This window comes from Nycticebus coucang, chromosome 12, assembly GCF_027406575.1.
Source record: "Nycticebus coucang isolate mNycCou1 chromosome 12, mNycCou1.pri, whole genome shotgun sequence".
Classification (NCBI taxonomy): domain Eukaryota; kingdom Metazoa; phylum Chordata; class Mammalia; order Primates; family Lorisidae; genus Nycticebus; species Nycticebus coucang.
The window spans coordinates 62,815,328-63,956,044 of NC_069791.1; the positions used below are offsets into that span (position 1 = coordinate 62,815,328).

Consider the following 1,140,717-nt stretch of genomic DNA (forward strand, 5'->3'; position numbering starts at 1 on the left):
GTTTGAGACCAGCCTGAGCAAGGGTGAGGCCCTGTCTCTAAAAAATAGTTGTGGTGGGCACCTGTAGTTCTAGCTACTTGGGAGGCTGAGCCAAGAGAATCACTTGAGCCCAAAAGTTTGAGGTTGCTGTGAGCTATGATGCCAGGGGACTCAACCCCAGGGTGACTGAGTGAGACTCTTGTCTCCAAAAAAGGAATAAAATAGTCATGGTGTCAATAATGAGACAAAGAATTTGATTAAAGTCTTATTTATTTATTTATTTATTTTTGAGACAGAGTCTCACTATGTCACCCTCCATAGAGTTCTGTGGCGTCACAGCTCACAGCAACCTCAAACTCTTGGGCTTAAGCAATTCTCTTGCGTTAGCCTCCCAAGCAGCTGGGACTGCAGGCGCCCGCCACAACGCCCGGCATTTTTTTGTTGTAGTTGTCCTTGTTTAGTAGGCCTGGGCCGGTTCCAACCCACCAGCCCTGGTGTTTGTAGCCAGCTCCCTAACCACTGAGATATGGGCACTGAGCCTGAAGTAATATTTAAAAATTAAAAAAATAGGAAAGTATTGGGCGGCGCCTGTGGCTCAGTGAGTAGGGCGCCGGCCCCATATGCCGAGGGTGGCGGGTTCAAACCCAGCCCCGGCCAAACTGCAACAAAAAAATAGCCGGATGCCGTGGCGGGCACCTGTAGTCCCAGCTACTCAGGAGGCTGAGGCAAGAGAATCGCTTAAGCCCAGGAGCTGGAGGTTGCTGTGAGCTGTGTGACGCCACGGCACTCTACCGAGGGCCATAAAGTGAGACTCTGTCTCTACAAAAAAAAAAAAAAAAAAAAAATAGGAAAGTATCTTTACTGTGTCTTATATCCAAGAAATTTTAGGTTATGAATACAATTAATTTGTAGAACCAACAAAGAATTAATCAAGTGCTGGTTTGGTAGGGTCCTAATTTTTCCAACAAATTCTATGAGAGCTCAACACATTACCCTTTCCATTGTATGTGATTTTCCCAGCTCCATTATGAAGAGGATTGGTTTTACAAAAATTGCAAGGGCATCATCAATTTTCCCAAGAGCCTCTCTTAATCATTTGATATGCAAATCATTTCTTCTTGAAGTGCCATCCAGTTGTTAGCCTTGGCAGTTTCCTTGTTCTCAGATGCCTGCCTGTCTAGCTTTGCCAGCACCCTGCCCCCTGTCCCCGGCCTGCACTTGGCCAACCACTTTGATCCCTTTCAGAGAATTCCCAAACATAATGTTTCTGAGGTTCCAGAAACTTTACATCTTTTGAAAAATTTACAGTTTGGATTTGTGGTTGATTTGCTCTGCACTTCCACAGCTTCACAACATGATCTCTAGGCCAGTCCATGTGAGGCAAGTGGGAGAAGATTCTGGAGATAAGCAGGAGGAATGTTTGAGTGGAGACCAATTATGCACATGGTAATTTTATCAGTGGAACTTTTTGTGTTGTGATTTCTATTTTCCTGTGCAGCCCCATAACAGCAGGGACTTAGATAACCCAATCTTCAGACAACAAGGACTTTTTGGGTATGACAAGTGTTGGATTGGGTAAAACTTTGGGCTTTAGAATAAACCTCTTTGGCCCTTACCAACTCCTCTTTTGGACAGCATGCCTCAATTTCTTGGCTCAAAAGTGAAAATAACAATTATGTCTGTCTCATAGAATTTAGTCTGATGATCCATGTACAGTGATTCACCAGAATATTGTAAATTTAGGTATTGGATTTATTATTAGCCAACTCTCTTCCCCATTCTTAGGTAAATAAAACTTTTTTGCTGTGTACCAGATGAGGAGCAGCTTGAGTACAAACCAACCACTGGAACTCAGAGGCACTCATACTCAAGGTGCTCTTGACTGTGTGGTCAGAATGTTCTAGGCCTGGCAGGAAGCTCTGTGCAAGTTGCTGGGAGGGTGATTATCAGGCCCTTGGTAGGGGCCTCCAGTGGCGGTCTTGTAGACACAACATTGCCTCTTAAGTTTTTGTGTGGCCAAAATTTGTGGTACCATCTTATTTATACAAACTGTAATCATTCACACTTCTCTCAGCCAGCCTTTTAAGAGGAGTTGGTTGGCAGACAGTTGGAGTTTACATTTGTGATGTACATTTGAGACATGGGCGCTAGATATATTTTATTGTATTGAGATAATAGAGATTTTGGAATGTATGAGGGAAGATATATCCATTAGGATTTTTTTTTTTTTTTTTTTTTTGTAGAGACAGAGTCTCACCTTATGGCCCTCGGTAGAGTGCCGTGGCCTCACACAGCTCACAGCAACCTCCAACTCCTGGGCTTAAGCGATTCTCTTGCCTCAGCCTCCCGAGTAGCTGGGACTACAGACGCCCGCCACAACGCCCGGCTATTTTTTGGTTGCAGTTCAGCCGGGGCCGGGTTTGAACCTGCCACCCTCGGTATATGGGGCCGGTGCCTTACCAACTGAGCCACAGGCGCCGCCCAATTAGGATTTTTTTTTTAGAGACAGAGTCTAACTTCGTCACACTCCGTAGAGTACTATGGTGTCACAGCTCACAGCAACCTTCAACTCTTGGGCTTAGGCAGTTCTCTTGCCTCAGCCTCCCGAGTAGCTGGGACTATAGGCGCCCGCCACAACGCCTGGCTATTTTTTGTTGCAGTTTGGCTGGGGCCAGGTTTGAACCTGCCGCCCTGGGTATATGGGGCCAGTGCCCTACTCACTGAGCCACAGGCACCGCCCGCCATTAGGAGTTTTTTAAGTGTTCGACAGAAACCCATGTTACATTGTCTTATGCCCCTGGTGGAGATCAGATGGGCTCACGTGAGTGACAGAGGATTTCTAAGAGGATTTCTCTGTGTATGTCTTAACTCCACAATTATTGTATTAGCTTCATTCTCAGATGTGCTGTCCCTGTGTTATGGTAAAATTACCACCACTGTCTCACACCTTAGTAGTTTTTCTTGTTCAGTAATTCTAGTAAAAGTCCGAAGATTGAATCTCCTTCGACTAATCTGGCTCACACACCCAGATTAGTCTCTGAACCAATCATTATTTAAAAAATAAAGCAACATGAAAGCAATGTACCATCCAATTGGGAGTTTAAAAAATACATCTAAATTATGCGTGTCAAAGAAGCAATCAGACTGGAAATTACATAATATTTAGAACTCTCCATTCTTACCTTCCACCATCCCCTGGAAACTACCATTCTACTTTTTGTCTCTATGGATTTGTCTATTCCTGATATTTTATATAAATAGAATTATGCATTATGTGGCCTTTTGTGTTTGGCTACTTTCTCTTAGAATAATGTTTTTGAGGTTCATTCACATCATAGTGTGTATCTCTACTTCATTCCTTTTGGAGAAATCAATCCTTGCTTGCTGAGAGGCTTCAGTGACTCCACACTTGCGGAAGGGCCTACTTTAGGACCTGACACATAAGAGGTGCTTAATAAATTTTCCTTCTCATCATGTGTTCTTGGAATCTCCTAATGAGAGCAAAGACAGAGCCCCTCACCCCACACTGTGACCAATCTCCTAAGCTCTCTTCACTCCCAGGACTTTATAAGAAGTGGAAAGGAGGCTCCACGTCCGTACTCAGTAGTTAGGGTGCCAGCCACATACACCAGAGCTGGTGGGTTCGAACCCAGCCCTGGACTGCCAAACAGCGATGACAACAACAACCAAAAAATAGCCCCGTGTTGTGGTGGGCACCTATAGTCCCAGCTACTTGGGAGGCTGAGGCAAGAGAATCGCTTAAGCCCAAGAGTTGGAGGTTGCTATGAGCTGTGATGACACAGCACTCAAGGGCAACAGCTTGAGACTGTCTCAAAAAAAAAAAAAAGAAGTGGAAAGGATAGGAATGGCAATGCAACCAATCTACACATTGCCCTGATTCCCCTTAATGGGCCTAGTAAATGTCAGGACAGTTTCCATGTCACAGGAGACAGGCAGTGGCAGGATGGGAGCTGGACTTGGAAGCAGGCACAAAACACAGCTGTGGGAGAGCAGAGCTGGGAAGGGTGGTCCCTGCTGGCCCCCTGCTGGTCTATCGGTCTTTCTCTCCCTGGCAACCCTGTAGCTGAGATCTGGTAGACTCTGCGCTCCAAGGATTCTGGGTTTTACACTGGCCTTATCACTGCCGTTGTTTTGCCCTCAGCTGGTGTGACCTAGTCTTGTGGCTTTGCTATGTGCCTGCAAACCTGCCGTGTAGTAGTGTCCCTGCACATAACTGTTGCAAAGACCCTTGCTTAAGTAGCAGCAAAGAAATATAAATAATTCGAATAGGGTGCTCCACAAGATAGAAGATTACCTTTAGCAGTACCCAGTTATCCAGAAAAACATAATGAACAATTTATTATTATTTTTATTATTATTTTGCAGTTTTTGGCTGGGGCTGGGTTTGAACCCACCACCTCCAGCATATGGGGCTGGCGCCCTACTCCTTTGAGCCACAGGTGCTGCCCATGAACAATTTATTTTTTTCCAAACTCTGATAATCCAGGTTGGAGGGCAGGATTTGAGGTCAGGTGTCATAGCTCAAACCTGTAATCCTAACACTCTGGGAGGCCAAGAGGGAAGATTGCCTCGGTCCCGGAGTTTGGGGAGCTATGAGCTATGATGATACACCTGTACTCCAGCCTCGGTGACAGAGCAAGACTTTGTCTAAAAAAATAAAAACAAAGACGAACATTTTTGCCACTAAGGCTCTTGGAGGAAAAAAAAAAGGATTTAAAACAACCAATTTAAAATTACCCATATTTTATCACCAAAACAAAACCCAGGTTGTCTATATAAAATTAAAAATTTTCCCAGAGGAAATTAATGAATACTATTAAAACTAAATCTAGTTTACAAGGTTCCAGGAGGAGGTTTATCCAGAAAGGGAGTAAAACCTCCTCCAGGGAGCGTTTAAAGATCATTTCTGAGGAGCCCCAGCACCGGGTGGGGTGAGCATGTCACTCCCTGCCAGGCACAGGCTCGCCTCATCCAGGGGAGCTGGCACCCTGTGGCCTTGCCATGCCCTGAGCTTGGGAGTTTTATGTCGATTGGAGTATTTTTCTCTAGCCATGCAATAAAGTCCACTGCTGATGGGCCCAGTTCCATCGTGGTACAGAACTGAGAGTTTAGCATGTCACCATTTTCCTCCGAACTCTGTCAAGCTCTACTCTTAACAATCTTTTGTGTTCCTAGCATTCAGTTCTCTGCCCTTGTTACAAATATTAAAAACTGCCACCTCTCATCTTGCACTGTTTGTTTAATTCTTGGAGAAATGAAACCTTAATCCATGTACAATTTCTGAAAGCCTTTATTTCAATATTTTAAGAAGTTATTTCCCCTGGCAAAGAAACCAACTTGTTGCCCCGTGTCACACCAAAGGACAAGGCTTGTCAACTTAAATGGAAACCCCTTTCTTATTGTTCATGCTTTTTTCTCTTCAAGGGGAGAACTAAGCTGGCGTGTTGCAGGTCACAGTGCCTAGGAAAACATCTGTCGAACTGGATCGGATTAAATTGAGTGGTTCAGAGTGATTGGGGGCAGTGGCATGGGAAAGGGAGGAGGATGGACCTGGAGGCAGGACAAGCCAACCCCTGCCTAACTTGCTGACAGCCTTGGACAACTTCCTTCCCCTCTTTGGGTCTCTGTGTATTCATCTGTAAAATGGACAGACTGACCAGTTGGCCGCCAGGTCTCTGCTTCTGTGATCGGCATGTTTCCTAGGTGCCTCCTTTCTGCTCCTACAAACTCTAGGCTGGAGCAGGGATGGGGCCTGGGAGGAAGAAGTGGCCCTGTGATCCTGCTTCAGGAAAACTGGAGATGGACCTGACGTTGATATTGTCCAAGGAGGAGGGGGTGCTGTGTTTGGGCAGGTAAAGGCAGCCTCACCTTCCAGAGGCCTGAACCAAAGAGGTTCTAAGAAGGCACAGCATAAGGGCTTTCTGACTGCCAGAACTTTCCAAGGCTTTCCATGAGAGGCAGCGGGAGCCCTGCCTTTGGAAGAATTGAGGTTAGGTGGTCATGTTCAGGTGAGGACTTGTATCAGTAACAGGGATTTCCAAATTTGGGAGGTTGGACTCAGTTTAGATGGCTTTTCCACATTCAAATGCCTATAGGTCTATAAGTTAAGGTAGAACTGATCTTGTGATAACCACAAGAAGATACTGTAATTCCTACTATAATGTCTAATACACACCAAAAACATACAACTAAATGAAAGACAAACTGACAATGCCAAGTGCAGACAAGGATGCGGAGCACCTGCATCACTCCATTGTCATGTTGCCAGTGGGAATGCAAAATGGTGCAGATGCTTCAGGAAGTAGTTTGTCAGTTTCTAACAGAATTAAACATGGGCCTACCAAATGACTCACAAGTGGCTGGTGCGGTGGTTAACACCTGTAACCCCAACACTCTGGGAGGACAAGGCAGGAGGATTGCTTGAGCTCAGGAGTTCCAGACCAGTCTGAGCAAGGGTGAAACCCCGTCTCTACTAAAAATAGAAAAACTAGCCAGGTGATGTGGTGGGCACCTGTAGTCCCAGCTACTTGGGAGCCTGAGGCAGGAGGATCACTTGAGTCCAGGAGTTTGAGGTTGCCGTGAGGCATGATGCCACGGCACTCTACCCAGGGCAACAGAGGGAGACTCTGTCTCAAAAAAAAAAAAAAGTTAAAAAAGAAGAAAAAATGACTCAGCAGTCCCATTTCTAGTTATTTACCCAAAAGAAATGAAAATTTATGTTCACGCAAAAAACTTATGCATGGATGTTTACAGTGGCTTCATTCATAGTAGCGCAAATATCAGTAGCTGGGACTATGTGCCGGCCCGCCACAATGCCCAGCTGTATACAGCCCAAATATCTTCAATAGGTGAATGCATAAAGAAATTGTGGTGCATCCATACGATGGGATACTACTCCACAACAAAAGGAAATGGATTACCGATGTGTGCAACGACATGGTAGTGTTCCAAAACCAGTATGAGTATGGTAAGTGGAAGAAGCCAGTCAAAAGAGACTGTACTCTGTGATATGATTCCATTCACACCACATTCTGGGAAAGGCAAGATTATAGGGAAAGAAAATTGATCAGTATTTGCGAGGGTTAATGGGGGGGGGTAGGCTGACTACAAACAGCAGCTTTAGGGAACTTTCCAGGGTGATGGAACTTCTGTATCTTGATTGTGGTGTTTATATAACTGTATGCATGTTTGCACTCATGGAACTGAGCTTCATGAATTGTAGGGTTTGTAAGAGTGAATAAATAAGGATAGCATACAAACAACAGACAGAACTGTTAGAAAAATTCTAGCTCCAACCCAGAGCAGGGCCTCACTCACTTTAATTAAAGCCCATGACATTCACCAGGATGGCCACTACCAAAAATGCCAGATATATGTACCAGATATTGATGAGGATGCAGAGAAAATGGAACCCTTGTGCACTGCTGGGGGGAATGTAAGATGATGCAGCTGCTTTGGAGAACAGTCTGGCTATTCCTTAAAAAAAGAAAAATTAAATGAACATTTAACATGTGATCCAGCATTTCCACCAAAATAGTTGAAAACAGGGACTTGAAGGGGCAGCACCTGCGGCTCAGTGAGTAGGGTGCCAGCCTCATGTACCAAGGGTGGTGGGTTTGAACCCGGCCCCACCTGAACTGCAACAAAAAAATAACCGGACGTTGTGGTGGACACGTGTAGTCCCAGCTACTCAAGAGGCTGAAGTAAGAGAATCGCCTAAGCCCAGGAGCTGGAGGTTGCTGTGAGCTGTGATGCCACGGCACTCTACCGAGGGCGACAAAGTAAGACTCTGTCTCTCTAAAAAAAAAAAGAAAGAAAAGAACCAGGGACTTGAAGAGTTTTTTGTACACTTATGTCCATAGCCATATTATTCACAATAGACACAAGGTGGAAACAACCCAAGTGTCCATGAACAGATAAATAGAAAAACAAAATATGGTTATCCATACAATGGAGAATCATTTGGCTGTAAAAAGGGAGAAAATTCATGCACCTGCTGCCAGTTGAATGAACCTTGAGGACATTATGCTGAGGGAGATAAGCCAGTTACAGAAGGACAAACACTGTGTGATTCCACTGAACATGAGACACCTGGAGTTGTCAATCCCAGAGACAGAGAGTAGAAAGGTGGTTGCCAGGAGCTGGGGAGATGGATGGTGGTGATGGTTGAAGAATAATGTGAATGTACTTATCACTACTGAACTATACACTTAAAAATGGTTCAGATGGTAAATTTTACGTTAAAAGAAGGAAATAGCTCCTTGAAGAAGCTACTACTGGCCAAATGTGGGACAATTTGAGCACTAAAAAAATGATTATTGTAACAGCGGGAAAATAAATTCAGGGTGATCAATCCTAGGCCCTCCCTCGTCCCAAGCCCAGCTGTGTGGCCATCCATTTTGCCCTTCCACATGGCCTCATAAGCCCTGAACACACAGATGAGTTCTTTTTTTTTTTTTGAGACAGAGCCTCAAGGTGTCACCCTGGGTACAGTGCTGTGGCATCACAGCTCATAGCAACCTCCAACTCCTGGGCTCAAGCGAGTTTCCTGCCTCCGCCTCCCAAGTAGCTGGGACTACAGGTGCCTACCACAACGCTCGGCTATTTTTTGGTTGCAGCCGTCATTGTTTGGCAGGCCAGGGCTGAAGTTGAACCTGCCGGCTCAGGTGTATGTGGTTGGCGCCTTAGCCGCTTGAGCCATAGGTGCTGAGCCCAGATGACTTCTTAAATCTAGTTTTTATTTCTCCTTAAATCTGGTTTATATTTCCTGCCACCAAGAAAATGCATACCTTCCCCTCCTCTTTTCTGTGGGGAGTCTTGGAGAAGGGTGAACAAATATCCAATCTTTATTCGCTTTCTCATCCATCCACCCATCCACTCACCCATCTATCCATCCACTATCCCTCCATCCACCCATCCAGGAGAGATATGTTTGTTTGGCCATTCACTAGATTGACCTGCTCAGAGATGGTCCAAGGGGCCCTGCAGATGTCAGGAACTCACTGAAAAGGCAAGACAGGTCATGATCTAAGAGCTTCAGGTCAAGGCAGAGTCAGATAAAACAGGAATAACCCACCCCTAACAAGTGGGATAGGCAATAATTTCAAAGGGAGTTGAAAGGAAGAAGAAAATACTTCTCAGGAGGACAAACTGCGGGAAGGATGATGGGTTTGTGAGCAAAGAGGTTCTAGAAACACAGACCTCCTACCCACAGTGACCCATGCCATGGAGGTCGTCAGGGGTGGGGGGTGGGGTAGTTTTAGGTGAGACTTCCAGGTTCCATGCCCACACTTTGTGTACTATTTCAATCTTCTATAGCTAACATTTTACTCTTGAAATTTTAGAAAAGAAATAAAGAGGGAAAAACATTTGCAGTTGTAGACAGGGAGTTCAGTGCCCCAGGTTTATCCAGGAGGATTGAGTGCTGGGTAGAAGCCAGGGAAGGTGGGAAGGCTGAGCTCTGCCTGTCTCTGCTCCTGGAAGCTGGCAGGGAGGGCTGTTACCAGCAAACACCTGTGGGAGGCAGCAGAGGCCATAGAACGCTCTTGCCATCAACCCTGGGACCCGGCTGAGGCTGAGGCTGAGGCAGGTGTGAGCTGAGGGAGGGAGCGTCATCTTCACTTACTGCCAAAGAGGACATGTCTCCTCCTCTTTCTCCCAGTGTTCCCACCGCAGCCTTGGGCAGGGCTGACCCCACTGCCACCAAGAAATTCTGCACCTTGTCTGGAGCCAAGGGCCCTTGCCCTGACTTTGTTTCTTTTTCTCTGTTTCTCTGTCTCCCTCTCCCTGTTCCTCTCTCTCTCTGTCTCCCTTTTTCCCAGTCTGTCTACCTCTCTCTCTTATCCCTCTCCCCCTCCCCAGTCATCTAATACCTGCTAAGCCTGTCATGAGGCCAGACTTTGTGCTGCTGCACTGCAGAGGTGGTGAGCAGACACAGGCCTGGCCCACAGCCCTCTGGGCAGACAGTCCGTGCGGGAAGGGAGTAGGATTATAAATCAGACCACGGTGTGCGTGTTCAAAGTCAGGACTGGGGAAATACAACTTGCAATAGATTGTAAAGATCATTGGTGAAAACACAAAGTGTGCATGTGCTGGCCACTAGGTCCTCTACAGTTGCTGTTATTAGTCTTCAGTCTTAGCTTTGACATTCCTGGTAGCCATAGAGAAAAGGGGAACAAGATCAGGCAACCCAATTCCTATCTCATTGTCCCTCCTCACACCTGGTTCTCTCCAGGCTTTCAAAGGCACTGTGATGCATCAGGACAATGCCAGGGCACCCTGTCTGGCATGTGTGGTGTTAGGCTTACCTTGCTCACCCCCCAGCAACATAGACCCAAAAGACACGCCTATAGGTTGGTGGTGCCCCAGGGACCCTGCTAGCTCAGGGTTCAGTCTAGGATGCTAAAGAGCAGGGCTCTTGGACCAGCTAGTGTTTGGTTTGGCTAGGTTTTGAACTTGAAAAATGGAGGTATAATTTACATATAGTGAAACATACCCTTTTGGCATCCAGTTCTGTGAGTTCTGACAAACACATACAGGCCATCTCCAGGCCCATCTCTGCACTCAGCCCAACCCTGTGCTCTTTTCTGCACTCATTCCCAGCCCTGCCAACTTCCCTGTACTCAGCCCCAGAACTGGACTCCTCCTCTGCTCTCAGCCCCAGCCCTGTGCCCGCTCTGCACTCAGCCCCAGACCGGTACTCCTCCTCTGCTCTCAGCCCCAGCCCTGTGCCCGCTCTGTACTCAGCCCCAGCCCTGGCCTCCTCCTCTGCTCTCAGCCTCAGCCCTGTGCCCGCTCTGTACTCAGCCCCAGCCATGTGCCCGCTCTGTACTCAGCCTCAGCCCTGTGCCTGCTCTGTACTCAGCCTCAGCCCTGGACTCCTCCTCTGCTCTCAGCCTCAGCCCTGTGCCCGCTCTGTACTCAGCCTCAGCCCTGTGCCCGCTCTGTACTCAGCCTCAGCCCTGTGCCTGCTCTGTACTCAGCCTCAGCCCTGGACTCCTCTTCTGCTCTCAGCCTCAGCCCTGTGCCCGCTCTGTACTCAGCCTCAGCCCTGTGCCTGCTCTGTACTCAGCCTCAGCCCTGTGCCTGCTCTGTACTCAGCCTCAGCCCTGGACTCGTCTTCTGCTCTCAGCCTCAGCCCTGTGCCCGCTCTGTACTCAGCCCCAACCCTGTGCCCGCTCTGTACTCAGCCCCAGCCCTGGACTCCTCCTCTGCTCTCAGCCTCAGTCCTGTGTCCGCTCTGTACTCAGCCCCAGCCCTGTGCCCGCTCTGTACTCAGCCTCAGCCCTGGACTCCTCCTCTGCTCTCAGCCTCAGCCCTGTGCCCGCTCTGTACTCAGCCTCAGCCCTGGACTCCTCCTCTGCTCTCAGCCTCAACCCTGTGCCCGCTCTGTACTCAGCCCCAGCCCTGGACTCCTCCTCTGCTCTCAGCGTCAGCCCTGTGCCCGCTCTGTACTCAGCCCCAGCCCTGTGCCTGCTCTGTACTCAGCTTCAGCCCTGTGCCCGCTCTGTACTCAGCCTCAGCCCTGGACTCCTCCTCTGCTCTCAGCCTCAGCCCTGTGCCCGCTCTGTACGCAGCCCCGGCCCTGTGCCCGCTCTGTACGCAGCCCTGGCCGTGTGCCCGCTCTGTACTCAACCCCGGCCCTGTGCCCGCTCTGTACTCAGCCCTGGCCCTGTGCCCGCTCTGTACTCAGCCTCAGCCCTCGACTCCTCATCTGCTCTCAGCCTCAGCCCTGTGCCCACTCTGTACTCAGCCCCAGCCCTGTGCCCGCTCTGTACTCAGCCCCAGCCCTGGACTCCTCTGCTCTCAGCCTCAGCCCTGTGCCTGCTCTGTACTCAGCCCCAGCCCTGGACTCCTCCTCTGCTCTCAGCCTCAGCCCTGTGCCTGCTCTGTACTCAGCCCCAGTCCACATGGTCACTGCATTCATCTCCTTGCCAACCCCAACCTCAGCTTCTCCCTGGGCCCTCCTGACGGAGGTGGGGATATCTCATCATGGTTTGAGCCATACTCTTTAACCACTGGGATTTTTTTTTTTTTGGGACAGAGTATCCCTATGTCACCCTTGGTAAAGTGCAGTGATATCACGGCTCACAGCAACCTCAAGCTCTTGGGCTTAATAGTTTCTTTTGCCTCAGCCTCCCAAGTATTTGGGAACGACAAGTACCTGCCACAAAGCCCGGCTATGTTTTTGTTGTAGTTGCCCATTGTTGTTTGGCAGGCCCAGGCTGGGTTCGAACCCACCAGCCCTGGTGCTTTAGCTACTGAGCTGGCTGGTGTGGCTGGTGCCCTAGCTGCTAAGCTACAGACCCCGAGCCCGCTGGAAATTTTTCGGCCTGGACATCAGCTCCTCCACCTCAACCAGGCAAGTCCATTCAACTGTTCGAATTCATTAAGTCTACGAAAATTTATGGAGCATCTGCAAATGCCAGATGCTGGGGACCCACCAATGGACAAGAGGGTGGTGCCCACCCTTCTAGGAGGACACACTGAATAACCAGGGAGATGCGCTGTTAGAAGTTGTTAGGATGACCCCAGAATGCAGTGACATGATAGGTGGGGTTTACTTCTGTCCTGCCTTGGATTTCATCCTACCTGAAAAGACCTCCCAGGTCCCCTTGGCTGGCTCTGGGTTCCATTTAAGCCTCCTCCTCCAGGAAGCCTTTCTCAGCCTCAGCATCAGTAGGCAACTAGGTACTGTAGGGCCCATGACATCTCCCTTTCTGACCTGTTATCTTTGGGTTTTACTTTTTTTTCTGGCGTTTGGTCCCTCTTGTGTTCAGGCACAAGGTGGGGAGCATCCTTACACACTCACAGCACCCAGACTGGACTGGGCTCTCATGCCTATCAGGCACCCAGTGAGGTCATGGCAATTCATGGCTGTGCTGCTGTTTCTCGGGCCTCCGGGCTCTCTGCCTCTGCTGGTGACCTCGTCCCTCCCACATCCATCATTCTGTCCTTCGCACTGCCACAGTAGACATGAGTTCCTTGGGAGCTGTTGGCTTACAGTTTCCACTATCTCCTACCAAGCACAGCCATTCACGATTGACACTTTAAGGGACCCTCTCCCCATCCCACCTTGTCTTCCAGTGGCTCCTATGGGCACCACTTAACAGCAACCCCTAAAACAAGAGAACAGGTATGCCTCTCCCCTCCGTGCCACCCCTGGAGAGCTGTGAGTGCATTGAGGAACACCTGGAAATTCGGCTCTGACATTAGTACCCGCAGCTTACTCACAGTGGCCCCTGCTCTGTGGCATCTGTGTTTCTGCTTCATTGTTTGTCACACACTGATGTGGCTCCCATGGTGATCTGCCTCTCACCTCTCTCCTGACTCTCAGCATGTGGAATTTCATTGTGAATCTCTTCAACATGTTGGAAGTTAGGTCTCTAGAATGCTTTCTTTGGCCACCAGCTCACTGGGGACACATGTACAGGGGCTTTTTAATTTGATGAGGTTAAGGCTCTGCTGGACTCTCCTGCCCGGTTAACTGCTACTAGCAGATCCCTCGGAAGCGAGATGTCCCTGCAGACAGAGCCTCTGCCTACATGCCTGAGGACACGTTGCTTAGCTCTAGACAGGTTTCCAAGGAGCACTGTCGTCAGAGTCCTCTCTTCTTGTGTAAAGTTCCAGGGAAGCACCTCAGTTGGCCTAGGTCAGCCTGGGTAGACATCTGCTGCTGTCCCCTGCTAGGCCTCTCACTGGGAGCCAACCCTGGTGGGCGGCCATCTCTGGCCTGCCTGGAGTGCTCTGCCGCAGCCCAGTCGGGAGGCCTGTATGATCCTGGGCAGCACCTTGTGAGGGTCAGCCATTGTGGGTCCTTTGCCTTCCTCTGGGGCTCAGCTTCCTCAGCTGCCTGTCCAGACAGGCAAGGGCAGGGGACACATTTTGTGAGCTAAAGGGGGAAGGCCAGCAGAGACACCCCCCAAGTGCTCTCTGTTCTTCTAAAAGTGGCATTGACCCATGAGTCACAGGAAGCTGGCAGGGTGGTGGCTCCATCCATTGTTATGCCTTGCATCACAGCGCTGCCCACCAAGGGGTTGTCTTTGTCCACCATTTTTCTGGAGGGAGACCTGGAATCCCTCTGCAGGCGCTGGAGGCAGAGGTGGGGGCGGAGAGAGAAGGGTGACCATGGAACCGGATCTTGCAGAGCAAGGGGGTCAGGCTCCTCCTCCAGTCAACCTGGGTCTAAATGTAGTGGGGGGGAGTGAGAGTGGCACTGCTGGGCGTCCAGGGGTCAGCAAGCAGCACACGACTTCTGATCCAGCACCTGCGTGTCTCCTTGGAAACAGGCTGGGCCTCAGCACCCAGAAGGCAGCCTAAAGCCTCTCTGGTCTCTCTCTCCTCCACCTCCCATGCTCTCCTGCCTCTCTCAGCCAGTGTCTGGTTTCCTTGTGTGGCCCCCCAGGGGCTATGGCCCCCCAAAAGACTGCACTCTGGGACCAAAGTGGCCTGAAACCAGAGGAAAGAACGCCAGGGGATTTGGCTTAAACTTGTTAAACCCAATGAACCCTCTTGCCGAACGATCCCAGTCTGCGCTGGGCCTTTTAATCTCGTTCAGGCCTTGGGATAATTCATTTAGCTGTGCTGATCAGTTGAAGGTTAATTCAATTGGACTTGGGTTATTTATTTGTGCCCGGATTTGCTAAGTGTCATTGGAGGTACATGAGGTCTTCATTATGGTGGCGAGATGGCTTCATTAGGGTGACGGCCACTCTTGCTGGACCCTCTGCCCCCCCGCCTGCTCTAGACTGAGGAGGGGCTGGCAGCCTTGGGGGCACCAGGAGGTGGCATGTGATGGCTCCAACTCTCCATGCAGCCTGACACATGCTGGGCAGTATGCTGGGAGTCTGGCTCCCTCCCTTCAGCCTGCGGTTCTCCTTGTTGAGTGACTGACCCTAAATAAATCTGGGAGATATGCATCCCTGGACTCATCCCCTCAGGGGGCCCTGGAGGGATTTACCTCCTGACCCTCGGTGTTCCATCCACACCGTGGGAACAATGATCTTCCCAGGGTGGGCTTTGTAGCAGGGCAGGCTGAGGAGGGTGCAGCCCCCACTGTGCCCTGTGACTCATGTGCATGAATGCTGAGGTCACAGAGGGCCAGCTGCCTGGGCAGGCAGGCAGAGCTCACCTCCCAGAGCCAGGATCTTACCCAGGGCAGCTGTAGATGATAGATGGCGCTTGGATGCTAAGGATGCTGAGCAGGACTTGGCAGTTTGCCCCTTTCCTGTCCCAGGATCATAGACGCCTTGGCTGGTCTCCTTCTCCCATTGTCCCATGTGTTTCCAGCCTAGATGGGAGCACAGGCAGGAGAAGGCCATTCTTTAGAAGCCTGGGGGCTAGTTAAGTCAGCATTTTGGATTGGGCTCTCTAGAAGCACGGCCTGAATGCAGGGTCTGAGTATGTGAGCTTTCTTTGGGGATGATCTCAGGAAACTGTAGTGGAAAGTGGGGGGTGTATATTAGGGATCTTGAGGGAAACAACTAATGTACAAAAGGAGATTTAATATGAGGAACTAGCTCATGTGATTATGGAGGCTGAGAAGTTCTACGATCTGAGTTTGCAAGGTGGAGAGCTGGGAAGCTGGTGGTGTGGGTTAGTCCATGTCTGGAGGCCCGAGAACCAGGCCTAGCCCAGGGCAAGAGACCATAGAAGGTATGTCCCAGCTCTAGCAAAGAGGCAGAAGTGGGGCTACAGTCCACTCTCCTGAGTGCACCAATCCCAATGCTAGTGTCATCAGAAACACCCTCACAGACACACCCAGACATGACATCTATTTGGGTACCCCATGGTGCAATCAAGTGGACAGACAACAAGAACCATGCTAGGGAACGAGGCAGGCAGGGAAGACAGCCGCAAGGGCGCAAGGGTGTGTCTTCATGGTCCACTGATGTGGACAACTGTAGCTTCCCCAGAACATGCCACAGTCATCCCTGGTGAGAGGGGTCTCTGCACACCAGCTCTGTCAGGCATTGGTTGAATGTCCGTGCTCCTGGGTCCCCTCCCCTTATCCTCATGACATCCATGGGCCATATTTCACAAATGGAGAAACTGAGGCCCGAAGAGTCTGGGTAGGGCCAAGGCCAAAAATCCTCTACAAGGAAGCCCACCTGTTTTCTCCAGCTAGGTGGGGCCCTCCATGGCTCCTGCACTGCCCTGGGTCTCCACCATTGTTGCCCAGTGACCTTGTACAATAGTTGCTTGGTGACTGCTATGTCCCCACCACAGCTCCACAGTGGCAGGGCATGTTCCTGGACTCACCTGAACCTCCCCATTGCCCAGCATACTCTGGGTACTCGAGGAGTATCTGTCACTCCCTGGGCCAGTGCCTCAACTGTCTCACATGGGGGTCCAGGTGTCTGTGCTGCACAGAGAACCATCCCAACAACGGTTTCATTATGGATCATGACTTTGCCGGTAGAGAATATGAATGTGGGCTGGGTGCAGTGGCTCATGCCTATAATCCCAGCACTCTTGAAGGTCAGGAGTTCAACACCAGCTTGATTAAGAGCAAGACTTCGTCTCTACAAAAAATAGCCTTGTATGGTGGCTTATACCTGTAACCCTGGCACTTTGGGAGGCTGAGGCAGGAGAATCGCTTGAGCCCAGGAAATGGCGGTTGCAGTGAGCTGTGATGATGCCAACACACTCTACCTAGGGTGATGGACAAACTGTCTCAAAACAACAAAACAAAACAGAAGAAAAATCAGAATGTGGATCCTGGGGCAGTTCTTCTGATCTAGGTGGCTTTGATGAGAGGCCACTGGCTGTACCTAACTGGTGGGTGGGCTGGTCTGGAGGATCCAAGAGAGCTTCACTCAGATGTATGGTGCCTTGGAGAGATGGCTGGAAGGTGGGGTTCAGCCGAGATGTCTGCTGGAGTTCCCAGCTGTGGCCTCTCCAGCATAATGTTTTTGGGTTGGCTGGACTTCTGACTTGACAGCTCAGGGCTCCCAGAGTCAGTGTCCCAGGGGAGAGGAGATGGAACCTGATGGTCTTAGGCTGGTCCAGGAACCAGCACCACTGCATCTCACCATTTTGATTGTGGTAAAATATATACAACACAATATCCATCATGTTTGTCATTTGTAAGTGGCATTAGATACATCCACAACAGTGTATAACTGTCACCACCATCTATACCTAAAACTCTTCATCTTCTGCAACAAAAACTCAGCATCCGTCAAACCATAAGTCCCTATCCTCCCTCCCTGCAGCCCTGGGAACTACCATTCTACTTTCTGTCTCTGTGGATATGACGACTTCGTGTAAGGGGAATCATACAGTATCTGTCCTTTCGTGACTGGTTTATTTCACTTCATACAATGCCCTTGAGGTTCTGTGTTGCACATTTTGTTTATGGATCACTGAGCCACAGATGCTCAGGTTGCTTCCATCTTTGGAACACAGGGGAACACATACCTGTTCAAGTGACCTCATGCTCTTGGTCAAGCACAGAGTCCAAAGATTTGATGGGAAGAGGACAAAGAATTTGCAGTCATCTTTAATCCACCATACCATGCTGTTCCCAGGCCACAGAGCAAGGAGGAGGTGGCAGCAGAGATGGCCAAATGTGGGGGAGGACTTTAGGTACTGGGGAGGGTGGGTCAGAAGCAATGCAGCTGGCAGGAGTGACCGGAAGATTCAGAAGAGAGGGTATGGTAGAGCACTCTAGAGAAGGGCCTGTCATCCACAGCTGGAGGATAGGGGTTGGGTTCAGAAGAAGCTTGAGGAGATTTGAGAGCTCAGGCAGGGAGGCTGGAGACTTACAGGAGAGTCTGGCCCCACCACCTGTGAGCTATAGGACCAGGAGCTTCACTTAACTCTCACCTGGCTCCCGACATAAGAGGGGACAACAGGCCCCCCACAGGGTGTCAAGGGAATTGAGTGGGCAAGTCTGTGCAAACCTCATGCATGGTTGTGGTGGTGAATTCTATGTCAACTTGATTGGGGTAAGGGATGCCCAGATAGCTGGCAAAGCGTTATTTCTGTGTGAGTCTGTGAGGGTATTTCCAGAAGAGGTGAGCATTGACTCAGTGGACTGGGAGGGAAGGCCCACCCTTCCTAGTGTGGGTAGCAGCATTCCCATCCACTGATGTCCTGGATAGAACAAAAAGGAGGAGAAGTTCGAACCTCTCTCTCTTCCTGAGATGGGCACCCGTCTTCTCTTGTCCTCGGATGGCTAAGCTCCTGGTTCTCAGGCCTTTGAACTCCAGCACCTGCCTGAGTGCTGCCCCACCCTCCCCATGCCCATTCTCAGGCCATCAGACTTGGGTTGAACTATATCCCTGGCTTTCCTGGGTCACCCCAGCTTCAATGAGCAGATGGTGGGACACATCAGCCTCCGTAATTGCCAGAGCCAATTCCCATATTAGGTCATTATATATGAAATGTTCGATTTTGGATCAAAAGTTTGTTATCTCTCAAACAAGAAGCAGTACAATTAATCAAAATGTGCACCTAAATTGACACAATTTTGCCATCTTGATGGTAGCTTGCTTATGTCAGCATTGAAGAAGGCTGGAGAGCAAGTGGCAATAAAATTGCAAAAGGTATTTTCCACAGCTTGTTGAGAATGGAATATTTTTCCTTGAAAGAAGTGGTCCTCTGGGAGGCTGAGGCAGGTGGATCTTGAGCTCAGGAGTTTCAGACCAGCCTGAGCAAGAGCAAGACCCCCATCTCTAAAAATAGCTGGGCGTTGTGGCGGGTGCCTGTAGTCCCAGCTACTAGGGAGGCTGAGGCATGAGAATCACTTGAGCCCAAGAGTTTGAGGTGAGCTGTGAGCTGTGATGCCATGACACTTTGCTGAAGGTGACAAAGTGAGACTTTGTCTCAAAAAAAAAAAAAATACAAAAGAAGAAGTGGTCCAAGCCTGGGAGGAGTGGTAGTCGGTACAAGGTCTGGTGAATACAGAGGATGACACAGTTTCCAATTTCAGCTTCTCTAGTGGAACAGTGTTTGTGTGACACGTGGTCAAGTGTTGTCTTGCAAAAGGATTGTCCTCTACTGACCAATCTCAGCTGCTTAATCACAAGCGTCCTCATCATGTCAACCATTTGGTTGCAGTAGACATCCGCTGTAATTGATGGACCAGGTTCCAGGAAGCTGCGGTGGATAAAGCCAGCGCCGGACACCAAACAGACACCATTAGCTTTTGGGGACGAATGTTCAATTTTGTACTGCGTTTCAGCACTTTACCTTTATCCAGTCATTCTGCTGAATGATTGTGATTGTTTTTTGGGGGTTTTTTTTGCAGTTTTTGGCCGGAGCTGGGCTTGAACCCACCACCTCTGGCATATGGGGCCGGCGCCGTACTCCTTTGAGCCACAGGCGCCACGCAATGATTGTGATTGTTAAAAAGAATCCATTTCCCATCACACATAACAATATAGTATAGAAATGGTTCACTCTTATGTTGTGATAGCAAAAAACGGCAAGCTTTGAGATGATTTATCTTTTTTTTTTTTTTTTTTTGAGACAGAGTCTCACTTTGTTGCCCTCGTTAGAGTGCTGTGGCGTCACACCTCACAGTAACCTCCAGCTCTTAGGCTTAGGCAATTCTCTTGCCTCAGCCTCCCGAGTAGCTGGGGCTACAGGCGCCCACCACAATGCCTGGCTATTTTTTGTTGCAGTTTTGCTGGGGCCAGGTTTGAACCTGCCACCCTTGGTTTATGGGGCCTGCTCACTGAGCCATAGGTGCTGCCTGCCTGGCTATTTTTTAGAGAGAGGATCTTGCTCTTGCTCAGGCTGGTCTTGAACTCATGAACTCAAGCAATCCACCCGCCTTGGCCTCCCTGTTGGGATTACAGGCGTGAGCCACCACTCCCAGACTTTCCACTATAAGTTTTAGCTCATCATTATCCACCTTGGTTTCAGGTCACCCATTTGGCTCATTTTCAAGATTAAAAGCACCAGAACAGAACTTCTCAAACCATCAACATATTGTGTGCTCATTAGCCACATCTTTCCTAAACATTTTGTTGATATTTCATGCTGTCTGCTCTGCTTTTGTTCCACAATGGGACTCTGATTCAAAAATAACACAAATTTTTTACTTACTCATGATTTCACAAAATGCACTAAAAATTTTGAAAGATAAGCATAAGCCAAAACATGCATTTGAAAGAATGAGGATGTACCTTCAAAATAATAATTAAACAAGAAGTGTCAAAGTAAAATGTCAGAAATATCAACTGTCAAACTTAGTACTTAAAGAGATTGGATGTTTCATACTTAATAACATCATAGGTACACACACACACACACACACACATCCTATTGGTTCTGCTTCTCTGGAGAGCACTAACAGTCTGGTACACACTGAGTGCCCAGCTCTTGTTATATCCACATGTAAGGCACATGCAAGTGTCAGCTGAAAGTGATGAGAGAGGTTGGGCCCTGCAGACTTGCTGTCTTGGTCCAAGGCCAGTGGGAGGTCATGGTCTTAGAGCAGTGATATTCACTCACTGAACCTCTTCCCAGGGGACCAAATGAGGAAGGACCCAGGAGGCAGGTCTGGGCTGAGCTGTCAGGGAGGCTGGCTGCTCTCCAAGGTCCAGGGTCAGGAGCCCTTGGCGACACAGATGGCTGCATGGTCAGCTGTGGGTTTTTCCAGGGTCGCTGGGCCCTTCTTGGCAGCATCTGAGAGTGGTCCAAGGTCCCAGGGGCCCTCACTCTCTTCATAGGAGTGGCCCACCCTGCAGGCACAGAATGTGAGGCCGAGGGCAGGCTTTGGAGGTGCCCAGAGCACTGCGGTGGCTCAGGACATGGTGGGGACCTCCGGTAGGAGATGCCCACCATGTAATGGGTGGCACTGTCACTCTGTGGTCTTCCCCAGGCCAGCTGGCAGGCAGTAGGGTTCTGTGGTCCCCGTGAGGGCCTGAGGCCTTGGGGGTCACCCTGTTGTGCCACCCACACCGGCCCAGGTCCAAGCTCCCCTCCATTCCTCCCCAAGGGGCCACTTGGCCTTCATCATGTCCTTCCTTGCCTGCCTTTCCCTGCACATCAGCCAGAATCTGATCCCCCCAGGACTCTGCCTCATCAAACAACCCTCTCTCATCACCATAATTTTCCATTTGTAGGTTAAGCTACACCTGGGGTTCTCAGAATCTGCTGACTCTATTGCAACTCACTGAGCCCCTCACAGTGCCCGCCCACCTCCTGCCATTGTTCTGAGCAGGTAGCAGGTGGGAGTGGGGGATGCTGTCTAGGTATGACATCTGAGACCACTGAGGGGGAAGGGATTCAGGCTCCTCAAATGAGTCCACAGAGCTGTTTATCTGGAAACAGGACAACGAAGCTACTCTGTCAGCTGGAGGGGAACAATGGTTGCCTGCTGCCTACATGTCCACCTGTCCATCCTTTCTAGGCCCTGGGAATAGGCAAACTCAGGGACTTCCCTATGGGAAGAAGCAGCAACACCTCCTAGCCCCTCCATGCTCTCTCATGCCTCAAGGATGCTCAGTGATACAATAAATGCTGAGACTCTGAATGCCACTGTAGCCCCCATTTTGCCCCCAGGGACAGAAAGCAAGGTCAGAAGGCATGGTACTGGCCAGGTCACCCAGACAGGTCTTGGGGATTTCAGTTTGGTTTGGAAGATGCCATGTGCGAACAGGAGCTATACCACAACCTGGAATATACCACGTCTTGGATTAGGCTCCCACGATTTGCTGTGGTCATTCAGAGGAGAAAGAGACGCCTGTCCATGGGGTCAGCCTGGGCTGTGGCTTGGGGATGGCTCCCCTTGCAGGGCACAGCATGAACAGAGGCAAGAGCAGGGCAGTTTGAGTGGGCAGACTGAGTGGATGCTGTGTGTGTGTGTGTGTGTGTGAGAGAGAGAGAGAGAGAGAGAGTCACAAGTATCCCAGTGTGCCTGGGCTCAGGAGGTCGGGAAAGAACTAGAGCCCAGTCCAGCCCACCCCTGCACAGTGGGCAGGACACCCAAACCTGAGCACTTTTGCTGGTATTTTCCTGAGGTTTCCTGCCTTTCTGAGGCAGTCCCAGGGCCCACTCCCTATGGGGAGATAGGAGTCCCAGGCTGAGAGTGCTGCTCTCCCTTCTCCTTCCCCAGTGTCCTTGCTTGCTCCACATAGCACAGCTGTGTCAGGCTTTGGGGACACAGTGGTGAACAAGACTGGAGAGGTCCCCACATCTAGTAGAACAGAGAAAACAGGCAGCAAGCAACGCACATGCCCATATTCCAGTGTGCAGTGAATGCTGAGCACCAGAAGAGAATAACAGGGGACAGGGCCTGACCGGGGGGCTGAGGAAGTCTCTGACAAGAGGCAGGTGGAGGCAACATCCAGGCAGCGGCCAAGCCAGGGAGGGTGGAATGATCACACACCATTCATCTGGAGCCATCTGATAAGCACCTGCCTGTGTCCTGGCACTGCTCTGGGGGAAGGCCAGGGGTGGGCACGACCCAGGGAGCTTCCTCTGCTGCTCTGCCTTTTGCCCCTAGCTACTTCTTCAAACCGGTTGAAGTGGCATGGTGAAAAGATGAAGATAACCATTATCCTACATTATTTTAAAATTTCTCAGACAGTTTCACCTCATTACTTGAGAGGGGGCTGCTTCTCTGTTTTCCAGGCAAACCCTTAGGTTTTAAAACACACTGTACAGATTATTATTCCTTTTTTTTTTTTTTTTTTTAAGAGACAGAGTCTTACTTTGTCGCCCTCAGTAGAGTGCTGTGGTGTCACATCTCACAGCAACCTCCAGCTCTTGGGCTTAGGCGATTCACTTGCCTCAGCCTCCCGAGTAGCTGGGACTACAGGTGCCTGCTACAACGCCTGGCTATTTTTTGTTGCAGTTTGACCAGGGCCAGGTTTGAACCCGCCACCCTCAGTATATGGGGCTGGCACCCTACTCCCTGAGACACAGGCGCCGCTCCAGATTATTATTTGATTAGTGAAGTCACGCCATGGGGACTAAGGGGCCTTTCATCTGTAAAAGGCTGTGCAAATATGGATCACTAAAAATTAATTAAACGTTTCAATCTCTCAATGCCTTGCAGCTGCAACTCTCCCTGCTGGCGTCAGCTGAGGACAGCCTGTTTATCTGCCGCCTCCTGCAGGGGTGTAGGGTACTGTGAGGCCCAGATCGTATCTTAGGTGCTGCCTCCTGGGGATGATTGACAATGTATCACGGCAGAAATCAGGTATTTGGGGATATGGGGTGATGGCCCAGGATTAGATGGGTCCAGGGTGTTCCAAGCTCTCTGCTCTGTCCCTAGGGCTTGGATGGTGGCAAGGAGGACATGTGCTGACTGTGAGGAGTTGGGAGCCAGAGGCATCTGTCAGCTTCCTGGAGATTTGAAACTCAGTGTCTCTCTCCTTGTGACAAAGGGAGAGGACTTGGAGAGACAGTCCTGCAAGTAAGCAAAGCTGTGGCTCCTGGGCATGGACACCACACTTTTCCCCAGAGCTTACCACCATCCTCCTTCTACTGAAGCCACTGACTCCACACCTACCTGTCCAGCAGGTGGCCTGTGCCAGGTACCATGTGGGCTTGGGGTGCCCTCAGGGCCTTGGCAGGTTCCTATTTAGTGGGGGTGGACAGGCAAAGGGACGCCTTATTGGTAAGTGAGCCCCTCTTGGACAGTGGTCAGTGTTGCACAGGGGCCGACATGGGCAGGCAGTCATGTGGGGCTAGCCTGTGGAGGAGCAGCCTGGATGGGACGTTTCCATTGACCCTGAATGCTGAGCATAGATCTGGCAGGTGCAGGTCGGGGAAAGCCCATGCAGAAAAGAACTCGGAAGTTTACAGGGCACCAAGAGAGGCAGTGGCTGAGCTTCTCAGGGCTGCTGTAACAAGTCACCACAACCTGGGGGGCTTAAAACCACAAAAAGTCATTGTCTGTCAGTCAGGAGACCCCTCTGAAATCAAGGGGCTGGCAGGTGGTTCCTCCTTGTATTCCGGGCCTCTTTGCTGCTTCAGGCGCTGCCAGCAGCCCATGGCTCCCTTGGCTTCACTGCAATCTCTGCCTCTATCATCACATGGATGCGTGTCTCTGTGCCCTTTCCTGTTCTCATAAGGATGTCTGAGGCTGGGTAAGTCCAGGATGACCTTATGCTGATGTCCTAAGATGCTATTCACAGGTGGAAGGTCCCAGCCACAGGTTCCAGGTCTTGGGGCTTGGATATATGTTTTTTTTTTTGGTTTTGTTTTTTTTTTGTGGGGGGTGCACCATTCAACCCACGATAGGCAGTGCGTGGCTGGTGGTGGAGAGGAGGTGGTACGAGGGGAATGGGTTGAGGTGGGCAGGGGCCGGGTTGTGCACAATTCCTGGGTCCTGGCAAGGAGTTTGCTGTGTTCTAGGCGCATCTGGTGGCCTCCAGGGATTTGCTAGGGATTGGATGTGGACACAGGCGAAGAAAGGCTTGTTCTTCCATGCAGTCCATTGGGGGCTGTGGCCTCTCCCACTACTGATGTGAAAATGGAGGAATCAGAATTCCTGTGGCCTTTGAAGAAATAGAGCAGTGATGAAAGAAGACGGGAAATAGCACAGGAGGCCTGTGGGACAAGCAGACATGACTGCCTATGACAAGCCCCTCTCAAGGGATGGCCCCAGGTGAGTGTGGGCAGAGGAGGCACAAGTGTTCCCTGAGGCCCGTGCCAGACAGGATGTTATACTAAGGTTTTACATTACAGTCATTTAAAAAATAAAACTATTTGCCAATCCTGAGGGGCTGTACTAGTCTTGCTCTGATACACCCCTGGAGGGCTTCAAGGAGGCGGAGGCCAGTGTGGGGGTTGGGGGCGCTTGCTATGTGGTTTGGGACTGGCTCCTGCCCTGTCTGGGCCACCCTTTCTCGTGATCACATGCTCCAGACCCAGGACTTTCCTGGTGTGTTGCCTCGTGGGCTTGTTCCCTGGGATAAACACTGCCTCAGCTGAAAGGTTGAACTGGTAATGAAGGTTCTCTGCATTCATTATGTTTGCTAATTTCTCTTCCCAGTGGGACCCATGGATGTCAGATAAGTAGCCTTTGAAGGCTGGTGGCTGGGCCTTGACCCTCCTTGGACTGGCCAGGGCAGGCTCAGTGGGTGTTGGCTGCCAGCAGCGGGTCATCTGTGGGTCAGTGGCAGGCATGTTGGAGGGAGGCAGCTGGGAGACATGGGCATGGTGTGTGCACGGGGGTGTGCACAGGGGTGTGCTGCCTCCACAGCCAAGACTCAGGAAGCCCGTGCTGCCCAGGCCTCTGGGGTCAGGTGGGCATGTGGGGACTGGCTTGTGCTAACCACACACTCCAAACATGAGTGTAGTCCAGAAGGCCTCTTTGGTAATTTACATGGAGAAATATTGGTACCTGGAATGACCCTGGGGCCTCGGTAGTGTGTTATGTTACATAGCCCTTGTTTTGTGCTGCACCAGGTTGCAGAGGACCCTCCTGGCTAGGCTTGACCGAGCAGAAGTGCAGGGGGAGGCGGTTGCCAGGGTTTCTGCATCTGGGCTGACAGCAGACAGAAGTGCCCAGAGCTGAGCCAAGCAGGAAACTAGGTCAAAACATGCTGATGGACGGGAGGGGCTCTGATGGGCATTGCTCACTGCCCTGACCCAGCCAGGGTTTGTGGGTAGGTGGGGCTGGGTTTCTGGGGAGTATCAATCAGAAGAGGGGCTGTTGTGAGGTCTCAGGCCAGTCCCTGGGGCAACGCTGTGGTGGGCGGTGGGGAAGACTAGACAGTTGCCAGTCAGGAGGCTGTTTGTGGAGGCCCCCTATGGGTGACGTGGTGCAGTACGAGGGCGCAGCAAGGACTGCAGAGTTGGCTCTGTGGAGCTCTCCGTGAGGGGTAAAGTGGGAAGAGCCAGGCCTTCAGCATTCTCAGGCACGCTGATGGCATCCCTGAGTCTCACTGGACATGTGGATCTGAAAGAACTTGGTAGGGGCCGTGGAAAGGGGAGGCAGGTAGGTGGGATAGAAGTGGAGCCTCTTCCCTGGTGAAACAGGGGAGACTGAGGCCCAGGATGAGGAAAGATGGAGGGTCTTGGGAAGAATAAGGAAGATGAGCCCCCAGGGTCCTAGGTGTTCAGGGCATTTGGAGGCCCAAGAGCCCTGGAGAGAGGAAAGAAGCCCCTGAAAGGGTGGGGAAGAAGAGGCCACAGCCTGGGGACATGGTGACCAGGGCAGATGGCCTTGAGAGGGGACTCTGGGGAGCCATCCTCATGAACAGGGCAGTGGGGCGGATGCATCTGATGTCCCCACATAACCACTCTGCTCATGAGCGTGCAAGCATTGCCCAGATTTTAATTTGTGGGAGAAGTGACCTTTTATATTTCAGATCACATGAAGTTAATTTGCACTCCAAGTTCGAGAGCCCTGAGAAAGTACAAATGTGATTTCTTAACAGCTGTTACTGTAGGGCTCAACATGACAGGAGTGATGAGAGGCAGAAGGCAGCACACGTTCTCTCCCTGGAGCCATCCTAGGTCAGCAGCCATTGAGGGGGAGCCACAGGGGAGAGGGCCAAGCACTCCCCTCATCCGGTGTCCTTGGCCCATAGCTGTCCTGCTTATGTTTGATACCTCCAGTGACGGAGAGCTCACTATCTTGAGGAACGGCTAAGCCTAACATTGGTCAGGTTTGGCTGGGAGAAGATCCTTCTAGTGTTAGGTAAAATCTCCTTTTATGGATTCTTCTTTGCCCTCTGAAGATACATAAAATAATCCCTGCTCCTTGTCCTAATGCCAGCCTTCACACATCTGGAACACCCATCTCATCTGCTGCTTCTGCTGAGCACCTCTGATTCCTTAACTGTGCGTCCCTAGATCCCTGGGACCACCCTGGTTCACCAATGTCCTGGAAGTGAGGCACTGGGGCCAGACACGGGTTCCTTTTCAAACTGACTGGCCAAGGTTCCCCCTGTCACTTTCCTGCTTTTGGATGCTTGGCCTCTAGCAGCATGGCCGAAGATCACGTCACACTCATCTTCCAAGGCACTGCCTGCTGACCTGGGGTCTCCAGACACCCTGCCGCTCTCTGCTGGGTGCTCGTTCATTGATTGCTATTGGAGGACAGGGTAGGAGTGGCAGTCTGTAGGAGGGTGAGTAGTTTGGAGCAGTGTGTTGACAACATTGGGGGCCAGTGGTTTTAGGGTAAACCTGACAGCTCTCAGTAGTCCACCTGCTGCCCAGAGGGACCACATGCGCCCTTACCTACTTGACTGGACCTGGGCTGCCACCCAACTGAAGTGGGAACAATCAGACCTTCTTTTTTGTCTCAGCAGGTGGTAGGGGGTCAGCTTTGTGATGTGTGGGAAATTCAAAGCCTGGTTTACACAGAGAGGAGGTGTGATGGGGTCAGTTGTGGGTGGGGTGATGAGGGTAAAGGAAGAGGCAGGTGTAGAGGGGATTGAAGGTACATCGGGCCCACCATGATACTGGCCTCTGCCAGCCACACAGAACCATCAGGGTTCTTGGAGAGTGAAAGGCCTGGGGTCTGGCCCTGAGGTCCAGCTCCATTCCCAACTCCCAGCCCCTTGGTGCAAGGCCCTTGGGACCCACCTCAGTGCTGTGGGCTGAGCCCGGCCAAGTCCGGTGCCCAGCCTCTGCTAAGTGAGGTAGGTCAGCTGACTATGTGAAGCCTGGGCCTCCTCTTGTCCATGTCTGTCTGAGTACTTTGGTAACTGCATCTGGCCACTCCTCAGGCAAGTTTGTTGCTGGTGCAATCTCCACCAGCTGCAGGGCCACCAAGCAGGGCCAGGTAAAGTTGCCAGTTGGGGCTTTGACTAGAGAGTGTCCTAAAGAGCGAGTGATCTGCCCTCCCTCAACCTCCATTACCTTTTCTGTAGAGCGGGGACGATAATGTCCCCCCCCACCACCACTGCCCGAAGGACTGCTGCAAAGGCCAGTGGCTGTTGGCTGGGAACTAGTTGACATCAAGGACTAGAGGCCTTGGTTCCTCTCCACCTGACCTGTGCCCCCTCACAGCATGGTGCATAGCCTCCAGGAGCAAGTGCCTTTTTATGATCTTGCCTGACAAGTCAGGTGGCATCCAGGATGGGCTGAACTATGTCCCTAAATCTCCTAGGCTGAAGACATAACCCCTGGGCCTTCAGTGGCTGTATTTGAAGATGGTGTCTTTAAAAAGTAATCAAGTTGGTGGCGGCGCCTGTGGCTCAGTCGGTAAGGCGCCGGCTCCATATACCGAGGGTGGCGGGTTCAAACCCGGCCCCGGCCAAACTGCAACAAAAAATAGCTGGGCGTTGTGGCGGGCGCCTGTAGTCCCAGCTACTCGGGAGGCTGAGGCAAGAGAATCGCTAAGCCTGGGAGTTGGAGGTTGCTGTGAGCTGTGTGATGCCACGGCACTCTACTGAGGGCCATCGGATGAGACTCTGTCTCTACAAAAAAAAAAAAAAAAAGTAATCAAGTTGGGCGGCGCCTGTGGCTCAGTAGATAGGGCGCCAGCCCCATATGCCGAGGGTGGCGGGTTCAAACCCGGCCCCGGCCAAACTGCAAAAAAAACAAAAAATAGCGGGCGCCTGTAGTCCCAGCTACTTGGGAGGCTGAGGCGAGAGAATCGCTTAAGCCCAGGAGTTGGAGGTTGCTGTGAGCTGTGTGAGGCCACGGCACTCTACCGAGGGCCATAAAGTGAGACTCTGTCTCTACAAAAAAAAAAATAAAATAAAAAGTAATCAAGTTAGAAAGAGGTCACGAGTGTTGGCCCTAATCCAATAGGACAGATGTCTTATAAGAAGAGGAAATTGGGGCTCAGCGCCTGTAGCTCAAGTAGCTAAGGTGCCAGCCACAAACACCAGAGCTGGTAGGTTCGAATCCAGCCCGGGCCTGCCAAACAACAATGACAACTACAACCAAAAAAATAGCCGGGTGTTGTGGTGGGGCACCTGTGATCCCAGCTACTTGGGAGGCTGAGGCAAGAGAATTGCTTAAGCCCAAGGGTTGGAGGTTTCTATGAGTTCGATGCCACAGCACTCTACCCAGGGTTACAGCTTGAGATTCTGTCTAAAAAAAAAAAAAAAAAGAAGAAGAAAAAGAAATTGGGGCACAACACAGACAGATGACCATGACATAGGGCGGGGATGGTCATCTGCAAGCTAAGGAGAGAGGTGTCACGAGGTACCAGCCCTGCTGATACCTTGGTCTCAGGCTTTAGCCTCTAGGACTGTGAGAGAGTAAGTGTCTGTTGTTGAAGCTGCCCGCTCTGTGGGATGTGGATTTTTTTTTTTATCCTTAGCTTCTAATTCTTTTTTTTTTTTCATGGGGCCTGAGTTTTTTGAACTCGCCACCTCTGGCATATGGGGCTGGTGCCCTACTCCTTTGAGCCACAGGCGCCACCCTTTTTTCTTTTTATTGTTAAATCATACCTGTGTACATTTGTGCAATCAAGGGGTACAATGTGCTGGTTTCGTATACAATCTGAAATATTCTCATCAAACTGTTCAACATAGCCTTCATGACATTTTCTTAGTTATTGTAAGTAGACATTTGTATTCTGCATTTAGTAGGTTTCGCCTGTACCCATTCTAAGATGCACTGTAGGTGCGGCCCCCCACATTACCCTCCCTCCACCCTAACCTCCCCCCTCCCTTCCCCTCTCTTGGCCCTTTCCCCATATTCTTGTGCTATAGTTGGGTTATAGCCTTCATATGAAAGCTATAAATTAGCTTCATAGTAGGGCTGAGTACATTGGATACTTTTTCTTCCGTTCTTGAGATACTTTGCTAAGAAGAATATGTTCCAGCTCCATCCATCTAAGCATGAAAGAGGTAAAGTCTCCATCTTTTTTTAAGGCTGCATAATATTCCATGGTATACATGTACCACAATTTGCTAGTCCATTCGTGGGTCGATGGGCACTCGGGCTTCTTCCATGACTTAGCTATTATGAATTGGGCTACAATAAACATTCTGGTACAGATGTCTTTGTGATATTGTGATTTTTGGTCTTCTGGGTATATACCTAGTAAAGGAATTATAGGATCGAACGGCAGGTCTATTTTTAGATCTCTAAGTATTCTCCAAACATCCTTCCAGAAGGAACATATTAGTGTGCATTCCCACCAGCAGTGTAGAAGTGTGCCCTTTTCTCCACATCCATGCCAACATCTCTGGTTTTGGGATTTTGTTATGTGGGCTACTCTTAATGAGGTTAGGTTATATCTTAAAGTAGTTTAATTTGCATTTCTCTGATGATTAAGGATGATGAGCTTTTTTTCATGTGTCTGTAGATCATGCGTCTGTCTTCTTTAGAGAAGTTTCTCTTCAAGTCCTTTGCCCACCCTGAGATGGGATCACTTGTTCTTTTCTTGCTAATACGTTTGAGTTCTCTGTGGATTCTGGTTATTAAACCTTTATCGGAGATATAACCTGCAAATATTTTCTCCCATTCTGAGGGCTGTCTGCTTGCTTTACTTACTATGTTCTTGGCTGTGCAGAAGCTTTTTAGTTTGATCAGGTCCCAGTAATGTATTTTTGATACTGTTTCAATTGCCTGGGGAGTTGTCCTCATAAAATATTCACCCAGGCCGATTCCTTCAAGAGTTTTCCCTGCACTTTCTTCAAGTATTTTTATAGTTTCATGTCTTAAGTTTAAATCTTTTATCCAGTGAGAGTCTATCTTAGTTGATAGTGAAAGGTGTGGGTCCAGTTTCAGTCTTTTACAGATCGCCAGCCAGTTCACCCAGCACCATTTGTTAAATAGGGAATCTTTTCCCCACTGAATGTTTTTAAGAGGCTTGTCAAAGATCAAATGACGGTAAGTAGCTAGATTCATCTCTTGGTTCTCTATTCTGTTCCAGACATCTACTTCTCTGTTTTTGTGCCAGTACCATACTGTTTTGATCACTATTGATTTATAGTACAGTCTCAGGTCTGGTAGCATGATTCCCTCTGCTTTGTTTTTATTTCTGAGTAATGTTTGGCTATTCGAGGTTTTTTCTGATTCCATATAAAATGAAGTATTATTTTTTTTTTCTTTTTTTTTTATTGTTGGGGATTCATTGAGGGTACAATAAGCCAGTTACACTGATTGCAATTAAAATGAAGTATTATTTTTTCAAGATCTTTAAAATATGACAATGGAGCTTTGACAGGAATTGCGTTAAAATTGTATATTGCTTTGTGTAGTATAGACATTTTAACGATGTTGATTCTTCCCAGCCATGAGCATGGTATGTTTTTCCATTTGTTAACATCTTCAGCTATTTCTTTTCTTAAAGTTTCATAGTTCTCTTTATAGAGATCTTTCACGTCCTTTGTTAGATAAACTCCCAAATATTTCATCTTCTTTGGCACTACTGTGAAAGGAATAGAGTCCTTGACTATTTTTTCAGCTTGGCTATTATTGGTATATATAAAGGCTACAGATTTATGGGTGTTAATTTTGTAGCCTGAGACATTGCTGTATTCCTGGATCACTTCTATAAGTTTTGTAAGTCCAGATGTTGAACGGTTAAGTTTAAATCTAAGATTTCTTTGCTTAGCTTTTTTTTGGAGGATCTATCTAGCACTGCTAAAGGGGTGTTAAAATCTCCAACTACTATGGAACTGGAGGAAATCAAGTTGCTCATGTCTGTTAGAGTTTCTCTTATAAATTTTGAGGTGCATTCTGGTTGGGTGCATAAATATTAATAATTGAAATCTCATCATATTGAGTATTACCTTTAACAAATATGAAGTGTCCATCCTTATCCTTCCTTATTTTGGTTGGTTTAAAGCCGATTGCATCTGTGAATAGGATTGCAATGCCTGCTTTTTTCTGCTTTCCATTTGCCTGGAGTATAGATGACCATTCTTTCACCTTCAGTCTATATTTGTCTTTTAATGTAAGATGAGATTCTTGTATGCAGCTGATATCTGGCTTGAGTTTTTGCATCCAGTCAGCCAACCTGTGCCTCTTTAGAGGACAATTTAAACCATTCACATTAATTGAGAATATTGATAAGCCCTTTGAGAGTCTGGTGGACATTTTTAATCCTTTTGCAACTGTGGAAGTTGGAATTTGATCAAAATTTTCTGGGTGGGTTTACTTTTGTGGTGGAGGATTATGCTGGTCTTTATGGAGGATAGCTCTGAGAATGTCCTGGAGAGCTGGTTTAGTTGTGGCAAATTTCTTCAACATGTGAATGTTGTTAAAGTATTTAATTTCTCCATCATAAATGAAACTCAGTTTAGCTGGGTACAGGATCCTGGGTTGAAAGTTATTTTGTTTTAGGAGATTAAAAGTCGATGATCATCCTCTTCTAGCTTGAAAGGTTTCAGCAGAGAGATCTGCAGTTATTCTAATATTCTTCCCCTTGTAGGTGATGGTTTTCTTTCGTTTGGCTACTTTCAGAATTTTCTCCTTCATATTAACTTTAGTGAAATTGATTATGATGTGTCTGAGAGATGTCTTATTTGGGTTGAGTCGTGCTGGAGTTCTGAAACTGTCTGCTGTCTGAATTTCAGAATCTCTTGGCATGTCTGGAAAGTTCTCCTTCATAATCTCATGGAGAAGAGACTCTGTGCCTTGTGAAGCCACTTCATCACTTTCGGGATCCCTATAAGATGAATATTGGTTTTCTTTGAATTATCTCAGAGCTCTCTGAGAGAGTGATCTGTTTTTGCCCTCCATTTCTCTTCCTCTCTGAGAGTTTGGGAGTGTTCAAAAGCTTTGTCTTCAATGTCAGAAATCCTTCCTTCTGCTTGCTCCATTCTGTTACTGAGGGATTGTACTGTGTTTCTCAGATCTTTGAGGGCTGCAACTTCTTGTCTCAATGTGTCAAAATCTTTGGTCATTTGGTCTTTGAATTTGTTGAATTCTTGAGACATCTTTTGGGTTACTGCTTGGAATTCTAATTTGATCTTATTTGCTATCCAGATTCTGAATTCGATTTCTGACATCTCAGCTATTTGTTTGTGCATGGGATCTTGTGCTGTGGCTGCCCTGTTGATCGTTGGGGGAGTTGATCTATTTTGATTATTCATATTGCCAGAGTATTTCCTTTGATTTTGTCTCATGATTGTTTTTCACCATTGCCTCTGGCTGTCCTCAGAGTTTGGGTGGTGTCTCTCCAAGATTAGACCCAGGGGGATCACTCTATTGTTGCTGGATCTTTGTAGCGAGTGACCCTGTGTAGCTCTTCTGGGGCTGCCCCAGCCAGGGAGTTCTGGTTGTGGGAGCAGCTCCAGAGTGTGACACCCCCGATCCAGCAACAGGGTGGGGGGTGGTGCACACAGTTCTTGGAGTGCCTGGGGCCCAGTGACTTTGGCACAGAGGGCCCAAGGCTCCATCAGTCTCTGGGCAGGGAGAAGGACTCCGCTCAGAGGCAGGGAGGGCTCCCAAGGGTGACTACCAGAGTCCCTGGCCAGACCAGTGGGCGGCATGGAGGCAGGGAGGGGACAGGAGGGAGGACATAGGGTTGCGCGGCTCCTGGAGTTCCTGGTCAGGGCGTGGGGAGGCCCAGCGGGCAGGGTAGCGGGTCTCTGAGTGGCTCTTACCGGGGTCCAGAAGGGCGCAGCTCTTCTGGAGGTCCGGAGGGTCCCAGTGCAGCTCTTACCAGGGTCCGGGAGGGTGCCCATCACGGGTCCCGGCGCAGCTCTTCCAGAGGTGGGAGGGTGCTGATCGCGGGTTCTGGTGCAGCTCTTCTGGAGGTCCGGGCGCAGCCCGATCTGTGGGATTTGAGGCACCTGTAGCAGCCATAGGAAGGTAATATGGCATCTCTTTGGTCTTACTGTCTCCATAAAACCCTCATAAAGTCCTGCCCAGGTTGAGGAAGAAGGTTCCCGTCCATTGATAGGGAAGGTTCTGGGGATCACATGGCGTGGGGACAATGCCACTGCTGCTTGTGGAGAAAACTGCTCCACCACCCCACAGGGACTGTGAGCCAGCCCAGGGGAGGTGAGAGGAGAGGGTGGGAGCCTGGCTGGGGGCTGTGGGAATACCCAGGGGCCCAGGATACAGGGCAGAATGGCAGCTCCACTGGGACAAGGAGTTTGGGAAGCCTGGCCTAGGGTGGAGAGAGCCATAGGCCTGACCTGCCCCAAGCAGGTGCAGCAGGCAGAGCCCCAGATGGCAACAAGCACAGCTGTAAGGCGCCAAGGAGCACCCGTGGCTCAGAGGTGGACAGCAGTCCTCATCATGGCCATAGCAGGTTCTGTGGAGACACTCTTTGAAGCTCCTTGGCCACAGGGACAGGGCCACCCTGGGGCCATCTGCTTGCCTGGCCTGGACATTTCCCGTCTCCCACCTCAAATTTGATCCACACTGAAGCCTCCAGAATCCAGGCTGGCAACCTCAAGATGTGTGCTGTGGTGGCCTCCAAGTCCCACATCTCTACAGGTTTTATTCCTCCCATTATTTTACTTAACAGGCTGTTGCCACTGCCTCAGATAGCACAGAGGGAAAAATTACACTTTTAGGGAGATGTTGTTAAGGAGAGAGATGGGAAAAGAATGACTTAGTGGTGGAGGAGGGAGGGCTGAGCTCCAACTCCCTGGGCAGTGCTGCAGCCCCAACAAGGGCGAGAAAGCCATGCAGGCCGAGGAGCCCGTGGTGCTGACAACTTCCCCAGCCCAAGCCAGTGCTCAGCTTCTAGACCATAAAAGAAACAACTTCTTTCTCTTTTCTGTTTCCTCTTCTCCCATGTCTGTCAGATCACCTCATTCATTCATCCATTGACAGTCTCTTCAGTGCCTGAGGACACAGAAGTGAATAAGAAGCAATTTTAATTCTCCTGGGACCAACACACATGGAGAGTGCCCTACACTGCTGCTCTCTGTCTTCCTTACTTTTGTCTTTATTTTATTTTATTTTAGTTTTTTGAGACAGAGTCTCAGTCGCCCTGAGGTAGAGTGCCATGGGGCATCATAGCTCACAGCAACCTCAAACTCCTGGGCTCAAGCGATCCTCTTGCCTCAGCCTCCCAAATAGCTGGGACTATTATAGGCTCCCACCATAAGGCCCGGCTAGTGTTTAGAGATGGGGTCTCACTCTTGCTCAGGCTGGTCTCAAACTCCTGAGCTCAGGCTCCCAGAATGCTGGGATCACAGGTGTGAGCCACTCCGCTGGGCCTTTTTACTTTGTCTTTAAACTAAATTCAAACGGTTAAAGTGAGTTACCATATGACCCAGCAATTCTACTCCTAGGTACTTACCCAAGAGAATTGTGAACTTTTGTCCACACAAAACCTCATACAGGAATGTTCACAGCATCATCATTCACAACAGCTGGAAAGTGGACACCACACAAATGCCCATCAGCTTATAAGTGGACAAACTGAAGAGATCTCTGCCTACAATGTAATGTCATTCAGTGATAAAAAGGAATGATGTTCTGATGCGTCCTACAACACAGATGGACCTTAAAAATATTACATGCTAAGTTTAAAAAACTAGACACAAAAGGCCTCATTTGTATGATTCCACTTACATGAAATGCCCAGTGTAGGCAGATCCACAGAAAAGGAAATTAGATTAGTGATGGCCAGGGCGGGGGGCAGAAGGTTGGGGACATGGCCAAGAAATGCAGGGTTTCTTTTTAGAGTGATGAAAAATGTTCCAAAATGGATTCTGGTGAACGTTGCACAACTCTTTGAATACGCTAAAAATATTGAATTGTGCACTTAAAGTGGATAAGTTACATGGCATACAAATTATATCTCTCTTTTTTTTTGAGACAGAGCCTCAAGCTGTCGTCCTGGGTAGAGTGCTGTGGCATCACAGCTCACAGCAACCTCCAACTCCTGGGCTCAAGTGAGTCTCCTGTCTTTGCCTCCCAAGTAGCTGGGACTACAGGCGCCCGCCACAACACCCGGCTATTTTTTTTTTTTTTTAGTTGCAGCTGTCATTGTTGTTTGGCGGGCCCAGCCTGGATTCGAACCCACCAGTTCAGGTGTATGTGGCTGGCACTGTAGCCGCTTGAGCCACAGAGCCTCAAGCTGTCACCCTGGGTAGAGTACTGTGACATCACAGCTCACAGTAACCTCCAACTCCTGGGCTCAAGCGATTCTCCTGCCTCTGCCTCCCAAGTAGCTGGGACCACAGGTGCCCACCACAACGCCTGGCTATTTTGTTGTTGTTTGGTGGGCCCGGGCTGTCATTGTTGTTTGGCGGGCCCGGGCTGTCATTGTTGTTTGGCGGGCCCGGGCTGGATTCGAACCCACCAGTTCAGGTGTATGTGGCTGGCGCCTTAGCCGCTTGAGCCACAGGCACTGAGCCTACAAATTATATCTGAATAAAGCTGTTAAGAAATAACAGTGCCTGCCTTCATGGGGTTGTTAAGAGTCTTGGTTATTTTCTGTAAAATATTAAAAATATTGCCTGGCACATGCTGGATGCTCAATAAATATTCACTATTGACTCGGCACCCGTGGTACAGTGGTTATAGCGTACCACATACACCAAGGCTTGCTGGTTTGAGCCCAGCCTGGGCCAGCTAAACAATGACAACTGTGACAAAAAATAGCCGGGTGTTGTGGAGGGTGCCTCTAATCCCAGATACTTGGGAGGCTGAGGCAAGAGAATCGCTCAAGCCCAAGAGTTTGAGGTTGCTGTGAGCTGTGACGCCATAGCACTCTAAGGGTGACATAGTGATACTCTGTCTCAAAAAAAAAAAATTCACTATTAAAAAATAATAAATTCCTTTTAAGCACCTGAAGCTGTGGGCCTGGATAGGGTGGGCCACCACAGGGGCACATTCAAGATCCCTATCCAGCTGTCATTAGCACTCTTTAACCATCATTTACCATGGCCACACACCTCTCTGCCTTCTTTCTTTCTTTCTTTCTTTTTCTTTTTTTTTAACAACTCATAACAGGTAACCTTATTTCTTTTAACGTCTGAGGTTCAGACACAGACACCTCCCCACAGTTCTAATGGTCACCCTGGAGGGGACCCAGCAGTGGCCTCCTCCTCCTCCCCCTCCTGTCCTCATCTTCCCCCTTAATATCCAGCATAGCCCAGACAGTCAGTCTCTCTCTTTCTGGCTGCTGCTTGCTCCCAGCAACAGGGGACCTGGAGGAACAGGCATTGTAGATGGTTGACAGGCTCCTGCCCCCTGGATGGAGGCTGCCTCGATAGCACATGTTGGTTTCAGAGCTGGAGGACAGGATGGCATGTCCATCTGTGAAAATTTGCAGTTAACATTAAACTGACAGAATGGCTAATAATTCAGACGATATTAAAACTGTCCAACTTGTTCTGAGTAAATTAGAAGAATAAAAGGAGATTTATTAAGGGCAAAGCCAGAGCAATCTAACAAAGGAGATAGAATCAGAAATAGAAAAGGAAGAAATTTGGAACAACAGCCACATGGAGAAGAACCAGGAGATGACCTCTGATGAAGAATTAAATGTTAATCATAGTAACAAGCCTTTGGATTCTGCCCTGGGAGCTCGAGGCACCTGATAGGGTTACCTGAACCAGCCTGCTCGAGGCCCTCTTCTGTAGGAGCCTTACCCATTTTGTATGTGAAGCGAGTGAGGCTTACAGCATGGTCTGTATGCTCTGGACATCCCCTGCTTCCTGTACACTTACAATGGCTCAGGCAAGTGCTGGTAATGAGGGAGAGGGAGCTCCGCTGGTGCCCAAGAATTTGGCCAGCCTCTCAAGGTGGGGGGTCTTCATGGGGACATGCCTAGGGACTCTGTTGTGGACCTTCCGGCAGACAGGATCCAGAAAGGTGGGGTCTGGGAGGAAGGGAAGGGGTGGCTGGGCCCTTCCCTTGTAGAGCTGCCTGAAGAGTGCTAATAACAGCTGGAATCAGAGCTGCCCTGCATCCTGCCCGCCCTGGCATCTCTAGTGGCACCGTGCCAATTAGAGATGAGTTGAGCATATCATTAGTTTCCAAATCATCAAGAATCCAATTAGAGGCTTCTTAGATCCATTGGAGCAACACTCTGCCGACCATTGGCGCTGGTGGGGTGGGGCTGCGGGCTGCTGTGCACAGAGGAGCTGCAATGGGGCTTTGCCGGCCCGGGGGCGGCTAGATTGGCACCACTGTGCTGGGTGCCTCTATCTCCTGGCCCGTGGGGTCCCTGCATGGTATTGGGCTAGACTGGTCAGAAGTCTGTGGGAGGACAGCATCAAGAGTCATGTTTCCATCAGGCTCTGCCCTGTCATTTCACAGTGGGAGAAGAGGAGGCTTGTGGAGGGGATGGGCCTGTGTCACAGCCCTGGAGGTTGGTCCAACCCAAACCCTAAAACAGGACTGAGTCCTTGCTTGTCTCAGCCAATTGGCCATTTAAATGAGGCCCCTTTAAGACAAAGAGGGCACTGTCGTCCCTGGTATTCCATCTGTATTCATCAAGGTTCTCTGCACACAAGTAACAGAGACCTGGTGCAAATTAGCTGAGGCAAGAAAGAAATTTAGCAGAAGGCAGGATTATGGGGTTTTACACATAAGAGGAAGGCTCAGATACCCTACTTCCCCAACCTCTCCCTTCCCATCCCTGGGAAGATGCGCCCCAGCACATTTGTCTCCTTCAGAGCAACCTCATCTACCTGGGGTGGGGGGGTCGCTGGGGGATGGACATGGCAACTGCCAGACAGGATCTGTGTGACTGTCTACCTGTGTTTGTGAGTGTCCCAGGGATGATGGGGATGGCAGGTGGGGATTGGTTGGGAGCTCACCCTGAGTCTGCAGGAGGTGGGCAGCCTCCAGCAGAACTGTATGGTTGGGGGCTATTTATTCATTTATCTCATGTTCACCAAGTCTATGACATGCACCAGGCATTGGCCTTTATCAAGCCAGGGGAGGCAGACCATGACCAAGGAAGGTGAAAGCAGAGAATCTTGGATGGTAACAGGCGCTCTGCAAACACAACATGGTGCTGCTATAGGGGACTTTAGCCAGAGCAGACTCCATGAAGGCTATGTGCAGTTCTGGAGGAAGAGGTGGTAACAAGTGCAAAGTAGATTAGAAAGGATGCCCGACTGGCCGCTGGGGTGAGACAGGGAGGAGCAGGAGGCCAGACCAGGGCATTAGCACTGACTGCTGGGGGACCGTGGAAGCTCGTGGCCCTGAGACATACAGGGTGGACACAGGGTGGCTGCAGAGTTGGAGAGGAAGAGTGGATGGGGGTTATTGTGGAGGCAGAGCAGGTTGGGCATGCTCTTGGATTGGGTGGGAGTAAGGAAGGGTCTGGGGCAAGGAAAGATCTGGGCCAAGCTCAGCCCTTCCTCTGCTGAGTATGACCTTGTGTGAGCCTGGACGTGCGGACCCCTCTCAGGATGGGGCTGCTCCCCTGGCTTCCCATCCACTGGCTGGACAATGCCTGTCTCTCACTTCAGATGGACATGAGGCCCAGGGTAGGGAGGGCAGCTCATGTTTATTTTAAACATTTCTGCTGCCTGGAGATAAGGACACTAGGAAATCCACTGTGGGAATTTCCTGGGCTGTCAGGACACCCCCATGGGTCTTGGCTTTGGGAAGGAGGATCGTGCTAGCTTGTGAGGGCATCTGCATACCATGTCAAGTATTATGGGGCAAATCAAGTCCCCCAAGCTCTCAGAATGGAGCTGTGTTTGTAAACAGGGTCTTTAAGGGGGGGAAGAAGACAATATGAGGTCATGCGACTGGGGTGTGAGAAAGACAGAAGGTTAGGACAAAGACAAGCACAGAGGGATGACCACGTGAGGACACAGAGAAAAGTCACCATCTGCAAGCCAAGGAGAGAGGCCCTGGGAGGGACCAGCCCTGCCACACCTTGACTTTCGACTTGAGCCTCAGGACTGTGGGAAAACATACTTCTGTAGTGGAAGCTGCCCTCTGTGGGCCTTTGTTGTGGCAGCCCAAGCAGATGAATATGCTTCAAATTTAGGTTTCGATCTTGGGGTGGTGGGAGTTGGCAGGTTTTGAAGGCAATCTATTTGTATCAACTGCGGGTCATATTCACAAGATACCAAGTTATTCATTTCCCTTGAAGGCACATAGATGTTCTATCTGGTTTTCCACTATTACCAACGGTGCTGCACATTTCCTGAGGTACCTGGAGGATGTCTTTAAGTGCCTGGAAGAAGGGTGGGTCTGGAACAGGTGTGTGCTCACCTGAAGGACAGGTCACCCAGAGGTTTTGCGACCTGATCAGCGCACTGTCTTCAGCAACACCGGCTTCCGTCAGACTGCCCTGTTGGCCCATCTGGAGTTTGAGAACTGTGGCTGTGGCAGCTCTCTGGGGTTTCAATTATTACTGCAGCAAGGCTCCTCTTACCAGCGGCCACCTGGCACCCTCCTCTGGGACTCACAAAGGGTTTCCCTCCCTGCCTGCTCTCTGCCTGGCTGTCCATCTCTTCATACTGGTTTGTAGGGTCCAATTGGTGCGATTCTGCTTCTGAGTCTTGGTTGGTCCGCTCAACAATTCCATGTGACAAATGGGGAGATTTGAGTTTCTGGAACCCAAGGACACTCAGGATTGCAGAGGCAGAGATGGGTGAGGAGGGCCTTGGGATGAAAGGAGGTCTAGGTGGCTGGACCTGGGGAGCTCCTGGGAGTGGGGAGTGGGAATACCAAACAATAGGCAAAATAAATGAAAAGTGGAGGCACTCAGGAGGGACGTGCAATGCTGAGGTCCTACTGTCTGTGTTCTGTGATGACATAGGAGTCCTTCACCCCCCACCAAGGCTTCCCTTAAGTCTACCCTGCACACAAAAGCCTCCTCTCCCTCCTCCTTTCACTCACCTCTCTCCTGTCCCTCCTCCTCCCCATCCTCCTCACCTCCCTGTTCCCGCTCATCCTCCCCATCTTCCTTACCTTCCCTGTCTCTTCCTCCTCATTTCCTCCTCACTTACCTCTTCACTCATCTCCTTTTCCCCCTCACTCACCTCTTCCCCCTCCTCCCCCTCACTCACCTCCTCCTCATCCTCTTCCCCTTCCTTCCCTACACTCTCCTCCCATTCACTCATTCACCTCTTCCTCCCTCTCCTCCTCTTCCTCCATGTCCTCCCCTTCCTCCTCCTCTTCCTCCCCTCCTCTCCCTCCTTCCCCTCCCCCCTTTCCCCTCCTCCCCCTCATTCATAATCTGGGCTCTGGGTCCTCACCCCACAGGGACTCGGGGCCCAGGGCTCTGGCTGGCTTGAGTTAGAGCCTGAGCCTCAGGAAATGGGAAGGCCAAAGTCGTGACTTTGTCGGGAGCCCTGGGGTAAGGCTGCAGTGCTAGGACTGCCATGAATGATGCTGCAGAGTGGGGGCTTCAACAGCAACTTTCTTCTCTATTTCTGGAGGCTGGAAATCTGAGATGGAAGTGGCTTCTCCCCGTGTCCTCACATGGTCGTCCCTCTGTGCATGTCCGTGTCCTGATCTCATGAGGACCCCAGTTAGATAGGATCAGGGCCACCCTCATGACCTTGTTTTTACCTTAATCACCTATACCTCTTTAAGATCCTGTCTTCAAATACAGTCCCATTCTGAGGCTTGGGGGCTCAGGCTTCAACATAGGAATTTGGGGCAGAGAATTGTGGGGGCACCACAATATGGAGGTGGGAAGAGAGGAACGTGAGGGTGATGTGTGGGTGGTGGGACCTTGAACAGAGGGGACCCTCTGTGCTGGTCCACTCTGTTCAAGGTACCACCACCCAGCACAGCACCAAGCTTGAGAGAGGAGACAGGAACTGGTGGAGGATGCTGAGGTGAGGTGTCTGTGCAGGGGATGACAATGTGTAGGACATGGGACCACCAGGACTAGGAGAACTAGGGACATACTCTGCCATCAGCAGGGTGCCGCATAGCAAATGACACTGAGAACACACTCAGGAGCTTAAACCCAACCCTGTAGGGGGCCCAGACTGACTGAGGCCATTTCTGTCACCTTGGAGAAACAGAGGCAGAACTTCAGTTAAGTTACAGAGAATCATAAACTGTCCCTTTGCTCGCACACCTTGGCCTGGAGCCGGAGCCAGCCCTGCAAAGCATCTGTGTCTTACTGCTGATCTTGGGGTCCACACATCTCCCCCAGAGTCTAGGGCAAAGTCACCAAGGAAGGCCAGTTCCCTACAGCCAGTAAATGGAACACCTCAAGCTATAGTAGTTGAATCCTCTCATCCAGGGGTCAGCCAACAGGCTCAGTATTAGGGCCCATGGGTGCCCAGGACAGGCCACTCCCCACCTGCTCTCTCCTGCGCCTGTAATTGAATCCCAAGCCTGGAAGCTTTGGTGGGAAGTGGTGGGAGGCAGAGGGGAGAATGAGATGGCTGGTCTCAGGGCTGCAGGGCTAAGCCTCAGGTGAGGGAGGGGGAAGCCTCAGGATGCAGCTGGGTAGGGACACAGGGAGAAAGCTCCTCAGTATGGCCCAGCCAGTGTCCTTGCTTTTGGCTCCCACCTTCTCCAGCTCCATGGCCCTGGCCGTCCTGTGGGCAGGATTAGGCTAAGGCCAGCTGAGCCCCTGGGTATTAAGCAACTCCTGACCTTGAAGGACCCACCAGGTGTCCAGGGGAGCAGCAGAGGGAGGGGCCCAGCGTGGCAGGGGTCCCTACTTTGTCACACTTTATTTCCACCTCCATTCAGGGCTCTACTCTCATGTCACCTTAGATTTTTTTTTTTTTAATTGTGGTAAATTTCATGTAACATAAAATTTTTTAATTTTTTAAAATTGACTTCACAGTGGCATTAAGTTCATTCACATTATTCTACAACCACCACCAGCAGCTCTATCTCATTCCCAAGAAACCCCACCTCCACCAGCAGTCACTTCCCTCCCCTCCCCCAGGCCCTGGCTGCCACTAATCTGCTTTTGTCTGTGTGGATTTGTTCCTTCTGGATATTTCTTTTATTTTCTTTTTCTTTTTTTTCCTTCTGGATATTTCTTAGAAGTGGAATCCCATTCAATGTGCGGGTTTTTGTGATGTGACCGACTTCTTTCACTTACCATAATGTCCTCAAAGTTCATCTGTGCTATAGCATTTGTCAGTGTTTCATTCCCTTTTATGGGTGAGCGACATCCCATTGTGTGGACCACCCACAATTTGTTTATCCATTATCCACTAATAAGTGGGCATCTGGGTTGTTTCCACATTTTGACTCGTGTGAATAACGTTGCTATGAACCTTGTGTACAAATTTTTGTTTGAACATCTGTTTTCAATTCTTTGAGGTGTACACCTGGCAGCGGCATCCTGGGTCACGTGAGATAATTCTAGGTTGAGCTTTTTGAGGACCTGCCAAACTGTGGTCCATGGTGCTTGTACTTGTATTTTCCATGCCCACCAGCTTGTATGAGGGTTCCACTTTCTCCACACCCTTCCAACACCTGTTGTTTTCCTTTTTTTTTTTTTTTTTTTTAATTATGGCAAACCTAATGGATATGAGATGGTGTCTCATTGTGGTTTTGATTTTCATTTTCCTAACGATTAGCAATGTTGAACGCCTTTTTATACGCTTTTTAGTAATTTGCTTATCCTCTTTGAAGAAATATCTATTGAGATACTTTGTTCATTTTCTAATTGGGTGGTACGTCTTTTTTTCTTGAGTCGTAAGAGTCCTTTATACATTCTGGATACTAGATCCTTACCAGATATGTAAAATATATGATTTGTAAATATTTTATCCCATAAATATTTATGTCATGTAGGGGTTCAACTTCACTCTGCACGTGGCTATCCAGTTGCCCAACATCATTTGTGGAGAAGACTATTATTCACCACTAAATGGTCTTGACATCTTTCTTGAAAGCCAATTGTGCATAGATGAATAAGTTTATTTATGGATTGTCACTAATCAGTGTCTTTCCTTTTATCGATACTGCATGGTTCGATTATTGTAGTTTTGCAGTAAGTTTTGAAATTAGGAAGTGAGTTGAGTCTTCTACATTTGTTCCACTTTTTCAAGATTGTTTTAGCTATTCAGGAACCCATGCAATTCCATATGCATTTTAGGATTAGTTTGTCCATTTCTGCAAAAAAGGCAGTTGAAGTTTTTTGATAGGAATTGCATTGACTCTTAGATCAACTGGGGAGTATTGTCATCTTAGCGTTATTAAGTCTCCCAGTCCATGAACACAGGGTGAATTTCTATTTATTAAGGTCATCTTTAATTTCTTTCAGGATTGTTTTACATTTTTTTATTTATTTATTTTTTTGTTTTACATTTTTTAGTGTATAAGTCTTGGACTTCCTTGAAGAAATTTATTGCTCAGTTTTTTATTCTTTGCTATGGTAAAAGAAACTATTTTGTTAACTTCCTATCCAGATTGTTCATTGCTAGTGTGTAGAAATACAACTGATTTTTGTGTGTTGATCTTGTGTCCTAAAACTGCTCAATTTATTAGCATTTTTGGTATATTTGTAAGGATGTTCTATATATAAGATCATGCCATCTGTGAACAGAGATAATTTTACTTATGATTTTTCGAAGATTCTTCTGTGATATTGTATGTATCAATAGTTTGCTCCTTATTGCTGAGTGTTTCATTGAATGGACATGTGAGTTGTTTCTAGTTTAGCTATTACAAATAAAGCTGCTATGAAGATTATTATCCCAGTCTTTGTATGGACATGGTTTTCTTTCTCCCAAATAACTATCTAGCAGTGGAAGGGATCCTGGACAAATATCTAAATGTTAAGTATATATGGCAGATGTATATTAACCTCTAACTTTTAAGAAACTTCCAAACTATGAATATTTTCCAAAGTGATTACACAATTTTATATTTCCATTAACAGTGTGTAAGAGTGCCAATGTCTCCAAGTATCTACCAACACTCGATATGGCCAGTCTTTGAAATCTTAGCCATTCTCACAGGTGTTCAGAGATCTCTCATTGTTTTTTTTTTTTGTTGTTGTTGTTATTGTTAAATTTGCATGTCTTTTATTTATTTAATTACTTATTTTTATTAAACCATAAACACAGAGATCATGTATCCATTAATGCATTTATGGGGTACAATGTGCTGATTTCATATAGAATTAGGAACGCTTGCATCACACTGGTTAACACATACCTCATCTCGTTTACTTAATTATTGTGTCAAGACATTTATACCCTATACTAATAGATCCGACATGTACTTTTGCATTATGCACCATAGGTGTGATCCCACCATTCACCCTCCCTTGATCTGACCTCCTCCCTCCCCTCCCATCCCCCCTCCTCCCCCCTTCATCTTGGGCCATAGTTGTGATCTATTCTTCATATGAAAGTGTGAGTGATTGTAAATTGGTTTCATAGTAGGGCTGAGTACATAGGATAGTTTTTCTTCCATTCTTGAGATACTTCACTAAGTAGGATAAGTTCCAACTCCATCCATGTAAACGTAAAAGAGGTAAAGCCCCCATCTTTTTTAAGGCTGCATAATATTTTATGGTATACATATACCACAATTTATTAATCCATTCATAGGCCGATGGGCACTTGGGCTTCTTCCATGACTTGGCTATTATGAATTGAGCTGCAATAAACAATCTGGTGCAAATATCTTTGTTATAAAGTGATTTTTGGTCTTTTGGATATACACCTAGTAGAGGAATTGCAGGATTAAACAGCAGGTCTACTTTTAGATCCCTGAGTAATCTCCATACTTCTTTCCAAAAGGGATGTATTAGCTTGCACTCCCACCAGCAGTGCAGAAGTGTTCCCTTTTCTCCACATCCATGCCAACATCTGTAGTTTTGGGATTTTGTTATGTGAGCCACTCTTACTCATTGGGGTTTTAATTATTTGCATTTTCCTAATAACTAATGATGCTGAACATTTTTTTGGGTACTTATTTGCCATTTCTATTTCTTTTTGATAAAGTACGTGTCAAAATATTTTGTCCATTTTAAAGTTGTTTTCTTAATATTACATTTTGAGAATTCTTTATATATTCTGGATTCTTTGTTGCATATACGGCTTACAAATAGTCTCTCCCAGTCTGTAAGATGTCCTTTCATTCTTCTTACAGTGACTTTTAAAGAGCAAAAGATTTTTAATTTTGATGATATCCAGTTTATTTTTCTCTTATGGATTATGCTTTCGATGTTATACCTAAAAAATCTCTACCTAAACAAAGATTTTCTCTGATGTTTTCTCATACATGTAGAAGTTTTGTTAAGTCTAGGTTTTACATTTAGGTCTATGATCCATTTTGGGTTTAATTTTGTATACAATGAGAACTATGGATAAAAGTTTGTTTTTGTACATAAACACATTTCTTTTCTCCATTTGCCTTTGCTCTTTAGTCAAAAGTTAGTTGCCCATGCACATTAGGTATTCTTGGGCTTTCTCTCTGTTTCTTTCTTTCTTTCTTTTTTTGTACATACAGAGTCTCATTTTATCGCCCTCGGTAGAGTGCCATGGCATCACACAGCTCACAGCAACCTCCAACTCCTGGGCTTAGGCAATTCTCTTGCCTCAGCTTCCTGAGTAGCTGGGACTACAGGCGCCCGCCACAACGCCCGGCTATTTTTTTGTTGCAATTTGGCCGGGGTGGGTTTGAACCTACCACCCTCAGTATATGGGGCTGGCGCCCTACCCACTGAGACACAGGCTCTGCCCATGGGTTTTCTGTTTCGTTGATCTATTTGTCTATGTTTATACCAATTCCACACTGTTTTGATTACTATAGTTTTACAATATGTCTTGAAATCCAGCAGTGTTAGTGCTCCAACTTTGCTCTTCTTCAAAGTCATTTTGCATCTTCTAAGTCCTCTGCATTCCTATGAATTTTACAACTGGTATGTTAATTTCTAAAAAAAAACCCCAAACTGGCAGGGCTTGCCTCAATCTCTGAATGCTGTAAGCACCCTGGTTCCTCCCTCTTCCCTCCTGCAGGTGGACTGTGCTGGGAGCTTGCCCATGACCAGACATGCACCACATGTACATACCAGTACAGTAGGCATTGTTCCTCATGTTGACCACTTCTGAATGTTGACCGATTTGTTACAGTCTGTTAGGTGTTCAACTTATGCAAGTTCTACTTTATTTCCAGACTAATTCTTTATATTATGGAAGAAAATCAGGATGTCAGTGGTGATGTCTTAATGCTGTGAGTTCTTAGCCTCCCACCCATCCATCCACCCATTCACCTACCCATCCATCCACCCACCCATTCTTTACCTATTCACCCACCCACCCATCCTTCTATCTTCTTCCACCTACCAATCCCACAGTTCCTGGTCACAGTTGTTCTGGACACTGGGGTATAGATGTGCCTTCTGAGACCTATGTTTCCCTGTCTTTAAATGAGAGTTGAGTGAACTGGTGTTCCAGAGCTCTTCACCCTCCTGCATTCTGTGGTGTCTATGCAGGTGTAGCTAAAACCTGAGGCTGAAGGGTTACACTGTTTCTGTAGGAAGGGTGAGGAGCTGGGCAGAGGCAGAGGGAAGGTCTGATGGGGACAGACCCAGATTAAGCCACCCCTCTCCCTTTCCACTATCAGAGCCAGAGCCACAGGAACTGAGATTCCACCACAGACGCAAGCCCTGCAAGCACCCCAACGATGGCCCCTATTGTCTGCAGCTGTTTCACTGGGCACCCAGAGTTGTCTTTCACTATCCGCATCCAGAGGAAGCCTCCTGCCACCCCAGAATCCATGGTACCCTGAGGAAGCAGCCCTTGAGCACGGAGGACTGAGAGATGAGAAGCAGTGGGGGCTTGGAGGCCTGAGTGTTCAGGCCCATAGTGTCACCGTCTGAAGCCCGAGTCACAGACGTGAGCTTTGAACTGACATGATTATCGGACTTGGAAGCCCTTCCCCTACCCCACCTGCCTCACCTGTGCACATCCCATTTCACCTGTGCATTCTTCACCTCACCCGTGCACACCTCCTCACCTTTGCACACCTATGGTTACTCTCTCAACTATGCCTATTTCCTCACTTGTGCACACCTCCTCCCTCACCTGTGCTACCTCACCTGACCTGTGATCATCCCACCACACCTGTGCTCACCCCATCTCAGCTGTGCACACCAAAGGCTCTTGCAACTGAGACCTGTGTCCCTGGCCAGGCCTGAGCATCTCCATTGTGCACAGGGCATGTGGAGCAGATGAAGCAAACATTCAGGGATGGTTCTGTGGGGTGGAGGGAAGGCAGGGCCCTGGGGAGCAGTGGGCCCCTTCCCATCTGTCCCTGCCTCCCACTACAACTGGGACTCCTGGGGCTGTCCTGCCTCCAAGAGGTCCAGGTCCAGGTATGACACAACACAGTTTGGAGCAGTAATGGAGGCTTTTATCTTTTCCACGGTTGTCTCTGTTCCTCTGTTCTGTGGCCTCTGCTGCCTGGGGGGAGGTGAACAGAGCTGAGTACAAAGAAATCAATTGACTTTCTGGATGAATTTTTTAAAACTAGCAGCAGAGGCAATATTCTGAAAGCACAGACGATTTCTTTTGCAAGAATAGGGCTTTTTGAGAAAGAGAAATGTTTCAAGTGAGAACATGGACTTTCTTGGCTTGAGCCATTGAGTGGGGGAGCTTAAGAGGGAGTCTGTGGGAGCCCCTTGTCTGCCTGAGAGGGGCCAATTGTGGGGCTTCAGCAGGTGGGGAAAGGACCCTGTCCCTTAAGGCCCAGCCTAAGGGAAGCCACATGAGGGAGGCTGCTGGGAAATTCAGGTGAGCTGCAGGATGTCAGCTCAGGAGACCTGTGCTTAATTGCCTCCAAAGAGAAGCCCCACCTCACACCAGCGCAGGGGCTCCCAGGAGGTGGAGCCCTCCATGTGGCTCCAGCAAGCCTACGGGCAGCTCAGGTGCAGGTGGTCCCTGAGATGTGGGCTGGGTCCCCTCAGGCAGAAACCCCAGGGTGGCATGCTAGGCCTCATATAAGGCCAGCGGCCAGGGCAGCCAGTTAGGAGCTAAGGACAGGACCCACCCAGGCCTCACACGCTGAGGTGTAGGCAGCCTGAGGGGAGGATGAGGGCGAGGGCACCCTGGAGGCTGAGAAAGCTGGAAGACATGGGATGACCTCTCACTGGCCAGCTGGCACACAGGGGAGTTCCCAGAGAAGCAGAGAGTGCTTCCTGCAGAAGAAGACTCGGTGCTATGAACTCATCATCATAGGGGCTGGTGGGGACTCAGCTCTTCCTTCACTGCTGAAAAGATGTGGGCAGGAGGTCCTGCCCCTGAAATAGGACCCAGGGGCTGGCTCTTACCCTCCCCTACAGTCTGTGGCCTGCTAGTCTGAGACCACGCATAGCTCTCTCTAGCGTCTCTCTACATGTGATCTCTGTGTCTCTCCAGGGTGGCCTCGCAGTGGGGTTGCTGGGTGAGTGGGGCTGAGGCAGGGTCTGGAAGGGTTGGGGTGGCTGCCCTGAGGCTCCTCTGCCCTCCTCAGGCACTGGCGAAGCTTGCAAGAGTCCTGTGCCTCCGACTCTGTGGCAGCCCCTCCCTTGGGAGCACCCAGGCTCCATCCTTGGCCCCCCCCACGCCTTTCCTGTGTGAGGCACCCAAGCGAGTGGCACCCCCTGGACCCACCTCTCTCTCCAGCTTTGTCAGGGGCAACACTGCCCTGGCAGCCACTGAGAGTCAGGTGCAGGGTGTGGGGCTGGGGGCAGGGGTGGTGCAGGTCCCCAGGAGGCTTAGCTCCTCTGTGCCCTATCTCTTCCAGGTTTTGTGGGGCCTGATGATGTAACTATTTGGGGGCCTTCTCTAAGAAAAAGAGTGCATAATGACAAATATCAAATGGCCCTTCTCAGGGCCAGTTAACAGCTCCTGACAGAGCCCAGAGGCTTCCAGAATCACCCAGTTGTTCAGGGGCTTGGCTACAGGCTGCCAATCGGCCTCGTCCCCCTCCCTGGCATGCATGATCTGGCCTTTCAGCTGTTTCAATGCAGATGTGATGAACACAGTGAACTAGACCCATATTTGAAAGAAAGATGATTCCAAGAACGTTACCTATGAGTCGTGTTGGTAACTGTGTAAATTCAGTGAATGTAAGTGGTCACCAAACTGTAAAATGTATAATGAAGTGTAATGAAAAAATTTATATATATACACACACACATACATAGACTTATTTTTTGAGACAGTCTCTCACTCTGTTTCCCCAGCTAGAGTGCAGTTGGTGTCATCATAGCTCACCGCAAGCTCAAACTCCTGGGCTCAAGTATATACTTCTTCAAAATGTTTCTATTGGTTTTCTAGGCTTTGTTATGAAGAGCGCTATTCTAGCAAGTTGTTATATGTAGTGAAGTGTTTGTAGACACATTTCTGAACAATGATTTTAAAAATGTAATTTTAACATTTTTATGTTAAAAATGTTAAACATTTAAACAGTCACCAACATATCCCAAGAAACAACAGTCAGCTGTTACCCAGTTAGAGGGTGCTGCTGTAACAAGCCACCCAACATAATCACTTAGAGCAACAATATTCACTATGTTACTCATAGATGTGTTATTTGGACAGGGTTTAGTGGGGAAGGCTTGTCTTTGCCCCATGTGGCATCAGCCAAAGGGGATGAGTTTGGGTAGCACACCACAGGTAGCACATTTCCAAGGTAGCACATCACAGGGCTGGCAAGTTGGCATGGACTGTCACTGGGAGCTCTTGATGGGGCCAACACCTCGACTGAACCTCCATGGGAGGGGTGGTCATGGTCTCGAGCTCCCCACAGGCCAGCTTAGGGCAGCGTTCAGAGGGGGAATAGGCGGCAGGCAAATGCTCCTCTCTGTACCACCCAGCTGAGAAGTTCACACTAAAATGCCAGTAGGAGCACAGCTGGAGAGGCCTTACTAGGCTAAGCTAAATTAATCCAAAAAGAAGTCATGTGATGCTGAAGGCCATCTCTTCCAGGCAGTACAATCCCAGCTACGCCTCATCTCAAAGTAGCTCAAGCCTGTAGCTGGGGGTGGGAGGTGGGCAGAGCTGGGCCCAGGCTTTGGCAGAGGAGAGTGAGGCTGGGGCTGAGCAGAGGCAGGAGGGGCCTGCACAGCTCCCACAGCATCATACAGGCGTCCCTTGTTTTTGACAGCCTACTGCTGTGGGACAAACCATCTCAAACTCAGTGGCTTACAACAGTAACAGTCACCTACACTGCTCATGTGGTCTGGACTGGGTGAGGCAGGGAAGACTTGTCTCTGCTCCTTACGTTGTGTAGGGCAGCTTGATCCTGGCTGAAGGACCTCATTCAAGACCTGCGCAAGCCATCAGGTGGGTGCTGGGTGCTGGCTGCAGGCCTCTCCCTGGGGACTGTGTGTCCTTGGAGTAGGGAGTCTGGATCCTCAATTGGAGTAGGGAGTCTGGATCCTCAAGGCAGCCATCTCCAAAGAGAGAGCCAGATGGCCGTGGCTTTGCTTTTTGTGACCTAACTCCTAGTCACATAGGGTCACAACCATCACACTGTATTGTCCCAGCCATCCCAAATCCAAATGTCTGTTAAGAGTCAGAGGGTAGGGACAGTGGCTCCACCTGTTGACAGGGAAGTGAAGGGGTTGAAAGGGTGTGTGGAATAGGAAAAGAGTTCACTTTTAGAAAGACCGTCTGCTCCTGGCTTGGAGCACAGGCTCTGAGGGCTGGCTCCAGAGTTCCCAAGGAGACTGGCCCCACAGTGGCACTCTGCCCCAAAGTTCTCTGAGGCCAAATAGGCTGGAGAAACCCAAGTGGGTTTTCCATTTCCTGAGGATTCAAGATGCAAACAGAAAGGCAAAGACTGAGTCTTTGGTACCTTGGCTTGGAAGGTTCAGATGCATCTGAGAGGCCTGTACCCTGGGGAGGGGGCTCTCAGTCTGCAGCACTTTCCTGAGGGTGGAAGGCTTTTCTTTATGGTCTGATTTCCTCTTTGATTAACAAACTCCCTTCCATACCCATGGGCATGAGACGGGGTGCTGCTTCTTATAGAGGAAGCCCAAGGCACAAGGTGGGAATGGACTTGCCCATGGCTGCCAGCAGGACCTGGCACAGCAAAGTCTCCAGCACATCCAGTTTGACCTTTGTCCAGCACAATTTCCCTGTTGTTGAATCGTGGATCTGGGCCTAGGCCTCAAACACCACCCCCATCCCTGCCCTCCCCTGCCCCCAGGCAGGGGTTTCCTCCGCTATCCTGGGGGTTCACAGATTAGGAAAATGTCAGTGGTGGGTCTGCAAGTATCTGCGAGCTATTGGCAGTGGGTGGCTCTCAGGCTTGGTGCTGGGGCAGAGCACAGAGGGGCCAGGCAGGGCCTGGTGGATTTCACAGCAGCCCAACTCCACCTGGGTCAGCCTGGGTCAGGAGCCTTGCTGTGGGAGCCACCCCATGTGACCTGGGCTCCTCCTGCCTCCCAGGGCATAGTGAAGAGGAAAAAGCTGAGAGGGGCACACCTGAGCTGCATCCCCTGGAGCTCCTGGGGAGCCCTGGTGGGGGATGTGGGGGTAGGGGGAAACTCAGGCTGTCTTCTGGGAGGCAGAGAGGGTCTCCTGTGTTCGTAGGCTGAGCCTCTCAGCATCACCCCAGGTTGTCCCCCAGCAGATTCTCTAAGTCAACAAGTTCAGGGCCTGATGATTAAGTAGACTCACAAAGTTGATGAAAAAATCGAGATATAAATAAATATTCCTGGAGATATTCCACCCCCTGCAGGCATGAACTTTGAATAATTGGAGAGAATTATGCTGAGGACTAATCAAAACTTTTTTTCCTTTTGCTAATTACCTCTGGGTTTCATCAGTGTCAGAGTCTAATCAACTCCAGACATCTTAATTGACCCTTGGGAAGAGTTAGTGATGTGGAGGGCTTTGGTGTCCTGTGGCAGGGGCTGGGAGCTGGGGAGCCATGGGTTGGGGGCTGCCCTGGCCTGGGGTGGGCATTGGCAAGTGGGGTGGGCATAGAGCTGGCTCTTTGATCTAGATGAATGCAGCCCTTGCCTGAGCACCCTCCCTGGGCTGCAGTCTCCTCTTGGCCCCGCTGGTGGATCTGGTTAGATGGAGGGGGCCTAAGTGGGGTCTGCCACAAGGGCAGCCCCTGTGGGGCTGACTCTGGGAGATGCAGGGCTTGGGGAGCTCTCTCGTAGAGATCTTGACACCCCCAGATAGAAATAGGATGTGGTCTCTTCTCCTAAAGGAAATAATTTACATTTGATGAAAATTCTTCTTCCAAAATGTAACTGCAGAGAGGAAGGCAGCATCTGGGAACCACGGTGTCCCTGGGGTGCCTGGGGATCCTCTTCCCAGGGGATGCTGCAGCCTGTGACAGTGAGTCTTAGCCTCTGAGCTGGGTGGCCCTTGGTCTCTGACCAAGTTCCAAGAGAAAACTCATCTGAATGACAATCTGCCCTTACACCTGCGTTCCAGAAGCCAGGTGCCCCTGTGACCCTTTGGCTTCTCTGTCCCTAGTCCAGCCCCCAGCACCCCCTTTCTCTACCCTCTTCTTTGCAGAGCTCCTGGGAGATGCTGCCTGCTCTCTATCCCCTACCTGCCAGCCCCCTGCACACCCACGGCTGAGAGGCACTGTGCCCTTCCAGGTCAGCCTCCCACTGGAGCTCTGCTGCTCTCTGATCTGCCCCAGACTCGACCAGCCCCTTCCCTGCCCCTCTATGGGGACTCTGCTACCTCCTCTCCACTCTACCCTTTTCCCAGCCAAGCTTTGCCACCTCCCCCCTGCATTGGCCACTGCCCACCTTCTTCTCCAAGCTCACTGTACCCTCTTTGGCGACCATACTCCCCCATGCACAGCCAGCTCCTGATGGTCTCCACAATCCCCCAGGCCTGAGGCTACCCTGAAGATGTCAGACCCGAATCTGGAAGGGCCTGTCCCTCCACTTGTCCCAGAGGGCCCACAGGTCCACTCCCTTCTGCCCCCTCTGTTTGCCCCCCATATGTGGCCTTCTTTCTGTTCTCATCACCCTCATGTTTACCCAACCACAGGGCATTGGCACCTGCTATCATGCTTGGAACCACTGGCCTCAATTTTTCCTATGACTCAGTCCTCACTCGGGTCTCCACTCAAAGCCCCTCCTCAGAGAGGCCTTTCCAGAGGCCCCAAGCTAGGACAGTGCCACCCTCCTTCACCACCCCAATTGCTTCTGTCTCATTACTGGTTTATGTTCTATATATTCTTTTTCAATGTTTGATCCCATCCTTCCTTTCTGCAGCGTGTGCTATCTGCATGCTGGAACTCAGTGCCATGAGGCCAGGGCCCTGGCGTGAGCAAGCCAGCTACACGGCAGGCACACAGGGAATGCACCATAGGAAAGAAACAGGTGTGATCAGCTTCCTTTCCTTTGCTCTCCCATGAGTGAGGTCACCATCCCTCTCTCAGCTTCAGTTCCCTCATGTGTGAGATGAGAATAACTTTGCAGGGCTGGCAGAGATGATACACTTCCTAGTATCCCAGCCTTAGGAGGGGCCTGCTCTTGGGGGAGGGGGTCCCACACCTGCTAGGGGTTGGTGTGATGCCCTGCCCCTGCTTTTCTCCCCAAATAGACACCTGGCTGGCATGGCACCTGGAGCTCCCCTATTGTCTATGCAGATGGTGGGGCTCCTTCTATGTGAGGTAGTCACTTCCTTTTCATGTCTAGGCAGGAATTGGGGGTGAGGAGACCCTGGTAGGGCTTTGCAGCTGGCAAGTGGTACAGATTGGATCTCCAGTGCCCCTGAAGGATGGGCCTGGCGAGGGGCTCCAATCTGGGGGGTCAGGATGCTGCTCCTTCACCAGTCCCAAGCTAACAAAGGTGGCCTTCCCTTCTTTCAGCCTCAGTTTCCCACAGACATGTGTTGCTCTAGCTGGATGGCTGCCTTGGGCCAGTGTGGGTTACCAGTGTGGTCCCTGTCTCCAGGCAGAGAGCCCACCCACCCTTACAGTACCCAGGCTCTGGCCCTGGGCCCACGGGCTGGCCTGGCCTCCTTGGCCATGGCGGGAACAATCCATCACTGCTCTGCAATAGATTATCTGTCCCTCCTCCTGCCCGCTGCTTTTGCTATTTCGGTTGCAGAATAATGTTTGTCACTGCACACAACAGTGACACCCTCCCTCCCTCCTCTGATGCTGTGGACTCCCAGCAGATATCAGGAGATTTTCTTGGGCTATTTTCATGGTTTTAATTTTCCATTCTCCATTCCTCTCTTCTCCCTTATTACATTTTGGGCTTTTTTGGGCTTCTGGAATGAACATGCATTTTTCTGGTGGTATTTTTTAATAAAAACCATCATTTATGATTATTTTTCTTCTCCACTGTCAGCCTCCTCATTTGATTTCTTATCAATTTGGCTTCCTGCCTGCTTTGTCCCCAACATAGAAAGAGTTTGCTGTGGAATCTCAGGACTCCCTCTGGACCCAGGACCATCCTATGCACTTGTCTTAGTCAGCACTGCTGCCTTCTGCTCCAGGCAACCCGTGGTCTTCTGGCCTTTCTGTCTCCTTCCTCAGGTGAGTCTCACCTGCCTACCTTCCTTGGCTCCTGAGCATAGAAGGAACATTATAGAGAGGACCAAGCAGCCCTGCAGACCTTGTGGAGCCCATACCAGGCCTGCGGGAGCTGCTGGCCTCCACTACAGCTGGAAGTTCCTCAAGGCCATCAGAAGAGTGATTTCCCAACTCTAAGAAGAAAAAAAGACCCTGTCTTCAAACACAACTTAACCTGTGGACATTATGGAATAAATGGAAGCTGGCCCCACCATAATCTATCAGCAAGAATAGGGACAGGTCTCTTTATTTCAGGTTCCCCAACCTCTAAATAGAAATTTAGGGTTATGGGCCATTCATTCAGTCAACAAACACTAATTGAGGGCCTCTATTGCCAGGAACGGCCACATACCTGTCTTTGGATGGGCACCCACTCAGAAGTAACACTACCTACATGCAAGCCACAACACTTACAGAATGGAGCCCTGGGATGTCCCACAATTTTGCTGCATCATCTTAGGCACATCACTTCCCTCTTTGAGCCTTCCTTGCTTTCCATCTCTGTGAAGGAAAATCCACTGGATATCTGCCCTTCCTCACTCTCCCTGAAGGACCCTGTGTTCTGAGCCTCTTGGCTTGTCCAGATCCTTCTTGGGTGCCCACCTGTAGACATAGGAGAAGCTAGACCCACTGGAGGCTCTCCCTCAGCCTGCCATATCTAAGCATGTGACCATCTGCATTCTGGAGACCTTGTCCATGCCAGGGACAGGCCCTGTGTCCCTCCCTGCTCTGGCCTGCCCCTTGCTGGCCCCTGAGTCTGGGTGATCCCTGGGGAAGGAAACCCTGCTTGGTGGTTGGGCTCCAATGCCCTAGGCTACTGCCTTGGTTCTGGCCTTGAGGTGGGCCTGGGAAGCAGCAATCTGTCCTCCCTCACAGCCTGCTTCTCCCTTATCAGTGGATGCTGCATGAATATTCATAATACTCACATGAATATTCATAACTACAATGATACCACCCTTTCTCTCCTCTTGCCCTTGGGTACCCTGTGTGCCAGCCAGTGAAGCAACCTCACCTTCATAGACATAACTGTCCCCACTGCCCTCAGAGCTCCAAGGGTCCAAGGAGATCCTCAGACGGGAAGGACCCCTGGCCTGGGACTTAGGAGATCCAAGCTTTAGTTTCAGCTGCGACCTTGCTTCTGGTGGAAGGGCCCTTCCCTGGCCTCAGTTTGCTTCCCTTCTGACCTCCACAGGCTCTTTTGGCCCCAAGAGGGGTTGGCTGGGCTGACCAGCTCCGGGAACACACTCATCCTCTCCAATTCCACTTTCCAAGTGCTCATCGTTCCAGGGACAAAGCTGGAGCCTCAGGAGGCTCAGGTTTCCTGAGGGTATACCAGGAAAGATGTCAGGTTACCTCGGACAGGGAACCAGAGAGGCCCTGGAACAGGTGTCCCTGTCAGCCTCTGGGCCTTTGGCCAGGGCCTGCTCAGCCAGACACTGCAGTGAGCTGGAGGCACTTGCGGGGCAAGGCAGGGTAGGAGCTATAGGGGGAGTGTCCAGACCTGGGAAGTTCAGGGTGGAGAGGCTTTCACCTTGGGTGTATGTTGGCTGGTCCTTCCTGCTCTGGGGCCACCCTGTCCAGAAGGAATCACATTGCACTGCTCATAGTGGCATGACCTTAGGCAGGTTACTTGCTCTGTCCCTCAGCGTCCCTCTCTGTAGATTTCTCCTCCACTATATTTGAGGCCAGGCTACTTTTCGTATGTATGGTTGCTGTGTGAGGGGGACCCTACTCTGGGGACAGTTGGCCATTTGTCCAGACTGGACCTAGCTCAGAGCACAGTGCCACCAGGAGCCCAAAGCTACAAGGTTCCTGGGAGGCCAATCCACTGCCTGTCCCTAGGTTCTGCCCACTACTGCTCACAGGCAAGGGCTCTGCTGGCTTCATACCACTTGGTTTCTTCTCTGTCCCGGGAGCCCAAAGTCCCTGCTTCTCCCTGTTTGTTTATCTGAATTTCGTTGCAAGCTGTGGGCATTCTGGGTCCCCTTCCCTGCCTGGGCACTTAGTTCTGTCTCTTCATGGAGAGACCCTCTTCTGGGGAAGGGGTCTGTTGGCCTACAGGCCTTATCCAGAGGGGGCTGTAGCCAAGTCAATAGATTGGAGAATAAGCCCTGCTCTGTGCCTTCTGGAGAATTCTAAGACATGTGGGCCCTTTGCACATCTTCTCCTGATGTCTTTCCTGTCTTAAGCACCACTATGTGCTCGGAGCTTAGCTGGAGTCTCTGGACTCTGGGGCCTCAATGTAGAGATGGTCTCTTCCTTCGATGCTGACAAATTAAAGGCTCTGAGAAGTCCTGATCTCTCAACTCCATGCTTCTCAGACACTGACCACTTGGTTCTGACCTCTCTAGGATGGATGTGAAGGCTCAGGGCAGTTCAATGCTTGCCAAGGTCACACAGTGAGTGAGGAGGGGCCAGCCAGGCCTGTCTTGCCTGGGGCTGTGCTTAGCACCACCATCAGGGTGGAGGGTACATGGAGGACCTTGTAAAGCAGTTCTGCATAGGCTGGCCCTGTGTGAGCCCTGTCTCCGAGACCAGCCTGCTCAGGGTCGTCTGCCTAAATGCGTCCAACCTTGCCTTCCCGTGGGACCAACACAGCCACCGCCAACATCTGTGGGGACAATGGCAAAGGAATGCTTAATGAGGACTTGGTGTGGCCCCGCCACAGAGTGCGGCTGGGACAGATGGTCCATCATTACCCATTTTTATTAATCACCAGCAGCCCGTGCAGTGATTGGCTCCCCAGCTCAGGCCTGTGGGATGCGCCGTGGTCTCAGCTATTCTGGAAGGAAGAAACGGCCCTTCATTTAGCACAGCATGCCTTTCCTCCTGGCTTCCTTTGAGGCCACAGACATTTTTGGCTCAGTGAGGTCCCTGGGGGACCAAATGAGGCAAGAGAAAGAGGCAGTTTGCAGCTGCCACTTGCCTAAGGAGACTGGGTGGAGGGGCTGGTGCAGGGAGGGATGGCACAGAGAGCCCCCATCACCCCATCCCAGAAGCAAGTGACAGCTCAGGCCCGTGCTGTTCATCCCACAGGTCCGAGCCTTAGCCTTGGGGGCATTGGGGTCCACAGTCTTCCTTACATTTGCATATACTCAGGAACTCAGGCCCACCTGTCCCTGTGGCTCTCTGAGGCTCTGGAGTCCCTCAGACCCGGGTGTCAAGCCCAGACTGACTCAGCTCTTTCCATCTCTAGGCTCTGCACCCCATCTATAAAATGGGGATCAACAGTCCCTCCTCCCTGAGAGCTTGTGTGGCTTGAGTGAGCCAACGCCCAGGGCCTGCCCCCTAGAGGAGATGCCAGAACCTGGGCAAAAGTTTGTTTTTTGTCAAGTTCTTCACTGTCTGTGCCCTCTGTTTCCTTCTTGAGGAGCAGTCATGTTTTGTCCACTCTCCAGAAAGAGGGGGATGGAAATTCATCAGGCTGAGAGGGACTCACCTGGTCAGATCATGGGTGGGAGCACTGATGCTGCGGGAGGGTGGGGCTTGAGAGCCCAGCTGCCCTGAGACATGGCTGCGTCCACCTGCCAGGCAGGACCCTGAGTTCCCTCCAGCTCTGGTAGGTGCCTGTTAGTCCAGGAGGTAATGGGACATGAAGCACAAGGCTTCTAGTCAATAAAAGGAGCTCAGAAGTTTTTATATCTTGTTTCTGTCACACAGGGTAGGTGTTTTATTTGCTGCCCACTTGACAGCCTGTCATAAAGCTGGGCCCTGCTGGAGTCCCCGCTCTGTTGTCAGGGTCGGGCAGATAGCCCTCAGAGCCCTCAAGAGAGCAGAGCTATCTGTGCAGGGAACTCCTGGCATGGGACCAGTGGAGTCCTGGGCCCTGGCCCCTGGCTCCACACCAGGCTGTGATCCCAGATCCCCCAAGGGGGAGGCAGGAAGACCCCATATGTATGAGTCTTCTTGGGCTGCTGCAACAAAACCCCCCATACCAGACAGTTTAAACAACAGAAATTTATTCTCTCACATTCTGAAGCTGGAAGTCCTAGGTCGAGGTGGCTTTTCCTGAAGTCTCTCCCCTGGGCTTGCAGACAGCGTCTTCTCCCTGTGTCCTCACATGGTTGTTCCTTTGTGCACGTCTGTGCCCTAATCGCCTCTTCTTATAAGGACACCACTTTGATAGGATTAGGGCCCACCTTACCGACCTCATTTTACCATAATCACCCTTTAAAGGCCCTGCCTCCAAATGCATTGTAGGAATTTTAGAGAGGACACAAGTCACCCCATAACACTGTCCTCTTCCTGGGAAGTCCCACTCCTAATGTCACCCTGTCCTTGCTGAGTAACTCTGGGCAGGCCCCTTCTCTTCAAGCCTCCATGGTCTTCAAGGACTATGTGGGGACAGGCTAGGATCAGTTAGGGTCATTGCTGTGCAAGCTGTGACGTGCCACACCACAAAAGCCTTGCAGGAGAGAGGTACAGTAGGGTGATGACTGGGCTGTACAGAGTGCTAGTGGCACATTGGATGCTGGAGCCTGATACCAAGGCTTGGACCCCTGCTCTGCCATTGGCTGGCCATGTGGCCCTTGACAAGTTACCTGACCTCCCTGGGACTCAGTGTCCTTATCTGGCAAGTGGAGGCAATAATAATCCTGCCCACAAGGCCAAAGCTCGGGATGGGTAGATTGATGGATGAATGGATGTGCACAGGTAGAGTGTGTCCAGTGAGTGCCACCTGCACTGAAAGAGTTGGAGAACTTGGCCTCATGAAGTGGGCAGTGCAGGTGGCAGGGAGCCTTGCACCTGGGGAGAGCGTCTGTGTTTAAGTCCATGGGTAGTAAGAAGCTTCAGGGGGTTTGCCCAATAGGGTGACCTGGGGGCTGAGTAACCAGGAGACAGGGAGGGGGAGGGGACCTTTTTAGAGGAGGTGATGAAGTTGAGGGAGGGGACGTGCAGAGATGAGGCCACCTGAGATGGGCTGAAAGCAAAGAGCAGCTGCCCCAGAAGCCACAGTGTCTGAGGCAGTGAGTGGTGGACAGATTCTGGTGGCTACATAAAGATAAGTAAGGCCAGCAGCCCATGGTTGAGTAGTACTGAGCTCCCTGACATTGGAGGAAACCAAGCACAATCCAGTGCTCTCTGGATGGGAAACCTGAATAAGAGAAGCAGAAAGGTGGGTATCTTGGGCAGAAGCAGTCAGGGAGATGGCCTTTGAGGTTTAGGGTGAGATCAGCCCAAAACTGTCCCATTCCCCTACGCTAACAAGTGCTTTCCTGAAGGCCCACGGGCTGACAGGACTGCAGGCCAGGCTGTGGGCTCAGGTGCATGCACGCAGCCCTGGAGGAAGTGGGTCCTGGTGGGCTGTAAGGTTTGCAACTATCAATCTTGGTCCCAGAGTGGGAGCCCTGCCCTGTAGAGGCACCGAATGCAGACTCAGGCACTGAATGCCAGTGTTCCTGGGTCAGGCGGATCAGGGTAGCTGTGAGGGGCACCATCACGGGGCCTCTCATTTATACACTTCTGACCTGCGGGACCAGGCCAGGTCAAAGGTGCTCTGTCAAGGAGAACCGGAGGCACTGGCATCCTTCCGAGAGGAGACCTGATCAATCCCTGCCCAGAGCAGAGTGCACCTGCCTGGCCCTCCTGCCTGTGCCTGGCCCTCCATCAAAATGGGGGCTTGAAGTGAGTGCCCTTGATCAGAGAGGCAGGAAGGGGCCCTTCAGTGAGAAAGAGGAGCTGAAGCAAACCAGCCGGGGGTCCCAGCACACTTGGTAAGGATGCAGCATGTAGGGGTGCACATACAAAGGCTGTGTGCTCGGGCAGCTCCTGTAGCTCAAAGGAGTAGGGTGCCCACCCCATATACCAGAGGTGGCAGGTTCAAACCCAGCCCTGGCCAAAAACTGCAAGAAAAAAAAAAAAAGGCTGTGTGCTCACATACATGCAGGCACACATGGGCAGGCAGGTACACATGCACTTACAAGTGTGTGCTAGGAGATAGGCCTAGATTAGCGATGCATTAGAGATAGGGCCAGCTCTCACCTAGACCCTGCCCTATCTGCCTGTCCCAACTTCTGGGGCCAGGAGGCACCTGCACCCCAGCACTTGGCTTCAGTTGAGTCAGACCTTTTAGAGGAGCCTTAAGCTCAGCTCCAGGAAGGGCCAGGGCATTGCATGTAGAGGATGTTTGCTGAGGGATGCTCAGTTCCAAATCACCTACTGTGAGCACCTCTGTGTGCAAAGGTGATGATGATGAGACCTGGATCACCTGGCTCACAGCGAGGGGTGAGGGATGCTCCTCCTGAAGCCTCCTTCATTATAACAGTAGGAGGACTGTGCCAGGTTCAAGGCCATGTTTACAGGTGGCTGATGACAGCACTTCCTTCTCGGAGTTTCTAGAGGGACATGGGAACCCCACCAGGCCAGGAAGCTGAGGATCCTATGCCATTCATTCCTTCATATTCCTGTACATCAGCGGTTCTCAACCTGTGGGCCACAACCCCTTTGGGGGCGAATGACCCTTTCACAAGGGTCACCTAAGACTATCCTGCATATCAGATATTTACATTACGATTCATGACAGTAGCAAAATTACAGTTATGAAGTAGCAACGAAAATAATTTTATGGTTGGGGGTCACCACAACACGAGGAACTGTATTAAAGGGTTGTGGCATTAGGAAGGTTGAGAACTACTGTGTACATCCTGGGACCTCTCCCTGCATTTCCAACAGTGAAATCCTCTGGTGGTGTAAACTATTTCTAAGAAATAAAATACCTCTGGGCATGGTCCACTAAAAGCTTGCAAAATGTCACTTTTATTATCTTCTCATTAAGCCTCATTTTCATTAGAATCAAGCAGAATGAATCACAGGGGACCAGGTGATCAGAGCCTAAGCACTGGGCCATTTGCCTTCATCATTGAGGACAGCAAAAGCCCCAGCCCTCAGCACACAAGGGGGCATTCAGGGGTGCCTGGGCCAGCCTCCCCCTGCCTCCTCTGCACACCCAGAAGGGCAGGCCTGGGCTCCTGTTATCACTGTGCCAAGCTGTATTCCTCATTACTAATAGTAAATGAGGATAATTCAGAAAAATAAAATAGATCAGAGAAAACAAAAAGTACCCATAATCTTTCCAGAACACACACACACTCTCTCACACACACACAGAGTCATGCTTACTAACAATGAGACACGTCCTGAGAAATGCACTTACGCTAATCTAGATGGCACAGTCCGCTATGCATTGTGGTCTAGTCCAGTGCTTCAGGGCTGCAAACCTATATAACACTGAACACTGGCGTTGTAACACAGTAGCAAGTATCTGTGTATCTAAACATAACTAAGCATGGAAAAGGTAACAGCAAAAAACCAATAAAAACTGTAAAAATACGCTATTATAATCTTATGGGACCACGATTGTATATGCAGTCTATCATTGACCAAAATATTATATGGCCCATGACTGTGTGTATGCGTATGTGTGTTAATACATATATATGTATATACATATTATACACACACAAGTGTACACACATCTTAAGGAAAGAAAATCTGTATTAAAATTATAATACTCACTATATACCGATAATAAAGGATGAATACCATGTTCAAGTTACATTGAGCAGCTCTTGTGATTGCGGAAATCAAACATGAAGTACCCAACTGTGTGTATATATACATATTTTAGCATATGTGCTTGCTACTAAATTGGAACTAACTGAGGTGCACAGAGGGAAGTAAAACTCAGTGGAAATCAATCCCCTCATGGAGTGAGGGGATGAGTGAAAACCTATCTTATAGGTACAGTGAATAATATCTGGGTAATGGGCACATTTATACAAGGTATTCATCAAGGGGCTAGACTTGAGAGTACAGAAATAAACTGTTGTATTTACACTCAATTTACTTTCAATATGGGTGCCAAGGTAGGGGTGAGGAATAGTCTTTTGACAAATGGTGCTGGGACTCTTGACAGCCACACAGAAAGAATTACATTGGACCCCTATTTCACACCATACATAAAAATTAACTCAACATGCATCTAAACTTAAATATAAGAGCTAAAACTCTAAGACTTTTAGAAGAAAATAGGAGTAAATCTTCATCTTAGGTAAAAGCTTCTCAGACATGGCACCAAATCACAAGCAACAGAATAAATGAAACACCATCCAAATGTAAAACTTTTGTGCTACCAACAACACCAACATGAAAGTGAATAAAAAACCCACTGAAATTATACATCTAATTATTAGAGAATGTGTCTAGAATATAAAATAGCTCAAAAATAACACGATAATTTAAATGTAAGCAGAAGATCTGAATAGACATTTATCCAAAGAAGATAGGCAAAAGTCCAATGGCAAGAGAAAAGGTGCTCCACATCCTTAGTCATCAGGGAAATGCAGACCCAAATCCCTATGAAATACCACTTCACGCTCACCCGGATGGCCAGAATAAAAAAGATAGGCAAGAAGTATTAACAAGGATGTGGAGAAATAGGGACCCTCATACGCTGCTGGTGGGAATGTAAAATGTGGCATCCACTTTGGCAAACAGTTTGTGAGTTCTTCAAAATGTTAAAAATAGAGTTACTAACGAAGTGAGTGTATGATGCCCCATTATCATATCATTGTATACAGTTATGATTTAATAAAAAAATTAAAAAAAAAAATAGAGTTACTATATAACCCAACAATTCCACTTCTAGATATTTACTCAAGAGAAATGAAAACACACGTCCCTGCAAAAACTTGTACATGAATGCTTCCAGCAGCATTATTCATAACATCCCCCAAGTGGAAACAACCCAAATGTCCAAAACTGATGACATGGATAATAAATGTAGTTTATCCATTTAATGGAATATTATTTTGCAATAAAAAGGAATAAAATACTGATATATGGTACAACACATATGCACCTCAAAACATAATGCTAAGTGAAAGAAGCCAGTCTGAAGACACCACATATGTATCATTCCATTTATATGAAATATCTATAACAGTCAAATCCACAGGGACAGAAAATGTTTAAGTTTATTATAAAGGAACATGTCTGCACATTGCACAAAATTCTGATGGCATTCATGGGCACACAGTGAAAAGTTAGTCTCTTTTCTGGGGTGATGGAAATATCAATACTGTGATTGAGGTGGTGATTACAACCAATGTATACATTTGTCAAAACTCACATAACGATAATTAAGAACTGTATATAGAACTGCATAAAACTTAAGAACAATGAATTTCGTCATCTGTAAGTAAATACTGTGTAAAAAATATTTTAAAAAGCGAGTCCCCTCCCACCCATCTCTCTTAGCTTCCCCACCCCCAGCTCTCTACGGTAAGCACCTGCTGTTTCTAGTTCCTTTGGGTCTCCTCCCAGAGATCAGTCTATACACATATAAGGAAATAAATTGTTATTTTGTGACTCCCTTTTTGCATACAAGTATTTTAAAAGGTACCATATACATGTTCTGCTCTTTGCTTTTTTCCTTCTAAAGAACATCTGGAGATGTACTCAAATCAGTCCACCTTTATAGCATGTATGGCTGGATGTGCTACGATGATTTAAGCACTCCATTGTCAGCAGGCACTTAGGATGTTTCCAATCTGCTGCTGTTACAAAGAGTGCTCCAGCAAATAACCTTGTACACAGTAATATATCATTTTTCACATTTGTGAGGAGTATCTGGAGGACAGATTCCTAGAAGTAAATGCTGGGCCAAAGGTGTATGCATTTGGAATTCTGACATTGTTTCAGAGGTTCCAAGGGTGTGTGCTTCCCCACACTATTGCAACAGAATGTTATCACTGACCTTTTTTTTAATATATATATATATATTTTTTTTTGTAGAGACAGAGTCTCACTTTACTGCCCTCAGTAGGGTGCCATGATGTCACAGGACTCACAGCAACCCCCAGCTCTTGGGCTTCCGCGATTCTACTGCCTCAGCCTCCCCAGCAGCTGGGACTACAGGCGCCCGCCACAATGCCCGGCTATTTTTTGGTTGCAGTTCAGCCGGGGCTGGGCCTGAACCCGCCACCCTCAGTATATGGGGCCAGCGCCCCACTCACTGAGCCATAGGCGCCATCCATCACTGACCTTTTTAATCATTGTTTATCCAATGAATGAAAAATGATATGTCAGAATAGCTTCAGTTTGCATTTCCGTTGCTAAGAGTGAAGCCAGGCACTTTTTCATTTATTTAAGTATCCTTTAACTTTTGCCCATTTTTTTTTCTCTTGGCTATTTTTCTTATTGATTGGTAAGAGCTCTTTGTATATGGAGACACTGGCTCTTTGCCTGGGATATAAGTTGGACATAGTGTTTATTTTATGGGTTTTGGGTTTTATGGGTTCTTATTGTTGTTCCTGTGAAGTTCTGGACACAAGAAGAGATTGTCACCATTTTTCTCTGGTTGCCATTTCCTTGGTGGTGGTGGTGGGGGTTTCTTCCACATTAATCCCAGCTGGTGTGTCTCTCCTCTCCTTTCCATGGACACCCTCAGGCAAATGTCCTGCCTGGGTAATATACTTCCAGCTAGGGCATTCATGGTGGAGAGAGAACACAGGATCCACTCAAAGAAGTGCAAAGATACTGAAGCCAGGAGGTGAGTCCTCGTTTACTCTGAAAGTGCATGTGATCTTTTGACCTTGACTGGGGCACTGAGACCTGGAGGTGAATCAGATGGTCCTTCTCTCTTGAGCTCACATTCTGTTGGAAGAGCCCAATTTATCAATGTATACCAGTGATCCAACATGGTGAGAACTTGGCCTAGGAATCTCAGGGCACCTGGGATCACAAGCACAGAGAGGGTGGTGTTTCTAACTCCTGGGGAAAGGAGGGGTCCCATAGTCCCAGGTCTCTCTGGTTCTTACTGCCCAGGCTTCCTTTCCCCAAAGTACTTGGAGAAGGTTATGAAAATAGTGATAATTTGTTTTCATGAAAATGAGAATTTATTTATCCAGGTAAAGACCTGGTCCCCCTCCCCAGTGGGGTCTGTGTTTACAATGTTGAGAGGAGCTGCTTGTGTACATCAGAAAGGCAGGTGGAGCTTGCTGAGCCTCAGGTACTGACAGAATGTCCAGGTGGAAGGGGGTGATTCTGCTATCTCCAAGTTTGATCTAGGCCCTGGGTTGGCCAACTAAACTCAGGAAAGACAGCCTGTCTGATTAACAGGGCCTTTTGTTGCTGCATGCATCTCTGGGGCAGCAGCAACACCCTTGAAAAGGACGCCTGAGGATGCAAGTAAATTGGTATGCACAAATGTGTGTGCAGGAGAGCAAATACTAAGTATAATGGTGTTGGAGTTTGTCTACATTTGCACACTGGCTTGGCCATTTACTAGTTTATGGTGATCCTGGCTAAGTTACTTAATCTCCGGACGCCTCAGTTTTGCCATCTGTGAAATGGAAATTTTAATAGTGTTCACTTCTATGGTTACTATGAAGACTGAATGGATTGATACAAGTGAGCGCTGAGTAAGCACGTAACACATGAGAGTGGTTTTTGTAATTCCACACCATCGTGTGTGCATGCACGTGCTCATGGGTTTGTGAGGATTACAGGAGGACACAGGGGTGTGTGTGATTTGGGGTGTATGTGCAGAGTGTCATTACAACTGGCTACAACAGTCTACTACCTGCTGCTGGGTTTCTGTGGGGTAGGAGGGATGCAGAGGTTTTCCAGTTCTTCCTATGCAGATGACTCCACCCTTAGTGTGGGGGGATGGGCTGTGGGGTGAGTTAGGGATGAGTGTAGACGCATGTGTTCTGTGGGTGTGTGGGTATAATGTATCTACAACACAGGCTGCTTTGCCCACATGTGTCTGCTGGGGGGAGGGGTTTCAGGAGGAGACAAATGTCTTAGAGGGAGAAAGAGCTTGAAGGGAGACAGAGGGAGAAAGAAAAGGGGTGGGGGCTGGAGAGAAAGAGGTGCCTCTCTCCCTCCTCCTTCCTTCAGGTCTGCCCCAGGGTCTCCCATTTCCAGCCAAAGGGGTGTTGGGCGCCTTTAGGGCCGGCAGGGTCTTCCCCTCTCTGGGGAAACAAGGGCGTGTTACAACATTTCAAAGTCCTGTAGAGGGAGGTTGGGGGGTGGGGAATACTCAAGTATCCAGGACCGCTCCCCTCTCAGTCCTACAAGCTTTGCCCCTACGGAGCCGGTCTGGGACTGCCAAGGCCGGTGCTTTGGGGAGGGGATGCTTGCTGGCATCAGAGGGCAACCGCCTCCCTGAGGGACATGGCAAGAGAGCCCCCCTCCCACCCCCCCACCCCTCAGTCAGGCTCTGCCCCTCCTGAACGCCCCTGACTCCCAGCCCAGATAGACCACAGGCAGTGGCTCTGTCCTTAGCCATCACCCTTCCGGGCCAAGAGTGCAGAGAAGAGAGGTGGTACTTCCTTCAATCCCGGCCCGCCCCCATTACAGTCCGGAACCACGAGTTTGGCGGAGGCGCGGGATTGAGCGCGAGAGGCTTGAAGGACCGGCTGCGCGTGCCGCAGGCGGCACGCAGTTAACCACCCCAGAAAGGCCGTTGGGCTGGTCTCTGGGAGGGAGCTCCGCACACCCATCCCCGGCCTGGCTAGCCTCTGATGATGCTTCTCGCAGCCTCAGGCGCCCCTCCCAGCGGGTCCTCCGGCCTCCTCTGGGAGAGACACCCCCTGCAGACCGCTACCATGCGCACTCCCGCGCGCGCGCAACCGGGTTGTTCCCTCTCTTGCTGTCGCGGCTAGGGCGCTGCGCTGCGAGCGGTGTTCTGCGGGTCGCGCCAAGAGCCCGCCGGGGTCCGGCTTCGCAGCTCCTCGCGCGGCGGCTCTGGAATCGGAGCGCAGGCAGCAGCCCGGCGAGGGCGCTCTTGAGCCTGGTTTGGAATTTTTACCAAACGCGAAAGCCGCAGGCTGGGGAAGGGGCGGTGGGGAGTGGCAGCCGCCCTGGGAAACGGCTGGCCGTTCAGCCGGGGTTCGGGGTGGCCAGAGCTGCGGAAAGCACCTCGGCTTAGAGCCTGCGGGAGAGATTTCTGATCCCCGGGAGGCGAATGAAGGGGCGAGGGAATCGGTGGGAGGGAAATCCGCTACACCGAACCTTCCGGGAATCCGAGGTGCCGGGCTGATCCCACGCCCCCTCTTCCTCCCAGCTCAAAGAAGGGGCACGAGCCGTGCGAAGGGGAGAGGTACTGGGGGGGTGTCGATGACCTTGGGGGAGGGTAAGTCTCTTTGGACGTTGGGCCCAGAAGGCTCCCTCGCTTCCACTCCTCACCCTTCGCATGTGCCCATTTACCCCTCCCCCCGCAAACTCGCGCCCCCGCGGGCTGTGCCTTGGCACTCGCGGACGCGTGCACCCACACAACGTCTGACTTCGGGTCAACTTCACGCGGTTCCCCAGTTGTATGCACAGCCGTGTCCGCACGCGTGTGCACATCCTGGCCCTGGGTGCCTGCCTCCCATCGCCACCAAGAAGCCCGACTCCTAGACACTTGGGGGCTTCTGCTTCAAACCATAGCCACGAGGCTACTAGGTGGCGTGAGCCACGGACAGGGTCGTGAGGGCGCCCCGGAGGTGCAGGCGAGGCCCGCTCTTGGCTTCCGATGCGGCCCCTCACGGTTCCCTCCAACTTCCCCTCCCGTGTCACCCTTCGGACATCCCACAGTCCACCAACGTGCGGGCAGCGACACCCGACACCCGTCCCTTTGGCCGCCCCCACCCGCGGCCCCCGCCCCCTCTAACCCTCCCCGCGAGGATTCCTACATTGAACCTTCTATCACGCTCAGAAAGAATGCGCTACAACCTCGCCGCTACCGCGGCAGCCGCCACCGCGCCCGCGCTCCAGCCCGAGCCGGAGCGCCCCGGCCCCTCGTCGTCGCCCGCGTCGCGGTTCCCCCGCCTGCCCGGCCGGCCCAGGCCTCGGAGCGCAAGGTCTCCACCGCCGCCGCCCCGCGTTCGCCCGGCGCTTGACGCAGTGAGCGCCGCAGCCCGGCTTCTGGCAGCTCCGCTCCGCTCCCGGTCGCAGGCCGAGCCCAGCCCGGCTGGCTCCGGGAGGGGCTGGCAGGGCGGGAGGGGGAGGAGGTCTGTCTGGAGCCAGCGAGCCTGGAGGAGGAAGAGAAGGAGGAAGGAAGGGAAGCCGCCACCGCTCTCCGGGGAGCAGGGTGCGCGCGCTCTGCTCGCCCGTGACCGTGCCTCCAGCCCGGGGCCCGCACCCTGGCCCAGGTAGGAAGGGGCCTGAGGGGGAGGGAGCTGTCCCGGGGCGGGGGGCGGAAACCCCTCGGCCGCTGCTGTCGGGTCGGTGGGTGTCTGCTCCTGGGAGAGGCGGGGAAGATGCTCGCTCCGGTGGCGGTGGGGGCGGCGCGGGTCCCCGGCGGCTCTGGCAGCCCCGACCGCCCGGGGCCCCGCGCCCTGACCTGGGCGTCCGCTCTGGGACCGAGAAACCCCGCCCGTGGGGTTTAGGATGCTGTGCTTTGGGCCCGCAGCTCCTGGGCGTCCCCCATCCACCCACCCGGCTTTGGGGGCGGGCGTACCCGAAGTTAGCAGTCACGGAGCCCTGGCCAGACAAACTTCCCTCCCCGACGCCGTGGCTGGAAGGGCCAGGACTCCGGACCCCTCAGGCTAAGAGGCGCCGCGGGGACCCCGAAACTTTACTGAGAGCACCGAGAGCAAAAAACAGGCTGGCAGGGTGCAGGGGCGGGGGGTGGTCTTGCCTTTGAGTGCACTAGGGTAGCCCTGGATCCTCAAGTTGGCCCAGAGACTGTCCTCATCTGAAACCCAGGGTCCGAGGCGGAGAGGGAGTAGTCTGTGGGTGCCTCCTCGCCTTTGCTCGTCCGGCTCGCGGAGAGCAGCAACCTCCTGCGCCGTTGAAACCCTGAGAAGGGGTGTTCCAGGACCCCCAACTGCACCCGCGCCGTTTTGCCGGACTCTGCCCGCTACTACCGAGCTCATGGGAAGGCTGAAAGCTATTAACAGGCGCGGGTGACTCGAACCTCTGCAGGCCGGGGAAGCTGGCGCGGCGGGGCTTGGCTGCGGGTTGGGGCGGGACCCCCAGCTCTCATGGACCCTATTCTGTCGCTTTTCCCTCTCTGCTTTCCTCCCACTCTTTCCTCTTCGATTCGGGGTGTCGCCCCCTGGAACTTTTTTCTTTTCCCAAACTGTACGGTGTGAATGTGGCCACCCTGTTCGGGCCCCAGGCCGAGCCCGCGCTATCGGAGCACCATTCCTAACCAAGTCCGACTCCGCGGGTTAAGTGTGAGGTACCCAGGGCTAGACTGCCCAGGGCTGAGCCGGGATTTCCTGCAAGCAGTCTCCCTCCCTCCCAACCCTAGGCGACGCGCGACACATCCTCCCGCCCCGGCGGCCGAGCGCCTCCCCTTCTGAGGGGCGGGGGAGGGGGCTCCCGGGAGAGCCTAAGGGCTTATGGAGAGCAGAGGGAAGCTTCGAAGCTCCAGTATGGTTTCGGGGTGTAGCCACCGTTGCATGTGCAGGAAGAGGCAATGTCCTGGTGCTCCCCCTCATACAGCGTCGCCTTCCCGCGCCCCAAGGGCCCAGGAGGATTCGGTTTCCCCACCTCAGCCCCACGCCAACACTCAGGTCAGAGCTTGAGTGGATTAGAGGATTTGGGGGACAGGGAATACTTCTGCCTCGGAGTCTGTAGAGCCCCTCTACAAGCAGCTTGGGGATCTTTGTCCCCAGGGCCGGCTTTGGGCCCCGCCCCCCTCCGGGTTAACTCTCGGACTCCAACGCCCTCCAGCGCTAGCCTGCGCGACTCCAGCAACCTCCTAGCTTTGGTGTCTACTCCTTCCAAACCCCACCCCAGCTCTGAGTCTGGGGGAGGGGCGGGGGCGTGGAGCGCGGCCTTAGGCCCCTGACAGATGTCCTCGCGGCGGCGGCTCTGGCGGCTCTGGCGTCTCTGTAACAGAATTAATGACTTACAAGCAGGCTGCCGATCACCACGGCCACGGGGGAGGGGCGACCCAGCCGGACTCTGGGGCACTCAGTCAATGCCGGACAGAGCAGCTTCGGCTCGGGGTGGGGGGGCGCGGCGGCGAGGACTCGACCCCACGGTGTTCGGCCCCGCCTCCAATCCTCCCGCCCCCCAGCTCTGCTCTCTGCGCGAGTTCTCTGCTCCTCGGGTTGCGGGCGCTTTACCGCGGGGACTCTTAACGCTTCCCCTCCAGTTGACCTCTGGGCGGATCCCTGACCCTGAGTGGGCACACACTGGCCTTGGGCGTCTGGCAGTATGAATCGAGGGCGGTCTGAGGCCTCGGCCTCAGCTTGCACTCCGCAGAAATGGGCTCATAGGCCGGGTGCCTGGGGAATAGCGAGTGGCTCGCAGTGTGAGTCGGGCCAGGATCATAGCACAGCCCCCAGCACACCGGGCACATCCATGAAAGGCCAGCGAGGGTCCTTTCAGAGCCCCAGCTGCGACTGACCTGCACAGGCCCAGGAAAACCTGCTGCAAAGGGGAAGTCAGTCACCTCTCTCAGTGGTCTGCCTTTGATGGAGTGAACGATGGAGCTGGGCCTCAGGTATTTTCTTTGCAGGGCTGAGGTCATAAGATTGCTTTCTCAGACCTTCCAGGAGTGACCAGAGAGGCTCTGGGGGATGACCAGTTTCTCCCTAGGTGGAGCTGCAGCGGGGCTCCTTTTATTTATTTTTAATTTTTTTGTAGAGACAGAGTCTCACTTTATCACCCTCGGTAGAGTGCTGTGGCGTCACAGCTCACAGCAACCTCCAACTCCTGGGCTTAGGTGATTCTCTTGCCTCAGCCTCCCGAGTAGCTGGGACTACAGGTGTGGGGCTCCTTTTAGACACAGCAGGGAGGAAAGAGGCGCCCCTTTGCCCTGCACATTCCATGAGCCCAGGCTGGGGCGGTCCAGGCTGGCTGTATCTATTTGGTGAAATCTATTTGGCTGTATCTATTTGGTGAATAGATATCTATTTGGCCTGCTGTTGGCCAGCGTACTGGCTCGGACAGAGCTTCAGTTTGGGGCAGCAGAAGGAGAAAGGCCACAGCCCAGACGCCCCAAATGGCCAAACTACCCTTCTTCCTTAGGTCTCATGATCCTGGAGCTGTGATGTATTCCCCGGCAACACTGTTCCCCAGGACTTGCATGTAATCAGGGGGGCACCCTGACTTCTGTCCTGGCGCCCCCCTTAAGGGCTCTGCATCTCCCCTCATTGGAGCCCCACCCAGCAGCGGGAGAAAACCACAAAGGACTAAATTCCTAAATTCCAAAGGTTGCTTTGAAGGCAGGGCAGGGGGAGGCAGCTAAGCCCACTCCCCTCTCCCGGATCCTGGGAACCCTCAGTGCCCAGGCGGTACCAGGTCCCGCCGCCCCGGGCTGTGCCAGTCCATATAGTGCTGGCTGCGCTGTGGGCGTTCATTCACATTCCCTCTCCGGTCCCCACACACTATAGGATTTATCTTGATTTGCTGCTTTTGAATTGAGTCTACTCTTTTGTATGCTCGGTGAATTGCCCAGCTGCTGGCGGCGGGCGGAGAGCGTGCCGGGGGTACTGAGGCCGAGAATCAGGAGGGGGACAGGAAGCCGGGAGGGGCTGGCGGGGACCGGCCGGGCTGCGGAGAGACTAGAGCGGACCCTGAGGCTCCTGCCGGGCCACGAACCCAGGCGGCTCGGTCTGAGCGAGGTATTCTGGGGCTCCCACCAGGGGTCCAGGCTGCTCCTGGAGCTCTGCCTCGGACCGGCCGCGTGGAGCGGAGCAAGGCTCTGCCCCTCTCTTGACTCAGTTTCCTCAAATGTAATACGCGGTCTAGAGGGTTGGGGGTGGCAACTTCAGCACATGCAGGTTGTGAGGGTAAGACTAAACCTGAAGAGTGCTCGAGAAACCCCCAAGGTATCCCAGAGGTTGGGGCGAGTGAAAGAAGGAAGTGGGGTCCAGGGCTGGGGAGAGGGGGGCCAGACCCACGGGAGGACTCGCGTACTGAGAACGCCTGGGCTTTGCTTAGTGTGGTGGGGGTCATTGGTGGCTCATTCAGGCGACATTTCCCCCACCCCCCAGTCATTTAGGTGTGGGTGGCGAGGGACCTCGAGAAAACCCTTCTGCGCTTTCTAGTACCTCCCCCTCCTCCTCTCTTCCCCCGCACCCCTACCCCTGCCCGCGGCGGGGAGAGCCAGCCTAGGCCGCCCTGGAGGGAAGGAGCTGGGCGGGAGGGGAGACTGAAGCAGAGGGGAGGGTGCGAGGCTCAGAGCCGGACTGGAGCCGGCGGAAGGGGGGGGCGGGCGGAGGGAGCGCTCTAGCGAGCGCGGGAGGGAGGAGAAGGGAGAGGAGGGGGCGGAGGGGAGGCAGGGCTAGAACTAGCCCCCCCGGGCCGCGCGGCGAGGGGCGGGGCCGCGCGCGCAGATCGATGGGCGAAGCTGGGGAGGAATTTCAATCCCGAGAGCGAAGTTAGAGCTTGAAGGACGGCGGCGGCGGCGGGTGCAGTCCGGGACCAGCGGCCCGCGGGGCAGGTAAGCCGGAGCCTCGGAACCGAGTCTGAGCGCGGCCGGTCGCGCAGCCTGGGGACGCGGGATCCCGGGCGCTCCCGGGGTCTGTGTAGCCAGCCCCCTCCGCCTCTCACCCCTGCGCGTCCCCTAGTGCTTTGCGTGCGCCCCTGGCCCCGGGTGCGCCCCGGGCCCGGCGCAAGATCTGAGCGCAACCAGCAAACTTGGAGGAACTTGGCGGCGGCTGCGGAGTGGGCGCCGGCTCAGCAGGGCAGAGCTAGGGGCTCGGGCCGGGGTCTTGCCGTCGCCAGCTGGTCACTGCCGCAGCACGGACAACTGCTCCCTCCCTAGGACCTGCCCCTTCTTAGGCGGCTCTTTATCCTTTTGGCCCCTGCGCGGCCCCTCCTGGCTCTGCTCGCACACCGGTAGCCCCTGCCCTTCTGAGCCCCGGTGCTGCCACACCTCCTCCACCCGGGGCCCTGTCCTCTGCCCTCCCTCCGACGTCGTCTCGGGCGTCGTCAATGGGCACCGGGGGCCCTCCAGCTGCCCACCGGGAAGGGTCCACATTCCGGAGTCGCAGCCAGTAGGAAACCTTGGACTGGGGGATGGTGGCTTTGCTCTGAACTTGGTGTTTTCCACCCCTTGCCACACCTTGGCCCTGTCCTGTCTCCGTGAGGAGACTGCTGAGGGTCCTCGTTAGATCCTTTGAAACCACAGGTCACCTGCTTGCTCTCAGGGTGCGGCCTTGGGGCGCTGCGTGCTGGTCTTCCCACCATGCCACCCCAAACACAGAAAAGACAGCGTCTAAGGTCAAAATCTGGCTCTCCCTGGCTTTGGCTGTGTGACCTTGGTGCAGGTGGCATCTCAGTTTCCACATCTGTAAAATGGGGATATAATGATAATGCCTTTTAAAAAATGGAGATTTAGTAGAGAGAATCCAGGTCTCCTTTCTGAGGTGAGGGTGGGCCAGGTGTGCCGCTCCCTGCAAAGCCTCAGGCGATTTCTCATCCTATAATCCAGAGGTAGCCCTTTCAGACTCTGGCTTTCACCCAGTCGTTTGGGCTGGGGACTGTGCAGAAAGTCCTGGAGACAAGTCCTGGAGACTGAAGCTCTGGAAGGATGCAGAGCTAGGAGCAGATATAAAGGGCTAGCCTCCAGCTCTCAGCCTCCAGAAAGGTCTCCAGCCCCCACCCAGCCCTGAGAGGAAGCAGAGCTAACAGAGCTTAGGTCTCTTGAAAACCAAAGACATTCTCATCTTCTCTGCTCACCATCCTCCTGGCCTCCTCTGCTCTGGGTCCTTGCTTTTGTCACCTTTTAATTGAACAAGTACTGAGAAAACAGACTCATAAATCCCACTCCAGGTTTTTGTCCTATTTCATCAAAGGTAGAGCAACAAGCCCTAGATGGCCCAGTGCATGGGAGGGGTCACCCACCTTCACACACACATTGGAGGGATTTAAAGATAGGCCAGGACCCCAAGAAGTAGGTCCCTAGTCTTCCTGGGTGGTTAGGGAAGGGGTCTGAAACCCCCAGCTGGGCAGAAGACCTCAGGGTCTCTGAGTTAGAAGGCTGGGAACCATGTTCCCCCATTTCCTTGGGGTAGCAGCGCAGCCCCTGGCAGGCCTGCTGTGTGCATATAGTTTCAGGATGATAAAGCAGGCTAAGAGCAGGCAGCTCCTGGCTTTCAGAACAGCCAGATGACCACCTTAACCAGAGCCACACTTTAGAGGGGGCAGAGATGTGGGGGCACCTACACCTGGGGCCAGAGGAGGGGAGAACAAAGGTCCCTTTCCCATCATCTTCACAGGACTCCCTCTGGAAAGCACAGGGAGTTCTCAGAGTGACTTTGGGAGTGAGTTCCCTACACTTGGGCTGGGGGAGGCTGCTGCTACCTCCCGACCCCCTCCACCAAAAACAGGTGGCCAAGGCCCCCAGGAGAACCTAGGGCCAGGGCTTGGAGTAGTCACCTCTCTTGGATCCTGGCATTTGAATTTTTACATCCTAAATGTATTCTTGTCAACTTCACTACTCCAAGAAAATTAGTGGGACAAAAATTACAACAGTGACTTGGATCAATGGGGGGTAAAATCGGGGCATCTGCCCGGGTCCTGCGTCATTGTCTGTCTGTCTCCAGCACACATACACACATACCAGTACAGATGTCAATGGAATTTTGTAAGCACTCAGAAAACCCTCTTTCTCAGATCCCCCAAGACCAGAGCCCCATCCCATGATGGTCCCCACACCCTGAAGGTCTCCCAGTCCCTGTTAGTCAGTAGAGGGATCCTCCTTCTGAGTGCACAAACTCAGATACGGTAGCATCAGGAGAAATTTATGAGCAGAAGTGCATGGATTTGGGGTGTTCATATATCTCCACTGGAAGATGCCTGGGTGGGTGGTGTATAAATACACATGTGGGATGCGGCAGGATGAAAGGTGCCAGTGAGTGACAGGCAGGATGCATCTCCAGGGCCAGATGAAGGGCCCATATATTTCTGGGCGTGAACCTGGAGCTAATGGTGGTGTTCTTGTGGACACTGAATACATTTGTCATCTCTCCAGCTCCCTGCTCCCATTTGCCTTTCCCTTTTTGTTTTCTGTCGTGGATTCGTGGATTCCATTTCTTCCAGCAGAAGCTTGGGTGTCAGCTAGCCCTGATTGGGTCTTTATTGGGGTGGCTGGAGTGGAACTGCTATAGTGGATTTTGGGATCACCTGTCCCTGCACCTACTATACAGATGGGGGGACTGACGCCCAGAATGGTGCAGGACATTGTCCAAGGTCAAATAGTGAACAGGGGCAGAGCAGGTGGGAGGGATTCTGTGTCCAGCAGCTGTGTCCTGCTGTTGGGTCAGGTTATTCGAGCAGGGCAGGGGCAGCTCTCACCCCAGAACCTGGTGTCAGCTGGCATCCCCAGAGGTGAACATGAGGTGGGGGGCAGCTGTGGCTGCTTGGATCCTGTATATCCAGTGTACCCCTCCCCAACTACTGCACCTCCATCCTGGCCCTGCCCAAGCCTGGCTGATCAAGACCCAGCTTTACCACGCTCTCTGCCTTCCTTTCCTGTGGATGGAGGTGGAAAGGCTGCCCTGGGACTCCTGGCCATTCAGCTGGAGAGAGATTGAGGGCCTACTGTGTGCTCTGCCTGGAGTTTAGAAGACTGTGACAAATCCTGGCGTCCCTGGAGCTTGTGTTCCCCTAAAAGAAAGGCAATAATCACACAATAGACATGTTTCTTTCCAATGGAGATGGCTGGTCTAGTCCCATTTTCAGAACGGCCCAGCTTTGCCCAAGGTCACACAGCAAGTGAGTATGGAGCAGAGCCTTGGTTAGACTGCTAGGCTTCTGGTAGCCAGGCCCCGGGACCCTTCCTCCTCTCCTGCAGGGCAAGTGAAGCCTAGGCTTTGGAGAGGAGCTTGAACCCAACCAAGCCAAGGGGAGTGAGAGGCCCAGATAGGCCTTTGGGGGGGATGCAGAGTGGGTGAGAAGAAACAGGTGGGAAAACTGAGTCATGGGGGCTGGTTCACTATCTGAACCCTAAGGCCATTTCTTGGCAGCTCTACCTCCACTTATGTGGCTAGGACTCCTGGGATTGTCCCATAGTGGGAGATTCAGAGTCTTTAGGTCTCGTGATTTAGCCTGGTTGCTTCTCTTATGAGACAACCCAAGCTCCTCCTTTGGGGTTGGTCTACTCCATGCATGGGGCTATAAAGGAAGGGGCTGGCTGGCCCTTAAGGGATGGGCAGCATTTGGGTAGCCCAAGAAAGGCTGAGCAGGAGAATCAGTAGGATTCACTCAGCCTTTGGGGAAGGGGAGGAGGCTTGATAGAGTGTGGCCAAGGTGGCTGTCTACCAGTGGTTTTTGTTCTAACGCTTTCCTCTGCCAGCTCCTCAGATGAATAGGACAGGCACAGGAAGAGATTGCTGGAAGAGATAAGATCTGCCCCCCCCCCCCCCATCTGCAAATGCCTTAGTACCACAAAATGGGAAACCATGCTCTTTGGGAGGGATGAGGACAGGGGAGGCATAACCTGGTAGGGATGGTTCAGTAGCCCTACCCCACAGCCCTCCAGCTGTCAGCATAGGTCCACTGGTCTTGATGGAAGCCCCCCCCTCAATCCCTCCATTTAACAGATGGAAAAGCTGAGGCCCAGAGAGGGCAGGTGCAGCCAGCCAGCCATGGGGCAGCAGGAGGCTCTGGGCCACCCCTACCCTGTTTCCCCTGTACTTCCCCTCCTGCCCTGACTGGGAGAGGGCCTGGTGCCTTTTTAGAATCCCTGGCCTTGAGGTGGGGTTTCTGTGGCTCTGCCCCAATGTGGAGTGGAGTGGCCTGGCTCTGAGGCCTCAGTCCCACATCTCAGACGCACAGTCTTCTGCCGTATACCCATCCAGTAGCTTCTTCCTAAAAGGGCGAATTGTACGATATACATCTTCAGAGCTTTTCTCCAGCACTGGGGACCTGCTGGGGTGATAGAGTCTCAGGGGTCTGTCCCTGTGAGAGATGCGCACCACAGCTGGCACCACCTCCACCTGTGGAAGCCATTGACTTCGGTCGGAATCCTGCCTAGGATGGGAACCCCGGGAGATGACTGACAGCCGTGAGGCTCCCCCGTGTTTACCGACAGATCTGAGTTTTATTTTCAGCAGGATCAAACTCAGGCACCTCTTAGTCATTAACTCCCTCCAGTTAATAAACACAGAGATACAAACACAGGCAGCCACGTGCCTGCCCCCCACACAGGATGAGAATGGCTTGGGTGGCATTGGGGGTGGAAACTGTGGCTGGAAAGGGGGCATTGCCCCCTTGCTGAATCCTCTGGACCTTCAACTGGCTGTGGGGCAGGTGCCTCAGGGAGGAGTTGCAGGGCAGCATATGCCCTCCCACCTTGCGCTGTCAAGACAGCCCATAGGAGCTGCTGGGAAGGCCTCAGGCCAGCACCCCAGAAATGGACATGGCACCCACACTCTGCCAGGGCCAGCATGAGAGGGCAACCAGTGCTCCCCACTCCTGCCCATGGGCCCTCTCCACCATCTCTGTCTCCTCAGCCCGAAAGCCCAAGGGGCTGGGGACCCTCAAGATATGTTTCTTGAGCCTGGAACATGGACCTGGAAGGTCAGAGCACTGACTGAGGGAGCAGAAAAGGGCTCAGGACACTTTCTGGACATGCCTACACTCTGCCTGGAGGGTGCTGACAGTGGCCTCAGACACCCTGGCTCCGGTCCCTGGGGTGAATTGTGTTCTCTGGAAATCCTTAACTCACTGGTTTGTTCCAGAAGGGTGACCCCAAGTCTGTTGGCTTCTCTTCTGTGGGGAGCCTGCATGGGGGCCATTGAGGGGCCTCCCTCATGTCTAATAGCCCCATAGACATCTCTGGTAGGGCCCTGCTGCAGATTGGGGTGGCCTAATGACTGCCCTGCCTCTTGACAGCTGTGTGACTGAGAGCAGGTCACCTTCTTCCCCATGTCTTGGTTCTTTCATCTGTCAAATGGGTCGAAAGCAGCAGCCTAGGAGCAAAGTCCGGGAATAGGAGTGACATGGTGGCCAAGCAGAAGGCCCTGGGCAGGGGGCCTGGTTTGTGAGGCCTCTGATGTGCCATGGGACCCAGGGCAGGTCCCTTCCCTAAGCCTTTCCTCTATTCTGCAAGGTGAGGGCTGGGGTGGATGGACGACTGTGGTGAGTTTAAATTGCTGATACAGGTTCCAGAAAAGGCACAGCCGCCGCTGATGCTTGCAGAATCTCCTGTACTTTTGATTTGCTCCCTGGGACCCTCGCTCAGACCTGCAGCCCTGGTCTCCTGGTGGAGCATAGGCTCTGTCCTTGTGTGGAAAGAGGATTCTGGAAAAGGGATGTCAGGTGCAGAGGGCCTGGGGCAGGGACAGGCTTGGCTTGAGGGAGGATATGGCCAGCATGGCCAGTAGTGGCAGAGGCCCCTAGGAGAGGCCAGGGACTTCACTGGTGTGGGGCTTTTGGGGAGCAGCTAGATTCTAAGAGCTTTTGGGGAGTGTGAAGCAGCTGAGAGATAAGGCTGACTCAAGATTCCTGTGGCTGGTTGAACAGAGAAGGGATTTTAGGGGCATAGTGAGATTGAGCCCCTCAGGAGACTGCTGACACTGGGGCGATGGGAGCCAGGGAGGTATGTAACTTCTGTTTTGACATTGCTTAAAAGACTGGAGCTACATTTCAATGGAGAAAAATATTCTAAAAAGCCATTTTCCTATTTATATCCATTGGGAAGTGAGGGATGCAGCCCTGTGGAGAGTGAGATTGTGCAAAGCAGATCATCTATCTCTCTTGATAGCCACCACATTGCAGAGGTGCATTTTTGGGGAGATGGCCCCCACAAATGGGTTAGTCTGAAACAATGGGTTAACTTGGCGTGCAGCCAGGGGTGCCCGTGACTATCCCAGCTTCCCCAGGAGACTCACTAGATTGTGAGTGGGTGTGAGTATAGGTTCGTATCTGGGTGAACATAGGACTGTGCGCAATTGTGTGCATGCATTGAACATGTGTGTGCATGTGCACACCCTCCTGGGGCAGCTGCCCCCTTCCCTCACTAGACACCACCGTGGGTGGCAGATGCAGGTTGCTGAATTGTCGTGGCTCTGATCTGAACTCCTTCAGTTGGAGGATTTAAGTTCTGTAAAATGAATTTGTTGTCTGCATCTTTTTTGCGAATTCAGTGGAGCGGATGAGGTTCTAAGATGAAGGGTGTGTTTGTGTGGAGCTCCCCCAGGCTCCTGGCAGCCCACGCCTGCAAGGCCCCAGGGCCCCACCGCCTGCTGGGTGGGGAGCTGCCCAGCTCCGTCCTTGAGGGAGGCAAGAGGGACGCCAGGAAGAGGCTCCAGCGTCCGAGGTGTTTGCTGTCTGACAGACATCCGGGCTTATTTTCGTTCCCTCATTACAGTGTCCCCACAGAGCAGGAACATGCTAGATCTAAAGGATGTGATTCTCTAGAGACGGCTTTTTAGAAAACAACTCACCAGAAATACAGTTTTGCCACCCGGCCTCATTCACACAACTCAGGGACCAAACGTGAGGGGCTGGAACGGCTGCTGTAGGCAGGAGGCAGGTGCACCTTTGGAGTGGGGACAGGTGTCAGCATGCTCCAACACGCATGCATGCATGGACAGGCACAGGTGCACGCGGATATACATGCTACCTTTGTGTCCTGGAGCACAGCCAAGATGGAGGCCTGGCTCCTGTCTCACCACAGCCACACAGGATACCTGGAGCCCTGGGACCTCACACCTGCCTGGGCCCTCACTCTGCCAGTCCTGGGTAAGGCCCAGCACCCTGTGAATCTTCATACAGCCTGGAGGGAGGTGCTCATTCTCCAGACTGGGAGGCTGAGGCATGGAATGGGGAAGTGACATGGCCTGGACTCACAGCTATACATGCCAGAAGCTGTCAGACTGAACTGTCTGCTGTCAGTCTGCTGTCCCCAGTACTGCCTCACTGCCCCTCCCCCAGTTTCACAGAGTGGGACCTCAGCAGGGGAGGGGAAAACCCCAAGATCTTAGGGTATGGTGGGGGGCATGGCCACCACCAGGCGGTGTCCCCCACACCTGGCCACACTGCCTGCCCTCCCGCCCCCCCACCTCCCGTGTAGGTGGCTTCTGGTCTCTCCCCTGGACACAGCCTGCAGCTAGCTGGGTGAGGCGGGAAACTGAAGCCCAGATGCTGCCTCAGTCCCAGCCTGTGGGAGGTGGGAGGCTGCTCTGAGCCCCATTCTCTCACATGTCCGCTGGGGCAGACACCCTCCCTGGCTGCTGGGGCAGCCTGGGTGCTACATTCCTGCCCAAACTCCCCAATGGTGTCCGCCCTAATGTGACCATATCCTGGCATCATTGCTCTCCTGGGCATGGTGTCCTCCACTCCTCTGAAAGCCCTGTTATGCAGGGCCTTGTCTGTTCTGTCCTGTCCTGTCCATCCTGGGCCCTGGCACTCAGACCTTTGACTACAGGGAGAGGGGAGGGAAAGGGCAGAGTCCAAGGGGGCATGTGCACATGTGCAGGTAATTGACTTTGCTGTCACAATGCAGCATTCATTCACGACAAGAATGGACTTTCGCTCACTCATTCACTTTTTCAGTGGACATTGTCTGATGCTGGGCTTTGTGTTGTGGATGTGAAAGCAAAGCAGATATTGCCCTTGAAGTATTCCCATTGGGAAAGTGTCACCTTGGCTCATCTGAACTGTTTCATGGGCCCAGGGCAGTGCTGGGAACCCTGTTGGACTGCATCCCAAGCAGATCATGATGGGGATAAAATTCTGAGTTAGATTTTTGAGATGGTACCCCAAGGTCATGGGGCATCCTGTTTTGAGTGAAAACCAAAGAGTAACAGGATGGCCAAGTGGCCGATGGCCTTGGGAAGCTGGTGAAGTTATTCTGGTTCTTGCTCTGGTCATCTAGGGGATGACTTTGACAGGAAGGCTGCATGCTCAGGTGGAGGCACCATGGTGCGTTTGTTCCAATTCGTTTGTTCCAATTGCTCTTTCGTGTGTCTCCTTTCTGCATATTGAAGTATAGACATACCATGGCATTGTGAGTGTGCGTACCTCTGGCAAGTGTACAATGCAATGTTTTTTTGTACATTTGTGGAGTTATGCAGCCATGTCTAAAAATAAATTTTAGGACACTTTCATCAGCCCAGAAGGTTCCCTCATGCCCATTTGCAGTCAGCCCGCACCCAACCTCCAAAGACTGATCTTTGTCTCTTTCTAGACTATTCAAGACAGTAGCATATGATATGCAGTCTTTTGTATGTGGCTTCTTCCGTTCCACTCAGTGTAAAATTTTCAAGGTTCGTTCATTTTGTAGAATGTGTTAGGAGCTTATTTATTCTTATTATTGAATAGTTTCCCAGTATATTGCTATACCAAGTTTTGTTTATCCATATGCTAGTTGATGGGCTTTTGGATTGTTCCCAGTTTGGGGCCATTATGAGTCATGCTGCTTTGAAAGTTTTATGTGCAAGTCTTTGTGTGGACATGTGTCTTCATTTCTCTTGGGTAGATTTCTTGCAGTGGAATTTCTGGGTTGTCTGGTAAGTTTATATTTACATTTTTAACAAACTGCCGGTTCCTGCCATGCTCACACCCCTGGTCTTGTCAGTGTTTTTATTCATTTGGGTGTGTAGCAGTATCTTGTGGTTTTTATTTATTTATTTATTTATTTGCAGTTTTTGGCCGGGGCCAGGTTTGAACCTACCACCTCCAGTATATGGGGCCAGCGCCCTACTCCTTGAGCCATAGGAGCTGCCCTCTCATGGTGGTTTTAATCTACATTTTCCAAATAATGAATGAAGTTGAGCATCTTCTCATGCATGCATTCATTAGGCATTCGTAGTTCTCCTTTGATAAAATATCTATTCAAATCTTTTGCCCATTTTCAATGGATTTGTCTTATGATTGAGTTTCAAAATTATTCAGAATTGTTGTGAGATTTGTCTATATATTTTGGATACAAGTCTTTGATCAAAAATAGGATTTGCAGATATCTTATCCCAGTCTGTAGCTTCTTTTATTTTCTTGATGATACCTTTTTGGAGCACAAAAGTTTTTACTTATAGTAAGTCTAATTTATCAATTTTTTTCTTTTATAGATCATGTTTTTGGTGTTGTATTTAAGAATTGTCTGCCTAATACAAGGTTACAAAGATTTTCTTCTGTTCTAGGATTTTTGTACCTTTAGCTCTTGCATTTTCAGACGTCTTCAAACTTTTTAAACAGGGGGCCAGTTCACTGTCCCCAGACCGTTGGAAGGCCAGACTATAGTTAAAAAAAAATATGAACAAATTCCTATGCACACTGCACATATCTTATTTTGAAGTAAAAAAACAAAACGGGAACAAATACAATCACACTGCCTTATGTGGCCCGCGGGCCACAGTTTGAGGACCCCTGAGAGGTTTAATGTGTATGATGTGTAAAGGTCAGAGTTTGTTTCTCTGAATATATTTTTTGAAAAAGACTATCTTTTCTGCAATAAATTTTCTTGGGACCATAAAGGTAAGGGTTTATTTCTTTTCCATTGATGTAAATGCCTCTCCTTGTACTACTACCACACTGTCTTGATTACCATAAATTTGTGTTAAGTTTTAAAATTAGTGTGATTCCAAATTCTTTTTTCCTTTCAAAATTGTTTTGGCTATTCTAGGTTCTTTGCAAATTCATGTGAATTTTAGGATCAGCTTATTGATTTCTACAAAAATGCCTGCTGAGATTTTGATAGGTTTGTGTTTAATTTATAGATCATGTTGGAATAGATCTTCTAATCCGTGAACATGGAATGTCTCTTCATTTATTTAGGTCTTCTTTAATTTCCCTTAGCAAATTGTCATTTTCAATGTACAGGTCTTCCTAATTAATTTTATCCCTACATATATTGGTTTTCAAAATGCTATTGTGAATAAAATTATTTTCTCAACTTCGCTTTCAGATTGTTTGTTGCTAGAACATAGGAATAAAATTGAATTTTGTATGTTGATCCCTTTATCTAATGACCTTGCTAAATTTAGTTGTTATATAGTTCCAGTAGATTTTTTTGGATGACTCAGGATTCTGTATATGTAAGATCACATTGTCTACAAATAATGACAGATTGATATTTTCATTTTCAAACTAGATGTTTTTTATTTGTTTTTCTGGTCTTATTGCACTGACTAGATTAGAACCTTCAGAATGTTCTTGAATAGCAGAGATGCTGTGTTCCTGGTCTTAGAGGAAAAGCATTCAGTCTTTCAACCCTAAGTATGTGTTAGCTGTGGGTTTTTGTCGATGGTCTTTATTAGATTGAAAAGTTCCCTTCTAATTCTAGTTTGTTGAGAGTTCTTCCATGAATGGGCTTTGCATTTTGGCAAATGCTTTTTCTACATCTATTAAGGTAATCGTGCAGTTTTTGTCATTTTATCTATTAGTATATATATCCTACTAGTTCATTTTCAGATGCTAAACCAGCCTTGCATTCCTGGGATAAACCCAACCTATAGGATCCTTTTTCATTTTTTTGCTGGCTTTGGTTTGCTAATATTTTGTTAAGGATTTTTGCATCCATGTTTGTGAGGCATATATGTCTGTTATATTCTATAATGTTTTTGTCTAATTTTGGTATCAGGGAATATACTCATCTCATAGAGTAAGTGGAAAATTTTTTTCCTTCCCGTTTTTCTGTGTTTGTGAAGATTTGATATTATGTAGTATTATTTAAATAATTTACTAGTAAAGCCATCTGGCACTGGGCTTTTATTTTAGGGAACAATTTAAATTAATCACTTTCCAATGATATAATCTTATTAGAAGACTCCAGGGACTCAACCACAAGGATCCTGGAAGTGATCAAGGAATATAGTAATGTCTCGAGATACAAAATCAATGTCCACAAATCATATACATTTATTCCATATATCTATGGAATAGAATAGGGAACCTAGAGATGAAACCAGCTGCATATTGCCATCTGAACTTTGATAAACCAAACAAAAGCATACATTGAGGAAAAGAATTCCTATTTAATAAGTGGTGCTGGGAGAACTTGTTAGCCACAAGTAGAAGACTGAAACTGGACCCGCACCTCTCACCACTTACAAAAATTGACTCTTGCTGGATAAAAGATTTAAATTTAAGACACGAATCGGTAAAAATCCTAGAAGAAAGTATGGGAAAAACTCTTGACAATATTGGCCTGGGAAAAGATTTTATGAAGAAGACCCTATTGGCAATTGGAGCAACACTAAAAATAAATAAGTGGGACATAATCAAGCTAAATATGGGGCCGGCGCCTGTGGCTCAGTCGCGGTAAGGCACCGGCCCCATATACTGAGGGTGGCGGGTTCAAACCCGGCCCCGGCTGAACTGCAACCAAAAAATAGCTGGGTGTTGTGGTGGGTGCCTGTAGTCCCAGCTACTCGGGAGGCTGAGGCAGGAGAATCACTTAAGCCCAGGAGTTGGAGGTTGCTGTGAGCTGTGTGACGCTACGGCACTCTACCGAGGGCCATAAAGTGACACTCTGTCTCTACAAAAAAAAAAAAAAAAAAAAAAAAGCTTCTGCACAGCTAAGCGCATAACAACTAAAACAGACAGCCTTCAGAATGGGAGAAGGTATTTGGATGCTATGAATCTGACAAAAGGGCTGATAATTAGAATCTACAGAGAACTCAAACTAATCAACAAGAAAAGAGCAAACAATTTCATTTTTAAGTGGGCAAGAGACATAAATAAAACTTCTCTGAAGAAGGCAAATAAATGGCCAACAAACACATGAAAAATATGCTCACCTCCCTAATCATCAGAGAAATGCAAATGAAAACTACGTTGAGATATCACCTAACCCCAGTGAGAATAGCCCACATCACAAAGTCCCAAAGTTGCAGATACTGGCACACTTGTGGAAAGAAGGGAACACTTTTACACTGCTGGTGGTATTGCAAACTAATACAGCTTCTTTGGAAAGAAGTATTGAGAATTCTTAAAGAGGTAAAAGTAAACCTTCCATTTGATCCTGCAGTCTACCCAGAATAGAAAAAGTCATTTTACCATAAGGACATTTGTGCTAGAATGTTTATCACAGCTCAGTTCATAATTGCCATGATGTGGAATTAACCCAAGTGCCCATCAACACATGCATGTGGTATATATATATACTGTGGAATATTCAAGCATTAAAAAGATGGAGCCTTTACATCTTTTATATTAATCTGGATGGAGTTGAACATTCTCCTTAGTAAAGTATCACAAGAATGGTAAAGCAAGTATTCAATGTACTCAATACTAATATGAAACCAACAGATAAACAACTACATTCCCATACCAGAGAAAAACACAATTAAATTCAGATTGGAGAAGGGGAGAGAAGAGTGAAGAGAGGGGAGGAGGGTGGGGATTGTTAAGCTGTCAACTAAGGGGCACAAGGTAAAGGTATACAGCACACCCCTGGTTGAAGGGCTCAACTACAATTCGGACATTACCTAATAAACAATGCAACCTAATCATTTGTACCCTCATATTAATCTAAGATAAAAAAATAAAATAATCAGTTTTCTTTTAAACTGGTTATAAGTCTATTCAGAGTTTCTATTCTTAATGTATCCATTAAGACAGGTAATTCCTGTCTTTTTAGGAATTTATCTCCTTCATCTAAATTGTCTAATCATTTGGCACAAAGTTGTTCATAGTATTCCCATGTGCATTGTAGAAGAATGTGTGTGGTCTTCTAGGTGGAATGTTCTGTAAATATCAGCTGGATCCTGTGGGCAGGTGTGTCATTCAGGTATTCTGTGTCCTTGCTGATTTTCGATTCTTGGTGTTCTATCATTTATTGAGAGTGGAGTATTGAAATGTGCAACCATTATTATTGAATTGTCATTTCTCCTTTCAATTCTGTCATCTTTTGTTTCGTATGTTTTGGGGCTTTCTTATTTAGATATATTCATTTATAATTGTTATGTATCCCTGAAGTATTGACATGTTTGGGGGTTTTCTTTTATTTGTTTGTTTTTGAGACAAGAGTCTTGCTTTGTTGCCTTTGGTAGAGTGCTGTGCCACCACAGCTCACAGCAACTTCAAACTCTTGGGCTGAAGTGATTCTCTTGCCTCAGCCTCTCCAGTGGCTGGGATTACAGGTGCCTGCCACAATGCCCAGCTATTTTTTGAGACTGGGTTTCGCTCCTGCTCAGGCTGGAAGTATTGACATGTTTATCATTATAAAATAAATGTTCTTCATTGTCTTTGGTAATATTTCTTGTCTTAAGACAAGAATGCTATTTTATCTGGCATTAATTTACCTACCTCAGATCTGTTACGGTTACTGTTTGCATGTAAGTCTTTTTCTATCCTTTTACTTTCAACACATTTGTACATTTGAACTAAAGTGCCGCTGTGCCCAGCTGAAAGTGTATCTCTTTTAGCCGGTATATATTTGGATCTTGGTTTTTCAATCTATTCTGATAATCTTTGCTTTTTATAGGGCTATTTAGTTCATTCACATTTAATGTAATTTTAATTTCACACAGTTGCTGTTTTCTATGTCTCATGTCTTTTTTCTTCTTTTCTCCTTTGCTGCTTCTTTTGTGTTAGGCAAATACTGTTAGTGTACCATTTGAATCTCTCTGTTAAGTTTTGAACTGTATTTTTTTGATGTGTTTTCTTATTGGTTGCTCTAGGGATATAGTATATATCCTGACTTATTACCGTCTATTTCAGATTAATGCTGACTTAATTGTAGTAAAATACAGAAACTTTACTCCATTAAAGTTCCATTTCCTTCTCTTTTCTTTGCGCTGTTATTATCATGTATATTACATCAATATATGTTTAAAATCTAACAGTGTAGTGTTATAATTATTCCTTCATATAATCTTATATTTTTAAAAGGAGTAGAGAGAAGGAAAGAGAAATTAATACATGTACAGAGTTTTTTATATTCATTCACATATTTGCCATTTCTGGGGTTCTTCATTTCTTTCTGTGAATTAGAATTGCCATCTGACGTTTTTTCCTTTCAGCCTGAAGGGCTTCCTTTGGCACTCTTTTCTAAATAAGCTCTGCCAGTTCCAAATCCTTTCTGTCTTTATTTGTAATTATATTTAGTTTGCCTTCATTTTTCTTCTTTTTTGAGACGGAGTCTCACAATGCTACCCTCAGTAGAGTGCTATGGCGTCACAGCTCACAGCAACCTCCAACTCTTGGGTTTAAGTGATTCTCTTGCCTCAGCCTCCCAAGTAGCTGGGACTACAGGCGCTCGCCACAATACTCAGCTATTTTTTGGTTGCAGTTGTCATTGTTGTTTAGCTGGCTGGAGCTGGGTTTGAACCTGCCAGCCTCGGTGTATGTGGCTGGCATCATAACCACTGTGCTATGGCGCCGAGCCTAGTTTGCTTTCATTTTTAAAGGAATTCTTGGCTAACAGTTTTTCATTTCACCACTTTGCACATGCTATTCCATTGCTTTCTTACCTGTATAGTTTCTGATGACAAATCAGCCGTTAATCATATTCTCACATGTGAATTATGTTTTTTCTTGTGACTTTCTCTTTGTTTTATAGCAGTTTGACTATGATGTGTCTAGGTTTGGATTTTTTTGTGTGTTTATCCTACTTGAGGTTTGTTGATCTTGGATGTGTAGATTAATGCTTTTCATCAAATTTGGGAAGCTTTCAGTCATTATTTCTTCAAATATTATTCCTGCCTATTTCTCCTGTTCTCTTGTTCTTCTTCTCCTGAAACTTCCATCACAGCCTATTGGTGTATTTGATACTGTTCCACAGATGTTAAAGTCTCATTTTATTTAATATTCAAAAAAATTTTTTTTGAGACAGAGCCTCACTTTATCACCCTTGATAGAGTGCTATGGCATCATAGCTCACAGCAACATCAAACTCCTGGGCTCAAGCAATCCTCTTGTCTCAGTTTTTCATTTTTAGCAAAGATGGGGGTCTCATTCTTGCTCATGCTGGTCTCCAACCAGCCTTGGCCTTGCAGAGTGCTAGGATTACAGGCATGAGCCACCGCACTTGGCCTTTAATTTTTTTTTTTTTTTTTTTGTAGAGACAGAATCTCACTTTATCGCCCTCAGTGGAGTGCCATGGTGACACACAGCTCACAGCAACCTCCAACTCTTGGGCTTAGGTCATTCTCTTGCCTCAGCTTCCCGAGTAGCTGGGACTACAGGTGCCCACCACAATGCCTGGCTATTTTTTTGTTGCAATTTGGCCAGGGCAGGGTTTGAACCTGCCACCCTTGGTATATGGGCCAGCACCCTACCCACTGAGCCACAGGTGCCACCCTAATTTTTTTTTTTTTTGAGACAGAATCCTACTCTGATGCCCCAGGCTAGAGTGCTGTGGTGTCAGCCTAGCTCACAGAAACCTCAAACTCTTGCCTCCAAGTAATTCTCCTGCCTCAACCTCCCAAGTAGCTGGGATTACAGGCACCTATCGGCATGCCTGGCTAATTTTTCTGTTTTTAGTAGAAACAGTGTCTCACTCTTGCTCAGGCTGATCTCAAACTCCTGAGCTCAAGTGACCCTCCCACCTTGGCTTCTCAGAGTGCTAGGACTACAGACGTGAGCCACACCATTCCCAGCCCTAGGTTTTATTTTTATTTTCTATTTTTTCCTCTTTGTTCTTTTTTTTTTTTTTAGACAGAGCCTCAAGCTGTCGCCCTGGGTAGAGTGCTGTGGCATCATAGCTCACAGCAACCTCAAACTCCTGGGCTCAAGCGATTCTCCTGCCTCTGCCTCCCAAGTAGCTGGGACTACAGGCACCCGCCACAACGCCCGGCTATTTTTTTGGTTGCAGCTGTCATTGTTGTTTGGCGGGCCTGAGCTGGATTCGAACCCACCAGCTAAGGTGTATGTGGCTGGCGCCTTAGCCGCTTGAGCCATAGGCACCAAGCCTCTCTCTGTTCTTTAGATTGGGTAATTTTTATTGATCTACCTTCAAGTATACTAATTTTTTCTTCTGCTGTCTCAAGTCTTCTGTTGAGTCCTGTTAATGAATTTTTTTCATCTTGGTTATTGAAATTTGCAACTCCAAATTTTCCATTTTTAAAATAATTTGTCTTTTTGTTGAGGTTCTATATTTTTACTTATTATTATTCTTTCTGTTAATTCTTTAAAAACAGTTGTCTTTATTTCTTTGAACATATTTATATTAGCTGCTTTGAAGTTTTGTTAACCTAGCATCTGGGGACATTCAGTGATAATTTCTATTGACTGCTTTTACTCCCAACAATGTGTTACGCTTTCTTGTTTCTTTGCATGCCCTGAAATTTTGTGTTGAGATGGACATTTCAGATAATATATTGCAGCAGTCCTGGATCTGCTTCTTGCCCTGACAGTTGCTAATATTGCTAGGTTTTTTTGTTTGTTTTGTAACTTACCTGGATTATAGCTATGAAATCCATTTCCCCCTGATGTGTGATCACTGATGTATCTGTTAATTTGTTGTTCTTCTCTTTTCTTAAATCTCTGCTTTTAATTTTAATTTTACTTCTGGTTTCCTAGGTATTAACTTTGTGTTTGTATATCTTTGTGTTTAGTCAGTGATTAGTTGGAGGTTGTGTGTATATCACTTGAGCTAGTCAGGCTTCTCTTCTCTGCTACTAGAGCTGCTTGTGGGTCTAAGAGCACATTCAAAGATCAGGTAGTTGTCAGTTCTGTTGTGATTTTTTACTTTCTTCCATACCCTCTGCACCTCCTCTGCATATACCCATAGGTTCTCAATAGGCCAGGGATATGTGAATTGCTTTTGTCCTCACTGCTATTTCCTGTGCACATGTGCTGCCCATTAGCTGGGTGTATGTTGCGGGCTTATTAAGCATCTCTATGACTGTCACCTTTCATGTATCTGTCAGATTTCCAGCTTGTCCACTGGTCTATTGCTTCCCCAGCCAACATCACAATCTCAGCCTAGAGGAATCACTTTCCCCATTCACTTGCCACTGAGGTTGCTGCTTATTACTGACCACACTGTTGCCAAGCATGAGTTTTATGTCTTCTGCTACAAATCACATTAGCCACTGGCAATGAAGCTCCTAGTTTCATGGTCTTCCCTGCCCTATCTTGTTTGACTGCATCAGCTGGGGTGTGGGGAGATGGGAATGGTTCTAGAATGTGGGAACACCACACATTCCCCCATCTTGTCTTAAAGTTGGTCAATTTCAAGGATGTGGAAATGATTATTTTGGGAAATTTGGTGGTAGTTTTATAGCTGTTTTTTGGCAAGAGGATTTAGTGACCTTCTCACCATCTTATGCCATAAGTCCCACCTATATGGTGTTATCTTTTAGAAACACAACTTAAAAACAAATAACATGTGTAGCTCCATGATGTATAACAAAGAAAAACTTGTATTAATTTTATATAAATAAAGGTTCAATAAATAAAACCTTAACTGCATCTCAGAAGTCCTCCATTAGTCTTCTTGTGATCATTGCCCTTCATCACTCCTCAGAGGGGAACACTTTTCTGATCTGTAATCCTGTATCTAATTTTCTTATTTTTATATTTGTTCTATATGGTTTTTTGAAGGCTGGCTTCTTTTGTTCAATATCATAAAGGTGAGATCCATAAATGTTGGTGTTGTGGGTATCATTTATTTTCAATGCTGTGTAGTATTCCATTCATCTATTCTACTATTGATGGAATTTAAGTTCAAGTTTTCAGTGATTCTGGATGGTACTGCTATGAATATTCCTGTACTTTTACCTTTTGGTGGATATGTGCACCCATTCTATTGTGTCTGTGTTCAATATTAGTACATACTGCCTAATGGTTCCAAAGTGGTTGTACCAATTCACACTCCCATGAGCAGTATATATGTGTTCTGGTCGTTCCACATCTTTGTTAGCACGTCATGTTGTCAGTCCTTTTAAATTTAATCCTATTAGTGAGCAACTTGTAATAAGTTTATTGGCCATTTGGGTATGATATTTTTGTGAAGTATCTGTTCAAAACTCTTACCCATTTTTCTATCGAGTTGTCTGCCCTTGTCTTATAATTTGTAAGGATTCTTTATGCCATCTATAAATTCTTCATTTCTTGATTATATATGGTACAGATATCTTCTCTATGGTTTCATTCTTCCAATCATATCATTTAATGAGAAGAAGTTCTTAATTTTGATGTTGTTCAATTATTCTTCATGATTAATGCTTTTGTTAGCATATAAAGGAATCTTTTCTAACCTCAAGTTCTTGAAGATGCTCTTCCATGTAATCTTCTAGAGGTTTTATTTGTTGTTGTTGTTGTTGTTTTGAGAGAGTCTTGTTCTATTGCCCAAGATAGTGGGCCATGGCCTCCACATGGCTCACAGAAACCTCAAATTCCTGGACTTAAGTGAGCCTTTTGCCTTGGCCTCTCAAGTTGCTGGGACTAAAAACACCCATCACGACACCTGGCTAATTTTTCTATTTTTAGTAGATTTTTCCACCTCAGTCTCCCAGAGTGCTAGGATTACAGGTATGACCCACTATACTTGGCCTAGAAGTTTTATTGTTTTACATTTGCAATTTAGACCTTTAATCCACATGGTAAAAAAAATTTTTAATCTATGGTGCGAGGTAGGGATCAAGTTTCAAATCTTCACATAAATGCAAATCCAGTTGATCTTATACCTTTTATTGAAAAATGCCATCTATTTTCAATTGAATATTTGATTAAAATTAATTAATTAATTTTTTTTTGTAGTTTTTGGCTGGGGCTGGGTTTGAACCTGCCACCTCCAGTATATGGGGCCAGTGCCCTACTCCTTTGAGCCATAGGCACAGCCCTTAAATTTTGTTTTGAGATAATTTTACAGTTCATGCAGTTGTGAGAAATAATAGATTCCCTGTACCCTTCATCCAGTTTCTTCCAGAGATAACATCTCACAGAACTATCATAAAATATCCCAACAAGGATATTGATAGTGATTCAGTTGAGATACAGAAAAATTTTATCTCACAAAGATCCTTCTTTTTGCCCTTTTGTAACTACAACCACTGCCCTCACCCTGACCCAATCTGTGACTCCTCGTTACCACTGATCTGTTCCTTTTTTCTGTAATTTTGTCATTTCAAGGGAAAATAAAGTGCCATTTATGATGACACTTATGATGAGGTTATGTCCCCACTTATGATGGGGTTATGTCCTAGTAAACATATCATAAGTCAAAATTATCATAAGTTAAAAGTGCATTTAATACCATGATGAAACTATTATAAATTTGAAAAAATTATAAGTTGAATCATTGTATGTCAGGGATTGTCTGAATTCTATATAAATGGAATCATACAGTATATAACGTTTTGGGATTGGATTTGTTTTCACCCAGAAAAATTCCATGGAGGTACATTCAAGTTGTTATGTTTATCATTAGTTTGTTCTTTTTTAATAACTGAGTAGTGGCATTGTTTTTTTCCTGGGCCTCTCCAGGAAAAAACACTATGTGTGTTACGTGTGCATGTGTGCATGCTTGTGGGTGTGAAGTATAATTTCAGGGTTCTTCAGGTTCTTAGTCACTATTCCAGTCTCCGTGCACTGAGAGCATGGATGGGTAAGTGAGGGGAACAGAAGATGGGTGAGACCTGGGATGAATAGATTCCTGCTCAGTCCCCACAGTCATAGATACTAAGGAACCATGAATATATTTCTGGGATTACATATTGACTCTGTTCCCTGGGATCTGCAGTGGGCTCAGCCCAGCAGCCTTGTCCCACCTTAGCTAAGGGCTTGGGCCTGGTATACCACAAATGCTGAAAAGCTATGGAATTAGTGGCAAGGGCAAAGTGTATCCTGACCCCTTATTGTAATCATTTTGTTGAGTCCTCTGAACACATTGTCCATTTACAGTCCCTGAGCCAGCCAGTTTCCCTGATGTGCCCTGATCTGAAGCCTCTGCAGCCTTATGCCCATTGTAGGAGGAAAGCAGTTCACCAAGATAAGTGTCTTCACAAGGTTTGCACAGTCCTGAAGCAGGGCCAGTGGGGGTTCCTCTGGCCTCTTAGCTTTTGGTTGTCTTCCTGAAATGTAGCGTGGGCACAGGAGCTCTTCCCAGGCAGGTAGGGATCAGAGCCAACAGTGACAGAATGGCTGGAGCCATCTGAACACCTGGCTTGCACTTGGTCACGAGTCAGGAACTGGGTCTTTAGTACTGGTACAGAACTGGCACATTGTATTCTTGACATATATATTATTGAATGAAGGAGTGGATGGATGGGGTGTTGGATGAATAGATGGATGGGTGGAGAGATATTGAATGATGGTTGGGTGGATGATAGAAGGATAGGTGAATGGATAGAAAACAGATGAGTGGCTCGGTGCCCGTAACACAGTGAGTAGGGCACCAGCCACATACACCGAGGCTGGTGGGTTCGAGCCCAGCCCTGGCCTGCTAAACAACAATGACAACTGCAACCAAAAAATAGCCAGGCGTTGTGTTGGGTGCCTGCAGTCCCAGCTACTTGGGAGGCTGAGGCAAGAGAATCACTTAAGTCCAAGATTTTGGGGTTGCTGTGAGCTGTGACACCATGGCACTCTACTGAGGGCAACATAAGACTCTGTCTCAAAAAAAAAAAAAAAAGGAAAAGAAAATAGATGAGTGGATGGGAGAGAATGGGTGGGTGGATGGGTAGATGGTAGGTGGGTTGGTGGATGATGGATGAATGGGTAGATGGATAAATTGATGGAGAGATGATGAATGATGGATGGATGGGTGATGGTGGGTGGATGACAGAAGGATAGGTGGATGGATGGAGAATGGATGAGTGGGTGGGGGTAAATGGATGGGTGGGTGGGCAGATAGGAAGATGTATAAGTAAGTGGATGGATGAGTGGGTGGGTAGGTGGATTGGTGGATGGATGGGAGGATGTGTGGGTAGGTAGATGAATGGGTAGGTGAATTCGTGGGTGGATGAGTGGGTGGGTGAGTGGATGGGAGGATGGATGAGTAGATGGATGGGTGGGTGATGGATGGGATGGGTGGGTAGGTGGAGGATGAGTGGGTGAGTGGGTGGATGGATGGATCAGTGGGTGGATTTGTAGGTAGATGTATGATTGAGTGGGGAGGTGGGTAGATGGGAGGATGGGTAGTTGATAGAAGGATAGATAGATGATGAATTATTAGATGTGTGGATGGCTGAATGATGGAGCACGGAGAATGAATGTGATGGATGATATGTAGCTATTCCTACAAAGGGACTTGAAAAAAAGGAATGTCAGTATTGACAGTCACTTGGAAGAAATGGGAGTGTAAAACCCCCTACCTCAAAAGACTAATGTCACCAAATGGCAGGTGGATACACTGAGGGCAGAGAAGTGGCTTGTCTAGGCTCACAGAGTCAGGCAGTAGAGCTGGGATCCAAAGCCTGAGTCCAGACCCAGGGCTTCTTCCTATCATGTCACAACCACAGAGATCTGGAGTCTGAAGAAGAGTTCAGGTGACCCTGCAGATACTGACACTGATGCCAGCAGACAAGAGGTCAGGTTAAGCTTGCCAGGCTGGTGCAGTGGGTCTAGCAGTGGGCCTGGGGTCTCTACACATGGCTGGCACTGACTGCCTTACAGGTGAGAGTGGGTTACCCAAGCAGCAAGCATGTACTGAGTGCCAACTATGTTCAGCACTAAACATTAGGCCCCATGCTAGACCTTGAGGGATTGTGTAAGGCTGCATGGTCCCTGACATTATAGCATGCTCTCAGTTTCCTTGTCTGTAAAATTGGACAGGATGTTGGAATGGACACTATGAAGAAGTCCAAGCTTCTTGGGCCTGTTCCTGCTGCTCAGGCCTTGCCCCTGCCACCTCTGCACCCCATAGGTTGGCCACCCAGGAGGTCTCTCTTGGTGGCACGGGTGATAAGGGCTCAGGGTTCTGTGGGGGTCCATGTGGATACCACTGCCCGCAGGGACCATCTCGGCTCTGCACCTGGGATGTAACCAGGCTGTGTCCAAGGCTGGGCCTGGGAGCCCGGGAAATGTTTAACTTTGAAAAATGGACCTTCACAGCTCATTAGGCCTCAGCCGCGCGGCCTGGTGCCTCAGGCGGCATAGGGAAGAGATGCCAGGGCATGAAATTGCTGAGGTATTTAAAGGCCAATTCTGCATTCCTGACCAGCAGCGTCTGCCTGCCAGGCTCCAGGCTGGGCCAGCACATCAGTGTCCACGTGCCCAGGATGGTGGGGTAGCTGACGGGGACTCTTGTCCCCTGGGTGCTGTGGCCCTCCCTGCATCTGCCATTTCCTGGCTCTGTGATATTGGACAAGTTTCTTTTTGACTTGGGGCCTCAGTTTCTCCACTTGTACTAAGATCTGTGTGCTAAGGGCACTTCCTTGTTTGGAAGTGGTAGCCAATTATAAACTGCTGACCAGGGGCAGCCAAGGTGCACTGTGGCCTCCTGAGGATATAGGAGGAGCCTGCTCAGGGATTGAGGCAGGGGGGCCACTGGTCCCCACCTGCATCCATGCTTCCACAACACCACAGCTCCCAGGGCTGGTCACTGGGGTCTGGACAGCTCTGCCCACCCTGCCCAGCCACACTGGGCTTCTGGAGGGTTCCATCAGCACCATGGCTGCAGGCACAGGCCAGTCTGCTATGTTGGGCCTGGGGTTGCTTGCCTTCCCAGGTGGGGTAAACCAGGGGGTGGGACTGGGGGCTGGCCAGGGGTCACCTTGAGTGGGGGTGAGTCTGCATGGAGCTGGGGAGAAGACTGCCAAGAGAAACTGGAGTTCACTAGCAGCACAGGCCTTGCCACTGCTCTAAACATGGAAATTGCATTCTATTAGCTTTGCCCTTCTTTGCACGCATTAGATGCAGAATCACAAACAGGAAATGCACTGCCGTGACCCGCTTCCCAGGCTGCAGCTGCTCAGGCTGGGTGGGAGTACAGGGTGGGCCTGGGCCTGGGAGTTTTCCTGGGGCTCCCTCCCCTTGTCCTTTACCAGCTCTGGATCTTTCTGAGGGCTCTGTGGCCCTAGCCAAGTTTTCTTCCATGCCTGAACTTCCATTTCCATTTCCTTAACTGGACCTGGGGAAACTTCCTTGGTTCCTGCCTCACAGAAGTGTGGACTCAAAGAGAGAAAGCGGGAGAATTCAGGAGGAGTTGATGGGTCCGTGGGCAGCAGCGATGATGGGGGAGGGGGGGACAACCCAGGTGTGGGGTCTGGCTCTGCCTCAAGCTGGCCAGGCTGTTGCTCTCTGGCCTTGGTTTCATGATCTATACAGTGGGTGCAGTTGGTTTCTCCATGCTAGCAGATTAGCCTAGCAGGGCAGGCTCCTCTTTGACCTCCCTTGGGGGTATAGGTCCCTTGGAAACAACTGCCCAGGGGAGACCCTTGATGGCCAGGAGCTGGGCTCTTGAGCAGATGTGGCTACCCATTCCTTTCATCCTTGGCTTCCATTATGTTTTTGGTCAGGGGTGGGATAGCCAGGCCCTGGAGACACTGGTGGCTGTATGGGTCCCTTGGAGTCCACAGAACTGGCGTAGGAAAGGAAGCAAGAGGTAGGTGCCCCTGTTTCAGAGAGCCTGGCAGGTGTGTACCTATATCAGTGTTTTTCAACCTTTTTTTATCTTGCAGCACACTTGAACCTATAGTTAAACTTCCGTGGCACACTTAAATTATGTTGATCAAAAAAAAAAAGAGTAAAAAAAGGAATATACTTACTGTGCTTTAAACTTCTTTCAAAAATAATTTAATTAATGATCTTTAATTTTTTGCAGCACATCTAAGATCCTCTCATGGAATACCAGTGTGCCATGCCAGTTGAAAATCACTGACCTGTATGGTGACATGGGCTTGGATGGCTGGTATCCCCTGGGACGTGTGTGCTCTGGTATAGTACGCACATGTGTGCAGCGGGACTAGGGCCCACTTCCTGGTGTGAGATCACATAGAGCTGTGTGTGGACATAGCCACTCACCTCCAGTGGGTCCCAGGCCCCCAGGCCCTCTGTCAACACAGAAGTGACACATGTGTGCATGTCTTCTGTGTGTGTCTACAGACAGCTGTTTGCTCATCCCTATGGCAACCACAGTGGCATGTCCTGGCTAGGCACAGGGGAGACCCCCAAATGGTGCTGATGGTGGGTACATGTGTTGGGGTTCCCCAGGGGAGGCCAGGCCAACCGGGCCCCTGAGCAGAGGTGAAAGTACTTGTTCCTCCTCAGCCAGTGCTCCCAAGCCCCTGTGAACCAGGCTAGGTGGGGAGTGTTCCAGAAGTCCCTGTCTAGCTGTGCGTATGTGGTATGAGCAGCACGCCACTGTCTGGCCTGGCCATATGCCAACATTTAGAGCCGGACAACCCACAAGGTGATAGACACAGCAGGGAGTCTCCAGTCTGTGATCTCGATTCCACCTTCTGGAAAGGGAAACTGAGGCTTGCAGCAGACCCAAGCCTGGCCCTCCCACCCTGCCACCTCAGCCTGGAAGGAGGAAGGAAGCCTCCAGGCCCTGGGCTTGGGGTACCGGTGCCTGTGCGGGGCTGAGGGAAGAGCCATCGCCTTGCAGCCATGCCTTCCCTGCCAGTGCACCCCTCTGTCTTTGCTGTCTGGCAAAGTACCAGAGACCTTTCCTTCAAGACCTGGGCGGACCAGCCCCCCCATCCTCCCCTGAAGTCATCCATGCAGTTGGCAGGGTTCCCATGGCAACGGTGGTGACGTCACAATGGGCTGGAGAAGGACGGCTAGAGGGAGGAGTGGGGTGAGGCCAGAGGAGGGGATTCCTGGCTTCTCCCAGCTCTTTTAGAAAGATAAAGCTTTGGTCCAGCAGTTACCCAGTAGGCGTGAGCTTGTGACACTAGAAGCAGGTGCTGAGCGTTCTGTCTGCTGCTCTGAGATAGGAAACCAGCCCCTAGAAAGAGCAGCTTTCCCAAGATCCAGACCTACCTGCTCAAGTATGGAGCCTCTGGCAGGGGCCAGGACATGAGACCTGAGGCTCAGACGCCAGGACCTGGTCCACACAACTGCTTCTTGTCAATTGGAAACTGCCTTTGAGGGCCACTGACAGTGCACCTCACCTGGGGTAAATGGGGAGCACCCTGCCAGCTGACCTTGCAGGGCAGGAGCAGACAAACTTGCACTTCAGTTTCTTGCCTGGCTGCCTGCTCCACCCTCTCCACCAAAGCCATGTCCTCTCCCAGTGCTGCACCCTCGGATGCCCAGGTAGAGGCCACTCTGAAGCACCAGAGCAAAGCCTGTTGGCTTCCAGGCCTGGCAAATCCTGCTCAGAGGCTGAGGTGCAGATGGCTGCATCCCCAGGACTGTTACTTCCAAAACCTTGCTAGTTTGGGCTTAATGGACTCACACTCATTCATTCACAAACACCCACTCAGTGAATCTTGTTGGGCCTTGTCTGTGCCAGAATCTGGGATTACAAGGCAAAATCTGTGCACTCCTGGAGTGTGTACGTGTGAAATGCCTACTGTGTGCTAAGCCCTGTGCTGGCTCAGGTGTCTCGGCACAGCTGTGACCGGGACAGACATGATTCCTGCTTGTGTTCATTGGCTCTGTCTCTCACAATAGAGCATCACACGCTGGGGGCTTAAACAGCAGATGTTTATTTTCTCACAGTCTGGAGGCTGGAAACCCAAGATCAGGGTGCCAGCAGAATTGCTTCCTGGTCAGCCTATTCTCTGGTTTGCATACGGCTGCCTTTTCCCTGTGTCTCCACATGGCAGAGAGGCAGAGAAACAGAGAGACAGATTGAGTGCCAGCGTGAGCACTGGCTTGTGCAAGTCCTCAGGTATCTCTGCTGCTAAGGGCACTAATCCTCATGGCCTCACCTGCCTCTACTCACGTTCTACAGACCCTATCTCCCAGTACCATCACCTTGAGAGTTAGCACTGCCCTCATAGAGCTGACAGTCAAGCAGAATGACAGCGAAGTTAGGACTTGGGAAAAGGACAGTGTGACCATGTGATGATGTGCCAGCAGAGACCAGGCAGCTCTTTTAGGTGGAGCAGGCTGGGGAGGCTTCTCGGTGGAAGTGACGTTAAGGTGACTTGCCCAGGCCAGTCCTTCTTGTTGGAGCAAGGCAGTGTGTCTGGACTACATTTGAGAAAATCAGTGTTTGCCAGATTTGCACAGTTTCCTATGTGATTTCAGGCCCTTTTCATGGGTGGTCTCCACCTCCCACCCCCAGCCCATCCTCTGAGAGCACATCTATGATTTTTGTTTATCGGTGTTGCCTGCTGGAGAACACGTTACCGCATCGTGCAGCAATTCACCTGGACAGATGTTTCCTGAGCTGGGAACAGGGAACTGCTCCCTGCAGATGCCATAGCTAGTCCCATGGGAAGGCAGGTGAAAGGTGTGGATTGTGGGACAGGGGCTCTGTCCCTCAGCGTCCTCTCCTGTGGAAGGGGTCTAGAGCAAACCCACAGATCCTCAGGGTTGAGTGAGGTCTGTGAGAAGCACATGTGTACAGAGGAAGTGCTCCACAAACACCCCCCTTTTTCAGCGTGGTCAGGGCTGGACCAGAGACGCCTCCAGGCTGCAGGGAGGGAGGAGAGACACTTTTTCTAATGAGTGTTTAAGTTTCCTCTTTCTAACGCGTCTCTTCTGGATACGTATGCTGTGCCTCTCTCTAGATGTCTTTTTTTAATGTTGTACCCACATTTGAACATCTCACCAAATTTTTAGCCAATTAGAGTCCTAGGGAACCTCAGCCTTCATTTCAGGCAAACAAGCAAATTTTAAGCCTCATTTTCATATTTCTAATAAGCACTTATCAAATTTACAGCTCTTACACACAATTCGTCAGGTTAATGCCTTCTGAATATTCCTGCCTCCCGTTTGTGGCAATTTTCTTTTCCTGTGTTGCGCCCTCAGAGCTCTCTCTGACTTTGCCAAGCAAATTAGTGCATCAGCTTCCTGTCAGCTGAGGAATGAGTGGACCATGGCAGTGGGAAGATGGGGCGAGGGGCCCCCTCCATTGTTAGCACTAGCAACGGGTTTTCCATATTGTGGGAAGTGCTGAGCATTCTGGATCACAACATACTGATTAGTGCAAACACTTTTTTGAGGGGCCTGGCATTTAAATATAGGTAATAGCATTTTATTTCTCTTTTTAATTTCAAAAGCAATATACATATGTATATACAAAAGAGAAAATTAGGAAAATGCTGAAAGGAGGAAAAATAAACTATAGTTTCACCATCTAAAGGTAATTGTCAGCATTTTAGGGTATTTCTTTGGGATCTTTTTCTTCTTTTGAGGATCAGAGTTTATTTCAGGGTTAGTATTACCCTTAAAAAATTAAACAAAATTTAAATATAACTTTATACAGAAAAGGTCACAAATCCTAACTGCACAGCTTAACGAACTTTTCACAAGATATAGCCAGTACCCAATTCAAGAAACAGAACGAATTCAGGCCACCCCCTTGCCCCCCATAAAGCCTTTCACAGCCTCCCCATGTCATTCTCTCCCCCACCCCCACCCCGTAGTCACTGTCCTGCCTCCACCAGCGCAGATGAGTTTCACTGGTTTCTGCTCAGTGTATACGTGGAACGACACACACAATGCCAAGTCCTTCCACACCTTTCAGTTCACTCATCCTCGTTAGATGTGCGGTGGGTGGTTCCTTCCTGTTCGGCACTGCATGCTATTCCTGTGTAAGGATTTAATCCAGTTTACCTGCACCTTCTCCCATCACGAGCAGTCAGGTTGTTTCTGGTTGGGGCTGCCATGAGTAGCATTGCTAAGAACACCCTGGTGCGTGTGTTCTGTGGATGTGGGTTCGCGTATTTGTCCATCTTGGGAATGAACTTGTGGGGTATGATTGTTCACTAATCTTGAGCAATTTCCCAGTTACAAAATGTTCATTAACAGTTTAAAATGCTGATGCAATATTCAATGATAATTGATTTAGTCATTCTCCTATTCTGTGGGGGGGACGCAGACCGTCCCCTCCAGTCCCGGGAGCCCTCCCGTGTGTTCTTCCTGACCCCCACCAACCAGCATCCCCAGACAATATATTCTGGATTTGCCCACTTCTGAGCTTTATGTAAGTGCAGTTACTACCTACTTAGTCTCTCCTGGCCTCATTCTTTTGGTCAACATTAACTCAGTAAATGTAGTGTGGGTTCATTTTCAATGGTGAAGAGTGTTCCATTGTAGGAGTTGGTCCTGGGTTGTTTCCAGTTTGGAACTGTGATGAACTTCCTTGAGCATCCCCTATTTTACATATGATAGAAGAGTCTCTCTGGGGCTCATACCCAGGAGGGCAATAGCCAGTCTTAGGTATGTGCACCTTCATGCCAAACTGCTCCCCAAAGTGGGGGTGAAATTTTGTGCCCTCAGAGCAGTGGGTGAGAGTCCCAGCTATTCCACATCTTCCCTTGCAGGAGGTATTAATAGACTTTGGAAGTTTTTCTATCTGGTGGGCATGTACGGCGTCTCACCGAGTTTTAATTTGAATTTCCCTAAGGAGTGATGAAGTTGAGCATCTCGTGTGGGGATCTCTGACCATTTGGATGTCCTCATTCATGAAATGCATTTTTAAAACCTTTGCCCATTTTATTACTGAAGTGTCTGTATTTTCCTTATTAATTTGGAAGAGTTTCTAGATTCTGGATGAGATAGAGTTCTATCACAATATTCAGGAGATAGCTATCTTCCAACATTTTGTGGCTGTGTTTTTATTCTCTGTATAGTGTATTTCTAAGATCAGACATTCTTCACTTTTATGTAGTGATATATATCAATATATTCTTGCATGGGTGGGAAGAAATCCTACCTACCCCTATATTATCTCCTAAAACTTTTAGTTCTTTTCCCATTTAGGTCTATAATTAACCTGGAATTGATTTTATATGTGGTGTGTGGTAGGTGTTCAATTTCATTTCCCCCCATATATATTCAATTTATTAAAAATTTACACTTCCTTTTTGAGTTTTCTGTTTGTTCCATGGGTTTCTGTGTCTAATCTTGTACCACACTGGCTCAATCACCATAGTTTTATAATCAACTACAATCATCTAAGGCCCCTACCCAATATGTTCGTTTTATTTGGGAATATTCTTGGCCCTTTTCCCTTCTGTATAAATTTTAGAATAAGCTTGTCAAGTACCACAAAAGAAAAAAAAAGTCTACTGGGATTTTGATTGGGGTTGTATTGAATCTCTAGATCAACTTGGAGAGTGTTGATTCTCTATTTATTGCAGATATATAGAAAGCCAATGTATATTCATACATAAATTTTGTATCTAGCTCTTACTAATTTCCATAATTTACACATTCTTTTATATTTTTATATACACGATCTTATTATCTGTAAATGAATCTTTCTTTCTGAACCTCATAATTTCTGTTTCTTTTTCTTGCCCTATTGTGATGGCTGAGACTACTAGCACAGTGTTGAGTAGAAGCAGTGGTAGTGAGGATCCTTGTTTTTTTTTTTTTTTTGGCCGGGGCTGGGTTTGAACCCGCCACCTCTGGCATATGGGACCGGCACCCTACTCCTTGAGCCACAGGCGCTGCCCATGAGGATCCTTGTTTTTGTTCTTAATTACAAAGGAAAAGTTCTAGGTTCGCCATCATGTTGTTTGCTATAAGTTACGTATGTTAAGAGCTTTTGCCTTACATTGCCAAATGACTTTCCAAAAGAATTGTGCCAGTCCCACTGTAACCATACCAGTACTGTGCTGCACTGGGCATTAGCTTTAGTTCAGTTTTTCTGCTTTTTTAAGGGCATGGCTCATTTGATGAGCCCAAGGGTGTTTTGTTGTATTTTTTTAAAATGTGCATGTCCCCGATTATGCCAAAGGTTGAACATTGCCCCATACATTTCTTTACGACCTGTATTTTCCCTTTTGTGTTCCTTTATTCATTTGTTTATATGTTTTCAGTATTTTCATCATCAATTTGAATGAGCACTTTACATAATGAAAACAATTATCATTTCTCTGTCACATTTGTCACAAATATTTCCCCCTCTAAGTGTATAGCTTTTAATTTTTGTTATTTTTTATGTTCCTTTCTCTTATTTGGTCAAATATGCCTCTTTTTTCTTTTACAATTTATTCTATTCCTTCTGAGCTTGGAAAGCCTGTCTCTCTCCTGAGGACTGATAAGTATTAAATTCTGTTTTCATCCAGTTTTTCTATGGCTTAATATTTCATATTTAACTGTTTACTCCATCTGGAATTTGTGGGGCTGTGGGGTGTGAAGTGAGGAGTTAATTGCTGCTAGCAGTTTATCAGGGGAAGGGTCCTTATTTGCACTTCCAAGTCTCTGGGCTCCAGCTTCCTCCCAGCTGTACAGGGCAGCCCAGAGATTAAAGGATGAGGGAGGTGGATTGTGGAACCCTAATTACCATCCGGCCAGTCCACCTTGCTGCCTCTGCCTGTTCTAGTCCAAAGCGAAAAACTCTGGGCCCAGCTGGCCAGGAGACCGTGTAACCCTGGGCGAGCGTCTTACTGCATTTGAAACTCAGTTACCCCCCTATAAATGGAGGTATATTGACACCTGAACTGATGAGGGCTGTGGCTGAGAGCATGTGCACTGGGCGGGCCCTGTCCTATAAAGAGCAGGGCCAGGCAGGCTCAGTACAGATGCTGGCCCTTCTTTGTGACCTTGGGCAAATGTGGTCACTTCTCTCTGTTTCTCCATCTGAAAACAGGGGAAATAATGCTGCAGTTCCCACCTCATGGGGCTTGGGAGATGGATGATTCTGCAAGACAACCCATGGCAGTGCGTGCCATTTAGGGGTTCTCCAACAAGGCTACGTCATTGTCATATCATGATCAGCCTTCTGGAAGGGACACTGCATCCGAGTTTGGGGGTCTCTAGGTGGTGAGCCCTGGTAGTGGGGGCAGGGCAGTGGCTTGGTGTTGACTGGAGTTGTGGGGAATGAACACGCAGAGCCCCAGTCTCTTCCCAGAGGAAAGGACCAGCATTGCCTGCAGAACCATACTGTACATGTACCTGCACACACACACATGTCCGGACCCTCTGTATGTTCATGGTCACACACATAGACATACACGTGTGGGTCACTGAGTCTGGACCCTAGGGCCAGCTGGGCACCCTGAGTGTGACCTGGGGATTGGGGCAGACCTGTTCCCCTGCCTCTGCTTGAGGGTCCCCTTTCCCACTGCCCTGGAGCCCAGTGCCCTGCCTGCTGAGGGGCTACTGCGTGCCAAGAGGGTCAGCCCTGTCCACCAGGGCTGCAGGTAAGCTTGGGGTCTGCTGGAGCTCTGGGCTGGGGTGAAGCCAGTGCTGCTTGTCCTGTGGGGATGGTGGGAGTGGTGACACTGGAGCTGGACTATGAAGGGAGGGGGTCTGCTCCCGAGGGGGCACAGCCATAGCAAAGGTCCTGTGGTGGGGACATGCTCGCGACACAGAAAGGACATGTGGTGGCTGTAGGAGGATAGAGCCTGGAGGAACGAGTGCCCAGCCTGAGATTGGCAGGTCCTCTGAGGTTGGTCAGCACCGGGGTCACCCACAGCCTGAGGGGAGTAGGATGGAGGTAGGGGCAGCAGGATCTGGCAGGCAGGACCTCTCAGGGCAGCGCAGCAGCAGCACATGGGAGGCCAGGCTGCTGGCATCAGCAGGCGCCCCTCCTCCCCACCTCGCTAAACAATCATTGCACAAAATATGCAAATGGTATAATTACTGTTATTTGTTTTGCTGATATAAGTGTTTGAAATGCAAATGTCAAGTTTGGGCGCCTTCATTTTTCCAACCCCTCTCACCCGGACATTTGCAAGTTGATGAGTTGTTCCGGTCCTGCAGGGAGGAGGGGGACCTGGGGTGCTTTGAGTTCCACTCATCAAGCTTAGCTCCCTTACTCTCACTTGGCAGCTGCTGCCACTTCCAACCGAGGGGCACTGGGAGGAGCTGGCTTCCCTGTGGCAATTGACTGGCGGGTTTGGGACTCAGTTTCCCATCTCCAAAATTCCTGCACAGCTGTGATCCCCATCCCTAAAATAGGAATTGGATGGTCTTTGGGGAACCCAAATATCATAGACAAAGCTGTGTGTATATTTTGTAGGATGGGTCTTTTGATGGATGGGTCATTGATGCCTCCAGCCCAAGGTCTGTGGTTCCAGACAAGATTGGGCTGTGAGTCCCTTTGGTAAAGGAGGAGTCACTCTAAGGAACGAGGCCCCTGGCCCCTTGGAGGTTTGCTGAAAATCACTGACAGGTTGATTAAAAGGAGAAAAGGCATACACATTTATGTGACATATATACATGGGAGCCTCCCGAATGAAGACTCAAAGATCTAGGGAAAATTGCCCTTTCTTATACTCAGGTTCAACAAAATATGGACAGCTGTGTAGAAATAGGATTGTACAAAAAGGCTGTGATCTACTGCTGCAGACTGAGAGCCCAGCAAGGCTTGTCTGTCTAGAATAGATTCTCCTTGGCCTCTCTGAGGAGGGTCCTTCCTTCTGGGTGCTTCATTCCAGGTGCTCTCTGGAATGGGGGTCTTATGACCTACAGTCAAACAAGGTAGATCAGAGAATTTCTTTCTTTTTTTCTTTTTTTTTTTTTGAGACAGTCTCACTCTGTTGCTGCAGGCTAGAGTTCCATGGTGTCAGTCTAGTGCATAGCAACCTCAAACTCCTAGATTCAAGAGATCCTCCTGCCTCAGCCTCTCCAGTAGCTGGGAGTGCAGGCGCCTGCCACCACACTTGGCTAAGATCTGGCTCTTACTCAGGATGGTTTCAAAATCAAGAGATACTCCCACCTTGGCCTCCCAACTAGCTGGGACTAAAGGCAAGGCAAGGCTGGCTAATTATATTTTTATTTTTAGTAGAGATGGGGGTCTTGTTCTGCTCAGGCTGGTCTCAAACCCCTGCCCAAGGGGTCCTCCCTCCTCAGCCTCCCAGAGTGCAGGGATTATAGGAATAAGCCATTGCACATAGCCCCACAATTTTCTTTATGGCCAGTTTTCATATGAAATAATTTTAGATTTTATGGTTGCTTTCAGGAAAAGGGGTTCTGGTCTTTTTGATTTGCCTGGGAGAGGAGGGATTCTAGTTTCTACAGCCAGTTACGGGGGTGAATGGGACTGAGTTGGGAGGATAGGAGAAGGTCAGAGAAAAACATTTGCTTCTCAGGCCTTCATTTGGGGTACTGTTTTCTGAATATCCACCTCACCATCATCCTCATTCTACAGTGGGGGAAACTGAGGCCTGCTTGTGAAGGCCTCACAGCAGATGGTATTCCTCAGCTGCAGCCCGGCCTGCCTCCCAGGTCCTACATGGTAACTGCCCCCACCCCAAGGCCTACATGGTAACTGCCCCCAGTCCCAGGCCATGTGGGTAGGAAGGAGTTGTCCCTTCTTCAAGCCACACCCCCCAGTCCTACTCCAGATGCTCCCACCCAAGCCTCTAATCCCCATGAAATGCAAATTTGGGCTCACCCTCTGCCCTCCCAGGGCCGTCCTGGGCCAGCAGACCTGTGAGCCCAGAATTCATGCAGGCTGTTCAGATGCGTTTCTGGCAGCAGTGCAAGTGCTGCCACCTTCATTCCTAAAAAGAGCCCAGACCCAGAGAGGCTCCTACAGGTCACAAATGGGCCTCAGAGCTGCACCTTGGCCTCTGCACTCACTGGCCTTGTCATTGGCAGATGCTGGACAGGACATGGGGTTACAGCTCAGATTGTGCCAGAGGGGGCATGTTGGGTGTCCCTGCCTGAGTGCGGCTGGGTGGGCTTCCATGGAGAGCAATGAATGTGAGTGCACATGTGCACTCAGACTGAGCGTGCTCTGATATTGGCACAGCCCACAGCACACAGAATCTGCTCCAGAGGACTCCAGGCCTCTATGCAGGTGTGGTTGTTCTGGGGGCTCCCTGTCTGCCTTCAGGCAGCCTCACTGGAAACTCTGGGAGCAGCTGAAAATTCGTATCCTCCTCCAACCCCTCCATGTGTACCGGCATATGTATCACATGCACCTGTTTTCTTGTTGTGGCGTGGGACTCTGCAGAGCTGGGCTGGATATACAGTAGGCACTCAACAAGCCTGCATTCTGCTTTTCCCCTGAGGCTCCTCGGGCCTTTGGGGGCTGGTAGACAAATGCCCCATGTCCCAGCATCTATCATTTGAGCACTGGAAGCTTGGGCAACCCTGGGGCTGATGTGTGGCAGAGAAGCAGCCTGGAGCAAGACCAAGGAAAGGAGATAGCTCTGGCTGGTTGGGGGGCAGGGGCCCTGCTGGGGGGCCCAGGACAGAGGGAAATGGGGCTGGTCCTGGCTCAGTCTCAGCCTGGAAGCCTCCTATTTTTGTCTCAATTACCTTTTCCAAGACAGGTTCAGCCTTATTAGCATATGCAAATATAGTCCATTATTATTTCAATTAGCTGTTAAGTAATTAGCTCTAATTGATGAGCATTCCCCCCACTTCCCCACATATTTTTTGGTTATTTACATCCGCTTCTAACCAACAATTTTAGGTAATTACATGCCACTCACTCATCTATTTGCACACACACTTCCTCTACCGACAGGTTCCTTCCAATACTCACTCCCCGCCCAGGGAGCTGCAGGGAGGGGGCACAGGCAGGCAGAATGGGGACCCCTCTTGACTCTTCCAGGCCCTCCTACAGCCTCCAGGCTTCCAGAGGTACAGCAGTGGCAGAGTGACTCAACCTAGGTAACTGCACCCCCATGACACATCCCAGACTGCTAGTGTGTTGGGGGAACATGAACAAGCTGGGAGGCAGCAGCCTCATGCATTGGTACTACATCTCAGCCTTGTGATCCTGGAAGATGACTCATCGCTCAGTCTCAGTTTCCCTATCTGCAGAATGGGGATGAAGTGCTTCTCACAGTGAATGTACAATGAGGGTACAATGAGGTGATGAGTGGGGAATCCTTGGCACAAACACTGAAGGTCAGTGCTTAGCACCGATGTGGGGAGTGAATGAATTCCCAAACCCTGTGGGCAGATGGGGAGGCTCAGAGTGGGGCATGGGCCTGAGGCTTCTGTGCCCTGAATTACTTTCCTCCTGAGTCCTTGGCCTAGACTGGCCTGGTATCTGGCATGCTCTGCTCCCAAGAGGCAGAAGCCTGAGGCCTGCTGGGACATAGCAAGTGTGGTGATATCACCTACAGTCTCTGCTTAGCCTGCCCAGCCTCATTGTTTTGTATGCCTTCATCTCATGGAGGAATTTTGGATACAATATGCCTTGAATGTCCCCACTGATCTGCAAACACCAGGGTTGCAGCAGTGTGTTGAGAGCTAGAATTGAAGAGCAGTCTAGCTCCTCCCAGTGCGCTAAGGTTCAGCTGACATGTGGCATCTGCTGGCAGTGACTCCCTCCCTTCACCCTCGCTGGCAGGTGCCTCTGTGTGTCAGCCCACTACATGCACCAAGAAGTTCCTGGCCTCTCTATTTTGTTATTGAGGTGTGATGTATGTCCAGTCAGGTGCATCCATGATCACAGGCCAGTGGAGTCTGCTGGCAGCTGAGATGGCTGTAGGCTACATTGCTTCATCCTTTCTCACCTTGCTCCCCTGTCTGACTCTGCAGGTGCAGTGGCCTTGGAGAGCATTTCTCCTACAGTTTGTCTGGGCCAACGCTGCTCTGTGTGCCACAGTGAGGAGATGTCTATGAGCTCTGCAGGGAGGGATCCACCAGCCTGTACTTCTCAGGAGTGCCAGGTCATTGGCAGACATTGACACACAGGTAAGAGATATTTTTGCTCTTCATGCTTTGAGCAAGGGAGGCAGGGCTAATTCTTAACAACTTGGGAAGCAGGTGTGCTGGGGTCTGGAAGAAAATGGGGTCAGATCTAGGTGTCTTGAAAAGGTAATTCCTTAGGGATTCACTCCTGTTCAGAAGTGCTGTTCAGAGGCATAGAACAGAATAAGGCTGAGGAGGCTACCTCAGGGTTGGACAACAGGAGCCTGGGGCTGTTAGGGGACCCTGAAATTGTCTAAGAAGGTGGTGGCCATACTCAGGGCCTGTGCTCCCTAACCCTAACCCTGAGGGTTAAGAGACTTTATTATCCCTGAACTTACTTGAATCAATGTTGTACAGTGTGTTTGAGTGTAAAAAAATAACTATTTGTATAATATTGTATGTTGTACAGGTTAATAGTGAATTATATATTTGGAACATTTTCCTATATGGAAAAATATACACAAATTGGTAAATTGAATGCCCTAGTTAACAAGGGGGGGCTCCATCCTGTGAGATGACTCTAGTGGCATGCTAGATTTTTCAGTGATTCATTTGTGCTGTGTCTATGGGAAGATAGCTGGACAAGTTCTTTTTCTATAGTATGTTTCAGAAATTGCAGATATGCCCTCTTTGGGCAACTGTACTTTGGATTTTTCCAGGCAGTAGGTATTTAACCCAGTTCTGGGACTCTGACTCTACGTTTTTCAAACTCAGCTCATAATGCAGGTCCTGTTGTACTTTTATTGTCTCATAGAGCTGGGTTGTAATATCTCGTATGACCAGGAGGAGATGCTGTTGTTAAATGACACAGTACTTTGAAATGTTTGGAATTTAGGCTTTGGGTTTTCTCAATACAATGCTTGCCAGCTGTATTGAGTCATTATAATTCTACATACTGAATTTATTTAACATGATTGGATACTGCCAGAGGGAGGTACTTGGAGATTTGTAGGGCTCTGTCTTTTCTCACATGGGGGAACAGAGACTTCTTCTAGAACTCCAAAGACGTACCTTTTTCTGCTGGTGGTTGGAGGCCTCCCTACACATATCTGTGGCTTCAGAGTGAGGCTTCTCAGGAATATAGGGTGGGTAAAGTTCCTACAGGATGACAGAGGACTTTGTCCTAGGCTCTGTCCTTTACCCTTACCCAACCCCATGGCAGTTGTTTAAGTCTTTTACCCTTACCCAACCCCATAGTACTTCCCAGGGCTTGGGAGTGTGGGGTTCATGAGCAGGACTGGCCCTGCCTACCCCCAGGAACCATCTGTGATCTAGGGCCCTCAGGGATCATTTTTGTCTCTGCCTCATGTTATAGGTAGGGAGACTGAGGCCCAGAGGGGCTCACAAAGTGGCCTGGAGTCAGATCTGAGAGTAAGTCTCTTCTAACTTTCAGTTCCATGTTTGTTCTACCACATCTTTCTTCTTTTTCATTAGAAAGGCTGGGAGGCAATGACCCAAGGGAAGACTGCTCCCAGCCCTTAGTCTACTGTCCACTCTGCTGCCTTGGGGGAGGAGCAGGGCTGTCAAACCTTTTCTTTCCTCTGCCTCACACTGGAAGAATAAGTTATCTTGGGCCATATTAAATACACAAACACTAACGAAAGCTGATTAGTGAAATAAAGGTCTGTGCGTACTTTTTGTGATAACTAAAACCACAAATAAGCAAAAATAGTCCTCATAAAATAGGCAAAAACAAATCTTTTTTTTTTTTTTTTGAGACAGAGCCTCGAGCTATCACCCCGGGTAGAGTGCTGTGGCATCACGGTTCACAGCAACCTTCAACTCCTAGGCTTACGCGATTCTCTTGTCTCAGCCTCCCAAGTAGCTGGGACTACAAGCGTCTGCCACAATGCCCGGCTAGTTTTGGTTGTAGTTGTCATTGTTGTTTGGCAGGCCCAGGCTGGATTGGAACCCGCCAGCTCTGGTGTATGTGGCTGGCGCCTTAGCCTCTTGAGCTACAGGTTCTGAGCCCCAAAACAAATCTTCACAAAATAAGCATATAGCCCACAGGCCACAGGTTGGAAACCCCTAGTCTAGAGTATTCAGGCTTGAAGACACCTTTAAGTTCATGAAGTCAACTTTTTTATAGTGTAGATGAGAGACCTGAAGCCCAGAGAAAGGAAGGGACTCCTGAGATCACCCAGCAAAATCTTCACAAGGCTGGGCGCAGAGTGCCCTGTGGCTCGGGTCAACCCATACGGTCCAGGGTCTGCAGGGATGCAGATGTCAGCCTTGCCTCTGCCCAGTTGTGGTCTTCCTCCTCCAATGGTTAGTCCTTCCCATTTAGGGTTTTCCCCAAGCCCTGCCAACTTTGATACCAACTTTGTATTTGGGAAAAGATTTCTGGAGCTACCTACTTTTGTCCCTGCCTCATGTCATAGGTAGGGAGACTGAAGCCCAGAGGGGCTCACAAAGCCCCTGGAATATCTGGACTCGGCCCCTGGGGGACACCATGAGAGACGTGGGCCAGGACTGCATCTTCAGAGCTGTGTGAGTGATGTCCTTCCTGTGTGCAGACGCCATGGCCCATGTGGGTCTGGTCACTTGGCCTAGAAGGTGGACATGCTGGGAACCTGGGCTGGGTCTGCTGCCGAGGGTGGGCAAGGTGGCATGGAGACTGTGCTTTCAGTATCCAGAGGCTACAGGAGGGAAGGAAGGAGGAGAGGAGAGAGGAACAGAGGGAGTCTTGAGAGAGAGAGATTTCAGAAAGAGCAGGAGACAAGCAGACAGGCTCGGAGAGACACAGAAAGAACCCTGGAGAGAAAGAGGATGCTCCAGACAGAAAAAAGAGGTAAAGATCAGAAGCAGAAATCCCAGCTCTCAGTTCTTCATCCACGTGTCCAACCTGTCTGTGCTGATGCCCTCCCAGAGCTGGCCTTGGGGAGTGGAGTGTCCTTCTCTCCCAGGGGACGGGACTCAAATGCCAAATCCACCAGCAAGACACGCTGAAGGGTACAAGGACTGCCCAGGGGGCCAAATCTGGGGCTGCCTTGGGATGATGTCCTTCGGGATGGGTGGTCAGGGAGGCCTCTCAGGGGCCCAAGGATGGAGGGCTGCTACCATGGGAAGGCCCGGTCTCAAGTACTCCAGCAGAGGTTCCAGCCAGAGCAGGAGCACCAAGGAGGGGTGAGGGCAGGGTAGGAGGGGATAAGGTTCTGAACAGGGACAGATGGCATCCAGAGAAGCCACCCAGTTCACTCCACCTTCCATCATTCTTGAGAGTGCCACATGCCAGACCCTTGGTGCTTTGCTCAAGTCCAGAGAAGGGGGAGGCCCTGGAGACACATCCTTTGCAGTGCTGAGGAGATGCAATGTGGAGGAGTCATACCAGCACCTCTCTCTCCAGCTCACTCATCAAGGAAGTCTGGGGTTGGCTGGACTCTGGCTTCATCACCGCTACCCATGCCCTGGGAGAGCGACCAATACCTGCCCCTCCGTGAGCCTGCGTGCCCCTCTCTGAAACATGAAGGTGTCCCCATGGATCTTCTCTCCACAGAGGTCTCCCTAGGTGGGGAGTTGCCAAGAAGACAGGGTAGCTCTGACCAGGCTGGGAGCCTGGGACCTCTGCAGCATCCAGACTGAGACCCACCCTGCAGTGAGATGTGACACCAGAGGCCTAGGGCTGCAGTGGGATGTGGACAGTTAGGACTGAGCTGTGCTGACCTCCAGCCGTGGACATGGGTGGGGTTGCAGGGCAGAGCAAGCAGCCAAAGTCTTGTCCTCCACTGCGCTGTGCCTTTGCTCATGGCCCTCAGCCCTGGAGCACCCTCTCTCCCAGGGCCGTCTGCTTTAGGAGCTGGACCGCCTTGCTGATTTCTGGATGTGGAATCCTGGGGGAGTCATTTCCACCTCTGACCCGGTATTTTTATCTGTGCAGTAATGATAATAAGATCTCTCTCAGGACTGGCGAGATTGCTCCAGCTTCTGGCCCAGGGCCCTCACTAGTTCATATCTCACTTCTCGCCCTGCCTAGGTTGCTGGTTCTGTGCTGTAAGCCTCCGGAGCCTGGCAGGTGGCAGACTGAATAAATGTTTGTTGAGTGAGTGGATGGGATGTTTCTCAGCCCAGCCTACCTAAGAAGGCAGGTGGTAAAACAGATGGCCCCCTGGCTCCCGGGTGGTAGTGGAACATATGGTGGAGTGCAGTTGCGGAGCCTTCTCGGGAACTTGGGGGTTGGACACCTTGTTTCCAAGGTCCTTCCAGAGACATCATTTTGTCACTCAGCGAGTTACAGTTCTTGACTTCTTCTATTCCTGCCCCTTCGTCCTCCACTTCCTGGTACTATGGCCCTGTCTCTAGAAGTGGCTTTTCCAGAAACAATGTTTATGAATCCAGAGGGAGCCTTCTGAGTGCTCAGATGATCAAAGGTAATCTTGGCCAGACACTGTATTCAGCACCAGGGACAGAGCCACCGTGAGCCAGACCCTGATCTGGTGGGTGTAGTGGAAGGCATGTTTGAGAGAGAGGGGTGTGGGAGTGTGCAAGATGGAGCCCACCCTCTCCCCAAAACCCTTTCCCTCAGTAGGTCTTGGTTTCCTTCCTGAGTAGTGGGCTGGTGAGCTGCTAAACTGCAGGGGTATATCCCGGAGACTAGCCTCAGGACACTCAGCCAGTCTCTGTGGCCTGCCCCTCCCCAGCACGGCAGCAGCCTGTCCCCCTCCCCCACTCTTCAGGAGCAGCTCTTTATCTGCCAGAGGGTGACAGGCAGCCGTGGCTGGTGCGTTGAGCTGCTGTCCAGGGAACAACTGGCGGCCACAGAGCAAACAGCCCGAGCTAATCAGCAAAAGGTCACGCCAGCTCCTGGAGCCCCTGCTTTGGAGGTCTCACTTCACACGGGCTCCTGGAAGGAGACTGTACTTTGAGTTAGTGGCATAGTGACCTGGACAGCTTCAAAACACTGCCCACAGCTAATTGCCCAGCTTGTGACTCTGAGTCTTTGCTTCGTAGAGATCTCCAGTCCCAGGGGGATCCATCATAGCCCCTTGCAGTGGTGGTGGTGGCCCTGCCCTACTGCCCCTGCCAAGGCAGACTGTCCTCGCAGCAGAAGTGCAGGGCTGGGAACCAGCTGCTTGGTCTCTCCACTTGCGCCTCCTTTCACTTACCCCCACAGTCCCTCCAACTGTATTCTTACCACTTGTCTTTAAATCAATTCGCTTTTTAAAAACTTAAATACATTTATTTAAAAGGGAAGCTTTATGGCCAGGGAACTACTACAAATGGAAAACAAGCCTCCCTTGCCATAAATAGAATTCATAATCATAAAAATAAATTCAGTGGAAACAAAACAATGTTATTAAATTCTAGTTGGACACTGTATTCCCAGGGGAGGCTCAGAGCCCACAGGCTGCCATTGTTTTATTAGAAAGGAGAATAGTAAGCATACAGAAGTGTTCAAGACTTACCAACCCTGCTTTTTTGATGTAATCTAAAGCACTGAAAAGAATTAAATGGAGAGCAACTTTCTAATAAAATGATTCTGTATCATTTTATGCTATGTGAGCCAGGGGTTGAATTTGGCTGCATGAGATAGAAACCTGACCACTGTGTGGTTAGACCCCATGTGGGGGTTCATTTTTCTCACTCATGTGAAGAGGGAAGAAGTGGAGCAGGTGCATGGCCCCAAGAATATGTCAATGATCCAAGTTCCCTATAGCTTCCTGCTCTGTCATTGCTAATATTGGTTCTCATGGTCTCAACATGGCTGCTGTACCTCTAGTCATTGTATCTGTATCCCAGGCAGGAAAGAAGCATGGTAGAGGAGGGGCAAAGGAGAAAGGAGTATGCCAGCTAAGTCTTTTCATTGTTATGGTAACAGCTGGCACATGAACCCATTCTCTTGATCGCTATGGCCTACTACTGCCTCTAGGTTGGTGTTTATCCATTTGCTGCAAAGTTGTTTGGTGACACTAATTGCCAGGCATAGACTCTTACCCTCAAGGTATTCACAGGACATGTGCTGACATTTGTGAACTGAGTGACAGCCCCATCCCAGGGCATCTTCCCAGGGCCTCTCTCTTCCCCTACCCTTGGTCCTTCTCCTTTCTCCTCTTGACACCTCTTGTTGCCCACAGGGACCCAGCCCCAGGACAGGAGCCCCTGCCTCAGTCCCATTTCCTCTCTGTGTACATCGAGGGCTTCCGGAGCCCCCTGTGGGAGTGTTCAGGTTCAAGTCCCAGCTTAACTTGTACTGAGTTGCCCCCACCTGGGCTGCTCAGATGAGAAGAGAGCAGCACCCTCCCCCTCCAATAGTCCTCACAGCCCTCTGTCCCTACTTCTGCTGCCCACAAAGGCCCTCCCTCCCTGGGGCTCAGCTTCCTCTCTAGCTGTTGTGTCCCTCTGGGGATAGGCAGGCCAGGCTTCAGGGATCAGTTTCTCCTCCTAGAAGTTCATGTGTCTTAATTTCCTCATGTAATTCACATCCCATGATTCCTGTGACTTAATTAGCCAGTGGAAGGGCAGGGCCTCTGGCACCTCTCCCTGCTGGGCAGGCCCAGAAGCCCCCTTCTCCCTCTGGCCAGGGATCCAGGCACTGCCCCTCGCCCCCAATCTGCAGCATGCTTTGTCTTTCATTCTGAACTCTGGCCTCTGACCTTCTCCTTGGCACTCAGGCTGAGGGACCTGTCAGGCCTAGGCTTAATGGTGGGTACTGTTGTTCACCAGCTGTGCACTCAGAGGCCAGTCACTTAACCTCTCTGAGCTCTCCATTAGGTGGGAGTAAGGGCCTCTGATTAAATGAACGAGGAGCACAGGATTCTTCTCAGCCATGCTTCTGTCTCTCCTCCCTCCTCTCCTTCTGCACCATCCCCCTGACCACCCAGAGTCCAGTTGTGGCTCTGGGCCATCTCTAGGATTCCCTGCTGTGGGCTTGCAGCTGAATGGTTAGGGTCATCGCATGTTCTGGGAGGCCCAGAACACCACTCTCTGGGCCAGTGTCTGGTGAGGTGACTGGCCTGGACGATGTCTAAAGCCCTCTGGGCACATACCACCAAGCCTCACCCCTTACCCTCCAGAGCCCTCTGCTGCCTTCTTCCTTCTGTGTGTGCATGCCCCAGGTGTGTGCGTCGCTATGCATGGCGTCCTGGGTGGCCTGAGCGTCTTGTTGCCTTTCTCTCCCCCATACTCTGCCCGTGACTTCAAACTCAGGCTGTGGCTTTGCCCCCCAGCCCCACCGGGCAGACTGCAAATCCAACAGCCAAAGTGGGTCAGGGAGCATGCGGGAGAGCTGGGGAGGCAGGCCGGTGCCAAGGCCTGGCTTGATGGCAGCCTGGGGTGAGGGCAGAGGAGGGGGTTTAGGGAGAAGAGCAGGATTTGGAGTAGGCCAAGGAACAGGCAGCAGGCACAGGGCACAAAAGCCAGAGGGAGATTCGCAGACAGGGTGGTTGTTTTTTCACAGTAATGATTTGATGTGGAGAGATGTGGCCCAGAGCTCAGGGAGCTGCTTTCCTGCTAGGATGTATAGGAGGGAGGGAGGCACGGGGGAAGTAGTGAGGACACATTTAATGAGCACCTACTGTGTGCGGGCCTTCCCACCCCTGCACTTCCCTAGCACCATAGCCCTGAGGGGTGGGTGTCATTGATGCTGTGACACCCAGGAAATGGAGCTGGAGAAGGGCTGTGCCTCTGTCCAGAGCCCAAAACCAGGGCAGACAACCCACGCTCCAGCCTTGCAGCCTTGCTGTTCCCTGTGTGGAGATCATAGGCACGTCAAGCAGCCCATGGGGGTTCTCTGCCAGCTCTGGCCCAGACTTTTCCGGACACTGGAACGTCCCCAGCCTGGCTACTGGTAGCTAAGCCCGGAACTGCCTTCAGCAGCTCAGCAGGCCACAGTCCCAGGCTTGCTCAGCTGATGTCTGGGGAGGGATGAGTGGCAGCAGGGCACTGTGCCCAGTCTGCAAGCATGTCCTAGAGTCCTAGAGTCCTACTGTGTGTTCCACATAGAGGAAGCGTCAGGGAAGCTGGAAACCCAGCCCTGACTCGGGAAGCCCAGGCCTGGGGTGGGGGTGTGTGGCTCATGTGGGCCCTAAGGATAAGCAAACAGATCAGATCGGGCTTCTGGGAGCAGAAGGCAGACAGGATGTGGATAAACAGGAGCCTTTCTAGGTGTGAGAAATGGCAGGAACGGTGGTGTTGCCACAGTATATGGCATATGCAGAGCATGGGGAAAACCTTCCCCATTCCCCCAGAGTATATCCAGATCTTGCTAAGCCCCTTCCTAGTTGTCTGCTCCTCTGAGGGAGCAGCCCTCATCTGCAGTAGTTAGGACAAGCTGTTGAAACAAAGTCCTCAAAAAGTCCAGTAGTTGAAATAAGATAGGAGTTTATTTCTTGTTTACAAATAGCTCAGAGATCAGCAACCCAGGGCTGGTAGGCCAGCTTTTTCACCATCACTTGTATGATCTATGTCTAGGACCAAAGTGGCTGCTTCAGCTCCCACCATCACATCTGCATTCCAACTGGGCACAGAGTGTGCATGCCTATTCCTTCTAAGGAAGTGATTCAACAATGGAACACTTCAAATCCACTCATATCCAATTGGCTAGAATTTCTTCATAGATCATGCCTGACTACAAGGGCAAGAAATGTAGTCTTCAGGCAGGTACAGCTTAAACTTTGGAGTTTAAGTAGTAAAGGAATAAGAGACTAGAAACTGGTGATGGTTATCTTTTGGCAGTTATTCTTCATCCTTGGGCCGTAGAACTTCACAGGAAGAAAGAAGTACAGCCACCCCTTGGCGGGCCTGGCTGGTGAGTGGGAAATGGGGCTGAGGATCTGGTTCATTCTCAGACCCTCACTATGGTTCTGGCAGAAAGCCTTCCCTTGATAGAAGTTATGAAGCAAAGGGAAATCACTAGCACATTTAGAATGGAAATGGCCTCTAGAGAGAGAGGATGACTGTATAATTTAGTCTCCAAACCAGAGTGCAAAGAGGCAGCATTAGTAATTACACTGAAACTGTGGGGCACACCAGGGGGTGTGGCCACCCACTTAGAGATCATTTTGTGTTCTGATTGGGGAAGCTGAAGCCCCAGACCACATTAAAGTAAATAACAGCCACCTGAGGACCCTGGAAAGAGTCCAGAGGGATTCTCTCCCCCTCCATTGGTTTGGGCACCGCAGCTCTAATCTCTGTGTCACCCATCCTGGGTGTAGGCTTCTGGGCCCCTGCCCTCACTTCTCTTCCTGAGCACCCTCACCGTCCAAGCCTGGGATGCTTCAGAAGGTGGCAGCTTGGGCTTTCCCCTTTAGTCCCCAAGAGCATCTAAGGCCAGCCCAGAGCTGTCCAGGGTCCTGACTACCTGTGTAGAGATGGGGGCTGAAGCAGCACCCCACCCACACTCCCGAGGGGCTACCCTCTCCACCAGCAGGGCCAGGCCCCCATTAGGCTCTGCCTTCATTCTCAACCAAAGTCCATGGAGGTGCCTATCTCTCAGACAGACCCCCTTCTCCAATTCCCTGTAGCCTCTGTGGTCCCCCCAGTGTGGTGGACAGAAGCTGCTGGCTTTGCAAGAGGAAGTTGCCCTTTCCAGATCTGTTGGCAGATCTTTGTTTGGAGTTGTCTAAAAAATCAAAGACTCAGCAGAGGAATCACCACAAATGGTGGGATGCTAAGCACTGCAATCAGGCCAGGAGGCAGGGGTTTCCTTCAGCCTCCCTCTAAAGCCCCAGCTCTGGCCACTCCACAATCCACATCCTGGCCTCCTTTTCCTCAGCTCAGAAATAAGGCTCAGCTGGCAGCATCCCTTGTGAACTGAGCACTGCCTGGTGCTGTCCCAGCAGATCCCTCTCTTGCTAAACCCTACTGTCATCTGCTTTCCCCATTCCAGGGAAGCCAATTTCCTTGCAGCCAGGCCACGCCTGCAGAGCCCAGGGCCTCTACGCATTCTCCTGTTGGAAAGAGGAAAGTGGGAAAAGCTTGGAGGGCAGCTCACCTCATCATACTCCAGGAGGATCGGGGACCCTGCCAGCCTTCACCCAGGCATAGCCAAGAACACCCCAAGGCTGTGTGCCAGGGAACCAGCGTTCAGTTTGTGGCATGAATGAATGGGAAGCCATCCTCAGCAACCCGGCCCTAGCTAACTGGGCAGGTGGTAGACCAGATGGCTCTTGCACTGCATTGTGTGCCAAGAGTTTTAGCAGGTGCTGACTGCCTTTCTGAGCTCTTTAAGTTTCCTTCCTATTCCAGGCAGCTCAAGCCCTTGAGACCACCTCTGTCTGTCCTGAGTAGGACTCCTCTTCCCCCAGGCCTCACAGCCCCATCTTAGTACTTGGTTCTCTCTTCCACAGTGTAGAATATTAATTTTATTATATAGGTAGAATGTCGTTTCATTATTATTGCATTATTATCAACTACTAAATACTTTGAGTTAACTCAGACTCGGATTGCACATACTCAGAGGCTGTGTAGCCCAGACGTGCAGAGGGTGGCCCATACCCTGCCCATGTCTGGACCCCAGTGTGGCCACTTCTTTTTTTTTTTTTTTTGAGATAGAGTCTCACAATGTCGCCCTCGGTAGAGTGCCATGGCGTCACAGCTCACAGTAACCTCAAACTCTTTGGTTTAAACGGTTCTCCTGCCTCAGCCTCCCAAGTAGCTGGAACTACAGGCACCCGCCACAATGCCTGGCTATTTTCTGTTGCAATTGCCATTGTTGTTTAGCTGGCCCGGGCTGGCCTCAAACCCGCCAGCCTTGGTGTATGTGGCTGGTGCCAAACCACTGTGCTACAGGCGCCAAGCCTCACTTCTTCATGTGTTTTCTCTATTCTTGGGTTTATTCATCTGTAAAATGAGAAAGAACATAGGATCCTCTACATCTTAGTGTTTCTGTGTATTTAATGGTGTGCTTAAGCACAAGTCAGCACTTGCAGAATTAAACATTTGATAAAAGTGAGCTGGTGTTACTGTAACGATTCTCCCATCCCTGGAGGTAGCTGCTGGCTCTCCTTTAAGGCAGTGGAAGTGGGTATGTTTAGTCACCTACCCAAGGCCTTTCTCTGTAGGTCTGTCGGTCTATAGAGGCCAGCCCTCCACCACTCTGCTGCAGCCCCTGTAACTTACTGGGGGAGGGAGGGTGAAAGGGAACTGCTAATCACTCACTCAGCCTCCTCCTCACCACCCTGCCCGGGGAGCTGTACCCAGGCCTGACATCTTCAGGGAGGTCCCAAGAAGTCATCCTAGAAAGGAAAACAAGGCCTCATCCTCATTCTGCCATGACCTCACGGGGTGACTCAAGGAAAATCCCTATCCCTCTCTGGACCTAAGTGTTTGAGTGTAGCCCTTAGAGGGTAGAGGCCAAATCTGGCAGGTTCTCTTGTGACTCCAGGCAGGCTGGCATGCACAAGGAAGCGCCTTGCTTTGTGGTTTAACCCTGTGAGTCTTCTGCTGCCTCAACTCCCCTGTGATTCTGAGACAGTCCCTTGCCCTCTGGTCCTTGGTATTTTTACCTATGTAAGTACTCCCTGCCATCTGGTACCACAGCAGAGGTGAAGCAGACAGTCTTTTGCCCCAGCCCTGGGAGTGCCCGAGCTGGGCAAGGGGCCAAGTTGCCTGCTCCTGCCCTTGGGGCTCAAGAAAACAACGAACAGACCAGATGGTGCTGTGGCTGGAACAATGGGCACTTCAAACACGGGTATGGGGGCCCTGCCATCACTCACTGAGTCTGGACCCCACAGCTGAATCTCAGAAATCTCTGTTTTTGAGAAGCTTTCGAGTGATTCTGACCATGGTCCCAATTTAGGAGAACCACTTTTTCAGTCTACCTCACCTCCAGTGTTTAAGTGACATCTGCCTCTGTCAACCAGGAGCTCAGTCTTACATGTTACATGTTCTTTTTCAAAACATTTTAAAATTATTATGATTATAAAATATTTAGGTTGTCTCAAACATTTAAGAAATCTCTAATAAATATTTCACTAATTGTGAAATATTTAATACGACCAACAGTTTAAGGAATAATGCAATGAATACTTGAATGCCCAATACTCCCAGCTTCGTCCTTCATATACTGGAAACTTCCTGAGTGCCCCTCTCAGATCCTATATCCCTATTCCTTTTATAAAGTTTTTAATTGTAGTAAAAATATATATAACATAAAATTTGCTGTCTTAACTATTTTAAGGGTATGGTTCAGTGGTGTTAAGTCTATTAAGGGTATTGGTCAGCAGATCTCCAGAAGGTCTTTATCTGGCTCTCCCTCTCTCTTGAGGTAAGCTCTTTACCAAATCCTGTGATTAGGATTCTCTTACTTTTTTTACACTTTACCATAATTCTATGAGCCCCCACATAATACACTATTTGCATGTTGTAAAACTTTAGATACAGGGTGTGACAGGGCAGGTGTTTATGAGTGACATCCATGCCACGTGTGTGCTCCATGGTCCCATCTTTTTCACTGCTGTGTGGTACTCATGGCCCATGCCTGTCAGTGTTCTAATCCACCACCTTAAACAACACTGCGGTGCACATTCTTGGGCATCTTGAGGCTTTTCCGGGATGTATCTTTGACTGAGATTTGGGCTCATGGACTGGGCACATCTTTACCTCTGCACCATGTCATCTAATCATTTTCCAGCACAGTGTGCCGGGCGCGTGCTTGTCAACAGGCTCGAGAAGTCACTGGAAGGCAGAGGCCAGCCAGATGCAGTGTCTACCCTCTGGCCTCTGTCCTGCACATGTTCTGCAGGTGCCTGTGTGCCTGAGACCCCTTCCCTTGACCTTGACTCACTCCGTGCCCTCCCACTTGTCTTCAGATGAGCCAGCTTTGTGTCTCTTCCTCAGAGGTATTCATTCACCCTGAAATACACCCATATTGACCTGTGGGCCATGGGACATATGGTGATTCTGAGGGCCCTGGAGCCAGACTGCTCAGGCTTGAACTCTGGCCCTACCACTTAGTAGCTGTGAGAACTCAGGGAAATTAATGAACGTTTCTAGGCCTCTTCTGTAAAAGGGAAATACTAGCACAACTTCAGAGGGTTATTGTAGGTATTAAACATGTTAACATATGCCAAGTTTTCTGAAGAATGTCTGGTACAGAGCAGGTACAATATGTGTGTGAGAGTGAGCTTTTGTGATTTTGCGTGAGGTCTGGAACCAAACCCTTTGACATGGCTGAACCGTGCCAGGCAGAACCAGATCACCACCTCCTCTGTTCTACCTCATGTATCTCTATTAAATCAGTCTGAGTTCCCTCTCAGGTGGCCTCATTTATCCTTGGTGACTTTCTCTTATTGGAAGATGTGGGGCCCCACTTCCCTGCTCCCCTCCTTTCAGGATAGGGTTTTGCCCCGTAATTCACGGAGGTGGATTTGAACCATGAGTCCAGCTGGAGGGGATGTTGGATCTTGATCCCGACCTTCCTGCAAGCTCCCAAAGTTTGCCCAAACTGCTGCTCACACTGAGAACCGGATGAGGGCAGACCATCCGAGCACCCCCTTTAGGGTACCCCAGCCCTTGGAGGGATGTGGGCTGAGTGATAACTGGTCCCACAAGTGTCAGTCTTCCACTGGGGCCTGTGGGAGGGTGGGTGGGTCCCATCCACAGCCATTACCACTTCCTCCTGAGGCCAGGGTTACCTGCACCTCACCCTGCCTCACCTCTGGCACCTCCTCAGACCCTGAGGCCAGTGTTGGTCTCATTACCTGACAGCTGGATACTGCCTCTGCCCTGGATCTGGCCCAGGCCCCCTCCCTCCACCATGGCCAGCATGACCCAGGGTGTGGCCCCTGAGGGGAGCAGCTCAGCCCCACCAGGCAGAATAAAGGGACGGTCCTGGCTCTGAGGGGAGATTGGGCTGGGAAATCTAAGAGGAGACCCTGGGGTCTCCCCAAAGTGGATCAGGTGCCCTGGCACCCCAAAGTCCGGCAAAGTGCAGGCAGTTTGGCTAGCAGCAGGGACTGGCCAGAAGCAGCCCAGGGAATGGGATAATGACTCCCAGAGGAGAGCTGCCTGGCTTCAGATCCCACCACAGCCCCAGTGGCTGGCGTGGTGAGGAGAGGAGAGAGCCAGATAGGGCAGGGAAGTAGCATGCTCATGCCAGGGTAGTGGGGCCGGTGACAGATGTGTGTCCGCACGGTCAGTTCAGCCTCAGACAGACGGCAGGCAGATGGGGGCAGGCAGAGGTGGTGGGTGTGAGCCAGCCCCAGCCCCCACTCCCGCCCCTCCCGGAAGGATGAGGTCTCATTGACTAAGTCAGCCTCGGGACGCGCAGTCCTGAAAGGGAGCGCTCTCACCCCAGTTGGGTGGTTTCCAGCCTTGTCAACTGCACCGAAAATGGAACGTCCTCCAGCTGCTTGCCTGTCGGACTCCTGCCTGCTGTGAGACGATGATTAGATACTCATGAGTGCAGTGTGTGCGTGCGTGCGTGCGTGCGTGTGTGTGTGTGTGTCTGCATGTCGAGGGGGCGGGGGGGCAGGGCAAGTGGCAGACCCATGCTGGAGGGGCCAGAGGCTGAGGACACACACATGGTTTCACACAACCTCACACAGAGGCATAAACCTTCAGACACACAACTTTATGCACACATGTACACGTTATTCTGTCCTAGGTCACAGCAGGTCTCAGGCTGGAGGATGCTGGGTTCCAGGTCCCCACTCCTGCTATGTTCTGGCCAGCCCACCCAAGCCACCACCCTGAGATAGCAATAGAGCAATATAGGTGTGGTCACCTCTGGGCTATCTCCCACCCCTAGGTGAGCATGTGGCTGCCCCATGTCATGCCAGCTCTTCCAGCTTCTACTGACCTTGGTCCTTTGGAACCCAAATGAGAAGTGCTATTTATAGCAGCTGGCATATGGCCCACACTGCTGTGCTACTCAGATGTGGGGGGCACAGTCCTCCCAAGCGTCAAGCCTACCTATTCTCTTAAGGGCTCACCCTGTGACCCAGACCCCTAGATCTCAGGCTTGGGATACCAGATCCAAGGGACCTAGCCAGTTGATCGATTGCTTCCAGCCCAAGGGCTGTCCTGGGAGAGACTCCAGCTCTCTCCTGTCTCCCTCCTAGATATAGGCAGGAGGTGACAGCAAGAGCAGCAGGGAGTGTATCTCACCTCAAAAGGTTGGAACAGGCTATAAGTCCAGGCCTAGATGGGACATGAGCCCAGCCACACCATTTAGGGCAGTGGTACCTCCTCAGGCATGACCCTTGGGCACAGGACGTGCCTGCATGCTCTTATAGCACCTCTTGAGGCAGGAACCATAGTTGTTTCTTCCCATGTGTCATTTCATTTAGTCTTCCCAGGGTCATTTTACATACACAGAGACCGAATCCCAGCATGGATGAGCCACTTGAGCAGGGGAACACAGCCCAAGGGACAGAAGGTCCAACGTCAGGTTACAGCTGTGAGATCCCATAGTTCACGTTCTCTTCTAAGCTTCTGTGATCCACAAAGTGGCTGTTTTGTCCCCACCCACCCATCTGCTCATCTCACACACTCAGGAAATACTAGTGAGTGAATGAATGAGCGTGTGAAGGAATGAATGCACTGGGTGGCAGGGCTGAGAGGAGGCTGTGCAAATCCAGGATCTGACCAGGGCCTCTCCCCAGGTGCCTTCTTCCCCTCCTCCACAAGGCAGCTAGAAATGATGGTGACAGGCTCTTATTCTGGTGGGGGTATCTTCTGAGGCTCTGGTGCTTCCAGGGGTCAAGAAAGTGGGGTTGCCTCCTCCCTGGGCTCCTTTCCATGAGAGGGGCACTGTCTTGGGACCTCCTAGGGATGGTCTTGGGCTGCTATAGAGGGGCTGTGGGATCTCTAACCCCTTCATTTCCTCCTTTAACTCCCTTCCCAGGTCTGTCCACCTGGACACTTCAGCCTTTTCCACTGAACTCTAGTCTCTTTTTTTTTTTTTGTAGAGACAGGGTCTCACTTTATGGCCCTCGGTAGAGTGCTGTGGCCTCACACAGCTCACAGCAACCTCCAACTCCTGGGCTTAAGCGATTTTCCTGCCTCAGCCTCCCGAGTAGCTGGGACTACAGGCGCCTGCCACAACGCCCAGTTATTTTTTGGTTGCAGTTTGGCCGGGGCCGGGTTTGAACCCGCCACCCTCGGTATATGGGGCCAGCGCCCTACCGACTGAGCCACAGGCGCCGCCCTTGAACTCTATTCTCAATGAGTTGGATGTGTGAGCATGCAGGGAATGGGCCTTCTCACCACCCTGTCTTTAGGGGAGGGATTTGAGAGAGTCCAGAGACATACTTCTTCTTTGGAGCAGTTGGCAAAAGGGCAGAGAGCTCTGCCTCCCCAGCCCAACCTGGGGGGATGGGCTTGCCCTTGGAGGGCTCAGTTCTGTAGCCCTGGAGCAGCCCCTGCAAGCCCCCAACACTGGCTCCTGGTGGGGAGGGGAGCCCAGCCCTGTGAGCCTTCCCCAAAGCAGCTCAGTGACTGAGGAGGAGGACTAGCCTCTTCCAGACCAAGCCAGCCTTCAGCCTTTCAGCTCTAATTAGCGTCTGTTGTGTTAGGTAGATTATGCACTCCAGGACTAGCCAGCCAGCTGGGTGGCCCTGCAGGCTGTCCTCAGCCTAGTCCCAGGCCACATTCCCCATGGAAGGCTGCCATTCTGACTTTTGGGCTCGCTGGTTTGGTGGTCCCTTCTGGGCTTTGCTCAGATCTCCCTTCTCTCTGTGCACCCAGGTCCTCAGGACAGCAAGAGCTGCAGCTGGCCTTGCTAACACTTCCACAGGCTGCGCTCATCATGGCACATGCATTTTCTTGTGTAAACCCCTGAAGATCCATGAGGTGGTATTAGCATTCTCACTGCTTGAATAGAGAAGAAGAGGAGGGAGGTTTGGGATTGGCTGCAAGCAGAGGCCCAGCCCTTCCGGAGTTGGGGGGGGCGTAGAACACAGGCTCGTGCGCCCAGCACCATATGGTTCACACTCTTTCGGGACCTGCCCCACAGAGCTGGCGTTGCTGGCCTTCTATAGCCCCCCAGAACACTTGAGGTCCTCCCCTGGGATTCTTAGGGAAATCGAGGCTAGAGAGGGTATGGGCTGTCCCGAGGGTGGTAACCTACTGCTGCCTGACAGTGCGCCCAGGTCCCAGTGGCTTCTTGCATCCCCTCCTCTGCCCAAGGTTCTGTGATTTGGGAAGGGCTCAGTTAGGCGGTCCCCTCCACTCCCAGGCCAGGGATGCAGGGCCCCTGTGTCTTTTTGTCTAGAAGGTGTCACAGCCTCCAGGCCTCCCATGCAGCCTCAGCCAAGATGGTAGAAAATCTACCTGGAAGCTGCTCCCAGGGCACAGGAGGCGGGGCTGTGGCCTAGCCACAGGCTGTGCCCAGATGGAAGCAGCTTCCCTTCTGCCAGTGCTACTGGTCCAGATCGTTTCAGGGTGGCCCGGGTTCATGGGTGCTGTGTGGGCTGCCATGGTCTCTGCAGACTGACTGTGAGATGTGAGGTGCAGACATCTTTTGGAAAAAGGGTCTACCATATGCCTCATACTTATGTGTGAATTACTTTTCTCTCCCATTAGAACTGCATGTTTTGCTCATTTTGTAGTCCCTGCACCCCACCCTCCCAAACGCCCAATGTGATGTCTACTTGTCCATGCATGGATGAGGCCCTGGGAGGTGGCACAGGGGCAGCCTCACAGTTCTCCCCTTGCAGGCAGGGAGCTGGGCTCTCCCGGCCCTCAGCAGCCCCCTCCCAGCCTGGGGCCAGTCTTTCCCAGTCTCCCACATGTAAACTTGGAATCCGCCAAATAAGATGCCTTCCAAGCTGTTGTAAGCTCTCCCAGAGGAGATTGCTCTGTTGTTTACTCTGCTTTGAGCCAACTCTGAATCACAAAAATCCAGAATGGACGAAAGAAAAATTGAGGTGACGTTTCACTTTAAAAAATGATCTTTCACTTTACAAAGTGGTTCCTGGTGTTTGTCTGCTTTTTTGGAAACATCCACTTGAGGTTGCTCTGAGCCCATAGAGCCGGGGGGATCCTCCATCAATGTCCTGCTTGGATGAGCTGGTGTCCACCACCCCGAGGAGGGAGGGAATGGCCCCAAACCCCAAACTCACAAGGACCATCCAGGAAATGAAACCCCACACTGATCTCACCCATGACTAGTGGATCAAAAATCCTCAATAAGACACAAGCAAATCCAATTCCACAGAATATTGGAGAGATAATAATCTGCCATGATTATGTAGGACTTGCAGAAAGAATTCAAAGATGGCTTAATGTTAGAGAAACCTATTAATATAATACATAGCATTAGCAGGTCAGCCGAAATGCCACATTAATAAATGACAAAAGGCATTTGATAAATCCAATGCCAATTTCTGATTTTAAAGTAACTGCTAAAAATAGAACAAGGACCATACTTTCTAATCACGATAAAGAATCTCTATTCAACAGCCAGTGTCACTCTAAATGATGAGATTTTTAATGATCTCCATTCAAAATTTTTATTAAAAAGCAACAGTGTTTTTTTTTATCTTTGCCCAGAAGTTCTGGACATAGCAATAAGACATGAAATGGAATTAAATGGAATGTCGATAGGAAAGAATTGTAATTATTTTCTACTGGTATGATTCAAGACCTTAGAAACTCAGGGAAATCACTGGAAAAAATAATTTAATATGAGAATTTAATATGATGAAGGTGCTGGGCTGGGATAAAACAAATATATACAAATCAATCATTTTTATCTGTATTAAGAACTGGTTGTAATACGTAATGAAATAAAATGGTTCTCACTCACAGTGGCAGTGGCAACAATAAAACCACCACAACAAAAACTCCATGGGATTTTCGGGAATAAATTTGTAAGAGAAATTTAAGATCATTATGATGTATGAATGTAAACAAGAATGGTTAAATGTCATATATGCCATGTTAGAATATTACCTGAAAGTCATTCTGGAATTACAGTTGAACCTCCATTGTTAACCTCCTCTCTGCACTGATCACCTCCTTAAGCTGACCTAATATTCATAGACCAGACAAGCACCACATGTACGTATCAGTACTGTAGGCCCAATTCCTATGTTGACCAGCTCTGTATTTTAACCACTTTGTTATAGTCCCTCAGGTTGGGTGGGCAATTTATAGAGGTTCTACTGTAATTCACAGGTTTAATGCAATCCTATCAGCATGTCGGTGGCAAGTATTGAAAAGCAAGATAAAATCATTCTGAAAGTTCATCTGAAAGAGACTCCAAACAAAAAAAGTAAAGAAATGGGAAAAGGAAGATGGAAAAAGGATGTCTTTCCTATGTGACATGGAAGCTTATTATAGAATTACAATGATTCAGCTAGTACAATGGCTCACACCTGTAATCTTAGCACTCTAAGAGTCCAAGGCAGCTGGATTGCCTGAGCTCAGGAATTTGAGACCAGCCTGGGCAAGAGTGGTCTTTAGACCCTGTCTCTAAAAATAACTGGATGTTGTAGAGGGTGCCTGTTGTCCCAGCTACTAGGGAGGTTGTGGTAAGGGGATCACTTATGCCCAAGAGTGTGAGGTTACTGAGAGCTCTGATGCCACGGCCCTCTACTGAGGGCAACAAAGTGAGACTCTGTCTCAAAAACACGAAAACTATTACAATAACTGAAATTGTGCTATACTGGTGAAAGAAGGGAAGTGTTACCATTAGAAAAGAAGAAATAGTCCCAAACAGAGGCCTCATGACACCGTGATCATACAACAATTTATTATCCAAACTGGGAAATTTTGCAAGTGAAAGGAGGCTGTATTAATAATTATACTGGGACAACAAGTATAAGTGAGGACCTGCCTAGGGAAACCACGACATACGGTTGGTTGCCTTCCTTTATAGGTGATGATGGATTTACTATTTTCATTAATTCATTCACACTCATTTCATACTTGGTGCCTGCGGGGAAAGAGAATGTCAGACCCTGCCTTGCTTGCCAAGAGCTTTCAGTCCAGATTGTAGAGTCTAGGTGGAGTAAGATAGGAATCAGATCTTTATTGTATAGGGCCATAGTGGGGCAAATACAGGTAGCTCTGAGTTTATAGCAGGGAAACCCCAGCCCTAATCTGGAGTCTGAGCAAAGAAGACCACAGTTGGGGTATTTTGAGGGGTTAGTCGTGTCCCAGGTTGATCACAGCCTTATAGGGTGAGGTGAGGCATGAGAGACTGGCAAGGACCATCACCAAGGCCAATTGGCCCCTTTAAGACTTGTGGATTCTCTTGGCTCGGCACCTGTAGCACAGTGGTTATGGCGCCAGCCACGTATACCGACGGTTCGAACCCGGCCTGTGAAAGGTAAATAACAATGACAACTGCAACAAAAAATAGCCTGCCATTGTGGTGGGCGCCTGTAGTCCAGCTACTTGAGAGGCTGAGGCAAGAAAATCATTTGAGCCCAAGAGTTTGAAGTTGCTGTGAGCTGTGACACCACAGACCTCTACCAAGGGAGACATAGTGAGACTCTGTCTAAAAAAAAAGACATGTGGACTCTCTTGAGGGCACTGGGGAGCCACGCAGGGTTATAGGTGAGAGGAGGAGAGGTTAGAGCATTCTCCCAACTGGGGTGGAGATGGAGCATCACAAATCAGCCAGAAGGAATAGATTATCCAATATAGGGTCAGGACAATTTGTTGCCTATTTGGGGGAAGGGAGAAAATCAATTTTGATCCTCCTTTACACCAGAGAAATGTTTTCCAGGTGGATTGACAGCTAAATGTAAGAACTCAGACTGTAAAGACGTTAGCAGACAAAGGCGATGTCCGGCTCCGGACAGCGTGGGGCTCCTCAACCTGCAAAGCAGTAGAAGCCGCATCAGGGGAAAAACATCCCCATGGTCTGATGACATGTAAGTTAAACCAAGAGACTCTGGGCCAAGGCCAGGCTGTGTTTGCCCTGCCTGCAGGAGCCACTTTAGGCCATCGCAGGACAGGCACTGAATAGATGTCCTCGTAAAAGCCTGCATGATGAAGACTGGCAGTGTTGAATTTTTATTTTCATGGTTCAACCAGACCCAGATGAGGTAACTTAGCAGCCAGGACACTGGTCTTAGGGACACAGCTGCTCCCAACAGATAGCCATGGGCAGTGGAAATGGTGTGGCCATGGAAAAGAGGGCTGGCAGCCAGAGAAAGCCCCCAAGGGACGGGCCTCTTGGGTGCTGATTATAGCAAAAAAATCTCCTAGTGGCCTAGAAGTATAGGGAGCCCTGGGTGCTAGGAAGGTAAGTAATCACCTTGTGGTGTTTTGTCACAATCCCTGGTATTGTGACAGCTCTCTCTTGTAACAGACAGGAGAGAGCCTGTTTCCATCTTTGGAAACACACTGGTCACTGAGGGAGCCATTTGGGGTACTCCCTGCCTGGCCTGGTCTATGCCTTCCCACTCGCACCAGAGCTGCTCTGTGGCTAGCATGGTGGACACATCCAGGTCCCATCCTGGCTGTTTACATTGCTGATACTTCTTAGGCTATATGGTTGAGGTCTAATTGTTCATTTATACCCTCTTCTCAGAACCATTCCCAAATCTTTATAGTACAATCAATGGTGGCCAGGAAATACGCACTGATTTGAACCATCGTAGTGGTGGTGTGAGTTGGGATCTGTGTGACGGGCTTACAAATAGTCAGCATGTCTGTGCACCTGGGCCTGGATAGTGGGGCACAGAGAGAGGGAGCTGGCCTCAGTGTCCCCTAAGGGTCTTTCCAGTGTCTTCTGATGAGGTCCTGCCCTCCTGCCAGGCTGGGATCAAAACTAAGAACAGGGACAGAATCCCCAAGCTCAGGATAGTCAAGAGGGGTTTCCTAGAGTTCAGGGGCTCTCAGAGGTCAGGGTGCTACTAGGAAGAAAAGAAATAGCAAATCTCTGCCTTCAGCCTCAAATAAGCCATCCCTCAAAACAACTGGAGAGATTGAGGTCAGACTAAAGATAGAACTTCCTGGCTGCCAGGGTTATGAGGGTGCGATGGGAAGAGTGCCAGGCATCTTTGGACACCTAGGCCCTTGCCTGGCTTAGGTGACGTGCTTTCTGATGGCAGGGGGTGGCCCAGCATTCTTGGAGAGGGTCACACGTCATCCTTCTTCTCCAGGGGCAGCCAGCCACCCTCACCCCACATCCCTGCCAGTGCCTGAGCAGGGAACCATTGCAAAGTGATTTCTCCCTCCAACGGTGTCATACATCATGTTTTTTAATTTAAAAGATGCCCGGTGGAAGCATAACAGACCATTAAATGTTTGGGTCTCTAATTAACTCCAGAGCAGCCTGGTGCTGTGGGCCAGAGGGAGGAGGGGCAGCATGAGCTCGTGTAAACCCAGGAGGCAGGACTCCATTCTCAGCCTTGGCCCAGAGAGTGCCAGCACCTGGGCAGGGCTGCCCCAAACAGACCTGGCCTAGGGCCCCAGAGCCTGTTTGAGGAATTCTGGGGTGGGGCAGGAGTCTGTATTTTTCACAACAGTGTTTGGGAAAGTCTCGACTTCCTGGCTGGATGTCCCCTTCTGAGCTTGTTTTCCCATCTATCTAATGGGGGTAACACTGAGAAGAGGCTGTGAGTATACCAGGCACTAAACACTGGTGGACTGTGGAGGAATGAAGAGGTGTCCTCTGGTTGCACACTGGCAGAGCATCCCTGGCCCTCCAAGAGTCCTTGAAGACAGCTGGTTCCGCAATGATATGTGGAGCACCCCTGAGGTGTTTGGGGTCACATGAACAGCCCAAGGTCACATGGCAAGGTCATCTGGTGCTCAGCCCCTTCCCAGGTGCCCTTTGACCTTCCCCAGTGTCCTCTGAATCTTCCTGGGTATGGGCATGCAGCAGCCACTGGTTCCCTCTGCCCTACCTCCAAGCCTGGCCTCCCAGAGGCCAAGACCAAGGCCAGCTGAGGTCAGGGGCAGCCAGATCCAACCCTGCAGCCAAGTCCAGAGGAGTAGCCATTAAGTCAGCACACCTGGCTGCCTAGAGCCCAAGTCGGCCCCCCTTGGAGCACAGGAGGGCACAGGAAACAGAGGGGTTACGGACCTGGTGGGTCATGGGAAGGCCAGAGGCTATGCTGAAGTAAAGCCCATCGAGTACATTCAGCATGTGAGCTGGGTCTGCCCACACGGCTTGGCACGGGCCTTCTCTCCCTGGCTGACCAAGGCTCTATAGAGCCCCTCCCCATACCAGGTAACATGCTAGAAATCTCAAGTAACTGGGTCTGTATCCCCACCTGGGCAATCCCACAATTATCTCCACTGGACAAGTGAGGAAACTAAGGCTCAGAGAGATGAAGTGACCTGCCCAGTGTCACACAGTCAGAGCATGGTGGACCCAACACTCCAGTCCTGGCCCAAGATAGTTCTGTGTCCCCTGAAGCAGCAGGTAGACAGGCTGACCACCCGCCCCCCCGCCCACCTGTTCTTGGCTGGGCTAGATCGGCCCTAACACCCTGGCAGCCCTGACGTGCTCACCACACTCTCGGGTGCTGCAGCAGAGCCCAGGGAGAGCTAAGCCACAGAGGCAGATAGATGTTAGCAGTAAACATGATCTACTGGCAAAACATTGGAAAGATGAAAAGTTATCGATCTATAACTTTCCACCCATCTCTCAGCTTCCCCCACGCGCCTGGCCCATGGCCCATGTTTCCCATGAAGGTGGAAAGTGTGCTCCATCAGCAGAATCCTCCCTCTAGCCCTGGCCCAAGCCCCAGACCAGCCGTGGCCTCTGATCTGGGCTAAATGATCAAGAAGAAGAACAATATTTTTAGACAGATGCACTGCCGTCCCAGCATGGCTACTGTGATTATGCAAATCTGGTCATAAGAAGTTTAAAAGCCTGGAACCACCATATTTCTTTATTTCATTAACGGTGCCACAGGCTGCAGAGTTGACATAAGGGAACGAACATGGTGCCAGCCTCATTCCCACTGTCTTCACCATCCCCGGGCGACATGCATGCTCTCTGCGAGGGAAGTGTGTATGGGGTGTGTGTTAGGTGGGCTCCAACCAGGGAGATATGAGGCCTTGCATATCCCATGATCAAAGGAGTTCTTGGAGACAGCTGGCTCAGCGATGTCATGTTACAAGTGGAGAAACTGAGGCCTGGAGGCAGAAATTAGAGAAGGCCTAGGCTCTGCTCAGGCGAAGGGGCCTTTCCCAACAACTGCAGCATCCAGAGGGGAAGGGGTGTCCCAGGTACAGGCCATAATTTCTCCTCCTGCCCCATCAGAGCAGGGAAGCTCAGGGAGGGGAGATGACTACGTCAGAGACCGGGCTTCCCTCCTGGCACTCAGGGCCCTTCCATCCAGCCCCTCCTCCCGCCCAGCATTGCCCAGCACTGCCCACACCCCATACTCTCTTGTAGAGGGTCCATTCTCTGAGTAGAGGTGCATACTTTGTCTGCCTGGGGTACTCATTACCCCTGTTTGCCTGACAAACTCCTATTCATCTGCTAGGACCCTTTGATCAGCGGCTCTTGAAGACTTACTGGTTGTGTGCTACATACCTCCCTAGCTCTGTTCAGGCCCCTCCTTCCCTGCTGGCCTTCCCACTGGTCCCTGAGCCCCAGGAGCCTTGTTGTTCTTGGAAGCCCATCTATGGTGGACAGAGCAAGAGTGTGGGTCAGGATACAAACCCAGGCATTCCTGCTGCCCAGTCTCATAAACGAGGCAGTCAGCCAACTGGCCCTCTGGCTTGTGCTCCAGTAGGTGTTGTGCTCGTGTCTGGGCACTCTCCACAGCCCTGGGGTATTGGCCCCACTCCCAGGTTCTGAGTGACTCACCCTTCACCCACCCAGCCAGAGTGCTTCTTTAGGAAAGTCAAATTTGTATCATAGCCTGGGTCCTTTGGAACATTCCCTTTGCCTTCCAGAGTCCCTGAAATGGCCAGCTTATTCCATCAGGGACATTCCAGTTTGTACCCCCTCTACCCAGGACAACAGCCCCCAGTCCTCAATGCCTGGCCATTTGAACACTCCTGGTGATGGTAGGCTCACCACTGCCTCATTGAACAGAGCTCTTCACCCATAGGCAGCTGTCAGGTCCCCTTCCTCCAGAGACCAGAGACGGCCCACCCAGCCTCCACCCTCGGACAGGCCTAGCACCTGCATTTCCTGGGGGGTCTGGCCTCTAAAATCTGGCCCTGTTCTCTGTTCTTGGGGGTTCCTATAGCTGCACATCTGTCCCTATAGCTGCACACTCTGTGAATGGGAGACCTTGGCCGCCCCTCTTGATACACCCAGATACACAGAGTAACTAACCACTGTCCTTGGGAGGCAAAGCTATCTTAAGAGGGATGCCCAGCAGGCCTCAGGCTGGGCAGAACAGAGGCCACCTGACAGCTGGGGTCTCCATGTGATTAAACTGGGCAGGAGCAGACCTTCAGCAGGTGACTGCTGAGCAAGTTCGTGTGTGTATATGTGTGCTTGTATGTGAGTGTGCACAAAAGTGAGCCTTTCCCAACTGGCCAGCTAGCGTCGTAGCCCACCTGGCCCCCTTAGACCTAATGGTGCTGCCCACTCAGTTGCCCAGGGCCATGCACCTGGAAGCATCTGCCCATCTGGGTGAGCCATGCTAGACATTTGGGTTGGTATATTGCAAAGTGAGAATGTCAAACAGATGTGCATTTCTAATCCCATAGGATGTTTTAGGATTTACAGACCAGGTGAGACTTGGGCAGGGTGTGGCTAAAAGCTAAGATGTGGCAGTAGCCCTAGGTGGGCACTTCATGTCCCTCCTGAGGTGTGACGTTAGCTGTGGGCTTGATCCAGTGCCAGGGGGGAGCTAACATCTGTGAGGAACTCCAGGCTGCTCCAGGGGAGGCATTTCAACACTGAGAGCTGATATGTCCCAGTCTGTGCCCAGCGTGGCCCAAATCTGTTCCATCCCAGGTGTGGGGAGCTTGGCTCGGGACCGTCATGGCAATGACCAGAACACACAGCTCCTGCACACATGGCATCAAGAGGAGACCAAACATGAGTTAAAAAGTAAATTAAAAGGAGCATCTAGGAGAGAGGAGTGCCTGGATTTAGAATGGGTGGGGAGCTGAGAGTGTAACTCGGTGGGGGGGCCAGGAAGGGCTCTCGGGCAAAGCTGTGGGATCTGGGAGTTGAATGGCAGGAGCTTTCTGGGCAGAGGGAATGGCCAGTGCAAGGGCCCCACTGTCAGAGTGAGTGCCTCAGGGAGAGGAGACCCCACTCTTGGGGAGTCTTCAAGGGTGAGACAGGACACCTTGAGGTCCCCCCCACCCAGGGAGGTCCCCTTGGCTGTGGGTGCTGGGAGTGGGGTGGGTGCCTCTGGCTGTCTCAGCAGGAGGTGGTGGCAGCCCCAGCAGGAGTGGAGGGATGTGGTTTTAGACTCCTCAGGGGTGGCACCCTCAATGTTGCTGTTAGTGGGTGTCAGGTAGGGGACCAAAGGGGTTGAGGCGGTCCCTGGTTTGTTTGTTTGTTTGTTTGTTTTTTGAGACGAGTCTCACTATGTCACCCTTGGTAGAGTGCTCTAGCGTCACAGCTCACAGCAACCTCAAACTCCTGGACTCAGTGTATTCTCTTGACTTAGCCCCCCAAGTAGCTGGGACTACAGGCACCTGCCACAACATCCAGCTATTTTTTTTTTTGTTATAGTTGTCATTGTTGTTTTAGCAGGCCCAGGCCGGGTTCAAACCTGCCAGCCCCAGTGTATATGGCTGGTGCCCTAACCACTGCGCTACGGGCTCCGAGCCTGACAGGGAGGCAGGAGGAGCCCTGGGGCTACAACTTCAGAGTACAGAGCCAGGGTGTCCAGACAGATGGGGTTAGTGTATGGAGAAAGGACCACTTGGCAGTGCCAGGGAGAAGAGGGGGGTCAAGGGAGGAGCTAGCCACAGAAAGGCAGGCACTGGGGAGAAGGAGCTGGGATAGGGAGGTGGCAGCTTGGAAACCCAGAGAAGAACCTGATTTAGGAAAGAGCCAGTGACTGCCCAGGCCAAATGCTGCCAGGAGGCAAGCCAGATAAAAATAGGAGCATGCCCTTTGGAGCTGGCAGGACGGAGGTCGCTGGTGACCTTGACGGCCTCAGAGGAGGAATGCTGGATGATGTGCAGCTGAGGGTGAAGTGAGGAGGTGGGCCACCCACTCAGGGGTATTTTCCAGGACAGGGATGGAGAGCTAGGCAGAGGGCATGTATATCAGGTCTGTTTATGGAAGGTTCTAGAACCACACAGTCCACTATAATAGCCACCAGCCACATTCCTGATGCTTAGTAGCCATACATGACTATTGGCTACCCTGGTGGATGGCACACAAGCAGCCTATGCACTCTCCAATTAAGACCCATGGGTGCCCTGCCACAGAATGGCTGTATTTGGGCAGGGTTGATATCACAGAGAGGGAGATGGAATGACCCAGGAGACATCAGGGGATCGAGGGGTAGTGTGGTGGTGGTGGGACTGATGGTGGCACCAGCCTCTGTGTCTCCCTGACAGGTGTGGGTTGAGGAGAATCTCAGACCTGGGGAGCAGACTCTTGGGGAGTGCCTTGGGGGACACACAACCCCCGGGATCCTGTGGCCTCCACCTGTAGGGGCCTTGAGTCTGGGTTGTGGGTAGGCCGATGAAGGGCACGGGTCTGGGGCTCAGTCTGCTGCTGCAGGAGAGCCACCCTCTTGCCCTCCCTACCACTCTGTTCTGGAAAGACGTGACAGGCAGAGGGTGGGGACAGGTGTAAGGATGATTCAGGGAGGGGCAAGGAGGCAAGGAAATTACAGAATATGTGAGTGACTGACCTGGCGAGGGTGTCCAGGGCCTGTCCTTCCTAGGGCATTCACCAGTTCCCTCTGCAACTGTCCCTGCACCAGGCCTGTTCGCTCTGCCCTTAAAGGCTCCCAGAGCCCACCTGACACTGCCCCTCAGGCCTGAAAGGAGCAGGCCTGGCCTGACTCATTCTGTGGCCTTGGACACATCCTTCTCTCTCTGGGCTGCAATTTCCTCCATGAAGTGAGCTGTGAAACAAGAACTTTGGGGTCACCTCGAGGCTAGGGCCCTGAGGGCTATGGAGGGGCCAAGGCAGTAGTCCCCAAGGGGGCAGAGGATCTGTTCTTACTCACTTGAGGTGTGTTGGCCGTGAGGTAGGAGCAGCCACCTGATGCAGACCCCACCCTTGGCTTGCAGGGGTGTCTACTGGGGAATCTGGCAGTGGTGCCAGGCTGTGGGTGGGGAGGGAGCACTTCCAACCTGCAAGCCTGGCTCCTACTCACCCAGGTCAGCCCAGAGGGAGCTGTGGGCTGGGGATGCAGGAGGCCCAGTCTAACAGAGGAGGTCTTAGCATAGGTAGGAGGCTCCCTGCACCACTCACAAGGTACCCAGCATGAGACACGGGGTTCCTAAACTGTCCCATGGGTGCATGTTGCAAAAAAATGGGCCAGGAGGTGGGATGGGGGAAGGATGGAAGGGCAGTGCCCAAGGGTCACTGGAGGTGCTGGCCACTCACCAGCTTCTGCAGGGTGAGTCCCCATAGCATTGACAGAGGCCCTCGTAGATGCGTGTGGAATGTGTAGGGGAAATCCTCCCACACTGGCCCACCCTTCTCTGTTTAGACAGGGCAATCTGCTATGCACAGAGCCATAGCAGCTCTGCCTAATGCCCCAATGGACATGGCCTATGCCCTGGTGCCCACCAGTAAATGCTTGCACACGGACCTGTGCATTAGGCACAGCAGCTGTGACGTATAAGTGTTCACCCAGGCACAGAGTCTAACATGTGTACAAGGACTCGTGTATGCCAAACACATGTGTAGGTGGACATATGTATCCACAAACATGTGTGAACCTCATGTGCACATACAGGCAGCCTGGCAGCGGCTGGGGCCCAGGCCAGCAGCCTGGAGAGTCCCTCCCTGCAGCGCCTGTGATAAGGGCTTTTTAGGCCCTGTAATCCTCCTTACCTTGACTTTGGGTTATTTTGAGCAAGAGATTAAAGGTGATTACTATCTCGGCTGAGGATTCAGGCATCTTACATGCCTCCCGCATTGCTGGCTGGTCCAGGGAACCAGGAAATGCCCTAGGCCCTCCCAGAGGCGGTGCCCACCTCTACCTGAGGCCAGGCGACCTAAGTCACAGTTTGGCACAGGCATACGTGGTCAGTGGCATTTGGAGGGGTAGGTAGGAGGGTATGCCAAGTGGCCTCAGGTGCTTACCAAGGGATTGTGACAGAGATAAGTAGAAGTGCCTCTTAAAAGGCGCCTCACTCCCCTGTGCGTGTGGCATTCACAGCACAACCAGGCTATGTGAGGACCCTCGTGTTCCTTAGGCTCCCACAGGCCCCTTCTTTGGGGGGTGAGACCTAGGCAGGTCCCATCCTGCCTGGAGCCTTCTCTGAGTGGGCCCAGACAGGTGCTGACCCTGACACACATCCCACAGTTAATCTGGGCCAAGTCCCAGGGCAGCTACCAGGACCCCTTGGTAGCCCCCACCCCATCTGACTTCTCTTTTCTCTTTAAATAAGAAATAAACTCTTCTCTGGGAGCCAGATGAAAATTGTTCTTTATGAAGTTTCCAAAGGGGGGAAAAATCCATTTCACATCATTATATTTTTTTCTCCTAATTTAAACCGCCTCAGTGCAGACTAGTTGCAAACGTCAATATCAGTGAAATACACTCAGCTGGCTGCCTGCCAGGCCACAGAGTGGTTACAGAGGCCGCTGTAAATCCAAATATTAACAAGCAAACACACACCCATGTCTCTACCCTGCAGGGGAAACACAGGGGCATGAGGCAAGACCCGCAGCCCCAGCAGCCCTGTCTGTGGTCCTTTTGCCTAGGGGCCACTTCCTTGCAGTCCAGTGGTCACAGCCTCAGGCGTGTGCTCAGCTGGCACTCAGGATGGAGGGAGGAGGCAAACACCTGCTCCAGAGAAGCTCATGGTCCAGTGGGAACCCAGGGATAGAGTGGAAGAAGGTCTTGCAGTTTCTGAAGGTGAAGGGGAGGACCCCGTCCCTGGGGACCATGGAGGTGTCCTTATCCCAGCCAGGAGGATGTGCAGAGCCTGGAAGAAGCTTGGCAAAAGGTCCTTCCCCAGGAGACTACCCGGTTGCACCAAGGTTAGGTGGTGACAACTCCACAGTCCAGGCACAAGGTATATTCCTCAGATACCATCCAGCTGGTTGGTGAGGCCCAGAGGGAGTGTGACATGCCTGGGCCACACAGCAGGAGAGCTCAGTCTCCAGTCAGTCCCTGGGCAGGCTGCAGATCCTCTGGTGTGGGTGAGGACATGTGTGAGGACACTTGTGTGGATGCTCAGATTCCCCCCTGCAGGCTGCTACGAGGGTGCTGTGGCTAGGCCTCAAGGGGGCAGAAATGCCACCCTGACCCTCCCAGCACAGTGCCCGACGAGGTGTTTCACACTAGTGTCCTGGCCAGACTCCCTGTCACCCATTGATCAAGCAACCCTGGGTGGTCTCCTGGCCTCAGTTTCTTCATCTGACTGGGATTGTGTTGAGTGTGAAATGGGCTGCCTGGGTCTTGGTTCCGTGCTGTCACCCTACCTTGAGCCTGGCCAAGCAGGTATGTCACATCCACTTTGCAGATGAGGAAACTGAGGCCAGAGACCTGAAGAGTCCTGCAGCAGAAGGACCTAGCCCTATCTCAGGTCCCTGGAGTGCCTCTGAGGAAGGGGCTCTCAGAGGGTTTGGCCAACAATCCCCTGACCACTCTTTTCTCTTTGTCTTGCAGCAGGAGTGTGGGGGCCGGAGAACCAGTGGAGCCATCAGGACACCAGCCCAGGAGAAGGAGGCCTTGGCCACCTCAGGACTGGGGCGGCAGAAGAGTGGTGGCAGCCGGGGAGGAGGTGCCCTCCCTCCCCACACTCCGGCTTGCAGCCATGCATTTTGGGACAGGACACCCTTGAGAGTGCAGGCACCACCCTCTTCCACACTTCTGTCCCACTGGGGGCTGTCATCGACCTCCCCATCGGTTTCCCCCTACCCCGGGCAGGCTGAGTGGGGTCTCCCTTGGGGGCAGTCCCGATGGCCAGGTGCGGGTGGGGTGCCCTGTGGTTGTGCGTGGCAGCGGCCACCCTGCTGCATGCAGGCGGGCTGGCCCGTGGAGATTGCTGGCTGATCGAGGGCGACAAGGGCTTTGTGTGGCTGGCCATCTGCAGCCAGAACCAGCCGCCCTACGAGGCCATCCCGCAGCAGATCAACAGCACCATCGTGGACCTGCGGCTCAACGAGAACCGCATCCGCAGCGTGCCGTACGCCTCCCTGAGCCGCTTCGGCAACCTCACGTACCTCAACCTCACCAAGAACGAGATTGGCTACATCGAGGACGGGGCCTTCTCTGGCCAGTTCAACCTGCAGGTGCTGCAGCTGGGCTACAACCGGTTGCGAAACCTGACAGAGGGCATGCTGCGCGGCCTGGGCAAGCTGGAGTACCTGTACCTGCAGGCCAACCTCATTGAGGTGGTCATGGCCAGCGCCTTCTGGGAATGCCCCAACATCGTCAACATCGACCTGTCCATGAACCGCATCCAGCAGCTGAGCAGCAGCACCTTTGCCGGCCTGGCCAGGCTGTCTGTGTGCGAGCTGTACAGCAACCCCTTCTACTGCTCCTGCGAGCTGCTTGGCTTTCTGCGCTGGCTGGCAGCCTTCACCAACGCCACGCAGACCTATGACCGCATGCAATGCGAGTCACCTCCCATCTATTCCGGCTACTCCCTGCTGGGCCAGGGCCGCCATGGACAGCGCAGCATCCTCACCAAGCTGCAGTCCGTGTGCACCGAGGACTCCTACACAGCTGAAGTGGTTGGGCCCCGCCCAATACCAGGGCATTCGCAGCCAGGCCGCTCTCCACCCCCTCCCCCACCGCCAGAGCCCAGCGACTTGCCCTGTGCTGATGACGAGTGCTTTTCTGGGGATGGAACTACCCCGTTGGTGGCCCTTCCCACACTGGCCACCCAACCTGAGGTCCGTCCCCTCATTAAGGTCAAGCAGCTGACGCAGAACTCAGCCACCATCACCGTCCAGCTGCCCAGCCCGTTCAACCGCATGTACACACTGGAGCACTTCAACAATAGCAAGTCGTCCACTGTGTCCAGGCTGACCAAGCCCCAGGAGGAGATCCGCCTGACCAATCTGTACACGCTCACCAACTATACCTACTGTGTGGTGTCCAGCAGCTCGGGGCTGCTCCACAACCACACCTGCCTCACCATCTGCCTGCCCAAGCCACCCAGCCCACCGGGCCCCGCTCCCAGCCCCTCCACAGCCACCCACTACATCATGACCATCCTGGGCTGCCTCTTTGGCATGGTGCTGGTGCTGGGCGCTGTCTACCACTGCCTGCGTAGGCGGAGGCGCCAAGAGGAGAAGCACAAGAAGGCGGCCTCCGCAGCCGCGGCCAGCAGCCTGAAGAAGACCATCATTGAGCTCAGGTATGGGCCCGAGATGGAGGCACCTGGCCTGGCACCCTTGTCCCAGGGCCCACTACTGGGCCCCGAGGCTGTGACCCGCATTCCGTACCTGCCAGCAGCCACCAGTGATGTGGAGCCATACAAGCTGGTGGAAGGGGGTGACACACCCAAGGCCACCAAAGGCAACTACATTGAGGTGCGCACTGGGGAGCAGCCAGAACGCAGGGACTGTGAGCTGGGCCGCCCCGGCCCGGACAGCCAGAGCTCAGTGGCTGAAATCTCCACCATCGCCAAGGAGGTGGACAAGGTCAACCAGATCATCAACAACTGCATTGATGCCCTCAAGTCCGAGTCCACGTCCTTCCAGGGTGTCAAGTCTGGGGCCGTGTCCACTGCAGAACCGCAACTCGTGCTGCTGTCCGAGCCTCTGGCCGGCAAGCATGGCTTCCTGTCGCCGCCGTACAAGGACACCTTTGGCCACGGCCTGCAGCGGCACCACAGCGTGGAGGCAGCCGTGCCCCCGCGCCCCAGTGCCTCTGCGGGCGGCTCGGTGCGCAGCCCTCGCGCCTTCCGTGCTGAGGCGACCAGCACGCACAAGGCCGCCGGCGCCGAGGCCAAGTACATCGAGAAGAGCTCTCCTGCAACTGATGCCATCCTCACTGTGACACCCGCGGCCGCCGTGCTGCGGGCCGAGGCCGAGAAGGGCCGCCAGTATGGCGAGCACCGGCACTCGTACCCCGGCTCCCACCCCGCAGAGCCGCCCGCGCCGCCGGCGCCCCCGCCGCCGCTGGAGGGCCTGGGCGGCCGCAAGGCTTCCATCCTGGAGCCGCTCACGCGGCCGCGACCCCGCGACCTGGCCTACTCACAGCTGTCCCCGCAGTACCACAACCTGAGCTACTCCTCCAGCCCCGAGTACACCTGCAGGGCCTCCCAGAGCATCTGGGAGCGCTTCAGACTGAGCCGGCGGCGGCACAAGGATGACGAGGAGTTCATGGCCGCCGGCCACGCCCTGCGCAAGAAGGTTCAGTTCGCCAAAGACGAGGATCTGCACGACATCCTGGACTACTGGAAGGGCGTGTCTGCCCAGCACAAGTCCTGAGCCTCGCATCTGCCCCTCGCCCGCAACTCGTGATGCCCTTGGACCAAAAAGGATACAAGAGCTACAGCAGCTACTTGTAACCCAGAGACTGTCACCAGAAACCCACACGCACACACATGCCACCACTGTTGCCCAGCAGGGCTGTGCAGAGACAGCGGGAGGGGCCGGTTGACAATCACAAGAAACCATCCTTACACTCATGTGACCTGCCCCTAGATGTGCTCCCCGACCGGTGCAAGAGTGTGTACACGCACACACACACGGGACTTGGAAAACTGTGTCTTAGGGATGGGGATGGGGGGTGGGGAATTTTTTTCATTATCTTTCCTTTTTTGATTCTCTGCCTTTTTTGTTTTTGCCTCTTTCTTTATTTTCTTCTTTTTTAAAAAAAATAATAAAAGTCGAGTTCTTTTAAAAAGACATAAACACTCTCAGTGGGGGGTGTGGCCAGCTTAGCCCCCGTGGCCCCACTGTGGTCTCCTCAGTCCGTGTGGTCTTCGTGGTGCCTTCTGAGTCCACCACCAAGGGGCAGAGTGAGTGAGGTGGCAAGTGGCCCAGGATGTGTCCTGACGCCCTGTGGGACTCAGGACTAGGGCAGAGGCTGTGCCCGGGGACAGGTGGGGGTGGCTGGGAAGAGTGGGATTGGGGATATGGCTCCAGCTCAGTCCCCATTGTACATTGTAGTCGTTCTATTGTACAGAAAAAAAATTTCTATATTTGCAATGTTTGCTGTAAAATGAGAAAGAACAAAAGACCACGTCTACTAAAAAAGAAAAAAAACTGCAAAGGAAAATACCCAAATACTTGTTTGGTCCACCTCCTTCCCAGGCGTCAAGATGTGGGTTTTAGGTAGAGATTTGGGGGTTCTCTTATGTCCAGTTTATGGGGTGATTTTATTGATTTGGGGCACATGAGAGGGATTGAAGTGGTGAGTCTGTGCGCGTTATCCTTCATGTGCAGAACCTGAAACCAATACTAATGGCCTGACAGGGCCTGGGGTCTCATTTGAGTGAGGGTGCTGGGTGGGCTATTGATGGCATGGGTTGGCCTGGGAGTAGGTGTGAGCAGAGCAGTTGGAGTGTGTGTCTATGGGGCTGGGTTCCCTGTAATAGGACCCCGATGCCAAATCCCCTTGGGATGCTGGTCCTCTCAGCTCCTTACTTGCATCTCGCTCACCTCCACCTCTAGGCATCCTGCCTTGGTGTGGCTCCAAATTCCTAGTGACTAAGTGGTTAAAATCCATGTAAGAACAGCACCAGGCTGTCCCACTCCATGGCTAGCTGCAGCTGCCTGTTGCCAAGACCATAGCCCACCCCGCATCCTATACCCAGGAGCCAAAGGGAGATTTGGAGGAAGACACCCTATTTCTAGACCCTCAAGCTCACTCCAGGGACCCCTACCCCAGCCCTAGGGCCCATAGCACTGCCTTCTGGGGAAGAGAAGGCAGGCCTTGCTTGGAGCCCCTGCCCAAAGTTAGGGCTGCCAGAGTCAGACCTACCAATTTCCATTCTCTACCTGGCTAGGCAATCCCTCTTCTTCCTAAAGGCCCTGGTTGCTAAGACCCCCTTCCCTAGCCCCTCCATCCAGGGCAAATTCATTCCTAGCCTGAACTGACACAGTTCCCATGAGACATGAAGCTGGAGTCAGTGTGAGCCCCAGGAGACTCGCACAGGACCCAGAGTGATGGAAACAGGTTTGCAGGCTTTGACCGGCCATCCTCCAGCCTGACCTGGGGGCACTGAGGAGGGAGGGAGGAAGGGTGGTAGAGTGGTGGGGGCTGGGAGCAGTCTGCACACCCTCAGCAACAAGAAGCTCACCCCTTCCCTCTGTAGCTGTTTCCAACTTTCAGGACCTCCCTTAGACTGAGTGGAAACTTGCAGTTTGCTCCTGGGCCCCACAGGACAACAGAGCCACAGCCTTCTGGGCTGGCTAGCCCAATCCTGCCATCTGCAATGGGGTGACCCCATCAGGAACCTGGGTAAGCTCCACAGGCACAGGCAAATGAGCCCCCCTGCCACCCCACAGAGTGAGTCATTTCTGAGGGTGTGGCCACGTGCCCTGCTCTTGTGTTTGACCCACAGGCCTCAGACCAGGCCCTCAGCAGCCCCTCCCTGCTCCCTGAGGGGGCCTGGGAAAGTTGTGACATGTAAGTGGACTGTAGGGGCAAGGCCAGGCTCAAGGAAGCAGGGGTAGGGAGGGTCATGGTCCAGGGCTGGCAGGTGGAGGCCCAGAGAGGGTCTTGCCTTGCCCAAGGTCACATAGCAACTCAGTGACAATCTGGTCATGGGATAGGAGGAGGTGGCCAGGCCTTTTCTGCCACTGTTCCCTTTCCCTGAGCAGCTAAAAGGAGCTATTTATAGGAAGTCCAGGGAAGGAAGGGCACGGAGTGGAGGTGCCTGCCCTGGGGAGGCAGGGCAGCCGGCCAGATGGCCAGGTGTGCATAAGGGGCAGGTCACTGCAGAGAGAGCTGCTGCTGAGCAGGGGCCCAGGATGAAGAAACTCAGCAGGAGGAGGGATGTGGGGTCCTCAGCATCCAGGATGCCCAGCCTAGGAGTCCAGACCCTCCCAGGAGCAGCCAAGGTAGGGGGAGGTGGTACTACATAGTGTCTGCCTAATGCCTGGCCAGGCCTGAGACAAAGGCCCTGTGCCCCGACACCCCATCCTGAAGGAGGTCACAGTGGAGTTGACAAGGCATACAAGAGAAGATGCATACATTTATGAAGCACAGTCTGTGTGCAGGGCCCTATGCCAAGTACTGTGTGAGCCCCTGCCATATAGGAACTCACAGGCTACTTCCATACTTTTTTTTTTTTTTTTTTTTGAGACAGAGTTTCACTACATCGCCCTCAGTAGAGTGCCATGGTGTCATAGGTCACAGAAACCTCAAACTCTTGGGCTTAAGCTATTCTCTTGCCTCAGCCTCCCAAGTAGCTGGGACTACAGGCGCCTGCCACAATGCCCAGCTGTCTTTTTTGTTGCAGTTGTCATTGTTGTTTAATAGGCCTGGACCAGGTTTGAACCCGCTAGCTTCCATATAGGCGGCCTAATTACTGAGCTACGGGCGCTGAGCCTGCTACTCCCATACTTGCAGTGGAGGGAGGTGACCCCGGTCAGGGTGGCACAGGAGCTCTGGGAAAGGATGGGAAGACCCGGGAAGGCACCCTGGAAAGGGTGGTGTTTTAAATGAGACAGGAAGAAGGTGAGGCTGCAAAGTTAGGAGAGGTTTGTGTCTGGGGGCTCAGAGCTGCACTCAGGGTGCAGGACAAAGGGGACCTGCAGAGGTGAGCCCTGCCCTGCCCTGCCCCTTCTTGTTTGTCTGCAGGACAGTGGGCTTTGGAAGCTGAAAGCCAGAGCTCACCCCAGGCCCTGCCCCTTACAGCTGCGTGACCTCAGCAAACTACTCGACCTCTCTGAGTCTCAGTCTCCTTATTTGTCTGTCCTATGGGGGATGCTGACACCTGCCCCCTCCTCCACTGCACAGTGCTGCCAATTGTGGCTGGCTTGCTCTCGTGTCTAGGGGTGACTGGGGGGACAAGGTGAGCTTTGCCCCACACATTTCTCATCATCCATCCTTCTACAGGCTGGTGTGGGCATGTCCTCATGGCCATGGCTGAGGGAGCAGGCCCCAGTGTTCACATCTGCTGGCATTCCATAGGCCACAGCAAGTCACAAGGCCAAGGTCGCTCCACCCCAGAGACATGCAGCCAAGGGTACAGACAGGAAGGGGCCAAATACATGGCTGAGCCTCAGGCAGACTGCAGGGCACACATGCCAGAAAACCCAAGATGTCCCTGGGGTTCCAGCCACTCCTTCACTCATTCACCATACAATCACAGAGCACCTACTGCATGCCAGACAGGACAGCAGCATCAGTGAAACTTGTGCCCTGTCCTTGAGAGTGCCCTACCCACAATCCCAACAGGCAGGCAATGGCACCCTAAAGGAAACCATTTCCAGAAGGAAGGTGTAAGGAACCACAAAGCATGCAGCATCTGTGCTGACAGCATGTGGGGAGAAGGAATTAATCCTGGAATCTGAGAGGGGACGTCTCACGCAGAGAGGCCACCAGGGCCCTTGGGAGGGGCCTCAGAGGAAGCTGGCCCAGCACCCTTGCAGGAGGGGCTGGGGATATATGCCCAAACTCACTCTCCTCCCTCTGTCCCTCCCCCCATCTTCTGGACTCCTGCTGGCTGAATGGCCAGGAAACCAGGAGTCAGGGGCCAGAGTGGGGGTGGACCATAAGAGTTAGCCCACGGAGAGCAGGAGCTTGAACGGCCAGGGGAGATGGGGGGTGATGGGAGAGGCCCAGCCTAGGGGCTTGGGGTAAGAGGCCATCACAGAGGACAGAGCTGTTATCACACTGGGGAGGGTGAGGCTTCTTAGGGGAGGGGTTGCTCAAGACCCTGAAGTAGAAACAGGAGCCAGCACGGTAGTGATGGGGAGGTAGGGGACAGGGAAGGGACTTCCTTCCAGAAGGAACGGCAGAGTGCATAGACCCAGTGCCCATCTGGAAGTGGCAGACAGGCACAAGTGGGAATCAGAAGCTGGAGCCGTGGTGGGGTTGGGCCTGCTGAGACCAGGGAGATAGGCTGGAGCCTGCTTTGCTAGTGCAAAGAAATCAGTGTTGGGCTCTGGGCAGTAGGGAGCCATTGACAGTATTTTAAAGAATAATAACTTTTATTGATTTTTTTCCTTATCTCAAAAGTAATCCTTTTATTACATAAACTTTAGAAAACAGTTAAACATAAAGAATAAAATAGGAATCACTTGCTCTCACCATTCTGAGCTAACTATGGTAACATTTTGGTATCTGTCTTTCTAGTCCTTTCTCTCTAAAAATGCAGCAGGCTCGATGTCTCCACATCGCAACCAGATGTGCAAAGACGCATCTCTTTCTTTTCTCTAATAGCACATCATCTTACTCCGGAGCCTCTGTTCCCTCTGATGGGGTATAGGGTGCTGCGCAGAAAGATGGAGGAAATAACTGTATGTTTGCAGGATCCAGTGCAGAAGAAAATGATGACGTATGAAAGAGAGAGAGTTGCTGGGACACGTCTGAGTAGGAAGGGATGAGAGGTGTTGCTTGATGGAAGGGTTGGCTGTGGCTAGTACCATGGACATCTCCTCCACTTTGCCCCAGAGCAGGCAGGCGTCTGGCCCTGACATGGGTGCTGGGGTGAATGCGGGGCAAGAGGGCATACTATTTGGTTACTGCAACTTTCTCAGCACCCTTCCTACTCCATTGCATTGCCTTTTTGTTCTACTTCCTGGGAGTTAAAAAAAATTTTTTTTTAATTCGAAGTAATTATAGAGTCACAGGAAGTTGTAAAAATAGTACAGAGTCACCCAGCTTTCCTCAGTGGTAACATCTTATATAACTGTGGTACAGTATCAAAATCAGGAAGTTGGGTTGTATGTTGGTACAACTCTGTTAACTAGACTATAGCTATTACTCAGTTTTCACTAGCTTTTGCATGCACTCATGTGTGTGTGTGTGTGTGTAGTTCTTTGCAAATTTACCCCACATATACAGATTTGAGTAACCACCTCCACAATCAAGATGCAGAACTGGTCGATCAGTACAGAGATCCTTCTGCTGCACCTTTGTGTTAATGCCCCACCCCAACCTGTCCCAACTGGTAATCACAGATCTCTCCCCCATTTCTGCCGTTTTGAGAATGTTAAAGAAAATGGCATCATACCCTGTGGAACTTTTTGAAGGTTTTCTCTCACCAAGCAAAAGGCCTTTGAGATCCCTCTAAGTTGTTGCATGTGTCAATAGTTTGTTCTTTTTAGTTGCTGAGTAGTATTCCACTGTATAGATAATACACCAGAGTTTGTTTAACCATTCACCTGTTGGAGGACATTTGAGTTGTTTTCAGTTTGAAGCTATTACAAATAAAGCTGCTATGAAAATTCACTTACAGGTTTTTGTGTGAACCTAAATTTTCATTTCTGTGGGATAAATGCACGGGAGTACAATTGCTGGGTTACATGATAAATACACGTTTGGTGTTGAAAGAAATTGCTCAACTGTTTTCTGGGTTGCACCATTTCACGTCCCACGGACAATGTATGCAAGAGGCAATTTCTCCACGCCCTCACCAACATTTGTTGTTATTATTTTTATTTTAGCTGTTTTAGTAGTGTGTAGTGACATCTCATTGTGGTTCTAGTTTATATTTCCCTAGTATCTAACGATGGTGAGCATCTTTTTATGTGTTTGTCATCTGCATCTCTTCTTTGATAAAATGTCTCTCTTTTTTCCCATTTTCTAAATCTTTTGTTTCTATTTTTTTTTTTTTTTACATTTTCCAGATATAATACCTTTGTTGGATATGTGGTTTGCAAAGATTTTTCTCCCAGTCTGTAGTTTGCTTCTTAATGCAAAAGTTTTTTTTTTTTTTTAATGTTTCTTATCCCCTTTATTTATCTATTTATTTATTTGGACAGAGTCTCAAGCTATTACCCTGCGTAGAGTGCCGTGGTGTCACAGCTCACAAACACCTCAAACTCTTGGGCTTAAGCGATTCTTTTGCCTCAGCCTTCCAAGTAGCTGGGACTACAGGTGTCTGCCACAACACCCGGCTATTTTTTAGTTTAGTTGTCACTGTTGTTTGGCAGGCCCAGGCTGGGTTCAAACCCACCAGCTCTGGTGTATGTGGCTGGCGCCCTAGCCGCGGAGCTACAGGTGCTGAGCCAATGCAAAAGTTTTTAATTTTTAAAAGTTCAATGTATTATTATTTTTTATTTCATTAGATCATGCTGTGGTGTCACATTTAAGAACACGTTGCTTAGCCCTAAGTCATGAAGATGTTTTCGCTATTTATGTTATGGCTTCTTTTAGAAGATTATTTGTTACATTTAAGCCCATGGCCTATTTTGAATTAATTTATGTATTTCTGTGCATGTGTGTGGCTTAAGTCAAGGGTTTGTGTTTGTTGTTTTTCTTTTTGTTTGCCTCTGGATGTCAATTACTTTAAAACTATTTGTTGAAAGACCTTCATTCCTCTAGTGAATGGTGTCTGCCTCTTTGCAAAAATCCAGCCAGGTATATTTCTAGGTTCCTTATTCTTTCTTGTTGACCTGTGTGTCTGTCCCTCCACAAGCACCACACTGTCCCGATTACTGAAGCTATAAAGTAAATTTTAACATTCAGCAGAGTGATCCTACCACTTGATTCTTTTTTTCAAATATTTTAAAGCTATTTTTGTTTCATATAAACTTTAGAACAAGCTTGTTTAGATCTATGAAATATCTTTCTGGCATTTTAATAGGAATGGAATTAAACCCTCAGACCAGTGTTTTTCAAACTTTTTACCTCACAACACACTTGGACCTATTGTTAAACTTCAGCAAACTTAAATTATGTGGATCAAAAAAAGATTATACTTACTGTCCTTTGAACTTCTTTTGAAAATTAGTGATTTTTTTGATTAATTAGTGATTTTTTTATTAAATCATAACTCAAGTGCCCATCAACCCATGAATGGATTAACCAACTGTGGTATATGTACACCATGGAATATTATGCAGCCATAAAAAAGATGGAGACCTTACCTCTTTTATGTTTACATGGATGGAGCTGGAACATATTCTTCTTAGTAAAGTATCATGAGAATGGAAGAAACAGTATCCAATGTACTCAATACTATAATAGTGATCTTTAAAAATTTTCATGGAATACCTAAGATCCTCTCATGGCACACTGGTTGAAATCACCTCGATAGATAAATTTTGGGGGAAATTGACATTTTACTATGTCTTTCTATCATGAACATAATGTATTTCTCTAATTATTTGAATATTCTTTCATTTGTAATCAGCATTTTATAATTTTCAGCATACACATTCTATACATGTTTTGTTAGGTTGATAATTATTTGTCTTCTCTTTTAGGGGAAATAAATGATAAATAATGATATGTCTTTTTTAAAATTACTTTTTATTAAATCATAACTTTGTACATTGATGCATTTATGGGGTTCAGGGTACTGCTTCGATATACAATGTGAAATGTTTACATTGAACTAAGTAACACATCCATCACAATTATACTCATTTCTTAATAGTTTTGAAATGTACCATTGCATCACGCACATTAAGTGAGGTCCCCCCAGATACCCCCGAAGTGTCTTTAATTTCAGTTTCCACACATTCATTGTGACTATATAGAAAGGTGATTGATTTTTGTATGTTGATCTTGTTTCCTGCATCCTTGATGAACTTGCTTATTAGTAATATCCCTTTTTGCACCTGATAATTTTCTTTGTTCTGAGGTCTGCATTATCTAGTATTAATATAGGTGTGCCTCTTTTTAAAAATAGTGGTTGCATGGTACATCTTTTATCATTGTTCTACTTTCAACTTATCCATATAATATATAAAAAAGATTATAGTTATATTTGAAGTGTATTTCCTACAGGCAGCATATAATTGGGTAATTCATTTTTTAATCCACTCTATCAGTCTCTTTTAATTAATGCATTTAGACTATTTAAATTAAAAGTAATTACTGATATGTTAGGGCTTAAGGCCGGTATTTTGTTGTTTGTCTTCCATTTGTTCCTTCTGTTTCTTGTTCCTTGATTTCCCTTTTCTTCCCTTCCTGTGGGTTACTTGAACATTTTTACAATTCTATTTTATTGGTATATAGTGTTTTTGAGTACATTTCACTACGTCGGTTTTTCGGGGATAGCTCTAAATATTACAATATGTGCATGTAACTTATCACAATCAACTGGTATCAACATTTCATCACTCCAAATGAATGTAGAAGCTTTCCTTCCATGTAGGTCTATTATCAATCCTCCCCTCTCTTTTAAAAAACAATCATCTTAAACATTTCTTCTATATACATTGGACATCACATAAGATGCAACGGGGAGAATAGTATTGTGTTTATTTCCAGCTTTACCCATTCTACTGTTCCTTCTTCCTTCGCGAAGTTGCAAGTCTCCTGTTACAATTTTCTTTCTGTTTGGAGAATTTGCTTTAGTGATTATTTAAAAGTAAGTCGTATGGTGACAAAGTTCCCTTAGTTTTTCTCCATCTGAGAATGTCTTTATTTCCTCTTCATTGCTGAAGATAATTTTACTTGACATTAAGTTCATAACTAACATTTACCACAATCTAATATCAACATTTTTCCCTCTGGCCTCCATAGCTTTAGATGATAAATCTGCTGTTGTTCAAGTTGTTATTACCCCATGGGTGATATGTTTTTTCTCTCTAGCTGCTTTCAAGATTATTTGTCTTTGGTTTTCAGAAGTTTAATTTTTGTGGCATGGATTTTTTTTATTAAATTTGGAGTCTTCTCAGCTTCTTGAATTTGAAGACTTATGCCTCTCACTAAATTTGAAAAAGTTTGAGCCATTTCCAGCCCTACATTGTTTCTCCTCTCCTTCCAAGGCCCTGCTGACACAAATGTTAGATCTTTTGTTACTGTGCCATAGATTCCTAGGTATCTGTTCATTTATTTTCAGTCTCTTTTCTTTCTATGGTTCAGATTAGGTAATTTCCATAATTTGTCTTTAGGTTTATTGATTCTTTCTTTGGTTATCTCCCATCCACTGCTCAGCTTGTCTGGAGATTTTAAATTTTGGTTATTGTATTTTTCACTTCTATAATTTCCGTTTGCATCTTTTTTATATCTTCCTGTTTCTTAGCTGAGATTTTCTATTTTTTTTATTTGCTTCGAGAATGTTCCTAATTGCTTGCTGAAGCCTTCTTTATGATTGCTGCTTTGGAATGTCTGTCAGATAATTCCAACATCTGAGTCATCTTGGTGTTGGTGTCTGTCAGTCGTCTTTGCTCATTCAAGTTATGATTGTTCTGGTTCTTGGGATGATGAGTGATTTTTTTTTTATGCATGTATCATTTTTATCTTTTGAAAGTTTCTTTTTTTTAACATACAAAAAGTGGTGATAGAGTCCTAATGACTGAAATAGTATGGAATTGGCCAATCAGAAAAACGACAACCCGCTCAGCATAAATGCTGACTGTTAACAACCAGGACTTCTGTAATGGTGGTTACAGCCTAACTAGTAGCACTCAAAGAAAAAAGAAATCTTTCTTAACTCTCTGAAAATATTCATTATAATCATAATTATCATTTAAAATAATTTGTTTTTCCTCTTTGCTTTACCTTGGTATGTGGCTCAGCTATCTTGCGGGTCTTGGCTTTCCATTTGGACTTGACAGTGATGTCTTACTGAGCTTACTGGAATCTTTGGGGGGGGGACATTACATGACCTGATGACCTGGCAGGGCATTTTTGGGGAGACACAACTGTCAGTATACAAATCTCTTACCATTAGCCACTTTCACCAAAAATGATTTCTTTAATCTTCTGAGTGCCCACAACTAGGAGACAAATGGGAAAAGGGACCCAGGAGGCTCCCTGCATGTTAGGAAAACTTCCACTTAATCTCTTTGTTTTCAATACCGCCTCCACCTGTGGCTATGCTTGGCATCTTTAAGTCCAAAGTTTTGGGGTTTCTTTTTTCTTTCCAGGGAGTAAATATCTAAACAAGGACAGTCACCCAGCAGGTTTGCCTCTTAAGGTTACATAATCAATAAATCTTTCTGATCTTTAGCCCTAAAATCCATACTTGTATGTAATTATCTTCTCTCTTGTTCATCTGGAATGGTCCTAAGAACCGTCCATGGAGACTTGAGAAGCCAAGGAGGGTGGATTGCTTGAGCTCACAAGTTCGAGACCAGCCTGAGCAAGTGTGAGACCCCAGCTCTAAAAAAAATAGTCAGGCGTTGTGGTTGGCACCTGTAGTTCCAGCTACTAGGGAGGCCGAGGCAAGAGGATCCTTTGAGCCCAAGAGCTTGAGGTTGCTGTAAGCTCTCCTGTCATGGCACTCTACCCAGGGTGAGAGTGAGACTCTTGTCTCAAAAATAAATAAATAAATAAAATAAAAATCATTTTCTGTAGGACTTGATTCTTTCCCAGGACTTCAACTGACAAAAGGCTGTATGTCATAGAGCCTGTCCTGCCCAAGACAGGGAGGGAGGCTTTTGTATCCCTGTGCTAGTTGATCACTGCCACACCCTGCCTCAGCGTGAGGGACCACAATCCCCAAGGACTTCCATGAGAGGTGGTACAAATCACCCCCCAAGGGTCCTCCAGAGAAGGCTGCGGTGGCAGCCGCTGGGGTGTGAGGACACCAGACAGGTAAGCAAGATCCCACAGCATCTGGGTGGGACACAAGCAGCATCTGCAACTGACTGCCTTTGCACTATTCTAATGCATTTCCTTCTCACATTGAGTTTATTCTATCCCAACAGGGCAGTGGGTGAATGTTAGCGCCCACTCACTGGTGCTGTTCACCTGCGCCATGACTGGTGCTCATCCTCCCCCCCGTCACCTGCTGTGCGTCCCCTTAGCACCCAGCAGCACTCACACCGGTCTGAGCGGTTCACCTGTGGGGTAATTCAGACCCACTTTATCAGGTCCCTGGTGCTGAATTTTCTCATTTGCATTGAAGTGGGATGTGGCTGTACTGAGAGACGCCTCGAGAATCTTGAGTGGCAGCACAGTCCTCCCTGCCTTTACCATGCGGCAGCTGCAACCTTACGTTCTCCCCTGATCACGGTCAGTTACTCTCACCAGTCGGGCGACTGCTTTCCTCACCTTTGGGTGAGGGAGTTGCTGTTTATAGTTTTAAGTTCAGTGGGCTGTCTAGTGGCAGCATCTTGCTCCTGGGACCAGGATCTTTGGACCCTAGGAAGCCCAAGTTGTGGGCTTGAAAAGCAACCCGTCCCCGGGTGGGTGGGAGTCACTGGCTGTGATGCTCAGTGGAGCTGCCTCCTGCCCTCTGTTTACTGGGTGCCGTATGATGCCCACTGTGTTTGCCACGCTCAGGAATCTCCCTGTCCTCACAGCACCACCCCCAAGTGGGTCCCCCAGCTGTCTCCACAAGATCACCCAGCACTGTCAGATGGGGGTTCTTGGATCCCTGGTCATGTGCTGACACTTCTTCTTTGCCATAAAGCAGGTCTTGATTCAAAGTGATGTCATGTGGGTTCTCATACCAGTGAATTAGACATTCCATGAACCCTGGATTTGGTGCAGGTTGAATCACTGCTATAAGAAAGGCAAACCCATCCCAGAATGCAGTCCCAGTCAGGACGGGTCCAGGATGGGTGGAGTCTGGGGCGGTGCACTTGCCCCTGTGTCCTCGGAGGTGGCATCATATCCATGGTCTGCACATATGGTGGCAGCCTCAGCGAAGGGCGTTCTTGCTACTGGGCCCCCTGTGGACCCATCCCTGCTGCCATGGTCTCCTAAGTCCGAGCCCATCAGGCCACCCAGGCGGCTGAGGACAGAGGCTGGCTGACAGCCCCGATGCGTCATCCTATCCACTTGGTTCTTTGGTGCCCTGTGTGCAGGAAATGATCATTGGGTGTTAACATATGACACAGAGATCTTCCTCTTTTGGGCCCAGCCTCTAGGACCACACATGCTTCCTCAAAAATGTTTTAGCCTCCCCCTCCCCCCCGCCCCGTGCGCATTCCTTCCACCTCCCACCCAGCATCTGAGCCATACGCCATTGCTTCTGAGTTCACTCACACTCATCCCGCCTAGGTCCCTTCTCTTGACACCAAGGTGATGACAGAGTCACTGACGATCTGCCACTGTGGGGAGCCGTTCTCCTCACCACGGCCTGTCAGCTCCATCTGGGCTACAGTGCAGCAGCACTAAGTTTTCTGCCCATAGAACATGACTGGCCCATCCCTGAACTGAGCTTTCTCTTTAAGGACCCCCACAAACCTCCAGGCAGGAGCTGACAGGGAGGGACTGGTGTTACCAGTTGCTGAACTCCTATTTCTTCTTGTCTGGCAACTGAAGAATGCAAGCAAGAGACAGGTTTGAAACAGCAAGCAGCAAGGATTGTTAAGAAAGCACCCCTCCCGGTGTGGGGCCGACTGCTGGGAGAGCGGAGCAAGCAACAGTGCTCTCAGACGGGGGCAGGAGCGGCGCGTATCCCAGGGGACGGTGGCGCTGAGGGCTCTGCATCCCTTTTTGTCTTGTCTGGCCTCTCTTCTTTGGTGACGTCTCTATTTTCTTTTTTTGACTAGTGGGGATGCTGTCTCTTTCGTGCTGTCTTGTGGGAGAATTTTCCATCTTATCACAGTTAGGCCCAAATGCGGCGTGATGTCCAAAGCCCATGGGGTGGGGGAGGACAAACTGTGTTGTTTTCCTTACGTTTCTTGTGATAGTTAAGTGGCTACCCTTATCTTGTTACTGTTACGGGTCTTACTCAGTATCCCCTTTGTTTATGTTATTTGTTTTTGTATTTTCTCTGCTCATGTCTCACTTTTCCGACACTAACATTCTGTGACACTCATGTCCGCCCTTATCTTACAGTGTGTTTTTAGTCAGTACCCCATTTGTCACACAGCCTGCTCCGTACCCCTCTGCTCACATCCACGCAAACACTGGGGCAGCGGCGGCTGTGACAGGAAGGCTGGGCCTTCCCTGGCACAGCTCCCTGCACCCGGCGGATCTGCGCAGTCTGGTCCTGGGGGAGCACTGGCGGGCCAGTGTGAGCAGGTGACCTGTCGGGCTCATCACCCTGCTCACGGCAGGCAGGCAGTGCTGCATGCAGCCTGGTCACCTGATGCCCCAGCTAGATGTGGCTTGCTAAGAGCTGCTTTTGTGACTGTGGGTGTCACTCCTTGTTGCGGACAACATGGCCTGTCTCCAGGACTCTGCTCTTTCTCTAGACTGACTCTGCATTGCAGCTGGTCTGACACTCTGCCTGGCACATTTATTTGCCAGAGATGCCTCCAGCACCACAGGACCTGCTGTCACATGTCCCGGCAGCATGGCTCCTAGGACCCCAGTCTGGAGCTATTGCAGACACCAAACCCATGCAGAACTGGGCGCCTTCCAGGGCGCCTGATAGACATGGCACATTGGTTGCACTGAAGGGAGAATATCCTGCTTCTACGCCCAGTGAGAGTGGGGCCTCCTTCTCAGTGTGGTAGGCACGAGGTGCAAAAGACCGTCTTTTACCTTGCAGGGACTATCCCGGTAAACCCTTTACTGCAGCAAGCGCCACGCTCAATCTCTGTAGGATTTCCCGCCTTCTGCAATACGTGCATTTCATCACAGCATCCAGGAATCCTTGCTACTTTTGGCTTCTCCGTTCCTATGACTGTGATGCTATCAGCATGATGCCTACTGATGTGATCTGTAGAGTGTCTGGGCTACCCAAGGGCCTCCCCATGATATCATGACAAAGAGCAGGTTAACATCCACCTGGGACAAAACCATGACGGTGTCCTCCTGTCCAGCCTAGGTGAATGAGAGCTGCTTCTAATCCTGCTTCCTGATGGACACTTACAAGGACATATTGGTCAAATCAACAGCTGCATACCATGAACAAGAGGCATGTTAATGTGCTCTAATAAAGATGGCAACTACATCAGAGTGGTTACAATGGGTGCTTCTGCTCAATTACAGCTGCGGTGACCTATATCATCTGCCACAATTCCTCTGGTTTTGCAGAGGCCAGACTGGTGACTAACATGAGAATCATGGAGCCGCTATCCCTGTGTTCTTTAAGTCTTTGAGAGTAGTATTCACCCCCCCGCCCCCCCCAAACACACAACGTGATATTTGTTTTGATTCCTTCTCTAGTAACTCCTGTTCCACAGGTTGAGGATGAGCTGCACGTCCTCCCAGCCGCTGAGTGAGTCTGTTCCAGTCACACGTCCAGGGAGCTGAGAATTACCCCCTGAACTTATCGGCAGAAAAACCTGGACTAGCATTATGGGCCGAATCATGTCCCTTCCAAATTCACATCTGGAAGTCCTCCCCACCTCTAGGACCTCAGAAAACCTCTGTAGTTAGAGATGTGGTCTTTAAAGAGGGAATTGGGGTAAATAGGGATTTGGGGGGTGGACCTTCATACAATATGACTAGTGTCCTTCTAAGAAGGGGCTGTTAGGACATACCCAGGGGATGACCATGCGAGGACACAGGGGAAAGGTGGCCTACTGCAAAAAAGAGGCCTCAGAGGAGCCTGCCAACACCTTGATCTTGGACTTCTGGACTCCAAAGTGTGGGAAATAAATTTCTGTTGTTTAAGTCAGTGGTATTATGGCTGCAAACAAGTACAGCCAGACCTCTACTCATTCCTGACCTCTCTGCCCACCTCTGATGGGAGACCACAGGCCCTTCGGTGCCCTTGGTTCAATATCAGCTTGGAATCTATGTCCCAAAGCTCTTGAAAGATCAGAGTATGGCCCAATGAACTGCCATTCAGGTAAATGAGCTTTGGGGAAGGGTTGGAGAAATTACTCTCTAATATGCTATAGTACCGTAGGGGCCTCTAGTCTCACATTTGGTAGACCTGGGTCACAGAGCTGGCTCCAGTCTGGGGCTGGGTGAGGGATCATCACCTTCCATCGGGACGCTGACACCAGCCTTCTGCCCCTCCGTTCCTCCTCCATTTCAGTAGTCCAAGGGAAGCAACATGCTGTTGGCTGCCCACCCATCTTGCCCCTAGGAATTGGACATTTAGGTCTTATATCTGCTCTTCAGTCATTTCCTGTCCACAGTCCTCGTGGCTACTACATACGCAACAGCCCTACATGGAAACAGCCCAAATGTCCACCATTTGTCCAACAGGGGAAAGAGCTAATTGTGTTGTTACCATACAACTAAATACTGCTAAGCAATAAAAAGGAGCAGCTTACTGTCCACAGAACAGCATGAATGAAACTCATACCCATCATGCCGTACAAAAGAAACAACATGACTCCCATGGATTCCATTTTTAGTATACTAAGAAACCCAGCCAATTCCTAACATGAAATAATATATTCTTTCTCTTTAGTTCTTACATATCTTTTTATCTTAAATATTTAATACTCTGGAACTTAATTTGGTTTGGCATATCAAATGGGGGCTTGAGAATTTTCTTCCAAATGGTTGGCCAGATGTTCAACATCATTATGGAACAATCCATCCTGTGCACGCTGACTGGAAACGCCGCCCTGCTACACACTAAATCCTCATCTGTGCCCGCTCTCCTCCCGGGTCCTGGGCTTTCACTCATTGATCTGTCTGTCTGTGCCTCTCCAGATTCATGCTGTTTTAGTTAGTTTAGTTAGCGATGCATTTTAGAACCTGATAGGGTAAGCCCTCTTCATTATTCTTTTATATTTTCAAATTTTTCTCAGCTATCCTCACCCATACATTCTTCCAGATGAACATTAGAATCACTATATCACATTCCAGAACTCTTGCTGTGCTTTTGTGTGGAATTGCTTTAAATTTATAGACTAACTTGGAAGAAAATTACATCTTTACAATATTGTCTTCCAATGAAGCAACATCATAACTCTCTCCTTTTATTCAAAGTCTTTTTTTATATGCCCTGAAAAAGAAATGTCTTCATGTTAAAGACATTTCTTTTTCTTTTCTATTTTCCGTGTGTGTGTGTGAGTGTGAATGTGAGAGTGTGTGTTGTATGTATTGTGAATGGAATCTGCCCAGCAACCATTTCCCTGCGCTTTCTTCTGGGCTGAGAGGCTCTTTCCCAGGAGGGCCTTGTATATTACCAGGGGTCCTGCCCCCACCAAAGGTGTGGAGCATGTGGATTGATCTGAGTCAATCTGAGGGCTCCACGGCTGTAGGGACTGGTCACCATTGTGGCCTGACCTGTCACCCCTCCGGGAGAGTGGCTATAGGGATGCTGGGAAATAAGGGTTTCCCTTTTGCTTTAAGGTGAGATGGATCTGGGAGAGTGTCTGTCTGAGAAATGCAATGATAAAATAAATAACATTTTTGAGCATTTAGCCTGGTGACAGGCATTGCTCTCCCTCTCTAAGTTCCAACTCACCATAACCTCTGGGATAGACCAGGGTGATGTTCAAATCATTTAGTAACTGGCAGGACTTGGTACTGCCTCATCAAAGTGACATCCACATCAGTGTGCACCAGCCACATCTCAGCTCTAAAGTCACCCCATTGTCTATAGAAGGAAACTGAGCCATAGAGAAGTTCAATACCTTGCCCATGTCCACTGGGTGGTCAGTAGTGGAGCTGTATTCCCTCCTAAATCTGGGAAGTGATATGTCAAGGAGGGGTGTCACAACAATAGACCTTAACCATGGCCAAGTCGGGAGGTGAGTGGCCCCATTCCCTGCTGGAAGGATAGGGGTCCTCGTCCCACGGTGGGAGGTTGGTTAAACTGGCCCTGCTGCTACCAGGATAGTCATCTGCCTACACAGCCTGGGGTCTGGGGGTAGAAAATGTTTGCCCTGTTGAGGTCTACTGGCTTCTCCTTGTGACCTTTGATACAACCCTATAAGGAAATGCCAACTGGCCCGAGGGCTCCCATGGACCAGAACGTGGCAGGGCTACAGAGGCTGAGTCACAGCCAGTGGGTGTGAGGGCATAGTGACACCCCAGGAGATGAGCAGGGCTATGGGGGAGCCTCTAGATCTTCTTTCTTCCCAGCTACACTGCCTTGGAGGGGAAGACATTCACCCTTGCAATGAAGACCTCTCCCTGGCTGTTCTCCTTGCGTCTAGCACAGAGAGACCCAGGGGCAAACAGGCTGACTGTGAGAATGCCAGGGCTTCTAGCTGAGAACAGAAAATTCCATCAAGATCTCTGACCGAGGGGCAGCGCCTGTGGCTCAGTGAGCAGGGCGCCAGCCCCATATATGGAAGGTGCCAGCCCCATATACGCACACCCATGCACACACATATGTGTGCTGAAATTCAGCAGGGATAGTTGCAGTTGCTTAGAGGTGAGACCAAAGACAGCTCCAAATATGTGTGTGCTCTTTCCCAGAAATAGGAAGGAGCACACACACATATATATCAGCTCTCCGGGGCACGGTGGTAGGAGAAGCATGTGGACTTTGAGTCGGCTTGCTGACTGACTGCACATCCTCCGCACACCCCTCCTCCCCACACCCTGCTGCACCCCGCAGGCCACAGTGCTGTGTCCACAGATGAGCCCAGTGCCCCAGGAGGACCAGCCCAGCCTCCTTGAGATGTTCTGTCTGCAGCTGGGGCTCAGGTGGTGACGTAGTGGACTGAGGCTGCAACGTTTGCTTTGTGGACAGAGCTGGCAGCTCACAAAGCCACACAGAGGCAGGAGGAGCCGAGTCGGGCAGAGACACGGCAGCCCTTCAGGAGACTTGCCTGGGCACCCGCCTCCAGCTGCACCTGAACGGGGCAGCCACCTCTGCTCCTGCTTGTCCTACTTCAGGTTGGGTCCTGTCATTTCCTGCACGAGCACCAAATTGCTCATGAATATTAACTCTAACGTTGTGTCATTTTTTCCAAGACCTCATGAATTTCTAATTTCATACCGGTATTATTTTGAATGGGCTCTTTCCCCGCGTGTTATTCTAATGGTTATTGCTGATAGAAAAATTTACCCATTTTGGAATACATTTTTCTTTTTAAAATTTGTTTTAATTAAAATTCAGCTTTCCTGGTGTACAATTCTAAGAAGGTGACACGCGCACAGTCATGTAACCACCACCAAAATCAAGATAATGGCTTTTCCCCACTAGCACTCCAGGGCTGCCCCTTTGCAGCAAGTCTCCCTTGCCCTGCACCCTGCACCCCTGCACCCCTGCCCGCTCCTCTGGCCCTACAGTTTGCCTTGTCCAGCCAGCTGGGCATCATCATCCCAGATCAGCAGAATCATATGGCGTGGAGCCTAGAGCGTGGCATCTTTCAGTGGCATGACCCATCTGGTCAGTCCACACTGTTGTGTGTGCCTCTTTACTGCTGAGCAGAACATGTATGCCACGGTAGGGAGGCACCACGGTTTTTTAGCCATTCATCAGCTGGAGGTTGTTGTTTTGCTTTCGGCATATGTGAATATAGCTGCTATAAAGTACAGGTTTCTGTGTGAACATAATTTTTCAGTTTTCCTGTGTAGATACCTATGATGGGATTGTCAGCTCGTAAGGTCACTGTATGTCTGAGAAACCGTGAAACTGTTTTCCAAAGTCGAGGTACCATTTGCCAGTTCCTCCAGCAACACAGGAGAATTCCATTTGCTTTAAATTCTCCCCAGCATTTCATTTTGCCAGTTTGCTCTATTTAATCATTCTAATAAATGTGTAGAGCTATCTCACTGTCATTTCAATTTGCATTTCCCTAATGGCTAATGTGCTTACTTTTCATATGTTTATTCATTATCCCTATATCCTCCTTGGTAATGTATCTGTCGAGATATTTTATCCATTTAAATATTTGGTTTGTTGTTTCCTTATTGTTGAATTTTGAAAGTTTTTTGTGTATCCTGGATACAAATTATTTAGCATGTGATTTGCAAGTATTTTCTTCCTGTCTGAGTTACCCTTTTTAGTCTTTTAAACGGTTCTTTCATAGAGCAAAAGTTTTTAGTGTTGATTTAATTCAACTCACAGAAATTTTCTTATATGAATAGTGGGGTTTGTGTTACATCAAAGAACTCTACCTAATTTCAAGGGCACAAAGATTATTCTCTGATGGTTTCCCCTAAAGTTTTACAGTTTTAGGATTGGCATTTGGTTCATTTTGATTTTATTTTTGTATAAGATGGGAGAATAGATTAAGGGGTTTCTTGTATATAAATACCAATTAGTCCAGCATCATTTACTGAAAAGACTACTTTGCCAAATTGAATTGATTTTGCAACTTTAAAAAAATCAAATGACTAGCTTTGTGTGGGTTTATTTATGGACTTTGTTTTTTGTTTCATTGATCTGTATGTCTATGATTTTAGAAATAGTCCATTATCTTAATGAATTTAGATTTTTAGCAAATCTTGAAATCAGCATGAGGCCTCCTATTTTTTCTTTATCAAAATTATTTTGACTATTCTAAGTCCTTTGCCTTTCTATATTAATTTTAAAATAAGCTTGGCAATATCTACAAAAAATCAAACTGTGATTTTGATTGGGATTGCATGGATTCTATAGCTCAATTTGGGGAAAATTTATATCTTTACAATATTGAGTTTTCTCATCCATGAACATAGTATATGTCCCCATTTATTTTGGTTTTTGATTTCTTTCATCAGTGTTTAATAGTTTTAAGCATACAGAGTCTGCGTATAGATTTATGCCTAAGTATTTCTACTTTCTGGTACTATCATGGAAGGCATATTTTAAAATTTCTATTTCCAGTTGTTCATTGCTAATCCATAGATGTATGACTGATTTTTGTATATTGATTTTGTTTCCCATGACCTTGATAAATTTGCTTATTAGCTGTAGGATAGATTATGTAGATTCCATGGGATTTGTTTATTGTAATCTAATCTGACAATCACTCTCTTTCAATTTGCATGCTTAACCAATCTGCATTTAAACATTTTTTTATAGATTTAAGTTTCTAAAATTTTTTTGTTTTTATAATGCTTTAGATTGGCTCAGTGCATACACCAAGGCTGGCAGGTTCGAGCCTGGCCCAGGCCAGCTAAACAACAACGGCAAATGCAACAAAAAATAGCCGAGGGTTGTGGCAGGCACCTATAGTTCCAGCTACTTGGGAGGTTGAGGCAAGAAAATTACTTAAGTCCCCAAGTTTGAGGTTGTTGTGAGCTGTGACGCCATGGCTGTCTAGTAAGGATGACAAAGTAAGACTCCGTCTCAGAAAAAAGAAAAAAATGCTTTATATTGACAAATTATACTTGCATATATTTATGGGGTATAAAGTGATATTGTATGTCTGCATAGTGTGTAATGATTAAATGAAAACATATATCCATTATATCCATTACCTCAAATACTGCTCATGTATTCCTCTTGCCTAGCTGAAACTTTGTATCTTTTGATCAACATCTCCCCATTTTTTCCCATTCCTCTGCCTCTGGTAACTACCATTATACTCTCTGCTTCTAAGAATTCTGTTGCTATAGATTCCACATACATGTGCAAGTGAGAACGTGCAGTATTTTTTTTTCCATGCCTGGCTTATTTCACTAAGCATAACGTCCTCCAGGTCCATCCATGTTGTCAAAAATGACCAAATTTCCTTCTATTTTCATCGTGTGGAATACAATATATTCATGCGCTGGACACTTTGGTTGATTTCACGACTTGGTTTTTGTAAATAATGCTGCAATGAACATGGGAATGCATATATTTCTTTGACATACTGATTTCAAGTCCTTAGGATATACCTTCAGCAGTGGGATTACTGGCTCATATGATTCTATTTGCAGTTTTTTACAGAAACTTCATGCATTTTTCCATAATGGCTATACTCACTTAAGTTCCCATCCACAATGCACGATGGTTCCCTTTTCTCCATCTCCTCACCAGCCCTTTTTAGCTTTCATCTTTTTGATAACAGCCATTCTGGGAGATGTGAGGCGTTATCTCATTGTGGTTGTAATTCGCATTTCCCTAATGATTAGTGATGCTGAGCATTTTTTCATACACTTGCTAGTCCTTTGTATATCTTCTTTAGAGAAATATCTATTTAGGTTCTTTGCCCTTTCTTTAACTGGGTTATTTAGGGTTCTGCTATTGACTTGAGTTCCTTATATATTTTGAGTATTAACTCTTTAACAGATGTATGGTTTGCAAGTATTTTTCCCAATGCATAAGATGTCTCTTTACTCTAGTAATTGTTCCCTTTGCCACACAGAACCATTGTTTTGTTTAATATAATCTCATTTGCCTATTTTTGCTTTTATTGCCTGAGATTTGGGCGTCAAATTCATAAAATCATCCAGACCAATGTTGCATAGTTTTCTCCCTATGTTTTTCTTCTATTAGTTTTACAGTTACCTAGTCTCTAATCCATTTTGAACTGATTTTTTATAATTGGTGTGAGATAAGAGTCAAATTTCATTCTTCTGTGTGTTGATATCCAGTTTTCCCAGCTCCATTTATTGAAGAGTCTGTCCTTTCTCATACGTATTTTTAATATCTCTGTTGAAAATTGATTGATTTTAAATGTATTTTGTTTCATTGATAAATGTGTCTATTTTTATGGCACTATCCTGCTGTTTTGATTACTATGGCTTTGTAATATAGTCTTAGTCATGTAGTGTGATGCCTGCAGCTTTGTTCTTTCTGCTTAAGGTTGCCTTGGCTATTCATTGTTTTTTTTTTTTTTCTTTAATTCTGTTGTTCCATATGAATATTAGGATTTTTTTCTATTTCTGTGAAATATGACATTGGAATTTTGATAGGGATTGCATTGAATCTGTAGAAAAATGTGGGTAGTATGAACAATTTAATAATATTCATTCTTGCAATCCATGGACATAAAAATTTTTCTTTACATATTTTTGTCTTTTTAAATTTCTTTTATCAATGATTTATAGTTTTCAGTATATAGATCTTTCACTTCTTTGGTTAAATTGATGCCTAACTATATTCTTTTTTGTAGCTATAGTAAATAGGATTGTTTGCCTTGATTTCTTTTTTAGGGAGTTTGCTATTAGTGTATAGGAATGCTACTGATTTTTGTTGATTTTGTATCCTGCAATTTTACTGCATTTGTTTATTAATCTTAACAGTTTTTAAAAACATTTTTATTTGATGTAATTATTAATATGGCTGGATTTAGATCATCTGTTTTGTTAATTGTTTTCTGTGTGTCATATCTATTTTTTATTCTTTTGTTAGATTAAGTGGGGATTTTTGCTTTTGTATTCTGCTTATCTATTGGTTTTTGTAATTCTTTTAGTGGTTGCTTTAATATATATGAACAATTTTTTAGTCCACACAGAGCAAATATTTTACCTTTTCAAGAACATTTCATAAATGTAGCATTCTTCCCACCCTTATATTAAAAAATTGCTATATGTATTACATCTACATACATTGGAAACCAAAAATGTTATAATTTTTGCTATCAATTGTTCTTCTATACATATATATATGAACTTAAAAAATAGTCTATTATATTTACCCTGGTATTTATGTTTCTATTGGTTTTCCTTCATTCCTAAGTTCTGTTTCCCTCCGGCATTTCCCTTTAGTCTGAAAAAATTTCCCTTAGTATTTCTTAAGTGCAGTTCTACTGTTAACACATTTTCTCAATTTCCCTTCATCTGAAAATATCTTTATTATACTTTCATTCCTGAAGGATATTTTTGCTGAATATAGAAGGATAGGTTGACAGTTCTTTGTTTTCAGCACCATTTGTTGATTTTTCATGTTTTCTGAAGATAAACCCACAGTTACAGGAATCACTGTTCTTCCTCTGTGTTGTTGCATTTCTCTGACTGCTCTCAGGATTTTGATTATGATGTGCCTGGACATGGTTTTTCTGACATTTATCCTACTTGAGATTGCTGAGCATTTATCCTACTTGAGATTGCTGAGCTTTCTGAGTTGGTAAATTTATGTTTTTCATCAAATTTGATAAGTTTTGTCTGTGGTCTTTTCAAATATTATTTTCTGCACCAATTTCTTCTCTTCTTTTGGGACTTCAGTGATGGGAATGTTGCAGCTTTTGGTATCACCTCATAGGTTCTTGAGAGTCTGTTAATTTCCCTCTCAATCTTTTATTCCCTCTGTCCTTGATAGTATATTATTTTTATTAATCTATTGTCAAGTTTCTTTCTTTTTTTTAGACAGAGTCTTACTATATCACCTTTGGTAGAGTGCTATGGTGCTACAGCTCACAGCAATCTCAAACTTTTGGGCTAAAGTGATTCTCTTGCCTCAGCCTCCCGAGTAGCTGGGACTACAGGTGCCTGTCACAACGCCTGGCTATTTTTTTGTTGCAGTTGTCATTGTTGTTCAGCTGGCCTGGGCTGGGTTTGAACCCGCCACCCTCGGTGCATGTGGCTAGTGCCATAACCACTGTGCTACAGGGTGCTGAGCCTATCCTCAAGTTTCTTAACACCTCCCCCTTCCCCCATCATCTCTGTTCTGTTATTGAACTCATCCTATGAACATTTTTGTTTTTTGAGACAGTCTCACTCTATCACCCTGGGTAGAGGGCTGTGGTGACATAGTCTCACACCAACCTCAAATTTTTGGGCTTATGGGATCCTCTTGCCTCAGCCTCCCCAGTAACTGGGACTAGAGGAGTGTGCCATATGTCTGGCTAATTTTAGAGATGGGATCCTGTTCTTGCTCAGGCTGATTTCGAACCCCTAGTTCAAGCAATCCACCTACCTTGACTCCCCAGAGTGCTAGGATTTCAGGTGTAAGCCACCACGCCCAGTCTACGAAGTTTTTATTTAAGGTTTTTTTCGATTCAAAAATTTCCATTTGGTTATCCATTCTAGTTTTTAATCTCTCTGCAGAGAAACTATCCTTTCATTCATTCCAATATTGTTCATTTTAACCTGAAGAACAATCTTTTAAAATTATCTGATAATAACAGTATCTGGGTCATTTTGGGCTTAGTGTTGATTATTGATTATTTTTTTCCTTGAGTATTGGCCAGCTTTTCTTATTTATTTTGTGAGTTGAGTCATTTTGGATAGTGTCCTGATTTTGAATATTATATTGTGAGGGTTTGGGTTCTATTTAATACATGTACTTTGGAGATTGTTGCTTTAGTAGGCAGTGGTTCGGCCGGTTGGGTCCAGAACATGCTGGCTTTCCTTCTGTGGGGAGTGGTTCTAATACAAGTTCAGTCTTCAAAGTCTTCCCTATGTTGGTTTGCTCTTTATGGCATGTGTGCCCCTGGCCTGGGTGGTGGTGTTGGGGTGGTCCAGTTCATGAGGCCTTTGATGTGCCTCCTTGGAATGTTGCATGAGAAGCTCAGGTAGCTCATTCTTCTCTTGGGTTTCTTTTATACCCTCTGTCTTTCAGGGCCCCCCTTTCTGGTCTTCTGGCTGGAAGTGTTTTTCCTGGAGTTTTCCTGTGGATGCCTCCTGTACAGCACTGGAATTTGGAAATTTGGACAATTTCCCCACCTTGGGTCAACATTGGGCATCAAAGGATGGGAAAATAGTACAAAACTCACCTTGTTTCAGGTTGTTATTCATCTTTCAACATCCCAATCTGCCTGCTGTTATTTACGTTCACAGTCTCAGGTAGTTGATTTTTGTATCAACTTCCCAGAATTTTTTGCTGTAATCAGTGGAAGAGATGGGTCATAGCAGTTTACTCCATCTTGGTTGGCACCAGAATTCAGAATACACATTTTTTTAATTGGCCACTTTATTGGGTTCTTATAAGTGCTGATATCTTTTTCCTTTTTAAATTAAAACAATTAGATACATGCACAATAGCATGGAAAATATATATGTAAATCACAAAGTTTCACAGCAGAACAAACACCTGTGACTGTGATGTCCTTTGTGTCAATTCCTTGATTCTGTCCCCTAGACACCAGAGATGATGATTAGTCTGAATTAATTTTTATTATCCATTGACCCATGAATGGATTAATAAATTGTGGTATATGTACACCATGGAATGTTATGCAGCCTTAAAGAAAGATGGAGACTTTACCTCTTTCATGTTTACATGAATGGAGCTGGAACATCTTCTTCTTAGTAAAGTATCTCAAGAATGGAAGAAAAGTATCCAATATACTCAATCCTCCTATAAAACCAATTTATAGCTTTCATATGAAAGCTATAATCCAATTCTAGCCCAAGAATATGGGGCAAGGGGAGAGGGCGGGGAGGGGAGCGGGGGAGGATGGGTGGAGAGAGGGTAATCAGTAGGACCACACCTATGGTGCATCTTACAAAGATACGTGCAAAATTTACTAAATGTAGAATATAAATGTCTTAACACAATAACTAAGAAAATGCCGTGAAGGCTATGTTAACCAGTTTGATGAAAATATTTCAAATTGTATATAAAACCAGCACATTGTACCCCATGATTGCATTGATGTACACGGCTATGATTTAATAAAAAACTTTTTTTCGGGCGGCGCCTGTGGCTCAAGGAATAGGGCGCTGGTCCCATATGCCGGAGGTGGCGGGTTCAAACCCAGCCCTGGCCAAAAACCACAAAAAAAAAAACAAAAAAACTTTTTTTCATTATCATTACATTACTTTTCCTTATAGCTGTGCTACTAGTGTGCATCCATAACTACAGTGCTTACTTTTAAATTGTTTTAATTAGACATGAAAGTGGTGACACTGTGCATGTGTTCTTTTGCAACTTTCTTTTTCAAAAGTATTTTAAGGCCAGGTGTGGTGGCTCACGTCTGTAATCCCAGCACGTTGGTTGGCTGAGGTGGGAGGATTGCTTGAGCCTAGGAGTTTGAGGCTGCGGTGAGCTATGACTGCACCACTGCACTCCAGCCTGAGCTACTGAGTGAGCTCCTGTCTCTAAAAATATTTACATTTTAAGATTCATCTCTTGGTTGTGTGGCTGTAGCTCATTTATTTCCAATTCTATGCTGTAGTTTGTTGCATGAATATACCTCAGTCTATTTACTTGTTCATCTGTTAAAGGAAATTGAGGTATTTGCAGCAGTTTGCTCTTATGTTTCTTTGAGTAGATGATATCTAATCTAACATGACATCAATACTTTGTTCCTGTACTTACTATTGATTTACAATATGTCTTATTACCTGGGAAACTAATTCTCCCCCACCCACCTCTTTTTCAAGGGTGTTTTGGCTCTTTAAATAGTCTTTGCTCCTTAAATTCCAGAATCGTTTTGTCAAGTTTCATGAGAAGATTCCCCACTCAGTCAAACATTATCACTGAGACTTTGGGTTCAGGAAGTTTTCTTATATTTCACTTTGCTAAGCATCTTTATTGTGGATAGATGTTACCTTTTAAAAATACTTTTCCTTCTGTTGAGATGACCATTTTTGTCCTTTATTCTGTTACTGTGAAGAAATGCATAGATAGATTTTCTAGTGTTAATGCATGCTTTCAAACCAAGGATAAACTCGATTTGGTCCTAATGTGTTTTATATGTGGTGTCTACACTAATACTGTATTATCACATTCTGAACAAATTATATATATATAGCATATTAGAACCAATACATATATGGTAGTATGCCACAGAAGGACATTTTGGTCAAGATGGACCATGTATATGGCAGTGGTCCCAATGATTATAATGGAGCTGAAAATTTCCTACTGAAAAATTCAACATTGTAGCCATTGAAATATCATGGTGCAATGTACTATTCTCGTGTTTGTGCTGATGCTGGTATAAACAAACCCACTGCGCTTCCAGTTGTATGAAAGTACAACACATAGAAGTACATACATAACACTTGATAACAAGTGACTCTGTTACCGGTTTAAGTGTCTCCTACGCTGTATTTTTATTGACATTTTAGAGTGTACTCCTTACACTTGTTTTTTAAAAAGTTAGCTGTAAAAACAGCCTCGGGCAGCTCCTTTAGGAGGAATCCAAAGGAAGGCATTGTTGTCACAGAAGAGGCACCTCCACACATGTTCCTGCTTCTGAAGACCTTCCAGAGGAACGAGATGTGGAAGTGGAGACAGCGAGACTGATGCCTGACTAGGCTAGTGTGTGCATCTTAGTTTTTTTTTGTAGAGACAGATTCTCACTTTATCGCTCTTGGTAGAGTGCCGTGGCGTCACAGCTCACAGCAACCTCCAACTCCTGGCCTTAGGTGATTCTCCTGCCTCAGCCTCCCCAGTAGCTGGGACTACAGGCGCCCGCCACAACGCCCAGCTATTAGTTTTTAACAAAACAGTTTAAAAAATAAAAACTAAAAAAAAATTAGAAATAGAAAAATCTTACAGAATAAAGATATAATGAAAGAAAATATTTTTGTACACTCATTTTGCAAATGTACTGTGTTTAAGTTGAGTGTTATTACAAAAGAGTTAAGAAATTAAAAAAATTAGAAGATTTATAATAAAGTTACCATATAATTTATTATTAAAGAAAGAAAGATTTTTCACAAATTTGGTGCAGAGCATTTATACAGTCTACAGCAATGCTCAGCAATGTCCTGGGTCTTCACATCCGCTCACTGACGCACCCAGAGCAATGCCCAGCCCTGTGAGCTCCATTCATGGTAACTGCCCCATTTATCTTTTATTCCTTACTTTTCCTGTGCCTTTTCTATATTTAGATGTGTTTAGATGCACAAATGCTTACCACTTTGTCTTACCACCAATACTACAACTGCCTGTAGTATTTAGCACAGTAACATGCTATAACAGGCCAGACCACGAAGCCCGGTCTTCACAGCCAATAGATAAACGCGGACAGTAAGAACAAGGAAAATTGGTGGTGCCTGTGGCTCAGTGAGTAGGGCGCCGGCCCCATATACCGAGGGTAGCGGGTTCAAACCCGGCCCCGGCTGAACTGCAACCAAAAAATAGCCGGGCGTTGTGGCGGGCGCCCGTAGTCCCAGCTACTCGGGAGGCTGAGGCAGGAGAATCGCGGAAGCCCAAGAGTTTGAGAGGTTGCTGTGAGTCCTGTGACATCATGGCACTCTACTGAAGGCAGTAAAGTGAGACTCTGTCTCTACAAAAAAAAAAAAAACAAGGAAAATTAACAGAAATCTCTAATAAACATATATACTCCTGCTCAGGCTAGTCTTGAACTCTTGCGCACAAATGATTCTCCTTCCTGCCTTAGCCTCCCAGAGTGCTAGGATTACAGGTGTGAGCCACCATGCCCAGGCCCTGATGGTTTGAGTTTTTAAAAATATTTTGTGTGAACGGTTATTAGAGATAGCCATTAATTTTCCTTTGTCTTAATGTCCTTGTTCATTGGGCAAAAGATTTTCTAATCATCACAGAATTAGCCAGGAGCATTCCCTTTTATGCTCCTCTCTGAGAGACTTTGAATAAGACTGAAATCATCAGTGCCTGGAATGTTTTGCCAGAACATGCCTATAAGACAAGCTGAGCCTAGTTTTTATATTGTGGAAAGATTTTTAAAATACTGATTACGGAGGCTGAGGCAGGTGGATTGCCTGAGCTCACTGGTTCGAGACCAGCCTGAGCAAGAGCGAGACCTTGTCTCTAAAAATAGCAGGGTGTTGTGGTGGGCGCCTGTAGTCCCAGCTACTCGGGAGGCTGAGGCAAGAGGATCGCTTGAGCCCAAGAGTTTGAGGTTGCCGTGAGCTGTGATGCTACAGCACTCTACTCAGGGCAACAAGGTGAGACTCTGTCTCAAATAAAACAAAACAAAACAAAACAAAACAACACTGATTACATTTTCCTTGTACAATTCAGGTTGTTCCTTTTGAATCTGTTTTGGGAATTTGTATTTTCCCACGAATTTTAAAATTTCATCTATATTTTCAAATTTATTTGCAAAAAAGATGTTTATAATATTGTTTTATTAGCTTTTTAATCTCAGCTGTCATTTGTAGTAATGTCCCCTTTTTCACATCTAATAGTTTATTTGTGTTTTCCAGTTTTTAAAAAATTGATCAGTCTTGTCGGCAGCGCCTGTGGTTCAAAGGAGTAGGGCACTGGCTCCATGTACTGGAGGTGGTGGGTTCAAACCTGGCCCCAACCAAAAACTTAAAAAAAAAAAAAATTGATCAGTCTTGCTAAAGGTTTACCAACTATATTAGACTTTTCAAAAAAACAACTTTATCTTGGTCATTCCTGCCTGTTGTATCTTTATTTTTTTTATTTATTTTTTTTGTAGAGACAGAGTTTCACTGTACCACCCTCGGGTAGAGTGCCGTGGCGTCACACGGCTCACAGCAACCTCTAACTCTTGGGCTTACGCGATTCTCTTGCCTCAGCCTCCCGAGCAGCTGGGACTACAGGCGCCCGCCACAACTCCCGGCTATTTTTTTGTTGCAGTTTGGCCGGGGCTGGGTTTGAACCTGCGACCCTCGGCATATGGGGCCGGCGCCCTACTCACTGAGCCACAGGCGCCACCTGTATCTTTATTTTTTATTTCACTAATTTCTGGTTTATCTTTTTGGTCATCCCTTCATTATCCTTGGATTGAGTTGTTCTTCTAAGTTTTTAAGTTAAGATCTTAACTCATTAACTTTTAGTTTTTCATCTAATATATGCATTCATTATTAGAAAGCACCCTCTAATCATCATATGGTATTGTATTCATTATCATGTTTGGGTATTTTCATTATTGTTTAGGCTTAAGTATTTTATTTATTTATTTATTTATATATATTTTTGGAGATAGAGTCTCAAGTTGTCGCCCTCGGTAGAGTGCCATGGTGTTACAGCTCACGGCAACCTCAAACTCTTGGGCTTAACTGATTCTCTTGCCTCAGCCTCCCAAGTAGCTGGAATTACAGGTGCCCACCACAATGCCTGGGCAGCTCCAGTGTACGTGACTGGCGCCCTAGCCACTGAGCTACAGGCGCCAAGCCAGTCTTAAGTATTTTTAAATTTCCATTTACCCATGAGTAATTGAAAAATGTTTTAAATTTTTCACATTTATTAAGACTTTTAGGATATAGTTTTCTTTAATTGTTACTGATTTCTTCTAATCAGTTCTTGTGTTGTGATCAGAGAATGTTGTTTCTATGACACTAATTCTTCCAGGCTTGTGCAGGTTGGATTTATAGCCTAACGTGTAGCCTATGCACTAAGAAATTGCCTTCTGCAGTTATTATGCACAGAATTTTATAAATACCCTACAGATCAAGTGTGTTATTTTGTTACTCAGTTCTAAATTCTTACTGACTTTTCTCTGCTTGTTCTGTCAGTTGCTGGGAGAGGTATGTTAAAATCTCTCAATGTGCTGGTGAATTTCTCAATTTCTTCTTGTAATAATTTCTTTTGTAATTTATTTTCTTCATAAAATTTAAGGTTATCCTAATAGGAATGTACAAGTTCAAAATAATTATATACTTCTCTTATTTTGTATCCTTGTATTGTGACTCTCTTTATCCCCTACATTGCTTTTTGCATTTTGATTAGAATATTCTTTTCCTTCCCTTTATCTTCAACCTACCCCATATAAAGATTTAGGTGTGGCTTTTCAAAACTGTATATAAAAAAACTGTGCACACACGTACATGTGTGCATCTTATCTAATGGTATCTTCTAATTAGAAGGTTACATTTACTTTGAACATTGATATATATATATATTTTTTTTTGGAAAAAATAAATAAAAATTTATTTTTTTGAAATAAATAAATCTCAAGCTGTCACTCTGGGTAGAGTGCTGTGGCATCACAGCTCACAGCAACCTCAAACTCCTGGGCTCAAGTGATCCTCTTGCCTCAGCCTCCCAAGTAGCTTGGTCTACTGGCACCTACCACAACGCCCGGCTAGTTTTTCTATTTTTAGTAGAGATGAAGGTCTCACTTTGCTCAGGCTGGTCTCAAACTCCTGAGCTCAGGTCATCCACTCACCTCAGCCTCCCGGAGTGCTAGGATTACAGGTATGAACCACTATGCCCAGCCTCACTAATTTTCTAATTCTCTATTCAGCTGTGTTTATCTGCTGTCTCATCTTTACAATAATTTTAAATTTTTAAAAAAGATTACATATTAAATATATTAGTTTCAATCATTTAAATTTAAATATATTAGTCCTATTCTGTTCCTTCTCTAGTTGGTTTTCATGTTCTCTTTTGTTTTAGTTCCCCATTTCATGTCTTTAAAAATATGAAATGTGTTTATTTTTTATATCCTGCTTTTGCTAAGTCCACTATCCAAAGTCTTTATTGACCTAGTTCTTTTTGTTACTTGGCCTGATCTTTTGCATGTTGCCTTACTTTCCTATATTATTTTGTGATTAAAAAGTCCATATTATTGGCTCAGCGCTTGTAGCTCAAGTGGCTAAGGTGCCAGCCACATATACCAGAGTTGGCAGGTTCGAATCCAGCCCAGGCCTGCCAAAACAACAATGACAACTACAACCAAAAAAATAGCTTGGCATTGTGGTGGGCGCCTATAGTTCCAGCTACTTGGGAGGCTGAGGCAAGAGAATCACTGGAGCCCAGGAGTTGGAGGTTGCTGTGAGCTGTGATGCCACAGCATTCTACCCAGGGCAACAGCTTGAGGCTCTGTCTCAAAAAAAAAAAAGCCCATATTATTTGCAGCACAATTCACAATTGCAAAGATGTGGATCAGTCTAAGTACCCTTCAATTCGTGAGTGGCTGAAGAAAATGTGATATAAATATATATACCATGGAGCACTATTCAGAACAAGGAATGAAATAATGTCATTTACAGCAACGTGAAGGGAACTGGAGACCATTATCCTAAGTGAAGCATCTCAGGAATTGAAAACCGAACACTGTATGTTCTCACTAATAAGTGGGACCTAATAGATGGCACACAGGAGCACAAAGCAAGATAAAGGACACTGGAAGATAAGAAGGGGAGACGGTGAGAAGGTGGGTGAAGGAGAAAAACTTAACTATTGGGTACAATGAACACGATTCTAGTGAAGGGCACACAAAAAGCCCTGACTTAAGCATTAGATAAGATATCCATGCAAGAAAAACACAGATACCCTCTTAACTAATCTTTAGAATTAAACAAGTAAAAATAAATAATAAATCATCTTATATGTAAATATATATATGATTACATGGAAATATATACTTAAGCTTGACCGTGGAAATGCTCTGAGGCCTGGGTTAAGGTTATTGCTCCTGAGGAAAATGTATATGCTTTGAGAGGGTACTTGGGACATTACAGATCCACTCAAAATGACAATTCTTGCCTCGTCACTTTTGGGATCATGCAAAGAGCATGATATTCAAGTTCCAAACCCCCATCAAGGCTGGCCAGTGCCACAAATTTTCCGGGGATTTAAAAAGTAAACTTTTCATCGTAACTTAATCATATGCATCCTCATATTGACCTGAAATTTTTAAAAAAGAAAAGAAATAAAAACTTTCCTAAAAACTTCCCCCCAAAACAAAAAATCAAAAATCACTTTCCTGGTACTAAGGCAGAAACCATCTCCTCAGTGACTGAGGGTCTAGTTCACTTTTTCATGAAGGGCGTGGTCCTCCCTGAATCCTGGCTTTGGGCTGGTGGTTTCTGATCTGCTCCCAGCTTTGTCCCTGGCTTGGTGGCCACTCCCTTTAGAATAGCCACACCAGAGCCACAGGCTCTCCCTGCACGTTTTCCAGGTTTGGCTCCTCCTATTTCCTTGGCAGACTCACAGAATTTCTTTTACTTAGAAGTTCATTCTGGCACCTTACTTGAGGTACAGTGCAGGGAGCAATCCCAGGTTCTTTGGTCCAGTGCTTTTCAACTTGAGCTCCTGTCAGAATCACCTTCAGAGCTTGTTAACAGGGGTTTGTGGCCTGGCCAGCAGCGTTTCTGACCCGGAGGGGCTGGGCGGGGCCTGAGGATGTGCCTGAGAAGCTTCAGGTGATGCTGCTGGCATACAGGCTGCACTGGGAGAGCATTCACCTTTCACTTCTCTACAACACCTGGGGGACACAGGAGGCCTTTATCAGGAAAGGAGGGTCAGTGTATTGCTGATTTTCTTTTTCTTTTTTCTTTCTTTCTTTTTTTTTTTTTTGCAGTTTCTGGCCGGGGCTGCATTTTAACCCGCCATCTCCGGCATATGGAGCTGGCGCCCCACGCCTTTGAGCCACAGGTGCTGCCCTGTATCCGTGATTTTCAATAATCTGATGTACCTGCCCTAAAAGGCACCGTCACAGTGATTCACAGACTTTATTTAGCATGCATCAGAATCACCTCTACAGCTCCTTAAAGCATATAATAGGCATCGTCCAGTGGCTCACACCTGTAATCCCAGCACTCTGGGAGGCTGAGGAAGGAGGATTCCATGAAGCCAGGAGTTTGAGACCAGCCTGGGCAATATAGTGAGAACCCAGCTCTGAAAAAAGAAAAAAAAGTTATCCGGAGATGGTGGTGGTGCCTGTCTCTAATCACAGCTAGGATCTGTTGAGCCCTGGAGTTTGAGGTTGCTATGAGCTATGATGATGCCACTGCAGTTTAGCCTGGGTGATAAAGCAAAACTCTGCCTTTAAAAAACAAAGAAAAATAAATAAAAAGAAAAAAGAAAGAAAAAAAACAAAAAACGTAATTATACATGCCATCAACATGTTAATGTTGCTTACAAAGAGTTAACTTTAGAGTTTACACATGTCACTAATAAACTGTTTTTAATATAAATTCTGTTTTTTATTTATTCACTCCTCCTACTTTCTTTGGGTATGGCTTAATAGCTTCTAACATCTTGACTTTTATTACTTTTTGTTAAATAATCAAAACATATTTAATCCTATACATTTTTCGTGGTCTTAGCTGAATCTTGTAAGTTGAAATATCAGTCATTCTCTTCATCATTATAGAGTTTAAGTGCAGTTTTTTATTTCCTCTTTGACTCAAGACTTCTTTAGGACAATATTTTTAAATATAATCGAATCATAAAACATTTATTAATTTCAAGTTACAGTGCATTGCAGTTTGAGAATATGGTCCATGTAATTTTTTTTCTTTGCATCTCAATATATTGTCAATCTTCCTAAATGTTACATAGACACTCAAGAGGTATATTCTCTGCATAATTTGAACATATATTTATCTCTTAAGTAAGCATTTTTACAGTGTTTAGATTTTCTTCATTTTTATTATTTTTTCTCCTCCTGAGTAATTTTATGATTTCCCCAGACTGTTGCCTTGAGAGGTTTTCCAGACCATGATTCAGGGCGAGGGAACCCGGCTGAGTCCATGGGATATGTAGAGTTGAGAGACTGGAGCTAAGAGTCCAGGGAGACAAAGAATCCAGAGTCCACAGCACAGAGTCCTCAAGTGCTGGCCGCACAGAGAGCTGGAGATCTGCGGAAGGTCTCCTGAACAACTCTCAAATACCATTCGCAAGCACTAATTCACTTAGAGCTTCAAAATGTATGACAAGAACTTGATAGAACTGTGAGAAGAACTAGATGTCCATGACTATAGTTGCTTACAACCCCTCTTTCTCAATAACTGATAAAACAGTAGACAGAAAATCAGTGAGAGCGCAGATGTTACAACACCATCAACAACTTGCTGTGATTGACACTTAGAGACCGCTCAACGCAGCCACGGGAGAATACACAGCCCTTCTCAAGGCCATGGAACAATCACCAAGGCAGACCACATTAGGGTTATAAACAAGTCTTGATCAATTTGAAAGGATTCTAATTATACAAATACATTCTATGACCTCAGTTGGACTAAATTAAAAACCAGTAACAGAAGATCTCTGGGAAATCCCTGAATATTTGGGAACAAAACAACACATTTCTAAATAAGCCATAGGTCAAAGGAGAAATCAAAAGGGAAATTAGTCAGTAATTTGAATGAAATGAAGATGGAAAACCATCACAATGTTTGCACAGTTATCAGGGAATTTATAGCACTAAATACTTTTTTTAGTTAAAAAGAAAATATATCAAATAAGATATTAGATTCTACCTTAAGAAACTAGAAAAAAGGAGCAAATTAAACATAAACTAATCAAAATTGAGGAAATAATAATGATCAAGGCAAGAACCAATTAAATAGAAAAGAGAAAATAAAATGAATCCAAAATTAAAACCTCTGCTAAATTAATCAGAGTGGGAGGCAGGGAGAGAACACAGATTACCAGTATTAGGAATGACAGAGTTAACGTGACTCTAGAGTAGTGTTTTTCAACCTTCTTTATCTCATGGCACACTTGAACCTATAGTTAAGCTTCTGTAGCACACTTAAATTATGTTGATCAAAAAAGAGGAAAAAAATATATACTTACTGTGCTTTGAACTTCTTTTGAAAATGATTTAATTAATGGTCTTCTTTTTCTTTCTTTCTTTTTTTTTTGCAGACAGTCTCACTTTTTTGCCCTTGGTAGTGTGTCATGACATCGCAGCTCACAGCAACCTCAGACTCTTGGGTGCAAGCAATTCCCTTGCCTCAGCTTCCCGAGTAGCTGGGACTACAGGTGCTCAACACAATGCCCGGGTTAATTTTAGAGATGGAGTCTCACTCTAGCTCAGGCTGGTCTCGAACCTGTGAGCTCAGGTGATCCGCCCACCTTGGCTTCTCAGAGTGCTGGGATTATAGGCATGAGCTACCATGCCCGGCCAATGATCTTGTTTTTCTTTAATAAGAAAGGGTTTTTTTGTTGTTGTTGTTTTTTAAATTTCAGGTTAATGTGAGGGTACAAACAACTAGGTTACAATGTTTGCCTTTGTTAGGTAGAGTCCTTCTTGTAGTTGTGTCCCACACCCAAGAGGTGTGCCATACACCCCTACATTATGCCCATTAAGTGGGAGCACACCAATCTCCCTCTCCTCTCCCCTCTCTCTCATTCCCTTCTCCCCAACTTGAATTGAATTAAGTTTTTCCTCTTATGTGGGCATGATTTAGATCATCTTCTGGCTTCATATTAGTATTGAGTACATTGGATTCTTGCTTCTCCAATTCTTGTGATGCTTTACTACGAAGAATGTGTTTCAACTCCGTCCAAGTTAATGCAAAAGATGTAAAGTCTCCATCTTTTTATGGCTGAATAGTATTCCATGGCATACATACACCACAGTTTGTCTATCCATTTCTGGATTGATGGGCACTTAGGTTGTTTCCACTTCTTGGCAATTGTAAATTGAGCTTCAGTAAACAAACTAGTGCGAATGTCCTTATGATAAAATGATTTTTTTTGGGGGGGTAGATGCCTAGTAATGGGGTTGTGGGATCAAATGGGAGGTCTAATTTGAGATCTTTGAGGATTCTCCATACTTCTTTCCAAAGAGGCTGTATTAGTTTGCAGTCCCACCAGCAGTGTAAAAGTGTTCCCTTCTCTCCACATCCACGCCAGCATCTGCAGCTTTGAGACTTTGTGATGTGGGCCATTCTCACTGGGGTTAGGTGATATCTCAGGGTGGTTTTGATTTGCATTTCTCTGATAATTAGGGATGATGAGCATTTTTTCAAGTGTTTGTCAGCCATTTGTCTGTTTTCAAAGAGAAGGTTCTGTTCATGTCTCTTGCCCAGTAATATATGGGATCGTTTGCTCTTTTTGTGTTGATTAATTTGAGTTCTCTGTATATTCTAGTTATCTACCCTTTGACAGATTTGTAACATGCAAATATCTTTTCCCATTCTAAGGGTTGTCTGTTTGCTTTAATTATTGTGTCTTTAGCTGTGCAGAAGCTTTTCAGCTTAATTAAGTCCCATTTGTTTATTTTTGTTGTTGCAATTGCCACTGAAGTCTTCATAAAATCTTTCCCCAGGCCGACATCATCAAGAGTTACCCCACACTTTCTTCCAAGATTTTTGTCATCTCATGTCATAGATTTAAATCTTTTATTCATCTTGAGTTAATTTTTGTAAGTGGTGAGAGGTGTGGGTCCAGTTTCAATCTTTTACAGGTGTTTATCTAGTTCTCCTAGGACCATTAATTGAATTGGGGTTCTTTTCCCCGGGTATGCTTTTGTTTGGTTTATCAAAGATCAAGTGTCCACTAGAGACTGGTTTCATCTCTTGGTTTTATATTCTGTTCCATTTGTCTATGTCTCTATTTTTGTGTCAATACTATGCTGTTTTGATCACTGTAGACTTGGACTTGTAATATAACCTGAAGTCTGGTAGAATGATGCCTTTGGCTTTGTTTTTATCACTAGGAATTGCCTTGGCTATACAAGTTTTTTCTGATTCCATACAAGATGAAGAACTGTATTTTCCAGTTCTTCAAAGTATGATGTTAGTTTTTTTTGTTCTCACTCTGGCACGCTGAGTAGAATGCCATGCATCATAGCTCACAGCAACCTCAAGCACTTGGGCTCAAGTGATCATCTTGCCTCAGTTTTTCTATTTTTAGTAGAGATGGGGGTCTTGCTTTTGCTCAGGTTGGTCTCAAACTCCTGAGCTCAAGCAATCCACCCACCTCAGCCTCCCAGAGTGCTTGAATTATAAGCATGAGCCACTGCATCTGGTTATGATGTTGTTATTTTAATGGGGATTGCACTGAATCTGTAGATTGCTTTGGGAAGTATAAACATTTTAACAATATTGGTTCTTCCCAGTCAAGAGCATGGTATGTTCTTCTATTTGTTGATGTCTTCTGCTATTTCTTTTCTTAGAGTTTAATATTTCTCTTTGTCAAGATCTTTCACCTCTATTGTTAGGTATATTCCTAGGCATTTCACGTTCTTTGAAGCTACTACTGTGAAGGGAATTGTGTCCTTGATTCGCTTCTCAACTTGGTTGTTACTGACATATACTAAGGCTACTTATTTGTGGACATTGATTTTATACCCTGATGTAATTCTTGATCACTTGATCAGTCTTGTGGTTGAGTCTCTGGGGTTTTCTCAGTATAAGATCATATCATTGGCAAAGAGCCAGAGTTTGACCTCCTCTGCCCCCATTTGAATATCTTTCTCTTGCCTGATTGCATTGACTAGAACTTCTGGAATATGTTGAACAATAATGCCAGTAAAGGACATCTTTGTCTACTTCCATTTCTAAGGGGAAAAGTTTTCAGTTTTACTCCATTCAGTATGATATTAGCTATGGGTTTGTCATAGATGGCTTTAGTTTAAGAAATGTGCCACCTATGCCTATTTTCTTAAGTGTTCTTGTTATAAAACAATGCTGGATTTTGTCAAATGGTTTTTCTGCATCTATTGATAGGATCACATGGTCTTTATTTTTACTTCTATTGATAGGTTGAATTATATTTATAGATTTGCATATGTTAAACCAGCCTTACATCCCTGGGATGAAGCCTACTTGACTGTGGTGTATAATTTTTCTTAATGTATAGCTGTGATCTATTAGCTAAGGTTTTGTTGAGTAGTTTTGCATCTATCTTCATTAGTGATATTGGTCTGTAGTTCTCTTTTTTATTTTTATTTTATTTTTTTGAGACAGAGTCTCACTTTGTCATCCTTGGTAGAGTGCCAAGTGCCATAGCAACCTCAAATTCTTGGGCTCAATTGATTCTTTTGCCTTAGCCTCCCAAGTAGCTGGGACTACAGGTCCCACCACAACGCCCAGCTAATTTTTTAGAGATGAGGTCTCACTCTTGCTCAGGCTCGTCTGGAACTCCTGAGCTCAGGCCATCCACCTGCCTTTGCCTCCTGGAGTGCTAGGATTACAGGCATGAGCCACCACACCCGGATAGTTCTCCTTTTTAGTTGGGTCCTTTTCTGGTTTTGGTATCAGAGTGATGTTTGCTTCATAGAATATGTTAGGAAAGGTTTCTTCCTTCTCAATGTTTTGAAATAGGTTCTGCAGTATAGATACAAGCTCTTCTTTGAAAGTTTGATAGAATTCTGGCATGAAGCCATCTGGTCCAGGACTTTTTTAGTTGTTGGAAGCTTTTTTATTATTTCTTCAATTTCAGTGCTCAATATTGGTCTGTTCAAGAGATCTATTTCTTCCTGGTCAAGACTAGGGAGAGGGTGTGATTCTGAGTATTGGTCCATTTTCTCCACATTCTCAAATTTCTGGGCATACAGTTTCTTGTAGTAGTGAAAATAATCTCTCATATCTCTGTGGTATCTGTTATTATTTCCCCCTTTTCATTTCTGATTAAGGTTATTACAGATTTTACTGTTCTGTTTTTAGTTAATCTAGCCAAAGGTTTATTAATTTTTATCTTTTTGAAGAACCAACTTTTTGTTTCATTAGTTTTCTGAGTGATTCGTTTGTTTTCAATTTCATTTATTTCTAATTTAATTTTGGTTATTTCTTTTCCTCTGCTAGGTTTGGGATTGGATTGCTCTTTCTTTTCCATTTCCTTAAGAAGATTCATTAGTTTGTTGATGTGCTGTCTTTCTGTTTTTCAGATGTAGGCAGCTAATGTGATAAATGTCCCTTTTAGGACTGCTTTTGCAGTATCCCACAGGTTTTCATAGCTTGTGGCTTCATTGTTATTGTGATGTTTTATGTTATGTTATGTTGTTATGTTATGTGGAATTTAATAATTTTCTCTTTCTTGGTCCAACTGTCAATCAGCATAAGATTGTTTAGTTTTCATGCCTTTGTGTGGGGATGAAACTGTTTGTTGGAGTTGAGTTCCACCTTTATTGCCCTTGGCCTGAAAAGATACAAGGTATAATTTCAACTCTTTTGATTTTGTTGAGGTTTGATTTGTGTCCCAGGATATGATCTATTTTGGAGAATGTTCCATGGGCTGATGAGAAGAATGTATATTCCTTAGCTTTGGGATGGTGTGTTCTGTATATGTCTATCAAGCCCATTTGTTCTAGGGTCACATTTAAATCCCTTGTATCTTTGTTTGGTTTCTGTTTAGAGAATCTGTGTTCTGTCAGAGGGGTGTTAAAGTCCTTAGCTATTATAATGTTATAGGATGTTATAGAGCTCAGACCATTTATAAACCTGGGAGCATTTAAGTTGGGTCATAAATGTTTGGAATTGAAATGTCCTCTTGTTGTATTGTTCCCTTGACCAATATGAGTTTGATCTAATTAATGATCTTTAAAAATGTTCTCAGCACACCTAAGATCCTCTCACAGCATACCAGTGTGCCATGGCACACAGATCGAAAATCACTGCTCAAGAGTCTACAGATGATCGCAGGGTAATAGAGGATATTATGAACAACTTTATAGTCATAAATCTGAAAACTTAGATGAAATGAAAAAATTCCTTGAAAGGCATAAACTACCAAAGCTGATCCAAGAAGAAATAGAGAAAGGCCAGGTGTGGTAGCTCACACTTGTAATCCCAGCACTCTGAGAAGCCAAGTCAGGTGGATTGCCTGAGTTCAGGAGTTCCAGACCAGCCTGAGCAAGAGTGAGGCCCTGTCTACAAAAATAGCTGTGTGTTGTGGTGGGCACCTGAAGTCCCAGCTACTTGGGAGGCTGAGGCAAAAGGATCACTTAAGCCCAAGAAGTTTGAGGCTGCTGTGACCTATGATGCCACAGCAATCTACCCAAGGTGACGAAATGAGACTCTGTCTCAAATCCTTCCCCCCCAAAAATAAATAAAAAGAAGAAAAAGAAATAGATAACATGACTAGCCTTATGTTTATTGAAGGAATTGAATTTGTAGTTGAAACATTCCCACAGGCTAAATAAGGTGGCTCACATCTATAATCTTAGCAGTCTGAGGTGGGTGGAGTGCTTGAGCTCAGGAGTTTGAGACCAGCCTGAGCAAGAGGGAGACCCTGTCTCTACCAAAAATAGAAAAACTGAGGCAGGAGGATCACTTGAGCCCTGGATCGTTGCTGTGAGCTATGATGATGCCATGGCACTATATCCTGGGCAACAGAGTGAGACTGTGTCTGAAACAAACAAACAAACAAAAATTTCCACAAAGAAAACTTCAGGCTCAGATAGCTTCACTGGTAAATCCTACGAAACATTCAAGGACCAAATAATACCTATTATAAATAAACTCAGCCAAAGAATTGAAAAAGAGGAAGCACTTCCTAACTCATTCTATGAAATAATAAAACATATAATAAAAATGTTAATAAGAGGAGGCGGAGCAAGATGGCGGCCGAGTAACAGCTTCCTTGCATCTGGGCACCGTGAGTCTGGGGAGATAGGACTCCAGGCATCTCTGGCTCGTGGGATCTGCCTATCATCACTCCTATGAGGATACAGGGAGTCAGCGAGAGACTTCTGGACCCCAAGAGGAGGACTAAAACAGTGGAAAACCGGCAAGTGGTCGCTGTGTTCAATCCATCCAAACCCACCCACAACTGTAAGTTCAGTAGCAGCGAGACTGCAAACCAGAAAGGCCTTACCTGTGAACTGTTTTGATGTCCTTGGACTTGGCACTGAGTTGAACTGCCTTGGGGAAGGCCTGAGCGGGAGTGCGGAGAACTTTGGCCGTTGTCTAGGGCCCCAGTCTGAGCCGCTGCGCCAGACGGAGCTAATAGTGTTTGGCGGTAGGTCACACAGAACCATTGTCAGTGATTTGCCCCGCAAGCTCCGCCCTCAGGGTTGCAGAGCTAGAAACGGGTGGAAGCTGGTAACCCAGCAACCAAGTAGCCTAAGGGTGGGGTCTGAGCCACCTTGCAGCCCTAACCCTCAGGGGCAGAGTGAGACCGGTTTTGGCACACTGGGTAAGTGGATAGCCACTTCAGCAGTGATTCCAGCGAGAAAGCTGGGAAAGCTTCTGCTCAGCAAGTTTACAAATTCAAAGTGCCTTTCAAGTGGGCTGAAGAGAGATTTAGGGTGTCTACCTGCTGGAGTTTGAGAAATCAGCAGCCTCCGGTCGTATCAGAACTGTGATTAACATCTCATACCCCAGAAAACCACGTGTTGCCCAGACAATATTCAATAACATATACAAACTGCTTTGTTTTTGGTTGTGTATTTTTTTCTTTTTTTTTTTTTTGTTTATTTTGACGTTGTTGATGTTCTTTTGTTTTTTAATTTCAATCTTTTCCATACAGATCCCTTTTTCTTTCTCAATTTTTCTAGTTTAATTATAATTTCCCATTGCTGTCTTTTTTAATAACTAGAACTTCATTTTTGCTAGTGTTTCTACCGCTATCATTTGGTTTTTCACCCAATTTTATCCCCGTAAAGTTTTCTGTTTGCTTGTTTTGGTTTGATTTATAGCATTTTTGTCTTTCCTCTCTACTTGGTGAGGTGGGGTACTGTGTCTGATCAGGTTAGCAAAGAGCTGCTGACCTCAAGGGAACCACCCAACTGGGCACCCCCAGAAGGTGGGGTTTTTTAAGGTTGTGTCAAATTACCCTACTGTACACCTATATTGCCCTGTCTCCCTCTTTCTGTGCCTCTCTTCTTTTTGTCAATATTCCTTACACCCACCCCCTCTCCTTTCTCTATCTTTCCTTTTTTTCTTATCACTCGGTCCTCCTTTCTTTCATCCCTTTTTTGCTCTTCAACCTTCTCACCCTTCTGGTCCTGTAACCCTTAGTCCACAGGCACAAGAACTTAAAGAGCAAGAGGAAGTGAAAGGAAAATTAGGGCAAGGAAACAGATAAAAGAAATCACTCATGAGGAAGAACCAGCAGAAAACTCCAGGCAACATGAAGAACCAGTCTAGAACAACCCCACCAAGGGACCATGAGGTAGCTACTGCAGATGATTCCACCCGTAAAGAAATGTTAGGAATGACAGAAAGGGAATTTAGAATACACATGTTGAAAACAATGAAAGAAATGATGAAAACAATGAAGGAAATTGCTAATAAAGTGGAAAATAACCAAAAGGAAATCCAAAAACAGAATCAAATAAGAGACGAATGATATGAAGAATATAAAAAGGATATAGCAGACCTGAAGGAACTGAAACAGTCAATTAGGGAACTTAAAGATGCAATGGAAAGTATCAGCAACAGGTTAGACCATGCAGAAGAAAGAATTTCAGAGGTAGAAGACAAAGTTCTTGAGATAACTCAGACAGTAAAAGAGGCAGGAAAGAAGAGAGAGAAACGTGACAGAACGTTCACTGTCAGAATTATGGGACTTTATGAAGCGTTCCAACATACGAGTTATAGGAATTCCAGAAGGGGAAGAAGAATGCCCCAGAGGAATGGAAGCCATACTAGAGAACATTATAAAAGAAAATTTCCCAAATATCACCAAAGATTCTGACACACTGCTTTCAGAGGGCTATCGGACCCCAGGTCACCTCAACTCTAACCGAGCTCCTCCAAGACACATTGTGATGAACCTGTCCAAAGTCAAGACAAAAGAAAAGATTCTGCAAGCTGCCAGGAGTAAGCGCCAGTTGACCTACAGGGGCAAATCCATCAGAGTGACCGCAGACTTCTCTAATGAAACTTTCCAAGCAAGAAGACAATGGTCATCTACCTTTAATCTACTCAAACAGAACAATTTTCAGCCCAGAATTCTGTATCCTGCTAAGCTAAGCTTCAAAATTGACGGAGAAATCAAATCATTTACGGATATACAAACATTGAGGAAATTCGCCACAACGAGACCAGCTCTACAGGAAATACTTCAACCTGTTCTGCACACTGACCACCACAATGGATCAGCAGCAAAGAACTCAGAAATCAAAGGACAGAACCTAACCTCCACACTGATGCAAAAGATAAAACTAAGCAATGGACTCTCACCAAATAAGACGAATAGAATACTACCACACTTATCAATTATCTCAATAAATGTTAATGGCTTGAATTCCCCACTGAAGAGACATAGATTGGCTGACTGGATTAAAAAACACAAGCCATCCATTTGCTGTCTGCAAGAAACACACCTGGCTTCAAAAGACAAATTAAAGCTCCGAGTCAAGGGTTGGAAGACAATTTTTCAGGCAAATGGAATTCAGAAGAAAAGAGGAGTTGCAATCTTATTTTCAGATACATGTGGATTTAAAGCAACTAAAGTCAAAAAAGACAAAGATGGTCACTTTATATTGGTTAAGGGAAAACTACAACAAGAAGACATTTCAATTCTAAATATTTATGCACCCAATTTAAATGCTCCCAGATTCTTGAAGCAGACCTTACTCAGTCTGAGCAATATGATATCTGATAATACCATCATAACAGGGGACTTTAACACTCCTCTTACAGAGCTGGACAGATCCTCTAAACAGAAATTAAACAAAGATGTAAGAGATTTAAATGAGACCCTAGAACAACTATGCTTGATAGACACATATAGAACACTCCACCCCAAAGATAAAGAATATACATTCTTCTCATCACCCCATGGAACATTCTCCAAAATTGATCATATCCTGGGACACAAAACAAACATCAACAGAATCAAAAGAATTGAAATTTTACCTTGTATCTTTTCAGACCATAAGGCACTAAAGGTGGAACTCAACTCTAACAAAAATGCTCGACCCCACCCAAAGGCATGGAAACTAAACAATCTTCTGTTGAATAACAGATGGGTGCAGGAAGAAATAAAACAGGAAATCATTAACTTCCTTGAGCATAACAACAATGAAGACTCAAGCTACCAAAACCTGTGGGATACTGCAAAAGCAGTTTTGAGAGGAAAATTCATCGCTTTAGATGCCTACATTCGAAAAACAGAAAGAGAGCACATCAACAATCTCACAAGAGATCTTATGGAATTGGAAAAAGAAGAACAATCTAAGCCTAAACTCAGTAGAAGAAAAGAAATATCCAAAATCAAATCAGAGATCAATGAAATTGAAAACAAAAGAATCATTCAGAAAATTAATGAAACAAGGAGTTGGTTTTTTGAAAAAATAAATAAAATAGATAAACCATTGGCCAGACTAACTAGAAATAGAAAAGTAAAATCTCTAGTAACCTCAATCAGAAATGATAAAGGGGAAATAACAACTGATCCCACAGAGATACAAGAGATCATCTCTGAATACTACCAGAAACTCTATGCCCAGAAATTTGACAATGTGAAGGAAATGGATTAATATTTAGAATCCCACCCTTTCCCTAGACTTAGCCAGGAAGAAATAGACCTCCTGAACAGACCAATTTCAAGCACTGAGATCAAAGAAACAATAAAAAAGCTTCCAACTAAAAAATGCCCTGGTCCAGATGGCTTCACTCCAGAATTCTATCAAACCTTCAAGGAAGAGCTGATGCCTGTACTGCAGAAATTATTCCAAAAAACTGAGGAAGAAGGAATCTTCCCCAACACATTCTATGAAGCAAACATCACCCTGATACCAAAACCAGGAAAAGACCCAAACAAAAAGGAGAATTTCAGACCAATCTCACTCATGAATATAGATGGAAAAATTCTCAACAAAATCCTAGCCAATAGATTATAGCTTATCATCAAAAAAGTCATTCATCATGATCAAGTAAGCTTCATCCCAGGGATGCAAGGCTGGTTTAACATACGCAAGTTCATAAACGTTATCCACCATATTAACAGAGGCAAAAATAAAGATCACATGATCCTCTCAATAGATGCAGAAAAAGCATTTGATAAAATCCAGCATCCTTTTCTAATTAGAACACTGAAGAGTATAGGCATAGGTGGCACATTTCTAAAACTGATTGAAGCTATCTATGACAAACCCACAGCCAATATTTTACTGAATGGAGTAAAACTCAAAGCTTTTCCTCTTAGAACTGGAACCAGACAAGGTTGTCCTCTGTCACCATTACTATTCAACGTAGTGCTGGAAGTTCTAGCCAATACAATTAGGCAAGACAAGGAAATAAAGGGAATCCAAATGGGAGCAGAGGAGGTCAAACTCTCCCTCTTTGCTGACGACATGATCTTATACTTAGAGAACCCCAAAGACTCAACCACAAGACTCCTAGAAGTCATCAAAAAATACAGTCATGTTTCAGGATATAAAATCAATGTCCACAAGTCTGTAGCCTTTGTGTACACCAATAACAGTCAAGATGAGAAGGTAATTAAGGACACAACTCCCTTCACCATAGTCCCAAAGAAAATGAAATACCTAGGAATATACCTAACGAAGGAGGTGAAGGACCTCTATAAAGAAAGCTATGAAATCCTCAGAAAGGAAATAGCAGAGGATATTAACAAATGGAAGAACATACCATGCTCATGGATGGGAAGAATCAACATTGTTAAAATGTCTATACTTCCCAAAGCAATCTACCTATTCAATGCCATTCCTATCAAAGTACCTACATCGTACTTTCAAGATTTGAAAAAAATGATTCTGCGTTTTGTATGGAACCGGAAAAAACCCCGTATAACTAAGGCAGTTCTTAGTAACAAAAATAAAGCTGGGGGCATCAGCATACCAGATTTTAGTCTGTACTACAAAGCCATAGTGGTCAAGACAGCATGGTACTGGCACAAAAACAGAGACATAGACACTTGGAATCGAATTGAACACTAAGAAATGAAACTAACATCTTACAACCACCTAATCTTCGATAAACCAAACAAGAACATACACTGGGGGAAAGACTCCCTCTTCAATAAATGGTGTTGGGAGAACTGGATGTCTACATGTAAAAGACTGAAACTGGACCCACACCTTTCCCCACTCACAAAAATTGATTCAAGATGGATAAAAGACTTAAATTTAAGGCATGAAACAATAAAAATCCTCAAAGAAAGCATAGGAAAAACACTGGAAGATATTGGCCTGGGGGAAGACTTTATGAAGAAGACTGCCATGGCAATTGCAACAACAACAAAAATAAACAAATGGGACTTCATTAAACTGAAAAGCTTCTGTACAGCTAAGGAGACAATAACCAAAGCAAAGAGACAACCTACACAATGGGAAAGGATATTTGCATATTTTCAATCAGACAAAAGCTTGATAACTAGGATCTATAGAGAACTCAAATTAATCCACATGAAAAAAGCCAACAATCCCATATATCAATGGGCAAGAGACATGAATAGAACTTTCTCTAAAGACGACAGACGAATGGCTAACAAACACATGAAAAAATGTTCATCATCTCTATATATTAGAGAAATGCAAATCAAAACAACCCTGAGTTATCATCTAACCGCAGTGAGAATGGCCCACATCACAAAATCTCAAAACTGCAGATGCTGGCGTGGATGTGGAGAGAAGGGAACACTTTTACACTGCTGGTGGGACTGCAAACTAGTACAACCTTTCTGGAAGGAAGTATGGAGAAACCTCAAAGCACTCAAGCTAGACCTCCCATTTGATCCTGCAATCCCATTACTGGGCATCTACCCAGAAGGAAAGAAATCCTTTTATCATAAGGACACTTGTACTAGACTGTTTATTGCAGCTCAATTTACAATCGCCAAAATGTGGAAACAGCCTAAATGCCCACCAACCCAGGAATGGATTAACAAGCTGTGGTATATGTATACCATGGAATACTATTCAGCCATTAAAAATAATGGAGACTTCACATCCTTTGTATTAACCTGGATGGACGTGGAAGACATTATTCTTAGTAAAGCATCACAAGAATGGAGAAGCATGAATCCTATGTACTCAATCTTGATATGAGGACAATTAATGACAATTAAGGTTATGGGGGGGGAACAGAAAAGGGAAGGAGGGAGGGGGATGGGGCTTTAGTGTGTGTCACACTTTATGGGGGCAAGACATGATTGCAAGAGGGACTTTACCTAACAATTGTAATCAGTGTAACTGGCTTATTGTACCCCTCAATGAATCCCCAACAATAAAAAAAAAAAAGATGAAATAATCTGAATATCAATAAGATAAAAAATGTTAATAAGAAAATAGAATAAGTAAATTAATATAAATAAATAAGTAATTAATATTAGAAAGCAAGATAGAAGTAAAAACAGAATAGAGAACATAGACACATGTCATAATATGCTCTATTTAAACTTATCTATTTGAAATAATTACATTGAATATCAAGTGACCAAACACATCAAATAAAAGATAGAATGCCCTGATTGGACAAAAAGAAGACCCCAATATAAGGTATTTATAAGATACATATTTAAATATAAAAGTATAGGTAAAATAAAAAGATCCAAAAGCTATGCCTTCCAAAAGAAAGATGGATTAGCTACATTACTATCAGAGTGGATGTTAAGGCAAGAAGTTTTCATTAGAGGTACAAGGGGACAGATTATAGGCCAATTCATCAGGAAGATATAAAATCTTGCAGTTATACTCACCTAATAGCATAAGTTAAAAATGTAGAATTTTAAAAGGGTTAACTCAAGAAGATAAGCAAGAAATAGGAAATCAAATGCACTGAAAGTAGAAAGGAGAAACACAATGATGAGTACAAAATCAATGAAATCGAAAGCACATATAGATACAACAGAGAAATTTAATAAAACTAGAATATGCTTCATCAAAAATTAATGAAATTGATGAATCTCTAGAAAAATTTAAAAAAATGTACCAACATCAGTAATGAAAAACAAAGGATATCACACATAGATAGATCTTAGAGTCAGTAAAAGGATAATAAGAAAGCATTATGAACAACCTCCTGCCTTTGCATTTGACAAGTTAGTGAAAATAAATAATATTCTTGAAAATGCAACTTGCTAAAACTGGCTCAAAAAGAAATGGAAAATCTGAATAGACTTATATTTGTTTAAAAAATTGAATCTAAATTTAAAAACTCCCCTAGAAGTAAATCCCAGATGACTTCACTGATGATTTATTTATTTGTTTAGAGAGAAAGTCTCACTCTGTTTCCAGGCTAGAGTGCTGTGATATCACAGCTCACAGCAACCACAGATTCTTGGGCTTGACCAATCCTCTTGTCCCAGCCTCTGGAGTAGGTGGGGCAACAGATGCCCACCACAACTCTTGGCTAGTTTTTCTATTTCTTTTGGTAGATAAGGGGTCTTGTTCTTGCTTGGGCTGGGGCAATCTATCCTCCTCAGCCTTCCAAAGTGCTAGGAATACAGGCATGAGCCAGTGCCCTCAGCCAATGAATTTTTAAAATATTTAATAAGCAAATAATACCAATCTCATAAAAATTTTCTAAGGAATAGAAAATGGGTAACATTTCCTATCTCATTTTATGAGGTGAGTAAAATAGTCACACAAATCTCAATATGTGATGAAATTGCATAGAACTACATACATTCACATACACAAATGAACATGTGTGAGACTAGTGAAATCTGAATAAGCACTATGAATTGTATCCATGTTGACTTCCTGGTTTTAATATTACACCATAGTTATGTGACATGTTAACATGATTAATCAATAAATAAAATATAAATGGCTGGATGTAGTGCCTCACACCTGTAATCCTAGCACTCTGGGAGGGCAAGGTGGGTGGCTTGCGAGTTTGACACCAACCTGCCCAAGAGTGAAACTCTGTCTCTACTAAAAATAGAAAAAATATTAACCAGGCATTATGGTGGGTGCCCACAATTCCAGCTACTTGGGAGGCTGAGGCAAGAGGATCACTTGAGCCCCAGAGACTAAGGTTGCTGTCAGCTATAATAACATCACTGCACTCTACCCAGGGTGACAGAGTAAGATTGTCTCCAAATAAATAAATAAAATTAAAAGTAATTTAAGGGTACACAGAACTTTGTGTACATTTTCACAACTTGTGAAATTGTGACTATAAGTATTTCAAAATATATAGTTAAAAAATTAATACTTTGAAGCTAATGATCTATAAAAATATAAAATATTATGACCAAGAGGGATTGATTCCAGGAATGCAGGTTGTTGAATATTCAAAAATCAATCAAGAATAAAGTCAGGTTTTCCAAGTTTGTAGAACACTGAAGAAGTCATTGCTCCCATCCTAACAAGAAAGAGCAAATAATGTCCCAAAGCACAGCTTTTCTTGAACATGTTAGAGCTTGTATATATAGAACAACCAAGTAGCCAGAAGTCCAAGACAGGGCAGGCTCTTCCAAAGAGAAATGGGATGGGAGCCCCAGCTCACCCGTGACAGAGCACGCTCAATCCTATGCAGGAAGTCAGATAGGTAAAATTCAGCACAAAATATTAACAAGTTGCTGAAAGCCACATAGGACCTAGCATGAACTGTGGCATCACTGGGAGGCAGAGACATAGGTGCGGACATGCACACACACACACCCCTCCCCCTATAGGAGCACACTAGAAAGAATGGGGCAGGACAGAGACCAGGGAAAGCCCCTTGGTCAGTATAGACCAGGAGGTGTGGGTGACTGCTGCCTCAGGAAAGATAAGAAGCCCCAGCCAGAGCTTCTTTCATAAAAACAAAAGACTTTAGCCACTTGGGAAGTTCTGTGCTCCCAGGACACAAGTAGATGCTGGTGGGGGGGAGCAAAGAAGATAAGCACCCTCTACTTCTCGGTGGGCAGGGACCATTAGAGGTTCCTGTAGTTGGTGAAGGAGCAGCTTCTCTGGAAAGCCTCATTCCTAAAATCTAGCACCTGCCCTAGGCTGGCAAGTACCAAGTAGCAAACAGCAACAGTCTACTGCTGGGAGAGGGACAGGGTATAGAGAGACTAGTTCTGAGGTATAGTCACAGGGGGAGGAAAAGCAGATGGTAGAGCAGGAACATGGAGAAAAACTTTCCAAAAATGCAATCCCCACACTAGAGCAGAAGGTAATACTGGTAGGATTTAAAACCAATGTTATCCATAGCAAAATAAAACCCATACCAGCTCAACTCCTGGCTAGAATAACTCAGTCCTTTACACGAATGGCCTGGCAGCTCAAGAGATAAACCCATCTTCTGGCATAAATACTATTCACCCAAGTCTCTACTGCCCTACACGAAATATTCAGCATCCAACCAAAAATTACAGAGCAAGCAAGCACTCCTCAACCCACCTCCGATATATTGTCAAGAGACAAAACAATCATTGAAGCCAAATTTAGACGATACAGATGTTGATTCTAATGGGCACGATGTAAGGGTATACGCATACCTTCGGTGTGAAGGGCTCAACTACAACTTGGGCTTTACCTAACAAATGCAAACAATGTAACCTAATCATTGTATCCTCATATTAATCTAGAATTTTGGGAACACTATTAAATTCATATCTATGATTAATACGCTATTGTTAATGCATTAACATTTCAGCAGAACAATGGGAACTATAAGTCAAATGAAATGTTAGAAGTAAAACAAAAACAACCACCAATAACAGAGATGAAGAATGTCTGTGAAGGGTCCCCCAGTAGATTTGACACTGCCAAGGAAAGAATCAATGAATTTGAAGACAGATCAATAACAGATACCCCAAGCACACAGAAAAGAGAACAAAAAACAAAAAAAACTAGAACAGAGAACCTAAGAGCTCTGGGACAATACAAAACAATCTACCACATGCTATGGATCTGACAATGAGAAAGCACAGAGTAGAGGAAATATTTGAAGAAATTAATGCTAAGAATTTTTCAAAAATAGTAAGAGGCATCAAGCAACAGATTCAAAAGACTAAGAATCCCCCAAAAGGATAAATTTCCAAAAAAGGAGCCCTGGACACATTATGTGTAAATGGCTGGAAATCAAAGGAAAAGAGGAAATCTTGCAATTAACTATAGTAAAAAGAGTAGGCTGGGTGCAGTGGCTCGCATCTGTAAATCCTAGCACTCTGGGAGGCCAAGGCAGGCGGATTGCCTGGGATTAGGAGTTCCAGGACAGCCTGAGCAAAAGCAAGACTTTGTCTCTACTAAAAATAGAAAAACTAGCTGAGCATTGTGGTGAGAGCCTATAGTCTCAGCTACACGGGAGGCTGAGGCAAGGGAATTGCTTGAGCCCAAAAGTTTGAGGTTTCTGTGAGCTAGGTCGGTGTCATGGCACTCTACCCAGGGCACAGAGTGATACTCTGTCTGAAAATAAATAAATAAGTAAAAAATTAAGACAAAATAATGACTTTTTCAGATAAACAAAAGTAGAGAGACTTTAACAGCAGACCTGCATTGTAAGAAAGCTTCCAGAAAGTTATTTGAGGAAAAGGAATATGATAGTAGACATAAGTGAATATCTATACAAATAAATCATAAATCATCTCTACAAATGATTAAAGATAAATAAGATTTTTTCTTATAGTTTAATCACTCTAAAAGCAAATACCTATATAGTAGCAATGTATTATGGGTCTATAGTATATGTAAAGGTAAAATTTATTAAAACAATAGCACAAAATATGGGAAGAAAAAATGAAAGTATACTTTTGAGCAACCATTAATTTTTTTTAAAGATTTATAGCCAAAAGTGGAGACAAAAAAGATTAGAAAATACTAAGTGTATCCAAAGCAGGCAGAAAAGTGGGGAAAAAAAGAAAAACAAAACACCTAGATGGAACAAATCAGGAGCTAACAAAATGGCAAACTTTAATCAATCATGTCAATAATTGTATTACGTGTAAATGGTCTAAACATGCCAATTAAAAAACGGAGATTGTCAGACTGATGAAATAGTAAGAACCAATTGTCTTCAGTCTACAAGACACTAAATTAAGTATAAAGATATAAACATATTTAAATCAAAAGAATGAATATATATATATTATATAGTCTAATAATCAATGTACTATTTCTCAGCTCCAAGTTCACCTTCAATGCCTAGGAGATTGGCTCTTTATTTGCCTTGCAGCTGTCCCTAAATGGCACTGGAAAGACATTGCAGGAAGAAGGGTCTTCTTGACTATGGTGGCTCATTCACCAGTGTCCTGGGGAGATCATTCACCAACCACTGCTTGTAGTTTTCTCTGGAGCTCCATCTCCGAGGATTCAGCTTTCTCCAGTGTGTGGCTGCCACTTGTTTTTCCTAGATTGCAGCCTGAGTAGGAGTGGTTTACGTGAGAGCCTGAGACAACCCTGTCATTGCTCCCTACAGATTCCTTACCTCCATAAGGTTGCACACAGAGGAGGAAGGTGGCCATCTATTGAGCTGCATGGACCACACAGCCACCCAGAACTGCCTCAGCTCTCTATATCCTCTCCTAAGCCCTAAACACAGGCTTATCAAGGGCTTGTGGGGGTGGCCACCTAGTAAGTCTCAACCTGCTCCACTCTGTTGGCCCAGAGTGTCTCTGGTCCAAGTCACACAGAGAAGTGCACTGGGTCACTGCACAGGGAAGCCTGTACATCTCCCAGTTCCAGCAAAGCCTGCATGGGACATGCCCCTCCCCTGCACACCTGAGTTCCTCTGCAGCCCCATCATCTATAGTTCACTTGTAATTCTTACTGCCCTCCCCAGTGCAGATACCATGTGTGCTAGGCTTCATTCCTGCAGAGCTTCTGCATACTTCTATATGCCTGGCTCCCTCTGTATGCCTGCCTGCCAGCTTCTGCTCACCTATACCCTAGAGGGTTGTTCCCCCTGTCCCAGGGACTGTATGCCAGTCAACCCAGTCTTACCCTGTAATGGCTGCAACCACATATTCTTCAATTAAGTCTGATCCTTCCTCCCAAGTCTATCCTCACTCTCCTCAGCTCTAGAGTATCCTTTAGAGTAATCTTTCCATATTTTATTTTTTTAAAGATTATTTATTTATTTTTATTAAATCATAGCTATGTACCTTAATGCAATCATGGGGTACAATGTGCTGGTTTTATATACAATTTGAAATATTTTCATCAAACTGGTTAACATAGCCTTCACAGCATTTTCTTAGTTATTCCGTTAAGACATTTATATTCTACACTTAGTAAATTTCACAGGTACCCTTCATATTTTATTTTTTTAAAGACAGGAACTCTATCTGTTGCCCAGGCTAGAGTGTAACAGCATCATCATAGCTCACTGCAGCCTCAAACTCCTAGGCTCAAGTGATACTCCTACCTCAGCCTCCCAAGTAGTTAGGAACTATAGGGACTGCCACAATGCCTGGCTAATTTTTAAAAAGTTTCTTGAAGAGATAGGGTGTTGCTATGTTGCCCAGGTTGGTTTTGATTGAATTCCTGGCCTCAAGTGATCCTTCCACTGTGGCCTGCTCAAGTGTGGGATTACAGCTGTGAGCCACCACCCCAGTCCCCACACTGAATGTTCATTTCTATAAAGTTCACAATAGGCAAAACCCTCTGGGATGAGAGGTTAACCCCTATTTGGGGTTGTGGCTATAAGGGGCATATGGTGGTTTCTGAGGTTCAGAAGAAGTTTTATGTTGGGTGCTAAAAAACTGGAAAACTTGCTCAGATAGTTTGCTCACAATTGCATATGTTTATTCCTATTTGCTATACTTCAATTAAAATCTACATGGTAAAACTCTTAGGAAAATATGAATAGATTGGACCTTTCTATCCAGAAGAAAGTATTCTCCTATAAACCATAAAGGTGACATACTTCATATATTTTATTCTCTTTCTAAAAAACAACATTTGCAAGAACCTAGCAGCCCCTCAGAGTTTCCAGTCACTGCCACCACACCCAGGGGTAAAATCCATCCCTTTGTTCATGGAGCTCAGTAATTAAGATTGGCAGGAAAACTAGGATAGATGTCGTGACAGAGGAACAAAAACAAAAGCCCAGAAGCAAATCCACTCGTACATAGAAACCTGATTTATGACAGTGCAGGTGGTGGAGACCACTCAGAGAGGAGGAGGCTATTTAATAAATGCTGCTGAGACAATTTGTTATTCATGTGGAAAAAACAAAATTGAATTTTGGTCTCACATCATAAATAAAAGTCACTTGTAGACGAAAATGGAGGGGATTCTCTGTATGTCCTCTCTGTGTTGGGAAGTCTTGCTTAAACAAGACGCAAAGAGCACCAACTGTAAAATAAAAGATTGATACATTTAACGACCCTAACATTGAGAACTTCATTTATCAAAAAGTAACCTAAAGAGGGTAAAAAAGCAAGCCACAAAGTGGGAGGAGATATTTTCCACATGTGCACCAGGGAAGGAGCAGTATCAGGGTATATAAAGAATCTGTACAGAGAAGGCCCACAGCCGTGGGAAGGGGATGACAGGAACAAGCACTTCCCAACACAGGAAACAGGTAAACCTATGAAAAGGTATTTAGCTTCCTTGGTATTCAGGAAATGCATGTCGAAGTTGCCGTTTGGCACCCAGTAGATTGGCGAAGCCTGGAACCTCAGCTAGGACAAAGTGTTGGTGTTGAGGTCATCAGCAAGGCCTTGTTCCTCATTGGTGGAAATGGAAACTGGTCTGGGCACTTGGGAAAAGAATCAAGCTTTCTCTTGTAAACTGAGCACTTGCAGGTGCTCTGACCCCGTACTTTTATTCCTAATTAAATCTTAAAGAAAGTTTTCGTATGTGAGCCCAAGGAGAGAGATACTGGGATGTTTACAGCACACTTCCTAGTAGCAAAAACTGGAAACAGCCCAAATGTCCATTTGATGGATAAATGGATAAAAACATGTCTGGTGTATTCATGAAATGGAGTTTTACACAGTGGTGAAAATGAATGAAATATGATCTACACAAACAATAGGAATAAATCTTAGAACACTGAGAAAAAGTTAAATTGCACAAGATCACATGAAAACCCCAGAGCTAATCGAGGCGTCATTTGGTGCTACATGTACGGCAGCTATGGAAAAAACCTGAGAAATCATAAACACAGAATTCAGCATCACCCCCCACACCGGGGCGCGGGGGGAGGGTGGCAGCAGGGAATGCCACACACAGGAATTCCAGCTCACTGTGACACCGTCAGAAAGGGGAGGTGGTGGCTCCGGGTATTGGCTGTCCCTCACATCCCAACACGCTCCCTGGGTTCCCTCTTCTCTAGTGCGTATCACACACGACACAACATAATTAATTAAAAACAGCAGTGTCACATTTCATATGCCTGGGCACATGCGCAATTCTTTGCCCGATAAAAACATCCTCTTTCACAAATAGTTATTGTTTCATTCAGCTTCATAAATAAGACTACAAAATTCACTTAGCAGTCTGAACTGACTTCAGAGCCGACTGCGTGGCTTGTTTCTTCCCGAGTTCTCCCTTCCGTTTCGTGTTTCCGTCAGCTGGACGCATCTTTAGGAAGATCGCAGTGAGTGCGTCCCCTGAACTCCCACGGGCCTGGGGATGCCTAGACCTTGGTTTAACATGTGGGATACAGCTCATCCGGGCGTGAGGTCCTTGGCTCATAACTAACTGTCCTTGGCCCTGGTTTGGAAGGGCAGAAGCTGAAGCCAGCCTCACTCCTGCTGCCTCTGTAGCGAACCTGTTCTTTTCTGTCCCGATGCCCAGGAAGCTAAACTCAACCAGAAATCAGCCTTCAGGAGCCCCTTGCTGAGCCAAACCAAGAGATGCTGGCCAGTGTGGCTGGGGGAGTCCATGGGAGAACACCCCATCACGGGGATTTGTTTTGTGACACATTAGTCCCCTTACTGGGCTCCTTACCCCATGTCCCCCTGGCCAGCCTGTACTGACCCTCCATGTCTAGACAAACCCCTGCCTCTCTCCTCTGTATCGGGATCTGTCATTGCTGAGGGGCTCTCGGGCACAGAGAGGGGCCCCGCTCCATCTGTGTTTCCTCTAGTTACCAAGGCACAGGGCCACATGGATCTGTGAAGCTTGTTTCCCTAAATATTTAAACACAATTGCACAATTAATGAATCTCAACTAGAAATAAATCAATGGCTAACGTTTCCCAGATATTTAGATATTGATTGCAGCTTTAATCAAATGCTTCTAAATAGTCAATTAACATCACAAGGCAAATATTAATATATCAAATTTGCTTTAGTTGCTTCAAACACCTTAATAGCTAGATAAAACCCACATGCTATGGCCTGAATTGTGTCTTCCAGAATTCATGTTGAAGCCCCAGCCCCCAAGGTGACCGTATTTGGAGATGGGACCTTTTAGGTGGGGATTGAGGTTAAATGAGGTGGGAGGGTGGGACCTGGCCTTGGAGGACTGTGGTTTTGTAATAGGAGGATGGTGCTTGTGGGGTCAGGGTGCGCTCTGCCCTCCCCTGACTCCCTCCCCTGCTATCCACAAGCCAGGAGAGTCCACCCCAGGACCTGAACCAGTTACATCCTGACCTTGGACTTCCCAGCGCGTGAGGACGGATTTCTGTTGTCTGAAAGCCACCCAGTGTGTGATATTTTGTTATGGCAGCCAGGATGGACCACGGCTCTGCCTCTAAGTTATCACAAGACCTTAAGACCTCAGCATCAGAGGATGGGAGAGTTGGGGGTGGGTGGTTGTGTACTGTGTGCTTTTGTCAAAATGTGCAGAGCTGGGCACTAAAGGGCACATGGCACTGCCTGACCTGCCCCTGAGGACAGAAGGAAGCAGAGCCTTACTTCTGCCTGTGGGTATCAGAGACATGTCCCCTGGTGAGTCTGCAGGGAGCTCTTCCGGATTGATCATTCCTGCTTGTCCCGAGCTGCTTTATGTGACTGCCACGATCTTCTAGGATCAGGGGAGAAGAGACACTCCCTGATGGCCACAGCCACGGGGCCTGTGTCCTCACTCATGGTAGGCAAGCCTTTGTGACCACACCACGGCTTCCCAAGCCTACTTCCTCTGTAGGCAGCATTAGTTTGAAGTCTGGTGTTTTCTGCTGGGGATCTGGTTTCACACGGAACACACTGGACCACGACGGCTGGACATTGGTCTGGACAGTGAGTACCACTGGACACAACTGGGAATGACTAGCAGGCTGTCACGGGGGCAGCATTGCCAGTGAGCAGCATCCACAGCCAGGAGGCAGCTGGATCTGCAGATGGCAGCCCCCCTTTGGGACCTGGGCTCACCCACCCTGGCCTGCACAGATGTCCCATCTTCCCTTGGCTGTTATGGGTGAAACTGGCTGCCCACCTGGTGGCCTGTTCTTACTCGATAGGGGTTCACTCCTATTTGCTCTGGCACCTCATTTTTTCTCTGGCTCCCTTGGCTCCCTGGCAGTGCACCCCCTTCCCAAGGTGCACAGACAGAGGATGGCACAGCACTCCCTTCAGAGACGGACATGCCGCCCAGTCTGAGAATCAATCAAAACAGATAGAGCTAGTCTCTTCACCTTCTTTGTATCACAACTATATTTTTCTCCTAAGTTTTAATAATTTCTCTTTATTTCCTGTAGATACAGAGTCCTGCTATGTTGTTCAGGCCAGTCTCAAATTCCTGGACTCAAGTGATCCTCCTGCCTCAGGCTCCCAAAGTGCTGGGATTATAGGTGTGCGCCACGGTGCCTGGCCCAACTGTGTTTTGATGTACTTTTGGTAACCTTTTCCTTCCCAGTGTCCCTATGGATTTGTGGCTTGTCATAGACTAAAGTTGTCCCATGACTTTTATTTATTACCTGTTTATTTGGGTGCTAATGGTCACAGACTGGGCGATGGGGGGCCCTTACAGGCTGGCCTCTCAGACCCATGGACACAATCCTGGCTTCTCCCACATTTGCTGGTGGCATTGGTGCTCTTTTCCTGGACGCACACGGAGCTAGGATTGCTTTGGGCAAGAGGCACGGGGTGAGCCCCGGTGGGGGGCCATTGGTGCTCTTGGTCCCCATCTAGGGGGCCCTGAGACATCCAGCTTGATTTGACATCGCTGAACCTGATACGTTCGGCACCAACGTGAGAATACACAGAATACCACCTAACACTTTACTCCTTAAGCTGCAGATCCCATGTTCGCCTGTGTGTGGGTCTCGCCCTCACTGACCACCGTCACATAGCTCCTCACCTGCAGCTCTGTGGGACACACCTAGGTGGCACATCTGGGGCAGCAACTTGGCTGGAGAGCCGGGAGCCTCACAGCATCCTCACCCCTGCAGTGACTTCCTGGGGATTCAAGAAGCTTCACTGGCGATTTTTGAAAATTCATCATCACACAGGGAAAAACCGTAACTTCTCAGGAAAGGGGTCTGGTAGGGCACCAGGAGGAACACTCTGCACCATGAGGTCACACTGCTGAAGAGACAGCAGGGCATGGAAGGGCGCTTGATCGCAAGTTTTATTGCAAACAAATGACACAAAACAGCATATGGGCAATATCCTAATCCCCTGCAAAAATCATTGGTGCCTCCTAAATATATGTATATAAAATCTATATAAATGTATATATGGATGTTATCTGTGTGTGTATAAGAACATGTGCGTATATTTATACACCTCTCCATGTATCTATTTAAATATATAGAGTACGTTTCCCTGTACCTTATACGCATATAAATACATGTATGTCTGTTGTATACATATAGACTTCTATGTGTATTGTCAAATAAAATGTCAACCAATGGAGTCTAATAATCTACTTGGCTTTTCTTAGCGACTCATGACTCAGGCCACATCTCATCTATGAAACAAAAGGCGCCCTGGTGAGCTGAGCAAAGGAGGTTGGCTTTATAGGCAGAAAAGGCTGAAGTTCAAGGTCCCTTTCCTGAGAGGGTTAAAGCAGAGGGACGTCCTTATCTTGTTGGCTCAGGAGGCTGAGCCCTTACGACTGTGTGCTGTGATGCTCCTGTTTGTCTCAAAGTTTGCTCACGTGGCACGTGGGACACCATCCTGGCTCGTCTGGTCTGTTGGGACTTAGTGCAGGAGCTCAGTCCAGAGCAACAGCTCCTGGGAATTTATGTTTTATGTATCTATTAGTCTACAGCCATATGTGTACACAGGCCTATTCAACTCTGTGTGTATACAGCATATACAATCACGTGGTCTCTATTACACTATGTGTACAATGACACGTCTATACCTCGATGTGCATATGTGTTGTATGTGCAGCCTAGGTGTGTATCTCCTATGTCTGTGAGCACACATGTGCGTGTTGGATCTGTAACTCCACACGTGTGTATGTATGGCTGTAGTGTGTACCTCAGAGGCTGCCTGGTGATGAGCTCTGAGGACTGTGACAGTGCCTGTCCTTCCTGGATTCAGTCTGGTGAGGAGAGATACCACGCCATTCCTTGCACCAAGTGTCCATGTAAAAGTTGACCGGGGTCCCTGGCTGTGCTAGGATGGGTCGTGCGAGGAGAAGGACACACTGTTTGCCGTAAAGACCCTGCTTGGAGACACGCCCGAGAGCTGTAGGCGCCACGGGAGCAGTTCTGCATGTGCACACACAACACACGCGTGCAACATACACCCACATGCATGTACCCGTATGCACAGGACATGTGCTCACAGGACGCGGCACACACACACGTGCACTTGTGTACACATATGCTCTCCAGGGTCAGGAAGACACGAGACCAGAGTGTACAGTGATTACTCTGCGTGGCGGGAGGTGGTGGTGTCTCAGTGATTTTCATTTTCTTCTCAAGACTTCCCCACATTTCCTAAATAGTTTATAATGCCTGAGTGTGAATGCTACAAGGGGAAAAACAATCCCAGCATATGTTTGTTTTTTAAATCCACCACAGCTACCGCCTGTCCCAGGGCTGCTGGAGAGCGGCTGTGGATGTGCCAGCCCTGGTGCCTCCCTCCGCCCCCTGCGCTACGGCTGCCTGCCGGGCTGGGCTCACAGGTGGCAGGAGCGTCTTTGGCCACCTGCCAGAGGCTCCTTCAGCTTCTCTGGGCCTCAGACTCTTCCCAGTCTCTGGCCAGCCCAGAAGGGGTTAAGATGCTCCACCAATGCAAATAGATTTAATTAATCCTTTCATCAGCCACAAATATACCTTCTGAACTCCATTAAAAACATGAATATGCAAATGTAGACCTTTTTTTAATTCTCATCTTTAAGGATGTGGTGTTGGGGTTTGATTAGTGAATTCCGTTAACAGCCTGTAAACCTGGTGCAAAATTTAATTTCCATTTTAAATTTAAAAAAGAGAAAGGGAAAAAAGGCAGGAGGCTGTTAATTGGAAGGGTACCCGGGAAGAGGCCGCATGCTTTGGCCTGGGGTATTCCTCACCTTAGTGGCTGGCATCGCCAGGTGGGCCCTGCCCAGCATGCTCCATGTCAGTCCATTTTTTGGATGTGGAGACTGAGGCCCGTGGAGGCAGACATCAAACCAAGGCCCCCTGTCTTGCAGGCAGGGTGCACTTGCCTAGGATGCCATGTCCATGGTGGGACCGTTCACAGCTGGCTTCTGCCCTTTAACCCAGGAGGAGGCCTGATCCAGAAAACCTGGGTGAACTCTGGGGCAGTGCCTTCTCTCTGGGTTCCTGTTTCCTTGCTGGTCAACAGAAGGATGTGAGGAGACACACTGTCACTCACTAGCACACAGTGGATTCACCTGTAATGTGCACCCTGTGGTAGCCAGGACCCTTAGGTGCCCGGGACACTGCACAAGGTGAACACGGCAAGGCTCCCCACCCCTTCATGTAGATATCTCAGAGCCACCAGCCATGTGGCTGGTCCACACTGGGATGGTGGGAAGTGGAAAAGACCCGCTGATTTCTAAGATTCAGGACCAAAATAAGAAGGTGAAATGTCTCCCCAATTCTTGATTTTGATTATACATTGAAATGATGCAATTTTGGATATATTGGGTTAAATAAAATATATTTATTAAAATTAATTTCATCAGTTTCTGTTTACTTCTTAATGTGGCTACTTAAATTTAGTTATGTATGTGGTTTGTATAATATATTAGGCAGAACTGTTCTATGGGTGAGGAGACACTAAACTGATTAAATATATTGATGCATATCCCATAATACGTATGCAATACATATATATTATAATATCAATACATTACATATTTAAATGCCAGGTAGTGATAAACCCCTTAAGGAAGAATGAAGCCGGATTGGGGGAAGGCAGGCGTGAGTGAGGCGTGTGCAGGGCACAAGCCAGCCTGGGCCGCCACAACACCCTCCCTCCCCAGACCAGGCCCCTTTGTCTCACAATCCTGGAGGCTTAAATCAGAGATTGGGTGTGGCAGGGATGGATTTTCCTGGAACTTCTCTCCTGGACATGCAGACAGGGAATTTTCCCTACATTCTCATAGGGTTGTTCCTCTGTGTGCGTCTGTGTCCCAACCTCCTCTTCTCATAAGGACACCAGTCATGACTGGTGACTAGGGCCATCTTCATGACCTCATTTAACTCAATCACCTCTTTAAAGACCCTGTCTCCAGGCCGGCACAGTGGCTAATGCCTGTAATCCCAGCACTCTGGGAGGCTGAGGCAAGAGAATCACTTGCCCGAGTCTGAGGTTGCTGTGAGCTATGACGACACTGTACTCTACAGGGGGCGACAAAGAGACTCTGTCTCAAAAAAAAAAAAGACCCTGTCTCCAAATGCAGCCCCATTCTGAGGTCCTGGGGGTTAGGGTTCAACATATAAATTTGGGGACACACCTAAGCCCATCACAGAGCACCAGCCAGGTGAGTATGGAGGCACTCCATGTGGGGAAGGGCCTTTGCAGCCCCAAGGTGGGAATTAATGGGCGTGTTCGGGGCAGCCAAGGAGTCCAGTCCTCAGAAATCTTAACCATTAGAAACAAATGAACATCTTCTGCTGCTCATTCTTAAACAGGTGTGGTATAGAGCTATGCGAGTTCTGGAAACTGCTGTCAGTTCTACTTTAAAATGAGAATCTGGTGTTTCTGTATGCCATTGTTTTCCATAAAACTTCTTAAGTGTTTTGGAAATAACAACAACAATAAATCCAGTGAAATAGATCAGTAGATGCTTTTATGGAAAATTTCCAGAACATACTGTAACGTGAGAAAAACCAAGCTGCGGAATGATACACAGTTATTTTAACAACCACTCTCACCGGCGAATGAAACAGAACCGCGCGTTTCCCCACGTCTGTGTGCCAGGTGTGCACACCCCCACAGGCAGGTAAGTCTGGGACGGCGCCAAGGAGGAGATTTTTTTTACTTTACATTTCTCCTGTATTGTTGGAGGGGTTTTGCTTTGTTTTGGTTAATATTAAAAATCCATTAGAATTGTGCAGTTAAAGAAAATAAAATGTAAAACAATGAGACAGGTGGGTGGGCCAGGTGATACCTGACCAGTCTCTCAGCCCTCTCATTTGTCCTCTATTGCTGTGTGATTTGGAGCAAGGCCCTACCCTTTTCTGGGCCCGAGGCAGAAATTAAAGCATTCTGGTCAAGTCAGCTGTCCGTCTGGTGCAAGCAAGAGTACACACACACACACACACACACACACACACACACACACACACGAGTACAACCTAAGAATATGGGGAAAGGAGAAAGGGAGGGGAGGGGAGGGGGGAGGTGGGCGGAGGGAGGGTGACTGGTGGGATTACACCTGCGGTGCATCTTAGAAGGGTATATGTGAAACTTAGTAAATGTAGACTATAAATGTCTGAACACAATAACTAAGAAAATGCCAGGAAGGCTATGTTAACCAGTGTGATGAAAATGTGTCAAACGGTCTATAAAACCAGTGTATAGGGCGGCGCCTGTGGCTCAGTGAGTAGGGTGCCGGCCCCATATGCCGAGGGTGGCGGGTTCAAACCCAGCCCCGGCCAAACTGCAACAAAAAAATAGCCGGGCGTTGTGGTGGGCGCCTGTAGTCCCAGTTGCTTGGGAGGCTGAGGCAAGAGAATCGCGTAAGCCCAAGAGTTGGAGGTTGCTGTGAGCCGTGTGATGCCACGGCACTCTACCCAAGGGCGGTACAGTGAGACTCTGTCTCTACAAAACAAAACAAAACAAAACAAAACAAAAAAAACCCAGTGTATGGTGCCCCAGATCGCATTAATGTACACAGCTATGATTTAATAATAAATAAATAAAGAGTACATAGTCATGCATGTACACACATGGCCACACATAGATACACACATGCACACATGTGAGCAGTCATACACTCACAGGCATGAATTCACACAATCAGGTTACACACAAAAGCTACATGTACACACATGCTTGCTTGTGTGCACACACAAGTCACAGAGGTATGCACGTGCACACTCCTGTGCGTACACACACGCACACAGGTCAGGTATGCACACAGGCATAGTGCATATACACACGTGCACACACACTCTTTCATGTATGGTTCTAGGTTCTGAGCCCCTGGACCTCTGACCACACCGACATGGTCTTAAAGGCCCATGCCCTCACTTGGCCCTGTCATCCTGGTGATATTTAACAGGAGGGACGTGGGCCAGGTTTGGCTTGGAAGTTGGGCTGGGAAGGGCTGCTGAGCTTGGTTTGGGCCCAGACTTGACACAGATTTGCCTGTGGCTTCAGGTGAGCCCACAGCCCCTACCTTTCTGAACCCCAGTTCCTCCATCATTATAGGATGGAGATGAGTTCCAAATGGGAAAGGGGGATATTCAGTCAGGTGAGCACTTCTGGTGTCTTGTCAACGCAGACTCTGATGCAGTAGCCAGGGCAGGACCTGCAAACCGGCCTTTCTAGGCAGCTCCCAGGGCCACTGCGTCCGGGGACCACACTGAGAGGCGAGAGGAGTGCGGAAATCCCAGGAGAACCCACCCTAGCACAGGCAGAGAGCAAAGAGCCGACTACCTGTGCTGGGGCTCTGGGTGTGGATGTGGGTCCCCTGGAGGCCCTGGCAGGCAGCACAGTCCTCATTGGAGCTGGAGGGAGCCACAAGGCTTACCAAATCCTGTTACATCCTGGCAATAGTCGTTTATCGCTACGGCATTAATCCCTTAAAATTAGTCATTAGCAACTTAAGTATTATTTAACGCCAGGAGCCCACTAGGTGCTAGCAGAAGTGGGGACTGACAGCACCAGAACTTTCCTTGGCTGGGTTTCCAGGAGCTGGGAGGGGTGAGGCCTGCCTCTGCTCCCTACTTCCCATGTGCTGTTTCATTTCAATCCCACCTGGCAGGCGCATAGAGAGGACTTGACAAACTCAAGCTGCAGGTTTATTAAATCTGCCGAGAGGGAGATATGTTACAGGGAACTTTGCTCGCCCTGGCCTGCCTAGACATGTTTCTCGAGAGGTGGTGGCAGCTTCTACCCCTCCCTGCCTCTTCCCAGGGAAAGAAAACCCACAAGGAGCAGAGCCACCTGCCACCAGAAGCTATTGCCTCCGTCAGCTCTAGCTGGGGATGGCTGGGATGGGGCTTGGTACAGACCCTGGGGGGAGCCCAGCAGGGGAGGGGCAGGAATGAGCCAGCCTGGAGATTGACATGGGGCTGTGCCACAGCACGGGGACTTGTTTGTGGCTGGTGGCTGAGGCAGGGCCAAAACACTGGAGGAGTGCATGGCCAGAGGGACATGCCTAGGGCCCCGGGCTGTCCTGGGAGTATTATTAACCACCCCCCGTCCAGGGGTTCAGAAAGGCAGCAGGTGGGACCCTCCCCCAGGTATGACCTCAGTAAGGTCTCTGAGCCTCTGTTTCTCCATCTATAAAATGGCACCTCAGAGAGTTGGCACCAAAGGAGGGAATGTCATGATCTGCCTTGTGACCTGCAGGGCTTGGAATAAGAGGGTGTGTGTAGGGGGTGTGGCCTGGTGGCTAGGGACTCTGGCCTGTGGCCACTGGTGGGCCCCGTACCCACCTGCTGCTTTAGCCTCCTCACTGCCCCAGGCCCTCCTGGTGCTCTGCGGCCTCAGTGCTGCCTGCACTGCCTCTCCTGATGGGTCCTCCAGATGAGAGATGTGCACGAGCACCCCCCCCCCCCACCCCAGACCTGCACTCACATACACACGGTGGGCACACAAGGCGAACATACGCATGCATGCACATACACCCACATGCATACATGTGCATATACACAGGGCCTCCATGTCCACTTCCATGGGCCAGGCTGAACATGGCAGTGCTATTGGGCACACAGGTATAGGCTGATCCAGGCAGACACACCCTCACCTGGCCCGTTGCTATTGGGGTATAGGGGTGCAGCTTACCAAATCCTGTTATATCCTGGCAATAGTCAGGATGTCATTGCCACCGTGTTGATAGCCGAGGGAAAGGTCTGGCCTCCACCTCCCAGCCAGGGCCTAAGGATACCTGTTGAAGTCTATTCTCCTACAAATGGTGGGTTTAAGGTTCCTGAGTGGGGAGAGCAGGGCTGAGCACAGAGATGAGGTTCACAGGGCACCCCTGAGGTTTCAGGGGCCAGGGAACAAGGGAAAGGATATTTGCGTTGTTCCAATATATCCCAGCACTTGAAGAAGAGCCTAGAACACCACAGGTACTTAGTAATTGTCTGAATGGATTGAATGAATGACTCCATTTTGGTGTCTCCAGACATCCTGACTGGGGAAGCAGCTGCCGTGTGGGCAGAGATGGATTCACACAAAGATGCTCATGAGGAGTGTGGCTGTGTCATTGCCACTGTGCTGAGAGCTGAGAGGCTGACGCAGCATAAACAGAGCCCTGGCTCCCACCTTTAGAGGAGCCTTAGAATGGCAAAGAGGACCACAGACTACCCTCCCCACAGGCGGGGACTGCAGGCTCAGAGACAGGGGATCTCCCTAGGGGTGTGCTGAGGCTGGGCCCGAGGCCTGCTCTGACTGGCTGGCAGCCACTGGGCACTGCCTGAGCCGTGGTGCACACACCTGAGAAGTGAAGACTGGGTCTCTGGGGTTTTGACAGGGGAGCCCCTGGATGTGTGGCTGACCTTGCTGATGGCCGCCCAGGTGGTATCTACCTGAGGCACACATATGTCCAGGGCCCCAGCCCTGGGGCACCTGACACTGGGAAAGTCTTATCCCACTTTGCCTTTGTATGGTCTGCAAGCGATGTGTCCAGAGTCCCTAAAAGAACCTCACTGACTGCAACCGCCAGGTCCACAGGCCCCTCCTCTAAGCCTTCTCACCCAGAGACAGAAACCAATGCTGAGGTACAACATGTGTGTGGGGGTGCAGGGCACTTCTGATTGAGGCTAGGATCACCCCATCATCTCTAGGGGGATCACTCAAGGCAGAACCCCAACCTTCCCATCTGAGACATTGAGGGGGAGACCCCAGCCTTCTCATCTGAGATCTGAGGGGAGACCTCAACTTTCCTTTCTGAGGTCTGGAGGCAGCTTTCATGCAGACCAGAGTTTTAGTGGGGTTGCTGGGAGCGGAGAGTAGGGCTGGGAGGTGAAGCCAGAGGCCCCAGCCGAGGCCAGGAGTCCCAACTGGAGGTGGCAATTTCAGGGCTGCCTCTAAGCTGCATTGTTCCAGGCTCCCAAGAATCTGAGGGAGAGGGACAGGCAGGTCCTCCCCATCAATGCAGCAATGCGTCCTCTGTGACAGCAGCTGGCCGGGGCCAGCTCGGTGAGGTCTATTTCCAAGGCTGAGCCCAGCCCCCTCTGCTGTGTCTAGATAGTGGCTCCTGGTGTGCACAGTGACCAGCTGGCATGGGCACTGGTGGATGGAGGCATGAGGGTGGCTAAGTCTTACTTCTGTTCCCCATGGCTGGTGAAGGGGCTGGGGTGCTGAGTTGGCCACGCATGGGCTGTCTATCTGCTGACTGTGCAGGGGCAGGATCAATCCCATGTCCACAGGTTCCCTAAAACTCCCTGAAGCCTGGTGGGCTGGCTTAGATGCTCCCAGCCAGGCCGACCCCTCCCTTGGCCTAAGGCCAAGTCTCACCCTCAGTGTGGGCCCTGGTCTGTGACCGCAACCCCTGTTGCCCCAGTCCCTGGGCCTGAAGCAGAGGGACAGTCTGGGCCAGGCCTGTGGCTACAGGAATGGGAAGGTGTCAGTCCACAGGAGAGGGGGAGCCTGCAGCCAGGGAGAGGCCTTGGCCACCATCTGAGAGCCAGCAGGTGTGCTGTGTAGGGGAGACAGCCTGGGCTCCATGGGGTGACCACACAGCAGTTGGTGATGGAGCTAGGACCAGGGCTTGGGGTGTCTGATCCAGAGCTGAACTCTCAGCCCATCTAACCCCATCCTCCTTTGTCCATTGCACAGCCAGGTCTGGCTCTGTCTTCTGGTCCTGTTTGCACCCCTGGCACCAAGTCTCTGGAGGGACAGCCCCAGCAGCCCCTTCCTTCCAGGGTGGGGATGAAGCCGACTGCTCCCGGGTGTTACCCCTTTTCCCCACACATCTCTGGGCCTGGACCTGAGAAGTAGCTCTCCCTGGCACCCAAGGGACATTGGAATGGAGCAGGAGCTGTCAGCATGGTGCCTTAGACACACACGGTGAGCCAGGAGGGTGGCTGGGGAAGAAAAATTTATTTCATAAGGAACAAAACCTGCCTGCGGCTCCAGGCCTGCCCTCAGGCTGCCAGGGCCTGGGGGTATGGGGAGGTACAGGTTAAGCTCAGTGGCTTGAGGGTGGGGCAAGAGTCTAGCTGGGACACTGCTGGGCAGCATAAGCCCTGCTGCCAGGGCTGCGATAGAGACCAGGTGGTCTGGCGTGGTTTGTGTGTGTCCTTCGTGTCATGCTGTTGCTGGAGAGGTGGACACCCACTGGGGCAGGCGGACACTAGGCCACGGTGGTCTGGCGGCTGAAGAGCTCGAGTGTGAGGGAGCTGAGGAAGGCGGGGATGCTGTCCTGACGCAGCAGGTGCAGCTCGATGAGAGGGCCCACGGTGCGTGAGAATTCCGTGTCCAGCAGCTGCATCTTGGAGCCTGAGGGTCCTGTGGCCTGTGGGTGGGGGGAGAGGGAGAGATAGGACAGGGTCAGGTGAGGTTGGGAGAGTGGACATGGTGGAGGGCTGGCCTAGGGGCCCAACAGCCTCTGGAGGGGATGTGCCCAGCTTAGCTAGGCCAGAGAGGGGTAGACACGTCCCCCTGAAGCCTTGCTCCAAGTCACCTGGTGAAGGGGCTGCAGTTCACAGCAGGCTAGCCCTGGGCACCAAAGCTGTGCTGCTCTGCCACAGATGAGGGCAGGGTGGTCTGGACAGGCAGATGGGGGTGGAAATGGGGTTGCCCGTGAGAAGTCAGCAGACCCAAGTTTAAGTCTGTCTTTTCCAAGCAGGGGCCCAACTCACTGACCAGGCAGTGCAAGGAAAGCCCACTCGAGGGGTGGGAACGGGGCTATCTGCATTCGCAGGACACCAGGATGCCCAGGTCCCACTTGCTGTAAGTCAGGGGCTCCAGGTCCTGTCCCCTGCCCCTGCCCAGCTGTGGTTGGCCATAGCTTCCTATCGAGGCTTGACGACCCCATGCCTCTTGCCCAGGGCTTGCCCTGCAAAACCTTCCAGACCACATAGCGTCATGAGTAACAAGTCCTCAGTTTCCCTAACTGTGCATCAAGGCCCAGAAGTCCCAGTGATGGGAGGCCTGGTCCTGGCCCTGTGGGTCCTGGAGCCCAGGTGTGCCCCTCTGACTGCCCTATATATAAGTGCTGCTGTGACTGGGGAAGTGTAGGCAGAGGGCAGACTTCACCCAGTGGCCAGAGAGCTTCCAGGGAGCATGGTGGCTCCAAAAACAGAGAAAACATGCATACAAACAGGGAGGCTGAGAGCCGACATGGCAGGTCTGAGCCAGCTTCTGTGTCACTGTCCTAGGAGTGGAGGGTGGCCGGCCTGGGCTGGGGTTTGAAGGCACAGGCACTTCTGAGCAGGGACATAGGCCCACCCTTCCCTCCCCACTTGCTTGCCTACCCAACCCAGTTGAGCAGGGACCCGGTGCCTACACTGGCCCTTCTACTGAGACCTGGGGTGGGAGAAGTGAGCCGTGCTCCTGCCTGCCGCTGACACCAGGTGAGAGGGGCTAGGAAGATGAGGTCCGTGGCCCCTGCAGCCCTGCTCAGGGGGAGTTCCAGGGTATTAGGAGAGAAATAGAGTAGTGGCTGCTCATTGTTCTGCATGTGACTTGGTAAGGTCAGCACAGGGGCAGGCAGCTCAGGCTTGGGACACTTCCTACACTAGGGACCACATCTGACACCATGGGAGGTGACCTGGCTGGAAGGAGTCATGCCTCCCAGGGGACATGCCAGTGACACACACACATTCTGGGTTGCAGGGAGGGTATAGCTTTTCTCCACTGGTTCCCAAATCTGCCATGGCCTGCTGGTGGCCTCTACCTCAGTGGCGCCTGAGCCACGAAGTATGCAGAGCGGCGCTGTGACACCAAAGCCTGACCACCAGCAGGCTTTGACAAAGGAACTGTACGCAGAACACACCTAGAACCCTACAACTCCATCATGAGAAGACAAACGGCCCAGTGAGAGAGTGGATGCTTCCCCAAAGGAGACACGCACACCCCCGGGAACCCACTCGAGGTGCCAACCACCAGGGAAACATGCACAGAAACCCCAGCGAGACGCCACCCCTGCACATCAGGATGGCCACGGTTAAAAGGCAGCTGCCCTGGCACCCCTCCTGGTTACCATGTTTGGCCTTGTCATAGTTCAAGTCCAGGTGGGATGAGGAGAAAGTGAAACCCTGTGGACTGCTGGAGGGAGTGGTCTGCAGCTCCTCAGAAATAGCTGCTGCATGGCCCAGTCACCCCCAGGAGCACCCCCAAGAGAACCAGACACACGTGCAGACTGGAGCACAGATACGCTTGGCAGCAGCCAGAAGTGGAAACAGCCATTGGCAGATAAGTTGTTCACCCATCAACAGCCCATTGCTCATCCCTCGAAAGGGACAAAGAGCAACTCACGCCACACCCCAGGTGAGCCTTGAGAGCACGCTCAGCCAGACACAGGACCCTACTTGTGTGATTCCATTTGAGAGAAAGTTCAGGAGAGGCAAATCCAGAGATAGAAGCACATTGGTGGCTGCCAAGCCTGGGGTCTGGGGAAAATGGGGTCACTACTCTGGGTATGGGGTTTCTTTGTGGGGTGACGAAAATGTCCTAAAATTAGACCGTGGTGATGGTGCACTCTGCGAATATGCTAGAAGAACCAAACCGCACGCTTCGTGGAGGAATCACATGGTACGTAAATTATCTCGGTGAAATGTGTGGGTTTTTTTTATTTTTTTTATTTTTATAAAACGCTCCCTTTTGCCCAGGAGCTTGGGGCGGGCACAGGTACTGGGGGCCCCTCTCCCCTGCAGGGCCTAGCTCCCCACTGAGTCCCTTGAGCCCAGCCCTGAGGGTATGGGATCCACATCTAGCACTGACTACACCCCTGGCTGAGAGGACCTGGGGGCACCCGCATGGCTGCAGGCTGCTGTCGGGGCTCCCCTCACCCCACTGGCCTGGCACCCTGAGTCTGTTTGAGTGTCTTCCTCTATTTTCTTACTGGGCTGCCCTGGCATCCCTCCTGGTTAGCACGTTTGGCCTTGTCATAGTTCAACACAAACCGTTTTTAAACAAAAACAAGAGAAACCACTCTGACCTTTTACCAAGAAAATACTTTCATTTCTGCCTTATGCTCTTGATTCTGAATTTTTCCCCTAAATGTCAGAGGGGCCGATTCTGCAGCTGTCGGGAGGAAGCAGGAAGCCAGGCAGAGGCACAGAGCTGGGGCGGGAACAGAGTGGGAAGAAAAGTCTCTCCTTCCTCCCCACCCAGGACTGCCACACCCGGCAGGACCTAGCCACCACAGCCGTGGCTTCATGGGTGGTGATCTCTGGGGACCTGCCCCCCTGGTCCCTCACAGATGCTGCCAGACCTTGGGGGCCTGGTCATTCTAAGGGAACAGGCAGGACCCTCCCTTGCCCACATTGAGATTGCTGCCCTTGCTGGATGGGCAAAGCCTCACACCAACAAGAGTCCCCCCAGCGCCCTTGTCACCCGCTGCAGTTCCCACAGGGAGCTGAGGCCCCTGCTGTCACTGCACACCCCAAAGGAAGGCAGATCCAGGGGAGGGCATCATGCCTGTCCTTCAGGGCCTCTGTCAGCCTACCTTCTGTACCCGCCCCAGGGCTGTCAGTCCTCTTCTCCCCAACTTGGTTTCCCCCCAGAGTGGCCTTGCCCCTGTCCCACTGTGCACTGAAGGGGCCACATCACCACTAGACCCACAGCAGCAGTCACTCAGGCCTATCAGAATATGCTGACTGAATCACTGTGCCGATCTACCTCTGCTCAGCTTCTGCCATGTTCAAATACCACCTGGCCCCCAGGTGCCCTGTAAATCACTATAATTAGGGCTGTTCACTTAAAACCAGAGTGCAATTTTTTAAACAGCAAATTGCCCAGGAAGACACTTTGGCTGTGGCTAGTACTAGTTACTCTGTCTCTGGGAGGCTAAGCAGCCACCTGCCTGGTCTGCCACATACAAGCACTTGAGTGGCTGGCAGGTGCCCTGGGGGTACTGAGACAGTCAACCTTAATGAAGACACTTGTGGCCTGTCAGCTGGCAGCTGCTGAGCTCTGATTAGACCCTGCCTGGCCTGGGCTTGGGAATCCATCTCCCCCTAGGAAGCAGAGCGGCTGTCTCAAAAGCTGCAAGCCCAGCACTAGAGGCCGTGGTCTGTCTGCCATGGTACATGACCACAGGGCAGCTGGAGGAGAAGGGCCAAGTGCAGGCTCACTATCTTGGTCCTGATACTGTAGGTCACTCCAATAGGAATTGTGCGAGACTGCATCTGCGCAGCTTGAAGCTGAGGGGTCATCAAGTGCTGGTCACCCCCAGCCTGCAGTATCCCCATGGCACCTGTAACAGGTGCCTCAGGAGCTCCCTGGCACAGAGGGAGGAGTGAGGAGACAAGCGGTGCTGAGGGACCCCCAAAACAGAGACAAGAGCTCCCTTTTCCTCGAGGTTGCAGGGCTGGGCAGGCCCAGGACCAGGTGAGGGTGCTAAGGAATTCCTGTCCATACCAGGGTCAACTGCTGCCAAGAGCATTAGGGAAGAATCCAGAACTGATGGAGAAGGAATCTAAACCCACTGCAACGTGGAACCCTGAATCTAGACTCAAGTGAATAAAAATGAAATAAGACGATAACATTACATATTCAAGAAATGTGATAGTCTTTCAAGATACTGGGCAGCTATTAAATATTTTAGTGTTGGTTATGTGTTATGGTGGCATTGTAGTTATGTTAATAAAAATGTCTCCTGGGTGGCACCTGTGGCTCAGTGAGTAGGGCGCTGGCCCCATATACTGAGGGTGGTGGGTTAGAACCCGGCTGCAGCCAAACTGCAAAAAAAAAATAGCCGGGCATTGTGGCGGGTGCCTGTGGTCCCAGCTACTCAGGAGCTGAGGCAAGGGAATCACCTAAGCCTAAGAGCTAGAGGTTCCTGTGAGCTGTGACACCACAGCACTCTACCAAAGGTGACAAATTAAAAAAAAAAGTTGACTATTAGCTCCGACGGGCTCAGTGGCTCAGTCTGGGGCTCTAGACAATGCCCAAAATTCTCATTCCTGCCCAAGCTCTCCCAAGGTAGTTCAACTGAGTACCGAGTCCAAAAACACTAAAACAGCTCACAGCATGATGTATCTCAGATTTTACTTAAGGCAACACTGGACAGTGTTGTAGAAGAATGTGTCAGCTTTGTGGGAGTGGATATTAACATCTGTTCAGAAGTTTTGTTAAGGCATATCGCAGGACTTAATGCCAACAGGGCCTAAAGTATCACTGAATGGCAAGAGAGAAATGGGCCCTTCATCAACCGAGAACAGCTGAAGAAAGTGAAAGGGATGGGTCCAAAATCCTTCCAGCAGTGTGCTGGCTTCATCAGAATTAACCAAGATTATATGCGAACATTTTGCAGTAGTGAGCAAACTGAGCCTTCAGACCAAATCCAAGGAGGTGCTGTGACATCTTCAGCAGGTGTTGAGGTCACAAATGAGAAGCAGAGCAAAAAGAAACGCAAAACTACAGTGAATGCTTCACTGAAGCCAAACCTTTACCAAACTTGTATTCATCCAGAATCATGTGACATAGCAATGAGGGACACTGTGTGAGACTGGAAAACCTGAAATGCAACAAAAAAGAAATACATTCCTTGAAAAGGGAGGAATAGAGAAAACTGCAGAAAGATTAAGAACAACAGTACACACCTTACAGGTGATCATAGATGGTCTCAGCCAGCCTGAAAGCTTCGACTTTCAAACAGATTTTGATAAGCCTGATTTTAAGAGAAGCATAGTGTGCTTGGAAGGTCTGTAAGTTGGGACAATTCTTACAGGCAAAGTCGAGAATGCCACTCTGTTTGGAATTTTTGTGGATATAGGAGGAGGAAATCAGGGCTGATTCCCATATGAAATGTAACAGAAGCAAAACTTTCTGAAACAAAGAAGAGAAGGAGCCTCAGACTACCTGGAGAAAAAGTGGAGGTCCAAGTGCTCAATGTTGACATCCCCCGATTAGGATTACTCTGGACCTCATCCGGGTGTTGTGCGTGTCCTGCTGAAAACTGAACACTGTTTCTGTTCCCTCCTTTTATTAAAGGCTGACAAAGATAAGTCAGATTTTTACAACTTTTAGATAGTTGATGAGAAAATATTCACTTAATATCAGAAATATCTTCCAAACATGTTCTTTATTTTTTCCTTCTGAATAAATAGAAAACTAATAGTTTGATTTATTTTCCCCTTAAAGAAAACAACTAATAGACATCCCTAAATGGCTTTATGTGATACTGGTTTTCTGACCAAAATATTATTTTTTGCTTTTTGTAATTTGTCTTTAATCTTGTTTCCATTTTATATAATGGATGGCTTCACTTCTACTTACCAACTTGTGTGGAATTGTCATCTTGGTTTGAATTCCACAGTGTTTGCTGACACAGTAGGGCTAGTAGTGTTTAGTCCTCCCATTTTATAGATGGTTTTTATTAACCAGGCCTTTTGGATTTGATTAATAATTTTGCAATAATCTTTATTTTCTCAAGCAAACCAAAAATATACTAGTAGAACAGATTCTGATTTGTTCGTAACCATTGAGTAAATAGCACAAAACATTTTTCAGAAGGATGTATGTATTGATATCAACAATGAAGTTTCCTGGCTGGTGACAAAAAAAAAAAATGTCTCCACTGGTTTCTGAGGCAGGGGCTGATCCCAGGGCTGGAGTAGAACAGTGCATGCTGTGACTCGAGCACCTGCTGGGAAAGGCTCAGACAGAGGACATCTCAAGGGAACAAAGACAGGGAGGACATCTCCAGGGGACAAGGACAAGAGAGGATATTTCAAGGGGACAAAGACAGGAGAGGATACCTCAAGGAGACAAGGATGGGGGAGGACACCGAAGGGGACAACGATGGGAGAGGACAGGTCAAAGGAGACAAGGATGGGGAAGACACCCCAAGGGGACACAGGAAATGCAAAAAAGACAACAGGAGAATCTTCAAATGCACGGATGTTAAACAGCATACGTCTAAACAACCCATGAACCAAAAAGGAAATCTCAAAGGAAATACAAAATGCCAAGAACCAAATGAAAATGAAAACACAGCATAATAAAATATGTGGGATGCACCCAAGGCAGTGCTGAGAAGGAAAATAAGAGCACCAAATGTTTCTATTAGAAGGAAGATCTCAAATCAGTTATCTAAGTGCCTACTTCAAAAAACTAGAAAAAGGAAGAGTAAAATAAACCTAAAGCAAGCAAAAGGAAGGAAATAATAAAGGCAGGAATAAACAAAATTGAAAACAGGAAAATGAGAGAATTATAAAAGCCAAAAGCTGGCCCTTTGAAAAACAGTATAAAATTGACAAACTTCTAGCAAAATTGACAAAAATAGAGAGGAGAGAAATGACCAGTATTATAAATGAATCAGGGAATATGACAAAAGATCCTGAAGCAACCAAAAGAAAAAGAAAATACTATGAAGAAACATTTTTTTTGAGACAGAGTCTCACTTTGTTCCTCTCAGTAAGTGCTGTGACACCATAGCTCATAGCAACCTCAAACTCTTGGGCTCAAATGGTCCTCTTACCTCAGCTTTCCAAGTAGGTGGGACTACAGGAGCCTGCCATAAAGCCCAGAGATTTTTTTTTTTTTTTTAAGAGACGGGGTCTTGCTGTTGCTCAGGCTGGTCTTGAACTTGTGAGGTCAAGTGATCCACCCTCCTCGGCCTCCCAGAGTGCTAGGATTATATGTGTGAGCCACCCAGCCATAAAAACACTTTCTTGCTCATAAATTTGACAATGGAGAATTAGACCAATTCCTTGAAAACCACGCACTACCAAAACTTAGCCAAGACAAAGCAGATAGCCTCAATAATCGTATAACCATTAAACAAATTACATTTGTAATTAAAAAGCCCTATCTCCAGTCCCAGCTGATTTTAAAGAATAGTATTGTATAATACCAATATTATACAATCCCTTCCAGAAAACAAGAGCAAGAACACTTCTGCACTAATTCACTATGAACCCAGTACCCAAACCAATAAAGGGTGTATGCACACACACAGAAAAATACTATCATTCTCTCATGAACTTAGACATGAAAATCCTCAGCAAATATTAGCAAACTGAATCTAGCAATATACAAAAAAGAATACTATACCATGATCAAATGTGATTTATTTTAGGCATGCAAGGCTAGTTCAGTATCTGAAAACCAGTCAGTGTAATCTACCACATTGACAGGCTAAACAACATAAATCACAATGATCTTATCAACTGACACCCAAAAAAGCATTTGCAAGATACAAACTCTCAGCAAAGTAGGAATCAAGGGAAACTCTCTCAATTTGATAAAAGGCATCCACGAATAACTTACAGCTGGTGTGGGATTTCTGGGAGAGGCTGACCACCTTCCCTCAGGCAGTGATGAAGGGGCACTTGTTCTCCTTACATAGTCAAGGTGGTCCTGGGACTCCCTCAATCAGTTCATGGAGGTAAGAAAAGGATGCACACAGATGGTGAAGGAAGAAATGAAACTTTCTCCTTGCAAATGACGTGATTGTCTATGTAGAAAATCCCAAGAAATCTACAGAGAAACTAGAACCAGTGAGTTCAGCAAGGTTGTAGAAAACAAGATTAACATATGAAAATCTATCGCGTTTCTGTAAAGCAACAGTAAACAAGTGAAAAGCAAAATAAAAAATGGCAATACTACTTACATAAAATTTTAAGTACCTGGGTATAAATCTAACAAAACTTGTGCAGTATCAAAAGTTGATGAAAAAAATCAAAAGAATACTAAATAGAGATACAATGTTCATGGATTGGAAGACTCAATGCAATAAACATGTCAATTTCCCCAAAACTGATCTGTAGGTTTAGCATAATTCCTTTTTTTTTAATAGATATAGACAAAGTTATTCTAAAACTTGCATGAAAAGGGAAGGGTCCTAGAGTAGCCAAAGCAATTTTGAAACAGAAGGACTAAGTGATGGCGGGTGGAGGGGGGGGACAGCAGGGGACTGCTTTTCCTGGTGAGGACATGGGGGGCAGGTACCAGATCAGTGGACAGGACAGAGGAACTTGAATAGACCAACAGAAATATGTCCAGACCACTTTTTTTTTTTTTTTTTTTGCAGTTTTTGGCCAGGTCTGGGTTTGAACCCACCACCTTTGGTACATGGGGCCGGCTGGCGCCCTACTCCTTGAGCCACAGGTGCCACCCCAGAACACTTTTTAACAAAGGTGCCAAAGTGATTCAAGGAGGGGTGGTCTTTTCCACGCACAGTATTGGGAAGAACTTTGATGTAACCTCATACCCTAGATACGATTTAACTCAAAATATATCATGACCTTTAATGTAAAACATAAAACCATAAAACTTAAATAAGAAAGGAGAAAAGCTCCAGGACCTGGGACTAGGCAAAGAGATCTTAAATTTGACGCCAAAATTACAATCCATAAAATAAAAAAGCCTAAGCTGAACCTCACCAAATAAGGTGGGTAGAGGGAGGGGGATTGAAAGGATCACACCTGTGGTGCATCTTACAAGGGTACATGTGAGCCTTGGCAAATGTGGAATGTAAATGTCTTGGCAAAGTAACTAGGAAAATGCCAGGAGGGCTGTGTCAACTAATGAGATGAAAATGTGTCAAATATTCTATGAAACAAGTGTATGGTGCCCCATGATCATATTGATGTACACAGCTATGATTTAATTAAAAAAAAAAAAAGAGGATGAAAAGACAAGCTACAAACTGGGACAGAGTCATACCCCCAACAAAGGACTGGTATTATTCATCTAGCTCTCCTAGAACCGAGGGCTGTGGTGGCACTCCAGCGTCAGGGCCAGAGCTGGCATACAAGGGTGGCGTCTGCTTTTGGGTGCAGCTCTCTGAACACAGGGCAGGCCCCATCCGTCTTACCTTTCCTTTATTCCCGGGACAGACCTCATGGATTGGATGTAACCTGGCATAGAGACCAGGACTACTACATCAGGAGGCTGTCACACAGACAGGGAAGCCTGGGGGCATGCTGACAGTGGGACCCACCTCACCCAGGCATTTGCAGACACCCATCTGTCTGCTCCCACTGGCTTTTGTGAGAGAAGCTTCTCCTGTTCCAGACAAGAAGCCATAGGCCAGGGGAGGCATGAAAACCCTACATTTAGGTCTGTGGGCACCACACCCAGTTGTGACTCTCACCCTATTGGACACAGCTCCAGGTATCCCTGCCTTCAGAATGCATCACTCCCACCTTTGGGGTTCTATGATCCTGGGGTGGAAGCTGAGAGGATGCTGTGTGGGAGGATGGGTGCTGGGGAGAAGCTGTGCTGGCATCCACTCAGGGAGACAGATGGTAGGCAGCAAGGCCAGAGGACAGGGCTGTGCTTGCAGCTGCTTCCTAAGCCAGACACTGAGGGCACAGCAAGTGTAACTGAGCCTTGCTGGGGGCTGCTGCTCCCTGGTACAGCCACCTTGCCCTACTGCACCCACAACAGACCTCCAGGCGACAGTCTGTGCTGACTGTAGTACTGCCTGCCCAGCTCCTCCTGGTGGCCCAGATGCCCAACATCTGGGGTGTTGGGGCCTGTTGGACCTGGCGTGGCCACCCAGAAGCTGCAATCCTATGCTCAGTGACAAACCTGAGTCCCGTCTGCACACTGGGGTGGCTGAGAGAAGCCAGGCACTCAGGAGCACGGGGCTGAGGGAAATGCCACATGCAGGGTGACTGATGGCTGAGGGGAGCATGTGCCTATTTCAGCCTGGTCTACATGGCCAGGGCTGCTCTGTGGCCCATTCCACAGTCTGTACTGTGATGTACAGCTGCTGCTGCCTTGCCCTCATCCTGCGTCCTTGCATGGGAGACAGGTCTTCTGCCAGACCCTGGGCCTCATGGAGACACACCTGCCAAGACCTACATGCCAGGACACAGGCTTCGTCCTCGTGGGACCAGCAGACGCTTATTCCTGTTGTGCACAGACACCTACCCTCCTTAATATTGAGGAGGACATTTTCTGCCTGATGAGGCTGCAAAGAAATCAAGGTACTTCCAACTTCAAAAGAGTATCTGGGTTTCCCCAGCTGGGAATGTGAGCATTCCAGGCACTTCCATACACTCACAGGTTGGTCTGGGGAGAGGGGCTCAGCCATGTCAGTCAGGAACTGGCCTTGAACTTCTGTGGTAGAGAAACCTATGCATGTGCACTGCAGTTGTACACATGCCTCACTCTCCCTCACATGTATACTTACAAAGAGTAAAAAAAGACCCTTAGAAAATACATGGAAATAGGGTGGCGCCTGTGGCTCAAAGGAGTAGGTTGCTGGCTCCATGTACTGCAGCTGCAGGTTCAAACCCAGCCCCGGCCAAAAACTGCAAAAAACAAAACAAAATAAAACAAACAAACAAAAACTAAATAAAATATGTGGAAATGTTTACAGTGGTTAGCTTGGAGTGCTGAGATGAAGGGATTTATTATGGGTCTTTGCATTTTCCAGGTGTTTTCGCTATGTACATACTTGTAATTAGAAAAAAATATATATCTAAAGTGTATCTGTAATTGTTATGAGACAGGCAGATAGCACATTCACGTCCCCTGCTCTGGGCACACATATACCTGGTCCTCACTGACTGGCTAAGACCCAGGGCATGGTCAAGGTCAGGCTGGAGACTATGGCCATCTCAAGGCCATCTAGCCACAGCACCCTGTGGTCAACTGTCGGGCATGCAAGTGCTTCCCCTCAGGACACACTGTTTGTAGGAAGGACCCTCTGTGGGCTTGCTGAGGCATTGGATCTGGGGTGCCATGTGAGCATCATGGCTAACATCTTGGCTGGTGAACACTAGGTGTGAGTCAGAGCATGAGCCAGGTCAGTAGATGGAAAGGAACGCTGATGGAGGGCCACACAGGAGCTGGCTCGAGGCTGTCTCTCATAGGGCTGGTGCTGGGGTGTCAAACACATGGGTACCCAGAGATTGAAGGGTATAGCAGGGTGGGCCCAAGTGAATCACAGGGATCCAGTGGGACCCAGCTTTGTCTGTGCAGCAGAACTAGCATGGAGAGGTCTGGCTCCTCCGGTCCATGGCGCCCACACCAGGCTGGCAGATACCATCTGGCAAGTGGAATCAGCACAAAGGTGGATGTTGACTTCTTGCCATACTCACTGACCTGGGCATGGGACAGAGGCCACAGGACCCAGCCTTGGCTGGTGCCCAACACTACAGACCCTCAGACAGATGTGTGGGGAGCACCTGGGAAGGTGGTGACATGCATATCTTGTCCCTCTGGCTAACAGTTGTGGTTCACAGTGTAGCTGTGACAAGTTGTGCCTGTCTTCCCAAGGGGTGGTTCACATGCCTCCATCAATTTGCAGTACCCCATTTCCCCGAAAATAAGACATCCTCCGAAAATAAGACCTACTTACAGGAACGATAAGACGTCCCCTGAAAATAAGACCTAGCGCATCTTTGGGAGCACACCTTAAAATAACTGTCTTATTTTCGGGGAAACAGGGTATGAGTCAATGAAACATTATCTGAAGAAGCTGCCCATGCATGTGACAAATGCAGGAGTCAGTAAAGGATAGGTGGGCTGGGCAAGCTGCAGGCGTGGTTCAGGGAGCCCATCTCCCCTCTGCAGGGCTATGCTTAATTTGATGAGTCATATCTGTGAAATAGGAGGGCAAAGGTGGGGGAGGGGCCAGTGTTGGCTCTCCTGGAGAGAAGGTTCTAGATTTGGGTTTTCCCTTGCTCTGTTTTTCCATCCCTGATGGAGGCATGAATGGACCAGGGGCCTATGTGTGGCACCTCCATGGTGCTGTTGCCTTGGCTGGGCTCATCAAGGGACTGGCTCTACCTCCCTGCCTCCAGGACAGAGCATGCAGCCTTGGGATACCCCCCAACCCCAGTTCCCGCATCATCCCCTTCCCTCCAGTGGCCTGGTGACACCTGGCCACCCTGACCCTGCAGTCTGCTTAGCTTCCTGGTGAGTGACTCTGCCTGGCCCTCTTGTCTGAAGTCTGTGTCCCGCAGAGACTGAAACTTGCCTGCCCTGGAAAGGGAAGTGCATGGCCAAGCCAACATGGTCACACTGAGTGGCAGATGGGACCTCTTCAATTAAGATCGACTGTTCATTTTTCAACATTTTATTTTGAAATAACCACAAACTCACAAGAAGTTCAAAAATAGTCCAGCATGTGTGTACCCTTCACTCACTCCCCCCATGGTGCTTTCAGATGAGTATGACATGGTGCCACATGCAGAGGCTGATACCTGCCGGCACTGGTGACCCTCCTGAGCACGTGGTGAATAGCCCTGTGAGGCTCTACACGTGCACACGGGTCTGGATGCTGGGGGATGCCTGCCTCAGCGCTGCTTTTTTGCTCTACAACCCTCAGAGGCTGGCCTGAGAGAAAAGATGCCCTAGGGAAAAGGGTGACACATGCCTTCATGCCAATGGAGGCTGTCTGGGCTCAGAGGTCAGCACTGGTCCCAGCTTGGCCTCTGCCTGTCTTCATGATGTTGGTGGCAACAGTCTTTATCCCAAAGATCAGGCAGGTTGAGGGCTGCATTGGTGTTCGCAAATTGCCAGGCACAGCATGGGGATTGTCGGTGTCACCTTGATCTGTATAGCGGCGAGTTAAGGCCAGAGTGCTGCAAGCACCCACCCCTGCAGTGTCACAGCCCAAACACCCAATGAGTGTGTTCTAAACCTGGGCTCTGTACAGTGTCCCAGCCACTGAGACAGCCACTGCCTGGTCCTTCTGCACCAGAGCAGGATAGCACACCTCCTGGCCTTTAGCTCTTTGTGCACCCTGGCTGAGAGACTTCCTCCTCTACCTGGCATGAGGACAGGCCCTCCTAACCTGTCTGACTCCCTCCCTTGCCATGGGTTCTGCCGCCTGTCACCAGCCTGCCAAGCTTAGCCCAGCTGCTGCCCCAAGGCCTGGGTGGGTGAGGCTCCTCCTCTGGCATGCTGTGCATAGCCTCTGGTTGCCCATGAACAGCTCTGCCTGTGACCCTGGGATCACACCCATTTCACTGGTATCCCTTGGGGAGCAGTGACAGCTGGACCCAAAGGAGGCCTTAGCAGACAATGCCAAATGAATTGAAGGCGCAGAGGGACGTGGTCGCAACTGGGTCAGGACAACTTGGTCAGAACACTGAGAATAAACCTCCTGGCATGAAGTTCCAAAGAACGGAAGCTGGAAAAAGCATGTCCAGCATGGGGAAAATAGCTCAGCCGATTATCCCCGCCTAATTGTACCGAGGAAAAGCATCTAAACGCTGCACGCTGTAATTATACCCGTGCCACTAGGACTCAGCATCCCCGGCTGGGTGACCTGTTCCCTCAAGAGTGATTGGTGGGGTAGGGGAGGCCAGGCCCCCCAGCAGTCACAGAAAAATCTCAAACCAACAATTATTATTATTATTATTCTATTTATACAGCTCCCCCCTCACATGCGCTCCACTTTAGAGCCACCGCAGCTGCTCCTGCAGCCTCCAGAGGGAGGGGAGTGGAGCGTGGTGGTGGGGGTGCAGGGGTGTGTGGCCTGAGTGGTCACGCCTAGAAAGTCTCATCCACCAAAGGTGAACATGGGGGCCACGGAGGTCACAAGGTCAGATTTGTGGCCAGAAGTTATGAGACAGATCAGACAACAGGGCAAAAAGATTAACAAGCAACAGAAACCATCCAAAATGAAACAGAATGAGGAAAAAGAAAGAAAAGTGCATAAAAACAAAAAAGAAAGAAGAAAGAAAATGAAAAGCCACTGGGAGATGTGGCCCACCTTAGTGGGTCTTCCACAGGAGCCAGGGTTCACCTCTGCGGCAGCTCCAATACCCTGCTTCCAGGTGTGGCCCCACGTCAGCCAACCCAGCATGACTTAAGTCTGATGAAAATGGTGGCACAGGGAGGGGCTCCCACTCCTGAGAGCATGTTGCAATGGGCTGTGACTCCTGTCCTGCTCTCCCTTTGGTTCTTAGCACTCTGGTGAGCCAGTCTGGTGCTGTGGGTGCTGCCCATGTGGCAAGGAGTTGACAGCAGCCTACAGCCAACAGCCACTGAGGAGCCAGGGCTGTCAGTCCAACCACCGAGAGGAGTGAAATGCTGCAGACAACCAAGAGCTTAAAGAATCCCTCAGCAGCTGACTCGGACTCTGTGAAACAGTAAAGAAAGCCCTTCAGACGTGAAGATGGAAATGGGGGCCTAGCAGAAAGAGTAAAGAACATCTTCTCTCTTTTAGTGCATGTGGAAGTGGAATCTGCATGTATAACTACAGATATATAAAACATTTTAAAGTGTTACTTAAATCTTATTAAAAGATAACTATTTAAACAGAAATAATAACAAGGTATTGTGGGGTTGACAATATATGTAAATAAGACATGCAAGAGGAAGAAGGCTAAGGCAGTAAGGAGAAAATTGGGTGCGTGGGACTGCCAGCTTTCTGCACTGTACGTAAGGCGGGGCTGGATCGTCTGAGGTTGACTGTCATCAATGATCTACACTACAAATCCTGAAACAACCTGTAAAATATCACAATAAAGAAATATAGTTAAGTCAAAAAAAAGGAGGTATACAAATTTGTAAGAAATAGTCAATCTAAGAAAGAAAGAGAAAGGGGAAAGGAGCATAGAACAGATGGAACAAACAGAAACAAACAAGATGACTATGTTTTGTGAGCGACAGGTCATGTAGCCCTGCCCTGAGTCCCACAGGTCTGTTGCCATATTCTTCCACCAGCATGTGCCCACTTCATGCCTCTGTGTCAAATTTTGGCAATTCTTGCAAAATTTCATTTTTTTCATTGTTATTATTATATCTGTTATGGTGATCTGTGATTAGTTACAGTGATCTTTGATGTTAGTATTGTACTGGTTTTGGGGTGACACAAACCATGCCCATATCAGATGACAAACCAATGTCATGTGCTGTTCCCAACCTTACTCTCTCTCCTCAGGCCTATTTCCTGAGACATAACAATATTGAAATTAGAACAACTAACAACCCTACAATGGCCTCTCAGTGTTCAAGTAAAAGTTAAGAATTACAAATCTCTCGCTGCAAACTAAAAGCTAGAAATAACAAACCTTAGTAAAGAAGACAAAGCCAAGACAGGTTGAAAGCCAGACCTCCTGCACCATACAGTTAGCCAAGTTGTACATGTAAAGAAGTTCATGAAAGAAATTAAAAGCACTACTCTAGTGAACATACAAATGATAAGAAAGAGAAACTGCCTTACAGGGAGATATGCAGAGTTTTATTGGTCTATATAAAAGATCAAACCATCCAGAGCATTTCTTTAATCCAAAGCCTAATCCAGAGCAAGGCCCTAACTCTCTTCAGTTCTGTGAAGGCTGAGAGGTGAAGGAGCTTCAGAAGAAAAGTTTGAAGCAAGTGGAGGGTAGTTCATGAGGTTTAAGGAAAGATGCCATCTCCATAGTGTAAAAGTGCAAAGAGAAGCCTAAAGTGCTGATGTAGAAGCTGCAGTTGGTTATCCAGAAGATGTAACTAAGATGACTGATGAAAGTGACTACACTAAACAACAGGCTTTCAGTATAGACAGCCTTCTATTGAAAGAAGATGCCGCCTAGGACTTCTATAGCTAGAGAGGAGAAGCCAATGCCTGGCTTTAAAGCTTCAAAGGATAGGCTGACTTTCTTAGGGGCTAATGCAGCTCATGACTTTAAGTTGAAGCCAATGTTCATTTAACCATGGCAAAAAACTTGGGGCTATTCCAAATTATGCTAAGTCTTCTCTGCCTGCTGTATCAAATGGACCAACAATGCCTGAATGATAATATATCTGTTTATAATATGGTTTACTGATATTTTAAGCCCACAGTTGAGAACTACTGTTCAGAAAAAGGTTCTTTCCAAAACATTACCGCTCATTGACAGTTTACCTGGTCACCCCAGAGCTCTGATAGAAATGTACAAGGAGATGAATGTTGTTTTTGTGCCTGTTAAGATAACATCCACCCTGCTGCCTGTGGATTAAGGAGTAATTTCAACTTTCAAATATATTTTTTAAGAAATACATTTTGTAAGGTTATAGCTGCCATAGACAGTAATTCCTTTGATGGATCTGGGCAAAGTAAATTGAAAACCTTCTGGAAAGGATTCACCTTCCAGATGCCATTAAGAATATTTGTGGGGTGGCGCCTGTGGCTCAGTGAGTAGGGCACCGGCCCCATATGCCGAGGGTGGCGGGTTCAAACCCAGCCCCGGCCAAACTGCAACAAAAAAATAGCCGGGCGTTGTGGCGGGCGCCTGTAGTCCCAGATGCTCAGGAGGCTGAGACAGGAGAATTGCCTAAGCCCAGGAGTTGGAAGTTGCTGTGAGCTGTGTGACGCCACGGCACTCTACCCGAGGGCGGTACAGTGAGACTCTGTCTCTACAAAAAAAAAAAAAAAAAAGAATATTTGTGGGGTGGCACCTGTGGCTCAGTGAGTAGGGCGCTGGCCCCATATACCAAGGGTGGCAGGTTCAAACCCGGCCCTGGCCAAACTGCAACAAAAAACAGCCAGGCATTGTGGCGGGCGCCAATGGTCCCAGCTACTTGGGAGGCTGAGGCAAGAGAATTGCCTAAGCCCAGGAGTTGGAGGTTGCTGTGATCTGTGACACCACAGCACCCTACCGAGGGTGACAAAGTGAGACTCTGTCTCTTAAAAAAAAGAAAAAAAAAGAATATTTGTGATTCGTGGGGGCAGGTCAAAAATAGCAATATTAACAGGAGTCTGGAAGAAGCCGAGTCCAACCCTCATGAATGACTTTGAGGGATTCAAGACTTTAGTTGAGGAAGGAACTGCAGATGTGGTGGAAACAGCAAGAGAACTGTGGAGTCTGAAGATGGGGCTGAATTGCTGCAATCTCACGATGATTTTAAATGGATGAGGAGTTGCTTCTTTTGGATGAGCAAAGAGTGGTTTTTTAAGATGAAATCTATTTCTGGTGAAGATGCTGTGCACATTGTTGAAGTGACAACAAAAGGTCTGGAATCTTACATAAACTTAGTTGATAAAGCAGTGGCAGGGTTTGAAAGGATTGATTCCAATTTCTAAAGAAGTTCTACTGTGGCGAAAATGCTATCAAACAGCATAGCACACTATACATAAATCTTTCATAAAAGGAAAAGTTAAATCAATGCAACAAACTTCATTATTGCCTTATATTAAGAAATTGTCACAGTCATCCCAATCCTCAGCAACCACTGCCCTGATTGGACAGCACTATCAGCATCAAGGCAGGACCTTCTATCAGCTGAAAGATTATGACTCTCTGAAGGCTCAGATGATCTTAGCATTTTTAAGCAATAAAGTATTTTTAAATTAAGGTATACAAATTGTTTTTTAGACACAATGCTATTGCATGTCTAATAGACTACAGTGTAAACATGACTTTGATATGTAGGGGAAACCAAAATACTGATGTGACTTGCTTCATTGTGATATTTGTTTTGTCATAGTGATCTGCAACCTAATCCGCAAGGTAAGCCTGTATCAGAGAAAGTGGATTTTAGAGTAAAGAATATTATTGGGAGAAAGGCCATTTCATAATGGTAAAAAAAATCAATTTATACATGAAACAAAAACTGATAAAAATGCAACATGGAATAGACAAATCCATAATTGTAGTCAGAGATCTCAATATTCCTCTGGCAATAATCCATAGAACAGGAAGAGAGAAAATTGGCAAGCATGTAGAAGTTTTAACCCTACTATCACAAAACCTGACCTAATTGGCCAGGTGCAGTGGCTCATGCCTATAATCCCATGGCTTTGGGAGGTCGAGGAGAAAGGATCACTTGAGGCCAGCCAAGCAGGTCAAGAGCAGCTTAGTGCACATAGTGAGACCCTGTCTTTAAGAAAAAACAAAACCAAAAACTTACTGAGCTGGGCATGGTGTGTAGTAAGTCTTCCTGTAATAAGAGACATTACAGGAGACTGAGGCAGGAGGATCATTTGAGACCAGCTGTTCAAGGTTACACTGAACTATGATCCTGTCACTACATTCCAGCCTGGGTGACAGAACAAGGCCCTGTCTCTTAACAATAACAACAAAATCTTGACCTAATAGACACTGACACCACATTCCAATAGAATACATGTTCTTTTTAAGTATATACAGAGAACATTTCTATAACTGGCCTTAAAATAAATTTTCAGTAATTTTAAAAGGATTCACATCATTCAGAGTATGTTCTATGACAATACTGGAATTAAATTAGACAGGTGAAAATAAATCACAAAGACATATGAAAATATTCAAAATATTTGGAAACTAAATACCATAAATAACCTATGGTTCAAAGAAGAAATCACAAGGGAAATTAATAATAGTAAGTAATTAGAAATGAACAAAGATAAAAACAAAGTATCTGACTTGTGAGATGCCACTAAAGCAGAAATTAGGGGGAAATTTATAACACCAAATGTCCACATTAGAAAAGAAAAAGGTCTCAAAACAATGACTTCAGCTTCCACCTTAAGAAACTATAATAAGAATGGCAAATTAGACCCACAGTAAAAGAAAATAAAGATCTAAGAAGAAATCAGTGAAATAGGAAATAGAGAAGCAGCAAAAAGAATAAAACCAAAAGCTGTTTCTTTTAGAAGATTAATAAAATTGATAAACCTGATAAAAAAGGCTGATTCAGAATAAAAGAGAAAAGACATACATTGCTAACCTCAGGAATGAGAGAGATGATAATATTGCAGATTCTGTGGATGTTCAAAGGACAATAAAAGAACATTATAAACAACTTTACGCCAAAAAGTTTGAAAATTTAGAAAAAATGGACCAATTCCTTTACAGGCACAAACCACTAAATCTCACCACAGAAGAAAAGGAAACTCTGAAGAGCCCCATATCTATGAAAGTAACTGAATTTGTAGTTAGAACCTTCTCATGAAGAAACTTAGAGGTTATATGGCTTTAGTGATGAATTCTATCAAAGACTTAAGGAAGAAAAAAATACCAATTCTACATAAACTCTTCAAGAAAACTTGAAGAGGAGGAATGCTTTCTAACTCACTCTATGAGAACCGCATATGTGATACCAAAATAAGAAGATGTTACAAGGGACCCCCCTCCCCACACTACAGAACAATAATCCTCAGGAATATATACATAAAAATCCCAAACAAAATGGTTAGCAGCTCACATAGTAATATGTAAAATGGATTACGCACCATGAACAAAGGTGGTTTATCCCCAAAATACGTGGTTGGTTTACCACTAGAAAGTCAAAGTAATTCAACATATTAATACAAAATCAAAAGCAAAACGAAAGCTACGATCATCTCAGTAAAGGCAGAAGAATCATCTGAATAAACCCAACATCTATTCCTGGAAAAAAAAAAAATTCTCTGCAAATGAAGATTAGAAGAGAATTACCTCACTCTCGTAAAGGGTATCTATGAACAACACCCAGGAAACACTGCACTTAATGGCTTAAGACTGATGCTTCTCCTACAGATCGGAAATAAGACCAAGATGTTCACTCTTCACATTTTTATTTAACATTATCTGGGAGATTACAGCTAGTGAAATAAAGCCAGACAAAGATACAAAAAACATCCAGTTCGAGTAAGTAGAAGTATAAACTGTCTTTACTCACAGGAAGATCATTGCCTAAGTAGAAAATCCAATCAAATAGACTAAACAGCTACTAGAACTAACATGACCTCAGCAAAGTTTTAAAATAAAGAGACCAAATGTAAGTTGGTTTCATAGAAGTACTGAGTACATTGAATACTTTTCCCTCCATTCTTGAGATACTTAGCTCAGGAGAATATGTTCCAGGTCCCCTTAAATTTACTCACACATTCTTATGAAAGATAGAACACAACTATAGCCCAGGATGAAGGAGAGAAATGGAGTAGGAAGGAAGGGGAGGGGGGAGTTTTGATAGAAGGAGGGTAAAAGGCCGGACCACACCTATGGAGCACATTGCAAGGGTACAAGTCAAATCTGTCAAGTGTAGAACATAAATGTCTTAACACAATAATCAAGTAAATGAGGTGAAAGCTATGTTGAAAGTAAATGAGGTGAAAGCTATGTTGATTGGTTTGATGTAACCATGCCAAATTGTATTAAAAAAAAAATCAACAAATTGTACCCCACATATGCATAAATGTATTCATGATCTATGTGTAGATGACTTAATTAAAAAAAATAAAAGGCTGATAAAATTGAAAAAAAAGAGACCAATATAAAAAATTAATTATTTTTATATACTAGCAAGAAATTTAAATGAAAAACAGTACCTTTTAATAATAAAAAATCTGAAATAGGGTGGCACCTGTGGCTCAGAGGAGTAGGGTGCCAGCCCCATATGCCGGAGGTGGCGGGCTCAAACCCAGCCCTGGCCAAAAACTGCAAAAAAAAAAAAAAAAATCTGAAATACTTAAGTATAAATCTGAAAAAGATGTGAAATACCTACACACTGAAAATGAGAAGACATTGCTGAGAGAAATTATTCCCATAGGTTGGAAAATTCAATATTACTAGGATGTCAATTCTCCTCAAAATCATCTTTAGAGTCAATGTAATCCTAATCAAAATCCTGGCAGGCTTTCTTTTTATTTAAAAATATTATTTTTGTAGAAATTGAACAGCAGAGTCTATAATTCATACAGAAATATAGAGAATCTAGAATACCCCAAACAATTTTGGAAAAAGAACAAAATTAGGGAGTGAACACTATCTGATTTCAAGACAGTAATGGAAACAATGTGGTATGGGCATAAAGACAGAAAAATCGATCAATGGGAGATAGTAGACAATACAGACATAGACTCAAACAAGTATGAACAGGGAATGTTTCAATTCTGTTCCATACACCTTCATTTCTATTTTTGTGCCAGTACCATGCTGTTTTGATCACTATAGATTTACAGTACTGTCTGAAGTCTGGTAGCGTGATACCTACTGATTTGTTTTTATTTCTGAGTAATGTCTTGGCTATTTGAGGTTTTTTTTCTGATTCCATATAAAATGAAGTACTAATTTTTCCAGATCTTTAAAGTGAGGACTGCATTAAGTCTGTAGATTGCTTTGGGTAGTATGGACATTTTAACAATGTTGATTCTTCCCAGCCATGAGCACGGTATACTTTTCCATTTGTTAACATCTTCAGCTATTTCTTTTCTCAGAGTTTCATAGTTCTCTTTATAGAGATCTTTCATGTCCTTTGTTAGGTACACTCCCAGATATTTCATCTTCTTTGGCACTATTGTACACGGAATAGAGTCCTTGATTGTTTTTTCACCTTGATTAGTGTTGGTAGAGGATTTTTGCAGGTTGTATTTCTGACAAAGGTCTAATAACCAGAATCCACAGAGAACTCAAATTTATTAATTAAGAAGAAAAGAACAAGTGATCCTATTTCATTATGGGCAAGAGACATGAACAGAAGCTTCTCTGAAGAAGACAGGTGCACACACGGTCTACAGACACATGAAAAAATGCTCATCATCTTTAATCATCAGAGAAATGCAAACCAAAACCACTTTGAGATATCATCTAACTCCAGTCAGAGTAGCTCACATCACAGAATCCTAAAACTACAGATGTTGATGTGTATGTGGAGAAAAGGGAACACTGCTGGCCTGCTGGTGGGAATGCAAGCTAGTATGTTCCTTTTGGAAAGAAGTTTGGAGAACACTCAGGGATCTAAATGTATACCTGCTGTTTGATCCTGCAATTCCTCTACTAGGGGTATATCCAAAAGACCAAAAATCACTTGGCAACAAAGATATTTGCACCAGATTGTTCATTGCAGCTCAAATCATAATTGCCAAGTCTTGGAAGAAGCCCAAGTGCCCATCGACCCATGAATGGATTAATAAATTGTGGTATATGTATACTACGCAGCATTACAAAAAGATGGAGACTTTACCTCTTTTATGTTTACATGGATGGAGCTGGAAAATATTTTTCTTAGTAAAGTATCTTAGGAATGGAAAAAAAATATCCAATGTACTCAGTACTACTATAAAACTAATTTATAATCACTCACACTTTCATATGAGAGATGAATCACAACTATAGCCCAGGATGAAGGAGGGAAGAGTAGGGAGATGGGAAGGGAGCGGGGAGTGGTTCTATAGAGGGAGGGTTAACGGCAGGACCACCCCTACAGAGCATAATGCAAGGGTACAAGTCAAATCCATCAAGTATTGAACACAAATGTCTTAATACTGTGATTAAGTAAATGAGGTGAAAGCTATGTTAATTAGTAGGATATAAGCACTCCAATTTGCACAAATAATCAATACATTGAATCCCACAAATGCATAAATATATTCATGATCTATAGATATATGACTTTGGGCTCTCTGTAGCACCCAGAGCACAATTCCTCCTTCCTCCCGACCATGAAGTACAGTAGCTCCAAGGAGCCCAAAGGGCCTGTGGTGAACATTCTGGCTAGTTTGGTCCAAGCCCAGAAAGGGCCACCAAGCTGCTCCCACAAGTGGGGCTGTGGTTGGGAGGAGGCCACACTACACTCCTGTGCTATTGTGTCCCTGGGTGAGTTCTTCACCTCTAAGCCCCAGCTTCCTGCCCTGTAATGTGGTAGCAGCACTATGTCTCACTGATAGAGGCTGGCTCTGCTGGGCAGGAGTGAGCATGTAGTAAACAGCAGCTACTTTCCAGTTAGGCTGGCCTTTCCCAATCAAGTGATCCTGGAAACAATGTACACAGGGACCCATTCTCCCCAGCCTGAGCACCATGGAGGGCTCAGGAGTAGACTGGGGCTCGCCAGCATGCAGAGTGGCGGTGGAGGAGCCTGGTCCTGGGCAGGGCTCACCACCCACCAATGCCTAGCCACTGTGGGAGGGCTCTGACCCCAAGTTAGAGGTGGTCAGGAACTGCTCAGAGGTCCTGTGCCTGGCCAGAGCTCCACCATCCACCACAGGTCCCATTCACATGTGACCAGCCACCTTTATGCCTGGTGGCAGAGATGTACTCTCCTTGCTTTTAGGGAGTGATGGGAAGGGGCCTCTCTAAGATGACTCCTCCATAGTCATCTGTGCTGGGGGCAGTGGGGGCTAGGTGGGGCAGGATGTAGGCAGAGGGGCTGGGATAGCTTGTCCTGGGTCACCTCTTGTCCCCTCCTAGGACAGACAGTCTGGGCCCTGAGGAAGGCTCTGCCTCCCGCCTGGCATGTCCTCCACGGGAAAGCACCTGCCTGCCTGGTAACATGGCCTGGGTTGTGGCTTGTGAACACCTACAGAGAGGGTGGGACTGGGGCAGGACAAGCCTGTTCCCTTCTGAAGAGAGTTGGCAATAAGTCTCCAGGCTGCTTGGGGTCTTCAAGTAGGTACCCAAAACTGAACATCTTGGGGAAGCAGAGGCAGTTCCATAAGACCATGGAGAAAGAGAATTTTGGCTTAGGTAAAGGAGTAACTTCCTAATAGTTTAAATGGATGAAGGGTGGAATAGACAGGTTTGGTATATAGCTGGCTTCTGCCTAAGGCGCTCACATAGGCTGGGTCCAGCTGGCTTTCACATCCTTCCTGGTCATGAACTTTTAAGGTCCTATGCTAGGGCAGAATTCTTCTAAATCCTGAGAAGAGAGGCTGGGGGGAAGGGGTCACTTCTCAGACTGCCACACTAGCATAGGGAATCTTTGCAAGAGGCTTAAGCGGCCTCATATGGGGACTCATGGTATGACCGCATGCACCACTGACCTGTGAGCATGTGTGTACATGTGTGCCCCTAAATGGCTTGCTCAGAACAGCATCAGGGGCCCATGTACTCTGCAGCAGATACTCACTCCCTTTTGTAAGCTTGATGCAGCCTCAACCCTTCTCAACACAGTGATCTGGGAAGCCACCAACTAGCTGCCACTGGCAGACAAGATAAAGCCACTGACTATCCTTTTAGTACAGTCAAAAATGTAGAGTGACTTGATAGTACCCCATTTTCTAAATCTATAAGAGAATTCACATCATCCCCTGCCCCTTCATGCTTGAAGGCACTATAAGAGATGTCTGAGTAGAGAGGCAAGGGCTCATTTTTACCCTCTTAAAGCTCAGAAGGTGGGGGAGAGGCTGGCCCCAGCCCAGTTTCGGCCACATCTCAGAGGTACAGGGCTGGCCTGCTCAGATATGCTGTGGCCAGGGCCAGGCTCCAGCCCACAGACCGTGCCTGGAAGTTACCCTCAAATCCTGATGGGAAGATGAGTCAGGCAGTGAGCCTCCTGTCCTCAGTCACAACTGAATGTCCAGCCCGTGGCAGGCAGGCCCTTAGGTGGTGGTGGGGGGCGGTGCACACAGATCCATTTCTCATGCCCCCGTGACAGTCACAGCAGAGCTGTTCCACAGGATTGGGAGGGCTGGACACTCTTTCTATACAACTGTGACTGAGAGCATGAGGCCTACCCCCACCCGCCCCTCCCTGGAATCTGCTCCCTAACCTGCTCCTCTTCTTGCTGACAGGGTGTACTGGCACAGCTGAACGTTGGCTTCACAGCCCTGCTTCCAGCATGTGGCCCTCTGTTAGAAATGTCGCTCACCTGGATGGACAAACTTGTGTGTGTCTGCAAGCCCTCACCTTTAGGCTATCTCCACAGGTATTTTCCTGCCTGCTCTGAGGTTCTGCTGCATCTGGGAGAAGCTCTGGGGTCTTCATGTTGGGCTGTATGAGCAGTGAAGCAGCATTATGTACATGATCAATAAAACCCCCCAGCAGTCGAGGGCTTCTGTGCACCAACAGTGTTACTTCCCCCCTCCACTACCATGCTGCACATCCTAAACCAGCCCTGGGACACAGACTGTGAGAACCAGGCCTGGTCGAGATGAGTGGGTCCTGATGGTAGAGCTGACTATGGCTAGGAAGTCTGGTGTTTGCATCTCTGGACCATGGCAGCCTTTTTTGCGGCAGTGGCTGGTGGGGATGTGGGTCACACCAAGGCTGATCCCCAAAGCCTAGGCCCAGAGCAGCTACGCTTCATGGGGCTGGTATAGTTCTGGGGTCCTGGTGGGAATGTGGCTCATAGCCTGGTGCCCATCTGTTGCTGAAGTTGCCAGAGTGAGCTGCTGCCACCACCAAGAAGCATGTTTCACTGGCCCTGAGCTAAAAATGTCCCTACAAGTGAAGTGACTTCAGAGTCGGTCTCCCCGGTCACTCTGATCTGTGAGCAAGGGCAGCTCTCCTCAGCTCTGCTTCTTGTCTGGCAGAGATGCACCTACACTAGACCTAGCAGAGGCAGCCGGTGGGATTGAATCCTGGCTGGTGCAAGGAACAGGAATTTGTTGCTTTCTACCAAGTTCAGATGCATTAGAAGCTTCAGTCCTGACCCCCTAGCAAAGACGATGTAACTGAACATAGCTGCTGAGCACCCTTGCCCTTCTGCCAGCTGCAAACACCCAGATGAAAGCAGAGTGTCCCCGTCACCCAAGATACAGGCCCATCGCTCTCCAGGGACTCCTGGCTAGTGGCTTTGGTGATAGCCTGATTCCTGTCTAGTCCTTAGTCACATTGAGTGCTGGGGTTGGATAGATAGGCCCAGAAGCTGGCCAAGCCCAGTGCTGTCCTCACATGGCCCACATCCCTTGAAGACAGGAAGCCATATCCCCCCTGCTTCTTGTACTCCTCACACTGTGAGGATCAGGGTGTGAGGAAGTTTCTAGCTCTACTGGACACGGAGAACGGTGTCCACGGCTTCTGTCTCAGGCAGGACTCTGGCTGTGACCCTGTGGCTCCCCATCCCTTTGTGCACTTGGGGACTCAGTGTCTTCACCTGTAAGGTAGGAAGATCTCACTACACCTCTGGGCAGGTGCTTCTTCCCTGGTGAGTTTCCTTTTCTGAGCAGGTTCTTGTCCTTGCTGGGGTCACACAAGGGTAGCCAGGCAGGGCTGCATCCTTGGTGCCCACCCAGCCCTCACTCGACCCTTCCTCCTTGCTGGCATTTCTGCCACCATCTTGGTGTGGGCGACCCTACTCAGCCCTCTGGCGTTGGTAAAATCTGCAAATTGCCTTGTTTTTCCTTTTTGGCAGGGCTGAAAATCTGATCATAAAAGGGAATTTTCTTTTTCTTTTTTAATTAGTACTTGGTAATATCACCAAGCTGTGAGTTTATGGCTTTGTAGATCTTGTGTTTTTGACACTAATTACTCACAAAGGCTTTTTAAGCTGCATTTCAACTCTGCAACTGCCATGCCAGTAATTAAGAGAGGGGAAGCAGCAACAGCCTCTGCGTTTCACATGCGCCCTGCCCACCTGTACTCTGGGCTCCCGTCTGGCCTTGCACTTGTGGCCCCCAGCAGCTCCTGGGGTGAGCTTGGAGCTAGAATCATAAGCCATGGCAGTACTCCCCACTGCAGATCTCATTACCATGGCCATGGGAAAAGATCCTCAGAGTTCACATTCTACCAGGGCCCTTCCTGTTTGTCCTGCCTGCCTCCCACCCTAGCCTGTTCCACCACCAGACAAGTACCTGCAGCCTCTGAGAAACGGCATGGTTCGCTGCACAGAATAGTCCTCTGCACCCGGCATGCTCCTAAGCCCTTTATCTAGGCATTTGTCCCAACATTGGCCGAGCATCTCTGCCTCTCTCCGCACAGAGACTCAAGGTACCATGGGCTGTGACCTGTAGGGCAGGGCTGGGCCAGGATGGCCAAAGGCTTGAGTGCACATGGGTGGGTCTCCTGCTGATGTCCACCCTCCCTGCTCAGAGTGAACGTCAACTTGGGCTTCGATCCATGGCCTTGATGTGTGAGCTCAGGAGCTGCTGTGATGAGTCTGAGGCTGAGATAGCCTGTGTGACCCTCAGGTGAGGCCCCAAGCAGCCTGCACTGGGACTAACAGTGCAATGGCAGGGGGACTTCCCAGCAGGTGTTCCATGAGTGTGTGCAGATCCTCTGCGGATGCCTGGAGGGTGCAGGATGGTCATTCAACATCATGACCGCATGTAAGTCCTGATGATGCAGGTCCTAACAACATGGATCCTTGATGACACAATTTTAAAATCCTTTGCAATTACAATCTGGATACTTCTAGTTGCCCACATTTCTCTTAGAACTCTTTGCTTTCATTCTGAACCCATAGGCCTGAAGTTTTCTATCTTCCTGGGCCTTATAGGTCTCTGACAATAAATAAGCTGAACAGAGTAACGCTCTTCCCTCTTGTTTTCAAGAGTTACCCAAAGCTGTCCCTGCTGGCCTCCTGTAGTGACATTCCACACGCTTGGCCAAGGCTGATGTGAACGCTGCACTTGAGGCAGGGGCCCAGTGGGGTCTTTGTGTCCTAAGCTGTCCCCAGCACTGCCTGAAAGAGCCAGATGTGGCTACATTGGTGGGCGGGTTTTATTAATCTGCCCTTCTCTGGTTGTGCTAAGGGCTTCCTTAAATACAATTGGTTAGTCACAGTTTAATGTTCTTTACTGCAATGCTATTTTAAGAGGCAATTAAAATATCTCATTGCCAAAGTGCACAGTTCCTACTGGGAGGTTTTTTTCTTCCTAATATGAAGGAGTCAAAAACAAAGACTGGGGAAGAGACCCGGGCTCAGGGCTTACTTTTGAAATGCAAGGCTTTGTCTTGGCCCAGTCTCCCTGGAGAGAGCGCTCAGGAGATCCCGTGTAAGGAGAAGCCTCACAGAGGAGCACATGAGACACAAGTTCATTTCCCACATGGAGAGTGGCTGAGCACTGACCTCCGGCCAGTGTTAGTGAAGCAAAAACCTCCCTTCACCCCTGAGCCTTTGAATTTCTGCCAGTTCCAGCCATGGCCATTCTGTGGCTATGAGCAGAGAGGGGGACATGTGGGAAGTGGGGCTGAGCACATGCTCTGGAGGGAATAGGGGGGCAGTGATTCTTGTGCTGGACGTTCATGTAGATCAGTGTAGTTTTGTGATTGGAAGGCAACTAAGAAAAGCCAACAATTGCAGATGTGTCTTGGCTGGAGTCACTGAGCCTGGCATACAGATGGCACCGCTTAACTTGCATCCTGTCACTGAGCTGCACACATCAAGGCAGTTAGGCCCGAGGCACTCCACGAGGACCCAGCAGGTATGAACACTGTCCCTTCATGACCCATGGGGAACAGTGTGGTGGCCCTACAGCCTGACAGGCTCCCCAGCTCAAGCCTCAAGCTCTAGGAAATGCTCCCACTGGACAGGGTACTCTGGCCCCAAAAGTGGCCTGGCAGCACAAGGGGTGGTAGGAAGGGCTGTCTCAGGATAGGTTGGAGATGTGGGGAGAGACCTTGAGACTCAAGGTCTGGACTTGGCTAGCATTTGAGATGCTACCTGTTTAAGAGACTTCCACAGAGCCCTAGAGAGGGCAGGAAGGCCCAGGGACAATACCCTGAGGCTGTTGTGAGCCCAGTATCTCCCCTAGCTGTGACCTTCCCCCTGAGGTTGATGGGCCTAGCCTTCCTTTCTCCAGGGCTGCCCCCAAGGCCACCTAGTGTGACTCAGCCCAGGCTAGGCACTGGGCCAAGAGGGTGCCCATGTCTGACCCCATCTAACCCTTTCAGAACTTTTTTTTTTTTTGTAGTTTTTGGCCAGGGCTGGGTTTGAATCTGCCACCTCTGGCATATGGGGCTGGCGCCCTACTCCATTGATCCACAGGCACCACCCCCCTTTTAGAACCTTTGAAGGAGGTGTGCGTGGGGGGCACAGGCTTGGCAAAGACAGGATATATATCCTTGCTGGCACATAGCACTCCACCTCCTGAGCATCTGTCCCGCAGTCAGGGCTGCTGTTGGGATGGAGGGAGACAGTGTACCACCAGCGAGCACAGCCAGTGTACTGCCATCCAGAGCAGGATGGTGAGGGGAGGAGGGCCTCATGCTGGGCACAGGGTCTGTGCTGCCAAACTTGGAGGGGGGTGCGTGGGCAGACTTGACTACAGTAGAGACAGCAGAGTGAAAGGGTGTCCTCTTCCCTCTCTGGAGACCCTATGTGGCTTATGCACTGACCAGTCACTTAGTGCCTGGGCACAGCATGCTGAGCTTGGAGGTGGAAGGCCTAATATTCCCAGCCACGTGGCTGCTCTGACGCTGATGCAGGGCCCAGTACTCCCAAGTGCAGCAACTTGATCATGCACAGGCAGTGCACAGAATGCTAACGCAGAGAGGCGACGCTCTGACCTTGGCCAGTCACACGGCCCTCAACACCTCCCCCAGCCTCCCTGACGCTGGAAAGCACAGCAGAAACAACTGCTCAAACCAAACAGACAGAAGTCGCCCCTGGTTCATGAGGAGTGTGCTGGTTAGAAGGAGATGGACATGCTCCTTGCTTCCTCTGGCTATCTGCCCTTGAGATTTTGGGCATTCAAGAGTCAGGAAATGATTCTGGGGGGTTTGAAAGTACCCGAGCTCAAGGAGAGGGCCCCACTGCCTCAGGGTGGTGGCCATGTACTTCAGCTCTTGGTAAGGGTGGGGAAGGTGTGGGAACAAACCAGAGACTCAAGTTGGTGCTAGAGTGGTGTCCCACAACATAGGAGATGGGCACACAGCTGTGTCACCCCATAAACAATGGCCACACAACGTGCCATGGCTAAACCCAGGGCCTTTCCCTAAAGTACCACTGTCCAGACCTGCAGAAGGAATAGAGGGCCTGGCCCTATCCCACCCCAGACAGGAGGAACCTGTGCTCTGGGAGCTTCCCACTGCACATGTCCCCAAAGTCACAGCCCTAGATGGCACTGGGTGGTGGCACTGGTGCCTTGCACAGCTGCCCTTGCTCCAGCTCTGTGGGCACTCAATGTTCCACTTAGGATGGGCACGTGAAGGCTGCCTGCCTACGTGGACAGTGTTTTGGGGTGGGGGTCATCTTAGGAAGCTGCAAGACACCACCAGCAATAAGGATCCAAAGCCATCAAGGGAGGTCCCTGGTCAGGTCCTGAGAACCAGGGAGGTGCACAGAATGAGGGTCATCTGAAACTGAGTGCGTCCAGCCACGAATTTACTGCCCATACCTGGAAGTCATCTGAACCAGGGGCTTTCCCTTGCACAAGGACTCAATCTAAGGAGGGGGTACTAAGCCCCACCCAGACCACATGCCTGGGGCTCAGGAAGACATGTGGCATGCGCACTTGGGCTCTTCTCTGGAGTGAGCCTCAGACCTGCTGTGGGGCAGGCAGAGCACTTCCCAGTCCCCAGCCCCCTCAACAGGAACCAAAAGGGAGGAAGTGCTTCATTCTCTGCAAAAAATATACCGACTGATGCAATTTGCGTGTGCAAGATGTGTGAAGTGCATTTTCCATTTCATCAGCACCCTCGGCCGTATGAAGCTGCTATTTGCTTTCAGACCTGTTTCATGGGGCTTGAATTATATCACAGGATTTTCCTCATCTTGCAATGGAAGCTTTCATGTCCTGCTGATAGCTCTGCATTTTCATTGACCACATTCATTTAAAAAAGAAATTTCAAAACATGCTTTGCAGCTGATTTGCTCCTTGGTCCCAAGAATGGAATACAAATAATCTCACATCCGGCAGGTATCGTTCTGTGATTTAATTTCGGAAATGATTTTTTAAAGAACTCTGACGTCCTCATCTGTCCTGGGAAGGGGAAATCATTCCCCTTGTTCAGGGTGTTTGAAGATCACAAATTTTGTTCAACTTCAGTCTGCTCTTTTCCACTGAGTAAGCACCAATTTCCTTTAGGACACATCTGATGTGCTGGGACACAAGAGCTGGTGGAGTCAGGTGGTGGCAACCCAGTCACATGGTTAGAAGTGCCAGGCAGGCCAGGGGTCCAAAGTGGAGGGGCATGCAGTAGTTTGGGAAGTTGTGGGGAGCCTAGCACATTGACAGAGGGTAGGAGACTCTGCACTAGCATTTGTCCCACAGGACTCAGCACTCACAGACGGGCTGTGATGGGCAGAGGTCAGCTGGGAAGCTCCTGGGAATGCCTGTTTGCGTCATTTCCCAGCTGCTGTTGCCTGCTTGCCTCCTGGAAGTGGGACAATATGCCGTGTGTGAAGACCCTGAGCTGCAGATCCTGGGCACATCTGTGACCTTCAGAAGCTCATGCCTGTCTGGAAGTGATGGGTAGTAGGGCCCATGTGGTGTCGACTCTGTGTCCCTGGATCCCCAAACAGAGCATGTGTGCTTTATGTGTGTAAATGAATGAATGAACTAGCCATCCAGTACCTGCTGTGCAAGTATGAGGCTGCTCAGGCTGGGCGATGTGGGGTCCCTGGGCCTGTGGTGCTCTCCCTCTCCCCCAGGGCTATCTGCTTACTGCTGCTGGGGCTGGTCCCATCAGGACTAACAGGATGACCAGGCTAACTGACCATACTAGTTTTTAAATCAACTGTGGGCTCCTCTTGGAGTAGCTGCTCATTATGAACACAGCCTGCATCTGGGACATGGTGGGCCAGGGCTGGCACAAGGCTCTCTGTAGAGGCTAGTGATGGGAAAGGTTCCTATGGGCTACCCGCTCCCCTGCCAGATGATCTACATCATGACCAGTCCAGCAAGTCGATGTTATCCCTTCTTGAATGTGTCTCACGCCTGCTACAGCCCAGGATAGGTGAGGCATCAGGGCCTTTAGAAAGTGGCCAATCTGGACTCATTAATACTGCTGTTGGCCCAGGGACCAAATACCGTTTGTCCTGGCCAATGGGGGTGCTCTGGTGTGGGCAGTGGATGCTGCAGACATGGGCTAAACACATAGCAGGTGTAGACACAGCCCAGGGTTTCAGGCTGGTGGCTTGGGGACTGAGACCCCTTTTACCTGTCTAGAGTACTGTTAGAAATTTTGAGCCAATGCTTTGAAGTCGGGAGATTTAGCACAGAGATTGTAATTTTCCAGCTACTTCCTAGTATTGGAAATGCTGCCCACAATGGCCACAATCCATCAGGGCCAAGCAGAACCCTGAGGATGCCATAGCCCTCCTCACTGCTCCTTCTGCGGTGAAGACTGGCCCTCGCTGTGGCCCTTCTAGCTGTAGAGAAGGATCTCCTTGTGCTCAAGGCCCTCCCAAGAATCAGAGAGGGTAGAGGCAGAAGCTGCATGAGGTGTCCCAGGGCAGGCCCTGCCACATTCTCCTGAGTTGTCACCCTGAATGAACACTGCCACCTGGGACCAGGAGGAAGGAGCCGGCCAAATCCAGGGAGACATCTGAGGTCTGCTTCACCTGCTCTGAAAAACAGCTGGGTCCAGAGAAGGAGGAAGAGGTCCTCTAATTCTGGGCTGCTGAGGGTAAGCCCAAAGAACCTGGGGATGACCCTGGCGCTCCAGCATCCTGGGGGAACCATGTCCCCTCAGGGAAGCCCACATCACCCATAGGTGCCTGCCTGTTCCCCTGAGGTCCTGGCCTGCTGGCCTCTGCTCCAATGGGACAGCTAACGTTTTTTTTTTTGAGACAGAGTCTCACTATGTCACCCTCGGTAGAGTGCCATGGTGTCACAGCACACAGCAACCTCCAACTCTTGAGTTTAAGTGATTCTCTTGCCTCAGCCTCCCAAGAAGCTGGGACTACAGGTGCCTGCCACAAAGCCCGGCTATTTTTTGGTTGTAGCTGTCATTGTTTGGTGGGCCCAGGCTGGACCTGAACCATGGTGACCTTGCTCTTGCTTCCCAGAGCTCAGAGCTTCTGTGGTCTTGCCTGTCTTTTGGGGCTTCTTCTTCCTAGAGAGCTGCACAAGGGCTCTTCCTGTGCTGGGCCTCAGCATGGGACTGGGTGCTGGTACTGAGGTCCCACCTGTTGTGAACTGCCAAGACTCAAGCCCCAGCTGCTGGCCAGCAGTCACACATAGGAAAAGCAGAAGTGATGCCCAGGGCTCCATCTCCTGGTTCTCTCTGGCTGCCTCTGCCTACCCAGTAAGACCCCCAGCAAGCTGCACGGCCTCAGCATGGGAGTGGGTGCTGGTCCTGAGGCCTGCACTCCCTGCCTTGGAGAGGCGCCCGTCACAACACCCAGCTTATTTTTTTGTTGTAGTTTGGCCGGGGCTGGGTTCGAACCTGCCACCCTCGGTATATGGGGCCAGCACCCTACTTTGTTTTGAAATACAAAAATACTGCTCTTTGTAGGTAATTTGTCACTCTAGAAAAATATAAAGATGAAAGCAGCAGCCATCATCACTCACAACTACACCAACACAGTAATAGTCATAGCACTTGACCTCCCAACCAGTGTGAGTCTATGTGAGCGTAAGGGAGCGTTGAGTGTACACATGTGTGACAGAGCTAACTTTGTGTCAGACTGTGTCCGTTCTTCTTCACTCTGCAGCACTTAAGAAGTACTATTCTGGGTAAATTACCCATAAACTTCGATTGGCAGCATGAATGTCCAAATGAGAACATGCACATTTATGCAGCCAACGTTGACCACTCACACCTTTTCCAGTTCTTTATTCTCTCACAAGTCTTACAGACTTGCTCATAGAGACCTGAAGGAGATTGTGGCCTCGTCCAGGTGACATTTTGCTTTATAAAGTGCTGTTCAGGCCGCAATAGCTGTTCTGTGCAGAGATGGCAGAAGGCAGTGGGGGAAGCTCAGGGCTGTCCAGGTGGGCTGCCAGGACTCACTTAGGTTTGTCGGCTAGGCTATGCCCTTCCTTAACCCATGCTGAGAGGATGCGGCTGCAGCTAGAGAAGTCTGTGTTTGAGAACCAGGAACTATAGCATCCTGGGGCAGGACTCCATGAAAGCTCCCAGCTCCCACCTGGATGGAAAGTGGAACCTGGGGCTGCTGAAGCCCACAGGTGTGAGTGGGAGGGCAGGTGTGATATACTAGGACAGTGGTTCTCAACCTGAGGGTTGCGACCCACATGCACTGTATTAAAAGGCCACAGCATTAGAAAGGCTGAGAACCATTGCACTAGGAGGTACCGGGTAGGAGAAACTTGGGTGATTGCCAATGGGAAGCAGAACAAAGCTGGGTATGCCACTCCAGGCCATTCTTCTGGGACACATGGCAGGGGCTTGGCCATGGCCTGGTGGCTCTAGGTGGCGGCCTTGTAAAATGAGCTTATTCAATAAAATACAGGCCCATGCAGGAGATGCTGCCATCTGAGACGAATGCTGAGGCCCGAACAGGAAAGCCCCCTTTCCTCCAGGGAAGAAACAAGCCCACTTTGATTAGGAAAACGCTGGTTAATTTCCTAGTGGAGTGCGTGACCTTAAGGGGGAAAATGTAATTTCTGGAACAACTCTGCAAAGTATTTTTTCTTTTGTTACTCCCATTTGCCTTCATCTGAGTGGTTGCCAACCAGCAGTAGCTGGGGCAGCACTTCCTGGGGTTCCCGCTTGGTCCCAAATCCTTGTGGCAGGCCTTCCCTTGTTGGGGAGCAGGATGGGACCCTGAAGGTCACTATTGGGTGAGCTGGCACAGGTAAGCCCCTGAGGGGTCTCTTTGGACCCTCCCCCAGGACACCTAAGGCCAGGCAGCTCTAACCACAGAAAGTTTCTACTTCAGGACGTGTCAACTGTGCCTCCCAGGAACCTCTTCTCCCATTACTCTGTCCCTGGATCGATCTACTTGGTACTGTTAACAACAGATACTTATCAGTGAGTGGCCTGGCCTGTGTGGCCCAGGTATTCTGAGCCAGCTATGGTCCCTGGAAGGGTGCCATCGAGGCTTACCTGCCCCTGAGAACCCATGTGCTGTGACCACTGTGCCCCCCTCTCCCTGGACTATTCCAACTTCCTGCAGGCTCCAGACAATAGACCAGGGCCTGGATGGGGCTTGGGTAGGTGGTTTTTCTGCCCCTGGCCTGGCTGGCTGCTCTTGAGAGCTGGCAGAGTGTGGGTAGATGGATCCAGGGAAGGGTGGAGATTGCCAGTAATGGCAAGAGCCCAGCCTTGGGTGCAGGGCAGGCAGTGGGAACACCTGAATCTCCTTAGCCTCAGCCAGCCCAGCCATGGCCTGGGCCCACAGAGATGGTAAGAAGAGGTGACAGCACATGTGTCCCGAAAACCAAGTGCACCGCCAACAAATAGTGATGAAGCAGGCCCTGCATGAAGGCAGTTCAAATACATTGGGTGCAGGGACCCCAAGGGGAGTGCATGCCAACCCCACCTGTCACTGGTGGGAAATGTGTGGGGAGGGTACCCAGCCACTCTTGACCACTCAAAGACCTGAGATGCTCATAGCAGCACCCTGCATGCAAACAACCCACACTGGAAGAGAAATCTGCTCCGAGTGGGCCAGGTGAGCGCACTGACTCAATACCTTGGAGGAAATGGTTGGTTTTCTGACAAATCATAAAGCGGCAGCCAAAATTGGCCCTGGAAGAAGAAACTCAGATAGACCAATCAGCAGGGATGCGGTGAGAAGGACAACCAGGACACACACTGGGAAAGGCACTAGGAGGACAGCTCCATGGGTATCCCCCAGCTCCTTGGGATAGGCATCTCTAACACGGTCAGGCCTGCTCTACGTACGGGGGAATGTGCAAGGAGCCCAGTGCTCTGAGACACCATCTGCCGTCACTGACTAGAGCAGAGCAGAGCAGAGCCTAGCCGAGCAGAGCAGAGAACAGCAGCACTGGCAGAGCAGGATGGTAGGGGCTGAGTGGAGGAGGGAGCTGCTCACCCAGGGATGCAGTGACTGGCACAGGGCAGGTAGACAGTCCAGGTGCCCCCAGACTTGTGTCCTTAGAAAATCTCTCAGCCTGTGCAGGGGACCTCAGGAAGCCCAAGTCCCAGGGTTGGAACCAGGCTGGGGGCTGAGCAGGGAGCAGGAAGGACCCCTGAGGGAAAGAAACACTTCTTGCCAGACACAGCAGGGCTGGTTGTGACCCATCACCAGGCAAGGCTCTTGCTGATGCTGGTTGGCACTGACCCTGTGAGGAGCACCTTCCAGATTTCTTCTTTAGAAATGGTGGCAGTTCAGGTTGGGTCGCCACAATTACAGTGAGACGGTACCTGGGGCCAGAGTTGGGTCTGACCTCTGCCACCACCAAATTCAAGCACCCAGGAGAACTAAGAATTCCCATGGGCTGAAAGGGGAGCCCCGGAGCTGCAACGTCCTTACACTGGAGGGTCTACACCCAGGCCCCTACATCCAGGCTGAGATCTATCAGTTCTCTGCTCTTGGAGCAGAGACTGGACAGTACACAAGGCCTCCCTCACCCCTGCCCAGAAAGCTGACATTTGAGAGAAGTCTGGTGACATTACGAGATTTAAAAGTTAATTAAACAGAGTGGTATGAAGTATAACAGCCCCAGGTGTTTATTTCCAAAGAGCCTTTAGAAGGAAAAGGGGGAAAAATCTAATAAAAGGCTTTGTGAGATATTGCATTAGGAAGTAATCACACCGTTAAATCACCGAGAGCCTGCACAGGCTGCCTAAGGACCAGCTCATTGCCCCTGGCTCCTGCACCCAGTGAGCCCACATGCCCTCCAGGACCCGGGACTACCCTGGCAAGGCCCAGGAGTGAGCCACATGTGGTCAGCCCCTTGGAGGAGCCCCCACACACCCACATGCCATTCATTCATTCACATATTCATTCAGCACATGCACTGACAGTGACTAGGCCACAGCACAAGGCAGTGGAGGCACCAAGGAGCACCATGCAGGGCCATTCTTGGTGGTGTGGGATAGGAAGAGTCAGGGGTCGACTTTGCAGAAGACCAGAGTGAAGGGAGGGTGGGGAAAGTCCCAAGGAAGCAGCATTCAGGCTGAGATGCCAAGGATGCTGGGAATTGGGAGGCAGATGGGAGGGAGGATGCTGGGAGCCTGGGGGCCCTGAGGCAGAAGGGACCCAGAAATCTCATTTAGACTGCTGCCCTCTTCTAATAGTCCTGACTGGGAACTCAACACTGAGCAGGCTGCCCTCTGTGATAGGCAGGTGTGGTGGTACTGATATCTGTGTACCCAGAGGATGGCTCAGTAGCAGCAGGTAGACTAGCCCCCTCCCAGAAGGGTTGGGATAGAGAGGTCTGGTGGGCAAGATGCACATGGCAGCCCCAATCCACTCACAAACACATGCCATGCCTGGCTGGGCACTGGGGACGATGGGGATGCTCAGTTACCGCAGTCCTCACAGGCACACGTGACCTTGCAATATGCTTCCAAGGCTCCTTCTGTGGCCTGACCCCTACCCTAGACCCTACCCTACCCTCCTAGACCCCAGCAGACAAATCACTGACCCAGAGACACAACGTGTTCCCTTGTCCCGATGCCTGCCATCTCCTGTCCGTTCCCAGGATCCCTGTCAAGGAGGCCTGCTCTGCTCCTCCCAGGTAGAGCTCCAAAGGAAGCCTGCCTTCTGCCCAGGCCTGCTCGAGTCACATTCTATCCCAGCCCTGTGACAGGAGGTAGTTGGGGCCCACCTGTGCCCTGAAAATCCCAATGCAAGTGGGAGGAGCAGGTAAGGGGTGCATTAGGCAAAGGAAGGATACAGCAGGGACGGGGTAGGCCAGGGGTGAGGCGGGGCTGGAGCCAGGTAAGGGGTACAGCAGGTAAAGGGTCAGTTGAGGGGTGGGTCAAGGCAGGCCAGGTAAGGGATGGGGCAGGTAGGGGCAACCCAGGGGTGGGGCAGGCTCCCACCCTACTGCCTGACAGGTGGACCCAGCTCAGACCTGTTATCAGAGAGCTCTGCCAGGAGCTGCCCCCAAAGTCCATCTTTTGGTAATTTATCAGGCTAATAAACGGCTTTTGCTGCTGGCAGCGTCTCCTCGCCCCAATTCTCATGCAGGGTGCTGAGGCGCCTTTCACGATTAATATCACTCATCCCAAAGTGTAATTACCAGCTCCATCACAGGGTGCCAGCACATTTATCCACTTGATCTGCTTGCTGGCTGAGTCCACATCAGTCAGCAGTGGCTGCCCAGCAGCAGCATCTCCATCCCTGGCTTGGCTTCCCTGCTCTCTGGGAGGGAGCTGAGCCCTGACACATCGGAGCTCCTCTTTTGGATGAGCAGTGCTTGTCATGATCATGGCTATACATGCTGGCAGCCACAGGTTTTCCCCCATGCCACATTACATGCCAAAGCCACTGAGGCTGGGGGTGTGACCACCCAGGACCTCCAAGTTCGTTCACTGCTATGCCTGACTATCTTGGGACCTGCCACTCGGGGAGGCCTGTCTTTAGTTTGTTCAGCTGCCACAGTCTGGGCAGCTCACAGACAGCCCAGGTCACTCCTCATGGTGCTGGGAGCTGGAAGTGTAGGATCAGGTGCCACATAGTAGATATATGGGGACATAATGCTCACAACTGTCTTCTTATCATGAAGGGGTCGGGGGCTCTGATCACCTCCAAAGACCCACCTCCTTACCCCTGCACTGGGAATTAGGTCCCAGTATGTGAATGTGGGGACATACTTGGTCTACTACACTCTGCCCCCACCCACAAGCTCTATCCTCCTCACATGCAAAATACTTCCATTACCTTCCAATAGCCCTAAATCCTCAATTTGCTTAGCATCAACTCTGAAGTCCAAAGTCCCATCTAAATATTATCTGAATTAGACAGGGGCAAGACTCAGGCATGACACTCTCTCCAGGCATGACCCTGGAAAATCAAACAAGTTAGGTGCCCCTAACTCATGACGGCAGACAAGCGCAGGACGGACATCCTACCATAAAAGGGAGAAACACGGAGAGGGGGAGGGATGCCAGGTCCCAAGCACATCTGGACCCCAGCAGGCCGATGTCACCCCACTGAAGGCTTCTCTCTTAGGCTCTGACCTCTGGGATGCAGGCATGGGGTCCCACCCCCAGGGCCCTGTGCTGAGGTATCTGTCTGGCCTGCTAAAAGCATAAAGATACACAGCTGTGATTTAATAAAAAAAAAAAAAAAGAGAGAGAGAGAGAGAGAGGAAAGACCAGTCGGTAGAGGAGAAATCGAGGTTAGGGAGGCCTGGGAGGCACTTTGCTGTCTTCACTCGAAGTTGAGGCTGCAAATATGCAGAGCAATAAAACTTTTAACTTGGAGTAGCAAAATCATACTCCAAGGAAGCATCATCAGCATCACCACCAGCACCACCAGCAGCAGCAACAGCAGCAGCCACTGCCACCACCAATACCTGCAAATGGGCAACAGGCCAGCAGCCAAAATAAAGGCTTGACTATTGACCTGAAGAATTTTAGGAAACCAGGGGAGAAGACCTTCACCCAACGAAGCCGCCTGTTTGTGGGCAATCTTCCTCCTGACAATCACTGGGGAGGAAATGAGGAAACTATCTGAGAAATATGGGAAGGCAGGCGAAGTCTTCATCCATAAGGATAAAGGATTTGGCTTTATCCGCTTGGAAACACGAACCTTAGCGGAGATTACCAAAGTGGAGCTGGACGATATGCCTCTGTGGAAAGCAGCTGCGTGTGCGCTTTGCCTGCCACAGTGCATCCCTTACAGTCTGAAACCTTCCTCAGTACGTGTCCAATGAACTGCTGGAAGAAGCTTTTTCTGTGTTTGGCCAGGTGGAGAGGGCTGCAGTCGTTGTGGATGATCGAGGAAGGCCCTCAGGAAAAGGCTGTTGAATTCTCAGGGAAGCCAGCTGCTCGAAAAGCTCTGGACAGAAGCAGTGAAGGTTCCTTCCTGTTAACCACATTTCCTCATCTTGTGACTGTGGAGCCCATGGACCAGTTAGATGATAAAGAAGGACTTCCAGAAAAGCTGGTTATAAAGAACCAGCAATTTCACAAGGAGCGAGAGCAGCCACCCAGATTTGCACAGCCTGGCTCCTTTGAGTATGAGTATGCCATGAGCTGGAAGGCACTCATTGAAATGGAGAAGCAGCAGCAGGACCAAGTGGACCGTAACATCAAGGAGGCTCGTGAGAAGCTGGAGATGGAGATGGAGGCTGCTCGTCATGAGCACCAGGTCATGCTAATGAGACAGGATTTGATGAGGCACCAAGAAGAACTTTGGAGGATGGAAGAACTGCATAACCAAGAGGTGCAAAAACGAAAGCAACTGGAGCTCAGGCAGGAGGAGGAGCGCAGGCGCCTAAGGAAGAGATGTGGCGGCAACAGGAAGAAATGATGCAGCGACAGCAGGAAGGATTCAAGGGAACCTTCCCTGATGCGAGAGAGCAGGAGATACGGATGGGCCAGATGGCTATGGGAGGTGCTATGGGCATAAACAACAGAGGTGCTATGCCCCCCTGCTCCTGTGCCTGCTGGTACCCCAGCTCCTCCAGGACCTGCCACTATGATGTCGGATGGAACCTTGGGATTGACCCCACCAACAAATGAACGCTTTGGGCAGGCTGCTACAATGGAAGGAACTGGGGCAGTTGGTGGAACTCCTCCTGCATTCAACCGTGCCACTCCTGGAGCTGAATTTGCTCCAAACAAACGTTGTCGATATTAATAAAGTTGCAGGGTCTAGTTTCTTAAAACCCTTAAAAGAAGGACCCTTTTTGGACTAGTCAGAATTCTACCCTGGAAAAGTGTTAGGTATTCCTCCCAATAGTTAGGTCTACCCTGCGTGTACTATTCTAGGGAGTATGCTGGAAGCAGAGGGCAAGGGAGGGGCCATATTTAACAAATGAATTCTATGTGGTATATTGTTTAATCAGTTCTATTTGGTGCATTCCTGAAGTCTCAAATGTGATTGTTGAGGGCCTGGGGGAACCATAGCAAAATAGATGCAATTAGAGCCCCATTAATCTTATCATTCCTGTTTATTGCAGCCCAATTCATAATTGCTAAGTCATGGAAAAAGCCCAAGTGCCCATCGATCCACGAATGGATTAATAAATTGTGGTATATGTACACCATGGAATACCATGCAGCCTTAAAGAAAGATGGAGACTTTACCTCTTTCATGTTTACATGGATGGAGCTGGAACATATTCTTCTTAGTAAAGTATCTCAAGAATGGAAGAAAAAGTATCCAATGTATGGATACTACTATGAAACTAATTTATGGCTTTCACATGAAAGCTATAACCCAGTTATAACCCAAGAATAGGGGGAAGGGGGAAAGGGAGGGGACGGAGGGGGTGGTAGACGGAGGGAGGGTGATTGGTGGGATTACACCTGCAGTGCATCTTATAAGGGTACATGTGAAACTTAGTAAATGTAGAATGTAAATGTCTTAACACAATAACTAAGAAAATGCCAGGAAGGCTATTTTAACCAGTGTGATGAAAATGTGTCAAACGGTCTATAAAACCAGTGTATGGTGCCCCATGATCGCATTAATGTACATAGCTATGATTTAATAAAAAAAATTTAAAAAAAAATCTTGATCATTCCGTTTTTTTTGTCCATCCCATTTTGTTTTCTTACCCTTACACCCCCTACCCCAAAGATACTGCCACATAACACCACAAAAACCAGACATCCCCCAATGACCTTAGCCCCATTGCTCCATTCACTTTCAGGTGAGAATTCAGGCAAATGTCCACAGAGGTCACAGACAAACATACGGTTCTGTTATGTCCCATCTATTACCCCTCATGTCTTTAAGGAAGACATTTTCTCTCAGAGATTTTCATTTTAGTCTATCTTTAAAAAAAATCTTGTATTAACTTGCCTCTATCCTTGTCTTGGGTAAAGATGACCCAGGAATGGCCCTTTTGTGTCTATGATGTTGCTGTTCACACCTTTTCTTGATAGGCCTAGTACAATCCTAGGAACAGGGTTGCTGTATGCTAAAGGTCTCAACAGTAGTTCTTAGCCTTGCCTATCTTAGGTAGTTATGCTGTGCATTTTTTATTGGTGTACCATGTTTGATTTGTCCCTGATTCTTTAAATTTGGAGTTTTTCTGAGAAATGGAGCAGTAATGCAGCATCAACTTATTAAAATACATTTTAAGCCTTTAAAAAAAAAGCTGACAATAAAGAGTACAGATAAGAATGTGAAAAAAAAATGATAAAAGCATAAAGATAATTGTTCCTCATTTGAAGGGACAGGCCTGATGATCTGAATTACCTTCAGGGTCACTCTTCCCTCATCTTAAAGAACAATGCACATTTGCCATCCTGCTCTACGGCACCATCAGGCCAAATACAAGAAGTCCAACCAGTCCCCTCACCCCTGCTGTCTCCTGCCTCTTTTGTCTTGACCAGCTATGTCCCTGACTGGCTGTTCTTCATCCATGTCACTCCCCTCATCACAGGTCTCTGGGCCACACCCTTGCTGCTTTCCCCTCTGAAAGCACTTTCTCATTTTTTCCAAACCTTTAAGTTCTGCTTTCATTTTGCTTAACAGTCCACAACTGACTCACTTCCATCAGGAAGAGCCAGGCTGTACCTTCAACACTCTGCTCAGAGAGTGTAAGCTAAATATCCAATCTCATCACACCTGGGCTACTTGGCAAAGCACCAGTGTGCATGGCCTTGTCTCTCTCCTAGCCCCTTCCCAGCAGGGATGGCTGAGCCTCACTTCTATTTGAGGGTCTGCAGAATGGCCAGTCCCATCTGGTTTCTCTCCACATGCTGTCCATGATGATGTGGGTGTTGCCTCTGGAGACATCAGCTTCCTTTCCTTCCTGAGCTGCACTGTCACCTTTAAAGGTCTATCTATAGCAACACACACCGTTCCCAGCCTGTACCTCAAAACACATCCAGCCTCTACACAACCAGGGTCAGAGCTGCTTACCCAGTTTCAGGAATCCATTACAGCGGTACCCATCTTTTTAGCACCTGTCTCAGTCTGTTCAGCTGCAGAACACCCCAGATAGGTGGTTTATAAGCGACACACAATTATTCCTCATGGTTCTGGGGCTAGAAGTCTAAGACCAAGGTGCCAGAAAATTCACTGTCTTGTGAGGGCCACAGCCCAATGCAGACAGCCCCTGCCCAAGAGTCTCTCACAAACCCAAGGGAAAAAAAGCACAGGCCTATTATGTGCCAGAAAATTCACTGTCTTGTGAGGGCCACAGCCCAGTGCAGACAGGCGTCTTTTCATTATGCCTTCAGTGGTAGAAGTGGGGTAGAAGACCACTCCAGAGGTCTGACTCCCTCAAATATGAACTCTGGGGACACACAACCAGCCCACAGCTGCTCTTGACAGCCCTCCATGGCTCCTCCAAACTGGGACAAGGAGACAACCATGGAAGCGTGTGCATGTGGTGGGTTGCAGGTGCTGCAAGGGTAGCCCCCGTCCCCTTCCACCTGTGAGCTTTCCCAACTGATGGTACAGCTGGGGCAGCTCAGGAATGTGGCCTGCTCTAGGCCTTGAGAGGCCCTGGCTTCTCAGCCTCAGCAAGTCTGAGGCTTCCATGGTATCTTGGGGAAGCAGGGGCTACTTGCAAAATTCATTCTCCAGAAGAAAGGCGGCAGGCCATCGGTTAGGGGATGGTAGGTCAGACTGGGAGGGGAGAAGTGAAGGGAAAGGGTGTCCCTCCTGCTTCTGCCCCCGTTGAAGGTGTGCAGCCAGACTCTAGGCTCTGCCTGTCACAGGCATTAAGAGAAGGGCCTCAGTGGAGGATCCTTGTCTCCAGTGGCCACAATCAGGCTCAGATGAGGAAAGGCTGGGCCCCACACATGGAGCATCACCCATACCATGTACCAGGCATCTGTGGCTCATTTGTTAATTATCGAGCAAACAGTTCATGACCTCTGTTCACTGCCCACTGTCTGCATCTGCTGAGCACCATGGGGTTCAGATGGCCTTAGTAATAAAGGAGAGCTCAGATAGCAGCTCCTGCCCAAGCCCCTAAGAGTCTCTCACAAACCCAAGGGAAAAAAAGCACAGGCCTATTATGCTCCAGACAGACCCTTTCCTGCCTTGATGCCCACAGGCAGCACAAGTTACTCCAGGCTCCAACATAACATGATCCTAGAACAATCCAGTCTCATGTAGCCTCAGACCAGAAAGGCTGGAGGGGACCCGCAGGAGCCTGGGCCTCATGGTCAAGCTGAAAGACCTCATCTTCCATTTCCTCCTGGTTGCCTGCAGATGCCCTGTCTCCTGGGCCCTCGTGGTAACATCCCTGCCACCCCTCAGTAAGCATTGTGCAGATACCTTCCTGGAAAAGACAGAGGAGCTGGAGGGCATAGGCAGGGGGCAGATTGGGATGGTTTCCTCTAGCTGCCCTGGGCTCTGGCCAAAGACTCTTCTTCACCAACAACAGCTGAGCAGTGTCATCTCTTTAGCAGTTGCTGGGAGATAAAAATGCCCAGCACTTTCTGAGCTGTTTCACCAAGAGCCCCTGACAGGAGCACAGCTGTGCCCACCTTGCAGACAAAGCTAATGTGCAATAACTCCCCAAATTACTTAATCAAGTGCCTGCTTGATTCACAACACACTCACAACACCCTTCTGTGTGTTGCTCTCTTCAACCAAGAGTCCCAAAGTCATCACAAATATGGGCTCTTCCCAGGGCTCCTACCCTGCTTGTATGCCTGAGTTTTTCAGCAGACGACAGGCAGTTGGAACTTTTGAGCTCCTGCCTTTGCTGTTGCTGGGCAGAGGCTTAGGTGGGTACCCAGGTACAAACTCCCAGCCTAGGACCCTGCCTGGGAAAGGAGTGAAGAGTAGAGAGGAAGATGGAGGTGGGGGCTCTGGGAAGAGGACGTGGAGGGGATCAAGGCCAGAGTTTGCCAGGGGCTGGGTGGTTCTGGACCCAGCACACCTGAGGCCTTGATGGTACAGCCCCCCAGGGCTCCCACCTTCCCACCCAGGCTTTGGACTACTCACCCAGGGCACAGGAAGGGTCTTGGGCTGGGCTCTGGTCTTTCCCTACCACACAGACCTACACAGGCTCCATTCTGCTTCTAGGAACATGTCCCTGTGCTAGGGCTTCAAGCCTATGCTGGAGCTAGCTGCCCTGTAAAGCAAAACTTTCTTCTCTTTATGCATTATGACAGTAAACAACAGTGTTTTGAAGAATGCATGTTTCTATGTGATTGCTTAACATCTGAAATTTGATTTAATTTTGACTCAGCACAGGGTCAGGTTGAGAGCAGCCCTATCATTGTTAGAGTGCCCCTTAGTGGTGGGTAGGGGTCCCAGAGCTCATGCAAGGGCCCCTGGGCACTGCAGCCTGGAGTGCTCTGGGATCTGTCCTAGAGATGTGGGGGCCAGCCAGATACACTCTAAGACCAGACCCCAACAAGTGACACTGGCTCCAAGGGGGATGAGTGGCTTTTGTTTTCACCTTGGCTCAGCCACTGACTGGCTTGAAGAACTTTGAAGTCCCATTTTGGGACTTGAAGTCCCCCCTGATCTCTACTTTGGGGACTTTGTGAGAGGATGAAGGGGGCTGTGGGGCTGCCCTAAACCCTCCCTGGGCCTTGGCCCTTCTGCTACTAGAGCCATGCTGGTGCCTCCCATTGCTGAGCTTTCCCTCAAGGCACCCTACCACCCCTGTGCTGGTGGTGCCCTGTATGGCCACCTCCAAGACTAATGCCCAATACCAGGGCCCAATGCCAGGGCAGGCTAGCAGGAGGGTGGTCTGCACAGGGGATGCTGAGAGCTGAGGGGAATGGATGCTGGGGGCCATGGAGTATGCACACCAAGCCGGCTTTTGGTAGCTGTGTCTGGCAGTCCCAGCTTTGCTCCTGGGCCCTAGGCTCTCTTGGTTTCCCTGCTGCCACTCTGGCACATAGCAGGGTACAGGTCCTCCCTATCTTTCTATTTTGGGCCCAGACTCAGGCCAGGCTCCTGGTGGGACCGGCCCAGGCCTAGGTCTTCAGATATGGAGCCCAGCTCTGTAGACCAGAGGGGTGGTGTCCCTGGCTATGCCCCAAAGCCCTGTGCAGGCCCTGTGCCCTTCCTTCCCTTACACCTCCTGGCACCAGGACTCTGATGTTCTATCCCACCTGAGGGAGCCTCAGGGGTCAGACCTGGCCAATGTGGCAGGCACACTGCCCGGAGGTGGGGGCCAAGCACATGGTGAGCAGACACACACAGGCAAATAGCCCACAAACCCATGCAGGTGACAGATTCTGACCGAAAACAGCATCTCAGGGTATGGGATACCCAGCTGGAAGGGAAGGAACGGAATGTGAAACCTGCACATCTACAAGGCAGTTAGGGCCTCTGCTCCCTGGCTTTGGGAGGCAGGGCCTGGTCCCCTCCCTCCGTCTCTGAGCTCAGCAGCCAGAGCCCTGGCATTGGTCCATGCAAGTCAGCCCACACTGACCAAGAAACTGCCCCCCAAGCCCCAGAAGGAGTTGTTCCTGACACTTGGGCAGGGCAAGGGCCTAGGGAGCAGCTTTCCCAGGGACTCTTCCTCCCTTGCTCACACCTGCATGGGGTGAAGTATAGGTATGGTGCCAACATCCACTTGGAAGGCAAGTGGAAGGACATGAGCTCCGTGGCGACATTCAAGTGCCCCAGCCTCAGTGGCCCTGGAAAGCTCTCAGTGGACTGTGATGATGTGGATCCTAACTGATGACTGCTGTGGCAGTAACGATGGCCCCATGGGGTTTGCAGCACAGCCTGTAGAATTAACTCGGCATTTAAATTCAGGCTACCGCCGTCTGTACCTTCCCTCTGATTCCATCTTGTGCTACGTAGTCCCAAGGGACGGGAAGAAGAAAGCAGCTACAGAGACACGTTTTAGCTGACTGCTTATGAAAGGACTTTTAGAAGTCAGTGGTGCCCACAGGTGGGGCAGTTGGCCTGCAAGGAAGAGTGCATCTCACCTGGGAGTTTTCCATCTGGGCGTCTGAGTGACCCAAGGTACAGGCCTTGATATTTTTCTTTAGAGACCTTGAGGTACCCATTTCGAGGACTCTGCCAACTGGGAGGTGCAGGACTCTGGCAGCAGCCCCCAGAGCACTTCCTTTAGACACGACACTCTTAGGACACTTGCTTTCTTGTCCCTCTAACCAAATGTTTTTCTTCTTTTTGGGACCTGACCAGAATAGCCCTAGCCCACAGCTGCTCACCTCCCTGCTGGCAACTACAATGGCATGGGCTGGGGATGGCACAGAGTGCAGAGCCTGACCCTTGGAGGGCTGGTCACTGCCTGGTGCTCAGGGCTACCAGCCCCGCTGCCTATGGCTACACTGCAGTTTCTCCACCTGGGAGTGAAGGGCATGGACGCCAACCTCTGCCTCAGGTCCTGCTACCAAAGTTCACTAAAACACATTCACACAACAATTTGTACCTATCTAAGGTACAGACTTCCCTCTCCTAAAAACACTGAGCAAAAAAACTTCATAAACAAGCTCTGGCCCCTGGGTCACTGTGCAGTCACTGAAGGACGGAAGGAAGGAAGCAGCTAAGTAGGCATGCGAGGTGAGAAGGAGCAGGTTTCTGAAAGACAAAGCACAGAGAGTGGGCACAGCACACCTGTATGTGTATGACAACTGCAGGCTGGCCACACAGGTATCTCTGCAAGGACACTTGGGAAATTGGTAACACTGGTGGCCTGCAGAGCCTGGGAATTTTCTAAGTATACAATTTTAATATGCACAAAACTGTACTACTCCAACAATTACAATGAAGAAAACTTTAAAACACTCTCTAAGCAGCACAGTCACTGAGGCCCTTCTGCTCTGACACTCTGTGCCCAGGTAGGCACCACCCCCTATGTGCCCATCTCACTGCTACGTCCAGCCCAGACCAGGGCACCCACACTCCACGCTCCCAACATGACACCAGCTCTTTTCATCCTCATGTATGCCCCACTAGGACTGAGGTAGGGCAACCCATGCAACCTAAGCCCCGGCAGTAATACGCAAGAGGCCTCTACCTCAGCCCTTTCTCACTCTGACACACAGAGAAAGCCTAGAGTAGCTGGGATCCTGCTGGCAGCTACCGTGAAGGGAGAGACACCAGGGCCTTCCCTCCCCGAGGGAGTGGCAGGAGAGAAGGGGAAGCCAAAGCCATTGAGGCATCTCCATTTGGGGGCCTCTGACCTGGATCCTACCAGACTGCCAGAAATCGCCAGAGCCACTTGACCTAACATCATGTGTCCCAGGGCCCAGGTGGCACCAAGCTTTGCCTAGCTGAAGACGTTGTCTAGGCAAAGCATCTGTGTCTGGAATGCATCTCCACAGCCTGCTCACCCCCCATTTGCCCAGCTCCACATTCTGGTTGCAATGGCCTTCTCAAAGCTCCTAGAATTGTCTGGAACTTTCTCTTCGAGCTCTTCATACACTGACTCCTGCTGACCCTTTGGGCCTCTGCATTAGCACCCTTCCTAGAGACACCTTCCATGGCCAGCTGGCTTGAGTAGCTGCCCCTAAATTTTCTATGTCACCCATGGGCTCCTCCCAGCTGGTCAGGATTGCGCAGAATGCTTGTGGCCGGTCTCTATAAGTCCCCAAGAGCGGGGAGCTCCTCTAGGGCAGGGACCTTGGCTGCTTCAGCCCTACCTTATGCTCGTGCAGTATGTATCAGGGGAACACCATGCAGTAACAGGTGCTTCAGGAGCAGGGGAAGGTGTGAGACAGCATCAGTGAGATGTGGCCACCGTGGGGTATACCATAGCACTAACCTCATGAAGGGAGGTGTGGCCTAAATGGCATATAAGTGCTGCCTAGTCCAGGGTGGCCTGCATACATGCTGATGCTGGCATCAGTGTGGTGTCTTGTGGTTCCAAAGGCCATCAGGTAAGACAGCAATGTTTGAGAAAAGGACACCATACTCCTGTGTGTCTGCCCGAACGAGGCAGCATCAGCTGTTCTTTGCCAAAAGGTGACCATGAAGGAAAGGCTGGAGGGCTTGGCAAGGCAGGAGAGAGTCGGAGGTGCAGGCAGGTACAGGGGGCGGCCATGGAGTATGCCAGGGGCCCACCATCTCTGCAAGGTGAGTCAGCGCTGATTCTACGCCAATCTGGGTTTGAGTCTGAGCTTAAGAGACACAAGCAGCCCCTAGGCTTGGTTCCAGGCACTCCCCCCACATGGAGCTACCTTAATTGGTTCCCATCATAAAGAGATCCACTGGGTTTTCACTGCTGCACACAGCCACGGCTACGGCCCACCCAGAGGAAGAAGGGAGACCCAAGACTCCAGCAGGCAGCTGAGTAACAATCATCGGCCTGAGTGGCTGCAGTACACGACCTGTCCTAGCAACTGGGCCCAGCACACTGACCCCCAGAGCCCTGCTTGCACAGCCAGGCAAGGCAGAAATAGTAGACTAGATGAAGAGCCTGGTAGATGCTCCCTGGGGTACACCTCGCTATGTGTATTTCTTCAACTTTCTGGGTACCAGAATCCTCTGCACAATAGCAATCAGATCTATCAGCAGGGCAAGACCACAGGGTGAGGGAACTGGCTGGGGGCCAGGCCACCCAGTGGTGGTCATCTGGGCAATGTTTCCCCACAGACCTGTTACTGACTTCATGTTTTGTTTTAAATTAACTCCCTTATTAAGCTTAAACAAACCTAGTGTAAAAAGAAGCTTTATATTAGCACTAAAAAGTAAAAACAAACATAGCTTGCTATAAATAGAGAATAACTATAAAAATAAGTTCAACAGAAACTAAACCCTTGTCTTCTAGTCGGAGATGGTTCCAAGCCTAAGGCATTTGCTGGTTGACGAAAAGGGCAGAGAGTCTGGTATGGTGGCTTTGTCTGCAACCCTAGTGCTTTGGGAGGCTGACGTGGGAGGATCCCCTGAAGCCAGAATGTGGATGCTACAGTGAGCTATGATGAGACCACTGTACTCCAGCCTGGGTGAGAAAGAGTGAGACCCTGTCTCTAAAAAGAGGGAGGAGGGTACTAGCAGGGTCAAATGCCATAGCCATGCTGGCATCAGATGGAGGGGAAGCTGTGCCCTTGGGGCAATCAGCTAAGTCCCTGTGGTATCTGGGAACCTAAACCCATTTCTCATTGCCAAGTCACTGACCACAGTACTATCCTGCACAGGGCCTAGTGGCTGGGATTGGATGCCACATTTCACACCCCACTCCACCCCACCCAGAGGAAGAAGGGAGACCCAAGACCAAACCTGAGCCAAAGAGAGGCTGCCCTGATATGGTCTGACTTGCTTTATTCCTGTTGCCTCCATGGATGGGGTTAGCACAGCCCAGAGACACATATGAATGCCTGGCATAGCTAATCAAGCCAGAGAGAGAGAGGGAGGGAGGAGTGGGAGCTGAGTATCAAATAAAAATTGTCAAGGGTCTGCAGAGAGCCCATTAACAGACTGGTATGGCAAAGGTGGCCACCAGCAGGCCTGGGGCCAAGCAGCAGGGCCATCAGTAGGCCTGGGCACTGAGACCTTGCCTTTCCATAACAGGCCCCTCTGAGGATGGAGGTCAGGCAGCAACTGCAGCCCTGGGAGGTCAGGAACAAGCCCTCCCCCATGCATAGAAGCTGGAGGCAGGAGAGCTGGGACCACAGCTGCCATCGTCATCACAGCCAGCCTGAGGAACATGTGAGAACACTTGGGCTTGGAGGGACTGTCACTGCCCTAGGCCCAGCCTGGCCTATGTTCTTGGCCACCTGTCATGCCAGCCCCTGGAGTCCTGAAGTGTAGAGGATAAAAGGCCTGAGGTCTCAGACACTGGCTGCTGTGGGCCGCCATGGCCTGTCTGTATATCCATGGCACCGGCTGCTCCAAGCACATGGGGACCCATTTAGAGAAAGCCCTCAAAGAAACCCAAGGGTGCAACTGGCAAGGAGGGGGTAGCCCGTTGAGCTACTTCTGTAGCCTGGCAGGGGCCTCCTGAAGCCAGGGCCCAGGGGCAGGGTCCTAGGGAGGGTCCAAAGTGGAGGGAGTCAGTCTTCTAACTGCTTGAATGGATGACAAATGCCCATAGGCAGAAGGAAGGAGTCTGCAGGGACAGCACATCATGCAGAGCCTGCACCGTTCCTGGTGGGGACAGGAGGCCTGTCTGTGGTCAGAGTTCCAGGAAACCTAAAGATCAAAGGCCCAGCCATTCCCTTTGACTGGGTAGGCTTGGAGCAGAATGGTCATTATCCAATTTTCTGTGGCTTCAGAACACTTCTCTATTGGTAGTCTTTGAAGGGAGAAACTGGAGAGCCCCCTTAACACACAGCAGTGGGCCATTTGTAAGGAAGAGGACATGGTCCTCAGACCATTCCAATGAACCACCAAGTGATTCCCTGGGCCCGAAGGCTGGAATCTGCTGCTGGGCCCCCCTCTCCAACTGCTGTGCTTTGGATGTCTGTTCTCTCTAACCTCCCAAACCTCATGTGGAAATCTAACCCCTTTTGTTCGAGGTGGGGCCTGGCAGGAGGTGAGGCCTGGTCAGGTCATGGGGATAGATCTCCTCAGGGGTAGGGAATGAAGCAGGCTGTTACAAGGGGTGCCCTCTCTCTTCCATGCCCGTTCCACCCTAAGTGGAAGAAAGCCTGATGCACCTCCCCACCCCCATGCAGCTGCCCAGTCTTGGACTTCCCAGCCATCAGAGGCATGAGTCAGGCCTGTAATCTTAGCACTCTGGGAGGATGAGGCCGGTGGACTGCCTGAGCTCAGGAGTTTGAGACCAGCCTGGGCAAGAGTGAGACCCTGTATCTGCTAAAAATAAAAAAATTCACCAGGCATTGTGGTGGGTGCCTATAGTCCCAGCTACTTGGGGAGACTGAGGCAAGAGGATTGCTTGAACCCAGAAATCAGAGGTTGCTGTGAGCTATGATGATGCCACAGTACTCTAGCTTGGGCAAGAAGAGTGAGATTCTATTTCATACACGGTGTTATGGCTCACCTCTTGAGGGTGGGACACAATTGTAAGAGAGACTTTACCTAACAAATGTAATCAGGGTAACCTAACTCTTTGTACCCTCAATGAATCCCAAACAATTAAAAAAACTCTGTTTCATAAAATAATAAAATAAAATGAATTTAAAAAAAGACGCACAAGTCAAACACACTGTTTGGCCTGGCCTTGGATACCTGTGAAAACAGCAACACAAAACAATACCCACAGAGCCACAGCTCCAGGCCCTACCCCATGCCCACTCATCCAGCTGTCACTACACCAATCACGTGCTTCCAAGGCCTGCCCTGCCCAGTGCATGAGACCAAGTATGTCCATGATTCCTGGACCCCAGGACCTGGCCCACAGATGTTCTAGGCCCGGGGGGGTCTTACCTATACCCCAGCCCTCCAGTGGTTCTGCCTGGAGGAAAGAGGGCTCAGCAGGGGTAGACAGGGGCTCTCAGGGGTCCTAGGGCCCAGAGCTCCACAAGGCCTGTCTGCCTCACCCTGAATACTGAGCCCCCAGCTCTGCTGCCATGAGTGCCAGTGGCAGGACCTTAAAGGGTCTCATAATACCTCACCCCTGACGTTCCCTCAGTCCCCCAGGGAGAAATCACTTCAATATTATTTACAAGAGCAATGACCAGAGAAGCCATACAGGAGAGGCAAGTCTTCACGGCACAGGGAGGAACTAGAGCCCTGAGGAGGGGGTGCTCAATATTAATATCATCACCTCAGCATGGAATTTGGTCCTTTCAGAAACCAGAGGCTGTTCATGCAGCTCCCTCGAGGAATGCCTTCCACAAACTTTGATGTGAGCTAATTAAGTTTGCACAGTTAATCAGGACTGACTGCCTTGGAGATTCGGAACACATAGATCTGGAGACCAGCTATTGTGAGAAAGAACACGGATTGCTCTTTATCTCCCGCCAGTCTCTTCCTCCTGTAGGTCCCTGCGCTGCCTGAGCTCTGCCACCCTGGCCATTTCTGGTATTGCTAAGACACAGAGGCCCAGACTCACAGCTGAGCCTGCTGATCCTATGCCCGGGGCTTGGTAGCTCTATGAGCCAGAAAATGGCTTCTAGTGACTGCTCAGCTCTCACAAAACCCCTAGTTTAGCCCGTGTGATAGGCACCAGCTAGATGGTCCAGGCAGATAGTACCTGACATAGCAGCACAGTGTTCCCATGACAGAGGGAAGGCAGGACTGGAGAATCAAGTTGATTATGGGAGAGTCCCATGCCAGGAACCATGAGTGCCCCTCAGACAAGGGCTATGGTGGGCAGAAGTGGGAGCACAAACGCCCAGGTGCACTCTGAGAACCAAGTGCAGAAGATAGGAGTGCAATGTCAGGGTGCATGCTGGGAGCCAAGTGCAGAGGGTGGGAGCACAGATACCTGGGTGCATGCTGAGAACCAGGTGCGGAAGGTAGCAGTGCAGATGTCAGGGTGCATGCTGGGAGCCAAGTGCAGAGGGTGAGAGCACAGATACCTGGGTGCATGCTGAGAACCAGGTGCGGAAGGTAGCAGTGCAGATGTCAGGGTGCCTGCTGGGAGCCAACTGCAGAGGGTAGGAGCACAGATGTCAGGGTGCATGCTGGGAGCCAAGTGCAGACGGTGGGAGCACAGATACCTGGGTGCATGCTGAGAACCAGGTGCGGAAGGTAGCAGTGCAGATGTCAGGGTGCATGCTGGGAGCCAAGTGCAGAGGGTAGGAGCACAGACAAACCAGTGGGTACTGGGAGCCAAGTGCAGAGGGTGGGACCTGCACAGATACCTGGGCCCAGGTGCAGCAGGTCCTAGGGTTTCCATTCTCCAAGATAAGGTGGGTTATGAGGGTCCTTTCTGAGCTTGCACTTGGAATCCCGACTTATTCTATAAAGGTCTTCCAAGCAACCTCTGCAGCTGAGCCTGAACTGTGCTGGCTCATCAGGAGCAGAGAACTGAAGCCCAGAGGAGAGCAGCTTCCACCCTCCTTCTGGAGCTTCTGGTCTGCTTGGTGGGGGTGGGTGGGAAACACCAGTGAACACTGTGCTTGAAGAGTCTGAGGTGGATAAGATGAAGTTCTGTGGATAGGACCAGGGATGGCTGTGGGAGGAGCTATGCTGGCAGGAGAGGCCCCAGAGGCTGCAGACAGCAGAAGGTGCTGGGCCAGGGTAGCCCTGGAGGGCCAGTTCCTGAGTGGCCAGGCTTGTCTGGAGTATCATGGGCAGGGAGGGACAGAGGAGGAAGACATGAGGTAATGGTCAGGAGCACCGTGACCAGACCCCAGCATGGAGACTGAGCAGCAGGGAGGGGAGAGAGGGGAGACAGCGGAGACAGCTGCCCAAGGAGAGACCAGGCATGAGTCCAGGCAAGAGCTAGAGGGTGAGGACATGGCCGGCAAGACAAAAGGTACAAACCTGGACTGTGGGCTAGGTGCTGGATGGACACCCCAACGTGGGGTCACCGGGCTCTATACTCACAACTCCTCTCCAGTGACTGGATAGGGACACCAGCCCCCAGGGTAGGGGAGAGGTTAGAGTAGCACTCACTGCAGGTCTGACTGCCTCTATGCCCAGGGCTCCTGACCACAAAGAAGGTACACCGAGCAGCATGTGTGAGGAAGAAGTGGGGGCTGAGGTCCACCTCCAGTTGAAGCATGAGAGCCGGAAAACCTTAACCAGACCAGGGTGGGAAAGGGAGACTGAGGCAGGCAGGAACCCCCAGGCTAGTGGGGCTGTAAGCACTGCCCATGTCAAGACATTGCCAAAGGCCTCCTCTGGCTGCTGGTACTACTATCCTGAGCAGGAGGTGGTGGCTTCCCTTTCTCCTCCTGGCAGCCCTGGCATCCTGGATGGACCTGGGAGCCTATGTCCACCAGATCAGCCAGCAGAGTGTGAAGCAGGGAGCACATCCACAGTAGGTACTCAGCAAAGGGGTCAGAGCAGGACTGGGGTGTGGCCACTCTGTCTCCTCTGCCCTGAACTTCTTAGAAGGGCAATGACTGTGGTCCCACCTGCAGCTCTGGCCAATGTTTCCAGTGGGCAGCTTGGCCAGCTAAGTGCTCCCGAAGGCAGGGAGGAGGAAGGTAGAGCAGGGCCCTCAGCACAGGGTCTGGCTGGGGCTGTGCATGGGTCAGCTGTTAGTGCTGGGCAGTGATGGAGCTAAGCTTGTTCCCACAACTTATTAAAAATAGATGACAATGCATTAAAGAGCGTCTGTGCCCAGCTAAGAATCGCATAATTAAAACATTGCGTTCATCAGCTTCTCTTCAACCTCTTGTAATGAGGAGTGACACTTGACTCTAAGGAGTGTTGTCCCTGTCCTCCACATGGGTAGGACTTCACTGTGCCCAGTCATGCAGTCCTCCTACCAGTGGGCTTCCCATGCATTAGCACACTTGACCCCACAGTGGCCCCAAGAGGTGGCTGATTTGGCCAAGATTCCACCTCGGCAGAACTGGGACCACAGCCCCATTTTCTGACACTCTCAGTCAGAACCTTCTAACTTTGTGTGGAATCATCTCTCAGATTACAAATCACTGCATTCCCAACTCCTGGTTGCTCTGAGACTACGCGAGTTCCCTGGCCTCTGATGGCTGCCTGGTCCCCACCTATTAGCTGCAATCCCACATGAGCACGCCTTCTGAGCAGCGTGCTGCTGGAGTCTGCCTACCCTGGCATTCCCCATTTGTGATCCACACATGTGGCCTGCTCAGGGCCCCCTCCAGGCTTATGGTGGAAGGTGCCTCCACGAAAGGAGCACTGTGGTGGGATCTGGAAGTGTCAATGCAGCACAGGGAGGGGTCAGCAGTGTGGCTTCAGGCCTTTCTGAGCTTCCTGTATTCCTCTGAAATCAGGTTTAGGTGTTCTCCAGGTGTGACACGATACACCTGTGGCCTATCTGGAAGTAAACACGGCACATGCAAATGGAGGGACAGCATTCACTTCTGAACGCACACACGCACTGTGGCGTCAACTGTGTGCAGTGAAGGCAACTGGGGAGAACCCATGAGGTGGGAGGTGAGAGAGTCAACTGCAAAGGAAGCAGATGTGGATGCAGATGTGCTACACTGCATGCGAGGGGCCCCATCTGCATGTGGTGGGCTGTACTTGCAACACTGCGCCAGGGACCTTCCTGCCCTGCACCTCTTGTGCTATCTGACCCAAGTGAGCCTTTCAGCATCAAGAGAATCTGCTTTCTCTCCATTCTAGCCTTTTTAAAGCCTGCTGACAAGTCGTGACGATTACCTTGACAGAAATCTGCCAAGCCCCAGCAATTCCCTCAGAAGATGAATCAATGGACCTTGAGACCTTCATGGCCCTTAACATGAAACAGGAGAGACACAAATGCCTGTGGTCACTATAGCCTGAGGACAGCACCACCTTCCGCTCCTAGACCTTCCACACACACGGGCACTCATCCATTCTAGGAGACACAGGCACCATGTTCAGGTCCCCCCAGAAGAGCAAGGCTGATGCTCTCAGAGCACCTGGGCGTGCTGACTGTGAGCTGGCAGAGGCCCAGCACTTAATGAACACTTTATGCAGGACCTTGGGAGGAGGCGTGAATCAGGGCCTGTTCTGCAGTGAGCTCATGACCTCTGTAATTTGGGAGCCCTCCAGCGTCTCGATGTGTGGAGGGTTCCCACACTTCCCAAGGTGGGCAGGAGATAGGCTGCTCAGTAAGATCACCTTGCTCCTGGACGTTCTCTTCTCTAGAGTGGCCTCCTCGTCTGCTCTGCAAGGCCACAATGGCTGAATGGGCCTTGGTCACGGGCCAGCATTGATGGTGACTCCAGGACAGGAACTATGGTGTATGACCCCTGGCAGACTCAAGACAGCAGGAAGGACACAGGGCCTCTTCCCCACCATGGGAGGAGCTGTGCTGGAGGCCAGCCTGGTGCTTCTCAAACTCTCTGTCCTGGGGCCCTACTGAATGCAGGCCTAATTCAGGAAGGTTAGGGTGGGGCCTGAGCTCCTGCATTTCTAACAAGCTCCCAAGTGATGCCGATGCTGCTGGCCTGTAGCCATACATGGGACAGCAAGGCCCTAGAATGGAAACAGCCTATACAAAGAACCTACACCATAGGACCAACGTCCAACTCATGGCTGCTGGGAGGGCCACGGGGAAAAGGTGCACTAAACTAGTCTGTGGTGACAGAGGCCCAGGAAAAACTCAAGGGAATCAGCTGTCGTCCAGTGTGCCACTCACGTACTCCACACTGACTCTCTATGGTGCCCCTAAAGTCCCCCAGGCCTGCCTCAGCACCTTCAGCTCTTCCTGCAGTTTACCTCCCACATGCTCAAGGGTGAGAACCACATCTGGGTTCCTTGAATTCCAGGGAATTCCCAGCCCAAGACTTGGCACAGGGGCTGCCTCTCTCTTATTGGTCCACACAGCTTCCAGTCTTTCCAGCCCTCATCACTGCAGAGATTCAACAAAAAGCACACCAAGAAATGTGACAACGTGGGATGTGACCATGTTCTACGCTGGTTGTGCTGTCCCTCGTCTAGCCACCAATGGGTGATATAATAAGGGTACGTATGCAATGAGCTACCACTATCAATCAGCACCTTGCAGCTGGCACAGGGAGAGGGCAGCCTTGCCTGTCCTGGTAACTACCAGTGCTGGCTCTGAGAACTGCCAGGGCCCTGCTCTTGATCTCCTTCAGGCTGGGCTCACAGCAGGATCTATTCACATAGGGTGTGGTACCAGTGAGCTGCTCCCAGCAGGAAAAGAGGTCCACTGGGGCCAGCCCAGGAAGAACCAGGCTGCCTGCCAAGGCTGCACAAGACAGAACTCTGGAGCAAGGCCCAAGAAGGAGCTGAGTGACAGGGTTATAAGTCAAGAGTGTGCTCTCACCTGTGCCTGCCCTGCTTCTCGGCCTCTGTGGCTAGTGAAGCGTCAGATCCCCAGATGCAGATCTGGTGAACAGGCCTGACTTCAAGCCAAGAGTAGGGGAGAACAACTGATCCCAGATGCCAAACTGTCCCACAGAATGCTGTCAGCAAGAAGGGTGGGCAGATAGCAGCTTGTGGCTATGCACAAATGCATGGCTGGGTGGTGCTTAGCAGGACATCGACTTCTGCACTGACCAGCAGCCTGGGCACTGGCCACAGAGCTGGGGACTCACCCAGAAATGTGCTCTTGGTTCCTATGGGGTTGATCACTGGGCCCATGTTTTGGTACCCACAGTGGGCAGCAGGCTGTTGGGGACTTGTAGCTATAGGGCCTGGGGTCCCCACACCTGGGGATGAAGACGACAAAGCAGAAAGACGGGCAAAAATGTGGAAGCTCAGAGGCCAAGGGGTGGAGACAGGTGGGAAGGGAGGGATGGGAAGAAGATGACCTCCTGTTTCTAGGCCCTGCCTGATGCCCACATAGTTTTCCTGGTAGCAGCTCCCATTGACAGATCCAAACCTAGAGGGCATACATGATTCAGGCCCAAAGACTTGAGAGGCTTCCCTTATACCCTATCTGAGAGCCCTCTGCCCTGTGTCCTTTTATAGTGAGGCTGATGTCACCTGCAAGGGCCTGCTGCCTATCTTGTGCTTTCAGCCTCTTATTCAAGGCAGATAACAAGAGGGGCCTAGGGCTGGGAGTAGGCCCCAGGGAAGATCAGAGGCTACTCTCATCCCTGCCAGGGTCAGCTGTCTATCCCTGCCAGCCTGGTGAGGAAGTGCCTGCATGCTGTGCCAGGAAGAAGATGTTGAGGAACCCAGGGAGAGGAAACTGAGGGTCTAAGATGGGGGTAGGCCATGTCCGGTGAGTTGCCAAAGGAAAAGTTTCGTCAAACCCAACGGAGTTCATTTTGTATTTTCAAACATTCTTTGAAAACCCTTCCCCAAGAGGTTATTAAGGAAATCTGGTACCATGGGTTGATGGGGAAGGAGTCAGGATGGCATTGCCAGTGTCACAGAGAAGAGAGAAGGGACTAAGTGGCTTTCCCAGGAGGGCTGCACAGATGGAGGCTGGGAAGCCATGTGTTTCCGCACCCTGGGTCAGCTTGAGCTTTGGAGCCTGTGCCTGGCACTTCAAGGTGGGGGGACTGACAGATCTGTTTTCCTCAACAACATTCTGCTCAGTCTCCCTCAACTCTTTCAACTTGGAGTTTCACAGTGAGACCCTCCACCCTTGGGACCAGTCACCTCTGATCTCCCTGGCTAGCCATCAGGTCAAACCTGGTAGGTAGGTCAGCTGAACCACAACCAGCTCCTTGGCTGTGAGGCCCACCATCCTCACTGTGTTTGGGGCTAAGCTCTGCTCTACCCTGACGTCTCCTTCCCCTATTGCAATAGTTCCTGAATCAAGTCTGTTTTCACTGCATAACTCCTGTCCTGCTCTCATTTTCTTTGATAGGCTGAGGAGGAGACCCTGGGTAGAATGGGTCAGCCTGGTTTATGGGGACACAACCTGGGGAAAACTCACCTAGGAAAGTGCAGGTGACTGGCTCACCAATTCCACTGGCATGTTTCAGGGAAGAATGATTGATATTTTTGGAAAAAGGCTGACACTTGTGAGTGTAAATACATATCCAGTCTCCAGAGTGTACCAGGCCTCTGGTGCAAGGTATTTGTCCTGCTCTTCTCTTATGAGGAAGTTCTGTGCCACCTGGTAGTACATGATGCTGGGTGAGTCTAAAATGCACACATCCACCTCCCATGGGAGGGCAGGGTGAAGGGTGCAGAGTCCTCTGCTGTGAGTGGCCACAGAAGCACCAGGAGGGGATGAGACGCAGGGGACCTGGCACACAGCAGGTGCTCTGTGGCTGATTAAGGGCATAGAGATCAGTGGTGGCAGGAAGCCTTCATGTGCTAGGTGCAGCAGAGGGCGGTGAGGGGCAGTGCCTCCTCAGGGGCTGGTGCGAGCACAATGACCCATCCCTCTAGGACTTAACCACCATTCCAGCTGCCCTTGTGCACCTAGCTACGGGGCCTGGGTAAGAGGAGTTTGAGACTGCCTGGCATGTGGCTTTCTCCAGATGGGTGAGCTGTGACCCCAGGATGGGACCTCCCTGAGATGTCCTGATGTGGCTGCAGCTGAGGTAACCAGCACAGTGCTGAGTTTGTCATGCTGAGCCTGTCACATCCATGAGTTCCCTTGCCATGGCTGACATGGGTGCTCATGGGAACCAATGTACAGGGCCACTCAGGCAGGAAGCAGAGGGCCAGAGTATGAACTAGCTGCCAACTCTAAAGCTAGAGTCCTTTATGAAAAATTAACCTTTTATAATGAAAGATGAAAAAAAAAACATACCAAAGTGGAGACCCCAATCACTCTATTAACCGGCATCAATAATTATCAATCGACACCTGACCTTACTCCATCCATACCCATGCCCACCCTGCTATCCCTGGGTGTATCATTCTTGGCTATTTCAGCATGTAGCTCTCAAAGGAGCTGACATGAGAAAACCGCAATACTGTAGGAATATTAGCTCTTTAACACCATCCAATATCCAGTTGATGTTCAAACTTCCCCCACTGCCTCAATGTTCAGAAACAGTGCATTCAAACCAGTCTTAGCACCGTGGGTGTGCAGGGCCTGTAATCTGCATGTCTCCCCTCACCTACCTGTTGGAGGCCCAGGTCATCTGTCCAGTGGGGTTTCCCAATCTGCCCATGGCCTCCCCACAGAGCTGACAAGTCCACCTGCCCCTGGTGTCGTCCGTGAAATCAGTATTTAGATCTAGGGGCTGGAGTTATAGTTGACTCTTCTGCCAGGAAACCTTCATGGGTGTTGCTGTTTCCACCACGAGGCAGATTCCCTCCTCTGCTCTGTGAAGTTAGTAGCCATCAATGTTCACATCCTAATCCGAAGTTATGAGGGCTGAAAAATATCTCTCTTCACTTAGGATTAAAGAGGCATTTCCCTAATCTGGTTACTAAGACAGCATCTGAGTGGCAAAGGCAGGATTTAGACTCAATTCTTTGCATTTATTTACTATTTATTAAGATAAGTTCTTAGCTTCCTTCAAGCTAAGCAAGGTTGTTTCTGTGCCTTTATGAACATAATGGTCTAAGCACATTTATTCCCACTGAAGCCATCAGTCTGGCTGTAGTTCAGATGTTCTCATTGTGGTCATTTGGGAACTACTTGTGTCCTCCAATGTGACCCTAGTCATCTTTGACAGTTTCTTTGCTTCATGGTATGACAAAGATGGCCTGTGCCACCTTGTGCAATTTTTGTCCCATATCCAGGGAGCCCTGGTCTATTCTAGTATTCAGGGAGATGGTATCTGCACCCACACTCTGGGTGCTGTCACTTGTAGCCATGGAGCCTCTCAGAAAGAAGCAGATGGCTGAACAGGGACCAAACCTGGCAGGCTGGTCAGTAAACAGATGGTGCAGTGTGGCCACAACCCCAGAGAACACTGCTATGCAGACAGCAGCATCTGGGGCAGGTCCCACGAGGGTCGAGAAAGAGCTGGCGTTGGCACCCAGCCTCCCTAGCCTCTCCTTTTTCCACCCTGATGCCCTTCCTCCAGAGTGGGGGAGTGAGTTGGTGAAGACAGCTGGGAAATCAGTGGAGAACCCCAGAGGAATGGCAAGACATTGTGTGAAGCCTTCATGGAGGGACTCAGGGGTAGGTCCTGGGTCCACTCTGTATCAAGTCCACTGACCTGGACCACTCTCCAAAGTGAGGGTGGCTTTAGGATACTGAGCAGATGATATGGATGCAGACCAAGGCTGGGTATTCCCCCTGTGTAAGCTGGGGCCCAGTGACCCCCCTCATGATGTCCCTACTCATTGTCATCTGTAATATCCAGAGGACAACCCCTGGACAACAGCCCAGTCTGGGCTTGTTTTCAGCATTTTCTTGACGTTGGGTTAGAATGCCTTTGTGAGCTTGCTCTGCCCAGCCTGCCTGCCCTCCTGCCCTTGCCATGGAGCAAGAGCCCATCAACTTTGAGATGGAAGTCTGGCTCTCTTACAGGCAAGCCCTCACCTTGGGCAGGGATAAGAGGCTGGGATGAGAAGACCTCACAAGTGGGACATACAGCTGCTAAATGTATAGCTCAGGAGAAGCTGATGTAGCTTTTCCCAAGAGAGAGGAGGCTGGAAGGGAGGCGACTGTCCTCCCAACAGGCTTGCAGAGTGATATCTATTTCTTTCTGATGTCACAGAGAATGTAGGGTGGCCACAATTTCAAAGTCAAAATAAGTTTCCGATACAACAACTGTGGAACAAAGCTCCTGCTCCCCGCCCCCCGTCCCATAAGCAGCCTTGACGAGACGTGATCTGGGTGATACCAAAGTGCAGGAACCGACGTGGCACCCTGTAGGGCTTGAGATACACCAGGACGCTGCCACAGGGGACACATACCCTCCAGAGAGAATTGGTGGCAAGGTGACCAGACCCTGCTGGGGAGGAGGGGGGTTCCACTGGCTTCCCAGGTGACAGATTATGCCCAGCAGACAAAGCTACAGGAAGCAGGCTCCCCCTGCACCCAGTCTACTCCACAGCAGGGCATCTTCACCCTCATGGCTTCTCCATCTGTCTTTCCTCCCAGACCCAGAGCCCACAGGGCATGGCAGGCTCTCTCTGGTCATGGCCATCTCCAGCATCAGACCAGCATGGGCAGTTATAGAAATGAACTTACAGGGATGAAAACGTCTTTTTCTCCAGAGCAGAATGTAGGTTGGAAACCACCTCTAGGACCTGGTCTACCCTCCTGCTCTGCCCTCCCCTCAGCACATATAAAATAATGCCAGCTTGTCCCTGTCCATCTGCCTGGGCTGTGGGCTCTGAGGGGAGTCTGCCTTTTGTATCTGCATCCCAGGGCTGAGCACAGGGCCAGGCTCACATGTGACACCAATAAATGGTGCTTGAATGAATAAACAAAAGAACAATAAAACAAGCTTGGTACCTTTGCACCAGAATCTGGCCCCATAGTTAAGAATATGTCAATAAAATGTCAAAGCTTACAACAAATTCAAACCACCAGGGGTAGAAAAGAAAGAAAGCCAGTATTTGTCACGGTCAGAAAAATGATCATAACCTTTGATCCGAACCCCCTGCAGAGACTTTATTCCTAGATCAGAACCCAAGAGAAGAAATGCCCCACTAACTGTGATGACCCAGGTGAGTCTCAGCAGGGATAGTCTAGAAACCACAAGGGTTAAAGATCCAGGAAGGGTGACCACAGGGCTGGGGGCCTTCCCTGGACCTCAGTTTCCCCTGTAAGAGTGGGGTGATGACTCATCGCCTGGCTCAAGGCCCACCCATACCTGGCTAGAGAGACGCTTGTGGTCTGGGAAACTAATCCAACTTCTATCCTCACTTAGACTGAGGACAGCTGTTCATAGGCAAGCAGGATTGGGGGGATGGGTGGTGGCTCTGGGAGCAGAAGCTGAGGGCCTCAAGGAATGATGGCATGACACAGTGGTTGGTGACACACAGCCCTGGGAAGGGCCACAGGGCTGGGCAGTGCTGAAGGAATTGGGCAAAGCTACCTGGGTCCTCCTCAAGGACAAGTAGACAGTAATTCTCTTGAGGCTGTACCAAGGGAGGGTGGGGGTGGTTCCTGGTGAACCCTAAGGTGGTAGAAGGATCCTAGACCGAGGCCCAGGTTGGGCCAGGAACACATCAGGTGACTCTTGCCTCCCCAGGACACCCATTGTTGCAACAGCTCAGAGACCTCTTTAGTCCTTTAATAATCAGAGATGCTACTAACTTTGCCCTCTCAGAGACACATCCAGGTAGCCCTGAAGCCCAGTGGTGAGGACACATGTTAGGGGAATAGGCCAGGTTTATCATGTGCCTGGATATGAGGCTCAGGGATTTCTGGTCCCCAAACCACTCATGTGGCTAAATAAGAATGGACACCAACTATATTAGACCAGAGCTGAGAGGAGGTTTGGCAGGCTCGGGCTCTGATTCCACAAGTGTGGGCTGTGCCTTTATCTGAGTTGGTGGTTCCACCTGACTCATGACATCTGGTTTTAGAGGCTTCTGGGGAGGACTGTAGGGCTTGGAAGATGGTGGCAGGGAGAACTAGGACCTGGGTGTCTTGCCCTCATGTGGGTGGAGGGACAAAAGCCTTGGGGTGGCAGGGTCCTGAGACTAAGCTTTTTACTTTCTCTGCTCTGGACCTAGAGGGAAAACAGTGCCCAGAAAGGAGGATGGGGACATTTAGCAGACAGAGGCCAGCACAGTGCAGCTGTCATAGGACAGAGACAAAGGTGACTTAGGCCCCAGCTGCTCTCGACCTAGAGGAGGGGTACGTAGTAAGGGCCACACTACTGCGCAGAGTACAGAGGGGGGCTAACTCAACCAGTGAGGGCCAGGGAGGTGTCTTGGGAGGAGACATCACAGCAGGGTACCAAGGGAAGCAGATGCAGGCCAAGTATGAGGGTGGGGGTGGGGGACAAGGAGGCAGGGGCCTGTCTTCTGAACCTGAACATCCTACAGCTTCTGCACAGCATGGCACTGAGTATGGTTTCCTTAAAAAAAATAAAAGGGGTATTGAGTTGCTCTCACATATCAGTATTACCAAGAGACAGGCAGCTCTTCATTGATTGCCTGGTGGGCTGAGGATTGACCTGGGAAGGGAAAAAACATCTTGCAACATACCACCTGCTACCTGCTCAATTGAGGCCTTGTGCAGAACGGTGGGGTCTCGGCCTCCTGCCTGGGCACTCGAAGCACAGGGGAAGGCATGGGCAGGCCAGAAGGCTGTGCACAGAACAAGTGCAATCAGGTCAAGCTTCCCATGTGTCTAGGGACCTAGGCCTGGCCCCTGCCCAGGTGCAGGTCTTGCCTCCTGCTCCCCTGGCTGTCCCTGAGCCCTCAGCTCCACACACTTCCTCCCTCTCCTGTACTCCTGTGGTCACTCTGTCCAGCACTGCTGAGTTACCTCACTGACTAAGAACTGCCCATGCTGTAACATAAGACCCAGGTTAAAAGGCTTCACAGAGTCACTGACCTTTCAGAGATAAATACCAAATGTTTGAATGATTACAGTTAAAATTGTATGATGCCTGTGATTTGTTTCAGAATAATCTAAAGAGGGAAAAGAATTGAATGCGGATTCACAGGGATTTCTTAGTGCTATTTTCTATACTTTTATATGTGGTTAAATTTTTCTACAGCAAAAAGTGAAGATAACAATAATTACAAACAAAACTGAAAAACTGTGACTATCACCTCATCTATCTAGCCTCCTCTAAACACCTTGGCTCTTGGCTGGAGTGGCACTGGGCTGAGAAGCCATCTTATTCCCACCAGGGAAGAGGCGATCCTAGCCCCTGCATCTGAGAGCCATTCACAGAAGAATGAATGCAGCTCCCTTCCCATAGGTTGTCTTCCCAGTTCCCCCTTCTACTGGAGCTGTGACAGTTGAACACATGAGGACCTCTCTACAGGAAGCTACATGCAAGCACACACCACACTGCTTGTATATAATAATTTCAGGAATCACATGGGTTAAGGATCCTTGTGGGCTCCTCACATGCGAAGGTGGGCTTTTAGCTCGTCAACTGAGACCAGGCTTGTCTTTTTATTAATGTGTTGTAGGGAGCATCCTGCATTTTGCCTGATGTGGTACCTTTGAGGCTTGGTGCTAGGAGGCACCATCTTGAGCACCACAAAGTAGTCTTGCTGGGTGAAAGGAAGAGATTCGCAGGGGGCACAGGGTGCAGAGAAAGGCTTCTGCCACCTGGAAAAGGTCCCACCGAAGTTGCTGAATAACACGCTCTACATTCCCAGGGCCCAAGAACACAGCTGTGCTGGGGAGCTGTTAGGGAATAGTCTCACAAGTCACATGGGACCAGGAGACACCTGTGTTCTGACCAGCCCCAAGTGGACAGACCTTGATGGGTACCCAGGACACTTAGAAGGTCATGTCCTAAAAGCAGAGTCAAAGTTGCCCTGTAACAAAAGCAAAGATTGAAAACAAGTCTTCAAGAATTAAGCTGACCCGTTAGTCATTTAATTGCCTGCCAGAAAATGCCTAATACTCTTCAAAGGAAAACAATACAATTCAGTCACCCAACAAGAAAATATTAACAACATCCATTAGACAATAAAAATTACTAAGAGGGCCAATTGTGCTGTCTCACCTGTAATTTCAGCATTCTGGGAGACTGAGGCAGGAGGATCTCTTGAGCTCAGGAGTTTGAGACCAGCCTGAGCATGAGTGAGACCCCATCTCTACAAAAATAGAAAAATTAGTGGGGCATCGTGGCAGGTGCCTGTAGTCCCTGCTACTTAGGAAGCTGAAGCAGGAGGATGGTTTGAGTCCTAGAATTTGAAGTTGCTGTGAGCTAAGGTGATGCCACAGCACTCTAGATGGGGTGACAGAGTGAGACTGCTCAAAAAAAATTACTAAGAATGCAAAAAAGGAGAGTGTGATCCATAATCAGGAGAAAAATCGGCCGATAGAAATAGGTCCAGAAATGATAGAATTAGCAGGCAAGTACTTTAAAACAACAATTGGAAGTATGTCAAAGGATATGAAAGAAAACATGAACATAGCCTCCCAGGAGGCCCTTGACTTTCTACTTCCTGGTATTTACATTCTAGTTTTGTCTCCCTGCCACAATGTACCAGGGTCTGTGTGATCAACAAATAATGGTAGAAATGATGGTATGCCAATTCTGAAATTAGAGTATAAAAGACACTGTAGCTTTCGTCTTGGGCTGCTTTGTCTCCTCTCTCACTCAATATTCACTCTGGGGAAGTTGGCAGCCGTGGAGTAAGGAGGAAACACAATCAGTCCTGTAGACAGATTCACGTAGTGAAGAATTGAAGCCTCCTTTCTGAACTTGAAAGCAGAATCTCTACCCCTTGTCAAATCTTCACAAGACTGCAAGCTGGGCCAATAGTCTGGCTGCATGCATTTTCAGTAGAAAACCCAGCTAAACTACTGTCAGGGTCCTGACTTTCAAAAGCTTCATGAGATAACAAATGTTTGTTTCTTTAGGATACAAACTTTTGGAGGTAATTTGTTACACAGCAACAGATTACTATAGTAAAATGGAGACACCAGAAATATTTTTTAAAAGGTCCAAATGGACCTTCTAAACATGAAAAACAGAGCAACAGGAATGAAAAATCCCCTGGATGAGATTAATAGAAAATTAGACAGTCCAGAAGGAAAGATAAGGGAACTTATAGACCACAAAAGAAACCACCTAAACTAAAGCACAGAGAAAAAGATTGGAATCAACAACAATAAAGAACAATGGCTTAATAACCAATAGGATAATACCAAGTGACCTAAAATATGTGAAGTTAGAGTACTGAAAAAAGGGGGAAGTATAGAATAAATATTTTAAAAAATGACAGCTAAAACTTCCCAAATTTGATTAAGCTATAAACCCACAAATCCAAGGAACTTGATGAGTCACATGTGGCATAAACAAAAAGAAAATCTTAAAAATGAACCAGAAGGGGGGGAAAAAAACCCCAAAACATATTATGTACAAAGGACAAAGATTATTAGTACACTTCTCCTCAGAACTCATACAAACCAGAAAACAGACATGTTAAGACGCTATAAGACTGTCAACATAGAATTGTATAGCCAATAAAAATACCCTTTAAAGGTAAAGATGAAATAAAGACATTTTCTAGACAAAGGTGAAAGAAACTTTTTGATAGCAGGACTGCAATATAAGAAAGAAGTTCTTGCGAAAGAGAAATGACACTAAAGGGAAATTCAGATCAACACAAAGAATAGAAGAGTGCCAGAAACTGTAAATATGTGAACATGTTTAAAAGGAATTTTTGAATCATTTTAATTTTAAAGATAATGTACTCTCTAAACAAAAAATTACACAGAAATGTGAGAAAAAGTGAAAAAGTATTAATTTTTTTCATATAATATATTAGCATAATATTTGAAGGTGGATTTTAATGTTAAACTTGCATATTTTAAGTCTTGAGCAAGGGTTGTCAAACTACCACCTGTGGGCCAATTCTGGACCACTGCCTGTTTTGTAATAAAGTTTTACTAGAACATAGCCAAGCTCATTCATTTATGTAACACCTATGGTTGCTTTTTCATAGCAGAGCTGTGAAAGAGATAGAATGGCTCCCAAATCCTAAAAATTTACTACTTGTTTCTTTACAGAAAAGATTTAGTAACTCTTCTCTTACAGCAGTGGTTCTCAACCTGTGGGTCATGACCCACAGGAACTGTATTAAAGGGCCGCGGCATTAGGAAGTTTGAGAACCACCATCCTAGAGCAACCACTAAACCAAAACAGAAGAAAATAAAATCAGTATAGCTAATAAGCCAACATTGGAAAAAACACAAAATAGTAAAAAATACTCAGTCCACGAGAAAGGAGGAAAAATGAAAGAAAAAAAAAGAAACAAAGAATATGCGGGACAAACATTAAACAAATGATACAGTGACAGACTTAAACCCAGCTTTAAAAAATTACATTAAATATAAATGGCAGAGATAATCAGATAGAACACAAAAATCAAGATTCAACTATAAGGGCTGGGGTGGTTCATGCCTATAATCCTAACACTCTGGGAGGCCAAGAGGGGTGGATCGCCTGAGGTCAAGAGGTTTAAAACCAGCCTGAGCAAGAGTGAGAACCTGTATCTACTAAAAATAGAAAAACTAGTCAGATGTTGTGGCAGACATCTGTAGTCCCAGATGCTTGGAAGGCTGAAGCAGGAAGATTTGAGGTTGCTGTGAGCTATGATGCTATAGCTGTTTACCCAGGGAGACAGTGAGACTCTATCGCAAAAAAAGAAAAAAAAAAAAGATTTAACTATATGCTATCTACAAAAAATCCATTTCAAATATAAAGACACAGGTATATTAAAAGTAAAGATTAGAATTAGACATAGATAGGTATACATAAACATTAAAATTATAAGAAAGTAGGAGTGGCTGTATTAATATTATTAAGTTAAACTTCAGAACAAGGGTATCTCAAGGATGAAAATAGATATTTCATATTATAACTGTAATTCATTTTATTTTTATTTCTTACTCACATGGAATTTTACTTTTTGTACCTTTTTTTTTATTGTTGGAAAAAATACTTTTTGTCCCTTTCTCTTTACATTTTTTTATTAGATCAAAAGTGTGTACATTACTACATTTATGGAGTACAATGTGCTGATTTATATTCAATAAGACATGATAATCCTAAGTGTATATGCACCTAAAAATGGGGTTAGAAACATAGTGTAGCAAAAATTAACAGTTTTGAAAGCATAAACAGAAAAATGTAAAATTATGGGATTTCAATGTTCATTTCTCAGTAACTAATAGAACAAGTAGACAGAACATCCATCTAGATATGGAAAATCTAAATAATACTCTCAAACAATTTCACCTAATTGATCAATATGTCAAAGAAAAAAAAATCACCATGAAATTAGAAACATTTTAAACTGAATAAAAATGAAAATAATATATACAAATTAGTGGGCTGCATCTGAAATAATGCTTATAAGAAAATGTATAGCATTAAATGTTTAAAATAAAAAAGGAGAAAGTTAACTCTTAGAAGTGATCAAGAAATACAGCAGCGTCTCAGGTTACAAAATCAACATCCACAAATCAGTAGCTTTTATATATACCAACAATAGTCAAGCTGAAAAAACAGTCAAGGACTCTATTCCATTCACAGTAGTGCCAAAGAAGATGAAATATTTAGGAGTTTATCTAACAAAGGATGTGAAAGATCTCTATAAAGAGAACTATGAAACTCTTAAGAAAAGAAATAGCTGAAGATGTTAACAAATGGAAAAACATACCATGCTCATGGCTGGGAAGAATCAACACTGTTAAAATGTCTATACTACCCAAAGCAATATACAATTTTAATGCAATCCCTATTAAAGCTCCACTGTCATACTTTAAAGATCTCGAAAAAATAATATTTAGTTTTATATGGAATCAGAAAAAACCTCGAATAGTCAAGACATTACTCAGAAATAAAAACAAAGCATGAGGAATCATGCTACCAGACCTCAGACTATACTATAAGTCAATAGTACTGGCACAATAACAGAGAGGTGGATGTCTGGAACAGAATAGAGAACCAAGAGATGAACCCAGCTACTTACCGTTATTTGACCTTTGACAAGCCAATTAAAAACATTCAGTGGGGAAAAGATTTCCCTATTTAACAAATGGTGCTGGGTGAACTGGCTGGCAACCTGTAGAAAACTGAAACTGGACCCACACCTTTCACCATTAACTAAGATAGACTCTCACTGGATTAAAGATTTAAACTTAAGACATGAAACTATAAAAATACTAGAAGAGAGTGCAGGGGAAACCCTTGAAGAAATCGGTCTGGGCGAGTATTTTATGAGGAGGACCCCCCGGGCAATTGAAGCAGCATCAAAAATACACTATTGGGACCTGATCAAACTAAAAAGCTTCTGCACAGCCAAGAACACAGTAAGTAAAGCAAGCAGACAGCCCTCAGAATGGGAGAAGATACTTGCAGGTTATGTCTCCAACAAAGGTTTAATAACCAGAATCCACAGAGAACACAAACTTATTAGCAAGAAAAGAACAAGTGATCTCATCTCAGGGTGGGCAAGGGACTTGAAGAGAAACTTTTCTGAAGAAGACAGGCACATGGCCTATAGACATATGAAAAAATGCTCGTCATCCTTAATCATCAGAGAAATGCAAATGAAAACTACTTTGAGATATCATCTAACTCCAGTAAGATTAGCCCATATCACAAAATCCCAAGACCAGAGATGTTGGCGTGGATGTGGAGAAAAGGGAACACTTCTACACTGCTGGTGGGAATGCAAATTAATACATTCCTTTTGGAAAGATGTTTGGAGAACACTTAGAGATCTAAAAATAGACCTGCCTATAATTCCTCTACTAGGTATATACCCAGAAGACCAAAAATCACATTATAACGAAGTATTTGTACCAGAATATTTATTGCAGCACAATTCATAATTGCTAGTCATGGGAAAAGCCCAAGTGTCCATTGACCCATGAATGGACTAGCAAATTGTGGTATATATATACCATGGAATATTATGCAGCCTTAAAGAAAGATGGAGACTTTACCTCTTTCATGTTTACATGGATGGAGCTGGAACATATTCTTCTTAGTAAAGTATCTCAAGAATGGAAGAAGAAAAAGTATCCAATGTACTCATCCCTATGAAACTAATTTAACCTAAGAATATCGGGAAAGGGGAAAGGGAGGGGAGGGGGGAGGATGGGCGGAGGGAGGGTAATTGGTAGGACCACACCTATGGTGCATCTTACAAGGGTACATGTGAAACTTACTAAATGTAGAATATAAATGTCTTAACACAATAACTAAGAAAAAGCCAGGAAGGCTATGTTAACCAGTGTGATGAAAATTTGTCAAATGGTATATAAAACCAGTGTATGGTGAAAAAAAAAAGGAGAAAGTTTACAAATCAATGAGCTAAGGTCCCTCTTTGAGAAGCAGAGAAAAATTAAATTAAATCCAAAGTAAGAAAAAAAAAGGAAAAGAAAATGAAGAAGTATTAGAGAAAAATCAACAAATCCAAAAGGTGGTTCACTGAAAGATAAAAAAATTGATAAAACTTAGAGTGATCAGGAAAAAAAGAGATCTGCGAGGCTGAGGCAGAAGGATCGCTTGAGTTCAGAAGCTCGAGACCAAGGCCAAGCAAAGTAAGTCCGCATCTCTACTAAAAATAGAAAAATTAGCTGAGCGTTGTAGTGGGTACCTATAGTTCCAGTTTACTTGGGAGGCTAAGGCAGGAGTATTCCTTGAGCCCAGGAGTTTGACATTGTTGTGAGCCAGGCTGATGCCACAGCACTCTAGCCCGAGCAATAGAGTAAGATTCTGTTTCAATAAAACAAAACAAAAAAGGAAAGAAAAGAAAAAGAAACAAGAAAATAAGAGAGACCATATATTGCCAATTACAGGAATAAAAGAAGGAACATCACTACAGATGCTATAGGTATAAAAGGATAATAATAGATTATTATGAATAACTTGATGCCAACAAAACTGATAATGTAGATGAAATGAACAAAAATCCAAGAAGATACAAATGACCAAAACTAACTCAAGAAAAAAATAAAACAACTGCTTAGTCCTATATATGTGTTAACTAAATTAAATTTATAATTTCAAAAACTCCCCACAAGGAAAACGGTAGGCCTAGATGACCTCACTAGTGAATTTCATGAGTTATCTGAGGAGATACTGATCTTATACAAATTCTTCCTGAAAACAAAAAGAACACTTCCCAATTCATTTTTGAGGCTAGCATAATATTAATACCAAAGCCAAATAAAGACATAACAGAAAAAAACAAAACACAACACTACAGACCAATATCACACAAGAAGATGGATGCAAAAGTTCTTACCAAAGATTAGTAAAATTCAATCTTTTTCATAAACTGTATGAAAAAGGACCAAGTAGGGTTTATTCTAGGAATGCAAGGTTGTTTTAAAATTAAATCAACTAGTATTACTAACAGTATCAACAGAATGAGAAAGTCCATATGATCATCTCAATAGATACAGAAAAAGCATCTGCCAAAATCTGAGTCTCAGCAAATTAAAAATAAAAGGGAACTTTCTGTGATGAATAACATCTATAAAAGTTCACATCTAATAGTGTATGAAATGTTGAAATATTGAATGCTTTTTCTCTAACATTAGGAAGAAGGCAAAAATGTCCTCTCTCAACATTCTGTTTTTTTTTTTTCTCTCAACATTCTTATTCACCATAATGCTAGAAGTCCTACTAGGGCGAACAGGCAAGATAGAGAAACATAAGGCATAAAGACCGAAAAAGAAGACATAAAAGTGTCATTTTTTACAGATGAAAAATTATCTCTACTGAAAACCCTGAAGAAACTACAGAAAATTCCTAGGACCAATAAATGAATACAGCAAGGTCATAGGATACAAGGTCAATATATAAATAATCAACTTTTCTAATTTATCAGGAATATAAAATTAGAAAATAAAAATTTTAAAGCCCATTTTTAAAAGCATGAAAACATGAAATAGTTAGAGGTAAATATAAAAAAATAATGTGCATGACCTGTGTACTGGAAAGAATAAAAGACTACTGTGAAAAATTAAAGATTTAAATAAATGAAGAAAATACCATTTTCATGGACTGAAAACTCAACATTGTTAAGATGTCAATTCTTCCCCAATTGATCTAGATTAAATGTCATCCCAATCAAAATCCCAGTAAGCTTTTTTTTTTTTGAGACGGAGTCTCACTATGCTGCCCTTGGTAGAGTGTTGTGGCATCACAGCTCACAGCAACTGCAAACTCTTGAGCTCAAGCGATTCTCCTGCCTCAGCCTCCCAAGCAGCTGGGACCACAGGCATCCGCCACAATGTCTGGCCATTGTTGCAGTTGTCATTGTTGTCCAGCTGGCCTGGGCTGGGTTTGAACATGCCAGCCTGGCTGTATGTGGCCGGTGCCGTTAACCACTGTGCTATGGGCGCTTAGCCAACCTATTTTGTAGAAATTGACAAGCTGATTCCAAAATTTATATGGATCTAGACTAGCTATAACTCTGAAAAGAATAAAATTAGAAGACTTACATTACTTGACTTCAAGACTTACTATAGAGCTGAAATACTATAGGCAATAGCACAAGGACAGACATCCAAAATGTTCAGATTTATTATTTATTCAGAAATAGAACCACATATATAATATGCTGATAGCCATTAAAAAATACCAATGTAATTCAATTAGAAAAGGATATTCTTTTAAACAAATGTTGCTGGAATAACTGGATATCCATTTGGGAAACAAAAAAGAACCCCGCTATTTCCCTTATATCATATGCAAATATTAGTCTGAAATAGATATTGACCTAAAAATAAAAGCTAAAGTTATTAAACTTCTAGATAACTATGTAGAAAAAATTCTTTGATATTTGGAGTAAAGATTTCTTAGGACACATTAAAAGCATAAATCATAAAATTAAAAAAAGATAAATTAGACTTCAATATAAAAAAACTTCTGCTCTTTGAAATACAACATAAAAAAGGCAAACAACTTTTACAAGTATTTGCAATTCATATATCTGACAAAAAATGTTTATCCAGTATACACAAAAAAAATCTTAGAACTCAGTTAATAATCAGCAACCCAATGGATAAAAGGGCAGGGTAAGAGCTGAACAGAAGGTGTACAAACAGGCAGAAAGCACGTGATGCACAGCATCATTAGTTATCAGGAAATGCAAATCAAGACTACAATTACCATTCCATATCTATGAATGGTTAAAATACAACAGAACACCATCACCAGGTGCTAAAGATCAACTAGTGCTCTCATATGGGGGGGGGGAGGGGCACTAAAATAGCAAACCACTGAGGAAAGCAGTTTGGCAGTTATTTTAAAAAAGTTACATATCCACTTACTTACCACATAACCTAGCAATTTCACTCCAAGGAAAATGAAAACAAACGTCCACCATAGATAACATAGAAATCCCAGTCATATAATCCCAAACTGGAAACAGCCCAAATATCTATTAACAGGTAAATGGATAGACTGCCAAATCTACACAATGGAATACAATCTAGGAATAAAAAAGAACAAGCTCTGTAGGGAATGATTCCATCTGTGGAAAATTCTAGAAAAGGCAAAGCTATAGCAACAAGAAGGAGATCAGTGGTTAACAATGGCTAGAAGAGGAAAGGACCTGACTGCAAACTTACCAAATTGCCTACTTGAGATGGGTGCATTCTATTGCATGTTAATTTTTTAAAAAAGTGAATCTGACTTTACCACCTTGAACCTTTCCATGGCTTCTTGAACCTTGAACCCTTCTATGGCTTCTCAAATGGGCATGTGTGTATTTGTGTGTGCACGTGTGTGTGTGGTAGGGCCTTCAAGTGCAAAGTTACTGAGCCATGTCTCCTCGTCATCTGGACCCCCTGCCTGTGGCCCCCCACCCTCCTCATACCCACCAGCCGACAATCCTCCACTCCCTGGCATGGCTGCTCCCTCAGTTCTAGGATGTTCCTTCCCCCTTTCTGTTCTGTCTCTCAAGGCTTTGCAAGTCTCCTCTGGCCCCTCTTTTTAGTCAACCCACAGTAGGGGCCAGCCAGCTACCTATGGATCTGGGTTCTAGGAAGTTGCAGGATTTCCTGGCAGGCAGCAGGGAGGCAGCCTGCAGCTCTGAACACCCGCCATTCCTGCGTGCACTCTAGGGCTGCAGACTTGGCAGGGCTGGGGAGAGCTCCTAGAGTGCCCTGCACCTGGTCTTCAAGCCTTCTGCTCTCAGCACCTGTCTCAAACCCCTGCCAAAGAGAATAAGCCCTGGCCTGGTCCAAGCTTCCAGCAGCACTTCACAAGGTCTCCAGTGGAGGGAGAGTAGGCAGGGGAGGCTGTCCCTCAGAGGGAAAGGGCAGGCAGTGGCAAAAGGAAATCATAGAGGCTTTTCTGGTGGCTACAGAGAAGGAGAACAAATGAAGTCCTCAAAGACAATTTCTCCACCAGCACTTGTGGGGCTCTGCCAGGTGCAAGATAAACACTTCCTCGGATTGTTCCTCACAAGGATCCTGCAAGATATGCCAGGAAACAGGGCTGTGATGTGGTCTCATGCCACAGCCCTGCAGATAGAAGATGCCAGCAAGTGTAACCCTTCTTCCTGTTGTTAATAACAACATGGATGACTCCAATTCCTAGAGAAGTCAACTAGGACTTGCCACAAGTCATACAAGTGTGGTAGAGCTGAAAGACAATGAGACCTGGCCCTTTCTGTGCCCCAACACCAGGTCCTGATGGCTGTCCTGAACCTGGACCAATCACAACTGTGTTTCTAGGTAGCTTGTCAATACAGGCTCCCACATCCCGCCTAAGCAGTGTACTTGAGTGGTGCTGAGACAACTCCTCCTGAATCCACACTCAAGGATAGCTTAGAACCTCACAAACAGAGCAAGGCCAAGGGGTGGCCACGAGACTGCCTCAAGGTCCTTGCTCAGGTCTTGTAACTTTCCCTTCCTCACAAACTAACTCCCATGGACAACATGGATCCTGCTTGCCTGCTTCCCATCTTGGGGCCCACACCAATCCCAGAAGGGTGCCCCCCGGCACACGTCTCTGTGGCTTCCCACAAAGGAGGAATTAGAGGGTGGCTGCTGACACACAGAGCCTCTGGAGAGTGGGTGCCATAGGGCATCCAAGCCACCCACAGAACTCAGTGAAAGAGGGGCCCTCACCTCTCCCGCCAGATGGAGGAATCTGAGACCCAGGGGTGAGCCAGGAGTGGCCCCAACCATGCATCATCTCCTCCTCCCTCATGGCCTCCTCAGCTCCTGTATAGGCCCCAGGGTACAAAGGTCAGGAGGGGACCCCAGGAGTGCAGGGTCCTGGCTGCAAAGCTAAGCTGACAGAGGGCTCGAAGGCAGCAGTCAGCTTAGACCACATATAACTGTGGAACCCTGGACAACCCCTGACTATCTAGAACAGCAGTCACGACCCATGGGAACTCTATCAAAGGGCTGCGGCATCAGGAAGGTTGAGAACCACTGGTCTAGAAGATGGCAGTAAGAGGTGCTGCCGTGGGTTACAGCCGGGACATTATCTAGTGCACCCTGAAGTTCTCCCAAATGTAAGCCCACACCATTTGTACAGGAGAAGCCAAGACACAGTCTCTGATATCTTTATCTAACTGGATAAAACTAATAATCTATTAGGAACCCAGTCTAAAGAAATAATCAGGGATGCAGAGAAAAATTTGTGTAAATGTATGTTCACTGAGATCATGAAATCATCATTTACCTTTTATAATAGCAAAAGATAAACAAGTAAAGAAAGAAAAAGAGAAACTAGTTAAAAGTCCCACAACAAGGAAACATTTTAATTATGGCACAACCACAAAGTAGCATACTGTGCAACCATTAAACATCATCATTGTAAGGAATATTTAACTGAGTATAAGATGCTCATGAAATAGTGCTAATGAAGCAGGAAACAAAACACTGTACTATAGGTACTATTTTGCCAGGAAATAAACACACTTAAATGTGAAGACACACAGAAGACTGGAGAAGCGGAGATGCAGCCTGAGGTTAATGGTGCACATGTTACCTACAGGTGATATTCTTGTTACACCAGCATGGATTTTCTACACAGGTATTAGTAACGTTGTGTTTCTGATGGGCAATCTGCTGTGGCTACACCAAGAAGCAAGGCAGTCTGAGCCAGGTCTTGCCTATGACCCTGGGCACCCATAGCCATGGAGCTCCCTCCCTCCTTGGGGAACTGAGATCTGCTCAGGGCCTCCGCCTATCTGCCCCTGGTGTACCCCCCACAACCCTACTGGGAAGGTGGAAGCAGGGGCGCAGCTGCAGGACCAGAGTGGACATGCCACTGCCCACCAATCCTCCATTTCCAACTGTCACCCTCGCCACTGGACCCCTCCTTAAAAGCAAAGCGGTCCCCTCTGCTCTCAGGATGCAGAGCCAGCACCCACCCAAGGCAGCAAGGCCCTGCCCATTCCCAATCTTCCCTTGTACCACTGGAGCTCAGCCCTATAGCCTTATTTCAAAGAGGCTGAGGCCTCCTTGACCAGCTTTTGTACAAGCTGCTGCAATGGGAACCAGCTCTTTTCATTGCATGGAACTGCCTTTCCCGGTCACCTAACCACTGCAAGGAGATGGTTTGTTTTCTTGGGAAGAAGCTGTCATCTGGTCCAATCCTAGTTTCATTTTTCACTACTGCCACAGGTCATCTTGGCCTCTTTTTGAACACCTCCAGTGAAACAGAACTTAGCACTTACTACACGCCAAGTCAGCCAGTTCTTTGCTCATCTCTGCAAACTTCCACCCAGAGGTCAGCAAGCCCTGCCTCACCCTGAGCCGAGGGTCCTTAATTTCCTGCTGGCTCAATCCTACCCCAAGTTACCCCAAACAGGCCACAGAAGGACCCAGAAAACACTGGGACATGGTAGCTCTGCCTGTGGGGCCTTGCCAACAAATACGAGCTCTAGCCGCCCCATACCCATGCCTCAGTAGGCCAGAGTCTATCTGGGCAGAGGATACTCAGGGGCCAAGATGCATTCTGACTCAACTGCTGGAACATTCTCAGCCACTCAAATCCTAGCGCTGGCTAAGCTCGGCCAACTCCTGAAGAAATGAGACAGTTCTGAAGTCAGCATACATTCAAAGCAACTTCATTTGAAATTCAGGGGACCCAAAAAGGCAAATTCAAATTAAAATGTCTATCTAGATCTCATTGTTGCAGCAGGAGACTGTAAAGCTCCAGACTCAGCTTCCTCCGACAGGAGCCTGTGAATGGCCCTAATTATCTGTCAGGGAGGCAGGGCGGGAGGCAGAAGCTGCCTCATTTGCACCCACCTCTCCCGGCCAAGCCTCACCAACGTAACCCCCTCTTGGCAGAGTCCCCCAGGCTGTGGATATCCGTTTTTGCCCAGTGTCCTTCCTTGGCCAGGCCCTGAGTGTTTGACTCTGAAGATGACAAACAATGGCCTGGGCCCTGAGGTGGCTGGCTGGACGTCCACACCCAGGCCTCACAGGTGCAGAGGCTGTGGCCCTATCTCCAAGGCTCCCTTTCTGCTCAGGCAGCCTGGTCTGACCCTGGGTTGGTGCTGAGGGGAGGAACCATGGCTGCTGCATTTTGGAAACCCATGTGGAAAATTAGTCTTGAGAAGCATTGAACCCTGTACCACAAATGGCTCTAGTCATCAGCCCTCTCTCCAGAAGGGCAGCATTTTCTGAATGTCTGGAGCTGTAAGTAGTGGGGAGAGCGGCTCACATCAGCATGAAGCCTGTTTTCACAGAAACTGGCCTCACTCTGCACTGGTTGAGCGCTGGCCCTGGACAATCCCTTGCTTCTGACTTAATTTTAGCACCAAGGGAGGTACAGCTCCCTTGGCCTCTGATTTCTCCCTGGCCTCTGATTGTGCTTACTAAGCACAATCTGAGCACAAAGTTTCTTTTCAAGCCCAGGGCAGGAAGAGGGTACTATGACCTGGCCCAGGTCTGATTTTATAGACGAGGGCCAAGGCTCACATGGAAAAGGTTGTGCACCATGGCCAGTATTACTTGTGTTTTAACTGTAACACAAGTTACAGTTCCCAACTCTAGGACTCATCTAGAAGGTCTGGAGCCTCAGATCCAAGTGAAGTATTTAGACAGTCATTGCCCTCTCAGAGCTTTGCCTCTCCACCCATCAAAGGAAGAGGTGAGATCAGAGGAGGTCTTTGAGAAGTTTGGAAGATCCTATGAAAACCAAGAAAAATCCTATGAAAACCAAGAAAAACCACAGTGGGCAGGGAAGGTGGAAAGACCCATGGATTAATCTGACCTCCAGGTCTGACAGGCTGAGGTGTTTCCTGGATATTTGGATAAAACCACATACCCTAGAGCAAAGCTGGTCAGGGGAGATGGCCAGACAGGCCATATGCCTTGCACTGCATGGCACCAAAGCCAGGCAGGTGCTCACCTGCATACGACTGTTTGACTCACAGTGCCATCAGGAGGAGACTAGGGGCTGGTGGAAAAAGGGGCTTATCTGCGAGCATGTGGCCATCATAAGGCAGTGCTGAGGCCAGTTCACCCTAGGCAGAGCCAGCAGGCAGGAGGGGAAGATGGCTGACATGCAGCATCCTTTAGCCACCACCTCTGTTTGCTGCTGCCATGGCAGAGCAGGATATTTACCCAGAGAGTGGCCACAAGAGGCTAGTCATAAGGTGTGGTTCACACGTGTGTACAAGTCTGGTGGGAGGATGGGGTTCAGGCACCGGCAGCAATAGCTGAGAGGAGCAGACACTACCCAGGCCCCTCTTCTATCCTGAGCCCCATGGAGAGGGCACCATAGGCTTAGACAGGACACAGCGCAGGTAGGTGGGACATACAGGCAAGGCATATGCTGGAACATGGGTGCAGTTGTCCTGGGGATGGCCCTGTGTGGTATAGTCTGCCTCTTGTGCCACCCTCTCAAAATACTTTGGGATTATTTCACTGTGCATCACCCATGTTAGTCCAAAGGCACATACGTGCGGTCAGTCCACTTCCCCAACAACCTGGATGCCAAGCCCCCACCATTGGACCTACTGTGAAGGCCTAAGAGCAGAGACACGGTGAGGAGGGTGGTCACTGCTAGACAGAGGTGAGAAGGAGCTTGCTGCCCTGGCTTCCAAATGAGCCCAAGCTCTTGTCTGGTCCATCTCAACACAAACACCGCCACATATGGATACAGCTTTGAGGTTTTGGCCTCAGGAACTGTTCCCTCCTCAGAGCACCATGAGGCTGCCTAGAATGTACCCTCTGCTCATATCAGGAAGACGAAGGAGGCCCCAGAATCCTCTTCTCAGGTCTTCTGCTCTCAGTCTGTACCCCAAAAGCCTTTGTCTCAACTCTGCTATGGAGAAAGATGAAGAAAGTGTAATTAGGGCTTTGAAGTTCAAAACTAGTGAACACCAGGAAGAATGGCACCATATGCTCAGACAGAGGAATATCTAAGCCGGGGCTGAGGGTGTCTTGGGGGCACATGACAACAGAGCTCTGTGGGCACATGCTCTCAATCACCTGACCTTCAAGCCTCCACTCCTGTCCACCTCTGGATAAGGGCTACTGCTATGACAACCTTCAGTGTGGTCTATGTAGCTCCTGCTCGGCCCCTCACTCAAATCCTCTCTCTTGCTCCAGCCTTGTACCTGGGACTGGTTCCTGGACAGGCAGGCTCTTTCCTCCAGCAGCTACTCTGCCCAGCAACAGATGAATAGGAGGGAGGGGCAAGTAGAGGCCCTGCAGTGGCATCTCTGGCTCTTGGCCTAGGGAGTATGTGTCTAGTCCCACCCTGCTACCTATAGCAGCTCTTCCTCCATGAGGCCCTCATCAGGCCTTGATCACAGCTTCACGCAACTGCTGGAGTGTTCACTGCCCCATTGGCTTAGGAGTGCTTTAAGGGCTGAGGTTTATTTCTGGGCCCCTGGTGGCCTAGAACAGGGCAGGAGCCAGTTATCACCTGAGGAATAAGTATGCATTTGTCCTCTGTGGGTTAATGCTCCTTCCTAGGAGCTGGGAGTCTACAGGTACTGATCTGTGCATGATCAATGCATGGAGGAGGGCCAGGCTGGTAAACCAACCCTGCTCATTTACAGGCTGTTTTAAAAAGAAAGAACAGCAGGTGCCAAGGACATGGCTAAACCCACGGCAGCAAAGCAAACATTCCACCTGGGAGTACTAAACCTGTATGAATCAGCCCATGTTAACAAGCCCCCAGCTGGACAGCAGGCCTGAGGTTCTACACCTCTTTGGTAAAGGCCCATGAGGAGGGTGGACACTTGTGCCAGAAAGGATGGTGGCCAGAGGTTAAGGGAGGCTTGCTCAGGACTGTGCAGCAGGGGTGGGGGACTGTAGGGGACCATAGGGCCACAGACAAGTCTGGCTTGGAGGGCCTGAGCCCTGCACCACTTGGCCCCGCAGCTGCCAGGCATGGGGCATTGGTGAGCACGTATTGCCAAGTAGGGTCCTGGGTAGGGATGAGGCTGTGGATGGAGCAAGCCCAAGGCTGGAGGGGATGCAGGGTGGGGACCCTGTCCCAATTCCTTCCTGGTGCCCTAGATTCTGATTTCTCAGAAGCCAGAGAAATCCCACGTGGGATGCCCTGAGCAAGATCAGACAGAAGCCAACCAAGAGTGTGTGTTTATGTGTGCTCGTCCACATTGTGTGTGTGTGTGTGAGCAGGAGTGTGCACAAGGCCAGCGTGAGTGCCCTGCAGTCTTGCTGACAACCCAAGAAAGCTCCCGCAAGGCAGTTGCTGACCTGCAGCTCTGTAAGGCTCCATCATTCTCAATCATACAAGGACCATGAGCCTGCCAGCTACTGCTTAAAGCAGCCAACAGTGACGGAGATCTGCACAGAGCTGTGCAGCAGGGTGACAGCATCCACTGTGTCCATGATGTGCTAGGTGCTTCTAGAAATGCTGGCCAAATGCATCATGATAAAACAGTCTCCAGGCTCCACATAAAGGACCACAGAGGTTACAGAGGTGAAGCCATATGCCTGGGTTCCATCGCTGGGCAGAGGGAGAGTGAAACTGGCACCCAGGCACTCAGCTCTGGCCTAGTGTCTAGAACCCCTTCCACTCCCCACCACGGACTGGCCTGCAGTAACACGCCCCAAAGTCTCCTCTCAGCAAATGCTTGCCAAGGCCACTGCTCTAGACTCCACGTGGGCAGGTTTCCCAGGAGAGAGTGCACTTGCCACCTTCTCTACAACCTGCTCCTGGGATCTCTCCCGAGGCAGCTGCCTGCTCCAGATCCCAGGCCAGGCCAAACAGAAAACCAGCTCCCTGCCCCAGGTGCTCCGTAAGTTGGAGATGTTGTCAGGGCCAGGCCTGCCTCACTCCTCCACCTCCTTCTAGAGGAAACTGGCTCAAAGAAGTCACACAGGCCTTCCCCCCATCCAGCTCAGCAAGCAGTAGATCTGGAGCTATTGCCATAACAAGTGATTACAAATTGAGTGGGCTAAGGGTTTCCCTGGGCTGCGTGTCCCCTGTGAGCACTCAGAAGGGCCCATTTTTTGTACCTTCAGACAGTGCTCAAAGCTGCCTCCATTCTCTTGCTTCCTCATCAGGCAGAGGCCCAGCCACCACTGAGACCCCAGAGCCCAGAGTCAAGAGGCCTCTATGGCCTTGTCAACAACTGGGCCCAGCACAGGTCTTCCGCCAGGACTGCCTCCATGCTGATGCTGTGATAGTGGATGCATAAAATTATGCATTTGTTTAAATCTGTGTATCCATTATATGATCAACAAGAATGAACCCTAGTGTTAACTGTGGATTTAGTAGAATAATAACACAAGAGTATCAGTTCACTAATTGGAGCAAATGTGCCCACCCTAATGCAGGACCATAGGAGCAGAAAAAAACAGGAGAAGGAGGTCAAAAGTTTGTAGAACACTGTACTTTTCACTCAGTTTTTCTGTAAACCTGAAACTGCTCTGCTGAGAAATAAAATTATTAATTTTTAAAAAGCAAAAGAGAACTAATATTTTATGATACATAGAAAGTAGATAAAATTCAAATTTCAGAGCCACAAATAAAGTTTTATTGGAACACAGCCACCTGGTGGTTATACATCATCCACACAGAGGAGCTGAGTTCTGACAGACTGGCCATCCCCAGCAGGTGACTGCAGGCCCCTGGCATAGGTGATGTACTGGGGCACACGGACCTGATCACCGCATGAGGTCATACTTCAGGGAAGATAGGCAGGCAGGACCACTGAGGCAGAGCCCGGGGTGCCAGGCTGGGTGTCTCACCACTGTCCTGAGGCAGTGGGTCTAAGAGCCTGTGAGTAGAGCCTCTAGACCAGTGGTTCTCAACCTTCCTAATGCCTTAGCCCTTAAATACAGTCATGACCCAGAGGTTGAGAACTGTTGCTTTAGACTGACCCCATGCACACTGGGCTTCAGTAGATGAACGGTTACTTTCTCCAAGAGGGGCACTTAGGTAAAGAAAGGCAGCAGAATATCTCTGAAAACAAAACAGTCCACTGTAACTGATTCGATGGATAAAGACGGCTGGTCAGCAAGACACACCTACCCAGCTCTCTGGGGGGGGCTCATGGGCCCCAGGCATAGTCTGCCACATCACCTGGCTCCTCTTCCCATTCACACCTGTGCCTGCCCTCTGGTGTGTAGGTGTGTGCAGGTGTGAAGAAAGCAGCTGCCATCTCTCCAGCCCCTCCCACTCTGCGGAGCCCCAGTGAGCTTCCCGAGGAGCAAGGCAGCTGGAATTGAAATTAATGCAGTGCCACAACTGAACTGAAGTTGGCAGAGTGACACAGAAATGCCAGCCCCTACACAAGCTCTCATGAGGAAGACTGGGGCAGGGAGCTGACCTGAGCCCTCAGAAAGCTCCCCAGGGCAAGACCCAGGAAGGTAGGTCAGCTTTGGCAGTTTCTCTTCAAGCCACTAAACCAGCAGCGCTCTGGACAGGGTAACCTCTGGCCCACGGAGAGCTACTTGTCTGAGCCAGACTGTCACACAGGTACCGCATCTATAGATCACATTCCGGGGTTACAGCCTCACCACTCCATGTTACTCAGGAGGGACAGAAAGAAGTTCAGCAATATGCCTGAAGCCCCAGTGCGGCAGGTGGGAGTCACAAGTCCCAGGCCATTCCACCATCCCCAAGGCCCTTGTTGTGGCAACCCTGGCAGGAGTTATGTGTTGCTCTGAAGGAACAGACCTGTGGTTGTCACCTCTACTAGAGTTTTGTGAGGGGACAGGTGCTGGCCTGGTATTGTTGTATGTATAGTATAGTACAACAAATGTACCAGGTACATTTTGGTCAAGAGTGGAGTGAATATTTCACAGTAGTTCCTTAAGATTATAACAGTGACCTTATAGCCATTACTTACATGTCTATAGTGCTGCTGGTCTCACGAAAGCACAGCACACATGGCTATGCACGGTGCAGGATGCTTGATATAATAACACACGGGTGTCACTAGGTTACGTACTTCTTATACTATATGTGTTATCATTTTAGAAAAAATAAGTTAACTATAGAAAGCTTCGGGCAGCCCTTCAGGAGGTATCCAGAGAAAGTGAGGTTACAGGACACAGCTCCACACCTTACTGCCCCCGAAGACTTTCCATGGGCCAAGCCACAGAGGTGAAGGCATGACTGCATTTACATTTTTTTTTTTTTTTAAGAGACAGTCTCACTTTATCCCCTTGGTAGAGTGCCGTGGCGTTACAGCTCACAGCAACCTCCAACTCCTGGGCTTAGGCGATTCTCTTGCCTCAGCCTCCCGAGTAGCTGGGACTACAGGTGCCCGCCACAATGCCCAGCTATTTTTTGTTTTAGTTTGGCCGGAGCTGAGTTTGAACGCACCACCTTGGGTATATGGGGCTGGTGTCCTACTCACTGAGCCACAGGTGCCGCCCCCTTATAACTGCATTTACAGATTTACACACACACACACACACACACACGTTGAGTATCCCTCACCCAAAATGCTTGGGACCAAATGCTTGTAATTTCAGAGTTTTCTGGATGTTGGAATATATATGTTATAACTTACGGGCTAAGCACTCCTAATCTAAACAACTGATATCTGAAATGCTCCCATAAGCACTTCTTTTGAGTATCTTATTGGTGTTCAAAAAGGTTCCAATTCTGGAGCATTTCTAAATTCAGATTCAACCTGTATATCTTCTCCTCTCGTCCATATAACAAACAGCCAAAGTAGATATTACCACAGTTCTGTTTTACGGACTTGAAAACTCAGGCATAAGAGTCAAATCACACATTGCATTTGCCTGGATTTTCATCTTCCTAGTCTTAGTATCAATTTTCTCATTCTTGTAATAGGGAGCATTCCCTCCCTAGGCCTGGGGAGGGCAGAAGGGCATGCTTGAGAGACCAGGAGCCTTGAGGCCCCCCCACTGGCCCAGTGGCCCCCCTCCCTCCCCTCAGGCTCAGGAAGGGCCAAAGCCTTTTGGGGGAAACTCCAGACTTTGGGATGTTTCCTCCTGGGAGGGAGGGCAGTGGGAGGTGGCTGGGTTGCTGCCGGAAAGAGCTGGTACAGGGCTTTCTGGCCTTTCCAATGAGGCAGTCCCCACAGGCAGCTCTCTCCACCCACGCGGTCCCCAAAACAGGGAGCCTGAGATGCGGGAGCATATAGCAAACCCTCAATTACCCAGCACGCATCTGCAGAACCTGCTCGATTGGAAGAAGGCGCAGCTATTTCTAACTCTGCTTCAGCTCCCTTTCTGCCCCCCCAAAATCACTTTTTGGAAAAATAAATACCACAAGCGGAAGTGACTAGGAGGTGTGATTTGGTGTGATCTTTCCGGAGCCTAGGAGCCCAGAGGCTATGACCAACCTCAGGCAAGGCAGGGTGGGGTCTCTCTGCCCTTAGGTGCTGGTCCCAGCTCCCAGGGAAGTCCTTCGGAATGCAAAAGGCTAGAGTCAGGAAGATCCCAGAAAACATCCAAATATGCTGCTCAAGGCAGGTGGGGAAACTAAGTTCCACAGGGCCTGGCCTAGGTTGTACCCCAGAGTTAGGAGCAGCAGGGTAGAGGGGAGGGCTCTAGGGTGCCTCACTCCCCTTGGGCTCTTGGGACCGCCCAGGCCCTCTGGACAGGTTAAGGCCAGATCACCGAACTGCCTGCCGTTGGCCTACTCCCTCCTTTTCTCTTTTGCTCTCCCTCAGTGTGCCCATTCCACATGCAGATCAGCAGAGGCCCCTCCTCCAGCCAGGCCTTGAGCTAGGAGGACCCTGGCCTTCCCCAGGGGAAGAAACTCTATGGAGGATCAGACTCCAGCACCATGCACAAACACAGCCATCCAGATGTCAGCAGGGACTGTGACAGGCTACCTCTGGAGGTGGTACTTTCTGCCCATGGAGGCACAATGAGAAGAGGCCACAGACAGAGGAGCCTACAGCCTGCACATGCTGCTGCCCCCACAGTGCCATGCCACTGTGCATGAGGACCAACCCTGTAGGAGTGGTTCAGGAACCTGGAGAAGAGAGCATCGGAGGGCACAAGAGCTGCAATAAGGGCCAGCCAAGTAGTGCTACTCAGTAGGGTCATAGCTCAGGAGAATGGAAGTATGCCCATGGGCTGGGGCTGAACTGGCCAGCAGCCATCCCAGAGATGCACACTTTGCCTGGATCCCACAGGTGGGACCTGGGCTGATGAGCACCGCATACATATTACCTATGACCCCCCAGGCTGAGCCTTCAACTACCCCACTGAGAGACAATGAAACTCACAGCCAGAAGTGAGATCTCTCGCCTAGCCTTAGCTCTTGTTAAAATGCTCTAAAGCAGTGGTTCTCAACATTCCTAATGCTGTAGCCCTTTAATACAGTTCCTATGGGTTGTGCCCCACAGGTTGAGAACCGCTGCTCTAAAGCCTAAGATGTTTCCTGTGTGAAATTTCATCACGCCTGTTCTGACAACTGGGCAGGGTACAGCAAGGGAGGAGTGATGTGGAGATGTTAGGAAGGATAAGGCATGGGCGGGTATGCTGGGTGGGGATAGGCTGTTAATAGAGCCCAGTACAAGGTGAAGGAGCAAGCAAGCCACCGGGCAGAGGCTGGGAGAAGAGCTGGGGGCAGAGCGGTGGGGGAGGAGGCAGTCCACCAAGAGCCTACATGGAGGCAGGGTCCCAGCCAGCTTCCCTCATGGCTACCTTAGACTTAACTGCAGAAGGAAGCTGCCCCCTGAACAAGAAAACCTACAAGGAACTGTTTGTCAATCGGTGTGACCAAAGTTACTGTCACCCTGATCCTCTAGGAGCAGTCACCAAACTCGACTTCCCACCTGAGGTCATGGAGCTGTCCCCCCAGGAGTGAGTGAACATCCTGTGGGGTGTCCACTGGGCAGAGGCCAACTGGTGCAAGCTCCCCTAGGAACAAAGTAGGAGAATGGGGCCATAACCTAGGCAGGGTGTATGGCAGGCTTCACACACAACCAGAAGGTAGGTACCTTGCCTGGGCCTGTGGGAGTGAGCAGGACCCTGGGCTGGGAGGTCCAGAACAAGCTTTATGGGGGTGCCAGGGCTCTCTGGAGATGTTTTTGCCTGGTGCTGAAATAGGTTCCCTACCTCCCCAGACTGAGTCCTCCTCCAACAGTGGATGTTTGCCTGAGGCCTAATGGAACCCAAGCCCTCAGTCCCCATCCCTTTATACCATGACCCTTCTAGGACTTGCCCAGGAGCCAAGGTGACAAAAGCAGAAATACCCACCATCTCCCACCCACCCAGCATTACAAACAAGCAGGCAAGAGTCTGCCAAGACAAGAAAAACCCCTTTTGTCTTCAGAAAAGCTGGACTCCTGAATCGCTGATGTGTACTCAGGCACCCGGGAAACCCTGGATATACATTTAGGTGGGCCCTGCCTCAAGGAACAACTTGCCTAACAGAGCCTGACCACCTCCTGAGAGGCAGCTACCAGGCAAGTGACAAAGGTCTCAGGAGCATCCTCAGTGGATGGGGACATAGTGAGGTGGGTGGGCAGTGTCCTAGACACTGATGCAGGCTTAGGCCTCTGCCTACTGAGGCCATTGCTCAGAAAGGAGACTGCCCAACCTGCTAGCATCTCAGCAACCACAAGGGACTCTGAGTCTATGCCGCAGCACGTCAGGAGCACAGCCCTGTTATCCCTGATGAAGTAGACACAGCTCAACTCCCACACCCTCCCTGGGCAGCCCATGGGTCTTAGCCTTGGGATGTCAACTTGCTGCCCCCACTGGGCCTGTGCAGGAGCTCCTGTCACTGTCTATAATCACTGATGACTTGTGAAGTCCTTCTATCCTTCACTCAGTCCTGCCCCAAATCCTGTGCAGCCTGCAGAATGAAGACACAGTCATAACACACCTCTTAAGGCCTGACAAGGGTCCATGTGGCTCTTCCCAGGACATGGCCTGGGGTAGAGTGCAGAGCGGGGAGCCTTCTGCAGGCCATGCTGGAAAGTTGGTGCAGAATGCCTGGCCAACTGCCCTTCTGCCTGTCCTTTTGCAGGAGGCTGCTTCACATGTGTGGGCTCCAACCCAGCACACTCAGCCCTTAGGCTACAGCCATGACAACCAGGCCAGGCCTAGGACAACAAAGACTTGAGGATAGGTGGTTAAGAGGAACAGCTTAGGGGGATGCTGGTGGAATACAGGCTAGGGGCAGCAGGGCTCAGGCCAGATCCCTGTAAGGATCATGCCTCTAAGAGGCATTCTGAGTTAGCCAGGCCTTCCCACATGCTTATATATCCTTCAGTCCTGGGGTGGTCACAGTCAGGCCCTGCCAGCTCCTGTGGTCTTTGCCTAGCCTACCAAGACGTTACCTCCTTCTTGACTTCAGGGGCCCAGGGGACAGAGAAGGCTCAAAGGTGGAGAGGTGGGCAGGCATGCATGCCTGAGCTCCCAGGTATGGCCCCTGGGGGCTGAAGCAAGCCTTCATCCTGTGTTCTCAACATTTCACCATGGCAGGACTCTGGGGCAGGACTTGAGGCCAGGAGACCACTTTGTGGTCAGGGCCAGGGGACAGCAGAGCCCTAAGCCCAAGAGCATGACAGGGAAGGGTGTGGTATCTAGTTGATCTGAGGACCTCCAGGCCAAGGGGAAAGCCAGAAGCCCACATGGGCCTGTGCGGGATGACAAGAAACCACTTGTTGACGTTTTTAAAAAAGAATTGATTTTTGGCTTTTTGGCTAAGATTAAGTGTACTTAAGTATATAAGCAATATAATCCTAGGATCCCAAATTTGCAAATACAAATTAATAAACCTACACATATGACAATATATAAAAAACACTGAAAGGAAACATTTCAAAGTATTAACAGCAGTTGCCGTTTGGAGGTAGGATTATAAGTGAATTGTTCTCCTCTTCTGGGTTTTCAACCGTTTAAGTACAAAATACTTTGGAGTGTTCTCCCAAGCTTTCATTGGAAGTAGTTTTCATAAGATCAATCACTTCAGTTAAAGAATATGCAAGAATCCAGTGAAAACCATGCCTCTTAATTTATAAATGTTGATACAAGCTGACATGTTAAATTGTGACTCTTCATAAGTACATCTTTATTTAATCTTTTTTTGGGAATTTGTACAATGTATTAAGCACCTATCAGTGATCCTGAATTATTCAGAAGTATACAGAATTATACAAAAGTGAAGAAGTACATTTCTGATAGCTTATTTAAAGACTTTGAGTGCCTGAATATTTACTTACTCAAAGGTTTGAGAGTTTTAAGAAGTGTAAAACTGGATGAGCATAATCTGAGAAGTCTGAGAAAGTTTAGAAGTAACGTAAAGGACATTGGGCTGAGTTTAGCTGGGCTGCAAAGATGGACAGTCCCTGGTGCAGAAAGGAGGTGAGGGGTGAGCAATAAGCTGAAGACCAAACGAGAGAGGCAACATCATCTCCTTCACTGTTAAATTCTACTTAGAATGCGCAGGTCACTTAGTGCAGCTTTTTTATAAAATGGAAAGTTGGCTCTTTATGCGCTGAAACAGGCTGCACAGTTTAGACAGCTCACTCCACACCTTGGCAGTTCCAAGTGGGGCCAGTCTCTGCCTATCCTGACATCCCATAGCCATTACCCAGGTGAACCTGCCTGAGGCAGCCGCCTGCCATGCTGGGTCCCTGTGCCACACCAGGCCTACGTGCCTTGTTGGGTCTATGACACCACCTTCATGATTAGGCAGTGACAGACAAGTCCCTGTCACCCCAGATTTCCAGCTGCTTGATGTCCACATTGGGTCACCTCTGCCCTATGGTCAACACGGTCACACCCTGCTTCTGCTACTGGAACCCACTCCATCCCAACTGTCCCAGCCCAGAACTTGGAAGCCTCCCAGCCATAGCACATATATAATCCTCTCAAGCTCTGTTATTTCTGAGTCAACAAAAGGGGTACCTCCTGGGGAAGCCCGCATCCCAGGCCAGTACTGAGCATGGGGCACACATAGGCAAGGAGGTTCGCGTCCCTTCTGTTGCACACACAGGACCCTGCCACAGAGGATTCCATCCCTGGCTTTGCCAGCAAACTAAAAGCACACATTAGGTTTTCTCAATGCTGAGCACAGAGACACGCTGGCTTTTGTCCTTCCTTCTTGTCTGTTATTTCTCACACTGGCTTCCTGCTAGGGCCTAGCTGCAGAGCCTTGCCCTGCTCTGGTATTCACACCATCACATCAGTCCTCCACTAACCCTCACAGGGATGGAGCCCAAGCACCCACATGCAGAGGGCAGACTGGAGGAGACAAGTTGAGGGGAACAGATCAGGCCTTCCTGACCAGGAGAACCAGGAGTCTGCAAGGATGACAAGAACATGGCTAGCACATCTCCCACCAACCATAGCCAACCATGCCTTCGTGACATGAGGCTGTTCCAGCCACTGAGTGCTCGTTCCCTAAGGCTGGCAGTCTGCTCTCCCTTCCCATGGCTGTGCAGGGGCCTACCTTGAAGATGAGGCAATCAGCCTTATGCTCAGCGTACAGCGAGGTTAGCCGGTACTGGTTCTCTGTGGTGATGTCGATCTGGTAGCCTGTGAGTGTGTAGCAGACTTTGCGGAATTCCTGGATCTTGGTCTGGAAAACCTCTTTCAGCCGCTGGTTCTTTAGCTCAGCACTTTCCACCTGCTTCCTTAGCTCTGGGAGGGAGGGTAGAAGACAGGTGAGCAGAAATGGCTAGGGCCTATGAGTCACAGGTGCCCCTAGAGACAAGGGCTGGCACCTACTCAACAAGCCTTGATCTGTGTCGATGGAAAGGACAAACCAATGAATGGTCTACCTTTCTAGGGGTAATAATAACAAAGTTCTTACATTAAGCACACTAACAATGAAGGCCATGTGATGAAGCCAGATACGGGGGTGGGGGGTAGGAGGTGGGGGGGGGGAGGGGGTAAGCTCCAGGCTCTGTTCCTGCTTGGTCCCTGACAGAAAGACAACTGGTACTGTCTAAAACCACCCAAATCACTGTCAGGATGTTGTGGGTTTATCCTGGCTTGGGGCGGACTCACTGGCAGATGTCAAGTAAGAATGTTCTTATGGAGGGAGCCCTGGGGATACAGGTCCTGAATTGAGGACCATGCACACAGCCTGGTGATTGTGAAAGATGGTTCCCAAGCTGCCAGGCTGTACCCTAGTCCTTGAAGGGGTGAATGGCTGCCCCACACGAGGCAGGTAGACAGGAAGTCATGGGAACGTGGCAGGTCCTGTTACCCTGAGGCCTTTCCACCTGTAGGCCACTTCCGAGGCAAAACCACTGGTAAAGGCTGTGCCCATGGCAGCAGGGTCTGTGTGGTCCCTTCTGCTCAGTGGTGGGAAAATAGTCAGCCCTGCCTGGGCCTACTGGGCCCTGACCTGCTGCTTTGCCCTGGTGGTTTATGGCTACTTGGGGAGAGCCTGGCTGCAGGGAGCCATCAACAGAATGCACAAGCACCATGCACCTTTCACACAAGGTGCCTTCAAGTAATTAAACCTCCATTTATCTCCCTGTTAATTATCAAGACAGGCTCCACTTTAGTACGCCTGGAGCTGAGGATGGGAGCTCCTGCAAGGGCTGGGACTCTCCAGGTGGGGATAGGAGCCAGTTGTGGGTAAGAGAAAAACTCTAGGCCCCAAAGCCAGCCTTCCTCCTCCCTAGGTTGAATCATGGGATTGGCATGGGACATCCAGGCACAGTAGCAGTTGGCTCCCTGGCTGGGCGGAGAGAGGGTAGGTAAAAGGTGGCCACAGCCTCATGGCTGTGGAGAAACTAAGGATTCCAACCCCAGGCAGTGCCCAGAGAAAGGCTGGCCTAGATCAGAGGTGACGTTAAAGACTGCAGGGCTCTGTTCGACCAGGATCAGTGTGAGGTTCCTCAGGCCCACTTTAGGAGGAGCATGTGAGGAAAGACAAAGCCTAAGCACCTGTTTACCAGTTCACAAGAGTCACTGAGATGAGAGAAGTGGCAGTGAGCACATGAGCTGTGGCCCTGAGGCTCAGAAGGGTAGGTCAAAATGGACGGGCACAGCTGGGGCTGGGGAGCCTGCATTCCAGGGAGAGAGGATAAGGGGTAGATCAGAAACCTGGAGTATATGGAGGAAAACAGAGATGCAGGGAACAGGTCAGTTCCCACTCCAGCTCTGTCACCTCCTGACCTGTGACCCTGAGCCCATCTCTTCTCATCCTGGGATATTCACCTGAAATGGACATAGGCAAGTAGCCGCCTTCAGAGGCCACTGCTAGGATTAAGCCAGATCATCCTTGAGTGAGGAGCATGGGCACCCCTTTGCTGAGGGTGTAGGCTCAGATGACTGTACCATTTCACACATAGTATTCAACTCACTGCCATAATCGCTATGGCTTAGGTATGAATGTGGTCCCCAAGTTGCAAACAAGACATTGAGGATAGAAGAGATTAGTCCTTGGCCATGGAGAGGAATGCCTGGGTTCTACACAGGCAGCCTGGTGTGTGCCCCTGTTCTGAGTTAGGCATCTTGATGCCACAGGGGCTAAGAGACAGGGCCCCTATGACACCCAGCCTGTCTACAGAGGGTCACATGACATCTGTCCACCTGTGGGACTGTAGCCACCTGACTGACCACTTGTCCTGGCCTGGAAGACATTGTCACCCACAGCTGAGAGCTGTGTCAGGACCAGGCGTGGAACCTCTGATTAACTGGGTAATCAGGCTATGAAATCTAAAGGTTAATTGGCAGCTCTGACCCCAATATCTTCCCTGTGTCCCTCAGCCAATCCTCCCTACTATGGAGCCATCAGCAGGAAGAAAACCAAGGTGCTGAAGGAAAAATTCACTGACCACACTTCAGAGGCAATATTTCTTCCCTGTCAGAGACTGCATTGCTTTTAATATTATCTCAGATATCCAAAGGGGAAAAATTAACTTTGGTAATAAATGCAGCCTGACCTTGGAGGAAGAAATAGCCCCCTTTCCCTGTAGACATCAAAGCTGCCTTTGTGCAGCTCACAGACCCCTGGAAGTGCTCAGGGCCCAGATCTCTGTGAGGCCTAGCCCACAGCAGATCAGGGTGGGCTCACAGTAAGGAAGGAGGTTGTGTGGAGGCCACAGTGTCAGGCACCTGCCACCCAGCTGGGAGGAGTTGATACTGCCACACTTACTTTAGGGAGTGACACTCTGGGCACCTGCCATGTGCCGGGTACCTGCTGGGCCCCCTGCTACAACGCAGGTCTATCACTGTTCAACAGGCAAAACAGGGGGTGTGGAGTGGAAGGAAATGATCTCCTCAAGGCCACACGGACTCTCAGTGAGAGAGGCCCAATCCCAATCTGTTGGCCCAGGTGAGGCAGGGGTCCAGCTGAACGAAGTGGGCTCAGGGAAGGGAGCCTCATGAAGAATCCCTTGATCTGAGGCACATAAAAGTGAACGTTCTGACTTCCTCCGTCACTCCTGTAGCTTAATTGCTTACATAAATGTGAATGAATAATTCACGGGATGGTTTGGATTAAATAAATAAAAGATGGATTTTCCGCCTTGGAAATGTCATCGCTTTCTTGCCACTTGCTCCCAGGCAGCCTCCTTCCCAGGTGAGGCAGGAGCTGAGGCTTCCCTTGGGCTGGGTTCTGCAGGCCCAGGCCACGTGGCACTTGGCAAGCTCCCTAGGGTCCAGGGGTGTGACCTCTCTGTGCCTGACCCTTTCGGGACTGATAGGGTCCCAGGCCATTTTCAGGCCTTACCTGCTGGTGACAACATATGGCTGAGTGAGCACAGAGCCCAAATGCAGGTCAGGCTGCATTTATTACCAAAGTTAATTTTTCCCCTTTGGACATCAGAGCTCCCAGCCCCAGCCCTCACCTGCCGAGGGCTGAGGCCCCTGGCTGGTATCCTTTTTCTCTGGGTGTCCCTCTCTTCCCAGCTCCCCAGGGCAAGCCCCAGGTTCAAACCCTCTATAAAGAGGTAGTGATGTCCCCGGAGCCCTGTGCCACCTGCAGCCCCATCTCCTGCCTTTCATGCCCTTGATTTCTGAACTCCACCCATGGTGACTGTGGAGACTGCCCATAAATCACCTTCTCCCCTCAGCCCTTTCATGTGTGGCTACCTTCCCCGGCTCCTTGGATCCCTCCTCTGAGCCCTCTTGAACCTCTGGCTCCTCCAGACAGAGTAGCCCAGTCCCTCTTCAGAGTGCTGGCACCACTCCCAAGCCTCCTATTGCTGCCCTTTGCAGGGACATGGCATGGCTGCAGGCCTGGCACCAACAGGCCTCAGCAAATCCTTGGTGAGGGACAGGGGAAGAAGGAGATGCAGGTAGACAAGCCAGAGTCAGGGGAGGAGAGGACGTGACCATTGCCCAGAGCTCAGAGCGAGTGCAGGATGGGCAGAGAACTCGTGGACAGGGAAGGGTGTCAGAGGGTTGAGGGGCATGTGAGACTGGGCATCTTAGTCTAGGCTCCGCCACTCTGGAACTGCAGAAGGTAGCTGTGAAAGTTCTGTGGGAAGGACACAGAATAAAAATAAATTGCACTCTATTATATAAAGGCTACCAGGAGGAGAGTGGCTTTACTCCTGAGAGCAGAGATGTCAAGATAAAGGCACATTTATGGGCACTCATCTCTAGAGACCCAGTTCACAGCCTGCAACATGGGGAACAGCTCCACACAGAGAGGCAGAGAGAGCAAGAGGCAGGGAAGGGGCAGGTGCAGAGGTACAGAAGATGGGTCTCCGCCTGCACATGTTCAGGTGTGCTGTGGCTCCAAAAAGCAGCCCCTCTGCTCTCACTCACAACTGCAAGATGGATGGCCTATGCTCTGTGACAGAGACTGAGGTGTCCCACCTTTCTGAAGAAGAAAAAAGGAAGAACCTTTCTGACTCCTTGGACAGTTATGGGGACACGTAGACAAGAAAGATAGCAGAATCACTTTCAAAGATGCAGATGGTCTCAAGAGGGTGGCTCTCGGATGTGCTCGTCCACTGCCCTGTTCCCTAGGACCTAGGCTCTAGACATGAGCAGGACCCTGTGCCTCCACTGTGTGAGGCCTGGCCCATGATCCTGTCCTGGGGCCTATCTAAGAATGGCACAATAAGTGGGGCCAGCCTGACCCATGTCTATGTCTCAGGGAACCTTGTGAGAAGGCAGCCCCTTCAGTTGAGGCAGCTGGTATGGAAAGAACCCCAAAGAGGAAGGAGACCCCAAACCCCTACTTCTGAGGGGCCAGCTCAGAGCAGCCTCTCCAAGGGCAGCCTGGCCACGGGCTCACACCCTCCCTCCCGCCCACATCTAGCCCCACTCCTGCTCGGGTTCCCAGTCATCTGGACAGAATTCTAAGCTCCTGAGGCAAGATATGATCTGACCAGCCCAGCCCCCCTCCTTCCAGGCCCCTCTGGTATTGGCTTCACCTCTTTCCCTAGAAGTGCCACACTGCCACACTCCCCGCTGTTGTCAGGACTCTGCATGGCTGAAGCCAGGGCTTCCCCTTCCTGGTGAACACTCCCACATTCCTGCTAGGATCACACCCTCCACCCCACCCTGTCTCTGGTCACATGATCTCAATGCACACTGTTTCCCTTTTTAGCATGTATTGTAATACTGACAGGGTGACTTCAAAATAGTCTGTGTCTAATGCTTATATTGTCCCATAACAGTAAGCTCAGAAGTATTTGGGCCCTGTTTTGGTGTCACCCTAAAGAACCCTAGAATGGGGAAAGGGCTCGCTGAGTGAAAACTGAACAAACTCCTGTGTGAATCCACCATTTCTGCTGAATACCCTGAATTACAGCCCTCTAAAGGTCCCAAGGTTGGGGTAACCAAAAGTGAGCACACATGGGGGCCACCCCTTAGACATGGAGGGTGGAACACATGTGTTTACCCTGAATATGGATGTTTACCCTGGAAATTTGAACTCATCCTTGCTCCCTCCTGAAACTCTATAGTAGTGACAGTGAAGGAGGAAAGTTACAGATTCTCAGCACATCAAGAGGGGACAAGGCAGCGCACAGGTGTGGGCAGACTGGGAAGATGACAAGAGACAGGCAAGTGGATGCAGACTTAGCAGAGCAGGGGAAGTAGGAGCCTCAATGTCTCTGGGGCAGTAGCATAGCTATCTGGAGCACAAGCTGTTGACATGCCCATTCCTAGGAAAGGCAAGGATGGGAGGAGCGGCCACCGTGAAGCCTGAGGGTCTCCCTGGTGGTCCCCCGGCTGACAGGGCCCACCCCCAGAGGATACACAAGTTTCCACTTCAAGGACATAGATGCAGACAGGCTGGGTTGAGGGAGCAGCCGTGTGCCTGAGCCAGCAGAGCCTCTGCGAGACCAGGGATACCTCATTAAAGATGCAAAGGGACGGGGAGAGAGGGCACAGTGGGCTCCAGGTGATCCCAGTCAGACCAGCATCAACTCTACCCCTGAGCTGGGCTGGGAGGACTGGCCAAAAGACAAGATACCCAGGGTGGAGTAGACAGATGGTCTGCAGCATCCAGAGTACTGGAGAGCTCCAGAAGGAAGAAGATGCAATGTGGAAGATGAACATGTGGAAAGCAAAGCCCACGTTAAGTCCAGGACCCCCACGACCAGGATACAGACATGTTAGCTGCAAGTCACAGCACTCCAGACACTGGGCACCAACTCCACAAAGTTGTGACATCACCACATGGAGGAGGGCAGGAAGCAGACATCTGTGTATGTGTGTGTGCACTCATGCTGGTGTAAGAAAACTCACACTTCACTCCTGCCAAAAAGCCCAAAGCAACAGCACAAGCTCACAGAAATGCAGGAAGGGCCAGGTGGGCCTGCTGTGCCCCCTGGAGCCTGCAGCTTTCTACTCAAACTATGAAGATAAGAACTAAACAAGGCCTGCCCACACTGGGGCTGGTGGGGCTAGGGAGAAGAAAACAGTAAGACAGGTTCCTTAGGGCCAAAGAGGGACTGAAAGTCCATAGCAGCCCTCTATCCACTCACACCCTGTCCTCAGGTCACCATGAGGATAGGTGAAGGTACTGATTACCCTCCTCCATTTGGGCAGGTGATGTGGTGGGGAGATAAGGGAGGGGTGAGAGAGCTGCCACAGAAGGGCCTTGCTCCCACCATAGCTCTGTTTAGGAACCGTAAGCACCTTTTGAAAGGTTCCTTTGGAGGCTCCGCCCCTGTAGCATGGTGCTTAAGACACCAGCCACATACACTAAGGCTGGGGGTTCAAATCTGACCCAGGCCTGCTAAACAACAATGACAACTGCAACAAAAAAATAGCCGGGTGTTATGGTGGGCATCTGTAGTCCCAGCTACTTGGGAGGCTGAGGCAAGAGAATTGCTTAAGCCTAAGAGTTTGAGGTTGCTGTGAGCTGTGAAGCTACAGCACTCTACCAAGGGCAACACAGTGAGACTCTGTCTCAAAAAAAAAAAAAAAAGGTTCTTTTGGAAACTCTCTGGACAGAGAGATATTTTTCTTTCTGAAAGTGAATTAAATGCCTTTGTATAAGCCAATAACAGCCAAGATGAGAAGCTAATCAAGGACACAATTCCCTTCAAAATAGCTTCGAGAAAAATAAAATACGTAGGAATACACCTAACAAAAGAGGTGAAGGACCTCTACAAAGAAAATTATGAAACCCTAAGAAAAGAGATAGCAGAAGATATTAACAAATGGAAGAACATACTATGCTCACAGCTGGGGAGAATCAACACTGTGAAAATGTCTATACTTCTCAAAGCAATTTACAGGTTCAATGCAACCCCCATTAAAATAACATCATATCATACTTTCAGGATTCGGAAAAAATAGTTCTTTGTTTTGTATGGACCCAGAAAAAAACCCATGTAGTGAAGGCAAATCTTAGTAATAAAAACAAAATCAGGGGTATCGCTCTACCAGACTTTAGGCTATACTACAAAGCCATAGTGATCAAAACAGCATGGTATAGGCACAAAAATAGAAACGTTGACATTTGGAACTGAATAGAAAATCATGAGATGAAACTAACATCTTACAGCCACCTGATCTTTTTTTTTGTTGTTGAGACTGTGTCACCCTTGGTAGAATACCGTGGCATCACAGCTCACAGCAGCCTCAAACTCTAGGGCTTAAGCGATTCTCTTGCTTCAGCCTCCCAAGTGGCTAGAGGCCCCTTGCCACGATACTCAGCTATTTGTTTTTTTTGTTGTTGTTGTTGTTGTTGTTGTTGTAGTTGTCATTGCTGTCTGGCAGGCCTGGGCCGGGTTTGAACCCACCAGTCCTGGTGTACGTGGCTGGCACCCTAACTGCTGAGCTATCGGTGCCAAGCCAGCCACCTGATCTTTGATAAACTAAATATGAACATGCACTGGGGAAAAGAATCCCTATTTAATAAATGGTATTGGGAGAACTGGATAACCACATGTAAAAACTAAAACTGAACCTGTAACTCTTACTACTTACAAAAAATAGATTCAAGATGGATAAAAGATTTAAACCTAAGGCATGAAACAAAAATCCTCGAAGAAAGTGTGGGGAAAACACTTGAAGATATTGGAAGATACTGGAAGATTTCCATGGCATTACAACAACTACAACAAAAATAAACAAATGGGACTTAAAAGCTTCTGTACAGCTAAGAAAACAACCAAAGCAAAAAGACAACCTTCAGAATGGGAAAAGATATTTGCATATTATGAACAGGACAAAAACTTGATGACTAGGATCTACAGAGAACTCCAAGTAATCAATAAAAAAAGACCGAACAATCCCCTGTATCACTGGGCAAGACACAGGAATAGAACCTTCTCTAAAGAACACAGACAAACGGCTAACAAACATATGAAAAAATGCTCATGGTCCCTAATCATCAGAGAAATGCAAATCAAAACTACTCTGAGATAGCACCTAATCCCTGTGAGAATGGCTCACATCACAAAGTCTCAAAGTTGTAGATGCTGGCTTGGTTGTGGAGAGAAGAGAACGATTTTACACTGCTGGTGGGACTGCAAACATAATATAACCTTTTTGGAAGGAAGTATGGAGAATCCTCAAAGAACTCAAATTAGGCCTCCCATTTGATCCTGCAATCCCATAACTAGGCATCTACTCAGAAGAAAAAAGTCATTTCATCATAAGGACATTTGCACTAGACCGTTTATTGCCACTCAATTTACAATTGCCAAAATATGGAAACGACCCAAATGCCCACCAACCCAGGAATGGATTAACAAGCTGTGGTATATGTATACCATGGAATACTATTCAGCCATTAAAAGAGATGGAGACTTTGCATCTTTTGTATTAACCTGGATGGAGGTGGAACACATTCTTCACAGTAAAGCATCACAATAATGGAGAGGTAAGAATCCAATGTACTCAATTCTAATATGAAGGCAATAGATGAGCTAATACCAGGTGGGGATAGGGGAATGAGGTAGTAGGGAGAGGAGAGGAAGGAGAGGGGTGGAGGGTCATGGTGTATGGCACACCTCTTGGGGGTGGGACACAAGTATGAGACAGACTTTAATAAATGCAATCAGTGTAATGTAATTCTTTGTACCCTCAATGAATCTCAAACAATTAAAAAAAAAAGGAAAAAAAATGCACTTAACCAATGCCAGGACTTTCAGGCTATTAAAACCCCCACAAAAAAAGGACTAACATTTCACCATTAAAAAAGGGAGTCGCCTCAGCCCATGCTGAATTAGGTAGCCAGTCTTAAAACCAGTACAGGCTCATTCCTCAGCTGGGAAGGAGGTGAGCTATGGCTCCCCCACACCCAGCTGTGGGTTTCTGGACAAGTCAACTTCATCTTTCTAATCTCCATTTCTTTACATGCACAATGGGAATGATACCACCTGCCTCACTGGGTCAGTAAGACAACGTGGGTGAAAATCCTCTTGGCAACAATGCTTTATTCTCAATACCTTTTGTCATGCTACTGACACCTGTTTGGCCACACACATGTGGAAGGTAATTCCTGTGAACCCTGAGCAGAAGCTTGAGGCCACATGTGAAAGCAGGTGGTACTATCCGGATGGTATGGAGTCTCCCAGAGGATAAAATGTGGTCTGGACCCAGGCTCCCGGCACAGCCATGGCCCGTGCAGCCCCCTGGCTCTCTGCTAAGAGGACCAGCAGGGCAAGAGGTCTATTCACACGGTCCTGATGAGTACAGCTGCCACGAGACCAGCCTGGCTGTCCTGGTTACAGCCTGGTTAAAAGGATGTAATTTAGGGGACAGGCCTGGCCAAGCTTTCTTGGTATATGCTCCACCGGCACTTGGTGCCACCTGCAGGCTGCTATCCTCCCCACTCTGGGACTGCATCCTCCAGCAGCTCTCAGGGAAATGACATTTTTGTGCAGTCTTCTCAGCTTAATGGGTGGTCTGGCTGAGTACAGAATTCCAAGGTCTAAGTATTCCCCATTTAGTTTTGAGGGCACTGCTCCTCCTCGAGTTTTCAATGTTGCTGTGGAGAAGTGCAAAATCATTTTGATTTTTGATCTTCTGTGAGTGACCAGTTTTCTTCATTCCCTGGAATTATGTAGAATAGTCTTTGTTCTTAATATTATGAAACTTCACCAAAAACATTTCATGTCCTCTTGCACAGTTTGGTCCTCCAAGTATCTATCTTCTGTCTGTCTCTCTCATCAGATGTCTCCCGGCAAGTTGGCTAGCAGAGTGTCTGGTCATGGAAAGGGCAGCACAGTTGGACCACCCTACGGCAGTCCTATGGAGCAGCTTCTTGGGAAACTGCCAACGTTGTCTTCAAATCTTTCTTCTGAGACTGGTCAGAAGCCAGAGTCTTCCTGGAGGCACAAATACGAGCCAGCAAGGAGAGTAGCCTGGGTTCAGGGAACGCACAGACAGTTGAGGTGGGCTGGAGCCGCACTACCTGCTGCTGCAGCAAAGGCTCCTGGGCCTCCATCAGGCTTGGGGAGGTACTAGCCCTGCGCAGGCCCAGAGCTGTGCCACACTTCCTGGGGCTGAATTATTCATGTCTTGCTAACTTCCAAACCATTTCAGTTTTACATTTTTAAATATTTAATAATTAGGCATCAAATATTTATGCAATTTTATTAGCAACTATGGGAGTCGGTGTTGCAGAGGCTTGTGACGTGAGGTTTGTTTGCATCCTGGCCCAGGTCGGCTGTTTGGAGAAAGTGCCGTGTGGGGAGAGGGTACACCCATGGGCTGGCTGGCGCCCCCGGCAGGCTTTCTGTGGGCACAGCCCTCTCAGACACCATGAACCACACACAGAGGCAGAGCTGCAGCCCTGACATGGCAGAGTGTCCTGCCCAGTGCCTCTCAGAGGCCCATCCCAAATCCGAGTTCAAGGAGACGAGCCTGAGTGGTCAGCAGGTACGAGATCCACAAGATCCCAGCGGGGTGACTCCAGGCCTCCTCTTCCTGTCCCCACTCTGCCTGGTGCTAGGTAGGGAGGCCTTTCTAAGGCAGGCCAAGGAGCCATGTGCCCAAGTGCTGGTTCAGTGACAGATGATGGCAATGCCACCACCCACTAGCCAGAGTTTTCTACTGCCTGGAGAGGATGGGGTGCTTCACCTCCACTGCTGCCAGAGGCCCTAAGACACTAGCCTGTGTTCCCTGCTGGGCCGGAAATTGTATGCTTCTTGTCAGAGAGGAGACTCCCGCCCTGGGACAACATGCAGATGAGCTGCTCTGCCCCTGGCTGCCTGGCAGACGCCGCCCAACGAGCTACGTGCGGCTTTCAAACGGGGCATCTCTGTGTGATTAACAGCTCACTCCAGCAAGCAGCTTGTCACCTTGCACAAAAATGATCTGAAAAGACACTAGCAATTACAGCCCACCAGATTATGGGGTGGGAGAGTCCCACAGTGACAAACGGGCGCTGATACCATATTTGCAAGAAGACTCCTCCTCCACCACCAAGAACAGAGAACAGCTGAAGCCCCAAAGGCTGCCCCTGCTGGCTCTCTCAGCAGCAGAGGACCAGTGAAGCCTTGGCAGGAGGAAGGCTAGAGATCCCTATGTCTGTGGGCCTCAGGACACCCTGCATATATGGGGGGAATGCTGCACCTGCTTGGCAGATACAGAGACAGGCTCATGGAAGATCAGACTCACTGTCCCCCAGCCATGACCAGACTGGCTGACATCCTGCAGGGCCTCAGGGTAGGCTGGGTCATACAGACCCCCAGATACAGCAGCCCCAAGGCCACCTCTATAGCACCAGCACCTTCACAGGGAGCACTCACATACATGCCTGGTGCCAGGCCATGGGGTGAAAGCTGGTGCCCACAGTAACCTGAGTGGCTGCTGCCATTGGTCACTCAGGCCCCAGATCAGAAAAGCCTCCTAGGACCATCTGGAAGGAGTCTTCTGGGAACCCCACATTGCTTGTCTTTGGAAAACCCACTGCCATCTGACTTTATATTCATTCATCTGCTTGTTTACCAGGTATCTTCTCCACCTGGAACATGTCCCATGAGAAAGGGGCCTGGCCACACATGGGCACCAAGTGAATATGTGTCTAGGGAATGAATGAAGGATGTCCATGCATTGACCCATCTTGGCCTGGCAGCCTCCCTATCAAGTATCAGTGCATCTACATATGGAAGGGGAAGATAAGGATCAGAAAAATTGAGAATAAACTGCCCACACTCCCATTCAGGGCTGGACCCTGACCCTGGCAGAGGCACCTCTGCCTTGCTGTGAGCAGGTGTGGGCCCTACAGGGCCTCTCTCCTCACCCCACACCAGCTTCCTGGTTAGGGGTTCTGGTGGGGCCTGTCTGGGTGCATCAGTCCTTCTAAGTGACCTCAACTTATGATCCCATCACCCTAACACACTGTTAGGTCCTGTAATTCCAGTGTACCCCAAGTCCTGTACACCAAACCCACAATTGAGAGTCAGCCACATGCCACCTCAAACTTGGGGTCTCCAGCCCACTCCTCCTCTCCCAGACTCTGCAGCCCCTTTTTAGTGGCTGCTGCTCCCCGTCCATGCCTGACATTCCTTGAGCTCAAAAATGGGGGTGGGTCTTCATGTTCTTCCCACCAGATCTCCCCAGATTAAGGTCTTCTTTTTTCCTGAGTTCATGTTCTAATCACTGCTCCTCCTCAAAATGCCCCAGGGGTCCCCACTTGAGCGTGTGGCCAGGCCTCCTGTGAGGGAAGCTCTGTTGCCTGGCAGCATCCTCAGGCATGCACAGTGCACACCATCTTTAGTTACTACAAATCCATAGTGCCTTCCTGGACTGCACACACACTCTTGGGATGTGCAATTTTCATTCCTGCTGCCACAATGTGATGTGCATGGTTGCCTCCTACCAGGGGATGATGTTCAACAGCAAACTTCTGAAAGACTAAGCTCTGATGTCACTCCCAGATACCTCCCCCTAAGGATGGGTCTGCACCTCTGGTGCATGCACATGCCTCACCTGCTGGGACCACCTGTGCAGGGCCACTCCTTCCCTTTATGGGCTCCCTGAACGTAGGGGCTGGGGTCCAAGCCATCTGATCCAGCCTTGCACACAGCACTTGGGAACCCATACCTGCTAGGTATAAGCCTGCCAGCAATCAGCACCAGGAGGCTATGTGGGTGTAGGCTAGAGTTAAGCTCTTCTTGGAAAATTGCCAGGCATGTAGTGGTATAAAGCAGACTGTGGTCGAATCTGGACGCCTCTGGGAGCTAGGACTGTGGGCATAGCAGGACTGAGATTCAAGAGCCTTGGGTGAACAGTTGGGACGGTACTGCTAACCCAAAACATAAAGACAAAGACACGCAGCAGGTGCCAGTCTAGAGAGCCGGTGAGACACATGTTCTGGTTCACCAATAGCACAGCTGGGCATCAGAGGTGAAAAATGCTGGGTTAGCCTGGTCAACAGGACGAGTGGGCACTGGGCTGAAGCATGGCCAGTCTGAGAGCTGGTCAGTGACTGGGGACACATCCTTGCTCAAAAAGACAAGCTAAACCTACTACCATCACTTTTTTGGGATATAAACGGAGAAACATAGGGGGAGGGAGCAGTTAGTAATAGGAGCTACATGAAGAGGCAGGGTGGCATCAGGGTGCAGTCAGGCAGGAACCCTCATGACTCCCCTGTCACCACCTGGGCCCTCAACTCTATGTGCCACACTCATTCCTTCTTGGTAAGGTCAAAGCAGCAGAGTCAAGGGGGCTTCCAGGGACAGGCTGGACCTACTGCTTGAGATTCCCTGCCAGGCAGCTCTCTGGGAGTTTAGGGACTGGGTGGAACAGCTGGTTGGGGGATGGCAGCTCTGGAGAAGGTCACCCCAGGAAGAGCAGAAAATCTCAGCAGCACTCTCTTGTCCCACAGCTGACTCCGAGGTCACCTTGCATATGGGGGCCATTGGCAACTTGAAGGTGCAAGAAGAGGCAGCGATGTTCTTGTGCACTGTCACCATCCCCTTGGACAGCCATAGGAAGCCTGTCACCCATCCCTGCCACCAAGGGAATGGAAGGAAGGCTAGGAAGCTACTTCTAGAAATGCACAAAGTACCTGTGGGGGGAGTAGGGTGGGAACAACGAGGGTCCTCAGTGGACCCGCAGGCCCATCTCTCTAAAGCTCACAGATTCCACTTGGGCCCAGGCTTACACATTGATACCAAAACCCCCCTCTGGACATCCACCCAGGAGTCCACTGAAGCATGCATGCCTCCTCCAGAGCAGTGCAGTGCACACGCCAACTTCCTATCCCAAAGCCCTGAGTTGTTAACCAGAGACCATAGCTGCCTAACCAAGTTTCTAGAAGATTCCTTCCAGGAACATGCCCAGCAGGTGGCTTGTGGAGAGTACCCTAGGACAGAGACAGCAAAACCTGGTAGATGCGCCATGCCTGCAGAGTGGAAGCTATATTTGTAAGGTGCAGCAACTTTCAGCCCATTTTGCATGTTGCATGCATTATTAATTTGACAGTGGGCTTACAGAAACCTAGTTCCCTAGAAGGTGAGCTCCTTTTGAGAAGGAGGAAGCCTTTTCAGTGCTCATCTTTTATTGACTGAGTCATTTTTGAGCCAATCTGTCTGCTTTCGGCAAGACTAGCGTTTTAAGTCTTCTCTCTTGCATCTACCCTTTTGAGATGTGGCAGTCTATTACTATCTGCTCATGCACACGGCAAGGCCTCAGGTTTGAAATGCAGCTAATTCTTCAGGTAGCACAAGATGAAGAGGGCCACAGAACTGCTCAGCAGCCCAGAGAAGGTTCTGGGAGGAGGGACAGCCAAGGGTTAGCCACGGCTGGCACTGGAGATGGAGGAGACTACTGAGTGATAAGGACCCTGCCAGCTTGCCAGGGCAAACAAGACAGAGAGGACCTGCCAGGCTGGAAAGTATCGCCTAGAAGAAGTGTCCCCAGTATGGAGAGAGTCCAGAGCAGATGCACCCTGCCAAGTGGGGGACAGGCAGATGCACACAGCCATGCCCTGCCAAGAGGGGGACAGGCAGACACATACAGCCATGCCCTGCCAAGAGGGGGACAGGCAGACACATACAGCCAAGCCTAGAGAAGGGAGCTGCCTGTTTGAGGGTGTCTGAGATGCTAAACACTTTACTTTCAGTGAAATATAGCAACAAGGCTCTCCTGCTCGCCATAGCCTGGTGACACTCTGGCATCCTGGGGGTCTAAGTGGGGGTCAGTAGCCAGGGACCTTAGAGGGTACTCTGACTCTGGGGGTCGAGGGAGGGCAGGGTCCTGATGGCTTTTCCCAAGAACAAAGCTGAGGCTCAGAGAGAGGAAGGGACTTGTATGAGCACACACAGCCAAAGCAAGGCAGCCTTGGGGCTGGGGTCCAGGCACACCACATCATGCAGAGACAGAACATTGCAGGGAATGGACATGGTGAGTGCTCAGGTCTTAAGGGAAGAGAGTGCTTGGACTGTTCAAGAAAATGCAAGGAAGCCTTTGGCAAGCAGATTCAGAAAAATGGAAACCCAGTCTCTAAAAAGAAGGCTGGAAAGCTTGTGCTGCCTGGCTCCAAGTCTTACGAAAAGCAAAGTGTTGACTACTAAGACCGCATGGAACTGGCATGGAAGCCACAGATGCCTCAGCGGCACAGGAGAACTGGCTGAATGGCTAACGGCTGACCATCAGACAATGGCAGGAGCAATGAAGTCAGATGGGACGTCTTTTCAATAGTGCTGTAGGACCAGCTGGATGTCTAAATGGAAACAGATGAGACACAGCTCTTTCTTGATGCCATGCAGAAGGCTCAGCTGGAAAGGATCGTAGTCTCAATGTAAAAGCTTCTGGGAAAAGCAGGAGATGCAACCATGTGGTAAGCAAAGAGTTACTGGGACGAAGCACTAACCACAGAAGGAAAAGCAGAGAAATTAGATATCATCAAAATTAAAAGTTGGTTTATCAAAGAAAGTATTAAGAGAAGGATTAGAAAACAAACAAGCCAATTAAAAAAATGGGCAGGGAGGTGGAGCAAGATGGCAGCCGAGTAACAGCTTCCTTGCATCTGGGCACCGTGAGTCTGGGGAGATAGGACTCCAGGCATCTCTGGCTGGTGGGAACTGCCTATCATCACTCCTATGAGGATACAGGGAGTCAGCGAGAGACTTCTGGACCCCAAGAGGAGGACTAAAACAGTGGAAAACCGGCAAGTGGTCGCGTGTGTTCAATCCGTCTAAACCCGCCCACAACTGTAAGTTCAGTAGCAGCGAGACTGCAAACCAGAAAGGCCTTACCTGTGAACTGCTTTGATGTCCTTGGACTTGGCACTGAGTTGAACTGCCTTGGGGAAGGCCTGAGCGGGAGTGCGGAGAACTTTGGCCGTTGTCTAGGGCCCCAGTCTGAGCCACTGAGCCAGACGGAGCTAATAGTGTTTGGCGGTGGGTCACACGGATCCATTGTCAGTGATCTGCCCCGGCAAGCTCCGCCCTCAGGGTCACAGAGCTAGAAATGGGTGGGAGCTGGTAACCCAGCAACCAAGTAGCCTAAGGGTGGGGTCTGAGCCGCCTTGCAGCCCTAACCCTCAGGGGCAGAGTGAGACCGGTTTTGGCACACTGGGTAAGTGGATAGCCACTTCAGCAGCCATTCCAGTGAGAAAGCTGGGAAAGCTTCTGCTCAGCAAGTTTACAAGTTCAAAGTGCCTTTTAAGTAGGCTGAAGAGAAATTTAGGGTGTCTACCTGCTGGGGTTTGAGAAATCAGCAGCCTCCAGTCGTATCAGAACTGTGACTAACATCTCATACCCCAGAAGACCACGTGTTGCCCAGACAATATTCAATAACATATACAAACTGCTTTGTTTTTGGTTGTGTATTTTTTTCTTTTTTTTCTTTTTTTTTTGTTTGGTTGTTTTTTTCTTGTTCATTTTGACGTTGCTGATGTTCTTTTGTTTTTTTAATTTCAATCTTTTCCACACAGATCCCTTTTTCTTTCTCAATTTTCCTAGTTTAATTATAATTTCCCATTGCTGCCTTTTTTAATAACTTCAACTTCATTTTTGCTAGTGTTTCTACCGATATCATTTGGTTTTTCACCCAATTTTATCCCCGTAAAGTTTTCTGTTTGCTTGTTTTGGTTTGATTTATAGCATTTTTGTCTTTCCTCTCTATTGGTGGAGGTGGGGTACTGTGTCTGATCAGGTTAGCAAAGAGCTGCTGACCTCAAGGGAACCACGCAACTGGGCACCCCCAGAAGGTGGGGTTTTTTAAGGTTGTGTCAAAGTACCATACAGTACACCTATATTACCCTGTCTCCCTCTTTCTGTGGCTCTCTTCTTTCTGTCAATATTCCTTATACCCACCCCCTCTCCTTTCTCTATCTTTCTTTTTTTCTTATCACTCGGTCCTCCTTTCTTTCATCCCCTTTTTTTGCTCTTCAACCTTCTCTCCCTTCTGGTCCTGTAACCCTTAGTCCACAGGCACAAGAACTTAAAGAGCAAGAGGAAGTGAAAGGAAAATTAGGGCAAGGAAACAGATAAAAGAAATCACTCATGAGGAAGAATCAGCAGAAAACTCCAGGCAACATGAAGAACCACTCTAGAACAACCCCACCAAGGGACCATGAGGTAGCTACTGCAGATGATTCCACCAGTATAGAAATGTTAGGAATGACAGAAAGGGAATTTAGAATACACATGTTGAAAACAATGAAAGAAATGATGGAAACAATGAAGGAAATTGCTAATAAAGTGGAAAATAACCAAAAGGAAATCCAAAAACAGAATCAAATCAGAGATGAACGATATGAAGAATATAAAAAGGATATAGCAGACCTGAAGGAACTGAAACAGTCAATTAGGGAACTTAAAGATGCAATGGAAAGTATCAGCAACAGTTTAGACCATGCAGAAGAAAGAATTTCAGAGGTAGAAGACAAAGTTCTTGAGATAACTCAGATAGTAAAAGAGGCAGAAAAGAAGAGAGAGAAAGCAGAACGTTCACTGTCAGAATTATGGGACTTTATGAAGCGTTCCAACATACGAGTTATAGGAATTCCAGAAGGGGAAGAAGAATGCCCCAGAGGAATGGAAGCCATACTAGAGAATATTATAAAAGAAAATTTCCCAAACATCACCAAAGATTCTGACACACTGCTTTCAGAGGGCTATCGGACCCCCGGTCGCCTCAACTCTAACCGAGCTTCTCCAAGACACATTGTGATGAACCTGTCCAAAGTCAAGACAAAAGAAATGATTCTGCAAGCTGCCAGGAGTAAGCGCCAGTTGACCTACAGGGGCAAATCCATCAGAGTGACCGCAGACTTCTCTAATGAAACTTTCCAAGCAAGAAGACAATGGTCATCTACCTTTAATCTACTTAAACAGAACAATTTTCAGCCCAGAATTCTGTACCCTGCTAAGCTAAGCTTCAAAATTGACGGAGAAATCAAATCATTTACGGATATACAAACATTGAGGAAATTCGCCACAACAAGACCAGCTCTACAGGAAATACTTCAACCTGTTCTGCACGCTGACCACCACAATGGATCAGCAGCAAAGTAAGAACTCAGAAATCAAAGGACAGAACCTAACCTCCACACTGATGCAAAAGATAAAACTAAGCAATGGACTCTCACCAAATAAGACGAATAGAATACTACCACACTTATCAATTATCTCAATAAATGTTAATGGCTTGAATTCCCCACTGAAGAGACATAGATTGGCTGACTGGATTAAAAAACACAAGCCATCCATTTGCTGTCTGCAAGAAACACACCTGGCTTCAAAAGACAAATTAAAGCTCCGAGTCAAGGGTTGGAAGACAATTTTTCAGGCAAATGGAATTCAGAAGAAAAGAGGAGTTGCAATCTTATTTTCAGATACATGTGGATTTAAAGCAACTAAAGTCAAAAAAGACAAAGATGGTCACTTTATATTGGTCAAGGGAAAACTACAACAAGAAGACATTTCAATTCTAAATATTTATGCACCCAATTTAAATGCTCCCAGATTCTTGAAGCAGACCTTACTCAGTCTGAGCAATATGATATCTGATAATACCATCATAACAGGGGACTTTAACACACCTCTTACAGAGCTGGACAGATCCTCTAAACAGAAATTAAACAAAGATGTAAGAGATTTAAATGAGACCCTAGAACAACTATGCTTGATAGACGCATATAGAACACTCCACCCCAAAGATAAAGAATATACATTCTTCTCATCACCCCATGGAACATTCTCCAAAATTGATTATATCCTGGGACACAAAACAAATATCAACAGAATCAAAAGAATTGAAATTTTACCTTGTATCTTTTCAGACCATAAGGCACTAAAGGTGGAACTCAACTCTAACAAAAATGCTCAACCCCACCCAAAGGCATGGAAATTAAACAATCTTCTGTTGAATAACAGATGGGTGAAGGAAGAAATAAAACAGGAAATCATTAACTTCCTTGAGCATAACAACAATGAAGACACAAGCTACCAAAACCTGTGGGATACTGCAAAAGCAGTTTTGAGAGGAAAATTCATTGCTTTAGATGCCTACATTCGAAAAACAGAAAGAGAGCACATCAACAATCTCACAAGAGATCTTATGGAATTGGAAAAAGAAGAACAATCTAAGCCTAAACTCAGTAGAAGAAAAGAAATATCCAAAATCAAATCAGAGATCAATGAAATTGAAAACAAAAGAATCATTCAGAAAATTAATGAAACAAGGAGTTGGTTTTTTGAAAAAATAAATAAAATAGATAAACCATTGGCCAGACTAACTAGAAATAGAAAAGTAAAATCTCTAATAACCTCAATCAGAAACGATAAAGGGGAAATAACAACTGATCCCACAGAGATACAAGAGATCATCTCTGAATACTACCAGAAACTCTATGCCCAGAAATTTGACAATGTGAAGGAAATGGATCAATATTTGGAATCACACCCTCTCCCTAGACTCAGCCAGGAAGAAATAGAGCTCCTGAACAGACCAATTTCAAGCACTGAGATCAAAGAAACAATATAAAAGCTTCCAACTAAAAAATGCCCTGGTCCAGATGGCTTCACTCCAGAATTCTATCAAACCTTCAAGGAAGAGCTGATTCCTGTACTGGAGAAATTATTCCAAAAAACTGAGGAAGAAGGAATCTTCCCCAACACATTCTATGAAGCAAACATCACCCTGATACCAAAACCAGGAAAAGACCCAAACAAAAAGGAGAATTTCAGACCAATCTCACTCATGAATATAGATGGAAAAATTCTCAACAAAATCCTAGCCCATAGATTGCAGCTTATCATCAAAAAAGTCATTCATCATGATCAAGTAGGCTTCATCCCAGGGATGCAAGGCTGGTTTAACATACGCAAGTCCATAAACGTTATCCACCATATTAACAGAGGCAAAAATAAAGATCACATGATCCTCTCAATAGATGCAGAAAAAGCATTTGATAAAATCCAGCATCCTTTTCTAATTAGAACACTGAAGACTATAGGCATAGGTGGCACCTTTCTAAAACTGATTGAAGCTATCTATGACAAACCCACAGCCAATATTTTACTGAATGGAGTAAAACTCAAAGCTTTTCCTCTTAGAACTGGAACCAGACAAGGTTGTCCTCTGTCACCTTTACTATTCAACGTAGTGCTGGAAGTTCTAGCCAATACAATTAGGCAAGACAAGAAAATAAAGGGAATCCAAATGGGAGCAGAGGAGGTCAAACTCTCCCTCTTTGCTGATGACATGATCTTATACTTAGAGAACCCCAAAGACTCAACCACAAGACTCCTAGAAGTCATCAAAAAATACAGTCATGTTTCAGGATATAAAATCAATGTCCACAAGTCAGTAGCCTTTGTATACACCAATAACAGTCAAGATGAGAAGCTAATTAAGGACACAACTCCCTTCACCATAGTTTCAAAGAAAATGAAATACCTAGGAATATACCTAACGAAGGAGGTGAAGGACCGCTATAAAGAAAACTATGAACTCCTCAGAAAGGAAATAGCAGAGGATATTAACAAATGGAAGAACATACCATGCTCATGGATGGGAAGAATCAACATTGTTAAAATGTCTATACTTCCCAAAGCAATCTACCTATTCAATGCCATTCCTATCAAAGTACCTACATCGTAACTTCAAGATTTGGAAAAAATGATTCTGCGTTTTGTATGGAACCAGAAAAAACCCCGTATAGCTAAGGCAGTTCTTAGTAACAAAAATAAAGCTGGGGGCATCAGCATACCAGATTTTAGTCTGTACTACAAAGCCATAGTGGTCAAGACAGCATGGTACTGGCACAAAAACAGAGACATAGACACTTGGAATCGAATTGAACACCAAGAAATGAAACTAACATCTTACAACCACCTAATCTTTGATAAACCAAACAAGAACTTACCTTGGGGGAAAGACTCCCTATTCAATAAATGGTGTTGGGAGAACTGGATGTCTACATGTAAAAGACTGAAACTGGACCCACACCTTTCCCCACTCACAAAAATTGATTCAAGATGGATAAAGGACTTAAATTTAAGGCATGAAACAATAAAAATCCTCAAAGAAAGCATAGGAAAAACACTGGAAGATATTGGCCTGGGGGAAGACTTCATGAAGAAGACTGCCATGGCAATTGCAACAACAACAAAAATAAACAAATGGGACTTCATTAAACTGAAAAGCTTCTGTACAGCTAAGGACACAATAACCAAAGCAAAGAGACAACCTACACAATGGGAAAGGATATTTGCATATTTTCAATCAGACAAAAGCTTGATAACCAGGAGCTATAGAGAACTCAAATTAATCCACATGAAAAAAGCCAACAATCCCTTATATCAATGGGCAAGAGACATGAATAGAACTTTCTCTAAAGACGACAGACGAATGGCTAACAAACACATGAAAAAATGTTCATGATCTCTATATATTAGAGAAATGCAAATCAAAACAACCCTGAGATATCATCTAACCCCAGTGAGAATGGCCCACATCACAAAATCTCAAAACTGCAGATGCTGGCGTGGATGTGGAGAGAAGGGAACACTTTTACACTGCTGGTGGGACTGCAAACTAGTACAACCTTTCTGGAAGGAAGTATGGAGAAACCTCAAAGCACTCAACCTAGACCTCCCATTCGATCCTGCAATCCCATTACTGGGCATCTACCCAGAAGGAAAAAAATCCTTTTATCATAAGGACACTTGTACTAGACTGTTTATTGCAGCTCAATTTACCACTGCCAAAATGTGGAAACAGCCTAAATGCCCACCAACCCAGGAATGGATTAACAAGCTGTGGTATATGTATACCATGGAATACTATTCAGCCATTAAAAAAAATGGAGACTTTACATCCTTCGTATTAACCTGGATGGAAGTGGAAGACATTATTCTTAGTAAAGCATCACAAAAATGGAGAAGCATGAATCCTATGTACTCAATCTTGATATGAGGACAATTAATGACAATTAAGGTTATGGGGGGGGGAAGCAGAAAGAGGGATGGAGGGAGGAGGGTGGGGCCTTAGTGTGTGTCACACTTTATGGGGGCAAGACATGATTGCAAGAGGGACTTTACCTAACAATTGCAATCAGTGTAACTGGCTTATTGTACCCTCAATGAATCCCCAACATTAAAAAAAAAAAAAAAATGGGCAGAGATTTAAGTAGACATTTCACTGAAGAAGATATATGAATGGCTGATAAGCAATGAAAATGTGCTCAACATTATTAGTCATTAGGGAAATGCCACCACAATGATACCACTTTGCACCCAATGGAATAGCTATAATCAAAAAGACAGATAATGACAAATGCCAGGAAGAATATGCTGCACTAGGACCTCTCATGTGGGAAATGTAAAACAGTATAGCCACTTTGGGAAAAAAATTACGCAGTTTCTTCAAAGGTTAAATTTGTCATATAACCTAGAAATTCCACTTCTACCTGAGAAGTGAAAACATATGCTCACACAAAGACTCGTACACAAATGGTCACAGCAGCATTACTCACAATAGCCAAAAAGTGGAAACATCTGAAATGTCCATCAACTGAAGAATGGATAAACATAAAATGTGTTTTATCCATACAATGGATAAAATTCAGCAATACAAATAAATGAGCATTGATACACGCTATAGCATGGATGAACCTGGAAGACACTATGCTCAAGGAAGGAGCCAGACACAAAGGCTGAAACACTGTAAGACTCTATTTACATAAAAATGTCCACAAAAGGAAAAGTGACAGAGGCAAAAGATTACCGACTACCTGGGGCTGTGAGTGGAAACAGAGACTGACTGAAAATGGGCATGAAGGACACTTCCAGGATCAAGAAATGATCTAGAATAGAAACAGTGATGGCTGGAAACACTGTATACAGTACAGTAGAACCACTTGAGAGACTGTAACAAACTGGTCAACATATAGAGGTAGTCAAAACAAGAAACTGGGCCTACTGTACTGACACACACATGTGGTACGTGTCCAGTCTATGAAAATTAGGTCAACTTAAGGAGGTGGTCAATGTAGGGAGGTGGTCAACCCACTATGTAGTAGGTGCTATTATATTTACTAAAAATCCTTGAATTATACAGTTGACTGGGGGAAGATTATGAGTTCAGTTCCCAAAGGTGGTAGTTCTACCATGTCTAAGAGACAGCCAAATGGAGATGTCCAGGAGAGAGTTGGACAACCTTGTTCTAGGATACGACGGTACCCCAGTGAGTCAGGACTAGATCCCATTATACCAGCTCAGAATCAGGACTAGTCTTTGTCACTCCAGGACCACACATCAACTCAGACTCAGGACTAGATCCAATCACTCCAGGACCACACGTCAACTCAAAGACAGATGGTCCCCATCACCATAGGGCCCTGTGTCAACTCAGACCCAGGACTGGTCCCCATCACCCCAGGATTCCACGTCAACTCAGTTAGAACTGAGTTTCCTGGCATCCCATCATCCTGGCACCCCAAGTCAACTTAGAGTCAGGTCTGGACCCCATCACCCTAGGATCCCACATCATTCAGACCTAGGACTAGTCCCCATCACCTCAAGACTCCACATCAACAAAGATGGAGGACTGGATCCCATCACCCCAGGACCCCGAGTCAACTCAGATGCAGGACTGAACTCCATCACCCAAGGACCCCACATCAACTCAGACCCAGGACAGGACACCAGGCCTGGCCCCTATTACCCCAACATCAACTCAGAATCAGGATGGTCCCCATCACCCCAGGAATCCATGGCACCTCTGAGCCAGGGCCCTTTTCTCCTACTTGTCTAAGGATGAGTGGAGGCTCTAGGAGGTTCCAGATCTTCCCAGGGCTTAATCTGTGCAGGTGTGGGGAACTGGCTCAGAGTACCAGCCTGCTTGATGCCCAGTGAAGTAGCATCTCTGGAGCACACACTAATGGTCTCCAGGGCCTCTGAGAAAAGGCTTGTTGTAGGAACAGTACAGGGTGTGGCACCCCATGGCCCTGGGGAAACTTCTGCCAGATAGGCGTGTGCCTCCCCAGCTGGGGCCTGCTCTCAGCTGAGGAGGGGAAGTGGAACACCAAGAGGACCATCAGGAAGCATGGGGCACACACCAGCCCAAGCTACAAACAGACCTCTGTCCCATGTGCATCTCAGCATGTACACATGCAGTTCTGGGCATGCAGGGATGTACCCATGCGCATGTTTCATTTGTGTACTGTGTATGTACACGTGTGTGCACTGTGTGCCCATCCTTCTGTGTGCTGGGCAAACACGCTTTCCTCTATATCTAGCCTAGGGACACTCTTGGTGCCACCCAGGGCTGGGAGCCTGGAGTTCAAATCCTGACCTCCACTCACCCACTGGAGTATGCTGTGTAACCTCACATGTGAGGTGGGAGAACCAATGGCCTTATCATAGGATGGGGATCTAGATGTGCACAGGGCTCCTAAAGCTCTGCTCAGTGAGTGCTAGCTGCTTATTTGCAGGGCAGAAAAGGCATGCAGGTCACCTGGGCTGGAAAAAACCCACATGGGACTGACAGTGCCACGGCTAGCCCGAGTGTGGCTGCTCCCTCGTTTTCATGCTTTCTGATGAGAAATGCACTCTGCTCCACTCTGTGGTTTTCCTCCCAGAGCCTCCCTTGGTAGAGCCAGGCTAGCTCCCCTTGCCTGGGCAATGGCTTGGTTTGGGTCAGTTTGTGAATGAGGAGCTGGTCACTTCACCAGCTGCCCACATGCCCTCCGTAGCTACCCATGCTGGGCATGACCAGCAACCTTCCTTGCTGTCCTGTTCATAAGCCCATGGGGCTAAGTGCCTACATGGTACCCAGGACCACATGCTGAGCAGACTCAGCTTGGAAATGACCAACTTGGGCTTTGACAAGCCACAGTCCAGAGACCATCTAGCCCTCCATTACTAAGGTGTAGGCCTCCCAGCTTAGTTGCCTCACCACACTAGGTGCAGGTCATCCACAATGCAGCTAAGGGGTTTGCAGGCTAAATGGCACCTTCCTGTCTACTTGGATGGGAGCCTGTGACAGCCCCAGGGGCAGGCCAGTGATGCTCCCCAGGGATAAAGACATAAGGAAGGTATCCCACTGGTATCCCAGTCAGGTTTGGTAACTAAGCTCTCCTCTCATCACGGGGAATCTCTAAAGCCCCGGGTTGAAGGGCTCACCTGCCCTCAAGACGGCCAAGTGCATCTGGCTATGCTGCCACCTCACCACCCATCCATATGTGCACACTCCTACCTGCTAGCATGGAAGGGGCCGTGGCTGTGGGGTTGGGTCTGGGCTGAAGCTCAGGGTAGGGGTGCTTGGTGGTGTCAGGCACTGAAGGGCTCCCACCCTCACCAGGGGTTTAAAAGAAGTTATAACGAAAACCCTGATAAGGTACCTGGCTTGAATGACCCAGCAAAGTTTACAGATATGCCAGAAAGAAAAAGAAAAGGAAATGAGTGCAGGATGGCTGCACTTTTCCCAGCTTGTGTCCTTGAGTCATTCCACAGTCTCTATGGATGGCAGGGATTGCCTGGGACACAGACCTGGGTAGAGACATGGGCTGGGAGGAAGCCAGGCTCTGACCCCAGCCAAGGGGGAATCCAAACAAAACACAACTATAAAACATAAGGCTGTCTCAGAAGCACCCTGGAACAGAGAGGCAGGGAGAGAAGGCTCACAGAGATACACCAAGCTGACTATGACAGGCACAACAGGCTGGCACCAAGGTTGGAGAGGACAGAAGCAGGATGCCCTGCCCTGGACAGGGAGCCGGAGGGCCAGCAGCTCTGAACCCTGACAGCACCTGAAGATGCTGTGCACCTAGATGGCACCCAGCCAAGAGGAGGAGGGCAGTCTGGGCCACTACTGCCAGACCCAGGAGGGAGGGTGAGGCCACTTGGTTGTTCAAGGAACACTCTGTACCTAAGGATGACAAAGTCATCTGAGTAGTGGAGAGAAGGGCTGGGATGGAGGATGGAGGTCTAGGGCCTGGAGTGCATCAGGACCATCTTGCGGTACAGACTTTGGACCAGAGTCCAGCAGACTGTGGGTGGGGAGGATCCCACACAAATTCTAGGCTTACACATCACCCCTTTACCTTACAGACCAGCCCCACCTCTGCCTGGTCTATAGACATGTCCTGTTCAGCCCTATCCCCAATGCCCCACCCTCTACAGCAGGGTTGGTCACCTGTGGTCCTCCCACAGCCATTGGGTGGGAGCCCAGATGCCCATGATGGCTCACTGCAGCCTAAAAACTGGGCTAAGAGGATCTTGCCAACCTGGTCACTGCCCCAGCTGAAGCCATGCTCACCTGTATCCCAGCCCTGGCAGCAAATCCTTCTCCCACACCTTTTCTGACTTCCTATTTATGCTTTATAAAAAACAGTTCTTGAATCCTGTCTGAATCATTCCTTCAACTCCCACTTCTGTGCTCTCTGAACATTTTTTCAATGCTCAACAAAAATCACACCTCTTGATAGATAGCACTTTAGAGTCTGTGCCTATGTGGTCTGAGAGCTCTGAGGCCCAGAATGGCCCCTGAACATGGTGAGTACCAAGTCCAGGGAGAATCTGTCCACAGACAGCTGGTGGGGCAGAGACAGCAGCGCAGAGTGGAGCTGTGGCAGCAAGAGACAGCGGGGGCAGGCGTACCCTTCCCTCTGCCTAGGCTTTGTCTGCAAACCTTGTGATTAAATCACATGATTTCTTTACAACTCCAATTACATACCTAATTGATGGTGTTGCCCTTTATTACCTGACACCAAGAATAAACAAACAGTGTAGAGAGAGCACAGTCTAGGACAGTGGTAATTAAAGCACCAGCCTGGTCTTCAACAAAGCCCATCGTCTGGGAGCAGTGAAAGCGCAGAGCCTGTGCTGGGGCCTGGCTCTAAAAGTCCCAGCCTGAAGGTGACCGAAACTGTAGCTGCTCCTGGCCCCAGGTGGCTCTAAGGCAGAGGTTCTCAACCTGTGGGTCGTGACCCACAGGAACTGTATTAAAAGGCTGCGAAATTAGGAAGGTTGAGAACCACTGCTCTAAGGACGGGTCCTTTCCCCTCCCCTGCCCTCAGGGACACTACAGACCTCACAAAGTAAAAACATGGACACTGGGCACCAGCTCTGATGAGTCTGAACTGTTAACACTCTCCTGTCTCTAAAGATGTAGAGTCAATAAAAGTGTGTCAGTTCTACCGGTTACGGGCAGCCCAACCGCATTTCCTTCATGCCCAGGGCATTCACTGCTTGGATTCTCCCTGCAAGGATGATAACTTTCTCCTATTGTTCATTCCTAGGAGCTATGTAGAGATTATCTGCCCACTACTCATTCCCATTGCCTGACCAGACCCTCATAGCTGCCTCAAGGGCCTGGGCTCACTGTCCCATTTCACAAACAGGAAAGCTGAGATTCAGGGAGGTACCCTGCCTGGGGTGGAGCAGAACCTCTATCCAAACCCTTTGACATGGGGCCACCAGGGGATGTCCAATGCCGCTGCCTAGCCTCATATGCCCTCAAGCCAGTGTGCTGGAGCCACCCGTGTCCTTGGCTTGCATGGTCTTCTCATGGGGTCTGGGCTCTTGCCATTGAAGGCAGGCCCATGAACCCAGACTGTGCCATCATTTGTGGAACTACTGAACAGAGAGTGTAGCCTACAGCAAACAGGGGTGCCAGTCTTGTTTTTCTGCCCATGATCCTGAGTCAAATTCTACTAGACAGGCTCCTGGGCACTTCTAGGACAATAGGGCTGCTGGTGACGGCAGTCACCACTGTCACTATCACACTGGGCACACACCATGGGTAGGTATGGTGCTGGCTCAGAGGGTAAAGGTGGAGGCCAGCCTCATCCTGAGGCCTCACAGCAGCTGGAACAGAGTCCAGTACCCTAGGAGTGCCTCCCAGATTCCAAAGCTCACCCAGCACAGGCTCTGGGGCTATAGAAGTAGGGCAGCTAGCCTGGGAGCAGGCAGCCTTACTTCACTCACTCAAGGGGCCCTTTCCTTTGGAACCAGAAATTAACTTAAATAAGTAAGAAGAAATTTGTGAAGATGACTCTGGGAGGTACCCCAGGGTGCCTAACCCACATTCTTCCCTCACCCAATGACACAGCCATCCCCAGAGGCTAGCCCACAGTAGGCCAGCGTCAGGGCACTGTGGGTGTGGGGCCCTCACCTGCATTTGCCTGGGCCTCTAGCTTGCCAACTCACCTTGCAAACATTAGGAATAACCATGTGAGCCAATGTCTTGTGACAAGTATCTCCGAGTGAGTGTATACATTTGTGTGCAGGTGTGTACACACACATCCTATCCATCTGTTTCCCTAGAGTACCATGAACCATCTGTCTGTAGGTGGAATTGTGATATTGAGAGGACAGAGCGGAGGTAGAGCCCTCGAGGCAGAAGCTAGGAGGGAGACTACTCAACATGGCCTCACTTCAGTGTGGACCAAAGAATCCCAACCCTTGAGCTCAGATGAGAGTCACTGAGGGAGCAGTCAAAATAGAAAGGCAAAGTCACACATTCTCACTTAGGTGCGGGGGCTAAAAGACCTGATTCCACCAAGGAAGGGAGCAGGACAACTGCTAGGGGCCAGGAAAGGTGTGGGTGGGCAAGTTGGCAAATGAGCACAGACATGCAGCTAGGCAATAGGAAAAGATCTCATGTTTCACAGCCCAGCAGGGTGACTACAGCTGACAAGGGTGTTTTATATTTCAAAATAGCTTGAAGAAAGGACTTGAAATGTTCTAAACACACAGAAATAAGAACATGAGGTGATGGAATACCCTTAATACTCTGACTTGATCATTACATATTATGCATGTAACAAAATATCACATGGACTCCATAAATATGTACAGATATTATGTATCAATTTTTTTAGCCAATAGAAAAAAAAGAGCCCTAATTTTTCTTTAAAAGAAAAAACAGATTCATGGGATGTCCAATCCAGACAGGAGGGTGTGAACTCTTTCCCTCTGCTCCTCTTGCTAAATTCAACCCTGAGAGCTAGAGATAAGGCCTCAGGAGCATCTGGAGGGTAGAAGGTGGACAATGAGGTAGTCTGAGAACAGCAGGTGCCATAGGAACCCCACAGCAGAAGGTGGCTCACCTGGCCCAGGTGAATGTACTCTTGCCTAGTAAAGCCCTTGGAGATGACTTCAGAGCTCCTCGTTATCCTAGAGAGCGACCTCAGTTGAGTGGCCTGGGGAGAGCCTGGGACTTGGCCTGAGCTCCACATTCCTGGTCAGAAATGGATGCTGCAAAGTTGAAAATTCTTCTACCAAATTAATTTATAATTATATAAATTATATAATTTCAGTAAAACTAAATATAATTTATAACTAAGTATAATTTCAGTAAAAACTAAAACCACAATAGCTTTTTCTTGAACTTGGCAAAGTGATTCCTAAAATTCATTTAGAATAATAAATAGGTAAAATTTTTAAGTTAAAGAAAGAGTAATACCTTGTTCTACAGCTTATATGAAAACATATTTTAAAGTTATAATTACTGGAAACATAGTATAGACAAATGAAATAAAAAGAAATAGAAAATGTGAATACAGATCCTACTTTGCCTAAGAATTCAGTAAAGATAAAGATATATTATAACTCCAGGGGAAGGAAGGTTATCTGCTTAATGGTAGAAGGGCAACTGTTCAATGACTTGGAAAAATATCAGTTTAGATCTTGACCTTATACCAAAGTAAGTTCCAAGTAGATTAAATCTTTAAATATAAAAAATAAGCTCCCAAATGCCCAGAAGGAAAAAGAATTATTTATCAAATCACTAAAGAATTTTCTAAGCTTAACAACAATCGACTGAATAGATAAGACATGGGAAGAGAGGTTTCAGTTCTGGGAAATGAGGAAACGCACTCAACACCTTTGCTGAAGCAGTTCAGGAACCCTGGACAATGTAGGCAGCAGCCCACAGCAGATTCCCAGTACAAGGATGCATGTAGACCAAGGAAGGAAACCAGAACAACGAGCCCACCAGCCCAGGCCTGGGCATCCTGCTCCTCATCATGCCATCTACACCGTGGTCTCTACAACTCAGCTTGGGTAGAACTCGCGTCTTGACTACGCTGAACCCTCTAGTCCGTGGATACAGCATCTCTTCCATTTACTTATGATCTTTGATTTCTTGCCTCAGCATTCAGTAGTTGTCAGCAAACGGTTTAATTTATTAGATATATACCTATGAATTTCATTTAGGGGAGTGAACTGAAACGGTGCATTTTTAATTTCAGTTTCCCCATGTTCACTGCTAGTATGTAATATATTGTATATAAAACAATATACGTGCATATCTTATAAAGTTGAGTTCAGCAAGGTTGTAGGATGTAAGATCAACACACGAAAAACACTAGTGAACTCACTACATTTTTGATGTAGACAATTATACTATCTGTAAAGAGAGAAAGCTGCATCCTGTCCATTGCCATCTGTGGGTTTCTACTGGGACTGGGAGTGTGTCCACAGAAGTGGTCAGGGTGAACACCTTCACTGTATTCCTGACTCCAGGAGGAAGCATTTTCCAGTCTTTCATATTAGGCCTGATGCCAGCTGCAGGGTTTGTGCAGGTGATCTTCATCAAGCTAGGAAGTTCCCATCTCTTCCTGGCTTGGAAAGAGTTTTCTTTTCCTTTTTATTTTATTATTAAATCATAGCTGTGTACATTAATGTGATCATGGGGCACCATACACTGGTTTTATAGAACATTTGATATATTTTCATCACACTGCTTAACATAGCCTTCCTGGCATTTTCTTAGTTATTGTGTTAAGACATTGATATTCTACATTTACTAAGTTTCACATGTACCCTTGTAAGATGCACCGTAGGTGTGGAAAGTGTTTTCATCATGAGCGTATGTGAGATTTTCCTGAATCAGTTGATGTGGTCATGTGGTTTTCCTTTTCTCACCTGTTGAAACAGTGGATCACATTGACAGATACAACTAAACCAACCTTGCATTCCTGCAGTAAATTAATTTCCGTGGTTTTTTTTTTCTGGTCTTATCGTTGATTTTGAAATTATGATAATACTTGATTTATAAAATGTGTTGGAAAGTGCTCTCTCTTCTATGTTCTTGAAGAGTTTTGTAGATCTGGTTCTAATTTTTCTTTAAGTACTTAGAATTTGTCAGCAAGCCAGTTGGGCTTGGAGATTTGAGAAGCTTTTTGATTATGAATTCAATTTATCAAATAGTGCAGGATTACTCTGATGATCTATTTCATATAGTGTGAGTTCTGTAGCTGAGCTTTCTGAAGGTTTCTGCTATTAGGTTATCTTTTGTGCTACCCAGCCTGGACTTGAGGGCACCCAACTAGGGATGCAGATGGGGTGCTGAGGGAAGCTTTGCTTTCTAGCCTGAGAAGCCAGTAGGAGAAATTTCTTTTTTCTTTTGTTTTCCATTGTCTTCCATCTTGGCATCCAGGTAATCTTGCAAAAGCGCAGCTGCAGCTGGAAAGATGCCTCAAGGGCTGGAGAGTGGACCCTTCCCTCTGAACACAGTGTTCTGGTGGCTGGCATCACCCACGAAGGCTGCTGTGGCTATGAGCCATATGGTATGGCAGAGAAAGCTGAGTCTGGGTCTATGGCCAGAGGTCTGTTTGTGAAGGGAGATCTGAGAAGTGCTAGGGACAGGAGTTTGGTGATCTGAAAAGTGCTAGGGACAGGAATTTCAGACGACACTCTCTGAGTTGTACATATGGGGATCTAACCCTAAACAGTAAGCTAGACCATTGCCCAGGACCCAAACTGGCCCATGGAGATCAAAACGTTAGATGACCTGAAAAGCCCAGCAAAGACCTTGAAATTGAACAGCCACCAAGAACTGGTGGACTGAACCCACTTGGAAGACTGCTAAAACCAACAGAAATGAACAGTCTCCACGAAAGTCCTAGAATCTTATAATGTGATATTCAAAATGTCTGGAATATAATCTAAAATTAAGCAGTGTGTAAAGAACCAGGAAAATACAAGCCTGCTAGGAAAAACACAACCAACAGGTGCCAAACCCAAGATAAGCGAGATGCTAGAATTTCTAAGCAGACTTTAAAGATGTTTCAAGAATTGATTAGAAAATATTGACTCTCGATCCACGAATGGATTAATAAATTGTGGTATATGTACACCATGGAATATTATGCAGCCTTAAAGAAAGATGGAGACTTTACCTCTTTCATGTTTACATGGATGGAGCTGGAACATATTCTTCTTAGTAAAGTATCTCAAGAATGGAAGAAAAAGTACCCAATGTACTCAGCCCTATTAAGAAACTAATTTAGGGTTTTCACATGAAAGCTATAACCCAGTTACAACCTAAGAATAGGGGGAAGGGGGAAAGGGAGGGGAGGGAGGGGGGAGGTGGGTAGAGGGAAGGGGATTGGTGGGATTACACCAGCGGTGCATCTTACAAGGGTATATGTGAAACTTGGTAAATGGTCTGTGAAGCTAGTGAATGATGCCCCATGATTATATCAATGTACACAGCTATGATTTAATAAAAAAAATAAATAAATAAAAATCCTGGGCCCCCTAACAAAGATACGATCAAAGCTTCTAAGTGCTCCCTCCCCATCTATCTCAGCAAGAGATACCTTTCCAATTAATTTTGCTTTTTGGTGTAACTATTTATCAAAAGCAGTAAAATATTTACGATGTTGGATCAACTGTATATTAGTAAAAAATTGACACACAACTGATGGTCACAAGAAATAAAAAATATTTAATATCATCTATAAAAAAAAGAAAATAAAAAAAAAAAGAAAATATCGACTCATGGAAGAACGAAAGGGGTGAAACCCACCTGGTAGGTACAATGAACACTAATCTGGCAATGGGCAAACTCCAGCATAAGCATTATAAAAGGCATTGATGTAATAAAAACATTTGTACCCCCTTAATATTTTGAAATTAAAAAAAATAAAGAGATGTGCTTCTGAGCTGCTAAGAAAAAATACAGATTCAACCTTTTACGTCTACTGAGAAATATTTTCCCACTTAAATTGGAATGCAGAAATCATGTCACCACATGGGCCTGTTTATGCTACAATTGTCACATCCATTATACCAAGATACGCTGGAACCCATCAGATGTGTTGCATGACTTCTTCCCATCGTTTATGGTAACTTACAAATATCATTACACTTGAAGTGTCTGAAAATCACTGTCTTTTACATGGAGGGAAAATTACCTGAATGACTGTAGATCACTAATCAGAAACCAGAGGCCAGAAACAGGAAAACAATGCTGATTTTCATAATGCTAAAGAAAAAACTGCTGATACAGAATTCCACATCCAGCAGATAACCTTCAGTAATGCGGGCATGTCAGGTGACTAGAAAGAGAATCCACTCCAGCCGACTCGCTCTATAAGAAATGCTAAAGGAAATGTTGGCAAAAGGGAAGTGATCCCAAAGGGCAACTTGGAACTGCATGAATGAAAGAAGAGCAACAGGATAGTCAAAAGTTTAGGGAAAACTATGAACTGTTTTTCTTCTCTTACATATTTTAAAATAGGTATGACAATTAAGAGTAAGACTGTGATGCTTTTTGATGGGATTTTCAATGTATACAGAGTAAATTCTAATGACTGCTACAACATAAAGGGAGAGTGAAGAACCCACATCATAAGATCCTGACATTCCACCTGAAGTGATAAAATATTAATCATAAGTGCACTGTGGAAACTATGCATATTATTAATCTACAGAAAAATCACTTAAAAAAGTACACACAAAGAGATATAATAAAAACACAGATAAATCAAAATGGAATACTAAAAAGTTCAAATAATCAGAAAACAGAAAAGAGTAATCAAGGGAATAAAAACAGGATAAAATAAAAGCTAATCACAAAATGGGGGCCCTAAGCCAAAATGTATAAAAATTTTACCTTAACTTTAAATGATCTAAACACACGTACTTAAAGCAGAATATACACTCCTATCAGGGGCATATAGAACATCAAAGTTGCTCAAATTCTTGACCATCAAACATCTTAAATTAAAAGGAAGGGCATGCCTGTGGCTCAGTGAGTAGGGCACCGGCCCCATATACTGAGCGTGGTGGGTTCGAACCTGGCCCCAGCCAAATTGCAACAAAATAATAGCTAGGCATTGTGGTGGGCACCTGTAGCCGAAGCTACCTGGGAGGCTGAGGCAAGAGAATCACCTAAGCCCAAGAGCTGGAGGTTGCTGTTAGCTGTGACGCCACAGCACTCCACCGAGGGTGACAAAGTGAGATTCTGTCTCTAAAAAAAAGAAATTAAAAAGAAACAGAGTCATACAAAGTATGTTCCCTCAACATAATAGAATTAAACAAGAAATAAATAATAGTAATTGCTCTTATCATGGTTACAAAAAAAAAAAAGAGAAATAATAGAAGTTACAAAAAAATCCAGTGAAGTTACTCTGTAATTAAAAAAAAAAACACCACAATTCTAAATATGTATGGACCAGGCCTGGTAGTTCATGCCTATAATCCTAGCACTTTGGGAGGTTGAGGCAGTATTGCCTGAGGCCAGGAGTTTAAGACCAGCCTGGGCAACATAGCAGACCTCCACTCTATAAAAGTAAAGAAAAAGAAGCTAGGTATGGTGGTGGTATACCTGTAGTCCTAGCTATTTAGAAGGCTGAGATGGGAGGATCACTTGAGCACAGGAGTTCGAGGCTGTAGCAAGCTGTGAAGATGCCACTGCATTCCAGCCTGGGTGACAGAGTGAGACTCCATGCTAATAAACAAATAAGTAAGTAAAGTCACAGCAGACATCTTTGCTTGTGCTGCTATAACAGAATAGCTGAGACTGGGTTAATGAACAGTAACTTACCGGCTTACGGTTTTGAAGGCTGTGAAGTCTAAGATTCTGGTGAGTGTGGAAACAAACCCACATGGCCCTGACAAGACTACAGCCATTTTGGGAAATAGCTGGTGAGAAAAATCAAGCTAGAAACCAAACTGTATGATTATAGCAAACCTCTTCCCAACCTCTGAAATGCTTCACGGCCCACATTCCTAGGAAATAGCAGAATAGTAACTTTTAGTCTGGCTCTGGCTGATGGCCAATTAATGTAGTAACTGCTAGATTTGCCCTGAGTGTAAAAATTAGACCCTCTGCAGAAGGGATGACTCCCTCTGGGAACCCCTTTCACATTCAACCCTACTGATAAGGGGTGATAAAAGCCTCTTGTAACTGTGTGAAAGCAGCTGACTCCTGTTCAGATTCTACTCTGTTCTTTTTCTCTCCTTTCTCTGTTAATAAAGCCTTTCCAATCCCTGGGCTGGCCTCTTCTCCTTAGGGATCCTTCTTATCCCCCACAACTTTACCCCTGAACCTCTCAGTGAGGCCCTTCTTGCTATGTCATCATGTGGAAGCAGCAGGAGGCCAGAGACAGAGAGCCCACTACTGATAGCCCTTTTCACAATGGCACTAATCTCTGGCAGTGCAGCTCTCCTGACCTAAACACCTCCCATTGGGGCCCACTTCCCAACTCTACTGCACTGGGGATTAAGTTTTCAATGTATAAATTTTTTTTTTTGGGGGGGGTCATGTTCAAACATAGCGTATCTTGATGAAAATTTGAAAATATTTTCAACTGAACACAAAAAATATGACATATCAAAATTTGTGGAATGTAGCTAAAGCAGTGCTCAGATGGAAATTTGTAGCAATAAATACTCACATTAGAAAACAAAAAAGTTCTTAAATATGCAATCTAACCCTTTACTTTAAGAAACCAGAAAGAGAAGAGTAAGATAAAACTAAAACATGCAGATGGAACGAAATAAATCATAAAATTGAAAACAGAACAACAGTAGCAAATATCAATGAAGTCAAAAGATAGGTTTGTGAAGAGACTAGTACAATTGATAAAGAAATCTCTAGCAAAGCCAACAAGGGAAAAAAAGTGAACAACGTAGCACTATGAGGAAGGTAAGAGGGGTATGTTGAGACAAAAACCCAACAGACAAAATAAAATTAATAAGGGAACAGTAAAAACCATTCTTTGCTCATACATTTGACAACTCAGATATAATGATCCAGTTCCTCAACAACGCAACACAACACAACACACATGATCCACTAAAATTCACCAGAAGTAAAAGAGAACTGTTATTTGTGTAACTATGAGAACCTACCATAACTACAACCTCTAGACCCAGACAGTTTCATCAGCAGGTTCTATAAAACACGTAAATAGGGAGCACCAATTCTACACAATCTTCTCTAGGGAATAAAGAAGAAAGGAATCTTTCCACCTTGTTTCACTCATTATGCTGATACTGAATTCACACACAATGCAGACCACATGAACGCAGACGCAGAAATTACTCAGTGTTAACAAACAGCATTCGGCAAACTGCCAAAAGAAGACTACTCCAGGACCAAGAGGAGTTTACTCCAGGAATGCAGGGCTGGTTTGATTGAAAATTTCACAAACCACAACAACACATCGTCATCCACACTGACAGTCTTGAGAAAGAAAAAACACAGAATCACATTGATGGATGCAGAAAAGGCATTTAACAGAATTCAACAGCCAACACGATAAATCTTCTTGGCAAACTAAGAATAGAAGGGACTTCCTCAGCTTGTAAAGTGCAGCAGCTGTCAGCACAGCCCTGTGCTGCTAAGGTGTCTGCTCTCTCTGTTCCTTAATACTGCACTAAAATCCTGGGGCACAAAGGCAAGAAAATGAAATACAGGACACAGAGATTTTAATGGAATAAACAGAGGAGTTCCTATTCACAGATGACATGATTGCAAAGAATAAGACAACAAATACAAAACAAAAACACTCCCAGAATAAGTGAGTTTAGCAGTCACAGGTTTCAAACCCAGCACACAAATAAGTCATATTTCTATCAACAAGCAACAAACAACTGGAAACAGTAGGACAAACATTTACATTAACTTCAAAAACTAAACCTAAAAACAAAACAAAAAAATAATTCCCACAATGAAACCATCTAAATCGCTAACAAAAAAAGTAATGGGTATGTGTGGTATGGTGAAAAATCACAAAATGCTCATGAAAGAAATCAAAGAAAACCTAAATAAGTAGACATGCCATGTTCATAGACTAGAAGACATTGCAATAAAGATATAGATTCACCCCCAAACTCATGTGTGGATTTGATGTAATTCCTATAAAAATCTCAGCAAGGTTTTTATAAACTAAATCTAAAATTTAAATGGAAAAATAACAAAACTAGAATAGCCAAAACAATTTTGAAAAAGGATGTATAAAGTTGGAGGAATTGTACCAATGATTTCAGGACTTATTACAAAGTTACATTAATTAAGACAGTGTGCTATCAGCAAAGGGGCACAACAGAGGGTTCAGAGACAGACCCTCATGATTCGTGGTCAACTGAATTCTGTCAAAGATGCAAAAGTAACCCAAGGGACGCAGGAGGGCGGTGATACACTCCGGCAGGTCTGAAGGGCTTTGGACCTCTTGGCTTTAAAATCCTACAGGTCCATTCCTGACCACAAAGGTGCAGAGATCTGAGGCTCTTCCCAGGCTCTCCTGGACAGGGTACTGGCAGGCCAGCGTGTTGCACATCAGAGAATTTCTACCTCCCTGAACTGAGACTTACAAGCAAACTTTTCTTCTTTCCACTTGTTGCTGAAGAAAGAACGTTTCCAAAAGTGCATAACCAGGTGGCCTAGGATGTGTCGTCCCTAATCAAAGTCTACTCAGTTAGGAGGGGGGTGGGGGTGGGGGAGTCCCACTGCTTGGTCTGAGGCATCGGTAGGTGCACTGGGATGGAGACTCACCTTTAGTTCCCCACTTGCCAGAAGGCCTGGGGTGGTAAACACGGGTACAGATGATGCTGCTCAACAGGGATGGGTGGACAGGGAGGGCCCCAGACCCTGAGACACACCTGGGCACCCAGAGAAGAACAAGGGTAACCATAGCTGGGGGTCAGAGCATGGCCAGAGTAGGCTACGGAGGCTTTCTGATTTCCCTCATGGTCTTCAAACCCATTCCAAGGCATTCTCTCTAGTTTAGAACAGGCCAGGCCTCCTTAGGCTGAGAAGTATGACAAGCTGGGGGCACTCTCCTGCCAGCTCCCCAAAAGGCTCAGGGTTATCAGAGTGCAGCTCTATGGCCTAACATGGACCTGCCAATTCAGGTGTCGTAAGTACTTCCCAGGCAGCCACTGTGCATCTTGGCTCTAAAACCTTGTGTGAAGGTTTGATCTGTCCGATCAGTCTGATCTGCTGAGTGAGCATAACCCATAGGATAAGCCCCTGGCTATTCCACTGAAGTGCTTCCCCCTGCTCTGATCCCTGCTCATCTTCTTCCTGTTCCTGGACAGTCCACCCCATCCCCGGGGCCTTCTTGGCTGTCATCCACCCTCTCTGAGGTCCTGAGTTTCCCCCTCTGGAGCTCAGCTGCCCCACTTGGAGGCAGTAAGTGCCCTCCTCAGGAGGCCTGGCTTTAGTCTACTCCTGACTGATGCTTTGGGCAAGGCCCACAGTTTACCATACAGCCTCGTCTGACATTGTGACCTGTGCCTGATTACTTGGGGCACCTTGGTCTTTCCCCTCCTGGACTGCAACTGCCTATGTGGCAGAACATAGTGCAGCACCTCAGGCTGGCACAGGATCAGCACACGTAGACATCAAACACACAACCGTCTGTAATTGAGCAAACTGAGTTCTGTTTGGGGTACCCCTGCCCCAGCCCTAGGGCATGGCTTAAAGACAGGCCTGTGCTAGGCAGACAGGTAGCTCCCCTTAGCACTTGGCCTAGTGGCTAAGGACTAGCCGTCAGGGCACTTCTTTGGCCCTTTCTCCTTGGCTGCAACTGCTTAAGGAGCCACTTAGTGGAAGTGGAAAGAGCGTGAGTCACCAGTCTGGAGCCAGAGAAGCAGCACATGTATACACACAGAGAGGGAACACATAGGAGTGAAATGGGAGAAGCAGAATCATGGGTCTCTTTCTCTTAGCCTGGAGCTGAGCACTCAGCTAAAGCCATGCCTCTCCAGAGAATGTGTTAGTGCTCAATACCCAGACACCTCCCTGCCCTCTTCCACAGAGACAACTTTAGGATCAGTTGCATCCAGTCAGGCAGTGATAAATGAGATCACCATCAATATGTTGTTGAAAACATTAGATTATTTTAATGTTAATGCATTACCTAATTAAATTGAAATTAGTCTAGCTTGGGTATGACCGAACCCTTGTTGTGCATTGTTCAGTGTTTCCTTTGTCAAAGAAACCAGAAAAATCACACAATAGTTTTTATGGTCTACTGTCAGAGCAGTCACCTTGGGAACCCCCAGGCAGAGACTGCCTTATCTGCTTCTGTGTCCTTGGCCTATAGGCCCAGGACCCACACTAGGACCCTTGGGAAGTTCGTGGCAGACACAGAATGGAGACTCCAGGGTGGTGCCATGCCTGGGTCAAAGGGAAGATGGCCTGAGCCTCTGCAGCACTCCATCCTCGTGTTTTTCCTGGCCCTTGTTCCCTAGGCCCAGAAAAGATCATCTACTGACCCCACGGATATCAGGTGATCATATCAGAGGGGGGCTAAAAGCCATAGCAGAGGGACCCTAGGAATCTGCAGGACTGTCTCCCTGGCAGGATGCTGGGCATCAGTCTCAGGTGACTGGGGTTTCTCCTGGCTGGCAGCAGCACTGTACCTATTGACCTGCCAGTCAGAAGTCCTCACAACCCAACCTGGCGTCTCCTGACCCATGGGACACACAAGCACCAGAGTTAGGAGTGGCCCAGGACAGCCAGGCTAGAGAAGATCCATTGAAAGCTCAGGAATAAGGGTTCATGGTATGGAATTTGTCTGGGGGCTCAGCCTGGCAGTCTCTGTCAGGCCAGTGTGGATGCCTGGATGCCTTTACTCTTTCTCTAGACAATGGAAAAGAGGAAACCCTTCCTGGCAGCGAGGAGTGAGGCCCCAAGAAGGTGGCGACTCAAAATCCTGGGTGAGCTGGTCCAGCCCAAGGCTCTGGGTACCTGTGTGGAAACATGGGGTCTTCTGTGTCCACAACCAAAATGCCTCACACTCCTGTGGCCCTTCAAGAGCAGCTACAGCAGGTGCCCCCAGCCACCCCTAGAGAGAGCCTACCTTTATTTCCTCCTGTCCTCACTCATAGTTCTGCTGCAGCCACAACTGGATTTGACAGTAACCAGGAGGTGACAACAAATGACCAAGAGAGGTAAATGGACAGTTACCCACTATCTCCCCAATACTCCACAGCCTACCCCCACTCCAATCTCTCCCCTCCCACCAAGGTCAGTTGTAAATGCCACTTCCTCCACTTCCTCCAGTGGAAGTCTACTCCACTTTCCCTGCTGCTTCCTTCTGTGTGTGAAGGAGCCTGTTGGGAGAGGGGTGCTCTTTACCCTTCTGGCCCCAGATGAGACCATGTGGGCTCCAGGCCAAGAAGACAAATGAGACTCCACTCTTGAGGAGCTTACTGCATACCAAGGAGCAGCACAGAGAGCCTGTATGCCTGCATTTGGCCTGGGGTCCTCAGCCACACAAGGGGCAGAACAGCCTGCAGGTCTGAAACAGCTGCATCCCCTCCCCACCTCTGCCAGCCATGACCTTGGGACCCTTCTGAGTTCTTTATTCCATGGTAGAGGCAGGATGGGGCAAAACACTCAGAGTGGGCAGAAAATGGGGTCCAGGGGTCTGACTGACCTCCAGAGACCAGCACACAGGGGCTTCTGGGGAGGAGACACTTGTGTAGCCCTGATTAGGCCAATATCACCATGGTCAGGCCCCCCAGTGAGCAACAGGGCTCTTCTTGGGAAGAACTGGGAGTGGAGTGTGGAGAGAAGGGGTGAGTGGGCAAGGAGAACACTGAGAACTCCCACAGAAGCGGGGGCCATGGAGGGAGGTAGAAGCCTATGCCATGTGGGTGCTCCCAACCTGGGAATTCCATAGACCAGACTTTTTCCCATGGGAAAAGGAAGGGGCAGGGTGTGGCCTTGTTCTCCAGGTGATGGTAACCAGCTCCATGTGCCTAAGGGGAGGCGCAGGAACTGGGAAGCCAGCCCTTGCTGACAGACTCTGTACTGAGTGGGCCTGGAGGGCTACATCCTGGGGGACCCCAGACCCAGCCTCAGATCCCACCAGCATGGAGGCTATGGCCTTTTGACCGCAGCAGTGAATCAGCTGCTGTGTGTAGTGACCTGGGGCCCACGGCCCTGCTAGTACTGTCCAGGGGAAGTAGAAGTCAAGCTCAACCTCAGCAGTCACACGGAGTCCCACTCAGTGAGCATCAGCAGCCACAATTGTGATGGCCCCCAGGACCTGGGTAGGGGGAGAGCTGCCCATGGGGGTTAACACTATGAGCCAGCTATAGTCAGAGGTATTTTTGAGGTGTCCAGAGGCCTACATGTGCCCATGCTTCCGTGATCGGGGAGGGTGTAGCCTGTCTCAGCACTGCTGGAGGCCCGTGCTCTGAGGACAGAAAGTGTGATGCCCCAGGGGCCGGGAGCTGTGCTGAGTCAGGACTGCACTGATAGCTCTAAGCTTGTCTTCTGTGGAGGCTAGCGTCTAACCACCATGTTCAGTCTGGGAGCTAGGAGTCAGTTCAGCAATGGCAAAGCCATCGCCATCTGTCCACCCAGGTGCCAATAGCCCATCAGCAAGGTTCTGGGATAATTCAGCAAGCTCCCTCGAGAGGAGCTGGGCTGCTGCTGCTGCCTAGCAGGGCCTAAGCCTACTGCTATGGTGGTGCTAGGCTGGCCGGACGACCAATGTGGACTATGACTTTATCTCTCTGAGCCTCGGTTGTCCCATGTGCAAACAGAAGCATACCTGGGGGCAGAGCCGTTGTGAAGACTGATGGGCTGGAAGGTCAGGGCTTCATCAAGGCACCTTCATAGACTCCATTTCCAGCTGGGAGCCCCACACAAGTTACTTGGGTCCCTGGGCTCTTCCTATCTGTTCACCTACCATGGCAACTGCCCTGGCACCCCCGAGTCCCCAAAAAGGGAGGCTGGGGTGACCTGAATCCTCTTCCTACCCAGCTACCCACCCACCCACCTGGTCTGCCATGGCCTGCCTAGGACATGTTGACGTTCAGGTGGACCTCAGGTCCATGTCCCCTCAGGGACATGGGGTCCCAATAGTGCCTCAAAGATCCCTGAGTATACCCACAGGGCTCTGCCCTGGGGCAGCTCCCTAGGCTTCCATAGCTTAACTTGGGGCTTTTCTCTTTTTAACTTAGGTTTGATTTTTATGCAAAATCCACACATATGTGTTAGTGAGTCCAGTAATTCAATTGGTCTGCCGCAGCAGGGCAGTCTCCCATGCTTCCCATCTGCTTCCACTTCTTTTAACAGGTAGTGCTGGTGTTAACTCCACCTCTCATGCTGCTTCTGCATCTGATGGCTGGGGCATTACCGACCGACTTCCCTCCGGGGAAGATGAAGGTTTGGCTTCCCCCCTTCAACCACCATCCACACACACTTCTCTTTTTCTTCCCTGTTGCAGCTCTGCTGCTATGCTGGGCTCTGTTACTATGAGGCTCACCATTTTGCTCAAAACAGGCCTTGGGTCCCTTATGACCATATAAAGTGCTGTTCAGAGGTGCCCCCCAGAGCAGGCTGTGATTGCTTCTTACACAACTTTTTGTTTTCCCCCACAGCTAATACGTGTTCTGCCTTTCTGCTACTCCAGTTTTTGAAGCACTCACTCCTAACAGCTGTACTTCTGTGCTAGTTATCTACATAAGTGCTTCCTGACGTTTTTTTGGTGCAGTGGCAAACACAAAAGAAATGAGTTTGACATCACAGGGCAGGAGGCTCCGTCCAGCTGGAGGTAGCAGCCCAGGGGTCACAGTGCCAATGTCCATAGCAGGTCACACAGATGAGGGGACTTCTGGTTCACGCCTCCTTTTGAGAAAACTGACATACCACATTTTATCTGAGGAGCCCTCCGACCCGCTGACGGGTTCCAGCCTGTGCTGGCTACTCACTGAGCCTACTGTCCAGGATCCATCCTTGCCTGTCCGAGGCTGGAGGGCTGTGTGCTGTGCACCACATCTTTCTTGGTTTAATCCCTCATCTTATTGGGCCACATCTCCTATCAGCTTCCTCAGAAAGGGCACATGGGAGGTAAAGTTTTGAAGACTCTGAACATCTGAAAAGGCAACTCTTCCTTCAGACTTGATTGGGAATTGGGGTGGGGGCAGGGCTCTAAGTGGTAATCACTCTGCTAGAAAGTTGAAGGCACTGCTCTGCAGCTTCCTAGCTGCCAGCACTCTGTCAAAAGTGTTAATTGATTCTGATCCTGATCCTTTGACAAATGACCTATTTTTTTCTTCTCTGAAGTTTACAGCTTCTTCTCTTTGTCACCAATATTCTGAGTTTTCATGATGATGTACATTTGTATGGCTCTATTTTCATTGTGTTAATGACCTTCTGAGCATCTTCCGTAAGGTAAAAGGTCAGCTCAGCTCATCCTGGGAGGAGGTCTTCAGTTACCCGACTTGTGATCTCCTATGTTCTAGTTCTCTTCTCTGGCATCTCCATTATTCAGATTGGACCTCTTGGACCTGTCCTCTCATTTTCTTATCTTTTTCCACCTCATTTTCTTTTTGCTCTACTTTTACATAAACTTTCTCAATTTTATCTTATAAATCTTGTATTTGGATTTTCATTTAACTCTAATATCTTTAACTTCTCAAAGTTCATTTTGTTCTCAGAATTTTTTAAAGGTATCTTCTTCCTGTTCTGTTGTTGAAACGTCCTGTCTTATCTCTCTGAGGATATATCCACAACACAATGCTTCGGAGGTTTTCTTCACTCTGAAGATCTATTCCCTTCAAGTTGCATTTTTCTACTGTTCACTTTGATCTATATTTTCCATCTTAGAGGCCTTTTCTTCTTCTTTCGGATGTCTGATAATCCTGGGCATCTACTTGTAATGATGAGTGAGCACCACAGGCACACAGGAACCTCTGAGTGGGAAGAGGAAGCTTCCCCAAGGAGAGATTGGGCTAAGGGCTCCACTGGCACTCCTCAATGTCAGTGTCTTCTGGAGCTGGTCAGACCCTCTGGCTTGGAAGGCCACACCTGCTGCCAGTATTCTGAAGTATACAGGGGAAAGTCCCGGGGAGAGAGGGACATCTTGGGTCCATCAGCATCTGTCTGCCTCATGCTCTGTGCTCAAGCCAGGCCTAGGCCTGTTCGGGGACCCTCTGCAGACCCCTTCCAAAGTAGTAGCTAACAAACTCACCTGAGGGGCCTGCAAGCCTGGTAGGCAGATGGCCAGACTTCAGACTCAGAACTCTGAGATGGAGCCTAAGAATCTGCATTTCCAAAATGTTCCCATGGAAGCTGCTGCCACCCCGGGGATCATACTTAATAAACTGGGGGCTTTTTGATTTTTATCTTTCCAGAGGAGAGGCAAGTGCACGCTGCAGGCAGATGGAGAGGGAAGGTCTGGGGATTTGTCTCTCAAGTGAACACTCAACTGAGCCTCCCTGCTACCTGCCACCTGCTCCTAGCAGTTTCCCAGGTATGATCAGACCTGCCTGACCCCACCTACAGCAGCTCAGAATTCCATTTCTCTGGCTTGGCGCCCATAGCTCAGTGGTTAGGGAGCCGGACACATACACCAGGGCCGACGGGTTTGAACCCGGTCCAGACCTGCTCAACAACAATGACAACTACAACAAAAAAATAGCCGGGTGTTGTGGTAGGCACATGTAGTTCCAGCTACTTGGGAGGCTGAGGCAAGAGAATGGCTTACGCCCAAGAGTTAGAGGTTGCTGTGTGTTGTGACACCATAGCCCTCTACTGAGGGCGACATAGTGAGACTGTCTCAAAAAAAAAAAAGAATTTTTCCCTGAGTCTGTTCAATCACTCAACCTTTCAGCCACCTACTTTCTAGACTCCAAGTTTGCTGCTGCACTCTCTCTCTCTCTGATTTCTGAAGCTGTGGGCAGCAGGGCGCAGACTGAGTCCAATCTTCCCATCCACCTCACCTCCCACTGGGCTCTGGCACAGTGTGCCTCCTGACTGGCCTGGGCCTCTGCTTACATGCCCCTTTCCATCTTCCAGGCAACCCTGGCCCTGACTTCTTGAAACAGATTTGAGAACCTCTCCTGTCCCCTCCAGTGTGAACACTGTCACAGCCAGACTCCAAGTGCTTGTGCACCCAAGATGGAACACAGAGACTGGTTGACAGGATAGATGAATAAACAAATAAATGAGCAAACAATCAAGGTCCCTATCTATTACATTTGATGCTGGTAAGGGAGTCTTCCAAGAGTGATTTTGCAAATCACTCAAGAGTTTGCATTTTCCACTTTCAAATTTGCTAGGACACAAAGACAGCACAGGCAGGAGGGAGAGCACAGGCCAGAAGGATTGGAGGACTTAGGGACTCAGGCCTGTACAGCCTTAGTGGAGACTAGCAGCCTATGTGTGTGGGGAGAGGTGGTCATGCAAGAGAGGCCTGCCCCTTCTCTTGCCTTTATTTCTTCCCTGGGTTACTGAGAAAGAGGGTTAATACCTGGCTGGTTGCCCACAGAGCTTATTTCCAGCCAGCAGGGCACCCCTACTCATGGCCTGTTCTGCCATGGAGCCTGGACCTGTGCAAGGGGTCCCTACACCAGCATGTGGGCTGGCACAAGAGGCCTCCTCTTGTAGTCCCAGGGAAGGTTCTCAGGGAGATCTGTTCCTGCTAATGAACCAGTACCCAGGCCTCTGTGCAGCTGCCTTAGTCCCATGCAGCTGAGGCTGATGAGACCTGAAAACTGAGAGGTACAGAGAATTGAAAAGCCCAAGAACCACTTGAGTGGTTAGGACAGTAATTTTCAACTGGTGTGCCGAGACATACTGTGTGCCGTGAAAATTTTCAAAGATTAATTAACTTATTTTTGAAAGAAGTTCAAAGCCCAGGAAGTATATATTTTTTGATCAACATGATAATTTAAGTGTGCCGTGGAAGTTTTAACTAGAAGTTCAAGTGTGCTGTGAGATAAAAAAGGTTGAAAAACACTGTGTTAGGAGGACACAGCAGGTCCTAGAACTGGGATGCAGCCACTCCACTCAGGCTGGCTGACCCCAGAGCTCATGGCCTCCTCACAACTACGCCAGGCACCCAGCCTTACGGTGTACCAGGCCTTATGCCTCAGGAGTTTGGGGACGCTGCCTTCAGGTGTTCTAAGATGGTCCACAGTGAGGGCAAATGGGAACGAGGCAGGGTTCCACCTAAGACTCTCCTGATAGGGATGGACAGGAGAGCCTGCCCTACAGGTCAGTGTGAGCTTGGCACTGTTTGAAGGAGGCCACACTACTGCTGCCCAGCCTTTCCAGCTCGAATCTCCAGGGGAATGCCCACTGCCTTTACAGGATGAGATGACAAACACATGGAAAGGAAGTAAGAAAGGGCTTCACTGGATGAAAAGACACCGAGAAACACGCGCGAGATGCACGTGTTAGGAGAACAGCAGCCCACAGCCCCCCACCCCAGATGACCCTGCAAATACCCACAAGGGTGAGGCAGCAAGAGCAGTGGTCACACTCCAGAGCAGGGGTGTCAGGGCTGTACTCCCAGCTGCTGTGGAGGGACTAAGGCCCCGGTCATGGGCGGGGCCAGGTGCTCTCGACAGCAGAGTGAATGGGGGTCCAGACTGTGCATAAAAGCTCTGGGTTCTCATAGGCTCCTGGCCCCTGCACTGACAGATCTGCTTGTACCTGCAGCCGCAGAGTGGGCACAGCAAGGGCAGGACCTGGTGGCTGTAACATTCCCACCGTAACATTCCCTGAGGCGTGGAGTGAGCAGAGGCAACCTCACTGCACTATATTGAAGGGGATAGGCCGCATGTCCAAAGGCCGTTGCTCTGATTTACAGACCTGGAGGGCAAAGGTGAGAGGTGCCCTCCTGGCCTGGCCTTACTTCTCCTCAAGACGCTGCAGGCCTTTGGGCTCCATGAAGTGTACTTAGACCAATGAAAGATGGCACCTATTTTCACAGAGAATTGGATTTACTTGTGATTAATGGGTCACATATAAACTGATAAATGATACTAATTTGTTTTAGGAGGTCTGAGAAGATTTCAGACACCTGTTTTTCCACTGCTGCCTGAATTATTTCAGCTACCTTCAGACTAAAGGTAGTCTGACTAAACCTACACAGGCCCTCGGGGAAACTGTGCCTCTCTATGGGCCCCATGCCAGGACACTCTGCCCCCACCATCCACAAGGCCTAGCTGCCCACAGGGAAAGACAAACTGCATGGTGACCTACTGCCTCCACGTGAAGGATAGACAAACAGACACCAGGTCTGCCCTGGCAGGTTGTGTAGTTGACCTGCCTGTGCAGGGGCCTACCTGCCACCTCCTTGGATGATGGCAGACACGCGGCAGCCTCGAGGTCAGCAGGGATGGGGCCTCCTCTCTCCAGGGCATGCACCAGCCCCCGCAGCCGCTCACACTCTGCCTGTAGCTGGTCTCGATCTTCGCGCAGGCGCTGCCTGGCCGCGCTGGCAGGGTTCAGGCTCATATGCAGCACTTTGGTCCTGTTCCGGTCAAAGTCACCCTGCATAAAACACATGGTACAGGGTCACCACGCCTGGGACCAGTGTGAGAGGATTCTGTGAGCAAGAAACAAACTAGAGATCCATTTGACACCTGGACCCTGATTGTGAGAACCAAGAAATTCTCAGGAGGGGATCTGTGTTCTGAACCATGAAGCCAGTGAGTCTCAGCCCCTTTCTGCTTGCTGCGGGGGTTGGGAGGGACCTTGTACCTCTCCAGGTTCTGCTCCCTCTACACCAAGGTGAGGGGGTGTTGTCACTTGACTAGAGGAACACCTGTGAGGAGCACATGGGGAGAAAACGGCACATTCTCCCCACCCCCTATGTCCCCACTGGTACTGACCCTGCCCCCTGACACTGTAGGTTCTCTGCACACACAGGGATTAAAGAACAACTTTAGGAACAAATTGTGATTCACATCTCTGTAGAACATGCCACACTCTCCCCACCCTCTGCTAGCAAATACTGCATGACTAGGCCCTGCCGACCCCACACCATGGCCCCAGGAGGCCTCTTGTCACTCCTCTGTCCTTGAGTCTGTAAGAACCCATGAACCACGGAAGCAGAACCACAATACAACTCTATTGCTTAGAATGGCTTTTGATTTGCAGAAAGATAGTGAAGACAAGAGTGCTCATGAGTCCCTACCTGTCTGCCCACGAGTGTGGTGCATTGTCACATAAGGGCCACATGATGGGCACTGATATCACAGCTAGAGGCCATACTCCTTCACATGACCTGGGATTCCACTTGGCATGTGGTCAGACATGACAGTGTGACAGTCCTCAGTGTAGTGTCCCTCTGCTGGGTCTGTCTGATGTTCAGTTGTGGTGAGACAGGGATGTGGGCCTGGAAGGACAGAGAGGTGAAGCGTCTATACTGACCCACCCTGGCTGGCCAAAGCACCTGCTGGCCAGTCTTTCAGGCTTTCCCTTTGCTGTGCTGCTCTCCCCTCCATTTCCATGCAGTACTCTCTGGAAGTCACTCTAGACACCACTCACGCAACTGGGTGGGGAGATGGGCTTTCAACCTTGAGGGCAGATGCTGTAGACAGTATTTGGATTTTTTCTATATTGGATTTATCCTCTTTCCTTCCAGATCTTTTTTAACACACTTATTAATGTATTATTGACTTATAGATTTTATTTTATATTTTGGATTATAATCCAGTACTATTTTACTCCAGCTTTGGCCACTGGGAGTTTGTTTTTTATTTTTTAAAGATGAGGATTTCACTCTGCCCCCTCGACTGGAGTGCAGTGGCCCAATCACAGCTCACTGTAACCTGGAGCTCCTGCCCTTGAGTAATCTTCCTTCCTCAGCCTCCTGAACTGCTGGGACAAGGGCATGAGCCCCTTGCCTGGCCACTGGGAGTACTTTCTGGTGGCTCCTGGATTCCTCTGACATAACCTGGGCAATGTATGTGTTTTTGTTTGTTTTGAGCATTTCTGGCACTAGAAGATGCTCCAGGCTCATCTGTGTATTTCTTGTGTCTGTCCTAAAATTAGCTATTTCACCAATGAGCCTTGGAGAACAGCATTTAGAATCCACGATTTGGGTGCTAGATGTCCTCATTCCTGCAAAGGTGGTGCTGCTTCTGGGCCACGTGGCTGGCAGCTGGAAAGTATGGCATACAGGAAGCTGTGTGTGTACACACATATGACTGCTTCTGTATGTGGCCATCTGTGTCTAGGCTAAGCTGAGTTCATAGTGACAGCTCCATGCCTGACCCATCACCACACAGGCTGACCTGCAAGCCCCACTCCAATACCCACCAACCACTTATTAATCACCAATTTCAGTGTCTACAAAGGAAGGATCAGAACTGTTAGCCTGGCTCTGTTATATACTTTATCAACTAAAGCATAGTGCTTGGGGAGCAAGGGGAGGCCAGAGGGGTCATAAATCTGAGTATAAGAGATAAAGCAATAACCTTTTAAAGAACACACAAGAGAACAGCTTCGTGACTCTGGAATAGATTTCTTAAACACTGGTCAGAAAGTACTAAGCATAAAAGAAAATAAAGAATACAATTGAACTTATAAAAATTAAGAACTTCTATTTATCAAAATAGTGAAAAGGCAACTGCAGAGAAGATGATATGTGAAAGTCACCTGACAAAGGATTCCGATCTAGAATTTGTAAAAAACTCAAAAATAAATAAGAAAATGTCAGACAACTCAATATAAAAATAGGCAAAAAATGTGAACAGACATTTCAAGAAAGAATATATCCAACGAGCTGGTGAACATATGCAAAGGTGTTTGAACTGATCATCAGAGAAATGGAAGCCAGTACCTCAGCAAGGCACCCTAGGTTTCCTCTAGACTGCGTGGCAGGCTGGCAGCAGATGGAAAGTGCCACGTCCAAGCAAAGACACAGAGCCCTGACTATAGCCCGTAAGAATGTGAACCAGCATAATCACTGTGAAAGACTACTCCTTGAGTGAAGCGATAGGCCAAGGTGAGCATCTGTGGGGTTCCCTGGCCACTAGCTCCCTGGGGCCAGCCCTAGTGGACAGGGCAAAGGGAAAGAATAGTGTCGGAGCACTTAGGGCCCTCGGGAGGCACCACAGGCTGATTAAGCCAGTCCTAGATCTTGGTACAGGAAAGGCCTTGGGCCAGGACAGCATCTGCAGGGCACAGGCACCCAGGCCCAGGGTGCAGCTCCCACCAAGCACCCTAGGAGATCCTCTATGCTTCTAATTGCGCGGAGCAGTTAAGCATTGACCACTGGCAGGGTCCCTCCCTTGGGCCCAGATGCCAACAGCCTCTGCAAATGAAGGATGCCAACACGGCACTTGTCACACAGCTCCGTTGGCGGGGGACACATGGGCACCCCAGTGCGAAAACAGAAACCAGCAGCAGGAAGCTTCTGGGACTGCAGATGGCCTACTTGGCCTCTCTTTGTGCCTCCTCAGAAGGAGGGAGGAGGGAAAGAAAGGCCATCCTCTCAGGTTGTGGTAGGGAGGTGGAAGCCCTGCCTGGGGCCTGGGGCCTGGGGCAAGGGAGGAGGCACCGAGCAGTGTTCGTGAGGCTTCACAGGTTTTCTGAGAATCTTGTAGAAACCCCAAAGGATGAAGGGACATCCTGTAACTCCAGCTGAATCACAGACTTTCAGGGTTGAAAGGCATTGTTATTTTATCCAATTTTAACAGTCTGGGTGAGATAATTCAGTGTGTGAAATCCATCTACCCAAGCAACAGGGCGTCCCTGTGATAGTGGTGGGACCAGCACTTATTTTGGGGGGGCCTTTGTGGGCTGGAGATGCATCTCAACCACACTCACCAACCTGCAGGCTCTGGGGCCAGGAAAGATGCAGGAGAGGGTGAGAACCAAGGCTCCTGTCAGAGCCAATAGCCTCTGTCCTGACTAAAGCGCTGCATTTGCAGCAAGACACAGCCACAGACTGGCACTCATGGAAACACAAATCAGAATGTCAAAGAATGTGTACCAAAATATTCTTTTGATTTTTCTTCAACCCCTTAAAAATGTAAAAGCAATTCTTAGTTTATGGGCTGTACAAAAATGGATGGCAGGCCGACTATTGGGGGCCAGTCTGTGGCCCCCCTGACAAGCACAAGGTGGCCTGGCAGCATGCATAGTTCCTTCACAGTTACTGACCCTCGCCAGGACTCAACGCTACCAGTCTCCTGAGAGCAACCTTTCAGCAGGGCATGGGGCATAGGAGCACAGCAGCCGTCCTGGAGGTTGCCCACCATGGCCTTGGGCCAGTGCAGCCCCTGTACAGGTCTCAGTGGTCTTTCCCCAGTAGGTGCGGTTATGCACAAGTGGGAACAGGAAGCTCAGCACCACCTTGGCTGGGCTGGCCTTGTACCCAAGTGTGGCAAGCTCCAGGTGGAGTGTTGTCATGGAAATGTCTAGGCTGGTGGGCAGGATGAGAACCATTAGCTCCCACCTGAGACCAGGGTTCCTGGTGAGTGGCCCATAGTTCTGGAATGATATTGTCCCATTGACAAAAAACTTAAGGTCCAAGAAATACTTCTGTGTACAGGTTCAAAGGTAAAGGGGGAGACAGCAAGGCTTACCAAACCCAAATAGAAAAAAGACAAAACTGAGAAACAAGGGGAAAAAATTATATCCCTGCAAAATATACAGGGCACTGAAGAACCTACCCAGGGGCAACAGGGTGTCCACAGGTGATCAGTGACCGTGACTGACAAGGTTTGAGGGGTAGAGAGCAGTGGCATCAGCCCTACCCCCAAATGGCACAGCTGACTGAGTCTGGTCTGGTTGGCTGAGGTGAAGTCTGCCCAAAGACACTGTGTCCTTGTCCTTGTTAGTGCCAAGTACCCACCAGGTCAACAGTGGGTCAGAACACAGATTCCTCAACCTAGCCTACACCATGAGCCTTGGGAAGCACCTGGTGTCACGGCATTAGCACCTACCCAGGCATTTATGCTCAGGGTCAGGGCCAGGGCCAGAATGCCTCTGCACTGCTGGTGACAGCCATGAAGATGCTCAACTCTTGCTTCTGGGTGATGTGGATAACTCACACCTTGGGAACACTGAAGATTGCAAGAACATCAGGTACTGGGGCCCTCCGTGGGCTGTAACTTTCTGTATTGGCATTCACTATGCCCATAAATTGCTTGGACTTTCCTTACCCATGTCTGGAGAAGGCAGGGCCCTTAGAAACAACATGGGAAGAACCAGGACCCAGGACGGGTAGAGTGGGCTCTGGGCTCTTGCCTGTGACTTGGAGCTCAGTTCTTGGCCAAGCTGTGTTCATTCGTGCCATCCTTCCTTTCTTCTACCTGCCCATCCATCTACCCATCCTCCATTCATGTTCCATCTATATCCACCTGGCTGGCCTTCTGAAACCCACCAATCACAGCAGGTGCAGCAAAGGAGCGTGCGGGGTTAATCAGCAGGTGGAGGAGACATTCTTGGACCTTCCAGGAAGAGGCACAGCTGAGTTCCCAGGTTGGACTAGGCCTTTGGGCCCAGCTGAGATGGAACTGTGGAGACTGAGTCCTACCTGGTGGCAACAGCTGAACTGCCAGGTTGCTGCCATAACCACAGCCTGGTAGCCACACAGGGCAACTCTATGTATCAGCACCTCCATGTGACAAGCATTTTGTTGGGCACTAGAAACATAATGGGTACTACATTATGCTGCTCCCCGCTCCAGGCTCTTCATGACCCAGCTTTGCCCTATGGGTCCTATTCCTGATGCTGAATTGCTCCTCTTCCCAGACTGAGTCAGCACTCGGGGGCAGCCACTGTCCCCAAACCCACTCTAACTTCTGCCTATATCTACGATGCCCACCCCAAGCCATTGGCTCCCTTGACTTTCTTGGTGTCCAGGCACCTCTCAGCACACAGGATAAGAAACTAGTATTGTTTATAAACCCATCTCCCTACAGTCTATTAGCTCTATAAAGATGATGTCTGCCTGTCCCTCCCTTGAGTCTAAACATAGTGTCTGAGAGGCCATGGCAGGCCCAGAACCCCACAGCAGGTGAGCCGCACCTCTGCCTCAGTCTTGCACTAAATGACAGGTCTGCAGGTTGGGGCCTGGAAGGCCCAACATAACCAACTAAGCCAAGCTGCTCTGAAGGCTCCTATGCCTGTGGGAGCAAGTCAGCATCTTAGAGGCCAAGTCACAGTCTCATAGCAAGGGACATTCTGACCAGGATAGCCCTGCAGTATCGATATGCTCTGGGGGTACAGCTTGTGCTAAATCAACCCTGGTGATCAAACCCAGATCTAAATAACTGGGAAAATATTCCATGTCTACGAGTCCGAAGACTTAACCATTATTAAGATGGCAACACTACCCAAGCTGGTCTACACATTCAACACAAGTCTACTAGCTATCCTTGCAGAAATGCACAGGTGATTTTAAACTTCACGCAGAACTACAAGTGCTCAGAAGTGCCAAAGCAATCTTAAGGGAGAACCAAGTAGGAAGACATATGCCTCCTGATATCAAAACTTACCACCATAATCAAGACAGTCTGGGCACTTAATTAAACTGAAAAGCTTCTGTATAGCTAAGGAAACAACAACCAAAGCAAACTGACAACCTTCAGAATGTGAAAAGATATTTGCATATTATGAATAGGACAAAAACTTGATGACTAGGATCTACAGAGAACTCCAAGTAATCAACAAAGACCCAACAATCCCCTATATCACTGGGCAAGACACAGGAATAGAACCTTCTCTAAAGAAGACAGATGAATGGCTAACAAACATGAAAAAATGCTCATCGTCCCTAATCATCAGAGAAATGCGAATCAAAACTACTCTGAGATAGCACCTAACCACTGTGAGAATGGCTCACATCACAAAGTCTCAAAGTAGTAGATGCTGGCTTGGTTGAGGAGAGAAGAGAACACTTTTACACTGCTGGTGGGACTGCAAACATAATATAACCTTTTTGGAAGGAAGTATGGAGAATCCTCAAAGAACTCAAATTAGGCCTCCCATTTGATCCTGCAATCCCACTACTAGGCCATCTACTCAGAAGAAAAAAGTCATTTTATCATAAGGACATTTGCACTAGACTGTTTATCACCGCTCAATTTACAATCGCCAAAATGTGGAAACGACCCAAATGCCCACCAACCCAGGAATGGATTAACAAGCTGTGGTATATGTATACCATGGAATACTATTCAGCCATTAAAAGAGATGGAGAATTTGCATCTTTTGTATTAACCTGGATGGAGTTGGAACACATTCTTCATAGTAAAGCATCACAAGAATGGAGAAGTAAGAATCCAATGTATTCAGTTCTAATGTGAAGGCAGTAGATGAGCTAATACAAGAGGTAGGGTAGGGGAATGAGGTAGATGGGAGGAGGGTGGGGGATGGGAGACAGGGTGTATGGCACACCTCTTAGGGTAAGGACACAATTATAAGAGGGACTTTTAACAAATGTATTCAGTGTAACCTAATTATTTGTACCCTCAATGAATCCCAAACAATAATAATAAAAAAAAGAACCTATAGAAGAAAATATAGGGGTAAACCTTCATGACCCTGGATTTGGCTAAGGATGCTTAGGTTTAACAATAAAATATGTGGAACAACAGCAACAAACCCCAGATTAACTGGACTTTATCCAAACTCAACTTCCACACTTCAAAGGATACACTGAGAAAACAAAAAAGACACCCACTGTTTGAAAAAAAATGTTCACAAATCTATATTCTAGGGACTTATATCCAGAAAATATAAAGAACTCTTATAATTCAATAATAAAACCTAAATAATCCAACTAAAAAATGGGCAAAGAATCTGAACAGATATTTCTACAAGGTCAAACAAGCACATGAAAAGATGCTCAACATCATTTGTCATCAGGGAAATGGAAAACAAAATCACAATGAGATATCACTTCATTATCTACCAGGATGGCTGAAATAAAAAGACAGTACCAAGTGTTGGTTCGGTGAGGACACAGAGAAACCAGACGCTTCATGCACTGCTGGTGGGGATGTAAGAAAAGTTTGATTGTTCCTCAAAGGACTCAATGGAGTAATCATGTGATCCAGCATATCCTATGGTAGGTATATACCTAAGAGGACTGAAAATGTATATCCTGACCAGGCACAGTGGCTCACACCTATAACCCCAGCACTTTGGCAGGACAAGGCAGGAGGACAGTCAGAGGCCAGGAGTTCAAGAACTGCCTAGGCAACATGGTAAGACTCTATTCCTACAATTTTTTTTTTTTTTTAAATCAACCAGGTATGGTAGCACATGTCTGTTGTCTCAGCTACCCAGGAGGCTGATGTGGGAGGATGGTTGAGCCCAGGCGTTTAGGGTGCAGTGATCTCTGATTGTGTCACTGCACTTCAGCCTGGGTGACAGAGCAGGACCCTGTCCCTAAAAGAGAAAACATACATCCACATGAAGACTCATACATGAATGTTCATAGCAGCTTTCTTCGTAATAGCTTAAAAGCAGGAAAACCCAAATGTCCACCAACTGATGAATGGATAAATAAGATGTAGCATATCCATAGAATGAAGTATTATTCAGTCATAAAAAGGAGCAAAGCACTGACATGTGCTATGACACGGATGAACTTTAGTAGCAAGGGACCACACATCGCATGAAGTGTTCAGAACAGGAAATTTGACAGAGACAAAGTGGATTTGTGGTTGCTGAGGATGGGATAGGGGAGCCAGGTAACATCTGAAGGGTTCCAGCTTCTCTTTGAGGTAATAAAAATGCTCTAAGATTGATCATGGTAATGGTTGTATGTATCTGTGAATAGAATTGTACACTTTAAATGGGTGAGTCACAGAGTACAAGTCCTCAATAAAGCTATTAAAATGGGTGGGGAGAGAGAAAAGCCAAAAACAAACAGAAGGAAGCTGTGGATGCTGCAGTCATGGTCTCGTGCTCAGTGCCTGTGACACTAGGACAAATCTTCCACCTTTTAATGGACCAGGATTTCAAAGTCAAGTGCAAGTTTACAAAAGAGTGAATAGGACCTACCTGGAGAGACCCCCCCCCCCCAATGAAAGAAAAATACTGAGAGGTTAATGAGGAAATGGTGCCTGCCTGGGCTAAGGATTCCGAGGCTAGAGGAATCCCAGTCCCTGGCCACTCCTCTTTATAGCCAGGATAGCCTCCTGCACAGTGACCTGCAGAGCACTCCCAGAAGACCCTGCCCACTCTGCTGCTAGCCAGGACTAGACCCGGCAGTGCAGTGACCACAGTGCTTAGCCAGCAGTTTCCAGGGCCAGATGACCTTAAGATGTGCCCACCTGCCCCTGCCAGGCTATGGCGGTTCCTCAGAGTCCTTTGTGGACCTGCTCCTCACCCTCTCTGGATACCCAGTGCCTCTGGCCACACTCAGAAAAGACAGTGCCTAGACCCTCCTGCTCCATGACCTACAAGACCTCAGCTACCTGCTTCTGATTGGCCACTCTCCCTGAAGTGCTCAGCAGGAGCCAGGCTGGCCACAGTCAGGCCTCCATCTCTTGGGCTTTTGAGCATGCCCTGGTACCTCGACCTTTCCAGCCAGCCCCAAGGCATAGTCCAGCATGGCCCTATAACTAGACACATAGCTCCTTCACAGATGTGATGCTGGGGGGATAGGCAAGTGCTGAGATGGGACTTTGGCATCCAGAGGGGCCTGGTAGGTACCATACATATTTGCTATCTGATCCAATGGGGCCTGGTAGGTACCACACTTAACTGCTGTGCTCAGAAAGCCAAGGGCAGGAGTGTAATTCGGTCCCAGGCATATAGCCCAGGGGAAGAAGAGGATAACAAAGGGTCCTTGGCCCCAAAATCTGACCTACCAAGGACGCTATGCCAGGGCCAGGCCAGAGGTCTCTCATGGTTTCATTTAGTCCTCACAAAGCTATAAGGCACAGATTCTCCTGTTTTCTAAATGAGAAAAGTGAGCTGTGCAGAGTCCCAGTGCATCACCAGTGGGGCTGTGGCAGGAGGCCATGAACCTGCCACTCCCTGACACATGTTTAGTACCGAGCAAGAGGCCCCCAGGGTGAGGTTGGCTGGGGACACAGAGGAGCCTTGGACCTGGCCTGTAGTGGGGTAGGGGCCAGCGGGGCCAGCAGGCTTACAGGTGGGCTAAAGCCAGAGCACCTACAAGCATCTCCTATGGGAAGACACAGGCACTCTCAGCATAGAGGAAGGGTAAAAAGGCTGAGGGGGTAAGGGTCAGGCTCCATAGCCAAGGGCTGGAGAATTTCCTGCGATCACGACCGTCCACCAGTTCGGGGGCATATTCCCAAGTATGAGTGGCCTCAATCCTGTAATGTGATGAGGCAGGAGGCAGAAGCTCAGGCACCTGGTACAGGGGAGAAAGAACACCTACCCTGCCCCTCCGTACTCCACCCCCAAACACCCCTCCCATGTTGCCGAGCAATGTTTATGCCAATGCGAAGAAACGTCGTCGGGGGGCTAGTGCCGCTCAAGACGAGCAGATGGGAGAGATCGAACAACTTTGCTGAAATCTGCTGTTAGATGACAGCTTTGAGGAAGAAAGGGGAAAAATGGCTATAATCTTCTGCTAAAATTTGTTGGCTTGTTTGATTTGCAGCTGAGAAAACTGTGGAGATACTGACAAGAATCTCAAAAGAAAAAGTTTTCAACCTTCCTTTGATGTGATGGTGCAATTATTGACTAAACAAAAATATTTCACTTGCCAAGTGAGCAGCTACTGTCATGTCCATGATGCAGGGAAGGGAGGCCAGTAGGTGCACGTCAGGTATGAGAAAGTGCTGGGTCGATAGGGCAGTCTCCAGCCCCTCTCGGGCTACTGAGAAACTACATTTGGAGCTGGGTCTCAGGCTACAGAGAAGGCAGAGCCCCAGTGGACAGAGGAGCCACTGAGGAGCCTGTGCAGGGTTCAGGGGCATGCAGTCCAGAGGGCGTGTGTGGTCCAGAGGGGGTGAAGCTCATCCAGGGCAAATGTCCAAGACTGAGCCTGTGTGGCCCATTGCCGTTGCCCCAGGGAGGCCTGAGGCATTCTCCTGCTTCTTGCCCATTCCTTGGATTTCTGCCTGTTCCAATTCTACACAGGCTCAGCTGACTAGCCATTTCCCTCTGCTTATATCCTGAGCCCTCCAGGAAGCGGACAGGTAAGGGCCAGTGACTGCTTCATTTCTATTCCCATAGTAAAGTTCTGCCCCCAGTTTGCCGGGGCTCTTGAGAAGGCCTCCTGTCCTCTCTGGGCTTCAGTTTCCCATCTCTAAAAGAGTAAGAGTGGTAAGTTTTGCCTCTAAGGACCTTACTTCAAGGCCCCAATACTCTACAAGCCCCTGTTATGTATGGACCCCTGTGCTATCTGGCCCTGGATGTCCTCCCCTGATGGTCCTACCAGGGAGATGGTTGCACCCTGGACCTGGCTGCCCCCAAGAAGGTCCCAGGCAGTGCTCAAGGAGGGAGAGCTGGCTGCCACCCTGCACCTGACCTGCATGCTGAGAGGGAGAAAGAGCTGGAAGCAGGCAGCCACGCAAGGGGAATAGAAAGTACAGTTAAATAACCACCAGTCCTCATGCATATTTATAGCTCACCCAGCCTCAAAACTAAATCAATTCCTTTCCTGCCTGAAGGTAACACCAATGGTGAAGAAAAGTGAGGTCCTGGTGTGGTCCTGGGCCCAGGGCACAGCAGAGGTGGAAACCAGCCATCCCAGCCACCCAGTGCTGCCACACACGGCTGGGCCTATAGAACCTGCCTCCATGACAGGCCCAGGCCAATCACAATGGCTGGTCCTCTTTAGCAGTGATATGACCTTGGGCCAAGCCCTCGGGCATTATTAGCTCTACATTCTGCAGGGGGCTGGAAAGAGGACCTGGGGGCAGGCTGCCTATACATGAGTATGGCTGAGGGGGCAGGTAGGACATTTCCTGCCTCCTTCTAGGCAGGCAGAGAGCATAGGTATGGGAAGCATCTCAGAGCAGCCATGAGTGGAGGTCAGGACACCTCCAGGGCTGGCTCACTTACTCGTTCACAGACCCAGAAGGCAAGGCCCACAAAGCTGCCCATGCCGGTCACGGTGGGGGTGGCGGTGGGGGAAGAGTGTGTAAAGACAGGGCCAAAACTGCAGGAGGACCAGCCCCTTGGTCACTTGCTTCTTGATACCAGATGTCTCAATGAGGGGAAAACAGATACCTTAGGCCTGGTCTATCCGTAGTCTATATTGGCCACAGGTAAGAGAGGCCAATGACAACATGGCCAGAGATCAGTGGCCTCACACACATCCCTATGGCCAAGGCATAGCAACCTAGGGTGTAATATGCCACTTCCACACGTGCTGCCAGGCCTGACAAAGTCTTGGTCCTCTGTGCTGTGCTCCATGCATGGTGCCAGGTCTAGGAAGCTGAGCCCAGGTCTTACCCTCCAAAGCCTAAGGGACATCCCTGATGATAGTCTCGGCAGCACCCATGGCCAAGCAGGTCAGAACATAAAACAGGCCATATTTATCCAATTTTGACCTATGTAGGACAAGAGGAAAGCTGCTCTGCCAGGATGGCTTCCCTCTGGGCTTCCACAAAAGTCTGGGGAAAGCTTTGTCTTGCTGGGTTCTGCCTCCAGGTCAGGCTGTTGGGCAGCCTCCAAGCCTGATCTGAAAACCCTGTAGCAGCAAGTGGGGTCCCCCCAAAAAGTCAGACAAGACAGGCAGGGAAAGGGCAGAAGAAGAATGCCACCAACTCTCCACTAGTCAACAGGGCAAGGAAGGCCCCTTTTGATTTGGCAGAAACTGAGACTGGATCACCCTTGGGCTAACTCCAGACCTCCTGGATTGGTATGATAAGGGTATCCATGCTGACAAGATCTGCACAATTTGCACCAATGGCATCTCTACTGCCTGCTGGGAATATCCCTGCAGCTCTAAGAGGAAAGACAGTCAGCCTCATACTGCCCAGCTGGACACCTCTCCTTCCTTCCTCCTGTATCACCGAGAGTGGCTTGGGACACACACACACACACGACCTGGGTCGAAGGAAAGATAGCTGCCATCCTAGGACACCATGTGGGGCTTGGTTAGGCCTGAAAGCAAAGGCCTGGCTGGGCTTACTTTCGACAGGCCTGGGTGGGCCGAGGTGTGGTCCTTGGAGTTGGCATTCTGCTGTTCAAACATGCACTAATGTGCTATTTTAGAGCTTGATCAGAGTCTCAATTTGGTCATCTGTAAAATGGGATGATACCAAGTCCTTGCAAAGATCAAGTGAGTTAATAGATGTGAAAATGCTCTTCAATCACAAGCAGCTTTGCTGGGAATGTTGTTATTGTCCACAGTAACTATCAGAGCAAAACCCAAAGACATTTTCCCTCTGCCAGATGTGCCCAAGTTGCTACGTTCCTCTGGCCCTCACTCTACCCTCAATTCCTCATCTGAGGATCTGAGCCTTTCTTGAGACATCTCTGAGAGCTGAGGGTGTCTGGCAGACTAGGCAGGAAAAGTATCAGGTGCAAACCTAATCCCTTCAAAGAGAGATGGCAAAGCACTTCCCCTTCCCTAGATCACAGTGGGCAGCCTAGGAAGCAGAGATATGGCAAGCAGTGGGGTGGAGGGGACACATCTATTCCCAAGCCCCCTGGGAAAGCAGGCCCAGAGCCTGTCCTGGTCAAAGCTTTCACTCCTCTAGGAAGGACTGCTCTTGTCTATGTTGTACTTTTGCCTTCCTTCCAGTTTCCTGGATACCTGCAGTTCATCTGCGTTCCTTTCTTGTCTCACTTGTTAAAAGCCCAGGAGGACTGAGACTTAACGACTGAGGCAGCACCCATCTGGGACACCTGCACTGTACTTCGTTTCAGGCTAAGAGCCACCTAGGGACTGTCACTATAAGGGGCCTCTGGACAGGGCAGTCACTGTCTCCATTTCATAGGGGAAGAGCCTAGGCCTATGAGAGACTGCTGACAAGCTCAGGGCAGTTGCTATGCAGAGCCAGGGGAATTGCCAGAACTGGGCTCTATTTTTCTGGTCCAGCACCCAGTACCCTTTTCTTCCTTATCTCAGCTGCTTGCCTGAAAGTAAATGCCACCCAAACTTCCTCTGAATTTGGTTTTCTACTGAAGTGCATGTCACAGCTTCAGTCAAAGGGATGGTGCAGGGACAGGTAGAGGAAGGTCAAGACATTCAGTAGCTGATCCCTAGGCATATCTCTACCTTGGGGGACTGGTAGAGACTGTTGTGTAGTTTCTGCATGGACACGCCAAAGTCCTGCCTAGCGGATGCACATGCCCAGGCAGCAGAGCCCGAGCTGGGTCCCAGTTCTATGAGGTACAGTTATGTGATTCTGGGTGAGGCCTCAAGACCCCAACCTCAGCCTCATGTCAGCCATATGTGAGGACAACGTCTCACTGGACAGCAGGCCTGGCCAACGATGTCTGCGACCATCCAGTCCATGATCAACTATGGGGGGGCACTGCCTGCACACAGGTGGGGACTGAGAGCTCAAGCCCACTCCCACCATCTGCCCTTCCATGGGGTGACACTCTCTCAGACTCAGGTTCCATCCAGATGAAGTACTCTCAGCACAGCCAGTTATGAGATGCTGGCATCAGCTGCTGCCTTCCCCCCTGAGTCCTTCAGAAGGTGACCTGGTCTTGAGAGGAGCTTGTAAACAATTTTGAGGGAAAGGAAAGAAAAAAATAATTGTCAGGAAGAGTGGAATGGCAGTCACTCAGGCTCCCCAGCGCTCCCAGCCTCCACCAGGCTCCCTCTTCCTTCAATGGGTTAGACACTCTGTAGCCGCTCTACTGCCTCCACAGAGTTGCCTGCAGGCCACTCAAGGTGGGACTGCTCTGGTGGGCCCATGGCAAAACTTTGGTTGGGGGGAGCAAAGGTGGGCAAAGGAGAAAGCCCGAGCCACAACCAGAGACAGCCATATGGGTTCCAGCTTAGCCCCCAGCCTCTTGCTGGCTTGCAGCCTGTCTACAACCCCATCCGCAGGTGTGTCTTCTTCCCAAGCTTCCATCATGCCAGCAGTTAGTGCACCCCACAAAGCACACAGGGCATCAGTTAGCTACCACCCTGGTCACCAAAGTCAATGCATCTTAGGAGGAAGAGGAAGAAGAACATGTTTGTGCATTTGGGCTTGTCTGTTGCAGCCTGGAGACTGCTTTCTGGCTTGCCTAGTGAATGACCCAGGACCTTGCTTGGCTGGAAGGGTGACCAGCAGCCCTGGGAGTTAAGTGGCCTCTGCTGTCATGTCCCAGCTCCTAAACTACCCATCTGACCCTTGGCAGGAGCCTTAAGAAGCAGGCAGCAGCTGCAGACCTGTTGGTGGGCACAGGACCTGGGGACAGTGTGGATACCGTGCCTCATGTGGATGCCTGGAATGGACACCAGGAACTTTACTCCTCCTGTCCAGGGTCTCTAAGTTGTCCCTGAAGCTCCTAAACAAAGATGCTTGTTTATCCACCACTGTGGTCAAACACATAAATGAAGTTTACCTTTTAACCATAGTCACATACACAGTTCTGGGGGATTAAGCACACCCATACTGTCATACGGCTATCTTAACCTTGAATCTCCAGAACTTTCTATACCTCCAATCTGAAAATCTGTCCACATCCCTCTCCCCAGCCCCTGGCAGTCCCCACTCTACTTTCTGTCTCCATGACTTTGACAGCTCTAGGGACCTCCTATGACTGGAATTGTGCACGATTTGTCCTTTTGTATCTGGCTTATTTCACTGAGCATATATTGAGGCCATCTAAACTGTGGCAGGTGCCAGAGCTTCATTCCTTTTGAGGGCTGAGTAACAATCCGTTGTACAGCTGAACCACTTTCTGCTTATCCACAAACACGTGGGTGTTTCCTCTATTTAAGACTGTGAGTTATGCTGCTGTGAGTATTCATATACAAAAGTGTCTGCTAGAGGCCTTGACTCAGTCCTTAGGGGTATGCACCCAGGAGGGGACTTGCCAGGCCAAGTGTCTAAACAAAGTTGCTCTTTGTAGTTGGTCATGACATCACAGTAGGGCACCATGAAATCCCCAGGGAGACATTTCTTTCAGAATCTAGCGTTTTGTCCACAAACTCCCTTCCTCAAAGCCCCCATTCTGATTACAGAAAATATGTCATTGATCATAATTTGCTTTCTTGTTAAGTGGCCAGGAAGCTCAACTTCACCAACAATGTCAGCCCTCATGGTTATAATATCTGTGCTGTTTCTTACAGGTATCACAGCATCAGCTGGTGGGAAGTCTCTGTGAAACACATAAATGAAAGAGTGAGACCTTATCTAAACGAAATAAACATAATCACAGGAAATAGTACTGCAAAGATGGTTTCTCCAGCATCTGCTATGGAGAGCTTGTCTGAAGCAGGCTGGGAAGCCAATGTCACCTGTACTTCCTCAAGCAGAGGAGGAGACCAGAAGGTAATGGTCCTGCCAGGTCCTATGGGACCACCCCCCCCACCCCTCCACACATACCAGGACTTCCATTCTAGTAACCAACTGCCTTTCCTTGGTACCTCTCTCTGAAGTAATTCATTTGTCTCTCCCCACAGAACACAGGTTCCACGAAAGACAGGCTATGGCTGCCTTACTTGCCGCTGTCCCTTGAGCTTGGTGTAGCGCCTAGCACAGGGGAGGCAGGGGAAGATGGCTGATGCACAGGAGGGATGCACATGTTGCCACAGAGGCCCAGGCGCTCTTGTGGGGCCTAGAAGAGTTACACTCACAAGGCCCTACCTTCCAAGAGAGGGCTGCCACACCCAAGTAACTGATGGCCTGCTCCCTCGCTTCACAAATGGGGTCTCACTCGGTCTAACACAGTAGAATGCGGAGGAGAGAGAACCAAATACAGCACACAAAGGTGTTGCTGCTAACAAGCCAGACAATCTATAGCCACAGAGACCGCCTGGAGGAACTGTCCTTAAAGGTCTGGGCAGAAACAATGCCCTCAGCCTGCCACACCTAGGCACACAAAGCAGGAGCTCCAGGGAGAAATACCAAGTGGAGAACTGGTGAAACTTCCTGCAGGGCACTGGAGGGCCTTTGATACAGCACCTTTGACACCCCTATAATCACCATTTTTTACAGGTACAAGACATCTGTCTCTATGCTAAGCCTCAAGTGCAGCTGCCAGTGGACCTCAGAGGGCCATGTGCAGGCAAGCCAGAGGCAGCCAGGGCTCTGAGGTAGGCCTCTCCCAGCACTGGGCTCCAGGTGGAGTGGCCTGGAGCTGTCCCTCATTCCCAACTACCCTTTCTGCAGCACCTTCTTTCCTTTCCTCGTACCAACCTGCCCACGCACGTAGATGCATTCACAGCTGCCCCTCAACCCCCATCATTCCCTCTCATTCTCTCCTGGTAATGCCCAGTTTCTGCTGATCCTGTGCCAGGAACCAGGAGAGCAGGGCAGCCTGGCCCCTGTGCTCATGATACCGCCTCAAGGTCTAAGGTCCAAGCCTCAGGTCACTGCTCACTGCCACAGGGACACTAGAGAGCTTTTGGGAAGGGTGGGTGAGACTGGCCATGTGGGGAAGCAGGGCAGGAGTGCAGTGCTGTGGGCTTCCACTCAGCTGGGCTTCTCTAAGGCACAAAGAGGAGCTATCCTCAGGGAGGGGCAGAGGAAGAGCAGGGGAAGGGTCTAGGTGGTAAGGAACTACCCAGCACATCTGTACAAGTACATGGTGACACCCAGCCTTTTCCTTTCAGGGCCTGGGACTCATGCCACTGAGAGTAGGGGATGCAGACTTCATAGGCCCCATCCAATACGTGTAAGACTTCGGGTGGGTCAGGGACAGGGCTGAGAGGACAGGAGTAGGTGAGAAAGAGAAGAGGGGGCTTGGGGGCCGTGCCCAATCCAGGGTGCTTAGGGTGTCATACTGGGTGCTAAGTTTGGAGGGGAGCAGCCAGGTTAAAGGGGAATATGCACCACTAAGCTCTGAGGGCTCAAAACCTGGTGTATGGGGTAGGGCAAGATGGCTCCCTTCAAGTCCTCAGGCAATCACAAAGAGGAGGAATCTCAGAGTCCCAGAACTGTCTGGACACTCGGCAGTCACTGAAATTCCTTCATTTAAATAGCTTCCCTACCCCCAATGGCAACTGTGCAGAGATAGCCCCAGGCCACAGCCAAAGGCTGCCTGCTCCAGCACTGCCCAAGATGCTCTGGGACTGAGGGATCTCTGTGGCCCCATCGAGTTTCAGGACTCATGGGCACAGACGTTTCAATGCTGAGGTTGTCCACTGGGCAGGGCTCACCCACTGCGCTACCACTCCACCACTGCTCAGCCCAGTTAGTCCTCCTGGAAGTGCTGTGGCTGAGAGTGCTGCTTTCACTGACCCTCAGTTCAGGGGCTGGGGCACTGTTCATGAGCCTTTGCTGATGAGGGACACTCTGCATAGAGTTCAGGCAGCCCCCTCGGAAACAATTCAACCTGCCTAACCCTAATTACATATATTTTTCATCATGCCTAATTTCTAGGTTTAAAAAGTATTGAGCTCTTAACTTTTTCACTAAAAAAATTTGCAAGGATGATATGGAGATAAAGAGAGTATAACATACCAGTCTGAGTATGCCAAGGCCTGAGACTTAGGCAGCGTGAAGTGATAGGGGCACCCAGGCCATGGGGGCTGCAGAGGTGGTGGGGGAAGGCGGGCGGCAGCTGTCTGCTGACTGCAATGTTCACCATGCTATGTCTTTCTGGGTCTTGCATGTGACTGGTGGTGAAGCAGACTAGCCCTGGGTCTCTTGATAGTCACGAGGTGAAGACACCATGTTGCCACACAATGGGACCTATGGGCACCATGTGACCTTGTTGAGGCCCCACCTATCTCCCATCCAGCCTACCAGTCTGTAAGGGCCTTATGCGACAGCTTGGGAGCCTCAGGGCCTCACAATAGGGTCAGGCAGGGTTGTGACAATGCCCGCCTACACAGGATCCAGACCAGTGCTTAGCCCCTCCAGCAGAAGGTGAAAGTCAGAAAGGGCCCTGTGGACTAGTGGGCCCAAGGGTCTAAGTTCCCAGGATAGTGAAACCTGGGTAGGAGAAAGGGGCTTAATATTCAGAGTGCATCATTCTTCTCATAAAAAAAAATCAAAAGAAATCAGTGCCAGTGGAAATTTCACCACACAAATGCACATCAGCAAGCGGGCTTTTTTTAGTCTTCAACGTTAATAAACATGAGCAGCCGGTGTGCCACCTCCGTAGGGGTTTGAGCTTTTTCCCTTTCATTAAGAGTTTTATTTTACATGTAACACTCAGGAAGGCAGGCCTGGTCAGCAGGGCCTGAGGCCTGGAGCCATGGTGCGTGGCCAGAGGCAGGGCTGAGCTGGGATTCAGAACGCCTGCCTGTGTGCTTTCCCACCTCAGCAAGCACATAAAGGAGCCACCCAGTGCGGACGCAGAGCCCAGTCTGCACGTGTGAGCAACACTCAGGAAGGAGAGTAACAAGACAAGGCCCACCGGTGATAAAAACACCAGGAAGGCTCAATGCCTAGAAGTAAATTCAGTAAGAAATGTGCAAGATAAAAATACATCTATCAAATGTTTGGGGGGAATACAAGGGAGGGCCTAAACAAATGGAAGAAGGTATCAGTACTCCTGAATAAGAAGAGTCAACATCCTATAGATGGGGACTCCCCAAAATTCATATGCACACTTCATGTGATCCTAGAAAAATTTTAAGCTGATGCAAGGTGAGGGGCAGGGAAGAATGAGAAGAGCTAAGTCCCCGTAAAAAAAAAACAAGAGCTCTGGGAACATTCTCAGACAAGAGTCATGGGGGGGGCAAACACTGAAACCTGAAAGCATCAATAATTGGAACCATCTGGAGTTGATTATGACATGTGGATAATAGAGAGACAACAGAGAACAACAACGACAGCACACAAAGGAGGAAGAGGAGGCTTCGCACTAAGTAGGTTTAGGGTTACTAAAGCAGAGCCATCTTTTAAACGACTAGGTTGAATACATGCTTCATATCTCATAAAAACTAAAACCGAATCTACACCAAAGATTTAAATGTAAAAAATACAGCCATAAGAAAACTAGAACGGATCAGAGAATTCTTTTACAATGTAACATTAGAAAGGACCCCAAACCCAGAAAAGGTGGATAAATGTAGCTACATAAATGCCAAAAAACAAAACCAAAAAAACTTCTGCTTACTTAAAAGGAAAAAAAAAAGCTACCCTCAAACCAGACAACTCCCCCCCACCCCAAATATATTAAGCAAAGTAAAAAGACTAATGACAAACTGGGAAATCATATTTACTATCTATAACAACAAAAGAGCTAAATTCGTTCATATGCAAAGAGCTCCTAGAAATCAGGAAAAAGGATCATTAATCCATTTGAAAAACTGAGGAATACAAACACATTAAAAAATCCTCTCTCTCATATTTAATAAAAGGAATGAAGGTTAGAGACTACACTGAGATATCTCTTTTGATTTCTGGGACCAAAATAGCATTCTAAAAATCTGGTGGCATACCCTGGGTTAGGCCATAGTTGCCACACTCACACTGTGTCCTGGAGTGAAGGTCTCTGGCACAGCTCGAGGTACCAACTGGTGTAGCTTCTGTAAAAGACCAGTTGGGACTAACCTAGCAAAACAGAAGCAGACACCCTTAGACCTCTTTTCTCTTCACTGGCTATTTATCCTATATATGTATACACACTGGAAATGGTGCTTTGGAGAGGCCATTCCCCTAGACACATCTGTGACCTGGTTACAGGTGACACACAGCCTACATGCACAATGAAGCACCTGGCACTGGTGTGCAAAGACCCACCAAAATGCCTTCAGTAGAAAACGCAAAGTGCAGAATTGTTTCAAAATAAGCTACCTTTTGGGCGGCTCCTGTGGCTCAGGGAGTAGGGCGCCGGTCCCATATGCCAGAGGTGGCGGGTTCAAACCCAGCCCCGGCCGAAAAACCACAAAAAAAAAAAAAAAAAAAAGAAAAGAAAATAAGCTACCTTTTGAGTTAAAAGGGGAGGGATAGTAAGACTCATTAGAAAAAAAATAACCGCTAAGTTCAAAGAAGTCACTACATGACAGGAATTAACCATATGTTACATACATGAGCCCAGGGAAGCAGACTGTATCACTCACACCATTCAGAAGAGGGTGCTGTGACTTAGTGGTGGAGTGACTCTTCCCATAGAGCCCCTCACCAAAGAGCCTTAAAGGGGCTCTGCTGTCAGAGGGCAAGGCATGCTCACTCCACACAGACCAAAAAACAGAAGTCCAGGGTAGGTGCTGGGTAGAGGACTCCCACACAGGGATAATGCCGGGTGGGCCCGGCAGACCAGGGAGGGCCACTGCAGACAGCCCAGTAGGTGGGGCAAGCTGGCAGTGTGGGGCACAGTGAGACAGATACCTGGCCAGGTGGGAAGAATGTGCCCAAGAGCCTAGGTAGCCAGGAACCAAAGTGAGACAACCAGTAGTGCCAGAGACTCTGAGAAGAGGCCAGTAGAAGCTTCAGCAAGAAAGGTTTGGGGGTGAGGGGTATCAGAACAGAAGGGAGGTGAGAGCTGAGAGCTGAGAGCATGCCAGTGCGTGAGGACCAGCCAGGCTCCAGGAGGGGCTGCGACTCTGGGCAGCTCCTGGACTACAGGGAAGGTGGACTCAGGTCCCAGGGAGTACTAGGAGCCAGGTGGTGGCTGCCATGGGCCACCACAGAATAAAGGGTGAGGGGATCTGAAAGGTGGTGAAGGGCCTTCCCATCTTCTTGCTGAGGACAAGGGAAGGAGGCAGGCAAAGACTCAAGCTGAGCTTCTGTGATCAGACAGTGCTGCCTGCCTGGTGATGCAGACAGCAGTAGGGACAGTCTCCAGGCACCACAAGCTTTCTGCTTACAGGGAACCAGCAATTTTCTACCCATTCCATTTCCCAAAAAGATGCACTTATTTTAAATGTCACTGGGCTGTTCCTCTGGTCTCTTTCCTAAGCAGCATTTTGGGCAGGCTTCAAGGCCCCCCTACCACTGGCTGGGGAGGAGCAGGAGGCAGGGCATGGATGTGCTGTGGAGGTGGTGGTGGACGGGCGGTTGCTCAGGGCAGGCAGGGAAGTAAGGTGGGGGGGGGGGACCACCAACCTGCCTGAATAAGCACTGTGATTAGGCCACGCTGAGAAACGGCTGGAGCAGGCCTCCAAAATCCCTGAGATGAATTCCACTTAATTACAGGCATGCTGAAGTATTCAGAGGAAAGTATACAGATGTTTGCAATTTACTTTAAAATACAACAAAAAATTTAAATGCCCTGATGGATGGAAGATGGGTGGACAGAAAAGCCATGAGGCATCACAGTGAGAGACTGCAGCAGAGTCTGGGTGCTGGGTAAGTGGGGGTCACATAAGATTCTTTCAACTTTGCTGTATGTTTGAAAAATGTTCATAATAAGAAGTCAAGGATAATCCAATAGGATTGAGTTTAAATACTGGTCCACCATCACTACCTAATACACAAGGGATCCAATTCAGGCACCAGCAACTGGCCACAGTGTGCACTCTACATAGACATGGGGCTGTCATGTGGAGACTCAGTCTGCCCCACTGGGAAGCCAGTGTCCAGCAGTCAGACTACCTACAGATGAGCCCTTCTGACCCAGGGCCTGATGAGCACAAATGAGACTGGCCTCACTGTGTGTCTGGCCTCTCCTTGGTGGCTTCACAGTCTCCAGATTTAGTCCATCAACCAAGGCAGCCTTCAGAAAGCCATGGAGATTGCAGAGAACAGCACTGCAGCCAGATAGACAAGAGGCCCAGTCTGCTTCATGGGGGCTACGGGAGGCCTATGGGAACAAATGGCTTACATCCCCTGTGCTGGGGCTTCATCACTCCTTTTTTCTTGGTTCTAGTCCAGTCATGACTGCCTGGGGCAGGACGGAATAAGGGCTATGGGCCACAGCTGGGATCAGGGACTATGCCTGCTACCTGCCCCAACTCCTGCAGCCAAGCCAAAAGTCACAGAACTCCCTCTGCTGCTAGATCTGGATTTCCATGGGGTGTGCCCAGTCTGTCTTCATTAGCCCACTGAATCTAAATCAGTGATTTCAATTGGTGTGCCATGAGAGGATCTTAGGTGTGCTACAAGAATTTCTAAAGATCATTAAATTATTTTCAAAAGAAGTTCCAAGCACAGTAAGTATATTCTCCCTCTTTTTTTTTTTTTTTTTTTGAGATGGAGTCTCACTATGTTGCCCTGAGTAGAGTGCCATGGTGTCATAGCTCACAACAACCTCAAACTCTTGGGCTTAAGCGATTCTCTTGCCTCAGCCTCCCAAGTAGCTGGGACTACAGGCATCCGCGACAATGCCCAGCTATTTTTTGGTTGCAGTTATCATTGTTGTTTGGCAGGCCTGGGCTGAATTCGAACCTGTCAGCTCCGGAGTATGTGGCTGGGGCCCTAGCCACTGACCTACAGGGCCAAGCCAGTAAGTATATTCTTTTTCACTCCTTTTTTTGATTAACATAATGTAAATGTGCCTTAAAAGTTTAACTATAGGTTCAAATGTACTGTGAGATTAAAAAGGTTGAAAAACGTTGCTCTAAAGCATGGAGCATGAGCTTGTCCTCACTCACAGGCTAAGTTTGGGCCTTACTTTTCCTATCTCTGATGGAGATTTCTGCAGCTTGGACAGCCTCAGAGGGCCCCGAAATCCCCCACCCACGTGACCAGCTGGGTAGGAGGTCCTATGCCACAGGTAGGCCCCAGGGGCCACTTCCTACCCACTAGCAATGTTGAGGAATAAATACGCAGGACGACCCCCCACCCCCACCCCCGTGAGTGTGCAAACAGCCCAGAACCCTCAGGGGGACCCAAAAAGGACAGTGCCACAGCAGGGCCACACAGTGAGTGAGCCTCCTACCAAGACCAGGGAGACAATCTCCCAGGCCTGTCCTCTAGCCAGACACTGCATGAGAACACATGCACAAACCCAGCTCTAAGTGGTAACTGGAGTTTTGTTTCCTCACCAACCAGCTGTGAACTAATTACAAAAAGTTCTAACTAGTTGAGCCCCTCTCCAAGCATATGTTCCCAATTAAGTCAAACTGCAGCTGATTTTAATCAATCTTCCTTGAAGCAGCTCAACTTGAAGACTCTCCTCCTGCAGAGGAAGAGTGAGCAGGAAGAGAGGGAGAGGATATTTGCATAAGGAACACTCCAGCAGCACTGCTGACATGGCTGGAGAGACCAAATGCTCATGGGGCTTCCTCAGAGCTGCTCCCACACTGCCTGGAGCCACTCAGTTGCACAGCCCTGGCCCATCCGAAGCCTGGCAGATGCACAGGGCTTTGGCAACTGTCCCATGGGGAGGTTCTGAGGACCTGAGCCAGCACCCCCAGGATGGCTTCACACTCTGCCAATGCTTGCCCAGCAGGTATGGGGTGACAGGGATGAGGCTTTGCCCTCAATGATGGAAAAGGCGGGAAGAGCCTGCAGATGAACATAAGCATCTGAGTACCTACTATGTAAAGTGCAGCATCTGATCCTCAACAAGACCCCAGTTTCATCAAGGATATACTGGGGGTTCAGATGCAAAACCCAACATGCCCAAAACCACACCTGGCAGAGGCAGAGAAAGGATCCTTCTGAGGGCAGTGGGCTCAGACATGGGTCCCCACCTGGCTCAGAGCTGACTGGCAATTTTCCTGTTTCCATGTGTTTAAATTACTTTCAGATGCATTTCAAACACCACCTGGGCTGACTCTCTGACCCAGACTTGTGCTTTAGCTCTTCCATTCTGCTAGGATCAGTTGTGCTATGTCCTGGCCTTTGTTCCTGTCTGTGTGGTGGGACACATTCACCTCCCCCTGGTGAATCATAGATGCTCGGCACCTCCCCCATGTCAGTCCCAGACCTTTGCACACCAAGTGAACAGAAGACTGGAGAATAAGCTGCATCACCTGGGTCAGACAGGCATAGTCCCTTAATGTGGGTAACTAGCACCACCTGGAATGGTCAGGTCAGCTCAGCTTTTAGGTTGCAAACCTCCACTGCCCTGCAGCTGGGATCACCAAAAGCACAGCCAGCCGGGGGATAGGGCCCAATGCTGCCTCAACCAGCTAGGAGATGGAGCAACAAATCTATGAACATATATGGAATGTGCTCAAAGCCAGTATCAGCTGTCACCCCTTGAGGTGGTCTCACAGAGGCCTAGGGGAAGCAGGGGTGGGGATGGGCTGAAGTGGAGGGGGAGAAACAGGCTCAAATGATAACAGACCTGGGCTCTCAATCCCAGCTGTGCCTCTCTAGCCACGAGCCCACAGGCCATATTACTGACCTCTGAGCAGAAGTCTCCTCACCAGTAAATCAGGGCTGCACTGCCCACCTTGGAAGGAAGCAGTGGACCTGGGTGTGGCACTAAACCAGCCCGTGGTCCTTGCCCCCATGGAGATGGCTAATCAGGGAAGCTGACTTCAGGCTATCCCAGGCTTCCTCTGTCACAATGACCTTCTTAGAATGAGGCCCATTTTCAGAGCAGGAATGGTCTAAAGAGGCTTCTGGATTTAAGCTGGGTCTGTAGCAGTGGTGGGTGCAAGAGGCAGCTGGGGGCTTGGGGAAGAACTACTGGAGCCTCCTGGTGCTGCTGGTAGGTCGGGGGTGGGGGACAGAGCTGCAGGATCTTAGCAATCCTGGCTGAAGCAGGTGAAAGGACATCATGCAGCCCTGCAGGGCCAGTGCCCAGGGCAACCCAAGCCATCCATGGGGGGCTGTGTGGCCTCACCCTCCCTGGGCTCAGCTGTAGGGCTGTCTGGAAGCCTTTCCCATCTCACTCCTCTGAGCTTGTTTCTCCCATGCTACCTGGGTACTCTGCTAGCCCAGCCCAGGGTGGTGGTCACTCCCCTAAAAATCTTGGGCTGGGCTCATCATCTCATCACATCATGGCACAAACATGTGTCCTCCAGATCACAGGCCCAGCCCTATACTCTCCCCTTGGCCACAACCATGGGTGCTCACATTTCAGGCGGCTAACCTAGTCCCTCAGCTCTGAAAAGCTCTAGGACACACACTAGCACAGGGGGACCCACACCACCAACGGCCCTCAGAAGCTCAGCAGGATGGTCTCCGGAGCATCGCTCATCCCATCCCTCATGCTGACCCAGGGGGAACACAGAGAGCCTCTGGCATTTCCTGCCAGATCTCCTGTCTACTCATAACTCCCACATAGGAGTGCTGATTTGAGAACATCTGTGTATCATCTGCTCAGGACGGTGGTTGAGGACCGCCACTACTGATTGTTCACCTATATTCTCATCTCATTTGTTCTTCAACTATCTCTCCAAGAGCCATTGAGGATGCTTTTTGAAGGACTAGTAGCCCAGAAGCAAGGAAACTGAAAAGTAGTTCCCAAGGGAATACGCCATGCTCCCTCCACAGAGTTTGGGCAGTTCAGGCTCTGCTCGACTCAACACCTGACAAGACATCCGGCACATCATGACAGGACACCACTGCCAGCCACTGGGGCAGGGGCCCAACTAAACACAATGAGAAAACAGGTCCCATGAGTCTGGCTGTGGCCATAGCACCTCACTGTATCTTACCCCATTACTAGGACCCGGTAATAAAAAGATTTGATTTGCCCCTAAAGGTGTCAAAATAAAATAATGGCCTGTCTAAAAACTGGGCAATCTCAAACCTGTGGGTTTCTGCCATGGAACAATTTAGGACAATGAAAAGTAAAAAGAAGGTGAAATGAAAAGAATGCAAATAATAGTCCGATTTCACAATGGCACAGAGACAGGGATGGGCCTGGGCACACCCAGAACCACATAGTAGTGCAGGGAAAAGATTAGGCAAGTCACCTGAGCATGAGCACTAGCCAGAGCATGAGCCTAGCAGACTCCAGGGAAGGAGGCAGGCAGCCACATAGGCCTGGAGTGGGAACGTTGCTCTGGGACACACTTTGCAAGGCTGTTGCCAGCACTCACCTGCAGGACACCCCTCTCCAGCTGTACCTCCAGCACCCTCTTCTCCTCTTCCAGGCGATTGCGGTCCCTTTCCAGCTCCTCAATCTTTAACCTGCAAGGAGAGCGAGACTGTGACGAGTCCTCATGGTAGCCCCATGTGTGGAAGCAGAGAGGGGTACTGAAGCAGAGGAAGGTTCAGTTAGGCAGGAGGAGTAAGTTCAAGAGATATACTGTGCAGTGACAACTGTTAATAACAATATATAGGGTGGTGCCTGGGGCTCAGTTAATAGGGTGCCTGCCCCATATACTGAGAGTGGCAGGTTCAAACCAGGTTCTGGCCAAACTGCAACAAAAAAATAGCTGGGCGTTGTGGTGGGCGCCTGTGGTCCCAGCTACTCAGGAGGCTGAGGCAAGAGAATAGCTTAAGCCCAAGACCTGGAGGTTGCTGTGAACTGCGACGCCATGGCACTCTGCTGAGGGTGACAAAGTGAGACTCTGTCTCTAAGAGGGGTAAAAAAAATATCTATCTATATACTAGAAAATTACCAAAAGTAGATTTTAAGTGTTTTTGTACCACAAAAAATTGTGAGGTAATGAATATATTAATTGGTTTGAACAAGTCATTCCACAATGTATACATATATTTCCAAACATGTTATACACCATAAATTCGTACAATTTTTACTTGTCAATTAAATACTAAAATAATAAAAGACAACATGTAAATCTTAAAACCGTGGTATAACCATACAATGAAATATTACCTAGCAATTAAAAAGCAGATCACCCAGGACAGAAGACCACAGGAAACAGAGGTCTTGAACACACTATAAACCAATTAGATCCACAGGGCATGTATACAACACCAGACTACACATTCCTCTCTAGTGTACATGGAATATTCTCCAGAACAGACTGCAGATTAAACTACAAAAAAAGTCTTAATAAGTTAAACTTATTAATTTAATGGAATGAAGTTAGAAATCAGTAACAGAAAGAAATTAGAAAATTCACATACACGTGGAAAGTAAATAATACACTCTTAAATAACCAATGAGTAAAAAAAGAAATTACAAAGAGAATGTAGATATATGGAGAAAAATAAAGAGGGAAACTTATACCTGTAAACGTCTACAGGTAAATAAATGTAAATTAAAAGGAAAGATCCAAATCAATAACCCAGCTGTACACCCGCAACTAGAAAAAGAGAAAATTAAACTCAAAGCTACCAGATGAAGGGAATACAAAGATTAGAGCAGAGATAAGTTAGAGAGAAAAATGTAAAAACAACAGAGAATATCAACAAAACTAAAAGTTGGTTATTTGAAAGAAAAACAAAATTGTCAAATCATTACTTACAGTGACTAAAAAAAAAACTCAAGTTATAAAATTCAGAAATGAAAGAGGATATATTACTGATTTGACAAATAAAAAGGATTATGAGAGAATACTATGAACTGTGCATAAAAATTGCATAATAGATGAAATAAGCTTCTACATATACACAAACTACAAAAACTGACTCAAGAAGAAAAACAGAAAATCTAAACAGACCTATGATAAATAAGACAGTATAATTGAAAAACTCCCAACAATGCTGGGTGTAATGGCTCACGCCTGTTATCCTAACACTCTGGGAGGCCGAGGCAGATGGATTGCCTGAGCTCACAGATTTGAAACCAGCCTGGGCCCAAGCGAGACCCCATCTCTAAAAATAGCCAGCTGCTGTTGTGGGCGCCTATAGTCCCAGCTACTCAGGAGGCTGAAGCAAGAGAATCACTTGAGCCCAAGAATTTGAGGTTGCTATGAGCTATGACGCCACAGCACTCTACCAGGGGCAACAAAGTGAGACTGTCTCAAAAGAAAAAACCTCCCAACAAAGAAGAGAAGTCCATCAGATGATTTCACTGGCGAATTCTAACAAACATTTAAAGGAAAATAAACATCTGACCTTCCCCAACTCTTCCAAAAAGTTGAGAAGGAAATACTTCCTAATTCATTGTAGGGGACCAATATTATATGCTGATGATTGGGAAGCCAAAGAAACAAGATAACTAGAGACCAATAATTATAAATATGAAAATTCTCACCAAAATACTAACAAACTGAACCCAACCCCTTATTAAAAGGATTACACACTGTGACCAAGGGGGATTTATATCCAAAATACAAGGTTGTTTCAACATATGAAAATTAATCAATGTAATACACCATGCTAATAGAATGAAGGCAAACAATCCATATGATCATCTCCACTGAGGCAGAAAAAGCCATTTTATGAAAAACACACTTAACAAACTAGGAATAGAAAGGAATTCACTAAACATAATAAACGGCATCTTTTGAAAAAAGATATCCACCAAAATTCAGGCTGCTTAAGCCAGAAATAATTTGAAAAAGGTATACTGGAAGCCCAAGGTGAGGACCCACAGGGAAGAAACACCAACACACATGGGTGAATTCCAAAGTCTGTTACAAGTTGGAAGGGAATCAGTTCCATTGGGTTCAACTTTGACAAAACGACTAGTTGATTTTGGCAGCAAAGAATGCAGGTGGCACTTCACATAACCTGCTCACACTCAAGAACAATTCATGACCTGGAACCAGACATAATGCTAAAATCAACCACAGGCACAACTGAAATAGATCCAGGAATAGGGACCACATTAAGCAACAAGGGATGTTTGGCTGTGTTGCTATCTAGACTTAACAGTTGGGGACAGCACTGCTGCCTTGCATAACCCAGTTGGACCAAGCCCCATTGCATTTTCCTATCTCCCTCATCGGCTCTTTCTGCCTATAAAGGCTCCCATCTCCTAGCCCAGGGAAGTAGATTTGAGCATTGCCTCCTGTCTCCTTGCTAGTTGACTCACAATAAAGATTATCCTTTTCTCAGAAGCTGGTGCCACAGTGTTGGCTACTACATGAGTCAGGCAAGCCTACTTCTTAGTAACACAGCAGCGTTTCCATTTTCATTGGTGGGTAAAATACAGAGGTTGCAATCACTGGCTTCAGATAACACTATACAGGATAAAATGTTCTACATGCAAGACACTCAGTAAGAGTGCATGATTCAGAAATAAATCAGCAAAATTTCATGATTCAGAAACAAATCAGTGTCCTTTTTAGTTACACATTACTCAGTACATCAATAGTCTGAGGAACTCAAACTAAGATGTGAGGGACTCAAAATAAGATAGTTTACATAGGAACAGGATGTAGCCCAGGAATCTTAAGACCTTCCCCAGGCAGTTCAGGTGGAATCCTGTCAAATATGACCAGAAGTTATCAAACCCACACAGCTGATGTCAATCTCAATGGTGAAAGATTGAAAGTTTCCTCCCTAAGATCAGGAATAATCCAAGAAGGCTTTCATGATTTCCATTCAACCTAGCCAGACCAATTAGCCAAGAAAAAGGAAAAAAGACATAAAAATTAAAAAAAAAAACCCGATTTACAGATGCTACAATAAAGAAAACCCCAAAGGATCTGCAAAAAGCCTGTTACAGTCAATAAACAAATTTGGCAACGTCCCCAGATGTAAAATCCCATGCAAAAATCAGTTATATTTCTATATATTTAAGCAATTAACAATCTGAAAAGGAAAATAAGAAAACAATTCCACTTATAATAGCATCAAAAAGAACAAAATACTTAGGAATAAATTTACCTAAGGAAGTGTAAGATTTGTACCCTAAAATCTGCCAAATACTCCTAAAAGAAATAAAAGAAAACCTAAATAAACATGAAGACATCCATGTTAAAAGATAGGAAAATGTAATATTGTCCAGACATCAAAGGAGTCAAAATCTCGAAAAAGAACAACAAAGTTAGGAGATTCATTATTTCCTGATCTCAAAATTCAAAATTTACTACAAAGCTATGATAATCAAAAAGAAATTGAACCTCTTCTCTCTCTCTCTCCCCAGGATCATACTCTATGGCTCAGGCTGGAATGCAGTGGTGTGATCAGAGCTCACTGTAGTCTTGAACTCCAGGGCTCAAGCCATCCTCTTATCTCAGCCTTCCAAGTAGCTGGGATCATAAGCGCGCGCCACTACACCTGACTACATCTTCACTTTTTGTTGCCCAGCCTGGTCTTTAACTCCTGGTCTCAAGCAATGCTCCTGCCTTAGTTGCTGAGTAGCTGGGATTACAAGTGGAAGCCACTGCACCTGGCTAGGAATCGACTCTTACACACATAACAATTTAGATCAATCTCAAAGACATCATGCTGAATGAAAGAATCCAGTCTCAAAAGATTATATATTTTAGGATTTGATTTACAGAACATTCTTGGGGGGTAAAAAAAACAACAACAGAGATGGAGAACAGATCAGTGGCTGCCAACAGGTGCCAAGTATGTGGGTGGGAGAGTATATTTGGAGAGCATGGGAGATTGAAGTGATGAAACTATTCTGTACCCCGATTATGAGGTGATTAAAATTCACAGAACTCACCCCATTAAAAAAAAATACAATTTTACTATATGATAATTTAAAAGATAAAAAGTAGTAAGTCCCACAGGATATGTCCTATACCTTATTGTGGTGGTGATCACACGCTACAAATACATTTGTCAAAACATGACCCTAGCATCTGGTGGGGAGGGGTGGTGGTACTGCGTTTTGTTACTGACATTCTTTAGACCTGCTAGCATGTGGTGACAATAAAGCAGACTTATTTCCTTTAGTTGTTGTTTTGAACTCTGAAGATCATGCATGCTCACAACCTGCTCCTGGATGGAGGCCACTGCTGCCCCACCATTGGCAGTTCTCTCACACAGAGCTATAGGCTTATAATGAATGGGTCCATTCTGTTGTTGCAAACTATACCTCAAATAACTTTCTTTAAAACCCTTTGGATTACTACTAGAATCCAGTATGATAATACAGAGAATGCACATAGTGCAGTATCTGGCCCACAGTAAGCTGCTTTTTATAAAATCGCTACTGCTATTACTATTACCACCAGAGGGAATAACTGTCATCACTTCCAAAAACAAAACGGATCAGATCCCTAGATGCAACTAGATTCCAATAGGCTAGATACAGTCAGTCTTTTGAGACACAAATTCTCTTACAGATAAGTCAAAACATGGCAAACAGTTTATTCACAAGATGTCCATCAGAGTTTGTTCTTAATAGCTGAAACTTGAAACTACTCAAGCTCTAAAAAGGGTTAATCAAGTATATTATGAAACCAACTATACATTGATACTTACAAAAAGACTATAAAAATATAGAAAAGTGTTTTTTAGAATGTAAAGTGGAGAAATAGGATTTAATGGTATGTGTTTCATGTTTTAAAAGATACACATGAGTTGGGGCACAGTGGTGCACGCCCATAGTCTCAGTTGAGTAATGAGTAATGAGATATATAGATATATACCTATATATTTGAGACTTCAGTTAAACATGGTGCGTTAAGTACAATGTCTCTCAAAATCCACCTAAAAAAAAGAACAAAGGTTTTTCTTACTTTGGGGGGGCATATACCTAAAGATAATCAAAGAGGGGACAACATCCAAACACCTTTGGAAGTTGGAAAGCAGACGGATGAACAGCAAATGGCTCCAACAAGTTGAATCCTTGGTCAGCAATGGAAAAGCTGAGAAACTTTTATACCACAAAATCCCTAATATCTCAGGAATGAGCACCAATGGGATTTATTTCTGGAAGCAGAAAGAAGGTAGGGGTAAAACTGGAAGACTGATCGAAGGACTTTGGGAATTTTTATGAATTCACGAGAATTTGTAGAAAATGTACAGGTTGGTTCCACATACTCCTCACCTAACAACAGCATCAAAGCAGACGGACTGGCACTGGCATAGTCCACCGGGATGCCTGATTTCAGCAGCTCATGTGCACTTATTGTATGTCTATTCCCACACAATATGCTATACATGGGAGATTGGTGTGCCCACCACCACCCAGACACACCCGTGCCAGTACTAGAGGGTGTGTTGCCCTTACCACCTTTCTGCAGACACAGGCTCCCCTACTCAGCCTTTGATGGCCACCTATTTTCTGGAAGACGCTGTGTCAAACTGATGTTAATTATTCTTTATTCTCCAGGGAAACCATGACCTGGAGACATCTTTCTTAGAAACATTTTGTAATAATTATAACTTCATTTTCTAATGTTTAGGAGACTATTCTGATAATCTGTTGCATCTTGGCTGAGTTTTGATAGTTAGTGGTTTGGAGGACAATAGATAATGAAATTGTTAAGTGCAAAGCTGTTCATTGACCTCCACGATACCTGCCAGTGGCTCCAGGATCCATGGTGGTGTCCCCTATTTCATTCCTGATACCAATGATTTATGTCTTATGTCTTTTTATATTTGTCAATTTTGCTATAGGTTTATCACTTTATTGTCTTCCTTCAAAAAAAGCAGCCTTTTGTTTCAATACTTCACAATTTTCTGTTTTTTGCTCTTTGCTATTTCCTTCTTTCTGCTTATTCTGGGCTTATTTTGCTCTTCTTTTTTTAAGTTCTTGAGGTTGGAACTTAAATTAGATACCCTTCTCCTCTCACATAAACTTTTAGTGCTAGAAAAGTTCCTTCTCAGCTGTGTCTCACAATTCTGACGTGTATGCTGCCACTGTCTCAGTTGAATTTACTCTTTGAGACTTCCTCTTTGACCCATAGGTAATTTAGAAGTGTTGTTCATTTCCAAATGTTTGGAGATTTCCTGTTGTTTTTCCATTACTGACTTCTAGTTTGAATTCATTATGGTCAGAGAACAGTCTATGAAGTTGAGTCCTTCAAATCTGTTGAGGTTGCTTTTATGACTCAGGATGTGGTCTGTTTTGGTGACTGTTCCAGGTGAACTCAAAAGAGGCATGTGTGCTGTATGTGGTTGGGCAGAGAGCCCTACAGCATTAAGGCCTGTGGGTTGATGGGGACACTCAGTTTCATGTCTTTGCTGTCTCTTGATCTAGTCGTCCTATTGATTGCTGAGAGGGATGAAATACAGTTTTCTACTATAAATATGGATTTGCTATTTCTCCATTCAGTTCTATCCGTTTCTGCATCATGAGCTTTGACATTCTGTGGTCTGGCACCTGTATATCCAGGAGTGCCAGACTCAGGGAGCAGAGTGGAGGTTCTGCTTGTTACTAGAGTGGCCCTGTGGACACTGTCCTGGCAATGTGGAGATAGGTGTGCAAGCTCAGTGCTTCCAGGTCCTGCTAACACCAGGATAGAGAATGATGGACCTTTCTCTTTGCCTCAGTGCTGTGGCAGGGAGAGGGGAAGCTTTCAGCGGGGCTTGTGAACTAGGGTCACAGGAGTGGTGGGGTGAGAAGACCCCATTCCACAGTGCCTCTCTAACACTAGGTGTGGTGGAAGCTTAGCTTCCACTCTCAACCAGTCTTGACAGCATAGTGTGCTAGTTGCTTCTGGAGGCTGGGCCAGGGGTGAGCTCCCTGCTCTGCCCAGCTGATGCTGTGGGGAGGGATGGGCAAACTGCTGCTTGCTTCTTCTATGGGTGAAGGGTAGGAATCTGTCAACTGAGTATCTTTGCAAACTACTAGAGAGAAAACAGAAGCTCTCTGGCCCTGAGGGCAGAGTCACCCACTGCAAAAGAGGAACTCAAAGGAGACTGAGGATCTCATGGTGGTGCTGAGCAGCCAGCACCCAGAGCTGGCAGAACAGGCCCAGGCCCTACAGACCTCAGTTTTCTCCAAAGGTATACCAGGCCAGAAGAAAAGGCCAGAAGACAATGATCTGAAGGCTTCCCAGGGAACTAGCCTTGCCAGATCCCGAACCTTTGAGGAAATTCTCCAGAAGTAAACAATAAGCAAGGCCTAGAACACCAAGCTGACAGGAAAAAGGCAACTTAGAAGGAACAGATTATATGGGGAGAAGAAAACTTCAAAAAGTACCATATTAACATCAAAGGAACAGTGAACATACTGTATTCATAAAACATTGATGGGATGTTTTGTATATAAAAGAATATTCAGAGAACAAAAAAACATCCCAGTCTCAGGCAACTACAGCAGAATAAAGTTAAGAACAGGTTGATAATTTGAGAAAATATCATAGAAAGTAGAATAAAGAAGAAAAATAGGATCAGAAAGATTAAAAAAAAGAAAGAGAGAACTATTCAGGAAACCTAACATCCAAGTAATAGCAATTTCAGAAAAAAGAAAGAGAAAATAAAAGAGAAGAAATAATCACTGAACAACAAAGTGAAGACAGCTTTCAGGAACCTAAGGAGAAGCCCTGAGCCCCCAGCACAGCACATGAGGCATACCTAGGCCAAGTGTGTCTTGGTGGAGGAATAAGTTTCTTCAGACTCTTACAGAGGAACACAGGTCACCTGAATAACTCTACTCCACCTCCCATGGCAGTAAGGGGATCTGATCTGCTATACACTCTTGGAGCCAGATGGGGACACACCATGGTCAAGGGCGGTGGCAGCTTGGGAAGTACCCATTGTACACAGCACACTCATACCCAGGCATGGGGCTTACTGACCTTCCCAACAGAGCCCTGCCAACCATGGTCTCCCTGATTTAGCCTCCACAGAGTCTTTAGAGGGTACTGGGGGGGCGGGCGGGAGTATGAGGCCACAGAGGCTCCTAAGTTTTGCCCTGTAATTTTCAGTACCTGCCTTGGTAGCTCATGGCCTAATACCCACAGGGCTATGCCCTCTCAAATGGGAGCCCCCATCTTCCAAGTGCAATCAGCTGCTCAGGCCCACTGACCTGCTCCTGACAGAAGGCTGCACATGGTGGAGGGGAAGATAGCTGGGTTAAAATAGGACAAGACAAATGTTAGCCCACTCCTCCCCAAGGCCAAAAGTCCATGGCAATCTGGGCTGGGCTCTCAGCAATCAACCAGCCACCTGGGCACTCCCAGGCAGGAACTGTCTTCTTGATCACATATATACAGGGTCATGAGTAGATTTATAATATTTTAGTAGAAATTTGTTCAGTGAAAAATAATTTGTTTTAAAGAACATTAAGAACATAACACAGGCGTGGGTATCCAGTCCCTGGAGTGTGGGTGGAGGTCACAGGGCATCTGCACCATACCCCAAGGAGTAAGGACCCTGTGTATATGTAAGGAGTCACCAAACCATCCCCTGAAGTGGGATGACATTCCCAGTGCCCCCAACACCAAGGTATCACTCAGACCCCAGAACTGTGGCTCCCACAGGGGCCAGCACTCATAGGACCCAGAAGGCTGCGTAGCGGGAAACGAGGGGGCTCCCAGGAGTGTGACTAACAGGCATTGGCACAGAAACTTGAGTCTCTAGAATCACTAAATCTCTACCAGTTGCTAAATCCAGACAACATTTAGGATTTGCCAGAGCTGCTATTTGACAGCAGAAAAGCGCAAGCTCAGATTTGTTCCAGTTGAAAGGGCTCTTCAGCTGTTGCCTCTTAAATCTTCACCAATGCTCTTCCCTGGATTTCTGTGTTGAAAAACGATGCAATGTGACACTTATAATTGATATATAACAAATATATATCTGCCTACATTTTTATATGCAACAAATATATCTATGTAAAAAATACATCTGTGTGCGGGTAAGTACATGTGTATGTGTGTGTATGCACATGCATGGGAACCATCCCTGGTTCCTATAAGCACCCTGGCTACAAGATGACTATGAGGGGCAGGCTGGCCATGGGGCGGAGGTCAGGGGGGGGAGAGAGAAGAAAAAGAAGAGTTTAAAAGAAGGAGGTGTCATCCCTCCCTTGTGTTCTCCCCGCCCTCTGATGGCTGCAAGGCGAGGAAAAGGTGCTATGAGACTGCTGGCCCTGACTTCACAGCACCTGCTCCAGGTGGGCAGGGGTCTGACTGCTGTTCAGGGATAGCTGTCCTCAGGGGAGGGGTCTGCAGCTTGCTGAGCCCCTCTGTCTCACTAGCCAGAGGGCCAGTGGATTTCCAAGCAAAGAGTATTACCATCAGGCCTGCCCCCCAGGACAATGAGGTACAGAACCCCAATGACACAGCCCTATGAACACTTAATGTGTGTCTGCTTAAGCCCACTATGGGCTGGAGGCACAGCAGAGAAGCTCCAGAAGGCAGGAGACATGAAGTCCAGAGACATGGCCATGTTGGAGAAGAGCCAGGCCTTAGGGGACAAATGATGGACCCAAACTGAGGCAGCCCAGGCCATGCCTAGCCAAGTTGGGGTTTGCCTGCAGGCTTGGTCTGGCCTGAGCACCCCTGTCCCCCCAAGAAGCTAAGGAGTCCACATGGGCTGAATGAATCCCCATTTTCCACCCCAAAGTCCTAATTGCATCCCTTACAAAAAGCCAGGTCATCTGGCTCTGTGTCAGTGCACCTTCCATGGCCTCACCCAGGGCCCCCAGCAGACTCAGCAGCTCCCGAACCCTGACCATGCTCTGCTGCTTGAGCTAAAGGGAGATCCCATGTGGGGCCTGGCAGGGTGGACAGCCAAGCACAGTCATGCCCAATGTCAGCCCCAGCTCTTAGCTCTTAGCTCCACCTTACAAGGTGGAGGACTTAAGGGCTGAGGATGACCTGCTGCCCCCCTTCCCCCCCCAGCAAAGCCTTCTAAACAAGCGCTGACCTGATTTCTATTAATTAGCCACAAAGGCTCTTCTTTCTACAGCTGCATTCTCTAAACAACATGGTGGGGATGAGATGCTTTGATCATGATATAAAAGATATTGATGATAAAGGCCTTTTTTAAATTGTAAAAATAAATAAATCTAAAGCGTGCCAGCCCACACAAATCTGACACATGACTGGCCTTGCTACCATCAGTGGCAGATAAGACTCTAGGTATCGAAAGCCCTGGCAGAAACAATGCCTGACTCTGTGAGGACAGCTGAGAAGCATGCTGCTGGGCCCTATAGATGGGGGTGGTGCAGGTGGATGGAGACCCAGAAGCAGCCAGTCATCAGCATCCTCAGCTGACACCCTGACACCTGGGGGCCGCACCTACTGACTGCCCAAATTTCACCACCTTACTCCACTGCCACACAACTCCCATAAGGCCATACAACTCCCACGGTATCCAGGACCACACAGTTGGGTACCAACCACACCTGCCTGCCAGCCCATCAAAATGCTCCACCACACAGGGCCTCCTCCCCATGCTTACCACACCCTTGGATGCCTTCTCAGGGATGGCAGTGTACAGCCCCTTCCTGGGCCCTCCCTGTTCTGGCAGCAGACACACATTGGAGGCTGTCTGCCCCTTCTCCCAGCCTTGGCCTGGCAACTCTGCCCCACCTGGACAGCTGTTTGCTGCTCCTCAGAGCCCACTCACATGCTGCCTGCTTGCGAGGCCTACAGCTCTCCCTCTGTGCTGTGAGCATCTTTATCCTGGAACTGGGGTGGCTTCCCCATGCTGGGGTGTGTGCGGGAGGGTTCATTCATCTCTGCATGGCTACAGCTAACCTCAGCTCACAGGTGGCAATCTCATAGCAAATGGCTTGATTAGAACTTGGCTAGGGGACAGATACTCACCCCTCCCAAGGTCCTCTTCCCTCTGCTCAATCTGGCAGCCAGTGAGGCTAAAGCTGCAAATCTGACCATGTGCTCCTCAACCCCACAATCTCGCACAGATCATAAGAAAATGACTAAAACCCTCCCAGTGACCCATGCCTATTCTCCAGCTGCCATGCCATTCTGTCCCTTTGACGGCACGGCCCATCCTCCCACACTCACCCTTTCACACAGCTCCCAGCCCCACCTAATTAACCAGTCTTCGCACAGATGCACTTCCTGGGAGAGCCTCTCCTTATGCCCAATGCCACCCACTCCTGTGGGCTCTGCTATGCACCTCTCAGCCTGTAATTATACAGCCATGATCCTACAGTCCCCATCACACAGTGAATGAATGAAGGCAGAAAACATGTGTCTGTGCTCACCACTCTGCAGCCTCAGTGCTCGACCCTGGGCGTGCCCCTAGCATGCAGCATCTGCACTGAACTACTGAACAAAAGCAAAACAAACACCTCAGAATCTGGTAGGCCCCTCAAAACGCTATTTCTAATGTCACAGTTCATGCATAAGAAACACTTTGGGGAAAACCTCAAAGCTAGAAGAGACCAGAGCTGCCATCTGCCAGACAACTGCTGAGTGAGGGCCAGATTAAGGGGTCAGGTACCCGGTCTTGCTTTGCTCCTACATCCCTGCAGAGTCCGGGCTGCCTGGCCTTGATTGATGGGAGGTAAGTCTAACATAGCCAAAGCCACTTCAGCAACAGGGCCAGGGCTTGGCCTGGTCTGCCAGGACTAAAACCTGTTCTCTAAGCTGCTGCATGGCCCAGGAGGGCTACTCTCCTTCCACCTTTGTAGGTCGAAGGGTCCATCCTACAGTCCCCATCACATGGTGAATGTGGAGCTGCCTGGGCTCACACAGCCCATCTCCTCTGAACCACAAGGAGAAACTCTAGACACCCAATGCCTGGCCTGTCGCAGATGCTCAGGGCAGAGATGGCTACTGCACTGAAGCCCCTGGAGCCACATGCTGCCCTGCCACACCTGGTCTGCATCTACAGCCACCACTTCCACGAGAGGTTCCAGTAGGACATGGATGAACTGCCAATAGCCACTTCCAACCACAAGCTGAAATGGCAGGGCTAACCTGGCAAGGAGGGTGAGCCAGGAGCTCTGCTCACAGCTTCACCAGACGTCTCCTATTTATGCCACTTGATGTGTCTCCATGGCAAAGGGAAGCATGAAGATCGCCAGGAAAGAGGCTGTCCCTTGGCCCCTCTTACCCAGTGTTGGGTGCTGGGAAGGAACAGAGATGATAGGACATGCTGAGGCAAGGGCAGTGGTGGAGAATAGCAGCTTGCCTCATGGCATGGACTGATGGCTCCACTAGCAGTCTGGCCTGGCCACTGCCTTTGTGAGTGACTGTCTTCTGAACACACTTGCTGTGACCCTCCCAACCATCATGGCCACAGACCCTCTGCCACCTCTACCCTGTGTCACTGCTTTGCTGGCAATGAAGGCAAGTCCCACCAGGCAGCCCTGGGACAGGAGCTCTGCACTTTCCTACATGCTGGGAACAAGGATCTCTGCACAAAGAAACTTAAGTGGATGAAATGTGATTTAAAACACCTTCCAGGAAGGCAATGTTGGAAGAGATTCCAACAGGCTCCAGCTGTTAACGAAGTGTGAAAGGGAGCAAAAGGTGCCAAGGCTACAGGTCCAGAGTGGGGTAGGAGGTCTGTGTGTACCCTCACCCCACCTTGGGACATACCTGAGCGAGTCTACCTCCTCTCTGGAGAATAGGAAACTCTGCTCAGCAGAGCTCGACTGGGATTGCAGCATCTTCAGCTCCATCTCCAGCTACAAGGAAACAGGACAATCAGTCAGCCAGACACAGGGAGCTACAGGCTTCTGAAAACCTTAGCCCAAGCCCTGCCCATGCCCCTTAGGTAGCAACCCTATCCTGGGCTGGAGCAGCCAAGCCACAAAGCATCAGACTTGAGCAAACACAAATCTTCTCTGGTGGCTTCTGTCTCCAAAGCAGCAACAGACTCACATAGTCATTTGGGGGCATCAGCGTCCTTGGAGAAGGGGGACAGACACTGGCAAGAACATACTCTTACTGTATCATTGCTTTAATGGTACAATGTTTTACTTATTTTGCTACTTCAAATTTCTCTATAGATTGGCATGAGGAGCTGATATGGCCCAGGAGAGAATGAAGATCTTTAAATCTGGGTAGGAGAGGCCGAATCAGATGGAACACAGGCCTGAGGAGAAGAGGGTCAAGGACGCACATGGCAGACAGGGCGCTGCCGGCAAAGGGGCTACAAAGACTTGGGCCACACAGACAACAGCCCCAGCTCTGATGCAGCAGATTTGCCCAGAGCAGCCTCTTGGCCTTTCCAGTGTCCCAGGGCCCTTCCCTCCACCCTGGTACTCTTGAATGCCAACACCATTAAGGCCCACCAGCCACTGCAGGCTTAGGGTCAGTGTCCTTGGACTAGGTTCTGGTTGGCATTGGCCCAGCCCTCAGGTCCTCCCCTCATGGCCACTGAGCTCATAAGCCCTGTTCACTGGCCAGAAGACAAAAGATTAGCGAATTCACAGGGGCCACGAGGAGCAACCCTAGCATCACCATGTTCTCTCTGCCACTTGCTGTTTTTGCAACCTCAGGGATGTGACATCACCTCTCTGATCCTGGGATTCCACTTCCAAAACGGCGGCAAATGAAGTTACTAAGTACAAATACCCTGTGGGGAGGCGTCTGCAGACCCACACCATAGACTTCCTGCTCCACTGAAGGCCCCAGCCTGCCCTGCTTCTTCCTCTCCATCACCTGAGCAGCCTCCAGAGCTTGCTGCCCCTCTCCCCCACCTTGTCCTAATATGGAGCTTTTGGGCACAAGATGCTTATCTCCTCCTCAACTCCTGTCCCAGGATGAGCAGGAAGTCACTGCAGCTCTGGGACCTGAAGTGGGATAGGAAGCAAGCAGAGAAGTTGCACCCTTAGGGACAGCTTCCAAGAAGCTTCCAGCCTAGTATGGTTCAAACATTCCCTGCTCCAGATGTCTCCCCCACAAAGCCTTCAACTTTCCACATGTGAAGGTAGCTCCTCCCTCAGGCCCCTTTCATGTCCTGTCCTGGACTGTGAGGCTGCTACAGGCTGGACTGGATAGAACTTTGCTCCATTCCCTCACTCTGTACAGTGCTGTCGATCGCAAGGGGATGACTTATGGACAGAACCTGGCAGGCTCAGGCAGGTAACCTGCCCGGCCCCTAGCCCAAGTCAGAACTTTGCTCAAACCAGACCCATCTATCCCAGACTCAGCTCATCCCTCACCCAGGGAAGTGGAAGGAGAAGACCTGGGAAGAGGTGTGTAGAGCATGGACACAGAGAAGAGAATAAGTAGCAGGGGGTAGAACAAACCCACGTAGCACCCTCCAAGCATGGCCAGAGAGCACCGGGGCAGCTACACAGCCTCCCAGCAGCCTGAGGAGGAAAGCAGCCCCTCAGGCTGGGGGTTGACAGGGGCCTAAGAGGAGGGTGAATGAAGATACGCTGTGTACAGCATGCACATGGCATCAGCACGTGACCCAGCCTGACTCAAGCCTTCAGGAAATAAGCAAGTCCTTGGCCATGCTGAAACAGTTCAAGGAAGACCCTAACCCACAGGCAGGAGTGCTCAGCTCCGCCACCTTCTGCAGTCTGGACCTGCTGAAACAACTGATACACAGTGCCACACAATCCACGGCTGGGCACTGGCCATGCAAATAGGTTCTGACAGGAGCCTCGGGAGGCTGTGCCCATGAAGTCTGTTGTAGAGCCTATATGATGGAGTCTATATAGTGGCTGGGTGGTCAGAGAGGGGCTGAGGACAGCTTGGGACAGCTGCCAACCTGCTGTTATCCCAGGGTAGACAATGGTGGCTATGGCAAGAACCAGGGGCAAGCCCAGCTCAGCTCTGTTTATTCCCCAATACATATCACAGCCCTCAGGCCCTCTGAGCCCTGCCCTTACAGGGTCTCAGACTGCGCTGGTTAGTGTGTGAGGGTGAGCACCTCAGGCTAGAAAATGGTAGCTCAAGGAGGACAACTGTGTAGGTCCCCACAAGGCCATATCCTCTGAAAGAATCTGGTTTTATCTTGCTATCACTAGCAAGAGAAAGTGTGTACGCCAGATACTCTCCTGGGGTCACCATATTCCCCTGGCCACTCACAACCCTCAGAGTCTGCAAGAAGGACAACGGACCTGTCCAATTTCCCCCACCTTGTCCCACCAGGCCTCCATGAGTCTGCTCTGCCTGCTTTTTCCTTCTCCCACTCAAGAGAATCATGTTTTCTCTGTCCCAGAAGAAAGCCATGTCCTTTGCTGGCCCAGAGGTCCCATCTGAGCTCTAAGGGCACCCAGTAAGTGTCCTCAGGGCACTAACCCTGGGTCTCATCCCTGTGGATTCAAGGATGGTTCATCTCCCATGCTGGGCTGCAGGCCCAAGGGAAAACAGAACCCTCTGCTATTTGCCCCATGTATTGGGTGCCCCAGCCAGAATAGGCACTCGGTACTTTCTCACTCAGCAGAGGCACCACCATGTGAGGGGTAGGTGTATGCCAGAGATGGAGCTACAGGAAGGCAGACCCTCACTTCCACCAGCCTCACGGCTCTGGCTGAAGATGCTTGCCTAGGGTAACCCCTACTGCTGCACAGATTTGGGTTTCTAGGTCCACTCTTACGAATCTCAAATTCCAGTGGTTGTTTTCTGGCTCTCTCACAGATGTTCAGGCACAATGAGCGCCCCCAGAGATCTCCAGGTGAGGAGAGACACAGGAGGTTGGCCCTCCCTGTGTGCAGGCTTCCCAGAAAGGCGCAGCTGCCAAGGGGCAGCATAACAGCAAGAACACAGACTCACCCAGCTGTGGGCATCTGGAGAGAGTACCAGCCATAGGGACATTTAAGAAACAAAAGAAAACCCAAACGCAAACACCATTGAATGGATCTTTTCTCACAAAAGCCACGAACCAAGAATTATCTCAATCAATGCTACCAGATCTAAGAAAGAACAGAACATGCACGTTCATTGGACAAGCCCCTAACAAGCCAATGAGCATATGACAACTTGTAAAGGGGGCTGACCTGTATGGACCAGCAGCCAGGAGCCCAGCTGACACCCAGATAGGCCCAGACGAGAGGATGGCAGGCAGGTCCTGACCGTGCCCTGGAGTGGGCCTGGAGCAGCCCTGGAGTGTGAATGATGCTAGTGGTCTGCATGGAGGACAAAAGATAAGGACAGCAGGCATTGCCTGTGTGGTAGGGCCTGAAACCTGCACCAGATCCCCTTCCCAGGCCTCCCAAGTACCTGAAGCCTGCTATGTCTGCAACTCAACTCCACCAAAAACAAAACAAAACAAAAGAAAACAAAAACTCCTTACAAAGACTGGGATTACATTAGATTTAAGAACTAGCACTGTGGCTGGGTATAGTGGCTTTGCCTGTAATCCTAGGACTCTGGGAGGCTGAGGTGGATGGATCACCTGATCTCAGTTCTAAACCAGCCTGAGCAAAAGCGAGACTCTGTCTCTACTAAATAAAGAAAAACTAGATGGGCGTTGTGGGACACCTGTAGTCCCAGTTACTCAGGAGGCTGAGGCATAGGACATCCTGGCACTTTACCCAAGTCACAGAATGAGACTACGTCTCAAATAAATAAATAAATAAATAAATAAAACTAGCGCCGGGAGAGTCACCATCTGCAGAGGCTGGCTCCTGGGCAAGGATACTGTGTCTTTCCATTTGCACCTCACCTTTTGTGATGTTGGAACACTTATAAAAGTTTCCTTCACATACATTTTGCATGTTGCCTAAAGGTTCTAGTCTTGGGTATTTTATTTTATTACCTTTTCATTGCTGCTATCACTGGGGGTATTTTCTTCTATTATCTAACTTACTTTAGTAAGTTAAACAATTGTTTCCCACCTGTCCTAGGTTCAGGCTGACTGTGGCAGTTTTCAATTGATTCCCTGGGTACCTGATCCTACTAGTCCCCCCTCTTCCAAGACTTAGTCTCTATTTTCATTCCCCATCTGTGATGACCGTATCTCCAGAATGATAGAAAATGGTGCTTGTGATACTGGACATCCTTAGGTTGTCAGTGGCTCCCAGAACTGAATTAAATAGTTCCTTATTTACGGTAGGTCAACTTTGGGTTGAAATAGTTATATTTTATTATATTGAGAAATTACCCATTTTTCACCTTTTATTAAGAGTTTTTAAGCAAGATCGAATGTTGGACTTTGTCAAATGCCCTTTCAGCAACTATGGAAAGGCTAGTCCATAAAGTGAAACCCTAAAATCAAGACAACAGGCTGGTCCTGGAATAAAACCTCCCCCATACAGCACAGCACACTTCCATGTGCTGCTGAAGTTCATTCCCAATGTGTCAACACAGACACTCCCTACATCACCCACCTGGATTTTGCTGAGTTTGTCTGTACTTTGAAGATCTGGTAGAATTTGTGAAGATCAATCAAATTTGTGACAACTTTATTCTATAATTATTGTTCTGCTTAAAATTTCTCTCTTTTGAAGTACTGATAAGATTGTATTTTCCTAAAAATTATTCCCATCATACAGACTTTTAAATTTACTTAAATGAAGTTGTGATATAATTCTTAATTATTTTTATAGAATTCAGGTAGACCTTAATTCTTTTTTTTTTTTGTTTTTTTGTTTTTTTTTTTGTGGTTTTTGGCCGGGGCTGGGTTTGAACCCGCCACCTCCGGCATATGGGACCAGCGCCCTACTCCTTGAGCCACAGGCGCTGCCCGACCTTAATTCTTTTTAGATTTTTTATTTATTTTTGCTTTTATTTACTTTCTTTCACACTGAGGTACATCTTACACACAGTAAAGTGCCAGACTCTCACATGTACTGCCTGGTACACAAGCTGACACCCAAATAAAACCACCACTGAGGTCAAGACAGAATTCTCAGCACTCATGAAAGCTCTCTCATGCCCCTTCTTCCAGTCAAGAATGCCAAGGTAATTAGTATTTATTCTTATTTGGGGTGGCAATGTTTTCTATTAATTTTTTTATTAGAATTGCTAATAATTTATGTTTTATTTCAAATAACAGGCATTTTTGCCTTATTTATTATTTCTACCATTTTTCACTTTCCTATTCTCCTTTGATCTTTACAAATTCCTACCTTTTGTTTTACTATGGTTTATTTTATTTTCAATCTCTGACTTCTTGAGCCAAAGGTTTAATCCATATGTATTCATGCTTTCTTGTTCAATGATATAAATATTTAAACCCTTGAATTTAGATATTTCTCACAGACTCTGATGAGAAGTGTTTTCATTAAAATTATTTTCTAGATTTTCTGCACTTTTGAATTACATTTCTTCTTTGAACCAAGAATTAAGTTTAAGATAGAGTGCTTTGTTCTGTTGTTTTATTTTGTGTTTTTTTTTTTTTTTTTTTGAGACAGAGCCTCAAGCTGTCGCCCTGGGTAAAGTACCATGGCATTACAGCTCACAGCAACCTCCAACTCCTGGGCTCAAGTGATTCTCCTGGCCTCTGCCTCCCAAGTAGCTGGGACTACAGGCACCCACCACAATGCTGGCTATTTTTTGATTACAGCCATCATTGTTGTTTGGCGGGCCCAGGCTGGATTTGAACCTGCCAGCTCAGGTGTATGTGGCTGGTACCTTAGAAGCTTGAGCCATAGGTGCCAAGCCTTTATTTTGTGTTTTAATGTCCAAGTGTTAGAAGCCTTTTCTTGTTTTGGTTTTCTTCTTCTTTTTTTTTTTTTTTTTGGAGAAAGAGTTTCACTATGTCACCCTCAGTAGAGTGCTGTGATATCACAGCTCACAGCAACCTCCAACCCTTGGACTTAAGCGATTCTTTTGCCTCCGCCTCCCAAGTAGCTGGGACTATAGACGCCTCATTTTCTTCCTCATTTAAAATTTTATCACATCACAATCAGAAGTTGTTTAGTTCTACTTACTTGAATATCTAAAGATTCTCTTTATGGGTGGTGCCTGTGGCTCAAGGAGTAGGGCGCCGGCCCCATACGGCAAGGGTGGCAGGTTCAAACCCAGTCCCAGCCCCCCCCCCCAAAAAAAAGAGATTCACTTTATTACCTAATATTTAATTAATCTTTTTGAATTTTTTTATGAACACTTTTTAAAAAGAGTATGTTCTCTAGTTTGAGGGATAAGAGTTTTACAAAGATATATATAAAATACATATTTTATATATTATATATATTTTATTTTTCCATTATTCTTTACCTGATATATCATGGATTAGGAAGTAAAAGAAATTCCCCTACTCTGGTATCTTTGACAATCTCCCTCAAATATCTCTTCATTCTTCCTCTTTTGAATAGCAGTGTCACGCTATTGGGTACTTTGCTACTGAAAATTGCCTATCTTTATTTTCTGTGATGCTTTACAGCTTGAACTCAAACTTAACTACATCAAGATTACAGCTTCTGCTTTCTATGTTTGCAACTACCAGATTGCCTTTGCGTCCTATATTTTCTAACTTTTCTGGCTTTGCTTCGCAACCCAATCAGAAAGTCTTTTCCTTTAAAGAGTTTAGACCATTTATATTTTGATGTATGTTTGTTTTTATTTCTCTTGTTTCATGTGGTTACACATTCTGTTTTATAGCTTTGCAAACTACATCATTCTGTGGCCTTTTTAAACTTGTTTACTTTCTTATATGTAATTCTGTTGATATTTAGAAAAGTTGGTGCATTTTGCCCTGCTTGCTTTTATTAATACAACTCAGCTTAATATTATACCATACCTACATTTTCCTGTTTTAGATAGTACTTATTATATTTTCTATGTTGAAGGCCTGACTAGTTAGTGAAACAGTGTCCTTATTATTGTTCATCTTTATGCAGTCTGTGACTGGACCAGGGATGCCTGGATTACACACTATTCTGGGTATATCTATGAGGATGTTTCTAAGTGAGTCAACATTAGAATAATGGGCTCAGCAGACCACCCCTTCCTGAAGGCACTGTTTAATATCTTGAGCACCAAAACAATAAAAGCAGAGGAAGTGAGGACACCTTTCCTTCTCACCTCACTGCCAGAGTTAGGGCACCTCACTTCTTCCCACACTTGGACCCAGGCTCACACCACCAGCCCCTCTGTGCTCAGGCCTTCAGACATGGACTAAACCACAAAACCAGCTTCTCTAGGCCTCCATGCTCATGTGAGTCAATTCTGCACAATCAATCAATCAATCTCTTGAGATAGACATATGAATAGATAGATCAATCCCACTGATTCTGTTTCTCTAGAGAGCCCTAACACACAGTTAAATATACTTTTACTACTTGATGTTATCTTTGGGTGGTTGTTTTCATCTTCAGCCATTAACAATGAAAAAACCGTTTTTGTGTTTTCTCCCTTATCCTATCTCAACATTTTTTTTTCGTAGAGACAGAGTCTCACTTTATGGCCCTTGGTAGAGTGCTGTGGCGTCACACAGCTCACAGCAACCTCCAATTCCTGGGCTTAGGTGATTCTCTTGCCTCACGAGTAGCTGGGACTACAGGCGGCTGCCACAATGCCTAGCTATTTTTTTGTTGCAGTTTGGTTGGGGCCGGGTTTGAACTCGCCACCCTCGGTATATGGGGCCAGTGCCCTACCCACTGAGTCACAGGTGCCACCTGACATTTTTTTTTTATTGTGGGGATTCATTGATGGTACAAGAAACCAGGTTATACTAATTACATTTGTTAGGTAAAGTCCCTCTTACAATCGTGTCTTGCCCCCAAGAGGTGTGTCACACACCGAGACCCTACCCCCTCCTTCCTTCCCTCTCTCTGCTCTTCCTTTCCCCCACTTCCTCCCTCCTTCTCTCTCTGCTCTCCCCTTCCCCCACTCCCCACTGTGTACTAGGACCTTAATTGTCCTCACATCAGAATTGAGCACACAAGATTCTTGTTCTCCATTCTTGTGATGCTTTACTAAGAATAATGTGTTCTACATCCATACGGGTTAATACAAAAGATGTAAAGTCTCCATCTTTTTAATGGCTGAATAGTATTCCTTGGTATACATACACCACAGCTTGTTAATCTATTCCTGGATTGGTGGGCATTTAGGCTATTTCCACATTTTGCTGATTGTAAATTGAGCTGCAATAAACAGCATAGTGCAAGTGTCCCTGTGGTAAAAGGATTTTTTTCCTTCTGGGTAGATGCCCAGTAATGGGATTGCAGGATCAAATGGGAGGTCTAGCTTGAGTTCTTTGAGAGTTATCCATACTTCTTTCCAAAAAGGTTGTATTAGTAGTTTGTAGTCCCACCAGCAGTGTAAAAGTGGTCCTTTCTTTCCACATCCACACCAGCATCTGCAGTTCTGAGATTTTGTGATGTGGGCCATTCTTGCTGGGGTTAGATGGTATCTCAGGGTGGTTTTGATTTGCATTTCTTTAATAATTAGGGACAATGAGCACTTTTTTCATATGTTTGCTAGCCATTCATCTGTCTTCTTTAGAGAAGGTTCTTTTTTTTTTTTTTTTTTTTATTAAATCATAGCTGTGTACAATAATGCAATCATGAGGTACAATGTGCTGGTTCCATATACAGTCTGAAATATTTTCACCTAAATGGTTAACATAGCCTTCATGGCATTTTCTTAATTATTGTGTTCAAACCCTTACACTCTTCACTTAGTAAACTTCACCTGCACCCTTCCAAGATGCACCCTAGGTGTGGACCCACCAATCACCCTCCTGCCACCTTGCCTCCCCCTCCCTTGCCCCTTCTCCATATTCTTGTACTGAGATTGGGAAGGTTCTATTCATCTCTCTTGCCCATTGATACATGGGATTGTTGGCTTTTTTCATGTAGATTAATTTGAGTTCTCTATAGATCCTAGTTATCAAGCTTTTGTCTGATTCAAAATATGCAAATATCCTTTCCCATTGTGTAGGTTGTCTATTTGCTTTGATTGTTGTCTCCTTAGCAGTACAGAAGTTTTTCAATTTAATTAAGTTCCATTTGTTTAATTTTGTTGCTGTTGCAATTGTCACAGAAGTCTTCATAAAGTCTTTACCTGGCTGATATCTTCCAGTGTATTTCCTATGCTTTCTTTGAGGATTTTTATCGTTTCATGCCTTAAATTTAAGTCCTTTATCGACCTTGAATCAATTTTTCTGAGTGGAAAAAGGTGCAGGTCCAGTTTCAGTCTGTTACATGTGGATATCCAGTTCTCCCAGCACCATTTATTGAATAGGCGGTCTTTCCCCCAGTGTATGCTCGTTTGGTTTATCGAAGATTAGTTGGTTGTAAGATGTTAGTTTCATTTCCTGGTTTTCTATTCGATTCCAAACATCTATGTCACTATTTTTGTGCCAGTACCATGATGTCTTGACCACTATGGCCTTGTAGTACAGCCTAAAATCTGGTATGCTGATGCCCATGGCTTTGTTTTTATTACTAAGAACTGCCTTAGCTATATGGGTTTTTTTCTGGTTCCATAAAAAATAAAGAATCATTTTTGTCATTTTTTGTTTATAAATACCCTTACTCCAGGGTACTTTAGAATTGGTAGATTGTTTTGGGATGTATAGACATTTTAACAATGTTGATTATTTCCTGCAATGAGCATGGTATGTTCTTCCATTTGTTTATATCCTCTGCTATTTCCTTTCTTAGGGTTTCATAATTTTCTTTATTGAGGGCCTTTACCCCTTTTGTTAGATATATTACTAGGTATTTCATTTTCTTTGAAGCTATGGTGAAGGGAATTGTGTCGTTAATTAGCCTCTCATCTTGGCTGTTATTGGCAGATACAAAGGCTAATGACTTGTGCACTTTGATTTTATATCCTGAGACATTACTGTATTTTTTTTGATGACTTCCAGGAGTCTTGTGGTTGAGACTTTGGGGTTCTCTAAGTATAAGAACATATCGTTAGCAAAGAGGGAGTTTGACCTCTTCTGCTCCCATTTGGATGCCCTTTATTTCCTTGTCTTGCCTAATTGTATTGGCTAGAACTTCCAGCACTATGTTGAGTAGTAATGGCGACAGAGGACAACCTTTTCTGGTTCCAGTTCGAAGAGGAAAAGCTTTCAGTTTAACTCCATTCAGTAAAATATTAGCTGTGAATTTGTTATAGATAGCTTCAATCAGTTTAAGAAATGTGCCACCTATGCCTATATTATTCAATGTTCTAATTAGAAAAGGATGCTGGATTTTACTGAATGCTTTTTCTGCATCTATTGAGAGGATCATATGGTCTTTGTTTTTGCTTCTGGTGATACGGTGAAGAATGTTTATGGACTTGCATATGTTAAACCAACCTTGCATCCCTGGGATGAAACCTACTTGATCATGATGTATGACTTTTTTGATGATGTATGATTTTTTTGAAGCTGTAATCTATTAGCTAGGATGTTGTTGAGAATTTTTGCATCTATATTTATTAGTGAAATTGGTCTGAAGTTCTCCTTTTTAGTTAGGTCTTTTCCTGGTTTTGGTATCAGGGTAATATTTGCTTTTTAGAATGTGTTGGGGGAAGATTCCTCAACTTTTAGAATAATTTCTGTAGTATGAGATTAAGCTCTTCTTTGAAGCTTTGATAGAATCTGGTGTAAAGCCATCTGGACCAGTGCATTTTTTTGTTGGAAGATTTTTATTGTTTCTTTGATCTCAGTACTTGAAATTGGTCTGTTCAGGAGCACTATTTCTTCCTGGCTAAGTCTAGGAAGAGGGTGTGATTCCAAATATTGATCCATTTCCTTCACATTGTCAAATTTCTGGGTATAGAGTTTCTGGTAGTATTCAGAAACAATCTCTTGTATCTCTGAGGCATTAGTTGTTATTTCCCCTTTATCATTTCTCTTTGAGGTTACTAGAGATTTTACTTTTCTATTTCTAGTCTGGTCAAAGGTTAGTCTATCTTATTTATTTTTTCAAAAAACCAACTCCTTATTTCAATAATTTTCTGAATGTTTCTTTTGTTTTTAATTTCATTAATTTCTGATTTAATTTTGGATATTTCTTTTCTTTTGTTGGGTTTAGGCTTATATTGTTCTTCTTTTTCCAATTCCATTAGATGGCTTGTGAGTTTGTTGATGCGCTCTCTTTCTGTTTTTCGAATGTAGGCATCTAAAGTGATAAATTTTCCTCTCAGGACTGATTTTGCTATATCCCACAGGTTTTGGTAGCTTGTGTCTTCATTGTTGTTATGCTCAAGGAAGTTAATGATTTCCTCTTTTATTTATTCCTGCACCCAACTGTCATTCAGCATAAGGTTGTTTAATTTCCATGCCTTTGTGTAGGGTTGAATGTTTTTTGTTGTTGTTGAGTTCTACCTTTAGTGCCTTGTGGTCTGAGAAGATACAAGGCAAAATTTCAATTCTTTTGAGTCTGTTGAGGTTTGTTTTGTGGCCTAGGATATGATCAATTTTGGAGAATGTTCCATGGAGCAATGAGAAGAATGTATGTTCTTTAGCTTTGGGATGGAGTGTTCTATATGTGTCTATCAAGCACAGTTGTTTTAGGGTCTCATTTAAGTCCCTTATATCTTTGCTTATTTTCTGTTTAGAGGATCTGTCCAGCTCTGTAAGAGTATTAAAGTCCCCTGTTGTTATGATGTTATAGGATATCATATTGCTCGGACTAATTAAGGTCTGATTCAAGAATCTGAGAGCATTTAAGTTGGGTGCATAAATATTTAGAATTGAAATGTCTTCTTGTATTATTCCCTTGACCAATATGAAGTGACCATCTTTGTCTTTTTTGACTTTAGTTGCTTTAAATCCACATGTTTCTGAAAATAAGACTGTAACCCCTTTTTTCTTCAGGATTCTGTTTGCCTGAAAAATTGTCTTCCAACCCTTAACTCAGAGTTTTAATTTGTCTTTTGAGGCTATGTGTGTTTCTTGCAGACAGGAAATAGATAACTTGTGTTTTTTAGTCCTATCAGCCAATCTATGCTTCTTCAGTGGGAGAATTCAAGCCATTAACATTTATTGAGATAATTGATTAAGTGTGGAAGCATTCTATTCATCTTATTTTGTGAAAGTCCATTGCTTACTTTTGTCTTTTGCATCACTGTGGAAGCTAGATTCTGTCCTTTAATTTCTGGGTGCTTACTTTGCTGGTGGTCCATTGTGATGGTCAGTGTGTACGTATTTCCTGTAGAGCTGGTCTTCTTGTGGCAAATTTCCTCAGTGGTTCCATATCAGTAAAAAATTTGATTTCTGCATCAATTTTAAAGCTTAGTTTAGCTGGATATAAGAATTCTGGGCTGGAAATTGTTCTGTTTAAGTACATTAAAGGTAGATGACCATTATCTTCTGGCTTAAAAAGTTTCATTAGAGAAGTCTGTAGTCACTCTGATGGATTTGCCCCTGTAGGTCAATTGGTGCTTACTCCTGGCAGCTCGCAAAATCCTTTGTCTTGACTTTGGACAGATTCATCACAATGTGTCTTGGAGAAGCTCTATTAGAGTTGAGGCGCCCTGGAGTCTGATATCCCTCTGAAAGGAGTGTGTCAGAATCTTTGGTGATATTTGGGAAATTTTCATTTATAATATTCTCTAGTATGACTTCCATTCCTCTGGGGCATTTTTCTTCCCTTTCTGAGATACCTATAACTCATATGTTTGAGCACTTCATAAAGTCCCATAATTCTGTCAGTGAACATTCTGCTTTCTCTCTCTTTTCTGCCTCTTTAACTACCTGAGATATCTCAAGAGCTTTGTCCTCTACCTCTGAGATTCTTTCTTCTGCATGGTCTAATCTGTTGTTGATACTTTCCATTGCATCTTTAAGCTCTCTGATTAACTACTTCAAATCCTTCAGCTCTATTATATCCTTTCTATGTTCTTCATATTGTTCCTTATTTGATTCTGTTTTTGAATTTCCTTTTGATTATTTTCCACTTTCTCGTAATTTTCTTCATTGTTTTTTATTTTCCACTTTCTTAGCAGTATCTTTCATTGTTTTCATCATCTGTATTTTAATTTCCCTTCTGTCATTTCTAACATTTCTTTATAGGTGGAATCCTCTGCAGTTAGCTACCTCATGGTCCCTTTGCGAGGGGGGGTGGGGGGGTTGCTCTGGACTGTTTTTCAAATTGCCAGGATTTTTCTGCTGATTCTTCCTCATGAGTGTTTTCTTTTATCTGTTTCTTTGCCCTAATTTTCCTTTTCCTCTTGCTCTTTAAGTTACCATGCCTCTGGCCTAAGGTTTTGATGAGTACTATTGGTACAGGACCAAAAGGATGAGAAGACTGAAGAGCAAGAATGGAAAAAATATTTAGAAAAAAGAGAAAGGATGTGGGGGAGCAAAAGGGAATATTGACAAAAAGAAGAGAGGCACAGAAAGAGGGAGACAGGAGTAATAAAGGTGTACAGTAGGGTACTTTGACCCAACTTTAAAAACCCCCAACCTCTCTGGGGGTGCTAGGTTGGGTAGTTCCCTTGAGGTCAGCAGCTCTTTGCCAGCTTGTTCAGACACAGTACCCCACCTCCAACAAATACAGAGTAAAGACAAAAATACTATAAATCAAATCAAAACAAACTAACAAAAAACCTTACAGAATAAAATTGGGGGAAAAACCAAATAATAGGGGCAGAAACACTAGCAAAAATGGAGTTCTTATTATTAAAGGCAACAATGGAAAATTATATTTAAACTAGAAAAATGAAGAAAGAAAAACATGGATAAAAAGAGAAATCTAGAGGGAAAATGTTAAAATAAATAAAAAAATACCCAAAACAAAAACAAAGCAGTATATATATCTTGTGGAACATTGGGCAACAGTTGATCTTCTGGGGTATGAGATGTTAATCACAATGCTGATACAGCTCTATGAGTTGGAGACTAGAGGCCTCTGCTGATTTCTCAAACCCTGCAGAGTTGAGATCATAAATCTGTCCTTAGCCCACTTAAAAGACACTTTAAACCGATAACCTTGGCTAAGCAGAAGCTTTCCTAGGAAAGCACTTGTCCCTGGGATCTCTCCTGAAGTGGCTGCCTGCTTATTCAGTGCGCCAAAACCGGTCTCACTCCATGCCCCTGAGGGCCAAGGCTACAAGGTGGCCCTGCTACTACGAAACACTGAAATCTCTGCTCTTCCCCAGCAACCTTTGGTGCTGCTCAGTCACTAGATCACTCATCCCAAGTCTCCCAGCCCGAGTCTCACTCTGCAACCCTGAGGCGGAAACTGAAGGGGCAGTTCTCCCACAATGGCTGCCTGTGGCCCACAGCAGAACAATATTAGCTCCATTCTGGCTCAGCAGCTCAGTCCGGGGCCCTAGACAACGCTTAAAGTCATGTGAACTCTTGCCCAAGTTCTCCCAAGGTAGTTCAACCAAGTGCCCAAATCTGAAAAAACAAAACAGCCCACAGGGAAGGCCTTCCCTGTTTGCAATTTTGTTGCTGTTGTGATTATAGCTGTGGCAGCCATGGCCTCAGACCAAACAAACACACGCAACCACATGCCAGTTCTCCACTGCTTTTGTTCTCCTCCTGGGGTCCTGGGGTCCAGAAGTCTCTTGCTGTCTCCATGTGTCCCCAAAGGGATGTTTCTGGGCAGAGCCCACAAGCCAGAGATACCTGGAGTCTTCTCTCCCCAATCTCACTGTACCTGGTTGCAAAGAAGCTGTTACTCGGCTGCCATCTTGCTTCTCCTATCACAACATTTTTATTAAATACATAAATTCTATATGACCAGAACATACAGCATTTGCACTGACATTGTGTTCCTAACTTCTGTGTTGGTTTAATCTTCCACTTTAAATGGATGAACCTCAAGCTGATCCTTTCCAGGCATTTTTTTAGTCATCGTATGTCCTTGTGCCCCTTCCAATCTGCCTTGCTTCCTGATTTTGTCCTACAGTCCCATTCTATCCCCTCCTTGGATCTCACCATCCCTTCTTTTACTTGCAAGCTTCGGAGATTTCCATTTTTATTTCTTGGCAAAATGTTTGGAGACCATTTTCATCAGCTTAATGTCAGTTTCTGTGAAACTTTCTTCTATTTTTTTCCTCTGGCCTCACATAGACACGAGCTGTTACCTTCCTTTGTTGCTCACTGTGAAACGGTAAGTTTTATTAAACCAGCTTTATGCACAAGGGTCACGGCGGGGAAAGGATGGGCTCTTTCCTTGTTTCTAAGAAATCTGGTCAGAGGGTCATGCTGCAAGTCCAATAGCATACCCCTTCCCTCTAGCAGCAGAGCAACACTCCCCTTTCCTCTCCTGGAGACCCAGTTTTAGGCACATCAGGCCCACGTGGGTGACCCCTCACTTGGCTACAATATCTGCTGCTCCAGTGGATGCCCTGGGCCCCTACTGCAAACTCAGTGATCAGGATTAGCATCTTGAGGAAAAGGTGGCCCTACCAGTGAGGACGCCAGACAGATGCTAGGGAGAGAGCATTTCACGTCCCTGGGGAGAGAGCATTTCACCTCACCCTATGCACACATCTGCCCATTGGGCTGACTACCTATACTGAGGCCACCTGTCTCCCCTTGGGACTTGGGTTTTAGGACTTGGGTATTTCTGTCCTGCCAATATTTAAGTATGCCATTTTGGTTTTTGGATGATTTACAGAAAATGAGGAGGAAATGCTGACATATGCCACAATGTTCTAGGCAAAACTTGAGTCTTTTTATTTTAATTTGTAACCACAGACTCATAACTAACAAACTCTCAACTTTATTCTCACAGAGGCCAATTCCCACCACCCTTTGAGTCTGTGCCAAATACGCAGCCCAGACATGCCAGCAGGCCCACCTGCTGGCGGGGGTGGTGGGGTGGTGGTGTGCCCCATGGTGCATCCTAAGCCCTACCCTGCCTCTTATCACCTCCTGCCTTTACCACCTCCTGCCTCCAGGCCCAAGCAAAGGGCAGTGTCTGCAACAGACAAACACACAGTCAACGTCTGGATCCCGACTCCTGGCTACCTTTCAGATTAGCTGAAATGTCACCTTCTCTATCCATCCTTCTCCAAGGACCCCTACTGCTCCCTCGCCTCCCCTGCCCAAACTGCCAACCCCTACTCCTTTGGCTTTTACCAGCCCTGCACTTGCCCTGTATATTGAACACTCTGCCTCACAATTATAACTGAGTTACCTGACTCTCTTCCCCACTAGATTGGGAACTCTCTGGAGGCTGATACAGTAACATTCTAAGTCCTTTCTTTCCAGCACAGAAACTGGCACACAGTAGATCCTACATGTATTCATGGCTAACATGAACATGGTGACTGACATTTCCCTAGAGCATTTCCATGTCACAGAGTTCAGGTCTGCAAGAAAGACCAGAGACCACATAGGGCAGGGTATAGAAAACTGAGATGGTTTCCCAGAGACCAGAACAAATACATGGGGAGTTAAGTCAATGCTAAAGGAAAAAGATCTAGTTTTGTTTACCTGCTAGTCACCCAATTTAAGAAACTATTTAAACATATCAATATGTGAAAGGAGGAAATCCTTATTCAATAAGAGGCAGGCTGTGGGAAGATGTGAACTGAGTGAGGGTCTTGGGGAGGACCTTAGCAAACAGCCCTCAGCAGCCACTGCATTGCCATGGGACCCCTGGAAGTCCTGATCTGTCTGTCCCCTATGCCCTCTCTTCTCTGGCCCTTCTCACTGAGACAAGCTGGAAGGTGCCCAAATGGAGGACCAGTGTGCAAGGCTGAGACAACAACACCAGGACATATGGGGACAGAGGAAATACCTGTGATCTCTTGTGCCCAGGCTGTAACTCATCCTGCACCTAAAAGGGGGATGATATTCTCTGACCTTGAGGTTTCCACTTGAGTCAGAAACTTAAAGTGCCCAGCACAAGCATGGCCCACAGCAGAGACTCAACATGTGTTGGACCATGCACTGCCCAGGCCTGTGCCTGATTCCTTCTTTACCCACACTCATCTCTTATACTCATAGCCTCACTTTTACTGTCTTGCACACACACTCACACTCTCTAACTCTCACATACTCCTGTTCAGTATGGCTACAAGCCCATCCCAACACTCTTGGGCCCAGATTCCCACATGAACTGAGAGGGCTAGACAAGGTCTCAGGGGCCTGCCCTGGTTTCTGTGGGCCAGCCAAGTCTGCTCCATACCAAGAGGAGAGATATTTGTTACCAGCTCCCTTCCTGGCAACATAAGCCAGTCCACTTTGCTGTTACTTTGCACAAGAAGACAAAACTGGAAATGCATTAATATTACAGTCTGCAACTATTTCATACTTCACTGAGAAAAATCTGTCTATAGCATTGGTTTAAAAAAAAAAAAAGAACACAAGGATCACATCTTATGAGAGACCCTCTAAATGCCTTAAAACCATGAAGCCCCCAAAACACACTTAATGGCCCTCAAAAAGGATTCCAAAGGCAAAGACTTCCATGGAGGCTTGCCTGCTGCCAGGAACATGGACGACCCTCCCACCCCCACCGCCTCCAAATCCTGTCAGGTAACACATGGGTGAGGTATGGGTGAGGTCCACAAGGCATGCACACTGGGCCAGGGGCCCTGGCCTGCCACTGCTAAAGGGCAGTTTTTTTAGTTACCCCAAATATCTCTCTGTTTCATTCAAATTTAACCACCCAGACAGAAAGCTGCTCTACCCATTTCTAATCTCTAACATTAATACACAAATTTATATTCCTTTCTCTAGCCTCACTCTCTTAAATTAAGAGGCATAACTACCAGCTGTGCCTGCTCCAAATGAACAGAATGCCTGGGAGAAGGGGCTTTCTGCCATGGTCCTAGAGGTACCATCTGGAGTGGTAGTGGCCTGTGAGCCTGGCTGCACCGTCACCTCACACTGGGGGTAGAGCAGAGCGCACAGTAAGGTCCCCACTAGGAGATCTGCAGTTCTCAAAGGCTCTGATAATTCTGCGGATGAGAAAGCTGAAGCATTCCCAAAGTCGCACAGACCCCATCGCAATCTGACCTCTGCACACACTCTGCCAGGATGGGGGGCTACCCCACAGCTGACGAGTTCTGCTGGCCCCTAGTCCTGTGGGCAGGGCACTGGAGCGCTTAGCACGGCCCCGATGAGGGCAACCCACACCTGGGAAGAACTCAGGCCACAGTGCCACAGAGACTGGGGTCAACACCAAAACCACCACCTGTCCTGAAGCAGACTGTATAAAACTCTCTGAGTCTTTCTCTACTTCCACACAGGGATAATAATGGCTATACTTAGGACTCCTCAAGGAAGAAATTAGATGACACATTAGTGAAACCAGCAAATAGAATCTCTCTTCCAAGACACCTAAGAAATGGGCAACACGGCCTGTTCCCAGAAGGAACTAGAGGACATGGACAAGAAGGCACCTGAGTTTTACTATTTCACCTCCTTTTGCTTCCTTTGTTTTGCACCATGCACATGTAATATTTACTTAGTTATTTAAGTAAACACTTAAAAAGATACATACATAGGAAGAGCCCAGGTCATATTTAACAAACAGGAGACCAGCCAGCCAGCATTTCCTTCCCAAAGCAAACCAGCACTTGTGCCTCTCACTTTGTCATCCCCCAGCACACACCTGAACTTCTCCCCTGCAGCACGAACTACAAACATATGGACTTAATGTCCTATGGCGAGCTTCTGAGAGATCAATCTACCTCCTCACCACTCCATCTCCAGGGCTCTGGGGATACCAGACTTTGCAAGGAATTCAGTCACCTTCATAGTTCTGCTCTCTAGAATCCTGTTTTGGTCATCTTGTGGGGCAAAGTTCTTGGCCCTGGGTGGCCTCTCAGCCTCTTCACCAGCCATGGGCCCTGACACCACCCCACAGGAGGGCCAGCCAGCAGGGTCCTGTGGCATCTACAACAACTGGGATGCAACAAAGTCTTCCCACTGGTTTGCACAGGCAAGGGCAAGCCCAGCTGTGGCAGATACATGGCCATGCCTCCCTCTAGGATCCCTGCCGGCTCACCTTTACCTGTGGACTATGGTAGGGAGGCTGGAAGTACTCAGCCGAGGCCTGGGTCCTGCACCTCAGGAAAGGGCACAGAGCTTTTGGACTCTATTTTCTGACACCCAAAGCCAGGCCTCCCCAGGTTTGGATCAAGCCCGGGAATTGAAGAGTGGTAATGCTTTTATTTATTAACTTGTTTTTTAAATGAGATAGGGTCTTGCTCTGTTACACAGGCTGGTGTTCAATGGCATTATCATAGCTCACTGTAACCCTGAACTCCTGGGCTCAAGTGATCCTCCTGCCTCATCCTCCTAAGTAGCTGGGATTATTGGTGTATACCACCTTGACCAGCTAATTTTTCTTTCTTTCTTTTTTTTTGTGTGGAGAAAAAGTCTCACCATTGCCCAGACGGGTCTCAAACTCTTGGTGATCATCCCACCTCAGCCTCCCAGTGTGCTGGGATTATAGGCTCAAGACAGTGCACCCCACCACACTGCCTTTAAATATTACCTATGCCTGGGGTCAGACAACTCCCACTGGAAAGGGCCAGGAGGCCATCTGGCCTCTGCAAGGTGAAACAGAGAAGCCACGGCAATGCACGAATGAATGGGTGTGGCTAGATCTCAACAAAGTCTTACTTAAGGAACCTGCAGTGGGCAAGATCTAGCCCCTGGGCTGAAGTCTGCCCACCGTGACCTAGACCAGACCAAACCATTACCATATTGATGAGGGACATACCAATTATGGACAAAGACAAGAAAACTGAAAAACTTATGAAAATAACTCTGAAATCACAGCCCAGGAGCACTCACTGGGTCCCTGCTTTCTGTCACCACAGACTTCTCAGTCCCATATGCTGCTATTCTGACCACCAGGGAAGAGAGACACCCAGAAGCCTATGGGCAAACAGGGCTGGTCTCTATCCCACCCAAGGGGGCAAATGGCTACAGACCAGAGGGCCTGGGTCAGGGTATACGTCCTCCCTGCCCTGCCCATCAGGGTGCAGTCTACTTCTGCACCACCTTTTCTGCCAGGGTACAGTGTCCACCCATGACCCTACTCTGCCCACCAGGGTACAACATCTACCCCTACTCTGTCCATCAGGATGCAGTGTCCACCCCTGCCCCGCCCTGCCCACCAGGGTGCAGTGTCTACATGGACATCAAACTCACCCTATCATGGGCCCAATACTTCTTTTGGGTCACCACCTTCAGACACAGTCTTCCACCAAGACATGGAGGATGAATTTTACTCCCAAGGCCAGCTCCTTCCTTCTTATCACCAAGGAGGTAAGGGTCCTCTTTTGAGCCTCATGCAGTTGGGCAGGGGCAGAAGGAAGGCCACCAAAGGGCTCCGAAGCAGGAGAAATGACCAGCCTCCAGGAGCCCTGGCTTCCCAGCCCCTGGTGTCCTGACTGCTCAGAGACAACTACTCTCTGAACCACTCTGCAGGATTCCCCACCACACACACCAGAGCCACAAGGTGAGCTCACCTCAGCTAAACTCCCACACTTTGAGTCCAACACATCCCACTTCCCAGCCCTGGGGTTCTCAGACTTCCCACAGTCCTCAAAGGCAAGCTTTTCACTGAAGAACCATGCTAAAAGCAGCCATGACAATGGCTCTGAAGGGTATGGCAGTACTTCACCCTGGGGACACTTTCTGGTCATCAATGCTGAAGGGGATTCTAATGGTGAGCAGGAATACAATAAGCTGCAATGTGCAGGACAAGCCTTCAGGAGGAAGAATGCTCTCCTGTGCTGCATAACCTCCAAATTTCCTGCCAACATTTACACAGGTGCAGAAGCTATTTATAAGGATCTAAGCCCAGCCCTAGAAACTAACACCTTTGATAAAGAAGCATAAAGTGCTTCTGGCATACTTTCATACAGTCTCTGTGAATTCTGTAGGAAGGCAACTATGGCTATACCAAGAGAAGATCTTTTCTTTTATTCAGAACTCAACCAAACACTGTCCATCATTTCAGAAATGTGTATTGCAGGTAGTGTGACAAGGCACTGGCATCTGCCACATGGCCCAATGTGCCACTTAGAGTAGCCACCTTACAGCTATTTCACAGGGAGACTCTAAGCTAGGAGGCTGAGCTAATCAGGAATCAGACAGTCATGGCGGCACAGCTTCACAGAAAGGATGGAGAGATACGTGGAACATTTGCCTCAAGCCCATGGACCAAGGCAGGAGGGGCAAGCAGGCAAGCAGCCATGCAGATGGACAGTATGGGTAAAGGCAGGAGTACCAAAATCTAGGAGACTAGGAAATCTAGGAAGAGTGAGGTGGGAGACACTGGGAGGGCAAGCTCTGGTCAGTCACCAGGGTCCTCTTGCTGGGAGCTCTTGAAGCAAGAAGGCATAGGCTAGAGCCACCCAAAGGGCTCCACTGGGACCCTCTGAAGTCAGCCCCACTCCTTACCACCCATTGCTGAAAACTCTACCAGAAATATGTGGGAAGAACACAAGAAGCTGGCCGGCACAATGTGAATGGAGATGAGAGGATGGGCAGAGAACATGACAAGGGAGTCCCTAGGCTGACCGCAGCCCAGGAGGCAGCACCATGTCTGAAGGACACTTTTTTTGTATCAATAGACTTCAGAGCTTAATGAAATATCTATAAAGATGTAAAAATTCCTTCAAAAAGCCAGAGACTACCATGCAATAAGTCTGCCATCCTTGATTAAGTGCTTCCCTCAACAGGAAGGAGAAAATTTGTTTGTCATTTATAAAGGTCACAGAGCAAGACTGTGCCCTGGCTGCATCACTCCAAGCACAACTGGCTCTCTCTGTCCCATCCTTGCAGGGATCCATGGAGTGGTAAGCTCTTGGAGCAGCCAGACCAATGAGACTTCAGATCATAGACAGGAGACTGGTGTCCCACTGGCATAAAAAGGGCAGGGAAGAGCCTTCGTGGCCAAGTCTGGGTCCTAATCAGCTGCTCACAGGCCTCCCCCAGGGCTTGACTACAAGGAAGTGCTCAGTACATGAAATTATATTTCCTTCATTTACTCCTACAAATCTGTACATTGTGGATGACAGTAAAGCAATAATATATAAGCTCCCTGAAATCTTGTGGAAGAATTGCCTGGTGCTTCCAGTGTTACCCAGCTGTATAACAAGCCTGATAGGATAGGAGCACAGAGAGCATTTTCTCATGGAGAAGACCCTGTGCATGCTTTGGGCATTCCTAGCATCAAGCCTGTCTCCAGAAGATCAAACTTTGCGCCCACACCAGGCTCCAGAAAGCAGGACCACGGCAAGTGCAGACCAAGTGGGTGCCTAGACCTTCCTATTCCTCCTCATATAACTCAGAGACAGCTACTTCCTCTATGACATGACCCCAAAGCCTGGCAAGAGCAAGAGCCCTGCTTGACCGCCTAGAGGGACCTTTCTACCATGACCTCTATGACTCCTGCCTGGGGTCTCCCAAGTGGCCCTTTTCTGTGCCCTCTCAGAACAAAGATGGAACTGAATCTCCCATTTGAAATAAACAAAAACGGACAATATATAGAAAACAAGGCTTTTCAAGTCACTGGACAACAGACAACAAAGAACAGCAAAAGACAGAAAGCCACAGGGTGAGCCTTGCATGGAGGAGCTGCAGCCAGGAAGGTGGAAAGGCTGAAGCCACCAGCACACGCGATGCTGGCACACAGAACAGCCGCCTCAAGTACTCAGCAGAAAACAGATTAGCACATGTGGTGAGAAAACTCCCCAGGGCCAAGGACTGAACATGGAAGGACCAGAGAAAGCACCCAGGCCAAGGAAACCTCGTAAACCACAGGGATAGGGCAGAGCAATCAAGAGTGGGATGTCATTAGCTCTGGATAAGAACTGTTCCAGACAGCCTGAAACATCATAAAAACACCATCTGAAAGGATCTACTGTTTCCATGTAACTTAACTATATACCTAGACAAAGCTTAAGATTATTTGTAGGTATATAAAAACACAAAGCACTTAGTATGATAAAGTCCATAATTAAGGTATCAAATCAAAACTTAAAAGTGGTAAAAAAAAAAAAGGGCACATAATGAGAAAAAAAAAATCAATCAAAACCAACTTAGAACCAACACAGGTGTTAGAATTAGCAGAGGACTTTAAAACTGTAATGTAACTGAAATCCATAATTTTTAAAGTTCAAAAGAGATGTGGAAGAAAAATAAAAAGACCCAAGCAAATTTATTTAGATGAAAACTATAAAACTGAAATTTAAAAACAAATGTGTGACTTTAATGGCGCATTAATTAAGAAAAAAAACAAGGAACGTGGAGACAGAGCAAAGCTACTAGTTCACATGAAAAAGGGAAGAAAAATCATTTAAAAAAATGAATCCAAGCATCTTAAATAAGGTTATCTGGAGTCTCTGAAGGAGGCCTTTCCAAAATGATAACAACAAAAAAATGCACAGATCTAAGAAACTCAAAAAGCTCCAAGCACAAAATAGAAACATGAAGAAAAAGCCAAAGAACATCATAATCAAATTGTTAAAATCAGTGATAAAGAAACAGTCTTAAAAACAACAGAGAAAAACAGACACGTTACATAAGAGAGGTACAAGAGGGTGGCGCCTGTGGCTCAAGGACTAGAGCGCCGGTCCCTTATGCCGGAGGTGGTGGGTTCAAACCCAGCCCCGGCCAAAAAAAAAAAAAAAACAGAGGTACAAGAATGACAGCAGAATTGCTGTTACAGACAATGAGAGCAAGAAGTCAGTGGAATAACATCTTTCAAGACCTGAAAGAAAAAAACAAAACAAAACTGTCAATCAAAAAGTGAAGATTAACAAGATGGACAATCTTTAGCTAGACTATGAAAAAAAGAGAAAAAAGTTACTAAAATCAGAAATGAGAGTGGGGACATTATTGCTGACCTTAAACAGAAAGAATTGCTAGAGGATACAATGAGCAACTGCATGCCTGTTAGTATTAAATAATCTTGATGAAATGGACAGATTCTTAAGAACATATAAATTGCTTGAAGAAACAGAGAATCTCTACAGACCTAACAAGTGAAGAGACTAAATCAGTAATCTAAGATTTCCCAAACTCACCCCCCCACACACAAAATATATTTATCTCCAGGACCACATGGCTTTACTGGTGAATTCTACCAAGCATTGAAATATTTAAAGAAGAAAGGGCGGGTACAGTGGCTCACACCCAAATCCTAGCACATTGGGAGGTTGAGGGCTGGAGGATCACTTGACGGCTGAAGGATCACTTGAGCACAGGAGTTTTAGGCCAGTTTAAACAACATAATGAGACTCTGTCTCTACAAAAAATAAAAAATAAAATTAGCCAAGCATGGTGATGTGTACCTATATTTCCAGCTACACGAGAGACTAAGGCAAGAAGATAATTTGAACCCAAAAGCTTGTTGTAAGTGAGCTATGACAATACCACTCCACTCAGCCTGGGCAGCAGAGTAAGAATTTGTCTTAAAAAAAAAAAAAAAAGACATTATAATAAAAGAAAATGAAGACTAATAATCCTGATGAATATAGATACAAACATCCCCTACAAGATACTATCAAACTGAATCTAGCAGAATACTAAAAGAATTGTATACCAAGACTAAGAGGGAATTATAAAAGGAATGCAATGGTGACTGAACATAGAAAAATCAATTCATATAATATACCGTATTGACAGAGTGAAGTAAAAAACCCACGTGATCATGGCAATTGAGAAAGAAAAAGTATAAGACAAATTCGATGTTCTATTAATGATAAAAATAACTCAATAAAATAGGAATAAGAAGGAACTTCTGCAGTATGATAAAAGTCATATAAGAAAAACTCACAGCTAACATCACACTAAATGATGAAAACTGAAAGCTTTCCCCTGGACTCAGGAAAAAAAATATGAATGCTCATCTTTACCACTGCTATTCAATACTGCATGAGAACTTCTAGACAGGTCAATTAGATAAGAGCAAGAAATAAAAGGAATACACAGATGGCATGTTATATACAGAAAATCCTAAAAGAATCCAAAAAATCTATTAGAGCTAATAAACAAGGTCAGCAAAGTTGTTGGAGGCAAGATAAATACAAAAAAAATCTGTGGCATTTCTATATACTAGCAATGAACAATCCCATAAAGAAATTAAGAAAACAATCCTACTCACAATAGCCATCAAAGAGAATAGTTATGAACAAGTTTAACCAAGGAGGTGAAAGACTTGTATATTAAAAACAATAAAACATTGCTCAAAGAAATTAAAGAAAACTTAAGTAAATAGAAAGACTTCTGTTTCTGTGTTCATGGGTTGGAAGACTTAATGGTATTAAAACAGTAACACTCCCCAAAGTGATCTACAAATTTAACGCAATACTGTTAAAATCCCAGGTATCTTTTTTGTAGAAATGGAAAAGTTGATCCTAAAATTCACATGAAACAGCAGGAGACCCTGAATAGCGAGCCAGTCTTGAAAAAAAAAAGAATGAGGTTGAAAGAGCCACATCAATTTCAAAACTTACTACAAAGCTACAGTAAACAAGGCAATGTGGTACTAGCATAAGGACAGATACACAGATTAACAAAACAGAATTGTGAATCCAAAAATAAACCTACGTTATCAAAGGTCCACTCGTTTTCAACAAGAGTGTCATAGTCATTGAATAGGGAAAGAATAATCTTTTCCACAAATAGTATTAAGACAAATGAAAATCCACACGCAAAAGAATGAAGCTGAACGCTTACCTAACACCATATTCAAAAATGTACACAAAATGCATCAGAATTTAAAGCTAAGAGCTAAAATCATGAAATTCATGAAAGGAACCGTCAGAGTGAATCTTCTTGACATTGGATCTGGCAATAGTCTCCTAGACACCCCATCAAAATATAACAACAGTAACAAAATAGATAAAATGTATCCAATGAAAGTAAAAACTTTTGTATGCCAAAGAACATTATCCCAGATGAAAAAATAATCTGAATGAGGAAAATATTTGCAAATCATCTGATAAGGGTCTAATATCCAGAATATATAAAGAACTCTGCCATCTAAACAACAAAAAATCTAAACAAAAAGACAACCCAATTTTAAAATGGGCAAAGAAGCTGAAGAGACATTTTTCACAGAAGATACGCAAATGGCCAATAAGTGCATGTAGAGAAGCTTCAAGAATCATTCATCGTCAGGGTTACAAATCGAAACTCTATACTGAGATGCTACTTCACACCCACTAGGATGGCTCTCATTAAAAAAAACAGAAAATAAACGCTAATGTCACCTCTCAATCCTAATATTGATAAGCTGTATCTTCTCTCTTTTTTTCTTCTGATTACTTTTAGTAGAGGTTTATTAATTTTGTTGATCTCAGAGACTCAGATTTTGGTCTAATTTATAGAACTCAATGGTGGGACTGATGAAACAACTGCTTGGTTTTAGGGCAACAGGCAGTTTTCCTGAGAAGGGAGCACAGGCTCGGAGAGTCCAGAGACCCCAGGGATGGGAGCCACCTGACCCTGGCAGATAGGGCTCTCAAAGCCACATGTGAATGGCTCGGAAGCCCAAGGGAGCAGGACACGGAAGACAGGGCTCCCCTGGGGAGCTGCCAAAGGCTGAGGAGACTCCCCAGCAGCAGCTCTAGCTTCAAAGTTAACCAGCTCCAGGTGTCACCTCTCACCGCTGTGCCCACTCTTCCAAGGGTGCTTATACATCTCTGCCAAAGAGTTTCTTCCCTCTTTGAAAAGAGCAAGGCTGAGGTGGCACCTGTGGCTCAACGAGTAGGGTGCCGGCCCAATATGCCGAAGGTGGTGGGTTCAAACCCTAACCCCGGCCAAAAAAAAAAAGAAAAGAGCAAGGCTGGCTCCAAAGCTTCATCAAATTTTAACATTAATGATGCTCATGGCCCACTCGGCATAACCTTTACATAGAGGCCATGTGCTCTGGTTTAATTTGAGAGGATGCAGGATTGATCTAGGAGCCTTACCTAATTCCACACAACTATGCTCCCTCCTCCCTGTCATTTGTTGTTCTGTAGAGCTCCAGAGTAAGGACAGCCATGTGTGCACATGGAGCACACTGTCCCATCATTCATTTACTCCACACTTCTGAGCCTCAGTCCGTGCCAAGGAACACAAATGGTGGTAATGGAGTTGAGCTCCAGTACCTTAAAGAGCTCAAGGCGCAAGCCAGGCACTTGCATTTCAGGGACTCAATCTGGGTATGTGTTTCAGGTCTCCAAAGGAAGAAATGATGCAGAGGTTAGGACTAGGAATCCTGGTTAGAGGCCACCTTTCAGATCCTTATTGGACCTGCTAGCACACAAGAAGGTCTCTGCTATGACCTGCTTTTTGGTGAGGGGTGGAAATGATCTCACCTCCCCTATCTCCACTCCAGCTGGAGGGAGACACCAGGTGTGGTGAGCTATAGGCAGCCACTAACGCTTCCCCGGGTATTTCCCCATGAGCACAGCTGGTCACCTGAGCTGGGAAATACCTTCTCTACAGGAAAACAAGGGCAGCTAGAAAGTACATCCAAGCTAAATTTCATCCTAGAAGACTAGCTCATCATTTCTTAAGCTGACATGTTTGCCAAGAAAAAGAACTCTAGCAGCATCTTCAGGTGTCCACCCTAGGGAATAGGCTGTGGAAGACTTATAGCTCCAGAGGGACAGGGCAGCTGGACAGCAGGTGACAAGTGCACAGGGAGCAATCTCCTATGCCAGCTCTAAGTAGGAGGTGCAGGGAGACCCCAGGGGGGACTGGAGGAACCCAGAAAATGCCAGAAACAAAGCTGGAGTGGCACAGATAGCTCACCCCTGTGTGGTACATGGGGAGGCACTGACCACATCAGTGGTGGTTTCTGCCACCCAAAACCTCCCCCTCTACCCCAGTTCAAAGCCATTTACACTTGAGGAGGTGTGTTTGGGCCTGGTGGGGGTGCCTGTGTGCATGTACTTCCAAAGGGCTCTAGAACCTTCACTGGAATCAAACAGGATGCTTCTGCTACAACAGCAGTTGCTGATATTAGGGAGGGGGAGGTTTCAGAAACCCTTTGAAACTCCAGTGAAACTGAAATCCCTCTCTCCAGAAAAACACAAGCACATAACAACAGTTGCTAGACAACTGCATGGACTTTGTACCCCATATGCTGGATAAAGCAGTCTTGCTTAGAAGAAACAAGTGAATTTGAAAGGTCTCCCTACAAAAAGGGCCTTCCTCCCAATAGTCCCAACCCTGTGATCACGTTTCTAGTCCATCTGGAGCTACTCCATCCTGTGAAGACCTCTTGTGTGGCTCCAGGCTCTGCTAGGGGTGCTTGAGAATGCTGGCAGGCTGCCTAATGATCACAGGTGAACACCAGTCCCCAGGCTACCCAGTCAAAGCCAAAGTTCAAGTGTTGGAAGAACAGAGCAGACACAGTGGCAGTGTGAGCTCTCAGGAGCAGGGAGGCAGCAGGGAATGTGGTATGCCACAGAAATAGCCATGGGGAGAAGGAGGGAGCTGGTTCCGGAAATGACACTGAAGTTCCTGCCCCTTTCCCTGGGACATGCCCACAAGAGACAATGCTATGCAGGGGTGGATGCTGTGGGTCTAGTGATGAGGCAGGGGCAGAAGCACTCAATGTGGCAACAATAAGAAAATGGCAGCTGAGAACACACTAAGTCAGAGAGAGCCACTGTAGACATGGGAAGTCTGGATCATAGAAAAATATGAGGGCAGGACTGTTCCCCTATGTAGAATGACTCCCGTAATTTTAAAAGATAAATTAACCAATTTCTTTTCTTGTGGTTATTATAGACTATATCATTTTATCTTGTGGGGTGGAGTACATAGGATTTTTCACTGCTCCAAGTCCAAAGTGACCACCTTCTCTTCACCCCATGACAGCAGTTAAATAAAACGCAGCACACACATAACCAGAATTATAAAAAAAAAAAAAACCCAGGAATAGGCAAGACTCACTGGAAGAAGACAACCCAAGTAAAGCCCAGAAGAGGAGACCCTAACACAGGGAATAACATGCTCCCTGAGGGTCAAACGCAAAGAACTGCTGTCTCATGTTAGCCTATAAGCCAAGGCAATTCCAAAAGAGCTTCTGTGAAACTTGGAAAGCTAACTCTAAAGACTACCGGGAAGAGAAAATATGAAAATATCTAACATAATTCTGAGAAAGAAAATAAAAAGGTCACACCACATCAAATATACCATGAGGCTCAGGTAGCTCTCCCACATGAGGTGTTGTCCTGTCCAGATGAAAACAAACTTACTCTGCCCTAGGATATTGTCTTCTGTTTTTTGCAGGAGGAGCAGGGATCTAAATATTGTGATCCAATGCAGCAGGACAGAGAACTCAGAAATAAAACCATATACAGTATTGCCTCCAGAATCCAAATGCCCCAGAACACAAACAATTTGGAATCCAAATGAAAAAATTCAAGCACTGGACGGCGCCTGTGGCTCAAGGAGTAGGGCGCCGGTCCCATATGCCAGAGGTGGTGGGTTCAAACCTAGCCCCGGCCAAAAACTACACACACACACACACACACACACAAATATATATATATATGAAAAAATTCAAGCACATTTTGCCTGAAATCTGAAAGCTGCTTTGGAATCGGAATGCCCAGCACATTGTTCATGTGTTTTGTGGGTGTCTCCCCAGTGCTCAGGCCACCCATACACTTTGTCATTCAGTTTGTCATTGGAAGCTGTAGTGAAAGCATCTTGTGAGATTTTTGCTGCTAATTTTATGCTTTTGTACCTGTTTTTGTGTGTGTGTGTTTTTTAACATAATAACAACTAAGTATATCTGCCATGGGTCCTAAAAAGTGTAGTGAGGAAAATAAGAGTGAAGTTTTAGAACTACAATTGAAGTTAAGACTTTATTGCTAAGCTTGAAAGCGGTACATGGGTGGCTGATCTCGCTACTATGTTCGGGATGCCTAAATAGACTATTTGTATGATTTTAAAAAAATAAAGAAGCTATCAAAGCAGCCGATGTGGTGAAAGGGGTTACAATGCTGACCTCTAGAAGATCGAAGTATGGAAGAGATAGAAAAACTCCTCTTAGTTTGTATTAACGAAAAACAGCTGGTTGGGAATGTGATTTCTGAGACAATAATTTGTCTCAGGTCTTCCACAACAATTTAGTGAAAGGCACGCCTGATAGTAGCGTTCAAAAGGAGGAGTTTAAAGCCAGTAGAGGGTGATTTGAGAACTTTAAGAAAATAACGGATCCATAGTGTTGTTATTCACAGAGAGGCTGCCAGTTCTAATTCGGGAGCATCAGAAAAGTTTGTAAAGGAGTTTAAGGAATTTGTGAACAGTGAGGGGTATGTCTTGAACCAAGTGCTCAATTGTGACAAAACAGGCCTTTATATTTCTAAGTTTTTATATTGTTAATTTTATTAACTTACATTTCTATTCAAATATTATTTGTTAATATATTACCTTAAAATACAGTGTATTTACTGTTAAAATCATTTTGAAAATTAAAGTTTCTGGGACTCAGGAACAGACTGATCCAGCAAAACAAATAATCAAAATAGTAAAAAGACAATCAACAGAGTGAGAAAATATTTTCAAACTATGTGTCCAACAAAGGACTAATATCCAGAATCCACAAGGAACTCAAACAACTTAGAAAAAGAAAAACAATCTCATTAAAGTGGGAAAATGACATGAATAGGGATTTCCCAAAAGATATATGTAAATGGCCAAGAACCATATGAAAAAATGTTCAACATGACAAATCATCAGGGAAATGCAAATTAAAAGCACAATGAGATTTCATCTTATTCCAATTAGAATGGCCATTACTAAAAAGTCAAAAAAACAATACAAGTTGGCACAGATGTGGTGAAGAAGAAACACTTACACACTGTTAGTAGAAATAGAAACAGTATAACCTCCATGCAGATCAGTGTGGAGATTTCTCAAAGAACTAAAAGTAGACCTACCATTTGATCTTGTAATCCCACTACTGTGGTTCTACATGGAGGAAAAGAAATCATTATATCAAAAAGGTACCTGTATCTGCATGTTCACTGCAGCACAATTCACAATCACAAAGATACGGAATCAACCCTAAGTACCCACTAAGTGATAAGCAGACAAAGAAAATATGGTATGTATGCACCATGGAATACTGCTCAGTGATAAGAAGGAATAAAGTATGTCTTTTGCAGCAACTGGGATGGAACTGGAGGCCATTATGCTTAGTAACTGATGAAAAAAAAAATGCTGTTGGATTTGAACACCCAGGTGCCATCTGCCAGCTATACATGTGAATGTGGCATGCCACCAACCTCACTGTGCCTCGTGCCTTGTCTGAGTATCTGGAACCACGAGACTCATCAGCTTGGGAGTTTGCTATGGGGATTTCAGTGAGGTAGCCCATGTAAACCAAAACATATGTGCCACACCCAGGGCAATGGCAGGGACAGTGGCAGCAATAACGAGGACTGTGTGTCCAATAAGGCAGATGGGAAGAGTGCATCTGTCTCCAAGTGGACAAGCTCCAAAGGGTGAGCCAGAGGAAATGTCCAACTCAGTTTCAAAGGGGAGTGAGGCTCTGCAAGACTGAAGATATTCTAGGCGCGGGAACAGTATAAGGAACTAACTACATGGAAGGGCACAGTAGGATGATGTGGTCAGATTGGCAAGGGGTGCACAGCATGGGGGGGCTCAGTGGAGAGGATGTCACCTGGTGTGTGAGGGGCAGTTCCCCCTCAAGTGCGTAGGTGAAGACATCTAAGTACCTGCAGCAGGAAGGAAAGGCAGGTACCACAGACTGACAGTGCCCTCATTCATATGCTGAAATCCTGGGAGGCAACGCTATGTAGTCTAATCTGGAGCCCAGACAGCTCTTTCACTCCTTCCCCAAGGTGAGGAAATGGCGAGAAACCACAGACCACAATTAGGAAGCCTTGCTGGCTGCCAAACCAGACAGTACCTCAATCATGAACCTTACCAATAAATCTATTGTTAAGCCCTCAGTCTGTGGTATTTCTATCATAGCTGCTGCACAAACTGAGACAAAAGGCCAGAGTCTGTTCTCCCAGCATGACAGCCAAGAAGAGATGTTTGGTAAATATTTGCTGAATTAGATACATTTAGCTCAAATGCAAGGGGCATTTAAAGACAACCAGTTCAATGTGATGCTTACCTTGGTCTGTACTATTCTGTCCTTTTCCATGGAAGAGCCTTGCCAGCATGCACTAAGAAAAAGCCCCCAAACAAGGAAACTTCAATGAGAGAATAGGCAGAGAGCCCTGAATCTGCCTCCACTGAGGCCCGTCAGAGAAAGAGCAAGCCTGTATCCTCATGCAACAAAATTCCACGCAAAGCCTAGATCTCTTCAATACATAAACTCATCTAGCCTTGTGAGGCTTCCATGAAACTGTTACTCTCTCTCTCCAGCTGAGGACAAGGTGGTGGGCCTGTCTGTGGTCACGCAGCAAGTGAGTCAGCAAGCGTGGCTTATGGCAGGAGGAATGGGCCCCAGGCCATGTGGGATGAAAAAAAGATACAGAAGCTCCAAGGTGGCGGGTTAGAGAGGCTGTATCCAAGTGCTGGGAGACAAGGACAGTGACAAGAGGCCATGAGCCCAGACTCTGGGGCATCTGCTCTGGACATAGAGCATTCCTAGCCAGAAGAGCTTCTCCAAGCTCAGGACACTCACACCAGAGCACATGGTGTCAGGTGTGCTGGTGGGGCATGAACTGAACTGGTTGCCTGAAATCAGAAGGGTGCCACTAGCCGGTGCAGAAACTGCCCTGTTTACCCCAGGGGTCACCTCCCCAGCAAACCCAGCATGCACAAGGCTCTCTAGTCATAGAGGCGCTTAGACATGTGACAGGAGGAATCCAGAAGTGAAATGAGGTGCAATCATTTCTAAGAACCAGCAGGTTCTTATAATAATTTACCAGGAGGCAGCTGACCACACTGGAAGGCTGTGATAAGACCAGATTTTGGGGGCGGGGATGATGATTAGTAAGCACCAAGGAACACTCACCTCTGCTCCACTCATCATCCTTAGCACCAGCACTGCCAGTGACAGACATAACAGTCATGCATGCTTCCTTGGTGCATATGGTCCCACAGATCTCCACACAGGCCTCGGGTGTGTACAGCCTCTGCAGTGATCTATGCAGAGACCTGGATTTGCACAGCCCCACAGATCTCCACACACAAGGTGCCTAGGGTACACAAGATCTATCACAGTCTTGGGGTGTGCATGGCCTGGCAGACCTCCACGCAGCCCTTACCTTCCCATGAGAAGCCTGAGGCTGGAGGAGGTGAAATAGATGCCAGAAGAGAGGCTCACAGAGCACTTAGGTCTTCTCCACATGGGACCATGGGACCTGCCCTACTGATGGTCATCTGGTTTCAGAATCTTCCCATAAAGTCTTTGTTGTAGGGCTGGGCACAAAGCAGCCTTGACACCCTGTTCATCTTAGAGAAGGAACAAAGGAAGCTGAGTAACAGAAAGTGTCTAGCCAGGCCTTGGTGCCCCTTCCATGGGGCAGACCCACCTCAGGGTACAAGGGGCAGCGTCAGGAGGAACAGCTAGGGAAACATGGGATTCAAGGAAGACTACTTAATCACACAGAGCTATGAGCAGTTATAATTCCTCTTAAATCAGAAAATCTTCAATTCTCACTCCTTTAAGTATATAAAATATTAGAGGATTTTTTTTATAGTTGTAATCAAAAGACTCATTTCTCTAGCTGGCCACATCTAATTAGGGTGAAGTATGTTAATGATAAAACTATAGCCCAGGACATCTTTCCTTGTAATACTAATTACATTTAAGAGAAAAAGCCTGAATTGTACTTATGCTTACTAATTAGTATGAGTTTGTTAATTAATAACAGAAAGTCAAACTGCCTTTGTCTTGTCATCTGCAATTAGCTCACAATGTTTAAATTTTTTCTTCTTTCCTAAACAGCAAACTGACTTTGCGTTAGAAGACAGTGGGTAAAGGAGCTGCAGACTAAGAGATGGTGCAGACACCAGGGCTGTATCCCCGACAACCATGGATGGAGGTATGAGGGATGCAGTTGGTGAAGCCTTGGATATGGGTTTGCTCCAGCCACCCCAGGGTGCCCAGCATTCACTACTGCTTAAGTACCACCCTCCACTCAGTTTACTCAGCTCTCTCTCACTCATCACTTGCTGTTGTTGGTGCACCAGACCCCACAGTCTACTCAGCAATCCTAAGTTGCTTTCTGAACCACTCTGAGGGTCACAAGACTTAGTCAACACAGTTATGATGGGTTCCCCATCAAATTATTTCAACAGTGAACGTTCACTGTACAAAACACAGAGAAAAAAGAAACAACAAACTCACTGGTATTTCTACACCCTAAAGATAAGCATGGCTCACACTCAGATTCTACAGCACATAAACAATAAAAGGATGCCCTGCAAGGCCACCTGGGAGCTTGCTCCCCACTTCATCTGGCAGAGTATCACATCACCGCTATGCCCTGTACTTGGCAGACCTAGCCCCGATTAAGTCCATGACCCAGTATTCTGGGTTCACCAGGAAGCACCTGAACACGGTGGACAAACAACTGACCAGCCGTGCTTCCAGTTCACACTGTAAATCTCAGGTGGGCCCAAAGGGTCCAGAGCAGCCAGCCCCCTCCTGACAACCCCATCCCCACCCCACCTAACACCACACTTCAGATTAGGAGAGGGAAGAAACAGTCTGCAGTGCACATGCCTCCCGCTCCTGGACACATGGTCTGGCCCTACTGGGGTGCTCTGTCAGTCAGGTAAAATAAATCTCTCTCCATCCAGCTCCAGGCCACTCTTCAGGCCCTTTAAGCAAGCACCTCACAAGTGCTGTCAATGTTCACGGCTCCCTGGCCTCCACTGGAAACAGCTCTCACCAAGACCATTAATCATTCAGACGCAACCCTCTACTTCTCTTACAGATTTTCTTGGCAGGAGCTGGTAGCTGTCCACTTGAAACGCTTCCTTTTCCAGGGCTCTGTGAATGGACTTGCCCTCCCCAGGCCCCCCAACTCATGGCTATTTCCCCAGACCAGGATGCTGGAGCTGGGCTTAAGAAGATTCAAGTCCTAGGCTCTGTCTTCTCTGCTAGCTACTCACTCCTAAGGATGGAAATATATCACCATCCAGAGTTGATGTCCCATAGACCTTTCCCTCCAATGTCCATCCCATGCCATGACCCCACCCAGCCAGAACCCACAAATAGCCCAGTCTCCCAGCCCCCATGCTCAGCCTAAGCTACATCTGCCTGCAGTGTAGCTGAACCACTGCAGTCTGCCCCAGGTTGCATGCACCCCAGGCATGATCCCTTTAGAGTAGCCAGTCACCCTCATACAGGTGGGAAGCAGGTCTTCCCTCTAGCCTTGGGAAATCACGTCCTCACCATGGCCTTAGGCCTGCCTGCTGGCATTCACTTCTGTGTACCCCCAATCCTGCTGCTCAAGGGCACCCCAGCCAACTTCCACTTTCAGAGTCCTAGACTCTGCTGTCCAGTGCCTGCTGCACAAGCCCTCATTGATTCTCCCAGCTTCAAGGACACTTTGCAGGGCCCTAACCCCCACAGGACTATCCTTCCCCAAGGCACTATCCTTCTCACACTCACTACCACCTAAAAGTCTATCTTACTTTTCTGTCCATTCATCCTTGAACTACATCAACAACATGAGCTCCAGGAGGGGGGGAACCTCTCTGGAGTAGCTGTCCTAAAGTACCTGCTGAGCAAACAGCCTCACATTCTACTATGCTGGCCAGTAGTGGCCGGGCTCCTGTTATGCTGCCACAGACACACTAGCAGTACCCAGCCAGTACCCAGGCTCTGGTGCTGGGCCAGCCTCATTCTCCTTCTTGGCCCCTGTGCCCTGGCTCCAGAGGGGGCAGATTTCTGACCCTCTCAACCCTTCTCTTTCAGGAAGGACCAACAATAATGCCCACAGCAGGCTGTGTGACTAGCTCGACAATTTATGTAGCAAATTCATTTCAACTGACCCACACGGCAACCCTGCCAGATGCAGGACAAAGGATCCAAGCTGGCAAGGACTCGGGAGCACGAAGCTAGCCCATGTCGCAGGTCCTGGAGCCCCAGTGCTGACGGTACCTCAGCCTGTGGCCTCCCCCTGTCCTTCCCAGACCAGGCCAAGGCAGGGCAGCATAGTGCGTGATCACATTTTGTTTAGGCCAAAACACTTCAAAAGCAAAGCCTTTCATTCCCTGAAATGCTCAGAAAACCTTTTAACACTGGTAGTCAAGAAACCCAAGGAAAGTTCTGGCCCGAGGTCACCAGGAGCTTATACTGCACAAGCTCAGCCACAGCCAAACTAAGCAAGCACAGGGCTGACACAGTCTGAGGAGAAATCATACCTTAAAAGTATGACTGCGTAATTAGTGAGGAAATAAAACTGCATGTGGCAGATAAATACATGCTAAAGACCCTACATCTTTGGCACAGAGTAAAGCCTGAGCCCAGAGGATGTCCACTTCAGCAGCCCCAGGCTCATCATGGCTCACACAGATATTCACATCTGCTCTGTCTCAATAGCATGACCTTGTACAGCACCCTTACACCTGCAGGCCAAGTCCCACTGGAGACAGGCCAGGATAAGTTCCTACTAGGGACCCAAGATCCAAGGTGTCCTAAACCTTGAACTGCCCTGTGCCAAAGAAGCAGCAAACAAATGCCCATCTCAAGACTTACCATGTCTGCTCTCTGTTTCTGGCCTCCCAGCTCCTCCAGGGCCTGTGACAGCTGAGCCTGTAAGATGAGACAGAAAGTGGGTTGGAGGCTGTCAGCCACCCAAGCCTCTGCTCTGGGCTGTAGTGGACATACCTCCCACTACCCCACGGCCTATGCTCCCTGCTGAGCAAATGGCATCTGGGAGCTGGACAGCGGGCAGCAGACGGCTGGCATAGTGGGCAGGGCCAGAGCTGCTGCACAAGGAGGCCCGCGAATCCCACTGTCTGGAGGTGGACAGCAAGTAGCATAAGAGAACGCAAAGTCCTCCCTAAGACTTGCCTCTAGAAACCAACTACAGATAGCAAGTGGACACAGACTGTCCTGACAGGGACCAAAGAACTGCCGTGGAAGAGAAGGGAGATGTCCAGGACTAGTTCTAGAGCCCCAAGATAGCAGGGAAATAGCTCTCCTCCTTCCAGCAGGCTCATGCTCTGGAAGAACTGATTAAGGTGTCTTTGCTGACAGAGGCCACATCTCAGAAAGTCTCTGAAGCTGCCCACCCATGTCCACCACTGTACAGGATCCCAAGGTACAGGCAGGGAGAGTCTTTCTCCCCACACTGCCCCCAACAGCACCTGGCCCACACCTCACCTAAGGGTTGAGAAGCAAGGCAACCCAGACTAAGCCAACAGGGCCATGCTGGGCCCGAAGAACCCAGCAGTCTTTTCCTAACCAGGAAGGAAACCAAGTCTGGGCCACGGTCATGGAGCTTGGCTCCTTGCTGAGGACAGTATCCCTGTGGCCACAACCTTGACAGGGTGCCCTGGCCTTTGCCAGAGCAGTCCTAACTACAGGGTGCACATAATCCCAGAGCCCACGTGTAGGAGCATGGAAGGTAGCCAGGATCCTGGGCCAGTCTCACTTCCCAGAAATTAATGCAAAATAAACCTACCCAGTGAGCTGCATGGCCACTGCTGGGAAACTATGTGGCAAGTGCCTCCACCAGCCCAAGTACAAAAGTATTCTCCCTCTCTCACCCCATCAGCAACCCACAGGGTCTGAGAGGCCACGCAGCACAGAGCATGGGGACCCATCTCCCAAAGGGAAAGCTCCTGCCCAGGGAAGGCTCTAGACTCAAACTCAGCTCTGGTAACTTTCTGCTGCTCTCCTGCACCATCTCCTGGGTAGGATGCCAGATACACTGTGCACATGGCCTCCAGGGACCTTCTGCGGGGACCCAAGCATAAGCTCCTGAAGGCCTGTGGGAAAGGGAAATTTGAATGCCATGGCCCCAGGGGCCATGGGAGAATGGCCTTTTGCAACAGGACATTTTTCTAAAACTCAGCCAAACCCCAGACACTGGAGCATTTACCTCCTGGGAGCAAGTCCCCTTTATACCAGGCTGGGGCATTAGAGAAAGCTCTTCACCCCTCTGCAGCCCTGTGTGTGAGCCAATGCTCACAGGACTGAGACTATGACAGAAGGAGGCACCAGCAACATAGGGAAAATCATCTCATCGTTGCAACGTAGGGAAAATTATCTCATCGTTGCGATGATGTATCCTCCTGATATAAGATCTCCAGAACTGAACAACAACAAAAACCAAAACCTACCCATGAAGATGCTGACATTAAGTATCATACATTATGATGATACATATGTATCATCGTACAATGTATATGATGCATACATTAAGTATCAAAGCTTACATTCTTGTGGACCAGGGAAGATCTTCCTCAAAGTTGGCTTCCCCGGCCCCACCTGAGCACCAGAGCCCTGGCACAGCCACCAGGCAGGCTGGGGAGAAGCAGGAACATGGCGACCTCACCAGGCCCTGCTGGAGAATGCCCCTCTTAGGTAGGAAATGATATGTTCATCGAGATCTATGAGCCAATGGCACACAAATCCTTAAATGGAGAGGCTAAGATTAACCACATAGAGCTAGAGAGCACCCCAGCCTAGAGTGACACAGGCTCCTTCTGCCAGCAGGTGGCAAGAAGCAAGGGGCACCTTTGGAAGGCAGAACTAGCCCAGATCACCTCCTCTAGGAGCTTCTGTTGTCCCATACACTGAGGGCAGACCAGTTGCCTGTAGAAGGCTGCCTGGGTAGACCAGGCCATCTTCCTGCTGACATGCTCACTGGCCCACCTGTCCACTCCTAGGAGGTGGGTTTTCTTACTGGTCTTCATTTAGGAAGAAAGAAACCAAGGGTCAGAACTGAAGTACACCCCAATCCCACCCAGTGGTCAATAAGGGCAGGGTCTGAAGCCCCAGGCCCAAATGATTGCAGGGCTCTCCTCTTCCCACTGTACTAATTCACAGCCTCCCCATAGCACATGCCCACTCTGAACACATGATGCTTTCACTCTGCCCCACAGGAGATGCCCCTACCCCCCACCGGTATGACATCTCTCTACCTGATAGGCATCAGGAAAGCACACAACATGACATAAAAATGAGAGCTAGATGTGAACATTTCCCAGAAAAGGAAACACATATGGCCGGGAAACAAAAAACAAGGTAATCAACATTGTTATTTATTAGGAAAATGCAAATCGAGACCAAAAAAATAGCACTTCGCATCCTTTTGATAGGCAAAAACTATCTTAGGAATATTAAGAGTTGGAAAGCATATAAATCAATTGAATTTTATCTCATACAATGATGGTGGGAATGAAAGTTAGTAAATTAATTTGGAAAATAACTTAGTATTTCCTTACTGTTTAACACTGGCATGCCCTATAACTCAGTAATCATATATATTCAAAGAAACTGGTAGCACATCCACAGCAGATAAGCACTAAACTCTCCTCACTTGGGCCACAAGAGGACAAATCTGAAACAGCCAAGATACCTATCAGCAAGAGAATTAATGAGAAGCTGAATATGCTTAGGCACAAGACACTCTGCCACAGGCCACAGCCACATGCAACACCTGCACAAACAGGATAAGGTACAGAGTACAAATCACAGATGACCAGAGTGTTTACTTTCAGTGACCCTCCCACTTTGTCCCCACACCCTCCCTTTTCTGCTCTGAAAAACTGCATAACTGTCCTCTTCCTGAACTGTGCCCTAAGCCCTGGACCTTGTCCTCACTGCCCTTGCTGTCTGTGTCCTGATATTCTGCAAGACTCCCCAGGCTGCAGCATGGAGGCACAGGTGGGAGAAGTCTCTGGGGCCTGCTCAGGAGTGGAACAAGAATTGAGAGCCTACACTGTGAGGGGTGGCCACAGGAGAGGGAAGAGGGAGGAGACAGGGTGAGGCCAGGACTGGGTGAATGGAATAATCATAGAGCAAGACTCTGAGACGAAGACTGAAGATAAAGCAGTAGGTGTGTGTACACATGTCGGGGTGAGGAAGATGATAGAGTTGGGGACATGGAGGAAGAGGCCCCGCCAGTCATGAGATAAGGGCACAGTGGACATAGTCCCTGGGGACCCAGGCAGCAGCACACAACCCCTTAACCACTTAGACTGCCTGGCTCACCTGAGGCCCACAGGGCCAGGCCCCTAGAGACCCATCCAATTCTGGACACCACAGCATAATCAAACTCTCTCAAAGCTTGCCTGGCAGAAGCCTTCCCCAGGCTGCTGAAGACGGCATGTACTAGACAGAGGACCAGCCTGGGGTTCTAGGGAACAGGGTGTCACAGAACACCATCCTCCTCACAGCAGCAGAACCAGCACGTCCCAACTGAACCCCTAAACAGTCCTACTGCACCTGGGGTCACACCAGCAGCTGGGAACAGCAGAGTACTGACCCCATGTCCCTAATGAGTGCTGCCTGGTTTGCCAAGCTACTCGTGTGTGTGCTTTCCTGGCACTAGAAGCTAAACCACACCAGGCAGACCCTTGGCACTCAGAAACCAACCCCAGTCCATACTCACTCACTGCTCTGCCTCTGGACTGCTGTGTGAGGGCCAGTGGCCCTGAAACCTAGCATCTCTCCCAGATCGAACTCCAACTGCAGGTCACTAGGCCACAGACACCACCTCAAACATAGGGGCAACAGGAAGGTACTGAGTGGGGCCAGCCAGTAGAGATGCATCCAGAGTGCATATGCATTACAGCCCCCTGTGACCATGGTGCACGTCACTCCTAGCACACTGGCCTAAGCCCAAAGGTGGTCACTGGACCACCAGGTCTGATGCATCATCATTTCAGTGTACGCTGGCCACGGGGCAACCTTGCAACCCCAGCATTTTACAGACATAGCTCAGAAAAAGCCCAGGACAATCAGGAAGCAGCAGGGCTGAAAGTAAGTCTGTGCCAGGCCCAGCCCCTCTCTCCTACAACTCCCACCCAGACCTGGCAAGTGAAAGGAAAGCCACATAAGAGCTGCAGAAACAGAGAGGTGACTGTGGTGAGCAGTCCAAACTCATGGTGAGAACAAGTCAGGCCATGATGACCTCAGTCTTTGCAGTTAGGCTCTGATGGCCAGGCCCAGGCAGTGTCCTGGCAATTTCAGGAAATTTCAGAATGTGGTAACAGGGTTCTGTGAGGACATGACTGAACAGTTTGGGCCCAAAGATAAGTTTATGTATAACTGGCTGGTCAAATGGAAGTAAAGACTTTTGACTAACAGGTAGGTGTCAATCTAAAGAGTCCATCGCCACTACTGGCTCCATCCTAACCAACATATCCAATCAGTAACTCAAAAACAACACACAAAGCATGCTTCTCGAACACTTATAGGGCCCCAGGCTTGGAAATAGAGCAAACACAATGGAGACCAAGATTTTAGAGAGATCCCAACCACCAGGATCATTGCAAAAATCTGACTTGGAGCAAAGTTGAGACAGTCCTGGGTCTCCCACTGGGACTGAGCTGAGGTCAGAAGGCAGACGCTGACAAGCTGAAGCATTCCCAAAGAGGTGGCCAGGACATCATGGGCACTGCCCTGAGCCATTCAGCCATAAAGAAAGAAGACGTGCAGTGATCCAAAGGACACTACGTGTGCAAAGGCATCACTTGTCCGACCCTGAGCCACACACTGGGGTCCTGAGGACATCCTGTTTCTCCACTGGGTGGAGCCGATCCCTGACAACTCATCAAGCTGCACACTTACGGGCATATTTGTGCAGGTGTGTCACATTTTCATTTGAAAGGTATATTTTAAAAATATATACTCTAGCACACTGGAGGACAAACCAGGGAGAAATACAAGGACAGTTCTGCTACTATAAAAAGCAGCTGGTTCTAACAGTAAGAAGCTAGAAGTGATCAATGACCTGCCACATCTTCCCTGGACGGGACTCTCAGCAGACTGGGTCCCAGACCAAAGGGCAGACAGGGAGGCAGGAGGGAGCATCTTAACCCACTGTACAGACATTACTCAGGGCAAAGTTCATGTTTGTGGGTAAAAAATAAACGTGAACCACCTCTGGCTCAAAACTTGAAAGGTTTGAAAGTGGGTGCTACTGAGAGCAGGGACACAGTACACCAGTGGTTCTCAACCTTCCTAATGCTGTGGCCCTTTAATATAGTTCCTGTGGGTTGCGACCCACAGGTTGAGAAGCACTGCAGTATACCAACAGAAGATAAATTAAGAGGCCTGTGATCACCCACGGAAATGCATCACTGACTGTGACTCAACCAGGATGAAGGGTCACAGAGTTTCCAAATAAAAAAAAATTTTTTTTAATGCTGGTAGATGTGAACAGAGCAGGAGCGCAGGGGAGACAGATGGCTGTGGCTGGGTCTGTGATGTTCTGCAGCCTATGCTAGGAGCATGGCTTTGCCCACCCAGGTGTGCAGGTGGCATGGTGGGATCAGCAGATGGGGGTATGTGAGATATACTTTAGAGCCCGTCACAGCGCAGCCATTCCTCCCTCAACTTATTTTTGAACAAAAATTAATTGGGTAAAGTAAAACAAAGGACAACACTAAAATATCTCCAGCCTGCTACCAAGAGAGGTGAGATCAGGGTCCTACTACCAGGAGAGGGCACTAGGGTGCCAAGAGGGCCCAATTACCCTGGGAGCCTGGAGGAAGAAGAGGCTCTCAACCAGGGCATCAGGGAAGCTTCTGAGAGAGGGGTTCTTATGGGGCCCCCAGATGCTCTAGAACGTCTTCTGCTGGACAAACTGGAAGAGCTAGCACTAGATCTACCCACCCATCTCAGTCAACCAGAATACCAGATGCAACACAAGGGATAACAGTTTTCTGACACTGGAGGACAGGCACACAGAGCTCAGACCCTTGAGAAAAGGGAAGTGGCTTGAGGCCCACACGGGGAGGCCAAGCTCAACTCTCTGCCCCAAGGCTCCTGGGATCCAGGTGGGGAGGAGCACCAAAGACAGAGCTCAGCAGACTCCCTCAGCTGCAGAGACACTGGTAGCTGGAACTTTCAAGGCAGAACACCAAAGAGAAGAAAAGAAGATCCCAGCAGACATTCACTGAAGAAGATTTTTTTTTTTTTTTTTGTAGAGACAGAGTCTCACTGTACCGTCCTCGGGTAGAGTGCCGTGGCGTCACACGACTCACAGCAACCTCTAACTCTTGGGCTTACACGATTCTCTTGCCTCAGCCTCCCGAGCAGCTGGAACTACAGGCGCCCGCCACAACGCCCGGCTATTTTTTTGTTGCAGTTTGGCCGGGGCTGGGTTTGAACCCGCCACCTTGGCATATGGGGCCAGCGCCCTACTCACTGAGCCACAGGCGATTTGTAAACAGCAAAGAAGCACAGTAACAACTACATTTATTACCTTGTTAATCACTAGGGAAATGCAAGTATAAACCACAGTGAAATACACTGTTACTCCCCTGGATATAAATAGGATACTAGTATCCTGCACTGTGGGGAGGCGCCAGGAAGACCAGGACACATGCCTGTCACTGGTGAATGCACAGTGTTATAGACCCTCTGGAAGGCTATCCAGCAATTGCTTACAAATCATAAGGACACTTGCACTAGACTGTTTATTGCAGCTCAATTTACAATCGCCAAAATGTGGAAACAATCTAAATGCCCACTAACCCAGGAATGGATTAACAAGCTATGGTATATGTATACCATGGAATATTCAGCCACTAAAAACGATGGAGACTCTATACCTTTTGTATTAAGCTGGATGGAGGTGGAACACATTCTGCTTAGGAAAGCATCACAAGAATGGAGAAGCAAGAATCCAATGTACTCAATTCTAATATGAAGACAGTAGATGAGCTAATACAAGGGGGGTGATGGGGAATGGGGAGTCACAGTGTATGGCACACCTCTTAGGGGCAGGACACAATTGTAAGAGGGACTTTATCTAAAAAATGCAATCAGTGTAACCTAATTCTCTGTACCCTCAATGAATCCCAAACAATAAAAAATTAAATTAAATTAAAAGAAAGAGTTAAACCCAACAATCTCACTCCTAGATTATACACCCCAGAGAAATACACATGCAACAAACTCAAATACTCGTAGCAGCTTTATTCATAATGTCTAACTGACTGGTAAATGGTTTTGGCAGAGCCATACAATGGGTTACTACTTCTAATAAAATAATGAGCTGCTGATACAACCACACAGATGGACATGATAAGTACTGTGGTAAGTCAAAGATGACAAGCCCAAATGTGCCATGTGACTATCTACATGACGTTCTAGAAAAGACAAATCTAAAGTAACAGGCCACATGCTAATGGTCTCCAGAGTCAGGGATGGGGAGGAATCATCCCAACAGGGACAGGAAGGAGGTTGTGGGTGGGAAAATCCTTCTGCATCCTAACAGAGTGGGTACATGACTTCGTATATCTGTCAACATTTACCAAAGTGTATATACGTAAGGAATTTTACTGTGTATAAATTATATCTCAATAAAGATGACTATAAATAACTGAAATCCCCAGAAGCACAAAACAGTCCCTGAGGATGGCTCTTCTACTCTCATTCCACAGGATCAGCACTCAGGCCACCAGGGCCCTTTTCACAAGGGGCCTTACCACAGAAGATTCCCACTTCCTTTTGCTTCCTCCCATCTCCTCCAACTGTGAGGCAGCTCTGCTACAGGAGTGCAGCCTGGGCCCTGGGGGAAAGTCACACTCAGCTGCTATCACCTATGAATTAATTTCTTAAAAAAATCTTTATTCTGAAGTTTTATAGTAGTTCTATTCTAGACCTACAGGTAGTATCTGGAAAACTGTAGAAGATCATGGAGAAAGGGTTGGTGGATGAGGGTGGCTCCAACAAATCAAGGGTCTAGAGCAGCAGTTCTCAACCTGTGGGTCACGACCCACAGGAACTGTATTAAAGGGCTGCAGCATTAGGAAGGTTGAGAACCACTGGTCTAGAGAGAAGCCCAGCAACTCTAGCAAGGCCTGGCATTTTCCCAGGACATGAAGTCAATACCTGGTTGCCTCAGTGAGCAGCAGGGAGGTAAAGAGTGGGCCCTTTGCAAGGTAGAGGGTTACCAGACCCATACAGCAGGCCAAGGCAGGAGGGAGGTTAGACCCCTAGGCCACCTCCACTTGGACCCTGCCCAGTGATGACTGAACACTGTTATCGAGGACTGCAGGCCAGGTGCCAGGGACTGTTTGCCCTCTACAATCCTCCTGTAGCTGCTTGGCCTCATCACTTAGTAGCACCCAAAGTGAATACCTGACAGCCACCACAGGTCCACCTCTAGTCCCCCAGCCAAACCGTCACCAAGCCAGATCAATTCCACTAAAAGGAGTCTCTGAGCTCACACAGCAGCCTGTGGAAACACCCAGCCCACACAGACCATGATAGGAATGGTATCTGGGACAGGTGTGGACAATCTCAGGCCTGTGCCACTGGAAGCTCATCTGAGAGGCCCCACAGGTGCTACATCAGACCCAGTCCCTCCTCCATCTGTGTGCTCCCACCCAGGCTTCAAGACTAGCAACCTTTCAGCCAGGCACAGTGGCTCACACCTATTATCCTAGTACTCTGAGAGGCCAAGGTGGGTGGATTGCTTGAGTTCAAGAGTTCAAGACCAGCCTGAGCAAGAGTGAGACCCTGTGTCTAAAAAATAGCCGGGCGTTATGGTAGGCACCTATAGTCCCAGCTACAAGGGAGGCTGAGGCAAGAGGATCACTTAAGCATAAGAGTTTGAGGTTGATATGGGCTATGATGCCATGGCACTCTCACTGAGGGTGAAAAGTGAGACTCTAAGTCTCAAAAAAAAAAATAAGCCTGGATCAATTTGCTGTAGTATTATTACTGTGTGGACAGCAACATCCCAGAGTCATGCCAGGGACCTGCTACTTCTCCAGGGGAAAGCCACGGTCAGTGTGTGAGACCAGGCAGAGCTGCTAACCCCTGCTCTCAGCCTAGGAGGCAGGATGGGTCCACGTGAAACTCAGGGCAAAGCAAAACTGCACACATGCGCACACACCACACACACATACACATACTTGCAATATGCACACATACATATATACTTTCTCTAGAGGTGAGAAAGTCAAATAAATTTCTCCCAAATGCTTCAAAGCTACAAATGGTATTGACGACTCTTATATAACGAGGCTGACCTCCCACTTAGAAAGAGTTTATTAACGTTAGTGTCCTCAAATATAAAATAAAAGGGTTCTTCACTTTTTTCAAGTTAGAATTTCCCTGGCAAATCTTATGAAAGCTGCACAATCTCTTCCCAGAAACATGTACATAAAAATACAACCTGACACCCAGCACGAGGCAGGGGTCTGGGCTACCTATTACTAAGGCCAACTGGTATCTGCAAAACCTCACCACACCCCAGGCTCCCCTGGGCATCAAGTCACTCAACTCTCACCAGAGGTCCTCAAGGGGGGCACTGGCACTGCACCCCTACCTCGCATCAGAGCAGTGTGGAGCCACATTCCTTCAGTGGCAGGGTTAGGAGCGATAGCAGGTCAGCTAGGCATGCTCTGGTGTTTGGTCTGAAGGACATTCTTTTGAAGGATCATGAGTCCTGCCCACAGGGTATCATAAGCAGCTCCAGAGGGCACCTGCAGACTCTTTCTTGGCTTATCCCAGTTGGCAATTCCATCAAATACTGGGTCTCTGAAGGTCTTTCAAGCCTATTTCAATCTTCAACTTTCCTGGCCATTTGGATCCCCTGAGCTCCACTTCTCATTACAACAAGGTACTCGGCGCTCATGGGTTAAGATAAGCAGAAATCCAGTATTGGGCAATACTCTGAAGGCCATACCACAAGCCCAACACATGGGTGGAGAAGGACCAGATAAGGGAGGTGGCAGGGCAGCCACCTCCCTCACATGTCCTGTCTTCACATTCTGATCCATCTTTTCATTCTGTGCACCTAAACCTAGTGCTGGAAGGAGTGGCTTCTGCTCTGAGGGCATTTCTAAACCTCCTTAGGCTGGAAAAAATACAGGCAGAATCATTTTCCCACCAAGACTGTGCAGTTACACTGAGGTCATGAGACAGGGATCCTGGTCCTCTCTTAGGTGCAGGACCCTCCCAGCAGCAGGAGCTGGGCTGAAAGACAGGTATCTGGGGCCTGTCAGTTATCATGACCCACCAGCAAAGCATACCTTCTTCCTGGAGTGGGTTGAAGTATGTCCCCCCCAAAAGAGAAGTCAAGACCTAACCCCACTACCTGTGAGTGGGACCTTATTTGGAAGCAAGGTGCCTGCAGATGTAATTACAATAGGGTGGGTCCCAAATTCAATGACTAATGTCCTCATAAGGGACATAACCACAAAGAGGAAGGCCACATGCTGATGGGCAGAGCCAGGAGGGGTGCGCCTATGCCAGGAAAGCCAAGGTTTTCACCAAACCCCAAAAGCCCAGGAGGCCTAGAAGGGACCGTCCTTCAAAGCCTCCAGAAGCAGCCAGTCCTGCTGATGCCATGATTTCAGGCTTCTGGTCTCCAGAGTACTGTGGGAGCAAACATCTGTTATTTTAAGCCCCAATTTCTGGTATTTTTAAAGAGCAGCCCCAGAAAACACACATCCTGCCAACCCCAACCTTCAGCAGGCGAAGTAAAGGCACACAACTTCTAGGGGCTCCCACAGACGCTCCCAGATTTCTCTGATGCAGAACTGAGGGCAAGGGTAGAATGGAACCTTCCCACCTTTCACTCTCAAGGCCACAGGCTCGACTGGCCACAGAGCCCCCATCCACTTCCTGAGACTGGGGGCCAAAGCAGACTTCAGAGAGAAGAGTGTGAGGAGAGGCAAACCCAACACTGGCCAAGGCCACAGGCCACACTCAGGCTGCCCAAGGATGGCAGCAGGGCCATCGGGTCACAGTCCTCAGCGCTCAGTGGAGGAGACACTGCTGAGTGATGGCTAAATTCAAGCAGCATCCAGACTTCTGGAAATAAGGAGATGGAAGATACAGGGAGAGGGTAGAGCCACCACTAGGAAGCCCAGGCCTCTGGCTCAAATCAGGCATGGTGGCCCCTGTCCTGGCCCACGGGTTCAGGATCACTCTGGGCAGAGGTGCAGCCCTGCTCTGTCACCCACTGGCCAGTAAAGGACTGAGGGCAGCAGTTGAACAACAAGCGAGATACCACTAGGACCAACATACTCATTGGTGAGACATCAATGTGCCACGGAAGCCCAAAAAGTTTTTCCCAAGTTAACAGCAGACTCACCCATCAGTCTCTACCAACCTCAGACAGACAGAACCACTTTTCAGTGGAACAGTCACCTAGAAACAAAATATTCATCTACGCAAAAAATCACTACCAAGGTGTCACCTACAGCCCCTGCCCTGCCTGTGGATGAACAAGGCTTTGGGCCACATAACTACACATATGGCCTGGTATGGGGTGACCTATCATGCTGCTCCAGGTCCTGGCTCCACCCTAACATTGAGGAGGTGCTCCAGGGCAGGACAGTGCACAACAGAAGCCTGGTACCCAGCATTAGGTCTCTGGCCTAGGGATTGGGGAACGGGCTCTATTTGGCCTCTGGAGAGCAGCTCTAGCAGGGCCTCACCAAAGGGCAGGTCTCAAGTGCTCCAGGCAGCCCCTAAGGTGAAGACTCCCACAGAAGCTTCAAGTCCCTGTACTTCCCCACTGATCCTATGGCTTTACCTGGGCCTGAGGAACTGCCATTGGGGGACACAGATGCCTGTTACTCCCTCCTGTCCCCAGCCCAGCCCCCTAGACACTGGGTCCTCATCTGTGAGATCAGAACATGGAGCCAAGAACTTCCTGAGCTGTGAGGAGAGGGTGGGACCTAGACAGGGGCTTTCTGTGGCCCAGAGGTTGATAGGCTAGACAGAGGCAGAGAGGGAGGGTGCCCAGGTGGGTAGACTGCTCCTGGGTAGGTGGGGAGCTTTGCCATCCTCAGTACCCCTCTACAGCTAGACCCCACCTTGGGCCAGGCCCAATGGGTCATACAGCCCAGGATAAAAGCCAATTGGCAGAGCAAGGACATGGAGACAGCTTAGGAAGGAAGGAAACTGGATCTGTCCCAAACAATCTCAGACATGGGGCTCAAGCTCCCAAGAGAAGCCAAGTGCACTCAGAGACAGCCGTCTGGAGGACATATCCAGGTGTACCAGCAGGTGATGAGCAATGGGAGAGGGCTCCACCGTGCAGCCCAGAAAACCAGCACAACTGGCCCATGGTGCAGCCAACTCCCCTGCCCTGCATCCCAGACTTTAGAGACCACAAAGCTGCCTCAGCCCTGAGACAGCTGGTGATTCTTGCTGGTTCTTCAGTGGCCCAGGTGACTACGTGTGCTCAGACACGAGCACCAGGCCTGAGCTCTGTTTGCGACATGAGGTGCTGCTTGGAGACCTGGGCCAGGCTATTTTTACCCTGAGGTGAGAAGCTGTGGCCTAATGAACTGGCACCCCTGCCAGTGTGCTGCAAGCTCAGGGAGGACCTAGGCCCAAGGCAGTAGCCCCCAAGGTCACAAGGAGAGGATGAGCCAGCCCCCCTCCACCCCCCCAGCTGAGGTCACACATAGGTTTTTGCAGCACATTGTGAAGAAATGGGAAGAGGAGACACCAGCCAGCTTGCCACCCAGACAGGCTTTCCTAGGCAAAAGCCCAGGACTAACTGAATGCCTCCTCCCAGGCAGCTGCCCTGTGGTTGCAGCCTGCGGATGTAGAAACTCCCTCCTGCATGGATGGAGGACAAAGATGACTACAAGTCCAGCTTCTGCTGGCTGTAGAGCAAATGCCAAGTGGTAGGCAGTACACAGGACCAGGTGCGGGCCATAGGGCAGATGCTCAGGCCCATGGGAGGTGCTGCATGTGGATCCAGGGGTCCCTGAGGTGAAGAGGACAGGCCTGCCTGGGCTTAGCTCATGGGATGCAGTGTTTCTCAAAGTACCAGCCATTTAGGACACAGACAATGTCTCACACAAGGGCTGCCAAGAGCAGCCATGTGGCTCTGATCCCCTATGCAGATGCTGAGGACCTGGCTGTCTTATTGTATCCCCTTTGGTGTTTGCCTGCTCCCAAGTTCATATACTGTGTGGTCCAACATGGAAAGTCCCCAGCCCAGACTGCTCACATTTTCTGTTTACACCTTTGTCCACTTCTCTGTAATACATTGCTTATCTCTGAACTGTTCCAAGAGATTTTATTTTATCTGTGCTTTGTGCAGTAGAGTCATCTCGAGTTCTTTATATGAGGAAAACAGTAAATAAATATAATACATAAGGAAAAAAAAAAACAAAAAACAATACTCTGGACCCAGTGAGCTACCTGAGCTCTGCAGAAAATGTTCTCCTGCTCTTCCTGAAGCCCAACCATCCACAACAAAGAGATGACAGCAAACAGCTGCCAGAGCCTCAAAGAGCCAGCAAGAAGGAAACACTACAGTGTCCATTTTCTCCTAAGTTGGCAGCCAGAAATTATTTCTGATCCACTGCAATCTGAAATTGGGATTTTCCACATACCTCCATGCAGCCAGAAGTGCCATAATCAGTTCTAATTAAATAAATTAGAAACACAAATCAGGCTGATATGTTGAATCAAGGTGGCATGTGCTGCATATTGATAGCTCCTCTGACAGAGGATTCTTGACATATGCTACCAACTTCTACAGCTGCTTTATTAAATGGAATAAATAAAATCCATGCAAAATGACACAAACTTTACCAGAGAGGGGCTACTGGGATTCTCTTAACTTACCACTTTAGTCTGTTTTAGTGAAATGTTTTTGCTGGTATCGAAACATATTCCCCATCAGAAGAGACAGACTGAGTTAATTGGTGGAATGGAAGTTCTCCACGTCCAGGCCTCATTCCCCAGCACCAGGCCTATATCTCTACGACTCTACCACAGTGTACCTGCTGCCAGACAAGCTCACAGGAAAAGCCTTCTGACTTCAGAGGCGAAGTGGAGAAAACAACAGGGGTGATAGATGGAGTAAAGAGAGGTCCAGGGGGAGGAAGGGACAGACACAGACACACATGCAGAGAGAACAGGACAAAGAGGGGAGGGAAGGGACAACAATAGGAAGCAAAAAGAAAACATGGATGGGGTGAAGGTGGGGAGAGCTGGGGCAGGATGGCACCACTCCAAATCCCAGCAGCAAATGGAGTTTGTCCATGCCCGCTCCCCCCCCACCCCCCGCTTCCTCCAGGCCAGGAATGCACTGGTAAAGAGGTCTCCATTGCTAACCAGCTATATCATCAGACTACAGGGGGCTCTGGGGTATCCTCATTGTCTGCAAGAGCCACCCAGCTCCTAAAGACAACTGAACAGTGTAAGGGCACACTCTCTGCTGTGGATCTCCAAACAATGCTTGCAACCCACAGCTCGTGACTGCTAGCTTTTCAGGGAGGCACTAAGGAAACTCTTACAAGTGAGTTCTATAAAGTTATGTAAGGTTTTATTGCATGTCAATAGATGGTGATCAAAGAATAAACTCCTGACAGGCAGTGAAACAGCTTTTAACACAGTCCATGTGTGGGCAATTTATGGAGTTTCTGATGTATAAGCATTACTGTTTAATAAAAGAGATGAGGGCTGGGAGCGGTGGCTCCTGCCTATAGTCTCAGCACTTTGGGAGGCTGAGATAGGAGAATCACTTTACAATAGGAGTTTGAGACCAGGCTGGGCAACACAGCAAGACCCTGTCTCTACAAAAGTTTTACAATCTCTTCAAAAATTTAACAAATTAGATGGGTGTGATGTTGAATACTCGCAGTCCCAGCTACTTGGGAAGCTAAGATAGGAGAATGGTTAAGCCCAGGAGTTTGAGGTTGCAGTGAGCTATGATGATACCACTGCTTAACCAAGATTACAGAGGGAGACTTTGTCTCATACAAAAACAGTGGAAAGCTTATCCACCAAAGCCTCGAAGGCACCACTATGGACTGCAGGGTGAGATGAAGGCTGAGGTCCCCTTCCAATGTGAGGAGCCTCCCAGGCTCACAGCTTTCCAGGGGAGTTCTGCCCCAGCCCACTGAGGTGCTCTGAACAAGGCCCATGGTGAGGTGCTCTAAACAGCCCACAGAGGGAGCAGGAAGCAGGGCAAGCCCCTGAGGCATCTATGGAATGCAGCCCCCACAGCTGAGGGCCAGCACCTTTGCCCTTTGGAGGTTGAAAGGACCAGGACGCAGCTGGTGAAGTGTCAGGAGATCTGCTCTTGGCCCCACCTTCCTCTTCCTCCACCTCTCTGAGCAGCTGGTAGGGAGATGGATGAGACAATGCAGGCGCCCAAAAGCCAGGGCCACTTAGCACATGGCAGGTGATAATCATCACCATGATGAATAGGATTAGCATAAAGATGTGAACCTGAGAGGGCCCTGGGAACGCCCTAGGAGGGCCTCAGTGGGTAAAATGGGGTTCAAAGACCCCAAGTGCCAATGACTGGGCTGCTGCACAATGGGAAGTCTGGATGCAAAGGCCTGTCTCCATAAAGAGGACACGGGACATGGGACCCCAGGCTAGGACTGGTGTTAGTTCCAACAGGCAAGAGTGTGGCTAAGTCAGCACCAGGCCATGCAGGAAATAATCTCCTATACCCAAGTGGATCTCATTGGCTTCTCTGGGAGCCCAGTTCACTTTCCTTTCCAGCACATTAGATTCTGCTAATCCCCCTGCCCCAGAGATGCTTGACCAGGAGCTTGGAAGTTCCTGCTGTGGCTGCCTGGGAGCCAAGAGCAGTGAGCTGGTCAGCCTGGAGGCCTTGGCCCTGTAGGAAACCTAGAGGGTGCAGGGGCAGCTCCACCCCAAAAGCAAGCACATGACACATGGACTTTCCAGCCAGAGTCCCACTTCTGGTACAGGTCTAGCCTTCCCCCACAGCCTGAGTAAGCTCAATGGAAAGCCTCTGGATTCTCTCTTCCCCTGATCCAGGAAGAGAGCAGGCCTGGGGTCCTGAATGCCCACCCAGGTACAGGAGCACCTGGTACACAGAGGGCCAAAGGGGACTGGACTGATCTGTGGGTGGAGAAGCAGGCATCTTTCTCCCTCATCCTAGTTTTAAGGCAGGGCTGGAGGGGATCAGGAAGGGTTCTTGGAGATGAGCAGGAGAAAAAGCCACGGCCAGGGAAAGACCCACCTCCTCAGGGCTCCCTCAGTGGCAGCTCACCTCACTTCCACCCCCAGCTGTCCCGCCTGCCAAGGCCAGCCTCTCCCTAGGCCCTGGGCTTATCTGCTGCCACCTGGTGGAGGTGTCTGGGCAGGGCTCACAGCACACTCATACCCCCAGACCAAGAGATCCAGTCACTACTTCTGCCCCACGATGGGGGTAGAGCTGCACCTCCAGGGGCTTTGCTGCAGCCCTCCACCCCAGAAGTGGGGTGAGAGAAAAAGGAAGGCACTAGTGGGAGGTAAGGGACCCTGACCCAAGAGACAGAACCCTCAGGGCGCCCTCCCAATGAGGCAGGGTGCCAGATCTCATGGTTGTGCAGGAAGTGGTAGTGGCTGCTCCACTACCCCCACAGGCACAGCAGGGTACCACTGACCTGACTGGAAGTCTTGGGCCTTCTGCTCCGGCTGCCAAAGGTTAAGCAGAGACATATCCACAGCATGGGACTCTGGATGTGTCTACCAACACAGGCATGGCCCCCAGGGCCAGGGAGGCCCAGCCTGCTTCTGAAGGCACACAGGCAGGAATGACAGACAGGGGCAAGCCAAGATGGCCATGAGGGCTCAGGGAGCAGCTCCTCAGTCCCACTCTGCCAGAACCAGCTGTGTGAATTCTCACAGCAAGGACCACAAACTGTAAGGACCAGGCAGTGCTAGTGACAGCCACCTGCACTCAGGTACCACCAAGCACCTGACTCCTCCATCTTCTGGAGTCTCCTGTAATTTCAGGAGACAGACAAAAAGGAGAATAACCTGCCTACTGCACAGCCCACCACAGGAAAGGTGGAAGGATCTCCCAACTCAACACCCTTAGTGAGTTGATACCCTGTTTCCCCGAAAATAAGACAGTGTCTTATTTTAAGGTGTGCTCCCAAAGATGTGCTAGGTCTTATTTTCAGGGGACGTCTTATCTTTCCTGTACGTAGGTCTTATTTTCGGAGGATGTCTTGTTTTCGGGGAACAGGGTAGCTGAGGTCCACCCAGCTGGTAAGGCACTGATTCAACAACGGTATCTGGTCAATGTGTTCTGAGGCCACTGACAGCACCAGGTCATCTGGACTCACAGAACACCAGAACATTCAGCACCACATGTGCCCAGACCATTAGGCTCACAAAGAACTGACCAGTGTGTGTACCACACACACAGACAGAGATATGTCAGTGTAAAAAGTGCTAGGAGACAGGAGATGTCAGAAAACCCTCCCTGCACACCTCTCTTCATTAACATTGCACGTAGAGCCAAATGTGTTATGACGGAATGCCTGTCAACATTCTATAGGAGTTAGCCCTTCAATTCAGGACTGCAGGTCCCTGTAGTGGGTCCTGCACTCCTGGGCTGCTGAGTATAGACAGGACAGCCAGCGCAGGAAAGAGTAGGACGAACACCAGCACACAGCACAGACAGTGGGGGCTGGGTCCAAAGAGCAGGCCAGGGTGCAGGATCTGAGGGGTAGTCTCATTCCCATGAGCTTCTCTTGCAAAGCAAAGCCCCCGGGGTACCTCTGTGAAAGCAATAGGAAGCAAGCACAAGTGAGTACCTGGCCAAGTGCCAATCCCAGGGCCTGAGCCTCTGCCCCCGAGCTTCCCTTCATAACCCACAAAGCCATCAGTTGCTCATGACATGGGTAGGCAAAACTATTCCCCAAGCACACCAGCCCCAGGAGAGCCACTGCAGCATAGCTCCCTTGGGCCCCATGCACTCAGCACCTTCTAACACAGTACACGACAATGTTCACTTATCAAATGTCTGTCCAACCTAGAAGCTAAGCTCAGGAGGGGCAGAGTCTTCATCCAATGTGCCCCCAGAACAAAACACCCAGAGGATGTACTTGGCGATGTTGGCTGGAGAGGGACTGTGGTCACACTTGCCAGCCTGGCTCTTGCTATGAACCCAAGTCACCTCTACATCTGGGTCATCAGATGTGTCCCACAAACACTAGCTGAATGAAGAGTGGACACAACTGTCCAGGACAGAGCAATGGGCCATCAGATACCACCATCACACCACAGGTCTCCACCATCGGGGCTGGCATGATCAGAGCAAGCTCACTGGGCCCAGCAGTGCTAGCAAAAGCTTCAGATCCAGGCTCCTCTGAAAGGCGAGCAGCTCAGTCTATGGTCCAGCGCTTGGGCACTGAGTCTTGCTGATCAACATTTGAAACCTTCCAGCTCAGTGACTTGGGTACATTCCCTTAACGTGTCTGGCCTCAGTTTCCACTTCAGCAAAACTGGAGTAATAAGAGCATCTGCCCCATAGGGATACAGTGAGAATCAGACAAGACAATACAGGTAAACTTGTGTAGAGCAGAATGGAGCACTCAATGATGCTAGCTAATGTGGCTGTGGCTGTTTTCCTGGCAGCCAGGAAGCCAAGATGACCCTGCCCCATGACTGAGCCCAGGGGACCCTCCCCCCCAACCACACATACAAACTACAGGACAGGCTGTGCAGTTCCCATAGAGAAGTTCTGCAAATCCCGCCCCTTACTGCTCAGAAAGGAGAACAAACGCCTTTCTTCCTTGAGCTGGGAGTAGCTTGCTGGGGACCCATGGCTGGGGGAGAATGTTGGGGTAGCCATAGTCCCAGGCCCTGCAAGGCCCACATACTTTCTGTTGAAAAGTTAAGAGCTGCAAAGCTCAGCCTGACCACAATCACTCCAAGAGGCAAAGCGGGATCTGACTTACCCCAAGGCACCCATCATCACACAGCACCTAGGAACAGGGCCACAAGGCCTGAGATGCCACAGTAGCCGAGACTCAGGCTCCCCTCTAAACCTGGACATGTCCTCAGGCCATTCTTGATAAGAAGAGGGCACAGGGCTCCACAAAGGTCGTTGGGACAGGCAAAGACAGACAAGTCACAGGCTGAGGCTGCCCCCTCCCTGGAGGACTCTGTGGCAGCAGGACAGGGACATGGATAGGAGGGCACGGTAAGGACAAATGCCTCGCCCCATACAGCGAGTCAGGCAACACTAGGTCTCAAGTCCTTCTCTCCAGGACCCCAGAAAAACCCTCCACACTGTTGAGAACCCAACTGAGCCCCAAAGGCCATCTCTGAGCACCTGGAGACTAACTCTCCTCACGCTGCCATCAAAGGGGCAAAGGGCTCCTCGCCCTGCCCAGCAACCACCTATTGGCCACTTAGGCGTCCCCACTGCAAGCTAAGGAGGACACTGCTGACTGTTCTGTGCCATTGTGAGAATTCAAGTATATCCTGTGCATAAAATAACCAGCCCATGGCCCACAGCCTCCCCTGCCACCTGTCAGCCTAGAACCAGGAAGACCGTTATAGCCCCCACCCACTCTGCCAAAGTATTCCTGGGGAAAGTCTTTTGGTGACACAAGCCCTTCCCATCTGCAGCATAGACTCACCTCTACTTCTGTGCTGTGGGCGTGCACTTTCTGCACCATGTCCTCGGCCTCCTGCACACGCCGGGTAAGCTGGGGTGAATACTCAGCTGGGGTCAGCTCACTGTCGTAGGAACCCAGGATAGCCCGCATGCCGTCTCGCTCCTGTGGACACAGAGGGCAGCTAGTCAGGGCCCAGGGAAGGAATGCCAAGGATGGCTCAGAGGAACATAGAGATAGGAGCAGGGGTTCAGAGTTCAAGGATTAGATCAACACTCAGAGCCCACCTGTAAGGAGCCCATTGGTGTGAACACAGGTGCCCAGGCCAGCAAAGACCAAAAGCCTCGCCTTTGTTCCCAGTGTCCGCTGGCTTGGCTCACGGCCTTGGGCTGTGGTACACTGGGCCCTCCACCATACACTTGCTATGTAGACATGGGTTGGGGTAGGGGCAGAGGCCTCTGCTGTTGTGAACATAGCACCCGTAGGGCAGGGGCCCATGGCAGCCAGAAGCCTCTGCTGCCCATCCTGGCCAGAATTCATAGGTCCCTGTGACTTCTCTGAGTCACAATCAAACTGAGCCCAGGAAAACAGCAGTGGAATCTGACCAGGAGGTAGGTCTGAATACCCGCATTTCCATGGCTTCTGACCTGGCCTCTGGGCAGTACTCTCGGGGCAATGATAAGAGCTGGCAGATCTGGGGAGTGAGGAGAGACCCATGCCCTGTCCAATTGCCCAGGGTTCTTAGGACCCTTAGGATCATAAGCATGTTGCCCTGCAGCCACACCCAGCACCCTTCTGTCCTTTCTCAGGCAAAAGACAGGGGTCATGTGAAGCAGCAGCTCAGGTTTCCTGAGATGAGGGGCTGGTCACACAGTGTCAGGACTAATTCTTAGGCCACAACAGAAATTACTGCTTAGCATGCCATTAGAAATGCTGATTAAGGCTGACAGTGTGAACCAGCAAGTCAGGGTGTAGAAGAGACGGGTGCACTCCTCTTTCCTAAGATGTTCCAGGGCTCGCTCACCTGGTACTGAAGGGAGAAAGGCCCCACTAGGGCAGGATAGGCCTCTGAAGACTGAAGGTGTCCCTGGGCTTTAGGACTTGTGCTACTTTGATGGCCATGCAGGGGATCCCAGGTGTGGGAGCAATCTTTAATTCTTCTGGCCCCAAATGCTACATCTAGATCTGCTGAGGACAGTCCCTCAGAAGCCCAGGTTTGCTAGAGCAGTGGTTCTCAACCTTCCTTATGCTACGGCCCTTTAATACAGTTCCTGTGGGTCATGACCCATAGGTTGAGAACCACTGTTCTTAGACAACAGAGTTAAGGATGTCAGTGTCAAGAGAACCCAGGAAGAGGAGGGTGGGTTTCTGCAAGACACCACCAGCTCTGCCTGAAGCTAACCCCTGACCTCCCAAGTCTCAGTGCCAGCTATGAAGATCAACTCTGCTGCAGGCAAAATGCCAGAGAGCTGTCCTCTAAGCAGCCAGTGCTTACACAATAGCTAGAATCTTATGCCAGTAAACAACGGCCAGCACCAGAGCCCAGGAGCAGTGTCCGTGTGTCCATAGCACATACCCTGGGGGAGAAGTCAGGAAAAAGACCAGTCCAGGCTTGGCACTAGCATCCTCAGCCAGGGTGCTCCCTTCTGGGTGGGCTGTGGGGAAGCTGAAGGGATGGCTACACCGCACTGACGGGAAGAGTGAGGCAGTGCTCATAACAGAGCCCTGCTCACCAGACCGTCAGGTCCCCTCCATGCAGCTTTCTCTCAGACTGTGCCTCCATGAACTGGACCTCCAGGGAGAGCCCACCTAGCAGCCCAGGTCCCCCAGCACCAACATCATCCCTATACCCTACTGGGCTCTTCCTCTGCTTGTGAGAATGGGCCCAGGCCCTCCCACAGGCTGAAGGAGACTTGGAGCTGCTGTATCCATAGCCCCTCTGCCTTTTCCCCACTGGGGGCATAGTCATCACCCTCATATGGACATTGTAATTAGTTGATGACAAAAAATTCAATAAGTGAGAAATTAAAGTTACAAATCCAACTGGAAATGATCACATATCTGTGGAAAATTTGTTTCCATGGGAAGGTTTATTGAGTGTCATAATTTTATTGAAATCCTATATCTTCCAATTGACTTTTATCGTTTTGAGCTGGTTACTAGAGTTATCATTACCAAAGTGTCGATGCCACAGAAGGCAGGGGTGGGGGCTTCCTTCATAAACAAGCTGTAATTGTCCCCTTTATTGTCCAATAAATCTCCAAGATGCCGCCCTTCACCACCACCCTCTCCTCATATATCTCCAGGCCAGCAATGGCTGGCCAAGAAGGAAAGTATAAAAAAGATTGCTGTTTGTACCTTCTCAAGAAATTGTTTTGTCATTATGTAGAACAGCAAGAAGTGTGGTTTGATTTGGTAATGACTTTTTAATGACTGATTCCACTTGTGGTAAACTTTGCTTCATTTCCACTTGAGCAAATGCCGGCAATAAATCATTGAACAAACAGGCACTGAGGCTGTGCTGACAGAGGCCTTCGAGCCCTGCTCAGGTACAAAACCAAATGGTATTTCCATCTGATTGCTTCTGCCTAAGTGCAGAAGGTCCTATTCATAAGCAATGAAATTTGCTTATCATGTAATTAATGGCAACTCTGAGAATGTTAGTAAGTGTGAAGAAATCAACTGAGGATGTGAGGGGTCTCAGCACCTCTGAGTGAAGTTGGGCCATGGGAGTGCAGAGGCCCTGTCCCTGGTCTGTGGCAAGCGAGCCTGACAGGTTATTCACCCAAAGCAGCAGCAGGAAGAGACAGAGGGCTAGTCCCAGCCCTATGTCAGCCACCAGGCATAAGGCAGTGGCAAGTCTCTGTCCCAACCTCATCAAAGCCAGCCTATAGTGTTCTAATTTATAAAATAGGAGGGTCCACCCTCCCAGAGCTGAAAGATGACGACAGAAGCATGTGGGGTAAGGTGCCAGGTCACGCTGTGAGAGCCACATGCACAGGGACAACATAAGCAGGCTGAACTTCAACTCCAAACCTCAAATCAAGAGTAATATTTAGCAAACCTATTACATAGAGGCCCCAAGGAGGTGTAGACCGCTGGGCCAGCACAGGGAACATGCATCTGCTTGGGGCAGCTGTGCAACTGTGGCAGGGATTCCTGGCTGGGCCCAGGGAGGAGCCTTGTTAAAAGGGTCTGAACATGTCCTGTAGACCAGCACACCGTGGGACCATTGCTCCCAGGCCCTAGGCCACCATCCTGCAGACAAAGGTTCAACCCAATGAATTTGGGTATGAGGATAGAGGTTCACTCACTGGACCAGAAGCTGAGAGTCCAACCCCAAGTATCTTAGGGCTGGCTGATAAGGATACAAGAATAGATGAGGCCCAAGGCCCTACATCCTATCACAAAGGCTTGTGGAACTACACAATCTTATGGCTCTAGGTCAATGTGCAAAGCTGCAGATGGGGAGATGGCATTTTGTGAATAACCAGGAAGGTAAGAAAAGTCCCACACAGGTGACAGAGCTGAGGCAGAGCACAGAAAGGTGTGGATTCTCTGCTGAGAGCCTGCACCCACATTTGAGCACACATGATTAGTCTTCGCCTGGCCAAGTCTTGAATGCTCCTGCCCTCCCAGAAGCAACTGGCAGAGAGATGGGCAGCACTGCCAACATGGAGCCCCTAGGGCAGCCCTGCCACCTCACTAAACCTGGGGACAAGCCACAGGAGGGCAAGAAGATGAAACAAGGCCAGATCTGCAGCCCTGGGTGCTGGTGCTGGAAAGATGCTGGGTGACACACACAACTGCAGCATAGCAGACCAATGGAAGAAGGTGCAGAGGCCACCAAGGAGGACTTGAGAGAGAGGCTGGGCACCCTGGGTGGGTAGGCTAGGGAAAAGCACTCCCTTAGAGGGTATGGCACGACCAGACACCCTGGGACCCCTATGGAAGAGCAGCAAAGATAATGATGCTTATGTCCTAATCAGCCCATCCTTGGGTAAGCTAATTACTGTTAAGCTTTCACATAGGCTAAAGAATTGTACCAGAACAGAGGGAAACATGCCCCACGAAGGACAGGTGACCCCTGGGTAGAGGGGGCTGGGACAACTGGAGGCCTGGGTCCAAGGCCTCCAAGGAAGAGCCTGCCCTCCTGCAGGGGAGCACCCAGGGTACAAGCCTTCAGCTCCAACTGGGAAAGGGACAGAGCAGGAGGCCATGAGGAAAGGACAGAGGCTGGAACCCCAGCCTGGGCAGGTAGCAGCCATAGAGAGCACCCACCAGAAGATCTCTGGCACACCAAAGGAGCCATGTCAGTGGGGGATGTTGGTGGAAGGAACTGACCTGCAGCCCCAACACAGTAGGGCCAGCTGCCAGGTCACAGAGATCTACAAGTCCAAATCCCGGCTGGACACTAACTAGCTGAGTGACTTTGAGGAAAGCAATTAGCCTACTCCAGCCTCCCAAAGCAGAGAAGACAAAGAAGGCCACAGGACCACTGTGAAGCTCACACAGTACTGCACAGACAGCCAGGAACACAAAGCCTGGCATGGAGTAGGTGCTTAATCACCGTCAACTGCTGCCATCATCATCATCATCATCATCACTGTCCTCACAACCATCCTTATTGTTGTTTTGTCTTCTACAACCACAGGGAAGATGACCAGAGCACAGGCAGCACAAGGAGAGGCCATGTGGCACTGGTGGGGGGGAGGAACCTCCCTCTAAAGCCCCACCCAGAGCAGCATGTATAAAGCAGATACCCATGAACCCACTTTACAGGGACCAGGGGCCTTGCCTGAGGCCACAGAGCCTTCCTGCCCCTAGAAGGCAGAAACCATCAGGCCTCCAGGGTCAGAGCCCAGGCCTGATATTCTCTCTTTCTCTCTTTCTCTCTCTCTCTCTCCCCCTCCCCACTCAAGCCCAAGGCTAATTCTGAAAGGGGTGCCCAGCACAAAGAAAACATTTTCTATGGCATCTTTCCCCACACCCTCTGCCCCATAGCCTCTCTCACTGCAGCTCAGCTACCTCCATTCAACTCTCAGCGATCCTGCAACTTTTTTTTGAAAGGAAATTGATGATCGTTAAGTAGCAGCAAAGCCATCTTCCAATTATTTCTCCCATAACATACAGTCACCAAAAGAAATTTAAAGAATTCAAGCAGAAATTTCAGACTATAGGCTGCCTGCTCTGCTCTCTGACTACAGCTCACACAGCTTGTAGGATTTCCTGCAAGACAGTTTGGCTTTGGCCAGGTTTCTGCTCTGGCAGGAGGCGGCTCAGGGAGGCAGGAGGCCTCCATCTGTACCTGGTTAGATCTCCAGGTGTGGTCTGGGGCCTTAACCCTGGCTGGCCATTTTCCAAACAAGCAGAGACTGTGTTTCTGACTCCAGTGTCATTCAGGTCCATCAAGACATGCACAAACTAACCCAATGGAGACCTATCTGGGGTCAAAGTTGGATTCAAATATAGTTCTTCTATAAACCAGCTATACACCCAACCTCTCTGAATTTGCCTTCTTATGCAAAATGGGGACATGTCTACCCCAAAGTGTATTTAGTAAATAAACCAGGATTCGTTAATATACACAAAACACTGACTACAGACAGGAAGGGCAGAAGGAATGGTCACCAATTGCCCAACTGCAAGGCTGAGCCATTCCACAGTGGTACCCATGCACCCAGCCTCCTCCTCCTCCCCACCTGGCACCCTGAGCCTATGTACTGCCACCCCAGATACCCTGTCCTCCTCTGACCACCCGCACACTCCACCCTGTCCCACACTCCTCATCTGTCTACCCCATGCTCTATCCCTAGATCTATAGGCCCTCTCTGAAAACTGACTGAATTGTGATTCACCAAGGCAAATTTTAATTGGTAATTCACATCAGCAGCATTTTAATGTCACAAATCATACATACATTACCTCATTTGATCTTCAATACTCTGCCAGGCAGACACAGAGCTTAGGGAAAAGGACTCTGAGTGCCAGGTCCTAAAACACTGTCATAAGCTCTTAGACCTGTCCTGATACAGGTCTAAGCAAGGGAGGCAGAGTGTCTGGCCAACACCCATGAACGAAAGGAACAACTCAGGCCATGGACTCTGCAGTCAGGAATCAGTAACCATTTCTAGGCCTGGACACTGGGCATGACCTCAGCAGCCAAATTACCTCAGAACTGCTCCTCAGAATCAGGGGCTAGAAGGAGGAAATCTTTAGAACAAGATGCCAGTGCACCAAGGCCAGCAGGCATGCATCTACTGCCCAGATGACCCTAGCCCTGCAGTGACAGCAGGCCCCAGACCTGGCCTGAGGGTAATAGTGGCCACTTCTTCACTTCACCTTTCTGTGATTCTGACAGTTTCTGTTAACTTTCAGAGGCCAGCACATGGCTTGCATGCCTTTCTCTCTTATAGAGGCCCATGAGACATGCAATCAGGCTGACAAAGTCACCCCTGAAATCCCAATGGGCCAAACAGCATGAGGACCCCTGCCTTGCCCCACTGAGAACAGAGGTGGTTCCCTCAGGTCCTCACCAGGCAGGAGGCTGCCCAGGGGCTACAGGGCACAGAGACAAAAGGAAGGAAAACAGGGGACTTCAAGCTCTATTTGAAAACACACAAGAGACAGAAAGAACATTTACCATCTGAGACAATAGTGGCCTAAGCAAAAATAAAAACTTCCTGACATGTTCTGAAAAACTAGCAGCATTTAAAAAAAATAAATTTCAGGGTGGCGCCTGTGGCTCAAAGGAGTAGGGCGCCAGCCCCATATGCCGGAGGTGGCGGGTTCAAGCCCTCCCCAGCCAAAAACTGCAAAAAATAAATAAATAAATAAATAAAATAAAGTTCATTTTCCTACACTTGTATTCACGGATGTGGCAGCGGTTACAGAAAGAGACCACAGCAGAGTGAACAGGTAGTGGTGAGGGCAACAGCATCTGTGAGGGCAGCTAGACAGCAAAGCCCACATGCAGGCCTGCCTGGAAGTGCACTTCCAACTGAAATCTAGGGCTCCAAACATCCAAATCCAGGGCAAAGGGCTCCACCCACCCCCACCTCCAACAGAAGGTCCTAACTACACTTCCTAGGATGGGATGCTGGGGCAGGCTGCAAAGATGAAGCTCAGGTCCTCCAGCTCTCCAGCCCCAAAGTGGCTGCAGGTATACCCTCCTATCCTGCCACCACCTCAAGGACAGCTCTGCTCATTTCCAACCTCCACAAGGAAACTTTAAAAGACTCTTAGCACTTCTTGGTCCCACCTCTCTGCATCTTTGTCCAAGGCTCATCTCCACAAGACAAGGACCCAGATGCTTAGGGACATAAATAGCTCTTCCCACATCAGAGGACATTACCTAGAAGAAGCTCTGAACATCGAACATTAGGAGGAAGAGGTTCCAGAAAGAAGGAAGGGCATGGGAAAAGATGCCGCATCTATGGAACAGCATATGCCTGCATGGGTGGCAGCAAGGGACTTTTTCTCTTATGTGGCTCTAGCCAGCCCCTAGGGGCTTTAATGCCAGGGATATAAGCCTAACCTAAAAGCCTCCAAACACAGACAGAAACGTGTACCCTGGCTAGACTCAGCCTAGAAGGATGCTCTGAGTCATATCCATTTGGCACTTTCCTTCTGGTACTTACCGGAACTAGAAGCAATTCTCAGTCACTAACTCTTCAGCTGTGAGAGAAGACTGCCTGCAAGTCCAGAAGACCCTCCTCTCTAAGAAGCTGCCAAACTCTGACCGACAGTGGAGGCGACCTGCCATTTCTGGTGACACCAACATGATGCCCGCCTCCATCACTACCACTCCATGAGGCCTGATGTCTCCATTTGAGCCTCAAAGCACAGGCCATACATATGCCATGGTCATCACTGCTCCAGGACTCCAGGCAGACTCTGTTCCAACTCAGCAATGAGCGTTCTTTATCACACTAACTGATCATAATTCCAGGGCTAGAGAGAGGGGAGCCCTGGAGCCTGGAGCAGTAACTTACCTGGGGAGCAGCTGCAAACCCCTAGGAGATTGAGCTCTGGTATAGGGAAGGCCCTTCATGCAGAGGGACAAGCACTGAAATGTGGCATGTGAACCGAGTGGAAGATCAGATTAGAAAGCCAGGACCCAAACAGCTAATACCCATAGTGGGCAAACTTTAAAAAAAAAAACAGAATACCACACAGATAGTAGTAGACACATATACACATCAGCCTTGACGATGAAGAAACCACAAAAGTCTATCCCTGAGAACTTGTAACCACAGAGTTATTCATCTACATTCATAAAACCAGGAAGCTAGAAAATCCTAGACAAAAAACTGGTAAGCGGCAGTCCAGGATTTGACGAGCACACAAGAAAGCAGCAGGAGCAAACGCAAGCCCTAACCAGAAAAGCAAAACTTTAAATAAACACCACAGGTGAAATTCTGAAGAGCATAGGCTCATAGTCAAAATTCACAAAATACAAATGAAAATGAACCAGCAAACACAAGAATTAAGAGAATCAACCTGGCAGTTTTGAGGTACTAAAATAATCCAAAGCAGAATAGAAAATAAATATGTAGTGTTTAGAACAATGAAAAAAGGATTTAAATTGTAAGACGCAAGATACCATAAATAACAAGCAAATTGAAAACAAAACATGAACTAAATAAAGCTAAACAAATAGAATGATTAAAAATTTGACTATAATGAATAAAAAACAATTTATATGTGGCTAAAGAGAGATTTAATAAACTGAAAGATAAATCTAAAGAATAAGTCAGGAAGAATAAAAGCAGACATGGAAAAAAACGAGCAAGAGGTTGAGAGACATATAGGACAAAAAGAGTAGCAATAATCAAGGAAATAGTGGTTGAGCATCTTTCAGAATTGATTAAAAAAAAGTACCTGACCTCTATACATCTCACTATATATTCCAAAGAGAGATGAATGGGGGCAGAAAGGGGACCCATCTAGACAATTACAGTGGGACAGAGTGCAGCTGGGAGATAGGCAGCTGAAGCAGCAAGTGGAGACACAGCTTACAAAAATGTCCAGTGGAGCCAGAGGACAACAGAATAAAATCCTTCTCTTTCAGAACAAAGAAAAGCAAATCATTTACCACCAAAATCACTTCCCTAGATAAAAGTATAGAGGATGTATTTCAGGGGAAGGAAAATGATCAGAGAGAAGGTTTGAGAAACTAGAAGGAATAAAGAGCAAAGTAACTAATACATATGTACTAAACTAGTTAGTTACTGACTTTATAGATCCACTAGTATAATCTAATTCATGGGGGCTTAAAATAAGATAGAGCTAAAGAAGCTCCTCATGTACTGATATGGAATAAGCTGTAAGAAATAGTAAAATATTTAAATACCTACAAGACATGTAGATGAAAATTACATAGTATGTGGAGAAAATGATACTGATAGCTTTTTTAAAAAAGAAATTTGTGTGCACATATACACTCACAGACATGTGGCTGCACATGGCTACTTCCAGGAGAACCAGAGGGTGGCAGAGGAGAGAAAAAAGCTGCCTTTCTTACTGCACACTCTTTTTGTAACTTTCCAATTCTTTAATATATATTATATAACCAATGAATGCATTAGCCATCATAAAAATAAAAATTTTAAATAGAACTCAGGAAAAAATGATAAAACTAAAATGTAATAAAAACATTAAAAGGAAGACCACAGCCTTAAATTGTTCCAAAGTGGGGTTTCTCTATCATTAACTGTATGCTTTATCAGTAGACAAGAAAACCACTCTAAGAAGAGAAACAGAAGGGAGGAGAAGGAAAAAAACACAAGATAAAAATGCCAAGAAAATTTTTAAAAGGCAAGTAAAGAAGATGAAAGTAGTGAAAAATGGAAAATGGAAGAATTGAGTAAGATGACAGAAATTAAGGTAAATCAGGATAAATTATATGGACAGAATAAACATTCCAATGAAAGGTCAAGAAAAATTATACTGTAAAAAGAAAAACAAGTTATCAGCTACAGAGTACTTATAGGAAACAAAATCACAGAACTTAAAAGTAAAATACATTGAAAAACAATAACCAAAGAAAGCGGTAGTTATATCACTAAGACAAAATAAAATTTAAGGCTATTTTACCAAAGATAAAGAGGCTTAAAATGTAGTAATATAAGATTCAATTCATCGAAACTATATTATGACTTTTAACTTACAAGAATGAAATACTTGGCTTCAAAACATATAAAGCAAACACTGATAAAATGGCTGTCTGGTGGGAGTACAGTGACCCAGATATAACTCATTGCAACCTCAAACTCCTGGGCTCAAGCATCCTCCTGCCACAGTCTCCTGAGTAGCCAAGTGCACTCCACTATGCCTGGCTATTTTCTTTTTTAAATTATTTTTTGTAGAGAGGCGGTCTCGCCGTATTGCCAAAGGCTGCTCTTGCTATGTTACTGAGGCTGATCTTGAACTCCTGGCCTTAAGCAGTCCTCCTATCTTAACCTTCCAAAATGCTAAGATTACATGCATGAGCCATCCCACCCAGTCTTTAATAGTAATTAATAGATTAAGCAGATAAGTAAAAGTAAAAAAAAAGAAAACTCTAAATAGCACTGTTAAATTTTGATCTACCAGATATTAATGGAATACTGTCACAAAAAACTTGGGATATTACACTATTTTTAAGCATAGAGGACATCTATAAAAACTGGGGAAATTCTGTAACATAAAACGTATCATAAAAAATGGAACTATCTTTCAAGATTAATTTTTTAAAAAGAGATTATGTTAGAAATCGATTCTAAAAAGATTACTAAGAAAACCCAATATATTTGTAATTTAAAAAAAAACATACTTTAAATAACACCAGGATAAATAAACATTATAGAGGAAATCGATAACATACAGAACCAACTGACAATAAAAATACATACTAAAACTAGTGTGATCTTTGTGAAAAATTCCTTGAACTTTACTGCATTTTATATGCAACAAAAACATTTTTATAAAAAAAATGTCCAAGGTCTATGTCTAGCACTACATACAATCCATACATACTTTGCACATGCTAGATGTGTGATATATACACGCTACTCATATGCTACAGATGCTATACACAAGTCCACACACCCCTACACAAATGCAACCAAGATACCCTACAGACATGAACCCCTGCAGACATCTCTTTGCAAAAATAAAACAGGCACCTACAAACAACTTTTGAGATGCAAGAATAAACAACTTAGAAAAAAATTATTAATTTAGTGCTTTTATTAAAAATCCTTAAGTGTGAAAACAGCAAACTATTCAATTTTAAAAGCGAGAAAAAGAGGGGTAGCGCCTGTGGCTCAGTGAGTAGGGTGCCAGCCCCATATACCAAGGCTGGCAAGAGAATCACCTAAGCCCAGGAGTTAGAGGTTGCTGTGAGCTGTGTGATGCCACAGCACTCTACCCAGGGCGATAAAGTGAGACTCTGTTTCTACCAAAAAAAAAAAAAAAAAAAAGTGAGAAAAAAGAATAAAACAAATGCAAAGAGAATAAAAATGAAAATAATACATGTAAGAGCATAAGTGAATAAATAAGAAAAAAACATAAAGATAGGTCCACAGGAACTTCCCATACTAAAATGTAACAAGAAAAAACAATGAAAATAATAAACTAGACTATCTAAGAACAGTAGGACAATTGTGAAAGATGGAACATATACATAACGAGAATACTACAAAAAGAAGAAAGGGAGAAAAGAGCATAAGACATATTTGAAGTAATAACGGCAGAGAATCCTCAAAATTAATGATAGACACCAAATGCCAGATCCAGGAAGTTCAGAGAATATCAGGCAACATAAATATCAAAATTCTTCACCTAAGCATATCATATTCAAACTACAGAGACAGGGAAATCCTAAAAGAAGCCTAAGGGAAAAGCTTTCCACATGGAGAAACAAGAATAAGAAATACATCAGACTTCTTGGCAGAAACAGGCAAGCAAGAAGAGAATGAAGGGAAATACTTAAGTATTAGTAAAAAAAAAAAAAAATAATAACCCACCAAACTAAAATTCTGTATCCAGCAAAGTTATCTTCCACAAGTAAAGGAGAAATAATCACTTTCTCAAATGAATAAGAACTGAGGAGATTCCTTGCCAGCAGCCCTGCCCTTCAGGAAGTGTGAAGAAGATTCTCCAAAGAGAAATAAATGATAGAGGTCAGAAACTCACAGCTACATAAAAAACAAATGAGCAACAGAGAAGGAACAAATGAAGGCCAAAAAACCCCACTTTTCTGCCCTAGTCTTAATTCATCTAATAGACGCTGTCCAGCATGTGGGCAAGTAAGAGGAGCAAGAAGGAGATGGGGAAGGAGTGGGGAGAGCTGGGGCAGGAGGCACTCCAGGGCAATAATTTTAAAATGCTTAAGAAGTATAATTTATGTGTTATAGGAGAGAAAAAAATTCTATCAATTCCTTAGTCAAAACCAAACAAGGCAGATAAAGAGGGGAAAACGATAAAACAGAAAAGAAAGAACGAGAACCCAAAAAGAGAACAGTAACAACCATGGTAGATGCTAAATAAACTATACGAAAGATTGTTTTTTTTAATTTATTTATCAAAGATTATTTTAAATGCTATCTAAACATATCTATTGAAAGAGACAGAGTAGATTTAAAAAAGAAGACCCAATCATATGCTATCTATAAAAAACTGGCTTTAAATATAAAGATACATATAGCAGAAGAAAAATACACAGAAAGTACCATGCTAGCCTCAATAAAAAGAAAACTAGAGTAGTTTTATTAATCTCAGGCAGAATCAGGAAAATGACCAGGGATAAAGAAAAACATCAAATAATGATAAAGGGGTCACTTAACAAGAGTATCAAAATATGGGAGGCAAAAACTGATACAACAGCAAGGAGAAAAAGTAATTACAGATGAAGGCTTCAACACCCTCTATCAGAAAAAGAAAGAAAATCAGTTAAGGACAGAGCTAGACCAAATAGCACCATCAATCAACTGGATCAAATTGACAATGACAAAATATTTCATCCAACAGCAGAATATACACTTTTCTCAAATTTACATGAACACTCACCAACATAAACCATATTCTGGGTCATAAAACACACCTAAACATATTTTAAAAAATATATAAGTCATACAAAGTAAGCTCTCAAAACCACACTGGAATGAAACTGTAAACCAATAACAGAAAGCTAGCTGAAAAATCCCCAAATATAAAGAGGTTAAACAATCTACTTCTAAACAATGCATGGGCAAAAGAAGTTTCCAAAAAGAAAAAAAAAACCCTGATAATATTTTAAAAATAAGAAAATGAAAATACAACCTACCAAAATTTGTGGGATGCCAGCCAGGCATGGTGACTCATACCTCTAATCCCAGGAGGCCAAAGTGGGAGGATCCTTTGAGCTCAGGCGTTCCAGCTGAGACCAGCCTGAGCAAGAGTGACACTCTGTCTCTACTAAAAAGAGAAAAATTTCATGAACCCAGGAGTTTGAGGTTGCAGTGAGCTACAAAGATACAACTGCACTCCAGCCTGGGGAACAAAAGGAGAAGCTATCTCAAAAAAAAAAAAAAAAAAAGAACAAAGAAAGAGAAAGGAAAGGGAGGGAAGTGTGGGGGGGGGGGAAGAAAAGAAGAAAAACAAAAGATTTCCTTACTATAGTCAGCATAATCTTTAACAGTGAAATGTTGAAAGCTTTCCTGCTGAGACTGAGGAGGAAACAAAGACCTGCTATCAATATTTCTGTTCAGAACAACACTGGAGAATCTAAGCATTAGAATAAGACAAGAAAAGCTGTAAAAAGTATGAAACGACATAAAGGTATAAAAAATGAGAAAAAATTAAAAATTATTAGTAGTTGACACAATAGTGAACATAAACAATCCAATGTAAACTACAAATAATTAACAAATTTAACGAAGTTGATGGATCAAAGTCACCAAAGTTGAATTACATTCTATGTATCAGCACAAATAGAAAATAAATGCCTGTAGTCCCAGCTGCTCAGGAGGCTGACGCAAGAGAATCGCTTAAGCCCATGAGTTGGAGTTGCTGTGAGCTGTGTGAGGCCACGGCACTCTACCGAGGGCCATAAAGTGAGACTCTGTCTCTACAAAAAAAAAAAGAAAATTTTGGAAAAGATTTTTTTTTAAAGCCTGTGATATATGTACCCAGAAAACTTGATATTATTCAAAGAATATAAAGATGACCTAAAATAGTACACCCATGGATTAAAAGATTTAATAGTGTACAGATGGCATTTAATCGATACAAAAAGTCCCAACAGGTTTGTTGGTGGAAACTGACAAGGCTGAGCGTGAACTTTGTTTTTTGTTTTGTTTTGTTTTTTTGAGACAGTCTTAAGCTGTCGCCCTGGATAGAGTGCGGTGGCCTCATAGCTCATAGCAACCTCCAACTCTTGGGCTCAAGTAATCCTCTTGCCTCAGTTTTTCTATTTTTAGTAGAGATGGGGTCTCACTTTTTGCTCAAGCTATCCACCCACCTCAGCCTCCCAGAGTGCTAGGATTACAGGCATGAGCCACCACGCCTGGCCGAGAGCTGTGAACTTTGTATGAAAAGGCAAATGGCCATGAATAGCCAAGGCCATCGGAAGACAAGCAGACAACAAGGTCTATAAGAAAGACTGTGTGGTTTTGGCAAAAAGAGATAAATAGACAAATGAAACTATATAGAGTCCAGAAACCATTATGTGTATATACAGAGATGACTAAGCTATGATGCAAGCAGCACTGTGGAGGACCTTTCCAGTATCTGCTGCTGAGTCCCTTAGACATCCACATGTGGGGGAAACAAGGCTGGATGGAGCATAGCTGAGTGTGGAAGAGCAGAATGACAAAGGAGATAGTATTGAAACATAAGTCAATAACCTTGAGAAGGGTGAGGCTTGCTTAAACAGAACACGCACATGCAAAATAATAACGATAAAGGAATTTAAACATTGTTAAATTAGATTTCCTGAAAATTAAGGACTTCTGTTAAAGAGAGTGAAAACAGATATAGAATGGGAAAGATACTTTGAACACAAATATCTAAGGAAAGGCCAGTATCCAGAGTATATAAAGAATACAAATCACAAAGAAAATATTAAAAAAAATTTTTTAAATCACAAAGAAAAAAGGAGGGAAAACATGGTGGATTGGAAAGAGCACCTTCACCAATATGGATATGGAGATGGCCAATAAACATGAAGAGATGTTCAATCTCATTAATATTTGGGGATGTAAACTGAAAACACAAGGAGATACCACCATCTAACTGGAACAGCAAGAATCTACCTTCGGTGTGAGAAAAGTTTCAGAGCACTGAGAATGCCATTCACCACCAGAGGCTGAGAACTGTCACACACACACACCACCACCACCACCCCCGCAAGGCAAACCATTTGATACCAACTATAAAGGTCAGCACTTCACGTATCCTCTGGCAGAGCAGTCATACTTCTGGGTATATGTAGACAGAAATTCATATGTATGTGTACCAAAAGACAAATAAAGGAAGTTCACAGCAGCTAATGAACTTAGCATTAATTGCCATTAGCATTAACTGCCAAGAAATAAACTCAAATGCCCATCAACAGAAGAATTAAAAAAAAAAAAAAAAACATGATGTGGTATATTCATAAGATCAATATAAAATAATTTCACACAGCAAAAGAATTTCAAGCAAAAAAATCAAACACATAGCCAGGCGCCTAGAGTCCCAGCTACTCAGGAAGCTGAGGCAGGTGAATAGTTTTAACCTAGGAGTCTGAGGTTGCTGTGAGCTAAGTTGATGTCATAGCACTCTAGCATGGATAAGAGTTTCTGAGATTCTGAGTAGGGTAGTGAGGGGAGTGAGAGGAAGGAAGGGAAGGAAGGAGGGAAAGAATTATATGTCACATGATTCCATTTATGTGAAATTCAAAAATAAGTGAAAACTAAAGAGTGTTGGAGTCAATAAGGCTGCAGCTCTGAAGTTTCGGGGACACTACTTCTTGGTCTTGAAGATGACTACACAGAAGAAGTGACTTTGGTATAACTTATTGAGTCTTACTTTTAGAATTGAGTACTTTTCAAATGAATTTTATACTCCAATAAAAGGTTGAAAAAATAATAATTTAAAAAAAAAGATACTCTGTAGTTTTAAGAGCAGAGCTATGACTGTGCAGCTATACTAACAGTTGACAGAAAACACACTCAAAATGAAGACCAGCTTCCTATTTGAACACAGACCCCAAATCTCCAGCTCAGACGCCTAAAGTACATTTACCCAGTGGGACCGCAAAGAGAGGTGAGAGCCAGCAGAGACTGGGGCACTCTGCATGGCACACACAGAGCGGGAAGACAGGGAACCCAGGAAGCTCTGGGCAAGGGAGTGATTTGCGTCGAGAACAGTCTGAGAAGATTAATCTGAGAGCTGTGATTACAATGATACGAGACAAGGAAAGGGGAAGGAGGGAATAGAAGAAAATTTAAAAATCCAAGGGACAGAAATAAGATCATCCCAGAACCCAGACGTAAGCAGAGGGGAAAAGGTCTTCTGAAATGACACAGGCTGTCATCTGTTGCCCAAAGTCCTGAAAACATTTGGCTCTTTATAGCTGAGATATTCCAACAGCAGATGCCCCAGATTCTCCTAGGGACACACCAGGAGCAAATGAAGCTCGTGTAATTGGCCCAAATTGCTCACTGAAGACATCACTGTGTAATCTCAATCTTACTACTCCAGGGCACCCATGGTCAGAACAGAGGAACTCCGAACACAGCAGAGAGATGGTGATTCTTCATACACACCCCCGCCCACACACTTAGGAACAGGTGCATGAAACACACAGGGAGGCTCCCTGATAATGTAGTTATTAAACCTTGGGGTGAGGAAAAAAGCCTCTTGTGACAAAAGTTTTCAGAGTAGTCAAAATTCATTAACTCCAGTTAATTGGGTAGAAAGGCCAGTTCAGTTGATGATGACTGAATTAGAGTATAATTTTAACAGAATGCAATTCTATTAATTTCCACATAGTAACATGAACGAAGTGTTAGCAAACTGTTACCAAACACATTTCTTGCTTCGCTTCTTTCATAAGTAGATAAGACTAATTCGGAATTAGCACACCACTTATGCTTGTACAAATTAGAACCCATTAAACACAGGTCCCTGGAAGCGCTGGGTGTGCAGAGTCAGGGCTCCAGCTAAAGGCAGGACAGCCTTGGGAAAAGTGGTAGAAACTATTAATCTGTACTTGATGAAAATGCCTGCAAAGCAAATCAGACATGGCCCAGGTCAGAGTAAATTGAGAACAAGGAGAAGCGTTTGACCTTTCCTAATGAACCAGCGTACAGTAATAAGCACCAATTACCATGCTTTGGAAGGCCACCCTCATGGGTTGAGGACAAAAGTGAAGCGCTGTGTACAACCACCCACCATGCCAGGTCCTCTCAGCCAGCCTTCCTAAATATTTGTGTTCCTAGTCTACCTTCTTCTCTGGTTTTATTTTTCACTCCCTCAATTTCCGTAAGCCTAATGACAAGTTAATCTTATCTGACCAATAAACCAAGTTTATTGCCTACTGAGCTCTATTTCTGCTGGGTTACCTCACTCAGAGGAACCCCAGAAGGGAGATGGTCACAAGACTTTAAAAACATCTGTCTAGCACTTACAAGCTGTACATTCTCCTTTACATGCATCTATTTAAAATTCTTCCCTGAAGGTGCAGGAAGCTAAATGCCAGCCTGCTCACAAATAAGAAATATGGTCCTCTTCACATCCTGTGTCACTCGCCTGCCCTCTGCCTGTCCCAGATGCAGAGAACACACCTGCTCTCCAGTCCTAGCCCCAGGAATGCTGTCTTGCTCTGACTTCCCTGTTGCATCCTCCTGAGATGCAGCTGCAGAGTAGAGGGGTAAGCCTGCTGCCCTGTATTTCTCACCTGCTGCTCTGTATTTCTCACCCGCAAGCCATGTTCTTGCAACTTCAACCTCCAGATGAAAAGCTCTACGACACCTATCGTAGGAAGGAGTAGGAATCAATTGAGATTTCCTGAAGCAATTTTGCTTAGATTTCATACTGCTCTATTACAAATTATATTTCATTTATGTTACCTGTATAATGCGTTCTCCAAGCATTAAGCTTCCAAATCAGCAGTTCCCCACATTTGTACGGCTAATGGCGTGGGTGCTATATTAGAGCTGGCATTCCTAAGGGGATGTGCAGAGTTAGAAAGGGCATCAGGACCATTCTAACAGGAAGCCACACCTACAGGCCACAGCCGCCTGCAGGTGGCACCTCACCAGGTAGGGGAACATGACCACACAGGGTCCATGCAGTATGTATGTCCCACACGGATGTGTAGCACATGGGACTAGGACACTGCCCCTTGTGTAGTGTAGCCAAACAGAGCCCTGGGTTCATGGCCCGGCTCTACCAATCAGACAAGTTCCTTTACCTCTCCCTAAGCATATAGGGAAACTGAGGTTTAAACCTCAGTTTCCCTATATGCTTAGATGAACTTAGTCTACTGAAGTTCAAAATTAACAGAATCTGATCAGCTCTATTCACCAGGAAATAACAGAAAAGGCAGCCTATACCCATAGCCATGCATGCACCAGACATCATACGACCCAGTTTCTAAGCATCAGTTCTCCTGATTTGTCACTCACAGCTGTACACCTGGCCCCCAGCTCCCACATAGTGCCCGAAATGTAACAGATATACAGTAAATATCTGTTCAGCTGAGAAATGAATGAATGAATCGATTAGTCATCACAGCATCTCCATAGGCAGGCACGGTTCTCAGTCTTCCTTTCAGAGGAGGATCGAGGCTTTGAGTGAAGGAAATGACCCAGGGTAACCAGACACAAGTAACAGGGCTAAGTTCTGAAGCCTCGCCTATATGAAACTTTCCACACTGAAAGAAGGATGGACATTCAGAAAGAAGAGTACAGAATAAATCAAAGCACAAACAGTTCTGGGCTCAAACCCCTGCTTACTACACACATTAAGACGACCATGGGGTGACAGGGATCCCAAAGCCTGGGAACACCTCCTGATGCCAAACATACTCTGGGCTTGGGGAACATGGGGCATCACCAAGACAGTTCTAATTCAATAGTCCTTCCATAACTTAGAAGGGCAGGACTGTCCAGAGTGTGGCTCCCCCAGGAAATGATCTGCAGCTCAGGGATGGGCTCCTTTGCCACATTCCCTTTTAGAGCTTTGCTCAGATGACTGGGGCAAGAAATTAGCATAAGCATTCAGAACAAGGTGACCAACCAGGAAGTGTTTTCAAGGAGGCTAAAGGCATGGGTGCTGCTTCTCGGCACACATTTAAAAGTTGAACTCAACTCCCATCCAGCTAACAGTGCTAGGGGTACCCATCCAGGGTCTAGCTGCTCTGCAGGGTGATCCAGGGCACAGACATTGCCCCTCTCCAGAAACTCAATCTGGCAGGGAGTCAGACGAGAGCATTAGGAAATGGAACACAGATAACGCAGCAGAATAGTGGTAGGCAAAGCAGGAAAGGAGCAAGGTTCCTCCCCAGACACATGGATGGGCACTAGGCAATGTACCCATTCCTGTCCCCCTCCACTGCATGGCAGCATCTATGAGCATATACACACACAAATCCTACCCCTCATCCTAGGCTCCTCGGGCAATACCACTGTCATGTCTTTTGCTTTCTCAGAGTTGGGCAAAGTGGTCCGAGTGTACTCCTGCTGGTGTCACCACCAATTGAACAGGACAAAAGACTCATAATACCAAATAGCTTTCACATCCAGGGGAAGACACTCCATTCATTCAACCAACTTCATCAGCAGCCAGTGTTCGCCCAGCCCAGTGCTGGGCCCTGGGGAGAGGGGACAACAACATGGGACTGCCCTGCCATGCTCAGCTTACAGGTGCACAGCCTCACGTGGCCCAGCTTGGGGGGCCAGGGTGGGGTTTGGGAGATTGACTGTGCCTCTGTGAGTTTTCTTAGCCACAAAGAAGAGTAAGTACCTTACTTATTAGAGTTATTTTTTAGGATCCAAAAAAGATAATTTACATGAAACCCATAATATCTATTTTTAAATGTTAGCTATTGGTTATTACTATTAGTCTCACATCCTTGGAATGTCCCCCTGACCCTTTGAAAAAACATAATACACGTCTGATGATTGCAACTTAGCCTCTCAACCATAGCTGCCAACTGATAGAAGCCTGCTCCATGGGGTCCTCCACACCCCTCTCCCTCTGCAGCCATGATCACAACTATGTGCTTATGAGAGTCTGTGACTACCTGCCTGTCTCCCTAGCCAGAGAGCAGGGCATTCTCTTCCCCTGCTCTTTCCTTAATGCCCAAACACCTGGCAAGAAAAAAATGTTCAAAATAAATTTGCTGGCCAGGCATGGTGGCTTACACCTACAATCCCAGCATTTTGGGAGGCTGAGATGGGAGGATTGCTGAGTCCAGGAGTTACAGAGCAGCCTGGGCAACAAGTTCAGAGACTTCTGTCTCTAAAAATAAATTTTAGAAAATATGATTGCTAAATGAGTCAAATATCTGGTAGAAGGATTCTAACTTCACACTCAGTGACCCCACCCACCACACCAAGGCCAGAAGAGCTCAAGGGCTTCCCTGACTATGTCCTATACCTTAACCACATGCCAGTCATGCAGCTGAGGCCCCACAGAGAGCCCAAGAGCCTTTTTTCTGCCCCTGGCTCTCTAGACCCCCTGGGACGAGGACCCTCTGCTGTCTTCAGGCCTCCCACTGCAAACTTATGGGCTTGGGGAACCTGTAAGAGCCCACAGGGCCCATAGGCGAGAGTCTCAAACTTTACCAATCAAACATGATTGCTTCTCTAACACCAGCTTGCTACAGGGCTATATGAGAGACTCCATCTCCATACTCAATATCTCTTACTCCAGAGTATTCCTGGGCCGCTCTGGGAAATGCTGCAATGTCATCCGTCACAAGCAGTTCAGGAATCTGGGCCTCCACAGGAAGCATGGTTCACAGCCCCAAAGCTATCTCACAGCATCAGACCAATCTGTGGAGCCACTATGAGGTAGCCACATCCCCTCTGTCCCAGAACACTCCCTCTCTGGCAAAAAGCAGCTCTCATTTTCACATGATGGTCAGGGCTAAGGACCCTGCATGGGACTTCCCACTGACAGCCATCTTTCATTCTTAAGTCTTGCCCTACTATAAATGGGGCGGCAGGGCCTGAGGGCTAAGACAGAAACTGCCCTACCTCACAAAACCAAGGCTATTGGGAATGGTCTGTCACACAACAGGAGCCATGAGTACAGGGAAGAGAAAGAAATGGGCTCATGCTTTCCTGAAAGAGAAGATAGGTCCCTGCTAAACTGGTTATATGAACACAACAGGGTGCCCACGGCAGTGATATGGGGTTAGGGGCTGCTCCACCCCCAGGCAGAGGCCCTGCTCACCTGGTGCTATGCAAAGACATGGAAGTAAAGAGGGGGAGGGACAAGTGCTTCCCACCTGTTGTTCCCATAAACCAGGCAGGAAATATCTTCGAGGACTCTCCTTGCACATCAAGGCTCAGGGTTTTCTGCTTGAGAGGCAGGACCTGAGGGGACCAGATTGAGTCACAACCATTGGGCGCAAGCAGGCACATGGTCACAGATCACACGCATGCTATTTCCAAGACCTCAGAAGGCACCTCCCATAGGACTTCTTCCCAACACCAACTGAAAGAGCAGGAGCCTCCTCCAGCTGACCCAAGAGGGCAGGTCATGCTGCACATGCAGAATCACATACATTCAAAATGCATTGCATTCATCATAAGGTGCTGTTACTTGTAGTCACATACTCAAACTCTTGGGTCTCTTTAGAGATAGGGTCTTTCTTTGTGGCCCAGGCTAGAATGCAATGGCCAAATTATGGCTCACTGTAGCCTCTAATTCCTGGGTTCCCTGTTGGCCTCCCAAAGTGCTGGAATTACAGGTGTGAACTATTGTGCCTGGCCTTGAATCTCTCATAAAGACAAGGGCCAGACCCTAAGGTAAGTATTGTGAAAGCCTAACTTTGCAAATACTTGATTTGCTTAACCTGTACACTCTTAACCTTCCTTATTTTGAGATGTTCCTTTCTATAAGGGGCTAGACTCTAGAAATAGGAATCCCTCTCCACCTGCTGGCAAGGCATCACCAAGCACATTCCTGAGTCCATGGAAACATCCCTCATTTAAAGTTGTGTTGTCTGAGTTGAGAGTAGAATGAAATAGGTTTTTAAGAGCTCTGACCTGCAGCATAATCCAGTGTTAGTGCTATCACTGCCATGGTTACATAAAGTGTAATGCTCTTCCTAGGCAGGGTTGTGGACCCTCTACATGGACAACTACACCTGAGTCAAGATGGAAGACAGCTGCTAGGATAGACTCATTTGAGACCCTTTCCAGTCCCTAAAAATGAACCAGACCCCAAGTTCACTATTCGGACAGAACTTTATGGGCTCTGCCAGCCATCAGATGATGTGCATCACTAAGGAAAAGAAAGAGTTCCCATTGTTCAGGGACATCTGATTAACTCACAAGAAGGTTCAGTCTTCCATGAATACCTTCTATAGAAAGCAGCAGGTGCATGCATAGGAGGGTGCCAGGTGCAAAATGGCCTTACTGAGAGATGGCAATGACAGGAAGACTCCCTTGCCCGCTCTAGAATGAGCTTTCACAGACACCTACTCAACACTCACAATCCCAGGAGGTACTATTACCACCTCATTTTATGAAGAAGACAGCTGAGATTCAGAATACAGAACACACCCAGGGGGGCAGAGTCAGTGAGCACAGAGCTCCCCTGAAAGCCCACTGGATGGCTGATAACCTTACACTTACCCTTGCCTGCGTTACTGTCCTACAACCAAAAGAAAATACAGGTGAATATCTGTTGGAGCTTAAGGCCCCCAAAAGACATTGAGCATGGAAGCAGAATAATAATAAACTGAAAGATCAGTCTCTTTACAACATAAAACACATCCCAAGACATTGTTTAAAGAATAAAAGGTAAGAGACAAACTGGGGAAAATACATGCAAAAATACATAAAAAACGTTTACAAATCAGTAAGAAAATTGCTAATGCCTTAGTATAAAAGTAGGTAATATAAATACTCAACAGAAGAAATATAACTGACAAACAAACATAAAGAAAAACTTCAGTAAGACCCATTTCTCACCCACAGCAGCAAGGCCTAAAATAGTAATGCTCAATCCCAGTGGGGACAGCACAACACACCTGCTGGAGAGAATGTCTACAGGCACTTTTCTGGAAACTAACCTGTCAACACAAGTCAAGTGTCCTAAAACTGTATATACTCATAAATTCATTAATTCTACCCTAAAAAATGAACCAGACACATGGTGCAAAAACTGTCCAAAGATGTTGCTCACATTTATAATAATACTGAAAATTAGAAACAAACAAAATTTCCAATAAAGAGAAGAATTTAATTTTGGTATAACTATACAAAGAAATATCATAACCACTGAAGAATCTATTTTCAAAGAATATTTAACGATATGTGCAATTATCACAATAAGATGTTAAGCGACACACACAGAATGCAAATGGGGTCAGGAAGAGCTGCACCGGGACCTGCAATCGGCACACTACCGGACCTCCAGAAGAGCTGCGCCCGCCCAGACCCTGGTAAGAGCTGCGCTGGGACCTGCTGGGCCTCCCCACGCCCTGACCAGGACTCCCGGAGCAGCGCAACCCCGCGTCCTCCCTCCTGAACCCTCCCTGCCTCCACACCCACCCGCTCGACTGGCCAGGGACTCTGGTAGCCACATGCCCTCCGAGGCCTCCCTGCCTCTGTGTGGAGCCCTTCTCCTGGCCACAGACTGCTGGAGCCTTGGGCCCTCTTAAGTCACTGGGCGCCAGGCACTCCCAGAACCGTGTGGACCACCCCCACCCTACTCCTGGATCCGGGTGTGTCACACTCCTGAGCTGTTCCCACAAAAAGAACTCCCTAGCTGGGGCAGCCCCAGAAGAGCTACACAGGGTCACTCGCTACAAAGATCCAGCAACAATAGAGTGATCCCACTGGGGTCTAATCTTGGAGATACACCCCCCCAACTCTGAGGACGGCCAGAGGCAACGGTGAAAAACAATCATGACGCGAAATCAAGGGAAAAACTCAGGCAATATGAATAATCAGAGTAGATCAACCCCCACAAGGATCAATGGGGCAAACACAGCACAAGACCCCTTGAACAAACAAATAGCTGAGATGTCAAAAATCGAATTCAGAATCTGGATAGCAAATAAGATTGAATTAGAATTCCAAGCAGTAACCCAAAAGATGTCTCAAGAATTCAACGAATTCAAAGACCAAACGACCAAAGATTTTGACAAATTGAGAGAAGAAGTTGCAGCCCTCAAAGATCTGAGAAAGTAGATACCTGAGACAGTAGAATACCTCAGTAACAGAATGGAGCAAACAGAAGAAAGGATTTCTGACAATGAAGACAAAGCTTTCAAACGCTCCCAAACTGTCAAAGAGAAAGAGAAATGGAGGGCAAAAACAGATCACTCTCCCAGAGAGCTTTGGGATAATTAGAAGAAAACCAATATTGGACTTATAGGTATCCCCGAAAGTGATGACGTGGCTTCACAAGGCACAGAGTCTCTTCTCCATGAGATTATGAAAGAGAACTTTCCAGACATGCCAAGAGATTCTGAAATTCAGATAGCAGGCAGTTTCAGAACTCCAGCACGACTCAACCCGAATAAGACATCCCCCAGACACATCATAATCAAGTTCACTAAAGTTAATATGAAGGAGAAAATTCTGAAAGCAGCCAGACGAAAGAAAACCATTACCTACAAGGGGAAGAATATTAGCATGACTGCAGATCTCTCTGCTGAAACCTTTCAACCTAGAAGAGGATGGTCATCGACTTTTAATCTCCTAAAACAAAATAACTTTCAACCCAGGATCCTGTACCCAGCTAAACTGAGTTTCATTTATGATGGAGAAATTAATGACATTCACATGTTGAAGAAATTTGCCACAACTAAACCAGTTCTCCAGGATATTCTCAGATCTATCCTCCATAAAGACCAGCATAATGCTCCACCACAAAAGTAAACCCACCCAGAAAACTTTGATCAAATTCCAACCTCCACGGTCACAAAAGGATTAAAAATGTACACCGGACTCTCGAAAGGCTTATCAATATTCTCAATTAATGTGAATGGTTTAAAGTGTCCTCTAAAGAGGCACAGGTTGGCTGACTGGATACAAAAAAAATCAAGCCAGATTATCTGCTGCATACAAGAATCTCATCTTACATTAAAAGACAAATATAGACTCAAGATGAAGGGATGGTCATCTACATTCCAGGCAAATGGAAAACAGAAAAAAGCAGGCATTGCAATCCTATTCGCAGATGCAAGACGCTTTAAACCAACCAAAATAAGGAAGGATAAGGATGGACACTTCATATTTGTTAAAGGTAATACTCAATAAGATGAGATTTCAATTATTATTTATGCACCCAACCAGAAAGCACCGCAATTTATAAGAGAAACTCTAACAGACATGAGCAACTTGATTTCCTCCAGCTCCATAGTAGTTGGAGATTTTAACACCCCTTTAGCAGTGCTAGATAGAGCCTCCAGAAAGAACCTAAGCAAAGAAATCTTAGATTAAACTTAACCATTCAACATCTGGATTTAACAGACATCTACAGAACATTTCATCCCAACAAAACTGAATACACATTCTTCTCATCAGCCCACGGAACATACTCCAAAATCGACCACATCCTGGGCCATAAATCTAACCTCAGCAAATTTAAAAAAATAGAAATTATCCCTTGCATCTTCTCAGACCATCATGGAATAAAAGTTGAACTCAATAACAACAGGAATCTGCATACCCATACAAGAACATGGAAGCTAAATTACCTTATGCTGAAGGATAGATGGGTTATAGACGAGATTAAGAAGGAAATCACTAAATTTTTGGAACAAAACAACAATGAAGATGCAAATTATCAGAACCTCTGGGATACTGCAAAGGCAGTCCTAAGATGGAAATTTATAGCACTGCAAGCCTTCCTCAAGAAAATGGAAAGAGAGGAAGTTAAATAACTTAATGGGACATCTCAAGCAACAGGAGAAGGAAGAACATTCCAACCCCAAACCCAGCAGAAGAAAAGAAATAACCAAAATCAGAGCAGAATTAAATGAAATTGAAAACAAAAGAATTATACAACAGATCAATAAATCCAAAAGTTGGTCTTTTGAAAAGGTCAATAAAATAGATAAACCTTTGGACAACCTAACTAGGAAAAAAAGAGTAAAATCTCTAATTTCATCAATCGGAAATGTTTGTAAAGATGAAATAACAACAGACCCCTCAGAAATTCAAAATATCCTTAACAAATATCACAAGAAACTTTAGTCTCAGAAATATGAAAATCTGAAAGAAACAGACCAATACTTGGAAGTACGCCACCTACCTAGACTTAGCCAGAACAAAGTAGAAATGCTGAACAGTCCTATATGAAGTTCTGAAATACCATCAACTATACAAAATCTCCCTAAAAAGAAAAGCCCAGGACCAGATGGCTTGACGTCAGAATTCCACCAAACCTTTAAAGAAGAACTAGTACCTATATTACGAAACCTCTTCCAAAATATAGAAAAAGAAGGAATACTACCCAACACATTCCACGAAGCAAACATCACCTTGATCCCTAAACTAGGGAAAGACCCAACAATAAAAGACAATTATAGACCAATATCACTAATGAATACTGATGCACAAATACTCAATAAGATCCTAACAAACAGAATCCAACAATACATCAAAAAAATTATACACCATGACCAAGTGGGATTTATCCCAGGCTCTCAAGGCTGGTTCAATACACGAAAATCTATAAATGTAATTCAGCACATAAACAAACTAAAAAATAAAGACCAAATGATTCTCTCAATCGATGCAGAAAAAGCTTTTGATAATATCCAGCATCCCTTCATGATCAGAACACTTAAGAAGATTGGTATAGAGGGACATTTCTTAAACTAATAGAGGCCATCTACAGCAAACCCACAGCCAATATCATATTGAATGCTGCTGAATTGAAATCATTTCCACTTAGATCAGGAACCAGGCAAGTTTGCTCATGGTCTCCACTGCTCTTTAACATTGTAATAGAAGTTTTAGCCTTTGCAATTAGGGAAGAAAAGGTGATCAAGGGTATCCACATAGGGTCAGAAGAGATCAAACTTTCACTCTTCGCAGATGACATGATCGTATATCTGGAAAACACTAGGGATTCTACTACAAAACTTTTAGAAGTGATGAAGGAATATAGCAATGTCTCAGCCTACAAAATCAACACCCATAAATCTGTAGCCTTTATATATACCGAGAATTGCCAAGTCGAAAAAACAGTCAAGGACTCTATTCCTTTCACAGTAGTGCCAAAGAAGATGAAATATTTGGGAGTTTATCTAACAAAGGACGTGAAAGATCTCTATAAAGAGAACTATGAAACTTTAAGACAAGAAATAGCTAAAGATGTTAACAAATGGAAAAACATACCATGCTCATGGATGGAAAGAATCAACATCGTTAAAATGTCTATACTACCCAAAGCAATATATAATTTTAATGCAATTCCTATCAAAGCTCCATTGTCATATTTTAAAAATCTTGAAAAAATAATACTTCATTTAATAAGCAATCAAAAAAAAACCTCGAATAGCCAAAACATTACTCAGAAATAAAAACAAAGCAGGAGGAATCACACTACCAGACCTGAGACTGTACTATAAATCAATAGTGATCAAAACAGCATGGTACTGGCACAAAAACAGAGAAGTAGATGTCTGGAACAGAACAGAGAACCAAGAGATGCATCCAGCTACTTACCGTTATTTGATCTTTGACAAGCCAATTAAAAACATTCGATGGGGAAAAGATTCCCTATTTAACAAATGGTACTGGGTGAACTGGCTGGCAACCTGTAAAAGACTAAAACTGGACCCATACCTTTCACCATTAACTAAGATAGACTCTCACTGGATAAAAGATTTAAACTTAAGACATGAAACTATAAAAATACTTGAAGAAAGTGCAGAGAAAACTCTTGAAGGAATCGGCCTGGGTGAATATTTTATGAGGAGGACTCCCCAGGCAACTGAAGTAGTATCAAAAATACATTACTGGGACCTGATCAAACTAAAAAGCTTCTGCACAGACAAGAACATAGTAAGTAAAGCAAGCAGACAGCCCTCAGAATGGGAGAAAATATTTGCAGGTTATACCTCCGATAAAGGTTTAATAACCAGAATCCACAGAGAACTCAAACGTATTAGCAAGAAAAGAACCAAGTGATCCCATCTCAGGGTGGGCAAAGGACTTGAAGAGAAACTTCTCTAAAGAAGACAGATGCACGATCTACAGACACATGAAAAAAAGCTCATCATCCTTAATCATCAGAGAAACGCAAATCAAAACTACTTTGAGATATCACCTAACCCCAGTAAGAGTAGCCCACATAACAAAGTCCCAAAACCAGAGATGTTGGTGTGGATGTGGAGAAAAGGGCACACTTCTACACTGCTGGTGGGAATGCACACTAATACGTTCCTTCTGGAAGGATGTTTGGAGAATACTTAGAGATCTAAAAATAGACCTGCCATTCGATCTTATAATTCCTTTACTAGGTATATACCCAGAAGACCGAAAATCACAATATAACAAAGACATCTATACCAGAATGTTTATTGCAGCCTAATTCATAATTGCTAAGTCATGGAAGAAGGCCCAAGTGCCCATCTATCCACGAATGGACTAGCAAATTGTGGTACATGTATACCATGGAATATTATGCAGACTTAAAGAAAGATGGAGACTTTACCTCTTTCATGTTTATATGGATGGAGCTAGAACATACTCTTCTTAGCAAAGTATCTCAAGAATGGAAGAAAAAGTATCCAATGTACTCAGCCCTACTATGAAGCTAATTTATAGCTTTCATATGAAGGCTATAGCCCAACTATAGCCTAAGAATATGGGGAAAGGGCCAAGGGAGGGGGGAGGTTAGGATGGACGAAGGGTAATGGGTGGGGCCACACCTATGGTGCATCTTAGAATGGATACAGGCGAAACCTATTAAATGCAGAATACAAATGTCTACATACAATAACTAAGAAAATGCCATGAAGGCTACGTTGAACAGTTTGATGAGAATATTTCAGACTTTATATGAAACCAGCACATTGTACCCCTTGATTGCACGAATGTACACAGCTATGATTTAACAATAAAAAAATAAATAAATATCAAAATGTATATTCTCTCCAGAAAAAAAAAAAAAAGAATGCAAATGGGGCCTGTCTACTCCAATGAGATCCCTCTCTAGTGGCTGCCCCCACACCTGTGGTACAGTGAGAGATTGATCTTTCACTAATTGATGAACTGGATGAATGTGGGGGGAAAGGGAAGAGAGAAATCAAGGAAAATGCCTTCTTGCAACTTTTTAGCAGTTTCTAGTCTTTCCACATGTACAATATTGTAATCAAGAGAAGAAAAAAGTGCTATGTATTTTAAAGGAGTCCAAGGCTCACAGGATACTCTGTTTACACAGTACCTGAGAATAAAGGACCCAAACCCATGCCATCCATCCACAGACCCCCCACACCTGAGCCCCCAAGAAGGAGGGTCCTTCCCCTGAGTCATAAGTCCACACTGAAGCTCCACCAGAGTTGGAGCCTGTGGAGAGGCTAGGAATTCCCTACGTAAGGCAACAATAGGGGCCCCTCATTCCAGAGGGAAGAAAAGCCCAAGTAAAATGTAGCAGGGCAAGGTGACCCCATGGTCAAAGCTAACACACAGACAGTCCAAGAACACTCTGAAAAATGTGAACTTGGTGGGGCTCAAGCTCTCAGGTATGGATGTAAGCACATTATGCAGTAAGGATGGTGGAGGAACAATCCCCCTGCCACCTGGAATGACAGCACAAAACTTTTGTGCCTTACAGCTGGTGTCAGAACCTCCTCTCTTAGATGAAGTGTCAAGTCTGAGGAGGACAATCCATCTCATTGTGGATAGATCTGGGTTCTCCTCATACACAAATGCTCATGTATCAAAATTAGATCCCACAAAAGACCCAGCTGTCATTAGAGAACACTCCCACAGCTGCACACATTGCTAAACCCATGACAGTTCTGAACAATGGCTAAGGGCCTTTTAAGTAGAAGATTCCATAAAGTGATAAAACCAAAAAACAACCATCTTAACAACCCAGACATGCATCTCTTCCACCTCCTCAAGGCTAATGCTGCTGAGAGAGGTGCTATAAAAACAGAACAGCCAGGTGGCGCCTGTGGCTCAGTGAGTAGGGCACCAGCCCTACATACTGAGGGTAGCAGGTTCAAACCCAGCCCTGGCCGAACTGCAACAAAAAAATAGCCGGGTGTTGTGGCAGTTGCCTGTAGTCCCAGCTGCTCGGGAAGCTGAGGCAGGAGAATCGCGGAAGCCCAAGAGCTGGAGGTTGCTGTGAGTCCTGTGACATCATGGCACTCTACCGAGGGCGGTGAAGTGAGACTCTGTCTCTACGAAAAAAACAAAAACAGGACAGCCATCTCCGCAGAAGTTCAAGTAGAAATGTACACCTACCTTAGCACACGAAGCCCACGCGGTATCATACATGACACTGACCACACCAGCAAATCTGAGCACTAGGTTGTCAGTGGATAGGAACAAACCACATAAGGAGCTCTGCTCCCGAGCAACGAGCACAGTTTCTGCACCCACTAGGGCCTCCATTCACTTGGCGAGGTGCACATCAGGCTCTTCAACCTGTCAGTACTCTCTGCCAGACAGAAATAATAGCTCTTTCATTTTCTTGTTAATGGCCTTTATTTTTTAGAATCGTTTCAGATTCACAAAAGAATTGAAAAGGCAGTAGAGACATCCCAGTTTCCCGTCATCATCTCACACTGGTGTGACACATCAGCTATAGTAATGACCCAAAACCCCACAGGCGGACGTCAGCTGACTGCATGTCCCTTCACTGTGCTTTGCAGACACTGCATTTTGCATACATTGAAGGTCTGTGCAAGACTGTGTTAAAACAAGTCTTCTGGTGTCATGTTCCCAGCAGCATGTGCTCACTTTGTGTTTCTGTGTCACACTATAGTAATTCTCACAATATTTCAAACGTTTTCATTATTATTATTCCTGTCATGGTGATCTATGATCAGTGATCTTTGATGTTACAATTGTCCTTGTTTGGGAGTGCCATAAACAGTGCCCTTATCAGTTAAGATAACAAACATAAATGAGTGTGTTCTGACTCCTTTAACTAGCCTGCTGCTGTTCTCCCATCTTTCTCCTTCTCCTTGGGGATCTCTATTCCCCAAGATATAATAATATTGAAATAGGACAATTAAAAACCTTACAACAGCTTTTTAGTGTTCAAGTGAAAGGAAGAGTTGCACATCTCTCCTTTAAATAAAAAAGTAGAAACAATTAAGCTTAGTGAGAAAGGCACGTTCAAAGCTGAGACAAGCTGAAAGCCAGGCCTCTTGTGCTGGTCAGCCAAGCTGTGAATGCAAAGAAGTTCCTGAAGGAAATTAAAAGTGCTACTCCAGTGAATACACAAATGATAAGAAAGTAAAACGGCCTGATTACTGATGTAGAGAAAGTTTGAGTGATCTGGACAGAAGACCAAACCAGCCACAACATTGTCTTAAGCCAAAGCCTAATCCAGAGGAAGGCCCCAACTCTCTTCAATTCTGTGAAGGCTGAGGGAAGTGAGGAAGGTGCAGAAGAAAAACTGAAGTCAGGATAAGTTCATGACTTCATAAGTTTAAAGAAAGAAACCATCACCATAACATAAAAGTATAAGGAGAAGTAGCAAGTGCTGATAGGGAAGCTGCAATTAAATTACCTAAAAGATATAGCTGAGTTACTGATGAAGGTGGCTACACAAACAACAGATTTTCAATGTAGATGAAACAGCCTTCTATTGGAAGAAGATGCCATCTAGGATTTTCATAGCTAGAGAGGATAAGTCAATGTCTGGCTCAAAGCTTTTCTTTTCAGGGGCTAAAGCAACTGGTGACTCTAAGTTGAAGCCAATGACATTTACCAATCCAAGATCCTCCAACCCTTAAGAATGATGCTAAATCTGTTCTACCTGTGCTCTATAAATGAAACAGCAACACTAAGATGGCAGCACATCCATTTACAGTGTGGCTTCCTCAATATTTTAAATCCATGTTTGAAACCTACTACCCAGAAAAAAAGATTTCTTCCAAAATATTACTGCTCATTGGCAATGCCCCTGGTACCCAAGAGTTCTGAGGGAGATGTACAAGATGAGTATTATTTTCATGTCTGCTAATGTAACATCCATTTTACAGCCCACAGATCAAGGAGTAAGTTCAATTTTCAAGTCTTATTTTATAAGAAATACATTTCATAAGGCTATCATTGCCACAGACAGTAATTCCTCTGATGGATCCAGGCAGAGTCAACTGAAAACCTTCTGAAAAGGATTCACAATTCTATATGTCATTAAGAATATTTGTGATTCACACAGGATCACATGCTACAGCGAAATCTTTTGTAAAAGGAAAAGTCAATTAATGTGGGAAACTTCACTGCTGTGCTACTTTAAAATTGCCACAGCCACCCCAACCTTTGGCAATCTCCACCCTGATCAGTCAGCAGCCATCAACATCAAGGCAAGATACTCTACCTGAAAAAAAAAAAGATTATGATTTGCTGAAGGCTCAGATGATCATTAGCATTTTTAATAATATTTTTAAGGTATGTACATTCTTTCTTCAGATATAATGTTATCACACACTTAGCAGATCACAATATAGTATAAATAACTCTTACACGCACTGGAAAAGTAAAACATCTGTGTGTGTTGCTTGAGACAGTCTAGACCTAAACCTGCAATATCTCTGAGGCCTGTCTGCCCATTCCTATTATTCAGATGCCTCAGTTTTCACCTCATGTCCTCTTCTGTTCCAGGTCCAGGGTCTCTCTAGGATACCACAGCACATTCAGCTGTCATGTCTCTTTTGGCTCCTTCTGGCCATGGCAATTTCTCATTTTACTATGGTTCTGACAACCTGAATAATTTTGATTACTAATCAGGTATTCTATGTGATGCCCCATTATTGGGATTTGTCTGGTGTTTTTCCCATGATACTGGGGTCATAGGACACAAGAGTAAAAAGAGGCCATCATCACATGATACCAAGGTTTTATACCAGGTGATCTATGAGCTGACATCTGCCCTTTTGCCTGGCTGAGTCCATTCCTGATAGTCTGAAAGTCAGTAAGCTTGGCCGGTACCTGAGGGGGGGGAGCAAGCGTACCTCCTTGGAGATAAGTATCTACAGAAAGTACTTATAACTCTTCAGCATGGGAGATTTTTGTCTCTCCTCTCCAGTTTATTCTCATTCATCCTTTAATTTATATTAATACTTTGGCTCATACCCCAATACCATATTGTTTTCTCAGATGGTTCCAGCTTGGCCATGGGGGTGGGGGAGGGTTCTTTCCATAGGCTCCTGTGCACCTGTGGGACACCTAACCAATTTGTTTTTGTTATTTTTTGTTTTTCTTTTTCTGGCACAAGATGGTCCAGGTTCATCATATTTATTTCCTGCCCCAGGTGTAGCATCAATCAACCATGTCTCCAAGGAGCCCTGGCACCTGAACAGTGAGAGAAACCAGGGTTTGGGTGCTGGGTATACTTGTCGCTGCTGGGGGACCACTGCTAGTGGGCCACCAGCTGACAGAACACAATGTGTGTGTGTGTACTACCCTGTGTATACACATATTTATGAATGTTTCTATAGGTACCATCTGTATCTATAGTAAACAATTCACGAGCTCACACCAATGTTGCCAACTCTAACCCATTACTCATGGGTCCTATGAGCCTCCTCCCTTGGCTGATCTGCCAATTTTCACTCTAACAGTGGGAAACCCAGATTCCACTGCTTGCCATCCAGTAATTCAAGTGTTCTCTTCTAGCTAAATGTACAGGAAGAGCAGGTCTAGTGACCTGTGCTCCCAAGGGAAGCAAATTTATCACTGAGAGTGCACTGCTCCTGTGCAGCCCCTGCTGTTACAGCCCTAGAGGCTGTGTTCATTTCCTAAGATGTTTATGTTAGCACTTTCCCCATCCCCCAATTTATTCATGCCTCTATTATAACATGTAGCATTTAATTTAACTATCTATACATATCTATGTATGTATATATACATCTATCTATATATCTACCATCCAACTTACTTAAGAATACATTTCAAGGCCAGGCATGGTAGCTCACACCTATACTCATAGCATTCCAGTGGGTGGATTGCTTGAGTTGGAGAGTTTGAGACCAGCCTGAGCAAGAGTGTGATCCTGTTTCTACTAAAAAATAGAAAAAACTAACTAGGCATGGTGATACATACCTGTAGTCCCAGCTACTTGGGAGGCTGAGGCAAGAGGAGGATTACTCAAACCCAAGAGTTTGAGGTTGCTGTAAGCTATGATGCCATGGCACTCTACCCAGGGCAACAGAGTGAGATGCTGTCTCCCCCTCCCCCAAAAAAGAGAGATTTCAGGTAACTTTTAAAAGTACAAAGATGATAAAGTAGCATGAGGTAACAGTGGGTAAAGCAGCTAATAAATGAGTGCTTACAATATGCCAGGCTCTATTCTAAGCACTTTGCAAGTATTAATTTGATCTTCAAAAAACCCTATGAAAAAGTAATACTCTATAATACTCTAATTTTGGATATACAAAAGGATACGCAGGTATACAAGGTCAAAGACCTTGTGGTGGGTTCATGGCAGTCTGGATCAGACACCAAAGCTCTTAACCACCACCTGGTACTGCTCCCCAGAGTAGCAACAACACAAAGGCAGAGATCCAACTATAATGACCTACACCTGCTATGGGGGGGTTACTTTTCATGTTGGAAGCTGCATTAATTTAGCTGTAATCAAATAATGCCACAATCAAAAACCTTCAATTAGATACACTTAAAAATGTACACTATTTTATAAAAATCTAACTGTTGTGTACTTAATAATTTCACAAAATGAAAACTATTAGTTAATTTTAAAGTCAAAAACATTTTAATAACTTTGTTGTTTCTGGCTTCTGTTGGAAACCATTTGAGTATCTGGTTGTAGCTTGGAAGTACACAGTTTCAGTTGATCCCCTAGATGGGTATCAGTCATTTGTGACCTTAAGGGAATCTTGATTTTAGATAGGAGTATGTAGACTCACAGCAATAAGTGGTTGATAAGCAAGAAAGCATTTTTCAGACATGTTGCTGAAGGTGTAGATATTCTACTGCATTTCTGCATATTTCAGTTGAATCTTTCTTAGCACCACGCAATGACTTTAAAATGCCATCTATTGAGAGCTCAATCAATTCCATCTGTAGTTCTTTAGGTGCTTTGGTGATATCAACTAGGTAAGACTAAAATGCTAATTTGAGGGTGAAGTCATGATTTTCAAAGTCAGTGAACCTTTCTTTGTATTCTCCAATTAATATAACAGCTGCAATATTCTTCAAATGACTTGCATTTATCATCCTGCTCATCACTGACCTCTGCTAAATGCAGAAAATATTCATCCAAATTTTCCTTTCGAAGAAGCATTTTAAAGAAAAATAGCTTTTTTTCAAAATGCCTGAATTTTTGGCCACATATCATATATAGACACAGTTCTGCCTTGCAAAGAAGTATTCAAGTCATTTTGATTTGACATGATATCACACAGAAATGCTGCTTTCCTATAAAAATCTCCTTTCAATAGTTCACATTGCTGATTCTGTTCTTCACAAAATTTAACTATTTGTTCTTGCAGAGATAACATTTTGCCTGACATCTGTCCTGGTAATAACCAATCCACTTCAAAATAATACGGCAAATCCACACTCAATACCTCATCTTTCAATTTTAGCACATTACAAAACTGACGATGCTGTGTTGCATTTGCATGAATATAGTTAATACTTGTAACCCGTAGAAAAATGTCACTTAAAATAGTAGCTTTAACACAGAGATTTTGCAGATGCAAGATACAAGTAGATCCGTTAATACATTTTTATCTATGCAGTAAATCCTTCATGTTTTCCTGTCATAGAAGGTGTACCATCTGTACATACATTCACTAAGTTTATGAAATTCAGTCCAAAGTCGTAACATTTATCTTGAAAGTTGCTGAAGATATCTATTGCCCATGTTCTGTTTACAAGAGTGCCCAAAGCGAGTTAGTCTTCTTATATTTAGCAAAAGTAGGGTAATATTACAATTCCTAGTCCTAATTAAAAAATCTGTTTTCTTCTTTCAATGTTTTCTTCGTCTTCTTTGACATGATGGGCTGTTAAGCAGACAATTAAAAAATACGGTCCAGCTATGCAATTATTCACGCGTTCCACTTCAAACAGAAACACACTGTACCACTGTCAAAAGCTGGTAACAGCCTAGCACACTTGACACCCATAAACTCTCACCAACCAGCCGCCTGTGGTAGTGGCAATGGTCTCGGCAGGGGGAATCAGAACTAAATCTGGAGCATAGCAACTGTCAATTTAGCACTTTATGGCTCACTCATGTCCTAATTGTGCCAATCTAAGACGATTACTTCATTGAAACTCATGTTATTCTTCAGTATTTTGAATACATTCATTTTAAAAATAAAATAAAAAGCCCACCGTCAGCCAGGCGGGCGGGCCACAGCTGCCCTCAGCGCTCACTCGCTTGACCGCTCCAGGCCGCGGGCCTGCCCGCCCGCCCTCCCTCCTCCCGGGCCAGCCAGCGCCCGCCGCCCCGATGCTGGAGCCAGGCCCCAGTATAAACAGCTTCTCGCTGGGCTAGCTGTGTTGGCTCTTCTGTTGCCCGCCCTGCCCCAGCCGCATCGCCGCCGCCAAACTGGCCTTCCTGCAGCCCGAGCCACCTACAGGGTGCTAGCGCCCAGCAGTGCGGCCCAGCAGGCGCCGCAGCAGTCAGAGGCACGGGCGCAGGGCCCGGCATGTGCAGTCTGCACCTCAGCGAGCGCGCCAACTGGCAGTACTTGCAGCGCGAGCTGGACGCTGTGGAGGTCGTCTTCTCGCCCACGGCCCGGGACAACCGGCTGGGCTGCATGTTCGTGCGCTGCGCGCCCTCCAGCCGCTGCACGCTGCTCTTCTCACACGGCAACGCCGTGGACCTGGGCCAGATGTGCAGCTTCTATATCGGCCTCGGCTCGCGCATCTACTGCAACATCTTCTCCTACGACTACTCAGGCGATGGCATGAGCTCGGGCAAACCCTCCGAGGAAGAACTTCTAGGCCGACATCGACGCCCCATGGCAGGCGCTGCGCATCCGGTATGGAGTCAGTCCCGAGAGCATCCCTCTGTGGTCAGAGCATTGGGACAGTCCCCACTGTAGACCTGGCCTCCCAATGAGTGCGCGCAGCTGTAATTCTGCATTCCCCTCTGACGTCTGGTTTGCGCATGGCTTTCTCAAATACCAGGAAAACATACTGCTTCCATGCTTTCCCTAGCATTGACAAGATCTCTAAGGTCACGTCTCTTGTGTTGGTCATTCACTGGACAGAAGATGAGGTCATCGACTTCTCCCAGGGCCTAGCCATGTATGAGCGCTGTCCCGGCGCTGAGGAGCCCCTCTGGGTAGAAGGGGCTGGGCATAATGACACAGAGCTTTACGCACAATACCTAGAGAGACTAAAACAGTTCATAGCTCACGAACTTCCTAACTCCTGAAGACAACAACTTGATTTTATCTCCTCTGGTTTTCACATGCTTTAATTGGATAGCTGTAATGGCTTCATAACCACAAAGAAGTGCCCAGCCTTTAAAAGGGTGTTCTTATCAAAGAGCTGATGAAATCTCAGTCTTTTGTAGCTAGAGATGGTTCTACCAATTCACGTAACACATTAAACTGAGCAGTTATGACTCCCAGCTTCATTGCCTTGCAGGAGTGGGGATGAGAGCTGAGTGTAGGGACAGTTTTCTGGTACTGTGTGAAATATGCTCCACTTTGTTTCCATCCCACCATCATTTCTGACTCATTTATGCAGGATGCAGCCCTGTCCCCACCTGTATTTTCCGTATTTGATGTGCAGCTCTCTTTCCCCAGCCACAGGACTCATGGGTTCAATCCATTTGTGAAGCTGTGATTGTGTAACTGGAAACTACTGTGGTGAAAATTCCTTTGTTAATTTCTGTTACCATGCTGCTCTTTCCCCAGACAAGTAAACTGAAGGGTAATTTACTGAATTTATCATGAACAGCTTCATCAACTGTATCCATATAAATATAACTAGAATATTCTTAAACAAAACTAGGGGGTAGTTTAAGTGTAAATTTATTACTAGCCAACAGAGTTTTAATATTTTGATTATCTGGTTGGTTTAACAACGAGCCTAGCCCACTTACCTTCTCTAAATCCTCCTCCTCGTAGGCTTTTTTAAAGCACTGTACATATTTGCAATCACATTGTGCATAGATTCTTAATGGGTAGTTTTCTTTTGTCAGGATACAACAATTAACTGCTAAATTCCTTGTTTGTAATGTAAATGATTGAATGCATTTTGTTAATATGTTTTTATTCCTTTTTTTCTATTTATTTATTTTTATTAAATCATAGCTGTGTGCATTAATGTAATCATGGGGTACAATGTGCTGATTTTATATACAATTTGAAATATTTTCATCAAATTGGTTAACATAGCCTTCCTGGCATTTTCTTAGTTATTGTGTTAAGACATTGATATTCTACGTTTAATAAGTTTCACATGTACCCTTGTAAGATGCACCGTAGGTGTGGCCCCACCAATTACTCTCCCTCCACCCATCCTCCCCCCTCCCCTCCCCTCCCTCTCCCCTTTCCTCATATTCTTGGGCTATAATTGGGTTATAGCTTTCATATGAAAGCTGTAAATTGGTTTCATAGTAGGACTGAGTACATTGGATACTTTTACTTCCATTCTTCAGATACTTTGCTAAGAAGAATATGTTCCAGCTCCATCCATGTAAACTAGAATAACATATTTGGATTACTTGACATTTGTACTAGACGTTTTTGAAAGTATGCTGGTAATATAATTTTAAATGCCTTTACCTATTACTCTAAACCACACCACTTAAAAATATGTATATGTGCACATGAACAAACATCCATATAGTCTGTAATTATATATACCAATTTTGAGGTGTATAATATTGCAATTGTTGATTTAAACTAAAAATCATAAAATAGTGAGCAGTTTTATATGTTTTTATTCCTATGTCTTGCTATTAAAAAAATGTTATAACATTTCCAAGACAAAAATTCCAAGTTTATGCTTTGAAGAATTTATGTAATTAAAATTTCACTGAACTAAAAAATAAATAAATAAATAAATAATATAGAAAAGGTGAATAAAAATGTAATAAAAGGATCTGCTCTGTAAATTTTAGGTTCAGTCAAAAGGCCACATGTAAGGACCTAGAAAATCATATGTGTCTGGGCTATGGGTAAAACATAGATTCGGTTTTAAGCTTCCCATCAAACACAATGAAAAGAGAAATGTGATCAACTACGAAGTTCAATGAACATAAACAGACCGTTTGAATAGGAAAAGAAAATTCTTCTGGATACTAAATTCAGAATGGATTCCTCCCAGGGCCTTAAGGGTTATTATGACTTAATCAGACTTAATCACATCTTTACAGTGGAAGGAAGAAGCAATAGGCTCTTTCTTAAAGAACCCTCAACATAATTTAATGGCACCTACCAAGAGCAATTCTGTCATTACAAACTACTTAAGGATGAGGGTCCGGAGCAGGAGTGGCGAGGGTGGGTGGGCAGTGCCATGCAACAGATTGATCCAGCCCAAGGAGGAACAGGCCTACTTTTAAACAGACTAAATGCTAAGGAGGAGCTAAGGTGGCACTAAGGTGCCCAGGCAAATGCCTGGAACAGCCAGCAAAAATGCCTGCTGGAACAGCACCCAAGCCAGCTACAGTAGGGATGGGGCAGAGCCAATACCCCTCTGAAATTACAGACAAATCCAACATTTCTGATCTGGATGGAGGGACACTCTCCCTCTGCTCTAATTTTGACAAACACTATGCCATGTCAGCTTTTCCTCTCCTTTTTTTTTTTTTTTGCTTTTGTTGGTTATGACACTAAACTTTTTATTTTGATAGAATTATAGATTTGTAAGTAGCTATAAAAAATATTGCAGAGGTCACATGTACCTTTACTGAGTTGCCCCTAATGGTAACATCTGCAGAACCATAGCATGACATCACAACCAGGATTCTGGCAATGACACAGGCAAGTTACAGAAGCTCGTTTATCACCACCAAAATCCCCCAACAGCCCAGCCAGCTCCCCCCACCCTTCCTTAACTTGTGCAATCATTCATGTTTTCCATAACTTCATTGTAATGAAGTAATGATATATAAATGGACTCTTGCAGTACATGACCTCTTGGAATTGGGTTTTGCTCAGCTAAATTATCTGGAAATCTATTCAAGTTGCTGTGTTTATCAACAGCTTATTCCTTTTTATACCTTGAATATACACTGAGGAATGGGGGGAGGCGCACTTGACCCTTCTCCACTGAAGGACAGCAGAACCCTCTCCAGCCTGGGGCTGGCACACACAAAACTCCCAGTCGGGGGGTGGGGGAGGCAATCTTTGTGCAGCAGACCACTGCCACACTGACACTGCCCCACCCTCTTACCCACTCTCTGTGACCTTTTACCTCCCTACTCTATTTGGGCGCCTACTCCCCCCCACCACCACCTTAAAAGGCCAAGCTGATTCTGCACAAATCCAAGTGGAGCTCAGCTCTGTCCTCACATCCAGCAGGGACTAGATAAAGTCTGCTCTCACTGCTTCAACTAACATCAGATATGAATGCCTTTGACCTGGTTCAAAAGTAACACTCAGCCTAAGTTCAAAACCAGATGAGGAAAGGCTTTGAAGGCAGGCATATAATTAAGTGGCAGGTCACTAAACCTTCTCTTTGCCTGAAAAGAGTAGGAGATTCCAACAAAACAGTATCACTTCTAAGTGTCAACTACCACCACAGTGGCTCACAGTGGGGAACACGGAACACAAAGCTCACTCGGTACCCACTCCGCCCTGGCCAAGCCTCACCACAGCTGCCTGTGCACATCCATCTCTATTCTAGAAAGCAAAGCTGAGCATGCATGCTCCCCCACAAAGCAGCAAGTGTGCCTCGTTACAGAGGAAGAACGAAACAGGCATACGGACACACAGATCCACGCACTCGGATGTTCAGACACATAGACACACATGCACATACACACAGAGACATACAGACATGCATAGGTAACATGCACAGACACAAAGAGACACACATGCACACAGAAACACACACAGCACCCCTGATAGCCATGCTTTCACATTCTAAGCACCCCAAACCCTGGCTTCTAGATCCTACAGTACATTGAATGATGGTATCAACATTAATTTATTCATCTAATAAACACTTGGTGAGCCCCACTCCAGGCACACTGCCCACCTAGGGGCACCATGCAAACCAAAGCCTTTCCTTCTTCCAGGCAGCAGTGCTAAGGGCCAGATGACACTATCACCAGCTGATCTTGTGAAGCTGACAGTTTTACCTTCACAAAGGAAGACAGGATTTCGGCAAAGACAGCCCCATACTTAGAAAGTTTAGTCCCCGCTCTCTGCAATCTCTTTATTTATAAAATTGCTTATACGAAGATATTACCATGCATAATGCATTCAATTATGCAGTGTAAGATGGAGCCTTAATGGAGAAAACTCAAGTCACCATGCAGACACTTCAGGAAATACGGAAGAAGAAACAACGCTGACTTTCAGATGTCCACACTGCTTCCTTCCCATAGGGACACAATATTAAATATATAAAACCACGTTCATCTCATTTTACCCTCTGTTTTCTTGGATGATGATATGCCTAGAGCTGACACCTTTCTCATCCTCGTGGCAGGGCTGCATTAGCATGTAAATAGCTGGCAGATACAAGGGTAAGGAAACAAGGAAGAGCTCTTTAATTAACTTTAATCCTCTGTTCTCCCAGCTCCAGTTCTCCTCTGCAGGTCATCACAGCCAGTGAGTCCTGCAGGCTAGGACCAGGGGTAGTTGAGATGGACCACGTTGTGAAGCCACATTGGATATCTTACCTACAAAATGCTGTGTCATGACTGCCCTGTGGGAGTTGGGCTGCTCCACCACATGGCTGCACAGGGAGGCTCTGGCACAGGGTAGGGTAGGGGCTCTTACTTGCTGAACCACTTGGTTGCATTGGCACCTAAGCCTCACAAGCAGCCCTTCAGATTCTGGGCCTTTTCCTAGTGAGTGGGCAGCACTGCCCCTGGGAGCCCTGAGGGAGGTTCTTCTGCCTGTTTGTCCTTCTCCACTCCCTGACACCCATCACTGCCCAATGCAGAAACAGTGCTGGGTCTATGGCTATGACCGAGGAGGACAGGCCCTGAGCCCATCTCTAGATGCTTCACAGCTCATCCTGCAGGATGTAACTGAGCACAGCTCGCCCAGCTCATAAATGTGAGAGCACATAGACTGTGGGTTGGCCAAAGGGTCTCTAAAAAGTTGGTGGTAATAGTCTGGCAACCACATTGAAGGCTGGGATGACAGCAGGGGCGGAAAGGAGATGGGAAGAGCAGCTTGGGAGGATCAACTGCCCAGGGCTGGCCACCATGACAGCCATAGGGAAGGAGTACCAGAAGCTGTCTAAATAATAAAAATCATGGCAAATACTCACAGGATAGACTCTGCTCTAAGGGCACACTTCTGCTAACTCATCTGAGCTCACTCAATCCTGCCAACAACCCCCCTAATTCTCTCCAATGATGAAACGAGATGCAGCCACAGAAAGGTTTCCAACGGCATCAATCATGGAGCCAGGTCTGCATACATGCACCCTGGCCCCTGAGGTTTGGCCACGCTGAGATGAGATAACAAAGAAGCCAGCTGGCATTTACTGCAAGGAGGCAGAAAGACTCACAGACACAAGAAATGGCACTTAAAACACAAGGTCCAGATCCCAAAGGAGATGGAATACAGATTAGACTGTGACTGAAAGATATACAAATACGACTCAGCAGCTACAGAAACAGCATTGGGCAGAGTCATCAGGCAACTTGGACAGGTTTCTTTCCTTGAACTGGCCTCAGTTTTTCTCCCCCATAGGTAAAGATGGGACTCAGTGCCACCACTTGCTTTCCTGCTCAGCTTTATTGGATTAAGTCAGAAACAAAGAACACCACTGGGAATGGAGGCCCCTGCTTCAGCAAGAAAGCAGCAGGAAACAGAAGCCACCAGCACGGTACTGTTTTGCCAGGGCAAGAAGTTCCTCTTGCTGTGGTGTGGACAGGGTAGCCAGCTGTCACCTCACCAGACCAGGAGAGACCCAGGATCCTGCGGGGTAGATCACATGTCCAAGCCACATGGCTATAGTCAGAATCTGAGCTAGGCATCCTCAATGCAAAGCCCATAATGCAGTCATTTCTCAGGGCAAAGCAACTCAGCAAAGGAGCTCCTACTACCAACCTCCTACCCAAGTGCTTCATACCCTGTTTTCCTGACCCTAACCCTAACCAGGGGCACATCTCTCCATCTGTTAAGACCTGGGTCTGTGGCACTCCCCATCCAACACACACACCCCTCCTGCCACCTCCTACACATGCTTCTCATTATAAGCCCAGGACTTGGCATTTATATAGCGCCATCCCTCTCAGGAGCTTACAGGGGCTAAATGAGGCTGGCGCACACAGAAATAAATCATGCCTCTGTAACCAGCAATATTTCTTTAACCAGTGGTTAATAAAAATCACTGACGAAGGCTAACCAGTGCATCTAATTTATTATAAAGTTGTGGATCAAGCTCTTTATACAAGCTTATTACAGCACCCAAGGAAGCCCCAGAAAAAAAACGACAGCCACTTAGTGAGATTTGCAGGCCCCATAGCACAGTGGAAAGTACAATACGATCTCTTAAAGGAAAGGGCGGGAGAGCAGAATAGGAGCCAATTTGTCACTAAAAAGCCCAGCCCTAACCAGACATCACTTCAGGCCCATCCCAGGGAGACACCCTCAACCAAAGGCTTGCCCTAGTGTCTGTGCTCAGCTTTGGGAGCACAGGATGAGACTCAAGTAGTAATTAAATTCAAATATTCTCCAGTGGCCCAAAAGGAGGCCATACCATCACCCCCTAGAAAGGATGGCATAATACCCCCACATCATCTGGTCCAGCCCAGTGCTATTGAAGAGCTCTTCAATAGCACTGGGCTGGCTCCTCCACGCTCAGAACGAAAGATTCAAAGCAAAGGAAGCCATCCTCTGGGAAGGTAGGCCAAGTGCTGGGGTAGCCACCCAGCTGTACCTTGGGGGGTGGGTATAAGGAGGTATCCCATGCAAACCTGTAGGCCACTCCTGGGATGAGGGTGGTTCTCTGACAGGCACTGTCCCCTAGCTGGGCTGAAGTACCCCACCAAACAGGCAAATGCTTTAAACACATTAAAACTTACTTGAACCTTTAGTCTAAAAGAGTTAAAAAGATCTTTGGAAGGGGAAAGCACAGAACTATCCAAATTCACTTATATTTTTCCGAAGCTGAGCCCCGCAAATGGAAAAGCACCTACACGCGGGCGGCTGGAAGCTTCCCAGAGCCACCCACCCCTACGAGGAGCACTGGGCATATCAGAATTGACACAAACCTCAGCCTTTGCACATCTGCTGTATGCTACACTCTGACTTTGTGTCATGGATGGGCAAGGAGCAATTTATCACCAGCCTGAACCACAAGCCCTCAAAGACCCCATAAGTCCCCCCTTAACAGCAGCACCAGAGAGGGTGTCTCCCCTCTCTACCCAGTCCTAGCCTGGACAAGAAACCCACATTCTACCTATATACACCACATGTGGTCCAAACAACAGCCCCTGGGCTGAGCACACCCATTTCACAGAAGAACAAGAGCCTCAAGGATCAGCAACAAAGGGGCTATCAAGGAGGGAGTCTGTGCTCCAGTTACAGGATTCCCAAGTCCTACCTCCAAGCTATTTTACTGTGCACCACACTCCTGGGTGAAAGCCTTCAGCCAAGGCACCTCCTTTCCCAAATCTTTGGGTTCTCCAAGCAAAGCCAGCTCTCCAAACACATGTAAGCTGACCCAAGGCAAAAGCAAGCAACAAGAATCCTGGCAAAGGACCCCAAAACACTCTTGTTCTGACCCACAGCTATACAATTCAGTACAGAATTGACAGGCAGGCCCCAGAACAATGCCACAAACACCAGCATGTGTGGAAACCTGGGCCTCATTCTGCAGACCATATTAGTGACTGCTTTGGTCTAACAGAATTTCCACTCCTCCTATTTGGAGTTTCTCTGGCAGTTTGGCTCTTTATAGGCAAAGTTAACCAAGAGAATATTAACTCCACATTCACTCCCTGCATCTCACTGTTTTCCACTTTATGATGGATGATATTTAATACCTCCCAGTCTAAGCACACTCTGTATCTGTGAATACAGACCTTGGTCTATTGCTATTTAATAACCATTACAATGGCCAGCTCCCATCCTCCTCTACCAAGCTTCAAGTTCCATGAGGTTCCCCTGGGAAAAGTAGCCAAACTGCATAAAAAGACTGGCTTTCTCAAAGTGCAAGCACTCTGGCACACACACATATACAAGTGTGCCAGACATCCTGCCCCAGGACTCGAGGCGGGCAATGAGATGAGTGCAGAGGAGCTTAGCAGGCTCCAGCCTGGGGTCAGCACACCTGCAGTGGGAGTCCTACCTGTTTATCTGAGGCACTCCCTTAACCTTACAAGCTATGGATCTCCTTCCCACATAAATGGGGTTATACAAATCCTAGCTCAGAATTTTCCCAATGATTTTTAAATGGGGGTTATTATAAAAGTGTCAGTGAAAATAAGGAGTTAATTTGAATGATAGCAATAGCTACTATTTATTGAATGCCTACCTCTCGTACCAGGTATTTAACAGATTAACTAGAAAATAAATGTGATTAACAGTAATAAATCTCAGCCACATTGCACAAAGCCTAGCACAGAGTGAGCATATGTGTTGGTGGGGGGAAGGCGGGGGGACAGTCAGCTCAACTGTATCTAGTTTTGAAACTTGGGCCCTGTCCTGACACTACCAACCAGGGAGAGGGGCTGTTCTGTGGAAGTGAAGGGTGGGAAAAGCAGCTTCCTGTCATGAACCACCTCTCTAGATGCAGGCAAAGAGCGGCACTGGGCCGGATAGCTGTGTCAGAAAGCAGCTGCCCCAATAGTACCACCCCTCAGTGTACTCAGTGTGTGGTGCTCTAGGACCCCCTGAGCACACCCATGCATACCTATACAACACCTTCCCTCCTTTAGGTAAGCTTCTTCAGTTTTCACAATCATGCACAAGTGGCAACAGCTACTTCCACAAGGGGTGTTTTCAAGATCAATCTGAATTTATCTCAGCATTCGCACATGCCTAATCACCAAACAGGTATGAACCATGCTGCCATTTTTAGCAGATTCCTATGTTATTTTTAATGAGATTTTTGCATAGCAGGGCGACTTTTAGGAGCATATGTCCCTTAGACTAGAACTAACCACAGGTTTGCTGAGGGAGCTGATGATGAACTACAAACCATGTATGTTTGAACATTATGATTTAAAGTCATTTCCAAGGTATTCACTCATGCTATCCTGGATCAGCTCTGTATGGCAGATAGGGTAAGGCCCACACACATCATTCTTTAAGACAGGATACAAAGGTTAAGAGAGTAAGGGAGGTGGGTGAGAGGCCCAGGCTTCAGAGCGGCATAGTTTAGACTCTGGGTCGTGTTTCCTCACCCCCAGTCCCAGGCTCTTTCTCAGAGCATGCCCCGGGAATACCACCTCCATTTTCACGCACAGTGAGGGGCCACCCATGGTTTCTGCTGACTTTTCTGTGCCAACCCTCAGTTCATGTTCACCAAGGGCAACCAAAAGGCCCAGAGTAGCTCACCAACCCCAAGGGCCCTCTTAAGTATCTCTGAAAATGAAGTCTGAAACACCCACACAGGTGTCCATACAGGAGGCAAGAAAAAGAAATGGCCTGGTACACCGCAGGGCGCTCCTGTAGAACCAGGTCATGAACTCAGGCCAAGCAGAACCAGGGGAGGTGGTACCCACCCACCCCCAGCCTACACTGGAGAGAAGCAGGAAGGTCCTAGAGTTACCAGCACAGGCAGCCACAATGTACCATGTCAGCATCAGCATCCCAGAGGAAAAATCAACTGCCACAAGCTCACATGTCTCCTTCGATCTACTGCAAATTTGAGTCAACTGAGGAAGCCTGGTAAGAGCCCACATCAGAAACAAGGATTTGGCAGGCTCTTGGGGGCTGTGCAGGGGTCTGAGGGCCTCTTGGGCCTCATGGGGTAAGGGTGACCCTCCAGCACCACAGACACAGTCCAAACCTGGAGGAACAAACAAAACAGCCGTGCTAGGAGTGGTGAGGACAAGGGTGGGGTGGGGCCAAGTATGGGACTTAACCTTTCTGGCATCAGCCTGACCCCTGTAAACACAGGCTGCTCCCACAGCAACCACAATGACTAAAGGCCAAGGATGGGCCAATCACCAGGCCAGGTACCCTGGGACTGCTGCTTCATCCTCCTGCTCTGGCAGAAAGGGAGAAAGAAGCTGGAAAGCCCAAAGCCTCCCATGCCTCCTGACTCTGCAGGTCTTTAACTCCGGGCCTGAGAAACTTTCAGGATTCTTGACTATGCAGTGGCACAAGAACAACTCACAGTGCAGTCACACTGAGGGGGAGCTGCCTGGTAACATGGTGCTGTCCTGGCCATCAGCATTACAGGCCTAGGGCAGACCTGAGCTGAGCAGTCAAGGGAGGCTGGGTGGCATCTCAACATCTCTTGAATGTCTCCAGGAGGGGCTTGGCGACAATTCAAACATCACCACCAAGATGCTGCATCTATTTTTAGCAGTAACACTCTGTGGCCTGCCTTGGCAGAGAACCAGGCCTTTCCGCATGACCATCAATTTTCACCTGCAGCCAACTTCCTTTCCTTTCAGGATCAAGGTTATTCAAAGATTTGGATTTCTTCGAAACTGAGTGAAAAAGGGAACAGGACTCTACCAACAATGACAAGGGAGCTTAATGTACAAACATAGATAATGTCAAGCTACAGAGAGCCTTGGGAGTCAGGGAGGAATATTCCAGGCCCACCCCCAGACACCTGCAGACATTCAGGGACATGGGCAGCCCTGCATGTCACCCATAGCCAAGCTGAAGGTCCCAATGCTGAGTCCAGGCACTTGGCCTGGCCCAGGTGCTGAAGACCCCTCCCTGGACCCCTCTTGAAGCCTCAGTCTCTTTTTTGTTAAAATTCCCAAAGCTGAGGAGGGTTGAAGACTCCACACCCTCCTTCCCAGTCAAGATGCTCTAGGTTTCTCAGCCTCACACCTAGCCACGCTGTGGGAGCCTCTAGCTGTGGATGTCCAGACTTACATGAGGAAGCTAGGTTCAAGCTTTAAGGAAATGCCACACAGCTCAAGAGATAAGAATGAAGATGTTTTGCTATAAATGTAAAGCAAAAAAAGCCCAGGAATAAAATAATAAAATTGTTTATGAAGACAGGACCTTCCCTGCACCTGTCAGAGTCCCCTGAGGATATGGCAGAGTTATGGACAAGCTAAGCCTTCCACCAGGGCAGAGTCCCACTTGGCTTCCTGCTCTGCCTGACAGCTGTGCCTCTTATGCTTTCACTGCTGGGAAAGTTAAAGACAATTAACACCATTTTCCAAGTTGCTAATTTTAACTCACAGAATCAAAAATAGAAACATCTGTGCTTGCTACCTTGATGCAAGCACTGTTAGATGTCCCTAAAACCTTTGCGTATGCAACCAGAAGGATAGGAATAGGGGTGCAGGACCAGTGCAGGCAGCACCTTCACAGGCCTCGTGGAGATATGTCGGAGGCCAGCTGAGGTGAGGGCTGGTCTGGTTTGGCCTGGCCTGGCCCGGCCCGGCCCGGCCCAGCCCAGCTCAGCTCAGCATTGCCCTCACAGAAAAGATCACAGAATGAGGGGGGGGCAGGAATGATGCTCCCTGGTGCTGTGCAACCACTGCAGGCCACCTCTGGACCTCAGCCACTTCTATCAGTTGAAGGAGTCCAACATGCACTAGACAGATACTGAGTGCCTGGTGTATGACTTACTGTGCCTATACAAAACAGAAAAGGTCCCTGCCTCATAGGAGAGGGAGGTGAAAAAGATGCCAGAGGAGACAGAGCTGGGGAGGTGCACCAAGGCACCAGGAAAGGAAAGAGCATATGTAAAGGCCGTGGGGCAACCTGGGGCACAGCAGGAGGGTTAGAAGGAAGAGCAGCGAGTAGGCCAAACAGTTGGGGCCCTGAGTTCTCTGCACAGCACTTAGGCCATGAGGAGGTGGAGATTCCAGGGCTGTCCCAAGGAGACAGAGTGCCGGGCTAGGACAGCCATTGGGCTGAAGCAGTTATCTTCTGGCTCCAAGGTCCAGTTTATGCAGTACCTCAGAAGGCGCCTGACTCAAGCTACCATCTCCAATACTAACACTAAAAAGGAAAGGCTTGTCTCAGTAACAGCGGACAGGAGCCACTTAGTAAAAAGAACTAGGTGTTCTGATAACATACTTGCCACTGGTACCACTGAGAGGACAGTGGGCTCAGGAGGGCTATGCCTATAAGGGTATAGGAACAGCAAGCCAGGAGGCCCTCCCACCCACCTCTCCCAAAGCCAGACTTTGGTTGGGCTCCCAGACTTCTTTGAAAGGACTAGTGGTTCTATAGCCTCATACCAAAGGAAGCCCAGGAAGCCCTACCAGTAGTGAAAATGGGGGTTAGGACTGTAGTCTCTTCTGAGAATAAATACAAGTTAGACAAGAGTAAAAACAGGATTATCTGACTCCCGCAGAACATAGCCTCTAAGCCACACCACCCTGAGGCTAAGGGGAGATGGCTGGCATGAGGAGGAAGCTTTTGCAGGACAGGAGCCCACAGAGGATCTCCAGCTCCTTCCTGGCCTAACACTGTGGCTGCCAGAGGCATCACACAGGCATCTCTGGTCCACACACCCACAAGTCCTACCTTCATAATCATCTTCTAATTGGAGAAGGATAAAAGGCATTTTGTTTTGATTTCATTTTATTTCCTAAAATTGCTTTTTTCCCTGGAATTCTTTTTCTACCATGACCTAGTTCCAGCTGCCCTCTCAGTGGGTTAATACAGTAATATCTGTGACAAGATTGGCTAATAACTTTACAAATAGCATTTTCCCATAAAGAAACAAGTGGACATTCCTCCTCAAATGGATACAATAGAAATGTCAGCCCAGAAGGGTAACCTGAAAGGACAAAATATTAACACCTAAAAATTAAATTCCAAAGCCAAGAAGATCGTGCTTATCTGTGAAAGAAAGAGAGCCCTCTCACTAAGCAGAACAAATGTTGAATTAGAATCAACATTTGTCAGCAGGGCTATGTCTCACTGCCCATACCTCTCAGCTTTTTACCAACCTCGGGGAAAAGTGGACAGATGTGTTTTAAGTAAGAAAAAAGCAAGGTCTGAATCTGAACTTGACCTGCAAATATCACTGCATCATATCGTCACTGTGGCAGGGAGGCCAGGCCAATGCTAAGGGACTGCTCCTCAATGCCCAGCACTGGCTGGGCCCCAAGATCCAAACACACAGGGGCATGGAGGCCTGACCCACCAGAAGTAGCAGAGCAGAGTTCAAAGACCCAGGATGGCAGCAGGACCCAGTCCCTTCCTGTACCATTACCTGGGCACACAGATCAGTCAAGACAGAAAGGACAGAAGGAGGCACAGGCAGGCCCTGCCCTTTGGGTACTGATAACCCAGACAGGACAGCAAGGTGCATGTGGGGGCTGGTACGGGGCACATGAAAGGCATTTACCAAATGAAATGGCATGACCTCTGCTGTTCAACCCTGACCCACAGACCCACTCAGGACCACCTTGGCACTGACTGGATGTGTGGATCACACACCCCACCCCAGAAATGCTTCATAACTCTACTGTTGATAAGACCCACATGACTCTCAGGCACACAAGCAATCTCTGTCTCCTCCAAGGGGCAGGCAGAGCAGCAGCAGTACAGGGCCCAGAGTGACCAGTGCTGGTGCCCCAAATCAACACCCAACAGGAGACTTCATTTTCTCCTTTCTGAAATGTAAAAGGTAGTAAGACACTGAGGCACACACATCACCTGGGCCACACGGTACATCTGTCACCAACACTAGCTCTCATTTTATTATTGCTCGGTGTCCTTGGAAACAGGCAGGCTCAGGCTGCTCCATCAGCTCACATGGAACTTGGCACAAAGGCCACCTATAATCTTGTCTCAAGTCGTCTTCTCGGGAGCCTATGCAAAAGGAGGTGCCAAGGACAGAAAGGAGAAGCCACGGCAGGGCCATAGGTAGCATGCTGAACCTGGACATGGAGGACAGAGCACCTCATCACAGGGACCCGGGACCCAGAATTATGGTCACATTCGCCTCAGCACACTTTGGCAAGCCCCAACACAGGGGGCTTATGCCAGGACGGGGCCCCAGGACATCACTTAGCGCATGGGTCTGGCATGAGAAAGACTGAAAATACACAGGGATGGCGCTGTGAGGTGCCAAGGACAGAAAGGAGAAGCCACAACAGGGCCATAGGTAGCATGCTGAACCTGGCAGCTTCAGCAGCTGCTCCACCCCAACAAGGACAGCTGGGGCCATGGATAGCCAATTAAGGACCTGCAAAGCCAGGCCCCACCTGCCCACACCCACGAGGTCCACAACAAGGTGTCCACATTTAAACAAAAGATCAGGAAGACATGTACTATCACCACTTACATATGACACCAAAGGTCTGTGTGCAGAGCAAGCTGTGGGGGCCCTGGCTTCAGGCTGGGGCACGGCATCACAATGGAGATATAAGATTAAGAGTCTGGCACCAAAGCCCACCAGGTGGCTATGGCCAAGACTCCAAGCCACTATTAAGCCTCAATTGGCTAAGCTAAACAAGGCCCCAGTGCCAACCCCACATGCCTGAATAGCTACAAAGGGAATGCACACAAAAAGCTGAGACAAAGAGTTAGAGTTGGAGAGCTACAAAGGAGGCAATTCCAAAAGACAGGGCAGGTACTGAGTATTTTAAATATTTCCTTTGGTGCTCCCTAAGACCAAGCATTTTTAGCACTAAAAAGGTATACAAGAGAAATCCTTTCAAGGAGATTATAAAGTTGTAGACCTGAGGGGGGATGTGGAAAAGAAGACAGATGGGCAATCAGAGGGCACACTTCATTCTATTATGAGAAGAACAGACATGATTTGTTGTTCTCCAGGGTACAAGAGTAGGATATCATAGCCTCAGGACAGTGCCTGCAGCTCAGACCCTAAGTAGAGGGAGGAACAGGCTGCCAGCCTGAGTTTCCTCCTGGGGCAGATAAAGGGGCCATGAGCAAGGAGGAAAGAAAGGAAGAAAGGAAGGAGGGAGGAAAAGGAAGTGCAAAGGCTGGTTATAGACCCAGATGCAAAGCGAGCCCAAAATGAGCAAAGGCAGAGCCTGCCTAGAACCTATGCCACCACGGAACTCCTACACCTCCTACATGGGCCCAAGGCCCCAACGCTAAGGATCACTGGGGAGAGGAGAACAGGATCACTTAGCACCAGGGCTAGGACGAGCATAGAAACCAGCAGTCACTGGGCGAGGGCAAGCCAGGGGACTCCCTCCTTGCTTCCACCACATTCACTATTTACCTGCTATCTGTGTCTCAGTTTCCACATTTATAAACAGAAATAAAGCCCTGACTTCTAAGAGCTTTTATTAAAAGGAAAGAAAATGTTGAGTGTGAAAAGCTTCATATAGGTGACAACCTCCCTCCAGTGTGAGCTGGCACTGAAGGCAGAGCACAAGCTTCCAGTCAGCCCAGGACCACAGCCCAGGTACCCTCACCCAAATAAAACTTGTCATTGTGAGCAGCTTTATTCAAAATCGCCAAAATCTGGAAGCAACCAACAAGTACTTCAGTAGGTGACTGGACAAACTGCGGTATATCCCACAAAATACTTTTCAGCGGTAGCAAGAATGAACTACCGAGCCATTAAAAACTACAAAGGAATCTTTAAAAACATTGCAAAGTGAAAGAAGTTGGTCTAATAAGGCTGCATACTATGATTCCAACTAGCTGACTGCTGGAAAAGGCAAAACAATGGTGATAGTAAAGGGTGAGCAGTAGTGGGACTGGGGGAACAGGAATGAGGTGGAGCACAGCAGGTTTTTAGGGTGATATTTGTAACAATGAGTAAACAATGGTTTTATGCATCTGTCAAAACCCACAGTAGGCATAACACCAAGAGTGGCCCTAACATAAACCATGGACTTTAGCAAACAATATGTCACTACGGGTTCATTGACCAGTACATAACCATGTACTCAACTAATAATGCAAGGAGTTAGCAGGTGTAGTGGAGGCGGGGCAGCAAAGGCCCATGGGAACTCTATTTTCTGCTTGATTTCATAATCCATAACTTCTCTAAAGTTTATTAATTTTTTAAATAAAAATTAAAAATAAATGTATTAAAATCATACCTACTGTATGATTCCATTTATGAAATAACCTTAAAATGCCAAAATTACCAGAGAGGAAAACAGATTAGTAGTAGGGGACACAAGGTAGGTGTAGCTTTATGAGGCAGCACAGGGAGACCTTTACAGTAATCATACAAATCTACACAGGTAACATAGTACAGAGAGCAATGCATACATAGCACATATTATAACTACATGAGATGTTGCCACAGGGAGGTAGGTGAAACACATGGGACGTCTCTCAACTGCCTTCCCAGCTCCCATCATCTGTAATCATCTCAAAACAAACACCACTACCACCCACAGCCTGGCCTGGGAGATCCAAGCCTATACTTGCTTTCCCTTAGCTTCTCTCAGGGATCAGCAGAGTGACCTAGTATAAGGCATGAGTCACCTTCCCTCCCTGCACACATGTGACACCTCAGAGTGCTGTGTTCTCTCCAGGTACCCACCACCCCACAGCCCTGCATATTAACCCATTTGCTATCTACCCCACTAGAAAGGTACTCCTGGAGTTCCAAGTCTTCACTGTGTAGTTCACTGTTGTTAACATCTAAGCAGTGCCAGGCTCACAAGAGATAATAAGAATTTGTGGAACAAAAAATTTAATGAGCAAGTATGCAAACGAGTTTGGGGTTTGCCTTCATAATTGCTCCTCAGCTTTCCAGTTTGAACATGCTAAATTCTACCCTTTCTACACCCAGAGAAAATATCAAAAAATGGGCAGCACCTGTGGCGCCGGCCCCATATACCGAGGGTGGCAGGTTCAAACCTGGCCCCGGCCAAACTGCAACAAGAAAAAAATAGCCGGGCATCGTGGCAGGTGCCTGTAATTCCAGCTACTCGGAAGGCTGAGGCAAGAGAATCACCTAAGCCCAAGAGCTGTAGGTTGCTGTGGGGCAACAAAGTGAGACTCTGTCTCTTAAAAAAAAAAAAAAAATTGAACTAAATAATATCAGAAACAACCCACATCAAAATTAGGAGCAGGTACTCATGTCAAAGACTCTCAGGAAACAAGGAACAGAAGAGGGTTAATCCAGTACAGAGTAGCCACTCAAACATGCAACATACTCAGGAGTGACTTACGAAACTTCTCCAAGACCTGAAGGACCCCAGGTTCCCACAACCATCTCACATTGCCACCCTGACCTGCAGGGCCAAGAGGGATGGTACTAGATGGCACCACCCACAGGGCCGTAACAGTGCACGTAGAAAACCACTGGCACAGTGAGACTGTCAGGTATAGAATCAACAGACAAGACCCACCTGTATTCCCAAATACCAGTGACACACAGAAGATAAAAGCCTTAAAACAGTAATTTTCAACCAGTGTGTAAAAATGAGAGGATCTTAGGTGTGACACAAAAATTTTTAAAGATCATTACTTAAATTATTTTCTAAAGACATTCAAAGCAAAGTATATTCTTTTTACTCTTTTTTTGATCAACATAATTTAGTGTGCTGTGGAAGTTTAACTGTAGGTTCAAGTGTGCTGTGAGATAAAAAAGGTTGAAAACACTGCCTTAAAAGATACCATTAAAACTACAACAAAAGCAGAAAATACTCATTAAAAAAATAATGGTATGTAAGACTGATACCCTAAAAACTATAAAACCTGTTGAGAGACATTAAAGATATCTAAATAAATGGTAAAATATGTAATATAATGCTATGGTTAAGACAACAAAATGATGTTGAGGTTTGACTTCTCCCCAAAATAATTTTAAAATGTATTGTGATCTTAATCTCATTCCAGCAGAGTTTTTTGTAGGAATTAACAAACTGATTCTGGGCTGGGCACAGTGCATCATGCCTGTAATCCTAGCACTCTGGGAGGCTGAGGCAGGTAGATCACCTGAGTTCAAGAGTTCAAGACCAGCCTGAGCAAGAGCAAGATCCTGTCTTTACTAAAAACAGAAAAACCAGCTGGGAGTTATGGCAGACACCTGTAGTCCCAGCGACTCGTGAGGCTGAGGCAAGAGGATCTCCTGAGCCCAGAAATTTGAGGTTGCTATGAGCTCTACATGCCATGGCACTCTATCCAGGGCAACAGAGATTCTGTCCCTCACAAAAAAACAAAGACAAAAAAACCCTGATTCTGCATAAGGATATGCAAAGAAACAAAAAGAATCATAAAGAACCAAAACAAATTTAGAGTATTTCAGTAACAAATATCAAAACACTATACTGAAGTAGGAAGGAAGTTAATGTGGTGCTGGTAAAAGACAGAGTAAGAACCAGCGGAGAACAGAAGCCACGGATGACCCACCCACACATGGCTACCTGGCTCATGGTTATGGTAGCAATGTGGTACATGAAGAAGGTCGACTGCATGTTTAAGTAAGGAAAAGTCAAATCTTCATACCTACTTCACATCATCTTGAAAAATCAATTCCAGATTTATATTAAGATCAAAATATAAAAGGTAAAACAAAAAAAAAATTTAGAAGAAAACATTTAAATATCTTCATGACTTTAGTAGTCAAGATGATCTGATTAAGACACCAAAAGTGCCAATATAAAGGTAAGCATCAGAAAGCCAGACTGAATTAAATTAAAACTTCTGGCCAGGTGGTAGCTCATGCCTATAATCTCAGCCATTTGGGAGGTCAAAGCAGGACAATCACTTGAGGCCAGGAGTTCAAGACAAGCCTGGGCAACACAGCAAGACCTTGTTTCTAAAAAAAAAATAGCAGGACATGGCAGTATAGTCCCAGCTACTCAGGAGACTGAGGCAAGAAGATCACTTGAGCCCAGGAGTTCAAGGCTAAAGTAAGCTACACTCCAGCTCTAAAACAGTTTCTAAAAACAAAAAAGAAAAAATTAAAAACTTCTGGGCAGTGCCTGTGGCTCAAAGGAGTAGGGCGCCGGCCCCATATGCTGGAGGTGGCGGGTTCAAGCCCAGCCCCAGCCAAAAACTGCAAAAAAAAAAAAAATTAAAAACTTCTATTCAACAATAGATACAATTAAAAGAGAGAGAAAGCAAGCTACAGACTAAGAGAAGACACCTGAATACATATTTTCAACAAAAGTTTCTCACATCCAGAATAAAGAACTCCTTTAGCCTAATAAAAAAAGAGTCAAACAACCATTTAAACCCAAAAGGGGGATAGAGGTACAAGCCTCAAGCAGGCATGCCACACAGGAAGAGATCCGAATGACCAACATGCACAGAACACGGGGCCTGATTTCACGGAACATGGGCAAAATCAGAACTGCACTGCAGCACAAGATAGCCCACAGAGCTACGGAGAAGTAGAGGCAGGAGGCACCCAGAGGATAAGGACCCTCGTATATTCCTGGCAAGAGCATAAGCTGGCATAGTTAACTCTGGAAACAAGTGGCAGGCAGTGCTCCTAAACTGGGCATGTGCCACACCTGGGTGTGCCAGGCACACAAACATTCACAGTAATGCTACTCACAATATCCCCAAACTGGAAACCACCCAAATGTTATGTACAATCATGTAAGAAAAAAAGTGATGCATTTATACAATGGAAAACATAAGTGTAATTTCAAAAAATAAGGAATTTTAGCTATATACAAACAGCATGAATCTCTCAAGAATGTTGTATAATCGAATCTAGGTACAGAAGAGCACAGGCTGTGTAATTTCATCCCTCAGACCTTTAGACCAGTGGTTCTCAACCTTCTTAATGCCGCAGCCCTTCAAAACAGTTCCTGTGGGTTGCGACCCATAGGTTGAGAACCGCTGCTTTAGACACAGGTGAAGCTAAAAGCCAGGGGGGCGGGGGGGGGGAGCCTCAGCCTGGAACTGAGGCCATGACTAGAAATAGGTGCAGGGTTCCCTAGCCAGGGACTGCTGGCTCCCTGCTCACTGATCTGCCTGTGACTGTCATCTGTGCACATGGAGCCTCAGCACAGAGATTAGGAGTAAGGGTGGAATATGGACAAGTACTCGGAACCATGTTCCACAATATCCCACAGCACTGCCTCAGACAGCAAAACCAGGAAACCCAAACATCCACCTAAAGGAGGGATAACCGAGATGGCGCCTGTGGCTCAAAGGAGTAGGGCACCAGCCCCATATACCGGAGGTGGCGGGTTCAAACCCAGCCCTGGCCAAAAACTGCAGAAAGAAAAAAAGAAGGGATAACCAAACCATGATTTATTCATTCCACACAAGATTACGAAAGCAATTTAAAGAACAGAACACATTAGCATCGATGAATGTCAAAAGGATAATGTCAAAAACAAAAAGAAGCCATAGAACCACTATGTGATAAGGCTAAAAAGAAAAACTAAGGACTGACTGCACCATGTTTAGGAGAGTGGCTGTTTTTGAAATCAGGAAGCTTCTTGGTGGAGGTCATTTTCTATTTCTTATGCCGGGGAACAGACATATGGGAGTTTTAGTCTTTAAACCATATGTATGTATTTTAGACTATCTTTGCACATAACAGTGTTTTCCAAGAGAACATGTGTCAACATAGAAAGGATGCAGAGAAGGGCAAATGAATTTCACAAAGAGCACCTGCCCTATGGCAACCCAACTCTTGGGCTCACAGCTATCAGAGCCCTGGTCCCACCTGGTCCCATTTGGCCCCACTGCTACTGCTCCAGGCTATATAAGATTCTAGTACTTAAAAAGATAGCATTAGGGTAGTCCAGGGCTTGGAAATAAACTCAATCCAACTACTTGAAGTGACTCTTACCTGGGGAAAACAGTGATGTCATCTACTGCTGAGAAAAGCACAGGTGAAGTTGAACCTTATTAGGGTGGTCTCCAAAGTTTAAGTTGCCTACACTGTCTATGATAATAAAATAAATAATATAACTTGATACTACTGCATTTTGCCTTTAATCACATTATCTTACAAAACCACAAACATGCATAAGATGGGACTCCATCTTCTGTAACATCACAGAAGACAGATAAAAATAACTCATTCAAAAAAAATTTTCTAGTAATGTGGGCCCATATCTAAATCCCTTCCAGGCAAAGGACAGGCAGGTTCAGCAGTGAACACAAACATATCTTGTTCCCGGCCCTGGAGCTGGGAACTCCCTGCAGCTGGCCCAGCAGAGACACTGAACCCAAAGAAGCTGGGTACACTACACAGCTGGACAGACCACTGCAAGAGGAATCGGCCGCAGGAAAGCCCTGTCTGTATGCAGTTTTTAAATAATTGTAGGCATTTTTAAAAGCAGCCAAGTGAATACAAGGGATATAAAGAACAACACTGATTCAAAACAAACAATACGAACACCAAAATCCAACCAGAACTCCTTAGCCAGAGAAGGAAAGGAGGACTTGAGGGCAGCATCCTGGGAAGGGAGGTCTGGAAAAGTCAATGAAGAATATGCCCTGAGACTCCTAAACTAATAAAACCATCCTCCTCTGCCCCACATTCTGTGGGAAGGGAAGGCTCTACATGCAGAAAGTCTGAGGAGGCTGCTCTTCAGGTATGTCTCCCTTGCAGCTGGGCAGGCTCAGGGCTCAGCACCACAAGAACTTCTGATCAGGAGCAAACCAGGAGGGGGACAAGTGGGCCTGGAACTTTTCCTGCCTCCTCTCCCTATGTATGATCTTAAATAGCAGCAGCTACAAGTCCTTCTGCAAGCCATCCTTCACCTCTTCATCTGCAGGTCAGCTGTTCCCAGACCAACAGTGTCTGAACTATGCCAGGTGCACATGGCCACCCAGCACCCCACAACTCCCCATGGCTCCCCTTGATTCTTCATGGTTTCCCACTGCTCCCCTCAGCTCCCTCAACTCCCCTCAGCTCCCAGGCCCTGGCCATTTCACTAAGGCCCATCTACAGCTCACACTCCAGTCCCAGCAGTATTTACTGTGTGTGTCCCCAAGCCATGCTCAGGAAACTGTAGGATCATCGTGAATGTTTGTGAAGGGTTTTCTAATTCACAACGGATAGTTTATGGAAGTGAGCAGATCCTAGAAAGTGAGAAAACCACAGGAAAGGAGAATGTTAATTTTTATCACCCCCATCTCCAGAGAAGACAATGTTCTTGTGCTCACATAACACCCAGCCACTGCAGATGCAAGACAACAGCCCAAAGCTTAAAATCAAGACCTTCAAGACTCTGAAATACACGTATTTCCCTACTTGAGGGTTTCACAGGCCAGGATGTCACCATGACAACACAGCTATGTGCTCTGCAGCTACTGTGTGAGGCACCACTCTACACCAAGCACCAGAAGCTATACAACCAACAAACCTGGTCTCCAACGACCTATGTCTTCTGAAGAATAATCTGCTCCAGAATGGAAGGCAGGGTGCAGAAAGGGGGGGAACTTTTATTTCATTAAAAAATTTCCTGCTAAAATGTAGCCTTACATTCTATAAACAAGATTCTGCAACCACATTATGGGATATTAGGGGCACGCTAGAAACAGCTTATTTCAAATAGGAAAATGGTTTGTGTTCACCCAGTTTTAGAAGCCAATTTTCAATCGCTTAAAATAGTCATGATATTTTACCAAGGTAATTATACTCTTAGCTATCAGTAACAATTAAATCCTTAGACTGGAGCCACTTAATAAGGGTCTCAAAATAAAATTGCATATTCCAAGCACCGTACACTCAAATGTCAAGCACACAGATAGATGGGACACAGAAGCCGGAGCTCTACCCGGAGCTCTACCACTTCTGGTCCTGACCCAGTACACTCACTGGGGACATCCCAGCAAAGACAGGGAGAGACCCATAACCAGAAAACCCCTCAAGTCCAACATAGCCTCCCTGGGGTACCTGGAAGAGGAGGTGCTGCTCAGCCAGAGCAAGCAGGCTAGGGTCTGGCTTGCCTCAGAGCCAAGCTCCTCCTTCAACCTCCAAAAACCATCAGGCACCAAGCACAGCAGGCCTCTGCACAGCTGGCCTAATGAACAGCTTAGCTTCATCACATAGCCAGCAAGGTGGACCCTACATCCCAGGCCCGGAGGTTGCATCAGCCATCAGGATCAGTCCAACACAAGCACTCCTACGAGGGACAGGAAATCAGCACCCGCCCTCTCTTGCCAACTCGGAGCAAGACCCATGAGCACAGCATGGGTCAGATTGAGGCTGATTTGGACTAGAAAGTACTACTGGCTTTTAACTCACTAAGCAGACAAGAGAAAAATGGAAATTCCTGCCTTGGGAGCTTAAGGCGCAAACTTTAATGACAGAAATTCCCTGAGAAGGAAACAAGAAAGAAGTGAGGTACAAGTTTACAGAAGCCTGAGAGGTTCATTTTGGGAATAGAGAGAGCTCCACAGGTGATGAAAGTCATGAGTTAGTCCTCCTTATACCTGGGAGTTCTCACACTAAGACAAGACCTGAATAACAGAATCAGTGTCTTTTGGTAGAACAGAATAGGGGGAGGTCAAATGCTGCCCAGCCACAAGCCCAGCTGAGGAACACTCTGATGCACACTGTGACTAAGAGATGAGAAACTTCATTTAAATATTCAAATCGCAGACTTCTCTTAAAAGACAAAGAGGGGCGGTGCCTCTGGCTCAACGGAGTAGTAAGGCTCCGAACCCACATGTCAGAGATGGCAGGTTCAAATCCAGCCCCAGCCAAAAACTGCACAAAAAAAAAAAAGAAAAAGAAAAAAGGCAAAGAGACTTCCCACAGGCCGACCCTCAACCCTAGACCCTTGATGAGGCTAGGCAGGGTGGTCCCCTGTGTGGCCCTGGCCCTGCCTTTCCCAGCCACCTGTGCTGCCTGTCTAGTCATGTGGCAGATGCCATCCCCAGCACTGACACCCAGCCCTGTCAGCATCTACCTTATGGGCAAAAGGCCCTCCAGATGTAATTCAGATGAAGGACCTTAAAATAGGGAGGTTATCCAGAATTTTCCTTGGGCCAGTCTGATCACATGAGCTCCACAGAGATGGGGAAGGAAGAAAAGCAGGACAGACCTGCAGCTCCCTTGCTGGGGGGCAGGGGCACATGGAAAGCATGAGGAGGGTGTGGCTCCTCTGGGAGTGAGGAAGCAGCCAGCCACAGCTACAGGATCTGGACACTGCCCCTGGATGACAGCCCTGCAGCTGAGCCACCATGGTCCTGCCGAACCTCACAGCATGGGACCAGCCTTGCCCCTGGACTCAAGCCCACAGAAGTGTGAGGGATAGTGTACACAATGTTCCTGTGGCAGTCTGTGATGATGTCATGGCATCAAGACAAAGTCAGTGGGCCCAAAGCCTAGGGAATAATTGTGCTCTTCCACTGCATCCCAATCTGCCCCAGGGACGGGCTTTCCTGACTCAAAAAGAACTCACTCCTGTCAAGCATCCACCCAACAGCCCAGCTCTACAACAAGCTTGTCCCCACAGGCAAAGACAAGGTGAGGTGTGGGGAGAACCCACCCCTAGCTCCATGACAGAAACCATCAGCTAAATCCCAAAAGAGGGATGTTCCACAAAATACATGAGCAGCCTGCCTCAAAACTGTCAAGGTCACCAAAAACAAAGTCCGAGAAAAACTGCCACAGACAAGAGGAGCCTAAAGAGACACGATGATTAAATGTGATGTGGTATCTTGGATAAGATCCTGGACCAGGAAAAGGATAATAGTCAAAAACTCATGGAATCTGAAGGAAGTATGAATTTCAGTTCATAATCAAGTTCACTGACCGCATAAGGCATACCACACGATGTAAATTGTGAACCAGGGACGCTGAGTACAGGGTATATGGGAACTCTGTGAACTCGTATCACAATTTCAAGAGAAAGGAGATGGCTCTGGTTGGAGGTCAGAGAGAAACCCTCCAAAAATAGGGTCAGGGGAGAGGGACTATACAATGGATAACCCTGACAGCCACAGCTGACCACTGGTGGGGCTGACCCTGGCCACTTGGCTGGGGGTGTGGCTTTTGAAGGAGGGGAGGGAACTTAAGCAGAGTGCAGCCCAAATAAACAGGTGGACACACACACCTGTATGTGCGGCTTGGAGCACTCAAGTGTATGCCCAGTGCCACACTAAGCCCCTTGCATATACCACATATGTGACACAGAGAGTTACCAGCTGGAAAGTGGAGGCAACAGAAGCTGGGGAGGGGTTTCTAAGCCCTGCCCAGGGCCATTCTGGCCTGTGGGAGCTCATCATTAGGGAATGAGACTTGGGAGAGACAGAATGATGCCCACCTCCACCCACAAAATTTCTAAACTGGCTTCATCAGCCTCATACTGGACTCACATATCAGACTTGTGCTATGTTCTAAATACTTGTGTTCTTGCAAAATTCCTGTGTTGAGACCATAACCCCAAAGGTGATGATATTAGGAGGTGGGGACTCTGAGAGGCGACCGGATCTTGGGAACAGAGCCCTGACCCGCGGGACTGGTGCTCTTGTGCCATATGAGCGCACATCGAGATGGCACCGTCTATGAGAAGGAAGTGGGCTCCCCAGACACCAAATCTGCCAGTACCTTGACCTTGGACTTCCAGCCTCCAAAACTGCGATTTAATAAAGATCAACTATTTATAAGCCACCCAGGCTATGGTATTTTGTTAACAGCAGCTGAGAGGACTGGGATGACCTGCCAAAACCTGTCCCTTCTCACAACTGAGCTTATGGGTTCGTGAGCAAAACCAAGAGCCACCCCTCACAACCAGGCACAACCAGGTCCAGAACAAGGCAATCTCTGTTTCCATGGAACAGGGTTCCCCAGAGACTCCCTTAAGGAGGGGGCACAGAGCATGTCTTTTCTGAGTTTTGTACAACATCTCATGAGGAATGTCCAAAAAAGAACCAGTAAGGTGGGTGTGCTAAGCCACTGCAGCAGGAAACACAGCAAACATGTCTGAAGGCACCCCAGATCACCTGAGCTATTTGTTCAGATGGCAAAGCTGAGATACAGAAGAGGGATTTGGTGGCATTTCTGAGATCCCAGAGAAATGCCAGTCTCCCAGCCCACTGGTCCTACACTCTCCACCACCTGGGAAGCTCTGAGTCTCAAGTCCCTGGACCAAAGCACGACTCCACTGCATACCCAGAGGACAATTTAAGAGGTCCTGCCCCATTCCCCCCAGTGCAGCCTTACTCCACAATCTGATGGCAAGGCCCAAGCACCTCTGCTGGCCATCAAAGTCTTCCCAGCCTTAGGGCACACACTGTACCCACAAGCAGACCTATGCACCCACACCATGCCTCTTTCTAGCTCCACAGGTCTGGGTGCTGATACCAGCAGCACCTGTATGATGACATTCCTCCACTACCCCAGTCATGGTTCTGTACAAAAAAAGGCCAAATTCTCCATACTTTCATGAACAATAAATCCTCAGGTCTTTGTTTAAATAGCACCTCCTGAGACAATCCCTTCTTGGTATCTCTGTGATTGCTTCCGTTAAAGGCTGGCAAGTGGGCACTGCTACAGCCTGTGAGTCCCACGAGAGCTGTGTTGCCTGCATCTCATGCATCTTGCCTAGAAGCTCCCAGTGGCAGACACACACAAGAATTCACAGTAACCCAGGCAAGCAGCACAGTGGACCTCGCTTCTTTGCCAGAGCAGAAGAGAACTTTAACAGCACTGCCATGTGAGACATTTTTGGAATTTCTCCCCTCTGGGGTCCACCTGCAAAGCCAGGACTTCAAAGCGAACATCTGGGGCTGTACAGAGGCTGGCCCCAGCCCATTTACCAGGAAGCCCCACATGTTGCCAAGACAAATATGAGATTTTCTTCTAAGACACAGCATGGTGCTGCCACAGAACATGCTGGAGAAGCCATCCATAAGACAACAGCTTTTGGTAGCTGAAATATGACTCTGAAAGCTCCTTAAACAGGAGGTCCCTGTGGCAAGGTGCCTAGGTTTTCATCAAACACAATCAAGAATAGGCAAACATCTGTTTGGCACAACCCCTCGTGTTTCCCAGGGTACTGTGCTCCCTGGGCAGAAGGGTGGTCAACACAGCCCCCTCTACCCACTCAGAATTAGCAGGACATCAAATACTGCATCCTGGCCTAGAGAGCATTTGGGGACAGATTCAGCTTTTTCCTGCCTTGTCTTCTTAAATTTCAGCAGGCAAGGCAACATTTTAAGTAACACTCCCAAAAGCCATTCACGCTCCAGAGGGCTCTACTTATCAGGCCAGACATCAGAGCCATTTCAGGCCTAGGATAATTAGAGAAAATCTTCATTAGAGTTGCCCCATCACGGCTCGAAATCAGAAAAGATTCTGCCCAACACACCTAGAACAAGTGACAGTCTTCACCCCAAACCCTGGGCCAAAAACTTACTATAACTTAATGTGCACTCACTGGGTGGCACAGAGGGGAAAGGCTACCTTGCCCACCAAGTCTGGAAAGACTGACAGACTGAGAGAGACCCAGGCCCCTGAAGAGGGTCAGAGGTCATACAAAAACCTCCTCCCAGGTATGACACCAGGCCAGGAGTGAACACAGAAATGCTGATAAATGTGGGCCCGGTGAGTGCCATAGGGAATACTAGGGCTGGGAGAACTCCCCCAGCAATCCAGGAGAAAAGCGCACCCCTGACCAAACTGCCAAGACTCTTTCCTCCTGGGTTAGAAAGATCTGCTGACAGAGCTTGTGCATAACCACCAGTGGCCAGAAAGTTTGGCAGACATCTGGAGGAAGGCAGGTACATGAGGAAAGGGTGAGGATTCTCATGGGCAAGGCGGCCTAGCTACCCTTCCACAAACTTTTACCTTTGTGAGCAGCAGGACTCGCTTCTGGAGTCTTCGAGCCAGCGCCTCGTGTGTCTCACGCCTCTTCCTCTCCTCTAGCAGTTGACCACGGACCTGGCGGACTTCCTCCTGGAGCTGCTGTCTGGCCTGTTCCAGCCCCCGGGCACTGCATAGGAAAGGCAAAGGGCAGTGTGATGAGGTCTGGTATGACCACCCCCTACCCTGGCCCACCAAGATGTTCTAAAATAGAGCTGCACGTGCAACTACCCCACTGTCATTTCCTCACTCCTGATTAGCTATTTAAGGCCTTTCAGGAGTCTCTGGATTTCAAATAGGCTCCCAGGGTGATCCTAGAACATAGCAGGCAGGGGGAGGGGACACTCAGCTCCACACACAATGGGAAAAATTGTCAGCAAGGCAGTGCTTGGGGAGACAGGACTTCTGAATGAGCTAAATTGCAAAGCAAGCACTTCCCATCTGAATCACGGTTGGCACAGATGTGGAGCATGAGGGGACTCAAGTGTGAGGCACCCAGCGGGGGATTGTTCTGAAAATACTGGGCAAAGTAGAAACCCTAGCTGGGTGCTGAGCACTGTGGACCCGTGGTGCATCCTGTGGGGCAGATGCCAGGGACACCTGCCAGGCTGTTCCAGAGAGGCCAGGCATGGATGAGCCCTTTCCCATTTTTTTTCAATTCTGTGTTTTAAACATGCCCTTACCCTGGCATGCCTGTAATCCCAGCACTTTGGGAGGCTGAGATAAGAGGATCACTTAAGGGCAGGAATTTGAGACCACCATGGACAACAGAGTAAGACCCTCAACTCTATAAAAACAGAAAAATTAGGCAAGCACAGTGGCATATGCCTGTAGCCCCAGCAACTGGGAAGCTAAGGTGGGAAGATAGCTCAAGCCCAGGAGTTCAGGGCCACAGTGAGCTACGATCACACCACTGCACTCCAGCCTGGGCAAGAGCAAGAATCCCTTAGCTTAAAAAAACTCAATTAAATTCAAGTAAGGGAGGAGAAGGGGTTGGGTAAATCCCCACCCAACAGTTACATCGCATGAGTATACTGCACACTTCCTGGGTGAAGAGCACAACTACAACTCGTCATATAACCTAATATTACCCCACATTAACCTGAAAAACAAACAAACAAACAAAAACACTCATTTACATTACCTACAGACTCTATTCATGCTGGTCACCTCTCACATAAGTTAATGCCCCAGAATCTCAGTGGGTTTCACTTGGCCCATCTACTACCAGATACCAAGCTGCCTCTTCAGACCACAGAAGGTTGGGCTGCTTGGATTTAGAAGCTGCTTGGCCTCTAGTGGCTCTCAACCACTCATAGGCCAACCTCCAACTTGGCAGCCTGGCAATAAAGCACTTCAAGCACTGTCCCTGGGGGCTGCCCCCTGACCCTGTTCTCCCACACACATCCAGAGGCTGGCCTGACTCCAACACTGACCACAAGCATTTCGACTAAATAGCTTCCTGTGACACCTGAGCCCCAACTCAACGCCATACACAAAGGTAACACTCTCAGAACAGGACCCAGCCAGGAAAGAAGACTAGGATACCTCAGACAAAGGGCTGCATCAGCACAGGGTCCAGCCCTCCCGGAAGGGCAAGGAGCAGGGGTGTGTTACAGATGAGGGTAGAAAACATATGATGTTCATATGGACATTTTGACTAAATCCCAAACAAAATATAAGCAGAATGTTAGAATTACATTATAAGGCGAAATTTACAACATTCGAAGTGCTGATCACTACTGACAATGAGGCTGCTTTGAAAATGTAAACATGTGGCATGGGGCTGAGTGATACTGTGGCATCTTAGATCACATCTTCAATCGCATCCACTCTTTCTATTCCACTTCAATTACACAATTTCAGGAAATATTTAATTCACAGGAATGGGATATAAGACTTTCTTTGGAGGTCTCTACTGGGCTTCTGCTATTTCACGTCTGATTTTAGGTACGGTTTCCTCATTATAATTTAGTATAATTCTTTACATATATTATAACTTGAAAGTGCATGTGAACCAAACACTTATGGAACTTTTAGAAGGAACTTGGTGGTAGTCCCGGTCCAGCCAAGCACAGTGGGGACCCTGGTCTGGGCCACCTGGACCAAATACATAGTCCACCAGTCACAGCAGAATTGAAATGAGATGCCAGAATATGGTTCCAACTTCTATGGGCTTGCAAGGCTACTGCCTGGGGCTGGTCCAGACAGCTGAACACAAGGAGTGGTCACCTGAGGATGATGTGGAGGCTCCCAGGCTCTCCACACAGTTTGCTCTTCACACCATTTTATCTATATCCTTTGTAATATCTTGTATAATAAACAAATAAACATAAGTTTCCTGAGTTCTGTGAGCTGTTCAAGCAAATTACCTGAAACCACATGGAGGTTGGAGGTTGTAAGAACCCCAATTTAAGGCTGCTCAGTCAGAAGTGCAAGCAAAACCACCTCAGGCCTTAGGGAGACTTGGCCAGAGGACAGAATCCTTGCCATGATCTAACCTAGAGTGCAGTGGGCATGTCAAATTGACTTGGAGGATGCCAAGTGAGTATCCACTATGGAACTGTCTACCTGCCTGCTTGGTGGCTGGAAAAAAACCTACATATTTATTCACATAAGTCTTCTGTGCTGACTGCTGTGGTGTGAGAGCAGAAGGAAACAGTTATTCCTAATAGATCAGCCACCTCAGAAAGTCGTACACTAATATTTAATCACAATGCAGAACTGGATGACTGCTACCTGCCACCTCAAGGTGCTCTATAACCAAACACATAAAATAAAAAACAAGTACAAATATTCACTGTAAATGGACATATTAAGAGACTATTTGGAATTCCAGTTCAATTTAAAACTATTCATAGGCCAATTTAATAATCAATGACTATGAAATTGACTCTTGAATCACTGACTTCAGGTGGGGAGGTTCACAGCACCTGAAATCATTGCTCCAGCATGCGTAATTTAATTAGAAGGACATGTTCCCTGTGCTCTGTTTTAAACTCAGGCATGCAAAGGGCCAGACCAAGCTGAGGAATTGCTCTGAGAAGCTGTCCTCAGCACAAGATGGTTTGAGGTAGCCTTGAAGAGAAACAGACAAATCTCAAACCCTACACTGCCAAGTATATGATGCCCTCAGATCTGTGTGGGGGCCACACCTGGGGCTGCAGCCCTCCCCACCAAAAGCAGGTACAAATAAACCCACAGCCACATGACAGATGCTATCCTCCTTCTGAGCCTAAACCACTGCTTGGAGGACCTGACTCAGTGCAGCAGAGCAGGTGCCAACAACAGGCACCAGGAACTGGACCTGAGCCTGAGCCTCAGCTCGGAAGGAGTGCCAGAAGCCCAGCAAGTAGAGGAGGATGAGGACTGAGCATGAAAGGGGGGGTTGGAGTTGAAAGATGACAACTTGATAACTGCAGTGGGCAAAAGACAGACCAAAGCAAACAAGCATGTGCTTTCCTACATGGAAAGCTGTGGTCGAAGCTGACATGGGGAAGCCAAGAGCACGGACAGGAAAGAGAAGGCAGGATCAAGGCATGTTCCCACAGGCAGTAGCAGGCATACTCAGCCTGCCAAGAAGCAGAAAGCTTGGGGTGCCGGGGCCAGGGCCACAGTGGGAACAATCTGGGCAAAGGGCACACAGCCACTTTTTCAGGATAGTTGCTCTGGGGCAAAAAAGAGCAGAGAAGCGGGCTGTGTAGGAGGGGATACAAGGCAAGGAGCTGTTCAGGGTTTGTTTATAAAATGGGACCCAGGTCAGAGCCTGCAGTCACGTAGGGCGGTCGCCTGCAGGGATGCCATCCTGAGGATGAAAAGGGAAGGGAATGGGCGGCACCTGTGGCTCGGTGGATGGAGCGCAGGCCCCATATACCGAGGGTGGTGGGTTCAGGCCCAGCCCTAGCCAAACTGCAACAAAAAAATAGCCAGGCGCTATGGCGGACACCTGTAGTCCCAGCTACTTGGGAGGCTGAGGCAAGAGAATCGCCTAAGCCCAGGAGTTGGAGGTTGCTGTGAGCTGTGTGAGGCCACGGCACTCTACTGAGGGTGATGAACTGAGACTCTGTCTCTACAAAAAAAAAAAAAAAAAAAGGGAAGGGCGTAAGAGCAAAACCCTGGAGAGCTGAGAAGACCCCACACATTGCCCAGCAGAAGGGTCACCTTCCACAGAGGGGTAGTCTTTTGATGGCTCCACTGCCAGCACATGGCTCTGCCCACACCACATGCAGAAAAGTTTCAAGCACATGCTCAGGCCAGGGGGCTCTTATCACCTCCCCACAGCTCCCATGAGGAATCTCACTGCTGTTCAGGGCCAAGCCCCAGAACCTGCACCCCATACTGCTGGCTTCTCTCTCCTGGGGATGGCCTCACCATTCAGTCTCACTCAGCCTTCCTTCTGAAGTAGAGAAAACTCATAAAAAATTAAGCCACGAGCCCTACACTTAAGTTGAACTCTGAGGTCACTGGCATTTCTGTGTGCCTTTGGGAGTTTAAAGTAAAGTTCTTAGTTCTGACAGGAGAAGCTGGGCATGTTTATTGATCAAGACCCTTTTGAGCCAACACCTACTGAAGGAAACAAGGCCTGAGCTTCTGAGACACCAGCGCTGCACTGTGACAGGCCACTGCAGTCCACTTTAATGTAATCTTCATCAGAAAACGCCCAGCCTAAGAGTATCTACTTTCAAGGAACAATAAAAGGATATAATATGTTCTGAAGCAGCAGGGGACATTTTAATGACCTTCCTCAAGATACTACTGATCCAACTCTTCCCTTAAATGACCCATGCATCTGAAATGCTCTTTGTCTGTCTTCTCCCTACTGCCCACATCCCACCCACCCCCACCCTGAGCCCTCACCACAGCCAGGAAAGAGCATCTGTACAAAGAGGTATCATGAGACTCTCTCCAGAAAAGATAGATGCTGCAGTGCAGAAGCCCATGGTGCAGCCACGAGAGACCACTGTGACATCTAGCATACAGGTCACTAGGACAGGCTGGTGCTACACACCCTAGGAAGAACAAATGCCCTCTCTGTAGCGCTTACTCAATACTCAGGACAATGCAAGGAAAGGTTTCACACCCACAGCACGATGCCCCAGGCAAGCCTGGTCCATAAATATTCAGGGCATGAACTTATCTCAGTAGCCATGCCTAGCCCAAATCTAAAATGACAATCTGAGCTAAGCATAACTTTGGCTATGGATTGGATACTGTGTCCCCCTAATCCCCAACATGACGGTTTTTTGGAGGTGGGGCCTTTGGGAGGCAACTGGATCATGAGGGTGGGGGCCTCCTGATGGCAGGAGACACTTGTTTCCCCTCCTGCCCCACGATGACACAGTAAAAAGACAGCCATCTGCAAACTGGGAGGAGAGCCCTCATCAGACACAGGAGCTATGATTGTGGACTTGGCTCCAAAACCATGAGAGATAATGTTTGTTAAGATCCCAGGCTATGGTGCTTTTGTTTTAGGAACCTGAACTAAGTTAACCTTCTAATCAGTGACACATGGGCAAGATGTTCATACACCAGCACGGGACTATAAGGAAGTTTTATTTCCAATGACACCCAAAAGTATTAACCAGACAATTTAAGGGAACCCACGGGTGGTTTCCAACAGATTAAGATATAAATACAACTGCATGTGCAGATTTTTTTTAGTAATTACACTTTTGCTGAAACTAAGAATATATTAATAAAATTTTATTCAAACTTTTGCAAAATCCCTAAAAGCACCTTTATTCTTAGAGATCTGAGAGGGCTAGCATCGCTGGTGCCAGATCCCATGTCTCTTGAATTTCCTCACAGAGCTGGGCTTTATTTCTGGAAGTATGGCCTGAAAGAGAAGCCATGAGTAGACGTGGTGACCAAACGTCCAAGAGAATGCAGGAGGAAACAGCCACATTCTGACAGAGCGCGGTACAGAAAGAAGTGGGCCTCCCCAGGGCTCCGCCCATGTACCCAAGGGGCACCTCTGGCCCAAAGGTTGAATCTTTTCATCAGCTGTGGCCCAAGCAGGGCTTCAGTTTCCAAAGTATTTTTCAACAAAGACAAAAAGATGCGAACCACTAAGCACAGACAAGTACACAGAGGACATGGACAAGACTCTGAGGGTCCAAGGGGCCTAATGGGTGTGTGAAGGGCAACAGGAGTCAGGGACCAGGAGCCTGTTCCTCCCCACCCCACATAGCCCCTGCCTCAGAAGACTCTGTCACACCTGCCCCAAGGACAATACACACAGGGCTGTCCTTGTACCCAAGGCCTCTATGCTCCTCAGTTTTGGCTCCTGGCAAGGAAATTTCCACAGGAATCAGAAAAGAATGAAGCCAGGGGTTTCCATGGGCCGCAGACAGGAAGAGGCCAGGCCCAGCACATGCAGAGGGAATAGCTAGAAACCCTGGGAGTACAGGCAGAGGAAGAACCCCCGGATGGAGTCTCCAGACAATGAAACCAACCCATGTCAGCACATGGGAGAGAAGGAGGGAACCAAGGTGGGTTCAGAAACGTGGAGGGGCCCTCCCAGCCCCCAAAGAAGGGGGTGGAACTTAGCCCATCTCACCACATGTAGGCCCTCACCAGACCCTCCAGATGTCCCTGGAGCCCCCACATGCACCTCCACATGAAGGGCTCCTGCTGCCACCTCTACCCTCCTTGGTCCATTCACTCCTCCATAAAACAAACATAAGCCCATCTCCTCTCAGCCCTGAATCCATCTGAGGAGGCAAACGCACCCACTCACCTTCCCTCAGCTGACTTCCCGTTGTGCCAGCTCCACCTCACTCACACCTACAGGCCATGGCACCACTCCCCAGTGCATGCTCTTTCCCTCCTGGCAGAGACACACTCGTGCCACCTCAGGCTTAGGGTAGACAGTACATGGTACACGGCCCTAAGAGCTCTCCCACATGCCCTGTGTGTGGTCAACCACCTTCCTCCTGCCCTGTCAGATTAAATCACCTTGCTCACTCCTCCTCACAGCTGCTTGCTCCCTCCCTGTCAGACAGTGAGCACCTGTGATGCACCCACTCCTCTCCAATGTTCTTCCAGGCAGGTCTGTCTGTCATATTCCCCATTCTATACCCAGGCACTGGCACAGAGCAGATTTTCAAAAGGCACTGTTATAACAGGGGTGCCCAGTACAACGTAAGAAGCTGACCACTGCTGCTGCTCACAGGACAGTCAGGGAGAGAGGATACCTGCACCTTCAGGAAGAGGTAGGAATAACATCAGGGTCTCAGCCAAATGTTGGGAGGTTTGGGACCCGTCGGATACAGCCAATGTGCAGCTGGTGGTTTGAGGCCAGCACACAGGGAGAAGAGCAGGCAGCACTTTGCATGGGACTCATGGGAGTAGGTACCCCACACAGGCACCAAGAAGAGGGAGGACTTAGCCCTATAGACACTGTGGGCCCAATAAGCTGAAGGGAGCCTGCCCCAGAAGAATCAGCTGAGTCTGAAAGAGGATGATGCCTGCCAGGACAAACCACATGTATGCATTCTCCAATCACAAGAAATGTACGCAGACCCATGTTTACAAAGACTGGCAGGGAGCCCTGTAGCAGCTCATCAATGTGGTGGTAAAATTTTAGATGAAACACAAACTGGTTTCAGAAATGCTCTCCCAGAGGCTACGATTTCCACTTCCCTGCCAAGAGAAAACTCAGGGAATGGGATCCTTCCTGCCACAGGAGCCTCATTCACACCCTGAGGCCAGCATGACATAAGCAGGTGCTCTGCAAGGCCCAGGATACTCCTGAGAGGGGAATTCACAGCTCTTCTGGAAGGAAGCAAGGAAACATGTGGTGGGGTGCACCAGGTAGAGGGGATCCCACAGCCACAGAAATGAACTTTCAGTTCCGTGCACTGACTGGGCTCTCTGGCTCTCCACATCCTCCCTGACATCTACCAGATAAAGCTACAGGAAGTTGGTGAGACACATGTGTAACATGTACAGCACATGAGTAAGGACTTGATGAGCATCAATCCCCTTGACACGTGCTGCCTTGATGGAGGACACAGATAGGGGTCCACCTTCTATGCCAAGCCAGGGCAGAGGAGCCACAGTTGCATCTGGAGAGACTTCCCTGATAAAGAGCTAGCAAGATGCATGTCACAATTTATTTTTCTGAGTGTAATAGGACTCAAAGAGAAAGAAAAGAGGTTGGTGGCCAGGGACTCCCTAAAAGTCTGAACTAATATCCTGAGCACTTCTGCCGCCCACAATCAGAGCAGAGCTTTCCACTTGAAAGGAAGCTCCCACATACATGATTCCATTCCATCTCCCCAAGAACCCAGTAGAAAAGGTCACATGGGTGACAAGACTCACCAAACTCGAGGAAGGAGGAGACAAGATGGCTTACTGAAGCCAGTTTTTCACAGAGGCTCCCATCCAGAAGGAGAGTTAAGGGACAGAAATTTAGCAAGTAACCTGGTGGATAAGAGCCGCGCCAAGAGAGAAGGCTGAAGAACGCACATCAACCCCGCTGAGGCAAGCTGTGACCCCAAGGATACAAACAAAAGGTACAAAATCCATCACCAAGCAGACGGGAGTCCCCTCCCCCATGAGAATGGCTCGGAGTATCCCACAAAAAAATGAGCAGAGTTCAAAGGTCCTCCCACTACACTCCACGAGAGAGACCCTCTAAAAACTGGACCTACCTCCCCTACTAGGGTGCCACGGGCTTCTCCTGCCAGGCATAAAACTGTATATATTCTCTACCTGCAATTCTGAGCTCCCAGCACTCCCCTCCACTCTCACTCTGAGGTCTAGAGGCCTGTCCCCCAGGGGTCCAGATTCTTGGGTGATTTCTCGAGGGGTGTGGACATGGCCTAGACTGCAGCTGGTCAGTGCTGATTCTGTGGCACGGGAGTGAGGAGAGGACGGTCGGCTGAGAGGGAACCACACCGGAGCTGCGGTGCCCCGAGGCGTAGAGCACTAGCCATTTTTTGGCAACAACAGGGCTCACTCCTGGATATTCCGAAGCCACACGCCCTGTCTCCCTGGGCAACCAGAGGAGGCAAGGCATCTTCTCAGGTGGCAACCACGGCAGAACAGCTCTGAGACGGAAATGCAGGTCCCGTGAGTAAAGGGTTTGCCTGAGGCAGTGCGGCCTGGGTGGAGCGAGGTGACTAGAAATACATGCGCAAAGCCGGGAAGTTCCGAGGGTGGAGCTGACCCAGAGGACCGCTTAACTGAGCCTAAGAAGCACGTGGCCCTCAGGGGATCGTCAGCCTACAGACAAAGGAAGGCAGGAGACTAGAACTGACAGCTAACTGAATACAAACCTGCAGGAGCAAAGACAGGGCCAGAGGCGCAGGGTCTCGGAACGGTAAACAGCTTCTCTTCTGCAGGGGAATTTAGCAGGGACAGAAACAAATTCCTGCAAAGTTGTTCTGTTCTGTTCTATCAGTAACATCAATTAGAGGCGGGGCTGTAACTGAGTGAACACCACCCAGCCTCCATCAAGTGCCCGAGGTTGTCAGGCCTCAACTCCCCCTACTGGATAGAGGCAGAGCACAGCGGACTGCCTGAGCAGAAATAGATTTCCTTGTGATTCAGGGCAGGTGCAAATCCCTGGAGTATCTGTTCACTAGAAGCAACTGGGTCGCAGCCCTGTGCAGCTATCAGTGACTGGGTGTGACAGAGGTGCAAGGTGAGGAAAGAGGTATCAACCTTCCCAGACTAATCTATTTGCTGGATGGGTCCTCCTGACTCCATGGAGCACCAGAGCAAGCCATATCTGAGTTGTCACCAGACCCCTGCAATCCAGTTGCCAGAGACCTTTTAAACTCTCCCACCTGAGACAGGTGCTGACTGAGACAATTGATTTGGACCTTTTCAACACAGCAAATCGCCCGAGGACTATTCAAGTAGTGCCCTGGGTATGTGGTTGTAGGAAAGTTTGATTTTCCTTTTCCAACTGTTGCCTGTGGGGAGTGGGGTGACATAATTGCTGATATTTCTCCACAGCTGAGACTTCAACCCAGAGTAACTGTTTCACTAGGGTCGGACAGAGACCAGCTGAAAATAAGACAGAACTACTTAGCCCCACCACACCAAACAGGGCCGCAGTTTCTCAGCCATAGCACTGTACAGGTCCTCGACAAAGCTCCAGGGGAAAAAAATCAAATGGTATAAAACAATCACAGGGCGGAATCAGTGGAAAAACTCTGGTAACATGAATAACCAGAATAGATCAACCCCCCCCCCAAGGAAAGATATCGCAGATGTAACTGAAGATCCCATTCATAAACAGCTGGATGAGATGTCAGAAATCGAATTCAGAATTTGGATTGCAAACAAAATTAATAGAATGAAGGAAAATTTAGAATTAGAAATTCGAGGAGCAATTCAAAAGTTGGAATTAGAAATTCAAGGAGAAATTCAAAAGTTGGAATTAGAAATTCGAGGAGAAATTCAAAAGTTGTCTCAAGAATTTAATGACTTTAAAGACAAAATCACCAAAGATTCTGACACACTGAAGCAAGAATTTGCAGCTCTCAAAAATCTGAAAAATACAGTAGAATCCTTCAGTAACAGAGTGGAGCAAGCAGAAGAAAGGATTTCTGACACTGAAGACAAAGCCTTTGAATGCCCCCAAACTCTCAAACAGGAAGAGAAATGGAGAGCAAAAACAGATCATTCTCTCAGAGAGCTCTGGGATAATTCGAAGAAGGCTAATACCCACCTCATTGGAATCCCTGAAAGTGATGAAGTGACCTCGCAAGGCACAGAGGCCCTTCTCCATGAAATTATGAAAGAGAATTTTCCAGACATGCCAAGAGATTCTGAAATTCAGATAGCAGACAGTTTAAGAACCCCAGCACAACTCAAACTGAATAACACAACCCCCAGGCATATCATAATTAACTTCACTAAAGTTAATATGAAGGAGAAAATTCTGAAAGCAGCCAGACATAAGAAATCCATTACCTAAAAAGGGAAGAATATTAGAATGACTGCAGATCTCTCTGCTGAAACTTTTCAAGCCAGAAGAGGGTGGTCATCGACTTTTAATCTCCTAAAGCAAAATAACTTTCAACCCCGGATCCTGTATCCAGCTAAACTGAGTTTCATTTATGATGGATAAATTAAATACTTTAATGATACTCATATGGTGAAGAAATATGCCAAAACCGAACCAGCTCTTCAGGATAGTCTCAGACCTATCCACCATAATGACCAGCCCACTCCTCTACCACAAAAGTAAACTCACTCAGAAACTTTTGATCAAACTCCAACTTCCACAATGGGGTAAAAGGATTAAAAATGTCTACTAGACTTTCGAAAAAACTTGATACCCAAAATTTTACCCAACTTATCAATATTCTCCATTAATGTGAACGGGCTTAAACTGTCCTCTAAAGAGGCATAGGTTAGCTGACTGGACACAAAAACTCAGGCCAGATATTTGCTACATACAAGAGTAACATCTTACCTTAAAAGATAAATATAGACTCAGGGTGAAAGGATGGCCGTCCATATTTCAGGCAAATGGTAATCAGAAAAAAGCAGGTGTTGCAATTCTATTTGCAGACACAATAGGCTTTAAACCAACAAAAGTAAGGAAGGATAAGAATGGTCACTTCATATTTGTTAAGGGTAATACTCAATATGATGAGATTTCAATTATTAATATCTATGCACCCAACCAGAATGCACCTCAATTTATAAGAGAAACTCTAACAGACATGAGCAACTTGATTTCCTCCAGCTCCATAACAGTCAGAGATTTCAACACTCCTTTGGCAGTGTTGGATAGATCCTCCAATAAGAAGCTGAGCAAAGAAATTTTAGATTTAAACCTAAATATCCAACATTTGGATTTAACAGACAACTACAGAATATTTCAATCCCAACAAAACTGAATACACATACTTCTCATCAGCCCATGGAACATACTCCAAAATTGATCACCTCTTAGGTCACAAGTCTAACCTCAGTAAATTTAAAGGAATAGAAATTATTCCTTGCATCTTCTTGGACCACCATGGAATAAAAGTTGAACTCAGTAACAACAGGAATATGCATACTCATACAAAAACATGGAAGTTAAATAACCTTATGCTGATGATAGCTGGGTCAGAGATGAGATTAAGAAGGAAACTGCCAAAATTTTGGAACAAGATGACAATGAAGAAACGAATTATCAGAACCTCGGAGATACCGCAAAGGTAGTCCTAAGAGGGAAATTTATAGCACTGCAAGCCTTCCTCAAGAGAACGGAAAGAGAGGAAAGTCAACAACTTAATGGGACATCTCAAGCAACTGGAAAAGGAAGAACCCCAAACCCAATAGAAGAAAAGAAATAACCAAAATTAGAGCAGAATTAAATGAAATTGAAAACAAAAGAATTATACAACAGAAGAATAAATCAAAAAGTTGGTTCTTTGAAAAGGTCAATAAAATAGATAAACCTTTGGCTAACCTAACCAGGAAAAAAAAGAGTAAAATCTCTAATCTCATCAATCAGAAATGACAAAGACGAAATAACAACAGACTCCTCAGAAATTCAAAAACTCCTTAATGAATATTACAAGAAACTTTATTCTCAGAAATATGAAAATCTGAAGGAAATTGACCAATACTTGGAAGCATGTCACCTTCTAAGACTTAGCCAGAATCAAGTGGAAATGTTGAACAGGCCCATATCAAGTTCTGAAATAGCATCAACCATACAAACTCTCCCTAAAAAGAAAAGCCCGGTACTAGATGTCTTCATGTCAGAGTTCTACCAAACCTTTAAAGAGGAATTAGTACCTATATTACTCAACCTGTTCCAAAATGTAGAAAAAGAAGGAAGACTACCCAACACGTTCTATGAAGCAAACATCACCCTGATCCCCAAACCAGGAAAAGACCTAACAAGAAAAGAAAATTATAGACCAATATCACTAATGAATATAAATGCAAAAATATTCAACAAGATCCTAACAAACAGAATCCAGCAACACATCAAACAAATTATACATCATGACCAAGTCGGTTTTATCCCAGGGTCTCAAGGCTGGTTCACTATACGTAAATCTATAAGTATAATTCAGCACATAAACAAATTAAAAAACAAAGACCATATGATTCTCTCAATCAATGCAGAAAAAGCTTTTGATAATATCCAGCATGCCTTCATGATCAGAACACTTAAGAAAATTGGTAGAGAAGGGACATTTCTTAAACTAATAGAGGCCATCTACAGCAAACCCACAGCCAATATCGTATTGAATGGAGTTAAATTGAAATCATTTCCACTCAGATCAGGAACCAGACAAGGCTGCCCATTCTCTCCACTGCTCTTAAACATTGCAGTTTTAGCCACTGCAATTAGGGAAGAAAAGGGGATCAAGGGTATCCATATAGAGTCAGAAGAGATCAAACTTTCGCTCTTCACAAATGATATGATTGTATATATGGAAAACACCAGGGATTCTACTACAAAACTCTTAGAAGTGATCAAGGAATACAGCAGCATCTCAGGTTACAAAATCAACATTCATAAATCAGTAGCCTTTATATATACCAACAATAGTCAAGCTGATAAAACAGTTAATGACTCTATTCCATTCACAGTAGTGCCAAAGAAGATAAAATATTTGGAAGTTTATCTAACAAAGGACATGAAAGTTCTCTATAAAGAGAACTATGAAACTATAAGAAAAGAAATAGCTGAAAATGTTAACAAATGGAAAAACATACCATGTTCATGGCTGGGAAGGATCAACATAGTTAAAATGTCCATACTACCCAAAGCAATATACAATTTTAATGCAATCCCTATTAAAGCTACACTGTCATACTTTAAAGATCTTGAAAAAATAATACTTCGTTTTATATGGAATCAGAGAAAACCTCAAATAGCCAAGACATTACTCAGAAATAAAAACAAAGCAGGAGGAATCACACTACCAGAGCTCAGACTATACTATAAATCGATAGTGATCAAAACAGCATGGTACTGGCACAAAAACAGAGAAGTAGATGTCTGGAACAGAATAGAGAACCAAGAGATGAATCCAGCTACTTACCGTTATTTGATCTTTGACAAGCCAATTAAAAACATTCAGTGGGGAAAAGATTCCCTATTTAACAAATGGTGCTGGGTGAACTAGCTGGCAACCTGTAGAAGACTGAAACTGGACTCACACCTTTCACCATCAACTAAGATAGACTCTCACTGGATTAAAGATTTAAACTTAAGACACGAAACTATAAAAATACTCAAAGAGAGTGCAGGGAAAACCCTTGAAGAAATCGGTCTGGGCGAGTATTTTATGAGGAGGACCCCCTGGGCAATTGAAGCAGCTTCAAAAATACACTACTGGGACCTGATCAAACTAAAAAGCTTCTGCACAGCCAAGAACACAGTAAGTAATGCAAGCAAACAGCCCTCAGAATGGGAGAAGATATTCGCAGGTTATGTCTCTGACAAAGGTTTAATAACCAGAATCCGCAAAGAACTCAAAAGTATAAACAAGAAAAGAACAAGTGATTCCATTGCGGGCTGGGCAAGGGACTTGAAGAGAAACTTCTCTGAAGAAGACAGGCGCACGGCCTACAGACATATGAAAAAATGCTCATCATCTTTAATCATCAGAGAAATGCAAATCAAAACTACCCTGTTTAAAATAAGACAGTGTCTTATTTTAAGGTATGCTCCCAAAGATGCCCTAGGTCTTATTTTCAGGGGACGTCTTATCTTTCCTGTAAGTAGGTCTTATATTTTGAGGATGCCTTATTTTCGGGGAAACAGGGTACTTTGAGATAACATCTAACTCCAGTAAGATTAGCCCTATCACAAAATCTCAAGACTAGAGATGTTGGCGTGGATGTGGAGAAAAGGGAACACTTCTACACTGCTGGTGGGAATGCAAACTAATACATTCCTTTTGGAAAGATGTTTGGAGAACAGTTAGAGATCTAAAAATAGATCTGCCATTCAATCCTATAATTCCTCTACTAGGTATATACCCAGAAGACCAAAAATTACATCATAACAAAGATATTTATACCAGAATATTTATTACAGCTCAATTCATAATTGCTAAGTCATGGAAAAAGCCCAAGTGCCCATCGACCCACGAATGGATTAATAAATTGTGGTATATGTGCACCATGAAATATTATGCAGCCTTAAAGAAAGATGGAGACTTTACCTCTTTCACATTTACATCGATGGAGCTGGAACATATTCTTCTTAGTAAAGTATCTCAAGAATGGAAGAAAAAGTATCCAAGTATCCAGCCCTACTATGAAACTAATTTATGGCTTTCACATGAAAACTATAACCCAGTTATAACCTAAGAATAGGGGGAAGGGGAAGAGGGAGGGGAGGGAGGGGGGAAGATAGGAGCGAGGGTGTTTGGTGGGATTACACCTGCAGTGCATCTTACAAGGGTATGTGTGAAACTTAGTAAATGCAGAATGTAAATGTCTTAACACAATAACTAAGAAAATGCCAGGAAGGCTATGTTAACCAGTGTGACGAAAATGTGTCAAACGGTCTATAAAACCAGTGTATGGTGCCCCATGATCACATTAATGTACACAGCTATGATTTAATAAAAATAAATAAATAAATAAATAAAAATAAATTTAAAAAAGACTCACCAAAGTCGCCAGGCAGAAAATGGCGAACTAGGACTCACATTCAAACTTTGGCTCCTACAAGCCACTTCCTATAAAGTGAGCAGCACAGGTGGTAGGAGGAGGAGCAGCCCCTCCTTTCTGGCTCCCACTTCCAAGTGCCAGGTTCAGACCAAGGAGCTGGTCTCTGAGAGGGAGCAGTTCACCCCACCACCCCAGGACCCTGGGCTCAGCATGGCACACAGCTGTCTTTATTTACGCCATCTAATTCCAATCTTAAATGACTCCAAGTATCATTACACATTTTTCTGAAAAAATAAAATAAAATTCCAAACAGCAAAAATAAAACCAGAAAATGAGAAAAGCAAAGGCCAAAATAATTACCAATCCACAGGATTAGCCAAGGGAGTAGCTCTGAGGCTGCAGCCCCGCCTCCAGGTCAGCCCTCCCCAGCACCACAGGTGATGAGCTCTGTTACACCACCTCATCAATTCTAACCACCAAATTCAATCTGCATTCCGAGATAAACAGAGGCCACACTGTAAATACTCTCATCTGACCGTGAAATGTGAGATGGAAAATTGTCCTTTGCAATTTCAATTCAATCCCAACCACAATGAATAATCCAATTTAGCTGATCAGCTACCAGCCTGTAATCGCTAGGTGGGGCTGCCTCCAAGTGACAGGGTAGGGGGCCCGAGGAGGGCACCAGCCAGCAACAAGACAGGAAGTTCACCATCCAATACCCTGGGACTCAAACTGAGGAGGGAGCAGAGTGCTTTACCAAAATACCACTAGGCACCCTCCAGTTCCAACTTTCAGGAAAAAAGATGGGAGACAGATAATTAATTAAGACAATCCAATGCCAAGGGAGACATAAGACATATAGCAGGCGTCCTAGAGATAGCCAGGCTGCTTCTCAGGGGCAGAAGAGAAGGGTACAGTATGTGAGCCTCAGGCTGTGCATGTCCTACCGGGTGGCAAGAAAGTTGAGCCCAGAGAGAAGGAAGAGAGCTGCAGTAATGGCCCCAGGAAGAGGCTGGAGCCTGAAGATGGCTGGGGATGGAGAGAGGGGTGAGAACAACAGAGCAGATGGGCAGGGAATGGGGGACAGGAGAACAGGAAAGTCTGGGGCCAGGCAGGAGAGCTCTGGGCTGGCAAAGGTTGAGAGTCACGTGAGTAGGAGTGGCTGAGTGGGGCCAGGGGCCACTGGCCTAGGCTCCTTATCACTCCCTCATCTGGACCTCAAGTTCTAGCAAAAGTCCATCAAGTTTGCCCAAAGAAGAGATAACCAGAAACAAAAATCAGAACATCCACTGTATCAACCCTGTTCGGTCAATGTTTTTCAGATCTTAAATACACCATCATGTGAGCCAATACACCTGAGGGGAGGAGAGAATGTCTGAGATGGCCTCATTGTCAGGGCACCCACTACACAGAGGCCACTTCCAGGCTATGCAAAGTCCATCACTGGTGGCCAAGCTGAAGTGACAAGAAAAGATGTCGAAATACGAGAATTTACAAAAAAAGGAAAACAAGAGACTGGAAAATAAAGAGCAACAAACCAGCTCCTGGGAGCACCTGACACAGAGAGAAGAGGGGAAAGAAAGGAGGGTCCATAGGCCCATATGTGTGAGTAAGTGTGTCATTAAGTGTGAGGAAATGTGTGTTACCAAGAATATATGTGTCCAGGGGTGCATGTGTCAAGAGGGTGTGTGTGTTTTAAACAGAAGGGAAGTGAGCTCACTAGAGCCCATCAGAGCAGGGACCTCAGCAGCTGTCCAGAAGGGTCCCGGCACCAGCAAGGGCTGGGTTCTGGCCCGGTGTCACTGTGAGTGCCTCGCATGAGGAAAAGGCCCCAGCTCTGGCAGGAGAATGAGGCCAAACAGAGCACTGTGAGGAATGAGGGGCTCAGACACAGGGTTTAATTGAGATCGTGCATCAAATTGGACAAGCAGTTAAGAGATGAGACAGAATAATCTCACCAACGTCTCTCTTTGGAACCACCCAATAGCCCAATTAGCAGCTCTGATGCTGAGGTTCCCAGCACTGCAGCAATCGATAGCAGCACGGGGCCCAGCAGAGCCAGCTGACTGCACTCAACCCATCCTTCGATCGACACCTGTGTACGGCATAATCCTTCCAGCTGTCACGATGCTGCCTGATTAATAAAGCCCATTCGGCCTGTTTATTTTCCCATTGATTTTGCTGTCCTCCACCAAAGCACAAGCAGTCAATACCCAGTAAGGCGTGACTTCCTCATGAGGACTCTGCCATGGCCCATGGGGGGAGCACTCCCACCCCCTCAATCAGTTGTGCATGGCATGGGGGCTCTCAGGGTGCAGAGTCATCTCCCCTGCTTATGACATCATGGGTGACTTGACACTGTCACTCTACTAATAAAGAGAAATCTCCAAATTTTATACCATGCTGAATAATAAAAATCAAGGGAGAAAATGAGATTTTAAAAATTATTATTTCTTCTCATTGTTTTTTAGTGGGAACTGAGAATGGAGAGAGGATCTGCTCACCAATCACTATGTCAACACCGCAACTCCTTTATTAATCTCACTTCCTCCTTACCCTAGGCTTGGAGGCTTGGAGAGCTGACACTTGACTTGAGAAATGCCAGCTCTAAGTAGTTTATTTCCTCTTGAACTTTAAGAACTGACTAAGACAGAAATGACCTTTAGAAGGCAAGGTTCGTGCTTGTTGGAATTGTTGGAGCACTTCTCTGCTTACACAACACACAGAGATGCTGGGCGAATGGCCCTAGGCTGAGGGGCAAAATTCTAACCTAGTGGTCCAACATGCCTCTGCAAGTGAGTCAGCAGAGGAGTCCAGCACAGGGCAGGCTGTCAGAAGACTCCAAAAGCAGCAGGATGGCCAAGTGCACCACTGCACCACAATTCCTACAGCTGGGACAAGAGAGGAGCTGGCACTGAACATCAGCAAAGCCCAGGACAGACCAGGGCTCAAACCTGGCCTCTGCTGCTCACTAGCAGCAGCACTATAAACCAAGAAGACTAACATTTGCTTCTCAAAATTCTTCCGGGAAAAGTACTTTATAAAGAAACTAATATATTCCCTGACATTTAGCAGGAGTTCCTTTTAATCTTTAAGTAATTTCTGTTGATCAATTTGAGTGTCTGCCAGGGTACCTTCTTAAGGACGGTTTGTGGGGTGTTCCAGGTGTCACTGAATTCTACAGTTTATTTATTAACAAAAGGTGGCTCTGGCTCCAAGAGCCAAAAAAAAAAAAAAGGTTACACAGCAAAAGCCATGAATCTTGGGACAGAGACACCTGCTCCCAAGTGGGGCAGGGGAAGGCTCCCTAGAAGAAGCATCCTCAAAGGTTGCAAAGAAAGTGATCCTTGTCAGGACCAAACATGGCCTCACATGACAGTGAGGGAGACAGCCGACAGAAAAGGTACCCCCTGAGCTGGGATGCTGATGGTGTACAGCAAAGCCACACGAAGTTCAAGGGGAGGCCATGGGACTGCAGATTTCTGCCTTGAACAACATACATCAAGATCCACCTGGGGCCAGTGAGATCAGCCAGCAGGACCCATGCCACTAGGCAGTCCTCTCCCTGGCATGGGCCATGGGCAAAAGGATATCAGTCCCAGGGGTGGAAGAGGGTCACAGAACAGAAGGCATTACAGGAGGGGCCAGCCTATCACCTGCTTTATAAACTCTATGGACTCTACTCTGATTAAGATCTGAATTCCATGTGACCCAACTAGGAGGGAAAGAACACCTTAGGGGCCTGACATCCATGCAGCAATTTTACTGTATATCAATAAATGGCATCTCATCTGCACACCAAAAAGGTGTTTTGAACTAAGTCTTGGGCAATGGCAGGGAGCAGCTGTGGATATTTAATGATATGTGGAAGATTCTGATCCTTAAAAATTCAGAAAAAATTTTAGCAATTTCTGAATAGATTATAGAAAATAAGAGTTTGCTGTGATTATGAATCCTAACTTCATTTCCTAAAAGTTCATAGATAACAGAAGGACCCCACAGAGATGGCACAGTCAGGAGAGACCAAGAATACAGGTGGCCTCCACTCCCTGGAGGGGCTAGAAGAGGACCAGGGAGCCAGGCAGGCAAGGATTGTGCAGGGAAGGGTCGGTCCAGGGGACCATGGGCCACTCCTCACTCCTCAAACCAGAGCAGGCGGCTGTGGCTATGCTGACATCCTCACAGCACATCTGCTAGAGCAGGTTTGACACAGGAAACAGGAAACGCAGCTTGGTGAGCAGAACACCTGAGAAAATCCATTTCCTAAGCCATTGTAGTGGACTACTGCTGCCTACCTCACCACTCAATGTGTAATTTACATAAGTTTAATAAACTTCTTAGAAAAAGACACTCAGAATTTACTTCACAGCTTGGGATATCTGCTCCTCCAACTTCCTATCACCAGGCCCCAGATAACACTAGATGCTGCTGGAGCCCTCCCTGGACATGGAGGAGACAGAAGACAAGGAAAGGGGCCAGGAAAACCATCTCTCCACCACAAGGCCTCACAGAGATAGGAAACATGCCAAGTCACTGGACAGAGACACCTAGACCCAAGTGTGAATGGAATCAGAGCCTCTGACTGGCTTGTTCAGCCAATCACAGTGTCCTCAAAGCCCAGCTACATTGTAACAGGTGTCAGAACTTTTCTTTTTAAGGCCAAATGCAATTTCATGATATTATACACATACCACATTTTGTTTATCCCTTTCCCTTCAATGGATATTTGGGTTGCTTCCACTTTGTGGCTATGTGAATGAAGAATACCACCATAATGACAGTGTACAGTATCTGCTCAAGTCCCTCCTTTTGATTCTTCTGCTTATATACCCAGAACTAGAGTATATACAAGCTCACATGGGGGTTTTGTTTTGAGTAATAGTCATGTGAATGGATGTGAGGTGGTATCTCATGTAGTTTTGAGCTGCATTTCCCCAATGATTAGCGATGTTGAATGACTTTTCATGTCCTTCCTAGCCATCTGTGAGTGTTCTTTGCAGAGATGTCTATTTAAGACCCTTGTTCTTTAAATCAGGTTGCATTTTTGATGTTGAGTTGTGAGAATTATATATTCTAGACCTTTATCAAATATAGGGTTAGTAGACCTTTATCAGATAAATGATTTGCAAATATTTTCTCCCATTCTGTGGACTGACTTTTCTTGATAGTGCCCGTTGGTGCTGGTAAGATTTGTATTTTGGAAAAGCACATCTTTTTAGCTTTCTTTTGTTACTTATGCTTTTAGTATAGCGCATGTAAGACATCATTTACCTAGTCCAAGGTCAGAAAGATTTATACTAATGTTTCCTTCTAAGAGTTTCTAGTTTTAGCTCTTGCACTTAGGTTTCTGACCCATTTTGACTTAGTTTTTACATATGGTGTAGGGCAAGATTCCAAATCCATTCTTTGAAGTCATCTTAGCACCACGGAATGAGATAGGAAGTGATCTCTCCTCTTCTTCTATTTTTTGAAGAGTTAGAGAAAGATTGGTGTTAATTCCTTCCTCAAATGTGAGGCAGAATTTACCATTGAAGCCATCCAACCCTGAACTTTTCACTCTGGCAATATTTTGGCCATTGACTCAATCTCTTGCGTTAAGTTTATTCAGATTTTCTACTAATTCTGAGTCAGTTTTAATACCTTGTATATTTCTGAAAACATGTACATTTCATTTCAGTTACTTGTTGACGTACAATAATCCACAGCATTCTCTTCAGTAAGTGCCCCCACTTTCATTCTTCATTTTATTAACATGAATCATCTCTCTTAGTTCCCCAGTCCAGCTAAAGGTTTGTTAATTTAATAGATCTTTACAAAGAACTTTTCATTTTGTTTGTCTCTATTCTTTTTTCTGTAATATTATTTTCTTCCTTCTGCATGCCTTGGATTTAGTTTATTCTTTTTCTTAAGGCAAAAAGTGAAGTTACTGATTTGAGATCTTTCTTCTTTTCTAATGTTAGCAAATATTGCTATAAACTTCTCTCTGAAGTGCTATTTTACTACATCCCATGATTTTGATATATTGTATTTTTGTTTTCATTCCCTGAAAAATGGTTTCTAATTTTCTTTGTTATTTCTTCTTCGACATATTAGTTATTCAGCAGTATGTTGTTCAATTTCCACTTCGTGAATTTTCTAAATTTCTTTATTTTATGAATCAATAATATCTAATAATCAAAATCTAATTTCATTCAATTGGGGTAGATTACACTTGGTAAAATTTCAACCCTTTTAAATTTATTGACATATTTTGTGGGCTAACATACAGAGCAGCCCAGAGGAAGGTCTTCATGCACTGAAGAAGCATGTGTATTCTGTTGCTGAGAGGCATGTTCCATAGACATCTCTATCCTCAAATCTCTTCACCTAGAAATGGGGATAAAAATCCCCACCCTCATGAGTTTCTTACACAAATTCAAAGAGAGAAGGCACACCATCTAGTATAGCTCTGTATCAAATTAGGTGACTCTGAATCCAAATCTGTGGGTAAGGCAAAAATAAGGTGAACATTTGAGACAAACTCAAACAGTGCCAGCAGTAGTCTTTTCCTCATCTGCATATTGGCTAATCACCGAGGGTAAGTTCAATGTGCTGACACCAGGCTTAGACCAGATTTACTACACAAGTATGACCAGGAAAAGGATCCTCCCAGGTGCCATGAAGAAAACAAAAGAGAATAGATGTGCAGCAGTTCCTACATGTGTGACCCTCAGACACCAAACCAACAAGCACAGAGGCACAGGCCTGCCTAAGGGGAAAACAGAGGACAGGGCTTATGGCACTTATGGGATGATACCAACCCAGGGAAATTCTGTGGGTATCCTGCAAGCACCGAATAAGACTTGCCTTGTGGACAGCTGCAGGCTTGTTGCCACAGGCCACCCACCCCCTTGCCTCAAGAGTGCCTTTCCTGTGAAGGTATCACTGCAGCTCTATAAGACAAGCCCCACCCCTTAGCAATACCAAAGGCACACAGCACCAGAGGAAACAGGCTACTGACAAAATCACCAGGTTAACACAGATTCTTCATAGGAAATGGATTTCAGAATGGACTAAGACTAATACTCCAAAGTGACACAGACACAACCAAGAAGCATGGCCCTGGCAAAGCCCAAACTTCAGTCACAGTAATAGAAAGGGTCCAGTTTAAATGCAACCACATTAAATGCTTAGAAAGCATCTTCCAAAGAACAGCCATTGCCACCTCACTGCTTCCAGGCAGAATGATGAACACAACCCTGCCAAGGCAGGCTGGAAGCACCCATTCCCTCTCTTTCTTTCCTGCCTTCTGGCATGTGGTAGAGGCAAAGTGTGTTACAAACCACTCCTGAGCCTGCCCCAGGACTGCTATCACACCCAACAGTGTGTGCAGAAGTGTGGGGCCTGCCCACTAGAAGGACTCAGAGCACTTCCACCTCTGCTAGCACCTGACTTCTACTCTCTCTGTATGAGACAAAAGGGCTGATGGGATGAGGAATTCCCAGTGGTGAAGCCACTGCAACCTGCAATAAGGCACAATCCTGAAAGGAGAAAAGAGTTCTTACTTTTTCATGTGATGTAGTCCAGGGAAGAAAACTCATAGAAGCTGGCCCAAGCACCACTGTAGGAGAGGTCTGGACACTGCCCACACTACCCTAGCAGGGAGGAAAACGACCATTCAGGGCCCAGCTGCCCAAGACAGATGTGGAACATTCACATGAACAAAGAGGTGCCACGAGGTGACCAGCATCACCCAAGGGAGGAGCATCAAGGTCTGAAACATAGGAAGAGGGTTTTACTGAGGAAAGAGGGTTCTACTCTGTTTCAACCAGGCAGTGAAGGGTGAGCTCAACAAGTAGATAAAGGGATGCGAGAGCCAGTTCAGGCACACAAAGGCACATCAGCAAAGGCGCAATTGCAAAGGCACAGCACGCCCTTAGGAAAAGTGAGTACAGATGAGTGCAAGTGCTCAAGGGCAAGGCAAGTGGTCACTAAGTGGCTGCTCAGTTATAAAATGTAAACAATATCCCTAAGCCATGGGAATAAAGAGGATGAGGATGATGGCAGCTGTGTAAGGGCCCATGGTGAGCACTCCCTACCCATCACCTCCCATAATTCTCAGGGCACCCTATGAAGTAGGAACTATTATCTTCCCCATTTTATTTATTTACTTACTTATTTATTTATTTATTTTGAGACAGAGTCTCCCTCTGTAGCTGTCAGTCTCACTCTGTAGCTGTGCAGTGGCGTCACAGTTCACAGCAACCTCCAACTCTTTGGCTTAAGCGATTCTCTTGCCTCAGCCTCCTGAGCAGCTGGGACTACAGGCGCCCGCCACAACGCCCGGCTATTTTTTTGTCGCAGTTTGGCCGGGGCCAGTTTAAACCTTCCACCTTCAGTATATGGGGCTGGTGCCTTACGCACTAAGCCACAGGCACTGCCAATTACCCCCAATTTAAAACTAAGGAAAGCCTCTAGCCTTATTGCATGGGCTCGAAAGAAAATCACAGACATGAAAAGAGAAAAAAATAAAATTAAAAATAAATAAAAGCAGGGAAGCCAAGCTAAGAAAAGCTAAGAAAGTGGATTCAGTAAATATGAGAACAAATTTCTGAAATCAGATGGAATTAAAGAGCCCAGGCTCTCAATCATGATTCGAGTAGAAAGTTACTTTCCTACTTCATTGATTAGATGTGACTATTATTGTTTTGTGTGAAATGTGAACTGTTAAAAGATACACTAGGGCAGCGCCTGTGGCTCAAAGGAGTAGGGTGCTGGCCCCATATACCAGAGGCAGCAGGTTCAAACCCAGCGCTGGCCAAAAACTGCAAAAAAAAAAAAAAAAAATGAAAAGATACACTAGAAGAAAAGATCCCAATAAAAGCAACAAAAAGTATAAAAATAAACTTTAAATAATAGTGCACTGGCCAGGTGTGGTGGCTTACACCTGTAATCTCAGCACTCTAGGAGGTCAAGGAGGGAGGACTGTTTTGGGTCAGGAGTTTGAGATCAGCCTAAACCAAGAGTGAAAGCCACTGTCTCTACTAAAAACAGAAAAAATTAACTTTTTACGGTGACACTGACTATAGTCCCAGCTACTCAGGAGGCAGAGGCAGGAGGACCACTTGAGCCTAAGAGTTTGAGGTTGCAGTGACACCACTGCACTTTAGCTGGGGCGACAGAGCAAGACTTTGTCCTTAAAAAAAAAAAGGGCATAATCTATATGAAGATAATTTTAAATGCTAAAAACACACACACACACAAAAACAAAATGACAGGCCATGTTCTGGAGGAGTGATCAAGAGTCCAATCATACAGCTGTCACCCTCCAAGATAGTCTGTATATTTAATGCAATATCATTAAGATCCCATTCTCATGTGGAACTAAACAAATTGAACATAAAGTTGAAATTTTTTGATAAGGTAAAGAGAGGGACATAGCCCCTGGTAATTTAAAACATAGAACATACTGTCAATGAATCCCAAACAATAAAAAAAAAAAAACAAAAAAAAACACAAATGATAAAACATAGAACAGATGATCCCTGACTTACAGTACACGGTTTGACTTATGATTTTTCAGCTTTACTGGGATCCCCATACAATCATTCTGTTTTTCACTTTTAGTAGAGCATTCAGTAAATTGCATGAGATAGTCAACACTTCATTATAAAAGAGACTTTGTGAATGATCATTTCACCCAACTGTAAATAAGTTGTAAGTGTCCCAGGCACATGATTTTTGGTTGCTGTTTTCTTTTCTTCTGTGCATTTTTACTTAGGGTAGGCCAGGCTATGCTACCATATTGGGTAAGCTGGGTGTATTATAATGCTTCTTTTTTTTTTTTTTAATTTGAGAAAGAGTTTTGCTCTGTCACCCAGGCTAGACAGCAATGGTGTCATCATAGCTCATTGCAGCCTCTAACTCCTGGTCTCCAGCGATCCTCCTGTGTTAGCCTCTCAAGTAGCTGGGACTACAGGCACAGGCCATCACAAACAGCTGATTTTTTTCTATTTTTAGTAGAGACAGGGTCTCATTCTTATTCAGGCTGGTCTCAAACTCCACAGCTCAAGCAATCCTCCTGACTTGGCTTCTCAGAATGCTAAGATCATAGGCATGAGCCACCATGCCCGGCCATTAAGTGCATTTTTGACTTACAATATATTCAGTTTACAGTAAGTTTATTAGGACTTATCCCACAGTATGTCAAGAAGTATCAGCATGTACAGATGTATCAGGCAGGTAAAATACATAAGGCATTGTGGTCTTATTACACTCAAAACAGTCAAAAAGAATTTTAAAATCCTAATGTGGACTCACATTTATATAAGCAATGGAAATACAGGCACTTCAGTGCAGAACAGAAAAATGAGTTAGTCAGGAAATGGTGTTAGGACAACCAGGAAACTAGCTGTAAAAAAAGTATAACATGAAATCTCTAACTTATAGTGCCGTGGTTTGAATGCTATGTGCCCCTAAAATTCTTTTTTTTTTTTTTTTTTTGCAGTTTTTGGCCAGGACCGAGTTTGAAACTGCCACTTCTGGTATATGGGGCCAGTGCCCTACTCCTTGAGCCACAGGCACCGCCCCTAAAATTCTTATGTTGAAACCTAATCACAAATATTATTAGGAAGCAGAACACCCGGGAGGTAATTAGATCATGAGAGTAGGCCCTTGTGGAAGGGATTAGTGCCCTCACAGAGGTCCCAGATAGGTCCCTGACCCTTCCTATATGGAAATATATAGCTTCATAAAGTGGCATCTGGGCCCGACGTGTGTGGCTCATGCCTATAATCCTACCATTCTGGCAGGCCAAGGCAGGTAGATTCCCTGAGCTCAGAAGTACAAGACCAGCCTGAACAAGAGTGAGACCCCTTCTCTAAAAAAAATTGTGGCAGGCATCTGAGTCCCAGCTACTCCGGGAGGTTGAGGCAAGAGGATCTCTTAAGCCCAAGAGTTTGAGGTTACTGTGAGCTATGACATCACAGTACTCAACCCCAGGGCAACTGAGTGAGACTCTGCCTCAAAAACAAAAAAAAGTGCCATCTATGAACCAAGAAAGGGCCCCCCACCAGACACCAAATATGTCAGCAACTTAATCTTGGACTTCCCAACCTACAGAACAATATGAAATACATTTCTGTTGTTCACAAGCCACCCAGGCCATAATATTTTGTTACAGCAGACCCCCACACACACCAAAAAAAGACAAGAGGTAGATCACAGATTGTAGACATGAAAACATAAAATCATAAAAAAGAAAATACCAGAGAAATTTTTAATGATCTAAGAAAGAGAAAGGCCTTTCTTCATTCAGACAAAGAGCTAATTTCCTTAAACTACTAAAAGTCCCCTAAAACAATTAAAAAAAAAAAAGTGGACAAAGATTATAAACAGAAAAAACAATTAAAAACTACACTGCAGTATAGTTTCCCATGTAGCAAAAGACATGCAAATGAGTAATAAGTATGTGAAAAGGTACCAAATATGATTAGTTTATTAGGAGAATATAAATCAAAACCACAAGATATCACTACACGTCTACCTATATGCCTTAAAAAACTGACAATACTAGATGTTGGCAAAGATATGGAGCAACATGAATTCCCATATTCAACTGGCATATAAACACCCTGGAAAACTGGCAATTTCTCATAAAGTTAAATACACACCTAAAAAATACAGCAATTCCACTCCTAGGTACATGTTTAAGAGACAACCACATATGTTCTCAAGTAGACTTGTATAAAAATATTCATTCCACCCTATTCATAATGGTCAAAAATCTAGAAATGACCCAAATATCCCTCAGTAGAACAGATAAAGAACTGTGGCATATTCATGTCACAGAGGACAACTCAGCAACAGAAGAACCAGCCATGATGCCCCTACAACAGATGTGAATTTTCTGAGTTTGGATTCTTTTGTTCAACATTTTAAAGACACACCTATACTGTTGTTTTAGTATCAGAAGTTCACTCCTCTTTGGGGGAAGCAGTATGATTGCATCTCTATTTTACTTCATGACCAAGCAAAGCTTACCTATGGTAAGAGAGAGCCAAACAGTGGTCTCCTCTGCATGGAGAAGGTACTGACTGGAAATGCACAGGGAACCTAATTTCTGGGGTGTTGGAAATGCTCTACAGTTTAATACAAGCAGTGGTTATATGAATGTACATGTATGTAAAATGTCAATGGGTTTGTATAGTAAGGTTTCTGCTTTTTACTATACATAATTTATACTTCAATTAGGTACAACTTTAAAATTAAAAAAAAAAATAAAATAAACTATTGACATGCCATTTTCACCTAACAGAATTTTACCTAACAAAAACCAAAATGCTAAAGTCAGATGGTATATTGTTTTGGCCAGGCTGTAATTCCCTATGGATCTGTGTGAGCAGTGGGCAGCTCCCATGGGAACCTAGCCCTACCCAGGAGGCCTTAAGCTGCTAAGGAGCAGGGCAAGGCTATCATCACCTCTTTCTCACCTCTTTCTCTCCTGCTACTGCTGGGTATTTGGAAAGCAACTTCACAAAGATGACCCCTCCCTACAGGGCTGAATAAGGATAGGGTAACTAACAGGGAGGATGTTAAATGCATCAAATGCAAAGGTAAGACAAAGGGAAGGGCTCAGCACTCTAAAAAATCATTAAAGTACCAAACAGACCTCACTTATGCCAGGGCCACAAAACTAGCAAGGTCCTGGTAATTAAAGAGAAAAGCTACTACGGCCCTGTAAATATAGACTCCAGATAAAGGGCTCAGTCAGTTCCAAGAAGCAAGACAAAGACCAAATGGGCAGCCAAGGCTAACTCACACACAGGTGCACCACAACAGTTCTCTCTGTGGCAGGCCAGGGAAATGCTACCCACAGAGCAATGGGGTAGACATTCCGTAATTCCTCTGATCTTCTGGTACTAGAAGTGAGAGGGGGCAGGAGAATGTGGTGCCCAGCAATCGGGGCAGACAAGCCCAGGAGCTCCAAAGAGGTACCAGCTGAGCTAAGGACAGAGCTTTAAAAGAAGAGAAAACAAAATCACTTGAGAAGTGCAGGGAAGGCGGTGACCACCCATATAGAAACCTGGCTGCAAACCTCACAAAGTTCTTCATTTCATCTGTGCACAGGGCTGTTGTGGCCAGGGCCCGGCTAACTGCAGAGGGCTACCAGGGAGCTCTTAGGAGTTAGATCTGTCTGTATCAGGGCTCAGTGCACTTGTCAATTCACAAAAAGTGAATTTTACTATTAGTACATGAAAATTAATCAGGAAATGGGAAAACATAAATTGTTTTTAAAAGTTTGTACACACAAGAAAGAAAAATTTGTACACATACAAGGTTGTATAGTTTGTTCAACTGACCCTAAAGTGGACAGTGCTGTCTCTCCTGCCTGCACTGCTGAGAATGATAACATTACAATATCTAATTCAAAACCCAAGTTCAAGTCTAGGCTTGTGTGTGGCTGCCAAAAAAATCAAAACTGTTTAAGGCTTGCTTTCCCTTAAACCTTTAAAACTACTATGTAGAAAGAACCCTGGACATCCCCAAAGGCACAGGTAACACAACCTTAGTCATCTCTGTTTTCCATCACCTGGTCATAACCACTGGGAGCAGGTGGAAGGAAACAGAGGGGCCCTCATCAGGGATGGCAGGCAGTCCTATTTAGCTTCCTTAGCAAGGAAGTCATTTTCAGCCAGTACTATTCTCCAAATATATCAAAAAGGTGAACAAGGCAGACCTGGTGGTGAACACTTGAAGTCTCAGCAACTTGGGAGGCTGAGGCAGGAAGATCACCTGAACCCAGGAGTTCAAGATCAGCCTGGACAACACAGTGAGACCCCATCTCAGGGGACGGGGGGATAGTGAACAAGGCCTCCAGTGGAACAAGGTCTCCTCCACCCACCATGAGGCTCTCAGATGGAGATAAGGGGGAGGGAAGGCCAAGCAGGGGAAAACAAAGCCAAATCATAACAGAGGAAAGGGAGGCTCTAGGTCCACTGCCAGATGGCTCTCATTCTGCCAATTCACACTGGAGAACTCAGGCAAGCATCCTATACACTTTAAAAACCTCACATCTGCCTCTGTAAAATAATAAAGATCTTTACTTCAAGGGGCTTTTTTAAATTAATAGACTGATTTTGGAATAACTTTGGATGTATAGCGAGTTCCCGTGGGCCCCTGAGCTCAGCATCCCCAATGCCAACATCCTGCATCACCAGAGTACGTGCAACAAAACTGAGATCCAGCCTAGTACGTCTTCACTGACAAACTTTCAGGCTATTTACCTAGGCCTCACTCGCTTATCTACTACTGTTTCCCCGAAGGTGTGCTCCCAAAGATGCGCTAGGTCTTATTTTCAGGGGATGTCTTATCTTTCCTGTAAGTAGGTCTTATTTTCGGGGAAACAGGGTAGCAAGATATATATACTTAGCTCTTCCATAATCCAGTCTAGCTAGCCATCAGTCATCATGTCTCCTGAGTCTCCTCTATGCTGTGACAATTTGTCGGCCATGGCTCGTCTTTCACAACTCTGGTCTTTTTTTTTTTTTTTGTGACAGTGTTTCACTACGTTGCCTTCAGTAGAGTGCCGTGGCGGCACAGCTCACAGCAACCTCAAATTCTTGTGCTTAAGTGATTCTCTTGCCTCAGCCTCTCAAGTAACTGGGACTACAGGTGCCTGCCACAACACCTGGCTATTTTTTTTTTTTTGGTAATCATTGTTATTTAGCAGGCCTGGGCCCCGTTCAAACCCACCAGTCCCAGGGCATGTGGCCAGTGCCCTAACCACTGAGTATGGGCACTGAGCCAACCCTGACAATCTTGAGGAGACTCAAGACAGACATCAACTGGACTCTTGAACTTCCCTGTGATTGGACTGGAGTCACGGATTTAGGAAAGAACCCATAGAGATGAATGTCCTCAGCACCACAGGGAACCCAGGTGCATGTAATTGGCACCGTTCATCACATAGCAAAAGAGCTATCTGCCAGGGTTCTCCATTTTCAGGTGACTCTTCCTTCTCTGTACTCTGTTCTTTGGAAGGAAGTCACTAAGTCCAGCACACCCTAGGGTTGGAAGAGGAAGAGTAAGTTCCACCTCTTAAGAGGAGAGTACTATATAGATTATCCGGAATTCTTCTACAAGGAAAACTTGTCTCTGCCCCCACTTACTCAATCATTTGCAAACATTTATTTGTGCTTCGGGTTATGGTCAATGCTACTCTTTCTTCTTGCTCAGACTGTTCCACTTCTAGTGACTGGGAGTTCTCTCAGCCTACGTTCTGTATCCTGTGTATGTGCCATATACGGGGTGTCCATAAAGTCTGTGTTCAATTTACAATGTCAAGCTATTTTAAATTGCACACAAACTTTATGGATACCCTGTGTGTGTATGTATTATTTATTTGTTTGTTGATTAAATGATCACTCCTTTACTTGCTGTGATCAGAAAATGCACCAGGCACACCCTGTGTATTTCCTGCCCTAGCCCTAAAACCAGACCTTTCTCCAAGGATCCTGAGTTCCTTTTATTGAAGAAACCAAGCTCTGAGCCCTAAGTCAGGTTCCCATTACCAGTAGTGGTTGCTTACTGGTGTGTGCCCTGTGAGTGAGGATACACTGATCTACAATTCCTCATGCTTCTGTCTACTTGTAGTTACATGGAGCCAACCAGAACTCCAGGTTTTGGTTTATTCAGTTACCCATTCACTCTGACTTTCCTTATGTATGATCTGTGACCTTCTCCAACAGAAATCTGGCTCCCACCATCCCCTGGACTGACCTGTTCAACCCCAGGACACATCAAGCAGTTTCTAACCTATTCGCCCTCGTGCCATGAAAACTAAACATACCACCCAGAACCCAGGGCTTGGTCTGTGTTCCTTGTGCCTTTAGCCTTGCAGCTCCTACTCGACATTCTTTCTCAAGTTACCAAGGTCAACTCTCCACCCCAACTCAAGTAAAATGATAGCACAAGTTCACAACACACTTAGATTCTATCCTGGGTCTCCTGGCACCCTGTTTGGCTTTTCCCTATCTGCACACAATGAGATTCTCTCTATATTACACTGCACTGTTCTACAGGTCTGACCCATGCCATGAGCCACGTGCCCACCTCAGCACTACCATACAGCAAAGTCCTTCCACAGGTCCCTTTTGCAGTCAACCATGCCTCCCACCCCAACCCCTAATAATAACTAATCCATGTTCCAGCCTACAGTTTTGCCTTTTCCAGAACATCATGTGAGCAGAATCAGAAAACATTTCAGCTCTTGGGTCTGGCTTCTTTCACTTAGTAAAATACATTTCAAGATTCTTCTGGGTTGTCATGTGAATTAATACCTCATTCCATTTTATTACAGAATAGAATTCCAATTTATGGAAGTACCACAGTTTGTTTATCCATTCCTCTGTTAAAAGGGCATCTTGGATGCTTTGTTTTTAGTAGCTATAAGTGAACCTACTATAAACATCCTCATCCAGGTCTTGTGTACACTTAAATTTTCAATTCACATGAGTAAAAGCCTGGGGGTAGAGCTGACAGGTCATATTAAGACTATGCTTAGCTCTGTAGGAAAATGCCCAACTCTCTCCCCAAGTGGCCAGACCATTGCATTCCTACTAGCAATGGGAGTTCCTATTGCCCCACATCCTAACTAAAATTTCGTGTTGTCAGTGTTTTTAGGATTTTTAGCCATTTTATGAGTGAGTGACAGTGTCTCATGGTTGTTTTAATTTACAATTCCCTAAAGACAAACAATATAGATACAGAGCATCCTTTCTTATGCTTATTTGCCCTCTGGATATGTTCCATGGTGAAGTGTCTTTTCAGATCTTTTGCCATTTTTTTTTAATTAGGTTGTTTTCTTATTATTGAGTTTTAAGAGTTCTTTATATATTCTAGATACAAGTTCCTTATCAAATATGTAACTTGCAAATGTTTTATTCTAGTATCTGGTTTATCCTTTCATTCTCTGAACAATATCTTTCACAGAGCAAAAGTTTTTAATGAGGCAAATTTATCCATTTTTTTGTTGTATGACTTTGCTTTTGGTGTTGTATCTAAAACCTCATTGTCAAACCCAAGGTCATGCAGATTTTCTCCCATATTTTCTTCTAGAAGATCAAAGGGACTTCTTGAATGTTAACAAGATAGTGCATATAAAAGCATTTGGCTAAACCTTCAGAAATTTTTGGCGTCTTTAAAAATGTACATGCTTTTTGAACAGCAATCAATGATGCAAGCAAAGATTGGGAGCGTGTATTTACTGGAGTGTTATTTATACTAGTGAACAAACCAGAAACAATCAAATACCTAACAATAAGAGCTTGGTTAAATAAAGTATTCATAAAGAAGATAGTTTATACTCCAACAGTTATATTTTAAAGAATATTTAATACAGAAAACATTCACAAAAGATTAGATAAAATAAGTAGACTCAACTGGGCATGGTGGCTCATGCCTGTAATCCTAGCATTCTGGGAGGCCAAGGTGGGAGAAGTATTTGAGCTCAGAAGTTCAAGACCAGCCTGAGCAAGAGCAAGACCCCATCACTATTAAAAACAGAAATCTTAGCCAGGCGTTATGGCAGGTGCCTGTAGTCTCAGCTCCTAGGGAGGCTCAGACAGGAGGATTGCTTGAACTCAAGAATTCAAGACCAGCCCGAGCCAGAGTGAGACCCTATAACCACAAAAAGTAGAAAATTAGCCAAGCATGGTGGTTCATGCCTATATAGTTCCTTGGGAATCTGAGACAGGAGGGTCACTTGAGTCCAGGAGTTTGAGGCTGCAGTGAGTTAGGCTGAGAACACTGCAGTTTAGCCTTGGTGACAAAATAAGCTCTGCTTAAAAAAAAAATTAATAATAATAAGATGACAACTCACCAACTGGTACATATATTTTTTTCCTAAAAACTACATCAGAAAAAGTTTTTTCTATATAAAAATGTCAGGAAGAATCTAAGCCAAGACATTTAAAGTGGTTTTCAATGGGCAGAGGATTGTGGAAAACCTTTATTCTCATCTTCTGTTTGTTTCCTCTACATTGTCAAATGTTCTGAATGAAACTGTATTCCTTTTTGTAATCAGACCCAAAAAATTATTCAAATAAAATGCTGACATCCTTTTCAATTCCCTTCTTCCTTCCTCCCAGGTGTGGGAACACAGCCATCATTCAAACCGTGCAAGAAGCAGATACGTGCACCCCACGCACCTCATGACCAGTGGCACTGGCCTGTGAAGCACAGAGAAGCAAGGGTACCCTTGGAACACATTCAAAGGAACACAGAATGAGGAACTCAGGCATGCCAGTAAAGCCACACTGGGCCAGGCAACACCTAAGGGGGCTCTATCAGCTAGGACAGCACAGTCAGAAATGTCAGGTCACCACCAAACAGCCAGAAACTGCTTCCAAAGACAAGAAAACCCTTGAGAGAGGAGAACAAACAAAACCACAGGGAACTCTTCAAAACTCTAAATGCCACTCAGGCGCAGGTGATCATCTCTGAAACCTGCAGAGCCCAGGAAGGCATAAACCAAGGACGCACAGTACTGAGCAGGACAGGGCCTAACGGCAGTCCTCAGATGTACCTCCACCAGCAAGCATACACTCATGGACTTGTGTGGCCCGGATGCTAGACATGAGGGGCAGCCACCACAGGAGGTCAAGCAGGGACTGGCCCATGGTCCGTGTGGGCAGACAGCTGCCGCTGGAGGGCACTCCAGTGCCCCATCAAGATGTTAAAACTGCAGCTCATACCCAGAATTAAACATTCATCCATACCCTCAACAGAGGAAACCTAACTATCCGCTGGGCATCAGGGGGGGTTTGCAGCATAGTTGTCACAGTGCTGCCATTCAGGTGAGAGAACAGAGATAAGAAACAAGACACACGAGCAAAACATGCAGACAAGTGATGTCAGACAACAAAGCAGAGGTGTACAGAGTAGGAAAGTGTTCTAGAAGACAGTGCCCTACTCTTACATGGGGGGGTAAGGGGACAGGGAGGGCTTGCTGAGCAGGTAAATAAAGTTAGGGCGTAGTAATCTGCAGTGGCTGAGTTATCTGAATGAAAAGTGCTCCATAAACAGCAGTGGTAAGTGCAAAGGCCCTGAGGCAGGGACAGGGACAGGATGTGCACATGTAAAAGCACATCCTGTGGGCTGGTGGGGCTCTTACACAAAGAAAACCATGTGATTCCATTTATGTAATGACCAAATGGGCACCACTGACCCCTATTGCTGGGAGCCAGGATGGGAATGTCCAGCAACAACATCAGGCTCCAAGAGCTGGTCACCCTCTGCTTCACTTGGTGCTGGGGACATGCACATGTTCACTGACAACTCATGCAGGAGTCTTATACACACTGTACTTCAGTAAAATGGTAGAAAAATAAAAGGAAAAGTTATTAAATAGCAAAAGATACAATAAAATGTCTTCAAAAAGTTTTTAATAAAAGAGCAAAAACACTTATTCCTTTTGCTACATACACATGCCCCTTAATTTCTAACAACAAAAGAGATGCAAAGCAGACCATGTTGGCTAGTGCAGCTCCCAAGTTACAAATGGAGATCAGCTGTGGCCTGAAGAGGCAGTCACTGTTAAAAGAGAAGGCAACACAATGACCACCTCTTGCCTGAAGGGCGCTGGTTGTTACCAAAACAGAAAATGATCAGAGGTGAGGAAGGCTAATGAGATGGCAGCAACACCTGGTGGGTAGAGGCACATTTCCTTCAAAAGCAACTGTAATAACCTGCCTGTGATTGCATGCAGAGCTGAGCACGCAAACCTGGGCATACAGCATGCGGCTGAGCTGTATGGTTCAGGGGCTGCCACTGGAGGGGAGCAGGAACATGCTTCTGGAAGCCACAATGCCTGCAAATGATTTTCTGGAGTGAAGGCACAAGAAGCATCTGTGGCACGCTGGCTGGCAGCTCCAAGTGTGAGGTCAGCAGGTGAAGGAGAGAAGTGAGGCAGGGCCGTGTCTTCCCCATGGGGACACCAGCTCAGTCACATTCCACCATACAATCCTGGAAAGTGCTCAGCCTGCTCAAGGCTGCAGTCCCTGGCTTCTAAGACACAGAGCAGTAGGTAACCGCTAAGATTTCCTTTATCTGAGGCCAAATGGCCAGGACCCACAAACCTACAAGCAGTTCAGTCTGGGGACACCCAGTCAAGAGTCCTCTCTCCCCAAGGGGCCTCTGACAAGGGACCTCACCACAGTCATCTTGTTCCACACCAGAGCAGAAGGGACAGGGCCACTTTCCTTATGGAGAATTCTGAGAAGAATAAGCAACAACCCAGGCAGTAAACTAGAGAAAGTCACCTAAGATAGTGACGGCACAGGATTACAAACAGCTCAGCTGAGAGAATGCCTTCACGGTCTCAATTCCACAAGGGTAGGATGCCAGACTTCTGGAGGGTCAGCAGGGCATGCAAGCAGCGTGTGGTGCCAGGCAGAGAACACACAGCACTCGTGAGCTGCCCAGACCACAGTGTGGGTGCCAAGAGGGGAGGAGAGTGAGCCAGGACAGAGGCCTCCAGCAGTGCAGGAGGATTTAAAGGACGGTGGGATCCAGAGGAGGCTGGGCTGCTCTGACTTTGCTGCACGGCCTAAGCAGGTTCAGCTATACCATCTGCCTATTGGAGATCAGGACCCTCGGGACATAATGTGGGAAACCTGCACTCCTGCAGCAGGGCCTGGCACAATAACAGAGAAAACCCAGGAGCAGGGAAGAGGGACCACACATCCACAGAGATCATAAGCAGCCCCTGCATGGAGGGTCCAACAGCCTGCTTCATCAAGAGCGAGGGCCCAGCAAACTGGTGGGGGACCACAGGCTCCCCAACAGCAGACAAGCCTGCCACAGGCTGCTGCTCACAGGCACCCCACACCAATAAGAGATTGTGCTCACCAATACAAGACCTTTTTGGATCAAAGTAGGATAGAAGTGAATAAAAGTTTCACCTCTGACAAACAGAAGCAAGTTGAATCACTTGTAAAGTTGGCCTAGTCTATGTAGCTCTGTCTTCTTAGAATCTAGAAGGCACATAGTGAAACTTAGTAATCTTCAGGACCCTGGAGACATACTCAGAATAACCTCAATTCAGAGGACTTCATAATGACCTTACTGTATTGGTGTCACTACCCGACATTGCATAGCACTGACCTCTCTGCCAAAGCCGGGCTGTTGGAGGGCACCACTAATGTAGCTAGGCCTTGGCACACAAAGTCTCAGTAATTATCTGTCCACCATGGACAAGGCTTATGCCCACCAGCTGTTGCTTCAGCCCAGTGAGGAACTTAGTGAAGTGGGAAACAAAGCACCTAGGCCTCCTAAACCCTATGTGACAAACTACATGGAAGGTAGGCAGGAGTCTTCAACACAGCCTCAGACAGCAGAGGACTAAACCTTCTCTGCTCTACTTCCTGTGGTCCCATGAAATCCTGCCATAGGTGATAACAGAGTCACCCAGGTGCAACATGATAAGGCTGAGCACATGGCAATATGTCACTCTACATGTACATATGTATGCACACACACATGCATGTAGTCTTGCCTGGTCAGCAAGTTAGGAAAGTGAGTTACACTGAAGGGATCCTCCTTGAAAAGAATAGGTAAGTTGTACAAAGCTGCAGACAGGTGTGCCCAGCCCAGCTGTGATCACGGAGAACCCAGGATGAGCAAGACCAAGCTCAGCTGGAGGGGAGCGATCCCTGCTATAGGAGACAGGTGAGCCAACAGTATATCATGTGACATACCTGCACATGCCAAGGAGGGAACAGAGGAGAGAAAGGTGGTCTGCCCGAGGGGCCAAGAAATGCACCCAGGTGCATGACATTCCAGGGGTCCTCACAACACCAATCCCCAAGATCCAGTATCCTGACATGCCATCAGGGATAAGCCCAAGGAGAAATGGAGAGACCAAAATAAGAGTTCAGAAAATGAACTAGACCTCCACTGAGCTAATAAAAAAAGAAGGTGGGTACTGGTGTTCTGGCAGCAGAAACAGAACAGCAAGAGCGATGGCACCACAGGACCTGGGAGCACATGGCTGATGGGGCAAGCATCATCTCCAAGGGGCTTGGAAGCCCTCATGTCTCTCAGGACAGTGGCTACATGACCCCACTGTGCCCTGGGGAAGAACACTGACCAAGGCACCATTAAAACCAGAGTCCTGGAACTCAACAAGGTCAAAGTGTAGTGGCCGAAACCACTGTCCGTTCTGAGGTGGACATTCCCAGCTCTTACTGCACCTGACTGATGGCCCACTGGGCTCCTGAGAAAGAGTGACCTCCCCACACAGCCCATGCTGCCTATGCTCATTAGTATTCAACAGCAATTCATTCCCCTCTCTCTGCCTTCTTTTGTGCAACAGAGATAAGTAACATTTCTAATCTCTGCTATCTCCCAGCTGCAAATGTTCAAGTGTTCTTTTTCTTTTTATTTAAAAAATGAAATCTCATTTTAAATTTTCAAGAGAGACAACTACCAGTCTTTATGTACTAACAATCCGCCACCCAGAGGCCAGGCAGGAGTTGTGGACGAAAGTGAGCACATCAAGTTGGGAGATATCAAATCCCCAGAAGCCCAAACGAGGAGATCATTTCTCTTCTCTTCAAAAAGTCCGTCAGCACAGTTTAGTAGGGGTGCTCCAGGGCGGCGCCTGTGGCTTAAGGAGTAGGGCACCGGTCCCATATGCCGGAGGTGGCGGGTTCAAACCCAGTCCTGGCCAAAAATAAACCACAAAAAAAAAGAAGGGGTGCTCCAGCATGATTCAGGGAGAGCAGCTGGAGCATCTCCTGAGAACAGCCTCAAGGCAGGAGCTATGGATCCTGCAGGGAAGAACCTCTGTCAGATACCCTGGCTGTGCCACTGTCCCCAGGAGAACAGCTGCTAACCTACAGGAATCATTTCCAACAAGCCCACCACCCAATTCATCGATCACGGCTCCTGTCATCACCTAGAACTAGACCTTAAAATGAGCTTTTAATTTTTTCACACCTCCCCAACCCCCAAGGGGGTTTTTCCTTAGACTTCACTCTCCACCAGAAAAGCCCTCAAACAGTCTTAAACAAAGGTGGATGAATAGGAATGAAAGGTACAGTAAATCCATGTAATAGTTGAAGTTTTAGAGACAGCTGCAAGTTGGTTCATTGGGGCTACAGCAAACAACCTTGAGTGATTTCTGAAGGCTGGCAGGGAACACAGATGGAAAAGGCTCAGAAGCATAGCCTTTTTCTGAGCAGAGCTGACAAATCCCACCTGACTAGATCTCTGAGTTCTTTTTATTCCTGAAACTCAATGAAAGAGAGGGGCAGCCTTTTGGACTCAAGCTTTTTGACAGAGATTTAAAAGTATGCCACAGCTGGACACTTCTGAGCACGAAAAACCTGTGCATCCACGAAGGGTGGATGCACCGCAGTTGAATTTGACCATGCCAAGGGCTTCTAAGGCAGGGTCTAGGTCTACAAGTTGACAGCAAACTGGGCCTACCCAGCAGAGAGTGGTGCGGTGACCACTGAACATACTCTCCCACTGGTTGTATCCCTATACTTCCTGTTGGCCAGCTCTGAGCCTAGACCCTGAGGAGTGCAGGCCAGGCATGGGATGCTTATCGGTGGTCCTGGATTCTCATGCAAACCAGAACAAGACCTTCGAAACAGCAGAACCTAGGCCAGCATACAGCAAGCAAGGGAAAAACTGGGACGCTCGGCATGCCTGAGCCTCAAGTCCTGGCTGCATATCCTAACTTCATCTTGGCAACTCATTCTGTTTTTATTATCATTTTTAAATAATTAATCTGGCCCTGAAGGGGTAAGCCCCGGTGACTGTGGCCCCAGACACATGCCAGGCAGGAGTGAGGGACCCTCCAGCACCTCTCCCCCAGCCTCACCTTCACTCTCCAGGCACGCCTGACAATTTGACATTGGTGTTAAAATTTTATCATTTATGTAACAGCTCAGTTATTAACGGAGTCTCATTTGCACGTGTCAGAAAAAGAGAAAAATCACCTAATTAACCACTTTCCCCATCAGCAAAAGGAAGGGGGGTGCTGCCAATTTGTTTTCAACTGCTTTCTTCCTACCCTCAGAAATTCATTCCCCTTTAATGGGAAAAGATTTATAATCCTTTGTCATGAGGGACTGGAAACACTCTCCTGCCAATTACAGAACTGTAAATATGCGAGTCAAGCACTGCCCCTTTCACCATGGAGGTCTGCTGGCCAAGAGTGGCCAGGCCCACTGTGTCCCAGGGAGATGGCCAGCAGCATTCCACAGAGTCTGCCTCTATAGGCTAAGTACCCATCACTGAGGGGCAGAGACACTTTCTCCTATCAGCTTCCCAAAGGGAATGGTGCTTGCGTTACCTGCCCACTAAGCCAACAACTCTGGGATTTAGTCCCCATTGCAATCCCAGCCAGCATTGTGCCTACAGGTGCTTGCCACAGGCATGCTTGGCAGTAGAAAGGAGGTGTGAGCAAGTATACAGCACACAGGGCATGGGCCTGCAGTCAAGAAGACCTTAGCTGGGGCGCTGAGTCTGCCAGGTAAGGGAGTGGGAAGGTCACAAGCCTCACTGACTTCTGACCTCTCCTGTCTAACATGGGACAATGATTCTACCTGTTAGAAGAGAATGCAGCAAGGGAGAATGACAGAACACTGCCAGCCCTGGCACTAGGTCATATGGGGCAGGTTCTCATGTGCTAACAAGTCCTGTTAATGCACCACCACCAATGTCACTACGATCACCATGACCCTCACCACCACCATCATAGATACTTATCGTTCCAGAGAGAACTCCCATCTTCTGGCCCCTTCTTAACCAAAAAGCCAAGCCTGAAGGATGAGGGCAGGGCTCTCTGCCTTAGGAATGTAAGGCAAATGTACACAACAGGCTCTGCAAAGGTGGCAATGATCCCTTTGAGGACATCAGCTCCAGAACACAGAGGAGGCAGCCTCTGTGAAGCTGCCAACACCCTGGCCAAGCACGGGTCCTGCTACACAGCTACTCACCTATCCCAGGAGACATGTGGTCTCTCTTGTCTTGGGGCCCTTGCACATGCTACTTGCTCTGCCTAGGATACTGTTCTCTATCCTGCCCCCTCCACCCTACACATGAGCAGCTTGGACTCACCCTCCACCTCCTTGGGAGGCCATTCCTACTTCACTGAGTTCTAGTTTTAGATTGTGTCATATCCTGGGCTTGTTCTACACAAGCATGACAATCCTTGTTGACCTCTGGCATTTGGTTCCCACTCACTGAGGGCCTGGACTATGTCTGTTTTGTGACCTCAGCAGGTGGCATATGGTACACAGTAATGCTTACTGCATGTGTTCTTGTTTGAAAGAATAAATGAATGAGCAAATGAGAGGAGGGAGGGAAGGAAATAGTGGCTGCAGTGAAGATACTGCCCTCCTCCCCAAGTACACTTCACTAGAACAGGGCTCTTCAACTCCTGGTGCTCAGCACACCAGGGCAAGAAAAGCTGGTCAGGCACGAAAGTGAACCTGCAGGCTCCACTAAGCTTGTAGCCCTCAGAAGCTGGGGAGCATAAGCAGTAGACACTCACACCAGGTCCCAGGAGACAATAACTGGAGGGGTGGTGAAGGGGAGGGCAGCCCCACCACAGAGTGCTCTGACCACTACTCTGCTAACAGGGAGCCTCCCAGAACCCCCAGTACCACACTAGGCAGCTCCCTGCAATCCCCGGGCAGAGCAACGGTCTCACAGACAATGTCTGCAGTCTGGGGACACCATAGAGAAAGACAGGGGACATGTGGAGACCAACACACACTCCTAGCTCTGATCACATTCCCTCCCAGGCATGGGAGAAAGGGGCCCCCAGAAATAGAGGGGAGAATTAAACATGCAGGCAGTGCCTGGAAATCATCCTGTGAAGATAAGAAGTACACTCCTCAGCTGCCCGGAGCAAAGCATTTCCATCCAGATAACTAATGACCAGGGCTCTCCAGGCTGGCCACACAACAGGCAATATCTGTTATTAAAGTCACTGTGGTGTGATAGCTGGAATCCTGGACTAACACCAGCACTGGCCAGGGCTCTACTTGGAGCTGGACAGAGAAAGGGCAGACCACAGTACCCTCCAGGGCCAGCTCAGACACCTGTAGGGGGTCCTGCCCAGCATGACTGACACCACACAGGCTCCTGAAGGCAGACAAGCCCCGCAAGAAAAGGCACGAAGGCAGTCTCTGCCTGGCAGGCAGAGCTGCACAATGCCTTGACAGCAGGCCAAGGGGGACAGGGTCTGGCACATGCAGTAGGCCTGTTGCTTTAGAGCCTGGATCCACACATCAAACACACTAGTGCCTACAGAAGGCAAAAGCAGCAGCACTTGGCGGCTCAGAAACCACACTCTCCCATGGGAGACGGCTGGGACTCAAATGAGGAAGAATGAAATGTCAGCAGCAGGGAGAGTCACAACATATTTTTGTGGAGGAAGTTCCCCTTAAGCCAGCTCTTCAGTTTAAATGAATTTACTTCTCGTTAAATTCTTAACCTGAAAACATAACTGTTTTACACTTACATGCCTCATTCTGACATCCCCAATGCCTCTGCTGTGAGAGACTTTGATGCCAAATCCCACTTTAATTACCCGAGCACAGGTCAAATAAATCACCCCAGCTCCCATGCCAGGGCTTCACGCTGCCATGCAGGCTGGGCCTGCAGCTGCCTCTCCAGCCAGCATGTGCTGCAAAGGCCAGGACCGTATGCCCCAAGCTCTGGGGACTCCTCCTGGAAATCAGGGAAAGACCGTTTGCTCACCTCCTAAATTTTATTACCCCGTGTAGCCTACCAGGAGATGTATCCCCGCCACAGCTAAAGGGCCAACCCACCCAAAGGCAGAGCCCTGCCTCTCCCAGGGGCCAGACCCCATAGTCAGGGAGAGGCTACTCTGAAAGGCCATCCGGTTGGAGGTAAGAAACTGGCTCTGCTGCTGCAGCCTGGGTGAAAAAGGGACTCACAATCTCACATGATATGGTCATGCTCAGGAATGTGTTGGGAAACAGACAGGAAGGTCTCTGCTAAAACCTTAAAATAAAACAATAAAACTGGGCAGGGCAGCAGAGAACAGGATCTAGCTAAGAGCGTGGCAAAGGCAGGCCTCAAGGAGCAGACCAGGCCAGAGAAACAGTGATGCCACACAGGAAGCAGAGAAGGCAAGTCTGGCCCACACTGGGTCAGAGCAGAAACGCAGAGTTTACTGGAAGTCATGGGACACCATTCAAGGGTCCAAGCTGAGGAGTAACAAAACAGCACGCACGTGTTTGAAAGCTCACAGTACTGTACTCTAGAAGAGACCAGAGGAGTGGGAAGGCCAGCCCAGGCCACATAGAGTGGAGAGCTGCACCAAGGCAGTATGCAGGTAACCGTGCACACACTCCATGTGCCCTGAGGCCAGGTCATGCAAAATGGACAGTCCTCAGAACCTGAGAGCACAGGCCAGGCTGCAGCCACATCCACAGCCTTAGTGTTCCCTCCTCCCATAGAACAGATTATCTTCCAGATGAAAGCAGATGGTCTCAGCACGCAAGATGCCCGGTCAGGGTCCCACTCCCACCAATTACCTCTCTTCCCTCTCAGTCACTCTGCCCCAAACCTGCACCCCTACTATGGAGCTGAATAAGAAAAGAGCTGACAGCAGCAGGAAAGAGCCCCCACACCCAATATCACAGATGCCACCTGCCACTGCCTCCTGGGGTAGTCTGTTCCCAGTGCTCCAAACAACCCTGCCCCTCCTAGACCTGGGCTGGGAATCAGGCCCTCGGCTCTGGAATATCTGGCAGCTCACCCCTCAGCTAGGTCAGTGCCCTTGGGCAGAAGGCAACAAGACCCTGGCTCCACAGGATTTGCCCAGCACTCTCACCCTCCCATCTGCCCACCCCTCCATGCTGACCCAGAGGCAGCTTGCTCCTAGGATTGTCCCCAAGCTCCATGACTTCTGCTAGGACTACACACCACCTAGCTTCCTAACTGAGGAACAGACACCAACCCATCTCTGCCAGATAAGGTGAGGGTAAAGACAGGCTCACATGCACACAAACGGCCCCTTCCTAAGAGGCCATTCATTGCCTCCTTCTTCTCCTTCAGTTCCCACCCATGGCCAAGCACAGCACAACCTACCTTCACTCACATCCTCTGCAAGTCTTGCACAAGAAATTAACTCCTGTTTTGGAATATGGGAGTCAGAATAAAAAGAGGGAGAATCTCACTTTAATCTCCTTTGGCAGGGGCTGGCCTTCCCAGGAGCTGGAAGAGACTTCCATCCTGAGTCCTTTGGGCCAAGGCCCAGCTCTTGTTCACCTGACAGCAAGTTACCCCTGCAGCCAGGAAAGACTTTCAATAGAGATCTTCCTGGACTTGCCTGAGTACTGTGGGCACAGGCCCTGATGGAGCCCTGAGGTGCTTGGATGAGGCTGCCCCTTTCACTCATAAAGAATTCTCAGTCTGGGGAAGTGGGGGCTGGTACTGCATGTCTTCAGAGGCCCAGACCAGAGCCTGGAACTGCCCCAAGTAGATCATCAGGCTCAGAAACTGGCCATTTGGGACACCCAGTTCCCCTGAGCAGCCAGGAAGGTCTGCGGGACAGCACGGCACCAGGAAGCTGGGCCGTGCGGGCCTTGTGTACACATTTCCTGAGACAGGTAATCTCGGCAGACTATGGATGGGACACCCCAGGACTGCCATTCCTGCCCTATCATTCTCTCATTTCATGGGGGGCTTCTTCACAATCCTTCTTACAACTTATTTTCTCTCATTAGCAGGCATGGGGGGGTGGGGAGAGGGAACAGGGCTGGGTAAAAATATGGATTTCTTAGCTGCCACACAGCTCACGGTGGACCCCCCCTGTGGGAGTTGTGCCTAGCACCTGTCACAGAAAACCAGTTGTGGGCCAGGCCCTGTAGCAACACCTTAGCCCTCCACAGAAGGGTCCAGACCCACCAGGGCTAGAGATACCAGTGACCCCCATTGAGATTCTCAAGGGACACTTTACCCATCCAGGTGTTCAGAAGATGCCTATTTTAAAACTTCTGACCAAAAAAAAACCAAAATGGATCATTTAAAAATACAAGGAGAGAATAAAGATTTTCATTATATATAATAACATTTTTATTAAAACAGAACAAACATGGGGGTTGTAGCAAATCAATTCCGGTGGGATTCGTGTCCGCTCTGATCACTATTCAGGCTCTACCTCATTAACATACCAGGCTTAATTGGCATTTCATCCTCGCATTGTGTCTCAGAAATGAACAAGGTGTAATTATGGTAAAAAGAGCACTCCAACGGTTTTAGTTTAATTCATGTCATTCATCCGCGTCAGAATAAGCACAGATGTTCCATTGGAGGAGAGAGAGAAAGACAAGCGGCTTTCAAATGACACTTTTTTAGTTTAAAACTTTATTTAAAATAAAGTTATTTAAGTGAAATTTACAACACAGTGTTTTTCTCCTTTTGTTGTACTAGCTATAGGGCATTAACTTTCAAAGGCTGGTTCCGCTTAATTTGATTTTTCATTTTCAAATGAACATCTGTGTTTAGGTCTAAAAAGCTCTTTGTTTAAACATACAGAGCCCCAGAAAGGGTCTGAACAAAGCCTTTCTTTGTAAACACTTGATTACCAGGAAGGCCGCTTTTCATAGGGATCCAGGGCTGGGAGGTGGAAGAATCTGTACTCTGGTCTCTAGAGACTAAAGTTGGTGAGAAACTTTTATCTCCTTTTAGAGTGGAAACAACAAAGGCACCAGCACTAGGTAACTGCTCAGCCTCTATGTTTCTTTGCAAGGTACAGACACTGGCAGGCAACTGCCAGAAGTGGATCCCACATGGTCTCTAAGAGACTGGCCCAATCAAATTCTATTCCTCCCTCAAATGCCACTTGCCCTGGGAGTGACCACCAGCAAGGGGCAGCAGAAAGAACACAGGACTAGGTTGGGTACGGTGGCTCAAGCCTATAATCCTAGCACTATGGGAAGCCGAGGCAGGTGGATTGCCTGAGCTGACGAGTTTGAGACCAGCCTGAGTCAGCGAGACTCCGTCTCTAAAAATTGCCAGCATTGTGGCAGGTGCCTGTGGTCCCAGCTACTTGGGAGGCTGAGGCAAGATAATCACTTGAGCCCAAGAGTTTGAGGTTGCTGTGTACTATGATGCCATGGCACTCTACCAAGGGTGACAAAGTGAGAAACTCTGCCCCCCGCCCTACCCCGGAAAAAAAAAAAAGGACACAAGACTAACCCAGCAGGCACCATCAAGCATGGGCTTTAGCTCTACCCAGTGATTTCTAATGCATCTCTGAGCCCACCTTAGCCTTTTTAGGCCCCTCCACAGCTCAAAGCCCCAGGCACAGCAGACCACTGCTCTTGGTCCTCCGTGTTCACTTCTCTGACTCCCACCAGAAAACAAGCCTGGCCTCTGGGGCCCAGCTCCTCGAATCTCCCACCTAGGCTGAGAACTCTGGAGACGGTACTCCAGTGCTGATTCTTCTCCAGAGACAAAGCAAGCCCTCAGATGCCAACAGAGGTGCAGCTTCCCCAGACCTGTTTCTTCCTGTCAGTGTGGACGATTCCTGCTCTAACCTGCCCATGACTCCACTGGGGCTCACACAGAACCAGATGCAAAGAAATGACTGTAAGAGCACGTCACAGGGATGACCTACAAATCTGACACTGCCATGGAAGGAGGGGAACTATTCCCCTTGGGCCCATGCCAGTCAGCCCCAAAAGGACACTCAAACTGGGACCTAAGGACTCTCCAAACATCAGACTCCACAGCAGCGATGCCCAGACCTATGTATCCAAGCGACAATCTTGGCTACACATTTCCTTGCTTCAGTGTTATAGGAATAAATCAAAAGACTTCTCTACAGTCATCTTCCTGGTTAACATAGGACATTTAGCATAGAGCTCAGTGCGGCTGTGTGGGTCTAAACAGTTTTAAACACTTCTGTCTTTTTATAGCACTAAATTTAGAAACCTCTAAATAAAACTCACAGAGAATGTTGCAATAATATACATTTTTTTAACTCACTAATTGAATGTTGCCATTACAAGTGCTATTTTGGACCATCTGCTAAATATGTAATTTAGGAATTAAGATTCATATCTTACAGGATACGCTAATTATTCCTTTGAATCCATTTGGGTACTTTCTGAACACACACAAGAAGTCTTACTGTTGGCAACAATAATCATCCTGTTCCACAACAGAGAGGTCAGGCCATTGACCACGGGGACATGCAGGGGCACAGCACAGTCACAATGTCATCAGAGCCCAGGAAGCCACATGTCTGTCCACTCCAATAGGGTCCAAACTGGGAGAACAGTGACAAAGTCTATTTCCCTAATGCTTCTATTCCTCAATCTTGCACAGTTTATTGAAATAACATGGATGGCTGGTGCCCACTCAATCCCCAGACAATAGTGCCCTGATGATCAGTACAACCTCTTTTAGTTGCAAGTCTGCTAGTTAATGGCCAGGCCATCTTTTCTCACCACTATACCCAGCACCTCGGCACAGTAGACATAACTAAGATGAAAAGAGTGTGAGACTGTTTGTGCTCCCTTCACCAACATGACTTCTCACCCCAGGGTCCCAACATCCCTCTTCAGGAGTCATGCCCGAAAGAGAAACCAGCAGGGCTTTGTGACTCTCAAAAAAGTCACTCTCTTTGTGACCACTCCTTTCCTATGAAGGGTCTACTTCTACTGATAAATCTAAAAGAGCTTTCCTTCCTCAGAAGTCACAACGCAGTGATGATTCACTCTGAATCACCCTGGCCACACAGCAAGTCCCAGGAGTTCCTCAGGCATGTAGCAGATGAAATACCTCTTTTCCATCCTCAAGGAAGCATTAGTTTTTCTGTCTCATGTTCTCTTTTGTCCCAAATCATCTTGCTGAAGGAACCATCATTTCAGATATTGAGATGCTTTAGGATGACACGATGGGATTTCACTGATCAGTCTATGCATTTCTATACCAAAACTCACTGTCTCAGTACAGTCTGGACAAGGAAGTCCATGATACACACCCTTAGGAAACACCTTCTGCATTCCACAGACCAAACAGGTCTGCCTTCAGATCCCACTGTCCCACTCAAATACAGGTTTCCATCAGAACCAAGAAAATTATGGAATAGGTAAACACTTTTCATCCAAAGACCAACAAGTCCTTGACTTTCCTTTCTCTCACCCCATTCCTTTAAGTGCTACATACAACTGATAGGAAGAAAGTGATCAGAAAACAGTAAACCATGAAGAGCAGAAGAGAAGTTGAGGTCTGAGACACATTCAGGCTACATTCTTAGCAGAAAAGTAATCAAAAAACAAAGGAGAAACAGAGAAGAAACATAATCAGAGACGGACCACACTCCGTGAGTGACCACCACACGACAATACCATGCAGCAAGGGTAGTGACTCTGAAAGAACACGGGTGGGGGGTGGGGGTGGGGATGTCAGCTCAAATGTCAGTCTTCAAAGCCACCAAGTGTTCACCACTGCCTGCCTGGCCCTTCCTCCAGCTCTACCCACAAGCTCCCCAATTCCCTGCTTAGATGCCAATAGCACATAGGTATTAAAGAACCTTTGTGACCATTACTGCTTAGTAATTTTTGCTCTAGTCAAGCAACAATGCTTCAGATGAACCAGGTGCAGAATTTCCCTGAAGTCATAAGAGAACTAATATGAAAGAAAAAGAAGCCTGGGAGAAAGAAAATAAATTAATTAATTAAATGACCCTGGGGCTTTTTTAAGTGTATTAAAAAAAGAGGAAAGAAACAAAATGGGCTAAGGCTTGAGTACCATACACAGGAACTCAGATGAAGACAACAGACTGCAACTCAGTGATTACCAGAGAAACAGAAAAATCCAAAATGCAGTGTGAGGCAGCAGGCCTTGTAAGGGAGCAGACCTGGGGGGCTGAAGCTGGCGACGGGAGCTTCAACACACAACATGCATGCCTCCCACAGTGGCTAAGTCCAGAACACTAAGAGCCCGAATGCTGAGAAGGTGGAGCTGAGTGCAGGGCCAATAGCACAGGCACCGCAGAAACCAGGCCAGCAATTTCTCACAAAGTTAAGATTCATCATGACCAGCAACCCCACTTCTAAGTTTCTACTCAAGGAAAAGAGAAAGTTTTGCTCAGGTAAAGCCAAGGTTCATAGCAGCTTTACTCAACTTTAACAAAACCCATAAACAATTCAGATATCCTACAACTGCTGAATGGCTAAATAAAATATAGTACATCCCTACAGTGCAATACTGCAATCAAAGCAGTATGCTGCCAAGGCACACAGCCACATGGCTGGATGAAATGTGAAAGAAGCCAGACCCCAAAGACTATATATCATATGACGCTGTTTATATGACATTCTCAAAAACCCAAAACTATAGAGACAGAAAACCCTCCAGTGGTCACCAAGGAGAGGGGAAGGGTGAACTGCACGGGGAATTTTGGGGTGACCAACCTGCTCAATCATGACTGTGATGGTGGATTCACAATGCAGTGCAGTGTAAAACCCACCAAACTGTACACCATGAAGAGCAAATGTGCCCATATGTAAAATTCTTTTTAAATCAACCAGAATGGGAAGGCTCAAAATGAAACACAAATAGTAAGTGATGGAACCAAGTGTCATGAATGGCATAACACTGAAGGAGAAGAAGAAGAAAAGGAGTCCAAGCTGCCTGGAAAACACTATTCTGACATACTGTACTGTAATGTATGAGTAAATGTTTCTCACAGAGTTAAGGGTTAGCAGAAAACAATAAGTAAAAACAGTGTATAATGACACATTGTGTTTCTCACTATCAGTGAAAAAAACTGCAAATAAAGAAAAGAAATAAGAAGAGCCCCAGTGGTACTGGAAGAAAGCAAAAATATACACACAGACAGACAGTCACAGACATACACACAGACGTGTGCCTGTGGGTCAGTACACACACGTTTACCCACTCTGCCCACACCAGGTCTTAGCTGGATCCTGGCATGGAAGGACATTAGTGGAAAACAGGCAAAATCGGAATAAAATCTGGTAGTCTACAAACGCCTTATAACTTTTGATGACTGAGGCAATGAGCACACCTGGCACAAAGGTCTCAATTTATAAATAATGTTCTGCAGCAAAAGGAGCCAGGGATCCTGGGGAAAGCAGTTGATTCCAAGAAGCTGCAGGGAAAATTTATGTTTAGAGCATCTTTAGGTGGCAAATGGACAAAATATGATGACGGCGAATCAACAGGGCCCAAGAGTCAACCTGAAAGAATTCCCAGTGTCCAAAGCTGTAATCATTTGAGTAAACCAAACCAATATAGAACTGGATTATAGCCCATAGAATAATGATATGTTTAACTGACTGAATAAACAAATGGAGAAGGGAAAGTCTTCCTCAACAAAGATCCAAATTAACAAACGAGAAGAAATGAGGCAAACAAAAAGTCATCACTGCAACACAACAGCAATAGTCACTGCAGATGGGGTCCATCACAAAGGCTTAAAGGAGCAGGTGAAATCTGAGAAGAAACAAGACATCTGTATAGTCTCAGTGCATCTACCCCAGGATACTTATTACCAGAAAATAATCGTAATCTTACAGTGAAGAAAAAGCAGACACCACCTTTACCAAATGATCTAGGTTATGGCACTAGTGACAGGCGAGAAGGGCACATCACTGTTATGGTTTTCTGTCCAAAGACGTGTAACCTCTATCTAACAATGGGAAAACATCAGACATTCCAACTGAGAGGCACTCTGGCTAGTGGCCCTCAGAAGTGCCAAGGCCACGAAAGACGGGGGAGGACAGGAAGGGCACTAAGCACAGGAGGCATGGAAGTCTTGGGCTGAATCCTGGCATGGAAGGAAATTAGTGCAAAACTAGCAAAATTGGAATAAAATCTGGTCCAGCACTTCCTGGTACTGTACAAATGCCTTATAGTTTTTGATGACTGTACTGTGGGTTGCAAGATGTTTATACCAGGAAGCTGGGTGAAGTATATACACAGGAACTCTCTCAACTATTTTTACAATTTTTCTGTCAGTCTAACTTTATTTAAAAAAGAAAAGGTTTTAAAAGAACATACAAGACACACATAAAAAAGACAAAAGTTCAAATGGCCTAACAGCAGTGACTCATCCCACAGTCTGTGTCAACACACCCTCAGGAGTGGAGAAAGCAAGTGGCCTCCCCAGCACAGGGCACAGCTCCCATCCCACAGCACAGCCTGGCTGGGCCTGAAGGCAGTGGACACTGTACTCCCCAAGAGCTGGAGATATGTATCCCAGGGTGTCCTTCTGGAAAGAGTTCACTTTAGGAACTGAAAGCATCTTGAAGCTGCCTTCCACATAGCAAAGTCCAAACTGATATCCTTTGACAGGCAGATACTTCATGAAGGTTGGCACAACTAATCTGAATGGTGGTTTCTTTTTATTTTTTTTGGATGGTGGTTTCTTAACAGAGACCAGCCACCTCTGGTCTGTGGGGCAAATCCAGTCCACACTGTTTTTATAAAGTTTTTCTGGAGCACATAAATCCTCCCCATACTCTCACAGGGCATAGCAGCAGAGTTGGGTATTCTCGACAGAGACCATTTGCCACATGATGCCTGAAATGTTCACCATCTAGCCCATCTTCTGAGGCCAACAGGTAGATCTGGGCTCTCATTACAAACATAAGGGACCCAAAGACCTCCCCCTCTAGGTGAGCACTACTGTCCCATCAGGTAGCCTTCCAGAAGAATCTATTTCCGGGCACAAATGGTGACAGAACCACTGTAGCAGGAAAGAGTAGAGTGTCCAGGAGACCCAGGTCAGAGCCCCACTGCGTAGGAATGGCATCAGCTCAGGCTGCTCACACTAGCCCTGCCAACATGTGTGCCCTCCCAGGACCCAGAGCCCAGAGGTCACCACATGCTCAGCAAGGAAACCGCTGCATACACGAACACACAAGACAGTGTTCACACAACATGGTACTGGCTCAGGGCCCTACTCAGCAATCCTGGGACATGCGCACCAGGGCAGAGAGACACTGAACAGATGCTGCAATGGTCACCAGTTCTGTCAACAAGGAAACACAATTACTGGACTTGTAGGTGCTTAGTGAGCACAGCTCCTGACACATACTATGTGCCCAGCCACATCCAAGAGAAGACATGACCCTCCTCTGAGATCCCAATCACCCACAACAACACAGCACCTGTGAACTGCATGAAGCATTCTGGGAAGAAGGAATTCAGGAACCAGGCTAGAAAGCCACCATATAAAGAATGTGCCCACATCTTACCTCAGCCCCAGAGGGTGTCTCCCCACATCAGGCATACATGCCTTCCAGTTGTCCCCTGCTCCTAGAAACAGAGGTAGGGCCAAACCCCAGTCAGAGCTAGTCCTAGCCCTCCTGACTGCCACTTAACAAGCCCCTTAATACTCCTTCCTTTCCTCACATGCAAAGTAAGGATTAAGGTAACCACAAAGAGAGCTGAGTGGGTACTGAGAGAGAACATGAAAGGTCAGCATGTGAATATGAGCTGCTGCTGCCAGCATATGGCCCCACCTGGCTATGACCTCCTCCAGACAAACCTCCCTCTCATGCCTCAGCACAAAAGGCACAAGAGCTGGGAGGGGAGCAACAGAGGAGGCGGGTAACTCCATCTTAGCTAAGCACAGGAGGACAAGCAAGATGCAGACTGACTCATCCTGATGCTCCTGAAGCACCTAACGTGGGCTGCACACAGCAGGTGTGACAAATGCTTCCTGAATAGGGAGGACAAGGATGCTCTGTCCTCCAAAAGATGCAAACCTCACTGGGGAAGATGTGGAGAGGCCCCTGCCAGACAATAAATACCAGGATTCCCCTATGTACCCCAAGAGGCCCTGAGAAGAAGCAGGGAAAAGAGAGCTGGACAATCCTGGGCTCACCACAGCAGGCAGGGGTAGGCTTGTGCACATGCAACAGGGGGGCAGTGGTCACTGGAAAATCACAGCAGGCCTCATGCCACACTGGTGTGTGGAGAACAGAAAATCCAAGATGAGACTCGAAGAGCAGGTGTAGTATGTCACCAAGCTGTTGCGGGACCTTAAATGAGGCGGCAGCGTGTCACCATCACCCAAGGTAACTCTGAAGTGTGTGCTGGTAAAGAGGGTGGCAGTAGGCAAAGAGGGAATATCTGTCATAAAGAGGCGTCTGTGTGTGAAGAGCAAGTGGAGGCGCACACCAAGCACCCAGGACAGTACAGCACTGGCCACCACCTGAGGACAAGGAAACCTGACCCAGGAGGTTGCTAGCAGGAGAGAACATCTGGGCTCTAAGGCTGGCAATGAGGCCTTTTCCAAACATCAGTCTGATGGCATGAGCCAAGGTGTTCTGAAAGAAGAGGGGAGACCAGCCAAGAGTCTGTTGTGACAACCAACGCTCCCTGGGCCCCTCCTCCCCAACCTGCCCAGATGGGCCAAGGGCCATCAGCAAGGAAGACCTGGGCTCTGTCAAGAAGCTGCTGCTGCCACAACACTGCTCCTCTGAGGCCCCCCACCCCAACCCCAGGACTGCCTTGCCCAAGCCAGGTCAACCCCTGTCCCAATTGTTTTCTTTTGTTACTTTTTTTTTATTATTTTTTTGAGACAGAGTCTCACTGTATCACCCTCGGTAGAGTGCTCTGGTGTCACAGCTCACAGCAACCTCAAACTCTTGGGCTTAAGAGATTCTCTTGCTCTCAGCCTCCCAAGTAGCTGGGACTATAGGTGCCCACCACAATGACTGCCTATTTTTTTTGTTGCAGTTGCATTGTTGTTTAGCAGGCCCGGGCCGGGTTCGAACACACCAGCCACGGGTGCACGTGGCTGGCTTGTAACCACTGTGCTATGGGTGCCAAGCCCCCCTGTTCAAATTAATAGGCAGTTCAGCTCCATATGCATGTGCTGGTGCCTCCCATGCACACACCCCAAGGAGGATCCCACCCTCAAGTCACAATCAAATTCAGAATAGAGGGGCAAGGGAAGGGAGGCACCTGCCAGAGAACAGAGAGCTCACAAGAAGGCTATAGGAATGGTAGGTCTGTGTGTATCAACAGAGCACAGCTAGCCTTTCCCAAGAACTACATGATACTCAGCATCTCTAGACCCAGTCCTGTGCATGGCAATGGCCCCCAATTGTGGTGTGTGGGTTATTGGGGTGGGTTACTGTTCCTGGGGGAAGGTCAGACAGGCTGGCTGAGGGGTGGCAATGGCCTCATACATAAACGTTCCCTTGTGCCTCTTGGCAGGTGGGCAGTGCAAGGAGCTAGGAGACAAGCACACCACCCAACTGCCCTGTAGCAGCCTCAGCTTTCCAACCAGTTCACTTCTCAAGCCATTCTCCAACCTGTTCCCCTCAACCCATAGTGGCCATTCCTAACCATGGCTTGGGATGCCAAGCTGCAGGGATACCCCTCAGCCAACCTCTCTGACCCTCCCCTGGAAAGGACTGGGCAGTGTCCCAGGACACAGGGACAGCCTTGCCCCTGTGGTTGGGGGTCCCAATTTGAACTGTGCATTGTGTAGGTGTCCCTTCCCCAACTAGTGTGATCTCTCACTGTACTACTATCAGGCCCCAAAAGCAGGGGTCACCCCAAGTAAAACAATGTGTCATGGGGGTGGGGTGTGCAGGCCCATGCATGCATGAGCGTGCACACATACGCACACATAGGTATCTGGAAAATACCCCAAGACCTCAGAGCCTATCTAGCCTCAAATGCTTATCCCCCAACAGCATGTGCTTACCCCAGTAACCCACACCCACAAATTACACCCAATCATACTTGCTCGGGTGACTTGAGACTTGAGAAAATCTCTCTCAATTGCTTCACCCCAACCCAATGCTCTCAGTAACGTCCTCCCAGGCTGATTGTAAAGGCAGCTCTCCCAGCAGTCAGCCCTCCACACTCTGGCTACACGTCCTCCAAGAGAAACGGGGCATTTAGACCCCCAGCACCCAGGAGAGCGTAGGCTCACCATCCCTGCAGCCTGGAACAGACCTCAGAGTGCAGTCACTGAGCCTGAGACAGGGAGGGGGCGATGGTGGTGCAGACATCAAGCCAAGGTCCCTGGTGTAGACAGAAGCCACCACCCCACACCCCGTCTTCTGCCTGGCTTTCTGCATCCTCTCTAGTCTGATTCTCAACCTCCCTCCCAACAGCCTCAAAACTTCCTCAACACCAGAAACTATGTCTTCTGTTGCTTTGCTTCCCCAATAATACAAAACCAAGGCTTTTCAAAGACATAATAACTACCTTGGAGTATCATTCATGAGAGATTCGTAAACAAGAGCGTATAGTAGGAGGGGCAGAGCTGGGGGTGGGTGGTGGGTGGCAGAGGCAAAGGAGGCAGCCTGCAAACCACCTGCAGGAGGGAGCAGTAGCGAGAGCCAGGGTTTGGGGAAGCCCCATCACCTCCAAGGCTGCAGGTGGGAAGGGTCCTACTGGGCTTAAGGGCAGGGCAAGGAGTACCTTTACCCATTCACCAAGGGCTGGTGTATGCCTGCTACTGCAAGGAGGTCCCTGAGGAAGATATACCAGCTCTCACCATGTACATGTGGCCTCCTGGGAGAAATGGACATGGAATAGTCGCCCACACAGAACATGGTGTTCAGGCAGGTATGAACATGCAATCTCTGGGAGCTTTAAAAGGAGACCCAACACAAGGTGACAGCAGGTGACACTCCAGAGAACAGGCTCCACAGGCAGGGGTCATCATGCAGCATTCATAGTAATGGAAGTGGACCTAAAAAGGACGCTTCCAGCTCTGAGATCATGTGATAAACAAGACCCCCATGAACTGAACAGTACCCTCAGTCCCCTGTGAGGTACAGGACCTTGAGGACGAGCACCTGATGGAGAATCCCACCTCCTCCTACTACCACTCTACAGACCCACTGCTCAGCATCAGTGTGAAGCCTCTGTGCCCAGATCCCTGGCAGCCCTGAAGGACAGCAGCAGGGTCAAGGAGAGGCTACAGACACACCCACTGCATGCTCTTTCGCCTTGGGGGACCAAGAAGAGCACCCCTGCCTGGAGCCTCCCAAATGGAGGCAAGCAGTGTCACAGAAGCATTAGCAGATTCACTTATCTCTTAATTTTCAGAGTAAGCAACTCTGAGCTCAACATGGAACAGCAGGTACAAGGTCATCCTACAGATTAGGAGAGTCCCAGAACTACTGCTGGCACAGGGCATTTCAGGCCATGGGCTTGGGGACAATGGAGGTCAGAAGCCTTAGGGAATGGAAGCCCCAGGGAGAGCATCAGGTAGGAAGAGAAACATCAATGAGCTGCATTTTCCAGAAGTTCAGTGACGGACTCCACCTAGCTCCAATGCTGGTCTATGGGCTCTGGGCCCATCTGTTTCACTCTCTGCCTCTCCTAGCTCCTGGCATACCCTGCTGCCAGAGGTGTGCACAAAACACACAGGCAGGCAGACAGACCAACCTGGATGAATGAATGAATGACCAAGGGTCCAGCAGAGGTACATACAGGGCCAGGGCAGAGTGAGACACAGACCAACACTTGGGAAGGTACCCAGTTGGTAAGAGATCGTGGGAGGCAAGACTAGAGAAGCAGGACAGCCACTGCCTCAGGTCACACTTAAGACTGATGGGGAGCAGGGAGCCAAGGACTGACTGACTCCCAGTTAAACAAGTCAGAAACAGACAAATACGCAAATATATAATTGCACTGGACATTTCCCCACCCACATAGTAAAAGGCTGCTCATGCCTCTAGGATATAATGAAAATCCCAGCCCCAGGCAGCACCTGTGGCTCAGTGAGTAGGGCGCCGACCTCATATGCCGAGGGTGGCGGGTTCAAACCCAGCGCTGGCCAAACTGTAACAAAAAATAGCCGGGCGCTGTGGCGGGCGCCTGTAGTCCCAGCTACTGGGGAGGCTGAGGCAAGAGAATCACCTAAGCCCAGGAGCTGGAGGTTGCTGTGAGCTGTGATGCCACGACACTCTACCAAGGGCAATAAAGTGAGACTCTGTCTCTACAAAAAAAAAAAAAAAAAAAAGAAAATCCCAGCCCTACATGTGGTGTCTCCTTTCTCTTCCACCTACCTCATCCATTTATGGTGTCATCACCAGGGAAGTCAGAGCAGTGGTCATCTCTGCATAAGGTTCATGTCTGACAGGTGTATGGTACATGTCATATACAGGAAGGTGAGCCTCAGGAAAAGCTTGGCACTATCCATTCAAGCTTCATCCACTTCACATGCCTCACTGTATTTTATACCTCAGCTCTTTGATAACTGTCACTTAAAATATCCAATCACCAAGTCCTGGAGGGAGCCTATTCTTTGGCCAGAGGAGCAGTGACACAAACCAGGCCACAACAGAGGGCAAGCCGGCCTGGGAGATGGGTGCCAAGGTTCCCCCACACAGATGAAGAAACTGGAGCTGGGAAGTGACTAAAGCAGACTTGCACTCAGAGAGTCTGACCCCAGAACTATGCTGGAATGTAAACAGGTCTATTTCCTTCTGGCTGGCACTTCTGCCTCAGGAAAACTGCCCACTCACTGTCCCTGCAGTGCTGATGGAACTGTCTGCCCACCCTACCAAGACCACAGGGGTAAGTGCACAAAACCAGACAAACCACCATACACATAGCCCCTTCAGCTGAGATTGGCCCTAGGAGCAGCAGAAGTACCTAGCCAGCTTGGGGTGACAGGGATGACCACATGCACGTAGCCCAGAGACAGCCAAACAGCACTGCAGGCAAGGCCGAGCAAGTGAAGTTGGGCAAAGTACAGGGCAGAAGACACTGGGCAGTTCATGGTTCTGTCTGTGCCAGGCCAACCCCCGTGTATTCTGGTTACAGTTGAGCTTCTTCCTCTCACAACCAGAGCAGAGCTACCCATCTACTGCATGGCCTGGATTTCTAGGCCAGAGAAATGCAGAAGGCCCAGGAAGAGTCTGGTTCCTCCCTAGGACACCAGAGTGGGGAGACTTCAACCCCAGAGAGGGCCAGCAAAGATTTATGGGGACATGTGTTACTAAGAAGCTAGTCTTGAGGCAATGAAGCCTATTTCAGAGTGGGTCCGGCAGGCAGTGCCGAATCAATAGGTTGCCTCCAGTTGTGTGTCCCTGCAGGTAAGGAATCAATCCAGCAAATGCCTCCCAATCTGTTCCCGCTGAGCAGAGAATCAAAGCTGTTTACTATGCAAGCCCAGAAATAAATAAATAAAGCTACCAACCCATCAGCATCCTTTATTTCTCTGGCAAGGGCTTTTAAGTTACTTCAAAAGAGCCAGTGACCTGCAAGGCCCTCCGTCGGGGCACAAAGACAGACCCAGACAGCAAATGAAATGACAGCTCATACTCCAAAGGAGAAGACAGGTGCAACTTGTGCCCCAGGAAGGAGAACTCCAAGGTGGAAGCCAAGACACCTGGGGTGCGCCTGCAGCCAGAATGGGCCCACCTTCTCTGAATTGGGAAACCTAGAGACGTACCACCAGAAGGTACAGTGAAGGCTCCAAGCAGCCCTAGAATACAGACACAGCCAGGAGGCCCCAAGCACTCACATCACCCCAACCCGTAAACCCCTCACCAGCAGGGCAGGTTCTGGGGCCAGGCTCCCTGCCCTTGGTGCTCGGTGTCCATCCAGTATATTGTGGTTCCTACAGTGGGGTGGGAACAAGTCCCTGTCCTCAGCTGCAGCTTCACTCCCTCCCCAGGCAGCCTCCTCCAGCCCAGCCTCTGCCCACAAGTTCAGGTGGCTCTCAGCCAAAAGGCAATTTGTAGCTCCAACCCTTGCCAGAAAAGTTGCTTGGGGGTCTGTACCTGTCCATCTCACCTCAAAGACATCAAAACACAGCGGAAACTCAATTGGGACTAATGAGGGTATCTAATGACGGTATTTGCTGCAGGAACCACACTCATAGGACTCCCAGTAACACTACCCGACAGCGTCTTGCAGTGAAGCAGCCAGAAGCCAAGTCAGAGCCAGGCACACTCCCCACAGCAACACAACTAGGGACGGCCCACAAATACCACACACAGGGCAGGCCCTGGGGCAGCAGTGCCAGGCCCCCTCGACTGACTCCAGAGATAAAGCAGACCCCAACCAGACAGTCCTTCTACCCTCTCAAACCTCCAAGTGGTATGAGGGGTACACGAGTCTCTTATCACACAAAATACACAAACAAAAACAGGGAAATGGACTACAGTGTGGGTACAGGAATTCTGATTCAGTAAGAACCCAAGAGATAGGTACCCATGAAACAGCGAGCTCCTCCAGGGCATCCAGAGCTGAGGAGATTCAGGGGAGGAGCCTGGGGACGGTGCACCCGTCAGGAGGGCAGGCAGAAGGGCAGCCCCAAGGCCAGCACATGGTTCACAGGGGCCCACCAGCAACAGACGACCCTGGGAAGGCTGGCAGGGAGAACCCAAAGACACCGGCAGGGATAAGGTCCTGAAGTTCCTCACCTTCTGGGGTGAGGAGGATCTGAAGCCCCCCCGTGTCTCCCCATGCTGGCCAGCTGGGTCCTCATACTCTGAGAGTCCCTGTCCAGGAGTACAGCATGTCTGTGGCGGGCAGCACCACTATCCACTTGGTCAGGAAACATCTGTTCCTGGTGGGCACTTGCCACACAGAGAGCACAGGACTCTGAATTCACGAGCCTTCCTAGCACAATCCACAGGAGCAGCAGATAGAGGTTGCCCAGTGAGGAAGGCTCCAGGACTCTGGGAGCTTGAGTTTGCCAGAGACAGGAAAAGCAGCAGAGGGGAGTGAAGGCTCCATAGGGGAAACTCGGCACCCAGGAGAAGTGAGACTGAGGGTGAAAGGGTGGACACATGCAAGACACGGTGATGACAATAGCAGCCCCAGCTCCTCATCCTAGGCGCCTCTACCTGCCATGCCCCTGTGGAGCCCTGTGCCTAAATTAAGCTGTTACTCCTCACAGCCACTCTAACAGCAAGTACACAGTGTCCAAGTTTTATAGACGAGGCCTGCCTCAGAAAGCAGAGGAAGACCAGTAGGTGGCATGGTCAGAGGCAGCCCAAGTTCCCACCACAGCTGCTAAATGCCTCACAGTGCTCTAGGCAGATCCTGGGATGAAAGATGTGGGAGGAAAGGCAGGATGCCAGCATAGTGGGACAGGTCTGCACCCTTCCCCAGGACCCACAGATCACAGAACAGGACCTGGGTGGGGAACGCAAGCAGGCACCAACAACAGCCCTACGCTGATCCTCCAGGGGAATGGTCCTTCATTCTGTCCACATGTCCACTGGATGACATTTCAGAAGGCCAGGTAATTATGCCTTCCCTCAGCCTGTTAAATGAAATTCGACCTATGTTTTCAGGATGAGATTTTTTAAAAAGCTTCAAGTATCCTCTGAATATTTATGAGCTCTCATCTGTCCAGGTGGGCTGAGGGAAGAGCTTGGCTAACTCAATCCAGTTACAAATCTCCACCATGGTTAAGAAGCACCTAATTGGCAAGGAAACTGGTTTAAGATTTCTGATGTTTCCAAGCAAGAGATGATGATGGACTGCTAGCCCTCTTACCCAGGCAAAAGAGAAACCATGTTCAGAAGCCAGATGCTGAGCAACACAAGTTCTCCTGAACCTGCTTTCAGAGAAGGTGGAGTTCCCACCTTCTATCTAATGGTTTCCTAGGGTCATTTACCCACAGTTTTTAAAAATAAACTAATGAGACAATATCAAGAAAAACTCCTGACATTTGTCCAGCTTTAAAATCTCAAGAAAACAGACTGTCTGAAAAGTCAGCTCAAAGCATTTATTTAAAAGAGAACCAGCACTCAGCCTGTAGGAGAGCGGCCAATTAGCGCCCAGCCTGCTCAACCTCTGCCTCCTGACATTTATGGTGCCAGAGAGGAGAAAAGCCTGCAGCAGTAAGCAAGTCTCTTAGCAAGGGATAATATTCCTATTCTACCTTCCACAAACAGAGCTGCTGCCTGAGGCCCCAGGAGCAGTGGGCATGGTGACATAGCCAGGCTTCAGCCCTTACCTTCCTGCCATGAGAGCTCCTCTCCTGTGAAGGGGAGATAGCAAACCACTGATTGGCCCAGGGGCTCTGCACAGATCTAACAAGATGGTGACATGAGAGCAACAATGGACATAAGCAAGGCCTCAAAGTAGAGTTCACTGACCAAAACACCTATAAAAAACAACCCACAGAGGCTCCTGGATCACTGATCCAAAAATAAAGAGACTCAACCTAAAAGAGGATCATGAAATGGGCAGCTTCAAATTCCATTTTCAAGTAAGGATACAGACACTTGGACTCATGCAAAAGGGGCAGAGATACAGGCAGCAGATGTGAACCCTGATCCCTAAATCCCCCTTTTCTCCCACCCAGCAAATACACACACACAGGACCCCTCAGGCTGGGGGAGGGGTGGGTAGGTGGTAGCCATAGGACACACAGTTTGTGTGCCTAAAAGAACCAATAAAAACAAATACACACACTGGTACTGGTCACTGGTACTGGTCACCTCCATGTGTGGCTTCTCTAGGCTCTGCTGTGCCAAGTGCTACTCGCCAGACACAGCTGAGCTCTGAACACCCAGCTGAGCAAGCCTAGGAAAGTTCCTAAAGACCTCCTGCTATGTCACTCAGAAGTTTTTTGTTTGGTTGGTTTCTTTTTGAGACAGTGTCTTGCTCTGTTGCCCAGGCTAACGTGCTGTGGCGTCATAGCTCACAGCAACCTCAAACTGTTAGGCTCAAGTGATCCTTTTGCCTCAGTCTCCTTGAGTAGGTGGGACTACAGGTGCCCGCCACAACACCTGGCTAATTTTTCTATTTTTAGCAGAGATGGGGTCTTGCTCTTGTTCAGGCTGGTCTTGAACGCCTAAGCTCAAGCAATCCACCTATCTGCCTTGGCCTCCCAGGCATGCACCACCACACCTGGCCACACTGAGAGTTTTTTTAAACACATATGTCTAATAAGTTCCTTCTATAGGGAAGTAAGGAAATGATCATTCAGGAGGTTTCCAAGATGTCGTCAGCCCCATGTGAGCCACGTACCCAGGCAAGGCAGGTGTTCAACAGCTCCATATCCCCCAAGGGCTGGGCTTCATTAGAAACCACAGACCTCAGAATAAATAACCCCAACTTCACAATGCCAGGCAAATTGGCTGATAAATGATGTTACTGTGCACCTAATAGGGCATTTCAAACAATAGTGAATTGAAACTGAGAATCAGTAATAAAGCAGCCAATGTGAGAAATAATGTACAAGTTGAAGTTGAAAGGCACACCCAGGTGGTGACAATATCCAAATGCCCTCCTTAAGGGGGTCTCTCACAGACCCCCATTTTGGGGACAGTCCTACACTGGGCTACCCATAGGTCTGGCCCATCTGTTCTAGCAGAAATCAGCTCAATACTAAGATGAGTGAGGCCGGAGCCTTTTGCCACCCTCCCCTGCTTATGACATGGGGGAGACAGATAGAGATCTGAGGCTATCAGAGGGGGCAGCACCCAGTGGAGCCCTAGGAAGACCCAGGGACCTATAGAGTAAGCACCCTAGACAAGACCTGAGGGGGTAAAAGAAAGGGAGGAGGAAGAGCTGAGTTTGGAGGTCAGCAGAAGTGGGCCTACCACACTTCTTAAGGATCTGGGGTCTTCCCTGAAATGACAGATACAGTCTTTCAGAAACCTGCCCCCATGAAGGAAATAGCCCCACATGAAGAAGAGGACAGGCTGCCAGGAAATCAGCATGAGCCACTCTAGAGAGGCACAGAGAGGGTCTGCAGAAGGAGCTCCTGGGCCTGGGGCTGGATAAGGGCCAAGGCCCACAGTAAACCCCTGGGTTTACAATTTCACATCCAGCAGAGACCATGCACCCCAGGGAAATGTGTAGGGAGAAGGCTGGTCACTGTGGGTTTCCGTGCCAAACTCTGAGAGCTCGGGTCAGGCAAAGGCTCACTGGGGACAACAAAATGTTGGGGGCTGGGTGCTAAAGAACCCACTGTCCACAAGGGCATCCTGCCAGCACAGGAGAGGGGCCAACCACAAGGCACAGTGAGCATGGATCACCTGGGCGCCAGCTCTGGAAAGTGGCTATGTGACCTCAAGCAAGAGACATTTGCTCACACCTAAAAGAGGACACTGTCCACCACTTAGTCCTGTTATGACAATTAGAATGAATGTACGGAGAGCCCCAACACACAACATGCACACAATAAATAAAATGCTTTCTTTAACATAGTCATCAGTTACAAGAATGTAGGGAGGTTGCTACAGTTCACAATAAATTCAATAACTTGCTTGGTCTGATCCCCTGTTGAGCACTTGAGCTGCTGATGCCTTTCTCCAAAATTATTTCCAAATCAATTCGGTTTTCAGGAAGGTAGATGATGATTCCATTCTACATATACTTTACAGCTCCCTGGCCCCAGACTAATCATTTCTCATTTCTCTCATGAGCTGCATCCGTCACTGGCCAACTCCACCACCTACTTGTCTCACCAAATGGCCCTGCTGAAACCCAGGCAGAGAGGCCCACAGTACTGCTCAAAGGGGCGGGCACAGGGAGGCTGGTTGACCACTGACAATGCAGGCAGTTCAGGGCTTATGAAACACTCACTCATCAACAAAGGAGTCATAGAAAGCAGGAAACACAAAGATTGTTTCCAGAAAGTGACCATTTACCAGAGATTTGGATGACTCCTACCATATGAGGGAGTGGTGGGATTCCTCTGGTGGAAATCACACCAAGGCCCAAGAGGTCTGGTGGTACACCTCCCCTGGGCCATGTCTGACAGAAGGAAACAAGAGTCTCAGCTGTCACAGGGTTCCTGGCCTGGACTCTGGGTCTGACGTAGCCAACTGCAGCCCAGCATGGTCACCGAAACCAAAGCCTTCTGTACCAAGCCAGGCTGCCACCTCTGAAGGCCTTTTTGTCCTTTTTACTCTAGGAAGTATAAGAAGTGCTGGGCTCTCCCTGAGCCAGATCCAACTTAACCTTTCCACACACCTCCCCACAAGGACGTGGGTCCTTTCTGCCACCCTAAGACAGGACGTCCATATTCTGGCCTTGAGATGAAGTGCTCTGCCCCCAAGTCTCCACAGTCTTCATGGGGCCAGTCAGCTCAAGCTGACAGTGGCAGCGGAGGAAGCATTGCCACCAGCTTCAGTTCCTGGACCTCACGAACAAAGGAAGTACTGCCTGACCATGATGAGTTGGCTAGAGCAGAGGCAGCACATTAACCCTACCTGCCAGGTTGCATAGCCCAGCAACAGGAATGCAGTGAGAAGCCCTTGCAGAGGATGAAATTGGATTTGTGAGCAGGCAGCTCTTTGAAAGCAGCAGTGACTGAGCAGCAGCATTACCAGTACAATCCCAAGGGACTCCTCAGAGGGGCCCTGAACTGGTGATATGCCTTACCACTTGGGCAGCTCAGGTGTGCAGGGCCAGGACAGACACCAGGCTGACACTGGCCAGGGTGGTGAGGAGGAGGAACATCATGAAAAGCCTGGGAGAGGCATTCGCCTGCAGAGAAAGGGTCATGGTTCTGACTGTAGAAATCTGAATGTGCTATAACAGGTATGGAAGAATAAAAGTTCATCTCAGTGAGACCATGAAATGCTGACAGGCGCAAGCAGGTTGAACCGTCTGTTTCCAAAAGGCTCCATAAGGCTCCCCACTGACATACATACCTGCCAGCAACATCCCTCCACTGTGGGTCTCTGACAAGGACTCAGGGAAATACAAAAGCTTGGAATAGGAAGCCCGGGGTATTTCTCCTCAACGATGGGGGGACTTACGTGGCAACCCCATCCTTCCAGAGGCCCCCAGTATGCATAAAGGCCCTCAGATGAGCAAAACACACACAGCGGGGCTTGAGGGCTCCTGGCTTCTGCAAGCACATCAGAAAAACAAACAGTTTTTTTTTGTTGTTGTTTTTGTTTTTTTTACAGTTTTTGGCTGGGGCTGGGTTTGAACCGCCACCTCCGGCATATGGGGCCAGCGCCCTACCCCTTTTGAGCCATAGGCGCCACCCAAACATAGTTATTTTTACACATGCAGTAGGAACAGTCTAAGGAACTCAATGCATGGCCCCAGGCTTAGGCCAGCAGCTGCCCAGATCCTGTCTGGACATGAAAATACCAACCAGCGTAGCCACTACCAATTGAAGGCAGACAGGCAGGGCAACAGACATGGATGGACTCAGCTCCCACAGGACCCCCAGCCTCAACCAGTCCAAAAGACTGTGCTTTGGGAACCCAGCAGAGAAAAAAGAAAACACCTCACCACATGTGGGGTAAATACCAGGTCGTACAGGTTATAGGCAGCTATCTTGGTGCAGCTACCCTGGATTATGCCCCCAACCCTGATGTAGGTGACTGGCTGGGCCCAGCCACAGGTCTATCACAGAAGTCCAGGCAGCTCTGACCCATGCTGGGCCAGCAGCATCCAGATGCTTTCACATCTGTCACCACATTGTGAAGCAGGAGAGCAACTAACCCAGATACATGACAAGAGTCTCTGAGCCCAGAGCTCTTGTCACTCTGCTGCAGCACCGCTCCCCACCTTTCAGCCCAGGCACTCATCAGTGAATACTGAGTGAACAGACCCCACAAGTCTGAAACAAAGAAGCAAGCCCCGAGACCAGAACCTCCCACTCAGCACCCTGCACACATCTGGGCATCCGTGACCTTGGGTCACACCTTCTCTCAGGGACCCAATTGAGTTTCACACAGGGGTGTCTCATCACTCTTGCTTCACTGCAGTCCTCTAAGAAAACAAGAGGTCAGCTTCCTCTAGGCCCCGCAGCTGACCAAGCATGCAGGGCAGGCACATCATGAGGCACTTGGGGGCCATGCACAGGCAGGCCTGATACAAATACTCAGAGGGAAGGGGCAGGTGTTCTGAGGTCTGGCAGGGCACAAGCCTCTTCATTTCTCTAGCTTGTTATGGAAGGCAATATTAAAAACAGCTTCAATATAATAAAATCAGTTACATTTATGGCAAGAAAATATGGAAAGGCAGTAAAATTAGCAGAGCATAGAAATGAGAGGATCCTGAACATCCTTGGCTTCCAACAGAAACAGACAAGACACAGCTCAAGACTGTTCAATGGAAAGGAATTTAAACCAATTTAAAATTCAAAGCACTATTTCTCCTTCTCTGCTGAGCACACCGGTCCCAGGGGACATTCTGCACAAGCACATCCTTGCTGAAGTCCTCCCAGCTGATCCAAAGAAACAAGCTGGAATATTTAGAATATTCATGGCTACAATGGCTGGGCATGTTCTGGAGGGCCCCGGCCAGAAGCAGCTCAGGTGTGACCTCCACACCCCTCCACCACAGACCTGGCACCAAGGCAGGGGCTGGGAAACACACCTTGGGTCTCTCTGGTCATGAAACAAACAAGCCTGCTTCCTTACCCACAGCAACTGGCAATCACAAAGGTGTGTGATATCACCACGCAGGTCTAAGGGGCCCGACCATACACCTTAAATCTCACCCAGGAGTGTGTCCCTGCGTCAAGGACCAGTCAGGTTTAGCAAATGCAGGGGAAAAGACAACTCCATCTGAAGCATCTGCTCCTCTGGTGGCGCCCATAGCTCAATAGGTAGGGCGTTGGCCACATACACCAGGGCTGGTGGGTTCAAACCTGGCCCAGACCTGCTTAAAAAAATAAAACAATGACAACTGGAACAACAACAAAAAATAGCCAGGCGTTGTGGTGGGCGCCTGTAGTCCCAGCTACTTGGGAAGAAGCTGAGGCAAGAGAATCACTTAAGCCCAAGAGTCTGAGGTTGCTGTGAGCTGTGATGTCATAGCACTCCACCGAGGGTGACAACTTGAGATTCTGTTTCAAAAAAAAAGAATCTGATCCTTGGAGTAACTCTCTCCCTAGCCCCATCTTACTCAACAATTTCTATTATTTTAAATTTGTAGGCATTATTTTTTAGAGGAACTTTAGGTTTACAGAAAAACTGAGCTGAAATTACAAAGAGCACTCAATGGCCCCTCAACCATCAACCACTTCCCATTATTAACACCTTGCATGGGAGCAGGACATTTATTACACCTGATGAACCAACATGGATACATCGTGACTCTAACTCAAGCCTGAGTGCACATTAGGGTTTGCTTTTTGTGTTACACATTCAATGGGTTTAGACCAGTGGTTCTCAACCTGTGGGTCACGACCCACACGAACTGTATTAAAGGGTTGTAGCATTAGGAAGGTTGACAACCACTGGTTTAGACCAATGTGTCATGACATGTATCCACCATTTCAGTCTTATGCAGAGAAGCTTCACTGTTCTAAAAATCCACCTGTTCATCCCCCTCCTCACCAACCTCTGGCACACATTGACCTCTCTACCATCTCCACAGTTTTGCCTTTTCCTGAATATGAATTACTTGGAATCACAAAATATGCAGACTTTTTAGACTGTCTTCTTTCACTTAGCAGTATATCTTTTAAGATTCTTCTATGCCGGGCGGCGCCTGTGGCTCAGTGAGTAGGGCGCCGGCCCCATATGCCGAGGGTGGCGGGTCCAGCCCCGGCCAAACTGCAACAAAAAAAAAAAATAGCTGGGCGTTGTGGCGGGCTCCTGTAGTCCCAGTTGCTTGGGAGGCTGAGGCAAGAGAATCGTGTAAGCCCAAGAGTTAGAGGTTGCTGTGAGCTGTGTGACGCCACGGCACTCTACCCAAGGGCAGTACAGTGAAACTCTGTCTCTACAAAAAAAAAAAGATTCTTCTATGCCTTTTCATGGCTTGATAACTTGTCTCTTTTTAGCACAGAATAATACTCCATCAAGTGGACATACCCCACTTTATCCATTCACCTACTGAAGGACACCGATACAATTTGGTTTGTATGTCCCCTCCAAATCTCATGTTAAAATCTAATCCCCAGTGTTGGAGGTGGGACCTAATGGGAGGTGTTTGGACCACTGGGGTGGAACCCTCCTGAACTGCTTGGTGCTATCTTCCTGTAAACAGTAGGTTCCTGCGAGAACTGGCTATTAAAAGGAGTCTGTCATCTCCCTTCTATCTTGCTTCCTCTCTTGACTCCCCTCTTCTGCCTTGATGGGAGGCTCCCTGAGGCCTCACCAGAAGCAGAAGTTGGTACCAGGCTTCTTGTGCAACCTACAAAAACCAAAGTCAAATAAACCTCTTCCCTTTTGTATATACTCAGCTTCAGGTATTCCTTTAGAGCAATGCAAATGGACTAACAGAAAATTAATACCAAGGACAGGTTGTTGCCATAATGATACCTAGAAATGTGGAAGTAGCTTTGGAATTAGGTAATAGGCAGAGTTGGAAGAGTTTGGAGGTCTTAAAAAAAAAAAAAAAAACAAAAAAAAAAACAGGAAGATGAGGAAAAGTTTAGAATATCTTAGAGAGATTAAGTGATTATGACCAAAATGCTGATAGAAACAGACAATAAAAGCTGCACTGCCAAGATCTCAGGTAGAAATGAGGACCTTATTGGGACCTGGAACAAACAAAGATCACCCTTGTTGCAAGCAGCAAAGAAGTTGGCAGTGTTGTGCCCATGCCCTAGGGCTTTGTGGATGGCTGAACTGAGGAGTAATGACCTGGGTATCCAGCAGAAGAAACCTCGAGGAGGCATATGACTGCCTTTTTTTTTTTTTTTTTAATTGAGACAGAGTCTCACTTTGTCACCCTTGGTAGAGTGCTGTAGCGTCACAGCTCACAGCAACCTCAAACTCTTGGGCTCAGGCAATTCTCTTGCTTCAGCCTCCCTAGTAGTTTAGATTACAGGTGCCTGCCACAATGCCCAGCTATTTTTGTTTGTTTGTTTAGCAGGCCCGGCCAGGTTCGAACCCACCAGCCCTGGAGCGTATGGCCAGCACCCTAACCACTGAGCTACGAGCACCCAGCCTGGCATGACTGCTTTTAACAGGCTACAATCAGACACCAGAGCAAAGAAATGACCTAAAGTTGACATTTATAATTAAAGGAGAAATCATGCATAATTGGTAAGGATGAGAAGGAGCCCAGTGCTAACAGTTAAGGCAGTGAGAAAAAAGCCTGAAGACACTTAAGAGACCTTTGTGACATTCTCTCCCATCACAGGTCCAGAGGCCTGAGGGGCTGCTGCTACTTGAGCATCTCAGCTACCCCAGCTTCCCCCATCAAAGGGTCCCATGTATAGTCTAGACTGACACTCCAAAGGACAGAAGACTCTTTCAGTACACAGAATGTACTGAAAAACCTGGGTACTGACAGAAGGCTGCCACAGACAAGGTGTCCCTGTAGTGACTACACCAAGGAGATTCAGAGTGAAAATGTGGGGTTAGAGACCCACAGTGCGCCTCTCCCAGGGCAGTGTCTAGTGGAGCCATTGGTGCTGGGCTGTCACCCTCCAGACCCCTACACACTGGAGCCAACACAGCACACAACCCCAGCCTGAAAAGCTACAGGCAGCAGACTCCAAACCAGAGAGCAACTGTGTCACCCAGAAAAGCCATGGGGACGGGTTGCCTGAGGCCTTGGGAGCCCATCCCATACCATCGTGCCCAAGATTTGGGACATGGAATTAATGAAAGCTGTTCTGGAGCTTTAAAACGTAATGCCTGCCCTGCTGGGTTTCACATTTGCATGGGGCCTATTACTCCTTTTTGGCTGATTTTTCCCTTTTGGAAAGAAAAAATTTACCCAATGTCTGTTCCACCACTGTATCATAAAAGTAAATAACTTGTTTTTGGTTTTACAAGCTCATACATGGAAGAAACTTGTCCAACTCTCAAATGAAACTCTGGACTTTTTATCTGATGCCAGAACAAGTTAAGACTCCTGTGGACTACTGAGGTCACAGTGATTATATTTTCTATGTGAGGACAGGAGATTTCACAGGGCAGAATGCTATAGTTTGGTTTAACCTCGTCAAATCTCATGGTGAATGTGATCCCAATGTTGGAGGTGGGGCCTACCTAGGAGGTGTTTGGGTCCCGGAGGTAGATCCCTCATGAATGGCTTAGTGCCATCATCATGGTAATCCCTCAGTTCCCCCTGAAAGCTGGATGCTGAAAAGAGCCTGCCACCTTCCTCCTCTCTCTCTTACTTCCTCTCTGACCATGTGCTCGCTGCACAAGGCAGCTTCCCTTCCCCTTCTGCCACGAGTAGGAACAGCCTGAGGCCTCCCCAGAAGCAGATGCTGACACCACATACAGCCTGCAGAACCATGAGCCAAATAAACCTCTTTTCTTTATAAATTCCCCAGCCTGAGGTACTATTTTACAACAACACAAAGAGGAACCCAAATGGACATCTAGGTTGCTTCTAATTTTTGGCAATTGCGAATAAAGTTATCATAAACACTTGCATGCTGGATTCAATGTGGACTCATGTGGACAAATTTCAAGGGGGAAAACTGCTGGATCATATAGTAAGACGATGTTTACCTCTCTAAGAAACTGCCAAACTATTTTCCAAAGTGGTTGTACCATTTTGTATGCCTACCAGCAACGAATGAGGGTTCATGTTGCTCTACATCTTCACCAGTATTTGGTGCTATATTTTGGAACTTAGACATGCTAACAGTGTGTAATAGAATCTGGTTGTTTTAATTTGCAACTCTCTAACAATATATGATGTTGAGCATCTTTTCATATGCTTATTTGCCATCTATATATCTACCTTCTTTGCTGTTCAGATATCTTACCCATTTTTTAATTGGACTCTTTCTTTCTGTTGAGTTTTAAAAATTCTTTGTATATTTAGAATAACAATCCTTTATCAGACGTGTTTTTTGCATGACATGGAAAAGAAAAATATTTATTTTCTCCTTGTTTGTGGCTTCTCCTTTTATTCTCTTGACACTGTCCTTTGCAGAGCAGAAATTTAATTTTAATTAGGTTCAGCTTATCATGTATTATGCTTTAGTGTCATATGTTAAATGTCTTTGCCAAACTGAAGGTCAGCAATATTTTCTCCTGTTATTGTCTAGAAGTTTTAAAGTTTTGTGTTTAACATTTAGGTCTATGATCCATATTGAGTTAATTTTTGTGAAAGGTATAAGATCTGTGTTTAGATTTTTTTTCCCTGTGGATGTTCAGTTGTTCTGGCACTATTTGTTGAAAAGACTATTCTCTACTGAATTGCCTTTGCTCCACTGTCAAAGATCAGTTGACCATATTTGTGTGGTTCTATTTCCAGGCTCTCAGCTTGTCTGTGATTCTTTCACCAACATCACACCATACTAAGTGTTGAAGTCAGGTAGTGCCAGTCCTCCAACTTTGTTCTTCAATGTTGTATTAGCTATTCTGACTCTTTTTGGCTGTCCATCTAAATTTTAGAATCTATTGATAACTACAAAAGAAGTTGCTGAAATGTTGAGTGAGACTGGACTTAATCTATAGATTAAGCTGGGAAGAAACTGACATCCTGACAATATGGAATCTTCCTGCCAACCAACATGAACTATCTCTGCTATTTAGATCTTAGATTTCTTTCACTAGAGTTTCACTATTTCCTGATAGAGTTCTCATACCTATTTGTATCTAAGTATTTTTCTGGTACTCATGTAAATGTTATCATGTTGGTTTTGTTTGGTTATGTTTGAAACGGAGTCTCACTTTGTTACCCTGGGTAGAGTGCCGAGGCATCATAGCTCACAGCAACCTCAAAGTCTTTTTTTTTTTTTCTTTGAGACAAAAATCTCACCCTATTGCCCTAGGTAGAGTGCTATGGTGTCAGTCTAGCTCACAGCAACATCAAACTCCTGGGATCAAACGATCCTTCTGCCTTAGCTTCCCCAGTGGCCGGGAATAATAGGCACCCACCACAATGTCCAGCTAATTTTTCTATTTTTAGGAGAGAAGACGTCTCACTCTTGCTCAGGGTGGTCTGGAACTCCTGAGCTCAAGTGTCTTGGCCTCCCAAAGTTCTAGGATTATAGGAATGAGCTACCATGCCCAGCTTTTTTCGGTGGGGGGGGGGGGAGGCGGGGACAGGATCCTACTCTGTTACCTGGGCTCTGGAGTACAAGTGGCCTCATCCTAACTCAATATAACCTCAAACTCCTGGGCTCAAGTAATTCTCTTCCCTCAGCCTCCAAAGTAGCTGGAACTACAGGCTCATACCACCATGCCTGGCTAATTTTTCTTTCTTTCTTTTTTTTGAGACAAGAGTCTCAATATGATGTCACCCTCGGTAGAGTGCCATGGTGTCACAGCTCACGGGAACCTCCAGCTCTTGGGCGTAGGCGATTCTCTTGCCTCAGCCTCCTGAGTAGCTGTCCTGTTGTGTTTTCTAATTTGAGGATTAATCATTGCTAATTGAGAACATGTTTGTAATAGGTTGTATCTGTGCCTAAGGTGCATCTCCGGCACTTGCTAAACCACCCATTCATGTGCCCAGTCCAGCACTCTCGCACCTCAGCTTCTCCCCTCCTGTGAGCTCCTGGGGAGGGATTTCAAGGGCCCTATCTGCTCCTGACTCTGCCCGCTGCTGTCTCATTGGCCCAACACTCTCCAACCTCAAACTCCTGGGCTCAAGTGATTCTCTTGCCTCAGCCTCCAGAGTAGCTGGGACTACAGGCACCTCCCATAAAGTCTGGCTAATTTTTTTTAAGAAACGGGATCTCACTTTTCTCAGGCTGGTCTCAAACTCTTGAGCTCAAGCAATCAACCCACCTCAGTCTCCCAGAGTGCTAGGATAATAGGCATGAGCCATGGTGACCAGCCTAATGTTATCATGTTTTTAATTTCAAATTCTAATGACTTGTGTATACTAACCTTATATCCTGCAAATATGCTATAAAAACTTACAAGTTCTACAAATTTTACTGTTAATTTTTTGGGATTTTCTACATAGATAATCATGTCATCTGCAAATAAAGATAGTTTTATATCTCCCTATCCTTTATTTTCTTTTCTTATACATTTTTATTTCCTTTTCTTGTCTTACTACATTAACTAAAACTTTCAGCATGATATTGAAAAGGTAGTGGTGAGAGGGGACATCTTTGCCTTGTTCCTTATCTTAGCAAGAAAGCTTCTAGATTCTTACTGGTTTTAAAATGGAAAAATTTGACAAGTAATAAGAAATCAGTTACTCGGGTGGCACCTGTGGCTCAAAGGAGTAGGGCATTGGCCCCATATACCGGAGGTGGCAGGTTCAAACCCAGCCCTGGCCAAAAAAACTGCAAAAAAAGACAACTCTGACCAGGACCAGTCACCAAAGAGTCTACATGTTCAGCAGGTATAAACATCTCTGGGCAGGCCTACCTTCTCTCATTAAATACCATCTGGGTCTCCAGGACTCCCAGAGAACATCTTGAGACAGCCCAAGTTCCTCACTAGGAATCAGGCAGGAGCCATCTTCAATTCTGGGGTGGGAATGGCTCCTCCCTGTCATTCATCAAGAGTAAGAACACTGGAAGGAAATTCAGTTCTACTGCTTACAAACTGAGTCATCCTCCTTCCACCACCACGGCATATTGCAAAATGGTCCTTTTTAATGAGACATTAGTAACACCTTCCTAAGAGAAGCTAAAACTGGGGAAATTTCCTCAATGTTTAATAACTGATGTTCCTGAATTGCAATGAACACTACAAAGCACCCTATACACTCAAATCAGAATTTTAAACAGACAAGTGGGACTAGCCATAGAAGGTGTCCACTCATGGTGAACCCTGAGCCTTTCAGCGCTACACCCACACAAGGAAGTGATGCTGAGCACCACTGAGTGTGCAGCCCCTCACAGCCTGCCAGGCCCTCCTTCTTCCAGCTGCACAGACTCCAACAATACAGACCACAAAACCAGACAGAATACGCATGCAAATTTAATCACAGGTCAAAAGAGTTACTGAAATGTAAAAAATAATGTCACTCTTCTCACTAAATCTTGTTTTGTTTTAGAAAGTATCTTTTTCATAATATATTTCATCAGATAGTAACTTGTTTTTAATGAAATTATAAATAAATATAATTGTAAATATTTAACTTTTAACTTCCCAAATAGAAAATACTGATAGATATGGCCCCTGCAAATACAAACTCTTCATTTTCAATAATTGCTTAGTGTTAATGGATCCTGAGACCAAAAAGTTAGAGCAATCCTGGTAAAGAAGAAAGAATATTCAACAAGTTCAAGAGATTAAGAGCCCAATCTCTGGCAGACAATGTGCTGAATTCTTATCCATCAACTCTGTTCCTGAGGCAGGGTCTACCTGTGTTGTCCAGACTGGAGTGCAGTGGCATAATCACAGCTTACTGCAGCCTCAAACTCCTGAGCTAAAGTGACCCTCCTGGCTCAGCCTCCCAAGTAGCTATGACTACAGGTGCGCATCACCACACCCAGTTAATTTTCTAATTTTTTTTTTTTTTTGGTAGAGAAAAAGTCTCACTATGTTGCCCACGCTGGTCTTAAACTCCTGGCCTTAAGCAATCCTCTCTCCATGGCCTCCCAAAGTGCTGGGATTATAGGTGTCAGCCACCCCACCAAGTCCATCCACTCTAATAATGACATGTGTGCACATATTTTCAACATGAATATACTATGAAAAGGGAAATTTACTTAGCAAAGAGTCTTCTAAGAATCTATGTTTTCATGTTATTTTCCCCCATATCATTTGTAATCAGCCAAGCAGGAACCTCTGACCCTCTGCATGGAGGAAGCATAGCCAAAGGTTAGAAATACACAATTCAACTCTTTCCACTTCTCTGATTCATTGTTAGTTTATATTCCCAGGCAGAAGGGACTCTCCTCTAGTAGGAATCACATCCTTACTTCATCTGGAGCCTGTGCCCACACCAAACACAGTAAGATATAAACAGAGACTCATTACTGCCAAGGCACCAACCAATATCACGAGTTCATGGCAAAACCAGTGCTGTTCATTCCACTGAGTCTGTTAAACTATGTTTCTTGGCCATAGTATTAAAAACAGGTCAGAAATTGAGGTCTCAGAGAAGTGACCATGGGTATCAAAGCTTGAAAAAGCACTGTCCAATAGAAGGTAATGTGATGAGAAAGAACGCAGGCTTAGAAAACAGCCAGCCCTGAGTTCATACCAAGACTCCAGTCCAAACCAGCTCAATGACCTTGGAAAATGAATGAGCACGTCCCATCAGCATGCAGGATTAGCACAAGGGTCAGGGAGGGTCACACATGAAAGTTTCTGGGTTCACATTGGTGCTTAATACACACTTCTATGTTCCTGCTCTATCTTAGCCAGTTTCACAAGGTGAACGTGAGCCCCTCCCTCAGACAAAGTTCACCAGCCTGCAGCAAGCTTCCACCTTTCAGATGCCCCTATTCTCTCACAGGCAGACCCACAGAGTACTGTCCTATACCCCCGCAGGAGAGGTAATCCCCAGCTCACCCATCTCTTCACCATCTCCACGTCCCATCATTTTCCCTGGGTGAGTGGCTAAGGCCACTGGGAGAGGAGGCACAGACTGATTTGATGAGTTGCCAAACAAGGAAGGAAACTGTACTGCCTGACACCACAGAGCGGCTCTCCACACGTGCATACTAAGAATCAATGTGTGTGTTTTCCTGGGCTTGTTTATAGAAAAGAGGTATCAGTGGTCTGGCTTCATGTCTAAGGAGGAAGCTCTTGGCTCAGGGCCTACAAACTTCACACAAACTTAAGGAAGCTTAAGAGATATATTCATGAAAGACTGCTGACCGGCCAGTTGATAACATCCCAGGCTCAGCAATACTAAGCTAGGGCTAGGTGGCCTAGGACACACACACCCTCTTGAATTTGGGACCCCAGTTCAGTCTCCCCAAATAGCTCCCACAGCCCTGGTCCCTGCTCTGGCCTCCTGTAGCAAGGCTGCTTCCCCAGGCCTAGACTTCATGCAGACACCTTTAAAATAAGAAAGCAAAAGTTCAAGGCACCAAAAGATTTAGAGAACAACCAACAAAGGTTCTTTACTATCTCCTTTACTCTCTTTTTAAAACAATAATAAACAACATTATTTTGTTTTTGCTTTTTCCCCAAATGTTTGAGGAAATCTAGATTCTAATACCACCTCTTGTGGGGGCTGGGGGGCAATAAAGATGTTTGCTTCCAAAAGACAGAGATGGCCCAGGCACCCTCTTCTCAAACGTGCATGACCCTCCAAATATTATTTTCTTATCTGGGGCACTGGGATCCAGCACTGCCTATTATCTAACAGAAACATCACAAAGGGCAAGCATGCATAAATGCTCTACTCAGCTATGCCATAAGTGCCACATGACTCCACAGACTTCCTCTTCCTTCCCTCCACTCCTAGGGCACATTCCTCTATTCAAAGAGGGCAAGTCCAGCAGGTGGCATAAGCCTGTGCCAGACCCTATGTCCCCCATCCACAATCACAGGCACAGCATTCCACAGCCCATCGGATGTGGCACCCTCTACACTCTGACCACTGCATGCTACAACCAATGCTACAAAAGATTTTGTGGGAATGGGAGGGAAACCTGCCACAGCTAGACTTTTTACAGTGAGGAAAAGGAATTGGCATGCATTATAAGCCCTAAGGTGAGCCAAGCTTCCCAACATATCAGACCTACACTCTGTGTACACCACATTCCAGAACTCTCTGGCACCTGATCCTCAGAAATGGCTTCTGCATCCTGAGGCTGAGGCTAGCGCCCCCATGGGCACACTCAGCCCAGAGCCCATACAGCCAAATAGAGGGAGGCGTCCTCAGCACCACAGCGAGGAAGGCGGTGCAAGCAAGTGGCCAACAGAGATAAGTACTTCAGCATGGGGAGGTTAAAAAAAGATTTCACTGACAAAACTGAAGGAAAACCACAGTGAGAGGTGGAGATTTAGGGCATGAATGCCAAACTCACATTTCCGGCTCATTAAGATAAAGTCAAGTTCGTGGCCAGGAAGCAAATGAGCACTGGCTGGCAGGTCCTCCCTTACAATGCCACAACACTGTCCTTAGCTCTATCTCTGTTCTGAGACAACACCGATGAGAGCTGAAATGAGGACAACAATCCACCACCACTTATCCGGTACCCAACCTCAAACCTGTTACAGATAAGGAAACTCCATCTCAGAAAGACACGTAAACAGGACCACAAAAGGCCTGTGACAGGGGCCACAACCCAATTCTCTGGTAGTGGTGGCTGCTGTTAACTGAGCACCTACTTGGTGTCAGGAACTCCACTGATCTTCAATTTTCCAATAATCTTACAAAGTAGGAGTCAATTAGCCTGATTTTCCAGATGAAAAAGCAGCAGAGGTTTCAAGAACCTAGGAAAATGGGAACTTCTCTTAGCTCAGGTCAACGTTCATCGCTGAGAGGCCTGGAGCAAACGTTCCTACACAGGGGACAGATGGAGAGGGATAAAGTAAAGACATCCTGTCTCAGCATTGCCTCCCGCATGCATCCACACAGGGCGAGGCTGTGAGGAAGGACCACACCGACAGAATCTTTGAAAACCAGGTTCCCACAGCTCTTCTGGGGTGAAGGAAGGTTTAAAGGCAATGAACAGGGTATTCCCACCCCTGATCAGCACCCCCACACACCACTGCTACCACACTGAACTGAGTGCTGGGAGTGTACCACCCCAGGGAACGGCTCATGCCATCTGCTGGCCTGCACTAACAGTTTCACCCTGCTCTTCTGTCTCCAGCCATAGCGCCAGACTCCCAGGGCCAGAGCCACACTCTCAGACCACTTTTCCCATCAAGTTCACAAGCTGCAGTCCAAGGCACCCCAGGAGGCGAGGTGCCCTGAGCCAAGAGCACACTGAGTGCCCCTTTGCTCTCTGCAGGGTGGATGACAACTCATGGCCTTTCCAGCAGTGGCCATGGCCCTGAGAGTTTTGTGTCCCTGCCTCTGGTCTCTGGAGGAACCAGCCACCGGCAATTGACCAGAGCCCCAAGAGTATGGAAACACTTGCTGGGAGAACCCTCTAGAGTCTGGGCTGGGGCCAAAGGGAGGTTCCTGAGCACCCCACAGACAGGGAAGGAATTAGACACTGCCATCCAGGCCATGCTAGGCCAAGGTGCTCCAGGAGACTCTGTCTACAAGTGCTCCAGTGAGGGCCAGCAGGAGGGGCTCTACACAGAAATGGCAAGGCAATGCAGGGCCCACTCTGCATTGTGCTCTCCACCTAGCACCTAGCACTCTGCCCTGGCAGAACCGGAAGCACTTACTACCCACCTGAGGGTCCTACCAGAGTCTCCACCACTAGACCCTCCATTCTCATAGTCTCCAAGAAAGCCAAGCACCATAGGCAAAGCCTGGGAGCTAGAGGCTTTGGAAAGCAACCTTGTGCACTTAAAACTACCACATGCTTACCAACTCAGAGACTGTTTTAAAAACAAATAGTTACTATACCATTTGATGTTTGACTTTGCTCATAGTTTTATCTGCATTGTGAACTTTTTACATTTTTATATGGAAATTTTCATTTTATCTTTTGTGTCATCAAAGGTGTCATAGGCTTCATGTAAAGGTCTGAGATATTAAAAAATAATTTCATGTCTAAAAAAATAAAAATAACACACTAGAGATCAGTCAGGCCTGTATCTATGAGCCAGGACTGAGTCTCTTCCCTTCTCTGGGCCTGGGTCTCTTGTGTTCTCCAGGGCCCTTTCTAGCTAGGTGGTCTTGTTCAGACCCCAACAAGCCTGCGCCTCAACTACCCATCAGGCTGCAGACCAAGGAGCCATGGCCATATTTCTGTGAATTCCAAAGTCTTCAACATCTCTCCAAAGTAGCTGGTGACTTCGATGGCCTGTGTGCGTCTAAGGACCAGACCCACACAAGATCCTGAAGCTGTGAGGCAACCTGTGGATGACGCTGCCAAGGCTCCTCACTCTTTGTCAGTTTCCATTGTCTTCTGCTAGACCTCCCACCAGGCAAACGTCCCAGGAGCAAAAGCTCAGCCCAACTCATTGGCACCCGAACATAAAGCAGAAATAGCTGCACTTCTTCCAGCAGCCCCAGGCCCTCCATATCCTTACTGACCCTCACGATGATCCCCCCTGCAGAAAGGGGATCATGGCACCAGGCTTGAGTGGCCCTTCAAAGTTCCAACTGGCAGAAGCAAAACCAGGAGTGTGAAGGCCAGTCGGTGCAAAAACAGTTGGTGACAAAAGCACTGCTGATGCCAGTCAACAGGAGCTGAGGTAGAGAAGAGACCTGTGTTTGTCCCACAAGAGACCTGCGAGTTACAGTCACTTCCAAAATGAAGACCCTCGTCTGCCTTAGATGTTTCCTCCATCAAGAAAAGGGCAATAGTGGATGGTGCCTGTGGCTCAGTGAGTAGGGCACTAGCCCCATATACCAAGGGTGGCGGGTTCAAACCCGGCCCCAGCCAAACTGCAACAAAAAAATAGCTGGGCATTGTGTCGGGCGCCTGTAGTCCCAGCTACTCAGGAGGCTAAGGCAAGAGAATCACTTAAGCCCAGGAGTTGGAAGTTGCTGTGAGCTGTATGACACCACGGCACTCTACCAAGAGCAATAAAGTGAGACTCTGTCTCTACAAAAAACAAACAAACAAACAAAACAATCTGGTTCTTCAGGCTGGGTGCAGTGGCTCACACCTGTAATACTAACACTCTGGGAGGCCAAGGTAGGTATATCGCTTGAGCTCAGGAGAGGCAAAAGGATGGCTTGAGCCCAAGAGCTGGACATTGCTGTGAGCTATGACGCCACAGCACAACCCAAGACAACAGCTTGAGACTGTCTCAAAAAAAAAAAAGGAAAGAAAGAAATAAAAAGAAAAGGGCAATGGTGACATGGATAAGAGCTGTGCCCAAGTCCTAGCAGAAGGGCAGGTCTACACCAGAAGAAACCAAGAAGAGCGACAATGCCTCAGCATCTGACTGCAGGTGCGGACACAATGCCACAGTACCAGCCTGCCCCACACACTGGGGAGGAAGGCTAAGTGACCCTAGCACCTCCTGGCTTCCAGAATAATCTCCCATAGCAACTGCTATAGAACTAACCACTCAGAAAGTGATTACATTTGGAGATGAATTTTTTTTTCTAGTACTTGAATAAAAGAGGGAGTTTTCACATTTTATCTACTTCCGCATCCCTTAACAATAAAAACTTATTTAAAAATCCATGAATATGTAAACGGCATTTTAAATATGGAAATGCAAAACATGCAAGGAAACAGTCTAGGTGTGAAATATTAATGGCATCTCATCTTGCTGAAAGACGCAACACAAGCTGGCTAAAGCAGCAGGATCAGGAGTCTTGGCCAGCATGCTTAGAGCCCACAACAGCAGATGCTAAACCTGCCTCTTCATGAAGGAGCCGTGTCCTCACCCAGGGGGCTCTCCCTGAGGAGGGAGTATGGTCGGTCCACCCAATCTGCAAAGCTCAGGCTCAGTCACAGTCTGCCATCACCCCTATGTACCAGCTCAGAGCCCCCACCTGGTCTGTTCGGTCATGTGCTGGGCTGGCACAGCAGCCTCTCCTGGGTGGCCCAGATGGACCACACTGTCTCCTGAGAGACAGGAGCCAGACAGCATTACAATCTGAGCATAAGAGTACCTCAGATGGGTCCCAGCACAAGCTGGAGGGGCCTGTCTCTGTGAACAGCACACCCACCCTGAGACCTGGCAGTACAGGCACCTGGGGTCCATGAGCCCTGCACCCTGAACTTCACTAACACCGACCAGGAAACAGCTGGAAGACTGTTTTCCTGCAGTCTTCCAGGAAAGAAGACTTATTAGGTAAGGGAAAGAGAAAAACAGCCCGAAGGAGACACTTGTGACAGATGCCCATTCACACTGAGGCCTTCCAGTTATACAACCTTTCCTCCCTCCCCATCTCCTCTTCTCTCTCCCTCTAGTTGGCCACCAAATACATGGGCTTGGTACCAATAGCACCACTGAGGAGGCCCCACAAGGAAGTTCTAGGAGGAGAGAGCAAGAGCCAGTGGCTATAAAGGATGCAGGCACCATCTCACGTCCAAGCCTGGGCACTGCAAGCAGGTACCAGCACCCTGGGAGGCTGCTTCATACTGACAGCCAGAGGAAAGTCCAGCCTCCTCCATGCAACCTGGCTACTGTGTCAGGTGTGGCTGAGTCCTCTTATCCAGCCAAAAGACCCAAACAAGCAGCAAAAGGGCTTGAAAACCAAAAGCACAGGCAGACTTCAACAGAAAGAGCCAGGAATCACCACAGCATGCCTCAAGGCAGTGCCAACCTGCACTGTCTTGGTTCAGAAGCCCACAGCCGGGCCTTCAGCTTCCAGGTCTGGCCACCTCAAACAGAGGGGCTCAGGGCCATGTTAAAGCACATAGTGTTAGATACTGGGAGCAGGGATGGCAGATCCACTGGACGCATGACATTTTCCTGAAAAATACCTGTCCTACAGAAGAGAAAACTGACTCCAAAGAAAGATGAAAAACTTTCCTAAGGGCACATGCTAACAAGACTGACCAAAGCTATCCTGCACCAAGTTCCTAAAAGAGGACTGGCGCTGTGCTGAGGGAGTGTGCTGTGATAACTACCACCCAAGAGGCAGACACTGCCACAGCCCCCATTTTAAAGACACAGGCAGTGCACCCAAGGCTGCCTCCTGCTGGGGAAGCCCAGCCCCATGCCAGGCCAAGGCAGTGAGTGACATGCCACCACAACGCAGATGCACTCTGTATCCAAGGACACCATTAGGCCCCACACGAGACTGGAAGAGAAAATACAAGCACTCCCTGTAACCCAGTACACACTTCGGCCACCGTCCAGACACCCAGTGGGAGACAGACTAAGGGTCAGCCCAGGTGCGATTACACAAGGGGCCCCTGAGGACAAGATCAGGACACAGGCAGAGATCATAGCAGATTCTCTATGGCCAGGTACAACCCCCAGCTTCCCTGAGAAGATGAGCCATGCAACTCACCAAGGGAAACCACGGAACCCACTGCAAGAGGACCACAGGGCCTGCCACAGCTCACAGCCTCACTTCCAAGTAAAGTCCACATGTGCAAAGGAACAGGGCCTGACAGCCCGACTGCACTTTGTGGACTAAGAGTTCTGAAAAGGCCACAGTAAGGTCTGATGATGCTAAAGGAAGCTTTCTTCCAAGACAGCCATGAAATCCCCACTCTGGATCATCACCATCACGCACCACATAGGTCTCTTATTCAAACATCTGCTCCCTACTGCAAATATACCAGCTCTTATGCCATTTTCCATGTTTTTTTTTTTTTTTTTGTAGAGACAGAGTTTCACTTTATTGCCCTCTGTAGAGTGCTGTGGCATCACACAGCTCACAGCAACCTCCAACTCCTGGGCTTAGGCGATTCTCCTGCCTCAGCCTCCCGAGTAGCTGGGACTACAAGTGCCCACCACAACGCCCGGCTATTTTTTTGTTGCAGTTTGGCCGGGGCTGGGTTTGAACCCGCCACCCTCAGCATATGGGGCCGGCACCCTGCTCACTGAGCCACAGGCACCACCCCATGTTTTGTTTTTTTTCCAAAAAAAAAAAAAAAAAGAATTCTGGCCCAGTACTACAAGATCTAATTCAAAAGCCATTTCTTCTACTTCGTAGCCAGAAAATAGACATCTCTCCCACAGAACACACTCCCTTCCCATTTTCCAGTACTACTGTGGCTGTGTGTGCACACATGTACACATGCCCATACACCCCTCTTACTTCCTCCCTACAACAGCTCTCTCAGCTCTCTGCTCTCCAGCCCATGGCTAGAACCAGCTGAAGCTTACTTAACAGGACAAGAGTGCTTCAGAGTGGTCAGCTCCACACCCATGCCCACCCACCAAGGCCACTGCAGCAAAACGCAAACAGAATGCTGTGCTTCTTCCACTATGGCACAAACGCAGACCTGGAGCACAAGAGCCTTTCAGGTGCTACTTGAAGGGGATGAGTGAACACCACTTAGTCATAAAGCAGTAAAGAAAAGTTCATTCTCTAGTGGGACATCATGTAAGAGCTTTTAGCATCACTCTGCCATGCTCTGAAGCCTGGCCCTGAGAGCTGCAGACACCAAGCCAGCACAGGTCAGCACCAAGCCAGCCATAGGCAGCCCAAGGCACCACTCAGCCACTGAAATTGCCAAATCAGGCGACCCAATACTCGAACAAAGGGAGGACAGAAACAAGGAACTAGAATGGGAAGAAGAGATGAAGGTACCAGTTCCTACCCCATAGTCTCTTTAATGATGCTCCACCAGGCCTCCCAATCCTACCTGGGCTAGGGTGAGGACACAGTAATTGAAGCCATCATACCACCACTCCCTCAAGGAGTTATTAGGTCATCTAGGCAAAGGGAAGACATTTATTCACTCAACAAATACCTGCTGGGCACAGATTAGGTACAAGACATAAGCACACAATGACCAAAGTCCCTGTACTGCCATGGAGTTCACATTCCAACTGAGAGAAATACATAATAAGCATATAAATAAGCAAGCAAACAAGCAAACACATCAGACAAATGCTGTGAGGGACACAGCAGCAAGGCCAGGAGGAAAAGACATACCTGGCAGAGGACACCAGTTCCCCTAGAGGGAAGGAAGCCTCTCTGTCCCAACAGAGTGTCAAAGGGGGTAGCAAGGGCACAGCCCTAGTCAGGGAAGCAAATACCAAGACCCCTTAGGAAGAGGAGGGCAGAAGGAACAAGCAGGTGGGGGCAGAGGGTGGGTGAGAGGACCCAATGCTTCAGGTCTGGAGCATAGAGTGACACGAGAGGATGCACATCACCAGAAGCCCCTGTCACAGATGGATGGTGCTGAAATCAGAGCAACTTGTGAGGTCCTGTCACCATCAGGAGGGCCACAAGGCAGTCAGCAGGGGCAGGGCATGGCCCATGGTGTGGGAAGGAGGTATGGGGGGAGGGGAAAGGGGAGGGAGGTGGAAGGGAGGGGGACTATTCAGGATCAAAGAAACCAAAGTTTAGGACTCAGCACATAGGAAAGAGGTACATGTGGGAATCCCACACTCACACTCCCTCACTTTCTCACTCATACTGAGTAGGAAACAGTGGCACAAATGCTTGCCATCTGAAGGAAAATCATGATCCTGAGCACTACACATACACTAACATCAAAGACAAAGCTAACAGGCAGGAAGGAGCACATACTTCCAGCAGGAATCAAAAAAAGACGGACTCAGGCCTGGAAAGATAGTAGGACACATGGGCCTGGGCTGTCACAGACAGAGGAACCAGTGCAGAATCAGGAGCAGTGACAACATCTGTCTGGAGCACAAGGTGCTCAGCCACTGACTCCTCATTCACTGAACAAGGCCTGTGCTAGACATCAGAGAGACTCAAGGAGCTCACAGTCCCGTTGAGTAGAGTGACAAGTGTGACACGTTCAGTGACAGGGGAAGACACCCACAGTCAGAGGAAATTACTCCACCCTGGGTCAGAGGAGTTAGGGCCTACACACCTTCCAACTCCAGCCCAGGCAGCCCAGAAGCCTCTCCAGAGAAAAGAACATGGGAGTAGAGCACATCCCTGGAACAGAGGGCCTGGTGGAATCACAAGAGGCAGGACCACCAAGACAGGAGGGCAGACTGTCAGTCCCGTAGCCTAGGAAATCACTGAAGGACAGACCACAATAGCCTTCTGACAATGGAATGACAGGAAGTAGGACTACCACACTCCCAACCTGGGAAATCACAGGAGGAAGGACCACCAAGATAGGATGCTGGACCAGCACTGTCCCCTCCAAGCTCATGAGGCTGAGAAACTGGTTCACCCTCCAAGGAACTCCACCTGTGGCAGACGGCTGGGCAAAGATCTTACAAACCACAGAGACGGCTAGGCACAGATCTTACAAACCACAGATACCAAGCTGAAATGCTATCAGGGGCAGAGGACACGGTGACAAACAGGGACCAAAATGAGAAGGGCGGCCACAAATAAATAAACAGTGTAAAGCACATGATGACCAATGTAGAACGGCCAGAGCCTTAGCCACCACCTACAGCACAAACCAACAGGACGTGACAGAACAGACACAGAAGGGCAAGGAACCAGCCAGTCTTCTAAAAGGCTACCAGTGGCCATGTTCCGAGACAGAACACCAGCGTGGTTTAGGGTGACACTAACAGACAACAATAACAGTTGTCATGTGTGGAGCACTTATTTTATAAGCACTTTAATATGTGACCCCCCCATACCTGATCTCACTCAGCACTCATTTTAACCCCAAGAGTAGACACTGCCATGATTTCCATTTTATAGACAATAGACAGAAGACCAGGAGGAGAAAGTGGAGGACGTAAAGAACACAGTCCAGGCAGGGCTGAACTTCATGCAGGTCTCAGACTTGACTGTTCAGCAGAAGCCCCTGAGCACACATGACCTAAATCTAAGTTAAAGACACAGTTTCACACTCTCACTGAGCACATCTGACATGCTCAGCAACAAAACACAGCCAGTGGCCATGCTCTGAGCAGCACCAACACAGACACGGTCAGCAGCACAGGAAGCCCTGCCAGGTTGGCATTGTCTAAGCAAAGGTTTGGACTCCTGACCTCTGCACTGAAGCAACAAGCAAAGGAGCACACTGTGCAGGCTGCATCTCAGACTCGAAGAACCCTGGAGACAATGGGTGCAGGAATAAATGTCATGTGGCCAACTCCCAGGTGGAAAAGTGGAGGCTCAAGAAGGCAGAGGCTCCCTCAGGACCTCACTGCCAGTCAAAGGGAGTTCCAGGGACCTGCTGCCACATAGTTCGTCTGCAGGGGTCAGTGCACTCCCACATCCTGGACAGAGAGGCACATGCTTTCCAAGGCGCTCTTCCCTTGGTCCTTAAAGAGCTGTTCACACCAGTGCTCTGAGGGCTGACACCCTGGGACATGCAACCAGCACCTCCTATGGGAGCACATCCTGATCTGGAGCCATCATGGGCACCAGAACTCATAGCTAGTGAGTCCCACTGCACCCCTAGAACAAACAGGCCACAACAGACTGCCACACACCAATGCATGAAGGCAAACCATGAAACACGGGCTAGTTTAATACCTTCTGTCGAAGCCCAATTACATTGAGTGGCACCAAAGCCAAACAGACATGGCAGGGGCTCGTCTCCATCAGCGATAACCCCAGCCGCCCATTTGTTCCAGGAGAGAAACTGACCAAGACCAGCATGAGACCTGGCAGGAACACAGCTGAGGAAGAAAGTTCAAGAGCAGGCTGGGCCATGGTCCTCACTGACTCATTTCTCTTACCCGCCACACTTACCCATGGTATATTCTGTCATCAAGACCTCTCAGAGGAATCTGCAGCCCAACCCCATTTGGTCACCACCACTGGCCATATGTAAGAGACAACTCACCTTCATGGAGCCCCCAGAAAATTCAGTCCTGCCATGCCCTAAACCCTCTCAGAAGTCACACAGTGTAAAGCACGTGATGACCAAGGTGACTATGATGATTACAATAACCCACTAACAGCTTGCATACCATACCAGGCGCCAGTCTATATGCCTTACCAAGGTGATTCTCCTTAGTCTTCACAACAAGTCTATGAGTGGTACTGTCACCACTGACAGAATGACAGGCAAAGCACAGGAATGCTCACTAGATGATCCAAGGACACAAAGCTGCTCGGCAAGAGAGCTGATGAGGCAGTGGCCATGCCAAAAGCCTGTGACACCTGCCCAGCTACTGGCATCCAAGGATGCTGGCACATCTGCACAGATCAAGAGCACCATAACTCACATAGACACCAGAAAATAAGGAAATAAGGGCTCGGTCTACTCCAAGATAGCTTAAGAGAACAGCCTAAATGCTTGGGGAAAACAACAGAAAAAGAGCCACATTAGGAATCATGGCTTCTATGCTGATCATGGCTTCTATGCTGATCCTTGGAAACATCTAAGGCAGGTAGATTCCCCAAAATGCACCCACCAAGTGAGCCACCTCTGGTATGGACAACACAGGTGATAATTACTTATCTCAATCCATTATTCTTGAGTCCCTTACACTTAATGAGAACATGTCTCCTCCCAACACTGCCAGACCCCAGGCATAAGGACAGCAACAGCAGACAGCACAGGCCAGGTGGCTCCCAATGACACCTCAGGCTGAGGCCCAAGAAACTCCAGGATTCCAGGTGCCTCAGAGTTGCCAATCTGATGGCTTCAGACCAAGGGCTCTTCTGAGACCTCCAGAGCCCAAGCACAGCAAAATGTAACCTTCAAACAAAATGCAGTGAGTAGAACAGCACAGAGCCAGAGTGCCATTCCAGTAGGGAACAGGTGGCACTTGAAGGCTTTATGAACCACCAGCCCAGAGGAGATGGCCCAGCCAGCTGCAGTGGCCAAGGCAGACAGGATGCACAGAGCTCTACCTGTGTTCCTGTCATTCCACTTAGGTCTCAGCCGGCTGTGCCTAAATCAGCATCAAGGAAGGTCTCTGTGACTTCAGACAGGCAAGGCAGCATTGCAGGGGCCACAACCCAGGTCTCTGCTGAGGCAGGGGAACGAGGTTTGACAAAGGGCCTGGATTGCAACCATGTCCAGTGCTTCTCAAGGGCAAACGCTCCACCCTCGTATATACCATGCAGAGCTCTAGACACAAAGACCTCAACTCATGTCTTGTTCTGCTACTTCTTAGCTATGTAGCCTGGCACTCAAGTTCCTCTTCTGCAAAATAGGGAATAACAGCAGTGTTTGCCCTGGAGCTTTTGTTCCAGGTAAAGTGAGACAGTATGTGTGAACATGTGGCAGACTGATTGTGTTCATCATCACCATCATCACCATGGTGTCTATAGACGGGAGACCTGCACCCTGACAGGGTTCTGAAAGACCCTGCTCTTTCCTCCATCCCCTCCAAGAATATACTTTACCTTCAGCAAAGCAGAGAAGCAGAAATAGTGCGGCCCCACCTACCCCTGCACAAACTTCCCAGACCTTGACCATCAACACATCCCCTGAGCCTAGCAACACATTACACTTGAGTCTGAAAAAGGATGCATGTAGGGTCTGAGCCACGGAGGAACACAGCTTCCCAGCTCCGGGAGATACACCATTAGACTCAAATGAATGAAAACAAGGCCAGGCTCTCTGTACTGTAATTAACTCCCTGTCTAAAGGTAAAGAGGATTAGGAGGGCTGACAGATGCCACTCATATCAGCAATCCATCCATGAGCCTGAGCTGTCCGAGGACGAAGAAGAAAGGGAAAAGCACAGAGAGGCCCAGCTTGCTGGTGAAGACACCCTCTCACTTAAACACACATGACTACATGACTCTCCTAGAAGGGCTTCCCCCTGATGCTCCACAACCTCTCCTTGATCTGAGATCTCTGACTCTTATCACAACACCACATCCCCAGGGACAATGAAGAAATGCTATGTGCCAGATGTGTTACCTAAGTCATCTCACTTAACCCTCAAAGCAGCCCTAGAGATAGACACTCTCCACTATGAGATAAGAAAATTCCCAAGTACAGCATTTGAGTGAACCTGCAGAAAGCTAACAAACAAGTTCCTCACAACCTGTGAAAGTTGTCAGCCCCCCACCCACTGCTGTCTAGAAGGGCTCAGGAAGCTTTTTACCTCTCCAACACCAGCCCCAAGACCAGAAGGAAGCATAAGTCCAGCCTCCAGCCTAAGGACCCCAAAACATTAAGACAGACAACAAAATTTCAGTCTAATTGGCAACAGACGTTAGAATCATGATTCACCAATAAGAAAGACCAGAAGCTGTAAGGCTATGGTATGAAATACTCTCTTCACTCTAGGCTAACAGGTGGCCTAGCACTGACTCTAAGATATGACATCACTTTATATGATAGCCAAGTGATGGCTCTTCAACTCAGCACCTTCTCAGTGCCTGCTTAATGCAGGAGGACTGGGTTTCTCTGCACCTTACTCCACACAAAGTTAAGATCACACCTTCACTGTGCTGCTATCCTTTACTTAAAATTCATCCTGCTAGCAGAGTTCCAGGTTCGTCCCAGAAATAGGGCAGAATACTACTGCTGCCAATTACAGAGAGAAAATGATAAAAACAAGATTCAGAATTCCAAAAAGGAGACCAGCCATAGGACTCGCTGACATCCTCTGTGGAAATCAATCGTTGTGCAGGTACTAACCTGCACACTGGTGACAAAGACACTGGTTGCCATGATAGTGACAATAGGAAGAAGTACTCTATTCTGCACATATGATCAGCAAAGGAGAGAAGTTATGTGACATACATGTAAGCACGTCAAGACTGGCACTGTCTTTATACTTCTCACAGAAGTAAAATAAACTGCAACATTTGTCTTCTAAAGGGCAAACTGCAGAAAATAGAAATAACCACCAACCCAGCCACTCCACTTTAGAAATTCATCTTGAGCAAACTGTTCAAATATTATGCCACAAAAAGTCTGATAGCATTGATTATAATAGCTAATATTCAAAAAGAAAAAGTCACCCAGCATGGGATATAAATAATAGGACACTCAGGCAGAGCACAGTGGCTCACACCTGTAATATAGATTCTGGGAGGCCAAGACAGGAGGGACTGCTTGAGGCCAGGAGTTCAAGACAAGCCTGAGCAAGAGCAAGACCTTGTCTCTACAAAAATTACTTTAAAAATTAGCTGGGTGTGATGGTATAGACCTATAGTTCCAACTACTTGGGAAGTTGAGGTAGGAGGATTGCTTAAAGGCCAGAAGTTTGAGGTTGAGGTTAAGGTTGCAGTGAGCTGTCATGGTGCCACTGCACTCTATGCTGGGCAATAAAGCAAAACCCTGTCTCTCAAAAAAGAGAAAAAGTATAGAGTAGTCACTTGATCACTTATTAAAAAGTTGCTAAAATGATATGAACAAATATTTATTAGCAGAGAAAGACTGATATGATCAATTATTCAGTACAAACAGCAAACACAAGGACAAAAGCACATGCCTGCTGGTCCACATGTCCAAGGAAAAATGCCTGGAAGCAGCCCTGCCACACTGCAATCTCAAAGGGAACCAGAGTCTGTTCTTCAGTGATTGCACATTACTTTTAATGAGAACAAAACAGAAGTGACCCTTTCTAACTTTTTAAAAACACCGCCTGCCTGATCTGTACTACTGTGGCCTAACATCATGGTCTGACATTCTGCCATACTGCTTGCTTCACATTTAACCTGAATTTCTGCTTAATTGCTTCTAAAATACTTGTGGAAATGCAATTAACTGTTCCATGTTACACCTTATGAGGTTCCCTGACCCCCCACAGCAGGCCATGGAGGACAGCGATGGACCTTGCCACCTCAGAAAACAGTGGCCAAAGGCACGAGGCCAGCACAGTCATGTACTGAGGACCAACACCACCACTGCCCTGGGTTTTATCTCCTTCCTGGGCCTTGGGAGTGAATACAAAGGCAGGGCACCCCATTCCCTGGGGAATCCCAGCCCCAAGCACCTAGGAAGTACACAGCACATAGGTGAGTGGGGTTCTCACCTACCTGAGCTTTACCAGGATCTGCAGTTCACCTCTGTCAGGAAGTGTCCACCTCTGCCCCATCCCCAGCCTCCAGTAAGCAGCAGCAGAGATCCCAGGACATCTCAGTTCCTGGGCATGACACACAGCCTGCTGAGACCTCACAGCACCCAGTTACCTCTAGCCCCATCTGGTCAACAGACAGAGATGAAGATAATGTCAGAAACCCACCTGAGTCACACAACTAGCAGACCACAGAACACCAACTTTAGTATCAAAGGCCACCTATGTCTCTCCACAGCCCCCTCCAAAGGGCACAGTTTGCAACACATCTCTTAAGCTGGCCAGAGTGATGTTCACCAACTGGAGCTGAAAAGGCTGACACAGAGCAAAAAGCCACACATCCTATGCCAGGCCACAGCACACAGACACACACAAAAAGAACAATCTAGGAAAGTACAAGAACCTTGGAATTTGAATGCAGCTTCTCCCTGACCTCCCACACAGGCCTTTGAGCAAGATGGGAACGGTACCAGGGCCCATACCTCACCTCCCCAAGACCCATTTTGCAGAAGAGGGCAAAGCATCAACACCTCACCCTCCACCCACAGCAACATCAGACGCCCGAAGGAACCCACAGGGCCTGTGAGGTAGAAAACGAGGGGGTCACAAGACACCTACACACTGCAGAGGCTGCTCCCTGGGGCAAAGACTCCAGCCTCACAAAGAGGTGGGCTGGTTCAGTCCATGCTTATGACCACAAGTGGAGGAGGTAGGAAACAAGGTGGGGAAACCCATAGACGGGAGTGTTTCCTCCCACGCGCCCACTGGATATAGTGCCTGGGCCTGCTGCCATTGGTCAAAGCAAGTAATTTTAGACAGTACCTCACTGTTTGGTAGAGAAAAGTACAGACAAGTTTCCTTTCTCTCAATAGTTCATTCTGTTTCATATTCAAAGTAAAATGAAGAAGATCGCCTGGCAAAATGGTAAGGCTTTAATTTCAAATCACTTTTAATGCCTGTTTCATCTGACAGTGGCTTTGAAAGCAAAGGGCAATCTCAGTCATTTGAGATTTTTTAAGTAAATTGATGTGGTTATGTCCAACATAACCAGATGCTTCTAAAAGCCAATTTTCAAAGTGACATCAACCCCCAAAATAAGAAACTCTTCCTTCTAGCTATTAATAAATTATTAAAGCACTCTCTCCACAGAAGAATAAGCCTATCCTTGATAACCAATAGCAGGCAGGCTGGCTCCAGGCCTTCCTCATAGATCCACCACTGGTGGTTAGCTGTGCAGGCACAGGAGCGCCACCCTGATCCCACCACACATCCCCTCCCTCTGCCCCACTCCTGCAGGAGACCAGAGCCCATGCCACTGTCCACACAGCTCAAAGGCCTCTACCATGAATCAGACTGGGCTCAGTTCATCCTCAGTAGTTCAATCTTCTCTTGATGCTGGTCTGGGGCAGGCTACAGCCCAGTTTTGGCCAGTGAGGCCAAAGTAAGCCTGCTGGCAATGGGGGTCTAGGAGATAGTTTCCTGGTTCCAGAAAAGAGATCTAAGAAAAGAGGCTTCTCCTCAGCCTGGCAGCCCCTGGCAGTCACAAGAGACACCAGAAGAGCCAGGTATAGATGAAAAGAAACATAAATACATTCTTCTATGCCTGGTTCTCAAAAGCCCTTGGAATTTCCTGATAGGATCACCTCCCATTATTCACAAAGCACCCCTTTCAATCACACCTGAGCTCATGCTAATGAGCTAGCTTGGGGTAGTCCCCTAGATAGTTTAGGATAGGGCTGGTCACCAAAGACCACACGACCAAGGGTGGGAGCTTCCAGGGGGAGGGCAGTGGGCTGCTGGAAACTAGGTTATAAAAACTCTCAAACTCCAAGACTTGAGGAGCTTTCAAGCTGGTGGCACACCCAGAGAGGGGGGATAAGAGCCCCATTCCCCTTCCCCGTACCATGTGCTGTACACACTATTTCCTGGTGGTATCCTTCACAATAAGCCAAGGACAATAAGGAAAGCACTCCCCTGACTTCTATAAGTCAATTCTAACAGATTATCAAACCAGGAGGAGGTCATGGAGTCCCCTGAGGACAAGACTTGTGAAGTGGGGGTGACTTGTAGGACCAGGTCCTCAACCAAAGGGGCTGCACTGAATCCAATAGTTAGTGTCAGAAATTAATGGAATTGCAGGACACCCAGTTGGTGTCAAAGTTGAAAAAGACATCACACACTTGGCCACTTGGTGTCAGGAAGCCCTGGACAAGGCCATGCAGCTACCCACTTCTGGACTTCCTACCAAGCTAGGGAACAAATTTGATGGCTACTAAAGCCAGCCGGGTGAGATTTGTGTTATTTGTAAAGGCATCTGGACATTGGAATTCTCTCCCTAGGCCCTCTTTGAGGACATAAGCCAGTATGTACACACTTTTTCCCCCACAAACCAAGTTTCTACACCATGAGGAGGTCACAGGGAGCCCACACACTGTCAGAAAGATGAGAATGCTTCAGATCCAAGCAGGGATACCACATGCTGGGAAGCCAACCCCCTAGACACATAGTGGCAATTTAGCACATTGTCAGAATTATGAAAGTGTCTCTTCCAAGTCTTTCCACCACATGGTAGAAACATGGGGCAACTACAGCCCTCAAACCCCTGATTCCACCACCCCATTGTAGGCCAAGGCAGAACAAATAGGGAAGCACAGCTGGTCCCACGTGAGCTAGGTGGGCACCCCACCTCCCTCACCCTAACTCTCCCAAACTAACACTTCCCCACAAATGCCCTGGGCTATTACAGCTACCTGCTGGTGATGGCGTTGTTCTTGTCTTTCAGGGCAAGCTCTCTCTGCTGCACCTCAACAACAAATCTGGAAAGGTCTTCTGGAGTCCTGAGGAATGAAGAAGACACGCTCAGTTCCAATTGTTCACTGAAAGTAAATATAATTCTGCTTACAAAATAGAAGGTCAAAAACAATGCCTGTAGCTGATCTGTTTCCAGGGTGGCACACACGTACCATGACCTAGGTTCAACTACAGCCTGCCACTAGCTACTCAACACTAGGCCAATCACGTTCATAAGCCTTCATCTTATTTCACCTGCAAAAATAAGGACACTATGTAGCAAACAGTGTCATTATACAGAGGGAATTAGATAACATTTATAAACATCTACCAAGTGCCTGACAAAAAGGAAGTACTCAGTGGCATCATCCTCCTTTCCTCTCCTCTCCTGTAAAATACCCCTGTAACAACAACAAGAGCAATCATAACAGGTCCCAACACATACAATGCTTTATAACGTTCAAAATTATCCCAGACTAACTGCCTCAGCTAACACTTGGGCAGTCCCACTGCTGTTTCCATTTGGTAAGAAAGGAAACTGAGGCTCAGACCTATTAAGTGCCTGGTTCAAAATCTACTCCACTAATAAGCAGCAACAGAACCTCAATGTGAATCATTTCTTCTCACTTAATGCTGGAACTCAGGAGAACACAGAATTTGAGAGATTGAAAGTTATACCCAGTGGTGTGTGCATTTCCCCAGACACACAAGATGGCTAAGGACCCACCCTTGCTCTTTCCACCAACTATCACAGCACCAAGCACAGGGCCATGCAGAAAGCAGGTGCCAGCAAGGTATTGTGCACCCCACACAGGCAATATAAGGGGAACTATGGCTGGGTCACAGAGAGACAGTGACCTGTACACTGGCCAAGGAAGCTGTAATCAAGCCACACCAGGAAGGCCAATGTCCCATGAATGCAGAGTTCTGCACAAAGCCACACAAAAAGTGGGCACTGGTCACATAGCCAGCCAGGTCCCAAGAGCAGCTCTGAGCCTCAGGGTCAATAATGTGAGCACCACCTCCTGGCATGCTTGCACACACGCGCACACGCACTCTCTCTCTCTGGCTGGCTCAGATAAGCATGCTGCAATAAAGGACTCTAACAGAAGCCAAGTCCTGCCACCACACATGGCAAAGTCTATACATTGAACCTTTGGGACCCTTCACCTCACAAGAGCCATACACCAGCCTCTCTGTCCTTTGAATATCTCAGTCTGTGCAGTCCCCAAAACATTGCAACATCTCATCCTTTGCTTGGAAAGTCCCTCCCTGTGTCTCCTGATGCCCAGTTTCTACTGACACAGGCAAAGTGTCACTTCCTGAAAGATCCTCTCATCATACCTCACATCCCTCCCCATGCCATTTCTTTTCTGCATGGCCCTCAGGATTGTGGGAACCTACCCTGACCACTATCAGTCTGTGTAAGTATGAAGTGTCTCCCATTACTAGAATGAAGCTCCCAAAAACTTGTCCTCAGGATGTCCTGCAATCTAGCCTGGCTTAGCCCCTAACTCCAAGCAGGAGCCGCCAGTGACCCCTCACACACCATGGACCTCTGTCAGCAACCCCGCCACCACTACAGACTTTCCTCTCTCTCCTAGACCCCACCAGAGGCCTTCTCTGACCACCTGCCAGGAAGTCCCTTGTGTGGACTTCATACAAGGGCATGGCATGAACAGGCAAGGAATCACCAGGCACTGTGCAGGGATTACTATCCACTCCTCCCTAAATACAAGCTAACTAGGAAATATGTTTATTAGTAAAAGATCTTTGGAGAAACTGAAATCTATGAAAGCAGGAAAAGATGGGTCTTGCCTTGAGGGCCAGTTATTATCCTTTTCAGAGCTTCCCAACATCAGGGAGTTAAACATACTAGTACAAATATAAATAGCAAATAAATAAACTTTTCCAAGCCAGAAGGATTATAGTTTCTTCTGAAACATCTAAAAGAGATATTTGTTTTGCATTTTCTACATTAAACAGTTATATAAATTGTTACTAAATCAATGGGCAAAGTTTATTTAAAACAAATAAACATGTAGCTGGGAGGAGGTAAGATGGCCGACTAGAGCCACTTTTACACAGAGGCTCTTGTCCAGAAGGAGAATTAAGGACAGAAGTTTAGCAAGTAAGCTGATGGTTTGGAGCTCAGCCAAGAGAAAAGATTGAAGAGCACACATCACCCCTGCTGAGGAGAACTGTGACCCAAAGAAACAAAAAATAGGTACGAAACCCATCACCAAGCAGACAGGAGTCCCCTCCTCCATGAGAATGGCTCGCAGTATACTTTCTACAAACAAGCGAGCAGAGTTCAGATCTCCTCCTATTTTATAGCACGGGAGAGACCCTCTAAAAACCAGAACTCCTTTCCCAGAGAGGACCCACTAGTGTGCCCTGGCACTCTCCTGCCAGGCATTAAAACCGAACATATACGCTACCGGCAATTCTGAACTCCCAGCACTCCCCTCCACTCTCACCCCATGGTCTGGAAGCCTATCCCCCATGGCATCCAGATTCTTGGGCATTTTCTCGAGAGGTGCAGACAAGACATGGGCTGTTGCAAGTCTGTGCTGAATCGGTGGCATGGGTGTACAGCAGGGACTTTAGAGCAAGGGAGCCATAAGGGAGAGACAGAGACAGTGACCCGCAATGCAGTGCAGCAGCAGTGGGAACAATAGGGCTCACACCCTTGCTGATGTTTTGGAGAAACACTTCCCACCTCTCTTAGCAAGTAGAGGGACCTGGGCCTCTGCTCCAGTGGCTGCCACACAGAACAGATCTGGGATAGAAACACAGGCCCTGTGAGCAAAGGGTATGCCTGAGGCAATATCTGGGTATCTGCCGGGTTGGAGCACAGCAGGAACAGAGAATAGAATCGGCATGCCCCCAGAGGTGGCATACTCCCAGGGTAGGGCTGAGTCAGAATTGGTGCTTTTGTGAGCCCAAGATGCAACCAGCCCCCAGGGGAGCATAGCTGGGACAATAGCAGGTGTGGCAGAAGCATCAGCCCAGGAAAGAGCAGGATCTGACAGCTATTTGTGAGTTCTAACCGTGCCCGCCCCAATACAGAGTGCAGTGGAGACAGAGTCACCAGCTGGGTGAGAACTGGCACAGCAGCAGTGGCCCAGGGCAGGGCTGAGTCACAGTTTCTATGAACTGAAACAGCACCTGGCCCACAGGAGAATATAGCCAGGACAGAAATGCAGATTCTGCAAGAATATAAGTGGCAGCAACATCAATCAGGGGCAGGGCTGGAACTGAGTGAAATTCCCCAGCCTCCATTAAGCACCTGAGGTAGTCAGGCTTCAGCTCCCCCTACCAGCTGGTGGCAGAGTTTGGCAGCCTGGCCAAGGAGACATAGATCTCCCAGTGACTCAGGCAGGCACAAACCCCTGGTGCACCTGCTCATTGGAAGGAACTGGGTGACAGCCCTGTGAGGTTACCAGTGACTGGGCGTGACAGAGGTACAAGGCAGGGAAGGAGACATCAACTTTCCTGGACTAATTCATTTGCTGAGTGGGCACTTATGACTCCATGGAGCACCATAGCGAGTCATACTTGAGCTGCCAGCAGACCCCTGCTATCTAGTTGCTGCAGACCTTTTGAACTTCCCCACTTGAGACTGGGTGCAGACTGGGACAATTGATTTGGAACTCTTGACCTGGGCGAATCACTCAAAGATGGACCAAGATGGTACCCTGGTTCTGCTGTGTGGGAAAGTTTCATATTCCTTCTCCAGTTGTTGCCCATGGGGGGCAGGGTGTCTTAGTTGCTTGTATTTCTCCACAGCTGAGACTTCAACCCAGAGTTACTGATTCACTAGGACAGGACAGAGACTAGATGAAAACGAGACAGAACCACTTAGCCCCATCACACCAAGCAGGTCCCCAGTGTCTCAGGCCATAGTACTGTATGGGTCCTTTGAAAAGCTGTAGGGGGAAACTTGCAGTCACCAGTCCCAGCTCTTGAGCAAAGAGCTGGTTAATCACTACTCCAGGAGCCCCCAATACAATTTCACCTTATCTGCTCATCTAGCCAAAAGATAAATAATAATCATGGGGTCAGAATCAGCGGAAAAACTCCATCAACATAAATAATCAGAGTAGATCAACTCCCCCAAGGAACAACAAGAAGATCCCATTCATAAACAAATGGCTGAGATGTCAGAAATCGAATTCAGAATTTAGATTGCAAATAAGATCAACAGAATGGAGGTAAAGTTGGAATTAGAAATTCAAGGAGCATATCAAAAGTTGTCTCAAGAATTCAATGAATTCAAAGACAAAAATTACCAAAGATTTTGACACATTGAGGCAACAACTTGCAGCCCTCAGAGATCTGAGAAATACAGTAGAATCCCTCAGTAACAAAATGGAGCAGGCAGAAGAAAGGATTTCTGAAATGGAAGACAAAGCTTTTGAATGCTCCCAAATGCTGAAAGAGGAAGAGAAGTGGAGAGCAAAAACGGATCATTCTCTCAGAGAGCTCTGGGACAATTCAAAGAAAACTAATATTCGCCTTATAGGTATTCTTGAAGGCAAAGAGATTGCTTCAAAAGGCCCAGATGCTCTACTTCAAGAGATAATCATGGAGAATTTCCCAAACATGTCAAGAAATACTGAAATTCAGATAGCAGTTTGAGAACCCCAGCCTCACTCAACCCAAATAAAGCATCCCCCAGACACATTATAATTAACTTTACCAAAGTTAATATGAAGGAGAAAATTCTGCAAGCAACCAGATGTAAGAAAACCATAACCTACAAGGGGAAGAATATTAGAATGACTACAGATCTCTCTGCTGAAACTTTTCAAGCTAGAAGAGGGTAGTCATAGACCTTTAACTTCCTAAAACAAAATAACTTTCAACCCAGGATCCCGGATCCAGCTAAACTGAGTTTCATTTATGATGGAGAAATTAAATACTTTAATGACATTCACATGTTGAAGAAATTTGCCATAACTAAACCAGCTCACCAAGATATTCTCAGACTGATCCTCCATAATGACCAGCACAGTCCTCTACCAAGAAAGTACACTCACTCAGAAACTTTTGATCAAATTCCAACTTCTACAATGGTGAAAGGATTAAAAATGTCCACTGGACTTCCGAAAAATTCGATACCCAAAATACTACCAGGCTTATCAATATTCTCAATTAATGTGAATGGCTTAAATTGTCCTCTAAAGAGGCACAGATTGGCTAACTGCAGGCCAAATATCTGCTGCATACAAGAATCCCATCTTACCTTAAAAGATAAATATAGACTCAGGGTGAAGGGATGGTCATCTATAATTCAGGCAAATGGCAATCAGAAAAAAGCATGTGTTGCAATTTTATTTGCAGATACAATAGGCTTTAAACCAACAAAAGTAAGGAAAAATAAGGATGGTCACTTCATATTTGTTAAGGGTAACACTCAACATGATGATATTTCAATTATTACCATTTATGCACCCAACCAGAATATGCCTCAATTTATAAGAGAGACTCTAATAGACATGAGCAACTTGATTTCCTCCAGCACCATAATAGTGGGAGATTTTAACACCCCTTTGGCAGTGTTATATAGATCCTCCACTAAGAAACTAAGCAAAGAAATTTCAGACTTAAACTTAACCATTCAACAATTGTTTGAATGGTTGGATTTAATAGACATCTACAGAACATTCCATCCTAACAAAACTGAATATACATTCTTCTCATCAGCCCATGGAACATCCTCCAAAGTTGATCACATCTTAGATCACAAGTCTAACCTCAGCAAATTTAAAAGAACAGAAATTATTCCTTGAATCTTCTCAGACCATCATGGAATAAAGTTGACCTCAGTAACAACAGGAATCTGCATGCTCATACAAAAACATGGAAACTAAATAACCTTATGCTGAGTGATAGCTAGGTCACAGATGAGATTAAGAAGGAAATTACCAAATTTTTGGAACAAAATGATAATGAAGACACGAATTACCAGAACCTCTGAGATACCACAACGGCAGTCCTAAGAGGGAAATTTATAGCATTGCAAGCCTTCCTCAAGAGAACAGAAGGACAAGAAGTTAACAACTTAATGGGACATCTCAAGCAACGGGAAAAGGAAGAACATTCCAATCCCAAGCCCAGCAAAAGAAAAGAAATAACCAAAATTAGAGCAGAATTAAATGAAATTGAAAACAAAAGGATTACACAACAGATCAATAAATCAAAAAGTTGGTTTTTTTAAAAGGTCAATGCAATAGATAAACCTTTGGCCAACCTAACCAGGAATAAGAGAGTAAAATCTCTAATTTCATCAATCAGAAATGACAAAGACAAAATAACAACAGACTCCTCAGAAATTCAAAAAATCCTCAATAAATATTACAAGAAACTCTATTCTTAGAAATACAAAAATCTGAAGGAAATAAACTCATTCTTAGAAGCACACCACCTTCCTAGATTTAGCCAGAATGAAGTGGAAATGTTGAACAGGCCTATATCAAGCTCTGAATACCATCAACTATCCAAAATCTGCCCAAAATGAAAAGTCTGGGACCAGATGGCTTTACATCAGAATTCTATCAAACCTTTAAAGAGAAACTAGTTCCTATATTACTTACCCTTTTCCAAAATATAGAAAAAGAAGGAATACCCAATATATTCTATGAAGCAAACATCACCTTGATCCCCAAACCAGGAAAAGACCCAACATGAAAAGAAAATTATAGACCAATATCGCTAATGAATATTGATGCAAAAATATTCAATAAGATCCTTGCAAACAGAATCCAGCAACACATCAAACAAATTATACACCATGACCAAATGGGTTTTATCCCAGGGTCTACTAAATCTATAAATATAATTCAGCACAAAACCAAATTAAAAAACAAAGACCATATGATTCTCTCAACTGATGCAGAAAAAGCTTTTGATAATATCCAGCATCCTTTCATGATCAGAACACATAAGAAAATAGGTATAGAAGGGACATTTCTTAAACTGATAGAGCTACTGCTTTTTAACACTGTAATGGAAGTCTTAGACATTGCAATCAGGCAAGAAAAGACAATCGAAGTATCCATATAGGGTCAGCGGAGATCAAACATTCACTCTTTGCAGATGATATGATTGTATATATGGAAAACACCAGGGATTCTACTACAAAACTCTCAGAAGTAAATAAGAAATACAGCAACATCTCAGGTTACAAAATAATACTCACAAATCTGTAGCCTTTATATATACCAGTAATAGTAAAGCTGAAAAAACAGTCAAGGACTCTATTCCTTTCACAGTAGTGCCAAAGAAGATGACATACTTGGGAGTTTACCTAACAAAGGACGTGAAAGATCTCTATAAAGAGAACTATGAAATTCTAAGAAAGAAACAGCTGAAGATGTTAACAAATGAAAAACATACCATGCTCATAGCTGGGAAGACTCAACATTGTTAAAATGTCCATACTACCCAAAGCAATATACAATTTTAATGCAAGCCCTGTTAAAGCACCATTGTCATACTTTAAATACCTCGAAAAAATAATACTTGGTTTTATACAGAATCAGAAAAAAACCTCGAATAGTCAAGACATTACTCAGAAATAAAAGCAAATCAGGAAGAATCATGCCACCAGACCTCAGATTATACTACAAATCGATAGTGATCAAAACAGCATGATACTGGCATAAAAACAGAGAGGTAGATGTATGAAACAGAATAGAAAACCAAGATATTAACCCAGCTACTTACTGTCATTTGATCTTCGGTAGGCCAATTAAAAATATTCAGTGGGGAAAAGATTCCCTATTTAACAAATGGTCCTGGGTGAACTGGCTGGAGACCTGTAGAAGACTGAAACCGGACCCACACCTTTCACCATTAACTAAGATAGACTCTCACTGGATTAAAGATTTAAACTTAAGACATGAAACTATAAAAATACTAGAAGAAAGTACAGGGAAAACACTTGAAGAAATCGGCCTGGGAGAATATTTTATGAGGAAGACCCCTGGGCAATTGAAGCAATACCAAAAATACATTACTGGGATCTGATCAAACTAAAAAGCTTCTGCACAGCCAAGAAAACAGTAAGTAAAGCAAGCAGACAGCCCTCAGAATGGGAGAAGATATTTGTAGGCTATGTCTCTGACAAAGGTTTAATAACCAGAATCCACAGAGAACTCAAATGTATTAGTAAGAAAAGAACAAGTGATCCCATTTCAGTGTGGGCAAGGGATTGAAGAGAAACCTCTCTAAAGACGACAGACGCAAGGCCTACAGACACATGAAAAAATGCTCATCATCCTTACTCATCAGAGAAATGCAAATCAAAACCACTTTGAGATATCATCTAACTCCAGTAAGATTAGCCCACATCACAAAATCCCAAAACCAGAGATGTTGGCGTGGATGTGGAGAAAAGGGAACACTTCTGCACTGCTGGTGGGAATACAAACTAATACATTCCTTTTGCAAAGATGTTTGGCGATCACTTAGGGATCTAAAAATAGACCTGGCATTCGATCCTTCAATTCCTCTATTAGGTATATATCCAGAGGACCAAAAATCACTTTATAACAAAAATATTTGCACCAGAATATTTACTACAGCCCAATTCATAATTGCTAAGTCACGGAAGAAGCCCAAGTGCCCATCAACCTATGAATGGATTAATAAATTGTGGTGTATGTACACCATGGAATATTATGCAGCCTTAAAAAAATGGAGACTTTACCTCTTTCATGTTTACATGGATGGAGCTGGAACATGTTCTTCTAAGCAAAGTATCTCAAGAATGGAAGAAAAAGTATCCAATGTACTCAGCCCTACTATGAAACTAATTTATAAGCATCCACACTTCCAAATGAAAGCTATAACCCAACTACAGCCCAAGATGAAGGGGAAAATGGAGGGGGGGGATGGGTAGGGGGAGGGTAATTGGTGGGACCACACCTACAGTGCATTTTACAAGGGTACATGTTAAATCTACTAAGGGTAGAATATAAATATCTTAACACAATAACTAAGAAAATGTGTTAAGTTAACACACTTAACACAATAACTAAGAAAATGTGTTAAGATAAATATCTTAACACAATAACTAAAAAAATAACACAATAACACAAGAAAATGTGGTGAAGGCTATGTTAACCATTTTGATGAAAGTATTTCAAATTGTATATAAAACTAGCACGTTTTACCCCATAATTGCATCTATGTACATAGCTATGGTTTAATAAAAACAATTTTTTTTAATTAAAAAAACAAACACAAATGGTATGTTCACATTTGCAAAGCTGCCTCCAGTCCCTGGGGCACTGCCTTGGAGGTAACGGGGAATGGCCAACGGTATGCCCTCTCCACCCTCTGTATCTCCTCCCTCTCACCAGGGACCAGCTGTCTACTACCCTCCAGTGCACAGGCCTCCCTCAGAACCGGCAGAGCAGAAAGCGGAGTGAGGAACACTGATGCCAATTTAGAAACAAGCTTTGTGTCTCTAAATACAAATTTGCCTAAGAAGCTGGGACAGCGAAGGGCCAGACTTGCTGCTACCTGTGGCTCTGCAGTTCACTGAAGTAAAGGTCACCTAAAAGGTAACAATTTAGCAGTGACGGGGGTTCAAATGAACAGCCCCTCCTGAAAGGTTCTGGTCCCCCATGGGTTGGTCACCTGCACCATCTTACACAAGGCCCAAGTGGGCACATGGCAGCACCCAGTGAGGCCTCAGCCCCAGTGGTCAGTTGATGCCTCATTCCGTTCAACAGGAAGCTAGGAGCAGTCATTTCAACCAACTGCCCAGGAGTCTGGCTCCGTATTCATGTACTTTTAAATGCTACCTTTTTAACAACAATAACAACAAATACACACACATACACACACACACACACACAATGAAGGGATTAACTGAAGAAAGAAAACAAAATCACTGGGGAGAAAAGATTACATGAAACTGGATTAAAATCTGCATTCACAGAACAAACAAGTTTCTTTTTTTAAGTTTCTGTAATTTTGCTGTTAGAACTTTCTCAACAATTTTTTTAACTGTGTTTTCTAGTTGTGGCAGTGAAAGTCACAATGACCGGTCCCGACGACATAAAACCACACTCCATTCTCTCAGGCTCACAGAGTGGCCTCGGGGATAGCTCCATAGAAGAGCCTGCCTAGCTATAGGCCATCCCAACACTGAGGTACCTTTTCTGGCCTTTGGTCAAAACATCAGCTCATTGATTTTCACACAGACACACACAAAATACAGATTTTTCCAGTCTGACAACAAACATGCAATCAGGCTTCCCTGGACACAGGGAACGGACAGACAAGAGACCACACAAGGGAACTCCCAAGGCCAATACTCCAGTCTGGGGCAGAGAGTGAGAGGCCAATACATGCACACATACACGCATACTATATGCAGGTGTCTTTTCTACCCACATTCCCCAAGTCACACAGGTCTTAAGACTAGGCATAAAAAGCAAAAGAAAGGACGCCCTCGACACCTGCCAGTTCTCACGCTACCATTTCTCAGGCCACAGTCAGCATGGGAGATATGTGGAACATGCAGATGAGCACACACAAGCCAAACGGGACGCCAACTATGAGCCACAGGCAGAGCCAGTCACTAGTTCCAAGGCTTCTAGGGAGCACAGCCTTACCAGGCAGAGATGAGCCGTCCACATGAAGCACTCTGCTAGGGACTCAACTGCCTCCTCCAGAAACTCCTTGCTGAAGCCCAACACCCATAAAATGATGTTTGGAGATGGGACCTTTGGGAGGTGATCAGGGTTAGGTGAGGTCATGAGGGTGGGGCCTCATAACAGGATCAGTGTCTTATGAGAAGAACCACCAGAGAGCTTGTTTGGTCTTTCTCTCCTAGCCACATGAGCACACAGCAAAAAGACAACCTTCTGCTAGGCAGGAAAGGGCCCTCACCAGAACTGGACCATGTTAGCACCTGGATCTGAGACCTTCAGTCTCCAAATGAGAAATAAATTCCTGTTCTTGAAGCTCATCTGTGGAGTTTTACAGCAGCCTAAACAGACTCAGACACTCTTTCCAACAAAAGGGCGAGACACACAGGACACTCAAGAAGAGCTCAAATACACAAAGTTTTAGTCTCTTTATGTGCCTAAAATTGCACATATGACTTCATATTCCTAAATACAAAGAAAATAAATATACATATTTAAAAAATATAATCTAGAAAGATTAATCCCAAATTTACACCAGCCAGAGTTAGTAGAGACAAAGGGATCTTTAACTTCATGTGCATTATCTAAATTTCTTATAACGAGAATTCATACATTACATGTATAAGTATAAAAAAAAAAAACAATGAAAAATTAAGAGAAAAGGATAACTGCATGCTGACAAAGTGGAGAACGCTGCCAGAAATGCCAGGCAAGAAGAGCAGGGGAGCATGACAGAGAGAGCAGACACCTGCAGTGTCATGCAGCATAGCCCAGGGCACTCGGGACACAGGACATTGTGAAATGGAGGAGGGAAGTCAAGAGAAACCCTGGGATTCAGGAATCCAGTTTGATCCTGTCAGAAGACAGAGCCAGAGCACCAACATCACCATCTGCCAGGAGTGCCACGCAAGGATAGAGGCAAGTTTGTGAAGAGCTGTTGAATCATGAAGGATTATTAAACAACCGCAGCCTCCACCACATATCAAATCAAAGACTAGAGGCCCAAATACCTCCAACTGGCAGGAAGAGTGTTTATATTTCAGAAACCTCCTGACCTGTGTGTGGTTAAAGCTACTCAGAGATGTTTACCAAGGGCGCTCTGGGGATTAGCTAAGTGCTTGTAACGAGAAGGAGTCGTGCCAAGTATCATTACAGCCTAAGAATAACACCCAATAGTCTGTTCTAACCCTGCACTTCACAAACTGCAGAGTAGAAAGCGGTCAGAGGGCCTCGGGCACCTCCAGTTCAGAGATGACAGGGAAGTGACAGTTCCAACTGCAGCCCAAGCTCTGACATCTGCTGCTGAAAACTCTGGCTTCGGCTACAAAGCCTTTTCATTCTAACTGGTGGGTTTTTGAGGGGATAAAGGTCTTTTTGTTCTATCTGCAGCTGAATTTTGACTCAAACCCAGCTGCGTGCAGAATGGCAGGGGCTGCAGGGAGTCAAGCCCACTGCTTTATTTCTGAGGTGAAAGCAGCTCCAGCCAGAGCAGCAGTTATTTTGAGGCCCCTACCAGCAGATGCCGTAGCTCTTCTTAAAGCCCAGAGTGCCAGTTTCACTGAGTCTGAAAGATGCCAGATCCAGAGGATGCCAACATTGAAAATGAATGAAATAGCAATAGCCATAAAACTAATTAACAAACGAGGAACCTCAAGCTTTCTTCTGAGATACTATTTTTTTTCAAAGAATAGAAACCTGCAGGGCCTCTGATCGCAGCTCAAAACTGCCAAGGCTGGGGCGTAAGCCAGAGCACCCTGCCAAAAGCGAAGGAGCACACCCCAAGTGATAGGGGCTCTCCTGCAGGGCATGTTCTTGCCAAAAGTATGCAGAAACAGGAAGAGAAAACATTAGACAGCAAAAACTTGGTTCTAAAAAACAAAAGGACAATAAGCACTCACAACTGCAAAGTCACACAGGCAACAGGGTATCACATTAGCCCAGATTTTTCTTAATAATGTAAAACAGTTGGGTGTTACACAGGTGAGAGTGGCCATCTAGGGAGGGACGCATGTTACCCCTGGCTGACTTGAGCTAATGCCTAGTATAGAGTCCCCAAGACATGGAGAAAGAGCTATTTTCCTGAAGAAAAAGGAGTAATTCCATGTTAGGCAGTGGTCCAGCCCCAGGCCAAGCTCTACAGAGACTGCCAGCCTCGGCCACTGAGGTCAGATTCTCAGGTTCAAAAGCAATAGGGACCCAAGATTGGGCACTTAACCAAGGATACAAGTCCATCTTCCCACCCAAGCCCTGGCCATGACACCCTGGCCATATGGCAGATGCCTCTTCCAAAGCTGCCTGTTCACTTCTGCCTGTTCCTCTCTGAAGTGGACAGAGAGAAGGTCACTGTTTCCCCCTTGGAAAAGGAACCCAGGATATGTGCTGTCTCAAGCACAGTGTCCCTCCCACACTTCTCTCTGGCCCCATCCACATGCCTAAGGGGCCACAAGGCAGCAAACAATCCAGTATGGTTGTTACACTGTGACCCTCTCCCACGAGCAACAATCATTTCACACAGAAACAAAGGTCTGACCATAAAAGAGGTACAAAAAAGCATAAATTTCTAACTCAGCACCTCCAAAAACCCTGACCTGGAGCTATGCCTCTGCACGCTCCTCTGGAACACTCTTCCCTGTAGATCCAAGCAGCCTACTGCCTCATCATGCCTTCAGGTCTCTGTTCAAGTATCACCAGAGTCTAGAGGTAGGCCTGCCCAAACCATCCCCTTTAAAACTGGAGGAACCCCCCCTCCACTAAACCCAAACCTCGCTCCCTGACACTCGTCCCCACACTTCAGAGAATGCAATGCCAACTTGGATGTTATATATTTACCTATTTATTGTCTTTTTCCCTCATCTAGAATGTGGATTCCACAAAGGCAATATTAGGTGAAGCTCAGTGCCCGTAGTTCAATGGTTAGGGTGCCAGCCACATACACCAGGACTGGCAGGTTCAAATCTGGCCCGGGCCTACTAAAAACAATGACAACACAACAACAAAAATAGCCAGGCGTTGTGGTTGGCGCCTGTATTCCCAGCTACTTGGGAGGTTGAGGCAAGAGAATCACTTAAACCCAAGAGTTTGAGGTTGCTGTGAGCTGTGATGCCACAGCACTCTACTAAGAGCAACATAGTGAGACTATCTCAAAAACAAACAAACAAACAAAAATTAGGTGAATAAATAAAAATCAGGTGACCTTTCCAGAACAATAAATACCCAACTAAATTCCACCCAACTTTGAACTCAGACCACTGAATTATAAATTTAGTATAAATGGTTAAATAAATTACAGTCTATCCACACCATGGAATCTGTTTAAAATCAAAAGAAAAGAACACAGAATTCTTCTTATATAGTAATATGAAAGATCATGAAAATGAATTGCTAAATAAAAATACAAAAAGTAGACTGGGAATACCATCATGCCACTATTTGTGTAAAGGAAAAGATATGCACATAGCTGTTCTTGCTCATATATACACAAAAAATGTCTAAAGGACAAACAAGAAAATACCAGTGCAGAGAGAACTACCTGCAGAGAGAACAAGAACTGGACAGATGTGTCACTGATACTTTTAAAAATTTTTTCAGCATTTTGTACCTAGGAAACATAATAGCTATTCAATAAATAATTTTTCAAAGCTTAGTACTATGACCTTATGCTGTAGAAACAAGTACAACATAAAAATTTTGTGAAAACAAATTATTCCCATGATAAAGTAATGCACAGAAATCTAATTATAACCATTTATAACAAAATAACCATATCATTGCTAAATGATGTTCAGCTACGTATAACAATACAAATAATTACAAATGGGGCAAAAATATGTTAGTGAAAGGCCTCCTATCTAAAATAATCAAGACAATAATTTATTCTAATATACGTATCTTATAACATTTTAATTTAAACCATAAAAATACATAATTATTCCCCAAGCTACAAACTTTTTCTTCAAATGTAGGTCTATCTTACATCTTTTTGTATAAACCACATCTATAACACATAATTCATGATTTTTAGCTTTGTTCTGGACACCTGCAATCTTGCTAGATTTTATAACTTTTCCTCTTAATCTTTTACAATTTATTTTATTCAACTACAATTTTGTAGCAATTTTCCTTTCAGACTTTCCAAAGCACTCAACTTTGTTTTCAATGAAACACTGCTTTTTTTTACACATTTCTTTTTCAGCGGCTTCCATAATATTTAATTAAATTATGTAAATTATGTAATTACAAAACATGTGCAACTGGCATAAACAGGCATGTTTAGGATGGACCACCACCATCTCCTAGGAGCAGGACTAAATAAGTAAGGACCACAATTTTTACAAAACTCTGGAACAATTAACACAGAACACAGGAGCTGATTTGGGGGGTGAGGGTAAGGGAGTCATGAGATGAAATTGGGGGAAGAGCCACAATTTTTCAAAGGCACTGCTTTATTTTAACTTAAGGATGGGCACGTAGGAAACTCTGTGTACATTTCTCTATGTATATTTCAAATTTTTAAGAAATTAAAAATAGCCTACTACTCACAAGAATCATTGTGATACAGGAAATCTATCATAATTTTTCAGAGCAAGAACGGGAAGTGCTGGCCAGCCCAGTAAGGCAGCCAGGTGCATAGCTCTTCAAAGAGCGGCTCCCTACTCTCCACACTACTCTGACAACACATCACATTCATCTGCACAAGAAATGCAGAGAACAGCAGAGCACACACATAAAAATAACATTCGTATTTTCAAAAAGCAGATACTGGCAACCATCAGAAGCATAAAGAGAGGCAGCAGGATTAACATCTTAGATTCTGAAGTCAGAGAAGAGCTCAAATTCTACCTACTTTTAGTATTAACTCTGCAACCTCAGATGAATCAGTTAACGTCTCCAAACCTCAATTCCTTCCTCAGGAAAATGAAAATAATAATGGCATCCATCCCATGTGGTTGTCATGGGAATACTACATATAAAGGACTTAGCAAAGAAGTGGTCAATAAACAGAAGGTATTAGTGGATTAAATTATGAATTATAGGCAATACTATAGAACATTCTTCTAAAATAATATCTGTATCCAATTAGAAAGCAGTGTGACAATTACTAATCACAGGCATTGAATTCATTAAGAATGAAATTTACATAAACTAATATTTCCATTGTTGATTAGGTTACTCATATAACAAACTGCATGTAAATATACAGTATATTGTTAGAAATAAACATTTATCTATCCCTTGGTCTTGTTCCAGAGGAGACATAAGGTGATTCTGAACATCTTCAGGCACTACACCAAAAAGTGCCAATTAATGTTTAGCAGTCAAAGAGGCAACAGAACAAGCCCAACAGAAAGACCACACACAACAGAGTAGGCGTTCTCATCCCAACTTTCTGTCCTAACTGGCAGAACATTAAGAGTATCTGGCAATCATGTGGGGAAATCCCTTGGACCTTTATGATGATTCTTGCTGCTGCTGCTGCTGCTGCTGAGAGGACCTCCAGGACAATACTCAACACTCACCCTATCAAAAACCTCCCCATCCCACAGCACTGACAAGAAGGAACACCCACTAAATTCTGCATCATACAGAACCAAAAAAGCAAATTTGCTAACTGACAGTGTCAGAGACCAGTGAGAAGCAGGAAGTATTGGAGATTATAGAAAAAAAAAAAAAAATGGTTGGCAGTTGTGCACAAATATGCAGTGGGAAGGAAACCCAATTCGTCAGCAATACCTGTGAAAAGACCCATAGAATCTGTGCATCTGAAGCAATGTCCATTCATGCAACAAATTGAACAGAACTAACTTACTATGTGCCCAGTGAAGACACTGCAGGGCAAAACCAACAGAGTCCTCCGGCCAAGAGTGGAACAGCAGCTGGGGCAGATCAAAGCTGGCAGGTGACACCCTGTCAAGCTCTGTGGTGTGCAGTGGGGATAAAGCAGCAGGATCAGGGACAGAAAGCAGCAGGAGCAGCTGGGAGAGGAGAGCAGCACTCAGGCAGACGGTCAGGAATGGGACCTCTGAAGAGGTGAATCTGAGCGCCAACTCAGTGAAACAAAGTGAGAAATAGAAACAAAAGGAAGAATTTACAGAAGTTTCACAACAAGAAGGTGGAAGTACTGACCGGGAGAACACAAGTAAATTCTGGTATAGTAAAATGTGACAATGTGTTGTCTTGATGGGGCATGAATTATATTTGTCAAAACTCATTAACTAATGAAATCTGTGCACTTCACTGTGCAGGCTCAGGGAAGGTCTGAACAGTCAGCATAAGCCCACAACTACATGCTGGCCAAACAGGGAAAAGGCTGTGGATGGTGAGAGCATGCCCAATGGCACCACCCACCACAGCTCCCAGCCCACTGGGGCCCTGCCTTTGCCAAGCTGGAGGAACCAGACAAACACAGCAGGCAGCAAAGAGGGGTTACCACAAGGTCTGGAGGACCAACCTGCACCTACAAAGATTCACAATAAACCAAGGTAGTGTCCACGGTGTGAAACAATAAAAACATGGCTCACGTCTCAACAGAACAAAATAGGCAGAAGGAAGAACACCTTGTTAAGTAGCAAATATTCTGTCCCTGAGAAACGTGGTGAGAGACTCATGGCCAGAGGCAATCTCTGAGCATCTGTGGTGAGGACACAATACCAGGGCCACACCAGCAGGGATCTGCACACTCACAGTGGCCTCGCTAAGATGAGTCTATAATGTGGCATACCTGAGCCTAGAATTCCAGCGCTATGGCTGGCAGCATACTTCTCTGAAGATGACCTAGTCCTAGGGTCATGAGGTCACTCCTTAAGTGGCTTCAGCAAAAGCACTTTTTCTCTCACCTGCAGACTTTCCATAAAAACAGCCTGCCAGCAGCAAAGCTCATGCCATCATCACAGAGTGGACAATCCAGACCCTACCCCGCCTTAAGACTGGAACCTGCAACAGCCTTAACTCAGGCCATTTTTTGCAGCTCTTTTGCCAGGACTCCACCTCCCACCTATGTCGTAATAGGAGCCAGATCCCACTTGGCTGTCCACAGTCAGCAGTTTGGCTTCACTGCTTTGGGGAAATGAATTACAGAGGTCCCCAGACACATGTAAATAAAATGAAGAAATTTCAGATTTACAGTTGCTGCCTTCAAATTCTTCCTCCCAGCTCAGGAAGGATTAAAAGGACTTCAAAGAAGCCTGGGTTCCAATTAAGCCAGTGTGACCACCCCAGGGGTGCTAGAATATTCCTCTGATTAGCAAGAGGTGCTCTTTGAACTATTCAAGCTAAAAAAAGCGCTCAGAACCTTCCAAACAAATGCCATAATTTTCTCTCCCTGTTCGCTCATTCTTTAGAAAAGCTCATCTTTTGAATGCTCTTTTAAACACTCAAAAAGAAGGCTGGAGAATGACCTAAAACACGTCAGTGAGGGGCTTAGAATAGAAGCAATACATGGACCGTCTTGGGTGCAATTGGACATAATGAGCCAGGCCTTTGGGTGGGGCTGGCCTGAGTCTATGACAGTGCATGTCCACATGCAACAGGAGGCCAGAGCAACAGGACCAGGCCATGACTGGCAGGGAGCTGAGGGACTTCTGGGCAGACCCCCTACTCTGTCAATCCAGAGGACCCAGTGATGAGGACCTCAAACACGAGAAACCCTGGGAAGAACACCCCAGAAGCATGAAAATAGTACTAACACACTGCAATGGTGCATGCCTTTGCAGTTCACCAAGTGATCTTCTAAAAACAGCCCCAGGGCTGCTGGAAGACCTAGCCGGAACCTGTAGAGCAGTCAGAACCCTCACTTTACACTGGAAGCAACTGCAGCTCACATGGATTGGGAGAGCTGGGAAAGGGGTAATGTGTGTACAGAACATGGAAATAGCCCTGCTGTGGACAGGTGGCCCCAAAGGAGGCTTAAAGGAAGGTACAGGCACGTCTTCCACCAGGCAACAGGTATGCTGTTGTGAGTCCGGAAACCAAAGGGGAAACCAGCTGACACCACCAAGTGCCCAAGACTTCTGGTGTTTAAGAATTAGAATAACTGTCCTATAATGAACTTACTAGCACTTTTCTCCCCAGCTACCCTACCTCCTTCAGCAGAGGTAGTGGACAGTAGAAGAATGAACAGTGAATTGAAAATCAAGTAAACCAGCCTTCTAAAGAAACAATCAAAGGCAATGTGCAAACAAAGGACTTGAACAGATACAGAAAACTCAGAAAAGAACCATCATTAGTGAGATGCTCTCTTTGAGCTTGCAAGCATAAAGGATGAGGGAAGATCTCAGAACTTCAGAAAAGCAAAAGCCATTCACTTGCAAAGCTGGCTGTGGTCCCAGCTGGTCACTAGCTTGCTTATGGCCCTGGGCAAGTTACTTTACCTTTTTAAACTTCAGTTTATCCATCTTTAAATGAGAGGACAGGACTAGGATCCTGATCTGTAATTCTCTTTCCAAAAAAACAGAAATTGTCTAAGAATTTGTTCCCGCTGACTATGCAAATAATTTGGGAGAAGCAGCTATGTGAAGATAGCGGCAAGACTCCCAGGTGGAGAGCACAGGAAGAGCAAGGTTCCTGAGGCAGGATCACAGACCAAGAAAGACCACAGTGGGAGAGATGGACAGCTCAGGGCATGGGGCCCACAGGACACAGTAAGGATATTGGGTTTTATTTTAAGAAGCTACCAGATGGATGATTTCAGCAGAACAGACATGCTTGGACTTGTTGATACGAAGTCTGACAAGTAAGTTTGTGCACTTGCCACGGGGTGCTTATGTTGGCAGCACTGTACAAACATCTCAGAAAGGTTTCATAACCTTGGCATATCAGTGTCTCACAGCTGTGTTTGTGTAGACGGGTCGCACTGTCTTGCTGAGTGCCATTCATTATTGTTGTGTGATTTTTGTGTCTTGAGACCATCAGAGCTTGAATTAGAGCAATGAACAAACATTCAATTTCTTGTTAAACTTGGCAAGAATGGAAGTGAAATCAGCGACATGTTTGTCCAAGTTTATGGGGATAATGCCCAGAAGAAAACAACAGTATACAAACCACTTCTCAGGGGAGAGAAAGTGTCACTGATGAAGAGAGGTCAGGGCAGCCAGTAACAAACAGAACTGACAAAAATTCATCAAATTGTGCATCAAGTCAGATGACCATAGAAGCATAGCAGACCAAGTAAACATCATCAGAGAAACAGATCTTAACTGAAAATCTTGGCATGAGAAAGGTGTGGCTCTTGCAGCATGACAATGGAGCAGCTCATGGCATTTTGAAGGAGTTTTTAGCTAATAAATGAATAACTGTATCGGAACAATTTCCCTACTCACCTGATTTGGACCCCCATGACTTTTTCTTTACCCAAAGATAAAGGAAATATTGAACAAAGACATTTTTGTGACATTCAGGACATCAAGGGTAATATGATGGCAGCTCTGACGGCTATTCCAGAAAGAGTTCCAAAACTGCTTTGAAGAGTTGACTAAGAGCTGGCATTGGTGCAAGGGGCAAACTTCACAAGTGACTATAGTGATACTCAGCCATGAGCAGTGCAGCACTTTTTCTAGGATGGGTTCACAAACTTAATTGTCCCAACCTTGTACATTTTTAAATGTCTTCTAAAAAGAGATGTGCACCCCATGTTCATCCCAGTACTGCCTGTAACAGAGAACTAAAAATACCCTAAGTACCCAGCAGTAGGGAGAGATTATGTGAAAGGACATCCACAACATGGCCTTCATGGGGCCAATACAAAGAACGCCATGCAAGGACATGTATGAAAATTCAAGAAAGAGGAACGTGAAAAAAGGTGGCCACCAATCCACAAGGATTCCACTCTCAAAAGCACTGAAGACCTACGAAGAAGATAATGAAGAATCTCTTAGATTGGTTACCCCTCAGTGCTGGGGTTAGGGAGGTTAGTATTCTTTTGTTTATCTCTATTTCACTACTTTTTAAAGTACATGTGAAATGTACTTTAAAACTTTGTTAAGTCAAGAAAGTAATATGAATTGATATTTACATGGAAAAAAATCTCTTCTCCAGTCCAATAAGGCAAAGAAAAGGCTTAAAGAGATGTGCACATAAGCAAAGGGATCCTGGTGCACTGTGGTGGTCCTGGGTTCATCTACACAGCATGGCAGGCATGCGCTACATGCAATCAACAGACAGACAACAATGCCCCACTGATACGAAGTTTACAGGACAGACAATAAACAGATGGTAAAAGTGCCCACTAAGAGGAACCATGGGCCCAGGGGTGCTCACAGCAGGCACTTGTAACACAGTGTGGGAGCAGGGGCCACAAAGGCCTTTGGGAGTAAAGCGGGTTCAAATGGGATCTAATGATGAGTGAGCCCAAAGAACTGGGGTGGCAGACCGCCAAGACCCGTCTCTGGATCCACATCCTTGGGTACTCCCTTGCACACCGACTGGGCCCAGCTCTGGTCAAAGCTACTGCAACCGTGATTAGCAGCAGGCCGAAGGCCTTGTACACCAGGGCTTGTCCTCATGGGACCCAGCCAAACGGAGAGACCCATTGGAAAGAACTCAGCCAAGCCTCCCAGGCACTCCAACACAGTGGCACCCATGTGAATGAAGCCATCCTGATGACCCATCCCCAACTGCCACCAGGTAAGCCCCAAGCAACATGCAAAATCTTGAAACATCATCCTGTGCCATTTGAAGCCACTGAGTGTTCAGAGCTGGAGCAGTTTTTAAGGCAGAAAAACAAAAAGGAATCACTGGCACTGAGGTTGGGAGCACGTCTGAGAGCTTCTGCAGTGGAGAAAGCACAGAAGCCCTGTTCAGCATGGCTGGCATGGAGAACAGGGAAAGGGCAGAGGGAGGTGACCAGAGAGAAGCTGGAGCACTGGGCAGAACAGGGCCTCCTGGGCAGCTACATGAAGAAATGAGGACTTTATGGTAACACAGACAGGAAGAGAAGAAGGGCTCTGAGCCAAGTCACCTGTCATGGCTGTGTAGCATAGAGATCCCTCTGAATGCCAGAGTGAAGAACAGCTAGAAGACACTACCTTGGAGGCAAGACTGAGGCTGCCCCTGCTCGACAAAGAATTTCTTAAACAGTGGAACAGGAGTAGGTATGGGCTGAAACCGGCACAATCCAAGGAGAACTAGGACATGGAACAAAGACATAGGAGCTGACCGAGCAGGGCAAAGAGGTCACAATGAGAATGGGGTTTCTGCTGTGGGCTCTGAGTGGGAGGGATGCCTTCCCCCAAAGACCTATTTTACTTTGGATATTTGAACCCTGCAAGTCTGTTGAAATTTAATCCCTGGTGTGGCAGTGTGGAGAGGTGGGGCCAAGAGGGAGGTGACTGGGTTGTGGGGCAGATCCCTCATACACAAATTAATGCCCTCCTTGGGAGGAAGTTGGTTAAGAAGGTGGGGAGGTACCTCTCTTCCACGTCTGTCTTGAGTGGAGGATCCCTGAGGCCTGGCCAGAAGCAGCTGTATGGCCTATAGAACCAAGAGCCAAATACGCCTCTTTTCTTTATAAATACCCAGGTTCAGGTGTTCTTTGATAGCAGCACAAAAGGCAACTAAGACAGATGGGGAACTGAAGGAGAACCAAGCTCCCCCATGGGTGGAGACAGGCAGAACATGGGAATAGTTGGTTGTTACAGGGGACCAACAGCAAAATAATGTCTCCTTTCAACAATTCGAAGAACACAGCTGAAATGCAAATAATATGGCAAGACAGGCATAACTTAACATTGCTTCAAAAGGGCCCAGTTTTCCTTGCTACTACACTTGTGATGGCTCTAGTTCAGGCATCCTCAAACTGCGGCCCGCGGGCCACATGAAGCAGTGTGAATTGTATTTGTTCCTGTTTTGTTTTTTACTTCAAAATAAGATATGTGCAGTGTGCGTAGGAATTTGTTCATTGTTTTGTTTTTTTTTTTTCTTTGTTTTTTAACTATAGTCCGGCCCTCCAACGGTCTGAGGGACAGTGAATTGGCCCCCTGTTTAAAAAGTTTGAGGACGCCTGCCCTAGCTAAAGAATGAGGTAGAAAAGAGAACTAGAAAGAAATTTCTGAGAATCTCAACACTTAGTTGAAGACAAGCAACATTTCACCTGACCCCTGAGGTCAGCATTATCTTTCTCCCCATTTTACAGATAAAAACACTGATGTGGTTTAACCATTTTCCTGGGGTCAGACAGCTCAAAGAGGCAGCCCCTGGACTCAAACCCACGCTCCTCACCAGGAAGCTGCTACTGCACACAGCCTGCAAAGACCCTCGCCATAGAAAGCACTGGGTGTTTACAGAGGGGATCACTTGATCATCTCTCCGCTGCATAAACAATGGCAGGAAGATCCACAGCCAGAGAGTATCGTGCTACTCAATCCAGGCTTAATGCTTCCTTACTCATCCACTTGTCAGCACCTCCAGGAAGAGAGAGCCACCTAGTCTGCAGGCGGTTGGAAGGGGCAGGCAAGACCACACGGCAGAGACCAGGCCCACATGAGGTGCAGTGTGAGAAATAAGCCCACCCTGAACAGCATGCCTGAGCATGCATCTCCACAAGCTAATCATCAGAGACTGCTGTGAGGAGCTCACAGTAAAGAAAGCTTCTCACCAGCAGGCCCCTATAAACCAAAACAGTCCTTTCAAAGTAAAAAAATTATTTCTGCAAGGGACCTCTTCCTTCAAATCCAAGTAGCACCCCAATATAAAAGGGAGCTAAAGGCAGAAGTGATTTTTTTTTTCATGGAACACCTACTCACTTCCCCACCAGACACTCAAAAGTATAGCATGAATCTTCAGGATCTGAAACTAAACTACTAAATCCCAAACTACATCTAACAGTATGTACACAAAGCATCACCAATCCCAGAGGCATCTCACAACCACTCTCAGGAAGGATAGCTCATGTTGCAACCATTTGACAGATGAGACAACTGAGTCTCTTGGCAACCATGTCACCAGCAGCTGCTAAGGCAGGGTCCCAACTCCTAACTGTGAAGGCTCCTCTTGCTGCCCCAGCTCCACCCAGCTGTCCTGGGAGCAAGAAACGATGCTGAGCTTTCCGCGGTTGCTAAGCTAGTGAGGTCCTGGCCTGGCCGAAGATGTCGGATCGCAGCATCCCATGCACTTCTTTGTTCCCTGCCCCCAATTCCCTTCAATAAAATGGTTTGAAACCCCCCCCCCCGCCAAAAAAAAAAGAAACGATGCTGAGGAGCTCTTCCTCCCAGACGGTCCCACACATCAGCTTGCCCAGCTCCGTAGAAGAGATGGACAAGTGGGAGAGAGGCCCCAAGGCTAGAAGAAGCTCTGTCCTCGTCATGGGGTAAACACAAGACTAGTATAAGCACAAGATGTCACTGCTTGGTCACAAGCAGGACTGGCACAAAGGGAAGGTGGTCCCATCACCCAAGTGTACCAGGGAGTAAGGAGGTGGCCCCAGCTCCACCCATGAACCTGAGGCAATCAGAGCAGGCCCAGAGAGTTCAGCCCAGCTGGCTCCTGAGAGTGAGCCATGCTTAACCTTGCAGTTCGAGCACCTTGGTTCTGGGCCTGGCTTTATTTATGCTGTTATCTCCCACACAAATGATGGTCTACAAAATTTACCAATCTAGCCTTAAGATTCTGAATGCTTTAATCTAGATGGCATTCCCAGGCAACACTGAATCAGTATTATCTACTTTGTGCATAATGCAGTTTGGCCAAATCCAGGGGCCAGATGTTCCCCAGGATCTCTGTCTCCTCAAGATACAGAAGTAGAGACAGGCTACAGAAGCATTGTGTAAGATTCCATTCACTGAACCCCTACCAGCACCAGGCATGTCACATTCTTTGTTGATTCCTGCAGCCTTGGATGGATGTTATAAGCTGTCAAGAATGCAGCACTGCATTCTGTGAGGATGAAAAACCACAATTACAAGCCAGAGCTCCTGTTTACTCTGCGGCAGGCACTGCGCTAAATGGGATAAAAGCCTGGCCACTCACCAGCTCTGTGTTCTTATGACAGCTGTTAAACTCTCCCTGCCTTAATTTCCTCATTCATAAAATGTTGGCAACAGTGTCCACCATCTCAAAGGTGGCAGGGAGGAGTTAAGGAGCTAATGCCCACAAAGTATTTGGCTTGGAACCAGCACCTAGAAGGACTCGCAGTTATTACTGCTTTTCACAACCCTATCAGACATAGTGGTCACTCCCATTTAATAGATAAGTAAACTGAGGCTTGCCCAAGGTCACCCCTCTAGGAAGTTGCAGACTCACATGTAAACTCAAGACCTCAGCTCTTGCCTAATTCTTGTCCCTTCATGGGCCCACCAGCAGGAAGGTATGGTCTTCATGCTAAAGAACTCAAGTCTCCAGCAAACATCTATACCTCCTTGGGGAACAGTATTTGGGAAAAGCTGTAATACTGCCTGCATCATGGGCATCTCAAAACAGAAAATGGAAAAAGGCTGACACCATGACAGAGATGCTAGTCACCAGCCCTGCTCCACCAGTTCATTCCCCAGTATCATCCAGCAACACAGTCAGCAACCTTCACCATGCTACCTGCTGGAGATAAACAAGACTCTGCTCAAGTTCTTGGTGAATTTATGTCACAGATTTCCATGGGAAGGAGTTAAGGAATGAGAGGACTAAGATCCTAAATAGCTAAGAACCCACCTGTCTGGCCACAATCCCATCTCAGCTCCGTCTGCTGCCAGGACCAGGCTAGAGCCGGTGAAGGCTCCCATGGGGTGAGGTCAGAGTCAGACACACACAAGGCTGCCCTGTGAGACAACTCCTGAGGACATATGCACACTGTAGTGCATGCACAGAATCCTCCAGAAGGTGCCAGTCCCCAGGAGGTGGACTACATAGCCTCATGCACACAAATCTCTGGCTGAGACTACAGAACCTGCCAGCATGCCACTCAGCTTCTCAGAAGGATCTCGCTTTTCTCCCATATATGAAATTCTATCGAAGTTATATAAACAAACAATAAACAAACCACAAAGGTCTTTTATGAAAAACCACAGCTCTGTCCTCATCCACTCTATCTCCTGCACCAGTTCTCCTTGCCCTAGATGCAAACACTTTCAATTTCTGAGCCAATTATGTTGAAACTGGCCTCCATTTCTCTAGGTAACATGCTTTATTGCTACTTTCTTGATTTCATCCATTTGGGACATTATCTATGATTTCCCAGGATGGAAGATGAGTCTTTGGCTTTCTGCTCCCCACAATCCTCTCCTAACCTGGCACACCCTGTCACTATCACTTGTGCCACCCAATTCTGAGCCCCAAGTCTAGCTGTGTCACATTCACACAACTAGGTCAGCACCATTCGCACCAAGGCCACGTGGGGAAGCGTGATCATTTCCATTTCGTGCACTACTTTGTGTCCTCCCTAAAGCTATGAGAGAAGAGACTATTCATTTGCTTTGTTGTCTGTATCCACCACTAATTCTACACTGCACTCTTTAACCTGCCCAGATCTCCACTCAAGGTGTCCAGACATAGCAGGCTGCCTATCATTCTGACCCCCAGAGAGACCCTCTCACAGCCCTCCCTCCTGCTCCACAACAGCCTGAGGACCCTTTGCCCTGGTACATGTCAGCTCGGGCTCTTGCTCCCCATTAGAAACAACACACTGCTCCTGGTACCCAAGTCCTTCCTATTTTATCGGTTATTCCCTCTTTTCTTTAGTAGAATACATCTTCCAGTAGCTTTTTGGTAAAGGGTATTAGAAAGACATATTTCCTGAAACCTTGCAAAGCTTTATGTACCTTTATTCTGTTCTCCCATGTGACTATGAGTTTTACTAGGTATAGAACCGGACATTGAAAATTATGTTCCTGCCAAGTCTGGACCTCACTGCTTTACTCTGCTTCTGTTAAGTACTAAGCCACCCTAATTCTTTGACTTCTTGACTAACCTCATGTCTCTGCCCTCATGTTCAGCATCAGGATGATGCAGCACCTCGGTGATGGTCTCTGACCACGGACTTCCATACACCGGGCTGGGTGCTCAGTGGGAGCTTTCAAGCTAGAATACCCTTCAGTTCTAAGAATATTTTTTAAGTTGTTTCGTTATAATGGAATTCCTTCGTTTCATTGCTGTACTTTTTGAATGTGATCCACATGGAATGATCCTCAAATTTTACAATGTTTTTCTTGTTTGATATTTTTGTTCTTCTTTCTGGGATATTTCCTCAACTTTCCGACCCCTACATTGATTCTTTTCTCCACATCTGTTCACATAGTTTTAATTTCCCAGAGCTCTTCTTATTCACTGAATGTTCTTCTTTCATGGAATTCTTTTCTTGTTTCAATATCCTCTTTTGTTAAAATGTCTATTTTTATCTCTCTGAAGATATTTATGAGAGGTTTTCTCCCTGAAGTTTCATCCTCACATAATTTCCATTTCCTCTAAGTTGCTTTTATTACTTAGTCTGTTATGGCCTCTACTTTTTACATCACAGGCTTCCTCAGACACCCAGAAGCTCCAAATGAAAAATGGGGCTGGTCAACTAGAAGCTGCACTGAAAGAAAAGAGATATGAAGCACTGGACTCAATCCTTGTATGTCCTCCTTCTGGACAGTCAAGAGTCCCTAGAGGAGGCCCTTCTACTCTCCTGTTTAGCTGACAATAGTCCACCAGCCAGTGCCAAGTGGGGACAAAGGCTGATGTTCTTGGCACCAGCCATGCACAAGTTCACGTAATCGCCCTACTTCCAGTATGGCGCCTCATCTACAGAAGCTGGCACATAGCGGCTTCCATCCAGCTACTGGGGCTGCAGAGGGACCTGGCACTGTTGGCCCTGGTGGCCAACTCACAAGTAATTTTTATCTGCCTCATTCATTGCCAGTCTGGAGGTATGTGACACTGCAGCTCTAGAGTCATGTGAAAACTCAGTGGCATCAACTGGGTTGGCTCTTGGGTTTCCTTTCTCAGCATCTATTTTTTTGAGTTGGCTAAGTCCTAAGACCATCACCAATGCTTCAACATACCTTCCAGCTTCCAAAACACAAATGCCATTTGAGAAGGTACACTAAGAAGGAGCTTTAAGGGAGATGGAAGGAAAACCTGGCTTGTTGAACCAGAAAGTCTGGAGGGCCCATGAGAATATGCATATAAAGCAACCTAGGTAACCAATGACCTATAGAAAGAGACAAGCAATGACCAATAGAAAAGGCCAATACTGGCCAGGCCTGATGGCTCATGCCTGTAATCCTAGCACTCTGGGAGGCAGAGGTGGGTGGATTGCTGAACTCACGCGTTCAAGAACAGCCTGAGCAAAAGCAAGACCTCATCTCTACTAAAATAGAAAAAACTGAGGCAAGAAGATCTCTTGAGCCCAAGAGTTGGAGGTTGCTGTGAGCCGTTGATGCCATGGCACTCGACCCAGGGCAACAGCTTGAGACTCTGTCTCAAAAAAAAAAAAAAAGAAAAGAAAAAGAAAAGGCCAATACTGCCTGGAGGCACATGGAAGCCAACGAAAGACTTGCAGCCCATTTCAAATAGAAAGGCCTTCTGCAGGCCTCTGCCTCTTATCTCTCCCACCTTTTCTGTTTTAGGAGAGGGACATACTTCCAACTCTCCTTGTAAGTGCTCTAAACATTTTCTTCTTCCTAAATAAAATCTCACTCTGTTACCCTGAAACTTGTGTAGGTTACTTTTACTTTCTATCCACATTGCCTGTGCCACTCCAGTTTTATTTTCAGTTTCCACTCACTTTTGCTTTTGATTACCACTATGCCTCAGCTGAACTTTCTACTTCAGCCAAGTAATTAAACTACCCTGTTTCCCCGAAAATAAGACCTACTTACAGGAAAGATAAGATGTCCCCTGAAAATAAGACCTAGCGCATTTTTGGGAGCACACCTTAAAATAAGACACTGTCTTATTTTTGGGGAAACAAGGTAGGTCAACTGGGTTTGGGGAATCAGGACTCTTAACCCCCAACACTACTGCTTTCTTTACCTTCCCCCATTCACATAAGCATCAGCCTTTAAAAAAAAAAACAAAACTCTATTCCTTATTGCTGTACTAGGTTTCAGGAAAGAAAAAGAAGTAGATGTGTGATGTAGTCTAGCTAGCACCTTTACCTGCTAAGTTACAGTTTTACCCTTCATATTCTCCATATTTCCAAACTGGTCCTAGGAAAAGATCTAGTAAGACAATTTTACTTTTTACCATATTCCTCAGGCTTGTATAATGACTACACAGATAAAGGCTCACATGGTACCTGAACAAGTTTAGCAATTTCCAAAAGGGAGCTGGGTCACAACTTCCTTCTAAATCCCTGGTCATTTCAGTCCTGGATGCACCCCATAATCACCCAGAAAACTTATTAAGCATGCAAAGTAAATCAAAAGAAAGGAAATGATGATACAGATTAAAAACAGAAGAAACATGACAGGTGTGCCACATGGCAGGAGGCTGAGAAGGAAGATCGTTTGAGCCCAGGAGTTTGAATTCAGCCTGAGTAACATTAGACCCTGTCTCAAAATAGTTAATTTTTTTTAAAAAAAAGATGTCCCTAGGGTAAGGGAAGGATGGGCAGGGCTGAGCTGGTTTACTGGGCCCCAAGCACATGACTAGGGGAGATCTTGATTCCTTAGGGCTCCTATAACAAACTACCACAAATTTGGTACCTTACAACAACAGAAATGTACTCTTGGCCAGGCAGGGGGCTCATGCCTGTATTTCTAGCACTCTGGGAGCCCAAGGCAAGAGGATCACTTGAAGCCAGGAGTTTGAGACCAGCTGGGGCAACAGAGTAAGACCCCCCAAGTCTGTGTATAAAAACAGAAAAATTAGGTAGGCACAGTATCATGTGCCTGTAGTCCCAGGGAGGCCAAGGTGAAAAGATGACTTGAGCCCAGGAGTTCAAAGCTGCAGTGAGTTATGACAACATCACTGCACTCTAGCTTCAGTGACAGAGCAAAATCCCATCTCAAGGAAAAAAAAAAAACACTAAAATAATACTTAAGAGTAAAATACTGAACATTTTTCCTAATGTCACAAATAAGAACAAGTTGTATGCTACCACCACTGCTTTTCAACATTGTATTGTAGGTACTATCTAGTGCAATAACGTAAATAAATGCAAGAGAAAAGAAATAAAAAACACAAATATTGAAAGGAAAAAGTAAAATTATCTTTACTTGCAAACAGCACTACTGTTTGCACAGAAATGCCTAAGAAATCTAAAAGAAAATGTATTGGCACTAAAAGTAATTTTTTTTAAATTTATATATATATATATATATATTTTTTTTTTTTTTTTTTTTTTGAGACAGAATCTCCAGCTGTTGCCCTGGGTAGAGGGCCGTGGCATCACAGCTCACAGCAACCTCAAACTCTTGGGCTTAAGTGATTCTCTTGCCTCTGTCTCCCAAGTAGCTGAGACTACAGGCACCTGCCACAACACGCAGCTATTTTTTGGTTACAGTTGTCACTGTTGCTTAGCAGGCCCGGGCCAGGTTCAAACCAGCCACCCTAGGTGTATGTGGCCAGCGCCCAGCCAACTGAGCTACGGGTGCCACCAAGAAAAGTAAATTTAGCAGCAAAACAGGACACTATGAATCTATAAATACTATATTATTTTGTATACACTAGCAGTTAATATTAGAAAGTGACTTTTTTTTCTTGTTTCTTTTTAGAAAGTGACTTTTTTTTTTTTGTCGAGACACAGTTCTACCCTATGCCCTGAGCAGAGGGCAACAGCGTCGTAGCTCACTGCAACCTCAGACTCCAGCTGTGGGCATCCTGCTGCCTCAGCCTCCGAAGCCGCTAGGATTACAGATGCTCGCCACAGAGTCTGGCTGGGTTTTTCTATTTTTTTCATGAGTTGGGGTCTCACTCTAGCTCAGACAAGCCTCGAACTCCTGAGCTCAAGCAATCCTCCTGCCTTAGCCTCCCACAGTGCTGGGATTACAGGCGTGAGCCACCGCGCCCGGCTAGAAAGTGACTTTTTAAAGTTCTATTCAAAATAGTATCAAATTAAAATTAGATATTAAAATTAAATTAGATATTAAAATTAGATATTAGAATTAAAATTATCAAAAGATATGCAAGATCTTTTATAAAATAAACATGCTAATAATAACTTTATTTGGTGAGTTAGGCTGCAAAAGTTGTCAAATCAGAAGAGACATCCAGACTCCTATAGTTTAAATTTATATAAAGTATTATTAATATAAGTATTTTAGAAATTATATCATTCAATATAAGTTCTTAGAGATTTGTAAATGCCTTCACATTCCATAATCATAATATGTTTAAATTTCAGGAGAAACACTGATCAAAATTTTTATCAAATAACTGTGGTCAAGTTTGTCTGTGTCAGAGTCCTACAAGTACTTTGCATGATATCAATTAGTGATAACACAGTGTTAAAGCCCTAAAAATGTTGATTAGCCACATCACTTCTTTAATTTGACTCTAGCGCCTTATAGGCTACTGGTTCTCAAGTAGGAATGTGTATCAGACTTACTCATGCCGTAAAATCCACCTCAGCATTACTAAATCTCCTTGTTTGATATTCTTCAGTATATTTGAGGAACATTTCTTCTCTTTTATATTGTGTCTCAAAACTATCTTCTCTATAGAAATTAGGTTCATACATTTTGATGAGTCAGATGTTAACATCCACTGACTTCTTTGAAACAGGCTTAATCATTACCTTTAGTAATAATTTGTCAGATTTTTTAATTGCCTTTTTATCTTTGTTTTGGATGTCACAACCCAATTGCCTTGACAGCTGTATTATTTTTATTATAAAACTGCATCACAGCCAGGCATGATGGCACTCTGGGAGAGCAAGGGGAAGGATCTCTTGAGCTCAGCAATTTGACACCAGCCTGAACAAGAGTGAAGCCCCATCACTACTAAAAATAGAAAAATTAGCAGGGCATTGTGGCAGGTGCTGACTGTCCCATATACTTGGGAAGCTGAGGCTACAAGATCCCTTAAACCCAGGAGTTTGAGGTTGCTATGAGCTAGGCTGATGCCATAGCACTGTAGCCTGGGCAGAGCTGAGTTTGTTTCAAAACAAACAAACAAACTGGACCACAGGCAGTGGCTCACTCCTGTAATCCTAGCACTCTGGGAGGCAGAGGCAGTGGATTGCTTGAGTTTAGGACTCTAAAAATAGCTGGGCATTGTGGTGAGCATCTGTAATCCCAGCTATTCAGGAGGCTGAGGCAAGAGGATGGCTTGAGCCCAAGAGTTTGAGGTTGCTGTGAGCTATGACACCACAGCACCCTACCGAGGGGAACAAAATGAGATTCTCTCAAAAAAACAAAAACTACATCAGACATTTCATGTTTGGAAATTATCAGTAATAAATGAAAACTTTCCATTAAGTTTCAGTCATACAAACAGTTCTGTTTCATTCTGATAGAGCTTGCCTAGAAGATTGCTATAAAGCCAGAGTTTATATCTTCAACAAAGGGCAGTCTCAGAGGCTCATAGAAAAGGATTACAGCAAAAATCTCCAATTATTGAGACTCGTGGGTACACACTAATGAGGTAACACAATTTAGATAATTTTCACACATACAAGAAGATTGAGCTAGGATTTCCAAGCTGTTTTTGTTTTTTTTTTTTTCCAAAATAGTGCCCCGAGCATATGGTTTTGTGAGTTGGGGGGGTTTTTTGTTTGTTTTTGAGACAGAATCTCACTTTGTCGCCCCTGGTAGAGTGCCAGGGCATCATCACTCACAGCAACCTCAAACTCTTGGGCTTAAGTGATTCTCTTGCCTCAGCCTCCCAAGTAGCTGGGACTACAAGTGCCCGCAACAACACTGGCTATTTTTAGGAACAAGGTCTCGCCCTGTCTCAGGCTGGTCTCAAGCTCAGGCAATCCATCCACCTCAGCCTCCCAGAGTGCTAGGATTACAGGCGTGAGCCACTGCGCCAGCCCATTTCATGAGATTTTTTAACCCATTATCTAACAGGGTAAGAATTAACTACATAGAACTAAATAAACTAAAGAGGGAAATTATATTGAGGTTATATGTGGATGCCGGTTTTATGCTGTATCTTCTGGATACCTAAGGAAGTGACTACACTTTCTTCTTAGCTTATTTTGCCTAAGACAATTCAGTGAACTCAGTTTTGTGATAAAAATTAAACGAAACATTTTCAAATGATATCTGATCCTCACTGATAGCCTAGAATTCAGAAACCTCTGAGTCTCCTTACCTTTCAGAGCAGTATAGTTACTGGCCTAGGTTCAATAGGAATCTTTTCTCCTTTTCTAAAAAGATTATAAATGGACAAATTATACAATTAATGCCTTACCTGTAGTGTCATTTGAGAACAATGCTTATTCAAAAAAGCATGATAAACCCCTTTAAAGGTCAAAGATGGCTGTTCCTATGCAGCCAATAGCCTCAAAACACTCCCAGTAAAAATGGCCTAGTGCTTCCAGGGACCCAATCTCACGAGGGTTAAGGCCACTTCCAGAAAGGCCATAATCTTGGGTTATTTTGAGGATCTCAAGAAGTAGTGAATTCACCCAAATTTATAGGTATGGCAGATGAAATTTGTTAAGAGTTTATTGGGCTTGGTTTCCTACCTTGAGAGTACAAATAATAGAGGCTTTTAAAAGTCCAGTCTGAAATTCCTTATGAAAAGTTCCTTAGATAAGTTATTTTGTAACTAATCACAAGTACACCACTCTAGGATTTTGCAAAGTCAAGGGGAAGACCTATATGGTACACTAATACTCTTAGTGCACCTACATAAATAACAGGGTCAAATCCATTCAGACCAGCCTTATTTTGCACTCAAAAATAATCATTATATGAAACTGCTGTAATCACAAAGAGAGAGCCAACATGAAAACCTTAAATTAGGGGGGGAAGAAAAAAAAAGATTCGGCATCTGTCTAGCTTACCATTAAGGTTATTTGTAACTTTCGTATCTTTAAGCTAGTTTACATAGGTCACCATGAAAGTTTTGAAACATACCATGTTATGGTCCATTATTTCACTTCCAAGAAAACACAGTCAACAACAATCTTTCTTATTCACCTATGTAAGTTTCAACTTGCTCAGCTTATCAGTGTTGTTGGGAGGGCTTCATTTGTTTCCATCTGCACCAATTTTACGTTTCTTGATTTTTGTGTGTCTCAAAATGTTCGTGAAGACCCACATACAACTTGGTTAAGTTAAAAAAAACTTATAGCAATGTAAATGACTCACGCCTTTAAAAATACAAACTCTATCCTGTAGAATGCAATTGCTTATAGACTTAAGGATATAAGCAATTTCATTCTTATTCCAGTTTCCCCAGTTTGACATCCATCTATAATTTAATGTATTTCCTATTTGATTATAAACACATGATACTTAACAATTCTCCTTTGAACTAGATGTAAGACCATACTGGTATCCTTGTTAATTAATGAGTTACATAAAGTACTTGACACCTATAAACAGACTAACAAACACAACCTATAAGACCCCTTGTTATCTAAATAACAAGAGACTGCTAAGAAAAATTCAACTAATGGAGACACAGACCATGCTCATGAATTGGAAAGGTCAATATTAAGATGTCAACTCTCTCCACATTGAACTATAAATTCAACACAAAACCAGTAAAAACCACAAGGTTTTTGTAGATATTGATGATGTATTTCTAAGACATACATAGAAAAGCAAAAAATCTTCAGCGGTTAAACAGCTTTAAGGAAAAAAAAACTGCTAAGACTTGTAACAAATTTCAAAACTTGAAGCTACAGCAATTAAGGAAGTCCTCAGTATTAGCATGAGGATATGTATCAATGAAATAAAACAGAATCCAGAAACAGTGATAAAGATCTTGTTAAGAGTGACAAAGATATTTATAGCTATTCAGAAGTAACTTTTCCAAAAATATTGCTAAAACTTGATAAACAGGAAGGAGTGAACCTTAATCCTAGTCTCAGACAGGATGGATTATAAACTTGTAACTATAAGATTAAAATACAAAACTTTGGGAAGAAAACATAAGATAATCATGAATTTGCAATCATGAAATTAAATAGTACTTTTTTTTCCTGTAGACACTATGGTAACTTATGGAAAAGTTCTTAAAGCACAGAGATCACTATTATAAAAGAATAAATTGATAAAATGGATTTCATCCAAATTTTTACTCATCAAAACCACCATTAAGACATCAGCAACAATGTCAGAGTGACAGTCTATCAGAGTTCATCCTCTACAAAAAGCAATGAAAAACTTTTAAACTTGTTAGAATCAACTTTCTAAACTCTGAGAACCAAGACTTTCAGCAACCCAGGAGTGTCTAGTAAAAAAAATCAAATGACTCTTATTAACAGTTAGCTTGGTGGGGCTTTCACTTCCCTTAGTCCCCAGCCTCCATTCCACATCTCTGCAGCAACCTTGATAAAGATCAGCCCACGTTCTGGTAGACAGGGAACAGAATAGGGCTGGCATCTTTCAAAACATCATCCTTAAAAGAGTTTTTATTTGATCCATCTGGCTCACATACTTTAAGAGCCTATGGGAAAGGCCTGTCTTTATGGGACCTCACTGGACCCCACGCAGAGCTAAAAGCTTGAGGGATGGGGGAGAATCTATCAAATGTTTAACCATCACAGGTACCTGAGGTGATATGGATTACAGAAGTGGCAAACAAAAGACAACCAAAAAGCTGAGAAATGAGACGTCCACAGGCCTTTGAAAAGCTCCGGCATAGTCATAAGAATCCATGGGGCCACATGCATGCACAAGGCCCTGAACAGGCTCAAGAAAGGCCTATGAAGGCCCCAAACTCTCACCTTAAAGCTCTGGGTAAGCAGGAAGCCTGGCTGAGAATTGAGGACGCGGCCCAAGATGCACCCATCAAAGAGTAGATGTATTGATTCCAGGCATTCAAAGAAGTCTCTGTCTAATATTCATTCTGAACCTATCATTTGTTAAAAGCACAAATTCTGAGCTATAGTTTACGCCTAGCTTCCAGACAATGTTAGAATCAAATAAACTGTCTGTAGATAACACAGACTTAATGTCTACAATTAATTTATTACTGATAATTTGGAAGTCTGAAATGTCCCAATGAGGTATAATAAGAATAACGCAATTGTCAAGGAAACTGAGTTATCTCTGTGGCATCTAAAACAAAAATAAAATGGCAATTAAAAACTAATAATAATTATTAGCTAATGCTGGCATATAAAAATATAATTTATTTTAAAATATTGATCTTATATCCTGCAAATTTATTAAACTTGTTTATTAGCTTTAACAGTTTTGTGTATGTGTACTCTTTAGATTTTTCTATATATAAAATCATGTCATCTGCAAATACAGATAGTTTCCTTCTTCCCTTCCAATCTGGATCTCTTCTATTCCTTTACTCACATACATGCCCTGGGTAAAACTCCAATACAATGTTACATAGCGGCATCTACTCTCTCTTCCATTTCTTCATTCTTTTCTTTCTGTCCCCAACAGTGGATAATCCCAATGGGCCTATCTTCGAGTTTCCAGATTCTTTCTCCTGCCTGTTTGTACTATTGCACTCATCTAGTGAATTTTATTTCAGTACTGTATTTTCATCTATAGAACTTCTATTTGGCTTCTCTTAATAACTTGTTTTTATTGATATTCTGTTTCTACTGATTGCTCCCCCTACCCCCATGTATGAGTTATACTTCATTTCTTTGTATGTCTTGTAATTTTTGTGGCAACTCACCATCCCCTGGGTTTGTTGTTATCACTGCTGCTACTAGCTATGATCGTTCTTGTTTGCTCAAAACTTTCCTGAACTACTTCTATAAAGTTTGCATCTTTCTTGTGTGTTACACTAAAGTTTCTGCTAAATTAGTTGGGCTGTAAGAAACACAAATTAAAAACCACAGCAAGATACCATTTACACACACTTGGATAATTATAACCAAAAAGATATTAAAGCCAGGTGTGGTGGCTCACTTCTATAATCCCAGCACTCTGGGAGGCAGAGGCGAAAGGATCACCTGAGCTCACGAGTTCAAGAACAGCCTGAGCTAGAGCTAGACTGTGTCTCTAAAAATAGCTGGGCATTGCAGCAGGTGCCTGTAATCCCAGCTACTTGGGAAACTGAGGCAAGAGAATAATTTCAGCCCAGAAGTCTAAGGTTGCTGTGAGCTATGATGCCACAGCACCCTACCCAGGGTGACAAAGTGAAACTCTGTCTCAAAAAAAAAAAAAAGGAAAAAAAAGGTATTACGGATAATAACCAGTGTTGACGAGAATGTGCAGAAACTGGAATCTTCATGTGCTAACATGTTCTAATCTTCATGTGCTAATCTTCAGTGCATAGCCACTGTGGAAAATACAGGCAGTCGCAAACATGCCAAAAACTGCTAATGTTCGGGGCGGCACCTGTGGCTCAAAGGAGTAGGGCGCCAGCCCCACATACGGGAGGTAGTGGGTTCAAACCCAGCCCAGGCCAAAAACTGCAAAAAAAAAAAAAAAAAAAACTGCTAATGTTCATAGCAGCATTATTATGACAACCAAAAGTGAAAACAACACAAACATCTGTTAGCTAATGAAAGGATAACAAAGCATGGTCTTACATAACCATGGAATGGAATATTACCTAGCCATAAAAACAAAGGTAGCACTGGCACATGTTACAACATATATGAACCTTGAAAATATCATGCTGAGTGGAAGGAGCCAGTCACAGGGGCCACAAATTGTATGCTTCCCCTGATACAAAATGTCCAGAATGGGTAAATCCACACAGACAGAAAGCAGATTAGTGGATGCCAGGGGCTAGAAAGAAAGGAGAATGGAAAATGTCTGCCAACTTCTATGGGGTTTCTTTTGAGATAATGAAAATATTCTGAACTAAGACAATGTTCTGGTTGCATAACCTTATGAATATACTAAAAATTATCAAATTAAACATTTTAAATAGTTTTACAGTAATAATGATGTGTATTTCAATAATTTTAAAAAGAAAATGAATAGGCAAGCCATAGACAGGGTAAAAATACTGGCAAGACAAATACTTAATGATGAAGGACTTCTATTCAGAATAATAAACTCATAAAAAGCAGTAACAAATGAAAACAAACCAATAAAATTTGGCACTAGACTTAGAACAGACACTTCCCAAAGAACAGATACAAAGCCAGTAAGCACACAAAAAGGAACTCAACATAGTCATTAAGGATTGCGAATTAAAATCAAAGCATATAAGATTTCACACCCACTGGATTAAATAATTTGTTAAAAATACACAACTGACACCAAATACTGGTGAAATACAGTGCACATGGAATCTTATACATAGGAGGTAGGCGCATAAAATCACATAAATACATTGGAAAATGGTTTGGTAGTTTCCTACCAAGTTAACCATGCACGTACTAAATGGCTCAGCCTTGTTACTCGTATTTGCAGATTCATGAAAATGAAAACACAGGTACATACAAGACCTGGGTGTCAATTAACAGCAGCTATACTCACAACAGCCAACACACTGGCAACAACCCAAATGTCTACTAACAGGTATATTCATACAACGAAATACTACTCAACAGTAAAAAATGAATTACTGATACACCCAGAACCATGACTGAATCTCATGTTTTGCAAGACCAGGGCCAGGGCTAGAGGGAAGGCAACAACTCTGAGAACTTCACTCTCGGAGTGGTATAAGCGCAGACCCAGGCTTGGGTACAGCAGATAAAGAGGAAACATAACACAATTCCATTTGTTTCTAGTTCCAAAACATAAAAAACCAATTTATGGCAATATTTAGTAGAAATCAGAGAGGGGGGCTATCTCCTGGGGGTAGGAAGTGATTAGATGGGACAAAGGGGACCTTGTGAGGTAATAGAAACTTTCTACAATTTGATTGAGGCAATAATTATACAGGGTACATTTTCAACATTCACTAACATATATACTTAAGATTTGTCCATGTCACTGTGTGTAATTATCTCAATTAAAAATTTAAGAAGGGCTCGTTTACAGTGCCAGCTACATGCACCCAGGCTGGTGGGTTCAAACCCAGCCTGGGCCTGCTAGGCAACAATGACAATTGCAACAACAACAACAAAAAGAAATAGCCAGGTGTTGTGGCAGGCGCCTATAACCCCAGCTACTTGGGAGGCTGAGGCAAAAGAATCGCTTAAGCCCAAGAGTTTGAGGTTGCTGTGAGCTGTGACACCACGGTACTCTACCAAGGGCAACTTAGTCAGCCTCCATCTCAAAAAAAAAATTGTAAAAAGTACTTGAAAGACAGTTCCATTCTTTCTTTTCCTTAAGACCACAATGAATGTCATCATCAAAGCAAGAGAACTGCATTTGCCGACAGAGGTATTCTTTGAAGTCATATACATGCTTCTAGACTTTTGAAACAAGTTTCTTGAGAGAGAGAGACCACCTTCTAATCCCAAGAGGCTATGCTGGACAGAGGATTAATGCTCCAAATGTGATAATAGCAAAGCTCTACCATCTATCTTCACTTGCAAGAGATTTCCACTGTCATCTAGGCCACCAGACCAACCTCTACCCCTCAGCCTCCCTGCTTAAGCCTCCCTCTTAGGCCAGGGCAGGCAGTCTCTCTTCAGCCCCAGATGCCAGCTGGCCCATCTGGGAGGGATGCCTGAGAGCTGGAAAGCTACAAGGGCAGCCAAATGTATCTGAGGGCAGGAAGCAAGATCATCCGAAACGATCTGTGCTAAAAACCACCACTTAGTAATATAACAGCTTATTTTACTTCTTTTAAGTACAAAGGGCAAAAATGAAAAACACTGATAATATCAAGAATGTTATTAGAAAAAATGGACAATCTGAAGTACTGTTGATAGAAGTATAGTTCTGCACAGCAATTTGGTAAAGATATAAAAAATATTAAATTATAATACCCTACATTTCAGTATTTCCATCAGTAAAAAAAACTTTCAGATATATTACAAAAATGTATGTTTAATGATGATGGGTGCTCACTAAATCTCTACATGTAATAGCAGAAAAGAAAAAAATTGGAAACTAGAGTGTATGTTAATAAGGAAATGGCTAAAATGCATGTACTCCTTTGACTAAATAACAGCAATCAGAAATTCATATAGGTTAATCCAAGGGAAAATAAATCATGTAATAATATAGACTGTATGCTACCATAGGTCAATCCAAGGGAAAACAAATCATGCAACAATACAGACTGTATGTTGCCATTTATTATGTAAAATGTCCATACACATGAAAATTATCTAAGAGAGGGTGGCGCCTGTGGCTCAGTCGGTAAGGTGCTGGCCCCACATACCGAGGGTGGCGGGTTCAAACCCAGCCCCAGCCAAACTGCAACCAAAAAAATAGCCGGGCGTTGTGGCGGGAGACTGTAGTCCCAGCTACTCGGGAGGCTGAGGCAAGAGAATCACTTAAGCCCAGGAGTTGGAGGTTGCTGTGAGCTGTGTGAGGCCACGGCACTCTACCAAGGGCCATAAAGTGAGACTCTGTCTCTACAAAAAAAAAAAAAATTATCTAAGAGAACTTTACCAAACTGTTAGTATTCATTAACCTGAAAATGAATGGAATTTCAAAAACAGAGAACCATGAGGAAATTCTGCTTTAATTCCCTTCTGTTCTGTTTGAGTTGTTTTTACAGTGAACATGTATTCATGTCACATTTGTGCAGGATTTGTGAAGAGTGTGTTGTAGAACTACAGAACCACACTTGAATTTAAAACCAACTTGTGAAATTTCTCCTTCTGTTCACAAGACAACATTTCTCAAAGAGTGGTCTGCATACACCCTTCCAGGGAGTCTTGTCAGATCAAAACTATGTTCATAATAATTCTAAGCTGTTATTTGCCTCTTTTCTTTTAACTACGCTAATGTTTGCACTGAAGATAAATACAAAAGCAACAATGGATAAAACATGTTGGTGAACCAAACCAGTGGAACCAACTCTGCCAATCATTTCACTCTTCGAAGTCACACACTCAAAATTAAAAAACAAAAAAAAGGATGTTCTTGATGAAGATGTTAAAAATACTGATTTTATTAAATCTTAACCCCTTGGTAATATCATCTCAATATTCTGTGTGAAGAAATAAAAAGCACATACAAAACTTTTCTGGTACATACTAAACTACATACTAAAATGTAATGACAAGTCTTGAAGAAAAGCACTTCCGCGTTTGAGTTGTGAGCTGAACTAACCACTTTTTATGTTTAATACCTTGCATGATAAATGGCTGACAAATAACAGTTACTCAGATTTAAGGTAGACATTTTCTCAAAAATAAATTAAATTAGTATCAACTGGAATAATACAGCCTGCAGGGGGTCCTCAAACTTTTTAAACAGGGGGCCAGTTCACTATCCCTCAGACCGTTGGAGGGCCGGACTATAATTTAAAAAAAAAAACTATGGGGCGGCACCTGTGGCTCAAGGAGTAGGGCGCCGGTCCCATATGCAGGAGGTGGCGGGTTCAAACCCAGCTCCGGCCAAAAACCAAAAAAAAAAAAAAACTATGAACAAATTCCTATGCACACTGCACATATCTTATTTTGAAGTAAAAAACAAAACAGGAACAAATACAATCACAACGCCGCGTTGTGACCTGCAGGGCCGTAGTTTGAGGACCCCTGGCTAGGGTATCTGTTAACAATGACAAAAACTCAAGCTTTCAAATACAAATTCAGATTCTTAAAAATTGTATCTCCCATCACAAGCTTGATAAATTCCTAACAGCTTTAGACTTTTAAGAAAAATAATAATTTGTGGTAATGTTAGCTCATGTGATTTTTTAAATAATAAGGTATCCCAAAGTGGCCCCTAAAGTTACCACAGAAAGAAAATGGAAACTTATAGCTAAATATACCTTGACTTACAAAATATTCATCACAAAATATTTACAAAATATTCTCTACCTGTTGGCCACCTCATTAATATCCACCTTGGTATCAGACTGCCAATGTGGCTCATTTTCAAGATTAAAATCACCAGAATGGAATTTCTCAAACCATGGACTTACTGTGTGTTCATTAGCTACACCTTTCACAAATACTTCATTGATATTTCAAACTGGCTGTGCTACATTGGTTCCACAACAAAACTCATGTTCAAAAGTAACACAAATTGGCCAGGAGCAATGACTCATGCCTATAATCCTCTGAGAGGCTGCAGTGGGTTGAGTGCTTGAGCTCAGGAGTTTTTTTTTTTTTTTATTGTTGGGGATTCATTGAGGGTACAATAAGCCAGGTTACACTGATTGCAATCGTTAGGTAAAGTCCCTCTTGCAATCATGTCGAGCTCAGGAGTTTGAAACTAGCCTGAGCAAGAATGAAACCCCATCTCTTTTTAAAAAAAAAAAAAAAGCCAGGCATTGTGGCTGGTGCCTGTAGTTCCAGCTACTAGGGAGGCTGAGGCAAGAGGATCAATTGAACCCAAAAAGTTTGAGGTTGCTGTGAGCTATGCCGCCATAGCACTCTAGCCTAGACAAAATGAGACTCTGTCTCAAAAAAAAAAAAAAAAAACACAAATTTTTGACTTATCCATGATTTCACAAGAATTTCTTTAAAAAATTTTTGAGATAATCATAAGCCAAAATGTGCTATTAGAAAGAATAAGTATGCACCTTCACAATAATTTTTAAAAATAAAGCACCAAACTGAAATGTCAGAGATGCCAAATGCCAAACTCAATACTGAAGGACATCGAACTTTTCACACGTAATAACCAAATAAAAGCTGATTCTAAAATTTGAATGAAAATGAAACAATTTTTACAAAAAAAGAAAAAGGTTAGACAGCTTCCCATCGTATTTTAAAAATTACTATGATAGCTAGGTGTTGTGGCGGGCGCCTATAGTCCCAGCTACTTGGGAGGCTGAGGCAAGAGAATTGCCTAAGCCCAAGAGCTGGAGGTTGCTGTGAGCTGTGATGCCACAGCATTCTACCAAGGGCAACAAAGTGAAACTCTATCTCTAAAAAAATAAATAAATAAATAACTATGAAGTTACAGTAATTAGAACATTACTGTACTGGCAAAATAAGACATATGGATCAATGGAAAAGAACAGTCTAGAAATAGATCCACGAATATATATATATATATATATATATATATGGCCAACTAACTTTCTTTTTTTTTTTTTTTAGAGACAGAGTCTCACTTTATGGCCCTCAATAGAGTGCTATGGCGTCACACAGCTCACAGCAATCTCCAGCTTCTGAAGTAGGCGATTCTCTTGCCTCAGCCTCCCAAGTAGCTGGGACTACAGGCGCCCGCCACAACGCCCAGCTATTTTATGTTGCAGTTTGGCCGGGGCTGGGTTTGAACCCACCACCCTTGGTATATGGGGCCTGCACCCTACTCACTGAGCCACAGGCGCCACTCAGCCAACTGACTTTCATGGGGAGTGCCAAAGTAGTTCAAAGGGACAACAGGGACATGTATTAAAAAAAATAAAAGTGACCCTCAATTGTTACCACACACAAAAATTAACTCAAAATTAACATAAAAGCTAAAACTAGAAAATTTCTAGAAGCTCGAGTTAGTCAGACACAAACAGCATAAGCCACAAAAGAAATGAATTGATAAATTGGACTTTACTCTTCAAAAAGCACTGAGAAAAAGAAAAGACAAGCCCTGTAATGAGAAGAAGTATTTCCCATATGTCTGACAAAGGCTCCTATCATGAATATATATAGAACTCTTCCAACTCAATAAGATGACAAAGACAGCCCCAACTAAAGAATGGGTAAAAGACTTTGAAAAGACATTTGTGAGAGGATACACAACATCATCAGTCACCAGGGAAACAAGAATAAATACCACAACGCACCACCAGAATGGGGAAAACTAAAACCAAGGAAAACACTGCCCAGATGGTTAGACAACCAGAATTCTCATGCTTTGTTGTGAAGGACAAAATAAGAATGCCACTTTCAGGGCCAGACACAGTGGCTTACACCTATAATCCCAGCACTCTGAGAGACAGAGGCAGGTGGATCGTGTAAGCTCACAAGTTCGAGAACAGCCTGAGCCAGAGCGAGACCCCATCTCTAAAAATAGCTGATGCCTGTTAGACCCAACTACCTGGGAGGCTGAGGCAAGAGAATCACTTGAACACAAAAGTCTGACGTTGCTGTGAGCTATGACACCACAGCACTCAACCGGAGCAACATAGTGAAACTCTATCTCAACATTTAAAAAAAAAAAAGAAAGCCACTTTGGAAAAGAGTTTGGCAGTTTTTTATAGTTAAAATATACTTACCACATCACTCAGAAATCCCACTCCTGGGCATTTTTCCAAGACTTTCTAAAACAAATTGTGCATGTTCATAGAAACTTCATTTGCTGAGAGCCAAAAACTTATGGTACATCCATTCAGTATAACAAAGACAAACTCCTGATACTGGCAGTGAACAAATGCTTTTAAGAAAACATGTAAGTGAAAACATCCAGACACAAAAGACTATATACCATATGATTCCATTTCTATGTCATTCCAGACAAAGTCAAAGTGTGGGGACAGATAGGCAGAAGGTGAGTGAAATTGAACATCTGCCACCTACATGTGCTGCTAGAAAACCAGGACAGGCAACGGGACCCAAGGCAGCATAAAAACAGGGGACTTCTCAAAGGATAAGAACATGAAATCCCTGTTTATTTCACACACAAGAGTCTGTCTGTCTTTTCTTTTGCAATAATACAAATGTAATCTAAAATCAGGGTGAAGGCAACTTGTTAATTATAAATCCATATTTTGAGCCAAAGGGAAACTCCAGCAGCTGCAATCACTTATCCCCTCTCCCATCCCCTTCCTGAAAGACAAGATCTTCAAATATCAGCAAACAGTTCAGAAAAATGATCATCTACCTAAATCGGTAAAGTAGCCAAGATGAGAATGAAAATGAGAATAAGCTCAGACTCCCTGGGAACTGATTCTCTAAGGAATAAAATTAAAGGAAAAAATATTCTTTCTAAGGAAGGGTAGAGAGAAGGGTGACAGGTCTCAACACCCCCTCATGCTTATAAACTACGTCATGCCCCAAGGAAGGGAGAGAAAAGGACGTCATTAATAAATTTATTTCAACTTTCTTTTCAATGGTGCTGAAAAGTATATGCAAATCCATCTGTAATTAGGTTTAAAAATTCCATTTCATGGGATAATCAGACTTCAAAAAACTCAATTTTAGTTTTAATCAGATTTTAACAAGGATATTAAGTTCATTTCATCTAGAAAAGGGGGAAAATTGTAAATTTAACACAAAGCGTATTCAAGCTTAGCCCTGGGAGATAATTAAATAAAATTAATTTGGCAAGGGCTGTCAGCAAATAGAAATGCTCCAGTCATTCACGTTTTTGACAGAAACAAAAGCAACTACTTACTGTACAAACAGGAAGCTCGCTATACCCTGAGGAGGGACTGCAGCCTTTTCCCAGGAACAGGAAACTGGAAACCCTAAACCCAGCCCTCAGAGTCAGAAACCTGAAAAAAGAAACAATGGGAGGAGAAGAGGCCCTCTCCAGTGAAACTAGACTGAGACAGACTGCACAAACCATCAGCCGAGGTTATACAGGGTGAGACCATGCGCTCCCAAGCCCAGGTTCCAGCATCCACCATCTCCTGGAGAGACAGCATTCCCTCCAGAGGACTCTCTTTGCCCTGGGGCAGGTGAAGCCCTCTCCCACAGCCTCAGCGGTGCTATGTTTGCTGTTCATACAGGGACCACAGCTGTCTTGCTCTCTGCTGCTCTACCCCCACCAGCCTCTGCCACGGTATGTTGTAAGTTCTCAGATACCTGCTAAATGGAAAAGATGTGACTACAATGCCCACTCCTGAGAACTCTCAGCTAACCAAAGAAAAAGAAAAGACAGAAATGAGTATTTCTCAACCCCAGAAGCAAACCTATAAGGCTTTATTCTTCAGAATTCTTTTTTTTTTTTTTTTTGAGACAGTCTCACTGCATCTCCCTTAGTAGAGTGGCATCATAGTTCACAGCAACCTCAAATTCTTGAACTCAAGCGATTCTCTTGCCTTAGCTCCTGAGCAGATGGGATTACAGGCGCCTGCCACAAAGCCCAGCTATTTTTAGAGAAGAGGTCTCACTCATCTCTCAGTGAAGGGAGAGCAGGCTCAGGCTGTTCTCCAACTCATAAGCTCAGGCGATCCACCCATCTTGGCCTCCCAGAGTGCTAGGATTACGGGTGTGAGCCACGGCGCCCCTTGAGAATTCTTAAATGAAGGGTAACACATCCCCCAGATAACCACAGGTCCCTCTACAGGACCTCACTGCAATGTCAGGATTCCAGCTGGTGTACAAACCCTGAGCTAGGACTTAGGGGGCATGATATTACAGTAGGTTCACTTCCACAAACACCCTGAGATAGGTCATACTCTGCCACCAGTAAGAAAGGAATTACCATGATCCCAGATGAACAGAAAGGGATGTTCTTTTGTTTTGAACAGAAAGCATGAAACACAGGAGCTACAGCAAAAGAAGACAGCAAGGCTCTGAATTGGTTTTCTAAAGCAAATGGCAAGTCCAGTATCCTCATATAGGAGTAGCCAGGTATAGGCCTCAGACAATCCTACTCCTGTTTGAAAATAAAGTTTTACTACAACATAGCCACATCCATTCATTTACAAATGATCTATGGGAGCTTTGGCACTAAAATAACTAACCGTTATTGTCCTGGGTCAACCCAGCTTTAGCACGAAAAGTCCCACCTCCTAAGTAAAACTCCTAAGGCCCAGGCAAACAGGAAGGGTTGGTCACCCTGTCCCATGCCACAAAAGCAGAAGTAAGCAACTACAACAGAGACCTGATGGCCCACAAAGCCAAAGTAAATGTTAACAGCCTGACCCTCTAAAGAACACACTTTGCAACTTCTGCCCTAAATCTATTACATCCCATCATAGTTATCTAATGTTTAGTTACAAAAACAAAACAAAATAAAAAAAAAAAAACACTAGCCTACTAATTGATGAAACAAAAGAAAGTACATTTTCTATTACCAAAAGTCTTTGATTCCAAAGAATCAAGCATAAAAAACTTGCAGGTGACTAAGTAACAACCCCTATTGGAGGCCTATGGCACTGCAGCTTAAGCTCTGGTATACAATAAAAATGCCCAAACTGAAAGAAATACCAGTAACATCTACCAATGAATCTTCTCAACTCAGTTGGCTAGAAAACCAAACCTAATTTTCACATAAGAGTCAATAAAAAAAGAGCTTTGATTTAAAAGGAGCTTCTCTAAAACAAACATGCTACAACTTGTCTATTCTAAGACAGCTGATACCTGCATTTTGTAATTGTAATCCTAATAAAAGACAAAATACTCCTGAGACCTAACCGCAATAAACTCTAGCAATACAGAAAAAAGTAAAAACCTTAAAGAACAAATGGGAATACAGAAAATTGTGTCTAAATGTCCTCCACATAGACTCGTAAACAATTCCTATCAGTTCAAAAGCAGACAAACAGCAGTGCTCTGAAAAATTAAATGAAGTAGAAACCTGCCCCTCTCTTGCTGTGGGAGTACTGTTTAGTTTCATGAACCTGAAGAGTAGTTTGCATGTAATAAAAAATTAATTGCTAATCTTCTAACTCAGCCGCCTCCGCGAACAAGATAGTATTGTGTTGCAGCCTCAGAAGTTAAATGCTTCCTCTCCCAAGTAATTACTGCTCTTCCACTACCTTAGAGAGAGCCTCCTCCCACTAAAAACCAAATCCCAGAACCTGCTAGCAGGTGCCTGGCTCCAAACAAAAGCAGGTAGGTCAGCCCTTCAGCAAGCAGAAGGTCCTTCTTGCCAAAGTTCAGCTGGGAGCTATCAGGTCTAAAAGAGATGCCATCAGCTGATGGGCTTCATGCCCATGCGTGTGCTGAGTTCTTCTCAGGCTAAATGGATGGGCAGCTCCCCAAAAGAATCCTTTTAAGTGCCAGCATTGGGCTAATCAGCTCACAAAGAGCAGGACCCAGCTGCATGGCACCATGTGGCAAGCCAGATGGATGTAGGTTACTGAGGGCAGAGCCCACCATGCTCAAGAACCAGCCAAGCAACACACTTATGGCGCCACATACACACTGCATGACCTTGAGTCCAGTCAGCCCCTCTCAGAACCCCTGGGCCTGCCTCTCCTAGGCAGAGGTAATAGAGCTGATCTAGCTTAATCCACAGAGTGGTTAGGATGAACAAATAAGACACTAATTATGAATGGGCTTTGTAAACTATACAGCAGCTCTCTAGATGAGTCACAACCTTGAATGATGGCATCCTGCCAGCAAAGTGAAGCCCCTCTTCAGAACAGAAAGCTGTTGTAAGCCACCTGTTTGCACACCAGAGAAAATGTCTGGCCTTCACTCCTACTAGTATCACTCACATCCTGCAAAGACACAACGGGTTTGTCTCCAACTTCTGTAGCATCTTGCAACTCACCAAGCCTAAGGCCCTTCTGTTTTCTTTGTCTGAAAGCTGAGCACACTATGCAGGCACAGACTGTGCTGTGCTCATCACTTATCCCCAGAGTTAGCCAAATGTCTGACAAACAGCAGGTCTTCAAATAAACATTCAAAGAATGAATAAACAAATGAGTTTTTCCAAAACCACATTTCTACCAATAGAAGCCCATAATCAGAGGGAACAGGAATTTACCAGAGGAGAAAAGAAAAAAGGGGAAAGAATCTAGCCTTGAACACAAAACATCTCCAGACATCTGAAGACCTCCAGCCAAGGCCCATTGCTCACAGGCACAGCACACTTCAACTCTAATTGCAAAGACAACTCAACTACCACCACTGCTCCAAGCTGGCGAGGCTCTTGTCTGACTATGGGGAATACCACCTGCCCCCACCACCACCACAAGGCTGGAACCTGTACCAACACAGACAACCCCAGCAACTTCCCCTTGCAGGACCCCACCAAGCAGCCAGGCCCTCATTCAGTGAATCCAGGGGAGGGAAGAAGCCCCTGGAGAGGATATATTATTCCCTGGTTAAGACCTTCAAGAGCTCCCGGTTACTGCAGCATGAAGTCCAATCATCCTCAGGATGGGATGATTGTGACCCGTGTGTCACAAACCACCTGCCCTGCCTGGAACATCCTCCCAAGCTCTCAAGCATAGTCTCTTCTGCATGACTAGATGGGAGATAGCTCAAAAACTGCCCCTAACTTACAGCTGTGTCCCCAGCACACAGCACAATGACTAAAACATGCTAAGTGCTCAAGAAATGCTCACATGTAAGCAAAAGGAAGAAAGTAAATGTAGTATGAGGCCGCATGACCCAAAACTCACTGGCAGACAAAAGCCCAAACCCCAGTGCCACTAGGATAAAATATCAGCCCCTGTCCTCATTCCTCCTCTCACCTCATCTACAAAAGGTTCTAGCCATACCTTAAATAAAGCATGTCTGGTACCTGGCTTGCTATCTGCCACACAAGAGCTCTCTTCCACCTTCAGAGAGCAGCAGCAAACCCACATCTCTACCACCATCTATTTCAGGAAGTTCACTCTAATTAAAAAGAAAACAATCATACAAAAAAATATTCTTTCCAACTACTCTAGCAATGACTGAGGGGAAGTAACAGGAGTGCTGGATTTTGTATTTTATACAGTAAAGTCAAGCCCCCCAGAGCCTCACAGAAGAGGGGAAAGTTTTAAACCTGCCCATCTTGACTACTTCAGAGCCCAAGGGCTGGTGGTACAGTAGAACACCAGTTTCCCTCAGCCACCTTCAGGCCCAGCCTAGGGTCCCTAGGGCTCCTGTGTCACACAGGTGTCCAGCTAGGTCCACCAGAGCTCAGAAGGGGACAAGAGCCTCTCAGTGTGTGGCAATAGGACCTGCATGAGAAGCTCTAACCTCTGACCAGGGAAGGGAAGAGGAGAAACGGGCAACAAGAACCCCACAATTGTTCATGTGTCCCAGGGGCCACCACATGTCACAAGAAGGTCCCTCCCTCCTCAGCAGCTCAGTGAGTAGCAGTGGCCACCTCCTGCTGAGGAGGCCTGGCCAGGAATGCACCAGACCTGGCAGGAATGACACAGACGCACACAGTCCAGGCCCTCTGACACCACCCAAACAAGAGCCCTGGAGCTGTGCTGTAGAAGCAGAGGGCGCACATCCAAAACCACAGAGGCTAACTGATTCTTCCAAGAAGCCACAACTTCTCAAAGACCCAGACTAGGGGAGGCACCACAAATCAACACACCTCTCAAGGCAGAGGGTCTCTATAGAAGCTACTCCCACACCCTGCCCCCATCCCTCTCAGAGTACCCTGGCAACTGGTGAAGGGAACAAGAATGAGAGCTCAGGAGCAAGGCCACTGGCTTCGCCTGTGTAGCATGTGCATGCTGACCCACTACCCCAACCCCACATGGCACCACTGTTTCCTGCCCCCACCCATCACTCCAGCACCTGCCCAAAGCTGACTCCCATCCCTCTCTGAACCTGGAATACCTTTTTCTCCACTTCATCTGCTTCCGTCTCATCCTCGCGACCCCATCTATACACAAGCACCCACAGCAATAACCCTCTTGTTCACTGCCCTAGGCCTGCACACAGTAGGTCTAAGCAATCCTGGCAGGCCCCAAGCCCTTCTCCAGGACACCTGGTAGTGCATCAGAGCTAGAGTCTGCGTGGGGTGCCCCAGCATTGTGCTCCTGAGACACTCAAGTGTGAGTGCTACTTCTGAGCACAAGGGTCAGAGCTCTGCCCTGGACAACGGGAGCAACATGCAACTTCTGGAGAAAGTGAGAATGGCGAGTCCACCACAGCTACCCAATGAGTCCTGTTATTGAAATGACCATTTCACATCACTTCTGCTAACACAAACCTGCTCTCCTTGATGCACAAAGGACTCTGCTGCAGAGACTGCCTGCTTCAGGCAAGTCCCCACCTCTGTCACTGAGGGCACAGAGCCAGCTGGTCCTGCCGCCCACCTTGGCTCCTGCCTCTCTGCAGAATCAGAGCACGATTTCCCAGGCAGCCAGTGTACAGGGCTTCTTGGGAGGAGCAGGATATGGATGCTGTCTGACCTGAGTTCTAGGAAATTCAACAGTCAGGGAGCACATGCTTCACGCTAAGAACCAAGGCCACGCAGGGCATGGGGAAGGGCAGCAGGGAGAAGGCAGCAGTGGGGAGGGCATTAGGAGAAGTGCAGTGGGTGACAGGGGGAAGATGAGGGGCAGGGGAGGGCAAGAGTAAGGTAAGGGGAGGGGGAAGACTAAGAGAGTGACAGGGAGAAGGCGGACAGAGGGGATAAGGCCTATAGCTTCTGATGCAACAACAGCTCCAGCTGACCACCAAGGTGATGTCCCACTGAACACAGGTGGCAAAGCATGTTCCCCTCAGCCTGCCTAACACACCAGCCCTCCAAGCCAGCTAGCTGCTAGAAATCCCTCAGAGGCCAGGCAAGCAGTGGTGGGCTCTCAGGGGAGGCCTTTACCTTTTGCCTCTGGATTTTCTGGGGCACCTGCTTCACCCCTCCCACACACATACCTTTAAAACCACCCCAGCTACCCCCTTCTTGCATTACCTTGGAGCACCCTGGGGGCTCCAGGCCCACAAGGAGGCACCAGCCCAGACTTGAGATGCCATCCTCTCCTCTAAAATAATCTCCCAGGAATCCATCACAGTTTAATTTGTCTAAATCGTTCCACTATCTGGCTTTAGACCTTTTTTAATCTATTTAAAAGGAAGCACAGAAGTAAAAAAGCCCTATCTACAAACCTTGGAGAAAAGCCCCCGCAAAGTGCTTCAAGAGCCAAGTCAGAGAAACAGGAACTAAGATTCTCAGGACACGCCTCAGGGGTGCTCAGCTGAGTGGTCTGGGGAAAGTAGAGAGGGCAGTCCCACAGGGGCTCTCCTGGGAAGCACTTCCCTTGTATTTCCTTACACAGTCTCCCCTGAGCACAGTGTAGTCAGAGGGGATGTATCTCCATCAGAGCTTCTCAGCATGCCCAACCCAATAAAGCTAAGCAGCACAGGCTACACAGAGCCACTTCCTCTGTGCCTGTCAATGCAGCTAGAAACATCCACCTGAAACTTCATGAGGGAGCAGAGGAGGAGGCCAGGGATGCAGTGCAAAAGAGCAGTTATCAGGAAGCTCTCTGCTGCCCAGCTTCCTACTGCCCACTGTAGCACAACAACTTGAGTAATGCAGGGCCTCATCACAGCAGCCAAGCCGCCCAAAGAAGTTCCAAACTACTAAGCCCAAGACACAAATGCCCAAAAACTAACTCACTTACTCTTCCAAACCTCAAATGTGTAGTGAATGCTGACTGTATGCCAGGCACAGAGGTGTGGAAGACAAGCCCCTGCTCTTAACTCATTTCTTACAATTGAGAGGATAGAGCTTAAAGAAAGCCAATACAATCTTCCAGGCAGAGAGAAGCCGGCTCTTGGCCACAAGAATGAACTAGTATTTAAAGGAGAGTAGTGGCATAGCAGATGAGACTGAAGAGCCATAAATCAGTTTAGAACTCTGGTGGGGAGGAAGCCTGCCACACCAGGACTCCAGGGGCCTGGGGAACGAACATCACAAAAGCACAGACTTAAAGGGCCCTACAGTCCAGACTACAGGCTCCATGAGAGCAGCTTATGGTGAACAGACAAGCCAAGAGAGAGAACACAGCTGAGACCACCAAAGCATTAGTATGCAAAATCAGAAGAAAGGGCCCCCACCACCACAAGCACCCAGAAGGGGAACACTTCCCCCTCCTCCCCCTCATGCCCCAAAGACAACCAGCCAAGATCAATTGAGATGGACCAAGGCACAGGACAGTTCACCTAACTTCAACACCCAGATAATTACAAATTGTGACCACAGTAACCAGGACAGCAAAAAGTGTCCAGGCCATTCAATTAGATCCTTGCTAAGGAGCCTGTGCACTCCCCTCACCATCCTCCTAATTGGCCTTACACAACAGAGAGGCTAGTCCCCAAGACCTGTCATCTGGCCAGCCTACAACTGTTCTGGGAAAGCATCCACATCAGCACTTGCAGGTTCCTAACCCTGACTCAAGGGCGGCAGGTCAACAGTTTCAGGTGGGCACCACTGCCAGACTTCAGAGCCACAAACACGCCTGCCTTTCAGCTGCCCAGCACCTGCATCCTCCACAAGCCCACCTCAATACCCACTAGGCCTACACTCATGCTGACAGGCGTAACACCCATTCAGCTGGATCTGAAACAAGACCAGATTCAGGCATCAAAAGGGGCAGGGCAAGGAGCCAAGTAATAGAAAACTTTACTGCAAGTGAATTCTTTTCTCCATTAAAAAAAGGCTTGACTACAGAGGGACTCAGCACTCTTTCCATTCCTATTTAATAAGACTCCCCTCAATATGAATTGCTAAATAACACTTTTAAAAGCCAAGCCACTGAAGATGCCCACTTTCCTCACTTCACTGTGACTTCCCACTGAACCTCTGCTACAGCCTCGAAAGCACACTACCCCAATTAAGTGATGACATTCACATACCACAATTGAAATGTACAGAACTAAAGCTTTTCTGGAGGGCAATTTGGCACTAGCTATCAATCTCAAATGCATATAGCTTTCGAACTAAAAATTCTGCTTTTTAGAATTTATCCAGCCAACATAGCACTGCTAATAGGGGGAAAAACTGGAAATAACCTAACTGTTCATCAACAGGGGACTGCTTAAGTAAATCAGAGTCCTTCCACAGCCCAGAATACCGTAGAGCTCTTTTAAGATAATTCAGTAAAGCAATCTGTGCTACAGCAGAAATACTGTCAACAATTAAGTGAAAAAAGTTAAGTTGCAAAACAAAACTATAGAACGAGCCCCAATTTAAAAAGAGGGAAGGATACATAAAGGACTTGCATGGGCACACATTTCTAGAAGGACACACAAGAAACTTATCAGGCATTTCCTAAAATACAAACTGGGGCTGAGAACAGTATCCCCTGCCACCCACGCCCAGGATCTTCCGTCCTGCTCTGTAAACAGCCCCCCAGGGCATCCAGCCCTGCGTGAGGTCACCTGGGTGAGGTAAGGGGTGAAGGCTATGTTCCACTTTTCATTTTATCTGCTTGCATTTACTATGTGGTAGTTTTGCTTTGCTTTTTTTTTTGCAGTTTTTGGCCGGGGCCAGGTTTGAACCCACCACCTCTGGTATATGGGGCCTGCACCCTACTCTATTGAGCCACAGGCACTGCCTGTTCTGCTTTTTATTAAGCACATGTATTTCCCCGACCTTCTGTAGCCCATACCTGATCCCATTCCCCACAGAATTAGTACCCTTAGTCCTAAAGATCCAGACCTTCCATAAGCTCAGGGCAGACTGGCTTTAAACAGCACCCACTATCCACTCCCTAACTCAGTCCAAGTCACCTCTGAGGGATTTTCCTTCCCTCACCCCACCCCCAGCTGATTATAAGAGCTGGCTGTTCACTATTTATAGACTAGCTTTACTGACTTATGTACCTACCTTAAATACATCACCATAAATTTTGACACACCTGTGCAGCCACCACGTCTACTGAGTCAGTAATATCTCAGCCTCCACAAGACTCCCACATGCCCCAGTCTAACCACAACACTAGACTCCAGGAGCCACTGACCTTTCCGTCACAGTTCAGTTTTGCCTTGTTTTAAGTTTCAAATAAATGGAATAATACAGTATGTAGTGAGTTTGGCTTCCTTCACTCAGCAGGCAACTGGTATTTCTACACACAGCAGTGGTCTATACCTTAATGCTAAGCAGCATCCCACTGTATAGGAGTGTGGCTCATTCATCCCTTCATCTACTGAAAGACATTGGGGTCGTTTCCACTTTTTCACTATTAGAACAAAATACCTATGAATATTCTTGTACGAGTCTTCACCATGTCATGTTTACATTTCTCTACAACCAGGAATGGAACTGCTGGGTCATAACGTAAGGGTTTTAAAAGCTGCCAAAGTACTTTCAAAGACATGTACCATTTTCTGCTTCCAGTGGCAATGTGTGAGAGATCTGTTCCACATTGTTGCCAAAAGTGGGGATAGTCGGTCTTTTAAACTAGTTTTAGTGATTCTATTAGGTACACAGTGGTACTTCACTATAGTCTTAATTTGTATTCTCCTAATGACTAACGAGACTGAGCATCTTTTCATGTCCTTATTTACCATTCATATATCTACTTCTATAAAGTATCATACAAGGGCCAAGAGCAGTGACTCACACCTATAATCCTAGCACTCTAGGCCAAGGTGGATTGCTTGAGCTCACAAGCTCGAGAACAGCCCAGCAACAGTGAGACCCCGTCTCTAAAAATAAAAATAGCTGGGTGTTGTGGTGGGCACCAGTAGTCCCAGCTACTTGGAAGGCTGAGGCAAGAGAATCACTCGAGGGCAGCACCTGTGGCTCAGTGAGTAGGGCGCCGGCCCCACACACCGAGGGTGGAGGGTTCAAACCCGGCCCTGGCCAAACTGCAACAAAAAAAAAAATAGCCGGGCATTGTGGTGGATGCCTGTAGTCCCAACTACTCTGAGACTCTGTCTCTGTATATAAAAAAAGAGAGAGAGAGAATCACTCGAGCCCAGGAGTTTGAGGTTGCTAGGAGCTGTGACGCCACTGTGCTCTACCCAGGGTGACAAAGTGACAAAGTAAGACTCTGTCTCAAAAAAAAAATATATATATATATATACACACACACACATAACATATATATAGTATCTATTCAAAATCATCTGACCATTTTTTAAAATTTAATCTGGTCATATTACTGATTTGTAAGAAAATTTTTTCTTTTTTTAGGGCGGCGCCTGTGGCTCAGTGGGTAGGGCGCCGGCCCCATATGCCAAGGGTGGCGGGTTCAGACCCAGCCCCGGCCAAACTGCAACAACAAAAAAATAGCCGGGCGTTGTGGCGGGCGCCTGTGGTCCCAGCTGCTCAGGAGACTGGGGCAGGAGAATCGCTTAAGCCCAGGAGTTGGAGGTTGCTGTGAGCCGTGTGGCGCCACGGCACTCTACCGAGGGCGGTACAGTGAAACTATGTCTCTACAAAAAAAAAAAAGAAAAGAAAATTTTTTCTTTTTTCTAGAAATAGGGTCTCACTGGGTCACCAAGGCTGAAGTACAGTGTTGCAATCACAGCTCACTGCAACCTTTAACTCCTATGTTCAAGATATCCTCCCCTCTCAGCCTCTCATTTCACTGGGACTAGAGGCATTCATCACCATGCCCAGCTAATGTTATTTTGCAGACAGGGGTCTCACTCTGTTATTCAGGCTGGTGGTGAACTCCTGGCCTCAAGTGATCCTGTCTTGGCCTCCCAAAGTGCTGGGATTACAGGAATGAGCCAATGCATCCAGCCTGTAAGAACTCTTCACATGTTCTGATACATATCTTTGGTTAGATATACCTATGGCAAATATTTTCTTCTAGTCTTGGTCAGCCTTTTCATTTTATGTCTTTTGAGGACAAAGGTTTAGTTTTGATAAAGACTAACCTATCAATTTTTTTCATTTATGGTTCACACCAGTGTGTTCTAAGACTCTTTGCTAGAGCTGAGCTTCCATACATTTTAGATTTTACACATAGGTCTACGTTCCATTAGAATTAAATTGTATGAGATAAGTAATAAGGCCCATTCTTTTTTTTTTTTTTTTTTTTGTAGAGACAGAGTCTCACTTTATGGCCCTCGGTAGAGTGCCGTGGCATCACACAGCTCACAGCAACCTCCAACTCCTGGGCTTAAGCGATTCTCTTGCCTCAGCCTCCCGAGTAGCTGGGACTACAGGCACCCGCCACTACACCCGGCTATTTTTTGGTTGCAGTTTGGCCGGGGCCGGGTTTGAACCCGCCACCCTCGGTATATGGGGCCAGCACCCTACGGACTGAGCCACAGGCGCCGCCCTCTTTTTCTTTTTTTAATTGTTGGGGATTCATCAAGGGTACAAAAAACCAAGTTACACTGATTGCATTTGTTAGGTAAAGTCCCTCCTACAATCATGTCTTTCTCCCAAAAGGTGTGGCACACACTGAGACCCCACTCCTCCCTCCTTCTTTCTCTCTGCTCTCCCCTTCCCCCAGCCCCACTATGTCATTAATTGTCATTAATTGTCCTCGTATCAAAATTGAGTACATAGGATTCATGCTTCTCCATTCTTGTGATGCTTCTTGTGATGATGGAATACTATGTTCTACTTCCATCCTTTGTTAATACAAAGACTATAAAGTCTCATTTTTTTTAATGGCTGAATAGTATTCCATGATGTACAGATACCACAGTTTGTTAATCCATTCCTGGGTTGGTGGGCATTCAGGCTGTTTCCACATTTCGGCGATTGTAAATTGAGCTGCAATAAACAGTCTAGTGCAAGTGTCCTTATGATAAAAGGATTTTTTTCCTCCTGCCCAATAATGGGATTGCAGGATCAGATGGGAGGTCTAGCTTGAGTTCTTTGAGGGTTCTCCATACTTCCTTCCAAAAAGGTTGTATTAGTTTGCAGTCCCACCAGCAGTGTAAAAGCGTTCCCTTCTCTCCACATCCATGCCAGCATCTGCAGTTTTGAGATTTTGTGATGTGGGCCATTCTCTCTGGGATAAGATGGTATCTCAGGGTAGTTTTGATTTGCATTTCTCTAATAATTAGGGATGATGAGCATAAGGTTCATTCTTTACCGCAAGTATCCTGTTGTTGTTTTAACACTATTTGTTGAAAAGACTATCTTTCTCTCATTCTATTACCTTGACACTTTTGCCAAAGGATCAATACTATATTCTTGAATTATTTTTGAACTCTCTGTTCAGTTCTGCTGATTTACATGTCTATCCTTACACCAAAACCATACAGTTTCAATGTAGTTAGTAATGTGTCTTGAAATCTTCTGGTCTATAAGCACTTTTTTTTTTTTTTTTTGAGACAGTCTCTCTCTGACACCCAGGAAAGAGTGTAGTAGTATCATCATAGTTCACTCCAACTTCAAACTCCTAGGCTCAAGTGATCACCCTGCCTCAGTCTCCCAGTAGCTGGAAGTAGCTGGAATTATAGGTGGGTGCCACCATACTTAGCTAATTTTTCTATTTTTATTAGAGTCCACATCTCTCTGTTACTCAAGCTGGTCTTAAACTCCTGAACTCAGGCGATTCTCCCGCCTCAGCCTCCCAGAGTGCTGGGATTACAGATGTGAGCCACAGTGCCCAGCTTTTGGCTTGTTCTTTGTCAACATTATTGTGGCTATTCTAGGATTTCTAGAGAATCTTAGAAATCAGCTTAACACCTTATACCCAAAAAGCCTACTCAGATTCTGACTGGGATTATGTCCAATATATGGGTCAATGTAAGCAAAGTGCCATTTTAAAAATCCTCATCTTCCAATACACAAACACAGCATCTTTATTCCATATTCCACTTCCTGACATACAGCTCCTGGAATCTCTCTAGTAACAAAGCATCTTTTATGTGCTAATGATACCTGTGAGGCTGCAGCCCCTAGGCAGCTTCAGGATCGGGCCAGTCACCAGAAAGACTCAGGCAGGATCAGAGGGCTGGGACTTTCAGCCCCACTCCTCAACCTGGGAGGAGCGGGGCTGAAAATTGAAGTGACATCAATGTCTAATGATATAATCAATTACACCCACATAGTGAGGTCTTCCTAAAAACCCAAAAGGACAGGGTTCAGAGAGCTTCTAGCCACCTGAACAGGTGGTGGGCTTAGAGAGCATGTGGAAGCTCCGCACCCCTTCCTACATACCTCACCCTACACATTTTTCCATTGGGCTCTTCATCTGCATCCTTTATAATATCCCCTGTAATAAATGAGCAAATGTAACAATGGCTATGCCAGAGTGGGGGGGGGGGGGTGCACAATATCTTTGACAATCTCTCTACATTTATTTACATTATTAGGTCTTCTTTAGTTTTTTATTCTTTTCTCAGTTACATTGTATGGTTTTCAGTGTATGGTCCTTAAACATACTTTGTAGCTATGCTGTGACATCTATTTTCCTCATCAAAGACACAGAGTAGCAGAAATGCACACTCCCCACCCCTCCCCACCCTGTAAGCATGCAGTGGGCACACGCGCCTCCACCTCTGCAATACCAGGGCCTGACCACTAGGGAAAGCCAAGTGAACACAAAATGCACAGCACGTAGCCATCCCAAGGCCCAGATGGCCCTCGTGCCAGCCATGCTCAGGTCAGGGCCCTGAGATGCAGAAATGGGACCAAAAGGCTCCAGGAGTAGCTGTACCTTCTAACTGGCCATAAAAAACCTCTGTGCCATTCAGGCCAGAAACGGCAGCTGGCCTGAATGCTTGACTGGTGCTACCTACTTGTGGCACACACTGGACACCAGAACTCTCTAATAAGGCTGGTCTCATTAGGTGAGAATGGGCCTCTGATCTCACTTACAGGAAAGAAAGTCATAGAGGTTTCTTATCTGACCAGAGTTTCCCGGAGAACAAGAGGTATGCCTTCCGGGTAGTTAAGAAGCTCAGAGAATAGGCAGAAGCACAAAGCATTTAGGCCCTGCTGAGGCCAGCCCTACATGAATCTGGGTTCTGCAGGGAGCGTTCAAGAGGAATCAGCAGCCTGGTCTGTCCTCTGTGACTTAACAAGGCAAAAAGAAAATAAAGAAGCATTTTCAAGTCTCAGCAAACTGGAACCAACAATGCTGATCCAAAGGTGGCAGATTCCAGAGCCAGCAGTCAGACAGTATAGTTACAGGACAGTTCTTTAGAAGTCTCAATCTTGGCCTGGTTTCCCAGAGCAGCAGGAAAGACAACCAAGGAGTTGGAAGTCTTAAAACCCCACAAGTAAGCAAAACATAAGAATGTTCAAACATCAGAGACCCTGTGTCCCAGGCTCCAATGACTCCTTCAAAACACCAATACTAATAAATAAATAAATAAATAAATCCTATGCCCTCCCTGAGACCAGCACAGCAGCAGACATGAAGAGAGGGCCGCTGGGCAGTGAGTCCTCAGGCAGGGCTGAGGGGCAGGGACCAATGAGCAACTGCTAGGCACAAGCACTGCCCTAAAGTATGAGCAGAAACATGATGCCTACCCTGCCCTGCCCTGTACCCCGTGGCTCACTGGCCATCAGCTGGGCACAGATTAGCCCAATGGGCTGATACAGGCACTGACTGGGACGACATTCTCCACTATGGCAGTTTTCTTTAACCCTACAAACTCAGTTCATTTCTACTGGTTATAAGCACCTAAAAGGAATGATTTCCTGCAAAAGCAATTACTTTCTTGGCATATATAAAAGAGTCCTTTAACAAAACCCAACAATGCAGAGCAATCAGATACCTGCCACCACTTTGCTGTGGATATTCTGATTTTCAATGAAGATGTTATTAAGACTTCAGCAGGAGGAGTTGCTCAGCTCCATCTCCCTCTGGCTGTGAAAGTACCTCGTTAAACCTGAGCACCATGGGACAAAAGCTTCCCCCATAAGCCTACCCGACTGGAGAGAATCAACTGGAGTGAGAAGGCATGAACTATTCCACCAGAGGCGAATAGCGCCACCTCCTCTGAGAAGATAAGGGACAGTGGGAGGCAACAGCCCCTCCGCCCACCTGAGGTTCAGGCCTGTGGTCTGGTCCAGCCGCTCCCAGGTCTGCAGTTTTGCCAGCAACCTCTGAAAAGACAATGAAAGCAACGTCCCCATCATCACAGCCAAAGATCATCACATACATCAGATAATAATAATAATGAAGCAAAGCTCCCCCGCCCCAACCTTTTAGAAGAAAGAGCCTGCCCTCCTCCTCGCTGAGCTTGGAAGCATAAATGCTCCAAGTCTAAGCTGGAACAGTCAGGTTATTTCCCAACTGCTGGAGTCAGGCTGCAGGTTTCATGCTCCATAAATTCAAGTGTGAATCAAACATGCCAAAAAGAATGTGAAGGTGCATAGAAAGCTAACAGCCTCACAAGTGACCCTGCAACCTGTGTTCCAGGAGTGGAGCTGTGCACGTGAACCTAAAGAACCCCCTCTCTTGCCATCTTTCAGGGGTCCTCAGGATACCAAGGTCCAGGGCAGATGGACTCCCTCCTAGAGCCAGGTCTAATCCAGCCACATGGTAAACTAGAGCCAGGAGGTCCCAGAGAAGAAAGCCAACAAGCTCTAGAGAGCAAAGAACGCAGGAATGTGGCCCACAGGATCATCCGCCCTTCTAATCCTTATGCCTGTTCCATGCTGACCCATCTCTGAAAAAGTTGAGTCTCACTGACCTTCTAGAACTGATGCAACTTGAGGATAGGAACTACATACCTTTGTCCGGGCCTCCTTTGACATCCACTTGGGGCCAAGCACAGTGCTGTTATCAATGTTTTCACTCAAATATTCCCAGAGCCCCTCTCATGTGGCAGGCATGTGCTTGGTTAATACTTTTATGACAGTTGATCCCAGCAAATGTTTACTATATGCCAGGCACTGTTGTGAGCCCTTGACATAAATTCACTTGCTCCCCACAGCCCCAGGGGGCAGACACTGCTGCTGCTCCTCAGAAGTTATGGAGCTGACTCAGGGCCACACAGCCAACACAGTCCATACCAACACTTCACCCAGAAGTCACTCTAGAACCCTAAATCTTAAACAATTTTTAAAAAACTACATCCTGGCTCAGCACCTGTAACTCAGAGGCTAAGAGTGCCAGCCACATACAGTGGAGCTGGCAGATTCAAATTCAGCCCAGTCCTGCCAAAACAACAATGACAACTGCAACCAAAAAATAGCCAGGCAATGTGGGAGGCGCCTATAGTCCCAGCTACTTGGGAGGCTGAGGCAAGAGAATCACTTAAGCCCAAGAGTAGGAGGTTGCTGTGAGCTGTGATGCCATGGCACTCTTCCAAGGGCAACAAAGTGAGACTCTGTCTCAAAAAAAAAAAAAAAAAAAACCTACATCCAGAGAAAAAAGGACTTGAAAAGTGTTTTCAAGAAGCCAGCATCTGAGATGAGAACCCCCTGAATGCCCCTGCTGGCCACAGAGGACTCCGAGGCCCCACCTGGATCCTGGATGTACTGCAGCTCTGAAAGGGACAGATGCCACAGCATCCAAGGTAGGGACCCTCAGGAAGTAGCTAGCCCCACTGGGCAGGCAGCTGCCAAGCACTAAAAATGGTGGTTGATGCTCAGACTCCCTAGGACACAGGTACATGAGGCAAACCAAGGAAGAGTGGCTGCACCCACAGGGAAGCAGCGTGAAGGCCAAGAGACCCAGGCACAAGCCGGGAGGTCAACATGCTAGTCCAAACATCCTATGCACTGGACAGAAGAGGGAGCTTCTCTGAACCTGTTTCCTCCTCTACCCTCAGGATGACTTTAGAAGTTTCCCAGCACTGCTACCTTCCCACTGAGGGCCCCCTATGAGTCCCAACAGCAGATACAGGAAAATCCAGCACAGGTCTCCATGCACTCTGGTCCTTCCAGGTATTATATGCTGTTTCCTCTGACTCACCATCTGTATCAGATTTCCTACTACCACCGAAACAAGTTACCATAAACTTAGTGGCTTAAAACAATAAAAGTTTGGCTTGCCCCTGTGGCTCAAGCAGCTAAGGCGCCAGCCACATATACCTGAGCTGGTGGGTATGAATCAGTCCGGGCCCGCCAACAACAATGGCTACAACCAAAAAATAGCCAGGCATTGTGGCGGGTGCCTGTAGTCCCAGCTACTTGAGAGGCTGAGGCAAAAGAATTGCTTAAGCCCAGGAGTTGGAGGATGCTGTGTGCTATGATGCCACGGCACTCTACCCAGGGTGACAGCTTGAGGCTCTGTCTCAAAAAAAATAAAAATAAAAAATAAATAAATAAATAAAAATTTAGTATCTCATAGTACTTAGGTCAGAAACTGAAAATGTATCTCCGGTGTCACCAGCACTGGTTCCTCCAGAGGGTCCAGGGGAGAATCTGTTTCCTTGTTCTCTCCAGCTCCAAGGCCACCGCACTCCTTCGCTTGTGACCCCTCCTCCTTATCCAGGCCCAGTAGCACCGGGTTAAGTCTTTCCCACATCACTCTGACCTCCCCCAACACATGACAACACAGCCCCCAATAATCCAGGACCCTCTCCCTATCAGAGGCCTACACATTAGCTACTTCAACTGCCCCTTGCTACGTAAGGTAGCACAGTCCCTGGACACTATTCTGCCCACTCCATCAAGGCAGCATCCACATTCTAGGTGAACGACTCTGTAAGACAAACTCAGGAACCCTAGACAGGGCAGAGCATAGCCACACAGGGAACCACACACCCATCTGGGCCTCACCTCCTTTTCCAGCTCTAGGCTGATCAGCGTCTCCTGCATCTTCTCTTGGCGCCCCAACCTCCTCTGCAGCCCTTCTAACTCCTCCTGGAGAAGTCCATGGGTCTCTCTCATTTCCCTGATAGGGCCAGAAATAGGCACTCAGATGGCCACACACGCTGGGAAGGAACCCGAGAACCAGGAAGACAGAGGCCTGCTCCACATGGCTGTGTGGCAAGCTACATGTCCATGAGCCCCACCCCTCTCACCGCAGGCGGATATTCTCCTCCCGCAGCTGCCTGAGCTCCCGCTCCACCTTGGGGAGTCGCACCAGCTCTGACTTCATGTTCTTCACAATTGCAGCATCCTGCTCTTGCAGTGACAGCTTCTGCTCCAAATCCTGATGGAGACCAGGGACAGATAAGAAGAAAAAAGTATAAGTCATAAAGAGACACAAAGGAAGTTACACCATGTCACTAAGGGAAAGAAGCCAGTCTAAAAAGGTCACAAACCATAGAGTTCCAACAGCAGGACATTCTGGAAAAGGCAAATTAAAGGGACAGTAAAAGCAGCACTGGTTGACACAGGTTTGGGAGGGAAAGGCAGGCACCAACAGGTAGACCACAGAGGATTCTCAGGGCACTAGGACTCTTCTGTATGATACTCAAACAGCAGAGACACCTAACGTTGTCCAAACCCACAGAGCGCAGAACACCAAGAGTTAGCCTAAGTGAAATGTGGACTCTAGGTGGCATGATATGGCAGTGCAGGTCTATCTCCATAACAAATGGAACACTCTAGTGGGGCACTGATAATGGGGGAGGCTGTGCTGTGTGGGCAGAGGGTATGGGGAATTCTGCATCTTCTGTTAAATTTAGCTGCTCTAAAACAATAAAGTCTATCAGAAAAAAAAAAAAAGGTCACAGAAGCCACAGAGTTCTTGTGGTAAACTGCCCAGGTCCTTAGCAGCCTCCATGGTTCAGGCACTTTCTCTAAGGAGTCATGCCTGGCTGTGTCCTTTGTACCGCCAACCCCACCTCCACCCATCATGCACTGCCAGCAGCCTTTACACCAACATGCTGCCCTCAGGGAGGTTTCTAGGGACAGAAACTCATGTCAAACCTGGCCTAGAGACAATCAACACTAGAACATCCCAGTCTGCCTATGTAGTATCTGCTTCTGTCGCTCCATGACACATGTGTAACAACTGAGTCTTTCCAACAGCAAGCACAGACTTTTCCTTGTAGTATGCAGGACCCCTTGGGACACAAGGGAAAACAGCTGGCATCCACTAGTGATTAAGCGACTGAATGTGCTGAGAGTAAGAACCAGGACCAAATCAGCCAGTCAGCTGACAAAACACTAAAGGAGCCCATCTCTGTGCCATATACCGGGTCAAGGAGTGGGGACACAGTGGTGCAAACAGATGTCAGGCAGACAGATCCTGAGGCGTCAAGGAACAGACAAAGGCCCTGGAAGGCATCAACAGAAGAAGTGCAGGGGGCTGGGCCATGGCCAAGGAACAGAGTGGGCACCACGCCCATGGGAGAGGGCATGCAGGGACCAGAAAGCAGGGGGCAGCGAGGGGCCAGGCCTTGGATTAAGGTCCAAGGGCCACTCCAACAGCTATCAGGAATCGCCATCTCTCTGTCAGCATCCTCCACAGAGAAGCAGCAAGCAGGGCCTGAGCTTGAGTCACACAGACCTGTCCCTGGGACTCACCTCAGTCTTGTACTGGAGGGGTGACTCTGGCAGGTTTTCTGCCTTGCTAAGCCTATTTTATATTTTCTCCCCAGCACTCACCAATATTTTAAGTTATCGCACATTTATGTTTTTTCTCTGTATGTTTGTAGTCACTCTTCCTCCTCTAGAACTTGAGCTTCGTGGGGCAAAAAAGTCTGCCTCATGCAGTGTGATACCACTAGTGCCCAGTACAATGTCTGGCACACAGGAGACAATCAGGTAATATCCAGGCCACTTAATGTTTGCAAATGCAACTGACCACCACCCAGCTCAGAAAGGCCTACAGGTAGCTGGAGGGCCAAGACCAACACTGCTGTGTCTACAGTACACATGCTTAGGACTGAAATGGAGTGACTCACCTTAATCTGCTGCTCGTGGTCTGCTCTCACCTCCTGGCTGGCCTGGAGTTCCTGAATTTTCTGATGGGCTTCCTGCCACTTTCTATTAAAAGAATATACCACATGCAGAAATAGAAATGTAGTGAGGCTAACAGTTCTCCATGGCTTCAGAGCTCTGCAGCTTAAACTGTGCTCACATAAACTTAGCCACAGGGCATTCATTCTCAAGGTCTGGAATGCTGACCATGCTGGCTGGCCCCAAAGCCTCAGTCACCCTGCCTAGATGGGCATCCTATAGCTCTTCCTGCCACCCACCACAGGTCACACGAATGACACCCAGCCCTGCTGCAGCCATAGTGGACCCCCCTCAGGGCTGACCTCTCCTCTCTAAAGAGCTAGAACTCTCCTCAGACAATTATCTACTAAGGCAGTGGTTCTCAACCTTCCTAATGCCACGGCCCTTTAATACAGTTCCTGTGGGTCACGACCCATAGGTTGAGAACCGCTGTAGGAAGGAAGAGTCAAGTCTCCAGGAAGGGCTCTCCTAGCCATGCTTCTGCCAAGCACATGCCCCATGCCTGGGTCAAGAGCTCCCAGCCATACCCCACCTGCCTCCCTGCCCTGTCCTACATGTCCTCTAAAATAGCTCAACATCTTCTCCAGCAGCCCTCTCCAAGAAGATGGCCTGCCTGCACCAGAATGGGAGTAGGGGAAGATGTTTCCCATGCTGTTCAGGGACATTAAGACACCCCACTATTGGCAGCGTCCGTAGCTCAGTAGGTAGGGCACCAGCCACATACACCAAGGCTGGCAGATTCGAACCCGGTCTGGGCCTACTAAAACACCAATGACAACAGCAACCAAAAAATAGCCAGGCATTGTGGCAGGCGCCTGAGGTCCCAACTACTTGGGAAGCTGAGGCAAGAGAATCGCTTAAGAGTTGGAGGTTGCTGTGAGCTATGATGCCATGGCACTCTACTGAGGGTGACATAATAAGACTCTCAAAAAAAAAAGACACCCCTGGTGCGGCGCCTGTGGCTCAGTCAGTAAGGCGCCGGCCCCATATACCGGGGGTGGTGGGTTCAAACCCGGCCCCGACCAAACTGCAACCAAAAAAAAAAAAAAAAAAGCCGGGAGTTGTGGCGGGCACCTGTAGTCCCAGCTACTCGGGAGGCTGAGGCAAGAGAATCACCTAAGCCCAGGAGTTGGAGGTTGCTGTGAGCTGTGTGAGGCCATGGCACTCTACTGAGGGCCATAAAGTGAGACTCTGTCTCTACAAAAAAAAAAAAGACACCCCACTATTGTGATACTTAGAGTCCTAGCTTCAGAAGCCTCAGTGTCTGTCTTCCTGATGATCTGTGGATAAAGAGTGCATCTGAGGGTCCATTTAGATCCCACACTGGCACCCGGCCCTCCTTCACCCCAGCTCACTGGTGCTGCAGCTCCAGCTGCTCCTGCAGCTCCTGTTTCTCAGACTCCAGGCGCTTCACCTGCATCTCCTGGTCCATCACACTCCATTGCAGTTCTGAGATTCTCCCCTTTAACATGTTGATGGTCTGAGATCAGAAAGGGGGGAAAAAAAGCTGCTCAGGGAAGAAGGGCACATTGCCTCCCACACAAAGCCTGGGGCCAGAGCCACCTCCCTTGGGCAAACAAACAGGACAGGTACTCATGCAAGGGTCTCATCCTCAACCCAGCATCCAAGGGCACCCCAGCCAGGAGCAATCTCATGCTGCCCATTAGCAGACAGAACTCCAGGTGATAGCCAGACATGACTCACCCTCCCACAGACCTGTGGGCCCCTGCAGGAGGCACGGCCCAGAACATGGGCCTCAGGACCCAGAGATCAGGCAAGGCAAGACTGGCTGTTCAGGAAGCAGGTCATGCCTCCTCTGCTGACAATACTCCCTTCAGAAGACAGATGTGGGAACAACCTTAACATGCTCCCCAGTGCTACTAAGGCAGAAATAACCTATAACCTGCTTCCAGGGCTCTGCCAAGGAGAGAACACCACACCAAAGCAGAATGCCAATGAGATGTGCCCCCTCCTCTAGCAGCTTTTCATGTTTCCTCTTGGCACCAGCTATCTTGAACACCACAGGAAAGGGACAAGAAAGGGAATGGAGACTCCCATTTCCACCAGCACTGACATTAAGGCTCTATTCCAAAAGGTACACAAACTTCCCTTGGACTATACTTCATACAAGCGCTGGCTCAAAGACATATTGGGATGCCATCAGATGCTAACAGACCTTGCTGATAATCAAAGAAATGAAAATCTAGAGGATGCCACTTAAAGCTTCTCACAAAAAAAAAGCATTTCCAGAAAACATCACTATGTGTGACAGGAAAAGCTGTCATAAAACTAGAATACTCAACAACTGCTATTGTTGCAACACAGCAAGTGGTAGCAGCAGTCACATAAACAGCTGTAATGGGAACCTTATAACCCCCTCCTAAGGGTCTGTTCACACAAAATCAGTCCACAGAAGCAAAAGACTCAATGCATGCAGCTACCTGCCACATAGATATCTGAGGTAAGAAGGGGTATACAAAAAAACGGAACAGAAAAAAAAAAAAAAAAAGGGTTGTCAACCATTAAAATTCACAATTTTAGGCTGGGTGCAATGGCTCACGCCTGTAATTCTAGCACTATGGGAGGCCAAGGCAGGTGGTTTGTTTAGTTCAGGAATTCGAGAACAACCTGAGCAAGAACAAGACCCCATCTCTAAAAAAAAAACTAGCGAGGCATTGTGGCAGGTCCTTGTACTCCCAGGTACTAGGGAGGCTGAGGCAAGAGGATGACTTGAGCCCAAGAGTCTGAGGTTATTGTGAGTTATGATGCCAAGGCACTCTATCCAGGGCAACAAAGTAAGACTCTTGTCTTAAAAAAAAAACTAAACTAAAATTCGTAACTTGAATAAATGTTCAACTTATTAACTGAAAATCACAGAACAGAAAATTAGTATTTTTCTTATGTTCACAACTATGCAAAAAAGGTAGGTGCCCATGTAGGAGGTATAACTGAGAAATAAAAACATCATGGTGGGGCAGCGCCTGCAGCTCAGAGGGTAGGGCGCCTACCACATATGCAGAGGTTGGTGGGTTCAAACCGGCCTGGGCCAGCTAAAACAACGATGACAACTGCAACACCAACAAAAAAAATAGCTGGGCGTTGTGGCAGGCACCTGTAGTCCCAGCTACTCAGGAGGCTGAGGCAAGAGAATCACTTAAGCCCAAGAGTTTGAGGTTGCTGTGAGCTGTGACACCACACAATCTACCCAGGGCAACAACTTAAGACTGTCTCAAAAAAAGAAAAATCATGGTGTTACAGTGGAGCAGTCTAGAACACATACACTCTTCTTCCTTAGAGAAAGGGCCACAGGAGAGGAGGAACCTGTGCTCACCTCACCCGCCTCAGCCAGGCTGTCCTCCTTCTCCCGCAGCTTCCTGCTGGTGGCATCCAGACTCTGCTGACACAGCCTATTGCGCTCCAGCTGCTCCTTCATCTTCTCCTCCGTCCCAGCTTCTTTCTCCTGAAGCTGCCGGATACGTGTCAGGAGTTCCTGGTTGCGGTCAACCTCACGCTGTCAAGAGAGCAAGAATGAGATATCAGATGCCACTGGAGGGAGGGTCAGCAGGAAGACCCAAGCCTCGCTGCTCTCAGACAGGCCACCACAGCCCAGAGAAGAGCTGGGTGGGACCCATTAGCCACAATTGGCAGAACCAGGCCAGGATCCAGGATCCAATTCCTATGTCATGCTCCAGCTGCGGCAGCACCACATCATCACACAGTCTGCTCACTAACTGTTTGTAGGGAGGAGATGAGGCATGGAAAATCTAAAATTCAGAACTGACCTTGCAAAGCTGAGCTTTTGCAGCACCAGCAAATTTTGATTAACTACACTCTGGCCATTATGAAAATGAGACGGCATTCCCCCAATGAGCACATGACCCAGCAGAGACAGATGGTGCAGACACGAGGTTGCAGACAGAAACAGTTTATTTACACTGGGAGCAAATCTGCCAGAAGTGCCCATCGTCTCACACAGACCTTTAGAGCCACCTGTATTATTAACCTCAGAGAGGCTGTGTGGCTTGTGCTGGTAAGGAAGGGACAGAACCAAGAACCACATACAGACTTCTTGACTATAAGGATCCACGGGGACTTAAGAACTTACTGGCACTGAGAAGGGACTACAAAATAGGGACTAGAGTCTCCAGAGAGCCAGGTGGTAAATCCTAACTCTGTGGCACCTGGCACTCTGGCTATCTCTCACCCTGCCTTCATCAAGAAGCTGCATGCACAAGTTCCCTCCAAGAACCACCAACTGCTCCCAGAGCATGTCTTACTCAAAAGTGCTTGTAATACCTTGTCCAAGATGATCCCACACAAAACCAAGGAAGGATTCTTTTTTTTTTTGAGACAGAGTTTCAGTATGTCCCCCTCAGTAGAGTGCAATGATGTCACAGCTCACAGCAACCTTAAACTTTTGGGCTTAAGCGATTCCTTTGCCTCAGCCTCCCAAGTAGCTGGGACTACAGAAAACCACCACAACGCCCGGCTATTTTTTTTTGTTGTAATTGTCATTGTTGTTAGGCAGGCCTGGGCTGGATTCAAACCCACCAGCTCGGATGTATGTGGCTGGCACCCTAGCCTCTGAGCTACAGGTGCCAAGCCCCAAGGAAGGATTTAAGAAAAGCTGCAGACAGGGTTGCTGCCTGCTTGAGGAAAGGCTGATCCACACCTCAAAGGAACTCCGGGGGACAACAAGCTGCAAAGACAGCTCCTGAACAGCCAGGGACCTTACAGTAGTACAGAACAAGAGTATTTCGGTTAGTGCAGGGCCCCGGTCAGTACTTCAGAGCCAGAATGTGGCATCACTGCTAGATCTAACAGTCCCAAGTACAGATGGGGCAGTGCAGGCAGGACCGTGGGCCTCAGATGTCCAGGTCTCATATTTGATAGCTATTTCCAGGTGGGATGCCAAGGAACACTGGAAAACTGCTGGCTCCAATGGTTCCTGGGTTCCCAATTCAGCTGTATCCAAACAAGAAAGGAAAGGCCCCTTGGATGGTGGCTCAAGCCCAGCAAGGGGTCCAGGTCCAAGCTCAGTCACCCCTGCATCCTCAGATAGCCCCCAGAAAGAACCTTCAGACACCCTGCAGCAATCTTCACCCATTCGAATGTTTTCTGGGGACCCACGAGGTGCCACAACCTCCACTGGACACTGGAGATCCTGGGCAGTCAGGCAGGCTCTGCCCTCGAGAGATTCATAGCCCAGAGAAACTCCAACAGTGCCACATCCCCTTTCTCTTGCCTAAGAGCCAGAGCCATGTCACCAGTATGGTACTTCCTGCATACTGACAGTCTAATAGCCGTCTCCCCACCCCTATAAAAAGGCATCTCAATAACTGGGAAGATTCCGGTGGCCTCTCCCTCCCCTCCTCATCAATTCCTCTAGGACCCCCTTCCTAGGACTAAGCCAGGCCATGAGCAAAAGCCCTACATCACAGAGAAAACACCACTCCAGGCAACAATAGCACCAATCCCAAGGCAGTGCCATCTCAGCCCTGGCAGAGGCTCTGGGCTTCCTGAGCCCACACAGTACACCATAGCCAGGAGTCTGCATGCCAAGTTCGAAGAAATCCAATTAGCACCAAGCCTAAGAAGACATCAGCTATTTTTTAGCATCAGCTATTTTTTCAGAAAAATATGTGAATATACCATTGAAGGCAAGAAAGAGGTAAGATATCCATCTTCAGGGAAAGGGTAAAAGGCCAGAGAGACTTTCTGTCCAATGCTATACTTGAATCTGGGCAGCATGTCCATAAATGATCAGCATGTATTAAAAAACCTGGCAAAGTGCTGTTAAAGCAAAGGAAACAGAGGATTCACACACAAAGTGAAAACCAAATATCTGCCCTAAGTAACAGGAGTTGTGCTTTCTCAGCTCACCTGGGAAACTCAGAAGCAAAATGAAATAGCAACTGAAGTCAGGGCTTTGGGGCTCTTACGCCAAGGCCTATGACCAACCTAGCAAGCCCCAGTGGGGACCCTGAGCCCCTTGCACCCAATAACCTTCTAAGCCCAGTCACCCGCATGCCAGCTCTAGCTAGTACTTCTGCCAGATCTGCATTCCAATTCTTCCAGAGGGAAGAAGAACCAAGAGGCCCAGCAGAAGGATGTCTCCAGCCTAACTGAGCAGCAGACACAACAATGGGCTTCCCTTTGCAACTGTCACCATTTCATGCAAACCACTCGGGACATCACACAGCTGCATATGCCCCCATAGTGTCATGTGGCCTCAGAAGGAATACCCAGCAACTGATACAGAGTGCTTCAAGTTTCAAGCTAGTTGGAGTCTGACTTCTTACAGCCTGATGAGTACTGTATACAGCCCAATTCTGATTTCTTATGTGTTTTGTGTACCATGCACAGCCCCCCTGCTTCCTAGAGACTGGGTTCTAATTTCTTAGGTGCTGGTGTATATCGTGCATAGCCCCCATGCATTCTGGGGGTGGCTGGGCTGACCATCATCTCATCTGAACCAATTTCGTCTGAACCAACCTCATAGTTCCTGGCGCTGGTGCTGGCTGCTCTCTCCAGCTCTACTCGAGCCCTCTTGTGACTCAGCTCCATCTGCATTTTCTCCCGCTCCACTTGGATGAGGTGGGACTTCGAGCGGATCTGCTCTGCTCTTTCCTCCAACTAAGCAGGTTATACCCAAAGAAAAAAGGAACCCTCAGTAACTACATCAAAAAGGAGAATGACTTAGTTCAAGAGACACCTTTCCTGAGCACCCATTCTCAGAAAGGGCCTGAGCTAAGTTTGGGGGGTAGAAGGAAGAGCACCCCTGAGCCCCCAGTTGGAGACGGGTAGGAGGAAGCAAAGGGAAGATAAAAACATAAGAGGAAAATGTATCTAAAGACAACAGTGTGTAACAATGTTTTAGGGAAGATAGTGTGTCAATTTTCTATTGCTATGTAACAAATTAACACAAACGTAGTGGCTTAGAACACCACACAATTAGTTACTGGCCTATTTTCTATAAATCAGAAGTCCAGATACATGTGCTTAGGTTCTCTGATCAAGGTTTCCCAAGGCTAAAATCAATGCAGCTGGTCAGATATGTTCCCATCTGGAACTCAGCAGCCTCCCATAAGCTCACAGGGTTGGAGAACCAAGGTCCCATTTCCCTGCTGGGTGCTAGCCCAGGGATTCTGTCAGCACCTAGAAGCTGCCCATATCCCTTGCAACTTGGTTCTCTCTAGTTTCAAAGCCAATCACTCCAAATCTCATCAAATCCTTCTCCTGCTCTAAGTCTAACCTTTCTGCCTGATGTCTAGACCCAGATTTAAAGGGCTCACTTGATTAAGTCAAGTATACAAGGTCAGCTGCTTTTAGAGTCAGAGTCTCACTCTGTCACTCAGGCTGGACTATAAAGGCAGGATCATACCTCACTGCAGCCTCAAATTCCTGGACTAAAGCAATCCTCCCACCTCACCCACCGCGCCCAGCTAATATTTTTTTCAGATTAATGTAATGGTATATACAATTGGGTTACATTGTTTGCATTCATTAGGCAGCATCCGAGTTGTAACTGAGTACTTCATCCAGGAGGTGTGCCATATACCCCTACACTGTACCTATTAAGTTAGAGCTTACTGAGGCCCTCCTCCCTCCCTGTGCCTCCTATTTGAATTTGTATTCTTCTCTTCTATGGGCCTGCAGTTGTTCATCTACTACTTTCTCTTTTTTTTTTTTTAATCTTCTATTAACACATTTTTGGTTTGTTTTTGTATTTTTGTGTGTGTGTTTTTTTGTTGTTGTTGTTGTTTTGTTTTGTTTTTGTATTTTTTTGAGACAGTCTCACTTTGTTGCCCTCAGTAGAATGTGGTGGCATCATAGCTCAGCAACCTCAAACACTTGGGCTCAAGAGATTCTCTTGCCTCAGGCTCCTGAGTAGCTGAGACTACAGGCACCTATCACAATGCCTACCCATTTTTAGAGATGGATGGTTTTGAACTCCTGAGCTCAGGCAATCCACCCGTCTTAAGAGTGCTAGGATTACAGGCATGAGCCACCGTGCCCAGCCCATCTACTAGTTTCAAATTAATATTGAGTACATAGGGTGATTGCTTTTCATTCTTAAGATATTTTACTAAAGCTTGGCGCCTGTGGCTCAAGCAGCTAAGGCGCCAGCCACATACACCTGAGCTAGTGGGTTCAAATCCAGCCCGGGGCCCTGCCAAAGAACGACGGCTGCAACAACAAAAAAAAAGCTGGGCGTTGTGGCGGGCACCTATTGTCCCAGCTACTTGGGAGGCTGAGGTTAGAGACTCACTTAAGCCCAGGAGTTGGAGGTTGCTGAGCTGTGATGCCACAGCACTCTACCCAGGGTGACAACTTGAGGCTCTGTCTCAAAAAAAAAAAAAAAAAAGAATGATATTTTACTAAAAAGAACATTCTTTTTTTTTTTTTTTTGTAGAGACAGAGTCTCACTTTATCACCCTCTGTAGAGTGCCGTGGCGTCACAAAGCTCACAGCAACCTCAAACTCCTGGGCTTAGGCAATTCTCTTGCCTCAGCCTCCCAAGAAGCTGGGACTACAGGAGCCTGCCACAACCGGGCCCACTACAGGGCTCGGCTATCATTTTGTTATAGTTTGGCCAGGGCTGGGTTTGAACCCACCACCCTCAGTTTATGGGGCCAGGGCCCTAACCACTGAACCACAGGCGCCGCCCTAAAAAGAACATTCTTTAATTCCATCCAGGTCATCATAAAAGATGTAAAGTCTCGGGCGGCGCCTGTGGCTCAGCAGGTAGGGCGCCGGCCGCATATGCCGAGGGTGGCGGGTTCAAACCCAGCCCCGGCCAAACTGCAACAAAAAAAGATATAAAGTCTCTTCTTATGACTGAATAGTATTCCATCCAGCTAATTTGGAGTGGGGGACTAGAAATGGGGTCTCACAATATTACCCAGACTAGTCTTGAACTCCTGGCCTCAGATGATGCTCCTAGCTCAGCTTCCTGAATCCCTGGGATTATAGACATGAGCCACAGCACCCAATTCCTGAGACCTTAATTATATCTGCAAAATCCCACTGGTCGGTGTTTGATTAAATAACTGGAAGTAGGTAGAGAAGGTGATGTGTTCATCGGGGGCCCAGAACCTGGGTGCCATCTTAGAACCTACACACTATAAGGGAATAGGTACATAAAGGTAAGCCAAAGGGCTCCAGAACACTAAATAGTACCTGAGCAGGTCTTTGGGTACAACCTGCTCAGTGGAGGGAAAGAACAGTGTCACACATTCTTCATGTGGACTAGAGCCAGGCAGTGTAACAGCACAGCATCTCCTAGGCATGTAACAAACATAGAATCTCAGACCGCACACCAGACTTACTGAATCAGAATCTTCTTTCTAAACACAGTCTCAGGGGATTCACATGCACAACAGGGCAAGTGTGCTCCCAAAGAACATTTGGTACCATCTAGAGATACTTCTAATCATCACAGAGTGGGTGGTAGTATGTGTTTGCTACTGGCATCTAATGGGTAGAGGCCAGGGATATTGCTAAATATCCTACAACAGGTAGGAAAATCTTGAAATTATCCAGCCTAAAGGTCAACAGTGCGAAGACTGAAAAAACCAGGGCTAGAGTCAGGTGATCTTCTTCACACTCTGCCTTCATTCTTTGGTGGCCCAACTCCAAACTTTCTTTATTTTTATTACATTTCACTTCATTTCAATTCCCAACTGTCACAATTTGGAAAATCCTAAGTCTACCCTTCAAACTCACCAGCCTTCCAGACCTTCTCCAGAGGGTGGGGACCCCACCTACAGAGGACATCACTAAACCAGGGCCAGGAGTCTAGACACTCCTGATCCATGTGCCTCATTTGCCTCCAAGGGTGTAATTTAAAGCTGACTTTTATATGAAAATTAACACTGATGCACGACAGAGCAGACACTAAACACCTCAACTAAAATAGGAACCCCTGAAAGAGGTGGAGGGACAGGCAAGCTACATCTAGCTCCAGATTCTTTAGACCTGCCTTTTCCTCCAGCCCTTCATCTGCCACTATGGAGGGCTCCGCAGGAAGAGAAAGAACCATGACAGTACTCCCAGAACAGGACACAACCAAGACCAGGGACCAAGGCAGGTTTTGCAGTCCTGATTCTACTGACCAATAGCACTCAATTACTGATCTCCAACTGGGAGGCCCTTAAGAGTGAGCACTGGGAACCTCTGAAGACCAATTTAGATTTTAGAATCCTATGATTTTGACAGACAGGTCAAAAGGTCTCAGACAGTTGTATCCACAAAAGTATAGCATTTTTATGGCCAGGCGCTTTGCGGGGCTGGATTAGGAGGATCACTTGAAGCCAGGAGTTCAAGATCTGCCTGGGCAAGAAGCCATCTCTACAAAAAATAGGAAAATTAGCTGGGTGTCATCACATGGACCTGTAGTCCTGACTGCTCAGGAGGCTAAAGCAAAAGGAGCACGTGAGCCCAAGAATTTGAGGTCATGATGACCTATGAATGGGCCACAATATTCTAGTCTGGATGATACAGTGAAATCTGTCTCTTAAAAATAAAAATAAAAAAAAGATAAAATTATATCACTGTTAAGTCCAGAGTTGCGAATTTCTTATTTTGCCAGTGATCAAAAATAACTACCATAATAAAAAACATAGCTTTCAATATAAAAAATAAAAAATAAAAAAAACAACTACTATCTATTACCACCAATTCATAAAAGAGCTTTTTTACACTAAAAAGTACAAAAAAACTAATCCAAGAATAAAAAACAGTCCTAAGAAAGGGCAGTGAGCAACTTAGTGTTCTAACAATCACATAGTAATTCAATTATTCGACAAATGAATGCATATACACACATTATTTGTTTTACCAAGTAGTGCATACCTCATTAGGGCTCTGAGAACAATATGGCTCCAGGCCACATCCAGGGTGGACAGAGAAGGAAGACATAGGCAGAAAGGCTACAGGGGGAGGGGGTGCTCAGGATAGGTGTGGGTGGAGTGGCAGGGTCTCAGCAAGGCTAAAGATACCATTTCCCTCCTTTGGGGTCCTAGTTATCCTGGCCCCAACCGGGACTGAGCCCACAACTCTTTTTGGAGGCTGGAGTCCTTTAGGAGACCTGACCTCTGTGCAACTGTGTCTATAGTAAGCACTCACAAGAACTTGGAATAAAGTAAAATGACTTGTGTCAAAGTAAAACTGTAATATTCACCCTAAGATTTGCAAATGGCCCTCCACAGTCTGGGACCATGAAATAACCACTATCCCTGCTCATGGCCCTAGATCACTCTCTGGGCTGACCAGGCACTTGGGTTTACAACACAACCTTCCCATATTAATACCTACAAGGGAAAATCATGTTGGCTGGACAATTTCAGTGCTGCTGCTCCCAGGAAGTTTGGGTTTGGCTTTCTGATACTATCATTAGTGTCTACAAGTTCATTAATGCTGAACACCAGACCCACTCCTAGGGTGCTAAAAAAACAGGCCTTTAAGCTAGAACAGTCCAGGGCCTCAAGCTATATCCAAAATCAGAAGGGCCCACAATGAAACCCATAAGACAACCAGTTCGATTCTAGGCTGACCTAATACTTACCTGCCTCAACTATATGGGACTAGAACTAGCCATACTTGAGCCCAGATGTCTATCTAGAGACCCCAATTCTAACACATGCCACTCACCTGCATGCTCTGCTGGTACTGCATCTGCAGAGTACCTGGGGCAGAAATGGAAATATCCAGTCCAGATCCTCCCTCCACTCGCTGAGAAATAAAGTTGTTCAAAGACCTCAGGGTGGATAAAACGGTGGTATTTTCCCCCAGGTCTTCCATGGTCACTTTCCTACTAGGGGAGACAAAAAAGGGGTCAGTCTTTCTATGTGACATCAGCTGTACACTCAGTGGGGGAAGCCTAGACAGCCCTGCTTGCCTAATGTGCTTCAGAGCCCTTGAAATATTCCCATGTCTATGACCACGTTCTTCAGCATTAATCAGGAATCCATAGTGTCAATTTACCAGAGAAGAAATGGAGGCATGAAACAACACTACCAAACCTCAACCAAGAGGCCACTGATTGACTCTGACCTGTACACAGAAAGACAGACAGCTCCCAGGAGAAGACATTCAGCAGTCAGGGGGCATGTCTCCCACATAAGTTCCATGTTAGGGATCTCCAGAGATGGAACCAATGGGATATAGAGACATAGATATACAAAAGGGGTTTAGGGGAAATGACTCACGCGAAGCCCCACCACAGGCCGTCTGCACACTGGAGACCCTGGGATGCTGGTAGCACAGTTCAGTCCAGGCATAAAGGCCTCCGAATCCGGGAAGCAAACAGTATAACTCCCAATTGGAAGGGTCACCGGAGTCCAAAGGCCAGTGAGCCTAGAAAGCAAAAACAAATACCACCTCTTGCAGACAGGCACACTGCCCATTTTTGTGCTCTGTAGGCCCCCAACAGGTTGGATGGTGCTGGCCACACAGAGAATGGGTCTCCCCAACCTACTCTACTCAGACTCACAAGCTAATGTCCTCTGCTAACGCTCCCACAGACACACGTAAAAATAATCTCCTACCAGGTTTCCAGTCACTTTGACACCTAACATTAACCATTACCACCACTCACAAAGAAGTCTGGCCTCTGAAAATCTGGACAAGTTGTACAACAGTGGAATAAAGATGACAATCATCATAACAATGCTTATTATTGTTATACGTTAACAATGATCCTAATAAGCATTACACTACTATTTTCAATCAAGTACCAAAAAGAAAAGTATCTGACAACGAGGCTTCCTGAACTTTAGCTCCTCACCTGTAAGCTGGTGACAAGAGACCCACTTCAGGAAATTTTGAGGATTACAGTCAAGGCCATCAAATGGTCTTCAAATGCAGATGGAGCACATGTTGCTGCATAGTTTGACTAACACTCTGCTTGTAAGTTTATACACAACAGCTCAATGCACAACAAGGCACTGAATTAGGTCTTTTGATTCCTTTTACAGATGATAAAACTGAGGCTTCAAAACACTACAGGTCTGTCTGGCTCTGAAGGTACCACGTTCATGTGTTACACAAGCCAATCCAAGAAAGGGGTGAAGACAAGCAGTTACAGAAAACTTTACATTCTCAAAACCTACATTGGTCTGTACCAAAAAGGCATGAACTCAGGCAGGATGCATACTGTTTCTCCCTCTAGGACAGCAGTTCTCAACCTCTGGGTCACGACCCACAGGAACTGTATTAAAGGGTTGAGACATTAGGAAGGATGAGAACCACTGCTCTAGGAGAAGTCTACTCTCACTGATGTCCCCTAAGTATTAGTTTGAAAACATACTCCCCTACCACAAAAAGGAAAAAGTGAAGAATGAGCCTCTTAATTTCCCATTTAAGCCCTTGTCTTCTCCAGCCACTGTCTGGAAGGGAGGTCAATTGGGGATTTCACTGCAACACCGGCCTGTGGGTGGGGGCTGGAGGGTCTATAAGTCCAAATCCTACCCTTTGCCAAGATCAGACCAAGGCCACACTTTCTAGCCCATGATGGAAAATTGAGCCAATACATATACTCTTCTGGAGATGTCATTGCTTCAGGAATGATGCGGGTAATACACTAGAATGAAAAGACCACCCCACACTCTCAACTACCTAGAACCCTGCGCTAAGACACCAGCTCAAACTGCATCCTCTTTACAGGAGCTTCAACCCTTCCAGCAAACCGACCACAAAACCTCGACTGCTGGCATCAGGATCCCGGGTCCCCTATGCAATGCCTCTCCATTGCCCTGGCTCCTTAACAGCCCCAGAAACCTGAGTAAACTACCGAAATGACCCCATCCTGCAACACCCTTTCACGCTCCCCCGCCAGGCGGTCCGGGACACAAAACACGTCTTGCTTGCTTTCTCCAAACTCCCACCAGACGCGAAGGGCAAGCTGAGAGCGAAACTCTCGGCCGACGACCACCACGCCCACGACCGCCATGTGTAGCCCCAGCGACCCGACGCAGTGCCCAGAAAGCAAGAAGCCCGCCCCAACCCCAACCCCCACCCCCGGAGACACAGCCACCTCCGCGGCTGCAGACCGGGTTGCTCACCTGAGTCCCCTCCACCCAGGGCTGCTCCACCTGGGTCCCCTTCACCAGAGCCACTCGCCACGGGACGCTGCAGGAAGCTGGGAGAGGGTCCGATCCCGGGCCAGGAAAGAGCAGAGACTTTGCCCAAGGAAGAAGAGGGACGCGGGTCTCGGGGCGAGAGACCTCCGGTGTGACCGACGTCTGGGGCGCGAGGTCCCCGGGAAAAGACGCCGGACTGACCCGCGCGAGAAGGCCGGGAAGGGCCCAGCCCAAGGAGGGCGCGAACCAGGGCGCGGGGTCGAAAGCTGCGGGGACTGGGGAAGGGGGCGGCGCCGTGCCCGACCTCGGCGTGCAGACCTAACCCAGCCCCTCGCTGCCGCCCTGCCCGGGCCCCCGCGCCCCCCGCACCCCAGGACTTGGGGAGCCTGGCCTCCGGGACAACCCGGACTGCTCACCTCTAGCGGCCACTTGCCGCCGCAGCTCGGATCTCCCTCCGCTCCGCCCGTGGCCGCTTATCGCGAGACGTGCACCTGTGTTCTCGCGAGACCGGGTGGGAGTCAGTGAGGAACCGAATCTGTGCGCCACTGCTGGCCCTGTGGGTTCCGCGTTCGTACCCAGTGACACCCATTCCCGGGAAGATTCCGCGCAGAGATAACTCGAAACCCCAGACCGGGCAGCTGTACGGCAGGGGCACCCCGCCGAGTCAGGAGCGCTCCCACTAACGCCAATGCCCGTAATGTGTGGAATAGCAGCGCCCACCGGCGGCTTCTTCAGAACAAACTTGTTTTCTGAAAATTTTACTACGGTATTTTTTAAATTTGTTTATTGCGTTCTTTTGCTTTTCTTTGGGCGCACTGGAAACGCAAAGTGCTTACGATGCTAGGATACCTTCCCAGTACTCTGCAGCCCTCAGAACGTCCGCAGCCTGAGCGCCTCGTCCTCTAGGGTGAAGCACCCCGTGAACAAACCACTTAACACTAGTAGGGTAACATTTGCCTGTCCTTTAAGGTGAAGCCTTCCCGCGCGCTTTACTCACTTCTAAATCCTCATCCTTTCCTCCTCCCTCCACTGCCCAGCCGCTGGCTTTCCTCTAACAAGATGCTGGTCCCCAGGGTCTGCAGCAAATTTTCCTTCTTCCGTAAGACAAGACTTCCAGGTTTGTGTGCCCCAGAAATGAAATAGGAGGGGAGAAGAACGTACCGGAGGGAGGGCAGGTGGTTGTCTGGACTTAACTACCTGATTGCAACCAAAAATAAAATGAAAAATAAAAATATCTGACCTGCAGCTTACTTTAGGGAATGGGACCAAGCCCCAAGACCCTAATGGAGATTCCTGGCTATCTAGTTTCTCCCCCATTGGTCCTTGTAATTTATTTAATCACAGTTACAGTCGATAAACTCGAGGGATAAGTACATTTCCCCGAAATGGCTTTGAAGAAACCAGGTCATTTTTTTCTTTTTTTTTAATTAAATCATAACTGTGTACATTAATGCATTTAGGGGGAACAATGCACTGGTTTTATATACAATTTGAAATACAAACTGGTTAACATAGCCTTCACCGCATGGTAGGGCCAGGCATGGTGGCTCAGGTCTGTAATCCTAGCACTCTGGGATGCCGAGGTGAGTGGATGGCCTGAGTTCATGGGTTCAAGACCAGCCTGAGCAAGAGCAAGACCCCGTCGCAAAATAGTCGGGCGTTGTGACAGGCGCCTGTAGTTCCAGACACTTCGGAGGCTGAGGCAAGAAAATTGCTTGAGCTCAAGAGTTTGGATGACACCACAGCACTCTACTGAGAATAGAGCCTCTGTCTAAAAAAAAAAAAAAAAAAAATGGAAATCCTTCAAAATAATGCAATCTCCTTTCTTTCATAAAGCTATATCAAGTTCCCGAAAGAGTAAAAGGAAATACATCAGGCTCAGTGCCCATAGCACAGTGGTTATGGCGCCAGCCCCATGCACTGAGGCTGGCAGTTGGAACCCTGTCTGGACCAGCTAAACAACAATGACAACTGCAACAAGAAAATAGCACAGTGTTATGGTGGGCACCTGTAGTCCCAGCTACTTGGGAGGCTGAGGCAAGAGAATCGCTTAAGCCCAAAAGTTGTGGAGGTTGCTGTGAGCTGCTGGGATACCACTGCACTGTACCGAGAGCAACATAATAAGACTCTGCCCACCACCACCACCACCACCCAAAAAAGGAAATAAATCAACACACATCACTGCTTGCTTTGATAATTACCTTTATGGTCTTGGGAGCTCAAAAGTATTACAGCAATATATGTTTCCAGCAAAAATCAAAGCACACCCACCCCATGCATAAATTCATACTAAATGTCTTCCCTAATTGCTCTGGGAATTCTCGTTGCTTGAAGAATGGATAAATTTCTAGATTATTCACCAGAGAGACAGAAATTAATCCCCAGATGGAAATTTCAGATTTTTCTACTTTACACTATACAGACTAACAAATGCAAACCTGTGCACTGTTTTCTTACAGCAAGGATGGAAAGCCTGCTGCTCTATGATACCCTAACAGTCTGTAAGATGACAAAGTAAAGGCATTTGTGGTTATCCCCATCCCTTCTAGGGCAACTTCCTTTTGATCATCTCAGTCTCTCTTTATCCTTTGATCTTCACCTATCTCTTTCTCCTGTTAACTTTCTCTTCACAAATGATACAGAAAAGTTGTTTCCTAACCGTTTTTCATGGTCCTTGAATTTTGTTTTGTCATCTCTTTTTGGTTTTGGAAAAAAAAAAAAAAAAAGGCAGCTCCCCACTCAGTCTACTACATGTCCCAAATTTCAGCTCAGATCCCCTAGCCACTCTTCAGGAGAGCTCAGGCCACATGTGTAATTAAAAAAAACATAATGACCATTATGAAAATGGCACAGAAGTTCTCAGTGCTTCACAGAGCCCTTCCATCTGTGGTACTGTGTGGCTAAGAAGTACACCTCTGATGATTCTTTCCTACTGGCTTCAGGTTTTATAATTCTTATGTTGTGAAATTCCTCTGTCAATCTCTTCTGTAATAGATGGCTTTGACTTCCAGCCCAGGTTTTACAAAGGAATGTCCCCCCTGGGTGCAAGATGTCTGGAGCCATGTCCAGAAGGGACAGGCACAGGTTGATAAGCCTGTCATGATCAAGGTCTCGGATCCCTGTAGCATTGGGTGCCATATCACTCAGAATCACATCCGCCCTCCCACCAGGAAGCAGTTCAAGTACTCTTTGAAAAGTTCTTGGGTCAGTCACATTAGCAGGGCACAGAAAAGTTGCTCCTTCCAGGGGAAATATGTGAAGAAGATCTACTCCAAGTACAAAGCCAATAGGAGAACTGGGATCTAAACAAGAAACAGAGAATGTGTTATTTATTTAGATCCTGAATCTTTCCACAAAAATACAATACATGCAATAAAATGATGAAACAAATATAAGACATTAGAACCAAAGGCCTTTTCCCACTATCTATAAATCCTGTATGGTGTGGGAGTGGCAGTCCTCACTCAGTATCTCAGGAAATTGAGGCCCAGAAAGGAGGTGACTGTTCTACAGTCATCCTGACTGATAGGCAGACCTCCAACTATGAGATCATTATATTATACATAGCTCACTCTCAGTATAAGGGTTATCCCTAAGTGGTCCTTATGATAAACTAAAATAGAAAAAGATATGCTAGTACCTCTAGATTACATCAATAAATTCATTCTCCAGCTTAATCCAATTCCTCCCAAGGTAGAAACTACTGGAAACAAGCCAAATGATGAGGAAAATGGACAGATACAAAATGAGGTATAAAATTAGTACCTTGCCCATATTTGAGTAAAACATTATAAAAAAAGATCCACTGTTTCAGCTTACCTAAAACAAGACTTCCAGCATCCAGCTGCACTTAGCCTCCCCTTCCCTCTTCTCACTACTCACATCTGAGCCCCTATTCACAAGCCCAGCACAATCTTTCCATCACCCCTATGCTGAGGAGAGCCGTGGCTCTGGTGATATACATCAGGTTGATAGGATATAGTGAAGACATTTCTCCTAAAGAGCAAATGAAGGAACAGAAAGTACTACAATCAGTTATTAGGGAGTCGGCTCAGTGGTGGGAAAAGGAATTGACTTTCTAGCACAAATTCATTCAGTCAATATTGAGCTCAAAAAGAAAAAAAACATGGCTGTTCTAAAGCCCCATGAAGCAATCCAGCCACAGGTATAGGCAGTGGTCACCAAGGGGCACAGGTAAAGATACCAAGAGTTCAGAACAAACCTATTGCAAACCACTAGCAAGGCTGATGTACAAACCTGGGAGAGCACCATCCCAAGTCTATACTCCTCTGAGCTTCAATTTCCTCACTAGGATAGTGAGTACATCCTTACACTAAGGTACTTAGGAGATATCTTGGTGAACTGCCCTACACTGTTCACATGCCTGTGCATGCAGGGACCCTAGCTTGACAGCAGCAAATATAAATGGCAGGGGTATTCAACACCAGCAAAAAACCAAGAGCAACCTTGATACCCTAAATTAGACATGTGCCTTCACAAAATAGCTCAACCACTGCATATGTGCTGGCAGAGGGCAGTTCACTGTGCCTACCCACACTCCTGGTGGTCAGAAACAACATAGAGGCCCACCTGTGCCTGCAGAATTGACTCTCTGAACCGCCACCTGAGTCCATGCCCCAGGAGCTGCCCCACAGTCTAACACCCGAAGGCCAGGCCGCAGAATCTGGTGCTTCTCATTCACCTCCAAAAGCTTGAAGGCACTTCGACACCGGTAACTCTCTACCTTCGCAGCCTTCACAAATGAGTCCCTTAAATGCCGCATCAGCCACAGGTGCTCAGCACCTGTCCGACCCTTGTAGTGACTCGCAGCAGAGTGGAACCTTTGATGCTGAAAGGAAGCTCGCACTAGCTTTAAGTACCTAGTAAGAGAAAACAGAAGCAAGCAAACTGGCATCACATAGATCAGCAGAACATGAGCATGGAGGGACTCTTTGTTCATTTTTAGAGATGGGGCCCGGAAGCCCAAGAGGGGAGGTGACTTGACAAGGCTACACAGCCAGAAAGCAGGTGTCACTGACTGACTTGTGCCCCCAACCCCAAAATTCATGTGTTAAAGTCCTAACCTCTAGTACTTCAGAACATGACTAGTTAGAAATAGGGTCTTTTAAAAGGCAATCAAGTTAAAACCAGGTCAGATGGGTGGGTCCTAATCCAATGGGACAGGTATCCTTATAAGAAGAGATTAAGACACAGAGGGGAGACACCATCTACCAGACAAAGAGAGAGGTTTCAGAAGAAACCAATCCTGCTGACACTCAATCTGACTTCTAGACTCCAAAAAAAGAGAATTTCTGCTGTTCAAGCCACTCTGCAGTATTTCATTATGGCAGCAGACATTGGCACTCTTTAGTTAAGACTTTTTTTTTCTCCCCTGAAGGCTTCTTCCATGAGGATAGGTCCTCACCTTAGCTACCTTACATAGCTTTAGTAGTTAGCACAGGACCTGGCCTAGCACATTTCTAAATAGAACTTAACCTGTGTGGTGAGTGAAGGACAATTTCCACAATTCTTATGACAAGTTACAATTTTAACAGTTTATTGACCACCCACAACAGTTGGGCATGCAGAAGTTATATGTGCCTCCCCTCACTGAACCCTCAAAACAAGCTCACAAAGTTCTATGCCCATTTTTCTGAGGAAAAGGTTATTAACCCCATAGCTCCAAAGCCAAAACTTCAACACCAAGGGGCACTGACAAGATTTGAAGACAATCTTCAAATTGTGACTAGTGACTAGAGAACTGTCACTTGCCATCTTGAAATGGTTCAAGGAATCTCATGCAAAAATTGCACAGACTGTTCCCATATGCTAGAACTAATTCCAGCAGTCCAGGCAGTGTAGTGTGTACTTTCCTCACACACCACTGAGTCCTTCTGATTTGGTCCACTGATCACTCCATCTCTATTCCACACCCCAGGTTCTAGTCACATCAGTCTCTTGCTTCTCAGAAGCCCTGCGCTACTTCAGGCCTGCAGTCTTCTACCTGAAACCCCTTCCCCAGCCCACACCTACCTCTCTAAAAGGCTCCTCCCTGCAGCCCCTTTCTCAGCCCACTTGCCTCTCTAAAGACCCCTACCTGCTGCCCTCTCCCCCACCCCCTGCCTCTAACGGTGTCTCTACCTGCAGCCCACCCACCTGCTTCTTTCTAAAAGCCCCTACCTGCAACCCCCTCCCCAACCTACCTGCCTCTCTAGACACCTCGCAGCGCCCTGCCTCCTGAGGGGCCTTCGCTGGCCTTAAGCTGTGGTTCTAGCTGCGCCTCCCAGAGCAGGGCAGGGCCGGGGCTGCGGGCCTCGCTCACAGCTTCACTGTGTCCAGCGGCGGATGCCCAGCGCTCGGCCTGGCGTTCCTCGGGCCCTCCACCACTCCCTCCCCGCAACCAGCAGGGCCCGCCCCAATGCTGGCTGAGAACACCACCCAACTCACCCCGCCATGAGCACCTACTGCGCGAAGGTCTACATCACCGGAAGTGTCCTGCCCCGCTTCCGGCTAGAGGCCCTGCCCGGCGGAAGTGGGACGCCGATTCGAACACAGCGCGGGGCTTGGTATCCTGGGGCCGGAAGCCTGGTTCGCGGAGTGGGGAAACGTGGAGCCCGGCAGCGTGGATAGAAGTAGGCCAGGAGCGGGAAGCGTGCAGGGTGTGGGAGCCGGGAAAACCCGACGGGGAGGCGGGGGAGCACAAAGAGGGAAAAGGGAATCGGAGGGCCGAGAGCAGGAAGCGCGCTGGGCTGGGTAGCCAGGGAGAAACTGGGAACCGAGAAGCCGAATTTGGGGAGCCGAGGAGGGGGCTTCGTGGGCCTGGGGAGCATAGGTGGGAGGAAAGGAGTGGGGCCTGGGTGTGGGGTACAGTCCCAGGCACGGCCCTGGCCAGGAAACCAGCATTTGGTTGGTTTCCAAACGTGAACCAGCACGTTCGTCGTATGGGGGACTACAGACCCGACTAACTGTAGGGTCTGCCCGGAGCTAACTAGGTGGCTGCCCGGGCTCTAGCTTTAGTCAACTCTCTGAGGACCGTGAGTGCAGCACGCAGCCGCCGCTACTGGAGCTGTGGGCGCTACTAGACACTGGCGTCCAGTACATCCAGGTTTGATTATTCTTTGGCCTTGGGTCAAACAGCCTCTCTGAGCGTCAGTTTACCTCTCTGAACATGGAGAAAGCAACTTAACTCATACAGTTGTTGGATCTATTAAATGGGATACTTTTTCCTTTTTTTTTTTTTTTGAGACAGTCTCACTATGTCACCCCCAAGAGCTGTGGTGTCACAGCTCACAGCAACCTCAAATTCTTGGGCTTAAGCGATTCTCTTGCCTCAGCCTCCCAAGTAGCTGGTACTACAGGCACCTACCACAACGCCTGGCTATTTTTTGGTTGTAGTTGTCATTTGTTTGGCAGGCTGGGGCTGGGTTCGAACCCATCAGCTCTGGTGTTTGTGGCTGGCACCCTAGCCGCTGAGCTACAGGCACGAAGCCTACGTAATCAGTGCATAATAATGACAGCTTGGACATTGCTGGTATCTTTACCACTGAGCCTTACCTAGGAGGCTGGGGCTTCCCACACAAACAGAACAGTGTCAGGACAATGTACATAGGCCTCCTACCCTCCTTGACCTGCCCACCCCCCACCACCAGGACCAATCCTTGGTCCTTTCCTCAGACACCATAACTTCGAAAGAGGATCCCTGGTCCAGAATCCTATCTTGGCCAGGTGTGTTCCAGGTTGGGATAGGGACAGAGCAACAGGAAACTTGGTCCTGGTCCTAGTCCTCCAGCATTTTTCCAAGGTCTTTTCTTCAGCAGGGACCCTGGCAGAGGCATCACCCTCAGACCTTTCTTAGGACCTATACACCTGTAGGAAAAGAAAAGGCCCCTGTGGCTCCATTACTCTGAGTACCAGGTCCCACAGCAGCAACAAGAGCACAGTAAGTGGAGCATGAGCTCCTACCCTGGAGGGAGGACCAGGCCAGCCTCAGTGGGTGGACCTGCTGCTGCAGAGAGACAGGTCACATCCCAGAAGGCCAAAAGAAGCCAAGGCCAAAACCTGACATAAAAGCCATTGCATAACCTGCATGATTATTTGGGTGCTAGCTGGAGACAGGGACTGAGCTGTCTGCCCTACTGCTTGTGCAGATGGGCTCAAAGTTCCTGGGGGCAGGTATGGCAGCAAGAAGAGCCCCCTTTGGAAAAGCCATATCGCCCTCTTGTAGCTCAGTGCCAAGGAGTGGGGAGAGGGACATACCCTACCACCTGCAGGTCCACCCTAGCAAGTGAAGGGCCTGGCACTAATGCCACTGGGTTCTGTGGGCCAGGCCTGTCACCCCTGAAAATCCTTTGTTCAATGGCAGATTTCCACCTAACACGGGCAGGGCTGGGAAATTACCACCAGGCCTCCTCCACTCCCTCGCAAGAACTCCCCTTCCACCTGACCACTGGGCACTGCAGCACAGCTTCCTCCACATCCAAGATGAAGCTGACCCCATCCTCTTGCCTTCCTCTTAGAACCCAGGGGACCATGGGCACCTCCAGGCTGTACACCTTGGTGCTGGTGCTGCAGCCTCAGGGAGTTCTCCTAGGCATGAAGAAACGAGGCTTCGGGGCTGGCCGGTGGAATGGCTTCGGGGGCAAAGTACATGAAGGAGAGACCATTGAGGATGGGGCCAAGAGGTGAGAAAGGGGCAGGTAGGACCACAGAAGCAGATCCTACAACCTGGATTGTGTATTTAACCCATGAGTCTGCTTCTTCTTAGTATGCAGGTAGAACCTGCATATTCAGTACCTCTTAGGATTGTTGTGAAGAGTAAACGAGGAAATGCATCTAAAGGACTTAGAACAGTGCCCAGCCTGTTGCTGTGTAGCGGTGGTGATGGCTCTAGGATGGACCTGAATTGAACAATCCCATCTGCCTCACTATACAGCTCATGGGCTCATCAGTCACCTAAGTTCTACATTTGAGGAGCTAGTGATAACTTTCATCTAAAGTAGCAGTTCTCAACCTGTGGATCACAACCCCTTTGGGGGTCGAACAACCCTTTCACAGGGGTCACCTAACACCATCCTGCATATCAGATATCTGCATTACGATTCATAATAGTAGCAAAATTACAGTTATGAAATAGCAATGAAAATAATTTTATGGTTGGGGGTCACCACAACATGAGGAACTGTATTAAAGGGTTGTGACATTAGGAAGTTGAGGACCACTGATCTAAAGCCTACTGCACACAGTCTCACGTAATCCTCGTAACACAGCCGGCTTCACATGGGGAAGACCTGAAGGGCAGAGAGGTCGAGAACTTGCCGGAGGTCTCATGCCCTTCCTGCTTCTCCAGGTTTGTGAAGATAAACAAGATCTCTGTGCAAACATGACAAAGCAATGCACAAACATTAGCTCCTGTTAATGTTGTTCTGAAAAAGGTTGGCAACCTTAAGGCTACTTTCCCTGGAGAGGAGGAAAGCTGGGCAGTCCGTTGGCTTTCAAGTTATTTTCTTTACAACCCACAGTAAAAGATGTCTTTGATCCTCTGAGACCATCCATCAGGTCATGGGTTAATGTAGCACTGCCCTGTGTGGAATAGAGGAACAGGACACAGCCCCTACCCCTGTGTAGGCCCCATCTCATTTGGCTGCTGGGTTTAGGAGATGTGTGCAGAAAGGAGGTCTGGTCCATACCTGAAAGTCAGGGCTTCCAGGACAAAAAGGGTGAATAATAACTGGGCACAAGGAAAACTCCCTAAGGACCTAACAAAAGGCAGAAATGAGGGGGCAACAGGGCATTCCCAGAAGCAGGATGTGCTGAAAGGGCTCCAGCCATCAAGGTTGGGGGTCAGGGACTGAGGAAACTGGACAGGTGCTCCAGGTGGCTGAATTTCAGCTTTTTTTCTTGCTGGTAAAAAGTAATCTTACAGCCTTGATTTATTTTCTTACAAACTTTCTTGGGATCATAGAAACTTTTCCTCCTGCACTCTATAAATGTTCAGTTTAAATGTAGGACATCACTCCTGACTCTCGGTACTGAACATAAATGGTGGTTTTCCCTCAGGGGTCTGGGATCTGGGAGGAGACTTAAGTATAGTGCAGGGAGCACTTAATTTCTACCCACAGGTGTAATCTGCATCCAGGCAGACCACTCCTTGCCTGAGCAGGTGCAGCAGCCCGCTCCCTCCCATTCTTTCTCCAAATCATGCTCCACACAGCTGCCAAAGGCCTTTCCCAAACTGTATCTGGGTTCCCACTCCCCACCCCACCCCCTGCTCATACCCACACATCAAAACCCTTTACCAGCTCCCAGTGCCTTTAAAATAAACGCCCCCTCTTCTCTGTCAGGCACCAAGGCCCACCCTGTCTCCCTTCAGAAACCCAAAGGTATTCCTGGCTCCTCAGCCTTCACTTCTAAAAGGTGCTTTCCCCCAGCCCCACTGTTCTCAATAAATCTTATCCTGTTGATTTCCTTCACAGCAAACACTCTCACCCTTCCTGATCACATTTAATTATTCACTTCCCTGCTCCGTGTCATAAGTTGTTTTTTTTTTTTTTGTAGAGACAGAGTCTCACTTTATGGCCCTAGGTAGAGTGCCGTGGCCTCACACAGCTCACAGCAACCTCCAACTCCTGGTCTTAAGCAATTCTCTTGCCTCAGCCTCCCGAGTAGCTGGGACTACAGGCGCCCGCCACAACGCCCGGCTATTTTTTGGTTGCAGTTTGGCTGGGGCCGGCTTTGAACCCGCCACCCTCGGTATATGGGGCCGGCGCCTTACCGACTGAGCCACAGGCGCCACCCAAGTCAAGTTTTTATTAAAGTGGAATGTGTAATTCTTATAGAAAAGATGCACTTATCTCCATCAGTGCATTTTTTAAAAAGTGGGTCCACTTTTTTTTTTTTTTTTGAAACAAGCGATTCATTTTGTCACCCCAGTTAAGAGTACAGTGACTTCATCATAGCTCACTGCAACCTCCTGGGCTTTCACCCAGCTAATTTCTATTTTTAGTAGAGACAGTTTTCACTCTTGCTCAAGCAGTTCTCCCTGCCTTAACCTCCCAGAGTGCTGGGATTACAGATGTGAGCCACCACACCCAGCCAGATCCACCTATTTAACCAATGCATAGATCAAGAAATAGAAATAGACCAATGAACCCTGCCCTCCACCCTGACTTCTGGTAGTTGATTTGGCCTGTTCTGTCTCATCACAAGATAGGATCATGCAGGGTGTGCCCCTTTGTTCTTTCCAACATGTTTGCAGGTAGCTGTGTCGTATTCCAGTGTGTGCACATGCTGCAGTTTACCTGTTCTGCTATGGAAGGGTGTTTGGAGCTATTGCAAGTGGCCCTGCTATGAACAGTCCTGTATGGTGCCCATGTGTACTCTTCCCTAGTGAAGACTGGAGAGGTTCACCTTTAGTAAATATTGTTAGTTTTCCAAAGTCATTGCACTAACTTAAACTCCCACCAGGGGTGTGTAAATTCTGGTTCCTCCAAATCCTCAACAACATTTGGTATTTTCTCTCTTTTCATTTTAGCCCTTCTGGTGAGTGTGGCAATAGTTCCTTGTGATTTTGTTTGTCCTAATGACTAATCAAGCTGAGCACCTTCTCAATGTCTGCAGGCCACTTAGATATCCTTTTTGGTGAAGTGTGTGCTTAAATCTTATACTCATTTTATTGGGTTGCCGTTTAATTAATTTGCAGTTTTTCATCTACTTTAGATCTGAGTCATCATATACAACTATTACAAATATCTTTTACTCTGTGGCTTGCCCTTTTACTAGTGATGACATTTAGATAAAAAGTCTCATTTAATGGTTAACAAATTTTAGATCCTTTTCAAGAAACCTCCTTATCCCAAGCATAATAAGATATTCTCCTAAGTATTTTTCTACAAACTGTTTAAATCCATACAGAATTGTGTTTAGTCTAGGTATGGGGATCAGATTGGGCTTTTCAATAAAGATATCTAGTTGGCATCATTTATCGAAAGACCATGATTTCCCTGCACTGCACTCTTTTGTGCCTACATCACTTCTGTGACATCAAACTACATTTACCTCCTTTCCACTTTCTCAGGTACCTGCACAGGACAGTGGGCCTTAGATGGGTGGGTGAATAAATAAGCAAACTTAGCAGAGTGGACTGGGGGAGGGAGGGTGGCCTTTTGTTGTGCAGGTTGATCTGCTTAATTAGATCCCTTCCCCTCTGTTTTATTTATTACAAAGGTTGGAGGGCTCAGGTGGGGTGGGCCTGCCCTAGGTCCTAGTTGATACTTTTTGGTCCTGACTACCCACAGAGGCCTGATCTTCACTGGAGGCAGTTGCTCCCTGTGGCCACGATGCAGGAGTAATTTCCTCACCTCAGACTTCACAAAGCAGGGACAGGCCTCACCTTTGGACTGAGGTCAAAGTTCAGCACTCAAGGCCTTATGCTGCATTGCCACACTGGCTCAGAGTGCCCCTGGCCATTGCTCTTTGGGTACTCAGCAGGTAGGTCTCTCTGCCCAGGGTACAGGGCACGTAGAAGGTAGGATGCAGTCACGGGCAGGGACACCCTCTGACAAAACTCCGTGCCCTGCTCTTGTGGGGTGAGAGGCATGCTGAGTGACAAGAATCCAGGAGCCCCCAAATACTCAGTACAGATGCTCCTTAACGTACAGTGGGCTACATCTCAGTAAACCCATCAAAAGTTTAAAATATCCTACGTCAAAAAAGATTATTTATATAACTAAGCTACTGAACACCTTGGCTTATCCTGGCCTACTTTAAACATGCTCGGAACCCTTACCTCAGCCTACAGTTGGGCAAAATGATCTCACACAAAGCCTATTTATATAATAAAGTATTGAGCAGCTAGGCGCAATGGCTCACACCTGTAATCCTAGTGCTCTGAGAGCTGAGGTGGGCAGATTGATTGCACTCGGGATTTTAAGATCAGCCTGGCTCAGTGAGCAGGGCGCCGGCCCCATATACCGAGGGTGGCGGGTTCAAACCCAGCCCCGGCCAAACTGCAACCAAAAAATAGCCAGGCGTTGTGGCGGGCGCCTGTAGTCCCAGCTACTCAGGAGGCTGAGGCAGGAGAATCACCTAAGCCCAGGAGTTGGAGGTTGCTGTGAGCTGTGTGACGCCATGGCACTCTACCGAGGACAATAAAGTGAAACTCTGTCTCTACAAAAAAAAAAGATCAGCCTGAGCAACAGGAAGACCCCGTCTCTATAAAAAAAAAAAAAAAAAAAAATGAAAAACTGAGGCAAGAAAATAATTTAAGTCCAAGAGTTTGAGGTTGTGAGGTATGAAGACGCCACAGCACTCCACCCAGGGCAACAGAGACTATATCTCAAAAAAAAAAAAAAGTGAGTGCTGAGTATCTCATGTATTATATCAAATTTTGTACTAAAAGTGAAAAATAAAATGGTTGCCTGGGTACTAGAAGTACAGTTTCTACTGAACTCATGGTGTTCTCATACCATCATAAAGTCATGAAGTCCTATGTCAGGGACCGTCCATGTACGTGAGGAACAGGAGATGCTGGAACCAGATAGGCTGACACTTAGGGGTCCCAAAGTACAAACAGTCCCACCCTGGGGAAGACCTGCTGTCAATGCCAGGCCTCTTCACCTGCACATCCAAATGGAACCTCCCCTCAGAGACCTAGCACCCAGTAATCCCAGGCCCCAGCCCTGAAGAGGACCCAGGAATCTGGCACAGGCTTTGTCCCCACCATGCTACCCTGTTACAGGGCTGCAGATCAGACCTTCTGCATCACCTCCAGGACAGGCATGAGTGGGAGCTCACCCATCCACTGGAGGCAGGCACTTGGACCAGGATTTGTGGGTCCCATGGCATCAACTTTGAGCATCAGGTGTGTGGCATGAACTGCTGCCAGCTTTCTTGACCCACAAAGAGCTTCCAGAAGGTGATCCAAGAGCAGGGCCAACTGGAGCGGGATTGCTGCCTGCCACTTCACACCACAGAGGCCCACACTGATCTGTGCTTTTGTGTAATTATGCATCCTGTTCTCAGCTGTCGGGGAACTGAACGTCATGGAGACAGACACTTCGGCAAAACTGTAGTAGTGTCATCTTCACCCGCCTAATTATCCCAGCCTGTGAAATGGAGCTTTAGCTCTGTCACCGAGGAGATTATTGATATTTTGTATTCAAGGAAGATTAACTAAAATTAGTCAAAACATTCTATCAGTAGATGAAGTTTTTAAGATAAGCACCAGATTGCTGTGAGATAGGGAGTGGCCCCACTGAGTGCTGTTACATTTAATTGAGGAGCCATTTGCACTCCCCCAAGTGACAATACATTTTTTAAGTCAAGTCCACCTTTAACCATTTCAATGAATAAATGCCGATTCCAGGTCTGTGCATTTCCTCTCCAGCCCTTAGAGCTTAAGCCTGATTAACCATGATCTTTTAACCTAATATGTGCTTCTTAAATGAACAAAGTGGTTTCCCTAATTACAGGCAAAGTAATCATTTGTTGTGCTCCTAACGTACATTGGAGATGAAAGTTTAAAACAAATTTTTACACACCACAATACACAGCCAGACATGTTTTTATAGAAATAAGTAAATACAGTGCAGTTGGGGAAGTGAGAAACGTCTATTAAGGGAAGAACAGGCTGAAGTCATGGCTGCAGTTGCCGTGGGTACCCAGAGTACCAAGTGCAAGGAAGGTCTTCTGGGTAGTCTATGCTGAGAAGCTGAACAAGAAACCAAGAGAGCACAATAAACAATTTGTCTCGCATGAGAAGCTGCTCATCACAGGTTTCCATGATAACCAGAAGCTGGGATGTTTTCTTTTTCCATAATGCATAGCAGTTGAGAAATGGGTTGGATTCCTTGAGGTATGGAATGTCATGTATCCCTCTCTTGGGTGAAAAGCACAAGGTATAAATTATGTATCTTTGTACTTTTTAAAGGGATGTATAAAGGAGAAAGAACCCCCCCTCCCACTAGGGATAACACTGAAATGGCACTGAGGGTTCATTCTCAGTGATGAGTTCATGGGTATTTTCTTTCCTGGATTGTCATAAAGGAACATGTAAGTTTTAAAATAACTTTAAATTAGTGATAGCATTAGACTATTTAAGGCAGTGGTTCTCAACCTTCCTAATACCACAGCCCTTTAATACAGTTCCTGTGGGTCATGACCCATAGGTTGAGAACCGCTGATTTAAAGGGAGCATTCTGGCTGAATCAGGGCTTGTTCCAAGACTCAGTAGCACTTGTGTGCTCCCCAGATGAGATTAGCCCTTTATGGCCCCTTTGTGCACAGCTGGCTAGGCTGAAGGAAAATCCCCAGAAGGGGGTCCACACACAGCCAGGGAGGCCACCCACCTGTGTGGGTGCTGGCATTGTGTTAGAACAAGAGCTCCTCCTGCAGCAGAGTCCACAGAGCTGTGATTTGACCCTGTGTTCTCAGAGCAAAAGCAGGAGGCTGGAAAGACATTTCCTCCAACAAGACCTAGTTCTCCAAGCTTCAGCAGGTGGCTGCTGCAGTTGGCTGCAATGCTCGGCTGTAGGAAGGGGCATCAGTCCCAACCCTGCCATCCACTTGTGAGGCTAAGGTTGTTCAACACCCAGAAAAGTTTTGAACTAGGCATGTGCACCCTTAACTGGTAGCCCCTCCCCAGAGCCCAGTAACAAAATCAGTTTCTTAACATTTAAGTTCATTTCAAAGCTCAGCTAGTTTGGGACCTACTAATGCATCCTCCCAGGTTTCCCAGCCTGTGCATCCATTTTGGTGGCGCCCTGGGCCCATCTGCACAAAAGGCTCTGCTTCTCCTCCCCTTGCCATTCTCAGGGTTGGCATGTCAGTGTGGGCACCTTGCTGATGGCCTCCTCCCTTCTGCCTCTGTCCACAGGGAGCTGCTGGAGGAGAGTGGTCTGACTGTGGACACGCTGCTCAAGGTGGGCCACATCATGTTTGAGTTTGAGGGCAACCCTGAGCTGATGGACGTGCACATCTTCTGCACAGACAGTGTCCAGGGGACACCCATGGAGAGCGATGGTGAGTCTGGGGGCTGCTCCCTGTTCTCCACCTCTATGGGTCAGGAGTAAAGCTTGGTCTTGTCACTATACTGGGTCTGAGCACCAGACCAGGTCCCCATTGCCTGTCTTCCTCATCTAGGTCACAGCACAGCACAGCTGCACACAGCCTACACGGTTGTGAGGGTGAAATATAAAAGAATGTCAAATGTTTAAATTTGGGCTGAACACCAATGCTCTTCCTTTTTTATCCCTTGGTATAGAAATGTGCCCCCAATGGTTCCCACTGGACCAAATCCCCTTCAGCAACATGTGGCCTGATGACAGCTACTGGTTTCCACTCCTGCTCAAGAAGAAGAAGTTCCATGGGTACTTCAAGTTCCAGGGTCAGGATACCATCCTGGAGTATACACTATGTGAGGTGGACACTATCTAGCAGGAGGTCTGGGCCGGCCCCACCAGTGCAGCTGTCAATTCAGTTGGACTCAAAGAGCCATGCTTCAGAGGTGGGATGTGAGTAGATGGCAAGGAAAATAAAGGTCTTGCCTCTGAATTGTTCGCCAGGCACCGGCACAGCCAGCCAAGTGCTGTCCACGGTGGGCTGCCAGGCACACTGAGCTAACCTATGCTGTTACACGGTGGGAAAGCAGGAGAGCAGGACTACTAGGGGAGGATGGCATTTCTGACCATCCCCACAGTGACAGCTGGCAAAAGAAGGCTGCATGTGTGCATGCTCACCACTGTGGGGTAGAAGGCACAGCCTTTCACGCCTCCCCCATTTGTAAATCAAACTAAAGCACAATCAAGGGCGCAGGATTAATACCAGGTCTAATGAGTCACAGGCTAGTCCTCTCAACTACCCCAAGAGTCAAACCACATGCTACACAACTTAGAACCTGACTTACTTCCATACACATTTAATAACAGTTGTTCCCGTAAGTTTGATTAAAAACTTCAGCATGTAGACCAAGTGTCAACAATTCCAGTTTATTGGGTGTAGTAGTAATTGATTCCTGCAGCCTCATAAAGTGCTTCATATATAAGCTAACTCGCGCAAAGCAAGAGGAAAAAGCCTCAAATACAGAAAGCATTCCTGACTCAGTCCCACGCGTCTGCCAAACTACGCTGCCTCTTCAGCCCAGCAACAGGAGAATCTTAGGAAATGTTTACCTTTACCCCATCTACGAAGCCACCCGTTTGCAGGCCTTCCTCAACTGCAGTAGGTGGTGTCCCCCACCAGGGTCCTGCCTGGCGACTCCCCACTAGGCCAGGCAGCAGGGTAACCAGAGAGACATGTTTCTCCTGTGGTGGCACCCACATCCAAGTGACAAAAAAGGAAAATGGGCTCTGCACCCCCAGTTCACTTGCCCTGTCCTACAGGTAGGGCTCTGCCAGCTGACCTTTAAGAAGCAGCTGGGGGTATCTCGGAGAGTCAGGACTACAGGAAAGGTGCCCACCTCCATGAAAGCCTGGGAAGCAACCCCACAACTATACTCCTCACCCCTCCCCTAACTCCTGCCCCTCCTCAGCCTCATCCCTCCCCAGCCCTTCTCACGCCTCCTCGCTCATCCCTCCTCGCTCACCCCTTGTCTCCACCCCTGCCTTCTTCCCCCTCACCCCTGCCCTTCACCCTCCTCACCTACACCTTTATTCTCAGCCTCCAAAACACAACACAAGGACCTTCAGACCTTGCTCCTCAAGAATTTCCACAACAAGGAGAGGTCACCAGGAAAGTAATCTAACTTTCACTCACCAGGGAGTAAAGTTCTTTACAGGAAAGTTTATTTGGAAGTCTGAGTGCTAAGACTCTCTTTCACGGCCTGAGTTAGGAGTGTGTGCTTTGTCTACCTGAAACACTAGCAATGCCCACAGCTCTCCCCATGGACTCCACAGTCCCACAGCTGGGCAGGACAGGGCAGAGGACACCTTACAGCCTTCTTCCTTCACAGGGCCATACTTTAAGGCTCAAGCATCACAGCATCAGGCAGTGGCAGTCCTGTGAGAAGCATAGCCTGCTCAGCTGACAATTTGTTTCTACAGAAAGAGCAAAAAAGCAGGCACAGCCCTACCACCCAGATACAGGTAGTAAGTCTCCAAACTTCCTCCCCACTATCAGACTAAGCGCTCTGCCTTCTTCTTGTCTGGCCAGCAGAGAGCAACTGGCCCCGCAGCAGGAAGTCACAGACAGAACCCACACAGCAGAGGTGGACCCAAACCCCACAGTCACTTAAGTCACAGCACCATGTCCTCCTAAAGGGCCTGAAGCAGCTACCTTGATGTTCCCTCTAGAACTTACCAGAAAGGCTCACCTGTCTGTGGATAGAGTGAGCCACCCTCTCTGTCCAAACACTGCATGACGGTACACAGGCAGAAAGGAAGAGTCCTGCATTAGAGTGAGAGGAAACCCCTGGAAGACCAACAAGTGTCACTAGAAGGAACTTCAGAAATCCTGCAGTCCCATTAAAGCCTCCTCCAGTGTCTCTCCCTGGCCAATGACACCAGAGGCTCTAAAGGAGCTTGGCTCCCAGCCCCTAGAGGAAGGCCATGTGTGCTTGCTACAAACAGATTTGGAGAGTAACATATCTGGTCCTGAGGTGGGCATTTGCATCCCACAGAGCTCAGGAGAACAGTTCATTCTTCATCCCAAGAACAAAAATGGCCCAAAGGATGGCTGGCCCCCTCCATGTGTGGGTGGCTACACTGACAAGTGTGTGAAGGGAGGTTGGGATGGTTCTAAACACCCCAAAGAAGGAAATCCATTTAAAAAGAGGTCAGCCCCAGCAACACAGATGCCCCTCTAAAGCCCCAGCTGAAATAACCCATTTCCCACACCCCTCACCTATCTTCTGCTATGTCCTTCTTACCTCAGTACCACACGGACCCCAACACTGACTGCCCAAAAGCAGGGAATCCATGCAATGTAAGAACACAGCATTTTCTAGCACACAGACAAGAGGAGCCTCAGACCATGAGGCACACACGGTCATATGTCTGTGCATGGAAGTGCACAGGGGTCCTCAGCCCCAGAGGTCAGTATAAGACTAAGGTGCCAAGGCACTCACTGGAGCATGTCCCCTCAAAAACCAGCACCATGTACATCCAGCGACTTCCGCAGCAGTAAGCAGCCACCTCACCCTCTCTGTCCACCCAAAGTACCTGTTCTGACTCCCATGTCAATGGTCAGCCACCACATCCAGCCACAGGGCAGTGCTGTCCACCCTCTCCTTTGCTTGCTGACCCAGCCCCACATCCCTGACTGTTCTAGAAACTGTAGCCCCTCAAATGCCCCCAGGAATTATCTGCTGTGAGACATCATCCTTGCTTCTCCCTGAGCAGGGCATGAGGAGAAAACCACTCCAGAGAATCAAAGCACCTACACCCACGGGCTCCAAGCCAGACTCTGGCAGAGGGAGCAGCCGTTGGAGGATAAGGTGGTACGACAGCCCCAGTGTGGTCCGCTGTTTCCATGGATGCTGCAGGATGGGCACAAGATGATCCACTAGCCTGGCCCCAACCAAGAGGCACCACAGAGTAGGGAATGAAACAGGGACACAGCATTTGGAAAGAAGTTTTAGTGAGGCCGCAGGGTGCTCTCACAGTGGGCCTCAGGCTCTAGTGAGGACACATGCCATCCTCTGGTGGGGAGCGAGGTGGGGTCAGTACACTGTGTGGTCCCACAAACAGGCAGTTCAGCTTGGGCTTCAGGTCATTCCACACCTTGCTCATCTGAGGGAGAGGAAGGAGAGAAGTCAGCAGGGCAGAGACCCGAGATCCCCTCTGTGCCATATCTGCTCCAACCCTGCATCCCTGGAGAACCCCCCCACCCAGGTGCAGGGTGCAACCCTACACACAGACTCCTGGCCTCTAGCTATTCATAGAACCTCTAGAAGTGAGAGATCACCCCTTCCCTCTCCCATCCCCACAGAAAAAAGCTAAATGAGGACTACACCAGACACCAGATGTCATAGTGCCTCATCTCTGTCCCCCACACACAAGACCAAAGGGCCTCAAATTTGGTTGATGTGGAATTTCGAGAAACATTCTTGTTGGGTCATTTCCAGCACACTTTCTAACAGTTTTTCAAGGACCAGCCTTCTGGACATCTCAGCAGGTGAAACACCAAGATAGTGTCCACCAAGTGGATAAAACACAGATAGGAATAAAAAATGGCCACACCCATTCACCAAGCACTTTCATATCCAGGTTGAGGAACAGAAACCATGGAGTGTGGAGGTGGGGAGCCTGGGAAGGAGGTGGGGCTCCTGGGACCACAGAAAGGCAGAGCGTGGCCCTACGAATATGCAGAAGACAACACAGACACCTGAGTCCCTGCCCCAGAGATTCTGACTTAGGTCTGGGGCAGGCTCTGTGCCCCAGAATCTACATCTCAAACAAACACATGGTTCTGGCATGAACTAGTTCTAGACCAAGGTCCAGATGGCCACTAGCCTGGCCAGTCACAATTGTCTCCCAACTGGTTTACAAGCACCATCTTCCACCTCTTAACCCACCGCCACACCATTGTCAATGGCCTTTGTGAACTACATGAACTACAGGTCTGAGTTCATGTTATAGGCTACTTACAAGCACTTTCCTGATCCACCACACAAAAACCACCAGCTCCCTGATGGGCCCATTCCAGCCCCTGAGCTCTGTGCAAGCCCTATCAGAGCACGAAAGACCACTCCTCCTCTGACAGGCCAGCTCTCTAACTCTCCCACCAGCGTATGTGTTCCTTGGCAACAGGGACAAATGTAAACCAGCTGGTACCGGCATCAGTCGCAGACCCCAGAACAGACGGCTACCATGAATGTGATTGTTGCATCAATCTACCCACTACTGGCCACCCAGGACAATCTTGGAAAGCTGGTAAAGCTTTTTTCAGATGGGGAAATTGAGTCCCAGAGGACATAAGAGGTCATCACAGTCATGGAGCAGGGATCTGAGACAGAGGTTCATGAATTCTGGGCCTGAGCTCCCCACACTGCACCCAGCAGCAGAGGGGCCACATGGAGACACACTATGCAGGAAGCAATCATGACCCCAACACTAATCAGAGGCACCAAGTGAGGACCACAAGAAAAGGAAGGACAAAGACACCAGCAAGCAGGAGGCCATGGGGACTACACAGAGACTGGGAAAGGAACTGGACAGTAGCCATTTTGTCAGTGTTTCTTGAGCCCTGGTCAGACACATGACCCTCCTAGGCTCTTTGGAGATAGCTATAGGCCACAGCCATTGGCCCGAGCCCACTCAAAGCAGAAGCCTGCCTCAGGACAATTCAGGCCATTTCACCTCAAAGACTTGAGGTGCCATCATCTACAGCAGCAGTTCTCAAACTATAGGTCGCAACCCACAAGAACTGTATTAAAGGGCCGCAGCCTTAGAAAGGTTGAGAACCACTGCTCTAGAGAAAGCTGACCAGGAGTTTTGAGAAAACATTGAACCTGTAGTAATGGCTCAAACCCGATTCATGCCACCTGCCACTCAGGCTCAGGGCTCAGGAACCCTAAATTTTACCTCTCTTTTTTTTTTTTTTTTTGAGACAAAGTCTCACTTTGTTGCCCTTAGTAGAGGGCTGTGGTGTCGTAGCTCACAGCAACCTCAAACTCCTGGGCTCAAGGGATCCTCTTGACTCAGGCTCCGAAGTATCTGGGACTACAGGTGCCTACCACAACACCCTGCTCTTCCTCAGGCTGGTCTCAAACTCATGAGCTCAAGAAATCCACCTGTCTCAGCCTCCCAGAGTGTGACTTCTTAGATTCCTCGGAAAGCAGGAAACCATCTCTTTATAGTGGCTCTCCACTATTCTCTCCACCTCATCCCCCAAGAATTATGAAAACAACTTCACAATTATGATTCTGGCTACATAAGAGACTAGCAGATTGGAATAAGAATTATGTTTTAGGGCCCCATGCCCATCCCAACTCCACTAAGCAATTTCTCTAGACCAGCTAGCTGCAAGGGTCACCAGGCTTAAAGGAAAGGTCACCAGGCATCAGCCACAACACAGGCCAGGGCAGGGGGGGCTCACCTCCTTGTGCCCTTGGATCTGAGAGTTGACGAAGGCTCCGAGGATGTGGGAGGTGAGGGGCAGGTAGACATGGATGAGCTGTGTCTCCTGGTGCAGACAGTACAGGGAGAAATAGTTCCGAAGCTCCATTGTCTGAATAGCATTCTCTTGCTGCAAAGAAAAGAGCCTCCCTTTGTGCCCAGCCCAGCCAATAATGAGGCCCACACAGAACCCTTCCTGAACTGGGGCTCTCCTCTTCTCTTGTAACCACTGAAGCAAAATCTAACTTCAATGGAGCATCTGGAAGGTGCCAAGGAAGAGTGGACTGCAAGAAAGGCAGTGCATCACACTGGGTGCCCATAGGACGACTCTGGCCTCTGGCCAGGAGCAGGTGTGCAAAGGCTCCCACGAGCCTATCACCTGTAGCCCCCCATCCCAACCACCTACCTCCACAATGCGGGACTCAAGCTGTTCCACAGACTCCGGCTCGCGGTTCTGCACAGCAGCGCTCATCTGCCTCTTCATCAGACTGTACTTATGCAGGGCCCGCTGGTGCTTGTGCAGCACACCCCGCTCATGCCGCTCACACAGGTCCTATGGGGAGGGGCAGCACTCACCACTTGGCCCCAAAGCCCTCCACAGAGCCTAGACAGCTAGCTAGGGAGGCCACGTCCACAGGACTGAAGGCCCACATTCCTGCCACAGTCTTGGCTTCTCAGTCCATTCTCCATCCTAACCCTTTCTCTACCTCCAAGAGTTACACCTGAGAGGAGCATAAGAGCATCCTCAAAAGCCTTAGCCTTAACCAAACAGCAGCCAGGACTCACTTTATAGGACTGGAGCAAATCCAAGAAGAGGTTCAGTTTCTCCACCACATCATTCTCCTCCTGTTTACCCTGGAAGACAAGGGGCATATTAACCAACATAAACACACAGGACCAAAGCCCCCTTGGAGCTCAGACCAGCTACAAGCACCCAGCTCTTATACCCAGAGCCAAAGGGGCTCCCCAAGAAACCATCAGCCAGTTCCACTTGACAGCTCACCCCAAAGACCAGGCAAAGAAGCAGTGTGGGCAGGAACAAGGGCCTCAGTTCCAGTGAGAACTGCTGCCCACCTCACTCTGGTTGTCCAACACTGCTGTGTCCTCCTTTCTTTGAGCTTTCCAAAGCTACCTTCTCACCCCTGACACAGACACACAGACACACAGATGTCCCAGGGGAGCTGGTGACTCAGGCTTCTCCCCCAGAAGCTCCCCCCACCAGCACAGAGAATCTGAGCTACTCTTTCAAGTTGTAAGCCAAGTCAAAAAAGGACAATACTGCTGGTAAAAGGGGGCTTCCCATTAGCTTTAATAAGAAGGGAAAGAAACAGGTCTGGGAAGGGGGCTCAAGAGCAGAGAAGAGGCTAAAGCTGCAGGGAGGATGCATCATCATGAAGACACAAGGGAGGGAAGTGAGCAAAGGTGTCTGGTGCTCAGGCTGAAGCATAAAGATGATGGGAGCCCAGGCCACAGCAGGGGAGGAGGCTGGCAAGAAGGTACCCCTTCTGGCTTCTGCACATGGGTTTGCGCCCAACCAGCACAGTGACAGTGATAAACCAAGAGGTGCACAGTAAGTCCACAACAGCACTGACAGCCACCCTGTTAGCAGAATGGGTACCTGGGTAATGACAGAGGGAAAAGGCCTGCTCCGAGAGTCACCCAGGCATCCTGGGAACACAAATCAGCACCAGCAGGCTGGATACCAGCCAGGGACTGCTCCTGATCTGCCAGTGTCCACCATGTAGTGGCACTTGGCAGAGGCATAAGGACAGATAAGCACAAGTGCTCAGTAGCATTCTGTAGCTCAGGCTGCCATTAGGGAAGTATCCTCACTCTGTGGATGGCAAGAGGTCAGGGAAGACACGGAAGGGACAGAACATTCTCTCTACCCCCAGTCCCAAGCAGCAAGAACATGAAGTTTCACCCTCCCAGCCACCACAGCAACAAAGCCAGGCCAATGGCAGGTATCCCCAGGACCCACCAATGCTGATACCAGGGGTCAGGGCCACGACCCTGAAGGGAACCAGCATGGATCATGCCTTCGGTCCCCAATACTTGCAGACACCCTCAGGGAGACAAAACTCCTTGCTGAATCCCTCATGCTGCATGTGGAGCCTGGCACAAAGGGCAGTGGGGGCAGAAGACTGGAAAGAAAGGACTAGAGTTCTGTGGGCACAGCACAGTCCCAGAAGCTAGGGATGCCACTGGCTGTGCCATGCCACAGAGGACCCTAGGATTCCCCTTCCACTCTGTAGGCCTCATGACCTGAGCAGGAAGGCTCCCCAGCCATCCCCCCGACACACCTGCAGCCAACCACTATCCTGGCCATTAAGGTGCCAGGAAATTAAATTGTGTGATAAAGAGTTTTTAAACTCATAAAAAAAACACCAACTGGCCCCATGCCCTGTTCCCCCAGACCAGACAGAGGCAAAAGAAGACCAAGGCTTCTTGTTCAGTAAGAGGGGAGAGCTCAGGGCTCCCTGCCTGCCCATATTTGCCAACAATTTCCATTTATGCTTCCAACACCACAGAAGACCCTAAACATCAACCAAGCAAACATCCCATCACCACAGAGAGCATAGCCCCTACTCTGAGTCTCACCCATCTTGCTGGGACAGAATCATCCACAACTCCTAACTCAGTGGTTCTCAACCTTCCTAATGCCGCAGCCCTTTAATACAGTTCCTGTGGATCGCAATCCACAGGTTGAGAACCGCTGTCCTAACTGATCGGGGGAGAATAAAACCAGTATCAGTAAAACCGGAATTAGGAAATAGTCTTAAGCGGTCTTAATTCAGCAATTTTCAACCAGTGTGCCGTGAGAGGATCTTAGGTATACCATGAAAATTTTTAAAGATTAAATTATTTTCTAAAGAAATTCAAAACACAGTAAATATATTCTTTTTTTTTTACACTTTTTTGGATCAACATAATTTAAGTGTGCAACAGAAGTTTAACTATAGGTTCAAGTGTGCTGTAAGATAAAAAAGGTTGAAAAACATTGCTCCAACTGTACAGCAAGGATAGCGTGGAATTTCAGTTGTACTGAATTAAAGTCCTAGAAGGTTATTTCATCTACTCTCATGTAAAACCCCTAAGGAAGATTCAGGAAGTGGTACTTCTGCAGAAAGACTCACAGAGACGGGCAAATCTCAGATTTCAAACTTCTACCACACCAGAAGCAGGAACCTTCCCTCCCTTTTTAGTATGGAGACACAGCACCCAGATCTGAATCAGAAAAGACCCTGGAAATCACCTAACTAGTGATCTTCATCCTGTGCTCTCCCAACCCCTGGGGATTTCTGGCACCCATCAGGGTCTCCAGGCTAAAATGGAAGCTAGGAGTGACAAGGGGCTGGGCCCCTGCAACCAGACTGCCTTCATTTTAATGTTTTACATATCAAAGTAGGAAAAAAGGTTCAACAGGTTTAAAAGCATCTAATAGTTCTTGCTCGCTCTTTTTTTGTGTTTTTTTGAAACAGAGTCTCACCATGTCGCCCTCAGTAGAATGCCAGGGCGTCATAGCTCACAGCAACCTCAAACTCTTGGTCTTAAGTAATTCTCTTGCCTCAGCCTCCCAAGTAGCTGGGACTACAGGCATCCACCACAACACCCAGCTATTTCTTTTTTTTTTTTTTGCAGTTGTCATTGTTGTTTAGCTGGCCTGGACTGGGTTCCAACCCGCCAGCCTTGGTGTATTTGGCTGGTGCCATAACCACCATGCTACGGGCGCCAAGCCTTCTTTTTTTCTTGTAGAAGGCCTAGGCCAGGTTCAAACGTGCCATCCTGAGTACATGGGGCCAGTGCTCTAACCATTGAGCTACGAACACCCATCCTTTCTCTCTCTTTTTTAAGAGATGAGAGTCTTACTATGCTCTCTAGACTGGCCTTAAACTTGTGGGCTCAAGAGACTCTCCAACCTGAAGGTGAAGTATAGGCACACACCACCACACCTGGCTTACAAACAGTTCTTTTATTGATCTAGTCTAACCCCCCCTATATTTAACTGATGGGAAACTGAGACTCAGAAACCAGAGAAATGGTGGCAACCCATAGCTCAGTGTGTAGGGCACTGGCTACATACAACAAGGCTGACGAGTTTGAGCCCAGCCTGGGCCTGCTAAACAACGACAACTGCAACCAAAAATTAGCTGGGTATTGTGGGGCGCCTATAGTCCCAGCTACTTGGGAGACAGAGGCAAGAGAATCACTTAAGCCTATGAACTTGAGGTTGCTGTGAGCTGTTACACCACAGCACTCTACCAAGAGAGACATAGTGAGACTCTGTCTCAAAAAAGAAAAAAAAAAAAAAAAGAGAGAGAGAAATTTAAGATTGGTCACAGCACAGATACCTGAGCTCCCCTTGCATTTCCATCCTGACCCACCCCTGCTCCATAGTCTTGTCTTCCCTGTCTTAGAAAACAGTGCACACATGCTTGGAGGTGGATCAGAGCATTGCAGGTCCGGAGACACCAATACTGCCCTAAACACAATCTCTAAAGGGAACACACAGGTACCAGAAGCAAAAGGGGAAGAAAACCCAGGACTTTCCATACTGGCAAAGAGACCAAATTCCCTCTTTTAAGCACCAAGTGCCCAACCTCCAGCCTGAAAACCCCCCAACTCCACAACAGGTAGATCTGTCACACACCAAGTGAGTGATTCAAGAGCTCCAGGTCTTAGGTGGGAAGCAAAGCTTTAGTAAGTATGTTACTTTAACTTATTTTAAAAGGTATACCTACTAGCATCTTAGAGATCATTTCCCCCAAGAAACAGTCAGCAAGCTTTCACCCTCAAAATAACATAACACTTTCAATATAAAAACAACCAGATGAACCTTTACATTTGATGGTAAAGACTATGTCTTCAAATTAATCCCAAATGACTACAAGATCCTTTGAAAATTTCTAAAAATGGCTCCCTGCCCTTGCAGCAGAAATACTTCCTGAGGTTAACTGTCAAGGGTGGAAGGAAGTGGAAGTCTCCTGCAGTACTGAGGGCTTAGTTATTATCCTGATGAATTAAGTCACCATGTCCCTTAGTTGACACAGAGAACAAAGTGGGAAATATCTGGTCCACCTAGAAAAGTATCCTTGGAAGTCCAAGATTACATTTTCAAAGACAGATTCTATCTTCTGATCTCAGCAAAGCCAGTCAAGAGACCAGGACTATTTGTGTCACTAGCAACGCTATGGAATTGTAAACAGCTCACAGGGAACAGCCCAGATGGGGACAAGCCATCTCCACCTGGGGAACAGCGCTCACTCACTCCAGGCCCAGGACTCTGAGGTCTACCTAAGGAGGAGGCACTGCCCCAGGTCCACAATGTTCTTTGGGACAGGTGCCCATGGAGAACGAATCCACTCACCTGTTGTGCAGCCTTGTCAGCAAGCAGCGCAAACTCCACAGACAGGCCTTTCAAAGCCTGCTTAAGAGCCCCCCACGTACTGCTGTTCAGAGTGGCCCAGGAGGGCAACGGAGTCGTGTCAGACCCTAATGCACTAAGGGAAGTGAAACACACAAGGGAGGAGACATTTAAGGTCTGAACTCACCACCACATGCTCCAAGCTGGCCCTGAACACCAAGTCCTCCCACAACAACCTGCATGTCTCCTGCCTAAGACCCTAGCTATTCAGAGTGGTCCTAGGGAAACTGGAGAATCTGTGAGAAAGGGAGATCCCACCCTCAGGCCCCACTACAGACCTCCCACATCAGTTCCTCCTACCAAAAAGACCCCAGGTGATGCGTGTTCACAGGTATGCCCAAGACCACTGAGGACAGCAGAGTCCCAGGTAGAAGGTCTCAACACCCCTCCAGGTAAAGAAGGCATTGCCAGGCCACAGTCTGTTCTTCCGCAAGTCAAATCAATCTTTTTTTAAAGTCAATTCCTGGCAATGGGAAAACTGCCACATAAGGCACTGATGAGTATTTATATGTGTCCAGGAGTCCAACATTTCTCTGCCTAAATTCTCTTGTTTTCTTCTAACTATGACCCTCCCCCCACTTGTCTGACCCATGCCACAGGTCAGGTGATTACAGGAACGGCACTTCCTACTCCATCTACCACCATCTTAAAGGTTCTTCCCCACTTGGCTCACCCCCTACGGAACCTGGAAGGCCACCTGCCTTAACTCCTTCCCAAATATGAGAAGGTCAGCAGCATTGTCAATGGCCCTTGATGCAATCCTCTCAGCCCTGTCTCGAAGCTTATAAAAGCTGTTGTAGATATTTCGGATCAGCTCCCGGCTAACAGCAAACTGCGTCTGGATGTCAGCTGGCAGGAAATCCTGACCAGATAAGAAGAGAGAAACTGTGCATTACTAGACTTGAAATGCCTTTCTGACCACAGCAGTTGAAGGGCCAAAAGATGACCAATAGGAGACAAACAACTCCAATTGTCTGAACAGATAAATGAGCCCAACTCCAAGGCCAGGTGATGCCAGAGATGCGCCCCCAAAATTCTTCTTCCCAAGAGCCAGTAGCAGTTCTCTCTTCTTATCCAAAGAAGCACTAGAAACCATCATCACTTGTATACCACAAACACTAAGACCAATGATCCTGTGACATTACAACTGTAGGGTCTACTGAAATTTGATCTAACTGGAGGTCTTATTAAAAAAAAAAAAAAAACATGGGCGGCGCCTGTGGCTCAGTGAGTAGGGCGCCGGCCCCATATACCGAGGGTGGTGGGTTCGGGCCCGGCCCAGGCCAAACTGCAACAAAAAAATAGCCGGGCGTTGTGGCGGGTGCCTGCGGTCCCAGCTGCTCGGGAGGCTGAGGCAAGAGAATCGCGTAAGCCCAAGAGCTGGAAGTTGCTGTGAGCCGTGTGATGCCACGGCACTCTACCGAGGGCAGTAAAGTGAGACTCTGTCTCTACAAAAAAAAAAAAAAACATTCAAATAATAATCTTTACGCTCACATGATAAAAGTTGCGTTCCTAAAAGACCCCACATGAGAAAAAGGTTTCCTGAATTCCTCGATCATCCCGAAGTCTTTTTACAAGCTTCTGGCCACAGCCAGGGCCCGCAGACACACGTAAGATTATCAAACTATCAACACTTAGAAAACAAAAAGCTCAGGAAATAAAATGAAGATAAAAGATTCCTTATTTTTGTATGAAGAAGTTATTTAAGAAAGAGTCAGGCCAGGCATGATGACTAACGCCTAAAACCCAAGCACTTTAGGAGGCCAAAGTGAGAGGATCACTTGGTCAGGATTTCAAGACCAGCCTGGGAAACACAAAACCTTGTCTCCACAGAAAACTTTAAAATTAGCCAAGCATAGTGGCATGTACCTGGGGTCTTAACTACTCGACAGGCTGGAGCCGGAGGATCTCTTGAGCCCACGAGTTTGAGACCAGCCTGAGCAAAGCAAGAACCCATCTTCACACAAAATGGAAAAATAGCCAGGCATCATAATGGGCGCCTATAGTCTCAGCTACTGGGGAGGCTGAGGCAGGAAGATCCCTTGAACCCAGGAGTTTGAGGTTGCAATAAACTGAAGCCACAGCACTCTAGCCTGAGCAAAAAGAGATAGTCTCTGTCTCAAAAAAAAAAAAAAAATTTTTTTTTTGTAAAAATAAACAAATGCAACAATTAATTCTCTAAAATATGAAAGGCAGTGACACAGCACTTGTCCACCTGAATCACAGAAAGGAATAGAGGGTTTGAGGGGCCCAGTGGACTCTGAGGTCAGAGTTCAGATCACAACCTGGCCCTGCTGCTCACAAGCCTGGCCCCACTCTGAGCCTATTTCTTCAAGTGTAACATAGGCCTGACATCCCCATGTTTCAGAACAGCTGAAATGAAGGTTAAATGAGAAAAACATGCAATGGGTCTTAGCATAATTCCTGTCATACATTAGAGGCAAAATATGTAATAACCATTAAAATTACTGTTTCTCTAGTTAAGAGGGGAAGTAATAACCCAAATTAGATAAATACCTTGGCCCTAGTAGCCAGTTTACAATTCATGAATTCATCTCCAACACTCTGAGCTGACTCCTTTAACTTGTTCTGCACATCCTGCAAAGGAACAAAAGAGACAACTTTACCCTACACCATCAACAGAAAAGCTGATATGAGACCAAGTAAGTCAACACAAAGCAGGATACAGCCCTTCCTCAAGAGCACATGTTGGCTTTTATACACATTTTCTATAATCTCTGTTATCTCCTCTTAGATTTTTTTTTCATCACTTAAATTTTCGGGTGATCTTCCACAGGCAAGAAAGCCTGGATGAATGGCAGTAGCATTCCAGACCTCTGACTCCGGAGTGGAAAGAGGTCTCTCTCTAGTAATTTGCTAAGACTATCAACAAACTTAGAGTGGCATCAGCATTTGAGACAGACATCAGAATCATCACACTCTGGGAAGCTCCAAACAGAGCCACAGGACAAAAGTGAAGGCTTCTTCCTTCCTGTGAACAAATCTACCATGTGGGGAGCCCCAGGGCCCAGGAAAGCTGCTGGGCAGAGGAGGGGGCTGGTCCTAGCCCCTGGCACTTACGCCTATGAATAAAGGGCTCCTCAGCAAAGCCAGGCCTCATGGAGGCCCCCCAGGAGATAAAAAAGAAAAGCCTGACATCAGCTGTCCATGTATAAAGCAATTCTAGAATTTCAGACATGCCTTAAAAACCACTTTGCCCAATTTTCTCATTTTACTAAAAAAGAAAACTGAGGCCCCAGGAGGCTACAGGGAATACGCTATCTGCAGAAAGGCAAGGGGACAGAGAGCTCACCACCACCAGAATGCAGTGTTTCTCACCCACGTCCCAGCCTGTCCCTTCCTACCTCCCACTTCTCTGCCTAGAGCCTGAGCAGCCCCAGGCTGCACCGCATTCCTCCCTGGCAATCAAGAGCTCTGTTCCAAAAGAGCCTCTCTACCCCTAGGGCTCAAGAGGTCACAGTCCCTGCTGAAGGCAGAGGCCACAAGCATGTACTGAATGTCTGGAACTGGGTCGGTACCCCTGGGGCATTCCCCAGAGATAAGCCACAGCCTCTGGAACAGGGCCCAGGCCCCTCTGCCTCTGAGAGAAACAAAAAGACTCATGCTGAATCCACTGTGCTGGTTTGATGGCCCTCATCCCTGCAGCAGGGACAACAGGCAGGTGGCAGGGCCCCAGTCCCATTTGAAAAGGGGCTTCCCTCCAGCAGAGGAGAACCTGGGTACTCTACTCCTCATTGGAGCCCCCACCCCTCACCTCACAGCCAAGGCCTGCAGGCACACATAGGAGAGGATCACCAAACCTTCCTTTCAGCTGGCAGCATCTTCCTCCTCAGCTGGAAAACTAGAGCTTTGCTTTAGCTTCCTGACTCTTCCCAACACTGTGCAGTAGCCACTCAGAAGAAGAAATGGCTGCTCTGATTTCTAATTGAAATGAATTCTTCCCCAAGACATGATCCACATTGTGGCTTTGCTGAGGATACACAGTTTATTTTTTCAACAGTCCTTAGTCAAAGGGGCCTTATTGTTTTTTCTTTTTTTTTGCATTTTTGGCCAGGGCCGGGCTTGAACCGCCACCCCCATATATGGGGGTGGCACCCTACTCCTTGAGCCACAGGCACTGCCCTGTTTTTTCTAAGTAAACACTTATTCACATCTAGAGTCTCTGGCATTTACATAAACCTTCCAAAATATCCCACCTACATCCCCTAAGTGACCACTAAGACCTGCAATCTCCACGAGTACACACAACATCATGCAAGGTCAAGACCAAGGATGCAACCTGTTATCTGAAAATAAAAGAAGTCTTATGTATGTCGGCTGCACATAAGACAAAGTCCTGCCAAGCATCTGAACAGTTGCCAGAACAAGAAAAACTTAAGAATAAAAATAAAGAGTTTTGGTACTCAGAGCCAACCCAAGCCACAGTGGGAGCACAGACACTGTTTAGTATACTTACTGAACCACTGAATGAGAGGAACAGCTTGAGCATGACATCCTCAGAGAATGGGGGATGTCGGGCCACCAGGTTAATGAAGCGCTTCAGGGCTCTCCTTCTGGCCTCGATGAATTCCCTGTCAGCTAAAGAAGCACAAAGAGTCACCAACAGTCTGGCACTTGCCCAAAACCTTCCACTCTGGGCAAGCTCTCAAAGCATTTCAGCAGAGGAGTCAGAGCCACATGGCAAGATGAAGGTACCAGACAGCCCCCTTCACTGCCAGGACAACAGACCAAAGAGGCTGTTACAGAGCCCCAGGTCCCTATACACACACATGGGCCTAGGAACTGCCAAGAAACCACAGATCTATTTGCTTCAATCAAGAGTCCTGGGAACAGAGTCTGATACCTCCCTCTGATCATCTACATTAATGATGCCCTCTATTTTCCCTTCCTGTCACTTCTCTCCATGAAAATATGGATTTTGTTTTGTTCCTGCAATAATGCAGCTCAGTTTTCCTATTCACACAGCTCTGTAACGGATGCGACTGATTGCTTTCTTTCAGGTTAAATATTTTCACCTCAAAGGGGACAAAAAGGGTATATTGACGCATCAAGGACATTTAAATCTGAACACAAATAGAAATGGCATTTAAAATATTATTTGTATGGGGCAGCACCTGTGGCTCAAAAGAGTAGGGCACCAGCCCCATATGCCGGAGGTGGCAGGTTCAAACCCAGCCCTGGCCAAAAACTGTAATAATAATAATAATAATATTTGTAAAAATAATACAGTTGGATGAGGCCTGCCTTCCAGCTCTGTAGAGGCTCTGAAGTAGGTGGCCAGACCCATCATGAAAACAAATGCTCAACCCCACCCCAGTGTGGGCATGCACAGTCTCTGTTACTAAACACTAACTATACTTAATCAACTTGGATATTTAGACTTCAGTAAGCATCACCTACCCCCAGGACCCTTTTTGATCTCTGCTACCCACGCACTCCCAGTACCCTTCCATGTGAGGAGAACAACCTGCTCTACAGCAGTCTCACAGGTGATTAGAAAATCACTTTATCAGACTCTAGGCTTGCAGTGACCAGTGAGAAGCAAAAACTTTCCTGCTCCATTTTAAGAGATTTCCAGTTGATAGAAACTGGCCCACTGTTAATCTCAGGGCTACTTCCTTGTTCGAGTATTCAGTTATTTCAAGATAGTTGAAGAATGGCAGAAAGTCAGCTGGTTAGCTTTGGGCCCTGCCCATCAGTTAAACTTTATTCAGAGTTTGAGAAAAGAGCTGTATAAGAGATGACTAGTGAGATCTGGAGATGACAAATGCTGCCTTCCTCTGCTCTTGAGCCCTAGGAGAAACAGGCCCTTGTGGATAGGGCTTGCAGGTTGTCTGTGATCACCCACCTAGCCTGGGACAGTACTCAGAGGAGGTAATGAAGGTGTGGCGGCATTCCTTTTTTTTATCTCCTTTAAGATGCAGGTTAGATTGCCTGCCTTACAACTGCTTCTGTTCTCTTCTGTGAAATCACTTAATGCTACTTCTAAATCATGAGGCTGAGGTTCCCACAGCTTTGCAAAGGCAGGCAAAACAAACTGCTACCATATGAGCAAAGAGTGCTTTGGTCACCTACTTGAGAGGCTGGGAAGTGTGCTGCCAGCCCTGCTACCAGCCCCTCTCAGGCCATGAATCAGGAGTGGCATCCTAGTCTATGACAGATCCATCACTGAGCAGGGAACTCAGAACCCAGGGTCTAGGCTCACTCCCATCCACCCAAGGGTCTCCAACAAACCTAGCTTTACCTCCCAGCATCCTCTTGGGTGGCAAGGCTGGCACCATTCGGTACGGGAACCTGTGCAGCAGCACATCATGGAAGACCACAAAGTCATTGTACCGTCTGTACACAGAAGACTTGAAGCGCTACGAGAAAAAGGGTTCAGTGCTCAGAATGGACATCTTAATCATATCACCTTACCTTCTCCTTCCACCACATCACAGGACCCACATAAATAATATTACCAAACTCATCTGCTCCCCCCAGGCCCTTAGAGAAAGAGGAAGCTTATAACCCCTTAATACAGGCTAATAGAACTTTTAAACTTTGTAGAGCTCTTAATTTCATTTTTACCTATTTGTCATGATGGATCTTGTGAAATAAGACTCTTCATAGGAGTTTTAACCGCTGAGGTGGGCATCTATCCCACCATTAAAAGGTAGCACATTAAGAATAATGCATACTTTACTTCATTAATGCTAACATAGCCTTACCTCCTGAAATAGGCCACTGCCTAAGAACAAACCAAGCACTGATTATAAACTAAAACAGAGCAGACGCCAGACTCAAGCATATCTGCTTACAAATGCCACTGTAAACAACATCACTGACAAAGCTGTAGGCTTCACAAGATGCTAATCACTAGAGTAACTGAACCTATGTAAGATTTTACCCAAGAAACATGCATGAGCAAGTATCCTTAAAATGATCCAATATGCAGAAAAACAAGCACTCAGGTGCCCCCATCTCTATGAGGCTACACCTGCATCATGCACACCACACGTACAACCCCAGTGCGCGCAAGCAGCAGGCACACAGCTGGAGAGAGCACACAGTGGGCAGCTGCCCTGTTTACACGTCAAGAGATATCCTGGGCAAAACCCTCTCTCTCCACAAATGTCCATCATGCAGTAGCCAGTTTACCTCAGGAATGAGTAGTTGAATGAACCTGGGAAAAATCTAGCTATGCCTTACTGAAAAGGACAGAGCCATCTCCCCTCCAGGATGCCAGATCTCAGGAAGAGCTGATTCCCCCCACCACATGGCATCAAGTCAGCTGACTACATGGTCTCCAGCTATAGCAAAGAGGGCCGGGAGCACAGTGAAACTAGACAGCAAGATTGTCCTTGAAGCAGTCTTGGAAAGAGCTTCTTTTCCCTCTCTGCTCCCATCTCAGGCTTTTGTCTAACACCGACAAGTGTTAGAAGAGAGGACTGTCACAGGCACTAAGACCACAAAACAGAAGCACTCATACCAAACACAGCAGACAGCAGGGATAGGAGACCTGACTACTCAGTCTTCAAGACACACCTTTTACCTGACACCATCTGTTGGTGAGACTTTTCAACAAACCCCTGGCAAGGCTGTCCAGCTGCCTCACGTGCATGGGCCCTACTTTGTCCATGTGAATCTCCCAAACAAGGATGAATTACTTAATCCTCAGGATAAGGAATATGAACTCCCACTAAAATCTGTCCCAAAGGCCAGGCACAGTGGCCCATGCTTGCGATCCTAGCACTCTGGGAGGCAAAGGCAGGTGGATTGCCTGAGCTTAGGAGTTCAAGACCAGCCTGAGCTACAGCGAAACCCTGTCTCTATCAAAAACAGAAAAACTAGCCAGACATTGTAGTGGGCATCTATAGTCCCAGATACTTGGGAGGCTGAGATAAGAAGATTGCTTGAGGCCAAGAGTTTGAGGTTGCTGTGATCTAGGACACCACCACACTCACTCTGCTTGAGTCTGGCATCTGCTCTGTTTCGGTTTACAATCAGTGCTTGGTTTGTTCTTAGGCAACGGAGGACATTCTGTCTCAAATTAAAAAAAACTCTGTCCCAATGGAACCAAGATACTGAAAGACAGTGGAGTAGATGAAAGGCCAGAAAGGGTAACACTGCTGATGCCATGCAGACTCCATACACTCAAGGGCCAAGCCTGCTTCCACATGTCTGCACCTGATTAACCCAGACATGAGGGTCCTGCAATAACAGGAAGGCTGTGTCATTAAAGGGGATTAGATTGACATACCAATCCTGGCCTGAAAAAGAATATTTTTTTTTTGACACAGGGTCTCACTCTGTTGCCTAGGCTAGAGTGCCATGGCATCAGCCTAGCTCACTGCAGCCTCAAATTTCTGGGCTCAAGCAATCTTCCTACTCAGCCTCCCAAGTAGCTGAGACTGATTTTTTTCTATTTTCAGTAGAGACAGGACCTTGCTCTTGCTCATGATGTTCTCGAACTCTTGAGCTCAAGTGATCCTCCTACCTTAGCCTTCCAGAATGCTAGGATTACAGAAGTGAGCCACTGAGCCTCGACAAACTAAAAACTTTTTTTTGATGCACCATCTCACTCAGTTGCCCAGGCTGGAGTTGAGTGGCATATTCATAGCTCACGGCAGCCTCAAATTCAAAGGCTTCAGTTATCTTCCCAACTCAGCCTCCTGAGTAGCTGGAACTACAGGCAGGCACCATCATACACAGCTAATTATTATCATTATTATTCTTATTTTTTTTAGAGATAGCATCTTGCCATGTCATTCAGTGTGATCTTGAACTCCTGACCTCAAGTAATCCTCCCACTTTGGCCTCCCAAAGTGCTAGGATTATATCCCCAAAATTTGATTCACTATTTACACTCCATATTCTATAGAGTGGATATTCTAATCCTCAGGGGCTTCCCCATATTGCAAAACCACCAACAGGCTAGCTTATCTCTGAGGTTTGTGCTCTGAGGACCATCATATGAGATTCCTAAGAAACAGGATTCCAAAGCACAGTGGTGGAGATGATGGACTGGACCAGGCTGGAATGTGGCAAGGCCTGAATGAGATGCAGGGACCAGGCAGATGGGAAAGTCTGCTTGGCAGCTCAACTCTGCCATCGGGTTTTGGATCTTACCCGCTAGTCAGGCACTCAGACGTGCTTTGCAGCTCCTCACCCCATTATACCAGTCCTGCCCAAGATTCGTCCCTTTCTCCCCACACCCCACACACACACCCACTGGCATAATTTGCCAGTTACCTGGCTGGAAACCTCATATTCCACGTGCTTCAAGAAGAGGCCCTTCTTCTCTGGAATAAGCTCCACCTGCACCGTGTCCCTGGCCAGTAGCTCCTGCAGGGTGTAGGACAGCAACAGAGGGTTCCCCTGCGGCATCTGCATTCGACTGGGTTCTGGGTCCCTGTCCTTAGTGACCTGGGGCATTAGCAAGTCTGCAGGAGAAAAGGTGAATGCCCAATAAGGTGAAGCCACTCAGACAGTGGAGCCTCTCTCTTGTGCCCTCACTAAGCACATGGGCTATGTGATGTTGCCACATCACACAGCCAAATCCCCCCTTGGCCAGGCCATATGCACTCATTCACACTATGGAGCCAAGACTTGAGGGATGTTCTTTCCCTCAAAACAATCACTACTACTCTGGAATGCTTCCACCTACTTCCACCTACTACACCCCCATTTCTACAACCGAGTCAAATCCAATTTTTAACGTGGGGAAGGAAAACAAAGTGAAATATTTATGAATTATGTGCAAAAAAGGAGTAGAGCCAAGAGAAAGGGCTCAAACAATTTTCTATATGTCACAGTGTTCTACAATTAACACATTACTTTCGCATGCGAAACAAGCATTATAATTTGTAAAAAGAAAAAAGAATAGAAAAGAAAATGTGAGACAAGACTACACGCCTGCTTATAGTTAGAGTTCCTAATCACACAAACCAAATAATTATAAGCCCTAAAACTTCAGCTTCCTTATGGACAAGAAGTCACCCATGAATCATTCAAAAAGCAAAGAGCTGCAAAAGACAATGCAGAGAGACTTTACAGCTAACAAACTGAAAAAAACAAAAACAAAACAAGGAAATCATGTTTTAAAAGTCAGTTTGGTTAGAGTGAGTTCTAAATATAAAAAAGAAGTTTTTTTCAATTAAAAGAAAAATTACAAAATGAAGCTATCCCAAAGAGTAGATGATCTTATTACATTTAGCATTATTATAAATAAGTAACCAAAATGTAGGTTTCTTTTCACTATTTTCCTAATTTTCTACACTATGTTTGTATCACTTGTATGATTTACTTCCTGAAGTAATAAGTCTTAATAATTATGTGCAAGATACTAGCTAACATTCTAAATTCTAAAACAAAATTGGTAACTAGATTTGTATCTGTGAAACTACTCTGCTTTTTAGAATTTAAAATGTAGCTGCTTTTGGTTTTCCTTTTTTCTTTTTTTGTGGTTTTTGGCCAGGGCAGGGTTTGAACCTGCCACCTCCGGCATATGGGGTAAGCACCCTACTCCTATGAGCCACAGGCGCCACTCCAAAATGTAGCTGCTTTTGATTAATGTTAAAGCTTAAGAAAATAAACTAAGGCCTTAATATTTATATGGGAACTCCTATAAAGTCCTAATAAAAACTCCCCACAAATTATCCAGGCATTGTGGTCAGTGCCTATAGTCCCCACTCAGGAGGCCTGAGGCAGGAGGATACCTTGAGCCCAAGAGTTTGAGATTGCTGTGAGCTATGATGCCATGGCACTCTACCAAGCATGACAAAGTCATAAAGAAAAGAAAGGAAGGAAGGAAAGAAGGAAGGGAGGGAAGAGAGGAAGGAAAGGAGGAAGGGCAGACAGAAAGACCCTCCCCACAAAAACTCTGTATTATATGCTCTAAAACAGTGCTGTCCTGATTGAGTACACCTATCCCAGGGCTAAAACAAATCCTGAGGATTCACAAAGAAAATAACAGCAATTCTTTTATCAATTATCTCTCCTTTTTAAATGTATAGTCTCATGGTACTGCCATAATATACATAACACAGAGTAGAATATGCACATAACTTATTGATATTTATGTCCATGGGGGAGGGAAAAGTGTGTATAGATGTGTGTGCATCCATGTGCATGTGTATATGTGTGTTTTAGTGCATATACAGGTATACCTATGTATGTGTGTATAAGTATTTGTGTTATGTGTGAGTGGTGAGTGTGTACATGTGTATGAGGGGGTATTTCAGTGCATATACATATATTTGTATGTACGAGTATTTGTATGTATATGTGTTTGAGTTCATGCATGAGTATATGTTTGTATATGTATAAGTGAGCATGTGTTTATGGCCAAATTCTTCCAAAATTGTAACGTAAATGTCCAATAATTCAAAAAATTCCAATGAAGATAAAGAGATTCACACCTAGAAACATCACAATTAAAATGATCAAACTGCAAAAGACAAAGGACAAGGAGAATCCTGAAAGCACCAGGACAGAAACAACTCAAATACAAAAGTCCTCAATAAGATTAAGAGCTGGCTTTGCTTCAGAAACCAGAGTGTCAAGAAGGCTACAGGATGATATATTCAAAGTGCTGAAAGGCAAGATAGTCAACCAAGAATTCTATATTCAGCAAACTAGCTTTCAAAAATGAAAGCAAAATTATGACATTACCAGATAACCAAAGATTTGAGAGAACCTGTTGCTAGCAGACCTGCCCTATAAGTAATTAATCCATGTAAAAAAATAAACAGCACCAGTAAAAGTAACCACATTGATAAATATAAGACAGTACAGGCTCAGCACCTGTGGCTCAAGCAGCTAAGGCGCCAGCCACATACACCTGAGCTGGCGGGTTCGAATCCAGCCAGGGCCCGCCAAACAACAATGACGGCTGCAACCAAAAAATAGCCAGGCTTTGTGGCGGGTGCCTATGGTCCCAGCTACTTGGGAGGCGGAGATAGGAGACTCGCTTGAGCCCAAGAGTTGGAGGTTGCTGTGAGCTATGATGCCACAGCACTCTACCCAGGGCGACAGCTTGAGGCTCTGTCTCAAAAAAAAAAAAAAAAAGACAGTACAATATAAACATCTTTTTTATTTGTAACCTTTTTCTAGGTGATGTAAAAGATAAGTGCATAAAGCAGTAATTTTAAGTCTGTTTGATGGACATGCAATGTACACAGATTTAATCTGTATAAATAACAGCACAAAGATGAAGAGAAGGAATGCACTTATACAGCAGCAAAAGTTTTATACATTATTAAGGTTAATTAAATCTTCATTAATCTCAACTCTATTGTTATAAATTCACATGTTAATTGTTTTTTTTTTTTTTTTTTGTAGAGACAGAGTCTCACTGTACCGCCCTTGGTAGAGTGCTGTGGCGTCACACGGCTCACGGCAACCTCTAAGTCTTGGGCTTACGCGATTCTCTTGCCTCAGCCTCCCGAGCAGCTGGGACTACAGGCGCCCGCCACAACACCCGGCTATTTTTTGGTTGCAGTTTGGCCGGGGCTGGGTTTGAACCCGCCACCCTCGGTATATGGGGCCGGCGCCCTACTCACTGAGCCACAGGCGCCGCCCTTACATGTTAATTGTAATGCCCAAAGCAATCAGGAAAAAAACAAAAAAAAAAGAGAGAAAAACAGAAACAAGGGAATTAAAATATTACACTAGAAAATATCCATTTAGGGCGGTGCCTGTGGCTCAGTGGGTAGGGCGCTGGCCCCAAATACCGAGGGTGGCAGGTTCAAACCTAGCCCTGGCCAAACTGCAATAAAAAAATAGTCAGGCGTTCTGGCGGGCACCTGTACTCCCAGCTACTCAGGAGGCTGAGGCAAGAGATTCACCTAAACCCTGGAGTTGGAGGCTGCTATGAGCTGTGACAACACAGCACTCTACCAAGGGCAATAAAAAAAAAGATAATGGGGAAAGACAACTGGGAGAGGAGGACCAAAGTTGTTCGTTAAAATTGTAAAATAAAGTAAGTTATCTTTACTAAGCATGTATTAATTTTATGATTTTTCCTGATTATTAAAATAAGATAATCCTCCAAAACAGAATGTAAACTCTGTAATGATTATCAAATGATCACATGCTGGTAAAGAATTTGAACTTTGATCACATGAGAATCTAAAAGACATAACTCAAAAAAACACATTTTAAATCAAAGACACCACATTACCTCTTGATTTGTCTCAAACATCACAACAACCCTCCATAGAAGTTTCAATCACAAAAGCAGCTATGATTCCAAGTATCAACTAAATCAGGATTCCCATATATTCAAAACAAATCTTATTTAAGAAAAAGAAGGAAAAAAGATTGTTTCAGACAGGTTACTCTGTCATGTGAGGAGCCACAGTCCACAGAACCAGTAGAATGCAAGGAGGAGGATTTTAGTTTTCTGTGGGAACAAATGTTATCAAACTGATAACCTCTTTTTTTTTTTTTTTTTTTTTTTTGTGGTTTTTGGCCGGGCTGGGTTTGAACCCGCCACCTCTGGCATCTGGGACCAGCGCCCTACTCCTTGAGCCACAGGCGCCGCCCATCAAACTGATAACCTCTTAAACCAACCTAAGCAGCCCTGTAAGACACAGTGCCCCACAGAGAGAAAATAGATTAGACCAGAGAGGCTGGCCAGACAAGAAAGGCTATACACAAAGCATGGGCCTTGACTCAAATACACTGCTAGAAATCCTTCCTAGCCCCATGACCTGATAAGCAACACCTCTGAGCTCACCATTTACTAACAGGAAGGGGGAAAAAAAAGTGCCCTCGCCCCTGGGCCTGGCCATCACCACCTGCAACCATCCCCAAGAGGACTCTCAAAATGCATTCCCTCCCTGCTCCACCTGCAACCATCCTCAAGAGGACCCTCAAAATTCATTCCCTCCTTGCTCCAAACCCACTGGCACAGAATGTGGTACTGGAGGCTTCAGACACAACCCAGAACCAGGCCCTGAAGCCACTCAATCTTTTTTTTTTGTTTTTGTAGAGACAGAGTCTCACTTTATGACCCTCGGTAGAGTGCCGTGGCCACACACAGCTCACAGCAACCTCCAACTCCTGGGCTTAAGCGATTCTCTTGCCTCAGCCTCCCGAGTAGCTGGGACTACAGGCACCCGCCACAACGCCCGGCTATTTTTTGGTTGCAGTTTGGCCGGGGCCGGGCTTGAACCCGCCACCCTCGGTATATGGGGCCGGCGCCTTACCGACTCAGCCACAGGCGCCGCCGCACTCATAATCTTGAGAAGCAGGAAAAGCAGCAGCCTCTCAGAACTGCAGGCTGACTGCCTCAGAATTAAATAAGACAGGAGAGTTGACAGCCAACAGAAAACATTCAATAAATATCCCTAACATCCTTCCAGATTTAGTATGTTCCAATTTTACAAAACATTGTTCCAATGATACAAAAGATTTTATAAATTTACTAACTGAAACTTAGAATATTTCCCAATTTTTTGGTGGCCAGGAGCTCTCTGTGCCATAAATCAACACTGTCCATGTAATGAACAGAGCTCATACATGTATGCTCCTCTGGGGGTGGGGTGGAGAGGCAGGGGTTGCTAGACAGATGTCACAGAGTCCATGTTCAGGGGCCAGGCATTCCCAAGTCCACACAAATGGCTTTACCTCTCTGCAACACATATTGGGAAAACAGCCAATAGGCAACATTTATGATCCTTGTAGCTTCAAAATAATGTGATTATCCAAGTCAGTTACCCACAAATCAGAAAGTACTAAAATTTCAAACACATGCACACTCCTGCTACCATCCTTCCCCATGTCCTTCCATCAGAAGCTTCAGACAGTACTCCCCACTGGAATCTATGTCCAGAGCAATCTAGCTTCACACATTCTGTTAGCAGCTGACATCTTTGGCTGTATTCCCTAGAGGCTCCAGCTTTAGGAAACAAATAGAATTTGCCAATAAACCACACTGTAACACATGCCCTCCTTTATCTGAGCAAACCTTCTACAAATAATGACCCAAGCAGAAGCCACAAGCTGAGAGATCCCTTGCACAGAGCACACAGAGGCCAAACCCACCTAGCCCAATACCATGGACTACATGCAATAAGCAGTCACAGATGCCCCCAACTCCATGCAGCCTAGGCACTGCTTGCATTTCTCCCCACAATAAAAGAACCCTTTACAGTGTAAAGTCCTTTTAGCACCAGTAACAGGCATTTGGTCTTCAAAAGCAGGGAATGAATGAGGCTCCTATCGTCCCCTTTACTGGCAGGGAGGGCCTGAAAGCATTTTCTAAGTAACTCGACATTCAGTCTCTGCTACCACTGGAGGCTGCTGTCCTCAGCTGCCAGTTTACCAGAATGCAGGGACAGCACAGACCAGCGGGAGATGGCAGAATCACATGTCTGACTTCTCTAAACTGGGTACCATCACAATCACCTGGTAGATTTGTTCAAGACACAGATGGCTGCACCTCCTCTCAAACAGGAGATTGGGGTTGGGCCTAAGAATGTGCATTTCTAATGAGTTCCCAGGTACTGCTGTTAGCCCAGGGTCACAGTCATGGGCAAGCAAAGAGAAGGAATTCAATCCCTTACCTAGACCAAAGCTTTAAAACACAACAGAGATCAGGTACTCTTGAATACCACTGCCTTGCTCTTATTCATTCATCCAGGTAGGGAAAATAAACAAAGACATTCCAGACTACATCTTTTCCACTGGAATAAAATGAAATGGAGTCAGTAGATGTCTTCAATTTTCAAAATGCATATTCCTACCCAAGCTCTGAAACTGTTTCTACCTTTGATTAAAAACTTCTCTAAGCAAAAAAAATAAAAAAAATGAAAAAAAAACTTCTCTAAGCTACTACAGTTTTCTGAAATTAAACTGTCCTTTATGGATGCAGAAGTTTCCTCATCCTTACTATGGCCATGGCCTCAGAAATGAGAATTCAGCATTCTGTAGCCAGGGGCACCAGGAATGACCCTCAAATGGGGAGGGGGCCACAGGAACATCTATCTGTAGTAGCAAATTTTACCCACAACCCTCTCATCCCCTTATGCTGAAGACGGTTCCCCAACCAATGTGCTGTGTTAAGTCCTTATCTACAGAGAACACAGTTTAAACCGGAACTTGCTACAGCCCCAATTTCATGGTCCCTAAGGTTTATTTTTCCTTTGATAACTTAATTAATGTAATATAACATTATGATATTTTGAAATAAAGAATATCACCCCAACCCTAAATCTGTGTACATTCATACTCATTTTCTTTATTTTTGATATTTTCCACATGCATAAATAAGGCTGTAACATGCCATATAAACTTTTTTTTTTTTTTTTGAGTCTCACTTTGTTCACCCTTGTTAGATTGCCGTGGCCTCATAGGTCATAGAAACCTCAAACTCTTGGGTTCAAGGGATTCCCTTGCCTCAGCCTCCCAAGTAGCTGGGGCTACAGGCATGAGCCACAACACCCAGCTATTTTCAGAGATGAGGTCTCGCCCTGACTCAGGCTGGTTTTGAACTCATGAGCTCAGGCAATCCACCTCCCTCGGCCTCCCAGACTGCTGGGATTATAGGCATCAGTCACCACACCCAGTCTCACATAAACTATCTTTATTTTTTTTATGCTTATATATTTTTTATTAAGTCATATAAACATAGATCATGAATACATTTATGCATATGTGGGGTACAATGTGCTGAATTTTTTATACAAGTTGGAGTGCTTACATCAAACTAATTAATATAGCTTTTGCCTCATTTACTTGATTATTGTGTTAAGACATTTATGTTCTATACTTGATAGATTTGACTTGTACCCTTGCAATATGCTCTATAGGTGTGGTCCCACTGTTTACTCTCCATCAAACTTCCCCCCTCCCTTCCCTTCCCACTCCATTTCTCTCCTTCATCCTGGGCTATAGTTTTGATCTATCTTTCATAAGAAAGTGTGAGTAGGGCGGCGCCTGTGGCTCAGTCAGTAAGGCGCCGGCCCCACATAAGGCGCCAGCCCCATATACCGAGGGTGGCGGGTTCAAAGCCAGCCCCGGCCAAACTGCAACCAAAAAATAGCCAGGCGCTGTGGCGGGCGCCTGTAGTCCCAGCTACTCGGGAGGCTGAGGCAAGAGAATTGCTTAAGCCCAGGAGTTGGAGGTTGCTGTGAGCTGTGTGAAGCCACAGCACTCTACCGAGGGCTATAAAGTGAGACTCTGTCTCTACAAAAAAAAGAAAGTGTGAGTAAATATAAACTGGTTTCATAGAAGTACTGAGTACATTGGATACTTTTTCTTCCATTCTTGAGATACTTTACTTAGGAGAATATGTTCCAGGTCCATCCCTGTAAATATAAAAAAGGTTAAGTCTCCATCTTTTTAAGGCTGCATAGTATTCCATGGTATACATATACCACAATTTATTTATTTATTTTTTTTTTTTTTGTAGAGACAGAGTCTCACTTTATGGCCCTCGGTAGAGTGCCGTGGCATCACACAGCTCACAGCAACCTCCAACTCCCGGGCTTAAGTGATTCTCTTGCCTCAGCCTCCCGAGTAGCTGGGACTACAGGCGCCCGCCACAACACCCGCCTATTTTTTGGTTGCAGTTCAGCCGGGGCCGGGTTTGAACCCGCCACCCTCGCATATACCACAATTTATTAATCCATTCATGGGTTGATGGGCACTTGGGCTTCTTCTATTACTTGGCTATTACGAATTGAGCTGCAATGAATAATCAGGTGCAAATATCTTTTTTGCAAAGTGATTTTTGGTCTTTTGGATATACTCCTAGTAGAGGAATTTCAGGATCCAACAGCAGGTCTATTTTTAGATCCCTGAGTGTTCCCCAAACTTCTTTCCAAAGGGAACATACTAGCTTGCATTCCCACCAGCAGTACAGAAGTGTTCCCTTTTTTTCACATCCACACCAACATCTGTAGTTTTGGAATTTTGTTATGTGGACTACTCTTACTGGAGATATAAACTATTTTTAAAATACCAGGCCTCCTTCCGTATTTCTACAGAACCATATTTCTGCCAAAGTCTCTGTAAAATCAATACCTAAATTGCTACCATTAACACTGTTTTTGTCCCATCTTTTTCCCTATACCCCTTTTAAATGCATTTATATTTGGTTTAATTGTGAAATATTTCAAACATAAATAAAAGTACAGAAAATATCAGAATCCATGTATGCACGACCAAAATTTAACTCACCATAACATTTACTTTTTTTTAAAACAGGCTTAATCCGCTTTATTTTTCTTGTATAAAAATGCTATGTGTGGCCACAGCTGGAGCCTGGATCCTCTGCATAGAGACTCTGGTGTGGGTCTTGACAAGATGATCAGTAAATTCCTGGTGGGGAGACTTTGTGAATATGGTCACTTTCCAGAGATCAGGAAACAGATAGCTGTAGGTCTTGCACATGGCATCAGGAGTGGCCTTGGCAAATTTGCCAAGGGTAGCAGTACAGCCTCTGGCTAAGGTATAGCAGTCATGGATACCTGCCACTGGCAGCAGCTTCTTAGGCACAGAGGCTGAGACAGTCCAGTCCCTCTAGATGCAGGGACGAGACATACCAGCACAGAGCCACAGTACCCTGTCACCATGCAAGGAATGGTGTGGGGCTTACTGATATTTTCCCCCAGTAGCCTCTCCATGTGGAGACAATGGAGAGCCTGGCCAGGATAATAGTCCCTGGGATGGCAGTTGCTACCTCCTTGGAGCACTCACTACTCAGATTCATCCGGCCATTGTAGTCCCTGATGGCTGCGAAGGTCTTGAACTTGATCCACTGGTCAGCGCAGGTCTGCTTTTGCACTGGCATAATCCTCAAAACCTCATCCTTGAGAGATGCCCCCAGGAAAAAGGCAATGATCTCAGACTCCTCAATGGGCAGGGAGCAAAGATAGGTCTCCTCCAAGGACTTGATCTTCATATCCTTGACTAAAGCAGCCCAGCTTGGTGACAGCCATCCACTCCTTGTCCTTGGCCTTGTCTCTGTGAGCTCTGTGGCAGAGACCCAGCCCCAAATGCCACTGCTGTAGCCAGCACAGAAGCTGCCTCGGCTTTCCATTCCAGGGCCCTCCTGGGGCCTCCAGGCCCACCAGTGTCATCTGATATTTGGTGTTTTCTCAAAGAGGCATACCTTTTTATTTTCACAAAATGTCACAGATGCACATCATCCTATGCTTCCCCATCCAGAATACCTGCTATCTGAGATATATCTCCAGAGTATATACAAATACTATGTATATTTATAAGCACATATACAGGGTGGACATAAAGTTCGTGTGCAATGTACTATGTTAAATTATTTTAAATTGCACACAAACTTTATGTCCACCCTGTATTTTCTTTTTTCCATTACCTTTTTTAACTGTAAATATTGAAAAAGAACATACAGAAAAGTGTACATTATCAAAACTTTCTAGCTCAATGAATTTTCTAAACAAGTACACTGGCATGGGCGGTGCCTGTGGCTCAGTGAGTAGGGCGCCGGCCCCATATGCCGAGGGTGGCGTGTTCAAACCCAGCCCCGGCCAAACTGCAACAAAAAAAAAAAAAAAAAAATAGCTGGGCGTTGTGGTGGGCGCCTGTAGTCCCAGCTGCTTGGGAGGCTGAGGCAAGAAAATCGCGTAAGCCCAAGAGTTAGAGGTTGCTGTGAGCTGTGTGACGCCACAGCACTCTACCCGAGGGTGGTACAGTGAGACTCTGTCCCTACAAAAAAAAAAAAAGTACACTGGCATAATCCCACACAGATAAAGAAACAGAAGTTCATAATTAGCACCCAACATACTCCCCAAGGGTAACCACTGACTTCTAATACCTCAGGGCTTTGGGGTGGGGGTGGCCTGCCCCTATGCTATATAAGCATAACCAAGCAGTAAGTTCCTTTGTTCTAACTTCTTTCCCTCAGTAAGAGAGCTCTCCATGTCATTGATTGTAGGCCACTCTCATTGCTATGGATTCTAGTATTGAATACACTCCCATTTATTACGTACCCTTCTGCTACTGGGCATTTGGGCAATTTCCCATGTTTTCCTTAATTAAGCATAGTACTTTTATGAACATTCTAGCACATGCTTTTTGGTAGACATATGTGCACATTTCTGTTGAGTACATTAGATATCTAGAAGTGAAATTGCTAGATCATGGGATTTGCATATGTTGAGTATAGTCAATATTTCTAGTTTTCCAAAGCAACTGAGCCAATTTACACTCCCACCAGCAAGAGTTCCAGCTGCCTCACACGTGAGCCAATATTCAGTATTTTCTGTTCTTTTTTCCACTCATACTGATAGGCCTAAAAGAGTCTCTTTGATACCCTTGGTAGAGTGCTATGGTGTCATAGTTCACAGCAACCTCAAACTCTTGGGCTCAAGCGACCCTCTTGCCTCAGCCTCCCAAATAGCTAGGACTACAGGTGCCTGCCACAACACCTGGCTGTTTTTAGAGATGGGGTCTCGCTCTGGCTTAGGCTGGTCTCAAACTCCAGAGCTCAAGCAACCCACCCCTCTGGGCCTCTCCAAGTACTAGGATTACAGGTGCAAGCCACCATGCCTGGCCCCAGCCTATGCCTCTTTTAACGTAGTTACAATCAATTCAACCACTTTATCCTGATTTTTCCTTTACGTTACAACCACTGTTCCATACTTCTAAGAAGTTATTAAGACTAACTGTATCAACTTCATGTTTTTTTTAGACAGAGTCTTACTCTATTGCCCAGGATAGAGTGCCATGGCATCATAGCTCACAGCAACTTCTAACATGGCATCATAGCTCACAGCAACCTCTAACTCTTGGGCTCAAGTGATCCTCTTGCCTCAGCCCACTTCCCCCCCACCCCTGCAGTAGCTGGGGACTATAGGTGCCCGCAACAACACCACAACACCTGGCTAGTTTTACCATTTTTAGTAGAGACATGGTCTTGCTCTTGCTCAGGCTGATCACAAACTCCTGAGCTCAGGCAATCTATCTCAGCCTCCCAGAGTACTAGGATTACAAGTGTGAGCCACTGCGCCTGGCCATTAATTTCATATCTTAAGAATGAAACTAAAGGGGCGGCGCCTGTGACTCAGTCGGTAAGGCGCCGGCCCCATATACCGAGGGTGGCGGGTTCAAACCCGGCCCCGGCCAAACTGCAACCAAAAAATAGCCGGGCGTTGTGGCGGGTGCCTGTAGTCCCAGCTACTCGGGAGGCTGAGGCAAGAGAATCGCTTAAGCCCAGGAGTTGGAGGTTGCTGTGAGCTGTGTGAGGCCACGGCACTCTACCGAGGGCCATAAAGTGAGACTCTGTCTCTACAAAAAAAAAGAAAAAAAATTAAAAAAAAAAAAAAAAGAATGAAACTAAAAAACTCTTGGCCATTCTCTTTTTAACTGTAGGCTTTTTTTTTTTTTTTGCCATTACAATAAGCAAAAAGAACATCTTCAAACACAAAATATTTTGCTGTGTTTTTACCCTGTTCCTAGGATCAATTCCTAGAGAATTTCACTTTTCCTGCTAATGTATACTTCCTGAATGCCTTTTATATACCCAAATGAACAATATCTTTCCACCAACATAAAAGCATCAAATAGGACTTTCTTCAAAAACCCTCTGCAGTCAGTCACTGTAGCACTGTTGGTAATCCAGTGAATGTATCCTAATGGCATTAAAAAAAAAAAAAAACTAACATCTTAGCTTCCTCACTTAGGATCGGAGCAGCAGTCATTAAGGAGAAAGGCAGAATTTCCTCAAACCCACCATACCACCTCTCAGGATATTCCCCTCTCTCTGGCCAGCAAACACTCCTCCTGTTGCTCCCCTTGTCCACTCTTCAGCCATGCTGGTTTCCTCACTGTTCCCCTGCAGTCCCCAACCCCCAGGCTGCAGACCAGTACCACTCTGTGGCCTGTTAGAAATCTGTTATGAACTGGGCTGCACAGCAAGAGGTAGTGGTGGGCAAGCAAGAGAAGCCTCATCTGTATTTATAGCTGCTCCCCACAGCTCACATCACCTAAGCTCTGCTTCCTGTCAGATCAGCAGCAGCCTTAAATTCTCAAAGGAGCAGAAACCCTACTGTAAACTGCATGCAAGGATTCTAGGTTAAGTCTCCTTATGAGAATCTAATGCCTGATGGTCTGAGGTGGAAAAGTAATGCACTTGAATCATCCTGAAACCATTCCCTCTAATTCCTACCCCGGGCCAGGTCCATGGAAGAGAAACTGGTGCCTGGTGCCAAGAAGGTTGAGGACTGCTGCCCTAGACACAATGAGCACCTCTAGCCTTAAAGCTTTGGCACTCTGTCTCTTCTCCCAAGGACGCACTGTTTCCAGAACCCGCCAGACCCCCTTCTCTGTCTCCTTCAAATCTCAGCTCAAATATGACCTTCTTGGTGACAGTTTTCTCAGTGACAACCACACTTGCATCATCACCTCCTGCCCATCCTCGGTCTTCCCCAGGCTCTCATTTTCTACCACAGCGCTATAACATACATCATTTACTTATTACACCTCCTCAATATTGCCCAGCTCCCATTACAAAAACGTGAACTCCACAAGAGCAACTCTTTATTTTGTTCAGTATCCCAATGATGAAGAACAGCATCTATCACATAGCAAATGCTCAATAAACATCTGCTAGGGGAATGAAAGGAACCTGCTTCCCATGAGGGAGAAGGCCACATGACTTCATGAAAGACTGGCGTGACTACCATGTCCTCCGACACACCTCACACGAGGTCTCACTGGCACTGGAAACTGTTCCTCAGTGGACCACAGCACAAAGCAACAGCTGCTGACACAAAGAGGCTGTCAACAGGCCGTGCTACAGTAAATTCTGAGCATGACCTCCTCACACTGGTAAAATCTTCCGTCCTCCACCACAGCCTCTCTGATAATTCTGTTATATTTATTTTTACCCCAAAAGAACAGAACAATGCTGACAACATAATGCTGCAGTGCACCATATGGACAAGTGACCTACGTAGTAAGAGGAGAACATTGTTTGTCCTCCTATAATGGTTTAAGTTATTTTACCTTGCAGCAAAGTACAAATTAACAGCATTGTAAGATCCCTCTGAGATTTCTGTTACTTTTTAGCTGAGAGTTCTAAACTGAGTCCTCTCCGCCTCCAAGCTCAGTTCAAAGATCACTTCAACAGTAAAGCATTTCCTGAGCCAAGACGTAGTCTGCTGATCCTTCCCTCACACTCTTCATGGCTGGCTTGATACTCTTTTATAAGCCTTCCTCAATCTGTCTTGTTCTTGAGTGTCTCCCAAACTAAAATGTGTACTCCTTTAGGAAGCTTTGATCTCCTAATACTGCCTAACTTGGGTGTAGCACATAGCATGTGCACCCGAAACATGGTTTGCGATGGACACCTAGGTATCCATGTTCACAGACCTGAACATGAGAGCTACAACTACAAAACTCTTAGTAGAAAATACAGGAGTAAATCTTCATGACCTGGGGTTAAGTGAAGATTTCACAGATAAACTAGACTTCATCTAAATTAAAAACTGTTGTGCAAAAGACACCAACAAAGTGAAGACGACTTACAGAATGGGACAAAATATTTGAAATCCAATAGTAATAAGGGATTTGTAGCTAGAATATATAAAGAATTCTTATAACTCAATTTAAAAAAAAGACAAATAACATAATTTTAAAGATGTACAAGGAATCTGAGTCGGTATTTCTCCAAAAATGTTCAAGTGGCCAATAGGCACATGAAAAGATGTCCAACCACAATGAGATACCATTTGCCACCCACCAAGACGGTTATATTCAAAGAAACAGGTAATAACAAGTATTGGTGGAGATTAGGACCCTCATGTACAGCTAGTGGGAATGTAAAATGATGCAGCTGCTTTGGAAAACAGTCTAGCAGTTACTCAAAAAGTTAAATATAGGCTACAATATGACCCAACTATTCAAATCCTAGGTACATACCCGTGAGAAATGAAAATATGTTTGCACAAAACAGATATTCACACATGAATGTTCAAACAATAATTTGGCTATTGTTCATAATAGCCAAAAGCAATCTAAATGTCTGCCAGTGGATAAAAAAATGAGTAAAATGCGGCATAGCCACACGACAGAATATTATTTGGCAATAAAAAATAAAATACTGATATGTGCTATAATGTGGATTAACCCTGAAGACATGCTAAGCAAAAGAACCAGTCTACATATTATATGGTTCTATTCATATGAAACTCATAGACTAGGCAAATCTATACAGACAAATGAGTAGCAGTTGACCAGGGCTGGGGTGCGAGGTGTTGGGAGGAATGTGAATGACTGCTAATGGGCAAGAGAGTTCTTTCTGGGCTGAAGAAAATAGTCTTCAAAGTATTGTACAACTTGGTGAATATACTGAAAACCATTTAATTATAAATTTTAAATGGGTGAATTGTATGGCATATGAACTATATCTCAAGAAAGCTGCTAAAAGGTGTTTGATAAATTGCGTCTCTTCTCTCCAGATCCTGTGAACACAAACTAATTTTTTTTTATTCTTATACCCTAGCACTGTGCCTAGAACACAGATGACTAGAAGAATAAAGGTGCCTACTAGGAAAGGAAGACAGACATCATCTACCTATAAAGTCCTTTGCTTGTTGCAGGTGAAGGTAAAAAAAATCTAGCTGTTGATGGTGCCACAAAAACATGGAGTGACCATGCTCAATGAATGCCCTGGGGACTTCCCTGGAAGCCATGTGGTCTCAAAACTACAAGCCAGGAGGAGGAAAGCAGCCCCACATGCTACAAAACCAAGTCCCCCTTAACATGAACCTTCTTCCCTCCTCTTCTCCTATGAACTCAGTCATTCCCCACTGGGCAAAAACAAATGGAGCTATCTGGACAGCCAGGTGCAATGTCACTCCCCATTATAGCAAGAGCCACTACCAGAGAAGCATCTATGTCTGAAGTCTACTGAATACCTCATACAAGATCTCTTTCATCCTAAAACAGTCTCAGTAGACACTATGGTCCCATTTTACAGATGCAGAAACTGGAGGTCCAGCTGGCAGAATAACCACCCGAGGTCACAAAGCCAGTAAGGTGACTTGTGGGACCAGAATGCACACTAGGCTGCCCAGTGGCCCCCTCCCTTCCTCATTCCACACACACAGACACCAACAGCAGGAGCTAGAGCCAAAAGCCTGTGGTCCCCACACAAATCCCAGACAGGTCTGTCAGCAAGTAGTTCACTCTTCTGCACTTAGATCTCCCTTCTCTGAAATGAGGACATGACCAACCACATTACTGTCTGGCTACAAGAATTCAAAAGGAAAATATGATACCCCCTAGCACAGGGCCCAAGGCCTGTGCTTTTCTCTCCCTCTTTTTTTTTTTTTTTGAGACAGAGTCTCACTATGTCACCCTTGCTCCCTCGGTACAGTGCTGTGGCATCGCAGCTCATAGGAAACTCTAACTCTTGGGCTTAAGTGATTCTCTTGCCTCAGCCTCCCAAGTAGCTGGGACTACAGGTATCCACCACAACGCCCGGCTATTTTTTTGTTGTAGTTGTCATTGTTGTTTAGCTGGCCTGGGCTAGGTTCAAAACCACCAACCTCATTGTTTGTGGACAGCGCCGTAAGCACTGTGCTATGGAAGCCAAGCCAGAGCTTTTCTCTTTTAATGGGCCTGTACAGTGGATACCAAATTCCCAGAGCAAGCCACATACCCAGTAAGCTGCCCACCATGGTAACTGCTCCCTAAAGTCCTTCATTCCTCGACGTGATGATGGCATCTTGTGCTCATCAAGAATCAAACCACCCCCGAGATTCCATGAGATTCCATGAATAATCACAGACTATGAACTGTCCCTGAGACCCAGGGAACTGCATGTGAACCCCACACGCATGCACACACACATATACAAGAACACGAACATGCAAGAGACCAGACCACAAGGAGGAGGGAAAAACCATTTGGTTTACTTAAAACATCACAAAACTAAAGAATAGGGCTGAGAACAGTCATCTCCCAAATGACTTCCTTAGACTCAAACCAAGCTATCATATCAAACCAGGTGGCTCCATACCAGGCTATCAGATTCCTACATCTCCCTGAATCCCACTAAAGCCACTTCTAAAAGGCCCCATTCAACTTCAGTTCATTCCTCAAAACACCTCAAGGATCTGATTCTTGTAACATTTATATATAAGGAGGTCCAACGACTTTTTCCGGAGTTTAAAAAGAATACTATTCTAGCAAATTTGGAAAATCTTGGAATAACTTATCAAATAGCTGGAACTTCAAAAAGAATCCTTGGCTCTGTTTAACTATATTCAGTCCATTTTTGGCTTGTTGGGGTTTTTATAAAACCCTCCTCCTGCCTCTGGTTGGCTGAGTCTGAAAGTGACTCAGGTTTTCTAGGACCTCCTGACATGAAAGTGAAAATTCTCCAGATTATCTGACAGGACTAAGTCTGTCCTGATCCTAGTAAAGGATAAATGAGGACCCTCAAAGAAGATTGTAAGCAGTTACCCAACATTCTAAGCCAAGTGAAGCACAATTACCTCCATTTAAATAAACATTTATTGATCTAGTGTAGGAATCACAAGGAATAAGGCAAGTTCCCTGCTTTTCAACTGCCTGAAGGGTAGACAGCCAGGAATGCAATTAATCAACCAGAAAACATAAGGCCTCAGAAGTCAGCAAGAACAAATTAGGAACTGTGAAGAATGTCACAGGAAGAGAAATACTTAGTCAGTTTTTCCCCCACAGCTAAATTTGCACTGAATTTGGAGTCCTAGTTTTCCAGGCAAAGAAGGCTAACAAGACTCTCTGCTGGTATGTACGTATTTTTCCCAAAACTACAAGATCAGTTAACTAGAATACTTTGAATATCTTAATTAGTTGAAGGGAACTCAGCCTATATTTCACAAAATTCACTAAGTAATTTGTTTTGTTTTGTTTGGCAGGGGGTGTTGAGACAGAATCTCACTCTGTAGCCCTGGGTAGAGTGCCATGGCATAACTTACAGCAACCTTAAACTCTTGGGTTTGAGTGATCCTTTTGTCTCAGCCTCCCAAGTAGTTGGAACTACAGGTACCAGCCACAACACCCAGCTAGTTTTTAGTTTTTCTATTTTAAGTCGAGACAGAGTCTCACTCTTGCTCAAGCTGGTCTGGAACTCCTGAGCTCAAGCAATCCACCGGACTCACCTTCCTAGACTGCTAGGACTACAAACATGAGCCACCACACTCTGCCCAATGATTTGGTTTTGGACAGCTGGCAACCCAAGGAGACATAACACTCAACTCAACAGAAAACAAACTTCTATACCCAGCTGCCGAGATAGAACCAAGTGTTTTTGGTAGGTGTGTTACAGAGCTTAACCCAAACTCTAACTGTACAAAAAAACATTATTCCACAAAACTACTCAGTCCCTACAATACACACTCTGAATTCCTATGCTCTTTCATTATATCCTATTTCATAATTTTAAAGCACATTTCTGTTCTGAAAAGACAGGGCATATCACAAAAGTCTTAGGTGACACTTATGAGAACATGTGTAACTAAGAAAGCCATCTACGGAGGGAAAGGTCCACCTAGGAATGCCTAAAGAGGCTCACGCCTATAATCCTAATACTCTGGGAGGGCGAGGGGTATAGATTGTGTAAATTCAGTTCAGGACGAGCCTAAGCAAGAGCGAAACACCATCACTAAAAAACAGCCAAGTGTTGTGGCTGATGCCTGTAGACCCAGCTACTCAGGAGGCTAAGGCAAGAGGATTCTTTGAGCCCAAGAGTTTGAGGTTGCTGTGAGCTACACCACAGCACTCTACCAAGGGCCAAGAAAGTGAAACTCGGTCTCAAAAGAAAAAAAAAAAAAAAAAGGGAATGCTTAAAGAGGCCATATAAGCAAATCCCAAAGGGAGTTCATATAAGGCTGGACGCACCTGTCTGATTCCCTAGCTGCAGCCAGGTTATGTATACAAATCTCGGTGCCACCATTTACTAGCTATGTGGACTTGGGCAAGTTACCAAACCTCTGTGCTTTACTTCCCTCATCGGTAAAGTAGGGATAAGATTGCTTATTTCCTGGAATTGCTATTTACACATACGGCCCTAAAGGGACAGGAAGGGCACATGAGTTGTGCTATAAAAGAGCTGGGACCCAGCATGACTCATTCTCTTACCTATAAATCCATCCCACTGAGGAGGGGAGCAGATGGGAATACTTTCTACTAAGTAGCCCACCCTAGAAAAAAGCACACCCACTTACATATGACAATTAAATTCTCAACTTTAGCAGAAACTTCCAGGAGAGCTCCTCCTTTCCTATCTGGCCCAAGAAGGAAGACAGAAGGTGCACGTGCCATCCTGAGATAAAGAACTGCACAGGCACACATACAGGCCTTCTTTAGACTCTAAAGGGCTGAAAATGTAATTTTAAAATCTCCCTTTGGTGCAAAACATCAATAAGTGGCCGATTCTTGAAAGATCCATCCTCAACCTGGACTGGAATTTCTCAGGTGCCTGCGGCTCAAGGAGTAGGGCGCCAGCCCCATATACCGAGGGTGGCAGGTTCAAACCCGTCCGGGCCAAACTACAACAAAAAAATAGCCGGGCGTTGTGGTATGCACCTAAAGTCCCAGTTACTCAGGAGGCTGAGGCAAGAGAATTGCCTAAACCCAAGAACTGGAGATTGCTGTGAGCTGTGATGCCATGGCACTCTACCAAGGGGGACAAACTGAGACTCTGTCTCTAAAAAAAAAAAAAAAAAAAAAGATAATTAATGGTGCTCAGTCATGAAAATCATCTGACTCTCCTTGACAGATTACCTTTGCGAAAGAAATGCTTTTAACAGCACGTGAGATTCTCAGTTATCCCTCTAGCCTCCCACAGATGCCAGAAGCCCTGAGAGTCTAGGTTCTCCTTTGGCTGTGCTTCCCAGAGGCCCCAAAACCAGAGGGATACAAGAGAGACAACATTCAGATGCCTCAGAAACAGTTGAATCCAGAGGAGCTATCCTGCTGATCAACTGTAGGATTCTCCATTGGGAGTGCTACTGATACAATAAAACATACTGCCCTATAGATACACCATCCTCTAATTAAATCCAATATAAAGAACAAATGCTAAGGGGATGCAAAGATCCCTGCACAATTATGTTAAGACAGGATCCTTCATACGCCCACCTGTGCCTGCCACCTATGGTTTCCCCCAACATTTTGTGAGTCATTTTACACACATACAGAAAGTAGTACAAAACTGCTATGGACACATAAACAAAATTATATATTGAATTGAACACATAAGTAACCACCATCCAGGTCAAGAATTAAGGAAAGCCAGCACCCCAGAAACCCATGTTCTGCATCCCTTATAGATCAAAGCCCCTTCCTCCTGCCAGAGGGACCACTGCCCTAACTCTCATAGCATTTTCTTTGCTTTTCATTCATCAACGGTCTTATCATTCATGTGAGTATCCCTACACAACAGAATCTACTTCACCATGTCTTTGAACTTCACATAAATTGGAGTCACACAGTATTTATTTTCTCTGGTTGGCCCCATTATGAAGTGAAGGAACACAGTTCTCAGATTTGTATAAGAAGGTTACTGAACAGAACATCTCTCAGGTCATTAAAGAACATCTCTCTGGCACTAAAAGCCTAAAAATTTTGTTTTACTAAAACTCTGGACGTACAAACACAAGTGATATCAGTAAGCACGTCCAAGACACAGAACTACTTTGGTGGACAACCTGGGGTGGGGAGGGGCAGGTGAGAGAGACTTTATCTTTTGGACAAAGTATGATAATTACAATTTTTAATATCTAGCCAAGTGGGGTGGGGCTCATACCTATAAATCCTAACATTTTGGGAGGCTGAGGCGGGTACATCACCTGAGCTCAGGAGTTCAAGACCAGCCTGAGCAAGACTAAAACCCCATCTCTTCCCCAGAGCTTCTGGGAGTTAATCAAACTTTAGGTAACTTCACTTACCTAAATGTTAAATATGCTTAGTACCCAAACTCCAAAATGCATCAGGGAGCTAAAAACCCCCATCAAACACCTACTACATACAACAGAAATAGCAAAATGTGTCTACAACAGAAAATAATATGAGGAGTGGATCAGAGCCTCCAGAGCTCAACTCAGCCACTCGTAGGTCCACCCAAAAAGAATCCTACATCATACGTTAATACTCATAATTTCCCAAAAGCATTTTTGGCAAAAAACTTCTACCCCTTATGTGTGGTTACATATTTTTTTTATTCTATAACAAAAATATGCAAAGCATGACAACTCTCCAGCTCTTCAGAGGGCAACATCATTCCTTCACTCTGCAATATGACCAACTGCCACACTCTCCACCGGCTCTCAGGGTTTGGGCTTCTCACTTGCAGCCGCCACTGTTTTGATCATCTCAGATGGCTCCTCTAAACAGAATCAGCTAGTCCTGTGAATTTGCAGATGTCTTTCCAGCAATTCAATTGCCCCCAGTCTCTGCCCACCACCCCAGCAAACAGGATGAGCAAAACATCCCCTTTTATGCTTCATTTTTCTTAGGAAAAAAAATACCATTAACAGAATTCCCCCACCGGAACACATCACTTTCTTGCTAACCACAAATTCTGGCAGTTCTGCATAAAGAGTGATTCTGTTAGTTCCTCTTTCTTGAAATTGACACATTTTACCTTGCAAATTATCTACATGTATGTCAGTGAGAGTTTGAGTTTAAAGACCAGTAACAGAAGGTATTCACATCATTTTCACACTAAAATGTAATGCTACCTTCTAAAAAATGACAAAAATGTAATTCTATTCAAATATTTGAGATTATTTCAACATAGGAGACATTCTAGATACTAGATGTAAATAAAAATAAGTTTTTGCCCATCAGGAGTTTACAATCAAAGTGTGTGCCGTGAGGCCAGCATGGTAGCTCACGCCTGTAATCCTAGCACTCTGGGAGGCCAAGGCAGGTGGATCGCCTGAGCTCACCAGTTTGACACCTGCCTAAGCCAGAGAAAGACCTGTCTCTAAAAATTGCCAGGCGTTGTGGCAAGTGCCTGTAGTCCCACCTACTCAGGAGGCTAAAACAAGAGCATCGCTTGAGGCCAGGAGTTGGAGGCTACTGTGAGCTATGACGCCACCAGCATTCTACCAAGAGGGACAAAGTGAGGCTCCGTCTCAAAAAAAAAAAAAAAAAATTAAAGAAAAAACAAAGTGTGTGACACGAAGGGGAAAGGGACAGGCCAAAAGGTTTTTTCCTTAATGCAAACAATACTTGGAGGCATAATTTAATCATCACAATGCATAAACCTTCAGTGACAGCTCAATGAATTTCAGCTAATGTATAAACCCAGAAAAGGAAGGAAACAGCAAAGGACCTGCATTGTTGAAGGTAAGGGGTGGTGAAAGCCCAGAGTGAGTGTAAAGACCCAGATAACAGGAGCCTGGGGCCCTGGGGGCAGGGAGAGGATCAGCATGACCCTGGGCCCTGACTACTGACAACACTAGGAGGCTTCCTCAAGCTCTGCATGCTTGGAGCGCATGGAATGCCATCAAATGAGCCACACTAAAACAAGTGAAGCATGATTCTCCCTGTTCTAAAGCCTGAAATTCAGTCAATTGGACTGCATAAAGAAGAGCTATGATCCACAGTAATAATTTGTGTACATTTTTATCTTCGTATTATTCAATCTTGAAGAATTTGTTTAGGAGGCTGGGCGCCTGTGGCTCGAGCGGCTAAGGCGCCAGCCACATACACCTGAGCTGGAGGGTTCGAATCCAGCCCAGGGCCCGCCAAACAACAATGACGGCTGCAACCAAAATAATAGCCTGGCGTTGTGGCGGGCGCCTGTGGTCCCAGCTACTTGGGAGATGGAGGCAAGAGAATCGCTTGAGCCCAGGAGTTGGACGTTGCTGTAAGCTGTGATGTCACAGCACTCTACCCAGGGCGACAGCTTGAGGCTCTGTCTCAAAAATAAAATAAAAGTAAAATAAAGAATTTGTTTAGGAGATCAAGCACATACAGCACACTCACTTCTGCCATTCTTATTCTATGGCACAGTCCTTAAGCTTTACAACCTCAGAACAGGCCCTGAAATAAGCTCTTACCTGGCATAGTCAGAGACCAGAATGTTCTGTCAATTTAATAGTTATAATGTCAATATAAAATCCACGAAGGGGGTGGTGCCCGTGGCAAAGTGGGTAGGGCCACCATGTACACTGGGGCTGGTGGGTTTGAACCCAGCCCAGGCCAGCTAAACAGTAATGACAATTGCAACAAAAAAAATAGCTGGGCGTTGTGGCGGACGCCTGTGGTCCCAACTACTTGGGAGGCTGAGGCAAGAGAATCACTTAAGCCCAGGCATTTGAAGTTGCTGTGAGCTGTGACACCACAGCACTCTACTGAGGGTGACATAGTGAGACTCTGTCTCAAAAATAAATAAATTAATTAAATTAAATCCACAAAGGGGGCAGGCACAGTGGCTCACACCTATAAGCACAGCCCTTTGGGGAACTAAGGCAGAAGGATCACTTGAGGCCAGGAGTTCAAGACCATCGTGGGCAACACAGCAAGACATGATCTCTATTAAAAAGTTAAGATAAAAATGAAAAATAAAAAAATAAAAGCTCTACAAAAAACTAGTATCCAAAATACAGAAGGAATCGCTAGAAATCAGTAAGAAAAAAGACAACCTTGTAAGAAAATAAGCAAAAGACATAAACTGTCAAGCCAGAAAGGCCATACAAGGAGGAAATATTGTAAGACTAAACCTCGCTAATAATCAAGGAAATGCAAATTAAACAAAAATGAAATACTCTCTTAAATTTTCTTTCTTTGTAGAGATGAGGTCTCAGTCCTGCTCAGGCTAGTCCCATACTCCTGAACTCAAGCAATCCACCTGCCTCGGCCTCCCAGAGTGCTAGGATTATAGGGGTGAGTGACCATGCCCAGCCCATCATTCTCTTATATTTATTAAGTCTAAAGAGAGAGCACTTTCAACCCATGCCTGAGGATCTCTTTTCCAAAAATAAAATAAATTTAACTAATTAAAAATTGTATTTAATGTAGATGAGGCCATAGGGAAGGGATCCTTCTGTTTATCTGTTAAAACTGTGCAAACCCTTGGTTAGGTGCCTGTGGCTCAAGCAGCTAAGGCGCCAGTCACATACACCTGAGCTGGCAGGTTCGAATCCAGCCAGGGCCTGCCAAACAACAATGACAGCTGCAACCAAAAAATAGCCGGGCATTGTGGTGGGTGCCTGTAGTCCCAGCTACTTGGGAGGCGAGGCAAGAGAATCACTTGAGCCCAGGAGTTGGGAGGTTACTGTGAGCTGTGGTGCCATGGTACTCCACCCAGGGCGACAGCTTGAAGCTCTGTCTCAAAAAAAAAAAAAAAACGAAACTGTGCAAACCCTATCACCCACTTGGTAATAAAGACTATTACAGTAAGTCCCCAAGTTACAAAAATCGGACATACTGAGAAGCATGAATCCTATGTACTCAATTTTGATATGAGAGCAATTAATGACAATTATGGTTATGGGGGGGGAAACAGAAAGAGGGAAGGAGGGAGGGGGTGGGGCCTTGGTGTGTGTCACACTTTATGGGGGCAAGACATGATTGCAAGAGGGACTTTACCTAACAATTGCAATCAGTGTAACCTGGCTTATTGTACCCTCAATGAATCCCCAACAATAAAAAAAAATCGGACATACTACTTGAACTTACAAACAGGGGTTACTATGGGTGGGTGACAGGTAAATGGACTTATTCCAACTTATGTACAAATTCAACTTAAGAACAAACCTACAGGGCGGCGCCTGTGGCTCAGTCAGTAAGGCACCGGCCCCATATACCGAGGGTGGCGGGTTCAAACCCGGCCCCGGCTGAACTGCAACCAAAAAATAACTGGGCGTTGTGGCAGGCGCCTGTAGTCCCACCTACTCGGGAGGCTGAAGCAAGAGAATCGCTTAAGCCCAGGAGTTGGAGGTTGCTGTGAGCTGTGTGATGCCACGGCACTCTACCGAGAGCCATAAAGTGAGACTCTGTCTCTACCAAAAAAAAAAAAAAAGAACAAACCTACAGAACCTGTCTTCCCAAATGGCTGGGAATACAGGTGCCCACCATAATGCCCAGCTAACTTTTTTTTTTTTTTTTTGGCAAAAGAAAGAGTCTCACTCTTATTCAGGCTGGTTTTGAACTCCTAAGCCAAAAGTTCTCAACTTGTGGGTCACGACCCACAGGAACTGTATTAAAGGGCTACAGCATTAGGAAGGTTGAGAACCACATTCCTAAGCTCAAGGGATACTCCTGCCTGGGCCTCCCAGGGTGGTATGATTACAGGTCTGAGCACCAACCCAGCCCTTAACAGTTAAGTTTTTAAGAAGAGTTACCCTGGCTCAGCACCCATTGCTCAGTGGTTAGGGCGCCAGCCATATACACCAGGGCTGGAAGGTTCAAACCTGGCCCAGGCCCTGCTAAACAACAATGACAATTACAACAAAAAAATAGCCGGGCACTGTGGCAAGTGCCTGTAGTCCCAGGGAGGCTGAGGCAAGAGAATCGCTTAAGCCCAAGAGTTTGAGGTTGCTGTGAGCTGTGATGCCACAGCACTCTACCAAGGGCAACAAAGTGAGACTCTTTCTCGAAAAAACTAAAAAGTTACCCTATAGAGCACTGACAGCTTAAGCTCCAAACAATTAGAATATAGTGAGACACTTAATGCTGAAAACTACAATGTGCACAATTTTTTCTGGCAATCCCCAAGACACTACAAAGACAGAGAAATTACATCAATATTAACTGGTGGGCTCTGGCTGTGTGGACAGAACCCCAGAGAAGAAAAAATTCACTACATACCCATAAGCCACAATCACTCCTTTAAGAAGTCAAAATCTGTGAAAGATACACACACACACACACACACACACACACACAATTTTCTGGACAAAATTCATTCTCAAAGGCTTAGTTTTTCTGACTCCAGCTCACCCAACCAAAGACCCCACTAAGTACATTCCCTTAATATTGCCCCCTTTGGGTAAATTACTTGCCTCTGGATTTTAGTTTTCCCGTGTAAAAAAATATTTGCTACACCATTTCTCCCTGACAGGATGGCTGCCAGGTTTCAAGTAGAAGGTGAACTCCACTTTTAGACTCACCAAGCTATAGGAAAGGAAAACTCTATACGATAAATTGTACTAGAGTCTGTAGATATCCTCAGCACTCTGATAAAATCATCTCTGTCCCCAGGGGAGGCCAATTATCTAAGGGAAGTCAAAGGAAGGGCAGTCTCCAGAAAGGCAGCTCCCAGAGCACAGAACTCAGACTTTCCATAAATCACACCCCAATGGCACACATCAGGTAAGTCCTGTATAAAACATTTACGGCAGTCCCTAGATCTGTATAAAATAAATCCCTGAACTACCACCTCCTGCAACTCTGAACTGCTTTACAAGCTGAGGTAGAAGCATCCTGATTCAATTACAATTTCCCATTCCAAGTGACCCCACAGAAGGGGTCCCGCCAAAGGCCCACACTAGGCTCCAGTACGTGACCTATGAACACAATGTTCTAACCAGCAAGAACCATCACTTGCTGCCTCTTAACAGACCCAAGTGAAAGGAAAAAATAAGTAAAGACCAATTCTGGAGGGACAGTATGCCTAGACACCAGATCTTCCCATCAATCAAGCAAAATGCAATAATGCCGCCTCTTCCCTACCCTGGAGTTTCACTGTCATTCCCCTCTGCCTTTCCTCCTGAATGAAGAAACTGTCTACCAACCATTCAGAATGCACTTCAATCGTCTCCTGGGGACTCCTTGCCAGACTTCTCCAGGATGAGTCCCCAGCTTGTACTCCCCATCAAGAAGAAACTCACCACCAACACCCATCTACGTTCATTCTACAGTTAAGAGGACTATAAGAAGAAACATTTAGAACAAGAGCATCCTCATGCAACTCTCTTCACGTTTAGCCGTAATAACGCATTAGCCCAAAATCCTTTAAAGAGACATAAAACCTACACACGGATGAGAAAACATTAGTCCTGAGAGGTCAAATTACTGGCCCACGACCACACCACGGAAAAGGGGGCCAAACACTTGACACAGAGAGGTAGCTTGGAAAGTCGTCAAAATCCAGGGGAAACGGTTCCCGGGGGCTGTGGCTCAGCGTGGCCGCGCAGGGGCCACAGGCCGCCGCTGAAGAGCGGGACCCCAGGGGTGACGAGGAAGGAACTGTCCCGAGAACGCCCCGAAAGTCCCAGAAAGATGCGGGCCGCCGACAACACCGTCAGGTGACCCGCGCTCGCGCGACCCGGGGCTCTTCAGAGCGGGAGGGGGCAGCGGGACCCTAGGGGAAGTTCACGCGGGCCCGGCCGGGCGCAAGCCAAGCGGGGCAGGAAGTGAGCTGAAGGGCCAAGGGCTGTGCCGAGGGTCGCCAGGCCATGCTGAGGGCAGTGGGATCCGGCAGCCGCCCCGCACCCTACCTGCCACCACTGGATACGCCTCCTCGTCAGCCTCCGCCTCAGCTACCGCGCCGACTGCCACCGCGGGCTGCTGGTCCATCTCGCTGCCAGTCATGTGAGTCCGCACGCCCACGTGACTTCCTCCCGTGCCCGCCCGCCTGCGCCCCCCCCCGCGCCACGCCTCAACACGCCCTCCGTCCCGGCTTACCCCGCCCCTTCAGGCTCACCTAACTCCTCGCCTGGCAGAACTACGCCTCAACTCGGCCAAGCCACGCCTTCTGCCCAAGGTCTCCCCGCCCACAACCTGCCCCTGACAGGCTTGACACGCTCCTCGCCCAGCCGAACCACGCCCACACACAGCTGGGCTCCACCCCCCCAGATCCCGCCCCGGCCACGTGGACACCGAGGCCAAGGGCTGTGCGCTCTCCCCCAGCCCTAGTTTGCGGAGTTCTGCCTCTGTAGACAGACACTCATCGGCAGTTCTTTCACTCCCACTTCGCCGCCGTAGTTCATTCACCGCTCACCTGGGGCTCGCTTATTCACATGCTGCCTCATCCATCTGCCTGCCCACCCACCCACTCACCCACTGCATCCTGCGTTCATTCACACACACAGACCCTCCGCCACGCTCCAGCTCATCGCTCACTCACTAGCTCACGGGTCTGCGGGCCCGGTGCTGGGTGCTGAGCATACTAGGATGCTTTGAGTCCAAAACAGTACCACGGTGGCCGTGGCCCCGGGGAAGTGATCCCTGATGGGGATCACTGAGCTGTGCGGGAGAATTGAGGAGTTAAGTGGAAGGAGGGAGGAAACACCATGAGGGTGAAGGCGTTGCGAAATCAAACAGCTGCAAAAGCTGTGTCCTCTCAGGGCTAACAGTGTGGAGTCGAAATGGCTGGAGAGGCTAGCAGGACTCCACCATGAGGGCTTGGTTTCCAAAGTGAGGATCTGGGACCTGGTAACACTGATGCCCACCCACGTCCAGGAAGTTGGTCACAGTAACCAAGATCCCAGAACCCCTGGGTAGTGTCCTAGGAAGGCTCTCAGTATTACCCATAGTTTGTTTCTCGGGCCGCAGCTGCTGGACCGTGCCTCAGTAACAAATGTCCAGGCTTGGGACATCCATGGAAGCAGGCACGATGACGCTGTCCCCACTATAACCCGGGAACTAGGTCACCCTTCTGCAGGTGGACATGAACAGCTTTCCCAAATCACCGTGTCTCACTGCAGGATCCTGTCACCCCACCCCCATCTCATGGCTGCTTCCTTCCCATACCCTAGGCTTCCTTTCAGCTGTTGTTGCCATCAAATGATGTGCTCAGCACTTTCCCTGAAGACGCGCGCGCGCGCGCGCGCACACACACACACACACACACACACACTGCTAACTTCCTGGTATTATTTGGTACCTTTTTTTGGAGACAGGGTCTCCTCATGTTAACCAGGCTGGAATCAGGTGTAGACGTAGCACACCACTACCTCAAACTCCTGGTCTCAGACCGTCCTTCTGCCTCAGTCTTGGGAGTAGCTGGAACTACAGGCACACATCACAGGGCCCAGCTACTTGGTACATATTTTTGTCTCCCACTAGATTATGAGATATTCATTAAATTTTTTAAAGTTCATTGCACTCAGAAACTGTAAAGTATTATACAAATGTAAAATTATACATTATCTGAGATTAACAGCACATTAAATTTATTATTTCATTTTAACACACCTGACATATGGTCGCAAAACCCTTAGTTAAGTGGTTCTGGATCTTGACTGCACTTTTTAATCACCTATGTAACATTCAAATATACTCACCTGGTGCCAGTCCTTAGCGGTTCTAATTTAATTAGCCTGGGGTAAGGCCAGGATTGGAGATTTTGTTTTTTTAGAGGTTCTCCATATTATTCCAATGTGCAGCCCAGCTGGAAACCAACTGCTCTAAGCTGAAAAGTTTGTCTTATTTCTTGGAATGTTTCTGGAGAATTTACTGGGTATCAAATTTCATGTGGCTGCTGGAATGGAAGGTGAGGGAGGCAATACAGTAGTGACAGCCAGATCTTTGCCCAGTTAATGGAGATCACAAAAGAATTCTCACACCACACAGAGTGAAGCAAATGTTAGAGGTGGATGGGCAGTGCCTGTGGCGCCGGCCCCATGTACCGAGGGTGGCAGGTTCCAGCCAGGCCGGCAAAACTACAACCACCACCAAAAAATAGCCAGGCATTGAGGCAGGCGCCTGTAGTCCCATCTACTTGGGAGGCTGAGGCATGAGAATCACCTAAGCCCAAGAGCTGGAGGTTGCGGTAAGCTGTGATGCCACAGCACTCTACCAAGGGCAACAAAGTGAGACTCTGTCTCTAAAAATATATATATATATTATATATATATTACAAGTGGAAACTTTGATGTTGTAGAAGGAAAGTGTAAGGAACAGTGGTCTTTCTTTTCTATTTTATTATTTATTTAATTTTTTTTTTTTTGGAGACAGAGTCTTACTCTGTCACTCTAAGTAGAGTGCCGTGGCCTCATATCTCAGAGCAACCTCAAACTCCTGGGTTTAACTGATCATCTGGCCTCAGCCTCCTGAGTATCTGGGACTACAGGCACCCACCACAACACCCACCTAGTTTTTCTATTTTTAGTAGAGATGGGGTCTCGGTCTTGCTCAGGCTGGTCTCAAATCCTAAGTTCAAGCAACCCAACTGCCTTGGCCTCCCAGAGTGCTAGGATTATAAACATGAGCCACTGAACCCAGCCTGGTCTTATTTTTTTATTACAGTAGAACCTCCATAGTTAATAATCCCCTTAAATTGACCTAATTCCACAGACTGGACATTCACCACATGAACATGTCAGTACAGTAGGCCTAGATGACCACCTCCATCTATTGACCAATTTATTACAGTCCCTTACGTGGTCAACTTCCAGAGATTCTACTGTATTATTTTTTCTAGCCACAGGGTCCCACTGTGTTCCCCAGGCTGGTCTCAAACTCCTGGCCTTTAGCAATCCTTCCTTCTTGGCCTCCCAAAGTGCCTGATCTTTGGTTCTAATTCCAAATGCCTCTAAAAGAGGAATTTAGTCCTTAAAAACTGTGAGCTTCATTGCCAGATACCTCTATTATTAGTTTAGAAAGTTCTTCGAAAATGTGCACTGAAATATGTCTGTCTTTAGTAGAGCCAACAAAGAGCACAATTTCTGTTTCACTCTGGGAACAGTAAAAAGAAAACAGAATTTCCAATTTCTAAAACATTTTGGGCCAGGCACAGTGATTCACGCCAGCACTTGGGAGGCAGAGCAGGTGGATTGCCTGAGCTCACGAGTTCGAGACTAGCCTGAGCAAGAGCAAGACCCTCATCTCTAAAAAAATAGTTGGGCATTCTGGCAGGCACCTGTAGTCCCAGCTACTTGGGAGGCTGAGGCAACAGACTCTCTTGAGCCCAAAGGTTTGAAGTTGCTGTGAGCTATAAGGCCACGGCACTCTACCAAAGGTGACAAAGTGAAAAAAAATAAAAATAAAATAAAATGTTTTGTTTATGAGCAAGAACCCAATTATACAGGTTGGCCATAAAGCTTGTGTGCAATTTAACACGAACTTTATGGCCACCCTGTGGGGTAACTGTTAATCTGTTTTTGAGTCAAATTTATTGCTTTTAATTTAAGGAAAATAGGAACTATTAGGTCATTAAATCTGAAATGTTTGATTTTGAATTAAGAGTTGAGTTTATTATATCTCAAACAAAAATCAGTAAAATTAATCAAAATATGTGCCTAAAACTACCGACACAGATTTTCCATCTTAATGGTAGTTAGTGTGTGCCAGCAGCAAAGAAGCATGGAGAGTGAGTGGCAATGAAATTGCAAAAGGCGTTTTCCATAGCTTGTTGAGAATTGAGTATTTTTCCTTGCAAGAAGTGGTCCAAAGTCTGGAAGAAGTGGTAGTCAGTTGGTGCGAGGTCTGGTGAATATAGTGGATGACAGACTTCTCAGTTCAGGCTCTATAATTTGAGCAGTGATGTTTGTATCATAGTGTTGTCTTGCAAGACGATGGACCTGTTTCTAATAACTAATCTCAGCTACTTAATTGCAAGTGTCATCATCATGTCCTTTCATTTGGTCTAGCATGTATCAAATGCCTACCATATACTTGGTGTCTTTTTAAGTGTGTTTTGTTTTGTTTTGTTTTGTTTTGAGAGAGAATCTCAAGCTGTCACCCTGGGTAGAGTTAGAGTGCCATGGCAACATCACAGCTCACAGCAACCTCCAACTCTTGGGCTCAAGCGATTCTCTTGCCTCGGTTTTTTTTTTGTTTGTTTGTTTTTGTTTTGTAAATCCTCTTGCTTCAGTTTTTTGTTTGTTTGTTTGCTTTTCTGTATTTTTAGTAGAGCAAGGGTGTCACTCTGGCTCAGGCTGCTCTCAAACCCGTGAGCTCAAGCAGTCTACCCTCCTCGGCCTCCTAGAGTGCTAGGATTATAAGCGTGAGCTGCTGCGCCCAGCCCTAAGTGCTTTTCTTTCTTTCTTTCTTTCTTTTTTTTGCAGTTTTTGGCTGGGGCTGGGTTTGAACCCACCACTTCTGGTATATGGGGCCGGCGCCCCACTCCTTTGAGCCACAGGCGCCACCCCCTAAGTGCTTTTCTTTAGAACTCATCTAAATCCTCACTATGAAGTAGTAGCACAATTCGACCCTCTCAGATCACACAGCTGGAATTCAAACCCAGTCTGCATGGTAGCAGAGACCATGCTCATTCCCAAGGCCTTACTTCTGGTTCTATAAAGCTAGCAATTTCTTTTTTTTTGAGACAGATTCTCAGTCTTTTACATTAGCCTAGCTCAAACTCCTGGTTTCAGGGTTTCAGGTGATCCCCCTGCCTCAGTCTCCAGAGTAGCTGGAACTACATGCACCAGCCACAATGCCCAGCTAATTTTTTATGTTTTTAGTAGAAATGGGGTCTTGCTCTTCCTTAGGCTGATCTTGAACTCCTGAGCTCAAAAGATCCTCCCGCCTCAGCCTCCCAGAGTGATAGGATTACAGGCGTGAGCCACTGTGCCCAGCCTCTCCTCAGCCCTTTTTTTTTCCCCTCAGCCCTCTTAATCAGGAAATTCTGAGGCTTCATAAGAAAACTGTCTATGGCTCTGAAAATCATATTGGGGGTGAGGACTCCCCAATGTTTTAATTATAATAAGTTCATGAATAACATTAATAGCCTCAAAGATGAATTAAACACTTGTGTTGTGACCCTTTCAAGTGCTGAACCAATATCATCTCATTTAATGCTGTGAAGGAGCATTTAATGGAGTCAAATCCTTTACTGAGATACCTTCTCAGATAGGTGCCTCTCAAGTATCCATATTTTTTGGAGACAGTCTCACTTTATTGCCCTCAGTAGAGTGCTATGACGTCACAGCTCACAGCAACCTACAACTCCTGGGCTTAGGCGATTCTCTTGCCTCAGCCTCCCTAGTAGCTGGGACTACAGGGGCCGCCACACGCCTGGCTGTTTTTTGTTGTTGTTGCAGTTTGTCCGGGGCTGGGTTTGAACCCACCACCCTCATATGGGGCCGGCACCCTACCCACTGAACCACAGGCGTCGCCCTCAAGTATCCATTCTAAAATTCCTGCCTGGATTAAGGAGATTTGCTCTCACATCCTTCATGAACCCCAGGAATCCCCCAAAATGTTAGCTCTTGTCCAATTACACTTTGGACAATCTACTTCCTTCAGTCAGTTTGCTCGTCTATGAATGGTTATATCAACATTACTTACTTCGAAGGATTATTTCTCAAAGGTTAAGGTTGAAATAAGAGACTTCTTATGCAAAAGTATATTCACCCTCCTCCAAAAACATGAAAATGCTAACTAAAATGTTATGTTCCTCCTCAAAAATGATTGCAATACATAGCTAGAGTTGAAAGTAAGAAAAGGTGCCAGATAGGGGGAAACATTAAGCTACAAGAATGAATAAAAGGTGATGCCAAACAACTCACAGAACTTTCAGAAATAACAGAGCCAAACTGCCCCGGAACAGCGCAGTTCCTTCTTAATCCTAGGAACATGGATCAAGGCAATAGGAGAGGAGGCATTAGGTCCCAGTAAGGGTGGGAAACAGACCTGGACTTTCTAAATAAAGTTGAGATTAATAAAGGGATAACCTAACAGCCTTTAGAAGCAGCACTAAACCTGAGTGTCTATATTGGACCAAGAGGAAATCCTACTTCTAGATATTATGTTTACATTCCCCACAAAATAAAAACATGTGTCCACAAAAATAGGCTTACTCCTAGAAGTTAAACAATGGGGCCAGGCACATTGGCTCATGCCTATAATCCTAGCACTCTGGGAGGCTACGGCAGGAGGCTTCCCTGAGCTAAGGAGTTCAAGACCAGTCTGAACAAGAGAGAGACCCCATCTCTACTAAAAATAGAAAAATTAGGGCGGCGCCTGTGGCTCAGTGAGTAGGGCACCGGCCCCATATGCCGAGGGTGGCGGGTTCAAACCCAGCCCCGGCCAAACTGCAACAAAAAAATAGCCGGGCGTTGTGGCGGGCGCCTGTAGTCCCAGCTGCTCGGGAGGCTGAGGCAAGAGAATCGCGTAAGCCCAAGAGTTAGAGGTTGCTGTGAGCCGTGTGACGCCGCGGCACTCTACCCGAGGGCGGTACAGTGAGACTCTGTCCCTACAAAAAAAAAAAAAAAGAAAAAAATAATTAGCTGGCTGTGTGGTGGGCACCTGTAGTTCCACCTACTCTGGAGGCGAGGCAGGAGGACTGCTTGAGCCCAGGAATTTGAGGTTGCTGTGAGCTAGGCTGACTCCACTCTAGCCCAGGCAACGAACGGAGTGAGACTCTGTCTCAAAAAAACCCAAAAAACAAACAAGAACAAAAAATACCAGGGTCGGCACCCATAGCTCAGCAGTTAGGGCACCGGCCACATACATTGGGGCTGGTGGGTTTGAACCTGGCCCAGGGCTGCTAAACAACATGAACAACAAAATAGCTGGGCACTATGGTGAGTGCCTATAGTCCCAGTTACTTGGGAGGCTGAGGCAAGAGAATCGCTTAAGCCCAAGAGTTTGAGGTTGCTGCGAGCTGTAACACCACAGCAAATTTTCTACAATGAAATTGATATAGGCCAGGCGTGGTGGCTCATGGCTATAATCCTAACACTCTGGGAGGCCAAGGTGCATAGATTGCCTGAGCTCACCGGTTCAAGGCCAGCCTGAGCAAGTGTAAGACCCTGTCTCTAAAAACAGCCAGGCTTTGTGACAGGCGCCTATAATCCCAGTTACTTGGGAGGTTGAGACAAGAGAAGCAATTGAGTCCAAGAGTTTGAGGTTGCTGTGAGCTATGATGCCATGGCACTCTACCAAGGGCAACAAAGTAAGACTCTGTCCTCCCCACCAAAAAAAAAAAGAAAAAAGAAAAGAGTAGTCCCAGCTACCTGGGAGGCTAGGCAAGAGAATTGCTTAAGCCCAAGAGTTTGAGGTTGGTGGGAGCTGTGACGCCACGGCACCCTACCGAGGGTGACATAGTTAAAGTCTGTCTCAAAAAAAAGAAAAAGAAAAAGAAAAAAAATTATAAAACACTTTCTGAGAGAAACTAAAGACCTAAAAAAATCATATTGAGGCATTGTTAGGATGTCAGTTCTTCTTAAATGTATTTAAAGCCCTAATTGGAGGCTCGGTGCCTGTGGCTCAAGCGGTTAAGGCACCAGCCACATACACCTGAGCTGGCAGGTTTGAATCCAGCCCAAGCCAGCCAAACAATAATGACGGCTGCAACCAAAAAATAGCCGGGCATTGTGGCGGGTGCCTGTAGTCCCAGCTAACTGGGAGGCGGAGGCAGGAGAATGGCTTGAGCCCAGGAGTTGGAGGTTGCTGTGAGCACTCTACCCAGGGTGACAGCATGAGGCTCTGTCTCAAAAAAAAGCCCCAAATGCAGTTCAAATCATAATTCTAGCATGCTTTTTTTTCTAGAAACTTATATAATGTATACTTTATAAAATTGATACAAAAAAGTGAAGCATCAGGGATGACCAGCAACACTATTTAAGAAAGAACAAAGTCAGAGGCTCTCACTACTAATCTCAAGATTTCTGTAAAGCTGTAGTAATCAAGATATTGTGGTGTTATCATAGGGAAACACAGAGCGATCAATAGGACAGAATAGAGAGCCTAGAATTTAACCCACTCATATATGGCCAATTGATTTTCAATAAAGATGTCAAGGTAATTTAATGGTATAAGAATAAGCTTTTCAATTACTCTTACTGAATAACTAAATGTTCCTGTGGAAAAAGTAAACCTCAATGCTTACCTCATGCCACAGACAGAAATTAACTCAAAACAGATCATAGATAAGTCTGAAATAAAAGCTGAAATCAGTGTCCGGTCAAAAATGAAGGAGAAAATCTTTGCAATCTTAGGATAGGCACACATTTCTTAGGGGGGCACAAAATCAAGGAGCCACAGGGGCAAGGAGAATGGGGAAAGGTTGGTGAAAGGTAGAAAGTTTCAGTTATGACAAGAGGAATAAGTTTTTGAGGTCCATAGCACAGCATGGTAACTGTAGTTAATAATAGTATAACATACTTTTCAAAATTGTTGAGAGTCGATTTTAAATGCTTGTACCACAAAAACTTATAAGTATGTGAGAGGAGGTGTTAGTTGGGTTTCATCTTTCCATGATGTGAACATATATCTAAACAGCACATTGTACCCCATAAATATATACAATAATTGTCAGTTGAAAATAAAATTGTTTTAAAAAGTGAAAGCCATCATAGAAAACATTAAATTGGATTTCCTAGAAATGTCTAAGTTCTGCATCTCTAAAGTCTTCAAAATAAAATAATGCAAGCTGAGACTGTGAGAAAATATGTGCTTTACATATGCCTAACAAAAGACTCATACCCAGAATCTGTAAAGAATTTGTAAGTTCGACATTTTTTTACATCATTTCTTTTTTTATTTTTTTTTTTTGTAGAGACGGAGTCTCACTTTATGGCCCTCGGTAGAGTGCCGTGCATCACACAGCTCACAGCAACCTCCAGCTCCTGGGCTTAAGTGATTCTCTTGCCTCAGCCTCCCGAGCAGCTGGGACTACAGGCGCCCGCCACAGCACCCAGCTATTTTTTTGTTGCAGTTTGGCCGGGGCTGGGTTTGAACCTGCCACCCTCGGCATATGGGGCTGGCGCCCTACTCACTGAGCCACAGGTGCCGCCCTACATCATTTCTTTTATTAACAAATTATGCAACACAAAGCAGGTTACTTTTTCTATCTGATTACAGAGTCAACAGATATTGCACCTGTATTTAGAGCAGCAATATAAAATTAAGAAAAAATTCTGGGCGGTGCCTGTGGCTCAATGAGTAGTGCGCTGGCCCCATATACCAAGGGTGGTGGGTTCGAACTCGGCCCAGGCCAAACTGCAATAAAAAAAATAGCCAGGTGTTATGGTGGATGCAGGTAGTCCCAGCTACTTGGGAGGCTGTGATGCTACGGCACTCTACCGAGGGCAACAAAGTGAGACTCTGTCTCTAAAAAAAAAAAAAGAAAAGAAAAGAAAAGAAAAAATTCTGTATCTGAACCAAAATCTGTGACCTTGTTTGGAAATCTAATGACTAAGAAGGTCATACTGGCAACTCTGGTGTTGCTGCAAGAAAATTCAGAGTTTGTTTCCTCCACATCTTTGATAATAAGCAGTCCTCCCAAAGGGATAATACATTACATAAGGGGATACATAGTCAAAGAAGAGATGATGTGGGAAACCACATAAAATTAAATTGGTATAAAAAGAGCACACAAAGGCCATGAAAACTTGAGAAGGTGTAAAATACCAGGCAGGACAAGTTAGATCCCTGGAGTTCAGATCCCAACTCTGAAGGGGCACGTCCCTATTCTTTTTTTTTTTTTTGAGACAGAGTCTCACTATGTTGCCCTCAGGAGAGTGCTATGGTGTCACAGCTCACAGCAATCTCTAACTCTTGGGCTTAAGTGTTTCTCTTGCCTTGGCCTCCCAAGTAGCTGGGACTGCAGGCACCCACCACAGCACCTGGATACTTTTTTTGTTGTTGTTGTCATCATTGTTGTTTAGCAGGCTCCGGCTGGGTTCAAACCCACCAATCCTGGTGCATGTGACCAGCGCCCTAACCACTGAACTACAGGCGCCGAGTTGGCACATCCCTGTTCTAACAAACTGGAGACTTATATTTGAGAAATCAATTGGTTAGATCAGCCATTCAAAAAAAAAAAAAAGAGGTCTTGGTGCCTGTAGCTCAAGTGGCTAAGGTGCCAGCCACATACACCAGAGCTGGTGGGTTCGAATCCAGCCTGGACATTGCTTAAGACTAGGAGTTGGAGGTTGCTGTGAGCTGTGATGCCACAGCACTCTACCCAGGGTGAGAACTTGAGGCTCTGTCTCAAAAAAAAAAAAAAGAGGATTTTGTTTTTAAAGTGGATAAAGTTTAGGGAGAGAAAGCTAAACATCAGGAAAGTACTAAATCCTTGTGAAATTAAAATGATTTAGGGGCTTGGCACCCATAGCACAGTGGTTACAGTGCCAGTCACATACACCGAAGGTGGAGGGTTCAAACCCAGCCTGGGCCAGCTAAACGACAACTGCAACCAAAGGATAGCCAGGCGCCTGGTAGTCCCAGCTACTTGGGAGGCTGAGGCAAGAGAATCACTTAAGTCCAAAAGTTTGAGGTTACTGTTAGTTGTGATGCCATGGCACTCTACTTAGGGTGACATAGTGAGACTCTGTCTCAAAAATAAAATAAAAATAAAAAATAGGCTTGGCACCTGTAGCTCAAGCAGCTCAAGCACCAGCCACATACACAAGAGTTGGCAGGTTCGTGTATCCAGCACCCCCTCAGGGGTTCCTTAGAGAGTTTGGAGGTGGCATAGAAAGTGAGATACGGAGTATGTTCTTGCCCATTTTCTCCAAGCCTTCCTCGCTTCAACTCAAACATTTCTAATTCTCTGTTGTGGTTTCAGTAAAGATTTCCTTTTTAAAAAAAGAAAAAGAAACTTGACAGTGTTAGATAATTGCGTCGAGTGCCCCCCCCTTTCAGACAGTATCCCTATTCTTTGCTATTATTCATTTTTTCCTTACATTTGAAAATCATTGCTGAGACTGAAATTACATTGATGAGAAATAAGATCAGAAATCTAAAACATATATATGTATATAGTTTTTTTTAATTTTTTTTGTTTATTTATTTATTTTTTTATTGTTGGGGTTTTTTTTTTTTTTTTGTAGAGACAGAGTCTCACTTTATGGCCCTCGGTAGAGTGCCGTGGCCTCACACAGCTCACAGCAACCTCCAACTCCTGGGCTTAAGCGATTCTCTTGCCTCAGCCTCCCGAGCAGCTGGGACTACAGGCGCCCGCCACAACGCCCGGCTATTTTTTGGTTGCAGTTTGGCCGGGGCCAGGTTTGAACCCGCCACCCTCGGTATATGGGGCCGGCGCCCTACCGACTGAGCCACAGGCTCCGCCCTATTGTTGGGGATTAATTGAGGGTACAATAAGCCAGGTTACACTGATTGCAATTGTTAGGCAAAGTCCCTCTTGCAATCATGTCTTGCCCCCATAAATATAGTTTTTTTTTTTAGTGAGAGAGAGTCTCCTTTTTGTCACCCTTGGTAGAGTGCTGTGGCATCAATCATAGCTCACGGCAACCTCTAATTCATGGGTTTAAGCGATTCTCTTGCCTCAGCCTCTCAAGCCGCTGGGACTATAGGCGCCCACCACAACATCTGGCTATTTTTAGGGACAAAGTCTCACTCTGTCTCAGGCTGGTCTCAAACTCGTGAGCTCAGGCAATCCACCCGCCTTGGCCTCCCAGAGTGCTAGGATTACAGATGTGAGCCACTGCACCTGGCCCCTAAAACATATGTATATGTTTTTTGAGACAGAGCCTTAAGCTGTCACCCTGGGTAGAGTGCTGTGACATCACAGCTCACAGCAACCTCCAACTCCTGGGCTCAAGCGATTCTCTGCCTCCAGAGAAGCTGGGACTACAGGAGTCCGCCATAACGCCGGGCTATTTTTTGGTTGCAGCCATCGTCGTTTGGTGGGCCTGTGCTGGATTCAAATTTGCCAGCTCAGGTGTATGTGGTTGATGCCTAGGCTGCTTGAGCCACAGGCGCCAAGCCTAAAACATATTTTTTAAATCAGTGCTACTAAAACAGGAGAATTTTCAAAAAAGATCTGTATACTAATCTATAAAATAGAATTTCTTCTTCTTAAGAAGAAATTAAATTTTGTTATTAGCACCCACCAAAATCTATTCTGCTCCTGCTTCCAAGCTCTCAATATTTGGTGGTGTGGACAAAAGTCTAATAAACATTTCAGTCACACCTTACCCAAAAATCATTTCATTCAATGGCTGCACAGAATTTCTTTTGAGAAGGCAAACCTCAAATTTATAGGAAACTCTGGGATGAAAATGTACACTCACCAGAAGTAACACACGTTATGTCAGGGCAGAATCTGCATCACATTCTTAAACATAATCACTAATATAGACCTGCCAGATCCCAGAACTTCACTCTGCATTTATCAGCAAACAATGTCAAAGTGTAAATGATAACCAGGAAAAAATACCATCACAAAGGCTATTTTTCTTTTTTTTTTTTTTTTCAAAAGGAACATTTATTTCACCTTCTATTTACAAAGAAACAGAATATAGATGTAACAGAAACAAAGGAACAAAAATTGACAGGCATACATATTTACAAAGCAGTATAGGTAAAACTTGTCAAGACTCTCACAATTTAACAAAGTCAGTTTGAAAGAACAATTTATCATCTCAGAAGTTTTAGAAGGCTCAACCTATATAATTCAAACCATGACTATCTTGATGAAAAACAGTATAATATTATTGTCCTTGAATATCTTCAAGTTGCTGGAGGACAAGAAAATCAGATCCACTACCAATTTTTAAAAGATTCAAAGGTTGTTAAATTAGGAGGTATAATTGCTTAGGAAAATGTTTCCAAGTATCTATTCAGCATCTGTGCTAAATAATATATTCATATTATTAATATACATGAAAAGAATCCATATACCTATCATCAGTAGCCAGTAAATTGCTGGCTCTTCAAAACCAAAAATAGGGATTAACAGTCAAGACTCTTTGGGTTATTATCTAAGGTCATCATTTAACTTCTTTTTTTGTTTTTTTTGTGGTTTTTGGCCGGAGCTGGGTTTGAACCCGCCACTTCCAGCATATGGGATCAGCGCCCTACCCCTTTGAGCCACGGAGCCGCCCCCATTCAACTTCATTTAACAGAAGAGAAGACTTTTGAAATGCAGTGCAAGACTGGCTGGTGTATTTCTGCAGTCTTTTCTTCTAAGCATAGACACAATTCTTGTTGCTGATAACCTGGTCAACAGCTTTGTGTTTACTAGTTCCTCCTTCAGTTCAGTCCTTCTGACGGCGAATTGTCAAGTCCAAACCTTGAAGTTTCTGGACTAGAAAATGGGGAAGACTCCCAAGATCTATTTTCTTTCTCAAAAGAATCATCTTCTCGGAAGGCAAATTTCTGTTTAAGTGCATGAGATATTAGAGATACTGGATCCCACTGTGAATTTTGTCTTTTCCTTTTATGAATGGGTCTACCACCGGGTGACCGTTCAATAGCACAAAGCTGAACCTTATTCATATCCTTCAGAACATCCAACATGTTCGGAACATTTTTATCTCTCTGGCTTTCTGAATGACTACTGTTGGTCTTACTAGCACATGGCTGCTGTTTGTTCCTTTCAGTCACTAAGTCATCTGAGTCACAAATCTCATTAGCTGTGGGTTGTGTCGCAAGAAAACACAGAGGCTGGAGTGGTGAATGCTGGGGAGGAAGGGGAGGCGGAGGCGGAGGGAAGGAAGGCGCTGGACTTGGAAACTCATCTGGGTCCTCAGACAGCTGAGCAGCCTTCGATGGTGGCATCTGTCGCAAGCTTATGGGCCCATCATGTAAGTCAAAGGAGCCAGCATTTCTACTGTTTTTCAGTTCCTGCATTTCCACAAGTACAGCAATCTGAGAGCGAAGAAAAGCTAGCTCATCTTCAAGAGCAGCTATTTTTTTAATTGCAGCTTCATTAACAGGCTGATCATTTTTTGATGGTTTGTTATGTCTTAGAGCAGACGACAGTGGATCCCAAACTAGGTGCAAAGCACGGAAATCTTCAGCTTTCTCCTCTTCCTCGTTTCCCCACATATTATTTCGAAATCTAAGACAACTGGATTCTTTATCATTTGCTACACATAAAACATCAGCAAATGATGGAACCACAGGTCCATAATCATCAGAGTCCACAGATTTCAAGAGTGGGGTCAACTCAAATGTAGGTCTTCGACAAGGTTCCAATGGAAGCATTTTCCCAATAATACGAATGATACTCCGAGCTGATCCATAGTCTTTATTTTCCCAAATCTGAAAAACCTGGTCTATAGGGACACCAAAATATTCCAGCATCTTTCTTAAGATATTCAATATCAGAGACATTGATGATGCAAATACAGAAGCAAATTCAAGGAAACATAATCAGTCTCTTGGTACTTTTTTAAAAGAGCATGAATCACAAATTGGTAACGTGACAGTCACCGCACTGGTAAGAGGCCGCGGCCAGAGCCGGGTCGTGTCGCTCGCTTTGGCTACAGGTTTCCGCCCGGACTCTCCAAAACTATTATGGTGGCCTTGCTCACTTTCCTCCGAAGCCGAGCCTCCGGCAACCACAACACGAAGGGGAGGGCGTTGTAAATCCCGGTCTCGGAATCCCAATCGAAGGATTGCCGAGTGCGCTGGTCCAGGCAAAGGAGCGCTCAGACATCCTCCCCTGTCAGCCCGCTCTCCCCGCCTTGCAGGACACAGGCGGCAACCACGCCCCCACTGAGGGGTATGAGGCCGACTGCCGGCTCGCCGCCAAGCCTGTCGCCCAGACAGGGCATTTCCGTGGGAGTGCAGCCACCTCCCCTCCGGTTCCACCAACCTACCGCTCGCCCCTGCTCTGGCTATTTTTCTTTGATGGGATCACAAAGAAAGAAAAGGAACTGCAAGAAGAAAAGTGAAGGGCGGTGCCTGTGGCTCAAGGAGTAGGGCGTCGGTCCCATATGCCAGAGGTGGCAGGTTCAAACCCAGCCCTGGCCAAAAACCACAAAAAAAAAAAAAAATTGAAACCCAAGCTTTGGCTGCTTGTTGAAACTTCATTACTTCAATGAAAGAAAACAAATTTCTGTGGAAAGAATCAGCAAACTTCAGTTCTTTCCATGTATTTTTTTCCTTCACATCAGATTAAACAGAAGTTGCTGTCATTCTAGAATCAGTGATTCCAACTTTTTTTAATTAGAGTTTACTTGAATATTTACATAATTTTTATTGCTGTTTATGATAACAAAAAAGTAACTAATTTGTAGAATCCATTCATTAACGTACGAAAATGAAATCCATCTCTCAAGAAGATACAGAAGACACAATTATAGCCGAATGTATTTTTGCTCAGCGTACAGCATGAGTTAAGAGAAATTCTTACATATCATTTGGTTCTTGTGTTCATCTCAGAAAGCAAAAGAATCCTTTTGACTTTCAATAAATGTCAAAGTAACTGCCAAAAAGCATACATAGTTTCCAGGGACCAGAGATCCAAGAAAGAGCAGTTTTGGTGAATGATTCCCAGAATCATGTGGATCCTCCTTTAGTCCAGTGAGATGATGTCAGGAAGGTTGCTTCACTGCTGGTTGCCTCCTGTCTCACTCCTGCTGCTGGAGGAAATGACGTGACTACTGCTTTCCTGGGGGCTGGTGGTGGCGACAGACATACTGCTTGCTGTTAAGGGTGAGGTCAGACTATCCAAAAACATAAGAGGACAGTTCTGGGGATCAACTGGAATAAGGGAAAGAAAATCCAAACCTGGCAAATCTCATGACATGCTTGATACTGTCGTGTGGTGGAATAGTACTGAGTAGTCTGTTAATGAAGGCGGAATAGCAACAGGATCAACCGAAGTCACACTGGGCGCCCTCAGAAAATGGCTGATACATGAGAACCCCTTTGGTTGGGCTGCTTTGTGTTTCTGACATAAAGATGCATTTCCTTTTAGCAGGAGGTTCTTCCTCTTCATCAGAAGAGCTTTCTATCGTCAGGTCGATATCATTCACTTTCTTCTTACTTGCCTCATTGGCTACAGTCACAAAACAAGGTTTACTGAAGATGCTCGAACTTTCTGTTTTTGTACATGGTTGGCTGGATACTTTCATAGCTTCTTTCTTCAGTCTCATTGGACACCAAGAACCAACTTCTTGGAATTTGATCTCATTCACAGCAGAACAGTCATTGAGAATTTCCATAAAAGGCTCGTCTAATATTAGACTTCCATAGGCAACTTTTTTTTGTCACACACAGGACAAATCCAAGTGGGCTTCTTCTCGTTCATTTATAGATAAAGGGCAGCACCAAAACACTGCAGATGTTTACAAGTTACCACATGGCATGGGATTATCAGCCTCATTTTTCCTAAAGGGCACATCAAGGACACGGGAAGGCTAGTGGTAGCAAATTCACTATCAGGATCTGCAGTAAGTTTTTCTTTAATTAATGCTCTGGAATGATTGGAGTTTCTAATGTCTTTCATTTTTAATCTCTGTAATAACATGCCTGATGTGAGCTGTTGTACAAGATATACAGATACGGAGTAATTCTTTCCAATTTCTTTTATTTTCTTTCTTTCTTTTTCTTTCTTTTTTTTTTTTTTTTTGAGACATAGTCTCACCATGTTCCCCTCAGTAGAGTGCCATGGCTCACAGCAACCTCAAACTCTTGGGCTTAAACAATTTTCTTGCCTCAGCCTCCCAAGAAGCTGGGACTACAAGCATCTACCACAACGCTTGGCTATTTTTTGTTGTTGTTATTGTTGTTTGGCAGGCCTGGGCTGGGTTTGAACCCGCCAGCCCTAGTGTAAGTGGCTGGCGCCCTAGCCTCTGAGCTAAAGGCTCTGAGCCATTCTCTCCGATTTCTGATACCCAAGAAACAGAAATCTGGTTGCACAGCTGAAGATAACCTAACTAAAAGATGTAATCTTCAATGGGCATCCAGGGTTTTTCTGTTCAACCCCATTTTTAGGTGGTGGTGCATAGTTAGGCGAAGGAAATAGCTTCCTATTTACTTTTATACATAGACTATTTGGATAGTTATCTGCTTGAAGGCAACTTGTCTCTGCCAGGCAAAGTCTCAAGTGAACTTGCACTGTATAATCTCTCCTATTACCTGGCAAAAAGTCCCTGGATATCCATATCTCTGTAACTTGTTGAGGTGTCAAAGCAAAAATAAAAAACTTCTCTTGAAAGCTGCCAGACGAAAGAAAACCATTACCTGCAAGGGGAAGAATATCAGAATAACTGCAGCTCTCTCTGCTGAAACCTTTCAAGCTAGAAGAGGATGGTCATCGACTTTTAATCTCCTAAAACAAAATAACTTTCAACCCAGGATCCTGTACCCAGCTAAACTGAGCTTCATTTATGACGAAGAAATTAAATACTTCAATGACATTCACATGTTGAAGAAATTTGTGATAACTAAACCAGCTCTCCAGGATATTCTCAGACCTATCCTCCATAAAGACCAGTATAATCCTCCACCACAAAAGTAAACTCACCCAGAAAATTTTGATCAAATTCCAACTTCCACAGTCGCAAAAGGATTAAAAATGTCCACTGGACTCTCCAAAGGCTTATCAATACTCTCAATTAATGTGAATGGTTTAAACTGTCCTCTAAAGAGGCACAGGTTGGCTGACTGGATACAAAAACTCAAGCCAGATATCTGCTGCCTACAAGAATCACATCTTACATTAAAAGACAAATATAGACTCAAGGTGAAAGGGATGGTCATCTATACTCCAGACAAATGGAAAGCAGAAAAAAGCAGGCATTGCAATCCTGTTCGCAGACGCAATAGGCTTTAAACCAACCAAAATAATTAAGGATAAGGATGGACACTTCATATTTGCTAATGGTAATACTCAATATGATGAGATCTCTATTATTAATATTTACGCACCCAACTACAACGCACCTCAATTTATAAGAGAAACTCTAACAGACATGAGCAACTCAATTTCCTCCACTTCCAGAGTAGTTGGAGATTTTAACACCCCTTTAGCAGTGCTGGATAGATCCTCTAAAAAGAAGCTAAGCAAAGAAATTTTAGATTTAAACTCAACCATTCAACATCTGGACTTAACGGACATCTACAGAACATTTCATCCCAACAAAACTGAATACACATTCTTCTCATCAGCCCACGGAACATACTCCAAAATCAACCACATCCTAGGCCACAAATCTAACCTCAGCAAATTTAAAAAAATAGAAATTATTTCTTGCATCTTCTCAGACCATCATGGAATAAAAGTTGAACTCAATAACAACAGGAACCTGTATACCCATACAAGAACATGGAAGCTAAACAACCTTATGCTGAAGGATAGTTGGGTTATAGATGAGATTAAGAAGGAAATCACCAAATTTTTGGAACTAAACAACAATCAAGACACGAATTACCAGAACCTCTGGGATACTGCAAAGGCAGTCCTAAGAGGGAAATTTATAGCACTGCAAGCCTTCCTCAAGAAAACGGAAAGAGAGGAAGTTAATAACTTAATGGGACATCTCAAGCAACTGGAGAAGGAAGAACACTCCAACCCCAAACCCAGCAGAAGAAAAGAAATAACCAAAATCAGAGCAGAGCTAAATGAAATTGAAAACAAAAGAATTATACAACAGATCAATAAATCCAAAAGTTGGTTTTTTGAAAAGATCAATAAAATAGATAAATCTTTGGCCAACCTAACCAGGAAAAAAAGAGTAAAATCTCTAATTTCATCAATCAGAAATGGTAATGATGAAATAACAACAGACCCCTCAGAAATTCAAAAAATCCTTAACGAATACTACAAGAAATTCTACTCTCACAAATATGAAAATCTGAAAGAAATCAACCAATACCTGGAAGCATGCCACCTACCAAGACTTAGCCAGAATGAAGTGGAAATGTTGAACAGGCCTATATCAAGTTCTGAAATAGCATCAACTATACAAAATCTCCCTAAAAAGAAAAGCCCAGGACCAAAAGGCTTTACGTCAGAATTCTACCAAACATTTAAAGAAGAACTAGTACCTATACTACTAAACCTCTTCCAAAATATAGAAAAAGAAGGAATATTACCCAACACATTCTATGAAGCAAACATCACCTTGATCCCCAAACCAGGGAAAGACCCAACAAGAAAAGAAAATTATAGACTATCACTAATGAATATAGATGCTAAAATACTCAATAAGATCCTAACAAACAGAATCCAACAACACATCAAAAAAATTATACACCACAACAAAGTGGGATTTATCCCAGGGTCTCAAGGCTGGTTCAATATACGTAAATCTATAAATGTAATTCAACACATAAACAAACTTAAAAATACGGACCATATGTTTCTTTCAATTGATGCAGAAAAAGCTTTTGATAATATCCAGCATCCCTTCATGATCAGAGCACTTAAGAAAATTGGTATAGAATGGACATTTCTTAAACTAATAGAGGCCATCTACAGCAAACCCACAGCCAATATCATATTGAATGGAGTTAAATTGACATCATTTCCACTTAGATCAGGAACCAGGAAAGGTTGCCCATTGTCTCCATTGCTCTTTAACATTGTAATGGAAGTTTTAGCCATTGCAATTAGGGAAGAAAAGGCGATCAAGGGTATCCACATAGGGTAGAAGAGATCAAACTTTCACTCTTCGCAGATGATATGATTGTATACCTGGAAAACACTAGGGATTCTATTACAAAACTTTTAGAAGTGATCAAGGAATATAGCAATGTCTCAGGCTACAAAATCAACACCCATAAGTCTGTAGCCTTTATATATACCAACAATAACCAAGCCGAACAAACAGTCAAGGACTCTATTCCTTTCACAGTAGTGCCAAAGAAGATGAAATATTTGGGAGTATACCTAACAAAGGATGTGAAAGATCTCTACAAAGAGAACTATGAAACTCTAAGAAAAGAAATAGCCGAAGATGTTAACAGATGGAAAAACATACCATGCTCAAGGCTGGGAAGAATCAACATTGTTAAAATGTCCATACTGCCCAAAGCAATATATAATTTTAATGCAATTCCTATTAAAGCTCCATTGTTATACTTTAAAGATCTTGAAAAAATAATACTTCATTTTATATGGAATCAGAAAAAACCTCGAATAGCCAAAACATTACTGAGCAATAAAAACAAAGCAGGAGGAATCACGCTACCAGACCTGAGACTGTACTATAAATCCATAGTGATCAAAACAGCATGGTACTGGCACAAAAGCAGAGAAGTAGATGTCTGGAACAGAACAGAGAACCAAGAGATGGATCCAGCTACTTACCGTTATTTGATCTTTGACAAGCCAATTAAAAACATTCAGTGGGGAAAAGATTCCCTATTTAACAAATGGTGCTGGGTGAACTGGCTGGCAACCTGTAGAAGAATGAAACTGGACCCACACCTTTCACCGTTAACTAAGATAGACTCTCACTGGATAAAAGTTTTAAACCTAAGACATGAAACTATAAAAATACTTGAAGAAAGTACAGGGAAAACTCTTGAAGGAGTCAGCCTGGGTGAATATTTTATGAGGAGTACTCCCCAGGCAATTGAAGCAGTATCAAAAATACACTACTGGGACCTGATCAAACTAAAAAGCTTCTGCACAGCCAAGAACATAATGAGTAAAGCAAGCAGACAGCCCTCAGAATGGGAGAAAATATTTGCAGGTTATACCTCCAATAAAGGTCTAATAACCAGAATCCACAGAGAACTCAAACGTATTAACAAGAAAAGAACACATGACCCCATATCAGGGTGGGCAAGGGACTTGAAGAGAAACTTCTCTAAAGAAGACAGATGCACGATCTACAGACACATGAAAAAAAGCTCATCATCCTTAATCATCAGAGAAATGCAAATCAAAACTACTCTGAGATATCACCTAACCCCAGTAAGAGTAGCCCACATAACAAAGTCCCAAAACCAGAAATGTTGGCGTGGATGTGGAGGAAAGGACACACTTCTACACTGCTGGTGGGAATGCACACTAATACATTCCTTCTGGAAGGATGTTTGGAGAACACCTAGAGACATAAAAATAGACCTGTCATTCGATCCTATAATTCCTTTACTGGGTTTATACCCAGAAGACCAAAAGTCACAATACAACAAAGACATCTGTACCAGAATGTTTATTGCAGCCCAATTCATAATTGCTAAGTCAAGGAAGAAGCCCAAGCACCCATCGACCCACGAATGGACTAGCAAATTGTGGTACATGTATACCATGTAATACTATGCAGCCTTAAAGAAAGATGGAGACTTTACCTCTTTCATGTTTACATGGATGGAGCTGGAACATACTCTTCTTAGCAAAGTATCTCAGGAATGGAAGAAAAAGTACCCAATGTACTCAGCCCTACTATGAAGCTAAATTATAGCTTTCACATGAAGACTATAACCCAACTATAGCACAAGACTATGGGGAAAGGGCCAAGGAAGGGAAAGGGAGGGGGGAGGTTTTGGTGGAGGTAGGGTAATGGGTGGGGCCACATCTATGGTGCATCTTAGAATGGGTACAGGCGATTGCACTAATGTACACAGCTATGATTTAACAATAAAAAAAGAAAAGGAAAAAAAAATTCCCACAGGAGGCCCTTTTATTACTAATACAACACTGGACACATCTTGCATCTTTAATACTAGGCAGTTTTACCACCATCCTCGTGGGTCTCGGGATTACACCCAAAATAAAAAAAAAAAAAAAAACTTCTCTTGAAATCGTTGAATACTGATTTGAACTAAACTCATGGGCTTGATAAGAACATCAAGGACATCATAAAAGGGCAGGTTTTTAACTGCACATCAGGATGAACAGGAGGAATCTGAGGAGATGGCTGCTGCATCTCAAATATGGGCTTAGTGTGTTTTTTTTTTTTACAACTTTTTTTTTTTAATGGTCTTTCTTTTTATTTTTATTTTATTGTTTTCTTTTCTTTTTTTTTTTGTGGTTTTTGACGGGGGCTGGGTTTGAACCCGCCACCTCCAGCATATGGGACCGGCACTCTACTCCTTGAGCCACAAGTGCCACCCATCATTTTTTTTTTTTTTTTTGCAATTTTTGGCTGGGGCTGGGTTTGAACCTGCCACCTCTGGCATATGGGGCCAGTGCCCTACCCCTTTGAGCCACAGGCACCACCCGGGCTTAGTGTCTTGAAGCAGCACAGAACCAACAGAAGAGAATGGTGAGTGAGGTGTAACTGAAGTGGAAGGCAACGAGGAGATTCCAGCCACAGCCAGGTCAGGTTCTACAGGTGATAGGCTACCATCCAAATTGAAAACCAATGATTTGATTGTGGATAAATCAGAAAAAAAGCCCTTAAAGAATTAGTGGTTATCAGTGTCAATACAATTCTTGGATTTTAATCTGATGAACTGCAGAGCCCACATCAGGAGGTCATGCTTGCATCCACTTTTATTCCATCCAGCAACGCCTAGTAACACTTGTGATTCAGAAACTCTAAAACTAGAAACAAATTTATCTTAGCAGTCAGACTTCTAAAACTACTGTGGCTGGGTATCTAAATGAGAAAAAGACCAGAATGGCTAAAATGAAAAACAGTGGTAACACCAAATGCTGGCGAGGATGCAGAAAAAGTGGATCACTCCATGGGTTGCTGGTAGGGATGTAAAATGGTACAGACACTCCACAACTCTTAGAAATCCTCCATTTTATACTACCCACAGGCGTCACCACTGCTGCCCGCCACCACACCCCTCTCCAGCTGCAGCCACCGCCGCCACCGCCTCCATCCAACAACACAGCCTCCCGCACCATCCAGCACTGGGAGCCGCTTAAGACACCACAGGCGCTGCCGCCCTGCCATGTAAGTTCAATGTTAAGAAGATAAACCAATAAAAAAAATGATCAGAAGACTTGAACAGAAACTTCACAAATCACCAGTAAGCACTTTAAAAAAGTGCTTAATACCTCTATCACTCTATCATGGAAATGTAAATTGACACCTCAGTGAGATACCTCTAACAACCAGAATTATTCAAATTAAAGACAGACAAAATCAAATGTTCATAAGGATGTGGAGCAACCACAATTCTTATACATTTTTGATGGGAATGTAAAATGGTACAATCTATTTAGGGACATGTCTGTCAATGATTCATAAAGGTAAACTTACCCTGTGAACCAGCAATTGTTTGAACCCTAGCGCTTAAGATGTGTGAATTTCACTTAATTATGCCTCAATAAAAAGCAATAATAGACTGCTAGCTAAAAATCCCTGATGTATGTGAAAATGTAAAATAATCCATTATGAAATTAGAGACTACTTGGAATTGACAATAAAAGTATTATTTATCAGAACTCAAGGGAAGCAGCCGAAGCAATGCCTAAATGGAAAAATATTACCTTAAATGCACAAACGAGAAAATGTAAAAGATTGGAAATTAATTAGCTCAGGGCCACTTCTTGATATAGGAAAGCAGAGTTAAACCCCTTTATTGCTTTTGTAAAAGTATACAAAAAAATCTCTCTTAACTTATGAATACTATAAGGAAACACACTTAACCAAATAGAAGATATCTTGTTAGGAAAGAAATGTAGGGCAAACATTATATTGAATACTTAAACTTTAAAAGTATTCCCTTTAAAATTGGGAAGAAGAAAAGGAAACCTGTTATGATGGATATTATTAAAGTCTGTATTTAAGGATCTAGCTAATGCAAGAAGCTAAGTACAAATAGCCAAGACTGGAAAGGACGGCCGGGCATGGTGGCTCATGCCCTAGTGCTTTGGGAAGCAGGTGCAGGAGGATTGCTAGAGCCCAGGAGTTTGTGCTATCTCCAAAAAACAAAAGAAAAGAAGGAAGAAATACAATGATTGCTAATTTCAGATGACAAGCTTGACTCCATAAAATATATAACCTGCTAGCACTAATAAGAGAATTCAGCAGGATTTTTGGATTCGAGAGCAATATACAGGCTGGTTGTGTTGGCTCACGGCTACTATAATTCCAACACTTGGGGAGGCTGGAAGTTTGCTTGAGGCGAGGAGTTTAAGACCAGCCTGGACAACATAGTGAGAACCCATCTCTAAAAATATAACAAAAAATAGGGTTGGGCAAGGTGGCTCACACCTGTAATTCTAGCACAGGTGGACTGCCTGAGCTCAGGTGTTTAAGACCAACCTGAGCAAAAGTGAGACCCCTGTCTCTAAAAATAGCTGCGCATTGTGTCAAGCACCTGAAGTCCTAACTAATTGGGAGGCTGAGGCAAAAGGATCACTTGAGCCCATGAGTTTGAGGTTGCTGTGAGCTATGATGCCATAGCACTCTACCAAGAGCAACAAAGTGAGACTTTGTCTCAAAAAAAAAAAAAAAAAGAAGAAGAAAGAAAGAAAAGAAAAGAAAGAAAAAGAAAAGCGAAGAAAAGAAAAAATAGCTGGGTGTCACATGCCTGTGGTCCCAGCTACTTGGGAGTCTGAGGCAAGAGGATTGCTTATGCCCAGGAGTTCAAGGCTGCAGTAAGCTATGATCACACCACTGCACTCCAGCCTCAGAAACAGAGTGAGACCCTGCCTCAAAAAAAAAAAAAAAGCAACATTCAAAAATCAATACTGTTCATTTACACCAGCAGTTAGTAAATAAATATATATATGCTCACAATACAAGAGGCTATCAAATATCTAGGAATAAATCCAAAATAGGATACATTTTTATGGAGAAAATTATAAAACTTTATTGAAAGACATAAAAGAAGATTAAAGAAATGAAGAACTAGAACTTGGGCAGCGCCTGTGGCTCAGTGAGCAGGGCGCCAGCCCCATATACTGAGGGTGGCGGGTTCAAACCCGGCCCCGGCCAAACTGCAACAAAAAAATAGCCGGGCGTTGTGGCAGGCGCCTGTAGTCCCAGCTACTCGGGAGGCTGAGGCAGGAGAATCACGTAGGTCCAGGAGTTGGAGTGAGCCGTGTGACGCCACGGCACTCTACCGAGGGTGATAAAGTGAAACTCTGTCTCTACAAAAAAAAAAAAAAAAAGAACTAGAACTTGTTCACAGATAGCACAATTCGATATATTAAAAAGTCAATTGTCTGCAAATTGATGTATAAAACTAATGCAATTTCAGTTAAAAAAAAAAGCTTATGAGGAAATTACCAAGCTAATTCTAAATTCATATGGAAAAGTAGAGAATCAAGATAAACTAAAGCAATTTTGAGAAAGAAAGATAAAAGGAATTTTCTGTACCAGATATCAGAAATTATTAAGCTTAGTATTTAAAATAGGCAAAATTAGGTTGGGTTTGTTGGTTTATGCCTGTAATCCTAGCACTCTGGGAGGTTAAGGTGGGAGGATGGCTTGAACCAGGAGTTTGAGGTTGTAGTGAGCCATGAGGACACCACTGCACTGTAGCCCAGGCAAAGGAGCAAGATCTTATCTCAAAACAGACACACACACACATATTCGCTCACAGGCAAAATTAGAAAAGAACAATACAGCTTTATTTTTTATTTATTTATTTATTTTTGAGGCAGAGTCTTACTTTGTCGCCTCTGGTGGAGTGCCAGTAGCGTCATACCTCACAGCAACCTCAGACTCTTAGGCTCAAGTGATTCTCTTGCCTCAGCCTCCCTATTAGCTGGGATTACAGGCACATGCCACAACACCCAGCTGTTTTTAGAGATGAGGTCTCATTCTAGCACAGGCTGGTGCTGATCTCCTGAACTCAAGCAATCCGCCCACCTCAGTCTCCCAGAGTGCATAACAGAGGATACTCGAGAAGGGTGAGGTCTAGGAGAACAGGTCTTCTCAAGGAAACCACAAGGATACATCTGCAGGGTCCTCTCCATGGTGACTCAGCTCTTGGGAATTTATAAACTTAACTTCCTGGGACCTAGAAATTTCCACTTCCTTGAAATCCTGTAATCCTGTGGGGACTAGAATAGCACTTGAATCAAACTAGAATCCCACTTGATTCAAACTAGCCAATGGAAAGGGTTCCTATGGGTTGGAACTTTTTTTTTTTTTTTTGTAGAGACATAGAGTCTCACTGTACCGCCCTTGGGTAGAGTGCTGTGGCGTCACACGGCTCACAGCAACCTCCAACTCGTGGGCTTAAGCGATTCTCTTGCCTCAGCCTCCAGAGTAGCTGGGACTACAGGCGCCCGCCACAACGCCCGGCTATTTTTTTGTTGCAGTTTGGCCGGGGCCGGGTTTGAACTCGCCACCCTCGGCATATGGGGCCGGGGCCCTACTCACTGAGCCACAGGCGCCGCCCGGGTTGGAACTTTTTGACTGTTGGTAAAAAAGGAAAGACCAAGCCAGTCGGGTAGCGCGACCATTTGGAATTCTTCTAAGCTCCTGGCCAGTAAATAAAGCCTTCCCTCTTATAAACATGGTGTTTGTGTGCTCTTTCTCTCCTATGGGCCTTGTCTTCCTGCATCATGCACAGCTTTATTTTTTTATTATTATTTTTTTTTAATTTGGCCAGGGCTGGGTTTGAACCCGCCACCTCCGGCATATGGGACCGGCGCCCTACCCGCTGAGCCACAGGCGCCGCCCAACACAGCTTTATTTTTTAAAAGAATAGAGTCCAGAAATAGATCCATATATTTTCTGCACTTGGTATATAACAGAAATGGCATTTCAGTATCACTGGGAAACACCATCCATTGAACAAATGGTGCTGTACAATTGGCTATCCTAATGGAAGATAAAAATTAGACCCATATTACACACCAAACACAAATAAATTCCAGTTGGTGTATGTATTTAAATACGCAAAACTAAACTACAAAACTTTTAGTGGACACATAACCTTATCACAACAAAGTAGGAGTGGATTTTTTCCCCTGATTTCTTGCCATTTACTGGATATTTCTTATTCTATTTTTCCTTCTCTTTCTGTTCATGTGGTACTCTAGAATACTTTCTGTTCTTTTACAGATTACCCTAGGAACCACTACATGCATGCTTTATTTGTCAATGGCAAAAATCAAACAAGACCCTTATGCTTTTTCTAAATCAGTTTGCCAAATGTTTTCTGTAAAGAGCCACAAATGGTAAATATTTTTGGCTTTGCCAGCAATAAGGTCTCTGTCACAACCACTCAGCTCTGCCCTTGGAGTGGGAAAAGAGTCATAAACAATATGTAAGTGAATGAGTGTGGCTGTATTTTAACAAAATTTTATTTACAAGAAAAAGGAATGAGTCGTGTTTAGGCCATGTGCTACGGTTTATCGACCTCTGTCCCAGACCAAAAAAAAATACTTTATCTTGTTTTTGGGCCGGGGCTGGGTTTCAACCCACCACCTCTCGCATATGGGACCGGCGCCCTACTCCTTGAGCCATAGGCGCCACCCTACTTTATCTTCTTTTATCTTTACTTACACCTTTGTCATGTATTTTAATTCTATCTTTGATAAAACCCACAATAGAGGCTGGGCATTGTGGCTCATGCCTATAATCCTAATACTCTGGGAGGCCAAGGAGGGTGGATTGCTTAAGCTCAGGAGTTTGACACCAGCCTCAGCAAGAGTGAGACCCCATCTCTAAAAAAATAGCGAGTGTTGTGGTGAGTGCCTGTAGTCTCAACTACTCAGGAGGCTGAGGCAAGAGGATCACTCAAGCTCAAGAGTTTGAGGTTGCTGTGAGCTATGACACCACAGCACCCTACCTAGGGTGACAAAATGAGACTCTGTCTCAGAGATAGATAGACAAATACAAACAGAAAAACTAGGTAGCATTATGGCAGTCACCTGTAGTCCCAACTACTTCCAGAGACTGAAGCCAGAGGAACTCTTGAGCCCAAGACTTTGAGGTTGCTTTGAGCTATGACGGCCTGGCACTCTACACAGGGTGACAGAGATTATTATTATTATTATTATTATTATCATTAATTTATATAGTCATACAGTCAGTGGTTTTCAGGTTTATCCATATATTTAATACTTTCTGTATTCAAATTTTGTTTTTCATTACAGGCCTTCTACCTGGGATTTCTTTTTTCTATCTGAAGTAGAATCTTTCAGAATTTTTTTTTTTTTTTTTTTTGCAGTTTTTGGCAGGGGCGGGGTTTGAATCCGCCACCTCCGGCATATGGGGCCGGCGCCCTACTCCTTTGAGCCACAGGTGCCACCCTTCTTTCAGAATTCTTTTAGTTAGGTTTTGGTGATGGTTAACACTCTCTTACTATCTAGGCTAGAGTGCCAGGGCATCAGCTTAGCTCACAGCAACCTCAAACTCCTGGGCTCAAGCTATATCCTCCCACCTCAGTCTTCGGAGTAGCTGGGACTACAAGTGCATGCTACCACACCAGGCTAATTTTGCTAATTTTTGTAAAGATGGGGTCTCACTATGTTGTTTAGTCTGGTCTTGAAACTCCTGAGCTGAAGCAAACGTTCTGCTTCTGCCTCCCAAATTACTAGGATTATAAACACGAGCCACTGCACCTCACTGAAGCCACAGTTTATCAAGAACTCATATATTTCAATAAGAGAAAGACATACCAACCATCTGAAAGAAGCAAAGATTATGTCTGGGTAATTCACTGAAAAGGAAATCCAAGCAGCAGATAAGCACAAAAAGATGTTTAATCTTGCTGTTCATTAGGTACAGTGGACAACTGTCATGATTTTTTTGCCATTCAGCAGCTGAATCTTTCTATGTTTGGGAAATTTTCCTGCTTTGAGGAGGAGTCTCTTCTCGCTGTACAAGGTGAAAATGCCAGATACTCATCACCAACAGCACCACTCCAGGCTTACATAGGAAGCTTCCAGTGGAAGCTATGGCAGCTTCAGTGCCTGCATCCCTCATCAAAGGCAATGGAGGCTGTGGGTTTACCCAGTGGTGCCCAGGAGCTGCCTCCAGGGGTGTCAGCAGATGAGCAGTAACAGCTGGCACTCAGCAGTGGCACAGCATCATCTCCACTGGCCAGCTCCAAGGCACGATTTGTTCATTTTTGTCTGAATAGCTTTGAGCCTGATTTTCTAGCTCTCCTGGAGATTTTAGATGCTTTTAATAATTTCATTTTCTGCTTGAGTCAGACATCTACTTACATCAGAGAAATGCAAATTCAAACAACAAGATACCCTGTCATGCACACCAGATAAGGAGAAACAGGAATATTCCTACACTGCTGGAGGGAATGTAAATTGGTGCAGATACTTTGGAGAACAATTTGTTAATGTCTAATAAATTGGAATGCAGATATCGTGTGACCCGGAAATTCCACTTCTAGTCATATTCTCTAAATGATAGCTCGTAGAGACAAATAAAAGACTCTTCACTGTAGAGCTATTTATAACACTGAAAAAATAACACAACCCACATTTATGTCAATGAGAAATGAATAATAAATTGTGGTATATTCATACAAAGTACGAACTAGAACAGCATGTACCAAGATGGATAGATTTTGAAAACATCATTTTGGGTTAAAAAAAATAAAGGAAAGAAAGAAAAGACCAAAGAACCACAGAAGGAGCTATATAGTATATTTACAGATCTAACACCCAATACACACAAAGGAGGGCAGGTAAAACTAAGGGACTGTAAATGAGACTGGTGGATCAATGTTGTGATATGGTGCGCAATTTTTCACATCAGTAGAGGAAACTGTACAAAGTGTGGTATTTCTTTTTTTTTCTTTTTTTTTTTTTTTTTGTGGTTTTTGGCCAGGGCTGGGTTTGAACCCGCCACCTCCGGTATATGGGACCGGCGCCCTACTCCTTGAGCCACAGGCGCCACCCGGTATTTCTTTTTTTTTTTTTTTTTTTGTGATTTTTTTTAGCCGGGGCTGGGTTTGAACCCTCCACCTCCGGCATATGGGACCGGCGCCCTAAAGTGTGGTATTTCTTACAACTGCATGGGAGTCAACTATAAATCAATGAAATTTTCAATTAAAAACACCAAACAGGCACCTGTGTTCAGTGGTTAGGGTACTGGCCACATATATCGGGACTGGCACATTTGAACCCAGCCTAGGCCTGCTAAACAACGACAACTACAATAACAAAAAAAAATAGCCAGGCATTGTGGTGGGCACCTGTAGTTCCAGCTACTTGGGAAGCGGAGGCAAGAGAATTGCTTAAGCCCAAGAGTTTGAGGTTGCTGTGAGCTATGATGCTACAGCACTCTACCGAGGGTGACATAATGAAACTCTGTCTCAAAAAAAAAAAAAAGAAAATGTTATTTATAGATACACAATGTCTTCTTTTGAAGAAGGTAGGAGAAAATAGATTTAAGGAGAGATAGAAAGGAGACTGCATCTTTTTGTCTCTTAGAAAATCTAAAGCAAATATGTTGGCATTTTAAAATCTGGATAAAAGTAAATGAGTATTTGGGTATGTGTTTGTACTTTTGTGCTGGAAGATGTTAAAAAGATTAAAGGAGGTTATATTTATAAAATATTTAAGGGGCCAAGAACAGTAGCTCATGCCTGTAATACTAGCTCTGTAGAAGGTTGAGACAGGAGGATGGCTGACAGTCAGGAGTTCAAGACCAGCCTGAGCAACATAGTGAGACATCATCCCTTCAAAAATATTTTAGAAATTGTCCAGGGGGTTGTAGCATGCACCTGTACTCTCAGTTACTTTGGAGGATCACTTGAGCCCAGGAGTTCAGGGCTGTGGTGAGCTATGATTGTGCCACTGGATTCCAGCCTGGGCAACAGGGGGAGACCTTATCTCTAAAGAATAAAATGAAGTACTTAAGGCACTGGCTTAAGCAGGTGCTTGATAAATCTGAGAAATCTTTTATTTTATTTTATTTTATTTTTATTGTTGGGGATTCATTGAGGGTACAATAAGCCAGGTTACACTGATTGCAATTGTTAGGTAAAGTCCCTCAAATCTGAGAAATCTTGACAATTACTGATAGCATTGACCAGCAGGGGTGAGGTTGGCCAGTGTTTAGCATAACATCATAGAAGCACATTTTTCTTCCACTCATCCCCAGATTCTTCCCTCCTGCTGAGAGATATACATCATTGCAAACTCCACTTTCCAATTCTCATCACCCCTTTTCATGAAGAACAAAACTGAAGTTATTGGTGTGTAAACAAAGGAGGCAACTCTGGAGCACACTGCTAGCATGGATGCCCCCTTGCTGGGATGGCCTAGGGATTGAGCAAGCAAATACATCACATATCCAGATCAGTGCCTGGCAGCTGTGTCCCAGTGACCACAGGGATGCAGCTGGGACACTGTTGGAAAAGGCCTCCACTTCATGGACTCTGTGATCTATATTCAAAGCACAAGTAACCTAATTTACAGCTAAAGAAATGGAGGCTTAGAGAAGACAAATCAGTTATCCAAGGTCCCCTGGATGTGGAAAGGTGCAGCTGGGATTAGAACAAGGACTGTCTCCTTCCTGACAGAGCCTGGATCCTCTGCATCTGAAGATGGTGAACCTCAGGGGGGAGAAAGTTGGACCAATCCCTGGCTGAAACCAAGAGGAAAGCAGTTTGGTCAAGTGAGAACAGGAAGATGTCAGCATGCTTTGGGGCTGTGTTTGGCCATTTGAGTTCATCGCTGTGAGATTGAAGACAGCTCTGTTCCTGTAAAATATCCTGGAAAAATCACCGAGAAACTCCAGAGAGAAAACTGCTTCCCAGGCTTCTTACTATGTGAACAATCCTGAGAGAAAGAAAGGAAGAAGCAGCCACGGTTCACAAACTGACACGGGCAGGCCAAGGTTGCCCTCTGCAGGTGGCTGTGTCTTCCGCTAGCTCCAATTCCAACCACAGTTTCCGACACCGAGGAGTCCAGCTGCCTATCGCTTGTCCAGCCTGCATCCTTCACCCCTGGCAAGGGCAAGGCTTGGCAAGTCCAGGACCTCGCTCAAGGTAACCTGGAAAATTAGCAAGAGTACTACCAGCGATGATGGATTTCAATAATTTTTCTCTTAGTTTAAAAGATTGTGGTAAACTATACACAACATAAAATGACCACCCTTTTTATTTTGCAATTTGTAAATTTATTTTGTTATTCAGATATCGTTATTTTTTTTTTTGAGGCAGAGTCTCATTTTGTCGCCTGTGGTAGAGTGCTGTGGCATCACTCAAACTCTTGGGCATAAGCGATTCTCTTGCCTCAGCCTCCCAAGGAGCTGGGACTACAGGCGCCTGCCACAATGTCTGGCTATTTTTAGAGATAAGGTCTCGCTTTGGCTCAGGCTGAGACTCTCCAACCAGTGAGCTCAGGCAATCCACCCACCTCAGCCTCCCAGATTGCTAGGATCATAGGCGTGAGCCACCATGCCCGGCCCAGATATCATTATGTTTTATACGTAAAAGTGATTTGTCAAGAAAAAGTTTATGTTTTAGGATCTATAATGGCATTTTTCCTCTCTCAGCCCTGAACATCATCTTAACCATGGCTAAACGCACAATTTTATTTTAAGAGACAGAGTCTTACTTTGTTGCCCTCAGTAGAGAGATGTGGCATCACAGCTCACAGCAACCTCCAGCTCCTGGGCTCAGGTGATTCTCTTGCCTCAGCCTTCCGAATAGCTGAGACTACCGACACCCGCCACAATGCCCAACTATTTTTTTGTTGCAGTTTGGCCGGGGCCAGGCTTGAACCTGCCACCCTCGGTATATGGGGCCGGCACCCTACTCACTGAGCCACAGGCGCTCCCCCTAAATGCACAATTTAGTGGTATTAAACATATTTATGGGTGGTGCCTGTAGCTCAAGCAGCTAAGGCGCCAGCCACATAGACCAGAGCTTTCGGGTTTGAATCTGACACGGGCCCACCAAACAATGACAAACTACAACCAAAAAATAGCCTGATGTTGTGGTGGGCGCCTGTAGTCCCAGCTCCTTGGGAGGCTGAAGCAATAGAATCACTTAAGCCCAGGAGTTTGAAGTTGCTGTGAGCTGTGACTTGAAGGCACTCTACCCAGGGCAATACCTTGAGGCTCTGTCTCAAAAACAAAACAAAACAAAAACATATGTACATTGTTGCGCAACCATCACCATCTTCCATCTCCAAAACTTTTTCATTTTCCCAAATTGAAACTCCACACTCATTAAACACTCACTCACCGTTTGTCTCCCTCAAGCCTGGCACCCACCATTCTATTTTATGTCTCAAGGAATTTGAGTCTAGACGCTGCCTATAAATGGAATCATACAGTATTTGTCCTTTTTGTGACTTGTTTATTTTACACATCATAATGTCCTCAAAATACATCCATGTTGCAGCAGATGTCAAAATTTCTGTCTTTTTAAGACTAAATAATATTCCATTGTATGGAGGGACCACAGCTTGCTTATCTATTCATCCACTGGTGGACACTCGGGTTGCTTCCACTTTTTGGCTATTGTGAATAATGCTGCCATGAACACGGGTGTACAAATGTCTTTTTATTTTGGACTAATTTCAGATTTATAAAAATTTTGCCAAGATAGTGGCTTATTGTCACACAGCTAGTAGTGAGAAACAGGTTTTATCTCCAGACAGTCTGACTCCAAAAAGGATGCATTCTTAGACACTCTCTACTACTACTCCTTACCTGACAAAAACTGATTAAAGTGGCTCACGCCCGTAACACCAGCACTCTGGGAGGCCAGGGCAAGAGGATCCCCAAGGCTGAGAGTTTGAGATCAGACTGAGAAACATAGTGAGATGCCAAAACATACTTTTTAAAATGATTATGAGGAGCTAGGGACATGGACAATAAAACTGACTATAATGCGGGAGCCCAGGTGCTACATGATCACCCCAACTCCCTAGTACTTATGCACAATGAAGACATTCAGTGTCTGGACTGGCTCTGCTTTCCTGAGAGGTAAGGCAGCCAGAAGATGAAGAACAGTGATTCTCTACTTTGTTTTTATCTTTTGACACAGAGTCTCACTCTGTTGCCCAGGCTAGAGTGCCATGGCATCAGCCTAGCTCACAGTAACCTCAAACTCTTGGGCTCCATCCATCTTCTTGCTTCAGCCTTCCAAGTAGCTGGGACTACAGGCATCCATCACAATGCCTGGTTAATTTTTCTATTTTTAGTAGAGGTGGGGGTCTCGCTGTTGCTCAGGCTGGTCTTGAACTCCTAAGCTCAAGTGACCCTTTCACTTCAGCCTCCCAAAGTGCTAGGATTACAGGCATGAGCCATTGCACCAGGTCAATTCTCTAAATTTTGCCACAGATCTGTCTCTTCAAGCACAATCTCAGGAAGTGTGGAAGAAAAAAATATGGCTCTTGACTGTATTTACTTTCCATTTTTTAATGCGCTTTCACTGATTTTGAAAGTAATCTATGCTATGTGTTAAAAAAATGCAAACACCGGGCGGCGCCTGTGGCTCACTGAGTAGGGCGCTGGCCCCATATACCGAGGGTGGTGGGTTCAAACCCAGCCCCGGCTGAACTGCAACAAAAAAATAGCCGGGCGTTGTGGTGGGCGCCTGTAGTCCCAGCTACTCAGGAGGCTGAGGCAAGAGAATCACCTAAGCCCAAGAGCTGGAGGTTGCTGTGAGCTGTGTGACGCCACGGCACTCTACTGAGGGCAGTAAAGTGAGACTGTCTCTACAATAAAAAAAATGCAAACACCATAAAAAAAACATGACTCTGTTACCAGATGAAGAGGGTCTGGCCGCCTGTCACTGTCAGCCAATATGCAGAGATAGGGATAGGTCTTCTAAACTTCGTCGGAAGGCCACCAAATTCTGGAGAACAATGAGAGTAGCTTCTCCAAGACTGTCCTATGGTTCCATTTCCAAAATCACAGTTTTATACATAAAAGTTAAAAGCAAAAAAACATACTAACCCTTATCTTAACAGTAATTAACACTTATCTTAAACAACAATAATCGCCATGACCCATAATAAACAATAATTGACATAACCCATGATCCATAAAACAACATTCCAATTCAAAAGTTAATCTCCTTAATCAATCTCTTATGCTCAAGACATACACTTTTAGGTTAAAACCGAATTTATAAAACAACAGGATAAACTGGCCACACCAGCTATGTTGTCTCAGCTGTAGCCTGACCAACTCCACTCTGTCTTAATTTTTCAGCCCCAGGACTTGAGGCTTCCCCTCAACTCTGAGGTCAGTTCCTACTACTCTCCTGCACTCTCAGTGAGCTGCTTTTCAGCTCTCCCCACCATGGCCACGCCCTCCCCACTGTGCCTCAGGGCCTTTGCACTACCAGGTCCTCTTCCAGAAAATCTTCCAAGCCTCTGAAAGGAATTTTCTCTCTGGAGTTTCTCAGCAATTTTTTCAGGATATTTTGCATGAATAGAGCTGTCTTCAAGCTCACAGAGAGATAGTCTACACTTTCCCATCTTTCTGGTTTCTTACCATTCATTCATGTTTCAGCTCCATCAAAAGACAAAATTACAACAAAATTTAGTTTAAAGATCTTAATTGGCTTTTATTGGCAAGTCCATAAAATGGAATGAGGCTGGTTTAACAGAAGAGGACTGAGGAAAGCAGACAGAGAACAAAAACCAGATGGGTTGCTCCCAAGTTAATTTCATTGTGAAGCAGAGGGAACTGTCCTGCCAACAAAGGCAACTGGTCTGTTCAGGGATAGGACATTACCTCTCACTTGCAGATAAACTTAATTTTGCCTTGGTGCAGTGGAGCTTCTCCATGGGGACTCCATTCTGGTCCTGTCTGGCAGGCCCAGTGTAGGAGTTACCTCCAAACTGTGGCCTCCTGTAAGTTTTATTTAACACCTCAATATGCACCTCAGATTGGCCTCCACACCACCTCCTCTATTAGGACACTCTTCCTTCATCTTCCCTGGCCTATTTGCTTTCTTACCTGAAGCCATTTCCTTTGTTTACCTGCTTACCATCCGTCTCCCCAACAAGCATGGCAGCTCCCTAAGGGAGAGACCTTCACTTAGTGAGGGAGCTCAGGAAACACCACTCTAAAATGTGCAGCTTTGGTGTGTGGATTACTTTGAGCTGAAAATCCTTGAAAAATAGCACATTCTGGGACAGGCTCTCTCTGAACTTTCCTTGTCTGCCTAAAGACAGATTCTCCAAAAAGGAACTTGATTGTCATAAATCTCCTATCCTGGGAGTTTCACTAACCCAGGAAGATTAATTCACATTCTAGGAGAGAAGGCTGTAAGTCTACACCATACCCAGACAGATGTAAATCTGTAATCCCAGCACTCTGGGAGGCAAAGGTAGGTAGACTGTCTGAGCTCAGGAGTTCAAGATAAGCCTGAGCAAGATCAAGACCCTGTCTCTAAAAATAGCTAAGTGTTGTGGTGGGCACTTACAGTCCCAGCTACTTGGGAGGCTGAGGCAAGAGGATCACTTGAGCCCAGAAGTTTGAGGTTGCTGTGAGCTGTGATGTCACTGCACTCTACCCAGGGTAGAGTGAGTGAGACTCTAAAAAATAAATAAATAAACATTAAAAAAAACACTTGAGTCTGTGCACAGTCCAGTAATTTGTCACTGATTAACGGACCCTTACTCAAGAATTCCTTTTTTGCTGATTCCTGGTCTATTACACAAAGCATAACTCTTTTTTTTTTTTTTTTTTTGAGACAGTCTCACTATGTAACCCTCGGTAGAGGGCCATGGCATGGCAGCTCACAACAACCTCAAACTCTTGGGCTTAAGTGATTCTCTTGCCTCAGCCTTCCAAGTAGCTGGGACTACAGGTGCCTACTACAACACCCGGCTATTTTTTTTTGGTTGTTGTTGTTGTCATTCTTGTTTAGCAGGCCCCGGCTGGGTTCAGACCCACTAGCCCCCGTGGTGTATGTGGCCAGCATCCTAACCACTGAGCTATAGGTGCCGAGCCGACAAAGCATAACTCTTTCAGGATATTGTCAACTATAATCTTTTTTTTTTTTTTTTTTTTTTTTTTTTGGCCAGGGCTGGGTTTGAACCCGCCACCTCAGGCATATGGGACTGGCGCCCTATCCCTTGAGCCACAGGTGCCGCCCGTCAACTATAATCTTTAAACCCACATATAAACTGTGCCCTTGCCTCTGAGATGTCACACCTTTTAAGGCCAAACTAATGTACACCTTCCACATATTGATTTATGAGTTTACCTGTAATTCCTATCTCCCTAAAATGTACAAAACCAAACTATAACCCTACCACAATGAGTCCATCAGCTCAAGGCTTCTTGGGTGTAGCTCTGGGTCATGGTCCTCAAATTTGGCTCAGAATAAACCTCTTTAAATTATTATACAGAGTCAAAAATCATCACCTATTCTTCTGAGGGCTCATTCATCTTTCCCCAAAAGCATTTACTGTCCCTCAGTTGCCTATATATCCCCTTCCTTCTCCCATAGGTAGAGAGTATGTAAGCTCCTCAATCTAACTCATATAAGTTCAGCCACAGCCACTATACTCTTTCCTCTCCCTATAACCAGCAACACAGGCAGGCCTGTCCCAGGAAGATGTACTAAACTGAATGAATGCAATTTATTTTTCTTTCTTTCTTCCTTCCTCCCTCCTCCTCCTCCTCCTCCTCCCCCCCCCAACCTCAAGCTGTCACCCTGGGTAGAGTACTGTGGCATCACAGCTCACAGCAACCTCCAACTCCCAGGCTTAAGCAATTCTCTTGCCTCAGCCTCCCAAGTAGCTGGGAATACAGGTGCCCACCACAACACCCGGCTATTTTTTGGTAACAGTTGTCATTTGGCGGCCCGGCTGGATACACCAGCTCTGGTGTATGTAGCTGGTGCCTTAGCCGCTTGAGCTACAGGCGCTCAGTTTAGGAATGCAATTTTGTACATATATCTCACAAGTTCCCCTCTATGTAAACAAATATTTATTTATTTATTTAATGTTTAAAAATGAAATGGGGGGTGTCGCCTGTGGCTCAGTCAGTAGGGCGCCGGCCCCATATACCGAGGGTGGCGGGTTCAAACCTGGTCCCGGCCAAACTGCAACCAAAAAATAGCCGGGCAGGGCGGCGCCTGTAGTCCCAGCTGCTCGGGAGGCTGAGGCAAGAGAATCACGTAAGCCCAAGAGTTAGAGGTTGCTGTGAGCCTTGTGACGCCACGGCACTCTACCCGAGGGCGGTACAGTGAGACTCTGTCTCTACAAAAAAAAAAAAATAGCCGGGCGTTGTGGCGGGCGCCTGTAGTCCCAGCTGCTCGGGAGGCTGAGGCAAGAGAATCGCTTAAGCCCAGGTGTTGGAGGTTGCTGTGACCTGTGTGACGCCATGGCACTCTACCGAGGCCATAAAAGTGAAACTCTGTCGCTACAAAAAAAAAAAAAAAAATGAAATGGGATCATATAATTCTGCTGCTTGTTTTCCTTTTTTTCTTTGTAGAGACAGAGTCTCACTTTATGGCCCTCGGTAGAGTGCCATGGCATCACACAGCTCACAGCAACCTCCAACTCCTGGACTTAAGTGATTCTCTTGCCTCAGCCTCCTGAGTAGCTGGGACTACAGGCGCCCGCCACAACGCCCGGCTATTTTTTTGTTTCAGTTCCGCGGGGGCTGGGATTGAACCCGCCACCCTTGGTATATGGGGCCGGCGCCTTACCGACTGAGCCACAGGCGCTGCCCCTTGTTTTCCTTTAAAAGCACATCTTGAATTCTGCCCACGCCCTTAACTAAATTTGAAGCTCCAACAAGAGGGCAGTCTAACTGGCTTACCTCCATTTACCTGTTCATTTGCTCATCCGCTCAATACTACCTACTGTGTATCTGCTCCTGCCAGGTCCAGTACAGCAGGTCCAGCCCTGTGGGCCTACTGAATGCCTGAAATGTAACTAGTGTGACTGAGGAATTGAATTTGTAATTTTATGTAATCTTAATTAATGTAAATTTAAAAACGGATGCTCAGTTCAGTTATTGGAAAACTTTCAAGTATGTTTGGAACAGTTTGAGTATATGAATCTATTTTTCAACTGTATATTTTATGAAATCTAAGCACTGATCAAGTATTTTTTATGAAAATTTAGCATCTAAATTGAGAAACACTGTAAGTAAAATACACCTTGGATTTCTAGGACTTCATACTAAAAATAAAATGTAGACTATCTCATTAATAATTTTAATTTAATTACATGTTAAAATATTTTGACATGTTGGGTTAAATAAAGCATATTGTGCATTAAAACTGATTTTGGTGAGTAATGTTTTGGCTATTCGAGGTTTTTTCTGATTCCATATAAAACGAAGTATTATTTTTTTCAAGATCTTTAAAATATGACAATGGAGCTTTAATAGGAATTGCATTAAAATTATATATTGCTTTGGGTAGTATAGACATTTTAACAATGTTGATTCTTCCCAGCCATGAGCATGGTATGTTTTTTCCATTTGTTAACATCTTCAGCTATTTCTTTTCTTAAAGTTTCATAGTTCTCTTTGTAGAGATCTTTCACGTCCTTTGTTAGGTATACTCCCAAATATTTCTTCTTCTTTGGCACTACTGTGAAAGGAACAGAGTCCTTGACTGCTTTTTCGGCTTGGTTATTGTTGGTATATATAAAGGCTACAGATTTATGGCTGTTGATTTTGTAGCCTGAGACATGGCTGTATTCCTTGATCACTTCTAAAAGTTTTGCAGTAGAATCCCTAGTGTTTTCCAGATATACAATCATATCATCTGCGAAGAGTGAAAGTTTGATCTCTTCTACCCTATGTAGATACCCTTGATCGCCTTTTCTTTCCTAATTGCAATGGCTAAAACTTCCATTACAATGTTAAAGAGCAATGGAGACAATGGGCAACCTTGCCTGGTTCCTGATCTAAGTGGAAATGATTTCTATTTTTTTTTTTTTTTTTTTTTGTGGTTTTTGGCCAGGGCTGGGTTTGAACCCGCCACCTCCGGCATATGAGACCAGCGCCCTACTCCTTGAGCCACAGGTGCCACCCATTTTTTTTATTGTTGGGGATTCATTGAGGGTACAATAAGCCAGGTTACACCGATTGCAATTGTTAGGTAAAGTCCCTCTTGCAATCATGTCTTGCCCCCATAAAGTGTGACACACACCAAGGTCCCATCCCCTTCCCTCCGTCCCTCTTTCTGCTTTTCCTCCCCCCACATAACCTTAATTGTCATTAATTGTCCTCATATCAAAATTGAGTACATAGGATTCATGCTTCTCCATTCTTGTGATGCTTTACTAAGAATAATGTCTTCCACTTCCATCCAGGTTAATACGAAGGATATAAAGTCTCCATTTTTTTTTTTTTTTTTTTTTTAGAGACAGAGTCTCACTTTATGGCCCTCGGTAGAGTCTCACACAGCTCACAGCAACCTCCAACTGCTGGGCTTAAGCGATTCTCTTGCCTCAGCCTCTCGAGTAGCTGGGACTACAGGCTCCTGCCACAACGCCCGGCTATTTTTTGGTTGTAGTTTGTCCAGGGCTGGGTTTGAACCCGCCACCCTCAGTATATGGGGCCGGCGCCTTACCGACTGAGCCACAGACGCCACCCAAGTCTCCATTTTTTTAAATAGCTGAATAGTATTCCATGGTATACATATACCACAGCTTGTTAATCCATTCCTGGGTTGGTGGGCATTTAGGCTGTTTCCACATTTTAGTGATTGTAAATTGAGCTGCAATAAACAGTCTAGTACAAGTGTCCTTATGATAAAAGGATTTTTTACCTTCTGGGTAGATGCCCAGCAATGGGATTGTAGGATCAAATGGAAGGTCTAGCTTGAGTGCTTTGAGGTTTCTCCATACTTCCTTCCAGGAAGGTTGTACTAGTTTGCAGTCCCACCAGCAGTGTAAAAGTGTTCCCTTCTCTCCACATCCATGCCAGCATCTGCAGTTCTGAGATTTTGTGATGTGGGTAAGTGGAAATGATTTCAATTTAACTCCATTCAATATGGTATTGGCTGTGGGTTTGCTGTAGATGGCCTCTATTACTTTAAGAAATGTCCCTTCTATACCAATTTTCTTAAGTGTTCTGATCATGAAGGGATGAAGGATATTATCAAAAGCTTCTTTCTGATTGAAAGAATCATATGGTCCTTATTTTTTAGTTTATGTGCTGAATTACATTTATAGATTTACGTATATTGAACCAACCTTGAGACCCTGGGATAAATCCCACTTTGTTGTGGTGTATAATTTTTTTGATGTGTTGTTGGATTCTGTTTGTTAGGGTCTTATTGAGTATTTTAGCATCAATATTCATTTTCTTTTCTTGTTGGGTCTTTCCCTGGTTTGGGGATCAAGGTGATGTTTGCTTCATAGAATGTGTTGGGTAATATTCCTTCTTTTTCTATGTTTTGGAAGAGGTTTAGTAATATAGGTACTAGTTCCTCTTTAAAGGTTTGGAAGAATTCTGACGTAAAGCCTTTTGGTCTTGGGCTTTTCTTTTTAGGGAGATTTTGTACAGTTGATGCTATTTCAGAACTTGATACAGGCCTGTTCAACATTTCCACTTCATTCTGGCTAAGTCTTGGTAGGTGGCATACTTCCAGGTATTGGTCAGATTTTCATATTTGTGAGAGTAGAGTTTCTAGTAGTATTCGTTAAGGATTTTTTGAATTTCTGAGGGGTCTGTTGTTATTTCATTGTTACTATTTCTGATTGATGAAATTAGAGATTTTACTCTTTTTTTCCTGGTTAGGTTGGCCAAAGGTTTATCTATTTTATTGATCTTTTCAAAAAACCAACTTTTGGATTCATTGATCTGTTGTATAATTATTTTGTTTTCAATTTCATTTAATTCTGCCATCCACGTAAACATGAAAGAGGTAAAGTCTCCATCTTCCTTTAAGGCTGCATAATATTCCATGGTATACATGTACCACAATTTGCTAGTCCATTCATGGGTCGATGGACACTTGGGCTTCTTCCATGACTTAGTGATTTTGAATTGGGCTGCAATAAACATTCTGGTACAGATGTCTTTGTTATATTGTGATTTTTGGTCTTCTGGGTATAAACCTAGTAAAGGAACTATAGGATCGAATGGCAGGTCTATTTTTAGGTCTCTAAATATTCTCCAAACATCATTCCAGAAGGAACATATTAGTGTGCATTCCCACCAGCGGTGTAGAAGTGTGCCCTTTTCTCCGCATCCATGCCAACATCTCTGGTTTTGGGATTTTGTTACGTGGGCTACTCTTACAGGGTTAGGTGATATCTCAAAGTAGTTTTGATTTGCATTTCTCTGATGATTAAGAATGATGAGCTTTTTTTCATGTGTTTGTAGATTGTGCATCTGTCTTCTTTAGAAAAGTTTCTCTTCAAGTCCCTTGCCCACCCTGATATGGGATCACGCATTCTTTTCCTCTTAATATGTTTGAGTTCTCTGTGGATTCTGGTTATTAGATCTTTATCGGAGGTATAACCTGTAAATATTTTCTCCCATTCTGAGGGCTGTCTGCTTGCTTTACTTACTATGTTCTTGTCTGTGCAGAAGCTTTTTAGTTTGATCAGGTCCCAGTAGTGTATTTTTGATACTGCTTCAATTGCCTGGGGAGTCCTCCTCATAAAATATTCACCCAGGCTGACTCCTTCAAGAGTTTTCCCTGCACTTTCTTCAAGTATTTTTATAGTTTCATGTCTTAAGTTTAAATCTTTTATCCACTGAGAGTCTATTTTAGTTAATGGTGAAAGGTGTGGGTCCAGTTTCAATCTTCTACAGGCTGCCAGCCAGTTCACCCAGCACCATTTGTTAAATAGGGAATCTTTTCCCCACTGAATGTTTTTAATTGGCTTGTCAAAGATCAAATAACGGTAAGTAGCTGGATTCATCTCTTGCTTCTCTGTTCTGTTCCAGATATCTACTTCTCTGTTTTTGTGCCAATACCATGTTGTTTTGATCACTACCAATTTATAGTACAGTCTCAGGTCTGGTAGCGTGATTCCTCCTCAGGTCTGGTAGCATGGAGTGAGCAAGGCCTTCACTCCATATCAAACACCATAAAAAGGCTGACTTAATGAATTCTCTACAACTGTGGTTCCACCAAGATATCACATTCTTCATTTATTCATTTATTCTTTCATTTCTTTACCCAATTGTTCATTCTTTCAACACATCTGCAAATATTTGTGAAAACCAAAATATCTGTGACATGCTTTGTCAATTTCTAGAGACTCCCAAGAATAAGAACCCATAGTTTTTTGTTCCCAGACCCCTCTGCATTTGTGAGGTTCCCCTCCCCTTCATTCCCTGATGCTAAGATCTTAGCATATTTACTGTCACTTGCTCTCCTTACTTATATATTTGAGAGTGAATTGCATGCATCAGGTCATTTACCCCTAAATACTTCTGTGTGCATTTCCTAAGAATAGTGATATTCTCTTACCTCATCCTAGTAAACGTCAGTAAACTTAACCTTGACAATTTTTTTCTTTGTCTAATCTACTGTTCATGTTCTAATCTTGTTCATTTCATCAATTGACTCAATGTGTTGAGTATTTTTTTCTTCCAGTATCCAACCCAAGAGCAGGTATTAGATTCACAGTTATGTCTTTTTAGTTCCCAAGTCCCTTTCAAGCAAAGATTTCATTCCCATTTTACAGGTGAGTAAAATGGTACACAGAAGCATAAACATCCATTCAAGATCACTCACTGGGTCAGTTGCACAGTTGCTGTAACTCCTGGCCACATGGGACTCTAAACTCTAAAATGCCCAGGACTGAGCTACAGCCTCTTAATGATGATCTCCTCATAAGAATTTCAAATTTATATACAGTGATGATAGCAGCTTTCTTCTGAGGTCTCTACAGAAATAAACTGACCTGGCTATACAACTACTTTGAAAAAATCTGGCATTATATCACATTCCTGGCCTCAAGCGATCCTCCTGCCTCTGCCTCCCAAAATGCTGAGATTGTACAAGGCATGAGCCACCAGGTCTGACCTTTAAGAACATTCTTAGCAATGGTTTATGCAACAGCAAAAAACTGAAACAACCCAAATTCCCATTGACCAGATAATACACAAACAGACTGTGGTAGTCATAACAGGGAGCTATGTGGCCATGAAAATATGAACTGCAGCTTCATACATGAAAATGAGTTCATCTCATGCATTTTTTCTAGCATCTCATTGTCTATGTTCTCCAGAAAAGCTATTAGGTCAGCCTCCAGGGCTATGATGGGAGTGAGGTGTCTATCACTCAAACCCTGCAACTATCTCTGAGGCCAGGCTGAGATGGACAAGTATAGCCAAAAATGGTCACATCAAATAGTTATTGAGCACTTATTATTTGCCAGGCACCATACACATGCAAGAACATGAATCAAATGTGAAACATCTCATTTTTTTCATTTTTCTAAATCATAATAAATCTGATATAAAGGATCTCTCCTACCTGGCTAAGAAGAAATTCCATTTCATGTATTTTGGGGAGGAAGGTGAAGATGCTGTCTTGTCTGGAAGAAGAAGCAGCTCCAGGTGTGATGCTCACAAATCAGCCAGTGTCTGCTCACTGTGCCAGGTGAGGGGTGGGGTGGGAGGCAGGAGGCCCTAGGGCCACAGACCCCTCCAGTCCAATGTGAAGCTCCTCTAGGAGTCACTCCACAAGAGACCCTGCTAGCCTGGGCCCCACAGGGGTCATCAGAGCAAATAGGTGGTGGCTTGGTTCTGCGTCTCCTTCCCCCACAGAGGATCAGAAACAGGCTTTTGTGGGTAGAATGAGCTAGCTGAGGTGCTGCTATGGCCTTTCACCAAGTCATTCCTTGATTAGACCATTGCCAAGATTTGGTTGCCACAGGCAACTTAGGGAGCTATCAGCCACGAGGGAGTCACATGCTGGTCTGAGGCCAGCAAGGAGTGGGGAGCACCCTGCTTGCCAAGTGGCACCTTCCCGAGCCCAGGAAGGGCTGTGTCAGAACATACATGAAGGACAGCTATAATACAAATACCTGACACAGTAGAGTGAGTCAGCTACTTGTTACAAATGGAGGTGAAACAGCAAATAAGTTGTATTCACACATGTGTGAATTGACATATGTGCAAGGATATTCATTTTGGTGAAAGGTGGGCAACAATCTAAATGTCCACCAGTAGGGCTCAGTAACTAAGACTCATCCTGAGACACTTAGGTGAGGTGCACATCTGCCGCAGGTGCCCAGGATTCAGTGAACACTCCATAGAGAAGCCTGTTACAGTGCTCTGGTTAGACAATGGAGGCTTCCAGAGAATCCATAAACAAGAGAGATTGTTCACTTTGATTGTCCTGGTCAGTCTGCTCCAGAAAAGACAACTCAAGACAGTTAATCAGTTTATTCAAAATAGTAAACAAAGAGCCACCCTTCCTAGACTGCCATTTTTTCAAGTAAACATTATTTTTGCTTGTTTATTGACAAAATCTTTTTTTTTTTTTTTGAGACAGAGTCTCACTCTGTCACCTGGGTAGGGTGCATGGCAACACAGCTCACAGGAACTTCCAACTCTTGAGCTCCAGCAATCCTCTTGCCTCAACCTCCTGAGTAGCTGGGACTATAGGCATCCTCCACAATGCCTGGCTAATTTTTCTATCTTTAGCGGAGACAGGGTCTTGCTCTTGCTCAGGTTGGTCTTGAATTCCTGAGCTTAAGGGATCCTCCCACCTCAGCTTCCCAGAGTGCTAGATTATAGGTTTGAGCCACTTTGCATTTAATACCTACATGTCTCCCAGGCGTTCTTTAACGGTGCACTCTGCTGAAAAGACTTTTTTTTTTTTTTTTTGGTAGAGACAGAGTCTCACTGTACCACCCTCAGGTAGAGTGCCGTGGTGTCACACAGCTCACAGCAACCTCCAACTCCTGGGCTTAGGCGATTCTCCTGCCTCAGCCTCCCGAGTAGCTGGGACTACAGGCGCCCGCCACAACGCCCGGCTATTTTTTTGTTGCAGTTTGGCCGGGGCTGGGTTTGAACCCTCCACCCTCGGCATATGGGGCTGGCGTCCAACTCACTGAGCCACAGGCGCCGCCCTGCTGAAAAGACTTTGGTAGGTCTATGTGAATTCTGTGTGGAATAAGCTTGTGATAAGTGAAAAAAACAAGGTGACTTATGGTGCTGCTATTTGTATGAAACATCTCTATATATACATATGAATATGTGTGTGTGTGTGTACTTTAATATGTACAGAATACCCCTGGAAACACACACAAGAAAACTGGTGGCAGCGCCCACAGTTCAGTGAGTAGGGTGCTTACATACACCTAGGCTGGCGGGTTTGAGTCCAGCCTGGGCCAGCTAAACAACAATGGCAACTGCAATAAGAAAAATAGCTGGGTGTTGTGGTGGGCGCCTGTAGTTCCAGCTACTTGGCAGGCTGATGCAAGAGAATCTCTTAAGCCCAAGAGTTTGAGGTTGCTATGAGGTGCGACTCCACAGCATTCTACTGAGGGCGACATAATGAGACTGTCTCAAAAAAAAAAAAAAAGAAAAAAAAAGAAAACTGGTAACTGTGGCTGATTCCAGGGTGACAAAATAGGAGTTGGTAGTAAGAGAAAACTTGAGATATAATCCTTTTTAACCTTCTTAATTCTGTATCCTTTGTTTGTAGCACTGTCCAAAAGAATAACTTACAGGGGGAGGAAAAAGGGTCTCAGTCTGTCACCCAGGCTGGAGTGTAGTAGCAAGATCATAGATCACTTCAACTCCTGGGCTCAAGCAACTCCCCCTCCTCAGCCTTTTCAGTACCCAGGACTATAGAAATGCACTACCACAACTGGCGCATTTTGAAGTTTTTGTAGAGGTAGGGTATGTTGCCCAGGTTTGTCTTGACCCCTGGCCTCAAGTGATCTCCTACCTTGGCCTCTTAAAGTTCTGGAATTCAGGCATGAGCCACGGTGCTTAGCCTACTCGAATTTAAATTTTTTTTTTTTTTTACAAATTGAATAGTGCTTAGTTTTAAATGGTATGTTTTTTCAGTCTTGGGATCCTCCAGGTAGAATACCATGTTTAGAAAAGAAGTCTAAACAGAAGTTGGCGGAAATGGGCTCTCATGCTGACTTGAGTTCAACAGGTCCTCAAATGATGTTGTTTCATTCAATGTGCTAACAAAAAGTCAGTTCTCAGATGGGAGCCATGTCTGTGTAAAGTTTGTGTGTTCTCCACACATCTGGGTTTTCTCTGGGTTCTCCAGTTTTCTCCTTTATCCCAAAGTTGTGCCCCTTAGGTCCACCGGCCTGTCCACATGGTCCCAATCTGAGTGCCTGTGTTTGAGCACTGTGATGGGTCAGCATCCATGCAGGGCTGTTTCCCACCTTGTCCCCTACGATGCCATGATGGGCTTTGGCCACTTGTATCCCTAAACTTGAATAAATGCATAAATATCTATCTTACTTATTTTTATTAATCTTCCTTAAATGTATGTATAGCTCACATTTGTTTCCATGTTTAATATGAGAGGTGTTTTGGTTTTTATGTACATGTTTTTGTGACTAGAAATACGATTTAGGAACTTAGCTCTTGTTTATATCTATTAGCCTGTGGGCAAACTTGGTTTCCTCATGTCATTTGGATTAAAGTTGCAGTTTGTGAGAACAGTAAGTGAGGAAATACTGTACTTGGAATTTTCTGCCATCATTGGTATGGCAATTTAACCATGGGATTAAATGTGGTTTATAAGGTCGTGGCTTTTTTAGCACATTTGGTGGAGAATCTGACCTTGGAGACAGAAAGATTATGAGCTTAGCACTTCCTCTCACAAACTGAGAGGCGAGAAGTGGTACTTAAGCCCTTAGAACTATTGTTTCATTCATTCAATATCCACTTAACACCTATTATGTGACAGACTCTGTTTTAGGTTCTGAGAATACAGCAATGAACAAAACATATAAATATGAATCTCTTTTCCTTGGAAGCTTACATTCTAGTGGGGGTTTTGGTGCCAGCCAAGACAGAGAAAGCCCATGACAGACTATCTCTTCCACCAATTTTTTTTTTAAGACAGAGTCTCATTATGTTGTCCTCTGTAGAGTGCTTTGGCATCACAGCTCACAGCAACCTTCAACTCTTGGGCTTAAGTGATTCTCTTGCCTCAGCCTCCCAAGCAGCTGGGACTATAGGTGCCCACCACAATGCCTGGCTATTTTTTTTTTGTTGCAGTTGTTTAGCTAGCCTGGGCTGGGTTCGAACCTGCCACCCTCGGTGTATGTGGCTGGCGCCGTAACCACTGTGCTACAGGTGCCAAGTCTCTTCCACCAATTTTAACTAAAATCTATGAACAAAATACTAAAAGCAATTCCTTGAGGGCTCTGAAAGGCAAAGGAAAAGAGGCAGATTGACCAGAGGCATCAAAACCTAGAGAAGGTACCTGTACTGGGTGGGTTGCCTGGCTGTTCCCTTTCATTCTTGTGCAGCTTTGGGGTCAAAACTTCACAGTGGAGATATCTGAGTCTAAAACTTGTGGATAGACCTATAATCCTAGCACCAGGCTGAGGCTGGTGGATTGCTTGAGATCAGGAATTAGAGACCACCCTGAGCTAGAGCAAGACCCCATCTCTAGAAAAATAGCCAGGTGTTGTGGCAGGTGCCTATAGTCCCAGCTACTTGGGAGGCTGAGGCAAGAGGATCGCCTAAGCCCAGGAGTTTGAGGTTACTGTGAGCTATGATACCACAGTACTCTACCCAGGGTGACAGAGTGAGACTGTCTCATAAAAACAAACAAACAAATAAAAAAAAATTCCAGTGGATGCTCTGTCTTCCTGTATCCTGGCAGAGGACCTGAAGAAAGGTGGCCCTGGGGTCTGAAGACTGAGAGAGAAGGAAAGTCTCATTTTCTTCTTTTTTCTCTCCTGGCTTTGCCTGCAAAGCAGCCCCAGCCACAGAACTGTGTAGTGGTACATGGGCGGCTGAAAGTCTGAGAGAAATCCCTGATTTCTGACCAGAGAGGATCAAAAAGGGGCCCTGTGAGTCGGAGAATATGGAGAAACTCCTAGAAAGGACAGAGCTAGAGAAGAGGGTCCCCTAACACCAGAGTGGAATCCAGACAGACCTGGGCTCACATGGTTTCCTGCCTTCATGACCCCAGAGCCAGAGCAGCTAGACAAGGGTCAAAAACCAAATTGATGATGGACTCTCCCCCACCAGGCAAGGCAAAATCTGCAGTCTGAGTCCTTCCAGGTTGGCTGCCCCCAACGATAAGCCAAAAATTTCAATATGTCCAGAAGATTTTAACAGGATTCAGACCTCAAATAACATAATATTCAAAATGCCCAGGGTACAACCTAAAGTTGCTCAACATAAAAGAATCAGGAAAACTGACAAGTTCTTACTTAGAACACAATCAGCAGGTGCCCACCTTGAGGTGACCATGATGCAAGCAAGGCTTTAAAGTGGGTGTTCAAACTCCATGATACTAAGGTGAGTGGACTTGGAGTAAAAGGAAAGGGAAAGCTTCAAGTGGAAATAATTTCCAAGAACCAAACAGAAATTTTGGAATTGAAAAAGAAATCCTAGAAATAAAAAATTCTCCATCAGAGTGGAGATGACAGAGGGAAGAAACAGTAAACTTGAAAATAGAATAATAGAAATAATGAAAAGAGAAAAAAGATGAGTCCCTGGTTATCTAGTGGTTAAGAAAAAAAAGAAGAAGAAAAAATGATGAATATTATATGGAAAAACCTTTATTTTATTTTATTTCTTTTTGTAGAGACAGAGTCTCACTGTACTGCCCTTGGTAGAGTGCCGTGGCGTCACACGGCTCACAGCAACCTCTAACTCTTGGGCTTACGCGATTCTCTTGCCTCAGCCTCCTGTGCAGCTGGGACTACAGGCGCCCGCAGCAACGCCCGGCTATTTTTTGGTTGCAGTTTGGCCGGGGCTGGGCTTGAACCCGCCACCCTCGGCATATGGGGCCGGCGCCCTACTCACTGAGCCACAGGCGCCGCCCTGAAAAAAACCGTTATTTTTTAATCTTAAATTCTTTTTTTTTTTTTTTTTGTAGAGACAGAGTCTCACTGTACCGCCCTCGGGTAGAGTGCCGTGGCGTCACACGGCTCACAGCAACCTCTAACTCTTGGGCTTACGCGATTCTCTTGCCTCAGCCTCCCGAGCAGCTGGGACTACAGGCGCCCGCCACAACGCCCGGCTATTTTTTGGTTGCAGTTTGGCCGGGGCTGGGCTTGAACCCGCCACCCTCGGCATATGGGGCCGGCGCCCTACTCACTGAGCCACAGGCGCTGCCCTAATCTTAAATTCTTTAAAATAAATTAAGTATGATTGCTAAAAGCAAAAATTAAAAATTAGGACATTGTCTAGTGAGGTTATCAATGCTTGTAGATGTAATATATGTGGTAATACATGTGGTAACATACATGGGGAAGATAAAGGGACCTAAATCATTGTAAAGCTTCTATGCTTTTTATGAAGTGGTAAAATAGGCTTGGCCCCTGTAATTATATCAAGCGGCTAAGGCGCCAGCCACATGCACTGAGCTGGAGGGTTCGAATCCAGTCCAGGACCGCCAAAACAACAATGATGGCTGCAACCAAAAAGTAGCTGGCCATTATGGCAGGCGTCTGTAGTCCCAGCTACTTGGGAGGTGGAGGCAGGAGAATTGCTTCAGCCAGGAGTTAGAGGTTGCTGTGATCTGTGATGCCACAGCACTCTACCCAGGGGGACAGCTTGAGGCTCTGTCTCAAAAATAAATAAATAAATAAATAAAAAATGAAGTGGTAAAATATTAACTTTAAACAGACTATAAAATATTAGTAATGGGGGCGGCGCCTGTGGCTCAAGGAGCAGGGCGCCGGTCCCATATGCCGGAGGTGGTGGGTTCAAACCTAGCCCCGGCCAAAAACCACAAAAAAAAAAAAAAAAAAAAAAAAAAAATATATATATATATATATATATCAGTAATGTATGTTAATCTCTGGAGCAACCACACACACAAATAATACATATAGAACCAAAAGGCCAATTGATAAATTAAAACAGAATATTAAATATTCAAATAAGCCAAAAGGAGGCAGGAAAGGAAAAAAGAAAGAACAAATAACAGAGGGACAAACAGAAGACAAGTCACAAAATCAGACTTAACCAAACAATGTCAATAATTACATTAAATGTAAATTTTATTTGTTTATTTGTAGACAGAATCTCACTCTGTTGCCCAGGCTAGAGTGCCATAGCATCAGCGTAGCTCACAGCAAACTCAAACTCCTGGGCTCAAGTGATCTTCCTGCCTCAGCTGCTTGAGTATTTGGGATTATAGGTGCCTGCCACCATGCCCAACTCATTTTTTTTATTTTTAGTAGAGATGGGGCTCACTGTTGCTCAGGCTGATCTTGAACTCCCGAGCTCAAGGGATCCTCCTGCCTTGTCCTCCCAGTGTTCTGGGGTTACAGTTGTGAGATACTGAGCCTGGTCCTAAATGTAAATGGTTTAAACATACAAATTAAAAGACACAGTTTGGGCTCGGCACCTGTGGCTCAAGCAGCTAAGGTGCCAGCCACATATACCAGAGCCGATGGGTTTGAATCCAGCCTGGGCCTGCCAAACAACAATGACAACCACAACCAAAAATTAGCCAGGCATTGTGGCAGGTGCCTCTAGTCCCAGCTACTTGGGAGACAGAGGCAAGAGAATCACTTGAGCCCAGGAGTTGGAGGTTGCTGTGAACTGTGATGCCACAGCACTCTACCCAGGGCAACAGTTTGAGGCTCTGTCTCAAAAAAAAAAAAAAAAAAAAGACACAGTTTGTTCTATTGGACAAAAACAAGCAAAAAAAAAAAAAAAAGACTAGCCATATTCTGTCTGCAAAATATAAACTCTCAATAGATAAACATAGGTAGATTAGAAGTAAAAAGGTGAAAAATATATGCCATGCAAACACTAACCAAAAGAAAGCTGGGGTGGGTATATTAATACCAGAAAAATTAGATTTCAAAACATGGAAAATCACCAGGGATAAAGAATAACATTACATAAAAGTAATCAGATCAATTCATCAAAAATGACACTGCATTATGAAAAAGGATTTGGATAACCCTGGATATACTGTCATCCACCAGAGAGACACAAAAATTCTAAATCTGTAAGCACCTAACAATAAATCTTCAACATATGTAAAGCAAAACCTTACAGAATTGAAAGAAAAAATTCTTCTGGGAATGGCAGGGAGGGGGAAGGATAGTAAGGAAGAACAAAGACAGAAAACACAAACAAAATAAGTAAAATACTATGTCAAACAGTGATATGTACCAAGGAGAAAAACCACAAGGAGAGAACTCGTGGCGTGTGTGTGTGCGTGTGTGTGGGGGGGTATATGTGCAATTACATATAAAGCACTCAGGGAAGGCCTTGTTGAGGAGGTGAGATTTGCATCAAGTTCTGGAAATACAGATGGGTGATCCCTGCTGGAACAGTAATCCAGGCTAGTGTAAAAGCCTTGCAGTGAAAATGTGCACGGGGTGTCTGAGATGGTGAGGGGATAAGGTAGATGAATAACAGTGGGCAAGGCGGAACACTGCAGGAGAGGTCGGAGAGGTTATGGCATACTCAAGGAGTACCTACAAGGAGTGACCTACAAGGCCACTATAAGGATTTGAACTATCATTTTCAGTAATGGGAAGATACCATGTCCAGCTCATGGTTTAAAAATAAATTTTTGTAGAGACAGGGTCCTGCTACATTGTTCAGGCTGGGCTCAAACTCCTGGCTCCAAGTGACCTTGATCCTCCTGCCTTGTCCTCCCAAAGTGCTGGGATTGCAGGTGTGAGCCACTGCACCCAACCTTGCACACATTCCTGATTTGTAGGAGTCCTTAACATAGTTTGGATACAAGTCCTTTGTCAGATAAACATACTGAGATGATTTTTCTCCCCAGTCTTGCCTTAGGGATGTCTTTTGATGAGCAGAAGTTGTTAATTTCTCAGATTTTTATTTTAGATTTGTGGAAAAATTGAGCAGATATACAGAGTTCTATAAGCCCCCCCCACTTCCTCTATTATTAACATCTTGCATTAGTGATGTACATTTGCTACAATTAGTGAACTAATATAGACATATTATTATTATGAACTAAAGCCCATAGTTTACATTAAGGTTCACTATTTTTTTTTTTTTAAACAGAGTCTCACTCTGTCACCCTGGGTAGATTGCCGTGGAGTCATAGCTCACAGCAACCTCAAAGTCTTTGGCTTGAGTGAGCCTCTTGCCTCAGCCTCCTGAGTAGCTGCTACTATAGGCATATGCCAACATGCCCACCTAGTTTTTTTATTTTTAGTAGAGACGGGGTCTCACTCTTGCTCAAGCTGGTCTTAAACTCCTGAACTCAAGTGATCTAGCTGTGTTCGCCTCCAGAGTGCTAGGGTTACAGGTGTGAGCCACCTCACCAGGCCAAGGTTCACTTTTTGTGCTGTACAGTTCGGTGAGTTTTGACAAATGCATGATAGCATGTTTTCAACATAACACTATCATACAGAATACTTTCACCATCCTAAAAAACATACTTTGCTTCATCTATTCAATTGCTCCCTTTCTCCCCACCCACCAAACCCATAGCAAACACTGATCCTTTCGCAGTCTCTATAGTTTTCACTTTTCTAAAATGTCATATACATGGAGTCATATAGTATGCAGCCTTTTCAGAGTGACTTCTCTCATTTAACAATATACCTTTAAGACTCCTCCATATTTTTCCAGGGCTTGGTAGTTTATTTCTTTTCATCACTGAATAACATTCAATTGTACCCAGGTACCAGTTTATCCATCCACCTATGGAAAGATAATGTGGTTGCTTCCAGTTTTTTCAGTGATTAGGAACAGACCTGTCATAAACATTCATGTGCAGGTTTTTATGTGGATGAATGTTTTCAACTCAATTAGGTGAGTACATATATAGGCACATGATCACTAGATTGTATGGTAACACTATATTTAGCTTTGCAAGAAACTGCCAAACTGTCTCCCAAAGTAGCTGTACCATTTTGTATTCCTACTGGCAATGAATGAGAATTCCTCTTGCTCTGCATCTTTGTTAGCATTTTTTGTCAATTTTTAAAAGATTTTAGCCATTCTAATTAATGTGTAGTGGTATAGAATTTCTGTTTTATAATTTCTTTTTTGGAGACAGAGTCTCATTTTGTTGCCGAGGCTGGAGTACAGTGGCATAATAATAGCTCACTACAGCCTTGAACCCCTGGGCTCAAGTGATCCTCCCACCTCCACCTTTCAAGCAGCTGGGACTACAGATGTAATAACATGCCTGGCTAATTTTCTTTTTTTTTTTTTTGAGTCAGAGTCTCACTCTGTCACCCTGGGTAGAGTGCCATGGCATCATAGCTCATGGCAACTTCAAACTCTTGGGCTTAAGCTATCCTCTTGCCTCAGCCTCCCAAGTAGCTGGAATTACAGACACCCGCCATAACTCCTGGCTATTTTTTTCTATTTTTTTTAGTAGAGATGGGATCTCACTCCTGCTTAGGTAATCTATCTGCCTTGGCCTCCCAGAGTGCTAGGATTACAGGTGTGAGTCACTGCACCTGGCCAAATTTTTAAGTACTTTTGGTGGAGATGGGGGTCTTGTTATGTTGCCCAAGCTGGTCTTGAACTCTTGGCTTTAAGCAATCCTTCTGCTTCAGCCTCCCAAAGTGCTAGGTTACAGGCATGAGCAACTGTGCCCAGCCTAATTTTTTAATGACATCATTTTGAGCATTTTTTTTTTTTTTTTTTTTTTTGTAGAGACAGAGTCTCACTGTACCGCCCTCGGGTAGAGTGCCGTGGCGTCACACGGCTCACAGCAACCTCTAACTCTTGGGCTTATGCGATTCTCTTGCCTCAGCCTCCAGAGCAGCTGGGACTACAGGCGCCCACCACAACGCCCGGCTATTTTTTTTTTTTTTTTTTTTGTAGAGACAGAGTCTCACTTTATGGCCCTCGGTAGAGTGCCATGGCGTCACACAGCTCACAGCAACCTCCAACTCCTGGGCTTAAGTGATTCTCTTGCCTCAGCCTCCCGAGTAGCTGGGACTACAGGCGCCAGCCACAACGCCCGGCTATTTTTTGGTTGCAGTTTGGCCGGGGCCGGGTTTGAACCCGCCACCCTCGGTATATGGGGCCGGCGCCTTACCGACTGAGCCACAGGCGCCGCCCTGCCCGGCTATTTTTTTGTTGCAGTTTGGCCGGGGCTGGGTTTGAACCCGCCACCCTCGGCATATGGGGCCGGCGCCCTACTCACTGAGCCACAGGCGCCACCCCATTTTGAGCATTTTTTCATAGGCTTATTTGCTGCCTAGGTATCTGTTTTGGTGGCATGTCTATTCCTATCTTTTGCCTTCTTTTTAATTGGGTTATTTGTGTACTTTTTTTTTGTTTTCTTGAGAAAGTTCTTGCTCTGTCTCCCAGACTAGAGTCCAGTACCATCATCACAATTCACTATAACTTTGAACTCCTGGGCTCAAATCATCCTCCTGTCTCAGCCTTCCGATTCTCTGGGATTACAGACATTAGCCATGGCACTCAGCGATATTCACTTTTTGTTGCACAAGGATGTCTAATTGTTCCAATGTCACTTGATGAAAATATTATCCTTTCTCCACTGAATTGCCTTTGTTCCTTGGTCAAAGATCAGTTGCCTATACAGTAGAACCTCCACAGTTGACCACATCCCTACATTGACCACCTCTTTACACTGACCTAATTTTCATAGAGTGGACATGCACCCAAGTACATATAGTACAGTAGACCTAGTTCCTTATGTTGACCACCTTCATATGTTGTCCAATTTATTACGGTCCCTTGGGTAGGGAACTTATGGAGACTCTACTGTATTTGTGTGGGTCTATTTCTGGGTTCTCTTTTCTGTTCCTTTGATCAATTTGTTCTTTCACCAATATTATACTGTCTTCAATTTTAGAGCTTTCAAGTTAGTCTTAAACTCATGTAGTGTTAGTCCTCTGACTTTGTTTCTCTTCAATTTTGTGTTGGCTATTCTGCCTTTTCTCTGGGATTTTGATTGAGATTGTATTGAATCTCAAGAACATATTAATAAGAATTGACATCTTAATAACATTCTGTACTCCTATCCACGAGAATGAAATATTTCTCCACGTATTTAGATCTTCTCTGATTTTTTTCTTTCTTTCTTCCCCTTCCTTCCTTCCTTTTTTGTTGGCAGAATCTCACTTTGTCACCATCAGTAGAGTGTTAGGGCATCACAGCTCACAGCAACCTCAAATTCCTGGGCTCAAGTGATTCTCTTGCCTCAGCTTCCCAAGCAGCTGGGACTACAGGCACCTGCCAGAACACCCAGCTATTTAATTAGAGATGGGGTCTCACTCTGGCTCAGGCTGGTCTGGAACTCCTGAGCACAGGCAATCCACCCATTTCAGTTTCCCAGAGTGGTAGGATTGTAGGCGTGAGCCACCACACCTGGCGTTCTCTGATTTCTTTTTTTTTTTTTGCAGCTTTTGGCCGAGGCCAGTTTTAAACCTGCCACCTCCAGTATATTTGAGCCACAGGCGTTGCCCCATTCTCTGATTTCTTTAATAAGTTGTATAGTTTTCCTCATGCAGGTCTTGTACATATTATGTTAGATTTATATCTTTCTCTCTCACAGTAATGTAAATGATAACCCGCTTTTAATTTCTAATTCCAATGTTTATGGCTACTATAGGACTGCAATTGACTTTGACATATAAGCCTTGTATCCTGCAACCTTGCTATAATCACTTACTAGTTGCAAGTGTTTTTTCATGGATTCTTTGGGATTTTCTACATAGACAATCATGTTATCTGAGAACAAAGTTTCATTTATTCCTTCCCAATACCATTTATTTCCTTTCCTTGTCTTATTTTATTAGGTGGATCTTCCAGTACAATATTGAATAGGAGTAATCAGAGTGAATGCCCTTCCTTGTCCCTAATTTAGTGAGAAAGCGTTTGATTTCTTTTTCTTTTTTTTGCAGTTTTTGGCCGGGGTTGGGTTTGAACCCGCCACCTCTGGCACATAGGGCCAGCGCCCTGCTCCTTTGAGCCACAGGTGCCGCCCTTCTTTTATTATTTTTAGAGACAGAGTCTGACTTTATCACCCTCAGTAGAGTACTATGACATCACAGCTCACAGCAACCTCCAACTCCTGGGTTTAGGTGATTCTCTTGGCTCAGCCTCCAGAGTAGCTGGGACTACAGGCGCCTGCCACAACGCCCGGCTTTTTTTTTGTTGTTGTTGCAGTTTGGCTGGGGCTGGGTTTGAACCCATCACCCTCAGTATATGGGACCAGCGCCCTACTCACTGAGCCACAGGCGCTGCCCAACATTTGATTTCTTAACCATTAAGTATGTTAGCTGTATATTCTTCATCACATTGAGGAAGGGCTCCTCAATTCCTAGTTTGCTGAGAGTTTTCATCACAAATAGATGTTGGATTTTGACAAATGTTTTTTCTGCATGTTAATATCATATAGTTCTTCTTTATTCTGCTAATGTAAATTACATTGATTGATTTTCAGATGTTAAATCAGGCTGCATACCTGGAATAAATCCCACTTAGTTGTGGTGTATAATCTGTTTATGTATTACTGAACGTGATTTGATATTTTACTGAGGATTGTTGCCTCTATGTTTATGAGATATTGGTTTATAGTTCTTTCTTGTAATGTCTTTATCTGGTTGTAGTAAAAAGGAAATGCCAGGCTCATAGAATGGGTATTCCCTCTACTTCTATTTTCTGGAAGAAATGAAAGCATTGGTAGATGCTTAAATGTTTGGTAGAATTCATCAGTGAAACCATTGTGGCCTGGTGGTTTCCTTTTTGGTAAATTACTAATTATGGATTCAGTTACTTAAATAGATATAGACCTATCAGATTATTTATCCCTGTGTGAGTTTTGGTAATGTATTTGTTTTTTTTAATGACTCGGTTCAATTGATCTAAATTATTAAATTTATGGGCATAAAGTTATTCATAATATTCCTTTATTATCCTTTAATATCCATGGGGTCAGTACTAATGACCACTCTGTCATTTCTGTTATTAATATTCTGAGTCTTATCTTTTTCTTGGCTAGCATGGATAAAGGTTTATCAATTTACTGATTTTTTAAATGAATTAATTTTATTAATTTTCTCTATTGATTTCCTACTTTCAATTTTAGTGATTTCTGCTCTAATTTGTTAGTTCTGCTTGCTTTATGCTTATATTGCTCTTTTTTCTCTAGTTTCCTAAAATGGAACCTTAGGTTATTGATTTTAAGTCTTTTTTTCTTTTGTGACATAGGCATTCCATGTTACAAATTTCCTTCTAAGCACTGGTTTGCCAGACCCTACCAGTTGTAGTTTCACTTATTTCAAAACATTTTAAAATTTGAGACTTCTCTGATTTGCTTGTTATTTATAGGGTTTCTTTCTTTTTTTTTGTGATTTTTGGCCAGGTCTGGCTTTGAACCCGCCACCTCCAGCATATGGGACCGGTGCCCTACTCTTTGAGCCACAGGCGCCGCCGATTTGCTTGTTATTTATAAATGTGTTGCTTATTCCCCAAATATTTGGGTATTTTCCAGCTTTTTGTTATTATTTTTATTATTTTTTCTTTTTGCAGTTTTTGGCTGGGGCCGGGTTTGAACCCGCCACCTCCAGAATATGGGGCCAGTGCCCTACTCACTGAGCCACAGGCACCGCCCTATTAATTTTTAATTTAGTTCAGTTTTGGCCTTGGTATGCTTTATATAATTTGTATTCTTTTAGATTTGTTAAGAAGTGATTTTTTGGCTTAGCATGTGGTCTATCTGAAGAACAGTCCGTGTGAAGTCTGAGAACAACGCATATTTTGCTATTGTTCTACATCAGTCAGGTCCAGTTGATGAATGATGTTGCTCAGTTCACTATATCCTTACTAATTTTCTGCCTGCCAGATCTGTCAACTATTGATAGGTGTTAAACTTTCCAAGTATACTAATGGATTTCTCTATTTCTCCCTTTCAGTTTTCTCAGGTGTTCTTATGTTCTATTATTAGGTGTGTACATGTTGAAGATTGTTTTATCTTTTTGGAGAATTGACCCTTTTATCATTATATAATGTTCCTCTTTATTCCTGATAGTTTTCTTTGTCCTGAAGCTTGATTTTTCTGAATATAGCTACTCTACCTTTAATAAAAGAAACTTTAGAAGAAAATGTATTCAATGTATTCAGCCCTACTATGAAACTAATTTATAGCTTTCATATGAAAGCTATAACCCAATTATAGCCCAAAAATATGGGAAAAGGGGAAGGGGAGGGAAGGAGAGGGAGCAGGATGGGTGCAGGGAGGGTAATTGGAGGGACCACACCTACAGTGCATCTTACAAGGGTACATGTGAAACTTACTAAATGCAGAATATAAATGTCTTAACACAATAACTAAGAAAATGCCATGAAGGCTATGTTAACCAGTGTGATGGAAATATTTCAAATTGTGGGCGGCACCTATGGCTCAGTGGGTAAGGTGCCGGCCCCATTATACCCAGGGTGGCGGGTTCAAACCCGGCCCCGGCCAAACTGCAACCAAAAAATAGCTGGGCGTTGTGGTGAGTGCCTGTAGTCCCAGCTACTCGGGAGGCTGAGGCAAGAGAATTGCCTTAAGCCCAGGAGTTGGAGGTTGCTGTGAGCTGTGTGAGGCCACGGCACTCTACAGAGGGCCATAAAGTGAGACTCTGTCTCTACAAAAAAAAAAAAAAAGAAAATATTTCAAATTGTATAGAAAACCAGTACATTGTACCCCATGATTACATTAATATACACAGCTACGATTTAATTAAAAAAAAATGGTTTTCCTAAAAATAAAAATAAAAAAAAGCAACTTTACACTTTTAGTTTTACAGTAAAATTAAGTAGAAGGTACAGAGATTTCTTGTATACTTCCTGTCCCAAGCTTGCTTGCTTCCCTGTTTTTTTTCCCTCGGAGAGTCTTGGCTCTATTGCTGGAGTGCAGTGGCACAATCACAGCTCATTGTAATCTTGAACTCCTGGTTTCAAGTGGTCTTCTGCAGGGGTCTCCCAAAGGGCTGGAACCACAGGCCTGAGCCACCACACCAAGCTTTCTTATTAAAGTTAGCATGGCATATATCTTTCTATATCCTTCTACTTTAATCTATCTATACCTTTTTAGACATTTTACTATTTTAATCCTTTTTTGTATACACTTAAGTGGCATTCAGTAATTCAGAATTGCATGACCATCAACACCATCATCTCCAGAACTTTTCCATCTTTCCAAATTGAAACTCTGTATCCTTCAAACAACCTCCCTTTGGCCACTTCCCCTAGCTCCTGGCAACCACTACTCTATGAATGGGATCACTCTAGATACCTTCAAAGTGGAACCATACCTCATGTGTCCTTTGTGACTGGCTTTTTTTCACTTAGCACAATGCCTTCAAAGTTCATCCACATTGTAGCAAGGGTCAGAATTTCTCCTTTTTTTTTGGAGACAGACTCTCACTCTGTCACCGTGGATAAAATACTGTGGCATCATCATAGCTTGCAGAAGCCTCAAACTCCTAGGCTCAAGCAAGCCTCTTTGCCTCAGACTCCTGAGTAGCTCAGACTGTGGCCACCCATCATGATGCTTGGCTAATTTTTCTATTTCTTTTTTTTTTTAGTGGATAGGGGCTCTCACTCTTGTTCAGGATGGTCTGGAACTCCTGAGCTCAAGCAATATTAAAACTATGATCAGCAAGGGTTTCTTTTTCCTTTCAAAAGTATTATGAATAAATTTAAACATAAATTATGTATATCAATCAACATAAGTTTTTCTATTCTTTTTGTGACTCAGATTGTTCCACTGGTGGATTCTTGAGCGGGAGCCTAAGTTATCTCCCTTCCCTACAATTTTTATTTTTTTTTGAGAAAGACCCTCAAGCTATCGTCTTGGGTCGAGTGCCTGGCGTCACAGCTCACAGCAACCTCCAAGTCCTGGGTTCAAGCGATTCTCCTGCCTCAGCCTCCCAAGTAGCTGGGACTACAGGCGCCCACCACAACGCCCAGCTATTTTTTGATTGCAGCCGTCATTGTTTGGCGGCCTGGGCTGGATTCAAACCCGCCAGCTCAGGTGTACGTGGCTGGTGCCTAGGGTGCTTGAGCCACAAGCTCCAAGCCACTACAATTTTTAAAAGTTAATTTATTTGTTTTGAGACAGACTCTCACTATCACTCTGGCTGGAGTGCAGTGGCATCATCACAGCTCACAGCAAGTTCTAACTCCTGAGCTCAAGCGATCTTCCTGTCTCAGCCTTCCCATTAGCTGGTACCACCGGCGCCACCACCACCAGCTAATTTTTTTTTGTAGAGATGGAGGTCTCGCTATGTGGCCCAGGCTAGGCTCAAAATGCGGAGCTCAAGGGATCCTTTTGCCTCCGCCTCCCACTCTGCCGGAATAACAGGTCTGAGCCACTGTGCACGCCTCTGACAATTTATTTATTTTTATTATTACTTTTTGAGACAGAGTCTCACTTGTTGCCCTCGATACAGTGCCATGGCGTAAGAGCAACCTCAATCTCTTAGGCTTAAGCGATTCTCTTGTCTCAGCTTCCCAAGTAGCTGGAACTACAGGCGTTCACAACACTCGGCTATTTTTAAAGACGGGTTATCGCTCCAGCTCAGGCTGGTCTCGAACCTGTGAGCTCAGACAATCCACCCGCTCGGCCTCCCAGAGTGCTGGGATTACAGGAGTGAGACACCGTGCTCGGCCCCCTCCGACAATTTATTATAAACATTTTCACACGTACGGAAAAGTTGGAAGAATTTTCTAGCGAACAGCAATAAACCCACCATCTAGGTTCAAACGTGCGTCCTTCCAGATCTTTCCCACTGTATGTGACATATTTACCTACTTTGTCCGGTAACAAGATAACCCTGGGGGGCCAGTTTGCTTTCAGCATGAGTAAAACGACCCCCAAGGAGGTACAACCCCCGTCACAAACCCCACTCTAAAGCTCAAAGGCAGTTAAAGCTAAGCCCACCAGGCTCCTGGAGCTGGCAACACCGGCACGCCGCCTGGCCCCGCCCAACCACGTGACCCACGCGCTTGGCGTCAGGGGGCGGCACTCCCGGACGGGTCAAACCATCGTCACCATTTAGTAAGGGGAAAGGCAGCGTCCCGGCTGCTAGCCTGAGGTTTGGCGTGAATGATTCAAGCCACTCTTAAGACATTTTTGTATTGCGCAGGGACGTCGTATTTATAGTACTGTTGGCTTTAGCTGGCTCCCCGCGAATTCCTTTTATATGTTGGAATCGTCCGTTGTTTTGCCCAGTCAGTAGACAAGTCTAAAAACCCAATTTGTACGGGGGGATTTACTAACGTAAGGAAAACGGTTGGTCTGGTTAAAAGTCAGATAGCACAAGCAATCGTTTGTTGAGTTTACATTTTTTATGGTATTAATTTCTTAGTTAGATTATATTCTCAAACAATTTAGCATACTAGGATGATTTGTGATACCTACCTTCGGTGCCACAAATAGTTCAGTCTTTCTCCTTATTGCCTGATGGGAGAAGGAAGGGAGCGGCTGCCATATTGGACGGAACCAACTGCTACCGCAACTGGGGTAGTTATTGAACGTAATGAGTTTATTGATTAAGCGAAAACAACTTTGGTGAAGGGAATTCAGCACTTTCCTGCTACGAAAGTGTTATTTTGATTTCTGGTAGACACCGTCTTGGGAATCTGAGCTCTTCAGGCTCGTAGTGAGGGACCGGGGCGTGGGTGACCCTCCCCGCAGCCCTGGTGCGGCTTCCCCAGTCGCGCGCACATGGCTTGGCGGTAGCCGGCGCGGCGCGCGGTGCGGCCTGGGAGAGTCGGAAGCGCGGCGGCGGCAGACCTGCTTGGGAGGCAGCGTCGGGCCCATGCAGGACGCGGAGAACGTGGCGGTGCCCGAGGCGGCCGAGGAGCGGGCCGAGCCCGGCCAACAGCATCCTGCCGCCGAGCTGCCGCCGGAGGAGGAGCTGCAGAGACCTGCTGGGCCCGGCGCTCCGGAGGCGGCGGGAACCGAGGGCGCAAAGGAGGAGGTGGGAGAGACCCGGCCAGAGCCCGAGGTGAGGGCCGAGCCAGCTGCCGGGGCGGAGACAGTGGCAGAGGCGACCCTGGGCCCGTCCAAGTCGCCCTCGCCACCGTCTGTCGAGGAGCCTCCGGGGTCTCAGGCCGATCCCTCGACCCCAACGCTTGGCGAGGCTACAGGGGAACAGTCCCGGGACGAGCCCGCCGACAGCCGGGCACAGGCATCGTCCGAGGAGGCTGCCGGGAACGAAGGCAGCGCGGCCGAGGCGGAGCCTCGGGCGTTGGAGAACGGTGACGCAGACGAGCCCTCCTTCAGCGACCCTGAAGACTTCGTGGACGACGTGAGCGAGGAAGGTGAGGGGCGCGTCAGTGTGGCTGTGATTTCCTTGTATCAAAAAGTTGTCTACCTGTGTCTCTGGTTCGTGTATTAGTTCCACCAAGGGTGTCCGTGTGTTCCTCGAAGTGAGCGAAAGAGGGGTCATCACTTTCCGTCTGTCGTCTCTGAGTATATATAACAGAGGGGTTCTGGCGTTTACTTCCCGCTTTCTTCCGCCCACCCCAAAAAGGTGGGCAGGATGGAGTTCACTTCGAGAGCAGTCATTCGCATTTGCATTAGAACCAAGAAATTTGGAAGAGTGGTATAAGGCAGATTACTCCACGGTGGCTGAGGGAAAAGCAAAAACCAAGGACCCAGCCTCACTTCTCTGGGTCTTTGTACCCCCAGAGCTGACCACCCAGACTTCTCAAAGGTCTAGATTGGAGAAATAAGTTGTGGCAGTGCCAGATGACTTTGTCCTCCTGCCCTACCGAAGTGTCTACCACAGCTGGGGGTATAGTTCAGGGGTATGACCGCAGAAGTGTCTACCTCCACAGACATCTCCAGTCTGACAGGCTGTCAGAATCCTGTTGGGTGTTCATTTTTTTCTAAGCCTGTAGGGCACACCACCACGTTTTGGCAGTTTATTTTTTCAGGTTTTAGTGTTCATAACTGCTTGCTTTGCCTTGGTTTCTATCTTGATTGCCTTTGGAGGCATTATTTTTGCTTCCTGTCTGGAAGAGCTTTTCCCCTAAAGTGTCTTCTAAAGGCTAATGATAGTCTTAATACATTTTTGCTTTTTTTTCAGCAATTATATCTCTTCACCTTGGAATCACATCAGCCTCTGCATATTGACTGAGTTAATGCTACAGTGGGGAAAGTAAAAACACCCTTACCGAAGTAGTCAGTGATACACCCCCAAGAAGGTTTAGGGAACTGCCATAGAGTTGTCACCTTTTATTTTAAACATTTTTAAAGGGCTGTCAGTTATTGTGACCATTGTTATATGGTACTTTATCTCATAAGATGAAAGACATTTAGCATGAAAAGCGGGAAAGACACCAGAAATTGGTGATGATTGTGGGAACATCTAGTTCAGTGGTTCTCAACCTTCCTAATGCTGTGGCCCTTTAATACAGTTCTTGTGGGTCCGACCCACAGGTTGAGAACCACTTATTTAGTCCAAGCTCCTCATCCCTGAGGAAATGTGTCCCTTAAGGTGGAGTCAGTTGCTGAAAACTGGTACCAGACTCCATCACCCAGGCCAGTGTGTGTGGGTTTTTTTGTTTGTTTGCTTGTTTGTTTTTAATGTACCAATTTTTTTTTTATATATTTTATGATAGACATTTTGGTTTAATCTTTACTTTGAGCTCTTGAGTATTTATTCTGCAATTAAGTGTTTAAAAAGGTATTATTTCACCTCATCTATTCATTCACAGATTTCTAACATGTGAATCACTTCCAGAATTAGGGGCAGTCAGAGGATGCTAACATGACTGAAGGCTGGCCAGGCTGGGTGACTGCTATGGGTCTTGTTGGTTTTAGGTGCAGTGTTAGCCAGAATGACAGATGAGGCACGTGGTCCTGAGGAACTAAAACTCAGTAAGCTGTTGCTTTTCTTAAGAGCCCCTGATTTTTGAGGTTAGTAGCTCAGGTAGGGTTTATGTTTTATGACAAGAGTTCTCTATAGGGCCAGAGCGTGATGTGGAAGGAGTGAGAGAAACTGTATCCATCCTTTCCAAAAGGGACTGAAAGATGAGCTGGAGTTCTTGTCTTGCCTCTTTATTCTTTGATCCATATTTTTTTTTTTTTTAGTGGTTTTTGGCCGGGGCTGGGTTTGAACCCGCCACCTCCAGCATATGGGACTGGCGCCCTACTCACTGAGCCACAGGCGCTGCCCTCTTTGATCCATATTAACAGTGTTAATCTGTACTTACACATGGAGTTTAATATTTCACTTTCTTTGGTTTCCGTCAAAAGCAAATAGATGATCAAGGTTTTAACACCACATGTTCTCTCTTTTGGCTCATTAAATATGCTTTCTCTTTATATTTGCTACTTAGTTTTGAGGATTGCTTGCTTCTGTTTTTCCTGGAGACAGATTGGGAATACATGAGCCAAGAGTACCTGATGCTTGGGCTGCTTAGTAATTGTGGAGATATGTCTCTTCATAGGGTAGTTACTTCATGTGTGGGCACATTCTTATAGACTGCAGGCACTCCTTCCCACTTTGAGCCTGTGGGGAGGAGTCTACAGTTTTATATAAAAGCTGAGCTTTTAATTATAAGCCTTATACATTCAGATGAATCTCACCAGGCCATTTAATTGCATGGTAGGTGTGGTTGAAAGTAACTCAAGGATTTGCCTATAGTTTCAGGAGTGAGGATGCTTGGCATGCTATGATCTGCCTGACTGTCTTTTCCCTCTTTTTTTAGCATCTTTGTCATTCAAGTGGCAATTGTTTTTTAAGGTAACATTTTTAATATTCCTGGAAGTGTTGAAATTAATCTAAAATGGTTGATGACAGGGCTTGCCTTTTGGAATTTAAAGAGTTTCTTTTCCTTTTTGAAAGTCCTTTTAATTTTTTATTATGGAAGATTTCAAACATGCAAAAGTAAAGAGAATTCACCCTAACTTTTTGTTTTTGTGTTTTCAGAGACAGGATCTTGCTGTGTTGTCAACTCCTGGGCTTAAGCAGCCCCCTCCCACAGCTTAGACTATAGGCATGCCCCACTGCACCTGGCTCTCACCTTAATTTTTTTTTTTTTTTTTTTGAGACAGAGCCTCAAGCTGTCGCACTGAGTAGAGTGCTGTGACATCACAGCTCACAGCAACCTTCAACTCCTGGGCTCAAGTGATTATCTTGCTTCCGCCTCCCAAGTAGCTGGGACTACAGGCACCCACCACAACGCCCAGCTATTTTTTGGTTGCAGCCGTCATTGTTGTTTGGCAGGCCCAGGCTGAATTGAACCTGCCAGCTCAGGTGTATATGGCTGGTGCCTTAGCCACTTGAGCCACAGGCACAGAGCTGCTCTCACCTTAATTTTTGAGAATAAAATGCAGTAAAGAATATTTTCTGATATCATATTTAATTCTTTTTCTTTTTTTTTTTTTTTGTGGTTTTTGGCCAGGGCTGGGTTTGAACCTGCCACCTCCGGCATATGGGACGGGCGCCCTACTCCTTGAGCCACAGGCGCCGCATGTTGAAATCATATTTAGCATGTTGAAATTTTTGAGTTCTGTAATAAGAAACTAGAGTGATAATTAGGTTCCAGAACAAATACATGTGTAGCAAGCCATTCTTCAGCTGTTGTTTTAAAATTTCCTTGTAATCTTGTTTTGGCTACTTTTTTTTTTTTTTTTTTTGAGACAGAGTCTCATTTTGTCACCCTGGGTAGAGTGCTGTGGCTTCACAACTCACAGCAACTTCAAACTCTTGGGCTCAGGTGATTCTTTTGTCTCAGCTTCCCCCATAGCTGGAACTACAGGCACCTGCCACAACGCCCTGCTTTTTTTAAGAGATGAGGGTCTCACTCTAGCTTAGGCTGGTCTTGAACCCACGAGCTCAGGCAGTCTGCCTGCCTTGGCCTCCCCAAGTGCTGGGATTACAGGTGTGAGCCACCATACCTGGCTGTTTTGACTACTTTTACTGATGGTTTCATCTAGTGAGTATCCATTAGTGGCAACTTTATTTTTATTTTTTGAGACAGAGTCTCACTATGTTGCCCTTGGTAGACTGCTGTGGCATTATAGCTCACAGCAACCTCCAACTCCTGGGCTCAAATGGTCCTCTTGTCTCAGCCTCCCGAGTAGCTGGGACTACAGGTACCTGCCATAACGCCTGGCTTGTTGGTTAGAGATAGGGTCTCACTCTTGCTCAGGCTAGTCACAAACTCCTGACCTCTAGCAATCCACCTGTCTCAGCCTACCAGAGTGCTAGGATTACAAGTCTGAGTTACTGTACCTGGCCTGATGGCAACTTTAAAAGATATCTTTCAGGCTTGGCGCCTGTGGCTCAAGCGGCTAAGGCGCCAGCCACATACACCTGAGCTGGCAGATTCGAATCCAGCCTGGGCCCGCCAAACAACGATGGCTGTAACCAAAAAATAGCCAGGCATTGTGGCGGGCGCCTATAGTCCCAGCTACTTGGGAGGCAGAGATAGGAGACTCGCTTGAGCCCAGGAGTTTGAGATTGCTGTGAGCTGTGATGCCACGGCACTCTACCTAGGGCAACAGCTTGAGGCTCTGTCTCAAAAAACAAAACAAAACAAAAAAAAGATATCTTTCAGTTCCAGCTCCTAACCCCAGTGCCTTGTAATTTTACGGCTGTCTAGGCAAGATTACTAATCACGTTTGGGATTTGTACAGAATTTACATTAGAAAGTTGGGATTTCCAGTTTGCTAAGTAGAGGGCAGAAGTGTTAGTTTTCATTGATTCTTGGCGTAGAAGTGTGGTGAAAGGAAAACAGGTGCTCGGGTGGATTCTTGTGGCTGTGCAGGGATTTAACCACCACCATGTCTAGTAAAAGGGCAAAGACCAACACCACCTCAGCAGGTAACATCCAGTGTATTTTGCCATGTTCTAGCAAATTCCTGACCAATCACAGATTCAGGAATTCAAAGAGGACTTTATTGTGATTGATCAAAACACAGATGGTTATTTTGACAAGGAAGATGGCATGACATGCTTGTTTCACTGGGGAAAAATCTAACTGATGAGTATCTGGATGTCATGATGAATGAGGCTCCAGGACCCACCAATTTCTTTTTTTTTTTTTGTAGAGACAGACTCTCACTTTATGGCCCTCTGTAGAGTGCTGTGGCCTCACACAGCTCACAGCAACCTCCAACTCCTGGGCTTAAGCGATTCTCTTGCCTCAGCCTCCCGAGTAGCTGGGACTACAGGCGCCCGCCACAATGCCTGGCTATTTTTTGGTTGCAGTTTGGCCGGGGCCGGGTTTGAACCCGCCACCCTCAGTATATGGGGCCAGCACCTTACCGACTGAGCCATAGGCGCCGCCCAGGACCCACCAATTTCATCATGTTCTTCACCATGGTTGGTGAGAAGTTAAATGGCACAGATCCAGAAGATATCATGAGAAATTCTTTTTGCTTGTTTTGATGAAGAAGCAGCTGGCACTATTCAGGAAGATTACCTGAGAGACTTGGTGACAACAATGGGAGATTGGTTTATGGATAAGGAAGTGGATGAGCCATATAAAGAAGCACCTATTGACAAAAAGGAGAATTTCAATTACATTGAGTTCACCTACATCCCTAAACATGGAGCAAAAGACAAAGAATTACAAATTCCAGCCAAACGTTCTTGTTGCCACTTTGGGTATTTAAGTTTTTAGGTTAAAAGGAAATGGCATAAATGTTTAATATGTTTTGAGTTTTGGGTTGAAGTTATGGAAATAATAGTAGTACACTGCTTATTGTGCGAGGCACTGTCCTGAGCATTAGCAGACTTAATTTCTGTAAGTATGATGCCTCCTGACAGCCTTGTGAGGCATTTCATGAAATTAAAGATAATACTGGTTGAAATATACCACGTAGAAAGAAAAGCTACTGCTAATTAAGCTCAGCTAGATGTGGTGGCTCACCCTTATAGTCCCAACACTTCAGGAGGCTGAGGCAGGAGATTCACTTGAGCCCAGGAGTTCCAGGCCAGCCTGGGCAACTTGGCAAGACCTCAACTCTTATAAAAATGAATTTAGGAGCTTGCATGTTTTTTAGTTTCCTAGTTTGAATGCCTGTCTCTGCTCTGATACTGCCTTCCAAAAAGGCTATTGTGATACAAGGAAAATATATTTGGGCTCTGTTCCTGGTTTCTGGCTCATACATAGCTCCTAAAAACTTTGGAATCTCTATAGTGACTACTTTCTTTTAGTAGCTTCCATCTACTGGAGGCTTCTCATTAAGGGACCAACCATGTAATTAGAGGGTCACTGGGGTAGAAGGTGGTGGGTAGTGAAAGGGGAGAGGCACTGAAAGATGAGATGATACCCGTGGCCAACAATATAATCAGTCACATCCACATAGTGAAGTCTGGATTCCAAAGGACAGGATTCGGAGAGCTGAACAGGTAGTAGGCCTGGAGAGTGTGTGGAAGCTCTGCACACCATCCCACGTCTCAGCCTGTACATCTCTTACATTTGGCTCTTCGTCTGCATCCTTTGTAATATCTCTTGTAATAAATGAACAAATGTAACAAAGTGTTCCCTGAATTTCAGGAGTGGCTCTAGCAAATGAATGGACCCCAGGAGGGGGCAGTGGGATCCCTGCTTTGTAGACTGCCAGTAAGAAGTGCAGGCGACAACCTACTGGTATCTGAAATGGGAGCCTGTTTTATGAGACTGAGCACTCAGCCTGTGGAATCTGCCACCATTTGCAGGCAGATAGTGTCTGAACTGATTGTGAACCAGCTGGTGTGCCCTGAATTGCTTAGTGTGAGGGGAACACCCCCCAAATACATCTGATGTCAGACATATTGTTTTGAAGGGTGTGTGAGAGGAAGAAAAACACTTCAGTCTTTCCCTCTCTCCTATTTGATTTGTCCTTAAGAGTTTTTTTAGGGTGGTGCCTGTGGCTCAGTGGGTAGGGCGCCGGCCCCATATACTGAGGGCGGCGGGTTCAGACCCAACCCGGCTGAACTGCAACAAAAAAGTAGCTGGGCCTCGTGGCAGGCGCCTGTAGTCCCAGCTACTTGGGAGGCTGAGGCAAGAGAATCACCTAAGCCCAGGAGTTGGAGGTTGCTGTGAGCCGAGGGTGATAAAGTGAGACTCTGTCTCTAAAAAAAAAAAAAAGTTTTTTTACATGGAGGTTATTAGATAGGGAGTTGTTTTGAAAGTTGGCTATCAGCTCTATGGAGACTTACCCCAGGCAGTGTCTCCCTAACCCCCACTCTCTTTAGTTTTTTTCTTGATTGCCTTATGAAAGCCCATCTAGTTCAGGTCCCAAGAAAGTATGAAAATACTTGGGAATATAACCTGGCTTATTGTACCCTCAATGAATCCCCAACAATAAAAAAAAAAAAAGAAAAAAAGAAAAAGAAAATACTTGGGAATAGGAGGGTGGGAGAAGTGTGTCATCTTGACATGTTTTTCTTTTTTTTTATTATTTTGTCCCAGTTCACTAAAGAGATACTAGTAATTTGTGTTCACTAAAAGAAAAGTTGTCTGAAATATTTGCTAAAATCTGTAAAAAGTCAGTTTTAGTTGGTTTGGGATGCAATTTTGCTTAGATGTTTTTGAAATCTAGGGTTCTCTGAAAGAGTATATATTCTTCAGATTCTCTTTCTTTGCTCAGGCTCTGGAGTATCTGGACCTACAGGTGCCCGCCACTGGTCTATTTTTTTTTAGAGACAGGTTCTCGCTCTCGCTCAGGCGGGTCTGGAAACCGTGAGTTGAGGCAGTCCACCAGCCTCAACCTTCCAGAGTGCTAGGACTACAGGCATGAGCCACCATGCCTGGCCTTAAAGTCATTTTTTATTATTCTCTTCATATTTGCCATTATTACCAGAAGTCAGTTGACACATTTTGACTGTTTACATTTTTAGTCAAAGGGAATGAATGTGAATAGTTAAAAGTCAAAACGGGTGTGGCTCACACCTATAATCCACTAGCACTTTGCTGGTGGATTGCTTGAGCTCAGGAGTTGGAGACCAGCCTGACCAAGAGCCAGACACAGTCTCCACTAAAAATAGAAAAACTAGTTGAGTGGCAGGACCTATAGTCCTAGATACTTGCGAGGCTAAGGCAGCAGGATCACTTGAGTCCCAAGAGTTTGAGGTTGCTGTGAGCTAGACTGATGCTGTGGCATTCTAGCCTTGGGTGACAGAGTGAGACTTTCAAAAAAAAAAAAAAAAAGTAAAACATCTTGCCATTTCTTTCATATTTAAATTGTGAATCAAGCTAGGGGTTTGTTCACAAAGAAAGCATTTAGGTTAATTGATTTGCTTTTTGCTTATTGGAGATTTGTTAATGTATTAATGTTTTTCTTGGTACAAAAGCTCATTTAGCGGATCTTTCTCTTATATAGAGTTACTAGGAGATGTGCTCAGAGATCGGCCCCAGGAAGCAGATGGAATCGATTCTGTGATTGTGGTGGACAATGTTCCTCAGGTGGGACCTGACCGACTTGACAAACTCAAAAATGTCATCCACAAGATTTTTTCCAAGTTTGGGAAAATCACAAATGATTTTTATCCTGAAGAGGATGGGAAGACAAAAGGGTGAGTATGTTTTTCCATTACTGAAGTCTCACTTGTATTTTTCTTGATGTCAGCATGCTGGTTGTATATGGCAGGGGCTCACTGTGAACTCAGAGCGTGCCTTGCCATGGCACTTTGGCCCTGGTTATTCAGGTCCCCCTTAGCTGGAAGCTCTTAAGAGCCATGATTCAGTCCTGGAATCATCATGGAGAAAGTGATTGCAACGTGGTTCTTGTATTACAGTATTCTAAGTTGGCTACTAATTGTTAAGAAATTATAGAGTATGATGTTTAAGGCTGCCATCAGAACTGTAACCGACACAAGATAAATCCTAGGAATAGGCATTGATCTGGAAGCTGGTAGAATGTCAGGAAAATTTTGCAAGTAGAATTTTATTGATAGTGATTTTTTTTTTTTCACCCATCTTGACATCTCTGAAATGACATCCCTAAAATTGTTTCCTACAATTTTAGGGGAAAGCATTGTTTCACTGCTTAATTAGCAATTTCCCCCGCCCCCCTACTTCGTGTTAGCTAATATAGCAGTGTATCTTCTAAAAATAATGGTAGCCTAAGGTATGCAGCTTACTTTTTTGGGTTTAATATTAGGTCTTCCATGATGATAGTGTGATTCTAATTCTTTTGTCTTAGATGTCGTTGCATTCTGTTTTCACATGACAACTTGTTTTCCTATTGACATTTAGTGTTTTGCAGTTATAAACAATCTCTTATCTCCTTTTGTACAAGTGAGAGTTTTTTATTATACCTAGGAGTGAAATTTTGAGTTGTTGCCACTGCATATATCAAATATTGTGCTCTTGAGTGGTTGTTACCAATTTACACTCCTCCCACTAGAATATGAAAGTTCCCCAATCTGGTCAGACTTTTGTCCAGTAAAATTGCATGTAAAGGCCTGGTGTGGTGCATACTTGAAATCCCAGCACTTTTGATAGGTTGAGACTGAAAGTACTCTTGAGGATAGGCATTCTAGACTAACGTGGGCAACATAGGGAGACCCCAGTGCTAATTAGTTAAAAAGTTTAACTAATTAGCCAGGCATGGTGATGTGAGCCTATACTTTCCAGCTACTCAGGAGGCGGAGGAAGGAGGATCCCTGAGCCCAGGAAACTGTGATCGTGCTACTGCACTCCAGCCTGGGTGACAGAGAGGAACCTGTCTATAGGAATGAGAAGATACTAAATTTTGTTTTTCTAACTTAAGGTTTTGAACTTTTAAAAACTACCTAGAGTAGTTTCTAAAAAAAATTACCAAATACAAGTCTACTGACGTTTTCTATTTTGGGAACTAGGTTGAAAAGTAACTCCTTTTTGACCAGTTGTTACTTGTTTTGTATGTTTGGTTTTAATAAGATATCCTCTGAGGTCCTTTGTAATTTTACTGTAAGACACAATATTAGAGTTTTTTCTAGATTAACAGATTTATTGAGATAATTGGCATACATTAAACTTGCATAGTTTTAGAACGTACAGTTTGATAAGCATGTAGACATCATGAAATCCTCACCACAGTCAAGGTAACAGACATTTCTATAATTTATAATTGAGAAGCTAGGGACTTCAGATCTTCTAATTAGGATTTCCTTCTTGCTTAGGAATGACTTGCCTATGGATTTATCCTCAATTTGACTGCCTTGAGCAGTAAAGTAAGATGAGTCAATTATTTGCTGGTGTGGAGAAGTCTCAGGTGTGCAGATTGTGAGTTTTGCACTTGTGAAAATTGCCTTTACTCACTTCAGGTACATTTTCTTGGAATACGTGTCTCCTGCGCATGCTGTGGATGCTGTGAAAAATGCTGATGGCTACAAGCTTGACAAGCAGCACACATTCCGGGTCAACCTCTTCACGGATTTTGACAAGTGAGTTCAGAATTGGCTGTGGATTTCAAAAGTGGACACTGGCACATGAGTGACTGTCCTGTATTTGTTTTGGGTGCTTGCCACTTCTCAGTGAGTGCTGGTGGCTTTTCAAATTGTTCACATCCTTGCTGGGTAGACTGCCACAGGGCCATCTTACATCCCTGCCTCTTGCTTCTGGCAGGTAGTACCCTTCACCAGTTATTATGCCAAACAAAACTCTTTTTGAGTTTTTCCCACTTCTGGGGAGGTCAGGGAGCCATGTGGCAGTGCCTGTATGTGGTTGGACCACTGACCAAGTTACCCTTTGTTTAGTCTTTTAGGTATATTATTACTCAGTGGTTTTTCTCTTTCAGATATATGACAATCAGTGATGAATGGGATATTCCAGAGAAACAGCCTTTCAAAGATCTGGTGAGTTGTATAAAATATTCAAGTACAAATGACTTAATTAAAAAAAAGAAAAAAAGAAATTTCTTCGGGCTGGGTGTAGTGGCTCACACGTATAATCCTAGCACTCTGGAAGGCCCTCTGGGATCTCCTGAGCTCAGGAGTTTGAGACCAGCTTGAGCAAGAGCACAGCCTGAGCAAGAGCGAGAACCCCGTTTCTACTAAAAACTAGAATACTAGCCAGGCATTGTGGCAGGCACCTATAGTCCAGCTACTTGGGGAGGCTGAGCCTAAGAGTTTACGGTTGCTGTGAGCTTTGAGGCCAAGGCACTCTACTCAGACAATGGAGTGAGACTCTGTCTCAAAAAGAAAAGAAATTCTTTGCTTAAGGTTATGACTCCTTGAGAGTTAAGAGGTTGACTCAATTTGTAATATCTTTAAGAGCAACAGTATTGGGCAGTGCTCTGTGGCTCAGTGAATAGGGTGCTGGCTCCATATACCAAAAGTGGTGGGTTCAAACCCGGCCCCAGCCAAACTGCAACAAAAAATAGCCGGGCCTTGTGGTGGGTGTCTGTAGTCCCAGCTACTTGGGAGGCTGAGGCAAGAAAATCGCCTATGCCCAAGAGCTGAAGGTTGCTGTGAGCTGTGACGCCACGGCACTGGACCAAGGGTGAGACTCTGTCTCTAAAAAAAAAAAAAAAAGAGCAACAGAAGTGATGAGCTTTCTTTGACTACAATTAATGAAATATTACATCCCTTGCTTTTTGTTGTTGTTTTTGTTTTTTAGGGGAATTTACGTTACTGGCTTGAAGAGGCAGAATGCAGAGATCAATATAGTGTAATTTTTGAGAGTGGAGACCGCACTTCCATATTCTGGAATGATGTGAAAGACCCTGTCTCAATTGAAGAAAGAGCGGTGTGTATCTGCTGTCATGGGGGAACTCAACCTCTACTGTATTTTCTTAACAAAGTGCAACTTTGTTCTCATCAGAAACTGATAAAGAGCAGGCGAAGTTTCATTTTCTTTGAGATTACTTTCTGAGAGCATCTTTTATTCTTTTGGCTTCAAAATAAGTCATAACAAGTGAATAGGCTTAGGTGTTTGAGTTAAGAGTTTGAGGAATAGATTCATTCTGGTAAAGGTCTTTGTGGTTGGCTTTTGTTGTATTAACAGTGGCACTACCTTTTCCTGCAGAGATGGACAGAAACATACGTGCGTTGGTCTCCTAAAGGTACTTACCTAGCTACTTTTCATCAAAGAGGCATTGCTCTTTGGGGTGGAGAGAAATTCAAGCAAATCCAGAGATTCAGCCACCAAGGGGTTCAGCTCATTGATTTCTCACCTTGTGAAAGGTAAGCTGTTAGAAAAATGCTAATGGAGTCTTTATTCTTTTCACCTCATGCCAGCATTCTACAGATAATTTTTTTTAAACTTTCTATTTTATAATAATTTCAAATTTAATGGAAAAGTTGCAGGATGAGCACAAAGAACTCCTGTATATTTTATTTTTGCTATTTCCTAATGAGGCTGATACCATATAGTTGCTACTGAGGTTCTCTAGTTAACCTTTTGTTACATTTGCTTTGTCATTTCCTCTCTCCAAATATATGTACATAATTTTTTTTCCTGAGCTATTGGGAGTAAGCCGAAGTAAATGTAAATGCATATTCCTAGGAATAGATTCTCTTAGTATGACCACAGTGCACTTACTAACTTCAGGTACCTTAACATTGATTTAATACTTATGTTTGAAGTTTATTCTATTCTAATTTTATTATTGGTCCTATAATACTTGTATAATATTTTCCTTCGGTTCTGGATCTGGTCCAAGGTATTTTGCAGATAATTTTTCTTATGAAGGCTTTTTTCATGTGTCTTGATCTGGATAGCATAAGTGTATATGAGAAGATGGAGCATGAGGAAAGCTTGGAGATGCCCTTTCCCAGGCGCTGCACCCCCTCCTGTGTGCATGCTGTGTTCCTCTCTGCCCATGCTCTGGGGCCCTGCCGGGGCTTACCTCACTCCTTCCTGGGTTTCTAGCCTATTCCATCAGGTCTCAGCCCTGTCTGTCTCTTTGCTGTTGTCTATACTCTAGCGCCTTAGTGCGTGGTTTTACCACATTGCAGGGCTCCTGATGGCTCCCTTCTGTCCTGTGCTGCTCACACTAAGGCTGTGTCTGCTTTTCTTTAGAACTTTTTACTATATAAATGTTCTCACACAGAGAAATGAAAGTAGTTACTGCGGCTACATCCATGTGCTAATTATCCACAATTATTGAGTTCTTATTTTGTCACATTTGCTTTAAAATTTTTAAAATATTTTCAAGTAAATGGTAGACATCTTTATAAAAGTATGTGCATCACTACAAAATAATGACATCTTCTGCGTATTCTCAGTTTACCACATCTAACAACATTACTTACATGGTTTGTATTCGGGTTTCATAACTGGTTTGTTCAAACCTAGATCCAGTCAGAGATACACACTGTGCTTAGAAGTTGTGTTTCTTAAGCTTCTTTTGTCTTATTTTCATATCTACTTGTTAAGAAGATGGACCAGACGTTCTGTAAACTGTTTTACCTTCTGGGTTTGTCTTATTCCTTGAGATATGATTTAACTAGTTCCTTCAATTCTTGTTCTATCTTACAGATATTTCTTAATTTTGATGAAAAGTTTATCTGTATTCTTAGTAGTATATTCTTAGAGTACCCACTAATTCCCAACCATTTTGGTTATTTTTGGTATAAAATAATTGATCTTATTTCAGTAGCAATATGTTAACATTGGATCCACATAGAGACTCTTAGTGTGATCTCAGTCTTAGCCTGATCTTGGTGCCAAAGTAACATTCAGGTATGTGAAGCTTTTATGTATTTCTTCATCTCCTAGCCTAAGTTCCTTCAGGCAATAAGTTACACCTGTTTTCCTATAGACATTGTTTATGTTGCTATATTAAATAGGATGTTTCTGTTTACACATCAAGAACAGAGACTGGACTACCTCTCATTCATTATAGTGTCCCTGGAAATGCTTCAATGGATGGATGAATGAATGCTTTGGTTATGTAAATTGAAGTGTGACACATCTTTCAGTTACCATTTAATCAAACGTTTCTGTAGTCTACCTTCTAGGTGGAGGTGACTCAACCCATCATTTTTAATCTAGCTAATCAGGATGTCTAAACCTACTAGAAAAAGGTGCAATCATTGAAGGCACTGTATTTGTTTCACCCCCACCTCACCCCACCCTACCCCCTACCCCGCCTTTTCCAGATTAATGTGAAGGCACAAACAATTAGGTTACAATGTTTGCTTTTGTTAGGTAAAGTCCCTGTTGTAGTTGAGTCCTGCTCCCACAGGGTATGCCATATACTCTTACATTGTGCTCATTAGGTGGGGGCACACCAATTTTCCTCCCTCCTCTTCTCTTCTCCCCTCCCTGTCCTTTTTTTTTTTTTTTTTTTTGAGACAGAGTCTCACTCTGTCATCACCTAGGCTAGAGTGCCATGGTCTCAGCCTAGCTCAGAGCAACCTCAAATTCCTGGGTTTAAGCAATCCTCCCTCAGCTTCCTAAGTAGGTGGGACTTCAGGTACCTGCCACAATGCCTGCTAATTTTTCTATTTTTAGTAGAGACAGGGTCTTACTCTTGCTCAAGTTGGTCTCGAACTCTGGGCCTCAATCAGTTCTCCTGCCTCCACCTTCCAGAGTGCTAAGGTAATAGGCATGAACCACCACCTATTTTGCTTTTCTTACCTCCTGTTATAAGAGGGCAGTCTGGTTTAGGATATTTACACTTTGTATAAACTTAGTGAGCAGGTGTAATAACTCTGACAATCCAGCAGTCTGTTAAACAGTTGTTGAGAGGAGCCCCCAGGCACAGTCTGTTACTGTCAGACTTACATACTAGAATCATGTGTGACCATCTGTTTTCTTTACCTTGTTAGTCTTCATTAAACATTGGTGAAGATTAAGAGTGTGAGAATTCCACTCTGCCTTCTAGACCACTCAACAGACTTTTGTTTGGGATCTGTTTGAACTCTCTATGTGCTAATCTTGGTGTCAAAATTGTGACTCGGCAGCACCCTGATGCCAAGAGTAAGTGAGTACTTCAGGCCGTGGAAATGCTGGTTCTGCTGTGAACTTCCCAACGGGATCTTCTGGGACCTTGCCCAGTGGAGAGCATTCTCAAAGAATTATGCTTGGAGCAAGTGATGGTTCCATGAATCCTGACTGCTCGTTCTGGGAGCATCCAGCTCTTATACCCTTCTGAAGCCATCTGTGCCAGAACTTGGGCTCCTCCACTGTAGTGGAGGTGGAGACTTATATAGCAGAGTTATTCTCATGTGAGAGGACATGCTATACAATGTGTTCCCCCCTTCTCTTACAGATACCTGGTGACTTTCAGCCCCCTGATGGACACTCAGGATGATCCTCAAGCCATAATCATCTGGGACATCCTTACAGGGCACAAGAAGAGAGGTTTTCATTGTGAAAGCTCAGCCCATTGGCCTATATTTAAGTAAGTGGACCAGCACAATGACTTCCTTGTGTGTAACCTTTTTTTTTTTTTTTCTAATTGAAATGGCCTGGCCATTAAAACTTCTTTTTTTCTTCTTCCCAGGTGGAGCCATGATGGTAAATTCTTTGCAAGAATGACACTTGATACCCTTAGCATCTATGAAACTCCTGTAAGTGATTTTAACTAAAATACACCATCTTGTCATTTGCTTATAGTCTTCAGTAATTTGTTTAAGGATATACTACTTTTCCTTAATTTATAGTAGACTGAAAAGGAGGCAGAGCTTTAATATATACATGTTTAAGGCCTATTGCCTGTGCTATTCTGAGCTTGCTCCTCAGTCGTGCCTACCCTGACTTCTGTAGGTACAGGAAAATCAGAATGGGAGTTAATGCGGCTGTGGGTGAATTCTTTCATCATGTGAGCTTATACTGTTCCCTAGACATACTCACATCAGACTCTCATTTCCTTTTTTAAAAGATTGTATGTGTTACCAAGACATTGGCATAATTCGATTCAACTGTAACTCATTTTTTTTGGGCAGTCTATGGGTCTTTTGGACAAGAAGAGTTTGAAGATCTCTGGAATAAAGTGAGTGTTCTTATCAAGTCATTATCATAATGTGTTCAAGCTGCTTAGTAAAATATCATAGATGGGTTAGCTTATAACAACAGAAATTTATTTCTCCCAGTTCCTGGGTCTCAAAAGTCCCAGATGAAGGGTCCTGCAAATTTGGTGTCTGGTGAGGGCCTATTTCTTTGTAAACTGCCATCTTATTCTAACCTCTCCTGTTGGAAAGGGTGAGGGATTGTTCTGGGACCCTTTTTTACCCCCTTCCCCCAGTAGGATCTAACTCTGTCACCTAGGCTGGAATGTAGTAGTACTATCATAGCTCACTGTGTCCTCAAACTCCTGGGGTCAAGCAATCCTGCCTCAGCCTCCTAAGTAGCTGGAACTGCAGGTGTGCTCCACCATTGCTAGCTAACATTTTAAATTTTTTGTAGAGACAGGGTCCACTATGTTGCTTAGGTTGGTCTCGAACTCCTAGCCTCAAACAATCCTCTCTCCTTAGCTTCTAGAAATGCTGGGATTATAGACATGAGCCACTATGCCCTCCAGGGGCCCCTTTTGTAAGGGCACTAATGTCATTCATGAGGCTTTGTCCACCCTTCTGATCTGATCACCTCCCAAAGGCCTTACCTAATGCCATCACCTTGGGGTTAGAATTTCAGCATACGAATTTTGGAGCAACACAAATGTCCATTGCAGGTGGTTTTCTTTATTCTCCCTCTTTTTGTACTCCATTCTTTTTTTTTTTTTTTTTAAAGAGACAGAGTCTCATTTTGTTGCCCTTGGTAGAGCACCAGTGGTATCATAGTTCATAGCAACCTCCAGCTCTTGGGCTTAGGCGATTCTCTTGCCTCAGCCTCCTGAGTAGCTGGGACTATAGGCACCTGCCACAACCCCCAGCTACTTTTTGTTACAGTTTTGCTGGGTTGGGTTTGAACCCGCCACCCTCAGTATATGGGGCTGGCGCCCTACTCACTGAGCCACAGGCAACGCCCTTGTGCTCAGTTCTTAAATGGTTGGAATGAATAGTACATACTTGTACTGAACGGAATTGGAAAGAATGGCATAGTAGGTGCATGCCAACTACTGAGACCAAGCTGCTTTTTAATTGTGAGTCCCTCAGCCTTCACAGCATCTCCCCTTTCCTGTCATGTAAATGAGTCTTTACGACCAGAGTGTCTTGGGTCTACATCATTTCATGTACTTTCTATTTGAACTAGAAACTGGATTTGGGGGGCGGTTTCCAGCCTTTTAAGGAGGATGGGGAGACTTCACTTTGTTGAATGGTTTCTCTGTTAGTTAATGGTCTATGAGGTGGGGATTGGGTAGTCTTTAGTGAATTATAGCTCATTTTCACTATTGAAGAATGGGCACATCTTTTTTTTTTTTTCTTTTTTGGCCGGGGCTGGGTTTGAGCCCGCCACCTCCGGCATATGGGACCGACGCCCTACTCCTTGAGCCACAGGCGCCGCCCCCGAAGAATGGGCACATCTTTATCTGAAAACTTTTAGGGCTGGTTGATGCTGTGGCAGTGAACTACCAACAGTCCAAAGGCGTTCATGTTTATATTCCTTTTATTCCTACATTCTTGCACAAAATTATGGCTTATAATTAAAAATCAAGCCAGAGTGTTGGTTCTCAGTAAGTGCAAACAAGGAGAATACAGCCCTTGTATAGATGCTTGCCACATATATGAGTTCATGAATTCATTCATTACAGTGGTTGTCCTACAGAGTAACTTAAACAGTAGAGGGGACTGCTTGAACTCTTCTTCGTTCCTCTTACACTTTCCCACCTTGACTGATCTTCAGATAACATTTAACTGGATCAACTAGTCTGACGTTTATTTTACTTGCCTCATTGCAGCAGCCTGTGGGGACTGAGGGGGCTGGTTATAGAGCCCGGCTGGAGTCAGTCTCCTATGTAACTATGGGTAGGATTGTTAACATCTCTGTCTTTACTCACTGCCAGAATGAGTGTAATAGGCCTTAGAGTGTGCTGAGAACAAGCAAGGCTGCACACGAAGTGCCTGGAACAGGGACCCTGCAGAGTAAGCTTCACTAACTCAGTGGCAGTCACTGTTAATGTAGTGGTGGTCAGTGAGCCAGTATTGAGCTTTTATTCTGCTTTTCAAAATGTCAAAATTCATAATCACTTAGTCTTTGCATAACGTTTTATTTTCTTTGTTCTGTAGAGACTTTTCTTGGTCTCCTGGTGGTAACATAATAGCTTTTTGGGTGCCTGAAGACAAAGACATTCCAGCCAGGGTAACACTGATGCAGCTCCCCAGCAGACAAGAGATCCGAGTAAGGAATCTATTTAATGTCGTGGATTGCAAGCTACATTGGCAAAAAAATGGAGATTACTTGTGTGTGAAAGTAGATAGGACTCCAAAAGGTACCCAGGTAAGTAGCTGCCAATGGAATAGGTTATTCCTTATCCTTAGCTCTAAAGTAGTTAACACATTTGTTAACTGATGTTAATGGATTTGATTTTCGGTTCAGATTTGTGGGTTGAGACCCACCTGATAGCTGACAAGTCTTAGGTAGGATCTGTCTATGTTCTAGCTGAAAAATGTAATTTCACTTTTTGGTAAAACTTTTGAATAATACATGTATGCAAATTAGAATTCACAAAGGAATACAGTAAAATTCCCTCTGTACACCAAGCTTCTGTATTGGTAGTTAAATGAGCGTATTATTTTCTTTTTAAGCATAAAATGTAGCATACTCTACACAGTTCTGCCTGAACTCAGAATTTTTTTTAAATTTAATATTTACCTTATAAAATAATTGCCTGAATTTTCCTTATAATGGACCTATTCCTCTTTACATTAAAAAATTTATGGAGATAAGAATTCTCACCCTTTTACCATAAAACTTACACTTTTAAAGTGGTGAGGGAATTCAGTGGCTTTTTTATTTTATTTTACTTTTTGAGACAGAGTCATTTTGTAGCCCTTGGTAGAGTGTGGTGGCATCATAGTTCACAGCAACCTCAAACTCCTGGACTCAAGTGATCCTCTTGCCTTAGCCTCCCAAGTAGCTGGGACTACAGGCACCTGCCACAACACCTGGCTATTTTTAGACGTGGGGTCTTAAACTCTTGCTCAGGCCAGTCTTGAATTTATAAGCTTAGGTGATCCCACCTAAGCCTCCCAGAGTGCTAGGATTATAGGCGTGAGCTACTGTGCCCTGCCCCAGTTCAGTGGCTTTTAGTGTATTCACAAAGTTTTCAGCCACCACTGCTGATTTCAGAGTGTTCTCATCAGCCTGTACAGAAATATCACTCCTGTTAGTGTTACTCCTCACATCCCCTACCCCTCAGCTCTTTATTCCCTCCAATCTGTGTGGATTTTTTTTTTGGATGTTTTGTCTAGAATATAGCCTTCTGTGTTTGGCTTCTTTCACTGAGCTTTTTTTTTCTTCAACGTTTCATTTATGTTGTAGTAGGTGTCCCAATTTCTTTTTAAGGCTGAGTAATAGGCTGTTATGTGGATAGAGCACAAGTTACCCATTCATCTGTTGACCCACATTTGGGTTGTTTCCACCTATTGGCTGTCAGGAATAGTTTTTTGACACAAGTACTTCTGCCGTATATTCCACTGCATTGAAGTAGTTTAATAGTCCTTATTAGTGAACTTTTAGGGTACCTCGGAACTTTGGCACATGAGCTGCAGTCAGGATTCCTGCACCTATTTGTGCATTGAGTGTGACTTTCAGAGGGCAGTTGCCTCTAGTAGGGCCTGGGTCAGAGTAAACACAAGTGCGTGTCTTCAGGTGGTTCCCTGTGGAGATTGTGCCAGCCTGTACCTCATTGGCATTAGAGTGCTAATCACTCCAAATATCCACGTGTGTTTATTGGGAATATAAATGTAACCTTTTATTAAATTATTAAGTTGTCCTTTGATTTAAGACTTTCCTGATGCTTTCGATGTCCAGAATGTCACCCTTTCCTTTTTTTTTAAACAGGGTGTTGTCACAAATTTTGAAATTTTCCGAATGAGGGAAAAACAGGTACCTGTTGATGTGGTTGAAATGAAAGGCAAGTTTTGTTTTACTCATTTCGTAGTTGAATGGGCCTTAACTGCGATTTTACACTTGATTTTCTTTAGCATGAATTGATTGCCTAAATAATGTGGTGCAGAGTGCGAACTCTTCACCATGAACTGCCTTTTCCCCACACCTCTGTGATATATACAGAGGAGTGAGGACTCTAGTTGTTTTCTTGTTTTTTAAGATAGAGTCTTACTTGTCACCCTCAGTAGAGTGAAGTGCTGTCATAGCTCACAGCAACCTCAAACTCTTGGGCTCAAGCAGTTCTCTTGCCTCAGCCCCCCAAGAGGCTGGGACTATAGGTGCCTGCCACAATGTCCAGCTATTTTTTAGAGATGGGGTCTTGCTCTTGCTCAGGCTGGTCTTGAACTTGTGAGCTCAAGCAATCCATGTTCCTCAACTTCCCAGAGTGCTAGGATTATAGGTGTGAGTCGCTGTGCCCACCTATTGCTCACATTTAGAAGATAATTTGTAACAGGTTTTCATTCTCTGTTTTGTTTTGCCGTGAAATAAAGGAGAAAGGGAAGGGAAGAAGAAAGGTAATAAAGGGTGAAACATGGGCACCCTGTCAGGGTAGATAGAAGATCCACCTCTCAGGAGGTCACAGGATTTTATCTGCTGTGGCTACAACATCATGTATGCACAGGGAGTGTGCACAGGCTGCACAGACATGGGGCTCACTATAGCCTTGCTGGATATCACTTAGGAAATAAGAGTCCTGGCCTGCCAAGGACAGTTCCACGTATGGTATCTCACACAAGTGGAATAAGCTACTTATGAACATGTGCCTTTTCTTGCTGTTGCTTGCCCTATGGTTGTTTTTCATGAATTTAAAGTTTTGTTTTTTTTTTGTAGAGACAGTCTCACTTTATGGCCCTAGGTAGAGTGCCATGGCATCACACAGCTCACGGCAACCTCCAACTCCTGGGCTTAAGCGATTCTCTTGCCTCAGCCTCCCAAATAGCTGGGACTACAGGCACCCGCCACAACGCCCAGCTATTTTTTGGTAGCAGTTCGGCCGGGGCCGGGTTTGAACCCGCCACCCTCGGTATATGGGGCCAGCGCCTTACTGACTGAGCCACAGGTGCCGCCCGAATTTAAAGTTTTAAGGAAGCATTTCTCTGGTTAAATACTGAACATTTCAACTGAGGTTTTATTCATAACTAACCAAAAAGGGAGCTAACTCTCTTACTGTTTCTTATAGAAACCATCATAGCCTTTGCCTGGGAACCAAATGGGAGTAAATTTGCTGTGCTGCATGGAGAGGCCCCGCGGATATCCGTGTCTTTCTACCACGTCAAAAACAATGGGAAGATCGAGCTCATCAGTAAGTCATCTGACCCATCTCCCTTCTTTAACAAGCCGGCGTAGATAACAGGATGGGGTCATTGCCCAGCAGCAAATATAGGACTGACCTAGGAACCCCTCTGGTCAGTCCTGAATTCACATATAAGCAAGTCCTCTGTGGGCATGAGTGAAATATGTGAATGGCGATGAGGATGGCGAAAACTCTGTGAGGAAGTGCTTTACCTCACAAAGGGCTCTTGCTGCCTTGAGCTCCCATTGGGTCCTTAAGTTAGTGTTTCTAAGACTTCTATTCTCTACCCTTGGTTTTGAAATAGGAGGGTACAGGTGATTAGGTAACTGTGTGTGTGTGTGTAATGGCCCTCACTCAGGAGGTGTCCTGTATACCCTTGTATTGTGCCTGTTAGGTGAAAGCACACCAATCTTCCTCCCACCCACTTGAGTTTAATCGTCTATAACTGGGTGTATATTTGTTCGTCTGCTGGGTTCATATTAGTATTGAGTATATTGGTTACTTGCTTTTCTAAGTACTTTACCAAGTAGAATGTTCTTCAACTCCATCTTTTAATATAAAAGATGTAAACTCTCTTTTTTCTTTTTTTTTTTTTTGAGGCAGTCTCATTTTGCTGCCCTTGGTAGAGTGCCATGGCATCAAAATTCACAGCAACTTCTAACTCTTTGATTCAAGCAATCCTCTTGCCTCAGCCTCCTGAGTAGCTGGGACTACAGGCATGTGCCCCAACACCCATCTATTTCTGTATTTTTTTTTTTTTTTTAGAGACAGGGTCTCGCAGGTTGGTCTTGAACTCCTGAGCTCATGCAGTCCACCTGCGTCAGCCTCCCAGAGTGCTACGTTTACAGGCATGAGCACCTGGCCTCCATCTTTTTTTTTTTTTTTTTGTAGTTGAATAGTATTCCATAGTACACATATACCCCAGTTTATTAATCCATTCATGTGTAGATGGGCACTTGGGTTGATTCCACATCTTAGTGATTGTAAATTGAGCTACAGTAAGTATTGTAGTGCATATGTACTTATGATAAAATGGCTTTTTTTCTTCTGGGGGTAGATACCTAATAATGGGATTGGGGATCAAATGGAAGGAAGGTCTATTTTTAGTTCTTTGAGGATTCTCCATACTTCTTTACAAAGAAGTTGTATTAATTTGTAATTCCACCAATATCAGCCATTGTTTTGAGTGAAGTCTCTTTTCTCATGGTTGTAGCTGCTGTCTCTGGACTTGAGAGTCACATCTTTGTCGGCCTGCCCCCAGCCCTTGGTCTGTGTGCTGCAGAGCTATGGCATCAGGTTTTGCCCCATTCCAGGCACCCTCTTCCAGGAATGAGTAGGTGCTGAAACCCAACCACGTTCTGCCTTCCTGGAGGTGCTTGCTCTCATTCTCAGGGCCCTGTGGCCCTCACTTCTCACTGTAATACTTGCCTTCACTCCTTGCCCAGGCAGGTTCACTGAACACGTTCTCACTTTTTTGTCCTTATGTCCTGCCCACAGTAGGAACTCGGCAGATTCAGTGGGATTGAGTAAGCATCCATGTTACCCGTGTAGCGGCTATGAGGTAGTCTCAGGCTGTGCTTCTTGTGCTGCTGGTTTTTCATACAGAACTGGCCACATGGTGTCCTGCCAAATATAGCCTTGGTTTACCCAATATCCGAGGGATAATTCTGTAAAGAATTAAGTTTTCATTTTGTTAGAGCTCCGCAGTTTTTGTGGTAGAATCACTTAGCTGCGTATCACTAAATTGGTTGTATTATTTTTGTATTCGATACAAAAATATGGGCAGTTATAGACTATCAGAAGACTTTGCTCATGCCCTGTTATAAAATAGGCCATGAAACAGCAAATAAAAGTACCTGTGCCTTCTGAGTGTTTTGCATAGCATGCCTTTCCTGGGGTGAGTTCCTTGTGCACGCCAGAGTTATTCATCTGTGGCTGTAGGGACTTTGTGCTTATGTAGGTTTTAACTGGGGCAAGTCCAAGAAACCTGTCCCTGCCCAGGGAAAAGTCTGTCTTCTCACATCTTCCCTCTCCCAGTTTGCCCATTGATTATTCTTTGCAACTACCACAGCTGAGAAGAACGACCCCCCAGCTTAACTCTGTCCGGAATACAGGAAGTGCTCTGAGAGGAGCTGACTTTCAGCTCTCCTCTCTCCACTTCTCCCTCTTCTGCCCAGGGTCACTTCAGGATGTAAGGAATCAGAGTATTTAGAAAGATAATAAATGTAATTAAGTTCTTATGAACATATGACTTACAAAAACGTTTGTGTTGCTGGGAGAGTAGATGTCTTTTGGGGTCACACATCTCTTAACAGTCCTCTCCTTATGCTGCAGGAATGAATATTCACTATAAAGGGAATTCTTTGTCCAATTACCTTGTGAAATAAAAAAATGAATAAGCATCACAGTTGTAAAATATCCCTGCCTTTTTTTCTTTTTTATGTCTGGGTCTTAACTTACATGTACTTACTGATAGGTTTTCTGAAAAAAACCAGTTTCTAGAGTCCATTTTTTAGACCTGTCTGCAGGGGCCGCATGGACCCATTGCAGGGGCCTCTAGTTTTGGCTCCATCTTGACTTGTAGAGCTGTTTACAAAGACTCATCATGGACACTTACCTTTCTTCCAGGAATGTTTGATAAGCAGCAAGCAAACACCATCTTCTGGAGCCCTCAGGGACAGTTTGTTGTGCTGGCTGGTCTAAGGAGGTAGGTGTCTGCTGTCTGAGCCTATAAGAAGCTCTCTGCCTCCTACATTGGAGCCTGTGTCTCGTGCTCTGGGCTCTGAATGGTAAAATAGTGCTCTTCCTTAAAACACTGGTAATGAGGATTTTCCTGCACTGAAAGGGATGGTGTCATTATATGGGACAGTATCCTACCTTATAGTGTATCCATCATGCTCTCTAGACTTAGGCTAATACTAGGCAGGTTAGAGCAGTCACTTGCAAATGCTTTCATTAAGTGACCAAGTAGGCATGTGTCTGCATGTTATAATTGGTCTATTGTTAAACAAGTACCTTTCTAGCAATCTAGTTACCTTTATGTAAAGTCAATCCTATGTCTTGTAGCAGGAAAAATACTTAGACAGCTGCAAGACTGTCTTTACCTGTGTGGTGTAGTAATGACAAGAATTTAAAATGTAGCTTGCTTGCATGCTTTTTTTTTTTTTTTTTTTTTTTTTTTTTGAGACAGAGTCTCACTTTGTCACTCTTGGTAGAGTGCTGTGGCATCATAGCTTACAGCAACCTGAAACTCTTGGGCTCAAGCAATTCTCTTATTTCAGCCTCCCACATAGCTGGGACTACAGGCACCAGCCACAATGCCCAGCTGTTTTTAGAGACAGGATCTCACTCTAGCTCAGGCTGGTCCTGAACTTGTGAGCTCAGGCAATCTACTTGCCTTGGCCTCCTAGAGTGCTAGGATTACAGGCATGAGCCACTGCACCAGGCCAAAACTTAGCTTTCCCTTGCTCCCTGGCTCTGTTGCCATTCCAACAGAATGTATAGAAATCATGAAAAAACTTAGAGTATCTGCCTTGGAGTTAAAAGAATGTTTTTTTGTTGCTTACTTCCCCTTTTTCATTGTAGGCTTTTGACAATGTATTTTTGGTAGCTTATTTAGCTTCTATATACTTAGCCTCAGCATTTGCTGTAAAAAAGAACAGTAATAGCAGACACACATGATAGTCATTATGTGCACTTTATACATTGTAAGTCGACAAATCTTCACAATAGCCTTATTGAGATTGTTACTAGAATTATTTCTATGTTAACAATGAGGCAGAGGTTGGGTGACCCCTGAGACCACAAGGCCAGCTCCCCTAGGACCTCACAGCACAGTGCCTCTCAAGGGGAGGGATGTGGGGGGAGATGTGTGCATCTTTACAAAGACTGTTGTGTTTGTCTTTGCAGTATGAACGGTGCCTTAGCATTTGTTGATACTTCAGACTGCACAGTTATGAACATTGCAGAGCACTATATGGCCTCTGATGTCGAGTGGGATCCTACAGGACGTTACGTTGTCACCTCTGTGTCCTGGTGGAGCCATAAGGTACGGGAACATAGCCTTGGCTGCAGAATGAAACCAGGGAATGCTGGGCTTGCACCTCACTCTTGTGCTTGGAACCCAGGGAAGGCACACTGAACCTGGCTTTGACCCACCTCATCAGAAAAAGCTCAGTATTTGTGTTTTTAACTTCTAGAGTTTCAATGAAGGTTTATAACTGGAAAGTTAAGATCGCTGCTTTGTAGGAGTTAAGAGTTTGTTGAATACAAACCACATTCTGTACAGTATCTTCCAGTATTCCTCATACATACTCATTCCCTAAATGATGGTCTGGTTTGCTGAGGATGATTTTTTGTATTTATTAATTTTTTTTAATTGATGGAGATATTGGAGATAGCTGAAACCAGTTCATGTAAGCCTATGAAATAAAATTAGGGAAATTTTGTCTCGGCACTGTGGGTCTAGCCAGTCATCCTAGCACTTTGGGAGGCTAAGGCAGGAGGATCACTTGAGCCTGGGAATTTGAGGCTGTAGTGAGCTGCAATGATTCCACTGTACTCCAGTCTGAGCCACAGAACAAGATCCTGTCTCAACAGTAACAAAAAATTAGGGTAGTTCTGTTTAATGAGATAATGAACTTTTAGGAATACCAGTTTCCCAAATATCACTGCAAACACTGTCTTGAGTAGAAATCTTTACATTCAGATCAGGATATATTGACTGTGGCATATATCCAGATGTGTTCAGATGTTACTGCAGTGAAGCCTATCTTGGACACGTTTTAAGAAATCCTTTAAAACTATTCACCACTCTGGTTTGTTTGTTTGTTTGTTTTTTGAGATAGAGTCACTTTGTTGCTCTTGGTAGAGTGCTGTGGGGTCACAGCTCACAGCAACCTCAAACTCTTGGGCTTAAGTGATTTCTCTTTCCTCCGCCTCCCCAGTAGCTGGGACTACAGATGCATGCCACAATGCCCAGCTATTTTCAGAGACAGGGTCTTGCTCTGGCTCAGGCTGGTCCTGAACTTGTGAGCTCAGGCAGTCCACCCGCCTCGGCCTCCCAGAGTGCTAGGATTACAGGCATCAGCTACCATGCCCAGCTGACCACTCTGTTTTAAATACAAGCATTTTGCTCCCAAGCTGCTGGTTGCAAAAAGGAGATGTCAGAGTATAAATTAAAACACTGCTTCCTTCACTGGGAAAGTCTTGCTATGAAAAATCAGATGAAATGGGTGGCGCCTGTAGCTCAAGGCATGGGGCACCAGCCCCATGTACCAGGGGAGGTGGGTTCAAGCCCGGCCCCGGCCAAAACTGCAAATAAATAATAAAAAATAAAACACTAAAAAAAAAAAAATCAGCTGAACTAAACAGTGTGTTTAGTGATGTAGATAATTTATATTCTGGCACAAGTAACTTGTTATAGAGCAGTAGTAAACAGGCATGTACTTTGATGAGCACTGTTTTTTACTGCTGTATACACTGTACTCTGTCTTTTGTTTTCTGTCTTCCTCTTGCTGAGATGTAAGCTCAGTGATGGCAGGGATCTTTGTCTTGTTCACTAATGTATATCCAAAGTACTGAGAACACTGTTTGGCTAATGAAATAGGTGGTCACTTGCTAGGGTGGAGTGACTGGCTCAGTGTGACCCCTGCTGTCTTCCAGGTGGACAATGCTTATTGGCTGTGGACTTTTCAAGGGCGCCTTCTGCAGAAGAATAACAAGGACCGCTTTTGCCAGCTACTGTGGCGACCTCGGCCCCCAACACTCCTGAGCCAGGAACAGATCAAGGTCTGGCATCTTCACTGGGTTCAGGGGATGTGGAAGCAATTGTAACATTTAAGAAAAATAGTTATTTTTTTCTTTTATTATTAGGGTAGTAATGAGTAGGGAATAGAAATGACATTTATGGGGGAGATGCAAGAACAATGAGAACTAAATGGAAAAGAATAGGTGTGGGACAGTAAACTTAAAATTTCAAGTGGTTTAAGGAAGTTTTGTTTGACCTGGAGGGGCAGATAAAAAGATGCCAGGGATTGTTAGAAACTCCTGGTGGGATTAGAAGAGACTTGTCTGGGATTTACATAATTATAGTGAAATAGGCTGATGATATTAGGTCAAAGCTAAGAGGAGAGTTAAATCCCAAGAAATCGAGTCCGTCTCAGGGAAATGGAACTTAGGGAAGACAGCATGTTTGAGCACTCCTGGGGAGCTGTATTCTATTAATCACTGAGGATGTCATTTTATGTTGGTGACTTTGAAGATTGCTTTTGTGGTTCTTGCTTTGAATGTTAAATCCTGAATGACTGGTCTTTGTTTCAGCAAATTAAAAAGGATCTGAAAAAGTACTCTAAGATCTTTGAACAGAAGGATCGTTTGAGCCAATCCAAAGCCTCAAAGGTAAGCTTTGTTCCCAGAACCTAGAAAAGTGCTAAAGGCAGCTATATTCCCTGTTCTGACAAAGGAAGACCAGCATTTGGGCTGGTCGAGAAAAGGCATGCTGTATGTGCAGGGAAAAGGCTGGGGAGTTGCTTCTGCCCTGAAGATGCTGACTTATTCCATTGGAAGCCAGGACAAACCAGCAGCAGGGGCTGTGGGCTATACAGGAACCGACTAGAGCCCTATTGGCAGTGACTTTCTAGGTGCAGAGGTTGAAGGGGCAATATCAGGAAGGAAAATGAGAACTAGGGAGTTATTCTGCCATTTCTGGCTGAGAGTAGTTGTCTAAATGACATCATTCTGATACCATTGATTTAGGTGTAGGTCACTTGTGGTAAAATGTTTTCACTCTGGTTAAATAAAAACTTGATGGTGAGTTAAGTGTTAGCTCTGTAACTTTACCCCCAACTTTATACTTAGGAATTGGTGGAGAGAAGGCGAACCATGATGGAAGATTTCCGAAAATACCGAAAAATGGCCCAAGAACTCTATATGGAGCAGAAAAATGAGCGTCTGGAATTAAGAGGAGGTAACAACCAAGAACTGAGTGGTCCCCTCCACCCACAGGCCCTTTTATAGTAGAGAGCCTTGCTGCTCCCTGCTCAACAATGTGGGTAATCCCATTCTTTGTCCCTGCAGGGGTGGACACAGATGAGCTAGATAGCAACGTGGATGATTGGGAAGAAGAGACTATTGAATTCTTCGTCACTGAAGAGATCATTCCTCTTGGGAACCAGGAGTGATCTGGAGCACTGTGGTAAGCCTCCCCCCTCCACACACACACACACAGGGGCTGCCAACTCTTCTTGGCTCTTTAAGTGCTGCTTTTGTTACCCCATAAATTAGAAAATACCTTGTTTAAGGTATGAATGAAGATCCAACTTCAGGTATTCAGAGCTAATAAAGTCTTACATGAAATGTGAAGGGCTAAATGCATTCCCAGCCTCGGGCATGAGCAGAGCATGTCCTCCTAACATACAGGACATGACACCTTTTAGGCAGCATTGGGTTATAGGTGAGCCATGGCCAGGGCAGGTCACTGTGGTTGTGGGAAGGGGAAGGAAGCGGGTACCTGGCTGTCTATAGATGTCTTCACTGGCAGGTAGCCCCGTGGGTCCACCAGAGAGGATTGTTGGCATGAGCAGCCAGGACTTTTGAGAACTAGGCAGTTTCTGGTCTATTCGGAGAGAAGGGCTTTGAGTGTCGGGTGAAGTGTGGCAAGAGAGCACAGCAGCCTGTGAAGACTCGGGGCTGCCTCAGTAACAGAGGCTGTGCCTTTCCAGCCTCTTTAGGATGGTGTCATTTACGGTTGCCACACCTGCTCATCCAGGGCAAGAAACCAGTGGTGATTGTTCGTACCATGTTTCGCTCATTAAGTCAGGACAAAGAGTAAACGGTGGTTCCTTTGTTGCAGTGTCACAGTTCCTATTGTGCTGGAACCAAGGTCATCCTCTTACAGAAAGCCTACACAACTCCTGAATTTTACCTGTGCTTTCTCTTGCTCTGGACTGTGAATGCACCCGGGATTCTTCCATCGCAACACATTTTTGTGCCTTTAAACCCCTGGTGTCCACAGTGGGGGAAGTTTCAAGGCACTGCTTTCACTTTTTTCTCGTTTGGGGTTTTTTTAATCAGTACCACCAGTGTTTGCTACTTATACTCTTATGCAGTGCAACCAGCAGGTACATTTTTGCTCCTGCGGTCAGTGGTATTTCCAAGGTGTTCCATCCACAGTTGAGTGGTGTTTCCATTCAAGAACTCTTGGCTGTCCTGTTCATGGGCCAGTGCTGGGTGTGTCCTGGAGACTAGCAGGAAAGCAGTACCTTGCTGTGTCCCACTGTGCTCAGACGGTGCTGCAGCACCTCCTACCCCCACTATTCAGGTTGTGGTAGGTTCTCTTAACAGGTTGAATGTGGAAATAAAAGCAAACCTATATGAAAAGCTGTCTTTCTCTTCTCTTTGAATGTAGATGGTGATCTTGATTTGGTACCTGTCTCCCATCCCTTCCTTGCCATTCCAGGGCTCCCCAGACACCATCACATTCAGTCAACACATGCACACAGCTTAGTGGGGAGGACAGAGAGCAGTCGCCACCTCTGCTCAGCTGTGCATTACAGCCAGTCCAGAACATTATGCCTTTTTTTTTCTTTGAAAAAATGCTTGCCATATTACCTGATGAGAACCCTTTAGACTTTTCCTTAGAGTGAGACAAATTGGAATATTTTTATTAAGAATTGTAGGGTTAGCCATTATTACTTGGTTCTGTTTGAATATTTAACTTCCTTTTTTCCTCTTGAGAAGGGAGCAAACAAACTGATATGATTTCAGTTTTTTTCTGTCTGTAGTATCCAGCTACCCTCAGTGCCTTGTGAGCTGCGGTCTCATCTACCTCTCTCTTTTGCTCTCTCTTTTGCTCATGGAACCTGAAGCTGAGTTTAAAAGCAGAGAAGTACAGGCGCCACACTCAGTTCACAGCCAGGGGCACTCACAGACCTACAGCAGCATTTGAGATGGGAGGAGAAACTGTAGTTATGGGGAGAGGACAAAGGCAAGATGCAGGCCCTAGAGAAGCTGGATTGGCTGCTGTTGAGAGTAATTATTGGCCTGGGAATTCCATATTGACCAATCTGGAGTCTTGAGGTTCTCAGAGGCTTGCCCTCACAAAAGCCTCTGGTTGTCTCAGATTCCCTAGGTGTGGGGAAGGCACTTTGTGCTTTTCATATGAGCCTTACCTTTTTCTGATCTATGATCTTTCTAAAATTCTGATTGTCACAGTCCTACCATTAGGCTTATCCCGTGCGCATCAGCGTTCACTTTAATAGCAAGTCTTATTGACTCATGTTCTTTAAAATAGTGTGCCAAGAAACATTTTTCTAATTTCATGGATGTAAGAAAAAGCCACACAGCTCTATTATATTAACAGCTGCTTAACTGAACTTTCACAAAGTTAACTTTTCTGCTGTGAGCTAGGTTAAGCCTCGGCACTCTAGCCTGGAGCAACAGAGTGAGACTCTGTCTCAAAAATTAACTTTTCGTTGTTTTAAACTTACTAGCTGTAATCATTTCACATAATTTGTAAATAAAGAATTTCGGAAAGAGTAATCATTTCGCATAATTTGTAAATAAAGAATTTCGGAAACACTCGTGTTTGCTTTAATCTCCCCTATGTGGAACTGGATTTCCCAGGGCTGGCCTTTTGATGAGGGTGGTCCTGAGTGTTGGCATCCTGCTACTCACAGGCTGTTGGAGTGGGGTGGGCTGGGGTGGGCTCTGCTGCAGCCCTTGTTTCAGTGGCATCTCCAGAAGGCTGAGGCAGTATTGTGGAGTGTTGGTGCCCACAGACCCCTAATGCCCAGCAAGTCCCTTGTCAGTTGTGGGGAGCCTTGTAGTCCCTCTGGGGGGAGTGGGGGAGGGTGTTCCCTTGCCTTGCCCCACCCTTCCTGGAGCCCAGCATGGATCCTAGCATTGAGAACAAGGCACAGTCTTGGACAAGCAGACAGGAGAGTTCATAGTGCCAAACCTCTTGCCTGGCAGGAGTGGCCCTTGGGGCCCTTTCATATCTATTATAATCATAAATATGGACTTGTCAGATTTGAGCGTCATAGATCCAGGCTTTGTGTGATTTCTTTCAAAGTGCAGGGGCGATTTTGTTTTCAGCATCAGTGCTGGCTCTTATCAGGGTCACAGCTGTACACTGGTTGGCTGCACAACCTTGGCAGGTGTGGTATCCCTGGGCTGTGTGAGTTCACAGTGCACTTACTTCCCCAGGGGTTGCAGTGGAAAAGTTGAGTACAGCATTTAACCAGTAAATAGGCCTGGTAGTTAAGCAGAGCCAGGCCTTGCGTACAGCATGGACTGATGGCATGGGAAAAGGGACAAATCAGTCACAGTTACATTCTAATAATCAGAAATGGTCATATTGAGGTTGCTTTAAAATGTCAAGTTTTGGGAAAAGGCATTTGGAGCTGAAGTGATTGTGTGAAGCTTTAGCTGTTGGCATCTGTCTTTTTTGTGGAAAACCTCCAAAGCCACCCTGGCCTGCTCTGTGAGGGTCCCCTAGTGTAGGTGACTGCTCCTGGGCTTGAGGTGCAGGAGGGACCCCATCCTGCAAGGAGGAGGTGTAGCTCCTCCATTTGCCATCCAGTGCAGGTCTCCCTGGGCTCCCCTGAAGGCCAGGTGAGGTTGGTAGAAGGCCCAGGTTGCCATGGAATTAGGTGAGTGTATGTGCTGTGTGCCTAGCACTGTCCCCATGCACATGATCAGGAGGGCTGCCTAATGCCTGGGGCCCAAGGCTCCCTGGAGACGTAGCTGATGTCACCTGGGCGGGGTGAAGCTGAGCATTGAACAGTCTCTGCTAGGATAGCAAGCACCTGTCCCCCTGCTGTCCCATGGCCTCCCACAAGGCTGCTGGTCCCTCCCCAGCTCGGGGCAGCCCAACTTCGAGGGAGATGGAGCCCAAGGACCAGCAGCTCATGGTGAGCACCCTCCTTGCAACCCCAGCTGCTGTGCCTGATGCTGCTGCTTCTCTGCCCTTGGCACCCCCTAGGCTTAGCTCTGTTGCCCTGTTTGGTGCCAAGGCATCTCTCTGTCCCCCACTTCCCTCCCCAGGGCCTAGCTGGCTCCTGTCCCATGGGGCTGTGAGCCTCATGTTCCTTGGCCCATACCAGGCAGAGTTCAGACCCATTTAATAGTTGGGTGAGCTGAGGCCAAAGACTTGCCCCAAGCCTTAGCAGGTCAGGGAGAGACCCAGTCATAATGGCCCTAAGGGAGAGCTGCAGCCACATTCTTCAGAGGAAGAGACATCGATTGCAGAGAGGGCACGGACAGGCCAAGCCCATGGATTTCCCCTTGAGGGACAGTTTCTTAGAAAACCAGAAGAAATTTCCCTCAGCCGCTTTGTGACCTTGGGCACCTTGCTCTGCCTCTCTGCACCTGTGCCTCCCCATCTGCTCAGGGAGGCAGCCACGTCCCCCTCTCACAGGGTCACTGCCAGACAGGAGCAACAGTGGAAGACCCAGGCTGGAGGGGGGCATGGACTGCACTGCACTGCTGCCCTTGGAGCAGAAAGACACTGGTGGGGGGCAAAGGGAGGAAGGAAGGTTCAGGCTGGGGGCCTGTGTTGGAGGAAGAAGAGGAGCAACCTCAGAGGACCCCTGGGAACACAGCTGCTCAAGTGACCTCTCCACAGGTAGCACTTCGGATCCGCCCGCTCAGTGATGCAGAGCTTGAGGAAGGAGCCACCATCATTGCCCACAAAGTGAGGGCTCAGGTGAGGCTGTGGGCATAGTTGGCACACCCAGGACAGAGGCAGAGCTTGCCCCTCAGTGCAGGATCCCCTGTATTACTCTGACTCACTCAGCAAGTGTCAACATCCAGGGCCAGGCTCCATGCCAGGGACCTGCCCCACGGAGCTCGCTTCTGAGTCAGGGCTGGGGGCAGAAGGCTGTCAGGGGATTTCAGGACTACCAGGGAAGATAAAGCAGAGCCCAGAAGGTGGGAGAGGCAGGGACAGCAGGTTCGGTCCAAGCAGGAGTGCGTGGGGGAGGAGGGAGATGGTTTAGCACTGGGACCCCTAGATGCATGATGGGGGTAGGTGAGATAGGAGACTCACATGCTGCCAGGCTGCCAGGCTCAGAAGCTGAGCTACTGACACAATTTAGCGACTTTTGTCCCCTTGGTTATCACTTGCAAGGATAAATGCCCAATTTGGGGTAAAATTAGATTTCGTCAAGTGGCTGGGGTTTCCCCATTCACCATTGGACACGCAACTTCCATGAGGAATGAAGTGAGGCTCCCAAGAGCACTTGAGCACTCAAGGGCAGAGGACCCAGGATGCTAGCAGGAGGTTCCTGGTTGGAGCTGCCTGGGGTGGCAGCTCAGCAATGACCCTGGCAGGAGCACATAATAGATGCAATGTCTGAGGTGTGCAAACATCTGAGGGAAGCTGGCAAAGATGTGGGGGGAGTCAGTGCTGAGTTCACAGAGAAAGGAGCAAATGTGATAAGACAGTTGGAAAAAGGAAGACAAAAAGTTTGCAGGAAATAAGATACCTTTGTTGCAGAGAGAATTTATGTCTTGCTGTGAAAGGTCAGGATGTGATCTAAGTAGACTAGTGATAGCACTCCGCTCTGGGTGCTGGGCCTGGGAGCTAAATCCTTGCCTTGCACAGGGGCCTATGGGCAGTTCAGGAAAGTGGAACCCAAGTGCGGGGCAGAGCATGTGGCTTCAGTGAGCTTTGCAGACATCTCCATGCTTTCAACAACACATCTGTGTCACTGGCAATAATGGAAGCCACAGGGGAGAACCTTTTAAAAATAAACTTAAAGGCAGATAATAGTAATTTGCTGGAATTGATAAGGACTCTTCAAAATGCTGTGCACAGTGCCCAAAATCTTGGGCCCTCTGTCCGTTGTGGGGGCTGACTGGCCTCCACCAGTGGGTTCCTGATAATGTGTGATCCACGTGTGGATCAGATGCCACCAGGTCTTACCTTCTGGTGTCTGCCTGGCCACACTCCTGAGAACACTTGTTACCTTGGTAAGTGATCAGCTGATCCCAGTGTGGGCATTACAGACAGTGTTGCTGAGGTCTAGTCTTCAGGAATCACTTTGGAGCTTGGTCCTCAGGCTTTTGGTAGCAGGAGAAGCATCAAGAATAGGAACCAGCTGCCTGGCAGCCAAGGCTGCCCAACAACTCCTAAAGTTCAAGATGCCTTTTCTCTTTAGAGTGAGGATTCCCCCCAGTTCCCTAGCTTTGGGGATTGAGTGACCGTAGGGAAACAGGACATTTCTGCGTTTCATGAGGGGAGGGCTTGGGTTGGGAATTGAATCCTGAAACAAGTGCAGGAAACGGACATCATGGGAACAGAAATTGTCTCAGCAGGTTGGAAACTTAGACCTATTGACACCACAGCCCTTTTGAAATCTCGAGGAATGAGGGAATTGTAAACATGCTCAGCAGAGGAGAGCATTCAAACCATGTGGCTATGTGGATGTGTCTGATCTTCTAACCATATTTTCATGTGGTATCCCTCTGGCCGCACGGGAAGGAACATCTCAGGGCTGTTCCAAGGCCCACCCAGGTCTTGGCTTCCAAAGGCCACATTGCTGTGTGCTACACGGAAGACACAGATCATGTTTTTAAAAAATCGAGGTGAAGGGCGGCGCCTGTGGCTCAGTCGGTAAGGCGCCGGCCCCATATACCGAGGGTGGCGGGTTCAAACCTGGCCCCGGCCGAACTGCAACCAAAAAATAGCCGGGCGTTGTGGCGGGCACCTGTAGTCCCAGCTACTCGGGAGGCTGAATCAAGAGAATCGCTTAAGCCCAGGAGTTGGAGGTTGCTGTGAGCTGTGTGATGCCATGGCACTCTACCCGAGGGCCATAAAGTGACGCTCTGTCTCTACGAAAAAAAAAATCGAGGTGAAATTCACACCATGGAATTCACCATTTTAAAGTGAACAGTTCAATGGCATTGAGTCCATTCACAAGGCTATGCAATCACCACCTCATTGCAAAACCTTCTCATCACCCCAAAAGGAGACTTCACATCCATGAGCAGTTTCCCTCTCTCTTCATCACTTGGCAACCACCAGTCCACCATCTGCCTCTCTGGGTTTGCCTGTTCTGGACATTTTGTGTGCATGGAATTGTATACTGCATGGCCTTTTGCATCTGGCTTCTTTCACTGAGCACCATGTTTTCGAGGTTTGTCCATGTTGTAGCATGTTCATATTTTAACTCTTTATTTTGAAGTAACCTCAGAGTAGTCAGAAAGTTGCAAAACCCTACAAAGAACTCCCATGTTTACTGTGCCAAGATTTCCTAAGTGTTAAGCTGTCACCATATTCGCTTTCTCCTTCCCCATCCCCGTAAACGCCTCCTGTTTGTAAACTCCTTTTTTCTGGACTATCTGAAGTAAGTTGTGGATATGGTGCCTCCCACACCCACACATTTTATCATGCATTTCCTAAAAATAAGAACATTCTAACTCATGACCTCAGTATAGTAATCAAAGTCAGCAAATTCATATTGATCCAAGATTATCTAATCTACAGATGTAGCCAAATTTCGCTGATTTTTCTTAAGAATATTCTTTGTAACAAAAGAGAAGAAAAAAATTTTTTTGTCCACGATTCAACACAGCTGCGGTGTTTTGCATACCCAGAACTCAGCTCTGGGCACGTTGTTGTATTTACCCCTCCAGCCGCCTCTGCAATGGGTTCATTATTACCCCAGGTTTATAGATAAGAAAACTGAGGCCCAGAGAGTTGAAGTGACTTGCCCAAGGCCTCCTTGCTTGGTGAACCCTGAAGCCAGGATGCCGGGCTATGGAGCCTCTTTCTTACTCCCACCCTGGGCTGCCTATCTGGTTCCTCTGCAGCATATCTTGACCTGGCTTTGCAGTGGGGACTGCACGGAAGGGGCAGTACACACCCTTTTGTCCTTTTGTCCTCTCTGTCTTTGGAAGGAGAGAAGTAGGAAGGAGACCCTGAGCAGGGTGGCCAGGCGGCCAGCTTCGTGTTGCATGTTTACAGAGGCGCTTCCCATCCCTCCCCCTGTGGCTTCTTCCAGGAGCAACACTGTTTCTACTGCAGTGCCCTGGGCAGTTGCTGACTCTGAGCAGTTGCTACACCAGGTGTGGTTGTCCCCTCAGGCTGTGATGGTCATAGTGCTGGGCTGATGTCCTTGGGCAGTGGTTTGACCAGGTCAATGTCCATCCGACGTGAGCGTGAGAGTACCAGGCTCAGAGCCCCCACAGGCCTGGGGGAGCTGGTGTTGTGCTCTAGGGGTACAGTAGCAGGAGAACGGCCCCTCGGAAAGCAAGGAGAGGGTGCTGGGGGTGAGTGAGTAGAGTGCCCCAACATCTGCTTGGCTGGAGCACAGAGGTCTGCAGTGCTTCTTGGCCCGGCACCAGGCCCCTGGATGTAGTGGAGGGCCTTTGGGGCACAGACCCTGACTGGCTCTGACTGGCTGGTCCTCTGCCTTCTCATTGCCCCAAGATGGTGGTGCTCATGGACCCTGGTGAGGACCCTGAGGACACACTGCGTACCCACAGGTCCCGGGAGCGGGCCTTCATCTTTGACACTGTTTTCGACCAACATGCATCTCAGGTACCCCTGCCCCTCCAGCCCTCACTGTCCCCCCATTGGTCTGAGTTCCCCTTGGGGGGACTTTGTAGCCAGGCAGTCTTGTCCCTGTCTTCTTGGGAGATTCTCCCCAAGAATATGGGTACTGTGCACAGAAAGTCCATCCCAGGGCAGGTACTTCCTGATACCGTGGCTGCTCGTTGCTGGCCCAGCCTAGGGGCTCCCTTGGCTCTTTGTCCAATAGAGCATGGCCCTGTCACACTGTGGGGGTAGAACATGGCCCCCATCCCAAACCCACATCCCAGCAAGGGAGAGATGACAGCAGGTGGAGGAACAGTACGTTTGTGAGTGGACACTGCAGTGAGTGCTGTCATGGGTCTCATGGCCCATGGTGGTGGCTATGCAGTAGCCAGTTGATAACGTGTGAGGAGGGATGAGCCAGCTGCAGTGAGAAGAAAGGGTGGGGTCTGGTGGAGGTGTCAGCACACTCATTTCATAGAGGCGGCACCTGAGCTTCAGAGGTCACACATGAGGCCCAGAGCTGGGTGTTAAAACACATGGCCTTCTGTTGGCACCAAGAATGTCTCCCTTGACTCAGGACTCAGAACAGACTTGCTGAGCAATGGCAGCTCCAGCTTCTGTTGGAGCAAACAGGCTTCTTTTACTGTCAAGGTTGTGATAGCATTGACAGTAAAAGGGACTTGTCTTTAACATTTACTGAGCAGCTACTACAGGCCAAGTGCTCTGCTCAAGGGCTTGACATACCAGGGTTTGAAAATGAAGTTCAAAAACTCATCCTAGAAAAAGTGAACTAGGCAAGTTGGCTCACACCTGTGATCCTAACATTCTGGGAGGCCAAGGCGGGTGGATTGCCTGAGCTCACAGGTTGAAGACCAGAGCCTGGTGCCTGTAGTCCCAGCTACTTGGGAGGCTGAGGCAAGAGAATTGCTATGTCCAAGAGTTTGAGGTTGCTGTGAGCTGTGATGCCATAGGACTCTACCAAGGGTGACAAAGTGAGACTCTGTCTCAAAAAAAAAAAAAAAAGAAAAAGTGCTACATACATTATTGCTGAATATCATTATGGTCACCTTTGAAGTCCTCCCCTTGAGAAGATAGGCACCAATGCCAGCACCTAGTCCACCCTTCAAAGCAATTTTGGAATTTTTTCTGAAATGGCCATTAGGGGTATAATTATATGAGACCTGACAATGAAGTTTGAGAACTCATCCTAGAAAAAATGCTACATGCCTCATTGCTGAATGTCACTACAGACACCAGAGACCTAGGAGTGTACTTTGAAGGTGACCATAGTGATATTCAGCAATGATGTATGTAGCACTTTTTCTAGGATGAGTTTGCCAACTTAACTGTCAGATGTCATATGTGGATTTATGACCCTCACAGCAACCCTATGAAAGAAAGTAACAGCATCCCCATTTTCCAGATGAGGAAACTGAGGCTTAAGGAGGCCTGTAGGAAGTCACATAGCTAGTGAGTTGCAGAACCAGGATTCAGACCCAGACTGTTGAAGTCTGAAGCCACAGGGAAGAACAACTGGTATTGGAGTCTGTCTAGCACAGGGGTCAGGTGCTGCCTCTTCCTTATACAAGTGGTGTGATCACCAGGGCTATCAGGACACTTGAATGAGATGAAGAGTAGGACACTGAGATTTGTCCCACAAAGAGAAGTCACAACTGCTCTTCCCAGACTCCCAACCCTGTGGCCATCTTCCAGGCCTTTGTGTTCTTTTTGGCTCCTGTCAGCTCTTAAAGCAGTCCTGGGAGAGACTCCCATGTGTTCTGTGCCCAAAGTGTGTCAGGGCTCACGGGCTATGTTACACCTTTTTTAATCTTCTCCTGAAGCCACCTTGTGAGATGAGCATTGCCTCACCCGTGAGGCTTGGCATAGGTAAGGCGGTGCACCTAAAGCCGCACACCTGCAGGATAGGGATTGGGAGCCAGGAATGGCCAATGCCCATGTTCTTTCCAGACTTTTCCCTCGTGGGTAGGTCCTTGCACGTGGCCAGAGGGAGTGGAATCTATGTAGACAGCAAATACCTATTGTCTCCAAACTGCTGGGTCCCTGGCTCTGGCAGGGCCATCTGTGTAACTGTCCTCTGTCTGTCCACAGGAAGACGTGTATTGTGCCACCATCCAGCATTTAGTAGAAGGCATCATTTCTGGATACAATGCAACGGTGTTTGCCTATGGCCCCTCAGGTACCATTGAGGACAGTGTCTGGGAATGAATGGGGCTGGTGGCAGAACTCTTCTTAATAGCACAAAGCACCTCCTTTGTATTGGGTTCTCTGCAGCATGGGGAGTGCAGAGAGACAGATGGAATGATCCCCTCTTCAGAGATGAGAAAATAGCCTTGGGCAGAGCTCATGCCTGTAATCCTAACATTTTGGGAGGCCAAGGCAAGTGGATTGCTTGAGCTCAGAAGTTCAAGACCAGCCTGAGCAAGACTGGGACCCTGTCTTTATTAAAAATAGAAAAAACTAGTCAAGTGTGGTGGTGCATGCCTGTAGTCCCAGGTGTTCGGGAGCCTGAGGCAAGAGGATCACTTAAATCCAAGAATATGAGGTTGCTGTGAGCTATGGTGCTACAGCACTCTACCCAGAGTAACAGAGTGAGACTTGGTCTCAAAAAAAAAAAAAAAAAAAAGAAGAGAAAGGCAGGCATGATAGTTCCCAGCACCTGTAATCTTAGCACTCTAGGAGGCTGAAGCAGGTAGATTGCTTGAGCACAGGAGTTCAAGACCAGCCTGAGCAAGGGTGACACCTGTCTCTACTAAAAATAGAAAAACTAGTCAAGAATTGTGGTAGGCGCCTGTGGTCCCAGCTACTCAAGAGGCTGAGGCAAGACTTGTATTGTGCCACCATCCAGCATTTAGTAGAAGGCATCATTTCTGGATACAATGCAACAGTGTTTACCTATGGCCCTACAGGTACCATTTAGGACAGTATCTGGGAATGAATGGGGCTGGTGGCAGAACTATTCTTAACAGTACAAAGCACCTCCTATGTGTTTGGTTCCCTGCAGCCTGTAATCTTAGCACTTGAAAGGCCGAGGTAGGTGGATGGCCAGAGCTCATGGGTTTGAGACCAGCTTGAGCAAGAGGAGACATTGTCTCTAAAAAAAAAAAAAAAAAATAGCGGGCGTTGTGGTGGGTCCTGTAGTCCCAGCTACTTGGGAGGCTGAGGCAAGAGAATCGCTTGAGCCCAAGAGTTAGAGGTTGCTGTGAGCTATGACACCATAACACCCTACTGAGGGTGACAAAGTAAGACTCTGTCTCAAAAAAAAAAAAACTGAGGCTTGGAGAGGAAGAGGAAGTGACTTCCTCAAGGCCATTAGGAATGATACTGGAATTCAGCCCAAGCCTACATTTTGCTTCCCCTGGAACCCAAGGATTTCTTTTCTGTAATTATAAGTTGGGTTTGACAAATGTTTGCAAAGCTAAGTACCTCTGTTATCCCTGGAAACTAGAGTCACAGAGGGCCAGAGCTGGATGGGCCCAGCCCTAAACCTATTCCCATGCAAAGGGGGAAACTGAGGCCCTGAGAAGCACCTTGCCCAAAGTCACAGCTTGTTTATCTGTTTCATTCATTTGTTCAATGTTAGTGAGCGCTTACTACATGCCAGACTTTAGTGAAGGAAGGATACTCTGGTCCTGTGTATGCGGGGCCAACAAGTGAGGAGGAAAGTGAGGCACCCCCTTAAAAAGTGGAATGTATTAATTCTCTTATTATAAAAAATATGTAAATATCCAAAAAGTTGGGGGGGGGGGAAGGACAAAAACCTCTTGTAGTTTTTCTGCTCTAATTCTGTCTGGATTTTTCTTATATCCTTCTAATTTTCTCCCCTGTGCCTAGATTTTTCTCTCACAGAGCAGTCAGCAGACTGTTCAGAAAACTTTATTTTTGAGACAGAGTCTTACTCTGTCACCTTGGGTAGAGTGCTATGGCATCACAGCTCACAGCAACCTCAAACTCTTGGGCTCAAGCAAGTAGCTGGGACCACAGGCACCTGCCACAACTCTTGGCTAGTTTTTCTATTTTTAGACAGGTCTCGTTCTTGCTCAGGCTGGTCTTGAACTCCTGAGCTCAAGCAATTTACCTGTTTAGCCTCCTAGAGTGCTAAGATTACAAGTGCTGGGAACTATCATGCCCAGCCTAGAAAGCTTCTTAAAATTTGTTTCCAAAACAGAAAATGAGCCTGTCTGTCTGGGCAATAAAAGCAGCTGGTGTGAGCAGCTGCCACTGTGTTTACCTGTCTTTTAATGGCTGGCACTTCTAAGTGAGGCATCTGAGCCCACAGCAAGAGCTCACTACCACACCCTGGCAAGTGTCTCTGCCCCCTCCCAGGTACTGGGAAGACCCACACCATGCTGGGCATGGATGCAGAGCCCGGCATCTACCTGCAGACCCTTACTGACCTCTTCCAGGCCATCGAGGAGACCCGCGGCAACACGGACTACAGCGTGTCCATGTCTTATCTCGAGGTGAGCCTGCTGCCTGCCTCAGTTGCCTTGTCCACTAAAGGTCCTCGGCACTGTGTATTATCCCCCAGGTGCCAGGTGGCCTTGTGGCAAGCCTCAGCCCTGGGGGTTGAGATCTCTCTAGAACAGTGTTTTTCAACTTTTTTTTTTTATCTCAAGGCACCCTTGAACCTATGGTTAAACTTCTATACACATTACGTTATGTTGATCCAAAAAAAAAAAAAGAGTTTAAAAAAAAGGATATACTTATTATGCTTTGAATTTCTTTTGAAAATAATTTAATTAATGATCTTTACAAATTTTCATGCCACACAGGTTGAAAATCACTACTCTGGGCTCAGTGCCCGTAGCTCAGCAGTTAGGGCGCCAGCGACACATACTGGGTGGGGGCTGGCGGGTTCAAACCCAGCCCAGGCCTGACAATGACAATTACAAGAAAAAGATAGCCAGGCATTGTGGTGGGCACCTGTAGTCCCAGCTACTTGGGAGGCTAAGGCAAGATAATTGCTTAAGCTTGAGTTTGAGGTTGCTGTGAGCTGTGATGCTACAGCACTCTACCAAGGGCAACCTAGTGAGACTGTCTCAAAAAAAAAAAAAAAAAGAAAGAAAAGAAAATTACTACTCTGGAGGCTCAAAGCCCTGAAGGTATGTAAGTCCTCATAGTTCTGCTTTGTGACCACCTATCTGTTCCACCCCAGATTTATAATGAAGTGATCCGGGACCTCCTGAACCCATCGTCAGGGTTCCTGGAACTGAGGGAAGATTCTCAGGGCAGCATCCAAATTGCAGGCATCACGGAGGTATCCACCTCAAATGCGCAGGAGGTGAGAGTCATAGAGGCTCCCGGAGGGAGACGTGGCTGAGCCATGGCAGCCACAGACACACATACATCCTGTTCAAGTTCACTGAGCAAAGAGACTTGCAGCTCCAAAGTTTTTTCCACTCATGGACTTGTTCTAAGGGAAGGGCAAACACCCGCCCCACCTCTCAGGCCTCCTGTTCTGTGCTCAGGGCAGGCCTCCTAGTGGATCACACGTTCTTCCCTCTGCCTCCAGGGGCAGGCCTGGGGCCCTTTTAGCACAGCACCCAACGGTCACACCAGCCAGTGGCTCAGGTCTGAAATCCACTTCCCATCCCTGATAGGAATTTTTACTCTGTTGGCAAGGGCAGCAGGGGTTCACTGTAAACATTCCTAGCCTATCTTTTCTACCTACCCTGGTCTCTGAGCCAGCTGTGCCCCACATGGCCCTCAGTGTAGGCCTCCTGAAACAATATGGTTGGGCTCACAAGAATGTCAGGGGCTAGGTGCCTCATCTGCAGCCCTTAATGGCCATGTTCTGCCGCCATGCTGGCGCCACAACCCACGCGCTCTTACTAACGTCTCTGGTGGGCTTGAGAAGGGGGCACCCTGCTTGCCTATTCTTTAATAACAACCTCTGTACCAGTCTTCTCTCCATTCATACTCTGTAGTCCTTGCTCAAGTGTGGTACACAGCAGGTGCTAACAGAGGCTTACTGGCTTGATTTTCACAGCTGCTCACACTGTCAGTGGACTTCAGGCCACCCTCCCACTCTGGCAAATTGAGGCAACTGCCTGGAATTCAGTGCAGAAAAAGGTCCTAGCTGCTGCCTGCACTGTGGGAAAGAGATGGGGACACCCTTTGGTGATGTCTGCCAGGGTGTAGGCAAGACGGGGCAGGGCAAGTGTCAGGCATCTGCCATTCCTGCTTCACTTCATGCCACAAACCAGAAGCTGCTTCCACCTGACAAGCTTCTGCCACAGCATCCGGCAGCAGCCCTGGGCATCCCCTGCTCTCCTCTTGCTCCGTGTTTCTGGAGAGCATGTGCGGACACTCAGGTGGCCCTTGACTGCTGCCTCCTCCTGCCTCTGTTCTCAGATCATGCAGCTCCTCACCAAAGGCAACCGCCAGCGCACACAGGAGCCCACAGCCACCAACAAGACGTCGTCCCGTTCCCACGCTGTGCTACAGGTCACCGTGCACCAGCGGAGCCATGGCACAGACCTGGTGGAGGAAGTGCACGTCGGGAGGCTCTTCATGGTGGACCTGGCGGGCTCAGAGCGGGCGTCCCAGGTTCCTGTCCCTCTGACATGCTACCCACCCTTTCCAACTTCATGATAATTATGCTGTGTCTGGTGGCCCTCAGGGCATGCACAGGACCTTGCCCATCCTCAGCAGCCCTGGCCCGGAGGTGTTCCCTTGGTGCTTGTTGAGGGCTTCCTGCATGGCGGGCACTGGGACCCCCAGCCTCGCCCTCAGAGCCCAGGGCATCCTGGGGAGACAGACAACTGAGCAGATTATTTGGCATGGGAGTGCATTTGCTTTGATATTCCAAGTCTACACATGATTTGTGGGCCTCAGGGCTGAGCCTGAAAAAGTCATTACAAGTTTGAGGGGTGCCGAGAATTGCATTTCACTTGGGAGGTGCTGTGTGCAGAGCTCAGCTGTTGGGAGGAGCAGTGGCACAGCTGTAAGCCCCCTCATGGTTGCTGCTGGGGGACAGTGACCACCCCACAAGCTCCGCCACTCCCACACATGCCACCTCCCCTTTGTCACACCTGTCACTGGGCGGGGGGTGGGTGTGGGTGTGGGGAGCTCATCCGTGGTTGCCCTATGGTCTGAGCCTTTCTCAAGGGAGGAACCCAGCCCAGGCCTGGGACAGAGAAGGGACTAGATGAAGGTGGTTATCTACAAGTGACGTTTCTACACCCTTCTGATGCCCCAGGCACTAGCATTCACAGTCACATAACCTCCTTGCTGGTGTTTATGACCCATGGGCTGTGATGTGACTCCCTGTGCACAGAGATCTGAACTGTGGGGAAAGCCGGCCCCAGATCTGCCTTTCTTGGGGATAGTTGATCTGTCTTTGTATCTTTGAGGTATGGATGGCCATTGAGTGGCTTTACTCATTCATCGACTTGCTGCCTTGTGTCCAGCCAGCTGGCCCAGGGCCAGACTGTCCTAAAACCTAGAACATCACTAGAGAACTTGCGGTGCAGTGAGACCTACAGGTCAGGCTGCTATTGAAGAGACAGCTTGTCACTCACTGATCCTTAGAGGAAGGGGCAGCAGGTCTATCAGGAGTTGGGGTGAGAAAGTTCTGGGGGTTCTTCCTAGGTGAAACACACTCGCTCTCATTTTAATTATAAAACTGGGTTGTTTTGCACAGACTCCCCTCCAGCCCCTGTCTGTTTTGTCCTCATCTAATAGTGGTACCATTTTGAGAGTGTCCATAGTTCCACATCACCCTCTTAATGGCTGTATGCACTGCTGTCTGGGAGCCCAGGCTCCCAGGACCAGGTGGGATGGGGTCACTTCACCCTCTGGGCCTCAATCCCCTCCCTAGGAATGGGGGTGAAGGAGGACAGGTGGAAGACTAGATCCCCCAGTCTGGCCTCTCCTTGCACAGACCCAGAACCGAGGCAAAAGAATGAAGGAGGGTGCACACATCAACCGCTCCCTGCTGGCCCTTGGCAACTGCATCACCGCACTCAGCGAGAGGGGCGGCAGCAGGGCACAGTATGTCAACTTCCGGGACAGCAAGCTCACACGCTTGCTGAAGGTAGGTGCTGCAGGCCAGCGAAGGTGAGGGCGGCCGTAGTGGTCAGCCTTGCATGTGAGACACTAGCCAGGAGAGAGACCAGACCTGGCTCTGAGGGCCCTTCCAAGAGCTGCCAAAGCCCAGAAAATACTCTAGAAGCCATCTCACTGGCTGACTCCTCCCTTCATCCTACTGAATACGGTCCAGCCTGTCTTTGCATACCCCTGGTGATGGGGAGCTCAGTGCCTATCCACAGCTGTCTGTCCTATCATGGATGGCTGTGACTGTGAGAAAAATCCCCCTTTATACTGAGCTGGATGGTGGCGCTTCCGTTTCACAGCAAAGTAGGGTATGAATCAACACAGGCAAAGCAGTAAATAAATGTTCCTAGAAATGTATCTCTTTTGGTCCAATCTGCTCCCATCAGAGCTGAAGTCAGATGGGTGTGCCTGGAATGGGTCCCACTTCATCCTGGGTCAATGCCCTGAGGACTGATCCCAGCGACTTGGGCAGGTGGGGGCCACGTATCTCCTGTCACCTCAACCTGGTGGCTTCCATCTAAGCAGGACGCCCTGGGAGGGAACAGCCGCACAGTGATGATTGCACATATCAGCCCAGCCAGCACCTGCTTCGAGGAGTCGCGGACGACCCTGCTCTATGCCTACAGAGCCAAGAACATCAAGACTCGGGTGAGCCACATTGTCACCCAGACTTGCTGAGGCATCCCTCAGCCACTTACTCATTCATTCCTTCACTCACATATTCATTTGCTACTCATTCACTTGTTCACTCATTCATTCACTTGTTCATTCACTTGCTCTCTCCTGGGCAGTCATATTGGGGAGGCTGCTGAGCACAGACTCTGAAGGTGGACGGCTTGGGTTTCCCTCCCCTGCTGCTATTCCTGGCTGGGTGACCTTAGGTAAATTTATTAACACTCCTGTGATCCACTTTCACTATCTCTGAAGTGGGGAGGGTAAAAATAATAGCAAACCCTTACATAGCCCTTTCTATGACCAAAATCTGCATTAGTTTCCTAAGGTGGCAGTAACAAGTCAGTACAAACTGGGAGATTTAAAACAACAGAAAACTTCTCTCACAGGCGAGGAGTCTGAGATCAAGGCATCAGCAGGGCCACGCTCCCTTTGAGGGGCTCTGGAGGATCCTCTTGGGTCTACTTTAGGCAGTTCCTGCCATCCCTGGCTGGTAGCTGGTCATCACTCCAGTGTCTGCCTCCATCTTCACAGGCCTTCCCTCTTCTGTTTGCTCTCCCCTTCTCTTATATTTAGGGACACTTGACATTAGATTTAGGGCCCACCTGCTGCAGGATGATCTCATTTTGAGGTCTTTAACTTAATTCTGGCTGCAAAGACTCTGAATGAGGTCCTACTCACAGATTCTGGAATCTAGGATGTGTACATACCTATGTGCCAGGCATGTGTACAGGTGCTCTGGAGGAATGTGACTAGAATACCCCAAAGTGCCCATCTGAGGGGATGGGTTTAGCAGACTGGGGTGTACCTCCTCTGGAACACTCTGCAACTGTTACGGCCTCCAAGATGCTTCACTGGGGGAGAATAGCAAGTGAAAGATAATAGCTCTGCTCTGACGTCCTTTGTAGAAACACTCAAAGCCTACACACAACCCACAAAAACAACCCACATATCTCTCTACATACACATAGGTAGTGGGCATTCTGTATTTGTGTGTCAGACCTCAGATCAGAAATATTGAAAATAAATAAGTAACAATACAACAATAAAAATATACAAATAAAAAGGCAATACAGTATAATGTAACTATTCACACAGCATTTACACTGTATTAGATATTATAAACAATCTAGAGATGAACTATAGTATATAGGAGAACGTGTATAGGTTATGTGCAAATACTGTGCCGTTTTATATCAGGGGCTTGAGTTTCCATGGATTTTGTTGTCCATGATGGGGGTCCTGAAACCAGTCTCCTATGGATACTGAGAGATGCCTGTATGTACAAAACTATACAGAAAAAAAGACCTGGAAGGATACACATCAAAATGATAGCAGTGGTTACTAGTGGGAGGTGATTTTCTTTTTTAACCCTTGATGGATTATTTGAATTTATTTATTTATTATTATTAATATACATAAGAATTACCATTCTAACCATTTTTAAGTGCACAGTTCAGTGGCATTAAGCACATTCATTGTTATGCGACCATCTCCACCATTGTCTCTAGAACACTGGCATTTTCCCAAACTGAAACTCTGTCCCCACCGCTCTCCAGCCCCTGGGAGCCACCTTTCTACATTCTGTCTCTATGGATTTGATGACTCCAGGGACCTCATATGAGTTGAATCTTGCAGGATTTGATAGTGACCGTCCTCAAGGTCCATCTCTGTTGTAGAATTTCTTTCCGTTTTAAGGCTGAAGAGCATTGATTTGGATTTTTTTAACAAAACCAAGTTTGTGTATTACTGTCGTCCCCGCCGGGTCTGACCTTGGCCCTGTGTCCTGCTCTGCTAGGTCAAGCGCAATCTGTTGAATGTCTCCTACCGCATTGCGCAGTACACGGATGTCATCTCCGACCTGCGCAGGGAGATCAAGCACCTTAAGTCAAAACTTGAGAAGCAAGAGAAGGACAAGAGAAGCAAACCCAGTGTCCGGGATGCGCAAGGTAGAGCTGAGCATGGATCATGTGTCTCATGTGGGCCCCGGAGCCTTGTTGCCCCTCCCCACCACAGGGCTCTGTGGCCACCACCTCAGCCCCGTCTCTCCTCCCTGCCTGTGCACCGCTGTGGCTCTAAGTGTCTGATTCCAGAGAGGGCTTTGGCAACCCCACCATGGCCACCACCTGTGTGCCCCTGCCCAGGCTTTAATGCCTCACTTGTAAGATATGGGGACTGGATTATTTTCTCTGCTCTTTTTTATGTTTTCACTTTCTTTTTCTACCTTTTTTCTTCCTTTGTTTTCTTTTCTTTTCTTTTTTTTTGAGACAGAATCTCAAGCTGCACCCTGGGTAGAGTACTGTGGCATCACAGCTCACAGCAACCTCAAACTCTTGGGCTTAAGCGATTCTCTTGCCTCAGCCTCCCAAGTAGCTGGGACCACAAAGGCTCACCACAATGTCCGGCTATTTTTGTTGTTGTTGTTGCAGTTGTCATTGTTGTTTAAGCAGGCCCGGGCCAGGTTCAAACCCGCCAGCTAGTGGCCGATGGCCTGCCCACTGAGCCACGGGTGCTGCCCATCTTCTTTTCTTTTTACCCTCATATTTGTGTTTTCTTCCTTCCAGATTAACCTTTTAAAAAATAATCTTTTTAGGAATAATTTTGGATTTACAAAAGAGTCCTAGAAATAGTACAGGATTCTCAATCATTCTAATGACCTTTTAAAAAATGTATTGAAGGCTGGGTGTGGTGGCTCATGCCTACAATCCTAGCACTCAATCGCTTGAGCCCCAGAGTTTGATTTCAGTGAGCTACGATGATACCACTGTACTCTTGTCCGGCTACAGAGTGAGACTTACTCTCTCTGTCTCTCTCTCTCTCTCTCTTACACACACACACACACACACAAAAATATATTGAAGTAAAACTTATAACATAAAATGAATCATTTGAAGGTGAACAATTCCATGGCACTTACACATCCACACTGTTGTGCAGCCACCACTCTACCTTACGCAAGAATATTTCCATCTCTCCATGGCAAAACCCCTTATCTACCAAACAGCTTCTCTTGTTTCTTCTCCCATGCAAGTCAGTTTTATTTAGCCTTCCTTTGCAGGTCTAAAAGCCTACCACAGTTTCACCACAAATTATAAAATTCGTTACTAAGTTTAAAAGGTACTCTTAAGAATACATGTAATGGGGCGGCGCCTATGGCTCAGTGAGTAAGGCGCCGGCCCCATATGCCGAGGGTGGCGGGTTCAAACCCAGCCCCGGCCAAACTGCAACCGAAAAATAGCCGGGCGTTGTGGCGGGCGCCTGTAGTCCCAGCTGCTCGGGAGGCTGAGGCAAGAGAATCGCGTAAGCCCAAGAGTTAGAGGTTGCTGTGAGCCGTGTGATGCCACGGCACTCTACCGAGGGTGGTACAGTGAGACTCTGTCTCTACAAAAAAAAAAAAAAAAAGAATACATGTAATGAAGTCAAGCCAAGCAGACATGCATATACGTGCACACGCATACACAGTTTTTGGTCTGTTAAAGTAAGTTTTGCCATCATTTATAAAGGACTTCTAAAATAAGAGAGAGCAAGCAGCCTATTTTTTTTAATGGGCAAGGCAATCAATAAGCAATTCACAGAAGAATTCCTAGAGGCCAATAAACATATGAAAAGATTCTCAAATGCATTCAGAAACAGAGATACAAATTGAAACAATTTTCACTTATTGAATTAGCTAAAATTAAAATATCAGGTAATATGAAATGTTTATTAAATGGATAATATAAAATTATATTCAATTGCCAGGTCAGAGCAGAACTTGCTAAAAAATTATATAAAATTAAGTGTGTAAATGGTAGTCTTAGATACTATATTATTATTATTATTATTTTGAGACAAAGCCTCACTATGTCACCCTCAGTAGAGTGTCCTGGCATCACAGCTCACAACAACCTCAAACCCTTAGGCTTAAGTGATTCTCTTGCCTCAGCCTCCAAAGTAGCTGGGACTATAGGCGCCCGCCACAATGCCTGGCTTTTTTTTTTTTTTTCTTGTCGTTGTTTAGCAGGCCTGGGCCAGATTCAAACCCACCAGCCCTGGTGCATGTGACTCTTGCCCTAACCACTTAGCTATAGGCGCTGAGCCTAGATACTACATTATTGAGGGCTTGGTGGCATGTGCCCGTCCTCCCAGCTACTCTGGAGGCGGTTGAGGCACAAGGATCACTTGGGGCCAGTAATTCGAGACTGCAGTGAGTCACAATCTGTCTGACAGTCACTGTGCTCTAGCTTGGGCAACAAAACAAGAGCCTGCCTCTAAAAAAAACCCAAAAACCCACTATTTTTGAGAATGTAAATTAGTATGTTTCCTCTGGAAGGCAACTGAACAGCATCTGTTAAAATTTAATGTTCCCAAGCAATTCCCTCCTCCAAATCTACCATAAAGAAAAAGATACCTATGTGTCCCAGGAGGTGTGTGCAACTGGAAGGGCCCAAAGTGCCCATCTTTGAGGGGTGGGATTAGCAGACGGGGGCTCACGCCTTGTGAACTCTGCAGCCGTTATCTAGAATGAGGTGGATCCATGTGTGCTGGTGACGGCCTCCAAGACGTGTCATTGGGTGAGAAAAGCAAGTGGAAAAATAATAGGTCTGGTCTAATACTATTTATAGAAAAACCCAAAGCCAAACCCACCGACACCCCCCCCATACATGTATCTCTCTAGCTACATATTTATGTACAAAACCACACAGAAAAAGATTCAGAAGGGCGCAAATGGTGGTGGTGATTACCTGTGCAGGAGAATGGGTTTGGGGCAATGAGTGATTAGATGGTCAAGACCCCTTTTAACTTTTGATAAATAATTTGAATTTTTTTTTTTTTTTTTTTTGTAGAGACAGAGTCTCACTGTACCGCCCTCGGTAGAGTGCTGTGGCTTCACACAGCTCACAGCAACCTCCAACTCTTGGGCTTACGCAATTCTCCTGCCTCAGCCTCCCAGGCAGCTGGGACTACAGGCGCCTGCCACAACGCCCGGCTATTTTTTTGTTGCAGTTTGGCCGGGGCTGGGTTTGAACCCACCACCCTCAGTATATGGGGCCGGCGCCCTACTCACTGAGCCACAGGCGCCGCCCAATAATTTGAATTTTTATAACAAAAGTGTCTTCCCTTACAACCTGTATAAATACTTCATGTTTAAAAATATTTCCTGATTTTAGTTGTAATATGTTTATCATACAAAACCAGGAGAATATTGTCAAGTTTAAAGAGAAGAAAACAGAATTAATTTATAATCGTACAACTTGGAGATAACCACTGTATTTATTTATTTATTTATTTATTTATTATTTATTATCATATTTCCTTTCAGTCTTTTAAACACATACACACATAAATGCATTCACACATACATACACAGATACAGCCACACATAAATGCGTACATACGTACTTTTTTTTTTTTTTTTGAGACAGTCTCATTTTTTCACTGTGCCCTGGATACAGTACCGTGGTATCACAGCTCACAGCAACCTCAAACTCTTGGGCTCAAGCGATTCTTTTGCCTCAGCCTCCCGAGAAGCTGGGACTGTAGCACCTGCCACAACACCTGGCTTTTTTTTTTTTTTTTTTGAGACAGAGCCCCAAGCTGTCATCCTCAGTAGAGTGCTGTGGCATCACAGCTCACAGCAACCTCAAACTCCTGGGCTTAAGCGATTCTCCTGCCTTCGCCTCCACGGTCCCAGCAGCTGGAACCACAGGCACCCTCCACAATGCCTGGCTATTTTTTGGTTACAGCCATCATTGTTGTTTGGAGGGCCCAAGATTCGAACCCACCAGCTCAGGTGTATGGGGCTGGTGCCTTAGCTGCTTGAGCCACAGGCGCTGAGCCATACACCTGGCTATAAAAGATGGGGTCTTTCTCTTGCTCAGGTTGGTCTTGGACCAGTGTGCTCAGGCGATCCACCCACTTCAGCCTCCAAGAGTGCTAGGATTACAGGTGTGAGCCACCTCACCCAGCCATGTTTACATACTTAATGCACAAATACACACAAACAGCTGGGACTTGGGATCCTACCTCTTCCTGTATTCACACACCTTACATTCATCAGGCATCTCCCAGTTTCAGGTGCTGAGTGACATGGGAGTGGGACACAGCCAGGCCCAGCCCTTACCAAACACACATTCCATGGGAGGGAGACCACAAACAAGGAAGGCAAGGATCTCAGGAGACAATGCTGGGTGGGAGACGGGTCGAGGGAGGGCAGGAAGAGGCGTCACGTAGCTGCATGGTGTGGAAGGGCCTCTTTGAGGAGGCAGCATCATAACAAGGGAAGGAATGCTTCATCCACAGGTCTGTGTTCAGAGCCTTGTGGCAAGGGGACTACACGCGCCAAGGCCCTGGGGCTGGATGGGCTTGGTGAGCTCCGGGAACAGCAGGGAGGCCCATGTGGTGGGCACCTGAGGAGGGATGGTGTGTGGTGGGAGGTGGCTGGCAGGATGGGCCAGCCAGACATAGAACAGAAACCCAGAAGACAAGAGTGGTTTCACTCCAGCAGGAAAGAAAGATATGAAACATTTATCCCAAAATGTTACCTAAGTATAGACACACAGAGCACCATGAAGGAGAAGGCAGGTGGCAGGCAGATGGACCCAGAGTGAGGATCTGACGGCGTTGTGCTGAGAAAGTGAGGTCTGAGCTGAAATGGTGAGCCCAGCCTTACCCCTCTTTGGGTCCCTGAAGCTCACATCCAGGCAGCCTGACCTCAAATCAGGCCAATAAAGGGTTTATATTCTTCCAATTCTCCCATTGATTTATCCACCAGTTCAACTAACCTTTCATCTATCTACCCATCCACCCGCCCATCTATCATCCATTCACAAATCCATCCATCCATTCTCCCATTCACTTGCCCATCCCTCCATCCACCCATTTACTTACCTGCCACCCACCTACCCATCTATACATCCATATTTACCCTCTCATCTATTCATCCATTATCCATTCATTCATTCACTTATCCATCCACCTGTTCACATGCCCACCCACCTGTTCATCAATTCATATACTCACCAATCCATTCATTCACCTTTCCACTCATTCACCTACCAATCTACCCATCCATTCATCATTCATCCATCCATCCATCTACCCATCCATCCACCACCATCCACCCAGTGTATCGAACTCCTCCATGGGCCAGACCCAACTTTGGTGGACAAGTGTGGAGCTCAGCCCTGGCATAGGTGGCACTGTTCTTGCAGCAGCCAGCTCCTTTCTTGCCTGTAGTCACAATTCCCCTGCATGATGCAGAGGAGGACAGCCGCCTGCAGATGAACAAGATCCGGGCCCAGCTCATCGCAGCTTTCAGGGAGCAGATGGAAATGCGCCGCAGCCTGGTGGAGCTGGAGAATACCAACATAGAGCTGCACGTCGACATGTCCCGCCATTTGCTGACCGTTGCAGAGTGAGTGGGCTTTCCTGCTGCGCACCACTAGACCCCAGCACTGTCCATCCCAGCAGGGCAGAGGAGGCTCTGAGAAGCAGACGAGGCCACTAGTGGGAGCTCTTGTTTCTTGCTTCTGTCCAGCCACCCTCTGCCTGCAGGTCCCCCAGGGGAACACTGGCCAAGGTGACTCTCTCTTCCCAGGCAGGTCACTGACCCCTGGTGTCCCCTGCTGTCCTGCCCCTGTAGCTAGGCTGCGCCAGGTCCCTTTGATTTCTCTCTTTCTCATAGTCTGGTGTCCAGGGCCAGCCCTGGCAGGTCAGCTGTGATCAGCCCCCTTTACCAAAGTGGGTGTGTGGGTTTGCCCATCTCCTAGGCCAGGGCTCTTTCTCCCCTCGTGCATTTACTCCTTGTTCATTCTTGCCAAGGGCAGAGTGACCATGGATGGAGAGATTGACTGTGTGACTGACCATCCACACAAGGGCATGTTTGGGGTGAGAGGGAGTGCTGTTGACAATTACCCTGGGACAACAGGGACACAAGCCCAGCACACTTACTCTGTAACCCAATACTCAGCGCTGTGCTCAAGTCCATTCCCTCCTTCCCTTCTGCTCGTGGTTCTCCCCACATTTCTCCTTCCCCAACTCTCTTTTTTTATTTTTTGCTTTTTTTATATTTATTTATTTATTATTTTTATTATTATTATTTTTTTTTAGAGACAGAGTCTCATTTTGTCACCTTCAATAGAGTGCGGTGGCGTCACAGCTCACAGCAACCTCCAGCTCTTGGGCTTAGGCGATTCTCTTGCCTCAGCCTCCTGAGTAGCTGGGACTACAGACGCCTGCCACAACGCCTGGCTAGTTTTTTTTGTTGTTGCAGTTTGGCCAGGGCCGGATTTGAACCCTCCACCCTTGATATATAGGGCTGGCACCCTACTCACTGAGCCACAGGTGCTGCCCTGACTTTTTTTATTTTTTTTTTATTAAATCATAGCTGTGTACAGTAATGCAATCATGGGGTACAATGTGCTGGTTTTATATACAATTTGAAATGTTTTCATCTAACTGGTTAACATAGCCTTCACGGCATTTTCTTAGTTATTGTGTTAAGACATTTGTATTCTACACCCAGTAAATTTCACATGTACCCTTGTAAGATGCACCATAGGTGTGGTCCCACCAATTACTCTCCCTCCACCCATCCTCCCCCTTCCCCTCCTCTCCCTCTCCCCTTTCCCCTTCTTCTTGGGCTATATCCCCGCCCCCCCTTACTTCCTTCTTCCTTCCTATTTCTCTTAAAAAAAATTGCACAAACAGCACGAGACTTACATTAGAGGGATTCTAAATCAAAGGAAACATGCTCACATCTCATCCCTTCCAGCTAGACGCGACTGCACTTGCTGCTCAGGCTCCTTCCACACTCCCCATGACGACCCTCTCTCTAGAGCAGCGGTCCTCCAACTACAGCCCGCGGGCCACATGTAGTGGTGTGAATTGTATTTGTTCCCGTTTTGTTTTTTACTTCAAAATAAGACATGTGCAGTGTGCATAGGAATTTATTCATAGTTTTATTTTTTTAAACTGTAGTCCAGCACTCCAACCGTCTGAGGGACAGTGAATTGGCCCCCTGGGATGCCTGCTCTAGAGCAGCTAGGTGTACAGGTGGTTGTCATTCAAGCCTGATAGCTAAGGAAACTGGGGCTCTGTGGGGGGGATGCATTTATGTAGTAGATGCCAAGGTCTCCCAGCAGACATGGGCGTTCTGGGGACAAGAGGCTGGGGCTGCTGCAGAGCCCCACACCTGATTGCTGTGATCCTGACTCAAATGTTTATCAATCTTCATATTTTCTTTTTTTTCTTTTCTTTTCTTTCTTTTTTTTTTTTTGAGACAGAGTCTCACTTTGTCCCCCTGTGTAGAGTGCGATGGAGTCATAGCTCACGGCAGCCTCAGACTCCTGGCTCAAGCGATCCTCTTGCCTTAGCCTTCCGAGTAGCTGGGGCTATAGGCACCTGCTACAACACCCTGCTCTTTTTAGAGATGGGGTCTTGCTCTTGCTCAGGCTGGTCTCAAAACCAGTGAGCTCGGGAAATCTACCTGCCTCGGCCTCCCAGAGTACTAAGATTACAGGATGAGCCACCCACCATGCCCAGCTTTCTTCTAGTTTTCAGTCATGCCTTAAAAAAAAAAAAAAGATATATATATATATATATATGCATGTATGTATAAGAGATCATATAGTAGACCCAATTCTGCTCCATTTTCATGACCATACCTGTGTGTAGGTCACCCAGGCTAAGAGGGCTCCAGGGACTAGAGATGCCAGGATGCCCAGCCCCACAGTGGCCTGTACCCTGACCCCTCTGTATTTCCTCCCCGACAGCTGGGAGAGGGAAAAGACCCACTATCATGGCCCCAGGGCTGGCAGAGAGCTGGAGAAGGATGAGGAGCCGGTGAATGCTGATGGGGATGTGGATGAATCCTCGGAGCCACACGAAGTGGCTCTGGCCAGAGAGGAGATCAACCTGCTATTAGCTGAGCAGCAGAAAACAGCGGTCCTCAAGGTGGGGGAGTGGATCCAGTGCCTTCACGGTTGTGACAGCAGTGTTAAAAGTTGTTAACGATTATCATCCATTGATCACGGTGTAGGCACTTGTTGAACATTTGCTCATCCCACAGAGGAGGGCCAATCACAACCATTTTATAGATGAGAAAGATGAAGCACAGAGAGATTAGGTAAACTATCCCAAGTCCCCAGAGGGCAGGAGGAGCAGAGCTTGGCCCATGTCCCTCCTTGTTGGAGTTGCACCAATGCCAGGGAGCTGTGGAGGTCAGTGACCACGGAAATGGAGCATGAGTGGTGGTGTGGTGTCCGTGGGAGCCTCGCTGGCCTCATCTTTTCTAGTGGTGTGTGGAATGTTGAAGCCCCCAGCTTCCCTGAGATCCCTCTTCAGTGACACCCCATGTAGCTCCATTGTTTGCAAAGTGACTCCCACCAGCTTCTTTCTCGGCTGTCCTGAGTCTGGTCTTGGACACATTGTGTTGGGACCAGGGACAAGCAGAAGGAAGCCCACACTTGTGGTTCCTCTCTGGAGAAGGAAGTTTTCCACATTTTTGTTTTCTGAGAGGCACTAGCTATTTATATGAGCTATTTATATAATTGCTAGTTATCCAATAGTCTCACTTCAGAAAAATTACAGAACTGGCACATGACAGACACTTTGGGGAAAATGCCAGGGAAGCTGGATACAATTTCAGCCCATTAGTTAAGTGTTTGCAGGTGTATTTTCAGGCAAGCACAAAAAGTATCTGATGATGTCATGTTGTTAAAAGCAGGCGGCATTTATTTCACTTAAAAGCTATGTAGCCAAACCAGGAACCTCTCAACATCATCGCATCTGTCTGCAGCAATTTGGAGACGATGTGATTTCATTTCAAAAGTCCTCTAACCTTTAAAAACGAGAAAACTGCCTTTTGCTTGAACCTGTAATGTGCTTCTGTAAGAGTATGACCTTCAAGAGCTAAATGTAGATACCAGAATGCAATGTAGCATGCAAATGGCGAGTCTGTTAGCTAATTAATTAATTAACAATCAAAAACAAGTCAGTTTTAAGTGTCCAGCTCAATGCTCAGCCCTGAGACACAAAGATGGGAGAGACACACTCTATGACTTCAGCTCAGGATGTAGTGGGAGAGACACAAACGTCTACAATTCAGTGTGGCAGTCCCATAATGGCCGTGACTGTGAGGTGCTGGGGAGGTCATAGTAGGGCAGAGGGCTGGGAGCAGTGCCTTGGGGGAGAAGAGGAGGATCTCCCCATGACAGCTGAACCTTCTCATCCCAAAGGAGACCCTCTCTGCCCCAGAGGAAAAAGAAGGTGCCATGCTCCTGGTGGCACTGCTTGCTGTCATCTGACCCATTCCTGGGACCTGTGATTTAGGGGATAGGTTTGCACAGCCCCTGTGGCCACAGTAGAATTATGCAGTGTGATGGTTACTTTTCCATGTCAGCTTGACCAGGCCATAGGGCCGATGGTTCAATCACACACTAATCCAAGTGTTGGTGTGAAGATGTTTGATAGGTGTAGTTGACATCTACAATCAGCTAACACACACACAGACACATAGATAGACAAGTAAACACATGGTTGTTTCTCTGGAGAGCCCTGACTGTAGTCATGGGCTCACAGGTGGATCTCAACAACTTTCAGCCGTGTCCCATGTGGTGGTGAGCTCCCTGTGGCCTGCAGGGGAAACAGCATCAGGGTTCCCTGCTGCTTGGCTTGAGGACCAGCCCCTCGCTGCAGACAAGAGGTCTGTAGTGTAGGAGGTGTGGCATGCTCTTGGAGGACTCTTCATGAGCATTATTCTCATAAAAGCAACGGGGTGGGGTGGTTTAGGATTGGCTGGTTTAGTGATTTCAGAAGACTCTGGGCCCAGGGCTATCCCACGGTGCCTGGGACCAGACCCTGGGTGATTAGGGTGAAGTGTGAGCCTCGGCTAGTTGGGCTATGAGTTCTGGCCTAGTTGGTTTGAATTTGCAAAAGCTATTATTTCTAGGAGTTGGCAAAACCTGGGAGGGGCAGTCCCTGCAGGTCCGCAGACCCCAATGTCAAAACCTCAGAACTTGGAAGAGACAAGACATGGCTTGTGCAGGGCGAGGGCAGCCCGTCCTCAGAGCGGCTCACCTGCTGGTTTTCCCAAGTGGGGTTTGCATACTGGTGGCACTGCTTGCTGTCATCTGACCCATTGCATGCAGGAGTGAGCAGACATGGGCCAGCAGATCTCCGCACCATCCCTGACCTCTCAGTTTCCCTGCCAGGCTGAGCTGGAGCAGCGTCTGGCCAGTGCAAAGCAGAAGGCCTCGCAGATGGAGAAGCTGCTGCCCGAGCAGGTCACCAGCGAGGCCCAGCGGGAGGTGCTGCAGCTGCTGTGCCGGGCGCATGAGCTGGAGGTGGAGAACACAGCGCTGCAGGCCCACAGTCTATGCAGGGAGAGCCTGCTCTGCCAGAAGGACTTCGTGCTCCAGCGCTACCGGCAGCACCAGCGACTCTGTGAGCAGGTCATAGAGGGGCAGCGGCAGCTGATACAGGGTGAGGCGGAGCCCGCAGGGAATGTTGGTGTTTGTCATCGGTATTTCCCATTGCTGTGCATGTAGTTAAAAGGAAAAAAAAAAAAAGGTTGGACAGCCCAAACTAGCACAGGGTAGACACCACCTCCCTCCTTCCTGATCCAGCTCCCTGAACATCCTTCCCTGCACACAGTGTGCCAGGTGAGCGTGTGTGGATGGGCGATTTCTACACTAATAATTTCTACACCGCACCCATTGGCTAGGCCCTGCTTTGTTTTCACTTACTTGTGTGTCCTAGATATTGACTATGATGACATCCACCTTGCCTACAGAAATGCCTGTCACTTTCTAACTGCCTCTGTTGGTGAATGTGGAAGCTGTCTTTGCCCCAGTGTTCCTGCAGCCCACCCCCTGTGCCCCAGCTTCCAGCCTACGGAGACAGCAGCCGGCACCAGTCATGCTGGCCAGACCTCTTCCTGTCCCTCCTCGGTCTCTCAGAGCTCCTGCCCCATATTGTCTTTTTTATCTTTTTATTTTGACATGATTTCAGACTTACAGAAAAGTTGTGAGATAGTAAAAAGAATTCCTGTGGATTCCCAAGCAGTAACATTTTCACTTTTCCTTTACATTCTCTCCTAAAGCATTTTTTGATACCCTTAAATAATTTAGGCTATATCTTCTAAAAACAAGGACATTTTCTTACATGACCCCAGGATATTGACATTGACAATACTTTAATTCCATTAAAGTCCTCTTTTGGGCCACCCACGCAATGGCTGCTCACCAGGACAGAAGGGAGGCTGCCTGAGGCTGGAGTTACTGACAGCAGGGGTGGGAGAGGAAGCTTCTGGGGAAGCACATGCTATCTGGGGCCTGTGCAGGGCTGGACATGGGGTTGGGGGTCTGCTATGATGTGCATCTCCCCCCTGAGGGAGTGTGTTTCTTTCTGTGTTTCTGTGGGAGCCTATACCTCAGAGATGCATCAGGTGTGGCATGAAGGAACTGGAACTGGAATTTGTTGCTCCGTGCACAACACTTGGTCCCCTTCTCAATAGTCATTGTCTCCTCCCACTTGGGCCAGATGCTCTTCCTGACCACCTGGATGCAGCAGGAAGGGGAGTGAGTTCATGCCTGCTTCTTGTTTGTTCATTCATGCATTCTTCAGTCCCACAAATTTTTTTTATTTTTTATTTTTTGGTAGAGACAGAGTCTCACTTTATTGCCCTCGGAAGAGTGCGTTGGCATCACACAGCTCATAGCAACCTCCAACTCCTGGACTTAGGCGATTCTCTTGCCTCTGTCTCCCAAGTAGCTGGGACTACAGGCGCCCGCCACAACGCTCCGCTATTTATTTTGTTGTTGCAGTTTGGCCGGGGCCAGGCCTGAACCCGCTACCCTCAGTATATGGGGCCAGTGCCCTACTCACTAAGCCACAGGCACCGCCCCCCACAAATATTTTTTGAACACCAGGCATTCGATAAGGTGCCAGGCTGGGGAGGCACTGCCCCTTGTAGCTGACAATCACATAAGGAAAGAGGACAGAGAGATATGAAAGCAGCAGTTGGGCAGGCCTGGCCTTGTCTGAGGGGTAGTAGTCAGAGGACATTCTGGAAAGAAATGACATTTGAGCTTGGACCAGTAGAATGGAGATGCTGCTGCTAGGGAGGGAAGCACAGCCTGAGGCCTTGGTCTGTGTGTACCCACATTTGTATGTGCCTGTGTGTGTGTGCATGAGCCTGTGTGTGTGTGTGTGTGTGTGTGTGTGTGTGTACATATTTGTTCAAGTGTATATAGCATTCTAGGGCTGCAAGGGCTTGTTGTGTTCAGATATTATCATTATCATCATATATTTTTTATAGTCAACTATAAAACTATAGTCACTATAGTCAACTTTTTATAGTCAACACTTATAGTCAGCACTTTATTTTTTGAGATAGAGTCTCACTCTGTTGCCCAGGCTAGAGTGCCGTGGCATCAGTCTAACTCATAGCAACCTGCCCTGGGCTTAAGAAATCCTCTTGCCTTAGCTTCATGAGTAGCTGGGACTAGAGGTGCCCGCCCCAATGTCCAGCTATTTTTTAGAGACCGGGGTCTTGTTCTTGCTCAGGCTGGTCTCAAACTCCTGGACTCTAGTGATCCTCCCACCTTGGCCTCCTAGAGTGCTAGGATTAAAAGGTGTGAGCCACCGAACCTGGACGTCAACACTTATTTAGACTGAATGCTGACTTCTTCTTTTGGGGGAAGTATTCATAATTTCCTATATAATGAGAAAAAGGCACTTTATTTTATAAAAACTTTAACAACATTAAACGATGTTTTAGAAAAGAAGTCCCTAGCTGTAAGCAGTTACATTTCGCTAGAGCTGTAATTACACCATCTTTAAATTTCCTACTTTAGCATTTTTTCTTGTGGTAAGAATTATATAACACAAAATACAACATTTTAAGTATTTTAAAGTGAACGATGCACTGGCAGTTAGTACATTCACAGTGCTGTGCAGCCATCGCCTCTACTGAGTTCTAAAGCATGTCCACCAGTCCATAGAAGCACCTCATACCCGTCAGCAGTCACTGCCCTGCCCTGGGAACCACCAATCGGCTCTCTGTCCCTATGGATTTGCCTGTTCTGGACATTTCCTGTAAATGGAATCATATGATATACAACCTTTTGTATCTCGCTTCTTCCACTCAGCATATTTGTGAATTTCCTCCATGTCAGTGCTGTGATATGTCAGAACTTTGTTCTTTTCCATGACCGTGGTAATATTCCACTGTGTGGATAGACCACATTTTGCTTATTCATTCATCTGTTCATGGGTATTTGGCTTGTTTCCACCTTCTGGCTGCTGTGAATAACACCAAGAACATTCCTGTACATGTTTTTGATTGATACCTGTTTTTGGTTCTTTGGGGGTATACTCCTGGGAGCGGTCATTTAACTTAAATTTTACTTACACTCTAGAATTATTTTAGGATTGAAAAGCAATAGGTGAACACAATAGAAAAACTGTGAAAGCAAAACCTTAAGGCAATATACAGAAACCCCACCCTCCATTAAAGCCTCTTTAACCAAGTTGGAGTATTTGCCTTCAAACAGTCAAAAGGATGACACTATCTTTTTAACAAGTGATGGATGTTTTGCCAGATTTTGTGGTAGTAGAGATGTAGCCCTGACCCTGTTCTAATCTCCACTTTCTGCCGGTTCCCACAGGTGACGGCATCCCAGTGCCAGAGGCCCTAGCCCAGCGGTACCACCTGTACTCCCGGGAGCTGAACCGCCTGCTGCTGCTGCACTCGCTGATGCCCAGCTCCCTGTGGGTGAGTCTGACCTGCCAGGCCAGCTCAGGCCAGTGGCCAGTGCCATCCTGTCCTGCACAGTGCCAGGCCCAGCCTGTGCAGGGCTTCACTCTGCAGCAGGCCTGAAGCAGAAGAGGAAACACAGAAGCACCCAGCTGCCTGGAGTCAGAACACCAAGGCAGAGGATGAGCTGTGCCTGGCAGGGGATGTAGGGTTAGGGACAGCTTGGCTGGAGGCTTGGAGGAGGTAGGTGTGCCTAGGGAGAGCCCTGTGGGCCTGAGCCCTGCTCACATTGGCGGGGTGATTTGCTCTCTGCCTCTGCCACTCCTTTGGTCCTTGACTGTTGTCAGAGGCTTTGCATGGGAGATAGAAAGCTGCTGCTGAAAAGATAGCCTCAGCCCCCTGAGTGGACTTTGTTGCTTTGTGGTCTGGACAGGTGTCTTCTGGGGAACCTCAGTGAGATATCATTCTAGGACTCTCTTCTGGGCCTGTCAAGTGCTCTGGTGATATCATTCTGGCTCTTCCTTGGAGGGGTGGGCTATGGCACCCAGTTGGAGCTCTCTAGGGAAAGAGTGCTGTGAGGGCTCCTGTGCATGGGCTGTGACCTGACCCCGAGTGTCTGGGCCAGATCTTGCGTCCCCTCCAGCCTCTGTTCACTTGCTCAGAGCAGGGGAGACAAAACATACAGGTCTCACCCTAGGTGGGGGTTGCTACCCTAAAGTATGGTGTGAGGGAGGGGACGTGGGTCTGCCTGTATCTTAAGCCACTTCGCCTAACCCCCACTACAGAAGTACCAGGCTTTGATGGTCTTCGCCTCAGTGCTGTGTGGTGTGGGTCTGCTGACACTTGCATATCTGTCTCCTGCTTGGAAAGGGTCACCACCATGCTTACATCTCCCATCCTTCCCATATGTTCTGTCCTGCCAAACACCAAACTGCAGCAGAGGAGTCCTCACGAGGGAGTGCTCCAAACTGTGCTGAGATGGGGCTGGCTGGGATTCCATTACAGGCAAATTACAGGCAATTGGGCCAAAGCATTTATTAGGGGAGCTGACAGGGGCTGTGGCAGTAGGCAGTGAGAGATGAGAGCCTGCTCCTAGTGTGCCCACTGTCAGGAGTCGGGGCAGGGAGTTGATATGAGGGTTTGGGGAATCTGCTTAAGGCCAGGGCCAGCCTCTTTCAGTGTTTTGGGTGACAACCTAGGTGCCTTTTATCAGTGTGTGGGAATGTTCAGGGCCAGGTTTGGGTTCAAGCCTCTGGGAACACCTGTTGCTGGCCAGATGTGAAGTGATTGAGGCTCTCTGTGATGTTTGGTCAAGACACAGAAGACAGTGGCTGTCACGGGAAGAGTTGGAGGCCCGACACCAGACTGTGTCTTTTGTTTTGTTTTGTTTTGCATTTTTTAAAAAATAGACTTTATTTTTGGGAGAAGTTTAAGGTTCACAGCAAAACTGAATAGAAGGGACATAGTTTCCACGTACCCCCAGCCTGCACACAGCACAGCCTCCCCCATGATCAACATCTTCCAGCAGAATAGAACTTTGGTTATAGTGATGGACCTGCACTGACACCTCATGCCACCCCGAGTCATCATTTACCTTAGGGTTCACTGTTGGTATAACTCTGAGGGTTTAGACAAATTTATGATTCATGTGTCTTCATTATCAAACAGAAGAGTCTCACTGCCCTAAGAATCCTCTGTGCTCCACCTGCTCACCCCTCCCTCCCCGGAAGCCCTGACAACCTCTGATTCTTGTACAGTCTGCCTAATTGTGGTTTTTCCAGAATGGGACACAGCTGGAATCCTGTAGTATGTAGCCTTTTCAGACTGGCTTCTTTCACTTAGTAGTGTACATTTAAGGCTCCTCTGTGCCTTCTCATGGTGTAGTTTGCACTGAGCAGAATTCTGCTGTCTGGGTGTGGCTCGGCTCCCGGCGGGGTGGGGAAGGGGTGGCATCTTGTTTGCTCCGGGGTTTGGCTATGAATAAAGCCACCATAAACATGCATGTGCAGGTTTTTGTGTGGACACATGTTCTCAACTCCTTTGGGTAAATGCCAAGGAGCAGTTTCTGTCTTGCACATGTGTATAACAGCCTCTTACCCTCCAAGGCAGCAGTGCTGTTTTGGACCCACTGGCACCCACCAGGAAGGAGCTCCTGTTACTCCATGTCCTCACCTAAACCCTTGTGATTCCGGAGTGATGGAGTGATTGGAGTGTCTTTTGTTATAATGGGTTTTTTTTCCTCCCACAGATGCCCTTTTATGGTCCACAACCCAACTCAGGAACTGCATTTTACATAGTTGTTGTAGTTCCTCAATCTCCTGTTGTCAGGGAAGGTGCCCAAGTCCTTCTTTACCTGTGTGACAAGTGGGCAGAAAGGATCGTTCTCACCAGCTTTGTCACCCACATGGAACCTTAGCTGGCTCAGTGTGCCTGACCTCTGGCCAGAGCGGATCATGGCCAGCCCCCTGGAGGGCCTCCTTGAGGGGCAAACAGACCCCCTGGATCACAGTGGCTGGAAGTTGCACCCTGAAGGTGGCAGCAAGGTCATGAGAGGCAGGAGACCTGAGGCCTGGCAGGGGCGTGTGCAGGTTGGGGCGGAGGGGGTAGCTCCCCCACTGGAGTCTTGTCCTCCTCCTCCATTGTGAAGTGTGCAGTTTACGTTCAGCTTGTTGTACAGCTGTCACCATCATCTATCCACAGAACTTTCACACTCAGAATTCTTTCATCATCCCGCCCCTGTCACCCACCATCCTACTTCTGTCTCTGTGAGTCTGGTGGCTCTGGGTATTTGTGAGTGGAACCGTGCAGGGTTTGTTCTTCTGACTGGCTGATTTCACTCAGCACCATGTCCTCGTGTTCATTCATGATGTAGCGGGAGTCAGGATTTCCTTCTCTTTTAAGGCTGAGTAATATTCCACCATGTGGATGGACCATGTTCTGTTTATCATGGATAAATGACCCATCAGCGGACACCAGGGTTGCTTCCGCCTCTCGGCTGCTATGAGGAAAGCTGCCGTGAGTGTGGGTGTGCAGATACTTCTTTGAGGCCCTGCTTTCCATCCCTTTGGGGACTAGGTGTGTACCCACAGTGGAGTTGCTGGCTCATACAGTAATTCTTTTTTTAACCTTTTGAGGACCTGTGGGCTTTTGAGGTGTTCTGATAACAGGTGTTTCCCCTGGCCTCCAGTTTTGCTCAAAGTCAGGGCTGTGCTGATGGTCCAGGGGTCCTCCTTTCTGCTGTCTGTCCCCATGGTGGGGGACAGGGACAGAGCTGACTTGCTGGCCTCCCATGCTGGGGATGTCTTCCTGTGGTAGTGGCAGGGAGGGAGCAGACCTTCCTGTGACTCTGCAGGGGCCATCTTCTTGGTGACAGCTTGCCCACTTCCTTGCTGGCCTAACTCAGCTCCTCTATCTGGTCCCAGGACGGCTCTATTCTGAACATATCTCCTGCACCGGAAGAGTCCAGCCAGGACCAGCCAGATGACAGGAAGGACCTACCATGGGGTGGCCAGTGTGAGCTGCCCCCAATACTCCTGGAGAGAGACAGGTGGGTGGGCTTCCTCGTTCCCTTCCTTGGGCCTCCCAGAGCCAGGGAGCCTGGGACTGAGGGGCGGGGGAGCTAGCAGACGTATGTGAACCACCCTGAGGTGCTCAGCCCATATACATGCACATCTCAGAGCCTTCTTTTGCAGAGAGCAGCTGACACCCCTATCTTTGCAGGGTTGTTTGAGGAATGATAAATACATCCCAGGAGATTCTCACTACATGGACCGGCCATGGGGGTGGGGAGTTTGGTGCCACAAATGCCCCCTTCCATTCTATATGTATCTGTTTTAAGAATCTTAAAATTCAAAAATTTTGTTCAATATAAGGCACTTATTCCTATTTCTACCTACTCTCTCTCTCTTTTTTGCTCTTGTATTTTCTAATTTATCAAAATTTACATCAGTAAAGGAACATCCCTAGATTCAGACCCTAGATTTAATAGTTAGTAGTTTGCCGGTTTGTGTCACTGTCTTAGCTCGGGCTGCTGTAACAAAATGCCACAAGTTGGGGACTTAAACAACAGATGTTTTTGTCTCACAGTCCTGTAGGTCGGAGGCTTGAGATCAGGGAGTCAACCTGATGTCAACCCCACACTGAGAAAAGGAGCTCAGAGAAGGGGTTGCTTGAGGGTCCAGTGCGAGTGAGCCAGGCCTCCAATCTCCAGTCTAGAGCAGTCAGGAGACTGCCTGGTCTCTGTCAGAGAGGCACCTGCAGCAGCAGCCCAGACTGTGGGAAGACAGCAGGCTGAACTGCCTCCAGGCTGCAAGTCAGAGCAGAGGCTCCACGTCCAAGGCAGCACGAGGGAGTTGTGTCTCTAGCTAAGGCTCAGCTAGGCCTCATCTGGGGAGGCTGGGCCTGTCAGCCTCCAAGAACATCATGTGTGCACCAACCGGGGAGCTACTCCAGACCTCAGCATCCAGACTTTTTACTGGGACTTTATTGTGTGGACATGGTTGATTATGTCATTGGCCAGGTGAAGGAACTCAGTCTCCAGCCTTCCTTCCCTCCCCGGAGAGGTCATCTGGCCCAAGGTTCTCACTCTCTGGTCACATGCTTGGTCCTTCTGCTGACCAGCCCCCTCCTGAAACTATCTGGGGGTTGTAGGAGTCACCATCAGCACAGCAAAGAGATTGCGGTTCTGTGCCGGGGGCTAGGGACAAAGACCAGATTCAATCTTCTTTGCTGCCCCCACCTTCCAGGGAGGTCTGATGGCTTCTCTGAAGGTCTGAAAGTCTGAAGGCTTCTCTGCCTTTTCCTCCTGTTTTCTCCATAGCAAGTGTCACAACTTGCACCTGCTGTCCATGTGTCCTCTGGCTCACTTGCTGTATGATAGGGTAAAGGGGGTGTCTGCTAAGACCCTGCACCTGCACACATGGGACTAGGTAGAGGGTCTCGCCATGGTAGGCAACAGTGTGTGCTTGGGCAGTGTGAATGAGCCCAGCATGGCGCTAAATCACAGAAGCATGGCAGAGGCCACTCACTCTGACCTGGTATGTGCTCTTCAATCCTGTGTGGCTGGGGCAGTGCCCAGAGGCTCAGGCTTGGGCTAATGGCTGGCTACGAGGAAGGAAGTGAGGTCCCTGGCAATGGGCTCTGCTGATGCCCGTGTGTTTCATCTGCAGTGACTGGCACAAGTCATCAAAGAAGCTGGGAAAACAAGAATCTCTTCTTCCTCCTCCATTTGTCCGCATCCTGCTGACTCCACCAATTCTTGAGGTTGGTGTGTGGTGCTGACTGGAGTCCTGGGCCCTAGAGAGGTTTTCCTTCCCCAGCAGGGTCATTGATGTCCTGCATCAGAGCCATGCTGGGCCAAGGGAGATCAGGAGAGAAGTTTCCAGAAAGAGGACTCTCCTTAGACAAACATCACAGTGGTAGTGACCACTGACTGAGCCTGGCACCAAGTGGAGTGTTTTATTCACTGTGTTAGCCTCCTGGGGGGTGCCTTAAAAAAGCACCACAACATGGGTGTCTTGAACAACAGAAATTTATTCTCTCCCATTCTGGAGGCTAAAAGTCCAAGGTCAAGGTGTGAGTAGGGCCACACTCCCTCTGGAAGCTCTAGGTGAGGGGCTTTCTTTGTACTTAGCTTCTCGTGGCTTCAGGCACCCCTTGGCTGTGGCCGCATCACTCCAGTCTCTGCCTTCTCCACATCTGCGTCTTCTCCTCTTCCGTGAGGACAACAGTCATTAGGTTTAGGGCCTCCATAAACACAGCATGATCTCATCTCTACATCCTTAACTAATTAACATCTGTAAACACGCCATTTCCAAATAAGGTCACAATTCATGTCCCTGGACATGAATTTACAGGGACACTGTTCACCCAGTGCAGACTCCTTCTTGTGTGCTGCAGGGCAGGGGCAGGGGAATTGCTACCCTTGACTTATAGACTGAGAAAATGAGACTTGGAGGAGAGAAACTTGCCAGGGCTCAAGTTTCTGGCTTGTGCTGGCTTTGTGGGTGATCACGTCCACCTCTCAGGGACTTGAAAGAGTCAAATGAGCAAACGAATGAAAAGTACTTTCTGGGCCCCCTTGGCCTCACACTGGCTCTTCAGCTCTTTTGGGCTGTGTGCCCTTTGGGAACTTAAACTGACTGGGTTCAGGAATCAGCCAGACCTGGGCTCAAATCCCCTCTTTCCCTTGCGAGCTGTGTGACTTTGGGCAGGTTACTTCATGTGTCTGAGCCTCTGTTTCCTCAAATGTAATATGGTGAATCTAGGAGCCTAGGGTCAAATTCAAGAAAAAATCATCTAACAACTCAAAGGAACATTCCCATTCTTTCCCTGTGTTTCTCTTGAAGCGCATCAAAGGGTCACACCTCAATGCAGACATTCAATGACCCCCTCCCCAGTTGCCCCTCACTCGCATTCTTGAGCCTGAACAGCCTCTCTACCTGCCCTCCCCATTTCTTTCTGTCCCTTTATTGTATAGATCAGCCAGAAGTTGTCCCTTTTCTGGGGTAGAAGAAACAGGCGGTAGGAAACCAAGTGCAGATGGGTGGGCCTGGGGGCGGGGGGAGAAGCTATGAATATGCACAAGTTAGTAATTTTAGTCCTTTCATATGAACTAGTATTAAAAAGCCATTACTACTTATTATTGCTAATAACAGTATAAGTGAGCAGGCTCTGGACATGTCCAGCCACCAGCATCTGGTCAGCATGCTAAGGATGCCCCTGTCTTCTGAGAGCCACAGGAGGCTGCTGTGCCCCCACACTGGAGGCTGAGTGCCACCCTCTCCCCACTACCAAGGTGGGAACCGACTCCACACACCCTTCTTGACCCTGTTCCATCCCCAACCCACGGTCTTTCTCTCCTGATAAACTACTTGCCTGGAGTCACTGTCTCCAGGTCTATGTCTGGGGCCCCAGCCTGAGACGATGGTGACAGCTCAGTGACATCTGACCATCCTGTGGTGCTGATTTCCTGCAGAAGCCACACTCATTGAACTTGAAGAGCCTGGTTTCCAAGCTGTATTCCACTAGTCCTGAGATCAGCACCCCAAGGCCAGCAGGAGTGGCCGGCAGTTCAGCCCTGAGTGTTCAGGCCCTCCAGGAGATGGCTGTGGACACCAAGAGCATTGCCCTCATCGCAGCCACCCGGCGGCGTTCCAAGGTGCAGGACTGGGAGGCCAGCAGTGGCTGCTCCTCCCGCCACCCCCTGGAAGAGGCAGCCCTGGACTCCAGAAACCTGAAGCCAAGCACCACCCCAGACCCCAGTCCAGCAGACAGGAGGTGGTCCTATGCTGGCCTGTGCAGGGACTGCTCCACGGAGAGAAAGCCCAGGGAGGAGCCGTCACCCTCCCTCACCTGGAGTGCACAGCTGGTGAGTTGGCCAGGGTCTCCTGGCCTGGTCCCAGGGTGTAGCTGGGGAAGCTGGGTGCCAGAGATTTGTACAAGTTCATGGTGGACACAGGAGGCCCCGGACTTGAAGGAGATAAGGAGAAAACAGGGCCCCACACTGTACCTCCCCTGTTACATGGCATTTCTCAAGCTCCTGCCTAACCTTAAGACCCACTGTGGATATTTCATGTATCAAACTCCCAGTGGAAATACAGTTTTGTGATGTTTATTTTTTACTTAAAATGGCTTCATAAATTTTAATGTGCCTGTATAGTATTTGTATTTTAACTTTAAAGGCACATTACTTTCTTCCAAAACATGTTGGTTAAATACTACATGTGAGAGCTGAAGCTGTTAGGTGCCAAGCACCATGACATGCACAGGGGGTCTGAAACCCAGGAAGAGCTGACATTTCAGTTCAAATGTGAAGGCAGGAAGGAGCTGATGTCCAGCTGGAAGGCCAGGGGTAGAGCGAGTCCTCTTTTCCTCAGGGGAGTTTGCCCTTTTGTTCTAGTCAGGCCTGCCTGGTTAGACAGGGCCCACCCACACTCAGGAGGGCCACCTGCTGTCCTCTGTTTGAATGAGTTTCAATGTTAAACTCACCCAAAACACCCTGACGGGAGAACCTGGATTTATGTTTGGCCAAATATCTGGGTACCCCACAGCCCAAACAGGGTGATGCATGTGATTATCCACCATGCTGGTTTAGGTGAGAACTCCCTCCTCTGGGGAAAGGAGAGAGACAAACAGCCAGGCATGCATCATTCATTCATCCATTCATTTGTTCCCTGGGGCTGAAGGAGAAAGTGAGCAGCAAGTCTGCCCAGCAGGCTCCCTGCGGTGTCCATGTGCCTCCAGTACCTTGGCATGTAGGAGGTGTTTGTTTTATAGATGTGCAACTTCAGCTCAAAAGAAACTTGATGTATCATGTCTTAGCGCCTGGTCCTCACACCGTGCCTTGCTGTGTGATTTTCCCCCTGCAGGTGAGAGAACAATTTCCGTCCCCCTCTGTGGAGCATGTGGCTGCTGGCCAGCTACCCTCAGCACTCCCCCAGCTGTCAAAGACAATGGGAAAGAGCTTTTTCCCTGCTGTCCCTGTGGCCTCCACGATAAAACCCAGCCTCAGTTTCCACACAGGTACTGGATCAAAGAAAGAAAATAGCATGTTGGGCTTTCCCTGTATCTTAAGATCCTGTCCCTCCTCTGGATGGAAATCTCTAGAAAGTGTGACAATTTGGGCTGTTGTCAATTGTCTGCCCCTTGGTATGAGTTTCAGGGTTTCTTAGGATAGTGAGTAAGCCAAGGCCAGTAGCGTCACAAAAAGGTCATTTACATGGGGTGTCTTGTTGTGCTTCTGCCCTGCCTGACACCCCAATAGAGGTTACAATAATGATTAAAAAACACACACAGGAGGCTGCCTTGTACCCCTGAGTTCTCTGGTTTGTTTCAGTGTGGGTTGAGTGCTAGCTCTTGTGGTTGTTGTTATTACAAAAATAATATATGTACATTGTGAAAATTGTATATATGTACATTGTGAAAAAAATTATAAATGCCACCCTCCAGAAATAGTCCCTGTGAGACTTTCTCACCATGGATGGACAGTGATAAGAAGGAGATAAGGAAGGAGATAAGGACAGCTGCACACCACCTCCATTCCACTTGTTGTTTCCAACTGGTTACTATTGTACCAGCAGGCTGGTGGGTGTCAGTGCTCCTCAGAGGGGAGGAGCAACAACAGAAGGGCACAGCCAAGACCTCTATGGCAGTTTGATGGCCCCAGGACTTGTTATCAACGGCTGAGATTCTGTATTTTAAAGTTTTCCAAGGCCAGGTGTGGTGGTTTACATCTGTAATCCCAGCACTCTGGGAGGCCAAGGCAGGTGGATTGCCTGAACTCACAGGTTCGAGACCAGTCTTAGCCAGAGCGAGAACTTGCCTCTAAAAAAAATAGTCAGGTGTTGTCATGGGTGCCTGTCGTCCCAGTTACTCGGGTGGCTGAGGCAAGAGAATCGCTTGAGCCCAAGAGTTTGAGGTTGCTGTGAGCTATGACGCCATGGCACTCTATCAAGGGTGAAAAAGTGAGACTCTGTCTCAAAAAAAAACAAACAAGTATTTTATTTAAGTATACTATTAATTAATTTTTGTTATATTTGCAAAGTATCCATCTACTACAGATTGTAAAAAATAGATAAGCAAGCTAGTTCTCACTACAGATAATTGAGAGTACCAGCCTATGTTTGGGGTTTAAACAATAACAGCCCGCACATATTACTATATGCCAGGCACTCTCTGGGCCATATACAGGTATTGATCTGTTTGTCTTCACAACAGTTCTATGAGGTAAGGATTGGCTATTATCCCCATTTTACAGATGAGTAAACTGTAGAGAGGTTAAGGAACTTGCTCAAGGTCACATAAGTAGGAGGGGCTGAGTTAGGATTTGGAAGGTAGCTCTGGACCTCCGAGTCTGAATCAAAACTTCATGTGTCCTTTCATTTTTTTTTTTGTTTTGTTTTGTTTTATTGGGATATCTTCTTAGTGAGTCTAAATGCAAGCACATTTTAGGGGTCACTGGTACCTACTTCAAGGACATTGGGAGTAGTGTGGGCACCCTTGTTGTTCTGCCTTGCTGGTGGGCATGCACCTTGGCACAACCTAGTCCATATACCCAGTTTCAAAAGCTTTTGAGAAATCTTTGATCTTGATAACAAAATTCAGATTTATCTATGATTTCTGTACTCTTGGTTAATGTAATTGATGGGAACAAATTAAGTCTGCAATAACATTTTTTTAAAAGAATTTGAAATCTTTTTAAAAATACTTAAAATATACTTTTTCTTTATGGGACTTTCTGCTTTCAAATGCCTTTATGTTATTGTTTTTCTGAGGGTTTTTCGTTAAAATAAGAAAAATTCACAGAGAGTGCAAAGTGGTGAGGAGTGGGAACGTTGAAGGGGGTCTGGGTTGGCTCTCAACTCCGTCTTCCTCATTGGCACTGGCAGGCAGGTTGCATGAAGGCCACATCGTTCCCTCACTTGCAGGAATATTAATGACAGCACCTCCCTGGGGACAGGGGATCCAGAGAAGCCACTGAAATAATGTCCGGTGGGCCTGGTAGGCATGGCACAGCACCTGCCAAGTGAACACTCTCTTGTTACTGCTCAACCTAAAGGTGAAAGGCCCCTGGATCCCTCCTCCACAGCCCTGATCACTATAGACAAATTAATGTTTATATCTCCTCTGGAAATAAGCCTGTTGGAATATATTTGTACATACGATAAAAAAACAAAGTTTTCTTTTCTCAGTATCTTATTACGAAGTTTTTAAACATATACACAAATGGAGAGAATAGTATGATAACCTCCAATGTACTCAACACCCAGCTTCGACAATGATCAATCCTCTGCCAGCCTCATTTTCCCCTGATCATGCCATTTCAGCCATAAATATTTCAAGAGCTATCTCTAACTCTAATATTAGAGTTTTTCCATGCCACAGAAGAATGAAGAGTAATTCCCTCATATCATCTAATGCCCCATCCATGTACAAAAGATGTCAGCCTTTTTCATATTAAAGTGAGTGGTCTATAACTGGGTCTCTCAGCTGGCAGGAAAGGGACACATTTCCTCATGGGGCCCTGGCTGGGCCAAGTCTGTGGGGAGGTGCCGAGTTCCCTTTTGCAGGGTTTTCATAAAGGGACCAGGCCCCACATCTGGAAGCAGCTGGAGAGAATCCCTGTGAGGGTAGAGGTGCTCAGCTCTGAAACTGTGGGCTTCTGTGATCAAAAATTCAAAGTATATTGGAGCCAAAGCGTCCTTTAAGATCTGCAGCCCAGCTGTAGCTCAGAGAGTGGATGTGACAGGCCAGGGTCACACTGCAGCAGCTGCATGGCCAGCAGCAGCACTTCAGTGTTCCTCCTGTTCTGCCTGGCCACGCTGCTTGGAGAAAGAACATATCTGGACTTGCAGGTATACAGTGAAGGCCTGGGGGTGCTGAGTAGACCAGGTGTCCTCTGTCTGGCATAGAGCTGTGCAGGTCTATGCTGAAACCTTCCCAGGAGCCAGGAGATCCTACATCCATGCAGAGGCCTGGGCTACCCAGGGACAGCTCCCTGGGCTAAGTGGGGAGTGCCAGTCTCACTGTTCTCCCATACATGAGGGCAGTGGTGTTGCTGACCCTACATTCATGCCACCATGTATATCACATCTGCCTGTGCTATGAAGAGCTATGGCCCTGGGGTAGCCAACTCTTAGCAGGCCAGGGAGCCCCAGGATGGAGCAAACATGTTGCCTCATGCATGGTCCACAACAACCCAATAAAATAGTCACTCAGGGAGTGAAAGGAATGTGCCCAGGGCCACACACATCCCTGCCTGCAGCAGCCCAGGGCTTTACTGCTTGCTTGTGAGAGCCAGGTGTACCCTAATACTCTCTACCTTGTTCACTGGGAGAGCAGGAAACCTTCCTAAAACCCTTCCAGAAAGCTGTCAAATTCCACAAAATGAAGAACTCTTTCTCTTTTTATGAAGAGCTGCTACTCAACATCCAGAACAGCTTGGAATTTTCATACCTACCATGGGAGCTGTGAGTTCACAGCATCAGGTTGGCCAGGGCTACGTTTCAAAGTAATGCGAAAGGTCAGACCGCGCTCAAAGTAAAAGTCAGGCTTCCTTTTACAAGAGGACCGTCTGGTGGCAGTGGCCTCCCCTCCATTCTTCAGAGGCCAACTGGGCTATCAACCCTTCAGAATGACATCCTCCCTAGCTCAACTGTCTGGAACTTCGACCACACCATGTACCCTGTAGCAGGTGCCACGTGCTGAACTTGTGTCCTGGCCCTTTGTCTTTCTGCCCCACCAGCATGTAGTCTCCACTAGCACAGGGACAATCTGTCCATTGTTTACCCCCGTGCCCCCTACTCAGAGCAGCTCCAGACACATAGCAGGTGAGCAGGGGGACAGCTCAATGCGTGGTGTCCCCATCTCTGAGGCCAGGGGCTCAGTCGCTGTTTCCTGCCCAGCAGCCGTTTCCTGGGCTCTCTCCTTTATCTGTGTTTCTTGGCAGGGCCTTCAGCCCTCTAACTGTGGGCCTTGGAGTTCTTCAAAATCCAACCTCTCATTTAAAAAAAAAATCACAGAACAAAATTCACCACTTTAAACGTTCAACATGGGGCAGCACCTGTGGCTCAAGGAGTAGGGCACCGGTCCCATATGCCAGAGGTGGCGGGTTCAAACCCAGCCCCGGCCAGAAACCAAAAAAAATAAAAATAAAAGTAAATAAATAAATAAAAACGTTCAACATAGTGGCATCAAGTATATTCACAATGTTGTGAGTCCACCACCACTGCCTAGTTCCAGAACATTTTCATCATCCCGGAAGGAAACCAGGTACCGATTAAACAATAACTCCACACTGTGGCCTCCTCTACCCCCGGCAACCACCAATCTATTTTTGGTCTCTGGATTTACCAATTCTGGGCGTTTCATGTAAATGGAATCATACACTTTGTAGCCTTTTGCATTGCTTCTCTCACTCAACATGTTTTCCAGGTTCATTCAGGCCTAGTATGCATCAGTATTTCATTCCTTTTTAGGACTGAAGAATGTAATTTTATGTGGCGACAGCGCAGTTGTTTATTCATCCATCAGTTGGTAGACATTTGTGTTGTCTCCACTTTTATGGTTATTGTGAATAATGCTGCTATGTACAGGTTTTTATTTAAACACTTGTTTTCAGTTCTTTAGGGAAATGTATCTAAGAGTAGGATCACTGGGACCTATGGCCATTCTTTTACCTTTTTGAAAAACTACCACGCTGTCTTCCACAGTGGCTGCACCACTTTGCCTCCACGCCATTGCCAGCACTTGTTAATTTCTGTAACCTTCTCATTCGAAAGAGAAGAAAATGAGGCTCAGAGAGAGGAAGTGCCTGTGGAGGGTCAGACACAGTCCGTGCAGAGGCGGGACTAGAACCCAGACGTCTCTATTCCAAGTCCATTCACTAATTCATTCAGCAAGAATTTCTTGAGCACCTATTAAGTTCTCTTAACATGCTCTTCATTGCCTCATAAAGGGCAGCTCAGCACCAGAAGGGCACAGAAGAGAGAACAACAGAGCTACTGTTGGAGAAGGGAAAAGAAGCCAATGGGGTGGGCGTATCGTCGGGAGGACAAAGGCCAGGAGTTCCCCTCCTGGGAGTATGGGAAGTGCAGATGAGATGAAGAGCCTGGCATGAAGCAGCTATAAACGTGTCGTATCTGTTATCTTATCCATGATTTAATTGTATTCCTAGGAGTCGGTGAGTGGTCCCTAAAAATAACACACTCTTCTTCCGGTCTCACTGCTTAGATGAAAACACACTCCACATGCCTGAAGTCAGCTTCACCTTCCCCAGCGCTGTGTGGCAGAGCCGTGCCAGTCCAGGCAGGGCACCCCTCCTGCCCCAGGATGTCCGAGGTCAGTGCCTGTGTCTTCCCACCTGTGTGGGCTTGTGGCTCCCACCATGCTGGCTGCCAGATTCTCACCCTAATCCACACATGTGTATTCGGGCTCCCTCTTCTGCACAAGTGCTGTAATTAATCTCTTTTGCAGGACTCTGGTGCTCACAGAAGAGAGGACTTGCCCAGAGTCACTCAGCAGTGAGAGGGGAACAGGGCTTGAACTTGGGCTGCTTTGTCTCCAATGCCCAGCCCATGCTGCAGATGGGAGAAGAGGCAGTGCGATCTGATTACTTCTCCAGCTGTTCTGGTCTCAGAAAAACCTCTCTCAGCAGCCCCGATACAAAACTTTACTTGCCCCTCAAATATTTTGCCCCAAATTCAAATGAGCTGTCAGTTCCCAGAGCTCCAGACCAGGCTGGGAGAAGGCAGAGGATGAGCAGAGGCTAGCCCACAGGAGGCCAGGTGGTGGATGTGGGAATGGAGTGGGAGCCCCCAGGCAGGTGTAGGGGGCACAGGGCCCCTGCCTGGCACAGGGGGCCTGAGGGTGGAAGGTAGGCACATGGGCTCAATACAAGGCAGAAGGGAGCTTAGGGCTTGGTCCCAATAAGATAGAGCCCAATGTCTGTAGGTTTGGAGATACCTGACATAGGCAGGCCTTGGTGGGCAGGTGGAGTGCCCAGGTGAGCCCCTCTCCTGTGCACCACATGAATATAAACCCAGTCCTACATCCATCTGGGTCTTCAAAGAACCGATATTGTGTCTGTCACAGTGACTCACCCCTGTAATCCCAGTGAGGCAGCAGGATTGCTTGTGCTCAGGAGTTCAAGACCAGCCTGAGCAAGAGCAAGACCCCCGCCTCTCCTAAAAATAGAAAAATTACCCGGGTGTGGTAGCCTGCACCTGTAGTCCCAGCTACTCAGGAGTCTGAGGCAGGAGAATCCCATGACCCTAGGAGTTTGAGGCTGCAGTAAGCTGTGATGATGCCTCTTCTTCCTCTGCTCTGCCCTTTTCTTCTTCTTCAATTTCTATATCCTGCACCCAGAAAGCTGCCAGAATTTGTTGTGTATGCCGGACATTGTTTAAGTCACTTGAGCACTCACATTCAAGTCATCCTCATCTCAGCCCATGAGGCAGATGTAGCCTGTATCCCTCTTTAGGGGTAAGAAACCCCCTCTGGCATCATTGGCACCGTTTTTTCACCCTCTGAACCAACTCACGACCCAGCCACCTGGGAAGGGTGGGTATGTGCCGACAACAGGCTCAAAGAGCACCGGGAGGTTGGGCCCTGCAGGAGGTTCTTTCTAATGTCTAACCTCAGTTTCTGCTGCTGTGCCTTTAACTATTCCATCATGTTACTGTTTCAGAAAAGGTTAAGAACTTCTCAGTATTATGCCATTCTTTTAAGGATTCTGGGAGAAAGGGTCTCCAAGGTGTCTATTAGCCACAGTCTTGGGGCTGGAAGTGCCTAGATCAGAGTATGCCAAATAAGAGACAATAGCACATGGCCAGATTCAACAGTGTGTCTCTAAGTGGAAGGGATGGAAAATGCTCCACACACTCCCCATCTTAATCACATCTGGGTGGTGCTTCCGGATGTGTCCCCCTCATGGGGAAAGTGGCTTTGGGAGGGTCATGGGAATAGGCCTGGTGGTACAGAGCAGCAGAGGTCAAGTCAGACTCGGACATGTGGCTCAGGTATAGGAGGTGAAATCCCTGAGGGAGGAGCCCTTGTGGGCGTTACACTGTGTGTGGCAGGCAGTTCAGGCCCAGAAGGGGATCCACACCAGGTACCCACCCCGCCAAGCTCGTCTCCAGCTTCACTCACATTTGCCAAGACCAAGTTGACTGAAGTCTTCCCACTCTCTCCAGGGTCCGCTGACAGTGGAGGTCAACGCCACAGTCCACTGCTGCCTGGCCACCCCCGCAAGCACCAGGGCAGCAGCTCCAAGAGGCCCAGAAGACCGAAATAGGATGCAGCACAGCGAGCAGCCTGTGGGGAGGCCCGAGCACCTGCTCCTTGGCTTAGGGCCTCTTTGTCCTGAAGCTGATTCCAGAGGCAGGGCCTTGGTAAGGCCATTCTGGGCACAGCCTCCTCAACTCAGCTGCCCACAGCCCTCAAAACCAGACTCAGAGGCCACCTGAGCTTCAGACGGGGTCCTTCCCAAGGACCTTTTCTGGGGTCGGTCCCAAGAAAAGGGACATCTGCCTTCTTCTCTGGGAGAATGTTCTCTGTGGGGCCAGACATAGGCCATCACCCACTGTTTGGGCTTGTGGTGTGCAGAAGCCACAGGGGTCACCCAAGCAGCAGCAGGTTGGAAGGGGCAGAATTTGTCCCCTATCCTCACAAGCCTGCAGAATGACCCTGCCCTCCACCCACGTATACCCATGCTCCTGGGTAGTTCAGCATCAAGGAAAGCCTTTTCCCTTAACAAGTCTGACATCCGCCCAACATCCCAGCCACGCAGAGAGGACAGGGTGCTGACTGTTGGAGATAAGATAGAATTGTCAAGGTACATGAAAACGGTACACAGAAGCGCCAGTAACTGGAACCCCGTAAGTCAGGGTCCTAAGTGTATTAGGTTTATACATGTTTCAGTCATTTTTTCAAGATAGAATAAAACGCATAGAAAACTCAGGGCGCCACCCTGTGGAAAGTTTTCTCACCTTGTCTGGAGGTGTCTTTGGCACTGGCTTCGTTGTTAACCAAGGACCTCATCCTTTGTTGTTTGGAGGCCATGGCAGGGAGCATAGATGAGCTCTGTGGAATGTGAAAGTTGTCACCAAGGTCTTCAGGGCCAGGAGGCAGAGGGGCTCGTGGTCTCTGGCCTGGGGGAAGCAGGCCTGGGATCTGTGCATGCCACAGGTGGCAGATACCCCATAAATGTGTAGGCTGCACGGCTCCCATTGGATCACTATCAAAGAAGATAGATTAGGTGTTTCTTTGAAGCTGTGTTGTCCTTTCCAGATCTTCTTGAGAAGAATGGTGGTGAGAGGGTGGATCCTGCTTATCTTTGGAGCTCTGCCCCCTGCTTTGCTGCACACTTGCTGTGGGCACCACCAATTCTAACTTCTTCACCTAGGGACACTTTAGCTTTCCTATCTGGCCCCAGATCTCTGAGCTGAAGCCCCTTGACCCTGACACTAAGAATTCCCTTAGCTAGGATGTAAGGGGACTTTAGGAAGTCCATAGACAAATCTCTCTAATTTTAAAGACTATACATTTATTGTAATGTATATTAGAAAAACATATAATTAAACCTTCCAACACTTGGGTTCACTGATACTCTATTTCAAATGAGGATATACTTAAGAAGTGAGTTTCTGGGCGGCGCCTGTGGCTCAGTGAGTAGGGCGCCGGCCCCATATGCCGAGGGTGGCGGGTTCAAACCCAGCCCCGGCCAAACTGCAACAACAACAACAACAACAAAAAAAAAAATAGCCGGGCGTTGTGGCGGGTGCCTGTAGTCCCAGCTGCTCGGGAGGCTGAGGCAAGAGAATCACGTAAGCCCAAGAGTTAGAGGTTGCTGTGAGCCGTGTGACACCACGGCACTCTACCAAGGGCGGTACAGTGAGACTCTGTCTCTACAAAAAAAAAAAAAAAAAAGAAGTGAGTTTCTTTAAAGAAAATAAAACCTAGCTCCACAGTAGCCTAGGCAGTACTGGGACAGAGTAATAATCAGGAACATGGTTTGGGGGTGTCTGAACTGAAGGACACATGGCCTTTAGTGGAGTTTGGCTGCCAAGAACAGAAAATCCCCAACAAGGGAGGCTCAAACACAGCAGGGCTTATTTTCCTTTTGTGCAGTAAGAAGTGTGGAGGTGGCATTGCCTGAGGGCACTCCACGAAGCGAGGGATCAGGCTTCTCTGAGTCTCTAAGCCTTGCCCTCTGTGTTAGCTACAGTTCTGCAGAGAAACTCCAGAGGACCAATAGCATATATGTATATATTAATAGATAAAGTATAAGAGGTGACTGATTGGCTGGGCGCAGTGGCTCACTCCTTTTATCCCAGCACTTGGGAGGCTGAGGCAGGTGGACTGCCTGAGCTCACAGGTTTGAGATCAGCCTGAGCCAGAGCGAGACTGCATCTCTAAAAATAGCCAGGCGTTGTGTTGGGTACCTATAGTCCTACCTACTTGGGAGGCTGAGGCAAGAGAATCACTTAAGCCTAGGAGTTTGAGGTTGCTATGGCCTATGACACCATGGCACTCTACCAAAGGTGATAAGTGAGACTCTGTCTCAAAAAAAAAAAAAAGAAGTGATTGATTGTGAGAATTGGATCATATGCTTTGGAGGCCAAGAAGCATCAGGAAATCCATCATGTAATTTGTCAGATTTCAAAGGCCTGAGAACCAGGCATGAGAGGGAACCACTGGTACGGTCCCAGAACGCAGAGATCTGAGAACCAGAAGCCCTGATGTCTGAGGGCAGGATAAGATTCTTTCTCTTCAGAAGGAGAAAGAATTCACCCTTCTTCTGCCTTTTTGTTCCATCTGGGCTCTCTATGGATGAGATGAGGCCTGCCCACATGGGTGGGGGTGATCTTGTGGCCTTGGTCTCCTGATCAAAATGTTAAAATCTTCTGAAAACACCATCACAGAGATACCCAGAAATAGTCTAACTATCTATTTGGGACCCCTTAACCCAGTCAATTTGACAGATAAAATTAACCATCACACCCTTTTATGGGGAGGACCTTGCACTCAAGGTCACAAGGTGGCTGTAGAGTTACAGTCCTCACATCCACATCCCAGGCAAGGAAAGAGGATGCCTCACTGACGACCTCTGCTTCTGTCGGTTGGGTCAGGCCTGCTGTGAATGCAGTCCTTTGCAATAAGCTGTCTGTTGCCATGGCCCGTGTAACCAGGACTCTGCCAGTTAGGAACAGTGAGAAAGCAGGTTTGGGAAGGCACCTAGCAGTCTGGCCACTGGGCTCAGAGAGGAATCCAATGTACTGGAGTGATCACTGGCTCATGGCTGCAGGATGCACCTTGGCTGGGCTTTGCGGCCCCTCTCACATGGCCTCACCTCCTTTCCAAGTCTCTTCCCAACCTCTTGTCCCATGGCTCTTCTGAGAGCGTGGAGCAGAACACACGGCCTTTCACAAGTTCCCAGGGTGCATTGCCACTTGCCTCCCTGCCCCTTGCCTGTGCCTACCCTCTCATGCCTAGATGCCCCGCAAACTTTGGCTGACCACAACTGTGTCCATGCTGGGCTCCTGCAGGGCTATAACAGGCTCTCCAAAATGGGGGTGACGATCACGCCTCCCCTATGGGGTTCCAAGAAGACTGAGTGGATCAGTGGGTGTACAGCACTAGGAACACACCTGGCATGGAGCAGGTGCACACTTAGTGTCACCAGTGTTCCTATTGCACTCTTGTAACTCTTCACCCACCTGTCTGGGCATAAGAGACCTGTCTTGTGCACCCCGGAGTGCCCTGCACCCAGCCAGGGGTGAGCACATTGTGGGTGCTTGGTGAATGCCTAACATCATGAACACACGACATCTCTTCTGGGGCCCTTATGGTGGCCAGCAGCCGTTCCCAAGCTCAGTGAAGCTTCACCGCCCCTGGTCAACTTGTCTCTGAGTTTGAGGGCCGATGACAGCAATAGTTCTAAGAACACCTCTTGTTTGCAAGCAACAGTTATGCTGCTTGGCTCCTAAAGCGCTTTCTCATCCACCAGCTCATCCGATTCTCAGTTCATGGCCTCAGGAGACCTGCAGGCAGGGTAGGGGTTATTCTAGCTTAAGATGAGGAACTAAGGCTCAGAGAGATGCAGCCACATGCTCGAGGCCACAGAGCCCAAGGGTGGGTCACCCCATACCTCAGCTGCAACTCCAAGACCTAAAGCTTCAGCACGTCTCTCCTCCTCCTTTCTTCTTTCCTCCTCTCATGACCTCACCCCTCTAAGGGATTCAGATGTCAGAAGGACCCTGCAAAGAGACCTGGACACCCCTGTCCTGTGACAGACACCCTAAGGTTCCTCCCCTGCCTCCCTGACTTTGTTTACGACATCTATTCTGAGGGGACCCGTGCAGATTGGCCCATGCCATGCCAGCTAGTTACTTGTTTGTTATTATTTTTTATTTTTTAGAAACAGGGTCTTGCTTTGTTGCCCAGGCTAGCGTGCCCTGGTGGAATCACAGCTCACTGTAACCTCCACCTACTGGGCTCAAGCGATCCTCCTACCTCAGCCTCTCAAGTAACTGGGACTACCTATGGCACCACACTCAGCTGATTTTTCTTTATTCTTGTAGAGACAGGGGATCTCAATATGTTGCCCAGGCTGGTCTCAAGCTTGTCATCTCCAGTGATCTTTCTGCTTTGGCCTCCTGGAATGCTGGGATTAAAATTGTGAGTCACTGCACCTGGCCACCAATTATTCAATTGCCCTTTTTTTTTCACCGACTATAACTTACATACACAAACGTTTCATGTAAGTGCAATGAATTTTTATATGTTTCTACCTTGTAGCCACCACTGAGATCAAGATAGAGACCATGTCCATCTCGTGCCTCTTCCCAGTTAATGGCCTTCTCTGCAGAGGGAACCGTTGTTCGAACTGCTGTGGCCATAGAAACAGTCTTGTCTGTTTCACTTCCATGCATATGGAATCACGCCCCATATTAGTCTGAAGAGTGTCACATCTAGACCAATTGCTAGTTCTTTTTCATTGCTGTATAGTGTTCCATGGGGGTGAACATGTCATAATTTGTTTCTCTAGTCTTTTCATGGGTATTTGGGCGGTTTTCAATTTGAGGCTACTGTGAACAAGCTTCTGTGAATGGTCTCATAGTTTTGGGGTACAGATAAGCACTTTTTCTGGGGTTATATATATTGAGTTGGGGTTCCAGGGTAGAATTGCTGGGTCATCATGTTAATGTCCCATTAGCTTTCAGTTGCCCCTGGTGTTGGCCCCTCAGGGCCTTCCCAGCTAACCTGGGGCATGTGCTTCTCTGTGGACAGTGACCCCATTTGATCCAGTGCATTGTCTCAGGCCCTGGCAGGCAACTGCTTACCTCATCCTGACCTGCAGTTCCTACAAAAATACACCTAAAAGCCATTGCTGTGGTGGGGCCATTTGAAATCTCCATGGAACAATTCTCAGGACATTTTTCCCAGGACCTCTTGGCCCCTGAGAACTCCTTGCCTCTGCTCCTTCTCTGTGTCCCTGGGCCATGGCTGGGAGAGAGTAGAATACCCTAGATCTGATCATTTGGTGCACTGAGGTTCTTTTCCTTTCCCACTTGGATTCTGGAGCTCTCTTCTATAAATAAGTTTGCCCACTTGACATAAGGGATGGCCACAGTGTGGAGGGAAAGAGGTGGCTTGTGTCCTAGTGGGGATTATGCCCTAGTGCCCTTCCTCAATCCTGCTGCCTGGTACTTGAAGATGATGGCTGGAACTCTCACTGCTACCTTGGGGCCATGAGGGCAAAGGTCATGCCCCAAGGAAGATGGACTAGGAGCTGGAAGGAGCCTGGACCCACTAGCAGAGAAGCTTCTTGGCATTGTTAAATCCTACCTGCAGACTTTGAACCCTAGTGGGGCAGTGTAGTACAGTGACTGGGACCGTGAGCTTTGGAATCAAGTGGCCTGGGCCACTTTCCAGCTCACACCTTCTTTCTCGATTTTAGTGTCTGTATCTGTAAAATGGAGACAGTGACCCCCAGAAGCAAGAAATGTTGTGATCATCCATGTATGAGAGGTTCTTAGTACAGTGCTCGGCACACAGTGAGACACAATTATGAGATTGCCGCTTGGTAGCCTCAGTTTCCCTTTCTTTAAACAAAGTAGTCAGTTCCTCCTAGCTCTGGTGAGCAATTTTTAAACATATGGAATATGATTTTAAAAAATGTGAATAATAAAATGTGACTTAGTTTTTTTTTTTTTGTTGCAGTTTGGCTGGGGCTGGGTTTGAACCCGCCACCCTCGGCATATGGGGCCGGCGCCCCACTCACTGAGCCACAGGTGCTGCCCAATAAAATGTGATACAAAGTACAGATCCGCTTCCTCCCTGATGCCTGGGGCCTTCTCCAGCTTGGGCAGGCAGCTGGAGAGCACCCACTGCTTTAGGAAAATTATTAAAAGGGAGTAAAAACTAACAAAAAACTATGTAGCTTTGAAGTTCAGGAACCACAGGTCTAGGTTTAAGACCAGAGATGTAGGAGAGGAGAGGGTCCCTCCACCCCTCCCTTACTAGGCAGAGATGCTGGGGTGGAAGAGACAAGGGTCATGTGCAGGGAGGAGGAGGGAGACAATTGAGATGCTGAGAATGGGGAGCATTTGACCTTAGGCTGTAAATCTGGGGACACAAGCCTCAGGGATCCTAAGTGGAGCAGGAATTGCTGATTGTCCCCCATATCTGCTCTCTCTCTTCCATGGTAATAGGAGCCCCAGTTTTTAGCCAGCCACCATATTTCCTGCCTTCTTTGCGGCTGTGCATGGCCACGTGACTAATGCTGGTCAATGGGTATAAGCCAGAGTAGCTACTGCCAGGAATACCTCATGAAGCATCATTAGCATGTGCCTCCTTCCCCCTTTCTTTTTTACTTCCTCAATCCTACTGCCTGGTACTTGAAGGTGATGGCTGGAACTCTCACTGCTACCTTGGGGCCATGAGGGCAAAGGTCATGCCCCAAGGAAGATGGAATAGGAGCTGGAAGGAGCTTGGACCCACTAGCAGAGAAGCTTCTTGGCATTGTTAAATCCTACCTGCAGACTTTGAACTAGGGGAGAAATTCATGTCTATCCAAAGCCACTGTGGTTTGGTGAACCTTCTTCTAATTGCTACACAATGGGACACCTATGCAGTTGGCCAGCTTTGATGGAGACAGCCCTGGTGCTTTTGTGAGCTCCAGCAGGGGAGTAGGAAGGGTGTCACATTGGGGTAAGGTATGAGAGTCAGATGTGGCCCTCAAATTGGCCTGTGTGGTGTACAAGTACAGCAGAAGCCTCAGCCCTCTCAAATCAGGCACAGAGTCAGCCAGGAGAGACAGCTGTGGAGCTGGGGTCGTGGCAGGTCACCACCACAAGGCTATGGAATGGCCTATGCATCTGAGATGGGGCTTATGTCTTGGGGATCCCAACCTAGGGAAGAGGGTGTATTAGGGTTCTCCAAAGAACAGAACAAATAGGGTGTGTGTGTGTAGAAAGATTTATTTTAAGGAAGTGATTCATGTGATTTTGGTAGCTGAAAATTTTAAGATCAGGCTGGCAGTCTAGAGATGCTGGGGAGGGCCCATTCTGTGGGTCAGGTTCCTCTCAGGTAGGTGAACCTTTGTTCTACTCAGGCCTTCAGCTGACTGGATGAGGCCACCCACATTACAGAGGACCACGTGCATTACTCCACATCCACTTATTTAAATGTTAATCTCATCCAAAAACACTCTTGTAGAAACATCCAGAATAATGACTGACCAAATATCTGGGCAGCCCATAGCTTAGTCATGTTGACACCTGAACCTAATCATACCAGGGGGTTATGGCCAAGGGCCAGAGAGGACCAAGAAAAGCTATCACAGCATAAGTGGCTGCAGATTGTTGAATGTGCTAACAAATTAAACTAATTTGGAAAGTATCTTTCCTCTGATTAGAACAATTCTGTCTCCTCCGCTCATGCCCAAAGTGAAGCCCAGACCTCTTGTTCTGGCATCTGAGGCCCTCATCTTTTCTGATCCTATTGCCCCCACCACTCTATTCATTCTTTGGACACTCACAGAGGTTTATTGAGCAACTGCTATGTGGCAGCACTTCTTCTGGGGTCAAGGCTATGAGCAGGAAGGCAGCCTCCCTCACAGAGCTCACATTCTACAGAAGGTGTATGGAAGATAAGCACTAAGTACTCTGGTGAAAATAAAACAAGATGTGGGGTAGTGCATGCTGAGAGAAGGCCACTTTAAATGGGATGGTCAGGGAAGCAGTTGCGACTGCAGCTAGCGCAGCCCAGGTGGGAACAGAGCAAAGCCAAGGCCTGGGGCAGTGTGTGCTTGGCTTACTCACAGAGCAACAAACATCTGTGTGGCTGGCATTTGTGTCTGGGGTTCCTGTTACCCATTCATTCACTCTTTTATTCAAAAGCCATCATTGTGTGCCAGGCCCTTTGCTCAGTTAGGTGAATGAGGCAGGCCACTGCTCTCAGAGTACAAAGCTTAGCAAGGGGAGACCTACCTATGGCTGGGCTTGGAGGGGCTGGCAGAGGGGTGGGGCAGGGAGCACATTTCTTCACATAACAACCATCTTGTTTGCAGATGTAATTATTAATAGCTAAGGCTCTCAAGATGAAATCTTCCTATATTTAGGGTGGGCCTCAGTCCAACAAGGACACAGGGACACAGAGGAGGAAGCCATGTGAGGATGGAGCAGCGACTGGAGCATTCCCCACGACAAGGAATAGCTGGAAGAAACAAAAGAAACCCTCCCTTAGAGCCTTTGCAGGCAATGTGGCCCTTCCGACACCTTGACTTTGGATTTCTGGCCCCAAGAGCTGCAAGGGAACACATTTTTGTTGTTTCAACTCACCCAGTCTGTGCTTATTTGTTACAGCAGCAATGGGAAGCTAATGCCATCTGGATGTGGCCCCTGTGTCTGGGGGGAGGACAATGGTGGGGAAGGACCAGTCAGGACAGGCCTGTTCAACAGTTTGGCTGGATGATGGGGCTAGGTTTGTGGAGGTCTGGAGGATGCTGCTGGGGACTCACCCACCTCAGCCCCTCTCTGTGTATACCTGGTCTGTGGGTACAGCCCCTGTACAAGTTGACAGTGGCCCAAGGCTGGGCCCAGGCTTTGGTCGGCTGCTTGAGGCCCACCTCCTGAAGCACAGGAACCCCAAGGAGCCAGAGCTCTACATCTCCGGGGCAAGTGTCACCTCCAAGAGTTAGGAGCCAGTAGCTAAATAAATAGCCCTGTTTCTGGAGCTCTGGTGGGACAATTCCAAGAGCTGATCTACACAGCCTCTCAGGGCCCCAATGGTGCCCTGCTCCTTAGCCATGCCCCACACTCCCTTTCACCTGTTTCACTCTCTCACTTTCTCACTGTGCTTTCCTAATAAGCTGCCTACACCCACTTCTCAGGGTCTGCTTTTGTGGAGCCTGGGCTGAGGCAGAAGGTCTTTGAACAGGACCCCATGCTCTGTAAGGCAACCTGGTGTCTTCTGGGGTTACTGGGGGGCTTTTTCCCGTGAGCTTTACATGCGTTCTGAGAGGCCAAGAATGTGCCAGAATTGGCCCAGAAAAGAACAATTGGGACAGAATTATTCCTTGTGACTTTCTTTTCCCTACACGCTTAGAACTGCCCTGGGATACTACTCAGCAGGAACCTTCCATTCAGCAGAATCAGGTGGAATGTCCATGTGTTTTCCCAAATGGAAAAGGAAGATGAGTCAGTAGCATATCATTTGGATTCATAAAGATTCAGTGATTATTTCTTACTGTCCTAAGGAAAACTGAATGGTCCCTTTTATCAGCTTCTCAGCTGTCAATAGATTAAAAAGCACTGTAAAGACACCTGGAGAGCTCTTTAGCAAGCCTGGACAGGGTGGCCACTTGGTGAGGGGTCAAAGCTGCTGCTGGTCGTAGGTGGCTGTGGCTACATCCTACCACCCAGTGGACATCAGCACAGCAGATGTCTCCCTGCATGGGAGATGTTTTAATGATGAGGTCATAGGTTGATGAGACCATGACGCCTCATGCAGCTAGGAAAAGACCTCACAGGGACAGGTGTAGCTTTGGGAAGAGATCCTCGAGCCTGTCTATGGCAACATTTTCTTGCCACTGGTTCCAGAGAGCAGGAAGCAGGAATATTTATTTATTTTTTTGAGGCAGAGTGTCACTTTGTCACTCCTTGTAGAGTGTCATGGTGTCATAGCTCACAGCCATCTCAGAATCCAGGGCTCAAGCAATTCTCGTGCCTCAGCCTCTCAAGTAGCTGGGATTACAGGCGCCCACCACAACGCCCAACTATTTTTAGAAGTGGGGTCTTGCTCTAGTTCAGGCTGATCTGAACTTGTAAGCTCAGGTGATCCGCCCACCTCAGCCTCCCAGAATGTTGAGATTACAGGTGTGAGCCACTGCACTTGGCCAGGATGTTCTTTTAATATATATTACCTAGGGCTGCCCTAACAGATAACCACAAACCAGGAGGCTTAGAACAATGGGGGCTGATTCTCCTTTAGTTCTGGTGGCCAAGATCAAAGTGTCTGCAGGGCCATGCTCCCTCTGAAGATTCTGGGGAAGGATCTGTCCCAGCCTCTCTCCAAAGCAAGTGTTGTTGTTGCTGTTGTTACTGTTATTTTGAGTCAGGCTCAGATCCTGGGAAAGGTCTATCTCAGCCTCTTTCCAAAGAAGGTATTATTACTATTATTGTTTTGAGATAAGTTCAGATCCTGAGAAAGGTCCATCCCAGCCTCTCTCCAAAGCAGGTATTATTATTATTAAATTTATTTTTTGAGACAGAGTCTTACTTTTTTGCCGGGGGATAGAGTGCTCACAGCAACCTCAAACTCCTGGGCTCAAGCAATTCTCTTCCCTCAGCCTCCTGAGTACCTGGAATTATAGGCACTTGCCATAACGCCAGGCTAGTTTGTCTATTTTTAGTAGAGACAGGGTCTCTTGCTCAAGCTGGTCTCAAACTCCCTAGCTCAAGTAATCCACCCACCTTGGCCTCTCAGAGTGCTAGAATTACAGGCACAAACTACCTTACCTTGCCCAAAGCAGGTAGTAGATTAGGGCCCACTCTAGTCTGATTTCCTCTGAACTAAAATCTGCAATAACCCTATTTCTGAACACGGTCATATTCTGAGGTTCTGAGGACTTTAACATACGAATGTTCAGGTAGATGTGAACGTAACATGGGGAGGCAAAAGGATAGAAAAAGGCAACCCCTGGCTCGGCGCCTATGGCTCAAGTGGCTAAGGCACCAGCCACATACACCTGAGCTAGCAGGTTTGAATCCAGCCCGGGCCTGCCAAACAACAATGACAACTATAAGCAAAAAATAGCCGGGTGTTGGGCGGCGCCTGTGGCTCAAGGAGTAGGGCGCCGGTCCCATATGCCGTAGGTGGCGGGTTCAAACCCAGCCCCAGCCAAAAACCACAAAAAAAAAAAAAAAAAATAGCCGGGCGTTGTGGCAGGCGCCTGTAGTCCCAGCTTCTCGGGAGGCTGAGGCAAGAGAATCACTTAAGCCCAGGAGTTGGAGGTTGCTGTGAGCTGTGTGAGGCCACTGCACTCTACCGAGGGCCATAAAGTGAGACTCTGTCTCTACAAAAAAAAAGAAAAGCCCTATGGAAAAAACAGTGGGGAGAATGCATGGGACTGTCCCAGAGAGAAGGGGCATGATGTCTGGGTGGCCATAGACTGGGTGGCTGATAAACAACAGACACTTATTTCTTACAAGATCACAAGGTGAAGGTGCCAGCATGGTAGGGCTCTCTTTTAGGCTGCAGACTGCTGACTTATATTCCTGGATGGAACAGCAAGAGAGAGTTCCCTGCAGTCCCTTTTATGAGGGCACTAATTCCATTCATGAGGAGTCCACTGTCATGACCTACTCACCTCCCAAATGTCCCACCTCATAAATACTACCACCTTGAGGGGTAGGATTTTAACATACAAATTGGAGGGAGACAAAACTATTTTGTCCATTGCAATTAGTCTTTCATTAGGACTTGGTTACAACCCATAGGGGCTTTGTCCCCAAGAGTCCCTGAGGCTTAGCAAGTGGGATTAGGTGGGCTGATTTTTAATCTGTCAGTGCTCCCAGAGCTCCTCATGGTAGGGCCGGGGTCTGCCCCACATTGGCCCCTCCAGGACCCACCAAGGCCTGGCCCAGGGTCCCCTCCTCCTCTCCATTGTGGGGGCTCTAGAATGAAATATTGCCTCCATAATATCTGGCCTCCCCTGGCAATTTCAGTGATTGGGAGGGTAGAGCAGGAGGAGGAGGAAAGGGCTTGGCAGGACTGGGGTATGGAACAAGGTGCAAAGATTGGGCCTGGAGGCCCCTTAGGGTGATGGCACCCATACACATTGCTTCAGCTGCCACAACCATGACTTTGGTGTGTACACATATATCCCCTTTCCTCTGGGCTCAAGCTACATCCACTGTCTCCCAACAAGTGTGACATCCTGGAGGTGTCTCTACCTCAGCATGACCAAGGTCATAAAGTTCTCTCCACAAACTATTCTCTGGGGTTTCCTATCTCTCATAGTGCTACCACCATCCATTCGACTGCCATCCATAACTGAGCCATGACCTCTGACCTCACCCTCTCTCCACCAGCCCATCTCCACACCTGCCCTATCTCTTCCATTCACCTTCTCTCAAGTATTTGTCAGATTGGTCTTGTTACCACTGCATACACCTAACGTGCCCTCCTCCCCACCATGGCCACGGCAACGTCCCCACCCCGCCTCCTTGCAGAAACCCTGGCAGCTGCCAGCATTGCACACACTGTCTCTCTCCACATGCATGCTCTTCAGGAGGGAGGAGTTACTACCTCAAGCTCATGCAGATAAGGAAACTGAGTGGTTAGATGACCTGCCCAAGGCTGCCCAGCTGCTGGTAAAGGCCTCAGGACCCAGGCCTGGGTCTCTACTGCTCCTCTGTTACCCTCACTGCCGGCAAGAACCACCATGGTGAGGGGAGGTTAGGGTTTGGGGTAGGGAAATGAGTTTATGAGGAGTCAGGGGGCCTTGTGGGCTTGTGATGATTAATCACATCATCTGCAAAGGTCTGATGGATTCTGAATTCACATGCCTCTTTTTTCTTTTATCCTATCGGTGCTTATACTGATCTGAGGCCCCAGAGTGATCGGAACCTCTCAGTCGCAGCTAGTGTTCCCTGGCTAATCTCTTGCCCAAGCCACAGTTATTTCTATTTTTCCTCTGTTGCAATGATGGTTATGAAACAAAAAATAGTTGTAGCCAGTAGGCACATCAAAAACCTCAAACTAAATTTGTAGAGGATGAACCAAGCTATGATCAGCCCTGGGGAGGCCACAGCCTTTGCACAGGGGGTCCTGGGGCCCAGAAAGTGGGTCACAGCCCGTGAGCCTGCCAGACCCCTTCTAGGAGGTGCTCTCCTGGCCAAGGAGGTCAGTGAACTGCAGTGCAGCCCTGCTCTGCATCCCCACAGTTAGATTCAGGTCCTGGCCCTTACATTGCTGTGTCTCTGATTAGTTGCTTAACTTCTCAGAGCTTCTGCTTCCTTATCTGTAAACAAGAAGATAATATGTAGGTACTTCAGAGAGGGTGACTAAAAATGTACTTGCATGTTGCTAATAGAAGAGTCAGAAATTGACATAAAAGTAACAACTTCAAGCCAACAATTTGGTACATTTACAATGTTGCACAGCTATCACCTCTATCTGGTTCTGAACAATTCCATCACCCCAAAAGGGGACCCAGCACCCATTCTGCAGTTGTTCCCCACTTTTGGTCCTCCCAGTGAAGAGTGGTCTTTGTCATAGCTCTAGGTCAGTGGTTCTCAACCAGTTCTTGGGGGTCATGACCCACAGGTTGAGAACCGCTGCTCTAGGTCCTTTTCACTGAGTCCCTCTGACTTGACACTTGCCAAAGGCCTTGGGAACTTCGTTCAAATTCCCAAGGCTTTTGCCAGTTTGAGCTTCTGGCTCAACAGCACCTGAATATCTATTTAATTCAAACAAACCTTTATCAACTCTGCCAGGGGCAGGGAACTCCTGGAGAAACTTTAAAATTCACAACATGCTCTATAAGAGTCTGAGAAGACTGGCTGTAATAGAAGATTTTAAAGTTTATTTTCAGTGTCTTGTTCTGATTTGATCAGGAAACCTTTTTATCTGAGGGCACCCATACTCCTCTTTAGAGGGGATAGTTTGGGAATTGCTGGGCTAGTGGAAACAGTAATCATGCACCTGGGAAGGCAAGCCCTCTGGGTACGTGATTTCATTTAATTTTCATTATATACCACTCCTTAGCAATTAGCAAAATCTCAGCTGAGAGAAATGACATTTTAAAAGATTTTTTAATGGGGGTACAGTTTACGTGTGCTCAAATTTATGCTCTTGAATGTACAGCTTTATGGGTTTTGACAAAGTCATACAGCCATGTTACACCACCTACACCACATTGAAGGTGTACAACAGGGTCACCATCCCTAAAATTTTCCTATCCCCCTTTATAATCAACCCCTCCCCAATCTCAGCTTCTGAAAGCACCTGATCTTACAATTTGGCCTTTCCAGAACACCATCTAAATCAGGCGTCCTCAAACTGTGGCCCGTGGGCCACATGAAGCGGTGTGAATTGTATTTGTTCCCGTTTTGTTTTTTACTTCAAAATAAGATATGTGCAGTCTGCATAGGAAGTTGTTAATAGTTTTTTTTTTTTTTTAAACTATAGTCCAGCCCTCCAACGGTCTGAGGGACAGTGAATTGGCCCCTTGTTTAAAAAGTTTGAGGACACTGATCTAAATGAACTTGCATTACACATTTGAGTTTTGGCTATGTTGTTGCATATATTGATAGTTTGTTTTCTTTTTATCGTTGGGTAGTTTTCTGTTGCGTAGATGTACCATAGTTTGTTCATTCATTTGGCAGTTGCAGCATTTGGAAGTTGTTTCAGTTTGGGGTAATTATGAACAAAACCATCAAAACATTCAAATACAGTTTTTGTAGGGATGTAAGTTTGATTTCTTTTTCTTTTCTCCTTCCTTCTTTCTTTTTTTAGACAGTCTCACTCTGTCACCCTGGGTAAATTGCCATGGCATTATCAAGGCTCACAGAAACCTCAAAGTCTTGAACTCAAGCAATCCTCCTGCCTCAGCCTCCTGAGTAGCTGGGACTATAGGCACCTGCCACAATATCTGGCTTATGTTTCTATTTTTAGTACAGACAGTCTGGTCTTGAATTCCTGAGCTTAAGCAGTCCATCCACCTGGGCCTCCCACAGGTCTGTAATATGGATTACAGGTGTGAGCCACCACACCTAGCCCAAGTTTGATTTCTTTTAGCTAAATATCTAGGAGTGGATTTGCTAGGTTGTCTGGTAGGTGTATATTTATAAGAAACTTTCAAACTGTTTTTCAAAGGGTCTGTGTCGTTCTGCATTTCTACCAGTGATGTAGGAGAGCCGGAGTCCCTGGTGCCCTCACCAGCATTTGTTATTGGCAGTTTAAAATTTTCATTTTAACCGTTCTATAGATATATAATAGGAAATAACACTTAAAAATAGCTTATTATCTCATTTTTGAACTGTCCTCTTATGGACTGAACCCTAAACCCTAAAACTTCAGAATATGACCTTATTTGGAGACAGAAGTAAAGAAATTAAAATAAAGTCATTAGAGTAGGCCCTAATCCAAAATGATTTAAGTACTTATAAAAAGAGGAAATTTGGACACAGACACACATGCACGGATGAAAGTTGATGTGAAGAGTTAGGGAGACGACAACCATATATCAGTCAAGAAGACCTGGACAGATCCTTCCCTTGCAGCCTCTAAAGGAGCCCACCCTGCCCACAACTTGATTTCAGACTTTTGGCCTCCTGAACTGTGAGAGAGTAAATTGAAATTGTTTAAGACACCCAGTCTATGGTGCTTTGGTGTAGCAACCCCAGCAAACTAAAACACAAACAAAAAAAAAAATAGGTGATATATCAGTAAATTTTAAATCCCATTAATAAAATGGCATAATCCCCATGCATGCTGCTGCCCTAGCCATTCCAGTCTGTCTGCAGAGGAAACCTCTGTCCAGGAAGTGGAGCAAATGGGAATTAGGAAAATGGAGGCCATGGAGAGAGACCACTGTTTTGAGGAGATTAGCTAGGAAGGTGATAGCTGGAGGGGGTGGCAGGTCTCAGTCTGGCTTTTGTTTTTATAGTGGAAGAGGTCTGACCTCGTTTAAAGCTAAGGAGAAAGATCCAATGTAGAGAAGAGGTTAGATGTTTGAGAAAGAGAAGAAAATCAATAAGGAGAGGTTGCCAAGGTGAGATCAGTAGCACAGGGAGATGGTGCCTGTGGCCCTCCTATTACATATATAGTTACAATTACATATACAGTAGAACCTCTGTAAGTTGACCACCCAAGGGACTATAACAAACCGATTAGTATATGGAGGTGGTTAACATAAGGAACTAGGTTACTGTACTGACACAGACATGTGGTACATGTCCAGTCTATGAAAATTAGCTCAACTTAAGGAGGTGGTCAGTGTAGGGAGGAGGTGGTCAACTATGGAGGTTCTACTGTATATGTGTATGTGTGTATACAACATGTACATATTATACCTGTATACATATATGTCTATACATGTATACATACATATTGTATGTAATATGTATATTATATACTACGGTATATTATATACTACATACACACATACAGTATACAATATACACATACATATTATATACTATGTATGTGTGTATTATATATATACATACACACACACACACATATTTTTTGCAATTGTTAGTTATTTGTCTCCTCTGCTAGAATTTAAGGGGCCTTGCCTGCTTCCTTCACTCCCACACTTCTGGGGACCCAAAGCTGAGGGGGGGGATGAATGCAGAGAAGGCAGCTCCAGAAGTCTATTAGAAGGGGCCACGTAAAAAATATTATCAATTCAAAGAGTTCTGGGGATGGGCGGTAGTGATGGTCGCACGATGTGAATGCACTTAATGCCACTTAATGCCAGTGAACCATTTCCACTGCTCAAGTGAACATGGTTAAGAGGGTAAATTTTATATTATATTTTACCACAATTTAAAAAACCATTGATGCCAAAAACATTGCAGGTTTACTATACATTAGCATCTTCCTAAGCGCTTTATTCGTGTCATCTCATTTGAGTCTGGACAAACTCCCTGCAACGGAGTGTCACTATCAGATGGATTTTGAAACAACCCCAGAGAAGTTAAGTCACTCGTCCAAGGTCACCCAGCGAGTCCCAAGCCCCAGCTGATGAGTATCACAAGCCTTTACCAATGAGTCGAGGGTGGTGAGCAGCAGACGCAGGAGCTCCATAAAGACTGCTTAACAGGATCTCCGCAAAGTCGCTCCCCAAGCTCCGTCAGCAGGACAGGCACGCGCCTCCGCGAGCCCGGGACGCGCGCCCCCAAACGCCAGGCCTGCCGGGGCGGAGTCAATGCAGCGGATTGGCTGCTGTCAAGGGGGCGTGGCTCCCGGCGGCCGCTGGGCGGGGTCGCTCCTGGCCGTAAATACCGCGCCACGTGGCACTGGCTGCAGAGGGCCGTGCGCTGGGGGCAGGGCGCAGGCGCGTTAAGGGCGGGCGCCCCTCGGCCTCCGTGGCCCCTCCGGTGGCCGTGACTTCTCGCGAGAAGAGGAGTGGGAGGAGGGGCCCGGCGCCGGGGGCGGGGCCGGCGAGGCCGGCGGGGCGGTGTAGGGAGGGTCCAGCTGGTAGCTGGGCGGCGGCCGGCGCGAGGTGAGGGGCAAGCACCCACGGAGGTGAGGGGCGCGGGGCGCCGGGCTCAGGGCTCGGGCGCAGCCTCACTCCTGGCGCGCCCTCGGCTCCCGGGGCCGGGGCCGGGCCGGGCGGGGTCCGGCGGATAGGTGGCGGGGGTCCCGGGCCGAGGGGCGCGTGCGGCCCGCTGTGTGACCTTGGCTCACGCGCACCCTCTCTGGGCCCCTTCTCTGGGTGCCGGGGTTCCCGGGAGGGGCCCATGGTGGGGGTCCGAGGACAGGATCACCGGCTGGGCGCGCCCCTGCTCCCACCTTGTCTCCCGCAGCCGGGTTCCCAGAGGTGGAGACCAAGACCCTCGCTGCCCGGGAGTCAGTGGCCGCGCTCTGTGCGCTGTCAGTGCTGCTGTCTGACTGCCCCGGAGTCAGGAGGAGGAGTCAGTGATTGCCTGAGACGGCAGGGGTGCTGCAGCGCTGCGTCGACCCTTTGAGGGGTCGAGGATCGGTGTGTGCTGCGCGGCGAGGGCGGCCGGGACCGCTCCCCAGACATGGACTGACTCCTCTCCCCCGCTTCCCCATCTTCTGGGTGGAGGCTCCCAGCCCTGCAGTCCCCGCGCTCACCCGAGTCTGCTGGGCATTTTCCTCTCTTCTCTCGGTGTCCCCGGCTGACTATAGACCAGTGACAGTGCAGACTCCAGCAGATACAGGCAGGTCGTGGAAGAGGGTCACTTAAATGGCCTTTTGCTTCAGAAAGCCTCTCTGCCTCTCAGCGAAAGGAAACCATGAATTTAGTCCGTTAACAGAAGGACTTATATCTGCTTTTTGAGCTCCTAGCCACCAAGGCATCAGTGGCAAACCCTTGGCTTGGGAAGAGGTTCCGTCTGGCACAAAGCACAACAAGCCATAGTGTTTTCATAATTATTAACTTATTTGTTGTATAATTCGATGCTATAGAGACTCAGAAGACCCAGGATGACTAAGAGTGTGAATTGCAGGCAGAGTGATACAGTCCCCTACCTGGCGCACACCAGGGCACAGTTTAGCCCTCCTCTGTAAACATCTGCTGTTGGGAATGTGAGTCAGGACGGGTACATGAGTGAAAAAGGAGAGAAAACAGGGATAATTAGGAAATTGCTACACAAAGGTAGCCCTAACGTCAATGTATAGGGTGCCTGCGTGGAAGGGTATAGAATAGGTGTTTTGTTTCCTTGGGACTGGGGCTGATGTTTTTGGGCCAGCCATAAGTGTTTACTGTTTTCAGTGTGTGCCTGTGTCATTAATTCAGTGAGCATTTTTGAACCTCTAATCATATGGGAGATACCTAGTTGGGCTAGATGCTGGTAATATCATGGGCCTTACTCTGGGAGCATGTGGTCGGCCTGGCTATAACCCAGTGTGATTGGGACTATAGGAGTTTGAGAAGTGTGAAGAAAGAGAGATCAACTGAGCTTATTCTTGGGTTGGGGAAGTTTTCCCCAGTGGAGAGGACATGTGAACTGGGTCTTGAGGGATGAGTGAAGTTTGGGGAAAACATTCTGGGTGGAGGCAACGGGATATACAGAGAAGGGGAAGTGAATGGAATGTTTGGGGGCTGGTGTGTTGCCGTGTTTATGGTGGGGTGGTGTTTGAGGACTGAGCTGGAAACTGAGGCTGTAAAGGTAGGTTTCTGATTGTGAAGGGCCTTGAATGTAGTACAGTGGAGTTTGAGCTTTTATCCCTTTGGTAATAAGCAGTCAAGATTTGGGGGTGGGATGTGATTAGATTTTTGTTTCAGAAAGGAAGGCTAGTGAGAATATGAAAGATGGATTTAGGGTTTGCGGAGATGGAGACTGAGTTGGGTAGCCTTATGGAGGCATGGGTCTAGGCCAGTGACTGAGAGAGTGGGACAGAAGGAGCTGTAGAACCCAGTGTGTGGGGCAGTCTGTGGGTTGTGGGAAGAAAGAGAGGTGAGGCAACTGATTTCTTAGTTGGGTGCCCAGGCCAATGCTGGTACCTGCGGTGAAGGCTGCTGGAGCCAGGTGGGAGAGGGGAAGGGTAAACATGCATATGGGTTTTAGACCTGTAAAATTTGTGGGCCATCCTAGATGAGATGTGATCTAGTAGAGAAGAGAAAGCACTATATTCAAGGGGGCTCTTCCAGTGTAAGGCACAGAGGGCATAAGAGGAGCCCTGTGGTCTAGCTGACCTCAGACAGACAGCTCTTCATCTTTACTGCTGAGTTATTCAGGCTGGTGGGTGATTCTCTTCTACAGAGGTACCTAGGCTGAAGGTGCCATTGGTAAAAAAAGAGACTACTTATTGATAGGCTGAAACACATGCAGCTTGTTCATCATTTTCTTTTAACTCACATCTTTAGTTTGGTTTTGAAATTGTTTTCTTTCTCTCCACAAATGAACATTAGTTTCACATCTGCTTAGTGGCTCTGTGGCTGCAGTTGGGGCTGGTGATTCAGTTGCTGGCCCACAGATGTACCTGAAGATAATCAAATGTCTAACTTAATACATCCTGCTGTTAGCCAGGTGTTAGCCTGCTGTTAGAACCTTTAAAAGTATTTCAGAGAAGGGCGGTGCCTGTAGCTCAGTGGATAGGGCACCAGTCACATACACTCAGGCTCACGGGTTCAAACCCAGCCCGGGCCTGCTAACCAACAGTGACAACTTCAACAAAAAAAACAGCCGGGCGCCTATAGTCCCAGCTACTTGGGAGGCTGAGGCAAGAGAATCTCTTGAGCCCAAGAGTTTGAGGTTGCTATGAGCTGTGATGCCATAGCACTCTACCCAGGGTGACTGCTTGAGACTCTGTCTCAAAAAAAAAAAATCAGAGAAAAACAGTAATCACCAGGCACTGTTGTGTTTAGGGCTGAGGGGATACCCTGCCATACAGAACACAAGAGGATGAAGCAAACAGAGCCCTCTTGGCTCCCAGAACAGGCTAACCCAAGGCTTTTCCTGCAAGGCAGAATGATGTGTGAAGCTCTGGGAATCTGAGTAGCCCAGAGAAGAGACATAAAATTAATGACATCAGGAAGTCCCCAGTTAGAGGGCCTAGCTGGATCTCTTGCTAACAAGGCTCATCATTAATAACCACCTCCAATGTACAAAGCATCCCTTGACTATGAACAAATAACCAAGGACATTGGAAGAAAACCTCTGATATGGAAGATGAAGACCAGAATGTACTGCACTCCTGGAAGCAGCAGAGAGTGTGCAGGAAGAAGGCTTAGCAGACTATCATTGACATACATGAGGAGGTAAGAGAAAATATTGCACACATAGGATAAGAACAGGAACCCCTAAAAGAGAAAGGAACGTTCAAAGATCCAAAAAGTGAATGCTTGGATAGGAAAAATACAATACAGAAACAACTCAGTGGTAAAGGATAAAATTGAGGAACGCTCAGAAAGTAGAACAGGAAAGCAAAGAGATGGAAAATGAAAGAAAAAAGTCAAACCAGGAGGTCGCTAGCTGAACAATAAGAATTTCAGGAAGAAAGAGTAGAGAAAATAGGATGAAATTATTTATAAAATAATTTCCTGGAACTCAAGACTTTCTGGGATGAAGATACAGGTATCTTTCACTCCCTGGAGTCTCCACTTTTCAGTTTGGCTATTAAAAGTCTGGGCAGCAAGTTTAGGTAGTGAGGAAGGCTGAGTTTCGAATAGAAACTAGTGAGGATTTGGGAAGCAAGGGAATTATTTGAAAGTATGTCTCAAGCTGTGTGTTCCAGAATTTGAACAGTTACCTGCATCCCCACTCAAAGACACACTGTTGTGAAATTTCAGAACCCTGGGTCAGAGAAGAGAACGGTAGCCTCTAGAAAAAAACAAACAAAAAAATAGATGCAGGTCACATAGCATCAGGGGCTCCGACCCCACAGGAACATGGGAGGATAGGAGAGGCTTGCTTTTGAAATTCTGAAGGAAAATATTGTCAACCTTGAACTCTATCCTCAGGCAAAGGAGAGTAAAGATATGGTCAGGTGCGCTCCCCATATTTGCCTCTCATGTGCTTTAAGGAAGTGGCTGGCAACTACAATATCCCTGGGGAGGTGGTAAGTCAGAGAGAGGGATTCAGAGAGAGATAAGTGGAGGCCAAAGGATTTTCCCCAGCAGTGAGGGTGAGAAGGACCTGCTAGGAAGATGGAGTGGCAGGATGCCAGCTAGGCCCCAACGTGGAGAGCAAACATGTCCTGACCTGAGCTGGTCAGAGGCTCCTCAAAGAGATTTTTTTGGGAGAAGATGAAATTAACAGGACACCTGATGCTTGGAACATCTGGAAAGGAGATTTAGACAGTTGGCAGAGTTGGGGTTGGATTAGTGATAAGTACTAAACAAAGCAAATGAAAACACAAGACTGTTATTAGTTCCAGGGAAAATAAACCATTGTGCAGGAAAAGAAAAATAATTATAGTCTACTACAAGGCTCAGCTGTGAATAGCCTCTCCACAATGATAACAGTTTATGTAAACACCGACTGCTGCTCTAATTGAAATTATAATACGCCTGGATGGAGAAGGTGTGGAGTGAGACAGCAGAGTTGAGTTGAGGGTCGAGAGGAAGGGAGAGCTAGATTTTTGCCTTCTGTGGTGAGGAGTCAGTTGGTGATGCCCCAAACGGCATAGCCAAGGCATAACTCCAGAGCCTCATTATTTAGAGGTTGGAGGCAAATGTCCAAGGAATCAGGTAGAAAGAATTATAGAGAAGGGTGGAGGTGAGGATGGGGAAGAGGGCAGGAAAGACTGTGTTTCACAGTAAGCTTCCAAGAATAATTTCATCCTTTAGTGGTTGTGGATATATAGTGTTGATGCAAATAAAATCATACTCAGACAAGCTTCCTGTATCAATGGAGACACCCCCATCTGCCTGTTGTTTTCACAGGCCCTCCGTAGCAGGATTTCTTCCTGGTTATTGTCTTCATTCTCTGTATCCTGTCTCTGGGTTCTGGTCACTGAGCAGAGATTTGGTGCTTGATAGGGGCTAGACCTCCTTCCTCTGAGCTTTGAGTGGAGATCTAAAGAAGTTTTGGTTTCCCTGGGACTGCCCTGAGATTCCCAGGATGTGAGAGCAACACAGCAGAGGGACAGCACAGAGGCCAAGCAGCAGGAGCCTGCATGGGGTGGTTGGGGAATGGCAAAGCGACCATCCAGGCTGGGGTGGGTCAGTGAGGGAGCTGTGGTAGAAGATGAGACCGGTGGGACCCCGTCATGGGCCACTGGAAGGGTTAGAGATGAAGACCACTGGACTCTGGTGACTGGAGGACTTAGAGCAGAGATATGGTATGATCTGATTTTCATGGCTGTGGACTCTGTGGGCACCAGGACAGAAGCAAGTGAGAGCTGCGGGCACTCAGCAGGATGGGCTGTAGGTGGGACCTGGAAGGTTAGGGCCTGGAGATATTTTGCATGTGAAACATGTAAAGCCCTAAGCAGATTCTTAAACTGATCACGTGAAATTTATTGTTGTTATTATTTTCCTTTGAAATTTCTTTGAATTGGCTTAAGTTTCATAAGTGAGTTGTCATTTGGATTCTAGAGTCAAATAATGATGTGAATTTTTGAGTATTGTGAGGCATGTAGAAAATGCATTAGAACTTAGAACCTAAGTTTGGGAAATATTGAACTGGCCCATGGGCACTAATATCCTGTCTAGTTGTAAGGTGCCGATTGAAGCTTTTAGCAACCAGGGAAGAGAGAGTAGCTGGAGTTGGTAGTCCCTGTGCCCTGGACTAAGCTCAAAGACCAAGTTTGGGCTCAGTTTTCATTGAGGTCTTCTGGGACTTTAAATCAACATTCTGTTCTCATCAATGTGACCATTTATTACATATTTTTGTTTGGGTAATATTATCAGATTTAGTTCTCAGGGTTAACTGAAAACAAATGGTGTAGTTTTGTGAGCAAATAAACCATAGTCGTCATGGTACCAAGTAAAAATCTATCTTACAATGGGGGTTTTAATGCAGAATCGCACCATGCTGTAAATTGTAGTGCTTGGCAGCCCAGTGTGGGCAGAGAGCAAATGTTGACACCAGAAAATTTCCAAATTTTTGTGATGAGACTACAGTGATGAGAACTGCAGTGAATTATTTGCCTCATATAGTGTTTGTAAAGCTGGAAAAGAAGTTGGTGGTTTCTCGTGATTTTGCCAGTAGTATAAATAAGTAAAACTTGAAACATTCTTGGAGTTCTTAATGAAGGTCATGTCACTTGATTTAATGCCCAAGAACTTGGTTATTTAGACAGGAAGAAGCTAATTCTCTCAGATAAAGGTAATAATAATCTAAATGTCTATGTCTGGGTATGGAGTCTCATACCTATAATCCCAGCACCTTGGGAGACCGAGACAGGAGGATCACTTGAGGCCAGGAGTTTGAGACCAGCCTGGGCAAGATAATGAGACCTTGTCTCTACAAAAAAATTAAAAAATTAGCTAGGCGTGGTGGTGCATGCCTATAATCCCAACTACTTGGAAGGATTGCTTGAGCACTGAAGCTTAAGGTTATAATGAACTATGATGATGCCACTGCATTCTAGCCTGGGTAATGGAGCAAGACCCTGACTCTCTAAAAAAGAAAGAAAAAGAAAAAAAGTCTAAAAAGAAAGAAAAATCTGAATGTGTTGTAAAACCCAGCCTCTCTGAGCACAGTGGTTAGGAAGGTGGGCTTTCAAGCCAGGTGCCTGATTTCAGGTGCTAGCTCTAAACAGTTGCTGGCTATGTAGACTTAGACAAGTTATATAACTATTTTGCCCCAATTTCATCACAATTAATGTGAAGATTAAACAAACTAATATGTGCAGAGCCTTTAGAATATCACTTTAAAAAAATTAAATCATAGCTGTGTACATTAATGCCATCTTGGGGTACAATGTGCTGGTTTTATATACCATTTGAAATATTTTCATCAAACTGGTTAACATAGCCTTCACCTCATTTTCTTAGTTATTGTGTTCAGACATTTATACTTTACACTTAGTAAATTTAACCTGTATCCTTGTAAAATGCACCGTAGGTGTGGTCTCACCAATTACCCTCCCTCCAGCCATTCTCCCCCCTCCCCTCCCCTCCCCTCCCCTCCCCTCCCCTCCCCTCCCCTCCCCTCCCCTCCCCTCCCTCTCCTCCCCTCCCTTCCCCTTCCTCTCCTCCCCTCCCTTCCCCTCCCTCTCCTCTTTCTCCTTCTTGGGCTATAATTGGGTTACAGATTTTTTTTTTTTTTTTTGCAGTTTTTGGCTGAGGCTGGGTTTGAACTCACCACCGGCTGGGTTTGAACTCACCACCTCCGGCATATGGGGCCAGTGCCCTACCCCTTTGAGCCACAGGCGCCACCCTGGGTTACAGCTTTCATATGAAAGCTATAAATTGGTTTCATAGTAGGGCCAAGTACATTGGATACTTTTTCTTCCATTCTTGAGATACTTTGCTAAGAAGAGTATGTTCCAGCTCTATCCATGTAAACATGAAAGAGGTAAAGTCTCCATCTTTTTAAAGGCTGCATAATATTCCCTGGTGTACATATACCACAATTTATTGATCCATTCATGGCTCAATGAGCACTTGGGCTTCTTCCATGACTTAGCATTTATGAATTGGGCTGCAATAAACATTCTGGTGCAAATATCTTTGTTATAAAGTGATTTTTGGTCTTCTGGATATATACCTAGTAGAGGAATTGAAGGATCGAATGGCAGGTCTATTTTTAGATCCCTAAATGATCTCTCAACCTCTTTCCAAAAGGAACATATTAGCTTCCATTCCCACCAGCCGTGCAGAAGTGTTCCATTTTCTCCACATCCACGCCAACATCTGTAGTTTTGGGATTTTTGTGATATGGGCTAACCTTACTGGAGTTAGATGATATCTCAAAGTGATTTTGATTTGCGTTGATCTGATGAGTAAGGATGATGAGCATTTTTTCATGTGTCTGTAGGCCTTGCGCCTGTCTTCTTCAGAGAAGTTTCTCTTCAAGTTAGAATAGCACTTTTAAAAACATGTTCCCTGTAGATGTTGTTATACATTCAGTTGCAGATATGTAGTCTTTTTCTACTACTAATAACCGGCTCTTGGTAGAAAGTGTGAAATAATAAAAATAACACATTTGTGTAACAAATATTTGAGGGCCTAAGGATGAATAAAGCCAGTGGTATAGTCTAAAGAAAATGCTTTACTATTTTCTAAAATACTTGACTGGTATTTTCTCATTTTCTTCCTTATTAGCTCTGGTTAGCAGAAAGGCCTAGATTATTCTCATTTCATAGATGAAGAATTGAAACTCAGACCACTGAGCAGAGGCTGGGCTTGTTTTGAAAACCTTCCTTCTCCTTTTCCCAGTCCCTAAATATTTGTACAGAACTCTGCACTGGGGTTTTTGTGCTACTTTGTAGGAATTGATGAGAGCTAGCCTATCTCATTCATAAGGAAGAGTTTTAGCTTCTGGCGATCGGCTTCCTAAGACCATTAACATTTTTTAAAAATTTAAATCAAATGTATTGAGGTATAATTTACACAGAATAAAATACACCCCTTTTAAGTATACATTTGATGAAAGTGGACATATATGTTTACCTGTGTGACCACCACTATAGTCACCATAATAGAACAGTTCTATCACCCAGAGTTTCCATATGCTAATTTGCAGTCTATGATTTCTGTCATTATTTTTGCCTCTTTTAGACGTCCTATAAATGGAATGGTATAGTAGGCACTCTTTTGTATCTGGCTTCTTTCAGTCAGTATGTGACCTGAGAGGTTCATACATGTTGTGGCATGGATCAGTAGTTCATTCTTTTTTTTTTTAATTTCAGATTATTGTGAGGTTACCCACAACTCAGTTACAATGTTTGCGTTTGTTAGCTAGAGTCCCTCTTGTAGTTATGCCTGCACCCAACAGGTGTGCCATATACCCTTACATTGTGCCCATTAAGTGGGAGTTCATTCTTTCTTATTGCTGAGTATTTTTCTACTGAATGAGGATACCAGTTTTTTTATGTACTCACTTGTTGATGATAGATGTTGGGGTTGTTTTCAGTATTTAGCTATTTTGAATAAAGCTGCAAAGAATATTCTTGTTTAAATCTTTGTGTGGACATATTTTCTTTTCTCTTGGAAAGTTAGCTAGAAGTGGAATTGCAGGCCATATTGTAAATATGTTTAACTTTCTTAGAAAATACCAGGATATTTTCCATAGTGGTGATACTATTTTCCACTTTGACGGGTTCCAGCTCTCCTGTAGCCTCGCCTGTACTTACTCTTGTCAGTCTTTTGCATTTTAGCCATGGTCTAGGTATGGGGTGGGTATCTCGTTTTAATTTACATTTCCTTAATGTTCCATGATGATAAGCATGTTCCTTTGTGTTTTTTGACTATTCGTACATCTTTTCTGAAGTGTTTGTTCTAATTTTTTAAATTCATTTTTTAATTGGCTTGTTTTCTTATTTTTAATTGGGAGAGTTCTTTAGATATTCTGAATGTAAATCCTTTGTTAGATATATGTAATGAGAATATTTTCTCTCAGTGTATTGTCTACCTTTTAATTTTCTTTTCTTTTCTTTTTTTTTTTTTGCAGTTTTTATGGCCAGGGCTGGGTTTGAACCTGCTACCTCCAGCATATGGGGCTGGCGCCCTGTTCCTTTGAGCCACAGCCACCATCCCTTTTAATTTTGTTAATGGTAATTTGAAGAGCCAAATTTTTAAATTTTGATAAAGTCCACTTTGCCAATTTTTTGTCTTATGGTTTGTGATTTTGGTATCCTAACAAATGTTTGCCTTCCCCCAAATCATAGAGATTTGTCCTGTTTTCCTCTGAAAGTTTTATAGTTTTGGCAAATGTCTGGTTGTTCCAGCATCATTGATTGAAAAAACCGTTCTTTCCTTATTGAATTACTCTGGCACCTCTGTTGAAAATAAATGAGCAACTAGCCAGACATAGTCGTGCACACCTGTACTCCTAACCACTCTGGAGGCTGAGGTAAGAGGAACCCTTGAGCCCAGGAGTTTGAGGTTGCTGTGAGCTACAATGATGCCATGGCATGCTACGGAGGGCAACAGAATGAGACTATATCTTTTTTTTTCCTGTTTTTGGCTGGGGCTGGGTTTGAACCCACCACCTCTGGTATATGGGGCCAGTGCCGTACTCCTTTGAGCCACACTCACTGCCGAGACTATATCTTAAAAAAAAACAAAGAAAAAGAAAAAAAGTAAGAAAAATAAATTAGCCCCATATATCTAGATCTCCCTTTGGACTCTTTTATTTTCCATAAATCTATGTAGTCCGTCTGTCTTGATTACTTTCCCCCTCCATTTTTTTTTTTTTTTTTACTTTTCTAGTTAGTCCTGAAATGAGCTACTCAAACTTCTCCAAATCTGTTCTTCTTTTTCTTTTCTTTCTTTCATTTTTTTTTTTTTTTTTGAGGCAGAGTCTCACTTTGTCACCCCCAATAGAGTGCTGTGGGTCATAGCTCACAGCAACTTCGGACTCCTGGGCTCAAGTGATTCTTTTGCCTCAGCCTCCTGAGTAGCTGGGATTACTGGCACCCACCACAACCTACTTTTGTGTGTGTGTGTGTTTTTTTTTTTTTTTTTTGGCTGGGGCTGGGTTTGAACCCGCCACCTCTGGCATATGGGACCGGCACCCTACTCCTTGAGCCACAGGCGCCGCCCTACAACCTACATTTTTAGAGATGGGGTCTCGCTCTAGCTCAGGCTGGTCTCAAACTGGTGAGTTAGGCCTTCCGCCCACCTGGGCCTCCCAGAGTGCTAGGTTTACAGCTGTGAGCCACTGCGCCCCGCCACTGTTCTTTTTCAAGCTTGTTTTGGCCATTATAGGTTCTTTGCGGTTCCTAATACATTTAAAAATTAGTTTGCCAATTTCAACAAAAAACATCCTGGGATTTTGATTGAGATTGTGATAATTTTAGAGATCAATCTGGGGAGCAGGAACATCTTGATATTGAAGCTATTCACCCATGAACTTGAACTTGATATCACTCTTTTATTGTCTTAGAACTTCAGTTTCTCGGCAGTATTTTGTAACTTTCAATGTAGAGCCCCTACATGTTTATAATTGAACAATGTAGAGCCCCTTCATGCGATAATGTGAGATTTGTACAACATGTTTTAGGGGTCCGTTTCATTGGTCTTTAAATAGATCCCAAGCATTGGTATAGAACATATACTTTTGTAGGATCTTGTAGAAACTTTCAGGAGCAGAAAAATCCATTTTATATTTTTTCATACCATCGTTTTTGACTTTTTGAAAGTCTTAGGATTAAAAAAAAAGTCTGGCCTATAGGCCAAAAAATTCATAGCATCTTTCTTCATAATAGAGGAAAAAAGGAAATATCCCAAAGTCCATCAGTTGGGAAATGGATAAACAAATAGTGGTGTATCATAGAGTGAAATACTCAGCATTTAAAAAAGGAACTTGGGCGGTGTCTATGGCTCAGTGAGTTGGGCACTGGCCCCATATACTGAGGATGGCGGGTTCAAACCCGGCCCCAGCCAAGCTGCAACAACAAAAAAAAAATAGCTGGGCAATGTGATGGACACCTTTAGTCCCAGCTATTTGGGAAGCTGAGGCAAGAGAATCACCTCAGCCCAGGAACTGGAGGTTGCTGTGAACTGTGACGCCATGGCACTCTACCGAGGGCAAGAAAGTGAGACTGTCTCTAAAAAATAAATAAATTAAATAAAAAGAAAAGGATCTTATTACTGATATAAGCAACAACCTGAACAAGTCTCAAAAACATTATGCTAAGTGAAAAAAGCCATGCACAAAAGCCTGCGTACTGTGTAATTCTTGTTATGGGACATTTGAGAAAGGGCAGAACTGTAGGACTGAAAATAGACTGGTGGTTGCCTAAAGCAGGGTGTTAGGAGAGGCGGGAGGAAGCTCTGGAGAAGGATGGAAATGTTATTTATCTTAACTGTAGTATACATTTGCCAAAACTCATCAAACTACACTTGAAAAGAGTGAGTTTTACTGTATGTAAATCATACATATAGTAAACCTGATTTAAAAAAGAAAAGAAAAAGAAACCTGATTTAAAAAAAAAAAAAGAAAAAGAAAAAACAGAGGTGCCAATGTGACTCCATCAGGAAGGAACAGTCTTTTCCACAAATGGTGCTAGAACAACTGGGTATCTGTATGGGAAAAATGACTCTCAGGCCTCCCTCTGAAATACCTGGGCTGGATGGTGGCTGAAATTCTCTGCCTTTGGCGTTCCTTTCCAAGGTGCCAAGTACATTGGTTTTCTTTTGTTAACACTTAACTGTCCAATTCTCACTGGCTCGGTCACTTCTGTCTATAATATGTAGTAACCACACATGCACGTACACACCCAGTATTGCCAGTCCAAATGACAAAAGAAACATTTGTATGAGGGCTGTCCAAGGAAGAGAACCTGTGGGTTGTGCATCTGCATGTGTGTTTATGTGTATATATGTACACATGAAAAACTTGATTGTAAGGAAGTGGCTCACACATTTATAGTACTGAGAAATTCATAGCCAGAAAATGGAGATTCCAGTCTGAGTCAGAGTCCAAAGGCAGGAGAGGACTGATGTCTGATGTTTAGCTCGAAGACAGACAGACAGAGAGCTGATTCTCATCCTCTAGTTTCTGTTCTGCTCAGGTCTTTGATGGAGGGTATGAGGCCCAGGTGTGCTGGGGAGGGCATCCACTTTGTAGTCTATCAGTTTGATGTCTCATCCAGAAACACCCTCACAGGCACATTCAGGATAATGTTTACCCAAATATCTGGGCACCCTGTGGCCTAGTCAAGTTGACACATAAAATTAACCAGATTTACTGCATCATTTTATATGACGGATGTCAGTTCTGCTGTAAAAATGTGGAAAATGCCTTGTGCGGGTGTTAACATGGAGGATCTAGCCATGTGGCCCTTTCCTCTTGAGAGGATAACTATGAGTATGCCAGGGTGACACGCAACAGGATGGGAGTGAGCTGTGGACATATAGCCATTGTCTGTCACTGCCCTTTCCTTTCCTCTTCACCTGTTATTAGTGTGAAAGCTCATGGCCCAGCATGGGCTGCATGTCTGCCCTTGGCATTATGCACTGCATGTTGTGTGTGAGAAAAGAAATATTTAACAGCCCCACCCAGAGCAAGAAACAACTCTGTCTGCCTAATCACAGTGTTGGGTGTAAACCTAGCCTAGTTTATTCTTTAGAACACCAGGGCCTTTTTGTTGACTGCTTTTTTGAAATGGTAGAGATTTACATTTGAAAATAATGTCCTTATTTTTTTGAGTGAAAATGATTTTATGAGGTCATTGCTGTCCCTGATGTGTGTTTGAAGCAGGTGGGCTCATGACTTAGTTCTCAGCCCACTGTTCTCATCCCCAGGAAGCAGGGAAGCTTGCATAGGGTTCAGGCTGAAGCTATCTTGGTCCCTGGGCCAGCAGTTCCTGTGTGTCCAAATGGCCTTTTGGAACATAACCTGCTGTTGGAGATGCTCTCCGGTAGTCTTTTCTCTCACTCCTGCAGTTCCTACTCATGCATGTTTTAACCTCTCCTTCAAGGGTCATACTCATAGAGCTGCCTCTTGTTCTCAGCCTGGCTTATTTCTACAATTGCTGTGTGTGTAGCTTGCTTGATATTAGAATTGACAACACAGAGGCCTGCCCTTTATGCCAAAAATGAGCCCTGGCCTCTCAGACTCATCTGTAAATGCTGCCTCAGTTGTAAGAATTTAGGGATTTACCACCTTGTCTAGAAAGGCAGGGAAGGGGCTGTACCTGAAGCAGCTGGTTATGAACACCCCGGAGTGGGACAAGGCCAGGGCAAAGGTGAATGACCAGGCACACAGGATTGGGGCCACTCTGAAGGAGATCTTTAGGACTGGTTTTCACAGTAGGGAAACAAGATAGGACTTGTTTTCCTGTCCTGTTTTCATGTACCTCCCCTGAATTATGCATTTATAAAAATTTTAGTGTTTTCTTAATAAACATTGCCAGTAAAGTCAGCTTGCCAGTCTTTTGCAGAGTTGTGAGTGTGACGGTGAGCTGTAGCTTCATTACAGACTCTAAGAGGCCAGACATGGTGGCTCATGCCTTTAATCCTAGCACTCTGCGAGGCCAAGATGGATGGATCGCCTGAGCTCAGGAGTTCAAGACCAGCTTGAGCAAGAGGGAGACCTTGTCTCTACTAAAAATAGAAAAACTAGCTGTAGTCCCAGGTACTCCTCTGGAGGCTGAGGCAAGAGAATCACTGGAAGCCTGGAGTGATGACACCACAACACTCTATGCAGGGTGACAGGCTCTAAGTTTAGCCTCTGTTACGCTTCTGTAGCATATTTAATGCCTTAATTTTTTTCACACTGTCATTTATTTTGCTTTATTCATTCAACAATACCTCCCAGTCCACTGCTAGAGGTCTAGTTCATTCTTTTTCTTTTTAATTTTTTTTATCATGGTAAAATACATATAACAAATTTACCATCTGACCACTTTTAAGTATACAGTTCAGTGATATTAAGCACATTCACATTGTTGTGCAGCCATCCATCACCAGAACCCTTTTCATCTTCCAAAACTAAAGCTCTATACACATTGAACATTAACTCCCCTTCTTGGCACCCACAGTTCTACTTTCTGAATTGGACTTTATGAGATTACTCTAGGAACCTCATATAAGTGGAATCTTGAAATATTTGTCTATTTGTGTCTGACTTATTTCACTTAGCATAATGTCTTCAGGGTTCAATTTGTTGCACTGTGTCAGAATTTCCTTCCTTTTTAAGACTGAATAGTATTCCATTGTAGGGATGGGCCACAATTTACTTCTCTAGTCTTTTCATGGACCCTTGAGTTGCATCCACCACCTTTTAACTATTGTGAATTGCTGCAGTGAACATGAGGCTACAAATATCTCTTCCAGACTCTGCTTTCAGTTCTTTTGGGTTTATAGGAAGACTCACAATTAAGTTCGTAAACTCATCCTAGAAAAAGTGCTGCATACCTCATTGCTGAATATCACTATAGTCCTTTTCGAAGTACTTCCCTTGGGAAGATATCCGTTGACACCAGCACCTAGTCCATACTTGAAAGCAACTTTGGAACTCTTTTTCTGGAATGACCATCAGAGCTGTTGTCACATGAAGATCTGACAATTAAGTTCGTGAACTTGCCAGCATGAACTTGTGCTTAAGTTGGCAGCACTGTACAAACAACGCGGTAGGGTTTTATAATCTCAGTATGTTGGTGTCTCACAGCTGTGTTTGTGTCAATATGTGGTGGTGTCTTGCTGAGTGGTCTTCATTATTGTTGTGTGCTTTTGTGTGCCATATGATGATAGCTCTGATGGTCATTCCAGAAAAAGAGTTCCAAAATTGCTTTAAAGTAGGTGCTGGCATTGGTGCTTAGCTTCCCATAGGGAGAACTTCAAAGGCGACCATAGTGATTTCCAGCAATGAGGTACATAGCACTTTTTCTAAAATGACTTTGCAAACTTAGTTGTTAGACGTCGTACACAGAAGTGGAATTGCTAGATCATATAATAATTACATGTGGTAATTCTGTGTTAATTTTTTGAGGAACTGCCATACTATTTCCTGCAGTATGGCAGGAAACCTATACCATTCTTGCCAACAGTGCACAAGTGTTACCTTTTTCTCCACTTCCTCCCCAGTACTTGTTATTTTCTGGTTTTTTGATAGTTGCCATCCTTGTGGGTGGGAGATGGTGTCTCACTGTGGTTTGTTGCATCTCCCTAATGACTCATGATGTTGAGCGCTTTTTCATGTGTTTATTGGCCATGTGTATATCATCTTTGAAGAAATTGCAAGCTCCTTGCCCATTTCTGAATCAGGTTGGTTGGTTGGCTGGTTGGTTGATCTGTTATTGGGTTTTGAGAGTTGCGTATATTCTCTGGATGTCCCTTATCAGACATGTGATTTACAAATATTTTTTTCTATTCTGTGCCTTTTTACTTTTTTGGTAGTATATTTGTTACACAAAAGGTTTAAATTTTAATGAAGTTCAATTTGTATATTTTTTCTCTTGTTATGATGTCTTAATTTTTTTTTTTTTTTTTGAGACAGAGTCTCGGTTGAGTGCCATGGCATCACAACTCACAGCAACCTCAAACTCTTGGGCTTGAGCTTTTCTCTTGCCTCAGCCTCCCAAGTAGCTGGGACTACAGGCACCTGCCACAACACCCGGCTGTTTTTTGTTGCAGTTGTCATTGTTGTTTAGCTGGCCTGGGCCGCCGCAACCACTGTGCTATGAGTGCCAAGCCTGATGTCTTAATTTTTTATTGTTGTATATCTTTGAAAAGTGAAAAAAAAAATTTCCGATGGCAAATAACAATAAATGCTTAATGTAAACAAAAACACAAGTTAAATAAAAATCACAAAGATGTAAGTCAGAATTGCCTGCTTGCCCACTCTCCAAGGATACTTACTGATGCCATCTTGGTAGATATTCTTCCAGAATGCCAACTCTGCATTTTCACAAAGAAATGTGCAATCACATACAATCTTAAACACACACACTTCTGTTACTGGGATGTCCTCACATAGTTTTGGGTGCAATAGTATGCTCCAGTTTGTCCTCAGAATTAGCAGAAAGTCCAATGTAGAGTGCTCTCTCCAGGGTTCATCCATGCCTCAGTACCTGGGGCTCCCTAACCTTTACAGGGTGGTGAGACTTCAGTTAAGGGCTAGTTTCATGTAACCATTATGAACAGCAGTAACATCTTGTTTGGTCAGTATTTAATAATGATAGCTGATGCCACCTTCTGTAAGTAAATCTTGATTACCACTGCTACATGAAGCCTTAGGGAAATCTACTTGAAAGTCTTCACTTTGTAGTCATTTGTATCATTTAGTGTATAAAATGGATACTGGGAATAGTAAACTCCCTTCAAAAATCTCTTAATCTTCCCATGATGAACTATGCAGCCCCATTCCTGGGAATTTGGACCCAGAGGCTTTTCCTCCAGCTGCCACCTAGTGCTCCATGGGTCAGGAAGAACAGTCTCCCATCCTGGTCACCTGGATGTGGGCTCCTGGTCTGCGGCAGTTTGGTGTGGCTGAGTCCTCTCTCCCTACCCCCACCTCCCAGGGCTCTCCAGGATTGGCCCCTCTAAGATTGGGCCCTCTGTCTCACCTCCTGTCCTCTTTCTTATTACTGCCCACTTTGGCCTCCTTTGTACTTCTGCTAGAGCCCTCTGTCCCCCAGGGTATTACAGCCTTTTTTCCTGTTGTTTACATCTCAACATGATATTGTCTGACTTGTCAGACCCAAGAAGGCCTGGTCACTCACTGTCTCATTAGCCAGTTTATTTTCCTTGTGACACATATCAAGACCCGATGTCATCTTGTCTGTTTATCTGAACATGTGTTTGCTCCCCTCCAGAACATAAGCCTTTGAGGGTGGAGCTGTCCAGTTCCCCACAGCACCCTAGCACTGAGGACAATGCCTGCCCACTGGGCTTGCATGCCCCATGCTCATTTATGGAGTGAATGACTGAACATGAATGGGGTACATGGGGTCAGTGATGCCACTCTGGGTAGTCCGCGATAGCCTTCATGCCTCATGCTTTTCCTCAGGTGCAGCCCCAGCTGTAGGGGGAGGTGGCCAGTCCTCCTGCGTGACAGGTGCATGGCTGGGAATTACTTACCAAGAAAGTAGAAGAAGAAACCTTTGATTAAAAATCCCCAGTCCTGGGCGGCGCCTGTGGCTCAGTCCGTAAGGCACCGGCCCCATATACCGAGGGTGGCGGGTTCAAACCCTGCCCCGGCTGAACTGCAACCAAAAAATAGCCGGGCATTGTAGCAGGCGCCTGTAGTCCCAGCTACTCAGGAGGCTGAGGCAAGAGAATCGCTTAAGCCCAGGAATTGGAGGTTGCTGTGAGCTATATGATGCCACGGCACTCTACCAAGGGCCATAAAGTGAAACTCTGTCTCTACAAAAAAAAAAAAAAAATCCCCAGTCCTAGTCCCAGCTACTTGGGAGGCTGAGTCAGGAGAATCGCCTGGGCCCAGGAGCTGGAGGTTGCTGTGAGCTGTGATGCCACAGCACTCTACCGAGGGCAACAAAGTGAGACTCTGTCTCAAAATAAATAAATAAATAAATAAATAAATAAACAAACAAACAAACATGAAAAATCCCCAGTCCTCAGAAGGATTAAGGTCATGCCACTCAAGTAAATTTTAGGTAAACCCATGTAGGTGCTGATAGCAGTTTTGGGGGACATCCTAATAGGATTATTGTGTATTGAGGCTAATAGGTGGAAACAAAGTCTCAGGGAGAACTTTAAAATAAAGTGATTCATGTTTAAGTAACCAGCAAAACCCATGAGCAGGGAGCGAAAGTCACTTTCCCAGAGTCAGGCTGGCATAAAGCTGTAGGTGGTTGGTGACACTGACCCAGTGCCCCACCAGACCCACAGGCTGTACTGACCGTGGGGGAAGGTAGGCATTGGTAATGGTGTCTTCTTCCTCTTGCTTAGAGTCCATGCTCACTAAATAATCAGATTATAACCTGGTTTTCCATGTAGAGGCTGCACTGTTCTTACTGAGTAGTCTCATCTGCAAAAAGAAGGCAAATGCCCAGCAGATCCACAGCACCGCAGAGGGAGAGCCCCAGGGTGCAGTGACCTGGCTGGCTGTCCCTCATGGAAGGGCAATGTGGGACCAGACATGCTTCTAATTCTGTGTGGAGTGCTTGGCAGGACCCAATCCTGTGTAAAGTCAGTTATAGACTAAGAGCAAACCTTTCCTGCTAAATGTATTGTAGCAGTTTAGTGCTCATACATCAAATGAGGAAAAAATTAGAATGTCTTTTGTTTAAAGAAGACTTTTTTCTTGCACTGGAGACCCATCCTCAGGACAGTTAACAAACAAATGTCAAATGAGCCACTCCTGCCGCTGCCATATGCAGGAGGGCTGACGCCTGCTGCAGGGAGTGGGTGGCTGAAGTTCAGCCTGGCTGAAATTCTGAAGGGGGCTTGTTCCATCTAGATCCATGGCTGTGTGAGGACTTCTGCTGCAGGGACAGTGCCTTGTGTCAGTTGGGTCAGGGATGCAGGATGCTCAGCAGTGCTATTTTCTTGCCTACTTGGAACAAACACACAAGGTAGCCCCTGAACTCCTGAGGAAACATGGTCTTTGAGTAGAGTCAACTTTGAGTCAGCAGAAACTTCTCGGGTGACTTCAGTCCCTGGGGAGAGCTGGGAAAATGTATGTGCATTTGTGAAAGTGTGTAATGCACTACTGTCGTTACCACAGAAATACTTTTTGTAGTAGATACCACTCAGCACTAGCTATTAATGAACCTCCAAGTAATTATGTAGAATTAAAGAAGATAGAAAAAAACAGTAGATAGTGTATGATTCCATTTATATAAAATTCTAGAAAATGTAAACTAATTTATCGTGATAGAGAACAGATCAGCTATTGCTTGAAGAATAAAAAGGAAGGGAGAAAGACAGATTGAAAGAGGCATGAGTGGATGTTTGCGGGTGACAAAGACGTGCCCCCTCTTCGGGGGGTGGCTTCATGGGTATAGCGCATGTCAGACATGTCACTGCTGCCAACACAGACACACGCAGCTTACTGTAGGTACTGTAGTTGGTACTGTGGTAAGAAAGTTGAGGGAGTGTGTCAGGCTTGAACTTGTGGAGTTAGATGCCAATTTTGCATCTGTGTGCCTCAGTTTCCTTAGCTGTAAAAGGACATAATGTTGCCCTCCTAAGATTGCCACGTAGATAGAACACACAAAGTGATGTACAGACATAAAGTGCTCATCTTGGTGCGTGGCACGTGGTGGGAGCTCTTTAAATGACAGCTGCTATTGAACAGGTATTATTACTTTTTTTTTTTCTTTTTTGAGACAGAGTCTCAAGCTGTCACCCTGGGTAGAGTGCTGTGGCGTCATAGCTCACAACAACCTCAAACTCTTGGGCTTAAGCGATTCTCTTGCCTCAGCTTCCCAAGTAGTTGGGACTACAGGAGCACGCCACAAGGCCCGGCTATTTTTTAGTTGCAGCCGTCATTGTTGTTTGGGGGCCCGGGCTGGATTCAAACCCGCCAGCCCCAGTGTATGTGGCTGGTGCTCTAGCCACTGAGCTACAGGCACCAAGCTGAAAAGATATTATTAATATATAATTGTTATTATTCTAAAATATGTTCTTTGTAATTAAACTGAAGTCTTATTGAATTACCAATAAGAAGTCATAGGTTTTATAAAATGATGTGCTCACTGGCATTTGTTAGTGTATATATAATGCTCCCTGGCTGAAAAATAAGTAAAAAGACTGAGGTTGTCAGCTCAGTAATTCCCTTACCTGGTTCTTGGCACACAGTACATATGGAAGATGGCAGGGTCCCTGGTTTGTGGTGTACGCCTGTGTCCATGGTGTGACACTGAATCTGTTTAATCTGCACTCTGCTTGTTAGTCTTGATCTTAAAATTGTAATTTACCTTTCAAGTCATTCAACATTTTAAGTTACTTTTCCCTTTTTCTCAGACTTTGGCAAACCTTTTTTGTTTGTTTGTTTTTTGTTATGATTTTACCTTCATCTCAAGAAACTGTTGAATGTTACACATCATTGTAACACGATGGTCTTGAGGATTTAACATGGATATTTATGATCTGATTTTAAAAATAGGCTGCAAAATTGTATGCTTATAACCATTAAAAGGGTTTTAAACTTGCTATGGTGTTGCACGTTCTCATTTTACTCACGGCCACGCACATGGGAAACTCCAGGTCTCACCTCTGACCCTCAGGACTTTGCATGATTTGAGGGCATTACCTTTATCATGTTTAGTGCTCACGTTAACTGTGTGTGATGTTGCCTCCTCTAAGGTGGGGGTCTGCCAGGCCTCAGGCTGCCCTGTGCTTTGGGCGGGCATGCTGAACACTCCAGGCACTCAGGAAACACCCAGTGAAGGTGGCAATGGGCAGAAGATGTTCTTTTCTCTGAGGAGTGTCATAACCTTTCATGTAGAAGCCTGCCCCCCTCTTTTCACTGTATTGCTTTTCCCATTAAATGAATTAAGAGTGTGCAGAAGTTGCAGGGCTGCATAGAGAGGGCATCCAAATGTCCCCCTCACGAACTTGTAGGTTCATTTGATGAGAATCTGTTAAATGGCGGGTACAGTTGAATGCATGTGAGAAATACATGTTCACATGGAGAGAAGTCCAAGAGGGTGCTCAGATGAGAGGCTCTGCCCCAGAGCACCCCAAGGGTGATCTGTCCATCTGTGCTCAGATGCCGTCAGTGACAGAGGTCTCATTTTGGGTTTGGCCACCTACACTCATTAGTGTATTTATTCTTCCACCTGCCTAACTTCAGTCTCTTAGTATTATCTTGTGTGGCTGCACAAAGTAGCTTGCTCCCTCTTCTCTGTGATAGCCCTTCAGAAATTCTCCTCCTCCTGGATAGCTTCAGTTCCCATAGGTGCCCGTGGAGGAGCTGGAAGAGAGCCCAGGACCCTGCCCAGGGAGGACCCTACCCAGTTTCAGTAGGTAGGTGGACAGGTGTGCACATAACTGTAGTGCAGGGGGGCTGAGCGTCAGCAAGAGGGGCCAGATTATTGGGCTTTTCCAGAAATCCTAGGCTATTTGTTCATACCACTGAACATGGAAATTTGGTTATCTTTTCCCCTCAAACCTTAAGAATGGGCTATAAGATGGTCCTGCTTAAAACTCTAGGAACGAGAGATGAGTCTGACTACGGGAAGAGATGAGTGCTCTGGGTACCCATGCACTGTGGCCACCATTATTTCTGGGCTTAGCTGAGGTCTTGAGGCTGCCGGGAGCACTGGTGACCAGTCCCTGTAAAGGTCCACACGTGGGCCAAGTGTGACAGGAAGACACCTGCAGGCTTGTGTATATTAATGCAAAATAGCACAGCATTCTCTTTTTTCTCAACCTCATCTCTTTTTTCTTGTATCTGCTTTGAGGTCTTCTCTGCTCTGGGTACCCATGCACTGTGGCCACCATTATTTCTGGGCTTAGCTGAGGTCTTGAGGCTGCCGGGAGCACTGGTGACCAGTCCCTGTAAAGGTCCACATGTGGGCCAAGTGTGACAGGAAGACACCTGCAGGCTTGTGTATATTAATGCAAAATAGCACAGCATTCTCTTTTTTCTCAACCTCATCCCTTTTTTCTTGTATCTGCTTTGAGGTCTTCTCCCACCTTGTATAGTTCATCTGTTGTTTTTAGGTGGAAAATGTAACATTCATCCCAATTTAAATTTCCGTCTCTTATTTTCAGCTTTATTTTTTGTCTTTCTAGGCTGTGCATCTTTCAGATTCTGGAGGAACCTGGACTCAATGGTGGTAGTGTGGGCCAAATGTGCCAGTAGTTGGGGTTAGAGCGTTTGGGGGAAGGGCCTAGCTAAAGACAGAGCAAATTGAAGGAGAGGCCAACAGGGGACCTGAGAATTGTCCAGTCCAGGGTGGGCCCAGAGACTATGCAAGCAGAGGAATCTACCCGGAGGTGCTGGCAACAGAAGAGGGCAGTGAATGTGGTACAAATGTGTAGGGGCAGGAACTCATATGTGTAAAGGAATCAGTGTCCTTAGCAAAAAGCTATGGCAGGAGCACAGCCCAAGGATATACCAGAAAAGGACCTGCCATGGAACGTGAGAGAGCCGGTCCCTCCACAGCAAGGCTGCTGTGATGCAGTCTCTGCTCCTCTCATTCAACTGACATGTGCCTGGTACGGGGTGAGCAGGGCCGGACAGACCCTGCCCTCCTGGAGGTGTGTGAGGGAGAGACAGTACGCAATTACAGATGTAATAGACGGAGCATGCATACACTGGGGATCTGACCCGGTCAGAAGAGGCTTTACTGAGCATGTGAGCACTGAGTTGAGAGTGACAGGATGAGCGGGTGTCCACTGATGATGGTGGGAGCAGGGTTGAGTGTATGGGGAGTACCCTCTCTTGCTTCTGGTCTTAGCAGTGAAGCAGTCAGTGTTTCACCATTATGTGTGGTGTGAGCTGTGGGTTTGTTGGAGGTGCTCTTTATCAAGTTGAAGACGTTCTCTTTTCTTAGTTTGCTGAGAGTTTTAATGAGTGGATGTTGGATTTTGTGAAGTGCTTTCTCTGTATGAGCTGATTCTTTAGTCTGTTGATATGGCAGATTGCATGGTTGATTTTTGAATGCTGAAGCATCCTTGCACACGCAGAGTAAATCCCACATAGTCATGATGTAGTTCTTTTTATACATTGCTGGATTTGGTTAACTAATATTTTGAGGATTTGGGGCATCTAGTTTCCTGAGTGATACTGGCCTGTAGCTTTCTCTTCTTTTTTGTACTGTTTTTGTTTGGTTTGGGTAATGAGTTAGAAGTGGTCTTTCTTCTCTTTTCTATAAGAGATTATAGAAAATCGATGTTGTTACTCTTTAAACGTTCAACGGAATTCTTCAATGAAACCATGGAGATTTCTTTTTTTATTTTTTTATTTTTTGCAGTTTTTGGTGGGGTCTGGGCTTGAACCCGCCACCTCTGGCATATGGGGCCGGCGCCCTTCTCCTTTGAGCCACAGACGCCGCCCATGGAGATTTCTTTTTCAGGAGATTTTAAAATTACAAATTCAGTAATTCAGTAATTCTTTCTTTTATTTATTGAATCATAGCTGCGTACATTAATGCAATCATGGGTACAATGTGCTGGTTTTATATACAATTTGAACTGTTTTCATCAAACTGGTTAACATAGCCTTCATGGCATTTCCTCAGTTATTGTGTTAAGACATTTATATTCTACACCTAGTAAATACAAATTCAGTTTCTTTAATGAGTATAGGATCATTCATCTTGGTAGTTTGTGGTTGTCAACTTATTAAAGTTGCTAAATTTGTGGGCATGAAGTTGTTCACAACAGTTTCTTATCCTTTAATGGCCATGAGGTCTATAACATAATCTATCCTCTGTTTTATTCCTACTAAAGGTTATTTGTGTCTTCTTTTTAAAAAAATCTTTGTCAGCTTTTCTTTTTTTTTGTAGAGACAGAGTCTCACTTTATGGCCCTCGGTAGAGTGCCGTGGCCTCACACAGCTCACAGCAACCTCCAACTCCTGAGCTTAAGCGATTCTCTTGCCTCAGCCTCCCGAGTAGCTGGGACTACAGGCGCCCGCCACAACGCCCGGCTATTTTTTGGTTGCAGTTCAGCCGGGGCTGGGTTTGAACCCGCCACCCTCGGTATATGGGGCCGGCACCTTACCGACTGAGCCACAGGCGCCGCCCCTTTGTCAGCTTTTCTAGAGGTTAATTTCATTGATTTTTTTTTCCCCTAAGAGTTTGCTTTTGGTTTCATTGCTTTTGTCTGCTTTTTTTTTTTAAGAGACAGAGTCTCACTTTATCACCCTTGGTAGAGTGCTATGACATCACAGCTCACAGCCACCTCCAACTCCTGGGTCTAGGTGATTCTCTTGCGTCAGCCCCCCGAGCAGCTGGAACTACAGGCGCCTGCCACAACGCCCGGCTATTTTTTTGTTGCAGTTTGGCCAGGGCTGGGTTTGAACCCACCATCCTCGGTATATGGGGCCGGCGCCCTACTCACTGAGCCACAGGCTCCGCCCTTGTCTACTTCATTGATTTCCGATCTTTGTTATTTTCTTCCTTTTGCTTACTTTTGGTTTATCTTGCTCCTCTCTTTCTGGTATCTTGAAATAAGATCTTAGGTTATTATTAATTTGAAATTTCTCCTGTTTTTCTACTGCTGTCAGCACTGCATTAGCTACATCCATATTTTTGACATGTTATATTGTCATTCAGTCCCATGTACTTTTAGTATTTCCTTTGAGGTTATTGAGAAATATGTCATTTAATTTCCAAGCATTTGGAGATTTTCCTGTTGTCTTTTGTGTCATTGATTCTAGTTATATTCTTTTATGGCTACAAAACTGTGTGTGATTTCATTATGGTTACCGTGGTGTGTGTTTTGTGGATGTTTGGGGTAAAACATTGTTTCATAGAGTGTTCTGCATATACTATTTAGATCTTATTGGTTGCTGGTGTTGAGTTTTTTATCCTTGCTGATTTTCTGTCTAGTAGTTCCTTCAGTTATCAAGAGTGAACTATTAAAGTCTCCAACTATAGTTGTGGATTTGTCTATTTATCCTTTAGCTCTATCAGTATTTTTCTTTATATATTTTGAGGCTCTGTTGTTTGGTGCATACACATTTAGGATTATTAGGTTTTTTTCTGATAGATTGAAATTTTTTTCTTTATGTAAGGTCTTTGTTTGTCTCCAGTAACTTTTTTTCCTTCTGAAGTTTCCTTCATCTGGTATTAATATAGTCACATTTGCTTTCTTTTGATTAGTGTTTGCATGACTAATGTTCTCCATCAACATTAGGAGAGGGAGAGGAGGGAGGAAGTGGAACACCAGCTAGCCCCACCTCTAACACTTCACTTCACCCCATGGATGCCAGGCAGGGGCAGAGTGCAGTTCAGCTCCCCACTGGACCCTGCTGCAGCCAGGTGAGGAGGAGTCAGAGTGTGGACTGTCCTGCCTTGAACCACCTCCTTCTGCCTTGTGGATGGCAGATGGGGTCAAGGCTTAGCTCCTACTGTGTCCCACTGACACCGCCCTGGTGGGACAGTCATAGCACCTTCTGCTGCCATGGACAGATGTTGGGGGGGTGTCAGTTCCCTGCTCAGCTCTACCAGCACCACATGGTGCCTAGTGGGGGAACAGGAGTGTGCCACCTGCTTTTGTGGGGCAAGCAGTAGGGTGAAAGATCAGCTTCCTGGGCAGCCCTGATGAAACTGTGGGGTGTGGTTTATCCATCATGTCTGGATTAAGTAGAGCTAGTGATTTTTCTGTTGTTAGGTCACTGTGAAGTTAGAGAGTGGTTTCCAAGACCCTTTTTACTTGTGACACTAATAGCAGGTGCAGGCATCCCCAAGACCACCCTTCAGTTTGAGGATTCACTAGAAGGATCACACAACTCACTGAAAACTTCTATATTCATGGTTATTGTTTATTACAGGGAAGGGAGACAGATTAAAATCAGCCAAGAGAAGAGTTGCAGAGGGCAGAGTCCAGGAGGGCTCCAAATGCACTTCTGCTTTCCTGGCAGCGGTGAGTGTCACTGTATGTAGAATGCTGCTGCTGAGCCTTGGTTTTCAGAGTCTCTATTGTGGCCTCTTCCATGTGGACATGCTGACTCTGCCCCCAGGCTCTCTGGGAGTTGAGCTGATACTCCATGGCCCAAAGCCCCCATCATAAATAACACTGTTGACTCTTAAGTGGTACTCAACGCCCCCAAGAAGACAAAGACACTCTGATAAGGCAGGGCATTCAAGGGCTTAGAGGTGGACTCCCAGAAACCAAGGGCCAAGGCCAGACCCCTCTTTGGGCACATCAGATTCTTTACTACACAGCCACCCTGCCCTGCCTGCCCCTTGGCCAGGGAAGCAGGCTTTTCCTGGAGATGCTTCCATCTGTGCCTGATGATGGGTTGGGGTCAGAGCTTCTACAGGTCTGTCCTGTGTATATGGGAGACAAGGAACCCAGAAAGCTCAACCCTGGTCACTCCTTGAGCCCCCAGGTCCCCAGCCTTCTTTCCACCTTCCAAAGTCTTCCTGAAGTTTGTTGTTACACCCATAGTTTAAAGTTGTAGGAGGGAGAAGCTGGGAGGAGTGGGCTCCTTTGTCTTGATGGAACTGGGAGTGTAGCCAGCTAGGGCACTGCAGGCACTGATGTGGGCATCTCACCTCTGAACCCACAGCTTAGTCAGTGTTCACCACCTACACAGGTGACCTGAGACAGTATCTTGTTTCCTGTGATGTTCCTGGCATTGTGCTCAATGTTTGTCGGACAGGCTCAGCCAGGTGTGGAGGACTCTGCACTGCCAATCTGGACAATGACCAGGGGTCCTCAGCCTTTATTGGAGGTTTAAATAGCTATACGTCTGTCGTCATCTGGCCTATGTGTCTCCTACTGGCCTATCTGCCTTTAGCATGGGGACCCGCAGGCTCTTAGGAGCTGTCACCTGGAATTGCCCATTCTGTTGCTAGAGATCAGGCAGTTGTCCCTATAATTCTCCTGTGGGACTGCTACTGGTGGGTGCCCCCCGAGGATGCTTATGGGGCCCTTGGGCCTAGAGAGTGTTCATGCAGACCCATCCCAGCAGCCAGGCAGGCCTCAGGTGTCCACTTGCCTTATGCAGTCTCCCTTTCCCCTGGAGGGCGCAGACAAATTAGGAGGCATGCTGTGCTGCCTCCTCATAGCCAGGTGCAGGGCCCAGCCTTCACCTGTTTGTTGGGGTCTGAGTGTACACAGGAGGGGGTATTGGGGCTGGGCTGTCTTCAGCATCTCTGTAACCTTGAGCTTTAGTCTCCTTGTTATTGTGTTTCCCCATTACTGCTCTTTGGGAGTGTCTGTGCCTTGGAGTGCCTGGCCCCTGCCCCATTGCCCCCTCTCTTTCATTGTGCTCATGGCATCTCACTTCCCTCTTGGTCCCTCTTGTGCTTTGGGTCTTCTGAGCAGCACTGATCATATTGCACCAAGAGGCAGAGCCCTTAGCCAGGTGCCAGGCGGGGAGGGCAGGGCTGGTGATGGAGTGGGGTTTGAGGCCCCTCAATCCCTGACTGATCAGAAAGCAGAAGTCTGAGGGAGGAGATGCTTGCTGGGTCTTAATCTTTAATTCAGTCTGTTGCTGCCCCTCCAGGTTCCTCCAAGGCAATGTCCTTTCTCTCCAGGAAGCTGCAGTGAGCCGACCCTCTAGGGCCCCAGCAGGGCCAGCAGGGCAGCATGGCCAAGCCCCGGCTCTTCCGGGTGTGGCTGGCTCTGGGGTCGGTCCTCATGATCCTGCTCATCATCGTGTACTGGGACAATGTGGGAACCGCCCACTTCTACTTGCACACGTCCTTCTCCAGGCCACACCCTCTGGGGTCCCTCCCCACCCCCAGGCAGGGGGAGGAGCTGGAGGTGGCTGCGGACGCGGAAGTGGATGAGTTTATGGACAAGCTGCTTAGCTCCGGTGTGAAGCAGAGCGACCTTTCCAGAAGGAAGACAGAGGAGCAGCCTCCTGTGCCAGCCTCCAGCCGGCCTGCGCTGAGCCGTCAGGAGGAGAGCGTGAGGGGCTATGACTGGTCCCCCCACGACTCCGGGCAGAGCCCTGACCAAGGCCAGCAGCAGGCCGAGCGCAGGCGCGTTCTGCGGGCCTCCTGCGCCAACGCCAGCCTGGCCTTTCCTACCAAGGAGCGCTCTTTCGACGACATCCCCAACTACGAGCTGAACCACCTCATTGTGGACGACCGCCACGGTGTCATCTACTGCTATGTGCCCAAGGTGGCCTGCACCAACTGGAAGCGTGTGATGATCGTGCTGAGCGAGAGCCTGCTGGACCAGGGCGCGCCCTACCGCGACCCCCTGGACATCCCGCGGGAGCACGTGCACAACTCCAGCACCCACCTGACCTTCAACAAGTTCTGGCGCCGCTACGGCAAGTTCTCCCGCCACCTCATGAAGATCAAGCTGAAGAAGTATACCAAGTTCCTCTTCGTGCGCGACCCCTTCGTGCGCCTCATCTCTGCCTTCCGCAGCAAGTTCGAGCTGGAGAACGAAGAATTCTACCGCAAGTTCGCTGTGCCCATGCTGCGGCTATACGCCAACCACACCAGCCTGCCGGCCTCGGTCAGCGAGGCCTTCAGCGCCGGCCTCAGGGTTTCCTTCGCCAACTTCATCCAGTACCTGCTGGACCCGCACACCGAGCGGCTGGCGCCCTTCAATGAGCACTGGCGGCAGGTGTACCGCCTCTGCCACCCGTGCCAGATTGACTATGATTTCGTGGGCAAGCTGGAGACGCTGGACGAGGACGCCTCCCAGCTCCTGCGGCTCCTCCGGGTTGACAGGCGCCTGCACTTCCCACCCAGCTACCGGAACAGAACTGCCAGTAGCTGGGAGGAGGACTGGTTTTCCAAGATCCCTCTGGCCTGGCGACAGCAGCTGTACAAACTCTACGAGGCTGACTTTGTTCTCTTTGGCTACCCCAAGCCTGAGAATCTCCTCCGAGACTGAGCCTGCGACTTCACGCGTCCCTCTGGGTTTGGCCTGCAAAGGTCGCGGTGTGCCTGTCCAGAAGCAGCTGGAAAACCCAGAGTCAACCCCACACACACTCCAGTTTTTTACATGACCTACGATTTTACGATCTGGACATCTTGTTTACTCCACTGCCTCTATTCACTGAGTACTGTGTTGATATTTTTTTTAAGATTAATATATTTCAGATATTTAATATGAAAACGTGGGAGGAACCTCTGGAGTAAAGTGTCCCTGCTGCCCTGTGTGCTCTCTCATGGTCATTCTGGTTCAGCGACACCTGCTGTGGGGAGGGTCTGGCCTTAAGGGTCCCTAGTTGTCATCCAAGGAAGAGAGGAGCCTGTGTTTTTACAAGGGTAACAGATAAATCCTTCAGAAGTGAAAGTTCTTTTATTAAGGGATGTATTAGAAAAGGTAAAGTTGTCAAATTTTCAGGGCTTTCTATGTGAGATCAAGTCCGAGGTAAGCTGGACTATGCAGTTGGGGCTACAGAAGCAGGGTTTCCAGCCCAGCCGTTCTTGTCAGTGTCTCATTTGAGTTGCGGCCATTAAAATCTGTGGTTAGCAGGAACGTGGATTGGCATTTGTCCCTGGAGGATGTTAGGCAGTGACATCCAACATCTCTGTGACGGAGGCTGGCTGGTGGGGTTGGCTCAGTGTCTTTGCCCTCAGGTTTGATGGGCCCCGACGTGGTGAAAGTGTCGTGCTGGTGCAGGAAGGTACCAGAGAAGGCTTTTTAAATATCTGCTTCAAGTTCCTTTGTAGTTCAGCCTTTTAACCTATAATCCATAAGACAGTGGCAGTCATTTTGTGGTGATGGGCATCATGCCTGGCCTCATCATCTTTGTCTGCAGTGTTTGGTCACTACTGCCCAGTCCCTAAACGGTGGACTGAACGTGCCCAGTCAAGACATTGTCACCCCACATTTTCTATGTGGAGTGTCTTCATTTCTTAGGCTCCAGGAGAGGCCTGAGGCCTCTGAGTGGTCATCCAACTAGGCCTCCATAGTGTTAGGAACCAGCTACCTGCCTATTTTTTTTTTTTTTAAGAGACAGGGTCTTTCTCTGTCAGCCAGGCTGGAGTGCAGCAGCAGCATCATTATAGCTCACTGCAGGGGCAAATTCCTGGCCTCAAGTGATCCTCCTGCCTCATCCTCCTGAGTAGCTGAGACTACAGGTGCCCATGTCTGGCTGATTTTTTCTGTATTTTGTACAGAGGGGGGCCTCAATTTTTCTCAGGCTGGTTTGGAACTCTTGAACTCTTTCAGCCTCCTGGAGTGCTGGGATTGTAGATAGGAGATGTGCCACCTTGCCTGGCCACCACCTTCCTTTTTTTTTTTATTTTTATTTTTTAATTGTTGGAGATTCATTGAGAGTGTACAGAACCGGGTTACATTGATTGCTTTTGTTAGTAAGGACCCTCCACCACCTTCCTTTTTGAAATTTCCCTTTCTTTCAAATAGTCAATAGCAAAGATATTCACACTTGAAAAGTCCAGTGTTAAAATAATTTCTGAAGAGCCATCCTCACTGTGACATCTGTTGGGTCCCTTTTTCCTTCAGCAATTATCTTTGGTGCCAGGGATGCTGCATTGTGTGGCCATTGCTGGTCACCGCCTGGACAAGGTGGCTGTGCCGTGGAGGATCTCTGCAGTCAGGTTGTGAGACCAGGCAGGAAACCACTGATCAGGGTCAGTGAAGTAGAACACCCTCAAGACGATGTGCAGAGTGAGCGGCTCCTGAAAGGTAGCCTTTGAGCTGGATCGGCAGGAGAGGTGAGACTCGGACCTCTGAGGTGGAGCGTATGACATCAGCAGAACTCGGGGTGTGTTTGTAAAGATGGGTGGTGACTGTGATTTGTGTTGGCATTTCAGCTCCACTCTGAAATCTGTGTCATTAGTGTCCTTTTCTCTGGTGAGGACACTGGATAGAGAGATGAGATATAGTGAGGAACTGAGTCCAGGTGGACTCCAGAGCCTGTGCACTTGACCACCTCCCTTGGGGATGGAGATGTGGTGGGCCTTGTGAGGGGAGAAGCAGAGAGTATAGTGTCTGTGGGGTCTCACTGACCAGCAGGCCTGGGAGTTGAGATTTCACTTAGCAGGCAGCAGCAAGCTGCTTGTGAGACTTGGATACCATGACATGGTGCCAGCCATGTGCACATACCTGCTAGATTCTTGGACCTGGTCGGGGCCACCACACCTGGGCCAAGATGTGCTGGCAGAGAAAGTCCTGGTGCCAGGGGAAGATGGCTCCAGGAGGGGGAGGTTTCAAGGGCAGAACTCGCTTCTTCTAATTCTGTGCCATTTCCCTAGTCCATGGTACCATATCTTATAGAGGAATTTGGCTATTTTCTTTTCTGCTAAAACAAACTATACATATTTTAAATTTTGGTATCATATAATCAGAAAATTCTACAAACTTAAAATTCCTTCAGTCTGTTCTCTGCCCTCCAGCTGTGGGGATCCATGCTCTCAGACAGCAATGATGCATCCTGGTTGGCTGACATGTGACACGTCATGGGTCTCTTTCCCATTTGCCTGGTGCCTGGAGCCATGCTGGCCTGCCATGGGCACTTGGTGACTATTCATGAATCAATGAATGAACGATGCCATCCGAGCCCCAATCCAGCCTGTGAGCTAGGAGGGATCCGTCCTTTTCTCCGAATATTCATCATGGTGTCGGGGGCTTGGGAGGTCTGGGGACTGCCCTAAAGACGTGGGACTTGGGATATGTTCCCTCTGACCTTTCTAAGCACCACATTATGGGGCTTAGAAGGTAACCGCTGTCCTTCTTGGGGAACCATAATGATAATGTATCTTTTTGTCCTCCTCTTATATTCTCTTCACTTTTCTTTTTTTTTTTTTTTGAGACAGAGCCTCAAACTGTCACCCTGGGTAGAGTGCCATGGCATCTTAGCTCACAGCAACCTCCAACTCATGGGCTTAAGTGATTCTCTTGCCTCAGCCTCCCAAGTAGCTGGGACTACAGGTGCCTGCCACTACACCTAGATATTTTTTGGTTACAGCCGTCATTGTTGTTTGGCAGCCTGGGCTGGATTCGAACCCACTAGCTCAGGTGTATGTGGCTGGCACTTTATCTGCTGGAGCCACAGGCACCGAGCCAATTCTCTTCACTTTTCACGGACACCTTTCCTTCTCCCAGAAGCAATGGGAACTGCTGTGTTCTGTGTCCCCTTCCACAGACTTGCCAGGAGGAACCCTGCCACCAGGGTCTGGGTGGCCATGTCTCTTCCTTTCCCTGTCTCCCATACCCAGGCAAGTGGCTATGAGGGCTCTAGCTGGGGTGGAGAGTGAATGCAGGGCAGCCTGGCCCTCGCTGGACTCAATTTTGTGGGGACTTAACTCTAGACCAGCAGCACCAGCCTTGTTTGTTCAGTGTGGCACCAAGTATGTCCCTGTGGCAGGACTTTGGGAACAAATTTATATCCCTAGAGCCTGCTCCTGAGGCATTTCTGGGAGGAAGCCCAGTTTCCTGGTGGAACTTTCTTGCCTCCATGTGTCTTCGCTTGCTCGGGTGGGACAGCAGCTCCGGGAAGCGGCATGACACCCTTGGCAGAGAGCTTGGGACAATCTGTTCTCATCAGTGGCTCCACCCTGAAGAATAACAGGCTCCCAAATATCACAGGGACCGCAGCCCCCGCCCCCCACCCCACCCCACCCCACCCAGGGATGCAAACACCATGCTAGGTCTGCTCCCAAGCAGTTATCCAGGGCAATGTTTGCTCACGTGTTTGTAAGCCTTCCCTCCTTATCTGCCCACTCACACCCCAACACCTAAAATGAGAAAAGGTGAGACTTGGATAGCATGATATCATTAACCTAAGAATGTTCAAATGCCTCTCCTAAAGAGAGCTGTGGCATGGAGACTTGAAGGAGACATTCTGTGTTTCATCTGCACACTTGTCCTCCCCCTCCCTCTCCCTCCTTGGAGGCTGACAGGATGCCTGCCAGGCTGGAGGATAGAAGCACCCAAGTGGTGGCTCCTGTGGTTGATGTAGATGGGACTCTGCCCCTTAGGACCTAGTGCCCTTTGTGGGGAATCTTTGGAAAGGGTTTTAAGGGGATGGAAATCCAGATATTTGGACTGGCTCTGCCCCTCCCAGAACAGCCCTCCCAAGACCAAGTCCAACTGCTGAGGGAAGTAGGGCTGTGTGATGCCAGCACCAGAAGCCAGGTACACCTGCACTTCTCAGGTGTGGGGACCAGTGAATCCCACTTACTTCAGTTAATTTGACTTGGATTTCTACATTTAACACACAGGATCCAAAGATAGGAATACACTGCCGTTTGATAAGCAAGGATGAAGAAGTGCCGTTGGTGAAGAGAGAAGCCCCACCACCCAGGATGGTGCTGATTATTGCTCATGTGGACACCAGGATTTATTAGCATGAGATTTTTAAATGTTTTCTTACTCTGCCAAGACCTGATGACAGGGGCAAAGATCCCTTACTGGGATACCAGTTCAAACCAGTAGGGAAATTAACTGGAGAATATGGGATGTTTTTCCCATAGGAATAATTTCTTCATGCACCATCGCGAGGGAAGCCAATGCAGAAGTGACACCTGGTTTGAATTCAACCCCACGTTTGTCCTGGGTGGCACTGATCGGGGCCAAAAGTCCTGCAGGCCTGTCTGAAGTGAACCCACTTGGCTGTCCTGGTGGCATCTGGAGAGTGTTCATCATTAACGGTCCCATCATGCTCCTCTGGCGAGGGTCTGTTGACTTTCACAGTGATGACTGGACACCGACTGTCTCATCTCCTTCTGCACTTTAGTCTTGGGTTTAGAAGTACTGATAAGAATCTGGCTGTGAGTGTGTGTGTTTGGAGGGGTGGATTTGAAAATTCTAGCTTAGGAGTCTGGGCATGATGGCTCACGCCTATAATCCTAGCACTTTGGATGCCTTAAACTTATGAGTAAGGAAAAAAATCCTAGCACTTTGGGAGGCCGAGTTAGGTGGATTGCCTAAGCTCAGGAGTTGGAGACCAGCCTGAGCAAGAGCGAGACCTCATCTCTAAAAATAGCCGGGCATTGTTGCAGGGTGCCTATAGTCCCAGCCTCAGTCCCTCCTATAGGAGGCTGAGGCAAGAGGATCCTTCGAGCCCATGAGTTTGAGATTGCTGTGAGCTATGACATCATGACACTCTACCGAGGGTGCCAAAGTGAGACTCTGTTTCAAAAAAAAAATATTCTAGCTTAGGGCTTTGGGGCAGTATTTGACCTGAACTCATAGAATCCACAAATGCCTCAATGCATTGGGGACAGGGCACACTTAGCCTGGGCTTAGGGATGAGTGGCCCTGTCCTAGACTGTGGAGACCAGACGACGTTCCTGGGTGTGGAGGAGGACACAGCACAGGCCCAGTGGTCAGCCAGAGAGTAGCGCAGAGTATCAGGCCAGCTGGTTTGTGAATACACTTTTTATACTTGCAGTCACTTTCTCTCTTTGATGGGAGCACATCTTCACACTAACAGAAAAGTTCCTACACACTCAAAACTTACCGCTCAGGAATAAGCTGTAGAACAAAGAGGCCTGGAGCTTGTATCTCACTTTGGGTTGGTTACGGGGTAGAAGATCTGCCAACATTTCTTGTGCAGTCATTTCTACAGCCATGTGACATGGCCTCCTCATGAGTGGTAGTTAAGTCTAAGTCAGTGCTTCTTAGTGCACTTGGAAATCCCTGGATAAAGTCAGGCGTTGTTTCTCCTGTAAGCGCCATCAAAAAACTCAGCCTTGCTTAGCAGCGATGCGCTGTGCCTCTGGGCTCCAGCTGATGTTTTGCTCATAATGTTTCAAGAGGTTCAGAGTGTGGCGGCTGCATGCTGCTCAAGCAGCAGAGGCCGGCCAGGCTTGTCCAGAGAATTCTCATAGGGCTCAAGAGAGACCAGATGAGAGGGACAGATCATGTGGAGCCTTACTGGATGCACGATGTCGGGGCCAGCATCTGGGCCACCCAGAGGCAAAGGGTAGGACAGCTGCCCCTTACTGTACGCTCACCAGCAAGACCCAGGGATCCGTGTCCAGGGAGCAGGACTGGCCAGCAGTGACTTTGTCCTCAGAAAAATTTAATTCGTATCAGGAAACTTGAAAATAATTTTTCATTTAGTAAAATAACAAGAGTAAAGCTTTTGGGGGTGGTTGGTTAGTTTTAAGACAGGGTCATGCTCTTTGACTTGGGCTGGAGTGTGGTGGCACAAGCATAGCTCTATCTGTGGCACCTCTGTCTCTAGGGCTCAAGCTACCCTCCTGCCTCAGCCTCTGAAGCAGCTGAAACTACAGGCATATGCCAATAAGCCTGGCTAAGTTTTCTTTCTTTTCTTCTTGCTCAGTCTGGTCTCAAACTCCTGGCCTAAGTTACCCTCCCACCTCAGCTTCCCAAATTACTGAGATTACAGGCCTGAGCCACCATACCTGCCATGCGTTTTATCATTAAGATGGCTAGAGTCCTGCTTAGGAAAATGGGTTTGTCATAAGAAAAAAAAGTTGGCCTTATAAGTGCATTTTCTTGGATGAATTAGGATAGTGGTGATGGTTTCAATTGGTGTTAATTTTAATTCTTTTAAAAATTATGGTAAAATACACATATCATAAAATTTACCATCCTGTCTAGTTTTAGGTATACAGTTCAGGAGCATTAAGCATATTTACATTGTTGTACAACCACCATCACCACCATCTCCAGAATTCTTTTATCCTCCCAAACAAACTCTGTCCCCATTAAACATTAATGCCCCATCTCCACCCTGTCCCCACCAGCTCTGGCACCCACCCCTCTACTTTCTGTCTCTGTGAATTCAACTGCTCTAGAGACCTCCCATGAGTGGACTCATATAGGATTTGACCTGTTGTGACTGCTGATTTCACTCAGCAGTACTCAAGTTTCATCCATGTTGTGGCAGGTGTCAAGATTTCCCTCTCTAAGGCTGAATGATATTCCATTATATGGATGGACCACATTTTGCTTATCCATTCAGTCATCAGTGGACACTTGGGTGGCTTCCACCTTTCAGCTATTGTGAGTAATGCTGCTATGAACATAGGTGTGCACATATCTGAGTCCTTACTTTCGATTCTTTTGGATATATACCCAGGAGTGGACTCGCTGGCTTGGGTGGTAATTTATGTTTAACTTTTTGAGGTACCAAATTGTCATTTCCTTTAATGGCCCAAATATTTACCTAGGATGATGTGAACATGGCAGACAGTAGGTACTCCACAACTGAGCTTGTATCCTTAAATCTTCTCACATGTATGATGCTTCACAACCCTCCCCTTGGTTAAGATCAGGTGTCCCCACATTGTCCCTGCCCTAGAGGGCAGATGTGTGTGGTATGGTGAGCAAGACACCATTCTTGAGGAGGAGCCCCTCCAACGACCCATGATGGGTGATGCTGGGCGGACAGCACCTGGCACCTCATGGTTTCTGGCAGAACAGTATGGTCACTCTGCTGTCAGAGGAAACAGGAACTGGTTAAAGAGGAGCACAAGTGTTTCTGTCTTTGCCACAAAAACACAAACCAGATGAAAAACTGCCAGAAAAACAGTGTCCTTCAGAAGCCAGCGTGGTGAACCATAGCTGATCCCACCGGCCTCCCTGGCCCAGAGCTTCTGCATTCCCACGTAGCTCCATTGTCCTTCACTCTTCACAGTTCCTGTGTGTCTGCCCCAGGCCCCAGGGTGGCAGGGGAGAGAGCTGACAACACCCTCCAGATCCAGGACACAGCCCTGTGCCAGGGTCCTTGTGGGGACAACAGAAAGAGAAGTGAGAGATCAAAACTGGCAAATCTAGGACGGGCTAGGATTTTGAAGTATGAATCTCTGTGCTGTCCCCACCTTGTTCCTGGGCTCCCACGAGCCCACTTGGAAACCAGAAAGAAACTGTACTCTTCAGAAAGCAGCCCAGTCAAGATGGGGATTCTGACATGTGGCTTTGGAATGGGTTTTCCTGGTGGGCAGAGCATGTGTGAAGGAAACCCAGACGCCTCTATGGTTCGATGCATGTCCCTATGGGGCAAGCTGATTCTTCTGTGAGCCTTTTTCCACCAGCTGAGTTTCTTCCCAGGAAAATTCTAGTGGAAACTCTGGCTTTGATGAAACTGCTTTTTACTTCAAAGACGTTTACAAAAAATTGGGGGCTTAAAAAACAATCTGGATGACATAGCTTTGCCATTTCAATTGGTTTTCTTCCAGAGTGTCTGCTTCCAGTAGGTTTCCAGAATACTTTGGTTTCAAAACTTTGGGGCACAGATTGGCAAAGTAGATTTCAGAGTGTTGGGTTTCAAAGTAGATTGGTTTTGAAAATGGTCTGGGCTTTTAAAAGATTTAGTTGGAAAAATCTGAATGTTTTGGTTCTAAAACATTCCAGAAACATCTCCCAGAGGCGAGAGCCCTGGCAGTGCATTGGGAACGGGGCTGGGTAGGGTGTCCTGGTGACTGGACAAGGCTTGGCAACCTGTCTCAGGCCTGGCCCCAGGCAAATGTATTTGAGTCTCCTTTAACTGGCCTTTCAAGGGGCATTCCTTCCCTGTAGCCCCTCAGCCTGGCCTCAGCTACACATCTGAGTCCCGCAGTCCCTGCCCACCAACGTCAACTCCAAGGAGAAAGCTGACTTGGAACTAGATACAGGACTTCTCAGAGAAGGACGATTCATACTGGTGGGACCTCTGGGATTTTGTGAAAGATTATTTTAAAGCCATGGGCTTGGGCGGTGCCTGTGGCTCGAAGGGTAGGGCGCCAGCCCCATATGCCGGAGGTTGTGGGTTCAAACCCAGCCCCGGCCAAAAAAAATAAATAAATAAAATAAAATAAAATAAAGCCATGGGCTAAACCAGAGGGATGGAATGGATTATTGGTACCATTTTCCTGAGGGGGAAGCTGAGACCCAGGCTGTGATGATTTGGGGAGGCTACACTGTTACCGAGAACCCAGGTGTTCTGATGCTAAGTCACTTTCCTCAAACCTTCAAGGGCTCTCGTTGGAGAGCTGCTGGCCATCGAGTCTTCCAGCCCAGGGACTTGTACCCTCATCCTAATCATCTCTGCACAGGTCATGTGTGGGCCTATTCTGGGGGGAAAATGGTTGTTAATAACTTCATTTTCTAAAAATCCATCCTAGGTATATGTTGTGTGACCGGAGACGCAAACGAACAGCAGCTTTGCCGTGGGTGTAAATTCGCTCCTGTAATTATTAAATTAAGAAACAGGCTACACACTATGAGATGGCATGTAGCGAAAATCTTTATTCCAGGTTTTGACTTTATACTCTTCTAGTCACGTAAACACTTAATCTATTATCTGTTATTTTCACCATTACCTCAATTTACCTATCTGAGATCAACTAAAAAGGAAATATCGTGTTACCACATCAACACAATCACTTTTGCAGTAAACATCTTCTAAACGCTGACTAATCTCTGGGCAGGTGGGTAAACAAAATCATAAAGAAGAAAGTAAACAAGGGGAACAGAGTTAATGGAAAAATATTTTCAAGCATTCACTGAGTTTACTCAGTATGAAGTAATGACTGTGTCTTCTCCTCAGGGCAGAGCACCTATAGACCTCTGACAATATGTTGTAAACATAAGTCAACCCTCTGGCCTGTATCTCTGAGGAAGGGCGGCATGCCCTTTGATCTCAGGCTTCATGGGGTGTACAGCTTCAGAGAAAAGACCTAAGGAGTTTACAACTCCAAAAAAGCCTAACTCTGCGTGTAACCCAAGGGGGTCCAAGTTTCTTAAGCCTCTGGAAGAAAAGCAAGTCATTTTAAACTCACACTGAATTCACTTTGTGTGCTTGATGTAGGATATGTTTATTTCTTTTTTTTTTTTTTTTTAGAGACAGAGTCTCACTTTATGGCCCTTGGTAGAGTGCCGTGGCCTCACACAGCTCACAGCAACCTCCAACTCCTGGGCTTAAGCGATTCTCTTGCCTCAGCCTCCTGAGTAGCTGGGACTACAAGCACCCGCCACAACACCCGGCTACTTTTTGGTTGCAGTTTGGCCGGGGCCGGGTTTGAACCCGCCACCCTCAGTATATGGGGCCGGCACCTTACCGACTGAGCCACAGGCACCGCCCAGGATATGTTTATTTCTAAATATTATCCTACAGGTATATGTTTTCTTCTACATCTCCACTTTAAAAACAAGTAAGAACAAAAACAAAAGCTTATCCTAATACAGGTTTGCAGTCAGTCAAATTCAGCTTTTAAAGAGTTAAGATCCTCTAAGACAGGCATCCTCAAACTTTTTAAACAGGGGGCCAATTCACTGTCCCTCAGACCATTGGAGGGCTGGACTATAGTTTAAAAAAAATAACTATGAACAACTTCCTATGCACACTGCACATATCTTATTTTGAAGTAAAAAACAAAATGAGAACAAATACAATTCACACCGCTTCATGTGTCTCGCGGGCTGCAGTTTGAGGACGCCTACTCTAAGAGAAACCCAGCCCTCCAGAGGCAGGACAGCCCCAGCTAAATTGCCCAGGGACAGTCTGTGACCCAAGACTAAGACAGCAGCTGACAGAGCCAGGCAGACCACAGGTCCCCACAGCACAGAGCCTGCATTGCCTCCCATGGGTGAGGCACCTCCTTGGTAGTGGTTTGTCAGAGAGTGATGGGGACAGAAGCTTTGGGCACTATGGTCTCTCCTTTCAAGCACTCCAGGGCTCACTAGGTGTGTGTGCTCCTGGGTGTGAGGTGAGTCTCGAAGAACTGTAGATCTCTCAGTGTCTCGGAGCAATCAGAGTCACTGATTTTATGGGCATCCTGCTCTCTGATCAAATGTGCACTGGCTCCGGGTCCAAGTGCACAGTGCTTTGTGAGTTCAGTGCCCCTGTCCTGGTATCCTGGCCCAATGTTAGGGAAGTCAGCAGCAGCACAGAATGAGGCTGGGAGGGAGGGCGGGCATGGGCCCAGCTTCAGGCCACCTTGGACCTCAGGCTGTTGACCAGGGAAAAGTGGGGAATTGGCAGAAAGGACATATAGCTGAAAGCCAGCCTCATGTCCTGGGTGGGTGTGAGCCATGTGCTCTGAGAGTGCTGGCCAGACTGGCAGAAAGTCCAGAGGAAGGGAGGAGAGAGGAAAATCTCAGGCTCTCAGGAAACCCTCTCCAGCCAGGATTTGGCCCAGGCATTAACCCTTTTGCAGCTGGAGAAGTGGCCCTCCAGGAAGCCAAAAAGACCTTGCCTCAAGTGTGTCCCTGAGCCACAGCCTGTCCCATGGGGTTCACATGCCTGTGTGTCACATAGGGTTATCTGGTCAGCATGCAGGGGGGCTTAACACACCTGCCTTTAGCTTCTAGTTCCTCACTAGGCACGATGGTGATGAGGTCCAAGGCAGTGGCCTGTGAGCTCTAGTGTTCCAAGCAACTTACAGATGTCATTTCTAACTTGGTGACACAGTAATCCTCCCTAGGGACAGAGCTCAAGAACATAACCAAAAAGAAGCCCTGGTGCAAGATGACCCAGTGAGGTGTTGGGTCCATGGCTGCAGGCCCTCCTGTCCTGCATCCCTGCATCCCTGCTGGAATTGGAACAGACACAGGTACCAGTGCTGATGCTCTGCAACTCTGCTTGGCGGATCCATCCTAGGTGATGCTGGGATGGCCTGGCCTGGAGACGTGGGGTAGGTGCACTTACAGGGGTGAGGTAAGACAGAGCTGTGGGCTACTTCACAGAGAGAGCCCAGAAGTATAGACTTTTTCTGAGGCCCTCAGGGCTTCTGGCCAGTGGGTTCAAGACAGTCCTCTGGAAGTTCTGGCAGTCTGGCTGCAAAGCAGAGGACAGCTGCTTCCCAGGGGAGGCCCTTTACCCTGGCTCTCCGCTGGCCGCTGGAGTGCTATCCCAAAAAGCCACAAGGACCTTGGACATCACTGGGGAAGCTGACTGGGCCACAGGAAGGCCCAATGCAGTGCCAAACGCTGAGACTGATGCTGGCCTCTCCCAGGGAACGATGTGAGTGCCAGGGGATGGGCAGGCATCTTCCAGGCCACAATCTTTCCCCCATTGTTGGAGCCACCTGGCTGGCTTCCCTCATTTATGTTGTCCCCAGCCCTGAACTCAGGCAGGTTGGCCAACGCGATTGCCCAGGATGCCAACCAAAGTGCAGACAGACTAGCACGGCCGAGGTCAGAGTGCTGGTGTCCAGGACCCTCCTTGTAGTTACGGGGAGTTAGGGGTCGGGGTCGGGGGAAGCCTCCCAATCCCACCTCAGGCTCCTCCCCAGTCCTTCATCAGTGTCCAGAGGAGACCCGGGGTCACCAACCTGCAGAAGCCTCCCCTTGAAGCTGACCTGCTGGCTCTCCTTTCTCTTCAGCACGTTGCTGTGATTTGGCTGCTCACGCAACTGCTTGGGAGGGCCATGGAAGGAGTGAAGGTTCTGGCTGGGCACCTCTAGGATCTGTTGTGCAAGGGAGGCACTGTTGTATTATCACGGCTGGACATGAGACCACCCAGATACACAGTGGATGTGTGGCTTCTTTACTTCCAGTACCCCCGCTCCACCCCACTGGGGAACAGGGAGAAACACCAAGTTCACACAAGCCCAAATGTGGAGCTGCAACCGCTCTCTGCCTGCCCATTTCTTTGCAGACTGACCCATCGCTGCCAGTGAAGGTTTGGTGCTTCCCCATGGGCCTCTCCAAGATGCTGTCTGCTGTGCGGTGATAGGAGAAAGGCTCTTGGGTGCATGTAATGGGGCCTGCTGTGGGGCTCTGTCGGGCCTGGGTCCGTGGTGGCAGATCTGACCTTGGCCGCTATGTGCTGGCACTCACAGCCACTGCTGGGTCCCGTGCCAGACAAGATGTGGCAGGAGACCCCCAGAAGTCCTCTTGGAGCTGTGACCCCTGGCCCTTGGCTGAAGTTCTGGAGCTGCCCTGGAAACATCTGGATTCCTGCACTCTCCCCACCCCAAGGTGGAGAAAGCAGCACATGGACCTCAGACCCTCCACTCTCTACTCCTCCTTACACTTCCTCAGTCTAGAAGGGGTGGCCTGGACTTGCCTTTCCTGGTTGAGGCTCAGCCAAAGGGTGAGTGGGCTGGGTGTTTCATGAAGAGTCTCTGGCCAGGCTCAGTAGAAGCCACTTGGGTCTCTCCCTCCTTGCAGTGCTCCATGAGGCCATCTGCAGGGATTCCCTAGCTGGCTGGAGGCCTTGGTGCTGGCCAGCGGCTCTGCCCCTCTGGATCTGCACCACTGACAGCTTTAGCTGCCTGAGCTTGCTTTGTGCTCTCACATGGATCCTTCCAGGGCCCTCCAGTTTCTACAGCGCTGAGACTAGACCTCTAGCCCCTCAGCAACAGACTCCAGAGGGTGGGTGGTGGGCTGAGAGGGCAGATAGGCACAGGTCCTCCAATCTAAGTGCTGTGTGGAGGAGGTAAAGGCTGAGACCATCCCCAAGGATGCCTTGCGCCCTATCCCCACGGACTTGCACGTGTCCAGTGTCCAGACTTTGGCCACTCCTGCCCCATAGCTCCTTCCTGAAGCAGGTCACAGGTGCACACCCTGTGCCAGGTGCCCAGTGTTGTGGGACACTCCCACCAGGTCCATGGGGCTAAGCCTGGCAGCCAGGCCTCTAGGCATAGGGGAGAAGCATCCCCCCAGCTCCCCTAGCCTGGCCTAGCACTCCAGGCCCCAGCAGAGCCTGCAGCACAGCCCATGGGTTTCGGCCAGGAGGCTTACCCTTTGGCTTCCTATAATTGGCTCTTGGGCTCCCTTTTCAGGGGCCACCTATGCCACTGCGGAGCAAGCTCAGTGGGCAAGAGGCAGCCCAGGTGCCACAGAAGGGCATTCTCTGTGCAGGCCTGTGTCCCTGGAGCCCACGGTCTCTCTGCCAACACTACAGCCCTCAGGCCTGGGTCTGGTATGTTCTTAGGGCTGTCATTGCCAGGCATGGCTGCTCATAATTCCTCTGTGCAATGACACAGAGTTGGGTTTGGGCAATTAGCACTGGACGCAGAGTCCAAGACTCCTCCTCTAGCCCTGGCTCAGCCCCCAACAGCTCTGTGGTCTCATGGGATGAGACCCTCAAGCTTCAGTTTCTTTGCACACAAGTTGGCAGTGGTGGTACCTCCCCCCAAATACCTACCAGGATGGCAGGGGATAAGCCCATCATGTGGAGGAACTGTGGCTTAAACACCTCCTGGTGGGGGAGATTCCCAGTGGCAGGTCTTATAGGCCTGGAGTGACTTGGCCTCCCTGTGTGGCCAAACTCCTCTCCTGACTGGCATTTGCTTCTGAGTCTGAGTGACAGAACCAGGCATGGGTTGGCCACTGGGGGCAAAAAGATCTTTCAATCCCAGCCTTTAGGATAGCCTTGGCCCCACCTCCTCTGAGAAGCCTCCCCTGGTTTCTCTCCCTATTCCCCCAATCCTTGCTGACCTTAGCTGCCTTTGGCTTCTAGAAGGACCCCTGTGGCTTATCTGCAGCCCCAACCCCTGTGGGCAGTTCAGAACTCACCTGGCCATGCTCTATCACTTGCTGTTGCCTGAGGAAGGTCACTTTTCTCTGAGCCCCCCGCCCGGAACGACAGCAGCCATATAGAATTCTGTCTCTTATATTGTCGCAGGGGCTGGAGCTAGGCTTTTTTGCTCCCTTCTTCCAGCTGGACAGGGTGGACACAAGTGGCGCCCCTACACAGAGCCATGGAAGCTAAAGGAGGAGGCCTCTGGCACTGGAGGTATACCCAGGGAAGAGGCCAACACCAGGCCCTCCTGCTCCCCCAGGGACAAGCTCTGCCCTGCATCCCAGGCACTCAGAAGCACACTGGCCCATGGGCTAAAAGGTAGTCATCTTCCTTAGCTGGTGACTTTGATCCACACTTTGTATAAAAGAAAAAACTCAGGAAAAGAAGCAGAGATAGGTTATGGAATAGAATGCAAAATTACTATGAATTTCTCAGATAAAACAAAGTTTCAAGGACATTTCTCCTTTTAGCAGGCACTTTGTGTTAATAATGACAGACGAGGGCTGCCATGGATCAGGGTTCACAGATCGCCAGATGCCATCTCACTAAATAAACCTAACAGCTCTCTGAGCTGCATATTTATTTAATATTTTCTAGGCTGGGCTTGGTTCATGACTATAAACCTGGCACTTTGAGAGGTCAAGGTGGGGCAATCACTTGAGGCCAGGAATTCAAAGCCAGCCTAAGCAATATCGTGAGACCCCTGTCTCTACAAAAAAAAAAAGAAATTTTTTTTGTAGAGACAGGGTCTCACTTTATGGCCCTCGGTAGAGTGCCGTGGCCTCACACAGCTCACAGCAACCTCCAACTCCTGGGCTTAAGCAATTCTCTTGCCTCAGCCTCCCGAGTAGCTGGGACTACAGGTGCCCGCCACAACGCCCGGCTAAAAAAAAAAAAATTTCTTAATTATCCAGGTGTAGTGACACATGCCTATGGTCCCAGCTACTCAGGAGGCTGAAGGAGGAGGATCTCTTAAGGTCAGGAGTTCAAGGTTGCAGTGAGCAATGATTGTGCCTCTGCACTCCAGTCTGCGCAACAGAGCAAGACCATCTCAAAAAAAAAAAAAGAAAAGAAAAGAATTCTGGGAACTACATGAAAAAGTAAAAAGCAAGAAGTGAAAATATCTTTAATAATATATTTGGCCCAACATATCCAAAATATTGTCATTTCAACTTACAATTCCTATTGCCAGGCACCTGTTCCTGTGTCTTGGCTGTTCGGGCAAGGGACTTTCAAGTCCTCTGGAATCCTGGGACTCATCTGCACATGTGAGCAGGGCGGCTGCTGGGTGATCTGAGCACCTTCCACTAGGGGGCAGCCTCAGCTCAGTATTTCACTTGCAGCGCCACCTCTAAATGTGGCCGTTCGCCAGGCATGGGGTGGCTGGTCAGAGTGCGTACACCAGGCAATTCCATGGGTCTGACAGATTCAAGAGTGCTGAGACCACTCGGGTCCAGCACACAGTCCTGAAGTCACCTGCCTAGTCTGAAGAGCAGCAGTCTTTGGGTGCAAGGGGTGTGGACTGGCTACCAGTAGGCACAGACTCCTGGACAGCTGGACCAGGCAGGCATTCTGTGGTCTGGAGGCCCCACGGTTGGACTGGGGTCTGGTCACTTAGGCCTCTGTTGCCCTGCCCCCATGTTCTTGTCCTCACAGCGATGCCCTCAGGCCCCATAGTACCAGAACACGATGTCACTGGAATGGCCTTGTCCAGCCAAGTGCTGTCCTGGAGGAAGCATCCCATTTCTCACAGCCCCAGTAGGGCTGGGCTCCCTCACCCAGGCTGAAGTTCACCAGGTTCCATCACTTACTTAATTGATGTTGGGGGGGGTCACTGCAATGGGCCTCTTTCAGGGGACTCCGGGACATGAATGGCTTGGGCTCCTGCAGGCCCTGAAGCCCCAGGCTCACTATGGCCTGGAGCCAGCAGCTGGAAGCCCCCACGGGAGATCCCTTTGGTAAAGCAGAGAGTCTTTCATCAGGGGCAGAGGCCAGCAGTACATGGCAGATGTGAGGAGCAAGACCAGCCTGACCTGTGCTCCAGGGCCTGATTCAGGCACGGGCTGTGGGGTGGGGCTGGAAACCGGAGGGGTCTGAGAGCTGGTCAGTCCTCAAAACTCACCATATGTGGTGCCTGTGGCTCAGTGGTTAGGGTGCCGGCCACATACACCAAGGCAGGCAGGTTTGAATCCAGCCCAGGCCTGATAAGCAACAATGACAACTACAATAAAAAAAGTGCCTGGCATTGTGGCAGGCACCTGTAGTCCCAGCTACTTAGGAGGCTGAGGCAAGAGAATCACTTAAGCCCAAGAGTTTGAGGTTGCTGTGAGCTGTGAGGCCACAGCACTCTACTAAAGGCGACATAATCGAGACTCTGTCTCAAAAAAAACCCCAAAAAACCTCACCATGTGCTCTGTGCTGCTGGCGGCCTCCTAGCCAGGCTCCGAGGACAGCCTCCAGTAGGGAAGATGAAGGGAAAGTGGACAGCCAGCTGGGACAGAGACTGCTCAGAAAGATGAGACCCCCTACACTTGTCATTGATACCCACAGAGCGGTAAAAGACCCATTTCAGACATGTAACCCACATGTGAAACACACACCTGTAATGCAGGCCTTGCTAGGGATACTCAGAACAGACCCTTCAGGCTCCTTTCTGGGCAGGACCCTGCCTGGAAGAGAAGCTTTGGGATATAAAATGGAAGCTGGGCAAGGCAGCCTCAACACAGAGGGAAGAGAAAGCCCCTGGCCACAGCACGTGTGGCAGCCTGCCTCCAGACCAACTTTAGGCCTTGTCATTGTCAACCATGCACGGTAGCCCCCTCGGAGGTTCCCATCAGAAAAAGGCTGCCCTGTGAACATTGACCTCCCCTTTCCAGGTCACTCTGTCCAGTATCCTGACTACAACTGTCCTTCTACCCCTAGGACCTCCACCCCACTGACCTCCCACCTTTCCAGCACCACCCCCAGCTCAGGCATCACCTTCTCTCCCTCACGTTTCACCCTTAGCTCCTTGACCCCAACCACCTCTCCTGGGGTGGCCAGGGCACCTCTCCTGCTCCCAGCAGGTGCACCTCATGGATGGACTGTCTCCCTTTTCGCTCAGGGCCCCGAGCCCAGGTGCTTGGTGCTGCACACCCACCCACTACGTTTCCACCCTTGTTTAGCCATTGGGTCTGCTGCTGACATGGGGGCTGGAGCTGGGGGATGAGCTGGGGCTTGCTGTGGTTTTTAAATATGTCCTCAAATTATTTAACAACCCTTCCCTCCAGTGAGTGAGTCTAATTCCTCTCTCAAGTGCGGGTCACTCTTAGCGATTCATTTCCAATGAGTAGAATATGTTGCAAGTGACGATGAGTCTTTCTGAGACCACCTTGTAAAAGGCATTAAAGCTTCCTCCTTGCTCTCTCTTGGATCATTTTCTCCAGGAGAATCTGGTGGCCATGTCATGAGGACACTCAAGTAGCCCTAAGGAGAGGTCCTCTTGGCAAGGGACTGAGGCATCCTCACCAATAGCCAGCACCAGGTTGCCAGGCACATGCGGGAGCCACCCTGGAAGGGGATCCCCTGGCCTACCCGACTTCTCACCTGCTACCTCATGAGAAGCCCTGAGCTGGAACCACCGTGCTCAGCTGCTTCTGAATTCCAAACCCACAGAAACCACATTTGTTGTGAACTTTTTATTTTGAAATAAGCATAGATCACAGGAAAGAGTAAAGAGAGGTTCTGTGTTTCCCCCAAAGGTTATATATTATGTAATTAAAGGGTAAGATCAAGTCCAAGAAATTACATTGGTACAGTGTGGGGAGGGTTCTATGTCACCTTATCACACGTATCAATTTGTGTGACTACCACTATAATCAAGACACAGAACTGACTCACTACCACAGAGGTCTGTCTCCTTCTACTCTTTTGGAGTCACACCCCAGCGCCCACCACCGGAACCGCTGGCAGCCACTAATTTGTTCTCCACCTTTATAATTTTGCCATTTCAAGACTGTTTATGAGTGGAATCGCACAACATGCAACCTTTTGAGATTTCCTTTTTTCACACACCATAATGCCCACGTGATCTGCCTACGTTGTTGTGTGTCTCTGTAGTTGACTCCTTTTACTGCTTAGTGTTGACAGGGATGTGCACAGCAAGCTTAACCTTTCACCTACTGAGTGATGTTTTCCTTGTTTACAGTTTTGGGACATTAAGATAAATCTGCAATGAATATTCATGTACAAGTTTTGAATGGACATAATTTTCATTTCTCTAGGATAAGTGCCCAGGCGTTCAATTGCTGGGTTATGTGGCAAGTACATGTTTTGCTTTTTAAGAACCTAGCAAACCACTTTCCAGAGTAACTGTACCATTTTTCATTCCTCCAGTAACATGCGAGAGATCCAATTTCTCCACATCCTCAGCAGTATTTGCAAGTGTCACTGTTTTAATTTAATATATATATTTTTTGAGACAGAGTCTCGCTTAGTCACCATGGGTAGAGTGCCATGGAGTCATAGCTCACAACAACCTCAAACTCTTGGGCTCAGGCAAACCTTTTGCCTCCTGAATAGCTGGGACTATAAGTACCTGCCACCATGCCCGGCTAATTTTTCTATTTTTGGTAAAGATGGAGTCTCATTCTTGGTCAGGCTGGTGTCAAACTCCTGGCCTCAAGCAATCCTGCCTTGGCCTCCCAGAGTGCTAGGATTACAGGCGTGACCCCCGTGCCCAGCCTAGCATGCAGTTTGCATCACTGGAGCCCTCTCACAAGCTGAGGTGGGCAAAGCAACTCCTCCCACTTCATCCTTCTTCCAAGATGCTTTAACTATTCTAGTTTCTTTGCCTTTCCACATGAAATGTAGCATAATCTTGTCTATGTGTACCGAAGAATTTTGTTAGGATTTTGATAGAAATTGCAAAACCCTGTATATCACTTTGGGGAGAACTGACATCTTCACTATGCTGAGCTGTTTGGGCCACAAACACCATACACCCCTCCTTTATTTAAACTGTATTTGATTTCCTTCTTCAACTTTTTTTAGTTTTCAGTATACAAATTTAGCACATATTTTGTTAGATGTACATCAACGTATTTCACTGTTTTAAGCAATTATAAAATATTTTTGTGAGACAGGGTTTCGTTATGTTGCCCAGGCTGGTCTTGAATTCCTAGGCTCAAACAATCCTCTGGCCTCAGCCTCCCAAGTAGCTGGGACTAGCCATTGTGCTGGTCTTATTGCAGTTTTTTGTTTTGTTTTGTTTTGGTTTTTGAGACAGAGCCTCAAGCTGTCACCCTGGGTAGAGTGCCGTGACATCACAGCTCATAGCAACCTCCAACTCCTGGGCTCAAATGATTCTCCTGCCTCTGCCTCCCAAGTAGCTGGGACCTCAGGCGCCCGCCGCAACGCCCAGCTATTTTTTTTGGTTGCAGCTGTCATTGTTGTTTGGCGGGCCCGGGCTGGATTCGAACCTGCCAGCTTAGGTGTATGTGGCTGGTGCCTTAGCCGCTTGAGCCACGGGCGCCGAGCCCTTATTGCAGTTTTTAACATAGTCAAGTAATACAACAAACACAACAATATCACGAGATAGTAAATATTTCTTTTTAGGTGGCTTTCCTGAAGTAAAATTAATATACTCTAAATTTTTTCCATCGTAAATTCACAGAGTTGTGGTTTTTAGTAAATGCAGAGAGTTGTGCAAACATCACTACAATCTAGTTTTAGATCATTTCTGTCACCCACAGCTTCCCTCGAGCCTATCTGTATGTCCCTGCTTCACCCTAGCCCAGGCAGCAACTGACCTGCCTCACCTCCATCAATCAGCCCCCTTTCTGAAGATTCATGCGAATGGAACCCCACGGGTGGTCCTTTCTGTCCAGCTTTAGTTAGCACGGTGTCCTTGAGCTTTATCCATGTCCTGGTATAGCATGTCATCAGTAGATTGTCCCTTTTGTTGTCCAATAATATTGCATTCATGGCTTCATTTTGTTATTCCGTTCATCAGTTGATGGACGTTAAATTATTTTTAGGTTGGGGCTATATGTAAATACTGTTTATGAAAATGTTCATAGACATCCTAGTAGGTGTCTATGATAAAATGGTGTCTCGTTATAGTTTTAATTTGCATTTTCCTAAAGATAATGATGTTGAGCATCTTTTTAGGTGCTTACTATCAATTCATTTATCTTATTTGATAAATGATTCAGATATTTTGCCCCTTTTAAAAATTGGGTTGTGGGGCGGTGCCTGTGGCTCAAGGAGTAGGGCACCGGTCCCATATGCCGGAGGTGGCGGGTTCAAACCCAGCCCCGGCCAAAAAAAAAAAAAAGGTAAAATAAAAATTGGGTTGTGGCTCGGCGCCCGTAGCTCAGTAGTTAGGGTACCAGCCACATACAACGGGGCTGACGGGTTCGAACCCAGCCTGGGCCTGCTAAACAGCAATGACAACTACAACAAAAAAATTGCTGGATGTTGTGGCAGGTGCCGATAGTCCCAGCTACTTAGGAGGCTGAGTCCAGAGACTCGCTTAAGCCCAAGAGTTTGAGGTTGCTGTGAGCTGTGAGGCCATGGCACTCTACTGAGGGCAATTATAGTTGAGACTCTGTCTCAAAAAAAAAAAAAATTGGGTTGTTTTCTTCTCATTGAATCTTGTTTGTTATATATTCAGTGTGCAAGTTCTTTATCAAGTATATGCTCTATAAATATTTCCTCCCAGCCTATGACTTCTCTGATTTTTTTTTTTTTTATGTCTTAAGAAGAGAAATTTTTAGTTATGATGAAGTCCATCTTTTCAGGTTTTCTTTTATGGATCATGATTCTGGTATCAAGTCTAACCCAAGAGCACAAGAGGTGTATATTTTAGGCCAGAAGCAGTGGCTCGTGCCTGTAATCCCAGCACTCTGGGAGGCCAACGCGGGTGGATTGCCTGAGTTCATACGTTTGAGACCAGTCTGAGCCAGAGAGAGACCCTACCTATAAAAATAGCTGGGCATTGTGGTGAGCACCTGTAGTCCCAGCTACTCGGGAGACGGAGGCAAGAGAATAGCTTGAGCCCAAGAGTTAGAGGTTGCTGTGAGCTATGATGCTATGGCACTCTACTGAGGGCAACAAAAGTAAGACTCTGTCTCAGAAAAAAAGAGATACACTTTTTCTTATAGAGGTGTTATAGTTTTAGCTCTTACATGAAGTTCCCAGATGAATTTGGAGGTAATTTTTGTGTATCATGTGAGGGTTTGCTGTTTGTTCGTTTTTGCAATACCCAGTTATTCCAAGACCTCTTATTGCAAAGTCTATCCTTTCTCCATTGTCTTGGCACTTTAATTGAAAATCAATTGACCATGAAGGATAAATTTATAGATTCTCAATTCTGTTCCAGTGATCTGTATGCTTGTCCTTATGCCAACCCAACACTCTTTTTGGTACTGTGGCTTTATAGTAAGTTTTGAAATTAGGGAAGTCTTCCAACTTTGTTATAACAATTCAAAATTATTTTTGTTATTTTAGGTTCTTTGCAGTTCTTTATAAAATTGGGAGATCAGTTTGTCAATTCCTACCCAAAAAAAGCCTACTGCCATTTTATAGGGATTGTGTTGAATATATTAATCACTTTGGGGGGAATTACCCACCATCCTTGGACATGTCTCTTCATGTACCTAAACCTCCTTTAATTTGTCTCAACAACCTTTTGTCATTTTCACTGTACAAACCTTTCATTTATTTTGCTACATTTATACCTAAGCGTTTTGTTATTCTTTATGCTATTGTGAAAGAAATTGTGTTCTTTCTTTTCTTTTCTTTCTTTTTTTTTTTTTTTTTTTTTGAGACAGAGTCTCACTATGTCCCCCTTGGTAGAATGCCTTGGTGTAGCAGCTCACAGCAACCTCAAACTCTTGGGTTTAAGCAGTTCTCTTGCCTCAGCTTCCCAAGTAGCTGGGATTTCAGGTACCCACCACAACACCCAGCTGTTTTTTTTGTTGCAGTTTGGCTGGGGCCAGGTTTGAACCCACCACCCTCGGTATATGGGGCCGGTGCCCCACCCACTGAGCCACAGGTGCCGCCCACGCCAGGCCATTTTCTTGTTGCAGTTGTTGTTTAGCAGGACCAGAGCCAGGCTCGAACCTGCCAGCCTCAGTGTATGTGGCTGGCGCCCCACTCACTGAGCCACGGGTGCCAACCTGGAATTGTTTTCTTAATTTCATTTTCAAAATGTTCATTGCTGGTATATACAATTTACTACAGTATTTATTTATTTTTTTCTTTTTTCTTTTTGAGACAGAGCCTCAAGCTGTCGCCCTGGGTAGAGCGCTGTGGCATCACAGCTCACAGCAACCTCCAACTCCTGGGCTCCAGCAATTCTCTTGCCTCTGCCTCCCAAGTAGCTGGGACTACAGGCGCCTGCCACAATGCCCGGCTATTTTTTGGTTGTAGCTGTCATTGTCATTTGGCAGGCCCGGGCTGGATTTGAACCCACCAGCTCAGGTGTATGTGGCTGGCGCCTTAGCCACTTGAGCCACAGGCACCAAGCCTACGGTATTTATTTTTATATATTGATTTTATAACTTACTACCTTAGTTCATTTATTAGTTCTAATTGCTTTTGAGGGGGGTTTCTTAGTATTTTTGATATACAGGAATATGCCATCTGTAAATAAAGATGGTTTTACCCCTTCCTGTCCTATGCAGATGCCTCTACTATCTTCCTTTTGTTTTATTGCCTTTGGGTTTTACCTTATCACACTGGGCAGAGCCTCCAGTATAATGCTCAGTAACAGTGGTGCAGGAAACATCCTCCCTTTGTCTCCCTGTGAAAAGGAAAACACTTAGTCATTCATTGCTAAATATATTAGCTATGGTGTTTCATAGATGCCTTTATCAATTTGAGGAAATTCCTTTTTATTTCTAGTCTGTTGTTTTTATCACAAATGGGCATTAGTTCTTGTCACGTGCTTTTCCTGTATCTATTGAGATGGATGTTTGGATTTTATCTTTTATTTCACCAATGTGATGTATCGTGACAATAAATTTTTGGATGTTAAATCAACCTTGCATTCCTGGAACAAATCCCAGTTGGTCACAGGGTTCGTGATGTTTTTTCGTGTTGCTGATTTGGTTTGTAATATTTTGTTGAAGAATTTTGCATCTACGTTCATGATGGTATTGCTCTGTAGTTTTCTTGTCATTCTTTTTATGACTTTGGTATAGGGTACTATGGCTTCACAAAAAAGGTGGGAAACATTTTCTCCTTTATTCTGTGAAAAATTTGGTATTATTTCCTCTTTAAATACTAGATAGAATTTACCAGTGAAACTTTCTGGGCTGGACTTTCATTTGTGGGAAGACTTTAAATTGCTAATTTGACTTTTTTACTTGTAGCCAGGCTCAGTATGGCCATAGGTATGTGGCCAAGCCTATAATCCCAGCACTTTGGGGAGCCTAAGGTGGGGCCAGGAGTTCAAGACAAGCCTGAGCCACAAGATGAGAACCCAGGCAGGGCGCAGTGGCTCATGCCTGTAATCCTAGGAGGCTGAGGTGGGTGGATCGCCTAAGCTCAGGAGTTCGAGACCAACCTGAGCAAGAGCAAGACCCCATCTCTAAAAATACCCCAGCGTTGTGGTGGGTGCCTATAGTCCCAGCTACTAGAGAGGCTGAACTTCTCAGCTCAAGCAATTCTCCTTCCTCAGCCTCCCAGAATGCTGGGATTATAGACATGAGCCACTGCACCTGGCCTCTTATAATTTCTTGACTTATGCACTTTTGAGAAATGTGTTGTTTATTTTCTAAACAGTGAGGATTTCCTAGATTTTTTTGAGTTATTCATTTCTAATTTTAATCTATTGCTGCCAGAGAACATACTTTGCATAATTTTAGCTCTTTTAAAGTGAGATTGGTTCTGTAGCCTAGCACAAGGTCTATCGTGAGAATATTCCATGTATACTTGAAAAAAATATGTATTCTGCTGGTGCTCAGTGGAGTGTCTGTAGGTCTGCTTACTAGGTAGTGTTGTCCAAGTCTTCTCTGTCCTTGCTGATCGGCTAGTTTGTTGTTCTACCAGTTGAGAGTAAGGTTTTGAAATCTCCAACAATATTGTTTAATTTTTGCCCTTCAGTTCTCCCAGATTTTGCTTTGTATTTTGAAACTCTACTAAAGGTGTACACATTTGTAATTGTTATATCATTATGAAATGTCCCTTGCAAAAGAAAATAAAATTTCAGGACCTTTTAAATGTTTTATGTGGGAGGAAGTTGAGTCCTGAGTCACGTGGCATATCTACAGCTCCTGCCTTTTTTTTCTTTTTTGAGACAGAGTCTCACTATGTCACCCTTGGTAGAGTGCTGTGGCATCATAGCTCACAGCAACCTCAAATTCTTGGGCCAAGTGATTCTCTTGCCTCAGCCTCCCAAGTAGCTGAGACTACAGTCCCCTGCCACACCAGGCTATTTTTTGTTGCAGTTGTCATTCTTGGTTAGCTGGCCCAGGCCAGGTTCGAACCCACCAACTTCAGTGTATGTGGCTGGCACCATAACCACTGTGCTATGGGCACCGAGCCTTTTGCTTCTTAAAGTAGAGATTAACTCTCTTTCTCAGAGGCTGGGTGAGATGGTTCATGTCTATAATCCTAGCACTCGGGGAGGCTGAGGTGGGGGGATTGCCTGAGCTCAGGGATTCAAGACCAGCCCCAGCAAGAGTGAGACCCTGTCTCTAAAAATAGCTGGGTGTTGTGGCGGGCACCTGTAGAATGCTCAGGAGAATGAGGCAAGAGAAATCACTTGAGCTCAAGAGTTGGAGGTTGCTGTGAGCAATAATGCTAAGGCACTCAACTCAGGATGACTGAGTAAGACTCTGTCTCAAAAAATAAAAAATAGCCAGGCATTATGGCAAGCACCTGTAGTCCCAGCTACTACTGAAGGTTGAGGCAAGAGAATCACTTGAGCCCAAGAGTTTGAGATTGCTGTGAGTTATGATGTCAGGGCACTCTACCAAGGGCAACAGAGTCTCTGTTTCGAAAATACAAAACAAAATCAAACCTCTCTTTCTCAGTGGTCTTGATCTGTAAATGATGAGGAGACCAGGGCTCCCTTTGCAGTCATGATCTTTGTTATAGATTCACTGCCTCCTTCATTGTCCCCAACCTAACTCAGGCCAGATGGTGCAAAAGATCCCATGACTGTTTATATTTTCAGTGTGGAAAGTTAAATATATCTTTCCCCCAAAGAAAAAGAAAGACCACTTCTACTAATTTGATCATTGTAACTATGCATTAAGCCATGTATAGAAAGATACTAAAATTGGGTGGCTCCTGTGGCTCAAAGGAGTAGGGCACAGGCCCCATATACCAGAGGTGGTAGGTTCAAACCCAGCCCAGCCCCCAAACTGCAAAATAAAAAACTAAAATTACGTTAAACTTCCCTAAATTTTGTCTATACAAAAAAAACCCCAAACTTCTATACTTCCCAATGCCAACTTCCATTCTTTGGTCTCTGTGTTGGTTGCTGTCCTCACACTTTGCACTTGAGCAAGCTCTGTTTAAACTAGATTCTTATTCTTTTGAGTATTCGAGGTTGGCACCTTATTTGTCTCTAGTAATATTTCTTTTTTTTTTGTGGTTTTTGGCCGGGGCTGGGTTTGAACCCGCCACCTCCGGCATATGGGACCCGCGCCCTACTCCTTGAGCCACAGGCGCTGCCCAATATTTCTTGCCTTACTGTCTATTTTGTTTGGCATTAATATAGTCACACCAGCCCTCTTGTGCATGCTGTTGGCACATGTATCTTTTTTTTTTTTTTGTAGAGACAGAGTCTCACTGTACCGCCCTTGGGTAGAGTGCCGTGGCGTCACACAGCTCACAGCAACCTCTAACTCTTGGGCTTACGCTATTCTCCTGCCTCAGCCTCCCAAGCAGCTGGGACTACAGGTGCCCTCCACAACGCCCGGCTATTTTTTTGTTGCAGTTTGGCCGGAGCTGGGTTTGAACCCGCCACCCTTGGCATATGGGGCCGGCGCCCTACTCACTGAGCCACAGGCGCTGCCCATATCTTTTTCTTTCTTTCTTTTTTTTTTTTTGAGGCAGAGTCTCATTTTGTTGCCCTCGGTAGAGTGCTGTGGTGTCATAGCTCACAGCAACCTCAAATGCTTGGGGTCAAGCAGTCCTCTTGCCTCAGCCTCCTGAGTAGCTGGGACAACAGGCTACTCTTAAGGAAGAAAGGACTTATTGGCAGGAGAAGCATCTGTGGGAGAGGTTGGCACAGACCACCTCAAATTCTCCTCCGCAAATAACAGGGCCAGGGGGGTTTTATGGAGGTGAAAATGAGTAATACATGAGGGAAGTAAACATGGTTACCTGGTTGGGGTGGAGTGCAGGCACACAAGTACAGTGAGAAATCATGCTAGTACGTACATCTCGTGAATGAAAAGTGACAGATAAGTCCTTCCCAGGGTGAGGATTTTTAGTATTATAATGAGCTAAGGGTTGATACTGGTCGTTCTTTCACCCTGTGCATAGGCTCAGTGGGTCCTTGGGCACAATCTGTGGTGGTGTGTCACTTACCTTGTTTTCTGCAAACAGGTGATGTAAGGTTCTGTAGTTATCTCATGGCTGCAAGGAGGTTCTCTCATTCCTGGGAAAGAAATTCAGAAGGGAATGTTATATATCAGTACAATAGAAAGTTACAAAGTTCTGGTCAGCAATTCTTTTTTATTTATTTATTTTTTTCGAGACAGAGTCTCAATCAGTCACCCTGGGGTTGAGTGCCGTGATGTTATAGCTCAGAGCAACGGAAAGTCTTGGGGTCACGTGATCCTCTTGCTTCAGCCTCCCATGCAGCTGGGGCAACAGGGCACCCCCCACAACGTCCGGCTATATTTTTAGAGATTGAGTCTCGCTCTTGCTCAGGCTGGTCTTGAACTCTTGAGCTCAAGCAATCTGCTCACATCAGCCTCCCAGAGTGCTAGGATTACAGGCATGAGCCATCATGCCCAGCCTGTTGGTCAGCAATTCTTATTGGCCTGGGCACTTTTGAATTACAAAAAAATCATTAAAAATGTTTTCTTGCTTATAGAGCTGGTTACAGGCAGAGGCAGGTGTGAATGCAGGGCTGAGGCGTTCTCTATTAGTCCATCTCTTCTCTGAGCTGGCCCTGGCCCTACTTGGCCTGGGGAGCTCTGAGGAGGAGCGGTTCCCCCCACCCAGTCCTGATGGTGGCCATGGGTTGATGGATGGTTGGGCAGTGAGAAGAAGGGTCTGGCCAGCAGCTCCCCCAAGTACTGTTCTGTCTCTGCAGTGTGTGGGCATGCCCCAGGATCTCCTGCATCCCAAGGCCAGGCTACATAAGAGAGAAGCAAGTCTCCAGAGAGAGGCTAGGGCATGTTTGGAAACAGGCAAGCAAGCTATAACCCAGTTACAACCTAAGAATAGGGGGAAGGGAGAAAGGGAGGGGAGGGAGGGGGGACGTGGGAAGAGGGAGAGGGATTGGTGGGATTACACCTGCGGTGCATCTTACAAGAGTATATGTGAAACTTAGTAAATGTAGAATGTAAATGTCTTAGCACAATAACTAAGAAAATGCCAGGAAGGCGATGTTAACCAGTGTGATGAAAATGTGTCAAACGGTCTATGAAACTAGTGTATGGTGCCCCATGATCGCATTAATGTACACAGCTATGATTTAATAAAAATAAATAAATAAATAAAAAATCATCAGGGAAACACAATGTCACCTCTTACTTTTAGAGTGGCTCTTATCACAAAGACAGAAGATAACAAGCGTTACAGAAAGTGTGAAATAAAGACAATCCTTATTAACATTAGGAAAAACAAACAAACAAAAAAAAAACAGGACTTGAGGCCCTTCCTGCTAGATGGGGGAGCCTAGGAGGGCATCTTGGAGGAGGCGGGAGCTGTGAACACAGGAATGGGGTGAGGGAAGGATCCCAATGGCACAGAGGACGGGAAAGGATTAGCCAAGCCCCTGACCCTGGACCTATTAAGGGCTCAGTAGTGACTGTCACTTGGCCAGTGATTCCTTATGACAGCTGGGCATTCCTGCCCATTGTCTGAGTCTTGCTGGCCAGGACTTCCTGACACAATTCTTCTCTAGGCCTCAGTTTCTCCACCTACCAAGGCCAGGGCCCACTTACCTTCCCAGAGCATCTGGGAGGCTGAGCGTGAGAAAGGGCTCTGCTCCACATCCGGGGCTAAAGACCTGCTGAACTGACCGTGCCAGCCAGGCCCTTGGTCTCTTGGGTGCATGCCATACTTTGGCGGCCAAACAATGCCCACCTCTGAGCAGAGTCGTGGGTGGGCAGTAACCATGGTGAGGGGCCCTCTGAGCAGCAGAGCCAACTGCCCATCCGGGTCAGCAGGCCTGTGGCCCTGGTTAGAGCTTTGTCTTCCAGGTTGGCTCTGGGCCTGTGCTGACAGGCTCTGAATGGTTGGCCAGAGACAGTGCTGACCACAGCAGAGGGGACTCTTGGCTGGAGATAGGGCTTGGGGTTGAGGTGAGCTGGAAACCTGACTGGGTCACTGTGAACGCTGGCAGTGCCTTCCCAGCGTGGTGCAGGAACATATCCACCCCCGGACACCCCCAGTCCCTGTGATGCCCCCTCTATAAGGACAGGGTCTGCTGTGCTCCCAGAAGGAGGCGGCTCTGCTTTCAAGTTCTAGGATGTTTCAGGCAGTTGGCCAGAGCATGGGGGTGTCTGCAAGGCTTCCCCTGGGCTCTCTCACAGTCTGGATGTGGCCCCATCTGGCCACTTGCCATGCCCACCCCTGACTCTGCCTGTCCCAACACCCCCAAGACTGGCAAGGATTGGGCATGAGTGTGGAGCTTCTGCCAGGGTACAGAGTGTGGAGGGCCTGCCCTCCACAGCTGCGGGGTTAGAGTCCCACAAAAGTTGTGTTTGCAAAGTCAATCTTTGTAATTACGAAGTCCATTTTTGCAAACTCAAGACCTCATTAAAAAAAAAAAAAGACTGGGCATAGTGGCTCAAACCTGTAATCCTAGCACTCTAGGAGACTGAGGCAGGAGGATCTCTTGAGCTCAGGATTTTGAGACCAACCTGAGCAAGAGAGAGACCTTGTCTCTACAAAATATAGAAAAATTGGCCAGATGCAGTGGCTCATGCCTATAATCTTAGCATTCTGTGAGGCCAAGGCAGAGGATCACTTGAGGTCAGGAGTTCGAGACCAGCCTGAGAAAGACTGAGACCACATCTCTGCTAAAAATAGAAAAACTATCTGTGCATTGTGGTGGGCATCTATACTCCCAACTACTTGGGAGACTGAGGCAGGAGGATCAGTTGAGCCCAGAAGTTTGAGGTTGCAGTGAGCTATGACAATACCACTACACTCTAGCGCAGGCAACAGAGCAAGACCCTGCCTCAAGAAATAAAACCCCCCGAACCCAAAAAACAGTAAGGAGAAAAGCAATGAAAGTGGCACAGAATAGACATATTTACAACCCAAGCCATGTGAATATCTGGAAGGCTCTGGAATAGGACTGTATTCACATTGCAGCCCTGCCACTGCCATGCTATGTGACCTTGGCAGATGTCTTCACCTCTCTGTGCTTGCGATCCCTCATCTACAAAGTCAGCAGTAGGACAAACCTCACAGATTCTTGGGAAGACCAAGTGAGTTCATGTCCAAGAGTCTATGACAGCTGTCTGCTCTGTTGAGCCTCGGAGTGCCTGCCCCATGTCCCAGCCTTCTCTGTCCTCAGATTTTCCATGAGTTGCCCTGACCAGCCTCCTCTCCAGTCCCTAAATCCTCACTAGGACCCCTCTAGAAGAGGGCTGCTACTACCCAGGATATAAGGCACAGCTGCCAGAGGTGCCACCTCCCCCAGGTGGGAATGGACCCTGCTCCACTAACTAGTGAAGGCCTACGGGGTATCTCTCCCCTGTCCCACTTTAGCCCCTTCTTCAGCCCCCTATGCACTCTGGGTGGTTCTTCCCATCTTTGGGGAAGGAGCCTGAGACTTTTCCCTGCTGGAGAGGCCAGAAATGTCTAGGGAAGGGCCTTTCCCTCCCCACCCATTGGGACCTAAAATATGGAGTGTGAGCTGAGGCCAGTCAGACCCCATCCCACCCCCACCTATAGAGCAGAGACACCCAGCAAGGAGGCCACACGGAGCCCCCTCTCTGGGAACCTGCCCTTCACTAGCCTCTGGCTCATGGGAGGAGTGGATCCCTCACCTGGACCAGCCCTGCCTGCCCCCAGGATCCACCAGGCCCCCTGCTCAGGTGGTCAGCCTCAATGTCATACAGACCAGCAAGGCCACAGCTGGGGGAGGAGATCCTTTGAGAGGACACAGTGAAGTGGGGGCTGGTCCTACCCAGCATGCTGGGCTCCCTCCTGTAATGTCCATGGTTCACCAAGATTGCCCATGGGGACTTGGAGAGCCCTGGGGCTGAGGGTGCAGGCAGGGGATACAGAGCCTCCTTTATTGCCCTCCTCAGACCCTGGCAGTTATGGAGCTGGAGGCTTCGGGGTGAAGAAAGAAGGTGTTGTGTTTCACCTAAGTAGGGTGATGCCAAGAGAAAAAGGAATCCCATTCCTCGCCCTGGAGAGGCCTGACCCTCCTTCAAGTACCCCCCAGCCTAGAAGGGCCCCCAAGACACCTGCCCCTCTTTCGCCCCTGGCACAGTATGGAGGCCCTGGGTTCCAGTGGTCTGTTCTGACCAGAGTCCCTGGGAGTCCCACCACGCCCTGCCTCCAGTCCTGTCTCTGCAGCCAACACAGATGGGGCTCAGATACCTTGTGCTTGGTGCTGAAAAGACAGCTCCGGCCCGGGCAGTGCCTATGGCTCAAAGGGGTAGGGTGCCAGCCCCATATGGCGGAGGTGGAGGGTTCAAACCCAGCCCCAGCCAGAAACTGAAAAAAAAAAGACAACTCCGGCCCACGGGGGGAGGGGGTGTGTCTCCAGAGGGATGAACCATGCCAGGTACAGAAATAACCAGAAATGTCCAAGGGAGGGGAGTAAGAGCCAGATCTGCATATGGTGTGGTGGTGGCCTTACCCCTGTACCTGGGTGGCCAACACCCTGCCCATGACCCCTTTCACTGCCAACACCCTGCCAGCACCCCCTCCACAACTGTCCTCCAAGCTCTGGGGCTCCCACAGGCCCAGGATTATAGAGATGGTTATTATTCCATTTTGCAGAAGGGGAAATTGAGGCTATGACACCTGCCTCTCCTATGTAGAAGTATGCCTGCCCCTCCCTCCACCAAGACCCCCTCTGCAGCCAGAGTGGACAAAATGCCTGCCTGGATATTGGGCCAAGCTGGTGCCCTCTGCTTCTCCCTGATGATTTTATTTTTTTAATTTATTTAATTTTATCTTATCAAGTTGTGATTTAACTAATTTTTTTTTAATTTACTGTTGGGGATTCATTGAGGGTACAAGAAACCAGGTCACACTGATTGCATTTGTTAGGTAAAGTCCCTCTGTGATTTAACTATTTTTAAATACTCTATGTGGAAATACACAACTTCTTGTTCACAGAAGAGTTGCAGATATAGTACAGGGTCCCTCACACCCTTGGCACAGGGTCCCCTGATATAAACATGGCACCTCCCCAGGCACCTGCATCGAAACAAAGAAAAAGCATCACTGTCATACTATTAACTGAGCTTTAGATTTTATTCAGCTATCACCAGATTTTTTTCTGATGTCTTGAATTCTGGATTTCAAAATCCACCCCCAGATCCCGCTGGTGTCTAAGCATCATTCCAATCTGTGCCAGTTACCTTTATTAGGGTAAAATATAATGCATAGAAAATTTACCATCTTAGCCATTTCTAAGTGGCTAAGTGCACCGTTCAGTGGCTTTAGGCACATTCACATAGTTGTGCGACCATCTCCACCATCCATTTCCAGAACATTTGCATCTTCCCAAACGGAAATCCACCTCCATTACTTACTCCTTCCCCACTGGCCCTTGGCACCACCATTCTGCTTACCACAGTCTATAGATTTGACTGCTCTGGGAAGTTCATACAAGTGGACACAAAGTATTTTTGTCCTTCTGTGACTGGCTTATTTCACTGAGCGTAATGTCTTCATGGTTCATGTTGCAGCAGGTCCTTCCTTTCCCTGTCTGAATCCTGTCTCATTATATGGATAGACCATATTTTATTTATCCATTGGTTGATGGACACTTGGGTTGCTTCCGCCTTTTGGCTTTTGTGAATAATGTGGATCCTTATAAACAGGGATGTACAAATATCTCTTTTGAGTCCCTGCTTTCAATTCTTTGGGACATGTACCCCAGAAGTGTAATTACTATGTGATAGGGTAATTCTGTCTTTACTTTTTTTTTTTTTTAGGAACTATTAGATTATTTTCTTTAGGGCTGCACCATTTTACATTCCCATCAGCAGTGCCGAGAGTTCCGATTTCTCCACATCCTTACCAATCCCTGTTTATGTGTGTTTGTGTTTTGTTTTGTTTTGTTTTTATAATAGCTGTGCTAGTGGATATGAAATGGTATCTTACTGTGGTTTCCATTAGCATGTCCCTAATGTTAAATGATGATGAACAGCTTTTTGTATGTTTGTTAGCCATTTGTATATCTTCTTTGGAAAAATGTCTATTCTAAATCTATTTTAAAATGTACCTGGAGCTCGGCGCTCATAGCTCAGCAATTAGGACGCCGGCCACATGCACCAGGACTGGTAGGTTCAAACCCGGCCGGAGCCTGCTAAACAAACAAATATAAATAGCCAGGCATTGTGGCGGGTGCCTGTAATCCCAGCTACAAGGGAGTCTGAGGCAAGAGAATAGCTTAAGCCTGAGTCTGAGGTTGCTGTGAGCTGTGATGCCATAGCATTCTACTGAGGGCAACATAGTGAGACTCTGTCTCAAAAAAAAAGTACCTGGTGGGCGGCGCCTGTGGCTCAGTGAGTAGGGCGCCGGCCCCATATACCGAGGGTGGCGGGTTCAAACCCGGCCCCGGCCAAACTGCAACAAAAAAAAATAGCCGGGCATTGTGGCGGGCGCCTGTAGTCCCGGCTGCTCGGGAGGCTGAGGCAAGAGAATCACGTAAGCCCAAGAGTTGGAGGTTGCTATGAGCCGTGTGATGCCACGGCACTCTACCCGAGGGCCGTACAGTGAGACTCTGTCTCTACAAAAAAAAAAAAAAAAAAAGTACCTGGAATTTTTAGTGGTTTTTGTTTTTGTTTTTGTTTTTTTTTGAGACAGAGTCCCAGGCTGGAATGCAGTGTTGCAATCATTGCTGACTACAGCCTTGAACTCCTGGTTTCAAACAATCCTCCTGCCTCAGCCTCCCGAGTAGCTGGGACTACAGATGTGTGCCACCATGCCTGGATAATTTTTTTATTTTTTGTAGAGACGAGGCTTCACAATATTGCTCCGGCTGGAGCAATTGTTCATTGCTTGAACTCATGGGCTCAAGCAATTATCAGGCCTCAGCCTCTTGAAGCACTGGGATTACAGGTGTGAGTCATAGTGCTTGGCTTGGATTTGGGTTTTACTCATGTACAGTGAAGCCAACAGACCCAGCAATGACTGCCGTTAGAGGGGTAGTTTGTCACTTACAGTTTGAGAGGATTACACTGTGACTTGCAGGCCCACACAGGGAAGCACAGGTCTTTCTGGAGGTGGCAGGAGCCAGGGGACTGCAGAGACTAAAGATGTTATTGTGGTTTTCATGGTAAGGAGCAGGAGAAGCAGGGTGAAGATTAGGGTGGGAAGTTTGATTCATTTTGTAGGGCTCTGGGCTACAGGGAGTGGCCTTTGGTTGTCTGCTACCTGGCTCAGGACGGAAAGAGGATTGGGCAGTGGGGGTACAGGTTTGGGGTTGGTTGGTTTGCACATAACGGGCTTCTCATAGGCAAGTTGTTTGTTGTCTTTAGAAATTAGCTAACCCTCAGCAGTCCCTCCTCAGTTCCAAAGGCTCCAAGATGTCAAAGCATCATAAAATGTAGATAATTGTTAAACATTTATTTGAAGTCTTTTGGACTTTTGGTGGCCCATACCTATAATCCTAGCACTCTGGGAGGCCGAGACAGGTGGATTGCCTGAGCTCAGGAGTTCGAAACCAGCCTGAACCAGAGGGAGACCCTGTCTCTAAAAATAGCTGGGCATTGTGGCAGGTGCCTGTAGTCTCAGATACTCAAGAGGCTGAGGCAAGAGGATCCCTTGAGCTCAAGAGTTTGAGGTTGCTGTGAGCTATGATGCCATGGCACTCTACCAAGGGCACCAAAGTGAGACTTGGACTCCAAAAAAAAGTCTTTTGCCCATTTTAAAATCAAGTTGTGTATTTTTGTTGTTGTCAAGTTATAGGTGGTCCTCATATATTCTGTATATTAGTCACATATCAGATATATGATTTGCAAATACTTTCTCCCATTTGGTGGCTGGACTGTTTACTCTGCTGATAACGTCCCTTGGTGCATCAATGAAGTCTGATCTATTTTTTTTCTTTTGTTGCCTATGCTTTTGGCATCATACCCAAGAAATTGTTGCCAAATGCAATGTCATAAACCCTTACCCCTATGTTTCTTCCAAAAGTTTTATGGCGTTAGCTCTTACATTTAGGTCTTTGATCCAATTTGAGTTAATTTTTGTGTATGGTGTGAGGGTCCAATTCCATCCTCTTAAATGTAGAGACCCATTTGTTTTCTCAGCACTGTGTGTTTATTTGTGCTGAGTTTTCACTTCTTGCTCTGACAGTGAGAAGCTCCTGTGATCAACAACTTATTTACTTACTTGTTGAATCCTAGAATGCAAAGTTTCAGAATTGCTAAGCTGTACCCTTGTGAGAAACAAACTTAGCAGCTCAAGTTCTGTATTTGTAGTATCTAGTTGTTTTTGTCCTTAACCTTCCAGTCTCTAGACAAAACAGTGTTGTCCAAAATCATTTGATCAGCTTCTTTCTCCCTTTCCCTTTGAGTGATGTCATACATTTGTAATTCAATTAGAATCAGTTGTCACAGACTGCATTCCATCCTGGGTTCCCCTGACATCTTGGCTAATTTTTTAAAAATTTGCATACAGTGAAGCCCGCTCTTTGTGGTGTGTAGTGTTTAGCTCTTGACAAATGCACAGAGTCACACATCCAGCCCGGTACCATATGGGGCAGTTCCACTCTTCGTGACCATTTCCTGTGGGACCCCTTGAAGTCAACCTCCCTTCCAAACTCCCAGCACCACTGTCCATGATGATCGCTTTTTCACAAAACAAAACAAAACAAAAAAATTGTGAAGCCAGTAGACAAACTAATACAGGCCCGCACAAGAGAAAAACTCAATTTAATTCAAATTGGAGGGAGGAGGGGGGAGGGGGAGGGGAGGGGGATCGGTGTACTCCCACCTAATGGCACAATGTAAGGGTATATGACACATTTCTTGGGTGCGGGGTGCAACTACAACAGAGACTTACCTAACAAATACAAAAGTCGTAACCTAATCCTTTGTACCCTCATATTAATCTAAAATAAAAATAAACAAAGGGTGGGCGGCGCCTGTGGCTCAGTGAGCAGGGTGCCGGCCCCATTTACCGAGGGTGGCAGGTTCAAACCCAGCCCCAGCCAAACTGCAACCAAAAAATAGTCTGGCGTTGTGGAGGGCGCCTGTAGTCCCAGCTACTCGGGAGGCTGAGGCAGGAGAATCGCCTAAGCCCAGGAGTTGGAGGTTGCTGTGAGCTGTGTGACGCCACAGCACTCTACCGAGGGCAATAAAGTGAAACTCTGTCTCTACAAAAAAAAAAAAATAAATAAATAAATAAAAATAAACACAGGTTTTTTTGAGATGTAATTGACATACCGTATGATTCACCCATTTAAAGTGAGTTTTGAACTCAAGTGATCCCCCACCAAAATGTAATCATTTTTGGAATGCTGCATTACTAACTTTTAAAAATTGTGATTAGAACACACATAAAATATAATTTACCACAGTAACCATTTTTAACTGTATGGGTCAGTGGCACTGATTGCACTCACAATGTTGTGCGGCCATTACCACTATTTTCAAAACTTTTCATTATCCCAAACACAAACTGTTGATTTCTTAAATGTTCTTAAATTATCTTAATGTGACAAAGTTTCAAAGCATTATCTATGTAAATGGAAAATGCAATGAGTATAAAAGAAACAAGGAGAATTCCATTTATAAGGAATTCGAAAATAGGCAAAATGTATAGATAAAAAGACAAATAAGCATAGCGATCCTGGGGTGGGGGGCAGGGCAGTGGAGCATTGACGGGGAGGGGTCTGCCTCAGTCAGCACTAGCTGTTTTTAACAAAATACCACATAAATACCATATACATACTGTTACTTACACAACAGAAATCTATTTTCTCACAGTTGTGGAAGCTCGGAAGTTCAAGATCAAGGTGTCAGCTGATTCAGATTCCGGTGAGGACTCTTTTCCTGGCTTGCAGATGGCCACCTTCTCTCTGTACCCCCTCCTTTTTTAAAAAACAGGGTCTTAAATGGAGACTTTACATCCTTCGTATTAACCTGGATGGAAGTGGAAGACATTATTCTTAGTAAAGCATCACAAGAATGGAGAAGCATGAATCCTATGTACTCAATTTTGATATGAGGACAATTAATGACAATTAAGGTTATGGGGGGGGAAGCAGAAAGAGGGATGGAGGGAGGAGGGTGGGGCCTTAGTGTGTCTCACATTTTATGGGGCAAGACATGATTGCAAGAGGGACTTTACCTAACAATTGCAATCAGTGTAACTGGCTTATTGTACCCTCAATGAATCCCCAACAATAAAAAAAAAAAATAAATAAATAAATAAAAATAAACGGAAAAAAAAAATAAAAAATAAAAAACAGGGTCTTGCTCTCTTGCCCAGGCTTGGGTACAGTGGAGTGATCATACCTCGCTGATGCCTGTAACTCCTGGGCTCAAGTGATCTTCTACCCCAGCTGAGTAGCTGGAAATACAAGTGGTCACCACCTCACCCAGCTAATTTTTCAATATTTTTTCTTTTGAAACAGAATTTCACTGTTGTCCTGGCTAGAGTGCTGTGACATCATAGCTCTCGGAAACCTCAAACTCTTGGGCTCAAGCAATCCTCCTGCCTCATACTCCAGGAATCTGTCACAATGCCCAGCTAGGTTTTTATTGTTGTTGTTGTTATTGTTGTTGTTTTAGTAGAGATGGGAGTCTCTCTTTTTTTTGAGACAGAGTCTCACTTTGTCACCCTTGGTAGAGTGCCATGGCATCACAGCTCACAGCAACCTCCAGCTCTTGGGCTTAAGCGATTCTCTTGCCTTAGCCTTCCAAGTAGCTGGGACTACAGGTGCCCCCCACAACATCAGGCTATTTTTATTTTTTTTGTAGAGACAGAGTCTCACTTTAAGGCCCTCAGTAGAGTGCCGTGGCCTCACACAGCTCACAGCAACCTCCAACTCCTGGGCTTAAGCGATTCTCTTGCCTCAGCCTCCCGAGTAGCTGGGACTACAGGCACCCGCCACAACGCCCGGCTATTTTTGGTTGCAGTTTGGCCGGGGCCGGGTTTGAACCCGCCACCCTCGGTATATGGGGCTGGCGCCTTACCGACTGAGCCACAGGCGCCGCCCAACATCAGGCTATTTTTTAATTGCAGTTTGGCTGGGGCTAGGTTCAAATCTGCCACCCTCGGTATATGGGGCCGGCATCCTACTCACTGAGCCACAGGTGCCGCCTGGGGTCTCACTCTTGCTCAGGCTGGTCTCACACCCCTGAGCTCAGGTGATTTACCAGCCTCAGCCTCCCAGAGATTATAAGTGCAAGCCACTGTGCCAAGCAATTTTTCATTTTTTTAGTAGAAAGAAATGGCCTCTCAAAATGGCTGGTTTTGAGCTCCTGACCTCAAGCAATTCTCCCACCTTAGCTTCCCAGTGTGCTGAGATTTTATAGGTGTTAGCCACTGGGCCGGGCCTGTATCCTCTTCTTCCTTTTTTTTTTTTTTTAATTTATTATTAAATCATAGCTGTGTACATTAATGCGATCATGGGGCACCATACACTGGTTTTATATACCATTTGACATATTTTCATCACACTGGTTAACATAGCCTTCCTCTGTATCCTTGTCTTATAAGGCCACAGTCCTACTGGTTAAGAGTTTCATATTTATGACCTCATTTAACCTTAATTGCCTCCTGAAGACCCTATGTCCAGACACAGCCACATTGGTGGTTAGGGCTTCCGCATATGCATTGCAGGGAGACACAATTCAATCTAAAGCAGGACCCGCTGGGTGATGGTGATGTACTGTATCTTGGCATGTGTCATTTGGGATGTGTGAAGGTCAGAAGTCACTGAATGGTGCGTTTAAGATTCATGCATTTCCTTGCATGTTTCAGAAAAGAACTGCAAACAAGTTTAAATCACTAGTAAATGATGTGCATGCCAAAGTGTCTGGGCCAAGTTGTACTGCTCAGCCGCCTCCTCTGAAAGGTAACACTGTCCAAACTGAGAGGACAGGGACAGTGGACAGCACAACCTGCATGTTGCTTCAGGGAGCAGGGGTGTGGGTGTCAGCTGAGAGCCATTGCAACTCTTTTGTTTGAAGTGTTTCATAATGACCAGGCGAGGTGGCTCATGCCTATAATGTTAGCATTATAGGCTCTGGGAGGCTGAGATGGGTGGATTGCTTGAGCTCAGAAGAGTTTCATAATGACCAGGCGAGGTGGCTCATGCCTATAATGTTAGCATTATAGCCTCTGGGAGGCTGAGATGGGTGGATTGCTTGAGCTCAGAAGTAAAAGCGAGACCCTGTCTCTAAAAAAAAAAAAAAAAAAAAAAGCCAAGCATTGTAGCAGATGCCTGTAGTCCCAACTACCCAGGAGGCTGAGGCAAGAGGATCACTTTGAGCTCAAGAGTTTGAGTTTGCTGTGAGCTATAACACCACAGCACTCTACTGAGGGCAACCAAATGAGACTCTGGCTAAAAAAAAAAAATGAGTTTCATAATAAAATGCAGGGAAAAATTTAAAAATGCAGCTTTAAAAAGGGCATCCCATCCCCCAGGCCTCAGCCCTCTGTTCAGAGGTGGCCTGAAAGCCAGGGCTTCTGAATCCTCCCAGTCAGGTGTCTGCGTGCCTCTGCTTTTTGTCCCACTGCACAGCAGGGCAGGTCTGCTCTGCCTTGCTCACTTGGCAGCATCTGCTTGGTGAGTGGCCCTGTCCATTTCCAAAGGTCTGCAGAGGATTCTGCATTTGCCAGGTGTCCTATTGATAGACACCCAGACTATTTCAGGTCCCTGGGGGACCTCCATTCTGTAGGTGATTCCCAGCATGGGACCCTGGAAGCACCCACCCCACTGAGGCTGAGGACTCCCTCCCTCCCCTGTAGGAGCTGCCCTTGGGGTCCGAGGTGGGGATGGGGTTTCCTCCCAAGCCCACCTTTGCTCTCAGCAGGGAAACCACGCTGGGGCTGGGGCTGTGCAAGTCGAGCTGCACCAGGGATGGGGCTCAGGTTGGCCTCCCTTGGGTGGGGTGAGGTGCGAGAAAATTCTCGCCACCCTGCACGAATGGTGGCCCTAAAGCAAACCAGGGAAGCCATTGCTGATCCCAAGCAGGACATGGTGAGCCCAGGTAAAGGAGGCCTGGCTATGGCAGGGTGTAGGGAGATGTCCCCAGGGCACCTCTAGTCTGGTTTGGGCTCTCACTGCCTTGGTGGGAAGGGAGGTGGGGGATGCACTTGGACCATGTCCTACTGCACCTGATTAGGCCCTGCACATGCCCTCCCCACAGCAACCCCATTTCACAGAAGAGGAAACTGAGGCTCTAAGAAGCTGTGATTTGCTCAAGTCCACGTGGTATTTATTCATTCCTCCATTCAGCTCAGTGCTTAGCCCTGGCTCTGCAGCTAAAGAGACAGGTCAGGCCAGGTGGTCCTATAAATGCTCAGCCTTTGGTTTCCTCGCTGGCTCTCCCCATCTTGGCCTCTGGCCTCAGGTCAGGCTGCCCAGGCTCTGGACATGGTTGGGCAACCTGGAGTTGGCTGGAGGCGGCTGTATCTGGAGTGCCCTCTGCTGGCCCAAGGGGCCTCAGGCGGGGACTGGTGTCAGGGCAGGTTGATTTTGTTGTCGCAGTTTTGGCTGGGGCCGGGTTTGAACCTGCCACCCTCTGTATATGGGACCGGTGCCCTACTCCCTGAGCCATAGGCACCATCCAGGGCAGGTTGGTTTTCAAGCAGAGGTCCCAAACCAGCCACCCTGGGTCAGCTTGCCCACAGCCTGATTCCTTCTTTAGGTCTCACCATAGTGGTTAGTGCTTAAAAAGGGAGATGGCAGACAGCACTTGAATTTCTGATTTTTTAAAAATCAGAAGATCTGTACCCTGTAGGCCCACATTTCCAGTGCACAGCTGGGAGATGCTGAGCAGAAAAGGGTGCCTGCGTCCCTGCTGGCCACAGACCCCACCAGTCCCTAATGCCTGCATCCACCGGCCCTTTGGGCATTTGCACCCTCCTCAACATCTGGAGAGTCTGGCACCATTGGCCCAGCCAATGTTGCCAGGAAGCCTGTGGGCCTAACCCTCCAAGACAGCCATATTCCTCAGACAGGCCTAGCCTTGCAGAACTGCGTCCCCTGAGAGATGTGGCTCATCCTGTCAGGGGCAGGTCTGCCCTGGTCGGCCTCTAGCAGCATGTTTAGCTGAGGCACAGCACCCTGCTGGTGCCTTTGGGTCTCTGAGAGGTGGCAAGGAGGGTGTGGGGGCTTGGTGCCTATCGCTCAGTGGTTAGGGCGCCGGACACATGCATCAAGGCTGGTGGGTTTGAACCCAGCCGGGGCCTGCTAAACAACAATGACAACAACAACAACAACAAAAAAAAAATAGCCAGGCGTTGTGGCAGGCGCCTGCAGTCCCAGCTACTTGGGAGGCTGAGGCAAGAGAATTGCTTAAGCCCAAGAGTTTGAGGTTGCTGTGAGCTGTGATGCCAAAGCACTCTACCATGAGCGACATAGTAAGATTCTGTCTCAAAAAAAAAAAAAGAAAGAAAGGAGGGTGTGGCTCCTTGCAAGGGACCCCTGTCGTGGTGTGGGGGGACAGGGGTGCCAGGAGGGAGAGGAAGAGATCTAACTCAAGACGGGTATTTGCTCTTGGTTAGCAGGGGGAGGGGCTGCTCTGGGAAAGGATTCAAGTGGGATGTACTCTGAACCAGCCCCCGGCGGAGGCCTGTGATGTCGGGGCTGGGCCTAGAGGGAAGCAGAGGCTGTGAGAGCCCAGCGGGAGGTCAGGGAAGCTTTTCAGAGGTGGCAGATGGGGGATGGGCGGTGGTGCTGCAATGCCCGTCTGGGGCCAGGTCCAACGGGAGTCACCCAGGGTGCTACTGAAGGCAGTGGGAGTCATGGAGGGCGTGAGAGCAAGGGTGCACAGCTCCTGCAGCAGGATCTTTTGAGACCTGCACTCTATTTTATGGCTGGGGAGATTGAGGACCAAGGAGGGGTTTGGGACCCCTGTGGTCTGATCTGCTTGATGGCAGCTGGCAACCCATAGTGGACAGAAGGGCTGGGGGTCGAGGGATGGATGGGGTATGTGTGAGTGAGTGTGGGTCAGACCTGGAATTTGCCTGGTTCCATCTCACTAGTTGAGTGACCCTCTCTCTGAACCTGCTTCTACATCTGTGAAAGCAGCGCTGTGCTCTGTGCCTTGCTTGTTCCTGGGAGACAGTGCAGGCCTAGCCCAGGTTTTCCCCACTGAGAAAAGATCCTGACATCACATCGTCTCACACTCTCATCCTGCATTGCTATTGGGCAGAGCTTCACCAGGAAGGGAGCTCTTCACCTGAAGGGAAACTAAGGCCCAGAGAGGGTGAGCAGCCAGCTTAGGTCCCAAGGCAAGAGCCTGGCATGCCAAGCAGGGACACCCCGCGGGGAAGGACCAAGAGCAGCAGGCTGGCGGCAGACACAGGCTCAGTGTGGGTTCACCCCTCCCCACCATCCAGTCCCTCCTCTGGCCACAGCCTGGTCAGTCCACATCTGCCTGGGACCCTAGCAGGCCCAGTGTGGGTTCACCCCTCCCCACGGTCCAGTCCCCCGCCCTGGCCACAGCCTGGTGATTCCACTTCTGCCTGGGACCCTAGCCCCTCCCGGTTGACACAAAGGCCAGGCCTCCTACAGGGGCGACAGGAAGGGGCTCCTGGCCAGCTGGGCCGAGGGTGGGTGGGGAAGTGAGAGGAGACAGGAAGGAAGCTCCACAGCTGGGGTCTGGGGCCGCATTGTCTCACCTGGGGGTGGGGGCACCCTGGCTTCCCCTAGATGCCTCCCCAGCTCTGTAGGGCAGCAGGGTCTCTGGGCCCTCCCTCTCCAAACCCAACCCTACTGCCGTCTTGCTGCCCCTGCCCCAGCCTCAGTTTCCCCGTCTATAAAACCTTAGTAGGTGTCACAGCACAGCTAGTACCAGCTGTTGCTCTGTACCCTTTGCCCAAGTTAACTCCACATGAAACCTTCTGAGCAGAGGACACTCACTGTTCCCACTTCACAGAGGCCTCCATAAGCTCAGGGACTTGCTAGGTCACACAGAGAGAGTGGCAGAGCTGGGGCTTAAGCCAGGCAGTTTCTCCAAAGCCCAGGGCTTTGACCTCTCTGCTCTCCTGCTGTGCCATCTTGGACCTAATCCTTTTCACTGAATAGCTCTCTTGTAAAGGTTACTTACTGAGGCCTATCCTAAACTGCGACATCACCAGCATAGTGTGGACAGATAGATTGGTAGGTAGGCAGACAGACAGATAAATAGATGACCACCAGTGTTACTAAGTCACATTCAAATTAACACACTACTACGTAAACTCCCCGCAAAGCCCATTCATTGTGTGAGCCCCTGAAGTCACTGTACCTCCCCCTTCGAGGGCCAGGGGCCCTGGAATCTGAAGGCCGAGCCCTCGCCAGACAAGTAGTGGGGACACTACTCCCACTGAACAGATGTGAAAACTGAGGCTGAGCCAGGAAGGGATTTGTGGATGGTCACAAGGCCAAGGGACATGGAAGGCTCTTCCTGTGGTGCTCATCTCCCCACCATGCACAGGAGGTGACTGGGATGGGAGCATGTCCCCTGCCCAGGTGGATGAGGAGAAACAGGAAGAGCCCCAAAGGAAGTGAGGGGAAGAGGAAGCTTCAGGGCCTCCCCAGTCTTGGGCTGGGGAGGGCAACCCCAAGACTGAGCGGAGGGGGATGTGAGACCGGTGGCCCTGGGTGAGGACTGTTGCCCTTTAGGGCCCCTGGGTCCTGTCTTAGACCTCTGGCCCATGACGAAGAGTCCTCCCAACATTGGACATCACCTGACACCCCTCCTCCAGGTCCATCCCAGCCCTGCCCCAGGGTCTCAGGGATCCCCAGGCTCCAGCCTTGCCTGCATAGAACTCCTGCTCCCACCACCTAGCAGCCAAGCCCTTCAGCCTGCTCAGATTTTATTGAAGGTGGAGCTGGGGGATCACACAGAACCACAGATCCCCTCCCTGGGGAAAGGATGGGGCTCCCGGCACCTTGGATGCCAGATGGGCCGAGACTCTCTCCTGGGGCTGCATGGACTGCTCAGTAGCCCCTGTCCCTGCAAACATCAAGACACATGCCTCAGCTCCTGCCACCATGCACAGAATGGGTAGCCAGGCAAGGCTGGCAGGAGAGGAGCAAGTGGACAGCAAGCTAACACTCCCTTTCCTGGTAGGAGAGGGTGTCTGCTGGGGAAAGCAGTATGGGGCAGGCCTGGATAGGGCACAGGACAGCAGCAGAAACGTTACCCCCAGCTCAGGCCCCTCTTGGCCAGCTCCACCTGGGCCAGGCGGCAGTCACTCAGCACCCGCACCCTGGTGATGGCAGCCAGTGGCCTCTGGCGGTGTGGGAACTGCAGCACCTTGTGCTCCTGGGCGTAGACATGGAAGTGCTCCGTGTCCGAGCTGACTTCCATCTGGGCAGGAGAAGCCAGGTCTGGTCCTGCCTCTGCCTTGGCTGTGCTGCCAACTCCAGGAAGCACAGAAGCCAAGCCACATGCAAGGTTCCCTGGACACACAGCCCCCCACCCAGGCCTGCCCCCCATGTGGCACTTGGAGCCCCAACTTTCTCCCGAGAGAGGTGGCTGGTGGCCAAGGTGGTGGGTCCCCCCCACACAAGTGGGGGACTGAGGAGGGGAGACCAGCAGTGGACCATCCACGATGAGCCCCTGGCCTCCTGCCCCCCAGGGGTCCCTTCTGGGCCCCACATCACCTCAAAGGGCTCCCCCAGGGCCAGCGGGAAGACGCTCGAGACCTCTTCCTCACCCCAGCGGCCACCCTGGCAGGTGTTGCCCACCATGGTGGCGCTGGAGAAACGAGGTTTGATGTGGAAGGCGATGTCCCCCACCTCGGACAAGAAGTCAATCTCGAACCTGGAGGCATCGTGCAGGTTGTGAGGACAATGGAGGTCTGGGCCAGCCCCCCACCCGGGCCGAGGGGCACTGGGAGGCAGTGTCCCTTACTTGTCCTCTCCGGAGTCAGACTGTCCCTGTACCAGCAGGCTCCAGCCAGGGGCCAGGCCCCCGGCACAGAAGGCTTCGAACTGAACACAAAAAATGGGATGGGGGAGAGAGACCCCACAGGGCTGGAGCTTCCTCTCTCCCCTGTGTATCCCAGTTGTCTGGTAGAGCCCCCACCCAGCCAGCTGCCCCCCACTTAGTGGCGACTCTGTTCCTCTGAATGTTTCCTTCATTACAGGGCAGGGCTGGGGGGCAATCCTATGAGCAGGCCAGCTCTGAGACTTCACCTCTATGCCCTCTTAGCAAGAGGTGGCTCAGGGAGACCCCATTCTGCTCCCTTCTCCCCGAGTTCAGGTGTGGAGTCCAACCCTTGGGCCCTGGATCTCACCCACCTGCAGGGTCATCTGCTTCCAGTCACAGCCCAGGGCAGGGGAGCCTGGGGATATAGGCAGGGTGGGCTGGGGGCGGGGTGCATGGGAGCCCCACCCCAGTGGCTTGACAAGGTCATTGTGCCCTTCCCTCCCCCTGCCCCTCAGGCCTCTCCCTGCCAGCTGGCCGTCCACTCTAGCACGAGGATGGAACAGGGTTGCCTGCCCATGCCCCCTACCACCCACTTCCCCAGCCCTACTTCTTAGGGTCCTCAGGCCTCTAGGAAAGCAGCTTCCCCAACTCTTGCAGGAAGGGTATAGCTGAGATGGGGACCCAGGCCCAGGCTCTTCTTCTGGGGTCACTAGCTGACTCTGAAGACCCAAACCCTCTCATCTGGCCAAGCGAGGTCAGGGAAGGGGAGGTGTGCTCTCAGACCCCTGCCCTAGCTCCTGGGGGCCATTTGACTGCCTGGTGCTGCAGGACCAATCCAGCTGATGGTCTATGCCCCCAGCCTACCCGGACTCCCACCCTGCCCCACCGCCCCCACAGCTGGCTCAGCGGCCCCGCAAGGCACAGAGCCGGGATTAGGTTGGGCGCTGGTCAGCGCATTCCAGGGCTCTGGCGGACAGCAGGGTGGTGAGGACAGGCCTTTCCCACACTACCACCCACACCCCTCCTCTGCCTAGACTCAGCCCCTCAGACTGAGCAAGGGGAGGGGCCAGCTGGGCCTGGAAGCATCGTGGAAGGAGGTGGGCAGTTGTGGGTGCCACGGAGGAGGGAGCTGGCCTGAGCTGACCCTGGCTGGGGCAGAGCTCTGGGGCTGCCCTCAAAGGTGAGTGTATAGGAGCATAGACAGAGTGTGCCCTGCATGTGCAAGGGCTGGGTGTGAGTGCAAGTGTGTGTGTTCAGGTGGCTGAGGAGCCCCTCGCCCCATGTTTCTTCTCCTCCATTCCTCACTCCAGGCCTGGGGCAGGGCTGGCTCTATGTCTACTTGGCCCCTCCAAGGGTTCTGCTGCCTGAGCATGTGCCAGTTTTGGATGGGAGGCTGGAACAGCTAAGGCATGGAGGGGACACAGAGGGGGCCATGGCTGGTGCCTGCCCACTAGACAGTACAGGGCAGTACAGAGACTCTGTCCCTCCATGCTCCTCTCTCTAGGCCGGCACGTGGCAGGGATGGCTCTAGCCCTGTAGGGGGCAGCCCTGGGCAGCACAGGGGCCTGCCTGGCCTTCCTCTGCCAGGTACACATCCCCATCCCAGCTGGTCATCCTGGGCCCGCAGGCTGCAGACCCCCACATCTGCTTCCTTCCCTGGGAGGGCACAGAGATAGAAGCCCATGGCCCACTTCAGCCCAGCAGGAGGGGAAGTCCAAAGTCACTTCCCACTTCCCATCCTGTGCTTTGTCCTGTGGGCCTGGGACAGGGAAGTTCTAGCTTCAGCTGCCAGGTGAGGACATGGAACCTGGACTCTGGGTACAGAGCTGGCCAGTGCCCAGGGCCCAGGGCTGAGCAAAGCATGGAGTCAGGGGACCAGTACAGGCTTCCACACAGCTGGCAACCTTAAACTCCTAGCCTCTGGGCCTTGGTCTTCTCAACTGTACCCTGGGCTCCCCAGTCCAGATCAGTGATCCCAACCTCTGTGCCCTATGCTTGTCCCCCGGGTAGTGGAGGGTGGCCTGGGGAAGCCACACCTTGGTCATTGTTGACTCTTCATTGTTGACTCTATCTCTGTCCCTGTCTTCTCATTTTGAAACCAGCAGGGGTGCTGGTGAAGGGGCCCTGGGTCTTAGAAGCAGCTACTGAGCCCTAGCTGCATGTCAAAGTACTAAGGGTCTCGGCCCCCAGACTCACTGGACAAGAGGCCTAGGTGCTGCTGCTGCTGACTGGGGGAGTCTCAGGACTCCTTCAGGCAAACCTACCCCTCTGATCCTCAGCCTCCCTAAATCTTAAGTGTGAGCCTTAGTGCCCCAGCCCCACCAGGTCAAAGCAGGCTGAGGGCCTTCCTGGGCTTCTACCCCATGATCACATGTATACCTGGCGTGAGTGTGAAGCAGTGATCTAACGCCATCTGACTATGGCTTCAGAAACTCTCCCACGTGGGGTAGAAACTGGGAGCTGCCAAAGCTCTCAGTAGACACAGACCAGGGGACAGGGAGAGATACACCAAGACTCCCCCTCAGCCTCCTCCCCTTGGTAGGCCCAGCCCTGCAGGTACATGCAGTCCTCAGCACCGATGCTGTGGTTGTGGATCCAATCTGGTCCCCCTCTATTACAGCCTCAAAGGTCTGGGTGGCACGGTGGGCAGTGCCCACCCAAGTGGCTGCCTGGGCATAGGCTGCCAGGGCCATGGCTTGGGGCCCAGGAGCAAACAGATCTTCAGTCTGGTGCCTCCCCCAGCTCCTGTACCACTACACACCCACCGGATATGCGGTTTTGCCCTGGGCTATTGAATGTCCTGGCTCCAGGAGGCAGTAGCATCTCCACCCAGCTCCAGGAGGATCTTCCCCAGGGTGGGGGCCTGTTCTCAGCCCTGCTGCCTCAATCCAGGTGGTGCCCAGCACAGAGTTGCCACCCAGAGATGCCAACAGACACTTCTGTTCACAGCATAACAGCCAGGCACCAGGCTAGGTTCTCCCCCTGCATGATCATGTTTATAGCACTGTGAGGGTGGTACTGTCATCCTCCTTTCAGAGAAGGATAAAAAACAGAGAAGTAAAGTGAGTGACTGTGCCCAAGGTCACACAGCGGGCGGGGTGGAGTAACAAAGCCAGGATTAAAACCTAGCAGTTCCCCTAGAGTCTGTGCTTCCAAACACCATGCTGGACTATCTCTGGAAATGGAGCCTCCCACCAGGTTAGAATGGGTGGAGGCTATCAGGGTTGGCTTCTTGGAGGAGGAGGTACCTAACCTGGGTCTTGAAGAATGAGTAAGAGAAGGTAGGGGAGGAAACATGCTTCAGGGAGAGAGAATAGCGGGTACAAGAGCAGGGTGTTTGGGCCCAGGAGTGGGAAGTGGGTCCATCTGCCCTCAGTGGCTCGGGGCATAAATCTCCCAGGGACAATTTGGCAAGGACTGCCTCTTCTCTCTGGGAGCCTACCAGAGCTTCCTTGGAATTCCTGGAATTAGGCATCATTGTGCCCACTTGATTGATGAGGAAACTGAGGTTCTGAGAGAAAAAGATGGCCCCACAATGAAGGTGTGGCATGGCCAGGCTGTGAATGCAACCTCTAGACTTCTCACCCCTTCCTGCTGGCCGACCCTCCTCTCCTGTCCTGCCCCGCCCTGCACAGAGCACCCAGCTTGGCCCAACAGTGGGTGGCTCCAGGTGCTGTGCCCTGGCTCTCGGGGGTCTTGAGCTAGGCTATGCTGCCTTCTCAGCCTCAGATCCCTCCCCAGGACCCCCTTTTCACCCTCAGCCCACATGTGGAACTGCTCGTCTGGACAGTGAGGTCAGCTCGGAAATTCTCAGCCTGCACTCAGCAAGGAGGCACCAGACAGATTCTGAAAGACAGGGCCAAGCACCAATCTTGGTACAGATAGATGGTTGTGGGCCAGCTCTGCCTGTGGCTGGGTACTGGGTGGTATCAGCATACAGCAGCCCACTCTTCTCTCTGTCTGGTAGTAACATCTCTGAGTCAGGCAGGAGAAGTGAGGGAACATGGAGACAGCCAGGGAAAGCCCACTAAACAGATAGGGAAACTGAGGCCCATGGGGAGGCAAGGGGCTTGCCAGCAGTCAACAAGGGCAACTGAAGGGTGGGCCCAGAGCTCTGACCCGCTGTTCCTGCTTTGAGGCTCCTGGTAGGAACTTGGCCACGAGTCCTATCAAAGTTTGGGACTGCCCATGGGTGAGGAAAGCTGATCCCAGACTGAACCCAGCTCTGTGGAGGGGTTGGGGTCTCTTAGCCCCTGATGCTCCCACACCTGGCCCTTCTGAATCTCTAATAGCTATCCCCAGCCACCAGCTGTCTCATCAGCACTCATCTGTTCCAAGTCCCATTTCTTCCAAGTTCATCTCTCGTGTGACTTTCCTGGGTCTCTCCCGCCTCTGAATCTCACTCCCTCACTCAGGAGAGAGGGCACTTTCAATCCAGGCTTTAAAGAGGTCCTACTGTGTGCCAGGGGCTCCTTGGGACCCTCAGAGGGCTGTAGGAGAGGAGTGGGTTTGCACCTGACACACATGGGCCCTCCCACCCTCCTGCTGGCACCGAACAGCTCCTGGTACACAGTAGGTGCTCAGATGGTGCAATGACTCTGCTTCCCTGATTCAGGGCAGACAGAGACCTCCAGGTGTTGGGGAAGGCAATGCTGGAAAGAATTGGGGGAACCCCAGCTCATCCTGACCCTGCATTGTGGGGAATAAGAGGCTTGCCCCTGACAAAGTTACCAGTATCTGGGGAAGGGGAGAGCAGATGCTAATTGGCAAAATCCTGCTTCCCATTATTTAATTACTAAAAGGAAAATATGAAGAATGATAATTGTGTACCTTGTCAGGGGTGGGGAAAGGGGCTGGCCCTGATATGAACAGTCAGGGAAGACTTCCTGGAGGAGCTGCACCCAGAAGAGAAAGGGGTTAGGCCACATGAAGGGGAGAAGAGTGTTTCTGGCAAAGAGAATAGCATGTGCAAAGGCCCTGGACAAGGAAGGGTCTGGGATGTGTGAAAGGTCAGGATGGGGACAGGCAAGACATATCTTTTTTTTGTAGAGACAGAGTTTCACTTTATGGCCCTCCATAGAGTGCCATGGCATCACACAGCTCACAGCAACCTCCAACTCCTGGGCCTAAGCGATTCTCTTGCCTCAGCCTCCCGAGTAGCTGGGATTACAGGCGCCCACCACAACACCTGGCTATTTTTTTGTTTCAGTTCGGCTGGGGCCGGGTTTGAACCCGCCACCCTCAGTATATGGGGCCGGTGCCTTACCGACTGAGCCACAGGCGCCGCCCGGGAAGACATATCTTTACCCCTAGCTTTGCTGCCTGGTTGGAGTCCAGTCCTCCCTGGCCTTCGCTGCCAGGCCTGCCCCCTCCCTGATTAACCCTCAGTGGCCTGGCATTGTTCCAGGATAAGCCACCCACCTAGTGCTCAGCCATTGTCCATACTGTGCTTCCCACCCTTGAGTCTCTTATCACCCAGAGAATCTGCTCCCTCAAGGGCATTTTGTAGGCTGATAAGATTTGACTGGAGCCAATGCTGGGCAGGGGCTGCCAGTTCTGACACCGCCCCTCTCCCTGGCACAGGAGGGTGAGTGGGCTGAGCTGGTGTTCTTAACTGCCACTGAGAGGTGAGGCCAAGATGGGGGCAGGACAGAGTCTCCCCTGGCTTGGCCCTCTAGTTTTTTCTATATCTTGGTTCAGCATTGGTTAATAATAGCCCCTGACTTTACAGTGAGTTCACATCTGTTCTCATCCTGCCGGGTGAAGGCTTTTGTTCCCATTTTACTGAGGGAGAAGCTGAGGGCACTGTGGGCAGTATGCATGCTTCTCTGTTGGGTTATTGCTATGAAAAGCTTCGAGGGGTCAGTAGAGAGCCAGTTTGAAAGGATGTTGTGTGCCACTGTTAATTGTGGCACTGCAGGGAGGGGGCATGGGACTGAGCAGGAGAGCTCCTTAATGATCTTGGGTGGGAAGAGGAGGGAGTGGAATGGTGGGGGTGGGGTCAAGTACTCACAGGGATTAGGACCTGGCTGAGCTCTGTAAACCCCATGGGTTTGAATCCAACAGCAACAATGAATGAGAGAAGCCATCTTTGAGGAAGCTCAACTATCCCAGACAATCCAGTCAGAAAGGCTCTCTGGACATTGGCAAAATAGCCAAGGGGGGCCAGCTGGGCAGGGCAGGCTGGGGTGGGGCAGAGAAGCCTAGCTGACATCTGGTCTGGAGGAGGACTATGATGATTTCTCCAGATGGGCACTATGCTCCAGGAATACAGGCTGAGCCAGGTTTATAAACAAACATAGCAGCAACCTGGATTTGAGGAAGGAAGAGCTGGAAATACAATTAGAAGAGAATGTGGCTGGGAGATCCTGGAGTTGGCCTGAGGTGGGGGTGCTGGAGCCTCAAGGATCCCAGGGCCACCTCCCCCAGCCCCAGACCCAGAGCCAGGGAGGATCAGGTGGGGACACAGGTCAACTAGGTGTGGGTTACAGACCCCTCTATGGACCGCCACAGGCTGAACCTCAGTGTTCTGCTCTGTGATTTAGAGTTCATGGCCACCTTTGGGGTGGGGAGGGATGGGGTGGGGCCTGAGGGGAGAGGAGGGCAGACAGACCTATGCAGCCTTCAATTCCTCGTTAACAATATTTATAGAGCCCCTACTGCAAGGCAGTGTGGGTGCTGGGGTGCAGTGATGATTAAGAATGACAGACTCTGTGGTCACAGAACTCATATTTCAGTGGAAGAGACAGATGATAAATAGCTCAGCAGATAAATAGAACATTCTAGATGATGTTGCCTGCTAGAAAGAAAGCAAAACAGGACAGCAGTGTAGAGCTGCACTATCCTGACACGTAGTCATTAAACACTTGATATGTCTGAATTCAGATGTGATTTTGTAGACTTAGTATGAAAAAAAAGTAAAATATCTCATTAATTATTTTTATATTGGTTACTGACCCTTTTATGCTAAAAGGATCATAGTTTTGATATATCAGATTGTATAAAATATATTATTAAAATTAATTACACCTGCTTAAAATGTATTTAATGTGGCCACTAGAAAATGTAAAACTGCACCCATGGCTTTCATCATATAATATTTCTATGAGGCGATGCAGATGGACAGGATGGGGCTATTTCAGCCAGAGATTGGGGGGGAGGGGTTAGGAGGATAACACAGCCGGACAGACCTGGAGGAATGCCCAGCTTGATAGCAGAGGTCCAAAGGTGGCTGACGTTTAAGGAGCAGCAAAGGATCACGGACCCAGTGAGTGGACTGGGCAAGGGGGCCAGGGGTGGGTTGGAGGCCGCAAGGAAACAGGCTGGGGCTAAGCCTCCTGAGGTGCCTTCAGCGTCCCTGCCATTCCCAGGCACAGACACGAGTGCCTGGGCTGGGGGAACCAGTGGGCTTGGGCGTGCCTCTACCCTAGACTCGCTATCAGGCAGGCTCTGGCCCCACATAGTGAGGGAGTCCCCAGCTTCTGCCTCACCTTGGACACCACAACAGACTCCCTGAAGCCCTGAGGGCACCCGCCACATGTCCCTAGCTGCTTGGGCTTCAAATGCTCCCACAAAGGCTGTTGTGAAAGACCCAGGGGAGCTGCCAGCTCCCAGAATAACTCCACAACAGTTCCAGAACATCTGTAGAGGGCAGAAGAGCAAACTCCAGAGCTGAGGCACCACTGCAGTCCAAGGAGGGTAGGGCTGGAAATGGGGGCACGCTTGATGGCTAGGGGAGAACAGGTGGAGTCAAGTAGAGGCACCTGCAGAAACAGTCCAGGAAGGGGCTGTGGCAGAAAGAAAAGGGGAGGCAAAGAGATACCTGAGTGAGTGTGTGGCCCTGGCTGGGCAGCCCCTGGTCCCCACAGAAGGGAACAGGCAGCCCTCCAGGGGGAGGCAGCAGCCCTGAGCTGGGGTGGCCATTGGCAGGAATGGGGTCCACGTGTGACCAGAAGCCCCTTCTGACCCACATGGGCCCATCTCTAGCCCCCCTCTTTTCCCAGTGGGGAAACTGAGGCTCAGAGAGGCTGGGGAGCTTGTCTGAGGAGCTGCAGCATGAGTGGTAGGTGAGGACATGGCCTGGCCGGGCATTTTTTCCTTGCACACTTCACACTTGGCCATCACTTACCCAGCTGGCTGGCAGGCTCTGATAGAATGTTCCACCCCCTTAGATCCCTGGGGAGTTGGGAAATATCCTCTGAGCAGAGTGGCCAGCCCTGGGTGGAGCTTGTGGAATGTGCCCACGCCTGAGGTGGCCAGAAGGCAGGGGAGTGCCATGGTGGGCTGGCAATTACAAAGTCAGTGTTGGGGTGAGAACTGAGGCAGAGGAGAAGCGTCAGGGAAGGCTGGCTCTCCTGCCCACAGAATACAGTCCAGAGGGGCCTGGGGACCTGGGAAGCAGGAACTGAGGGGTGGTCTTTTGAGATGAAAGGCACTTTGCTGCAAAACCTTCAATCTAGTTCCACGTGATATGGTCAATCATTCATTTAATTCAACAAATATTTATTAAATGTTCACTGTGCACAGGGAACTGGGAGGCTGCAGTGGACAATGAGGATGTTCTTGACAAAAAACTAAGAAAGAGGGCTGTGCCTGTGGCTCAGTAAGTAGGGCACTGGCCTCATATACCAAGGGTGGCGGGTTTGAATACGGCCCCCGCCAAAGTGCAACAAAAAACCAGCCAGACGTTGTGGCAGGCGCCTATCGTCCCAGCTACTCAGGAGGCTGAGGTAAGAGAATCGTTTAAACCCAAGAGCTGGAGGTTGCTGTGAGCTGTGATGCCACAGCACTCTACCGAGGGCAACAAAGTGAGACTCTGTCCCTAAAAAAAAAAAACTAAGAAAGACCAAGGCTCAGAGGGGGTGGGGCTGGCCTGAGGCCACAGGCTGTGAAAGCAATCATCTGGGTAGACAGGGAGGTGGGCGGCCCAAGGGCCCATGCAGGGATGAGGAGGCTGGTCTGCAGTCTTGGGGGGGGTCCCATGTGCCCCTGGCCCACACCTCCCAGAGAAGAGAGGCACTTCCTTCTGAAAGCCACGAACTTCTGCCAATTGACCCACTTCAGCTGCTCATCAGACATGGGGCTTCTGTTTTGTGATAAGTGGAAACTTTACAACATGTTTCTCAGAACAGAAAACAAAAGCAAAAAGACCAGACTTGGTGGTGGTTCATGCCCGTATCCTAGCACTTTGGGAGGCCAAGGAGGAAGGATCACTTGAGGTCAGGATTTCGAGGCCAGCCTGGGCAACAAAAAAGAAATAGAAAAATTAGCTAGGTGTGGTGGCACAGCCCTGTAATCCCAGCTACTCAGGAGGCTGAAACAGGAGGATCACTGCAGCCCACGAGTTTGAGGTTGCTGTAAACTATGATGATACCATTGCACTCTAGTCTGGGTAACAGAGGAAAACCTTGTCTCAAAAAAAAAAAAAAAATTAGTGGTTAGGGCGCCAGCCACATACACTGAAACTGGCAGGTTCGAACCTGGCCTGGGCCTACTAAAACAAAACAATGACAACCACAACAACAACAACAACAAATAGCCAGGTCTTGTGGCAGGCATCTGTAGTCCTAGCTACTTGGGAGGCTGAGGCAAGAGAATTGCTCAAGCCCAAGAGTTTGAGGTTGCTGTGGACTGTGACGCCACGGCACTCTACCTAGGGCAACAGAGGAAGATTCTGTCTCAAAAAAAAAAAAAAAATTAAATGTAAGCAAAGAGAAACTCTATGTGTATAACTCAAGAAGTGGATGGAGGGCTTTCTGTAGGACAGGACAGGGAACTCCAAGCAAGTGCCATGTTCAAGGAGGAGAGAAAATGACCATGAGATGTCCAAGGGAGAAGCTGAACAGGGGAGGAGGAAGGCTGGACTCCAGGCCCCATGATGTTGGAGGATGCCTATCTGGTGGTGGGGGTGGGGGTCTGAAAGATGGTTAAGGTAGGCAGGACACTAGGCCTAGGGGAACTTTCAGGGGACAGGAAGGCTGGCAAAGAAGCAGGAGGAGGGTGAGTCAATGGGCCAGGCTGAGACCTGAAAGTGCATGGGGGACTGCCCTGAGGAAGATGAGGATAGAGGTCCAGGTACAAGGCCCAAGAGGGCTTCTGGGTCCTGAATAAGAGGTCATGGAGTGCACGGGCAGGGGGACAAGGGACCCTACAGCTCTTTAACCCCCCTCGCCACGCATGTCTCCCTAAAACGCTGAGCCCAGCATGCACGCTCAGCTGCCAGGGCCACCAGGGGCCACCCCCACCCACCGCTGTCCCTGTTCCAAATACTGCTCCCACTTCCCTGGGCTGGGACGGGACACGAGAGTCTTTCAAAAACATTTCCTTTGCAAAATAATCCTTCCAAAAATGTTTTTGGAAGCAGACTCCCAATCTGAACAGGAAGACGTTAATTACGGCCCTCCCCGAGGGGCACATGGGAGGAAGCCTAGTGGTCAGGAACATGAGTGAGGGCCAGGACTGTTTGCTCTGAGGCCCCACTCCCCAGCCCACTCTGGGGAGACAGAGGCCTGGGGAGGGACAGTGACTAATGTGGCCAAGGTCACAGGTCAGAGGCAGAGCAGGGTGGACCCCCTCCACTCCCCTACCCCGCCATACAGTGTCCAAGTGACAGTGTGGTGAGGTGTGTGCATTTGTGTCTGTGGGCCCACATGCTCGTGAACAAAGGTGAGCAGAAGGGAGGAAGCTCAGCTGGAGGGGAGCCTGCCTGGGCCTGACCTCCAAGTCCACCAACCCACTGTCCCTAGGCAAGAAGTGCTGGCTGACTCTGACCACAACAGTGAGGCAGGAGATGCTCTTAACCCCCACACCCTCCCTCCTGTCTAGCCCTTTCCTATCTCTGGAACAGGCCCCAGGAGCTAGAGGTTGTTTACTACATGGTCAGCAAGGGAGGCGCCCACCTGAGCACAGTCCCGGGCAGTCTGTAGCCCACAGGAGGCCCTGGAGGGGACTTGCTGCCAGGACAGATAGACGGGGCAGAAGTGAGTGTGCCTCGCTGACTCCTGCAAGCTCCTTGTTGTCCCTGTGGAGCTAGGGACAAGCGTGAGCCCGGGTTCCAAGAGAGGCTGTGGGAAAGGCCCTTTTTGGACACTCTAAGACCACAGGGAATCTTGTGGGGGATGTTTGTCACCCCAGAGCTTAGGAAGAGGGCCCTGGACTGAGCCCAGGATGATTCGATGGGGAAAAAATGCCCCCAAGAGGAGTATTGCATGTGGTCTGCCAAGTCTAGGAGCTTATCTAGCCCAGCCATCTTCTTCATCCCTGAGGGCGAGAGGGGCAGGTCTGGGTCACACTCTGCCCTTCCCTGTCTCTGTCTTCCACTGTGTCTCTGTCCCCCACTGCCTTTTCCCCCCACCCCTGCTGTCTCTGTCTCTCACTGTGCTTCAATCCCTCCTGTCTCTGTCCCCCAATGCGTCTCTGTCCCTTCTGTCTCTCTCTCAACTCCATCTCTGTCCCCCACTGTGTCTCTGACCCTCCCTCTATCTCTCCAACTCCATCCCCCCTCCTTATAAGCCCTCCCCCCCCACCCCAGGATGTTCAGTATCCTCTCTGGGCCTCAACCTATAGGAGCCCTGCCCTGTGTTCTGCATCCCTGGAGTTCTGGGCCTACCCACACCCTGCCTTGGGCCCACTCAAGATCTCTCCAGAGAAGGCCTCCTCAGGCTGCTAGCAGTGACGGCGGTCCACATAGCCACCCCAGATGCACCCAAGAACTCACTCTCCCATCTGCTGGCCTGGTATGCAGAGGTGGGGCCAGGCTGGGACCCTGAAATAGGACCCAGGTGACATCAGGGCTGTGACCCCAACCAGATCCCATGCTGATCAAAGCTCCCAGGTGTCCTGCTCCAGGGTATCCTTGCCCCTACTTATAGAGGCTTATGCTCATACCTGGTGAGGGAAGGAGCCAGGTAGAGGGATGCATACAGAGTTGGTACTGAGTGACCCTACAGTGTGGGCATAGGACAACCTTTCCTCATGATTAGTATAGCTCTGGGTCCAGGCTGAGCCCCCATACATCTGGGGTGATGGACCCCTGGCTGATGATGCCACACCCCAGTGGTCCAGGGTGTCCCTATGTGGTCACCTCCTATCTGGCTTCAGTGCAGGTGTGTTCTTGGTACAAATCCATGGGAGGTGCTGTCTCCTTAGATTCCTCTAATACAGGTTCCCAGGAGCCAAAGAGGCCACAGGGGTTAATTTATGGAGGAAGGTCAGCGAATGATTGCGGCCAGCAGTCAGGGACCCTGCTTCTGTCCCCTGATCCTAGAGCTGCCGGTGGGGCCACAGGGCTACAGCAGTGGGGCTGGGTGACCTCTGAGCATATGGGGCCCAGAGAAGAGAAAGGATGGTGGGTAGAAACAGGGATCTGTCCAGCTCCTCTGCCCTGGGCTGCCCCTTGCTCAGGCCATGCCCCCCCCCCCCCCGGCCAGGCACACACACCTAGACGCACACTTCTGCACAGGCCCCTCCTACTCTAAATACTGGCAGAAACCAGGTAGGTCAGGGTGAATGCAGGCTGGTGGAAGCACCACACCAGCCCTCCATCTACCAGACATAGCCACTCAGCACCCCTGGCCTGGCCCTGCACCCACCTGGACCTCAGTCTTGCCGTCTGAGCAATGGATCAGACTCCCAATTCTTGAAGGGGAGCCCCCCATTGCTGTTGGGGAAACCTGGTTTCTGCTCTGATGCTTCAGCCCCAATTCCAATTTGCTCTGGGGCAGGTCAGGAAATGGAGTCCCTGGAGGGTCATGGCTGTTGCCCTGAGAACCCCCTCTTAGCCCCTCAGGCTCTGGTGGCATAGGAGCTGTGTCCTGCCAGTCTGTCCATTGTTCCCTGGCTACCAGGGCCCCCACCTCTCCACCCCCACTGCAGAGGAGGCCCTGTGGAGCTGTGGGGTGGGGCGCAGGAGGGGCCAGGCCTGTTAACAAGCTTCTTCCCAGCCCTTCCCAGGCAGAAAATTTGATTAGTCTCGAGCAACTGCTTTGCTGAAGAGCCAGAGAAAGGGAACCCTGGGGAAAGGAGACCCGCCTGGCGGCTGTTGTGTGTGCTGTGGGGAGGGGGCAGGGGACATGGGGGAAGTGGAGGCAGCCAAGGACCAGGAGGTGAATAGCCTACCTGTGTCTGTTGTCTCTGTGTCTCTAAACTTGAGTTTTTGGGACTGTGTGGCCCTCAGAGCCCTCCTACGTGCCCCTCCAGCCCCTTAGCCAAAACCACAAGCCCATCTGAGTCAACTCCCTGTCCCAGGCTTTTGTGGCTGGATGCCTGGGTGCAGGGGGAGTTGCACAAAGAAAGGGAGACCCCCTGAAAACCACATCGTAGCACCGTCTGCTCACAAGGGGCATGGTGTAGCCCTTTTGTCTTGCTTCCACATGGGCCTCTTGTCCAGCCCTCACTTTGTCTTTTTGGCATGGGCCTTTGCACATGCTACCCCCTTCTCCAATGGCTGGCACACTTTCCCTTCAAGAACCTGTCTCCTTTTCAGTCCCCCATCACCCCTGGGCTTCACAGCAAGCAGGCAGTCCGTGGAGCTGGATGGTCCTGTGTGCTCAGCATGTTACATGCCCAGCGCAGAGCCTAGCACACAGCAGGTACTCCACAAATGTTGCATGCATCAATGAAGTGCCCAAGGGGGCCTCGGCCACATGACAGGCCTACTTAGGAGGTTAGAAAATGACATGGGTCCTGCAATTGTCTGGGCAGCACATGGGGCCACCAGGCACACAGGAAGCCTCAGGGACGTTGATCCGAGGGCCAAGGGGTCACCTGCAGGAGGGACAAGGGTTAATGTGGACACAGACCCACTGGGAGGTAGATGGGTGCAAGGAGGTATTGTGTCTCTGAGTGTTTCTTCATCAGGGTCAGTCCTTAGATACTGCCAGGGGAGGGGTTGATGTCTATGTGATCCCTGGGAGCAGGTACAGGAAGACAGGCAGTTTGGGAAAGCCAGACAGAGGGAGGGGTGGTGTGCAGTGGAACATGGGCCAGCCCCTCCTCTTCCCAGAGAGACAGAGGCAGATGGCAAGCTGGGGGGCTGGGGAGGGGGCCAGCCAGCCTAGCCCAGGCTCTGATGGACACCCATGGCCCCTCCTGGCAAGCCATGGGGATACAATCTTCTCAAGTTCCTGGGCCCCCGCTTCTGCCAGCTGTGTGCAGCTGGGGCCTCGCCCTGAGGAAACCCAACACTTGTGGGGGGTGGGAGCCCTGAGGCCCGCCAGCCCCCTCACCTCCTCCTCTGGGCTTCCCCTACCAGGGCCAGGCCTCACGTCCATTTGTGACATGCTGGGGCACTCATCCCAAGGGCGGCAGGCTGCTAGTGAAAGAGGTGACAAGTGTGGCCCCCTGAGCTGGGACTCGGCAGGTGACCTCACCCTGGGAGAGGCTAGAGGTGGTCAGAGGACTGCCAGCCCACCCTGGAAGCCCAGCAGCCCCTCCTAGCCTCCAGAGCTGAGCATGTTGTGTGTGCACGTGTGTGCATGTGTGTACCTATTTGTGCGTGTGCATGTGACAGGCACAGGCTCCCAGAGTGGAGGAGGTTGAGGCCAAGATGGGGTGTGGGGAAATAGGGGTGGGAGGAAGTTGCCCAGGCTCCACCTCTACCTTGAGCCTCAATTTCCCCATGAGGGCCCTGGCTTCCAGCAAGGCCTGTAATCACACCTCCCACTGACCAAGCTCTGGAAGCTCCTGGATCCCAGGGGAGGGCCAAGTCCCCTGGCAGGCCCCCTTCAGAGTCTGTCTCTGCCCAGGCCCCACACTGGTACTCTGCACCCCTCAAGTGCACCCCACTCTCCACATGGGAAGACTGAGGTCCTGCCCAGGGTGCCCTGTCTCAGCTTTCTGGTTCCTTCCCAGACCCTGGAGGGAGGGGGATGTGTGGGGCGGGGGCTGCCAGATGGCAGTAATCCTGTGTCAACAGGGGCTTAGACACCTGCCCTGATCCTCCCTGCCTCTGCCTGCCCAGCATTCCAACACATCTTGGCTTGTAGGGGCTTTCCCCATTCAGTGGCCAGAGTCTGGGCCTCCTGCTTTGGGTGGGCATGCTGTCACCCCCACCCCCAGCACAGTCTGATTTCACAGATAGGTCTCAAAGACCAGGTCTGTCACTGCCCCTGCTCATGGTCCTGCGATGAGCCCATGCCCTGGGAATGGCTGGGCACTGTCTCACAAGAAAATTTTCTGGACACGCTTGGAGCTGGAGATGTCATGACATTTGGACCAGCCAGCATGAGGCAGGGGGTGGTAGCCAGAGGCCCCCACATGGTGCTGAACTGCAGAGGGGGGATGGTGGTGGGCTTGAGATGGGGTCTCTGCTGGGGCAGGGGGTCTCAGGGTCACAATCTGGGGTGGCCAGGCCAGGTGGGCAGGGCCCTGGGGATATAGGAATGGAGGCTGGGAACTGGAAAAGGTGGGGCTGAGCCTCAGAGCTCCATGCAAAGAGCCAGGACATTGGCCAGCCAGACAGGCGGGCACAGTGCCTAAGTGGCTGCAGCCAGCTTAGGACACTCTCCTGGTGTGGACATTGGTGACTCCTATGGAGCCTGCTGGGAATGAGGCTAGGGTCAGCACAGCCTTAGGGTGCTACCTATGCCTGCCCTCCTGCTCAGTCCAGGCTGCCCCTTCACCCCACATGGTGGTTCCCAGGCCTAACTAGGGCCAGCACATGCACTAGGAGAACATGGCCCTAGCCAGAGCATGTCCCCTGAAAGTCTGCCCCTCACCCCAGGGCCTACCAACTGCCCTCAGCCAGGGCCTCCAGGTTTCTGTTTAGTGTCTGTGGGGCTGGGTAACACTCAGCCCCTCTCAGGTCTGGGTTTTCCTGCCAGGACCATAGACATATGGGCCCAAAGACACAGGATCTGGCTGGGCCCTTCAGGCTCAGTTCTGGGGGCCCAGCCTGAACCTGGCCTGCAAGGCTTCTGAGGGACTTTGGGGAGGAAGACAGGAGCCTATTCTTGCCCCACCACCTGCCCCCTGCCTGTCCCACCCATCCAGCAGGCGCCCCCTCCTCACCATCCTGCCTTTTTTCAGGGTCCAACAGGCCCCTTCAGGGGTCTGGATTTCCATGTCAATGACTGGGCCAGGCTGCCTGGTAAGCTGGTTAACAAGCCCCCAGCCCCGTTGGGGAGGCCCCGGTGTTAACACAGGCCCCATTCTCTCAGCACCCAGCCTCCCGGTTGCCATGGTGCCCTGTGTGGCCCTTTGGGCTGCAGCTAATCCTTTCTCTGGGTCTTTCATCCTGGTTGTCCCACCCCCAGGCTGGTCGCTGGTGACTCAGCCATGCCCAACAAGGCTGGTTTCTCTGCTGGGGTCAGGGTAGGGCATAAATCCAGTTCCTGTGGTCCCCAGCCCCTTGGCCCAGCCCTTTGTCCTAACATTGTCCCCACATCCCTGGCCCTCCCTCTCTGGGAACTCTGGTGGTGGGAAAGGAGGCTTTGCCAGGTGGAGAGGATGGTCCCTAGATCTGGCCCCAGCTCCTCTGCCTGGTTGGCACTCACCCTGTGGCCTCACCTCCCTGTGCCTGGCACTCCTGCCTCAAGCCTCTGGTTTGGAGCCCTCTTCCCAGCTGCCCTTGAAGCTCCTCCACGCCACCTGCCAGTATTCCCAGAATGTCACCTTCTCCCAGAGGCTATAGGTTCCACCTTCCGACTCCAAGGCACTATCCCTTCTAACATTCTATGAGGACTGCTTGCTGCCTGTCCTTCCAGAATGCCTGCTCCATGGAGGCAGGGACTTCAGCTCCCAGGACTTGGCTGGCCTTTGGCAGGTGCGGGAAGTCTGCCTGAAAGAATATGGGGCTCTCGGCTGGGAGTGGTGGGGATTGTGACCCAAGGACAAAAGCAATCAAGAGTAGGTAAGGTCCCAAGTCTGGGCTGATCTGACTCTACCCTCGTAGTCCTGCAGATACTTACCCACACCTGCCATTGCTCTTTTGTGAGACAGGAGGGACAAGAAATGGACCTGTTGGACAGCTGAGAAGACTTGAGTCTTAGAGTGTAGGGCTGGGGCCTCGTAGGGGAGACAGAATCTAACTGACCCTGTGGCCTCCCCTAGGCAAAGGGGAGAGAGCCCCAGCCCCACTTCTCACTGACACTTCCTCTCATACCTCTCAGCTTCAGTCTGCTCTGAGGGAAACACCACCCCAGGGCTCTCAGCCCCCTAGGGCCTGCCCAGAACCTGCTCTGAGACCTGCCTGGGGTGGGGAGGTAGGAGGAGCTTGGAGCTTAGCTGGGAGTGCAGTGAGAGGGGCCTGCTGAGGGGGTGCTGTGGAGGCTTTGCTGGAGAAGCCCCAGCCAGCCTCAGTGTCCTCATCTGTGACAGGGACTAAGGAAGGCACTGCCCCACTGCCTTCTCAGGAGACCCAGCTACCTCCCTTCCTTCCCCCCCCCACACCCTATAGGGAGGGATTGTCAGGAGCCCTGAGAGAAGGAAGAGGGGATGAGGACAGGCAAGGAGCTTCTTCCTGCATTCAGCGTGGGCAAGAGTGAAATTCCAGAACTCTCCAGGGAGACCAGGGAAGATCCAGTCCACAGCTGCCATTGGCTGCACTGCTGGGGCCTGTGGCTGCCCTGACCCTGCACTTCCTGTCCATCCACCCCCTCCCAGAGACCCTCAGCAGACTCATCGTGAGGGTTGAGGGTCGGGCTCCTTTGACAAATGGGAGATGTCACAGCCCAGAGAGGACAAGAGATTTGCCCAAGGCCACACAGCAAGAATGTGTGGTCGTCTGCAGAATGAATGAATGTCCTAATGGATGTTGTGGGAGTCGCCAGGGCCTGGGCGGACCTTCCTGCTGCCCTGGCAGCTGCTTCCAAAGGCCAAACGCCAGCGTTCGTGGTCTCCCTTCCCCAGGTGATGGCTGGGGGTAGAAGTGGGCAGTGACAGCAGTCTTGCTTCCAGCCGCACCTCCCACTGTGGTGGGGCCTGGCACGGTCCCCTGAGGGCACTCAGATCTGCCTTTGTGTGGGCCCCCTCAGCCCAGAGCAAGTTGGAGCACACCACCCACCTGGGAGTGGGCCAGCATCATGTCCGCAGGGGCCTAGTCCCCCCACCAGCTCTGCCTTCCTCCATCCCCCCAACCCCCAGACTTAGCCCTCAGCCCAGCCCACCCACCAGCTCCTTGGCACCAACTAAATTGAGGTGGCCTTTGTTCAGAGAGTTTGTCCGCTCTGAGGCTCGGTTTCCTGACTTGAGGAGATGCAGATGAAAGTGGCCCCCTTAGGGTATGGCTGTGTGAGGAGCCCAGGATTGGCAGAGGTTCTCCTGTGAGGCAGAGTGGGGAAAGGCCATGGTCTCCTAGGCGCAAGCTCCTGCTCATGTCTTAAAACTAGTCCCTGAGTAGAAACCGTGCGCCTCGGCCAGGGATTTGGCAGTGAACAAGACAGACAAGGTCCAGGTGCTTTGAAGTTTCTGGCGCAGCAGGATAATGATGACAATAGCACTAATAATAGTAACGGCTGTTATTGTACCCTCACCGCATACCAGGCCTGATGTGCATGAGCTATGTCATCCTCACAGCACTGTTTAAAGCAGGCCTTCTAATTATTTCCATTTTACAGTTGAAGAAACTGAGGCACAGGGAAGTCATGTGACTCACCTAATGTCCCCCAGCAAATAATTAGCAGGGCCAAGATTGAAATCCTAGTAGTGTGGATCCAAGAGGCAGATAAGCCAGCAAAATGCCCTTCAGCAAAGCACCAAGCCCCTCTTAGCCTCAGTTACCTATTGGGGTCCCACTATGAAACCCAGGGCAGATCTGATGCAGTGGAGGAGGAGGGGTGGGGAGGGGAGTGCGCTGGGACAGTTCTCATGCTGTGGGGCCTCTTCCACTAGGAGCCTCCCTTTCAGGACCTGTAAAATTGGGTCATTATCCCAACCTCACCTAAGAAAGACTGCACAGCTAAGGAGCCTACCAGCCTTGACTGAGTTCAAGGTGAGCCCTGCACCCCCCGCCAGAGTGGGCTGGGGTCTGCTGAGACAGCCTCAGGCAGGGACGCCAGAGGTCGTGGGAAGAGGCCTGGGGAAGGTCCCAGTAGACACACCTGGCCAACCTAGCCTCCTGGGGAGTATGGGAGACATATTGGAGCCAGCCCAACCCCTGGAGAGGACAAAAAGAGGCAGAGGAACCGGCTGTGTGGGACACCTGAGCTCGCTGACCAGGCCTCCCAGGGGGTGGCTGCATGGGGGCTGAGAGGCAAAGGCCAAGCCTGTTCCCACCGCCTCCCCCAGAGGCCCCAGGAGGAAGCAGGTCAGCATGTGTTAGGCCAGCTGGGGCCTGGATCTGCCCCGACCCATCTGCTGGGCAAGAGAGACCAGGCCCTATGCCTCTTGGCCTCAGTTTCTGTATCTGTGACTAGGGACACTGTCCCTGCTATGCTTGACCTGCAAGAGCAAGACAGGCACCAGCTCATTTCACTGATAGTGAAGCTGAGACTCTGAGCAGTAAAGCCCTCATCTCTGCTGCTGCTGGGCCACTGCTCAGGCTGAGGAAGCCCTCGGCAGATGGCCCCAGCTTCAAATTCTGGCTGCACCAATTCCTGGCTGGGCGACTGTTGAGTCTTGGTTTCCACATCTTGTAAAGGGCACTTCGAAAGATCGATGGACCATGTGCCTTGTGCAGGTGGTTAGGGGGCAGAAGGTGCCTTCCAGAAGGTGGAATAATCTCAGGGAAAGTGCTGAGGGTCCAGCCACACTCGCTGGCCCAGGGCCTAGTGGCCACTTGGCTGGGGCTCATGCCCAGACCTGAAGGCTGAGGGAGAAACTTCCTGCCCAGGAGTAGACAGACCCGGAGCCTGCAGGAGGCTGGCGCATCCATCTGTGCCCCTCTGTCTCTTGTGTCAGGCTGGTACTTGGGGCTCCCAGAATCAGCCAGGGTACAAAGGGGCAGGGTGCTTTTCTGTCTGTCCAGAGGCATACCTTGTGGTCAGGTGCTATCCGTTCTCTGAGTTGACACCCCTGCCTGCACCATCAAGCCAGGCTGGCTGCCCCCCAACTCACACATGCCCTGGGGACCCTGCAGTCCAAGCCTGCCTTTATGAAGAGCAACTGGCTTAGCAGTGAGAGGAGACCCACCCTCTGGGTCCCTGATAGTTGGGGCTAGTGGATTGAACAAGGGCCCTCCCAAAAGGCTATGTCCAAGTCCTAAACCTCGGACCCCAGGGAGGGGACCTTGTTTGGAGAAAGTGTCTTTGCAGATGAAATTAATTTAAGGATCTCAGATGAGGACACAGACACTTTGAGGGAAGGCTGTTCGGGGACTGGGGCAGAGATGGGGGATGAGGCCAGGCATCTCTTTGAGGCAGGCACTGGCAAGGGGGAGCAGACCCCCCCAGCCACCCCAGGAGGACTCAGCCCTGCTGACACCATGAGACAATAAATACCTTTTGTTATAAGCCCAGTTTTTGGTAGTTTTTTACGGCTGCCCTAGAAACTAACTTGATGGATGCAGACAGTCTCCCAGAACCTGGGAGGAGCAAGAGCCCTGTCTCAGGGCCCTCCATGGACACCAGGAGCTGCACCCCAGACCCCTGAACCCCAGCTCAGGTTTCAGCTCTCTGATCCAGCATAGTTGCGGTATGGGCTAATGGTAGACAGGGTCTCCTGTACCTGCCTCTCCCCACCATCCACCTTCCCATGGACTGGTCTCCCTCCAGGGAGCCAGTGTCTCTCCTCTCTCCTGAAGTTCTAACCCTTCTAGGAAGGACATCTCCCTTAGCCCAGGCCAGCCCTGCCCCCATTCAGCCCAGACTTAGGAGCCTCCTGAATTCCCTCAGCAGTCTAACCAGTCCTTGCTGGCTCTGGATATTGAGATGCCACACAACTGCATAAGTGAGTGAGTAAGCGAGCCAGGAGCCTTATCGACCCCAGTGCCTTTGCAGCTGCTGTTTCCTAAACAGGATGACATCCTTTAGGCCTCAAGACATCTCCCATGCCTTGGACCATTCCCTTTTGGACCATCAGCCTCATTAGTTCACGCTCCTACCCCTTTTATTTTATCCTACTGACCCCCACGGAAAGTTCTATGTTTGCTTACACAGGCTCTGCTGGCCTCTGTGATACCATAAATTTCAGGGGCAAGGCTGAGTCTATGTTGCTCACGTTCTCTCTCCAGTGTCTCATACAGGGCCCAACATCTCAGTGATATTTGCAACCAAAGGAAGCGTTTGGTGGTTCCCAGGGCTGGCCAGGGTGACCCCAAGGAGTTTCCATTGTGAACTTCCCAGTGGTTTGCCCTGTACCAACTGGTCTCTAATGAAGTCCCCATCCTCTCGCCTTGTGCCTGGAGGGGTCTTCAGGCCTGGCCCTAAGAGGAAATACCTAAAGCCCTACTGTGTTCTGAAAGCCAAGCCCAGAGGGGCCCAGACGCCCAGCCAGAAGGCTTCAGAGGGTTTTGAGCAACCACTGTCAAAGGTGCTCTGATATGGAAGAAGACCCGAGGGGGGTCCAGCCCCATCCTACCAGAGCTGGGTGTGTGCCCCTAAGCAAATCCTATCCATCCTGGGACCCCTGATTACTCTTTGGAGAATTGTCCACTGGGCCCAGAGGTATCCGGGGAAGAAGTGACTCAGCCTAACCAAATGCCAAGGGGACCCATTCCCCTCTGCCTCTTCCCAGGGCAGAGCTGAGTCTCATTCTGGCCCTGAAGAATGGTGCTCAGGGATAGGGAGCAGGAGACAGAGGCTCCACCTGCTCTAGGGATGGAGGCAACTAGGGCAACAACAGAGGTGAGGGCAGGCTTCCTGGAGGAAGAGGTGGTGGCGAGTTAACACCACCAAGAAAAGCCGACTCAGCCCCAGAAGCCCTACTTCCTGATGAGGAACGACCTTCCATCCAAGGTTGTAACCCTCTGCTGGGCAGCAAGTGTGAGTCAGGCCACCCCTCAACCCCAGCCTCTGCCCTAGCCCAAAGTAAGGCCTGGCCTCACCCTCCCATCTTGGCCTGACTCTTTGCAGAACAAGTATGAGTTAAGCCCAACCCACCTCCTCTTTCCAGAGCTTCTAGCTGCATCAGAGGAAGGAGGCATCTCAGGGCTCTGGGCATGCGTGCACAGGACACAAGTGTCACTTCACATAGCCAGCCCACATGTGAGGACTGGCAGCAGGCCGTGGCCACCACTAGTCTACATGTACGTGTAGACACACACATGCACATAAGCACTGCGCTGTGACCACACCAGGCGTGCGCCTGCCTCATGCATCCCCACCAGAGTGACATGCCCAGTTTCCTCTAACAGTCTTACTACGTCCCGGAAGTCATGATTAACACGGCTCCCCCCCACCCCCAACTCTCGAAAGTGTCTCTGGTTAGGTGATAAAATGCGTGGTTATCTTTGTTTGGGGCACCAAGAGCAGCTGTACTGGGCAGGAGGACTGCAAAGAGCTGGTCTTTGGCATGGAACTGGGGGAGAGTGACCATGGCCAGGCAGCGCCTAACCTGGGGGGTGGGGCTGACAGGGATCCACACCTGAGTCTTCAGGAGAGGAAACTGAAGGCCCTGCAGCTAGGACCTGAAATTGTCAGCCTATCCACCATGGCTACCCAATTCTACCAGCAAGGATTGGCCTGTGGTTTGTGTTAGCTGCTGACCAGAGGCTGAGGACGAGCCTTGAAATCTGAGTAGAAGGCTGGTGGACGATGGCTGGGGGAGGAAGTTGCTGAAAGAACAGAAGAGGCCAAAGAAAGTCTCAAGAGAAGTGGAGAGGAGCTGGGGCTGTGTCAGGGCCACTTGTGCCCACCTGAAATTCAGCCCATGCTCTGCTCATGGAGCTGCAAAGAAGCAATGCCTCTTTCCAAGCAGTGGCCTTGGGCATGGTCAAGGTATCTGGCAGGCTGGGGTCCATGCTTCTCCGAACCTCTTGTCTAAATATGGCTGTACATGCATATGCACATGTGCCCTGGAGGGTGACCAGACAACCCCGGAGACTCCAGGACCCCATCCCCCAGGCTAGGGCTCTCATGAGCAGGGAGGCGCATCCCTGTCTGGCCCAGGAGGCAGTGGTTCCCAGGCCATCACAATGGCTGCACAACAGGGGCCCCTGGGGATGGAATCTAATCTCAGGCTATTGAAGACCTGAAAACCATGGCCCCTGCCCCAAGCCAACAGACGGGCCTGCTGGCCCCACCCAGGACACCGGATCTACTGTTGCCCTGACTCAACGGGGAACACTGTTCCCCCAGGATCCATCACCCACCCCCGACATAGACAAGGAGGGAAACTGGGTCACTGGGATAGAGTGACAGCAGTGGCAGGAGGGGACGAGACAGGAGGGAGTGGTGCCACTGGCCATGGCCCAGCCTCTGAGGATGCGCCAGGCCTGAAGAAGATCTGTCCCAAGGGCCCAGAGACCCAAGGAGGGCTCAAGTGACTGCTGGTTTGTGGAGGGAGAGTGTAGGGAGCAGATGAGCCCAAAGAGAAGTAGCCTAAAACTTCACCTGCTGCTGAAAGCACAGTCAAGCCTGGGGACCCTCCCTTCCTTCATCCAGCGAGATGCCACAGGACCTTGTGCAGCTTGGGCCACCTTGCCCGCACCCCCTGGAGCAGGCTGGCCACTTGCTTTTTGGCCCTGGCAGTCTCCTGGCCTCCAGAGCTCTTCAAGGAGAGGCAGGGAGCAGCAGTCCTGCCAGAAGCTCCTTCAGGGCACAGTGAGCAAGGCTATCTCTGCCTGAAGGTCCACTATCGCCACTCTGCCTCTGGCTCCACCTCCCCCCAAGGGGAGTCCTGAAGGCTTGGCCCCTCAGAACTGCAGGATTTCCTGGGGTGGGCACTGGAACAGTGAGCCCAGTGATGGTCACTGCTGGCCCTCAAAGGGGCTGGAGATGCGGCTACTTACTGTGTGACCCTGGTCTGGGCCCTGCCCTCTTGGCTTCAGTCTTCTCATCTGTGAAATGGGACTTTGGCCCAGGGATAGATGTGGACCTAAGTGGGGAGTAGCTGGGAAGACTTCCCAAACGGGAGGGAGAGCTGAGCTCTCCAGTACAGCATAAAAAAGTGTGGGGGCTTGATCTGGCAGAACATGGGGCATCAGGGCACAAAGGGATGGAGGCTGGCAGGGGCCAGATCGTGATGGCCAGTGAATGGTGTGGCAGAGCCAAGGGACGTGTCAGGCCAGAATTCCATCCCTAGGATTCAGGGATTGCCCCTCAGTATCTGGCCAAGCCCACTCCGCCAGCACCCAACCTGCTCCAGCTCAGGACTAGGAGGCAAAGCATCTTGGGGAGGAGCTTGCATGGAATGTGACCCAGGGAAATTGTGGCCTGGAAAGAGGGTGGACTGGCAAGTCAGCACCAAGGGTGGGAGGGAAAATAAGGGACTGCTGGGCCTGGCATCACTGTCAGGCAAAGTGGCCACCCAGAATGACCTCAGAGATTGCCAGGGCAGCTGGCCTGCACCCTGCCCATTTCCATGCTTCCTCTGGCAGCAGGGAGATTTATGATGTTGGCAAAATTCAGTGTACCATAGCCACTCGGGCCTAGGGCCAGGCCTTCATGTGGCCAGACAGGAGGACCTTCTGGGACCTTCTGGGAGCTGGTGGTGGTGAAGAACAGAGCCACACCCATGCATGTACGGACTGGGGGGGGGGGGGGGCGGTATATGTACACTCCCGCCCCCGTCCTATGTGACCTAGGCGACTGACTTCCCTCTCTGAGCCTAAGCTTCCTCATTTGCAGAAGATGCCAGAGCCCCGCCCTACCAGGCCTCCTGCCCCCACGCCCAGGGGGCCAGCCTTCCCTGCACTGGCAGAGCAAACTGAGGTAGGGGATGTGGGTGGGGGGAGCACCTGTATTTTAGGGCAGGCTCTGTAGAGCCCACTAGCCCAGGCAGGAGGAGGGGCCGGGAGGTAACCTGGCAGGCTCAGGGTTCCTGCCGCTGCTTCTGTCAATACCGCCTTCCTGTTTTGGTGATTAAAACCTCGGCTGAGCAAACAGCTTTCCAGGAGGCTCCCCCTCCACCAGCACCCTCCCATCCCTGGCCATGTGCTGGGGTCAGGACAACCTGGAGGCTAAGGGGGTAGCAGAGGTTGGGGATAACCCAGCTTTGCCATCCCTGGACCACAGCCTGGGCAGCCCGGCTCCTGCTCCCAGCCCCCTCCTGACCCCCTCAGTGGCCATCCCCGGAAGCCCCCCTGTGCAATCCTTCCGCTCAAGGGCAGCCTCTCTGTCCTGGACTCTCTGCCCTTATGTGACCCCCTACAGGAAGGCAGGAGCAAGCCAATGAGGCTCACTGCCTGGCACATGTCCACCCTATGTGGACCCCAGGCATGACAGGAGAGCCACCCTGAGAGCCCCTCAGCCTCGTTCCTGGGAGGGCCCTGCCATCTCACAGATGGTGCCCCACCTTGGTGCCTCCATTGCCTGTTGGAACAGTCTTTGTCACAAAGCCATCTTGGCGCCATGGATGACCCAGCATCATTTCTAGCCTCCATCAACTTGAACCCACTAGCGTCACCCAGCCTGACCCTAGTGGTGATAAATGAATATGTCTGTAGACATTCATTGCCAAGTGTTCTCTGGAGCAACATCCCTCCTGGTTGAGCCCCACTGGGCCAATCACTTACAGACAGCATGTAAAGAGACAGGGCCACAGAAAGAGGGCAGGGTCTAGGTGGCCTCAACCTCTGCAGCCTGAGACTTGTCCCACTTCCCTGCACCCTGCCTGTCCCACCACTTTCACCAGTGCCCGACCTCTGAGCAACCTGGCCCTGCCCTCCCTCTGCAAATCCTTCCCAGACTAAGCTAAAATATTGGCAGAGCCTCTCAAGGAAGGGAGGAGGGAGAACAAAGGTCCCCTCCCAGCTTCCTCTCTCCCTGGCCACAATGACACAAGGCCCAGAGGGACAGACAGATGGGGAGGCTCAGCATTGACACACACTCTGAGGTAGCCTCAGGGTGGCTTCTTCTCCAAATTCTCTTCCGTCTGCTCCCAGGCTACAGTGTCCCCATGCCCCCCCACACCCCCTGACACAGGTTCCTGCTCACTGGAACTCAGCCTTGGTTCCCCCCACCACATGGCTCCCACCGTCACCTGGACACAGGTTCCTGTTCCTGTTCTCAGCCTCAGCTCCTCAGATGCCTACACCTCTGTCTGACCACAGAGCCTTTCAAGACATTGGGATGGCCTGTCTCTGCCTTCCCAGCCACTTCCCCCTGCCAAAACCTTCAGGCCCCAGGGCGAATGTCACCTTCTTTTCCTTAAAGCTTTCCAGAACCCCCTGTCCTCTGGCCCTGGCCCATAGTGGATCCTCCCTCATCTTAGACCCTGGGGATCTTTAAGCTCAACACCTCCTCCAGCCCTTCCACCCTCTGCCTGCACTGGGGACATCTGGGTGCCTGTTGAATCCCTGTGAGACTGTGACCTTCCTGGGGCCAAAGGTTGTGTCTGAATCAACCCTGCAAGTTTCCCAAGGCCAAGCAGAGCAGGCCTGGGGAAGATGCTGAGAGATGGTGCTGAGTGAGGGAGTGAAGTAGATGGAGGGTGGATGGATAGATAGACAGGTGGGTGGGTGCAGGTGAGTGAATCCTGAGTGTAACACTCAGGTCCTATGGGGGTGGCTCATCTCTGCAAACGATCTCCCTACCCCTACTTCCAGAATAGCCTGGAATATCTGTCAGTGCCATATCCGACCCCCACCCCACACCCCTGTCGCCTCATGAGGAGGAAGGATGCCGCAGAGGAGGGGCTTGAGGTCAGGGATATAGGGACAAGCCCAGGATCTTGCAGTAAGCAGGTCCCCTTTGAGCAAAGATTCTGAGCCCTGCCACCTCCTTCCAGGCTGAAGCCCTTCTTCCTACTGAGGTTCCATGGACACAGGCATGGGGTCATGACCAGGGCAGGGGTGCCTGTAGCCTGACAGGCACCAGCATGGCCACAGCCCACCCTGCCCACTGTGGCTGCCACACAAGCTAGCCATTCTTGGCAAGACAAAGGCTGGCTGGGGCAGGGCAGCTCTGATGTGTCCCTAGTGGGTGTCTGGCCTGTGCTGCAGGATGTCAGGAAGTAGATCCTGATGACTGGGCTCTGCTACTGGGGTCTACAAATTAGATTAGCCCAGTGCAGCCCCACAGCCCAGCTGGCCCAAAGCAGGGTCCCCAAGAAGAGGCACACCTGCCACACTCAGGACTGCTGCCATCCACACTCATACCCTGGCCCTAAGACTGAGAGGGCCCCCTGCCATTCTTGCTGTGGGGCATGTCCCCTTTCTTCTCTGGCTCCCTGCACCCCCTGTAAGACCTGCAATGTGCATGAGGCCTTTGGTGCCCCTCTTGAGGTGGTGTTTAGAAGTGTTCCCAGCCCAGGGCAGGCATGCAGCATGCAGGCACCAAGCATTTCTGCAGTTCTTACCACAGCCCACCTCGGGCCCCATGTCCCCGGCCAGCTCAGAAGCCAGAGGGCTACCCTGCCAGGCCTCCTTATTCAGAGACGCAGCTTCCCCAGGCCTAGGTGTTTGGTGGACAGAGGCAGGGGAAGGCTCCTTCAAAGTATCTATATGTCTGCACATCCGCCCCCTCCATCCTTTCTTACAGCTTCTGGCTGACAAACAAATTTTTTTGTTGTTTTTTTCTTTTCTTTCTTTCTTTCTTTTTTTTTTTGAGGCAGATGTTTATTAAGCACCTTATATATGCCAGGTACTGTCTCAGGCCCTGGGGCACAGCGAGAACAACAGTGCTCCTGCTCTAAGGTGGCTGACACCCACCTCCTTCCCAGCCATCCACATACCTGTGTTGGTCCATTCATCCATCCACTTGCCCATCTGTTGTCTGTCCATCCATCTGTCCATCCACCCACCATCCATCCATCCATCCATCCAATCGTCTATCTACCTATCTGCCCGTCTGTCTAACTATCCCCCTACTTATCTGTCCCACCAGTGTCTACTGAGCACCTACTTTGTAATGGGCCCTGACAAGGAGAGGCAGTCCTTGCCTTTGGACATGGGGTGGGTGGGGGCAGACAGGTAAATGGGAAGCTAGAACCCCATGTGGTCAGCGCCAGGACCAGAGTGGGGGAAGGGTAACACAAGATTGAGGAGGACTTTCTGGGAGAGGAGCAACTTGGCTGGCCTTGGAGGGTGCCCTAGGCCAGGGTGCACTCTGAATCCCTGCTCAGCCCCTGAGGCCAACTTGACGGAATTCTATCAAGCTTCAGGCAAAAGGACCAGGCCACCAGTGGAAATATTGTTGCTTTATGCCTGCAGAGCACCAACCCCAAGGCAGCCTGGTGTGGGCAGAACAGGAAAAGTACCAACCATGTCCCTATCATAAAGTTGTGAGCCCCACAGAGAGAAGGGAATTGGTTCCAGGCCATAGCAAGGGGCTCTGCTCCTCCTATCATCCAGGTAGAGCCCTCCCCAGCTGCTGTAATAGGAGTCAGCTGCTGCCACCTTGCTGTGCTCCTCCCTCCTGCGAGGAGAGCCCACTGCGCTGAGCTTCCCAGCCATACCTCCACTCCTGCCAGCAGTGGCTGCTCACCCAGAAGCATCTGTCCCAGGACACTCACTGGACCACCCTGGCCAGGCCACTGTCCCTTAGCAAGCCCACGGGCACCTGGCATTTGGGGGCTCTGGCACTGCCAGTTCTGGTGCCCTATAGCAGCCAGGGGCAGGCACTCCTATGTCTGTATGCCAGACAAGGATGGAAGCCCAGGGAGGTGTCAGGTTGGCTAAGGCCTCACCCCCAGCCCCTCTTCCTGCCCGCCTTGCTAGGGATCCCTGCCTTCTCTGGGCTGGAGGAGGCTGGTTCCCAGGACACTGAGCAGGGGTGATGGGTGGATGCCGCCTTGGATGACTTCCTACCAAGTTAATGGGTCACCCATTATGTCTGCACAGATCTTCCCAGATCCTGCAGGAAGGCAGGCCTAAAGCAGCCCCCAAAAACACCCCAGGGGAAGATGGCCGCCTCAAAGCCAATCCCAAAGCCTTCTGGAGGCCCTTGGCTTTCAAGACCTGATAGGACTGAAGCCAGCAGGCGACCTCTAGGCTAAGCCCCCAGAGGGAAAAAAGAATGGGGACATACACTGCCTCTGAGCCTGATGGGGGCAGAGGAGGTGGGGCAGGACCTTCCTGCCCCTGAGGCCAGCTCCCCACCCAACCTTGGCAAGCAGGCAGGTCTCTTACTCAAGCAGTCCAGGCTTCCAGCTCCCTAGATACCTGAACTGAGGCTGGAGGAGGGGAGGACAGTGGGCCGGGAAGCACATAAACCCATGTCCCTGGGCGAGGAGGCCAGGCTACCTGCTGTGTCTGACCAATTACCCATGAGCACCTCATAAAATGGACAGTAATATCATCCTTATGGTACAGATGGGGAAACTGAGGCTCAGAAGAGTAATGCTTTAGGTTCAATGCCTTAAAGCCGTGAAGTGGCCCCTCTGGGATTGGAAGGCAAACTGTCTATGTCCAGGTGCTCTATCTCCCACCCATAGCACCCTTCTGAAGGACTCTAAGGTTGCTGCTTCCTCAGCAACCTGGTCAGCCCCCTCTAGCCCCCTCTCTAGCTCCCCATTTCCTGTCCTGGGCTGTTTGGTCCAGTGGGCCCCTGGAGGGGGTGGGGAGTACCTCAGCCTTATGCTGAGCCTGGGGAAGGGGGTGGGGGTAGCTAGACCAGCCACTCCACTAGTTTTCAGACCTCAAGGAGTCACCGCGAAATTCCATTCTCCTGACAGCAAAGAAATTGATTTACTCTTGCCAAAGCCTGCGGCTCTCACAAAAATGCTGTCAGGCTTTGTCCTACAGTTTCCAGAGTGGCAGCTGCACTGGATTCCCCCACTCCTACCAAGCCTGGCTGCAGAGAGATACATAGAGGAACCCTTCACCCCAACCCCCAGCATGTGCCCCTGCCAACCTGGGCAATGCCCCTGTGCACATGTGCTCCTTAGGCTCCATGCAGCAGTCCCTCTCTGAGCCTCAGCTTATCTTCTCTACAATGGGCATGTTGCTCCAACTGCCTGATGGGTTGCTGAGTCAAAGGCACAGCAGGCAGGGTGAGCTGGGGAGCAGGAGGGCTCAGTACAATAGCAGAGGTGGAGGGGGGTTACTCTGGACAGGAAGTCCTACCCCCTGGCCTGGGGACCATGGAGAGGCTCACTCACAGGACCTTGTCAGGTGGGAGATGGGTAGCTGCTCACTGCTCTTTCCTACCTGTTGCCAAGTATAAACACCTACTACCTACTCACTATGGATCCCATTGACTTAAATTCCAGGTATAGGGCATAGCTTGGCCACACTTGGGCTGTTGGGGAATGAGGAGGGATTACAGGCAGTAGCAAGCCATGGGGCTGGGACTAGGCTACAAGGTATGTGGTTTCCAAGTCAGGACTTAAACTCATAGACAATGGGAGCGGTGGAAGAGTCTGCTGTTCGTGGGGGGGGAAGGGGTGGGCAGGGGGTTATTGCATGGAAAATAAATAGAGCAGGTATGCTGGGGATAGGGAGACAGGATGGAGACTCTCCCAAGCAGAGAGATGATGGCAATGGAGGGGGCTCAGTCCCAAAACAGGGATATGGGTAGACAGGAGTTGGCAGTGAGGGGTGGTCTGAAGGACATAGGGGTGAGGGGTGGGCACAGAGAATCTTCAGACCTGAAGCTGGGGCTCCAGCTTCTTAGGGGCAGCCAACCCAGCCACTGTGTTCTTTTCTCTCTTACCCACACCCAAGTCTCCCCTGCTGCTTGGACACTCCAGGGCTAGGCTTTGGCTAATGGGGGAGGGGTTTATGGCAGGAGGTGACGCTATGGGAGACTTGTCACTTGGGCACAGCCAGCACCATCTGCTCTGGCATCTGCCTGCCCGAGGTGGTGCTTACTAATTACCTGGGGGCGGGCAGGAAGAGGCCTGGGAACCCCCAACCCCCACCCACCCCATCGCAAACGCACTAGGGTGGGGCCTTAAGGGCCCTAAGAGCAAATGGGTCACCTCCTTGTCGGGGGTCTGGTGGTGGGGCCAGACGTTTATTCAATAAATCTTTATAGAGTACCCACTCTGTTGTTCCAAGACCTATCCAGGTCGGGATTACAGGAGGTCGCTGCTGTCTGGTGGTTGACATTCAGTCAGAGGCGCAACAAAGTTACGTGTAAATAACTGAAAATGTCCTTTCAGGCAGGAAGGTAACAGGCCAGCGAGCAGAGTGAGAATGCAGGCTGGCCATGTTGGTGGTCGTGGTGGTTGCAGAGGACCTCCTTAGGAGGAGACGCGGGAGCTGAGGCGAGCCGGGAAGGAGGTGCAGCAGAGCAGAGAGCCGCCCCCCTCTTCCGGAAGACGCCGAGGCAGGGGGCTCACACCCTGCTCTCGGGGACCACTGGCCACTTCCGGACCCCTAGCCCCTCACACGCCCCTCACGGCGACATTCCTGCCGCCCCCGCTCGTGCGAGGGGCCGGCCCGGCCCGTGGGAAGGACTGGAGGAGGGGGCCAAGTGCTGGGGAGGCGGGCGGGGCGGGCGCACAGCTGGGCCACATCTGGCTGGAGCAGAGGGACCAAAAGGGCCAGAAGGCGGCCTTTCATCCCGTGAGGGAAGAGCAGTTTTGCTTTCTCCTCGCCCCCAGGCGTTAAACCAACCTATCCGACGTGGGACGTGGGGCCGAACTCGAGAAAATTAGCCTTGAGGAAGGGGATGGAATTTGATACAGGAGCTTTCTTCCTAGAACCTGTGTCCTCACCTGGGGTACAGGTGGCCGAACTCTTGCGCGGGCCGACGCCTGCCCTGAACCAGACCCTCTGGACGACCCAGGCGCCGCTCCAGTGGGCCTGGCCTGCCCCGTCCCGAAGAGGACGCTAGGCGCGGGCAGGGGAAGTACACAGCCGGGAAGTAAGGGTGTCCTCTGTGAAGCGTGTTAGCCCCGGCCTGGGTCCCAGCACCCAGCCCACTGCGCGGAGGGCGCGCCCCTCCGCGTGCTGGACAGTTAGTGTATCCCTGGCCGACGCTAGCCAGCCCCATCGGGCCACCGGCGACCGCCCAACATACAGACTGACGCCCTCCTGGGGCGACTCGGGAGAGGCGGGGAGTGCACGTGCGCTGGGGGACAGGGCCTGAGGCAGTTCCCAGCCCCCTGCTGCGGCCCCACGTGGACCGCCTGGCCCCGACGGGCGACCAGAGCAAGGTCCCGCCCCTAGGCGCAGGAGCCAGTGAGCGCACGGGGGCGGGGCCGGAGCGGGGAGGTTTAAGAGAACTGGGCGCCAGCGGCGCACAGCTGGACGGCGCCGCGGGAGCGCGGGGCCTGGGCGCGGGTGCTGAGGCAGAGCGCACCAGGCGCACAGCGCGTCCGTCTCCTCACCATGCTCAACCGCTGCGGCCGGCGCCTGCTGCTGGCGCTGGCGGGCGCGCTGCTGGCCTGTCTTCTGGTGCTCACCGCCGACCCGCCTCCGCCCCCGCTGCGGGCTGAGCGCGGCCGGCGTGCGCTACGAAGCCTGGCTGGCCCCTCCGGAGCTGCCCCGGCGCCGGGGCTGGGGGCGGCGCAAGGAGCGCTGGCCCGCGAGGTGCACAGCCTGTCCCAGTACTTCAGCCTGCTGACCCGCGCGCGTAGAGACGCGGGCCCGCCGCCCGGTGGCGCCTCTCGCCCCGTTGACGGCCACCCCCGGCCTCTGGCCGAGCCTCTCGCGCCCCGGGACGTCTTCATCGCAGTCAAGACCACCAAAAAGTTTCATCGCGCGCGCCTCGACTTGTTGCTGGAGACCTGGATCTCGCGCCACAAGGAAATGGTGAGCCCCGCGGCCTCGCGGGCGAGTGGGGTGGGGACACACCGTCTTATCCAGCTGGTGTCAGTGTCCCCCAGGCTGTATCTCCGTCCAGCCACTGAGGTCAGTCCTTCCCCCTGGTGCTTATTCTGCCGGCTGGAGGCCACTATCCCCATACAGTATGTAAGTGTCCCAGAGGGCCCTATGCCCCCAGCAAGCCCCAGAGCCCTGGCACCGGTCTCCAGAGCTTGGAGTTGGTGCCCTGTGATGCTGCTTAACCCCCAAACATTGGAGGAAGTTAATAAAACATTGTCCCCAACCTCCGTTATGGGGGATCTGACTCAGACTCCTCCTATGGGAGAAAGGCTCTTCTTCCCTTGGAGAGGTTATGTGAGGGGTTAAGACACCTTCCCATTTTGTTAGGGCATGAGGAACTGGTGACTGCTGGATAGTGGGCCCTAGGGAGTACATCTCAAAAGAATGAGCCCTGAATTTCAGGATCTATGCAGAGACTCCCCCTCTCCGACAGTGCAGGAGTCTCTGAGGCCTGGAAGCTTAGTGCTTAGTACAGCCCAGTTGGGCATCAGCTTCTTATACTGGCATAATGAAGACACGCCCCACTTTGAAAATTTCCCTTGAGGCTACATCAGGATGGTTGGGTTGGGGCAGGATGGGGACAGAATGTGGGCTCTGTTTGAGGTGGAGGGATGGCAGGCATCCCCAGGTTGGGAGGTGCAAGGACAGCTGGTGTGAGAGTGGGGGCTCAGAGTAGACCCTGTGCTGCTTCCACCCTAGAGACTAAGGGCCCTTGGCCTAGCTGAGCCCATTTAGGTCAAGGTAGAGATTGGGAGCAGGGTCCTGGAGAGGTCATGATGGGGGCCATGGGCAGGACCTTATCTGGTCCTGGGGAGGGGACCCTGGGAACCCCATGGCAGCCTCCTGGGAACACAGCGTCCCTTTCCCAGGGGCTCAGCAGGCCCATAGGAGGGGGCGGAGGGGGCCGTGGGTTTTGTTTGGCCGCTAGGCCGTTAGGATTCCCAGTGCCGGGCGGCTCTCACGCCGGCCCCTTGGGCAAGGTAACAAAGCCCCTTTCTCCAGTGGAGAAAAGCATCAGGCCTCTTGTGTGCAGCTATGCGCTCCATGGGAACCGCTGCTGGCGCGCTGGCCACTCAGGTTGCCTGGTGATGAGAGGGCCTGTGGCCCTCCCCAACAACCCTGACTGACAGCCCTTATGGGGCACCATTCGTGAGCCAGCCCCCTTCCCCCAGCACTCAGCCTTCCTGCTGTGTGACCTTGGGGATCTTTCAGCCCCCTATGGGCTGCAACTAGCTCTGAGCACCTCTCATTTTGGGAATTTGGGGGTTCTCTTCAGCAAAGGGGATTTGGTCAAGAGGGTCTCAGGTAGCAGTCCCAGCTGGGCTGGTTGATCTTGGGCAAGACCTAGGACCTCTCTGACCCTTGGTCTCCTCATCTCTGAAATGGGAGAAACATGGCTCTTCCAAAAGAATATTGTAAGAGATGACTGGCAAAACCTAGTCTGGGAGAAACATGGCCCTTCTAATAGAATATTGTAAGAGACGACTGGCAGGCTGGGCGTGGTGGCTCACGTCTATAATCCTAGCACTCTGGGAGGCTGAGGCAGGTGGATCACCTGAGCTCAGGAGTTTGAGATCAGCAAGATGGAGACCCTGTCTCTACCAAAAATATAGCCAGGCATTGTGGCAGGCACCTATAGTCCAAGCTACTTGGGAGGCTGAGGCAAGAGGATCACTTGAACCCAAGAGTTTGATGTTGCTGTGAGCTGTAATGTCACAGTCCTGTACCCAAGGTGGCAGAGTGGTACTCTGTCTCAAAAAAAAAAAAAAACTTGGGAGCAAAAGGGTGAGCCCAGTAAGCACTCAGAGTTGCTGTGAAGGTCATCAGTCCACTGGGCCCTGAGGACCCTACTGAAGGGTCCTGAATTTTCGTTTTCCAACTCACCCTACCCAAGAGAGGTTGGATCTGCCCCCAGCATCAGACACGTGTACATTGCTGTGTACACAAGCAGGAGACCCTCGTGGGGTGCTGTGGGCAGGGGTGCTTAAAACTCACAGCAGAGGTCCCCCTTTTGGAAAGTCAGAGTGTAAGCTGAGTCAGAACTGGTCTGTTGGGGGAGATTCAAGATTGGGTCTGTGTTAGGGGAAAACCCAGAGAGGCTGTGTGAGAGAGCCCAGGGTGGGCATCTGAACCACATGTGGGTGAGTGGGAGGGAAGACTTCCTGGAGAAGGTAACACTTGAGCTAGACTGAGAGTAAAAAATTGCCCAGAAAGGGCAGTCCTGCATTGTGAGCACAGCATGGAGTTGAGCAAGAAGCTACCAGCAATTGGAGTGGTGGTTGGGGGTGGGGGGCCTGGCCTGCTGGGGCCACACGATTGGGTATTTGATGTCCAGGATGAAGAGCCTGGCCTTTGGCCCACATGCACCTTCCCCGCCCCTCCCAGGAGTGGGCCAGGCTGCAGAGGCTGCCACCACAGCAGCAGCCACAATTGGTGGGGGGAGAACTTGGCATCCTGTGTTTCTTTGAATCGTGGCTCCAGGAACAATGCCGCTTCCTGTGGGTGTCCCCCTACCCCCGCCTTTGTCCACCCTGCTGCCCTGCTCTTCCTCTTCCAGCCATCAGGGAAGTTGGGGGTGCTGGAAGGCAGGAGCTCAAGCTCGACTTATCTAGGACCGCCTCGGCCCCAGGGTATGATCTCCGGGCCTCAGTTTTCCTACCTGTACCTTGGATGGTTATGGTGCCCATCTCCTAGGGCCATTAGTGAGAGGAAAGAAGAGAATCCATCACTTTGCTCTCCACACAGGTGAGCTGTGTTATGTCCATTTTACAGAGGAGGAAACTGAGATTCTGAGGGTGGGTAAGACCTGCGGTGAGGCAGCCCCTTTTCCCCCCTCTCCTGGTTGCTCTGTTGTGGGGAGTCAGGGCCCAGCACCCTCACAGCTCCGCCCTCCCAGATGGTGTCCTCCTGCAGGCCGCCCTACTCCCCAAGCTGAACAAAGGTGACTTTAATCTCCGGTAGCCTGAGGGTGGGTTTTTAGGGCACCACCAAAGCGCGGGAGAACAGGCCTCCCTTGATCTCATTAAGAAAGCATTTTCCTTTTAATCCAGCGGCAGGCAGCAGCGAGCGTCTGCACAGGCCGGCCCTCTGCCTCCCACGGCATTCCTGGGCTGCGATGGGGTGGGGGGGGGGGTCGGGTGCGAGTCTGTGCGTGCGGCTGCCCTGGGGTGTCTGCTGGGCTCTCTGCAAGGAGGAGTGTGTGTAGAGAAGGTATAAATGGAGCCTGCCGTTAGCTCTGGGCCTTTGGTCTGCAGCTCACAGATTGTACCCAGGGTTGGAGCCTTGCTAGGTGATGAGCTGAGGCTGCCCAGGTGAGGGTGGGATCCCTTCCAGGCCATGGGTTAGTTTTCCTAGCCCCTGGGTATGTCCTATGCTCCAGGCCTACACATGCTGGAGCCTCCCTTAGACCTATTTGTACATGGAAGGAAACAGCCTGGGTGGGTGTTGGTGAGTGTTCTGCTACCTTTGCTCAGAGCATCTCTCACCCTCTCTAGGCTTTGCACTCAGCCACGCCAGGGTAAGCTGGGTGGCACGCGCTGGGCGGGCCAGGCAGAGGAAGGAGCATTCCTTCCCATGTTCCGACAGGCCCAGGCGGGTGCCAGAGGCTTTCTGGCTCCGCCCGTCACCCTCTCCTCTTCCGCAGAGCTATCCTGGCAGAGGGTAGCCTCTTATTGGCAGCCTCTTGCTGTGGCCCTGGGCAAGGCCCATCTGCCACCAGGTTTCCTTGCTGGAGTGGCAGGAGAGGGCCGGGCTGCATGGGTGTGAAGGACCCTGTTCTATGGGCTGGGGGCACCTGCAGTTTCCTGCCACAACCCTGCTGACCATTGGGTAGGTGACTTCAGGCTGCATTGGCTCAGAGAGGGTAACCTGCCTCGCTGGCCACACAACTGCGGCTAAAGGGAGCTGCTGTTGGCTTAAAGGCCCAGGCTAGAGGACTGCAGTGCTGGTGGCTGCACTCTGCCTGTGGGACCTCGTGCCCAGCCCGGCCCAGTTAACTAAGCCAGCTGTATGGTAATGGGCAGCCCAGCCACTCCTGCTTAACTTGACCGAGTTAAGGCCACCCCAAGCCCCTCTCTACGCTGCACGGGACAAAGCTGGCAGACAATACTGGGTGATTCATCCTCTTTCTCAGCCCTTTGTCCGCTAGGGCTTGGCAGCCGCCCAGCAAAAGCCTTTGTCCCCAACCAGTGATTGAGATTTGGCTTACCAAAGCCGACCTACTCTGCCTGTCCCCCAACCTATCCCAAGTGGCAGCGGGGTGCTGTGTCAATAAGGGTGTGTGCTCCGCCAGGTGCATGGGGTGGGTGGAGAACCAGTTACCTGGCAGGTGGGTGAGGCGCCCCACCTGGCTCGTGCCTCCCAGCACCTGGGTGACCTTGAGCCCAGCTGTCGAGCTTGGGAGGAAGGCCCCACCTCCTCAAGGCCAGTGTCTGCATGTGTTCCAGCCCAGCCCCACTCTGTGCTCTTGGGGAAACTGAGGCACAGAGAAGGGTGTGGAATAGGTGTGCTTGAGCTCCAGCTTTGGAAACAACAGGGTGCCTAGTCCTGCCCCCCACCCCCAGGGTGGGCACACAGAGCTGCCTGTTCAGGGCCACTGTTCTCCTTCCAGACATTTATCTTCACGGACGGGGAGGATGAAGTCCTGGCCAGGCACACGGGTGAGCCCTAGACTTGGGGTGGGAGGGGTCAGCCTCAATGAAGCAAAACCCTCCCCCCCATGGGGGGCTGAGAGGTCACAGCCAGCAGGCTTGGGAGGGCAGTTTACTCAACGGGTTTGCTCAATGCCCCGCCCCACCATTCCAGGCCCCCCAATTCTCATGCAAATAAGGCCCATTCAGCCCCCAGGGTCCCTTTGAGCCCTGGCGGCAGCAACAGGTGGCGGGTGCTGGGAAAAAGCTACGTGAATGGGCTGGGCGGGGCACTTGGAGGGAGTTGGGCTGGGGGAGGGTCAGCTGGCCTGGGCACTAGTTAGGGTGGGGGGAGGCCCCTATGGCCCCACTGGAACCAAGGGGGCTTTTCTTGAGCCACAGGGGTCTGCCTGTGTCCTCAGGCCAGGCCTGTTCTGAGCCCCTCCCTGCCTACAGGCAATGTGGTCAACACCAACTGCTCAGCTGCTCATAGCCGCCAGGCCTTGTCCTGCAAGATGGCCGTGGAGTACGACCACTTCATCGAATCAGGGAGGAAGTGAGTGTGGCCCCTGGGGAATCCCTCCACCTTCCTGCCCTGGCAGCCCCCTGTGGCCCCTCACACCCTCCCCATGGCCCTGCCCTCAGGTGGTTCTGCCACGTGGATGATGACAACTATGTCAACCTTCGTGCCCTGCTGCGGCTGCTGGCCAGCTACCCACACACACAGGACGTTTACATTGGCAAACCCAGCCTGGACAGGCCCATCCAGGCCATGGAGCGGGTCAGCGAGAACAAGGTGGTGAGTGCCCACCCTTCCCTGCCCCACTCACATCTCCCACGCACGGCAGCCTGAAGGCAGCCCTGTGGCCTGTATGTGGGGGGTCCTGTTCCCCAGTCTCATGATGTCTCCCCCTCTCTCAGCGTCCTGTCCACTTCTGGTTTGCCACTGGTGGTGCTGGCTTCTGCATTAGCCGTGGGCTGGCCCTGAAGATGAGCCCATGGGCCAGGTGAGTGCCTTGCACAGGTGGGGCTGTTAACCAGCCAGCCAGGTCACCTCCCATCTCAAGGGTCCCCCATCGTGGGCCCTGGCTTGATTCACCTCTCCAGCCTCCTGTGAGGCACTGCCCATATCTTTCCTGCTTCCCCTTCCCAGCTCCAGTCTTCAGAGGGCAGCTGTGTTTACAGGAACTGCTTGGGGTCTGACCTGTGAAGAGCAGGCACCAGGGTCCACCAGTGTCCTTGGGCAGGACCCCTTCCTCATTTGGGCACCCCACTCACAGAGTGCTATCAAGCCCTGTGTGGTGTGGAGGAGTGTGCTGCCACAGGCCCAAGGTCCTCAGGAGGGACCCACAGGCTGGTCTGCTCCCGGTCCTTGGGGCATTTCCACCTCCTCTCTGAGCCCCTGGCCTTCGCTCATGGTGGGGCTTCCTGTGGGCAGCTCCTGCCCCAGCTCACTGTGTCTGGGCCCTCCCCTCCTGCAGTGGGGGCCACTTCATGAGCACTGCTGAGCGGATCCGGCTCCCTGATGACTGCACCATCGGTTACATCGTTGAGGCCCTGCTAGGCGTGCCCCTCATCCGAAGTGGCCTCTTCCACTCCCACCTGGAGAACCTGCAGCAGGTGCCTGCCTCCAAGCTTCATGAGCAGGTACCTCATCTCTGGGCCTGGCCTGGACTCAAATAAGCAGGAGCAGGGAGATGAGGACCACCTGGGGGTAGCCAGCAGGCCCCCATGTCCCCAGCAGGATAGCCACCATTCATCACATGTTGTCTGTCCTCCTATTCCTCTGGAGCATCATGCTTCTACTCTGGGCCTTTCAGGTGTTTTCCTGAATTAGTGGAGATTCTCTTGTCACAGCTGGCGACTTTACCAGCCCTAGCTATTGCCATTGCTTTGGACGAGCGTGCAGGGCAGATATCTCTAGGTCTGAGGGGGACCCCTCTCGGCATCACTCCTTCCCTCTCCCTACAGGTAACCCTGAGCTATGGTATGTTTGAGAATAAGCAAAATGCTGTCCACATGAAGGGGCCCTTCTCAGTGGAGGCTGACCCATCCAGGTGAGGAAACCAGAGCCAGTTAGGGGCTTGCTTACGGTTCCTGGGGGGCAGACAGGACTGGGGATCATGTTGCTGAGCAGCATGACTGTGTAGAGGTATCCCTGGAGTCTTGCTTGCTCAGGGTGGGGTATGGCCCCCCACCAGTGTTGTGGATCTACAAATGGGTACTCAGTACTCCCACCCCAAACTCTGTCCCTACAGGTTCCGCTCCATTCACTGCCACCTGTACCCGGACACACCCTGGTGTCCCCGCACTGCCATCTTCTAACAGCCATAGTTGAGACCCTATCCCTGGGTGCCCCTGGTATCCAAAGGGCCCAGGGACCCTGTTGTGTTGCCCTGGCCTTGGCATTCGAGGCTCTCCCAGGGCTGTGCCTGCACACACAAGTGTGTATGTGTACATGTGTTGTGTGCCCGCCTATGTAGCAGACTGCGGGGCAGCTCTGCTCTGTGGAGGCTGGCAGAAGTGTCACTTGTCTGGCTCCCTGTGCTCCAGTGGTCTGTGGACTTCAGGGCTTGCACCTCAGAAGGATTTGTATGTTGGAAGTCACTCTGAGGGCAGTTCTGTTATTATTTTTGAATCTTATTCTGCTCGGGGTGCTGGGCTATGCCGCAGGGAGGGGTAGGTGTCTTTTTCTTCCTGCTGAGCACAGCTCTGTAGTGGAGTAACCCTGGAATCCTGGAGCCCCTAGTACAGCTGAGCCATGTTCAGTGCAAGGGAAGCTGGTTTTAGGAGCGAGTGGCCCTAGCCCCTTTTCCCTGGCCAGGACACTGTGACTCAGAGAAACAGTAACTACTGCCCAGTTCCTGGGGCCTCGTGAAGTACCCCAGCAGGTGACCAGAGGCTCCCTTCTCATCCTTCCTGGGTGAGGGGGTCTTCCCCAAGCCCTCCGAGGTCTTCCCTTTGTCTCCGCAGCTTTGGGTGAGTCAGAGCTGAGCTTTTTATCTCCTCTCCAAAGTAGAGAGAAAGTCGCCCACAGTGGGCGTGTCTGTAAATACTGTGACAGTATTTTTTTACTGTGCCATTTTTTTGAAAAGGGGTGAGTAAAATGTAGGGTGTTTTTGTCTTGTGTTTTCAGAGGGTGGGAGAGGGTCTTATGTTTTCTGTGGATCAGAAAAAGCAGAAGCCAAACTTGGGATCATCTTTGTTTTTAAAGCTGAAATGGACGTGTGTGACGCTGTGTGTATTTATGTGTTCCAGTATCTGGAATCTCCTGTCCTGCCCTCCTCTGTAGCTGCCGTTTCCCACCGGGCCCAGCTCGGTTCACCTGTCCTGTGGGGGTGTGTTTTGTTTTCTGTTTTTCTCTTTGCAAAGACATAGGTAGAAAAGCAAATGATAAGGGAAAGTTCTCAGGGAATTGAAGTGTTGTTGCTATGGTGACGTCCTTTGCTGTGAATAAAGGTGCTCTTTGCAGTGACCCAGGGGTTCTGGTCTTTTCTTGGCTGAAGTGGGGCCTGAGCCCAGGTCCATCTGAGGTGGCTTTGGAGGGGCTGGGGGCATATAGGTGAGGGGGAGGTTCAGCCTCAGTGCACCTAGAGGACTAGGCAGGTAGAAAACCCTTCAAGCTATTTATTTGGGAAGGAAATGTCAGAATAGCTACTGGCTTGTGTCTCAGAAGTGGGCCAATCTAGAGGCAGGGTAGTCATTGTTGTGTGGTTCCAGGGAAGAAGTGGGAGCTCCTAGAGGTACTATCCTAGCCGGGAAAGCAGCTCTAAGGCTGTGGCATCTCAGCCCCCGCAGAAGGAATGGTTATTTCTGCACTGGCCTGGACTCCTTATCCAGCTCCATTCCAGCACTGTCATGAACCCACAGAATCCACATTCTTACATCATTTTGCAGTTGGGGAAACGGAGGCTCAGGGGCTCAGAGTAGATGCTGCCTAGAGTCAGGCAGCTGTGCTCAAGCCAGGTGGGTCCTTGTCCCCCATGTGCTGGTGATGCTGCCCTCGACCTCTTTTTCTGAAATATTTTGACAACCTGACTCTGCTCTTGGGAGGTGGGGTTCCTGAGGGTGGGCAGTGCCCAGGTAACTGCTGCCCCAGCCCTCTTCTCAGCAGGCCCCAGGAGTCTGGGCCCTTTTCTTCCGCAAATCCAGCCTTTGCAGTAGACTAAGGGAGGGGCAGTGTGGCCCCCAGCAGGCCCTTCTCACCAACCACAGTGGGGCCTCACTTCCTCTTCTCCAAACCCAGCCCAACCCCTCCCAGGCCAGTTCCCTCAGCCAGCTCCCACCCGGACCCTGGGTTCCTACCTCTGCAAACCCCCTGGCCGCTGTAGTGCCTCCTTGGGAGGTTGAGGCCCCTTTCCCACTAGCCATGCATGCACACTCAGTGCCCACATCGGCTAGGGAGGGCCCTTCCTCACAGCCCTTGCTAGTGGCTGCCCTGGCCTTGGGGCTGGATGGCAGGGCCTCCTGACACCCTCTGACCTCCCCTTGAACTTGGACAGGACTGAGTCAACAGAGCAGCTTCCGGGGTGGTGGCCATGACGGGGGCAGTGGGAGGGATGAGGGACCCTCTCTGTCCCCTGGCCTGACCCTGTCTAGAGGGTGTCCCCAGACTCGGCTGCTGTCCTCCTCAGCACTCACCACATGTTGACCACTCACCACATGTTGACCACTCATAGGGTCATAGGACCCAGCGTCTGGATGGGGGGGCATATGAAACTTCTTGGGGGGGGCTCACAGTGGAACAGGCTGTGGGCAGAAGCCATGGGCCTCCTTCCTGCCAGGGTGAGTCAGAGGCTTGGTGCCTACTGCCCTGGCCCCCTTGCTGCTCTCTGTGGCTAGCATCGCCTCCAACTGAACTGGAGGGGCCCTGGGCCAAGGCATGGCCTTCCCAATCAATCAGGGAAAGCCCCTGGAGGCACAGCTGTGGAGCCCCTCTCGGGGCAGGTAGAGTCCATATCAGCATTGGTCCTCACAGCCTCACAGCTTTGGCTACATAACCCATGGGGGAGGGTCACAGCTTGGCCACACATCCCGGTGGGGTGGGGGTGCTGAGCAGGAGCAGCAGGGAGGAAGCACCTCTGGCCGCCATCTAGGGACTGGGGACAAAGGCAAATGCTCTGGGCCTGGGCAGGGCCTCAGGCAGGTTAAGGCAGCACTGTTCCTCTTCCAAGCTGAGGGAGGGAATCTCCCCGCCAGAAGGGGAAGCAGGTCCAGCAGCAGGGGCCTCAGGGGAACAGGGCAGCCTGATAACTGAAGCTGATAGTGAAGCCCCTCCACTGTGCCCTCTTAGGGTGGGTCACCAAGGGAGGAGAGGTGAACTCATTTCTCCCCCAGCCACTTTCTGGGGCTAGCTGTGTCCCACCCACTAACAGCATCATTACCCCAACCAACACGTTGGACTAGGGGCTGATGAGAAAGGGTCCGGGTCCCATATCCCCATTTTGGTCCAGCCAGGTGCTCCCCACAAACTACTGATTGTTTGTGAAGCTTTCAAAACTAAAGAGTAAGACTGTACCCACTGGGGCTGCTGGGTGCTCAGTAAGGGTGTGAGCCTTCAGTCTTCAGCCCTCAGCCCTGGCTTCTGGGTGGCTGGCCAGAGTGGAGGCTGAACCAGAAGGGGAGAGGGCCGCTAGGGTGGGGCCCCTTGTCTGGTGTCATCAGGGCGTACTTCCTGGAAGAAGCATCTCTGAGCTGGAGCTGGAAGGCTGTGTAAGGCTGGAATGAGGGCAGGAAAGGGACTCCAGGACCAGCCTGGGCTCAGTGGGGAGGCCTGGGAGGCTGGGAGGTAGGATGGGCAATGAGATCAGTCTCAGTGCCTCCCACCGTGCACACACACACCAGCAGGAAACCAGTGGGTCCCACAGGCTCTGGTGCTGGGCCTGGCATCAGAAGGGAGGCAGGGGCCCTGGCTGGATCAGTCACTGGTGGTGAGTCATGCAGCCACCTGGGCCCATCTGCCCACCCCAGCCCTAGCCTTGTCAAATGGTCTTGGGCTTCTCTCCCCAGCCCCACTCCTGGAGCTCAGGGTCAGACACACAGGAAGGCACTTGGTGCATCCCTAGGAGGGACCCAGGGACAAGGAGGCTCCTGGTCTCAGCCCCTTGAGCCTAAAGACTGCCCAGACAATGTTGCCATGCTGAGTTTGGGGGCTCAGAGCTGTGACTGCCCTCCCACCGCCCCTGCCCAGGCCTCCAAAGATCCACTTCCGCTCCATGTGCCACCCACACAGTCCTCGGGCGCCAGCTGGTGGTCAAAAGCTGGTGGTTTCTCTCCTCTTCCAAATCCCACCTTTCTCCTCACCCTTGCTGGGTCTGGGGGTGCAGCCCCAAGTGGCCTGGGGAATCAGGCTCTGCAGCTCCGTGCTTGTGCCCTTAGGACCAATAGCTGATTTCTGCAATGTGGGTGATGTTGAGTGGAGCTCGAGTCAGCTTCCTGTGGAAGGAACTCCAGAGCCCCACAGCCGCTGCCTGTACCCCAACCCTGGAGCGCAATGTCCACAGCACTCCTCCTGCTCTGATACCTGGGGTCACAGCCGGGCCCCACCAGTATCCCTGGGCACCGGGGAACCCTGGAGTGAATGAGGCCCTCCTTCTCCCCATCCCTCCTCCTCGTCTCCCTTGCCAGCGCCCCCTGCTGGGCATCGGCAGGCCCCTGTCCCAGGGAGATTTCACCTTGGGATTCCTGGACACCCTCCAGCACACCCTCTCCTGCACTGCTCCTGGGTCCATCCTTGGGGTCCTCGCCTTCAAAACTCCTTGCCTCAGTTGACACTCTCTAGGCTTCGCTGCCATTCCTAACACTTGCTTTGTACTTTGCCTCAACCTCAGTCCCCTCACCTCTCCCATGTCTTGACCCAGTGCCCCTCTCATTCCACAGCCCACTCCCTCCTGGGCTGTCCTCAGCTAGAATCTCACAAGGTTGATGTCACTTTCAACATCTCTTGGACAAGCTGTGACAGCGACCTGGTTAAACCCCAGCCTTTGGCCTCCAGGTGGACACCCGCAGTGGAGTATGGCTGGAGAAAAACCCCTCACTAGCAGCTCAAAATGAGACTCAGAGTCTCACTTAGAGTTCCAGCAGGCTTCAGGGGACCCCCAGGGATTCCCACTGTCTTTCACCTGCAGCTCACCGCTTCTGCCCATCTTCATGATGTACTGATGACCTACTATGACTCAGCCCCTCATCCCCACCAGCTCCTGCTACAGTCCACCATGCCCTGGGTCCCAGCCTCACCCATCAACTCCATTCTCCCAACTGCTTGACCCAAACCCACATCAGGCCCAGTCTGCTAGGAAGTACTCTTGGCGTTACCTTTCAGAACCCAGCTGGTTCTCATCACTGCCCTCAGCCCAGCAGTAGCCTCCTAACTGGTTTCCCATTTGTGCCCTGTCCCCTTCCCAATTCAGCAGCTAAGAATGCTGTTTAAATGAATGTTAGGTCATGTGACTCTAACCCCACTATGTCCCCCCCAACCCCCCAGGTAAATATCAGCATCCTTACAAAGACCACAGACCTGTGTGATCCCTTAGCTCCTCCACTCCACCCTGGCCATTCTAACTTTGCATGACCATACCAGGCATGTATCTGCCTCAGGGCCTTTGCACTAGTTGTTCTTGCTTCTTGGACACCTTTCTTTCCTCAGTCTCAAGACTAGCTTCCTGTTGTGGGCAGAATAATGGCTTTTAAAGATATCCATTTTCTAGTTCCCCAGACCTGTGATTATGTTACTTTACATGGCAAAAGAGACTTTGCAGGTAGGAGTTAATAAGCGATCTTAAGATGAGAGGATTATTCTGAGTTATGCAAGTGGGCCCAATGTGATCACAAAGGTCCTTACAAGAAGGAGGCAGAGGAGTAGAGTCAGATCAAGAGATCTGAAGGTGGTGTTGCTGCTGACTTCGGAGATAGGGGAAGGAGGCATGAGCCGAGGAATGTGAGTGGCCTCTAGAAGCTGAGAAAAGTGAGGAAAGGGGTTCTGAACCCCAGGACTCTCTCCCCAGATCCTCAAGGAGGAATGCAGCCCTGCCAAAACCTTGAATTCGGCCCAGGGAGATGTCTAACTCAGAACTTGTAAGATCTTAAGTTCGTGTTAAGCCCACCGCATCTGTAGCAATTTGTCATAGCAGCAGAGACCTCACATGCTTCCTGATCTCCCACGGTCTCTCCTTGGCGGCCAGTTGTTGTTCAGGATTTCTCCCAACTGTTGAAAAATGCGCTTGGCCTGCACTGGGTTCACCCTCCTGATTCCTTTGCCCTGGTCTTCCCGGCAGCACTGGCTGCTTTCTTACATACTTGAGGCAGAGCTCTTTGTCCTTCTATCCCTGGCTGTGCCCCAGCACCTAGAACAGTGCCTGGACTTAAAACATCCACTGAGTGCAGGAATGAATGGTATGCCATCCCAAGAGAAACCAGGATGTCCCTGATACAGTCACAGGGACTGAGGTCTGAGAGGTGTAGGATGTGCCTGGGCTTTTCCCTCTCACTCCAAGTCTGGGACACTCTTACCTTTTTGGGGCCTTGGTCTAAATATAACCAGTTCACTCTCCTTATCCCACTATACCCTGAAAGCCCCCATCCTTGGCATCTCAGCAGCCCTCTTAGAGCTTACCTGTCCTGGGTCCCTTCCCAGAACAGCTACAGTTAAATCAAATACCACTGGCTGAAGCTACCAGTGTGTACTGGGGGCAGGAGAGAGGAGTTCAACCCAACCACCTGCCCCTGACCCAGGTGCCCGCATGTGTCCAGAAAGCTGGGAACCACAGTCTGGCAGCTTCCCCTGGGCGTGGCAGATCCTTTGCTTACCTGTATTCTGGGCCTGTGCTAGGCCTGGGAGACAAATGCTTTGCTGGCCCAAAGGGGCCTCTCCTAACTTCAGATGTGGGAAGGGCTCGCTGTGAGGTGAATAGGTTATTCACAGGGTGAGTTCAGACCACAGAGTACAGCTTTCATCCTGATGGCCAGGCGGATTGATATTCCTGTCCCCAAATGCTGGGTTCAACACTCTCTGCAGAGAAGGCCCTGGCCCAGCCCATGAGGTCCCACCCCACTCAGAGCCACGACTCTGTAGATGCTTCCAGGCAGGAGCCAGGACAGCTCAGGAAAACAGCCCCATTTTTTAAAATTTGTTTATTTTAAAACATGAAACCCAAGCTGAATAGAAACCACAGAAATTACATTGACGAGATTTTTAGTATTTGCCAAGAAAAAGCCCCCAAAGAAATAAAAATCAACCCCCAAACCCAGTTCTAAAAAACAAAAACACAGTGACAGTACGTACAGCCATGGACCTACGGAGGCTGGAGGGAAAAATGCAAAAATGGTTCAGGCCTCAGTTGTCTGCTCCAGTTCAAGTCCGCTGGGTGGGGGGAGGTCAGATGTCAGGGTGGGGAGGAGGAATGGGGGTGGTGGGAACTTTAACAAGATATATATATAATCTGTAACAAATAGGAAGTGGTGCTGCATATAACCATCACAGCCAGCTAAACAAAAAGATCCCCACAGAAAGCCCCATTTCCTGCCTGCCCCAGCAGCCAACTGAACACCCTTTGGGGCTGGGTGAGCTGGTCTGTGGGCAGGAGGGTGATGCCTGGAACTAGGATTGCATAGTGAGATGGGGGGGGGAGAGGTGCAGCAGGGCGAGGGTGGAGGGCATGTCCCCCTACCCAGACCTGCCAGGGCAGGAGAATGGGCACCCTCAGAGCCCCACCCCACACTGCAGAGCCTATGGACATGAGGCCCACTGGTGTGGGGTGAGCATGGGTGCTGGCCATGGGCAGCTGGCCCTGGTCTGATGCCCCTGGTGGGTGTGGAGAGATCACAGGGATGGGGTATTTGGGGACATGGTACTAACAACAAAAGTAAAACCATTGGCAGGAACTGCTCCCCTCCATTACTGAGGTGGGGTTTGAACCCCTTTTGATTTTCCCTTTTCCTGTCTTCAACCTTGGTGAGTAAAATCACACACAGGGCACGCACGCAAGCACGCACATGACAGTCATGAGTCCCAAGACAGCACGGGGGTTCACAGCCACATCCGGGCAGCGCCCACCTCTCATGCTATTTACATTCACCTTGTGGGCAGCTTCGCTGCCCAGGGCAGCATTTGTGCTTCTGAGTAGTCACAAGGCGCACGGCGGGCACCCAGGTGGGGATGCCAGTGCCTCCCTCATGACCCACAGCCAGGAAAGCTCCCATGGCATGGTTGAGCCCAGAGGAAAGGCTGAGCAGTGGGCTGTGGCCCCTTGGGCTCAGAATGATAGCCAGACAGAGCCTGGAGCAGAGTCCCCTTCATTGAGGTTTGGTCATGCCCAGCGGGGCTCAGATGCCCAGGCCTGGCTCCCCAGGACTGACTCCTCTCCCCAGCCTGTCCCCATTCTCCCTTTTGGTCCCAGACACCAGCATAATGGAAAGGGGTAACCAAGGAAGGGCAGGGCTGGCTCAGGGAAGGGATGAGGACATTCCTGGTACGGGGAGCTGCCCTGCTGCTCTGGGAACCATGTGTCTGTAAACTGCTGGGGCTGTCTGCCCACCTTCCCCTGTGGGGCCCAGGCCTGGACTCCTGCATGTGGCTATCCAGTGGCCCTTTGGCTGCCCCTGGCCTTTATACATACATTGAGCCTCACTGGCTGGCTGGGCCTGGCTGGGGCTGGAAGAGGCAGAACTTCCCTATCCTGATTTGTGGGGTGGTTCTACCCTCCATGGCAGTAAGCAAACATCATACACAAAAGCCAAAAGCACCTTAGGGAAGCCTTGTTCCCACTTCACAGGGAGGACAAGATTGAGGCCACAGTGACCTCAGTCCACAGCCCTTGGGATCTCCAAGTACACAGTCCTCCCGGTACAGCAGCTGCCTAGGGAGGGATCACTAGGCTTTTTGGGCCACCTGTTGGACTAGGGCCCCATCCCAGCAGCACCCATTGAAGAAACAGTTACTCCAGCCCCAGCTCCCAGCCAGCTGTCCTGGGCCTTGATTCTAGCCTGGACTTGGGGTCAACTTGCTGGCTCTCAGCTAGGCGTGTCCATGGAGCTGGGAGTGAGGTTAGTGGTTAGTCCCAGGAGGGTGGCAGGGGCAAAGGGCACATTCACAGCCAGCTTGGGCCTTAACCCCTAAGGCCAGGCTCTGGGAACTCTGCACCTGGCATGGATGGAAACAGAACCAAGGGAGGAAAGGGGGCCAGTGGTCCCCTCGGCCCATAGCCTGGCCTGCCCTAGAGATGACAAATGTGGTTAGTGCAAAAAGGAACCAGATGAAGCTACCCAGTCTTTGGAGTTGGGAGAGGGGTTTTGGCACCAAGAAGGAGGCCAGCACTGGGAAGCGGGAGGATGGCCTGCCCACAAATGGCCCCTGCTGTCTGTGGAGGGCTGGTGCCACCATAGGGCAGGTGCTGAAGGAGAGAGGTGGCCGGGAGGCAGAGAGCCCTGTGAGGCTTCTGGCAACTGGCAGGAGAGGTGAGCTGTGGTCAGCTGGGCCACACAGGCAAGGAGAGTGCCACAGACACTGCAGAGAAACGGGTGTTGGGGGTGCTGGGAGGTCTGCGGTGTGGGGATGAGCAGGTGGCGCATGCCCTGTCTCCCAGCGGCCAGTGGACGCCCAGCATAGAGGGACTCCTGCCATTCCTGTGAACTAAGAAGGGGTCCACAGAAGCACCAGGGCATGTGGCGTCAAGAGCTGTGGGAGAGAAGGGCCCAGCAAGGGACTGCATACCCCAGGGTGAAGGCAGAGATGGGATGCAAGAGCAGTGCATCTGCAGAGGGGGCATCACACATCACAGCACAGGCACCTGCCCAGAGTGGGCTTGGTGAATCCAGGGGTAAAGGATGGCTGTGCAGGGCAGAGGTCTTGGCAGCAGCATTCAGGTGCGTGACTCAAGTTGGGGGTACAGGCCCAAAGCCCCGGCTTCTCAACTGTACCCCTGCAGGGAGGGGAGAGGAGGAGACAAGCGGCCTGCAGATGCATCTGTCCAAGGTGGGCCTGGCGTGGCATGTGGAGGTCCAGGGATGGCCCTGCATGGAAGCGGCAGTGCTGGCACAGGGAGGGGGCGATTGGCACATGGGGCAAGTGGCTGCCTGGAGCACGGTCTAGTGGCCGCTGCCGCTGGAGTCAGGGCGAGGCTGGCTCGTGGCGAGGTATTTGGCTCTCATGCTGGAGGTGTACTGGAGGAAGACAGGGGATGTGCTGGTCAGAGGGCCCCGGGCATAGCCAGAGCGTCCTTAGCTAGGCCTGGCTCCAGGGAGCGAGAAGCCAACCCAGGGGTAAAATGTGACAGCATATGGCCTAGCTGACAGAGCTCATGTCAGGAGGGGGCTCTAGGAAGGCCAGCTGGGGCTGAGGGAGGTGGCAGCCCCCCGCGCACAAAGCTTGCCACCCCCCAGGCTCAAGGTAGGGGCCCAGCCTCTTCTTTGATCAGAAGAGTGCATCTGCCCCCCATACCACATTGCTGACATCTGGGCTCTGGGCCAGGCAGAGCTCAAAGGCCCTAACTGTACCCAATATCAGGACCCACAGGCCAGGCCACTCCTTGTGCTGGGCAAAGTCCTCCTGAAGCCAGGCCCTAGGCCCTAGGGGCTGAGGTCACAGGAGTAGGGAGGCCCTAGACCATGGGTACCCTGGGCTGACCTTCTTGGCTCCTCTGTCCCATCATTCCCAGGAGAAAGCTCCAGAAGCCATACAGGCCCCCCAGCTGGAGTGATGCTGCCACCCACTCTTGGGGACCCAGGACCAGACCCAGGGACAGAGGTGAACAGAGCGGGGAAGCCCCATCCATCTGGCTATGTAGATGGCTGCACATCTGACCACCCTTATCCAACCTCGAGCAGTGCCCATGTGTGTCAAATGTGTGCATGTATGTACATGTGGGGGTGTGCTTGCAGACCACCACATGTGGATAAGGCATGTGCTCAGGCCCACATGCCCATGGGGAGCAAAGGCCAAGGCCTGTGCCAAGGGTATGGGGTACCAGGCAGGCCCCCCCCCCCAAAGTGGGCTCTGGAACCCCAGGGGCAGGCCCATCCCCAGTCCTTCGACCCCCAGGGATGATGTTCCCTGGGCCTTTGAGAGCCCTCCTGGGACACGGTGCGAGCAGCCTGCCGGGTGGCCATGAGGTGCGGCAGAGGAGGAACAGCAGCCCTAGGAGCCATGTCATTCCAGGGACATGCAGCAGGGTGGGGACATGGGGTAGGGAGGGGCCAACACAGGCTACACCTCAAGGGCCAGACCTGCAGGCCACACACTCAGGGGCCGAGCTCCACTCTGCCTCAAGCCCAGGAAACACAGGATCTAGGTGGGTGGTTTCCTCACTGGGAGGTGACAAGAGAACCTGGGACTACCGGCAGCTGGCAGCAGGGTCTGGAGGGGGCTCGTGCCTCTGCTGTAAGCCTGGCCTTAGAGGTCTATGGATGGGCTGTGCTGCCCAGACCCAGCCCAGTGGGTGGGAGCAGGACAGATGGAGCCAGAGTCCAGTGCCAGCAGGAGGGTGGCAATGAGTGCAGGGCAGAGGCGCAGGCGGGCAGCCGTGCGGGGTGGGGGACCCAATGGGTCAGTACCTGTCACTCTGAGGGTACAGCTACCACAGCGTTCGGGCACTGTCCATGGGCTTAAATTGCCAGCCCCCGTGGCTGCCAGAGTCCAGGGCAGCTAGATAGCGCTAGGAGGGCCCAGGGTGGGTGGGGTGCAGGAGAGAGAGAGATGGTGGCCTTAATACCAGGGCATGGGACCCAGCTGGAACAGGCCGTGGGGACATATGATGAAGAGGATAAGAGTGACTGAGAGTGATGTGGGGGCCTCTGGGCTATACAGACCTTGGTCCTGGGCAACTCAGGCACTGCTCTGTGCCTACAGATCTTATAGGTGGTGGCCACTTGGCTGGTATTCCAGAAGTAAGATAGCCTTTGGTCTCTGGCCCTACCCTTGGGGCCTAGCCCTCTTTCCCCAGGAAGCCGCCAGCCCCTAGCCTCTCCACAACCTCCTTCTCTTTGGTGCCAAAACTGGTGGGCCTGCTTTTGTCTGTGACTCACTCCCAAAGTTAGAGGGGACCCCAGGTCTAGTATAGCACTATCTGGACCCTCTGGCCTCCAGTGGACACTCAGAAGAAGAGTCAAGGGAGAAAGAGGAAAGGAACCTGAGCCCAGGCTACTGGGAGTGGGGTTTGGGGGAGGTCCTATTAACAGACCAGAGGCCCAGTGGGGGAGAAGAGAAAGATGCCAGGGCCCCACCCAAGAGAGACAAGAGAGCTACCCACCCATTCCCTTCCCCTAAAACAGAGTTTAAGAGATGACTCCATTGGGCAGCTGGCCTGCAAGACTGCACACTCTGGACTTAAGGTGCCTGAAGGCCAGCCAGGAGAGCAGGTAGGCCAACCCAACTCTGTCCTCTCAGGCCAGGTACCCTGTGAGTCCCCAGCTGGGGACAGCCCTCTTGGTTCCCAGTGCTAGAGGCTCATAGCTGCCCCCAGAGCTCACACTGCCCATGCGAGATGCACCAGACCACCACAGCAGTGGCACAGCAGACCCCCCTCTGGGGCCAAGGGCCCCACCCACCCTCTCGCCCCAACACTTACTGAGGGTGGCGGGGACTCACGCCCAATGAGTGGGGTGTTTTCACAGCGAGGATTCTGGAAATTGGCATTCTGGCTCCTGAGGCAAGAAGAGTGAAGAGTGGTTGTGAATTGACCGCTGGCCACAGTGGTCTCAGTTCTGGATCAAGAGGGCTCATCTCAGAGCCAGGCAGAGCCCGTGCCCATCGAGCTCTGCCTGGCACCCTGTCTTTGACCCTGACCTCCACAGGTGTGGGTACATGTTCTCATTACGGGCTCACCGTAACAAAGAGCTCAGGGTAGCCCCACAGGTGCCCATTGCCCAGGGTCCTTGGCCATAGCATCCTTGTGCCCTAAACAGGGAACCTCCATCTGACCATGCGGCCTCCCCATAGTTCCTTGACCAGGTTTACCTGGGAATAAGAGGCATGCAAGAGCAGGTGACCCAGCCACTGCAGCCCCACTGGCCACCCCCAGTAAGTGTGGGTACCTACCCCAAGGTCTTAGCTTTGCCTGTCCCTACCTGGGCTGAACTTGGCCTATTCCCCAGAACTCACATGTACTCAGTAACCGGGGCGTTGCTGACGGTGTGGGCCGCAGCTGGGATGCTGGTCTCGCTGCCATAGCTACTACCGCAGCTATACAGGCTAGGCATGTGGACACGGTACAGGCTGTCATGGGCCTGCCTTGGCCCTGGAGCGGCCTCCTCCTCCCTGTCCTCATCAGGGCCTCTGCAAAGAGGGACACCCAGAACAGGGTCAGGCTCCAGCCAGCAGGAGCCAGCCATAAGACCTACAATGGTCAGCTCTGGTGTAGATGCTCCTAGTTCCAGCCTTGGCACAGCCACACTGTGGGACAGGTCCCATGGCTCACCTGAGTGCCAGAATCTGTTCTACAGCCTGCACATGCCCATACTGTCTGCTTATTAAGGGAAGGGCACAGGGGCCCTGCTGAGGGAACACAGGAGGCTGGTAGCCGGAGGCTGCAGTACTCTCCTTTGCCCCTGCAGGGACCATGTGTAACTTGAGTAGCCTGAGCTGGTTTTCTCTGCCCTGCTGTACTCTGGCTTCCTGTCTGCTCCTCACAGGCTGCTGCAGGGTGGAATGAGGGAGCAGCGGGCCAGACCTCTGCCACTCTGGAGACCTCCATACCCAGCATGGGCCCAGAGGGGATCCAGGGCTGGGCTCATAGTAGTTAGGCCAGTGGTTGCTGGTGGGTGTGCAATGACCACCAGTCAAGCCTAGGCTGGGGCCCTATGTAAATCACTCAATCCTCAAGGTGTGTTTTTTAAAACTCCTTTTTCACAGTCAGAGAAATTGAGGGCTAGAGTGGTAATGAGATTTGCCCACAGTCAAACAATAAGCAATAATAGAGTCAGGATCAGAACCTAGCCATGTGGTTCCAAGACTATGTTCCATAGCTACTCCTATCTGCCATCTTCATTCCCACTGTCACCATCACCACCACTCCATCATCAGCAACTTTACTGCCACCACTACCATCATCATCACCTCCATCACTATCACCACCAAATCACCATCACCACTACCATCATCACCATTATGACCGTCTCTTTATCACCACTATTGCCACAACTGCCACCATATCCACCACAAGGGAAATAATAGAATAGAAATCCAGACAAAGAAAAGAAATCTGAGCTGAACTACTTGCCATCCAAGCTGGGCCACCATGAAATAGCCCTGAGCGAGAGGGAAGAGGAGGGCCTGAAAGGTGAGCTGTGGAGGCCCCAAGAAAGGAAAGAGAGACATGCCCAGACACCATTCAACCCAGTACTAAATGGGGAGACCCCAGGGGCCACCCAGACCCCCACTTCAAAGATTAGCACACGGCAGCTCCTGGGAGGCTGGCTCCTATCCTGGCCACCTCTTGCAGAAGCTGAGTCTGCACAGCTTGCCAGCTGCCTTCCCAGCCAGGGTTGGGGGCATAGAGCCAGCCTTGGGGGAGAAGACCCCAGCCCCACTGCCTGTCCTGGACTTCCATGACCCACGCCAGGAGCTCCTCCAGGCTGTTTTCCTTCTGTGAAATGGGGATACTCGCACCTGGTTGCTGGTGGCCTCAGAGATGCTGCAGAGGCCAAGAGAGGGTCAAGAGGGGAGAAGGCATTATGCCCCTCACCTCCGGGGACTAGGACATGTGTGTTCAGAAGGGCATGCCTATAAGATATCCTGCATGTGGTCTGGCCTAGCTCCAGGACATCTCTGAGCCCCTCACCTCTTCTGCTGCCAGGTGTGTGGAACACTGCAGACGATGGAGCTGAACATGAGGGCAGTGACAAAGGAGAAGAGGGCCAGGTAGATGAGGCCCTCAACGCCGTCGTAGCAGAAGCCTGTCAGCGCCTGCACGTAGTCCTGAGGTTGGGTGGGGACAAGATGGCAAGACCCAGAGACAGGAGAGGTGGGAACAGGCAGTGTGAGGTCCTCAACCAAGCAGCAGAGGCCTGGACCATCCCCCCACCCCCCACCCCCACAAGGCTGGGCAGAGGACCCACTGTCTGTCCTCCTGAATGGCTGCTCCTTGTCCCTTGCCCCCTGCTGCAATGCCTCTGCCCCAGGCAGCAGCGTCTCACCAGATGCAGGCTGCGGCAGTCCACCAGGGCGGTGAGGTGCTGCAGGTTCACCTCTGTGCCGTTCAGTACCTCCTGGACACGGAGCAGGGGGTCCTGGGACACATGCACCAGGAGAGGTCAAAACTTACTTGGAAGGGGGTCTCAAGCCAGCCACACCTCCTCAAGAGCTCCCCAGGTCTCACTCCATCTCATAACCTGTCATTGAGAACACCCTCAACCCTGGGGTCTTGGGGCAAGCCCTGAGAACCCTGGGCCTTCAGAAATGGGGACTCCAGAGTGTGCCTTGGATTCACAGGGCCTACCAAGGGCATGAGGACCCACAGATGCCTATTCAGTGTGGTCACCACCTCATGAAAATAGAGCTCCCTTTACTGTAATTGGAAAAACAGCAAAGCACCTGCATGTTTACTGATGCAGACTTGTTCTGGCTTTAGAAATTGTTATTTTAGGCCAGGCTCACAGCTCACACCTGTAATCCTAGCACTCTGGAAAGCCAATATGAGTGGACTGCCTGAGATCAGGAGTTTGAGACCAGCCTGAGCAAGAGTGAGACCCCATTTCTACTAAAACAGAAAAACTAGCGGGGCATAGTCTTAGCTACTCGGGAGGCTGAGGCAAGAAGATAGCTTGAGACCAAGAGTCTGAGGTTGCTGGGAGCTAAGATGCCACAGCACTCTAAACCAGAGGCGAAAGAGTGACAAGGGAAAATTCTCAAGATATGGTAAGTGACAAAACAGTACACAAACTCTCTGTGCAGAGTGAACCTGATTCTGCTGTGCATCCATGTGCATGTGTACGTATGCACAGACACCTCCAGCTCTGTCTCATGCAAGGAGAAATAAAGGCACACTTATAGGTCAATAATGGTTCCTCTAGACCAGCTATTAGAGATGCTAAGGTCCTTCTATAATCCTAAAATGGCTTTGAGGATAATAGAACCTACCATTATGGGTTGATAGGTGTCTCCCAAAATACATGTGCTAAACCCTAACCCAGTATCTCTGAGTGGGACTATATTTGGAAACAATGCCTATAAAGAGGTGATCAAATTAAAATGAGATGTTTAGGGTAGCCCCAATTCCAGGTGACTGGTGTCCTTATAAGGAGAGAAGATTAGGGCAAGACCACACAGAGGACCATCATGGGAAGAACTGGGAGAAGATGCCGTCATCAAACCAGGGAGTGAGTCCTTGGAGGAAGCCAGACTTGACCATACTTGACCTGAGACTTCCACCTCCAGAACTGTGAGGATTAAATGTTTGCTGCTTCAGCCACTGGGTCTGTGGGGTTGTTATGGCAGCCGGTGCTAACTGATATACCTATCTACCCACTCAATTGCAAAGAAGTCAAGAGAATGTCCTGACTGTAACCAAAATAAAAGTAACCTTAAAATAGTATGTGTTTGTGCATGTGTGTTTGAATTTTGTGAAGTTTCTTAGAGAAACTTAGAGAAGGGCCTGCTGCTCCCACATGGAATCTGAGCGCCACCATCATGCCCATGACATGTGCTTTCCTCTTGTCCCCAGCGCTGGAGCAGGGGACAAGGCCAGGTTCCCCACAAGTAACCTGTGGACTAATACCTCCAAGGAGATTTGGATTTTTGTCTGGAGTATAGCAACATGTATTTTATTTTAGAGACAGAACCTCGCTCTGTTGCCCAAGCTGGAGTGCAGTGGCATCATCATAGCTCACTGTAGCCTGGAATTCCTGGGCTCAAGTTATGCTCCTGCCTCAGCCTCTCAAGTAGCTGGGACCACAGGCACATGCCACTATAATGCCTGGCTAGTTTTTCTATTTTTAGTAGAGATAGTATCGCTTTTGCTCAGGCTGATCTTGAACTCCTGAACTCAAGCAATCCTCCTGACTTGGCCTCCCACAGTGCTAGGTTTACAGGTGTGAGCCACCACACCTAGCCAATGGTATTTTAATAAAAATATAGGGTCAAGAACAGTCCAGGGGTGGAGGAGTATGGGAGGGACAGTAATCCTCTCAAATTTCCAGAATGCCCCAAAGGCGTGCACCTAACCCTAAAAATTAACCTTATTTCGTTCTTTTATCTGTTTTCATTTTCTCCAAATTTTTTGAGACAGTCTCACTATGTCGCCCTTTGTAGAGTGCCATGGCGTTACAGCTCACAGCAACCTCCAACTCTTGGGCTTAAGTGATTCTCTTGCCTCAGCCTCCCAAGTAGCTGGGAGTACAGGCGCCCACCACAATGCCCAGCTATTTTTTGTCGCAGTTGTCATTGTTTAGCAGGCCCGAGCTGGGCTTGAACCCTCCAGCCTCGTTGTATATGGCTGGTGCTGTAACTGCTGTGCTACAGGTGCAGAGCCAATTTTTAAATACAATTTGTATCACTTTTAAAATAAAAACCAAAACTATTATTATTATATTTAGAGACAGGGTCTCTGTCACCCAGGCTGGGGTGCAGTGGTGCAATCATAGCATTGAGCCTGCAACTTCTGAAGTGATCCTCCTGGCTTAAGACTTCTGAGTAGCTGAGACTATAGGTATAAGCCACCAAGCCAGCTAATTTTTTAAAAAAATTTTAAAGGATGGGGTCTTGCTATGTTGCCCAGGTTGGTCTCAAACTGCTGAGCTCAAGTGCTCCTCCCGTCTTAGCCTCCCAAAGTATTGGGATTACAGGTGTAAGCCACAATGACCAACCAACAAAATTATTTTGAAAAACTACCTGAAACCTTAGGGAAAAGGACTGAAGAGGAGAAGGAAGGAAAGAAAAAAAGAGGCCTTTATCTGGAAAGGGTGAGAAGAAAACAGGTATTACTCACAACCTTAATACCAGATCCCTATCAGGCCAGCCCCACTGTCTTTTCCAAATTTGTCCTGAGCTGTTTGAGACAGAGTTTCATTTTGTCACCCTCAGTAGAGTGCCATGGTGTCATACCTCACAGCAACCTCAAACTCTTGGGCTCAAGTGATCCCCTTGCCTCAGCCTCCCAAGTAACTGGGACTACGGGCACCTGCCACAATGCCCGGCTATTTTTAGAGACAGGGTCTTGCTCTGGTTCAGGCTGGTCTCAAACTCATGGGCTCAGGCTGGTCTTAAACTCATGGGCTCAGGTGATCTACCTGCCTCGGCCTCCCAGAGTGCTAGGATTACAGGCGTGAGCCACCATGCCCAGCCCTGAGCTGTGTTTGTACCCCCAAATTCCTTTCATGCTGTGAAAAGCGAATCCCTGCCCTTCCCTTCCCTGCATGCCCTTACCTTGGTGACTGGATGTTCCTGGGAGACGCTTCTCAGGAGCTCAGACACAATGTCCTGCATCTCCACCAGTGCCTTGTGGCTGCCCGACAGCTTCTGCTCCATGGACAGGCAGCTGATGGCAGCAGGGGCCAGGGCCAGTCTGCCTCTCCCTCCCTCCCCCAGATCCCCTACATGGCAACCCACAAGGCCACCAGGGTCCTTCCTAGCTTCTGCTGCTGACATACCCAGAGGCAACAGACTCCTAAGGTGGCAACATGAATCATGCACCCACTCCATAGAGCAAAGCACAGCAGCTTCAAGACAGATGAACAGTCTCCAGAGCCTGGAGGGCCCAGCACTCACAAAGACATGACTAGCAGCTGGTGTCACAGACCCCACAGCCTTCCCTGCAGGCCACCTGAACAGATGCCCTCTGTAGAGGCAACCCTGGGACCCTTACTGCCCCCATGAAAGGCAATTCAAGGTATGAAAGGAGTTCTAGGGATGGAGGTGAATTAACCAGGTCACTTCAAAAACCTTGTGCCCAGGGTCCAGTGTGGTAATTCCAGAACAGCTTCCACCCAGTTACCTCCCACAGCACCCAGAGTCCCACGGGCCTTTCTTATACAGTAACCAGGTACTTCAGGCTCTCCCTGCACACCCTGGCTTCTGGCCGGCCCCCCAGTAATAGTCATGCTCTCACCTGCTGGAAGGGGTTGGCAGCTCGAGGCGAACAGGCCAGGTAGTACTGCAGGATTTCTGCGGAGAGAGGACACAGATACAGCAGCTGAGCACAGACAGTTGCCTGCATATGTATGACCACATGTGTGTTATGTGTGTGTATCTGTATGCATGTGTCTGCATGCGTATCCGCATGGGTCTGTGCATGTGGACACCTGCACTTGGCACTGGGGTCTGGGCTCCCATACACTCTCAGTGAGCCCCAGGTCCTCGTGCACTTGCCCCTTGTTGAGGTTCCACCTTCTGAACTCTCTGTAAGTTTAGTTCTTCCAATTACAAAAGGATGTTAAAAATAAAAGAACATTTTAAAAGTTGAAAAAATAATCAAAGTACTCAGAAACATAAGACAGCACCAGTCTTCACTTTAGCCACCTGTAAAATGGAGCCAATACAGCTGGCTTTATGGTCTTTTGGAAGGGGCTGTCTGGCCTGCAAACTGGAGTTCACACTCACACCTGTGTGTGTGCACATATGATCATGTGTGTGCACTCAGTTGAGCACAGTAGGGGCTGTTTGTGCTTGCCAAGGTCCCAAGAGCCTGGAGTAGCAGGGACCTGCTGACGGCGTCAGGGCCAAGGGTGCAGCAGTCACTAGCCCCCAGTGGGAAGGCCCATTCCTTCCCACCCTACCTGAGGGCAAGGTGAGAGGTATCCTTAGGGTGTGGAGGAAATGGCACCTTCCACAAAATAAGCTGTAAAACCAGCCCACAAGCTAATCCTGTGGCTTTGTTGGACTAAGGGTGACAGGATGGTCCTGACAGGGATGGGATTTTCCAGGCCATCCAGTCTCCCCCAGGGATAGCCCCTCTATTTTCTATTACAGAACATGTGACACTTCCATAACAGGGCCCAACAAGCTGAATAGTGTACAGCCTGACCACACCCTGACCCCAGATTCCCATGTCCTGCTTCTAATGTCTAAAACGACTTACAAACCTGGCCAAACCTTTGGACTCCCCCACCCCCACTCCAGGACTGTTCCCTAGACCCAACCCAACTCATGGCCCTGCAATGAACAGCCGCCCAGGCCAGAGCCTCAGCTCCCCAATACATCCACTCATTGAGAAGTCCCTGGGGCCCGCCTTCAAAGCACAGCCTTGTGTACTTTCTGCTCCATGCATTCAAGCCCTATCTCCACTCTCCTGCCTCATCCCCTGGTGACCCCAGCAGCCTGAAGAAGCTTTTAAAGAGACCTCCAAAGATGCGTCCTGTCTCTTCCCCACTTTTCTTCCTTGAATGGACCTCCAGAATAAAGCCCATGGTCACAACTGTGACATGGCCCTGTGGCCTCCCCCTGCTCCTTGCCCCACTGGTCTACCTTCTGCTCAGTAAATCATTACATATTTCTGCCTCAGGGCCTCTGTACAAGGTGCAGCCCTCTTTGGCTCAACTTTGATGCCACCTACTTAGCAGGCCTCCCCTGACCAGGCTACTTGGTCCTCTGCCCCCATCACTGGCCTCACAAGGGCTCTGTACGTAGTCATTCAGGAGCCTCCCACAACCTCTCCCCGAGCGCAGAGGTCCCTCTGCCTCAGCCACTTGCCCTCCCAGTTCCACCCAACCCTGCTGCAGACTTACCCCCACTGAGCACTGAGTGCTCCTCCACCATCTTGGTCACATAAGTGTTGGGGTCCACACAGAAGTCGCTGGAGCCCTGGGGAGGTATAGGCAGGGGTGACCAAGCTTGACTTGAAAGGAAAGCTGCTTCTACCCTAAGTTCTCGGGCCTCCGGGATCTGCTTTCAGCTCAGAAGGGTGGAATGTGATTTGGGGGCCCGGGATGTGGTAAGAGCCCAGGATAGGTTCCCACCACTCTCCCAGTGACCTGAGGGAACTGGGAAGGGCTCAACAAATGGGGCTCGCTGGTCTTTTCTGTCACTTACCACAGACACAGCCAGCTCCAAGCCTAGTGAGCCCCAGCTGATGACCAGAGCCAGTACACCCAGCAGGCAGACCCTTGGAGCAAAGAGAGCCAGTCAGCAGGCCCCATGCTGGGGGTTGGGGACGTGCTACCCTCAGGCTGCAGGCCAGAAGGCAGGTCCCAGGACACATTTAGAGGTCTAGCCCATACTGGCTTCAGCCAGAGCTGCCTAAAGCCCAAGTCCAGACAGATGCCCATCCTGGCTAAGGTAGACTGGGCTCGGGGTAGAGAAGCTGGGCCTTCACTCTTTGGCAAGGCCAGGTGGCACTCTGTTCCCCAGGCCCTTTTCCTCCGCTTTCACTCTGAACCCTGCAGCCTGCTGTCCACATAGTGGCCCGAGGGGTATGCTAACCTCAGCCATAGCAGCCCCTCCTTTGCCCAAACCCTGCAGGGGCACTGCCTTACTCAGAACACTGGGCAGGGCTGTTATTATAACAGCAAGCTCTCATTGGCTTGAGGCCTGAGCTCATCTACCTCCTCTGTCCCTCTGTGGCTTCTGCACACCCCACTGTGGGCCTGCACACTGGCCATCAAACATACTTCCTCATGTGTCCAAATGTCCCCGGCTCTTGGTCACATAGGTGTTGATCATAAGAGGGGGTGACCAAGCTGGGCATCAAAGGGAAACTGCTCCCACGCTGGGTCCTCAAGGCTAGAACCTGGACTCTAGCATCTGCTTTCAGCTCAGGAGGGGGGAATTTGGGGGCAGAGATGTGCTCAATGTCCCTTCTTAAGGGGGTGACCCTTAAGGGTGATCATAAGAGGGAGTGACCAAGCTGGGCTTCAAAGGGAAGCTGCTCCCACGCTGGGTCCTCAAGGCTAGAACCTGGACTCCATCTGCTTTCAGCTCAGGAGGGTAGGGGTCAGGGATGTGCTCAACGTCCCTTCTCCTAGATCTCCTTAGGCAGACCCTGCCGCCTGCACTCCCTCTCACCCTACTCTATTTAGCTCCAGGGTGCTATCACCTCTATCACATGTTTCTAGTGAAACACAGCATGTTTCACTCATTCATCTCCTTCAAACCTGCAAGTGCCACACAGGTGGGGCCAGATGGTTCTCTCATCTCTCCCAGAGCTGACCCAGGGAGGAGCCAGGAAATGGCCATGCAATTGTGTAGTGAGGGACAGTGACCTTTTGCACAAACTGTCACTCCATCTTCCAGACAAGGAGACAGAGGTTCGGCATTCATGAACCACCTGCCCAAGGTCACCAGCCTAGGCGGGGTAGAAAAAAGAGGTCCCAGCCAGATCCCCTGGTATCCCCAAACACTGGGGGACCTGGGCAGGTGGCTTCAGGTCTCTGGGCCACAAGTACCACAGGTGCAGACTCTTTCAGGAGAGGAGCACAGAGGGAAGCTAAGACTAGGATGGGGGCAAGCATGCCTAGGACATTGGCCACAGGGGCACAAACCACGGGCACTGGGGAAGCATCTTCAAGCAGGCCCCGTGCAGACTAGCTAGCAAGGATCTCGCTCAGGTCCCACAGCAGCCGCTCTGGCTGGGACCCACAAATGGGAGGCAGGGGACAGGGGTGAGGTAGGGTAGGATAGCACTGTGTGCCTCACCTGGTCCTCCCACTGTGGGCCCGCAGGTGGCGATGCCCCACCCAGACTCACCCGACCAGGATGCCCTTGGAGCTGCGGATGAGGCCAACTAGCACCAGGAGGCAGATGATGACATCAAGCAGCAGCAGGCCCAAGTAGCCCAGCCACCTGCAAGCAATAGTGGGTGTGGGCCAGGGCCCTGCAACATGGGCTAGAGAGAGGCCAGGAGGGGGCAGGAGAGCGCTGGTGCCCAGGAGGGGCCCTAGCGGTAGTTCTGGGACATGTGGACAATGTCAGTTCTTGAAAGACATCCACTTGGGGACTCCTGTCACAGCCTGTAACCTCCAGTGGCCTTGGGTGCCCCCCACCCATAAAACCTCTGGTATTAAGTGCTCAGAGCAAAAGTAGCTCAGGGAGGATGATTCGCAGCCAACATGCAGTCGCACCTGTACCAGTCGTAGTGGTCCACCTGCTCGGCCAGCACCTCCAGCGACACTGCAGGGTTTCTCCAAAAGGGTATGGCAGCTGTGTAGCCCAAGAGCGTCTCGAGTAGGCCCTGCAGCCTCTGCACGGCCCGCAGGGGCTCTGGTCGGCCTGCCAACTGCCGCTCTAGGCTCTGTATGCTGGGCTCCGCAGTGCGGTTCAGGGCTGCTGCGGTGTCCCACACCTGCCGCCAGAGCCAGCGCAAGTGAGGCTGCTGCACGCCCCACTCCCCGTGAGTGCCAGCTCCTCCTGCACAGCCCGCACCTGCAGCAGCCCCCACCCGCAGCCTCACACAGATGCCTGGTCAGGAGCAGGAAGAGCGCTCCCCAGAACCCAACTCCGTGGCCACTCACGCGGTCCTGGACGCCGGCCACCGTGCGGTTGGCGTGACGTAGCGAGTAGGTGGCTCGATGGACGCCATCACTGGTCTCCCCGTTGCCGTAGAAGCCCACAGCGATGCCGGCGCTGGGAGGGGGCAGGGCCCGGTGTCCATAGCTCCACCCCATCCTTCCCTGGCCCGGTCCACCCCACCACCACCCTGCTCCCATGCCCGCCGGCCCACCCCACCCCACCCCACTCCACTCACCTGCACACTAGCGTGGCGATGATGACACACCAGGCAGTGCAGCAGCAGTCTGCATCCAGGTGCTCCTCGCTCTTGCGACGCCGGCAGCACAGCCAGAAGGAGTAGAAGAGCAGGAAGAGGAGGTCCAGGGCCAGGCAGGCCAGGGCAGTGGCCCCCAGCAGCAGCAGAGCCTGCAGGCGGATGAGAAGTGGTACTGAAGACCCTCCCCATCTTCAACTGTGCAGAACATCAAGATCGGTCCCCAAGTCCCATTAGGAGGGGCCAGGTGGGCCTGCTCAAGGCCATGGAGGGGGTCCCCTCCGAGGCCCAATGCTCCCTCCCCATGGGGGGCCTGTCACATCCTATGCCACAGAGTCTAGGGGGACGTTCAGGATACATTTAAACAAGAGTGCTTAACTAGGCCCCAGGAAGAACCAGTGAGTGGCAGGCAGCTAGGGGATACAGGTGACAGAAGGACCCAGCAGGCTGGCAAGGCCAACACCCTTGCTGACTGGTCACATGGCTGAGGAAGTTCCTTAATCCCCTGTACCTGTTTCTGAGGAGGGGGTGGTGCCTCCTTTAGAAAGGTGACCTCCTGGTCACACTGCTGTAGGGCCCAGCTGTGAGCATCACCTCCTGTCCTCATCACCAGGGCCCATGCCCTTTCAAGCCTAGAGAGCTCTCCTGCCTTAGCCCTGGGAAAGAATTACTGCCTCAGTTGTAGTGCTATGTTTTACGGGTTGTTAGGGAAATGGGGAGCCTGCTGGAGCTGAACTCGCCCTGGCTAGGTATGAGCCATGCAAAGGCCCCAACAGATGTTCACTCATGTCTGGAGGCTGTGAGGAAGAGGCCCTCCACCCACAGTACCGAACGGGGGTGAGCACTACCTGGTGGAGTCCCACCACTCTGACAGCCTGGCCCCACACAGCCATGATCATTGTCCTGGGGACACAACCTGCACAGGCTATATATGGGCACTCATCTCACAACACAGAGCTTCTTGGCCAGGCTGAGGGCTGCTCATAGAATGGCCTTCTGGTGCTGTCCTCCGAGCCTTAGGACACAGAAAACAGAAGGGACACAAGAGCCCTCCTGTCCAAGGCCAGCATCCCCCACAGGAAGTGGTTTACTTGATGCGTGAGTGATGTTTCCTAAACACCTACTGGGGGAAGGGAGGGTACTGACTGCAGAGAGCTGTCAGGCACCAGCCCCTCCTCCCTGTATCCAGCCACTACTCTCACACCCACTGCACAGATAAGGGACCCAGGCTTCAGGCTGGGTGTGGCGGCTAACACCTGTAGTCCCAGCACTCTGGGAGGCCAAGGTTGGAAGGTTGCCTGAGCCCAGGAGTTTGAAATCAGCGTAAGCATTTCTACTACTATTAGAAAAAATTAGCCAGGGATGGTGGTGGGTGCCTGTAGCCTCAGGTATTAGGGAGGCTGAGGCAGGAAGATCACTTGAGCCCAGGAGTTTGAGGCTGCAGTTAGCTATGATGATGCCAGGGTACTCTCGCCTGGGGAAGAGGAAAGAAAAGGAACGAAGAAGGGAGGGAGGGAGGGAGGGAAGTAAGGAAGGAGGGGAGGGAAGAAGAGGGACGGGGAGGGGGGGAAGGGAGGGAGGGAGGGAGGGAGGAAGGAAGGAAGGAAGGAAGGAAGGAAAAGGGAAGGGAAGGAAGGGGAAAGAGAAAAGAAAGAGAAAGTAAAGGCAAAGGAAAGAAACTAGGCTTCAGAGAAGGTACAGAGAAAGGACTCAGGTCCCATAACTCTATATTCCTGGGTTCAAATGTACTCACTTGCTGGCCACGTGGCCTTGCTCATGAAATAGTCCCTCTGGAAGCTCTGCGCACTTCCTATGACAGGGTCGGGTAGACACAGGGCTGTGCCTCATTGAGGGACCAAGAGTACCATAGAGCCTGAAGTAAGGGAGGTACCCAGAGGAGTGGACATCAACATGGTAGCCCTCATTGTAGGGTGAGCTCCCCGCCCCGGGACCCCTCAGCTGCCCTTCCTAGAGCTGCTTTTCACACTGGACGCAGCAGCAATGCAGGCCTCCCTGGAGCCTTAGGGGTAGACCATCCTCTGTCTGGCCTCCCTTGCCTGGAAGGCACTGGGACCATTAGATTGGCAGCCCAGTTGCCAGGCTGTGGTACGACAATGCTCCCTGCTATCCCAGAAGCTGGCTGATGCCCACACCCAGAGGCAGCCACATCACCTTCTACATGGTCTGGTGCCCTGGGGACCATCATGCTGTCTAGAGACTGGGCCTCTGCCCCTGTCCAGGGCACTTTATGGGGGGACCCTTGAGGGGAAGGCAAGGGCACTACCATGAGGCTGTGGTCACAGGGTGTGTAGCTCTTATCCAGCCAGTTGCCCTAGTCCCATGACCACCCAGCAACAAGCGAACAGGGTGTCAGGGGTGGGCAGCTTCCCATTCCCTCAGCCTGGGCACAGCTGCCTGCTGTCCAGGACTAGCAGGTCTGCCAAGGCCCTGAACACCCGCTGGCCAGCTGTTTGGGGGAGGGGAGCAGGCCCAGGAACTGACCCCAGACCCACTATGTCAGCCCAGGTTCCCTTGAGAAACCAGGTACTTGTATCACAGATAGGCCTCAGAGGCCCCAGGGCAATCACCTAAGATCACACAGAGAGGCACATAGGTCAAGCTGGGCAGTAGCCAAGTACCCACCTGAGGCCCAGAGGCCTGTCCTATGATGGGGGCCACCCTTTCCTAGTCCTGTAGCCCAGGAGTACCCTTACTGGCCAGCACTAGGCTCTGCACATAGCAATCAGTAAATATCAGGGTGCTTGGAACAGCAGAGTCCTGGATTTGCTCTCACCTGCATGGAGCTGGGCATGGTCAGGAGGTGCTGACTCCACCAGCTAGAGACCATAGGTCCCACCAATCTCTTCCTTACAGGTCAGGGGCAAAGGGCGAGGCACACCTGCAGGGCAGCTGACCACTCCTCCAGGCCCATGACATCTGCACTTCCATAACCAGAGCCATCCTTGGGGTCTCCATCGTCTGGAAGCTACATTGGCTAGCCCACCTCAACCCTCCCTGGCCAAGCCCCTCTGGCAAGCCCTCCTGCACCTGGCTTACAGAGGCCTCTAACCTGGTTAGTCATCCCCTCCCTGTTCATTCCGGGACACAGCTGCAGACGAGCCTTTCTGGACTAGACCCCATACTGGGAGGGAGCTTATGTCCTCTCAGGGAAATCCCTTGTAGGGTGAGGGAGCTGGAAACTGGGGAGATGAGCTGCTGATCCCAGACACATGATAGCCAGAACCTAAACAGACACCAGCCTTGGCTCTGGCAGTTTAGAATGTCCACCCAGTGATCATCAGGATACATCAAAAAGCCTGTGGGCTCAGATCACCTCTTTGGTGGTGCTAGGACTACCCACTTCCCTTTGCCAGTTGAGAAAACTGAGGTAGGGCAAGATAAACACTACTGGCCAAACAGGATCTGGGGCATGGGAAGCCTACCCCTTGGCGGCACTGCCTGGTGCAGAGGGCTGACATCGGCAGGGGTGCCTGCAGCTGGCAGGGATACAGCTAAGCACCAGGCATATGCAGGGACCTGGTAGACCAGGGAGTCAAGAGATTTTAAACAGTGCCAGATCAGCCTCTTCCTCCACATTCACGTCCAGGGAAGGCCAGGGGTAAGGCCTGAGGGTGCTGAGCCACCAAGAACAGTTGGCACCAGAAAGACCTGGAGGGGGCTGTGCCTTCCAGTCATCTCACATAGCTCTCATGATTTTTTAGCCATGTGTATGTACTACCTTCATAATTAAACATAAAACAGGAACTTGTTAGAGCTTTCTCAGCTGGCGTGGGAGGCCCCAGAAGTGGGTCTGAGCCCCAGCTTTGCCACCTGCAGGTTTCCTGTCTCTGATCAGGCCTTGCTGTTCTCTGGGCTTTAATCTTTCTCTGTAAAATGGTTATGACCATTTCTCAACCCCCCTGTAGGGCTGTCACCTGAGTGAAGGGCCCCAGAATCTGCAAGGGGCCAGAGTTTGGATCCTGCTCAGTATATGGTGATTGTGAATGGTCCTGCTGGTGCCCGCCCCTCAGAAGCTTGCCTTAAGACTATGATCCATCTGCTAGAAGACAGAGGTATTGGGAGGGAGGGGCTGCGGATAGGAGGCAGGAGTGCTCCCTGCCCACCACCCTCAAAACTCAGGCCCAAACAAGGCATGCTGGCTCATGGGAGAATCAGAGTGTGAGGTCCAAAGGCTGTTCTACCTGGCTTCAGAATGATTTGGGAGTCAGTACTTGAATTATAAAATGTATAAAATGGAGACAGTAACACTGCTTTGTTACCATGAGGATGAAATAAGCCAATGTGTATGATAGCTGGGAATAGTGTCCGGGGGCTGCCCAAGATCCTGGGCCTTGGGACACCTGCAGGGGGGAGGGGTTAGGGCAGGCCCAGCTACCAAGAAACCCCAGGCCAGGTCATAAGGGTGAGGATGTGTCCTGGGGCTCACCTAGGGAAAAGAGTTATTCCATTCCCAGGGTGGTGATAGGCAGAGTCCCTGGTGCCAGCATGACCATCTCCCTGAACCAGGGAGGCAGGGGTCCCTACGTTCTCTGTCCTTTCTCCTCTTTCCCTCCTCTTCTGGCCCAGCATCAGGAGGCACTTCCTGCCTGCAAGGATGGGGCTCCCATGTCCATCCTCTGTGCCCTGGGATCTGCCTATACTTCCCCTATGGGAGGCCATTGCCAAGCTCATTGGCAGAGCAGGGACAGCCATCCTGCCTCTTTAGGCTTGTCTTCCAGGTAACCTCCTGGGACTACTATACAGAGCCCACACACAGAAGGGGATGAGAAACATGGGCCTTCTTCCCCCCAAACTCTGAGGCACTGGGGCAGCTTTCTCTCTGGCAGGCTTGTTCCTCCTTAGAGGGGCCAGCTATAAACTGTTCAGCTCCCGGGGACCAGAGGGCAGCCTCACTCAGCTCCCTTGGAGAGAGGACCAGACGGTACTCTCCCACGGGATGCCAGGGACCCAGCCCACCACTGTAAACATACAGAACCTGTCCCATCTGGGGCACATAAGGCCAGGCATTGGAGTACCCAGTAAACTAGGACACTGCTTCCCTCTGCCCAGAGGCCCAGGCACCCACTACAGCAGGCTTCAGCCAGGCCATCTGTGGGGAGAGTGCTGTAGCCACCATGACCTCTGCCCCCACCTCCTGAGCCAGATTCCCAGAGGAATGCACAATAGCATTCGTGTGGCAGTCCAGCGACCTCTTTCCATGTAGCTGGCGGCCCCTTTGCCCCTCCCTGGGCCCATTCAGAAAGAGAATGGGAAATGTCTGATCAGCATCTGGGTTCTGACCAAATGGAATTTTCCGCATGTGGTGGAAGTGATGTAAGGACTCAGTGAGGCGAGGCAAGCAGCCAACTGGGCCCTGGGGAGTACATGCACTGCAGGGGCCACCCGCCTGTGGCGTGAGGTCTCTACCTCCAGGGTTCCTACTTCTCCTCCCTGGCCCACCTCAGCCTTCTCAGGGCCACTGCAGCCCCCAAAGCAGTGGCCCATAGTCATCAAGGGTGCCCCTCCCTGCACTGTGTCAGACTCTCCCTGGGTGCCCTAAGACGCTGAAACCCCCACCCACTCTGGAAAATACCCTAAGAGCTGGAAAGCTTGGGGCCTGAAGCCTCAGCCCTAATCAGACCAGGGTTGGTTCTGAGGCTGTCAGGGGTCCCAAGGGCTGGAACTCAGCCAAGTTCTGCCAGTGCCAGCCTGGTGGGGGCTCTGGGGCAGCAGCAGACAAGAAAGGGGCAGGACTGGGTCAGGTTCCGAGGCTCACGCACCTGGGACCTGCTCCCGTTCAGAGAGCCGCTCCCTATCCCCCAACACCCAGCACAGGCCACCTTCTTTGGCATGTCTCCAGGATGCCAAGGAGTGGAGTCCAGGACACCTGCAGCATGTCCTTCATGTAAGGCCACCTGAATGAGCAAGGGATCCCGAGCCAGTTCTGCTCTGAGAGGGGAGGGCCCATGTGCCACAGGGAAAGCCTGGGTGGTAGGAGACTCCATTCCACTAACAGAACCACAGTGTGGGGACAGAGTGTATGGGAGCCTGAATTTCCACATTTACCATGGGCCCCTGCTCAGGGTCTCTGCCTCTAGGCCCAGCCTGGACATGGTACTACTCATCAGCCATGTGGGCACATGCACCCCCACATATGCACACTAGGCTTAGCACTAGCACAGGCCACATAAAAATGCCCAGGCCACTGTGGCAGGAGCCACACGTGACTGGGACAGGGCACACTGTTTGCATCACACAGGCGGCTGATGATGGGCGTCCTCGCAGCTCCTGGTGCACCTAGGAGGCAGCACCTGGGCACGCCAATCTGCACAAAGCATGCCACATGTGGAGCACATGCCAGACCACAGCCGGCCACCTGCCCCAGGGTCTGAAGAGCATCTGCCTCCCCAATGTCCTGGCAGTTACCCAAAAGCTGCCCAGTCATTCGACCTCTATGGGCAACACAGCCCATGGCCAAGCTAGGGAAACCCCTGGCCCACTGGGAGGTCCCCACAGGGGCTTTGGTGGGAAGCCTATGGTGGCTCTCAACCCCAGCTACAACAAGTACATCCTGCCACCCTGCTGTTGCTGGCCACAGCTGCCGACCTTCTTGGCTGGGCCACTGGTGAGGGTCAGCCAGGCGCCTGGTGCTTAGCAAGGAGGAAAGAGGAGACATGAAGATCTGCGATACTTCGGCAACTCTGCCAGGCTCACAGTGGCACACAGGGAGTGACTAGTGAGGGCCACTGAGCCCCAAAACACTGGCTACAATGCATAGCACAGCAGGAACATACACCAGGAGGAGACCCCCAAATCCTGAGGGAAGGCAATGGCCAGTTGGTCTGGCCCACATCTGCTCAGCCCTGGCCCTGTGCCTTCTGCCAGCTGGGGAATAGGCAGCTCCAGGTTGAGGTGAAGAACTGGGCTCCAGAGGAGTCCAGGTCAAGTCCCCTGAGTCTCTACATCAGCTTTCCCAGAGCAGGGGACTGAGTCCACACACAGTCACACCAGCCTCCCTGGAATGGGGACTGAGTCTCCACAAAGAGGGCCACGGGCCCCATTTTGGGCTCTAGTGCATTCTGAAAATCAGCATGTGTTAACTTACTTAACCCAGGCCTACAGTGTGGGCTGGGGCCCAGGAATGAACACAGCACTGTGGGACTGTGTGGTGAGAGGTTGCAGGCCTGAGAAGCTCGGCTGCTGTGGGCGCCAGGAAGAGGAACTTGGTCACATTGGTACACTACAATCATGGGTTCAGTAAGTGCCAGCCAGCATCACACTAGTAGGGCAGTGCATTCTTGCTGGCGGACAGTGTGAGCAAAGACTGCTGATGTCTTCTACAAATCCAAGGTCCATTGGCAGCTGAGAAAAGGCTTGGTCATGCCGGAGCCTGCAGTGCCTGACAACAAGCACTTCCAGGAATGGCCTGGAAGGAGGCCCAGCAAGGCAGTCCTACAGTGGTGGCTCTAGGAGGACAGACTTGGAGGAAGACAGGGAGGAAAAGAAAGAGGGGTGGCCCCCCCTTACCTCTGAGGACATCCCACCACCACCATACAACTGCCAAGTGTCCTCCACCAAAGGAAGAGATTAGGTTTGGGGGTGTCTGAGAGGCTGGGTCCCACATTGGAAGGCAGACCAAGGCCTCTGGCCAGAAGCACAGTATAGGACTCCATCTGTGTCCTTGCCAGGGGAGGAAGAGGGAACCAGGAAGAAGACAGGGTCAGCTGTCACCACTCCCCATCTGGGGTCCCTTGCCGGGTAGTTGCCAAGTCACATACACCAGGACCCTGGGGTCACAGGCCTCTAGAAATGCCTTAGCCCTGGGCCCCAGCCAGGCTGGTGGATATAAGGCCCCAACTGGCCATATGGCCCACAGCCCCAACCCCCCCACCAACACAAGGCTCAGGCTCCCAGCAATGCTGGCCTGAAATGAAAAACAGATTTTCCTCCAGGCTGGGCTTGGGTTTCATGAATTCCATGACGGTGAGCTCCTGGCCATGCCTAGAGAAAATGCAGCCAGCAGCGGCCACGCAGGAGCCAGGCAGAGGGGCCCAGCCCCAAGGTCCAGGCAACCAGGCTATATGGGAACCCGCTCTGTAGCTCCACATGCCCTCTGGGGACACACTCCATGCTTCCTTGCTCTCCAGGAATGGCCTGGAAGGAGGCCCAGCAAGGCAGTCCTGGGCTGAGGCCTAAGAGAGGCTGGCCGCACAGGCCACCTCGCTCTGCGCCTACAGTGGGGCCCCAGCTGTCCTGCTGCCCATGCCGTGCCCTCCCCCTCATGTGAGAACAGACACCAAAGAGCTCTGTGGGAGGCACAGCCTTGCTTAGCAAGCGTGTCTATTTTGGTCCCTGTGCTCCGACACATCTCCCAGCACGAACACCCAGAAAATACCCTGCTCTTCCCCAATCCTGTTGGCAAGCATCCTTTCACCAGTCACCCTAGGACCAAGGTTGTATAGGCCTCAGACTCAGCCTGGAGCCACCAGACAGATGGGTCTGGCCACCTGTCAAGCCAGATAGGAACCCAGTCTCCAGCTTAGCCCCCACGCCAGGGATAGGCAGCCCCAAGTGCATGGAGCTGGAGAGGGATATAGCTCCCTCTTCAAGAGCAGAAACCACCAGGGTTATGGGCAGCCCAGCCTCCTCCAACAGCTGCGGGCAGCACAAACCCGGCCCTGCCACACTGGTGCCAGTTCCATGGAGACTGGGGCATGCCAAGGGAGGTCTGAGGGTAGTCTATGAGTGCAAGTCTGTGTGTGTGTGTGTGCGCGCAGGTGTGCAAATGTGCTCCTGTGCATGAGCCCATCAGGGGACACACTGCTGCCCTTTTCTAGCTGCCCAATTTCCCCAGCCCTCTTGTAGGCTCTGACCTGTTCCCTGGGAGCACATGTCAGCACCCCCACACCTTTCCCTGGCTCCAGACAAGAATAAAAGCACCCTGTGGCCAGCTGGCATCAATGTAGTGCTGTCCTTCCCCTGGCATTAGGCTGGAGGCCTAGCTCCGACCACAGCCCTGTGCAGCCCCCACAGCCCTGCCCAGAACACCACAGGCAACTACCGCCACAGCAGATGGGTGCTGTGCCCTGGAGGCCTCAGAAACACAAGGGTGCCCCAGCAAGCAGCAGACCTATTCTGGAAGGGCAGGCTCTTCCTGACGACCATGGCTCCCATTCTCTGCCCTGGTGACACAATGCCACATTTCCCCCATGGGGTCTTCCCATACTGAGCTGCAGCATTGTGGATCTGTGGCCTCATTCCCCACCCCTGACCACAAGAAGCCTGGGGGACACTCCCAGGACCTTGCCACACGTGTACCTGCAGTCACACACCCAAATACTCAGTGCCCATATAAGGCGCTTCCCCTGCCCTCAACCTCAGTCTTCTTCCTCCAGCCAAGGCCTCCCAGAACTGACCAGGCCTAACAGAACTGAAGGGGGTGGGGTGGGCGTATGGCCTAGACACCCAACCCTGAGCCACTCTGACAGGAAGAGCTTGGACACTGCACAGAAGATGGGGAGACCTGGCCTGACACCAGATGGCCTTAGCTGCTGCTTATGTTAGGGTGACCAGTGTCCTCCAAGGGCCACTGGTTGGCTGCCCCCCTAAAAAGCTGTTTAGAAACAGCACAGCCTCTTGGGCAGAGCAGCTAGGGTCCAACTCCACATACCTTTGCTCCTCCAGAACCTAACCAGGAGCCCTTGGCCAGCAGCCAGAACAGCAGATGTCCCTCCCCTGCATGCCCCCTCAGCAGTCAGGGAAGAAGAAATGTCACCATGGAGGATTCCCAGAAGAGGGTCCTTGGAGCCAGGCCTGGGCTCCAGGGGGTGTGCAAGGCAAGCATGGGTCCTACAGACACAGAATGGAGTGACCACAGCATTCACTGGAGCCAGGGAGATGGTGGCCAGTGCCCTGAGGGAGAATCACCTCCCAATACCTACATGCCCCCAGGAAAAGCCTTGAAGACCTCCTTTCTTAGGGACTTCTCAAGGGTCCAGGCTTCACCCTAAGGAAATGATCAGAGACCCGCAGAGACTCCTGGGGATAGGAGGTACCACAACAGCCCCAGAATCACAAAAACCAGGAGCCACCAAAATGCCCAACAATGGAACCTACAGAAGTAGACGCAGTATCACCAAGACTCCAGGTGATGGGCTGGCTGTGGGTGGCCCAACATCTGCCCCAAGTGTGTGTACCTGATGGTTCGAGCCAACAGCTTCACACTGACCTGGCCAGAAGGTAGGCATGATGTGGCTTGACCAGCCAGATTCTCCCTGGGACCAGACACTGGCCAAGAGGCAAACACCCAGAGCCAACTAGGCCTAGCAAGGGCTTCCTCACCGGCCCACCAACACAGGGCCCCTGTCCATAGTACCCCCAAGCACAGCTCATCAGCTCTTGCCCATGCAAGGCTTTCTCTAGAAGCTTCTATCCAGCTCCCCGGGGTGCTCTGTGTCTGGTATGCTTCTATCACTTGCAATTTCAGAATTCTGCCTGGTGTCTTGAGATACTGGACAAACATAACCCAAGGGCCACTGACATTGCCCAGCACTAAACACATTTCAAAAGTAGGAGACAGGGTATATAGTTCCATTCTAGTTTTAAGGAAATGACACCCACCCTACAAATACATGTGCTTGGATAAATCCAGTTGGAGGGATGTTTGTCTCACACTGTCCCCTTTCTCCCAAACATCTCACAAATGTGTACTACTTTTGTAAACTAGTTTTAGTGTTATTTCTTTAACCAGATGAGTGGGGACGGTGTTAACAGGCTGTCCTTGCCCAGGGGAATGGCTGCTCTGAGACCAGGCCCACAGTTGATCTTGCAAGTCATAGCATTGAACCCAGGTGCTGTGCTCTCAGGAGTGAGGTACCAAGCTCTGCTAGGAGACCACAAACCTCTTCATTCATATTCTGAGTGGCTGAACAGCCTGGGCTGGCACATGGCCACACAGAGCCCAGCATTCCTGCCGCAGCACATCCCTGGCACATAGTTACACCAGTGGGACTCTCCCTTATTTGGGAGTTGAAGCTGCCTCCCCACTCAGAGCCTCTGCATGTGCTGTTCCAGCTGCCTGCAGCCCTCTTCCCCAGGGTCTCTGCATGGTGACCGCAGTCTTAGTAGGGTCTCAGCTAGTGTACCCAGAGCTCTCATGAGAAATGGCTCCATATGCTGGCAAGCCTGAGGCCAGTGCTACCACCTTATCTGGAAGGCTGGCAGGCTGCCTCTGGCCATCACTGTGCTGAGGTCCAGGCTGGCACCTGGGGAGGCACCGGCAGCCTAGCTCACAGCCTCCACAGCAATCTAGGCAACACTTCCTCCAGGAAGCCTTCCCTGACCACTGAGCCCCACAGCCCCTGTTCTGACCACCGCTCCCCCACCCAACTGTTCTCCTGCATCAACGGCAATTCCTGGCCTATCCTGGGTGGGTGCAGACAGCAGAACAGAGTGACAGGGCAGAGAGCAGGAGCTCAGTTCCTGCCTAAGGATATAGGGTTGTATGGATTGTGAAGGGCTAGTAGGAGCTGAGTGAGCAGACCTGCCAAATAAAGCCCAAAGAGCTCACATGGTAGGAAGTAACAGAGATGGGACCCATAGCCAAAGAGAAGGTTCTGCTACCCAACCTTCAAGGACCTCCTACACATGGAGGACAGACTGGCCTGGATATGCCAGGTCCCCAGGCATCCAGACCCACCCAGCCCTGCCAGCTATGTAGCTATGGCTCCTCTGGGCCTCTAGACTCTTCCTTATAAGATGAGAGCCCCATGTATGTGAGACCCTAGCCCAAAAGGCCTTGCAGGGAGCTCTGGACATGCTGGCAATGGCCCAGCCTCAGGGAGCCTGGCCCAGCAGCCCCTTATTGCAGGCATGAGAAGGTTGCAGGACAGATTAGACCCCAGGAACCCCTTCCAGGCCTCCCACAGATCCCACACCCACACAGGACCCACACTGTGGATTCCCTGTGCTCCATCCATTCAGCAAATGTCACGGGCCCCAAGATAGGCCACGCAGTCACTGGGAGCCCCTTGTCTGCCAGGATGGAGGTCTAGGAAAGAAGGTAGCCTGAGGCCCTCAGTCCCAAGAAAAATCTTAAATCTGTGGGGCATAGAATCTCAGCCTCCCTCTGGCAAAGCCTGCTCAGCACAGGGTCAGCTGGGGCTCTGGGGTCCCCTACCACTCCTAATGCCACAGTCACACTCCCTACAGTAGGGCAGCCACGGGGCTGACTCTGGCTCCTTGTGGGGTTGTGCAGGGAACTGAGCAGGACTGAGGCTCTACCATATATTCCCTCTATGATTCTGAGTCCATCTCCTGCCCTCTCACCCTCAGTTTGCTTATCTGTACAATGGAGACAATGGTCCCTACCTCCCAGGGCCGGTGGAAAGCAGCCAGTGAGAAGTCCACACAGGCTCTGAAACAGAGCTCTCAACAGTAGATCACAGGGACAAGAAATAGCAAAGAAGGACAAAGGCTGGTCCCTGTGCCACAGCCCCCAACTCCTGGTACCAGGCCCCAGAAAGCCCACAAGGGAGAAGCCTCCTCAGCAGGGCACAGCTAGTGGGAACAGCTCACAGACTGCCCTGGGTCAGGATGGCTGAGGGGTCTACCCATCTCAGAAGGAGAGTGGCAGCCAGCCCTACAGCCAGCCCCCTCACCAGAGAAGGAAAGAAGGGCCCTCATCCCAAGGCCCAGGCTTACCCGTGGCCCTCCCCCAGGAGAGGAGTTCCTGGCCCTTCACCCCCAGGCAAACCTGCAATGGTACAGCCAGCCCAGATTTCAGGATGAGGCATTGAAGGCTCAGAGAAATGGAGTGCTTGCCCAAAGGCACCAGCACCAGAGAGCCAGGGCAGGATGCTCGTCCAGGATTGGCTTGCCATGGCCCTTTGCCAGCAGCGGAGGCAGTGGGGGGGATGGAGACAGGCTGGTTTCCATATCGTGAATTATTCAGTGGCTAATTCTGCTCCTCAGAGAGGAGGCAGGAGAGTGAGTCAGAGCCCTCCCACAGCGGAGCAGAGAGCAAGGGAGGGGGCAGAACAGTGTTCACAGAGGCCAGGCACAGCCAGGGCCTTCCAGGACCGGTGGGCCCTGCATCAGAAGGCCAGGCTGAGCAGAGGGGCCCAGACACTGCCCCAGCTCCTATGAGCTGTAGGCCTCACCCCTCACTCCCTACCACACATCCCAGAGCCTGGGCACCTTGGAGGTGGCAGGCCCAGGACAGCAGATAACAGCCACCTCGGGTGCCCCAGGGCTGCCCTAGAGCTTCAGAACTGACCAATGGGCCAAACCCTCGGGGCTGAGAACTTTCCCAAGTAAAGCACACCTCACAGCTGAAAGATAGCCCTCCAGGGCCAAGCGTGTCAAAGCCAGCACACATCCAAGTTCCTGGGGAGAACAGAGACTGTGTGTTGCCCCCACAGTGAATGGTCCCCAGGGCTGGGTTTCTAGAGTGTGGGCGTGAGATTTTACACGAATCCTTGTCTCCCTCCTCCTTGCTGTCTCTGGATATGCCTGGGCAAATCCCTCACCCCCTTTTCATCTGTTTAGAAACGCCATCAGCAGGTCTGGTGGGCCAGGTGGCAGCAGAGCACTGAGGCTGGAGGCAGCAAGCTACCCAGCAGAGGCAGCTCCCCATGGCTCCCTCCTGCTCTACTTCTGGTTCTCCTCCTCTGGATAAGGAAGGCCATAGAGAATGAGGTTTGAATAGATGGGGTATAACACAGTCCAAAGAGTGCCAGGTCCCAAGCCACCTTGGTAAGCAAAGCCTTTCCCACCCTACCATGGGATCTGCTTGCTGTGGTCCATCAGGAGAGAAACAAGAGGTGTTGCGGGTGACAAGACACCCTGGTCATGGGGCTTCTGGAATCCAGATCCCTGGGCAGGAAGGAAATGCCCACAGCTTGGTCCCCTGCCTTGCACTCAAATGACACTGGCTCAGTGATAGGGGTGGTGCTGGGGCTTGGCATGATGCCAGGCATGATGCCAGACCTTGAGTTCCACTGGGAGAGGGCTACAAAGCCACCCCCCAGTTCTGCCCAGACTTGGTCTCTTGCAGCTTCCCACAGTGAGGCCCACTTTGCATTCCTGCTGCCAGGCCTCCCTCCTCCCCCAGGAGCTACTGGCAGCCTGGTCACCCACAGCCACGTTTGGCACTCTGTGTACATCCCACAACCTGACCACCAAGCAAGGGGTCATTAGCCGCCACAGAGGGCTGGCATCTGCCCAGGCCATTCACCTACCAAAAGCCTGGCAATGGGACTCCCCATTTGGATGTGAGGGGGCGAGGAATCCCTTCCTGCCTGCACCTGACCTGCTCGGGCACCAGTGCTGGTCCTAGAACCCTGGGGTCCTCCAGCAGGGTCTCTTCTTGGCACCAGGCTGCCCTCAATGACAGAGGGACCCGGGTAGCAAGAGGCAAGTGGCAGAGACATGTAACCTCAGAGACAAGGACCTTAGTGACACCAGAGGAGAAGGCTGGAATCTGGAGGGGGCTTCGCTAGGGGCTGGAGAGTATTTAGATCCTTGAGGAGGAGGCCGTGGCCCACGAGGAAGGGCTTCATGGCCCGGAGGAGACCCTCGAGAAGGAAGGGGCCCCTGACTCACGAAGAGGAGGCACCGTCACCCGCGATAGGTTGGAGGATTCTTAGATCCTCGGAGAGGGGGCCGTGACCCTCGGAGAGGGAAGGCCATGACCAGAGGCCCCTGACCCTACGACCCAGAGAGTCCCCACGGCACCTGCTGGTAGTCGGTGTCCTCGGGCCGGAACTGGCTGCTGGTGGTCTCCCACTGCAGGTCGAAGTGGGGCAGCCGGTGCAGGAGGCTCACCCACCAGGGAGCCGCATAGTTGACCCCGGCCATGGCGGGCCCCGGCCGCCTCCCGCTGCACGGCCGCTGAGTGGGCTCCTTTGTTGACCTAGGGCGCGGAGTTCATGGACCCGCTGACCGCGGCCTGGCCACCCTCATAGTCCCCGCGCTCCTGGGTCCGGCCTGGCCCGGCTCGGCCCGGCTCGGCCCGGCTCGAATCCGCTCGGCTCCACTCGGCCGCTCACGTCTGCCGCCTCTTTGTTCGCCGCCGCCACCGCCCCCTACGCGCCCCCGCCCGCCCGCCACAGGTCCCGCCTTCTACCCACCATTGGCCTGCGGCCCGCTGGCCCCGCCCCCACAAGGGCCGTCCCTAGCCCCGCCTCCGAGCCGCTATTGGCCCGCCTCCAGCTGGCTACGTCTGTTGGCGAGCTAACTCTCTCCCGCCCCTGCGCCTCTATTGGTCCTTCTCCAACTAGACCCTCCTCTCCGCTCGCTTGCCTGCCCTTTGGCCAGTGGCCCCGCTCCTCTGCGACCCTCTCCCGCCAGCCCCGCCTCAACACTCTGCACTGCCATTGGTCCACCAGCCTAGGCTCCGTCCACTCCTCGCGTTGTTGGAGAAGCGCCTGGCCCTGAAGGCATGAGGTCCCATAGCCCAGGCCACCTAGCGGGTCTCCCAGGTGCGCATGGAGGCTGGAGCTCTGACTGTGGGTGGAACTGCTCTTCATTCTATGCCTTCGCTGGTTGATTCGACCTTTGCACGGTTTTTGCACGTTTACTACGGGGGTCCGGCCGGACGGTGCCTGGCAGGCCTCCCCACCTCAGGCAGCTCGCAGCACCCCGCAAGGGACAGGTGGCCTGTGGGCGCGATCTGGATACAGGTTCTGGATGTGTGATCTGGGGCAAGTCACTTCTCTGTGCTTCAAGGTCCTCATCTGTAAGAGGGGATGCTAAGTGAGAGTTAAAATGCTTAGATCAGGATCTGGCACATAAACCACACAAGCCTGTGATAGGTAGATTAAGTTCCCACCTGGCCTGACCTTTGGAGGAGATTGTATCTTTTATCAGGATGTAAGATAGAGAGTGCCCTGTCCTGGCGGCCTGACCCCTGGAAATTTAGGCAACTGCTAGAGAGGGCTTTGGAGTCACGCAGCCAAACTTCCTAACAGGCTGTCCTCCCGCCTCTGCTAAAGTGGAGGTGGGAGCTGCCAGGGCAAGGAGGATGATCACACAGTAGGAGCTTGGGCCCTGGTACGCCCCTCAACCCTATCCCAAGGGCAGTAGGTGCACCATCTTGGCCCTGCCTCATCTCCACCCGGGGCCTCATTACTGGACCACCTGAGTTCTGAGAAACGGCTTTCCACACCTGGGCTCTACCATCTGCTGTGTCTTCTGTCAGCTCTGTGGGCAGGCAGGCCCTTCCTGGCAGGCTGGCAACTCCAGCAGGGACTGATCTGGGCAGTGGCTTCCTGGGAGGCCTGGCCTTTGGGCTCATCTGACTGTCCTGACTCGCCTGGTTTCCTGTGTGATAAGGCACAAGGGAAAAGGCTTTGCATAGCTTCGGCTTCCACTCCCTGGGTAACTTAGAGATACCACCCAGTTGGGAAATAATAGTGGCATGTTGACATCTGCCCTCAAAACCTTTCAGATCTCAGAGGCTGAAAAGCCAGGAACTCTGAGGGGCTTCTGGCTCAGGTTCTTCTATTTCCAATGCCAAAGTTGCTAGGAGGTCTGGGCAGAATGAAGACTCCCCTCCAGACCCCCTAAGACCAAAGCTACCTACCTCTAGGAGTAGGTTGGCACCTGGCCAGGTAAATCCTCTTCCCTGGCACAAGGTGACTCCTTGCTGTGAACAGGTGGAATAAGCAGGATGCCCACTCCTGGGCTGACACTGCTTCAGCAGCTAGCCTGTCTCATCTGCACAAGGAGGGTACCAGCCTGCTCTGTCCCTTCTATAGCTGACTCTGACCTCGGGATTCCACAATGCATAACTCAAAGGATGAATAGGATGGTGCCTTGTCAGCAGTTAACCATCTTTGTGGATGGGACACTTTATAGTCCATGTTATTAATAGAGCTCCCATAGCCACAGAGAGACCCTTGTTTCACCCCCACCCCAACACCTCCAGCACCAGCCTGGCAGTCCTTCCAAGGTTCACACATGGAGGCAGAGGGCCCATGAGTTCATTTCCATGTTTCCAGAAGCCTCACAAAGTTCTGTATTTTCTTCTGATAAGGACATAAAGTCTGACTCAAATGTTATGTGAAATAATTACTCAGGTGTAGTGGATTGACTTATGTCCTTCTGAAAAGATATGGTCAACTCCTAACCCCTAGTACCTGTAACTGTGATCTTAAGTGGAAAAAAACCGTCTTTGTAAATGTAATCAAGTTAAGACGAGATCATAGGTGTTAGGGTGGGCTCTAATCCAAGAACAGAGCACTTTGAAATGTTATTTTATTTACTTATTTATTTATTCATTTATTTTGAGACAGAGTCTCAAGCTGTTGTCCTGAGTAGAGTGCTGTGGTGTCACAGCTCACAGCAACCTCAAACTCTTAGGCTCAAGCGATTCTCTTGCCTCAGCCTCCCAAGTAGCTGGGACCATAGGTGCCCACCACAATGCCTGGCTATTTTGTTGTTTTAGATGGCCCAGGCTGGGTTTGAACCTGTCAATCTCAGTGTATGTGGCTGGCACCCTACCCCCTGAGCTACGGGTGCCACCCAAGAGAGCACTTTGTACACAGAGACTCAGAGATAAAGAAACCTAGAGGGAAGAACACTTGATGAATATGGAGGCAGAGAGGAGAGGAATGCATCTGTAGGCCACAGAACACCAGGATTGCTGGAGACATCAGAAGATGGCGAGAGCCCTGGGACGGTCTTTATTGCACATCCTCCACAGGAAGCAGTCCTGCCTTGATGGTCTCAGATGTCTGCCCTCCCAAACTGTGAGACAAGAAATGTTTACTGTTAGAAGCCCTCATTATGGTACTTTGTCACAGCAGCCCCAAGAAATGAATATGTCGGGTTACTCAGAGCTTCCTGTTGGCAGTCACTCTGTGTCTCTGCTCGGTATGAAGTGAAAAGGAGCAATTATTAATACTTACAGCATGTTTGGTCCATGAAATCTTTTCCTAAGGAGAGCAGTTCATGGCGGAAGAATGATATAAGGGACCCAGGGTGGAGCAAAAGGAACCCACAACACACGGAGTCCCTGCTAATGGAGACTGAGTCCCGCGAACCTAATGCTGAGGAGAAAATCCCGGTGAAACTGAGAAGCCCCAGCTCCCTGGGGTGGAGGTGGTAGGAGAGGAGAGAGGGCTGGATGGAGGACCTGGCAGGGACAGGGAACAGAGGAGGCCTCCCAGCCCTGGTGCTGTGCCTGGCACTCACTGGGCTGTCCTAGGATGACTGGGGCTAGAGGCTGGACTTTAGCCCCACTCCACAGATGGAGCAACTGAGACCCAGGTCCTGCCATTGCTCAGGAGGCTGCAAGAGTCACCTAGTAGGGTTCAGCCTAGTTCCACTGGCCACTCCTCCTTCCTTCCCACCTTCCATTGATCTCTCTTCCTCCTTCCTTCTTTCCCTCCTTTCCTTTGAGTGAAGCAGGGATTTTTTTTTTGGAGACAGTCTATGTCGCCCTCGGTAGAGTGCTGTGGCATCACAGCTCACAGCAACCTCAAATTCTTGGGTTCAACAATCTTCTTGCCTCAGTCTCCCAAGTAGCTGGGACTACAAGCGCCTGCCACAACACCCCGCTATTTTTTAGTTGCAGTTGTCATTGTTGTTTAGCAGGCCTGGGCTAGGCTTGAACCCACCAGCCTCTGTGTATGTGGCCAGCACCCTACTCACTGAGCTACTGAGCTACCGGCGCCGAGCCTGAAGCACGGTTTTTGAGCAAAAGATAGGCATGAGAAAGTCTGCAAGGAGGGACCCCCTGAGGTCTGAGCTGTTTGGAAGCATTTGGCAGAAACATTTCAAAAGAAGGAGGAGCAGTGGGCCAGGAGTTCCCCAGGGTCTGTCTCCCAGACCAGGAAAGTGGCTGGTAGTTTGGTGTGTGGAAGTCAGTGAATAGTTGACTGAACTATTCACTGAATAGTTGTCCCATGACTGACCTGTAAGTCACTAGGAGAGGCCAGACCCAGCTGAGTATGGCCAGGCCTGGACAGGGCCCCCAGCTCCTGGGGCGGAAGCCAAAACAATGGAATTCCCTGTGTTTGGACCCTGTCCAGAGAGGTTCACATTCTCCGTGGAATTTGCAGGGAGCAGAGAGAGCTGGAGGGATGGGCCTCCTTGGCGCCTGCTAGGCTGAAGCTGGACAATGCTCTGGCTGCACAGCCAGCCCCATGGCCAGCTTACCACAGTCACCTGGCTGAGTAGGAGTGCTGCTTTCAAACTGGCCACTGGAAGATAGGAGAAACGCCAGCCTGCAGGGTCTGGTCCCCAAGAGGGCCACAGAGTGAGCCAGCCGTAGACACAGCCAGTGAGTATGTGTGCACCTCATTTTTGGAGTCACCTAGTGAGCCACCTCACCTACTCCATAAAGCCACTGGGAACCAAGAGACCAGTGGGGGTGGCCTCTGAGCTGCCACAATACTGTCCCAAGTCCTAGCAGTCAAGTTGATTGTCTCACTCAGAGCCTCCTTACTCTTACTTGGCACATAATACTACCAAGCCTGGGTCTCTGAGTCTCAACCCCAATGTAGATCAAAAATAGCACCCTGAAGGAGGCAGCCATAGGCTTGGTATGAAAAGTGACAGCCAGAAAGGAGACTGGTACTTCCATCAGAAGGACTCCCACAAGGAGTCACAGTGATGCCTTTCCTGTGGTGCAAGGTGATCCCCCCACAGCCCCTCATGCCCTTGTCCACTCACCTTGACCCAGCAACTCAGTTTTATTGAGGTGTTGTCCTGAGAGTCATGAGGCTCTATCAGGCTTTGCCTGCCCTCTATGGCCCCATGGGGGACCCATATCATCTACGAGGGATTTAGTGTCCATTGAGCCCAGTTTTCCTATTTTACAAATGGGAAAACTGAGACTCTACGAAGGAAAGAGTCTCACCTCCAAACCACAACCCTGATCCATCAGGAAAATGGGAAAATGCATTCATGGCTTTCTTACTGAAGGAGGGAGTGACCATGAATGAGTATAGGCACTGACTTCCACACACCAAACTCCAGCCAGGCACTCAGTGTTCACAGTCCAGGAGGGAAGCACTACCATCCTCACTTTACAGATAAGGATGCTGAAATCCAGAGGGAGAAATGGCTCCCCGGGACCTCAAGCTGGGAAGGGAGAGGCAGCATCACCCTCCATAGCTATAAGGAAGTTGGTTTGGCCCTTGGCTCTAGGAAGGCCATCTATGTTGTACCCAACAGGTGTGTCTTTGTTTAGGGTGGGGACTGGCTGTGCCAGAAAGACCACCCTAAATGATTTTGGATGGGGGCTTTGGGTCAAGCAGCATCATTCAACCAGTAACCACATGTGCAGTCAGTCCATCTGCTTATGGAACGAAGCCCCAAAAGAGACTCTGGATGCCAAAGCACAGGGAGCTTCTCTGGTTGGCAATGCTTCCCAATTGTTGTCACATATTGATGCTGGCAGGGCAGTGCATCCTGAGGACAATAGAAGCTTTGCATCTGGAATCTCCCACATCCTGCCCCCTGAATCTCTTTCTTTGCTGGTTTTAATCTACATCCTTTCCCTGTAATAAGCCATAATCCTAAGTATAGCAGCTTTCAGGGGGCTCTGTGGGTCCTTCCAGCAAAATATCACACCTAAGCGTGGTCTTGGGGATGTCCCAGAACTTAATTTGATGTCAGAAATGGGGTGTCCTGGGGACTGTGTCCTCAGACTTTTGGCTGGGTAGCCACAAGGCCAGGCCACAGTGCACTTTCATGCCCAGAGCTTCAGGTAATCCTCACTCAAGACAACCAACATTTTTCCCCGTTTTGCAGAGAAGCTCAGAGAACTAGGTACAGATACAGGCTGTAAACCCCAGTCTTCCTTCATTCCTGGTCCAGTTCTCCAGAGCAACCCTCTGAGTAATGAGGTTTTGAAAGTTATCTGTTGCTGCCTTATGAGCCGCCTCAGATCATGGTGGTTTTAAACCACCATCACTATATATATTCATGATTCTAAGGTCAGCAATTTGGGCTCTGCTGGCTGATTCTTCCGCTGCTATTGCCCGAGTTACTCACACACCTGCAGTCATGTGGCAGCTGTTGGTGCTATAAGCCGAATCATGTGGCCCCAGCAGGCTAGCTCAGGCTTCTCCACTTGGCATCTGAGGACAGCAAGAGAGCAAAGCCCTGGAGCAGAAATGCTTTTCTGCTTGTGTCACATTTCATCACTCCATTGGCTAGAGCTGGCCATGTGGCCAAGCCCGGGGACACTGGGAGGAAACAACACAAGAAATGAACAGAGGGCCATGTGGTTCACTAGGGGCTGTGGCTATAACAAATTTGATTCAGTGAACTTTCTAGACAGATGACAAAAGACTTCTTGATGTTCTGGTGCTTTCAGGGAAAGCTCTCTCTGATAGGGGAAGAGGGGCTTGGTCTGAGCTGAGCTGGGAGAGGATATTCATCAAGGCCCAGGCCATGTCATTTCTTCCTGGCAGCCTAAGGAAACCCACTCCCAGAAGCAGTGAGAGGAGCATCCTGGCTGCTCTGTGAGCTAAAACTGGTATTGGTGACAAAGGCTGGCTGAGAAGCTACTGAGTGGGCTGTCAGCCCCATTACTCTGAGTGTGGTGAAAGAAAATGTCTTTCGTGGGCCTTCAGAAATAGTTCAACATTGGATGTAGAGGGGCCAGAGCTCCTGCCTGGTCCTGGGGCAGTGACAGGGTTGGGGAGGTTGGGGTACAGAGTCTCACTTTCCTCTCCCCAGTTTGGCCAGCTGCTCACTACAAGATACGCAGGCTGTCACAGACTTGAGTTACCATGGTTACATTATTCCTCTTCCCGGTGCAAAGACCCCCTTGGACCAGGTGACTCTCCAAGCCTCAGTTTCCCCAGCTGTAAAAGGATAGTCACACTTCCATTCCTGGGTAGAAAAGGACTGCCCAAAGCCAAGCCCAACATAACCTGTCCCTCAAGTGGCCTACCCAAAGTCCCCTTGTGGGGTCCCTGTCCTCACCTTGCAGCAGCCACTGGGTCTGCATGTGTCTTGCCTGGGTAAGGGAGGGCCCTACATCCTCAAGGTTTAAAGCCTGGGTCAGGCAAACCTTCTTCCCCCATATGCAAGGGGAGGGGCTGAGCAGGCCTCCCTGGCTGCTTTTCTGGTCAGGGTGGGGTCCAGGGAGCTGGGTTAACCCGGAGTCTCCCTCTCCACGCTGGCTGCCTCTCCTGGGAAGCCTCTGGTGACTTCTTGTTCCCCACCCCACCCCCTGCTCCTGCTGGGCTGGGCTTTGGTGCCTCCACACTATCTTCAAGGTAGGGAGCCCAGGAGGGCCTCTAGCACCCCAAAGGGCATTCTCCAGAAGGCTGGCACCCTGGAACCCTGGCTCAGTGTGGGAGAGAAGCTCTATGCTTGTTAAGTAGGTGAGCAGGCCAGCCCTCTATAAGCCTCTGCCCTGCCCACTTCCTAGAAGAATGGAAGATTCTAGAAGCTGCTCTGGGAATGGCATTATTGCTCAGAAGGGTTCTTCTCACATGGGGAAGCTCTAGAGGCAAGAGGTGTGGGCCCTTCCTTGATACCATGAAGACCTTTGGGTCCCATCAAGGAAACCCCTCAAGGCACCAACACTTACCCCCAGGGCAGGAACTCCTCTGGGAGCACCCAGTGCCCAGCCTGGGTGTGGGAAGGACTCTCTAGCTCCCTGCCTAGCTCATACTTTAATTTAAGGCTGACTTCAGCTCTGGCAGGAAGTTACATCTCAGCCTGGGCCTAGGAAAGGAAGGGCCTTTCCCAGGGTCCCTCAGGGTCAATAAAGACCACGCCTTTTAACTTAAGCATCTTCTTGGCTTCCCAGGGCCTTAGAACTGGTCCAAAGTCCTCCCGAGACTAGTCAAGCCTCCATACCTGCCACTGGGATGGCCTTAGGTGTGTCTCCCCGGTGCAGGGCAGACAGAGATAGGAGGGGGGCAGGTGCAGACTTCTGGAAGCAAGGCCATGGTGGTTGTGTGTATCTGGAATGAACATCATCTTGCTTTTGCTGAAGTCCACCAGCTGGCACAGACCTACCTACTAGCTCACAGGCCTCCCCCACTCCCCCTCCAGACACACTCAGTATACCCGTTTCTAGGTGGGGAAACTGAGGCTCACCCCAAATAGCCCACCAGGATAGGTAGGCTGGATCCCTAGCCCGGATTCTTCTGCCTGTAGACCTGGGGACCCCTTTCTCCCAAGACTTCCCAGCCAGCTCTGCCACATGGCAGTGGGGACAGAGGGCATCCCACCCTCTCTGCTCTTCAGGGCCCCTTAAGTGCAGAGAGGCTTGCAGCAGGAGGAGGGTAAAGCAATGGTGGGAATGGCCCTCCTGAGGTTGCTTCCTGCCTGCTCAGCCCTCTGCCCAGCCTGTCCTGTCACCTCCCTGGGAGGCTGTGGGAATGTCTGAGCTCTCCATGGATGGCTCATATGGTGTGAGCATTCATGGAGGTTCCTCATTAGCCTCTGAACCATCAGCACCCCTGCTCCCAGCTTCCCCTATTGAAATGTAAATCCCACCTGCCTTGCTCCTATACCTACTGCCCCTGGTCCACCATGTGCAGCCATCTCGAGGCCCTGTCCGCATCTCAGGGTGGGGGCCTCACTCCCTTTCCTTCTGGGCTGAAGCAGAAGGTCCTCTAGGCCTGGAAGATACTCCCTACCCACCCACTCAGCCCCAGCCCCCACTCTCATTTCTGAGTGAGAACAGCCCGTTCCTGACCCCATAGCTACTGTTCCCTTGGGTCCCTGCCACCCTGGACCAGGGTCCCTGGCACCTAGGCCAGTGGATATTTGCTGAGTAAATGAATTTATTTTCTGGACTCAAAGACCCAGTTCTCACAGAGCTCAGTCTAGCAGCATGGTTCAAATAAACTTTGATAACATGTACAAAGTGCCTTCCCTGCGTGGTTCATGGTACATTGCACACGTGCACTAAATATTAAAACAGACAAATGAACTAGGTTTTGTGAGACACAAAGAGAAGGGTGCTGATCCTGAAGGGCTTGTCAGCGAGGGGTGTTTGGGCTGGCAGGAGGGGGAGGACATTCCTGGGCCAGCTGTGGGGAGGTGTGTGGTCAGGCTGTGTATGGTGAGGCCTAGGCTAGGTGGCCAGCTTGAGGCACCAATGGACCCATGATGCCCAGCAAGGAGTTGAGGCTCATGCAGTGGCAGTGGCAAGACCGGTGACAGCCTTGACTCTGGAATCAGGGTGACCTGAGGTGGCACGAGGCTTCTCTACACTTAAAAAAAAAAAAAATGTGTTAGATATTTTGTTTTTATTTTTTGAGACAGACTCTCACTCTGTCACCCTGGGGTGAGTGCTGAGGACTTATAGCTTACAACAACCTCGAACTCATGGGCTCAAGGAATCCTCTTGCCTGAGCCTCTTGAGTAGCTGGAACTACAGGTGCCCACCACAACACTCATCAAGTTTTTCTATTTTTAGTAGAGATAGGGTCTTGCTCTTGCTCAGGCTGGTCTCAAACTCCTGAGCTCAAGCAATCCATCGGTCTTGGCCTCCCAGAGTGCTAGGGAGGGTGCTTTTTTTTTTTAAAAAAACAGAGTCACTTTCTTGCCATTGGTAGAGTGCCATGGCATCATAGCTCACAGCAACCTCAAACTCTCGGGCTCAAGCAATCCTCTTGCCTCAGCCTCCCAAGTAGCTGGGACTACAGGTGCCTGCCATAATACCCAGCTGGGGTTTTTTTTTTGTTTGTTTGTTTTTGAGACAGAGTCTCAGTCTCCCTCGGTAGAGTGCCATGGTGTCATAGCTCACAACAACCTCAAACTCTTGAGCTCAAGTGACTCTCTTGTCTCAGCCTCCTAAGTAGCTGGAACTATAGGCACCCATCCCAGCTATTTTTCGAGACTTTCAAGATGGGGTCTTTCTCTTGCTCAGGCTGGTCTCAAACTTGTGAGCTCAGGCAATCCATCTGTCCTGACCTTCCAGAGTGCTATGATTACAGGTGTGAGCCATCATGCCCAGCCAATGCCCAGCTATTTTTTTTAGAGATGGGGTCTCCCTCTTGCTCAGGCTGGTCTTAAACTTATGAGCTCAAGTGATCCACCTGCCTTGGCCTCCCAGAGTGACAGGATTACAGGTGTGAAACACTGAGCCTGGCTTTTTTTTTTTTTTTTTAATTAAAAGTATCATTTTGAAAAGGAAATGGTCAGCAGGAAAGAACTAGTGGAGTGTGTGAAGGAAACAGTGGGAGAGTGGAAACCCCTACGGTGGCAGGAAAGGGTGGCCGTGATCTTGGGAGTGGGCAAGGGGGGGGGGCAGAAGCTGTGAGCTGGTTTTTGGGTCTGGCAGGCCAAAGCCAAGGGTTGTGCAAGGCTCTGCTTCCTTCTGGGATGGTTCAAATATAAGGGGAAGATTTTCCCTCAAAAAATTATCCTTCAGAAAGGAGAGATCGGCCTTCTTAAGTCCTTAGAAAGTATTATATAGAGTGAGGTTTCCAGTTTATTTTGACAGCCATGGTATGTCTGGGGACTGAGCCTGAATGCCAGAAGCAATGTTACAGAGGTCTCCTGGAAAGATAGAAGTAAACTCAACTCAGATTAGTTCTTTTTCCAGGGGCACACCCTCACATTTGTGAGCCCTGGGTGTCCCTGTGAAACAGCCTTTAAAAAGTTACTAAAAATATAGCCAGTGGTGATGTTGTGGAGATGTGACCGTAACATCACGACCAGCACCACCAATGTTCCAACAACAGTGTGTCCCATACAGGCTTTTAAATTACCATCGGGGTCTCAAACAGCTTAGAGGGAAGCTGAGATGACAAGTACTGGAAACTGCTTTAGAGAACTCAAAATGTAGTGACAAAAGTGTAAATGTATGGAGCAGGTGCTCCAGAGCTCCAACCGTGGAGTATTTCTAGATCAATGTCTTATTTTAGATATGATTTTAAATATGTCTGATGGATGACCAAATTAACAAATTAATTATTAGTAAGTTGGCATTTGACAATTTCATACACACTTATAAAAATTCCACATTTTCAAGTTGGCCAGACATGATTTCTTTTTTCTGTCTCCTCTTTAGACAAGTGAAAGAGCCTCATATAACTCAAGCTGGCTGGCACTGAAAGGGTGTGTGTACACGTGTTTGTGCATAACTGTATGTGGGTTTGTGTGTGCATGGGTTTTGAGTGCCTGCAAGTTTGCACATGTGCATGTATTTGCATGTTGTGTACATGTGCTTGCAGTGCACATCTACGTGTATGTCACTTGTGCGTGGATGTTTATGCATGTGTTTTGTGTATGCTTGCATTGTGTTTGAGCGTGTGTGTGCATGCATGTATCTGCATGTATGTTTGCACTTGTGTTTTTGTGTGTGTGTTGTGTGCAATGGTATGGCACATTCAGGAGTTGTGTTTTGCCAGGCTGAGTCATGCAGCCTTGCTGCAGACATGGCAGCAGAGTAGGGCTGCTGAGGATATAACCCCAGTGGGTGCTGGTGACTGCTATACTGAGCAGGTGGGGGAGTTGGTGACAACCATGTGGCTTGTGATGTCATTACTGGACAGGGAGCAGAGTTGAGGGTACCTGGATAAGCTGAGTTAGAGGCGTATGAGACATGGCAGGTGAGGGCAATGAGGATGGACTCCTGGGGACACCACACTTAACAGAGGCAGAATAAGGACCTCAGGGCCAGAGGGAGAAAAGGAAGAGAAAAATCCCTGAAACAGAGAGGTGAGTGATGAGTGGCTACAGAGAAGGAGCTGGATCAAGTCCAGGTGCAGGCAGGGGCTAGGAAGGAAGCCTGAGAAGGGACGGGGTGGGTGAGGCTGTTGACAGCAGGGAGCAGGCCCCTTTTGCATTTTATGTGAGCTGTGCCCTCTGCCCACCCACTCGCCCACTCTCTGCTTTCATTGCTCTGGAAGCCAGGCCTGAACAGGAAGGGCTGGGAGGAAGTAAGCCCCAGCCCAGGCCTTGTGGGTGGCAGCCACGGGAGCACCGGGACAACACTGTACTCCTCTGAATCTCAGGCTTGGGTCTTAATTAATGAATTGCTCAGGGACATTCCCTCCTCTTATTCAGAAAGGGCCACAGCACCATGGAAACTTCCCCCAGGTTCCTTAGGCAGGCAACATTGAATGGGCCTGGCACTCACTAGGAGCCAATGAGAAGGTGCTGGCCGAGGGCCACAAGCTCGCTCCCACGCAGATGCGCCAACCTGTGCCTCAGCCTCCTCATTCATATTCTGAACCCAACAGCAGTGCTAAAAGGGAGGGATTCAGATACTTTTTTTTTCTCCGTCCCCCAGGGACCCTGGAGGAATTTCATATTTAAAATCGTCTTGGCAAGGACCTGGGGTAGCTCTCAGCGGTCTTTAAGGAGGCCCAGGTGCTCCTTCCAGGCCAAGCTGGCTATGCCTGTCAACTGAGAATGCTCAAGAGCACCAAAATCCACTGGCAGGATTTGGGGGAAGGGACTCTATCTGTATGTCTCTGCATATGTGCGTGTATATACCTTGAGCTAAGGCTGGGTGGAGGCCCGATGTTGGACCTCCTCTCTTCTCCTCTCGCCAGTTACAGCTGAGAAGCCCCCGTGGCTGCCTCCTCTGCTCTTAGATCTGAGCCCCACGAGGAGGTTGGCAGCTAGTGGTAGCAGACTTGTGGCTGGGGTCATCTGGTGGACTGTGCTCTCCACTGTCATGAGCCCCTTAAGGCCATACCAGCATCTATGCAAAGCACAAGTTTCCAAATGAACCATCTGCCAATAAGACACACAGGTGATCAGGATATGAGGATGGGCTCAGGAAAATGCCAGAGCCCACATGTAAGAACTTCAGACAAACTTGACCTGAGCAAGGCAGTCCAGGGCAGGCAGCCACACAGAAATAGCCACAGATGCACCTTGTTCTGTGCTATAAAATATTGGAAAACAAGCCCAGATATCAACACCATTTTTTTTGTCATTGCCATCTGTGTTTGATTTCTAAGTAAATTACTCCTTCCCTGCTCCTGAAATAAAAATTAAATAGAATGTGAAGATATCTTCACACACATACATTTTTGTTTCTCGGTGCTCAAGTCTTCAAGTGTGTCCAAGGAACAGAAATTTGAAGAGGGCCTGGGTGTCGACATATGCACCAGAATTCACGCATGGCAAGGAACTGGAGGTGGGATCTCTTCCCTCTAGCTGCCTGTCAATCTCCAAGCCTGTGCTGCAACCAAAATAAAATGCCAGAAGCCCAAGAAAACTGGGATTTTGAAGTAGCTAAAGTGCACTCAGTGCTTGCGTACCAAGAACTACTGCAAGAGCACCCCTGGAGGTGATTAAAAGGGAAGGCTCTGCAGGGCAGTGGGGAAAAATACCCTGCAAAACAACTTTCTACTTACAACGGCCAATAATGAGTAGTGTAGAAATGAAAATCTCACACCTTCCAAAAGCTTCATGTATAAATTGTGTATAAAATTAGAATGCTAAATAAAAAAGACCAGTAGATTTACTGTTTCTTCTCCTAACCCATCTTGATAGTTTCCCATTTCAGATTCCAGATGTAATTTCTCTTGCTTTCAAGGATGCTTACCCAGTCATGGTCTGTACCAGACGGGGTAGCTGGCATGGTTCGTGGCTGCCAGCAGGCCCTTGGGAATGCAGAGCTGGCCCAATCCATAGCAAAGACACTCTGAACCACATGAGAGCAAACGCTGCTTCCAAAACCAAAAAGGGATTTTGCAATTCGTTAAGACAGGTTGTAATAAAGTTTTTATTCGGATCTTGAAGGTTTTTCTTTTTTGTAGAGACAGAGCCTCACTCTATTGCCCTTGGTAGAGTGCTGTGGCATCACACAGCTCACAGCAACCTCCAACTCCTGGGCTTAGGCGATTATCTTGCCTCAGCCTCCCGAGTAGCTGGGACTACAGGCGCCAGCAATTTTTTTGTTGCAGTTTGACCAGGGCCAGGGCCAGGTTTGAACCCGCCACCCTCGGTATATGGGGCTGGCACCCTACCCACTGAGCCACAGGTGCTTGGTGCTTTTCCCAGAAGCTATTTATTTCTGAAAAATGACCCAACGTTCTGCTGTACTTATCTTGGTAGATCTCAACTAGGATGGTCTATCTTTTCCTAATTCAATCGGTCTTTTTGCAAAGAAGGTTTCTGATTCATCTGAGGGATGGAGAGCACAGTTCTTACTTCCCTTTCAGGAGACCTAAATAGACATTCATCAGACAGAACCCTGCCAGTGCACGTGGGCAGGGCCATTGCCTGTTTCACAGAGTCCCTCCCTAATACACAAAGAGGAAATAAAAGCCCTTACCACAGCAAGCTGCCCTGTAGGTCAGAATTCAGCCCTGGTTGGCTCTGCCTCCTCATCTCCAAGGCAGGTCACCATTGGAGGCCTGGGGGACTGACTAGGGTCCTGCCAGTTTTCTTTGCTCCTCTTGCCCCAGTAGGCCACTCAAGCCCTGTCCCCACCAGCCAAGGGTTGGCATACTTCTCTCTGGGTTCATGCTGCCCAGAAACTTGCTGCAGAGCTCCATAGAAAGGCACCTGCCACCTGCTTTGTGGCCCAGCATGCACACCACATTCTGCCTCCTTGCTTTTTTCAGTGGCCTGGGGGTCTCAGCCTCTCCCAGCATTTTCTCCTCAGCTGCACTGGTGGGCAATGTGACCAAGGGATACTGGGGGTAGCGGCATTGCCTGGCATCTTCAGTAGAGTGACAGAAGAGTCTGTTCTGAACCTGGGTATCCTCTTTCTCCCTGTACTGGAGCAGAATACACTGGGTGAACAGCATCCTACAAAGGGCCTGTATGGGCTGTGCCCATACAGGAGACCTGGAGACCTCCAGACAGTGCCTGCTGGAAGAGCAGTGGGCAGACAGGACAAGCCTCTATACACATCTGGTCAGGTGTACCTGCAGCCACCACTCCTTCACAGAGACCAACTTCAGCAGCGCCCAGTGAACAGGTGGGGCTGCTGCCAATGCAGTGGGGCCAGGTCCAGGGAGATTTTCACATCTTCTGTGACTGCTTGTTTACTGGGCATGGGATGGATAGAATATGGTTTTTTTTTTTTTTAAAGCTGGACTACCTAACAGCCCCTAATAACAGGCGAAGTTTTGTTACCCTTCTTAAATTCAAGGTGATGTGGCAGTGAAAATCAGGGCAGAGTGAGCAACATGTACCACTTAATCTCTACCCAGAAGTGCATAAATATACTTTGGCACTTAACAGATCTGCTTTGGCATTTAACACTGAAGTTGAGGTCTGTCTCCCAAACTCAGCTCATCCACTCTCCCACAGGGTTACCTTGCTACCTTTGTAGGCCCCACCCTGGCTCCAGTAGCCTTGGCCTCACCCATGGCTCCAGCAAGCTGGCCTGGTATGGGGGACCTGCTCCTCTATGACCAAGCTCAGGAAAAAGGGGCCTGTCCTACAGAGTAGCACCAAAACAGGAAGGGAGAGTCCCCCGGGGTTCTCTGCAAGCATGCCTATCCCTGATGCTTGCCCCAGGGAACAAAACCATGCAGTGTTAGGGGATCACACAGCAGCCCTACAGGCTGCCCCAGCAAAGAGCCTGGTGACCAGCACTGGACATTCAATATCAGCTGAAGACACAGGCTTGAGCTATTGTTATTTACTGAGGTAGCTTCAAGACAGAATGTTTGCTAATAGATCAACAGTGCTGCACCAAAGGAGGACAAACAGGAAATTCTTATATTTACAATTCTCTTTTCTTGGTGAAGTCAAGTGCATTGGCTGACTTTGACCTTGTTCTCAGCTCTGCTCACTCACCAAGCCCCTACCATTATGTGCACAGAAAGGCCCTCAAGACACCATCCCGCTCCAGGGTCTCCTTCCCCAGCATCCTCTCCTCAAGCAGGGATATCCTTGATGGTAAACTAATCCCTCAATGGGTAGAACTCTAGGCCACTAGTTTCTAAGAGTGAGCACATGGATGTGAAAATGAGGGAGAAGGAGGGACAGAATCAATGACTCCTCCTAAAACATGCAGGAACCTGTTACCTCCTTGGTGCTTCATGGCTAGACTAGCTCTTACAGACCTGTATCCTTCAGCCTGGCAACAAGGAGTGGGTGGGGGAACAGACCCACATGGATAGAATGAAGGTTAGGAATTCAGTCAGGTTACCCATTAGTTTGGTAGGAAAAAAAAAAAAAAGAAAAAAGAAAAAAGAAATTGATTTGGCAGCTTACAGTTCAAATAAAGAAAAAAAATTAAACAAGCCAAGCCCTTGGCTGAATTTTTTTCTACCTATTGTATGAACATCCTAAGTGGAGAAAGGGGCTAGGCAATGGACTGTAGGGCCATGCAAGTCCTGCTTTGCATGGCCCAATCTGAGAGTGAATGAGTGATGACAGGGCTGGGCGGGGGCAATCCTGCATTTTCCTACTTGACAAGTGGACAATGCCAAGCTCTTCTCTCCTGGCCAGGGCCTCACTGTGCAGGAGCAACTACCTCTGAACACTGTGCAGGTCTCAAGCTCAGCCTGATGTCCCCTGAGGTTGACATCAGAAACCTACCATGTGGAAGAGGATCAGGAGTTCTGCTGGGGAAGAGGGGAATCCTGAGGGTGGGCAGCACCCTCGGAACAATCCATCAGTTCAGTCTATGGAAGAACTTTCTGATGTCAGCTCTCTCTTAAGATGGACAACCTGGCATGGGAGAGAAGGGGCTCTCAGGTCCTGAGTGGCTCAAGCTGAGAGCTGGTCTAACCTGGCAGGAATTCTGCAGAGGAAATTTAGATACCAGACTTGGGCTGGACGGGAGTCTACTTACCCCTGAAGTCCTGCCCAAGTCTAGGCTCTTCACTTTTACTCACCAGCAAGGGCTAATCTCACAAACAGGCAAGAGACCAAAACTGTGAGCTCCTAATAGGAACTCCACTGCAAACAGCTCCAGCTGCCAGCTTTGGAAGGGTTCAGCATGCCCAGTGTGGAGCCTATGGCCTGTACAGAGGCCACCACACATCAAGGATCTGAGGGACTGTTTTGAGACACAGAATGAAGTGTGCCACCATAGTGAGGCTTTGTTCTCCCTTGAAGTGACAGCTAGTCTCCCTGCCTTTCTCTCCTCTTCCTCCCCATGGGGACCCACAGAGGCTGAGGTACCTGTCACCTGCTTGGGAACAATCTTTCCCCTGATGTTTTTTTTCAAAGGCAAGTGTGATGCTGTTCTATGTTCTATGATTATAATCTTGAATTTTTAAAATCTGAGTCTACCCAGTGACAAAATTCCACCCAAACTCCTTCCTAGCTATGCTCCAGGGGTTGGGGATGACAGAGAAAAGCACTGTGTGTTAAGGTGGAGGGGCTGGTGGAATAAGAGCTCATCTGGGAACCTGGGTATCTTGAGCCTTTAGAAGGCTGAATTTTGTTGCAGAGATGGGGTTAGCCTGTCTCATGGCCCGTTCTTTCAAAGGGCACAGCAGGGCACATCTGCTTGGCCTACTAGAGGCCAAGGTTGGAGCAGATGCTGGCAGAGGATGAGGAGGCTGGTGTGGTGCTGGCTCCTGATAAGGCAGCTCCTCACAGGTGATAGGCAGGCTGTAATTCACTTTAAGAGAGTATGTCTTTGCAGAGCTCCCTGGCTGCCCCCACAATTCAGGGTAGATGTGTTTGCTGGTACTGAAAAAGCTCCTCTGAACCACAGCCAGAGATGAGAGAGGGATGTGATCACTTGGTACTCCCTAAAGAATAAGATAAAGCCATTCAGGATTCCTTAAACAAACAAAAACATAAAAGAAAGAGAAAAACTGATGCAGATGTTGAGGTGTTAAGTAGGTATTGTTCTTTTCCTAACAAGATAAATTATCTTTCCAATTTTAGTTACGTCTGTCCTCTAGAACAGGCTTTATCCTTTTAACCCTAACCTACTCCCAACAGCCATGGCTGTGTGGAAATGATGACTGGGGACCTAGATCAGGGAGGAGCTCTTCCTCACGGGCAGAGGCGGGGCGATGACCACATCATCCGAGTCATCAGAGTTGACGTCATCCACAGGTGGAGGCACCAGGGGTCGAGAGGGAGAGGGCACTGCTGAAACAAACCACATGGGGGAGGTCAGCCACACGACCACCCAGGCTGGAAGCCATTCTCAGGGCCACCAGCCACGGACACACTCACACTGTCTGCCCTTCCCCAGCAGAAGAGACGGAGGCCATATCCAGAAGTAAAAGCTATGGGCCAGACCTTTAGTATCAACTTACATACCATGCCAGAAAGCCTTCTCATTTTTTCCTAGTCTTCAAACACTACTCTGAATATTTTGGGTATTTCCAAAAGTAAAACAAACAAAAAACCTGTAAAAGGTAAAGATTTGCTAACAGTGAGGAAGATTCCCTATAAGTCATTCTCACAGCAGCATCCCAGGAGCATGGGGCTGGGGTGGGTGGCTGGGACACCTGTGCATGTCAGAGCCAGCCTCTGCATTAAGTGCCCAGCTCGAAGATGCCATGCTTACATGGGTGGGGAAGGTGGGACGAGCAAAGCAATGCCAGTGACAATTGCAAAATTTTTGAACTGTCTGGCCATTCACCCCATGATACTACTTTCTTCATATATATCTAAACTTTCCCAAACTACATCTACATGGGAACGAGATGCCACTTAAAGACTACATATGGACTGGGTGCCACCACATGGCTATTGTGGACGGTCTCCCCACCCCCGACCAAGGGGCAGCCTACAGCTCCTGGGGAAGAGCTTGACTCCTACTACTTCAAAGGATGAATGTAAAAAAGTAACAATCACTGATGTTAAGATTTTTTAAAAACGGAAGGACCATGCTACAGATACTGTAACTGCGTCAGTTTTTTTCCCCTGTAACTTTCAAAAAAATTAACATGGGAACTTATGAAATTAAAAACATCAGAAGATGGTTATCTTCATTTTTTACTTTAAAAATACAATCAGCTCAAATATGGGTTTGATTTATACATTTCACATAGACGTGTTTCCTTAGGTCAATAAAAGCTGCATACCTGGATGTGTTCCGTGGGAATACTTTTAGGCAGGAGGATGAATCTGCCCCTTTAAAATTACTTACATTTAAATAAGAGGTGAAAAGGGCAGCATAAATAAACACTTTAACTCTGAATCTAAAGGTCATCAAATGCAGGGTCTGGTAATAACAGTAGGAACCAGGATTTTGGGGAGCCCAAGAGGTAGAGGGCAGCTTGACTGCCTTACAGTCTTCACTGGTCTCCACATTTCCCCCTTTAATCCCATAGCTGCAAATCTTTGTTTGCTGAGCTTTACAAATGGAGGTTTTGGAGAGACTATCAAAGTTCAAAGTTTTCTAGCTCTGACAACGCTAGAAAAAAAAAAAGACTGAAATGGATAAAATGTGGTTTCAAATGTGATTTCCAGGACAAAAATGGTACAAGATTCTTAGCTTGAGTAAGACTTGATTCTCTAAAACACAGCTCCCTGTGGCCCCCCGGGAAGGGAAAGTGTTATGCCCAACACAGAAAGGGTTCCCCCAAGGGCATTTTGTCTGTGGGGTCTGAGGCAGGCTAGGGGTCATGGCATGCCTGACTCTTCTGTCACTCCTTGGGAAGGCGAGGTCTCCACCTGCCATTGCTCCCACACTCACCAGAGCAGGGTCCTGGGGCTGCTGACTCCCCTAGCCTGTCCTCGTCCTCCACAGCCTCCCTGCTGCTGGCTTTGCTCTCCTCCTTCCCTAAAGGGACATGAAAATTGAAGCAGCCATTTATATAACACTTCACTCACTGTCTTTCTCCTCCTAACATTTTTTTGGTTCAGAAAAAATAACTTCCTTTTATAGTTCTTCCTTGCTATGCTCTACCTTCACCTGTCATTCCCTAATTCCATCTTCGTGGCATGAGGGTTTAGTACAGAAAGGTCCTCTATTTGAAACTGACCCATGTGAGGTCTGATAACATGGCACCCCTGCATGCCATATTCACACCTGAAATCTCAAGACTACATTTTTCCATCTAATGACAGTCCCAAATCTCAAAAACAGTGCCTTTTTACTCATCTCTAGCAGCATAAGCATCAAAGAAAGCAGCTGTTGCCAATGGCTTTCTGATTGCAGTGAAAGATAAAAAGAATCTGCACTCCATGCAGAGCATCATAGTTTTTTTCTTTCTTTTTTTTTTAGGACAAAAATGACCTTCCAGCTGTCTAGCCCCATTCCTCACTTTGCACATGAAAGGACTGAGGCCCAGAGAAAGGCAGGGACCTGCCAGGGATCATGCACAGTGTCATGGTGGAGTAGGGACCTCACAACTAGGGTCAGCACCCTGCCAGTCCCAGGGATTCCTTCTCTCAGTGTCTGGACTTTAAGGAGGCAAAAAGGAAAATACAAGCAAAGTTTTACTTAAAAAATAAACAAATGGGAGAAACACTGGTCTGAGGGAGGGAAGCCATCCAGCGCCAGAAGGAGGTGAGAAAAAAATAAAGGCAACAAAGGCCGTGAAGCTCAGATGGTGTGGCCAGGAGGTCACTGACAAGAGACCTGTCTTCAGCCTGCCGAGCTACAGAGTCCTTGGGGCTTTTCCCTCTCCTTTAAAATTCTAGGGACAAGGCACCCTTTGAGACAAGGAGATGTGGTCTAGGGTATCCCTGGCTTTACTGAGTTCAGAGGCAGCTGCAGGTGAAACAAGCCTCCCTTACATCCTTACACTGCCCTAACCTTCCTGGAAAGTGGCCACTTTTTTGGCTTAACCCTTAAAGGGCCAGCTGTCCCTCATGTCAGAATCAAAATGAAAGAAATTACCAGGAGAAGCTGCAAGGACGGGTGGAGAGGAGGTTTCCTTAGGTGTGGCTGAAGCTGGTCTCCTCTTAGTACCAGCTGCGGTGGTGGTTCTTTTACTGGTAGTACCGGAAAAAAGTTAAAACCCCAGCTGATTATTACTTTAAAGAAAACAAACCTCTATGAGGCCTATGGATGGGCTTCCAACTAGCCTGGAGAACTATCTCAACAAAAGCGAACCTAAGGCCAGCCCCTTCACCAGATGTTCCCAGGGTCCTGAAACAGCTGACTGTGAAGAGACATGTCCTCTGTCCATCTCAGGGCATAGGCTAAGGTAGGGCTGCCATGGTTTTCATAAGCTGGCCACAAATGCTTCCTTTCCCTTCATCTCCAGGTAAGGCCAGCTCCATTCCCAGGAGACACAGTGACAGATCGTACTGTAACTTGGCCATAGCCAACTGCCCAGGGAGGGCTGCCCTACTCAGCTGAGCCCTTGGCCCATCTCGGGTCATATGGAATCAGGGCCATGAGATGCAGAGAGAAATTGCAGAGTCAAAAGAGATAGGTGTTATAATCCTCTGCCATATAGGCTGAGAAACAGAGTAGTTGGTGGCAAGAAGACAAGCCCAACATGCAGTGAGGTTGGGCAGGGAAAGGTGGAACCTGTCTTGGGACTCTGCAAGACCATCTCTTCATCTTACTATAAACTTTAGCCTTTGCTCAAGTTGACTTAAAGGGGTTCTAATAGTTGCAACCAAGAGAGTCCTAACAAATATGTTGGGTGCTCCAGAAGGAGTGTTACTATTTAGAACTAGCACATGTTGGTGTGGGAAGGCCTCTGACAACACCTACATCTTACTGAACATTGGGATCACATCACATTCTTTTTTAAAAAGGAACAATGTATTAGTATAAGCCAACAGACAGTCCACAAACTGATGGCTACCTGAACTACATGGTATCTAAACCCTTCTATTTGTTTTCTCCAAGGATGGAGAAATGACTAGAAAAGGCTCTTCCTGAGGACCAGCACTCATGGCCCACTCCACATCTATGTTACAGTGGGATTTTTCAAGCTCACGCAGCATATGTTACCCATCCATGCCTGGCGCTGTAGGCTGTGTTGGGCAGCCTCCCACACAGCGTGTATTGGTATTCCCCGGTGACTCAGAACAGAGCTGTGCCTGTGACCTTCACTCACCTGTGACTGGCCCGGGCTAGGTGTGCCCGGAGGACAGACTGGATAACGGTGATGGCCTCCTCTTGTCCAGGGCTGCCCTCAGTCTGGGCGATGGGGCTCAGAATGCGGGGCGTGGGAGAACTCTGGGGCTTAACGATAGCAGGGAAGAGAACCATTTGGCAGCACTCTGCCAGCTCCCAGAGTATGGCCCCTTGTGGCCCTCTTGGCATGAGGGAGCCACTCAGACCACAGTTTCCTTTTCAGGTACCCCCACCCTCCATTATTGCTGGTCACTAAGCAACCTTCTGATTGCACATTCTTAAGTTTCAAATTCTAGAGATCCTTAAAGCAAACACTTCCTTTCTTTTCTTTTTTTTTTTTTTAACAGAGGAGGGGCTGACATGGAAAGCATCTTCCATTAGTTTTGGAGCTGCCCTCAGTGTGAGACAGACATGCTGATCCTTTAGCCCTTTCAAAGCAATCTGGTCTGTATAGTGAAATCCATCCAGGGCCTGCCCAGAGGTGCAGCCGCTCGGCTGTGTGGGCACAAGATGGAGTGTGAGGCACACTGAATGGGCAAGGGAAGACTTGAAGGCTGAAAAGTGCCCTGTGCTTTCTTGGTCAGTGAAGTTGAAGAGAAGGAGCAATGGAGAGACAATCTCTAGGCCCGTATCCAGCCACCTCATGGTTACCTGATTTGGGAGGCTGGGTGTGCTGGGAGGCTCTGAGTCACATGCTTTGCTTGCTAAAAGCTTCACTCGAGCCAGATGTCCCTTGAAAGCTGCCTGAAGCACCATAGCTGCCTAGCAGGGAAAGGAAGAGAAAAACAGATGTGAATTTCCTGGGCAGTAGCAGGTAAGACTCAGGAGATTCCAGGGGGAAGAGTTGCAGCAACAGAATAAGACTTCTCTTACTCGCACCATCACATGAGTCTCTGTAAGAGCCTTTCTCTCTTTCACTCACTCCAAATCTTCTCTGGTGGGAAATAAACTAATCCTCTAGATAGAAAAGGGCACAAAAACCTGATGCCACAGTAAACTGAGTCTTGGAATATACATGAGTCAGCTGTCAATACAGTCATATTTAGCTGATGATATTAGTCTGATTTTACACATAGTGATGTTTCCTTGTTGAGACAATTTACTCCAAGTGGGAACAGTTTCTACTTTCCATATACATCTTCTAAAATCAAACAGGATAGAGAAGTATCTCTAAAATGATCATAAGGGAGTTATTTATCCTACTTAAATATTTTCTTAAGAAAGCATGCATAACTTTTGAAGTCACTGCTTTGCATTTCAGGGGATGACCTCCTCTAACCCTGGTTAAAGCCATCATAGCCTGGCAGCAGATTTTCAGTTCTGAGCACTTTGGGAGGACAGATCCCTGAAGCCCCACACAACATGGGCTCAGAGGTCTCAGCACATTCACAGCAAACGTCAGGGAGTGTGGTGGGCCAGGTGGGCGGCTGGAAACCTGCCTATGGAGGGCACTCATGCTGCTATAACTTGGACATAAAGCACCAATGTTCCCTCACTGCAACCACAGGCTATGGAGGCCTGCAGTGAGCTGACCACACTTGCTTACTGGTTGTCTCAACCAAAGAGTATTGAGTTTGGAGACAGGCTGCCTTGCTGAATTGGAACCCAATCCAGAGGCAGAGCTCTCAGCCCGGCTGATATCAGATGTACCAGAGAAGCCTGAAGATGCTTGAGGCCCCCCCTCAGACAATCTGAGATTATAGAGCAGCGGTTCTCAACCTGTGGGTCGTGACCCCTTTGTAACAATGAAAATACACTGCGGCATTAGGAAGGTTGAGATCCACTGTTACAGAGGAAGGCAGAGTGGGAAGCCTGGCAATCACCTTAGTGATTCTTAGTGACTAGGGGTCCAAATGGAGATGCATTGCTGTCCCGATGAGGAGCCCTAGAGAAGAGGGGAGTACAAGAGGTCTCCAAGGCTCCAACAGAATAAAGATTTTACTTTTTAGCTCCTCACTGAAAGAGGGTCATGGCTTAGAACTGCACTACTCACAATTCCATTAGCTCTTCTCCAGTTGCCTGCTGTCTAACTCCCATTCCAGTCTCGCTCCCACACTTGTCACAGACCTGGTATTCCTTCTCCCACCAATTCTGCCTGGGATGCTCTGTCCCTTCCTTCTTGTATAGTGAGTTCTTACTTGGTTTGCAATTCCCAGCTTGAATGTCACCCTGGCAGGGTCCTCCTACCCTTCATACACAGGGCCAGCAGCCCCTGCAGTGCTGTGGTTTCCCACCTACCTGCCACCCTGACTATAATAACCTGTCCACCTGTGTATCCACCTGTGCCTGTGTCTGTGTCCCCAGTGCCCATCAGACTGCTTGACACAGACCTGAGGGTCAGGAAAGGCCTGTGGAGAAGATGAAAGCATGAAGCCATCCAGGTATTAACTTGCTATCTCTATTACCTCCACCCTTCACACTCAGTGCTGGGCTCTCCTTGAGTTCATGAGAATGAGCATTGGGTGCATCTTTCAACATTTCCTCAGTTATTTTGCTACAATGTAAACAGGTATTTTGAAATTGGTGAAATAAGCCTTGCTTACCTCATCCAGAATAGCTTTTTTTTTCTGAAATAGAGAAATAAAGTATGAATTAGCATGAGAAGGGTGAGTTTTTCACAGTCATTTCCATTCCTTGACCTTGCCCTGCTGCATGTCAACATGGGGCTGTACACAACCCAATACCACCCTGCCTTTGTTGATGGTGAGGGGACCAGACCCGTGTGTAACAATGATGAGAGCAGGAAACATGACTAGGATGGCAAAATTTCTCAGGGGAGTCTCTCAGGAGATGCACCCAGTTAGCAGGTTAGGCTCATCCTATGCAGCTGAGGACATCGACTTAGCTCAGCAGGAGACAGTCCTTTCTCACAATGAAAGCTATTCTAGAACAGAGGTGTGACACTGCCTGCTGGAGCTGTTACAGAGGGCACTCCCCCTCAGGGGTCTGCATCACTGGCTCCCAAAGCTGGCTGGCCTCAGAATTGCCAGGGCTTTTGGAAAAGGCTTCTCAGGCTGTAGCTGAGATTTGTTGAGTCACAGACATCAGGGATAGGCTCTAAGAATATGTATTTTATGGCTATAAATGGTGCTGAAATCCCTCCAGTGTGTAATTGCTAAGATCATAAATGTGCATTTTGTGGCATTCCATGACCACAGCTAGATGACCACAGCTGATTCTCCATATCGAAATGTGTGGCCTACATTTGTTACAGTGAAAGGATCTGTTCCTTGAGAGATTAAGGGAAAACTGAGTATAAGGACCAGCAGGAGGATGTAAAACAGAAGCAAAGAAATATACTCTTAACAAAAGTAACAATACAGACTGTGGCAAAGATATTAATAGCATCAAACAGCAGGTAAAAACAGATATTGGTCAGGATTTGGGGGGTCACTGTGTGTTGGACACGTGCTGACTGAAGCCAGTAAGTCAAGGTGCCCTCAGGGCACTGAAGATCCCTCCCCAGGTCAGCTAGATACAGCAGACTAGAAGGACTCCAGTGAGCTCAGTCTTCCTGGAGGACTGCAGCCCTCCCCAGCTATTCCAACCACACCCGTGAAGCACGTGAAGCCAAGAGGTGAGAGCAGATAAGGACAAGGCACTGAGAGGGCACCAGACTTCTTAAATCCCGACACCCTGACTTCTAATCAGGCGGCCTTTCAAATGCATTAGTTTATCTTCCCAGAGGTACATATATTTGAATTTGTTGAGCCCTTTTAAAGCAGAATCTTGAAATGAAAATAAAAGAGACTCAGTTCATGTGAGCCAAGAGGTCAACCATACTTCAGTTCTGCACAGGGGAGAGGGAAGTGGAGCCAGTGGGGGAGGGCCAAGGTGTGTGTGTGGGGGGCTGTGGTGAGCAGGCAGTGAGCCCCATGTGAGAGCAGGGCTCTCATGACATTGATCTTGGGTTTTTTTTTCTTTAATTAGCAAAGGACTGATCAGAAGAAAGGTGAGAGGAAAAAGAAGTGTACAAATATTTCAAGCGATCCTCTTGCCTCAGCTTCCCAAGAAGCTGGGACTATAGGCACCCCCAACAACGATCAGCTATTTTTAGAGATGGGGGTCTCGCTTTTCCTCAGACCCTCATAAATTGCTCAGAAAAAGCAAAGTCCAGGTCTGAAGAGGGGAAAGCACAGGGCTGTTTGGGCACTTTCTATATTTTCTTTTTTGATTTAGAGACTGGATTTCACTATGTTGGCCAGGCTGGCCTTGAACTCCTGTCCTCAAGCATCCTCCTGCCTCAACCTCCATAGTTGCTGGGTCTACAGGCATGCACCACAACACCTGGCTTGGGCACCTTTTTGGTGCCATAACATAGGGATATGCTCAACAAGACAAAAGCCACAGAAGCCAGATCAAAGAGGCTCCCATGGCCACATTCAGGATAATTCAAACACTAAAAAAATAAGGACTGTAATTCATTTTGAAAGATTGGATAAATTAAAAATTTTGAGTTCACAATAATACGGCTTGGGGCCTGTAGTTCGGTGGTTAGGGCACTAGCCACATACACCAGGGCTGGTGGGTTCAAACCCAGGCCAGGCCTGCTAAACAACAATGACAACAACAACAAAATAGCCGGGTGGTGGGCACCTATAGTCCCAGCCTCTTGGGAGGCTGAAGAGAATCGCTTAAGTCCAAGAGTCTGAGGTTGCTGTGAGGTATGACACCATGGCACTCTACCGAGGGTGACATAGGGAGACTCTGTCTCAAAAAATAAAAAAAATAAAAATAGCCAATCATTGTGGTGGGTGCCTATAGTCCCAGCTACTTGGGAGGCTGAGGTAAGAGGATCACTTGAGCCCAAGGGTTTGAGGTTGCTGTGAGCTATGATGCCACAGTACTCTACTGAGGGTAACAGAGTAAGAATTTGTCTAAAAAAAAAAAAAAATAGACATACTAACAGGGGACAAGCTGACCTCACTTGCGTCTTGAGGTGATGTATGGTATATCACAGCCTCAGTATGAGAGATTCTTGCCTAAAATGTTTAATCTGAATTGAATCAAGCCTATAGACCTTTTTATAGGAAATAAAAGGGACAGAGGAACAAGTTAAACGACATCACAAGGTAACAATCAGACCTAGGATATGAAACATTCTGTAAGACACCAAGCTGTTGTCTTCAAAAAAGAAAATGTCTTTAAAAAGAAGAAAAGGCAGGGGCTGTTGTAAACTACACTAAGGAGACCTAAACAAGGAGACACAGGCTTTGAGTAGGTGTGGGCCATAATCCAACCTGAGGGATCCTGGTGTGAAACAGACAGCTATAAATGGCATCTTGGAGAAAATAAATAGAAATATTATAGATGTGGATAAAAATTATTGTTAAATTTCTAGGTACAATAATAGAATTGTGGTTAAGTGGAAGAATGTTCTTTTTCTTGTAAGATATATACTGACATTTCATAATGTCTAAAATTTACTTTCAAATAATTCTGGAAAAAGTTACATATATAGAAAAGAAATATGGCTAAATATTTACTATTGTTGAATCAGGGTGTGGAAAGAATTCATGGTTGAATATACTAAATTCCTTCAACTTTTCCATACACTTTGAAAATTTTCGTAATAAAAGCTGGGAAGAAACAATGATTAAAAAAGAAAATCTCCAATTGCAATCTGTTGGAGCTTTTTTATGTGAGTCCATTTTTATAATTAAAAAAAAAAATATATATATATATGTATATACTTTTGAGGCAGGGTCTCACTCTGTCACCCAGGCTGGAATGCAGTGGTGTGGGTATAGCTCACTGTAGCCTTCAATTCCTGGGCTCAAGCAATCCTCTCGCCTCAGCCTCTTGGGGGAGCTGGGACTGCAGGTGTGCAACCATCATGCCTAGCTAATTTTTTTGTTTGTTGTGAAATAGAGGGCCTCACTACATTAACCCAGACTACTCCTGGCCACAAGCAATTCTCCCACCGTGGCCTCCCAAAGTATAAGCATTACAGGTATGAGCCACTCATGGTAAGATTTTATCATATTCATGCACATAGTGAACTCTATAGGTTTTGTTTGTTCAACTAGGGGGAAAAAAAGCAGTGACTTTTTTATGATACTAGGTAGATCTTTATTAGAGCATTAGGTCCTCTAAGTTATATGCCATCCTCTAAGGCAGTGTTTTTCAATCTTTTTTATCTCATAGTCTACTTGAACCTATAGTTAAACTTTTGTGGCACACTTAAATTATATTGATCAAGAAAAAGAGTAAAAAATGAATATACTTACTGTGCTCTGAATGTCTCTTAAAATATTTAATTAATAATCTTTAAAAATTTTTGCAGCACACCTATGATCCTGTCACAGCGCACTGGTGTGCTGCAGCACAATGGTTGAAAATCACTGCTCCTACAGAGCCACTAAGGAGCTTAGGGAAGGAGCCTCTTCCCCTGTCACCGCACTTCACCCCTGTGTCTAAGTACCAAAGAACTCAGTGCAGATGAACAGCCCCTCAAGTGCCCGAGCTTGGGGTATATGCATGTAGCTCAGATGGGGGTCTTTCTGCCCCGTTATTCACAGAAGCAGTCTACTGAGGCAGATTTTCCATAGTCCTACTGAAAATAACCATTCCTACAAGCTGCCTCCTTCCAGAGTACCCCAGAAAAGGGGATAACTATTGGCAATTTATATTTTCCACTGTTGTTTTCAGCAATCAACCTGAGTACCCCTAAGCTCTCCAATTCTACGCTCAGGACTGACAGGAGAGCGTTTTCAAACACGGGTCAGGGGTTACATCCGAGTCAATCTCTGTGTGATCCATCCAGCCTCACTACTATGTGACAAGGTCAGGTGAGCTAACAGAGAATTTCCACAACAAGCTATTGCTTTGTTTCCATGTGGCAAAAAATTGGAATCCTGCTCATCCTTCAAGGACTAGCTGAAAGGTGGCCCTTCCTGAAACTGCCCACCCCCTGTCCCTCCAGCAGGGTTACTGTCACTAGGGTTGCAGGTCTCTCTCCTCTCCCTAGCCACTAATACTATTCATGCTGCATTATTTTCAGCTGTTTATATCATCTTCCCTACATGTTCCTACATGTCAACAGCAAATAGCACGAAGCCTGGTACATCAGAGGTAAACATGGGCTGAATGAATATATTTCTGCAGCTGGACAAGCAGCTCCTGTGTGTACCCAGATTTCCCCAGATGGCCTCACCTTGTGCTTGTACACCTTCCACTGGGCCTGCAGGGTTCTGGCGGCAGCGTCTCTCCTCCTTTCAATGGAAGCAGGGTGGGAGGGCAGGAGCCACCCCCCACTCAAATTTGCATCCAAGTCTTGTTCAGAGTGCCTGCTGCTGGGAGCAGAAGCTTGGAGTTCTTCTTGGGTCTGCAGGAAATGGAAAGTGTAAAAGGACAATGAAGCCAGGGAGAGGGATGAACCCCAGGGAAGGACCCAGGATGTTACCTGGCACAAGGCTGGCCAAGCTTATTAGGCAAGATGAGATGAGTTCATGTAAAGATAGGCTGCTAGCTGGAGTCACAGTCTTAGATGTGTTTTTCATTAAACTCCCTGGCAACCATCTCCTGGGAGGGAGAAGGTGACATTTCCTGTGGTACCTCAAAGTTGGTAACACAACTCAGTTGTACTTTATTATTGCCAGAATAATCTGTTTTGCTAGGGTCCTTTTTTGATCTTTTTAAAGTTTAATACTGTATTATAAAAATAGGATTTCTGAGATTAAAGGCAGTATATGTCTAGCTTGGTTAAGATAGAAGCAGGAATTACTACTATGACCATGGTAATAATACTTAATTAATTCATTAAAATAACATTTATGGGCCCAAATTTATTATCCACAGGATTTTTTCAATAAAAATAAAAATACTGAGCTCGGTGCCTGTGGCTCAAGCGGCTAAGGCACCAACCACATATACCTGAGCTGGCGGATTTGAATTTAGCCCAGGCTGCCAAACAACAATGCCAGCTACAACCAAAAAATAGCCGGGCGTTGTGGCAAGTGCCTGTAGTCCCAGCTACTTGGGAGGTGGAGGCAGGAGAATTGCTCGAGCCCAGGAATTGGAGGTTGCTATGAGCTGTGATGCCACAGGACTCTACCCAGGGCAACAGCTTGAGGTTCTGTCTCAAAAAAAAAATAAATAAAATACAATAAAAATTAAAATATTGGACTATTTTTCTTACATCAAAGATGCAAGCTCAGATACTTTGTTCTAGAAATCCCTCAACAGAGAGAGAGATGCATAAAATTGCCAGAAGTCCATATCCGGGCAAAACGCCTGGCACAAGTGGCCTGCCAAAGGTTTTGAACAAAATCCACCCAGAATGAATTAGCCATTCTATTTTCTGTATTTTATTATGCTCGGACATCCTGGGGTCTTGCTGCTGCTAGACAGAATGCCCCTCCTAGGATTGGCCAATTGCTGTAAACGACTTGCCCTCGAGCACCAACAAATCCATCTCTTACACTCAGAACTGCCCCCTCCATCTGACTTTCACATGACAGGACCAAAATTCCCCTGCACCAATCACCCAAGGCCAGGTCCTGGACAGCTAGGTATCCTCCCTATAGCACAGAGCCCAAAGAAATGATTTAAGGCAGTTAATCCCCACCCACCCCTTTCCCTGTGGCCCTGTGTGCTCTGCCTCCTATTTCTAGGACAGTCATTTCCATGTCTGCATGTGTTAACATCTCTGACAAAGACAAGTCTGGGTATTTTAACACAGCCAGTTGTTATCAGCTCTTTTTAGTGTGTCACTAAGTTACTTAGTGCCAACATTCCCATTTTGTAACCCTAAGAAGAGCCTCATCTCCTTCCTTTAATTGTAACACATTTTCAGACTTTAGTTCCATTAAAGTTAGATAATTTGTCAAGGTGTGGCCTATGTCTATGTGATCCAAAAAGGGAAAATCAGTTACTCAGAAGATAAAGGAACATTTATTCAAACAACTCTTGGCAGACAGCTAAATTTTTATATGCTTATAAAATCCTTCAGGCAACTGTTAAAAAACTAAATCTCCTCACTCCATTTAAACCTACTGTTAATCATTCACATATGAATGCTGAGAGCTGATTCCTATATTTAGAACACTGAATAATCCCACTTGATCCTACTCTTCTTTTTTAAAAAATAGAAATGTTTTTAAGTGGAAAAAGCTAATATATACTTATTATGAAAAATTCAGACAATATTAGAAGAAGGTTTAACAGATCCTTACAATGCCACTACACAGAAAAGTACTTTCAGATGTTTTTCTAACTATACATTTTTTTAAAATAAAAAGGGATCAATGTATTATATTTCTTTTATTTTAGACAGGGAGAATTATTTCCATCAAATAATCATCACAAACATCTCTTCATGTAAGTAAATAAAGATGCATTTAATCCTGTACAATGGTGTCAAAGTAATGCCAGTGACCAACACACCACTGCTTATTAACAGATCTCATGTCTGCAGCCCCTTCGGTTTGCTGTTGGTTCCTCCCTACTGTGAACAGGGCTGCCTTGGACTTCTGTGCGCCAGTAATTCTGCAGAGAGTACAGGTCATGTCCTCTGGCCCATTCTTTGAGAGAATAATGGGAAAACTGGGATTCTCAATTTGTTCTTGTCATTTATAGGACACAAAATCTCCAGGTCATACAAGAAGATACCAAAATAAAAAACATTGAGTATAATTTTGACACTGAGCAAAATCTCCTAAAACTTATTGTCAAGAGAAATGAAATACCTGAGTAAGGACATAATAGCTGGAAGAAAATAACTATTATCAGGAGTTTCTGCTGTCATGGCCACTCTGCCTGGGTAATGGATGACAGAAATCACAAGTTGACTCAAAGAAAGTGGCAAACCCCCTAGTAAGACCCTCAAAGAAGGGGTGACCTGGCAGCATCCAAGCCAGACCTTCTGAGGCAGTGAACACACCAGAGTCAAGAGGGACAAGGGATTTTCTGTCCTAATTGGATTTGTGTCCAATTAACACAGGAGAGAAATCAGTGTTAAGATGATCTTTTTTGTCTTCAATTCAATGTGTCAAAAACACAACAGGACAAACTTGTTTTTCTTTGATCTTGAGGACATGAAGAAAATCAGGCCAAGGAGAAAGAGCAGAATTCAACAACCGGATAAACTCCAGAAACAAAGTCATTCTTTCCAATTTGGATGTATTTGGGAAATATTCTTCCTAACAGATATATGACTTTGAGGGGAAGTTTAAAATGTAAGCAGAAATACCTATATTTATTTCTTGTTGAGCACTCTCAGGGGTCAGAGTCATCAGGAAATAAGTCATGTCAGTAAGCCCTGCAACTTGATGGTTCCCACAAATACCTCATTTGGGAGAAAGAGTCTAGCAGTGCTTGAGAGTCATGTGGAGCCTGGAGAAGAACTCAAGCCCAGTTCTTTTCACAGATCGCCACTGAGCAAGAATGAGGTTCCCAGGAAGACACTTGTGAGGGGTAATATCCAGATGGGCAGACATGTAGATATTCAGGTAAGCACAAGGTCTCATGAAAAGTGATGGTCACATGGAAAGTGGCTAATTTCCTGGATGTGGGACAGTGATTCTGTGTCACTGAAAACATTACCCAAAGTGCTGGAAAAACCACCACAGAAACACACCTACAGGAACAGTACAAAAAATATACTTTACTAAGAGTAAAAAATACTTTTCCAAAGGTACCAAGATGGACTCACATGGCCCACCCCTCACACTCAACCAGCAGAGCTGCCAAAACCAAGGTCCCTGGATAATGTGTGGGCCACAATCAGCACACATGGTGAACATGTAAAGGTTTTTTTTTTTTTTTGCCGTCTGTGCTGTGGTTTGTCCAATTTATAATTAAAAATGTGCTAATCAGCTTTTCCAAATTCTCTAATTTTTAAAAGTACACATAGTGTCACATGTACCTAAAAAGAAGCCTTAAAATTAAGAATCCAGCTAAGTAAACCAGCCTTAGAAGAGGAGAGCCAGTCCAGATTTAAAATAAAGCCCCATGTTTTCATTTCTGACTGTTGGCCTCCGTGAAGCCCCACCCCACCCCTTCCCAGCGGCCAATGACCACCTCTCTCTGACCCCTACTACTAGAACAGGGAGTGGTTTTCTGACACAGAAACTAACAACTAAAATGAATTGTCAAGGTAAAAACCTGACATCCTGGTGGAATCCTCAGGTATTAGTCCAAATTTTAACAACCAGAAAAAGGGTCACAGAAAAGGGACTGCAAAGAGGCTGCTGTAAAGCTCCTTACCCATTTCTAATGTGCACGTGTGTGCTCAGGGAGGACTCATCCCAGAGCAAACTGTTCTTATCTGCCACATATCTGCATGACATGCCCCTTTTGGAGTAAACTGCAGCTACAGTATTTTAACACCCAAATTACTATGTTTGGTCTTTGTTTGAACAGGTATCAGATCACACCTGCCATCTGAAGGACCCATTTACTGGAGAAAAGGATTAATGAGGCATTGCTAGCCACCACAAGTGCAAGAGCAGGCAGCACTGGTCCAGCAAGAACCAGAGAGTGGCTTCTGCTCCTCCAGGGAGGCAGGGGAGAGTCAGGGGACCTTCATAGCCACAGCCTCCACTTCAGCTCCTTTGTGTGCAATCTACACAGATGGGGGAGTGGAGGGGCAAGGAAGTCCTGTTTGCCTAGAGCTACCTCTCAGCTGTTTTCAAAGTCCCCATCAAACAGTCACTCAACACCAAACGAATGTGAAACTTAGGGACAGGTAGGGAGGGATCGGAAGACCCAACCCTACCTAGGGAGCACATGTCCTTTGAGGCCTTGTCAGCAAGAATTCTGGAACTTACATTAAAGGAGAAAATGAACATCCAGTCAGCTCAGGAGGGCCTTGTAAAGTATTCATTCCTATCACTCCCAGGCCTTCTCAACTCCTTACCTTCCCAGTAGACAACTCCTTGCTACATAACTAAACTTTGTGCATATTTGAGGTTTGGGGAAGATCTTCATTCACCAGCTTAACTAAGATGTAGATGTTAGTACAAGAAGTCAATTCATTGACAGTCTAGAACTCCAGACTTCTCCACCTAAGACTTAAGTTATGGAAATTGACAGTGATGATAAAGGGAAATTGGATTGCTAATGTCATGGTCAGAAAAACCTCTGGGAGTGAAAACAACTGGAATCATCACTCATCAGTGCAAAGTCCCACCACATTTCAACAAACCACAGCCACAATGTACCTCATGAGTAACTTCCATGGGATCATCTTTCTCTTCTTTCTCCATTTCATGCAGTTCTTGAAACTTGTTGGTAAGTGTTTGAATTTCCTCTCTAAGGTGGAAAGGGAAAAGATGACACTTTACTTGTCCCTGTGTGATGAAGGCCATCACATGGTAGGATGGAGCCTGCATAGAGCTGGTGAGGGCACATTCCCCTGAGTGATTGGGGCCTTCAGCTATGTGACCCAACTGCACCTAAGACCCCACTATAGAACAGCAGTTTCTCTTGTGTCTCCCCCTCTGGAAGCCCCAGAAAGGAAGGGTTGAGGACCCCCAGTGCCCAACACCCTTCCTTAAATGTTAAATGTTATAAAAACTCAAAGAAACATTCACTAAATGAATGACCAGTAAGTATCACTGTTTCTTTTCTTTTTAAGACAGAGTCTCAAGTTGTTGCCCTGGGTAGAGGTCCGTGACGTCACAGCTCACAGCAACCTCAAACTCTTAGGCGTAAGCGATTCTCTTGCCTCAGCCTCCCAAGTAGCTGGGACCACAGGCGCCCAGCACAACACCTGGCTATTTTTTCATTGTAGTTCTCATTGTTGTTTTTAGCAGGCCTGGGCTGGGCCTGAACCCACTAGCTTCAGCACCTGTGGCCAGCACACTACCCACTGACCTATGGGAGCCAAGCCCATTGTTTTGTTTTGTTTCTTAATAAATAATATAAATGGAAGGAATGTGCTTATTACATTACTTTTATTACTAAAGACAAAGTAAAACTAATTCATTTCTGCATACTTGCCCTTTCTGATTTACTTTGATTCTAGCCTTCTGACAAAATTTAGTCACACTGCTCCTGAAAATAAAATATTTTATTCATTCTAGTAGTCTGTGTCTTACTAATTATTCCGAGTGCTAAATACTTCTGCTCAGATTTCTAATCTAGTTTTTTTATGCATTGAAAAAAATGGGATAAAATTCATAACATAAAATATACTATTTTAGTGTACAGTTCAATGGCTTTTTTAAAAAAATTTATTATTGGGGATTCATTGAGGGTACAAGAAACCAGGTTACACTGATTGCATTTCTTAGGTAAAGTCCCTCTTGCAATCGTATCTTGCCCCCAAAAGGTGCGGCACACACCAAGGTCCCACCCTCTCCCTCCTTCCCTCTCTCTGCTCTTCCTTTCCTCCATCCTCCTCCCTCCTTCCCTCTCTCTGCTCTTCCTTTCCCCCATCCCCCTCCCTCCTTCCCTCTCTCTGCTCTTCCTTTCCCCCATCCCCCTCCCTCCTTCCCCCTCTCTGCTCTTCCTTTCCCCCTCCCCCTCCCTCCTTCCCTCTCTGCTCTTCCTTTCCCCATCCCCCTCCCTCCTTCCCTCTCTCTGCTCTTCCTTTCCCATTCCCCTCCCTCCTTCCCTCTCTCTGCTCTTCCTTTCCCCCCTCCCCCTCCCTCCTTCCCTCTCTCTGCTCTTCCTTTCTTCCATCCCCCTCCCTCCTTCCCTCTCTCTGCTCTTCCTTTTCCCCATCCCCCTCCCTCCTTCCCTCTCTCTGCTCTTCCTTTCTTCCATCCCCCTCCCTCCTTCCCTCTCTCTGCTCTTCCTTTTCCCCATCCCCCTCCCTCCTTCCCTCTCTCTGCTCTTCCTTTCTTCCATCCCCCTCCCTCCTTCCCTCTCTCTGCTATTCCTTTTCCCCATCCCCCTCCCTCCTTCCCTCTCTCTGCTCTTCCTTTCCCCATCCCCCTCCCTCCTTCCCTCTCTCTGCTCTTCCTTTCCCATCCCCCTCCCTCCTTCCCTCTCTCTGCTCTTCCTTTCCCCCATCCCCCTCCCTCCTTCCATCTCTCTGCTCTTCCTTTCTTCCATCCCCCTCCCTCCTTCCCTCTCTCTGCTATTCCTTTTCCCCATCCCCCTCCCTCCTTCCCTCTCTCTGCTCTTCCTTTCCCCATCCCCCTCCCTCTTTCCCTCTCTCTGCTCTTCCTTTCCCCATCCCCCTCCCTCCTTCCCTCTCTCTGCTCTTCCTTTCCTCCATCCCTTTCCCTCCTTCCCTCTCTCTGCTCTTCCTTTCCCCATCCCCCTCCCTCCTTCCCTCTCTCTGCTCTTCCTTTCCCCCATCACCCTCCCTCCTTCCCTCTCTCTGCTCTTCCTTTTCCCCATCCCCCTCCCTCCTTCCCTCTCTCTGCTCTTCCTTTCCCCATCCCCCTCCCTCCTTCCCTCTCTCTGCTCTTCCTTTCCCCATCCCCCTCCCTCCTTCCCTCTCTCTGCTCTTCCTTTCCCCATCCCCCTCCCTCCTTCCCTCTCTCTGCTCTTCCTTTCCTCCATCCCTTTCCCTCCTTCCCTCTCTCTGCTCTTCCTTTCCCCATCCCCCTCCCTCCTTCCCTCTCTCTGCTCTTCCTTTCCCCCATCCCCCTCCCTCCTTCCCTCTCTCTGCTCTTCCTTTCCCCCATCTCCCTCCCTCCTTCCCTCTCTCTGCTCTTCCTTTCCCCCATCCCCCTCCCTCCTTCCCTCTCTCTGCTTTTCCTTTCCTCTATCCCCTTCCCTCCTTCCCTCTCTCTGCTCTTCCTTTCCCCATCCCCCTCCCTCCTTCCCTCTCTCTGCTCTTCCTTTCTGCCATCCCCCTCCCTCCTTCCCTCTCTCTGCTCTTCCTTTCCCCATACATCTCTCCTTCTTTCTCTTTCTGCTCTCCCCTTCCCCCACCCCCACTATGTCCTTAATTGTCCTCATATCAAAATTAAGTACATAGGATTCATGCTTCTTCATTCTTGTGATGCTTTACTAAGAATAATGTCTTCCACTTCCTTCCAGGTTAATACAAAGACTATAAGTCTCCATTTTTTAATAGCTGAATAGTATTCCACGGTGTACAGATACCACAGCTTGTTAATCCATTCCTGGGTTGGTGGGCATTTAGACTGTTTCCACATTTTGGCGATTGTAAATTGAGCTGCAATAAACAGTCAAGTGCAAGTGTCCTTATGATGAAAGCATTTTTTTCCTTCTGGGTAGATGCCCAGTAATGGGATTGCAGGATCAAATGGCAGGTCTAGCTTGAGTTCTTTGAGGTTTCTCCATACTTCCCTTCCCTAAAACTGTTCCCTTCTCTCCACATCCACGCCAGCACCTGCAGTTTTGAGATTTTGTGATGTGGGCAATTCTTGCTGGGGTTGGATGGTATCTCAGGGTGGTTTTGATAAATAAAAAGGGATGATGAGCATTTTTTCATATGTTAGCCATTCGCCTGTCTTCTTTAGAGAAGGTTCTATTCGTGTCTGTTGCCCATTGATATATGGGATTGTTGGCTTTTTTCATGTGGATTAATTTGAGTTCTCTATAGATCCTAGTTATCAAGCTTTTGTCTGATTCAAAATATGCAAATATCCTTTCCCATTGTGTAGATTGTCTATTTGCTTTGGTGGTTGTTTCCTTAGCTGTACAGAAGCTTTTCAGTTTAACTAAGTCCCATTTGTTTATTTTTGTTGTTGTTGCAATTGCCATGGCAGTCTTCTTCATGAAGTCTTCCCCCAGGCCAATATCTTCCAGTGTTTTTCCTATGCTTTCTTTGAGGATTTTTATTGTTTCATGCCTTAAATTTAAGTCCTCTATCCATCTTGAATCAATTTTTGTGAGTGGGGAAAGGTGTGGGTCCAGTTTCAGTCTTTTACATGTAGACATCCAGTTCTCCCAAAACCATTTATTGAATAGGGAGTTTTTCCCCCAAGGTATGTCCTTGTTTGGTTTATCAAAGATTAGGTGGTTGTAAGATGTTAGTTTCATTTCTTGGTTTTCAATTTGATTCCAAGTGTCTATGTCTCTGTTTTTGTGCCAGTACTATGCTGTCTTGACCACTATGGCTTTGTAGTACAGACTAAAATCTGGTATGCTGATGCCCCCAGCTTTATTTTTATTACTAAGAACTGCCTTAGCTATACAGGGTTTTTTCCGGTTCCATACAAAATGCAGAATCATTTTCTCCAAATCTTGAAAGTACGATATTGGTATTTTGATAGGAATGGCATTGAATAGGTAGATCGCTTTGGGAAGTATAGACATTTTAACAATGTTGATTCTTCCCATCCATGAGCATGGTATGTTCTTCCATTTGTTAATATCCTCTGCTATTTCCTTTCTGAGGATTTCATAGTTTTCTTTATAGAGGTCCTTCACCTCCTTCGTTAGGTATATTCCTAGGTATTTCATTTTCTTTGAGACTATGGTGAAGGGAGTTGTGTCCTTAATTAGCTTCTCATCTTGACTGTTATTGGTGTACACAAAGGCTACTGACTTGTGGACATTGATTTTATATCCTGAAACATTACTGTATTTTTTGATGACTTCTAGGAGTCTTGTGGTTGAGTCTTTGGGGTTCTCTAAGTATAAGATCATGTCATCAGCAAAGAGGGAGAGTTTGACCTCTGCTCCCATTTGGATTCCCTTTATTTCCTTGTCTTGCCTAATTGTATTGGCTAGAACTTCCAGCATTATGTTGAATAGTAATGGTGACAGAGGACAACCTTGTCTGGTTCTAGTTCAAAGAGGAAAAGCTTTCGGTTTTACTCCATTCAGTAAAATATTAGCTGTGGGTTTGTCATAGATAGTTTCAATCAGTTTCAGAAATGTGCCACGTATGCTTATACTCTTCAGTGTTCTAATTAGAAAAGGATGTTGGATTTTATCGAATGCTTTTTCTGCATCTATTGAGAGGATCATATGGTCTTTATTTTTGCTTCTGTTAATATGGTGGATAACGTTTATGGACTTGCATGTTAAACCAGCCTTGCATCCCTGGGATGAAACCTACTTGATCATGATGTATGACTTTTTTGATTATAAGATGTAATCTACTGGCTAGGATTTTGTTGAGAATTTTTGCATCTATATTCATGAATGAAATTGGTCTGAAATTCTCCTTTTTAGTTGGGTCTTTTCCAGGTTTTGGTATCAGGGTGATGTTTGCTTCATAGAATGTGTTGGGGAAGATTCCTTCCTCCTCAATTTTTTGGAATAATTTCTGCAATATGGGAATAATTGGAATTATTCCAATTATTTCCAATTATTCCAAAAAGGGAATAACCTTCCTTGAGGGTTTGATAGAATTCTGGTGTGAAGCCATCTGGAGGGCATTTTTTTTTTGTTGGAAGCTTCTTTATTGTTTCTTTAATCTCAGTGCTTGAAATTGGTCTGTTCAGGAACTCTATTTCTTCCTGGCTAAGTCTAGGGAGGGGGTGTGATTCCAAATGTTGATTCATTTTCTTCACATTGTTAAATTTCTGGGCATAGAGTTGCTGGTAGTATTCAGAGATGATCTCTTGTATATCTGTGACATCAGTTGTTATTTCCCCTTCATCATTTCTGATTGAGGTTACTAGAGATTTTACTTTTCTATTTCTAGTTCTTCTGGCCAAAGGTTTATCTATTTTATTTATTTTTTCAAAAAACCAACTCCTTGTTTCATTAATTTTCTGAATGATTCTTTTGTTTTCAATTTCATTGATCTCTGATTTAATTTTGGATATTTCTTTTCCTCTACTGGGTTTAGGCTTAAGATTGTTCTTCTTTTCCCAATTCCATAAGATGGCTTGTAAGTTTGTTGATGTGCTCTCTTTCTGTTTTTCAAATGTAGACATCTAACGTGATAAATTTTCCTCTCAAAACTGCTTTTGGTAGCTTGTGTTGTCATTGTTGTTATGCCTCAAGGAAGTTAATGATTTGCTGTTTTATTTCTTGCACCCAACTGTCATTCAACAGAAGGTTGTTTAATTTCCATGCCTTTGTGTGGGATTGAACATTTTTGTTGGAGTTGAGTTCCACCTTTAGTGCCTTGTGGTCTGAGAAGATACAAGGTAAAATTTCAATTATTTTGATTCTGTTGAGGTTTGTTTTGTGGCCTAGGATATGATCAATTTTGGAGAATGTTCCATGGGGCGATGGGAAGAATGTATATTCTTTATCTTTGGGATGTAGTCTTCTATATGCATCTCTCAAGGACAGTTGTTCTAGAGTCTCATTTAAATCTCTTATATCTTTGTTTAATTTCTGTTTAGAGGATCTGTCCAGCTCTGTAGGAGGAGTGTTAAATCCCCCTGTTATTATGGTATTATAGGATATCATATTGCTCAGACTGAGTAGGGTCTGTTTCAAGAATCTGGGAGCATTTAAATTGGGTGCATAAATATTTAGAATTGAAATGTCTTCTTGTTGTATTTTTCCCTTGACCAATATAAAGTGACCATCTTTGTCTTTTTTGACTTTAGTTGCTTTAAATCCACATGTATCTGAAAATACAACTCCTCTTTTCTACTGAATTCCATCTGCCTGAAAAATTGTCTTCCAACCCTTAACTCAGAGTTTTAATTTGTCTTGTGAAACTAGAATGGATGGCTTGTGTTTTTTAATCCATTCCGCCAATCTATGCCTCTTCAGTGGGGAATTCAAGCCCCATTTATCAATTATTGAGATAATTGATAAATGTGTAGTGCTCCATTCATCTTATTTTGTGAGAGTCCGTTGGTTAGTTTTACCTTTTGCATCAGTGTGGAAGTTAGGTTCTGTCGTTTAATTGCTGAGTTCTTACTTTGCTGTTGATCCACTGTGGTGGTCAGTGTGTAGAATAGGTTGAAGTGTTTCCCGTAAAGCTGGTCTTGTTGTGGCGAATTTCCTCAATGTTTGCATATCAGTAAATGATTTGATTTCTCCATCAATTTTAAAGCTTACCTTAGCAGGATATAGAATTCTGGGCTGGGAATTGTTCTCTTTAAGTAGATTAAAGGTAGATGACCACTGTCTTCTTGCTTGGAAAATTTCATTAGAGAAGTCTGCAGTCACCCTGATGTATTTGCCCCTGTAGGTCAACTGGCGCTTACTCCTGGCAGCTTGAAGAATCTTTTCTTTTGCTTGACTTTGGACAGGTTCATCAAAATGTGTCTTGGAGAAGCTCGGTTAGAGTTGAGGCAACCTGGGTCTGATAGCCCTCTGAAAGGAGTGTGTCAGAATCTTTGGTGATATTTAGGAAATTTTCATTTATAATATGTTCTAGTATGACTTCCATTCCCCTGGGGCATTCTTCTTCCCCTTCTGGGATACCTATCACTCGTATATTTGAACGCTTCATAAAGTCGCATAATTCTGTCAGTGAACGTTTTGCTTTCTCTCTCTTCTTTTCTGCCTCTTTAACTATCTGAGTTATCTCAAGAGCTTTGTCCTCTACCCCTGAGATTCTTTCTTCTGCATGGTCTAATCTGTTGTTGATACTTTCTATTGCATCTTTAAGTTCCCTAATTGACTGCTTCAGTTCCTTCAGCTCTGCTATATCCTTTCTATATTCTTCATATTGTTCATCTGATTCATTGATTCTGTTTTTGGATTTCCTTTGGTTATTTTCCACTTTATCAGCAGTTTCCTTCATTGTTTCCATCATTTCCTTCATTGTTTTCATCATTTATATTCTAAATTCCCTTTCTGTCATTTCTAACATTTCTTTATAGGTGGAATTCTCTGCAGTAGATACCTCATGGTCCCTTGGGGGGTTTGCTCTGGACTGGTTTTTCATGTTGCCAGGAGTTTTCTGCTGATTCTTCCTCATGAGTGATGTCTTTTATCTGTTTCCTTGCCTAATTTTCCTTTCACTTCCTCTTGCTCTTTAAGTTGCTGTGCCTCTGGACCAGGGTTTCGATGAGTCCTTTTGGTACAGGACCAGAAGGATGAGAAGGCTGAAGAGCAAGAAGGGAAAAAAGAAAGAAAAAAAAAAGAAGAAGAAGAACGAAAGAAAAGAAAAGAAGAAAGAGAAAGGAGAGGGGGTAGGTAAAAGGGAATATTGACAAAAAGAAGAGAGGCACAGGAAGAGGGAGACAGAGCAATATAGGTGTACAGTAGGGTACTTTGACCTAACCTTAAAAACCCCCAACCTCTGGGGGTACTGGGTTAGGTGGTTCCCTTGAGGTCAGCAGCTGTTTGCTAGCCTATTCAGACATAGTACCCCACATCCACCAACTAGAGAAGAAAGACAAAAAAATGCTATAAATCAAGAACAAGCAAACAGAAAACTTTACAGGATAAAATTGGGGTGAAAATCAAATAATAGGGGTAGAAACACTAGCAAAAATGAAGTCCTAATTATTGAAAAAGGAAACAATGGGAAATTATATTTAAACAAGAAAAATGAAGAAAAGAAAAGAAAAATCTATAGGGAAAATGTTGAAATTAAAAAACAAAACAAAACAGAACAAAAAAACCCCCCAAAACAAAGCAATATTATAAACTTGCTGAATATTGTCTGGGGAACAGGTGATTTTCTGGGGTATGAGATGTTAATCACAATGCTGATATGCCAGTACCAAATGGAGACTGGAGGCCTCTGCTGATTTTTCAAACCCCACAGGTGGAGATCCTAAATCTCTCCTCAGCCCTCTTAAAAGGCACTTTAAACTACTAAACTTGGCTAAGCAGAAGCTTTCCCAGAAAAGTGCTTGTTGCTGGGATCACTTCTGAAGTGGCTATCCACTTACCCAGTGTGCCAAAACCGGTCTCACCCTATGCTCCGGAGGGCTAAGGCTGTAAGGCGTCTCAGTCCCCACCTTTAGGCTGCTCAGTCACTAGATTACTTGCTCCTGCTTGATCCTTGCTCTGCGACCCTGAGGGCGGAGCTTGACGGGACAGTTCTCCCACAATGGCTGCAGAGGGTCCACAGCTGAACACTATTAGCCCTGTCCGCTCAGTCTGGGGCCCTAGACAATGCTTAAAGTCCTCTGCACTCTTGCCCAAGTTGTCCCAAGGTACTTCAACTGAGTACCAAGTCCAAAAAAACCAAAACAGCTCACAGGTAAGGCCTTTCCAATTTGCAATCTCACTGCTGCTGCACTTACAGCTGCTGGCGGGATTAGACCAAATGAACACACACAACCACTTGCCAGTTTTTCACTGTTTTTGTCCTCCTCATGGGGTCCAGAAGTCTCACACTGACTCCCTGTGTCCTCAAAGGGATGTTTATGGGCAGATCCCACCAGCCAGAGATGCTTGGAGTCTTGTCTCCCCAGACTCACTGTACCCAGTTGCAAGGAAGCTGTTACTCAGCCCAGTTCAGTGGTTTTCAGTATTATCTAATTCTAGAACATTTTTTTCTTTTTTTTCTTGAGACAGGGTCTCCCTCTGTTGCCCCAGCTAGAGTGCAGTGGCATTCTCATAGTTCATTGTAACCTAAAACTCCTGGACTTAGGAGATGCTCCTGACTCAGTCTTCTGAGTATCTGGGACTACAAGTGTATACACCACTATGCCAAACTAATTTTTTAAATTTTTTGTAGAGATGGGGGTCTCAATCTTGCTCAGACTTGTCTTGAATTCCTGACCTGAAGCAGTTCTCTTATCTTGGTCTCCCAAAGTGCTAAGATGACAGGTGTGAGCCACCGAGTCTGGCCTAATTCTAGAACATTCTATCACCACACAAAACAACCTCATACCTGTTAGTAGTCACTTCCCCTTTCCCCTCCCCAGGACCTAGGAGGAGAAAACCACTTTACTTTCTGTCTCTATGGATTTGCCTGTTCTCGACTTTTCATATAAATGAAATCATACATTATGTGTATTATGTGGCTTTTTTCCACAGAGCAGGTTTACGAGATTCATCCACATTGCAGTGTGTGTCAGTGCATCCTTCCTATTTATTCCTTGTGTGGGCCAACCTGCTTGTTTATCCACTCATCAGCAATGGACACTGGGATGGTTCTTACCTTCTGGCTCTGTGAATGATGCTACTGTGGAGGGGCACACAAAATTACCTCTTCCTGAAGAGATAATTTGGCTGTCTTGACCAGGGCCCAGCACAGAGGTGTGAAGTCAGAGCTGTTCAGAGATGACATGGGGGCTAACGGGACTGGGGATGGATGCACTGAAGGGTTGGCCATATGCTAAAAAGGCACACGTGGGCCTAATCGTGAGGAGCCTTTTTCCAGACTTTGGGTTTTTACTCTGAAGGTCACAGAAAACTGCTCCAAGATTGTAGGAAGAGGAGTGTGACCTTCATAAAAATCACTCTGCAAGAGATGCTGAAAGTAGGTTGGGGGCGGGGGAGGGCAGCACATAGAAGCAAGGAGTCTGGAACATGAGATTCTCTTTAAAACTTGACCTCAGGTCACTTACTTTAAAGCCTCCTCTTGTTTTCGTCTCTCCTTTTCCCATTCCCTCATGTTTTCCAGCTCCTTTTCCAGGTCAGCCTTTATCTGTAGCAGCTGCTTCACCTCCAACCTAAGCACACAGAACCAGAGACACATCAGTGTCACTAAAGCAAGAAGTCATTACAGAGCAGAAAGACAGTTCAGGAAAACGATATTGCTCAACTTCCCTCCTTAGTATGGTGGATGACAGGGCAGAAGGATCAAGAACAGCCCTTATTTCTAATTACACAGAGCCAGGAATAGTCCCAAGGGTGTTGACCACAGTGGACTGAGCACCTACTATATGCCAGTGACTGTCAGGGGACTAATGGGAGTAAAACCAGACGAGGTCCTGCCCTCTCAGGCCCCACAGTCTGAGTGGGTGACACCAATCCAGCCGTCACACAACTCAGCACACAACTCAGGGCTGCCACACGTGTGTTGCCCACTCCAAGCAGGAAGGGAGGGCAGGCTACCCAGACACCTGGCTGAGCCTTACCAGATTGAGTTCCAAGCATGGCAAGGTGGCCACAAACTCACGTTAGAGAAGATCTCTGTCTGAACCTCAGATCCAACTTTTCAAGGTCCTCATCAATCTCCACGTTAAATTAGGTAAAACCTGAGTGTTCAGCAGAGTGCCCGTACACAGTAAGGGCTCAAAAAAATGGTAGCTATTGTTGTGCCACTTGATAGCTTAATAGATAATTCTTATAGTAATTACCTTTCAGTGTGACTAGCTTAATTTTAAAATCCTGTCATAAGATACCAATTTTTACAAAGAACCTCCTGGTGCACGTCACATGCACCATGAGACTTTGATCGGAAGTGAGACACAGGAGTGTGGTGGCATCTGCCCTCTGCCGTGAACAGAAGGCAGCAGATCTTAGACTGAAAGCTCTGGTAGACTCCTGCTCAGACCTAATGCAACAAACCACTTGGGGCTCTCACCAGAGGCAGTGCAGGACTCAGACGGTCTCGGCCACAGCCCAAGAGCCTACATTTCTAACCAACTGGCAGGTGACACTGAGGCAACGGGCTTCACAGACCAGTCTGAGTAGCAGATGGCTCTCGTTTTGGCAAAATAGAGAGAGAAGCCTCATATCAATCATCTGGGATTAGAGACATAGCTCCAACTAGAAAAGCCACAGCAGCAGGAAGGAGGTGGGAGCCAGGACAAGTTTCAAGTGGGCCACAGATCATGAAACCAAAAAACACACAGTGAAGTTTGGCCTTTTCAACTCCTAGGGTCACACTGAATATTTTACAGCATGTATGTTTTATTTTACACAGAGCATATGTCATAAACTTACTACTGAATGTTAAAACCACTCTGCATAAGATCTAATTGACTGCACAAATCAATGAAAGTAAATGCCTCTCTGCTAAACAATTTGAAGTTCCCTTTGGAATTCAGTGTAGAGATTTAAGTAGTGCTCCCTGCCACACTACGATGACATCATCTGGTCAGTGTCTTCTTTTTATCTCTAAAGCTGCCTTTATTTCACACCTGAAATATAAGAAGTTTTAGAATCATATAAAAATATTCACGTAAAAAAAATATTCACGTAGTACCCATCATGAACTGAGCATCTCCCCACACTCACATAAGTCTAACCCTAGCAACAGCTTACACAGGGAGCAGGAACCTTCGCAACGAGTGTGCTGCCAGCCAGCCCAGAAGCACCTACCCTCTCTCTAGCAGCTGTGCCTGCAGGGCATCCCGCTCTCCCTTCAGGCTTCTCAGGGTGCCCCGGAGATGCTCCTGCTCTTCCCGACAGTCCCGGTCTCCTCGTAGCTGTCTGTTCACTGTGGAGCTCGATGCAGAATGAGCCAGTGGACTTGACTTGGCTGGGTCTGAGGGATGTGACTTCAAGCTCTCCATTGAACTGATTTTCTGGAGGCAACACAGGCACTAGTTAGAGTCAGTTTTATTTCTCATTTTGACTCTCCATTTATGAAATCCAGAAGAGACAATAGCTGGAGTCCACATTCTACCAGCCGAGCTACTGAAGGGACACAGGCAGAAAAGAGACAACGAGCCAAAGAGAAGCTTGTCTCCCATGGGGGCACAGGAACAGCTTAGCTGGGTGACCCAGGTGCTTGGGAGATGCCCACTGGGCACAAATCTACTGGGAGAGCAGCTGCCCGGCACAGCTCTTCAGTCAGGAGGAGGACAGTGCCGACCCTTACGGAAGCAAGGGCAGCGCTGGTGAAGGGAGAGAGGAGGGCACAAGAGGATTTCAGGGGCGACTTTTCTTTGTGCTCACTAACTCTGTTATTGTCTAGAATGACAGGAACTTTCAGCCTTTATAACAAGTTCAAATGCTATTCCAGTTTTGCAGCAAAGTGACCTGAGCCCCCAGTATCTCCCTCCCACCCAGAGGTCTTGGCTGATACAATTCCCCACTGGACTCTGAGCCACCTCTGGGTTTTTAAGTTTTCTAGTAAAGTTTATTTATTTTTTTGTTCAGTAAAGTTTATTTTTAAAACACCCACTGTTTATAAAATCTTAAGTTTTCTACTTAGTGAATCTATAAAACTGTTCTTTAAAAACATTTTCTCCTCTATGTCCTCCGCTTAGCCTAGCAGCAGAGCCCTCTACCTTCATGTTTAAAATGGAAAGCTGTCGACATGCCCATCCCAACAGAATCAGACTGATCATCCTAGCTGCAAATTCACCTGGGGGGGGGGAAGGTTAATTTCCCCAATTTTCTGGTTGGCAAAGTATAACAAACAGTATTTTGCAAATCCACATATCAGATAAGTAGTGAGCAGAACAGGCTAGGGAGTGATTGGCAGTGAAAAGGCCACAACACGCATGTGCCAGGCTGGGCTGCTGAAGGCTTCATGGTCACATGCATCCACCTGAGTGAGGTCATACACAAAAGCCCAAAGATGTGTGCCGCAAGTGCGTGGCTCTGCTATTGTCTGGAAGATGAGGGATGTGAAATACATCTTTGGGTCTTATCTAGATGAGGGACGTGAGATACACCTTTGGGTCTTGGCAGTGGACCTGGGGAAGTCCACTTTGCTGTCTTCATGTTATACTGCCTGGCGCACAGCTGTGGTTTACGCGTTCAGTGTGACCTATCTGACTCTGTTAGTCTATGCTCTACTGCACAGGACAAGCTGGCCCTGAACAGTGGGGTGCCAGTGAGATGCCACCCACCTTTTCCAGCTCTGAAATACGCCTCAGCAGCCTGGGCTTGCTCCATTCTGTGTAACCTGCTGGAAATGACACATTTCAGAAGGACCATTTGATGGGCACATTAGCCCAGACCACCCTTCTCAGAGAAGGTCTGACGCTTCCTGTCCACTAGCTAAGCAGCTTTAGAGCAAAGCCACAAGTCCCACCAGGCAGACTCTTGCCCTCCAAGGGGCTTCCTCTGTACCCTTTGCTGCAAAGAGTTATTAATATTAAAGGTCTCCAAGTGTCTTAGAGTGACATTCTTTCCTGATTCTGCCCCAGTAGGATTAAGGTAGGTCTTATCAAGGTCACCAATATCTTCACTTTGCCAAATCCAAAGCTCAGCTCTCAGTCCTCACGTACTAACAGGCTGGCTGCCTAACTCCCTTACATCTAGGCTGCCACACGCCTGGCTCTCCTGGCACCTCACTGATGCTCCTTCTCCCTCTGCTGTGTGGGTTCACCTCCACCCTTTACCACCTGGGCTCACTCCTCCCCTCACAGGTACCTGTTAGGTAGCCCCACTCGGTTCACCCACACACTGCGAGCTGCATGCTCAGTGCCCAGCCCAGGCCTCTACCCAGGACCCAAACACATCTACACCTGGCCTACACCCCACCACTTAGACCTCATCATGTTCCCCTTCTCCAAACCTGCTCCTCTGTCCTCCCCATCTCTGGAAATGACAGCTCTGTCCATTCAGTTGCTCAGACAAAACCCCTGGAGCCCGAACCCTTCCTTCTCTTTCTAGGTTTCTGCGTTTCCTGTAAGCCACACCTTCAAAGTGCATTCAGAACTTGACCCCTCTCACCACTCCTGCCACCACTTTGGTCCAGGCCAGCAGACCCCTCACTACAGCATAGGCAGAGCCCTCTGCCTGCCAACATTCCCCTCTGCACATAGTCCCAGCATAGAAGCCAGGGTCCTTGGGAAGCAGGGAAGCCACCTAGGCCCTCTGCATGACACTCCCATGGAACCTGCCTCGCCCGGCCTTCAGGCTGCTATACTCCACCTGTCTCCATCACCAAGTTTCTCTTAGCACCCAGGGCCTCTGCACTCCTGCTCCCAGCCTGGAGCGCTGCCCCCTGCTGCCTGCATGGCTGGCCACACTCAGTACTTACTGTGTTGGTTGGACCTTCCTGATGACCTTTTCTGCAGCTGCACACCACTGCCCCCAGAGCCCCAATCCTGCTGTCTCCTTCCCCTACTCCATCTTTCTCCACGACACACTTTACCACCTGATATGGGTTCGTCTCAGTAACTCTTCCCTCACCACATCATCTCCACGAGGGATGTCTGCATGCCTTCCTTCAGTACTCTAATTCTAGGGCCTGGAACACTGCTTGGCACAAAGGAGGTGCTTGGTACATTTGGGAATAAGTGCTGCCTAACGGTACACATCTATATTCACAACATAGGCAGTAAAATCCTCCTGGCTAAAGGGAAGAAGGGCTAATCACATAGCATGTGTCAGGCCAGGGTCTGCTGTGGGTCGACTCCCTGTGGCAGCCACCTACATCTTCCCTCCAGAACAAGAGATGTGACCTCTCTCCTTGTGCCTCCCTCCTTCAGTGGCTCTTGAAGATACCTTTTACTTTGGAGACAGTGGGAGAGTTACTCAGCACGCGATCCAGGTCTTCCTTCAGGCTCTGGTTTTCCTCCGTAAGCTCCTGAACACTCCGAGACAAGTTCAGGAGAGCACTATTCACTTTCTTCTGCCTTTTTGCACTCATCTTCTTTTCCCCCGGAGGCCTAGGAATAACCAAATCAAGGGTCTAAGGTTTGAATTTCTAAACTGGTTTAATAAAGTGTTTTCGACAAGGCAAACTGAAATTTGTCTCTGCTTGGTCTGTGAGATCAGAGTGGTTTCTGCAGGTGAGTGTTTGCAATCAAATAGGGAACAATAATCTCGAATCTCAAACAAGCAAAATGTTAGCCCTTAAGACAGAATTCCATTTTTATAGTTAGTAAATCTGTATAACAAAATATATTGTGTTCACTGACTAGTATTCTATTTTTTAAATCTATTTATGAGACACAAATCTTATTCTGTCACCCAGGTTGGAGTGTTGTGGTCTCAGCCTAGTTCACAGCAACCTCAAACTCCTGGGCTCTAGCAATCCTGTCTCAGCCTCTAGCCTCAGCCTAGCTAATTTTTCTATTTTTAGTAGAGACAGAGTCTCGCTTTTGTTCACACTGGTCTTGAATGCCTAAGCTCAAGGGATCCTCCTGCCTTGGCCCCCCAGAGTGCTAGGTTTATAGGCGTGACCTAGTATTATATTTTAAATGCCATCACTAATAATTTTGTAGAAACCTATTTTCTCTCTTTTACATTAAGCAGCTGTATAATAGCTTTGATTTTGCCTCTTATTTCGCGAAGTCTAAAATATGGTTAATCCTCATGATTTGTAGAGTCCATATTTCCAAATTTGCTTACTGGCTAAAATTGATCTGTAAACCCAGTATCAATAATCATGGGGAGTTCATGGGAATTCACACATGCAATAGAGTGATGGAAAAAACCTGAATTGTTGACTCTAACGTCCCAGCCGAGGTTGAATGAGGCGATGTTCACATTGTGAACAAGTATCCTTTTTGCGGTCTACTTAGTACCATGTCTTTTATATTTTTGGCTTTTTGTTGGTGATTTTTACTGTTTACTATGGCCCAGAACTGTAGTGCTGAGTGCTATCTAGTATTTCTAAGCTCTGGAAAGCTGTGACGTGCCTTACAAAAAAAATACATGTGTTAGCCAAGCTTTGATAAGGTGTGAGTTATACAGCTGCCTTGAGTTCAATGTGAAGAAATCCATAGTATATGATAAACAGGGTGTCTATAAACAGAAACACAAACAAAACAGGTTATATATTGATCACTTGATAAAACATTGTGACCAGAGGCTCAAAGGAACTGAATCCTGTATTTTCCCTAGGAGCACTGGTTTAGTATTCACTAATTCAGTGTTCATGAAAACTTTATAGACTATAACTACTGGGAATAATGAGAATCGATATTTATTATCTGGCCCTTTACAGAAAAAGTTTTCTAACCACTGTTTTAAACTATTAGGGGCAAAGAAAAATAGAGAAAACCAAGCCTGGCACAGTGTAAACACTCCATAAATGTTAGTAGTTTTACTGCAGTGACATGACTAATCTATGATAAGGGATAGCCCTTCCAGAATTTGTTGAAAGCCTAGTATTATTTTGGGAAAGGAATATGGGAAATCTACAAAATAAGGGGAACCTTGATGTCTCTCCTAATAAACTTACTTGGGAAAACTTTTTTTTTTTTTTTGTAGAGACAGAGTTTCACTTTATAGCCCTCGGTAGAGTGCCGTGGCCTCACACAGCTCACAGCAACCTCCAACTCCTGGGCTTAAGCAATTCTCTTGCCTCAGCCTCCCAAGTAGCTGGGACTACATACAGGCACCTGCCACAACACCCGGCTATTTTTTGGTTGCAGTTTGGCTGGGGCCGGGTTTGAACCCGCCACCCTCGGTATATGGGGCCGGCGCCTTACTGACTGAGCCACAGGCGCTGCCCTATTTGGGAAAACTTTAAGTCACAAAATAAACTTGTACTTGTATTAAATGTCTTCCTAATAAGGTAAATAGGCTTAAAAAACCTGCATTTTCTAATTCTAAGCTGGAAGATGTGATATAGAATATACAATTAATACATGGACCACTAAACACATGGTAGCTGTCAACAAGTGCTGATTATAAGGGAACATCTGTAAACACCCCAAATGGAAACATATCAACTCTAACCATTAACAAAACAGGTGTAGGTACTGGCACTACTGAAAAGTTAGGGCAGGCTGTGCCATTTCCCCATGATGACTACACTGCTCTTAGAGTAGTTTCCGTAATATGAAGACCACACATGAAATATGGCTCCCAAACAGATCATCGTACTTCTTTCCTGTAGTGTCACAACTTGCCAAGAGAGTCTGGAGACGATGGATCTGTAAATATCAAATTAAAATACATTAAAAACACAGAACAAGCATAAAGAAAACCTTCCTTTGAAAAAATTGTAATCAGATTCCTGATTACTACCCCACAGTAGGAAGTAAAAGCTAAGTTTCTGATTTATTTTCAAGCCAAGCTGAAAGAGAACAGGCTCCCAAGAGCGCAGCCCCAGGCCACTGCCTGGCCTCAGCCTATCACCCTGGCCAAAGGCAGGCTGTCCCCTCATGTTCCATCCTGCCTTCACCCACTGTAGCTGAGGGGAACACACACCTCTTCGTAGTATGTCTCCATAGCGATCCTCATCTCTTCCAAGTTGGTGGTCTTCATATCAGTCTGGAGTTTGCTGAAAACCCAAGTTCAGAGTTAACATGGCAGTGCCCGCATTTTCAGGTGACAAAGTAAGAGGAAGAGAGTTTTCCCAGAGAAGGATTAGCTATGGAAGAGAACAAGAATGGGAAGGAAAAAGCCTGAATTGCCCCTCAGTTGGTTTGTGGTCTTGAACAAATGAGTTGTTTTGAGATTGACAGGGGAATTCCTCACACTAGAAGTGTCCCTTTACTGTCAGACCAGCTACTTCCCATGGTGAGAAAACAGCTTCCCTAAAAGTACTGTTCTCTAAATAAGCTGTTGTCTCTAAACACTGGATTAGTTGTGAAGAAAGACTTCAGAGGACAAACCACCTTTGGGACAGGTGGGAGAGTAATTAGCTTTATAAAGAAAACAGAATCACTCTTCCCCTTGTACTGTCACCCACTCTTGACACATAGCAGACTGCAGACAAAACACATCAAGGCAGAAGTGAAAGTAAAGTCACAGTTTAGCACTGAGACACAGAAGAAATCAGCAAATAATCACACTTATTTTAAGTTGACAAAATTAAGCAAGAAACAAACAAGAGGGAAAACTATTACTGTGAGACGTGAGGTAACAGACATGTTGCCTCAGTTTCCCTTAAATAAACCTAAGCACAGTTAAGAAAGTCTATTCCTTCACACAGGTAAAGAAGAAAGAAGACAGGTAAAGAAATGTGAGTAACTACACCAAAACCAGCACAAGGACAGCACATGACTGAGAGAGGTAGAAAAAATTCACCCTGGAAATAAAAAGTGGTCCACAGTATACTAAGGGGAGAAAGCATTATCTTAAGTATAACAAGAAAAAGTCAGACTGTTTCCTAATGAAATTTGAAGGGAATGCAGATAATACAAAAAAACAAACAAAAAAAGAAGCCTTCACTTTTTGGGTGAGAAGAGGGAGAAAGGATGGGGCCTGGCGCATGGAGGCTAGCACCAGGATGAGAAAGCAGAGCGGCGGGACGGGACGGGGCGGGGCGGGCAGGGCGCAGCGTACTTGATGGTGGTGTCCTTCTCCTTGCACTGCTGCTCCAACTTCAGGATCCTCTGCTTTAGCCCATTAATGACCTAACAAGAGAGCACTACTGCATCAAGTGTGACCATTTCCACAGTCTGTGGCCTCTCCCCACTCTGGATACTCAGCTGCCCAGGTCCCTAGGCTGGGCTGGCTATCCTCTGCAGAGAATCAGTAGCCTCTGCACGTCCTCCTCTACAGAGCACCTACCCTCCTTCCTTGCCATCCCCTCTTGCAGACCACAGGCTCAGTGAAGCGAGAAGGCCCTGCCATATTGCCCACTCAACTGCGCAGTGCTGAGTGGGTGACTAAGGGAACACAACACCCTGCTGGAGCAGGAGGCAGCACCTTGGTCACACCAACAGGCAGGGCATTCCCTTAGGCACAGTGCATGCCTGGGAGGAACACGATGCAGCCTCAGATATTTAAGTACAGAAGGCCACCATGGCTGCTAGATGAATAAACCACTGTCCCTTAGCGCCCCCAGGGTAATTCAGCTCTCAGTCTTCTCATGGAGCCAGCAGGGCTGACAGGGACAGCAGCCTGGCAGGGTCCTGAGGAGGCCTGCACCTCCACCTGGGGGAGGAAGAACTGCTCCACTGGTCTTATCACCTCCTTTTCTGTGAAGGTCTCATATGGGGAGATAACACCCTTATGTTCCTTACAGAACATCCTTTTTATTTTGAATAAAAGATTTTCAAATTGGATTTTAACATAGCTTTAAATTATATTAGTAAGATATGAATGTATTTTCTTTAAAAAAAATGAAGACATCACAGACAAGGCTAAAATAACTCTGACCTTGGCACTCTCTTCCTTACCCAACTAAATCCTGTTATCAACATAGCATGCCCCATCCCCCCCTTACTCTATGCATGTCCATATGTGTGCATGCCCACTAGAATTAGAGCATTGTTACTTACAAAACTGGGACTCTACCACATGTGACACTCTGCCACCTCCTTTTTTTCCACTCAGCAGCCCTCTTGCTGATCTACCCTGCAGTTCCTATGTAACCGTATTATTCTCCATGGCATGAGCACACGACAGCATATCTGTCTGTTCTCCTACTAAGGACACTTAGGTTCTTACCACTTTTGCCATTACAATCAATCCTTCAATAGGAACCCTAGCCTGGGCCTGCTTGGGCACGTCTACAAAGGTATTTCTTTTCTTTCTTTCTTTCTTTTTTTGTTATTAACTGCCCAAAGCACAGGATACAAATCTTTCTTGAGAACAGATAATGACAAGTAGAAATGTTTAATCACAGGACATAGCCACTTGGGAGGACAATTTGCTGTGGGTATTAAAAAGATTACTGCACACACCCTACGATCTACAATTTCTACTTTTAATAAACTCTAATAAAACGTACACACACACACAGCATCAGAACAACAAAAATACAAGAACCTTTTCTCTGTAAGAGTACCCATTATTTAAAGAATTCTACTTTGTCCAAATTAATCAGGTAGACATTTCTGTAAATAGTGCACTGTTGTATATTTAAAAAAATTTTTTTACAAATATGTCTTGAGATAGCTATATTCCACTTTGAATGACTTCTCCTCAGTTTCTCCCTAAAGTGGGTAGCTATAAAAACCTCGTGCTTTTTGTATTAGATTACTTACTCGAGACACAGTCCTAGAAAGGCAGTATTAGATAACAGGAGGCACAGTTTTATAGATCACTGCTTTGCACAGTCATGCTAACTTAAAATGCAATGTCTAACGTCTGAGCATACTTGTTTCTTCCTCAACCCTGCCAATATTGGTTTTGATTGTCTGTACTAAGTTTGCTACTTTAAGGTGTGAGGTTTTACTTGTAGAATTTAAAATAATTTCTAGGCTAGGTAAAAGCGCAAGCTTGTGTTCCCAGCATTTTGGGAGGCTGGGGTAGGAGGACTGCTTGAGGCCAGTTTGAGACCAGAATGCACAACATAGCAAGATTCCATCTCTACAAAATAAATTTATAAAGAATTAGTCATGTGTAGTGTCACACACTTATAGTCCCAGGTACTCATGAAGCTGAAGTAGAAATATTATTTGAACCCAGGAGTTTGAGGTTGTAGTGAGCTATGATGATTGCACTGGACTCCACTCTAGGTGACAGGACAAGATGCTGTCTCACAAATAATAATAATAGTAATGAAATAAAATAAAAATAATCTCCTCACTCAAATATTGACTGTCAGTGAAATGCTAGGGACTGGGCGGCGCCTGTGGCTCAGTGAGTAGGGCGCCGGTCCCATATGCCAGAGGTGGCGGGTTCAAACCCAGCCCCGGCCAAAAAAAAAAAAAAAAAAACCACCAAAAAAAAAAAAAAAGAAATGCTAGGGACTGAGACAGACCCCACTCCTGCCTTCACGGACCTTAGTCATTAACTACGAGCCAAGTCTCTTAACCTCAGTTTCCTGATTTTAAAAATGGGGATTGCAAAACGAACAAACAAACCAAAAAAAAAAACAAATAAGATCATACACATGTACAAACTGAACGTCTCTGCAATGTTTAGGATCGGCTATTATCCAAAAAACATTTTCTTGTGTTAATACATTGATTTACTCACAAGCATCTGTTAAGGATTTACTTTGTGCTATTCTAGGTACAAAACCGGGCTTTAATCCTTATTAAATATATAATGTTTATGTACTCTATACATTCCATTTCAGAGTGGACTGCTTTTTTCTTCAGAGATTTATATAACATTCTTAGATATTCTGAACAGAAAATTTCTTGTCTTATTCAATAATATCCTTCCCCCAACCCAATAAAGTGATTCCATCTTAGTCTTACGAGTTTTTATTACATAAATTTCATGTTATCAAATCCATTAATCACATCATTAATGTTATTTTATTCTTTGAATAATCTCAAAATTGTGTCCTTCAGTTTTCTTCTAGCATTTCTCAAATGTGCTTTCTTGACTCCTATGAAGTTCACTGAGGTACTTTTTTCTGTTATGGTTTATTGCCACAGTGTTAACCACATAATGGCTCCATTTTCCATCATTTTGTTTCAATTTGTCATATATTATTACACAGTATATGAGGAGTGTTTGTATCTGTTTCAAAGACTCCATTATATTGGGCTTTGCTTCCCCGTTTTAAATCAGTATTGATTGTTAAGCACAATGTATTTTTTTAGATATTGGAGGGGAATTGCCTATTGCAGCTATTTTTTCTATACTATACTGCTCGGCTCTGGGGTAAGCCTGCTGGCCCCCTGATCCTCCCGACAACTCCTGAAGCATCTTCTTGCAGTAATCCCCATAGCTCCAGGAGAACAGTTTTGGGGAATCCTGTGCCCCTCCCTCCACCTGTCACTCCTCTTGTGCCAGGGGCTGTTTCTAGTAATGGGGCCTCAGTGGAAGGCTCTCTGCCCTGCTGGAGACTATACTCACCCAACCAGTATCAGGCCTTTTCTCTGCCAGAGTCCGAACAAAATCCGAGCCCTGTGGTGAGCAGATCGAGATGTGAAGAGATGTTCATTTTAGCCTCCCCCACCAGTTGGATGCCTGCAGGCAGAAGCCCTCCACAAAGGGCCAGGGACTTACTCGACTGGGATCCAAAAGCTGCTCTATCTGCCGATCCTTTCTGTTATTTTCTTCTTCTAAGCGCCGAAGCTTTGTCCTCATCAGATCCATATCATTTTTCTGCATGTGTAATGACTGAAGAAAAGAAGGACCCACTCACACACACACGATGTACGCACAGATACCCAGTGAAACACTCAGTTGGAGAAGAATTTTAAAAGCTACCTGGTTCCCACACAGGGCACTATGTGTGACGGTAGGGAAAGGGCAGAGCCATTTGGACTTCACAACAAGGAGCACTGAAGGGCACACTTGGCATTTAGTGGGTGGGAACCAAGTGAGTTGAAATGCACTGTATGTGCAGGAAAATCCCAATCCACTAAGAATTCTCCCACCCAAATGCCAATAGTACCATGCCTAAAAAACAATGCCATGTAGAACATACCAACAAATCAACACTGAACACCGGTTTGGGAAAATGCCAAAGTCACATGGTTTCTTCCATGACCACACGAGAAAGCATATTTTTGTCACACCACATATCACTACAACTTATCAAAGACTAATATTTACTTCAAATATTAATCTTCAGCTAAGGCTCTAATGCAGAGCAGTGGTCTTCAACTTTTATCTATGGATGAATTTTTCACCAATCTGTGGTGAATTATAGGGAAAAAAAGGCTGTGTAGTCCAATTTTCACAAAATTAAGTTTAAGTTCTATAACTATCCTATATTTTGAAATTATGCCCTTCCTATTTCAGGATTATATAGTTATAAAAAGGTGATGGTAGGGTATTTTTAATTTTTTTTTGCAGTTTTTGGCCGGGGCTGGGTTTGAACCCACCACCTCCGGCGTATGGCGCCCGTGCCCTACTCCTTTGAGCCACAGGTGCTGCTCTAATTTTTGTTTTTAACGTCTTCACTTAGAAAAGCTTTTTATTAGTCTGAAGAGCAAGTGGTTAAAAGCCTACGTAGGTCAGGCTATGCCACAACTCTCTGGCTTCCAGCCATTCATCTTGAACCAGCCATTTATCTTGTGAAAGGCCTTCTCCTCTGATGGGACTTGTGGTGCTCTGAAGAGAGACCGCATGCCTGTGCAAACCATCACCACCAGCAGAAAGACAATTCCAGGTGCACACCTCACTGAGGGCGGCTTGGCACATCAGCCACAGCTACAGCTTGCAGGACTGTGTCCAGGATTGGTACAGACCAGCTTACAGGTTCAAGGAGCATGATGGATAACTGGTACTCAGTGAGTGTTCACTGAATGGATTAGCTAATGCATAACCACTGAGAAAGATAAGAAGTCTAATAATGGGAATTCTACTTCCAGAAATATGAAGTAGATTCACTTCTGTAGTGAATGAACAGGAACATGGGAAGACTCTAACAGGAAGGAAGAAGAAGGCAGATGGGGCCAGGCGTGGTGGGTCATTCCTGTAATCCTAGCATTTTGGGAGGTTGAGGTGGGTGGATTGCTTAAGCTCACGGGTTCGAGACCAGCCTGAGCAAAAGCAAGACCCTGTCTCTACTAAAAATAAAAACTGAAGCAAGAGGATCTCTTGAGCCCAAGAGTTGGAGGTTGCTGTAAGCTACGACACCACAGCACTCTACCCAAGGCGACAGCTTGAGACTCTGTCTCAAAAAAAAAAGAAGAAGAAGGCAGACAGGCTAGGGAGTAGGGGCCCAGGATGAATACCACAGGGAGCTCCTTCAGTTTTCTTTTTGCCTCATCTAGACTGAGTGCTGGAAAAGCCAACAACCTGGAAAGCCAAAGAATTGCCAGGAAAGGGGCAACCTAACAAGGCAGAAAACTTATAGCCAATAATTGCTCTATCCCAGGCAAAGCCAGAGGAAATAGTGCAGTTGCCCTGCCAGTAAAGGCTGTATGGGGGCTTAGATACTTGCATTGAGGTGCCCTCCTCTTGCACAGTGGGCCAATTCTAGGGGAGACCTAGGGCACAGTCAGGACTTCTGCTAAGAAAGGCCATTTGGGAAGCAATACGAAGGGGTTCTTCTCTTCCAGCTAGGGTGGTATCACTACTCCTTGCAGGAAGGAGGAGCCTTCCCCATGTGGGTGACAATGTGGCTAAGTGGGAGCTGGATTTGCACCACTTCCTGGCAGTAAGGAGCTGGTCAGAGGAGGCCTTCTAACATATCAGATTTAACTAATATATTCTCAAAATGTCCAGGCTTTGATCACAATCATTGGTCAAGAACAAAGACTATCTCAACCTGAATGAGAAACAAAACAAACAACAGATGCCAACACTGAGATGGCACAGATGTTATAATCTGATGAAGATTTAAAGCAGCCACCATAAAATGCTTTAATGACCAATTATGGACACACCTAAAACAAATGAAAAACCAGAAAATCTCAGCAATAAAACAGAAAATATAATGAACCCAATGGAAGTTAAGTTACAGAACTAAAAAAATAAATTAACTAAAATCAAACACTCAGTGACAGGCTCAATAGCACAGTGTAAAGGATAAAGGAAAGTCAGTGAATCTGAAGACATAACAGCGGAAATTACCCAATTGGAATGACAGAAAATAAACAGAAAAAATAAAGAGAACCACAGGGACCTGGGCATCTGTAACAAAAAAGGCTGAAAAAAATATTGTAAGAAATAATGGCTGAAACTTTCCCACATTTGACAAGAGTCTGAGAAAATCCCAAACAGGATAACCCCCACAAAATCCACAAAAAGACACATAATAGTCAAACTTCTAAAATAAAGACAAAGAAAAAATATTGAAAGCAGTGAGAGAGAAACAATACCTTAATTGTCTAAAGAAGAAAAATAATTCGAATGATGCCAAATCTCTCATCAGAAACCATGGAGGCCAGGACAAAGTAAAATAATATTTTTCAAGGAATGAAAGAACTGTTAGCCAGGGAAGACTACCTTTCATGAACGAAGGGGGACATGTCTCTTTTCTTCTTAGATGAAGAAAAACTAAGAGAATTTGTCACCAGCAGACCTATTCTATCTATTTAAAAGATTGGCTAAGAGAGTTCTCTGAACAGAAAGGAAATCATAAAAGGAATCTCACAATATCAGTAAGGAAGACAGAACAATGGAAAAAATGGGTAAACATAACATACTTTATTTCTCCTCTTGAGTTTTCTATATTATTAATTTTTTAAATAACTTTTTTTCTCTTTCTTTCTTTTTTTCTTTTTTTAAAGAAATAGAGTCTATCTCTGCCACCCAGAGTACAGTGGTATGATGGGAGTTCACTATAACCTCCAACTCCTGGGCTCAGCTCAAGTGACCCTCATGCATCAGGCTCCTGAGTAAGTGGAACTGCAGGTATGCACCACCACACTCAGTTAATTTTCTTTTTTTAGAGACAGGATCTTGCTATGCTGCCCAGGCTGATCTTGAACTCCTGACCTCAAGTCTTACTCTTAGCTCAGCCTCCCAAACTGCTGAGATTACAGGTGTAAGCCTCAGAACCAAGCCGAGTATTCTGAATTATATTTGACATTGAACCAAAAAATTATACTACTGTCTGATGTGGTTCTCAGTGTATATGTATAGAGGAAAGATTTAAGACAATTATATGTGAGTGGAGGTAGTGAAGGCCATAAAACGAGGGGAGGTTTCTGTTCACTCAAACTGTAAAACATCAATGTTACACCAATGTTACCAATGGCAACCACTAAATACACTATACAAGGAGAAGCACTTGAAAACACTATAGAGAAATCAAAATGGAATTCTAAAGTATGTGGATATAAGCTATAGGAAGGCAAAAAATGAAAACAGAAATGTATAAAGATAGAACAGAAAACAAAAAATAAAATGGGAGACTTTAACTCATCAATAATTAAAGTATATGTAAATGACCTAAACCAACCAACTAAAAGAGATCGGCAGCTGGCACAGAGGTTCATGCCTGTAATCCTAGCATTCTGGCAGGCAAGGCAGGAGAATCACTTGAAGTCAGGAGGTCAAAGACCAGCCTGAGCAAGAGGAAGACCCCGTCTCTACAAAAAACAGAAAAAAACAGCACACATCTTTAGTCCCAGGTACTCAGGGGGCTGTGGCAGGATTGCTTGAGCCCATGAGTTTGAGGGTGCAGTGAACTATGATAATGCCACTACACTCTAGCCAGGGTAACAAAATGAGAATATATCTCAAAAAAAAAAAAAGAAAGAAAGAAAGAAAGAAAAGATGGCAAAGTGCTTAAACATATGATCCAACCATATGCTATCCATAATAAATTATTAAGTAATTACAAACAGTGATATAGGTAGGCTGAAAAAAAAGGTTGGAAAGAGATACCATGCAAACATTAAATAAAAGAAAGTGGGAGTGGCAATATTAAAATAGACAATGTAGACTTCAGAGAACTGCCAACAGAGAGGGACATTACATAACGATTAAAAAGTAAGACATTGCTGTAAAATATATGAAGCAAGAACTGACAGAATGGAAAGCGGAAACAGACAAATCCACAGTTACAGTTCGAGACTTCCATACCTTTCCTTCTGCCAAGCACAGTGACTCACACCTGTAATCCCAGCACTTTGGGAGGCTGAGGCAGGAGGATTGCTTGAGCCTAGGAGTTTAAAACCAGCCTGAGCAACATAGCAAGACCTAGTCTTTACAAAAATAGAAATATTAGCTGGACATGATAGCACATGCTTGTAGTTTCAGCTACTTGGGAGGCGGAGGCAGGAGGATCACTTGAGCCCAGGAGTTTGCGGTTGTAGTGAGCTGTGATGACACTACTGCACTCCAGCCTGGGCAACAGAGCAGGACCTTATTCTTAAAAAACAAACAAACAATGCCAGGCATGGTGACTCACGCCTATAATCCTAGCACTCTGGGAGGTCGAAGTCGATGGATTGCTTGAGCTCAGGAGTTCAAGACCAGCCTAAGCAAGAGTGAGAGTCCGTCTCTAAAAATAGCTGGGCATTGTGGTGGGCACCTGTAGTCCCAGCTACTTGGGAGGCTAAGACAAGAAAATCACTGGAGCCCAAGAGTTTTAGGTTGCTGTGAGCTATGAGGCTAAGGCACTCTATTGAGGGCAACAAAGTGAGACTTTGTCTACAAACAAAAAAATCCCACCGTTCTCTCAACAACAAAACAGAAAATCAGCAGGGATACAGAAGAGCTCAACAACACCATCAACCAACAGTATCTAACTGATATTTAGAGAACATTCCACCCACAACAATAACAGAATACACATTCTTTTCTTTCTTTTCTCTTTAAGTCAAGAGCTGTGCTGAGTGCAAAAAGTCAACCTACAAATGTCACACACTGTATTCCTCTACTGACACAATATTATCAAAATGCCAAAGTTATAAAAACAGAGAATACATTCATGGTTTCTCGGGGTTAGAATGGTGTGAGAAGCGCAGGGGTATGTGTGGCCAGAAAGGGGCAACAGCAGGGACATCTCTGTGGGCGGTGGGGGGACAGTTCTGCACCTTGACATGGTGGTGCTGATGTGAGTCAAAACTTGTAGCATGACTTCAAACCACACACACACACTGCTAGTGACAATTCTCTGGTTTTGACACTACACTACAGATAGTAAGACATAACCAACAGGGAAAACGCAGTGAAGGGTCCAAGGGACAGCTCCATACTACCTTTGCAATTTCTTTGCAATCTATATTTCAAATAAGTTTCTGGAAAACAGTCTCTACTTACTGATCTACAATAAATATATCAGGCATTTTACTGATTCATGGGTTATTTCACGGGTTATTTTATTGACTCCTCACAATAACTTTATGAAGTTGGTACCATTATTATCCCCATTTTTTAATAGGAAACTGAGGCATTGCTTGCCATAGGAAAACCACTCTGATGCTCAGTATCTCAGAGCAACAGAGAATTAAAAACAAAAGTCTCTCATTTCTGAATTTAGAAGTTTAGGTTGATTTTACCCAGAAATCTATGATGGTAAATATAAATATCATAGTTATCATTTTACCCAGAGGGCCATTTCTAGCTCGAAGAAGACAGCTTTCAAGAATACTACTGCAATGATTATTTGGAGTTTCAGGCACTCTCAAAGTTCAGTTAGTACAATCTTCTAACCTAAGAAGACTATTGTAGAGAATTCTCTCTATAACATCCCTGAGAGGTAGTCGCTGAAATCTCTAAGGACAGGGAATACTTAATTCTTGGGCAGCACTGTTACTGTTGGAAGCCTCATTGCTCGAGTGTCTTCTTCTTATACAACCTAAAACCTGAGTGTTCTCTCTGTATCAATGGAAGACTGTCTTTTTGACAACAGCCTGTAGCAGGTCCTCCCAGTTTCTTCCCAGACTCCTCAACATTCCCTGGGTACACTTGCTGCCAATGCCCTGTTTAACCTCTGGAGCCCGGACTAAGCACAGTTCTTCAGATGCAACTCCATGATAGGGTTTATAAATAGACACAAATTATGGAAGGAAATGAAGAAAAAATTTCTCCAGGAGCACAAAAATGTTTATGGATGTTAAAAATCAGTATGGTAACAGTAGTGGTGGTGGCAGTAATGATGATGATGATGGTATCTTTCAGTGCAATTCAGCCTTCAATGAATGGGAGAGGGCAGGAGTCAATAAAGAGTCTTGGCACTGGGAGGCCGATGACCTTGAATTTTGGTTCTGCTACTGGCTAATCTTGGACTGACAACTAACCTCTCAAGTTCATACCAGATGATAATGTAACAGCTGAACCTGCCTGTCTCACAGTGCTTCAGTAGAGACCAACTGAGACAGGGCATGTAAGATGTTTTGATAGCATTAAAGAATTACATGAATAGGAGGTTACTAATAATAACAAATGACTTCATCATAATGCCAACTCTCAGGATGCACAGAGACTTTGAAGTTAATCTAATCCTTACCCAGTATTCTCCTTCAAGCTACAGAAGAGGAGCACAGATGGAACATAAATTTTATTGCCTTTAATATAGCTGGTCCTACAGGCCTTTATTTAGCTAGGGTCCTCCTGCTCCTCAGCCACTACATCATGGTTCAAACTCAGATCTGAGTCTAAAGCCAGGTTCTTTCCACATGGAAAATCTCAGACACTAATTTTTTTAGAAGGCTTTTGCCAATTAAAATCGATAAAAAACAGAAATACTACCTTCTTTAACTCAATAATCTCATCATACATATCTTCTTTCTCTCTGTAGACAGGAATCCCAGGGACATGACCTATAGGAAGACACAAAGATACCTTGGAAGATTATCTGAAAAGTAGAAAGAATACTTGGCTATACTTTAAGAAAAACCTGTAAGTTAATAAAGTTATCCTTAAAAAAAAAAAAGAGGAAAATAAAAAGCAGAGCAAAACTATTTCAATTTTTTTTTTTTTGTTAAAGACAGTATCTGGGGCTTGGCACCTGTGGCTCAAGTGGCTAAGGTGCCAGCCACATACACCTGAGCTGGTGGGTTCAGATCCAGCCTGGGCCCACCAAACAATGACGGCTGCAACCAAAAAATAGCTGGGCGTTGTGGTGGGCGCCTGTAGTCCCAGCTACTTGGGAGGCTGAGGCAAGAGAATCACTTAAGCCCAGGAGTTGGAGGTTGCTGTGAGCTGTGATGCCATGGCACTCTACCCAGGGTGACAGCTTGAGGCTCTGTCTCAAAAAATAAAAAAGACAGGATCTGGCTGTGACAGGAATGCAGTGGTGTGATCATAACTCACTGCAGCTTTGGATTTCTGGGCTCAAAAGATCCTCCTGCCTCAGACTCCTGGGTAGTATCTGGGACTACAGGTGTGTGCCACCACCACTCATGGCTCCCTCCACCCACCCATTTTCACTTTTTAAGAGATGGATTCTTATAAACTTGCCCAAACTGATCTTGAACTCCTGGCCTCAAGCCATCTTCTTGCCTTAGCCTCCCTAGTACCTTATTTCAATGTTTTTAGCCTGATTAAGGATATTTTCACAGAAAGCAAAGAAACAAAAAATGGTAATGATATACAAATAAATAAAAAAAAACAACAAAGATGGAAAACATCTTTATAAAGTTTGATTATAGTAAAAGGATTAAAAAGGGAGTCATATAAGGAGAACTGATACGTTTATATTCTAAACAGTAAATGAAACAAAAACCAGACAAAAAATGCACACAACATCTCAACACCCATTCCAATGTAAAAACAGTAAAATTTTACTTTGGTTCTTATGATGCCTAATAAATATATTTAAGCCTAAAATATAACTCCCTAGCCAGTAAAAGCAGTAAGGTAATCAATTCATGGAATTCAGTGAGGTTTTCAAAATGCCCTGTAAGTTATTCTTCCTTATGGAGGTCCATAAGAAAAGGGTAGGTGGGAAATGTCTGGATACAGAAACACAAAAATGCACTGATTATTTCTGGAGAGATTTGGGATTTTTATTATTATTTGTAACTTTTATTTATTTCTAATATTATCTATTTAATAATTTTTTTTTTTTTTTTGAGATAGTCTCACTCAATCGCCCTGGGGTTGAGCTCACTGCAATCTCAAATGCTTGGGCTCAAGTGATTCTCTTGCCTCAGCTTCCTGAGTAGCTGGGACTATAGGTGCTTGCCATAACATCTTGCTAATTTTTTTTTAAGTGATGGGGGTCTCACTTTTGCTCAGACTGGTCTCGAACTCTTGAGCTCAGGAATCTTTGCCTCCCAGAATGTTAGGATTATAGGTGTGAGCCGCCATGCCTGGCCTGTTCAATAAATTTAAATAAAACTTTAAGTTTAGTGAGGTAGGAACAACTGCAACCTGGCAAAATGTCACTATCTACACTATGAAAGCTACTTTCTAGGAGGGCAGAATGAACTTGCACAAGTCACTGCCCTCAGGACATTTCAAAACATCCTACTGATGAAGCTTGTAAATAAAGCCAAAAAAATCCCACTTTGGCAAATGACACCTCAAATCCAAAAGATTCCTTTCTGCTTTTCTTTAGTAATGACCTTGTCACCATCAATATATGCTCACCATTGCTGGCAGAACGCCTGAGGTTTGACCTCTTCATTCTTAAAGCTTCTGTCAGATAGTCAGGAGTGCTGCTGGGGGGGTTGGTCCATGTATGCTCCAAGGTGAGGTTTGATTTCAGGGGTTGGGTCAGACTTCCTGGTTTGAATGTGCATGGATTTAATATGACAGGTACAAGCAAACACAGTGGAAGGTTCTTATTTCTAATCAACCTTCCTGGGTTGAAGAAAGCTTAATACCAGCAGTCAGTGGTGTGCTGATAAATATTTAACAAACAGCTCTCAAAAATGGGTCAATAAAGCTCTGATTTGTAATCTTTGCCCATTTCCATGGTATAAATATTCCCATCATGTCCATTGCAAGCTGCTATTATGACCGTGACCAGCTCAAAATACTCTTGCAAGGTGTTAGGAGTTGGCTGTAACACACCACTATTGGCAGCCCTGAGACAACCTTGGATGGGAAATCTGCAGCCTTGTGATTTTAAGATTGTTCTTTTTTTAAGTACCAGAGGAGGCAAGAAAAGTTTTATCTTTATCAGTTGCACTCTTTTTAATAAAAGGATTTTTTTCTGTAAAATTTGGATTCAGTCAAAAGGCCAAACTTAAGGACCCAGAAGGCCACGTGGCCTTAAGGTTGCAGGCTCCCCACTCTTGCCAGAAGCGTCACTTGTTTGAAACCACATTTACACACAACAAAAAAGTATAGTATGAATACTCAATGTCTTGTTTTTAAGATATGGGGTATCACTGTCACCCAGGTAGATGGTAGTGGCATGATCATAGTTCACTGCAGCCTCCAACTCCTTGGGAGTGCTTCTCTGCCTCAACCTCCAGAGAGGCTGAGCATACAAGTGTACACAACCATGCCTGACTCTTACACAATGTCTTTGAGGAAATTAAATAAAATGTAATTCAAACATATTAAAAAGCTATCTCAAATCACCCCTACTCCCGTAATTACTCCTCTCTCAAGCAGGAAGGGCCTCCCCTGGGGTGATCACATACCTGGCTTTGAAGTTCCCAGCCACAGTTTCTGTGGGGTTAGAGACACTCTCCCACCCAGAGGCATGTTCCCTGCTGTCCTGAGGGATCTCCAGGATGCCACTTTTCTTGGCTTAGAGTGATAAGGTGACTCTAAAAAGCCAATGCATGGTTTTAGACTTACAAGTCATCAAAGACTCTCAACATTATATGCTTCAGAAAGACAAAAACGGTAAAACAAAATATTCATAAGGGTGTGATGGCTTCAGACTAAAACATTCTAGCAGAAATAAAAAATTCAGTTATTTTACGTATATTTCTCTTTACCTTTTATTATAAAGAATATAATGGGAAATTCAAATTAAAAATGTGAATAATTCTGGGTGGCGCCTGTGGCTCAGTCGTAGGGCGCCGGCCCCATATACTGAGGGTGGTGGGTTCAAACCCGGCCCCGGCCAAACTGCAACCAAAAAAAAATAGCCGGGCGTTGTGGCGGGCGCCTGTAGTCCCAGCTACTCGGGAGGCTGAGCCAAGAGAATCGCTTAAGCCCAGGAGTTGGAGGTTGCTGTGAGCTGTGTGAGGCCACGGCACTCTACCAAGGGCTATAAAGCGAGACTCTGTCTCTACAAAAAAGAAAAAAAAAAAAAAAGTGAATAATTCTAACAGTATTATAACTCTACCAACAAATAATTACCCATCTAATTCTTTTCAGATACATACATATTTTTCACAATCACAATAAAAAATATAATTTTGTATCTTTTATAATTAACACTGTAAATACTTTTTTATCTTGCTTAGTAACTGCAAAATTTGACCTCAATCTATAAAATATCTAAAACAAATATGAAAAATCATACTTTTTTAGGGCATTCTTGAATTTGTCATTGAAATGAGGGAAACACTTTACAATTATTTATCTAGGATTTCACATGTTTAATTATAGAAAATATAATCTTAAGCAAAAATTAAGGTATTCATAAAACATTTTTTTTCTTTCTGTTTTTAGAGACAGGGTCTTACTCAGTTGCCCAGGCTCACTGTAGCCTCAAACTCCTGGGATCAAGCAATCCTCCCACTTTGGCCTCCCAAAGTGCCAGGACTATAGACATATACCACTATGCCTGGCCAAAATATTCTTATGTATCTTAAATTGCAAGGAAATTTGTGTCTAGAGAAGCTCCAGAAAATTTAATTTGTATAAAATTTTTAAATATCTAAGTTTTTTCCATGGTTTCACTATTTGTGGAAAAATTCCCATTATAACTTGAATGAGGGAATAAAGATACATTAGAACTCACATTTTCAGTTACCCTGGACCACAGTACCCCACCAATGAGATATTCTGAAAGCCTTCCAAACCAAATTATCTTTTACAAAAGCAAATTAATAGTCAGAAAGCCACACAAATTACATTTCCCTCCTAAATATGTAGATTTATCAATGAACAGTGAGGAGTCCTCAGGATAAAAGCTGGGATAGAAGAAGAAAGGATGAAAACAGGATGGTGGGGTGGCACCTGTGGCTCAGTGGGTAGGGCGCTGGCGCCATATACCGAGGGTGGTGGGTTAGAACCTGGCCCCGGTCAGCAAAAACAGCAATGCCCAACTACAACAAAAATAGCCAGGCGTTGTGGTGGGTGCCTGTAATCCCAGCTACTTGGGAGGCTGAGGCAAAAGAATCACTTAAGCCCAAGAGTTAGAGGTTGCTGTGAGCTGTGACTCCATAGCGCTCTAAGGAGGGTGATAAATTGAGACTGTCTCCAAAAAAAAAAAAAAAAAGAAAGAAAGAAAACAGGATGGTGGGAATATATTGGTATCTGATACCTCTGAAAAATAACAAACTGTAAAAGAAGGGAAACATTGCTGTCTGCCTTGCCTCTCAACAAAGAGGCTGGCAGGTAGAAAGCCTCAGAACATCTTGTAAACTACAAGCAGACATGCAAATGAAATGAGGCATTCAAGAAAACCATTTGTTGTGGTCCCTTCTCTCAGGGTACTTGAAATCCAGACAGAAAAACTTGTCCTGCGTAATGAATTCCAAGAATGAGGGGGCAAATGAGATGTGGCACCCTGCAGGCTAAGTGGGTCCTGCTGCAGAGGCTCCAGGGTGCCTGAGGCAGAGGCAAACATTGGGCTGGCTTCAGGGACAGCAGATGCCTACCCTGCCTCAGGGCTCTGACACTCAAGAGAGAAAAATAAAAATAATTTGATTATTACTGTTTTCAACACTTAAAATGCTTGACTTTCAGTAAGAATAAGATGGATATTTACCTTACTTACCTTCAAGCTAAAAAGGACTTACACAAATGATTCTAAAATGAAAAGTTTTAAAACAAAAACACAGTACTTTTAATTGATTCTCAATTATCCCCATGGAAAAACATCAAAAATCCAAATTTCTTTCTAATGTTTATATTTATTTGTAACATATAACATATACTCTTTTCTTTGCAGATGTTTACCTTTCTAATTACATTTTCCTTGGACGAGTATGAAAGTTTACGTGTATTTTTTTAGTATGTTACACATAAGACTCAATACATTTGAAATATATGATAAACATGTATGAAATACAGCACACATATACAGATGATGGAGATAGGAAAAGCCACAGGTTTTGGGTAGCAAAAGGAAATCAGTCTAGGATTTACAGTGTGTTAACCGTAAGTGTCAGATTAGCACACAGATCCCCATGCACTAGAGCAGTGTCAGAGCGAGAGATGAAACCGGAAGCCTTGTAGCCAGTTGGACTGACCCCATCTTGGCAACATTCTCCTGGCTGAGTAGCTGCCTTCTTGGCTGCTGCTGAGGAAGGGGACAGAGCTGCCCTCCTCCTGATGAGGACAAGGAAGAAGAGAATACTGGCAGCAAAATGAGCCCAGGGAAATCCCAAAAGGAAAAAAAAAATGGAACTTTCCATCTGTCTTAGAATGTCTACCATCTACACTGCCTCTGTACAAGGCCCAGAAGGGCGGCTTTGATTCTTAGGGAATAAATACTAGATAAAAAACAATTTTTGACCTCAGTAGCAGTCTGAAGAGTTAAGCAATTAGAGAAAGCAAGAGAAGAGAAAACAAAGGCCACAAAGCAGTGGTCTGGTCTCTGAGAGTCTATAAAGGCCTGCCCAGGAGCTCCAGCCCAAGAACTGGCTCATGGCTTAGGACAGGCAGGGATTCCAGCAGTATGTATTCCCAAGATCCTGATACAAAAAGGACCACCTGGCTGGAGTGTCCAGTCTCAATTATCCCAACTATACAAAGAAAGAAACATGCTACATCATTCTTCCAGGACACCAGAAAAGGACAGCTTTTTAAAAACACCCCAGAGTTAAAATGTGGAAATTTGAGGGGCAAGGAGGCCTGGTCATACTTACTTGGTGATGTGGGTGGAGGTTTGTGGAAACTTTTCCTTTTTGTTTTCTGAAAGAAAGGAGAAATGATGTAAAGCATGTCGAGCTTTCTAAAGCTATAAAAGTGGTCCCAATCATGAGACAATGGGTGTTCAGAATGGGCTGTGTTCAGAATGGGTTGGAGAGAGTGTGAAAGCCACAAGAGGGGAAATTAATTTAGCTAAGGATGTGCCCCAGGAGCTGCACTCATCCCTGCTGAGGCTGAGCGAGAGCCTGTGGAACTGGGAGTTCTAACCACAGAAAACCAATGGGCCTAGGGTTCTTAATATTCAGACTGAAGATCCCACATCACGGAGTATCATTTCCCACCCAAACTGACCTCATAGCCGTCTCTGGAACACTGGTGCCTGCCTTTGACCTCTCCTGTGGATTTGGCAATATGAAACCCTTGCAAATAAGTCAACTGCAAATCCCACTAAAGAAGGAAAGTCCAGGGAAGGAAGACCCTATCTTCAAGACAGTCTCCCATGACAACCATGATGCTAAATGCAGAATTGGAAACAAATTTGGTTCTACTACTTAGTACAGGTTAAGTATCCCTTATCCAAAAAGTTTGGGACCAGAAGTGTTTTAGATTTTGGAATATTTGCATATACATATTCTTGGGGATGGTACCCAAGTTTAAATACAAAATTCATTTATGTTTTATATATACCTTATACACATAGTCTGAAGATAATTTTATATATAAAATTTTAAATAATTTTTTGCATAAAACAAGGTTTGTCTTAAGTTTTGTTTATTTTATTTTTGATACAGAGTCTTGCTCTATCACCCTCGATAGAGTGCCTTGGCGTGACAGCTTACAGCAACCTCCAACTCCTGGGCTCAGGCGATTCTCCTGCCTCAGCCTCTCAAGTGGCTGGGACTACAAGTACCTGCCACACACACAGCTATTTTTTGCTGCAGTTTGGCTGGGGCCGGGCTCGAACCCACAACCCTTGGCATATGGGGCCAGCGCTCTACCCACTGAGCCACAGGCGCCGCCCTGTCTTAAGCTTTTATCTGTGAAATTTACTACTTGTGGTTATCATGTTGGTGCTCAAAAAGCTTCCAATTTTGAATTTCAGGTTTTTGGATTAGGGATGCTCAACCTGCAGCTCTGTGGCCTGGGGAAAATGACGCAACCTCTCTAAATGTTAATTTCCTTATTTGCTTAGCACTAGCTGAGAAGGTAATGGTATCATGGCCAGTTTACCCTCTAGCAGAAACAATGGACTCTATGTTCCAGGCAGGCCGAATTCTACCTGGGGTCTTGGTTTGGATCACTTCTCCTCCAATGAGTATCTCAGGCCCATGTCCTCAGTCATATGGAGGGAAAATTCTCAACTTTGCAGACAGAGGCCCCTCTCTGGAGACAATGGACCCAGGAGTCCCCACTTGATTCCACAATACTAAGGTGGAATGAGATTTGCTGGGTTCTCTCCAAGCTGATGGGCTATGGTTTTCCTAGACTTGTGTCCTCAGTGAGTTGAGATTCTTTGGCTCAATTACTACTAGAGCAGTGAGCAGGCTTTATTTTCTCCCCAGCACAGCTTGCCAAAACAACCCAGAGAGGCCAGGCTGGGGGCTGCAGCATGCCACTGGACAACTGGACCTAATGCCTCTGGCCCATTCTCCCTTTGCTCTCCCTTCCACGCTGTCAGGCCAAGCTGGCCAACCTGTGGCTTAGCTTGAGGGCAGAGCTGTCAAGGAAGTTTTTACTCACCAGCTGCTTCCAATCACATCACCTTGTTTTCTTTCCTTCCATGTCAGGATGGGGGGGTGGGCAGGTGCAGGGCAAACCCAGATACAGGATAGAGACTAGTATCTGTCTCAAATGAACCCTACTCAGGATTAATTTCTACATAAAAGTTTGAAAATTACATTTATTTAAATACAACTGAGGGAGACTTTTCTTTTTTTGGCCAGGGCTAGGTTTGAACCCGCCACCTCCAACATATGGGACCAGCGCCCTACTCCTTGAGCCACAGGCGCCACCCAACTGAGGGAGACTTTTCAATCACCAAGTAGCAGTCTGAATTTATATTCCAGGTCTGAACACAAGATATGTGGAGAATAACCTATTTACATGCCTAAGTAGCCTCTTGAAGGGCAAAAGAACAACTACTGGGATAAAATGCCAACTCCTGATGGCACTCACCGTCTCAAAGTCAGAGTCAAAGGTGATTGCAGATAAACTGTCATCTCCCTGGAAGAAGAGATGCAAACACTGTAACTTTAAGGCACCTGCTTGATATCCAACAGTCAGATTTACAAAAGTGACAATAGCCCGCCCACGGCTGCTAAAACAGAAAGCCAATAAATACAACGCAAAGTAAACTCAGTGCATTTCTAGCTGGGCTATGGCATTTGTACAGTCTCATCAGAAAGAACAGGTAGGGGAAAAAGAAATTCATATTGCATAAAGACAAAAAAGAAAAGAAAAAGAAAAACAGGTAGGGGGGAAAACACAAACACTACCTGTTCCATATCCCGAAACTAGCAACACTATTTCTGCACAATTGCTATGTAGTCTTGATTTTTAAAAAGTTCCTGATAAAAGTATTTCATTCTTCACATTGTTTAAATGTTCTCTTATTCCTTTCACATCAAAGCACAATGAATCTGTGACTCTCCATACGAACAAATCAAAGTCATTTTTAAACAAACACTTACTAACATGTGCATTATGAGAAGACATTTGCACTTTTAAAGGGAGTAAAAGTTTCACTATCCACTGTCAGTACTAGGATAAGAAGGAGAAAAGGTAACTTTACAAAGAGAAGGATGTTTCTGTGTTAAATCATTTACTCATATTTAAATCCTAAAAGAGTGATAGCAAAAAAATGTCTAACTCATTTCAGCATATTGTATGGTTGATTTATAATGTTGATACTGACAGGGCTGAATGGCCCTATTATGAACTAATAATGCTCCAGGTGGGTGGTAGAAATAATTGCATTTCAGTCATCTGTCCCTGGTACAGTTGAATCCACACAGTATTATAATGGGACTTTATTACATTCTGAAAAGCAGACATATTTTCTACAAGGTTAAAAGTACATTAAGCAATAATTCTGCTAGCAGTTTTAAATTTTATTAAAAATACATGGGGTGCACTATAACATGGATAGGGAGAGACTGTCACAATCTGGAACCCTTAAATGGGATTCTCAAACACAGAGAGGCTAGGTTAAAAATACAGTGAGATGTACAGGGGGAAAAGGAAGACAGTACACTCCAAATGAACAGAACCTTTAAAAAAATAAGTCGCTTAGAAGACAGTAGTTCATCAATCTAAAATTAACAAAAAAAAAAAGAAAAAGAAGAAGAAGAAGAAAAAAAGAAAAAAGAAAGAAAGAAAAATCAGTCACTGGCATAAACTTGATGTCATTAAACAGGTGACATTTTAAGGTATAAATAAGCATATCACAATTATGAAGAGACATTTTCCTTTAACAAAGTACATTAAAATGATGTACAAAATTAGAAAAGCAGGTAGGGAATCATATATATATAACATATACATATATGTTAAGTAGAGGATCAGGAAAGCCAATTCAATAACCTGTATTTTAGCTGGTATTGGACATAAACCTGCTGAAAATCCTAGAAAAATAGCAACAACTTTCTTTATAAATACTTGTCCTTATTACTTGGTCTGAATAAAATCTTGCAAGACTTTCTGAATGACCAGAAATTCACCAAAGGAATGAGATAACATAACATAGTGATCTCATCCATAACCACTGTAGATAAAAAAACAAACCATTGTTTTCTCCTTTACTAAGCCCCCTTCAAAGTATGCATGCTACTTTTCAGCCGGTCAGTCATAATGAACTGAAGAAATGAAATACAGTATCTGAAGTCACAGACTGGTCTAAAGACCCACCCCTTCAGTCAGCAGAATGAGATGTGAGCAGTATTCAAACAAACCACCATTCATGACCGTTCCTTTTTTTTTTTTCTTTTTTTTTGGCCGGGGCTGGGTTTGAACCTGCCACCTCCAGCATATGGGACCGGTGCCCCACTCCTTTTGAGCCACAGGCGCCGCCCGACCGTTTCATTCTACCTTCTTCAAGTACTGAGGCTGCCACACACTTCCATACTAAAGTCACTCCTTCTGTGTCAGGGTCACTGGCTGGCTGGCAGGCAGCTGTGTGAGAATTCTTGAAGACCTGAATCAGCAAGTAGGCTCCATTCCAGTTCTGTGCTGTTGACAATGCCCTCTGAATTTCAGCCTCCTCATCTGCCCAAAGAGGATACATTCTCCTACCGTATTTTTAAAATAATCAAACATACATACATATATATATATATAAAATATATAAACTATGGGGCAGCGCCTGTGGCTCAGGGAGTAGGGCATTGGCCCCATATACCAAGGGTGGCAGGTTTGAACCCAGCCCAGCCAAACTGCAACAACAACAATAACAAAAGAGTATTAAAAAACATTTTTAAAAAGTAAATAAAATATATAAACTCATTAAGACATTGAGGAAAAAAAGACTTTGTGTCCAGAAAGAGATCTAGAAACAAATGGAACTTTAGTATATGATAAAAGTAGTGAAGGAATAAATTAATTTGATTTCCAGAATGGTGGGGTAAGGAGATTGGAGAACACTTTCCTCAACAACCATTTATTTATTCAGAAAAAGCATACAAAAGGGGAAACAAACAAACAATCATTTAACAGAGAAAATTGTAAATATTCATTTGAAGTTTCTAGAAACTGACCTAAGGGCATAATGCAATAGAGAAACATTTATTCAAGAAAATCTACAAAATCCAGTTAAAAATGATAGTCAGTAGCAGACAGCTAGGAGAACAATCAGAGTTTAACAGAGCCCAGAAAAGCCTTCCTGGGCATATCTAACCTCAAGGGGCAGGGAGGCTGCCTATGAGCAAGCACACACTCAGGTGGAATATGTGGGGCAGACTCAGAAGCATTCCCCAAGCCCTGCACAGATCAACCAAAGGTTGTAATCCCCTCCTGTACTGAAGGTGTTAGCATAACCTCTGACCACAAACTGGCTGAATAACAACTACTCTGACCCAAGAGTAGCTGCTAAGAAGTCAGGATTAAAAATAAAATTATACACTTCCCTGGAAGTTTGAAAGACAGTGTACATGTCCAAGGATGCTCTCTTAAGAGAGACTGAAGAGTAAAAGCTCAAGTTCCTAGTCCCTGGTTGAACTGTGAGGGAAAAACTTAAATTCCTGAATTGTGATACCAGCCTCCAAGCCACATACACATCCAACAGTAAAGGACAAAAATCTAACTGGCTAAGGGGCTTTAACACAACCATTGATCAACTAGTGGCTTATAATGATCTGAGAGTGACCCTTTACACTAAAAGATAAAACAAGAAAAAATTAGAGTAGGCAATCAGAGGCTTCACAATGCAGGGAGACAGACTTCATGGAGTTAGCTTAGCCAAATCAATAAACAAATGAACAACCAAGCAAACAATGTCAACTCCCTGGACAGGAGGGATCAATGTCTAAAGTTGCTACAATATATTATCTGGTGTCTAGTTTTCAACCAAAACTAGTTATCAAGCATATAAGAAACTGAAAAATGTGACCAATACATAAGGGAAACAAAGCAGGCAATGGGAACTACTTCTGAAGGGGCCCAAATGTTGAACTTAGCAGATACCGACTTCAAAACAGCCATTATAAAGATTACAAAGAACTAAAAGAGACCATGTCTAAAGAATAAAAGGCAGAAATGACAACAACTGCCTTCAAAGAAAGAGTATTAACAGAGATAAAAATTATAAAAGAGAACCAAATGGGAAATTCTGGAGTTGAAAAACATAATACTAAAATGAAAAATCCACTAGAGAGCATCTTAACAGAATATTTCCTCTGCTGAATAAGTGGCATCTATAAAAATCTAGTGCAACACTTAATAGAGAAAGAGTGTCCATTTTCCTTCTAATGTTAGAAATGAGACAAAGAAAGATGTCCTTTCTCATCACTTCAATTCAAATTATACTGGAGGTTCTCTATTAATATAAGACAAATAAATAAAGACATTCAGATTGGAAAGGAAGATATAAAACTACCTCTAGTCATAGACGACATGATCTTATACCTAGAAAATCATAAGGAATCTACTAAAAACTATTTTTTTTTTTTTGAGACAGTCTCACTTTGTCACCCTAGGTAGAGTACTATGGCATCATCATAGCTCACAGCAACTGCAAACTCTTGGGCTTGAGCAATTCTCTTAGCTCAGCCTCCTAAGTAGCTGAGACTATAGGCATGTGCCACTATGCCAGGCTCATTTTTCTATTTTTAGTAGAGACAGGATCTGCTCTTGCTCAGGCTGGAGCTCAAGCAATCCACCTGCCTCAGCCTCCCAGTGTGCTAGGATTACAGTGGTGAGTCATCACATTCAGCCTAAAAAACTATTAAAACTAATAAATGAGTTCAGCAAGTTTGCAGGATATGAGATCATGCAAAATATCAATTACTATTGTATACAGCACACAGTAGCAATGAACAATATAGAATGAAATATAACAAATTCCATTTATAACAACATCAAAAGGATAAAGTACTCAAGAATAAATTTAACAAAAGTGCAGGCTTCATACACTAAAAAATACAAAACACTGTTGAAAGAAATCAAAGAGCTCCAAAAATAGAAAGCAATCCCATGTTCATGGTCTGTTAGACTTAATATTTTGGTAAGACAGCAATACTCCCTAAATTGATTCACAGATTCCACATTTTCCCTATTAAATTCCAATTGCCTTCAAAAATTGATAAGCTGTTGATAAAATTTATATGGAAATGCAAGAGACCCAGAATAGCTAAAAGAATCTCAAAAAAGAAAAGTTCCAGAATTCACATTTATATTTCCAAATGATTACAAAGTTATAATAATCAAGGTAGTGAGGTACTGGCATTAGGATAGGCAGATAGATCAATAGAATAAAAATGAGTCTAAAATTAAACTCTTACACTTGTGGTCAACTGATTTTTAAAAAGGAAGAAAAATAGCCTTTATAATAAATTGTGCTGAAACAAATGGATATCCACATGCAAAAGAAGCTGAACTGCTTGCCTACATCATACACAAAAAATAACTCAAATAACACAAAATGGGCCAATGGCCCAAACGTAAGAGCTAAAACTATAAAAATCTTAGAAGAACACAGATAAATCTCTTGTGACATTGGATCACGTAATGGTTTCTTAGATGTGGCTCTAAAAGCACATGCACAAAAGAAAGTATAGGTGAATTAAACTGTATCATAATTAAAAACTTTTGTGTTGTGAATGATACTAAACCACTAAAAAAAGTAAATTATTTGCAAATCATGTATCTTGTAATGGACTGATAGGAAGAATATAAAAAGAACTTTTACAACTCAATAATAAAAAGGCCTACTTCAGCCTTTTCAGAAAGAAGTATGGAGAATCTGCAAAGGACTAAAAATAGACCTTCCATTTGATCCCATAATCCCATTACTAGATATCTACCCAGAAGAAAAGAAATCATTTTACCCTAAGTACATTTGTACTAGAATGTTTATACCAGCTGAATTCACAATTGTGAATATACGGAAACAACCCAAGTACCCATCAACCCATGAATGGATAAACTGTGGTATATGTGTACCATGGACTACTATTCAGCCATAAAGAAAGATGGAGACTTCATATCTTTTGTATTTAACCTGGAAGGATCTGGAGAACATCCTCCTAAGTAAAGTCATCACAGGAATGAAAAAGCAAGCATCCAATGTATTCAATATTAATATGAAACTAGTAGATGAACAATTACATGCCCGCACAAGAGAAAAACACATTCAAATTCAAGAAGGAGGAGAGCATGTGGTAAGCTCTCGCCTATCAGGTACAATGTAGGGGTATGTCGCATACCTCCTGGGTGAAGGGCTCAACTTCAACTTGGCTTTACCTAAGAAACGCAAACAATGTAACCTAATTGTATGTACCCTTATATTAATCTGAAAATTTTAAAAAATTAATAAAAATGGTTGAAATGCAAAAATAAAAATGCAACTCGATTTTTTTTTTTTTTTGAGACACAGTCTCACTTTGTTGCCCTCGGTAGAATGTTGTGGCATCACAGCTCACAGCAACCTCAAAGTCTTGGGCTCAAGTGATCCCCTTGCCTCAGCTTCCTGAGTAATGGGGACTACAGGTGCCTGCCGCTATTTTTTGAGATGGGGTATGGCTCTTGCTTAGGCTGGTCTAGAACTCATAAGCTCAGGTGATTCACCTGACTTTGCCTCCCAGAGTGCTAGGATTACACGGTGAGCCACCGTGCCAGGCCTTGGCAACTCAATTTTTTTTTGAGAGAGAGAGTTTCATTATGTCGCCCTCAGTAGAGTGCCATGACGTCACAGCTCATAGCAACCTCAAACTCTTGGGCTTAAGCAATTCTCTTGCCTCAGCCTCCCAAGTAGCTGGGACTACAGGTGCCTGCCACAATGCCTGGCTATTTTTTTTTTTTGTTGCAGTTATCATTGCTGTTTAGCAGACATGGGCTGGGCTAGAACCCACCATGTTCGGTGCATGTGGCTGGTGCTGTAACCACAGTGCTATGGGTGCCGAGCCAAGGCAACTCAATTTTTAAAGTGGGCAAAGGATCTGAATAGACATTTTTCCAAAGAAGATATGCAAATGACAAATTAGCACATGAAAAGATACTCTATGAATATAGTAAAATTATTACAGTGAATTAATAATTAAGTGAATAATTAATAATTATTAAGTGAATAAATGTTATAATATGTGAATTATATCTCAATGAAGTTTTTTTTTTGAGACACAGCTTCAAGCTGTCACCCTGGGTAGAGTGCTGTGGCATCACAGCTCACAGCAATCTCGAACACCTGGGCTCAAGCGATTCTCCTGCCTCCGCCTCCCAAGTAGCCGGGACTACAGGTACCTGCCACAACTCCCGGCTATTTTTTGGTTGCAGCCATCATTGTTGTTTGGCAGGCCAGGGCTGGATTAGAACCCGCCAGCTCAGGTGTATGTGGCTGGCGCCTTAGCCGCTTGAGTCACATGTGCAGAGACAAGATATTTTTAAAAAATGAGTTAATCTACTCAGAGTTAGGACAACTGGCTGGCCACTTAGATAAAAAATGCTGGATGCTTACTTTTCATCTTATACCAAAACAATGTCAAACCGGTTAAAGGTTTATACATTCAGAGAGAAGAAAACCTTAAAAAAGGTAAGATACAGGAGTCTAGCTACGGAGAATGAGCCAATGCTTATATAACCTATTCATTCTTTTCTGCTAACTGTTTAGACACTTCCTAATAGCCAATTCTAATCAAACAGATAAATGGATGAAATAAAAGACAAAAATGTAGATGAATTTGAAAACCCCAATTTCTTTTAGATGAAATGGACAAATGTCTCCTACGCTTTTTAAATTTTCAGAGGGAAAACTCCTTATGGCAGTACAGGGTTTCATAGGAGGGCAAAATCTAGCACTTCTGTCTACCTGGTCCCATAGTACATCTTAGCTTCATCCCTTGAATTCTGAAAATTCTATGTGTTGGAGTTATACAAAGTAGAAAATACAGACATCTGAGGACATTTATTATGTTTTTTGTTTTGGGTTTTTTTTTGTTTGTTTGTTTGTTTGTTTTTTTGGCTGGGGCTGGGTTTGAACCCGCCACCTCCAGTATATGGGGTCAGCACCCTACTCCTTAGAGCCACAGGTGCCACCCATCTGAGGACATTTAAAACAATGGGAGGTGAGTAGACAGGGAATTGGAGTCAAAAGATCTGGTCTCAACTCTATATGGCTTATGATCTTTGCTATTCTCCCTTCTCTGACTTCTTGGCATCTTGTGAGCATGCAATTTGAAGAGGGTTCCCTTGTAGCACTGTTGTGAGATTAGAGAGGAGTTAGGAACAGGAGATCTAGTGTAGTAGTAGTGACTGGTCACTAGTAAAGTGCCTGCCAGAGAACCTTACAGATAGTACATGCTCAATAGATGCTCCTTTCTTCCTTCCTCCTTCCCTTCCTTCCTTCGTTTTGACAGAGTCTCACTTTCTCACTCTCAGTAGAGTGCCGTGGCATCATAACTCACAGCAACCTCAAAGTCTTGGGCTCAAGCAATCCTCCTGCCTCAGCCTCCCAAGTAGCTGGGATTATAGGTGCCAGCCACAGTGCCTGGCTATTTTTAGAGATGAGGTCTTGCTCTTGCTCAGGCTGGTCTCGAAACTGTGAACTCAGGCAATCACTGTGAGCTCAGACCTGCCTCAGTCTCCCAGAGTGCTAGGATTACAGGCGTGAGCCACTGCATCTAGTATTCTCTTCTTTTCTAGAAACGGTCAACCCCTTTACAAAAGTTAGCTCTCAAATTACAAGCAATCACACATAGTAGCAATCATGCAGTTTCCACTTCACCCCTGTGGTTCTGCACTGTGGTCAGCTGGGCTTGCTCATAGCCAAGGCTGGTGAGCTCCCTGGCACACACGAGGTACTCGTAAAGGGTCAAGATCAAGGCCAGAGGAACTCTATTCCTAGGGACTTAAGGGAAATGGATGGACTGGACAAAAGTCATAACCCTCAAGAGGTTCTTTTCTGGCTCAGGAGAACAGATCCAAGCTCTGGAGAAAATCCACAAGTTAAGGATTAAATCCACAAGCTAGAGGCTAAGAGTTTCCTAGATACTAAGAGAGCTTCTACTACTCTCTTCTAGAGCAAGGCACCAGATCTTATATTGTTTTTGTGTTCTTAGAGCATAGTACAGGGCCTGGCATGTAGAAGGTGCTTAAATTTTTATTATATATATTAGAATGTTTATAGCAGCATTATTTCTAATAGCTCAAAAAAGTAAAATCCTAAAAGAGCTTTTAAGCTGGGAAATGAATAGATAAAATAAAATTAGACAAAAAATTAAAAAAAGAATTAGAATATTTAAAATCATCTTCTTAAAAATGTGTAGATATGGAAATACTAACAAAGTAAATTACAAAGGTGACAAAATAATATAAATATGATCTCAACTTTTAAAAAAGATGCATTGGAAAAATATTAGAAGGAAATATGCAAAATGTTAGAGGTGATTTTCTGCACCTGGCCAGATTATGGGTAATTGTCCAAATTTTCCATAATGGACATGAATTATTTTTATAATCACAGCATAAATTGATCCCGATTAAAGATGCAGAAGCAGTCACTGCCGACCCAGGTAGACAGGCAGGCCCTCCAGATGAGACATAACTTGGCACCTTAAAAAACAAGTAGGAAACTTAGCTGCTCCAAAGTGGCCAGGGGTACCAAGCCCCTACTGTGGCAGAACTCTGTGCAACCCTGCTGCGCCCTGGGTCTCAGCAAGAAGCTGTTATGCTCAGGAGTCTCTCAAAGACCACACCATCAGACAAGTCGAATTAAAGAAGAGTCCTTTTATTGAAGAGCCGGCTGGCGACTGCCTCAGTGTCCCAATATGGGGCTTCTGAGCGCAGCCCCAAGTTGTCTGAGGCTCTGACTTTTATAAGGCAAAACTTTTCCAGGGGGCAAGCAAACATAACAGTTAGGGGAAATCATGAGGGTAAGGTGGCTTAGTCAGTTTACACAATGCTATGATCACAAGAGCAATTAGTAATTTTTACAAAACAGGTACACAATCTACAATGTTCTAAGGTAGTGTAGGGAGGGGGACTCACAGGTGAGGGTCATAAACAACATGATCATAAAAAGCGATAATCACCAGGGGTATAATCATGGGTGCACTCAGTAATTTACATCACTAACAATTTTAGTTGAATGCATTCACAGTTATACAATGGGAGGGCAAACAAGAGAAACCAGTTTCCAAGGTAATTGAATATAACAGAAAAGGAGTAAACAGTAAAGTGGAGTCAAACTTGCTCTTTTAACATTTCCATATCATATACAGATGGCATGAAGACCACCTTAACATAGTCATGAGAGTTGTTGTCACAAGGGTAGTTAGTGACTTTCTACACAATACTAATAATTCTAACAGTTCTAACTAGGTACACTTAAAATACCATGTAATGGGTGGGGCAGTCCAGTGGAACCAGTTTTTTTTAATGCAAAAAAAATGTAACAAAACAACAGAATAGAATCAGGCCTGCTTTGCCTTCCCACTGATTGTCAGGAAAATCAAAATGGAGTTAGGCTCGCTTCTCTTTCACCTTAACAAAGCAAGCAAAGCAAGCACAGTTCTCCAGGCATGGAACCTTCCAAAGGCTTCACTTGTACCCTCAATAAAATCCAAACTCCTTGCATGGGCTGCAAGGCTCTCCATAATCAGGCCCATTCTCCCCTCCATCCATTCGCCTTCCATCCTCTCCCCTCCCATCCATCCACTCTTTCTTTCTTTCAGCCTCTTGAGTATACACCACCTTCCCACCCCAGAATCTCTGGGTACCTGATATAATTTCTGGTACAGAGGTACCAGATGTACCGTACTCCCATATCTTTACCAGACCTTTGTCTTTGAGATCCAGGGCAGTGTCAACAACTCGGAGGGCTGTTCCTGGTGCCCAGCTTAAAGCAGTACTTACTTACTTTAAGTAAAGCTTAAAGTAAGTTAAAGCTTATTTGGTGCACAGTACTTTTACTTTTGGACATGGTCTTAATTATCTGCTCATTGCCTAGTTCTCCTGGCGCTGAAATGCTGCTTGTTCACGTTTGTATCTCTTAACACCTAGTAAGTATTTATTTGGCAGAGGAGTGAAGGACAGTTGTTCATCCTCACCCCAGGGAGTAAAATTGGGCATCACCTCCCCTGGGAAGCCTTCTTTGACCAGGCTAGGTTTCCCAGAGTCTGCGCCTTCCTCCCTGACATTCTTATCGCTTGGGGCCAGCTGACTGCTGCGTGGCTCCCAGACTCGGTTCGGGATGTCTCCAGCGGAGACACCGAGAGGCACTTACATAGTAAACTCCGATGCCCGGTTGGGCCGCGGCTGCAGACTCTCAGGCACAGAGGGGCGAGAGCGCAGTGTCTGGGAGGGCTTCCTGGAAGCGGCGGCCTCTGCAAAGCGGGCAGGATCTAGAGGTGGCTGGGGGCGCACGTCAAGTTGTGGCCGACGTCCAGCCAGGCCGCCCACAGGGCGGGGGCCTGAAATCCGCTCTTATGCGGTAACAATAATAGTAGCTATCACTCGGCGTCCGCGGGCTGTACACTCCCGTCCTCACACCCCAGGCCGGCTACCGCGATGAGCCCTCAGAGATGCCCGGCAGGGGTCCGCGCTTAACAGTTTGGAAAGTGCTGCCCTCTCGCAGCCGCCCAGGGCCACAGTCCCCGGGCCGCCACCCCCGCCGTCCGCCAGCCCGGGCCGCCTCCCGGACCAACCAGCGGGCCGGGCCGGCGGGCACGGAGATCACAGGAGGCCGCGCGGAGGCCCGGCCGACCGTCCTTACCGTTTCCGAGGCCGGCTCCCCAGTACCCAACGACATGATGGCGGCGGTGCCCAGCCACCCTTCAGAGCTGCGGGCTCCGCGGTCCAGGAGTGGGACTTCGCGGACAGCCCAGGGAGCCCGCAGCCTCCTCCCCGCCTGCCAGCGTCCAGGCCCGCTACCCCGCTGCCATGGCAACCGCGCGGCCGGATCCCGCCCTCCCGTCTGGCACCGGATGTGGCTTGCGCCGGAGCGACCGTGCGCGTGCGCAGAGTTCGTGACCGCTTTCTGGCCAACCAGGAGCTCTCCCGGAGTTGCCAGGGTGGAGCTTGGGACTGAACTGAAAGAAAAAAGGAATTGCCCGGCAGAGAGCGGCGCTTAACAGTTTGGAAAGTGCTTCTCTCCCCTTCATCTCACCAAGATTAATTACAGGCCAAGTAAGATGAGCAGGAGGCGCGATCGGTAAACAGTAGGCAATTGATGCCTATTTTTCAAGTTAACGTCGAAAGAGAAATGGCTTGTTCAGAGGCACAGGCAACTATTTCTGAACGGTGACATTTAGAAAACTATCCTCCTTAACCTTGTATCTTGGGTTCTCAGATTCAGAGCCAGCCACAGGAAAATAAAAAAAAAGGAAGAGCTTGTATTACACTCGAAATGTATTATAAAACTGTTTAAGAGCATTTGGCTTCAAAAGTTATTTAAATTGTGGGCCATCTACTCTATTTAAAACAGCAGCCTGGAAGTCACTGCATTATTTTTCCAGCTCCCTTACATTATAAGAACATTCTGTGTTAGGAGTGTAAGCATTCTGAGGGCAGGGGCTATTTTTTGTTTTTGGGTGTATCTTCATCCCCACAACAGGGTCTGGCACACAGCAGGTGCTCAATAAACGGATTACTTCTCTGCCCCTGTCTCTTAAAATATAAAGTGGAAAAAAGGGCCATTGGGAGGCTCA

At 47.4% G+C, this 1,140,717-nt stretch overlaps 12 protein-coding genes, 1 long non-coding RNA gene and 4 pseudogenes across 55 annotated transcripts; 9 read left to right on the forward strand and 8 right to left on the reverse strand.

The window, feature by feature from the left end:
* Window positions 1–67,971: 67,971 nt before the first annotated feature.
* On the forward strand, window positions 67,972–148,940 carry ELFN1 (extracellular leucine rich repeat and fibronectin type III domain containing 1). 4 transcript variants are annotated; one of them, XM_053557959.1, is made up of 4 exons: window positions 69,265–69,350; window positions 109,525–109,680; window positions 130,295–130,442; window positions 140,265–148,940. In XM_053557959.1, exon 4 carries the CDS (start codon window positions 140,558–140,560, stop codon window positions 143,039–143,041), a length of 2,484 nt encoding a protein of 827 aa, XP_053413934.1. In that variant the 5' UTR covers window positions 69,265–69,350; window positions 109,525–109,680; window positions 130,295–130,442; window positions 140,265–140,557; the 3' UTR covers window positions 143,042–148,940. The 4 variants fall into 4 exon arrangements, with proteins under 4 accessions (XP_053413933.1, XP_053413934.1, XP_053413931.1 ...); XM_053557958.1 differs by lacking the exons at window positions 69,265–69,350; window positions 130,295–130,442 and adding an exon at window positions 67,972–68,317; XM_053557956.1 differs by lacking the exon at window positions 130,295–130,442.
* A 62,187-nt stretch (window positions 148,941–211,127) lies between these two features.
* On the reverse strand, window positions 211,128–684,052 carry MAD1L1 (mitotic arrest deficient 1 like 1). 8 transcript variants are annotated; one of them, XM_053555531.1, is made up of 19 exons: window positions 683,989–684,052; window positions 681,701–681,848; window positions 681,144–681,306; window positions 675,984–676,124; window positions 672,820–672,999; window positions 670,844–670,968; window positions 669,434–669,515; window positions 667,601–667,731; window positions 667,356–667,470; window positions 664,669–664,730; window positions 604,486–604,572; window positions 511,779–511,923; window positions 446,518–446,658; window positions 426,698–426,754; window positions 389,862–389,950; window positions 376,671–376,761; window positions 350,104–350,311; window positions 302,424–302,614; window positions 211,128–211,561 (listed from the first exon to the last, which is right to left on the reverse strand). In XM_053555531.1, the coding sequence occupies exons 3-19, from the start codon at window positions 681,291–681,293 to the stop codon at window positions 211,400–211,402; spliced, it is 2,157 nt and encodes a 718-aa protein (XP_053411506.1). In that variant the 5' UTR covers window positions 681,294–681,306; window positions 681,701–681,848; window positions 683,989–684,052; the 3' UTR covers window positions 211,128–211,399. The 8 variants fall into 8 exon arrangements, with proteins under 8 accessions (XP_053411506.1, XP_053411508.1, XP_053411505.1 ...); XM_053555533.1 differs by lacking the exon at window positions 681,701–681,848 and having other exon boundaries at window positions 681,144–681,303; window positions 683,989–684,007; XM_053555530.1 differs by lacking the exon at window positions 683,989–684,052 and having other exon boundaries at window positions 681,144–681,303.
* LOC128561394 (non-POU domain-containing octamer-binding protein-like) lies at window positions 250,874–252,655 on the forward strand (annotated as a pseudogene). Its single transcript, XR_008373244.1, has one exon. The product of XR_008373244.1 is annotated as a non-POU domain-containing octamer-binding protein-like (transcript).
* LOC128561395 (alpha/beta hydrolase domain-containing protein 17C-like) lies at window positions 483,313–484,245 on the forward strand (annotated as a pseudogene).
* Window positions 684,053–685,764: 1,712 nt separating the features above from the next.
* MRM2 (mitochondrial rRNA methyltransferase 2) lies at window positions 685,765–690,074 on the reverse strand. 2 transcript variants are annotated; one of them, XM_053555604.1, is made up of 3 exons: window positions 690,020–690,074; window positions 688,163–688,452; window positions 685,765–686,874 (listed from the first exon to the last, which is right to left on the reverse strand). In XM_053555604.1, exons 1-3 carry the CDS (start codon window positions 690,025–690,027, stop codon window positions 686,432–686,434), a joined length of 741 nt encoding a protein of 246 aa, XP_053411579.1. In that variant the 5' UTR covers window positions 690,028–690,074; the 3' UTR covers window positions 685,765–686,431. The 2 variants fall into 2 exon arrangements, with proteins under 2 accessions (XP_053411579.1, XP_053411580.1); XM_053555605.1 differs by lacking the exon at window positions 690,020–690,074 and adding an exon at window positions 689,776–690,013.
* Window positions 690,075–690,091: 17 nt separating this feature from the next.
* NUDT1 (nudix hydrolase 1) lies at window positions 690,092–702,975 on the forward strand. 5 transcript variants are annotated; one of them, XM_053555607.1, is made up of 5 exons: window positions 690,126–690,204; window positions 691,390–691,511; window positions 692,089–692,253; window positions 699,444–699,589; window positions 699,831–702,975. In XM_053555607.1, exons 3-5 carry the CDS (start codon window positions 692,102–692,104, stop codon window positions 700,001–700,003), a joined length of 471 nt encoding a protein of 156 aa, XP_053411582.1. In that variant the 5' UTR covers window positions 690,126–690,204; window positions 691,390–691,511; window positions 692,089–692,101; the 3' UTR covers window positions 700,004–702,975. The 5 variants fall into 5 exon arrangements, with proteins under 5 accessions (XP_053411581.1, XP_053411583.1, XP_053411585.1 ...); XM_053555606.1 differs by lacking the exon at window positions 691,390–691,511 and having other exon boundaries at window positions 690,092–690,204; XM_053555608.1 differs by lacking the exon at window positions 691,390–691,511 and having other exon boundaries at window positions 690,097–690,160.
* Window positions 702,976–703,124: 149 nt separating this feature from the next.
* SNX8 (sorting nexin 8) lies at window positions 703,125–747,598 on the reverse strand. Of its 2 annotated transcripts, XM_053555601.1 has the most exons (11): window positions 747,484–747,598; window positions 720,302–720,492; window positions 717,312–717,429; window positions 715,524–715,645; window positions 713,564–713,644; window positions 711,748–711,908; window positions 710,990–711,122; window positions 706,408–706,476; window positions 706,028–706,174; window positions 705,602–705,751; window positions 703,125–703,293 (listed from the first exon to the last, which is right to left on the reverse strand). In XM_053555601.1, the coding sequence occupies exons 1-11, from the start codon at window positions 747,575–747,577 to the stop codon at window positions 703,180–703,182; spliced, it is 1,380 nt and encodes a 459-aa protein (XP_053411576.1). In that variant the 5' UTR covers window positions 747,578–747,598; the 3' UTR covers window positions 703,125–703,179. The 2 variants fall into 2 exon arrangements, with proteins under 2 accessions (XP_053411576.1, XP_053411578.1); XM_053555603.1 differs by lacking the exon at window positions 747,484–747,598 and having other exon boundaries at window positions 717,302–717,429; window positions 720,302–720,461.
* A 13,143-nt stretch (window positions 747,599–760,741) lies between these two features.
* On the reverse strand, window positions 760,742–762,009 carry LOC128562231 (mitochondrial fission regulator 2-like). The gene has a single exon (XM_053556952.1). It carries the CDS (start codon window positions 761,960–761,962, stop codon window positions 760,877–760,879), a length of 1,086 nt encoding a protein of 361 aa, XP_053412927.1. The 5' UTR covers window positions 761,963–762,009; the 3' UTR covers window positions 760,742–760,876.
* Window positions 762,010–763,233: 1,224 nt separating this feature from the next.
* Window positions 763,234–810,247, reverse strand: LOC128561970 (E3 SUMO-protein ligase PIAS2-like; annotated as a pseudogene).
* Window positions 809,747–841,225, forward strand: EIF3B (eukaryotic translation initiation factor 3 subunit B). The gene is made up of 19 exons (XM_053554965.1): window positions 809,747–810,750; window positions 818,756–818,948; window positions 820,683–820,802; window positions 821,156–821,213; window positions 821,977–822,105; window positions 822,385–822,542; window positions 825,578–825,709; window positions 825,812–825,878; window positions 826,254–826,300; window positions 828,474–828,684; window positions 830,251–830,323; window positions 831,539–831,661; window positions 834,281–834,359; window positions 835,562–835,700; window positions 837,317–837,442; window positions 837,974–838,051; window positions 838,511–838,619; window positions 838,730–838,847; window positions 839,505–841,225. The coding sequence occupies exons 1-18, from the start codon at window positions 810,246–810,248 to the stop codon at window positions 838,831–838,833; spliced, it is 2,451 nt and encodes an 816-aa protein (XP_053410940.1). The 5' UTR covers window positions 809,747–810,245; the 3' UTR covers window positions 838,834–838,847; window positions 839,505–841,225.
* On the forward strand, window positions 815,193–816,327 carry LOC128561141 (myosin regulatory light polypeptide 9-like; annotated as a pseudogene).
* Window positions 841,226–842,478: 1,253 nt separating the features above from the next.
* Window positions 842,479–888,169, forward strand: LOC128561971 (kinesin-like protein KIF19). Its single transcript, XM_053556614.1, has 20 exons — window positions 842,479–842,565; window positions 843,279–843,359; window positions 847,089–847,199; window positions 849,306–849,393; window positions 851,541–851,677; window positions 852,373–852,498; window positions 853,572–853,766; window positions 855,103–855,255; window positions 855,798–855,923; window positions 857,746–857,896; window positions 863,190–863,343; window positions 865,703–865,883; window positions 868,142–868,412; window positions 871,601–871,707; window positions 875,112–875,236; window positions 876,858–876,951; window positions 878,666–879,058; window positions 880,059–880,212; window positions 885,421–885,528; window positions 887,382–888,169. The coding sequence occupies exons 1-20, from the start codon at window positions 842,479–842,481 to the stop codon at window positions 887,480–887,482; spliced, it is 2,943 nt and encodes a 980-aa protein (XP_053412589.1). The 3' UTR covers window positions 887,483–888,169.
* Window positions 888,170–904,811: 16,642 nt separating this feature from the next.
* On the forward strand, window positions 904,812–934,497 carry CHST12 (carbohydrate sulfotransferase 12). 8 transcript variants are annotated; one of them, XM_053557436.1, is made up of 3 exons: window positions 904,891–904,953; window positions 930,873–930,964; window positions 932,556–934,497. In XM_053557436.1, exon 3 carries the CDS (start codon window positions 932,639–932,641, stop codon window positions 933,905–933,907), a length of 1,269 nt encoding a protein of 422 aa, XP_053413411.1. In that variant the 5' UTR covers window positions 904,891–904,953; window positions 930,873–930,964; window positions 932,556–932,638; the 3' UTR covers window positions 933,908–934,497. The 8 variants fall into 8 exon arrangements, with proteins under 8 accessions (XP_053413414.1, XP_053413409.1, XP_053413411.1 ...); XM_053557438.1 differs by having other exon boundaries at window positions 904,913–904,930; XM_053557442.1 differs by lacking the exon at window positions 904,891–904,953 and adding an exon at window positions 907,966–908,155.
* A 10,403-nt stretch (window positions 934,498–944,900) lies between these two features.
* LOC128561730 (uncharacterized) lies at window positions 944,901–962,728 on the reverse strand. The gene is made up of 4 exons (XR_008373324.1): window positions 962,531–962,728; window positions 960,942–961,011; window positions 957,125–957,198; window positions 944,901–946,347 (listed from the first exon to the last, which is right to left on the reverse strand). It is a non-coding gene; the product is annotated as an uncharacterized LOC128561730 (long non-coding RNA).
* Window positions 962,729–1,011,005: 48,277 nt separating this feature from the next.
* LFNG (LFNG O-fucosylpeptide 3-beta-N-acetylglucosaminyltransferase) lies at window positions 1,011,006–1,019,684 on the forward strand. Its single transcript, XM_053555559.1, has 8 exons — window positions 1,011,006–1,011,512; window positions 1,016,194–1,016,242; window positions 1,016,669–1,016,768; window positions 1,016,858–1,017,011; window positions 1,017,134–1,017,219; window positions 1,017,694–1,017,859; window positions 1,018,184–1,018,269; window positions 1,018,471–1,019,684. The coding sequence occupies exons 1-8, from the start codon at window positions 1,011,090–1,011,092 to the stop codon at window positions 1,018,535–1,018,537; spliced, it is 1,131 nt and encodes a 376-aa protein (XP_053411534.1). The 5' UTR covers window positions 1,011,006–1,011,089; the 3' UTR covers window positions 1,018,538–1,019,684.
* A 5,640-nt stretch (window positions 1,019,685–1,025,324) lies between these two features.
* On the reverse strand, window positions 1,025,325–1,056,927 carry TTYH3 (tweety family member 3). 3 transcript variants are annotated; one of them, XM_053555562.1, is made up of 15 exons: window positions 1,056,568–1,056,686; window positions 1,042,343–1,042,487; window positions 1,041,814–1,041,983; window positions 1,041,581–1,041,692; window positions 1,041,191–1,041,411; window positions 1,040,817–1,040,912; window positions 1,039,164–1,039,236; window positions 1,038,860–1,038,935; window positions 1,037,245–1,037,300; window positions 1,036,563–1,036,655; window positions 1,033,337–1,033,429; window positions 1,032,982–1,033,118; window positions 1,031,304–1,031,477; window positions 1,030,771–1,030,846; window positions 1,028,375–1,029,858 (listed from the first exon to the last, which is right to left on the reverse strand). In XM_053555562.1, exons 2-15 carry the CDS (start codon window positions 1,042,436–1,042,438, stop codon window positions 1,029,778–1,029,780), a joined length of 1,554 nt encoding a protein of 517 aa, XP_053411537.1. In that variant the 5' UTR covers window positions 1,042,439–1,042,487; window positions 1,056,568–1,056,686; the 3' UTR covers window positions 1,028,375–1,029,777. The 3 variants fall into 3 exon arrangements, with proteins under 3 accessions (XP_053411536.1, XP_053411537.1, XP_053411535.1); XM_053555561.1 differs by lacking the exons at window positions 1,028,375–1,029,858; window positions 1,042,343–1,042,487 and adding an exon at window positions 1,025,325–1,028,368 and having other exon boundaries at window positions 1,056,568–1,056,926; XM_053555560.1 differs by lacking the exon at window positions 1,042,343–1,042,487 and having other exon boundaries at window positions 1,056,568–1,056,927.
* Window positions 1,056,928–1,059,096: 2,169 nt separating this feature from the next.
* IQCE (IQ motif containing E) lies at window positions 1,059,097–1,139,963 on the reverse strand. Of its 17 annotated transcripts, XM_053555736.1 has the most exons (28): window positions 1,139,784–1,139,963; window positions 1,128,542–1,128,589; window positions 1,126,363–1,126,408; window positions 1,123,012–1,123,140; window positions 1,122,008–1,122,142; window positions 1,120,163–1,120,233; window positions 1,113,071–1,113,184; window positions 1,112,918–1,112,968; window positions 1,109,498–1,109,568; window positions 1,108,418–1,108,490; window positions 1,108,091–1,108,140; window positions 1,105,760–1,105,923; window positions 1,104,154–1,104,212; window positions 1,102,673–1,102,878; window positions 1,100,971–1,101,075; window positions 1,090,867–1,090,957; window positions 1,085,859–1,086,029; window positions 1,081,246–1,081,269; window positions 1,079,354–1,079,464; window positions 1,078,683–1,078,810; window positions 1,077,506–1,077,600; window positions 1,076,357–1,076,443; window positions 1,074,704–1,074,798; window positions 1,069,805–1,074,449; window positions 1,069,597–1,069,660; window positions 1,069,264–1,069,474; window positions 1,062,842–1,063,031; window positions 1,059,097–1,059,582 (listed from the first exon to the last, which is right to left on the reverse strand). In XM_053555736.1, the coding sequence occupies exons 1-24, from the start codon at window positions 1,139,817–1,139,819 to the stop codon at window positions 1,074,090–1,074,092; spliced, it is 2,520 nt and encodes an 839-aa protein (XP_053411711.1). In that variant the 5' UTR covers window positions 1,139,820–1,139,963; the 3' UTR covers window positions 1,059,097–1,059,582; window positions 1,062,842–1,063,031; window positions 1,069,264–1,069,474; window positions 1,069,597–1,069,660; window positions 1,069,805–1,074,089. The 17 variants fall into 17 exon arrangements, with proteins under 17 accessions (XP_053411711.1, XP_053411710.1, XP_053411716.1 ...); XM_053555735.1 differs by having other exon boundaries at window positions 1,069,597–1,074,449; XM_053555741.1 differs by having other exon boundaries at window positions 1,069,264–1,074,449; window positions 1,104,154–1,104,209.
* Between the last annotated feature and the right edge of the window lie 754 nt (window positions 1,139,964–1,140,717).

Coding starts and splice junctions, on each gene's coding strand:
- TTYH3 (XM_053555560.1), bottom strand. CDS start 1,056,690: ATGGCCGGGGTCAACTATGCGGCTCCCTGGTGGGTGAGCCTCCTGCAC. Junction 1,031,478..1,032,981: donor CACACCTGGCAGCAGAAGAG/GTGAGGGGCTCA, acceptor CCCTCTTTGCAG/AGGCCCTGATGAGGACAGGG. Junction 1,030,847..1,031,303: donor GCCCCGGTTACTGAGTACAT/GTGAGTTCTGGG, acceptor TTCTTGCCTCAG/GAGCCAGAATGCCAATTTCC.
- SNX8 (XM_053555601.1), bottom strand. CDS start 747,577: ATGACTGGCAGCGAGATGGACCAGCAGCCCGCGGTGGCAGTCGGCGCG. Junction 715,646..717,311: donor ACCCAAGAGGATGCTGGGAG/GTAAAGCTAGGT, acceptor GTGCTTCTTTAG/CTGACAGGGAATTCATCGAG. Junction 713,645..715,523: donor TCCTCTCATTCAGTGGTTCA/GTAAGTATACTA, acceptor GTTCCTTTGCAG/GATGTGCAGAACAAGTTAAA.
- LFNG (XM_053555559.1), top strand. CDS start 1,011,090: ATGCTCAACCGCTGCGGCCGGCGCCTGCTGCTGGCGCTGGCGGGCGCG. Junction 1,011,513..1,016,193: donor TCTCGCGCCACAAGGAAATG/GTGAGCCCCGCG, acceptor TTCTCCTTCCAG/ACATTTATCTTCACGGACGG. Junction 1,018,270..1,018,470: donor GTGGAGGCTGACCCATCCAG/GTGAGGAAACCA, acceptor CTGTCCCTACAG/GTTCCGCTCCATTCACTGCC.
- NUDT1 (XM_053555606.1), top strand. CDS start 692,102: ATGGGCACCTCCAGGCTGTACACCTTGGTGCTGGTGCTGCAGCCTCAG. Junction 692,254..699,443: donor ATTGAGGATGGGGCCAAGAG/GTGAGAAAGGGG, acceptor CTCTGTCCACAG/GGAGCTGCTGGAGGAGAGTG. Junction 699,590..699,830: donor GACACCCATGGAGAGCGATG/GTGAGTCTGGGG, acceptor CCCTTGGTATAG/AAATGTGCCCCCAATGGTTC.
- MRM2 (XM_053555604.1), bottom strand. Junction 686,875..688,162: donor AGTCAATTCTGCAGGCACAG/GTGGGCCTCTAT, acceptor TTTCTTGTTTAG/ATCCCAGTTCTCCTATTGGC.
- ELFN1 (XM_053557958.1), top strand. CDS start 140,558: ATGGCCAGGTGCGGGTGGGGTGCCCTGTGGTTGTGCGTGGCAGCGGCC.
- EIF3B (XM_053554965.1), top strand. CDS start 810,246: ATGCAGGACGCGGAGAACGTGGCGGTGCCCGAGGCGGCCGAGGAGCGG. Junction 810,751..818,755: donor GGACGACGTGAGCGAGGAAG/GTGAGGGGCGCG, acceptor TCTCTTATATAG/AGTTACTAGGAGATGTGCTC. Junction 818,949..820,682: donor GAGGATGGGAAGACAAAAGG/GTGAGTATGTTT, acceptor TACTCACTTCAG/GTACATTTTCTTGGAATACG.
- LOC128562231 (XM_053556952.1), bottom strand. CDS start 761,962: ATGTCTCTGATATTGAATATCTTAAGAAAGATGCTGGAATATTTTGGT.
- CHST12 (XM_053557439.1), top strand. CDS start 932,639: ATGGCCAAGCCCCGGCTCTTCCGGGTGTGGCTGGCTCTGGGGTCGGTC.
- LOC128561971 (XM_053556614.1), top strand. CDS start 842,479: ATGGCCTCCCACAAGGCTGCTGGTCCCTCCCCAGCTCGGGGCAGCCCA. Junction 842,566..843,278: donor CCAAGGACCAGCAGCTCATG/GTGAGCACCCTC, acceptor ACCTCTCCACAG/GTAGCACTTCGGATCCGCCC. Junction 875,237..876,857: donor ATACTCCTGGAGAGAGACAG/GTGGGTGGGCTT, acceptor TTTCATCTGCAG/TGACTGGCACAAGTCATCAA.
- IQCE (XM_053555739.1), bottom strand. CDS start 1,139,819: ATGTCGTTGGGTACTGGGGAGCCGGCCTCGGAAACG. Junction 1,108,491..1,109,497: donor GAGAAGGACACCACCATCAA/GTACGCTGCGCC, acceptor TTGGGTTTTCAG/CAAACTCCAGACTGATATGA. Junction 1,074,450..1,074,703: donor TCATCGCCCCGCCTCTGCCC/GTGAGGAAGAGC, acceptor CTTATTCTTTAG/GGAGTACCAAGTGATCACAT.
- MAD1L1 (XM_053555531.1), bottom strand. CDS start 681,293: ATGGAAGACCTGGGGGAAAATACCACCGTTTTATCCACCCTGAGGTCT. Junction 389,951..426,697: donor AGAAACAGAGAGCAGACATG/GTAAGTCTTGAG, acceptor GTTTCCTTGTAG/CTGGAGATGGAGCTGAAGAT. Junction 211,562..302,423: donor CTGATTGCCTCATCTTCAAG/GTAGGCCCCTGC, acceptor CCCCACCCACAG/GCCACAGGACCCTCAGGCTC.